The sequence below is a fragment of the Prionailurus bengalensis genome, chromosome A1, assembly GCF_016509475.1.
Source record: "Prionailurus bengalensis isolate Pbe53 chromosome A1, Fcat_Pben_1.1_paternal_pri, whole genome shotgun sequence".
Taxonomy (NCBI): Eukaryota; Metazoa; Chordata; class Mammalia; order Carnivora; family Felidae; genus Prionailurus; species Prionailurus bengalensis.
The window spans coordinates 168896611-169776117 of NC_057343.1; the positions used below are offsets into that span (position 1 = coordinate 168896611).

The 879507-nt window shown below is 37.5% G+C and overlaps 1 protein-coding gene, 3 long non-coding RNA genes and 1 other non-coding gene across 5 annotated transcripts; 3 read left to right on the forward strand and 2 right to left on the reverse strand.

The window, feature by feature from the left end:
• Positions 1 to 100767: 100767 nt before the first annotated feature.
• Positions 100768 to 601816, reverse strand: FBXL17 (F-box and leucine rich repeat protein 17). Its single transcript, XM_043595100.1, is given in 10 exon segments — positions 100768 to 103671; positions 122396 to 122538; positions 266035 to 266111; positions 420135 to 420265; positions 445447 to 445554; positions 555288 to 555419; positions 576525 to 576782; positions 581211 to 581333; positions 600459 to 600721; positions 600724 to 601816. Coding segments are annotated over 10 exon segments (2097 nt in total). The 5' UTR covers positions 601445 to 601816; the 3' UTR covers positions 100768 to 103530.
• On the forward strand, positions 278306 to 303163 carry LOC122491844. Its single transcript, XR_006299463.1, has 3 exons — positions 278306 to 279419; positions 298903 to 299011; positions 302653 to 303163. It is a non-coding gene; the product is annotated as an uncharacterized LOC122491844 (long non-coding RNA).
• LOC122496308 lies at positions 300879 to 300985 on the forward strand. Its single transcript, XR_006300760.1, has one exon. It is a non-coding gene; the product is annotated as a U6 spliceosomal RNA (small nuclear RNA).
• LOC122491848 lies at positions 360538 to 366844 on the forward strand. Its single transcript, XR_006299464.1, has 2 exons — positions 360538 to 360626; positions 360859 to 366844. It is a non-coding gene; the product is annotated as an uncharacterized LOC122491848 (long non-coding RNA).
• LOC122491837 lies at positions 501054 to 510016 on the reverse strand. Its single transcript, XR_006299462.1, has 2 exons — positions 508894 to 510016; positions 501054 to 506755 (listed from the first exon to the last, which is right to left on the reverse strand). It is a non-coding gene; the product is annotated as an uncharacterized LOC122491837 (long non-coding RNA).
• Positions 601817 to 879507: the final 277691 nt, after the last annotated feature.

The following is an 879507-nucleotide window of genomic DNA, read 5'->3' on the forward strand; positions in this document are numbered from 1 at the left end:
CGGTGAAGATGTTAACGTGACATTAGTATGGGTCTAGAACTCAGAGAATAGGTGAAAGTTAGAGATATGGATTTCATTTTATTTTTTATTTAAAAAACATTTTTTTAACATTTATTCATTTTTGAGAGACAGAGAGAACAGAGCGTGATGAGGGGGAGGAGCAGAGAGAGAGGGAGACAGTATGCAAAGCAGGCTCCAGGCTCTGAGTTGTCAGCACAGAGCCCGACACAGGGCTTGGACTCACTGATCACGAGATCATGACCTGAGCTGAAGTCAGACACTCAACTGACTGAGCCACCCAGGTGCCCCTAGAGATATGGGTTTTATTTTATTTATTTTTTTTTTAATTTTTTTTTCAACGTTTATTTATTTTTGGGACAGAGAGAGACAGAGCATGAACGGGCGAGGGGCAGAGAGAGAGGGAGACACAGAATCGGAAACAGGCTCCAGGCTCTGAGCCATCAGCCCGGAGCCTGACGCGGGGCTCGAACTCGCGGACCGCGAGATCGTGACCTGGCTGAAGTCGGACGCTTAACCGACTGCGCCACCCAGGCGCCCCGAGATATGGGTTTTAAACTCATCAACTAAATGATGGTGTTGAAGCCATGCCAATGAAAGACTGTCCAGGGAGAGAACAAAGGAGAGAGCCCTACGGTTACTGACACTTTAGGGGTTAGCTAAGGAAGAGGATCAAGAAAATGAGGCCAAGGAGGAAAAATGTAGAGCAATATCTATAGTTCTCAAAAGTAGTAATGACAAAATTCATATAGAGGCAGTACAAATAACTCTATTATATAGATTTTGGGAAAGGAAGGAGAGAAGTCAGGAAAATTTTCAAACAGGAAATGTCATTTGAACAGGACTTTAAAGGGTAAATAGGAGTTGTCAATGCCAACAAGGGAGATAAAAGAAAGGCAGAAGGAACAACATGATAGGCTAGAAGCTTCAAAGACTATTTGGGGAATTCCAGGCCATGTCTTTTTAACTTTCACTTGGGGACTGAAATATGGTATTTTCACCAAATATGAGACTATTCACCAAATATGGATATAGTTATGGGGTTTGGGATGATCAGCTTCTATACTTCTCCCTGATTTAAACCACTAGGTTTCAACTAGGGTGCATTGGAATCTGCTGGATTGCTTGTTAAAACACAGATTGCTGGGTCCTATTCCCTGAGTAACTGATATAGCATGTGTGGGTAAACCCAATAATTTGAATTTTTTAGTAAGACCTCAGGTGATGTCAACGCTGCTGGCCCAGGATCACGGTCAGATCCACTGAGGATTCCAGGGAAGAAGACGTGCCACACAATCCCCAGCATCACCTCACAGTGTGTCTTTCTTATCAAAAGAGACTAGTTATACAGGGAGAAAGGATAGTTCCATTGCATAGTCCTCGCATCCTTCTCAGGAGTTTTTTGTTTTGTTGTGTTTGCTTTTGTTTGTTGTAGAAAGATCTTTCTTTAAAAAAATTTTTTTTAATGTTTATTTATTTTTTGAGAAGGAAAGCGAGCAGGGGAGAGGCAGAGAGAGAGGGAGACACAGAATCTGAAGCAGGCTCCAGGCTCTGAGTTGTCAGCACAGAGCCCGATGTGGGGCCTGAACTCATGAACCACAAGATCATGACCTGAGCCAAAGTTGGATGCTCAACAGACTGAGCCACCAGGTGCCCCATCAGATCTTTCTTATCTAAACTTTAATTTATAGGAATTTGGGGAATTTTTGAGGCTGTGATCCCTTCAACAAAATGACTCATACTCATGGTGAGGCCTAGGCCCTTCTCTGTCCACACACCCTGAGATCTAAGAGAAAATGACTACCATGCATTTCTCCCCATCCTTGGCTGCTCCATGGAACTGATGGCTGGATGAGATTACCAGAGTAAACCTATCTGATAACAATATTTTTTGGGTGTTTTGTACATTTTAAAGTACATTGACATCAATTCATCATTTTATCTTCCTGATAAGCCAGCACTGTTATTACTGGTAGATTTAAAAAAAAAAAAGGCAAGCACAAAAAGATGATGGTTGTCAAAATCTCTACAATGGTTCCTGGTCTAGTGGTGACCCCAGTGACACCACAAGCCTCTCCTAGAAACTGGTGACAGTTTTTGTTAATTTCAAAGTTTGTCTCTTCCACAGGTCTGCAACACATCCACAGCATGATCTAATGCAAATATTGTAAAGTTAATCAGGAATTGTCTGTGGTAGGAGGGCAATGGCAAAGGATTGATGGATTTCAGCTACATGCCACTTGTGGGCTGGAGAAGTAGTGCAGGGCACCACAGGATTTCAGAACAACTGTAAAGAGTTTATTCTCTGCAGTCTCTATTTCCACTTGTAGCAAACAGCATCATGACTACTTCTACATTCTAAATGGAAATATTTTCCGTTTTGCCTTAGCAAAAGCACTAAAGCTCACTCCCAAAACTGCTTCTGCAATTTTAATATCTTTAAAACTGTCTGTAGATGATAAATACATTACCATAAACTAATAAAAGTCAGCTTGAGAAAGAGTGAGTATTTCGCATCATGGTAAGGTCAAGGGACGCTCATTCAGTCTTTTATTCAATACTTATGAGTACTCCATATGTCGGGCACTATCTAGGCACTGCAAATATTTAGATTCATATTAATAAACTACAGTCCCTGCCTTCAAGGAATTTATAGTATAGTCACATTGGTTAAACAAAAAATACAAAAGATTAAGAGCCACTGTGCAAAATGAACCTAAGGGAAGCCTTTCAATAGTGAATGAAATTCACTACAACTTTTGGCGTGGTCAGTAGCAGCAGCCCTATGGGCAAATTTAGTAGAGAAGAAACCAAAGCAAAACACACATATAAAAAACACTCAGCAGCCTAGAATCAGCCTTGAGGTTGTATAAACATGTTGAGTTAAAGGCACTGAAGGTCACTATACTTTTGAAACGTAAAGTGTAAAGTCAAGAAAGAGCAATCCCTGTGTGATAAAGTAGAGAAATGATTTCTTCAGAAAAAAAAACACAAAAATTCTTTAAAATAAAATATAATGTAAAAGATAAAAACCTACCTGGCTCTAATTATAGTCATTGTGGTATTATACACATGTTAAGTTCAGATGCGATGGGGTAGATAAACAGCACAAAAGATAGATTGTTGAGAACCTTTTTGAAAACTACATATTATAGTTTAGAAGCTGGATGAAAAATTCTGTTGCTAAAGATAAATTTCACAAAGAATATGATACAAAGCGAGAATTCAAGAGATGAAGTTTCAGCAAAAAAGTTTAAAGTAAAACAAAAATGTCCCCTGTATTCATTTTTTGTGAAATGTTCATGGAGAATAAAGTCTTCCAGGAAGTCATTACGTAGCACTTAAGACATGTGAGTGTTTCAACTCTCCAAAGCCAGATGGTATTCATTGTGGGGTCCCAGGAGGACTCACATGTGAATGGCCATAGCATTGGTCAGGACATAAAATACAGCCTCAATGCTGCGTTCTTACCTAAACATTGGGCTCCACTGGGAGTTTTTTCTTGAATAAAGGTTTGAGAATTGGGTCCCATCATCTGTTAGTACAGAGGGATTATTTCTGGAAATTACAAAGGTGTTTTGTCCTCAGGAGATATAAGAAACTCAAAAACTCTGAGCCTCCTGAATTCTAAAACACTTACTTCAAAGACTAATTGAACCAATATGCAGTTATAACCTTGATATATTCTGAAGCAAAAAATGAAATCAATATTCAATTTAAATTCTTTCTGGGGAAGTACAAAATGGGGAGAATATAACTAATCCAACATTACTTTCTAAAAGTGATTTATATTTTTCTGTTCCCCCCCCAATTTTCTATTATGAATATGTATTCTTTCTATAATCAGAAAGATGGTTGAGACAAATAACTATAATATGCCAATATTAAAACATCTCTTAAAATATTTATCTTTAAGAGTATAATTAATCATGGTGGCTTTACTCAAAAAGATTTAGGATAGCCAAGTATAATAAGCGTTAAGGCAACCACTCTCAAATAAGACTCCAAATAGAGACTGTAAGATGGATAATCCAATACATGGTATGAAATTGAACAGTCTAGCATGATTTTATATTAGAATAGAGAAAAATTAATAGAGATGTTATTGAGCTATTTAAGCTCTAAATGAAATCTGGGCAACTCCTCATTTTTACCTGTATTAAGGAAGAAAAAGGACACTATGAAATTAATAACCAAAAAAGTTAGTAAAAATATAAACTAATACCTCACTTTGCATAGAGCTAAAATATAGAATACTGTGTCAAAGATTACAGTAAAAAAATCATGGAGGTATATATCTTATGATCATTAATTATATTTTTCTCCACAAGTATAAGACATTTTCTATCAAGCTCTCTTTTTTTACAATTTTTTAAAACATTTATTTATTTTTTGAGAGATAGAGACAGAGCATTCGCAGGGGAGGGGCAGAGAGAGAGAGGGAGACACAGATCTGAAGCAGGCTCCAGGCTCCGAGCTGTCAGCACAGAGTCCGACGCTGGGCTCGAACGCACGGACCGCGAGATCATGACCTGAGCCAAAGTCGGACACCCAGATGACTGAGCCACCCAGGTGCCCCTCTCAAGTCCTCTTATAGGTAATTTGAAGCTATCAAAAGCAATAGGATATTTATATTTCCCAGGGAACTGAAAGTGTTGTGTAAAATAACCTCTATTAAGCATGAGATAACATCTGTCTCCAGGTCAAAGAGATGATATACAGTGTTGCAGGACACTGGTTCCTTTTTGTTCCCATTGGATTAAGATAAAGTCAGACAGACATTTGGCTTCAAGTGACTGCACCTATCTTATACCCCAAAGTTTACCCAGGGCCTAGTGTCAATCAACAGTCTGGAGGGCAGAATCTCGTCCTCTGTAACAATAAAACTTCTTTTTTAACTGGTAGCTGACATCCTCCATAAGAGCTATTAGCACACTGCAAACTCCCAGCAATAACCTTGTGGGGGTAAATATAAATAATTATGATTAATGTCTTGGCCAAGGTTAAGGACTACTGTTTTGTTGTGCTCATATCCTTAGTTAGTATATACATCTTCTATTAATTTGCTGATCATATATGAACTTCAGACTGTGTACATATTTAAAATTTGGAGAAGTTGATTCTATAGAAAACACTACCCTGTGACCGCTTTAATTGAATTAAAATGTCTAAACAGCCCTGCCAATACAATTCTCCCTTTGCATATCTGACTTCTGAAAAACACACATTCTCTTTGTAGTGTTCAAGCAAGTAGCCTTGAGCTGGAAGCAAGAGTGAAGGTCAAATAAGAAAGGAAACCTCAAATCAGATACATTTCATTTTGCACCAAGAATTTTCTATCACATTTGCCTCTATCAAAAATCAGCCTATCTTTACCATTTGCTTTTTACCTGGAGTAAAAATTAGAGTTTACAAATTGTAAATATACAGGGAAAAGATAATTTAGCACACTGTTTTATCACTGTCAACTCAGTGGTTTTCATAACTGAATCCCACATATTTTGAGAATGTCATTACTCCTTTGCAGTGTTATAGAGCAGAGTAGAGCAAGCCCACCTCCACCAAAGGTCAGAGAGAGAAACCAAATGATCCAGGGAAGGACAGAATGTGACCTGTTCATAATTAAACCTTCTAAAAAAGATCAATCGAGTTAGGATAGTGGCCAGGGTGGGAGGGAATAAAGGTGCACATTTAGAGAACAGTCCCATTTTCTGAGCCTTCTTATTCCCCCCACCTACCCTGATGATGCCAAGGTTGATAACTGCTCTTTTAGATCAGGGCATAAATGCTCTTCCTTCAGTGCCGTCATTAGAGCCCGGGGAAGGTGAGGCTCTTGTTTCGTGATGCTAAGATGCACATCTGTTTATTCCTCTGTACCTAGGGACAGAAAAAGGCAAGGGGAGTTTACTCTGGGTTTCAACATCTGTCAATATCCCGGCAGAAATTTCCAGCAGCTGAAGTCAATCAGTTTCTGGAAAGTGCTAAGCAGCCATACCAAGTGCTCCCAACTAACATTACCTCTGAATGTGCATGACCAGGCATATTTCACTGTTCTCTGCCAGGCGGTGTTAGTAATGCAAGCAATATGCAGCTCACTTTACTTGCTGACTGGCTTAAAAAGAGAAAATTAAATACATTTCTCATAAGGATATTTTGTGGAATTTTTCCACATCATTAAATAAAATGTAGCCCTGGTTTAGAGGCATTTCCTGAGAGAAAACATTTCTTAACCTAAACTAACTGAACAATGTGAAACAGTCTGCCTGTATACACCATCATATTTTTTTCCTGATTACGTGTAATGGCTCTCCTATCATCCTGCAAGCTTACCCATATCATTGAATTGTTTCATGGCCATCTGAAAAAATTGACTGCAAACTTTTTAAAGTGGTTCTCGGGAAATGGGCGGTTATTCAATTTTCTCCTCATAGTTACAAAAGACTGGATGGTATCAGAAATGACATTTCTGAAATAATTATGAAAAATAACGACATGCTTTCTTCAGCTAGGTACGTACTTCCTCCACAACTTTGACATAACAAGCTATAACATTGCTTCCTTATGGCTAGAATAAGGAAGATAAGCTCAAATGTGACAGAAAGTAGCAAATGCTATAAGTAAGTACAGAGTCAAATGAAAAGCTTTCCTGTTTGCCATCAGGATGCATATTTTCACCTTCTTCCCGAAGAAGGGGTTGCATGTCCCTAGTGATGCATAAATCCATTCCGAGTTAGGTTTTGCAACATTCCGTTTAATTACTCCAGATCCCCAGTGAGGCAAGTTGCTACTCCCAGACTCCTAAATTCACGGTTCCTGCATAGGGACGGAGGTGCTGTGCACGATTTGCATTTCTTTTTTATTTTCCTTTGGAATAGCCACATGAGATGTTCTGATTTTTCAACAGACTCTCTTGGCCTCTGTCTCAGTCAGAAATTTTCTATTAAAAAGAAAGGAAAAAAAAATGATCCTTACAAGAAGATACCACACATCTTCTGTTTAATCCCAGGAGCCCTCTAGCCAATTTGAAAGTCAACATCAGACAGAGAGGTAATGCTTTTTTGTTTTGTTTCAATCTGAACTCTCACAGTTGCTCAAATTGAATCAAGAAGCAAGAGTTTCAAACTAAGTGGTGAGCTAAAATAAAACTGGGAGACATCCGCTTTACAAGGTTGTGTGGGAGAACTGCTGAGTACACCCTGAAAGAGAAATAAAGGAGGGGTAGGCTTCCATAAGAGATTGCAGCCACACAACAATCCCCAGAGCAGTGTGTAGGAAGAGAATGTACATGCCTCCCGCAGCATAATCCAAGTTGCTATAATGTGGCTTGGTGAAATATTTCAGCACTGGGGTTTTTGAAAGAACTCGGTGAGTGAGATGCCCTCAGAAATAAAAACAAAGTCTGGTTCCAAGAATTTTAGTGATTCTCGTCCCCATCTGGCAACACTCACACACTCACACACACACACACACACACACACATGCACACACACACGCACACACACGTTAAATGTACCATAGGGACAACGGTGCTGTGTCTAAAGAGAAAAATAGAACAACTTTCTCTCTGGGATGCTGGATCAAATTCCCAGTCTCCTAACTAGGTTAGGACTTTGTCCCTGCTCTGGGCATTGCCTTGTGGCAGAGAATAACCTCCTGCTCCATTCCTATTCCCTGAAAAAATAAAACCTTCAAGAAGAAAGAATGTCCTATTGTTGGAGCAGAATTATTCCTCCAGCTTCTCAAAGAGGAGGTATTTTTGGCATCTGGGAAGAGATTGTGTCCAGAGGGGCTTCTTAGTTTTACAGCTGGGTCCACTCAAACCAGTCCAACAAGCCAGCATTACATAGAGGAGCCCAGCCAAACACAGGCACTTCAATCATGCTCAATTCACTTGGGTTTTGGTAAATGAAATAAAACCCCAAAGCTTGGCTTTTTATTTTTCTTAGGGCAAAGTCCATTTAGAATTGATATAATCGCTTGCTATGGTTACATATGCCACATTTATTTTTAAATAGCTCCACATCCCAAGGGCTCCTGATTTCCATCTACACGGCAGGTAGGACGGTGCAGGAAAATCATTTTCAACACAGTCTACATTTTACCAGGCTCCAAAAAAGCACATCTGGAGATGCACACCTAGGTTGATAAGAAACTGGGCTGCTTGGTAAATGTGTCTTGCATTTTGTGTCCTGCAAAAGGGCACCCAGCCAAAGGCATGGCCGGGGAATGAAATCTATCCTGTAATCTGCTGGCCAAGCCGAGCATCCTACCATGGGGTTCCAACTGCCTGGATGAAGAGGTCTTTTGCGTGCTCTGCATAATATGCCATCCATGTATAACCCTTATGCACATGGGACTGTATCCACAAAGCACCTGAGAGGCTCATATTGGCTCTAAGAGCACCGAGTAGAGTCTGGATCTATTGGAGGAGGTTTCTCTACTGGGGAAGGGCTCAGGTGCTGACTTCTCTTGGCCCCTGTGAGAAGCCAAAGTTGCAGACAAATTTTGATATTCGACACGAGCTCTCCCAACTCTGTTTGCTCTGCTTCCTGGCTAAATGGTACTTTGTGCTTCTCCTAAAGCAGTTTACCATGCTTTGCTTAAGCTACCCAAGTCTCACGCTTTCCCTCTCTTCCTGATCGGTTCCTTGCAGTTAGGAACTGGGTCATACTCATCTTCAAATGCTGAACCTTGCTTGTTAATGTTTTGTTTAATCCAGAGATTGCAAACCGTGGCCTGCAGACCAACCTGGCTGGTTGCATATCATTTGGCCCAAACAGAGATTTACAAATTGTGAATTAAGCTTTACATTTTACATAGATATTTACATTTATGAACGGAGATATCCCACATTAAAATTTGCATTTCTATTTCTTCGGAAAAATTGGGAGTGCTGGCAATATCAGACTCTCTTTCTCTCACGGCAGCTCTCACCCAGAGCAGAGGAGCTACTGCCCTTTTTGACCCGGTGTGTTCTCTGGGTCACAAAGTCACCGTGGTGCCCTATTCTTTCCTGTGAATTGTCTGCCTTGCTCTTCTGGGCATATGGTTTAACTGAATAGGAGCCCATTGGAATAAGTGATCCAGTAATCTCCCTTATATTCAATTACTGGGTGTAATGCTGTAGTGCAGAGTTTGTCATCATGTTTTCCTCCTTCTCATCCATGGAAGATGACTTTCACATGTGCAACACACTCTCAAGGTCACTGTCAGGGTTATTCTAGCTGTTACAAGACCATGAGAGGGTTGCTATAGCTTGGAAAACTCTCTTCTTAGAAAAAGAAACCAAATACTTTGCAGGCTCCAAGAAAACTATTACTGGTAACAAATTTCTTGTGACATCTCACAACTGATCATGACACACCTGTGTGGAGTGAGAGTGCATTGAGAACAGTTCTTGTAGCTGAGAAAGGAAAAGCATAAATAAGTTTAGAGAATTGTGTTTATAAAGCATGACAGAAAAGAAGCATCAACAAGACCTCCAAGTAAATAATTTTAGGTCAGGGTAAATACTAGGTTTACTAACTTCAGTTCAATTTCCCACACATATACTTATAGCCAGGGCCAGCCCACTGCATGGGAGAAATTGGCAGCCGCCTTCTTCTTGTGATTGGACTGGTAAAGAATCTCTACTATTAGACTCATTTCTAGGATTTAGGTAAAGACAGGGTATCCTCTCTAGGAGACTCTTGAAGACAGAGAACACTAGCAGACTCTTTCGGACGCTCTCCTAGAACTTGAATTAGGATTGGTGTCTCAGATTAGTAGTTTGTATCAAGAGACTGGCAGGAATCTTGGGTATGTTTCAAGAGAGGTGGGGGAGCCTGGGAGCTTGGCAGCAATAGGGAGGGAGAAGCAATAGGTCTGAAGCAGGGGGTGATAGAGCCAGATGAAGGATTAATAGAGAGCCCTGGGGTGCTGGGAACTGATTTAGGGAAAGAGATCCAGGAGATGAGCTTTGGAGGAAGAAGAATAGAGTTGTGGAGAAATCCATGGGGGTTCATTACTCGGTAAATTCTCTCCAAAGTTGGCTTTCTTAGTGATTTTGAAAGTCACCAGTGTTATACCAGTTCATTTAAAGCACGGTTGATGGATTGCATCAGAAGCCAGTCTTTGCCTGTGGAGTAAATGGAAAGTCAGATGCTAGCCCCTAATGTCGAGTGTGGTTTTTGTCTTGATCACCAATCCGTTTTTCAGGATTTTTAATAGGGTGACTGGCATTTTGCCTGAGAGCAATAGATTTTTAGGGTAAAGTTTTGAAAGTGTGATGTTTCTAGGAATTAGATTGTTAACGGGCACAGTAAACGGATAGGGTAGTTCATTTTTCTTTGTAGGCTGGATTACTTACAAGTTGGCCTGAGCAATTTAGGAACCGTCTATCGAGAATTAAGTATTTATTACTCTGCCAAGGTTTCTTCTAATTCAAAGTGGAAGAATTTTGAAAGAAAAAGAAGGGATTTCAGAGGTTTGTAAAAATGTGGTACAGGCTAACAGTTTTTGTCGTAGCTCTTTAAAATGTTTTTACCACCTCTCAGAGGGATTTAAATTTCAGCTGTCTGAGGCCGGCTAATTACGGAGGTAAAGTTAAAAGTTGTTCTGTGCTCAGGGAGGACAGGGGGAATGAAAGCAGTGAACCACAAAACTGTGTCAGGAAAGTTTACTTTTCGTGGTCATTGAATTAACGAAGGAACAAGCCAGCTCTGGTCCCTCTCTGTCTGTCTTCACATCACCCTGGGCCTCCCCGCCACAAAGAGAGACACTTGTCAAACCCAAACACCTTCTCCACTGGAGGGGGACTGGCAAAACAGACCCTCCTTGATTAGAAAAAAAAAGCTAGGAAATTTCTAATTCTCAGTTTCCACCCACTCACTCACTTAAAATGTGACAAGTGTGTTTCTGGGGTGTCCTTGCAAGGACACAAGGATGAGAGGTCATGGGGCAGAAAACACAATGGCTGCCTCTTTCCCGCCTCTGTCGAAATGAAGAGTGAGCAGATGGCCCCATCTGTAGCCGGAAGGAAGCAATGATTTGGGAAAAGAACTCTGTGTGTTTTTTTTTCTAATTGCAAAAAAGAATGAGAAGAAAAAGTTAATAGTTGCAGCTAGAAAATATGCCTGAGAGAATGGCCTTTATCATCTGCTTTTGAAGTAGGGGCTGAGAAAGAGATGAAGCCAGGCAGGGAACTGAGAGGGCCAATCAGGCACTCAGAGCTCTGTGGGCACCCAGACACAGTTGATACCTGAGGGACAAACGTTGCTGTAAAGTCATTTCAAACTTGCTCAGTGATTTAGTAGGAATAATTTACATGGGCTTCTAAATGGTGTATCCCTGTTTCATTTCCAGACAAGAATGCAAGAGATGTTTATAAAGATCCCACCCTCTGTTTAGGGATGTCTAAATACATTCTGGTAATTAGCTTAACTTTGATCCAAAGCAGTGCTTTTTCTTGGTAAAATAAATAAATCAGTGAAAAGTTTTGGAACACTCTCACCTTTGACATCTCTGCCCATGAATATCAATGGATATTGTTAAATTTGACGTTAACTTTTAAAAATCTCAGGTCTGGTTGTCCTGTTAATAAATAGTACTTAATATTTATTAATGAGTTCAAAATGAAAAACTAATCTATTAATGCAGTGTCTATGTGTTTCTGTAGAAGACTGCCCATACTTTGGTAAAATTCTTATCGTAAAATGCTTCCCAGTTTCTCACTTTATTGTTGGAGATGCTTGCTTAGTCACATGGCACAAGCAATAAAGAGAGAAGACAGACTTTACCTTCCATACTAATGAATGAATTATGTTCAGCTCCATTTGCCATGTTTATGTATCCCTCTCCCTTGAAACCCAGAAGGGAGAGAGTGAGATACAATTACTATTTAGCTAAAAAGTCATCACAGGCAAAAGTATATCAGATGTACTGTCTACCCTTCTCATTCCTGTTTCCTGGCATTTCCTCAGCTGTGTTGTCTGTGAAATGGGCTGGCCCCATATTGGACCTGGAAATATAAAAGGAAGTACGATTCCTTTTATTCTAGGGGGAGAAACAAATAGCTATACTTAAGTATCTGATATGAATGCTCAATTTCACCAATATAGAGCATAGCCTCATTATACTAACAACTGGTATCTTCTAAAGAAAGATTTTAGAATGCTACTTCAATTTGTATAATTATAAGAGTTTCTAGAATACCATTCTCCTGGACAAAATAGTCTCAGCCCCCAAATAATAATCAAAACAGACTTTAAGGAAGAAAATTTACTTGTGTCTCACCACTTAAAGATAATCACAATTAACACTATGAACTATTCCCTTTTAGACTTTTCATATGCATATTAAATGCCATTTTTATAAAGTTGGAATCCTGCTGTATACATGATATTGTACTCTGATTTTTTATTCAACATTAAACCCCCTCTCCCATGTCATCATATGTTATCTAAAAATTAACATTTGAGGGGCACCTACGTGGCTCAGTCAGTTAAATGTCTCTTGATTTCAGTTCAGATCATGATCCCAGTTTTGTGAATTCAAGCCCCACATCGGATTGGGATTCTCCCTCTCTCTCTCTCTCCCTGCCTCTCCCCTGCATGCACTCTGTCTCTCTCAAAATAAATAAACTTTTAAAAATATTAAAATGATTAACTAAATAAAAATGAACATTCACTTCTTGTAAATGAAAATTACACCTTTACATGCTGGGGAAAAAAATCAATTCACTGGAAAATGTGATGTGATGGGAAGCAATTCTTCCCAATGTAGACCTCAGTTTTACTCCCCAGGGTTAATTAACCATGGTCAGTAGTTTCTTGTAGACATCAGCTTTTAGTGACTGGGTTTTTATCACACTAATGCAATGGGCAAAACATTTCACAGAATTTCAGTTAATGAAAAAGGGAAGTTCCTATGCTGTTCTTTTAAGATGATGTGAAACCATGTCCATTGTTCATGTCAGTAGGATTGTTGTATGTAATTGGGCAGGTAAACAACGAGAAATCTGTATTGGTAAGTGCAAACAGCTCTGGAGAGTGTTATTATGGTCAAAGGGTTAAAGCAGCCAGTAACATTGACCCCTAACAAAAAGACCATGGCATCCATGAGAAAGGCAATATATTGTCACTCTTTTTCAAAATTTTTTTTCATATTTATTTTTGAGAGAGAGACAGAGAGACAGAGTGTGAGAGGGGGAGGGACAGAGAAAGAGGGAGAGACACAGAATCCAAAGCCGGTTGTAGGCTCTGAGCTGTCAGCACAGAGCCCGACGTGGGGCTCAAGCTCACAAACTGTGAGATCATGACCTGAGCTGAAGTAGGACTCCCAACCGACTGAGCCACCCAGACTGAAGGCGCCCTGTCACTCTTTTTTTTAATGAATATAATTTATGGTCAAATTGGCTTACATACAACACCCAGTGCTCATCCCAACAAGTGCCCTCCTCAATGCCCATCACCCATTTTCCCTGTCCCCCACTCCCCCATCCACCTTTAGTTTATGCTCTGTATTTGATAGTCTCTTGTGGTTTGCCTCCCTTCCTCTCTGTTTGTATCTATTTGTTTTTCCCCTTTCCTTTCCCCAAGGTCTTCTGTTTAGTTTCACAAGATCCACATATGAGTGAAAACATATGATATCTGTCCTCTGACTGACTTATTTCACTCAGCATAATAACTTCCAGTTCCATCCATGTTTCTGCAAATGGCCAGATTTCATTCTTTCTCATTGCCAGGTAGTATTCCATTATATATATAAACCACATCTTCTTTATCCCTTCATCAGTTGATGGACATTTGGGCTCTTTCCATAATTTGGCTATTGTTGAAAGTGCTGCTGTGAACATTGGGGTACATGTGCCCCTATGCCTCAGCACTCCTGTATCCCTTGGGCAAATTCCTAGTAGTGGTATTGCTGAGTCATAGGGTAGATCTGTTTTTAATTCCTTGAGAAATGTCCACACTGTTTTCCAGAGCGGTTCACCAGTTTGCATTCCAACCAACAGTGCAAGAGGGTTCCTGTTTCTCCACATCTTTGCCAGTATCTGTCGTTTCCCGATTTGTTCATTTTAGCCACTCTGGCCCGTGTGAGGTGGTATCTCAGTGTGGCCTTGATTTGTATTTCCCTGATGATGAGTGTCACTCTTGATTTAGGATCTCATACTCCACATTTCTTCCTAGGCATGCTCTTGCATCTTGAAGGTCACCATTTCAGGTGCCTAGGGACCAGGGCACATGCTCTGGGCAGGGGCGGGGGGCGGGTAGTTGCTTCTCAGAGTACTACTTTATGGAAGTGCCATCTAGTATTAACTTTTGATTTCCTTTCTTTTTTTTTTAAGCTTATTTATTTATTTTGAGAGAGAGAGTGAGTGAGCAGGGGAGGGGCTGAGAGACAGGGCAAGAATTCCAAGCAAGCTACATACTGTCAGCACAGAGTCTGACGTGGAGCTTGAACCCACAAATGGTGAGACCATCACCTGAGCCAAAATCAAGTGTTGGATGCTTAACTAACTGAGCCACTGAGGTGCCCCAACTTTTGATTTCTTAATGAGAAATAAAAAACCTAAATTTTCATGTGAATGTGCCCAATTTTTAAAGGTTGGCAATTTATTAACAAATTTACAAAACTGGACTAATGAAACTTGCCTACAGGCTTCCTTCAAGTATGGCCTCATTTTTTTCTCGTAAAAGCTCCCTGGTAGAGGAAACCCATCGCTTTAGCTTTACTTACAATCCTTGACATCCCCCTCCCCATCTCCTTCCTGACAGGAAGCTGTGTGACACAGCTGGCACTGACCTAACACCCTAGCACAAGTGTAAGCACACCAAGGGCAAAAGGTGGGCAGGACCTCAGGGCAGGGCAGAATGAGGACAGTCCCAAACTTGCCATAGAGAGAAAGTGGCATTTTGACCTCTTGGTTCTACTGCTGTGATAATATAAGGGGACCCCCCAGGCTACAGGGCTACAGTAGTACTCATTGCCACAGTGCCTGCCCTGTGCCTCCCTGGTGGAATGTTTTTTTCTTTGACAAGGGCGCTCAGGCCAGGGCAATTGTGGGTGAGAGATCTCAAAGTGGTCTAATTATCTTTTTTGTTTTAAATCCACTTAAGATGATATAAATTCTTCCCCTTTCCCCTGCTCCCTACCCCCCCCACCCCACTCTAAAATATTCTTTCTGAAATCCACCCAACTCCCTTTGTTTGAGTTAGCAGATATGCCCTTGAGTGTGCCTGGGTGAGTTTATTCTGTCACCTAAGAGGCAAAAGAAAGCAAATTCAATTTTACACAAGTAGTGAAAGAAAAATACCATCAGGAAGCTTCAGTGCAGCAACTGTAGATGTTTTTCACAAAAGGAACTTGAAAATGTTCTTTGTAAAAATGACAAAGTTTGATAACAAGAGTCAACAAACTAGTCTGGAAGCTGATGGCCCATAGACATGGTGGCCACTTGGCTTGGAATGGTAGCCATTAAGGGCATTGAAACACGATATAGATCTCAGGTCCCATCTTTAACACAAGCAGACATTAGTTTACTCAAAATGGCTTACAAGTGATGTCTTTATTCCTCTCCTACTTAAAGAGGTGCCTTACTATTTGAATATTGAAACATGGAATCAAACAAATTTATCAATCTATTCTTTTTCTAATTACTAGCATTCCAAATTAGTGAGATCTTTTAAAATATTCATGTTCTTTGACTTGGTAACACCACTATTCCAAGGAAACAATTCTAAACAATAGTAAAAAATAGAAAACACGTTCAATAGCCAATAATAGTGGAATGGTTAAGTAAGCCACAGTTTATGATATCAGTGCAATGTTATACAACCATTGCAATGATTATAAAGATTATGCAATACTGTAGAAAATACTTCTACTAAAATGTAGTCAGAAGGGCAAGATGCAAAATTCTAAATAAGCATGATTATATATTATACAAGCCATCCAACCAACAAGGAAAAAAAAAAAGGAAAACAAATCCTTTGTAGAGGAAATACAGGAATAGACAAAAATGTATTGAAAAGTTAAGAGTAGCTACAACTAAGTGATAGTACTTTTTCTCCCTCTTTCCTTAATTTTCTGCACTTTCTTTAATGATCACATATTATTTTTATCATGGAAACAAAGTATAAATGTTTAAAATGGGGCTGGCCCTAATGCTTTAGAAAATGGCAGCTAACACCAAAATGGATTCAACAAAGTGGATTTCAGGCTGACATAAACAGGATTTTCTGAAGCAAAGGTTCATCCAGTGCAATGATGATCCCAAAGCATGCTTCTGAGGAGGGAAAATAAATCCCACTCTTCCCTCAAATAACTCTGCCAACACTACGCATAGAATCAAGTTAATCATTCTGAGGATGGTTTACAACCCAAAGCAAGAGATTTTCTTATTTTTTATCATAATCTCAGCAAAAGCTTGTATGAGTGGTACAATCGGTCAGAAAATTAACCTTATTAAAATCCAACCACAGTATTAAGTCAGGGATTTCCATGGAAGCAGATTCAGAAGGTTGAATGAATGTAATGTGAAGTGGAATTTCCTTTCATTTTGTACCCCCTTCCCTCATAAATCTCTGCCCTTCAATTTCATCAAGTGATCCTTTGTTCTGACATTCTGGGCAGGAAGTATGCAGAGAACTGATCAGCTTTCCCAACACCTCTCGTGATTTTTGAATATGCACGTGTTTGAATACATCAAACACATCTGCTTCAAGACAGTCCATGCTAAATATTCTCAACATGTGTAATTCATATACCACAGCAGCTCCCTTCCTCTCCTCTCCCCTTTGTGTAATAGCAACTTACACATACACACACCAGAGTTTTCCCAGCCCGATTTTTAAAATGAAGGAAAACAAATTTACAACAAGAATGTGTAAAGAAAGCAGTATGCTCCTATGTCCAAGTAACCACCAAGAGTGAAATAGATCAAATTCAGTAAGTAGGAAGAGAGATGGGAAAGGCAGAGAGGATTGAGGCAGAGGAGAGAAATTTGGGCTGAAAATACAATTGTGTGGTTTTCAGAGGCTTTTCTGAGCTTTCTCTTCTCTATTATCACCTTACAAATAGCCCATTGACTAGAAGAGAATACAAATATTTGTTTTAGATTTCTTGGCTAATGAAAAATTTTATTTATTTATTTATTTTTTCAATGTTTATTTATTTTTGGGACAGAGAGAGACAGAGCATGAACAGGGGAGGGGCAGAGAGAGGGAGACACAGAATCGGAAACAGGCTCCAGGCTCTGAGCCATCAGCCCAGAGCCCGACGCGGGGCTCGAACTCACGGACCGCGAGATGGTGACCTGGCTGAAGTCGGACGCTTAACCGACTGCGCCACCCAGGCGCCCTAATGAAAAATTTTAAAGAAGATATTTTATTATTCTTGTATAGTTTTTTGCTTTATTCCTTTGTAGTGGCAAAAACACACAAAATGAATCCACAAAACAAACATTACTATTGATGCCACATTGACTTACTTTTCATCTTGATTTCTTGGTCTCTGGCTCAGAAAAATGTACTGATTGGTTGGCAATTATTCCCAAGACCTTTCCATAGGGATGTGTAAGAATTAAGTCTGCAGGTATAAGAATTAAATTTGAAATAGACCAAGCTCATATTATCTTTCCCCAGTCATTATCATCTTTCCCTTCATTTATCCAAAGTAAATATTACATACTCTCTGGCCTCTTTCCCAATTTTCTTGGTTGTATTTGAAAAGTCTTCAAACTCAACATGGCTTATCCTTGAAGGAATAGAATCACTGGCATTGAAAATCTATAACAAGGCTTCAAATTTTGTTCTGAAGGTATTCTGGGAGGAATTATTTTCTGTCCTTGGGATTTAGTTAACCTATTTGGATCCACTCAAAAAATAAGGATAACTACAGAACTTGATAGACTAGAACTCCTAAGAAGTTCAGGTGAACATCACTTTCTGGTAAACCATATTTAGTTCATCTTCCTATCAGCAACACTCAACACGGGTGAGGATCAACATCCTACTACTAAATGGTGCCTCACAGCCCCTGGTTCTTCCTTTTCCTGACTAGTTTTCAGTTTTACAAAGAGATATGACCTTTACTCTATGGTTTCATATTTCCTTGAAAAGACAGGAAAAAAATATGGAAGACTTTATTAAAATGTCTTATAAAATCCTGCCCATTCCTTAAAAGCTGGCTCTAGCTTCCCAGCTTCTCTCTTCATCCATTTCCATTGGAACTTGAAATTTTACTCTAGTTACCCAAGTCACGGTGGAAGTTTCTCATCATTTCCCACAGATTCCTGTGACCAGAGCATGCATTTAAAATAGCAATAGCTTGCAAATTTGAATATACAAGTCTACAAGAGTTCCAAGTGCCCACTAGACTTGGGGTTACCCGAAGGTGTGGAGACGGCTTCTAAAATGTTAGTAGACTGGCACACTGGTGTTAAAATTAACCCAGTGGAAATGTTCCTCAACGAGTTATTTCTCAGTTAAAAAAACCAAACCAAACCAAACAAAAATAGCGTTCCATAACTACCGTGCACTGTGTGAAGAACATTATACATTACTTATTCAAATTTTGAAAGATTCTCTGGCCTCTATGAACCCTTCATTTTTCCTCCCGGGCTTTTCTCCCAGGAGGGATGTTGCTATGTGTGACCCTAGAAGCCACCCCAAATCTTTTTTGGCCTCAGCTCTTTATAATTCCACTGACATCCACCTCAGAAACGTTGACATTTTCTTTTATACTGACATTGGACAGACTATCTCTTTGGGATTGTCTTAATGAAAATGGAATCCAGCTAAAACACACACACACACACACACACACACACACATTCTTCTCTTGCTTCCAAACCCAAATGCTTTTACTTTCCTTTGATTTTCAGCGTGCCTCTTTGGGAGTAAAGACCTACATTGTTTTAGGCAACTTTCAGTGAATGGATCATTTCCCTGCCTTATTTCTGCATTATGAACACACTCATGATAACCATTAATGAGAGGAAGGGTTTTTATGATAGCGTCTAGCATCCGGTTTTCAGCTCTTAAATTCTCCCTATATGCTCACGGATCCTATTACCTCTGGGAGAGCTCTTATTAATCTCAGTGTCAGAGCTGTTTCAACAAATCTACTGTAATAATGAAAAGTCATCTTATCACACTTTGCTCTCAGTAAATTTACCATTCTTTGATAAGGTTGCAAACAACTGGGAAGTAATTGATCTGTAATTAGTGTGGCAACTGCTGAAGAGAGTCTGTGCTGGGGTTTCATCATTTATCTGCCCAGCACAGCGCATCCTGCTCTCGAACACTAAATTATTTAGCACTCCTTTCAAATACAAATGGTCTCAATGGGTTCTCCATTATTTTAAGAACTTTCTGAAGAGGAGGCTACCATTTAAATTTGTGATTATCTGTCACCAGTGCAGTGCTTAAAGGGGTGGGCCTGGAAGGGGATCATTTTTCACACATGACTCGGCTGCGGAAGCTGCCTGCACTATGAATGGAGAAGAACAGGGCTCTTTGATCTGACCAAACTTGCACAATTCATCTTTCAAACGCACTAAAGCTTTTGATAAATGTCAATTTGACAATTAAATTCTTCAAGGGCCACAATATATCACCATCACAGTGTCTATTTTTGAGGGTCGGTCAGCCGTAACATCTTTCAGCAGACTGCAGCAAGCAGAAGTCAGAGGGGAAATGATAGCTCTTAGGCCTCGCTCTTCTACACCAGGGTATTTTTATCTCTTACTAAGTGAAAGAGCTGTGATCTTTCTCTTCAAGACAGGGCACAACTCCAATGGCAGAGTTTAAGGTCTCTCTTGCAACCCAAAGTGATTATGTTCAAGATCTGTTCTCTATCATCCCTCTGATCTTTCAGGGTTGAAATGAATGAACCCTCTCCTGTCATGTGCTCTTTTTGACAGTCTATTGCTATAGTTCATATATATATAGGTAGATTTTTTTTTCTCCTTGCAAAGGTATTTTCCTTTGTGTTTTGCAAGAGACAAGTTAAGGCAAGGTTGTCGTTCTCCCACGTCTAGAGTTGGTAGGAGGAGGGGGGAGTTGCGACTTTGGTTTGATGCTAAGACTCAGTTTATCCTTTGATTACAAAGGTCACTGATGGAGTCAAAGAATGTGGAGTGTAGCTGCAGGTTGGAGGGAACAGAGAAACTAAACAGGAGGCATGAAGGTTTCAGGTGAGATTTCACCGTCAAGGCCGTTCCAATCATTTAGGGTACAGGAAGTTAAAAGTTATTTCATGCCTAAGCTTGGATCTTTCTATGCCTCTTTGAGAACTAAAATAGCTATCAGATCATGAGGAAGGATTGGTCTCTGCCTTCTCAGGGTTTACATTCAAAAGCACTTCTCCTCTTTGCTCTTTTTGCTCCATGAAAATGCAACCCTCTCTGGAAGAATAACAATTGTAATGTGACATTTTGAAATGTTTCACATGAAAGATGATTTCGAACTCCATGGTTACGAAGGAGTTTCTGAAGAGCTGACAAAGGAAGATGCTTTGGACACAGCAACAATGCCTCTGTGATCACCTTTCAGGCTCTTCCATCATCATAGATAATGTCGCCAAAGCCCAGCACAGCCCCACCACCTAGACATTCGGTGTAGATATGATGCTATCTTTTGACAAAACCGACATTTCAGTACGATTGCAAAGAAAACTAAAGCTCCCAGATCAGATGGCTGACCTGCTGAAAATACAGACATAAGTTGCTGTTCTGATGTCTGTGTGCTCTCCTTTCTCAAGGACTGAGGAGAATCACTGTAATCCTTACTATCTCTAAGAAAAAGTGAAAAAGAGCCAACTGACTAAGTGTCTTGAGGGCATCTCACTGTTTCCAACACAGATTAATTTTTTGGATGGGCTATCATGCAGTGTTGTCAATCAGACCCTCCTCGAATTGTAATGTGACATTAGCCCTCAATACAGCTGGAGTCCTGAGTGCTGAGAGTGAGCACACACACACACACACACACACACACAAACTGAGGTCACTTCCCTGACTTTCAAAATGTTTGCAGTTCTCTGATGTTTTGTAAAGGACTGAGAATAACAATTATTTTGTAGTTGGGGCTACCAGAGGATTTTATCGTGTTATTTCAAAATGACAAAACTGGGCGCAATGACAGGGGGTGGAAAGTCATCCTGGTGAATGCCATTTTAAGGTACAGTTCTATATAGCACCAAGAACTCTAGATAAAATTTACCAAGTGATCATTTAGCTTTTCTATGGCAGCCATATGCTATTTAGCTCTTTGCTCTGTTGTGTGTCTTAATTTAAGGTACAAACCTTCCCAACTCTATCTTATTGAATTGTTTTTCTCCAACTCTATTTTATTGAATATCCTTAAAAATATCAGTGGTTAGGTAAATCTCTATTAACTGATGGATAAACAATCACCTATTTTAAGTACTGATATTCAGACATTCCATCTATCATAATATTTTCTTCTAACAGACTGGCAAAGTCCTTTGCAATGATATTGCTGATGTAATAAACTTCTAAAATACTCTCCTCTGTGTGAATTGTCTTCTGAAACATCACTAAATGAATCAAGCACATTAAGTTTATGGAAATCAGACTGAAAAGTTAATCCATAATTGAGAATTTCACCATTTACTCCAAAATTGCACTTTGTAAGTATCTTCTGTTATCTAACAGTCTCTCCTGCTTCTAGAACTTCCCAGGTCTTTGTTCCTTGCACTGTCTTTTGATGCTTCACATGCTGTAGAACAGGCCCATCCCTACCACTGGTGGGTAGGGTCTCAGGCGGGAGCACAAATCCAGTCCAACATATTATATATCTAAATATTGAAAAGTTACACTGTATGTCTGAAAGGTTACACTGATTGAGGTTAGCAGGCTCAATAAAATGTTTATTCTTCTATCCTGACAAATAAATGTTCATAATAACAACATTGAGTAATATATAAAAAGACATAGTTCTTATATGACTAAGAGTCTGAAAAATAGTTAAAAAATGACAGAATTCAGTTACTCTTGCACATGTCTGGATGTTTTGTTGATATGCTGCTGTTTGAATAAATAATAAAATAAGACATTCATAATTCATAAATTATTATATATTTATCTCCTAAAATTTTTTTCTTGCCTTCCTTTCAGCAACATTATGTTGTTTTATTTATTTCTTAAAAATTTTATTTAGGTGAAATCCACATAACATAAAATTAACCATTTTAAAGTGAACAGTTCAGTGGCCGTGCATTCTCAATGTGCAACCACCCTCCTATATAGTTGCAATACACTTTTATGACCCCCCACAAAAAGCCCCACAGCTACTAAGTCCTTACTCCCCATTTCCCACTTCCCCAGCCTCTAGCAACCATGAACAAAAATATATTGTAATAATTAAGGTTTTCACATAATTTTTGTTCTGTTGCCAAAAATGATCTGGTGTTAAATGTGAAAGGAAATAGTAATCAAATATGAAATCTGAATACATTTGCATCAAAACTTTAAATCAAACATAAAAATTATTTATATTTAGTTTTCAAATATTTCTCAAGGAAGTTAATTTTCTTCTACAATGTTAAAATTATATATTCAAATTAAAAGGCTAAATATAAATTATCATCACCGAACATAAAAATTTTAAGTAAACTTTAAAAAATAATGTTAACTTTCTAATTTACTTTTTGAAATTTCATTAGTTTCACAAAAATTAAATATACGCAATCCTAACATTCAATGTTCAATATAAGATACCTACAGGCACGCAAATTTAGTAGTAACATTAGTTATTCAATATTGCAAAATGTTCCCCAGCTACCATATGAAACCTGCAAACACCAGGCTAAGTTGTGGGCACCTCCAGAACAGTGAATAAGGACATAACTAGAAGAAACAAAAACAGATACTTCTAACTAGGGATGTGCTGCTAAACCAGTGAGGGAGGGAAAGTGCCCTGATTAGTAGTGTTTACCAATTACATGGTGTAAATACTCTCACAATGGCTAATTTCAGGCTATCAATGATTTAAAAACCAGGTCTCAAAATTTCCTGCCTCTAACAATTGGCTCTTGGGAGCAGGTATAAGCTAGCCCCAACACTCTGCTGTTTAGCACCTTGAGAAATGATACACTATCATGCTATTATGTAGGGGTGTGTAACATCCATTTTATCTGAGAGGAAGAGCTTGTCTTTTTTACAAGGCATCCTCAGCTCAATGGTCCCCATACTTAGAAACAGTCTCTATTTCTTTCTAACTCTAAGTTTCTTTTGAGCCATTTGGCTCAATTTTCTCTGGTACACAGGATGCCCAGTCAATTTATAGAGTTCGGGATGTTTTTATAATGGTAAAAACATTGAATTATAGAATTATTTCTTTTTCCATTATTGATACTTATAATTTTGTGAATTATAAATATGTGGATAGTGGATCTCCTTCACTTATCTCCTGTATCTATCTTTACCTATAATTTTTCTTTCCAAATGCTTTTTAACTCTTAACATTTCCAGGTCCCCCCCCCCCCCCCCCCCCCACCGCCCTGACACGTTACTAATTTATATTCTCTTTATTGTCTTTTCTTCCTTGGACTCCTTCCAATTTTATTTTTATTTTTATGACAGTTTTGTTTTTTTGTCTACTTCCTCTTTTAGTTCTGCCAAGTCATTTCATCTCTCCATTGGCTCATATCTTTCTGTAGTTTTTGCATTTCTATATTGTGATCTCCCTGGTCCAGCAGAAGGCTACACACAGCTCCCATCCATCACTCCAAACAAAGAAGGTATAGCTTGCCTTTTTCTGCATGAGTCTCACTTTCAGAAAGTGGATTTAAAACTGAGGTGTAATTTACATTCAATGAAATGCACAAATTTTAAATGTTCAAGCTGACGAGTTCACAACTGCTTATGCCTTATACCTTGTAACCCTCACCTTTACCAAGTTATGGAACATTTCCATCATACCAGAAAGTTTCTTTGAGTTTCTTCCCTGTCAGTCACTACTTTCTTCCACCCCATTGTCTTATATGTCAACCACTATTCTGATTTTTATCACCATAGATTAGCTTTGCCAGTCCTATGATTTGTATAAACGGAATCATACACTATGGAATCTTTCTGTATTTGGCTTCTTTCACTCAGCATAAATTGTTTAAGATCCATTAAACTTCTGGGTAAGACAGCAGTTTATTCTTTTTTGTTGAGGATTGGTGTTGTATTGTAAGAATAAACCTCAAGCCATTTATCCATTGTTAATGGAAATTTCGGTTGTTACCTAGGTTTCACTATTATGACTAAAGCTGGCATGAAAACTCTTGTACACATATTTTCATAGAAAAACACATTTATTAATTTGGAGTAACGACCTAGCAGTGGAATGTTGGGCCATAAGTATTTTTAACTTTATCACAAAGTTTTCTACAATTTTACATCTGCATGGGAAATGTATGAGAATTCTATTTGGTCCACATTCTCAACAATACTTCACAGTGTCAAATCATTTTCATTTTGTCCATTTTAGTGGACTGTAGTGGTATCTGCAGTGTTAATTTGCATTTCCCTGATGACTACTGATTTGAGCAATACTTGGTGTACATATTAATCAATCACATATCTTCCTTGGCAGAGGGTCCCTTTGCTATTTGTAGTAAAAAAGTTGCCAAGGAAAGTTCTGGCCTTTGTGCTTGTTTTCTGGGAAGTAATTTATGTTATACTTTTGTTTAGGGCATGGGTGCTGGCCACAGAAAGATCAACCTTATGAATGGAGGCTGGGTGCTTTGGGTCATGTGGAGTCAGTTCACCTATAGGCTGAGATCAACCATGTAGGCAATCAATCTATCAATCAATCATGCCTATGTAATGAATTCCCATTAAAAAGTATGGATCCCAAACTTTAGATGAGCTTTCCAAATTGGCAGTACTCTGTATATACCGTCAAACATCAATGCTGGGAGGGTAAAGTATCTTGGGGACAATAGAAATCTCAAATTGGGGACCAACCCAGACTCTGCCCTAGCAGTCTCTTTCTTTGACTAATTTTCTGTATTTTTTTTCTATAGTAAATTGTAACCGAGAGTATAATAGCTTTTGGTAAGTTCTGTGAATACTCCAGAGAATTATTGAACATGAAGGTGGTTTTGGAACCACCCCCCACCAAACTTGAAATTGGTGTCAGAAGTGAGAGTGATCTTGTGGAAGACTGTGCCCTAAGACTTTGCAGTTTAGCTAACTTTGGGTATATCCATTTTTATAGGATTATTTGGTATTTTGTTATTGAACTATAGATGCTCTTTACATATTTTGAATACAAGCACTTTGCCAAGTATATCTAAGGCAAATATTTTCTCCCTGTGTGTGGTTTGCCTATTTGTTTAACAGTGTGATTAAATGAGCAAAAGTTTTGACTTGGAAGAAGTCTAATTCATTATTTTTTTCTTTTATACTTATTGTTTTCTGTGTCCTGTCTATGAAATCTTTTCTTGTTCTGGTGTAATACAGATATTTTGCTATGTTTTCTCTAGAAGCTTATGCCCCTCATATGTTATCTTAGAATTTATTGATTATACCTGTCTCCTATCTTCTTACTGAAAAGGATATTCACTTAAATTTCTTCATTTACTTTCGCTTTTATATGGAGGGAAGAGAGACAATGGTGACCCATGCTGCTCTGTTCATACCGGGAGTCTACAGAAATGTAATTTTAATTTAGAAAAACAGTATCAATATTCCATTAGTTTTGTATATTTGAGATCAGTTGCATTACTAAAAGGCATGAATTTACAGCTCTTTTGAAAGTAAACTTTACTCCAGGAGATTATAGTACCAGCCCCATACAGGTGTATGATATTGAAAGAAACACTTTACTCCTTCTGAGAAAGGAAAGACCAATGGCATGTGCTTTTGACAAGGGGAATGGGGAGTCAGAAACCCAATGGCCCACACTCAAATATTACCGGATGGCACTGAGGTAAAGGAAGAGCAATGGAAGAGACAGGACAGAAGAGTCCATGATCAATTTTTCAATGTTGATGCTTCCTTTTTTCTTAAAAAATACTTAGATAATTTATAATACCTATTTCTATAATAAGCCAAAAACTCCCTTGTGACTTTTAGAAATGCTGATCTGGTCCAATCAGAGGAAGGAGGACTTTACACAGAAAATAAATACTTGGAAAACACGATCTAGAATAAGATTAATAAACTGAAATCATAAATGTATATATGCTGCAGCCAAGCTCAACTTGCTGCTAATAAAATGTAAATGGGATCAGAATTTCAGTCTTGAAAGAGCTTAGGCAATGAGTTAGTAAGGCTAATGGAATGTCTATTATAGCAGATTTAACTATTACCGGGCATTCCGTACTTAGCAGAGATCACATCAGAGAGTTTGCTGCTATGACACTAATCAACCAGCAATCCTGGGAAACATCTTTTACATAGACATTTTGCTGAAGTAGAAACCAAAGGGGCATCTATATGCATATATACAAATATGAACGAGGATTATTTGTAAAACATGCACATGGTTTTCCTGTTTATCATTTCTCGTTTAATAATCGAGGGCAAGGGCAAGATCTATAGAGGTTAAGACTAAGTAATTCTCTAATTTTATTTATTTTTCCTTTTGAACTTTTAATCGTAAAAGTGGCTAGTTTTATCTATCTATCTATCTATCTATCTATCTATCTATCTATTTTAGAGAGAGAAAAAATGTAAGTGGGAGAGAGGGGCAGAGGGAGAGAAAGAGAGAATCTTAAGCAGGCTTCACACTCAGCAGGAACCCTAATGCAGGGCTCCATCCCATGACCCTGGGATCATGACTTGAGGCCAAATCAAGAGTCAGATGCTCAACGGACTGAGTAAAGGTGGTAGTTTTAAAACTAGAGATGTTATATGAGGTTTGGGTTCCACTTGCAAGTCTTATGATATTTAATTCAGACTCTTTATTATACCCTTCCCCACCCTCATCTTCCTAATATGACAGTCTGAAATTTTTTTTTAAAATAGGATATAGACCAGAGTTGGCCTTCTTGTAATGGCACTGCTGATGTTTTATAGTCTCCTGTGTTTAGAAATGCAGACTTAATTTTTGTCACTGGCTATAAAATACTAATTTTCTTTCACAGACAGCTGCTGAAATCACTATACCCAACAAAAGAATCTTCAATTGGTTCTTGCTAATATAAGTTCATGAAAAATATGAAGCATAACTCCTTGTAAAATAGAAAATGTTCTTTCTCTTTTCTCTGTTTCCACAAAATGACAAGAGTATCAATGAACTGACAAATGTGCCAAGTACCAATTTCATTTGAGGATTTTACTATTTCAGAAATACAGGTGCAGATTAATATGTCTTTAGATTTATATTTCGAGATGAAATTTTAACACTGCAATACCCTTGATATATAATAAAATATAAATAATATTCAGCTGTTATGTTCCATGCCAAAATTATCCTATCGATGCTCATCATTTATCATTTGCTTCTAACTATGGAAATCTATAACTCTTAAACCGACAAGTTCTAACTCTTTCATTTACTTTGAGACTGCAATTGTGGCAGGATTCATAAATTCGTTTCTTGCCTCAGTTCAGTGGCCATCTATAATCTCTATCTGACATATTTTTAATCCCTTCCCTAATTTCAATAAAAAAACGTTCTTTAGAAATAACAGAAGAAAAATAAGTACATTATATTCACAGCCATTGATTATCTTCCAGAAAGCTTATCTATTAAAGCCATCATGTCATTTGAATTTTTAATAGAACTGCATTGTGCTAATACTGCTTTCCTTCTAATTTCATTTTGCAATGAAAATCCCTGTAGCAGTTTTTTCCAAAGTGTTTTCCTTGAGTCCTGGAGGATACAACGTGTCTTCAGCCAGAATAAAGGGAGGCATGATTTAAGAAGCAAGTGTATTTGAGAAATTCTGGGTTAAAATAAGGTAAGGAGTTTTCACCTTTTATTACAGAATTCTCAAGATTTTGGAGATGTTAATGTTATTGTGACTTCCTAAAAAGGTCATGACCTCCAAAACTTTTCCCAAATATTGAGGACTATAAAATCATTTCAAAGTATATTAAAAAAAATGAAAACATATCTTATTAATCTCCAAGTTCCCATTCTGTTGAGGTACTAAAATCAATCTTAAACATATCAATAAAGGAAAACTGAGTAAATTACAGAATACACAGTTGAATATTGTACAGCCATCAGAAATAATTCTTCAAAGATCTTTGAATGGTATGAGGACATGTTAATGTTATAATAATATTGAGTAAAATAATACACAATTACAGAGAATTTGCAATATTACTGAAAGTTATTGAAAATTCGAAAATTATTGAAAGGTGAAATCACATAAAAATGGCTCATGATTTTATGGCTGATTTTTTTCTTTGCATTTTCCTACAAATTCCACTTCTTAAAAATTAATATGTATGAATTTTATAATATGAAGAAAGTAAAAACTGTTTCCTTTTTGTTTTCTTTATCATCATCAGCTCATCATTATTTTTCATTTGAACATTTTAATTGACTCTATTTTCCCTTTACCTCCAATCAATCCTTTGTCTTAGGAGTTAACAAATTTTGGCCAACAGGCCCCATTGGGATGTTGCCTGTTTTTGTAAATAAAGTTTTTTTGGAACATGGTCATACCCACTTGTTTGCATATTGTCAATGGTTGTTTTTATTCTGTAACAACAGAGTTGAGCAGTTGTGATCAAGACTGTCTAGCCTGAAAGTCTGACTTATTTACTCTGTTGCAGGGCTGGGACTAGGGATGCAAATGAGGCCGTCAAGGGGCACTCACTCTCAGGAGAGAGGCACTCACTCCCAGGACAATTATGTGCTCAAACATGTGTAGCACTGAACTATCCAGTAGATGCTTGCATCTTGGGCAATGAAAGAAATAGATATGCAATAGATTTATTGGGGGAAATGCCTGTGCAGAGTAAGTGGAAGAAGATCAGGAGCAGGTGGGGAGTTCTTCAGACCAATAGTCTGGCCTTTTTGTAGGAGAATGAAAAAGAATAGTAGGTCTGGCCTTTTTGACAGGAGAAGGAAAAAGAATCAGTTAAGAGCAGCCTTAGGTTGCTCACAGAGCAGCATTCTGTGAAAGTCTCAGCCTGGCCAATGTGGAGTTCAAGAGTGAGACTAACAGTACAGGAATCCCTCGCTGAGCAGGAATGGCCTGAATCTAATACTCCCGCCTTAGTACAAACACCGTGGTGGGCCCACAGGTGCCAAAGTTGGAGGCCATCAGCTGAATATATGTCCACCCAAAGATCTTTTGAAGAAACACCTAAGTGGTACACCTCCATGTCACCACAGTGCTTATTAATACTTGCTTATGTGATTTGAGGTGTGTGGATATTGTGGTTTATTCCTACAAATCATTATATCCCCCCCTTCCCACACACACTTTTGGCTTGGTAGAGATTGACTCCGTTTCAGACTAAGGGAATCAGGGGTGTGTCATCCCCAGTGCCATAGTGATTGGTGCATGGGTGGTTCAATCAGAATGAGGTTTAGGACTTTTAGTCATTGGATATAGTTAGAGGTGAGTTCTCTTCCCTTGGATGTAAAGGAAGCATGTAACTCTGGTTGCTGCCAGTAGGACACATTAGTTAAGAATACTTTTGGCTAAAAGTAACCAAAATGCCCAATTAAAGTAATTGCTTACTGTTAAAAAAATACATCAGAGATGAGAGTTTGTTGGCTTAAGTTCAATGGTTTTTAGGCAACAAGTCCATAATTCACTTTGTCTTATTATTGCAGCAGATCCATTCTTATGCATTTGTAGTCAGCAACAGGGGGCAGAGGGAGCACAAAGCACAAAGCATCATTTTCCTCATATGCCTTCCTCCTATCAGGAGAAAAAGTTTCATTCTCAAACACCCCTGAAGCAAGGACTTGGTTACACAGCTACCTTTTAAACCAGACTCAGAACCTTGATCTCTGAGATCAGAGGATCTCTATTACACACTAACCAAAAGTAAATTTCCATCTAGTGTAGAGGTGTGAAGCGGTGGGAAATGGCTTCTGGAAGGGTGACATAGAATCACCCACTTAGTTAGCTTGCAAGGCCAGCTGAACATGAAGCTGATAAAAAGAGAAAGATAGAGCTGGGAAAAAAGATAAAGGAATGGAACCAGAGTTCCCATCATATCACACTTAGGGTTCATTCTATCTCAGGAATATTCTGTTATATGAAACAATGGAACCATATGATGATCAAGTAAGACTGAACTGATTTTCTCTTTCCTACAACTGAAGAATCCTAGTTGACTGAAGGGAAGAGAATGTTGTCTTTAGAGTTTCCAAGACAGAGTAGCAAAGCTGAAAATCAACCAAGGGGGTTGGGCTGTATTCGTTAAGATGCTTTCTGTTGTAAGTTATAAACAAACAAACAAACAAAAATCCCTAAGTCAAAGTGACTACATAACAATGTAATGTATTATCTTTATGAAAGGAAATCTAAAAGTAGGACAGGATCCAAGAATTTGGCAGCTCAAGAACACCATTAACAACTTAGGTTCTTAACAAGCAATGGGTCAATAAAGAAATCCACAGAGAAATAAGAAAAAATACTTTGCGATACATGAAAATAGATATACAACATGCCAAAATTTATGAGATGCAGTGAGAGCAGCTCTAAGAGGGAAGTTCATAGTGATAAATGACTACTTAAAAAAAAAAATCTCAAATGACCTAACCCTATACCTGAAGAAACTCCAAAAAGAAAAATAAATAAATCCCAAACTTGGAAGGCAGTAAATAACAAAGATCAGAGTGGAAATAAATGAAATAGAGACCACAAAGACAATAGAAAAGATCAATGAAACAAAGAGCTGCTTCTTTGAGAAGACAAAATTGACACACCTTTAGCCAGAGTTACCAGAAAAAAAAAGAAAGGGCTCAGGAAAATACAATCAGAAATGAAAGAGAAGAAGTTACAACTGATACCACAGAAATACAAAGGGTTATAAGAGACTACTATGAACAATTCTATGCCAACAGATTGAACAACCTAGAGAAAAATAGACAAATTCCTAGAAACATACAACCTTCCAAGAGTGAATCATGAAGAAATAGAAAATCTGAATAGACAAATTACTAGTAAAAAGACTGAATCAGTAATAATAAAACAAAACAAAACAAAACAAAACCAAAAACCTCCCAAGAAAGAAGATTTCAGGACCAGACAGCTTCACTGGTGAATTATGCCAAAAAAAAAAAAAAAAATCAAAGAATTAATACCAATCCTTCTGAAACTCCTCCATAAAATGCAAGATGAGGGAACACTTCCAAACTCATTTTACAAGGCCAACATTACCCTGATCCCCAAACCAAATAAGGACACTACAAGGAAAGAAAATTACAAGCCAATATCCTTGATAAAAACAGATGCAAAAATCCTCAACAAATTATTAGCAAACCAAAATCAATAGTACATTAGAAGGATCATACACCATGATCAAGTGGGATTTATTTGAGGGATGCAAGAATTGTTCAACATCTATATATCAATCAATATAACATCACTTTAACAAAATGAAAGATAAAAATCCTATGATCATCTCAATAAATGTAGAAAAGCATTTGACAAGATTCAACATCCATTTATGATAAAACCTCTCAATGAAGGGGGAATAGAGGTGCCTCAACATAATAAAAACCATATATGGCAAGCCTATAGCTAACATCATACTCAATGGCAAAAAGCTGAAAGCATTTCCTTGAACACCAGGAACAAGAAAAGGATGCCCACTTTCACCTTTTTTATTCAACATAGTATTGGAAAGTCCTAACCAGAACAATTAGGCAAGAAAAAGAAATAAAAGCACCCAAATTGGAAAGGAAGAAGTAAAACTTAGACTATTTGTAGATGACATATTACATTTAGAAAACCCAAAAGTTCCCACCAAAAAAACCTGTTAGAACTAATAAATAAATTTAGTAAAGTTGTGAAATACAAAATAATATACCCAAATCAGTTGTATTTCTATGCACTAATAACAAACTATTAAAAAGAAAACTTAAGAAAAGAAATCCATTTATAATTACATAAAAAATACTAAAATACTTCAGAATAAATTTAACCAAGGAGGTAAAAGACCTGTACACTTAAACACTAAGACATTGATGAAAGAAATTGAAGAAGGGACAAATAAGTGGAAATACATTCCATGCTCTTGATTTGGAAGAAATAATAGTGTTAAGCAGCCCATACTACACAAAGCAATCTACAAATTCAGTGCAATCCCTATTAATAGTCCAGTGGTATTATTCACAGAAATAAAACAAACAGTCCTAAAAATTTGTATGGGACTACCATAGATCCCTGATAGCCAAAGCAAATCTGAGAAAGAACAAAGCTGGAGATTCATGATGTACTCCCTGATTTCAAAACAGTAATCAAAACAGTGTGGTACTGGTATAAAAAAGAGATGAATGGAACAAAATGGAGAGCTCAGAAGTGAACCCATGCATATATGGACAATTAATTTATGACAAAGGAGCCAAGAATATCCAACAGAGAAAGAAGTTTCTTCAATAAATGGTGCTGGGAAAACTTGATAGCCACATGCGAAAGAAGGAAACTTGACCACTATCTTATACTTCACACGAAAATTAACTCAAAATGCATTAAAGACTTGAATATAATATGTGAAACCATAAAACTCCTAGAAGAAAATATAAGTGGTAAGTTTCTTGATACTGGTCTTGGCAATGTGTTTTTGACTCTAACTACAAAAGCAGAGACAACAAAAGCAAAAATAAACAGGTGGGACTACATCAAACTAGCAAGCTTATGCACAAAAAAAAGAAACCATCAATGACATGAAAAGGCAACCTACTGAAATGGGAGAAAGTATTTGTAAATCATATATCTGATAAGGGGTTAACATCCAAAATATATAAAGAACTCCTACTACTCAATGACAAAAAAATCATAAACAATTCAATTTAAAAATGAGCAGAAGATCTGTATAGACATTTTCTAAAGGAGACATATAGATGGCCAAAAGGTACACATGAAAAGATGTTCTATATCACTAATGGGGAAATGCAAATCAAAATCTCAGTGAGATGTCACCTCACACCTGTTAGAATGGCTATTATCAAAAAGCCAAGAAATAACATGTGCTAGTGAGGATATGGGGAAAAAAGGAACTCTTGTGAAATGTTGGTTGGAATGTAAATTTGTATATTTACTATGGAAACCAGTAGGACATTCCTCAAAAAAAATCAAAATAGAACTATCATATGCAATTCTACTTCTGGGTATTCATCCAAAGAAAACTAACCACTAATTTGAAAATATATATGCCTCTCATGTTTTGATGAGTCTGCAGTATATTTTCAATAGCCACGCAACCCAAATATCCAGTGAGGGATGGATGAATAAAAAACATGTGATATATGTGTGTGGAATACTATTCAGCCATAAAAAGAATGAAATGCTGCCATTTGCAACAACACGGATGGACCCTGACAGCATTATGATAAGAGAAATAAGTCAAACAGAGAAAGCCAATACTGATATAATGGTCTCACTTATGTGCAGAATTTTAAAACAACAACAAACCAAGCTCATAGGTACAAAGAACATTTTGGTGGTTGTCAAGGGTGGAGTGTAGGAGATGGGAAAAATGAGTGATGGTGGTCAAAAGCTACAAACTTCCAGTTACAAAATAATTAAAACATATGGATATAATATACAGTGTGGTGACCATAGTTAATAATAATTTGTTACATATTTGGAAGTTGCTAAGAGAGTATATCTTGAAAGTTCTGCAGCGCCTGGGTGACTTAGTCAGTTAAGTGTCTGACTTCTACTCAGGTCATGATCTCATGGTCTATGAGTTCCAGCCCTGCCTGGGGGTCTGTGCTGACAGCTCAGAGCCTAGAGCCTGCTTCAGATTCTGTGTCTTCCTCTCTCTGTGACCCTTCCCTGCTCATACTCTGTCTCTGTCTCTGTCTCTCTGTCTCTCTCTCAAAAAAATAAACATTAGAAACATTAAAAAAAAATTCCTAATCTCAAGGAAAAAAAACTTGTAACCGTGAGGTAACAGATGTAAACTAGACTTACTGTGGTGATCATTTTGAAATATATACAAATATCCAATTATGTGGTGTACCTAAAACTAATACAGTGTTATAGATCAATTATACAAAAGAAAGAGAAGAAGGAGGAGAGAGAGAGAGAGAGAGACAGAGAGAGAGAGAGAGAGAGAGAAAGGGAGGAGAAGGGAGAGGGGGAGGGGAAGGGAGAGTGAAAAGAACTGAGATTCTGTCTCCCTGCTCAGCCATCACCACCAAATTTAGCCTAAGGTAAAGATGGCTGCAACGGAAGCCATTGGCAACGGAAGCAACATCTAACATGAGAGAAAGAGTGTAGAACCTAGGTCTTTCTCTTTAGTTTGATAGGATCAATCTGGACCAAAAAAAACCACATGAAGCAAATGATTGTGTAGAGGAGCAACAGGGCTGAGATTTGGGAATAGCTGAAATGTATATACTGGCGCATATACACACACAGCTAGTGGCCTGTTTCTTCAGTTTGGAATAAATCTAGTCTCAAGTACTGCTTTCATCATCATAATTACATAAACTAATAACTGCTAAGTGTTTACCATATGCCAGGCACTCTTCCAAATATCTTTACATGCACTATCTCATTATCCTCACCAACTGCAACAGCCCTTTGAGGCTGTTTTTATCATCCCTGCTTTACAGAGGAAGCAACTGAAGCCACAGAAACATTAAGTCATTTGGACAAAGTCACACAGCCAGTAAGTGGCAGAACTGGTATTTGCAGGAAATCTGAATACAAATTTCAGTATCTGACACTCCTGGATTTGGATTCTTCCCTCTGTTATTTCCCAGGTGTGCAACCTTGGGCAAGTCACTTCACTCTTCTGAGCATCATGTTCCTGTTCCATGCAATAAGATCACATGATAGATTATGATTTACGTCATAGATACTCTCATCACTGTGCTAGAGTTCCCCAAGACTACCCTCAGATTCAATGATTCACTAAAATGACTCAGAACACAGAAAAGCTGTTTTACTTACAGCTTATTATAGTGAACAGACACATATTAAAATCAGGAAAAGGAGTATAGGGCAGACACAAGTTTCCAGTTATCCTCTCTCAGTAGAGTTTACAGACAATGCTTATTTCTCCCAGTAATAATGTGTAACAACATGTACAGAGTATTGCCAACCAGGGAAACTTACCTGAGCTGTGATGTCCATTGTGTGGTAATGTGGGCATGGGGTAATCCCACCCTTCCCAAGGTCACAATGATACAACATGGCCCAAGGCCATCACCATCAGTTACATCATTAACATAAAGTATTGGGGTGGCCCAAGGCCCCAGGTAAAAAAAGGCATTGTTATCAAGCAGGATATTCCAAGGATTTAGAAGTTATTTCCCAGAGCCAGTCAAGGGCCAGTTTTCTTCTGAACGTGAAGGGTTTGAACATCTCAGGCCTGGTAGTTAACCCTCTCCTTTACCCCACTGTCACAGCCAGAAAGCATTATTTAGCAATTAAGGACCTGAGAGGATCCATCCAGTTTAAACTTATTGATTACCGCTTTACAAAGATTAATATTTGCTATTTCTGGTCCCACAACTCATAAATATCAATAATCTGCTCTATTTTAGAATCTCAAAACCAACACATTTTTTGAAGGTTTATTTATTTTTGAGGGAGAGAGAGACAGAGCACAAGCAGGGGAGGGACAGAGAGAGACGGAGACACAGAATCCAAAGCAGGCTCCAGGTGCTGAGCTGTCAGCACAGAGCCCCACCTCGGGCTGGAACTCACAAACCCTGAGATCACAACCTGAGCTGAAGTCAGAGGCTTAACTGACTGAGCCACCCAGGTGCCCCAGAACCAACAATTTTAAAAGGGACGATTTCTCAAAAGCCATAGTACTTATCATAGCAAGAAGTACAAATGGTTTGGAGTTATACTGTATTTATCATACAATATATGATTGGTGATAAGTACATCAATTTGTTTCCTTCTAAAGTCAGATGATCTCCTTTTGTTTTATTCAGGAATATGTAGACAGATCCAGATGTTTATTTTTCTATTTGGACTTTTATGCCAGTAATCTCAAAGATTTTTTTGAGTGCACACACCTTTTTAATATAACTTTGACCTAGCCACTCTAATTTATGTGTATTAAATTATTTATAAATCATGTGCACTTCACTAAAATAATGCGTGTATGATAAGTTACACAATAGAAATCTTAAAATGATGAAATTGAAAAGTAAATGTAAATAGAAGTTCTAATATGGTTTTTCCTTAATTGAGTGGATCATCTTGTGAATCACTTGGGTACACATCTTCTCTATGGATATTGTTATTCTACACACTGAAACTGTACCCCAAGTCCTTAATATCAGGCTGTCCTGGATAGCCTGGATCTCTCTGAGGCCCTCACCTTAACATTATTGTAATAGCATTATATTATGGAGGATATTATTTGATAAGGTAGTAGGAGAAATAATTGATATGTATGAAATAACACACTAGAACATTAAGCTGTATGGCAAAGAGACTAAGGATTCAAGGCAAGCTCCAGAAGTTGGATTTATCAGATGAGGGAGATCAGGAAGAGTCCACAAAAGAGGGCGGCATGTGGCTGGCTTTTGAGATGAACGGAATCCGGTTGGCAGGTGAACAAAGTGAACTCAAGTGAGCAAAGGCCTGAAGGGAGGACTAAATGTGACCCAAACTGCAGAGAATGTGAGACCAGTCCAACTGAAAGACCCAGCCAGGCCAGTCTTGAAGCTCTTCACCTCCTCTCCCATTTGGCCACTAAAGTGATTCAATCTGCTTCTTTTCCTAACTCTCAGGAGCTCCAGTGGCTGAAAGCTGTCCTCTCAGACATCAAGGTAACAAAGTTCTGTCTACTGTCCTCACGTGTCAGCTCCTTGAAAATTCCTTTCCTGAGCTTTCTAGCCTCTGGCTGGCTTTCAAACTCTTCCTCAAGTAGTTATCAATCACAGGCTTTTTCTAGGTGGGACTAGGTTGGATAGGTGATAGGAGAATTTTAGTCAGGGGTAAGCCATCCTTGCGATGGTAAGCAATTCATGTTTTCAAGTTAAAAGTCCTGCCAGTAAGCTATGTATTGTCTTGTGCTGTGTGCAGTTTTTATTTAAAAATGTGTAGTGGGTAGAGGCTGAAATAAGATTCCACTGATACATCAACTCTCTCAGTAAGGTTCACTTGGGATCATGCCTTGAGAACGTTCCATCTTCTGAGAGTAGGTCTGAAGGAAGCTCACCAAGAAGAGAGCAGGGAGGGTGGGTGATATGGCAGGAAGTATATGTTAATGCAGTTAAAAATTAATTGGCATGTGTGTGGTAATAGGAAAACTGAACGGAACAGATGTTGAAGAGAGGCCAGTTGCCAGCACACAGGGATAGATTGCCTGTCTTTCTGCCGGTGCTCAAACCGACCTCCTAGGAGAAATGGTTTTGCTACCTCAAGGTCTTAACAGAACATTAGTCAGGACCATGGAGACTGAGTTTTTGCCAAGGAGATGTCATCATCAACCAGATTTCAAAGAAGCAGTGCAAGCATACTATGTGCAAAGAGGCTCTGTTCCTTGTACACTGTTTCAGACCAAGCTCTTCCAGGCTCGGATGCTCGCATAGCCCCTTCATGGAAGCAAAACTCAAGAAGCCTGTTGTTTTCTCTCGGCACTCATCATGTATGGTCCTTGACACATTCAAGAGTCACCAAATCTCCAGATTCAACCCAGCCACACAACTGGCCTCAGGCTGCACCTATTATTATTTACGGCACTACGATCTGTTAGACCAATGGGACTTCCGCAAAGATATGTTTCCATATCCACATAATTCCATTCATTAGTTAATTCACAATAAAAATATAGTGAGTGTTCCCACAATGCTTTGTGCAAGCACTGGTTATGTACTGGAGATCTATCAGTGAGAAGAAATAAATATTCTTGCCCTTATGGGGCTTATATTCCAATGGAAAATAATAACCAATAACCAATAAACATAACAAGTTATATATTACAATGGAAGGGATATGTACTATGGATAAAGAGAAAAAGCAAAGCAGAGTAAAGAGGATAGAGAGTGCCAGGGTAGGAGTGAATGACAATTTCAAATTGAGTGATCAGGGCAGGCTTCTACATTACAGGGAGCAAATGGATATTAGAGGGAAGAGAATTTAAGTCAGTGGGAACAGCCAGCAAAAGCCCTAATTTGCGAGGTGCATGAGCAGAAGGAGCAAGAGAAAGAGGAGAAGAAAATGAAGTCAGAGAAGAATGGGCCCAGAATACCAAGGACCTTTTGGGCAATAATAAGGCCTTTTGGCGTTGGGTCTAGGTGAAATGGGAACCATAGTAGTGTTTTAAGCAGAGGAGATACATGATCTGACATGTTTTGAAAAGATCTCTCTGCTTACAGAATTGAGCTAAGGGACAATTATAGACACAGAGAGATGATTTAGGAGATTATTACAATGATCTAAGCAAGAGATGATGGCAGCTTAAACCAAGGTAGGAAGAAGCAGTTAGATTCTAGATATAATCTAGACTATCCTCTGCTTTAGTTATGCTTGAATGTCCTGAAGTATAAGCTACTGCACAGCCTTCACCATGTGTTAGCAATACACTCTGTCTTGAATTTCCCAAACTTACTTTTTCATGTAATATTTATTATGATCAATGTTGAATGGTGTTTTTTTAATGTTTATTTATTTATTTTGAGGGGGGGAGGGGCAGAGAGAGAGAGAGAGAGAGAGGTAGAGAGAGAATCCCAAGCAGGCTCCATGCTGTCAGCACAAAGCCAGACACAGGGTTCAACCTCATGAACCATGAGATCATGACCTGAGCTAAAATCAAGAGTCAGATGTTTAACCAACTGAGCCACCCAGACTCTTGGATAGTGTTGCTTTAATGTCTAAGCTTCAGGGTAGAAATTGGTAACTGGCCATCTGCCTGTATCTGTTATAAAGTGTTTTGTTTTTATTTTGTTTTGTTTTTTGCTTTTTAAAATGGAACTAGCATCCTAAGAATAAGAGATACAAATAAAAATCTGAATTCCTAGCTTCACTTTAAAAATTGGAATATCTGGCATTGCATTTTCTCATGATAACCATCAGCTAAAACTGAATGGCTATTCCCATTACAGCCACCAACTCCCCCAAGTCCCTACATGGTATATGTTGACATTACTTGCCTGGACCATGTAGGCATCAGGGGTTGTGAAAATGCCCTGGTCCAGAAGGAGTTTTGAGGACCAAGAGGGTCATTGATATAGGTCAAGGCCAAAGATGCTACCAGGACATTAGACTCTGGGGTGTGGGACACTCAAGGAGACAAAGAAGTTTAAAGCTCATTTGTACATACAAATACCCTTTTTGGATTTTTCTCTAAAAACATTTGTCTTTCTCCCTGGGTCCCTCTGTCTCCTCTCACACAGTTGGTATGATGAGACAAGCCAGACTTCTTCCAGCTTGTGACAAAGATTACTTCTCTTCCTTCCTCCCTTGTAAAGAACCTAGTGGATATAAGTGGGGCTTCAGGTATCAGAACCCAAGAAGTGGGTGGCAGAGGCCACATACTCTAGACTTTAGGAAGAAGACTACTATCTTGCTGTCGAGTCTACTATTTTCTGCCTTTTATTGACCTGTGACTAGTAATACCTGGATGACCAACACAGGTATGAGGTTCTAAGTAATGACTTGAGCCATAGACCTTGGGCCCTCCAGCTCTCCATGGTCAGGGGTTCCATGGAGGCCTCTGGGATCAAATTCCTCTAGTTATGAAACATGTGCATTTGCTTAGAGTTTCCCTTGTGAACCTGGAGTGTCTATATTCAAATTGTCAATGAGATGGTGACTGGGGGTCTGGCTCTCTCTCTGCATAAGAGATATGTGGCCCTCAAATGAGAGCACTGAATCAATGAAAAATATCTCAAAGGCTTTATTTCTGCACTTATTAGAAAAAGACAAGGAAAGACTCGTTCTGTTCTCTATCTCCTTTTGCTATGGATCGCAAGGATGGAGCAACAAGGTCTACCTTACCCGTTGTATGATACAATGTCAAGCACACTCCTGCATGACTCTTACCAGAATCATCCATATACTTGAGAAGGCTTGAAATTCCAACAGTCTTTCATTTAACTATTTAAAATGAGATTTGACGTGGAAACCATAGAAGCACTAACCCCCTGGTAGCACTAGGCCCTATTAAGTTTTCAGGGTAGCACAGAGAAAGCAGAGATGATAAGACAAAGAATCCAAGTGTGTTTACTGACCACCTTTCACCACAAAATGAGATCAAGCAATAATCTTGGCCCAGGCTGGACTCAGGAGGAGACATCACAAAAATTTTTTTTGCATCTCCTGGTCTTTTCCAAATTCCCATCCTCCCATCACCATGGCATGGCATGGCAACCCCCATGTTATAAAGGGAGAAAAGGCGATTTGTGAATCTTAGCTCCCTGACCTTCAGGCCTCTTTAAGTTTTATTCTATGCTTTTGAAGACCAATTACCTAACTTGTACATTGCAAGGGAGAAGATTTCTATGGAAGGATGTTGGAAGTAGCATAGAGTTTCTAAATGGTTAGGTAGAAACAGCAAGAGGGCCATCATGCTAATGACTGGCCACTCAGGGTTATTCCATCAACAGAGGAAGATGTCAGGCCCCTAACTGAGAATGGATGGGGCAGAAAACTAAAATGCTTATGACTGATATAATTTCACTTAAAGTCCTGTTTGAGTGTTAGACCTTCGTATCACTGAAAATTTTCACTGCATGCTTAACTTATTATTATTGATAAATAAAAACATCTGGGAGAAGCTATACACATGCTTTAAATTCTCACTATGGTAGAAATGACTGATTCCATACCACTCCTGAAGAGCACAGCTTTAAGTAGAGGAAGGGCAATACCAAATCTAAGATCATAGATGAGTACAGTGGAGATAATAAAATCAACTAACTAGGGACACCTGGGTGGCTCAGTCAGGTGAGCATCCAACTCTTGATTTCATCATGATCCCAGGGTCATGGGACTGTGCTCTGCACTGAGCATGGAGACTGCTTAAGATTCTCTCTCTCTGCCTCTCTCTCACTCACATGCAATTTCGCTCTCAATAAATAAATAAACTAACTAACTAGGAGTTCGTAGACAATAGGTACAAAAAACCCTGGAGTCTATCATTTAAACAGTTTACTTTTAGGGGTGCCTGGGTGGCTCGGCTGGTTAAACAGCCAACTTCGGTTCAGGTCATGATCTCATGGTTTGTGAGTTCTAGCCCTGCATTGGGGTCTGTGCTGGGAGACTGCTTCAGATTCTGTGTCTCCCTGTCTCTCTGATCCTCCCCTGCTTTCACTCTGCCTCTCTCTCTCAAAACTGAATAAGTGTTTAAAAAATGTTTTAATGTTTTAAAATTTTAAATGTTTAAAAAAACATTAAACATTAAAAAAAAAGTTGACTTTTAGATGTATGAATTAACCTTGAGTGTGGAATGCATTGGGCATGTGATGTTTTAGGTATGGTCGTTGCCCTCACAAAAGAGCTTATATAGAGAGTTTGATAGGGTTTTAAATTCCCACACATGTCCTTAACTCTGGAGAATAACCTGATGGTTACCAGAGGGGAGGTGCATGGGGGGATGGGTGAAATAGGTGATGGGGATTAAAGAGTGCACTTGTGATGAGCACTGGGTGATGTATGGAATTGTTGAATCACTATATTGTATACCTGAAACTAATAACACTATATGTTAATTATACTGGAATAAAAATAAAAATAAATTTTTTTTTTAAAATTCTAGGGGAGGGGTGCCTGGGTAGCTTAGTCGGTTAAGCATCAGACTCTTGGTTTCAGCTCAGGTCGTGACCTCATGGTTCATGAGTCCAAGCCCTGCAGCACTGGGCTCTCTCTGCACTGCCAGTGCAGAGCCTGCTTGTGATTCTCTCCGCCCCCCCCCCCGCCCCTCCCTCCCTCCCTCCCTCTCTCTGTCTCCCTCTCTCAAAATAAATAAAAATAAACTTAAAAAATTCTAGGGGTGCCTGGGTTGCTCCACTGGTTGAGCCTCTGACTCTTGATTTTGACTCAGGTCATGATCCCAAGGTTGTGGGATTGAGCCCTGCCTCAGGCTCTGCAATGAGTGTGATGAGTGTGGAGTGTGCTCAAGATGCGCTCTCTCTCTCTCTGCCCCTCTCCCCATCTTGCTCGTGCTCTCCATCTCTCAAACACACACACAAATTCTAATGCATGTCCTGATTTGGGGTGAAATAAGCATTAAATCATCCCTGGTATGAGGCAAGTCCTTTCAATGTGGTTCCCAGATGCCCCTTAACAAGCTCTAATTTGAGCCAGGTGCTCAGGCATGATCAATTCCCTATACCTAAGTCTGAGCTATGGCCCAAGTGGCGTGTCCATTTTTCTGAGCCCAAAGGGGCAAGAGTCAATGCATTATTGTTAATGGGAACTAGTGACCTTGCAGAGGTCCGGCCCCGAAAGGGTCTGGTGTTATCTCCTTGCTCTGTGTCACATTTGTTACTGACCACAGCTAAAAGAATTGTGTTTTGTTTTGTTTTGTTGGTTCATTTGCAATCTGAAGAAAGATTTGGACCTCAGGATGCAAATGACAAAATGTACTTTGTACCCTTGTAAATGATTTGAGCCCCCTAAATTCTTAGTGTTGTAGTACTGACATGGGGACAAACAGCCCAAAGAATAGAGATATTCTGGGTCCTCAGAGAGCCATTCCTGTGGATGTCCTGCTGCTCTCAAACAATAGCAGCCAAACAGAGAAACAGGAAAACAAGATCAGCCATCCCGGAAATCAAGATCAGCCATCCCGGAAATCAAAAAGAGATTGAGTGGGGATGAGGAGGGGTAAGACAGCAAACATATGGAAGAGTTTTCAGTTATGGAGGAAGGAAGCCAAACACAGGGGCCATTATTTCAATTTTCTTCAGTTTTCAACCTTAAGAGATGCCCAGGAAATACTTTGTGCTAATTCTCTTTTCTTAAAAAGCTGAAAAATCTTTCAAAACCAGAAAGAAGTAAATGTGGCTTACAACTGCTTTGGCTTTTTTTTTTATTTCTTTTCCCTGTATTTCAAAATAAATTACATTTCTTCTACCCAGGAGTTAACTAGTTCAAAGCTGTTGCATGAGTGACAATTTCACTAAAATAACCAGAAAATATTTGCTATGCAGAAATTCTCATGAAGTTAAATATTGCATGGGACCGTTTTATACAACACCGGATTCATTCACTTTTGAATATCCTGGACACATAGTGGATACCTTCTATTAAGAAGGGCACTCTAGGGCTTTTATTAATTTCCATGGTGCTTCTTGGCCTATTTTCACCTTTTTGTCAGTAATGTTCTCTGTAGAGAAGCAATTTAGCTGAGAAAAAAATAAACAGACCAGAATTTAAAGAACTCTTTTATCTTCATAAGCCTCACATGACTTCTGAGTCATATTTCAATAAACATAGTCTAAAATTTTCATGGGGATAAACATGCTTTTGTAATATTTTTCTAACAAAAATATTCATACTTCTTTTCAGAAATTAATTAGTATTCACAGCCATCAATGTTAAAATTGTATGATTTCTATTATGAAGTCATTTTAATCACTCAAGATACATAAGCTGTTGAGTGTTTCCTTGGATTGCAAGACAAGCCAATCAAAATAACAGAGAGTAAAAAATAATCTCAGGTAAACAGACCCCATGATCTTTTCATACACAAGTGCAAATATGTGAGTGTGTGTGTATGCAAGGTACATTTTAGAACAAATCTTAACTCTCTCAAAATGTCACTTCAAAAACAAAGAAAGATTAAAGGTGAAAATTTGAAAAAAATTACCTCAGCAATAGCTCCAACTTTAAGCTTAGTGACAGTGTCACCCTTTAATATATACTGTTGCTTGGAAAAGAATTCTCTTAACAGTCTTCATCCTTATATTCATATATTAAAATTAAGCATATCTATCACTTATACATCTCTCCGGATCACAGAAATCATTGTATAGTTTGCCACAATCAAGAAGTGAACTATCATTATCAAAAGTGGTAAGGAGAATTGGGATACTCACGGTCCCTTGGCTATGAAATCCACCGTACTTCCCCAAATCCTTGTGATGTCAGAGTAAATCCTACTAGAGGCTCTGTAAAATACCATACCAATCCTTTAACCAGTGTCAATGAGGCAGGTACTGAAGCCATGGGGGCAGGAGTGCGGGTGGGGAAAGACATCTGCTGGAAAATAATCAGAAGTTCTGCCTCCTATTGCAAAATTGGACAACCTGGCCACAGAGCATGCATTCCTACCAGGAAATGTGAGGCAGCATCAGAAGAGCCCTGCCCTCTTTAGACTCGACAGCTCATGTTCTGTCTGTAAAGCCTCATACCTTGCCTGTCTCACTCACCTGTTTCCTTCCTCACACCTGTAGGCATTTGAATTGACTCTAACCTTAGAGAATACGTAACCCAATACCCTTCAGCTTGCAACACCCTACCTGGTCTTAGGTGTCCTCATTTCCTTGAGGCCTTCCCTACTCCTCTGAAGTCCAGGGCTGGTGTCTTCATGCCCACAGGGCCCCGCACATATCTCTGTCATTGTGCTGTACAATGATGGCTTAATGTGTTTGCTGCCCAGGGTTAGTATATAGTCCCTACTCTCTGCCAGCCTCGCAGGAACACTAGGATAAGCATATTCCCCAAAGCCATGAAGAGATACAAGATGAAATAAGATAAGGGCCATATTCATATTTAATTAAGGAGATCATGAAGTGGGGGACTGGGGGCCAAGTAGTTAAGCGTCTGACTCTTGGTTTTGGCCCAGGTCATGATCTCATGCCCTGCATTGGGCTCTACACTGACAGTGTGGAGCCTGCTTGAGAGTCTCTCTTCCCTCTCTCTCTCTCTTCCTTGAAATAAATAAATAAACTTAAAAAAAAATGAAGTCCCTTCTGGGAAGACCAACGACCTTGATCTTCCAAATGAAGAGGTTTATGCACAAAACTTTCAGTGGTACAACTGGGGCTCTTGGTTCTCTCACAGGGAGCCCAGAGGAAAGAGTCCTACATCCCAAGGTAGAGGGGCAGCGGTGCCAGGAAACCGTTGGAAAAGAAGTAATGCTGTAACTGGACAGCAGGGGTGCTAACACAGTAGCAGGCACCAGCATCCCTGAAAGGCTTCGTGAGACACAGTACTGGGTGCCACTCCAGAGTTTCCGACTCAGTGGCGTGGGGTGGAGGCTGGAAATTCGCATTTCTAAAGGTGATGCTGCTGGTCTGGATTCACCTTTTGATAGACATGGCTTTCCAGTTTGCAAAACTCTTCCGTAGGCCTCAGCTCGTTTGCTCCTCCGGATGACCTTGTGGGGAGCTCTGCGACTACTGGGAGTGTCCAAGGGTAACTGACGGCCTGAACAGCTGTACCATCTCAGAATAGGGAAGAAATAAAAATGGCTGTCAGACAAGACACTGCCTTGGAGTCCAGGCCCTGGGGATTTATCTGTACTTCCTTGTCAAGAACAACCGTGCTGCTCCAGTATCAGTACACCCTTAGCCCCCAGAGAGCTTTTATGTATGGTGAATGCTCTCCTCAAGTCCCAGCATTCATGAAGTCAGCCTCTTATCCCTAGACGGGATCATGAAAGTCCTGCCTTTTCCCACCATGTGCTGTGCATTGCTTACTTCATGATCCAGAGCAAATGCTTTCTACTTCCCAGGAGTGCTCTTCTAGTAGCTGCCCTGTTCTGGTGTTCACAGTGGTTCCTGGCTATAGGAGAGGAGCTATTTATTTGTAATTAACAATTTCCCAACAGCACCCCTAAGTCTTTATCTGACAGTTTGTGGATGAAGCCAGAGGTTGCTTACATTAGCTTTTATGCATAACTATTGAGGATGCCAGTTGGACATAGGCGACCAACTTTTACAAAAGAGATTAGAGGCAGAAAGCTTATTTGTATGTATTCCTTATAGTTTACAAAGTACTTGCATGGGTCATGTCTAGTTAATCCTTATAAAATTGCTCTGGGTATATTCCACATTTTATAGATGAAGAGGATAAAATGACATATCCTGAGGTTGTCAGCTAAGAAGCAATGGAGTTGACACACCTCTCTCCTACCCATTGTCTACCTCTGCCCATCATAAAGGCAGAAAGTCCAAGCAGCCTCATTCTTTCCCATGTATATCGTGAGACATATATTCTTTCAGATGAATGTCCCGCCTGTGGTATATTCAGATACTAGCCAGACCTTCACACTCCTTATCTCCATAGTGAAGCCCTCCCTCTGTCCTGTAGTTCTTTTACTGCTTTGTACCATACATTTCACATATACCTGCCTATTTTGTCCACTCAGGAGAAGGTAAGACCTAGCAGAGAGAGTCCTGTATTCCTTCCATTCTCCCTATGGTCCTACCACAATGCTGCATGCATAGCAGGAGCTCTGTGAGCACATGCTGAATGTTCACTGACTAGGGCATAAGAACCTGGCCTTTGTGCAGTTCTATAAACACCAGACAGGGTGAGATGCATTTTAGTTTTCTATTGCTGTTGTAACAAATGACCACAAATATAGTGGCTTAAAGCAACACAAATTTATTATCTTACAGTTCTGGAGGTCAGAAATTTGGAATGGATTTCATGGGGCTAAACCCAAGGTGTTGGCAGGATCACATTCCTTCCGGAGGTTCTAGGAAGAATCCCTTTCCTTGATTTTTGCAGCCTCTTGAGACTGCCTTCCTTCCTTGCTTCCTGGCCTCTTTCTTCCATCTCCAGCAACAGGGGGTTTGAGTCCACACATTGAGTCACCCTGGCCTTCTCTTATGCTGCCCCCTTCCCTTGTGACCCTTGTGATTACATTGGGCCCACCTGGATAATCCACGCTAAATCAGCTGATTAACAATCTTTTTTTTTTATTTTTTTGTGTGTATTTATTTTTGAGAGAGAGATAGAGTGTGAGCAGTAAGTGGGGATGGGGGGTGGGGGGGGGGGCGCAGAGAGAGAGGGAGACACAGAATCTGAAGCAGGCTCCAGGCTCTGAGCTGTCAGCACAGAGCCTGACGCAGGGCTCAAACGCACGGAACACGAGATCATGACCTGAACCGAAGTCGGACACATAATCAACTGAGCCACCCAGGCGCCCCAACAATCTTAATTCCGTACTCAACCTTAATTCCCCTTTGCCAAGTAACACAACAAATTCCCAGGTTTCATGGATTAGGGTGTAGACTTCTTGGGAGGGGAAGGGGAGCTTATTCTGCCTGGCACACTGAGGGAGCCAGAGAGTAAAAGATGTCCAGAAATTGATAAAATTCACACAGACATAACTCACTGAAAGCACCTGCTACCACTGCCTACTGTCTGAGCATCACTTGTAAAAGCATCTGCCTCTGTGCTAAGGGCCTTATGTATATTTTGTGCATACATTTAATCTTCACATCTATCGAGTGATATTGGTATTAGCCCCACTTTTAGATTAGGAAACAGAGTCAAAGAGAAATTATGAAACTCGCTTGTGATCCATAGAAGCGTTCAGTAATGAGCCTCTTCATACCACTCCACACCTAGGCCCCCCGGGGTCCTCCTCAGCTCCACACTGTGGGCCACACACAGCTCTGCATTTTCATAGTCCCCGTTTCCATAACTCACAGCCTAGATCCCGCTTAACTATACAGAAGGTAGAGTAAAAGGAGACCTGGCAAAACCCTCCAGCAGGTAACTCTTAAGGGATTTGTTTTCCCTCTTATTCTTGTTGTTCAAGGAGACAGATGATAATTAAAATGTCAGAGCCCTTCATGCTTCCCTGATCAAGATAACTACTTTACCACAGGTGATAGAAAGAAAAGGAGGAAAATGTCTGCTGTGGAGGAACATGGGTGATGATTCTGAGAAGGGGGCAAAGCTGGGGAAACTGATTCCCCTGGACTCAGGGGAGAGCCAACTGCAGAGTGAGTGCTCCCCTATAGGGTCTCCAGAGGCCTTCCCTTTCCAGCCCTCCTCCCAAATTCTCATTCTGACCAGCTTGAAGAAAGCCAATTCCCAGCAGATACATCCCACGGCTTGCTAATTCTATCCAGTCTCTCCAATTCAGTTAATTCCCAGTTTCAGTAACAGAAGCAGCAGCTGTCAAGATCAGCAGCTGTGTTCTTTGTCTCTAGCTCTACCTCTCTGCCTTCTCTCTCCAAGTTAACTGAGTGGATCACATACAAACTTCTGGAGGGGAAAAGGGAATACAGGTTCTGGGTAACATGAGAGAAGAAAGGAGAAATGAACTTGCAGGAGTTTCAAAGCATCAGGTCGGCTGGAGACAATAGAGAGAATTATTCCGCAACCTCCAAGTCCCAGTTTAACATAAAACAATCTCCTCTAGAACATCTCTAGATGCTCTCTAGAACATCCAGTTCTCAAACTTACTGTGACAAGGAAGCAGCTTTGTACCTTCCAGTGTATTGCAGACCAGTGCGCGTGACCCGTGAGCAAGCTCACACCACACGTGACTCATGTTGCACAGCAACAATACCTGGACTGGCCTAGCCCCTGGTCAAGAGACCATATGCATGGGTGTCAGGCCAATGTCAAGTTGCTATAAAAATTCCTACACATTCTAAGTTTCTGTATTTATCTCATTGACAAGCCACAATATCCTATACGCTTCATTGAGGAAGTATGATCTGTACAAAGATTTAAAGCATGTTAGCTGGCAAATTTCTGGAGGTAGCTTTAGGCAGAGGAAACAGCCAGAACAAAGGTGGGAGACAAGATGGCTAGAGTTCAAGGAGTGAGGGGAGAATTTAAAACGATGAGTTTCTGGGGGCACCTGAATGGCTCTGTTGGCTAAGCGTCCCACTCTTGATTTAGGCTCAGATCATGATCTCATTGTTGTGGGGTCTAGCCCTGTATTGGACTCTGTGCTGACAGTGTGGAGCCTGCTTGTGATTCTTTCTCTCCTTGTCTCTCTGCCCCTCCTCCCCCACTCTCAAAATAAATTAAAAATAAATAAATAAATAAAAGCTGAGGTTCTGCAAGTGAGGGAGGTAGGAGGTCATGTTGGGTTTTGTAGGTTGTCGAAGGATTTTGAATTTATCTTTTTACTCTGAGCTAAATGGTGTGAATTTTAGGATTTTGAGCAAAGGAGTGGCATGATATAGCTTCAGTGTCAGGGGGCAAGGCTGAAGGCAGTGAGCCCAGTCAGCTGTTGCAATAATTCAAGCAAGCAATATGGAAGGCTCAGACCTGGGTGTCAATGTTGGAGGACTGACAGGAAGTACCAAATTAAATATATTTTGAAGACAGAGGGTGGATAGGTTACTAGAGAAAGACAGGATCCAGGGATGGCCCATTGTTTTTGGCCTGAGCAACAGGAAGGGTGGAGTTGCCATCACAGAGTTGGGGAGGGTGTACCTGAAGTCAATTTGGTGGGAAAGAATCAGGAGTGTGATTTTCAACATGTTAAGATTGAAATATCCAATAGACCTCCAAGCTGAGATGAGAGATGCTGAATGCCAGTTGGATAGACAAGTCTGGAGTGTGAGGGGATGTATGGGGAGGAAATATAAGTGAGGGAGTTACCAGTATTTCAAGCCTCAGTGGGGTCACCAAGGGAGTAAATTTGGAGAAGAAAATACTCCAAAATTAAGAAATGAGGAAGAAGAGGAGGAACGGGTGAACGAGGGGTAGGATGGAAACCGAGAGTGTGGAGACCTGAAAGCCAGTGGAGGAGAGTGTCTGAAGTAAGAATTCAGGCAAATGTCTGAGCTGCACTTTCCACATCTGCCAAATGGGGATAGTAATGTCTCAAACAAAGTCACTGTGAGGATTATGAGTTAATCCATTTGATAAATATGTATAAAGTGTAGTTGCTGTCCTAGGTACTTTCATTTGAGTAACACACAGTTCCCTACCTCAAACGGGAGGTTACATATGTATGAAACACCTGGCGCCATGCCTGACCCTGGAAGGTGCTCAATAGATAATGTTACTTCTCTGCTCAGAATAGTAATTGCCTGTGTGTGGCCTATGTGGATTCACACTCTCCTCTGCTTCTTGAGACCAATTAAAATTACTTAGCACTAATTAGTTGGTATGGATAAGCAAGGGAATCTTTCCTTTCTCTACCACTGCAACCCTTTCACTCTAAAGCTCTAATACTCCATCGAATATGTGGGTTCCTTTTGTGATTAGGGAACGAGAAGAGTCCACTTTGGGAATTACTAACTAGTCTTTACCTAGGCTGATCCAAGGGCCTGTGGTCCCCTGAAGGAGGCCAGAAGCCCAATCACACCATGTACACAACTCAGCCCGATTCCCCTCCTCCCAAGCCTAGAAGGAGGTGGAATAAAGCAAAGAGAGTTTCCAAAAAGGGAAAGGAATCAAGGATGGGTAGCCTCAAATAAGTGGCCTGGAAGGCCCTTCTTTACCCAAGGCCCATGGAGAGGCTTGGAGTGTCCATTGTGTGCGTTTCCAGAATGTGCATGTGGGTTTATGTGTGTAAGACTCCTTTATTTCCCTGTAAGCCAAGCAGCCAGCTCCTTCAGTTGTCCCCTTTTGAGTATCCAAGCAGCCTACAGCCTGGAACAGCACCTTCCCATCCTTTCCCTGCCCTCTCTCAAGCCCTCCTGTCGAAAGGATGCATCTGATACTGGGACCCCGTGGGCCAGGTAACCAAGGCAGCCAAAAGCCCCCAGAGCCTAGGCAGGCCTACCTGAGAAAGCAGTCAAGGTGGGGCAGTTCCCCCCTCGCTATGTTCTTTCTCCCTTAATGTTGTCCTGCCCATCCGGGCTGCTGCTGAGGGCAGTCCTGTGGGGCCTGCTGTTTCCTGTATGGCTATGGGTGACATTGCTCCAGTTTCTCTCACATCGCCTTTGTTTTGATCTACAGAAGTCTGCTGAGTTTCTTCTGGGCCTTGTCATGTTAACAAAAACAAATGTAATAATATGCACTTGAAAAGGCTCGCATGTCTTGATATTTTAATAAGCTTTTGATTCTACAGGGACCTCTGAGGCTTTTAAAAGTTTAAAGTTAATAAAGAGAGTAAAAGAAAAAAATATGAATTGTTTTTAATTATTATTATACAGGATTAACCAAGCCAGTTGTGTATAATTAGACAGTAGCTACCTTGCATTGTAGAGGCAGTAAATAGGCCCACAGGGGGGCTGCCAGAAGGCTGAGGTGTTTACAAGACACTGGAGATGTTTTCGCCAAGCACATAATCCCTGTTGCAGTTACTATTGCTTTTATAATGGATGTGTTCATTACGACCAGAGACTAATCTGTGTATCTATCATCTTTCTAGCCCAGATGACTCTGGGGTGGGGGATGACAGTGGAGAGTGTACAATATAATTCGGTGGTAAAATTATTAAGAGAGCCTATTAGCATACAGCTTTTTTTGTGGCTTTATTTTTGTTGCCATTGCTGAAAGGAATTTTAAGAAGTTAAATAAACAATTGCCAGAGGAGTGATGATTAAGATATTGCTAAGAAAGTTTTTTTTTTTTCCCCTTAAATACCTCCAGCAGTGAAAGCAATGGGCCAGGAGTCCTAGGCCTTTGTTATGAATCCATCTATGACTTTAGGGAATTCATTCATTAATTTAACATTTATTGAGTGCTGCCATATGCCAGGCGTTGTTGTAAGTGTTGTTGGAGGAAAATAATGACTAAGAAATACTGGATCCTTCTACCTAGGTGTTCTCAAACAGAGATATCCTTCAGAGTTGCCAGGGGAGCTTCAACATACAATTAATCAGTGAAGACCCCAGCCCAGACTTAATAGAGCTGGAAGCATTTCCAGGATATGACCTGGGCATAAGCATTTTGAGAAAGTGTTTCAGTAATTCTGAAGGTCTCTGACTGGAGTGGAAGTGAATATAATTACACAATAAAATATATGAGTGCTATGAAAGAAGAGTGTGCTCTGAGCTTCCAGTTCTTTATTTTTATAGTGGCAATAATAATACCTGTCCTATATATCTATGTTAGGTCGGGTTCCCAAGGGAGCACACTCCAAGAAGAAGCATGTAGGAAGTTTACTGAGGCGTGCTCTCAGGATAAGCCATCTTTGGGAGTGAAATGGACTAGTCATTGGCGCCTCCCTGGCAGGGATGTGATTTGGGGCAAGGCAGCTCGCTCTAGCTCGGGGCCAATTCCTGGAGTGGATCAGCTGACAGCCATCAGCTACCACCTCCACCCGCAGTCCCACTAGGAGGAAGAATGAGACCCTTAGTCTTGAAAGGGCATCTGGGTGACATGCCACAACATCCGCTACAGTATCCTACAGAAACAGATGTTGAAATGGAGACTGGGAACTACTTCAGAAGATAAGAGGTTGCTCATTTTCTATTATTAACCCATAAATAGATTTGCTTTTGACAGTGGCTTTTGAATTCTATGCATTTTCGATGTGAGAATGATCTATGATATATGTCGCCTCGTGATTACCACGGTTGATTAGGCTGAGCTGGCTGGCTGGGCCAGCACCCTATTCTTCTCCCAAAGCTTCTTGGGTCCTTCTAAAAACTGCACCTGACCACTTGGGCTGAGAAGGTACATTTCCAGGGAGAGAATAATCAACTGTTGATAAGAGACATAACGGGGCTGAGCTACACACTTTACACCTGCTTGCACACTTTACACACTTTACACCAGCTTGCATGTTCTACTTGGTGGCATACCGTAGCCACATCAAAAGTGGGAGTTCTTTTATTTACATTTGTTAAATATTTTTCCTACTCAAAGATGAGTTGCTGGAGTCATCTCATGCATTCAAACAAAGAGCTTAAACTCTGTGCTTCTCCATTCCAGCATCTAGAAATGCAGGGGCTAATTAAAATGACCTTTAAGATCCATCTCTCCGGCTCTAACATTCTATGATCCCTTGAGTATTTATCTGGGGCTGGGAGAACCATATTTCCTCCCAGACAAGAATAGGCAATGTAAGGAGACCTCCACACAGAAGCCTGTTTTGCTAGAGTGGAAGCATTATAAAATTCCTCTAATGTAACAACAAACCTGCAAGGAGATTTTTTTTTCTATGCAGCTTCTCCACTGCCATCTCTTCCATACCTACACTGGAGCTGGGAGGTCAGTAAGTACTTAGCCATGACTGCAGGTGAGATGCAAATAGGAAGACAATACCAACAGGACGAAGAAAAATGACTGAAATTGGGTACAAAGTTGAAGCCTCCGCCATTGTCTTGGCTAGACATATATTACAATTAATCCTCAAATCATGTTTACCCATGTTATTGATGCAGTTAAGCAATCAGGATGAGAAGTATCAATTTAAACAAAAAACTTTACATTTATTTAAAGAGCCGTCTCTTATCAAGCTGCTCCATGTCTCAGCATGGTCAAGAATATTGTAAATAACAAAATACGCTCCATGCAGCTGCCCTGGAGCCCAGAACTCCCTGTTCTGGGAATTGAAAACTGCAAAGCGGTTCACTGGGGGATAGTAAGCTGAACTATAAGTGGTTAGAGCTAGATGGATACTTGGAACTCGAGAATGCTGGTTGTAAGCCTAGATGGCAAGGTAGAGAAGAGTTTCCAATGTATTCGCTTGGTTTTTAGGACTTTGAGTTTCAACCACAGGCCATTGGATATATGAATAGGTATTTGTATAAATACATGTCTGTATAACATTTACATAATTTTCTTCTCCCTGGGCGGGAACCAGAGATGAAGCCACCAGGATAACCGGCTAGGCTTGGGACCAGACTACTTTGGGGCCCTGAAAAGGAACTTTGGAGGTGAGGCAGTTGCCAGGATTTGGGAACTTGGAAGACTGAATGAAATGACAAAATGGTTTTAAAAAAGATAAAAGAATTACTTTGGAGCAGAATTGGCTAGGAGGAATGCTAATGGTCTGCTTTTATTATGTCGTACAGAAAGAGAAATCCTGAGAAGCCACAAAGAACACTCAGCCCCATGGAATAACTGTGAGGTGTAGAAGAGGAATTTAAAAAGAAAAATTTGAGACAGGCATTAGGGAAGAGACAGAACTTCCATATTCCGAGGGGACAGTGAGCACACTCAAGGCATTTAAAAATTGAGGTTGAATTAAACTCTTGGAAATATTTTCTATTGTCGGCAACGATTCTGTGCTGGCCCACTGGGATGGAGTACATCATCTAACAAGACGTTTTCATTTCTAATTTCTTTAACTCCATGGAAAATCCTTCCTGAATTCTCCACAACTCTCTGGGTGTTTACTAAGTGAAATAACTTAGTGCCCTCCACAGCCTTCACTAACGTACTATCTACTTGTTCCTCCAAATCAATAATAAACACATTAAATAACATTGGTCCCCAAACGGACCCAAATGCACCACATTATTAACCTCCCTCCACTCCAGGAGACCAACTGACACTCTTTCCTGCTGCTTAGCTGGTTTTGTGAAAACCCCCAGACTTTGATTGCTCCTGCCCAGCTTAAAGAAGAGTCGAACTCTGCTTCCGTTCTTTCCTGACTAGCGCCGCATTACTATCAGGCTGGGGGCCTGGACTCCTGGGTGCCGGGGGTTGGGGATAACACCAGTCCATGTGATGGGAGGCCCACGTGGTTGAGCAAAGAAGGAAAAGAAAACAGAAAAAAAGTTTATTGTTCTGGCTGAAAATTCAATTGCTCTACCATTTTTCAATCCCATTGAGAAATGTCAATGTTCTTTCCCACCGTCTGGCAGTGGCAGATTTGACCAGGTGTCTCCACACAGAGTGGGTTCTCACAGTTGGGCTGCGTGTGTGTCATAAAGCTAAATAAGGAGCCAGTTCAGTCCGCCACCCCCCTTTGCTTCTGCCGGCCAGACACACTTCCCCATATGACAGTCTTATAAATAGCTGCTAAGCAGCTGGTCCTCCTCTCACCTCCTGACTCCATCAGATTCCCCCACCAGAAGCCCCTGACAGTCATGCAGCTGGGAGCTCTCCCTTTTCCTCCTTCTCCCCTCTGTACCCTCCACCTCTGACATGTGGCCACCCCCTCAGCTATGTCCACTATAACTACCCAGGGATTGACTTGGGTGGGAAAAGGACTCAAGGAGGTGAGGGCTGGTTTTGACCACAGAAGCAAGCTGTCACCCAACTAAACGAGGGGATGGAAGGTTGGGAGACACCGCAGTGAGACACCCGACAGCCTATAGTACAGGAGCCAGATGGCTGACCCAGCAAAAATCCCAGGAATCATTCTGGAGTGAGTCAAACATTATAAATATCTGTGGGTATCTGCTATGCCTCTATACATGTACATATTTGAGGATCGTTTTCGGGCAAATAAATATATAATAAAATGCATTATTATTAAAGTTTACAAAGTACTAAGAATATATCCTGAGTTCAAATTGAAGGTAGGATTTAGAATAAGAAAAATATGTAAAAGAAAGATTTGGAAGCCAATATGTAATAAGGAGGTGATAAAGTAGAAGTGTTTTCTTCCTAAATACTGTTGACATTCATAAAAACTCAGGCACTACTTCACATGGTATCAGAGCTGCAGGGATGGCCGAAGGGACTCAAGTCATTTTACAGGAATTGAGTGCCACTATGTGCCAGGCAGGTGATGCAAAGGGGCATCTCCTGGTCTTGATCAGCCCCTGGGCTGGTGACACAGCCACACAAGTAGAGGGCCAGTAGATGTTGTAGAAGGTGGAGTGGTCAATTTTGCTTTTGGGATAGAGCATTGTGGGAGTCTACAGAGAGGATACAAGGCAGTCTAGTCTATACGGACAGCAGGAGGTCAGGTAGGAGACAATGTATAGTTGTGGCAGGTCTAGGAAATAGTGAACAAACAGATCTCGATTGTCACCTGAAGAATCCTTCCATTTTCTTGTCTACTTAACATGGGTGGACCTGAATGTTTAAATCTCTCATAGTTTAAATCTCCTATTAGGGAGTCTTCAAGATAAGTTTCCCAAAATACCCACACATTTCACTGTAAATGCGTAGACATGCCTGCCACTGAGGGACCCTTCACAGACTGGACATAATCACTGCCACAGCTAATGTTGGCCCAGGACTCCCTCCTGTGTTAACACATACCTAAACACTATTTGGCTCTTTCATGGGCAAGGCAAAGGCCCAAGGGCAGATAGAACAGAGATCACTGTGAAGGGGGAGCACAGACACATCCTGAAGTGCTGGTGGGGCCCAGGCAGAGGGCAGGTAGACAGGGCTGGGCAGAAGCTGGCAATGCCCTCTTCAGAGGTCGGCCAATTTGCCACATTCTCAGGGAAGGCTTTTCCAGCCCTTCATTATATATTTTCATCACACTATGTATCTTTTCTTCACAACTCCATTGTCCTTGTATGATTATTTATTGATGTACGTTCCTTTCTAGAGGACAGTCAGCAGAATGGCTTTCTTTTCCACCGAATTTCCGACTGCTAGCACCTGCCTTGCATTCAGGAAATAACTATTTCTTAAAAGATTATAGGAGCTGGTATTTATTGAGAAGTTTATATTATACAATTTAACCTTCAACAACCACTCTTGAAATAAATAATATTAATTGACCCCATCTTACAGATGAGTGAATGGAGAATCAAAGGATTGAGTAACTTACCAATGTTAATGAGTAGCAGAGCTGGGGCTGAACTCTGGCCATCTGACTTTAGAGTCCATGCATTACCACCTTGCATGGGCTAGGACAGGCCACCAGGTGGGCCTGGTGGCTGAAGAGGAAAGCAGAGCGGCCCAGCGAGGGGGAAGCAGAGAAAGTGTCAGATAAAGTGGTGGGGGGCATACAGAAATCCACTCGTCCGTTTCTGCGGAAGAGGCCTGGAATTCTGGCTTCACCACTAGCTTGCCTCCATCTCAGCTGTTTCGAGAGTATTTTAGCCTGTGAGTGAGGCTGGTCTTTCTTAACAGATGCTGCCCACCCACTTGGACTGGTCTCCCCAGCTGTGCATTGCTGTATTCAAGCTGTTGAATGTTTCCTCAGGTGTCCCAGAGGGAGCAGGTGCCTCCAACTCCTTACAAAGCCTTTCCTACTGTCACCCCTGACCTAAGCCCTGTTCTTGGGAGCCTTGGCACAACAGGTGAGAGGCCAGATGGCTGGGGATTCAAGGGTCACGGAGTTTCTGGGAAATACAGAAGGCGAGACTCACAAAGATTGTCATCACATGGTTAAATCTGAAGTGGCCCGTGACCCCTCAGAGCCTGGGATTTGGATGGTCTCCTGCAAGTCTGAGACTTTCTCTATGTCAAAGCTATTTCATTACTTCTAAGTATTAATTTGATACCAACTGAACAATATTTTGTAATGTCCTGAAAGTCAACCTGGCTTCATCAGAGTAGTTTTCTTCAGTGAACTGAACCTGTTAAGTGCTCTCTACTTATTGTCTCGTTTGATGCTCACCTGGTGATTAGGTATTAGTATCTGAAGTTTACAGATGAAGAAACCAAGGCTCAGAGGAGTGACTGTAATTATTGGATGTTGTCAGGGAGTGAATGGTGGTGTTGGGAGCAGAACCTTGATCTTTCTAAATGTAGAGTTCAACATCTTGGCAATCACGGAATTCTGGGTTAATAACTCATTATGGCTGCTAAGATACTACCTGTACATTTTTTTCCATTTTTGGCTCTTGAAAATGAGATCCTTTGAACAGTCAGATCCATTACTTATAATATCGTAAGTAGTTAATGTGAGAGTTTCTTTCTTAATCAACAATTTGATTATTTAATGACTTTTTTTTAAGATATGAGGAACCAAACTAAAAATCCCATCTCAGTCTGCAGTCCAAAATCTAGGGACCCTAACCTTTATTTTCTTAAAGAAAAGCGCCAGGGGGAGAAAATGGGGGCAACGTTGTTTGAATGGTTTCATTTGGGGATTATTATTATTATTATTGGTGCTCAACTGAACAACAGCTTTTGTCTAAAAAATTAAATGTGACAAGAAATTAATCCACATTGTGATCTAATTATTTTTAGAATTATGAGAAAAATGTAAGGTGTCTCAAGCATTTAGCTTTGAAAAGTGTCTGTGCAAATTAACTTTCATTACCTTTCATAAAGGATTTTAGTTTTCTTGCCATCCTTAAATGGCATTTTCAACAGTCACTAATACCACTATTGCTGTCATGTAAGGACACTAGCATAGAAGGCAGTGTTCCATAAAAAGCCTGACTTTAAAGAACATGTGACTTGTGATGGTCTGGGCTTGTTCAAAGTGTAATTTATTAAATTCGGGAATCAGAATGTAGAGTAGGATCAGACACCCAGCCAGTTTCCTGACTTCCTCACATCTCTGAAGGATCAACGGTTAAGTACGAAGGAATATCAAACACAGGGAGCTTCCTTAAGGGACGTGAAAAGTAATAGCAATTTGACCTTTGAAAATTAGATTACATTGGACTCAATATAATGCAAAAGTGGAATAGAATTAGTTAAGTGAATTAAAAATATTGGAATTAGGAAAATAGAAATCGTGATTGTGGCATTTTTTTTATAACAAATGCTTTAGAAATATTCAGTACACCCATCTTCCCCAAAATATGTCCCTCCCTGTTGTAGGCCCCAGTGACCTATATACTGGTTATTAAAGTTGATCTTTGGGGAAAAGTCACTGAATCCAGAAGACATCAACCAAACTCAAAAGATAATCTGGGAAGGAACTTGTTATGTTGTCTATTCTTAGGAAAAGTGCTGTTTATTACACCATTCAGGAAAGAACAAATCACAGGTTAACTACCAGTTTTGTACCAGAAGTAGCAGAAATTCTATTGTGAGGAGAGTGAAGGGAAAGTAACAGGAAAGGGAGAAAACATATGGCCTTCACAAGAGAGGGAGCCACAGCGAGTAGTGAGCGGAAAGTGCAAAACCCCCAGAGCTGAGGGAAGTAAAGAAAGGAGCTCTGGACATGGAGAAAGCCAAGAGATGCTAAACTTTATTTACTATGCAGTTCAGTGGCCCTTTCTGCCATTTGAGATCCAAAGTTCAATGCTAGCACATGGTTGGCTATCTGCATTCTTTTTTTTTTTTTCTTTTTTAATTTGTTTGTTTTTGAGAGACAGATAGAGACAGAGCACAAGTGCAGAAGGGGTAGAGAGAGAGGGAGACACAGAATCCAAAGCAGGCTCCAGGCTCTGAGGTGTCAGCATAGAGCCTGATGCGGGGCTCGAACTCACAAACCTCGAGATCACGACCTGAGCTGAAGTCGGATGCTTAACCAACTGAGATACCCATGTGCCCCAGGCTATCTGCATTCTTAAAAAAAATTTTTTTTGTTTAACATTTACTTATTTTTGAGACAGAGAGAGACAGAGCATGAATGGGGGAGGGTCAGAGAGAGGGAGACACAGAATCCCAAGCAGGCTCCAGGCTCTGAGCTGTCAGCACAGAGCCTGACGCGGGGCTCGAACTCACGGACTGCGAGATCCGGACCTGAGCCGAAGTCGGACGCTCAACCGACTGAGCCACCCAGGTGCCCCCTATCTGCATTCTGAAACATCTATTCTCCTGAATAATATTGTTAAGCCCCAGCGAAGATTGTGTTAGGTCCTCAAAACAAAAGGCGACCACATCTGAATTCCATGGAGGTCTATGGTTAGGTGGGAGATGATGGGGGTGGATTCTGCCCCAGAATACAAAGAGGAATTCAACAGTGGAAGCACTTAGGTGAGAGAAATGACAAACTAACCTGTCAAATTCATCCTCTCACAAATCTTGAATGCAATGAATTCTTACATAACAAAGCACCATTTCCCAATGGTGTCAAGTATCCGTTTGCTTGCTTCTCTTCTTACTCCAACTGGGAATTACAAGGTACTCACACATGAGTATGGCATTCACAACACTTACACATGGCTGCCGATGTGTATTACTCTGAAATTTGTATGTACACATGGGTCTATATGTAACATGAATGAACATGATACTGATGCTTTACATTGACGGGTAGGTGGGAATTTAAGAGTAGGGTTGCAAATAGTTTCTTTTTTTTTCCAATGAGACTATGTGATAAGATTTATGTTTAAAAACTTAAAAATCTAGCTTTTATTTTTTTATTTTTGTTTTTTATTCTCAAGTTAGTTAACATACAGTGTAGTCTTGGCTTCAGGAGTAGAATCCAGTGGTTCATCACTTACGTGTAACACCCAGTGCTCATCCCAGAAAGTGTCCTCCTGAATGCCTATCACCAATTCTCCCCACCCCCTCAACCCTCAGTTTGTTCTCTGTATTTAAGAGTCTCTTATGGTTTGCCTCCCTCTCTGTTTTTATCTTATTTTTCCTTCCTTTCCCCTAAGATCATCTATTACGTTTCTCAAATTCCACATGTAAGTGAAATCATGTGATATCTGTCTTTCTCTGACTAACTTATTTTGCTTAGCATAATAGCCTCCACTTGCATCCACGTTGTTGCAAATGGCAAGATTTCATGCTTTTCCATTGTGTAGTATTCCATCATATATATATATGTACATACATATATACATACACACATATATATATATATATATATACCACATCTTCTTAATCCATTCATCAGTTGATGGACATTGGCTATTGTTGTTAGCCAAGAATTGGCTATTGTTGATAGCACTGGCATAAACATTGGGGTAAATGTGCCCCTTTCAATCAGCATTTTCATGTCCTTTGGATAAATTCCCAGTAGTGCAATTGCTGGGTCATAGGGTAGTTCTATTTTTAATTTTTTGACAAAACTGCACACTGTTTTCCAGAGTGGCTGCACCAGTTTGTATTCCCACCAACAGTGCAAGAGAGTTCCCCTTTCTCCACATCCTTGCCAACATCTGTTGTTTCCTGAGTTGTTAATTTTAGCCATTCTGTAAGGTGGTATCTCATTGTGGCTTTGATTTGTAAAATCTAGCTTTTGAATGTTTATTTTATAATTATTAAAATGATAAATTATCATAATTCGTATAGTGCTTTTTAATTTTAATAGGTTATTTTGAATATTTTAAAAGAAAAATATTTTTATTGTAAAAACACATCACATAAAATTTATCATCTTAGTCATTTTTAAGTGTATAGTAGTGTTACTATATGCCTTTTGTTGTACAACAGATCTTTAGAACATTTTCATCTTGCAAAGCAGAACCTCTATATCCTTTCAACAATAATTCCCCTTGCTCTCCCCTTTCCAGACCCGGGCAATCATAACACTGCCTTCTGTTAAAAGAAAAATTATTTTAAAAATATAAAACAATTTTAACTTTTTTAAAGTTTTACTTTCATTTGCATTTTAATGAAAATAAATTTTTCACATTTTTATATAAGCTAATAATATAACTATATCTTAATGTTTTAAGATATTTAGACGTTACTCTTAAAAGAACACAAATTATATGAAAATGTTACCTAAAACATCTTAATTAATGATTTTGTTAAAATGAATGAAAAATTTTTATGACTTAAATATATGATAGTTTATGAATTATGTATATCTTTATTTTGTTATTCATTCAAACACCTTCAGCTCATCAACGGAACACTCAGACATATGCAATAACAATTAATTCAGTCATTTTTGACATTTTGCCAACTTTAGATCATATAAAGGCTATAATTTTACCTATATTTTTCAATTTTGTCTCTATGAAATATATTTGTCAAGGAAGGGAAATAGAACATATTTTAACAGCTTATTAGCTTTAAATATTTCAGCATATGGTATGCGGGTGTTTATTTGTCATCTTGTCCTGGCCCCTAAAATATGGGCTGCCTGATTTCAATTGCATGCCTAATTATCTGTCTTTACCAGGCTACCATAAATTTTGGAAGAACAATTATTTGTTTTGCTTATTGTATCTCCTGTGTCTGGTATAGACCTGGTATATAATTGATCCTCCTAGAAATGAGTTGCCCTTCACTGAACTTTGAAGTCACCTTCATTGATGACAACTCATTGAGCTATTGAGCGTGGGCCACTGTATTAAAAATTCACGTTAAGTGCACACTAAGTACTACAGGCAGTAAGTCTTGCTAAATCCAAGACTATAATATGGGGATAATATTACCTACTTCACAGGGTTGTTGTGAATATTTGAAAAGATAATTCATACGAAGAACTTAGCACAGGGCTGGTGCAGAGTATCCACCCAGTTAAATGGCGGATGGTGGCAGTAGTAGAGGGAGTAGTCAGTGAACGTTGGTAGTAGTAGGGGTAGCTGTAATGGTGGTAGTTGTAAGCAGTGATGCTGATAGGGAAGTTCAGCAGTGAACTGTATCTTTGGGCTCAGAGGGTCAGGAAAGGCATTATGAAGGAAAACATAGAGATATTAGAGAGTTGAGGGTACTTGAAAGAATGTTATTTTTTAAAAGGTATATCAAGGAGTCTAAGCTGGCAGAAAAAAAAAACTGAAGAGGGGCACGTGGGTGGCTCAGTCGGTTGAGCGTCTGACTTCGGCTCAGGTCATGATCTCAGGGTTTGTGAGTTCGAGCCCCACATCAGGCTCTGCGCTGATGGCTCGGAGCCTGGAGCCTGCTTCGGATTCTGTGTCTCCCCCTCTCTCTGCCCCTTCCCCACTCATTCTCTGTCTCTGTCTCTCAAAAATGAATAAACGTTAAAAAAATTAAAAAAAAAAACTGAAGAAAGACAAAGTAGAGGAACCCACGGGTCAGTTGGAGAAAGAATAGGGTGGTAGCACTGAGTGGTATAATTCACAAAAGAACTGGCATGGAGGGAAAGAAGGCAGGGGAATCACAGTTAAGGTGTAGCAGCAGAAAGCAGAGAGTACTGACTCAACCTTCCTGCTAGCCTTGAGGCATACTAGATGGGAGAGAATTAACAGCCAGATCTTGAAAGGGGTGAGGAGATGCAAAATCCTTGGGGAAGGTCCTCTTTGAGAAGAGAGTTAATGAGAGCACTCTGAGAAATGATTATATACCTGTGGGCTGGTGGGGGGGGGGGTGTGGAATATGGCAATTCCAGAAAGCAAAGTAGAAGTTTTGTTGGTAGCAGGTGGGGACTGGGGAGCTGGGTCAGGAGCAAGGAAGAAAATGGTGATGGAGCAATTCAGCAGGATATGAAGATCTGAGTTTGTTGAGAATCCATTCACTATGGAGCTTATGTTTGCTGCTCTGACTGATGAAAACAGGGAGGAGAGGTATTGTGAATTTATTTTCACCAGTTTCCTTGGAAAGGAATAATATATCATCACAGTCCTGTCACCAAACGTGTCTGAACTTAAATAAATGACGCAGCTTTCTGTGACCATCTCTTCATTTAAAATATAAACTCAGTAATACTTGCCTTGTGTATCAATGAACATTTAAATATATATTTATTATATATGTTTAAATATATAAAATCTTAAACATAATAAAATTTTAAATATATTTAAATATACATATTATGTATATATACAATTGAAGGCTTAGAAAAAATTTTAAATGCTTTTAAAATATAAGGTATGATTATGATACTCATATATCAAGTCGGATCATGTTCTCAGTTCAAATATTCCAAATACACTAGTGCTGTAAATATGTGGAGACCTGTGAGATATGAGCTTTTACTGCTTGCTAGATTTTTGTGAGACATGAATGATTCAGAACACTGGTCCTAACAATAACCTCAACCATCGATATGTTGCAAGTCAAGTTGGATGAAGAGGTACATGAAGAAAGAAGAGTAAAGATTAGAAGAAGGTAGGCTAAACAACTAGATGGTTCCATGAAACCAAAGAAGAGGTCGTGGTGGAGAGCACTCCACAGATAAGGCTTCTACTTCCCAACTGGAGCCATGGCTCCATTCCTTGCCACACAATGCAGCAGTCTTGAGTGGGGAAATAAAGAAGAACTTAACAGGATAGAAATTAAATTAGCAACATGAAAGGACCTGAGTCATATTTGGGTAGAACAGTGATATTACTTCCCTGGATGTAGCAATATTTTTTCCCCAAATCTTGGCCATGTACAGCTTTAGTCATACATCTCTCCAGAAAGTTTTAATTCACGTATTTTCTCCTGTGTTAATGTATCACATTGAGTGTTGACAGACTAGGCATTTAATTATCTCAGATTGCTGTACTTTCCTTCTTGAATAATGAACTGGATCCTGTACCAAAGTGTGAGGTACATACAACTTCTCTGAGACACGGGGGACTCTTCCTGAAGTTGCATGGGGATTCAGCTATTCACATATACCCCAAGGGGGTAAGTGAAGCAATTATCTGGAGATTTCAGGAAAACTACTGACTTGTCTTAATTATCTGGATATAAGTAAAATCCAATTTCAACAAACTTTAAAACACTAATTGTTTTGAATATTGAATATTGTTTGCAAGAAGTATGTCATCATTTGGGCATTAGACCTCTGTTATATAGGTAGTTATCATTGTAATGATGTCTGTTATAATCAGATTTAACCTTCTTAAACTATCTAGAAAGTGGCCTTAAATGATCTTTTTTTTTTTTTTTAAGATACATAATCCACTTTGAGTAAACACAAACAGAAAATGCACTTATCAGTGCTATTTGGACTTGCAGACTGTGAACTCTGCCATACTCTAGTTGTGGTTCTTGCAAAATAATTTATTCCGAGTTCACTGAAATGAAGGCAGCAATGGGTTTGGCTTCTTTATCCTAGTCAGGTTAGCATTCCAGGATGTTCGTTTAAATCAGCTTACACATGGTATTGTTCAGTTGTATCTGAGCATTGCCTTCCCTTAGGCTGGCCCTTCATGTGGACTGGTTATATGAGCTGCTGCATGTGGCAAGGTCATCACTCCCAGTGCCCAGCCTTCCCCCTCAACATGTTTAGGCAATACTACAAGAGGGGTTCTAAGTAGTTTCTCTGTAAGCATCTTTGCCTCAAGCATTTTCACCGGAAGCATTTTTACCACATAACCAATTGGCTGTAAGGCAACTTTGCTGTAAAAGAAAATCACAAAAAAATAAAAGGTGGACATTCATTAAAAAGAATATAATGAAACATGAAAAATGAATAACATAATTTTAAAAACTTTACTGCAAAATACAGTCATTTGATTACATTTAAAATGTGTGTAGTTTCAGGCAATACTGTGCAAATAACTGATTTTATTTTGTGAATTGTACCTAAGCACTTGTCTTCTAAGTCTTTCATTCATAGTATTATACTTTCTTTTGGTTGTTGATTCATCTTACTCAACATTGCACTTTTTCTATTTTTATTAAAATTTCTTCCTTCATTCAGAGTCAGTTTCCAAATATTAGGATATATATTTGCAACTGACCTTTGTATTGGCTGTTGAAAGCTTTCTCCACTGCTCTTTGTTCTTGGCATGTTGTTACACGTCCATTGATGGATATTCCGAAGTTCTATGGGAAGCATAGGATCAAAACTCTGCACCAGTGTATAGACCATCATAAGGGCTGAGATTTATATAATATAAAATCGAAGTTCTGTGTCAATGGAGAAATGAAACCAAACTGTCAAACCAAACTGTCAACCAGTTATTTTTTTATCTTTTTACAGCAAAATTGCCTTATGGCCACTTAGTTATGCGGCGAAAATGTGTGCGGTGAAAATGCTTGCAGCAAAGATGTCTACAGCAAAGATGCTTATGGTGAAAATATGGAACAGGAGGGTATGTGGGCTTGCCACCTCATATTTTCATGCCACTACAAAGTCTTTAATTACTACAAGACCACAAGGGGTTGAGTCCCGTTAAGAAATAGAAGAGCAATACACCAAATTATTATCTGAAGGCCTAGCATAGCATCTTACAACCAGAGGGTGCTAGAATATTTACTAAGTAAATGAGAATGTATCTATGGTGTGCCCCATATTCAAACACAGCTGCCACAGAGCTATCTAAAAAAAAAAAAAAAAAACCTGCTTCACACACATTTATATATACATCTCAACTTTCAACCTCAATTTTCAACCACCCAACTGACACCAGCATTTTAAGGCCCCATAAGCCATTCAAAATCAACATTCTAAAAAGCTGGTATGGCAGGCATCCCCTAAAATGGCAGCCAATGATCCTGATCCTGCCTCTTGGTATTCATGCTCTTGTGCAATCCCCTCCTCTGCAATAGGCTGGGTGTGGCAACGTGCTTCCAACACACAGAATGTAACAAAAGTTATAGGACATTAATGGTGGGTTTAGGTTCCCCAAAACCTCTGGCATTTGTGTTGCTTGCCCTCTCTTGCTCCCTCATCCTGTCTCTCCTTTGTTCACACTCTCTTTTTCTTAGAGCCCTTGCTCTAAGGGGAAACAAGCTGCCATGCTGTGAGTAGCTCTGTGGAGAGGCCCATGTGGCAAAGAACTGATATCTTAGCCAACAACCAATGAGAACCTGAGGCCTGCCATAGCCACGTAATTGAGCGTGTAAGTGGGTTGTCTGAGACCTCACAACAGCTATGTGAGTGAGCCTAGGCATGGATCCCTCTGAAGAAGTCTTCAGTCTCAGTCAAGCTTGAGAAGAATGCAGTCCCAGGTGACACCTTGATTGTACCCTGTGAGAGACCCTGAGTCAGAAACACCCAGAAATCCGTGTCTGGATTCCTGACCATAGAAAATGTAAAATAATAAATATTTATTGTTTTAAGCTACTACTTTTGGTAGCTAAAAACAATATATATTAGATAACCAATATAGCCAGTCCTGTGTTTTCTAGGGTATTATAACAGTCGAATAAATGGTATCCTCCTCCATACTGCATTTTCTTACCACAAATCCAATCATACTCACCTTATTAAAAATATTTTATGGATCCTTATTGCTCTAAAAGAAAAATTCTAAAAAATCCAGCACAGAACATCCTAGCTCCTTTGTAATTTGGCGTTTACCTGCAGCTTTTCAACCTATTTTCTGTTAGCGCTACCACTCTAAATGTCTCTGCTCCAATGACACCAAATTACCGGCAAATTCCCAAGCACACCACATATTTTATGTTCTTCTATTTTGTCTTGGCTGTTCCTTCTGCCTGGAATGGCCTCTCCACCTTTCTCCTCTTTCTCCTGGAAAACTGCTACCCATCCTTCAGGCCCCAGGCTCTGATCTTCCTCCCTGGAAAGCCTTCTCTGTTACAGGCAAACTGAGGCACTCCCTCCTCTGTGGTCCCACAGTTTTTGCTCCTATCACATCGTAGTGTCTCTGACTAGAACGCAAATCACTCACAGGCAGGAAACTTGATTCCTAGAGCATGATCATTAAAAGCAAAGAGTTGGGAGCCAGGCTGATGGCGTTAAAAATCCTGACCTTACCTCTTCATTTAGCGGTGAGCCTTGGACAAGCTTTTAAACCTAAGTCTCAATTTCCAAATCTGTAAAATGAGGACGATAAAAGAACCTACCTATAGGGTTGTTTTATAGTTCAATGAGGTATGTGGAAGGTACTCAGCACAGTGGCTGGTGGTACTAAGAGTTCAGTACATGTCATTTTTACTCATATCTATAACCACAGAGACTAGCATATAGTACAATTTCAATTAACATTTCATGATCCTCGGAGAATTATTTGCATTTCCAATGGGGACAAAAGTAGGCAAAGAAATAAATGTTACAATAGTGGAATTTCAGACATTCTGGATACCTGTTTTGCTTCCTTCTAAGATTGGTCCTAGGTATTAATATGAAAACAGCTAATAAATTAACAGGTAAGAGACAGAGCAGCGTTCATTTATTCAGTGGTAACTATTTGTGAAAAGTCTGGAAATGAAAAGATTTTCCCCAATAATTAATGAAGTGATTGTAGTGTTGAGGATGAAGAAACCATTTGCATTAAAAAAAATTGCCAGGGTATCAATTTGAAGGATCCATAGTCTTTGACAAGCTCTTTCAAGTGGTAGGATGCAGTAGAAGAGGCATAGGCTGAAGAGTCTGAAGACCTGAGTTCTAGATCCAACTCTGCATTTATTGGTATGGTCTTAGGGGAGGACATACTCATGCCATCTGTGAATGGGGATTGGCAATACCCATTCTTCCTAATTCACAGCAGGTTGGGAGGAGCAAATGAGACCATGTATGAGAAGACAATGTTAGAAAGTTTAAGAAAACAGAAATGCATGATGTCTGTATTTTTTGTGGTTTCCTATTTAAATAAGAAATAGTTGAGCACGTGTAAGGACAGCAATGAAAGACATAATTGATTCTGCTTATGTAAATGTGTTTTTTTTTCTTATATGCTTTCCAAAAAACTCAAAAGGAAGTCATAAGACTAAAAGTCATTTTAAGGAGATTTTTTTTTTAATTGGAGTAAAAGTGATTTTTCTTTTTTGGAACTAACAGAACACGACTTTAAAAAAAATGAAAAAAAGAAACCCTGAGAGATCCAATATTTATCACAAAGGAACTAAAAATTAAGAGCTAAGAAATAGCTTCTTTACTCAGTGCTTGAGTTCTTAAAGATGTCATTGGGCCAGGTAGATTAACTCTTAAATATTAGCAAGCCTCTGTATTTCCCAGGGGTCTATCTGGAATCTCTCCGTAGTCACTTAAACAACTTGTCTTGAAAGGGGAAACTTACCTGATCTTTTCCAAAACCTCTGTTGTAAGTAAAAAAATCAAATGCAAAAGACAACTCCATAAACTAGATAAACATGATTATCCTTAAAGGGTGATTCATTCCAGTAGAAAACAAATAATGAAAGAAAGTGGTAGACAACCAACATGGTCCACATATTAAATGGGGTATTCCGATTCCAGAGGTTTCTTCTTTGATGATCTCTCAGAGATAAAAACCACTTTTCACAATTTGAAACAAAAGTAAATGGAAGTTTGCAATGCTAAGAGCCCCTGTGGAAATAAGGCGAAATAAGACAAGGCCTTCAGACCTGTGAGAAAAATCAATCTGATGGAAAATTGACAAACTTGTTTAACGTGAGGCACCAGAGCTAAGGGCTGACCTCAGAGACCTCCACTGAGACACCCGTGAAGTTCCCGTCGGTTCCCTTAATCCGTTCAATTACACAACAGCATTGCAAAGGGAACCGTTTTTTTTTTTAACCAAACATCACTTTAAATTAACTTTTTTTGCTATTGTGCTTTAAGTTCCAATTTCTTTCTCTTCATTCTCTCCTCTATACTAAATTATTAAAATCACCAACTGCTCTAAAATCAAAAATATTTCAGAAAGCAGTGATGCCAAATTTGGATTGACTAAAGTGAAATCAGACAGAAGGAAAGATATTTTGAACATTTCCACGCTTGGTGCATTGTTTAAGGATATGGCAACAAGTAATTAAAATTGACTACTTGGCTTTTCCCCCATGAAACCAACGCTAAGCTCAGTGTTTGGCCCCATTATAGCCTAATTCAGACCAGGCAGGCATCTGAATGAAATGAAACACACTAATATATTTACAAACAGACTGGCTTTTTTCTTCATCTATAACTTGTTTCTTTTTAAAAATATATTTATGAGCTCTAATAAGATGATAAAATAAGTAAAATTCGATTTTAATTGAAAAGCCAAATTGGAAAGTCAGAATGAAAAGACAAAGTAGATAAACTTTCACAACTAGAGAAAGGAAGAGGTCTTGATTGTTTTTAATAAACAGATTTTATGTCACTTAAATGGACCTGCATGTGTAGCTAGCCATCAAAATTCCCATCATCTATTTATACATACGTTTACACAAATAAAAATGTATACACAAGCTCACAGAGGGAAAATTTTACTCTGCTCTTACACACAAATTACAGACATGCTCCCACCACTGGCCTTGTTGCCTTGGGTGATCACTGCTATCTCCAGGCAGGAAGTCTCTGTTCATACCTGTCAGCTCCTGGCCTGCTCCCTCATTTTACTGTACTGTTACAGTGTTGAGGAAGGTCATTGAAGAGACATGACTGCTGGTTGACCCATGAGCTGGCTGCAGGCAATCCAAGGCTCCTCTTCCCCTTCCCTGTCCTTGGAATGTGGGTTCCCCTTGCCTTTCCCACTCCCAGAGACTGCTCCAAGGACATAGCCTTGAGATAGTGATGTGGTGTTCAGAACACCTGCGTAGTATACATGACTGAACCTGGTTAAGGTGTCGGTAAGCTTTCAGATTTGACAGGCAGGTGCAAGGATTTAGTCATCTTGCTCCTACCCAAGACAGGCCTTGTGTGCAAGTTCCCTTTGCTTATTAAAATTGCCACCTACCAACCTGAAGAGGCCTGCCCCTTTCCTTGGCCTCTCCCTGCCCTCTGAGTACAGGGGCCAGTTTCAGATCACACCCGAGAAGCTCCAAGAGGGTTGCCAAACAATATATACACATCTGTTATCCCTATTCCATTGTGCTCAACAATTGAGTTCAACCAACTCACTAAATCCTCTCTGTGCCAAACACTGTACTATGTGCTAGATACACAGAAATGGTCCCTACTGTCAACAAACTTACGGAATAGTGAGCCCTTTACAGTTCCTGCATGGAAGGGCCCTGTACTCCAGGTAGCACTGAGCAGAATAAAATAGGTGACTCCCCAACTAACAAGTAGGTTTTATTTAAAAAGACAAGTGAGGGGGGGGCTTATTGTTTGATTGGGAATTGATTCACATTTATTTCTCTGAAAAAAAAAAAAAGTTTGCAATGGTTCTTACATGCCTAGGCATATGAAAGCTTGTTTAACTCCTAATGTGGTTGAAATTCCCTGTGATGCCAAAGAAACGTGCAGTTAAAGGAAACTGCACTGTTGTAAGTGTAAACCATGTGAGATATGAGTTCCCTACTTTTTAAAAGTCTGTACTATCAGAGTATAGAAAGACTTTCAAATATTACCTCATTTGATCCCATGAGTTCAGAGGCTTATTGATGTCAATTTTTATGAATTAAGAAACCAGGTTCGGTGAGACCATGTGACTTGGTAGGGATCACCTAGTTAGGAAGTGGTGGGTGTAGGCCTGGGAACCTCCTGATGCAAGAACCCAGGTTCTTCCTTCTACCTGAGACTGTCTCCGAATATCTCTGCGGTCATATAAGCTATTGCATTAAAGAATTGAATTTTATTTAAAATTAGAAGTAAAATGATTACCTAGAACTTTCCAGTGTTCCTGGTATATTTGATTTCTTCCTTGTATCTTCAAAGAATAAATGCTCTTGGAGAAGGACGAATTTATCCTGAAGTGGTTTTTATTGGCAGTGGATGAGCAATGGGTGAACCATAAATTACTAGGTTTACCAGTTGTTGGTGCCATTTCTAGATAATGACCATCCTTAAAAATTTTTCTCTTTTGATGTTCAGGTTTCAAAATCAATATACTGATTACTTTAAAAAGAGAGAAAGGAGCTGCTGCTAAAATAAGAAAAAATAAAAGGAAAATGAAACTGGTCCAATTTGATTTAGACATGGATCATCCAATTTTTTTGTTTGTTTCTTAAATGTTAGAGTGAAAGAGAAATCTCAAGACAGTCATTAAGACATTAGTTGTACATGGGTTGCATATTTTATCAAGCATTTTATGCAAAAAAGAGCTCTTCAAGAAAATCAGACTTAAGTAGATTTTCTTTCTTTCTGAGGGATCAAAGGTGTCATCAAATGATTGATACTTGTAAAAACTGACTTCAAAATGAAAATGCCTGAATTCCAGTTCTGGGCTGAGGATAAAGAAACAGAGGCATTTACACCACAAATTGCTAGACTGAGTGTCGGAGGTGAATCTGTTGAGAAATGCAGTATCTCCTGCTGTTTCTAAGTTCACAATACACCTTCTGTATGCAGACTAACTCCCGCCCCCTCCACCCAGCTCCATTTCACTTATACTACACACATAGTTTATTACTGTACCATATAACGGTGACATATTACTTTTACTTTGTGAGTAGCATATTGCACTTTCCCACATGTTCCCAAGCTGCAAGCTTTTGTTAGGTCTCGTGGGAAATTTGTGATGGTGTGAAGTGAACTCCTGTCACCACTCGATGGATTGCAAAAATAGTGTAGTTCTTGCCAAAGACCAAGATCGTATCTTGAAAGATGGCACTGATCAAATCAGTATCTTCCAAGATTTGTTGTAGCCAACCTTATTTCAGTGTATGAAATGCATATAGTATAAGGACACAGAGTTGGCTATCTCCTTTCATTGTATTCCTTCTAGCTAATCCCTTGGCACGGATTTCCAGAAGTATAAAACACGCAAGGTGGGTATGTCCAGACATCTCCGTTGCCACTCTGTGGGCACGGGACTGACCACAGCTGGTGGTCAGCAATCGTGAAGAGAATATCATGGAGTCCCACAGACCTAGATTCAAAGCCAAGCTCTGTTGCTGAGTGGACATGTAACCTTGAGCAAGCTACCTAACCCTTCTGAGCCTTGGTTTCCTTCTCTGCACAGTGAAGCAGAGCAATAATGTTTACACCACAGGCTTGAGAAGTACCAGGCACACAGCAGGCACACCTTATATGCTAATTTAGTCTTTTATTCCCTGTGAGGCACTAATCTCTTTTTCCTGTATGATCCACTCACTTCTCATCTCTATATTATCCCACTCTTGAGTATATATCTGTACTCTTATAGGTGTTCTTGTATTGTATGGATTTATGTCTTTATATGCATACCATTGAATATTGAGCTCAACAGCAATTTTTCCTGTGCTACCTTTAGGAATTTCAAAATAACTTTGTTTTCATGTTACTTACCACAGGCCATTTAAAAATTTTTAATTTTTTTAAAATTGCTAATTGGTACAATCAATAAAAATAAATATTCCTTTTAAAATGGGATCCCTGGTGCCAAAATATGCAACAGGACTCATAATTTAAAAAGACTGTCTGAATGAGTTCCATTTACTTGAAGCTTATCTGACAATACGCTGAAAAATTAAGCATGTAAAAAAGAGTGTCTGTTACAAATTTGCTCACTTATTAAAGAAACTATTGAATTCTAAATGGGAAAAATGTAAAGGAAAATACTTAGAAGAAATGCTAGAGAAGAGAGAGCAGAATCTTACTGAGGGATACATTCTCCACTTTCATATACATTTTGACCTCAGGATATACCAGGCAGGGAACAAGACAGATAATGCTAGATAGAGTCCTAGTGTTCATCACCATATTGGTAATATGGTCTTAGAGAGTGTCTGCAGTCCTTTGCTTAAGCAAGGACGTTAGAACACAACTATTTCAGAAAGCAGGAACAAACGTTAGTGTGCCAAAAAGCAGTCACATTTGAAAAACTAGTGCCAAAATTCATTGAGTTTGCCCACAGCCTTCATCCCGATACACTGCTATGCTTCGCCCTTTAGCAAGCAGTCATTAGGAGCTTCATCAGAGGGACCCTCTGAGAGATTTTTGTTTATTAAGCTATTTTATCCTTGTGGCAGAATAATACTTTTGAAACTTTAATCAATGTATTTTGTACCCATTCAAGCAGCTGGGCCACTTTATGCTATTGCTTCAAGGGAAGGATGCTACACAAAGTGGAAATCAAAATTACATTCCTGGATTTGTCATCCAAAATCCTGGGCTCTTGCGTGTCCTAAGGAGAAAAAGTGACAAAAAGTTTGAGAGCTATGGATTTGAGGGAGAAAATGTAGAAAAGTATTCCTCTTTACCCGTAACTCCTCAGACCAGAAAAAAATTCCCTGAGCTGGAGAAAATGGAAGAGAGACAGGGAGGAATCCATAGAATATAGATGGTGGTGGCTCCTGGACACAAGGGTCTTTTGGCCCTGTCTCCTGGGCTGAGGCCCCAGGGAGGAGAAGCAAGGTGCTTTCCCAAATCTGAGACCAGAGAGCACCTGTGCCCTTTCCCAGAGGGATGAAATGGCAGTACGGTGAATCTAGGCAGACAGGGCGGGCCTATGATGGCCTTGCATAGATTTTCAGCTTTCAGAATGGCATGAAAACAGCGAAATGATGGCTCTAACATCAAGCACGGCACTGAACAGTGGAGAGAGATATTTGACCCCACGGGTCCAGGTGAACAGGATCAAAGGACCAACTATGGACTCCTAAGTAGAGACTTGGGTGGCAGACACTCCAAACACCAAAAGCACCCCCCCCCCCACCTCTTTCCACCTGCCCCTCTGTACCCTCTGCGGATCCCTGGCCCCCAGATGCCACCCCCTGGAGAATGGCAAGAGGGGACCTTAGATTAATGGAGGGTACATTTCCTCCACCTCAGCAGAGCCAGGGCTTAATCTAAAATTAAGCAGAGTTAAAGAAAAATAAATCCTCACACACCTGATTTGTGATGTGCAGTCTCACTGAAGCCCTCATAAAAAGTCCTGAGATGAAACTGGAGAGCCCGCCTGAGAGACAAGAGCAGGTGAGAGAAGAAGCCTGAGAAGGAGTAGCCGGAACGCGGACGGGGCAACAACGTCTCCTGCGGTCGGAGGCACACCCTCCCCGCTCTCTTCCCGAGTCTCATCTCCAGCTCTAAGTTTTGAAGCTGAGAGAAAAGAAGGCATGTCAGAGGGAATTGGGGCCTTTAATACCGTGCGCTGCAGTTAGTTCTTGAAGCAGAGTAACTGCCGAGGTGTTTAAAAATGAAGTGCAGTCCTCCACTCTGAGCGCCTCACATGCAGGAACTTCAGTGAGCTCACATCCCTTTCACATTTGTTCCAAAGGCTCCCCTCACTCCTGAGGGTGAAGCTCTGGGTTTTTCAACTGTTCAAATGCAGTGTTTAGAGCCGGGCACAAAGTTTCCGATTCCAAAGCAGTAGCAGTGGAGAATGGAGCCCGAGGCGCCTCAGGGCTTCCTTGTCAGGTCCCGAGCAATGGTGGTGCCCCCAGAAGGCAGCCCCCCGAGGAGCTGTGGCCTCAGACCCTCCAACTGGAGCCACAAAGAGCCTGAGTCCAAAGGGAGCCTCTCTGCTCGTTAAAACACCGAATGGCTGAGCCGAAAGGACTCCATGTCGCTAAATCATGATAAAGCAGGCTTTATTTTACAATATGGTATGGGTGTTGGTCACTAATACTGAAGGCAGCTGACAGATGAGCCATCTACATCCCAGGAAGGAAACAGGACTGGCTGAATTTTAAGCAAAAGCCTTGGAACGACAAACACAAATATGTTAAGGCCTGGCCAAGGGCAAGTCAATAAATAAAAAGGGAAAGACAGACTCCCTGGCGTGGCTGCCAGAGGTTAAGATTGATTACTTTGCACGTGTTGTAAGAGAAGTTGCATGTAATGCACTTCATATTTTTGCTTCTAATCGTACCATTTCTGGCTTTCAGAGGAGTTCCCTTATCCCGGATGCACACTAGAAGGCCTGGCAGATAAGGGAAATATATTCCTTCTGGACAGCCTCCCTATAACGTGTGGTCACAACGAAATCAATTGTGTCGTCTCAGGATCCCTCTCAGAGCATGGGAAAGAAGATGACAAGAGCATCTCTTGGGGTCTGCAGTGTCCTCTGAAGCCCGAGAGTAAGGCCTTTGAAGGTACATTATCTATCTGGTAATATTTCAGGGACATGTGGAAGGCTCCTGCCTCCTCCAGTTGCTCCCAGGTACACAAAACTCTTTTAAGTAAATACAATCTTTCTTTCCACTGCTAGAAGGAAGTTCACATTGAGGTGTAAATGACTGATATCAGATTCTTTTCCAAGGATGGCTTTTGAGAAGAGGAAAAAGGAGGGAGCCTGGGACTATTATTGGTAGCTGCCGTGGTGCCTTGGGGAGAAAGGGGATGCTGTGTGGGGGAGAACGATGAAAAATGTGAAACGTGAAGTTGCCAAGTTGATCACTTCATCATTTTCCACAGGGCCGGTCTTATCCAAAAGTAATGACATGGCTCTGCTGTGCCATGCGGAGGTGTCATTTAGGATAATCCATCAATGGGGAGATCTTATATGTTCCACATTATTAACAATGATGGAGGTGGAACTGCCACCAAAACACATGGCCTTCTCCAGCTCTGGCTTTCTGGGTTATTTAGGCTTCGTGTAAAAGACAGTCCTAATGTCTGCCTAGCAGAGCTGACAGCTGAGTCTGGGTGGGGAGGGCAGTGGTTGAAAACCAGCAGGATCTCCTTGGACCTTTTACAAATGAAGGACCCAAAAGGTTCTTGACCAAAAAGTCTTTTCATCGTGAATATCTCAATTCTCCTTAAATTAAGTTATAAATTTAACATGAGCTCAGTAAAAGTACTCTAGTTCTTTCCTGGACCTAAACAAATGAGCTGAATTTAAAGTTCAGATGGAAAAAACAAATAATCAAAATAACCTGGAAACCTCTGAAAAATAATTGGCCAGAGCAGGGATTTTTAGAGACCAATTCTAGTAGATATTAATAAAAAGTCCCAATATTTAAACACGGGTGTTGCCAAATAAAAAGACCTTTAGACAGAATAGATATTATAGAAGAAAAATAAAATACGTATACATATAGAATTTAGTATACGCTAAAGACTGACTTTTTATACCAGACATTGGGAACACTGAGTGTCATGTGCTGAGCGATAAAATTGGATCCATACTTTATACTATATACAAAGATTAATTCTTTACATGTGAAAAATGAAACACAAAAATACCAGAAGGAAACGTGGGAGAATCTTGCTGTAGGAAAGCCCTTTCTAATTATGACTGAAAATTCAGAATCCATAATGAAAGAGATTGATAAATTCAGCCACATTAAAAATAAACAAAGTTCTCCATGCAAAAGCAGCATAAAGAAAGTAAAAGAGAAAAAAATAGTTGCAACTCATATACAGACAAAGCGCTAATTTCTCTATAAAAAGAACCCCTAGAAAAGAAGATAGAATCCAACATAGAATAATGAACAAATAACATGAAAAAAAACTGTAGAAAAAGAAACACAAATGCCAAACATACATCAAAATGATCAGTGTCACTCATTACAAGAGAAAAGCAAATTAAAAATATCCAGAGATGCCATTTCTTTCCATGAGACAAACAATAATCCTGAAGTCAGACAACACATTTTATTAGAGGGGCAAGGAAAGAGGAGCACGTAGCCATTGCTGATTCAGAAGATGAAATGGGAAACTCCCAAGGGAGGAAATGTGACAGCGTCCTTCAAAATAATAATGCATCTGCCCCACTTCCACTTTCAGTTAAGATAGAGTTAAATAAAACTAAATGTATTCTCTCACCTTAAATAACAATAGACAGAAGAAATGTTTGAAGGAAAAATGTTTATACATTGGACAAAAGCAGATAGAACAGCGGTGACGGTTAACTTTATATGTGAACTTGACTGGGTCACATGGTACCCAGATATTTGGTCAAACCCTACTCTGGATGTGTCTGTGAGGGTGTTTCTGGATGGTATAAATGTATGAACCATATGCAGTAGACTGGATAAAGCAGATTGCCCTGCCTAGTGTGGGTGGGCCTCATGCAATCAGTTAAAGGCCTGAATAGAACAAAAAGGCTCCCATGAGTAAGAAAGAACTCCTTCTTCCGGATTGCCTTTGGGCTGGGATATAATTTTTTTCGTGTTTTCAGACTCAAACTGAAACACTGGCTCTTCCTGGATCTCAGACTAAAATTACACCATCTGCTTTCCTGGGTCTTCAGCTTGCCGACCACAAATCTTAGGACTTGTCAGCCTCCATAATCACTGGATCCAATTCTTTATAATAAATTATATATATCATATATTATATATCCTGTTGGTTCTGGTTCTCTGGAGAACTCCAAGGTGAGCCTGTGGTTGCCACAGCCTATGTCCGAAGAGAGTCTCCAGGTTCCAACCCAGGGACGGGGGAGTCCCAAATCACCTGCAGCAGGCTAAGTTGAGGAGACAAAATTTAGATTTCAGGGAGGTTAAACTTCACAGGGTAAAGCACCAGGCAGGTAAGAGGTCACAGAGAGAACACTTCAGAGATCCCAGTGTTCCCTTTCACTCGCTGCCTAAGAACACTCTTCATCCATGAGCTGGTCTCAACTGTAGGTGTCATTTATTGCGGCAAGCATCTTTACAGATTGTGATCCTTGACTTTAAAGACCCGTTTTCTACACAATATAGCCTCTAAGCCCCAACCCACTGCTTCATTTGGTGCACAACTTGAGAAACAAAGATCTACTCTGAAGGAAAACTTGGTTGTGTTGGACTCAGTGGAAGACAGGTGCTTGTTTGCAGCACAGTGCCCTTCTAAGAGATTTTCAGAGACCATTTTGACACCTGCTATTTTCACCTGCATTAGACTTTATCTCTGTGAGAAATGCAAGTCAAACAAAAAAGAATACTAGATTTTAAGTCAGGAGACTTATAGGCTCTAGTCTGTCACATAACTGCTCTGGGTTTGTTTTCATCCTTACAAAAAGGAAGTTGCTTCATTACGTGATCTCTAAAGACCGTTGAGTTCTAAAAAAATTCTAAAAAAATTTCTAATAATACATCATAGTTACAAAGAATTTACAACACTCTAAGATAAGGCATAATTGCACTCATTCTAAAATATATAGTTATGCTACTTAATTTTACAATGAGACTTAATTAATTCTCTTTTCCCACCGTCAAAAGCCCCACTGGAATAATTGCCTTTGCAAGTAGTGCAGAGATTTGGTGCCCTGATTGGACACTCTGGATCACAATTTGCTTTCATAGCAGCAGGAGAAAACCTTGGCAAATAGCAATACTTTATTCACTGGAGAAAAGGAGAATGTGGTTGCCATAGGAAAGCCACCTCTATCCCTCTCTTTACAGCCCCAGAAGCCCCTCCTGAAAAGCTGTCGCCAGGTAAATGTTGCCAGGTAAGTGCCATGGGAAGGATTTAGCTCAGTGGATAAATCTTGTTCCTTCGCCTGCCTTGAACAGGTGAATCCATCTGAAGCAAATGTTCCCAATTGGACTTTTTCATAGAGACTTGTTGAAATAATCAGTGCCCCTAGGCCCCAGAGCCACCAGGGAACGTCTGACTTAACCACAGTTTTACTCATCTTTCAGCTGAAGCAGACCTTCAAACATAAACCTGAGTTGTCAGGGGCACTGAGTGGATTTGTGACCCTCCCTGGAGGTGGTTGGCTCCAAACCCTGAGAATGTGTTACATGAAAAAATAAATGCCTTTTTTTTTTTTAACCATCTGTGAATGAAAAACATTCTTCATATGTTTAACTGTTTTAAATTGCCATATGTCACACACACACACACACACACACACACACACACACACACCCCACATGCCTGTTTTGGGGTTGGGATCAAGTCAGCAATATAGGTTTGGACTCCTCTTTCAACCCTTGGCTTTTCCTTTCAAGGAGGCTATGTAGGTAAACAACTTCCAGGTTTGGACCTACCCAGAAATAGAGCAATTTTGGTCTTAGCAGGGGTGCTATGACTGACTTTTCTGGAATTTCAACCATCTGCTGTAATTCTCCCCCTCCCCTTTCAACCATTCACTAAACTGCCCCCATGCTGCCACAGAATCACAAACATGTGAGGCCCCAAACCATGGCAAAATAGGGCAATGGCACTTTATGTAGCTTTATTTTATGAGTGGGATAGATGGGTAGAGAGGAAAGGGAGAAGGAAGAAACCAAAAGAATTCAACGTCCCTCATTAACTCTGAATAAAAGAACTCATTGGCTTCTTTCAAAGACTTTTTGTTTGGTTGTTTGTTTGAATTAATTTTTCTGGGAAAACTAGCAAACTAAGCTTTTCTTATTGTCTGAAGTCCACCATTCATCTCTCAAAGCTGTTGGAGGATGAAGGCAAAATCCTTAACGGTACCTGTCGCAGGATCTGTTTTGGTCTGACCCTCCCATGGTGATTAAAGAATTGTCAGTGAGCAATGTGCTAACTCATGGAGGCATTATTTTCTAGATCTAGAATCAAATCCTCTTATGAAGGACCTTTTTAATAGACTTACAGATATTGCCAAGTAAGTCCATTTATAGCACGCAGAGGGTACTGGTGTTTCCTACTCAGATCAACCCCCTTCCTGACTTGCTGGCACAAATGTTTCTTCGCACCAGAGTATTGATAGTGATCCATTCTCCCTGAATGAGGTTTTCATTTAGCCATAACCATGTGACCCAATTCGAGACAAAGAGCTATAAAAGACTTGGGGCTTCTGGGGGAAAGCTGTCTTTGGAAGACATAGCTAACGTTCACTATTATCTGGTTCTCCTCTACTAGACATACATGGTAAATTGTGCTTCCCTATTTCCTTGAAGTGAGGCAGGGACTTGGTAGAGTTCTGGCCAATGAAACCTAGGAGGAAGTTACATGTGCCACTTCAGGCCAAAAGATTTAACAGCAGGAGCTACACTTTCCAACCTTCTCTTCCCCTGTCATTGCAACATCTGAAGTTCTTTTTAAGATGAGAGCCTCAGTTAGCGTGGATCCTTTACAGTGAGTTAGCAAATCTGTGCAAGACATGGAGCATGAGCAAGCAGTGTACTAGTATTGTCTTAAGCCATTAACATTTGGAGGTTTGTTTGTTACTACAATATATAATCTATTTTATCATGACCGATGCAGCTTTTCTTGCTCTTGAGAAATAGACATAAATGCAAGAAGGAACAGTTTCTGGAGACTATTTGGTGAGGATATGACACTTGGAGATGCTGCTGCCATCTTGTAACCATGAGGGGACAGAGTGGATCAACTCAAGTCAGAGGAGAATGCTAACACATAAAAACAAAGCAAATGGGCCCTTGACAATGTCATTGAACCACAAAATTAAACCTGGAAGAGCCTGTCACCAGACTTTTTATGTGAGATAATCAACATCTCATTTTTACGCCACTTTCAGCCAGATTTTCTCTTATTTGCAGCCAAAAGCATCTTAACTGATACATTGCAGAAGAGGTTATCTGCCTGTCTCTTTCTCTCTGTATCTTTCTTTGACTCCATCCATCCATCTATCCATGTGCTAAACAAATATAGCATTTAGTTTTTAGGTCATGCCAGTCATGGGAAACAAAACAAAACAAAGGAACACTGTAGTTTTAACTGAAGCTGTACAAGGATTTGCTGGAACTCCAAATTTCCTGCAAATCACCCCAGTGATCACTGGTGCTGCTTATATTACTGACCACCTCCAGAAGGCCACACTGAATCTTTTAAGGTAGTGCTGGAAAGCTGAAGGTTGTCTGAGCCATAGGGCCTCTTTGTTGGCTACTTTCAGTTTAGTCCTTCTACAAATATGTCTCCTGTGTATAGGCTTCGTGCTGGGTACTGCCATGGCTACAGGGAATGACACATAGTCCCTGCCATGAAGAAGAGACAGGATGGCTGGGCAGGGAGGTGAAACAGAAAAATCAAGAGGCCACTTGAATACAGTTGAATGCCACTGTGATCTGCAGATCCCCTGCAGCTAACCCTAACCCTAACCCTTCTCTTCTGGACCCCACTCTGCCCACCACATCTGTGTCCAATGCTGGCTTCTCATCACAGCGGTCTGTGCCTGTCCTATAAGCTCCAAACCTTCACAGCCAAGTATTCATCAAGCCCTGAAGTGGCTTTGCTCTGTGAGGTCTAGACTGATGCCTAGAGGTGGATTAGGGTTTTTCTTTAACTCTCTACTGGGCACATTACAGCCCTGTTTTGACCACTCCTAACCAGTGAGTGTTTCAGGACAGTCTCTTACCTGCAAGATGGCTTCCTGAGCACCCATCATGAGGACTGGAAGACAGTCTTTCTGTCCCTTGATTCCTGGCTCTGGGGCCAACAATCCTCTCAGAGCTGGAAATTCCAACTATGGGATGAACTGTCCCAAAGCAGATGCTTATATAGAATTTGGGGTACAAGATTTTCTTTAGGGAATAATAGCTGTGAATGGAAAGCAGATAAGGTGGGATCAGACAGAGGAACAAGTAAAACGACAATGCTCAGCCACCCCTGTGTGAGTACTGCCCTTCAGAAGATACAGTGTTGGACTGTAATGCTCAGGCCTTCATACTGCTCCTCTTGCTCAGTCTCCAAATGAGAGCTGCCTTGGAAAGAGCATGATCACAAGCAAGGCACCCTCCGCAGCTGAGGCTGACCATGATGAAACTGACAGCTGGAGCTGTGTCTGCCGCACTCCCACAGTACAGCAGCAAGTCCTTCCCTGAAGGGGATCTGGGAGGCACATCTCAGTGTCCACCACAGTCCACCCTTGGAGCTGCTTGGATCTAATTCTCCATATGTGTTCAGGGAGCAGCTCCTCCAGGGTTCCCATGAACCTCTTTTAAAAAGGGGAAATCAGTGAGTAATTACACTCCCAGTGTGGTTGTCTGAGCAAGGCAAGTATTTTCAGGGTCCATAGCGATGTTTATTTTCTTATCTTCCAGTCACCCTCACGTACCACCTCTGCTAACCTTGGTGGCTGGACCTAGACCACCCTCTCCACAGATCATTATATCTTTCTCTAATGGCATTGTTAATTCTGTCTATTTAGAGTGAGAATTAGGTAAGGCATAAAAAGCGGCACCCATCTGGTTCCACACATAGTCCTCCCTGTTTCCACATTATAATAGAAGCCCACCTGCCCCTGATGACCAGGGTCACTTATCTCCATAATTCATCTTGCCTACCTCTCCCTGCATACAAGGATCCTATAATGCCTAGGCAGTAGCTATAGTTAGAATTTAATGGGACCCTTGCTGTGTCCCCTAGAGGAAGTCTATCTCCTTTGGGACATCTTTGGGTTGCAGGGACATGAAGCACAATGTTCCCTAGTGGGTCGTTGGGAGTGGGGTCCACTCCTATCCCTATGCCTTGGTTCCTAGACACATGAATTCTTCCTATTGGAAGCATAGTGTTGTAGGGACATAATGCCCTACAAAGGCTTTTGGTTCAATGTATATATTATATCCTTCTGGGCAGTGTGGAATATATATGATCAACCCATGGATACCATGGTCACGTGGGGATACCATAGCTTCTTTGAGGGCATCTGCTCAGATGTTCATTTTTCAAGGTCCTACGTTTCGCCTCCAGGAAAACCCTGACCTTGGGTTAACAGATCTTTCTTGGTTGGTTCATCCAGTCTGACTTGAAGTCCTGGGCTTGGTCCTTGGCTTGCTGCACTCTCTAGCTAGAGGAGAGGAGAGCTTCACTGTGTGCAAGCAAAGAGGCCCTAGGCTTTCACCTCTGGCTTTCGGTTACCTATTTCTTGCCTTCAGTTGTTTGTGATCTTTCCTTGGAGAATCATTGATACTTAGCAGTAGTCCCCTAATCCTGTTATCTTTCTGTCCACACCATCATAAGTTTCAGGTGCCTCACATATAGTTGTCACTAGTAAATTCCCTTCCACCAACATGCCATAGCAATCCATCACTGAGGGGAGTTTTAACAAAAGGACCACCACCTGGTGCCCGAAAACGGGCCCTAATTGCCAGTGAGGTGGTAAGTGGTTTGGCTTTAAAGCTCTATCTTATCACCCCCTGCTATTTTAGACTTCTCTCAGTATTGAAAGGCTGATTCCCCAGAAGCAGTTCGTGAGGCAATTTGGGGACCATGATATTATTAAGTATTAATACCTATAAAGAGAAGGGGGAGAGAAAGGATTGGTCCAAGGAAGAAGGTGATCTGTGATGCAGGCCTGACAAAGCTTTGGCCAACCTGGCAGAATGCTCTGGGATAAGTGTTATCTAGAGAGTCTCACAGAAGCTTCCCTGGAAGAACGTGACCAGCCAAATGGCTTCTGCAGCTGAGGCTGATGCTGAAGTTGCCGATGGCTGAAGGCTGGCTGCTAGCTTCACTCCCTCCCTATGGCCGGCCTAGAGGACCCTCCATGAATGGGAATCTGCCCAGCATGTGTCCAAGTCTAACACCCAGTTCTCCTTAGGCAACTCAGAGACCTCACGAACAGGTCTGTGGCATTGCACAGGGTGGGGTGGGTGCAGGACTGAAGCCACGCTGTGGTTCCTGTTGCATGGGTTCTACAAACTCGACCCTTTATTTTCCCATTGTAGGAGGGGAAAGATGACCGGGAGGGCCCAGAGAAAGACTGTGTATAATTTAGGAGGTAAAAAGAAAAAAAAAACCCACAATGATCTAAGGAAAAGAAAACGGAAAGCTTTCCCTCCCCAAATACTCTCTTTCATTGTCTTTTCTCCCTCATCTTTTTTCATCCAAAACCCAGAATAAGAACATCTAGGTTGGGAATTTCCTTATAGCCTCCAGGAAGAGAACCAGACATGTCTGTGTGGACTTTCCTTCCAAATTTTTGCTGGAAATGTTCACAGGATGGTTGCTCTTCCTGGTACAGTAGTCCCCCTTAACTGCAGAGGATATGCTCTGGGACCTGCCTAAAACCGTGGATAGCACCAAATCCTATACACATATACCTGCGATAAAGTTTAACTTATGCATTAGGCAGAGTAAGAGGTTAGCAACAATAACTAATAACAAAAATAGAACAATCTTAACAGTAATCTGTAATAAAGTTATATGAATGTGGCCTCTCAAAATATCTTACTGTATTGTACTCACCCTTCTTCTTGTGATGATGTGAGATGATGAAATGCCTACGTGATGGGGTGGGAGGTGAATGACGCAGGTAATGATGTAGAGTTAGGCTACTATTGACCTTCAGATGATTCGCCAGAAAAAGGATCATCTGCTTCTGACCGCAGTTGACCACAGGCACCTGAAACAGGAGAGCAAAAGTGCTGATAAATGGGGACTACTGAATTTGGAAATCCAAATAGGAAAAGAGATATCTCTTACTGTGCTCCATAAATGCCAGTCCCAGGAATCCCACCACTGGTCCTATTTCCCACCCTATCCCTAACCATCTTGTGCCCTCCACTCGATGACCATCCTGCAGGAAACTGATCAAGTGCATCATTTTTTCTGGTGTGACCAGCCATGCGAATATAGTGAGGCATTTGCTATAGGCCTACAACATTGCATGTTTAAAAAGTTAAGACCAATTTAAAGTGCAAGTATTACTCTGAAAATGCTCCCTAATTAATAAATGTTCTACATTTTTATGTGGGAATGTTTAATATTTAATTTTTCAATAATTTTATCATTTATAATTTATTAAATTTATTTTGTGGCTTGTATTTATTAAAAATTGATACACTTCCTATTTTTTTTACTCCAATGTTAGACTATTTTTATGCAAAGTGAAAAAAACTGTGCTTTTAAGTCACTGAATTCTTTTTTTAAAGCCTCGATGGCAGGGTATTAAGGTTCCAATATCCTCAGCCTCCTTTATGATACTTCTCCCAACATTTTCTCAATGACTATTGTGTTTTCTAGGTCAGGGGATCGGCAACCTTTTAGATGTGAGTGAAGATGTTCAGCTTTTTTTCTGCAATGATCTGGGAGCAGAGGTTTTTGCAGTGCTAAATTTCACGGAATAAGAATGGTAGGACTTAAGGCTGCAATGGTCTACAGGTCCCTGAAAACTCAGACCCAAGATGTATGAAGATAGGTTGAGTTGCTGAGTGATAGCTCAAGCATATGCAGCTTGCCGTCAGGCAAGATAAAAGGTGACAGAGAATACTAGGGGTTGGTGGTAAATGTCTCAACCATTCAAAATGAAATGTTTTCAAAGAAACAAAACGCGTATGATGTCTGTGGTCTGGACTCTGCAAGGAAACCCTGGAGTCTTGAAACCGAAGTCTGAATATAGGGCTGTATGTCCTCCTAGGTGGTGGGAATGGTATTATTAAACTTCTTTCCGTACTGTGGATTTGGGGCAGCTCAAGTTGTGATTGAGGTCGGAAGACCACATGTGTGTTAAATGGAGAGAAATACTAGGATAAAATTCGGTAAACATACAGCAGGCCCAATTCATTCAGTGCCCATGTGTTTATTTACTAGGTGAGGTGCCCATGAGGTCAGATAAAAAGAGAGACATGAGGGGGTGTGAAGGGCATTGTGGTGAAAATTGGCAGCATGAACAAGGAGAAGGGAAGCATGATCTTTTTCGCACTGTAAGGCTCCAAAATTCTACGAACCAAAGCCAGTTAAATGGGGATGTCAAGTGTTGCGAGGTGCTGGGTTCAAAAATAAGATATAAAATCATTAATGTCAAAATCTACCACTCACCGCACTTGACACTTTTAATGACAACTCGTTTCCTCACCCCAGCTAGAACCCAGGGCAGAGTCCACATCTGTTTTATCTTTATTTCCCAGCATCCCACACAGTGCTTTGCTCACAGTTACTCCCATAAAGATGGGCCAACTGAATGAATGCTTATACCCAGACCATCTCTAGCTTGTAATCCACAGGTGGATAGGGTGTTTGTATTTTTCATCAATATGCCTTCCCAAGAGCCTAGAACAGTGCTCTGCCCTGAAGGTGCTTGAATGAATGCTGAGCCAGTTGAGGAGAACCCTTTGATACTCAATTCTTTTCCTGATCCAGGCCTCCCCCAGTGCCCTTCTCCCAACCTGGCAAGGCTGAGTTGGGTCTCCTTCAGTGCCAAACACTCCTGTAATCTAGCTGCTGAGCGTCTGTAGCATTTTGATATAATGCATTAAAACATTTCCTCAGCCAAGCGTTTTACACAACATAAAATATTTTCCTATGCTAATGTTTCTTTTATTGAGTTTTTTACAAAAAAAAATTATCACACATTCTACGGATATTCAGCAACACTTACTCAACTGAAACACAAAATAAAATTACAGAAACACCAAATACAGACATTCTCTCAAATTAACCGGAAAGAACTTATTGTTAGTGAAGAATATATGCCACAAGGTAAACTGCAGCACAGCGCTTGGCTCAGGCTCTCTTCCATCAAGCATCATCACATCGGTGGGGGACCTCACCGGTGGGTCAGTTCTACTGTCCCTTTATCTGCTGACCCAGCACCCAGGACTGAGCACTTCAAGTTTAAGTCATAGAAGAGGGTTTACACTGTAGCTCCAGGCTCCACAAAGCAGACAGATGCTACACATTGTACAGCCTCAAATGAATGGAAATGAGGAGGATATGTAGACTTGGCAAAAGCTACTGGGTTGAGAGAACACTCCCTGCTAGAGGAAAGTAGAAGTGGCCTCACTCTGGGGAAGGACCATTGCCTGGGAAGAAGATGATATGGAGACGTCAGAGGTGAGCAGATATTAAAGATCTGTGCATGGAGGTGAGACTGTGACAAGGAAGAGGTGTAGGGAGCATGTCAGATAGGAGGTCAGTGAGGGGACGTTATGTGGAGGTACCTCTGTTCTGGGAAGTGAGGTCCAAGCTTGTGTATGGCACTCAGGGAAGACTTCGAGTAGAGTAACTGTGCAAAGCTTAACTCTTTATGCTTCCATTTGCAACTGTGAATTCCACCAGTTTGGACCCCTGTGAGTCACAGGCCAAGGACCAAGGAGCCTGGACCCTGGCCAACAGGGTTAATGGCGCTTGTGCATGCATATATGCATCATATCTGATCCTCGAAATCACCCACAAATTTGTCGTGAGTATTTTTACTTATGCTTGACAGATGAGGAGGCCAAGGACCAGGAAGTTTGAATAGCTTGCAAAATGTTGTCCTCCATTGAGAGAGGGAGGTCACACTGGATTCAGTTCCTCCAACCACTCACCCACTGGTCCTCTCTCTTATTTCCGTTACATCTCTGTTCAGATTTCACCCTTTCATTGAAGGTTTCCCTGATCACCATTTATAAGTAGGAACCTCACTCCACATCAGCACCTCTTTCCCCTTTCCCTGCCCCCAAACTTATGACGCTCAGAAATACTAATACTTCCTTGTTTGCTGTTTACTGATCTCTCTTCCTCCCCCACCACAATGTGGAGTCAACGCAAGAAGGATTTGTCTATTATATTTACTGCTATATCCTCCCAACCTAGAACAATGCCTGGCACATCACTCTTGCCTAATCTTATTTGACATGTATGGACCAGGACTTCTGAATCATCTGGGGATCTTGTGCAAATGCAGATTCTGATGCCTGGGATAGGGCCTGTGGTGCTGATGTGGCCTGTCTGGGGACCGTCTTCCACGAAATCTGGTGTTCCTTTAGCTCAGATTGGGTAGTGGGTGGAGATGGCCATAGAAGAGGGTGAGGGAGGGACAGAAAGGAGGAGAATAATCAAAACGAATCCTGTATAAATAATTTTCTAATCTCAGTAATTCGTCTTTGATCTCATGAGCATCCTGAATGTGTGATATTTCTAAATTATAAACCCCACAGCACTCTGACCAGCCACCAAGCCTCAGATCCACCAGCTTCCCTGAAGAACACTTTAGAAGTTGTTCTGCAGTGGAAAACCTGGTTCAGTTGCTAAGCACACCTTAAAAACAGAAACGCCTCGAAGGCTGCGGCCAAAGAAACCAACTCTCTCAAACAGGGATTTTCTTTAGGGTCTGTTTGGCAAACACGTATGTTTCTTACTTTGAGGCAGGTCATGTCAGCAGTTTAATTTAAGACATCAAATGAGAAACAATCTGTCTGGTATAACCTTTTGCCGGTGAAATGAACAGCCTCTGAGCCAGCTCCCAGAGAACACTCTCATTATCCTGGTCTCCGTGACATGGGACATATTGTCTCTTTTCTTGACTTGACCTTAACACATCACTGATGCAAAACATATTTCTAGTTTGAAAAATAGTCATCTAGAAAATAAAACCATTTCATCGTCTCAGCAACAGTTCTGAGCCTCAGCACTGTTGAAAATGTGTTTTATTTGTTTGATTTGTACCACTGACTGGTTCTAGCCTCTTAAAAAATTAGGGAAATATTTGTGAGCAGAGAGGTACACTGAAAAAATTTATTCTTTCCATTCCAAACATAAGGTCAGCAGACTAAGATCAATGGGAACATGGATTCTTTGATTTTGATCACCAAAGTTTCTTGGAAACTCAAGGAGAAAGAGGGTGTTGTTTGGAAGTGAAGATTCATGATCAAATTAAAGGGGAAAATATATGAAATCTCTAAAACTCTTTAAAATAGCAAAAACATGGGGTGCCTGGGTGGCTCAGTCGGTTAAGCAGCCGACTTCGGCTCAGGTCATGATCTCGCGGTCCATGAGTTCGAGCCCCGCGTCGGGCTCTGTGCTGACAGCTCAGAGCCTGGAGCCTGCTTCGGATTCTGTGTCTCCCTCTCTCTGACCCTCCCCCGTTCATGCTCTCTCTCTGTCTCAAAAATAAATACATGTTAAAAAAAATTAAAAAAAAATAAAATAGCAAAAACGTGACTTATATCGTGTAGAGTTCAGCGGAATGGGGGAAGAAAGATTAGGGTCCATTTAACTTAATGAGAGACTTTCATAGATGAGGAAATTGTGGCTTGCAGAGGGAGACTTGCTCAAAAATATGTAGCTATAGTTGGAAGACGCAGGACTAGAATTCAGGGCTCCTAGTTTGCAGGTTAATGACCTTTCCACTGCACTTACTTCTTTTCCCTGACAAAAATCCTATACAATAGGTATGCTTGTATTTATTGGTGCATTAATTATATGAGGGCTTCACTGGACCTAGATCAGTTAGGATTAGCATCAACTACCACCAACAATGGCTGAAATAAGATAAAAATTTATATTTCACTCATTTGAAAAAAGATTGGTGGTAGGCAGATCTGCTGTGGTAACTCCTCAGAAATTAGGGACCCCCACTCTTAACTTTTTGTTCCATCTTCCTATTGTCAATTCATGACCCAGGATGGATGCTGAAATTCCAACCATTATGTTCACACTACATGCTGGAAGATGAGAAGAAAGATAAAGGGCAAAGGGTCTTTGTTTTGCTGTCTTTTTCTCTTTTAAGGAGGCTTCCACAAATTTCCAACAATTTCTTCATATATCTCACCAGCCAGAACTTATATTGCCTCAAGGGACAGTGGGAAAGGTGACTCCACATCAAATTAGGGTTCTATTCCTGAGGAAGAAAGAGAACATGGGTCTTTGGAGGCAATGAGTGGTCTCTGCCACTGGACAGTGTGTATATAGCATTAAAAGCACCCCTGTGGCATGTCTACATTTGGCTTCCTTAAAATCAAAATATTAGGAGTTATGGTTCTGGGAGTGGTAGATCGGTTTGTCTTGGACTAACCGTTGCACAGAAAACAATTAAACTCTGGGGGTAGAAACAAAAACAAAAACAAACCTCTTGACGTCACAGGAGAACACCCTAAAGTAAGCAACTATTAAAGGGAATTCAGCCATTTAAAGAAAGGAACCACACTCACTTGGGTGAGCCCCACCTTTACTTGGCTTTTCCCCTGAGGGCACTCCCCAGTTGTCATGGTACCAAGATGGTTGGAACCTGAGCAGAAAGCTGTAGACTTTCTATAGACTTGAAGGCTCAGACAAGCGTCCAAGAGATGGGACATTGAGCGGGGACATTCTGGAAATAAAAGACACCATCAGAACCTGCATACAAACTCTCCGACAATCCTTGGCTGAGTTCTATTGTGTGCCTGCATGGGGAAGACCCCAGTAAAAGCCACAATTGGAAGGCTGGAAAGATTAAAAAGGCACTTCAGCTCTGCCAACACAGGCAAGAAAGCATTTGGAGTCTAAGTCCCTCCAAGTTAGAGGGACTTGGCTATTATTTTTTTAAAATATTTTTTCCTCTCCTATTCTTTTCTTTTTTTTTCTTTGTCTGGGATTTCCACATGTATTAGGGTACTTGTACCACAGGCCACTGAGGCTTTGTTCTTTTTTCTTCCCTTAGCTTTTTTGTTTTCCATTCTTCGGATTACATCATTTCTATTGCTATATATTCACACCCAGTGACTCTTCTGCCAACTCACATTTGCTCTTAAACCCATATTCAATGAATTTTCTATTTCAGATATTGTACTTTTCAGTTCTAGAATTTCCATTTTTTAAAATATAGTTTCCATTTCTCTGCTAAGATTCCCCATCTGTTCACTCATTATGATCATTTTTTTTTCTCAAAGTACTAGGGCATATTTATAATAGTTTCTTTAAAGTTCTTGTCTGCTAACTCCAATATCTGGATCGTATCAGGTCTATTTCGACTAATTTTTTTTTCTTGAGTGTGAGTCAGCTTTTCCTTCTCCTGAACATACCTTTTAGTTATTTTTGTTATACACAGGATCTTGTAGATCATATGTTGCAGAGTTTCTGTCTTCTGTTATCTTCCTGTGTTGACTTTTAACTTTTTTTCCTTTAGGCAGTTAGATTATTCGTTGATGACCTTGAACTCATGAGAGAGAGTTAGAGAGAAAACACAAGTCACTAATAGCAGGATGGAAAAGAGGTATCATTATAGATCCTACAAACATGAAAAAAAACTAACAAGCGACTATGGACGATTTTATGACAATAAATTCTATAACTCAGATGCAATGAAGAAAAAATCCCTTGTGTTATGCTGACACAAGAGAAAAGAAAAAAATGGAAAACCTCACAGAGAAACTATAGGCCCTATGATTTCACTGGAGAGTTCTTTCAACCGTATAAGAAACAAATAATACCAATTTTACATAGTCTTTCAGAAAATAAAGAAATATTACAAGGTCATAATATAACAGATAAAAATAAATGTGAGAATCTATATGATTATATAATTAATTTAAAAGGAATTTCTTCAGGATAAAGAAAAATGATATTAGAAGAAAATAAGTCATTACTATGTAATGAGGATCACCAGAAATAATAACTACGAGGGTAGATATTAAAAGATTAAGAAAAACATTTGACAAAATTCAACACTTGTTTGCAATAAAAACTCTCAGGAACTAAAAATAGAAGTGAATCTTGACAACCTTATGGAGGTCATCTATAGAACCTTATAGCTAAGAACATAATTGTGAATGACTAAATGCTTTCCCCCTCAGATCAGGAACAAGGATGTCAGCTCTCACCAGGTCTATTCAATATTCAACTGGGGCTCATAAGCCAGTGCAATAAATCAAGCAAAATAAATAAAAGGCATAAATATTAGTAAGAAATAAGCACTATCCTTATTATTATGATATTTTGGACTAAAAAAAATCCTAGGAATCTGCAAAACAACTAAGATGTAATAAGTAAGTTTAGCAAGGTTGTTAGATGCAAGACAATAGATAAAAGTAAACTACAATTCTATATACTAGTAGCAAACAATTTAAAAATAAAAAATTTAGGGGCACCTGGGTGGCTCAGTCGGTTGGGCATCTGGCTTCGGCTCAGGTCATGATCTCATGATTTGTGAGTTCGAGCCCTGCGTCGGGCTCTGTGCTGACAGCTCAGAGCCTGGAGCCTGCTTCGTATTCTATGTCTCCCTCTCTCTCTGCCCCTCCCCTCCTCATGTTCTGTCTGTCTCTCTCTCTAAAATAAATAAACATTAAAAAAATTTAAAAATAAAAAATTTAAATTCCATTTATAATAACATCAAAGTATGTAAAATACATAGGAATGATTTTAATAAAAGCAGTACAAGACCTCTATTCTTAAAGCTACAAAACATTGAGAATAATTAAAGTTTAATAAATGGAGAAATATGTTTATGGACTAGGAGGCTCAGTATTGTTGATAAGTCAATTATCCTTAAATTTATCCAGACTTTTTTTTAAAGTTTATTTATTTTGAGAGAAAGTGTGCATGTGTGTGTGTGCGCACACACACACACACACACACACACAGAAGTTGGGGATGGGCAGGGAGAGAGGGAGGCAGAAAGAATCTCACAAACCGTGAGATGAAATCAAGGGTCAGATGTTTAATGACTGATCCGCCCAGGCGCCCCTATCCAGAGTTTGAAATAAAATCCCAATTAAAGTTCTAATGGACCCTTAACATGGTTAAATTTAAAACACTGACAACATCAAATGTCAGGATGTGGAGTAATAGGAACTCTCATTCATCGGTAGTGGTGGTGGTGGAAAATGGTATAACCACTCTAGAAAACAGTTTTTCACAAGGTCTATGTTCATATACATATTCTATCACTCAGCAATTCCACTCCTAGGTAGTTACCCAAGAAATTTCACTCCTAGGAATATACCCCATAAGAAGAGTTGTACAAAGTTATTTACAGCTGCATTATAAATAGTAGTCAAAAACTGGTAACAAATTTCAACAGAATGGATTAAAAAATGTGGTATATTCATACAATGGACTCAGCAATGACTGATACATATAACAGTGTGGATAAATCTCAAAAACAATTATGTGAGGGAAAGACATTATACCCAAAGGATATATACTGTATGATTCCATTTATAAGATGTTCAATAAGAGGCAAACAGAATAGGGGATAGAAATCAGAACAATGGTTGTCTGTGGTAGGGTGAGAGGATTGAGGAAATTTCTGGGGTAGTGTATACACACATATGTGTGTATGTATACACAAACACACATACACATTATATATTGTTTTTTTTTATAAATTATATAGCTTGTTTGTGGGCTTGTTACAAAAGTCTACACCTTTGTCACAATGCAGAGAACTGTACCTTAATATATATGTATTTGCTTGTAGATGAACTACACTTCAATTGAAAAAATGGTATTTTTAAAACATGATTTCTCATCAGTTTGGATATCTGTTTTGGTTTAAGCAGGTCAAGTAAAAGCCCTCTTATTAGCAAATTTAGGACAGCTAGTTAGCTACTTAATTGAAAAAGTGTATTTAAATATCATTTAAACATATATTATGTTCATATATTTTTTCAGTATTTTAATATGAAACATATATACACATCTATATAAATATAAAACACATATATAAACACACATAACTTATATACACATTTATACTAATATAAGACACACACATACACATTCAATGGCCAAGGCCATTTGTGTTCTACATTGTCATTCTTGTGTAAACCATCACCATAACATACCATTTATGATTTCTAGTGTCAATTTCTTTAAAATGGAATAAGAAATTAAATTCATTGTGGAAGCAATCTAAATGCAAACTCCTTCTAGGTTTTTATAATTTTTCCCACATTTGTGAGCTCTCACATCTTGTGAGCTCTGTAACTGACTTGAAAGATTTTTGTGTGTGTGTGCTTTTCCTTTCATCTCAATTTCCAAAGCACTCAACTTTGTTTTCATAGCAGAGAAGTGACACTCTCTTTTTCCCATTCTTATTTGATTGGTTTACATCATATTTAATTTAATTACATTGTCACAATAACCATATAACCTTGCATTAAGGCACTGTTCAGATCCCTGTAACTTCTCATTTAAATCCAAGATAATGGCCTCCTTCCATACATCAAGATGTAATAAAGTCACAGGAAGGTAAAGCTTTGTTTTTTTAATGTATAAACCTCTTTCAGGGTCCCTCACCTTCCTTGCCCTCTTTGCATCGCTTTTGCCCCAACAGCTATAATCCACAGTGAAACTGTGGCAACCCTCTCAGCCCTTTCCTATGTGCTTTCTTTTCTCTGAAATGGTTTAAAGATCTTTACAATCATTGTTTCCTAAGTGGCCAATAAACATGTGAAATGGTACCCAGCTTTTTAAATATTCTGGAGAATGCAGACTAAAGCCACGATAAGATATCACTACATGGCAATCAGAAGGAAATAAGTGATCACTAAGCACTTCCATACTCTGCTGATGGATTTGTGAACTGGCTCACCCAATTTGGAAAATGGTGTGGTATCATCTAATAAAATTGAAGACAGGCAAATAGTAGCACTTCCTCTCCTATGTCTGTATCTGGAGATGTGTGCTTATGTGCACTATGACACTTGTACAAGATTGGTTTTGGCAGTAGGATTTGTAATTGTCCCAAACTGGAAACAAGCCAAATGCTTTTCAATAGCAGAATGGATAAATAGTAGTGCGTCCACACAACAGAATATTAAGTAGGAATAAAACCGTATAAACTAGAGTTACACGCAATAAAATGGATGGATCCTAGAAACACTATCAAATAAAAAAGAAAGTCACAAAACAATACACACAATATGATTCTTTCATGCAAAGTTCAAAACCAGGCAAAACCAAACTATATTTTTTAAAGTTTTTTTAATGTTTATTTGTGTGTGTGTGCATGTGTGTGAGAGAGAGAGAGAGAGAGAGAGAGAGAGGGAAAGAGAATGAGTGGGAGAGGGGCAGAGAGAGGGAGACACAACATCTGAAGCAGGCTCCAGCCTCTGAGTTGTCAGCACAGAGCCTGATGTGGGGCTCGAACCCACAAACTGCGAGACCATGACCTGAGCTGAAGTCGGACACTTAACCGACTAAGCCACCCAAGCACCCATATCTTTAAGGATGCATACAGGTAATACAGCAAAAATAACAAGAAAATGATTTGCATAGAGTCCAGGAGAGTGGTTGCATCTGGAGACAGGGTGATGCATGGGCCAGGGAGGGGGTACTTGTGGTGAGGGCTTCTAGGGTGCCAGTCATGCTCTATTTCTTGACTTAAGTGGAACTACAGTTCACAACTGTATTACATGAATGTGTTATATTCTGTTGTATTCACAGCAAAACGTTTTAAAACAGAGTGTTTTCTATGTTTGGGGATCAGTTTCAAATATATAGTTAATCCTTACAGGCATGAAGATTCTGATCACTAATTTTCTTAGACTGGTTAATGATTAGAGTGAAGTAGAGCTAAGAAGAAACAGGAACAGTAACATTCAACAGCAGGGAGAAGAGTAGAGAAGTGGACCACACATTCATTAGTATACATTTGAGGGAAGGCAGTCGTCTTAAGTTATCTAATAAAGAGGGGTGCCACTTAATTTCACATTAAGCCAAATTATTTAAGTTATCTATAAGTGTACTTCCCAGTATTTGCCTCTCCACATCCATGAACCCCATATAGTAATTCAACTTTTGATTTGGAATAAAAAATACATTAATAAAAGCTTTATTGAAATCCAATTATCAAGATGTCTTTTCTCCCCCACTTTAGCCAGTAAGTGACTCAGTTGCAAGATGTTGCTTAAAATACCATAAAATGATTTCTATTAACAAAATCAAGTTTGCTGAGATTTCTCCATTTACTTTAGCATTATTTGTAAAAATTACCCTTGTTATTAGCCACCAAGGACCATCAAGGCAGCATATATTTTTATAGCACTTCTTAAAAAGCCCTTCTTTAGGCACTACTTTTTCATCTTTTGTTATGTTAACCACTAAAAACTTCAAAGAACAGAAGATTGAACAGACTGCCGTCAGTAGGCATCATTTATGACTGGATGTTACATATGAGCACATGTGTGTGTGCACGCATGCGCGTGCGCATGCACACACACACACACACACACACAGGGCCACAGACACACCACTGGGAGATTTAAGGCTGGAGAAAGAATCTGAGCGAGTGCCCGTCAGCCTGTCTCGCTATGCATTCCCAGGTCACTCAATGTTAATGCCTCTCATGTCCAGATCTCTCAAGTGATGCCAAACGGGGAAAAGTACAAGAAACATCTATCACGTGGTGAATACAAGAGCCAAAACAAACACTTGCCCTTTGGGTGTTTCTCTTTTCTTGGACTGATGGCATCCATACATAGTTTTATTATCCAAGAAGAATCATAAAAAGGGGGATGCTATTTGGAGTTGTTACAGAGATGATTTTACTGTGCTCAAATTTATTTTCTGGAGATGGTTGCGTTTCAGGGACTGAGGGAGCTATATTGCTGCATTTATAACTACAAAATATATCAAGAAACTAGAAATAATTTTTAGAAGCATGATGCCCCAAACAGAAAGCAACCTAAAATCCACCACTGGTAATATGGGTAAATCAACTGTGGCTTATTCATATAATGAAGCGGATAGACTTGACCCTAAAACTGCTCGTTTCAGCGATAGGTTATCACATTATCAGACAAGTCTCTGTATCACTAAAAGGTTTGATATCAGATTTATCTGTGTAATTAAAAATGAAGTGATAATGAAAGGGTCCCCCACTGTTTTACAAAACAGTGTGGTGGTCCTTTGATTCCTGTGGTAATGACATGACAGGCCGCAAGAAATCCCATAGCTGCCTCACCGCCACTTGGACAGCTGTTCTGCTCACAATCCCGACAGTCGGCTAGAAACCAGGAAGTTGGGCAACACTATGCTCCCAGCGCAGGAGAAGAGAAGGGTGAGTTACTGTGTTCCCCACCTCTGCCACCATTTAGACACGGGATTGTGTAAACCCTGCTTCACACGGAGCTAACCTCCACTACCAAACCAGGAGGGAACCTCACAATTCTTGATAATCAATCATTTTAAACAAGGTATACAACCTTTTTCTTTTAAAATTTAATAAGATATTTGATACAAAATATTTTTTTACATAAACATACATTATGAAGCAGATTAATAAAACAAATACTCTGAAGCCACCTTCAACTTATGAAATAGAATCTACAGATTCTTTTGAAGTCCCTTTGTGAGGTCCTATAATCCCAACCCACTGTCTGCTCCCCACAGAGGTAACCACCACTCTGAAATCTGGCAGTTGTTACCTTTATCTTTCCTCCTTTTTATAAATACATGTGTGTCCCTAAATAACAGCTTACTTAATTTTGCTTGTTTTCACTTGATTCTAGGATAGAACACACTTTAGGTTTTCTTCCTACCTTTCAGGTTATTCCACCTCAATTTCCTTGCTCTTCCAGTCTTCCAAATCTAGGCATGCCCGGACACAGTCCTTAGACCTCTTTCCAGCTAAATTAATGGGTGATGACCAAGTATGATGGTTACAGACAGGTGCATACATGGTTTTAAATGCCACCGATAAGTCCCTCTTCTGAGCTGACCTTCCGTATCTGACTGCATCCTCAACATACTCACTGAATGTCTAATAAGCATCTCAAAATCAACTCATCCAAAACTGAGACTTCGATCTTCTCCAAAAATTTTTTTCTTCTCCAAAAAGTGGAAACTCCACTATCTTTTTTTTTTAATTTTTAAATTTTACTTAAATCCAAGTTAGTTAACATATAGTGTAATAATGGTTTCAGGAGTAGAATTTAGTGATTCATCACTTACATATAACACCTAGGGCACATCCCAACAGGTGACCTCCTTAATGCCCATCCCCCATTTAGTCCATCCCCCCACCAAACAACCCTCAGAGTGTTCTCTGTATTTAAAAGTCTCTTCTGGTTTGCCTGTATCCTATTTTATTTTTTCTTCTGTGGGATTAGAGAGATTGTTTGGAAAAGTCTCATACTATATCCATGTGTCTTAATCTCTCAGTCTTCCACATGGAAATTATCCATACAAAAGAAAAAAAAGGCTTTTCTTTAACTTCTTTTTCACTTTACTCAGATCTACCTTTCAGTTTGCAAATTCCCCCTTTGGCTGAATACCACTACTATTCAAGCCTTCCATCTTAATTTCTTTTTTGTTTTTAATTTTTAATGTTTATTTCTGAGACAGAGAGAGAAAGAGCATGAGTGGGGGAGGGGCAGAGAGAGAGGGAGACACAGACTCAGAAGCAGGCTCCAGGCTCTGAGCTGTCAGCACAGAGCCCGATGCGGGGCTCGAACACACAAACCATGAGATCGTGACCTGAGCCGAAGTCGGACCCTCAACCGACTGAGCCACTCAGGCGGTCCCTTAATTTCAATTACTACATTTGATTTCTAAAAATTCTATTTAGCTCTTTTAAGAATGTATCTGTTCATTTTTTTGATAGCTTTTTTCTTATATGTGTTTTAAATAACTTTTTTGTATCTTTAAGTGTATCAAGACTTTTTGTATTATGGACTTGAAAATTTAATATTGACGCCTTTGCAGATGTGTGTTTTTTTTTTTTTTTTTCTGTTGACTAGCAACTAGTGTTGGTTTATTTTCTGTTCTCTGTGATTTCAATTTTTTTTAATGTTTATTTTTGAGAGACAGAGAGAGAGAGAGAGAGAGAGAGAGTGTGTGTGTGTGTGTGTGTGTGTGTGTGAGTGGGGGAGGGGCAGAGAGAGAGAGAAAGACACAGAATCTGAAGAGGCTCCAGGCTCTGAGCTGTCAGCACAGAGCCTGATGCGGGGCTCGAACTCACAAGCTGTGAGATCATGACCTGAGCTGAAGTTGGATGTTTAATCCACTGAGCCACCCAGGCGCCCCCCGCTTTTTAAAAAAAAAAATTCTTTAAAATTTCTCTGTGATTTTAGATTGTGAGTTTAAATTAGTTTCCACTCTATTGGGGGGGCGGTTTTAGGACTGGATTAAGGGTACCTTTCTCAAAGGATGATTTTTGTTTGCTTTTGTCAGGCAATGAGCATTCCTGTAATGAATCCTTTTAAAATACAAATAAGCAACACCAACTATGCAAGTACTGTAGATTCAGGTACTAAACCACGTGAATGGTAGCCAGTGGCTATTAATTTTCAAGAAAACCTTAAAAAAAACAAAACAAAATAACTCGAGACTAGCCAAGGCTGAAAATGACTATTTGCAGCTTCAATTTTTGTTTTGTTTTATTTTAGTTCACTATTTGTAAAAGGATGTTGCCTTTCAGGGATCCTGGTTTTATGTGAGGTGAACTCTTGATTTGTGTCCCAATTATCCACAGGCCCAAAGTTTTATACACATTCTCTAGGCTGCAATGATCAGTATAGTCTCCCAGATTTTGCAAGTTTCCAAGCTTCTCTAGAGATAAAAGTTTTAGCAAGCATCACAATCACCCAGAGGATTTTCTAGAACACAGATTGCATGGTCTTTGCCACAGTCACTCAACTCTGCTGTTGTAGCACAAGAGCAGCTACAGATAAGACATAAACAAATGTGTGTAGTTGTGTTCCAATAAAACTTTATTTACAAAAATATACATCAGGCCAGTTTTGGCCTGGGGGCATAGTTTGCTGACCCCTGTTCTTGATGGATGTCCCTACTCTGTTCCTGGTCACAAGGGGTTCCTTTTGCTTTCTTGCAGGCACAGCTAGCCATTTAAAAAGGTTAAAAAAGGGGTGTCTGGGTGGCTTAGTTCGTTTAAGCATCCCACTCATGATCTCAGGGTTTGTGAGTTCTAGCCCGGTGTTGGGCTATGGGTCGGGCTATGCACTAACAGTGTGGAGCCTGCTTGGGATTCTCTCTCCCTCTTTCTCTGCCCATCTCTCTCTGTCTGTCCCTCTCCCCCCTCCTCCCTCCCACACTTGTGTTCACATGTGTTTTCTCTCTCAAAATAAATGAATAAACTTAAATTTTTTTTAAAGGTAAAAGGGTTTACAATTATTTTACTGAAAAATTTCAGAGGTTACATAGCAGAAAATCTTTCAGGATCTTCATTCTAACATATTGCCAGAAATAGAAGTCCTGCATTTAAATTTCTACTTGTTGAAAGAATTTAGGGCAAGACTTTTCTAGTGGAAACGATCTTCCTTCCCTACAAATCCAATCTCTTTAGTAGTCCATGAACAGTTTATGATTAGGCTTGGTTTTTCTGCAGAGGCTTTTTCTACTCTCTGCCCCTACAGAACATACTTTTCTATTTCACTTGGCTGTCTACCCACCTACCCAGCTACCTACCTTAACTTGGTTACACCCTGAACTTGCCTTGCTGTCTCATTCCTGCATGACTTTGCACATGCTTTTCCATCTTCCAGGTTTGCTCTCCCTTCCTTCCCCACACTAAGTTTGTAAATTCCTGTTATTCCTTCAGCCCTCATTAGAAGTACCTCTTCTGTGAAGCTCTTCCTCTCCAAAGCTGCTACTCTGTCTCATGTGTGCCCTCTAATTATGCCTATTATTACACCTATTGTACTCCACTGCCATTGCTAGTTTTCAAGAATGTCTCCTTGCTAGGCTATGAGAAACAAGGATGGGAATAAGTCTTATTTATCTTTAAATGACCAGTGCTGGGTACATGTTTTTTACTCAATAAATTTAACTGTTTACTTTTGAAAAATGGAATAAATGGCAAAGCAAATGAATTACTGTTTAGGGAATGGGATTTTAAACAAACCACTTGTTTAAACCCTTAAGGTTTTAATCTATCTCAGTAATCACTGGCCAAATTAGAACCTCCTAAACCCAGTCTTGTTCATTATCCTGGTTAGTCAAACCAACATAAAGTCAGGAGTGAAACACACAAGGACGTGGACCGCTGCATGCATCACACCCAACCAGCAACAGGGAGGCCATTTATTATCTCTAAAATAAAACAAAAGACAAAGTATTTTGTTTCTCTTTTATTGCAACCCATTGCAAGGTCAAAAGATTCACGGAAATATAGAAACTACAAACTGGGCGAATTTCCTTTATCCACTCAAAAAGACATTAAAGACAAAGGACCAGAATTTTTCACTACAGCAATATATTTCATAGTCTTTATTCTGAAAATACTGTTGACATTTTGGAGAGGATACAAAGCCCTGCATTAAACGTGTTCACATATATTTATGACATTCTAAGCAAAACAAGAAACTATATTGCCCAGAAATCATTTTAAGCCTCATTTCAAAGCATCTAATGAGAACACATTCAACAACCATCATAGGATCACTCAAGGTGATGCTTTTTTTTTTTTCTGGTTGTTTTTTTGAGATTAATGCTTTGAGGCTGGATATGATGTTTCTACAGATTTCTACAAATATACCAAAGCAGTTTTCCAGGTTATGTTGCATCAGGCTTTCTGGATTAGTCAACATCTTAAAGAATAAGTGCAAATTCCCCACCCCACCCCACCCCCAAGCTAAAGCATGTTATAGTGCTGTATTTGAGATTCAAACAACGCAACATTATAAAAAAAATCAATTTTACACTTCTGAAACCATTTGACAAGCAAACTGTAACACTCTAAAGATGACAACTTTGAACTGAAATGGCACCATCCATATCATCAATGGCTCTCCCTTTTTTTTTTTAACTATTTAAAATATAGTGTGACGTATATAAAAATTAAACTTTTGCTTATTCACTCAAGCTACTATTTCTATACATACTGTCTTATAAATTAGTTTTGGATTAAAAACCAGTTAAAATATTGTGAATTAAAATATTTTTCAGTGGTGGGGAAATGAATATGAAAACGATACTATTTGATGTGCAAGACGAACTCTTTTATTAATAATAAACAGTTTTTAATCTTACACAAATTGTATTCCTTTCAAATTAAATTAGTAATCTATCTAGTGATGGAAAAAATACCCTTGGTGCTTACTAAGTAGATTTTCTTAACTGATTGGGATTAAAAGCAAAACAATGCCACATCAGAAACATGTTGACGTAATCAAAGGAAACAGTGTTTACAAAAAAGGAGTCTTTATAAATAAGTGAATAGTATTTGAATGTAAAGCTATATTTTGTTTCTTACAGCTAGTATCATTTTAGCCATATTGGGGCTTACAGAAAGTGAAACTCAAACCTTAGTATATCTGTTAAAGACCAAAAAAAAAAAACAGTTATGTCCACATTGGGGGAGAATAAATAGCAAACTCACAAGTCAGGGTTTTGTATCTAGCTCTACTGTGAAAGATGATCACTCTTTAGCTTAAAAAGGCTCCCTGTGGTCTTGATTATAAATCTAGACACAGGTAAGTTTACTTGAGCCTGAGTCCCTACTATGAATTAATTGTAAAGATGTGTGAAATCAAAACACATATTCATTTACTTGTCGATATTGTCTTAACTGAAAGCTGGCAATCTTTAAACAAAGAAATGCTTATTTCTGACAAGTGTAAACAAAATCTTAATGAAAAGACTTTCTAATTTTTCCTCTTAACTCATACATTAACCAGCAATAGATCTTTGCAGTAGCACAAGAACTATTCAAAAATAACATGCATATATCCATAAAACCTGTTCTAAAGCTCAAAGCAAAGCAAAGAAAAAAAAGAAAAAAAGAAAGTAATAGGAAGATTGTCTACTTATATCTCACTCATTAATTTTCTATTCATGTGACTACCTCCAAATTTCAGAAATACACGTTCATAATTACCAAAATTAACAAAAAAATAATTAAATGATCGGTAGGGTTGTTTTTAAATAACTGCGCACTATTAATTACATTGGTGCCTTTAATGTGGAGAATGCTAAGGTTAGCTCCAAATATCATTAAAATATATCTGGACCAGTTACTATCTGTGAAATAAAAGCTAACACAATGTTAACACAAAACTTCACTGAAATATTCAGGACTCAACAGAACACATTTGCAAAATAATGAATAATTAACTTTTGTGAGCTGGCCAGGGGAGTTCAGATCGTTGCCTCCATATAAAAACTTCACAGAAGGCTTAATTCTCTCTAGTCCCTACATCATCTCCAGATAGCAAGTTGACCATCTGTGGATACAGTGAGTTAGGCAGAGCCACAGTGGATGACATGTTTCCTCAGTGACCTGGAGGAAGGCCCCTGTGTCAGAAATGGTCTAGAAAGAAACTGCCCTGGAGTTGTGTACGCATGCACGTGTGCATGTTTATGAAGGAGTGTAAGAACGTATATGTGTGTACGTGCTTGAAATTTTGCAGGGTACTGGTTTCCTGGTTTCCAATTAGTGCAACATCACTTCTGGTCTGGTGATCATCAGAAGTGCACAATTCTATCCCATCAAAAGGCAAGACAGTTGCATTTATTTTGGGGCGTCTTCAAGAGGCAGTAGTTAGAAGCTCAAAATAATAGACCGATGTTTTTTTGGTTCTACAGGAAGAAAAAATTTTTAGAGAAACAAGTCTTTGAACTTAAAAACTAAAAGGTGTGTGTGGCTTTTGAAATCTTTAATTTTTAAGGAAAAAAAAAAAGAACCCCAGCTCACCTGGGAACAAATAGCAATTGCGCTTATGCTATGCAGTATGCAAACAAGACACAAATATACACACTCGGGTACACCCGTACACGTGGAACAGTTAAAACCCTTCCAAGGGATTGCCTGCCCCAAATCTCCTGCTCCTCTCCGCCCTGCTGACTGATCCGAGTGGACCTACGCGGGAGCAGGAGTGTTAGGAGGAGGCAGCAGACATGTTGGGGGTCCAGCCCATCTGATAGGCTCTCTCCAAGGTCCTCTTGCAGTCCTGCAGCACGGTGCTGAAGGTGATGTGGGGGTACTGCTGCACCAGCTGCTCCACTGTCACTTCATTGACCTGCAACCAAAGAAGAGCCATCGTCAAGCACAGGACAGGACGGCTGAGACCGCCCACTGCCCGTGTCCTCTGACTGAGTGCTAATGGTGGTAACAGGAACTCTCACCTCATTCCCCCTCAGCAATGTGAGCCAGTGTTCTGTGAGAAGGTACGTGTCCCTTTTTGCCTGACCTTCCCGATTTCCTGAGTACTACATTCACCCTCAGGGATTTTTTAAAGAAGACATAGGATATCAATGTGTTTTCTAGAAGCATAAATGATAGCGACTTGTTGAGATCTTAACAATGCCCACTGAAAAGCTAGTGCCTGGGAGGAGAGGCAGCAGGGAGATAGCACTCTAATGTACATTTAGCTACATCATCAACCTGACAGCTTTTTTAGGACAAAACTGTAGAGTGGTAGAGAGGATCCACAGGAATCTAGATGGAAGTGTTGGGGGAAATGTTTATTTTTCTTCCCTTTAAATGTTAAGGCATTGCAAACTTCAAGTCCCTTTGTGAAAAGGGCTGAAATGTGAGGAATCAATAATTAAAACATACATGGCTGGCAGGTCAGGGATGGCCCCAATAGACCTTAACCATCAAAGATACCACCTTGATTCTTGATTAGACAAGGCAATCAGACAGGCCTAATTAAAACTAACACCTTTACAATTGCTGTGCTGTGAAGGGATTAATTTGTCAATTATTTTTAAGCTGATTGCAGTTCATATCACAGAAGTAGACAGCTTCCTTCATCCTTTAGATAAATAAATGATTAACCTAAGAACCACAACTTTTAGGTAGCTTTATTTAAAATCTTTATTGAACACTTGGGCATTTTCAAATGCATCAATATTTCATTTATACTGAGTAAGCTGGTCTGAAAGAAGGTGCTTATGATACATAATTTTGTGCTCCCTCTCCATGTCTGTCCATTCTTGAAAAAGATCAGGACCACCAAGAAATGCCTAAAACAACATCAAACCCTTGTTTTTTGCTTTGAAAGCCTGCTTAGAAGTATGATGACCATGACATTCAGTCGTCTACACTTTTCTGAGATAACATGATGTTTTCTGGGTGATTTGGAAAACTGTTATATATAATCTTTTTTTTTAATTGAGAATTGATATTTCAACATTGCACTGATGATACTTAATCTGTCAGAACACCTCTCTATTCAAGACTTGCTTGTATTAAATCAACTTTCACTCCAAATTCAACCAAACCATGTAGTTAATTCTTTTTGTGATAGTTATGATGTATAACATTGTTTTCAAAAACAAGAAGAAAATTATTTAAAGTAAAAAAGAAAAACTGACATACAAATTAGAGTTGAGAATATGAATTGATGGCCTTAAGAGGATTCTTATGCAACATTTTTAATTTTTTAATTTAAATTTATGATCTAAGTTTTGCTTGGGTTGAGGCAGCCTAAGACAGTACACTTAAGAAGGCCATGCGCCATCTGGCTCTATGTATCTCGGTAGCGTATTTTTGATACTCCAGTCACCTGACTTAATCCCAGATGATCAAACTGTCCAAGTTCTTTCTGGCCTCAGGGTCTTTGCACATGTTATTCTCTTTACCTGGAATACTTTTTAACCCACTTCCCCCTAAAAGCCCTCTCTTCATGCCTACTTCCTACTTACTCTTGAGTTCTTAGCTTCAGTGTCATTTCCCCAATGTCATTTCACTGCCCTATCCCTGCTCCCCCCCACCCCAAATTAGGTAAGGCTTTTAGGTTATTTACTCTTCTAACATTGCCCACTTTGTCTTCATAACACTTATAAAGTTAGTTTATAATTACTTAATTTAATATCTGTTTCTCCTGCCCCAATGTACAATCCACAAGAGCCATGATCATTTTTGTACCCACAAGTCAGGCCTAGTTATTGGTGACAGAATGATAAAAAAAAATACCAAAAGGCAAGTAAGAAATGGAAACTCAAGAGCAAGGCAAAACCAGACATTAAATACTAATCACACAAAGACCAATTCCCTGAGGAACTCTTATTTGGCTCAGGAATTCCCTCCTTCAAGAAGCCTTCCCGAAGCAAGCCTATCTCCCAGAAAGGTAGGGTTAGGTACCCCCTTCTCTGTGCACCTGTGGTGGGCACCCTGCATGGTTCTTTCTTTTATTTAAGCACTCTCACTGTGTAATCATCTCTTTACTTGCCTATGGCTGCCACCTGCATAAGAAGAGCCTCTGGGGACCAGAGACTGTCTCTTACCTTTAAGGCTGTCAAGCTGTGTGCAATGTAGAGAAGAAAAATGGCAACTGTGGTTCATACCATGGACTTGAGAGTCAACCAGAAACAGGTTTGAACCCTCGTTTCACCTTACTTCTTTAAGATTTAGTTTCCTCAACTATACACACAGGATAAAACTACTTAAAAGTAACAGGATTGTTGTAAGGCTTAAGTGTAATGATATGCTTAACACTGTGACTGACTTAAAAAGGTCCCCAAATGGTAGCTCTTATTATTAGAGCAGGCACTTGGTAAATGGTTATTAGGTGCATGAGTTAATTAACGATACGCTAGGGTGACCGATTCTCTGTCGTGATGCTCCATATTGTTCAATTTCTGAGATATTTCAGAAGTGAACCTTGGCATCATTAGTTGTAGTATTCAAAATAAAATAATCATAGGGTGAGAAGTAAGCTTTAAAACATACATCATATACAGGAAGAGTCTATTCTACCTTATTGGTCTCTGGAGGTGATTCTAGAACTTTCCTTAATGGAACAGTGCAGGTTTTAAATATCTACTTTCAGAAAATCCTCCCTTTTCTTTACCTGATGTTCCCCACTTTCCTGTTAGGTTACCTTCCTCCCTTCTGTCATAAACAAACCCATAAGGATGCTGGTCTCATTAAGAAAGAACTGAAGTCATTTGGTCAGACAGGATGCATGGCAAGGGGAGAAAGTCCAGACCACTCAGTATTCAAGGAACAATGACCAGGAAAACAGATAACAGAAAACCGAGAAGAGAAAACATTTAAACCCACTGTAAAGATGGGCACTGTCTTCTGTGCTGCCTCTTTTCTGATCTACATGTGGGCTTGCACAAAGTCTGATACCTAGGGATTGACAGGCAATCTGTTTTGGAGGTCCAATTTTTAAACACAGAAAAAAAATATCTCTATGTGGTAACTGTTTTGTGGGAAGAGAGATACAATTTACCTTAATAAAACCTGATATATAAACATAAATTTATGAAGTATATAAATTAGGGGATAATTATTCACTTTGGTAAAGGCATCCACGGTCAGGTTAACTGATTTTCTCTGCCAATATTGTATATATACTTTGATTTACCAAAATTCAATTTACCTATTTCAGTTGCTTAAAGTAAGGTATACCCATAGCTGAGAATACAGAGTATGTTAGGTCTCTGGCTTTCAAAGGTTATGGGCAAGAATAGACAGTAACTTGGTTTTGTATAGTTGAATTAAACCAGCAATCCTCTGTGGATATAATATGTCTTCTAAGTAATCTTTTTGCTAACTGTGCTCTGTAAATTCTAGAAAACAAAGCAAAGGGGAAAATGCAAATATTCCATTTTAGAGCTTTGTTGGGTAGAAGCTATTCAGGGGAAATACATGTGTTCCCACTAGGGAAGTTTCTATCTTTTACTTATAGTGTCTCCTGGCGATACAGTGTGACAAATTTTATACTAAAGTTATTTTCATTTACTCCTCAGAAGTACAAATTATGCTCACCTCTTTGTATAGAATCCATAAGCACTTTGGTGCCTTAGAGAAAAAGTTCAGCGTTAGACACCAGGAGGGTCCAAAGCATTTTAAATTGTTACGCCTACATACACATTTCTGCAGACATTTTGTCATGCACAACTCCACTTGCTAGAATGAAAGGAACAATTCTCTGTTCCAACTCATAAAATGTGTGTAATATAAAAAGGGAACATAGATTAATTTTTTTACATTTCTCCATGATCCCTGGTTTTCTGTATTCAATTTCTTTTCCTCTTGCTGAAAACCATCAACGGCAACTCCTATATTACACTTGAGATTTGAAAAATGCAGCCTATCTTCCTAAAGAAATATGCAGTGGTGTCATTTGAAGAAATTACTGTGATTAAAGGAAAAAAAAGTGTGTACCACAGGTTATTTTTTAAATATAAGAGAGATTGGATTTTATAGTTCTCTCCAAAGACTGCATAACCATAATTTACATTTTCAAAATTATTATAACTCTTTTCAAGGTAGTAGCAATTTGTCTGGTATTTTAATCTATTTTGAGTTAACATCTATTAGCACTTTTTGAAAATGTGAGGTAAATTGCTATGCTAATTAAGGTAAATCATACCATAGTTTCATTCTCTTCCTGTTACTACTATGGAAGGATGAGAAGAGACTCTTCGAGCTTCGGAGATTCAGTTCAAACAATTTCTCTAGACCATCACACTCATTCCTTCACCTTATCAATACTTTCCCCAGAAAGTTCCAGCTAAGTGCAAGCCCAAATCTGAAGTATCTCCCCAATGATACCTACCATTCAAAAAATGCTATTTCTGATAAAATTTTCAGAAAAAAACATTTATGTGAAGTGATTATTATTTCCTCTTTGTCTCATGTTTTAAAATAGGACACGTTTCTTGTGAGGGGGGAAATATTTGACACCTGAGTGTATGAAACTCACATTCATGAATATAATAAACCACGTAAAATCACTTTTTAAAAAAATCATTTTTTTAAATGGAGAAAGTTTCCACGCAAAGGTGACCACTACTGAAAATATCAATAACATTAAAATGTATTACGCTATTGCTAGACTGTGTTTCTTGACAGCAAAGAGTATTTGAGCCATCTCTTTGTTTTCAGTCCTTTGCACACTGGCTGGCATATTCTCGCCCCCATTAGATTATGAGCTCATGAGATAGGAGTTTTTGTTGGTTTTGTTCACTGCCACATCTCTGGCACCTATAGAATGCCTAGCACCTAGTAACTACTCAATAAATATTTGCTGGCTAAATTAATGTAGTAGTTGTTCAATGAACAGGTACAGAGTAAACACAAAAGCACGAATTAGTTCTGCATCAGAAACAGTGGACATAACCTCACCTTGTTCCCAGACTGTTCCCACTACAGGGGTAGCAGTCTGTAAAGTCTGGGCATTATGGCAGCTCCAAACTCCTTTCATCCTTTGAAGTTCATACCTAAGGCGATTCTCTGTGTTACTCTCCTTTCCAACCGACATCACCGGGCGCCTCTTTCCAGATGCACCTTCCCTCGGGTTTCCAATAATTTGGCACAGGACACCAAAGTAGCTCATGCTGGTGGTTCAGTAATTTCTGCTGGGTCATTCTGCTGTCAGACAGTACTAAGGAAAAGCCTAGGCCATACTGGAGTTAAATGAGGGCAGCCTTCCTTACTGGAGATCAGTGACACACTAGACTGGATGGATAACACTGAGAAACACATTACTGGTTGCTAGATATGAGCTTGTTTCCAAAACCTTGCAAAAACCCACTTCTGCTTCCAGCGTCAGTGCCCTGCTCAGGGCGGCAGGCCCAGGTGGGCCCCACAGAATTCTGAAATTTTGTGACATTTAACGTGCCTTCTCATGTCACAGTTATCTGGAGGCAGAAGGGGAACTGTGGGCAGATCCCCTGACTCAAAATGATGCTACCTCAAAATAATGCTACCCAATTTCTTGGGCTTCAGAAATTCTACCTGCCTTTACTACTCCCTGGGGGGCAAATGGAAATCCGAGGAACTTTTTGTTGCTATCGTTGGTGTTGTCATCACAGTGACGTGTGGCATTTGTTGTCCCAGATAGCATGAAAATAATACTGCAACTCACAGTACAGTCCTGGGCAAGGAAGAATTCTTCAAACCAAACTGTCCTACGCCCCCCACTGAGAAACACTGTGCTCATCAGAATAAGGCACTTGTGTGGTAGGGGATAAATCAAACACATTTCTTCTCTTCAGCATGGTTTACTTTGGCAAAAAGTTGAACATAATTTGTTAATTCTTCACCATAATGACCAATAAAGGCAAAACGAAAGTATGCCTCCACTCTAGCAAGGAGGGAATGGGAAAAGTATTCAATGAACATCTACTATTTTCCAGGCATATACACATTAATACTCCTTATTTCACATGAACTGTGGCTCAGAGAGGATTAGTATTTCACACAGGGTCATGTACCTTGTAAATAGAAGCTAGGATTTGAATCCAGGACCCCTAAGCAAAGATGTTCTCTGCACTGTGCCATGTTGCCTTGGCACACAGGTAACAGCGAGACACATGAAGTGCCATACTGTGGCCTAGCTGATCACCTGGCCAGTAAACTGTTCACTGACATTCCTTTTCCATCCATGGTACAAAAAATGATTTCAATTTACATATAAGCACATTTCAAAGTCCTTTACAATGTCTTCAAAATGGCTGCTCTGTGGGAATGTAAATTATAATAGATCTCACTTTGCTTGTGGAATATTCCATGGTGCAGCTGTGGTTGCATGAGACTTTGAAACATGATAGAAACATGATGAAGCTGCAGGACTAACAAGGGACCTTCTGGCAGGGCAACTGCCCATGACATAAACAGGCATTGCTTTTTCTCCAGTCTCCCACCCATCAACACGTTTTTCTGTGTCCCAGACAGAGGTAGAATGGCCAACTTGACAGACAAGGTTCTTGACCCCTTGGAGCAAGGAAAATGGACAATTATACCAGCAACAGCAAAGCTTGAGGATTGATTTCTAGGGGAAGTGCAGATTGCTGTGGACAGAGGCACCTGACCTTTTCCAGGAGAGCTGGAAAAGGCTTTCCAAAAGAAGGAATATTTAATTGAACTTCTGGACAGGGAAGCATCAGCCTGTGTACACATTTGTTAAATGCACACATATTATTCAGGGAAGAAAGGAAACCCATTCATGAGCCAGAATAAACCACTAACCTGTCCCTTACTTTGTAAGCTTTGTAAGGTAATGTTTCTCCAGCTCATCTAGCAAACTCAAGTGTATGACTTCAGTAGTTCTTGCTTCACATAGCTCCATTCTGAGGAAAGGGGAGTGAAGAAAATGGATCCCCCTATCTTCAGGTGGGAAAAGTAAGGAACCCACAGTACATCTGTGAAGGGGCTGCAAATAGCACATTCAACTACTCTCTCCTAATTCAGGGCTCTTGCCCTCACACTGGTCTGTCATTCTTCACAGACTCCCTGGGCAATGTCACTCACTGCTAACAGCCCCAGAGGCTGACTCCTGGCGGCCCAGAGGCAGAGTGTTGTCTGTCGGGCAATACGCCTCCGGAATCTGCTTCTCTCTGAGTTTCCTGGCTCTCTGGGAAACTGTACTGGCTATCAGTGGAACCCAGCATTCACAAGGTGTAGCAAAAGTCATCACAGACAATGCATATTCAAAAGAGGCCCAATTGCTCTTTAAGCAAGTGCCCACTGGCCCCGAGATGGGCACATATTAAAATGGATAAAATAAGGGTAATGTGAATTCTAGTAATATGTCAACTTTGCATGTAAATGAGATGAGTCATCTAAGTGCAGTTTAAAATATTTTAAATAGGACACTAAGAAAAGAATAAAACAGCAGATGATACATTGGTTTTCCCAGGACCCTGCACAGCCAACAACATGCAGCAGGCTCTCTTTGGGGATTCTATTTTCTTCCCTTCGCAGAGGGATTTCTCATGTCCCTGCTTGGGTGACATACCATGTCTTACCTATGTTTCCCTACGTTAGAACAGGGAGGTCCAGGACACCAAAAATTTGGAGGGGCTTTTACACTCTCTTACTTCATTCTCTTCACACTCTTTCTCTTCAGCAGCAAGGCTAAGCTTTCCAGAAGTCTGGAGGAGGATACAGCAGTAGCTCAGTATGCATGAACAGGCTGCAGGCAGAGCCCACAATGAAGATTAAGGGTCTTTCCCAGACTGGTGAGAGCTGTGAAAATGATTCTAGGTGTGAGCCAAAGCACCTGCTCTTTGTCTCTACTCAACAGTCAACTTCGCATTCCTTTCCTTCCCTCTGTCTCTCTTAGTCAAGCCAAGGCCCTTAACCACAAACCCCACAGCAACTCAGACATAACAAATGTTTGATACACATTTATTGACGTGGGATGAGTTAAACTGTGTCTGCAAACAAGAACACAAATAAGAATACAGTGGATCTCAGCATAATTGCTCACTAGAATCACCTGGGGATCTTTTAAAAACCCCAGTGCCCAGGTCATATCCCAGACTAACTGTACCTGCATCTTGGGGAAGTGGGACCCAGGCACCAGTGTTTTTTAAAGTACCCACCCCCCAACCCTCCAGGAGATTCCAATGTGCAGCTTGGGCTGAGACCCACTAGGTTAAAGCTTTCAGCTGTGAAGTTCCCAGAGGGCACAGGTGATTTCTGCTCCTGGGAATCTGAAGGCAAAGTCTGAACTAAGATTATGTGAAGACAACAAGTAAGCACTTGCCTCCCACGCTGCCCTATTAAACTGAGTCAGGGGTTATGGAGAAAAGAAATGGTTGCTCCTACAGCTTATTGGCCCATCTTTTTACAAATACTCACCCCTACCCGAAACAAAAGGTATATTCTTTGAATGTGGTAAAAATAGACTGGCTTCCTGTCTGTCACCATTGGTCTTGGATCTCTAGTTGGGCACAGCCCAAGGAGGCCACCTCCTGAGTTTTCCAATAGCTAATGGAAGGGAAGATTCCCCTAAACCCAGCTATACATGGATGGATGTAGTGCTTCCTCAAGGGACCACCCATAAGGTGAAGGACAGGGCACGCACGACTAAGTATTTAATATAATTTTAAGAAGAAAAATTTATCATTTTATTGGAGACTAAAAGCTACCTGTTACATATGGGAGTCAGGTGTCTACAGGCCACCCACAATGCACTATGCTTCATGCATGAACCTCCCTGAGGCCTTCAAGGATGGATTTTTTTTTAATAGAAAGAGGTAAGAAATATTACTCTTGGGTGGCAAAACACTCATCTAAAAGTCCCAAAGCATGGAAAGAGACAGATACTGCGAATGCAATGAACCTGACAGAGGCAGGCTCATAAATTCAGTCAACTTTGTCAAATGCAGTCATTCCATTTCAGAATCTGCAATGATTGGAAGTGCTATGCTCTGTCAATATCACAACAGGCCTGGCTTCATGCTGTCTCTTTTTCATGAGATGTGGGTAGCCTGTTAACACTAGCATTGCTTTCTATTCACTTGAATTAGCACAGTGAGGAAGCAGCAAAGAACCTGGGAGGATGAAGATCACAGAAACGCCTGCAGTGTTAAGTGAGAATCGGGGCTCGCCAACCTGAAGCCTCTAATTAGAGATTAGTGTGACAGGAGTCCAACAACCAGACTGTCAGAGAGAAATTAGTGACATTTTCATTCCGTTTCTCCAAGCAATCCTCCACCAAGAAGGATGTTTCAAGTCAAGTGTAAGCTCTATGCAGAGCCTTGCATAGGCCACTCTGAGGCCACTGACCGCTGGCCATGGAATTGACCTAGCGCACAAATGCATACATTTTTTAGTATAGATTTGCATGTGCGGTACAGATGAGAACCAAAGCGGACCTGTGTGGGACATCAGGATGGAGATAGCTACTTGGTGAGTCATCTGCAATTCTCTAAATGGTTCAGCAAAAGATCGACTATTTGAGAAAAACTGGGCCCTAATAAGATAATTAATGTAGTCACTAACTGAGCGGTAAGTACAACATATTTATAGAACACATCTGGGTGTTTCTAAATTAAACTCACAAAGTTAAGCTAAAAAACACAATCGGGAAAGAAAACTCTCAGAACTAAAAATGTCTTCTTGTCTGCTTAATGGCTTTCTTGATTTCAGTTTTTATTTTCTTACAGAAAGCCTGGGGCGGTGGTAATCACCAGTGGACACCTGACCAAAAAAAAATATCTTTCTAAAATGGCATTTGCCATCAGGTAGAATTTATGGATTTGACCTGTTTCCTAAAACAAATTTATTACCAACAAAAATTTATTCTGCATAAAAGTGATCTGTAAATCTGTAGATTAAAAAGCCTGAAAACAAGTGATATTTCTGGTTTTCAGAAGAGAGACTCTACATAAATCAGAGAATTCCAGGGTTAGGCTCAGAAGGATGCTGAGTCCAATCACACAGCAGATGCCTGAACTCAGTCTGTGACTGTCCTGAACCCCAGGGGCTTTCAGCTACACTCAGAATTCCCCAGCTACAGGAAGCTGGTGTTAAATCCAAGGTGTTACCTTTCTAATTTCCCTCTGTCCAGATACTTCTTATAATCTATAAAATTATCAGGAGGAAGTGGGATCTAATGTTTTTCAAACTTGCTTTTAGCTGTACAATACTTCTGGAAACCAGAATAATAAATAAATACACAAACCAAATAAGTAAACTAAATGAACAAAGCAATAAAAGTGGGGTTGCTCTGGCTGAAGTCAGTTAGATGGTAAGGACCAGGCACCCTGCCCTCTTAGCTGCTCTGTTATTCCCAGAGACTCTGAGGAACCTCCTCAGAACCTTGGAGCTACACAGAATGCAGATAAGAAACACAATCCATTCATCCATCACCCAATACATATTTTTTAGGTAACTGTTATGTATCAGCCCCTATGGCTGGGTCTGGCAATATAACAGAAGGAGAAATCCATGGATCTCCTAGTGAGGAGGAGAGTGATGAGGATGAAGAAGGTAGGAATTCACCACCACATGGTTCTTGCTTGCAAATGGTCCTTGCTTGCTTCATGTAAGGAAGTTTACATGCATTAACTCATTTAATTCTCTCCATAGTCTATGGGATGGGTGTTATTTTTATTCCCTCTTTACAGATGAGAGAGGCAGTACGGGAGATGGAGATAGAAAAGCCAGGATTGTGGTGACATTGAAGGCAAGAGAAAAGCGTTCTCATGAAAGAGGGCATGGTTACCATATGCGTGCAGCTGCTAAGGGATGAGACCAATTGTGGGCAGAGAAGTGGCTGCTGCATGTGGTGACAAGGAAGTCACTGGTGATGTTGAACAGACTCAGTGGCACGATGAGGATGGAAGTAAGACTGTAAGGAGTGGTGAAAAAGGAAGGATGACTGTTCATAGTCCATCCTTTGCAGAAAGGAGTTTAATAGGAGAGTGGCAGAAAATAGACTGTAGAGGAATGCAGCTGAAAGAAGTTGTGGGGTCAAAGCAAGGTTCTTCATGCAGAAGAAATATACTTTGGGGTACCACTTTCAAAAATTAATTTGCAGTCTTACTGCATTGTAATTGCCCATTTGCTGGCCTGTCTCCCATAGGAGACTCCCCTACCTATGGGGTAGGAACTGCCTTGTTTGCTGTTTTTTCTGACCCGTCTCCTATCACCGTGACTGGAACCCAACAAGCACACTCAACAAATATTTCTTGAATAAATGGATAAAATAGATAAAAATTGGGAGAGGGGAAGGAGTTTGGGTTTTTTCTTGAAAAACCACTTGCCAAATAAAACTTTCACTGCAAACCTGCTGCTGGATGGCCAGGTTTCATGTGCGGGCTGAGCCTGTTCCTTCCCAAGGAGTCCCTCAGTCTCCTGAGCCACTGTGGGCTGTCTTTGTTTCTATTCTGTGAAGTCAGGTGCTTAGGAGTTCTGGGATCTAATCTGAACCCTGTTAAGAAACTGCTGTTACCTTTTCTGTTTCTAAATTAGAAAAATAATATGATCCTGCAATCTAATTCTTTCATATAATTACTTAAGCCAAATCAAAGTTCCAAGGAGATTATTTACTACAAAGCAATGACGCTCCCTGGTGCCTTCAGGCAAACTCCAACATAACATTCTATTCCTCCAGCATTTGGGGAACAGTAGGCCCTCTGCTTCCTCCTTTCTAAAAAAAAAAAAATTCATACATCATTCCCATAATAGAAGTGAGCAAAATATAAGCAGCTCCTTACAGTACTCTCCCTTAAAGTGTTCTAGGTTGATGTCGATTTTTCTGAAGAAGCAAACCAAACAAGTCCCAGCCTGCACACTGAGTGGCCTTCTAACTTGGCAAGTCTTTACTCTGTTTACCCCAAAGGACTGAGACCTATTGGTCTCTGAGTTTCTTCTTCCTTTATAATAAGTGGAATTGTTACTTAATGAATTTTAGCTATGATAAAAATAGATTCTATTTGTTTCTGAGAATTGCTAAGTCTCGGGGCCTGGTGTTTCTCTGTAAGATCTTCACATGTGAATTTCTATTCATGGCTACAATATCATGAGCCAGGTAGTTCATGTCATGGTTGAATATCACAGACCAGATTCTAGAACAGATACGTATATATGAATAAATATAATAGCACTAGTAGTGGACATTTACTGAGGGCTTGCAGCGTGCATGACTTTGGGCTAAGTGCTTTATTGCAATACCTCATTTAGTCTCATGACAACCCTATGGAGTAAATACATCCCAATTTTTCAGATGGTGAAACTGAGGCTTTTAGAGATTAAGCTGTCCAAAGTCCACAGGCAGTCAAGTGAAGTAGGTAGAATTTAAAAACCCAGCAGTTTGACACCAGTGCTTACCAGTTTAACCTTTGCCATAAAAGCTCCATGCTGTGTTTCTTGGTTTAATGCTTAAATACAGGGAAGGCTTTTCAGGTGCCCAGGATTAGCAGAAGAGGAGACGGGAGCGCTTCGCCACAGTGTGGTTGTGAGGTAACCTCTGAATTTCAGCTGATGTGTTTTTCTGTTTCAATTACCAGGAATAATCAGGAGAGGGTTGTAAAAATGTGTTTTAAAGTGTTCCTATGCGAAAATCACCTGGAGAAACTGTTTTATCAGCAAAAGGAACAAGATGCTGATACTTCAAGCGAAGGACTTCAGTTCAGATTTTAGAGTCCCAGCCATGCTGTCACCATTTTTCATCTTCCCTCTCCCTCTGAGCACATGACTACAGGCTGTCAGGGCAATGGTTATGTCGCCTAGGCCTTGGGCTGCACAGTCTAACACAGGCAAGACCACTCCCACCTTATCAGCACAGGACGGTTTGTTTCGTTTTGTTTTTTCACTTTATTTTCTTTGATAAGGCATAAATTTTCAATTCTCAGTTTTGGCTATGGGCAATCTGGAAACAGCTGTGCATGAATGGCAGGGAAGAGGGGAGTCCCTGCAGGTACACACTTTGTTTCATGGCTGAATTGCTACCCAAACAGTCCTGGACACAGCGCCCCACAAATTATTTTTCCTTTAAACTGATTTTTCCAGTTAGTTCTGTGTATTAGTTACAGAGTCCTATGTTATTTTCCCCATAGGGCTTTCCTGCTCCTGATTCCTAAACAAGCTGATAAAAACTCCATTTTCTCCACAGAAATATTTAGGTTGTTGAGGCTTTCTCTTACCATAATTACTTCCTGAAAAATGCAGTGGTCAATTTTTCCTGAATATTTTTACATTAAATTGGGCACACAAAACTTGGCCCTTGATATTTGAAGGCTGTAAAGTAGATTTCTGGCTTTAAAGAGATGACTGGTTTCTATTACTTGCTTTCTGGGTTGGCTTCTTATTGATTTGATTAAATCTCCCTACCATTTAAATGAGGAACTCTGTGTGAAAACAAGAATTTCTTATGACCGGAAGAAATCATTTCTTATTGAAAGAAATCATCTATTTCACTCCTCGACTAAGTACTTCAGGAATTGGAGCAGGTGAGGAGAAAGGTCTTGGCAATGGTAGTTTGATGAGAAATGAATTAATTCGATTATTTCCATGGTGTGGATCAATAATAGTCAGCCTCGCAGAGGCCCCTGGCCTGAAGGCAGCTGGATAATCAATAGGATCACACAGAGGCTTCTCCTCCCCCAGCAGCCTCTCTGATCTTTTCTGGGCGGACTCTTCACGCCTGTGTAATTCTAATTTATGTCAACTAGAAATCAAAGAAATTCCAAGAGGCTTTGGTCATAGGACATTGGGGTGGACCTTTCAAAATCTATTTGCGTCTATTCCTTCAGTAATGTGGCCCCCACAACCCTCCTGGCGCCTCTAGAGGCCAAGGAGAAGGAACCTCCTCCCAACAGAAGGGCAGCTACCTGGTCCCGGCCCAGGCAGAGGGGCGGCGTTAGGTAAATCGAGGTACACTTTCTCCTTCCTATATCTACAACTCTCCAGGGACATAAGAACAAATAGGCTTTTTAAGCCAAATGCTTTGCCAAGAGTGGCTCCCTCAATAACGCTCTTTAATGATACCCCAGACGCTGGCATTTTCAAATCAAATGAACAGTGTGTAAAATTAGTTCTGCATGAAGTTTAAAAAAAAAGAAAGAAAGAAAGAAAGAAAGTGAAAGGGAGCTTTTAAAAGCTCCAGCATTTCTTCATCCAACTGCTTTTCACAAGGGTTTGGCATTTGAGAATTGCTACATTTATGATGTTATTCGCTGCTCATAATTCAGGCCCTCTGTCTCCGAACTTCTGTATTAACACACACTGCAGAGGTTTCCACCACGACTTTTTATCACCGAGGTTTCCCAAACCAGCCAGGCTGCCTCTGGCGAGGTCTGGTTTCTCAGCCAATGCCATGCCACTGGGCTCCCTCCCTTCTCATCAACCCTGTTACCCCAAACATTTTTCATTAACCTTGAACATTGCGTTTCCATTTGCCCTACAGCTTTCCCATGATTTTTTTTTGTCCTTTTCAGTTTTGTTCTCCATCCAAACGGCCTTGTAAGAAATGAGGAAAATATCCTATTATGAGAAGAAACAGATCTATATGGACTCTAGAATTCTACAGAATATTCTATTCTAAGGTTGTGAAAATATTCTCTGACCAAAACCACCTACTGTCTATAATTGTGGAAAGCAGAGTAAACATATCACTCTTATTAGAGAGTCCCGTTGATTATACAAGCAGTTTTAACTAAATCACCAAATAAATGTGTGTTAAGTTGATAGGTGATTTTGGGTCAACTCTAATTCCCAAGGTCAAGTAAGCCTTTGAACAGTCTTTAAGAATATAAGTTCACCCCAATTCATCAAAGCCGTCTCACACAGCGTTTTCTTCTCTTGGTTCTTACAATGCACTGAAGTTTAGGAGATTAAGTGGCGTCGGCTTTAAAACTCAAAGTAATGCCTCTAACATGCTTATCCATCCAGCAATCGGAACAGCTACTCAAACACGGGCTTCTTAACACACTTCCTAGTTTTACAAGTGTTCAGGGAATGCTGCATTTGTGGAATGGCTGGAGGACTCCTCCCTACAAGTCACCAATGTTGTAGCCAAGTAAGTTGTCTGACAGTCTAAGCGCACGTTGCTTTTATCTGCTAAGAATATGGTGAATGTTTCTCATCTGTTCTTTGTTTACCAAATGAGAGAGAGAAAGAACAGGGAGATGGAGGAAAACACCTTTTCCTACAACAAATGCAATGCATTTCGTCATTCTTTCAATTCCTCAAAAGCCCAAGTGAGGAAAAAAGCTCAAGTTCGGTAAAGTATAGCTTCCAAATTAAATATAAGTGGCCCCAAATGAAACTGGCTGTGTGTGAAAGAAAATATAACTGCCTTCACTATTTCGCAGAACTACAGGATCGCAGATCACAAGACCGGGACACAAAGACATCACAAACCCCATCTTTCCCCCAGCGCAGGGATCCCAGTGACAATATTCCTGACAAGGGGGTTAATGGTGTAGACCATTGAGGTTTCTTGCTCCTCCTTTGGATCCAGTTGGTGTGCAGAAAGGGGAAGAGCTCAAATTGATGACTTATTAACGGTTAGCAGGTTTGGTTAAGGGACAGAGAGAAGAGTGATAGACCCAAATAGTTTTGTTCTTCAATTATTGGTTGGCACAGATGCTCACCTTGAGATAAATTGTGGGTCTTCATGTCCATATGCTGATCATGATTTCTCTGTGTTTTCTATTTCTATTCTTATTTTTCTCCACTATTTTCTTATTACTCTCTTTTTGTTTCCCTGCCTATTTGAATTGTCTTCTCTTCAATTCAGCCTTTTCTCACCCTGCAAATCTTTCTTTATCCCTACACTCTGGTTAGTAAGTTGATTCTAAATACAGATTGTCCTATGGAGGCATTAGTTTTCCTTTGTCAAGTATGTAAAAAAAAATGTAATTTTGACATCTTAGTATAGAAAATAATAACCTTAATTTTAACTGAGGAAAAAGTAAAAGGGCAGCATCTTTTCTAATCTTAGTTTATTTTTTCTGGTCTAATTTCCTTTCAAAATCAGATAGCAGGCAGTACAATTTTTTCTCATTTGGAAATTTCAAATATCAAAACACAGGTTAATATGACATTGATGATAAGAATAATCAGTAGAACTGAGTATTTTATATATAACAAACATGATTATTCTAAGGGCTTGGTATAGGTTCATTCACTTAAATGCTCACAGAACTCTACAAGACAGGTACTATCATTATCTTCATTTTACAAATGAGGAAACAGAGGCACTGAGTAACTGCCCAAGATAACACTACTAAGAGCAGAGCCCAGATGTGAACCTAACTCTGGCCTCTGAACCCATGCCCTCAACTATTAACCTCTTTGTTACTCACATTGTTACTTTGAGTCTTGATAAAAATTTAAAATCTGGAGACAGATTGCATAACACAAATTTTGAAAGCTGAGTAGCTACTTACTCTAGGTTTCTATCCAACTAAATCAACAAACAAGCGATTATGTGCAAGGCTTTATTTGCACTTTGTGGGTGGCTTGGAAACTTCTTCTGTCCTCACAGAACCTCTTGTGTCTGGTTCTGAGCTGCCCTAAGCTTAACGACGCCAGGCAGTAAGGCTGGCCCCAGCATCCTCTGGGCTGGGCCGCACCACAGCAGGCTATGGGCAGACAGCATGGTGCTGGAGCCAGAGGCTCTCAGAGCAGTTCAGTGGTTGGAGACAGGATTCAGAGGCCGCCAGAGGAAAGGACTAACGCTCTCTCAGGGAGCCCACTAATCAGAACAGCCTCCCCATCCCATTTTGGACTAATTTGCGTCTGGGTAGAAAAGGATCCTTTCCTTAACTTAAAATAAGCAAAATGCTGGTCAGCAAATATGTCGGAAATAATCTTCTCCTGTACTAACTGGAACATAAACTTTTACCATTCATCTCTGAAGGTGGAGCTGACCTCAACAAATCTAAGGAGTACAGACTAGGAATATGGTAATTTCTAAGAGTGCTTGTGGATATACAGATCCGTTTTGAACGCATACATTTTGGCGTCCTTGGTTCAGGTAGTACCCAGGTAGTAGCAGTTTCTTCTGGCAGGCATTGAGCAAAGCTGCTGTCATTGTTTAGCGTTTCTAGAATACTCCACCTACTGTAGATTCTTTAACTTGTTTTAAAAGAAGTCTTTAAAAAAAAAAGATTTTATTTTTTAAGTAATCTCTACACCCAACATGGGTCTCGAACTCACAACTCTTGTGAGATCAAGAGTCACGTGCTCCACTGACTGAGCCAGCCAGATGCCCCTCAGAGGAGTCATTTTAAAGTGAAAGGGTTAGTAGCAGCATTAGGTTAGTTAGTAGTGAAATCTGAGGGAGACTTGCAACCCCTGGGTCTAAGTGCTGTTGCTTAGTAACAAAGTCAGCCAGCTTTTTAGGCTGGGCTGAGAATATATAGTAAAATCTCTCTAAACATAACTAACTGGCAAAGGCCTAGTATAAGCTGGGATTTTAAAGCATTTAAAGTATTTGGAGAAAAGAACTAGGTCAATTAACAAAAATGACAAAAGCACACAAAGGATTTGGGCCATTCTTCTATTGGCCCCCAAATTTGGTACATTTAGAAAATGCATGTCCTTTGAGAGACATATATATTTAGTTTCACTCTCTTTTTCTAGATCTGTCCCTAATCACCAGTTGCAAAAGTAGCACACATGTGTAAATTATTATAAGATGCTAGCACTTTCTGAGCAAGTGTCTGAGGTGGATCTGTTCCCAGGGGGTAGACCTCGTGCCTGGAGACGGCACCCAGGGTGTGCCACGGGCACTGGGCCCAGACCCTGGAGACCTGCGGTAAAATCTTGGATGACTGGCCTCAGGCCAGGGTCTGGTCTCACTAAGTCTCCATTTTCTCCTGTTCATAGCACAAATAACCACTTCTTAGACTTACAGGGGAAACATGGAAGCATCTCGGTAGTACTTGGTGATCAATACAGATTTTTATCATTTTCCTTCGTAGTCTTCAAGGGCCCCATATTAAACGTGGCACAATTTCCCAAACTCACACTCACATCTCTGGCCAGCGCCATACACCTTCAGTGGGACCTCTGGGACCATTTCTCATCATGTACTAAAAGTGACATCTTAAGTGCAGAAAGGCACAAATTCCCACATAATATTCCCTCACTGGCCCTTTCTTGCCCCCAGATGGCCACAATACATACATGTTGAGCACTGAAACCACACACTTCAAATTGTGAAAAACCAGTTTGGCACTGTTCTTTCCACCTTACTGTTGCAGGAAACTTGGAATCCAGAAAAGAATTTTACCGTTAGACCCTGCACATTGCTGTGTGATGTGCAAACACTTTTAATTTTGGTCCGTGGACTTAGGGACAGGAGGCCAAATATAATTTGTGCGTATGATTGCTTTTCCTTTCTGCATAAGCACAAAATTCATTTTTAAATAGAAAAATGCAAAAACAACCTCTGATTAGTTTAGAAAACCAGGCATCTTGCAATGCATAACTGTAACAGTACATGTATGTGCACGTACACATACATACATATGGGGGGGAGAGAGAGAGAATATGATAGAAAGCTATTAACTACAAACTTGATAGGTAACTCTTACTTTATCACATCTCATCAGTCCCAAATATCTTAGAGATTTGCTGCTCTGCGCAATCAGGGTGGCTCCTTGATCTGTAATTTCTTTACACCATCCAACATCCACAGTCTCTATTGTCATGCTGTACCGGCCAATGGCTATCAGTGCTGCAGAGAGGGACAGAAAGAGAGAAAGCAAGCATAAATGTTAGCAGTGTATGGGATCTCTATCTTATTATGACTATTTCTCTCATTTCCTCAGTAAATTTGTTCCTGAAATGTTGTGTGTAAATGAATGTTTTGTAAACGAAATTAAATTTGAAATGCTTTAGGAAAGCTTGCTCTATGACAAACCCTTTCACAAAGTGAATAATCATTCCATAATTCCCCTTTCATTGGAACACAGCTTCTTATCAGTTTTACTCATTACAAGGTTACCTGTACTTTCAAACATTCATATCTGCAGAAGGAATAAATTAAAATGAATTATATATATAATGCTACAGAAAATGCTGAGTAGAAACTAAACTTTACCCATGATAACTTTAATAAATTTTTTAAAAGAAAAATCCATGTAAGCACCATTTTGAGGTGTATTATACCGCATATAAATTTCTTTACCGATTGTCATAATTTTTTCCAGCTGTTCACGATCTGTAAAATGTAAGACTATATAATATTTTTCACATTAGTCCTTCTTGGGACTGTTAGGAATTAAGAGTACATTATACATACAGTTGAACTTAATTGGTGCCATGCTACAGTGCGGTAAAGGGAATGCATTTGTTATGCTGAATTTCCTCACCATTATCAGAAGTCTTCCTTCTATTAACATATAAAATGAAGCCTGTCATCTGAAAACTATCAGTATCTCTAGTCTTCTTGACTGTTTAGCATTGGACCACTACTAAAGGGCAGATGCTTATCCCATAATCTACGACGTGCACCACTTATCACTGCTCCATTACCCAGCACCCTGTCAGAGCGACCAATCAGTGAAGGTGGCTCTTTGCTACGGACTTCTGACTTGATAGACATGCACACCTCTACATTTGTGGAGCAGAAAAACAGATTTCAATACCTCCAGCCAGAATAAGTTCATGGTGCATTGGTTTGTAAAAGAAAACCCTGAAAACAATGCCACACATTTTAAAAAGGACAGAGAAATTGTTTGCTAATTATTTCCTCATTCTAAGATAGGATGAGTTGATTTCTGTGACATTAAAGGCGGATGATATTTTCCAATTGACTAGATTGATAAGAGCAGAGTGAATTACTCACGTAAATAAATGTTAACTCTTACAGCTCACAGAAAAGAACTTGGCAAAATCTCTTTGCCAATTACCTCAGTAATATTTTTTTTACTAGAAAATTCATGCCTATGATTCAAGTATCAAAGCACTCCTATGTAGCCTGATATTTAAGGTTTACAAAAACACCCATCATCTCAGTGTATTCCAGTGAAAATGCGATGAAGGACACAAATTTTTTTTTCCTAGAAATTCCTCATGCCACGAATTTGTTCATGCTTTCACCTTTGCCCACCTACTTTGACATTTTTATTTTTTTTTTTTAATTTACTTAGAAAGAGACAGCACAAGCAGAGGTGGAAAAGAGAGAGTGGGAGAGAGAATTCCGCCCAGGCTCCACACTGTCAGCTCAGAGCTTGACACAGGGCTTGAACTCACAAACCATGAGATCATGACCTGAGCTGAAATCAAGTCAGATGCTTAACCGACTGAGCCACCCAGGCGCCCCACTAGTTTGACATTTAGTTTTCAAGGAAGTGGAGCAGGGTAGAGGGGGTTTTGCCAAAGGTTTGCCAAGTGGTCTGAATGATATTTTGTAAGTAGAAGTAATATCCCAGGTTAATCCCATCGGTGTCCCTGCCCTAAGAAAGCCATGATTTCTGGCACCATCATAATTTCACTAGTTATGCTATCCTAAGGATCTCCTATGATGACTGAAGTAGAATATACATAAAAGAAATTTCTTTCAATCTCAAACTGTAATTTCAGAAGATGACAAATCACAAGTTGCAGAAGGCCCCAGGTTGGTAGATTGTGGACTTTTATTTAGGTTTGAGGCTAGAACATGAAAGCCCTGCCCCGGACAGAAAAACATAAAAATAATGATCTGAGAAGTTTTTTAGAAGCTGCTTTATAAGCAAATGAAGAGTCAATAGCTTTTGATTCTAACTGCTAAGAACACTGGTGTTTATTATTTCCCTTTTTTTCCTTTCTTGTCCAAATTAAAATAAGCAGTAAACAAGACAACTGAAGATAAATCAGGGCATTCTATGTTTGTTTTGACATAGCTCTATACCGTAAAGTAAGAACTGAACTTTATTATTCCTTAACTTGTTCATTTATTCAGCAAACACCTCCTGAGTACTTGCTCTAGAGCATTTTGTCTAATGTCTATTGACTATCCATGGGCTAGGCACTGGGCTAGGAATTTTAGGCAATTATTTCATTAAATCCTCTCAGAAACCCTATGAAGTTTTATTATTATTTCCATTTTAAAGATCAGAAACCTGAGTCACAGAAAGACTGAATGACCTTCCCTGTCACAAGACACTAAGTGAGGGATAATAGGCTGAGAATTAGGCTCTCAGTCCCGGCTGCACATGAGATCTACTAAGTCAGAACCATGGGGCCAGTCACCAGGCAGTTCTAACATGATGCACCACTGGCGTGTGGAAGTGGAACCGTGGGTGTGACATGAGGGGCCTGTGCTAGGTGCTGGGGACAGAAAGATTCAGAGCTCAGAGGCCAGCTGAGTGGGGTGGAAATGAGGAACACCCAAGTAAATAGTGACAATACAATGCTCATCCCCCCTCTCTTCCCATTCCTATCTCATTCTCGCTTCTCAGATCTCAAGTCAAAGGTCAGCTTCTCAAAATGGATCACTCTATCATTTGCCACTACTGGAAACACTATTATTAATTTGTTTGGTTATTCACTTTGTTGTAGCCCATCTCTCCCATAAGTATGACAGCTCCTATTCACTGCTGTATGCCCAGCCCCTAGCCTGTGCCTGGTACGGAGGTAGTTCTTAAAAGTATTAGTGGAACGCACCAATGACTGGAATATGGTTTGGGTCTACTACAGAAGCATGCCAAGGGGGCACCGGAGCCCCTCACTCTTCAAGGGAGAAGAGAAATCATAGGAGCTCTCATGGAAGAGCTGAGCTAGGTCTTGAGGGATGAGTAAGGATTCTGTAGGAGAACAAAGGAGCTTGGGCAAGTAGGTTGGGCTAAGGAAACAGCATATGTAAGCATAGAGAGATGTGAAAGGGTAGGGCAGCTGTAGGCCATTCTGTGCAGCTGAAATAAAAACAAGGCCAAGAAGTGGCAGGATTTATTTCAGAAATATTTATTCAATGATTAATGACACTGGAGTAGGTATAAGAGACACAGAGTAGCAAAAACAAGCAGAGTCCTTGATGTCCTTTAACTTACATTCTAGTAGGAGAGACAGGTGTGAAGCAAATAAACACACCACCATATATAAATCTAAATTGTAACAAATGTTCTGAAGGAAACTGACTGATTACTTTAGGAATAACACTTGTGGGGGAGAGGGGGCAGGGGGTGGGCACTAGGGAGAGTCTTCCTGATGAAGTTACTTTTAATCTGTCCAATAGCCCTGCAAAAACAATACTCATTTTATGGTAGAAAACTGAAGTTAAATACTTCAGCCAGGCCCCACCCCTACTAAGTGGCAAAACCAAGGTGCACACCGAGACAGTTTGGCTCCAAGGCCAGTGTTGGTTCTACCATAGCAGCACACGGGTGGTTGAGGAGCCTGCATGTGTACAGAATGTATTTTTCCCCTTTACCACCATTCAGGACTTAACCATTACAGCTTGCAGGGAGCCAAGTGAAACACGGTGACCATAAAACACGGTCCACCAGAATCTGTAAATTCCAGAATATATAGAACAATTTACATCTTTGTGACTATATCTACCTTTGAATATTTTTTCATTGTTCTTCACAAGCTGACCATGACACTTGTAGTGTGGTACAGTCTCAAGTTCATTTCCAGGCTCACTACTTAGTAGATGTCTGACCTCAGGATATTTCACTTTTCTGAGTCTCAGCTTCCTCACTTGGACAATGGGGATGTTGACTATATGTCCTGCTTACTTCACAGGGTTGGTCTGAGGTTCAAATGACATAATACATGTAAGGGGCTCGGCACTACATAAATGTCAAGATTTATGTGATATTTTCCCAAAGCATTCTACAGTGGTGCAGTTGATATAAAATGAAAAGACCTTAAAGAGTTTTGAAAAATAAAATGCTCCGGGAAAATGAGAGCATTATATAAGTATTTAGTCATTATGTCACTGCTAGAGCTCCTGAACTGCCTACTCTCTATTGGTGATCATGAACTTGTAGATTGCACCTGGGATGATAGGGCTGCAAATGTAATGTGTGATTACTACCTTCACTAGGGGCTGTTGACACATTACAATGATATTTATTGAGCCTTGAAAAGAGATAAATTATGCAAGACTAATTCCTAATCTCAATGCAGTTTGAATATACGTTTTTATGTGCTAAGTACAACTAACAAAAATAGTTAAATTCTAAAAAAAATTACACAAGTTAAAAGCTATAATCCAGTAACTTATATCATTATCAAGAAAATACATTAACCCCCTAAAAGGCATTTCCATAGACAGAGAAAGTGAAAACCATGAGCACATATATATTAAATTTTGACTAAGAAATTCCATTTCCAGGGGTGCCTGGGTGGCTCAGTGGGTCAAGCATCTGCCTTCGGCTCAGGTCATAATCTCGCGGTTTGTGATCTTGAGCCCTGTGTCAGGCTCTGTGCTGACAGCTCAGAGCCTGGAGCCTGCTGCAGATTCTGTGTCTCCCTCTCTCTCTGCCCTCCCTCTGGTTGTGCTCCGTCTCTCACTCTCTCAAAAATAAATAAACATTAAAAAATTTAAAAAAAGAAATTCCATTTCCAGGAATATACCCTGGAAATATACTTTTTGAAAAAGATACTTTTAATAATACTAGGAACTTTTAAATCATTCAGTGAAAAAAGTAAAGGTGCAAGAATTTATATGGTGTGCTATCACCATATAAAAGAGAATACAATTAAAAAAAATCCACTTACAAATCTGCTCCTTTGCGAAAAAGGAATATGGGAGAGAGACACCAGGAAATACAGAGACTGTTTAAGTATACGGGGTTGGTGGGAAAGGGGAGGAAGGAAGGGGCATGGAATGTGGAGGTGGGGATTTGAGGAGGGAGAGACACTTCCTGGAGTATCTCTTTGGATATAGCTTCGACTGTGAATCATAGTAATGTTTAACATACCTCCCAAAATAAAAAAAAAAATTAAAACTAACAAGGATGTAGGGGAATGGGAAGTAGAATACAAACAGTAACAAATGAAGCTAACTGTACTACAAATGAAGAGCGTGACCCAGACAAATAAAATAACCACAAGAAGAGGATGGGAATTAAGAATTCAGTCACTTTGGAAAACATTATTTTGGCAGGATATTGTAAGGTGAAATCCAAAAAGAACTGTCAGCAAACATTGTATTCCAGTTAGTAATTCTATTTCTCACAGGGCTATGAGGTAGCAATTCAGTAACTACTTTATGTGTAATCTAGGATTGTAAATGATGAGAGCCAGTCTTTTTACTGTCAGAGAAAGAAGTTATAAATAAGAAAAGGGGAGAGGCTTATAATAAACCCTGTGGTATTGATTTGGAATCAGAGGTACTAGAATGAACTGTTGGTTCATAACAGATACACAGATATAGAAATAACTAATAAATATGATGTATGTGCATGCATGGGTTAGTCTACATGCATATATTCCCTATCTTTTCAGCTGAGAGAGACTAGGAGCAATGACACTCTAGTAGCAGTGATGTACAGGCACCCAGATCTTGATTTATAAATATCATTCTCTAATAAAAAGAATTAAGTCTTCTTATAGAAATGGTTGATTCCTGCACTGGGGCAGGGAAATACAAGATAAGTCTGAAACATCTTGTGATATCAGAAAAAACAGGTGCTTAAAAGAGTGAAGGCATATCAAAAGGACACAGGATCCATTCAGAAGAAGCTGCCAATGGCCACATCTGGAACAATGTGAATCTCAAAATAAATGAGTGTATTGGACTATACTTGAGAAAACCAAATAAGCATCCACAAATCCATATTCATAGAGGTAGAAAGATAGAAGATGGATATACAGTCAAGGAAGGACAACTCTTCCTTACAGAAAAATTCCAATGAATCAATTTGGAAAGAATGGGGGAAATACAAAAACATCATTAGGCAAAGACCGCAGTAATAACTGTTGCGGTCCAAGTTCACAAATAGATGCTAAAATCAGTGGGTGAAAGTTTTGGGAGAAACAGAATAATAGCATAGCGCCAAAGATATTTATCAACTGCAAAGGGAAGTCAGTTTAATTACTAACATCACAGTGGAGAGACCCAGCAGCCATCACCTTAACCAAATGACCAAGGTTAACATCACCACTAATAACACATACAGACATCACATGTACCACCTGATCACTTCTTCACTATTCTTGCCAAAATAATCTCAATCCAAACATCACACAAACCTAAGCTGAAAAACATTCTACAGGTCTAGAGGGTAAGGGTAATGAAATGTAAGAAAAGAATGAGGAAGCATCAGAGATAGGAGGAGACTAAGGAGACAGGACAAGCAGATATACTGTGAGATCCTGGATTGGATCCTGGAATAGACAAGAAAATTAGGGGGAAAACTGGTGAAATTCAAATAAGATCTATAACTTAGTTATCTTATTGCTTCAATGTTAATTTCCTGGTTTGATAATTATACTATGGCTATAGGAGTTGATCACACTAGAGGTAGCTAGGTGAAGGGTATTATGTGAACTGTCTACTAGTTTTGCAACTTTTCTGAATTCTAAAAGTATTTTGGGGTGTCTGTCTGGCTCAGTCAGTAGAGCATGCAACTCTTGATCTTGGGGATGTGAGTTCGAGCCCCACACTGGGTTTAGGGATTACTCAAAAATAAAATCTTAAAAACAGTATTTGAAAATAAAGATTTTAAAAGCATAGATAAGCTAGTAACAGACAACAAGTGAATGAACTAAGGAGAGAACTAAAGTTTTCTAAGTGAAAGCAGGTATTACTTTCACAGCGAACAATCTGATATATAAATGTTACAACTAAAAATACATTTTTTTCTTCATAGGAGGAAGATTAGTCACACGAGCGCATTAACAAGTAACCTGCATGTGCCATTTTGTCCTTTCCCGTTCTATTTTCTGCTATGGATCTATGTACCTGCAATACAATCAGAAGAAATGCCCTGGTGCTTGAAAGAACTAGGGTTAAAATTTAACAGTGGGATTAACATCTTTCATGTAATACTTGGAAAAAAGGATTTGCAAAGAAATTTCTTGGCATGGATACAAAGAGATAAATATGAAAAGCACTCTTCTTTGTAGATGCCACAGAAGCCCCCAAAACAAAGAAATGACACTTTCAGAGACATTCGTTGTTGTGTGATGGTCTCTGGGAAGGCTCCCTCCACCCTGCAGGGACTATAGCAGTGGTTCCCAGCCCTGCCAGTTCAGGAGAATCACAGGTGCCTAGAAAAAGTACAGATGCCTGAGTCCCACCCCTGGAGATTCTGACTCAGGAGAAGCCATAAAAACTCCTGTGATCCCGATGTGCAGCCAGGGCTGAGAACCACTTGAACAGAATAACCTGTAACTCGGGCAAAGTCAGTCAACTAAAAACAAAAGAACTAATTTTCAAGGATATAAGTAGCTTTGTGTTCTGATATTTTAATACAACTTTGTCTCTCAAACAGTAGTGACTTCTTGTACACAATCCAATACTTTTTAACTTCTGTATTTCTAATTTATATCCTTTCCTTCCATTTTGATATATTACTATTAAATTCCTCCTATCATTTTTTTTAATGTTTATTTTTATTTTTGAGAGACAGAAAGAGCACGAGTGGGCAGGGGCAGAGAGAAGGAGATACAGAATCAGAAGCAGGCTCCAGGCTCTGTGCTGTTAGCATAGAGCTCGATGCGGCGCTCAAACCCACAACTGTGAGATCATGATCTGAGGCGAAGTCGGAAGCTCAACCAACTGAGCCATCCAGGTGCCCCATATTCCTCCTATTATTATGTAGCAAACCTGACAGTGACCATATGCTATTTTTCCAGGTTGTCCTTTTTAGTAAATATTTTCCTTTAGTTCATTGCACTTATTTATATTTCTAATACAGCACTTATCAGAGTTTGTTTCGTATTAGAATTATTTATCAAACACCTGTCTTCCTACTAGATTGTAAAGTCTTTGAAGCAGCAAATGTAGAAAATGCTTTTCTAGGACCTCTAAGTCTCTTGAAAATCAAGTGTCACTCATTTTTTACAGCTTCAGTGAATTTTTTGGAAGTATAACATGCATGCAGAATATTGCACAAATCCTAAGGGTACGATTTGATGAATTTTGACAAAGTTAACCCAGCTGTGTAACACTCTCTAGATTGAGAGACAGGGCATGACCATAACCCCTGAAGCTCACTCGTCCCCAACTCCAGTCACTGTTATTCTGCCACTAAGAATAGCTACTATCCTGACTTCTAACCACACAGATTAGTATTCTTGTGTTTGAACTTCAAATATATAGAGTCAAACACCCAGTACTCTTATTTCTGGTTTTTCAGCAGTCTGTTATGTTAATGAGATCCATCCACATTGTTAAGGGTATGAATAGTTTGTTCATTCTCATTTCCAAAGTGGCGATAACATTTACATTCCTACCAGTAATGTGTGAAGATTCCAGTGTCTCTACATCCTTGCCAGTACTTAGTGGTATCTGTCTTTCTGATCATAGTCATTCTGGTGGGTGTGAGGTGCTACCTTATTGGGGGTTATAATTTTCATTTCCCTAAGGACTAATGATGTTGTGCATCTTTTCATGGTGTCATACACTGCTTTAAAATCCCAGCGTAACAGGGGCGCCTGGGTGGCTCGGTCGGTGAAGCATCCGACTTCGGCTCAGGTCATGATCTCACGGTCTGTGAGTTCAAGCCCCGCATCAGGCTCTGTGCTGACCACTTAGAGCCTGGAGCCTGTTTCAGATTCTGTGACTCCCTCTCTCTCTGCCCCTCCCCCTGTTCATGCTCTGTCTCTCTCTGTCTCAAAAATAAATAAACGTTTAAAAAAATTAAAAAAAAATCCCAGCATAATATTATGTGCCTTTATCCTTTCAAGCACTCAGTAAGTATCTATTAAATTAAATTGATGAAGGAGAGGCACGTAAGGTTTCTATTATTAGACTACCTAGCAAAGAATAGCAAAATATCTGTTTCTAGACGACAGATCATTTTCCACAAAATTTGAGGGAATGTACCAGTAAAATAAACTAGTCTAGCCTCTGGAGACACAAAAAAAATCTTCAAGTTTCTTAAAATAAGAGAGTAAATTCAAAAAATTTACAGTTATAGAAAACTTTCCAAATGCTCATTTATTTGTGGAATTTCAAAGACTGTGGAGTATGCTTTATTTAGGAACTCTAAATCTCTTACAATCAAGTGAAAAATAAATATAATACAAAAATTGTGGTGGATAACATTGGAGTGAAAATGTTGAATTATGGTAGAATTTTCAAGACACTTTATGTAAGGGCATTCATTTTACAGAACTCTTCTTACTGAGTTCAGAACAGCAACATGCAAGTCTTATCTGACAAAGGGAAGAAGCTGGCTGTGGCCCCTGACCTTTCGGGGAAAAGACTCTCCTGCCCTATACATCCTGAAATGGAAATACAACATTATTTATAGGCTGCACCTGCTTTCCTTCCTACGAGATTAGCAAGTTGGTGGAAAGTAAGAGTTCACATGAAGAATTTTTTAAAGAATTTTTTAAGTTCATCAGAAGCAAGGATAAGTATTTTTTATTCTTTATGCTTTCCAAATTATTTTTATTTTAATAGCAGAAAGACACAAATTACATTGGGTAGGTAGAAACTATTTTTGAGTATGTGACTTCTGAAAACGTAACAAACAAAAGGCATATTTAGAACTAACCTTCATTTAACAGGAATCTGATCCACTGCTCTGGTTTTCAGTGGTGCTGTTTTTGGTGGAAACCAACCCTCTGAGAGGAATGTTAGGTTCCCTTGATAATCCCCTTATTAAATTTTGGAATCCAAGATGAGGAAGAAAAAAAAAAGCCTTACTAATCTTAACATTAGCTGAGAACCTTAAAGTCCCTGGTTCAATGATTCTTTTTTATTCTAGCTAGCCTGCATAAATACATATATTACTTATCAAAGAATTATGCATATTTTAAAAAATTCTGACATTATATTAGATTTCCTCACTTTATGAGAAGTGAATTCTGGGCTTCAATATGTTGGTTCATGGATATGGAAAAGTATATTAGTGTTTCTGACACAGATCTGCCTTGTCCACCTTTCTGAGCTGGAGTTTCCAGACTGCCATAAAGATGGAGCATCAGTATCAAGCAGGCATCAGATACAAATATTTATCTGACCCCACGTGGAGCAGAGCAGGATGCCATGGCAGCAACTACCGCTTGAGAGATACCAAGGTTGGTGACAACATATGTGTTACCAGACTGCCCAACAGGCATTGTAAAAATATCTTAACATTGAAGGGAAGGAAACCGAAGGAAGAGGGAAGAACACACGAGGATGTCAGCAGAGTGAATATATCATCTCTCCCTTCTTTAAACAAATACTAATCAAGTGCCTCCTAAGCACCAGGGAATGTTTCAGGAACTGAGAATAAAGAGAGCAAATCCCTGCCCTTGTGAAGCTTGTATTCTGAATACAAATAAATAATTAGAATACCTAGGTTTTCAGGTGGTGATTAGGCTTCTGAGAAAAATTCAGCAGGGCCTAGAGGTGGGAGTGCTACAATTTTAATTAGGGCAACCATGGAAGGCATCACAGAGAAAATGACATCTGAGCAAAGATCTGAAGAGGTGAGGGAACAAGCCATACAGATATCTAAGGGAAAGGCATTATGTTCAGAGAACACCTAATGCCAAGGCCATGAGGCAGGAAGGTTGCTGGTTTGTTTTAGAGTGAGCAAAAGAGCAAGGTGGTGGGTAGCGGAGAGGAGACTGGGGAGAGTTAATGGAAAAGGGGGTGGTCAAAATCATCTCATAGATCATTTTAACGACATTGGCTTTCCCTCTAAATGAAATCAGAAACCACTGGAGAATTTGGGGCAGAGGAGTGATATGATCTAATTTAAACTTTCTCTGGCTTCTGGGTTGAAGACAGGCTGTAAGAGGCAAGAGCAGAAGCAAGGAGACCAGTAAGGAGGCCACTGCAATGATCTAGACAAGAAGTGATAGTGGCTTGGCCAAGGGCTATGTAACAGAAATGGGGAGGAGTTGAACTATAGACTACAGTAGAGAGACCCAACAGTATTTGCTGATGGACTGGGTGTGGAGTAAGAGAAGGAGAAGAGTCAGGGTGTTAAGAGAAAAGAAATCTTTTCTTTTCGGCACTTAGATTTGAAAGACATTTCCTGCATGGAATTTTACATAGCTGTTCCTTGGGTCCTTGTGTGTCTAAGTGTTCTTGCACTAGTAGGAATATATCAGTTTCTTCTCTTGGATATAAACTCTGAGAGGGGCAAAGACCACCTTTATTCATCTTTATATCATCATTATCTAGCATAGGGCCTTTACTTGTTAGTGTTCAATATATGTTCATTTAAATATGTACATCTTAGATATCACAATTAAAAGCACTTAGGGAAAAACAACTTAGAAAGGGGTCTTGTTTGCATTCTCTAGAGTTCATATTCATTCTTTTATTCTAAAAGTATTTACTGAGTAGCTACAGTATATTAATCACTATGATGTTTGTAGGTACCTTTGAGGAGATTATAGGTAATAAACATTTCCCCCTATATGTCTCTGCATTTAAAAATTTTCAAGAGTGTGGGCTACCTAGGTGTCTCAGTTGGTTAGCATCTGACTCTTGGTTGCAGTTCAGGTTATGATCTCATAATTCATGAGTTCGAGCCCCACACCGGACTCTGTGCTGACAGCACAGAGCCTACTTGGGATTCATTCTCTCCCTCCCTCTCTCTCTCTCTCTCTCTCTCTCTCTCTCTCTCTCTCTCCGTCCCTCCTCTGCTCTCTCTTGGGCATGCTCTCTCTCTCTTAAACAAACAAACAAACAAACAAACAAACAAACACACAAACAAACAAACTTAATTTTTTTTCTAACACTAGGCATGTTTTACTTTACCAAAAAATCGGTTTTTAAAAAGAGGAACTAGATAGATTTCTTAGTTTTACCAGAGTAAAGGGAAAAACTTAACATTTCTTTTTTTTTTAATGTTTCATTTTACTTTTTTTTTTAATTTTTTTTTTCAACGTTTATTTATTTTTGGGACAGAGAGAGACAGAGCATGAACGGGGGAGGGGCAGAGAGAGAGGGAGACACAGAATCGGAAACAGGCTCCAGGCTCTGAGCCATCAGCCCAGAGCCTGACGCAGGGCTTGAACTCACGGACCACGAGATCGTGACCTGGCTGAAGTTGGATGCTTAACCGACTGCGCCACCCAGGAGCCCCTCATTTTACTTTTGAGACAGAGAGAGAGTGAGCAGGAGAGGTGAAGAGAGAGATGAAGACACAGAACTTGAAGCAGGCTCCAGGCTCCAAGCTGTCAGCAGGGCTCAAACCCACAAACTGTGAGATCATAACTTGAGCCAAAGTCAGATGCTTAACCAATTGAGCCACCCAGGTGTCCCAGAACTTAACCTTTCTGAAAGTGGGGTTTCTCGCTAACCTTGCTCGTCAAGGCAAACAAACACATTGACTGGTACCAAAATTCAATACCTAAAAATCATGAAATCCTGTGAAAAAAGCATAAAGCTATTTGCAAACTAAAATTAAATACAAAAAGGTAAGTTCACTTACTCCTCCTTAACTATAACCACAGCAGTTATTACTCAGGGGCTGTTGTCCAGACCATAGATTAGCTTAGATACTGGCAAAAACTTGCTTATGGATCTTTCTGCCATAAGAAGGGAAAAGGAAATAAAAACATGAAATTCAAAGCATTTCAATTTGAGTTTTTCAAGTTTATGGGGTGCCTGGGTGGTTCAGTTGGTTAAGTGCCCAACTCAGGATTTTGGCTCAGGGAATGATCTCATGATTCCATAGATAGAGCCCCATATTGGGCTCTGTGCTGACAGTGAGGAGCCTGCTTAGGATTCTCTCTCCCTCCCTCCCTCCCTCTCTGCCCATCCCCTGGTCATGCACACATGAGAGGTCACTCTCTCTTTTAAAATAAATAAACAAACATCAAAAAAAAGTTTAGTGGAGAACTAGATTAAAATTCAGGGAACATTAAACTTTCTATATTCTTTTTGTCTTCCAGGGGGAAGAAGAAATCCCAGTTCTCACACTAGAGCAAATGCTCACACAGGCAGGGAGACACAGACACAGACGTATATACATATATTATTCTTAGGCCCTAATTCACAGGTAGACTTATCTTAAAGCTACTGAAGGGCCTTCTGAAGGTCCAACATTTACATGGACCTTCACAAGGTCCTGGTTCACAGAAATGTACTCATAGGGTAATGTATTTTTGTAAAATTCTGTAAAAGCAAGATGCTTTTGTATTCTTTTCTTTAAGAGAGATCTCAAATTGTTTAAACCTCAGGTCCTGAAAAATCCTGAATTTGTCCCTGATCCAACACAGAATATTCTGATTCAGTGGCTTTGGGGGTGGATATCAGGAAGCTGTATCTTTTTCTTTCCTATTTTTTAATGTCACCGAGTGATTTTGATGCATAGCCAGGTTTGGAAATCACTGATGAAGGACTTACAGACTGATCAGTTTAATGAGTCCCTGACATCTAGGTAGTATTTCTACCTGGAGCTTTGCCACCATTGATTGGGACATAAACCATATAACACTATGTAGTTTGGAAAAAGCTGACAATTGGCAACATTCACTTCCACATTGCAGTGATGAATCACATAACCCTCTGTGCCGAGTAATTAACTATCCATTTGTATGTACTGGCTGTAGCGATATAGTTCTTTTCAAAGAGGAAGGAAGGGAATTTGGACATAACATTAACAGTTGTTAATACCAAGCAAATAGAGTAAATTGGATTTATTAAAAAGAGTATGTGTGTGGATTTTTCCCTAGGAGTTGATATAATTTGTCTAGCTTTCTAATTATAGTTGGGACAGAAAATGGCTGAACCCCAAGACCTCTCACGGTATCTAATAAACTTTTACTTACAGGGAGAATATTTCTTGGGTTGGAGAATGACAAATAATTTACTAAGCTTTTCCTGAAAGATAGCTAAAGGTGTTTCACCTATATCTAGCTGATGAATTAGCTTTAGCTAATAATCAGTGTCATGAGACAGGGAAGAAGCAGCCTGTAATTACTTTGAAAGGAATGAAGGAACAGATCTGATAAAGAAACTAAATCAGCTAATTCCTCTAGGGGTATACCGAGTGGGAGAGAAGCTCACCTCCCTGCCAGTTTAAAGTGAGGCAAAGACAGGGGGCATGGGAAGTTTTCACATGCCCGGCTTCCATTCCCACTTCCTGGTAACAAACCCTTAATTTTCCTTTCCAAAGGTGCACCATGGGGACTGTAATTAAAGGTTCCCTCCCCTTCTCCAACATGCAGGTGGGCATGTGTCCCAAATCCGACTATAAGCATACTCACTTCCTAGTATGTGATTTCTGCCCAGAATGACTTAAGAAGTAAAACAGCTGGAGACACCCATCCTGGGGGAGGTTACCGAAGAGACTCTCATTAGTCCCAGCTATCTAGAGATCCCATGTTCTTATCTTTCCCACAGCCTGATTCTGGGAGTTACCCCATCTTCTTCCAATAATTTCTTTGCTTTTGTTCTGGGTTTTGTTTTCACTTAAAGTAGTCTCTGTTGGTTTCTATAACTTGAATCTTAACTCATACAGAAAACTATGTGCATGACAACTCAGTTTTTTTCTACAATAACAAAAACCCCAGACAGATTCTCAACAATGCCCTGCTGAAAGAGTCACACCAGCAGAAAATAGAAACATGGCTCCGTAAATAAACATTGGTTTTGTTGGTAGATGTTACTAACATATCTGTACTCACTCTTGGGAGAATTAAAATAACTCTATTTAGTTCCATGATATCTTTTTAAATTTTTCAAATAATAACTCTATTGTTTGCACAAAAATGGTTCAAGTTATTGTAAAAGTTAAATCAATGAAGGAAAGTACAGTAACACTCTAAAATTATCCCAAATCCCATTATCCAGAAATACCATCACTAGTACTTGGTAACCATTCTTCCAGCACCTTCTTCCACATATAGACAGAGCAAAAGAAAGAGAAAAATAATTTCAGAAATCTTGGAAATAATTATGCATGCTTTAAAAAAGTATTTAATTTGTTTTTACTTGAATTTAACCAAAGTAAAGAAACTGAATTGAAAAAGAATCATAGAACTTTGGTAAAATATTTCTTTACCAAGATAATTCTTAAAAGAGTCTACATAAATTCAGAACAAAATGTATGAAAATATGAAGAATTTGGAGTCATTTAAAAGATTCTATACTTTACCTCAGACAAAAATCTATCAACTCCCTTCTAGAAAAAAAAAATAAGAAAACTGGTAGGCATTTCTACCTCTTTCTTCTTCCTTTCATATTCATCACCTCTATTATTATTTTTACATTGTCAGGTTTCAGTGTTCCCACCTGCTTTAGTAACCACAAGTCTCTTGGTTGTTTTGCTCTGGTTCTGTATTAGGTGGATTAAATACCATGAGTTCCTTCATGATTTTTCTTTTTTCATTCCTGAGGTCTTTTTTTGATTAATCTTTTGGGTGACTAGATACTATCTATAAGTAGTTTGTTTGTGTTTTTTTTTAGAAAGATTCATCATATATTCCCTAAGTTCTGAATGCTTGAAAGACTGTTTGGCTTATGTTTAAGGAACAACATGGCTAAGTATTAAATTTGGGGGCATACTTATTTTTTACCTTCAGAGCTTTATATACAGGTGTTTCAGTGTTGTTGTGGAGAAACTAAGTCCAATCTGATTTCTTCCCCTTTATACGTGTCTTGTTTTAATGTCTGAAAGCTATATGATTCCTCCTTTATTTCTTAGGATCAATGTATTTATCAGGGAGTGTCTTTATTATTCTGCAGTGATTTATTTTCCTAGAACATGGAGGACACTCTTGATTGTTGTAGATTTAGAACTCTTTAGATGCAGGATCCACGTGTTTCACTCTTGTTCTGTTGGCTTCACTTGTTCCTCCCCCCCCCCCCCTTGTAAATGATGCTCTCAAATAAAATGCTAGGTACAGACGCTGTAAATGGTCTTATGTTTGTTCCTTTCAAATTCTTCTTTGATTACCTGTGGCTGGCTATCTGTGTGCAATATGGGGAGGTGAGTAATAAGTTGGAACTAACTAAGAATCTTTGAGTCCAGTATCCTCACCACATGTCTGTTATTTCCTTTATCCTGACATACCTGTTCTTCTCTCAGATTTCTATGTTTAAGATGTTACGTGTTACTAATAACAAAACCATTTGAACCATTTTTGTGTTTAATTTTAGCACCTTCTTCTTCTCTCCCTCTTTCACCCATTTTGCTTCTGGAAGTCTCTTCTGTTCCAAAGCAAGGTGGCAGAAGATGGTGATGGCTCATCAACATGGTTTCTCCTTTGGTGACTTCTTACTCAACACTTTTGGGATGTAAAATTGGGACTCTACATGGGCATAGAGATTCATGGCTTGAATCAATGAGTTGTCGCTATCCCTTTCTAAATGGGATATACCTATTACATGTTAATCACAGGTATCCCCCCAAATTTTTTTTAAGAATTGTGAGATTTGAATCAATAATGTTGACAAAAGAGAATTCTTAAACTGTAGACTAATTTGGCTAATATTTATTTTATGATTACTACACACAAAATAACAAGCGAGATAAAAAGATGAGTAAAACAGAGTCCTTGTCCTTGCTTTCAGTGCGATAGGGAGAATAAATTACATACATTTTTAATGTTATTTATTTATTTATTTTGAGAGAGTGAGAGAGAAAGCATGAGCAGGGGAGGGACAGAGAGAGAGAAGGAGAGAGAGAATCCCAAATAGGCTCCGCACTCATCATGGAGCCCAATGCAGGGCTCTGTCTCAGGATTGTGAGATCAGGACCTGAGCCAAAATCAAGAGTCAGACACTTAACCAACAGCCATCCAGGTGCTCCTCATCTTTTGTATTTTTTAAATGTTCCTACAAATAGTTCAAATTCCCATCCATATTTTTCCAAAAGCTCAAAAAAAATAAATCAACTGAATAGTTCCATTACCCAACTACACCATCCTGTCTCCATGCCCTCTCTTCTGACGTCCTTCAAACTCCTGCTTGTAAGATTTCCTCTTTCAGCTCTCCTATGGGTCCAATGTCTTCTCCTTACCATGCTTATTCATTTTTGTGATGAAACACATTTTTTAAAGGGTTAGTGGGAGACAAAATTTGAGTCCTTAAATGCCTAAAATCACCTTTATTTTACTCTCACAATTAATTGTTGGGCATTGTATAGAAGTCTAGATTGAAAACTATTTCTCCTTAGTTGTGAAGGCACTGCTTCATTGTTTTCTAGCTTCCCATATTGCTTTTTTCTCCAGCTTTATTGAGATATAACTGACAAAGAACATTGTGTAAGCTTAATGCATACAATGTGTTGATTTGATATACTTAAAATAGTGCAAAATGGTTACCATCCATATAGCTTTTAAGAGATTTGGTGTCACTCTTACTTTTTATCGGAAACATCGATCCTACCTTCTTAGGAAACTTTTAGAATCCCCTTTTCATCCTTGGCAATCTAAATTTTCAAGATGATTTGCCTTCATGTAAATCTATTTTTATACATGGTGCTGGATATTTGGTGGGCCCATTCAATCTGGAAACTCAGGTCCTTTCTTTCATAGCAGCCTCTTCTTTGTCAAGGAAGGAAGTGCTCTTCTTATTTCTGAGAATAGTACTTACAGTTTTTGAAGTCTTCTTCTGCTATCTGCATTGCCTCTGTTTTCTCTGCCTCATTTCTCTGTTTGTTTTAATATCTCTCTTCTATGTTGGATGCTTTTCTCAACAGTCTGGCCATCTAAGGATCTTTGACCATATCACTTGGGGTTTCTAGAGTACCTAATGCCTCTGAAGGCTAAGCCTTGCCAGGGTTCTGCAGGCCAACAAGCTCACCTGTTATGGAGTCCCTCTCTAAAAACATTTGGGTTGTGAATTCCCCTGCTTTTGTTAAGATGGTTAGCACTCCTTCTTATTTCTGATTTCTAATAATGTGTTGACATCTCTCATCCTTTCTTATCTCCTTTCCCATTTTCTTTGTCTAAAAAAATCCCTTTAACATCGTTTTAGCAAGATTTTACAACAAAGAAAAGATTAATGCACGTGGTCTGTTGGCTATTTTAATTGGTGAGAAAAATCATGGGAAAGGTATGGTCTTTCCTAATTGTTCCCCGTTTTAGGCATTCATTAAAAGTTGCTTCCTCTGAGCTTGAATGAAATATATCATTAAAGGAAAGGTCAGTTTCTTTACATGTGTATGTGTTACATACCCAGTCTATTAAAGGCACAGTAAAAGCAGGACAACTCAGCATCAAGGGTGAGCAGTATATCCTGGAAAATGTAAGTAAACCTTCTAATTAAACAATAATATCTTTTTAGTTATTCCTGGCCCCTGACCTATTATTTTCTCTGTATTTAATATTATTCTGCTTTAAATTTAGATTAATCCATATGGTTAATAGATTGTTTAAAAAAACATCTATTGGGATGCACTTTAACTATTTTATCAAGTGGAATACTGTATTTACCACTGAGTTAAACAACATCTGAAATTAAATCCCAGATGCTGGAAAATTCTCCATATATTCTCAAGGAATAATTTCTGTAATTTGGCTGTTTCCTTCCTAATATATTTGAAACACTTTTTCTGGTTTCACCAACACCTTAATAGATGAAATGTTTTTATTTTAAGATATTTGAAAACAAGTAAGTAAACACCTGGTATTTTATGCAAAAGAATATTTTCAGTAAAGAAACCATTTTTGCTAACATAAGTGTATTAGCATGACTTGCTCAGTGCATCTTTTTAGAGATAGAATTCCACTTGGTTAATTGTAGCAAATCTTAATGAAATAGTATTGTGCTTCCATTCACTTCATTGCATCATCTATCCACAATATATGCCAATATATGCAATAGTCATTAAATTCAGCCAACTTTTTTTCAGGTCCAAAGAGAAAGATGTCTTCAAAAAAGTAGCCTATGAGTGACATTTCCCTCAAATCGGTAATATCATAAATATTTATATATACAGTTATAAACAAACTATTATTAGTTTAAGAAATGCAATTTATCCTCAGCGATAATAGCTTTAAAAGTTAAAAAGCAGAATTTACACATTTTAGTTCTCTGGAATTTTATGCTTTCAACAAAAATAAAATGTTCTAACTAAAGAATATCAGGTAAGATAATTCTCTATTTACTAATCATTGCATTTCTTTTTTTTTATTTTTTTTATTTATTTTTTTTAATTTTTTTTTTTCAACGTTTATTTATTTTTGGGACAGAGAGAGACAGAGCATGAACGGGGGAGGGGCAGAGAGAGGGAGTCACAGAATCGGAAACAGGCTCCAGGCTCTGAGCCATCAGCCCAGAGCCTGACGCGGGGCTCGAACTCACGGACCGCGAGATCGTGACCTGGCTGAAGTCGGACGCTTAACCGACTGCTCCACCCAGGCGCCCCATCTTTTTTTTTTTTTTTTAGATATGTATACAGAATGTAGTAACCACTATGCGACTAAAAATTATTTGTGTGCACTACATAAATTACTTTTAAGAACTGTTCAGATGCCAGGAAATGAAAGATTTTAAATAAAATTACATCCCCCAAAGCTTCTACTTAAGTTAAACGCTTCGCATTTATTGAAGCTTCTTACAAAATCTACTGAATTTCAGGTAATGATTTCTTTTTAAGATGAACCCTATAAAAGCAGAAAGTAGCACTCATAGAGGGGAACCAACAAAGTGGAATGTAGTTAGTTTCTAGAACATTTTTATTAGATGCTAAATAGAGAAAGCCTCTCCCGAGACAGCATTACATCTCAGGGGATTAGAAGATTTGTAAAGCTACTATCCTCTCCTAATGAAGGGCTTATCTACTACAAAATATTTTCAGTCATAACATTCAGAGTATATTATCATATCCATGAACATAAGCTGTATTTCAGACTGTAATCAGGCATGGTACTGTATGTTTTAATAAGATTCATATAATATCTGTAACTGTTCTTTAGCATATTATGAATTTTATTAACCCAGATAAAGTACTCTCTCATTAATATGGAATTGTGGGAGAGTTCCATATAAAATAAAGAGGTAGCAGACATTTACTACTTTACAACAAATTAACTGATGTGAAGTTGCCATATTTATGGGTCAAAAATTATTAAATATGGCAATTCTATATGGTTCAACATTTATATACCAAATGATTCTTATTTTAACTATTTTGGAGAAAAATAGTTCTGGAAAATTTTTACAGATTTCTTTATCTTTTAAAATAGCATTTATTGTATCTAGTCAAACTTTTCCTTGGTTATCATGACTTTACTGTACTATAATAAGCCAGGAACCAAATTATAGAAGGGCTCTTTAGGAAGCCCACATGCCTAAAGGGTGACATAGGTAAACTAAATGAACAAAGTTGCTTTATTACATTATTTGACACACTCTGTTTGCATATTACACACAGAAATATTCTTTTCCTCCTTAAAAAAAAATGTAGTTGTTCCCTTTCTTTCTACACCACTCAGCCCACAAAGCCTGTTTCCCCCCATTCCTCCCTTTGATGGAGACTCAGATGTCACAAATATTTTGCTCAGTTTCTTTTAAACCAGACTGTGAAAAATACATATGTGCAAAGATAAGTGGCAGCCAGCACGAAGCCTCACTGCTGGGGAGACAGTGGGGCTGAGTGGCGATTGTGAAGATCAAAATGGCCTCCCTAAATGGTGGAGGGTTGGCAAACTGGATAGATACCCCATACACTGCAGTCAATTGGAACTCCCAAGAGCTAATGCCTTTTAGGAATGTAAATCAGTGCTGCTGGATCTTCAATCTTTAAGAGAGGCTTGAAATCAATTTTTTAGAATGTAAATCTGTTACTTAAGTGTTAGCAACTGAAAAAAAAAAACAAACAAAAAACACTGTGCAGATCAACCTAATGGGAGCTAAACAAAACATATCTGTGAGATGAATATGGCCTATTAAGCACAACTGTGGAATCTCTGCTCTAGTTGGTCTCATACTATGCTGTGTGGTTTTAGGTCTTTCTACGTATTTCTCTCTTCCCTGTTGTAATAGCTATTTTTCAGTGCCTCCTTAGATTATTGGACAGCTTGAGAAATCAGATAATCTCACTTGTCACAACAGTATATAAAGTTGGAATGAATGGGCTCTACAGGAGTAAAGGACAAGAGGTTTCTTTGAAAATAACTTAATTTTAATTTAATTTATTGATTTCAAAGTGACATCACAGTATGGGTTTTAAAGAAATATTTACTATTGATGCAGTACTAATGCAATTAGGAATGTAAGAGAGACTGGCAAGCAGAATAGTGCCATGCACTCTAACCCTATCACAGCATCCCCCATTTAGGGTAGGAGTTGCAGTCAAAATCGTTAACACTGTGAGGTTTCAAACAGCTAGGTTAGGATTATCTTTCAGCACCCAAGCAAAAAGCATGGTAACTCACAGTCTATTTTCTTCCTTGCATAAAGTAGAAAGCTATCTGAAGATGATGCACTCTTAAAAACCATCTAAAAATATCTTCTCATACTTTCTTCTCATCTGCCTTTATTTATTTTTTAAAAGTTCTTATTATGGAAATTTAAAAACAAAAGTAAGAGATTTTATGCATGTACTTTGTGGTATCTATTTTAATTGCACAAAGTGTTTTTTTTTTATGATAACTTGCAGGCTTCTGGTTTGTGTTCTAGTTGAAGTTGGTTGGTAATTGATCTCCAGACAATTGAAATTTTACTGTAGTTTAATAAAAATCATCATTCATGGCATTGCCTGAACAAAAAGTGAAGAGAACAGAAATCTGTGTTTTATCTCAGTAATTTACGAGACTGAAGAACTTTCCTTCAACCTATTTCATCAACCTTTATATATAAAAATGAAAACCATTAAGTAGTTTTGATTTTGTCTTTGTAACTCGATTTATAATCGAAGTTTAAAGAAAAAGATGTAGGCAACAAACTTCTGGAAAATATTTCCCATTTCACAGACCCTTTTAGTGAGACATTCCCCCTAACACTTCAGATTTTCAACTTAAGCAATTTTAGTTTTCTTTGATATTTCAAAGAATTTAAATTTAGAAAGAAACTATCATTGCATATAGTTAATTGAGGTACATTTATAGTGGCAGCAGTAGCCAGTCACATAATAATTATTGAAAAAATTATTTACTGAGCACCTTCAAGGTAGATTAAACACAGTATTTCAGCCTCACTATACGGTTGCACAGTATTAGTTTGAACCCCATGAAATTGCTATTTTGGTAGACCAAATACCAGCAATTGCAAATGATTCAACCTAATAAGTAATACTAGCATGAGTCTTATATCACAGCAAAGAAAACTAAGCAGATGCTGGTAGAATGAGCTATCCAAAGCCACGCAGCTCGTTAATAACAAAGCTAGGATTCACAACCAGGTCCAGCTGGTCCCAAAGTCTGTATTCTTATGTGGTGGAGGAACCTGATGACAGGTGTAGGCAAAACTAAGGGGAAAAGGGAGAAGACAGTACCTTAACTGTAAGAGTTTTTACCATTTGCTTAAGTGGAAAATAATAATATCAATATTAACCAGGAAAAATAGAAACCATCATACCACAAAGTGCAAAATGATTGGACATTTGCTTTTGCACCATGACTTGAGCTTTACTGTTGCAACTTCAGAAGCAGTTTTGCACTGTTCCTATTCATTCCCCCAGAACAGATTTCCTGAGGCCATCAGGATACCATGTCAAGAGTTGGTAGGAGGGAAGCCTTGGTCATATGATCCAAGGACTACAAGGGCAAATTTCTCCAATGCATTTATAAACACACATTTGTAAGAGTAACATTGTGACTTTGATAACCAGTTTATTCACTATAAAAGAATGAACTTCCAAAGCATTAATGACTCTAAGCCTCCATACCTCTCCAGAGCTCCCCAGTGCATTTTTTCATCTGGGGGTTCCCCTAAATTTTCCAGAGGTATTCAAATGCAACATGTCTAAAAATACACTCAGCATTCTTGACTCCAAACCTCTCATTCTTCCTATTCCCTATCAGGTGATGGCACCAATAAGTTGCCCAGATCAAAGCCGGGAGGGTCATCCTTTGCTTTTCCTCTTCCTTGGCCTTCATATTCAATCAGTAACCTAGGACTGATTGTGTCTCTTAAACAGCTCTTCAGTCTTCCCCAATCTCTCCATCTCAAAAGCCTCTATTCTAATTTGGATCCTCATCATCTCTTGCTAACCACTGACCCAGTCTAACTGGTTTCCCTGCCTCCAGTCTCACCCCCACTTCAATCTAGCCTTCACATAAAGAAAGCTTTCTGATACGTTTACTCTCTAGTTTCTAGTCATATCAAGCTGTTTAAAAAGATGAAAAACCACCTTCTAAACTTGCATATGCTAATTTGGGGCTTGAACCCAAAGGCAGGGGCATAATAAATACTAGCTAGGTAAGTCTATTTCATGGCAGGTAAGTAACAACCACTGACAATAAAGCTGGGCCTATTTACTTAGGTTCTTGTTTTAAAAAAAAATTTTTTTTATTTTATTTTTGAGAGAAAGAGACAAGAGTGTGAGCAGGAAAGGAACAGAGAGAGAGGGAGACACAGAATCTGAAGCAGGCTCCAGGCTCTGAGCTGTCAGCACACAGCCCAACACAGGGTTCAAACACACGAACCGTGAGATCATGCATGACCTGAACTGAAGACAGACACTTAACAAACTGAGTCACCCAGGCATCTCTTAGGTTCTTAACAGAGTGTTTACTTATGCCAATAATCAAATATCATAGCAAAAACCAAGTGTATTTTCCCTAAATAAAGTCCTAAAGGATTAAAGGTACAAAACAATAACAACAGCTACAATTTCAATGCTTATGTCACTTCTATGAATTTAACATATGCTCAATTGTTATTAGACTTCCAGCAGACTGCTAAAGAACCTTGAATTCTGCTGAAGTACTTTCAGATACTACACCAATTCCAGGGGTGGAGCAGAAGGAGGAAGAGGATGAAAAACAGCAGCAGAGAGAGAAGAGAAAAGGGAAACTAAGTCAGATCCCTGGTACCTGCTTTCAATCCAAACAGGGCAGCTCAACATTTTTTTTTTTTTAGCTAAATATACTGTGGCTCTTCATCAGATTTAATGATAAAAAGGCAACAATGCTTAAGATAGTAGTTTAAAAGTTACTGCTCTATAGTCTAAAGATTTACAGTAGATGAAAAATACTTCAATTTAATGTGTAGTAACTAATTGTTTATGTAAAAAACAGCTTTTCACTAATCATTAACACAAAACCTATCCTTCTTCCATATAAAACGATCTTTAGTGTGTCTTTTTAAAAAAATTTTTAAAAATGTTTTTATTTATTTTTGAGACAGAGAGAGACAGAGCATGAGCAGGGGAGGGGCAGAGAGAGAGGGAGACACAGACTCAGAAGCAGGCTCCAGGCTCTGAGCTGTCAGCACAGAACCCGATGCAGGGCTTGAACTCACAGACTGTGAGATCGTGACCTGAGCTGAAGTCAGATGCTTAACCCACTGAGCCACCCAGGTGCCCCCTTTTCTGTGTCTTCTTAAAGATTTTCTGCTTACAAGATACTTAATATATTTCTAAAAAGAGTTTATCCCAGGGGTGCCTGGGTGGCTCAGTTGAGCGGCTGACTTCACCTCAGGTCATGATCTCCCGGTTTCAGTTTGAGCCCCGCACCAGGCTCTGTGCTGACAGCTCCGAGCCTGGAGCCTGCTTTGGATTTTGTGTCTCCCTCTCTCTCTGCACCTCCCCCACTTGTGCTCTGTCTTGCTCTGTCTCTCAAAAAATAAATAAATGTTAAATAAAATAAAATAAAATAAAATAAAAAGAGTTTATCCCAAACTGAAGACTTCATCCAACATTATTCTGATAAATTCCTTTTGCTTTGATTTCTCACAGGCTCTACTTTTGATTATCAAACAAGAGTACTCTTAAAACAAGGTGCGTGGAGGGGTCCCTGTGTGGCTCAGTCAGTTAAGCCTCTTGAATCGATTTCAGCTCAGGTCATGATCTCATAGTTTGTGGGTTCGAGCCCCACTTTGAGCTCAGTGCTGACAGTGCAAGCTTGCTTAGGATTCTCAGCCTCCTGCTTTCTCTGTCCCACCCCCACCACTTAACACCAGCATGCACACACTCTCTCAAAAATAAATAAACATTAAAAAAAAAACCAAACGACCCCCCTAAAAAACCCCAAGGTGTGTGGAATACTTCCTCAGACTTCTATGTTAATATTCGTTTACTATTTGTGAAATGGTGTATACCTATTACTTAGTATAAACTATGAAAATGAGAGCTTAAATAGATCAAATACAGACAACCACAGACATTTGTAGTTAAATGTGGCCAGTGACAGGTAAACCTGAACATACCATCACAATATATGTGTGTGCCTATGTGTATGTATATATTTATGTGTGTGTATGTATATATATATATATATATATATACACACACACACACACACACATATACATATACATGTATATGTATACATGTATATGTATACGTATATATGTGTGTGTGTGTGTATATATATGTATATATGTGTGTGTATATATATACACATTTCTCCTTTTTGGATATATAGACGAGGCTATAACTCACCTATACTAAAATATCATTTTTAAGCTTTTATCCATTTGGAATTATTTTTATAATGGAATTTCATATCATATTTTGGGGTGAAGACTTACCTTTTAATAAACTGTATATGTTTCATATTTACTCTGGGCCTCATCTACCTCAGGCAGCGGTGGCCTCCTGTGGTAATTTTGGGTCTACCTTCTTGCCTCTGGGCAACATTTCTTGAGAATGAAGTATGGGACTGCAGTCAAACTCAGCAAGAATATAAGGGCATGGCCACGCTGGGAACCAATCTAATATGATGCCCAAATGAACTGAAAAGGAAGAGAGGCAGACTACATGCCTAAAGCAAACTTTTTTTTTCCAGGAAGTTTAGCAAATCTGGTTAAATTCCCTAGATCCAAATGTACATTTTGACCTTTTCTTGGAAACTAGATGACAAGCCAGTCAAAGAGTGAGAATCATTTTTACTAATTCATATTTTTTGAAACCACACTCTTTAAACATCACAAGTATTCAAGATGTGTTCTAGTTAGCATTGCTAAATGTAAATAAGATATACCTGGAAATTATTACTTTAAGCTTCATATACTACAGCAAAATTGGTAAAAATCATTTTAAATAAAGGGAAAATAAAAGAGAAAACAATATAGTGTCCAGCAAAGAGACTATGAATAATATAATAATCATGAAAAGAGGAATGGTTTACGACCATGTGCTATCTGGTAAGTGCTTTTATATACATTTCCTCAATTAGTCTTCATCCCATTCTCATGACACAGATGCTAATGATATTATATAAATGAGGAGGCTATACTCCAAATGAGGCTGAACAACTACAACTTAAGTTCCATAATTAATAAGAGGTAGGGCCGGGACTGGAGCTCTAGCACATGGTCCATTGACTGTCCATCTCACCTCAGAACACTAAATAATTAGAAACAACTTGGAAAGGAAAGAAGGCAAAAGAATTTGGGTGGTGAGAACATGCCTATGCACAGGTCTATTAAATACGAATTGTTATAAATAATAAACTAAAGTAACCAAAGAGATTAAAAAACAACTAAGGAATGGGCTATCCTCTCATTTAAACAGTCTGAACAAGACAAAGAAATTACACGGTCATAAACGCTATGCAATATTTGGTAACCTATAATACTACTGTCACATTAAACTTAATTTTCTTTCAGTTAGGTGTACATCTCAAGCAGTCTCCATTCTGCATGGATACAAGGCAGATATTTCCCAGTCAGACTGAGAAATATAGTCAACTTTTGAGTCACAATTAATATTTTAGTAAAATAGATAAAACTCCCATGACATGTACAGCAATTCTTTGATAAATGGAGCAAAATACTAATAGCTAATTTGCACCCTCCTACCCTCTTGTCCTCTACCTCTCCTTGACCATATCATCCATTTACACTTCACACATTTACCTTATAAAGATCTATGAAGTGTGACTACAGTGTAATGAATAAGGAATACTTTCAAAAGATGACTAATTTGAAGGAGATGACAGTGATCTAAATAGGGAAGTTCTAGTATGCTGGTTAAAGATTAGTAACATTACTTTATAGATGTTCTTTGTTCATTGTGAATGAAATTATGCAGTAGCCACAGGCTACTGAATGTACATATAAGCTCAGTACTCAACACCTGTGTAATCCCAGCTCAGGATGGCTGCAAACTAATCCCTCTTCAAAGCAAAGCAAAACACACACACACACACACACACACACACACACACACACACACACACAAAAGGAATCAACCAAGCAAACAAATAATGCACAGGATTCTACTTGGTATTCCCTTTACTTAGTAATACGCTAATAACTAATTATCACTATTTTGGTTACTTACTTATAAGGAGATTTATTTGCTAATTTCACCAATACTCGAATATTGCCTTCTGCATGAAGAGAAATCTATTCATTTATTCAACAACTATCTAAGTATCTATTAGGTTCCAGGCACAGTTCTTAGGCACTGCAATATGAAAGAATGAATTGGGTGGGATACTGATAGAAAATATATTCTTTCTTTTTTTTTTAAGTTTTATTTATTTATTTATTTTGAGAGAGAGCAGGGGAAAGGCAGAGAGAGAGGGAGACAGAGAATTCCAAGCAGGCTCCATGCTGTCAGCGCAGAGCCTGATAGAGGTCTCGAACTCACCAACAACGAGATCGTGACCTGAGCCGAAACCAAGACTAGGATGCTTAACTCACTAAGCCACCCAGACACCCCAAAAATATGTTCTTTTTAAGCCAAAATGTCCAAATACTAAAATTTAAATGAACCTGGAGCCCTCATTAGAGAAAACGATATATATGAAGACTGAGAAACATAACCAAAAATCTGTATAAAATTAATTCCCTATAAAGAGCCATGTGTTCAAAAATAGGGAGAATACCATGTGTGTTAGGGTAGTCAGGAAAGACTCTTGTAGAAGTGGGCTGTAAGCTGAGCCATGACACTGTGGACTGGGAAGGGATGAGGGGGCATTCTAGAAATGGGGTAGGTGATTGGGGCGCCTGGGTGGCTCAGTCGGTTAAGCGGCCGACTTTGGCTCAGGTCGTGATCTCGCGGTCTGTGAGTTCGAGCCCCGCGTCGGGCTCTGTGCTGACAGCTCAGAGCCTGGAGCCCGTTTCGGATTCTGTGTCTCCCTCTCTCTGACCCTCTCCCATTCATGCTCTGCCTCTCTCTGTCTCAAAATGAATTGAATGTTAAAAAAAAAAAAAAAAAAGAAATGGGGTAGGGGAAGCAAAGGCTCTGGGTAAGGAATGCACATGGCAGCATGCAGTTCAACAATCATATCAGTGATGATCTGATCATATCAGAACACATGAATCTATGGAGAGAAACAACGGGCATCAACGTATGGTCTTCCTGGGAAGGTCATAAGTGCTAGTCTCGGAAGCTGAACTGTACTGAAAGCCCCCAACAGCCTTACACTTATAAATCCATGACAGTGATCTCCTTCTGAAATGATTCTTCTTGCTGTGCTGACACACACTTTTGCTGGCTGCAGCATGGCAAGTGGCCACAGTGATAAACTCTGCCCCATGTTAATTATGATTAACCCAACTTGTGACAATCCCACTTGTGCACTTAAATGAACATAAACAGATGTTTACAGCAACGTATATTGAGATTCTGAGGGGAAAATGAACAAAATTAAACAGAATTCTGTACTATAAACCAATGTAGAGAGAGTAAAAATACAGTGAAGTAGTATTTCCAGGCAGACCATTTTGAAGTCTCATTATTAACTCCTTTAAGTGGGTCCTGAGTACTTCACAACAATTGCGCCAAGTTTCCATGGAAAGAACCACAATTTGTGCATAGTGCTTCAAGACTGTCAAATTAGTTTCAATAATGATACCTACTGTATGTGAACAATGTTTATTGCTCAGTGGCTACACATAACTTGAATATTCTTTAGACTAACAGAGCTTTAAACCATAATTAGCTGCCTTGCCTAATGAGCACATTGGAACTTTAGGAAGGTGATTGAATGAAATCGTCTTCAAAATCCTTAAGCAACTGTGTGAATGATGGAAATACAAAGAATAGCTATTAGCTTTGCAGGCCTTTGAAACATTTTCCTCCTGCACTAAAACATTTCGCCAGCCTATCCTGCTTCATAAGATTAAGTAGCAAAATCTTACTTTTCTCACTAATTAAGGCCTTTTGCCTCAGGGATTGTTCAGGAAAACATAATACAAATGGCAGCATCCCCTTCACTTCCTTGCCCAATGAATTCTGAGACTTTAAATAAAATATAAAGCACGAATGCAGGGATAATAGAGGCAAGTGGAAAGGTGCATATAAAGATGGGAAGGATGTCAAAGTTAACCTATGTTAATGTAGCTTCTCCCAAGTAATCCCAGGCAGAATTCCGTAAGCCTCATGCTCCAGGTGCTGGGACCAGACCAGAACTGGCCTCTACTTCAAGGAGGTCTAACCATCTCGGGGATGAAAGTCAATCTTGAACAAGGTAAACACATATGTTTACAATTACATTACAAAAATTGATGCCTAATGGCTTAATATGTAGAATATATATTGGTTGCATTCTAAGAATACTCCTTCCTTAGAAAAGTAAAGACACTAAATTATTCTTGGACAGCTACACACATTGAACTAAAGTGACCTCACCATAAGCCACTCACATCAATGCAGTTAGAATCTTCAATGTCATTTGCTTGTAGGAAGAGAAGTTATCTAGACTTGGTGAAGGCCTGGCCATGGGGGATTAAGAGACAAACTATTCAAAGAATTCAAGAAAGTAACCATTACAGAAAGAAAAATAATAGAATCAGGCCTGACTCTTTTGAAAACAAAGAGAGAAGCAAATAGAAATTAATTAAAAAATCTTACATTCCTCAAAACTTAATCAGTGGAAAATTACAAGTAAAACTACGAGGACTTCCACTTCACAGATGAAGAAGGCTGACACAGACTTCTAAGGCTCATTGTTTCAGTCTTCAAATGTGCAAAATAAGAACCAGTGTAGTATGATACAGGCTCAAGAAAGAGTGTTTCTCTGAAACCCACAGCAAGCAAGCATCAGACTGGAAGGGGTAAAAGTGTAAGTGTCCATCAGAGCCAGAAACATGCCAGAGACATCTCTGATATTCCCAGAATCCAGGACATTCATGGTCCTAGAAAATGGCAATAAAATAAGATATATGAGGCAGGGCACCTGGGGGGCTTAGCTGGTTAAACATCTGACTCTTCATTTCAGCTCAGGTCATGATCTCATGGTTCATGGGATCAAGCCCCACGTAGGGCTCCACACTGACAGCACGGAGCCTGCTTGGGATTTTCCCTCTCTCCCTCTCTCTCTGCCCCTCCTCTGCTCATGCATTTGGTCTCTCTCTCTAAGTAAATAAATAAACTTAAAAAAAAAGAAGCTATATGAGGCAAAATATTAGGAGACAAAGATAATCAGGAGTTTCACAAATTACGATTACAAGAGACTCAAACTAACATACTTTAAAAAACACTAAGAAACGGGGCACCTGGGTGGCGCAGTCGGTTAAGCGTCCAACTTCAGCCAGGTCACGATCTCGCAGTCCGTGAGTTTGAGCCCTGCATCGGGCTCTGGGCTGATGGCTCAGAGCCTGGAGCCTGTTTCCGATTCTGTGTCTCCCTCTCTCTCTGCCCTTCCCCCGTTCATGCTCTCTCTCTGTCCCAAAAATAAATAAACGTTGAAAAAAAAATTTAAAAAAAAACACTAAGAAAGTTTGGGGTACCAGGGTGGCTCAGTCGGTTAAGAGTCCGACTTGTGCTCAGGTCACAATCTCGCATTTAGTAGGTTCGAGCCCCATGTGGGGCTCTGTGCTGACAGCTCAGAGCCTGGAGCCTGTCTCAGATTCTGTGTCTCCCTTGGTCTCTTCCCCTCCCCCACTCATGCTCTGTCTCAATCTCTCTCTCAAAAAATGAATAAACATTTTAAAAAAACCCTGTTTTTAAATACTAAGAAAATTTAGTAAGTGAGCCAGTTACAAGATCCACAAAACCAAATGCATTCAAATTTAGTAACAACAACCAGTTAAAATTTAAAAGAAAAAGATCTCACTGATAATAGTAAAAAAAAAAAAAAAAAAGGTATACAGGAATAAACTTTAAAAAATGTGAAATAGCTTTGTAGAGAAAATTGTAAAACTTTAGTAGAGGGCATAAAAGAAGACCAGAAATGGAGAGCTATGTCCAATTTATGGATGGGAAAATTCACTGCAGAAAAGTCTATACACTGAATGTATACCAACATAGTTTTTAAGTGAAATTTAAGCAATTGGTTGTAATATTACTATGGAAGAATACTGTGTAAGAATAGGGAAGATAATTTTGAAAAAGAATTCAGGGAGGATAAATCTACCAGATGTCCAGTCACAACATAAAGTTACAATAATGAAAACAGTATTGTACTGGCGAGGGGATAGACAAATAGAAGAGATCCCAGAAATAGGCCCCAATACATGGAAATGTTGTTTATGAGAGAAGCACCGTATCAAATCAGGGGCGAAAAGATATCAATAGATGATTCTGGAGACAATTCACGATCCTTATATAAAAATATGTAGATCCCAACCTCATCTATAAAATAAATTCCAGGTGGATTAAAGACCTGAACTTTAGAAGAAAACTAAAATAATTACTAAATACTATGGAAGAATATTTTTTGGACTCTGGGTTGGGGCAGGACTTAATAACAGAAAACACACTATGTCAGCTCTGTGGCTGGCACTTTACATGTATTAATTCCTATACCTCATGACAATCTATAAAGTAGATGTTATTATTATCCTCATTTTACAGCTGAGAAAATGAAGGCATCAAGAGGTTATGTAAGTTGTCTAAGACCTCAGAGTCGGTAAGTGGCAGAGCTAGGATTCAAATCTCAACTGTCAGAGCCTAAAGCACATAAAAGAATAGATTGATAAGTGTGGCCCTATAAAATTCCATCTTTTTAAAGACAAAGATACTTTAAGCTAAGGGAAGTAAGTGGCAGATCGAGAGAAAACACTTGCAGCACCTAACAAAGGACTGGTATCCAGAATACATTTTTTAAAACTTGGCATAAGTCTACAAAAATAGAAAACTGTACTAGGGCTACAAATAATTTAGAGGGGAAATAAAACTGGCTAAGAAACACATAAAAAGTATTCATCTTCATTTATAATTAGGAACATTCAAATTAAAATATCACTTAGGGGCCATTTCTTATTGGACAGAACAGCAAATAAAAAGGTTTGATGATATAATGTGTTAGGAGGAGTAAGGAAAATGAACACTCTCTTATACTGCTCAGGGAATTATAAATCAATGTGACCACTTTAAAGAGCAATTTGGAAGTACCAATTAAACTGAAAATGAGTACAACTTAGGATCCAGACATTTACGATACTAACAGCTCACTTTATGGAGCGCTTACTAGGTGCCAAGCCTGTAACTCAGCACCTTGCATACCTAAACCCATCTAATCCTTAAAACAACTCTATGATGAGGAGAATGAAGCTTAGATTGTTTGGGTAACTCATCCAAGGTCCCGTAGCTAGTAAGTCAAGAGCTGGGATTTAACCAGCAAAATACATTGTGTCACTATGCACAAGGAGGGCCACTGAGGAATCTGTAATAGTGAAAGCATGGAAAAAGGAACTTAATGTTCTTCAAAAAGGGAGATGAATAGAATATGGTATATTCGGGCGCCTGGGTGGCTCAGTCGGTTAAGCGTCCGACTTCAGCTCAGGTCACGATCTCGTGGTCCGTGATTTCGAGCCCCACGTCGGGCTCTGGGCTGATGGCTCAGAGCCTGGAGCCTGCTTCAGATTCTGTGTCTCCCTCTCTCTCTGCCCCTCCCCCTTTCATGCTCTGTCTCTCTCTGTCTCAAAAATAAACGTTAAAAAAAAATTAAAAAAAAATATGGTATATTCATTTCATGGAGTTCACAAAGTGGTTAAAAAAATGAGCTAAATCTGTATGTATCAATACAGATGAATCTCAAAACAATATTGTTGAATGAAGAGGCATGTTGTTAAAAGATGTTTACACTAGAATTCCTTTACATAAAAAAATAAATACAATACTACATGTTTTTAATGAATACATACACATATGAATATATATAAAGATAGCCTAAAAGAACTACACATATTACAGTGTTTTCCACTTGGGAAGTAGGGTGGTGGCTAAAAGGTATTTACCTGCAACATTATACATGTTTTTAAAGGACAAAGTATCCATGTATTATCAGTGCAGTTAAAATGTAATAATAAAGTTCACAATTTGGCCCAAAAGGCTCGGGTTCAAGTTCCTGCTTTGCCACTTACTTTTCATACTTGCCCAAGGAATCAAATGTTATAAAGAGGTGTACTTTAAGGACTTAAGGAAGACTTTATGTCTGATGCGTAGGCAAGCCCTGGGACCCTTTTAGAGAGAGAGTTTCAGTGGCTTGACTATGTGGGAAACAGCTATCATAAGATTGTTAGGTGGTTTAAAAGCAGTGACTATATTGAATTTATTTTGTATCTTAACACACAATTTTGTCTTTTCACACAATACCTCACAATAAATATTTATTAATTATTAGAAACTTTAGGAGGATGTGTGCTTGTATGCGTGGGTCAGGGCAAAAGCTGAGGAAGCTGGTATGGGCTCTGAACGACTACAGGACAGCAGCTATGAAGGAGAAAGAGATGGTGACATTTTTGTGGGACCGGCAGTTTGGAGGGGTTTGGCAAGCTGCCTTCATTGCATTCAGAGCAGGCAGAAGTGGAGGTATAGAAACGATGTCAAGTCTCGGAGCTGAGCAGAGGACATGGGACGAGAGAAGCACATGCGCAGATCACTGGGTTGAGAGAAACATTTTCTCTGGGATAGGAGCAAAGGAAAAGAAGAACCATGAAGAGATGGTGGTGATGCTGATGATGGTTCCCTTGATCCTCTGGGGACTCTACTTGGGTACAAAAGCTTTAGAGCTGCCTTAAGAATTCTGGAACCTTCAGTGATGCAGATCCACGATCTCTTCACTGCACCCCACCCTGGAGAAGAGGGGTGCAGGCTGGTAGGGATGAAAGGCCACATTCTAATCCTTAGACTCCTCTCCTTATGTATGTCTAAGAAGAGCATTCAGGGCTTGGCATCATAAACTCAGCACAGGAGGATGCTATCTGCTAAGGGCAACAGTATCACTGCTCATTCTGAAAATATGGATGGTTGGGGGTGGAAATGCAAATCCAAGTTAGGGCCAACCGGGGCAATTTAGGGCTGCTAAAAACATGTAAGACCATGTGCCACACAGGACTGAAATGAACATATTTGGATGAGCTTATTCAGAGAAACAGAAAAAAATAGAGAGGGAAAACTTGCGATTTCATTCTGTGAGGTTTTTTGTTTTTGTTTTTTTCCACACAAGAAGCACTTCACACAATGACATGAATATAAAATGCAACCATAAGTCCATCATATGAAAGTTCAGCATTCTACAGGAATATTTCATTATAGATTTAGTAGGAAATCTGGTAAAATGCTTCCTGTTGAATCTAGCTTTTCTCTAAATCCTACATGCAGTTTGTTGAAACCAGAACAGTGTTCAAACCAGAGTTTGGTCAACTGAGGTGGGCACCTGAGGTACTAGAATCAATGGGGAAGTGACCACTTATGTCTGTGGATCACACCCCTCCTAAATTAACATTTTGAAACAAGATTGCAACGTCCCTACTGAAAACACCCACATAAGGGAATTGCATTGTCTGCTGAGAGGTAAAAGAGATGATGGGCAAGATAAACTTTCCCCAACGAATTTTTTTTTTAATTTTCTTTTTTTGAACGTTTATTTATTTTTGGGAAGAGAGAGAGCATGAACAGGGGAGGGGCAGAGAGAGAGGGAGACACAGAATCGGAAACAGGCTCCAGGCTCTGAGCCATCAGCCCGGAGCCCGACGCGGGGCTCGAACTCACGGACCACGAGATCGTGACCTGGCTGAAGTCGGACGCTTAACCGACTGCGCCACCCAGGCGCCCCTTTCCCCAACCAATTTAAGCCTAGGCCTGGAAGACACTACTCTTTTTAGGTATACAGTTGCAAAAGATATTCACTGGCTGCCTCCTAATTATTTGGTCTCCATCCTCTTTCCCTTGTTCTAAAAACACGCAGATTTTCCTTTAAGAATTAACCCATCCCCCAATTCTTAGCTGTACCTAGATGGAATTCAACATATCTTCAACTCTGGAGCTAAGGTTTTGAAGAGCTAAAGCACACTTGTGAATCCCATCTACCTGGCCAAAGTGATTAGTGAACATTTGACATTAGTCAATCCCCCCAGAGTAAATCCCAGGGCTTCTTGCTGGGAGTGCTGGGACAGACTTTTTCCTCCCTTGGGACAGTACTTGTGATGTCTTAGGTCTAGAACCACTATAGCCCTTTTTGTTACCACAAGGAGGGTGGGCCTAAGGACAACACCAATACATTGAGGGAGGCAGAGTGGAAAGAGCTACAGAAATACAGAGCCGGAGGCTGAGAGCCTGGAACTGCTGGTCCAAACCCTGTGTGTAACTAGAACTACCTCTCCAGTTCCATGAGCCAATCAAATTCACCCCTCCTATTTTGTTTAGATCAGTTAAGTTTGTATTTTTATTAATTGCAACCAAAAGATTCCTAACTGAAAGTATTTGTTTGATTAAGTGTTTTAAAAATATAGATAGAACGCCGAAATACATTTTGGTCTTTGATGGAGAGGCTAATAAACTATCTTTTGTGTATAGAAAAAACTAGTTTCTTACTGTAATTGAAAATTTAAAATATATTATTTGCTTAGACCCAAGCATCCCTTCATTATTTTTGGCACTTCCTAAAATTTATTCCATATGGAATACGGAGGGGGATGTTTGAATTCTAAATGAAGAGTCTCAACCATTACAAGCTGCATAAAACATAAGTAAAACATTTTTGCCAATTTTTTTTATTTGTATACCCTATTTTAGATCTGGGAATCTGACACTAAAAATGGTCTCAGATTTAATGTTGATTTGTATTCAATGCCAACAATAAAAAGAAAAAAGAAGCCTAGTTAATATGTCTTTGGTGTTTTTATTTTAGAGAACTGCTATTTCATAAGAGCGGTTTCCCAGATTGTGTAGGGGCTGGGGTAGGGGAATGGTTTATTCTTTATATGTTAAGAAAAATCTCCACCAATAGTCTGGAAAAATATACAACAGTCTTTTCTGTAAGAACTTATGAAAGTAATGAGATTTTCCCCCCTTAGCTTCTAAGAAATGTACAGTGAGCCACATTGTTCTTGCGTCATCTAGTCTTGGGACATATAATTTTAGAACCTGAATGTACCTTTTTGCATGTAAAAATAAAAGTAATTTTGGTGCTGATAATAAATCAATAGCTAAACAGGAGAGCTGTGTTTACTCCAGCCATGTCCGCTGCCTTGTTCAACGGCTAGAACCAAATACCTTAATCCAAACTTGACTTCCCAAACATTTCATCGTTATTGCTAGCTCCTGCTGTCTCCCGTCTGTGTTCAATCAGGCTGACATCTATTGGTTCAGAGACCTTTACACATCTGCCAGCAAAGGATGCTTGGTGCCAGATCTCCACGCTTACCAATAGGCACCTCTGGATTTCTCACCTCATCGCTTTCCAGGTATTTTCTCTCACTATATAAAGGCTCACTTGATACTTTCTTTGCTCCAAACAATAGATTTTTCTTCTTGTGATGGGCAGTCTAATGAGAACCTAAACTGGTTGCTTAAATATCTTCTGTGTAGCACAGACCTCACCTAAGCCCTGCCGGGCAGTGGAGATGGTGTGGTAAACACAAAGTCCAGATCCCAGGTATTATGTCCACATTTAGTCAATAAAGACTAGCTGGTTTGGGACTATAATAATCAATCCGTTGTTTTCACAAGGTTTTATAAAATGGAAGACCACCTAAACATGTTTAAGGTCATGCTTTTAAAGTCTAAAACAAAACATACCACAGAGGTTGGGAAGGCTCTTAGTTGAGGCTGACATCACCATAAAACCCCACCTTCTCCACATCCCAGGGGAACAGAGGGGTGCATAAGATTATCTCACTTCCCCCAATCTCTTTTCTGACATTGTGATTTTCCTTAAAGCTGCCTCACTTCCTACTTCCCTTTTTAATTGTAGTTTCATGAGATAAAAATGACACCAAGTAAAGAAGTTTGGGAATATACAATTCTGACAAGACTGTTCTTTCCTCCAAGAAATTCAGCAGTAAATAGGCATTATGTTTAATCATTTTAAATGAAGTCAAGTCTAAAATTTGCTATTTTTATTCCAAAGCACAGGCTATACAAACATCTTTCTTCTTTCTTATATTAGGAAATAAACTTCTTAAATAAGCTAACCTATTTCCCGTGGCTGCTGGGCATAAAATGTGCTATTTAACTGAAGAATATTTTACCTCTTCCCTTTATCTTGTTCATTTCCCACAAAATAATGTACACACTTCACCTTCAGACTGAATGCGAAAATGTCTTAAAAATATGTGGTTAAAGAAGTTTGTTTTCTAAATCACAAATACTCAGAATGAGAAACTGTTTTGTCAACATGCTAAAAATTTAGTCTTTGAGCATGATCAAAGGTATGCCACTAAGACATTGCAACTTTTGGTTGAAGAATCCTATTTAGGATTTCCTATTCCACAGCCTGTCAGGTCATTTCTATCCTTTCCTAAGGGCACTTCAAAGAAACGAGTAAAAGTCTCTTGAATATATATAAACCTTAAATATATTTTACCTTGTTAACTTGCAAATATTAATAGATTACCGCCACCACCACTGCCCCTATTACAAGTAGTATCATTACCAGTTGCCGACAGGAACTGTCAGCTCACCAGAAGGGAACAGATACAGGGTGGGGGAGGGCTTCCTATTTTCCTACTCTAATTTCTAAGATTCCTGAGGGTTTAAAATGTTCTTGTGAGGATGCTGGTAAAACCACAGCTGAAAATCCAGAGAATGAGCATTCTATAAAGCCCGATATGAAATAGTATCAGAAGCTTTAGAAAGCTGTGGATTTTTTTTTTAAGAAGGTGAAAGATGAAAGGAAAACCTGTACAAGTGGCACACCAAGAAACAGATGGTCTTTTTAAAAAATGAACCAAGAGTGTGCCTTCCACAAGCACGCTTCTTAATTGTAGCATACTGAGCACTTCGATGCAGATTATTTCAATTGCTAAGCACAGAGCCGAATAAACAGGGTTAGCTCATTGACATTAAATGACATAGTGTACTTGAAGCTCATCTACTATTTAGTCTGTAAACACCTGATATGCAAAACCGTATGAGGAAACTAGTGCCAAGACGGTGGTAAGATCAACCAGTGTTCAGTGAAGACTTAAAAGCTTGGCTTTCGTTTTGCTAAAGATGCTCTCTTTCATATTTAATCAATGAACTCAGTTCCGTCTTAAGAGCTTGATTTAGAATGTACGATTTTGTTTCATTTCGGCTTATTCCAAAACAAGTTAAAGGAAGCTTAGAACTGGGGAGGGGAGGAATAGCTCAAGAACTTATAGGAGTTAAAAAGCAACAAAATTTCACCAGAAAAATTAAAAACAAACAAATAGGTTTAGTGAGTATATCTTCTGCAGGGCAGACTGAGGAACACAGATACAAGAATGATGACCCTCAGCCAAGGTCTTGTGTCTTTCTCACTTTGGCTTGCCAGCTTTGTGTCCCCTCATTGCTTCCTGTAGAAGCCTTTCAGCCAGGGGAGAAGCGCAACCACTGATGCTTAGGAAAGCAAGCTGTTTCTCGGCTCCCCGGTGGGAGAGGAGTCAGAGCAAGAGGGGCCTCCTCCGAAGGAGAGGCAGATCTCCCTTGCCAGGCTGAGGAGGGCACAAATGGGGGCAAAGCCGGAAGTGACTGAGAATAGCACACAACTGCTCTCCAGCTTCCTTGGAAAGCTGTAACACAGCCACGGACACCTTTTTGGAGCTGGCTGGGAACTCTGGGCACCTTTGGGAGAGTTGCCAAGATTTTAATACCTGTTATGCAATGCACAGAGATTTTCTTCAAGAAATCTTGCTCAATATATTCTCATTTATTTGGGTATTAAGTTTCCAAAGTGAACTTTTTAATGGACTCTCCGGTTTACTATTGCTTTTACTCATCACAGTGGCCAAACACGTTCTGAATACTAAAATTTGGAATAAGGATACGAGTAAGTTTGTAGCCACATACCTATACTGCTGGCCTATACACACATAAAAGACCATCCATTGAAATATCTATATGAATCTATATTTAATATCTCTATACGTTTATTTGTAACAGTTTCACTACTGACATGTATCTCTGCAAATGATATAAATAAAATCCTGGTGCTCCACTGAGTCATGGAAGGCAAGTGCTTTCAATAGACTTTAAGCTCCTCAAAGGCAAGGAATGTGTCATATTCCTTTGTTGATTTAACAGCACTTTGCCTTGCTGAGTGATTAACTCTATCAACCAATCTTTGCTCAGCCCTCCTCTGGATTTTGTGTCTTGATCCAGGGAAGTCATGCATGAGCTCTTGTTTTAGTTCCACTTATATTTCAAACTTGACCCTCTCTTTGCTTGCCTTACTCATGGATGTACTGGGGGAGGGGTTGTGTTAGACGGGTGGTATTTGTTAACTTAATTTTCAAGTAGCATCTCTATTTTATGTTACCCCCTAGTGAAACTTTGTTGACTTTGCAACAAATACTTCTTGTATCACTTTAATCTTCTTAAAGACAAAGAAACAGGTTTTCACAGTCAGTAAGAGAAAAAAATACATAGGGTCCTGAAAAGAGGGAGATGGGATTTCTTGTTTTGGCTATTACCTTAGCAAGTAATTGGGATTATAAGACTGGCAGTCTTGACTCCTCTCTTGGTCTCACAGCCTTAATTGACCCAGTAGCAAGAGCTGTTGGCTCTGCCTTCCAATGATCCAGAATCCAACTGGTTCTCCCCACCTCTCCTACTACCCTGGGTCCAAGGCAATTTCCTCTCTTGCCTCGATTACCAGTGATTGTGACAGCCTCCTGACCCATCCCTCTTCATCTGCCTTTGTCTCCCTAGGATCTATTCTTATGAATGGCCAAAGGAATTCTTTCAAAGTGAATCAGCTCAGGGTGCCTGGATGGCTCCCCCTCTTGATCTGACTCAGGTGATGATCTCATGGTTCAGTTCGTGAGTTCAAGCCCCGCACTGGGCTCTGCACTGGCAGCAGGGAGCCTGCTTGGGATTCAACCTCCCCCTCTCGTGCTCTCTCTCTCTCTCTCTCTTTCTCAAAATAAATAAATAAAACCTTAAAAAAATGAAGTGAATCAGCTCAAGTCCCTCCTCTGTACATCAGCCAACTGTAAGGGCTCTTACCTCACTCAGAGTATTGCCATAAAGGCTTTATATGCTCTGGCCTCTTTTACCTCCTGGTCTTCATCTCTTTACTGCTCCCCCGTCTTGCTCACTCCACTCCAGCCACACCGCCCTCATCACTGTTCTACCAACAAATGAACCATCCTCCCAACTTGGTGGCCTTTTGCACCTACTGTTCCCTTTACCCGGATATGCTCAATCCTCCCTCCCCCCAAATCCTCATGGGCTCCACTCTCACTTCTTTCAGATCTTTCTTTTACAGTTTCCTTCTCAGTGAGGCTTTCCTTCACTCCTTTTGTTAAAATGACACTTCTTCCCACCCTCTCCTATCCCCCTTGATCTGCTTTATCTGTCTCCGTATCACTTATCAGCTGATTCTATTGATTTAGTTACATTAGAATGTAACCTCCTCCACTCTGAAGAGGGCAAGGATTTTTGCCTGTTTTCTTCACTGCTTTGCTTACAGTTGCCCTAGGACAAACCTGGGGTACAGTGCTCAATAAATACTTAAAGAATAAGTGAATGATGGCTAAAGAGTGCAACCAAGCAACTTTTTAAGATCCAGTTTTACACTACAAGTTGCAAAATGCATATTCAAAAACTTAAACAAAAAAAGCAAAGTTATTTAGTGTCCTGACTCTTCAGCCATTAGATATTTTTAAATGACATGCTGGTTCTGTTCGACAAATCTGCAATTTGAGAGCTGAAGTGACTGGGCCTGCCACATTCACGTCTAAAGTGTGTATATGAATCTTAACATATGGTTCACAAGTCTTAGCACCACTGACTTTGTCACTTAATCAGCACAATTCTGGTGGCCAGAAAGAGTTAATATAATGTTTAGGCATATATGAAGTACTACAAAGGATTAGAACAACCTGGCTCAGTATGAATCTGGGAAAAATTTTTAGATGGTCCACTTTAAGGACAATGGCATCCACATCCCAAATCCTGAAGTGAACTTTTGAGAAAATTCAATGACTTCTGTATAGCACCTTTTATAAATCTAGCAGAAATGAAATTTACATCAATGCCAAAGGCAGAGTGAATCTTTCTCCAGGAAGTGCCTAATCCTGCAATAAACCTGTTGAAGAGACAGGTTTAATGTTCGGCAAGGCTAAGTGTTTAAGAGGTCCCCGTGGTATAATTTATCACCACTACAAGTTTCTCCTTTCCTTTAAAAGCCATGAAAATTGCCCCACAATCCCACTAGGAACTAAGTTTCTTATGTCAGGACTATGGTTTACAATTCGTTTCTATTTTCATAGCACTTCTTTGTTTATTCCTTGTTGAAAAAAAATACATGCTATTACATATACTACAGAGCCACAGGATATAGTCACATGAAAATTCAGAGGATAAAATATTTAAAAACGAAGACTACAATAAACTGAGTAAAAACAGCATTATATTGTTTATTTGACATGGCACAACAAGTTGAATAGGAGGTTTCAAATGTAAATGGGAATGAAGGAGGTGGTCATTGAATTTTTATTTCCAGCCTAGTCATAAAATTAATTATTCACATATTCTTAGCACAGTGACTATATTAGAGTCCATGAGGTTTGTTCAGGAATTCTGTAAAGCTGAACATCCCTGAATTCTTTTCATCATACTAGTTGTAAAAGAAAATGTGTGCTAAATTTACCAAGAGCAATAGTGTTCAAAATTAGTGTTTCAGAAATGTAAAGAGAACTTTTTTTGTATTTACATGCCAAACACATAAAAAGAATAAATAAAGACACAGTTGGCAAAGACTTATTTTCCTTTTATTCTGCTTTAAAAACAAACCAATTTAAACAATTATGCAAGTCTATAGGCACACACATATTTATTTGATGTCAGGGTCCATTTTCAGGGACACGCCCATTTATAACAATACTGTTTATTAATAAACAGTCACAAGAGGACTGGTAGGGCATGAGGAATTTTTTATCACAAATGATAAACTTGAACTTCTCAGATTTCAGTTCAGAATATCCTTTGGTAGGGTTTTATGTAAAGTTTTAGGAGGGGTTCGGTGCTAGTCTTTGAAAATTCTGAGTATGTAACCCTGCCTTTTGACTAACGTTTCTGATTTTGGCCTAGAAGTGCTTGCTTTCCAAATGAAACTTGCTTCATACCTCCCTTGCCTCCATTTTATGGAACATATACGATGCAGAGAGCAGTAGCTGGGCATGTATATTCCAAAGTTCATATACATTCCCATATTATGCCACTATTTTCACATAAAGTATTAAGATATCAACAACACAAAACTTGGCATCGATCAGCTCTTCTAATGAATTTTTCTTAGCAGAAAGCAATGCAACTGAGAAGCAGTGTGGCAAAGGGCAAGGCATAGCAGGTAGCATGGCATGAAGGAAAGGGCTGGTTATAGAAGAGAATGGAGAAAATGGAGGCAGCACGCCAAAATTTTCATGCTTCTTTTTTTTAAAAATTTTTTTTAACATTTATTTATTTTTGAGACAGAGAGAGAGAGAGCATGAACAGGGGAGGGTCAGAGGAAGAGGGAGACACAGAATCTGAAACAGGCTCCAGGCTCTGAGCTGTCAGCACAGAGCCCGACGCGGGGCTCGAACCCACAGACCGCGAGATCATGACCTGAGCCGAAGTCAGATGCTTAACTGACTGAGCCACCCAGGTGCCCCCAAATTTTCATGCTTCTTATACAAAACACAACACATAGAACTTGAGGAGTTAAATCTAAGCTGGCTGTCATTATGGATAATGAAAACTTGGAAGGGGCTGTGGGAGCAGCCAGGGTGAACAGACCAACACTCAGGCATCCCTGGTGAGGGGTTAAGGTGTATGGGGCAGTCTCCTGTGACCCAGGAAGGGGGCCCAGGATGCACACTGCATCACACCCATGCTCTTGGCCAGGAAGCTGGGTGACTGAGAGGTAAGATCAGGAGAGAAGCATCTGCTAATAGAAATCAAGCATGGGTCAGAGATTTGTGCAGGGACAGTCACAACCTGGGATGGGAGAGGGAGACACTCCTTCCTCAATCTATACATAAAGGAGATCTCTTCTCTTTTATTGTGCTTGAGCCTCTATTGAAGGCCTCTATTGAAGCCTGAAATTGGAGAAGACTTGATTTCTCTCTCCTCTGCTGTCACTGCTACTCCTCCCTCTACCTCTTGCTTCCCAGTGAAGATATAGTTCACACAACTCAAACCTGATTTGGCTTGGATTTACTAAGTCCTGATTCAATTCAATTTTAATATCTACAGAGCACCTGCTGAATACAAAGCTCATATTTCCTGTGACCACATGGGCAGATGGTACTGCTGGGAAACAGAAGAGTGAAAGATGGATCCTAAAGCCCTTGGCAGAGACCTGGGTATCACCAGGCAGATTCTGAGCAAGAATGCCTGCCACTGGCTTCCCTACACAGCTAGCAAGGGATGGCAGGAAAGCTAGAGAGAAGCCCTTAAGACTTTCTTTCCCTTAGTGTATGGAACATTTTATTTCCAAAATGGATTGAGGTCAGACAGAAATACCACAAGGCATGCTGAATCTCTGAATGTGAAAGGTTTGCAGTGTGTGCTGTGGGCACTGAAGTCACTAATATGTATGAAAGTCCATGGGACTCTTTCACCATGTAATACATTACAACGTCTGAAAAATCAATGTCCTAGGGCACAGAGAGATGAATACAGAGCTTTTCAATTATCTTTTTTTTCCCTAAAAATATTTCTCCCCTCAAACAGATTCAAAGGCAATATGATATTGTTTTCATTTTTGTTAAGAAGATGTTGAGTCTATGCAAGGATCTCACCCGGTTCAATCCCACTGGGTAATGGCCCACTGGGCAGAAGACTGTATAGACCCTGAAAACACAGTAGGTTAATAAAACTCTCCCCGAGAGCTCAATGAATGAGGATGAGATATCTTCAGCAATTGACTTGTCTGTTTAACAGTCTGGCTGCACCCAATTTCTTTCAGATTGACATTGTCTTTTCCTTTCTTTTCTTTTTTTTCTTTTAAGCCAATGTCTTCTGTCAGTAAGTACACGGATCACGGTATTGTTTTAAAATAAAAATTTCCTGTCACACTCACATCTGGGGAAATATAACAGAAGCAATCCAAAAATCCTTGCTTTTTCATATTTCAGTCAAATAAGAAACCAGAGTTAGTTTAATATAACAGCAGAAACCTAACTTTCAATCTCAATTGCCCAAAAGGCACAGGGTCACCTGGTACCTTTGAAGAAAAACAGACCTGCACATAAATGATGCGATCCCAAGAGTAAACTTGAACACTTCCAAACTTCTTGGGAGGGCAAAAGGGAGTATTTTAGTGGGATTCATTCTGTGTTTTGGAATAGGTATATTCTACCTATACCTAAAGCACTCTCTACTAGTGTTAACAAGGTGTGAAGAGAAGGCTTGCTGGCCTTGTTACAGTGGCAAAGCCCTTTCTCCAAACCAAATTTTACACAAAAGGCCAATAAATAATAAAACCAAAAGCAAAGTGTCTCTGTAGCAATGGGTACGCAAGTGTGTTGGGGGCCAGAGAAGGAAGAGACGATGAAGGCTGGAGTCTAAATAGTGCTAGTCCATAGGAGATCCTTGATAAATATTTGTTAAAAGAATAAATGGCTTATCTTTTCAGGAAAGGAAAGACTGGATTGCTCTAAAGTCCCATAGTGTGTTTACCTCAAATAGACTCAGCCCGTCTATTCCTCTGGTGGCCTATTATGGCATTTTCCTCTATTCCTGGTCTCAGTAAGAAGGCCCCTATAACCAGGGGATGCCTCAGGTGCCTGAGCCCTGAGAAGGTGGGGATTTACTGAGCCTTTGATCCCTCCTGTTTCTTTGCTGATTCACATTGTCTTAAGTCCCTGGTACTTTCCAAATACAGTTCCACAGCTGCCTGGCACACTGACCTTCTGGCCACCCAATCCCTGCATCTACTGTTCCCTTGTCAGCAAATCTGTGCTCAACAGCTCAAGATTCTACTGAGAGGCTGCCTCTTTGTCAGATTTTACATTATTGCTGCAGTAAAATTAAATGCAATTTTTTAAGCTACAAAGAGTTAAGATTCTTCCCTAAAACACTAGGGTACTTGATATGCTACATTTATTTTCAAGGACACAGGATTCTTAATATCCACTCTTTCATTGATTCATTCAACAAAAATTTATTGAGTGCCTACTCTATGGGAAGCACTGCCCTTGACATTGGGATATCACAATGAATAAGACTGATAAATTCTCTTCCTCCATGGCAGTAACATTCCAGTGCGAGAAGTCAAACATATAAACAAATAAAGGAACATGAAAAAGTAAAGAAAGAACACAAGATAGTGATGAGTGTGCTGAAGAAAATTAAATAGTGAAGGGATGGAGGTGAGGGGCCAGGATGAGGGACCATTTTAAATGGAATAACCAGGGAAGTTCTACCTGAGGAGGTAACATCTGAGCTCAGTGAGACTTGACTTTTGAGAGCATGTTCCTTTGAGACGTCAGTTTATAACTTTCACCAGGAAATGCCAAAAATATGAAAGAAGTACATATAATATTTTTTATTTGTCTGCATTTATGTGGTTTAGGTTCCACTAAAAGCTGAGCTTCATGGCAAGGAGCCACATACATTTCTAGTTGGGTATGAGGAGTCTTATTAGACAAATATTTATTTCATGAAACTGGGTAAAATGCTCCAGATGGTATCTAGGCATTTGCATTGAGCTTCATGTCAAATTAATAATCATTAATTAAGGTTTAGATTACTCAGAATAAGCTGGATTGAACAAAGATAAATAAGTCGTCAGGCCAGTCCTTACTCCCTGTAAAACCTTCAAGCAGACAAAGTTTGGCCTTGAGGCTGCTCTATTCTCCTTCTAGCATTCTCTTTTTATCATATTCACCACCAATGTACCCAGAGTCTTCATACTTTACAGTTTAGCAATTCTGGACTTAACCAAGTAATTGAAAGGATCTTCCCTAAAAAGAGTCTGAAGAACCCTCCTTTTAACCTAAAAGCAATTTCACCCGATGATCTGTTTTAAATTGGGTAAACCATCCATCACAAAGTTCTTGAGACCAATTTAAGAATTCAACAAAATTTCTTGTGCCTAATAACACCCTTGCTCTGCTGCAGAGGAAAGCTACAAAGATAATATGTGAAATAGAGCGATTCTGAAATCTTTGCATTTTCTGATTTGTGTTATGGTATAATACAATGGAAGAATTGCTTCTGACCCTGTCAAGTGGAACCTCAAGGACAAAGATTTTATCGTTTCTTTTCCTGGAAAATTGATGTAAAGATTCAATTTACTTTGGAGTGTCCAAGTGATTCAGCAACTAAGAAAAAAAAAGATTGATTTTTTTTTTCATATAGATGTTAGGTAATTAAGTTCTAATTTGATAAAAGACCTGATCAAAACATGGTGACCATTCTGAAACGTTCCTTGGTGCCAAACAATTACTTGTGATGCTTTTAGAAAGAAAAATGCTCAAGTACATTTCCTTTATGTAAGTCAGGTGTTGTGTTTCCATACTAATGCTCCCACCCTTATTCTGAAAAAGGAATTATAAATCTAGTGTTTGTACCCGCCTCTCATGTTTCTACGTATTTTGAGCTCGCCACATATAGTCTTATATTGTGGTTTTTGGGTGAAGAGCTATGTAGCAAATGCTATTGGTGCCCTCCCAGATCCCTTCAAAATCATAGTTTCTGAAAAGTCCAAGGGCTTCCTGTTGCAAGCACCTGTGATTGCTGAGAGCATCTCTGGCCCCAGAACATGCCTGGACTGCACATGGTGCTGGATGGAAATGCTATGGAATTAACTCCCCAGAAACAGCCCTTGGCCAATGACAAAAAGGCAAGGGTTGAAAAATACCCCAGTTTCTTTTCCCCTTGGGGAGACAACTCAGAGGCATTCCCTATGTCATCTTCCAGAGACCCCCCAAGTGGGACAGAGTCCCAGCTGCCTACTGCTGTAATGTGTTCATTAATGTATCCTCTAATGGCATTCCCTTCCTGCCCCGTTTTCCATCTCTACTCCCTTACCAGTGCTTCTTGGGATAGCCTCCGAAATAAGCTACTTGCATTCAAATCCTTGCCTCAGAGTCTCTCGAGAATTACAACCTAAAGTAATCTACATCTTAAATATGCAAACAGACTCTTAATGCTAAAGAATAGGCCCCAAACAGACCTTTTTTTGTGCATTTCTTAAAACAATGTAGTACTTTGTACATAATATGTGTCATACATAATGATGAAGAAAGCATCTAACAACAACTGAACACATCTATGTCATGCACTGTATTAAACTTTATATCCTATTGACTTTCTCAACAGCCTTGTGAGGTGGATACTATTGAAGGAATAGACTATCTGGTTCACTGTTGAGCCTTAGCTCTTTGCATTCATTAAATACCTGTTGCCTAAATCCCATTTTACAGATGATGTAACAGTGACTTAGAAAAGTAAGTTACTTGGGGTGCTTGGGTGGCTCAGTCAATTAAGCACCTGACTCTTAGCCTTGGCTCAGGTCACGATCTCAGAGTTTGTGAGTTCAAACCCCATATTGGACTCCATGCTGACCGTGTGGAGCCTGTTTGGGACTCTCTGTCTCCTCTCTCTGTCCCCAACCCCTCTCTCAAAACAAATAAAATAAACTTAAAAGAAAAGAAAAGAAAAGAAGAGCAAAGAAAAGAAAAGAAAGGAAAAGAAAAGAAAAGAAAAGAAAAGAAAAGAAAAGAAAGGTAAGTAACTTGCCGATGGTTCTGTAGCTGTAAACTGCAGAGATGACTCCAGAGTTCAAGCCCTTAACGCCACGCTATCCTAGAGGATGGCCTAGATGAGGAAGAGGACTAAGGAGTCCAGTTAATAAATATTTATTTGCTCTAGGCTTGCAGAGAGATTAAGTTATATGTGGGGTTGCTAACATCGTTGTCACACACATAAAATCTCCATTTCTTGTATCTTCATTTATTGATTATAGTGGTCATAATCTTTCTGGCTGCCTGTATCCTTCCCTACTCTTTCTCCTGGTGTCTTCTGAATAAGCAAATTCATGCGTCTGTCCTTGTATATGTATGGTAAGAGTATTGCAACATTCAATTTGGTGATTAACGTGTGTCACAATCCCTTGACCAATAGCCATTTCTCAGGTCAAAAGTTAGAAAGGCAGAATAACTAGCCTGCCTATGCTAGGTGAAGGAGTGAGTGGCTCCCTTTTATCATCATCATCATCATTATCATGAAGAAAAAAAAAGAAACTAATATGGAGGGAAGCAGGTAGAGGTGATATTAGTGGCAATATTTATTTTCTGCCTCAAAATAAATTAGGAACATTTAGTACGTCAAGAAAAAAAATTCTTTTCAGTTGCTAATGCATATTTTTGAGCTATCTATACCTTTCTTTAATAAGTTAATGATGTTGCTAGCCCATCAACTGGAAACCTATTTGTTTTTGGACTCTTGACTTGAATTTTGTTTGAAAACACAGCACAATAAAATTGCTAATTAAACATGTAAAGACAACAAAACAATTTAAATGATGTATCTAAAAACAATTATAAATTGCACAGGTGAATGAGCAATTAAAAAAATAAGCTAAACTTAAAGTGATCTATAGAACAGGTCTTAGTGGTTATTAAAATAATGCCCCTAAAGTCCTATGACTTTTAATAAAAACACTCCCTAGAAAAATAAATGCTAAATCAATTTCTCTTCAAATATTTAAAATGTTAAAGGTTAATCTATTTGGGTGAACTAGCCATGACAAACTGACATGCTGTAAATAATAAACGACCTCTAATAATAAGAACTGTAACTACATTACATAGTAGCAATATTTAAATTATGGCTCAGAGCCACAATGCATGCTCTAGGCAATTCGCTACAGGAGGAAGAAGTGCAATGGTAACTCGTACTATCGACTTCCGTTACCCATGATTTTGTAGAGGAGCACGTGAGTGAGAGTCTTTGGAAAGCTTTTAAAGTCTGTTTCTTGAGCATCCCATCTGTCCAATAGCTAAGAACAATTGCTTCCTTTTATATAAAAGATTATGAACCAAATGTGGAAACCAAAACATACAGAAAATAATTTCTCCAGTTAATAAGTTCTCATAAGACTTTAACTGTAAACACACAATGATTCTCTAGTAAATAAAACTCGATATAAAGAGCATTTTATCTATCACAAGGTTATATTTTTCACTAACATAGTAATTTTCTTCTGAAGAAAAGGTTCTTTAACTTTACATAAGCATTCTTTATAAGGGACCAAAACTTTCAATAAAAAAAATTATGAGAAATTAACACCCAACATATGCCACCTTTTCTCTTGAAACTTACTGATTGGTATTCTACACGTCTTCCAAGAAGTTAAGGAGCAAGAATGAAGGAGGTGGCACACTGCTTTTTTTCATATCATGTTAGCAATTCCTCTTTTAAATTCACCTGTTCTTATAACTGACCTCATTTGGCACTTAGATATCAAGTATCCAAATATTTTAAGGATGGCAGACAATATTATAAAATGACTAATTTCTTACCATTCATCCTCAGAGCCTTTAAACACATTAAGGTTACCCTGGGAAAAGAAATTCTGGGACAGTTCCTCTCAACCATGACAAAGGAAATTCTAAATAATAATTAATATGAGAAAATATGACTGCTCTGCGAGCACTGGTGTAGGAAACGTGGGTATATCTTAAAGTCTGGTAAAGAGAAGCAGCGTGCAGAAACACATAAAGAGAAAATAGGGCTCCTATGGGGACTGCTGAAGCTCTAAGGAAAGCTTTTCACTAAGATTAAAGAGGTAGTGGGAGAAAAAAAGCCTTTGACTAGCTTTGCAGGAAAATACATATACAGTAGCAATCCATCACATCCTTAGTTGTGAAACATTTATTCTTTTAAACCTTTATTTACTTAAGAGAGTTTGGCTGTAGGATTTGTTCTAAGAGACAAAAAGCTACTTTGATTTTTAAACAAGTCAGCAAAGATGACCTCCCAAAATGTGTGCTAGATATTCCTTTTGAAGAAGCTATATTGCATTTAAAAATAAAATTACATTTTAATTTTACGTACAGAAACTCAACAATTACTTCTTTTTCTTAAAGGATCTTATATGCTTGGGCTTAAGGAAGGCATACACTTTGCATATTTCATTCACTGCTCAATAGCTTCAAATTTTTACTTTATGGGAAGGACAGTGTCTAAAGAGAAGGAGGTAGTGGTTTTAACTGGATTAATACCTAACATATTATTACTATGTGAGCAAAAGGCATGTATCCCTAATCTTCCGAATAAAGTTATTTCATCTGTTATTTAGCTGTAGGCCTGCCTATGATTATGCAATCATCACTGTAAGTGCATGCAGCCGTTTGTAGAAGACGTGCTCTTAAAACAGAAGTTATGTATTTCCTAATTACCTCTCTGGAAGAAGAATTTCTTGCTAAAGCAGATTCCCCCCCCCCCCCCCCCAAATGCACACTGACACCAGAAAAAAAGAAAACAATCTCCTTGTGCAGGAGTGAATAATCTAAGGCTCTCCATCTCGTGCACTGCCATTTTACCATTTACCTTTCTTTACATAGTTCAGTAGAGGGGAAATAACACAAGGCAATGAAAGGTGAAATCTCTCTCCACCTCAAAGGAACTTGCCATATTGGTGGTGAAAAGAAACTCACTGTCAATATTGAAAACTGTGAAGACTAAACAGACACAATAAGAAAAGTCTTCAGAAAAGAATTTATTTTTAAATGGCTTGTCTTTTATTTCCTTTGAGGTAGGGTGGAGGATATGGAGTCAAGAGCTTTTGAAAGCCTAAATCTAATTATTCTGTGGTTTCCGATTTTTCCTGATGCTTCTTTTCCTACTCTAGTCTCATTACTTAAAACGAGCTGCATTTGTTTGGCATTATTAAATCTGATAAATTAACCTAAATGCTATAAAATTACTTTTACTACTACTTAATGGAAAAACGTATTAGATTATTATGAAAACAACATTTTAACTATGATGGGTATGTAAGTGTATGCTAGTAAAAGTGAAAATATTTTAAATACGTATTTTTTTCTTATTTTTAGAGATTCTAAACACTGTGGCAGATTTTCTTGGATTTTACTCTCAATCTAAAATGTTGATTTATTAAAAATATGGACATGGCATAAGAGGCAAAAATAGGAGTTGGAATCATACCTATGAAACACAATGGCTCCAAGAAACATTTGCTGATACAATTAGAGGACTACATAATGCTTACAGATCTCTGTGGGAGGAATCAAAGAGAGAAAGGCTCACTCCATCTCCTCCCCCATCAGTGTACGCAAAGGCAAAATGTTTTTGTTATGACTTCCCCAAAGAGGATGCAGCATAGGGTGGAAAAGGAATGGGAGCTAGCAGCTGTGAAATTTTCTTTCCCCATTTCCTTACATTTCTCCACCTATTTAGTCTGGATTTTATATATATCCTTTCTGAAAATAATACTCTTAAAAACTTCATGTACTTTCCATCAGCAAAGTCCATTTATTCTGCCTCTAAAATATACTTTGAATCCCTTCACTTTTGTCCATCTCTATGCTTACCATCATCTCTCCTTAGGCCACAGCAAGAGTGGCCAAACTGGCCATTTTTCCACCACCACCCTCCATTAATTCTGTACACAGTAGCCAAAGAAAACTTTGTAAACAGTATTTCTGATAGCACTGCTTTGCATAATACTCTTCAATGGCTTCTCATTGCATTTAGAATAAAACCCAAGCACACTGCCACTGCCTATATAGGATAGTGCACCTACCTATCTGACTTCTTCTGTACATTGTCCCTATTATCTGGGTTGTGTTGGAATTCTGTCAGTTCCTTCAATTCACCACCTTCTCTCCCTCTGCAGGGCCTCTGTGGCTATTGTTTCCTTAGTTTCTTTATCCTGCCCCTTTCTCATCTTGGGGTTTAGATATTTCCTTCTAAGAGTAGTCTTCTCTGATAATTCTGTCAGGTTGGACCCCCACCCTGTTCTTTTGTGTAACAGAGTCCTGTAAATTTCCTTAAGAACAATATTTTGTTAATTGGTTTGTTCATGTTGTTATGGACCACTCTCCAACCAGTATACAAATGCCAAGTGTTGGGCAGGATTATGTGTGCTTATTCTAGGCTGCAGCCCAGTGGCTAGGAGAGCACCTGGCATTGCCACTCAATAATCACTTGTGAAATGAATAAACACAAGAGAAAAAACTGAGGTGAAGAGGAGATCTAGCAGCATCCTAGTGTTGTTTTATATTTCACTTCACTGTGTTACCTGTTTATATGAAACTGTGACCTACAGTTCAAACTGTTACTGCAAGCTTATCTATAAAAGGTGAATGATTTTAGAAATTCACACCTTACTAATAAATACTGGAAAGTTATATCCTTTTTTTAAAAAAAGCTTTATTTACACTAGTTTGTCAATAATTTCTACCTTGACATTTCCTATTGATTGTTAAGCATCTTTTGGAATTCAGCGCTATCACTTTTTCGTGCTGAGTAAAAAGTAAATAAGGACATTTTTCCTTGGGGCTATATATACAGCCCATGTGGCTAGCCTTTGTGAACCGCCACTTGTGGTTGAGCTGAGCAGTTAGTTGAACTGAACCAAACAGTAAAACTAAGTGATGGATACTTCTGAGACTCCCAGTTGCACATCTAAGCAGACCAGGCAGTAGGGTTAGCCTCAAGTAGAGCCACTTGATCCTGCTTTTGCTATGAAATATGTAAGAAGCCAAGACCTCTTTAATATTTTTGAGCTATTCAAGTTAAAGAGAATTTTTTTAATTGAGTAATTTAAACAGGTATCTTTCTATTTTATTCTTACTCCTTCCAAACATGACTTCATTATGACACTTCTAGTTTAAAACAGACAGAATCTCTAGACCAATATGTTTAGTTAATTTCTGTGAAAATATAAAGGCATCTGAGGCATGGAATTCTAGATAAATATTTACCCATGTGCTCACTCCATGTGATAGGTCATATGTTTACATTTTACATTCATTATAAACATAAATTTAAATCAAGCATTTATCAACGCCAATATCACTAGAGTAATTATCACTTAGTGTTACACTAATTTCTTTCTGTGTCTATCTATATTCTTGACATACAGATGCCTCTCAAATTAATGAGCCTCACAATCACTGAATAACTTGTTTAAAAGTGCATCTTTGGGGCGCCTGGGTGGCGCAGTCGGTTGAGCGTCCGACTTCAGCCAGGTCACGATCTCGCGGTCCGTGAGTTCGAGCCCCGCGTCGGGCTCTGGGCTGATGGCTCAGAGCCTGGAGCCTGTTTCCGATTCTGTGTCTCCCTCTCTCTGCCCCTCCCCCATTCATGCTCTGTCTCTCTCTGTCCCAAAAATAAATAAACATTGAAAAAAAAATTAAAAAAAAAAAGTGCATCTTCCTGGGTCCTACCTACAGATTATGAATCAGTAAGTCTGGGGTGGGGTCCAGGGATCTGCATTTTTAACCAATTTAGCAGGTGATGTGGATGCTGATGGAAAGAGGCACACATGCTCAAAGCCACCGGTCTAGTCTTTCCTCCTTTGCAGAAGGATTTTTATCTAGCACTTTTTAATGTCTCCTTCAGCACTTTGCACATTACCTGGCATCTCATGGGCATCAATAAATTTTCACTGAATGAACTAACTGTTCATGAGAATAGAAAGTTTATTATATGATTTTATGAAACAACTAATGGAATATTTTCATTGGTATAATATATCTTTTGAATAGTAATATTGGCAAATACTAGTTTTTTGGGGGGAAAGAGCTACATTTAAGGAATACATTTATGTTTAAAACTTTCTAAGAATACAACGAAACTGGATATTTTAATGACCTGCATGTGGCTAGCAGCAGGTGGAATTACTGTGAAGAATAGGAAAGCACTTTCTCCTACTTGATCTATTTTATGCAATTCCATTAAGCGGCTTGAAATAAAGTGCTGACTGTTGTCTACTGAACTCTCAACCCCAAATATATTTAATAAAACAAATTTGATTTGTTTTAAAAGCATTATCGTATCTCAAGTCATTGAACTAAGACAGTCTTTTTTCTCCTTTAGCATATGGCGAAAAGATTTTTAAGAATCAAAGACAATCCTAAAATATTCGAATTGAACATGATTTATTTCAAAATAAGACAGTCTTTTTTCTTCTTTAGCATATGGTGAAAAGATTTTTAAGAATCAAAGACAATCTCAAAATATTCAAATTGAACATGACTTATTTCAAAATAAGAGATATCTGTTAAGTTTAAAGAGAAACTGGAAAGAACAGCAAAGGGGGGGGAACCCCATAACTCTCTCTAAAACAGTGTTTAGAATCCAAATTACTCTAAGCCTGAAAAATCTATCACCACCAATAGTAAGGAGCCTGCTAAGAAATACACAGGATGTCTAGTTCAATGTTGATTGTGGATATAAATAGGAATTCTAGAAATTGGGTATAAGGTTATGGTTATTATGAGAGCAAAAATGGAGACAGAGATGGTTTGAAAGGGGTAAATGAATAGTATCAGAAGACAGGAGGAGACAGATGTAAGGAAAGGACAGGATTTTGAATCAGAAGATACAAGTCTGAGATCCAGATAGATGACCTTAGCTGGATCACTTTAAAAGAAGTCTCAGTTTTCTTACTTAAGGTATGAAATAGTATGGAATTTACAGGCTTATTCTGAAGACATATATATACTGTTCTGCAGTATATATTGGTATAATATATATACCAATTTTCAAATTTTTCAAAGAGAAAATTTTTCAAAGAAAAATTTTTCAAAGAGAAAAATTCTAGTGAATCATTCTTTGACTGTCACCCAATACATTAAATGAGAATTTTACATAAATTAAATGAATTATTTTCTTAATTTCAAAATAGTCAATATGACAGAATAAGCAGATGATCACATAACAGATAAGCAGATCACATGATATGGTAATATTTAAAAAAATATTTTAAAATTATTATCCCTATATCAAAATTATTGAAAATTTAGTCAAGCCTGAAAACTTTTTTTGAAGCAGGATAAACTTCACCAAAGCTGTTTTTTCTTTTTGAAACTAGGTACATGCTCCCAATGTTAAAGATGGGGTGGGTTTTTTTGTTTGTTTTTACTTTCTTTCCTATTTTGTTTTCTTAATTTCATTTTCTTCTCATTGTTTCACTGTGTGCTCTTTATTTGCAGAGTGACTCTGGTTACCAGTTCTGAAACATGTCCCTTACTGGGGAGAGGTGGGTGGAGAGGCAGATTTCTAGCTGTCACCATGAGTGCATTTCAGATTGGGCCCTGACAGCAGGAGTCTAGGAGCTTGATTCTCTTACTATGTACTGTATTTCCTATAAAAGCACAGGAATGCATTTTGAACTACTGCCCTACTTACACACATTTTATCACATTTATGTACTTGTAGAAGTACATAAAGTCATGTTAAAAAGGTAGGTGCCAAATGTCACCCTAAAGCACAGTGCTCTCATGACTGGAAGCAAAATAGGTTCCAAAAATGTGGACTTCAAGTCAGGTGGCCTGTGAAATGAATTGTTCTAAGGAATTATTGTCATCTGTCTACAGTAAAGAATGGTCAGTAGAATAGTAAGATGATGTGTTTTGTTTTACTGTACTTTTTACACACAATATGCCATTTAAATAAAAAGTGGTATTTTTATATATTACTTACATGTGTATTTCCTCACAGAAGATGCAAAGAATGCCTAGATTAGACTCTCTGGTTGTTATGTGTGAATAGCTGCCTTCAAAAATCAAGGACTCTGAGGAATTGATTTGAAAGTAATTGCTGTCCTTTTTACGTTAGCAGGAGACTATAGAAAAGGTATATAAATATTACTGACTTGCCTTAGCTTCTCTGTAAAAACCATACTAAAGCAAACAAAACAATGCTCTTGATTCTCAAAACAACTTTAAAATAAAAGGCACACACACACACACACACACACACACACACATACACACACACACACACTCCTCTCAAAAGTTTTGTCAGCGTTAACAGAATACTTTTCACAGTGATTGTTAGGAGTCTTCAAGAAAGAAGGTAAATGAGCTTTCAGGGTTTACCTTAAAAATATTTTATACTCTAGTGTTTTAGAAGTAATGATGAGACAAAAGCTTTATAAAGTAGAATTACATCATTTTTTTTCTTAGACACTTCTTTTACAAAAGGTCAGCATGTTAGCTGGCATGAAAGGCCACTTTCCTTCTACTAACCCAAAAAGGAATGTTAGGTAACACATATGAATAGAAATACCACCACTAGTTTGCCCAACAGGTTCACAAGATCTCACTCTACAAATAAGTCAGAGCAGGGGAAGAAGCAAAGGAGAGGAAGCTAAGATTCTATCACCATAGCAACCTGAGAGGGTGGGGAAAGGCAGGGAAGCACATGCTACCTGCTAATCAATTAGGAGAATTGTTGGCAAGCTCAAGAAATCCTGGAGAATCTGAGCAGTGCTGTAGAGACTGCTATAGATAAGAGTCAAGTAACACAGGAACTTAATTGGGAATTCTCTTTTCAACTTATAACATGCCACCATATTGTTAACACTCAGATATTAATAATACTATATTTCATACCAGCCACTTTGCTATACGCCATCTGTTCCCAAGAAATCTTATTCCTTTATGTTATTACTAGAAGTATGATAGCCATAAAAAAGTTGTGCTGATAATTTCCTTTTAGTTTGCATTAAATTGCACTATTAGATGAGTTTGAAAATGAACTTGATTTTTCAAATGCAGTTTCTCACCAAGGCATCCTGTAGCTTTGACGTTTACATCACTGTCTATTTTATATTCTCAAATCTGCGCAAATTCTTAATAGCTTAAGAAGTCAAAGTATAAATTCCTTCCTAAGATTTGTTTCGTGTGGCAAGATTATTCAACTTACTGTTGAGTGGGGTCAAAAAAGTTTGTAAGTCACTTAATTTACTATTTATTTTTTCTAAAATTATTCCCAAAGGCTGAGAATCCTCTTAAGTTTGCTACTTTTCTTTTGCCTTCTGGCTAAGTATTCCTCCTCCCCTTCCTTCCTTGTGTCATCTTCTACCTTGGCAGATCTAACAAGTATTCTTTTGTCCTACTTTTCTTGAATTCAAAACTGTTGATGACTCTACATTAGAAAGATGACTGATGTGTTACACAAAGGCCCCTATGTAGGTGAAGTCTGGAGATGTGCTAAGCAGCCCATTATTTTCACAGTACAGTGATCTGCTTGTGGAATTTTCAGAAAACATTTCCAAGGGACAAGACATCAGAGCCTCCACTCCTGTTTTATATTGACTTTTGACCTAACATTGGACCAGTAAATCCCACGTGTAAATATGAGGCTGGGTGGCAAGACTACTTTCCTAAATATTTACATTGGTAAACCCTGCAGGTTATAAATTACAACAGAAACAAGATGATCAGCTTTATCCACCATGAACTTGTCTTCAGCACTTACTTTTTTATATTATATTAAGCAGGTTGGCAAGAGTTTAGCAGTTAAAGAAACTCAAAGAGGAAAAAAATTAAACAATTCATCACTGAAAATAACCATGGATAAGAAAAATGGCTGAGAATAAAACCACAATGGCCAATGTCAGCATAGGAAAGTGTTTCCTGAATTAAAAAAAAAAAGTCAAGATAAAACTTGAGTAACAAATCTTATTATTAAGCAAAAATTCTATATTCTCATTTGTAAACACAAAAGGGTATGAATTAACTTAGTGATAAAAACATATTATAGGATGCATGTGAAACATCCAATAATCATCGGAACATAAATAGGCTGAGATGCTCAGTCACCAACTGGTGAAGCAGGGATGCAAATCAGCCCGTCTTATTCAATCTATTGTGTGCAGTGATTCTCTGAGAGTAGAATAAAGGGCTCAAAAGCCTGTGTTAGACTGATTTTTTTCTTCTGGGAAACACCACTTAACAGCTCGGTATATCATTAAAAGCCCGTGAGATAGTTATTCAAGGGCTGCTGCTGTAGGCTGACATGGGAGCTTTCAAAATGCATACAGAGAAAGACAGCTCACGGTTATAGGTCTTTCTGCAGAATAAGTTCAGTGGCCAAAACACTGAAAAGCTTACTGAACTCCAATATCATTTCTTGTCTGTCCCTCCAAATCATGGGATGGACTTTTATCATCACACAAAAATAATGTAAGCTTCTTGAAGGTAGAAACTGTGCCTGTATTTCTTTCTATCCTGTGGCACCTTGTATGTTTCTAGGTGAATGGAAGATGTGCAATACATAGATGCTGAATTGAATTCCACCATAAGATCACGTACTTGTCCCCATCAGCAGAACCCCACATACCGCTCACTGCCAATATTGAGATTACAGGGGTCACCGGCAGCACTCTGCCTAATGGTGTGCTGACTGACAGAGTAGAAAATCAAATCAAGAAGGCCAGCATGACCTTTGTGTCAGGCAGACAGGGAGCGCACTCACTGTAGCAACAGGGTCAAGATCAAAGTGACGAATGTCCAACCTTCTAGTACGTGGCTAGAGACCTGAACTGACCACATCGGATTATCTGCGCAATTTCATCAGCATCACCTGTGAGTAATACTTAAGTTCCTAGTAAGCAATGAGAGAGAAGCACAAATATCACATTCCCAGACTGCAACAAATTTACCAGCTTGAAGAAGTGCACTTGACAACAGGCTTCTTGTGGATTATGCAAGCCTGCCGATTAGACATGAAAACAACTGCTTTATGGTGACCTGAAATGGGATTAACGTAAACTGGATGAGTGTTAGAAATTCTTTAAAGAACCCAGTGAAGTACCATTCAAAATGATACAGCCTCACTGTTAAAAAAAAAAAAATCCTGGGAAAACAGGGAAGATGAGATGAATCTGGTTACCAGTAATCAAGAAATGGGACAGCTCACACTGAGAAAAACTGTGGGAAAACATGGTCCTAGCCATCAAAGTCACTAGTTTCTGTGAATCTAGGGTGACAAGGGTTATTAGTCACTTCTCTGTCTTTTAGCCACATCAATTGTCACGAATGGGAGTCAGAAGCAGTAGCATTATCTTTAAACACTAAGGATATAAATAAATACACTGTATGTAAACATACGTCCAAACGATTTCAGCTATTGAAAAGCTCAATAATTCTATCTCTCTTAATTCTAAGAGAGATAGTCATGTCAGTAGGTAACTAAGGCACTGCAATTTACATCTGCTTAGTGGTGATATATTAGTCTAATTTCCAGAGGGCTTCCAACTTGATTTTCTCCATATGTTACCCATATGTTATATTACCATAAACATGTCTTCTGGAAAACAGCCATATGCTTCACTTTTATACCTGAATAATAGTGGCCCTTTTTTATCCTTTGGTTATCTCTTCTGTGGATTCTGAAATATTTACAGGAATTAAATTTGAAAAGAATTGTTTTAAAATCAGTTCAAAGTAATCCCTATTATTCACAATACTGCTTTTCTAGGACCTAGGAACTTCTTTCTATAATAATAAAATCCCCACGCTCGAGTATCAAGGTAGTATTATTGTTTAAATTTGGGTCAGAGAAACCTTAGCATGAATTTCAATATATCATCCCAACCAATATTCCTAAGTATACTCTAAAAGTAGAGGATTTTCTCCTACTGACGAATGAGTCATGGATAATTATCATCAATCATCTGCATCAATCTCATGAGATTAACAACAGTTTATAGTTACTGAGTACAGATGACAGACCAAGTATTGTGCTATGGAACATAATACGTCATTTTTATTTTACCTACAAGTAAAATGTAGTAAAAAATGTAGTAATGATGTTTATAACTACATTATTTAAGGTTGAACTCACTGTAATTTTCAGTCATCACAATGGTGATTTTGCATATATATCAGACCCTGATAATCCTCATGCTTCTAGGGCATGCAACATGAGAAAGAGTAAATAAATGATATGATTCTTTGTTTACTCTCTGTCTTTGTTCCCCATCCTCTTCTTCTTCTAACCTTCTAACTACTAGAATCTCCAGTCTCAGACCAGGGATCAGGAAGGGCTGTGATGATCTGATTTCAATAAATGCCTCTGGGCAGATGACTGTAGCCATAAAGTATCAGTGTGTATACAATTTTTTATTTCTGCTTTAGAGTCAGAAATTCATAGTCAGTGTCTACCCTTGGTAGATTCTCATTATTTCATGTCAGTTTGGGGGAGAGGGGTTACCCTGTTTCCAGTATTTCCTATTTCTAATCATGTAAAATTGTATAGAATAATTCTGTTCATATGTAATCTCAGTTGTTTCACTCTCTTGCTATAGCATATTCTTTACAAATCCAGGATCCTCTGTTTGTCTTTCAAAGTATCCTATCAAGGGCCTGGCTCAGTTGGTAGAGCATGCGACTCTTGACCTCAGGGTCTTGAGTTCAAGCCCTAAAAACTCACAAAGTATTATAACAGTCGATTCCATGGAGCTCTGTCTACTCTTTTCTCTAAGCCAGCCAATAAGACCTTGAAAGAAAGGGCAAGAGGGTTCAACCAACCTACACCAGATGAATCCAAACTTCACAGACCATGTTTCACCTGTTTCCTGCTCTATCACTATCCCACATAGTACTTACAGTTACATCCATATGGAAATCAATGAGGAGGCAGTAAGAATAATACCAGTGAATATTTAATGCTTACCATGCACTAGGTACTATACTAGCCACTTTATAAATAGTATCTCATTTAATTCTCACAAGCTTAAGTAGCAAATAATATTATTCCCACTTAATGGATAATGAAATTGAGGCTCAGAAATATTAAATAACTTGCACAAGGTTACAAAGCTAGTATGTGGCAGGGTTATCACTTGAACCCAGGCTGTCTGACTCTGGAACCCATGCTATTGCTCCCCATGAGTTTTTAGAATAAATTTCATTTATTCATAGGTTGAGTACTTATTATGTTCTAGGCCCTGTATAATAGTACAAAGAATAGTAAAACATGGACCCAATCCTCAATAACCTCAGTGTTTTAGAGGAGGGGAGCATATAGATAAATAGTGATACATCAGACAACTGAGTGCCTGCAAGGTGGTAAGGATACACAGTGCAGAGGGAAGAAAACCTCACCCAAGAGAACCAGAAAAGGCTTGCTAAGTAAGGGTGCTGATGCCTAAGAGGCATCTTAAGAAACGGGAAAACTTTGGTGGGCAATGATAGGGTCTCTTCTCCAAAATATTTTTAACACATGGAGATGGAGGTAGGACCGCCTATTTGAGAAAACGGAGTATAACTGTGGTAATCATTTCACAATATATGTAAGTTAAATCATTATGCTGTACACCATATACTTATATAGTGTTGTATGTCAATTACACCTAAATAGAACCGGAAAAAAGTGGTGTAGTTAGAGAGTGTATACAGCAGACTAGCATGAGTTTACTGGACAAGTAGCGAAGCCATTCTATGAAGGATCTTAAATACTAAGGAGTTAGGCTGTTTTCTGTTCACAAAAGTTATAAAATATAGAGGCGCGCAGTAGGATTTCCATTTTAAAAGGCAGTGGTTCACAAACCTGGCTGCATATTAGAATCATCAGGGGATCTTTCAAAGAACTACTGGAGCCCGACTTCACTCCCAAAGAATCGAATTCTAAGGATATGGGGCAGGACCTGGGCATCAGTATTTTAAAAAGCTCCCTAGGTCATTCAAATATGCAGGCTAGGCTGAGAATCATGTTTCTTGGCTTCCAGTGTCTAATTTATAAAAAAATTGACTTTCATTAAATATTTGCCACACAAGCAGCAAAACATAACCACCAATCCAGAAGATTCCACCTAAGATACAAATCTAAACAATGTCTCATAAAATTGTTGCTAAATAAAGTGAAAATTAAAAACAAAACACTTCTGCTTGTGATTGCATGCTGAAGGTAAGGGTCTGCTGGCAAGATGAGGGCCAGAATGTGTTAAGTTATAGCACTAGATGAGGAAACGGTGTGGAAAAGCCATGACATTTAAGGGGTACAAAGAAAATCAAATGCTCATCTTAAAAACCTTTTCCTCAAATCTCCTACCAACGTATCTTGGGTAAAAATAGGTAAAAATCCTTTTTATCTTTACATTATTCTATGGAATCACGGCTAAGCTCTGCCATGGCAATTGCAGAACACTTTCAGCTGAGTTATGTAATGGAAGTACCTGCAGCAGTGAAAGTTATTCTAGTTCTTGGGTAGAATGATAGATGCTCCAGAGTTTCCTCCAATGTGAAGCCACCAGGGACCTAGTTGCAAGCATGCGTTTTTATAGATACCTCAGCTAATGTAAAAGTCCTAATGCAAACTTTAGTGCTTGGGAACATTAAGTAGGTTTGGGATGCTTCCCCAGAGAGTTTTAGTTCCATTAACACAAGACTTGGTGGCTGAGCATGGATGTAATCCTGATCCCATGTTAGAGATAGAGAAAGAGAAATTCTTCACTGTCTTCAACTTAGCACTCACATTTCAAAAGATAAGAAGAACCTTTCAGTGTCAACAGAACTAAAAATTCAAGTGGAACCTAATTTAGCATCTTGCACACACCTTTTCCCTCAAAAGAGCTCAAGTGGCAGAATATAGCTCAACTATTTCAACTGTAAGAAGAGAAGAGAGATTTTTTAGGCCTTATTCAGAGACTGTCATGACTGAAAGTTCTGTTGTTGAACTACTGTCCCTTAGTGGTTCTGACAGCTGGCTCTCAAGTGGCAAAAGGATGCATCTCCTTGTGAAAATGTCTGTTGCCAACTTAGAGATGCCATGATGGTCACTGCCCATAGAAGTCCACTGTACACAGATGTTCCCATGTGGAATTTTCTACCTCTTGGCATAAGGCTAAAGTAGCAATACCAGCAAATATGCTGAGCTTGCATAATTGTCCACAGGGTGTCTAACATTCCCTCACTAGGCCTTTCCCTACCACCATGGTCCGTCAAATCATATAAAGCAGGCTCTAAAAAACAAAAACAAAAGCCCAAACCACGACTGTTCTCCTGGAGAGTTCAAAAAAGAGGTGACGGGATCTCCACGGACATTTAAGGCTTCCCAGAGATAGATCCCACCATTATTTTCACCTCAATACCAGCCCCTCTCCATTCCAGAACACCACCAGTTCTGCCAAGTATTTCTGCAACATTTACTCAGTCATCCCTTTTTCTCCATCCAGTCTTTTTTTTTCCGTTTCCTTTCTTCCCCCTCCCCCCCCCCCCCCCCCCCAGTCCAGCCCAATCATTCTAGGTGAACTTCCCATCTCTGCTACATCCTCTCTTCAATCTGTCTCCTATTCAGTGGTCAGGAAACTATGACAAAGGGCTGGCTCCTGCCTTCTGCCTGTTTCTGTATATGAAGTTTAATCAGAACACAGCCACACTCATTCATTTATGTATTCTCTATGGCTGCTTTCATGCTACAGTGGAGAGAGAGACCACGTGGCTCACAAAACCTAAATTATTTACAATCTGGCCCTTTATAGAAAAAGTTCACTATTGCCAGGATGAGTTTGATTAAAAGTATAAATCTGATCACACTGCTTCCATGCTTAAAAGATTTTTGTGGCTACATTTGGTAGTGAGGGACCAAACTGTAGTTGCCAAATACAGTATTTCTGGCCCACTAAATAAACTCCTGATCTTGAAGGTGACTTGCACATACGCATCTTCTTTATTTCCTAACACTTAACATATTGTTCTATTCGCATTCATCTCTTGGTATTTCATTCATGCATCTATCTACAGATACGGTTGCCTAGCTAAGTTATAAGAAATTGGCTTAAACTTAACAGGATTAAACTTTCAAATGAACATAATGAAGATTTTACGCTGCTATTTATATTGAGGCTACTGTTATTTCAAAATAGTTTGAGAATTTCTCCTAGATGCCTGCCTTCAGAATCCCTTTATATTCATACAAGGAAAAGAATTTTAGGAGTTTGCAGTCATATCTCATTTTAAGTTAAATAAATAGTCACTATCCAGCTTCATCACCAAGTTTATTCTAAATGAAATCTGACCTTAAAGGGAAAAATGTCTGCCAATGATGGTAGGTAATAAATAGTTTACAGCAGGCTTTGAATGCAATTTTAAAAAGGGACACTCTCAGGGCACCTGGGGGGCTCAGTAGGCTAAGCATCTGACTTTAGCTCAGGTCATGATCTCATCGTTCGTGAGTTCAAGCCCCACATCAGGCTCTGTGTGATCACATGGAGCCTGCCTGGGATTCTCTCTCTCCCTCTCTCTTTCTGTCTCTCTGTCTCTGTCTCTGTCTCTCTCCCTGTCCCTCCCCTGCTTGTGTTTCTGACTCTCTCAAAATAAATAAATAAACTTAAAAAAGTTATTTAAAAAAATGGGGCACTCTCACAGTTTGTGAGTTTGAGCCCTGCATCGGGCTCACTGCTGTCAGCGCAGAGCCTGCTTCAGATCTTCTGTCCACTCCCCAACTTGTGTTCTCTCTCTCTCTCTTTCTCTCTCTCTCTCTCTCTCTCTCTCTCTCTCTCTCCCTTCCCCCCTCCCTCCCTCTCAAAAATAAATAAACATTTAAAAAAGAATGTAATTAAAAAAAGAGAAATTTCAAAAATATTTTCAGTGAAGGCAGCCATCTTGAAAGAAATACTTCTGTTAGGTTGTTAACTTTGATGGGAACACTCTGTGGTCCAGAACATATTTTTTGTTTAATGAAATGACACTGTGTAAAGGATGGAATACCCAATAAGTGGTTAGCTACATTTAAAAAAAAATTGGATTCATGTAGATAACAAACCTAGGTATAAAAACAAATTACAACTTTTAGGAGAAAATGATCTTCCTAAATTTTGGATGGGGAAGGGCTCTAAAAGACAAAATAGAAGAAACAAAGCAAAAGATGATAAATTCAACTCCATTAAAATGAAAAACTTGTTCATGAAGATACCATACGTAAACTCAAGTCAGATTGTAGATTTAAAGAAGGTATTTGCAAAGCATACAACTGACAAAAGATGAACATCTCGATGGCCTAAGAATGACTGTAAACCAGTAAGATCAAAGCAATCTCCTAAAACAGGGGGAAAAAAGATATGAACAGGCAATCCAAAATAAGATTGGACTTGAAGTTCCAATAAACATTCCTAAAGATTCTCTACCTCATCATAAATCAAGTAAATACAAACTAAAGTCATAATGAGATATCATCTCACACCAATCACATTGGCAAACATTAAAAAAATCTGCAACACCAAGTGTTGGCAGGGATACTGAGCAATGAGAAATCTTATACCTGACGGTAGGAGTGTAAATTAGCACAACTTTGAGAGCAAATTGGCAGTATCTGATAAAGCTAAAGATGCACTCCTACATTTATTCTTAGACACAAAGATACACACACCCACAGAAGGATATTCATTGCAGCACTGTTTGTAACAGAAAAGAGAAAAATCACCTAAATGTCCTTCAACTGAAGAGTGGAAAATTAAGTTGGGGTTGTTTACAGAATGGAAAAATGAATGAATTAAGACACATATACCAACGTGGATAAATCTTGGAGGTATAATGCTGAATAATAACCAAAAAATAAGTGAGAAGCAGAATATGTATGTATTAAAAAAACACACATATAAAAATTTAAAACCTGCAAAGGAACAATCAATTATATTGTTCAGGGATACATACAAATGAAGCAAAAGTACATAGATGTGTGTGAGAATGATAAATACTAAAATCAGGAGAGTGGTTACTTTTGGAGGAGGAAGGAAGGCATGTAATTAGGAACTTTAATTGCATCTGTAATCATTTGTTTTTTTAAGCTAAGGTGTATTGATGTTTCTATACTATTCTCTATGCTTTTCTGAATACCTGGAATTTTCACAATTTAAAAAGTCAATCACTTTGAAGACCATTATTGTTGAAGGAAGTTGCCATAACATCTACCTCCAAAATATAAATCTAACAGCCAGACATATTCCAGTCCCTGAACATGGGAATATCTCATAAAATAGTGAGATTTTAAACTACTCAAACAGGGTTTTCAGTCCTAGAATTAGAATTTAAAGGTTGGCCAGTCTAACCCTCTCCCATTTACAAGTAGGAAATGGCAGGAATAACTCAGTCAGTATTGTCTATTGGCCAGTGACAGGGTTAGAGCAGTTGGGTCCGTACCCTAGCGGCTACAACCACAGACACAGAGTGTAATTAAACAGAGGGATTCTCAAGCACAATATCCAACATTCCAGTATTATTACTTTTGTCAATCTTACTTAAGCTTGAATCACAACTATGTATCTTGAAACCTTCATTAAGGACAGGAGACCCTGGATACATTCTGGACTTGAGATCGCTCTGTATTATGACAGTTCTTATTTATCAAATGAAAATAGTGAGGTACAAAACAGAATGTATAATACAGAGCCACTTTATAAAAAAAGAAGGGAAACAAGAATATTGTATTTGTTTGGCTCACATATGCAGAAAAATACCCACAGAGGATAAACCCAAACAGCAGTTAGCTGTTAGCAGGAATGGGTACTGGGCAGAGCAGGTGACATGATTCGGAAGGTGACTTTTCACTATATACATTTTTATACCTCCTCTATTATGAAAGATACATCATTTTTCTCACTCTCTTCTCTCAATGAACTCCAGTTCCAGCTTCTTTTCATGCCTGCACGACTTTTTCATAGACTTATCAGAAAAGGATGGTGATGGTCAGGGCCTGACAGGTGGAATACAATAGCTATTACCTTGGCAATGCTATAGACCCAAATTTCAAGAGCTCAGCCTCTCATGTACTAAGACTTTCGTTTTCACTCCAGAGTTCAGGTGCTTAATGCCTACTGCTTTTTGCAATTAAGTAAAGCTCTCTAAGCTCTGGCAGGTAACATGGTGCAGGCTTTGCCTGGGCTGTGAGGTGCTCAGGTTCCTTTTGGTGTCTGGAATATGCCTGCCAGCCCTCTTGGCAAGCATGTCATACCTTGAGCCCTAGCTCCTGATGCTTACTGGCTCTCATTATCCTGACTTGTTTGGCTGACCTTGACCCTGTGCTGCTGATTCTCACTAGGGTATCTATGCTAAGCTTCTTTCTCCTCTCTTCTCACCCATCTCACCCACTGATCCCCAAAATGTGAAGTTCTTGCCGATGTATTTTTCTGTTAAGATCACTGTCGCCACTCAAATGGAAGCTATTTCTTCCTTAACTTTAAATTTGTTTTCTTCCTCTACAGCTCCTTTCTGAAGCGCAGGGTTCTAGATGATGGCTTTAAGAAAATTCATGACCATTGAGAGATCTCTAGACTGAGGATCTAAGACTCCCAGGCTGGATAGGAAGAATACCTTCTCTGGTCCTTACTTCCTCAACTCAAAAATGAGCAATTTAGTAGACATTATCTATAAGGCTTATCACAGAGCTAAAATTCTATGGCTTTCCTTTTTTTTAAAAAAAAATTTATTCTACCTCCTTCTAGCTCTGTTCCTCCTCCTACCTAAATGTTTCAAACATGCTCTGAACAGAACAGATGTGTTTGGACACACGTACCCATGATTTAATCTCATAGAAATATATCAGAGACGACTAAAAAGATCGGAAACATAAAGGAACAAATGGGAATTGTTGCCTGCCAACTTTCCTCATGGGAAAAAGGCATTCTCTCCCAGAGAGAGAGGTATTATGGCTATAAAACAGTCTTCATTTTCTCATAAGGGCATTGTCTTATATAAATTTTTTAAGGATATGATGTAATAGAGAAGTAAACCTTTTGAAAGTAGTATCTTATTTTTAACTTTAACATATAGCATCCATTTGTTTAGCACACACTAAGATATTTTCTGAGCACATAATCATCTAAGTAACTAGTTCTCCTTAACTAATTTGTATTTTTAATCACCACTGTCATCTTGTGGGAGTCACCTCAGAGTTCTTCTTTCCCTTGGCAACAAGTCCAACCAACCACTAAATCTTGACTCAACCTCCATAAGAGACCTTCAACTATCCACTTCTCCACAGCTCCCTTGCCCACCCACCCATCTCTTGTCTAACCTTTAAAAGTCTTGAGGTGACCTCTCTGCCCTCAGGCCATCTTCATCTCCCTCCACAGAGTAGCCAAAGCAACTTTTTAAAGCCCATACCTGGCTGCACCACTCCCCAGGAAACACTCTTCAGTGTCATATCGATGGCTTGCAAATCAAATATACACTCCTTCCCTAGCTTTCAAGCATGTAGGATTTGGTTCCTGTCCACCTTTCCATCATTATCAATCTATATGAGCTTGATCAAGTTATGGAATCTCTCTTTACATTCTAATTTTTATGCTATCAAATGCAGCTAAAGAGCAGAACCTTCCTGTAAAGTGCTTATGACACTTCTTGATACACAGCAAGCACTCAGTGAGTGTTAACTATCTGAATATTTTACAGTCAGCAGACTCAGAGAACATCCACTGTGTGTATGATACTAGGCTAGGCGCCTCAAAAAAACTAGTAAACTCTTTCTAGGACTTCTCCCACTATACACCCTTTTCTCATTGCTATGCCAACAAGGAGATTACTACATTTAACTAAACTATATAAAGTCTTACACTTGGGTTAAAATATCAATAGCACTAAAAATGGCTTAGGGCATTTCACAATTCATGGAAAAAGACCTTATGAATTTTAGGTGACTGCAAGCATGTAAGAGAAAAGACCCTGGTGGTTTCCAGGCTGCTTCCCTATCCCAATGCACACACAGAAAACAATCTAAAGAAATATTAGACCATGATACTATTTAGAACTAAAGCAAGAGAAGCCACATGTTGCACTGGTCAGGTAACACTCGGTTTTATTCTAGGCACTATATTATAATAGCAGGATTCACATGTGACTTAAGGATGAATTTAGGACAAGTAGGAAGGTAAAGGGCCTGCAAACAATGTATGAGATAGTTAAGAGAACCGAGGTAGTTAGCCTGGGGAAGGAAAGACCTGACAGAGAGGATGGATGAGATATTTCAAATATTTGAAAAGTCTTTTTATAGAAAACACATTACATAGGTCTTAATGAGCAGAGTTAGACCCAAAGTATATAAGTCACAAGGAAGAAAACCTGAATTTTCCTTATTAGGATTACTAAAAAAATAGGAGGAAAATACTTAGAGGAGTAACAAATGGCCCTTCACAGGAAAAGTTTTAAGCACAGGCTGAAGGATCATCTTCTAAGGACCATGAGGAAAGAATTTCCTTTTTGGACAAGAGAGGGTAATAGATAATATTTACTAAGCACTTAATGATGTGTTAAGAGCTTTACAAAATTACTCACTTAATCCTCACAATAACTCTGTGAGATAGATACCATCATTTTGCCGATGAGAAAGTTGATACAGGTTAAGTGACTTGCCTATAGTCCAACAGAAAACAGTTGAAACAGGAGTCAAGTACAGGCTGCATAAGTCCAGAATTTGGACTCTTAGCCTCCATGCTACACAACTTCTAAACCAGCTGATTTCTGAATGTTTCCACCTGTAATTCCCGTGTTTCCATCTCTCACCCCTTTTTGCAGTCACTTGTTAACTGGCATCCCATGTGCCTATAATTTCCTATTACTAAGATCTGTCAGAAAAGGAAATTTTACTGGAATAGATGAATGTGTACCATTTCCTGGAGATATACAGGAATTCATAGGTAGGAGACATAGCTGCAGCAGAAGGGAAATGTTAATCTATACAAACTCTGCAAGAAAAAGTCTCTGTAATCAAAAAGGACCCTATTAGATATCCCTGTGCTTATTCATAAGGAGAACTATTGGGACGGTTTTAGATATGCAATCATTTAAAATATACAATACTTAAGAAAGAGATCCAAGAGAAAAAACCAAAAGGTATAGCAACCTTTACAAATATCTTCTTCTTGCCATTAGATAAAAAAATGGTAATTGTAGGTAATTATTAAGACTGGTAACATTCTGAAAATAGAATTACTGCACAATATTCCCCATAAGGAGAGAGTTGATAAAGTAAAATTTTTTGGAGTATTTTGAGATCCAGATAAAAATGGGGTGGATAAATGAGATAATGACAAAGAGCAAAACACCCCACAGAATGCACAGATATCTGTTCTGATAAAAACTTCTGGGTGTATTACTATGCTCAAATGTCTCAGATGGTCTCATCTGGCACAATTTGCAGTGACAGTAAAAAATACAATTTGCTCATTTAGAACATGTTTTAGAGCTGGGTGAGAAATAATTTCCCTAAATTGAATATTTGGGAACCAATTACAACCCCAAATCTGCTATTAACCTCAAAATAGGTAATTGCAAGTTTGTGTCTAAATCCATTTGTCATAATAGAGCAAATTAAGAATCACGTGATGGACGTGATTAATGTGTGACAGTTATCATGAACACCATGAGCCAAACTAATAACAACATCAAAGAGAGATTCCAAATGTGATGCAGCCATGAAGGCAAAACTAATTTTCAAATTATAATAGCAACATCCAAGAAAACTAATGTTTTCTTTGTGTGACAGTCACGGCTGGGCATCTGGAGGATGGCCGTCCACTAATGTCCCAATAAATGGCAGGCACACACTGGAAAGGTTGTCCTCATGTGGTGAGCTGAGCACAGTGGTTGCTGCTGCTGTCATAATGGACCAGTCATGCAGTGGGTCACAGGGTGCTGGAAAAAAGGAAGTCTCATTACAGGCTCGGGCTCAGGGCTCTATGTGCCTGTCAGTTCTGACTTACACTGCAGAAACACATTTTCAATTCCTATAAGTAATATTCCTGCTTTATTCTTGTGCAACATTTCTTCCCGATTTTTCTGTTGAGAGAATACCAGAAGACTTGGAAAATACTTGGGAGTGTTACAGCAAGAACGTGCATTAGGCAATAGCCACCTTGGAGTTAAGATAGAAAACTGCCTGTGGCTTCTGTGAGAACAGGGGCTCTAGCTGATGTCACTTGATACCTGGAGGGAGCACTCAGCCTGGCAGCCACTGGCAGTCCTGGTGCTGCCAGGTGAACCACACAGGAAAGGGCAATGACCTTACTCTACCAGCCTGAGTGCCATGAGATCAGAAAGAAAGTCTTTCTCATCTTCACATCCCTGGCACCAAACATGGTGTCTGGAGTAGACGGCCAAGAAAAAAGGACGCATTACATATGAGAGTTAAGCAAATAGGCTTGGAATCCTGGCTCTGCCATTGACGAACCTCTGACACTGGGCAACTTATTTCAGTTAAGTCTCCATTTTTCCTTTGCAAAAATAAAAAACAATTGTGAGGATTAAATGAAATAATGAATAAAGCAGTTAGTACATAGTGGTGCTAAAAACTGCATCAAGTACATTTTAATGATGAAAGCTGCCTAGAAGTATGAGGTAAGGGAAGCCAGAGAAAAAGCCCAGCGTAGTCACTTTTCATAGATCAAAGATAGCAAAAAAAGTTTCCCACATAGTGCTCTATGGGGTGAATACAAATAACCTGTGCTTGTCTAAAGTACTTAGAGAAAAATCTAATTGGCTTTTTGGCATTTTTCTTGTAATGGCTAAAACTTTTTCCCCCAAAACAGTAAATTCTCATGAGAATAAACATTGATTAGAATTGATATTTCTTGCCTGGTTTTAGCCCAACACGTTTCTTAAAATCTTGACTACTTTAACACTTGTAAAAACTCAAGGACAGGAATACACATACGTTTAAAAAAAAAAGCAAACTCCTTTTTACTTTTAGTCAGTTGGTATATGTAAGAATATATCTGCCAATTTAAGTGTCAAAACATAAAATCATTGATGGCTCTTCTTTTTCAAACATTTTTACATTTACTCCTTGCATTCTTCTGTAATGACCTTTATATGATTTTATCTCTTGGGATAAGATAAAAATTGGATTGTTTTACATTGCTAATAGTCTTTTTTTTTAGTGTTATTTATTTTTGAGAAACAGAGTGCGAACAGGAGAGGGGCAGAGAGTGAGAGAGAGAGACAAAATTGAATTCCAGGCTCTGAGCTGTCACAGCACACAGCCCAACAGGGTCTTGAACCCATGTGCCATGAGATCATGACCTGAGCTGAAGCTGGACGCTTAACCAACTGAGCCACTCATGTGCCCCTGCATTGCTCACAGTCTTAAAACTCAGGATATTTTAGGTGTTGGCAGTTTTCCACATCTGCCCCCAACATTACTGCAACTATCTTAGTAACATGTCGGAGGATAAACAGCATTATTAGTTATTTGGAGACTCCAGTCACAGAGTTGGTTAGAAATGATGAGTATTTTAATACAATTGTTTTTTACTGAAAGATTGTGCAAAAAAGACTATTAGGTCTTTGAGGAGCTCTACGAATTACAGTTTTCTGATGTATGTCAAATTTTGGGTTCTAGAATGTGTCTTTTACTATATCATCAAATAGCATAGACAATCAAATGATGTGTTCAGTAGTTTTGTTTAAAATATTGGCCTGTTTCCAAAACTTGGACCTGGAATAAGTAATAAGAGATGAAACTGAGGTTGTTCAAACTATTTAAATGGCATAAATGGGCTATTAAAACATATTTAGACTTTACTGGGTGTGTGAATCTGATTTAGCCTAAAGAGGTCCAGCTTTTCTTAGAACAGGCAATAAGTTAATTTGACTTTCCTGATGCATAATATATAAATATTCAATTGATATAACAAGGTGAAATCCATATGTATGTCTTGTGATTTGTGATTATAACCTTCTAAGAAACACTACTCTGGTGCCACAGCACAATGTCTGTCTCATCAGACACAAAGACTGGACAGATAGGAGACATGAACTGTCACTCCTTCCGTAATTCTCCTTACTTACTCTGCCTAAGCTCTCTGTCATCTCACATGCTGGTCATCTCTTCTCCTTAACCCTATCATCTGCCCCCTGACAACACATTTCTTTCTACTTCGTTTTCCAATTTGAAACTGCTGTGTTCCTCCAGACTCAGCCCTCCTCCTTCACTCTCGGTACGTATCCTCTTTTCTCAAAGGCCAATGTCCTTGATGCATTCAACTATGGCTTCTATGTGGGCAAGTTGGAATGTTTCTTTATGAAATGTTAAAATGCAAGGAATCTCAGGACTCTCTTATTTTATACATAAGAAATGGAATTTGGAAGCCATGAAGTCACTGACTAAACCGACCCACCTAGTTGGCATCAGGGAGGGCAGCAGAACATAGGTCTCTGCCAACTCCAGTTGTCTGCTCTCTAACTATACAATACTGCATCCATTTTTAGCCTTGGTGTCTCATTTGATCTAATGTATTTCTACCTTCTTACTGGATATCACATTTAAAATGTCCAAAACCAGATTGTTGACCTTCTGTCCCAAGCCAGATCCCATGACATCTTTTTTACTAATCATATTTCACTCTCCAGGGTATCCTAGCAGGAATCTTTAGATCACTATTGACTCCTTCCTTTAATCTGCTAAATATAATTAATAAGAGATCTTTGGTACAGAGATTATATAGAAATATACCCATCTTTCAAGGACAAGTGTGAATACTAGCTCTTCAACCAAGCTTTCCAAGGTCATCAATTTACACTGATTTCTCTTTCCTCTGAAATCGTAGAGCATTGCCTGAGTTTACCAATTATTTTGAAACTTAGTCATATATCTTACTGTGTCACGAATTACCAAACTTTAATAAACTTTTTTGCATTTCTCACAAGACCTAGAAAAGTTCATGCATATAGTAGGTACTTAATAAATCCTCATTCTTGAATCATATTTCTTTGTAACTTGTTATTGGCTGACATATCTCTAAAATATGAATAAGATACTTAAAAGTATTATCTGATAGTTTTGAATATTAAAACAAAGAAACTGAGTTCTGAATAAATATTTCTCTTAGAAGAGCATCTTATTTAATATAGGATTTCCAAGGGAGCAGAAGGTAAATAACAGGCACAAAATAAAATGGATATAAAATAACTCTGTCAAGTATTATGGATATTACCAAAATGGGGGCATTTAAATAAATATTTTTCCTGACACATATTTGAAACACACAAAAATAATTTAAATAGCAACAGCTTTAAGAGGTCAGTGCTGTCTCATTAGGAAAGATCAGTTCAGAAAATAGGCTGACTTGTGCACTGAATAGCAGTCACTCAGGCTGCAGGGCGATGGAAGGTGCACTGTTACAGAGTGCAGGGGTGCTCAGAAGGAAAACATCCCATTCCAATTTCCCACATCTAACTTGGGGAATCACTAGCAGGCAAAGACAGATGATTTAATTGTTCAGACTGGTACACAGGAGAATGACAACCTCAAAAGTAAAGAATTGTTTTCCCCCTCCTAATTAGTCAAAGAAAGTTGACATACCATGGCATATTCATGAGTCTACAGGAGACGAAACAGATTTTAAAAGGAGAGATGAATGAAAAGATAGCAGATGGAGAGAAAATGGTTTTGATCACAGGAATGAAGGGAAATTGAGATAAACTAGAATCAGAAAGCTGAAATGGTTAGCACAAAATTAATAAATGTGGAAAACAGAAAAGAAGTGGAAGAAGGGTAATTATGGAAAACTTTCTCATTTTTATTATTATCTATAAAATTAGGCTCAAGGAACTGACTATACATTGTGCAATGACTTCTCTGATACAAAATAGACTTTAAAGCCAGAGATTTACTCCAGAAGCCACACGGGAAATTTAATCTCATTAATTTACTGATAGACTTTAGATATGTTAAGTATGGAACACATAATGCATTTTGAAAACTGACTCTCTAAATTTTATGCAACTTCAAGGAAATATATATTTTTTAAATTACAAAGCCATTTCTCACAAGTAAATCTTGACAACTAGTAAACTATAAGGAATTTCATTTTTTATTATATTTGTTGATATTTGTTAATTTGAAAATAAAATTTGTTATATTTGTTGATATATATTTGTTTGATATTTTATTTCCAATAAATAATAGCCGTTTATATCAACAAAATTAATGCATTAAGTAGGAGGAAATCTTGTCCAAAAGAGCCACAAATTCAATACATTTCACGAAATCATTCTCTCTTGCACCTGACTAACCTAGTCTGTAGAGGAAAAAAAAATTAGAATGGATAATACCAGCAGCACGAGTATGTGATATTTTAAAAACAAATAACTAAGAAAGATTACAAAGACGTTCCACTTTTAAAAACTAATAACTAAGAAAGATCACAAAAATGCTTCAGTTTGTCACAAACTGATTCTGAAACCCTCTTTAATGTTGATTTTGCAATCAGAGTAGAGGCAGCTCAGAGCCAGCGCAGCTCCCAGTGACAGGAGTCTCCTAAGGAGATGAATGAGATCATCCTATTGATAAGGTCGCAATCGATCTGAAGCAGACCTTTTTTAAATTAGCAAAATGTTGCAGCACTTTAGGGAGTGTCAGCAACCGCCTTTCTCCATGAAAAATGTACTGGCTTATGGAAAACTAATTTTTTAAATTAAAAATTTGTCTTATAACAAAAAAAGTGTTGCTGCACCTATTTCCCCCCAATTCTTTAGTAGCTCAGAGACACGCGTTCTCAAGGCAGCCTACTCTTACATCTGGTTTCAGAACAGCCCACCTCCCAAAGATCTTGTAGAATTAAGTTGTGCTCACTAATTAAAATCAATGTCTGTGGCTAAGTGTGTCAAAAGAAAGATTCCTCAAAATACTAATAGATATCAATCTTAAATACAATTGTGATCCCATCAAAATGAAAACATCTTTAGCATTACTTGGAATGACTAACTCAAAACCAATGACCTCTTGAATTAATCTGAAGAAAGCAAACCAATGGCTTCAGTTTTCTTGGAAGAAGAAAGTGGGCAGAGAAGGAATGCTTAGATTGTGAAGGGGTTGACATTAAAGCCATCAACAACTTAACCATCCTGTGGCAAGAGAAGTTGATTTCTTTTTCCTTCAAGTAAAGATTATTATAGAAACTCTTCCAGATGTCTACACACATGATGAATGGATGAATAGATACATACAGTTAATTTTGGTAATGCCTTTAGAAAAGCGATTCACAATGTGAAAAACTGTATCAGAATTGTCCAGGGTACTTGTTAAAAATCCAGATTCCTAGGAGCACCTGGGTGGCTCCGCAATGGCTCATGTCATGATCTTGCAGTTTATGGGTTCAAGCCTCGTGTTGGGCTCTGTGCTGACAGCTCAGAGCCTGGAGCCTGCAGCCTGCAGCCTGCTTCGGATTCTGTGTCTCCCTCTCTCTCTGCCCCTCCCCCGCTCTCTCTCTCTCTCAAAAATAAATAAACACTAAAAAAAATCAGATTCCTAGAATCTACAAGTATGGCAAAAAGCTTGCAGTATTACAATGCTCCCTGTGTGATTATTTTGCACCGTAAGGTTTCAGAACTACTGCTGTAGTAGCCACTTCACTTGTGTACAGCGTGTTACAGGTGATCTCTAGCTTTCTTTCCAAAGGCATAAGGTGTAGTGATCAGAGATGTCAGGTAGACTGAAGGCTCCAACTCTTGTTCTCCCCTTTATAATATAACATTCTGCAAGTTATTGAACTCTCAAAATCTTGAAAATAAAGCTTTTAGTACATCATAGAGATGCTCTGGGGATTCAAGAAAATTTGTGTTAAGAGTCTGGCATACGGGAGGCTCTCAAAGATAGCATTATTAGTTCAATCCCCACAGTGACAATTAACTTGTTGTGCAGCTGGTCCACAGAATGTACCTCAAAACAGCAGCCAATAAAGAAATGGACTATTTTGGGGTTGTGTGCTCCTAACTATCCAAGCCATGGTGATTTGATGAAACCCTAAGAAGTTTTACAAATACTTCCCAAGGTTAATTTTGTGGGAATGGGTAGAAAAGAGACTGTTTATTGGATAATTAAGGGCAAAGTCAAGAAAAGCACTGAAAAGAAATGGTTCCAAAACCAAAGTAAATTTTTGCATTTTCTCTGTGCCCAAATCTAAGAACCTACAGTGTTGAGAAGGTAGCAAGTGAATTTGCATAGATTTCACATTTAAAATTACGACATAATTTGTCACCTTCAGGACCGTGAGATTGATTTCTTTAATTTTAAATTTACATGGTTTCACTGCTTTGCTTAATATAGTCACTTCTTGATTATTCCTTTCTTTCCTTTGTGCTTTCTCAACCTTTTAGTGTCACTGATTAAGAATCCTTATACCAGAAGTATACATCCAAAACGACAAAGGGCACTGGCTTTATAAGTAATCCAGGTGAGGATAATGGAGATAGAGACCCAGGAAGAGTGGTTGTAAACAGCATCTGGTTCCACCAACTGTTCCACCACACTCAGCCAATTAGTGTGATCAGGAAGTAACATGCTAATAAACAGTTCTAACACTGGAAAGGAGAGAAAGGAAACAAGATTTTTTCATTGGTTAGAAAAAATGGCTTCAGGCCAAATTACCAAAAAAAAAAAAAAAAAGAAAAAAGAAAAATCACCCAGGAAGAAGAGAATCTTTAATTCCTGTTTAGAATATACATTTAGAAATACATTACTTAAAAAGGACTATCCTTTTTTTTTTTTTTTAATTTAAAAAAAAAATTTTTTTTTTTTAACGTTTATTTATTTTTGAGACAGAGAGAGACAGAGATGAACGGGGGAGGGTCAGAGAGAGGGAGACACAGAATCTGAAACAGGCTCCGGGCTCCGAGCTGTCAGCACAGAGCCCGACGCGGGACCCGAACTCACGGACCGCGAGATCGCGACCTGGCTGAAGTCGGACGCTTAACCGACTGCGCCACCCAGGCGCCCCAAAAAGGACTATCCTTAAAACTGATATTTTAGTGAAGAAAACATTACACGTCATTTGTTGGAGGTTCACAAAGACTTTAATGCATTGGAGATATTAGATTCCTCAAACTGGGGTATATTCCATGTCTCCATCTAACAAGCTGTGTACCTCTCTGTCCATATTATCTCAAGTACAACCTAAGTTGCTTTGTATGTCCAAACACAGCATAAGCACACACTTATGTACATGTATAACAAAAGTAAGTAAGCACTTTTAATTGTACTTTGACAACAGAGCATATAGCTGGTGATTATTTAAAACATAATTGTGGTAGAAACTTCCTAGTGATTCAGTTGGATTGAGAAAAAACCAGAAATGTTTAAAAATGAACCCCCATTTCCCATTTTCACTTAACAGTTTTAAGATGACCTAGTTAGGGCACCTGGGTGGCTCAGTCAGTTGAGCGTCCGATTTCGGCTCAGGTCATGATCTCACGGTCTGTGAGTTCAAGCCCCGCGTTGGGCTCTGTGCTGACAGCTCAGATCCTGGAGCCTGCTTCAGATTCTGTGTCTCCCGCTCTCTCTGACCCTCCCCCATGCTCTGTCTCTCTCTGTCTCAAAAATAAATAAACATTTTTAAAAAATTAAAAAAAAAAGATGACCTAGTTGATTCTACGGGGCGATGTACATCAACATGTAGAATGCATCCTTAAACAGCAATTTCTGAACCAGGCATCCTGTGCAAGCCTCGAGGCCCTGTGTCCCTGTGAATTTGTAACTGTCGATGTGGTAGAGAAAAGATCTAAGTGGAAATAGTACAATGGCCATGTAATACAGGTAGAAAGCATAATTACCTCCCGTATGACTCAGTCAACTATGGTGCATAGAAATGGAGTGGCTTGGGGAAAAAAAAGTGAATCATGAGTAAAAATAGGAGAAAAGATAGCCCAGATTCTTTGTCAGTTGTTCAAAGCACAGAGAGATATAGAACTGTTCCTGTAGCTGTCTGTAAGTTTAAATATCTCCTCTCTTCTCATTGACCATCAATATTTCCCCATATTTGGCTTTAAGACTCCTACTGACTAACATAAAATCTTTACTCTGAGAACTAAAGGTACACCGTACTGATCTCACAATCATCTACACTAGCGCCAGCCAGCTCAAAATTTGAGAATCGACATCTCACATACTTTTCCTACATCCTCTCGTGAAGAAAGAAAAGCCTAAATTATTTATTCCTCTGCAGTAATTCCAGTCAAAATTAACTTGTCCTTAAAAAGCAGGAAAACACAAATGACTTAGCCGTTTGATGTAGAGATACTTGTTATGTGCTCCTCTGTCTTATAACCTCCTTTTTTTTAAATCATCCATTTCCTCTTTAATTATATTTCAAATTGATCTTACTTAACTACTGAGTTCAGTAAAAACAACATGACACATTAGAACTTATGATGTTCTTCATTTTATCTAAAGATGTGAACTATAGCATGTTGCATTTTGTACACCTCAAAAAATACTTTATTAAGAGCTCCTTCCTCATGCCCACATGAAAAGTTATCAGTGTCCTTCCATCCCTCAATAGCTGCTCCTTCAGTGACCACTGCTCATGCCCAAGCTGTGACCTGTTCATCGGCAGCCTATGTTTAATGCAAATGTAATAGAGGTTTGGAGATCATTCAAGCTCTGAGGAACAGCGCAAGGGCTCTAAAATGAACACTCCTGTGCGTGCTCCTGGCATACCCCTGAACAATAGGCTCTTCCTCTAGTCCTGGTCTCTTCCCACTTAATGTGGCTGCCAGCTAACACCCATGAACCACTCTCCTTACATTGGACAGACCTCTGCTTTCTCAGAGGTATCTAAATTAAACGGATAACTTTCAAAATTACATGTAAAATAATCTTGTCCTAAAGCTAAGACATAGAAAGTGAAGGAAAAATTGTATCAAGTTCTAAATTTTATAGAGGTTATTGTACATCTTTCAAAATTTTGCATCTTCAGTTTTATGAATGATGGGTAATCACACATTTTCTTAAAATAAATTCTGTCATATTATAGTTTAAAATGTCAGGTATGGTCAAGGTTCTGTGGAAATTAGTGGAGACACGAAGATCAGGTGCTTTAGCATCAGGAAGTGACTTGAATCATGTGGTCTCCATGGTAACAGCCTTGGTGCTTACATCAAAGGGCCTTCTCTTACATGCACAAGACCCCATGATGTTTCTGATGAGTGCTTGGGCCATAGGATTGTTCTCCTCATAGGTGGGGGCTCTCTGCATTCAGGGCCGGTTATTAACCTAAGTTTGGGACGCTGATGGTTGAAATTATCTATCACAGAACCCTGGGTTTAGCAGAGTACAAAAACCACTTCATATAAAGAAGAATGTTCAGGAATCATTTAGAAGAACCTCATGTATTTTCAACTTACTTTTATTCAGTTACACAAGAAATTAAAGCGTTTTGAGCCGTGATCATTATTTAATATATGGGGCCGCTATATAATCACACATACAAGCACTTATATGCACACAGGCACATCTTTAGTATCAAGATAAATTTTATTTCTGTGTACATTTTGTGATGTGTCTCACCTGCCTTTCACATGGGTCTAATCAATACCCTTATATCTCCTTTCATTCACTCATCAAATTCACTAGCTTATTTGCTTGGTACATTTCAACACTCACACTGTAAAAAGCATGTTAATCACTCCATCTTATGGTATATTTTAATAGCAGTAGCTTTTATTATGCAAAAATGTTTATATCCCCAACGTACAAAGTTATGTGAACTTATAACATGGGAACTATGTCTGCTGTTTATTACTAAAAACAGTTTCAGGTCCCTTCCAATGTGGTCTTGATTGAAGCAGAATAGAGCTTAAAGTGGTTTGCTAAGGTTGCGGCTAGAAATGGCCTCTTAGTTCCCTGTTTCTTTTATACTGTGGGTTTTTCTTTTCTTTCTTTCTTTCTTTCTTTTTTTTTTTTTTTTTGTCTCTGGAACTAACATGGTCTCACAAAAGCAAGAAAAGCTCTGGGAGGTTTATTCAGCACTTTGTAATAAAATCCATACTTACTGCAGGGAATGTTTCAGTAGATCTGTTCTCAATGACTAAAATTAATCTGTGTACCTTCCTTTTCACGTGACACACAAGTCCCAGGGCCTTATTCTGTTGTGGAAACTGATATTCAGATTAATCAAGAACAGGAATGATATGAGTAGAAGGCAAATTTGGAGAATTTTGTGGTTCCTGTTGGTTTTCAATTCCTTTTTATTTTTGCTCCTCTGAATACATTGATTTTCATGTGGGCTGGAGCTTGCTCATTTATCCATGGTTCTGGGATTCAGCTTGTCCTAAGTCTCCTGACATGCATAGTTGCTCATTCATCAACTTTCTTCTTTTTTTTTTTTTTTTTTTTTTTTTTTTTTTTTTTTTCAACGTTTATTTATTTTTGGGACAGAGAGAGACAGAGCATGAGCGGGGGAGGGGCAGAGAGAGAGGGAGACACAGAATCGGAAACAGGCTCCAGGCTCCGAGCCATCAGCCCAGAGCCTGACGCGGGGCTCGAACTCACGGACCGCGAGATCGTGACCTGGCTGAAGTCGGACGCTTAACCGACTGCGCCACCCAGGCACCCCGACATCAACTTTCTTCTTTAGAGTAACCCCCAAAGGTTTCTGATAGACTGAAAATATAGCAACCCATTGTTCTTGGGTCTGACAGGTTGGCTACAATTGGAAACATTCTAATACGGTAACATTCAGTAACTATTTACTGACTGCTTCCTCTGTGCCATGTACTGTGCCAGGACAGAGGAATACAAATGTTTGAAGTCACAATCCCAAGCTTTAGGGAGTTCCCAATGTAGAGGGAAAGAAGGATGGTAAGTTTTAATTCTCACAAGAGTGGGATGCAGGCTCCATACCACAGTATAAAAATAGGAAGTTATGGGTGTGCAGAGGAGATGCAGGTAGGCTGAGTGCCAGAGAAGGTTTCCTTGAAAAGGTGAAGTCTGAGCTTAGCACAAAGTGCTAGTAAGAACCAGCCTGTCTGCAAAGAAGTGGAGTCCAAGCCAGGGAGGGACACATAAGGTGAAATAGGCAATACGTACAAGAAGCATAGACATAGGACACTCGAGTGCAGTCAACTTCAGATGAACCAAGGCAATGCGGTAGGGAATGGGCACCAAGAGGGTGGAGCAAAGACAGCGGAAATAGTCACAGGTGATTCAGACTCATGGTTCAAACAAAATCAAAACCTGGAACAATGTGGATTAAACAGAACTAAAAGAAAATGTTTTTCTTGGTAAATATGCATTTCTTGAAAGACACCTGGTTTGAGAATGCTTTCATTTAGAGATGGGAGACTATCTCAGTTGCACTGATTTCTCAGCTAAACTTTTTAACTTCAAGTAATCATGGGTTGGGGTTTATGTATGTGGGGTTAGGTGGGAGGGAGCAAAGGATCAGGGATCGGTTCTGGGGAGTCTGGGGAAGAGAAGATCAAGATTTTTATAATGATAACTTTTATTCATTAATTCCTTATGGTAAATGTGACTTAGAAAAGAGTGAAATGCCCTTGGAATGAAAAGGGCGAACTCAATAAATTTTCACCACAGATCTGTTAAATGCATTTTTTGTTGTCTAAGTCTTTAAAAATAAAATATTTACACTGTTTCTCTTTGGAAAGTTCTTTAAATGGATGATGATGTTGGCTGCACAACACTGAATATACTTAATGTCAATGAATTGTACACTTAAAAATAACTAAAATAGCAAATTTTTTGTTTTGCATATTTTACAAAAAAATTAAAATATATATAAAGTTATGTATAGTAGGGTCCCCCCTTTTCTGTGGGGGATATGTTCCAAGACCCCCCAGTGGATGCTTGAAACCAAGGATAGTACCCAATCCTAAATACACTATGTTTTCCCTATACTTACATACCTATAATAAAGTTTAATTTAGAAATTAAGTACAGTAAGAGATCAACAATAACTAAAAATAAAATAGAAAAATTATAACAACATACAATAATAAAAGTTATGTGAATGCGGTCTCTCTGAAAAAATCTTATTGTCCTATATTCACCCTTCTTTTCGTGATGATGTGAGATGATAAGATGCCTACGTGACGGGATGGATTGAGGTGAATGATGCAGGCATTGTGATGTAGGACATTATTACTGACCTTCTGATGATACATCAGAGGAAGGCCATATGCTCCTGGACAATGGCTGACCATAGGAATTGAAACCATAGAAAGTGAAACTGCAGATGAGGGGAAACCACTGTATATATTATATGTGATGTAAAATATATAAAATATACATTACGTAAGTTAGGATTTACAGTACAAAACTTTTTATATAGTGTAAATCAGCATTAACAACATTAGTTAATAACCCATGCCTTCACTGTGACTATAAACAGTCCACTGTATAAATAGCTACCAATTATTGACCATTTACTCCAGCAGGCCCTCTACACAACATACCACACATGCTCTTTGATACTGGTATTATTCCCATTTTACAGATAAGGAATATATACTTTTAGGATAACAAAAATCACTTACAAGCAAAATTCGAAGATCATCATGTAAAAGTTATTGCTATCACCTTGCATCTCAAATGCCTGTTTCTCATACTCTTAAATGCACTTTAAAAGTTATCTATGAGCCAGGTTCTTTGAAACTAATAACTGAGCATGTATCAGGTTTTTTTTTTAACGAACAACTTCTCATTTTATTTTTTTTTAAAATGCGTCTAACCATAAGCTAATTATTTCCTTCGTAAATTAGAAAAGAGTAGTGGTTATCAATAAATTTACATAGCTGATAAAATTTTTTAATGAATTCATTAATTTCAAGGTCCATATAGGCCCCCTTGTAGATAATGTCTGAATTTGGCAAAATAATAAAATTTCATAAAGAAGACAGTTGGGGCGCTAGGTGACGCGGTTGATTAAGTGTCTGACTTGGGCTCAAGTCATGATGTCATGGCTCATGGGTTCGAGCCCCGTGTCAGGCTCTGTGCTGACAGCTCAGATCCTGGAGACTGCTTCAGATTCTGTGTCTCCTTCTTTCTCTGCCCCTCCCCCACTCGTACTCTATCTTTCTCAAAAATAAATAAACAATAAAAAATTAAAAAAAAAAGACAGTTATTTTAAACAATGCATGCCACCCAATAATCTAGTTCTAAAAAGCTATCTGAATAATTTCATAGTACAAAATCCATCCTCCTTTAGGGTGGTTTTTAAATTTGTAACAGCAAGTATCTGTTCATGATAGGGAAATATATATATATATATATATATTATTTGGGAGAGAAAATCATACACTATTAAAGAATATTTTCTTCTTAATATTTGTAGGATTCCAGAACCCTGATCTTTTATTAAACTACAAATATTTTATAAACTCCAGGACTTTACCAGAATACTTAAAGCATTAATTTCAAGTTAGAAGCCTATGGCTTAGGTACTGGTACACCCACCCACCTTTTCATTGAGGGCCTACTATTGGCCAGACAACTTTTCAGGCACTGATGAATAAGACAGACATAGTACATTATTTCTAAAATGTGGAATGAGAAATTGAACAAAACAACATATAGATGTAAACTGGAAGTCCTATATAAGAAATATACAAGGTGCTAAGACTAAACATAAGAGAAAGGATCTTTTTGCCATTTTGCCATTGATTTCAATGAACTGGGAGCAAAGGCTTTGAAGTCAGAAAAAACTGGATTTTAATCCTGACTTCTCTAGTCAGTTGCTGTGTTACTTAACAGCTGTGTTACTGAACCTTTCCAAACTTTAGTTTTCTTCACCTAGAAAGTGAAGATAGCACTTCTTTTTCTTTGAGTATTATTCTAAGAGGGATAAAGTATACAAAATGCCTAATAAAATCAACGATATACATAGTGGTGCCATTATTACCATAAGCCCTCCATTCATTATAAAGTACAAAAACTGAGCATGAAACACATTTAACTCTGGGAGCACAGAAAATCATGTTACTTCTCTGTGACAGTCAGTTGTTCTGCCATTGTTAGCATACAGACAATCCCCAACTTAACAACTGTTCAATTTAGGATTTTTCAACTTTACAACAGTTCAAAAGCAATACATACTCAGTAGAAACTGTACTTCGAATTTTGAATTGTGACCTTTTCCTGGGCCAGTGATGGGTGATAAATACTCTTCTGATGGTGGGCAGTGGCGGCCACAGCTCCCAGTCACGTGATCACGAGGATAAACAACCCATAGACTTATAACCACTCTGCATTCATACGGCCATTCTGCTTTTCATTTTCGGTACAGTATTCAATAAACTATGCAAGACATTCAACACTTTCTTACAAAACAGACTGTGTCTTAGATGATTTTATCCAACTGTAAGCTAATATAAGTGTTCTGAACACATTTAAGGAAGGCTAGGCCAAGCTATGATGTTCAGTAGGTTAGGTGTATTAAATATATTTTCAGCTGGGGCGCCTGAGTGGATCAGTCAGTTGAGCATCCAACTCTTGACCTGGGCTCAGGTCATGATCTCACAGTTTGTGGGTTCAAGCCCTACATGGGGCTCTACACTGACAGTGTAGGGCCTGCTTGAAATTCTCTCTCTCTCTCTCTCTCTCTCTCTCTCTTTCTCTGCCTCTCCCCCAGGCTCTCTCTCTCCCAAAATAAATAGAAACCTAAAAAAACGTACATGTATTTTTGACTTATGGTATTTTCATCTTAGAACAGGTTTACTGAGACATAACCCTACTGCAAGTTGAGGAAGAACTGTGCTCAAATTTTGCAGAGGCAAGTCAACAATTTTATTATTCAGAAACTCACCCTAGGGTTTAGGTGACAGAAAGTAAACTGTGGTAAGTAGATTCTTTTCTAGTCAATGAGGCTAATCATCAGATAATTTATAACATCTAAAAATTCTGAGTAAATGCTTAAGTTTGATTTCCTTTGCTGGTACAAAAGAGACCTAGCACACTTATCACCTAGGCAAATGTCCAAATAAACAAAGTTTGAGGAATATGAATAAAGTAGAATAGCTTTTATGTCAGTAAGAGCTTTTTAAGATTTATTATAGTCCCAGTCTAACACACACAGGTGAACTTACCACACAGCTGACAATTTTTTATTTCACTTTGTGTAGGGACAACCTGGCATCAGGCAACGGTTCCCATTTTCTTTATCCAAATGGATAATTTTGCCCAAAGAGATCACTTTGTCATACGAGCTTTCATGTGGTGAGCTGGCAGATTTGCTGCCGCCTTATATGATCAAACAACAACAATAAAAATCACAGGGGAGGCAGTGCATGGGCAAAGCACAATTAGAGCCATGAATAATTCTCAGGGATAAAAATTATTACTTGGAGAATAAACACTGTGAAGTTATTTATTATCTATTCCTTTCATAAAATTACCAAAAATGAAGAATACTTAAATGTAATACAAATATCAAATGTAATACCAATATCCTAACTGGATCCTAACTGCACGATGACAATCCTGAGCCAAGAAGCTACCCCCAACTCTCATAATTTAAATGAAGTATCTTAGTAAAAATGATAGTTCCATTAAATGTTGTTCCATTATCATTAGCACAGATAGCTTTACCTTCAAGGCTATTTATGGGAAGCTAATAACTGAGACCCCCAAGACCTCGATTTGCATAAAAAGAAGGCAAGGCTACATTCACTCAGGTATACAAATGGCAACCACATAGACAAAAGCTCTAAGAACTCATAATCTCTTCTTTTCGGATTTCGTCAGAGATGGCTGGCTAATTGGAGGAACTCATGAAAGTTCCTTACAATCCAATTAGCACTTCAGTGCAATTAAGTGGTAGAGGCTTCCCTATTCTGCAGAGACTGCCTTTGATCTTGCAGTGAAAAGTGTCCTTCCTTAAAGCTGAGGTTTTGATTTTTTTTCTCAGTAATTAGTGCTAATTGTAAACCCAAGCCTGACCTGCTATAAACAGAGTGTTTTACCGCATTTGACACTAGGACCTTAAATCAGTGTTCTCTTTTGTCTATATTGTACTTGCTTATTAGAAGTCTGGCTATTTTGCTCATTATTTGATGCACAATGGATAAGTACATACTAAAGTCAGCTAAAACAAATGCCTTGATCTTAAGAGCTTGTGTGGGTATTTTCACTGATGTCTTTTAAGCCCAGTTACCATAAAAGTAGTTGATTGAATTTCACTTAAGGAATATACTGTAGTTTTTCCAAACAAAGAATGACTATTCAAAAGCAATTTCTAAAGAGGTTTAGTGACCCTTGTATGTTTGGAAAATAAAAACAAAAGATGAAAATGGTCTTTTCATGGGAGCAAACATAAAGAACCGCATAAATCAACTGCAGTAGTCTGCTGAAAAATACCTATTATAACAATGTCTGCTAAACTCAACTCATTTGTTTAGATTCATAAAAATGAATTAAAATATGAGCCTATTAGTGAGTAGGGCAATGAGATAGCTCTATACGGAAATAAGATACTGCAAAATAAAAAATCCCAGATCTTCTCTAAGGTATAGATAAGACCCTCTGAAATTAGCATACATTTTCTATGCAAATTCAAAGTGGCTGGATAGTAGATAGGATGTTCCTCCCCCAAATATGTTTTTAAACATACCCTATTCCGTTACTTAGTAAATGGTTTCCTCAGAAAAAATTATAAATGAAACTAGGCCCAACTCTGATTATACTATTAGACATTCTGAATTAGGACCAAATTAGTGATCTTGAAGTAGACATAGTCTAGTGCACAGACACAAAATTACCAGAGGGAAAAATAATGTATCTAAGTAGAAATACACACTACACATAAAATATGATGACACCAATTACCACTCCTTAGAAATGGCTATTTTGGTGAATTTCTTTTCCTTGCAGAAAAAAGTGAAGAATCTAGAAAGAGTAGTCAAGGACATCGTGCCTGAATATGACCGAAACAAATAAAAGCAAGATGTGCTCTTAGAAACTGTCCCTTGTTTTATGTCTTTCAAATTTATTTTAATCATCTAAAAAACTGAAGTATTACATGCATATAGTATGGAAATCAAGTAAAAGGTCTGTTAAAAACTTAAGAGTGACTAAAGAGAAACAAAAAAACCCCCAGATGCTTAAATACAGAAAACTAACTGGTGGTTGACACAGAGGGAAGGTGGGGGGGAGGAGGGGTAAAAAAGATAAAGGGGATCAAGAGTACATTGATCACGATGAGCCCTGAATAATGCATGGAATTAGTGAATCATTATATTGTATACCTGAAACTAATGTAACACTGTATGTTAAGTACATGCCAATAAAAAAAGAAAAAAATACCCTTAGGGATATTTATCCCATCTCCTCTTCTCCTCCTCTCCAAAGGAAATGACTATCAACTCTTTCAGTCATTCCTTTGGCTCTTCACCTCCATAGTTTTACAAGACCCGTGCTCTAACCCCTGAGCTATGGAGCCAACTGACCTCCATAGTTTTAAATCAGCTAGGACTTCTCTAGTGAGATAGCTCACAGGGATAACCCCTGACTATCTGTACTCTGGGGCTCATCTGGAAGAAGACCTCATATTTAGTAGATTTCCACTTGTGTTTTCAATGTGGTCCCTCACGGTCTTCAGTCCCTGAAGTCTCTGAGGCCTGAGACTCTCTGATTCAGTCTCCCTGACAGCTTAATCTCCTGCCTGGATAGAAGTGGCCAGGTCATCTGACTAGGCACAGAGGAGATGTGGGGGAAAGGAAGATCAGGAGCTCTAGCTGCAACTTGTATACCTTTTCAAGCAATCCATTTTCAGTACCCTCACCTTCTATTACTAGAAATTTCTGAGCCCTTTCTGAGAAGCAGATTGGCTAGCTGTTCTTTGGTACTTTCAACTTGTAAGTGTTTTTGTTTGTCCTCTCTAGTAAATTCTCTCTAGTAAATAACTTATTTTTTAAAATATTTATTGTGGTAAAATATATATTAAAAACTTGCCATTTTACCTATTTTAAATGCACAATTCAATGGCAATGATTAAATTATTATGCAACCATCACCAATATCTCCTCCCAAAGATTTTTCATTATCCCAATCATTTCTCATTCTTCCATTTATTTCTAGCTTCACAACTGCATTCTTGGGCTAGGGTGAGCTCCTACTACTTTAACCACAATTGAACTTTATGTGTGTGCTTCTTTTTTTTTCTAGTTTTGGGGTGATTTTCAAGAGTAGGGTACAGAAATGTTTTTATTCTGTCATCGTAAAACCTAAAAGTCCTCTTTATTTTAAAGATGGAACAACTCTTGCCTGGAGTTGAGCAACTTGCTCTGGGTACTGATGATTTGCCTAATTACCCACCAGGGCTGTTTCCATCAACTATACCATTCATGTCATTATTGGGGTCCCTGTGAGTTTAGATTTTTTTTTTTGGCACAGTTTTAAATTGTGTATACCATGGAGATCAAAGACATAATTGTTGGACAGTTGATGCTTAGGAAATTAACTAGAAAATTAAATAATAGAATTAAATCTCTAGAAATTCCTGGAAGTGCAATCATGGAAGAACTAGACCAATGTCGACAGTTAAACTTATCACCTTCTCCTTGAGCTGGCAGACTTTATTTTAGGACCTGTGTAATACAAACTTTTCAATATTTTGCTGAGCATGCACCCCGAAGTAGATGTAGGTAAGACCTAGATTATCTAATAATATAAAAGCAAAAATGATAAAATAACATTTTCTGTATCATGATGTGGCTTTTTATGTTACAAGTCCTCACTCCCTGTATGGCAGGTATCACTGTGACCACCTATTTTAAAGTGAGAGAAATTATTTTAATCTCAGGTATTACCTCTTTCACTGATGAACTGGAAAGAAAAAAGAGCCTTGCTAGGATAGTGTAACTAAAATGACACGTCGAGAGTTAAACCTATAGTTGATTTGAGTGTCACTGGAGGAAAGGAAGAAAAAGAGGAGGATTAATAAAGACAAAAACATCAAAGAAATGGAACAACTATGCTCTCAGGTAGGTATCCCTGTACCTGTTTTATAGATTTTATAGATGAAGGAGCTGAGGCTCAGGAAAGTTAATCAATTTGCCTTACATCACACAGCTATAGGCGATAGAGCTACGATTTGAACCCAGATCGAGGGTTTTCAACAACTCAGTTCTGTGTGCAGGCTGAAAAGTTCTCAATAACTCAAAAACAAAGTTTGGTTACATGAATAAAGTAAATCTAGAGTAAGCACAAAATATTACAGTAGACTGATCATGGTGAGGGCAGGGCAATTTCTTCTTGTTTGAAAGGCAATTTAGTCTCTTCTTTTTGAGTAGACACATCTGTTACTCTTGATAACTAGTCATAAATATGGAAAACACCGGACGAGACACACTAAACTATGCCCATGAAAATGTAGTTGAAAAATTTGTTGTTACTTTTAAGCGAATTTGATGTCTACTTATAAAAACCCATTCAACCAACTTTTAAGTGAATTTGATGTAGAGTTATAAAAGCCCATTGAACCACAACAAAATTATTTTAACACAAAACTTATTTTACACATTAACAATTTGGTCAAGAATCTAGAAATAAATAAAAATGGCCTCTGAGCAAGCATGGAGAAGAAAAGCCAAAGTAAATGCACTGTGTGCTTTCCCTACTAGAAAGCCTAGGGCCCCTCCCTTGGGAGTCCAGTGGCTCTTATTTTAGGTACAATTCTAACAAGTCAGTTTTCTTCTCCTTGTACACCAAAGCACATCAACAGCAATAAACAGAAAGAGATGAGATATTGCCAAAAGAAGGAACACAAGAACATCAAAAACACAGACAAATGACCATGATGAACTTCTAAAAAATGATTCAAGAAAGATGGTGGCTGAGGTCAGAGGTTGTCAAACCACAGCCTGCAGGCCAAATTCAACTGCTGCTTTTGTTCAGTGACAAAGTTTTAACAGAAATCAGCTATGTTCATTCACTGTATATTTTCTATAGCTGCTTTCACAGGGCAGTGCCAGAGGTGAGTAGCAGTAACAGACACCATATGGCCTGCAAAACTTAAAACATTAATATCTGGCCCTTTAAAGAAAAGTTTGTTGACGGTAGAATCTAGCTCATTAAAAGTGTGGATAAACAGCTTCCCATAACTCACTGGGGCCTATGGGCATAGCATACCTGAGCTATCCAGAAATTACTGGCTTGTGTTTAGTAGGCTTCAGCAGGCATTATTTAATAAAGCATTGAAGGCTATGACCCATTTTATAAAGGTTTCCAGGAAATATTATTTTTAACTAACACAGAACTAACATTTCAGTTAACCGGAAAACTATGTCTATAGAACACCTGAATGAATTATGTTCCTAAAGGAAAATCTAGTATTTCAAAACATAAATGACTCAGAATTCAAAATCGTACAGTTATTTACTGGCACAAGCAGGTCAACAAAATGAAATCATTTCAGATGCCCTTGCTGAAACACTTTTTACCTTTAAGATCAAAGTTTGTGTTCTAATTTCCTTCAGGTGATTCAGTCTCAGGGCTATAGAAGTATCATGTTCCCTAACCTGAGCACACTGGAAACACTGATATCAGACAAGTGAATTGGCATTTTTTGAAGAACTACCGCTGTAATTTAAACTACTCCTTGATCTTCCCCAAAGCATGCTAGAGAACCTAATTTCCATAAAACTTTCTAACCCAATTTGAACAGTATAATGTGGACAGTGGGGAATAAATGGGTTTGATCAATTATGAATTTATATGATATGTTAGTAAGCTATTCAGGCTAAGTCTTACAATTCAGTATTTTGAACACTAATGCCATGCTACATAATTTTAAAATGGTGCATTTCAGAAAAACCTCACTAGGGCATATTTGCATATTTGGAAATCTAATTAACCCAAGCATATCTTAAAGCTTTCAAGAGAGAACATACAATAACATTTTTGTCAGCTGAATGTTTGCTTGAGGCCATGTAAGGATTTTATCATCTGGTGTAATTTAACCCTTCAGCTCCCAATTTTTATGCAGGAGCTGTTTAACCTGGGAGTGAGGGGTGGGCAGATGGAATCTTCCTTCTCTCTAGGCCTGCAAATGGGGGGCTAAGCATGACCAAGAGGACTCTGACTACATTAAGAACACTATGAAGTGCCTGTGATGACTCTCTCCACTACCAAATCCAAGTCCAAAATGGTCTTTTCTCCCCCACCTTGGATAGCATAACAGAGCTGCTTTTCTTCCAGGAACTACTTGAATTAGGTGGAAAAAAAAAAAACCGCACCACATTGCATAGGTGAAAAGCATTCTGTTAATATTTTTTATGGGGAGGGGGAATACTTCAAAAGGAGACAGGGGCCCACTGAGGGACACTGCCTGACCCACCTCCTCAGATGCTACCTCCACTGCCCATTAACTATAACTTCCTCCAGTGGGATTTTCCTCTCCCCCTAGGCCTGAATCTAAGTCCACTCTAGAAAGCAGAAAGCAGAAAGTAAAGGCCAGTTCTTTGGACCTACTGGCTCCCTATGAAAATGAAGCACTTGGATCCCCTTATGCATCACTGTCTCTGCATGCCTGGTAGTGGAGACTGATCTTTGGTCAAAACCCCAGTCTCCTGAGATCTTTCCTTTGCAGTTTTGGCCATTTACCTTACCAGAATGAAAGAAGAGACCTCCTGTCCTTGTTATTGCATCTCCCCAGTGGTTGTTGCAAACATGGGGGCTCAGACTGCAAGACACTATTTGTACTCGCATGGCCTTCACCTGTTTTTCCAAGTTCCCTGTGGATGCTCCCCTGTTACAGAAGCCTAGAGGAAATGTTGTTTGGGGAAGAAACAGAAGTCTCTGTATTAGCATTAATTGAGCAGAAAACAAAATTTATGAGGAATGCTGATATTCCCAGTAGAATCTAAATAAATGATACTTGAAATTTCAGGAGATATAATAAAAAAATTATGAACTTAATCTGCAACCATATACCGTCCATTCGCAATAACGCTCATTTTAAAATAAAAAATCTGTTCCAAGAGGACTGGTATATTAGGGAACACTCTGAGCATAATGTGAATTTTGCATTTGCTTATGTGGAGTTCTTGGTGAGAAATGCTAGGTGAGCACAGAAAACTGCACCCAGCTGAACTGAATTGTGGAGAAATTTACAAATCACACATAAGCACACATCTCGAATTTCTCATTTCACTTCCTGTGTTGTGACGCAGTAATGAGCCACATTCATGCCCATCTGCTGTCACAACTTCCCATCAGATTTTAGATTATCCCCTTCCGCGACTTTACCCTCTGACTCTGACTTCCACAAGTAAACTCCAGGTCTTTTTCATGGGACACTGCCATATTTATTATAGTATCTAAGTAGCACTGTAGTATTAGTATGTATTCCTTAACTAACATGTGTAAAACTGTGCTGCCATTTTTTATTAGCTTCCTATCTGTTTGAACATCTCTGATGAAGTTTTTTCATGTTTGTCCCTAACCCCCTTTCCTAACCCTAAGCTATAATGTTCTGTGCAGCATGATGAATCTAGAAACATGCATGTCACCTTAAAACAGAACCGACTGTAAATCAGATTCGTTGTTTTATTCCAGACCAAAGAAAGGGCAGAGGGCAGAATCAATATCATTTTAGTTGATAAAATGAAACAAATGTTTTTATGTGTCTTGCTAAGGAGAAACAATCAGTTCACATAGGGTAGTCCTCTTGGAATTTTAAAGCACACAGGGCTCCCCTCCCATCGCACCTCGATTCGGATCAGATGTCGTGTCCTCCAGCACAACCTTCCCAACTTCCACAACCACCTCAATCTGTATTAGATGCACCCACTCCGTGCCATGTGTTTCAAAGCTGCCTGCTCACTCCTTTGGCACAGGCCTCATCGCATCACACTGCAACTCTGTTTACTTATTATTCTCATTCACCGCACTGTGAGCTCTTTAGAGCTGTCTTTGCACATGTGTTTGGATTCTGAGCATGTAGCATAGTGTCTAGCGCAGGGGAGGTGCCCAGAAGATGTTTGTGAAGGAAGAATAAAGGAATGTCCAGTTATTTGTATTACTCACAGCCTTGAGCATAGTGCTTTCCACAGAACAGGCACTCAATAGACACTGTTGAATAAATGACAGAAAACAGAAAACGAGAAGTATACTTGTTTAGAGACAAGAAAATGGGAAGCAAAGCCATTTCTTGAATGTGTCAAATAAAGTCTAAATATAAATATTGTGAATTTGTCTTTATAGACGCATAAGAAAGGAAGAGGACTACGACATTTTATAACCACGAGAGAACAGTTAAATTCCTCAAGAGGGGTCTGCCTCAGTTCCCCCATCAAGCAAGTTAACTGTAAAGCTTTCCAGCCAGGAAGGCTTATTCCATTTTAAACACCTTCAAAGATTGTATTATGTCTCTTGGTAGCCTTAGACAATGCTTAATGATATTTTATAATCAAGAAATCCCTACCAATGTAAAAGCAAGCTCTCCCTTGCTACTTTAAACTAATTTTCTTTTGTTCTTTATTCTGTAACGATGGAGAACTGGTCAGCATTCTTATTATAAACCTCTGTATACTATAAGACAGTTATTAAGTCATCTCTTAGCTTTCTATTTTCCTGGCTAAGCAATGGAACTCCTTTAATCTTTCCCCACATGACCTATTTTACATCCCATTAAGCATTTCTGTTGTTCTTCTACAGACCTTTCCCAATTTTCACAGTTCTTTTTCAAAGTTGACAAAATAGTTTAATAAAAGCTCATACAACACCAAACATAACAAAGGATTATTTCCTAACTCCCCAAATCCCAGTATCATACGAGTTTTATAGCATGCTTTCTAAAAGCCAACCAGCTCTTATCACCTCCCTGTGCCTCTTAGTCTACATGCACTCTCTGAATGGGTGGTGTCTGAAGAGATCCTGACACCCAAACTCTCCTTGTGAACAGCTGTTCAAAGGTGCCCTGAGCACATGCGACACCCTCTGTGTCTGTTCCCACCAGCTTGCTGAACTAGGGCTCTGAGTAGCGAAGCACATTCCGTGTGTGCCTCACCTTAATTTTCTGTAGCCCAGACCACGAAGGAGCTAAACATGTCTTTTGCAGAGCAAAGCTGGCCTTCGTAATCTTGTTTTAGGCTGGGCACTACTCTGCTGACTCACCTTGAGCTCACAGTCCTTTTCTTGTCATTGCTGTGCTTGGATAATCTTCCTCCCTCTGCTGATAGTATTGTTTACTTTCTTCTCTCAGAATATAACCTTGAATTTGTTCCATTTTTTGAAATGTGATTTATATAATTTATTAAGATCATTTCGAATTCTAGTTCTAGCTTTCCAAATGTTTGTAACCTCCTGTTAGCTTAGTGTAATCTCCAAACTTAATCAGTATGCTTTTCATTCTGTCACCCAAGAAATAATGAAATGCAGAATGGAATCTAACATAGGCACCAGGACTGAATCCTGAAGATCTCCAATTAATGGACCCCTATGGCTTATGATAAGGACTTTAGAGGGTAATAGCCTAAATAAAATTTTAAAAAATTAATTAAAAAAAAGCATATGTACCTAATTGTGATGGGATCTATTTAGACATAATCTTCTTATTTAATGATAATGGGTAAATGGGTAGCAGTATATGGGGTAGAATTAAAGGTGATCACAAATAGATAATTACGCCATCACATTGCTTTCCTTTAGTCTGTATAGGTTAATATTTCATCACAGAAGGAAATTATATCAGTTTGGGTAGCTTTCCCATTCGAAAAACGAAAAGATAAAATTATAACCAAGGTTTGTTTGTTTGTTTATTTATTAAATAGGCTCTTTGCCCAACGTGGGGCTTGAACTCACCACCCCAGTATCAAGAGCCAGGCACCCCTATAACCAAGATTTTAAAATGGCGGTCTCCTTTGGTTATTGTCACTGTGGAACTTAAAAGTAAACCAACAATTAATTAACTATTTAAAATGTAAAAAGTAAAAAGATTTTTAAGTCAATATAAGAAGCTAAATATAGGGACCTGAACAATCTAAGTGATTGTGATATACTGTCTTGAGATCAAGTTGCTGAATGACTCAACAAAATATTTACTGTGTAACTGTACAGAAAGGCAAAAACCAGTGAAAAGTAACTTTAAAATTAAATATATTCACTAAAAAGATTCCATTACTTTCTAAACTTCAAACCAAATACTGTACACATTTAAACAAAAAAGAGCAAAGCAATTATGTCTTAATGGTTGTAAAGGCTTTCTTCATTGGTAATTTTAAACTAGATAAGTAAATTTAATTTCCACTCAAAAAATATTTGATCCTAGAGAAATTTCCATCAGACAACATTTTTGTCACTATCACAACCATTTCCAAAAGTCATAAACAATACACTTAGAGACAATTAACAACAATGTCCTTAAGGAACAGTGTTTAGTCAGTTCATCAAAAATAACTATTGACTGGAAATTTGATTGCAATATAGAACTTTACTTGCTTACTTCTTTTAGCTCCACGTTCAGCTATTTTGTTATTTTAGGCTACTAGTTGTTTTGTGCAGCTGTTAGATGTTTTCAAAACTGCACAGAAATGGGTCAAGGGAAAATTACAAAAAACTCTCTCACTAGAATCAGATTTATGGAATGTTTGATAAAGGGATATCTTCTGTTAACAGAAAAAGGAACATATATGAAAAAGAAGAAAAAAATCTGAGCTGTGCATTCAGCAAAGAGTGAACTGACCTTGGAATTGTATTGTATAAACATACAATTTTTCCCCATTTAGTTTTCTGCTGGCATATACACTCTGTCTGCATATAATGTTAATGCATCATTTATTTATATCAAAAGCCTTCTCTAGACAAGCGTCCTAAAAATATAGTAAGATTATTTTGTTCTGGGAGTAAAGAACTTAAGAAAATCCTCATTCTTAAAATATGCTCTTTTATAAAATCAATTCACAGATATTCAGTGTCTAGTCAATAAGCTATGGATTGCCAATAAACATGCTCAAATACTTCTCCTCCTCTTCCTTCCCTTTCTTCATGTATTGGCTTTGACTGCTCATTAGCACACCCAGGACAAGACAAGATGGGTGACACAAATCTATCGATTTAGAAGACTTGCCAAAAACTTCTGCAAATTTACTTCCCTTCAGTAATCTTGTTTTTCATTACAGTTCTTGAAATATGTTTAATTAATGGGATTAAGTCCAAGGTCAAGTAAACAGGTCATATAAAGAAATAATATCATAAAATATAATTTCATTTCTAACATCCCATGAGCTTACAATGTATTCTTACAAAAATATTATTTGATATTTGTGCTTTAAAATTATATATAGTATTCAAGATTAAAAATGGATACATGTTTTTTATTTGCTTGGGCACAATCTACTACATTAAAGAGTATTTGAAAAAAAAAGTGTCATTGCCTGAGATTTGGATACTTTTTTATTACAGTGGGTTTTTCTTTAATTGTAATGGCATTAGGATTAACAGAATTTGACTCATGAACTGAACATGCAGAATGAACTTACTGTTTTCTTCAGTAACACACAAAGAATTCTAGAAATCAAAAGATAAAAGATGCATGGAATCTGAATCAATCTAGATGTAAATTTGACAGTTCATTTTTATTACAGATGATAGAGTTTTTGAGATAACAGCTTATAAATAATATCAAAGATTCCATTTGTAAGGTTCAGCTAGGAGTCTTGCTCAACAATCAGATTGTTCTGATTTTCCTACTTTAGTTAAAGTGGATTTTTCAGAAAAGAAACTTAAAGATGGTTGACCTAAAACAGGTAACAAAGCTTCACAGGGGAAATGTTTAATATTCCAACATAAAGATAATTATACCAATAGTGGGCATGCTGTAAAATCATTTTATAATATCAAATGAACATAAATAATAGTTTATGCCAGCCCTTTGTTTAATAATACATCCAACAAATGTGGATATGGTAGCAGGAAATTCAACAGAAGTTAGAAAGGTTATGTTTGTATGTTTGAATTCCTGGTGATGGCAATTTTTCCCCCTACTATCTCTGTGGTTTTCAAACGCTTGACTATGAATAGCTATCATTTTTACAGACAGATAAAAAGGTGCTAATATTAAAAAAAAAACTTTAAAACCCAAATACAATTCTAAGAAGATTGGAAGATTTCTGCTAGCATTCTCCAAGGGATCATCAATCTCCAGATGTTATATATGATGTACGCTGACTTCTCTCAGGGTTGATATACAATCACTTGGAAGAATCATGACTTTATTTTAAAAGTCTATCTTATCTCCACTGGTTACAAGTATAAAGAATATTTTAGGCATTAAGGAAGCAGAAAAACCTAAGATTCTCTATCTGCAATTTTTCCTCACATTGCTAGATTTCCCTCGAACCAATTACTGAAGTTGATATAAGAATGTCTGAAATACAGGGAAAAAAGATATTTGAATCATTCAGGCTATTTGAAGCAAATTCATAATAGTGAGTCAACAAAGTGTTATTGGATTAATTTTACTCAGTACTAGATGCCGGATAAAAATGACGAAAAAAAGACCCTACCCTTTTCCTCTCAGGTCTCAGCGATGTGTAAACTCAGAGTCTAGGTGGGGGTGACACTAGTGGCAGGGTCTGAGGCAGGACAGGTCTGCCCGTGATTTCTTGTGATTGTGTAGTTTGTGCTCTCCCTCTATTTGGGGATACCTTGTTCCAGACAACAGTAAAGAAACAATACAGGAGATAAGTTAGGAGTAGAAAATGGAGCACATTTCATTTTTTAAAAATGCTTTAAAAACTTTTTTTTAACTCTTTTTGAGACATCTCATGTAATAGCAAGCAATTAGAGGGAAAGAAAGGGTGAGACAATAAAAGAGATCATGGAACAGATTTCAATATAAATAAATAGTGTTTAAACTGAGGTCTCAAGCTATAATATCTAGAATTAAAACAAGTGATTCTAGTCTTGTGGCGGTGGGGAGAGAGGAGCAGGTATTGTAAGTACTAGAATGTACTTTGAGTGTATTCTCATAGAAGAATAAGAGACATTTTAAGCCCATATTCACCTCCACTCTTTTCCCTCTTTCCAAGGTCATTATCACTGGGAATTGGCTGGAGAAGAGGGTTGGAAATTTCGAGGGTGTTTGCTATTTAAGTACAGTATTAAGTAAAAAATGTGCATCCCTGCCACTATTATAGGACAAAGAATATATAGCTGGGTGTAGGCAGGCAGGGATTAAGTCCTATTTGTATATTACACTAAATTATTCATTGGACATAATTCTTCCTAAGCAGGTTGACAAAGAATCATAATAAAGTGTTTAGTAAAAGTGGGATTTACTAAACTGTGCATATTCCAAATGCAGTTTTAGAAATGAGAGGCAAGTGGGTTATCTCTACGTTATCATTTATTTAGGGGTTATCACTGATTTTCTTTGTAATATTCTGTATTTTTCAAATGATAAGGAATACACACACACACATACACAATTTAAGAGTATCCTGCTGTATTGCTAGGAGCTTTAAATTTATTACTGCTAAATTTTCAATGATCCCACAGTTTATAGAGAAGAGAGCGAGAGTATAGAGAGAGTTTATACCCCTAAGTTTATAGAGAAAAAAAGACTGTGGCTCAGAGAAGGTTAGCTGTGCTTAAGTTCACACATAGATAATTAAATGTCACAGGTCAGATTTTTTTTTCTTTAAGAAAAAATACTAAAGAACAGAGATGAACTGAGTATTATTGTTGCTATGAAGGGCATTTGTGGGCCTTGGATATTACCTTGACAAATCTTTCTTTTTTTTAATGTTTATTTTTGGGAGAGAGAGACAGAGTGCAAGTGGGGCAGGGGCAGACACACACACACACACACACACACACACACACACACACACACACACAGAATCAAAAGCAGGCTTCAGGCTCTGAGCTGTCAGCACAGAGCCCGACGTGGGGCTCGAACTCACTGTGAGATCATGACCTCAGCCGAAGTCAGACACTCAACCGAACAAGCCACTCAGGTGCCCCACCTTGACAAATTTTGATAGCCACTACCTGAGAGTCTTCACCTGAGTGACAGGGATATCCCATGGATTGGCTCCAAAGAAACATGATTAACAAATTCTACATGAACCTGCATATGTGTCTGGACAGACCTATTTGTCTGGGCAGAAAGTTTCTAATTTTCATCAGATAATGATTAAAATACTTGTTCAAGAGAAACCTTATACATAGTTTCTTCTTTCAATAAACTTAGGCAATATTGCTTGTACGATTGGATTCATTAAACACAGCAAGTTATTAAAGGATGGGCTGGGGGCTTGTGGAGGGCAGGGTGGAGCTGAGGCAGATGCAGGCTGGTAAACCTGGCTGGGAATTTATGCTTTGAGAATAGTGGAGCTTGATGATTCTCAAACTTCAGCATCATCAGAATCACCTGGAGGGCTTGTTAAACTACAGATTGCTGAGCCCCATCCCCAGAGTTCTGGATTCATTCAGGCTGTGGTGGGGCCCGAGAATCTGCATTTTCTAACAAGTTTCCAGTAATGCTGCTGCTGCTGCTGCTGCTGCTGCTGCTGCTGCTGCTGCTGGACAGGGAAGAACACACTGAGTTGAGGCACAGACTCGGGGACCCAATGGGGTTTAAACCCTTGGCCTATTACTTATGAGGGTGGTATCATTAACAAGTTACTTAACCTCCTCCTACCTCTGTTTTCTAATCTGTAAAGTGGGCATGATTATATCTAACAAAATTAAACAGGATAACATATGTGAAGGTTATTCCAATGTATGACACACATTAAGAACTCAACAGATTTGATGCATAAATCAGTAAACTCAATAGTTCAAAAAACATTTATATACATCTAATAAGGTTATACACACACACACATACAAACACTTGGATTAAATAGAATTATAAAGTACTGAAACAACTCCCATAGGAGAGGACAATATATTAAATCAAAGCAAGTTGAGCATAGTAAGACAGTTTTAATCGTCTTTCAGATAAATAAACCCTTTTCAAATTATTGAGTCAAACTAATCATATCATTGCTATTTCCTTAAATTTGCAGCCTCTCAATCACTGCAGGCCCATCAATGCTAAGAGAATCCATGGTAACCACACAAAGTAAACATCCACCTACCCATTAGTGCCAGCAATTATTTGGCATTTGTTATGTTAGTTAAACTGTGTAATGGTGTGTGAGAAATCAGTTTCTGCTTCCTTGACCCTTTGGAAAGCTGGTTTTCCAACCCAGCATGCCTTGCCGAGACTCCAAAGTGTGACAGCTGTGACTCCAGGCACTGATTCTCTCACAAGCCCCTTCTGGAAATGAGGCAGCAAACATCAGGGTCTCCTCCAAAAGAGTAAGAATCTATTATGGGCACATGATTATTGATAATGACCATTTCTATTTTGGGGCTAACAGCTAACTAGGACTTATATTGTTCGTTTTAACAAGTATTCATCATGAACCCTGAACTATCCCTCAGAGAACATTAATTTTGGATGCATGTGATACACAAGAACACAATGAAAGGATTATTTTCATGCCTTTAGATTTCAGAAACATATCCTGTTTACTTATGTTGAAGATGTACAAAGAGATTTAAAAATAGTTAAGAATAGCTTTAAATGTAAATGCGTTTTCATGCTCTCACAAACCCTTGACCTTAATTCTACAGATATTATAGATCTAAAACTACACAGAAATTTTACTTAATAACACACCATTTTGTTACCTCAACAGATGTTTACTATGTCTCCTTAGTAAAATCTCCTGTAGTAAATTCTGGGAGAGATACAAAAGTGAGTAAGTGCTTGACTGTCATTAAGGAACTGATAATTCATAGAGGAGATGAGATACAGTCATGAGGGGAAAAGGGAGGGCATCTGGGGCATGGCCAGGGTCACAGAGACTGGATTGAGGATAAAATGCTTATGGCAGAGTGAGAAGCAGCCTGGCTTGGCTTGCATAGGAGTTCATGTTGTAGAGACGTAGGACATATGGTGAAATAAAAGAAGACCTGGGGGTGAAAATGAGTTCTGTGGACCTGATTATCCCATTCATAGCCAAAGGTTTCGCTAGCCAGAATCCTAATGTCATCATAACGATGTTTTTTTTCTTTACAGTTTCTGCACCTTTGTGCCACTCATGGATATACCTAAGAAGATGTTTACCAGGAGTGACCACAGCCTGGCTTAGAGCTCTTCTCTGTCTCCACAGGCAGGGGAAAGCAACTCTTGCTAGAAGCATAACAGAAAGAGTAGAGGTGGAAAGCTGCTCAGTCAGGGCAGGGATTGGTGAAAGAAGAACTAACAAGGTCATCCCCTACCCCCTCCATTCAGCCTGCAGGGTCCCACTGGTCTAACGAACACTTGCTCTATTCTGGCCTGAAGAGAGTGTGTTCTCTTTAAAGAAATCTGGGTCGGCAGTGGCAGCTTCTGTTTTAAAGCATAACACAATATGGCACCAGGGCAGGGGACAGAATACAAGGAAAATATTCTCCTTGACATTCTTGTTGGCATGTGAAGGAGAGAGAAACCAATGAATAAACATAGTAAGTAAAACCAAATATTTATTCTACAGCCATGCCTAGATGACTTTTTATTTCATGTTGGTTGCCCTCTTCCACTACTTCCCTTCATTGCAGCCAAAACACAATGCCTCTCTATGGATAAAGCTATATGTACATGTGACCTTATCAGAGAAATGAACAAAGAGATCTGAACTAAGCCTGATTAAGACAATGTCAAACATGGCTGCTTGTTTACTGTCTAACATTTCTAATATAAGTTTAGAGTAATACTGAGTGGGGTCATAACTATAAGGATAATGAGAAGAGTTTCACATAATATTTTTAGGTGGAAAAAAAAAAGACAAGGATGAATCCTGAGCACAAAGGTAAATAAAATACATTTGAGAATACTTACTCTCCACTTAAAGCCAGAGAGATTCTCATCTTTAACTGCTATAAAGATGAGAATAAAAATTCTCATCTTTAACTGCAGATAATACATAAATGAATTTTCTTTCATTTGTAAGCAGAAAAGCTTAAAAGGATATTTGTACTTGAAGGTACATCAGGGCATACTTTACAGGATTACAGTACTAGGCCATCAATATTGACCTTATCTATACAAAAGATTTTTATATTAGGATGTCAAGGAAATGTACCAGGTTCATACAGAAACAAATTCTTCAACATTCAGTAACACAACTATGAAGTGAGTACTCTGTTTTATAATCCTTTCACTTGGTGCACTGATGAATATAATACATGGCAATGAACTTGCTATGAAAACAACAACTGATATTTCAAAATGAAACTTTCCTCTGCAGAGAACCAGAGAAAGAATGCATCCATTTGCTCAGGGCGCTGCCTGGCTACACTTCATTTATGCAGATTTTAGGTTAATTGATAGGACTCACAGACAAGGGTTCTATAAACCATTTTACCGAGCATATATCCTGATTATAATGTCATGTTAAGAAATGGAGTGCAATCTGTCTTCATGTCATATTTAATAGATTTCTAGTAAATAGCCCACAAGTGCTCCTTCTAACAGGTGATGAATTATATTAATGCCCTGTTGTACTTTCATAATTAAGGGTCTGGCAGGATTTCCATTACAATCAAGACTCATGGTAGGGAACAAAAGGAGTGGTTTTCATGTTTCCTAGCCTGGATGACCACAGTGCTCTCCCCATGCCCACAGCCACTTTGGGCCATGGGGAATACACCTAGGAGGCTACTCTCAGAAGAAAACTGGGGAACTTGGCTGTTTGTTATTAGCAACCTCTGTTGTTATGGAAGCATTCCCTTCCTTTTCCTGGCTCATTTGCTCCTTCTGAGTGTCTGTTCTCTCCTTTTTACTCATAAAAGTCCAATACACCTTCATCAGGAGCAGACATGATGGCTTCTCTTTGATGTCATTTCCTTTCCAAGCCTTGGCTGTTGCCCTGCTGTTTCCTCTGGAAGAAACCTGGCCGCCCTGTACCTGGGATGCACAGTGGCAGCCCTCTTTGCCTTTTGAATAACAATGCATGAAGTTCATAAACAAAACCAATACAGAGATGGCAAAGGGAGAGGTGAATATGATGCATGGGAAACCTTTCCCCACGAAACAAAGATGCATTTACCAGAAATTCAGGGGATAAAACTACAGCCCCTAAGGTCCATTCTAAAGTAGGTCTTCAAACAGTAGGAATGTCAGAAGAGTTAAGCCAAGGGAGGAGGGCAGAGTCCAGGCAGGACTGGAAACTGACCTGGTGTCATGTTCCCTATGTTCTTTTGTGTGGATGTATCACACCCCGCGAGTGTTGAGACTCATCAGAAAGAAAAGTAGAAGGGTTTGAGTAGCATGGAGAATAACATAAGTAGAAGGAGAGACAGGAAGAAGGAATACATGATGAGGGAAAAGGTCAGAGGGGTGTTCTGGATTGGTTTAACCTGTTTCGAAGTAAAAAGATTAAGGTCCAAAAGAGGAAAAATGGAGTTGCCAATCATGCCCCTCAAACATTAGCAATTTTGAAAATTCTTACTAATTTCATCACAGGCAGACTATGTGGTCTAGTGAGCAAGCACAGCCTTGGGGGTTTGTATACGTGAGGTTTCTGATTCTCGGCTTTCCCCCCATGAGCTAGTTGCATCAAATTTGCACAAGCCACCTGGGAATAACGACATTAACTTCCTAGAGCTATTATGAGGGCAAGCTTAGATATTTAAAATACTTTCAAGGAGTCACGGTCCCATTTCCATCTCCCTTCAAGTCATAAAAATTTCAAGTTATTTAATTTTAGAAATTTGTAATATAAGTTATACTTAAGTCTTATTTTTTAAAGAAGTTTATTTATTTATTTTGGAAGAGAGAGGGAAAGATAGAGAGAGTGCATGAGTGGGGGAAGAGCAGAGAGAGAGAGAGAGGGAGAGAGAGAGACTCCCAAGCAGGCTCCACGCTCAGCAAGGCGTCTGGACACAGGGCTGGATCTCACAACCTCGAGATCATGACTGAGCCCAAATCAACAGTCAGAGGCTTAACTGACTAAGCCACCAAGGTGCTCCATTCTTAAGTCTCATTTTTACAAAACTCAGACACAGTATATTAACTAATGAGTAAATATGGTTGGAATGGCAATATTAACAAAGGTCTAGCCCCTCATACGGTGAGGTCTGCAGAGGTACTCTGGGTCTGGTTTCAGAGTGTAAGAAGCTAGCCATACAACTTCAGTTCCCAGATGACCATGAGTTCCTGTTACCTCCTAGCTACAACATACACTGTATCCTTCTAATGACCTTTCCCTTTGCTCTTGCGACCAAAATAGCCTAAAACAATTGAATCAAAATCAGATAAAAATTAAAAACCGGTTATCATGGCATCCAAATTCCTACCTGTTTTGCACTGGAATTATATGACCATAGAGGGGAAAATAATTTGTTATGCTTTTAAGGTAGATAAGCTTTTAAATATTGAGAGATACTATTCACAAAACTAGTATCCATTTTATTTAGCACGCAATAAGGATTTTATGCACACCATTCTCATATATGCATTTCTGGGCAAAAGGAAGAAAGTATTTTTGCTGCTAAAGTTGCATATACTTTACTAGAATAAAAACTTTATACTAACCTTGTGGAGAAAATCAGAATGAATTAGTATGGTATATACGATAACCTACTATGTCATCGTGCCAGAAGTTTGACCAATTCCTTTTCATGGAAGTTTGAAAATGTCAAGTTCATTTTTAAACCCATGGCTAGTTTCATCTACTTTAAACCAGAAGTGACAAAATAGGAATTGACTGGGGGGAAAATTCTGCAATCCACTGTTCTTAATATTTGATAATCCATGTGAAGCAGGTTTACCACAAACTGCTGTGACAGAACAAAGATGACAGATAAACTCCTGTGACCAAATTAATTGGAAATAGATGCCTCAGTCTTGTGATCCTATTTCAGTTTTTGAAAGAATTATATGCACCTTCAGAGCATGCCACGTCTAAGGATGATTAGTCCTTGTACTGCTGGCATCAGGCTGATATGGCATGTTGCCAAGTGTCTCAAGAGAAAGCTAAAAGTTCAGTGGAGGTGGTGCAGACTGTGTAGCTATTCCAGGATTACCTCAGAGAACATCCTGGCTTTTCCGCTGAAAGCTTGTCAGAGTTTGATATCTATTCTCTTTGTGCCTGTGATGTGTGTTTTCAGGCTGCCATAAATGGACTTCCTTAAATTGGTCTCTTGTTTTTCTCACTTTTGCCATATTGCTGAAAAACATAAAGTAACTTCAGGCATTTTATCAGGCCATCTATATCCACATATCTGTTTCCACTTTTATTATGACTTATACATGTCAGAGAGATCTGGTGTTAAACTATGGCAACCAATCCCAAAAAGAACTCTTAATGTCTTCCACTTGTCTGAAAACAATAACATGATGTTAATTATTACGTAGAGGTAAATGGTCAACCATCTATCAGTCTGCAGCCAGCCAAAATAGAGCCGAATATTAAACACAGCCCAAATTAAATGATGAAATATCCTACAAATTACTAATTATAAACATATCATAATGTCTCTTGAATGTGCTTCCAACTAATTCAGTATGCGGGAAGAGAGCAGAGAAGGTGAGACTACAGACAGAACCAGTTTAGCTGTCTATTCAACTACTGAAGTTGGGTACTACATACACAGGCTTTCATTACAGTTTTCTGTAGAAACTTTTGTTAACATTTGAAATTTTCCATGATAAAAACATTTTAAAAACATGAAACCTAGCAACTTTGGAAGGTTATATTATCTAATGTGGCTGAAACAAATTTACTTTTCAGACTAGAAATATAATCTACTGAATCATCAGTATCAAATCTACTCTATACAGGAACCATAATAAATATATGAGATAAAATATATCTGTAGCTAGAGTAAATATTTCAATGTCTCATATAGATATATGCTCTTTATACTGATAAATCCTCTTCTTGCCTTGTCAAATCGACCATAACTAATGTGATATAAGGAAACCAGAAAAAAATGATTAATTTTAATAGGGACTTTTTTTGTTGGCATGTTTAACCTCAAATCACAAAAGATGTAAATGCTCTCAAATTAACCTTTTTTTAATGCTAAGGAAAAGTATTAAACATACGTAAAAAAACAGTCTACTCAAATGTTAGAACAATGTAACACAAACTTGACACTAATTTATACATATTTATCCTTTTATTTGCAATGTGAATAATGTTGCAATACGTATCTGCATTTATAGCAAAAGAATTCAAGTCTCCATATCATATCTTGATATACTTTTCAATGTAACAAGGATACATACTGAAATCCAGTAAACTGTTTAAAACAGACCTAATCATGTCACTTAATGTAAGTTTAAGTAAAATAGTCTTTCAAATCAAATTATATCAGAATTATTTTGACAACTTGGTAGTCATTCTCACTAAGAAAACATATTACATATTAACACACTAAGTGTTTTAGTTAATAGAGTGACACATTTACAACAGTGCAGCCCTATATATAATGACAATTTCAAAAATTATCAGTCACTCAAAAATTAATAATACATTCCAAGAATCAGATCTGAGGATGTAAATATCTAACAAATGTCATAATTTTGTTACTTGTAAGATCAATTGTGGGGAAACTATGTTGATCTGGCTGAGAAAAATTTTTAAGTCTATACAAATTTATTGATATCCTAAATTGAAAATTACTAATAAACTCAGACATGAAAAGTCAGATTATTGAAACTTTAACACATTTTTGATCAACTGCTTTATAAAAAGGTGACTGGAGAAGATTTGCTCCTTTGAGAAGACGTAGGGAAACACAGGAGTGGGAACTTAAAAGTATATTACAGTTCATGTATTTTAGATATTTTATCTTTATAGTCTTTAATTATTAAAAACAGAAAAGGTGGTATTAAGAAAACAAATATTTTAAAGTGATATATAAGAGCCAAAAAACACATAAGTACTGTAGATTTTCAGCTATTTACAACTGTTACTGCTTAATGTGTTAGCCAACACTCCTCTTTTTTTAAAAAAAAAAAATACATGCACAGAAAAACCCTTTAGATTCATAATGGTCATTTCTCCTGTGCTGGGGTTAAAACAAAATTTGTATTTTAAAAGAATAATAGCAAGGTGCCTGGGTGGGCTCAGGTGGTTAAGTATCTGACTCTTGGTTTCCGCTCAGGTCATGATCTCACTTGTGTTTTTGACCCCAGCATCAGGCTCTGCACTGTCAATGCAGTGCTTAGGATTCTCTCTCTCTCTCCTTCTCTCTCTCTGCCTCTCCCCTGTTCCCTCACACACATGCTCACTCTCTCTCCCTTTCTCTCAAAACAAATAAACTTAAAAATAAAATGAAATAAAATAAAATAAAATGTAAAATCAAAGAATAAGGACAATTATTGAATCAAACCTAATAGACGTGGTGTTTTGTACAAGTTCTCTCATGATCTCCTTCCTAAAGTCGTGAATTTATTTTCAGATTAGTAAAACAGTAAGTAGTGCCTTGGCTCAATGCCTGCTCAGGCTCTTTGCATACTGTGTGCCCAGAAAATAAAACCTGCCTTCAGTGCGCATCTTGTTTATTATTTTTAAACAATATTTACAATAAAGGTATTCAAAGCCAAGAAATTTAGCATAATTTAGCACATGTTGAATAGATGCTCTGAACCATGGGTGAGAATGAGAAAACGGAGAAATGGGTTTTGAGCATTCTTGGGAATGAATAAGAAGCTGTGGTCAGGCCAAGCAATGATTAAATCTATACCCACCTTAATGATAAAAGACAATACTTTGACAGTGTTTAATTCATCGTGGATGTATTAGGTGAAATTAAATTGATGCTGATGATTGAAATAATTATTTTCTAAATTCATTTGATTCTCTTGTATAAATATTGGCTACAAGAGAATACCGCTGGAATTTCTGTGTGTGTATGTGTGTGTGTGTGTGTGTGTGTGTGTGTGTGTGTGTATACTTGATAACAAAAAAATCTAATGATAAGAACTAAACATCATCAATACAAACAAGTGGTATCACCAGATTTTCTTTAGTGCATAGGGCCAATTTTAATATATTTCGTCTTTTATCAAATAAAAACAGTTTTTAAAAATAAGGATGAAATGACATAAAATTCACAATCTGCCCCATAATATATCCTGTGTGTAATACAACTACAATATCCTGAAATCCATGATTAGTTTGAAACCAAGTAACTCTATATCCAGGAGTCTAGCAAGATATCACCTTTCAACTCATTACCACTTTTTCTGCTGCAGAAACAGATTAATCTGAGAACTTACTGGTCAAACACTTTTCCTCTGCTTTCGCAATTAAAAATTTTTTTCAATCATTTTTTTGAAGATGTCATACAGGGTGCTAATGCTTTCATAAGCACAATCAATACCTTTAGAGCACTGAAAAGTTGATACGAGTTGAATATATAGGCTGTTACAAATAAAGTTCTCTTTCTAAGTAGTTCAGTTTTAGAAGTGGTATTCTTGTGAATCCAAACAAATGATTTTATAAAAAGTAGAGCAATACAGTTAAAGATCATTTACTATATATGAATGATACATCAAACACAAATAAACCAGGACTATTGAAAATAGACCAAATTTGAGTATTTAGTTTTAAAATGAGAATATTGATTAGATTAAATTGATTAAAATAAAATTAGTCATCTAGATATGACAGCACATTTGAATGTTTTGATCCATTAGTTTAAAAATGATTCATTAATTATGGGGCACCTGGGTGGCTCAGTTGGTTAGGCGTCTGACTTCAGTTCAGGTCATGATCTCACAGTTGTGAGTTTAACCCCCACGTTGGGCTCTGTGCTGACAGCTTGGAGCCTGGAGCCTGCTTTGGATTCTGTCTCCCTTTCTCTCTCTCTCTGGCCCTCTCCCACTCATGTTCTGTCTCTCTCTGTCTCTCAAAAATAAGAAATAAATGTTAAAAATTAAAAACAAATAAAGATGATTCATTAATAAAAAAGAGCATGATAATCTGATCTTTTATTTAGCCTAATGTAGGTAACCACCCACCTGGAATTTAACCCCAAGCTAAATTTTCTCTTAGACAACAATGAAATTTGGCAAAGAAAGAATTTTGTGCAAAGAAGCCACCTTTTGACTAGACTGAATAAGAAAGAGGATAATCCCTAATGGCTATTTAACCTCATATCATGTCTATTTGCCCATAGAATGTTCTCATCTGAACATCTAAATAAGGGTGTATTTGATGTATTTGGAGTTGCTAATATTTCCAGAAAGATATAAGGACATATGTGACTCCCTGAATTAACTTAATTTCTCCACTAGGATCTCCCTGTTGGAACTGTTTATGGATCTTTACTCAAAAAGGCCATCATTACGGGGCTCCAGGAGGGAGCTTTGAAGTTCCTTTCTGTTCCTCCCCTAACTCCTCCACATTTCTCTCCATGGAGGAAGAGTGTGGACTTCAAGTTGGATTCTAGCATGGCAATTGAGCAACAAGTTCTAGGGATGAAATTCTCAAAAGAGGTAAGAGCTTTTCTTTACCTAGTATGGTGGTTGCCTTCTTCCAGCATCCTTCTGTGAGGTTCCACTCAGCATCTTCCCCACCATCCCTTTTCCTCCAGCATGGGCAGACAAAACTGGAGCTACTGCCCCAGGAGTGAGAGGTGCAGATGATCGTGCCTTTTTGTTGCAACGTGGTTACTAATTCTAAGGATTGGTGTTTGGGGGCAGAAACCCGCTTGGTTTGTTCTTAGATGAAAGGAGCACTCCATGTTTTTTTTTTTCTTTTTTTTTTTTTTTTGAGAGAGAGAGAGCATGAGCACGAGTAGGGGACAGGGGCAAAGGGAAAGAGAAAGAGAGAAAGACAGAATCTCAAGCAGACTCAAGGCTCAGCACGGAACTTGATGTGGGGCTCGATCCCACAATCATGGGATCATAACCTAAGCAGAAATCAAGAGTCAGACGCTCAACTGACTGAGCCATCCAGTTGCCCCTATTTATTATTTTTTTTATTAGAGTTCTGTGTTAGGTTTGGGGCCAAAGATTTTCATTATCATTTCTTCATTCAACAATTAATTATCAAGTGAGTAATGATTCAGGGTGCAAACTCTAGAATTAGTCTCTATAATTTGAATTCTAGCTCTATCACTGAAAAAACTGCAGAACTTTGGATATGAATTTCTTTGTGTCTTACTTTTCTCATCTGTAATTTGGGGATAATAATAATAAGTCTCTAGTAGGGTTGTTGTAAGAACTGATTAAGTTAACAAATGTGGAAACTCTTAAAATAGACCTTACATATAACAAGAGCTCAATAAACATTAGTTACTATTATTGATAATTTTTTAATATAACAAATATTGATAATGCTAGTCTTACTTGGCAAGCAGCTAGCAAGGGAGGACACAAATATGCACATGAAAGATAAGGTCCCTGCCCCCAAGGAACCTGTCTTATGGTACCGAGTCTTCATCTTCCTTTTTTTTTTTTAAATTTTTTTAATATTTATTTATTTTTGAGACAGAGAGAGACAGAGCATGAACGGGGGGAGGGTCAGAGAGCAAGGGAGACACAGAATCTGAAGCAGGCTCCAGGCTCTGAGCTGTCAGCACAAAGCCCAATGCAGGGCTCGAACTCATGGACCGCGAGATCATGACCTGAGCCGAAGTCGGACGCTTAACCAACTGAGCCACCCAGGCGCCCATGAGTCTTCATCTTCTTTGGGACTCTAGAATTTGTCTGAAACATGATTCTTGACGTAAAGTACCGTCTTAATACCAATCTAACATTTTATCTTTATAACAAACATCAACTTTCAGAATAAGACCAGGCTAAAATCTTTTGTATATTTAAAGAGGCCCAACTTTATACTTCAAGCTTGATTTACTAACAAATGATTTTTTTAATGATAATATTAGCTAATAAGACTTCATGAGAATGAATTGAAGTGTACGTGATGACAGATAAATGGAGGCCCAAAACATAAAGGATCCCAACGTTTCTCCTCAGTTCCTTATACCTGTCTTCAAACATGGGGTCTTGTTTTCTAAAAGCGTCTGGTTTGTTTAACATGACTACACAGCTATCATGGCTGTGTATGAGAACAGATGGAGCAGGTAAATGGGCTTTTTTTTTTCTAATTTTTTAAAAACGTTTATTTATTTGAGAGAGACAGAGAGAGACAGAGTGCAAGCATGGGAGGGGCAGAGAGAGGGAGACAGAATCTGAAGCAGGCTCCAGGCTCTGAGCTGTCAACACAAAGCCCAACATGGGGTTGAACTCACAAACCGCAAGATCATGACCTGAGCCGAAGTCAGACGCTCCACTGACTGAGCCACCCAGGCACTCTGGTAAATGGGCCTTCTGAAAGCAGAGACAAGAGTGTAAAAGGCTGAGATCAAGGAACAGTGCTGAGGTTTTATGGTCTATGGTCCTGGAGGCCTGGGAAGTATCATGCATATGCCCATAGAAGATGCATTTTTTTTCTAATTTACCTTGTTTTGATTTAAAAGAACATAGGGTTCTTTGAAGCAGTGATATCTAAATATAACCAATCGTAAAACTCACCAGAGAACTACTAAATAACATTAACAAAAAACCACAGAGCTCTGCTCACCACCCCTAACTCTCACCCTACCCCTGGCAAGAGTCAGATTTAGTCGGTCTGATAGAAGGATGATCACTTGTAGTTTCCCCACTCCCAGAGCTGCCCAGAGTATTTGAAGAGAGTACCAGGGTAGGATGTACTCACCTCAGTTTGATCTTTAGAATTATCATGCAGCCCCCAACTTCCACAGAGACTGTGGTTTTACCAGTCTAGGGTGAGACCTGACACTGGTATTTTAATAAAGCACGCCCACCTGATTCTAAGGTGTAGTCAGACCTACGGACCATGGGCCTAGTTCAACAGTTTCCTTCTGAGCAGTTTATAGCAAAACCGGATGTGATTTCTGTGCTTCAAAGCTAAGATATGCCATTGTCATTACCAGTAGAAGTTATATGAGCTCTTACTCTGCATTACAGCACTGAGTGAAGACACAAACATAACTTGGGGTACACATCCCAACTACTAATGAAGCCAAATTATAGATAAGATTAAAAAATTAAATTCCAAAGTGACAGATGTACTATGTAATCTTCATCTACTCCCCCAGAAATAACCTGAAGACTGCTCTTTCATATCTAAGTTTCTCTTACTACTTTATCTCTTTCTCTTTTTGGTATTTAGATACTGCTTGTGCTGGGAGAAAAACAATCCTGCATGGTTTATCTGCTTTTTTACAATATCCTTTCATCAGCTTAGAAAAATGAAGAGTCAACATAATTTATTTTCAGGGGTACCCTACATAAAACACATATCCAAGCATTCATTCCAGTGCTTAGGGTAAGGAGATTTAATCATGGTATTTAGTGAAATAAAACCTACCTGCCTAAATCAGAATTTCTTCCAGATGAAGTGAGAGGGGTGATGAAACAGGACCTCACTTATTTGCATCTAAAAATACTGGGATAAAAATTAGACACACACACACACACACACACACACAAACCCACACACTGACATTTAAAGATATAAAGTTGGGGCAGGTATAGGACCATCTAGACAGTATAATACCATGTAATACTAAGAGTTTCCTTACACCAAACAAGAATTAGGAAGTAGTACATCTCTTTGTACAGTTCAATGACCAATAGATTTAGTCAGACTGGAAAGGAACTAATTTCCCACTCTGGGAACATATCACAAATATCCAACCTAACATGAAAAGTACAATATCATTATATACAGACAGTAATGAAATTTTCTATTAGTGCACATCAGATAAGAATACTTTGTCTCCTTGAGACTGGAACACAAATCCCAAAACTGTTGTCCTTGAAAAAGATGTATAAACAAGGCCATGACTCTGCGAATATCTATCATTTTTTTCATGTTAAAAATCTTGCCTTTACTAAGCAGATTTTCCTCTTTGTCCCTCTACATAATGTAAATGGTAACTGATGGCACATTGAAAATGGAAGAATTATTCATATCAGTTCCAAATGTACTTTGGGGGACAAATTTTTAAAACTTTTTATCATGAAAAATTTCCAACATACACAAAAGTAGAAAAAATAGTACAATGAACTTCCATGTATCCATCCATCACCTAGCTTCAATAATTAATTAACCCATTCGCAAAACTGTTTTTGTAAACACCCCTACCTACTCTCCCTACCGTAATGGACACACTGACTGGATTGTTTTAAAGCAAATTCCAAATAGCATGGCAGATCACTGGATGGGGGCAGCGGACAGGGCGGGCAGAGGGCATTTAGTCAAGCCATTATCCAGCATCTGAATAATTTGATTTTGTGTTCTTTTTAAATGCATATCTCTTGTACTTTTTTCATTCATAAAATTTTTTCTCTTATGTTTTAATGCTTTTATAGCTTGCCCATAAAATAAAGGTTCTCTTAAACAGGCATACTAAAGGTGATGAGTGATCATTCTTCACACATGTGTATTTTAGATGGGTAATCTGAGACTCTATTAAAATAGATCATCAGGTAAGAAATTAGAGATGCAGGGATTTATTAAACACACATTTGCAACTATGTTCTAAACAAAGCTATTAAATACATGTGGTTTTCTCAACATTTTTCATATATCAGGAAAGCTCAACTTTTTCATTCCACTTTTACATTCATTTGACTAAGCAACAAATAGTCTACATAGATGCTTTTCATGTATCTAAAAACCAAGGCCCACATAAATAGGACAATTTCTTATGTTTTCCTTTTTAATCTAATATATATTTTTCCTAGGGTGTTTCATTTTTACATGTAAAGTCTTCCTTTAATATAATGTGTATTCAAACCTTCCTTCAAATCATAATCTTTTGTATCATGATGTTATCCTAAATAGTAAAGTCATGGCAGTACTAAAACAAAATGTGGTGGTAAATCAAAATTTATATCTGAGAATTCCACAGTCAACCAATTTTTGAACACAGCCCATCCCACCGGATCAAGCTCACTTCAAACTAACATCTTTTAGTTCAAGAATACATGTTCCCATTAGTGTCCTAGTCAGGACTGTGGTGCAGAGTTTGAAGAGCTAGTAGTGATTTTCAGTATTACGTTAAAATCACATTGAAATTATCCTTATGGTTAATTCCACATATTTAAAAACAAATTTTAAAGGTAAAAATTGTATCTTATTAAAGAAGGCTTGGAAGAGACACAATAACACTGATTCATAAATAGAATAAACACTGATTCAAAAGCTGGATTGTTTTTTCTGACTATTCTGGAAGATTTCAAAACTACTTCCAATAAAGATTAGTGACATGGTATCACAAAAATTGTTTTTATTTTTTTTATTTTTATTTTTTTAAATTTTTTTTTTTAACGTTTATTTTATTTTTGAGACAGAGACGGAGCATGAACGGGGGAGGGGCAGAGAGAGAGGGAGACACAGAATCGGAAGCAGGCTCCAGGCTCTGAGCCATCAGCCCAGAGCCTGACGCGGGGCTCGAACTCACGGACTGTGAGATCGTGACCTGAGCTGAAGTCGGACGCTTAACCGACTGAGCCACCCAGGTGCCCCACAAAAATTGTTTTTAAAAAGAAAATCCTCCATTTCGATGCTAAGTAATTCCAAATGTTAAAAAAGAAATCAATGAAACAGTGTTTTCTTGCTATTGTAGTGCTTTAAGTCAGATGAATTTGTGATAGGGCAAAATCTTATTGTGTGTGTGTGTGTGTGTGTGTGTGTGTGCATGTGCGTGCAGGTACCCACATATGCACAGATTATAAATCTCCCTCCCTCCCTTTCAGGCCACAGGTAATTAATTTAAAACTAGTTTATCTTCAGGCTGAAGACAGCAATGAAATTACATATTTAAAATAAAACATACAAGACAATAAACAATAAATTTTAGAGACTTCTATAATGCTACATTTATTTAAAGAAAAATGCTCTTGCAGAAAAGGAGGAAAAATTAATCTGTCCTATTAGAAGTAATGATACTGATTACCCTTGGGGTAGGGTAATCACTGGAAAGGGTCAGGAGGAGTGAGGATTGTAGTGTGGTGGAAATGCTTTTTGATCTGAATGCTGGTTACAGGGTATATTCACTTCGTGAAGATTTACTGAACTTAAATATATGTGCATGTTTCTTTATATTATACTTACAAATTAAAAAAAATTTAATGTTTACTTATTTCTGAGACAGAGAGAGACAGAGCATGAGCAGGGGAGGGGCAGAGAGAGAGGGAGACACAGAATCAGAAGCAGACTCCAGGCTCTGAGCTGCCAGCACAGAGCCTGACGCGGGGCTGGAACCCACAGACCGCAAGATCATGACCTGAGCTGAAGTTGGACGCTCAACCGACTGAGCCACCCAGGTGTCCCTATACTTAAAAGATTTTTAAGTAGAAAATGAATTAAAAGGATATTACACCATTTTTGTTTATATTTTTATACATCAGTACATATTTTCACATTCGTAAATATACACACACACACAAATATATATATAGAAGCGGTTCTTTTAATTTCAGTGCTGTACAAGGCAATTATTTCTTATTTAACCTGATTTATTTAAAATATATGCTCCTTTGAGCAATTTGGAATAATTTTGGATGTGACTTAGCCTCCATTAGGAGTAAAGATGGCTAAATGAACTCTTTTAGTATAGGATATTTAAACTATCTCTATCAGGTAAACCAAAAGAACCGAAAAACAAAGATATATTCTTCATCAATTCTAACAGGCCTTTTTTAGAGACTACAAAATTTCCCTTACTTTTTTTTTTTTTACTTTTTTTTTTCTTCAACGTTTATTTTATTTTTTGGGACAGAGAGAGACAGAGCATGAACGGGGGAGGGGCAGAGAGAGAGGGAGACACAGAATCGGAAACAGGCTCCAGGCTCCGAGCCATCAGCCCAGAGCCTGACGCGGGGCTCGAACTCACGGACCGCGAGATCGTGACCTGGCTGAAGTCGGACGCTTAACCGACTGCGCCACCCAGGCGCCCCAATTTCCCTTACTTTAAAGGAGTAAAAAAAAAGTAGCATGTTCCATAAAAGTTTGTACATATGTGCATCAATGTAACCAAAAGCCTGATGAACTCAAATTTCTGAGGGCTTTTATAAGTTATTCAAGATCTTTAAAATAGATCTTATTATTAAAAAATAAAATAGATCTTATTTTTGAAAAATGATATGAAATGTACAGTAAAATATTCAAGTAGTGTGGTCTCACTGAAAGTTTAATTTAATAATATTATCAGATAAATAATATTAAATACCCAAATAATATTAGGTCAATGAACATTTAAATGAATTCTATGAAACCTAATAAAAGACACAAAGCTATTATCCTAAAAGAAGGTGAAATTTCTAGTCATGGAACATTGAAAATGAAAAAAATGCAGACATCAAACAAAACCTGAAATCGGCATCTGGTGAAGTACACAGGATAGCTGAGCGTGGAAGAGACAGCTCGCTATAACAGATTTATTTATTTAGACATAATTAGACACTCAGGCAGAGGAAGCTACTTAATTTTAAGGTTAGCTTATGACCAAAAGCTCAATAACTTCAACAAGGTTAAAATGCTCAAAATCTTTACCAATTCTGAATATTCTCATATATAGCATATCTGTTTTCCCCTTTGTTCCTATGATACTGCTCTCTGTATTGCCCAGTTTGCCTGCCCAAATCGTTCCTTCGTTCCTCTACCACTCTGACATTCATCCTCTCTGAAATCTTTGATCACACCCCAGCTCCCAATGCTCCTTTTCCTTCTCTAGAATCCTCTGGCACTAGGAGCTTAACTTTTATGTAAGATGTGTTTTATGAATGCAACTCATTTTTTTCTGATGGGAAAAGTAAAGAAAGGACAACTTCCATGTACCACATTTTCTCATTGAATCTTTCCAGCAGTCCAATTCACAGATGAAAAAATTTAGAATCACAGAGAGACTAAATAATTTGTCAGTCTTCACAGAGATATTAAAAACCAATATTGGGTTCTGAATACGGAGGCTGCTTGACTCCAAAATATTGGAGCCTCTATCTACCTTCAAGCAGATGTTGATTCTGAAGGACAGGGAAGACTGTACTTCACCATGGTACCTCTTCTAGAAAATGGGTTGCATGACTAACTCCACTATTCCTTGTACATTGCCAGAGATAGATGTCAATAACGAATCTGCACGTGCTCAGACACCCTGTTAATAGTAGCACAGGGACTAGAAACTATCTTCTGGTTCCTCTGCCCCATGTTCCACTGAACACTCAAGGATGAACAATTATATCTAGTGGACAGCATATTGTGGTGGAAAGGATACCAGATTTAGGGCAGAGAAATCTGGGTTTAAATCCTATCTCTATGGCCAAAATGAACAAATCAGGAGACTATAGATGCTAGAGAGGATGTGGAGAAATGGGAACCCTCTTGCACTGTTGGTGGGAATGCAAATTGGTGCAGCCGCTCTGGAAAGCAGTGTGGAGGTTCCTCAGAAAATTAAAAATAGACCTACCCTATGACCCAGCAATAGCACTGCTAGGAATTTACCCAAGGGATACAGGAATACTGATGCATAGGGGCACTTGTACCCCAATGTTCATAGCAGCACTCTCAACAATAGCCAAATTATGGAGAGAGCCTAAATGTCCATCAACTGATGAATGGATAAAGAAATTGTGGTTTATATACACAATGGAGTACTACATGGCAATGAGAAAGAATGAAATATGGCCCTTTGTAGCAACGTGGATGGAACTGGAGAGTGTGAGGCTAAGTGAAATAAGCCATACAGAGAAAGACAGATACCATATGTTTTCACTCTTATGTGGATCCTGAGAAACTTAACAGAAACCCATGGAGGAGGGAAGGAAAAAAAAAAAAAGAGGTTAGAGTGGGAGAGAGCCAAAGCATAAGAGACTCTTAAAAACTGAGAACAAACTGAGGGTTGATGGGGGGTGGGAGGGAGGGGAGGGTGGGTGATGAGTATTGAGGAGGGCACCTTTTGGGATGAGCACTGGATGTTGTATGGAAACCAATTTGACAATAAATTTCATATATTGAAAAAAATAATAAAAATAAATCCTATCTCTAGCATTGCTTTGTATCCTTAGGCAACATTTGCAAATACTCTCAGCCTATTTTCTTATTGGTACAACAACAGTAATAGAGATATTGAAGGTCTGTAATGAGAAGACTAAGGGATCTGATAAATGTTAAATTACTAACAAAATACTCACAGCTAGTCTTCTTGTTCCCTCCCAACTTACATGTCACAGTGAAATGCTGAATTCTGGTATTCTACTGAAATGTCATCATCTGCAGGGGTTCATCATAAAGCACAGTCCAGAAATGTACAGTGTATGTCCTCTACAGGGGATCTACTCCACATGGTCTTCCATGACCCCTCCAGGTGTCTATAAGAGAACGGTGCTCCTGGCTACTCATTACTCAAGAGTATTAAGGAGATGGCATCTTGAAAATAATTTCAAGCATTCATTATCATATCAAATAAGACAGATTTCAATAGAAGAGGGCAAGGAGTTGTGAAGGATATGGGTTCCTTTTTATTTCTGATTTGTTCCAGTCTACCTTCCAGGATGTCAGATGAACAGTCTTTATTTATAAATTATCCTACAGCTGAGAACAAAAGGATGAGATTATAAAAGGCAGGAAAAAGCTTCAGAAAGATGAAGAAGGAGGTAAACTTAAGGTCTACTAACTCCATGTATGAATTAACACCCTGAATCAACAAGGCAATAAAATAAATGAAATCCATGTTCAGTGACTGGTTGCATCATTGCCACAAAGGGGAAAAAAAAAACCAAAAGAAAACAAAAGTCAAACTGACATCCATTTTTCTCATGTTACTAAATTTAGAATGAATCCGAAAATGGAGTTTTACACTAAAAATGGCTAACCTATGGGGCACCTGGGTGGCTCAGTCAGTTAAGCATCTGACTCTTGGTTTTGGCTCAGATCATGATCTCACAGTTTGTGAGTTAGAGCCCCACATCGAGCTCTGTGCTGGCAGTGCAGAGCCTGCATGGGCTTCTCTCTCCCTCACGCTCTCTCTCTGCCCCTCCCCTACTTGGGCTGTCTCTATCTCTCTCAAAATAAATAAATAAACTTAAAAAAAAAAAAGATGGCCAATCTAGAGCTGTACTGCAATACAGTAGCGACTAGCCATACATGGCTGTTGAGCACTTGAAATGTGGATCATCAGAATTAAGATTTCAAAGACTTAATATAAAAAAGAGAATGGAAAATACCTAAGCAGTAATATTTTTAATTAGTTATGTGCTGAAATAATGATATTTTGGATATGTTTTGTTATATAAAATACATTATTAAAATGAATTTCATCAATTTCTTTTCACTTTTTTCAATGCACTTATAGAAAATTTGAAATTACATATGTAGTACACATTTGTGGCTTGCATTACATTTCTATTAGACAATGCTGGCCTAGAATGAGAATCAAAGATATGTGACATTCAAGCAAGTGATATACATGAGAAATACTCTCTTCAACTCAAATAAGAGGAGTCGAACTTCATTAAGAATTATATTTGCCAACTGCTTCCTGAGTCACAGATGTTCATGTGATATTATGCAGTAGGTATTTAGCATGTTATTACATTGTCACCCGAAACGTTTTTGATCTTTAAGACAGTGATCTACAGAGATAAGATTTAAAGAACTTAATTCTAAATATCTATTTTAAATGTAAATTCTAAATATATTTAATGACATAGATGTCACTAGAATACCAGATTTCAATGTGTGTGTGTGTATGTGTGTGTGTGTGTGTGTGTGTGTGTGTGTGTTTGTTTACAAGGTCAGGAAGTCAAAAGCAAAAGCAAAAGCAAAAGCTCTGAGGAACCTGAGACTTGTCATCTCTTTCCCAGACTATTCCAATGTCTTCCTTATTTATTTGTCTCTTCACTGGTCTCTTCTCAGTGCAACCCATCCTCCACACCACTGCTAGAGTTCTGGTTTGGAAGATTAATTGGATTTTGTCACTTTCCTCCTCAAACACCTCCAACAACTCCCAACATTTATAGCATAAAGTCTAAATTCTTCAGAGTTAAAGCTTGCCAACATCTCACTCCAAACCTCTTTCCACTCTCATCTCTGAGAATTTTCCACCACTAGCAAATGCTTTGCCCTTCCCAATCATGCCAAGCTTGCTCAGGAGCTCTGCTGCCCCCTGTCTCCTCCCTGTCTGGTAGTGATCTCCCCTTGCCTTTAGTGATATTCCCAGATGACTTGGGATGGCCGTTTCTATACCCTTTGGGTATCTGGTATATTGATATCTTCATATATCACACTTACCACATTATATTGTACAGGGCTGTTGCCCCACTGAAGATCAGTTTGTGAAGGAGGAGATGAAGACAAGCATCTTGACATTATACCTTTGTGCCCCTAGATCTAGGAGAGTGACAGACATGAACTGGATCTCCAACAAATATTCACTTTTTCCCTTCATCTTAGGTATGACCCACATAAGACTCTCATGTTTTTGAAACATCTAGTGCTTTCCTACAAATATGACCAACATCCCTAACTGTTCTACCAGTTTGGAATGCTTTTCTTTTTGAAATTTGTTTCCTTTTGTTTTTACTTTTAGCAGAACAATACATGTATACTGTTTACAAAAAAAAAGTTAAATACTACAACCAGCAGTCTCATGTTGTACACTTTCTCATTTTCAAGCCCTACTTCCTAAAGTCCATGACTTCCAACTCCTTTAGGTGTTTCTTTCTATTCTTCCCTTCATTCTTATATTTCTTAGACTGTGCTCTTAAGGAGCACAAAGGCAAAAGCAGATTTATCTGAATCTTCATGCTTCCTAAAATATCTTGTAGAGTACTTTACACATAATAGATACTCAACAAACACTTGTTGGTTGATTGAATGAATGGAAACGTGAATATTCATGTTCTCTGGTGCTTGAGCATAAACTACTCAATAGTTTCGAAAGTGAAAATGCATTCATATACCACTGTCAAGGCAAAGAAATAGGATAAAATGGGGTACCCATTAAGAACAAACAAGAAGGAGATAATGAAAGACGAGATAAGGTGGGCAGAAACCAGGCATCTTCCAAACCAAAAAAATCAGTCAGGGTAGCCGGGGAATATAGGTTACCTGAATGAGTTTTAAAATCGGATACATTTAGATTTTTGCATTCTAGCTGAATAACCTCAGGCAAATTACAGAACTTTCCTTGGTCTCCATTTACTTATCTGTAATTGGTGATAATGCTCCCCCCCTTCAAGATCTGCTATAAATGAGCTTCTATTATGACCTATAAATGAAAGCTGCTTTATTATTTTGTGTGCATATGGGAATAATAATAACAAAAACAACATCACCCTGACAACCTCAAAGATAAGGCTGACTTCTGGTCTAACCAGAAGCTTCTTGTACACTTACTGCTGAGGCTTCCTCAGGCGAGGGCGGAAACAGAAGGAAGTGGTTATAGTAGGTAATGGCAAATACGTGGGAAGACATGAGGACAGATTCCTTCCTTCTAAAGGCAGAATTCTACTTACATCTATATGTTAATCATCTTTTTTGTTGCTTGCTTCAGAGATTCTACCAAGAAAAATAAAGTCTCTTTTTTAAATGGCACACTCAAAAGCACAATAACAATATTTTAGAAATGACAACAGATATCTGACTGCTGCTAAAATTTAATTCATATACTTGATGGAAGAGTGTATTTCATAAACATCCTATACTAATGTAATCCATACACTGAGTAAAAACTCTATCTTCAACTTTCTATTAAGATAGATATGCCAGGATCTCAAGACAATAAAATCTCACTAGAGAGTATCATATACCAGAACCTTAAATTGCTCTCAGCATCTCCCTGATGATTCACTGCATTAATGATAAGTGATTGGTTAAAAGCATTTAAATCAACCTTATGATCTTGAAATTTTCCATGAACAAAAACAATATCCATTTAGAAAGATCTTGCAAAAATGATTTTGTTGTATAGAAAAAGAGAAACATAGCACAATAAATTATTTTAAAGCATTTGGCTAGTGAAGTAATTTCCTCTACTAGGTGGAATATAACACAAGCCCCTGAATCGCAAAGTGCTTATAGGTGACGGGTAATCCAAAATACTTGTGCCCCCTTCCATCTACCACAGACACATGAAATTATAAAATAGGTGATGCACAAAATCATTAAGCTGATCTGAAAATATAAAACCTCAAAGCAACTAACAATATCAGAATGTTGTCCTCATAGCCCTAAATAACCTAAGGGTGGAGGGAAGAAAAATTATCTTCACATATGGTGGTAGACTTTGCTAGTTGTGCAATATTTTTTATATATAACAACTGTAACTACTTACTAGTTGTGGTCCACTTTAGAGAAAAGAAGACCCCAAACAGAGAAATAAGGATGGTTTAAGTGGGGATGTTTTTATGTTTTTAATGAAAGCATAGGTACAAACCAAGTCTCTGAAATGGAATTAATTTCGAATTAAATGACTTTATCATTACAACTTTTTAAGTCAATGCTCATTCTAATAACAAAAGTAGAACTTAAGTAATCTGGATTTGGACATTTGAATAAATTAAAAGCGTATTTCTTTCAACTGAATTCTTTGGCTGACAGGGCATAAGAGAAATTCACTTCTTTGGGGAAGGCAGCTCCCTGTGTCCTAGAATAAAAACTAAAACAAATGACAAATAAACAAAAATATCTTGTGCCTAATACATTTGACATTCTATTGGTGTCTTCCTCCTGTGTTATTAAGGGCCTTTGATGACTATAATAACTACAGAGAGAGAGACAGAGAGACAGAGAGAGAGAGACAGAGAGATACACACAGAGGGAGAGAGTAGAAGGAAAGATACACACACAAATATGATCACTGTCGGGGCCCCTGGGTGGCGCAGTCGGTTAAGCGTCCGACTTCAGCCAGGTCACGATCTCGCGGTCCGGGAGTTCGAGCCCCGCGTCAGGCTCTGGGCTGATGGCTCAGAGCCTGGAGCCTGTTTCCGATTCTGTGTCTCCCTCTCTCTCTGCCCCTCCCCCGTTCATGCTCTGTCTCTCTCTGTCCCAAAAATAAATAAACGTTGAAAAAAAAATTTAAAAAAAAAAAAAAAAAAAAAATATGATCACTGTCTTGCAAGTGGATATTTTCAAATGTCAAAAATTTCAACTCACAAATTTCTGTTATTAAATTGTAGATTAAAAACCCAAATAAAAAGCTTCTCTTTCAAATACTGTTAAGCTCCAGATATACAAAAAAATCTTTTTACTACAAAGTAGCTAGAAATGCTGGATGAAATTTAATAAGCATTTCTCAAAATACACAGCTGACTTTGTAAGAAAGCAAGCAAAAATTTGCCATACAACTCAGCAATTCTTCTTATAACCATCCACTCAATATAAAAAACAAAAACAAAAACATGCGCTCATACAAAGACTTGCATGAGAGTGTTCATAGCAGGATTATTCATAATAGCAAAAATTTAGAAACAACTCAAATGTCCATTAACTGATAAACAGATAAACAAAATATGGCATATCCAAAAAACAAAACAAAACAAAACAAAACAAAACAAAATACGGCATATCCATGCAATGGGATACTATACAGCACTAAAAAGGAATAAAACATTGAGATATGCCACAACATAAATGAATATCAAAAACATAATGCCAAGTGAAAGAGGGAGATGCAGAACACCACACCTTTTATGATTCTATTTATATGAACTGTCCAGACAAGGCAAATGTATATAGATAGAAACTAGAATAGCAGTTGCCTAAAGTTGGATATGGGAAGAGAGATTAACTGTAAACAGACAAGAGGATCTTACTGGGGTGGTAGAAATACTCTAAAACTGGATTTTGGTGATAGTCATACAATTGTTAATTTACTAAAATAATTTAACTGTGTACTTAAAATGGGTGAATTTTATGTTATATAAATAAAGTCTTCCTAAAAAGAATGTGAAAAATTTAAGGACTCCCAAATTAAGGAAGAATGCCACAATTACCTGGAAGAGACTTGTTAATCTTGCTAGCCTGAGTTTAATGGCCATGTATGCCTGAAGAGGGAAGAATGAACTCCTCTGAGAATTAAAGTCCTAAACCATCCTTCACATAAATTTGGACTGTGAATTACCCTTTAATACTGCTCTTGGAAACCTCTACCCAAGTAATAAACTCAAACTCACCTGTCCAAATCGGTAGTGCCCCAGAGCTCCTGATGGAAGCAAACACAGATTTTTGGAGGCACATCCAGTAGCCCAAGTCCCACTAGAGTTCTACAGATAAAGCTCAAATCAGAGCTCACATTTAAAACACAAAACAGGGGCGCGTGGGTGGCGCAGTCGGTTAAGCGTCCGACTTCAGCCAGGTCACGATCTCGCGGTCCGGGAGTTCGAGCCCCGCGTCAGGCTCTGGGCTGATGGCTCAGAGCCTGGAGCCTGTTTCTGATTCTGTGTCTCCCTCTCTCTCTGCCCCTCCCCCGTTCATGCTCTGTCTCTCTCTGTCCCAAAAATAAATAAATGTTAAAACACAAAACAAAAACAAGACTAAGTCCCAAAGGAGTTCAGATTTTAGATTACAAGATCATAAATGGAATAAATGCATATTTAAAATGTTTGAGAAATAAAAAGGAAACTGAAAACATGAACAAATAAAGACTATATGAAAATGAATCAGAATTTCTGCAAATCAAAACCATGATTACCCAAATTCAAAATGCAACAGACACTTAAAGAGACAATTAGACAGAGCTGAAGAAAAAATTAATTAATTGGAAGACAGATCTGAAGACAGAATCTTTTATAACCCATGGAAGGATAATATAAAAGAGAGTTTAACAGACAAGAAAGTCTAATATATGATAAACTAAATTAAATTAATTAAATCTCCAGGAAAAAAGCATAGAGGTAATGGAGGAAAGGCAATGTTTGAGAACTTAATAATTGAAACTTTCCCCCAAACTGATTAAAGAACTGAGTCCTTAGATCCAGGATGCTCTACAAAGTCTAAGCATGGTAAATAATAACAAATATATAAGTAGAGCTGTCAGAAAAACTGTAGAACGCTAAAAGGAAAAAAAAAAGGATATTATCAGCATTCCAAAAAAAAAAAAAAAGGAATCACTAAAAAGGGATGATGACTTTCAGCTCTCTCAATATAATAGAAGCCAGAAGATAGCAGAATAATATCTTCAAAATACTGAAAGAAAATAACTATAATTTTAAAATATTATGTACATAGCTACATATCACTCAAGAATTGGGTACCCTAAAATGTGATCTTATATTTTTAAAACATTTCTGCATAAAAGGCCCACCACACATCTTTGTTCGTGAATACAATGTTCCCCATTCTTGAATAAACTAACAACAATGTTATCCTGCCTAATCTAAGCTATCGGGTAAGAAATTATATATTATTTTCTTAATGTATATAAGAAGTTAATAAAGAACATTTCTCAAATCAGTACACCAAAGAAATAAAACCCTTTTATCACATAACATGACTTACTTGAGTAATCAATATATTTTCTACCCCCCATTGCAATTCTGAGGAAAGGTAAGCCTAGTAGGTCTCCCAAAGAAGGCTGACAGTGGGAGGTGGGAAGTCATATGGTCTGTAGGAGAAAAAGGCCTCCAGCTGGGGAAAGAGGACAGCTTGGTTTTGGCTCCGTTTCTTCCTCTGTAAAAAGTAGGGGCTTCATAGACATCAACATTTTCTGATGGCTGCTATGGCTCTCAAGCCTGATAATCTTTTAGCCCAATCCTATAGGATGAAATTTCTGTCTTCCATAATTTCAGAAGCCATAATAAAGCTAGTTGGAAATATTTCTAGATGGAATTTGTAGCACATTATATAACACATTCTTGCAAAATTTTCCCACTAATAATTGTATTAACTAGAAGTTTCCAGTCTGGATTACTCATCCCATTCCCCAAGCCCCAAGAGATTTAATAACAGCAACAATGGTTTTGAAAGAGGTTTACAAAACTGACAGCTTTTTTCCCCAAGAAGACAGTGCTGGGTAGGGGATACTAGGTGCCAGTTTACAGGTCTTCCCAACAGTACCAAGTATATTGCTACAGTGGCAAATTTTCAATGACTTTTTTCTTCCTGTTTAGTTGTGTCATTTGGGACCAGACTGATACATTAGGCATAAGCAATATTCTAGGTGATTTTGCTGCCTGGTGTTGGCTAGGCTTTCCCTCCCATGCAAAAACAAAATGGAAATTTAAAAGTGCTTGTACCTGCCGCTAAGTCTAGGCCATGTCTAAGGTTTCAGAATCCCCAGTGAGGCCAGGCCTAGCTAATCCAGAGTGGTCCAGAGGCTGGAACAGAGGGGTATAAACACAGCAGTACCATCCTGTCAAATGGCTTACTCCTTTCACCTCAATTTTAGGAGTAAAATGTCTGTTTCTTTAAAACCAAAAACAAAATACAGTGCCAGGCAGAGAAAGCAAGAAATATGGTAGTTAAATATCTGCCCTATAATATAACATAATGTTAAATTTAAGGCCAAGTCTAACATGAAAAGATACTCAACATCACTTATTATCAGAGAAATGCAAATCAAAGCCATGAATAGATATTACCTCATACCTGTCAGAATGGCTAAAATTAACAAAACAAGAAACAATAGATGCTGGCAAGGGTGCAGAGAAAGGGCAACCCTCCTACGCTGTTGGTGGGAATGCAAACTGGTGTGGCTACTCTGGAAACCAGTAAGGAGCTTCCTCAAAAAGTTAAAAATAGAACTACCCCACGACCCAGCAACTGCACTACTACGTATTCGTCCAAAGGATACAAAAATATTGATTTGAAGATATACATGCACCTGGATGTTTATAGCGGCATTATCAACAATAGCCAAATTATGGAAAGAGCCCAAATGTCCATTGACTGATGAATGGATAAAGAAGATGTGATGTGTGTATACATATATGAATGAATATTACTCAGCCATCAAAAAAGAATGGTATTTTGCCATTTGCAATGTCGTGCATAGAGCTTGAGTATATTATGCTAAGCAAAATAGGTCAAAGACAAACACCACATGATTTCACTCATATATGGAATTTAAGAAACCAAACAGATGAACATAGAGGAAGGAAGAAAGAAAAAGAGAGATGGAGGCAAACCATGAGACTCTTAACTATAGAGAACAAACTGAGGGTTGTTGTAGGGGAGGTGGGGCAGGGAGATGGGCCAAATGGGTGATGGGCATTAAGGAGGGCACTTGTTATGATGAGCACTGGTGTTACATGTAACTGATGAATCACTAAATTTTACTCCTGAAACCAATACTACATACACTATATGTTAACTAATTAGAATTTAAATAAAAATTTGAAAGAAAAAAAAATAAGAAAAATAAAATTAAGGTAAAATCTAACACTGACTTAAAAATCCTACAGTGACTAGAGAGCTAACAAGCTTGTCCCTTTCTGAATGAGAAGTTGACCTTTGGTTAACTTCCTAGATCTGTTCCCCTCAAACGGTACATTAACTATGTTACTAGGCAACATTGCTTATAGTAACAATGGCAGCTAATTGGTAGACAGCATCTGAGTGGTTTAAGAGAACTATAAATACCTGATGGGGACACCACGGCTTTGGATTTCTTTAGTGCAGGCATTCTTGTAACGATTCATGTAACTTTCAGGGATGCTAGATGCTGTGCCTATTGACCATTACAAGAGACATTCGTTCATGGGGGTATGAAATTTCTAAGCCAGGGCAGTGCCCACACCCACACCATGTGGATCTCATCTCCTTGCACTTGAACTTTCATCTGGTGGTGAAAGAAAATACTTCCCTGACTGCTGGGTGAGCTGTGTGATGGACTGGTGCAAGGCCTCCTAGAGAAGAGGACTGTCCTCTGGCAAGAGAATGTTCCCATCCTCATCCTTCTGAATAAACTGTGCCAATGGTGGTCTACGATGGCTAAAAGTCTAAATGTTCAGTTGAATGCGGGCAAAGCATCCGAATGTTTAATTTTTTGTGTTTCTTATGGTTTTAGGTCTATAACCCAGGACAAACAGCATAATGCTAAAGTCACAGACAAATTAATTTTAATAATATTTGTATTGGTTCTTTCATTCAAGAATTTTTTTAGAAGGTTCATTGTAGTTGCTCTATGATAAACAGATGGTAAGGTAAGATGACAAATAGGAAATACAATTAAGTTGCCAGTGCAGTCATCAGTGGAGCTGGCTTTATTTGAGATATATTTCAAGCGTGGAGCTGCCCTGGCTTATTAGTGGATGTGATGAGAGGTATAAAGAAGAGTGAAACATCAGGGACACCTAACTTCCGGCTGGAATAACACGGTGAACAGCAATGCCATTTACTGAGTCAGAGGAGACCAGCAGTGGTTATAAAGAAGTGATAGAAATGGTGGTGAAGAATAAACAGGCTTCTACTCTGCATTTAGATTAACCCCCTGAAAAGTAAGTACTTACATACAGCAGTGTGGGGAAATGATGCTTTGAGAAAAGTGATAATACGGATCCAGTTTTATAATCAGAATTATATACTTAATTCCTTTTACAGGAAGTGGGGATGAATAAAGAAGAAAAAGTAAGAAAGGCAAAACACAGCTTTAAGTGTGCAGCACATCATGTGTTAAATTGAAACAACCCCAAAGTTCAACTTCCTTTACTGTTCAAGGAGAAAATCCTTCACTATGTACTTCAGGATAAAGGATTTGCAACTATATGGTGCTTGAGAAATATGCTATTGCTGTAATTTAACTCACTGTATGTGGGCTTCAAGATGCACAGTGGCATTCCAAACCAACTTTTAAAGAAAATTGCATGGAATTTTCAAGACATCAGGAGCGTTCTTTAAAGTTATGCAGAGAAAACGGATTTTTGATAGTTATGAATTACATTTAGTGCTGCCAGATTGCAGGGAACACTCTCTTTGCCTCAGTATGGTTAGAATTACTGTTGACAAAGTTTTAATTTAAATTTTAAGGATTTAAATGGAAGAATATAGGTCACTGAATTTTCATTCATTGTGTAAGTATTACTAGTGGCAGAAAGCAAGCTTTGTTAGTGAGGGTCCAATTTTGGCCCTGGAGTCCATCTTTTCTGTAGTAGTTGGGAATTGAGTATGTGTTAGTGAGAATAATTTGGCCCTCAGTCAGTCAATCAGTGGACTGAACACGCACAGTTAGAAACCTGCCTGGCACAGAACAGAAGCTGGTTCAGAAATAATAAATGCATTTGTGAGACAGACTCAAGTCCACACAAATCATTTATTACAATCACAAGCTAGAAGGGATTCGATCTTTCCTAGCAGGTTGTAGATTTAGATAGATTTGCAATAGTCGGAAAACACACTACATAGCCCCGAAGTCTAATTCTACAATTTTCAACTGGTTTCCTAAAGTTGAAAAACAGAGGTAAATATTTGTAGAGCCCACCACATATCAAAAGATGTTTTCAAGAGCCTTGCCATATCCAGGAAACCATAAGAAATTATAGTAGGTGTCTAATTTTAACGTTGTATCTTAAAATAACAAATGTAAAAGTATATGCTATATAAACTATTAAAAATAAAGACCACTTCCTGGAAGAGGAATTTAAAAACTGTATTTTTTCATAAATCCGAATGAGTAGAGTAAGTTTCAGATCAACAATCTAGCAAAAGGATGAAGTATGAGTGGCACAAGAAAACCAGCATACTGTGGAAAGGCATAGCCTTTTGAGCCTTTGTGTGTGTAGAGGAGAGGGTCTTTCTTCAGGTTTGCACTGTTTGGTGTCCCATTGTCCTCATTGGCCCCCAGCTCTAGAATCTGTGTTTTCCTCCAGAGAATGATGAGTATAATGGGTAATACTGACACGCATAGCACATATTCGTGTGCGTTCCCTAAGTGTGCTCTAGCCCCAAAACATTCTTGAAGTAAGAACACAACAGAAATTTGGAGGGATATGCGTATGGGGAGGAGGTGACTGGCTTTCATAACACATGTCACAAGCATGTAAATAATTAATAACAGTATACTGGTAAGTACCACATGCCAAAAGCTGTGACAACTAAGAACCCATAAATTATGTGCAAATTTCAATATGCTTGCTAAACTCACCCCTCCTTCTGCTGCTCAAGAAAATTTTGCCAGAATCCAAGTGAGTGAAAAGAAGAAATTACTAAATTTGTTCTAATTTATAATTCTTTAGAAAATAAATCCTTTCCAAACCTTGATTGCAAGGTGTGTTGTGATGGCAAAGTTGAAAACGAATGCTTTAAAGGATTTCATGTGATTTCTTATGTAAACCAGAGCAGAAGGTATGATTCTCAGAAAAAGCCAAGTACATTTGCCTCAACATAAAATAGGACTGATTGAATTTCAAACTCTTCATTTATTTTGTAGAGCTGAAATGTTAAGTTCCTTATTGCTGTTCAAAATTGGCTTCAATTGTATGCTATTATATATGTATAATTATATATATATATATATATATATATATATATATATATATATTATTCTCATTCATTTCAAAGAAGTGTTTGGTTACTATAGGATATACGTGATTTAAAATTTCAAATATATTCTCCTCAAGCACATTCAGAATGTCATGCTGGATGATTTCAGCTTGGTCATGAGCTGCTTCACGCACGCCGGTCTTGTCCTCAGTACACCAGAGAAGCATCTCTGGACTTCTAATCTCCAAATCTGACTTTCCAAGGCTGACTTCAGAGAGATTCTCAGACAGAGGGCAGGGAAGGGGATGGAGCCTACCAGGGTATTATTGTGATTTTAAATCTAAAAGAACAGAAGAATCCTTTCTGAGAGGAAATACAATATCTTCAAAGCAAAACTGCTTTCTTGGAGAAGCTCCTAGACATAAATGTGAAGAAAGAGGTAGTAGGAAGGGAAAAAGTGGGAAATTTCATCTAAGAAAGAGAGACAGATGATTAAAAGTCGTCATTCAATCATCAGACAGTACTCAGCTAGTTTCTACTATTTTTTTTTTTCTTCTAAGAATGATTTGCCACATAAAAGTATCATGGTAAGCAAGTTTTACATTCTATCAGTATAAAGGTCGTTCATTTTGAAAGGATACATTATATAACAAATAGAAACCTACCCTAACTCACTGAAGACAGACAGAATTTTCTTTTGTTTACTTCTTATTTCCAATTTTAAAAATCTCCTTTTCTCTGCCCACATTCAGTCATTCGTAATGAAAGACAAGTCGCTTTCAGGTACTCAGCACACATTGCACACAGACACACACAGGCTGGATCAGCCACGTCAACTCCACACAATTGTTTGAAAAGTTGAAAAGTTCAAACTATTTATTTAATGTCATGCAGATAAACCCAAGAAAAGGAACATATTTGACAGATAAATTTTAGGTGACTGAGTCTTATAAACCCAAGGAAATGTTTTAGGATAAGCGTTAAAATGAACACTTTAATATTTAAAAGTACACTGGATTTACCAAATTAGGAAATTAACAAAACTACCTTTTTGCCTCAGGAGAAAGTTCCATTTAGTAACTATCTAAGGTGAAATCAATCATCAAGAGAATCTCTTTGGTTCTCTTACTCCCAAAGATACGAGACAGAAGCACCACTAACCCCTTATTCCATAGATAATAAAAGCAATATGTGGGATTTGATGAGCATGGGAAGATTGGCATCTGCTACCCCAAGAAGAATGGTGACCATTCTGTAGCAAGGAAATCCATCAGTTTTCTACTCCTGAGCAGGTCACTGACAGACGTATTTCTTACCTATACACTGAAGGAGAAGTTGAACCATAGCAGCATCAACTCCTGGTTATTCTGGTAAGTGATAAAATCAATTTAGTGAGAGTCCAACAAGCATTTTAAATGCAAAACGTATTTTTCACGGTAAGACAAGAAAGTATGAAGGCCCTGAATGAGATTATAGAAGACCATACAGTTTGAACAATTTTCTACTTACTTCCAAATGGATACAAGAGGTCTAATTTTACACTTAACTTAAAACAAATGCAGCAAACAAATCATAAACAAAATCAGAAGGAAACTCCAAAAAGCTGGAGTAGCTAAAATGTAAAATTACTTCTCCCTTCTAATTCCCACCTCTAACTTCTCCAAAAGCAGAACATGCAGGTAAGATGAAGAGAGTGTTGGATACAAGGAACTAGAAATTTCTAGTGTGTTGGGAATCTCTAAATGAGGATGCTTTAAAACTCAGGGGCTGAATTGCTGAGTTGTAATGGGAAGGTTGGACTTGTGATGAAATACAGAATAAGTTTTAAGCTGGAGGAACAAAAGAAAACAATAATAGTCTTATATAGTGACATAAGATTCAGAGCGCAACAGATTTTTAAAAGATGAAATTTTCTAAATTAAAAAAAAAGAGCCTAATTCACTCAAAGAACCAGAGCTCTTTAGAAAAGCAGCTGTTGGGGCGCCTGGGTGGCACAGTCGGTTAAGCGTCCGACTTCAGCCAGGTCACGATCTCGCAGTCCGTGAGTTCGAGCCCCGCGTCAGGCTCTGGGCTGATGGCTCAGAGCCTGGAGCCTGTTTCTGATTCTGTGTCTCCCTCTCTCTCTGCCCCTGCCCCGTTCATGCTCTGTCTCTCTCTGTCCCAAAAAATAAATAAACGTTGAAAAAAAAAGAAAAGAAAAGAAAAGCAGCTGATGCCACATCTCTAATATGAAATGCACAAAGCCTGTTGTACCTGACGTAATCAGTCTATGTCAAAGGCACATGGGAACCAACTTGAAGAAGCTTCCATTACCAAAGACAGGACAAACTGACTGTAAGGGATTGCTGAGTTTATAATGATAATTCAACAACAACCACTCTTCACTGGCACCTTTGGAGGATGATGGAAACATAAAGAGAGGAAAGGTAGTAAATAAAGAGAAAAAGTCATGTATTAGTCTTTTCTTTCCTATATAAATTGAACGCAGGTAGACCAAAAAGTTGATCATGGAAAGTTGCTATTACTATAAGGAAGCGCTGCTAAAAAAAGAAAAGAGAAAGACCTTCTATAAAGTCTGTAAAGCTCAATCCTATCAGTGTTAGTGGACATAATGATGTGAGCCTAACTAGTGACAGACATGCATGCAGTAAAATCAACTATTTTAATGTTCAATTTATATTTTATTGTAAGTGCTACCACTTTCTAAGGGGAAACATAATAAATGTTTTTGTTTTGTTTTAAAATAAATCAGATGCCAAGTATCTTAAGTAGGTAATTAGTCAGCAAATAATGAAAAAAGATTTAGTCAAACATCAGCTGGGGAGAGTAAAATCATTTCAAAGAGAGGGTGAAACCCTAGAGAATGCTTGCAAGTGGAGGAGATGTGGTTTGATGCTTTAGAAGGAAGAGATGCAGGCCTTATTTTTTTTTCTCCCTTTCTACTCCTCCTTTTCATATCTCAGAAAATGGGGAGCTCTAAAATTAAAGGGCATAGAGGAGGTAGAGTGCAAAGCCACACCGAAGAGAGAGTCCATTCTGACTTTTCTGAGAACATTCTTGGAAGAGGCTCTCCTAAGGGAAGGAAAGGAAGGGGCACCTGAGACAGGTGATGACACTGAGGCCCCAGGAACCTCTGGGCTCAGGTTCAAGGGAGATGAACTTAAAGAGGAGCACAACTGCTTATGTTTTTGAGAACCGTATGACTGCTTATCTCTAGAAATAACTGTACTTTTAAAAAGTTGCTATGAAATTAGGTCATTTAGTATTGGCTAAAATTGCTTTTAAAGACTGTTTCAATGAAAAAAAAATCATTTGTATATGAAAAACAGAGACATTTGAGGAGTTATCTGCACATAATCCAGTAATGATTTGAAGTAGGATATTTTAGTTCCAGATTTGCTAATTAATTAAAACTTGTCTGGGCTCAACTTTCTCCTCTACTAAAAAAGAGCAATAATATTTCTGCTTCCTTCATAAATTTGGGGAGGAAATTAAATTTTTTTTAGTGTTTATTTATTTTGAGAGAACGAGAGAGAGGGAGAGAGAGAGGGAGCAGGGGAGGGGCAGAGAGAGAGAAAGGACACAGAGGATCCAAAGCAAGCTCTGTGCTGACAGCAGGAGCCCCACGCAGGGCTTGAACTCATGAACTATGAGATGATGAGCTGGGCTGAAGTCAGATGCTTAACCGACTGAGCCACCCAAGTGCCAATTCTGGGGAATAATTTAGGTAGGAGATGTAAGAAAATTTTTTTACTTATGAAGAATTATATATAGTATTGAAATTATTAAGAAAATATTTGTTGAATACATGATTACACATTGAACATCAATGAGAGTCTCCATCTTCTGGCTAGGGAATGTTTAATCACAGCATGCAACTGATATTTGGTGCTGGCATAACAAACTTATGGTGAATAAGCACATTAAACCTATTAAGTTCTGTAACTATATAATTAGATCTTACAGGGTAGCTTTGTGACAGTGTTTGTCCACAGATGGACAAACATGGTGGCGTGCAATTCAGTCACATTTCTTAAGCTCTGACAACTGGGAAACTCTAGCAAAGCTTTCTTAGTAATAAATACTTTCAAGCACATCACTGACCTATGAGTGATTATACAAGAGACTGACTTACTATTAAATCCTTATCATACCACTACTTAACAAACTATGTGAACCTGAGCCTTTCTAGGCCTCAGTTTCCACATCTGTAGGCCTGAATATTAACAGTACTATCTAAAGTGGGGCATTAAGGGGGTTAAATAATGCCTACAGAAAATACCCAAAAAATGTTAACTATTCTATCATTACGATTATTGTCATGAAAGTTTACATTAGATTTCTTTCAATTGAACTGGATACTTGATTAGTAGTTAGAACCCAAAGTAGTGTTTCCTTTTATATATGTTAAGTGAAGTTGTTACCATGGGAATGGTGAATAAGACAGGAAAAGTTGAGATGAAAGTTGGAACTTACCCTGAATTTTCAACTAGAATATTTTCATAAGGTTTCTTCAAAATTTGCCCGTGTGTGCACGTAATCACTTTGGATGATTTCTGTTCTTTCTTTAGATTAACCAACGCATACAAACTCATCCATTCAGACACCTGTTCTTGCTCTGAGCCTTTCCTAGGGCTGTACTACCTCAAATGCCCTTCCTTCTCATCTCTGTCCTCCCATGCCTCTTCCATTACAGGCGCTTCCCCAGTGATTTCAATCCCTGATGATCGGCCCCTCAAAACCCTATATCTTGTAGGGCCTATTTTTTTTCTTTGACCTCATCATATTGTTTAATCTGTTAAAAAACTTTTCACTGTTTCTATCTTCCTTCTCAATGTTAAAGAGTAAACTTCCTATCCAACTCGGTATCCTCCACGGCACCCAGCCAGCAGTTATACAGTAAACATCTGCGGAATGAAACAAAACTTAAAACCAGTCCAGAATAAATCGCAGGATTAGAAGGAATTTAAACATCATATAGGTCAATTCCTTACTCAATGCTTCCATCTTTCCACATTCTCCTAAAGAGATGATCTCAGCTTGAATAATTCTTTTTTTAAAAAATTTTAAAAGTGATCTTTACAATCAATGTGGGGCTCCAAACCACAACCCCAAGATCAAGAGTAACATGCTCCACTGACTGGGCCAGCCAGGTGCCCCTCAGCTTGAATAATTCTTGTAATAGAGAACTCACTACTATTCAAGGCATCTATTTTCAAGAAGTTTTAAACACTAGGAAATTGTTTCTCATGTAGGATACTGGAAACATAGTATTATTTCAATTATCTTGGTGTTCACTGTAGTCCCCTTTAGATCTAGTTGTCACTGATAATAATAAAAATTCAATAATAATACAGCATACTACAGGGAAAACAAATGCTTAGAATGCATATTCTCAAAAGTGTGTGATTTGGGACAAATTTCTTTATCTATAGTAGGCCTCCTTTGTAAGATTAATGTCAAAAACAGCTAATTAAAATTAAAATTAAATGCTACATTTTAGAAATGTTAGAAGTAATTGAGGAAAGTTGGAAAGTGAATATTTTAGTTAATGATTCAGTTAAATATAGAAATTTAGTATTTATTTATAAAAAAAAACTAATTAATTTAGAGCAACAACATACATGCATCTGGAGGTATAAGAAAGTTTAGGAGCAAGCAAATAGAAATTGGTCCATTTGTCTTGCTAATGTAGGTTAAAGGTTTCTTAATTAAAAAAAAAAAACTTCTTATATTAATGAAGCTAAAGCTGGCCTGTGAATTGGTTATGGGAGCATTAGCTTGAAGAAACGTCTTTAGTCCTTCTCAATAGATTTGAGATTCTGTAGTCTGTTATGTCAAGGCAGAGTGATAAGCATTGTTACTGCTCAGCCTTTTACTTCAAGGTTATGTAGATGCAGTCTTAGGATGACCTAGGAAATAGGGAAGAAAGTCAACAATTTCTTTCCTGTTGAGTAAAGAAAAACATTCAGAAAAAATTGCAATTAAATACCAAATGTTTGGTGAGAAATTACGACAATTACTGAGAAGAAAAAAATGAATATAATACTTGCTAAGTACAACAGTAGGTATATCAATCTAGCAGTGAGGAACTTCAGGAATAGAAATAGAGAATTAGAAGTGAAAAGAAGTAACTTTCAAGATGGACACATAAACAAGGGAAATTTGCAACAATAGAAGATTTAGCAATTTAGTACTATTTTGTTAGAAACAATAAAAGCTATCTATATTTAAATGATAGAATGGAAAGAAAGCATGAATAATCAACAGTAAACAATAAGACATTCTTTTTGACTTGCAAATGTATTTTCTAAAGTTCTTCTCTGTCACTTTACAACTATTAGAGTTATTCCTGCTGACAAAGGGAGCTGAATCTTACCCAACAATCTTGGAACACTTTGAAATACAATTTGAAAATGAAACAAAATGTAAAAGGAAAAACCAGAGATTTAATTTTAAGTGGAATATCATTGTATGTAATGCATACCTAATAATATGAAAAATAAAGTAATATAAAAAAGAGCAAAATTATTTTTGGTATGAGACTTTTTCTTGAATACTTTATCAGTGTTGGTTTGACAAGAAAAGATGAAGCCCTCTTGATAAGAGTGTAATCCAGAATACTTGTCAGGGTTTCTTTTTGTCTCTTCAGCGTGCATACTTGTTTTGATAATGCATCCAGGATCCCAATTTGAGTTAACAAACAGCTGAAGAGATCTGGTATCTCAAGAAGAGGTAGGGAATGCACAACCTATAAATCTTTCAATAATGTTCAAAGTTCATCAAGGCTGGGGTGAGGCGTGGATTACACCAAAGCACAGATTAATGTCAGCAGGCCACTCCCTGCCATTCTTCCTGTCTGGAAGAAGATGCATTACTTTTTTTTTTTTTTTCCTTTTTTTCAAATTAGCAAATTAGTCCTGTCCTCTCAAGCCCATCAGAATGAAATCTCCAGGAATACAGAAACTCTGTATGTCTTGCACGTAGCATGGAACACATCACATAGTAGGTGCTGAATCAATCTGCTGACAGAATGAATACGTATCACGTCTTCTGTGCAGCAGGCCAACTGAAATGACATCTGAAATGATCACCATGGGAATAGTGACCTCCTTCACTTGGGAGACCTTTTGCTCAGAGCAATCCAAAAGCTTTTGTGGCAAGCCTTGAGGTTAGGTTTAAAAGTCCCAAATCAGGCAGAAGACCAATGGCAAGCAGAAGAAGGGGTAACTAAAGACTGTGCTGAAAGAGTAGCCCCAGGGCCTGTGGGAGAGACAGAGGAGCCTGTGGAACAGCACAGAATGACCCTGTGGGTTGTCAGTGACCTTGTAGGCCCCAAATATCGATGTCAGAGTTAAGTGTTTACAGTCCTCTTTAATTAAAGGTTATTTGACAACTTGAGAGGGAAAGCAAAAAGATATCCTCTAGAGTGTATTTCTAGGGCCCTTAGGAGTGCTAAGGTCAAAGGAAATGTGATAACAACCCAGAAAGAAAACAGGGCCCTTTTTACAACTGCTCCCTGACATAGGGCCACACTGGTAAAACTCACTGGAAACGCTAGGGGAGGTAAGTGCTTTATTCATCCATCCCATTCATCCCACCACATGCTCTGTGCCATGCAGTCCAAGACAGACTGGCTCTGATGCCCACAGGCTTGAAGGATACACATGACTTTCTACTCCTCGTATTCCTTTTAATCCCAGGGATACAATTTTCCAGAGAACTTTCAACAGAAAAGCATTTGAAGGTAAGCAGAAAGTAGGTTAAAAACTATCAGCTGACAAATTCTTATAGGAATAAAAGAAAGCATAAGGGGAGCCAGGAGAAAATTATCCAAACAAAAATGAAGAAGAGATGAGGAAAAAACTAGGGAGGCAAATGAAAGATTTTGAACTTTCTGCTGCATCTTTCCTTTATTCCCTACTAATAAGAATGTGGTTGACATAGCTTAGGTATGTAAGTCAATGAGGCAAGTACAGGTCAAACTTCTAGATCATGATTCCCACAGACAGGAAAGCCACACTAGGAGGAAGAGGAGGAGGAGGAGAGCCGATTCTTCTTCAGAGAAAGAGATGATTCTATTATTTTAAGAACTGCTAATTAATGAATACCCACTTATGCCACTAGGTACAACGCAGATGTTTTATATTCATATTCGCTACTTTTCATGGTACATTTTATTATGTGCTTAATAGATGACAAAACTAGGAGGTTAAGTAACTTGCTCAAGGTCATAAAGAAAAGCAGAAGCAAAGCTGGATTCTAACCTAACTCTCTGACTCCTAAGTTTGAGGGTTTTTTCCCCCCACGATACTGCCTACATAACATGTATTTGTTCAGGGAAAGAAGAGTGACGATATTAGATTTCTCTTCAGGGAGCAATTTCCCAAGACTATATTTTCCATTTAGCTGTGCCTGAATTATTGATTTGTTTATAATTGCCATCCTTTACCATAAAGATCTATGTTCAATATGGGAATAAGAAGCCTATTAGAATGATAGTTTTCTTCATGACGACTATATCATACATCAATTAAAATGAACATAACTTCATAACAGCCTGGCCAGGTGTTGCTAAGTACTATAATACCGCATTCAACATCTGTGAGAATCTTGACAAAAATTACAAATGATACGCCAGGCGGGCTGCTGTTTCTGAATCAATGCATTCTGCAAAAAACTTCAAAAATCTTGGGATACTATAATGAAAGCATGTACAAACACAGCATCACAGAGGGAGGAGATGAGGATGAGACTAACTAGCTCGAATATGAGTAAAGCAATAGGAAGCAGAATTATGGAGGAGTCTCTTAAAGGATGAAACTCCCCCAGTATCAGGTGTGCATCAAATTTCACAATTTTAAGTAGCCTTAATAATCTAAAAGTTCTACGGAATATATCTCTACTTATCCAGCTAAAGAAGAAAATAGGCATCTGTTTTTCCATCCTAAAATTTATAATTAACACAGAGCAAGGGGTCACAGCCAGCCTCCCCCAGCAGAGCACTTACCTCCAATAACACACTGTTTCTCTGGTTAACAAAGGATAATCCTTTTGCTGTCTTTCTGACAAAAATTATTCATGTGATATCAGCATGTTACCAGGGAAAAAGAGATGAACGGATCTGAACTTTCAATGATTTGTTTTAATTTTATAATCAAATAGCAATTATAGTACAATTGCATAAACTATCGACCTTTACCCCTCCTCCTCAATTGTGCCCCAACATTTTGAAGAACAGAATCAATAGACGAACACTGACTTTCACCATGAACCCTTTGAATACCTAAAACCTCAGGAAAGATGGAAGAGAGATGAGGTGAGACAGAGAGCTTAACGCTGAAGGAACTAAGACACTGGAAATATTGTGACAGATTTCTCATCAACATGGCAAGGAAGTCCCCTAAATGTCCATCTCTGGTGCTTTCAGATGGACTGGATCAGTTGTTCTCAACTTTGGCTGATATAACATTATTTACGAAGGTTTTATAAAACCTTTGCCTGGGCCCCACCTCACAGAAATTCTGATTTAATTACTCTTGAATAAGACTCAGGAATCAGTATGCTTTAGAAATTCCCCAGGTGATCCTAATGTGCAGAAATCCACCGACTTAAATAATTCAGAGGTATGAATAAATGTAAATCATATTGGCAAGGTTTTAACATAGTTTTCACCTCACTGGAAGAAAAAAATTCTAAAATTTCTAAACACCAAAACATGATAATTTCAATAAACAATAGCAATAAATAATAACAACAGACAACAGCAACGCTAACAATAAAAACCTCTTCCAAAACCCAGGAAAGGAAAAAGGGTAGAAGAATTTTGTATAAAAATTTTTCCCTCTCCACCGCCTATATAGGAAAGCAACATTTTTCAATGCTAATCATTAGACCTGGTACCAGGTACATAAATATGAATCAGACATGAATTCCCCATTTTTAAAAATGAGGACACTGAGCCTCAGAGATGTGAAGAAACTTCTCTATGGCCAAAGAACAGATAAAGAACAAAGCTTGAACTTGATCAAGTCTCAAGTCCAAAGATTTTTCTCCTCTCTGTATCTTCTGAATCATTTCTTTGCACTTGCTAACTTAGGTGCTGGGACAGAGTGTCATTTTAGCAATATTTTCCACTATAGGACCTTGAAGAGTTCACTCTAAGGAACTTAATCCATAGCTCTAGTGGGAATTAGCAATCTGACATTGGCACTGAAGAGGTAAAGGAGAGAAATATATAAAATTAGATTGGAGGGGCAGGAAGGAGACTAAGAGTAAAGGAGCTTGAATGCTAAGTAAAGAGTTTGGAATGAATGAATATATTAGCTGATTAACAAGTCCATAGGTATTGAGTATATGCCCTGGGTTGGACAGAGAGAACTCTCTAAGGCCTAGACAATAGGGAGACAATTGAAGGTTTTAGAATTACTGTATCTAAGGGGCAATCTAATATGCCAAACCAGAAAACAAACTATAAGAAAAGAAAAACCTATCAAAACACTCCTTTTGCCTGGTATAAGTAAGAAAAATAAAACAAAACAAAAACCAACAACCCAAAAACATCATGAATAAATCAACATAAGGCTCATTTACCATTATAAAGAACAAACTCTGAAAAGAAATTAGCATTATTTTAAGCCAAATCTTGTTTTATGTTATTTTTTATTATAGCTGCATAGAATTTTTCTAAAGGCTGAATTTAGTAGCCGATAAAATACAACTCTCCAACCCAGGACAGATGGTCAGCATGACATCCTAGGATTGGAGTCATTTATTAGCATATGTCAGAGTTAACAATAAAAAAACTTGATGAATTACTAGTTTCCCTCAAGGTAGAAAGCATATTCTCAAATTTAAATGAACAAATTAAAAAATCAGAAAAGAGGAAAGAAAACCATTTCAGTCTCCCATAATGCCAAATATCTGCTTAAAACTCTATATTTAGATTAAATATACAAATTAATAAGAAAAAATATATAAATGTGAACAAAAAAGGCTAGGTTACTCTTTTATTACTCCAATGAGATGATTTCGTACTTTTCATTTTTTTCTAAAACAACTTGCTCTTCTCCACTTTAGAAAGATACTGAAAATTAAGGTAATTTAAAATCTTGCATCCAAATGTATACCCTTTACTTTTTACATATCTACGTGTGGAAGTATCCAATGCTTTAAGAAATTTAAAGCATTAAGTAGCATGCCATTTGGGGTGTCAGCAGGGAATGTATTTGACATGACATTAAATTAAGCATATTAACTCAAGTAATAGCTTTTTAGTTATACTTATTATTATATCAAATATTAAATTATGCTCGTGCTTATTTTCACTGGACAGCTTTTTTAGACATACTTTTTAATCCAATGTGAGTGTGTATGTGTGCATATGCACATAGTGTGTGATTGTATGTGGTGAAAAATTGACACTGCATGTTCATTTTACTCTGGGCCCTCGTCTCATGATTTCTTAATTTACTTTGGTATCATCAGACATCATAAGATGAGCAGTCTCTATGAGATAGTAGCTCTTGATTTCTTTTAAAAAGTTTTCAAAGATTTTGTAACTTTTTAATTCTAGAAAAAGGAATAGGACAAGGACTCATTACATACCATAATCTGTGATTTTACAGGACACCAAATACAGCTCTTTCAGGTTTTGTCCTTCCTTTGCAATGACCTCCACACACCTGAAACACACACATAAAAAGTGGTGAGTTACACTAATGCATTTCAAGTTAAATTAGCAAGAGTATGGCCATGACTGCAACAGGAAGAGGTCAGCATTTGATGAATGCCACAGCTCTCTTCTCTCAACAAACTTCTTTCAAGTGTGTCAGGAAAAAGTGTTATATTCTCTGCTTTAAACTCAAGTGTAGTAATACCTAAATGACTTTGATTAAATACATTTATGACTAGTGTATATTTTAAAACCAAAGTGATGAAAAAGAGACGGTTCTGTAAAAGTAATGTCACATTTAGTAACAGATTAGTAAACACAGGCTATATAAAGAACATGTCATTTACATAATAAAACGATATATAACAATTATAATGAAACTAGAATATAGATGGATGGGCTCTTGGTTCAATTATTAATGATGGAGTTTGATAACACTAAAATATACATTTTTGTGTGCTTTATTCCACAAAAATCAGATTTTTAAAATCTATAACATTAATTATAGATGAAAGAAAAATCTGAACACATAAGAACCTTAAAATCTATTACTTTAAAATGTTTAATTCTTAATATTTTAAGTGAATTATTGCATAGATATAATAATATAGATAGATATGTAATATAAAGATATGTAAGATTTAAAGTCTTCTCTGGTTTCATTTAAGTTAAAAGGTTTTTGAATGGTGCACTCAGCTCTAATGGCTATAGCGGAACATGTGGTAAAGAACTGAATGAACTTTAAAAATAATGATTAACAGCGCCATCCGTTTTGTGGCTCAGTCTCCCATAATATCAGAAAAACCTGTACAGTCATACTGAAATGTAGGAATATGCATCCTTCAATGTAGTCCCTGTTTTAATCTTTATAAATAACAGTTAAGTAAAAGGGTAAAAGCAAAAAGAGTCATTAACCTTTTCTAGGAAGTAAGGATCAAGTAATTTGATACCTGTGTGTATAATCCATCAAAAAATTACTGAGTATCCATCTCTGCCTTGCAGATATTTTATTTGCTGTCTGGCTTATTTGTAGGAATCTTCATAAAATGTCAGAAAAATTTATATGATTTTACTTCACATAATTCATTACTGAAGGTTAAATTAGTTATAAAGAAGACATACTTTTTCCTTTAAGATATTTTTATAGAATATTGTTTTAATGAAATGATAAACATTTCAAAGTTCCTCAGAATAAATGAATAAACATTGTTTTTGGCTTTTTTTTAAAAAACGATTTATGACAAAAACAGAGAAGTTATTCCATGGCTACAACGGAAAACTTAAAACAGCAATACAATGCAATTACCATTGATAGAGCTTATTATGAAGGGAAAATTTTAAATCTAATTCCATGTCATTTGGCTTTAATGTAATATTTGAATAAACTCATAAAAAAGGAAGGGCAAAAGGAGATGAAACATTACAGGCAACAACTATGTTTCATTTACAACTTTAAAAATGAATTTTCACACACGAAGGATAAAAATAAAGACCCTAGAAAATTACAAAACCCTTAAATTAAAAGAAATGACTACCTTCTCTCATGCCAAAGGTACGTTTCATCGTCCTCCTCTAGCACCTACCAAAAAAGTTTAATAGATGCAGTATTCTGTATGACTACTACAAAATAAAATAAATTAGTACAGAAATAATGTTTGTGTCATTTATTTTATTCTCATGCTCTTTCCAAATAGTCCAAAATGCCTGATTTTACATTTGATTGTGAAAAAACTCTAACCAGATGCAATATCCTATCTGTGTTCCTGTCACTTGATTCTTTATAAGATATGCCACAAGCACATAGGAACATTAAAAACACACAGAGCAAACTACAAAGAGCAAATAACACAAATTGATTTCACTGTATAAGCCAGATCAAATGCTATTTCACAGGCAACAAGAACCAGTATTCATATAAAATAAGATAATCAATCACTGGATGAAAACTCTTGAAAAACTGATGAAAGGCCATGAGCATCAGGTTTCCCCACTGCGTGTCAGAGGAAAGTTATCATGAATAGATATGGCAAGTAAATTTAGCTTATTCAAGAGGCGACAGCCAAGAGATAACACATGATTAAGAAGAAAGCAGTAAATATCTTTTAGACAGAAAAGGAGAAAAGAAATATAAGAGAAAAGCACTTTGCTTTTACAAAGTATCACCTAGGATTTTTGCTGTTTTTAAAAGTTCAGCTGCATGAGGTTTTCCAAACACTTTTAATTATCCTGTAATCACAGCCAGTGTACTAGAAGTTACACACAACACAGAGGTACTCCTTGAACAAAAATTCATGGAGAGAAAAAAAAAACATTCCTTGGAAGATGTGTGGCAAAACTTAATTTTTTTAATGTAAATATCACATCATTCCAAGGTGTGATATTTGAAGCAAGGAACCCCAAGTTCTGTGAATGTAGGCTGAAACTCTTAACACGATATTACGCAAAATTGAGTGTTTCAAATAAGTAGCTAAAATACCTGTTGTTTTGAGAGTTGAAAGTGGAAACGGTTTGTATTGTCTTGTTACTGCAAATTGATGGAAATGGAACCCCACATCAACTGGCTAGTGCCTGAAATCCAGGGATTAGTCCAGGTCTAGTTTCCTAGGCAGCCTGCAGTGACAGCAGGTCATGATGAGACAGACACCTGCATGGTGACTGTCCTTTCCTCCTGAAACTTTTAGAGTCCATTACAGTATGTATTTACAGGAAGTATGTGAACATAACACTATAGTCTGTGGACCACATTTACTCTAAATAATTCTCTGTTTCGAGTCTTGGCTCTAGTCTGACCTTTAGTGTATTTACATTACAGCATTTCCCAGTTCACTGTATAGCACTATGCAGGCAACAAACAAGGTGGTAAAACGTAGCAATTATTGAAACTTTTGACTACAGGTACTTACATAATTTTTTAAGGGTCAGTTTTTAAATGGTAGCAATAAAAAAGAAATGTTTGTAAAGTGATAATCTTTAAGGAGAGCGAGAGAAACAAGGACCACATTTAAAACCTTGGTTTCTCCATCCCCTCTCCTATTCACAGATAATGCATAGGAGGATATCCATTAATTTCAGTGATAAATTATAGTTTTGTCCTGAGGGACAAGCCATGAGTCCCTAAACTCAGAATCTAGAATTCAATTTTTACCCATTCTTCACCCCACGCTTGTCCCCACCATCCCTAAAGACAAACCTCAGAATATCGTATGACTGACATTCTCTATGGGTCAGTACATTCAAAGCTTTCTCACTTAATGCATAACAACATAAAGAATTACAAAACTTAGAAAAAGAACTATATCCTTAGGGGAGGAAACAATCTATAAGATTATTAAGGAGAAATTAATAATGAGAAAATGGCATAAAGGAAAACTTCAGATTATCAAATAAAAAAAATATCCAACACAAGTCTGCTAAACTTTTCCCTAAATTCTGAGAAATAAAGTGAGACATATCTTAACAAGAAGAAATAAAAAATCTGGCGAAATATACCCTATTCTCACGTCCATGGACCCACAGAACCACCTAGCTCCTTTGAAAGCCCGTATTACCATTCTCTATAAACATGAGGGCCTATATGAACAATTTATCCAAATCAAATGTTCTAGGATCAATATATTTTAGTTTCTTCTGAATTGCCTCCCCTCAAATTATTTTCTTCTTTTATGCTTTGACAGGGTTCTGAAAAAAAATTTAAAATTTGCAACCACTGTAAATTCTTGAGTAACAGCTGTTGAGTACATATGTGTGTGTGTGTGTATACATACGTATATACATATAAACTCTTTTAGAATTCCAAAATGTGACAGAAAACCTGCTCCAAAGTATCCAAAGCATCCAGAATTATTATTTATAATAATGCAATGTTATGCTCACTTGCTTTTGATAATGTTTTAAAATACACCTGAAACATCTGATGAAATTCGAAAAGCAACAAAAAGGTTACTTTTGTCAGCTATAGAGGATTTTTTTTTTCAGAAGAAAAAGCATTTACTTAGTTTCAGTGGAGGGAAAATCTGTCTCCTTAGCAATAGATTCCTAATCACCTGATTTATGTGAAGGGTAAAGGTTAATGAATTAAGCTGTGTAAGCTTCAAAACTATCAAAGGAATTCAAAAGAGCCTTGAATTATGGAAAACAATGGCCCATTCTACATACATACCAAATTTTTATGTTTTTTGTCTCCTACTCAAAAGCTAGAACATGGCATTAGTGACAATTGAAAAGAACTAATGAGGAAATATGACTACATTGCTTGCAAGAGGAGTGTCCTAGGAGACCTTGTTACTGTTTGTGATGTGCTTCAAACCCAAAAGAAGCTAATTGGAGCTGCCAGACACTGGTTTGCAAATCTCACTTTAAAGGACAGGCTCAATCACCTTAGAGGTGTGGAAAGAAATGTCCCCATTAGAGATGCATTAGTATGTGGCTTGGTGAATTTCTAAATAAACTTTAGGATGTTCTTTCCTAAGTCACTTTTATATTTGAATAATAGATATAACTTCAAGGAGAGGAAAAAATGCAACAAGACAAAAACAACCCCACAGATTTAAAACAAAAAGTATGAAAAGTGCTGTAAAGTAATTGGCAAATAAGTACAATGGGGAGCTAGGTATGTTTAAGGTTGAATAAACATGGAGATCAAACTTTAAAACTCCTGAAATGCAAACACATTGTAAAAGTGATCTATTGGGGGGTTTAAGGAATAGAACTTCATTTTCATCATTTCTTGAAACTGAGCAAGCCAATAAGCCACCCTATGCTATATAGCTTATAAAAGCATAAGAAGCTGCAACTCACAGACACATACAAATGAAAAAGGAATAAAAAGGATTTACAAGATCTAAGGAGAGCAACAACAGAGCAAACTTACTCCAATTCTGTGCTACAAAAGCTCATCCTGACTTCAGGTCATTTAAATGATAGCAGAGGTCACCAAAACACAATTTGGCATCTTATGGAAAGAATAATGATATTTGATTGATTTTTCTAAATCCTCCAATTGAGTTTTACTGAAGAATAATCCAATCCCAGTGCAGCAAATGAATTGGCATGATTTACAGGTGTATCTTGCTTTCAGAAAATGCCCTATATAAATGATTTCTATTTACAAAAAAAAGACATTTACAGGTAAACATGTACAAGACGAATCGACCCGATAATCTATTAATAATAGTACATTTCTCCTTATTACATGTCACTATAATTTCATCTATAAACATTCCATTTACAGTTACTTTTTCTAGTAATAGGACACCTTAACCTCACAGAAATGGTATGCAGTAGTTATTGTTGTATTTAACTTAAACAACTACACATAATGACAAATGAAAGACACAACAGCATCAAAATGATATGCTGAGTGTGCTTTGTATTTTAGGATACACTTTTGTGTAAACATTCTTTAGTCTATTCCATTTACAACATGATACCAAAAAATATGCAAGTCTATTTTCTCATGTAAACTTCCAAAGATATTCTCATAGTAGACATGTTCACCATAAGACACTTTTTTTAAAGGTTGACTTGCAATGAAAATGCTAAAAGCATTTGCTCAGAGCATGTTCTTAATATACCACAGGGGCAAAGACTAGCAGTGACATGCAAAATGTCACCAGCTCCACCAGTTAACAATAGTTATCGTGGGACACTCATTAAGTTCTCACATACGAAACGTTATTCTCTGGAAAGCCGATATCTGATTAGTGGACCTAAGATTAATTTAGGCATTTGCTACTTAAAACAGTAGAGAACTGATGCCCATTTTGTCACATGGATAGTGAGAGACTTACTACAGTAAGTAGTACAGTAAGTAGACTTATTACAGTAAGTACCTACTACAATAAGTGACCTACAAATTGAAATGTTATTGAAACCTAAGTCCTAGGGGTTTGCACCTTTAGACACCTTTGAGGAGGCAGAGCAGATGTTGTCATTGCTGATCCTTTTGGACCAGCCTTTCCGTAAGCATCTCTAACATTAGGTAGGCTTCCCAACTGGAAAGCTAGTAGGAGTCAGTGCTGAAAAAGGAGTACATAACACAAAATAATATTTTCCAATATATTTAGGAATGACCATTACAAATCAGCTCTAACTGAAATATTTTGCTTCTTCATTTATATAGTAAAATATGTTTTAATATAATTTGGATGTTTCTCAGAGTATTTTAAAAATGTTTTTTGGATAGAATGAAGCCTGTACTATTTTAAAAATGTACATCTTCTTTAAGCTACTAAGAAACAAGATGGTTAAAGGTTTCCCCAAAGGGAGCTTAAACCAACAAATTTGTGACAAACATGGATTTGGCTTTAATATTTCAGATACATTTATCCAAAGTCTTGTTTTTAATTTTAGCCATTGTCCCATCCTTTTACCACGACTACACTAAATCATTATTTAACAACTTGAGCTCACTTAGTCTGAGCATTCCTCAAAATATGCAAGAAACAGAAAAAAGATCCAATGCTTTTATTTATTTATTTATTTGTTTGTTTGTTTGTTTGTTTATTTCAACCATGCTTTATTGAGTGCAAACTATGTGTTAGAAACATTAAAAGATAGAATCAGAAAGCCACATTATTATAAAATGATGGACATAATACTTATAACCTTGATAAATCAACTGTTGTTTATTTTTGTTATTGTTAATAATAATGTTCCCACCTAGGAGCAAAAAAAACACAAACATATCATTGAAAACAGTTATATTTCAGGACTAAAGGAAATCCTAGAAAGAAAGGAGGAAGAAATGTAAAGGCAAGACTTTCTAATTCAGCATTGTATTCATTCCTCAATAGGGGAAAACATAGTTACTTTGAAACAGGAAAAGTTAAAAAACCTCCTCTTCCTTTAAACTTTTTGGGGTTCCATCAATTTATTACCAACATCTCTGGGGGAATACGGCACTGCACAATGTTGATACTGTTAAGACTGGTGCTACTTCTATGGTTTTCTGGCATATTTTTAGACAAAGGACAAGAAGATTTTATTATTCTACATGTTACAAAAATTTATTGTGTGGAAGCAAAAGCCCAGGCCCTTAAAAAAAGACTCAGGAATATAAAAACATATAAAGCTACGGTCCATTTTAGTGAATTGTAATTCATCAGAAGCCACTCCCCTTCTGAAAAAAAGTGATGCAAGATTCTGGCAAGCTCCACACCACGCCCCACTACCACCACCAATAATAAAGAAAACCTTTAATGTTAAAGCTAGAAGAGATTTTTAGGCTTCCAAACAACTAAAATGAAACTGAGGTGGACTATTTCACATATAATTGATAACAATCTCCCTGCCCATTCCTACCCCATTTACCCTAACTGCTGTAAGTAGATAAGAAAGTCTCAATCTAACGGACATCATATACTTCGTGCTCACCTTTGATTTAAAATGGCTAAGACTGAATTATTGTACTGGAATATAAAAGCACCCAGAAGATGAGATTTCAGGCATCATTCAGGAAGGAGTTAAGTACTTCCTTACCAGAAGACACCACAAGTCGGCTTTGTAGTGACTAATTGCCTCTTTAACCTCTGTACTCTGGGAGCTGGCCTGTGCTTCAATACTAGTTCTGTGATAGAGCCAAAGACTGATGTTCAACATAGACCTCCCATGACCTGCGTAGCCAAGGAGTTAACTCAGACAAGATGCTGACAAAAGGTTTCCTTCTCACTTGGGAAGGCACAAAATCTCTTTTTGGATAAGCCAAATTCTCAGAAGACTATAAAACACAGCAGGTAAAGACAATTTATAAAAGTCAAAAGAATGGTTTCACTCGGGCTAACAGTGATTTTAAACATCCAAATGTATCATTCAAAATTTTGCTTGAGAAATGGTTTTAGTGATAAGAAAAAAATAGATTATTTATTTTAAAATGCAATGAAGTGGGCACCTAATTTGATTTCTTTGAAAGCTTATAATTAGATAGCTGTAATAAAACACAAAGAAAGGAGGTCAACGTTCTCCACTCCAAATGTTTCCCCTACGCTTCAAGTATTCATACTCAGGAAGCCTGTACTTTGTCATTAAATTTTTAAGCTTGGAAAATTTCTGGCTTTAGCAAAAGCCAACAAAAGAATTTTTACAGGTGATTTTCAGTAGTGATTACACAAAAATAATTAATTCTGCAATTGGGAGAAAAGCATAGTGAAGGCCTCTTGTCAGGTTCTGAAAAAACAAAGGAAAAGGAGTGAGTTCTAGATTAAGGAGCTGGAAAAGGGAGGGCACTGGGAACAAAATAACCTGCATATTTTCCACAAAGAAGAAAACGGAAAGCTCACACAGACTTGATGAAGGCAGAGACATTACATACATTTGACTTTACTAATACTTGGCTAGACTGAGCTCTGAACCCTTTGAGGCTTAAGGATCATTGCTGCTGAATTCATAAAAACCTATTCCAAAGCTCTGAAACTGCCACTGCTTTATTCTTGTTTTCTCCCATATCATTACATATTAATGTTTATGTCAGAGGTAAAATAATCTTTGGTCTAACACTTATGGGAAAGGGAAGCATTGGGTCATGCTTAATTGTTCTGCTACATTGTAGTTACACAAAGAGATAACTTTTTCACTTTAAAAAAGAAATAACAATTACATTTCTTTCTCCAAAAAAAAAAAAAAAAGAAAGAAAGAAAGAAAACAGCCACATATTTCTACAAATGACAATAAGGGGCATTGACCAAGAATTCTCTTATGAAAAGTATGCAGTTTATATTTTGTAAATCCCAACAGAAGAATAATGGCTGGTTTCAGTTAATTTTTATCTATCTGAAGAATATAGAAACAAAGTCCTCCAAATTTTCTTCTTAAATAATATTTAAGTAAATACAACAGAATGAATTTCAGAAATTCCAGGGAAAGGCTATTGAATCTTACTTAGCTTTTCTGGCTACCAGGCCGATTCAATGATTCCTAATATAAAGTTCATTTGCCTATAAAATACACTTCCAGAGGATTCTCTCTTACCTCTACCCATCAATGAAAAGACTTGATCATCAACCATTTAGTTTATATTCAGAAGAGTATATAATATATATGTGCATGTGTGTATACATTTTTGAATGTAATTCTTTTGTTATAACTACTTTTTAAAAAGTTTTTATTTATTTTTTTGAGGGGACGGAGGGGCAGACAGAGAGTGAGACATAGAACCAGAAGCAGGCTTCAGGCTCTGAGCTGTCAGCACAGAGCCCCACATGGGGCTCGCCTGAACCCACGAACTGCGAGATCGTGACCTGAGCTGAAGTCAAACATTTAACTGACTGAGCCACCCAGGCGCCCCTATAAATGTAATTCTTAAGAAATACATTTTCCCTTACCAATACTATCATTAAATGAGCAAACACATAATTGTTATAAATGCACTTAGTACAAATTTTAGCAGTCTTGACTCTGAAATATCATAATCACTAAAATCCAGGTTGCTCTGCTTGGACTAGTCATTGGTCTATTCCCTATGAAGGGGAAACACATTTCTGGTCCTAGGGAGAGTGGTGGAAAGCTAATGAAACCAGCGTGTAAGACTGATAGAAACCATGGAGGGAAGCATTGCCCAATTTCTCCTTGCAGAAAGTTGCAAAAACACGGCGAAGGAAGAATCATTTCACCATTTGTTTCAGACAGTGGGTACCTTGCAGGCAACATCATGTCTGACAGCAAGAACAAGCAACACTCCCAAACCCAGTACTCAGCTTTATGTTATTCTAAAGTTATATCAAAATGAACGGCACATCTCTGGCATATTTCTCAATGCTCTACTGTTGATTATAGTTACAGTTCTGTCTGCATAAGCAACAAACCATGTAGCAAAATGGAGTAACAGTATTAACATTCCTGCTCTGCATTAAAAAAAACAAAAAACAAAAAACAAAAAAAACAACAACACTTCTCTCAAGTACCCAACTAAATAAAGGAATTCATTCTGCTATTCTGAGAAAAAGCAAGATTGAGAGTTGAAAAGAGAGTTTACTGTTTTTAAAAGTAATTAGTGGAATAAAGAGGCAAGAGCAATGCCAGGTGTTTGAAAGGGATGTCAGGTAAATGTGCTTGGAATCTGATGATCAGTTTTGTGCTTCTATGGGTCCTGAAAGTATCATGAGTTCTTCCCTGGTAATGACAGTATTGTATTAAAAAATAAAATTAGAGCACAAATTCCTTTTTGTGATCTTTTATTGAAAGGTAAATACGTAGTCCTCAGAAACAAAACACACTTAAGCCATTTAGCAAAATTTGGGGCTTTGGGGAAAATAATGGCAATTCAGTGACACACCAAACTTTTAAAAAGGTGAATGAAAATATAAAGAGTAATAATAGTATAAGCAAGTCAGAGAATGTGATATAAACTCAGGGATGTACTAGTCAAACTAGTGGCTTCAGTTAAGATTGTGAAAAGAGTATTATAAAGAGGAAAAAGAAGAAAATAATATATATAACATGTAACAATACAAATATGTAACATACTACATTACATATAACATGCGTAATGATTCTTGTTATAAATAACATATACATGTAATAATGAATATATAAAAATATATTCATTTATTTCATCATTAGTAGGGGACTTGAATTTATTTTGTTTACTTACATTCAGGTTTTTTCCACTAGAAATGAATACAAAATTATAAAGAAAATATTTGAGGCAAGAAAGGTAAGAAATACGGATAGTAAAATAATGTCAGGGGTATACTCACCCTGAAGGGATTCATACGATTCAGTGCTGAAAAGCCTCTGCAAGTGGGTTAAGATTTTGGAATAAGCTTTCAAGGAACCAAAGTAAAGAGGAAAGTAGGATTATTTCTAAGATTCATAATATCAATGATTTTTTAAAAATCTAATGTTCAAAAGAACCTACAAAAAGACTAGATATGCCTGAGGCAGTTCTGGGTAAAGGCTAACGTTTCAAAAAAAAGTATCAAAATATTCTGCATCATTTAGAAAATGTCCTCTCATTTCTTAATACCACTATGGACTTAACCCATGAGAAACTGGCCATTCAAAAAATTTAAAAATTAAAACTATATTATACATGATTAATAACAGTATAATAATAAAATAGATTTAGTTACATCGGAATTTTGCTAAATTTTAATGTTTCATATACAAAATCAATCAGTTACAGATACTGGAAATATGTTTCAGATGCTCAGACTGTCATCATCATATGTGAGTGTGTGTATATGGGTGCATCCACTGTCCTAGTGTTGGGAATGGGGTTCAACATTCCCAAATCAAACAAAAACATTCCCAAATGAACAAAAAGATTTCTAAATCTTTTCTGTAAAATGGAAATTACGATATCTACCTCCAAGGATTTTATAAAGGTTACATTTCATAATGTCTGCAAAGATGCTTTTAGTTATTCAACAAACATTTACTAACCCTTACTATGCCCCTAACTATATGGATACAAAGATGGATAAGCCAAGCCTCTTCCCAAGGGGCATTCGCAATCTTGTCAACTTTAACATCCTCCACACAAATAAGACAGGGTTATTTAGAATAGAATAGAATTTCCTAACATACATTTCTCAGAAAACTAGCACTCTGGGGCTTTAATAGTTGGCATATGCAAGAAAGAAATGTATGGTTCAATAAGTTCATGCTAAATCAAATTTTTTCTTAATAAAAAAATTAACATAAAACACATAGGATAGCACCTGGTACACAGTAAGCAATTAAATGTTAATTAATATTATTTAGGCCCTAGCACAGAACTTGGCACATAAAAAAATACCTGTGGTAGGCTGAAAAATGGCCCCCAAAGATAACAATTCTCATTCCATGGAACCTATAAATGTAGGTTTTTTTACATTTATACATTTACATTTTTACATTTTTTTTACATTTAGGTTCTTTTTTTATGTTTAATTTTTAAATGTTTATTCATTTTTGACAGAGAGAGAGAGACAGCAAGAGTGAGGGAGGGGGAAAGAGAGAAAGGTAGACTTCAGGCTCTGAGCTGTCAGCACAGAGCCCCACGTGGGGCTTGAACCCACGAACCTGGAGATCATGACCAGAGCCGAAGTCGGAGGCTTAAGCGACTGAGCCATCCAGGCACCCCTAAATGTTTATTTATTTTTTTTGGGGGGGGGAGGGGAGGGGACAGAGAGAGATGGGGGACAGAGGATCTGAAGCGGGATCTGTGCTGACAGTAGGGAGCCCCCTGAGGGCCCCAACCCACAAACCGTGAGATCATGACCTGAGCTGAAGCCCCCTGTTTAACTGACTCAGACACCCAGGGGCCCCTATAAATGTAACCTTATGTGGAAAACAGGGTCTTTGCAAGGGGAGGTTCTCCCGGATTATCTGATGAGGCTCTTCAAACAATACCTAGTGTACTTCTAAGAGAGGCAGATGGAGAAGTGACACAGAGGGTGAGGACAGGTGGAGACAGCAGTGATTTGGCCACAAGCCAAGGAATGCTGGTAGCCACCAGAAGCTGAAAAGAGGAAGAGTGGATTCCTTCCTAGAGCCTTCAGAAGGAGGCTGACACCTTGACTTCGGCCCCACGAAACTGATTTTGGATGTTTGTCTTCCACAGTCATGAGAGAGTACATATTTGTGGGGTGCTTGTTGATTTGTCCTTTCTTTTGGAAATAACAGACACGTTTAACTGTGCCTGGTTAGAGATTTGTTTCCTTTTGGGAATTTTAAAAGGAAAGGAGGCAAATTTCTCTTCTACAAAAAGTAAACTGACTTGCCTTTCTGCTGTAGGTGGCTCCAGAAGTTCGTTTTGGGGGTATTGCTCTGTAATTGGTCAGGGTTGCCATAGGAAGAGTTTAAAGACAGAACAAAAGTCTGACTTGGCCCCTCAACCCCCAGAGGTCAGGAAGCTGAGGGAGCAGCGTGCGCTGCCCGGTCGCCCCTGTGGCAACACCCTGTGACCCTCAGAGCAATGCGAGCGGTCCGCCGGGCCGCGGTGGCTTCCGAGAGCCTCACTCGCTCCTCCCCAGGACGTCGAGGGTACAAACTGGGAGCAGGAGAGGAAGCGACGCTGGCGGCGGGAGGCTGTGTGTCCCAGGCGCGAGTGTGTGGGGAGCCAGCTCAGAAGCCGAGAGCGGCTGACGAGGCGCTGCCAGCCGACTGCCAGGGCGGCCGACTCAACGCCCCGGAACGGCTTCCGGCGGAAAGGACTCTCCGGTAGGCCGGGATCCGATCCTACCGGAAGAGTTTTACCCGTTCTGGCTTGCTGGCTGTGGTGCTGAGGAAAAACTATGATTGGATGGAGTGTGCTTCTTTTTTTCTAGAAGATTCCATGAAGCTTCCCAGCAACTCTTTCATTTCCTCCTCGTTACGGTCTGGGACATCCAGTTTTCTAGTAGGTTCTTTGCCTTTGGGTATTGTAAACTTCCTCTCTTTCCAGAATGTGCCTCTCTGTTCTTGAGAACCCTCCTGCCCCACCCGCTCTCGGCGAGACGAGTTTCCCGGGCTTGTCTCTGGGGGGTTTGTCTGTGTTGTGTGAAGGAAGTGCCTCTGTTCTCCCGGGTGGGTCTGCTTGCCGTCTTGCAAAACCATCCATCAGAGGTCAGGTTCCACCTCCGGTTTCCTGCTGCTGATTTCCCTCCGAGACTGCTTCGTGGGCGCGGGGTTGGCCCTGGGCTTCCAGGCGGCGGTGGCCCACTCCCCACATGGGCCTTTAATTTCGGGACTGTTTTACACCCTGAGTTTGGTTTCTTTTTAGAAATCTGCTATGACTGGGTGCTATTTTGGAAAGACTTCGACTGAAATTCAAGTTTCTGAATTCTTCCATTTTTGCATTTTCTAAGGAAATATCACTGAAACCACCAAAAATATTGCACGTGGGATGGCTGGTTTTTCTTGTTCAGGCCATTCTGCCAACGGGCTAACTTTTAGCTGGAAGGACGTGGTGAAGGGGAAGTAGAGCGCGCTGGAATGTCGACACCTATCTTTGTTCATGCTTGCAGCTGATGCCAGGAGAGGACTCAGCCCAGGCCATTCAGTGGGTGACAGGGAAAGCCTGACTAGGAGGCCAGGTATTCTGGCATCTTTGTTTATAAGCTACACAATTTGTGATAACTTGTTATAGTACCAATAGGAAATGAATCCAAAGCCTAATAAATGTTATTAAAGTAACCATTATACATGTGGCACCAAGGAATGTGATTTATAAAGGTAACAAGCTAAGTGCAATTATGAAGATGTTACTGGATAAGACAAAATTTTAATTTGTGAAAGGGACAAAACAGGAAAACCTTAAAGAATGTAACCATATCTAAAGCCTGAATTAGAATAAATTCCAAAAAAGGTATGTCTTTTTTAGAATAAACAATCATTCCCCCCCAACATTTTATTACAGAAATTTGCAAACATACAAAAAGTTGAAAGAATTGTTCAGTGAAAACCCATTATCCACCACCTAAATTCTATAATTAACATTTTCTACATGTGCTTTATGTCACATGTATCCATCCATCTATTTCTCTATCCATCCAGGTATCTATCATCAATTTAACTTATTTTTTGGTGCATCTTAAAGTAACTGCAAACATTTCACTCCTAGCTACTTCAGCATACACATCATTAACTAGAGTTCAATGTTCTTTTTTTTTTTAAAGTAAGATTTACCTACTGTGAAATGTATAAATCTTAAATGCAATCAGTTTTGACAAAAGCACACATCTGTCTACCTTGAACTGCTATCAAGATTATTTGTAGCACCCCACCAACTTCCCACATGCCCCCTTTTAGTCAGTCATTGCTCATACCCATCCAAAAAGGCAACTACAGTTGTAGATGTTTTGTTATTTTATTTTAACCACAGCTTAGTTTTGATTGTTCTAAACCTTCATAAAAATAGAACATACAGTATGTACTCTTTTGTGTAAGGCTTTTTTTTTTTTTACATAGCATAAAGGTTTGAGATTCATTTATGTTGTTCCATATTTCAGTAGTTCTTCCTGATTGTAACTTACAATTGACAAGAGGTATTCCATTATATTAATATACCAAGTTTTTTATCCATTCTTCTCTGGAAGGGCATGTGAACTGTTTGCAGATTGGGGGCAACTGCGAATAATAGTGCTTCTAGGAACATTGCTGTACAATCTTTTTGTAGATATATGCTTTCATTTCTCATAGGTAAAAACCTAGGATTGGAATTGCTGCATCATAGAGTATTAGCAGTATGTATTTAGTAGATGATTAGTTTTAGAAGAAACTGACAAATCTCCTTCCAAAGTTGTAATACCATTTTACATTGCCACAAACACTTTTGAGAGTTGTAGTTGCTTCCTGTCCTCACCTGTTGATGTTATCAGACATCTAGACATTCTGGTGAGTATGTAATGAAGACTAAACATTAAAAAACATAAATGTTCTATCACGATAATAATTAAATTTTTTATATCTGTTTTTTGAGTTTATTTATTTTAGCAATCTCTACACCCAGTGTGGGGCTTAAACTCCCAACCCGAAGATCAAGAGTCAGATGCTCTTCCAACTGAGCCAGCCAGATGCCCCTACTCTTTTTATCTTTTAAGAAAATATTTACACAATGACAAACTATATTTGGAAACGGATCAATATTTTAAACTTTATCTTTGTATTTCCATAATTTTTTAAGGCACACAACATTAAAAGTACATATATATGATATGGATTTACTCATTATACAGACAAAGCTTGGTATATAGACTCTTTGTAATAGCTTTTTGGCCCAGATGCAACATTCCATCTGCTAGGTCTTTGGGACATCTTCATGGCTAATTCCATTTCTTTTATCATCTTTATCCCAGGCAGTGTAACTAACAGTAATCAGATAATTTTAGGAAAGAAGTCTTAGTCATTTCATATAGCCCTCAATGTTACCTTATATGTTGCTTTCCACATTATCTCTCGTAAGTTGAACTAGAAGTTAGAAACTAATTTAAAATCAGCTCCAAACTATGATCTCCTCTATAACCACCAAGCTTTTCATCATTTAAGGTTTATAACCTAAATCAGTATTTGGTGGAAGACATTATAGAATGTTGTGACTTACAAAGTAGGCTGCTTATTCCATTACCAAGAACATTGTAAAAAAATATATAGCCAGAAACTAGATTAGGACTTTGGCATTCGTCAGCAAATAGTAAAAGTTGGATACCGTGGATCTCTCAGAATTTTCTTCAATTACTGGGGATAAAAACAAATGATTTTCCTTTCTTTTACTATTTATAATTATTTAAGCAAAATGGCCAATTTTAAGAAACTTGCAGTTCACTGATTTTCATAGCTACATATAATATATATAAAATAAAAATCTTAACTGAAACATACAGAAAATTTCAAGTGAACATTAAGATGCTTAGTACTGCTGAAGAGATAAAGTCAATGTTTTTCTATAATCATATGTGAACACAGAAAAAGAAAAGATCAAAGAAAATTTAACCTGACAGTTTATCTTTTTCCACTCCATTGTAAATTTTATTTATGTCTTACATACAATGATTCACCTCTGATCTAGATGATTTGGGCAAAGCAACTAAACATCAGGTATTTAAAGAATTCTGTAAACATGGCTTCCAAATAGGATCAAGGAGAGAAATAGTCATGAATCTTTTAAAGTATTCGATTAAGGCTCGAGACATATAAAAGTTCGTAGTAAGCCATACTAAGATGTGCCAAGCACATATTTGAGGATTTCAGCTACATCTGAAAGAGCCTTCTGATACATAATATAAAGATAACTTGAAGATATTAATAACTTTAAGCATATTACTAAAAACCTTACATGATCAAAGTCTGGTATTCAGTGAGGGAAAAAGATACCTTTATTTCACAATTATGTAAAACTACAGTAAGAATTCTATGAACTACTGTATTATTTTTCACAATATCAATATTTAAAAATGGAAACCACTAAGAAATAATTGCAAAGTTATTAACTGTGTGAAAGCTTTTAAAAGTCATTTTATACTTCTACATTATTCAATTATCCCATATAACTTTCAAAACATTCAGTCTAATTCTTTTTAAAGTGAACTTTAAACACTGATTAGAATCAATGTCTATAAATCCCTGCAAGGAAAAATAAATGCATGTTTACTGCAAAAATTAATACAGAGCTGAAATCTTTAAGTTTGGAAATCTCTCTTAACAGATAGTACAACCAATATCAAACATTAATTATAAAGAGGCATTCAGAATTATTTGGGGGAGAAAGAAGTCTTAATGGGCATCGGGCTGTGTATTCATATATTAGTACAGGGCCATATTTGTTATTGAGCCTAACTTCTTTTTTTTTTTTCTTTAATGTTTATTTATTTTTGAGAGAAAAAGAGAGAGAAAGAGGAGCTCAAGTGCAGGGGAGGAGTATAAAGAGAAAAGGGAGACACAGAAGCTGAATCAGGCTCCAGGCTCCGAGCTGTCGGCACAGAGCCCGACACAGAGCTCAAACTCACCAACTGTGAGATCATGACCTGAGCCGAAGTCAGCCAAAGTCGGATGCTTAACCAGACTGAGTCACCCTTATTGACCCCAGCTTCTAACACCCATACCCAGTCACCCTGAGTCTGGTCTTCAGCCAAACACCTAGCCCCTCTATTCTTGGAATCTTAAATTTTATTGCCTTATCCAGGCCAGATAAAGATGAGCAGAAGCCATGAAGTCCTCGACAAACAAAAAACACCATGTGGTTTCTCCCTCACCTGTAATTGCATAACAATTAAAAAATCCACTAAACTGTACAATTTATAAAAGGAAGATCAAAGTTGTTTTCTTTTTTCCCCCCAGATTGTTTATGTTGTCCCCGTGGTGCTGATACACTAAGCATGCACTTGGTCTGCTTAACAATAATCTAGTAGAATGCCTGATCTTATAACGACTGCTACTTCACTGGGAACACTCTATCCCCCCATTTTGTGGACTACAATGATTCCGCCACTTTTTTTTTTTGTTCAAATTTTGTTCACCACCTATTTCTTTCAATGTAGATTGAAAACTAAGAATGACTTCTGGCACTTATATTCTGCATAACTGTCTGACTTGGTGCACTGAACACATTTATTACCTAGATGTTTTCTCAAAACACTATGCCTTTTAATATATTTAGATCTTACCAGAGCCATAGAGTCCAGCCACATTTTATATGGCTGAGTCTGTGTTTTAAACAAACATCTGAATATGAATGCTTTTAGATCAGACATGTGCTCTTTAGTTGTAACAGTCCCCACCATTCCCTAATGAATACATTTGATCTACTTTACTCGTGTACATTCTTTGTCTGGCTTTTATGGGCATTTAGGTTTGCAACTCCTGAAAATACCATGTATATTCATCCACATTGGTTTAAAACCCTTAATTCAGACCCAAGTGCTGGTCTCTTCTCAGACTGACTGTTGCTCCTGACCCGTGGTTTTCCTTCTCCTCTGTTGTGACCACTGTATGAAGTATATAGCTCATCATCCTGACCTGACTTCTAGTTCTGACCTCATGCAGGGTCCATGTTTTATTCATCTGTGATGTGATGCTCAGGACAGGTTTGTTGAATGAAATGAGTGAAGGATTGGTGCTGACAAGTCATGCCCTTGTATATACTTAGAATGCTAAATAAAAGGACTAAATACATCACTTTTATTAAGAATATGTCAATAAGGGGCACCTAGGTGGCCCAGTTAGTTGAGTGTCCCAACTCTTGATCTAGGCTCAGGTCACTATCTCCCAGTTTGTGGTATCAAGCCCGTGTTGGGGTCCCTTCTCGGGATTCTCTCTCTCCCTCTCTCTCTGCCCCTCCCCAGCATGCACGAGCTCTCTCTCTCTCTCTCAAAATAAATAAATACAAACTTTAAAAAAAGAGAATATATCAACAAAGTAGGACATTATTTTTAAGCAGAAGGACTAGATAATTTGTAGTTATGAGGAGAAATATCTATGAAAAATCTGGCTACCATAAAGGATAAAAAGCATGTAATAACAAAATGTAAAGGGATTTAAAAGGAGAAAAACTGTATATGGAAATCCATAAAGTTAAAAGTATAATAATAGGATAAGAACATGTACTAGAAACATGAAGTGGGCTCTGCTGAATTCCTAGTAGACTTATCTTCTACACTAGATAAGCCAAAATGATTCAGAAGACGCTATAATATTCATTTTTAGGTAAGCAAAAGAAGGAACAAAAACTGTAATAAACTCTTAAAAAATGTGACGGCTAGTGAAAATTATAAATTGCTATTAATTTCAAGGAGCTCATCTTACACTTCTTGATATTGGAAAGGAAATATTTACCTGAGGGAAGTAAATTCACTTTCCATGACAAGTTCTACTTCAGGACAAAGAAAATACCACAATTTGTCAATGTGAGAGTAAATATCACAGCAAGAAAATAAATATGGTTTACAAGGTATTATTTTCAAAGAAGGAAGATGAGGTAAACAACATAGTTCAAAAGTACTTTTTATTTAAAATATATACCCTTTAACATTTATTTGCTTACAGAATTAAGACGGTATGTTTACTAGAAGGATCTGGAACACATTTCTTTTTAGTGTAATTTGGAAATGTCAGTGCTTTCAAGAGGCAGAATGGCAGAGTGCTATGGAGCACAAATTCTGCAGTCTGAGAGCCAGGGACCAGACCAAATCTGGTCTGTTACTAAACCTCCCTGTGCTTTACTCTGCCTAACTGTGCAGTGGGGGTAAATAACATTCACTTCAAAAGGATTTTGTAAAGATTAAAATAATATATGTAAGTTGTTTAGAATTCTACCTTGCACATATTAAATGATACATATCTTAGCTATTGTTACTTTATTTAAAATTTCCATTATCTCTAGATGTGATACACCTCCTGATTTAATTAAGACATATCTGGTACTACCTATCCAGTATATTGCTGAAAAACCAGAAACCTCAATTTAATCAAGCTTCTAATTTACCTATCAATTCATAGGCAATATCGGGGATGGGCAAGTAGCAAAACATATTGTATGACACCATAAGAAGACAATCAGCTAAATTCTACAATGTAAGAAATTTGTAGGACAAACAATTCATGATCTTCAACAAATAAATGACATGCAAATGCAGGAGGTGGGGGTATTATTCACCAAAAGAAACTAAAACATGTATCAACCCAATGCAACATGTAACCTAGTTTAGATCCTAATTTAAACAAATAAGCTGAAAAAAGACTTTAAAGAAATTAGTGTTGCTTGTTAGCTGTAATAATAGTATTGTATGTGTACACTTAAAAATCTCCATTCATCGGGGTGCCTGGGTGGCTCAGTTGGTTAAGTGTCTTGACTTCAACTCAGGTCATGATCTCACAGTTCATGGGTTCAAGCCCCACATGAGCTCTGTGCTGGAGCCTGCTTCAGATTCTGTGTCTCCCTCTCTCTCTGCCCCTCCCCTGTTCATGCTCTGTCTCTCTTTGTCTCAAAAATAAATAAATGTAAAAAAAAATTATTAAAAAAAAGGTGGGGGCACCTGGGTGGCTCAGTCAGTTAAACATCTGACTTCGGCTGAGGTCATGATCTTACGGTTTGTGGGTTCAAGTCCCACGTTGGGCTCTGTGCTGACACCTCGGAGCCTGGAGCCTGCTTCAGATTTTGTTACTCCCTCTCTCTGCCCCTCCCCTGCTCAGGCTCTGTCTCTCTCTGTCTCTCAAAAATGAATAAATGTTAAAAATAAATAAATACATAAATAAATAAATAAATAAATAAATAAATAAATAAATAAATATCTTCATTCATTAGAGATAACCGAAGAATTTACAAATGAGGGGAGTACCTGGGTGACTCAGTTGGTTTAAGCGTCAACTTCGGCTCAGGTCATGATCTTGTCCTTCATGAGTTCGGCCCTAAGTCAGGGTCTATGCTGACAGCTCACAGCCTGGAGCCTGCTTCAGGTCCTGTGTCTCCCTCTCTCTTTGCCCCTCCCCTGCTCACACTCTATCTCTCTTTCTCTCTCTCTCTCAAAAATAAAATAAACATTAAAAAAAAGAATTTACAAATAAGTATTTGCTCAGGATTTAATTTAAAAGACTCCAGGAAAAAAAAAGTTAGAGGGAAATCAATTGATGAATAAGAACAGCAAAATGTTGGTAATTGTTTAATTTGGGTGATGGGTACATAAGAGTTCATTTTTTGATTCTACACTTATATATGTTTGAAACTTTCCATGATAAACTTTAAATTTTTAAAATTCATCATATGGTAGTTTAATGTGTTTACCCTAAAATCTCTTTATGCTATCCATATTTGTTCTTCTAATTGTGCAACTTAACTAAATGTTATAATAAATTAAATGTGAAAGTGAAAAAGAGATAATTATTTTTATAAAACTATGTCGAATGCTTTGCATATATCTGATAAAAGTAACTCACTAAAAATGCTTTTGAATTAGGTGTGAGATAATCTTAAAAGTTTAGGGGAAAGTCTAAAATTTAGAAGGTTTGTATTTATATTGCTTCTTAGTGCTAAGAAGTATCTTAGTGCACATTCCACTTTAATGTACTGAAAACTGGAGATCCCTGATGATGCAATTGGGGTTGGCAGAGGTGAGATGATATGAAACACCCATCAGAACGCTCTTGTACAAATAAAAGGTCTTGGTCCTTCAGCAGAACACTGGTGAATAAGTGGGCATTTATAGAATTTTAAATGATACAAACTACTTTAATATTTTATTTTACAATCCCTACCTCCCCCTTAACTCTTGAAATAAACAAATACTAATCCCCATAAGGGCAGAAAAGAAGAGTTTCTACTGAGTTACAAGTTTGTTTTGTTGTTCTTTAATAAATGTTTTGGACCCCCTTTTTAATTTAATGGAATCCATAGATTACTTCTGTTTTAAATCCTGTCCCAAATATTATTTCTACTATTTAAGTTAATTGATTGATTCATAATATCAGATTAAAGTGGTATAGATTGAGAAAATGATATGATGTTTATAGTTTTAGAATGAAGATCATATTACCACAACTATGGCCAAAATAAATCAGAAGTTGGGGGTCTTTCTAAATTGCAAAAAGCTGTGTTTTGCATTTGACCAAAGATAAAATACACAGTAAAATGTATTGATATCAACTAGACCTAGAAAATGACAAGTTATTTATTTATATTCTGCTTACTTAACAAAAGAATTGGGAGTAGCTTAAAATGAAAGTAAATGTTCATTTTAGCTAGTTATAAGACAATGAGATGATGACTTTGCTCTAAAAGGAAAACAAATGCTTAAAATAAGCTTCCTTTCCAAAAGCCAAGTTATGTAAGATATTCAAAGTCACTATAATAAAGCACCAGAATTAAAATATCTTTTCCTGTTAAAAATTATCAGTCTTCATTTGTACAGTGGAATATCAGTACTAATTAATTTTGAGGTTTATTCATACATTTTGGGGACAATAATCACAGAAAGCTACCCCAAATCCTAGCTGTATGTTCTAATATACTGAAAATAGAAAAAAAAATTATCTCAGTAAAATATATTTTGCTATAGTTTTGATTTAATTATAGCCCCTATCTCAAAGCTGTTGGAAAACATGACAATGCAGCAAATCAGCATAAAATGAATACATAATAAGTGCCTAAAGCCCCATGCCAGAATTCCTCATCATCATAAATTTAAAAATGACATTGTTTGGTACTTTATTTAAAAATAGTAAAAATGGTGAAGATATTACTTTACATCTTGGGAAACGAAATAGAAAATTTTATATTTTAGTTTCTCTAAACCAAACTTTCAAAATGATAAGAATTACATATTTAGGTATAATAAAATCTTGAATTATGAATAAGCATTTAGAAATCTGACACTGCCTTTTAAAACTGCAGTGGATATTATGACTGCTGTCTAGGAGCCACCCCAAACACAGCTGCCGCTATGAGTTTTGATCATTTGGAGCTTCTAGACTCACTCAAAAGGCAGTTTATTTATAAAAAGACAATGTGGACTTAGTTGTCAACTTTCATATCTGGCTGTGGGAAGGATATGGGGAAACAGATACACATGTGGCAGGAGCATAAATTATCAACATCATTCTGGAATGTAGTCTGGTATTATTCATCCCTTCATTTTATATACTTAAGGACCGCCATACATGGCCTAGGGATATTCTGGATCCTAGTGATATAGGATGAACAAAACTAAGAAAACTTTCAGTGACTGTGTCCTATGACACAGAAATTCTATTACTGCAAACATAAATAGAATAGGTTAAATAAAATTATGGTATCCAGATGCACACATGTAATAGGATGATACATATTTTCCTTGACATGTCAAGATTTCAAGAAACAGTCACAAATAAGAATATGTCACAAATAAAGTCACAAAGCAGAATGAATAACATGGACACTTCTATATTACAGCTTTTTAATATTTCTTCCATATTCTTTTTTTTTAATTTTTTTAATGTTTATTTATTTTTGAGACAGAGAGAGACAGAACATGAACGGGGGAGGGTCAGAGAGAGGGAGACACAGAATCCGAAACAGGCTCCAGGCGCCGAGCTGTCGGCACAAAGCACGACGCGGGGCTCAAACTCACGGACAGCGAGATCATGACCTGAGCTGAAGTCAGCCGCCCAACTGACTGAGCCACCCAGGCACCCCTCTTCCATATTCTTAAATTGGTTTAGATTTAATATCTTTCTTTCAAAACATTAATTACCAAAAGATTTGTAGGAATAAGGAGAAAAATTCTAAGGTTTTGTGGGCATGAGATTTTTATCATGAAAGTTGACTATCAGACATTAAATATGTAAGAATATAAAGGTAGAGTGCAGATTTGGTAATGTAGGAGTGATTTGGTTTAGATATTTGGGGCAAAAAAGCAACTATAAAATTTGTAACAATGTATCAGTAGATATGGAGCATTATAGCACAGAACTTGGAATCAGAGGTCTAGGTTCACACATGGTTTTGTCTTGTGATGTATGACCATGAACCAGATTATTTAACCTCTATGGTCTATGACCTTAACAATAAAATGGAGATAATGGCTTCACAGGATTATTGTGAAGATAAATGGTATAATACACATACAGTGATTCATAATCATAAGCACTCAATTATTATTTCAGTTGTTAGCCATTATTAATACTTCTAAATCAGAAAATATGTATTTGTAAAATATTTTAAGCGTTTTTTTTCTTTAGTATTTTCTTACTAAATTTAAATTAAATTACATCTTTAGGGGGCATCTGAGTGGCTCAGTTGGTTAAGCATCCGACTTCAGCTCAGGTCATGGTCTCACAGTTCCTAAGTTTGAGCCCCACATTGGGCTCTGTGCTGACAGCGCAGAGCCTGGAGCCTGCTTCAGATTCTCTATCTCCCTCTCTCTTGACCCTCCCCAACTTATGCTCTTTCTCTCTCTCTCAAAAATAAACATTAAATTTTTTTTTAAATTAAAAGGATTTTAAAAAATTAAATCTTTAGTATTTTATTATTAAATATTAAAATTATTGGCATGAGAATGTTCCTCTTTCCAATACAGGAGGCTCATGTTTAATCAAATTTCACAACTAGGTGTTAAGCAGAAGAGATTTCTCATGCCATGGTTTTGATATAGTGCTGTGCCCAGAGATGGAACTTAGCATACAGAAATTTATGGACTCACATGGTCTACAATAAACTCCTATAAAAACATCTATGAAGCACTCTTTGTCATCATTTATGGCATGAAAATAGACACCTGGCCTATGATCTTTACCAATTTAAGCATATCTTAGATGGAACACAATGTTACCAATGATTTACATGTTTTGAAATATTTTCTCAACAATACAATTTTAAGACTTTTTCTGTCTACACACTTAACTCCTACAGGAAATTACAGAATGCCCATCTAACTATTGACACTTGGAAAGTGAATTATGAATAGATGGCTGCAATAGACAGAATAAGCATCCAGGGCTTTAGAGACATATCCCAGAGGAATCTAGATCTCTCTCCTAAATATCCAGTAAGGAAATAGAGATTTATCAAAAAAGACAGGTAAGCTATCAACCACCCAAAAGCATTTTGCAAATGCCTTCAAAACCCAAAGTCTATTCAAGAGATCAGATATACAAATGAAAAACTTAGGAAAAAAAAATGTTTGACATAATGTAAGATAAACATATGTCTCAAAATAAAATTTAAATTTGTTTTAAAAAATTTTGTTATGTACTAAACGATTAAAATTTCACATCAGAAATAAACTTTCAAAACAAAATGCTTTAAGATAACTTGTACAAAATATCAATGCCAATAGTATCTTCGCATTGTGAAATTAATGATTTTCATAATGGTGTGTCTTTAATGTAATAGAAGAAATTAACATCATAAGTTTCATTATGAAAATTTCAACATGAAATTCTTTTCATGTTAAGAATTTACCAAGAGTTAGTTTCCCATAGTTCTAAAATGTAGTTTTAAGTGTCTCAAAAACACATTTTTTTAAATGGGAAAGACGTTAAAGTTCCCAAAGACTTATAAATTTTTAACTCCATCTCCCCAGGCTGTATAAATTCTCTTTTTGGAGGCTTTTGGATGCATGGATTTGATCTATATACAATTTAGCTAAAAATTAAATGCATAATCTTCAAAAACTCTAAATCTTTTACAGTTGTGCTGTTGAAGATGAAAGAACTTGTATACAAATGTTTAAAAGTATATAAACCTTCCTATGTAAGATAGAAAACAAGAGGCTCAGTACTTTTTCTTAAATCTGTCCAAAGGGATTTTGTTAAAATAGTATGCTTAAACTTTCAGCAATCTCATTACAATAGATATTTCACTGGCAACAAAAAGGTTCCACTGTCAGAGTAATAGTCAATAATAATTTTACTGCTACTAAAAAATGGCATTATTAATTGGTACTTTAAAAATCTTTTGAAATAGGGGCACCTGACTGACTCAGTTGGTGGAGCATGTGACTCTTGATCTTGGGAGTGTGGGTTTGAGCCCAATGTTGTGTGTAGATTACTTAAAAAAATAAAATCTTAAAAAACTCAAATTAATTACACATCTATTATCTTAGTTTATACTTGAAAACACTGTGTATGTGGTTTTATTTTCATTTGATAATTGCGAGGACTGAGTTGTAGGGATATTAAGTCCTGAGGGCAACAATATTATATGTTGTGATAGTAATAAGTTAGTAAAGGAATGAGACCAGGTTACTAGTTCCTATATCTAGGACCTCTCTGCTAGATAATGAAAGAATTAAGGCCAGTAACATTAGTGAGCATTCAATAGCTGGTAATTTGCCAAATATTTACCTATTTAATTCTGTGATATATTACTCCATTCTACCATTTTCCAAATTCAGAAATAGGAGCACAGCCTTACTGTTATATCCAGTAAGTGGCAGATTTAAACTGAGGTTGGCATGATTATGATTACAAAGTGTGTGCTTTTTCTCTAAGAGAATAAACTTAAAGCTAGAAATAATTCAGAATCTATGAATGCATAGATATGCACTCCTTCCTTACTAGTTATCTACACAGACACTTTCTTATATGAGAAAAGGGAGGGGAATGGAACTCAAAACACCAGGTAAATCTGGGCCAGGTCTGTAGCTTCTTACTATTCCGATATTTCTACACCTCTTCCTAAAACTGAATTCCTAGCCTAATGCTTTGAGATACTTCCACAAAAGTTGTCTCTGGAGACAAAAGTAAGCTAGGAGAAGGGCAGACTTTAGGAAGAAAAACACTCACTATATTTGATGATTATTTAGCTGAATACTGACAAGAGCCAAAAACATTGTTTGCCAGAATGCAGAGACTTTCCAAACAAAAAAGACAGACTTCGTTCAAATCAGTTGAAAAAACTGATTTGGGTCACAATGCATATAAGCACAGAAAAAGCTCTGAACAGTATTGCAGGCCCATTTCACTTGACTTGACCAAGTATTTTCCCAAGTGTAAATTGTTCTGGGGAACAACTTCTGATATTTCAAACTTGACTGTAATAATAATCTACACTATGCTTTTTTTTTCCTTTTTACAATAATTACTACATAGAGGAATATTTATTTAGTACATTATCCACTAGGTACAGACCTATAGTGCATTTTCTAAAGGTATAGACAAAGACTAGCTCCAGGGCAGATGAGGCTAAATGGCATAATCTCTGGATATTAAATCTGGCAGGGCCTTAAGGGTTTTATCATCCTTTCATTTACATATGAAGAAGCAAGAACCTAGAGGGATTGAGGACCTGCTCCCACATCATTGGACCCTGGAAAGTGGCTGCACTGCCAAATGAGTGGTGGCCTCTCCTCATCGGATTTGGCCATGGTGCCTTAGCAGGAGGACGTGTCAGAAGCTTTTTATCCAGCACTTCCCTGGCATTCTCTGTAGATCTGGTCCAGAGCCACCAGGCTAAGCAGGAGTAGCTACGGGCACTGAAAAATATTGCCTCAGGATGCTGTTGTTCTGCTTTTTTGCTACGCTGCTTTGTTCTCCAGAGGAACCATCACAAACATCATGGTCAGGTTGCAATTTTGAGCATGAAATGTTTGCAGTGGGAATATCAGGCAGGTGTCTGACATCTTAGATATTTGTTTCTAGACTAATATACCCACAATTTTCCCCCAACTACTATATTGACAGGCATTTATGACACTCGAGAGTATTTCTAAATTTTATAAGGATAATTTGCGGGGGGGGGATCAAGTGCTTTTCATCATATATACATAGGGAGTGATTTTACACTCTACACAGGGGAAATAAATATATATACCTTGGAGCTCAGGAGGAAATCGTCAGTATATATGTACTACTATTTGCTAAGTATATATCTACATTTTACCTAAATATCACTATACCCAAATATGTGTATATAGAGACATTGCACAGCTAAAAAATATATTGACTGGTATTAGTAAATTCTACTTCATGCCATTTTTCAGTTAGATGGAAATTAAAGTTTTTCTTAGAATTAATTCAGTAACTATATTACTTAGGAAATTAATCTGGCTTGCATTATAAATGGCAGAGAGATATAGTGAGATCACATGGACGTCCCTTTGGTGTTCACCCAATCCATTATTTGATATACTAAGCTCTCAGCCACCCATCTCTAATAAGAGTCTATGGAACACACAGCACTTTTTAGCCTATTTTTTTCACCAGACAAAATGTGTCACATGCCAGCAAATTCAATAATCTCTTACAGATTAGTACCTTAGCCACTCGACTCTCACTATTAGTTACACTTCTGAAAATCCTTTTCAGAAAACTACCTACCTTCCCAAAGACTCATTCATCACGGAAAGCAACGACCTCTGACTCTTCTACATTTAAATCTCTAAATTCACCCATCACTCTCTCAAAGACACAGCCTTCTTTGGTTTTAATTTTTCTCGTTCCATCCTCGACTTCACATCCTATGCCTTCCTTCTCAATGTAAGTCAAACTCCCCCCACTTTCACCACTACCCCCACACATATTAAACCAAGTCTGCACAACACCACCATCACCAAAAGTGGAGGTGGCAAAAGGCCTTCTAAGTCCTCCCCAAGGCCCTGCCCACAGACCCAGTGCAAGGCAGGTTGAAAACCACAGACTTAAGTCTAGACATACTCAAAATAAGATGGTCTTTTATTATTATTATTATTACTATTATTATTATTAATTCCCTATTTTCTGTCAATCTCTTACTCGTGCTTTTGAATTGTACCACTGAGATCATTTATGTCTTTGGCAAAAAAAAAAAAAAAAAGAAAAAGAAAAAAAAAGAAAAGGTGGGGGGAGGTAGGGGAGGAAAGATAGGAGGGAGAGGGAGAGGGAAAGACGGAGGAAGAAAGAGTGAGATTGATTAAATGAAGGGGGATAATTCTGGAGACGGGCCTTTCCTGCTGCCCTACTAGACCCCATACAGAGGTTGCTCTTTCTTTGACCCTTTCAACCCTAGTAACACTGAAAAGCCCGACCCTAAAAAGACTTTTCCTTTCCCATTGAGTTATTTTTATAATCTCAATATTTAAAGGCATTAAATGAATTAGTCAAGTTTATGAAGTTACTCTACATTAAAGCTCATTTTTGTTATGTTACCATTTCCCCTAACTGACAAGAGTGTGCTAGTATTAATTTTTACTCTCCACAATTTTGTTACTCTTCAAACATTGCATATAAATTGATATCCAGGTCAAGGAATCCTGAATACTTTCATAGATATATATTTAATTAAAATCACGACTTCCATTGTTGCAGGTGTGGGCCTCCTTCAGTCATTTAAGCTCTCTAGACTTTATTTTTCCTACTTAAAAAAAAAAAGCCAGGGGAAATGCTACTTATGCATAAAACACTTTGAGCTCCCCAGATGAAAGCCCGCATATATAAGTGTGATGCGTGTTTATTGCCTCTTCTCTGATGAAAAGTGGCAGCCTTCTGCTTGAAATGGGATTAGAAATTCTGACTATAACAGAGAAGAGAGAAGCACAAATGAGTAACAAGCAGTCAGAATAAATAAAATTGAAAAGATGGAGAGCACTCCTTTTACAAAAGGAACATCAGTTGTGAAACTTGTGGTTTAATTTGGTATGCTTTCCACTTTTAAAAAATTGGGCTCAACTGCATGTATAATGAGCTACAAGCAGAAGGTACAGTCAGTAGTACATGAATAAAAAATGACCTTTTCATTTGCTCTTCCGTAGCTTGGCATTCCTATATTATTAAAATATAATGTATTAAAGATTAAGTAAGCATATTAGCATACAGACATCATACTTATGTGGCCATGGATACGAGGGCTATACAACATAAAGCTAGAAATCCAGCTATATAAAATTCATATTTTTAAAAGCATAGGTATCAATTAAAAAGAACACAAACTTTTCTAACAACAAAGTTGGCAATTCTACCAAGGATGAAAAAGAAAGGAATGAGAGGAGAATCTCCAAAGTGAGCCACAAATAAGAATCACAAACTATTCAACAGCTGGGAGTAAGCTGGATTCTATGTTCTAGGGAACATATTAAATAGATAAACTCCCTAGCCTAATGAACCTAGTATTCTCAATCTAGGATTTAAAATGCTAAGGCAATTTTCATGCCAACATTTTGGAGGGGGGAAATAGCCATTTATTAAATATTCTTCTGGTATTTATTCTAAATTTTCTATGGCTTATTTTCCTTTCTCACTTTTTCTTTTTGACGTTATAACATACAAATTTATAGAATATTAAGATTGCACAAAGGAGTGACTGCAAAAACATAAAAACATAAAATTACTACATTTCCAAAGGACAGGGCTTTCTTTTCACCTCATTATTATGTAAGCAATACAGGTTCATAAAAGAAAAGTTAGAGTTCAGGAAAATAAAAAGAGAAAAAAGAAATAATCCTATGAGTCTAATGCAGCCACCAGTCACTGCTTATATATTTCCTCTTATTGTTTTCTAATAATGTAGCTTTTTGTGTTTGTGTATGTGTGGGTTTTTCTCTCTTTTATCTCATACACTGTTGGAGACACAATGTTATATCACACTCTTTTCAGTTAGTATGTCAAGAAACATTTTACACCCAAAGCATGCAGTTCTGTTTTATTTAAAGTTCATTTTTTCATTTCAAAAAATTGCTTTATCCATCACAATGGAAAGTTGACATTCCCCAGAACTTTGTCATTTGTCCTACAGACTGTTCCCCAATGGCTTGAGAAATGATGGTGATGGTCTTATTTGGAACACTCTGAGAAAAGAAGATGCTGCAATGAATTGGTTATCTAAACCTAGAGAGGCACCATCATTTCTCCTAGTCAGCTATTCAAGAATTTAGCCTCCTGTCTCATTTGCAAGCAAGCCTGAGGTGAGGTTCAGTACAAAGCATAGGCCATTCAGTAATCTTAGTTTAATGTGGCTTTTAAAGACCTGAACTGTCAATCCCCTACCTTCACGGCCTCTCATTCTACTGTTTTCACTTGAGGAGATAAGAAGCCCAGTCTTTGAACTATATTCCTAATCTGTCACAGTCGTGAGTGAATGATCTGTATGTGTACCCACAATGCAACCATGTATTGGAAATTCCTTCATGCATGCATTCATTGAAATGAATAAAATTCTTTCCTAAGTTTAAGAAAATAGGTAAGACAAAAATCAAACAAAGAGGGAAACTAAATTGAAAAGTTGATGGAAGAAGCAAACCCTTGCTTTTAAAATGATGTAAATATGAAACAGGCATTTATAACAGATATGTCTTTCTTGTTTTCCCTGTCATTCGCTTGCATAAAAAGCAACACTGATTTTTTAAAACAGTTTGCTATGAATAAAATTTATCATCTACTGATGCATTATTTCTCACTTTCTTTTTCATATTATCTCTCAGAGATAAATGGCAATAACAAAGACATTAAAATGACACTAAGAACAGCTTTTTATAGTTTTAATTATTTTTTCCTTTTTGGCAATAAAAATGATGTGGTATGTTTGCATGTGTTATATATTGAGAAGCAATAATACTGTTTAAATATTCATAATTGTGGAGATAGTTTTTACTTGATATTTTAAATATGAAATAGATTGCTTCTGGTCCCTAATATTACGGCCCTGTTTATTAATATATATTGCAGGCACACCTATATTTATGTCAGTCAATCATGTACCATGCTCTTTATTCTACTCTGAAGTATTCTCCACACAGATAATATTCTTTTATGGGTCCATCAAGTTTCACTTTCTGAGAAATAACTTCACAATTTCTAATGTAGATAATGAGCACTCATTTTCCTACTTCTCTTGGAATCTGAGCTCATTTTAGTCTATGAAATAAAAACTAAACTTCAGGGCAAGGGAGATCCTGATGGGTGGCAAACAACATGTGCACCCAGCCCTCCAACAGTCACAGAGCAGACATGGCATCTATGGGTGGGTGCCCAGCGGAGGCATGGCAGGCCTCTTGAGGATGACACTTCACTGGGTCGGCAAAGTTGGGACCTAGTCCTCAGTACTCCAGGAATGATTTTGTGCTTTTAGGGAAACTGAGAAGTCTATCTGGGATACACTCATGAAAACTCAACTCCTATAATGCTACCATGCCAATTTAAAATGACACCTTTCTGAAATGCAAGCAGACTCCCTGGCCTGTTCAGATGGGTGCATTCTCCCCCACATGGAAACTTACAGGTCAGAGTTTGTGAGATGGACGGTTAGACCTAAAGGGCTTGGTGTTCTTATTTCAGGGTTCCTGGGCTTAACAGTTTGGGGCAGTCTTCCTTCCCACACCTTTCTTCCATCAAAGGTTCTCACCTGGCCTGCTTCTTTTTATTTTTAATTTTAAACATCCTATTTTTAGATATATACTTTAAGAGAGATTACATTTAAATGATACAGCTGTAAGACAGTGAAAATGAAGTCAGACTCCCCCACTCTTCTATCCCTAAATGCCCTGTTTCTCTCCTTGGAGGCTAGCTATCTACCCTTTAGCAATTTCATGAATAGCCTTCCACAGATAACCTATGCATTTACAAATATACGCCATATGTGTGTATGTGTATATATACATGGGTAAGTTATATATATACATATTCATATGTATGTGTATATATATAGTTTGTCTCCCATAAATAGCAGTGCATACATGCTGTTTCTGCACTTCACTCTTTTTTTTTTTTTTTCTTTTTTAATAGCTGAGTCACAAGATCATTGGGAGAACTTTTCTTTGGACATTTTACCAACTTCCGTCTGTTTTGTTTTTGGTTTTTTGTGTGTTTTGTTGTTGTTGTTGTTATTTTGTTTTGTTTTTTGTTATTTGTGTTTTTTTGTAGAGCTACCCTGATTGTGTTTTTGTCCTCTAACTATGTCTTAGATAAATTTAGTTCTTCTACTGGTGTCTTGGGCTTTTCTTTACTTACTCTTTTTCTGTCTTTGACAGTTAAATACTTGGACTTTATCCCCTGAGATGTATCTACTTATCAAGACAAGTTCTGCAGGAGAAATATCTAAATCAACCTCCAATATTAGTGGGACCAGAAAATCTGATGGTAATTTCCCAGTGATCTTTCAGTTCTTTTTTTTTTAACATGAATAAAAAAACATGCTTATAAATTACTTACATAGTTGGACTATATACCTCTCTAGGTATCTTTGACTAGAAACTAATTTCAGCTTTTAAGAGGCCTAGACCATCTGAGATCATTCTTTTAATCCTAATGAAAATGTATAATGCCTAAAAGAAAGATGCATTTTACTTTTAAACTTCTCATACAGAACTTGTTAGTTTTACATTGTACATACAAATAACACATACAGTAAGCATCCTTAAATATTATTTTACACACATGGTTATTTGTTAGATAAGTACCTCAAAGTAGAATTCCAGGTCAAAAGGTATACACATTTTTTATTTGGAAAGTATTGCCAAGTACTTTCTCATATTTTATAATGGTAAAAACTTGAAATTCGAAAACACAATGTAGCAATTGACCCTTTCCATGTTGTGACTATAGAATGATTTTTACAGAGGAGGAAGACAATTCAAAATTAATAAATTCTGCTTCTAGTTAACCTCTTACTCTCGAAGCTAATAATTCAAGGTATATGTTTGATTCCTATCCCTAGATAGGAAAACAAGAAAACTACTTGGATTGAACCTGAAAGAAAGGATTTTAAATCTCAGTTTTAAAAGAGTCCTTCTTTCCAGTAGCCTTCAAACTGTAGGGCAAAATTCCTCTCAAGGAAGAGGTGATGAGGAAAAAAAAAGAAAAAGGAAAAGAAAAAAAATGAGAAAAATGAAATAAAACCACCAGGACTTGAGCTAGAAATCCTATGGTTACCAATACATCTCATATGAGAAAGGAAGGGCTACCAAAGAAAAAATGGACAGTACCTGAGGAACGAATGGCTTCATAAGGAGACAGAGAACTACTGAAAGTCAGGTTCCTGGCAGGGATTTTTACTTTATACCGTTGCTGATGAGAACGTCTTCTAAATGCTAAGAAGGGAAAGAATGGAAGAGAAACTGGGCAGACCTAGGCTCTGAAATTCAAAATGCTTTTCCTGGGGAACATCATGAAATTGATTATAAGGAGGGTTATGAAATCTTAGAAATCACTCAAAGTCTGCAAACTACTACTGTTTGTTATTAACTAAGTCACTATGTTGGCCAATGAAAGAAGCATTTTAAATCTCTAAGACATAATAACCATTAATGTTAATTTATGTAACAGGTAAGTTAAATATATAGATTATCTTTTAAATCTTTTTTTACTTAAGAAGGCGCCTGGGTGTCTCAGTCAGTTAAGTGTCTGACTTCAGCTCAGGTCATGATCTTGCAGTCCATGAGTTTGAGCCATGTGTCAGGCTGTGTTGACAGATCAGAGCCTGGAACCTGCTTGGATTCGGTGTCTCCCTCCCTCTCTGCCCCTCCCCTGCTCAGTCTCTCTCTCTCAAAAATAAATAAAAATTTAAAAAAAAAAGAAGTTTGGCATATAGGGGTACCCAGGTGGCTCAGTTTGTTGTGCAACTGATTTGATTCCAACTCTTGATTTCAGCTCAGATCGTGATCTCATGGTCATTAGACTGAGCCCCACAACAGGCTCCACACTAGGTGTGGAACCTGCTTGAGATTCTCTCTCCCCCCATCTTTGCCCCCCCCATTCTCTCTCTCTCTTTCTCTCTCTCTCTCTCTCTCCCTCACTTCCTCTCTCAGAAGAAGAAGAAGAAGAAGAAGAAGAAGAAGAAGAAGAGGAGGAGGAAGAGGAGGAGGGGGAGGAGGATGAAGAGGAAGAAGGAGAAGAAGCAGCAGTAGTAGTGGTAGTAGTTTGGCATATCTACTTGGCCTGGTCTCATGCGTACATGTACATGACCCCACCATCGTATCACATACTTAAAATAAAAGCATTGATCATAGTGCTTGCTTCGGCAGCACATATACTAAAACCGGAACAGTACAGAGAAGATTAGCATGGCCCCTGCACAAGGATGACACGGAAATTCGTGAAGCTTCCATGTTTTTTTTATATATACAATGGAATACTACTTGGCAATGAGAAAGAAGGAAATCCTGCCATTTGCAGCAACGTGGATGGAACTGGAGGGTATTATGCTAAGTGAAATAAGTCAGGCAGAGAAAGACAGATACCATATGTTTTCACTCATATGTGGATCCTGAGAAACTTAACAGAAGACACTGGGGGAGGGGAAGGGGAGAAAGAAAAAAAGTTACAGAGAGGGAGGGAGGCAAACCATAAGAGACTCTTAAATACTGAGAACAAACTGAGGGTTGATGGGGGTTGGGGGAGAGGGGAAAGTGGATGATGGACATTGAGGAGGGCACCTGTTGGGATGAGCACTGGGTGTTGTATGGAAAACAATTTGACAATAAATTATATTTAATTAAAAAAAAGCATTGACCATAGTAATTATAATCTCCATTCTAAAGTGACTTCAAACAACTGTATAATTCTTGGGAACTATAATGCAATCTTTTAAATTAACTATATATGAATTTTCCTGAATAAAGCAGGTTTCAAGTGTATAATTTGTATCTAAAATTTGAGGCCAGTGTCAAAACTTTAAAGTGTTCTTTTCATTATGTATCATTTTGGAAGGTGAACAACTGCAATTTTTCTCCATTTTATTATATGCTTTATAAACTTGGATATTTTCACAAGGCTATCACCTGTTTTATAATTACACTGTTTACCTGAAGTAGGATTTAAGAATTTCTCACTTTGATTCTCAGTTATTCAAAACACAACATATATGCCTTTAGAGTATGTTTTTCTGATTCATATATGGAAGTAAATGAGATAATTATATCTTACATTAAATAAAGCACTGGATCTTGAAAATAAGCCTGAGCATATAAGTGTAAAATCTAAATAAGCATTTAAAGCAAAAATAAATTTTACAAATGGATTATTTAGTTTATCTTCTAAAAAAATAAATTATTAATTTTCTTCTTAGATGTACAATAAAGCAAGGTCATGGTATCATATAACTCTGAATCTAGACTATGTTTTAAATAGATGTCCTAAAAGACATAACTAGATTATATCTCATTGAATAGGTATTCTAAAAGGAAAGTGGTGGATATCAGTAATAATTTAAATAACAGAAAAACTTGTTATCATAAGAATGTGGGGGGGGGTGCTATACACTAACTAGACGGTCTGTCTGAGTCATGTAAAATAGACAATACCTAACTCTTATGATTACATTGTTATATGTGTACTTTTTAAAACCTTCCGTCCAGGACCATATATATCATTGCATTCCTATTAGCAGGCACCAAATCTCATAAATATTAGCAGCTCAATAAATGATCATTCACTGAATACTGAATAAATGAATTGACTATAACATTCAAGTTTCAGTTAAAACATGCAAAGGCACTCCTAAAGTAAGTGGTAAAATAAGAAAAAATACTTTTTTATGTGACTAGAAAGTGAAAACTTAAAGGAATAATTATAATCACTAGAAAATTAGTTTCTGTAATCTTCGAGCTTAAGGGCCTCTACGTTCCATGAGCCCTTCTAAGGCCTGGGAGCAATCCTTGCATTGTATTTGCCTGGTCATACGTTCTCATAAATTTTTTGTATGATATTTTAACTATGACTAAGACTACTGCACATTTAGAATTCAAGTTTTTTGTTTATAATTTTGTGTTTGATTTCTTAAGGAATGGAGGGAAATTTGTAAACCTGAAGGCTCTACCGACTGGGATGTGCTCCTCCACAGTTTCCTACCACCCAGAGCCGAGTACACCTTAACACAAGAATGGAAACTGAACCAACAGTGGGTCAGGAAGTCCAGATTTAGTGTACATTCATAAATATTTGTCACTGTTTGTAGAAAAATAAAAATATGACCGATTCTAAGTTAACAGGCGAGCACAGTATTCTGAAATACACTTTATCATCTAACAGATCACGTGGTGAGATTCCAATCATGTATCAGCACACGTTCTCAAATTGCAGTCTTCTTTACTGGCAATTATGCTTGGACATTTATTGACAGATAACAGCTGCTCTAGTACCTCACTTATTTTACTTCATGTGTTGACATTTCCCATTTCCTCATATTTTCAGAAAGCCTAGAGTACTTGAAGAAAACAGACACTTTGATATTACTTCTTAAATCCTTTATGTTTCATTCAACATGTGAAAATATCATAAAGTTGCTAATTCCTGCCTCTGTGATCTAACATGTCTCATTTAAAAATGTATAGCAATTAAAATACACATATAGCATTCAATTTGCAGTTAAATGTTTTGACATGCATACTCTACCAAAATATCTAAAGTCAACTATCATGAAAACATCATGAAATACTTTGAGCCAATGATGCTTTTGTTAAAGCACAGCACACAAAAAAAGTTCTCTTTATACAAATAAAATACAAATACTCCTAATTGCTCACAGACTTTTTCTGACAAGTGTTAGTCCAAAACGAATATTTACAGTCTATGCTGAGCAATGAATGCCTGGAAAATAGCATTCACAGTGCAAACACTGACAGTTTTAACCAAAAAACAAAATAAAACAAAACAAGACAAAAAACAAACAAAAAAACCCACACCAAAACAACAAAAAACCCAAAAAGCAAACTTGTACATTGGTGCTAACTAATGGGGCAACTGAAATACTCTCGGCCTTGAAAGGATGTAAGAAAATATTTCAAGAACATCTGATTCCGCTGAAAATAAGATCATTAGATTTCTTCTTAAAACAAACGCCTGAAGGTGTGAGTGTGATATTTTACACACACACCACACATACACACCATGATCTACAGCAAGGAATATTTTGATCCTTTTCATGTGACATTTTGTGACTTGGGGAGTAGAAGAGAAATATGAAAAACTGACACGGAGAAGATGTCCTAAAATGTACAAATGAATCATGTTTACTGCAGCTATAACATCATTTGCTTTTCCTCCCTGTGCTATGCTATACCTACATTTAATGAGTGATTTTGTATTTTAAAGGGGGAGATATTAAGGATTTAAGGACTTAATTTAACAGTTTGGCTATTCAAGAATGCTTATTTATTCTGAAAATAGAAACCTTAAGGACATACCTTTTTTTAAGTCAAAGAAGATAAGGAATATGAGTGATGTCTGTGTATAAAGAAAGAAAAAGGGGAAATCAGTTTTAAAGGATAATTTTGTGTTATCTCTGCTAATGTGCTTTTGTATATGCATCATGCCAGCAGTATGTATACATAGAAAATAAGGGCTCATAGGACAAAGTCACAAAGAAAATTATCCTCATTAAAAAGCTGGATTTTATAACCTGTAAGTCGGGGTATCACAGAGGTAACTTTAACTTCTTACTGATCATGAAGAAAAGGAAGATTATTTTTCCTGCACCCTCACTGCCCACCTTGGACTGGTCAGTAAAGAAAGGAGTCTTATTTTTTTTTGGGGGGGGGGGGTTTGAAGGGTGTCATTCCCCCACGTAGCTGGAGGAAGAAATGAGAGCTGACGACTCTTTGCATGTATCTTTCTAATTTCAAAACCTTCCTCATGCAGATGCCTGAAATCAAGTTCTATAGTATTGATAACTGATTTTTTTTTCATTTTATATTCTAGATTACTAGCTATAATTATTTTGAAGCCCTCCCGTGGTCAAATAACAAAACTAATCTGTATAGAATATTCTTACAAAGAGAATTACCCATCTATGTTAGTTGCTTGATTCTTCCTTTATTGCTGTCCTAAGAGGTTTCTTTGGACATATTGCATATATTTCAAATTAAAATATTATGCATTAAAACAGCAGATTAAGTACAAGTATTTCTCCAAATAACAGATTTGTATATGAATCTACCAATGTTGGAAAATCTCAGCATAAATTAATATATTCACTATATCATTCCATTTATACTCAGGTCCTGCAAAGCCAAATTTGGCAAAAGATTCAATAACACATTCAATCACAAGGCTCTGAGCAGGTTAACGATGGTTTTCTTCAGGATTACATTCATCTCCATGAAGTGTGGCTATCTTTGAAAACTCCTGTTAAGTTCAGAGACAGTAACTTTTAAAGATACTCTTAACAGGTCTTCCCTATTACTAAAAATCTTATCTCTCATGCTAGCAAATGCAAAGAGCTTTTCATGATAGCATGAAGAAAGAAATTGCCATAAAATGAAAACTGAAAAATTACACTGTTTTTAAGTCACTGACAGGGTTTATTTCGCAAGGGTACACTTCATCACTACAAATGCTTTGAACCCATCTCACAAGATGTATCTGCTTTCCTGCTGTTGTTTCTATTGCATAAATCAAACCAGTACTCATTAGTGTAAACTCATTAGGGTAAACCAAACCTCAATTGCAAGGATCTCAGCATTTTTGAAAACATAGATATAAAGATATCCAAATTAATGTCACTTAATTAAAAATATATAGTTTGCTTTGGACAGTTTTTACTAACTCTGATCCTTATTATCTGGACTAGTGAGATTAAGGTAATTTAGGGCTGTATAGTTTCAGAGTGCAGCAGAGCATAAAGACCTTCTAAAACAGAGAGGCCCAAACCCATAATAGCCACCACCAGGTAACTAACACTGAGAAATGCAATTTTAATTTGCAGCAGGAGCTTAAGGAAACACTTTGGTGTAAATAAAAGTGAATCCTTAAAAGAAAAAAAAAATTTTGGTAATTTTGCACATGAAGTGGATAAGGCACTGACATAATACTTTCTTTTTAAACCAACGAAATACAGTTTCTTGATGGAGAAAGAGCTGTCTGAGCTAATCAGAATCCAAAGCATCTTGAGATCAAAACAAAAAAATCAATGTGTGAAACATTATGTGCTACTGAGATACAAATGGCACTAGCATCTTAGGTGGCACTGCTGGGACAAATTCAGTCTCCCTGAAATTCCCAAAGTGTAACTTGGCTTTGTTGCCAAAACACACATTTTAATATCCTGTTTTGAAAGTAGAAATGTAGACACTAAGAATTTCATGATCCTACTATACTCAAATGAAGTATATCTGTATGAAGTTTTCAGGTGAAAGGCAATGGAGCACAATCTGTAACAGGAACGACCTGCTTCAAGACTGAGTAACGCTGGAAAAACAAAATTCCATTTGTGTCACATATCTCACGCATAGGCTTGAAATTAGATGGAAAACTGCATCTCACTCCTGGCATCTCCAGTTGTGAAGATGACTTCAGCAAACTGCATGGGTTCCTCTCTGTCCAGTCTCAAGCTAGATCTAAACTGACACAAATCTGATTCCAAGTCACCTTCCTCATCCACAACCCCTCTGAGTAGGTGGGTGGGGAGAGTCATTCAGTCCTCTTCTAAACTTGCTTTGATGTCACAGAGGAAGTAGCTCTACTCCTTTCCAAGCCTAATCTCTTCAGTCCCTTTGTGATACCGTGATTTATAATAAATATCTGGTCTTCCTCCTTCTTTCTATCACAGAGCTCCTAAAACCCTTGGGGAATATCCTAAGTGATGAGGGAGATAAAGGTGTCTTTTGTTATGTTAATGAGGTGGTTTTTGGTCCTGTGCCCAAGGAAGGGTCTGGCTGCTAGGAGAACCAGCCCTGTGATTGGAGGGCTGTAACTTTCTGTCATTGCCCCACCACACCCCTGGAAGGGGAAAGAGGCTGAAATTTTAATCAATTCCCAGTGGCCAATGGTTTAATCAATCATGCCTATGTAATGAAGACTCCATAAAAACCTAAAAGTATGGGGTTTGGAGAGCTTCAGGGTTGGTGAACACATGAAGCTTTTGGGGATAGCCATTCAGGGATAGCATGGAAGCTCCTTGCCCTTTCCCGAGACCCTGCCCTCTGCTTCTCTTCCATCTGGCTATTATCTGCTTTTATATATCCAGAGTTATATCCTTCTATAATAAACCAATAATCTAGTAAATAAAATGTTTCTCTGAGTTCTATGAGCTGCTCTAGCAAATTAATCAAACCCAAGAAGGGGGTTGTTGGAATCTCCAAGTTACAGCCAGTTGGTCAGAAGCACCGGTAACAGCTGGGCATGCACCTGGCATGTGAAATAGACTGAGCCCCTCATCTATGGGATCTGATGTTATCTCTGGGTAACTGGTATCAGAATTGAGTTGAACTGCAGGACATCCAGCTGGTGTCAGAGTACTGCTGGGTGTGACAGAGATCCCCAAACACTGAAATTGGTGGTCAACCTTACCTACTCATTCTAGACTTGACCATTTTTTCTCTCTTATTCTTCTGTCCCAACCTTAGTCAGCCTCTCGATGCCTCTGTGTTTCTCAAATTCTAAAAGGAACTTCCCTTATTCTACTTTACTGTGAAATCATCGTCACACATGTTCCTGCCCTTCGTGGTTACAGGCCAAATCATTTACACTTGCTGTCCCTTCTGTTTCTCTTTCATTTACTCCTTGGTACATTCTAATTCAGTTTCTCTTCCCTACATTTTAGAGTACAACTCCAGTAAAACTGCCTATCACAGAATTTCCTAAATCAAAAATCTAGAACAGAATCTCATCTTAACACAACTTCCACAATGTCCGGATCTGCCAAAACTCATTGATGAAACTGTCTTCTCCTGGGCAGCCATCAGATTGGTTCTTTTCCTATCTTCCTGATTATTCTGAGTTTCCTAACACAATGTTGGAGATGTTTCCTCAGCTCTCTTGAATGGAGTGACCTTATCTATTGCAAGTGATGGGTACATGACTCTGCCTGAATGACTCCCAAATGCATCCCAGGCCCTGAGCTTTATTCTTAATCTTTATGCCCTCAACACATCTCTACATACACTTTGAGATTCAACTTCTCTGAAACCCGTTCATCATCTTTATCTCCTTATACTTTAACCTAGATAAAGCTTTAGACAGCTCATTTGAAAAAAATCTAATGAGTTTTAAAAAATCTTATTAACACTCCAAACTCTCACAATACATTGTATAAATGAGAGAGCTATTACTACAAATCAAGTACGACCAACAGCAAGTCAAAAACAGTTACACAGTCATGATCTGCAGAAACTCTCCCAGAAGGTATGACATGGAAGTCCTCAGCCATATCTTGATCCCAACCACTAATAACACTTTCTAACTCATCCCTCATTAACTCTTTTGCATTAGAAACATTTGAGATGTCTAGAGCCAAGCTAAGGGGCACTCAGCATCTCTCTCAACATGAAATATGTTGCTTTTAGTGGAAAGATGTTAGGGAGCTAAACAAATAAAAGGACCTCATCTTAAGTGAAAAAGATAAAGATATATAGGCTCATGTCCATAAAATTATTGAAATACATATGCTTATTTAATGATAGCCTGCTTTCACTTACACATATTTTTGCTTCAGGAAGAACACTTTTAGTCGTCAAGTTACAAGAGTTAGAAGGCCAGTAAGGCAATATTTTAACGATATTTCATGGTAATAGCTGGTTAAATGGCAGAGTAAAGAGGATAAAACGAAAAATGAAAAATTCTGTGTATATCTTCCTACATTGAATAGCACCAAATATAGGACAAACTACACTTAATGGGTAAAGATTGAACTACATTGGCTTTGAAATTTAGACCTAAAATGAGTACAAGGGGTGAAGAGAACAGTATTTTAAATAGTTATTACCACCTTACTTTTTGTAGCAGCTGTGAAGACTTGAGACACAAGTAAAATGAAAGAAAATGTTACTCGTGAATGTAATTACTACCAGTTATAAAGTATTATGTGTAGGGACGTAAATTGAAGTCAAAACCTATCATGAAAAATATTACACATGAGGAAATGAAAGATAACCAAAATTGAAAAATAAATAATTAATTAACCTGCTCTACCTGAAGGCTTAGGAGATGATGATGACTAAACAACACGGAGGCTTTACATCATAAGCAAGTTTCCCTCTAAATCCCACACAAGAAGGCTCTTACTATGAAAAGCATTCAGCACTATATTTATAATGCATTTTCTATACTTAGACTGACATAGATATAAATTCTTACTGAGGATTAGGTCAATCTCATGAAACAGGCTCCAGAATTTAACTATATTTAGCTAGGAGAGAAGTAAAAAAAAGGAGGGTACAGTATTACAATTCTATGGTAATGAAAATACTACCGGAAAAATTAATACGAAAATCTTTTCACAGTTTCTATACATGTTTTATAATAAGTCATATAATAACCATACCATGCAAAACCAAGTAGATTTTTATCATTTTCTTGCTAGAAAAAGGGTGAGACACTGAAAGCTATATGGGTGCTCATTCATTCACTCTTCATCCAATATTTACCTGTTATCCATTAACTGATGGACTTGTTGCTAAGTAAGAATGAAGACAGTACCTTTCCTCACAGAAACAGACAAACATACCAAGTAATATGGTGAGGGCCATCACAAATGTTTGTGAAGGTGCTGTGGAAGCCTCAGGGAGATGTACATAACTGAGCAGGTCTCTCTTGTTTAATGTGAAAGAAACTCAGAAGTAGGCTGGATGCAGAGAAAGAGGATCTCTTTTTCACTGCTGGTGGGAATAAACACTGGTGCAGCTACTCTGGAAAACAGTAGGGAGGTTCCTCAAAAAATTAAAAATAGAACTACCCTACAACCCAGCAATTGCACTACTAGGTATTTATCCAAGGGATACAGGTGTGCTGTTTCGAAGGGGCACATGCACCCCAATGTTTATGCAGCACTATCAACAATAGCCAAAGCAGGGAAAGAGCCCAAATGTCCAAATATGGATGAATGGATAAAGAAGATGTGGTATATATATATACAATGGAGTATTACTCAGAAATCAAAAAGAATGAAATCTTGCCATTTGCAACCATGTGGATGGAACTATGGGGTATTATGCCAAGCGAAATTAGTCAGAGAGAGACAAATATCATATGACTTCACTCATATGAGGACTTTAAGACACAGAACAGATGAACACAAGGGAAGGGAAGCAAAAATAATATAAAAACAGGGAGGGGTACAAAACAGAAGAGACTCATAAATATGGAGAACAAACTGAGGGTTACTGGAGGGGTTGTGGGAGGGTTGTAGGTAAGGGGATTAAGGAATCTACTCCTGAAACCATTGTTGCACTATATGCTAACTAACTTGGATGTAAATTTAAAAAAATAAATAAATAAAAGAAAAGAAAAGAAAAGAAAGGAAAAGAAAGGAAAAGAAAGGAAAAGAAAAGAAAAAAGAAGTAGGCTGGATGCCCTGTCAGAATGGCTAAAATTAACAACACAAGAAATAACAGGTGTTGGCAAGAATGCAGAGAAAGAGGAAACCTCTTACACTGCTGGTGGGAACGATGCAGTCACTCCAGAAAACAGTCTGGAGGTTCCTCAAAAAGTTAAAAATAGAACTACCCCATGATCCAGCAATTGCACTACCAGGTATTTACCCAAAGGATACAAAAATACAAATTCGAAGGGGAACATGTACCCCAATGTTTATAGCAGCCTTATCAATAATAGCCAAATTATGGAAAGAGCCGAAATGTCCACTGACTGATGAATGGACAAAGAAGATGCAGTATGTAGTTATGTATGTATATGTACATATTATCATATATATGTATATATATATATGAATATTACTCAGTCATCGAAAGGAAATAAATCTTGCCATTTGCAATGATGTGAATGGAGCTAGAGTGTATTTTGCTAAGTGAAATAAGTCAGGCAGAGAATGACAAGGCCATATGATTTCACTCATATGTGGAATCTAAGAAACAAAACAGATGAACATATGAAAAGGGGGAAAAAGAGAGAGACAGAAAGAAAGAAACAAACCATAAGAGACTCTTTAGGATAGAAAACAAAAGGAGGGTTAATGGAGGGAGGTGGGCAGGGGGATGGGCTAAATGGATGATGGGTATTAAGGAGGGCACTTGTTGGGTGTTGAACACTGGGTGTTACATGTATGTGATGAATCACTAAATTCTACTCCTGAAAACAATGTTACACTATATGTTAACTAACTAGAATTTAAATAAAAATGTGAAAAAAAAAAGAAGTAGGTTGTATGAAATGCCAATAAATTGGGTTCCACACAAAAGTAAGGTACGTTCAGGAATAACTGAAAGTAGAGATAATGAAGTCCCTTTCTGTCTTTTTCCTTTTTTTTCTAATATAATTTATTGTCAAATTGGTTTCAACACCCAATGTTCATCCTAACAGATGCCCTCCTCAATGCCCATCACCCTCTCTGTGTCTTTTTCCACTTCTCTCTCTAAATTCACTTCATTCTCTCAGAATCATTTTGTCCACGATGCAGAACTATGGCTGAGGAAGCTCTGGGCTCACACTCTCTCATTCTTTGTGCTGGACTAGTGAGCTTGAGCTATATTTACAGTTGATCCAGAAAAATCACTCTCAGGAACACGACCTTAGAGGTTCAAAGCCAAACATATCTGATTTTGGGGAAGATGGTGGAATTTGAACAGCAAAGGTCACATGGCTAGTCCTGGTCCAGCAGGAATTGTACTTCCTGGGTATGCTTACTTTTAGAAAGCTGGGTGCTTCCCAAAGAGACCAGTGGGAAACTTTTACTGAGTATCTTGACTATTTTGCTGAAAAATAATTTGTGTAACAGGGCAGAGTGATCCTGAAACTCTCTCTGTGAGGGTCCTTTATAGAATTTTGGATATATTCCTGAAACAGGAAGTCTCAAGATATAATCGCCGATTCCTGATTAATAATAAAATATAAATAATATATTTCATGTTGTTTGATGTGATGAAAGGTATAGGGTGGAATTTCAGTGCTGTTAAAGAGAAGACATTCTTTACCTGTATTTTAATCCCCTATACTATACAAGAACCAGAGAAAGTCACTAGAGAAAAATAAAATAACCTCAAAATCAAAAATCCCATCATTATTAACCTCTGTTTGAAAAAGTTAAATGTGTAATTATAGGCTCACTGGGAAAACATAACCAACATGGTTATAAAAAACTGTATGGTTATTTTGTGGGTGCAAGCAATGAGGTTTTAAGGATTATCTCACAGGGGGGTTAGAAATGGCAAATTTGTGATGTATCTTAGGTTGCATAAAGCTGGCTTGTCTCCTGTTTACTACCCAGCAATTGCAATGGGCCTAATTTACACAACAATTACTTAGAAGTAACTCCTTTGAAATGCATTGTGTGATTAATTGACTTGGCTTCAGGAATGCAATGTTGTTTCTACATTGTTGTTCAGTTCAACCTAATGCCCCCTAGAGCACTGATCCAATTAAGAAACAAGGCAGGGAGGCAGATATTAAGCATAGTATTTCTATATTACACAGCACTTTGTACAGGATCGAACACCACCATCTACTGTCTGCAGGCACTTGATTTATTCAGTGCATCCTTGTGACACTGGACATATGGCTCATGGAAATGAATAAATAGGATTTAAAGTAAGTATCTTAGAGAAAAATTAAAACCAGATAAATTTAACTTATTGAAGCATGCTTTTAAAAATAAAACCCTGTGGGGAAACAAAAACAAACTACTGGGACTTCATCAAGATTAAAAGCTTCTGCACAGAGAAGGAAACAACCAACAAAACTAAAAGGCAAACTTCAGAATGGGAGAAGGTATTTGCAAATGGCATTTCTGATAAAGGCTAGCATCTAAAATATAAAGAACTTAATCAAATTCAACACCCAAAAAACAAACAATCCAGTTAAAAATGGGTGGCTGGGTGCCTGGGTGGGTGGTTCAGTCAGTTAAGCATCCAACTCTGGATTTTGAGCTCAGGTCATGATCCCAGGGTTGTGTGATTGAGCACTGCATAGGGCTCTGTGCTAAGGGTGAAGCTGGCTTGAGATTCTCTCCCTGAAAATGGGCAGAAGACATGAGTAGACATTTTTCTTTTTTTTCTTTTTTCTTTTTTTAATGTTTATTTATTATTGAGAGAGAGACACACACACACAGAGCATGAGCAGGGGAGGGGCAGAGAGAGGGGGAGACACAGAATCCGAAGCAGGCTCCAGGATCTGAGCTGTCAGCACAGAGAACTCACAACCTGCAAGATCATGACCTGAGCTGAAGTCAGTTGCTCAACCAACTGAGCCACCCAGGTGCCCCTAGTAGACATTTTTCTAAAGATGACCTACAGATGGCCAACAGACACATGAAAAGATGCTCAACATCACTCATCATCAGGGAAATACAAATCAAAATACAATGAGATATCACTCACACCTGTCAGAATGACTAAAATTAACAAAAAAGAAACAACAGGTGATGGGGAGGATGCACAGAAAGGGGAACCCTCTTACACTGTTGGTAGGAGTGCACTGGTGCGGCCACTCTGGAAAACAGTATGGAGGTTATTCAAAAAGTTAAAAATAGAACTACACTATGACCCAGTAACTGCACTGCTAGTTATTTATCCAAAGGATAAAAAAATACTGATTCAAAACGATACATGCATCTCAATGTTTATAGCAGCATTATCAACAATACCCAAATTGTGGAAAGAGAGCAAATGTCCATCAACAGATGAATGGACAAGGAAGATGTGGTGTATATACACAATGTAATATTACATACCCATTAAAAATGAAATCTTGCCATTTGCAATGATGTGGATGGAGGCAGAGCGTATAATGCTAATTGAAATAATCAGTTACAGAAAGGCAAATACCATATAATTTCACTCACGTGTGGAATTTCAGAAACAAAACAGGTAAATATAGGGGGAAAAGTGAGGCAAAGCAGAAAACAGACTTTTAACCATGGAAAACAAACTGGCAGGGGGATGGGTTAAATGGGTGACGGTTTTTAAAGAGGGCACTTGTTCTGATGAGCACTGGGTGTTGTATGTAAATGATGAATCACCAAGTTCTAATATTACGCTGTATGTTAACTAACTGGAACTTAAATAAAAACTTGAAAAAAATAAAATGAAAATAAAAGCTTAACTACAGTTAAAACTTATTTTTCTCACAGAAGTAAAAAGGATAATGATCTGGCCTAAGGATTACTCCTGTCTGTAGTAAAAGAATTTTCTTCTGGCATTAGATGTCTCCAAACAAATTGCCATGGGGTAACAATTCTTAAATTTCAACAAGGGTTTGCACTTCCCATTATTCTAAAAAGAAATCATCCACTTGGTTAGTAGAGACAAAGTCTGGACTCAGCAGAGTCACATACCAAATGCCCATGCAACACAACCTTTGCATTTTGGTAAGTTAGGGCCCTGCCTGCTAAGACTGCCTTCTCTAAGATAAAAAACCATATGCAGTCACAGGGTCTCCTTATAATCCTATGTTCAGATAGTACTCAAGCTTTGCCTGGCAAATAATGTCCAAGTCATTCCCCCAGGCCCTGCTCCATCTGTACCCAGCCTCCCTTCCTTTTCTCTCCTCTCCAACTAACTTTCCACTCTACCTGCTTAAACTTCAGCACACTCTGGGCTGTAACATCATCAAGAAGAAAAAGCTTAAGGCCACTCTCAATTCTAGATACAGCTTGAGGAAAGAGGCTTCCTGGTATAACACATCTCCAGTATTACCAGGGAAGAGCCCCAGAGGATGAGAAAACCTGAAACCAGAAGCACACAGGCCTAACTGTATTCTACCTCTATCCGTACCATCTGACCCTGGGAAAGATACTCAGTGTCTCAGAGCCGGTTACATATTTAAATATGGAGACATTTGTACAATGAGGAGGGTGATAGAGGATTTACCAAAATTTCCTCTGGTACCAAAACACTATTGCTGTAACGTAGAAAGACAGTGGTTTCATCATGTTCTATAGGCTCACATTGCTTGGTTCAAATCTCACCTTCATCACTTCCTAATGGTAGATGTCTAGTTTCTCATTTCTAAAATGGCAAGAAACCTCATAGCATTGTCATGAAAATTAAACTACTTAATATTATTGGTAAGTGCCTAGAATAGTACCTGACACATAGTAAGTACTCAATATATGGTAGTTGTTCTCCTTGTTACTCTAAAAATTTCCAACCAAAGACAGGTGTACAAGGAGACACCTGACTTGCTGCTTCTGTCTCACAGTAGACAAAATTCCACATAACAGCAATCTCTTCTACTTATGTCACATTTTCTTATCTCCAGTTGCAGAAATATTCCTTCATATTCTGCAATGTGCTCTAAGAACACGAACCCCCGTGACAACCCAAAGTGATCTACAAATTCCTGTTAGCAAAACATCAGAATAATAATAATAATGAAAACAAAAATATCATATAATAGCATTGTTGTTTTCTCTCCAGTACCCTTTGCAAAATTTATTTCCAACCTTTGATAAACAGATTGAACTATGCTATGACTAGATCATCTTTGGTCAAAAGTATTAAGAAAAGACTGTGGAGCAAAAGTGAAAATAGCTGAATTCTTGCAATACCTAGCAGGAAGTGGAGCCTTTCAGCAATATCTGGATAATAAAATTTGTTATTTAGAGAAATATTGCACTTGTAAGTCAGCTATTTGGATTTGTTTAGGAAGCAACATTATACATCAGTATTGCCAAAATTTTATGGAATTAATGCATTAATTTGTCTTTGCCCATGACTGAAGGTGGGGGGGATACAATGAAAAATATAATCTTATAATAATGTTTAAGAAGGTATAAAATGTGAAAAATCTTTAAATGGTAGAAAACATCCACCAAATGACTGTTTTGGGCAGAGGAAAATAAAGCAAAAAACACCCCTCTCCGTGGCTTTTCCTTCACTTTTACCTCAGAAAACAAACACACGCACACACGCACATACCTTAAGGTAACAGCTACTTTGATCATGCACACAGGAATAAACATTTTCCATTCCTTCCCCAGTTCCACAAGTACTCACAAAACATTACTCTCTAGGATTTTCCCATTTGTGAAACAAAGCATCAGTCTCATTGTTTATGAAACCATTAGTGACTATACTTAGCTTAAAGCATACTGGAAATGTAAATGTTCTCATAAAATAAGATTACACATGAACAAAAATATAAAAACCGTAACTGCACCAAACAAAACAGAGCAGGCAGTCATATATTTGGACCTGGACCTTGAGTCCTGACCAAATTTCCATAATTTGGAGACCAGTGCTTAGTATCATCCATGTAAAGGATCTGACTGACAGCGAAGAAAGGGGGAAAAAAAAGCAACTTTGCAAATGGAAAATAGTCTCGGACTGATTTTCATAAGAAAGGTGGAAAACTCACTGTGTTTAATCGTTTCTACTTAGCAAAGAATTTATCTTTCATATTCTTATAAAGTGGCTTTCTTCTGTGTTATCAATAAAAACTAACACTGACCTTCCTCCTGGAAGGTTAAACTTCTAGCTTCTGTTTGAAACGCTAGAGTGCCTTTTCTCAGAAGAAATGCTACATATACGTGCCGCAAGCAATGAGAAAGAATACACCATCTCTCCGACCCTTCATTAGTCAGAGGATCTTGGCAACAGCAATGCTACTTGTATACGGTCTCTGCATGAAAAACTGTTTTCAAAGGTAACCTTGCCAAGGGCTATGTTCTGTCTTGGCAAAAGGAAGCAAACTTTACTTTTCTACCAATCGGTTTGCTCTGCATGAGAAACAGGTGTTAAGGTATGAAACGGGGCTCGGAGCAGTAGCAAAATAAAACTCACCCAAAATAAGTTTCATCTGGAAAAAAATACAACTCAGATAATAAGCCTGCAGGGCCGACATGTTTTTGCAAAATGCAAATCATGAAAACTGGTTAAGGGATTAAATGCTCTTTTGCAAAAATGACCATGGAGATTATAATCATTAATTAAAATCATGTAAATAATTTTCTGAAAGAACTCTCCCTTTTTATCTCACAGGTTTCAAACAGCCTAATGGTAAAAAGGTTTAGTCTCAGAAGACATTCTCTAATTAAAACCAGAAATCTGGTATAATTAATAAGTGTCAGTCTGCAATCTCAACCACTTAGTAAAGGCAGAGAAATCAAATGCTGATATTTTTGTAAAAACTCCAATAAAACCTCCAAGAAAATGAAAATTTTTATAGAGTCTACTTCCTATCTATACAATAGGTGTCCCAAATGGGACTAGGAACTTGTTAAGTGGATAAATATTTTAACACTTACAATTCCTATATGTCAGTTTTATTCATTTTTCTTTTCTCTTTGGCCCCAGGAACAGACCACAGCTAAGTCTCTCAGCATCTTCTCTACCTCTGCCACTGGACTATGCTCCTGCATTCAGGCAGAGTGGTCCCGGGACTATGCCTGAGCTCTCCTAGCACATACAGGATACTCCTTCCAGCTCTGGCCTGGGTGGTATGCAGACACAGGTCCCTGACCTTGGCTGCCTGCTACTACCAGAGGTCAACCAGAGGGAAGAGCCTGTGGTATGCTGAAGATAGCAAAGAGAATCCCAGAGAATGGAGCTGGAGCTGCTGGATTAAGGAAACTGGGAAGGCCACCTGACCTCTGGGTCTCTGTTTGCATGAGCCAATGAAGTTTCTGACCGAAGTGACTGTAGCTGCTTATAACAAAGAATTCAAACCAATATAAGTATATATAAAGCATTCGATTCAAATATGTGGAAAATTACATGACAGTAACGTTAGAGACAAATGAGCTGCTCAGATCCTCCTTCCAGCAACGGCTTGCTGCCAAGTTTGGGGCATCGGCAGCACCAGACTCAGATGCTGGCCTCTGCCACAGGGTCGACCTCCCTGTAGACAGCCACTTCGCCTAAGCAGCAGTCTGCGATGGTGGCTGAGCAGGGGGCAGGAGTGGGGGGGTGGGGGGGTGGGAGACATCAAGAGCCACCCATTCAGCCCTAAGCAGGACACCTGGACAGAAAATGCTGACTCCGGAACTCCCTGCAGGGCTGGCCGAGACCTTCCTAAGGCTGCATCAGTTTGAATTTTCCCTCAGCCGAAGCCTTCCTGCATGCTTCCTTTCACAAGGCTTGATCCCTAATACCTTAGACCCTGACCTCCATCTCAGTGCCTGCAGCCAAAGAACCCCACAGTGACAGACACAGTCTCTATCCAAGTGAGCATTACAACATATTGTTAACAAAGTAAGACAAGAGCATAAAAACAAGTATATATGTGAAACCATATGAGGAAAATCCTCACCAAATCTCTACAAACAAAATGTACAACATAGATTCTCTTCTGTCCCACCCCAGCCTCTCATTTTCCAAACTTTCTTTGATAATACAAATTCCTTCAGGCACATGTAGAAGAAATCTTCATAAGGGAGAAAGGCATTATTTAATAAATTGGATTAATACTATTAAGTTAGCTGGGAACCTACTTAAAATCGACAAGGCTATGAGCAATGTGATATTTCCCATGAGTCACCAGTTTTGCTTTTTTTAGTCACTCTGAATGTTGCAATGATAACCTTTTTTCTCATTATTGCTGTTTTTTATTAAAGGGGATTTGATGTACAATCTGGGTAAGATTTAAGTATTTAGGTGATGGCAAATAGATGTTTTCAATCAAAACTTGCTGTGAAGCAAATTTCTTTTAAGTGAATCCTATTTTTTTAATTAACTGCCATTATAAGAGATCAATTGAACAATAAAAAGATCACACCTGGGAATGAAGGTTTTCTTTAAAACTAATATAAAGATATAAACAACTTCGATAAAATAACCCCAATTTAGGGATTCTATCCTCATTGCCTCATCAAAACATTTCTTGCTCTAGACACCAAAGACATTCACAGCACAACCCCATGGACACTCGTTAATCCTTTCCTACAGACTCAATTTTCTGAAGTATTATCACTCCGTTGGCAATTCTCTCGAACATCTACCACATAACACTCTTGGCTTCCCTCTCACCTTTCTCCTTTTCCTGTACACTTTCCAGGCTCGTTCCCTTCCGTGCAGTCATGAAAAGACATCACTTCAAGCTTGGTCCAAGGACCTTAGCCCCCTCTCATTCTATAAGCAATCCTTAGTGTCCACACCATACCATGGTTCTAAAGCAGCATCCATCCAGAGATACACATAATCCACTCATACACAGACCACTCACAGAACACTTCAGATAAATGCCTCAAAAGCACCTCCAGTTCCACATGCCAAAGACTAAACTCCTAACTGCCATTCTCCCAAGTTGCCTATCTCAGGGAATGGTGCTACGGTTCATCCTATAATGAAAAACCAGAACCAAATAGCCTTAGTGACATCTCCCTCTAGTTCACTGTCTCCCCACATCCAAATCCATCATCAAGTACTGGTGGTTCAGCCTCAAAAATTTTCACATGATGATAAATTCTTCATATTTATTTTTCCAACATGTGAAAACATAAAAAGCCACTTTTAGCTCTTGGGCCAATTTTAGCTCACAAGCAGTGAGGTGGATTTGACCGATGGGCTGTAGTTTGCTGACCTGGGTCTTGTAAGATACACTAGGGGGCTCTCAAAACCGCATGCCTTGGGGCACCTGGGTGGTGCAGTCGGTTAAGCGTCCGACTTCAGCCAGGTCACAATCTCACGGTCCGGGAGTTCGAGCCCCGCGTCAGGCTCTGGGCTGATGGCTCAGAGCCTGGAGCGTGTTTCCGATTCTGTGTCTCCCTCTCTCTCTGCCCCTCCCCCGTTCATGCTCTGTCTCTCTCTGTCCCAAAAATAAATAAAAAACGTTGAAAAAAAAATTTAAAACCGCATGCCTTACTAAGTTTATATTACATGAGGGTTTCTTAAGGGATTTTTCAAATGTCTGGTTCTATTTTGTAGGTTGTTACACATTAACACAACACACAACACTCTCTCTCTCTCTCTCTCTCTCTCTCTCTTTCTTATATACTAAAATAACCAATGAATTAACTTGTGCCACAAAGTTTTCTTTTTTGCTCCAGTGCGGGGAGGGGAGTCTGCTTAAAGGAATTTCTTCTCTTGCCATCTTGATTTAACTGAAGACTATCATAAGGTGACATCAGCAAAGCAAACTATTAAAACCAAACAAAACCTTACCATGTAAAACTATTTATCTGTGTGAGTCAAGATTTTTCTCTGAAATGTGCAACCTGAACAAAATACAGAAAAGAATTGAAAGCTGAGGCTAACATTGTATTGCAACTGCTATCCAAAGCATATAATTTAAAACTAATAGCAATCACAAGAGTAATTAACATTTATTGAGTCCTTACTATGAGCCAACCCCTTTGCTACTTGTTTAAATTCTTTGGTTCATTTAAATACCCTTGCTTTTTAAATATTTTCTTGAGTAAATATCATATACATCTGAACTTGTACAACAAAATCAGAGCACAAAAAAACCCACATTTCTCTGTCTTCTGTGTTGGCATTTTGCATAAAACTTCACTTGGGAAGGGAAGCCTGTATTTTTCCTTTAATATGCTACCCACTTTGACACTTTATTGCATATTCTTATTATTTGCTGCTCTGCTGTTTGTTTTATATAAACCTTGCTCCTTCTAGGATCAGGCTGTCCTTGAGGACAGGCATCAGGCCTTATGCGTTTTCTCCCACTCTTTATGCTAACTCTTCACTCCTTACACACAAAGCCTGTATCCCACATACTCCCCTAAAACAGGGCTTAGCACACAGCAGGTCCCCAAGAAATGAACTACTGCTTATGCATGTGAATTGTTAACATAATTTGTGAATTCTTCAGTTGTACATTTTGTTTAAATGCATTTCAGTTAAACTGAGGTGCATATAAAAATTCTTGTAAATTTTTAATAAACTCTAATCCTTATATTACAGATCAGAATATATGTGGGTACCAAAATAAAATATTTAGTTTTAGTAAAAGCAAAAAAAAAAATCTGTAACAACTTGTTTTCTTTTGTTAATTTATGTGTCAAACTCTCCTGTCCAGAAAACACAATGCCTCTCCTACGTTTATATGCTTGCATTAGCTTTGCAATCTGCTAGGCTGGAAAAAAAGTGTGACTCTGGACACAATTAGTTCCATATATTACTTTACAAACTAAAATTTATTTGAATGTGCCAACAAAAGTTAATCAGTGTCTTTTTTTGCAATGAAAAATCAGAGAACCTCTACAAAGCCTCTACCTTGTACACTTGGACCAGGCTATCTGAACTCTTCCTAATGACTGTCACACGCCAGAGAGAGGTAGGTATTCACAATGACGATAGCTAAATGAGACAAAGCATTGGTCTTGAAAATCTAGAGGGTGAGGCTGGAGCTGAGTGGGTCTGTATTTATATAAATATGAAATTTACAGAATTTGGAATTATTTTCTTTTCATTGCCAAGAAACATTTAAACGTCTCATTAAAGGCTTTCCCCTACATAAGTACACAAACAGGTCTTTTCAATTACATACCTGAGGGATGAATATTTCCCAAAGGGAAGAAAATGAAAACAAGCAGTAACTACTGGATTTGTGCATACTGTTAAGATGTATTACATATTTTAGAAAACTTGATCACTTTTGTTTTGTTTTAAAGAAAGAAAAGACTATGAATTGAGGAATTTAGAGTATGTTCTCTTCAATTCCCAAACTAAATAAGTATATAATCAATCTGTGAGATAATTACGTGGAGAATCAGCAATGGAGAGCAAAATAAAACACTTCTAAACCATTTACTTAGACAAATGATAAAGTATTTAATAATTACATTTTTAACCTCACACACACAGACCTCTTCACACACATACTCCTCCCCAGTACCACTGGTCAGGCATACTTCCAGGTATCCTTTTAGGGAGACTCATTTAAAATTTGGTTTTTATAATTTGTTAAAATTGTTAAAATTTTATAATTTGTTAAAACATTCCACTGTTGAAAAGATTCCTTTTTTTTTTCGTATTTTACATGGCATAGTCAACTTTTATGATAATAATCCCACTTAAAATCTTAGTCTACTTTAAAAAAATTAAATGCAGTAGTTGAGCACATTTACTATCTTCCTTCCCCTGGAACTACTGCCCTTGTGAGTTTTATAAGAAAACTCAGTCCTTCACCACGCCCCACAGCATTTTGCCAGTAATTTACTAAGAAAGAGCAAAACTTTATGAGAAAGCAAAGTTGAATCCACTGATGGGGAGCATTAAAATGATTACTAAAGAAGATTTGCTTTGAATTTCTAATAAGGAATTCATCTTGAAATGTATCCAAAATCTGAAAAGGCAATTTACACTGCCAGATATTCCCTAGGGGTCACCAATGAAAAAATATTATATCATACAGTGTTTAGCGTCTTAGCATCCTAGAATAATTTCCTTTACTCCCCATTCAAGTTCACAATCCCACACTGACAGTTTTTAACATCTTTTGATTTAGTAATTTTACTGCATTTATATTTGCAATGATTATATGCAGACCTGAGAGTTAAGTGGGTGGATCTGTCTAAGGGTAAGGACAATAGAATAAGATTTAAAATCTTTAACTCAGTAGGGTGTCTATGTTTTATTCTAATGCCTAACTTTATTTCAAGATGTAATGTAAATGTATGATAATGTGGAAATAAAGGAGCACGATGTTTAAAAAATCAAAGCCATCAAGTACTTAGAAAGCCACAGATTCAGGATGCTAGAGCCAGAACACATCTGCATGTACTATAATCCTTAATTTTAGATGTCCATATTCCCCTTTGTAGTTCTTTGAACACTCGGTGTGCCAACATAGCATAAAGTCAATGGTTTAAACATCAAAATCTGTACTTGCACATAGTATGCTCTCTAAAGGCTGCACAGTCAAGACCCCTGGGCCCAGAAACTTAAAATGATTACTAGAACACAGGTATAAAACACAATCTGTGGCACTTAGCAGGGTGTGCTTTTTCAGTCATTATTTTGTGCAAATTAAGCTCCCTGTGACCAGTTAGTTCATCAAGAAGCAAGGGCAAGACACGAGGGACAAGCTCTTCTGCGCAAACAAGTTATGAAATCATCTTTCTGATAAAATGGTTAAAATTAATTATGTATCTCTGTGTATCTTACATCCAGGAAGCTGTCCAAACCCTGGTAAACTCAGCGATTCTAAGAGACAGAAGCAACTATTATATGATCAAGTTTCCATCATGCAAATGCCAGCAGGACAAGCGTATAACACTGGGTAAACAGCATGTGCGATTTGGAGAAAAACCAAGGGAGCCTCTCCCTACTCATTCATTCTCTTTCTCTCCTTTATCTTTAGAGAATACCAAAACTATTCCTCAACTCCATTTTGCATGTTCATGTGAACAATAAATATTTAGAAGTTTCTCATTCATGTATAAAAATGGGTCTTATGGTTAAATAACACAAACAAAAGCTGCAAGTGTGCTATTGTTTTATGAGAGAAAGAGCTTTTTGCAGTTGAAAATGGATTACTTACAAAATCTGTATGGGCTCTCATATTCTGCTCTAAAGATGTTACTGTTCTAAACCATTTCTGGGGACTAATTATTATATGATTTGCTATGATTAGGAACCTATGGAAACTGAAGCAAAGTGAAAATGATAAAACCTAAAGTTTGAAAGGCTCTCATCAAAATTGATAGAAACAAGGGTACAACTAAGTAAATCAGTGAGTGATCTCTTATGAAAAATCAACCTAAGGTTTAGCTAGGCCTGCCTATTTCTTATGCATTTTATCAGAGCATTTCAAAACGGATAGGGAAGCAATGAGACCAATCATCACACTGAGGAAAAAAAAAAAAACCTGCTTCTCTGGCCACATATGTTAAGTGATATATTTAGTTTTTCTATTTTATATATAAGTGAGTCTTTATAGAAGGCAAATGTGTTATTTATAACATTCATTTAAAAATCATAGCACGTTGTATGTTTACCCTTGAGGGACAGGAGGACTTGTATTTTTCTTCCTATTAATAGTGTTCTACATGTGCTCAGAATCCTACTTTTTATCTCTAAGCAACTTGTATAAATACCATCAGATGGCAAAGTTGTTTACCTATAGTATGAAAATGAAGAAAGAACGGGGAACAGAAATCAGTGGAAACCTCAGACGCTTTCTCACTTAATATGTGGTGTTTATTTAACCTTTACCATACTGTTAGAAAGAAAAAGAGGGGATGGTATTTATGCCCATTATGCGGGAAAACAAGCTATGTAAAATTTAAATACGTTATTTTAGTAAGCTATTAACAAAGAAATTAGAGAACAGAAGTTTCTTCCAGCCTTAACCCCAGATACTATATTGAAAAAAAATCAACTGAGTAGCTATTCTATTCACATTAACAAAATGCTATCTAGCATCTGACTTGATAATTTCCTGACAACTGAGAAGCTTTTCCTGTTACTTCAACAAATCTTAATAATACGTGTTGTGTTAGGAACACATTATATGTTAGGAACTTTTCTGTATCATTCATCACTGTTAATATCAAGACAGAGGTAACAAATGGCAAATGTAGTTACATTTTATTCACAATAAGGGCTGATGTGATGATAAATGGCATCATTCATAGAGTTTTCACCTTTAAGTCAGATGTCAGAACAAAATGACACAAATTCAATTGTTTGAAAGGAACTAGGGAATTTTATGAAGAGAACTGTCTTCTTAGAAATAAGAAAAACTGATAAATCAATATCCTAGACAGGTAAAATCAATGCCGGACATGGACATGCTATCTATGCCAAAACATAACTTTAAAAATATAAACTTATTTTTTTTTAAGTTTAAAATTCTAAAGAGCTGAAAACGTTCTGGGTCTGTTTAAACAGCATGATTACCATATCAATCTACTTATCTTCCTCAATATAGACTTAGTGTTCTAAAACTGCTATGCTTGTTAGCAATATCATAAAGTTAAGGGAGTGAAAAAAATGTGATTGATAACTGCAATACAAAATATCCTATCTGATTTTGTTTTTTAAAAGTTGGTCATCCTGTTGTATAGGTACTGAAACAATAATTTATTTAGGCATGGAGATCTTACACATGAAACATTAGCAAAGTGATCTTTTCAGCTCAGTAGGAAGCCATTAATTCATTATTGATAACATTGTTACTGTCCAAGGGGAAAATACAGTGCTTTTCAGACATGAGCAGGAATAGTACTTAATTTAGACAGTTACCCACATAGGACAACCTTAGTGTTACAAGACTCATTATCTCCATAATGCCTTTGGTAGCAGTCCAAAATTACCACCAAAGTTGTGGACCTTGTCCCAAAGGACCACCAGAAAATGTGCTTATGTTACCCTGAAGGGAGAGAGCATGATAGCTCGGGGGAGTGGAGTGAGTGACAGAGGAGAAGGTAGTCAAGCTTTCTGACATTCACATATTGGCTCAGATCTGGACATTAGATTATCCAGGAGTACCCTCTGGAAGAACAAGAGTTTGGCATCAAGCAGACAGAAGAAAACAAGTTAGATTTCCCTTATTTTGGGTGTGAGGGTTTAGGCAGTACCAACAATGTACCTGGATGGTCAGACACATGGAAGAAAAATATCAGGAAATAAGGAGGTTTCTGAGCAACCAGAAAGCAGTATGAAGTTCTGGGGGAGAGGGAAGGCCCCACAGCAATGGCTGTAAGGCCAGGAGAAACACGCCAAACATAAGCATCCTGTTTTGAGTTTTGCATTGGAAGTTAGAGAGAAGGGCTTACAATGTGTTATTGAATGAGGCAGTGGTGTGGATTCAATGCACTTCTGTGGAACATTTTAACCAGTCCACTGATTGGTCAAGTAGAATCAAAGTATACCTATTATTTGGATAAAACCCTACCACTATGAAAGTGAGGGAGAGCTTTAAGATTTAGTTTTTATCACAAAGAACTAAGCAACTCACTTCTGCAAGATTGGCTCTGTGCCATTCAGATCTCAGTTTAAACATTAAATCTGCATAGGTGCCCTCTCTGACCACCCAACATTTCTCTCATGCCACTCTAACTCCTGGAAAAACATATTATACTATCTGATCAGTTTCTTACTCACCTACCCACAAATCCTAAAACAAAAGCTTCATGAAAGCAAGGAACTTGCCTATCTTATTCACCGCTGGATCTCTTACACACTTAGTAAACTCTTACTAGGAACTAATAAACATTAGTTGAATGAGCACATGCACAAGTGCATGGTCAGATGAATGAGCACATAGTTACTTCAGCATATCTTCAATAAATATTTGATGAATGATTGTACTCTTTAAGGACCAGAAATTTCATCTAGACTGCCAGGTACTACAGACATTTTTAATACCTGTTTATAAAAATCCACAGTGAGGGGCACCTGGGTGGCTCAGTCAGTTAAGCATCTGACTTCAGCTCAGGTCATGATCTCACCATTCATGAGTTCTATCCCCACATCAGGCTCTGAGCCTGGAGCCTGCTTCAGATTCTGTGTCTCCCTCTCTCTCCTCCCCCCCCCCCCCCCCCGCTTATGCTCTGTCTCTCTCTCAAAAATAAATAAACATTAAAAAAATTAAAGAAAAAGTCCACAGTGATATTACAGATGCATTTAAAAAAAATCAAGTCTTCAATCTGAGAGCATTTGCTTCCTGTTCATTTTAATTTGGAGTTAACTTGCCCCAGAAACTACTATTTTTTTTAAATCCCTCTTGAGCAGAATGTTACCAAACATTCCAAACTGAAAAAAATAATAACATATTTTAAAATTTTTTTAATTTATTTTTTATTTTTTAACATGTGTTTATTCTTGAGACAGACCAAGACAGAGCATGAGCTGGGGAAGAACAGAGAGAGAAGGAGACATAGAATCTGAAGCAGGCTCCATGCTCTGAGCTGTCAGCACACAGTTCAACGTGGGGCTTGAACCCACAAACCATGAGATCATGACCTGAGCTGAAGGTGGATGTTTAAATGAATGAGCCACCCAGGCGCCTCCAAGATAGTAACTTATTTTAATAAAGAGGAAATAAAAGATTGTAAATATGAATACACGAAGGATGTAGCATTATTCAGAGTTTAGAGAACAGAGGACCAGTTACCTAGACTCTTAAAATATTTTACTCAAGCAAATATGAAGAGGAGCACCACAGCAAAAAAGTCATCAAAGACAAATCATGCTTACTTGAGTCATCGGCATCTACCTGATGTTTGCTTTGCCTCTGACACCAAAATTAACAGCCTCATTGGATTAAAGCTTTCCCACTGGGAATTCACCAAGATATGCTTATTCTCCAACTAGACAATACTATATACATAGGATTTTTTTAAATGTTTATTTTTGAGAGAGAGAGCATGAGCCCACATGTGCAAACGAGGAAGACATAGAAAAAGAGGGGGACAGAGGATCCCAAGCGGACTCCTCCACAGACAGCAGAGAACCCCATGCAGGGCTTGAACTCACAAACCTTGAGATCATGACCTGAGCTGAAGTCAGACGCCTATCCGACTGAGCCACTCAGGTGCCCCTATAAACATAGTTTTAAAAACTGAACTCTAATGTAGTTGATTAGTGGTTAAACTAAGCCAAAGAAAAATGAAGTATAAAATAGTTTATTATATGACAAAAATAGACATTAACATACTTACCAATTACCTTTGGTACACAGAACATCTTTCATTCTGTTAGCTGAGACTCTATTAACCAAACCTTTTCCATGTCCACAACAGTATGGTAAGTCTTAACCATAAAAATGTACCATTTTCTTAATTACTTTATGGAGAGTAGATTATGCCTGGTATGTGCTTACTGCTTGTATTACAATATAGCAGGGTTTTAGAAGATTGTTCATCTGTGTATAACCTATATTAGAGACAAATTAAACTATTCTAATTATGTCAAGGACCTTTGCATTTCAGTTAAGATACTATTTATAGTATGATTTTTATATCTATATCTACCATTAGCATTCTAAAAACAATCACTGAAGGAAAAGTTATTTATGTATCATAGGGTTATTTGAATATCACAAAAATTTTTAAAGTTTTTAAAGGTATTTTACATTTTGAATTTCTTTACCAGGAGGACATTTCATTCCATGAAACCATTCTGAACCACAAGAAATTATTGTTTAACTTTATATTATAAAAAATTTCATAATAAACCATTAAAACCATGTAAAAAAGTAGAGGAAATAGTATAGTGAACATTCATGTATGTACTGCCCCCGGTCAACAATGACCAACTCGGGGCGCCTGGGTGGCGCAGTCGGTTAAGTGTCCGACTTCAGCCAGGTCACGATCTCGCGGTCCGGGAGTTCGAGCCCCGCATCGGGCTCTGGGCTGATGGCTCAGAGCCTGGAGCCTGTTTCCCATTCTGTGTCTCCCTCTCTCTCTGCCCCTCCCCCGTTCATGCTCTGTCTCTCTCTGTCCCAAAAATAAATAAACGTTGAAAAAAAAATAAAAAAAAAAAACCAAAAAACAATGACCAACTCATAGCCGATCTTAAGTCATTTATACACTGACCTAACTTGTCCCCAACTTCCGTGTCCACTTCAAATTGTTTTTTAAGCGCATCTGAGAAATTGTTATTATATTTGTAAGTATTTCAAAATATATATGTTTTAAAATTTTTTAATGTTTATTTTTTTGAGAAAGAGACAGAGTGTGAGCAGGGAGGGACAGAGAGAAAGGGAGACACAGAATCTGAAGCAGGCTCCAGGCTTTGAGCTGTCAGCACAGAGCCCAATGCGGGGCTCGAACCCACAAACCACAAGATCATGACCTGAGCTGAAGTCAGACGCTTAACCGACTGAGCCAGCCAGGCACCCCTCAAAATATATTTCTAATAGATGCTCAGATTTTTAATATTTATATACCATGGCTTTTTGATGGTTTCATTTAGCTATTTATACCATACTAGGAGCCTGGTTTTATAACCCAGAACTAAAAGATGCTTTAAAAGGGCTTGTTAGGAGACTCTCCTCAATAATTTAGAAAATCCGAACCAGTTTTAAAACAGCTAAAATAAGTTTCTATTCTGGCTTCTTCAGGTACTTTCTGGCAGGCTCTGATTACAGAATTTTTGTTCTGTTTTTAAGAATAAAAAATTAGAATGGAAAAGCAAGTTATAAGGTCATAGTTTTAACCAATCACTAGGGCTTAATTTTTCTTCCTTTATTTGCTTTCAAGGCGAAAATACTCAGAAGAAGATCAATTCATTCTTAGAATTTAGATGTACTGAGACAAATTTAGACATTTCAGTACAAATACAGATGGAGCTGTAAACATAAAAGATCAGAACATCAGAAATTCCATAGCAAAAATCTGTGGTAAATTACCCCAGCTTTAAGAGGGAAGACATTTTATGGAAGAGAAAACAGTGAATGTCCATACTGCTCTCTAGTTTAAAGAGTTTGTTCTTCAGGTCTTTGATGTGAATTTCGGAGAGCTATCAAATAAAAGGGTTGGGCTATGTCATTTTTACATCAGCCACTTGTTTCTGGGCATGCTAGGAGGAGAGGCATTCAAGAACCTCTTCAGAACTTCTCTTTCAAAGTTTAATTATGAATGGAATAGCATAGCAGGAAGACAGAAATTCAATGTGTGTACATAGACCTCTGTCCACAGGCCAAGATTTTATTTCCAAAGGACACAAGGCCTTCTCATTGAACAATGCAATGGTTAGCTCATCATACTGACACAGGGCCTGTGCCAGGACATTTAAGCCTTTCGATGTTCCACTATTCATTACTCTCTGATGCTTGCCAAGGACCAGACTGAGCCCATTCAGTATAAACTTAGTGCTGGGCCTAATCAAAGGGGTTCAAGGAAAACATGAACAAGTGTTTTGTATGCAGAATCCAGCCGCTGGCAGTGTCTATTAATGTAACACTGTTCCCAGCTAATTCTCATTTAGAAAATGGCTTTTGAACTAAATTGAGTTACCTCTCTCCTGTATTTTAACATTAACTGACACAAAAAGGAGAAAATGTTTATAATTAGTCATTTTAAAATGTACTTTATAATAGTGATTTCCCAACCTATCATCTCCTACGCTTGCAACGGCACTCGGGCAGGGAAACCGGACAACAAGTAGCAACTTTTAATCATCACCTACACTAATCTGTTGCTTTTATTTTAACTAACAAAATTATTCAAAACCACTAAAAATATAAAACGGAATGTATAAAGGATGCCACTTCAGTTTGGAGAAATGCTAAAGATATACTTGCAAAATTTTCAAAATAGACATCACAGAAGCAAAAAGCTCTTGAAAAAATGGTGTATGTGACAGAGACCTGTGTGAAGGGGTTCACCAGTTCCCAGGGTAGCTGAGCTCCTGAGCAGCTGGGACTCAAATGAGATGAAGTGAATCAGTTTGGGCAGCCTGTCCTCAAGGAACAAGGATTAAATACAGTCTATCACACCGCTACCCCTACCGCCCACGAAGAGGTGGCCATTACAGACTTAAAGGGTTTTTGTCTCTAGAGAATGAGATTCATGAAAATGGGATATGGAGAGATTCGGGGACATCAGAGATTCTAACCCGAAAATGAAACAAACTTGTAACATGTACTATTTTTAAGTAGTAAAAGTTTTAGTCCTAAACTAGTTTTCAGTCTCAGATTAGGAAAATAATTTATTACAAGTTTCAATCCCCTCTGACTGAAAGAGGCTTTTTTTTTCTACCAAACTTTTAGAATTGAGGAAACAAAATCCTAAGTGTGATGATAAAAGGGACAGAATTTTGCATCAGACATACCTGAGTTCTATTCCTGATTTCAACACTAATTGGGACCTTGGGCAAATTATTTAATCTTTCTGAGCCACAGATTCCTTATGTGTAAAATGGAAATAATGCCTACATTGTTACTTGGAATTTGGAGTGTGTGATGGTGGGACTCTTTCCTTTTCAGCTAAGTCTGCCCTTGATCAGGAATGCTCCAGTCCAAAAGCAACTGTCGCACTGTTGGCCCTTTGGTTTTGCTCTCATTTAAGTTCACCGGTGTACATGCGGCTCAACAACAAAAAACGGAAGACAAAAAACCTTCCTGACAAAACATTTCTGCAAACAGGACACAGGCATAGTTTTTCCTGTGTTTCACCAACGCTTAATTGTCTAAACGGTTCCTGGCAGAAGAAATATTTAAATCATACCTTTTACAAGACTGAGGCTCTTATGACAAAGCAATTCTCTCATGAAATTTTTTTCTGCCAATAACATTTACTATTCCAAACAATGTAAAGTCAGAGTTGAGAGACTAAATAAAAGAGGTGATGTTGACTAATAGGAAAAGGTAAATATGCTATAAGCACTACAGTGAAGCCAATCAGAGGGGGAGAAAAAGATATTTGCCATCAGAATTACTGGGTGCTTTGCAAATATGTATAACACCTTGTGAAGCTGTGGGACTATTTAATTTTTCTGTCTTTAAAGGTTTTATTTTATGTGAGCCAGTTAATCTGTCCTTACTCTGCTTAAAACCAGCAGCTGTGAATTCACTTGGCTAGAATTTAGAAAGCAGTCAGAGCAAAAGACACCCATTCCATCAGCTTTATACAATTATGGAGAAGGTAACCTGTATTCAGTAATCCAACTTCTAAAACTTCAGAAAATTGCTCCAGCATAGGGTTTTAGGCTGCAGCCACTTCGCTTTCCAGTGGCATGAAGAATTTTCAAATTCAAGAAGAGTTCGTTAGAAAAAAGCAAAAGCATAAGGCTGGGCCATTGCCTCTGCCTCAAAAACAGTACACTAGTTATCTCTGTTGTCGTTTAAATGATCGCTTGGTCAGCGATCCCATCACTGGTACCTTCAATGTAAACCTTTAGTATAAAACACTACTCATCTACTTTAAGAAAAAAAAAATATAACACTGGTCAACAGATGATTATGAGCATCGAAAGTAAAGGAAAAAGCCGTGAGAAGATTAACTTTGATTTTTTTATGTCATGTCATGTATTTTATTAAGCAATCTCATACACTTCTGCAGTAAAGCATTTTATTTTTCAAATGTTTCCAGCCAATAAGGTATTTGCTCTTTCATTTACTGCAAAGCTTATACCTTTTTATTTTGATGGAATACGTATTTTGGGAGGCAGTAGGGTGGTCTCTTCCACAGTGTTTGTATTAACTATTTTACTTCTCAAGAAGTGTCCCTCTATTCACCTTTTTTTCTCAGTCGACAAGTTGTTCTTTGGGTTTTTGCCGATTTTCCCTTTCTATTCCCCTCTAGCTGCTATCCTTTTCCTTCTTCCACAAAGCAAACTGTGCCAGACACCAGCCTGTGCTGGACTTTCTCAAATTCCCTTCATCAATTTTATTGTCTTCCCTCACCCAAATATTAATTTCACTGCATTTCTAAGTGTTGTTTTCGTTAGAAAGATTATCTACAATGAGAATAAAGAAATTAATCAATCCTCTAAGGATTCTCCTGAATTTACAGAAGATCACACTGAGATACAGGCTCAAAACGTCCAACTCAACCTATAATCTTTAGTATCTCCTCGAAGACAGACCTCTGTGCATGATGGGGAAGAACAAAAGCTGAAAATACAGCCTCTGTCCTCCAAGAAGCTTCTTATTTTAGTTGGAAGAGTAAGGCTAACACACATGAGAAAATTAAATAAAAACAGATGAAAGAGTAAAAGATTCATTCAATGAATGTAATAAATGATTCATAGTTTTATGACAGAACAAGTGTGACAAAACAAAATGAATAGGATGTTTCCACTTCTGTTAAAAATGTATTTGGCTACATATTAAAAATGACCAGGAGTATACATACAGAGAACTCTGGGAGTAGAAAGGACTTCACCTTTTTCTTCACATAGTTTGGATATGCCAGATTTTTTAAAGTATGAATTGCTATTTGTATTAACAAAGAACTGACAATAAATAAAATGGTTCATATGAGTAAAGAGAAGAGAAGGCTTCTTGAAAAAGGCAGAACACGAGTGAACCTTGAAGAACAGGCAGGGAGTGATGGGCCAGGCTGGTGGCAGAGAAAGCTCAAAGCACTGTGGAAGCAAAGTTTTGGCACTCGCAAAAGATGATAATTATGCCAATGTGGTTTCAGAAGATGATTCAGGTAAAACTGCAGGAGAAAAGTTGGGCTGTTGGGGTGCCTGTGTGGCTCAGTCTGTTAAGCGTCTGACTCTTGATTTTGGCTCAGGTCCTGATCTGAGGGTTGTGGGATCGAGCCCCACACTGGGCTCTGGGCTGATAGTGTGGAGCCTGCTTGGGATTCTCTCACTCCCTCTCTCTCTACTCCTCCTCCTCTTGCACACACACACACACACACACACACACACACACACTCTCTCTCTCTCTCTCTCTCTCAATCTCAAAATAAATAAATAAACTTAAAAAAAAAAAGTCAGGCTGTTGTCAAAGGCTTTGACCTGATGTTGTTATTAAGCCACTAACTAGATCTTACATGTGTTTCTGAAAATTGCCTTTAACTACAAAAAGGGTAAAGGAGAAAACATAGCTTTCTTTGGATACATATCCAAGTTACAAACATAAATAGAGCAATTGTGGGAAAAGCTTAAAATGTTAGAGAGAGAGCTACTTCAACTCTTAATTTTGGTGTATGTTATCGATTATGTGCTTCATTTCTTATCCTCGACAAGTTATAAAATTCTTCCCAAAATGAATAGGACAGAGACAAACCTTGCTTTCAACATGTGTGCCAATACAACTACTTCTAAAGTTAATCAACAATAACGATGGGAGGAAAGAAACTTATTTTTAGAGTTTATATTGTATTAGAAAAAGGTCTTTAAAGCAAAAATACTTAATATCTCCCTCTATTTACTTAAGAAACAAGTATCAAGCAGAGAGTAAAAGAGATGGTGACAAGAAGGAACAGCAAGAAGAATCTGATGCTCTATAATTTGCAAATTAATTCTACATATTATTTTATTAGACCATTGTTGGAAAGTGGGGGAATTAATCCTACTTGAAACAGTGGAAGACTGAGGCTCTCAGGAGTGAACTGATTGACCTACTCAAGGTCACTCAGGCTGGGTAAGAAGTAATCAACTGGATCTAGAAGCCAATTTGTCTAAGTTTAGTGTTCTTTTTACTCCACAGCTAACAACTGCACCATAGTATGTGGCAGGAGAACTAAGTATAAAACAACCAAGCAGGACAGGATTCTAGTTTGTCTAAATATGAAAATTAAAGGAAATGAAAGTTAAAAGACAGATAACAAGTATTGGCCAAAACACAGAAAAATTAGAACTCTTATATAGTGCTGGTAAAATGGTGTAGCCACTTTGGAAATGAGTCTGCAGTTCCTTGAAAATATTATACATAAAGTACCATATAACCCAGCCCTTCTACTCCTAGGTGGACAGATATATATATATATATATATATCTCCAAGGGAAATGAAAATATATGCCCACATAAAAACTTGTACACAAATGTTCATAATAGCATTACTCATAAGAGCCCCGCCCCCAAAAATAGAACTCAAATGTCCATCAACTAATGAATGGATGGATAAAATATGGCATATCCATACAACGGAATAATATTTCCAATAAATAGGAATGAAGTACAGATAAATGCCAAAACCTGGAAGAACACTGAAAAAAAATGTGTTAAGTTACAGACACCAGACGCAAAGGGCACATGTTATATAGTATTCCACTGATGTGAAATATCCAGGTAAATCTATAGCAACAGAAAGTAGACTGGTTGCCAAGGGCTGGAAGAAGGGGATAATGGGGAGTGACTGCTACTGGTAACAGCGTTTCTTTTTAGGTTGATTAGAATATCCTAAAATTAGATTTGGTGATGGTTGCACAACCTGTGAATATAGCAAACACCACTGGATTGCACACTTTAAGATGCTGGATTTTACGGTATGTGAAATACATCTATGTAAAGCTGTTATTTTAAAAAGAGGCAAAAAATTACGGGTGCCTGGGTGGCTCAGTCAGTTGGGTGTCTCAGTCGGTTGGGTGTCTGACTTCAGCTCAGGTCATGATCTTGCAGTTCTTGAGTTCGAGCCCTGCATCAGGCTCTGTGCTGACAGCATGGAGCCTGATGCCTGCTTTGGATTCTGTGTCTCCCTCTCTCTCTGCCCTTACCTCACTCATGGTCTGTCTGTCTTTCTCTCAAAAATAAATAAACCTTAAAAAATTTTTTTAAAGAGGTGAAAAATTGAAAGAAACAGAAAAATATACATATATATACATACACACACACATACAGTATCTTTCTTAACAATGTCTGACTTTTAAACACAACTGCGGGGTTTTTTTTGTTGTTGTTAATTGACACAGCGAAATGAAGGATTTCCAACTCTGATTAGACAGTATTTTATTTTATAATTCAGCTTCCTTTATAGTTGGAAAACATCATTTCAATAGCCTCCTATAAGGGAAACCTCACTCTTGTCATTTGCCAGTCTTAAAGACATGAGGAAGGTGAATTACAGAATCAAACTATCTTTGGAAAATACTTCATTTGAATGGAATATGGAGAGAGAGATAAAGTGAAAAATATTTTTAAAGGGAGAGAGGACACGTACATAAAGTAAATATGCCTCGGGAGCCATGAGGACTTTCACGGGTCAGGATGGGCACCCATTTTCTTAGGACTGACTCATGTAAGTCCTTCCCACCTTTTCATTCAGCTCATCTCTCTTCAATGACATGTATCCTTCTAATGGATGTCTGCCCCCAAAGCCTCTTATTTTGATACTGTTTTTATTGAAACTGATTAATTATACCCTAGGCAACATTTTTTTTCCTAAGCTTACATCCCTTTTTGTTTTTCTAAAACTTGGAAATCTGTACTATGAAATGTAAGGAACATTTTCCCGTTTCATTTGATCCAACACATGTACTTATTCCTTGTGAGATGTATGGTGTAAAGAGTAAGAGCAGAGCAGCAGAGCCAGACTTCCTGGGTTCTAATCCTGGCTGTGCTATTCATTAGCTCTAATTCTATGAACCCAAGGTAAGTCACTTGACCTCCCTGGGGGGTCAGGTTCCTCATCTTAAAATGGTAAAATAATAGTAACTTCCTTGCAAGCTGTTGAGGATTAAATGAATTAATATACATAAGGCACTTTGATCAGTACCATGTACATAATACAATATAAGCAAAGCCTAAGAGTTAACTAATTCCTTAATAATGAAAACAGGAAAAATCTGCAGTCCCTTAATTTATTTACAGCTTGCACCAGGGTCAGCCTTATCCCAGCTGAGCATTTGGGCTGACAGAGCACGGGGCAAGGAGCTGGACTATTACCTGTGTTCCCTATTTCACCTACTCAACTGAAACCACTGAGTCACCTTTTGCTCTGTGGGTCCATATCAGAGAGAACAGATGTTGGGTCCATCACTAGAGAGAGAACAGTATGCAGCAAAGAAAGTCTGCACAGAAACTCATTTTAAATTCCCAATGTTCCTTTTCGCTATCCATTTATTGCCTCTATTTTCTATTCTGTCTCTGCTCTGTAAGAGTCCTTTCTAAGTATTCCTCTAAAATTTTACATGGCTGTTAGTCACTCATTGCTATACTACTTGGAAATGGTTGCATGTAATAGAAGGGAGGAAACAATCTTAAAGAAATTGATCTAAAATCTTGAGTGTGTTTCAAAAAAAATGAAAATTTCTGTAATCTTCACAGTGATAAAATAATGTGTTCATTATATTTGTAATGTTGATATCCACAATATTACCTCCTTATTTAAATGCAGAATGGTCTTAGTTTCCTGAATAGGAGGAAATGGAAAAAACGATGGATTAGAAAAAGAGTTCAACATTTTTTTTTCTGAGCTAGCCTAGGGTCTGAAACAGAAGAAGGCTTGGGAAAGTACATTTGACCCTGGAACAACACAGGTTTGAACTCTGTGGGCCCACTTGTACACAGATTTTTTTTCCCCACAGTACTATAAGTGTATTTCCTCTTCCTTATGACTTTCTTAATAACATTTCCTTTTCTCTAGCTTACTTTATTGTAAGAGTACAATATATAATACACCTAGCATACAAAATATATGTGAATCGACTAATCAACTGTTAATGTTATCAGTAAGAATTCCAGTTGACAGTAGGCTATTAGTTATATGCAGATTTCTGACTGTGCAGGAGACTGGTACCCTTAATCTGGAGTTACTTAAGGGCTAACTATAAATAGCACCTTGGAAACTCCATTCCTTAGCTGCAATGTGGAACAGCTGCATAGGGTTGGTGTAGGTACCAAGAGAGGTCAAGACAAGCCATTCTCTACTCTTCTCTTTAGTTCCCAAGACAGGCTGTAGCCTTAGAATGCACACTCTATCCGACCACTTGCCACAATCTCCACTGTTATCATCCAGGCCCCCACCACCATCAGATCTCATGTAAGCTAATACTGCCTAACTAATTTCTCTGCTTCCATACTTTCCTTGCTGTGTATTCTCAACTCATCAGCCAGCATGATTCTTTTACACCATAAATGAGGGGCACTGGGTGGCTCAACTTTGGCTCAGGTCATGATCTCAAGGTCCATGAGTTTGAGCCCCACATTGGGCTCTGTGCTGACAGCTTGGAGACTGGAGCCTGCATTGGATTCTGTATCTCCCTCTCTTTCTGCCCCTCCCCTACCTATGCTCTCTCTCAGTCTCTCAAAGATAAATAAATGTTAAAAAAAAATTAAAACATAAATGAGATCATGCCATTCTCTCATTCAAACCTTCCAACAACTTTCCATCATATCTAAAAATTCAGACCCCTTCATATGACCTATGAGGCCCAACACAATCTGCCTGCCGGCTAGCACTCCAATCTTATTTCCTACCACCCCTCCTTCCTTTACTGAGTTTGCTCTGGCTACACTGCCCTCCTCTCTGTTTCTCAAACATACAAATGTGGTCCTGGTTTAAGTCTCTGCTCCAGTGCCAGCTCCTTGATGAGGCACATCCTCACCACCACAAACAATAGCAGGCACATCCACTGAAACTCTTAGACTTGTCTTATCACTATCTGATGTAAAGAGCATTTTGACTTGTTCATTTTCCATCCCTCCTACTAGAATGTAACTCCACGAAGGCAGGGTCTGTTATGTTCACTGTTGTAACTCCAGTGCCAAGAATAGGGAGCTCAGCAAGTATTTGTTGAATAAATGAATAAACAATCAGACGAGTCTCAGTGAAAGTGCTTAGAAAACTATGAAATATCATCAGCTCTTCAGATACAGCAATCATCTTAGTGCCCTTAGGGCTGAGCATCTAGTAATTCTGAAGGATGGATAGATGGATTTATGAATGAATGAAGTTATTGTGTTTAAATATAATCAGGTTAGGATTGAGCTATATATTTGAATAAAGACATGAGTAGCTATTACTAAAGGGTTTTAAAATTTCCTTTGGCTTTCCTATTATATATAAAAAAAATTGTTCATCTCCATTTTTTTCAGCACTAAGTAGAACACACCTTACATAACCAGTGTCCTTACTTAAAACAAGACAAATTGGGGGAAAGCACACCTATTAGATCTCATTCCCCGGGGGGCCAAAAGACTCACACCCTCAGACAAAGACCTATTAGGAAAGCAGAAAGGAGAGCAGACAGAGAAACACATGAGATTTGCAAAAGATAGGACAAAGGGTAATAGAATGTAATACTTGCCAGAGCTCCAATTCCCAGGATTCCCAAACATGCCGTTTTATGATCCATATTCTTTTATTGCATATTCTTAATATAAGCAATATATACCAATAGAAGGGCAATATATGATTAAAACACTTTATGATATTAGGAATACTACCTTTTATCTAATCACTTTTTATACAACAAATACATTAATACACTGCCCCCCTTCCTCTACCATAGAAGATGGGGTAAGATGGACTTCAAGCTGTACTACAAAGCTGTAATCATCAAGAAAGTATGGTACTGGCACAAAAAACAGACACTCAGATCAATGGAACAGAATAGAGAACCCAGAAATGGACCCACAAATGTATGGCCAACTAGTCTTTGACAAAGCAGGAAATAATATCCAATGGAATAAAGACAGGTCTTTTCAGCAAGTGGTGCTGGGAAAACTGGACAGCGACAAGCAGAAAAATGAACCTGGACCATTTTCTTACACCATACACAAAAATAAACTCAAAATGGATGAAAGACCTAAATGTAAGACAGGAAGCCATCAAAATCCTCGAGGAGAAAACAGGCAGCAACCTTTGTGACCTCGGCCACAGCAACTTCTTACTCAACACATCTCCGGAGGCAAGAGGAACAAAAGCAAAAATGAACTATTGGGACCTCATCAAAATAAAAAGCTTCTGCACAGCAAAGGAAACAATCAGCAAAACTAAAAGGCAACCAATGGAATGGGAAAAGATATTTGCAAATGACATACCATATAAAGGCTTGGTATCCAAAATCTATAAAGAGCTTATCAAACTCAACACCCAAAAAGCAAATCATCCAGTGAAGAAATAGACAAAAGACATGAATAGACACTTCTCCAAAGAAGACATCCAGATGGCCAACCGACACATCAAAAAATGCTCAACGTCACTCACCATCAGGGAAATACAAATCAAAACCACCATGAGATACCACCTCACAGCTGTCAGAATGGCTAACATTAACAACTCAGGCAACAACAGATGTTGGCGAGATATGGAGAAAGAGGATCTCTTTTGCACTGCTGGTGGGAATGCAAACTGATGCAGCCACTCTGGAAAACAATATGGAGGTTCCTCAAAAAATTAAAAATAGAGCTACCCTATGACCCAGCAATTGCACTACTAGGTATTTATCCAAGGGATACAGGTATGCTATTTTGAAGGGGCACATGCACCCCAATGTTTATAGCAGCACTATCAACAATAGCCAAAGTAGGGAAAGAGCCCAAATGTCCATTAATGGACAAGTGGATAAAGAAGATGTGGTATATATACACAATGGAGTATTACTCAGAAATCAAAAAGAGTGAAATCTTGCCATTTCCAACTACATGGATGGAACTAGAGGGTATTATGCTAAGCGAAATTAGTCAGTTGGAGAGAGACAAATACCATATGACTTCACTCATATGAGGACTTTAAGATACAAAATAGATGAACATAAGGGAAGGGAAGCAAAAATAATATAAAAACAGGGAGGGGCACATATTAAGAGAGTCTCATTAAGAGACTCTTAAATATGGAGAACAAACAGAGGTTTACTGGAGGGGTTGTGGGAGAGGGGATGGGCTAAATGGGTATGGGGCATTAAGGAATCTACTCCTGAAATCATTGTTGCACTATATGCTAACTAATTTGGATGCAAATTAAAAAAAATAAATTTAAAAAGAAATGGAAGAAGAACTGAATGGAACTGATAACAAGTTAAAATATAGTAACATAAAATTTCTCAATGTGAATGTATGAGTGTGTCATGCATGTATATATATTTTAATTAATTTACCCGAAAAATAATATTAGGCTCTAATAAGAATTTTACTTTAAAAGTTTACATTATGTACCTCCAAACTTAAAGGTAAAGTATAAAATAAAACTAAGTATGTTTTCATTATACTTTCCTATTTAGATCAATATTAACCACTCAATTATTTAAAAAAAAAATTCCACATGAGCATATATGCTCTTTGAGGAGTATTAAGCGTTATGTGAGGTCCAAAGATTAATAAGGCATTGTCCTTGCCCTAAACTGATTCAAAAATTGTTAAATATAATGTTGCTTAAGCATTCTCACCATACACACATACATAAAACATTATTTATGTTAGGGGATAGATGTGTTAATTATCTTGATCTTGGTAATCATTTCTCAGTGAATATGTATATCAAATTAACACATTGTGTACTTTGTATCACATTATATACTTTGTCAATTATCCCTCAATAAAGTTGAGGGAAAATAGATGTAACCTTGAGGATGTATCCTAATATGTTTACACTATTGTTATAATTTACAACTATGTTGGAGCCATAGTTATTATTTAGAGTGATTTTTCATTTCTAATTTTTATTATTTTTAAAGCATAATCTTCTTCTACTGAGGTAATAGGTACCAGAAAGATTTCAAAATTCAAACTGGTTCTACAAAGATTTATATTTTCTTTCATTAAAAAAAAAAAGTTGGGGGAAGAAGGGCACGAGATACATCCATTCTGTCAAAGTCAGAGAAAGAATTCTTTTCTGCATAATAAAGATTTTCTTTTAAAAGTCTGTTATATGCATAACATAAGGTATAGAGAAGTTGAATCACTATGTTGTACACCTGAAACCAATAGAACATGGTGTGTCAACTATATTCAAATAAAAAAAAATTTTAAGTCTGTCATATGACAGAGTCAAATGCTGTCACTCTCTTCTAGCTTACAGACCAATAAAGCAATTAACATCATAACTTACAGACGCTAAAGTGTGACCCCTGTTCGTCTCACAGCTCCTGGATGGGATGGGTGTACCCCCATCTCACCCTGGTTCCCGGGCCTGCCTTGCCAACCTCTCACAGTTCTGTGAGCACTTGTTCTCACTCACCTTAAAATGGATACGAAAAAGATCTGTGGATTCAAGAACACCCCAGAAGAACCTGAAGTATAATTTTGAATTAATCTCTTAGATTGTCTCTTTGAGTTTAATTTGAAGCAAATTCTTCAGGAATGCCAGATATTTATTTATATTAACAACTGAAATGGACTAAGATATATATTTCCAAATATTGGATTCCTGAGAGTTCTTAACTGGACATTAATAGAAATAACCACAGTCTATTATAATCAGCTATGCCATTAAAAAAAGAAAAAGAAATTAATGAATTCATACATGTATCATAAGCAAAAATGCTATCTGACTGTAGGAATTAGATTTTAATTAATGGACCCTTTATCAAGTTTGTAAATAAAGTTGACTTCTTAAAAATAGTTTCCTGTTTAGAGTCCTACTTTCCACACAGAGGAAAAGAAGGCTTAGAATGATTTCAATTTTCAAATGCTGAGTAATGTGGAATATTTTCTAAGTATTCTTTATTTTACTATTTAAGAATTTGTTATTTTTGATGAGAATCATCACTTGCCAATCCTACTGCGGCTTTCTTTCTTTCTTTTTAGTACACTGGCATGCTTTGAGAAAGGGGAAAAAAAAGCAATTCTGTGCCTGAAAAATATCACACAGCCATTTGCTGTACCTTAATTTTTTTAACACAAAAAAGCCCCACACATTTTAATTAGGATGGCATTTTATGCATTTCCTTGATCCTAATTAGTGGTTCAAATAAAATATCATAATAGTTACTAAACCTGGGATCTAAGCCTCCTTACCCCTCTCAGCCAGTACTGAAGAGTCCGTATTCACCAGCATCAAGCCTCTTTCATGAGGACAATGGCAACAAGAAATCTTCAACAAGTGCTGGCCTGACCCCCTTTCTTTTTCTACGATCCAGCTGAGCAGCAAAAACTGCTTGAAATTCAGCAATCACATTTCTCACTGTTCCAGAATGACCTATTTCGCACTAGAATGAACCAGTGAATTCATACATATAAATAACTATCTGCAGACACTGCTTTTCAAAATACGAACAGGAATAGCCAAAAAAGGGGGAGCAGCAGTTAAAAACGAAGGTTTGACTGAATGGGTACTTTTCGACTGTTTGATATGACAATTAGAAACAAAGCAGGTCTGCAGAACTTAGATGTCAATGTTGTATTTAAACTCTTTGAAATTATCAATACATAATATCCATGACAGTACTAGCTAAACCAAGTTAGATTTTTTCTTAAAACATGTATTATCATATTCCTACTGTGTATTTATTTAAACTGTCTTTTCTAGAGAACTAAGAAATAAACAAGTTAACATTTCTGAGCAGAATATGCTTCTGAAGGATTTGCAGCATCCTTCATCCACAAGCATTTATTGAGTGCTACTCTGTGCAAGATCTAATTATATGTTACATCCAGCAATCACAAAGTGTTCTAAGACCTTCTGATCTCTCAGGAAGAGTCTTCCCCATTCTCATAATCATTCAGTCAATGTATAAAATCATACACGCCAGCTTTCTCCACTAGGCTATGGGATCATGCTTTATTCATTTCTGCATTCTCCGTGACTGACAAAATCCGATCACATAATGAACTCTCAATGAATATTTGCCAAATGGATTGATTACTTAGTCCCAGCTCTTCAGTTTACAGAAGGTCAGGCATTGTTCATGGAGAAACCACTGCATGACTCATGTTACAGTTCTGTGTCACAAATTCATAAGGTCCTAAAACCTATCTTGAACTGACTAAAAATTCTGACTTCAGGCTTCTGATCAGATGATCAAAAATCTTAAATAAATTAAATTCACATTAAATATTTTTAAATGTTATAACAATAAAGTTTCAGTGGATTCTGTAACTTCTGCTTCTAGCCATGATGAGAAAATAAACCAGATTTACCCTCCTACCTCAGAAAACCACTACGCTAGGCAACATATATAAACAAACAAACAAACAAACAAACAAAACTGGTATTCATACATTAAACAGGCAATGCAGGACAGTGATCTCTGAGAGAAGGGAAAGAAAACAGGTGAGCCCTACACATAAAACACTCCTGCCTAGAGAGTTTCCAGCTTGATGCATGGGGCAGGAGATCCCACACAGAGCACAACAGCAGTACTCAGTTCAGGAGACAGAGTTCAGAGTTGTGAAACACCAAGGTGGCCAGAGTCTGATGGACAGAGTGCCAAAAAGGACGGAGCTGCGTAAAAAGAGCAAATGAGCAAGCTCTGGAAATATACACAGGAGTCTGGTCAAGTATTTGTATGAGTACTGGCCTGACTGTGCATAAAAGAAAGCTACTGAGGCTAGAGAAAGAATCATCATTAAGAAGCAACTGGGACAATCTCTGGAGCTCACAAAGGCCTGGAAATATTTGAGTTTTCCAAGAGCCAGGATAGAAAGAGCTCCTAATCTATATATAGGGCATCAAGTCAAGGCCTCAGAAGGGCAATGCCTCACTGCTGTAGCCAAAATTTCCCTTGGCTAACGGTTGTTCTGGATGCACCTAACAAAGCTTAAAAGCAAGCCACAAATGATCAAACTGTGTCCAAGTAACTTCATTGCATCCCAGGACAAAATCCAGAAATATGTAAAGGAATACAAAAAACCTAGTGCTCGACAAATTCATATTCACGATGTCCGGCATCCAATCAAAATTACTAGTCATGAAAAGAAACAACAAAATATATCCCATAACCCAAGAGAACAATCAATCAACAGAAATAGACAAAGAAATGACATAGATGATAGCATTAGTGAAGAAGGATATTTAATCAGCGTTATAAATGTATCATTGCTCGGAAAGGAGAAGAGAAGCATCAGCATGAAAGAACTGAAAGATGTAAAAAAAGACCCAAATTGAACTTCTGGAGATAAAATAATATGCTGATACGCTTTAAGGTCAAAATATTCTACATTTTAAAAATATCATATTTTCATAAATCTTTAACTTCTTCCTGTGATTTCCTCTGATATTTGAACTCTAAAATAAGGGTAAAGTAGGGGTATGTCACAGCCCATTGGTTCCAAACTTTCTCTTAATCTGATATTCATAGTCTTAATCATTCTTTCCAATATTTCTCGTCATTGCACCCCCATTTGCAAGTAAATAGTTACTCTTCTAAAATTACATAGCATACAGTAATCCAGTTGAATGTGATCTAGATTTTCTTAATACCTCACACTCTCTTTCTCATACTTTCACTCTAATCTAGATCTCTATCCTCCAGATGTGTTGGTGTTATAGAGGAGATGTGGGTAGGACATCAGGAGACATGTACTCCCATCTGGTCTCTGCCTCTGTCTGAAGACCTCAAGAGCATATGCCTAATGTGACCGGATCTCAGTCTCTTTACCTGAGAAGATAATCTTTGATTTTAAGATTAAGACCTTAATATTGTCTTGGTGCGCCTGGGTGGCTCAGTTGGTTGAGTGTCTAGACTCTTGTTTTCGGCTCAGGTCATGACCCCAGGGTCATGGAATCAATCCCCACAATGGGCTCTGCACTAAGTGTGGATCTCATTTAAGATTTTCTCTCCCTCTGCCCCTCTACCCTGCTCATGCACACTCTCTCTATATATATATAAAGAAAAAAAAACCAAAAACTTAATATTGTTTTCATCAGCAATTTTAAATACTTTCCAGTCACTGAGTCCCTTAGGCTAAATAAGCAAGACACACATATGCCATCCTACTCTTGGAATGGGTGTATTGGAGAAGAAGCACAGGAGAAGGGATGAGACAAATCCCTTCTCACATATTCCATCCCTTCTTGTTCTGGTTACCTATTTTTAAAACTATGGATTATCTCCACTAGTCACCTCCAATGTCAGACTTATTCACTCATTCATTTACACGCACTTACTGAGTATCTGCTATATGCCAGCTATTGGGTGTATGATAGCATGACTGTCCTTTACAAGGCTGTAGATGAAGGAGGAAAGATGGGAAGGATGGAGAGGAACAACATACCATCTTTTATTAGAGTAGGGGTGATTGAGTGTTTATTAGTATCAAATTAGTACGCTATATCACTCTGATAATCAGAAAAATATTGCTGCATTGCCCTAATCTAGGTCCCATATATAGGCCAGTTTATTCCTAATATAGTCAAAATTTAAACAATGAGTATTTGTTACTAATAGTCATAGTAGTTTTAAAATGACTAAAGCTGGTATCTGTGAATATAGAACGAAGCCATTTAACCATTGCAGATAATATAAAATCATGTGTTGGGAAAATTCTACCTTCTTAAATTTGGCTTTGAATACATAAAGAATGAGAGGAATTATGAACAGAGGTAATATATATGAATCAATCCAATAAGTAATAAATACTGGCACATGGAAAGAAAAAAATACTTCTGCGATGTCTTTCTCAGAGGCAGGAAAACTACTAAGGGACTCTCAAGCAGACACCAAAACACCATCAAAAATGGATGAGTCTCTGAGAAATATCCCCTTACAAGTGAACACACCTCACATTAAAATAATCCAATTTTAGGGATGCCTATTTTAAAATCATCCTTTCTTGTTTGTTAAAAAGAAAAACACAGGCCCAAAGACATCACTTAGGTTAAGATCCCAAGTCAGTAAACCAAGACTTAATTTCCTGGTCAGCACCAGGAAATTTACTGATAAACCGCCTCTGTTCCCCTTAGGAGGGCGACCTTGTCTAAAACAATGGATGCTTTGCTCATAATTTCCTTTTCTCTGCTCCCTCTCTACCTTTAAAAACCTTTCCTTTTCTGTAGCCCTTTGGAATTCTCCTCTGCTTGCTAGATGGTATACTGACGCATTCATGAATCAGTTAGTAAAGCTGATTTGATCTTTAAAACTTACTCAGTTGAATTTTTGTTAACATTGAGAAACTGAAAAGTCTGTCCCCAGAATCTCTCTACACACTATGTCCTTCTGCCTTGAGATAACTCCTGAAGACTACACCTGAAATAAGCAAGCTAGGGATGTAGCTGTGTAAGCTATTCTTCAGAAAACTGGTTTTTCAAAAGAAAAAGTAAACAGAATTAAGGCACAAATAATTATGAAACATCGTTTAAATTTCTTCCATTTCTTTTAGAACTTGTGCATAGGGAAGAACCTTCTAATACTTTTGTAAATTAAACAATAATCCTTTACATTCTTTCAGTTATAGAAAAAGAATTGTGGCAACAACTCTTTGGATTACACAATAGTGTTACACATGAAGGTCATAAAGCTGACCTTGATCATCATTATCCATAATAAAAAAACTAGAAAACACCCTCCCCCAAAACAGTTTATATGCCACTTTGTGATTATAACATGTATAGATTGTATATACTCCAACTCCTAGAACTTCCCTATTGTTTATAGATTTATTGTGCATGGTAACGATGTGTTTACTCTTAAAATACTTTTGATTTGTTAGTGTCTTAGTGAATTCATTTCATTCAATTCCCTATAAGTTGTTGTCTCTGGCTTCCAAATTACTATAAATTCAGTATGACATCAAGCATAAATCATCATTTATATTAATTGAGTGTTATTATTATTGAAAGACAATTAGGTACACATCACTAAATGTCTGATTGAAACAAATTAGGCAAGAAAATAATTTTATAGACAATAATGAAGAATAAAGTTGTTGTATGTTCAGTAGCCCCACATTCTTTGTTTGTGATGGTGTAGGATATCAAGTGACTTTTATATTCGTATCTGTGGACATTTGTTTTTCAAACTATGTATATCAGAAAGACATTCAAATGGGCAAATTTTACCCTGATACTGAATGGAGCACACAAATGCTTGGCACATTGCAAAATGTTTCAAGCTTGGTTGACTTTTAAATGCCTGAAAAGGGAATTAGAGATAGGCCACTGAATGCTAATCACACTGCTGCATCTACTCACCACAATTTAAATTCTTAGGGTGAACATATTTATCATTGACTTGTGATGCTACATCATTTTTTAATATTGCTCTCAAGCTGCTGGATAGAATTTCATGTCCTAAGTCCAGAGAACCAAGGTAAATGACAAACATGTTGCAGATTTCTTTTCTTATCTGGAATATTAATAGAGTGCCTCTAATCCTATATAAAAATGCAGTCTGAAAAACGCAGCCATTTCAATATGGTATGCACTCTTTTCAGTGTATACAAGATCACAGTCCCCAAGCAATTTTCTAAAAGAATGCATCAATCACACAACAATTGGGAAAATTCAAGACATATTAGAAAAAACTGAGGAATAATCATTAGGAAATATACGTGCAGGTGCAATAATCTGATAGAACAGTAAGTATTCAAGTTATGCAAACAAAACTATTTGCCCCTTCCAAGAACCCATGGTAAAATCAGAAAGTTCTTACTAGTGGGGAAACAAAACAAAAACAGGAAAAACATGGGCTTTTATTCATTGGATTTTTTAACGTTTATTTATTTTTGAGAGAGAGTGAAAGAGAGACAGAGATAGAGCGCACAAGCGGCGTAGGGGCAAAGAGACAGACAGACAGACAGACAGAAAGAAAGAAAGAATCTGAAGGAGGCTCCAGCCTCGGAGCTGTCAGCACAGAGCCTGACACAGGGCTCAAATCCACAAACTGTGAGATCATGACCTGAGCAAATGTCGGATACTTAACCAGACTGAGCCACCCAGGCACCCCTCATTGATTTTTAAACTAAGTTTTTTACGTGTGAAAATTTAATATATATTCATGCTGATTCTGGTATATAAAATGTCTTCACAGTAAATTAAATTTTTTTCTTTAAAATGCACATACCATCACATACATAAACATTAATCCTTAACTTCTACACTGCCTCACTTTTTAGACTTGTTTTTTGGTATAGCTCATAGGCTCACTTCATTACAAGAAGAGTGTGGTGGGGACTAGGGCAAACTGGAAAGCACAGGCCCATCCATCCAGAGGTGGTAATGAATATTCAGCTCGAGTTGCCTGGGGAGAAGTGGGAATGCAGATATGGTATTTCCACGTCTTCCAATTTTTAGGAAAAAAGAAAAGAATTTAAATCTCTCAATTTTTAAATTATTGCAACTATTTCAAAATTGAAAAAGTTATTTCTCTGAGTAGTTCTAGAAAATGACCACATATATAGACCACGTTAGTAGTAAGCAACTGAGCAAGAAGAAAAGGAACAAGAATTGGAGCCATCAGAAATGAAAGAGAAGGTGGGGTGCCTAGTTGGCTCAGTGGGTTAAGCATCCGACTTCCACCCACATAGTGGTCTTGCAGTTTGTGGGTTTGAGACCTTACATTGGGCTCAATGCTGTCAGCACAGAGCCCACTTGGGATCGTCTGTCCCCCTTTCTCTCTCTGCCCCCCTCTCTCTCTCAAAAAAAAAAATTAAAAAAAGGAAATGAAAGAAAAAAAATCCAAAATACTGCCTCATTTGGATCCTGTCCTCAGTCAGGTAAGACTAAGTTTAAAAAGTTTAAAAAGCTGACATAAGGGGCACCTGGGTGGCTCAGTGGGTTGAGGGTCTGACTTCGGCTCAGGTCATGATCTCGCAGTTGATGAGTTTGAGCCCTGCATTGGGCTCTGTGCCAACAGCTCAGAGCCTGGAGTCTGCTTCAGATTCTGTCTCCCTCACTCTCTCTCTGCCCCTCCCCTGCTCATGCTTTGTCTCTGTCTCAAAAATAAACATTTAAAAAAAAAAAAACAAGCTGACATGACCAAGGCTCAAAGGGATTAAAATAAACAGAATCACACCGAAATTAAATAACATAACACAGTTTGGCCACTTTCCATGACTGTTTTTTGTTTCTTTGTTTGTTTTTGAGCTATATAAACATAGGTTTACAAATATCTTTTCCCATTCCATTGGTTGCCTTTTAGTTTTGTTGATTGTTTCCTTTGCAGTGCAGAAGCTTTTATCTTGATAAGGTGTCAATAGTTCATTTTTGCTTTTTAATTCCCTTGCCTTTAGAGATGTGTCGAGTAAGAAATTGCCATGGCTGAGGTCAGAAGGTTTTTTCCTGCTTTCTCCTCTAGGGTTTTGATGGTTTCCTGTCTCACATTCAGATCCTTCATCCATTTAGAGTTTATTTTTGTGAATGGTGTAAGAAAGTGGTCTAGTTTCAACCTTCTCCATGTTGCTGTCCAGTTCTCCAAGCACCATTTGTTAAAGAGACTGTCTTTTTTCCATTGGATATTCTTTTCTGCTTTGTCAAAGATTAGTTGGCCATCCATTTGTGGGTCCAATTCTAGAGTCTCTATTCTATTCCATTGGTCTATGTATCTGTTTTTGTGCCAATACCACACTACACTGATGATTACAGCTTTGTAGTAGAGGCTAAAGTCTGGGATTGTGATGACTCCTGCTTTGGTTTTCTTCTTCAATATTACTTTGGCTGTTCTGGGTCTTTTGTGGTTCCATACATATTTTAGGATTGCTTGTTCTAGCTTTGAGAAGAATGCTGGTGCAATTTTGATTTGGATTGCACTGAATGTGTAGATTGCTTTGGGTAGTGACATTTTACAATATTTATTCTTCCAATCCATGAGCATGGAATGTTTTTCCATTTCTTTGTATCTTCTTCAATTTCCTTCATAAGCTTTCTATAGTTTTCAGCATACAGATCTTTTACATCTTTGGTTAGATTTATTCCTAGGTATTTTATGATTCTTGGTGCAATTGTGAATGGGATCAGTTTTTTTATTCTCTTTCTGTTGCTTCATTATTGGTGTATAAAAATGCAACTGACAAATGACATATCGGATAAAGGGTTAGTATCCAAAATCTATAAAGAACTCACCAAACTCCACACCCAAAAAACAAATAATCCAGTGAAGAAATGGGCAGAAAATATTTCTCTAAAGAAGACATCCAGATGGCCAACAGGCACATGAAAAGATGCTCAATGTCACTCCTCATCAGGGAAATACAAATCAAAACCACACCGAGATACCACCTCATGCTGGTCAGAGTGGCTAAAATGAACAAATCAGGAGACTATAGATGCTGGCGAGGATGTGAAGAAAAGGGAACCCTCTTGCACTGTTGGTGGGAATGCAAACTGGTGGAATCGCTCTGGAAAACAGTGTGGAGGTTCCTCAAAAAATTAAAAATAGATCCGCCCTATGACCCAGCAATAGCACTGCTAGGAATTTACCCAAGGGATACAGGAGTGCTGATGCATAGGGGCACTTGTACCCCAATGTTTATAGCAGCACTTTCAATAATAGCCAAATTATGGAAAGAGCCTACATGTCTACCAACTGACAAATGGATAAAGAAGATGTGGTTTATATATACAATGGAATACTACTTGGCAATGAGAAAAAATGAAATCTAGCCATTTGTAGCAACATGGATGGAACTGGAGAGTATTATGCTAAGTGAAATAAATAAGTCAGACAGAGAAACACAGATACCGTATGTTTTTACTCATGTGTGGACCCTGAGAAACTTAACAGAAGATCATGGGGGAGGGGGAGGGGGGAAAAGTTACAGAGGGGGGAAAAAGTTACAGAGAGGGAAGGAGGCAAACCATAAGAGACTCTTAAATACTGAGAACAAACTGAGGGTTGATGGGGGGGTGGGAGAGAGGGGAAAGTGGATGATGGGCATTGAGGAGGGCACCTGTTGGGATGAGCACTGGGTGTTGTATGGAAACCAATTTGACAATAAATTATATTTTAAAAATAAACAAACAAACAAACAAGCAAGCAAACAAACATCGGTTTGTTTAGAAATTTTACTAAAATGGTCCTGGCTTGAAAAAAGAACAAAAATTTTGAAATAAAGAGGACTGTGAATAAAATCTCCTTTGAAGGAATGTAGTGAACCAGAAAGAAAACAGAAAGAAGAAAGAGAAGTCCTAAAGTCAAGGAAGCACACAGTGTGGAAGGTGGGAAGGACTGCAGCCGGACAACAATAAAATGACTCCAGAAGGCAGCTCTATGAGAAAGACGGGGAAGCAAAATAGGAAGTAAGTGAGAAATAAGCCAGATCATGAGAGATTACCAGCAAGCCACAAGGGGGTAAAGAATATCAGCAATTTGACTAGGTAATTAACAACAGTAGAAGAGGTTAAAATAAAGAATAAGGGATGAAGGATGCATAATGCCATTTTACAGAAGAAGTTATGGGCACAAAAAAATCTCATCACTCTGTTCAAGCAGCTTAGAGAGATCCATCCTGCAATGAACACCCAGGTTTTTCATTTCCAGTTAGGCCAACAACCCTGAATCCTTAGCTTCAGCAAGGCTGAGACACTTACTCTTTCACATATTTCATCATGTATGAGACTCTACAACCCCAAAAAGAGAAGGGACACATACAAAAATCATGAGGTAGATCAAAACAATTTTAAAAATCATACTTTTGTTAGGGTTAGGAATGTTTTGTTTGATAGTTAGGGTGTCTGAAACATTTAAGGGATTCTGACATCCTAGGAAAGCTGTCATTTTAGGCTTGCGACTTTTATTTAAAATACTTAAGAGAAGTTGACTAATGGTAAACTTGAGATTTTCATTAGAAATATTTAAGGATAGTTTGACTAGGTTTATACACAGTGTTTGAAAAACTAATTGACTGACATATATGTTAAGCTTTCAATTTGTAAATTGTATTTAAGGGCTCAGGAAGATTTCTGGAAGATCTCTAAGGCTATCTTGCTAGAAGTTTAAAATGCTTGAGAAAATTAAGTATATTAGAGGTTAAAGTTTGAAATGTTTACAGGAATTTAATTAATCAAGTTTAAAAATGGTGTAAAATGTTTAGAATTTGTCAAACTTATAAGCTAATTAATTGATCATTAATCAAGGAACACATGAAAGTGAGTATTTAAATCTAAACTAAAATTACTAAGTTTTATTTTTTTTTAGTAAGTCTTATTTATTTAAGTAGCTCTATACCCAACGTGGGGTTTGAACTCATGACCCCAAGATCAAGAGTCATAAGCTCTTCCAAGTGAGTCAGGTAGGCACCCCTAAAATTACTAAATTTTAAAATGACAAGATTAAAAAAAAATTTAACGTTTATTTATTTTTGAGAGACAGAGAGACAGAGTGTGAGTGGGGGAAGGGGCAGAGAGAGAGGGAGACACAGAATCCGAAGCAGGCTCCAGCCTCTGAGCTATCAGCACAGAGACTGACACAGGGGCTTGAACTCATGGACCACGGAGATCATGACCTGAGCCAAAGTCAGACGCTTAACTGACTGAGCCACCCAGGGACCCCTAAAATGACAAGGTGTTTAAATTGAGCTTAAAGGCTTATAAAACTTAGGTTTAAGATTTCAAACTTAAAAAAATGAATAATAATTAAAAATGCAAGGAATATGAGTTTTCCTTTCAAATATAAGAGACTCTCAAAGATTAAAAGCCCAAATGACTGTATGAAGGTGACATTAATTTCCCCAATCAAGCGATAAGCATTTTTTTCAATACCTTGAGATATCAATACTTAATGCATGAAGAGAAAGGCCTGTTGCTTAAAATGAGAAAAGCTCAGGGGGCAGCTGAGTGGCTCAGTTGGTTAAGTGTCTACAGCTCAGGTCATGATCTCACAGTTCGTGGGTTCAAGCCCCGTGTTAGTCTCTGTGCTGACAGCTCAGAGCCTAGAGCCTGCTTCAAATTCTGTGTCTCCCTCTCTCTGTGCCCCCTCCCCCACTCACTCTCTATCTCTCTCTCAAAAATAAACATTTTTTAAAAAAAGAAAGAGAAGCTCAGGAAGAAGCTATCAACTGTCTCCCTTCCCCTAGAAATTTCTAGTGTACATTCTTAAAGGTTTTAAGAAGTCCTGGAATAAAGTAATGTTTCACTTTTGCTTTTTTCAACGTGAAAGTTCATTTAATGCATTTTAACATCTTGCAGAATTGCAGAAGGTGCTCCACAGAACAGAGTTTGGGAAACCCTATACTAGATAGTTGTGAAAAACTCCTTCAAGGATTCTTCTTTGTCAGAATACTGGAACCATAAGGAATCAAAGAGCAGTTATAGGAGATCAAGGTTTCCATTATTTGGTACTATCACACAACAGTTGGCATGTAGGTTGCCTTAATGAAATGGGATAATGTTCATATATTTATTGTCAGGGTCCACAACCAGTGTTTGTGCTTTCCTGAGTATTATACACGAGCCTTCTCTTTTCTTTAAGCCCCATCCATATGCATGATTTTCACTATCATCTACATCCTGGTGGCTTCAAAATCTTTATCTTCAGTTTGACTTCCATCTTTGGAATGGGATGAAACTTTTTAGGTATTCCTAAGGGACATCTCTAGTCCCTCAAGCCTTCATATCACTAAGACTTGGAACACTCGTAATGACTCTCAAATTTATCCTTTCCTTTCCATTCTGCTTTTTACTACTGATGTTCAGGATGTCTAGAATTTCTCCTGGACCTCGGCAATAGTCTTCTATCACGTCTCCCTGCTTCTGACTGCCCTCTAATCTACTTTATATAACTCTTTGGCTTTTTGGTACATTCAATGCCTCCCCATAATCTATACACAATAATTTTTTAAATTCTCAGTATGATACCACTATCCCTCATGCTCTGTCTCCTGTTTACCTACTTAGACTTTCCTCTCATTATGACCGCCACACGTAACCCTGTGTTCTAGACACTTGCAACTTGTTACACTCCCTAGTATCTGCCATGTCCCGCCAAATCTCTAAATGTTTTCACATGAGACTTTCTCTGTTTGGAATGCCCTTACTATTATTCCTTCTCCCAAAAAACTCCTACCTCATTCATTAAGACTCAAGTGAAATGTCTCCTCCTCAGGGAGCCTCCCCTGCCCTTTGCATACTTCCCAGTCTGGGCTAATTCACTGCACTTTATTCAAATATGTAAAAGGCACTCATTTCAAACTGCTGCAATTATTTGCTTTACATCACTGCCTTGCCCACTAAGACTGAGGTGGCATGGATTATTTTCTAGGTATTTAAAATATGTTTTTAATTATCTAGTACACTACCTACATTGAGTCAGTATCTCTAAAATAAGTTTTTAAAATCCTAAGTCTGCAATGTGATCATTTCCTTCTTTGCCTTGTTCTAATAACCCTCTTCGAAACTCGAGCAGAAATCCTTATCTCCCATCCTCCATCTATTACCTCAACTGATTTTCTTTCCTTCCCTTCCAGTCCTTTCCCCTCCCCTCTCTTCTCTTTTCTTTTCTTTTCCTGGCCAATAATAAATCGTAAATGTCTCCTTCTGTCTTCTACAACTAAAGCACAAAATATACTAAAGTTTCAAATACCTTAGTTTTCATGTGGGTCTCTCTTGGTCAGAAATCCTTATGCCTGAAGGATATGAGAATCTGGAGGTCCTGTGCTGACTCTGCTGACAATGTCAGAGACCTCAGTCTCTCTTCCCTTAAGGAGAAAACTGATTCAATTCAACAAATATTTACTGAACAACCACTAAGTAGAAGTTACTCTTAGGAGAGATGCAGCTCCAGCTAAGAAGACACAATTTACCCTACCGGCCAAAAACTACTCATGACAGCTAGCCTTCCATTCTTTTGGACCCTACTGAAATATTCTAGGACTTCTAGTACAATTTACTATCTACAAGAAACCTTTCCTAGTCACCTTCTCTCTGTGATGTGTCCTTTGTGTTTAAATATAACTTAAGTATTTGGTTAGATCACAGTATGTACGATTTGATTCATTCATCTGTTTTCTTCCATTCATTTCTCAATTTCTCCGTATCTCTAGGTTTTTCTTGCCTCAGGAACAGAAACATTGTTTCCTGTTATATTTTTGTTGTCGCAGATAGAACCTAGTATAGTGCTCTGCATACATTATAAACTCAAAGAACACATGTGTTCTAAAAGGCAATATTCCAGGATTATGATTTTCATGTATTAATATCATTCATCTAACAACTCACTGGGTTAACATCCCTTTTGTTAATCAAGTTACTATAAAGTCAGGCTCAGATAAAAGCAAAAGATGTCCATACCTTATTAAAAATACAAATAAATGTGAAAGAATGTGACATTCCAATAGCCTCTTATCACTCTTGTTAAGTGCTCAGGGTGAGGACTGCGCAGGGTCAGATGGGAAGCTCCCACCTGACCTTGGCATGGATAATCATGTCCTGAGGTTGTGCAAGGGGAATGCCACTAGTCCCAAGTGAACAAGCTCATTCTATTCATAGCCTGGAATAAATTAGGCACTTCAGGGAATGGAAACTGCTATTCTCCCCAGGAGGAACCAGGGCTATATGAGCAGGTCAGAGTACCTGCCTTGGGCATGTCAGGTGCCCAGCCAGCTGTGAAGTTCTTCCTAGCCTTGCTCAGTTGGAAGCAGCATAATAGGGCCCATTGTTAACACTGTGAAAATCAGGAGCCTCAACTTTGGAAAGAATGTGTTTTCCATCTCTCCAAAACTCAATGAAGAAAGTTCTGGAATGTAGACCTTAAGGATTAATAAAATTGTAGCATTCATATTTTTGCCAGAAAATTAAATAAGTACACCTAGTACTCTAATGAGGAGTTGGCTGTATAGTAACTTGTTAACATGCATTAGATATTTTGCAGAAGTTTCTATGTAATGAGAATACAGGCCAGCATGGTCAACTCATTTTGATATTTATTTGTCCCCTTACATCATAACAAGAACAGCAATTCCTGATCATTTCTCTACATTTTCAAATAATTCCAGAGAACCAGATTTTAAAAAGATTACCCTGTGTAGATTTCCATGGTATAGAACTTTACAAAATAGAGAAGGTGGCCGTGGAAATAGTGGTATCTGATGAGCCATCCACTGGCTCCAGGGCACTGCCTGATCAGGCCCTGGCATTAGCCTTGCTCCATATGGTGCATTCACCATTGAAATGCTATAGTGCATATGCTGCATTTGTGCTATTCGTGTTGCCTTTACAATTAACATTCATCTACCCTTCATCCCATTCCAAAAGCAAGGTGCTAAAGAGAAATTGACTTGAGAGCAGTAACTTATCTTTACTAGCAGGAACACAAATTCCCTGTGGGGCCGAAAATTCCCCAATCCCAGCTCCTGGGCCTACTGGAACAAAGAGGATGGTCCACGGGCTAAATAAAACTATTTTAAATCAGGTAGCAGGGACCACTTATTCAAACTTGATGAAAACAGTGCTCATGTCAAGATGGAAGTTCTATGAACAATCCCATTGTGGTTAATCTCCCCTTTGTAAGAGATACTGCATACAATATCTAAGGTATTTTATGGAAGAGAATAAAAAATCATTTGAACTACCTAACACAGGTAAAGAAGAACTCAGTGACCTGAATGTGTATTTGGATGTTATCAACAATTATGACCATGAAAAAAAAATGTGTTAGTTTAATTCTGACCCAAAACTTTCACTGATGTATCCTACAGCCTAGAATAGTTCAAATTTTAACTTGTTGATTGATTGAATGAATGGGTCTATCCTTACCACCATGATTATTATGTTCTTTGTATTAGTCAAAAGCTCAAAAGGATAAAGGGGTTTCAGATTTAGTCTGTCACTTTACATACTTTCCAAATAAATAGGCTACAACATTAATAAAATTTTAATGTTTTTCGGCAACGGAATATATAAAGTGATAATAGACACACATGTATACTCCCCACATAAACAAAGGCTTGACAAAAACAGAAAAGAAGAAAAGAAATATTTCTAACTCATATGAATGAGGCTATGCATATTTTAATGTATAACTGTTCATTATACAAAAGGAAAAGGCTACATAAATCTAATGCATACAAAAATGTGGTTACAATTTAAATGTTTTCTTCATGTTATTTTTAAAGTCCCTGAAAAGTAACACTTTATTACTACTACACTTGGTATTATGATAATTCAGCCTAAACATTTTAAATTATTTTGGATAAGTATTACTCTAATTCCATGCACTGGAAGAGAGTGGAATCAAATTAATAAATAGTAAAAACATCTGTGAAAGTATTAAAATACTATTTTCTAAATTACAAGCCAAATGTTGACACTATATTGGGCTTTCAGAATGAAAATACCAACAACAGCAACAGCAAACTCTTTTGAAGAACTTATTATGTACCGGATAAGTAGTATCTATGCTATATATAATTTTTTATATAATTTGTATAACATAAAATAAAATACCAAGTTATATATAATACATATATATATGCATATGCATATTCATACACATGTACATGCATAAATATATATATTTGGTCCTCATAAAAATCCTATGAAGTATATACCATCATTTCCTCCATTTTAAACATGAGGAAACTGAAGCACACAGAGGTTAAGTAATTTGTTAATAAGTCACAAAGCTAATAAATAACAGAGCCAGTATTTAAGTTCAGACAGTCTGGCTCCTGAGTTCATAATATAAATCACTATGCTGTATTTCACAAAGCAATGATTTTAATTTTGGGGGAAGGTATCATAAATTAAGTACATTGTTAGAATATGTAAAGTTAAATATTTGTAATATCTTCTAATAATTCCACTAATGAATTGCCCTTAAAATGTGGACCTAACCTTTATTACCACAAACAGGAGGTACACACATACAGGAGGCAAGAAACAAATAACCTCTAAGGACAAATATCTAATACTAAAAAATCAACATTATAGGACTTTAGAACTATATGCCAATTTTGTATTCCTACAGAAACAAGGCCTTTGAGTAACATATACTCAAAGTCAGTGAGGCAAACGCAAATGACTCTCAATAGTGTCTGCTGCATTATTTGTCAGCAAAAGGCTTTACAGAAAATGTCCACGAGGAGCTGCTCAGACAGCATTGCTCGGCTTCTTCCCGTGGTGTGTTCTCATTCCTACGGCATTTCGGAAAAGTACGTGCAAGAAGACAGCATGCTCCCATGGTTACCCCCTGATTATTGGTGGGGCTCACACATTCAATAGTCCAACATTTAGTTCACGAGAGCATCTGCTTTTGATATGGCCAACACACGACCTTAACCTGGGCTGAGGGATGCAAACATTATTATTTCTCATCTCCAGCCTGACTTTTACTCCTTATTTCTTAGCTGCATAGATTTCCTACTTTACCATGCTGGATCTTTTAGGAAAAGGGTGTTTTTGTGGTGATGCTGCTTTGTACACGTATGTACTTGGTTGAGCTTTTTGCCTTTTTCTTTTTTTTAATCGCCACCACACAGTTTTGGCAAAATCTTCCACAGGAAAGTCAAGATTCTGTAGGAATTACTCAAGTGTCTCTATTTTTAATATAGCTTTCTCTAAGGAGAAGTGCATTAGCCTGTTAATTTCCCTCAGCCTCACCTCTTTATTCTCCTCTCCACAGGCAAAGCTCTGAAAAGTAACATCAAGCAACTTCAAGCAACTCTTAAAGTAATCGAAGGATGCTACCTAAAGATTAGCAATTAAGTATGCACGCCAATTCCTAAAGATAAATCTTCAATATCACTGTGGGCATAGATACATTCTGCTACTATGTGTACATTTCCATTTGATAACTTTAAGGTAAACAAATTACATCCTGGTGTTTTTGTATTATTGAATTCTTAGTAGAGACGTATCATGAAGTCTTTCCCTTAGAGCTTACTTTCCAGAATGAAAGAAAAAAAAAATAGCTGTCTGAGTGAAAGCAAAGCCTAGTTTTCATCCTATTTCAACACACCTCAAACTGTCGCCTCGTTGTCGCCTTTCATTAGCTGTTGCTCCCTATTCCCGTGTCTCTTCTATATACCAATAGAGAAAAAAAATACTGCAAAGCATGAGATTTCCTAGATTCTGCTCATGGGTAAAGGGGAAGCAAAACCAAGAAACTACACTCTGAAATGGTCAGTCAAAATCAATATCTTCATATACAAAACACATCACATTATTATTAGGAGAAGCCACTCACAAAATGAAGAATTGCAATTTCCTATGTAACCTCAGGCTGTAAGTTTCTCGCCTGAGTCCCAATGACACAGCACCTACCTGCTAGTATTCTTTTTGAGATTATATTAAAGGATGTACTAAGTTTGAGTCAGTGACTGCCAATTTATTTGGGGTAAAAAAAAAATCACACTCCCATTGTTGACATTACTAAACTGCCTTGACAAGGTGAGATAAACAGTGGATTTGCCTGTGCTTACTTTGTTCTATGGTTTTAAAGTTTTACCCAACTTCAAGTAAGTTCTACAAATTCATCTAAACCACTGCAAATTTCAGGTCATCTGGAGGTTAAATTAAGCTGATAAGAAGAAGAGGCATTCATATTCCTGGAATAAACATATACTAAGCATAGCAATTTCCTAAGGTAGGAAGTAGGTCAGAAAAGAACCAAAGTAAGTAATGAAAGAAAACTTAATTTTAGTTTCATTCATGCAAATTTCTAGGTCTCTGACCTTGGCATATATTCCTTAACTCCTTAGGCCTCAGTTTCTTCCTACGGAAGATAAAAAGGATGGACCAGATAAACTCTATGGTACCTTAAATTTTTTAAACTTCAAATTTAAGCAAATTTATCAGCGTTTTAAAGAACAAACATAATTATAGGTATTTAAGCCCTGAAATGACTAAATTGGCCTATTACAAAAATATACAATACTACTGAAAACATTTCACTTTGGCTTAAAATGTTATTCTACTTTAATAAGAGTGCTACCCAGCTAGTAAGCAAATACCTGTACATCGAAAATATTTTTACAGCAAGCATAAACAGTTTGACAGTAATTTGTATCATTCTCACGGGAAAATAACTTCTCCAATCTCATCTTTCTAGTCTATGTAGCAGTGCCAATTTATAGGCATATAAAATTCGAAATCTCTTCTGTGCATCAATTATAACTTACGCAGCTCCCTGAGCAGCATTTAAAAAGCAAAGAAGTGCAAACAATATTCTGCTTGCTGACATAGTAAAAAATTTAGCTAACATAGCTTTAGAACTTCACAATTTAACTGCAATCAAATATCCTCTTTTTGAGAAAGTAAAACGACTAGGGTAATATCCGAAGTAGAAAACTCCATGTCCAACTAAACCATACCTGAAATTATCTAATTACCCAACAAAAAGGGCTATGGGTTGGATACCTGGTTAATAATACTTTTCCTTGTTATCAAGGTACTAGAAGCCACAAAATCCTGCATTTTACTTTTAAAAAGGAATGCAATTAAAATCACAGATATAGATATCTATGGAACATACAAGAAAAGAAATTAATGCAACATAAAGAAGTCTCCGTAATCACCGGAGACTTTCCTGCGTTTCTGCACATACTATTCACAGAGACAACAAGATAAATGTAAATAAAAATAAACTAGACAAATTTGAAAGTTTCATGAAAGTTCCAGAAAAATCAATAAAATTAGATCAGAGTCAAAACTGAACAAAATGAGTAAGACCTAACATCAATTAGAATATAAGTTAGACAGAAGTAAGAACTTCCTGAATGAGATATTCAAAATTTATATCTATGAGTAACTACAGGAATCTTTGGGGGGGGGGGCGGTTAGCTAATGGAATTCTATGAAACCTTTTAAAAATGGCAGGTAGTGGGGCGCCTGGGTGGCGCAGTCGGTTGAGCGTCCGACTTCAGCCAGGTCACGATCTCGCGGTCCGGGAGTTCGAGCCCCGCGTCGGGCTCTGGGCTGATGGCTCAGAGCCTGGAGCCTGTTTCCGATTCTGTGTCTCCCTCTCTCTCTGCCCCTCCCCTGTTCATGCTCTGTCTCTCTCTGTCCCAAAAATAAATAAACATTGAAAAAAAATTTAAAAAAATGGCAGGTAGTTTATCAACAGTGATAGCTTTGGTAGGCTATGTTAATGGATATTTTGGCAGACATTTGCATATAATTTTTATGGTGTTACTAGAACTATTTTACAGTTTGTGTAGGGGAGCGAGGGGATTCTTTTTAAGTTAGATGAATTTCTGCTATTGTCATTCAAATAATATCCAAACCCCAGAAGCAACCAGAAACCCTTTCCTTAGCTATACATGTTCTTCTATTTTCCTGAGAAATGTAACCAAGTGAAACACAACACCTGTATATTCTCATAGTCCAAAGGGCCCAAAGAGTCAACAAAAATTCTGAAAGCCCACAAGTGTAAAAATTCTATTTCTCAACTCCTTAATTTTAGATTGCTCTGATGGAATGGAGCTTTTGAGAGTTTTCTCTAGAGCAATCATGTGCAGTTATGAGAGATGCAGAGGCAAGTAGTTTCTGGTCAGCTGTCGACCAGAGATAGTCCTAGGTTCTCTGCTAATAGCACATGGCTTAACTAAAATAGAGAGCATAATTTAGCCTCTAATTTGATCAGTTTAAAAATCAGGTAAGAAAAAAAAAAATGGGCCCTCGCCTAGAACCTGGCATTTGAGATATCAGCCCAAGGGCACATTTTCTTAAAAACTATTTTGGAGGTTTTGTAGGTAAAATTAGCTAAGGTTTACTCACTTCTCTTTCTTTTCATTTAAGATTCAATTTCTTTTGTTAAACCATGAAGTATTTTTTTAATTTATCTGCTAAAGTACTAAACCTGAAATTTTCATAATTCAAATCAGACTATTTTTACTTCAGATTAAAAATGAGTTTATTAACATTCTAGACAGTTAAGACCCTATGAGAAACTGCCAGTTTGTATTTTTATCATAGTTATAATTTGTTTTACACACACACACACACACACACACACACATGCGTGCACGTGTGTGTGTGTGTGTGTGTGTGTGTGTGTGTGTGTGTATCATTGATTCTTAGAGCCAACATGCAGTATGGGTCAGCTAAAGGCCTATTTTCTCAAAGAAGGGGCAGATGAAAATACTTGCTGACTTTACAAGGCACATTTTAGATCACCAGGTTTGGTTTATTCCTTAGTTCACTGAAAGACACATTTGTGGGGAAAAGAGTCATTGAGGGTCAAAGAAGAGAAGAAAACATCTCTGTGGTCAGTGAAGACAGTATTACAAACATCATCAGACAGATTCTATTTAAAGCCACCAGAAGCCTTTAGGTATCTAAAATCCTCAAATCAATACAATTTCAATATTGTCTTTGCTTCTCTATATTGTGCTTTGTGGTGGTGGTGGTTTGGCTTGTGCCAATAGGAATAAGAAGAAAGATATCAATTGGAAATTTAAAAAGTCATTTTTGTCTAAATATAATTACAGATTTGGAAGATTCAGATATGTATGTCTTTGTAAAAGGAGCTTTCAAATTGCCTATCATCCTCATGATAGAACAAGTGAGGCAATGGTGAGACCACAGTGTCAAATTCTGATACTCAACTACAATGATGATGAATACCAAACTGCTGTCATTGTCCTGTCCAAAACACGATAGGAAGGAAAACAGTGTCGAAAAGCTGTGCAGCTCCAGGGGGTCATGCATCTTGATTCCCTTTTCAAAACTGCCATCACTGCTCCTCCACTCATATAAGTGAGCTGCAGAGTCAGCATAACTAATAGGACTTTGAGTTTCAAAGGTTATTGACACACATTCGTTCCCCTGGAGAAAGGGAGGTGCTTTAGTGTTAGATGATGAGAAGAGGTGCTTAAAAACATAAGAAACTAGGAAGGAGGAAATTCTGTAGCAGGCCATTTTTCCAACAACAACAAAAAAAACCCTTCAATATATTTTTAAAATTCTGCTTCAAACAACTCTATGTACTAGAACTAGAACTATGAACTAGAGATCACAGTTTTCAGCATTAAAAAAAAAAAAAAAAAACTTCTTCCCTAATACCAATTTCTTTTAATTAAATCAAACTACTAAAAAACAAGCATCAATTAAAAGTTGATTTTTAAATACGCTATGTGGAAAATTCACTGAAACACTGAAAAATGTTTCGATAACAATCCCACATAAGGTTTTTTAATTAGAGTTGTGAGTTTTTATGAAACAATTTGTTTTTCTGCTTTTTCTACTTATCAATTATTAAGAATTCCTCCATAACCTTCCATTAACCAGAAAATTCAATCATTGCCGTCATAACTCTGCTTTCCCTGGATTTCTCCTGTGATGAAGGTCAATGTTTTATGCTCTTCATTTCTGGTATTGTTTCCTCTAACATTAACAGTCAGTAGTGCTACTGGGGATACCTTAGTCATTGAGCCTGGCCCAGCTTCAATATTAAAAATGCTATTACAATAAGAAAGAAGGCTATGAAACAGATGACAAGTGAAAGGGTTAAGATACCGACAATAACTTATCACCTTATTATGCCTTGCCCTGTGGCACACGGAAACTGATAAAAACAACAGCCAAGAAAACTTCCTTTAATTCAGCACTTCTGATGGCCTGTCATGATAGCTGATTAAAATACCAAAACCAACAAGAGTCTACAAAGCACAGTTAAAAATTATGTGAAGATCCATAGCACAATTTTTTTCAAGCACTTTAAAATTTTAATGAGATATAGATCGCACAACACTAGCTAAAGAATGCAACTGGGATACGCCGGGGAGTACAGCTACCAATGTATAATTTCTGCAGATAATGCCAACTGTAAGGAAAATAAACTTTTCAATATGATATATAATTTCAGCAGGAACATCTGGATATTTAAATATCTGCAATATAAAAACAAGCTAAACCAAGTTCAATTATTACATTTATGTTCACAGTATGTAGAAATTCATTTCCCCATCTAGCTATTTAAATGGAATTTTCTGGTTGATGTGATTTTTAAGTAGATGTGATACCAATTGCTACTGAAAATTGCATTCCCAGAGAATTGCATCAAATAGATTGACTTAAAAATGCTCTCAAGTCTTGATTATTGTTAGCAGAAAATCTGAATTTAAGTATTTTCTTTCAACTGTAAGCAATCAATCTACCTATATTACCTCCTGACGGAGCACATGAGTTAAGAAAGAGAAAACCAAAAGAAAGGCTCTTTTAGCACCATCTTTTCACAAAGTCGGATTTTACCAATTTGTTCTGCAGTTGTATAGGGTGTCAGGTATTATGAAATCAATGCAATGTATTCACTAGTTGTCAGTCACAGGATGACAGTATTGTAAATTAAGGGGATGCATCTTCGAGCAGGGTTGCATACATATTTCCAAGGAATCCATTTGCAGTCTGATTTATGCTCTTAAAATAGACAACCTACCACTATCTGTTGAAAAGTCTCACAGGTATGAAATTGTCTAATTGAATATCATTTTCCTTTATAATCAAAGTAGGCTCCCATTTAGCTTCAATCACTTTGCAGTTTTAACCTTAATATTTTCTAAACAGTGAAAAGGAGTCAAAAGACTTCACGAACAGTTTTGAATAACATTACTTATTTAAATATGTCTCTACTGAGATGAAAATTACTGAGTAAAAATATGTCATGGTAGTTACGTAACTCCTGAGAATATATCAAATAGTATTCCTTAAAGCAGTAATTCATTACCATGGTAGATGGCTACATCTATTCTAAAGCCTGACTAGACAAAGAATTTTTTAAAATAAATGAAAATAATTACTGGCTGGTATACTCAGATCCTTTAAATTTAAAATAATGTTAAATTACCTTTTTTTTCAGAGAGGTTTTTTTTTAACAGGCTGCTTCATAGTCTGTTATCTAAATAAACTATGTCTTTTAATCACACATACTTAACAATCTAATAAAAATGACCCGTATAAATGTAAGAATTTATACAAGTTCTGGTAAGTCTATATAAACAATTCTATATTTCATGATTTTTGTTTATTAAAATAATATTTTAACAGAAGAAAACTTGTTTTAAAGGAAGGATAATTATATGTAAATTATTTGTATTTTTCATGTTCCCACCCAGACCGTGTCATACATTTTTATATAACCATTTACATAATAATAAATATAACTGATTTTTGAAATGTAATTTTTATTATAGGTGAGAAAACAAACACTAAAAAGGTTTCATGACATCAAAAGTGAGACTTGGAATAGAAAATAAATGAGAAAAGGAAAATTTCTCTTTCTCTCATATACACATGTGAACTTGCCATTCTAACCTAAGAGTTGCAAACCTTAAAACTGGCAAAAAATCACATATCTCACCTAGTGGGTGGGCATGGGAAAGAAAAAAAGAAAAAACAAAAAAGTAAAAATATTCATAAATATCTGCAAGTAGTAATATAATTTGGGGAGAGGTCCTTAAAACTACACTGAAATGATTATGTGTCAATCCTATGGATAGGATACCAAGGGCTGATATTATACACGGATTCAATCTATATGGATAAAAGAAAAAAAGGCCATCTGTTCAAGATTTTACTCCAGCTGGTTGAATTTATAAAGTCTCTTTTTCTATATGCTGCAAATTTCCCAAACCAATTCTTTTCTATTGCCGCCTTTTTAAAGGCATATTTATCAACTTCTAGGGTTTAAAGGGTTAAAAAAAATCCGTTTTAATATCCCACCTTGTTTTTTTTCAAACTTTACATTCACTGTCGGTTGTGTTCTAACTTCATAATGAAATTTATGCACTCAAAGATGGCCACAACCACACTCGCCAGGTGTGCTGAGATTAGGATGGTTCTTACAAATTCATTAATAGCTCAATATTGTTATGACCTCACCTAAAAGACTGACTTTTAAGTTCCAGTTCTCATTTTTCATTTATTTCTTACTTAGATTTTGTTTCTGAGAATGAAAATAGACTAAGCAATATTTTTTATTATTCCAGATTTTGCAATCTTTCTAAACCTTCAAATTTTAGAAAAACAGCAAAACTCAAGAGACATACTATCCACATAAATCTCTATGCAATTCTTGACTCTGCTACTGAAATAAATAACGTATTTCAAGCAGGAATAGGAACAATTTTGCAGGTTTAGATCTACTCCTGTTTTATGTCTATTCTGACACAAACTTCTTGGTTCAAGTTATTTCTGACACCAGTAAATTATTACTTCCTGGTTACATTAAAAGGTTCCTTAAGCATCTAATGAATCTTAAATAATAAATGTGTTTCCTTGACTATTCACCATTGGAAGTTCTGAATTCTATTATAAATAAATCCATGACTGTTTGGTAATAATATTTTGCTCTAAGTGTGATTTGTGGAAGATTTGCAAGCAGCCCAAGAATTCAGGTACCAAAATCACAAATGAAGAGACCCCCAGAGTCCTCATTAATAGGATGACTATAAATGATTTAAAATTGTAGTGAGGCAGATGCTTCCATAGAAAGACCACTTACATGGGCACTATTGGTTTTAATAATGAGAATCCACACCTTTGAAGGAAAATCCTAATAAAACATTCCATTAGGAAAAAAAGTGGGAGAGAGAATATACTCCTCACAAGCTAATCACCACTGTGAATTCTCTTACATTCTCAGAGCAGCAAGAGACCATATTTTCATCAAAATATAAATTCTTACTACAGAGGGAATTTAGAACATGGACTGGTTAGTAAGACAGAAATAATTATTATAGTATTTATTATAATTATGAATGCTAATTACCATATAGCTATTGTAATTATGGTTCCATTATAACCTCTAGTTTTCTCTTGTAATTTCTAAAATTATCTCAATAAATGTCAAGGCTGAATTTTAGTGATTTTTTTCATAAAATCCTTTTAGTTATTTAGAGAAATTGGCACACAAATTTACATGTACAATCATACTCAAACTAGTATTCTATTAGAAGTATAATCATGTGTTTTCTCCAAAGAATTATTTTATATTAACTTTGACTGAAGGTAGTCCCCTTTAAGAAATGCAAAAATGTGAACAATTCACATGTAGCTCTGAAAACTCAAGTTATCTCTTATATACAGATAACAATGACCATATTAGACTAAAATCTCTGAGCTGTTATTAATGCTAAATACAAAATAATGGAAAACCCTAATTAGTTAATACACTAATATTTATGCCTATTAACAGATATTGGCCAAAGTGAATACTTTACCTAGGAATATTACTTGGGTGTGTGTTGTTTTTTTATGTAAACTCTACACCCAACATGGGGCTTGGACTCACAATCCAGAGATCAAGAGTCATATGCTCTATGGTCCGAGCCAGTCAGACCCCCCTATTTGGATGTGTTTTGTATAAATGAATAACATTTTTTTGCTTTTTATAACATGTTATGTTTATAACAAATATTCAAAACTTGTATAAATAATATTTTTTTCTTTAAGATTACTAGAAGGATTTTCTAATTGATTTGATTGGCAAATTTAAAAGTTTACATTTCAGTAGACTTTCATTCAAGTAAACCATGATCTGCAACACACCTTTACCTTCATTATTACCTCTTCTTAATAAACATGTCATTTAACTAATAACAATCGTCTTACAGAACAAGAAGTATTCTGATTCTCAGGACAGTCTGCGTAAACATCACCACAAACCATTTAAGCTTACTTAGCCAGATCTCACCAACACTCTGTAATCCCAAATGTGAATAGAACATCTCCATTTGGATATCCTGCATTAGTTTACCTCAAACCCACCACATAAACCTGGAACCAAGAGAAAGGAATGTTATATGCATAAAGGGGTTGTCTGCAGTATTATAAACAGTGGGAAAAACTAGAAATAAATTTAATAAATTATTCCTAGGAATACAAGCTGGTGTAGCCACTCTGGAAAACAGTTTGGAGGTTCCTCAAAAAACTAAAAATAGAACTACCCTACAACCCAGCAATTGCACTACTAGGCATTTATCCAAGGGATACAGGTGTGCTGTTTCGAAGGGACACATGCACCCCCATGTTTATAACAGTACTATCAACAACAGCCAAAGTAGGGAAAAAGCCCAAATGTCTATCGATGGATGAATGGATAAAGAAGATGTGGTATATATATACAATGGAGTATTACTTGGCAATAAAAAAGAATGAAATTGTGACACTTGCAACTACATGGATGGAACTGGAGGGTATTATGCTAAGTGAAATTAGTCAGTCAGAGAAAGACAAAAATCATATGACTTCACTCATATGAGGACTTTAAGAGACAAAACAGATGAACATAAGGGAAGGGAAACAAAAAGAATATAAAAACAGGGAGGGGGACAAAACAGAAGAGACTCATAGATATGGAGAACAAACTGAGGGTTACTGGAGGGGTTGTGGGAGGGGGGATGGGCTAAATGGGTAAGGGCCACCAAGGAATCTACTCCTGAAATCATTGTTGCACTATATGCTAACTAATTTGGATGTAAATTTTAAAAAATAAATAAATAAAGCAAGTTAAAATACAAAAAATAAAATAAATATATTCAAAAGAAAAAAAGAAAAAAATAATAAAATAAATTATTCCTTCAAAGAGGAAAATGGAAATGGTTACATAAAATGCAGTAAATATCTACTCAGAGGCACAACTGGTAGCAATCTAGTCATTAATATGATCACTCTGAAGATCCTGCAGAAACATGGAGGCAAACAGTGAAACTGCATAAGCACTATGATTACAATTTAAAAACTACTACCAATAAAGGGATGAAAGAAGAAAACATTAAAAATTCTGAAAAAAAATTTAACGTTTATCTATTTTTGAGAGAGAGAGAGGAAGAAAGAGAGAGCACGAGAGAGAGAGAGACAGGGAAAGAAAGAATCTCAAGCAGGTTCCACACTGTCAGCACAAAGCCCGATGTGGGGTTGGAACTCACCAACTGCGAGATCATAATCTGAGCAGAAATCAATGGTTGGATGCTTAACTGATTGACACACCCAGGCACCCCAAAAAGTCTGAAATTTTTAAGGTAAATTTTAACCTTCTCTCATAAACTATTTCCTCTCTGAACTATCCTCTTTCAGATTGCCCATACATCGAAAAATTTTTATATTAAGTTTAGCTTTTTCTTTGAGGGGTCACCAAATGATACTATGCCTGAAGGAAGTGGCCACCATTGAGATTTTAGTACACTGAATTTAAATATTTCCTAATAGGTTATGCATTTGAATTCTATCTGACAATTTAGTCTTATTTACTAATAGCAATAATAAGCTATTCGGAGTTACGAAAGAAATCTAAAGTTTCTATTTTGTTTTCTCCATTCATTCATTTTTTCATTCACTCATTCAGAGTACAAATGAGCAGCCCATTCTGGAGACTGAACTTTAAACCCCCCAAGGACAAGCCACATTGAATTCCTCATGCCAACCACAGTGTCAGGGATCCAGACAGTATACAGAGATTTGTTGGAAGAGAAGAAGAAAAAAATGGAGGGGTGAGAGGAAAGGAAGGAAAGAAGGGTGGCCTGTATGTAGCAAATCAAAAGAAGGGAAAGATAAGATAGAAGAAAGGAGTTAAAAAACATTTTGGCTTTGTAGTCAAACACCTCAGCTTGGATTCTAGATCTATTCTTACCAGTTGAAAATCTTGAATGTATTTAAAATGCTCTCTTTTCCTTCCCAGCTAAAATGAGAGTCAAATGAGGTGGCATCTGTAAAAGGCTTAACAGAAGTCCAAAACATAGTAGGTGCTCAGTAATACCCTACTACTACTGCCCTACTAATACCTACTAATATACTTTGAAGAATTTGTATTTTAAAATCACTTCTACTGTTCCAATACTACAAATTTAAGCACTACAAGTAAAGTGAGGCTGAACACTGGCTGTCCTTATTAGCTGTTTTGAAGATATATAATCATTACTTAGAAAAGCCCAAAGACCTAGCTTTAATTTCTTCAAAAATGGCACAAAATAATAAAGAACAAATTTTTGATCAGTCCAATAGCAAACAACTTTAGTACTTGCTATATATGACTATAATAACCCACTGAGGGAAATTATATGTAAGGAAAAAAAGCCCTCAAAATTTGAGTTGAAAGCAAATATATTAATATATATGTGGTAAGAAACATAGAAAATGTACCAGGGGATCCAAAGAGTGACTCTTCTTTTTTGTTTTCAGAAATCATTCTATAATGAAAATAATCCCATCTTAACTTTGTCTCATTTTTCAGTTTATAATTGAATATATCAAGTTTTTCTTAAACTGGGGCATACTTGTATATCTACCCGTAAGTTTTAAAATAACAGATAGATGTAATTTCAGAAAATGACAAATAAAAAATGTAACTGCTTTTTTCCTCAAACCATGTAACCAAACTGTAGCCACTCTTTCTGGGATAATAACAGAGTTCTCTTTCCAAGGAGTGTCTGGCACAGGATAGTGAAAAAAAGAAAAGCACAAAAAAAGAAAAAGAAAAAGAAAAGCACACGGTATGTGCAGAGGCACCACAGGGGACTAACATTGTGACAACAGTAAATACTGCAAGCTCTCCATGAAGGAGTCGATTTGAAAATCATACATATGTGTAAGACATGTGAAATATGGATGTATCCACTGATTTCCAATCCTAATTCCAACAGCCTCCTAGCTCCCAAAGTCTCCCACAGGTTGGCAGTTTCTTCTGTAGAAATCCTCAGATCATGATTCCTTACCCTCCATTCTGCTGCATGTTAAACCTGCATTGCATGTCCTTTTCTTTCTCTTCCTTATTGACAAATAAAGCTGCTAGGAACTTAGTGAAGTGTTTAATGAGTTTGCATTTTAATAATCACAACAACATCTAAATGATTTTTTTTGTCATTCCATGTTTAGGTAGAAAATATTACTGCTATTTCTTATCGTCTAAGAAAATGCTTTGCGATCAGAGAGTTAAAAAGGTTAGCAACCATCTATCTAATATAGTCTATTGTCTTTCATGGCAGCTTCAGAGTTTCATTAGAGAAAGGACCAGGGGGTGGAGGTGGCGTCAATCAGATGGGAGAAGGAGCATCCACAGAAATCATCTTACCCGTGTGTTCACATAACTGCCCCAAAGCTTTTATCTGTTCATTCAGCATAGCTCTTAGAGGGAGAAAACTGGTGGTGGTTCTGAGAAGAGCTAAGACCCCCATAAATCACTCCTTGATACAGCTCCTTCATGTTTAAAGGGGATGGTTTCAATAAGGAGTAGGGGTGAAGGTACGAGTCAAGAGAAGCTTATTCATAGTATGCTGCTTTTGTTCCTGGTAATAGTACCCTGACATTCAAAAGGGTAAGAATTATACAAGCATCCGGATTTTGATGAGAAAATGGCCTTGGTTAACTTCACACATCCTTGAGATTCAAACCATGTTTGTAAGAGATTCAGTCCTTCACTAATGCCTTAAATACTCATCAGTAGTGAAATAAACAAATCTAGATTCTCCACTGTTGATTCTCCTTCACAATTTTTATACTCGTAAAAATTTCTTTCTATTTAAACAGTAAGGAACTTATGTTACACATGGAATTTTGACAAAACCAGAGAAGAAAGGGGGCTAAAAGGATCTTTATCTTAATTGTGGCATCTGGGGGCACCTGGCTGCCTCAGTCGGGGGGGCACGCAACTCATGATCTCAGGGTCATGAGTTCAAGCCCCATGTAGGTTGTATAGATTGCTTAAAAATAACACCTTAAAAAAATAATTAATTAATTAGATGAATATTTTATGAGGCAGCAGGAAAGGGGAAAAACATTGTAAAGTTGTAAAACATTCACCTTATCCTCTTACAGCATCTACTTGTCAAAGCCTCCAACATAGCTCTTTGTAGGCACCTTGAGAATAAAGGGTATTTGAATCATCAATGAGCAACAATGGTTTCTGTTTCAGCATAAGTAGGATTACTTTTGAAGAAAACATTTTGTTTTCACCTCAAAATATATGTATACATGTGTGTCGTATATATGAAAAAGAAAAATATTGCAGATAGGTTAAACCTCTTAAATTTACCTATTTATAAACTTAACTCCAGAACTAAGTCAAACTACTACTGAATAATGTTTCTTTTTTTTTTAATCAGTCACTTTATTTATTTATTTATTTTAATATAATTTATTGTCAAATTGGCTTGCATACAACACCCAGTGGTCATCCCAAGTTGATTAATGCTTCTTAAATCATTCATTTCCTCTGAATAAGTTTCATTCATTCTCACAAAAGGGAAAATGGGCTAATGTATTTTAGGCTTGCTGCATGTAAAAAATTAAGTATTCAAATATCAAATTCAAAACCTAAGTTATAACCACTAAGTTATAGTGATAGCAAGTTTCAGTAACATGTTTCTTGGTATGCTATAATCAAGTTTAAACAATGGTATTTCTTTGGGGCTGTGGACATAACTAGTTTTTCTTGCCCATTTGAGCAATACAGAATGGAAGACTATGGCCAAAGAAGTGGCTATAAAAAGTACTGTAGCCAATACATGCAAACACAATTTGGTAGCACTCTGCTCACATAAAAAAAAAAAAAAAATACACACACACACACACACACACACACACGCACACACACTGATATATAAAATTGATCTTTTGGGGGGGAAAAAACATCGAAAATCATAATAAATTTGCAGTGTGCAGAGAGCCCAACCTAGCAAAAACTTAAGAGTGCTTGGTAATTACAGAATTTTCTAGAAGTGACTATTATTAGGTATGTGGTCTAAACTCAGAGGGAACCTCATGTTTCTAAGTTATCCTGAAAATCTGTTTTGATTATTCTAGTTTTTCTTAATACAGCAAAAAAAGTTAATGAATCCAGGAATAATCCAGATTATTTTGAAATCCAGCTTCAATGTATTGATTACTTTAAAGCTATAACCTAAAATTTTATATATGTTACTATAGAACATACATACATATACATATACATGTACTATATGTATATATATAGTAACATATACTTTAATTTCTAAGAAACTTTTCAATAATCAGATAACATCATCCAGTTTTTTAAGCAAAGGACAAAAAGATTTAAAACCAGAACCCTCAGGGGGCGCCTGGGTGGCTCAGTCGGTTAAGCATCTGACTTCAGCTCAGGTCAGGACCTCACGGTTTGTGAGTTTGAGCCCCGCATTGGGCTCTGTGCTGACAGCTTGGAGCCTGCAGCCTGCTTCGGATTCTGTGTCTCCCTCTCTCTGTTCCTCCTCCACTCGCGCTCTCTCTCTCTCTCGCTCTCTCTCTCTCTCTCAAAAATAAATAAAGATTAAAAAAAAGTAAAAAAAAACCAGAGTCCTCAGAAATTAGATATTAACCTTAGAATTGTAAAAGTTGCCATTAACTGGAATTTCCTAGGAGATAAATACATTTCCTCTATGATGAACATCATAATGTTAATTGTGAAATAGGGAAAAATCCTAAAATATAACTCAGTGTACATTCAGTATGATCTCTTTTAAGTATACTTTATTTCATTCTAACTCTGTAGAAATTGGTTATCTGTGCATGATATATAGCACATGTTGGCAACCTGAGGCTGTGGGGGGGTGGGGGGGGGAGGGTACAAGGATCAGACACTGCTCTCTCTTTTGCATTACTTGGAAAAGCCCCCTCCCTGTTCTTTGCCTCCACACTGTGACATGTTGCTCCTTATCTCCCCACCACCCACATTCACAAAATCAGGAACATCACTAATAACCTCTGTGTTTTTAAAAACTAGCATGATTGGATCACCTGCTAGTAATCAGGCATGAGAGTAAAGTGGCATTGCCACTTTTGAAAAAGCTGCTGTAGATGATAACTGCCCACTGACGAGAGTACTTAATTATCCTCCAGCTTATCACTGCCCGACAATTATCTGCTTCATAAAATGCACTATACTTGTAAATTATCTATTTGCAGTGAAAGTCATGAAGACAGTTTGATAACCAAAATTTCTGGACAGGAATCTTAGCCGTGCCCCTCTTCCTCATAATAAATAGTCTAACGTGACCACTTATACATTTATTTTGTATAATATCTGTTGAACTAAAACTTCAAATGATGGGAAAAAGAGGAGCATCACATTTAACTCTTGGTCCAGTGAAAATCAGATGAGTTATTAAGAGATGCACTATATACAAAAATACCAGCATAGAATCTAACATCAATAATGGAAATTTTAACACTATATTATTTGCCCACATACGTGAAACAAAACCGGTCATTTATTAAAATGTAAATTTAATTTAAAAAATAAAGATTAGAAAACCTTAGAGAGATTGTCATTAGTTTCTGTGGGATATCAAGTCAACAACAACAACAAAAAAATGGGGTATCAAATTGCTTTCATGTCATTAGTGAATGTCACTTTGTCAAAAGGGCCTATACCTAAATACTATGTAAATAAACCTTCTGTTTTCTATAGTTTTTCTGTAAAAAAAAAAAAAGGCATGATATATACCAAGCCTATTGATGATATGGGTGTAACACTTCTTTTTTTTTTTTAAGAGATTATTTTTAGGTAATCTCTTTATCCAACATGGGGCTCAAACTCCTGTTCCCAAGATCAAGAATCACGTCCTCTACTGACAGCCAGCCAGGCCCCTGGGTACAACACTTCTAAGACAAAAGCCCCAGAGCTATTAAAACTATAACTGCTTCCTACTTGAATTTTAAGCTGCCTTATTTTTCTAGAATTTTTGTGCCTATTTTTTGTAACTTCCCATAGAAGTTTTCAGAAGTAATATCTTTTATGATACCAAGATAACTTAAAAATTCTAAATCAAAAGGAAAAGATTATTGGCAAGATAATACTGTTCAATAATTTGTCCAAAGTTATTTTAAAAACAGACTCAAGCTAATTGGGGCAGTCTTATAAGCAAAACAAGGTCAAGCAAAGAGAATATGTTTTAGACTGCAAACCTCAAGATTAGTGACATTTTTAGAAAACCTTTACTTCTTCCCATTTTCTTTTTCTCCCTAATATGTCTGGCTAATTTTTCATTGGCTTTGTTAAAAATATGCATTATTTATAGAATTTTAAGCATAGAAAAGAAAAGAGAAAATTTACAACTCTCAATTTTCCTTTGCCCATCAGTAACTTTGGTAAGACTTTGGGCTTTTGGATTGTATATGGATTTTATGCTTTTCTCCATTCCAATGCCCAGAATAATTGGGTCTGATATCAAACAGATAAGTAAACACCTCTTCTTGAATTGGTCACAGGTAAACCAGATGAGACTGCAGTGGGGAAAAGAGGTAGAAAGAAATTAGAATCACAAAGTTTTATTCTTCCTTTCTCTCACTCATCGCTTTTATACTGAAGAAGTAATAAGTTATTCATACATTTATTATTACTTTTTATTCATGTATTTATTATTTACTTACTGCTGATTCAATGTCTAATTTGGGCCAGGCAATAAGGAGACACAGGAAATAAATACAGAGATGAGTAAGACTCAGTCCCTGTATTCATGGAATTCAAAAATATACAGAAAAAGTCATGAAATTCTGTGACAACTGCTGTATGGACAAGGTATGGAAAAGAGGCTGTAAGAAAAGGCAGGCAGAGGAGATCAGGTTATTTGTCCAAAAGGGGGAAAAACCTGAGACAGATTTTAAGGAGAGGGCCACCTAAGAGCTAGACTTTGAGGTAAAAAGTGTCTTAGATTTACTAATTCATTTGGTAATAAGCATTTAACTCCCTTCAAGGGACATCACTCATCCAGACATAAACACTTATTCTTACATGACCAATGTAGAAATTTTTAATACTCAGATGAAATGATCTGACTGAAATAAGGAAACTTCCAGGTATAAAATAGGCACTGTACTTAGAATTAAGATCACATCCTTGGGGGAGTGGGGGAGGAGGGTGGCATGCGTGGTGATGATGCACAGTGTTTAAGTAACTGAGGATATTCCTGAATAGGAAACACTAAGTGGAAAACAAATTATGTCTACTTAGGACCCAAGATACAACATTTGTTAATTTTAGAATTCACAGAATTATTCAGTCTACTCTGAAATCTACAAATTTGAATTCATGGAATTTGATAGCTGTCTTATGCCATCCTTGGTTCACAGAATCTCCAGATTCAGTTTCAATCAACATTTTTTGAGTTTTCATAACTGGGCTGTTGAGTTCTGCTGGAGGAAATACAACAATCATGTTGGACTGATGCCACTACAAATTTATGGTTTCCAAGCTCGCACAACCACTCAGCAATTCTGCATTCTGCTGGTCAGCTCCCTCTGCCTCAGCAGCTCTTCCAAATGTTAGCTCCTGTCCCCAGGGGCCTACCCAACTCCCTCCTTTCCTCAGGCTTTTATCTCAGAACTTGTTTGGCTTCAAAGAACAATGAGGGGCCATCAAGTTGCACTCTTTCAATTTCTTATACTCCACAAACCCTATGAGTGTTTAATCAGCATCCACCCTCTCTTCTCAGAGGTAGAGGGTATCTCTTGGTCTTTCTTCTCAAGGTTAATTCCTCCTGACTTCTCGTATTCCTAACGGGTCCCTTGAACTCCTCTGAGACCTCTCACTTCATGAACCACCCCCTTTTACTTATATCTCTCTCCTTCTCTTCTTTCCTTTGTCTCCTCTGCCAAACATACTCAAGTGTCACCCACCTTAAAAAAGCACGCAAAACTCCTCAATCCACTATAATCTGGGGTTTTTCCCCTACCACTTCTTTGCTAAAACAGCTTTCACTAGAATCAGCAAGATCCTCTGAAATGTTTAATCCAAAGGTCTTTCCTCAGTCCTCAACTTCATACCTACCGCTAAAGCATCTGATACCTCCCTCTTCCTTTGGTTTCAAGTAACATCTGACATGCTTCAAGAAGCATCTGACACCTCTCTTCCTTTGGTTTCAAGTAACAACAACTTGCCTATTTTTCGGATAACCCTTGTTCATTCTCTCTCTCTGGGGCATCAGCATCCTCTACCCACTCGTTAACCAATGGTATTCACTGAGGTTAAATCTGGAACCTTACATTACAGTACTCTCAAGAGAGCACATCCACAACCCAAGGTTTTTACAGCCACCAAATATTGATATCTCCTAATACCTGGCTCAGATTTATTTCCCAAGTTCTACTGCCTAGATTCAATAGCCAAGTAGGTATAAACTCAAGGATACCCCACCTTATTCTGTGAATGGCACCACCCAATTACACACACAAGAAACTTGAGTCATCCCTTTTCTCCCTCCCCACATCACACCAGATACCAAAATTCATTAAACCAACCTCCTATTTTTTTAATGTATTTCCCCTAATACTTCCTCCCTAACTCTGCCTTAAGCCTAGACATTGTCATCTCTTGCCTGGACCACCCAAATTGTCTCCCTACATCAATAATCCTGAATCCTGATCTTAAACTTCTACTTGTCCTGACATAGAAATGTGATGACATCACTCCTCCACTTGGGTGGCCCCTGTCTACCTCTCTTGTTTCATCTCCTACCCTTTATACTCTAGAATCAGTAATCTATGTCTATTTCCTGGTATGGCCTAGTTCAGTCTGCCCAAAGTGACTTATTTACCTGGCAGAATCTCCTTGACAAAATTCTACTCAGCTTCCAGGTTTTAGGTCCAGTGTAAACCATCTTTGAATTCCCTCCTCTGACCCTCTACCAACACACATACAAACCTGGCAGTTTCTCACATTTCTTTCCTTTTTTTATTTATTAAAAAAATTTTTTTTAACGTCTATTTATTTTTGAGACAGAGAGAGACAGAGCATGAACGGGGGAGGGTCAGAGAGAAGGAGACACAGAATCCGAAACAGGCTCCAGGCTCTGAGCTGTCAGCACAGAGCCCGACGCGGGGCTCGAACTCACGAACCGCGAGATCATGACCTGAGCCGAAGTTGGACGCTTAACCGACTGAGCCACCCAGGCGCCCCACATTTCTTTTCCTTTTATCAAAATGACGGCTCTGACTGTAGACCTTTCCACACTATATTCTATTTTGTCGAAATGCCTGTTTGCCTGCTATTCTGTGAGCAGGACCAGTTCAGGTTTTCTTTGCTTTGTGACCCCAGAGTTTCAAATCATGCTCAAGCCACTGTAGGAACCAATCAATAGTTTTTCAATGAAAATAAGGGCACCAATCTTTTCTCTTTCCGATTACTTTTCTCCTTCCATACACCTATGAGTTCTACTTCTAAAGGCAGATCTGATCAGGTCACACCCCTAATTAATCTAAAGGCAATGAGGAACATTTGAAGAAATTTTCAAATACCTCAATTTGGCATCCAAGTCACTACATGACCTACTTGATCCTTGTTTGCTTCTCCACAATCCCTTTCTACCCACCCTTATCCTTAAGCCAGACATTCTAGCAATACCAGAGTACATGTTGTCTTATGCCTCCAGGCTTGCACACATGGATACTTCATTCCGCCAGGGTCCCAGTAGGAAAATTCCCCTCATGCCTCAAGACATTACACCTCTATGAAGCATTTAGTGTCTGGGCATCACACCTCTATAAAGCATCAGAAGGTCAGAAATCTGACCTAACTACTGCCATCCCTGGCTAAGTTGATTCACCTGCTCTCTGGGATACCTTTCATGTATTTTCCATTCATTTCATGCACTTAAACTTATTTGTTTAAAAGTTTGTTTCTCCTACTAGAATGTTAACTCCTCCAGAGTAGAGGCTGTAACATTTATCTTTAAATGTCTGGAACACAAAAGCCTACGTTTCACGTGGCTGAGTAAGTGTCAAGGATGAGTAAGAAGATGAGCATTGTACAAACACAAAAATACAAACACATTCTAACTCACTTTAGTTGACATTAATTTGTCTACACTTAAAATACTCTCCCCTTCCTCCCTATGTATTCTTATCATATTAGCACTGGCACTTTAGAAACTATAAGAGGCTATGCTTCTAATGATAATTATTTTGAATTCAACATTTTGCTTCCCCGGTAATCTTTTTTGCAAACAGTAATTTTTCAAAGACTGGTTAGGGAATTTTTTCCCACTCTGCTTCCAGAAAAGGAAATTCTTGAAAGGTGTTTAATGAGCTAAATCTGTACAGACCCAAAAATGATACAGTAAGTGGTAAATCAGTTGGGCTTGAATTTCCAGATGCTCCTTATTATTTCCTTAAATCAACTCAAAGCAGCAGTTCTCCCGCAATCACAGGAACATCTCTGTCCAAAAAATGCTGTTTATAAATAAATATCAATTTGTTAACTGATTTTTTCCCCTGGAGCATATGTAAGTAATACTAATTATTGCATTTAAGAACTAATTGGAAACAAGGAAAACCGCAGGAAAAAAATGTATTGATGAGGAAGGCGGGCAAGATTTCTTTTAACTGTAAAAAGTACTTATATGATGAATTCCAATGCTAAAAAAAGAAATTTCTGATGTTGCAAGTATTGCCATGTAGAATTATTCAGATATTAAATATATTCTTCAATAAACAAATACAGACTACTAGTGTGTCTTAACAGAAGAAGAGCATTCACATATTCATAAGAAGAACATGCCATTAATTTATTTATTCATTGCTACAGTGTTTTATAAAGGATTTCAAATGCAAACAAGCATCCCTTCATGCCCAGACTTTCTACAACAGACATTCGGTCATATGAAATACTTGGCCTTCTGACTATACCCTGCTCTCTCCTGCCTCTGCTTGTGCCAACATCTGCATCAAAAATCCCTCCATCCTCATTCATGTATGTGAATATTTAAATATATTTTGAAGCCCAACAGCCCTAACAAAATCCCATCCAGTAAACCTTCTTTGAGCCCCTTACTTGAAGTGAAGGTGTTTCTATCGCTCTTTACACCTGTGACCTTACATTTTTCATGAAAACAGAATATACGCAAGCTTCCTTCTTAAATGGACACACATCCTGCCTGTGGGTGCTTCTGCAATATACCTCCATGTGAAACTGGGGGAAGACCTCATTTTGGCAGGAAAAACACAACTCACATTCTTTAATTCTTGAATTTGTGTCCCAGGAAGCTAACAAAGAGATCCTAATTTAAAAAAAAAAAAACTGAGCTAATGGAAAGAACTTATGACTGAAGAATTATAGAGAAATGTTGTAACATCTTTTCATTTGCATCTTTTAAAAAATCAACTAGCAACTCATGTTTCTAAAGTCATAGTAGCACCAAGGATGTGTGGCGCCTTTGGAAACCTCTCTTTAGTTTTATAATTCTTTGGTATTTCTGACAGACTTAGATCAAATTGAAAATAATCAAAAGTTAAATAAAAGTTTTTTATTCAAACCATTTCTCAGAAAAAGGAACCTGACTACTTCACTAGATTAATGTAATCTAATACATTTGATTATACTCCAATGCCCTCCACGAGCTAATGCATGTGCTATGAGGGAAGGTGATTCTTAAAAGGTGTTTAATGAGCTAATCCTATATGAACCTAAAAGGATATGATAAACATTAAATTATTTGGCTCACATTTATGTACTGTCATGGACCCATATAAATATACTGGAATTATTTCTAACATGAAAGAGACCTCATTTAATCATTTGTCAACTGGAGAAAGCAATTTCCCACAGCTAAAAATATTTAAAAATCTGATATGAGAATAAAATTGTATTAAAATGGCATAATACATGGATTGGCAACTTGCCAAGGGTAGATACGGACTTTTGCAGATTTCTCTTTCAAAGATATACCAAGCATTCCAACAATTCTAATCATTTGATAGTCAACTGCTGTAGGCAAAAAACTGTACCTAGTAATTCTGTACTGCCAATATATTTTAAACTATTTCATAAACATTGCTCATACAGTATGTCTAATAGATTTTGCATACTTTTCCTTATCAGAAACTTCTTTAACACATACAATCTACAGAAATTCTCAAACTAAATTAAATCATAATAGGAATGAAACTGACAAAATCTTTTAGTTGGCCTATTTTACCTGGAGAAACTAGTAAAACAGGGCTCATGACTGAATCTCCATATATATTGAAAATAAACATGTTTAATATTCAAGTAATTTGGTTACACTCACAGACTGATAATTTTGCAAACTTTTCTATATTTAAAAATGTAAATGTGATGAGAAGCACAGTAACATTTTAAACACATTGTTTTAGAATTACTGACTTTCAGCCCAAACTCACCAGAACCAAGAAATTAATAGCACTAAATAGAGAAAATAGTTGCTTCATTATCAGAGTTTCACAAAGCTTTTTTTTTTAAATGGTAAAACAGGACCCAATTTTCCATATACTTTGATGTATTCTAGCTTATGGCACTTGCCAATGATGAATTGAGAAACATAATTTGTGACTTAAAAAGTATGCATGAAGTTTACTTGACAGATCATTTTCTACTTCTGTCATCGTGCATTAAGAAATACTTGTAGAATAAATACATCAAGAACAAAACAATCAACTTCATAAAAGTAAATGAGTAGGGATCACGTGGCAACAAGCAGAACTCGATTCTTCAAGGACACCAGCATCTCAGATCCCCTCTCTCAGAAGTGTTAGCGCTAGACAGAACTTTGAAGTTTGTATAATCCAATGTCAGATAGGTCGAGACAAATTCCATTTTATCGCCTCACCAAACCAGCCTACTTAAAAATTTCCCTCATTAAACACATACTACATTAAACACATACTAACTCACAATTTCCTTCATTCTCCACTCACTTTCATTTAAAAACACAAACGTTAAAAAGCGTCTAACAATGTTTATTACTGTGGGGAAGTCAAGGATATGAAACAGGTTATATTTTTAGACTGAGTTCTGCAAATAAAGAAAGTGAATTATTAAATAAAGAGAATTATACTAAATAACAGAAAGGTCAGTTTTAAAGACTTATTTGAAATTAGAACTTTAGGCGCCTCAGTAAGTTTCCAAAGGGTCTTTTTAAAGGACAGAGAAAAAACCCTTCTAGAATATAGGATGATGACAACCTCTTGGTTACCTTAATTAAAAACAAATAAGCAAACAAACAAAAACCTTACAAATTAGAGTTAATCACTATCAAGACTGATAGAAAAATGCACAAAGATACTAAGAGTAAACATAAGCTATTAAGCCTCTCACTGCCAAAGCAGAATCTTAGAATCTGAATTAAATTGTCACTCTTTAACATAAAAAAAGGATTTTCAAATCCTCTTATTTACATGAGGATTATCTTAATTCATGGCCTCTAAATTAACTCTGGGGTTACTTTCTGTTTCATTATCACTAGAGTAGGACACACCAAAAGTTTTCCCTTCCAGCTTAGGTCCTAGTATGCCACGTCCTTCCCCTAGTCCAAGTGGCTAGGACAATCTGCACAGTCTTAGAGAAGGGATCTGAGGAAAACAAGAAGCAAACTCTTCTTTGAGTTTCACAAACCCAGGCTTTTAAGTTGCAATGACCTGGTTTTTAAGCTTCAAAAGTCTTACAGACTTAAACTATGTGGCTTATGCCATCAATCAACGATCTATCTAAAATTTCCCCACAAGAGGAGGAGCTATAAATTCAGAAATGTTGTGTCCTGGGGTGGGTGCACTGGTAGTGTAGGCTAGAGACCCCCAAACAGGTTCAAGCAGAAAAGAATCTACCTAGCTGAGATCCTATCTAGCAAAGGCCAGAAAAACAATTATAAACTCAGAGGTTTCCACATGGAGCATGAACTGGGAGCAGAGTAAGAATCTACTAATGTAAAAACATCCTCTTCTCTCACTGTCCACTTGCTCTCCCCCACCAAACCATCAGTAGCAAATATTGTGCTTAGGAGAAAACTGTCAGGAACACAATTTTGATGACCTTTCCGCACAGAAAAAGAAAACAATTACATTCTTACCTTTTCAAAATAAAATACAAAACATTATTTATCAAATCCTATTTTTTCATTTATGTTTTATAGAGTTAATTTTTTTTTTTTTTTTTTTTTTTTTTGGAGAGAGAGAAAATCTTAAGCAGCCTCCATGCTCAGGGCAGAGCCGACCACAGGGCTCTGCCCAGGACCCTGGGATCATGACCTGAGACAAAATCAAGAGTCTGCTGCTCAAATTACTGAGCCACCCAGCTGGCCCTCTACTGAGTTACTTTTTTTTACAGATATTCCTTTTTTGGGTATTGTTAAACTATTTACATTTTTTGAAGGCTTATTTCTGTCTCTTAAATATGTATATATACTTTTATATAATTTTTAACAATGTGTAATTATTGTGTTGTTATTTTAAAGTTTTTTTCTCCCCTTTAAAAGAACTTTCCTTAAAATAAAATCTATGGCCATGGTTTTTATTTCCTTTAAAGGACCTTTCTGTTTTGTTCATTACATGCCTTCTTGAAATTTAATTGAATTTTTAAAAGGAATATCAAATTGTTCATCAATTCAAATTCAAATAAACATAAGTGTTCACTGATAATGAGAAGAAAAAAAGGAGAAAAATTCAGCTCTAGCTGAAGCAGGACTTTAAAAAGTAAAAGATTTCTTTTAAACTTACATTAGAAAAATTTGATACAGATGACAGACAAAAGGTAAAAGATGTAAAAAAGATTTAAAAAAAAATAAGAAAGAAAGAAAGAAAGAAAGAAAGAAAGAAAGAAAGAAAACCTTGAAGTTAGCCCTGGTTCTGTTGACTTGCTTTTCAAATTAAGAAGTGACATACGAGATTTTTGTGAAAGTAGAAAATAATTTTAGATACAATAAATATAAATCTCAATCCACATAATTATTTATGCAAGAAATGTAATTTTTTCACTTTTCTATAGGACTGTGTGATTATTCTACTGGAGTAAGCTATGGAGACAAGAACAAGTTAATTCACTTTCATGCTTAACATTTTATTGAATGGAGTACTAAATCTTAGTTGCCTTGACTGTATTTTTTTTTTTTGTAATTTAGAGACTATCAAAATCAAGACCAACATAGTTCAAGATAAATCTGAGGAAATTATCCAGAATGGAGCACAAACAGATGGACACAAGGAGAGGTAAAGAGATATGGAGTAGGAGTTAAATAGGAGGAAGCAACACATATGTAATCAAAACTCCAGAGAAACACACAGCATGTGGGAAAGTGAAAATTTTCAAAGAGATAATGGCAAAGGTGTTTGGCAGCTGATAAACACCAATCCTCGGACTTAAAGAGCTCAATGAATTACAAGCACAATAAAAAGAAAACTGAACCTCAATACATCATTAAAATACACTATATGAAAGACAAAGAGGAGGGGCGCCTGTGTGGCTCAGTCAGTTGGATGTCCGACTTTGGCTCAGGTCATGATCTCACAGGTTCATGAGTTCCAGGCCCACATAGGGCTCTCTGCTGTCAACTCAGAGCCCACTTCAGATCCTCGTCTCCCTCTCTCTCTGTCCCTCCTTCTGTCTCTCTCTCTTTCAAAAATAAATAAACATTAAAAAAAAAAAAAGAAAGAAAGACAAAGAGATGTTCAAACCTGCCAGAATGTAAAGACTGATCATCTACAAAGAAATATTAATTGGACCTAAAATGACTTGTTAAGAGCAACAAAGAATGCCAGAGGGCACTAAAATAATATCTTTATTGAGCTGAAGTAAAATAACTTATAAACTAGAATTCAACACTCACCCAATCTTCCAAAAGAAAAATGAAAAAGTTAAGACATATTCAGAAGAACAAAAACTGAAAGAGCTTCTCATCAAAGCAAATTCTAAAGAATACCTTTGAAGGAGGAAGGAAAATGATCTCAGACAGAAAGAGAGAAATGCAAAAAAACAAGGTTAATGATAAATATTAGTAAATATATTGTAAATCTAAATAAACATCAATTTTATAAAACAATAATTTCTGATGGGAGGGAAAGGTTAAGTTTGACAAAAAAGTACATATTGATTACCTTTATACCTTGTTAACTATGCATATTAAAATAGGTATGGTAGGGGCGCCTGGGTGGCTCAGTCGGTTAAGCGTCCGACTTCAGCTCAGGTCGTGATCTCGTGGTCCATGAGTTCGAGCCCCACGTCGGGCTCTGTGCTGACAGCTCAGAGCCTGGAGCCTGTTTCGGATTCTGTGTCTCTCTCTCTCTGACCCTCCCCCGTTCATGCTCTGTCTCTCTCCATCTCAAAAATAAATAAAGGTTAAAAAAAATTAAAAAAAAAATAGGTATGGTAACCATTCAAAGTATAAACCCAGGGCGGGGCGGGGGGGGGGGGGAAGTGAGTGAATCCAAAAGAAGACAAAAGGAGATGGGGGAAAGGCTGGGAGAGAGAAATAAATAAAAAATATAACTTTATCAGGGGTGCCTGGGTGGCGGTTAAGCGTCCAACTCTTGATTTCAGCTCAGGTCATACTCTATCTCCGTTTGGGAGTTTGAGCCCCGAGTCAGGCTCTGTGCTGACAGTGTGGAGCCTGCTTGAGATTCTCTCTTCCTCTCTCTCTGCCCTTCCCTGCTCATGCTCTTTCTCTCTCTCTCAAAATACAGTTTTTTAAAAAGCTTAAAAAATATAATAACTTGGTCCAAAATATCCAAAATATGGACAGTCTCCAACTTACAACAGTTTAACTCATGATTTTTCAACTTTACAATGGTGTAATGATACCCGTTTAGTAGAAACCATACTTCAAATTTAGAATATTGATCTCTTCCCAGGCTAGTGATATGGGATATGGCACTCTCTCATGACTCTGGACGTGGTAGCCACAGCTCCCAGTCAGCCAAGTGATCACAAGGCTAAACAACCCTTAAGGGCACAAAACTTAAAACCACTCTGCACCACACAGCCATTCTATTTTTCACTGTCAGTATAGTACTCAATGAATTACTTGAAGCATTCAACACTTTATTATAAAATAGTTTTTTTGTTAGATGATTTTGCCCAACTGTAGGCTAATGTGAATGTTCTGAGCACATTTAAGGCAGGCTAAGCTAAGCTATGATGTTCAGCAGGTTAGGTGTATTAAATGCATTTTCAATATAATATAAATTTATCTTAAGATGAGTTTATCAGGACATAACTCCACTGTAAGTCAAGAAAGATCTATATTAGAAGTCACACAAATGCAAATAACTCAGCAGCTAAAATTAAACTACGTAAAAAGAAAGCCAATCAGCTATATTAATATCAGACAAAAGATACCTGACGTTAAAAGCATTAAAAGAGAAAAAGAGCATCATGACAGAATAATAAAACATTCTCTTCAACAGAAATATACCGACATTCTAAACTTGTAAGACTCTAGTAACAAAGCCCAAAGCAAAAAGATTTACATAGCAATAGGTAAGAAACAAAACTGCCATCATTTATAAATGTTGTGACTGTCTATGTAGAAAACACCAAAGAATCTAACAGATAAGATAATAAGAGAGGACAGTAAAGTTGCTGAATATAAAAATCAACAGTAAAAAGTCCACTGTATTTCTATATACCTGTAAGAGTTACAAAACTTTTTTAAAAATACCATTTACAGCAGCAATACCATATCTAGGAATAATTAACAAACTATGTACTAGTTCTTGATGCAGAACATTATAAAATCTTATTGTAGGACATTAGAAGAGAACTAAATAAATTGAAAAGCATGCTATCTAATCCAGAAAATGCAAATTAAACTACAATGAGATTTCTTTTTAAACTTTACTAGTTCAAGCAATAATTAAGAAGTTGGTTTCACAAGCATTTGTGAGAATATGAGGCAAAGGGACCCTAATCTACTGCTGCTTTGAGTATAAAATTATTCAACCACTTTGAAAAACAGTTTGGCATCCCATTGGGAAAAGGCACAATCCTACAATTCTTGAGGTATATGACCTCAAGAAACTTTTGCATATGTGCTTCAGAGACATGCATGAGAACATTCACATGAGCAACATTGCTCATAAGACCCAAAAATTGGAAACTATCCAAATATACAAAATAAAATAGATAAATTAAGTGCACCCACAGATTACAGATTATTATCTCAGGGAGTTTTCGAAGGGCACAAAACATCAAGTAATTTAAACCTCTACATCAACATATATAATTCTGAGAGCTGCCATCAAGCGGCAGTTGATGCTATAGGTTCTGGAGAAAATATAGAATAGGGTCACAAAGATATCATTATTATTATTATCTATGAAGTGCTAACTGTGAGTCATTCACTGTGCTATATTAGGACATTATCGCTCCTCATGACTCGTAAGCGAAGAGGGAGTTTCTCACTTTGCTCATGATAAAACCAAGATTCAGGTCACTTTGTCAAGGTTACATAGTATATGGCAAATGATAGGGTTCTACTTATGTGACTTCAAAGCCTGTTCTCTTACCACCATTGTTTTGTGGCATGTACCACGGTGCAGCTTGTAGGATAACCATGATTTGCAAACATTCCATATCTCATTCAACAACCTATAAATTCTAAGGGTAGGATTCACTGTCCTTATAGCCTTCAAAATAAACATTCAATTTAAAAATACCTGAATTATGTATGGAGTAAACATTTAAATTTCTCTACCCTTTTCACACACATGATCTCATTTAAACCTTGCAACATTTTCTCTGAGGAGGTACACAGAAGACATACTGACTGCTGAGTTGGAAGGTCTAGGCTCAGAATGAACCATGCCACCACCATGCTCAACCTACTTTGGCCTTAGGGCAAGTCATTTAATGATGTACATTCCACAGGCTTTAATGGAGAAGGAGGAGACTTTTATTAAAGAACTGAAATAGAACAACTAAATAAGTGACTGAACGTGAATAATCATCACATATAAACATTAAGAGAAATTGTCATCTGAGGTACGTCATAGCTACAAATTTTTTCCACTTTTTTAGTGTGTCAAGCATATGTGAAGCATAAAGGAGCTGGGAGCTGGTTCTAACTTCATTTCCTACCCTTGGCACATGAGTCTCTGGATAGTCGGTGCCAGGGGCAGCTACTCTGTATTCCAAATACCATCCCCCAGGGTTACCAACAGATGCTAACCACAGTCCATACTCTTGGTACTTTCAGTTAGTCACAGGCATTTCTTCTCATACTAAAGTCCAAGTTAATTATCCATTAATTTATTATAATTAGAAAAAAGCCCTAACTTCAAAATATCCCATACTCTTGACACCTGGGTGACTCAGTCGGTTAAGCGTAGGACTGTGGCATAGGTCACGATTGTAGGGTTCGTGAGTTTGAGCCCCATGTCGGGCTCTGTGCCGAAGACAGCTCAGAGCCTGGAGGCTGTTTTGGATTCTGTCTCCCTCTCTCTCTGCCCCTTCCCCACTCGTACTCTGTGTCTCTTTCTCTCAAAAATAAACAAACATTAAAAAAAAATCTTTTTAAATATCCCATATTCTCTGTTTTTTCATGTACCATATGACTTGTGTTTTAAAAACAATCCTCATTACTTTGATTATTTTTCCACCCCTAACTCCAAGGCATACAGTCCAATGCAGGGAACTCGTGGGAGAATTCCCCTTAAATTTTAATCCTGTATTAATTAGGGATGTGAAGCTTACTTGTTTGATTTTGGCTTTTACTTTTGAAAATGTGCAAACATGCTGAAAAGACGAAAGAAGAAAATGTATACCTATAAAACTTTCACCTAGATTTATCAATTGTTAACATGTCACCAAATTTGCTCTATTGCTGTCTCAAAATATGTATTTTTTCCTTTGCAGAATCATTTAAAGTAAATTTCAAACACTAAAACATTTTATCTATAAATACTTTATCTATAAATACTATAAACATATCTCCTTAGTACCAGGACTTTCTCCTATTAAATAACAGTATCTTCTCACACTCAAGAAATTTAACTTTGATACAATCATGTTTCTCTAATACAGTCTACCTCCATTTGTCCCAATCATGTTCTTTTTTTCTTTATTTATTTTTTATTTTTTTAACGTTTATTTATTTTTGAGACAGAGAGAGACAGAGCATGAACAGGGGAGGGACAGAGAGAGAGGGAGACACAGAATCGGAAGCAGGCTCCAGGCTCTGAGCCATCAGCCCAGAGCCCGACACGGGGCTCGAACTCACGGACCGCGAGATCGTGACCTGAGCTGAAGTCGGACACTCAACCGACTGAGCCATCCAGGCGCCCCGTCCCAATCATGTTCTTAACAAAAGTTTTTTTCAATCCGGGATCAAATGATGGATTATTCATTACATTGAATTGTCATGTTTCCTTAACTTTTACTCTTGCCTTTCATTAAGCTACATTTTTAGGGAGTCCATGTCAATTGTTTTCTGGATGTCCTGTAATCTCAATTTGTCTTACTACTTTGTGATTAAATTCAGATTAAGCATTTTTGGCAAGATATACTGTACTTCCCAAAGGATCCCAAATGAAGGTACATAATGCCATTTTCTCCACTATTGGCGGTAATGATTGATCACTCGATTAAAGTAGAGCCTGCTGGATTTTACCATTGTAAAGGTACATTTGCCCTTCACAATTAATAATTTACCCTTCACAATTAGTAATTATAAAACTATTTTTTCCCCAACAATTTTCCATACAATGACTTTCGCATCACTGATGAATATGACAACCTTAATTTTCTTTTTTTTTTTCTTTTTTTTTTTTCAACGTTTATTTATTTTGGGGACAGAGAGAGACAGAGCATGAACGGGGGAGGGGCAGAGAGAGAGGGAGACACAGAATCGGAAACAGGCTCCAGGCTCTGAGCCATCAGCCCAGAGCCCGACGCGGGGCTCGAACTCACGGACTGCGAGATCGTGACCTGGCTGAAGTCGGACGCTTAACCGACTGCGCCACCCAGGTGCCCCGACAACCTTAATTTTCACGTGGGCCCCTCATTCCTTATGTTGCTATATTAACCAATCTGTCCTCAGAATGCCTGCTTAAGTAACACACCATAAGGTCCTTTTTTGAGGCCTATAGTTTTAGCATAATGGTCTGCTGAAGTCCTCAGTATAAAGAGCCCCTCCCTTTTTTCCCCTTTCTAAATCTTATGAAATTTCTTTTAATAAGAGCTTCAAATATAGTATTTTACACAGTAGTTGTCTCATCGCTCATAGTGAACAAACTCTAGTCTATTTGCTGGCCTTACCTTCTATAAAAAGAAAAAAAAAAAATCATCCATACACAAGCAGAACTAAACCCATCAAACTTGAGCCCGTCTGTCTCATTGGTTAATAAAGAAAATTCTCTTTGCTTCACAAAATTCAGGACAATCTGTCAATCAAGCTCTTAGCTTGTCTCCTAAAAGACTTGTACCAGGCTGTCTGTCATATCTCCAGTGTTCTGTATTTGCTATGGATCTTACTTTATCAGCTCTAATGAATCAAGCTACACAGGAAGGTGAAATAAGGTTTCTAACAAAATCTTAATTCCCAAATCAGAAGTCAAGAGGGCAAGCACAGGAAGAGCATAGCCATCTGTAGACGCCTACAAGAAACTTTGCGAAGACATACAATTACAATAGTAGAACTTTTTCAGAAAGTAACTGTGACCTAGGCTCAAATGTTACCCATAAAAATCAAAACTGAGCTTTCCATTATGCAAAATGGAAAAGCAATTTTAATAAAAACACCTATTTTTTCACTTCATATTTTTTCCTCTAGAAAAACCTGCAGACTTTTTAAGTAAGTAATCTAGGGATGAACAATGTGCATTGACACCTCCAATAATGAACACCGATATGCTCCAATGACATTCTTTATTCTCACGAACTTTAATACCAAAGATAAAAAAAAAAAGTTTGATTTAAATTATGCATTCTCTCCCAAGGGAGCTTAACTGACCAGCAGAAACCACAGTGAGCAAGGAACTCTAGTCTGAACTTTGCTACTGTGATCATTTCTTCCTCTATGAAAAAGAGGATTAGATTTGATGAGTTCTAAAGATGTTATTTTCAGAGTCATCTATGAACCTAAATGTATTGCTGACTAACATATAAAAATATAAGCTGATACTCAAATAAAATAACCCCTTGCATTCCCCCCAAAAGATTTAACCAGAAGCACAAGATTTAAAGAGGCACTGAAAATACTCAGTAATCAAGATAATTAATAGTTTAGTACAATATTTTTTTAAAATAAAAATAATGCAAATACCAAAATGTTAATAAACAAAGACAGGTTGTTTTTTGTTTGATGACCCTGAATTACTGTATAACAGGAACAGATATTTACCAGCTGGCAGTTCCCAGTCCAGGAGGCTGTTTCCTGCCAGGAAGGTTTATTTATAAGGGTTGAGAAAGGTGTCCAACACATTAAGCAATATGTCTTTTATATATAATCATAATTTTGTTAGAGAGATTTTTCCACTTGATGCAAAATATGGGAGGATATTTTGATAAGTACTTACAAGGGCACACATTTTTTTAATAATTATGCCTTAGGTTCTAATGTGGTTCAGTAAGGATTCATTCTTTCAATAGGCGAAGCACCAAAATGTCTAAAACTAAATTCCTCTATTCTAGATTTCAGTCTCAAAGAAATGGAGAGTCAGTTTTACAAAAACGTAAAATGAAATACAACGTACCATAGAGAGAAAACAAAAATCCTAGAATTCAGAGAGACCAGAGCTTCCTGTTTGGGAGCAGGAGTGGGGTGGGAACTAGAATTAGGGTAACAACCTTAGAAGTGGGGTAGAGCCCACAGTTAGCAAATAGAAATACAAACATTGCATGAGATATATTTCTACTAAAACATACTTGTTGTTTTTATCTGAAATTCAAATTGAACTGGGCATTCTGTATTTTTTTTGCAATCCTAAAGTGGTAGGTAGAATACAACGTGAATCATGAAATATGGATCTAAATAAGAAATTTCTATTTTACTATTGTGAAACTACTATTCAACAAATAGGCAGCATTGTGACACAAGGCACTGAACTGAATTCAAATACAATTTTAGCACCAACTAGGTGACTAACACTGATAAATTACTTCTGTGTAACTTCACTATTTCCACTCAATATTTTAATATTATTTGCCCTACATACCTTACAGAGTGGACAGGCTCAAGAAACTTAATATTTCTGAAAATGCCTTATGGGGCATAAGCATTAGAGAAATAAGATGTTAAGATAAAGCATTGTTTTATTGTGGAAGCCAACATCTTTCCAATCTAACAGGCGGTAACCCCACCATTCAATGGAATAGCACTTGGTCCAGGGACTGTGACATTTGTGACTAAGAGTTGGATAATTTCACTGAAAAAATATCAAGGACTAGCTTGCTGTCTTGAAAACAAAGTTTTATCCTCTGAGTAAAGGGTAAAATTCACAAGAACACTCACTTTCACTGTTGTCAGGACTGCTGGCAGAGGATCAATTATTATGTAAAAAATATGTTTAAAATTGTTTTTTAAAGTCCAAAATGCTCAAACAACTTTGACACTGAGGTCCATGTGTATCACCTTGGTGTCCATGGCTCAGTCAACTTGCAAAAGTTTCCCTTGCAGGCAGTACTTTCTTCCCCGGGCTGTGTAGGGACTTCAACACATTCCAAAGACCCACTTGTCAAATCTGCTAACTGGACCGTCAGGTGAATGTCAGCATGATGTCAGTAGCAAGGGGCGGACTTGACTATGTTCCATGCACCACCAAACACCCAAGGTGTGAACACTTGATTTGGAAGACAAGATTAACTTCAAAAGGGAAGGGTGGAAGACAGACAAGAGAAAGGGAAAATATAGAACTAGAGATAGGTAAACTCAAGACAGGAAAGAAAAAAAATGGTGTGAAAAGGATTACAGATCATCTCAAAGATGAAATGAAAGAAATGGGGGTGAGTGGGAAGGAGACATGACAAAAGAGACCAAAGAGTGATGTGGAAGAACATGAATAAAAGGGGTAAAAAGAGGAAACCTGGAGATTTGCCCAGCCATTAGCCCTGAAGAGACCTGCCTAAAGAAATCAGGCAGGACCATAATCTTCCCAGACTGCTCTGAAAGCAAGAAGACAAAACTAGAGTCAAGAAACTACTACTACAGGATTATAAATAAAGAGACTACCTTTTGTAAAAAATGGGGCACTGATTAAAACTTAATTTTAATTTTAAAGAAGCAACTTATATATAGTTCTGGTTAGTTGTGTACAGCCTTATCCACCATAGACTATTAAAATTTAGGATGAATATTTGCTATAATCCTGTTAAGGTTTTTTTGTTTGTTTTGGGGGTTTTTTTGCTTCTCGCGACTTCTATCATAATAAGCATCATATCATACTATAGTTGTTGATTCATAAATCTGCCTTTCTACTTATTGACACCTGTGAGCAACTTAACACAAGAAATCACATTATTTATTTACCTTTTTGTGCCCAGCACTTAGCACAGTGTTAGAATAAATGCCTAATAGGTGCTCAGTATGTATGTGTATGTATGGGGCATAAGCATTAGAAAAATAAGATTTTAAGATAGAGCATTGTTTTTTGTGGAATATATATATATATATATATACAGAGGGGGGGGGGAGAGAGGGAGGGAGGGAGGGAGAGAGAGAGAGAGAGAGAGAGAGGGAGAAAGAGTTCTTGAGTTCTTGAAGTTAACTGAGAGGACAAAATCCTCTATGGAATATAAAATGTAAATATATTCAACCTAGAAACAAAATCTGTGTACTTTATATCAATAAATGATTTCCAGAGACACATACATTAATGTTGTCCTAGCTACAAAATCCTATTTGTATATCCTAGATATACTATATTGAAGTATAAAAAAGAATAGTTGTCTTTTTTTCACAACTTAAGGATTCAAAAATTTCTGGAATACGGAAAGTATCAAAGCTTGCTGGTATTTTACCATCTTACTCTAAATCAACCTCTATTGTTTATTTTTCCTTACTTAGAGAAATTATAAATGTGTTGTTATAAAAGCACTTGATATCAAGTTTTCAACAATTTTCATACAGACAAGTTTTAGGAATCATTTTATGATTCTGTCTAAATGAAGTTTTTCTTAAAGTATACATCTAGCTTTACATGTCAAATAAGAAACAAAAACAAAAATAATAGTAGGAATTATACTCCTGCTCTATTCTGAAGTTCCAAGAATAATAATTTGATTCTAATATACAAGTTAGCTCTTATGCATGACAAACAGACACCAAAAAATAAGGAAATTAAAATAGTGAGGATCAGTATTAGTTATACAAAGGGCTAAATTTAAAATCTCTTAAGTTACATACTTTTATTTTTAATCATTCTTGAAATGATCAAATAAAAAACAAGAGATTTTTATTCAAATAAAAAACAAGAGTTTCAGTAATTTACTTTATATAATGAATTAAAACACAGAGTTAGATCTAGCTGTTAGATATGCAAACATCCACCATCTGATAATATGCATCGTGTAGTATTTGATTTTTCACTTCATGCACTCCTATGAATGGCACTGAACAAAGTACAAAAAAATAGTAAGCTAAGGACAACATAGAAATGTGAAATAACTGGGTAAGTTTTTTAAAATAAACAAATGGAAGGGGGAATGATTTTTTTCCAAAATTCTTTTCCATTCCAAATAATTCATTTTGCTGTGCAACAGAGTTATTAAAATACATTCTGTCAACAAATATTCTACAACTCTAAGTCACTAGGAAAGTATGTTTTAGGAAGATCTAGTCAGGGAAATAGCCCAAGTATCTCTTACAGGAAGGTTCTTTTTTTAAAAGAGAAAATGTAACAAAACTCAATCCAACACTATTTTATCTTATCTTATTTTATTTTATTTTAAAGTTTACTTATTTATTTTGAGGGAGGGAGGGAGGGAGGGAGGAAGAGAGAGAGAGAGAGAGAGAGAGAGAGAGAGAGAGAGAGAGAAACAGGAGAGGGGCAGAGAAAGAGGGAGAGAGAGAATCCCAAGCAGGCTCTGCAGTGTCAGTATGGAGCCCAATGCAGGGTTTGAACTCAGAAACGAGATCATGACGTGAGCTGAAACCAAGAGTCAGACACTTAACTGACTGAGCCACCCAGGCACCCCAACCCTTTTTTATTTTAAAGGTCATGTTTATTGTGCTCTATGGAGTTTTAGGAACAGTCTATAAAGACTCAATAACCAGTGAATTCAACCTTGATCTTTCTTAAAAAAACTTTTACTGTACTCAACCATGACATATTCAGATTAGGAAGTTCAAGACAATAGCATCTGAAATCTAAAACTAGAAAAGAAGGCCTTGATAAGTTTACTCAGCCTTACATTTTCTCTTGAGGATAGAAGACACTAGAACAGGCAAATACAGCAATGGGAAGCTTCAAAGGCCCAAAGGTACAGCTTGAACCCTACTCAAAAAAGAAAAGGGAACCAAAATAATAGGTTCCTATAAAGTAAATAGTGGTATTTCAATCAGCAATCCATCTTTTGGATTTATAAAGGACTCAGAGAATAAAGATCAAAATGTGCTTGGCCTAATATCACAAACACCCTGAATACAGAAATCTACTCTAGAATATCAAGTGGTAGGTATGTTCTTATATCCCTCACAAGTCTAAGCTGGACAAACTCAACTTTCCCACCCCCTTTTTCATTGTTCCAAACACTATGCAATTTGATTAAAAAAAACTACTGAAGTAAAAGGATTACTTAGGAAGACAACCTTTCCAATTTGTATAAATCTGGTGAAATGTGACACATCCTACATAGCATATAAAGATATATTGAGAAGTATTTTCAGACTTTTCATAAGGGGTGAAATTAACACTAATATTTCATTTTCTATTATATTTTCTTAACTTGTACTAAATCCATGATGTCTTGTTAAAAATCCATAAATACTACATGAAGATATAAAAGTGAAAAGAGCAACGATAAATCAACTTAGATCCCAGAAATATTTTCTCATTAGGATAGTAAAAGTTTATACATTTTCCTCATATATAAAATAAAACACAACCACAATGAGAATTTTAGTTAAGTAGTATATCCCTGAAACAGCCACTGAAAAAAAGTAGGAACACCTAAATCTCAACAGATTATTTTATTTTTGTCCAATACCTAAAAATAAAAGAATCAACCAGTGACTTGGAGTGCCTATTTCTACTCATTATGGTGACCGGGTTTTACAAAATCCAAATCCTAAAATCTATGAGTGAAAGGATGCACAATTAATACAAGTTGCTTGCAATAATCTCTTCTCTGCAGTACCAAAGGCCTTTAATAGGGTGAGTGTACTATAATACCAAGATTAGATTTATATATCCTAGAAAATGGGTTACACGCTGATGAACAGCATTAAATTGACATAATGGCTCTTAGTGGTTATAAATGCAGCTTTTTTCCTACTTTAATTGGCAATGACTACACTGACCTTTTCTCTATAATTGTAACTACAGTACAGTAATTAGACAAACCACTACTTACTTCTGAAATAAAGAGTAGAGGAAGAAAGCTCTCAGTCACTAGCTTTGAGGATGCAGAGTAAAAATGGGATTGGCATTCTACTGGGGGAAAAATGAGTTATCAATAAGAAAAGGGTTTTCACAAATTATATTCTATGTTTAGTTTAACATCTGAATTAAGGACAAAAATCCCAGAGGAAAAGTCCTTTTCATATACATAGAGGCAATCCCCCTACCTGAGGGCAAAAACTAGTACCAGAAACAAGTTTGAATGATAAGGGGTGTTTAGTTGGCCCAATCAGTAGAGCATGTGACTCTTGACCTCAGAATCCTGAGTTTGAGCCTCATGGTTTAAAACAACAACAACAACAACAACAAAAAAAGTAAAAACAAAAAGAAAAAAGTCAGAAACCTGAATTAAGGATATTATTTGAGACAGTTGGAAGAAGGGTAGGAGTGGAAAAGTTTAGTCCCAGTGATCTAAAAATAATAATGATAAAAATCCCTAATTGTGGTTCAGGAAGGCATGCCTTCCTTGGGCCTACTTGATTCCACAGGAAGGTAAGAACCTTGACTGGGGCCCTGGAGAGAAGTCAGCTGCCAGTCATACCAGAGGACTCATGACTCAGGCTGTGAAGCAAGCAGTATCCCCTACCTGAAAGCAACCACCCTTTTCTCCACCCTGTTTCTGGGCCTCCAGAAAAGGTCAGCCAGCCCTCAACCCTTCAAGCCACTACAGTGGGAAACACGAGGTCCCTGGAGGAAAGATGCCAGATGTCTTTTTCATCAGCCAAGATTGTGCTTCAGCGATCACCTGTGTGAGAGACCCTGGGGAGAAAATCATGGCGTGTTGGAAAAAAACAAACAAAACAAAACAAAACAAAACAATGCAAGTCAACCAGTGGGTCAGTCCTTGCTCCAAGTGGCTAACCGCTGGCATCTCAAGGCTTCCACACAAGCCAGACTCTTCCCTACCAGCTGCGGTAGCTGGCAAGTAATCACACCACTGGGCAATGATGAACCAACTCAAGACTCAGGATTACTTTCCCATTAGGACAGTAAAAACTTACTCATTTTCTCTACATGTAAAAAGAAATACAGTTGGAATAGGAATTTTAAACAGTATATCCCTATGTGTCACTGAAAATAAGTTAGAAAATCTACATGAGAGCCAGGTACCGTCTTTTGTCAGCTAGAATAATGAAATTTGGCATATGAAAGGCAGTTTATTGAAGTCACTGTACAATATTTGAAAATCCAGGTGATAGGAAAGTGCAGTGTAGAGTAATTAAAAACTATCCACACATGCAAACTGGAGACCATTAATTTTGCCAATTATAGGAATAGCAAACAAGGCTTCAGAGTGTGCTCAGCAGAGTTAAAAGGAGTGAGTAGACATGATGAAAATGAAAAGTAACAGAAGTATTATACAATTATCCAGAAATCCCTTGACTATATCAGAGGCAAGGATTACTAAACTATAAACTCTGTGAAGGCAGGGAACACAAATGGTTCTGCTCACTGCCCTATCCTAAATGCCTAGTCCTGGTAGGTGCTCAACAAATAGCTGATAAATGAATAAATGAAGAATAAGTGATATCATACAGTAATTTTCCCTTACATACTCTTGGATTACACAAGTAATTACTTCTTATAATGCTTTTCAAACACAAAGCAGACACATGTGAAGAATGCTTCTCAAAAGAATTCACTTGGGATAGAATGCTGTATTCTACCTGTGCGACATTGGACAACTTAATCTCTTGTGCCTTGGTTCACTCACTTGAAAAACGGCAATAATGGGGCACCTTGGTGGCCCGGTCAGTTAAGCTTCTGACTCTTGACTTCGGCTCAGGTCATGATCCCAGGCTCCACGCTAAGCATGGAGCCTGCTTAAGATTCTTCCCCCACTCCCCCGCCCTCTGGCTCCCCTACTCACTTGTGCGCGCGCACTCTCTCTCTCTCTCTCTCTCTCTCTCTCAAAAAAAAAAAAAGGCAATAATAACAATGTCAACCTGACAGACAGCATTTTTAGGGGTTTAATACACAGAAAGTAGTTAGAACAATGACTAAGTAAGCATTAGTGGTTTCTGCTGTTATTTTGTAATAATGTCCAAGGATGTTTTTAAAACCCTGTGGCTAGTCACTGGTTTTTTTTTTTTTAATTTTTTTTTTAACATTTATTTATTTTTGAGACAGAGAGAGAGAGAGCATGAACAGGGGAGGGTCAGAGAAAGAGGGAGACACAGAATCTGAAACAGGCTCCAGGCTCTGAGCTGTCAGCACAGAGCCCAACGCGGGGCTCGAACCCACGGACCGCGAGATCATGACCTGAGCCGAAGTCGGACGCTTAACCGACTGAGCCACCCAGGCGCCCCAGTCACTGGTTTTATTAGCCCTTTTCCTGACCCCAGGGCACAGACCCATTTCTTAGTTAATTATGTATTGCCAGTACTAAGCACAATGCCAGGCACAAAATAAATGGTCCAAAAGAAAAAAAGGAATACAAATTGTGCCAAATCAAACACTAATATTACAATACTCTCATCAGAAAAAAGTCATCTAGGCCTGTTATGATTCAGAGCATGAATTTCCTACATAATAAATCCAGATGTGACAAGAATTTTCCTCTAACATTTGATAATATCTAATTAAGAGACAGTTATAATGAAAGAGCTTAAAATATTTCATTTTTGCCAAGGCTCATCATACAGTCAATCTCTGTTCCTCTATCCTCTTCCTTACCATTTATTCATCATGCAAAAACTAAACTCTCAATCCTTTCAATGTATTACTGTGACATCAATGACAAGGATAGCAGATAAGAAGGTTCAACTGACAATCAAATATTGGGAAATGGGCTAAGATGTCAACAATGCAGGACATTAAAACATTTTTAAAAATCTGTACTGAAGATATGGAGAACTATCCATTGCTCCAAATGTGTTTAGCATTACAAGCACACTTCTGTGCAAAATAATATGTTAGAACTCTAAGAAAGAGTGGATTTGTTTTATTTATAAATCTAAAATTTTCCACCCAACTGCCATTATTCACCCTGAAATATTTCTCCCTTTGGTTTTAGAGAAATAAAATCTCAATTGCTACCTCAATACAACATGCTGAATCATCTAAAACCTGGCAATAAAAGTTTTCTGTGGTTTCCCTCCTAACATTTTAAGCAGTACATGATAGGTAAGAATGAGCTTTCCCCTGAGCACCTAGACACAAGACTGTCTCCTAAGTTAAACCATGAAATGAAAAAAGAGAACAAATGAGCAATGATAGTCAAAAGAACTATATTTTGGGGCGCCTGGGTGGCGCAGTCGGTTAAGCGTCCGACTTCAGCCAGGTCACGATCTCGCGGTCTGGGAGTTCGAGCCCCGCGTCGGGCTCTGGGCTGATGGCTCAGAGCCTGGAGCCTGTTTCCGTGCTGACAGCTCAGAGCCTGGAGCCTGCTTCGGATTCTGTGTCTCCCTCTCTCTCTGCCCCTCCCCCGTTCGTGCTCTGTCTCTCTCTGTCCCAAAAATAAATAAACGTTGAAAAAAAAAATTTTTTAAAAAAAAGAACTATATTTTGACTACAAATAGTCAAAAGAACTCCCAGGCTACAACAAGAATTTAACATCACATTGTCATCACAATGACAACCACAGAAAGAAGATATCAACTGGCAACAGGGCAACCATATCATTTATCATCCAACCATGACATTAAGCCAGACATAAGTCAGGACCATGCTACACCAATTGAGACATACGATCACCCTACATTACAAAAAGTTTTGGTCAAGGTGCAAAATAAGAATACAAAACAGAGAGCAAACTTCACTATTGCCTTTCCAAGTACTCTAAGAGGGTCCTGTTGCATGAATATATCACATATTTGGTAACTCGTAATGTTTTAGTCCAAGTCTGTTCTTACGATGCAGTTTTGTGTTGTTATATTTAACTTACATTTGTAATTTTTCATTTATTTATGTCTTATTTCTTCTAGTATATGGTGAATGTTTTTGATCACTGTGACAATGTCTCATGGTTTTTTTTTCAAACTGCACATTCCAGCACCGTATACTATATGCTACACACTGTAGATAGAAATTGAATGCTCACTGGCTGACAGTAATAATAATTCTTATTCTAGCTGGCATATGTTGAGAAATTAACTATGTGCCAGAAACTTTTCTGAGTACTTTACATGTATAATCACATTTAAATCGTACAAAAACTTCCTAAGTAAATATTACTGGAATCCCAAGTTTACAGATAAGAAAATAAGAGAGGTTAAGTAACTTGCCTAATGACAAACATGTAGGAAGTGGCAGAGCCAGGTATAAATCCAGACTGTGTGGCCCCAGAGCCTGTGCTTATAACCACTACACTACACTGTCTCTTAGTGGAAAATACACTTGTGGCTACATAATTTATTACAAGTTATTTTTTCAGCTATTAAACCTTAAAGTCATTTTTAAATGCTTCAAAATAGTTGTGAGAGCATCAAGAATTGGTAGATATGGAGAAACAGGCACTCTTCTGCGGGGATCCAGACTTACATATTCTACAGGGAGTTAAGCACGATGTATAAGAAATTTAGGTATGTATTCACTTAGATGCAGAAATTCCCACTGAAGAATTTAACCTTAAGGACAAAAATAAAAGTGTACAAATATACAGGTATAAGAATGTTTACTTTACAGTTATTTATAGGAATAAAAAGTGGAAATAGCTGAATGTCTACCAATAAGAAATTGTATAAATACATTGTGCTGAAACACATGAAACCATAAAAAATGGTGACATAAATCTATATTCATTAAACCAAAAATAAATCCATAGTACACTGTTGACTTTCAGACACAGATTGCAAAATAGTATGCACAATGAAATTCCAAAAGGAAGTAGGGGGAGTACACATACATATGTGTACATCTGAAAAGATGTTCATCAAAATGTAAACAGTATAAATGTCTGAATGGCAGTAATTTAGGTTGTCTCACTGTTTTAAAAATATTTACTAAAAGTTTACTTAAGTGTGTGTGTTATTTTGTCATTCAAAGGAGCATACAAGAATTACAAGAGCCTACAATCCAGAGACACATTTTAGGCCATGAAAGAAAATAAGTGTTGGTGGCAAATAAGTGGCCAGCTAATAAGAACAATGAGAAAGGAGCTCAAGCAAAGCGGGATGCAGCAGCCTATGTATGAGTCAAGAGGAAGCAACATTCAGGCACCACCTTCACCACCAGCAAGCTGAGTAAAGCTTGACAAGTTACAGATGATCTCTGCACCTGTTTCAGAACTGCACAATGAAGGAGTTACATGGGGTATTCTCAGAAGTTCTTTTCATTTCTAATGGTTTGTGGTGTAAATTTTCAGAAAGAACAGATATGAAAAGGACAACTCCTCTATCCCTTGCTAGTCACAAGTGGATAATTTTTTTTGTTGGTTTATGTTTATTTTTGAGAGAGAAACAGAGTGTGAGTGGGGGAGGAGCAGAGAGAGAGGGAAACGCAGATTCTGAAGCAGTCTCCAGGCTATGAGCTGTCAGCACAGAACCTGACAGGGGGGGCTCGAACTCACAAACTGTGAGATCATGACCTGAGCCAAAGTCAGACACTCAACCGACTGAGCCACCCAGGCACCCCAGATTATTCTTTTTTTTTTAATGTCTATTCATTTATTTTGAGAGACAGAGAGAGGGTGAAAGAAAGAAAGAGGAGCAAAGAGAGGGAGAGAGAGAATCCCAAGCAGGCTCCACCCTGTCAGCATAGAGCCCAACACAGGACTTGATCTCACAAATCATGAGATCATGACCTGAGCCAAAATCAAGAGTCAGTCGCTTAACCAACTGCACCACCCAGGTGCCCTGGATTATTCTGCAGTTTGTTAGTATACACTTGAATTTGTTTGTGAAGGATGTGAAATATCAAAGTCTGGAAAATGAGAACAAAAGTGCAAACCCACAAACCCACTCAGACAACTTGTTTTTGGAAATATGATTGTTCCTCAGAGAGTGGGATAGTATACTCTCCTAAGAAAGGAGCCCCCAGGAGACCCTCTCCATCCCAATAAAAGTTCATTTCCAAACAGCTGACAGTTCATTTATAACATTTCACATTTATACAGAAAAAAATAAGTCTATATGATCCATCTGACATTGCAGTATTTATCTGTCTACTGACAAAAATCTAAGGAATAGTCAAGTGAGACTTTGATGTTGCATTCCACTGTTATTCAGATATATCAATAATCAAATCTGGAGAGCTGCCAATAAAAGCAGAATAAACATCATTAGCATTTTAATAAACCTGCAAGCCACAGGGCTGGAAAAAACAGAGCGAGACAGAGCAAAGGGAAATCAGCATGTGCAATGTCTTCCCTCCAGCGGTTTGCCCTTTGGCAGCCCACTATGTCCTCCCTGCTCCACTCCCGCAAAACACACACTCCGGAGACTTCTCTGGATTTTAAAACCTCTCATAGACCTGACCAAGCTCTAAAGTTAGGAGGGTGTATCACAGTTTTTTTTTAAATCAATAATAAATAACCTGATTTTAAAAACACTTTAAGAAACCGATCTTGTAGTTATAAGAAGCATTTTGAGTGTCATAGAGTCAGAGTATGATTTTGTATGTTAACTAAATAGACCCAGATGATAGATGAAGGAAAAGGTGGTACGAAGATGGAATGAAAGAGAGAGAGAGAGAGAAACACAGAGACAGAATATATGCAATGGATGAAGAGCCAGGAGCTCAGGAGCACAGAAGGCTGAAACTACTTCCAAATCAAATCCTGTGACTCTTGGAATATATTAAATTCAGAATAAAATACAAACATTCAAAGTAAATAGTTAATTTTTCTTAATTTTCAGTCATTACATTTTCTCAACTGAACTAGAAATTAGAAATTAAAAGCCCTGCTTCATAGAATATATTGAATTTCACATAATCTCTCATTACCCACATCGTGCATGTGTGTGTGTGTGTGTGTGTGTGTATAATGTTAAAGTATCTTTTGAAAAGTGTAACTCCTTAAAATACATTTGGATAAAAGCTGTGAGTGAAAAACATTTCACAAAGGTAAGTAGCTATATATAAATTATTTTATGGCAATATAAGTAGGAGACACTGTTGTGTTTCTTTTTAAATCTCTACTTCTGAATCTGAATGTACTTTGCCATTTAATCTGAAAACTCGTTTGTGAAAATATATAACAATTAGTACACTCTAATTGTCTTATTTTCTTCAGATAATTGTAAAAACTGCAAACACTTCAGTGTTACTATACGATAAGCAATTAAGTAACCTTCAAGAGTCTGCTACTATCTTAAAAACCATATGACTTAAGATACCCATTGTCAATTTGAAGGAAACTATGAGGCTATAATGGTGATGAAGCATCAGTCATAACTGGTACCACCCAAGCCACCATTCTAATAATGAACTAATGATTCATACTCAAGGTGCTTTCGAAACATGATTAAGCCTCCAAACATTCCACTAAGGTAGGTTCTCATTACCCCAATCTTATAAAAGAGAACTTAAATAAGTTTACCAAGGTTACACATACAGTGACTGACTCAATGACAAAAGTTTGGAATAACAGAAAAACAAGAACACAAAGGGCCCCAGACTCTCAACTCCCACTGCAAGCCCCTATTCGTTAGTATTGCAGAGAAGCCTTTCAAGAGTAATTTATTTCTAACTGACCTTCTCTGGTAGCCACAGGCAAGTGTTTGCCAAAATGTCACTGACCAAAAAACTCCATACAATGCCATATATTATAAAATGAATATGTCAAGAATCAGATGAAAATGTCATCAGTGACACTGACAACAATAAAAGAAAATATTCTACAGATTTAAGGAACGAAAGAAGATCCAAGTTAAAGGGGGAAAAAACTACCTGAGAAAATGTCATCAGTGACTACAGCAACAAAAAATAGACCACAGCTTTAAATAAAAGAAGAAGACACAAATCAAAGGGGAAGAATTACCTGAGAGTCCAGTGCTCTCTAATGGATCAGAAAGGAGAATAAAGACTCCTTTTATGGAGGCTTGTAGAAAAACTATGTCTCCTTTAGAAATCATGCTATTTTTTCTGGGAGGGACGGGAATAGACAATAGATGGAGGCAACATGTCTGAGCACCTGTGAGAGCTCTTTAGCTCTGAATCCCAAAGTCACTCATTTTCTCATTTCCATGTCAAAATGAATGACATAATTTGTGAATGTCATAAGTAGTCACAGAAAATTAAATAGAAACTGAACAAAAATTTCCTCCTTGTTGCCCTTAAGATAGAAAGTCAAAAGTTGTTGATTGTCCCATTTTACAATCTTTGGAAGTAAGTTTCACTTGTAAAAATACTTAAAATTAAACAATCCAGTTGGATATGTTTACCATTCTGAAATTTATATAAATATATATGATATATGTGTATACATGATTTTATTGAGAAAATTATTTTACACTAAGATTTTGGATTTTTTTCTAAATGGACCTAGTTTAAAAAATAAATTCATTAAATTAAATTAAAAAAAAATGTACCTAGCTTCAAATGTGATTATTGAAATCAGTGATTACAATCAATGGGGCTCCTGGATGGCTCAGTCAGTTGAGATTATTGAAGTCAGTGACTGCCATTCATGGAGCTCTAGGATGGCTCAGTTGGTTGAGGGTCCAACTCTTGGTTTCAGCTCAGGTCACAGTTTGTGGGTTCAGGCCCCATAGCAGGTTCTGTGCTGACAGTGTGGAGCCTGCTTGGGATTCGCTCTCTCTCCCTCTCTTTCTGCCCCTCCCCTGTGATTTCTGTCTCAAAACAAATAAACAAACTTAAAAAAAACTTTTTTTAATGATTACAGTTCATTACTGATGATCAGAATATATTTTTTTCTATAGTCTGGAATTTTCATCTGCATATGATTGGCACTTTTAAATAAAGCTTTAATAGAACCTTCAAAATAACACATTTACACTTTTGATTACCTGCCTGAGGATAAACTGTTCTGAAGATTACCCACAGTCCAAATTTAATTTTAGGCAGTTTGTTCTAACTAAATGCTCACAGGACACCTATCCTCCCAACAATGAAGCAAATAAATGCTAATATGAGTGTTAACAAAGCAGAGAGAGGTGCGCATTGGAATTTCTTGCTACCAACTATTATCCCATGTTTCTCTCATATACACTCCCAAGCCCATCAGTGTGGATCATCACAAATTCTAAAAACTTTGTCAAATGCAATATGCACATACAGAACTAACTTAGTGGACTGAAATACACTGTGCAACAGCGACAAGTTAGTGAAGATAAATGCAACCATTCAAAGTAAACATTAGAAAAATACTGTCAATGGAAAAAGAATCACAAGTAAAATAAATGTGCATACAAGAATCGACAGGGGTGTAACACTGTGAAGTTACTGTGACCTTGTCCCTTCCTAAATAGCTACATTTTCAAAATGGGAGAGGACCTTCCAGTAGCAGCAATGTCTGTGTGGATGTCTAAATATCTGTCAGGGCCTCCTTGGTGCTACTTTCTACTTCTCTGCCTCTTACAAGCTTCACTGTTACATTCTACTTGGAGATGGATGTCTGCCAAGAGACATCACCCCCCAAAAAGCGCTTCTGTAACATAATGATGTCTCCATACTGAGAATAAACTTGTGAAGAAAAATCTCAGAACCAAAAAGAAGATGGACATCTCTTTAAAGATATAAGCTACTAAACATTTCTAATTTCAGTAAGACTATAATGAGCAAAATATTAACTCTATGGTAAGTAATATATATTTTTCAAAGACAGTTATCCCATAAATGTCTATAAATCTGCAGAAAGAAATGTTATGGAACACAACTCTTTTTTTTTTTCCAAATTGATTATTCAATTTAATGAAGCCAGGGCATTGTCTTGACACATTTTGTCATCCCTTTTCCCAATAAATGGCTGTCACAAGGATATCATGTTTCTTCTGGGTTTTTCTTCCCCCTACTCCACCTTCTTCATTCAGTTTTCTTAATCCAGTAAGGTTAACATGTTGTCAGTTAGACGAAAATTGTCTCTACATACCTCACACACAAACCACCACTCTCTGTTAGAGAATTCAGTTAGTGTCTCTTTAACTCTTCAGTTAGAATCTCTTTAACTCTGCAAGAGTTTTTAAAGGTTATGTCTATACCCACTAAATGAAGTTTACTATTTTGAATGACTTATTTTGACTTGCTCTATTTCTTTTTTTTTTTTATTTTTAAATTTTTTTTTTCAACGTTTTTTATTTATTTTTTGGGACAGAGAGAGACAGAGCATGAACGGGGGAGGGGCAGAGAGAGAGGGAGACACAGAATCGGAAACAGGCTCCAGGCTCCGAGCCATCGGCCCAGAGCCTGACGCGGGGCTCGAACTCACTAACCGTGAGATCGTGACCTGGCTGAAGTCGGACGCTTAACCGACTGCGCCACCCAGGCGCCCCTGACTTGCTCTATTTCTTGACCAATTTGAGCAGTTCTTTTTTTTTTTTTTTTTTTTTTCCTTTTACCTTGAACACAAACTTATGGTCTGATTGCCATGTAATCAATCAACACAGATTTACTGAGCTTCCGATTAGGAGCCCAGGAACATGGAAAAGTCACAATGTCCAGATACAGTTTTAATACCTATGCTGCTATCAATGTAACATTCTAAGAAATTTATAAACCATCTGAGTGTAAATTAAAACTAGTAGACAAAAACGCAACTTCTCTCTCTCTTCTCTCCCCAAACATCAAGTAAGATTTTCTAGATATATATTCACACAAAGCAAAATATTTGTTTATATTCATGTAATACAATAAAATATCAAAATAGTAAAATACACTGGTGATTTATTGGTTGAAAGAAGAGATTAAGCAAAACCAAAAATAAGAATTCAGCTTAAATTCAAGTTAGAAGGAAAACAAATGGAAACTGCTTTTCCCAAACGAAACCAGTTCTCAAAATACTGTAATAAATCGTGGAGGAAATACTCCCAGACTTTATTTAACAGGCAATAAAACCCTGAGGCAGGTCCAATTAGTGTGCTGTTATGGTAAATGATAAGATGAGCACTGATACATATGTCAAAATCAACTACTACTATTAACTGGTTTATTGATGTATAGTTATTAAGGTGATACTTAAAACTAACAATAAAAGCATTTCAAAAATGAAAAGATCCTCGCTTGTATTTGTGGGATTTTTGTGGTAGGTATTAAGTGCCATTACTTACATATGCCCTAGAAGCTATGTCCTTATAAGACTTATTATTAGAAGACACAAATGCTGAAGGTAAAAATATGGTGATTAAGCTCCAGCCACAACACTTCCTTCTAAGAGAGGGTCTCTTCCTTTTCATTTCTCCCTAATGTGACAATTGAGTAAAACAGAATATACTATTAAAACTATAAAACACATAAAATTGTTTTTAATATAGGAATTGACCACTGAACAACCAGATTTGAACCACAATGGTCTGTTTTTTACACAGATTTTTAAAATAAATACAATACAGTACTATAAATGTATTTTATCTTCCTTATGAGTTTTAAAGTAATATTTTCTTTTCTCTAGCTTACTTTATTATAACAAGACAGTATATAATACATACAACATAGACAAATTGTGTTAACTGACTTCTTATGATCTATAAGGCTTCCAGTCAATGGCAGGCTATTAGCAGTTATATTTGGGGGAGTCAAAAGTACACACGCCAATTATCAGATGTGCAGGGGGTCAGCACTCCTAACCCCTACACTGTTCAAGTCTCAACTGTATTCATAAAATTGAGACCTTATATTTATGTATTTTTAAATCTATATTCACACTGTTCCCTTCAGACTCAAAGCTCGTATGACACCAGTAGAGCTGTCTTTTTTTCCACGCATCTTTTAGATGAATACTCAAGATTAAATAGTATCACGAGAAACTGCAAATGGATGTTATTTTATTGTAATATTTATTTCATTCAATGATATTTATTTTATTATAATGCTATTTAGCTAGCACTTCGATTCAATAGACTCCACTGGTAGATTTAACTGCTTATGGCAACCAACTATATTTTTAAACTCAGAATAAGCTGTTGGAGGCAGTTTGATAGATGGGATTGAGGTCAGACATATCTACATTCAATCCTGACTCTGCATTTACTAGCTGTGATCGTCAGCAAGATACTTTACCTCTGTGAGTTTCATTTTAGTTCATCTATAAAACAGGGTATAATGATACCTATGTCATAGAGTTAATGTGATGATGAAATAAGATAATAACTAAAACACTCTTGGTACCTTACCTAACAATATAAAATTCTCAACACAGAGTCGCTATAAAATCTCTGTAATTAACTGCTGTATAACAAACTACACCAAAACTTGGTAGCTTAAAAAAACAAAACAAAACAAACAAACAACAACAAAAAAAAACCAGTGCTTATCTGCTCACTACTCCATGGGCCAGCAATTTGGACTGGGCTTAGCTGAGTAGTTCTCCTGGTCTCATTCACTATACAGGACTGCAGGAATCCAAAGGCTTGACTGAGGCTAGTCTTGGTGGCCCTGTTCACATATATGACAGTTGATCCTTGCTGTTGGCTTGCCCTCCATCTCCATGTGGTCTCTCATCTTCAAGAGATTGGCCTGGGCTTCTTCAGGTGATGGCAGCATTCCAGAAAGGCGAGAACAGAAGTTGCTAGGTCTCTTAAGCCAAAGCTTGGAAGCCTCAGAACATAATTTCCACTATATACTATTGGTTAGAAAAAGTCACAAAGCCTGCCTAGATGCAGAAGGATAGGGAAATGGATGCTACCTACGGATGGGAGGCTAGGCAGCATCACACTGCACAAAGGCATGCATACAGGGATGGGAAAAAGTTATGGCTATAATTTGCAATCTTCTGAAGGGTGCAAAATAGTGACAAATTCTTACAACTTTAAATAATTGTAGAATTATTGAAATTCTTATTATTTAAATAATTATAGAATCCAAGTTTGTAGAAGGCCAAGAAGAAGTACTAGCTTGAGTTTTCCACCAAACATTTCTTCTGCTGCTTCAATGACAGATTTCAAAAGATACCCAACAACCAGTCCCAGTGACTGATATCATCATGTAAGTTTCTTTGGTTGCTTTTCTGGTCTAAAGGTCCTCAGCATGTTTCTATTGAATTAATCAATACATTTATTTTCATCTGACTTGATGGCTTTACCTTCAACAAGCAACTGTCTAACTAAGGATTCCACAACAAACAGCATCACCAAGAAATTGGGATCGAGTATGAAGTACTTCTAGAGACTACAAAATGTGTAAAAGAAAATAAAGAAAAATCTATCACTGTAAAAAGTATATACACGTTTGTTCTTCTCCATGAAAATGATCACTAGAGAAAAATTTAGTTTTGTGATACAGTCAGCTAGCTATTCATCCTGAATTCAGGAGAAATAAAATAAAAAGAAATAAATTAAAGACAACAATTTTTATATCTTTCATCCAACAAAAAGTATAATGCCAAGCAAAACTTGAAACTTATCTTTAAATTATTGTGTCAAATCTCATTTTAATGAATATCTTTCTAAATTTCTTATCACAGCCTCGGAAAGTCACAAAATGATAACTGCTACCAAGACTTTCTTTAAGATGTGTGTCTCTGCAAGATTTATCTTGAGCCACAGTCCTTAATACAATAAAATCTGTTTGTTTTGGAGAATTTCATGGGGCATGATATGCCACCAAACACACTGAATGGTAAGAATTGCTCCTTATGGAAGGAGAGAGGTGAAAGAAAGAGCTACTTGCTGTTTGACAATATGGTGAGCAGAGGAGGGGTCGGGTAATGGCTAATTCCCCCGCTGACATTTCTACATTTTCCAATGAAGAACTCATTCCTAAACTTGCCATTTTTTTTTCAGCTGAGAATCTGTTACAACATTGCTTCATAGAGAAACAGTTGGAAACTCAAGTAGTTTTCAATTTTAGACAAATTGATGCTGCCAAAATTATAATACTCAATAATGGAAAACTTCAATAACATGAAGTGTGCCTAATCTGGTTTTTAAGACATTAAAAATCCTGATTACTTTATGAGAAGCCACATGAGAAGCCAAATACACATTCGGCTAGAGGAAATATCACTAGCCGGTGCCATCTTCGGTGGCTAGGTATTTCTTCTCCTATGTGAACAAGGCAACTTAGCATGCATATTGAAATTAGATAATCCTAACTGATAATTAAAGATTAAAGATAACCCCATGCTACAGCTCCTATACAGGTAATCTACTTCTCAATTTATTTTTATAGGAAATCTTGTAAATATCTAAAACACTCTTATTTTGCTTTAATTATTTCGCAGCCCTACACGAGTGATAGATACACTATATAGGTTCATACGGAATAGTTACCACTTTTGAAAAATAGTGACTATTCTAACATTCTTTAATTATACTGCTTACTAATCTTAATTGCCACGATTTCAAAAGACAGTTCCAAAGTGCATCTTGAACAAACAGAAAAGCAATTAGCCTAAATTAATTGCTTTGCTGATGTGATTTGCAGTAGGTATGCTTGGTGGTTTTGAAACTCCTGCCAGTGCTTTCACAACTTGATGTTCTGATGATTTTTTAGCCTATTTTTGCACCAGAGCAATTAACCAGATAATTGTTCTAATGTGAACCTGGCCTTAATCAGTATGTTTAGGTTCATGGTAGCAATTAACCAAATATTAAACATACTTTAAAGAACAGAACTTAAAAGTGCTACAAGACGAGTTAAGAACAAAACTGTGTGTGTTTTTTTTCCCTCAGACAGTCATACTTTTCTCACCAAGAAGCAGAAAAAAGCTGTAACTGTCTCCTTTGCATCTTTTCAATTAACACAAGGTATCATTACATATGAAAGGCAAGTGAAGTTTCTGGTTCTTCATTTAGAAGTATTCCAAAGACCCTATTAAAAGGGCAAACCCAAGGATTCAACATTAAAATCCTATTTATTGTTCAAAAAATCAGGCTACGGGTTTCAGAAAAATAGCATGCAATACATAAAGCAAGCTCTATCCGAATCCAGACAATGACATTAAATCCTCACCTTATGAAGTTTCAACTTTATTCAGAAATAAATAAATCTGGAAGAAAGAGGGCATTTGAACCAACCGCCTGGATTTCAGCCAGAGTTCAAGCCAAATTTAAAGGCAGATTTATACATCCTACAAAAGCAGCATTTATAATTCTTGCACCATGCAGGTATTAAATGGCTTCTCTGAGCTGGGCCCTACACGAGATGCTAGGGGGTGCTGAGATGGGGGCAGGGGGCCCAAGATGAAGACACAGGTCCTCCTTACCAGGAGAGAAACTCATACACAAAACATTATGCAGCCACAAAATGATCTACGCCACCAACAGAGTGACTGCTGTGGATTCAGCCAGACAGTAACACGATACAGCACTTCATTACAACCACCATCATCATTTCTTCTTTTCTTTAAATATAAAGAAATTCACATTCAATTTAAGGGAAATCATCAGTAGTGCAACCATAACTGTTAATGAAACAAGTCTGATCTTTTGGCTTCAGTAAGTGAGGAGTTATTTGATACTACTTTAAATTAAATATTTTATCAGCTGGGGAATAATATACCTAAAACCTTTCCGTTTTCACGAAGCAAAGGGTTCAAGCTGCAAGTACTCTGTCATTCTTCATGTCTCCACATCTTCGTGTCCTCTTTCTTAATTTCTGAAAGGACTGTCACACAGAAAATAGCCCAGGCACATATGTGTCAGGTCTGCCATTTTTAATTATTACCAATCAAATTCCAGCAATTTCTCCTCTGGTTAAACATGTGTGTACCTATCTGCTAAAATATTTCTTTATGCCACAGTTCATAAAATATTTTAGGCTGATGCAAATCCCTTGCACTAAATTAATAACTAATCACAGGAGATATTTATCATCTCAAGCCTTTTACAGGAAAATTGTCAGATTTAATCACCTTTCTCATATTTTCACTATTTACTAGGCTTCATTTATCATACATTCAAAAAATTTGACAACAGTGAGTTATTTTAATTACCATTTCTGGTTGGGGATTAAGAAAAAGACAACTCCTGGGGGAAATGGAGAAGGGAGGGATGGTCCTAAGTTTGTCCGAGCAATCAATAAACGATTACCATTTTGTCAATAAATGAAGATTTTCTTCACTGTTGGCAATTTTAAAGCAGGTTTGAAGTTAGGAAGCCTCTAAATCCATGAGCATATAGTGCTGCATCTATCATCGCATAAAACACATCCCATTCTTCCCATAATCTGATCATGAATTCGGATTTTATACTAGGCAAGACATATGTTTTTTTTAGCCCCCCAAACTGAATGATTAATGTATGTTTACTTACATTTATATGGCCTGAAAAACACAAAAGCAATAGCAGTGTTTAGAGTACCACATCCAGGAAAGCTAGTGATATACTTGTATGGAAGCTCTGTTAATTATTATTTACAGAAATCTTTACTTATGTATTTATCACACAATAGGAACCACACACAAAGCAGAAATTTAAAGTTGCCATTACATGTCAGAACTACCATAAAAATTCACATTATTCTGTAAGACAAAATAATGTGAACATGGAGAATCAATAAGACAAACTCATCCACATCAAATCCAGCTTCCATCCCATCTTCAGAAATGCAGTTAAAAATTAAAGCAAGCTGAGACATATACATCTCATACAGATTTTCCTTTCAAGTGATTTTGTTAGGTTAAATACTTCTGAACATATATCAATTAACATTTCCTTAAAAATGAGACTTAGCCACTAGATGTACTAAAAGAACAAATATCCAGTATCACTATGTACCAAACAATGAAAAAGTTCCTTTCATTTGAATGCACTAAAAATTTCATCTGAGGATAGATGCACAAATCATTTTATCAGAGACTTTGCCTTTTGTACAAAAATATCATCAGTTTTGTGAAAAATCACATATACGGGGAAACCGGTATAGACTAGTTATAGCAATTATTTTTTGCCAAAGGTACTGAGACATTCAACGAACTTCCTTCTTTTTAACCCAGAGACAACTTACTCAAAATATACACCCAGTATTCTCCTTTACTCTGCAATGGTTAAGTACTTGCTACAACTGTGAGGGAGCTTTTATAGATAATGAAATATCTGTAAAAACAAATGTGTGTCAGCACATGCTTAAATAAATCCTTATTCAAATTTCATTTGTGAAATTCCTGTTGATACCAACTATGAACGAGGTGTGGTACAAGACACAAAAATGGGCAAGACTTTCTACTCCTCAAGGAACTTAGTATGAAATGAAGAGTATTTACAAATAAAGCCGGTGGGGAAAATTTGCTCTTCATTACAAAATTAGCTGTTTTGTAAATCCACTTTATGTACACAGTAAGATATCCAAAACTTGTCACCTATCAAATATCCTGAAGGGAAAAGAGAAGGTAGCATTCTGATGATGTTTAGAGTGATCAAGCACAGCATGATGCCTGAGATAGGATGACCATATAATTTATCACACACACCAGGACACTTTGGACCACAGAAGGGAACAGTGAAGCACAAATGCTAAACCTGACAGAATTTCAAAATAACAAGAATGGGCTGGAAATGTTCTAGCAAATGAGAACACTAGGTCACTCCAGGTCTGAGGCAGAACGAGGTACTGGGAGAACATGAGCCCCTTGCAGTTAGAGCTTAGACTTTGAAAACATATTAAAATGAATTCATTTTAATATGGATTCATTTTAATATGTTCTACCACTTACTACTTGTGAGCTATCTAACCTCTCTGGACCTTAATCCTTTCATTTGAAAACGGGGTTAATTTCTTCCTCAGGGCTGTTGTAAAGACAAATGAAACACTGTGTGTAAACACTTAGCACAGTGTATGGCACAAACTATAATAAATGATAGCTATTATTAGCTATCTTCATTATCCTTGGTCCAAAAAACAAAAGGGAGAAAATATTATACCCTCTGGCCTCTCTAACATTACAAGAACCAATCACAGTTTTAAAAAGATGGGTCTAATGGATAGAAGGACACAGAAGACATATTTACAGATAGCTTGAGCATCTGAATAGTAGTTACTCTAATATCATACTATTCTTTTAGGGACGGTCTTACAAATAATTGTGAATATAAAAGAGAGTGTTAAAAAATATCAAGCTTAAACAAGTGTCACTAGCTCAGAAAGACTCCGTTCTGTCCCTAGAACTCCCTCGGAACTCAATAAAACATTTCTTATTCTTTTTGCAAAAAATATGAATATCAGAGAAAGCATACAAGATTATTCAGATTACAAAAATATGCTAAAATTCAGTTGCACAAAAGCTGGAGCTGACCAGCCCAGCCACAATATTAGGCACCAAAAGTATGCAGACGGAGCGCTCCACATACTCTACACACGCAGGGCAGTGCTGCTGTAAATGCCGCCACAGCGTTGCTTCAATAGTCAGTGTTATTTTTGCTGCCTCTTTATTTCCAAGTTTTCAGACTTTTATAAGAGAAAATTGTTCAAACTTCATACCACTCAATACTCCAAGGTGAAAAGTATTCCTCTCCTCCAGACCACTTAACTTTAATAGAAAACAAAATATTCTCAAACTCAAATTCAACTATGCCTGCTGGATTTAATGGATAGGTTTGTCCCCCCTGGGCAATCTTTAAACCTCAGTCTCTAGGAGAATTAAGTAATATTAGGGGATTGAAATGAAATAAAATTCTAAGTCCACTGTGACATGACATTCACAGGAAGATGGTAGATTATCCACCCAGTCCTCGAACACTTATAAATACAATATATAGCATATGCTCACAAAACAATTCTTAGAAAAGAACACAATGGGCACTCAGCAAATAGTTTATATCACCAACACCTGCTCAAATCCTCTCTGAACTTTATTTCTAAATGTCACCGTTTTTTATTGAATCAACGGAAATTTGAAAGAAGAAACAGAATAAACATCCAGAGAAGATCAAGGGAGTTAGAAAAATCTTTATAGAAAGCCTCATTGAGTTTTCCATGAGCCAGGGCACTGTCAGTCTCTCTCAAAGGGGTGGTGGAGTAATCTGTCATTCTACAACCTCAACCTAAGTACACCTAGAAGACTAAATAGAGCTACCCACAGAAGAAGAGGAGAAAGAATAGTATTAAGATTTTTCTCAATGCTATAAACAAAGAAATCAAGATTCAAATACTGAGCACTGAAAATAAATTCATTTCATTTTAAAATAAGTAACTTTAAATCACAGCCTTGAAGTTGGAGGGAATTTAATAAACTAGCTCAGCTCTCTTTGTAATTCAGGAAACTTTTTTTAGAACACTCTTGTTTGAACACTGAGTGGAAGTGTCCATTTTGGATGGCAGTGGATGAAATTAAAGTGTTTAGCTAATTTTAAGCTGAATTCTGTCTCTTGCTGTAACTTCTACCCTTTGGCCAAAGCTCTGATGCCTAAAATAATGAAGAACTAATTTAAGTAGACCAATTAACTCTCTATTGTCTGTTAATATAGTTTATCAGACTGTACTTAAAAAGAACGATTTGTTTTGAAATAAGAAATACCCTTTAAAAACCTCTACATTCTTGATTTTCAGCTTGTAGACTGGGGATAGACAGATAATACAAAAAAAAGTACAAAAGTACCACGCCTGGTAGGAATGGTGGAGGACTGGAGAATCGCCAGAGAGAATACCCTATTTGTCTTCCCAGAAAGACTGAGTCCAATGTTGCTAGATCTGCAAATTTCCAACAGAGAGCCCAACTTCATAATTTTTATGTGAACTATTCCAATTTTTAAAGTGTTGGCAACTACTTCAACTTTTTAAATATTTTATAGGCCAAACAAAGCAGCTTTATGGACTGGACTCAGCTGTAGACCACCAGTTTGCAGCTTCAACTTATTTAAAAGTGTCATTTAAAGAGAAACTATCCATAATTACTATTCTAAACACTAGGACATATAAAGTGAAATGTTAACATATTATAGATGCTATTTTATGTTTGAAAGAAATCGGTCACAATAGTCTAAGATTTAAAATGCTCCAAATTTTAGAATGTCCACTGATAGAATAGACATGAATAGAAGATTCACACAGCACAATTAACTCCTTTACATGAATAGCAGATTCACACAGCACAATTAACTCCTTAAAGAAAGTGTTCTCAATTAGTAATGTTCAACAAATTTAATACATTCAATTTTTTAAACTGCAAATTCAAAACATAAATCGCTAGCTAGGCAAGTTCAACTGGCTGGCAACATAACTTACTTTAACAACCAACCTGGTATTTATTATGTTTTGTGACTTTAGCTGATAGATGCTAGAGAAATTTTCATGTCTCTTATATTGTTATCCTAATTCATTAGCAAGCATGGTCAACTGTTAATGAGTGGATCATATATTTGATAATGGGTATACATACCATGCGATTGAACTTTTTTCAAGACTAATGTTAAAAACTGAAAATGGGAGATTTATTACGTCTTTAATAACCAATTTAAAAATTTTAAATAGTTTTTGTAAAGATCTATTAAAATCAAGTAGATTTCATTTAATTCTTCTTGGCAAAAAGGAACAAAAGAGCCATTATAAGCTATCACTAAAGATGCTCAGAACCGTTCAGTTTTTCACATATCAGTTTGTTATATCCAAAGCATGCTGCTTTTAGACTCTGTGCCAAACATACAAAAACGAAGAAGACCAAATTGGATGTGAAATAACAAAAGATTTATATCAAATACAAATAAACATTTCACTAAACTTAGAGTCAGAGAGAGTAGGGTAGATATAACAACCAGACGTTTAATTTAAGTCACTGATAGAAATAGTGTCCTCTTTTCATAAACCACTTGGATTTTATTTGTATTCAAAGGCAATGGTAAATGTCAAATGACTACTAGACCATCCTTCTGAATACAAGAAAATATCATGCTGTTTAACTCTCTAAACACAAAAAGTGCTTTTAGAAAAACAAAGATAAAGAACAGCATGTCTTAGTCACACACATGGATAGAAGAACCAAAAAATGCTAAAAGATACCAAGAGCATAACAATAAAGACCTTCAATTACTACATATTTTAAGTTTTTGAACTTCAAAAGAAAGCTTACAGATAAGAATTTTTTTAAGTTCAAGATAAATCTTATGTGTAAAGTTCTGAATATCAAAGTTTATCTTCATGTAAGGATTCCTTTCTTAAGGCTAGAAGCATTAAACATAGATCCTTTTCAGATGTACTACATATAAAACAACATCTAAAGTTTCTATTATACTTTTATTAGAAAAGAAAATGAGAGTCCTTTTAAAAATTAAGAAATTTACATATTAATGTCAGTTGTGTGTGAATCCCAACTATGAAATGGAAAATTGACTCATTAGCCACCATGTGCTTTTTCTCATTTGTCCTCACCCAGTTTTTAATGCAGCAATGATGGAAAAATACATCTGCTGGAAAAGCTAACGAAAAATCATATAAAGGTCTAAATTTAATAGGAATAGTATGACCTTCCACTAAACAAAAGATCTGAAAGAATTAAAAGAGAACATGTATAAAGTGCCTATCAATTACCTGGGTAGTAAAGGTTACTTTCCTCCCTTCTCTCCTTACAAGGCTCACTATTATCTATCTCACTCATTAAGTCTTATGTCACCTAAAGAGAGCAACCTTTGAGAGCACGAGGGACTCAGTGCCCTACAGTCAAGAGACACAGTACCAAGTATTTAGTAGGGGGTTAATAAATGCTTCCTGATTTACTAGAGGATAATAATAATGAACAAATGTAAAACAGACGCTAATTGATAGGCTAAATGCATTAGTGCATTCCACTGCCCTCTATATGAAAGGTTACTAACCCATCTTGGCTAAGTGCTGAAATTATAATTAAGTCTGACGAGAAGTCCTAGATTTATACCAATATAATTACGAATATTACTTAGCTTAGTGATAGAGTATGGTAAGAACAATGAGATGAGTAATTTAGATGATACTGCAAAGTGGGTTTTAATGTTTGAAACTTCTATTACAGTACACAGGATAAGTGCAAGTAGTGTAATTAAAACCTAAAAGAGTCTGATTTTTAAAACTCTACCGCTCAGCCTCATTAAAATGCATGTTTTCTCAATTAATCCAAACTTTTCCATTAAAAACATAAAAATACACTTTCATTCCTTGCAAATAAATCTCTACAGTACATATATTTAGGATCAAATACCAAATAACCATTACAGTTAAGTAGGAAAAAAAAATATTGAAATAGCAAGAGCTTTGAAAAGATGGAGCCTAACAAAGGAAAGGAAAGACAAAGTGAGGGGTGCCCATGTTCTCATTTGTAAATATCCAGTTAGGACTAAATAAGCATTTGAAGAGCCAGAAGATTAGAAATCCCTAAATATCTTTATTTAAATGATATAAACCTAAGCAAAATGTTTACTTAGAAGACAACCTTTCTAATTATACATGGGCTGCTTCTTATTTACCTCTGTATTCTTTAATTACTGATTCTTCCACATATGTCAGCTACACAGAAAATTGGTGTGGAATAAAAGGAAATCATTTTCATAATCATTTTGTTGAAGAAACAGTTTTTTCCTTTTAATTCTTTGTATTACTAAGTAGTTTATCTCAATATTAAACTAAGGCAAAACATCACAGGATGTTTCCTTATGCACTTTATCTTATTAGATGTTATGAGAAACACTTAAAAGATTATTTTAAGATGTCATAAAATTGACTGTAGAAGAATGTTGATTATAAAGAAGAATTTTTTTAAAAACATTTTTATCAATTTCCTGTAGATTTCAATATACCCTATATGGAAACTATTACTCAAAAACAATAAATACCTTTTATAAATGATGACCATGTGATCTGGATTAGAAAATTTTTCAAGAAAAATTTTACTAAGAAAGAGTCAAGTCAAAGGCTATCACATAACTGTAAGGATAATGTGGGTTAAGTTACAAAACTGTCACTAGAACTTACCATAATGGGGGAAAATGGAGTCCATGTAACTTTAATTTTAAGTACAAAATTAAAAGAGGAGGGGAAAAGTATTTTGATTTAAAACATTATCTGACACAAACTTAATAAATCATTGCTCCTATTTATGCAAAAGTATTTAAATTTAAATAGGTACGAATTTTAACTGAAATAGTACTTTCTATTCTGAAAGCAAAATATTTTTGGTGGCTTATCTTTAAAAAAAACAAAAACAAAATTTATCCCTCAAAGTTACTGGACCAACATCTTGTCTCTTGTCTGTATTTCAGAACCTACCTACATAATCATTAGCAGCGGAATAGTCCTACTCCACATTTGATTTCATTATAAAGAAGTCTACTCTCAAGGGCTCCTCCATCTAATTTTCTTTCATGCAATAGTTCAAAGAAAAATGGGTTTATCATTGCTTACAAGAAGAAAACTACCCATTTTATACATTTTGACACTATGTATTAAACTGTCCATCACGTGACTTCCATTTTTAAAACTAATTATATTGATGCAGAGAACAAAATGTCATCCTTGAGAAAGGACCTGAATGCATAATATTTGAAATCATTTCTTGGGGCGCCTGGGTGGCGCAGTCGGTTAAGCGTCCGACTTCAGCCAGGTCACAATCTCGCGGTCCGTGAGTTCGAGCCCCGCGTCAGGCTCTGGGCTGATGGCTCAGAGCCTGGAGCCTGTTTCCGATTCTGTGTCTCCCTCTCTCTCTGCCCCTCCCCCGTTCATGCTCTGTCTCTCTCTGTCCCAAAAATAAAATAAATGTTGAAAAAAAATAAATAAATTGAAATCATTTCTTAGAATCATTCTCCTTGATAAGTGAACAGTAAATCAAGCACAAAAGTTGCAAAAATATTAAAGTAACAAACAATATATCCTGGATGGGTGACAAAGAAAAATTCAATAGACTGCTGTTATAACTGTTTAGGCAAACATTTGAATCAAAACGCATAAAACCTTGTTGTAAATATAAGCAGTGGATGGATTAAAAGTATACGTCTAGATGGTTTTCAAATCTTAAACATATCTATTTCCAAAAGGCATGGCTACATTAAATTTTCCTTAAAATTGTCATGCCTTGTTATAATGATAATTAGTATTTGGTCAGTAGAACACATGTTTCCCTCTGGAAAACTGTTTTCAAGATGTTACAATGGTTACCTGTCATTTATGATCCAGTTCAGGCAGAGATTGAGAGAGCTAAGATTTTTGCACCTCTTGACAATTTCCATCACGGTTTCATTATCCAGTTCAGTGATATGACGTAGGTCCAAGCTGGAAAGATTTCGTAGCTAATGAGATAAAAAAAAAAAAAAGTGAAAGATGAGAAAGATAAATGCTACATTCATTCTCAAAATTTATATAGTTTATTACAAAGTAGAGTATCACACTGTATGATACTGAAAATAGATAACAGTCTAATCAAGTTAAACTCATTCATATAATATTTTATGTACTAAATTAGAAATGGAGAAGTATATATATATATGAATGGCAATATATATATATATGAATGGCAATAAATATTAAAATCAAATAGATTTTATTGACATTTCATAAGAATCAAAAATAGCAACATAATACGTGGGAAAGCTGTTAAACATATCACATTAAGTACCTACAGTTTAGTAAGATTATTCTAACATTGTTCAATTTCAGATATTTATCTTCAGGATTATAACACCACTTTTGTATAGGTTTTCGCACTTTTTAAAAGATGAGATATGAGTAAGTGGTTAATTCGGAGATACTCTGGTGATATTTTATCAATAAACTCCAAATAGAACTATTACGTGTAGTGTGTTTTACCAAGTGGAAAGCAATATAAAATGCTGTTTAAGTAAAGATTTTTCTCCAGGTGTCACCTTCCCCATTTCTCCCTTTTCTCTCCTCCTTTCCTGAGGTTTCTTGTCTTCCCCTGATGTTTAGTCTCCAAAGAAAATTAATAATATCATTTAAACAAAGATGGAAATCATCCTCTTCAAATAAGCTACAAATCAAATAAGGTATTTTTGCTTAATAACACGTAAAGAATTATTCTGCATGCAAGTGATAAACCAAGTAGCACCCCTTCCAAATATGTCTAAGCCCTAATATGTTACTTACCTGGCAAATGAGACTTTGCAGATGTGATTAAAGTTATGGATTCTGAGATGGAGAGATTATCCTGGATTAACAGGGTAGGCCCAATCTAATTACATGAGCCTTTATATGCAGACTACCTTTCCCAGCTAAAGTCAGAGAGATGTAATGGAAGGTGGTGTAGGAGACATTAGAATTGTGAAAGGGATTCAACATGCCTTTATTGGCTTTGAGTATGGAGAAAGAGAACTAGGAGCTAAGGATTGTGGGCATCCTCTAGAAACTGGAACAGCCCTGAGCTGAAAGCCAGTAAGAAATAGGGACTTCAGATCTACAACCTTAACTGAATTCCATCAAAAATCTGAAGGAGCAAGAAAACAGATCATCCATCCCCTTAAGCTGCTAGAAGGGAACACAATCCAGCCAACACCTTGATTTTAGCCTGGTGAGACCCATGTTGTACTTCTGACTTATGCAGCTATGGGATAGTACATTTGTGCTATTTTATGCTATTCAGTGTGCGGTAATTTTTATGTCAGCAGTAGAAAATGAGTATAGGGCATTTCTAGCACTGTGAGGGAGCTTTCCCAGAACTGGCCAGTCTTCTCTATGCTTACCCTCAAATCCTTCCGTAAAGGGATCAGGTTAGTCCTGCAGGAAGCTGACCTGCAGGTGTAACCCAACCCAAAGGCCTCAGAGGAATGAGACAGTCAAGTTCCACCCAAAGGTTCATTGAGTTTCAATCCCAAGACAACGTAAGACACTGGAATCTCCACTGTTGTCAGGCTACAGGGAAAGAAATGCTCTAAAACAGCATGGTCCCAGAGAACTTTCTGATGATGGAGATATTCTGTATCGTTGCTGCCCAATATGGTAACCATAGTCACATGCAGCTACTGAGCACTTAAAATGTCACCAATGTGAGGGAGGACCTGAATTTTTATCTTATTTAATTTTGTTTAATTTACATTTACTTTTTATATATGTATGTGGCTAGTGGCTACAATGCTGGGCAGAGCAGCTCTACAGAACTGAGTCCACTAGGCAGCACTCAAACACTCTTTTCCACCTCAGCTCACAAAGGAAGTAGTGACACAGAGAAGGTTCACACAGAGCAACTACTCACTGCTCCCTGATATATGCTGCAGAACTGAGGAAAGAAACAGAGATAGCTAAGAGAGAGGAAATATGAAAATGTCCACAACAGTAGGTACATTCTTTCTAATTGAGACAGCAAGCTTCTGTACACTAAGGGCTGCATTCTGAAGATTCATAAAAAGATTTAGGAAGATGTCTCTATAATCAGCCTATAGGGTCAGATAACCAAAGCCACCAATCCAAAGTGAGACTCAGGACAACACTCCAGAATGGAGGCAGAACCAGGAAAGAAGAAATGTATTCAGGGGCACCTGGGCAGCTCGGCTGGTTAAGCATCTGACTCTTGATTTTGGCTCTGGTCATGATCTCACAGTTCGTGGGTTTGAGCCCTGCATCGGGCTCTGAGCTGGCAGAGCGGAACCTGCTTGGAATTCTCTCTCTCCCATTCTCTCTGCCCCTCACTGCCCTTTATCTTGAAATAAATAAACATTTAGAAAGAAAGAAAGAAAGAAAGAAAGAAAGAAAGAAAGAAAGAAAGAAAGAAAGAGAGAAAGAGAGAGAGAGGGAGGGAGGGAGGGAGGGAGGGAGGGAGGGAGGGAGGGAGGAATGGGTTCTAACAAAGTTCCTACTCAAGTTACCATGGTCTCAGAGCCTTACCAACAACAGAATATGATCGGTACTTGGCAACCAAAGTACACAGGGAATGCACTCACTTTGTTAAAATAAAACAGACTGTTCTAACCACTTCAGTAGCTCCAGATAGCTCACCAGTCAGAATCAGGGCAGCCTCCCTGTTTCGCCTTCCCCAAGGTTCTCCTCATTCCTCTCTCTGATGACGAGAATCAATACCAAGCCCAGGGCCCAGAGATGAGCTGCTCAGGCTCTAACATTCTGCCTCAAACGTGACTCCTGATCCTTATCCTTTACCCCTTATATATAAGGCAGACTGGCATTAAATAAAACAACAATGATCAAAACTTTTCGAAGTATCTACAGGAACAAAAAACAAATACATAAAATACAAAATAAACAGCAAAGTATGTTTTTTTAAGTTAAAAAAATGTTTATTAATTTTTAAGGTGGGGGAGGAGCAGAGGAAGAAGGAGAAACAATCCTAAGTAGGCTCCATGCTGTTCGCGCAGAGCCTGATATGGTGCTTGAACCATCACCTGAGTTGAAATCAAAAGTCAGACGCTCAAGTGACTGAGCCATGCAGGCATCCCCAAAGTTTTTATAGTCTTTCTGATATTACTAAAATTCTAATAAGGAATCAAAGGGCTAATACATATGTTCCTTATTATGTTTTCTTTCTGACATATCTCTATGTGATGGGCACAGAAACTGAAGTCATTCAGAGTAACAGTTGGGCATGGAACAAAATGGAAGGCTGTGAGTCAAGTGCCGAAATCTTTGGCATCCAATATCTCTATGAAGGAGCAGGAGACGCCAGGAGTATAAAAGATGGCAGTAAAATGGGAGACAACAAACACCAAATGCCACAGGTTTCAAAGTCTCAGTGTTTTATTAATTATATTTATTGTTATTATTTTTCATGAGGGTAGAAGATTGATAATCTGAAAGCAGCTGAGAGCAAAGATCTTGCCCCCACCTCCTGACCCTGAGAAACACAGTGAGAAAATAAACAAGTATGGTAGGCAGAATGCTAAAATAACCCAATGATCTAGGCCCTGGTATAATTCTGACCCTGTGTGTGAATAGGATCTGTGAATATAATGGGGGTATCTTCCTTTTAAGGTGAAGCTGAAGGGATTTTGCATCAGTAATTAAGATGCCTGACCAGTTGACACTGAATTAATCAAAAAAGACCATATCCTGGATGGGGCTGACCTAGTCAGGGTCTACACTAATGGTCTAGAGGTCAGAGACATTCTCCTGCTGGTCTTGAAGCATTCATTACTCAGCCATATTGTGAGAGGAACTGCAAGAAGCCTATAGGAACTGAGAGAAATCCCTGCATGAAGGCCAGCAAGATGATGGGGACCTCATTACTACAACTATAGGGAATTGAATTCTACCAACAACTACATGAGCTTGTAAGAGAATCTAAGTTCTAGGAAGAAATGCATCCCCAGTTGAGACCTTGATTATGGCCTTGTGAAACACTGGAAAAAAGGCCACATTGGAGTGTCTAGACTCCTGATCCTTGGAAATGTACATTGTTTTAGGTTCTAAATTGGTGTTAATTTGTTATGCAGCAATAGAAAATTAATACAGAACAGCTTCAGGGTTCTCTATCTTTGAAAAGAAGCCAAGTTTCTCTTAAGACAAGGGTAATATCTTTAACCACCTTAAACACTGAGGCCCACTTCCCTCCTTCAGATGTATATGCTCACAAAGGCATAGAAGGAGATGCGTGGTCCATTCAGCCTTCTCCTCTAGGTGTATCTTCAAAGGCCAAGAAAGTACTTCCTGGGAAAATAGGCAACTCGAATTGGCCACTCCTGTTAGCTGCATACTGTAGTGAGGGGAGGTCTTGTTAAATTTTTCAAATCCAATCCTCACTCACGGAAAGATGAATTTATTAGAATTGCTTCATGAAAATGTTTGCACATCCCCTGGGTTTTACTCAATTTGTATTTCTTTAAATTTTTTGTGTATTTTTTTGGGAGAGAGAGTGCAAGTAAAGGAAGGAAGAAAGAAGGGAGTACAGAGGATCCGAACTGAGCTCTGGTTGAAAGACCAACAGCACTGAGCCCCATAACTCATGAACCACGAGATCATGACCTGAGCTGGTCAGACACTCAACCGACTGAGCCACCCAGGTGCCCCCTCAATTTGTATTTTGTAAACAGTCACATTTCCTATAAATATCTTAATAGTGTAAGGACCTGTCTTTTTACTTTCACAAATCTTTTATTTTTCACAAGAATTTGTACTGGGACTAAAAAAAGGAGCTAATTGTTTCTTTGGTCAAGTTCTCTTGTTCTCAGTTAAGCAAAGATGAACTTTTACATATCAAGGATTAGTCACTGTTACATTTGATACTCTTATTATTAAAGTTCCTCTTAGTAATGTATCCTATACTTGTACTTCCTATATAAAAAATAACCATTTTCTTAAACCACATTATTTTTATAGTTAGTTTTCTTTACAGGATATGTTTTTGTATATTTAAACTGAATTATAATTAACATACAATACTACATTCGTTTTAGGTGTATGACATACTGATTCGACAATACTTTACCCAAGGTTCACGACAAAAGTATAGTCACCATCTGTCACCACACTATGTTATTTTTTACTATATTCCCGGACTTTTCATCTCCATGACTTATTTATTTTACATCTAGAAGTTTGCACCTCTTAATCTCCTTTATCTATTTCAACTATCGCCACCCTGCAACACATGCCCAATTTCCCTTTGGCAACTACTTGTTTGTTCTCTGCATTTAAGAGTTTGTTTTTGTTTGTTTGTTCATTTGTTTTGGTTTTTAGATTCTACATATAAGTGATATCAGATGGTATTTGTCTTTTTCTGACTAATTTCACCCAGCACTATACCCTCTAGCTCCATCCATGTTGTCACAAATGGTAAGATCTCTTCTTTAAATGTTTGGTAGAATTTACCTATGAAGCCACCTGATCCTGGACTTTTATTTGTTGGGAGTTTTTTGATTATTGATTCAACTTCATTACTAGTAATTGGTCTATTCAAATTTTCTATTTCTTCCTTAGTCAGTTTTGGATTGTATGTTTCCAGAAATGTATCCATTTCTTCTAGGTTATATATCTGTTGGCATATAATTTTTTTATATATAATATTCTCTTATATTCCTTTATGTTTCTATAGTGTCAGTTGTTATTTCTCCTTCTTCATTTCTGATATTATTTGAGGCCTCTCTTTTTTTCTTGATGAGTCTGACTAAAAGTTCATCGATTGTGTTTATCTTTTCAATGAACCAGATGTTGGTTTCATTGACATTTTCTTTTGTTTTTTTTTTTTTTTACTCTCTATTCCATTTATCTCTGCTCTAATCTTTATTATTTCCTTCTTTCTACTACCTTCGAACTTTTTTCTTTTCCTAGTTCCTTTAGGTGTGAACACCCGAAAGTCTGTACTACTGTTAAGTATATACTGTTCTGGAAATGCATAAAGAAACAAATAGCCTCTTTGAATTGCAGGTGCTGGATGGCTTGCTGGGCTTATGTCCTGACATATCTGTACCACAGCAAAATCAGAAATACACAAAATGGACCCATAGAGATGCTAGAAAATACTTTGAAGCATGACTATTAAACCTGAGTGTTAAGGATGAATTTTGCTATGTGTAACCGTATGCATATGTGAACTATTAAATATAGCCATGAATAATACATATACAGCATCACTTTATTTCCAATTATTCTTTATTATAGTCCCTAGGAAGACACAAATTCATAAAATTTTTACCCGGTCACATAAATATTTCCTACACATGTATATTTTGGAGTCCTACACATGTATATTTTGGAGTCTACCACAGCTTCTGAGACAAAGTTTCTATGTGAATTCTTACATATCTCTTAGGTTCCTTCGCTGTAAATTATCTTTATCATAACAGAACAGTGTGAATGTACTTGGTACCACAGAAGTGTACGCTTAAAAATGGTTAAAAAGGTGAACTATGTATGTTAGGTACATTTGGCCAAGATACAAAAGAAAAATCACTTCATCAACCAGGACATAGAAGGAGGCTGTAATAAAGTTGTGTAAAGAAGAAAATTTAAAGCTGTTTGTGCAGTTCAGTCCCCTCACATTACGAAACATAACTGAAGACCAAACAGGTTTGAATAACTTATTAAGGAACAGATAACAGGGAGAGAGATGTTAGCAAATCTAAATTATTTTATAGACTTAAGAAAATCCAAAGATATCTTCTAAAATTAATGGAAGAGTAAGAAGTAACAATTCCAAAAACTATCTCTATGCAATAAAACCTCTAATTTTAGTTGGTTGATTCTTTAGCTTTTAGAAATCCTGCATCCAGGACCATTCCTCACTGCAGGGCAGGTCAAATGATGACACTGGCCCACCTGTGGCTGATGCCTCCCTGTTTATTGTCCATAAATGGAACATTTCTTACTCTTACAATGGAGCTCAAACTCATACATGGGGAAACAAGTTTACTTTGGCTATCACATGTAGCATTCTGAGATCTTGAAAAGAGCATTTTACTCTCGGATCCAATTAAGGCTCATTTTATTATGAGCTGACAGTCATTGACTATGCTCATGTGGTCTTCCCTATGACTATTTTGGCCAGTTCAGCATGAAATACAACAGTATCCAAACGCAATTTCAGAAGGCTAATTCCTGGAAACCAGCATTATTACAAGACACGTACTGAGGACTTTTTATTGAAAACTCCACAAACAGCTCTGTCAAATTTATCACATTCCTTCCCTTGCTATGGGAATTTCATAATAGTGCCCTCAAGTGTTTCATAAAAAGTTACCTAAAATAATCCTTCATAGTATAAAACAAATAATTACATTTAGGAAACTGGCATTTTAATTAAACTTACTTTCCTTATAAATTCACTGGTAGCTGGGTTATACAAATCACTGAGGATCTGAATAAACAAAGTTTACAACCAAGATCTTCTAAACACGTCACTCCAATTCTTAAACATGTAGTAAGGTATTTTAAGAGAAGCCCAAGTCAGAATGTAGACTACAGGTAACCAACTTTCAGTTTAATTTTGCTTTTATTGAGAAAAAATATTACTTGTAACTAATTTAGGTTAAAGACTAAAATTAGTCAATGATTGGTATGGCCATGTATGTACTTAAGTATAAAATGAGACACTAAAATGTTACCTAGGAAACAGTTTTGAAGGTTTATAAAAAGACCTCAAATGGCTTCCAAGTTCTCGTAAGACTCTGGAAAAGTAAAAAATTAAACAAAATCCTCAATTGTGCAAATTGACTATGGTGGATGAACCAACATAAGAGGACTCACGGGACCTTGGCAGTGGCAGCAGGGATGTTCCATCAATTCAGGCTAACAAGGATAATTCAGATGAAGCCAGTTGGAGGTAATAATTTTTAAAAAGAATAAAGACTTCTGCATAGTTTAATATGTTCAAAGGCCAACCAGTCCTAAATTACTTCTTACCAGCCCTGCAGATGTTGGTTTTATTGGGACTGGGTTTCAAAGCAATCAGTCATAATCTTTAGGGAGCAAAGTCAAGGGTTAAGACAGGCTGCCTTGTGATATCAGGGTTACTGGGGCTGCAGACCAGCACCACATACTCATCTGCCAAGATGGAGGTCATGGGAGAGAGCAGAGGCACAGGGAGACAGAAGGATCAGAGAAAGACAGTTTCTCTGGGGAAGAGTCTCCTATTATCGACAGGGAGGGAGACACAAGAAATAAAGGAAAGGAGTTGTAGCACAGGTCTTGCATGGGAAAAACAGGAAAAAAAGCGGGGGGAGGGGAAAAATTAAGACTGCTGGGAATGGGAAGGAAAGGGGCAGAGAGGGAATTTCTGTCCCTGAGCATAGGATGGCTTCTACATCTTGACAGGGTCTGATATCTACATTTAGAGGATTTGGTTGGACAAGAGAGAATGAGCGGCATCCCTTCTGCTCATCAACTAGCTCTGAATCTCAGCTTGGTTAAGGCTTGCACTCAAGTATAGAAATGGTAATAAAAGCTAGATAAGCTACATTTAGGAAATCAGGTGAAACCTTCCCAGCACCTCACAGAACCAAGAACCTCAGGATGTAACTGAAAGCATTTAAACAGCCTGAGATCCTGGCATAGACAATAAAAATTTCTAAATCTAACCACGAAAACAGGACTTTCAGGGTATTGAATGCTGTCACATACACAGTAGCTACTATGTTAATTCTCTGACACTTTATGTATTCCTTCCATCCACTGCCTTCTTAATCACACTGGGCTACTGTTTCTTTGCATTATTTCCAAATCCAAGGTCTGTTTCACTCTGCCATTCTCCTACTAGATCTGACATTTTTTGCCATTTTATTCACATCCTGTTTTGTTTTCTAGCACACTTTACTGCACTGTGTCTCAGAGCTGTACCTTCTAACTCCTTATTGGCACATCACCAGCCAGATTAATCTTCCTTAAATAACTCTGACCATATCTCTCACCTTCTCTGAAACTTTTAGGAAACAAAAATATTCAACTGCAAAAAAGAACCCCAGAACTTGCCTATCAAAGCCCTTCACTATTACTGCCATTTTCTGAAATCTGTTAAGCTAGCTGAAATCTCTTTCCCCAAATTTTGAGAGGCTAGTCTCAATGTACTCAAAGAGCTGTGCTCATTACTTTAAAATTGCTCTCACTTCACTCTTTTTATGCAGATAACTTGGAAGTGTGTCTTCTTCTCTCCCTGCCACTTATTCAACTGCCTAGTTCCTACCTCAACTTCTCCACAAAACCTTCTCAATTACTTTAGAGAGAGTAAAAATTAGTGAGTATTGGAAATACAATCTACTTGCCTAACACAAATTATTAACCAGACAGTCTCCAATATTAACTATGCCCTTTAGACAGGAACCATCAATTGGCAGCAGCTGCCAAGGGACCAGGGTCCAACCTTCCCTTCCTGCTACAAGTACCTGGGAGACTCCTCTTTGTCTTTCCCAACTCTTTCACTTCCCCTCCACCTCCCCTCCTACTCAACCAGCCCTTCCCAGGCTCTTCTGCTCAGGAACAATCTTTCACCCCAAACACTTGCCATCCAGTCTTAATGCTTGAGTTGGTCCATATCTGGATAGTTGTGAATTTTCATTCATTTGTGCATACTTACTTAAATGTCTCCTCAACACCTGACTCTAACTTGGCTGCACATTAGGATCACATGGGGAACTTCTAAAAAAATACTGATAACGAGGCCCCATCCTTAGGCATTCTGATTCACTGACTTGAGGTAAGGCCAGTCATTAGTATTTCTGAAAAAGATACCCAGCTGACCGCAGCCTAAATTGGGAACCACTTCTCTAATACAGAGCTATTGAGGTTTAAATCCTGAAAGTGTAAAACTAATTCATAAAGCTCAGCCTCTTCAATCACTCAAATAAAGAATGCAGAAGAGGGGCACCTGGGTGGCTCAGTCGGTTAAGCGTCCAACCTCGGCTCAGGTCATGATCTCACCATTTATGCGTTCAATCCCCGCGTTGGGCTCTGTGCTGACAGCTTGGAGCCTGGAGCCTGCTTCAGATTCTGTGTCTCCCTCTCTTTCTGCTCCTCCCCCGCTCATGCGCGCGCGCTCTCTCTCTCTCGCTCTCTCTCTCTCTCAAAAATAAACATTAAAAAATCTAAAAAAAAGAATGCATAAGATATTATTCATATGATCAATAACTATTTATTGGGCACCTATCATGGACCAGACACTATTCTAGTTGCTAAAAATACAACAGTGAACACAGCAGACAAAAAAACCCTGTCCATAGGGTGCTTATATTCCTACTTGGAAAAAAGTGAGGAGAAAAATAAATAAGTAAATTATATAGTATGTTAAAAGTCCTATATAAAAAAAAGTACTATAGAAAAAAAATAAAACAAGGCAAGGCAGATGGAAAACAGTGGAGGGAAGGGATGAGATGGGGTATGATTTTAAATAGGCAGTCAAAGATGATCTCATTGAAAAGATGATCATTGAGCACAGATTTGAAGGAGGCGAGGAAGCACACAAAACATGTTGATGTCTGGGCCCAGACTTAGTGCGAAGACCCTGGGATGGGAACAGGAGGAGCATTTTGGAATGGGGAGCCAGAGGTATTGCAGCAGAATGAACAGAAAGAAAACTAACAGGAGACATAGCCAAAGAGGTGAGTGAAGACAGGCAGACTGTATGAAACCTTGTAGGACAAGGTAAGGATTTTAGCTTTTGCTCTGAGGAATTTGGGAAGCCACTGGAGGGTTTTGTGTAGGAGTATGACATGATCTAACTTACATTTTTAAATGATCTTCTAGCTTCTGCGTGAGTCTATAAGAGAAGCAAAGGTAGAAGCAGAGAGAGACTATACTGAATTAATGTAGTCAATCAATATCTGACTTGGTCCACAGTGATAGCAGCTAGAGGTGGTATGAATATCAGATTCTGGATATATTTGAAAGAAGAATCAACAGAATTTTTTGACAAATGGATTATGGAGCATGAGAGAAAAAGAAGAATCAAGGACGATTCTAAGGTTTTTGATTTGAGCTCCTGGAAGGTATTGCTCCAATTAACTAAGATGGTTTGGTAGCGGATAGGAAAAGAGTTTGATTTTGAATATGCTATGTCTGAGATGCCCATTAGATGGCCAAGAAAAGATGTCAAGAAAATTTGGAAGTCATCAGCACACAAATGGCACTTACAATTGATTAAATTCATTGGGTTAGCCGGATACAATGATAGTAGGGTACAATTAACAGTGAGGGAAAAAAAAAATTAATTGATTGATTAAATTAATATCCAAGCATACATAAGCATAGTAATAGAATATAATACATAGTCGGCTAATCTGATTCTAAAAAATTTTTTAAATGCATTAACAGCAATAGTATCCTGAGCCACCTTGGGGCAGTGACAGGCTGGCTTCATTTCCCATCAAAGCATAATTCAGCCTTCACAGCTCCAGGGCACATCCTCTGTAAAATCATCTGGGATGCCCACTGTCAGAGTCAGAGACTGACCTACGTACACCCACTGATGGTGGTCATTCTCCCACCAGGGCCTTCAACACGCTGCTCTACAGTTTGGTCTAGTAAGTGTTCCTCCCACTAGAGTCAAAGGCAAGCTACTATAGGTCAGGGCCATGGCTATTCACCTTCATGTCACCAGTGCCTTACACGGTATTAGGTGCATCAAACTCAATTCATTAAATGCTCTTGCTGAGTAAATCTGAAATTAGGGTCAAAACTTTAAAGATATTTTCATTTATTTACATTTCCAGAAATCAGGTATCTGTCCCTCTAACTCTGTCAAATGCAGGATCTAAGGCTCTGAAGCTACGTGTTTTTAAAAGTGATATTTTTGAACATTAGTGAACATAAAGTTCACTAAGATGTAAGTATTAAATAAAAAAAAAAATCTCATTCCACACAATTAAAGGTCATTTAGAACAAGAAGCACAAACAGTTCTCTATTTATATATTTGTTTTTAAAGTGAAGAACAGTTTTTCTTTTTTTCAAGCCTCTGTAAATTGTCAGCATTTTGATGTGTGTGGCAGGAATTCTGAAGAATTCACCAAAATTGTAATCACTGTCTTCTGCTGCAGAAATGTGAATTTGTTAATTGGATTTCTGCGTCTTGGTGTACCAATTCAGAATGGATGCTCTGTTCCTCATCTTGTACTCTGGCAGGCAGCAGTCTCTAATTGACTTTTTTCTAGGACTTTTCTTTCCACCAGATCCCTTTCTTTTCTCCACATAAGATTTCTGGAGCTCATAACAAACTACAAACAGCACTTAAAGTTAGCAGCACTAAGCAGCCCTGTCACTTTTTTACCCAGCAGGAGCTAAGAAACAGAACTTCTCCTCAATTAAAAAAATAAAATGTTCACACTGTTTCACTCACATAGGAAAAAAAAATCAAAGCTTAAATAAACTAAGGGCAAATTAAGTCAAATGTGAATGCAAACAAGGAGAGATTATTTCATCTAACTGGACTGGTTGGGTACTTGTCCTTCATTTCTTTGCAACAAGGTCCGAGATCTATTATAAAAACAAAAGACAGTCCATGGAATTTGGAACCTATCTCAGTGACTGGCATCATATACCACACTTCAGTGTGTCAGAAGTTTGGGAGGTACCTTCCAAATAAAAGTTTCATGACCTAATTTTTTAAAGTAGGAAAATAAATGAAACTTAGCCCAGGACAAAAGCTTGTCATATCCAAGCCAAGCGACCTGTACGTTGACCTCTTGATCACATGCTACTCAGGCAAAAGTCTTATCATTCCAGTCTTTATTTTTAAATGTATGCAGCTGAAAAACAAAAGGATGCCATTAATGCTTTTTAACTTAAAAAAGTATTCTGACATATATATTTTTTTGGCATTCCAGAAATGTTACCGAAATGTTGTACCTACTCTGTAAAATAAAATGTCTGTTTTTTTCTTTCTTCCCAATTTAGAATATGCAACTGGGAGTCACCTTCACATCGAAAATCTCATAGCCTTACACTCTCATTTCTGGGCCTCAGCCTAAAGCCACAGCTCAGAGGGAAAAGTGCTTAAATCTTAATTTCAGAAATGATTCTTCCTATTCTGTGACCAGGTACTGTTTCAGGGAGTGTGAACTAAAAAAACGCTGGTGCCCAGAATAACCACCAGCGGGGCCACCGACCAGTGTTCGGCCTTCCATGCCACCAGAAAAAGACTTCCTAACACACATGGCGGAACAGCATGGGGCCTCTGTCAATAGGTACATGCAGCTTCTCTCTGAGGTTTGCCCTATAAGTCTGGAGCACCCTGAGTCACCAAGGAAGAAAACAGCTCACCTAGGCATCCATCAGCAGCATTCTCTCCTCTCAATCTCAAAGCCATTTTTATGAGAAGAAACATTCCAAAACATATATGTCATACTTCTTTCTACATTCCCCCTTACAGTACCCAAATAAACCCCCAAATATTCCTTCTAGTTGGAAGACATATCTGATACTAACAAACTTACAATTAGTCAATTGGATCACCACTACTAGTGAGAAAGGAGTCACTGAATCCATCCGAAAAGAAATCAAGATGTAAGTTGGGAAAAAATGCTATTTCTTCCACAGTCTTCATTTCTGGCAATGTATTTGATTTAATTGTTCATGGTACTATCCAAGTGCCCCAATCACCTATGATAATGAAAGAATGAACACTTTCCACATGAGAAAAATCTTAGAAGACTCAAACTTTTTAAAGGGCATGTAAAGATGTGTACTCAAAATCCAAGTCAGGAACTCTCCAAACACTAAATCAGATTTCAATTGTTTTACCTTTGTTCTATAATAACCATTTTGAGAAGCAACAGCATTTGGTTAAAATATATTTAAATTTGAAATTGGTAAACTTTAGTTCCTCACTCTGCTAATGGCACTCAAGAGCTAAAAGTGAATGATCTAAAAATCAAAGTTAATATCTATGCTACAGGCAGTATATCGGTTATCAGTAAGAAACGGTAATCATGGGACTCCTGGATGGCTCAGTCGGTGGCTTCCGACTCTTTATTTTGGCTCAGGTCATGATTTCACGGTTCATGGGTTCGAGCCCCGCACCAGGCTCTGCACTTGAAGTGCGGAGACTGCTTGAGATTCTCTCTCCCTCTGTACCTCTGTACCTCCTTCTGTATCTGCGCCATTCACACACACACTCTGTCTCAAAATAAATAAATAAACTTTAAAAAAATGGTAATTAAATAATATAGATCATGAAATTACATTATCATTAAATAGAAAATAAGTTTTTCCAAAGTAAGCTGCAAAAATTTTATAACTTTGCCTTATATGTTAAAGTATCACATTCTGATACAAAGAACTATCCATCTGTAATGCTACTCTCTCAACCTATTTTGTCCATCTATGAGTAAAAGGCTTCAAGCGAGATGAATTTAAAATAAAATAGCCAGTGTACATCTAAGGTATAGCTTTAATATCAAATTATGGTTTACTTTAATAATATGTACTCTGAGTCACTTATGCCCTCTCATATCAATAAAAAAAGCATGACCAAGATTTTTGAAAATGAAAAAATAAACAGAAGTGGACATGATAGCATGTTATTTTTAAATTATCAGTCAAAACCATCTAAGATGTAACTTAAATTAACTAGTGACTAATAACCAATAACTCAGATAACTAGTTCACAACTTCTTATTTAGTCAAATACTTTTCTTCAAATTTTCCTCTATGAATGGACATTATAGATTATAGCACTGAGAAAACATTTAAATTTTGTCTTTCTAGGAGCATGTATACAAACTATCTTTTGAGAATTAAGCAGCTAGTCCATCATCCTATTTTGGGGACTCACCATGGCCTTGTAGCTTCATTGTTTTTAACTGTCACATAGCTAGCTGTCTCTATCTCTCTAGCTATAGCTTGTCTAGATCCAGAGCAGAAGTACAGGTAGTGATAATTTTAGGAAGGGTCAAGAATAACTTAAATCTTACATTATGTGCAATTCTCTGCTTTGTGCTTTGATCGCCACCATTACAAGATCCTCTGAGAGGAAATAATTATCGGTTCTACTCTCTTAAAGGGGGTCTCATGTAAGAAACATGGAATGATGCAGAAAGAAGGATGCATTAGGGTCAAACAGGAAAACAGAAACCACTGTAAGTATTTATTAAAATTACACGAAGGGAATTTCATTAAGGAAATTGGTTATTCTGGTGAAGCAGAGGCTGAGAAGAAAAACTGGAGAGGCTAGTGTAAGCCAGAGATTTTGCAACAGCAGGAAGAACATGCACCCAAGGAGGGAAGGACAAAAGGACGGGTCAGTGTTACTGGAATCCATGGGCTATGGCCATCCAATACAAGCTGGAGCTGCAGGGGATCTGTCCAGGGCTAGAACCATGGAGGAAATAAAGCTGTCTCCAGTAATGTTACCTGAGACAGAGAGGGAGGGAGAGAAATACACTAGTTTCTCACTTCCTTTGGCCTAGCTGCCTCCCACTGAATGCAGCCTGGAGAAGTCCTCTGTGATGCAGAAGCACATAGCTTAGAGAGAAAAAAGGATCTGAGGACTAACAGACCTAGGGGTGAGAACAAAGTGAAAGGAGAGGGTTAGGAGATCCAGTTTCCAAAAATAAGAAAAAAGTAGTCAATCTAATGGGAGTTCTTTATAACAGCCCAGAAGCCTAACTGCCAGAGTATTCCTGCAACTTGCCTGAGAAACGCAGTGCTAACCAACTTTGTTTTCTTTTCCAGCTAGATGAGATCTGTAAAAGTCATCACTTGTGCTGCCTTCTCAGGCACGGGGGTATTGTTTCATTTTTAAAGATCCAAGATTGATAGCCAATTGTATGTTGAAAAAGTACCTCTGATCAAACATAATAACCAAGCATTTCCTCTAGTGAATATAAAAGAGAAAGCTCCAGTGGAAAGCTTTCTCTTGGGAAAAAAAAAAAATGTTGATGGCCAATCATCCCACTAGGATACAATCAATTGAAGGGAAGTCTACCGTTCAATTGCAGGGAAGTCTACAGGAGGGGAAGCAGCTATATTCCTAAAGGTTTTGTAAATACAGTGTGATCAACAGCTTTTGTGTAAATGCCTGTGATACCTCTGGGCTGGATAGCAAACATGTGAGAAGCTCAATTGCCTTTAGTCAATGGACTCGATTGGCCTCTATTATTGGGCCACGGTGTCTGGAGAAGAAGCAGCTCAGAACCAAACTTTATTCCAAAAAGAATTATGGAAAATAATGAGTAAAAATATGTTGGCTCAAATTCTGGTTAAATACTGAGGATTCAAGCTAAAATTTCAGAACACATACCTCTACTGTCACATAAATAAATTAGCTTTTGACTAACAGAGAGTTACTATGGAAATGAATTCCCTATTGTCCAAGAATGCAACTATAAAAAAGGCACAACATAATTTATCTTCCTTTCAGTATCCAGGAGCCCCTTCATCATTATAAACATCATACGATATTAAGCAAAATTGTAAAGAAAAATCTGGTTATTTGGTTTCTGAGTAATGATTAATGATTGGCATGGTGTGGGTGTGTACCATGTTTAACTATGTGTGTGAATGAATATAATATATTCATACATAGGCACTTCCCTGTGGCTAACAAGATCTGCCCAGGTGCAGTGAAATTAGTACTTAAGTACACAGTTAAATTAATTAAAAATAAAATGCTGGTAAATATTGTATAATCATTCAAAGCTATTAAGTGAATATAACTGTCAATGGTTTTATATAATTGACTATGTCCCTTAAATAAATTTGGTTTCTATTTAGCTCTAATTCTCAATAAATGTTTATTTTAAATTAATAAATGAGATCTGCTTACTTTATTTTTTCCCAGTAATATATTTCCTCATTAAGTTTCATTATAATTTATTCTCATTAGGCCCCAAATATGGTTTCTCTAATTCCGGCAGTCTGTTCTGTTGGGGCCCCATCCGTGTCTAATATTACAATTTATGTATAAACCACAAGACTGAGTGAAGTAGACTCACACTGTTCCTTAAATAAAATTTCTCTCACAAAACAGTGTGAACGAATTTGAAAGTCTAAGAAAGCATGAAAGCAACATCTCCTAATCTTTCTTAGATAAAGACTGACCTCATGTGTTAGAGACCTGATAAATAAAGTTGAAACCCTTTTTCATACGAATATAAGAATATCTGCCTCAAAACCACAATTTATGAATAAGAAGTATGTGATAAAAAGTCAAGGGGTAAAATGAGGATAATCTAAGCAATGTAAAACAATATTTAAAATATAAAAGCCAAGATCCAAGAAAGACCCTTTCAAAAAAGATTGCCTACTTTCTTCACTTTATATTATATATTTATATTAAAGCCTGAAGCAACCATTTTATCAAAGGATAGATATAACAAAGAAACTCATCTGTTCATTTTACTTGTTAGGACTTTCACAAATGGAGTCATTTGAAAGATGAATTTATTTATTTTACTCGTGTCACACTGATACATCCTGCCACTGTAGTTGTTGTAATGAAAAGGTAGCACAAACAAATATATATTACAACTAGAATGTGAGCAACAGGGTTATAAAATATAAAAAGAGTAACCTCATTGGACAGGTGTTACTGATTTAACAGAATAAAAAACTAAATGTGATAAATTGCCATAGCTTATGTAGATACTGCCTACACTAATTTAGCAAAGTAAAAATCAAAGTCACTAATTTGTGCAATAATAATAAGGTACAAGAGTATATTCTGATTCAGTGTACTGCTGCAGTAAGAATTTTTTAATAATTTTATTAAAAATACTATTTTAGTTGTTCAGTGCATGAACTTACCCATAAGGGTGTTGGCAGGGAAAGGAAGAGAACAAAACAAAACAATGAAGAGCACACATATGGTTATTAATCTTAAGATTCAGTATTGGCACTGAGATAGAAATAAAAGGATCATAAAGATTTTAAATAAGATTTATTTTCATGAAAATTTATTTTACATTTTTATTTTAATGAAAGAATAGGAGTAGATTAGGACTAAAGAGTTACCAGGAACTTTTGGACACCAGGATGAATATTTTTCTCATTATTTTATTTATTTTATTTTTTGACTACTTTAGTTACAGCCCAAGCACACTTCCTCTACAACCCAAGCAGCAGGTAGACGCTATTATTATCCTTATTTTATAGATGAGGAAATTGAGGCAAAGAAATTAGGTGATTTGCCCCAGGTCATACAGTTAGTCATCATACCATCAGCTTTGATGACAGCAATAAGTGGTTTGCTGTCCATTGCAAACTTCTAAAAAAAAAAAAATCAATTAATGGATCACACCAGATCTAGATAATCATCGCCAATATTTTCAACATTCAGGTTTTGGGCTCAACTCCTAACTCTGGAGGCTAAATAGAACCAAAGCATGGTCATCTAACAAACACATCTTCATAATACTCACTGGCTCATACTTACTACAAAATATTTTAGAGCTGAATGAATTTAAGAACACGTATTTTTCCATATCTCAAAATAACACTCAACTACCATAATTACTTAGAAAAAAATGAAATGATAATCTATAACTAAACAGCAACATCATCCTTAAGGCAGCAAAACATTTTATTCTAACTGTAGAATAAAGTACTCTAAACTGATCAGTTGTTTGGAAATTTAAAAGGCAAGAAAGTTCATCTTTCATTTCTAGTCTCTGGATACACAAGAAAGGGAAGACAAAAATTGAGTTAGTTGCATGAATGAACATTCTTTCAGTTACTTAAGTTAAATTGACTGAAAAAAATCAATTTTGTTTTTCTTTAGAAAACATTTCATACTTTCAACCATAAGCACTTTTAAAATACGTGGTTTTTTTTAAAATTCTTTAAATGTGATTATGGTCCCAAAAAATATCAGAAGTTTGGGCATTTTGTTTAGTTGTCTGTTACCTTGCCCAAAAAATTCTGTTTAAAAACAGAAACAAACATTAAAAACTTCAACCAAAACCATACCTGACATATCCCAAGAATTCAGGTCATGTTTATAAACTGAATAACTAAAGCAACAATAAGACCTAATGTAGCATCAGAATTATATTATTAACTAATTAACACTCACAGCTTTATAATATTTAGTAATCTTACTATATTCATATTTTAAAATAATATCAACACACAACTTTAAAATATATCAGCAATCTAAAAAATACATCTACCTTTAAGTTATGACAAATATGAATTTTTTACATGGTATATAATAAAAGTGAACTTTTTGTCAAAAATTCTTCCCACCTTCCATAGTAGTAATTTATTTTTTAATTTTTTTTAAAGTTTATTTATTTGAGAGAGAGCGTGGGTACACACATGCACCCAAACAGGGGAGGGTCAGAGAGAGAGGGAGAGAGAATCCCAAGTAGGCTCTGTGCTGTCAGCATGGAGCCCCAACATGGGGCTCAAATTCATGAACCGTGAGATCACGACCTGAGCCAAAACCAAGAGTCGACACTTGGTGGGCTACACAGGTGCCCGCCGTTAGTAGATATTTAAAGTAAGATCTAATAAAAGATTAAAATCATTTTAGCTGATCTGATGTAAACTTACAACAGATCTGCAGCATTAAATTCACGAACCCACAGCATTTCTGAAGTTTGTACTCCAACTACAGGTAAAAATAACTTGCCACTTTGACATTTCAGACTCCATAGATCTATCTGTTCAACTGATTTTTAAATTAATATTATATGCTAATATAAATTATTGTTAATTATTATCTTGAACACTTCCCATGTTCGTATGCATTCTTAAAAAGTATGATACTGAATGGTGTGATTTTATCATGTGACATTAATATAAACATTTTTAAATTTTTGACCTCTTAAAAGCTTTTTTATTATTATGGAAATTTTCAAATTCAAACAACAGTAATGAGGATAAGGTAATAAACCTCCATGTCCTATAATCTAGCTCAATTATCTATAGTTTGCCATTTTTCATCGGCCAATCCACGTTTTCTTCTTTTTATCTTCTTTGAAATACTTCAAACCAAATGCCTAAACACTGTGTTACCAGTAAATACTCATGTGTATCTCTTACTGATAAAGTTTTTTAGTTAGATTGTTTATTTATTTTTTAAGTTCTACACCCAACATGAGGTGTGAACTCATGACCCGGAGATCAACAGATGCAGGCTCCACCAACTGAGCCAGCTAAGTGCCTCAAAGTTTTTAAATATAACAAATATTTGGTAGAATTCACCAGTAAAGCAATTTGGGCCTGGAGTATAATTGGAGGGAAGGTTCTTAACTACAAATGCAATTTCTTTAACAGATACAGAGATATTCAGATTATGTACTTCTTGAGTGTGCTTTGGTAATCTGTCTTTCAAATGAATTTTTCATTTCATTAATTTATTAAATTTATAGGCATAAACACATACAAAATTCCCTTGTTATCCTTTTAACATCTGTAGAATCTGTAGTTATGACATGATATTGGCAAGTTGTGTCTTGTCTTTGTCTCTCTGTCTCTCCTTTTCTTAATCAGTTTAAGTAGAGATTTATCAATTTGATCTATTTTATCATAGAACCAGTTTTTAATTTCAATGATTTTTCTTTTATTTTTGTTTTCCATTTCATTGACTTCCACTTTGATCTTTACTATTTCCTTTCCTCTGCTTACTTTGAGTTTAATTTGCTCTTCTTCTTTAAGTTTCATAAGGTAAAAGTTTATAACGTAGAAAGTCACCAAATTCAGATGTTCTTTTTTTTCTTATATAGGTGTTTAGTGCTATTTAATTTTACCTAAAGGGTAATTTAGCAGGATAACACTAAATCATCAGTGTTGTGTTTTCATTCTCATTCAGTTAAAAATACTTGCTAATTTCTCTTTTGATTTCTTCTGTACTCATGGGTTATTTAGGATTGGGTGCGCAAAAGAGATCATCTACAGACCTCTGGGATTCCCTATGAGTTCTCTATGGGGTTCTCTCCACTCTGGTGGTCTGTCCTCTGAACTCTGGCTGCCTTGGTCTCCCTGGACTTCCTGTTCTGTCTTAACTCAAGAGTGTCTCCTGAGTTTTGCCTGGGTTACCCCCCCCCCCCCCGCCCATGCCCACCCTGTGCTATGTGCTGGAAATTCTTTCAATGCATTAGATGGAAGCAATCATAGGACTCCTCTTGCTTCTCATATCTCAGGGATCACTGTCCTTAGTTTTCTGACAGCCAGTGTCTTGAAGACTACTGTTACATATATTTTGCCTGGTTTGGGGGATATTTCAAGGAAAAGAGTAAATCTGGTCCCTATTGCTCCATCTTAGCTAGAAAAATAAATCATTTTATTCTGTTTTTTATATATCATTATGAATTCAAGATTTTTGTACATTTGGTTTGCTTTAACCCATTGCAGCCATTTTCCTTTTTGATATTCAAAGTAAGCCAACTTAGGCCACTGGGAACCATTTCATGTTTACTTTGGGTCCTTTTGACATGTTTCTATTAGTTCATTCATTTGCAAATGATATTTAGGCACCACCATCTAGACGCTAGGGGTTAATTACATATTTGCATTTGCTATATCTGTTTTTGAAGAGTAGGAGGGAAAACAATATAGAAATATTTTATATTTATAAACAGATACATTGCAGTGAAAGAACAAACATACCTGTGTTGGAGAAGACTCAATTCTGTCACATACAACACGTCACTAAGATTCTCAACTGTTAAATGGAGACCTCAAAAGTTCTTATTATTGCTTCTTAAATATGGGTCTCAATGTTTCCAAACACAGCCTAGTGAACCTGACTTTATCTTCTCAACTTGGCTGCATTCAGTCTTAGCTATTTCTGGACTCTAATTTGCAGTCATAGGAGCCTAGAAGGAAGACCTCCTACTCTAAGATTATTTGATATTAGCAGAATTTATCTGAAGACTAAGGGTATTTCATCAATAAATATTGCAAAATGAGTAACAGTCTAGTCAAGGCTGAGAGCATCAAAGTAAAATTGAGCCCAATGAACCATAGTAATAGGATATCAATATTTTTCCACCTATTCCAAATCTTCTGTCTTCTTGCCCTTGGTGTAACAAATCCCCAATTTTCCTTTCTAAATTATTAATTTGGTTTCTTAGTTTCAGGGAAACCCCCCTCATAGTCCCTTCTAGGTTAATGATTCTGTTTTTAAATTTATTTTTTTAAGAGAGAGAGAACAAGCATGTGCACAGGAGAGGGGGGAGCAGAGAGAGAGGGAGAGAGAATCTCAAGCAGACTCTGCACTGCCAGCACAGTGCCTGACACAGGACTCAATCTCAAGAACCATGAGATCAAGACCTGACTGAAATCGAGTAGGACTCTTAACCGACTAAGCCACCCAGGTGCCCCATAGGTCAATTACTTTTAAATGCATAGGTTCTTCTGGGTACAAAAAACTCTAAAGATAGATCATCTAATTTAGACATATCTCTTCATAGACAGGAAACTAAATCATGGAGGTTTTATGTCATTTGCCTCTTTTAGCAAACTGAGAGCCAGAGACTTAGAAAAGTAATATATTGGAAAGAATTTCTAAACCATATAAACTTAAACATATTTACACCAATAGCTCTCAACACTCTGCATCTCACATCTCTTAAATCATTAATTTAAAAATTATATACCACGATGATAAGAAGGGTAACACAACTTCCTCGGAGCATTTATATATTTATAAACATTTTGTGAATGTAAATTACATTTTGTGCAATATCTGAGTATGAAAACTGTCAGAATGCAAATATTTTAACCCAAAAGCTTTTATTTTATTAAAACCTGAGTTGTTTTTTAAATTTTTTAATGTTTGTTTATTTTTGAGAGAGACAGAGACAGGATGTGAGTGGGTTAGGGGCAGAAAGAGAGGGAGACACAGAATCTGAAGCAGGCTCCAGGCTCCGAGCTGTCAGCACAGAGTCCCATGTGGGGCTCAAACTCACGAGCTGTGAGATCATGACCTGAGCGGAAGTCAGACGCTCAACCAACTGAGCCACCCAGGTGCCCCTAAAACATGATTTCTACCCTTAGTATTCAAGAGATAAAAACAATTAAAATAGCTTTAGAGAAGTTATGCATGCTTAAAATTCTATCTTGCCTTTATTTGAATCCAGGAAAATAAGCAATATTATACCACCAACCAGTCTTCTCATCAGAGCAAAAGACTTTATTGACCAACAAAGAATGATCCTCAAAAGTCTGTGGACTGGCTTTGATATTAATCCAGTAGATCCGAACTACTGACAGTCCAAACCACCAATTCTGGCCTATAATCTTCAGAAGAACATTCTCAGCAAATTCAGCCTTCCAACGCAGACATTTGCTATTTGCTATAGCTGCTATTTTGTCACTGAGAGTAATTCTGATCTTTTAAGTACCAGTGTACCATAATTTTTGGCCATCTCAAAATGCTCAGGGAAGCACTTACTGATCTAATAAGTCTTGTTTTGTCTTTAATGAGTACAATTTCTAGCGATCATAAAAATCCCACATATGGTCATTATAACACTTGTTGTGCACAATCTGTTCATCCAAAGGCATTTCTACTCTACACTATAAACAACATTGGATGTGACTAGAAAAACATTCATCCACCAAGATGTTCCAGGCCAAGGTTATAGGAAATGAATAAAAATTATGGTCATGTATGGTCTTGGTTACACTAAGATATTCTGATAGAACAATAATTGTGAATGATGTGTTTTTCCTCTCCACCAGCTTTAGTCTCTGATCCTCAAAAAACAATTAAAGTTGGTCAGTTATCAGTCATTTAAGACACAGGACAATCACAGGATCTGTTTCAGACACACCAGACCAAAACAGTGATTTGCTATTCTTCTCTCAAAGTTTGCTCTGATTTTCAAGCAACTTAGATATAACAAAATCCATTTTAATACTAGGAGTAACATTAGCTTAGCATTTACTGCAATTTTGACACTGAGGCAAGCACCTTGCATGTATTATTTCAATTAATACCCTGAAAAATATTTGTCTACTCAGCTAATAAGTGCCAGAGACAAGATTCAAACTCAAGCAAACAACAGAGCCCAGGCACCTATCCCCTGTGCCTTTATTGGAGAGTCCCACGTAACTCATTATCATTTGCTCTCTTCCTAGAAAGAAAAGAAAAAGATTATTTCCCACTAAACTGTAAGCTTAAAGAGACCTGAAGAGACCAAGCCCTAAGAAACCTGGTATCTCAATCGGTTTATTTCAACATTGTGCTGCTAACACAACAGTTTCCTAAGAGTAGTGAAATGAAGGAAAGGTGAATGAAAAGGTTACTCAACTACAAAGTGGGAAAGGCAAGGACTCATACCCATTATCCTAAGTATAATATGATGCAGTTGAAATCTATCCAATGACAAATTTCAGATAATACACAGGTAAATTTTATAGTCATCCATTCTTCATTACACACATGTAAGAATTAGCTCCTAATTATTTTAAAGCTCTGGAGTAAAGATGACACATAAGTGAGAGATTACAAAGGAACTGGCATTTTCATCATTGCCAAAATATGATATTTTATATATTTGGTATAAAAGTGAACTCTCCTAGAAGGTTAATTTTTGACATAAATTCACCTCTCTTTTCACCTTACATTTTCAGCTTAATCATATGCATGAGACATATGTACTTCCTAAAAGCCAAATGCAATAAATTAACATTTAAATAATTTTTGTTAGATAGATCAGTTTCTTTAATGCATATATTTATCTCATAGTCATTGGCAATGAAAAAGCAAGAAAGTAAGCTTTCTTGTTTAAATGAATGTTCCATTTAAGAAAGGACAGATTTTGTATTGTTGCTTTAAACTGATCTCAACTACCAAATCCTAGTACACTTTTATTTTTTTTAATGTTTGTTTACTTTTGAGAGAGAGACACACAGAGTATGAGCAGGGGAGGGGCAGAGAGAGGGAGACACAGAATGTGAAGCAGGTTCTAGGTTCCGACCTGTCAGAACAGAGCCTGATGCGGGGCTCAAACTCAGGAGCCGCAAGATCATGATCTGAGTCGAAGTCTGATGCTTAACCAACTGAGCCACCCAAGCACCCCAATCCTAGTACACTTCTGTAATGATCTGACTGTTCCTCACTCAAATACATTTACCAATGCTAGGGTGCTGATATGAATGATAGAAACGCTAAGGAGATGCAGCCACAGAACCTACCTTGGTTAGGTGAATGACTCCTTTAGAAGTAACCGAACAACCCATGAAGCCAACGTACTGAAGTTCAGGACAGTGCTCAGCAAATGCTTTCACTGACTGATCTGTTACCTAGGGAAGGGACACGAATAAGGTTATTCAAGGTGGCATCCCAGCGAGTTTAAGGATTTGGCTCCTGCAAATTCCCTCTGCCCTACCTTGTGTCATTAATATTTCCCTTTCCGTTGGCTCATTTTAATCTGTTTACAAACATGCAGCAATATCTCCTGTGGGTTTTTTTAACTTTATTTCTTTTTCAAGTAATCTCTACACCCAACATGGGGCCTGAACTCACAATCCCAAGATCAAGAGGCACATGCTCTTCTGACTGAACCAGCCAGGCACCCAAGATGTCAACACTCTCCATCACCACTTCTTCCTAACAATCTCTCTCAATATACATATTTTCTATTGACATATAATCCACACACTATAACATTCACCCTTTCAAAGGGTACCGTTCAGTGGTTTTTAGCATATTCACAATTGTGCACCCATCTAACCCTAGAACATGCTTATCACCCCCAAAAGAGTTGCCCTCAATTCTTGGCAACTTTCCACCTCTATGGATTTGCCTGGTCTGAACATTTTTTATCATGGAAATTATATAACTGGTTCCTAAAAGACAACAATGGTCTCTTTATAAGGTTTCTACCTTCAAGTGTTTCAAGGAATCTGACTTTGCCCCTCGCTGCTTCAAATTCTTTAAATTAGGGTGGTGTGATGATTAATTTTATGTGTCAACATGGCTATACAATGGGGCACCGAAATATTTGGTTAAACAGTGTTCTGGGTATGTCTGTGAGGATATTTGTGATGAGATTAACATTTGAGATGGTGTACTGAGTAAAGCAGACTCTCCTCCCCAATGTGAGTGGGCCTCATCTAACCCAATGGAGTTCTGAATGTAACAAAAAAGCTGAGTAAGGGAGACTTGGCTCACTCTCTCTCACTCTAGCTCTTTTGTTCTCGCTCTCGCTCTTTCTCTCTCTACCTGGCCATCTTCAAGCTGAGACATCAGTCTCCTACCTTCAGATTCAAACTTGGACTAGAACTTACACTGTTGGCTCTACTGGTTCTTATGCCTTTGGACTCAGATTAGAACCATATCATCAGCTTTTCTGTGTCTCCAGATTGCGACCTCAGGTTTTAGAACTTCTTGGCTTCCATAAATGTGTAAGCCAATTCCTTACAATAATCTCTTTATAGAAACACACACACACACACACACACACACACACACACACACACACACATTTTCTCTCTCTCTCTCTCTCTCTCTCTCTCTCTTTCTCTCTCTCTCATACGGATTCTGTTTCTCAAGAAAACCCTGACTAATGTAATACATATTAGAATTCCCTGAGGAGTTCATTAAATATTCAGAGCCAAAAGGGTGAGGCCCAAGAATCCCTATTTTTAATAAGCCCCTGAGTGACTCCTAGGCATGTAAAAGCTTGAGGCCCAAGTGCTGCCAAGAAGTTACCTTGACAACTTTTGACATTTCCACCTGGCCCTGCTTTAAACAAAGGGCAAAGTGAAATTCCTTTTTTGTCTTCCCCCACCTCCAGAAAATTTCAGTGTATAAAATTATCCTCTTGTAATTGTGCAAAAATTCTCTTCACTGTTCCACAAAGTGGTAGTTTATAAAAGAAGGTCCAAATATTCTCTACCATAGGCTTAATTTCAGTTTCATTTTCTTCACAGTCAAGATGAGATCAACAAGTTAAACACCTTTGTTAGTTTTTCAAACAGCAGTGACAAATCTCTTTTGCATTAGCTTTAATATGGGTGACACTTTGTATCTCCCTTATCTATTCTGAATAGATATTGGAAAATAAAGGTATGTGGGTAGCATTAATTCTAAAACAATCACAAGAACATTTTCCTAAAATAATGAAACCAACAGCATCCATGGTACATCTGATAAAAGATTAATTCTGCACTCAAAAGTAAAGTATGCTTTAGCATATTAAGGCTAAGGGTGCCATTGATAAATTAAAAATGGGCCTTCCTGACACTCAGCTTTCTAAAAAACATTATGTTAACAAAGAATGTTTCAAGCACTAAAATCGCCTGAAGCCTCAATGGAAACCAATTTCTATTTTTTTAAAAAGAGGGCAGGGGTTAACAGAGGTTAAATACATATGGTTAGGTGGTTAAATACCTTGCCCAATCTCACTCTAACATCTAGCCTTTCCTACCGCCATCTTCAAGGAGGGGAGAGGAACTCAGATAAGGATTAAGGACACAAGAAAGCTCAGGTCCAAGGTGTTAAATCTTGCAGAGAGAAGAAAAAAGAGTATTAAAAATTTGGTTTGCGGGTCTTCCTCGTTCAGCTCAAGCAATCAGAACAAGAGAACTCAGAGGAGCCTCCAGCACCAACAGAGTCCTATAAGTCAAGCAAGACCAGAGTAAGTCCTTGGGATATAGAAACACTCTTAACTACGCTTGGGTATGTTTTAGGAGACTAATCAAAGGGCCTTGAAGATTCGGGCAGGGTCTGGCTCCATTCCAAAGAATAGAAGATATGTTAGAAATTTGCGGTTAAATATCTCACTTGTTTCAGGCAGAAATAAGTATAGACTGCAAGCAGCAGGTACTGGTGAGTATCAGCTTCTCTGGGACCCAGTAGTCTGCCTAACTCTTTTCAAATCCCAGGTGGACCACTTATTAGCTGTGTGATTTTAAGCAAGTCATTTCATGTCTCTATACTTTGTTCCTTCTATAACACAGAGAAAATAACAGTACCTAGCTCACAGGGTAAAATATGAGGCTAGATAAATGCATATAAAATGTTTTGAACAGGACATGGTTCGTTGTAATTGCTTAACACATTTTAGCTATTATCATCATAATCATCCCAGGCTCCCCTTTCTTCTGTATTCTAGTTCTTAGCCAGGACTAAGGGGTTGACATGTGTAAGAAAATAATTCAAAAAAAAAAGTGTAGTCAAAGCCTGCTGGCTTACCCTCCTACTTATTCCAAGACATTCTGATCATAATTTGGGGGCTCTAAGTTTTGGGCTAAACTGTGGGACGAGAGTGAGGGAGACATTGGTAGAAGCTTATTATTGAACCATTATGGTAAAAAGAATCCCATTTTGTTAAGGTTCTCAGCCTGACTGCACATCAGAATTACCTGAAGAGTTTCCTGATTTAATTTCTGGTGGAGATATGCCTTAATTTTATTCTAAAAGCTACCCCCCCCCCAACCCAGAGAGAGTCTAACATGCAGCCTGAGTTTTGAACAAGTTCAAAAGCCTTTCATTCAAAATGTGGCCAACAGCACTGGCATCAACTTGGAGGTTGTTAAAAATGCAAAATCTCAGACCCCATCACAGACCTACTGAATCCTAATCTACAGTTTAGTAAGATCTCCAGGTGATTCCTTGTTTATTTGTTTGTTTTACTATTTATTTAAATAATCTGTACACCCAATGTGGGGCTCAAAATCACAATCTCAAGATCAAGAGTCTCATGCTTTACCAACTGAGCCAGCTAAATAGCATTCCCCTCCCCCCCCCAGGTGATTCTCATGTACCTTAAAGCTTGAGAAATACTACTGAAGGGACAAGGAGCTATGACATCTTCTTGGGGAGAGGGGAGCAAACACTGGGTAGTTATCTCATAAACCAAGTGTTATGGAGAATTATTTAAACAGATTTATTGGGGTATAGTTTATATACCATAAAATTCACTCATTTTTTTTTAATTTTTTTTTTCAATGTTTATTTATTTTTGGGACAGAGAGAGACAGAGCATGAACGGGGGAGGGGCAGAGAGCCAGGGAGACACAGAATCGGAAACAGGCTCCAGGCTCTGAGCCATCAGCCCAGAGCCCGACGCGGGGCTCGAACTCACGGACTGCGAGATCGTGACCTGGCTGAAGTCGGACGCTTAACCGACTGCGCCACCCAGGCGCCCCGTAAAATTCACTCATTTTATGATATAGTTTATTGAGTCTTAGTAAGCTTATACAGTTGTGCAACCATCACCACAATGCAGTTAAAAAAAATTTTTTTAAGTTTATTTATTTTGAAAGAGAGATGGTGCAAGTGGGGGAGGGGCAGAAAGAGGGGGAGAGAGCGAGAGAATCTAAGCAGGCTTCTGCTGCCAGCACAGAGCCCCACGTGGGGCTTAAATTCCCAAAATCGCGAGGTCATGACCTGAGCCAAAACCAAGAGTGGGATGTTTAACCCACTGGCCACCCAGATGCCCCACCACAATCCTTTTAAAGTGCCTCCACTGCACCATCCCCAACATGCCCTTCATCCTTTTTGCCCATATGCAGGCAATCACAGCTCCCACCCTTAAGCACCCATTGGTCTTGCTTTCTATCTCTATAGTTTGCCTCTTCTAGAAATTCCATATAAACAATTACACCATAAGTAGTCTTTGGTTTCTATCTTCTTTCACTAGCATAATGTTTTGGAGGTTCACCCTTGCTACATGGATCAGTCGTTGGCTCATTTTATTGCTGAGCAGAACTCCACTGTATAGCTCTACTACCTATCTATTCACCAGATAATAAATATTTGAATTGTCTCCAGTTTGGGCTTTGATAAATAATCATGCTGTGATCATTCACATATAATACTTTGTATGGACATATATTTTCATTTCTCTTGGATAAATATCTAGAAGTAGAGTTGCTGAGTCATGTAAGTTTCATTTTTTACACATTTTAAAAACTGGTTTGTTGTCTTACTAAGTTTAAAAGCGCTTTATATACTCCAGACACAAGTCCCTTATCAGATATTTGTTTCATAAATATTTCCTTCCATTCTATGCCTGGTCTTTTCATTTTCTTAATAGTGGTCTTAGCTCTAACCTTTAGGTCTATTGTGCTCTAGGAGTTAATTTTTGTGAACAGCGCCAAGTAAGGTAAATATTCACTTTCTTGCATATAAATATCCAACTGTCCTACCACCATTTGTTTAAAAAAATTACATACTGTGGTTTCCAGAGTACAGATCTTTTACCTTTTTGGTGAGGTTTATTCCTAAGTATCTTATGATTTTGGTGCAACTGTAAATGGAATCGATTCCTTGATCACTCTTTCTGGTGCTTCATTCTTGGTGTATAGAAATGCCACAGATTTCTGTATGTTGATTTTACATCCTGTGAATTTGCTGAATTCATGTTATCAGTCTAGCAATTTTTTGGTGGAGTCTTTGGGTTTTCCACGTAGAGTATCATGTCATCTGTGAAGAGTGAAAGTTTGACTTCTTCCTTGCTAATTTGGACGTCTTATATTTCTTTTTGTTGTCTGAGTGCTGAGGCTGGAACTTCCAGTATGATGTTGAACAACAGTGGTGAGAGTGGACATCCGTGTCATGTTCCTGACCTTAGGGGAAAAGCTCTCAGGTTTTCCCCATTGAGGATGATATTAGCTGTGGGTCTTCCATATATGGCCTTTATGATGTTGAGGTATATTCCATCTATCCCTACTGTGTTGAGGGATTTTACAAAAATGGATTCTGTATTTTGTCAAATGCTTTTTCTGCATCTATTGAGAGGATTGTATGGTTCTTTCCTTTCTATTATTAATGCAGTAATGATAAAAAGCTCCAACCTGGAATCGTTGGCCTTGAAGGATCACACTAACTCAAAGACTGTGGGAAACCAGGCAGCACATAGGAATTACCATGCAAACAGAAATGTAGCTCAGGTTTTGGAAAGAAGCAACAAAAAATAAGGGAAGAATGAGATCAGCTTACAAAGCAGATTTTAATCTTTGAGTCAAAGCTGTGATGGAGAGGAAGAGGAAGATGAACCTCAGATTCAATAGCATTATCTCTTCACATGGCAGAGGTAGAGAAGGACCATATCCCTAAACTGGCATTCTAAAAGCCAGGCTACACTTTTATATCTGCATAAAGAGGATGCAGGTCCATTTAGTGTTACAATGAGAAAAAGCAATGATGGCAAGGAGTATATGTCTTCAGCGTTGAGAGAACCATGAAAAGCCTGAATAATACAAACATGCACAAAGATTCTAGTAGAGCTTCAATCTGTGAATCTTTATTTAAAGTTATTTATTTTGAGAGCGAGCACAAGCGGGGGAGGACCAGAGAGAGAGAGAGAGAGAGAGAGAGAGAGAGAGAGAGAATCCCAAGCAGGCTCCACACTCTCCCCTCAGAGCCCAATAAGGGGCTCAAACTCACAAGCTGAAATCAAGAGGCAGATGCTTAACCTAATGAGCCACCCAGGTGTCCCTTAGTTTGTGAATCGTAAGAGGGCCTTCTCCAGTGGCTAACCTAGAAGTAAATGAAAACCAGAAATGCAGGGTACAAAGGGACAAAGGAAAAAGATGTTGGTTCTCATAAGCTCTTGGGAACTACACTCAATCAGATATATTTCTTCTGAGATCTAATTGTGGAGACAAGAGAGAAACATCTTCAGGAGGTAGAAATAATGGGCTTATGGGGCACCTGGGTGGCTCAGTCAGTTAAGTGTCCAAATTCGGCTCAGGTCATGATCTTACAGCTGGTGAATTCCAGCCCCACGTCGGGCTCTGTGCTGATAGCTCAGAGCCTGGAGCCTGCTTCGGATTCTGTGTCTCCTTCTCTCTCTGCCCCTCCCACACTCACACTCTGTATCTCTCACTCAAAAATAAATACTTAAAACATTAAAAAATAAAAAAAAAGAAAGAATTGGCCTAGAAAAATCTAATACAGGGGAAGTGTAATAGCCACTGTGGCAGAAATGGCCATATATGACTGAAAAACTCTTGTCTGGAATAGAAAGAGCAGAAGATGGACAGTACAGGGTCACCAATTTTGCTTGGTGAGTAAATGTTTATAAGTGTGCTTTTGGATTGTGTTTTCATCTCTTGACACAGCTCACACTAAACCAAGATTAGGGGTACTAGCAGCCAAAGAGTTGAAGAGGGAGTAGGTAATAAAACAGCTAAATAATAATAAATGGCCATGGGGCGCCTGGGTGGCGCAGTCGGTTAAGCGTCCGACTTCAGCCAGGTCACGATCTCGTGGTCCGTGAGTTCGAGCCCCGCGTCGGGCTCTGGGCTGATGGCTCAGAGCCTGGAGCCTGTTTCCGATTCTGTGTCTCCCTCTCTCTCTGCCCCTCCCCCGTTCATGCTCTGTCTCTCTCTGTCCCAAAAATAAATAAACGTTGAAAAAAAAAATTAAAAAAAAAATAATAATAAATGGCCATATTTACTAAGGCATTACCGTATGCCAAACTAAGTCTTCTCTATGCATCATCTGGGATCTTCATAAGAGCTTTAAGAAGCATCATAATTTCCATTTCATAGGCCCCTAACATAAGCCTATTAGAAATTGACTTCCTCAAAATTACACAGCTAGAAGGTGGCAAAGTGGGGCTTACACTTTAGTCTTTTAGGTTTTGAGACCCATGCTCTTTACCTTATACAAACTAGAACCCTATCCCTAAACTGGCATTCTAAAAGCCAAGCTACACTTCTACATCTGCATAAAGAGGATGCAGATCCATTTAGTGTTACAACAAGAAAAAGCATTGGTGGTAAGGAGTGTCTGTGATTCATTTCATGGTGCTAATCTCACTCAAATGCAAGAGCTAAGTCAAGGCCTTCCCTTCAGCCCCAAATAAGCAGAGTGACAGGGTAACATATAGTGTAATAATGACTTCAGGAATCGAATTTAGTGATTCATCACTTACATATAACACCCAGTGCTCATCCTGGGTGCTCTCCCTAATGCCTATAACCCATTTAGCCCATCTCCCTACCTAACACCCCACAAGCAACCCTCAGTTTGTTCGATGTACTTAAGAGTCTCTCATGGTTTGTCTCTCTGGTTTTACCTTATTTTTAGATGCAATTTATTCTTATTTTAACACTTAAAAGTTTTCTTGGAACTTGGGAGGAGAGATCTATCTTTATCAGAATAAGATAGATTCAATGAAAGGGATTTTTGTAATCTGAGCTGAAAGATTAACTTTGGGGAATGATTGTTAGCATATCTGGGAATGAAAGGAATTTGTAGTGACTCTAAAAAGGTAGAGCAACCTTTCGATACGTTTATGCTGCTGGCATTATAGAACATACGAGTGTACTAAATAGTACATGAATGCACTAAATAATATAAAATTATTTCTTGACCTTGCTCAGAAAACTTCAATGTTTTTCCTAAACTTCACCCCAAAACTACTAATCCAGGACCCAGAAATACACACTTTTAACAAGTTTCCTTGATTCTTATAAAATCCATCCAGAAATAGCCCTATTTTTGCAGTCTTAAAAAAAATTTTTATTTAAATTCCAGTTAGTTTACATACAATGTAATATTAGTTTCAGGTGTACAATTTAGTGGTTCGACACTTACATACAACACCTGATGCTCATTATGACAAGTGCACACCTATTTAACCATCTCCTTCTCCTCTGGTAACTATCATTTTGTTGTCTTTAGTTAAGAGTCTGTTTCTTGGTTTCTCTCTCTCTCTCTCTCTCTCTCTCTCTCTCTCTCTCTCAAAAATAAACATTAAAAAAATTTTTTGGGGGGCGCCTGGGTGGCGCAGTCGGTTAAGCGTCCGACTTCAGCCAGGTCATGATCTCGCGGTCCGTGAGTTCGAGCCCCGCGTCGGGCTCTGGGCTGATGGCTCAGAGCCTGGAGCCTGTTTCCGATTCTGTGTCTCCCTCTCTCTCTGCCCCTCCCCCGTTCATGCTCTGTCTCTCTCTGTCCCAAATAAATAAACGTTGAAAAAAAATTTAAAAAAAAATTTTTTTTAAATAAAGATAAAATAAACAAATGATCAGATAAAAAAGAGACAGACAGACAGAAACAGAGAGCATGAGAAGAGGGGGGGCAGAGAGACAGGGAGACACAGAATCCAAAGCAGGGTCCAGGCTCTAAGCTATCAGCACAGAGTCAGACAGGGAGCTCGAACTCAGGAACAGTGAGATCATGACCTAAGCTGAAGTCGGAGGCTTAACAGACTGAGCCACCCAGTGGCCCCTGATTATTTGTTTCTTTAATTCCGCATATGAGTGAAATCATATGGTATTTGTCTTTCTCTGACTGACTTTAGTATAATACTCTCTAGCTGCATCCATGTCATTGCAAATGACAAGACAGAAACAATCCTATTACTAAATCTAAAAACCATAGCTAACTACAACTTTCAAATATTAGTATTTAAGATGATCTTGGGTACACTTCAGGGTTATCTCTTTGCCACCTCTACTGCCACAATAGACCACCATGGTCCACGATGTGCCAGCCTTCTCCTGCACATTTTCAATATCCTGCACACTGGACCTCTTTCTGCCTGCCCTTGATTCCACCTATCTGTTTTCCACCCATCAAGCCACAGTGATCTTTCAAAACAAAAAGTGATTTTAAAAATCAGATGTCAGTCTGCTATTCAAAATCTTCCACTGGTACCAATTACTCTAAGAATGAGATCCAAACTCCTTCTATAACCTACAAAGCCATACATGATCTGCCTCCTTCCTGTCTCTTATATCTCCTTTCATCCCACCGTCCTCTCTCCTTGTTCACTATGTGATGGTCTCCCCATCTATCCCATTCACAACTGTATCCTCAGTGCTGGGCACAGGACCTGGCACACAACAGAAGTTCCAAAAATAAAAATGAACAAAGTACTGTTTTGGTGCACGTTAATGGCTTGTTGGCCCAGTATTGAAAAACAAATCCTTCTAATGCCAAGAAAATGTGAATTGTTGGTCTTATTTGTTCCAAGAGTCTAAGAATGAGACAAACGGCTTCATGAAGTGAAGGACAGGATTTTCAAAGAAAGCAACAGCAGCACTTCGATTCTGGAATGGACTGGAAAACTAAGGTGGGGAAATTATTGGCATGACTATCTAATCTCACTCAAGACCTCAGAACCAATTCAAAGCCTTCTTTCTATCTCCAGGAAAAAAGAATAACAAGGATCAAGGGCATAGTCAATCTACTTCCTAGGGAATTTTTCAGGAGGAATGCTAACCTTTAATTATTTTTTTCATCTCTTACAGCCAGAGTGGTCAGTGGGCCTGTAGAGTGCCCTCATCTTCTGAATGCAAAATAAAGCCAGCATAAAGCAATCTGCTTAGGTTGGGTTCTAACTGAACATTATAACCAAAGGGCAAAATATTGCCATGTGTTCCAGTTTAGCAAGATTCACCAGAGAAGAAAAGCCTTATGGATTCTGGGCAAAAGCCAGGTGGAAAAGAGTTTGGTTGTCTGAGTAATAACCATTTGGTAATAATCATTTGAATGAATTATAAGTTTAAGAAAGAAAAGTGACCCCAGTAGTAAATGACTACCCGAGTCTACTAAATCAGCAATATCTTTAGAAACAAAGACACACTTACAGTGTTTTTAAGGAAGGGCTTATTTCACTCAGGGTTGCTCAGTTTCTTAAGCCCCTTTCAATCACCAAATATTTGAGTACCTATTATAGTCATACCACCTCATGTTAAGCACTAATGCAGTATGAAGATAAGGTACAGTCCCTGCCTCTAAGAACAGAAGCTACAGGTTGGAATAGGAACAGATCTAGCTCCCACAACTATCAGAAAGCTTCCTGGGAATATTTCAGTCTGTATACTGCATCCCAATTTGGTGGAGTTCAGTTTTCCAAGGCCTTCTGATTAGATCTGAAGCCAAGATGGAAGACGTAACCAGATTATGGAGGGCTGAAAACCAGACAGGATACTTATGACTTGATAATGAGGGTATCTATCCTACTGGCAATGTATGAAATGCAAAGCTAACACATACCGCAGGCCCATGACTAACAGAGCCATTAATTAAAGGCTCTAAGAGAAAGGTGAAGGGAGAGTTGTACTTCAAAGTCCAGCAGGTACACACAGAACCAGCCAAAGGGAGATTTTGGCCTCAGAGAAGCAGGCCAAGAAGGCTATCACCACAGCAGGGTCCATGTCCCCTAGGAAACAGCAGAATACCACACCACAGGTTACCTCAGTTAGGCCTAGACACATGCCACAATCAGTAAGCACCCACATCTGACAAGTGACAAAGAATATGTCAAGTACTATAATGATAAAAATCCCAAATGGGATAAATTTTATTTAAATACCCAGTGACTATACATTATACTTATAGGAGCTTTAAAAATGGAACACAATAGGGGTGCCCGGGTGGCTCAGTTGGTTAAGTGACCAACTTTGGCTCAGGGCATGATCTCATTTATGAGTTCAAGCCCTGTATTGGGCTCTGTCCTGACAGCTCAGAGCCTGGAGGCTGCTTCAAATTCTGTCTCCCTTCCCTTTGCTCATGCTCAGTCTCTCTCTCTCTCTCTCTCTCAAAAATAAATATTTAAAAAATCAGAACAGAATAAAATGTCTCCTTTTGTTCATTCAAATCTTGAAAATCTACAAAAACTAATTCATTTCCATCTTCCTTTGCTTTCCTATATTATACCTTTCAACAGAGTGCAGTAGGTACACTCACAATTAATGCATTAGAAAGCTTTCTCCTTTGACACAGTATTGCAAAAAAAACAGCAAAGAATGGCACTTGTCACATTAAAGGAAATACCTAATTACGAAGACAAACACTTAGTATAGCTTTGCTTTATAAATCATTTCAGTAAGACCTTCATCACTGGGCTCTTCATTTAATAATAATTTCGTATCTTTATTTTTTTTTAAATTTTTTTTTCAACGTTTATTTTTATTTTTGGGACAGAGAGAGACAGAGCATGAACAGGGGAGGGGCAGAGAGAGAGGGAGACACAGAATCGGAAACAGGCTCCAGGCTCTGAGCCATCAGCCCAGAGCCCGATGCGGGGCTTGAACTCACGGACCGCGAGATCGTGACCTGGCTGAAGTCGGACGCTTAACCGACTGCGCCACCCAGGAGCCCCTAATTTCGTATCTTTAATACATTTTTAAATGAAACCTAAAGGCAGATTATTTAAACATAGTTTTCTCTTAAACCATGACCACACAACAATATTTACTGAGGACATGTTATATTCTACACACTGTGTTCCACACAATGATTAAGACCTACAGACTGACTTCATGGAGTTTACAATTTAGTAAGAAGGACAAATGTTAAACATTTGTTACAATTGTGTTCACTCTATTAATATAGTCATTGAATTATTATTTTCTATATATGCCATACTTAGGTAGTTCACATGGAAAGGAACCAAAAATATGACTAAAAATTATACTTGTTACAAATAAGGTTTTTCCCAAACACTTTAAGCTGAGTCTTAATTATATGCCTGATATCTTTTTAATAGAGAGCTATAAAAATATTAACTTTTAAAATTTTTATTTTTAAGCAATCTCTACACCCAATGTGGGGCTCGAACTCACAACCGCGAGATCAAGGGTTGCACGCTCTACCAACTGAGCCAGACCGGCTCCCCTGATTTTATAGATCATGAAAAAGACAAGGATTTTTTAAGACTTCACATTTGCCAGTACAACTCTGACTTTAAATTAGCATGACACAATTATTTCATTAAGTATATCAGAAACACAAAGTACTAAAATTTAATGTTAGGGTTTTTTTACTATTGAACTATAGTTTACAATGTTAGACCAGTTCCAAGTATACAACATAGTGATTCAACAGTTCTATATATCACTCAATGCTCACCACGATAAATGTAGTTATCCTCTGTCACCATACCACATTACAACAATATTATTACTATATTCCCTATGCTGTACTTCTCATCTTTGTGACCTATTTACTTTATAACTGGCAATTTGTATCTCTTAATCCCCTTAATCTCCTTCACCTATTTTACCCATCCTCCCACCCACCTATTTTTATTATAAAAAATATCAACAATTTACAATAGTAGACAAAACAGTAAAATAAACCTCCGTTTGCCAATCACCGAGTTTCAATAATTGCTAATTCATGGCCAACCTTGTTTCATCAATAGCCCCATCTACTTCTAAAACATCACAATTATCAGCAAGTATTTCAAAAGATCTCTAAAAGATAAGGCTCTTTAAAAAATCATAGCCATAATACCATTATCTTTTCAGTAAAAATGTTCATGTGAGACTTAATATGAACTATGTATCGTTTTTTATGCAGATAATAATCCAACACAGTGATTTAAAAATCTCATTAAGATTTTACCATAATTTTACAAAAACTGACCCTTTGTCAACAGGGCATTGAAATTCATAACTAATCATTTTCTAAAAGTCTAAAATTCCATTAGTGTCCAATGAGAATCTGATCATTTGATTGCTTATTTGACCTTCCCTGATTTTTACCATTCTATCTTGCTTAATGTTAGTCTGGGTTTGGAAAAGTCAGATTGGCTGATAAAGAGATTTATAAGTTATGCATTAAAAGTCTTGTGAAAGGGAAAGACATTGGTCCAGAACTAATGGCATAGATATTTGTCCCTATTAAAAAGATGTATGATAGGCTGGGTATGACTTAACCACTTCCTTGCAATTTGCTGACCAAGTTTCTTTGACTAATACTGCTTTAGTTTATTGAAATTCAATATTTGGATAATCTAAATGAAACAGAAGAATTAGTCTATACTGTATCTGCTCATCTTTTAAGTAATGGAAAGGGGAATCTAAAAGCAATATACTAATGTAACAACCATAGGTGTATTTAGCAACAATATCTACAAGGTACTCTCTAGTACACATACACATTTGTATATTCACCCAGTAAGATAAATGGGCAGGTGTGATTTCAATTTTACAAATAAAGAAATAGATAAAGTAACCTGTCCAAGTTTACATATCAGCCCAGTGCTCTTTTCATTGCAAAATAATCAGTAAGGTACTTAAAATAAAACCAAACAATCTGTTTGAGCACTAAATTTGGAATCAATTAAGTAATAAGTATACATAATTGAAAATAAAGTAGTTGTTTCATAAACATATAATTCATTCTTTGGTCATATCACCAAAAAAAAAAAAAGTTTCATTCTCTGAAAGTAAAGTCTCTTCTATTCTGTCAAACTTTGTTTGTAAATAAAACCTTTAAATTAACAGTTATGGCTAGTTTGAGGATTCATTTCAAAAGTATAAAAGAGAAATTCACAAGAGTATGATTGAAGACTAAATTAAATCCATCAGACAGATCACTTACCAAAATTTCATTATGCAGATGTGTATCATGAGTTATGTAAGAAAATAGGAACAAAAAGAATATGTACAACTTGAATTCTGATTCATCCAACTTTGAATGAAGTTTCATCATAAAGGATGAAATGAAATTAAGTCCCAGAAGGCTAACACACAAAGAAGAGTGAAAGAACTGTGAATTGCAGAAAAGTCAGTATTCCAAAAGGCACGCTGAAACTCACAAAGCAAGGGAAAAGCCAGCCATGAAAAAAGTAATTTTACTTAGACTTCTAAGCTGTCTCTGGTTCTTTCCTTACCTATGTAACTAGCATTCTCTGCTTCCTTCCTCAACCTCTGCCAGAATCCCTCTTCGTTTGTTGTCCTCTCCCCTTTCAATCGGTCACCTCACCTCACCTCCTTTCTCTGGGTCCTTCCTTTCCTTTTCCTCATGTTTCTTCTGCATCTTTTATGGCCACTGTCATACGTTTTCATAAGTGGCTGCTCATAATGTGGCATGAAAGCTTTTTAAATACAATTATTGCAACAATTTCAAATCAGTGATATTACATTTCTTATTTATCTCAAAAAGAAATAGCAGTATTATACGGCTGTCTAAGAAATCACTGAGCCCAGACTGCCTGGGTTGCAATCCAGATCCACCTCTCTCTAGCTGTGTGACTTTAGGGAAGTTATTTATTATCCAAAAAGTGTGAAAATAAGATATGAACCTAATGGAATTCTTATGAGCATTCCAAGAGACGTGTGCTACACACCTACCATGCAAAGTGCTCAAAAAATTTAGCCACTACTCAATGTACACGTTTCCTTTCCCCAATTCCTTGGAGCTACAACATTACTATACTAAGTTAATTTTATTGCTACCATTATACTTGCTAGAATGTAAATCGGCACTTAATGAAACTCTCTGTTATAATATGTCCCACCTATCCACCACCAAGTCATTATAAATATAAATACCAATACCTAAACTGTTCGACTCTATACATGTCCACCAGTCTGAAGTTTGGTATCGAAGGGAAAAAAACACAAGTTAAATGAGTCTTTGGGAGGTAAAATATCAGTAACAAGTTTAACTGTACACAACAGGTTTACCTGTATTTTGCAATACATTTTAAATAATAAGTAATAAAAGGAAATAACCCAAATAACTTTATTTTGTTTGGGTACACTGATTCTATTATTAATGTTCTAACTTGACAAATTATTCTACTCTAAGCACTTAGGTTTGCCAGCATATTCCTACTGTTGTTAAAGACTTTGTAAGGCACAACAAAGTATACACACCCAAAATGAGGCTTTGTAACAAGCTTTTAAATATACAAGGTGCTGGGTAATAAGTAGAATAGCAAATTTTTTTTCACCTGTGTTTATAAGGAAGGTTTCTACAAAGGTGTTTAAGTCATGAATATATAAGTGGACTTCATTTGAATGTACAATATTCTATAGCAACAAAGAACACACCCCTCTCTGAGAGGCTGATATATAATATGCAAAAAGACAATGCACAGAAGCAAGAGCACAACCTTCAAAAAGTCACTTGTGTTTGTGAAAATATTTCAGATTAGGCTTTAATATTTTAACAGGAGAAAATGCTTCCCAGGATGAATAAAATCTACCAAGGTATAAAGCCTTAACAATCTGTGTTTTAATCATAAATGAAAGACAATAATGACTTGTTTTAAAAAAAAGAGTACAAACACCCTAATGTATGAATATAGAACATTTCTTACATATTCACGTTAACATTCTTTAAACAAGAAAACCTATCATCAAAAAACAAAACCTAAAATTAGGTTATACATTTTTCATCATGTCAAATACATTCATAGCTCACTAAATGTTCTTTCTTACATTTCAAACAGCTTATGAAATCCCACCTCGTTTAATAAGGTTCCCACAATAATTGGAAGTAAGATGGTGAGTCCATTACCCACCCTTGACCTAGTCCACTTGGTACACACACTTAACCTTCACAAAAGAAGTCATGCTAAGTAACATGAATGCAAAGGAGGCATTTTCTTTGTCAATTCTGGCAGGAAAAAATTAAAATGTCAATTGTATAAATCTGTTTCACTTCATTTTTTTTTTAATTAGAAGCTCAGAAGGGGAGAGCTCATGTTGTACAAGATCAAGAACTGATTCATTTCTCTAGGTATAGGGGTCAAGGAAGTTTTCAAGTATTTCCATGATGCTTTCCCCAAGTCCAAGTTAACACGTACCAGTAGCACAGGGCCTGACAGATAGTAGGTGCTCAATAAACATCTACTGAATAGATGAACGAATGAATAAAAGAAATCCAGGAGGGGCAACTTGCTACCTTGGTAGGCAGAGTATGCAACTCTTGCAGGGTCACAAGATCGAGCCCCACTTTGGCTATACAATTTACTTTTTAAAAAAAAAATCCTGGAAAGGCAGGTAGTGGAAAATCAATTATCAATGAGGATGAAACAACAAATAAAATGCAGAATTTCTACTGTTAAGAATAAAGTCAGTATTTGAATGCCTATTCGCCAGGTACTATGCTAGATGATTTCATTTATATTTATTTAAACTACAGTGTAAAGTCTTAAAGATGTTTACACATTTTAACCCAGGAAGAACACTTCTGGGGACCTCTATACAACAGGCTAAGCAGAGAAGCAGACAGATTTGTGGACCAGAATGCTCACTGCAGCACTATCTGTAGTAATGAAAAAACTAAAAGCTCCCAAATGTATTAAAATGGTTGAATGATGGCATATATTTTTGATAGAGTGCTACATGGCCAGGAAAAATCGTATTTCTTAAAATATTTAATGAAGTAGGAAAATATAATGTAAATGAAAAAGCAGAATATATAATTATTAGTAGTAGAAATATGATTCTATTAGGTATATATGCAGAGAGAAAAAACTGAAAAATAAAATGTTAACTACCTCTTTGGGGTGGGATTATCTAAGTGTGATTTTAATTTTCTTTATGCTTTTCTCATTCTCCAAAGTTCTACATCAATATTTTTACTCTTATAGTCATAAAAGAAAACTGCTAATAAAGGAAAAAGCACAGGAGAGGGCTTTTTAAACTTTATTCTTTTTCTAAATTCTCCAATTTAGAAAAATTTAAGAAAAAACATAAATTTTCTTAGAAATTGGAAAAAATAGAACATAAGTTATTTTAAGTTTTAAAATATTAAATGTAAATTAGTACTATACTTCTCCCCAGCCTTTATTTTTTTAAGAGTTTATTTTTAAGTAATCTCTATACCCAACGTGGGGCTCAAACTCACAACTCCAAGATCAAGAGTTGCATTCTCTACTGACTGAGGCAGCCAGGTGCCCCAATGGCCTTTATTCTTCTAAAATTGCTTCTATAAAGTACACAATAAGAAGAAAATATACTGGGTTGCTCTGTTGGTTAAGCATCCGACTCTTGATCTTGGCTCAGATCATGATCTCACGGTTTGTGAGTTTGAGCCCCATGTCGGGCTTTGCGCTGACAGCACAGAACCTGCTTGGGATTCTATCTCTCCCTCTCTCTACCCCTCCCCTGCTTGCTCGCTCTCTCTCTCTCAAAATAAATAAACTTAAAAAAAAAGAAAATATACCATAAAGCAATATATAATACATCTAAGTACACTTTGCTTGCATAGACCAAAGCCAAGATTTTTAAGAATCTGCTTATATCTTTTTCCTATATGGTAAAAACATGTAAATTTTTAAAAATTATTAAGGAACAAGAAGAATACTATATAGTCAATTCACTAATTTAGAACCAAAATACAAACAGGGAAATTTTCCAACATACAGCTAGATTACAAAACAAGATATACGCTAGAACTCAGTATTAAAAGATACTTCCAATGTACAGAAATATGTGATGTTTAGTGGAGGGATGCATTCCAGGGATTCACAAAGCAAACCGCTTCAGCAACATAGTGATAATATGCTTGTATCACACAGCTCCTCACCTGTATTTTGTCTGAACACAATATAAATCAAATGTATCCCAGACCTCACTCATATGGGACTATAAAATAGGGTCAAATTTGCTTTTAATGACCTAATTAGGGAGCTAAAATTTCCCAGTTGCCTGATGCATGGAAATTAGCAACTCTAAATTTTCTCCACAGTCATTTGTGAGGTGTCCAGAGTAATGCCTCACTCCTGCCCAAATGCCCATCTGTTAGATGCTATTCCCATAAGGTGTTGACCTGTTCTGCTCCTCCTGCTCTGGCTCCTGTTGCTCCATGTCTGTTACAGCACAGCCTCTCAACAGAGCTGCAGGTTTGTCCTGGCTCTCATGACCACCCCAGTGTCACAGAGTGATCTCCCGCAGCTCCTGAGATTCCATTCCTGGAATCTCAGCAGAAGTAGAACCAATGGAACCAGGGGAATCAGTCCTCCATGACTTTTGCCAACCCCCTTCACCTGAATCACCAAAGCTTTTCTGTTGGGGCCCACTACCTCACAATGTCTGTCTGTCTCTCATATAGCTTCAGGCCCCTTCCCTCTAACCACAGAAATTAAAACCAAGTACAAGGTGTTGAATGAGGAAGAGATGACATACAACTTGCCCCTTTCCTTAGTCCTCTGACCACAGATCTTTCCCACTTCTTCCTGTTTTCAAAATGCACACACCAGACACTGGCAAACACTATGCATATCAGCATGTATATAAAAAGAAATGGGTGAACAGCATCTCTACAACTTCAGATGGTTAAGACTTGGATCTGGAATCACAAAAATTGGATTTGAAATACTAATTTACCACATACCAGCCACATACTTAATCTGTCCAAATTCCAATACTGTCATCTTAAGTAGAGCGACTATAGTATTTGCCCCCATCAAGTTGTAGTGAGAATTAAGAGATAATGCATGTAAAGGACCCATGTATAATACAAGCTCAATGTAATTGCTTTCAAATGAATCTGTTAATTTGGCAAAAGATAGAAAATATTATATGTTAATCTGGAGTAAAACCTAAATTTTCACAATTTCATAAAGAAAACCAACCACTAAAGCATCAAAACGAACATCTTTGTTCAATCAGGCTTTTGGTTTAGTTAGGTGAAGAGGCTTGGTCTCTTAAAATCTTGGGCAATTTGTACCTACCCAACACTGTATACTTCATTATATTCAGAGAATGCAATGCAACATAGGAAAGTAAGTCCCTAGCTGGGAGTCAGATTTTAATCTTAATTCAGTTAATAAAAGTTTATCATCAACTATGTAAAGGGTCGGTCTAACACGTATGTGTGTGCAGCGGTAGTGGAGGGTAATATACACAAATACTCATAATAACATGAGACAAATGCTAAAACAGTTTTGCAAAATTGCTTTGGGATCACAGAAGACAAAGCAATTTGTTTTATAAATGTGTAAAGGGACCAAATGGTATCATAAAAGTTGCAAAAGGAAAGACCTTTAAAAGATCATTCCAGGCATGGAGGTAAGGAAGGACCACAACAAAATAAGAGGCTCAAGGGCCTAGAGATGTGAATATACAAAGTATATGGAAAGAATGAAAACATCCAGGTATCAAATTCAGCTCTGCCCTAGGCAGCACTGTGGCCACCTTGGATACATTTCTGAATCTTCTTACCCCAGTTTTGCCTTCTGTAAAATGAAGATAAGACTATCAGATTAAGGCTTTTTCATAAATAAGGTCACTCACATAAAAATATAAGATATTATAATTAAAATTTTTTCTGTTAATATCAGACTCATTCTAACCTCAGATTTGAAATTTTTAACACACTGCGCCCTTAAAATTAATGTATATAAATTTATGATATTCAAATTTTATTTTTAAAAAGTTTTGAGCATATTTTAATTTTTATTCATGCCACTTAACTTTTACTGCCTTCTAAACATCTTCGGAGTGCTCATGGCTTCTGACAAAGCTAGGAAGGGACATGATTCCTACCCATCAGGTGTCAGGGATTAACATTCAAGCTAGCACTATGGTTCCAGAATAGGATGAACTATTCTACTCTTCCTCCTAAGTACAGCAAAAACCCTGGGCATCATATATAAAACAAACACATTCAGACTCTGATCCTTTGACCAGAAACAGCAAGACAGCAGAGTTTTCCTGAGGACATTTTCTTAGGGGTTGTTTGTTTGTTTTTTGTCTGTGCTCATTGATGTTTCCAGATTGCTGGCTTCTCCAGCACCCAGTCAGGGATATATAAGGCAAAAAATAATCCAGAGAATTTAGCTACTTAAAAAAATTAGTTAAAGAAATAAACCTATAAATTCAAGAAGATGAGTGAACCCCAAACAGGACCAAAAAAAAAAAATGCTAAGATGTATCATAATCAAACTCCTAAACATTAAAGACCAAACAAAATCTTGAAAGCAGCTAAATCTATTGTGGAATTCAAAAAACAATTCAATATTACAATAGGTTTCTCAACAGAAACTATAGACACCAGAGGCAAATGGGACAATATTGTTCAAATGCTGAGAAAAGAAATGCAAGACAGAATCCCGTAACAAGCAAAAATATCCTTCAAGAATGAACTGGAAATCAAGACACTCATAGATAAAGAGAAACTTAACAAACTTTGTTGCCAGCAGACTTACTCTAAAGAACAAGAGGAAGTTCTTGAAATGAAAGGAAAGACTAAAAGAAAGAATCTCAGAACATTGGAAAGTACAGAGGAGCAAGAGTACAGAGGAGCAAGAGAAAAAGTTAAAATATAGATTAATACACTAGATTTTCCTTCTCTTGAGTTTTCTAAATTATATTTGACATAAAAACATTAAAGCAGGAACAGGCTGAGAAAAATTCAAAGCCAGATTCAACCAGGGAGCCCACTGCAATTTCCATTTCCCATTCCCTTCCCTCTCTCAACCAGCAAATGGACACATGATCTTGATTCCCTGGCCTAGGGACCTAACTCCTTCCTGATCCTGCACTGTAATGTAATGACTGAGCATGCTTTACCGCCCCCCCCCCCCCCCCCCCCCCGCTTACAGCTTTAAGAAGGAGGATTTCAGTCTCTCTCTCTCTGCTACAAAAGGGACGCAACAAGCCAGGAAGACACCTGACTTAGAGAAAATCCTGAACATTATTTTTAACTATGGTAGGAACAAAGGATTAAAAATGAAAGCTGATTCTACTTATGATCTGGCCAAACAGTATAAAATATACTGTTTTATTCTGTACCAGCATGTTAATTTACAGAAACATATCTAATCAGTATTACATACAGCACCATGCATATTTTGTTGCATGTTAGGAGAACTCTGTATTTCACTTATTTGCGGTTTTTTAAATTTTTTTAATGTTTATTTTTGAGAGACAGAGAGAGACAGAGTGCAATCAGGGGAGGAGCAGAGAGAGAGGGAGACACAGAATCCGAAGTAGGCATCAGGTTCCGAGCTGTTAGCACAGGGCCCGACCCGGGGCTCAAACCCAAGAGCTGTGAAATCATGACCTGAGCCAATTTCAGACACTTAACTGAGTGAGCCACCCAGGTGCCCCTACATTTAACTTATTTGAAGAGTGAAGATCTGCTACCTTTGTAAGGTCATCAACTTGCATAGGAATGCAACATATACAGAAAGAAAATGGAGCACTGTTCTCCTGTATTCAGAAATACTCTCACCTCCATTCATAATCCACTACTCCAAGCAAGATGCCCGGAGGAGCAGTGCAGAGCTAAGACCCGTATTTTCTAGAACATGCTATTAGAGGTCACCTGCCCATAATGAGACACGTTCCTATACTAACAAAATATGAGTGCAGGGAAAATCCCACTAGAGCCACCACATTAGAGCAGGGAAACCACCTTCTCTTTCCTTTACCCAAAAGTAAACCCCAATGAATAAAGAGATTGCAAAAACAGTTAAGGAAAGCTGACAACTCTCCTCTACATCTAGGAAAATACATTTTTCGCATGCAAGAAAAAAGTGACCTTATTATTTTTTAAGAACTGTTACATATCTAAGACGCCATATAAATCTCTTCAAAGGTTTTTAAAAGGTTTAAAAGCCAGGAAATTTAGATGTTTCAGCACCATTAAAATGCTAACCTTGGCACTGTGACTGCTACCAATCAATTTTTTCCTTTTAGAAAGAATGAATAATTTTGACGAATACTATTGCAAATTACACACCAAAAACATAATTTGTCACACGAATGGGGCCAATGTCTTTTGGCACGCTTGTCACCATCACAATATAACTGCTAATCTTCAAATACAGTTATTAACAACTTCAGAAAATCATTTAGAAGACCAATTCTCCTTTTTAAGGTCAATGATTACCACAGTTAATGACCAATTGGCTTTAGCCATTACTGTCCTGACCTTTGCATCATGTTTTAAACCAACAAGACAATAAATAACTATTAATAATGACCTATTTTGAAGGGTGTTTTTCACCGTCTCTGCTCACTGAAAACATAATTGTTTTTGTGTTTTATATAACCCCTCAGTCGCTTGCTGATTTTTGTTTGTTTCCTTGTTGTAGCTTGTGTCATTTTATCATTAAAGGAGGAATGAGGGTGGAGGATGAGGAGACAGAAAATCTGAGGTAAATCCTATCGCCATTTTAAAAAACATTACATTAACACGTCCTAGTTTAAAAAATATAAAGTGTAATTAAAGGTAGAAAATGAAAAGTAAAAGCCTTCTCCTCTTCATTTTCATCACCCAAAAGTTATTCTTAAGATTTCTTATAATCGCTTATAAAAAAAATTGTTCGATGTATATGCTTGTGTATAGTATATGTACTTGTTTATTTTTCCTTTTAATTTTATAAAATGACAGTTTCGTACTTGATACATTGCTCTGCAGCTTTCTTTTTTCACTTACAATATCTTAGAGACCCTTCTATCTCAACAAGCAGAGGTCTATCTTAATCACTGCACCGTATTTTATCATGTGAAAATACAAATTTATTTAACCAATCCTATACTGATGGATATCTAAGTTGTCTCCCATTTTGTTATTTATTTTGTATTATTATTGCAAACAATACTTCTGTGAATATCCTTATTTATAAGTACAATTTAAAAAGCATGTGCAAGGTATCGGCACTCGCTCCTTAGAGTGTGACTCCTGGATCCAAGAACATGTGCCTTTTTAATTTTGAGAGATTTTGCTACACTGTCTTCCAGACAGACTACACTGACTGATACGAGCCACTGAAGAGAATACCCCTTCCTGCACATCCTTGACTCTAGTGAGAATTATCATACTTCTCACTTTCACCAACCTCCAAAGTAAAAAAGATAACAACATTGTTCTCATTTAGGGTTTCTTCATTATTAATAAGGATGCAAATCTCATATGTTTATTCAAAGATGGCTGTTTTCAGTTATTATTATTATCTTGTTTAGTGAGAACAAGAAAATCAAGTCTGATCCCTTTAGTTTGGAGCTTGATATATAGCAACTACTCAGTAAATGCCTGATTCTTTCTGAGATAAATAGAAAAACAGTTTAATAGAAATCTTCCCCCAGCCAGACTTTATTATTCTGATACAATCTAATATCTGCTTTTGTAAATTCACAAGATTCTTTGACACTGAGCCAAAAGAAGCTGGCAAAACTACAGGACAAGCAAGTTACAAACAGAAGGATGCAGAACAGTAAACACATTATACAGCCACTTCCCTGGAGCTATAATCATAGACAATTTTCTACTCTGTTATACACAACACACATTTCTCCACATTGTATAAGCCCTTTATAAAGCCAAATAATATTCCACCATCACAAAAGTGGTGTTTTACAGGTTTTATTATCTATATAAATCATATATTGTATATATATCCTTCTACAATTTGCTTTCATCTTTTCATTCAACATTATGTTGGTGAGATGTAGACATGGTGATTGATAGAGAGCTACTCCACTAATTCCTTCGTATTTTTTTTTGTTTTCTTTACAAGAGAAAATGAATAAAGTATATCAGATCTTGCCACCAGATGACCCCCCTACTTGGCCCATCCTCCTTGGTTCTAACACCTAGCAGTAGTCATAGGGATAATTAGAAGTAGCAACACTTTAAGAAGTAATTAAAGTAATTTAGAATTTGTAAAGAAGTATCCAGATATAAGCACTAATAAATGTGAAACCACCTTTTCCCACAATATAGGTATGCTTAGGTAAATTTGCATTTTTGTACTCATGGAAACAAGACAAGAATACTTTTAATAAAATTTAAAACTCCAAATTAAAAGAGTTTCAAGGTACATTACATAAAAAAAAAACTTACTGGTAAATGAGAAACTTACTAGTAAAATAGCTCTTAAACAGTAAACTGTGCTTCTAAAAGAGAAAGAGGAATAAAGTTAAAAAAAAATTGTAACATATTCAAGTCCATTTCCCCAGTTGAGCTTGAGTTGGCTAAATTACATATTCTCTTATGTTTCAGAAGACACAAGACACCAATTACTAATGTCTAAAATTCTCTGCCTATACATAGCTTCTTCCCTAATTCAATACCCACCTAGAGAGAAAACTCTGTCCCCCATGCTTTCCTTTCTTCCACTGTTTAAATCACTGATGTGACTAAGTTTGAAGATCCAGTAAGGACACGAAATAATCATCAAGACATCCTAAAGACATCAGTTATTCCCAAAGGATAAATCAAACAGAGAGAAAATGGAAATCATAAATGCCTCTAATTTCTCAAGCATCAATTCTATAATATTGAAGAGTGACAGATTCTTATTTAATTGTATTCCAAGGAAAGATACAATATGATAATTTGTAGAAATAAGATTTAATAATTTAAAATAAGCTATAATTTCACAAAAATATACTTTTATCCCACAAAGGTGAGATAAATTATAATGGTGAGAACAGAGAACAAAGGACAGCCCTACCCTCTGCTTTTCCCTCCATTAGGGCTTTCAGAGGTACTGCATTATGCTCTTCAGAAAACCATTTAGTATCAATGTTTAAATTAACTCTAATGTCCTCCTCCTCGAATTGGCTACACATATGCTACTCAGCTATGAGATTTATTGCAATGGAGCACTGTACAATCTGCATACGAAATATGATGCTTTACTCGCTCATCTCTGCTATGTGAGATAATTAATGTGGCTTCTGTGAGTGCACAAAGAACTTGTACAACTTAATGGAACAGAGTGTTGAGCAATATCTCCATCAAAGAGATTATGTAATCAATCTTAAATAAAGGTCCATATACACATAGCTCAACATACATTTATCGTTTATTCTCTGGCAAACAGAGATATATTTTTTTCTAAAATCATGAAGAACATTAAGGCAGAACATAATTGTGGCAGAAGATAATTATTTTATAAATAAAAAGAAGTATGTTCCAGGGTCCTGAAGGCTTAACATGCAGAGTATTTTATTTTTTTAATTTTTTTTTAACGTTTATTTATTTTTGAGACAGAGAAAGACAGAGCATGAACGGGGGGAGGGTCAGAGAGAGAGGGAGACACAGAATCTGAAACAGACTCCAGGCTCTGAGCTGTCAGCACAGAGCCCGACGCGGGGCTCGAACTCACGGACCGCGAGATCATGACCTGAGCCAAATTCGGCCGCTTAACCAACTGAGCCACCCAGGCACCCCCAGAGTATTTTAATATATATACATTGTAAACTAGATTTTAACTTTTTCATTTGGTTGTTCCTATAATCTTTTCTTTGTAGTATTTTCTAAAATCAGAAACTTAGAAATTGATAGGATTATTTAATACCTATCACGAATCCCTACATTTAGGCAGATTCAAAAGCAAATTCATAAAAGAGAAAGAATAGGTTTCAGGTGTGTTGGTTTTTTTTTTTTTTTCTTCAACACAATCCAATAATTGACTTTTAATTCAGTAGCAACAGGTTTTCTTACTTCCTATTTTCCCACAATAGGTTTGTGGGAATATAACAGAACTATGTTGGGTTCATATTTAGTCCCAACTCCAAGCAGTCCTCTGGGTTTGTGCTCATAAAAGACTGATCAGACCCACTACGTGATCTAGTTCCAGTTCCTAGGATGCTATTTCTAACATGTCAGACAGGTTAACTTATTTCCACACATTAAATTTGTTTACACAGATTATATTACTTTAAGTTGGTTGTAAATCAAATAACAAGGGTCTTAAAACCCAAAATGATGCAAACTTTTCCAAGGTTTTGTTATAAACAACACATCCTTTTTTCTAAAGCATCTTTCTAACAAAGCAACCTTAGATAAATCATTTGGGAAAACTCAGATTTGAAGGTGTTACTAAAAACAGATTCCACATTTTTTTATCTGGTCACTGGGGAGGGGCAGAAATAAAAACACAGAGATCTTGTGATAGAATGGAAATCTATATAAAAGTGCTTAGCAAAAACAAAACAAAACAAAACAGGCACATGATAAACATGTACAAATTTTAGCAAAAACTTTGAATACTGGCCCCTCTGTTGACTCCAAAAATAACCAGCTCCCTGCCCTTAAGTAAACCATTAAACCTCCCTAGGCCTGTTTTCTCATCTGTAAAACACAATTTCTGGATTCTAACCCTTTCAGTTAGAAGAATTTCTGACTCAAAGGACTGGTCTGGAAGGAAATCTGAGAGGGTGTCTTGTTCTTATCTCATATATTATAAACAACCTTTCAATTACCTTTACCTCTGCCCATTATAGGTACTCAAAAAACATACTGACAAATAAAGAAACATCTGCTCTTGTCTAAGAGTAAAATTTGAAATGAAAATGGAGCAACTGATGAAGACATCCTGCCTACTGGATTTCTCTGAGCAAGTGTCTTCCTAGGTAAAGTCCTCTCAAAAAAAAAAAAATATGCTAAGAAGCCATGAGAAAAAAAGGGCCAAGATCACCAAGACTGGAAACAGATGAAGACCTAGAATTAAACCAAGTCTGCAAATCACAAACAAGGCCAATATCACTAGAAATGTGAGCTATATTGTTACCCCAAGGCCTGAGGCAAAGCTCAGAATCAACAAGGCTCAGGAAAGCCTGCTCTGCTGGTAGGTATTCTGTACTATCTTCCATTTAGGTTATTTGCATATATCTCATCTCTGACTAGATCACAACTTCCTTGGAAGCAAGGATTATTGTCTAATTTACATTTATATCCCCTGCTATGCCTAGCACATTGCAGGCATTCAGTTAATATTGGGCAAATTAATTAACTATGATGCCTTCTAAAGAAAATCAATGCTTATCTTGACATTCAAACAAAACATCAGCTAACTTAAAGTCAAAATATTTATGATTGGGCAAAAGTTTGTTTATTCTTTATTTCTAGCTTCATTTTATTAAAAGTATATATGTATCTGTCTTGAATTAGCAAATAACTTCAGAAGGTTTATTTAAAAAAAAAATTGCAGACCTCTCTCCCCCACCCCCACCCTCATTTCTCCTTTCCAAAAAGTAATAAGGATTTTCGGTTCTTTCAGATGATTATTTGAATGTTCATTATGTCCACTAGTTTGATGTGCATTATGACTGTTGTGGCCCTTTGGCATTTTTAGAAGCACCACAAATATTTAATTTGTTCTTAACAGTATTTTAGTCACCAACTTCTTGTTTCACTGAACAGGATTCTGTTATGTCTGGGTAACAAATTACCTGGGCTTTATAGGAGTTTCAGATATTTCAAATGTTGCAAACTTCACACTAATCAGATATCATTTGAAAGTGCTGAAGTGTTTTTAATGAACTGTAATTGAAACAGCACAAGATATGGGGGCAGAGAGGCCTGACAGAGAATTCTGGCTCAGCCTGAGACTCAGTTTCCTCATCTATAAAACAGGAGTGCCTGGCTGGCTCAGTCTGTTAAGCATCCACCTTCACTTCAGGTCACGATCTCAAAGTTTGTGGGTTCAAGCCCCACATCGGGCTCTGTGCTGACAGTTCAGAGGCTGGAGCCTGATTCAGATTCTGTGTCTCCCTCTCTCTCTGCCCCTCCCCAGCTCGTCCTCTCTCTCAAAAATAAATATACATTAAATTTTTTTTTAAGCAGGAATTGTTGGGATATTATGATTCCTGATGTCTCTACCACTAGCATAATTTAAGAATAAAAAAAAAACTGGATAAAATAGCCTATAATTATTTACCCTTCTAAGACACAATACAGAATTAATTGAAATCTACCAAGGCCTTAAGGGACAAAGGGAGAACTTTTTAGGTCTACTACAGAGAGCAAATGAGCTAGTCATTTGGGCCCCAAGAGTCAGGAGGAGTAGCAAAATAAGATGATAATAATCATTATTAACTGAATATTTACTATTCAGGAGGCATTGACTCCTTTATTCCTCAGTGTCAGCAGTTGAGAGGTAATTTTGTCCACCTTACCGATGAGCTGAGGCAGACTGACAAACACCCTCTCCAAGTTTACAGACACTAAGTGGCCAAACAAGGATTCAAATCTAGGAATTCTCATACCAAAGAATGTGCACATGTGCACTCAATCATGACCTGATAATGACTTCCACTAAGATTTAAACAGCGATTTAAATGGGTAAAATGATCTTAAACTAATCATACACATATAACTTTTTACATTAATTTTTATATGTTTTTTTTATTTATTTTTGAGACAGAGAGAGACAGCATGAGCAGGGGAGGGGCAGAGAGAGAGGGAGACACAGAATCCGAAGCAGGATCCAGGCTCTGAGCTGTCAGCACAGAGCCCGACGTGGGGCTAGAACTCATGGAGTGTGAGATCATGACCTGAGCTGAAGTTGAACGCTTAACCGACTAACCCACCCAGGCGCCCCACATATAATAACTTTCTGAAGGAAAACCCTGTCCTTGCCTGAATTAGGGAATTGGGAACAATCCTATGAAACTGTGCGTGCTTTATCAAAGGTTGTGGAAGAAATTGTGCTTACATCAATCTGCTATCTCCTCAGACCTTAACAGTGATCCATTAAGAATTATAAGGCAGGCATGTCAGCAGCTCTAAGGGATGCTAGCTACTTCACAGGGTTATGATACACAAAGCATGCTATGGATTGTTTTGTGTTCCTCAAAAATTCATATGTTGAAGCCCTAATCCCCAAGTGACAGTATCTGGAGATAGGGTCTTTAGGAATTAATTCAGGTCAAATAGGGTCAAAAGGGTGGGGCCCTTATGGGACCAGACTATGGCCTTATAAGAAGAGAAAGAGATGAAAGAAAGGAAAAAAGAAAAGAAAAGGGAGGGGAGAGGAGGGGAGGAGGGGAGGGAAGAGAGAGGAGGGAAGGGAGAGGAGAGGAGAGGAGAGGAGAGGAGAGGAGAGGAGAGGAGAGGAGAGGAGAGGAGAGGAGAGGAGAGGAGAGGAGAGGGAAAGAGATCTTTCTCTCTCTCTCTCTCTCTCTCTCTGTGTCTTCCTCCCCCATCCCTCTCCCTCCACCTTCCCTTCCCTTTCTCTCTCCCTCCCCCTCTATCCCCCTCCCTCACCAGGTGAAGACACAGCAGAAGTAGCTGTCAAGAGAGCTTTCACCAGACAATGAACTACATCTTAGACTTTCCAGACCCCAGAAGTGTGAGAAAATAGATTTCTATTGTTTAAGCCACCCAGTCTATGGTATTTTGTATGGCAGGTCAAGCAGGCTAACACAGAGCATCAATGGAGAAGGGACTTAATAATGTTAGCTCTCTTTTTTCTTTCTACACTTTCACATGTTGGGGGAAAAAATAAGTAGCAAAGAAGTAGTCAGTTGCTGAAAAGAAAAAAATGTGAGATCCCCTACAAGAGAAACAGATTCAAATAAAAAATACAAACTTTCTCTGTACCATTCATTAAGGAGATTAAGTGGTATAGTTTAAAGAACCAGAGTTGGAGTCAAAAAACCTGAGCTCTGGGGAGGCTTAAGCCCTTATTTGTAAGATGACTTTGGCCAAGTCATTTAATCTTTCCATTTGCTCAGATATAATCAAGGAAGTCAGGCTGGATGACCTTTAACTTCTTTTCTGCTAAAACACTGTAGGATCCTATAATCTAGGTAGTAGAAAACTAATCAACAAAGAGTCTACTCTAGATATAGTCCTAGAGTGATAACAAAGAATTTAAAAGAAATTCCAATGACACAAATTAGATGCCAGTAATCAAGAGAAAAACTAAACATAAAAAAAAAAAACCTGTGAGAGGCTAAATCCAGAGACTACATATTTCCAAGGCAGTCTATAGATCATAATGAAAACAATTACACAATTTCCATTTAAATAACCAGTTTCTATGATTCAAAAGTGGCAGGTGTCCCCCACCAACAAGAAGTCCTTGGCTGCTATCAGCTATTGTCTCAGCATAATTTGAGTTGGAGAAATTTCTTTCTCCAAAACAAACAACACTGTTTTTCAAGCTGTGAAAATCGGGAATTGAAGAGATTTGATCTAGGAGAAAAGTCAGGTACAAAGCAAATATGTTGATTTAAAAAAAAAAAAATACAGTACAAACCATCAAAAATGCCTGTCAATATAGAATATGTGGGTTTGAGAAAATCTTTAACTTAAAAGTTTCTAAGTGGCAAAAACTGTGAAACTCATTTCTCCACGAAAAAAGAATGAAGAATAATTTTCAAAGAAATCAGAGGATTCTAATAAGAAAAAAACTCCCAGTGTAGTTGTAGTGTAGCAGACAGAGCCATGGAACTGAAGCTGGTCCTAGGTTTACATTCTTGCCTTGCCATTTGTGTCATTGTGTCCAAAAAACTTGACCTCTCTGAGCCTTACAGTTTCCTCCACACAATGTCAGTTATAAATGAATACAATTAATATATGTGAAAGAGCTCTGTAAAAATGTTGTTGCTAAAAAATGTGACACCTTCCAAGAATCCAGGGCATGTTCAATTTCTCAGTGTCGAAGATGTGATAATATGAGATATAAAAAATACAAAGGCAAACAAAAGGCAAAAGGAATTCCCAAAGTGACGGAATCATATGAGGATACAGAGTACCCTAAAAGAAAATTTTTTCAATAGCTAGTGAAATCAAAATATAAATACCAGAAGGCAATGCAATAAAATACCATTTTTAAATTTACCAACTTGAGACTAATTATTTTTTAACCTAGGCTAAGAAAAAATTTGCTTCGTGGTTACCTATAAGGTAATATATTTTCTTGTTTCTATCAAGATGGCAAACTCCCTCTACTACTGACTTCTTCCACAACAATCAATCCTGGGCAAAACCATAGCTTGATGAAGGAAGTAGTTACATGGAACTTAAAAAAAAAGAAGAAGAAAAGCAGACAAACAAAAACAAAAAACTATGTTAGAGTCAGACTCCTGGAGCCTATGTTGGAAGGAAACAGGCTGTTGGAAAACTTTTCATTTCTACCCCTGCCTCTCCTCTGAGATAAGCAAAGCATTCACCTTCACCATACCATAGAAACTAGGCAGTAGGTAGCTGGTCGTTAATGTCAGCAAGGTAACATAGGGCAGTTTAAAAGTTCTTGTGAGGTGGGGATGAAACTTCTAGGCAGAAAAGAGGCAATGAGTGATCAACAGGAAGTCAGTGGTGCCTGCAGTTCAATGCCAGATTAACAACCACAAGAGGCTGGCCGTCAGCCCTTCCCAATTCATATTAAGAAACATAGTGATTATATCCTAGGAACAAGATTAGATCTAGAAATCTAGATCCTTGGACAACTATGAAGAACATCCATAATTAAGTAAATACTCAAATCTAAACATCTAAGATTGACTTACCTCTCTGGGATGAGTAAGGAAAGAATGGGAGATAGGAGTGAAGGGGAAGACAAATCCATGCTGAGCAACACCATTCCTAGAAGCAGGGAGGGAGAGAGTGGGTTCCTATACTCCCCTATTTTTCCCAGACTAATCATTCCAATCGGCCCACAAAATGAAAGTCAATTAACTTAAAATTATATTTGCTGCTGCTGCCTTGCAGCTCACAAAAGAAAACTAAATTGTGCCCATGGAAATTTAAGCCAGAAGAGGCAATGGCCAGGAGGGGGCACCAAACCACAGCAAGGACCAGGACGGAATGGGCTGTCAGTGCATGACCCAGAAATCCTGGATGGCAAACTGCACAGGCTTCCTCTAGTTATTTTATCAATATCAACATCACACATTCTTGCACCTACATAATTAAAAATTTGGACTCTCTTATGATCTTCTGGAGGAGTTTTACGTATCTACTAAAGCAGAATTATTGGAATAGTTGTATTAATAATTTAAAACAAATACAATATAGCTATGGCAATAAAGAAAGGTATCAGCAACGTGAGTCATAAATAAGAAATCATTAAAAATAATTTAAAATATTGGTATAGGGGTATTGCCTGGGTAGCTCAATCAGTTAACCCTCCAACCCTTGACTTTGACTCAGGTAATGATCTAACGATTTCCTGAGTTCAAGCCCCACACAGAGCTCTGCACTGAAAGAGCAGAGCCTGCTTAAGATTCTCTCTTCCTCTCTCTTTCTTCCCTTCCCCCACTTGCTCTCTCTCTCTCTCAAAATAAACATTTTTTAAAAAGACACTTAATATATGAGTATATATATATATATATAAATATATATATATATATATATATATATATATATATAATGTAGCAGCTGTAATAGAAAATACAATAGAGGAAATAAATAGCAGGACAGATACCACTAAGAATGAACTACGACTTAGAAAATCAGATTGGAGATTCTTCCTAAAAGGCAATACAAAAGGATAAGATATAACACACAAAAGGGAGGCCAATAGATGGAAGCAGATGTGAACAGCCAGATAATAGGAATCCCCAGAAAAATGGTGGAAAGAGGGAAGTAGAGAGAAACACTGAAAATTTCTGAAGGAATAATTAAAATAAATGTTCCAGAACTAAAGAAAGATGAAATATCTCCAAATGATCAGAGTCTTTAAAAGAACAAATAAAGACTCTATACCATAACACACCATGGATAAATTTGAGACCAAAGAGAAAAAGACAAAATTCCTAAAGCTTCCAGAGAGAAAGGAGATAAATTTTGGAACAACACTAGATACAATATAATACAGTAATTCACTCTAGAGTTTTATATCAAGCCAAATTATTTCTCAAAGGTAGGGCAGAATAAAAATCACTCAAGCATACAATGGATCAGACAGTTTCCCTCACAAAAACCCAAACTGAGAACACTCTTAGAGAAGGTACCCAAATTAAAAACAAACAGGGGTGCCTGCCTGGCTCAGTAGGCTGATCGTGGGACTCATGATCTCAGGGTCATGAGTTTGAGCACCACTCTGGGTGTAGAGATTATTAAAATATAAAGAAACTTAAAACAAGCAAACAAACAAAAAAATCAGGAAGAAAATGAAAATACACAGGATTATAAGGGTTATCAAATATCTTACTGTTATTGTCTTATAAACTAAACACAAAGAAAAGGGGAAAACAAAGAATACTCACAACTGAGAACAAAAACTCTAAACAAAAACAAGAAGCAAAGATATAACATTAACAAGAACAAGAAGCTAGGAAATAATAAATAATAGAAATCAACAAAATACCAATCAAAATATCAACATAACAAAGATTGCTTTTCATGGATTAAGAATATTAACAAATATTGACAATGTTTTCATCAAAAATAGGTGTGAGGTTGGGATGTGGAACAAAGAAGCAAAATACAGAATGAAAAGGGGGAGTATCAAATGCTAGATTTTTTTAAGGTGGTATAACAAAGTTGAATATTGAGATGAAGTGGATAAATTCCTAGAAAAATATAACATACCAGAATTTGCAAAAGAAGAAATGAAGACCATGAATATACCAAATATCATGAAATAATTTGAAATAGTCAAAACTCCACTCACTCTCACAAGACCAAAACCCAAAAGGGGGGTTTTAATAATGACTTTCTAATATGAGTTGTACCAGCAAATAGGAAGGGTGAAAATTCCCAGTTCAATTTCAGAAGCTATTAATGGAATCTTGATTCTAAAATCAGATATTATAAGAAAAAAAAAGGCCTATTTCACTTATGAGTTAAATACAGAGAAAATAAACCAAAAAGAATCTCTAAATAAAATGTTAGCTAACTGAATCTACAATTATATTAAAAAATGATAATACATAATGACATCATGAGGTATTCTGTAATGCAAAGGCAGTTCAATATCATATGATTATATCAATTAATACAGGAAAATACTTGATAAAGTAAATTCTTATTAAATTATTTATTACTTATTCGTGATTTTTTTTTAATGGAATAGAACTTCTTTAGGTTGGTATAAACTATACAGGGATACTGTCCCATCTGAACTTAGCTGCACCCCTACCAGTGAAACTCAGTAACAAAATCAATTCAAATACATTTTCAGTTTTAAATTTTCCTCATTATCTTACTTCTCACCACTCACTACTCAAAATTCATAAACCATATATAACCAATTAATTGAGATCTCCTTGCTCTACCATCAACTATTTAAATTCAGGCTCCAAGCAATCTTGGATAGCCAAGAATACTCGTATAGCAAAAACCTACAGGAAACATTATATTTAATGAAGAATCTTTAAGATTGAGAACGAATGAAAGGAGACTACTAGCATCGCCGCTCTTAAATTCAGTTCTAGAGGTCATGGTTAAAATAAAATAGAAAAGAAAAGGAAATGTGTCAAGCTTGGAAAGGAAGGGAAAATAACATTATTTCTAGATGATATAAATATCCACCTGAGGGGGGGGACATTTTTTTAAGGTTCCAAATAAAAGAGTTCAGGAAAGTTGTCGGATAAAGGGTTCTTGCCATAGAGTCTGTTACCTCTAATGGATATGTACATTTGGATGGAAAAATAAATTACATTTTTATATTCAGTAACTTATTTACTTTCCCTATAACATTTTATTTTCACTTTCCTCTACCTAGCACTTACTTCAGTTATGAATATAGGCAACAAAATACAGTGGTTATCACCAACAGAAATCATGGTTCTTTCCACATTATATTATAGTTATTGCAGATATCTTGAATTGGCATTGATGTTCATTACGGTTTCAAAATTATCAGTTATTAGCCAATATTATTATTTAATACATTAAAAAATACACATCTATGTATTTTCACATATCTTTGTATTTTAACTTTATCCTGAGAAAGTTTCCATAGTCTTCAACAGATTGTCAAAGTGTTCATAACACTTAATTAATTCTTCAAAACCATAATTATGGAGAAAGAGAAAATTATCTTGATTTGAACACACTACCCAAAATGGAAAGAAACATTCAGTATATAATGTGGAGTATTTGTTTTAAAGAATGTCTACAGCTTTTTTCCATTAACACATTCTTTTCAGTAACTTGTTTGGTCCCAACTGAGTCAGAAAGACAACGGGTACTCTTGTCCTAGTTTGGTCTCTATAATTTAAGAGCACTCACAACATTCAATGGGTCAGGTGCTCTGTCCCAAATGATCAAAACATAAGGGGAAAACCAGTGATGAATAGAAAAAAATATTAAGCCAAATTTATGAATCATTACACAAAGATAACAAATTAGTCCCTGTCTCTGTGCTGCTTCTTTGGTTCAGTGTTTATAAACTTATAGGAATAAATAGGGTTAAAATGAAAATGAAGTGATTCCAATTCAAAATAAGTTAAAATTTTCTGACACTGAAGTGAATTACGAAGTATGTAAGATTTTCATATGGAAGACTTTCTAAATAGATTTTCATTTGTTAAAAAAAGGTTCAAGGCTGAAAGAAAAGACAAGTTAAGCTCTGCCAGCTTTACTGATCCATGACAGTAACTTCAGTAGAACAAATCTACTAGTATGAAAGTACCAATCATAACTCTTCAAATATCCATGAAAGATGAATAAAACAGTCTTTTATTTTCTTTTAAGATTTTTTTAGGTAATCTCTATACCAAACATGGGGTTTAAATTCACAATCTCTACACCCATTATTGCTGTCAATCACAGGATCAAGAGTCACACATTCGGGCACCTGGGTGCATCAGTTGGTTAAGCGTCTGACTCTTGATTTTGGCTCAGGTCATGACCTCACTGTTGCTGGGATCGAGTCCCATGTTGGGCTCTGCACGGACAGCACGGAGCCTGCTTGGGATTCTATTCTCATTCTCTGTCCCTCCCTCACTCGCTCTCTCTCTCTCTCCCTCAATTATTTATTTTGAGAGAGGGAGAGAGAAAGAGAAAGGACACAAGCAAGGGAGGAGCAGAAGAAAGAATGCCAAACAGGCTCAGGGCTGTCTGCGCCCTCCCTCCCTCACTCACTCTCAAGAGTCTCAATCAAGAGTCAGGCACTTAACTCACTAGGCCACCCAGGCACCCCTACATAAATAGACATTAAAAAAAAGTCACATATTCTACTGACGGAGCCAGTCAGGAACCCCACCAGTCCATTTTCTATTTCCCTAGTTTACATTTCCTAATGCTATGTAATATTAGTAAACATAAAAAAATTGTGAAGAATTATAACAACAGTTGAGAATATATTTTCAACTTTTATTGACATTGTGATAGGGCCAAAGCCATATTTCTTTTATCCATGATCCATGGATTAGTTCTATATTCAAAAACTATTAGATGAATTAATAATATCAAGAAAACAAAACTCTATTGTAGGAAAAGCAATAGAATAATTTAGAATTTTGTTTTAATCAATGATTTGTCTACATTGAAAGATCTTTTCTGTTTTCATGTTTGGACACTTATTATTTCATTGCCCTTTTAGTTGCTTTGATGATATGACTAACCCCAGGCAGCTGTTCTCTGATTTCCTAAAATACTGATTTATCATTCTACGTAATCAGGGAAAAGAACAAAACAAAACTATTGGTACTCATCTTCAGGAAAGGACTTTCATTTTGATATTCAGTGATCCTGATACAATTCTTAAATCTAGACAACTGACCCAATACATTTTTTAAAAATGTTTTATTATTTATTTTTGACAGTGAGAGAGACAGAGCACAAGTGGGGGAGGGGCAGAGAGAGAGGGAGACATGGAATCTAAAGCGGGCTCCAGGCTCTGAGCTGTTAGCACAGAGCCGGACACGGGGCTCGAACTCATGAACCACAAGATCATGACCTGAGCCAATTTTGACCACTTAACCAACTGAGCCACCCAGGCATCCCTGACCCAATATATTTTCAAGTGACAGAGCCAGAAGCCATTATTCCCCAAACTATTTACTCTCCTCAACTATTCCCATTTACTATATCTAGAGTATGTTCAACCTAATACTATTTTATAATAAAGATTTAATGGAAAACACCAGCACACAGTGAAAAGATCCTACTTGTGATTTCTCAAAGCTCCACTGACTTTTGTCAATCTTGTACCATTTACAAGAGATAACTGAAGCAACCACTGTTCTCAGGGCTCACATAAACAGTAACACGCCTACTCCCAGCAAGACGTATGGAACTTGTGCTATTATTAAATATCTAAATCTCTGAAAAACAGTATTCACCACCCTAAAGTCAGGTCCTGTTTTCATTTTTATTTGACCAGCTTATTCTAAACCAGAGCACCATACACATCACATCTTGTTAAAATGCAGATTCTAACACAGCTGAGCCTGATGGGGAGTCTGAGATCCTATAATCTCTAACAAACCTTAAAGTGCTGCTGGTCCTCAAATCATACTTTGAATAGCAAGGTTCAAGACTGCAATTAATTTTAACTTCTACAGAAATGTAATATACTTCTCTTCATATACAGAAATACTTAAATGTCCTTTGGCTTTCTCTCACACAGGTGAACTAATTCCAATTCCTTCAAGTTTCCAAATTTTAGAATGTGACAGATGAGTGAGTGTGGTAGAGTTGAAATATAGATACTACAAGAATCTTCTCAAGACTTAAAAATATGAAGCAAGATTTCCTTGAAATTTCACACTGTAGCTTTACGTAAGGTGCAACTATAAACAGTAACCACATTACTAACTTTAATGTTTGAATACTGGGAAATAATTTTTAATAACTAATGATTGGGAAATGTAGATTTATTCTACAGCATAATAAATTGCAACTACTTACAGTTCTCACAAAAATTATTAAAAAACAGTTTTTTACTATTAAAAGTAGTTAACACTATACTAGGAAAAATTTTTAACTAGCATAATGTTTTCAGGATTTTCCCACAACAGAGTAGTAGTAACTATGTAGGGAATCACTAAAAATCTAGTTGGCATTACAGAACCAATTTCTCTAAATAAAAGTAACAACTTGAACTAAGAAAAATTAATTCTATTATCAATACTTTGTATATGTTGCATTATGTTACATAAACCAAATATCAAACAAAAACTGTTTACATCTAAATGCTCAAAGTATTTGTGGAAAATCCTGCATAATGTGTCCACCTAATCTTATTTTTCTGGATTGTATGGACTAAAGGTTTGTTAAACAACACTTGCAAATGCCACTTTGAAAATACTGTGACGCCTGTAAGTGCATTTTCTAAAATGTTTACCCTTACTATTATTCCTAAATTTACACACACCAATCTCAATATTTGAGATTACTTTTTTCAATAAACTTCTCAGTTAACATGTAACAGAAAATCTAGAGTTTCTGAAAGAGCTATATACAGAATTCTCCAAACATAGCAAAAGCAGTATTTCCAAGATATGCTTTAGAACATATTTATAAAATAGACCAAATTTTTATTACTGGACTGAAAGTCAAAAAACTCCATTATGAAATGATACGTAACTACAAATTATTTCACTTCTAGTTTATACACAGATTAACAAATTTAGGTAGTTGGAAATTCTTATGTAAATTGTCAACACTTAAGATATGCATTGTAAGTTTCAGGGTGTTACTTAATCCTACCCCCACTAGGAGTAATTTAATCTTGGTAAATTACTATCTTTGTTACTTTTTATTTCTATAGCACAGAGAAAATTGCTTCCTTTGTCTATGGTTTATTTAACAAATATTTTGTGCCTACTCTGAAGCAGGCACTATACTAGAGTAAGACCAACTACCTCCACAGCACTTGTAATATAAACCAAAAGACAATACACAGGTGGACAGATGAATTAAATATGCCCTATGAAGACGGATAAGGTTGGATAAGAGGATAGCAGTAAGTATGCTTTATTAGGCTGGGTTAAATCAGGGAAAGCCTATCTGAGGAAGTAACATATGAGTGGAGACCTACCTGTAGGATGTTATGAAAAATTAATGATCATGTTGTTTCAACTACATTTTCTGAATTTTATTATTTAAAAAGCCAAATTTCTGAGTTCTTGGGTGGCTCAGTCAGTTGAGCATCCAATTCTTGATTTTGCCTAAGGTCATGATCCCAGGTCCTGGAATCAAGCCCCGTGCCAGGCTCTGCGCTGAACGTGGAGCTTAAGATTCTCTCTTTCCCTCTGCCCCTCTCCCTGCTCATGCTCTCTCTAAAAAAAAAAAAAAAAAAAAAAAAAAAAAAAAAAAAAAAATTTTAAGAAAGTCAACTTTCATTTATCCCTTATAATAATAAATAGGAACAGCATAAACAACCAAATATCAAAGACAAGTCTCAACTAGTTCTGGTTCTTAGTTTGATCACTGTCAACAAGGAACAAAGTTGGCTAATTTAAATTGCTGTGTGGCCAGACACATCCCACCCTCTAGTAGAGTTGGTAATGAGAAAGAAAAACTAGAGGTTTATGAGTAGGCAGCTGATGGGCCAGGAGAAGAAAGAGAAATAAAGTGTCTGGATGATCCATAAACTGGATAAGCAGCTCATGAATAAATCATGAGTAAATGACATTTCTATTTTCATTTTATTCCAAAGAAGCAATAATTTTAATGGAGTAGGGGGTGTGTGTATGCACACATGCATATATGTGCCATGTCTTTTATACTAACTTCACCCAGCACTTTTCTCTTTTTACTTTCAAAGTATTTTATCTCAAAGTGTAAGGTTTAAAAGCAAATCTGTAACTATGAAACGGCTCTGGTTCAACGTTATCAGAAAAGGACCAGAACTTTAGATTATATAAATTCTCATGTTTTTCTTCCGAGATGCATCAGCCACTTGGCACAATACTTCAGTTATTGCAGAAAGCCTGATTCTTCACTCCTTCCCCGATAAACTGTTCAATCAGAACTATGCTGGATTTATGTATCAAACTAAAAAGCTAGAATTCAACCCCTGAAAAAATGTCAGAGGGGAGAAACTCATTTTCTTTAAAGATATATAAACACTACTCAAAAAAGGTAGATATCACTTACGACATGTTATACTCTTTTTTATAGGTTTTTAATTAAAGGACTTTAAAATTGACTATAGGAATTACCTTGGAATGTATTATTTCCTTATAGTGTTATGAAAGTTTTCAATCTATAACTTAGATGAGATCCATCATCACAGCAAAAGTACTGAGACCATTATCTCAAGATAATCCAAGACGGGAATAATCTGAAGAATTTAATGAGAAGAATGTACACAACAGGGCTAACTCCATCAAGCTTAGTTACTGGAGACAGATGAAGAAATGTGTGGATTCCTTCATTTTTTTAATGAAGAATTTCTGTTTTGGGGTCACCTGGCTGACTCAGGTGGTGGAGCATGCAACTCTTGATCTCAGGGTTGTGAGTTCAAGCCCCACGGTGGGTGTAGACATTACTTAAAAATAAAATCTTGGGGTGCCTGGGTGGCGCAGTCGGTTAAGCGTCCGACTTCAGCCAGGTCACCATCTCGCGGTCCGTGAGTTCGAGCCCCGCGTCAGGCTCTGGGCTGATGGCTCAGAGCCTGGAGCCTGTTTCCAATTCTGTGTCTCCCTCTCTCTCTGCCCCTCCCCCGTTCATGCTCTGTCTCTCTCTGTCCCAAAAATAAATAAACGTTGAAAAAAAAAATTTTTTTTTAAATAAAATCTTAAAAAAAAATCTTTTTAGGAGCAGTTTTCGGTTCACAGCTAATTGAGGGGAAGGTGGAAATATTTCCCATATATCTCCTGTCCCCATACATGCATAGCCTCCCCCTTTATCAACATCCTCCACCAGAAGGGTAAGTTTGTTAACAACTGGTGAACTTACAAAGACCAAAGTCCTAATATTTCACAATATGGTTCACTCTTGGTGCTATACATTCTATAGGTTTGGAAAATGTATAATGGCATATATCCATAATTATGTGTCATACAGAGTATTTTCACTGACTACAATCCTCTGTGCTCTGCCTATTTGTGCCTCCTCCACCAAATTCCTTCATTTTTATTTATTTTTTCAATGCAGGTTGATTTTTTTATTTTTTATTTTCAGTAATCTCCCCACCCAACATGGGACTTGAACTCACTAGTCTGAAATCAAGAGTCTCATGTTCCACGGGCTAGACCAGCCAGGCATCCCCATTTTATATACTTTTTACATCAGCACTGGCCCCACATGATCATAAGGCTGGTGCACAGAAGAATCTTGATTCCCCACACTTGTAGCAATCTGAGGTGAGGCAAGGATATGAAAATACGATTATTGGATCTCCTCCTCACCCTCTCTACCCCTCTTCTACAACCCAGAGATCTTCCAAAAAAAGAAGACTATGCATTGGTTATCTCTGAAACTCCAGCACCTAAGACAGTACTGGCATAAAATATACATTCAAAGAATAAAGAATATTAACCGAAATCTTTTAGATGAGGTTTTCCTATCATGTTAATTTATTACTTGAAATACCAAAGAAAATATTGGTACTGCCCTGAAACGCACTTCCCCCTACTATTACTACAAATATCCGTGTGAAGTATTGTGGCTGTAACCTGAGAGACTAGGTACTGACAGACTAGGTGAATCCTGACAAAACCAAAAACAGCAGCAATACCAAGTATCCAAAGCGAAAAAGTCTCCTCAACAACTCTGAAACTAAGTTTTGAAACATATAGATTGAAAGACAATTTTTATTATCTCCAATTATCTATAAGACATCCATGGGAGGGGCGCCCGGGTAGCTCAGTCGGTTAAGCGTCCGACTTCAGCTCAGGTCATGATCTTGAGTTTGAGCCCCGCATCAGACTCTGTGCTGACAGCTCAGAGCCTGGGGCCTGCTTAGGATTCTGTCTTGTTCTTTCTCTGCCCCTCCCCCACTCATGCTCGCTCGCACCCATGCGCGTGCGCGCTCTCTCTCTCAAAAATAAATTTAAAAACATTAAAAATTAAAAAAAAAAACACATCCATGGGAGGTAAAAAGGAGGGATGCCAGGCATGTTACTAGACAAAGGGTTAGATTCTTAAAAACAGTAGAAACACTTAAGAATAAAAAGGAACCTTAAATAAGAAAAACTCTCAATGTCTGTAGAGCCCTATGAAGAAGTGATGGATTTCTTTACACTCCATTCCAGTGTTCAGCTGAAAAGAGGGTGCCTCCCTAGCTCATTTCCAAATGCAGCTAAGTCATGCATTTAACAGCCATTTATATAAAATGAAAAAGAGTAGAGCTTTAGATTCCTTGTTTGAAAAACCACACGTTTCTAAGGAAATTTATCTATTAAAACCAAAGCAACAGAACATTCATTAGCCATAAATCTTGAGACTAAATCCCATTTAAAATTTCTTTTCTCAGTACAAAGTTTACATACACTTCTATGTTAACAATATTTTATTAAATTATTCCTCCCATATCCCCTTTCAATATTACCAGGAGGAAAATTACTTAAAGAATAACAGATTACTGAAATTCACCCCAAAAGTGTAATTCTTGGTAAACATCCTTTTCTGTCTCCTCTCCCCTTCCCTTACCCCTGGTGGGCACATGCACACACACCCCTTCCCAATAATTACATCCAAGCAAGTAGTAGAAATGATGAAGACAAATGATTTGGTAAATAAGGATGATGTAAAAAAATAAAAACAAGAATAGCAACAGCAAAGAACATAAATAATGAAAATCAATATCTAATAACGAAGCAAATTATAATAGAAATCATGACACCTGATGGGCTCATTGTTCCTCATGAACCACTGAAATGAACAATTCAAATTGGAGCTTTCTCCCCTGTCTGTTAAAGGTCTATCTTCTCTAATATCCTAAAATGTCCCAGTCACATCCACATGCGGCAGCTGCTTCTCCTCCCACTTTCCACCTAATACCTGTTTGGTCGTGATGAGAAAATTCATTTCACCCATTTACTTATATTAATTTATCACATTTTTATTAAGGGCCTTCTCAATTCCAGGCGAACCTCAACTAGAAAAGGTTCACTGCTGAGGTTAAGGAAAAATGAAAAGGAGAGAGGTTGCTCCAAACCCAAGACTAACTCCATGGAATAAGTCTGGACTCTCTTATGCTTTTTCTCTTCCTCCCACACCCATTCAGGAATCTAGCAGGTGGTAGGTAGCACCCACACATGTGCATAGGCGTGGATAGCACAAAACAGCTTAAAATTGCTAATGAGCCCCTGACACCTGTTAAAGCCATAGAAGTACTCTTTATTCATCACAACACAGGATCAAACGCTAGAGAAAATATTGGAAGGTGCTACAATGCACACATTGTGAAAGATGAGTCTTTACCATGAAGGAAATTATTATTATAGGCAACTTCATGAGGATATATTTATGGACTGGTACATGCTTTGAGTTGGCTATATCTGCCAAAAAACTACAAACTATAACAACTATAAAATAACCTGCTCAGGGAGACTCAGTTATAAATGCAAGATTTTGCCAAGGATCTATCTTATTTGTGACATCTTAATATTTCATGGAGTTCCTTTCACCCAGTTGGAAAACACCTTCCAAGTACTTGGTAAGAGAACTAAAGAGGAAGTGAAAGTAAGAACTCTTCAAAGATCTTCAAAACAAGGATCTCTGGCTCCCCCACTTACCACCTATGTGACTTTGAGCAAATTAATGTGTCTCAGTTTCTTCATCCATAAAATGTGGCTGATAACAACATGGACCTCACAGGGTCATAGTGAGGATTAAATGAACTAATATACTAGCATAGTGTGGGACATATACAAAGCAACCAACAAATGCTATGACTTTTATATCAAATTACCCCACACTTTACAAGTAACAGGGTCTCTTACTTCACTCACAATAAAACTAATACTCTCTTTGTCAGAAATGTATCATGTATTATTAGTGACTTAACTGTAAAAAGTTACATTATAAATAGTTATTTTTTATACATGTGGACATGTATATAAAAGTAAATTAATCCAGAGTATGGTATGAAAACTGTAATTATAATTAACAGTCAACAATAGATACTCTGTGTATATTAGGACTTTTACATGTATTATCTTTTTTAATTGAGATATAATTAACATATACCATTTTATTGATTTCAGGTATACAACATAATGATTCAACTATTTGTATATATGTGAAATGATCACCAACCAGTCTAGTTAACATCCATCACCACATATATTTTGTTTGTTTGTTCTGAAAGAGAGAGAGAGAGACTGCTAGCATGCACACAAGTGACAGGAGGAGAGACAGATGGAGAGACAGTATCCCAAGCAGGCTCCATGCTTAGCATGGACACAGGGTTCAATCTCATGACTCTGAGATCACGACCTGAGTCAGTATCAAGAGTCAGATACTTAATCCACTGAGCCACCCAGGTGCCCCCATCACCACATATATTTATAAATTTTTCTTATAATGAGATCTTTTAAGATCCACTCTGTTAACAACTTTCAAAAATATAATGCAGTAGTGTTAACGATAGTCACCATGCTATACATTGCACTCCATGACTTATTTTATAACTGGAAGTTTGCTCCTTTTGACCACCTTTACCCACTTCTCATAACTGCCAATCTAGTCTCTACATCTATGAGGTGGCTGAGTTTTTTGTTTTTGTTTTTTTTTAGAGTCTACATGTAAGTAAGATCATATGTTATTTGTCTTTCTCTGCCTGACTTATTTCATTTAACATATTGCCCTCAAAGTCCATCCATGTTGTCGTAAATGGCAAGATTTCTTCTCTACAGTTGAGTAATATTCCACTGTGTGTATACGTACACACACATATATATACACACAGCTGACCCTGAATAACATGGCTTTGAACTTTATAGGTCCACTTAAATGCAGATTTTTTTTCAATAAATACAATATAGTTTTATAAATGTATTTTCTCTTATGATTTTAACATTTTTTTCCTCTAGCTTACTTTAGGAATGCAGTATATAATACATATACAAAATATGTGTTAATCAACTATTTGCTATCAAATCAACAGTAGGCTATTAGCTGTTAAGGTTTAGGAGAAGTTAAAAAGTATACATGTATTTTCAACTGCACAGAGATTTGGCATCCCTAGCTCCTGAGTTTTCAAGGGTCAATGGTATATATAACACATTTTCTTTATCCATTCAGTCACTGGTAAGACACTGAAGTTACTTCCAGGTCTTATCACGAATGGCTGCAAAGAACATGAAGGTTGCATGTATCTTTTCAAGTCAGCTTTTTCATTTCCTTCAGATAAATACCCAGAAGTGAAATTGCTAGATCATATGGTAGTTCTATGCTTAAGTTTTTGAGAATCTCCATACTGGCTGCACCAATTTATATTCCCACCAGCAGTGCAAGAGGTACCTTTTCTCCACACTCTCACCAACACCTATTATCTCTTGTTTCTTTAGAATAGCCATTCTAAAAGGGGTGAGATATTATCTCACTGTGGTTTTGATCTGCACTTCCCTGGCGACCAGTGATGTTGACTACCTTTTCATGAAACTGTTGGTCATCTGTACGACTTCTTTGGAAAATGTCCATTCAGATTCTCTGCCCATTTTTTAATCAGATTGTTATTTTGCTATGGAGTTGTAGGAGTTCTTTATATATTTTGGCTATTAACCCCTTATTAGATACAGTAAAACCTTGGTTTGGGAGCATAATTTGTTCCAGAAACATGCTTATAATCCAAAGCACTTTATATCAAAGTGAATTTCCCCATAAGAAATCATGGAAACTCAGGGGCGCCTGGGTGGCTCAGTTGGTTGAGCATCCAACTTCGGCTCAGGTCATGATCTCGCTGTCTCTGAGTTTGAGCCCCGTATCAGGCTCGCTGCTGTCAGCGTGGACCCTGGAGTCTGTTTCAGATTCTGTGTCTCCCTCTCTCTGCCCCTCCCCCACTCGTTCTCTCCCTCTCTCTCTCTGTCAAAAATAAATAAACATCAAAAAATTAAAAAAAAATAATGGAAACTCAGATGATTCATGCCACAACCCCAAAATATTCATATAAAAATGATTATATTACTGTACTATAATACAAAATAATAAAGAAAACCCAAAATATAAAGAAATAAATAAATTAACCTGCACTTACCTTTGAAAACGTTCATGGCTGGTGTAAGGGAGACAAGAGAGAGGAGGATTTTGTGCAGGACTGTCACTATCACTAACGGAATCACTGCTATCTATTGGCTGACTGGAATCTTTTTCTTTTCAGGCAACTTTAACAAGGAACCTATCCAATGAACCTGCTTTTGTCTCCTTTTGAGTATTTGCAGAAATGTAACACTGTGTTGCTGATCTCCCACAATCCCAAAGCAAGCCAGCAAGCAAGTGAGCAAGAGAGATGGAAGAACCAACCAATGGCTCAGTTGTGATCATGTGACATTCAGAGTCACATACTACTCACATTGCAAGACAGCTCACTTATCAAGTTAAAATTTATTAGAAACGTTTGCCTCTGGAAACCAATTTGACAATAAATTTCATATATTGAAAAAAATAAATAAATAAACGTTTGCCTGTCTTGAGGAACACTTCACAGAACAAGTTACTCACAATCCAAGGTTTTACTGCAAATATTTTCTCCCATTCAGTAGGCTGCCATTTCATTCTGTTGATGGTTTCCTTCATTTATATAAGCTTTGTATAGTTTGATGTAGTTCCACTTATTTTTTTTGCTTTTGTTGCCTTTTGCTTTTGGCATCAAATCCAAAAAAATCATTGCACAGGCTGATGTCAAGGAGCTTACCATTTATGTTTACTTCTAGGAACGCTATGGTTTGGGGTTATATGTTCAAGTTTTTAACCCATTTTGAGTTAATTGTTGTGCATCATGTAAGATAGGGGTCCAGTTTTCCCAATGCCACTTACTGAAGAGACTATCCTTTCTCCATTGTACATTCTTGGTTTCTTTGTCATAAATTAATTGACCATACATGTGGGGTTTATTTCTGGGCTCTCTATTCTGTTGTACTGACCTATGTGTCTGTTTTTATGATACTACTATACTGCTTTGACTACTATGGTTTTTAATATACTTTGAAATCAGGAAGTGTGATCCTCCAGCTTTGTTCTTTTTCAAAATACATATACTATCTTGTTTAATTAAAAACAGAACCACAAATGTCATTACTATTAGTATCCTAATTAAGGATATAATTAGGAATATCCTATTCCTATATAAGGAAACTGAGAAGCAGAGAGGTTAAATAACTACTACTTAAGTCCACACAAGGTAAGTGACTGACTCACAATTAAAATCCAGGTCTGTACAACCCCAAAACCAGAGCTCCTCAACAAAATGAACACTCCCTCCACAACTATCAACTTGCTCAGAATTCCAGATAGATAGATAGAAAGACAGAAATTAATGACCTTTAAGATTACTTACCATGAATGCTGAATGAAATGCAAATGTGTAACTTATAAAGTAGATGACAAGGGTATTTCCTTCACCACATAACTACAGTGATAGTTCTAGTTGACTGAGGTAGTGCCTAGGACACAAGACTCCAACAAATCATTTGGTCAAATAAACTAATCCAGGTTTTTGTTTTGTATGGGGTGAGGGGGCAGAGGGAGATACATAGTAATTTAAATCAAAACAATTACATGAAATCACTAAAACAATTTTTTAAGCCACAATTTTTACTTTCTAATAACCTTGGCCTATGGTAAGCCTTTTGTGACTAAATCTTGAGTATATTTTCATTCAAATGTAAAATAATAACCATGCCTCCCTTCTACCTACCAATACTGGCATTTTAGAGACCAACTGTTTTATTATCTTTGTTCTCATACAGGAGAAGTGAAGAAGTAAACTAAACATCTTTGAAATGCTACTTTGTGTCCAGAACTGTAAGTCTCCTACAAAAGCTATGAGATTAATCTTCACAACCACCGCACTGGCAAGGTATTATTATTATTCTCATTCCGCAGGGGCAAAACACGATATTTATTCCTCTAAATTAGATCACCCATCCAGCAAAAGACAGAGCCTAAATTTGAACCCAAAACTACCTCTAAAGCTTTCTCAACCAGTGAGCAACATTTACCCTCACTTTCTTCACCAGCACTACTCTCCTAACTCAGCAGTCCTCCTCATGTACTATCCCAGAACTAATTGGATGGGGAATCTGGGTAGAAGGGAATTTATATGTAGATTTCCCCCTCATGATAATCAAGAGAAAACAATTTGAAGAGTTGTTAAACATAAAATTTTTAACACTGTATTAAAACTTGAAAACAATTAACAATAAAGTGAATGTGATCCAATATCAAATTATCTTTTATGTGTATTCCTTAGCCAAACACTTGAGTAAACTATCACTGGCAAGAAAACAATATGCCTAATTCCAAGGATGAAATAAAATGCTTAATGAATTAGCTGGACTTTTTTTTCATGTTTCCTAACCTTTTAAAACTTTGTATTTCACAACTTCATTGTACCACAGAACTTTAGGAATTGGACACAGTAGTTTATTTAAAATACTAGAATTGCTTTGTTATAATATGAATACTTTCAGAGAAGCTATCAAATGACCTTGATGATCTACACAACATTCATTATAGACTGGTAAACATTTGTGAAAATCCTTGCTGTGATGATTGATTGCATTTTTCCCTGCTTCAGTTACCTCAAACTAAATTGCCTGTCATTAAAATGATGACTTCTGTCAATGTAGTTCCTTAATCCTTCCTCAGTCCTTTCTAGCAATGACAACCTTAGAATAATATACTGTAAGTCTTTATGGATCAATAATGCTCACTATAAAACACTGCAATCTACCACCAAGATTTTTATCCCCCTATTTATAATGATGTCTGACAAGCTAACTAACAGTAAAATTTCTTACTAAGGAAAAAAAAAAAAAGACATCTAACAAATAAGTCAAATACAATACTATAAACAGCATATGCCAATCTAAACAAGTTAAGAATTTTGAGTGAAGCTCAATGTTAGCAAAATGCTTTTATCCTAAAGTAGTTAATGACTGAGATGTCATTTGCAGACTACTCAAGAAAAAAATTATTATGCAGGCCCTTACTTAGACATTTTGAGATGATTTATGGGAGGTTATTTATGTGAAAAGGCTTCTCTGCAATGTCAGAAACAGAAAGCTTCCACTTAAAAACATAAAAGATAAACCAACGTGCATACTCTGCCTAATTTTTTCCATAGGCAATTATAAAAGACTTTTTTTTCCCACTTAACCTATATTTAGATTGTATCTTGGACATCTTTATATGGAAATTAGATTATAATTGCTTTTAAACACTACAATTTAGATGTTTTCATTTAAATCAAGAATTATTTAAAGTAAATGCCATTATATCAATGAAAACAGAGCCATGACACTCTTTACAACTGACATTACCTCTTTTATATAAGGAGTTATATTAACCATGCTTTCTCTAAATCTTCATGTGCTTCATCATTTTTTAAATTCAACCTGAAGTCTTTGACTGTAGTAAACTGGAGGGGAAAGTTTCAACAAGGTAACAGTTCACCATATTTTTCCTCCTAAATTATTTAATCATAGGATAAGAAACAATTTGTTTTTACTATTGGGCAGTTTGAAAAAAATATCAGATTTTATTGTAGTTACAGAAGAATTAACTCCACATCAATGTATCACTTTAAATTCTCCAGGGGGGAAAATGTAACCTCCATGCATTCTTCCTCAAAACACTATTAGAGGAATTAAAATTGAAGAATTAAAACAAGTTAGAGAAAAATACAGATACCAGGAAAAACAGGGCTCTAACACAGAAAAGAGACAAAAGAAATCTTAATTGGGGCACCTGGGTGGCTCAGTTGGTTAGACGTCTGACTTCGGCTCAGGTCATGATCTCACAGCTTGTGGGTTCCAGCCCTGAATCAAGCTCTGTGCGGACAGCTAAGAGTCTGGAGCCTGCTTTGGATTCTGTGTTTCCCTCTCTCTCTGACCCTCCCCTGCTCATGTTCTGTCTCCCTCTCTCTCTCAAAAATAAAAAAAAAAAACATAAAAAAATTTTTTTTAAAGAAATCCGAATTGAAGGAGGGCTTAGGGCTCCAGAAAGAATGTCTCTAAGAAAAAAACAAACAAACACTAATTATGTTATTAATTTGATCATATTGAGATGAGTTCTATTTTGCTCAGAATTTAAGGTAAGAATTAGTAATTTGTACAATGAAAACTAAGAAAATGGGGGGGGGGGAATTAACAACTCAAAAAATTCACAAAAGAGAAAAAAATTGAACACAGAACTTTACATAGCTCTGTTGTAAATATTTACAGTTATAATAATGTGATGTAAATACAACAAAAAATGAGAAGAGAAAAAAAAAGAAAACAAAATGGTGTGGGGGGTGGGGGGGGGAGGAAATGCTAACTCATTGTCTTTCACAGTAGAAAGACATAATTAAAATTGAAAAGTCAGGAAATACCAGAGTCAATGGGGGGTGGGAGAGGGGGCAGATATAGAAATAAATAAAGGGGGAAAAAAGAGCACCAAAAGTTGAGAGCAGGGGTGCCTGGGTGATTTAGTCAGTTAAGTATCCAACTCTTGATTTGATAAGACTCAGGTCATAATCCCAGGGTCGAGTGATGGAGCTCCATGCTGAGCGTGGAAACTCCTTGAGATTCTCTCTCTCTACCTCACTCCCTGCTCCTCCTCTGCTCATGCTCACGCATGCTCTCTCTCTCTAAATAAGTAAATAAACATTTATATATATATATATATATATATATATATATATATATATATATATGAAAAGCAGTTGTCTCTGTGAGAAGGAGTAAGGAATGGAGAGAGAGGTATCCATCTTTCACTCTAGGCCTAACATACTTTGACTTTTTAAACTAAGTACACTTACTGGTTTCTGAAAAATTTTAAATTAATTGAAGTGGAGCTACATGAATCAATACTGACAAAATCTCAAAAAGAATATTGGGCAAAAAAAAAAAAAGGAAAATTTCAAACTGTTGAGTTCACTACTGAAGTTTAAAAGCAAACAACCAAAACAGACAGTGAGGAGTGTAGCCATTGTTAGGCGAACTGTAACTCTTCTTCTTACTAGCAATGACATGGTGGACTAACTGACTTACCAGCTGGTTGCCTGAGTCTTCTCATGTAACAAAATAAAGATAACTATAGTACTGATGATTATGATTATGTTACTTTGCAGACTGAGATAATGCATGTGAAGTGCTTGGTACATAGTATATTCTTCCAAAATATGTGTTATTAATCTTTTTTACTCACTTTTCAATTTTTCTGTCATGAAAATACAAATTCTTACTTGAAATTATTTTTCCAAAATGTTCAAAAGTTCATTGAATTAAGAAGTGGCATCTACTATTTAATCTATTAGTGGTGTCAAAAAAATAGCCTCAATTAACGCCTACCCTGTGTGATCCCACACAGAAATAAACATTGAACAAATATTTAAAGAATTATTGAAGAGGTGCCTTAATCTCCTCTAATTTTACACATCCACCTAGTAGGTTTAAGGAATAAATAACAAGATATGGGGAATACAGAGATACAAAACACATGGTTTCTGCAATCAGCTAGCTCACTGTAATCAGGATAAGGGAAGCAGAGAGGCAGAAATGCAGTGTGATGTGGTATGTCATGGCTTTGAAGTCAAGCAGTCTGGGGATCCAATCCTGGTTTTGCAATCTTAAACTCCAAGCTCGTTTCCTATGCAAAAATTTGGATAACAGTAATTGCCTTGCAGACCTCCCTAAAGATCAAGACAATACCCTTAAAGCAACTACCATGGGACATACAGTAGGTCCTCAATATTTGTTAACTCTCGGTCCTTTTAGAATTACTGTTGATGATACCTACACTGAGAAATGGGAAATCTGAGAGGAAAAGGCTTTGTACACATCTGTTGTAAATTTTTCACAAAAAGACACAAATAAATGCTCTGCAAATTCTTAGTGAGAGAACTTACTTCAGATAAGAGAAACCAGGGAATATTTTTTCTGGAGACACTGGCATTTTAAATACCATGTTCCAAAGATCCTAAGACACATATTTTCATGTTTTAACATCTCTGAAACAGAACATATCCAGCAATGATGATGTGTCAGTTCAACTGGCAACTTTTTTTTAGTGGTATATAAAATAATAATGCATTTTAGATTCAGTAAAGTACAATATATATGGATGAAGGGAATTCTGTAGAGAGTGGCAATACCCAAGGCACAGTGTTGCAATTCCCAGCATGATGTTGGCATATATAGTTCGGGTTGGCTGGCATATAGTTGTATACAAAGAGGAGTAAGGAAATAAGGATGATGAGGTAGACTGTTCCATCAGTTTGTTTATCTGTGTCATTATCATTCTAGCTAATTTACTGTTGTTTTATGTGGCAAAGTATAAATTTGATATGTGCTAGGATGAGTCCACCCATACTGTACTTCAAAACCAATTCGCTCTTCTTGACGCTCTTCTATGTCAATTTTTAAATCAGACTGTCTAAGCACACCACCCCTGAGGCGGAAAGGCTGTTCGCGAATGCACACAGCGCCCCCTCGTGGCGAAAGGGAGTTTGCGCATGCGCAGAGCGCCCATTCGAAATGCAAGGTTATTCGCATATGCGCGCAAACCATGCTGGGCGAGGTAGGCCATCTACGCTAATGCTGAGAAAAGCTACTAGTTGGGATTTCGATCAAAATTGTATTGAACTTAATGGTTTCATTTGGGGAGAATTTCTATTCTTGTATTCCCATCCAAAAACGTGGTATCTCCATTTATTTAGATCTTACATCTTTCAATAAAGTTGGGTAATTTTTTTCCATAGAGGTCTTGTACATCTTTTGTTGAATTTAGTCCCTGGTATTTATTTTTGGGATCTGTTATTATAAATGGTGTTTAAGTTATGTTCGGTAAATTTATGGAATATTTAGCAATCTCAAGTATATAAGACAATACAATACGTTTAATCTTGTTTTCCTATGTTTATACATATCACAATTTAAAAATTAACAAAAATATTTCCATGATACACAAAATACTGCAACTTCAAAAGTCCAAATAAAAGATTCATAACTCATATGCAACTTCATTTAAAATAACTAAAGCACAGATATAAACTGTCCTGGAAATAACATAGCATCCAAAATTATATACAATACATATAAAATGTTGGATTAAATACTGGATTAGATCTACTTCTGTAATTTTGAAATAAATAATGGCATCAAAACAATTATTCTTGCTCACTTTAGTTATTTTATTCTGTCAACTCCCCATTTGCCATACCAACTGAAAGAAACACTGACACATACAACAACAACAAAAAAGCAGATATTGTGCCCACGTGAGTTAAATGTACACTAAAAAGTTAGGCATCCCCTAAATTTGTAGTTATCCAGAACAGCTAGGTCATTATCCACTCTCCTTTCCCTTAAGACAACTTCACTGGTCACATGAGATAGATGGTGGCAGGGAACTGAATTTACTGGCAGGAGAAACAAATCCCAGATAGTTCCCTTAAAATCCAAAATAGACTATACACAGACATTTCTTTTCCCAAAATTTCTCTGACCCAATTTCTAAATTCTCCTTACTCTTTTGCTGTTTTTCTTAGAGAGTCATTAACAAGCTAAAAAAACAAAATCAACAAAATGAGTTTGGGACCAGTTTGGCTAACTTCCAAATTTCTATCTCTTGGGCTCCAGATCTTTGGATGTACCTAAGCTAGCGTTCTCTCACATCTCAAAAATGGCATGCTTACTACTAAAGTCCAACCCTATCTCAAAACTATGTCCTCTTTCCATTAGTCCCAATGTCACTGGTAGTAGTTCAAACTAGATACCTGTCCTTGAGTACTCAAAACAAACAAACAAACAAACAAAACATTGTGAACCTCAACAACCAATTAATCATCAAGACCTGCTGGCTGACTCTATCTCCTTAATACCCTTCTTTTCTACTCTCACTGCCACTTAGTTCAGGCACTCTCTTTCCTGTACTGTAGTAATTTCCTAAATTGCCCTTTCTTCCCTCATCCTCCATAGTATGACCAGAATAATCTTTCAACATGTAAATGGGCACATGTTCCTCTCCTGGTTAAAATTCTTTAATGCCTCACCAATGCCTCCAGGATAATATCCAAAATTATTAGCACAACATCCCAAAAAGTTTTATAGACTATATCTCTAGTCAGCCTCATGGTCCACAGCCCCCTCTTTCAAGCCCTGCTCTCTAAATGTCCCCACACCTCTGCACATACTGCTCCCTCAACCTCAAACCCCTTCTTTATTTTCTAATACCACCTGGAAATATTCTTCAATTCCTTGTAAATGAGCTGAAGCAAAATAATCTCACAAAAACCTTCCCTGAATCCTTAAAAAGACTTAAGCACTGCTCTAAGTTCCTTTTGTACCACTTCTTATAGCACTTGTAACACTGCATTTTAATTCTCTATTATGTTTTTCTCTTCCTAAATAATATTTCATTAAGAAATATCCCAACTTGGGGCGCCTGGGTGGCGCAGTCGGTTAAGCGTCCGATTTCAGCCAGGTCACGATCTCGCGGTCCGGGAGTTCGAGCCCCGCGTCAGGCTCTGGGCTGATGGCTCGGAGCCTGGAGCCTGTTTCCGATTCTGTGTCTCCCTCTCTCTCTGCCGCTCCCCCGTTCATGCTCTGTCTCTCTCTGTCCCCCCCAAAAAATAAATAAACGTTGAAAAAAGTTTAAAAAAAAAAAAAAGAAATATCCCAACTTAGGGGTGCCTGGGTGGCTATGTCGGCTAAGCGTCTGACTTTGGCTCAGGTCATGATCTCACGGTTTGTGAGTTCAAGCCGCACGTTAGGCTCTTTGCTGACAGCTCAGAGCCTGGAGCCTGTTTCAGATTCTGCATCTCCCTCTCTCTCTGCCCCACCCCTGCTCACGCTCTGTCTCCCTCTGTCTTTAAAATAAATAAACATTTAAAAAAATTAAAAAAAAGAAATACTCCAACTTAAATCATAGTGTTTATTAGACACCAAAGTATTTGTTGAATACACATTGTATTTCTATTAGCTTATTATTTTGAAAATATTGTCATCACTGATATTTTAAAATTAAAATATTTATTGGTAGGAATAACAGTTACATCTTACAATGAGAAATTTTCATTATAAAGTGAAATGCTACATATTAATATGGGTTATATATTGAATATAAAAATATAAAATTGAAATATTTCATGCTAATGTTAAGTGGCTTATTCATTTAAGAAATACTGAAAGCTTTCTGATCTAAACAAAACTGTGAAAACTAAATCAATAATTAAAAGGTATTTTCAAGTAAGGAAAGATGTATCATTTTATTCCTAGAAAATAATTTTAAAATATTTGTTTCTTCTAAGTTTTAACATCCCTATGTTATTCTGAATACACAACTCTTAGGGAATAATATACGATTTACTAAACAATAAAATAAAATTCAAGATTATAAGTCTTCAGACTGTATTCATCCTTGAATGTTTAATTAAATTCTCCAAATAAATTAATTTACTAAATTATGGCATCTTTTATAATCATAAGATGAAATAACATACAAAGAGTCAACAGAAAGCCATTTGCAGTTAAATTATTAATTGTAGACTGCACAAATTATTTAAGAATATTATCAACAGTAAGCATCTTACTCAGGAGTAATGTATGTCAATCAAAAAAGAAAAAAATTCAAAGCAGACACACATAATATTAAACACAGACTGTCAAAGGTATACTTGTTTCCAACATAAGCATTCACAGAAAGAAAATGATACATACCAAGATATTTTAAAGTTATGCAATATGTTAATGATACTAGATTACAAAATATAAGATCCAACCCCACAAAGAATCAAATTTCTTTTTACCCCATTGTCTGAAAAAACACCTTTTATAATTCCAAGAAGTTGTAAACTCCTTAAAAATACCTTGCGTTTACAATCTAAGCTAATATTAACATTACTCAGTGATTCTCATTCATTATGAATGCTTTTATGAATTTTTGAGGAGAACTGTCTAGATTCGGAGGTCTATTTCCCAATGGATGTTTTTAACCTTTATCTCCCAATGCCAAATGGTAAATAAAGATTTCTAACTAAAGAAATAAAATTTAACTATAACATCATACATTATAAAAAAATTGACATTTCCTTATGTACCCATCTATCCTCCCTCTAAAACCATGGAAAGAAAATCAGGGAAATATTTACTTTGAACTTGGCTGGAAATGATGAGGAAATTCATCAAGTCATTAAGGATGGAAGAAAGTAAAAACAAACAAACAACCAAAAACACTAGTAAAGCTAAGACTGTCAAGTCACAGGAAGTCTATTTCTGCCACAAGCCTTGTGATAGAATGACTTATTTCAAACATTCCACAGTTGTCTTTTAAAACCTCCTACTAATATTACTATAATCCAGACTTTGGAGGTGGGGGGAACCTATGCTAGGCCTTCATCTTTTAATTTAAAAGTCTACCTTAAAAAAAAAAAAGGTGTCAATTTTTTTTTATTTATCTTCTTAACAATATTTCTCTGTGGCTGTAAAAAACATTTTGGTAAACAGTTTAGAGTGATATTACCTTAACATAATATGACAACTTTAAGACAAGATTAAGCAGTTATTTGTATATGTACACATATTTTATTAAACTCTAAAGAGCAAACTCACTAAAACTTTAAACCATTCATTACTCAGTTACAATGGTTTTCATATAGTCAAGATTTTAAATTAGCTTCAAAATGTGATATTTTACTACAAAAACATCTTTAAATAATTGCTTCAAATTTGTGTACTTCCCCCAATTTTAAATATATTAAATGATTAATTTGGTTTTTTAAATGTTAACATTTATTGAGCCTTTATTATGTATCAGGCACTGTTCTAAGCACATTACACATGTAAATACATTTAGGGACTGAGTAATTAAGTAAATTGCTCTAGGAGACAAAGTAGACAAACTCTTTAAGTTTATAGCCTCTTATGTGCCAAGGACTATGCCTGGGACTTAAAATTCAAAATTCAAACAAACAAACAAACAAAACCACATAGTCACCAGTTTCAGGGACTTCATAACTATTTATACCAGTATAAACTAACAACTCTTTCAGTAATAAAAGACCTTCTAGTAATATGATCCAATTGCTGGTAGAGCTCAAATTAGTATAATTAAATTCTTCAAAAGACTGTTCACAAAGGAGAGGACATTTGGTTTCAATGGGTGGGAAAGGGAAGAGGAAAAAGTAAGGCAGTAGATTGGAACCTGATTCTAAGGTCCCAGTAAAATGCCATCTGAAGGAATTTAGATTTGATTGTATAGTAGGCAATTGAGATCTAAAGAATAATTTTAATATGACCAGCCAAGTGTTTTAGTAGAAAAACAAAACAAAAAATGTCTCAGTGCTATTGAAGATAAGGTGAAATAGAAAAGAGATTAAAAACAATAAAATTAGGTAGCTACTGGAATAGTCAGAGGAATGAGGAAGATTGAAGCAGAGCAGTAGTATGGAGAAGAGAATGAAGAGTCTTTGCCAGTGCTTAGAAACTGAGTTTGATGGGGAAGATGAGACAGGACTGACTCTGAAGTTTCTAGCTTGGAAAACTAGCAAGAAGTGATAACATTAAAGGGATATAGGAAAAAGCAACAGGAGTTGAGGGGAATTGGGGTATGATTCATGATTTGAAATAATCTAATATAACTGTCACTACTAGTCTTAATTTTTATATAAAAAGTCAGTTACTTTCAGTTATGATATATAAAATACCAACGTAAATTTCTTAAACATTTCTTTTGGCTGTATTTATACTGTTTTCTTGGCAAAAATACATCTAACACTAAGCATGGAATTTCTTCTTGGAAAGTATAACCTAAAATAAAAAGATCAACCTCCCTAAAACCCAAAAGGACTGATTTATTTACTGTACATTATTAATGTATGAGGGGTTAAGACTTTGATACAGCTGTAGCACTCACTTTGATGTCAGTAGTGAAAGAAGTACCACAGTTGCCTTCTGCAACTAGTCTTAATGAAAATATAGTTTTCACATCTCTGAGAGTATCAAATGTCACTTCAGACCTTTTTTGCTTTGCTCTGAGTAGTTTTATTAACATTCGTATTCATATCAATTATTAAAATTAACATTTTAAAATTAGTAATTTGCTTTATTAATGTCTACTTGAGTTATAAGTATCCATTTCAAGCAAAATAAAACATTCAACATGACAGTGTAAAATTATTTTAAAAGCTGCAATAAAAACAGTAATTGCTTTTTCTAGTGTAAGAATTCTTACTTTCTTTTTACTTCAAACTGTTACTAAGAAAGAAAAACAAATAGAAAAGAATTTCTTTTTCTAAAACATTAAATCCAGCAGCATTCAGCTAGTGCATAGATAACATAGGAAACGTCAAACTGTTCTTCCTCAATTTGATAGTTTCCACATAAGGCAAATAAAATAATTATTTATTTTAATAACTTAATAGGTACACAGAGGGTTAAGACCATCCACTTCCTTAAGAGGGTAACATATAATTCCGCAGAATATAGCAATAAAGTTAGGAACACTTACTTATACAGTAAAGACGATAAAAGTGGATCATTTTATAATCTGTAATAATAAAGGCATTCGGGTGAACTTTATGAAATACAGTTTTTAGACATAAATCTATACTGTGACAGAATTATATAAGACCTCTGTTGTTAAGAAATGTAATTACTTAACAACAAAATATTTTTGCTGAAATCACAAATGAAAATACATATGTTTGACCAACAGGTGGTGCTCAATTTCCACTTACAAAGAAAATAAATCTTCCCCAAAGCATTTCCAACACAATGAAATCATTTTCAGACTATGTGGCAATTTTAAAAACTCAAACATCAGGAGAAAACCCAGTGCATAAACATTATTTTAACTGTTTCTACTGCACAGAGAAAAATAATTTTGGTTACCTTGCAAAAGAATTTTAAGACTGACACTGCCCATTCATCTACAGAAGAGTGCTAAAACAGTTTTAAATTTTACTGAAACATTTCTTTTCAAAATTAACATTGAATACTGCAAAAAAAATGTTAAACAATTCAGAAATATACTTTAAAAAATTAACCCAGTATTTATTATAAATTAAAAAATAATTTTAGGTCATTTTATACCAAATCATGCTTCAGAATTCTAAGTATTTAACATTCTATCCTTTGCTGGAAAGGTATCTTTAAAAACAAAAACAAACAAACAAAACTAAGAAATTCAGCTAAGCCAGAAATCAGTATATTTCTGAAAATTTAGGTTTCTATAGGCCATTATACTCTTTATTCGTAAAAAGAGTTGAAGCCCCAATTGTCTGGCTGAATTCTAACTCTAAGTGCCATTCTCACCAAAAGCAATGCTTTTACTTCTTACCAGAAGAATGATAAAACAATTTCAGTCTTGCATTTCCACAAATACCCAATTAGGGCTTCTATTATACAATTTGAAATTTATCTATTATACAACTAATTCTTTCTTCTTCTAATGGGAGAAACAGAGTACTACAGAAATTCTGCAAAACCTAATAGCATTATATGATAAAAAATACTCCAACACAATAATCTTTTATCTATTCAAGCTACACTGTTCTTGCTACTTAATGTAAAGATAAGGCAAAAAGTATTTGGCTACTGAATGTCAAAAAGAAGGATAGAAGACATTAAGAAAATTTACTTTTTGGCATAAAACCTGTGCACAGAAAAAGGCACTGCTAATCTATTAGTCAAAGGGAGAGCTATAAAGCAGGATAGACACAGATTTAAACTAAAATCCAAACAAAACAATTTCAATGACTTTTTAGTTTTATTGGAAGCACCCAAAGCCCTAAGTTTTGCTTTACAAAAATTAAATGCCACTGATTACTAAGTTGCTTAATGGTGTTAAGAAGAAATCAGTTCAAATTCAGTCTGAGGGATGGGAAACAATGTTATAATTGCAGAAAATAGAAATAAATTTTTAAAAATAGCAAAGCTCCCGATCAACACAAAACACAACTCATCCCTTGATAATGCACTATTTTCTCATACAGAATTTTAAAGCGTCATAAGTCTTAACAATTCCTAATTCATTCTATTTGATTTTTAAAATCATGCTTATTTATTCCCTGTTATTAACTAGTCATTAATCAAAAACCTAATTTAGTTCTTACATATTTTCAAAAAGCAGCAAAAAAATTTAAACTTCATACTTTAGCATTTAAAAATATATATATTTATTCTTGCACTTTATAAGGTGACTCTTTTCTTCCACATCCACATCAAAATTCTGGCTGGCTGAGCTAAACAATATTTAAAATTAACTTTCAGTTTTATAAAGTGCCATTATTTCATTAAAATACAACATATCAAATTTTCCTGTTACCTAACTGCCAATAGAGACACCTAATTATAATGAGTACACATCAAAAAAGTAGCCCCAATTTTTTGCTGCTATTCTACAGCAGTCTGATTTATACCAGTTTTTAGAATTCTCTAACATTGTTAAAGTCATTTAGTCGAGTCTACCAAAATCTTGTTTTTCTTTTAAACTGATGGCAGAATTATACCTTTATGATATACAAGATAAATTCCCAGTTTGCAACTAGTTTAAAGCTCCTCAAATAAATCCCTCCCTTCTACTCCTTAGTAAACCCCCACAAGACACCATATTTTGTGCATACAGAACAGCTTCTCATTGTTTTCTTCATATCTACACAAGCATGTTTACATTACAGAAATATGTACCAGAAAACAAAGATATACTTAGTTTAGAGATAGAAAAATGTTTCAGTTACAATGTAAAAGTTACTGTATATGGAAAGAAAAGCCAGCAGGTAGTTAGGCTCACTTCTACACAATCTTTCCACTTCAGATAAAGATATGTATTTCCTACAGAAAACTCACTGGCTTTTACTTTTCAATAAATTGCCAAAATGAGTATCTATACTTTAAAACACAAAAAATATAAAAATTTAAGTCAAAAAAAAAAAAAAAGGCCAGTCTGTCCCTGTTCACAATTGCCTGCTTGTCCAGCAAGACCTGGGTCCCTAGGTAAGTTATCCACTCTGCAGGAGCTGATGAAAGTAGTGCATGTGAAATTCGGAAGGCTCCAGAAGGAACTAAATAGCGTGGAACACAATAACACGATAAAATGTCAGTCGAGAATCTGAAAAAAAGGGTAGATGTCATGGAAAAATCATTAGATATTTCTTCCCAGAACATCTAAAATGATGGGTAAATGAACCTAAATGTGCAAATTTAGACCCTAAACTTAAAGGTTTCAGAAAATGAATTTCTTAGAGCTCAAAAGTAATGTGTCCATTCTCACAGGGAATTTTGATTACAGTTCCAAGTTTGTACAATCTATAGTTTCTAAAGCCAGAAATAAATGGTTACATTTCAGACTCTCATTTGAAATTTTCAAAAAACGTTTTAAACTAATCACTGGTTCTGCTAATGATTAGAGTACATGGTTTCATTTTTACATCTCTGGCTCAAGAAATTTTAGTGACATAACTAAAATAATTTTATATACACTTTACTATTCAAAAATCTAAAATGAATAATTCTTTACACAGAGACACACTCTCTTTCCCCTACTTGTTCAAAGTGGCCTAATTTAGAGACAAATAGATTCACAATTTTTTTCATGTACAACTTTCGGAATTGTACAATAAATGTGTCCAAAAAGAAAGATAATGGTTTTAATTAAATGTGCAGACCAAATTACCTACTGTATTATAGGGCAGTTGTTAAAAATTAATGGCTATAAAAGACCTGATTCTTTTATATTACTTAATTATCTCCATATGGAGATTTTTACTGTAAAGTAAATATGTTTAACAATGTTCTATATACAGAAAGATGTATTCATTCTATGGAGTTTTACTTAGTTTTATTTTGCTATGGTAGCAATTTGAGAAAACCTAGAGGGGAGCTCCTAGACCTAAAAATTATTCATTAGTATGAAATAAGTCACTTAGCTTCTTTTACACACACACACACACACACACACACACACACACACACACATACACACACAAAGCAACAAAGAGAAAGGAAAAAAATAAAGACGTGTATTTCTGGCTACATTTTTATTACCTAGAATTTATATAATAAAGGCCTACATGGAATTGTTTTATATATATAAGGGTAGAGTTCTGCTAGTTCTAAAATATTGTTGACTCAAAATGATTTATAATTAAAGATCACAGTTAGGAAAATAAAATGGATATCAAAGAATATATGTATGTTTAAATATGTTTACAGTTTAAAATAATAGCTTAAAATATGGTCTATAATTAGATTACAGACTGTAGTAAAGTATATGTATACATGAACATAATAAAAAGCAACATACCTACTAAAGGTTTTTTCTATGAAATGAAACTGATTCATAAAGTAACCACTGTAGCATTTTAATTATAGCTTTTCACTGCATTTTTGTCTACTGAATGTAAGAAACAGTACAAATAAAACTCAAGGATCTCTGAGTTGTTATTTCTACCACTTGTTAATTCTGAGACCTTTGGCTTTATTTTGTTGCTCGGTTTTCTATCAACTACTCTCAAAATGGAGGAGGCACATATTTATACAGATAAATTAAGTGATAAAAACCTAAAATGAGTTTAAAAGCTTTAAAATGCATATTAATAAATGGAATTTTTAAAACAAGTCACCTTTTCATGAAGAACTGTTGGCACCATCTGAATTACAAAACAATTTTAAGCCAGTAATTTTACTACATTTCTTTTAGCACACAGTTACTACAGTTTACCTATGCTGCAAGATTCTGACATCTTTCTTACACAGCACTTGAAGTCACATTTCTCATGGACAAAGATTTAAATACTATGTTAACTACTATCTTTATATAATGGAAATTTAATTGAGGTAAGTTTTATATTTTTGTTTTTATTTGTAATTCTATAGATCTAGTCTTAAGAAAAAAATTAAAAGCTGGAGAAATAATACTTATTCTTGCATCTTTGCTAAGTGATAAAGCTTCATTACTCCTGGAAAATTACAGTTATCAGCATAAATGGAGTTATCAGTTATAGTCAATTATATCAATTATAAGTTATCAGTATCAACAGAGTAGGTTATTATTTACTCAGAGACATACTTTCCTATTTAGAAGAAGAGTAAAAAATTCAGGATCCAAAGAAGTTTGGCACATTAATTCCTCGAATGATAATTTCTATGAATTTATAAATAAACTGGTAATAACAAAATCTAAATATTTCTCATTCTTAATGGGAGATATGAGTATTGATATAACAGGATAACTAATTTTAAGAATACCTCCTAGTAGGACAGGCAATCCAACCATTTCTCATGTCGTGATTGAAATATGACATTTCTGTGCGCCAACCCATCATAAGTCTTTCTGAAAAACATGCCACAAATTTGGACCAATCAATAAAGCAGTTGGTCAAGGCTAATTTAGCTGAAAATACAGATGTCATCAATGTAACTAAATTGACACATCCAAGGAAAAACAAAAGTTTACACTAAAATAGACAAAGATAGTCTAATGATTACTCCTAAATGAATATAAAGTCATCACTAGTCAAAAATACTTCAAAAATGAATTATATCAATACAATGTCATTGAGTAATTTCCCTAAAAAAAGTGAGTGGAGGGTTCATCTTTGTTTTTGGAATAATTACTTCAAACAGAGTCTCAAAAAGAAAGTTAGAAATCCAGATTGCTTCCTGACTCTACTCAGTTAAGTTGTTACAAGACTCTCCAAACAAATCTTTAGCCTGAAGAAATAATCACTTCCAAATTAGCCCTTTTACAAAAGTGAATTAGCTCATCATTGCCTAGGCCTCAGAGAAGCACTGAAAAATTAAGATACTTAGAAAACGTAATTCTACACACAAAACCTGAAAACTTTCTTCTAAAGAAGCAACTATAATTAAGATAATAATTTTCCTCATCAAAACGCCTAAACCTAATTGAACCATTTAGGAAATATATGCAGTATTTCAATTTAAGTGATATTTACTATATTTAAATATTTTAAGGAATAGTATGTTTGTAATTTGTGGGATATTTTAATTCAAAGTGTTTTACAGACATTGGCATATGGCCCTTATATATATACATACACACTAATAGTTTTTTTTGCAATGTACTCTATGGAATTCATATGTAGATATAATTTGTTTTTGTTTTTGTTTTTTTAAGAAAAATCTATGCTGAATGAAAAACTGGTGATAATTCACAGTTCAAAATAATTTTTTTTATTTTATAAAAAAGCCACAGAATTGAGATGCCTGGCTGGCTCAATCAGTAGAGCATGTGACTCCTGAAACCAGGGTCATAGTTCAAGCCCCAGATGGGGTGCAGATTACTTAAAAGGAAGGCACAGAATTCCTCTCAGCCAAAAATGTTACAATTAAGTTAACATGTAACTCAATGTAAAGGGGGAAAAAAAAGGTGATTTGCATGCACTTACTAAATAGAGTACCTAATATATAAGGGGCAAATACTACTGACTTTTTAAAAAAACAGCTGTAGGGGTGTCTGGGTGGCTCAGTCGGCTTCAGCTCAGGTCATGATCTCACGGTCTGAGAGTTCGAGCCCTGCGTTGGGTTCTGTGCTGATAGCTCAGAGCCTGGAGCCTGTTTCTGTTTCTGTGTCTCCCTCTCTCTCTGCCCCTCACCCATTTGCGCTTTGTCTCTCTCTGCCTTTCAAAAATGAATAAATGTTAAAAATTTTTCTTTTTTTTTTTTAAAAACAGTTATACACCAAATTGTACAGCTTCACCATTACATTAAAGTCCCTGGTTCAAATCCAGCTAGTGTTAGTAACAACACAAAGTGCTTAAGTCTTAATATAAACATCCTTCCTAAGGCTCAGAAAGATCATGAGATTCTTTCATATTTAAGAATGCTTGAAAATATACTCCCTTTACTAACTGTGGTCTCTAAATTACCTGGTATAGGACTCAAGTAACAGCCATATAGTGAACCACAATGTATGGCTAAAATCAGAGCAAAATGACCACCATTAGATGAGCCACAGAGATCACATTTCCAGTACCAGCTCAACTCCATTTGACCAAAACACTTCTCCCCAACACACACACACACACACACACACACACACACACACACACACACCTACAATCAACACTATCCATCTCTTTTTTTCTTCATATTTTGGTCTTCCAATCTAAAACTAAATACAAAGTCAACTCAAATTGTTTTCTTTCATTATGTAAAATAACTGAATTTAAGAGTGATGAGTTTGCTCAACATAAAATATACACATTCTGAAAATGGTTTATTTCTTGCATCAACTTTAGAAGACTAAAGTCTTCTCCCATTTAAAATAAAGAGTTTCAAAACAGAATTACTATAACTACAGGAGCAGTCTTCAAAGTTTGATCCAGGGTTTCTCACTCAAGACCTGATCAGGATAGCTATAAAGTCAAAACTATTTTAATAATATGGCTAACAGGTTAAATGCCTTTTCTACTCTCATTTTCTGAGTATACAGTGGAGTTTCTCAGACACTGTATGACCTTGTGATAACATAATCACTCTGATGACTAATGGAATGTATGTTTCTATATTCAATATTTCTTTTTTAATTTCAAGTACAAAAAATATCAATAGACATAACAACATAAACAAAAACTCGTTGGTGTCCTGAATAACTTTTAAGAGTATAAAGTGGTCCACAGACCGAAGAGTTTGAGAACCAATGAACAGAAATTTGGTGCCCACAAATAATGCTTTTAACATAGGAGGTAGGGATCATGTATCACGTTCCTTTCCCTCTATCTTTCACAGACCAAAGAAATGTATCTCCATCCTTTCTCATTTCATTACAGTTTTAAACACAAATTATCTGTCATGGATACTAAACACCTTCAATACAGTTGTTTTAAATAAATATGAAGCAGCCAAAACTGTCATGTAAATTTATATCTACTACCCTATGCTTCTTTAATTAAGTCTGCTTTTCTTCAGGTACCAGCATTTGAGAAAAAACTATTTTAGTCTTTATTTGAATCACTGACTTTACTTTAATAAACATATTTCAACAGTGTTATCTATTTTTACTACATAATAATATATAGTAGTTCAACCTGATAAACCTATATGAACTAACTAAAGAATATAATTATCACTTATAATTGTTTTCATGAGAAACCATTTTCTACATTCCAATCAAATTCATAAAGACACTTCTGGAATATAATCACTTTTCAGTCAAGATTTCCTCTACTTAATTGAAACTAAGCTAGCAAATATATGCAAATATACAGGTCTGCTTTAATTTGGACCTTTCGGTCACAAAGAACCAAAAATCAATTCAAATGAGCTCCAGAGAAAGGAAGTCTCTTACAGTTATCAACACAAGAATGAAAAGACCTAGCCACCAAGAGAGCCCTTACCCTCTCTCCTCACATGGTGTTTCAACCCCTCATATTCAATTATTTCCTTTCCATCACCTTCAATCTCAGCCTCATACATAATAAAAAAAAAACAATTTCCTTCCCCTGTGTGGAGGGAGATCTCTTCCTGATCTTGCTCTATGATAAAATAAAAATAAAGTTTTTCCATTAGGAACTGATTCTCTACTGTATGTCTACAATAAAATTTTTCTATGAGGAATGGATTCATTTTCCCAATTTCTAATTTCTAAGACAGGAATTTGATCAGTTGTTGAGAAAGATAAACTTTCTAAGCTTTAATTTCCTCATGAAAAATGTAGAGATAAGAATACCTACCTGATAAAGCTGTCATAAACCAACAAGTCTTAAAAGATGAGCCTGATGGAAAAGAGGGGAAAGAGAAATTTGAGCAGGAAAGTAAGTGTGAACATCATGTTCAGAAAACTACATGTGAATTCAGCTAAGGCACGGTAGGTTTGTAAGGGCACAGTAGGAGCAAGATTTGCTAAGTGGAAGTCAAGCCAAGAGGGATACTGCTAACCATTCTAAGGAATGTGGAATCTCTACGGAAACAAACATTGAAGGATTTTACCCAAGAACAAGAACTCAAAAGAAAAATAGATTCAAAGAGATAGATAAGATTATGAGTTCAGTCCAACTGAGCTTTGAGCATTACTCAGTTTGAACTGAAAATAAAGGTTTATACAGAAAGAGAATAAGACTAAGAATTATTTAGCAGTCTCCGTTTACAGGAGGTAGTTGGAGTCAATAGTCAAGCAGTTGCTAAGCGTCCTTTTCCAACAGTTTTGAGCAATCTCCACAGAAAGAAACGTCCATACATTTACCTATCTAGTTCTGAAACTAAAGTTTCTCAAAACAATATTGATCTTGGTACACCTGGGTGGTTCAGTGAGTTGAGCGTCTGACACTTTATTTCGGCTCAGGTATGATCTTGCAGTTCGTGAGCTCGAACCACGCATCAGGCTCCATACTGATAGTATGGAGCTTGCTTGGTATTGTCTCTCCCTGCCTCTCTCTGCCCCTTCAGCTCTCTTTCAAAATAAATAAATAAACTTAAAAAAAATATATTGACCTTTAGTGTTTAATACATCTGCTCACTTCCATTCCTATTTAAAACAACAACAACAACAACAACAACAACCAAACCTGACAGTTTGGATCTACTACATTTATATCAAAACCTACTGCTTGAGCCTTTACTAGCAAAGTAAAAGTGATCTAAAAGTACCACTGTAGTACTCAGAGCAGACTCTGATATCTAAGGGCCATTACACTGGAATTTTTAAATCTTATTCATAATTGTCTACATTAATGGAGATACATGAATTTGTATATTTTTAAAGGATCTTTTTACTTTGGGGGTAAATTTTTATACATTTTCTTGAAAAACATGTAAGTATATTTATTATTGTTATTATCCTATGAGCATTTATATATAGGGAAAACATACTTCCCAGTGTCTCAAGTAGGCCTAGAGATTTAATTTTGTAATGCTCTGAAATGAATGAGAAGGACACAATAGTGGTTATAGATTTAATATAAATTACTAAAGGATACAGGTCTCCAAGAGGAATTTTTACTACTTTTATGCCTAAAACAACATTAGGCCTTATTTGCTGTAACAGAGGGAGCACAAAGTAGTGGTTAAGCACATGGATTTTAATGAGATAGTGTCCAGATTCTAAGTTTGGCCCTGAAACTTACTAGCTTTCATTTCTCTGTGCTTCAAGTCTCCTCATATGAAAAATGGACATAATATTACCTACCTCATAGAGATGGTATGAAAATTAAACTAGTTAAAATAGGTAAAGTATATCACAGAGTGCTGGATTCACATGTTAAGTATTATTATTTACCTTGGAGCAAGTTATCTAGCCAGACTCTTACTTCTTTTAAATAAAGGGGCCTTTCACTGTGGGTTTGTCAAGTACTTTATCGTTCTCAGTATAAAGAATAAGCTGCCATTTTTCCATCATGATGTCCACAGAGTGTTGAATCATAGTATTTTAAGTTATGTGCAATTTGAAAGTCTTACATAAAAGAGAACTTGAACCTTCATACTCTCTCTCTTCTCTCATTCTCACTAGTTGGTATACAAAAAACCCAAAGTACTGACACTAGTAATTGTTCCATGCCATTAAATATATTAATTCACTGTCATGATTATGTCTACTTCAATCACTGTCATTTATTGGTTATTACACTATCCCTCTCTTTTGTACTGAACACATTGTTTTTAGGTATCTATCATAAAACCTAAAAAATAATGGTCTGGGGCCACTGACTATCAAGTCAAGTACTCCTATACCTCTCAATTGACCCTGAGTGTATTGATAGTTATAGTGATGACCCTGAATCAACCAGAAAAGTCTATCTTAATATATTCTCTTTAACAAAGTATTTTAGAAAGGTTGAAAAAGGTTTAAATTTAAATGAGTGACCTTTAGTTATCTAGTCTATGGTGTAAACTCTTCTGTAAATGTTCTCCCAAATTACTTCTTGTTATAGGATAACATTTAAAATATACTAATTAGTGAAGTCATATATAAAACATAACATTTTTTGGAAAATACAAATTATATTTACATAGAAAAATCCTGACAATATTCATTCAGGTATAAACAGTGATTGATTTGTCTTTGGGTTCTGGGTAATTTGTGATTTCTGCCATTTTGGCTTTGTGTTTTTCAAGCTTTCCTTAATGACGATGTACTGATTTTGTAATTTAAAAAAGCAAAATAAAGAAATAAAAGGATTCTCTACCTCTTCTAATCTGTTTATGTTTAAAATAATACTCCATACCTAATAATTCAAACAAAAACTATTCTATTTAGGATAAGTCTGACAGCTAAAAATCACTAAAAAGTTTTTCTAAAATTTAAAATTTCTATCAAATGCAAAGTACCATTCTATAAATTAAATATTTAAGGTCTTTCAGGGCAGGTGAATTTCTGTGCATTAAGAGCTACTTTTAAATAATTGTTTGAGAATTATTCAGGCCTTCCTAACCATCACCAGGATGTTCTGAAACAGGATATCCTATAGAAGATCACAGTTTTAAAACTGCAAGGTCTCACAAAACAGGTAAAATTTGTGAGTGGACTACTGTTTCCAGTAGCTGCAAAAGGACAGTGAGGTTAAGAAAAAAGCACTTTCCACACTATTCATTTACCCTGACCCATAATATATGAACTAACTATTCCTTTTCTACCTAAGTAGCTCCCTATTACCAAACTTAAAAACTGTTTTACTCTTAAGAAATCATTTTTTTTAAAAATCCTCTACTCCAAATTTACCCACCCTGTTTTCATTTAATAATCCTCTTAGACTATCTATATCCCACAATGTTTAATTACGTCAGAAATTGCCCATTTAAACTGTGTAGCTTCAATAAATAACCTAACTATGGTTGCAACGTGTATCATTTGAAACTTTAGCAAGTTTCTTACATTAAAAAAAATTCCCTTAGAACTCTTAAGGTATTTTTTTAAATTGTCTCAAAAAAAAAAAACCAATTTAGAGCTATATCTACTGAAGAATCAATAAATTATGTATGTTAGAATACTTACTTAATTTTCTTGCAGGGCCCTCTACCACTGCCCTATTAAATAACCATTACATCATTATTTAACATCAAAGTGTGGAACATAGGCTTCTTTTGCTTTAAACAAAAAGCAGTATGTGACTTGCAAGCATCACCTACTTACACATGTCCTACATGGCCCAAGACTGAAAATCCACGGATAATTTTCCTTCACTATCTGCTGCTGCCTGTAGAGATTTAATCTCCTTTCCTCTCCTAGCCAAACTGTCGGCAAACTTCTTCAGAAAACTCCAGCCATCACCATTCTGGCTTCAAGCAGGGAACAAGTCAGGACCAGGTCAACACAAATTAAATTTGGGACTAAAGAGGAAATGGAAATAAGGGAAAGGTAAGCAAGCACCACTGAAATGATCGCATTCTACTTTCAGTTCCCCGTTGCAAAAAAGTTAACCTACCTACCCTTCCTTCACATACATTTTTAACACTAATTCTTTTCATGATCTCCCTTGGAGATGCAACAATGAAGTCTATACAGAAAATGACTTCTGGTTTCTGAATCCCCAAATATCCACCACTGCTATCTGTCCTTGGACTGAGCTTTCCCTAAGTGTTTTTTATTCCTTCTCCAAATCTCTGTTATTTGTATAAACTCTTAGAAAACCTCAAAAAGATAGAAGACTTGCTCTGATGATAGGAAAAGAGAAGGGAATACTAACACTATTTTGTGTCTTAGTTGAAGAAAGGAAAAAAAAATCCTAGTTACCAAGAGTGGATGATAACAAGAGGCTAGTAATGAACCTAAGAAGAGAAGAGATGAAGGCCCAATGTCAGGAAATAATGAGTGTGTTCTAAGTATTTTCAATGGAAGAGTTCTAGTCAGACCCTTTAGCTTCCAGTGTAAAAAACCTGTTCCCCAGATTCTAACACCTACTTCTGTACCCCCAGCTAGCTCACTGCTGAAGTTCCTGTCCAGGTCTTTGGAGTCATCATGAAAAGACAGAAATGTGTCCTCTGAATCTCCTAACCTAGTGCTCTGAAGATATTTTTCTATAGAAATATTCTTATCAAAAGCAGCTAGGCCTCATAATCGCAGCAGTATTATAGTTCATAGGAAATGCTACGTAGACTAGCTTAGAAACACATTACATAAAACACTCCTAGGAAAAGGTGTTCCTAGTTCCACTCAACCCCTTTAAAAAAAGCACATCTTTAAAAATTCAATGCTGGAAACTGCTCATTTGTAGGTCATGAACTACCTCTACTTCTGATGCAACCATAGCTAGTATGGCAACCTTTCCATGTAGAAAAGCAAGTTCCCTTATTCCTATTTAAAAAAAAAAATAGAATCTCCTTTTTCTAAACTTAAATATCCTGAGTAGCAGATTGCCTGATTATAGCAGTACAAGCCATTGCTGGAAGGCAACCCAACAGTGGGATGAGAGTAATTTCACACGTATCTTCTATTTAAGCAGTCACACATGTTACGACACTGCACAAATGCCAAAGTGTGAGCAAAAAACCCTAACTTTTATAAACCTAAGTTTCAGTTGAAGAGCCCTGTAAAACTTAAGGAAAATAAGCCTGCTATTCTAATCCTGAATTTGTTACTTAAAAAGTACTTTAATAGAGTAAAATCATTTCTATCCTTAAAAATACAAGTATGTAAATTTTTCACTATTCTGAGGAAACACAAATATATGTTATTCTATATAACATTCACAAATATATATTCTTTTTTCAGGACCTTCTAATTAAAATGCCCAATACTGACAATTTCTAAGTTAGTGCCTAGTCATACCAGTAGTTACAGCATACTCTTCCCTCATTCCACCATAATAAGCTAATGGCAGTCATCGATTTCCTGGTTTCAGGTCAGACCAAAGTTACTTGTATGAAATACAACTGAATTTAAATTGAATCAATTAACAAAGTCCAACTGATTGTTTCTGTCATATTTTTAAGTGGAAGTGAACATTTACATACAGCCAAATCTCAGTTGCTAAAGATTCAACAACTATCCAATGCTCATGCTACTTTATTTGTCCTTCCAACTTCCACTTTCAGTTCTTCTTCACTTCTTACCCATTGAATAGACTGGAGAATTTTGTTTTCAAATGGTGCATAAATTAGACAATTGCAAGGTGTTAGAAAGAAGAATTCACCTCTCCCAACTTGCTACCTGATAATAATTCTTCTAACACCACCAGTGTATGTATAAGCCATTCTATTCAGGTAAGTAACTGGGATCACAACTCTTCTGGAATAAGCCCTACCAAACACCTACATTTACTTCCAAACTTGCGCACCCAGACTGGATAAACATGCTTTGAAAGCAGATATTTCAATGTGAAAACAATGGGCCATGTATCTTCAAAAAGCAGAAGCTTAAGGCCATTTAATGCTAACTCTACCTTTTGCTACATGGAAGTACATCACTGTGTTAGTGAGGAAGGAATTAAAACAGACAGACCTAGTTCTGTCATTCATTTATAGCAAGCTAACAACTGCAAAATATAACCTTAGTAGCTATACTAAACTATTCAGCTCATTTACATTTCAGCAAGAGTTAGACCTCAGCAAAAGAAGGATGAAACAGTCTAGTATTGAGTTTGGTAATTATCTTCAATTGTTTATATTTATATATTACTGTATTTCCATTATTCCTCTACCTGCTACTAAGATAAGAGCTATCATTTCACTCATCAGCCTCAGTGAAAATGAACACAACAGATTCTGTAAAATATTTAGGTTCATATCACCATTTATAATTCTGCACACTGTATTTAATGCCTCAGTCCCAAATATATCTAAAACTATTTTTTGAACATCCAATATAGTAACTTTATAATAAAAATTTTACAAAAACTATGTGAAGAAGGTTCTGATAATAAAAGATCTAGAAATAAAAATCACAGTACTATGAATAGTTACCATAATGAAAAATGCATTCACAGTCAAAATAGAGGATAATGGGAAATACCATATTTGGTGGCAAAATGCTAAAAATTAATAATTCTAGGCAAAGGGTATAGGAGTTCTTTGTACTATTTTTGTAACACTTCTACTTTGAAAGTATTTCAAAATACAACAATTTAAACACCTAAAATGAAAGCAAAAAAAAGACCGTATTTAAAACATTTTCCTTAAAATACTACTAATATTTAATAAGTAACTGAGTAACCTTAAACACTAACATTTTTCTACAGTCTTCTGAGTATATTCCCCTGAACTGTGGTAAAGAGAAAAAATCTATGACTTCAAAAATACTCTTAAAAATAACCATAAACTTTACACTGTCAGCCAGTATTGAAATGGTATAGTCAAGAAGTTTTTAAACTATGTTTAAAAAGATTCAATTTATAATTTGGTGTGAAACAGCAAATTGCTAAGATTTTCCCATAAGTGAACTCAGAAAAATAGCACAAGGGAAATAATTTATAATTTAATGTTCTACTATAATGACTGGCACATTTGATATTATAATTAACAAAGCACAAATTGATATTATTAACTTCAATCCTAAATTTTGTTTTTAATCTGAGTATTTTGTCTTCCACATTACAAATTTAATTCAGATTAATATAGTATTAGAAAGTTAAATGGTCTGTCTATACAACCTAGATATTAGCCCCCACAAAAAAGCAAAAAATAACATTCAGTTTCTGAAATTACTACTTATAAAAGTGATAAAATATGTTTATTTCATTTCATCATTCTAAAATAAGGCAAGAAAATCTCTGGAGTCCTAACATCTGGAGTAATAATATATTTGTATAACACTTATAGCTTATAAAATCCTTTAAAAGCTCTAATCTTGTTTTAGTCTATAATCTTACATCCTAGGTAGGACAGGTATCATAATACCAATTTAATAGGTGAATTTTATAACCCATTGAAATATTAAGACCATTTATTGTCTTATTTTCCTATTTTAAAAAGTTTTTCCATTTTATTTAGTTTTATGAAGAAAAATATAAGTGCCATCTAATACATCATTATGTTCAATATGACAACTATCTCTAAAAATCACTTAAGAATGATAGATGAATATTTTTTTGAAACTGATCAAGTAACAAGGTTGCAAAAATGCAGCTCATTAGAAAGCAAAAATAATCAAAACTTAGGAAAAGAGCATATCAGTAAGGTCACATTATTATTGAAGCAAAAAAGAAAAATACATTCAAAAAAACTGTAATGTATCTTCTTTAGAATCTATCTAGAGCTTATAAGATCTAGAGAAGTAAGAAGAAAATGTGCTTGAGCGACCTATTTTTGGTTTTACTTATTTTGAATCTGTTGTTAAAAACAGAAATACCTTAGTAAGATCGGGAAGATTCTCCCCTTTATAATTTAACTTTTGTGCATCTGAATGGTGAGGTGAAAAGTTATATATAATTTTAGTAATGTTACAGTCAATAAACTTTAAATGTACTATATTTCAAAATAGTTTTCTTATATCAAAAAAGTGAAATAGCATACTAAATATCACCCCAAACTTGCATAATTTTAATCAAACCTGATAACAGTTTTCTCTCAGTATTTTTCTTCCAATCATAATACAGCTAGGAGACTTTTTATTTTCTTCCAAAAATATGAAAGTTGTCAAAAAAGAAAAACGCTTCAAAAAAAATAATAAAAAAAAAGAAAAAAAAGAAAAACACTTCAAGCAACCAGGCATCAAACATATTTAATTCGGCACCACATTCCCATAAAAACTCAAAGACTCTTCAACTACAATTAAAATTCTGCTTGCTAATGTATATCATTTGATAATTCAATTAGGATCTAACATCTTCCAGTATTTTAAAATACAGAGGGTATTTAAAAACAAATTAACACGTTGTAACTCTACAGAATACTTTAGAATGGATAATAGGAAACATTTATCTTTGATATATAGAGTAAGTCCAATAAGTAAATAGCCTTCATTTTTAAATGTCCCAAAATGGACACAATATATAACTAATGTCTGACCACAACGCTGCCCTGTAAACACACACACCTTGCTGATGAGGCCATCTCTTGACATCTATTTAACAAGGGTCGTCAGTAATGAGACTCGTTAAAAAAAAGTTCCACACAGATCTATCCCAAATGGGATGTATTATGATTCATGAAAAATGACATAATATGAACTCAATGAAACTCTACCCTTAGGAAAGATTAAGACTTTCAGTAAAACCCATCCTGCTTACCTGACCCTCTAAACTCTTTAAAGAAGAAAAAAAAGATGATCTACTATGATTAAAATACTTACAAGAGAAACACATTTTTAAAAGATTACCAACACGTACTAGAATTGTATTTGAAATGTAACCCATTTTTATAAGGCAAAATCAAGTTCTAATTTCTCATGAAATAACTCCCTGTAACAACAAATTTCTTCTGTCACAGATCACAAGTTAAACCTACAAGACACTTAATAGATGATTAATAAAATCCTACCTTTCACAACACAAGCACTAGTCATCATTGTGTAGAACCTTTTATACGGCAGGTATTCAAAAGTTTATACACATAAATGATAGCTATCTTTAAATATGAACTGTAAAAATTTTAACATTAAAATATCAAAACAAAAAAGTGAGAAACATCTTCACATTTAGAAGACAACACTGATTTCTCGTGTTGAATGATGCCCACTCATTATTAAACAAACTAGATTCCATACAGTTTAGCCTTGCCTATCAAGTAGTCATTTTTAAACAGCAAGGCCATGTTGTAAATACAATAAACAAATGAATTAAATAACTGCACACCATTAGATACCATAGAATAAACACAAAATGGAAATTACACTATTGATATTTTAGAGATCAGTAATTACTAAATCACACCAAATCATTAAACTATTAGCAATCTTGTAAGTTATTGTAAACCCAACTAATCACACAAAATACCACTTGTGATATGGAGCCAATATACATTGTTCCATTTTAGGTTTTTAAAACTTAATTTGTGTATGTATTAAAACCATCACATTTAAAATTCTTTATAGTAATAATTACCAATCATACAAATCATCTCAATTTCTAGTTCTGAGTTATGTTTCTATCAAGTCCCATCAGGTATTAAGTGAAACAGGTGTGTTGCTAAATGTTAATTTCCTGTATTATATTTTCGATTAAAAAGTTTTTAAAAACATGTGAAGTTGACATATTAGTTCTCCAAAAACTAAACCTATGTATATTCATTTATTTGTTACAATCATACTACCAAAACCTTAGTCATAACTTTTAACGAGCACTTTTAATGATAACAATAATTTTCCTGCAATCTGCTAAAGAAAACACTCTTAAGTATTTTGGTATAAAAATTAAGATATGTTACATTGAAGATTAATCACCTTAATTAAGTACAATAAGAAAGCATTTCCATACATCTTAACATGCCAAACTCATTAAAAAAAATATGCCAGTATCCACATAGCACTTAGTCATATTAAAAATGTTATCGTAAAGCAATATTAAATATCTATCCCAAAACCTGTAAAGAATTTCAGCAATCAAATGGAACAGTAATTTTAGCATAAAAGTATATGCACCTTACATATCCAGTGATTTAAAGGCAAAAGCATTTTATGTATGTATCCTATCTATCAGTCTATGTATTAGCAAACAAATAATCACATGAAACTTAACTGTTTTTACTGGAGCTGTATTTTCCAAAATAAAATCTTTAATAGATCATTAAATAACAATAAAATTAAATATATGGTTCTTGTCTAAAATGACTTTCATGAAACAATTCACAAAACATTTCATTGCCTGTACATACAACAAAATAACATACTAATTAATAGACAGCTATAAAAACTGTGAACGTTTTTCCTTCCTAACAAATGAATATTAGGTTCTCTAATATTGAGAAAAACCAACACAAACAACAAAAAGATGACCTATTTTAAAATAATAGTAATGAGGTACATACTCATATATCATGTTCAAAAACAGAGTAATACCACATCCAGTAACTTAATGTCTTTGCAGGTTTTCACCCTTCCTACAGCTTTACTAAAACAGTAAGTTGCACAAATATCAAGCAAAAGTATTTACCAAACTCCTATTATACACCTTATATTATATGGTGCTATGTGTTAATATCTTTGCAATCATTTTTATTTTTATTTTTAAATAAATCCCAAACAATCCAATATTGTTTTAAAAAGAGTATATGGAAAACAATGTTCTTCAATAACCAACAAGCAAAGAGGCCCTGACATTTCTGAGGCAAGAAGTGAAAACTGGTTTTAAAAACTGACAGCATTGGGTAACTTTTACTATTTGTATATGATATTTTCAAATATGAGATATTATTTTAGTTCTTCCTCATCAAAACTGTGTTTAATTAAGCCTTTCTGAGCACTGTATGCAATCATAAACAGAAAACAGTAGCCCAATATATCATAGGCATGAGAGACTTAGAATTTAAAGTGTATGGAATCAACAGCACACAAGATAAAGATACAATACAACTGCTCTCAGAATGAAATGTTTAACATTCTCATCCATGGCATTAAAACCATAAGCCAAACAAGTAATGGTTATGAAAACAACTGTCTAACATCCATCATATTTGTGATAGGGCAATTGCAATTAATTATTAAAACGTTTTTAACACTACTGTTTTAAAAACCACAGCAGAAATTAAATATTCATTTAAAAATAAGTTATAGCACATCCCCAAAACAAGGCCAAACCCAACCATGACTGACTATGCTTGATGTGACACAGCTGGAACATTCTGCTTTGTCTACTCCCCCTTAGAGACACAAGGTGGGGACAAACAGTGCTTGCCTTCCAATGTTTTTATTCTACATATACAGACAACAAACGAAGTATTTTAAATAAGCCATTCCACTTCATTTTTTCTTCCATGTAATAGTGTTAAAATTATATAATCAATCTCATTCTTGAAATTGATCATCTAAGTACAGCATGAGCAGAGTTAGCAACAGGAAAAAAAATCACCATTCCCATTAAGAGATTTTTAAATACATTAATATGTACTTTCTCTGAAATTTTCTTTGATAGTAAAATTAACAGTGTGGCATTACTCCTAAAATAAAACAAAATTAAATATCATATTTCTTGGATTAAAGCATTTCTAATTTGGTTAGGACAAACAACTACCATTGTGGAGAGGTTATATCTAATGAATTTTATCTGTGCACTGCAATGCAGAAAGTATTCACAATGAGACAACTTGAGTTACTTAACTTTTTCAGCAGAATTTACTTTCTAAGACATCTGAAATAATATGAAGATTTCAATGTTTTCATAGCAGCATTATATTAATATTTCTTAAATGCAAAATAATTTTGAAAATAGTTATAAACATCCCTAATATATTTTAAATAGACAAAAATCAATAATCTAAAAGTAATTATTTTAGTTGGATAAAATTATCTCAGAAAAGCAATTTAAATTTTGATAACTTTCACTTTTTAAATTAGCTATTTGCAAATGTGCAACTATTAATATACAACCTAGAATAATTACCTCTGGAATCCAAGGTACTACCAAAAAGTGAACAGCAATATTTTTCCTCAAATAAGTGTATCTGAAATGTGTGCAGTGAAAAGTAAGTTTATCAAACATGATCCAAAACTGTTCCCTAAGATCCAAAAGTGACCTGTTGGCATTGAATGCTGTTTATACATCATTAAAAAGTACTCAATTTTGATAATATATTCTTTAAAAAATATCTACTCTCTTAGCTCAAAAAATCATTTTCTGACATGATAATAAGACCTTTCTTTAGAACATTTAGCACTCTATACTTATCTCTCCTTACTACTTTGAACTTATTTCATCATTTTTAATCCTCAATGTTTTCCTGTTCTTTTACCTTGAACAGTATTCCTTTCCTTACCTTCTTTTATGCCCTTCTTTTTGTCTTTTCATATTTCATTCTTTCTTTAAGCCAGCAGCATATGAAGCCAAAGTGACCTATGTCACCAGGTCTGAGATAGCTATAAAAAACAAATTCTTACTGTTTTTAAGGGAAGATAAACAAGGCAGTTACCATCTGGGAGAGGATGAGGGGATTTTAACCCACCAGCAAGCCTGTCCAATAAAACTCAGACTCGAATCAAGTGATTATAACTTCTCATGCACACACATAGAGCTCTTGGAAAGCATCCAAAAATTTTTTTTGATTTCTTCTCTCTTGTCTAGAAAAGAGAACTAAAAGCATAATTGGGCTATAATAATCCAATCTCTTTCACAAGTCTATTGAACTCAAAAATGTTTCAAATAAAGTCTTTATAAGCTAAGACTCTAAATGTCTTGAAAATTTTTAATTTTATTTAAACATTTAAATCTGAGGGAAAGCTAAACTGTTTTATGCTTCCCACAATTTTTGCTCCAACTAATAAGAGTATCGATTACTAAGTATGTAATTACTACATTATTCAAAAATGAAAACCCCAGATTTTGCAACTAAAAAAAATAGATAAAATAATTCCCAAAGCCTTAAAAACTTGATTTTCAACAAGCTTGTTTGAGTAGACTACTTTCAAACAGTGTTTTTAAAAACAGATTAACTTTTAACAATTTATAGATCATGCTTATTTTAATTTGAGAAGAATTATAAAAATTTATTTAAAGGAAAAGCACAGGTTTAATGCCTATCTGCAAACAAAGCTTTATAATAGATATCTAAAATTAAATAATCACCAAATAGTTCACTTAGCAGGGGTGTCCTAAGGGTATGTATTCAATAATATATCTAATGAAAGTAATTTTCATGTTGCCTATAATTTTTGCTTATAAAAACATTATTATTAATATCGTTACTACTACTTACCTGTCATATGGGTATGCATGCATTTGTTGTGTTATGTTTAAATCTATAACAATACTAACATTTCAAATCTTTAATTACTGAATACATTATCAGTAAAGCACTGAATTACAAGACATTGATATCAGTGACTCTAGCTAGAGATACAGTCACAACTTCTGAAATATTTATTCTGCTTCTTCTTTGAGGACAGATGAGTGGAGAAAGAGGCTTCTTCTCAAGCGCTGATAAAATTAAGTGCATGTCTTTTGTTGGTGCAGATTTAAAGAATAATGGTTAGACATCCTTTCCCTACTTCTTTCACATTAAAAAATGGCCTCTGGTTTATAGAAATGTAGACTGGTGTTGAATGCTATTATGTAAGAATACATCTGCATACTGTTGCCCTAAAAATGTTCCAATGTCTCTGCCACACCACCAGTTGTACAATTTATGTTGCTAATGTTCCTATTACCTGAGGCTATTCCAGTCCATTCAGAAAGTACTGCTTCTGCCTTTCTAACTATAAAACAAACTTTAGAGGCCAAAAAGGGAAAGGTGATAAATGTAACTTAAAAAAATAAAAATAAAATAAAAAACTTCTGCATGGTAAAATTGCTACGGGCAAGGCTAAAGTGAAATGACAAACTGGGAAAAAAATATTTAGAACTCTAATCACATACAAGAAACTAATATCTTGAATAAATAACAACTGCCTAGGAATATATAAGAGAAAGATCTGCAACTTGGTAGCAAAATGAGCCATGGATGAATAATCACAGAAAAAGAAATCCCAATGGTCTTTAAACATATGAAAAGATGCCCAAACAGACTTTTAAAGAGGGAAATACAAATCAAAACTAAGTAAGATACCATTTCTTGCCTATCAAAATGGCAAAAACCTAATATACTGAAGACATACTATGGACAAGGCTGTGGGAAACAAGCACTCTAAATCCATTTCCACTACTTATAGGAATACAAAATGACACAACCCCCAGAAAAGAAAATCTGATAGTATCTACCAAAATCACAGGTGTCTGCACCCTCTGACCTAACAATCCCACTCTGAGAATCTCTTGACAAAGACACTTATATTTGTACAAAATAATGTATGTGTAACTAATCTGACAATTCTTGTAATAGCAAGAATGGATACACCCTAAGCATCTAAGAATCACATGCTGAATGAATTATGCTATCTCCAAATAATAAACTACTATATACTAGCTACAGAAGAGGAGAGAAAAAAATGCGTGATATGTTATGTAACTGTTATGAGAAATCTGTGAAATATAATACACATGGTAATTTAACATTTCTGTAACTAGCATACCTCCCTTTTTGTAAATACTAACTACTTTTTGTATAAAAAACATGTAAGAATATAGGCTTCTACTTTCTCATATTTTCATAAACACTGGTTACACATAGGGAGCAAGATTTCCTGGGGTATGTATTTTTAAAAAGAATTTTATTTTTGAAGCAGTAACCTTTCCAAAAAAGTGGTGACTTTGCCAAATATGAGTGGGAAAAACTAGGACTTTAGTTCTCTCAAATCATTTGTAATATTGCCATCAATTATTTAATACATGTTTCCAAACAGGATGATAAAGTAGCAAGTGCCATATCAATGCCTATACTGTCATTGAAAATATTACTTGAGGGGATGCCTCGGTGGGTCAGTCCGTTAAGCAGTTCTTGACTAAGCTCAGGTCTTGATCTCAAGGTCATAAGTTCAAGCCCCGCACTAGGCTCCCTATTGGGTGTGGAGCCTATTTAATATGTGTATATTCTCACACACACACACACACACACACACACACACACAGAATAAAAAATATTACTTGGGAACTTAATGTATGCAAGCCTGCTAAAAAAACAAAAAAACCAAAAAAACAAAAAAACAAAACTCCAAAACTTTATTTAATGCCAATACAGCAAGACTAGTTTATAGCTAGAAACAGTACTCTTTATTACGGAATGTGACCAATACTACTCAGTAACAAGTGATAGAAAAGGCCCACAGCTAACATCATATTCAATGGTGAAAGAGTAAAAGCTTTCCTTCTAAGATTAGGAACAAAGCAAGGATGCCCTTTTTTGCCATTTCTATTTAATATGGTACTGGAAGTCACAACCAGAGCAATTGGGTTTGGGGTAGGGGAGAAGCATCCAAATTGGAAAGCAAGAAGTAAAATTATCCCTGTTCATAAATTCTATTATCTTATATATAAAATAACCCACAGAATACACCAAAAAAACTTTTAGAATAAAGTTACAAGACATATAACCAACATACAAAAATCAGTTGTTATTTCTCTACACTAAAAATAAACAAATCAAGAAAATTAAGAAAACAATCCCACATATAATAGCATCTAAAAGAATAAAGCATTTAGGAATAAACTTAACCAAGGAGGTCAAAGACCCGTATAATGAAAACTACAAAATATTGCTAAAAGAAATTAAAGATATAAATAAATGGAAAGAAACCCCATGTTCATGGATTGAAAAATTCAATTATGTTAAAATGTCACTACCACCCAAAGTGATCTAGAGATTTAATATATTCCCTGTAAAAATCCCAATGGCACTTTGTTCAGAAACAAACAAAAAATCTATCCTAAAGCATATATGGAATCTCAAGGAACCCTGAATAGTCAAAACAATCTTGAAAAAGAACAAAGTTAAAGCTCTCACCCTTCCTCATTCCAAAATTTATTATAAAGCTACAGTAATCAAAAGTATGATACTGGCATAAAGACATACAGACAAACAGAATACAAAGCCCAGAAATAAATTCTCACATATGTAAGTTAAATGATTTTCACAACAAGGGTGGTAAGACCATTCAGTGGAGTAAATCTCTTTAGCAAATGGTGCTGGGAAAATTGGACATCCGTGTGGAAAAAAAAAAAAAAATGAAGCTGGACCCTTACTTTCACCATATACAAAAATTAACTAAAATGGATCGAAGTCCTAAACACAGAACTAAAACTACAAAACTCTTTGAAAAAAAACAAAAAAGAAAAGCTTCATGACAGTGGATTTGGTAATAATTTTTTTGGATATGACATCAAAAGCACAGGAAATAAAAGTAAAAACGGATGAACTGAACTCTATCAAAATTTAAAATGTCTGTGCATTGGAGGATATAATCAACAAAGTGAAAGGCAACCTATGGAATGGGACAAAATATATGTGAACCATATTAATTTCTACTAAGTGGTTGTTAATATCCAGAATATATAAGGAACTCAAAGAACTCAACAACAGCAACAAAATGACCCAATTTAAAAATGGCAAAGGACTTAAATAGACATTTTTCCAAAGATATACAAGTGGCCAACAAGCACATGAAAAGATGCTTAACATCACTAATCATGAGAGAAATACAAATCAAAACCACAATAAGATGACATGTGACACCCATCAGGATGGCTACTACCAAAATAACCAAAACAACACTTTTGGCAAGGATGCATAGAAACTGGAACTGTTTTGCAATGTTGGTGGAAATGAAAATGGTGTAGCTGCTGTGGAAAAGCAAATGGCAGTTCCTCAAAATATTAAAAATAAAATTTACCATATGATCCAGCAATTTCACTTCTGGTTATATACCCAAAAGAACTGAAAAGTAGGGGTCTTGAAAAGATATCTGTATACCCATATTCATATAAGCATTATTCACAATAACTAAAACATGGAGGCAACCCAAGTGTCATTTAAAAAACGAATGGAGGGGCGCCTGGGTGGCGCAGTCGGTTAAGCGTCCGACTTCAGCCAGGTCACAATCTCGCGGTCCGTGAGTTCGAGCCCCGCGTCAGGCTCTGGGCTGATGGCTCAGAGCCTGGAGCCTGCTTCCGATTCTGTGTCTCCCTCTCTCTCTGCCCCTCCCCCGTTCATGCTCTGTCTCTCTCTGTCCCAAAAATAAATAAACATTGAAAAAAAAAAATGTTTTAAAAACGAATGGATAGGGGCGCCTGGGTGGCTCAGTCGATTAAGCGTCCAACTTCAGCTCAGGTCACGATCTCACGGTCCGTGAGTTTGAGCCCCGCGTCGGACTCTGGGCTGATGGCTCAGAGCCTGGAGCCTGCTTCCGATTCTGTGTCTTCCTCTCTCTCTGCCCCTCCCCCGTTCATGCTCTGTCTCTCTCTGTCTCAAAAATAAATAAACGTTAAAAAAATAAAATAAAAATAAAAATAAATAAATAAAAAATAAAAAATGAACAGATAAACAAAATCAAGTATATAAGACACTATTCATCCTTAAAAAGGAAAGAAATTCTATATGCTACAATATGCACAAATTCTGTGAGGCCATTATGGTAAGTGAAAGAAGCCAGTCACAAGAAGTCAACTATTGTATGATTCCATTCATATGAGGTACCTAGAGAAATCAAATTCATAGAGAAAGTAGAATGACAGTTGCCAAAAGCTTGCGGGAGAAGGAATAAACCTTGTTGTTTAGTTGGCATAAAGTCTCAGTTTTGCAAGATGAAAACAATTCTAGAGATTGGTTACACAATAACGTGCACAAATTTTTTAAATAAATGTTTATTTATTTATTTTGAGAGACAGACTGTGAGCAGTGGAGGGACACAGAGAGAGAGAGAATCTCAAGCAGGCTCCATGCTGAAAGCAGAGCCTGAAGGGGTTGGGGGTGAGGCTCGATCTCCTGACTGTGAGATCATGACCTGAGCCAAAGTCAGGAGTCGGACACTTAATCTACTAGGCCACCCAGGTGCTCCACAATGTGAACGAATTTAACACCAGTAATCTGCATACTTAAAAACGGTTAAGATGGCAAATTTCATGTTATATGTATTTTACCACAATTAAAAATAAAATAATTTTTAAAAGAGATGAAAAATGAATATAAAGGTACTCCCTTCCCATGCAGTGCCACCATGAAATTCAGTCAAGGAGGAAAAGGAGTGATCAACCAAGAAACATCACCTCTATGATGTTCTTCCTTACAAAAGAAGCAGAAGGCATGAATCTTACCTCGAGGGAAAAACAATCCAGAGAGGCAAAAAAATAATGTTGAGAAATACTCAGCAAGATGATAGGCAAAAACCCGATCTTAAAAATAAGTGAAAGGACCTAAAGAATAATTGAGATTTATTTCAGCAGAAGGAAAAGGGATAGTATTCCAGGAAGGAGAAGAAAAAATGAAGATGAAAACTATGAAAAGTAAAAAAAAAAAAAAAAAGAAAGAACTATTAAGATAACAGATTCTACCTTACCATGTATAATAGAGCTTTACTGGTTCTTAAGGAAGTACCAGTGAGAGAGTAAATATCTTACTGATTTTTTTGGAATTGATTTAAGGGCAAACCTAACAAGCCTAACGAGATACTGCAATTCACACAAAAATAAAGGGGCTAGGACTAAAGAGTTAGCAGTAGGACTGAAAAGCAAGGAAGCAAGCAAAGGAAACAAGCCAGTCTAACAATGAGTGAAGTACAGAGGAGAGAAGAGAGTAAGACATAAACAATGGCTAAAATATTTTAGTCTATCAGACCAAAATAATTCACTCAAAAATTACTTTAGAGCAACTATCACATTGCCCCACTCTTCTAGACAGAGAATACATGAGTGAGTCAGACAGATGGGCTCCCTACTCCTAATGAGTTTACACCTTAGTGGAGCAGCATAATACACAATAATAAAGAAAAACAGCTGACACTAAGCAAAGATTTTAAACAAGACACAAAGCACTTACCACTGAGGAAAAAAAAGACAAATTTGACTTCATCAAAATTAAAATCTTCTGCTCTTCAAAAGAAAATGAATGGCTGGGGCGCCTGGGTGGCGCAGTCGGTTAAGCGTCCGACTTCAGCCAGGTCACGATCTCGCGGTCCGTGAGTTCGAGCCCCGCGTCAGGCTCTGGGCTGATGGCTCAGAGCCTGGAGCCCGTTTCCAATTCTGTGTCTCCCTCTCTCTCTGCCCCTCCCCCGTTCATGCTCTGTCTCTCTCTGTCCCAAAAAACGTTGAAAAAAATTAAAAAAAAAAAAAAGAAAGAAAATGAATGGAAATGAAAAGGAAAGACACAAAGTAAACACAGTGCATATATTTGACACAATAACCTGTATCCAAAACATATAAAAAACTCTTACAACTCAGTAAGACAACGAAATTTGTAAAATAAATAAATAAATAGGCAAAATATTTGCACAGATACTTCACAAAAGAAAAGACAGGAATGGCTCATATGCACATAAAAAGGAGTTCAGTATCATTAGACATGAACGGAAAAAATGTAAAACACAGTAAGGTACCATTACACACCCATTTAGAATTTCTAAAATTAAAAAGTCTGACATTACCACTTGTTGATGAGGATATAGTCAAACAGAGCTACCAAACATTGTTGGAAACACACAACCACCTTGTTAAACTCTCTGGCAATTTCTCATAAGGTAAAATTTAAACAAACACTTAATATCCAACCCAGTTATATGAATCCTAGGCCTTTACCAAAGACAAATGAAAGCCTTTGTCCACTCAAAGAGTTATTCATGAATGTTCATAGCAGCTTTATACATAACAGTTAAAAAATTGTAAATAGCCAGGGTACCTGGGTGGCTCATTCAATTAGCATCCAACTCTTAATTTTGGTTCAGGTCATTATCTCACAGTTCATAAGATCGAGCCCCACATTGGGCTCCATGCTGACAGTGCAGAGTCTGCTTGTGTTTCTCTCTCTTTTCCCTCTGCCCCTCCCTCAACCTCAGACGTGCACATGCATGCACACTCTCTCTCTCAAAATAAATAAACTTCAAGAAAATCATTTAAAAAAAATTATAAATAACCAAAATGTCTGTTAACAGATGAGAAGATAAACAAATTGTTGCATGTTTACATTCTGTACCAAGCATCAAATTGAGTACAACATTCTCACCAATCAAAATGAATTAATGATGATATACACACAAAATATACTTAGGAATTGTTGTCAACCATCTTTGAACTACAAGTGGATTCAGATTTAGATGAAAGATGACAACAAAGCATAAAACTAAGAGTCCAAAAGAACCAGTTCTATAAATAAACTGTCAAAGACACTGAATCAAATCAACCCTAAAGTCTAACTACATCTACATAGTTATGAATAAATGAATAAACTTAATTGAGCAAGTTGAGTCAGGTTTTCTGTTACTTGCAATCAAATGAATTATAGATGATATGAGGTAGCTCATACTTAATGATTTCAATATTCCCCATTAAAAAGTAAGAGAATTTAACTTCTGAGAATGAGCATTCAAGACAAAAAAAAATTATAGGAACATGGGGTGCCTGGGTGACTCAGTTGGTTGATCGTCCAACTGCAGCTCAGGTCATGAGCCGGTTCTTGAGTTGGAGCCCCACATTGGGCTCTGCTATCAGCCTGTCAGCACAGAAACTGCTTTGGACCCTCTGTCCCCTTCTTCCTACCCCTCCCTGCCTTGTACTCTCCCAAAAATAAATAAGTAGTAAGTAAATAAACAAATAGATAAGAAAATGATAGAAAAAAAAATCAACCAGAATAACCACTATACATAAGTTACTAGGAGTACAAAATATAAAACTAGTAACCTTCTTATACCAAACACAAAAATAAATTCAAAATGAATGAAAGACCTAAATGTAAGACAGGAAACCATCAAAACCCTAGAGGAGAACACAGAGAGCAACTTCTTTGACCTCGACCAGCACGTTCTTATAAGACATATCTCCAGAGGCAAGGGAGACAAAAGCTAAAATGAATTATTGGGACTTCATCACAATAAAAAGCTTCTGCAAATTGAAGGAAACAATCAACAACACAAAATACAACCTACAGAATGGGAGAAGATACTTGCAAATGACATATAGGATAAAGGGTTAGTATCCAAAATCTATAAAGAACTTACCAATTCAACACCCCCCCCCCAAAAAAAATAATAATCCAGCTAAGAAATGGGCAGAAGACACAAATAGATATTTTTCCAAAAAATATATACAGATGCCAAACAGACAAATGAAAAGATCTCAACATCACTCATCATCAGGGAAATACAAATCCAAACCACAATGAGATACCACTCCAAACCTGTCAGAACAGCTAAAATTAACAAGAGAGGAAACAACAGATGTTGGCAGGGATGTGGAGAAAGGAGGACACTGCTACAGTGCTGGTAGGAATGCAAACTGATTTAGCCGTGGTGGAAAACAGTATGGAGGTCCCTCAAAAAGTTAAATATAGAATTACACTACAACTCAGCAATTGCACTACTAGCTATTTACCCAAAAGATACAAAATTTATTTTGAAAGGGCACATGCACCCCAATGTTTACAGCAGCATTATCAATAATAGCCAAGCTATTGAAAGAGCCCAAATGTCCATTCACTGACAACAGATAAAGAAGATGTGGTATATATACAATGGAATATTACTCAGCTATCAAAAAGAATACAACCTTGCCATTTGCAACAACTTGGATGGAACTGGAGTGCATTATACTAAGTGAAATAAGTCAATCAAAGAAAGCTAAGTACCACTGATTTCACTTATATGTGGAATATAAGAAACAAAACAGATGAACATAGGGGAAGGGGAAAAAAAGAGAGGGAAGCAAACCATAAGAGACTCTTAACTATAGCGAACAAAGTGAAGGCTTGGAAGGGGAGTTGGATAGGGAATAAGCTAAATGGGTGATGGGTACTAAGGAGGGCACTTGTTGTGATGAGCATTGGGTGTTAAATGTATTGATGAATCACTAAATTCTATTCCTGAAACCAATACTACACTATATGTTAACTAACTAGAATTTAAATTAAAACTTCAAAAAATATAAAAATTAAAACAAAAAAACTAGTAAGAAGCATAGGTGGAGTTTTGAAAATATCAAGCAAACACTAGAGGTTAAAGATCACTCTTCCAGAAATTCACCACAAGATGAAAGGTTCACTGAACTCTCTCAAATACATAAAGCAACCATCAGTTACTTCTCCCCCTTTCTAAGTTGCTAAAAAACAAAAGTGTTCACTATTAGCAAGCTCTAGCAATGACTTCCTTCCTAATTTCGTTTGGTCATGAAGAGAGAGAAGAGATATGGCAGTTGGGAAGTTAACAAGAAAAGAGGGGAAGCTATTATTTCATGATGCCAAGATGTTTTGTTGGACAATTTACATATACTATATCTCAGTCCATTTAATTTTCTCAATGCCCAAAGTATATGATATCATCTCCAATTTATAAACAGAGAATCAAATCTGCAAAATATTTAAGTGCTTAAGAAGGAATCTATAACTTACAAACTGGTAATGCTAGAACTGGAATTTCTATCTGTCTGACACAAAAGCTACCTTTCTGCAAAACTCTTGATAAAACATCAAGAGGTCTGTCACAATGTCCGTTGGTCTGGCCCAAAGAAAAGGATCAGTTACTTTTCACAAAAAAAAATATGTTCCTTAATGATATGACTAAGTATAGAGTATCAAATATTTTTTAAAGCACCTTGTTTATTCTAGTATCTCTGCCTCCAGGTGTTAAACTATTTGATGGTCTCAAAAACATTCCAGCAGATATGGTCACTATTTAAAAAAAAATAAAAACATGAGGAACGGAGATAAAGGACCATATGTAGAAAAGACATGCTTCTCGGTTTTACTAAAATTATCAACAAAATATCATAAAGAGGCACATAGGAAGATACATTTTTCTAATGAAAACTACTGAAAGTTGTGGCTTTATCAATTGTTATAAGGGGAAAAAAGAAAAGAAGTGCCCAGCAAAAATGAAGTGCTGTAGAACAGAAGATGTAGTATAATTTTTTTAAATAAAGACGTATGTATACATATTGGTATATGCATTAAAAGTTGACTGAAAATAATCACCAGAAGGATTAGCAAAGTTTTTCACACTTTTCATTTTCTACTTTTCTAAATTAGAATTTCATAACCATGCACATGTATTTTTTTTACAATAGTAAGGGTTATTTAGGTCTATTTTCTTATATTTCCCAGTATTATGTAAAATCCTCCCAAATATTTTTTTATTATGGTTAGCTTTTGATATATAACAACAGCTTGACAGATAAATTTCTGAAGGAAAAATCTTACTGATCACTTAACATGAGACTACTACCACTTGAACATAAACTACCTGAGATAATATTCTCATTCATGCTACAAATGAAAAAACCACCTCAGAAGCACTCACTCAAGGTTACTCAACTAAAGGATACAGGTAATATTTAAACCTGTATCTTCCTAATTCAAGCTCCAAAGCGTTTCTCATTATACCACAACTGCCTATTCAAAGAATGTATTTTAAAGTTAAAATGTGCTTATGTAAGTACTTCTGTTTGTATTAAGATCTATTCCTCCCCTTTCCAAAAAAGAATTGAGGCAATTCATGTAAATAAACCCTACAGGAAAAAAAAGTAGAAGAAAACTGAGGCAAGGGAAATTAAGGGTTAAAATAAAAGTCACTCTACAATAAAAGACGGAAGTTGTGAATGTTTTGTCCTAGATGAATTACTAACTTGTTTCTCGATATCTAAGATGCCACACTAAAGCGTGAAAGGAAACCAAAATGTCCTTTATAAAATTCACAGTAATAAAATAATAAAGGAAAATAATTGCTCAGAAGTCTAGCTTTCCATAGTACTATGACCAGAGGGAATATTTAGCTGAAAATTCTCATAAGGGAAGATTCTTTGTGATATAGTTAACAATGTCCTTTAAATATCCTAATAATAATTAAAATTCAGTTCAGCAGAATAATGCCAAAATTCAATTCATTATATTTAATTCTTTAAGTATTACAACCCATACACTACCCAAGTACTCCTATGGCTCAATGAAGCAAGTCTTTCTTTAAAAGTAAAACTTCTGGGGGCGCCTGGGTGGCGCAGTCGGTTAAGCATCCGACTTCAGCCAGGTCACGATCTCGTGGTCCAGGAGTTCGAGCCCCGCGTCAGGCTCTGGGTTGATGGCTCAGAGCCTGGAGCCTGTTTCCGATTCTGTGTCTCCCTCTCTCTCTGCCCCTCCCCCATTCATGCTCTGTCTCTCTCTCTGTCCCAAAAATAAATAAACATTGAAAAAAAAAAGTAAAAAAAAAAAGTAAAACTTCTGATAAACAGCTAATAGAAACTTCAATTTAAAAAAAAATTTTAAGTTAAAAAAAAGACCAAGTCATTATAATATCGTTTTATGCTATTTAATAATATCTTTTAGTTTTAATTTTCAAAATATTTCATCTTAGTAAAGATGAAATAACTTCAAGGTTATTATTATTAAGTTATTAGCAAATAAAATATTATCTACATTCCATAATTTTCAAATTCTTACTCTTAAAATGTAGTATTCAATATATGAAAGTTTAAGAGTCCAGGCTCTAGAGCAATGGCTTTGACAGGGGGTATTACTACGTTCTACATCAGGCTCTTTCATAGATAAATACAAGATAGGAAGAAATTTCTCATAATCCTTAAAAGTTACTATAAAGTGAGTTGGCACGCTAGATAAATGGGTCTAGAAACATGGTGCTGTATATGTAGTTAGTACTCAAGAAATGCTTAAAATGAATGAGTGAACGGTAAAATATTGGCCTTATAAAAAAAAGTAATTGATCCATGTAGCTAATAACCATAAAGAAGCCAAGGAAAATTATTTTACACAATTATATCACCTGAAACTGCAGCATCACTTATTTCCACGTTTTCAATATCATTTACTAGAGCATACAATGTCACTCCACTCTCAATCTCTACCTCTAACCTTAGCTTCTATTCTTCCAAACCCTAAATCAATGTATTTAATGACCACTATAAACCATGTGATAACTTTTTAGATTAAATTAAGAAAAAACAAGGAACTATATCATTATATCTTTAGAAAACTATTTGACACTTTTAAAAAGCATGAAAGGGTAGGGTGCCTGGGTGGCTCAGTCGGTTAAGCATTCAGACTCTTGATTTAGGCTCAGGTCAGGATCTCAGGGATCGTGAGTCTGAGCCCCACGTAGGGCTCTGCACTGATAGTGTGAAGCCTGCTTGGAATCGCTCTCTGCCCTCCCCCGCTCACGTTCTCTGATAAATAAACTTAAAAAAAAAAAAAAAAGCATGCAAGGGAGTATTGTTTTGCTTCTTCAGATGTACCATACATTACAAAACAGCAAATAAAGCTCAAATGGAATGAACTAAGTGTAGCTTCTCAAACTACAACCTACATACTTTCTGCCAATTGTATTTATAATTCATAAGCGATCTCACCAAAATATATTTTGGAGAGAAGAGATTGGAACCAACATTCAATATGGACCTCTTGGACACCATAATAGAGCAAAAAAGCATAGTTCATCAGTATAAAGAAGGAAACAAAAAAATCTCCCTTTTAAATTCAAATTACATTAACTGAAATCACTTTACCAACTTTATTTTATAAATACATACATATACAAATACATGTATGCTTGCATGCATACACACATATTTACACACACACAAAGGGATGTGCATGAGTTTTCCACTTAGATCAAAAGTCTCCTGCAAATGAAGACTGGTATAAAAATGTATATTCTACATTCTTGTAAATGTGATTGATCATAACTTGCTCAAGAGGAAAAAAAAAATCTGTGCTAATCAAAGTTGAAATGTGCTAATTTGATCTCCAGTAATATTAATTAGCTCAGTCAATATATTTGCAAATCATTAGCCATTCTGAATATTGACTATTCTTATGTATTATCAACTGTATTTCCAAAGGATTACCAAAAACATGAAGACAATATGAATATTGATTTTTATTTTACAAGGACTACAGTTAAAAAAATAGAAACTGGAGTAAAATCACCTGTAGTCAAGCAAATATGCTATTTGATTTGATTTCACCAAAACTTGTATACCAGACCAATACTGAATTACCAACCAATCTAATGAACTATGCTGAGAGAGGAAAACAAAAAACAAAAAAAAACACTTTTCTGCAAATTAGTAGCTCTGAAATCATAGGAAGTCTTAAAAACCAACCTAAATATTTAATGTAGCTTTCTCTACACACCCCCCCCCCACCAAAAGCTGTTTTTAGATCAATTGTATATCTAGCAATCAAAGAAATTTAGCTCAATCATTTTATCCTTAGGAAAATGGCAATGGTTGTATTTATTATATTACTAACGACACATTAAACTAAGTAAAACATAAAGGTCATTTGGTAAGCTTAAAATCCACTTACTTCCATACCAAACTGGTAATTATTTAGCTATTCCTGATCAACTATTTCTATCACCAAAAAGAGGAACTTTTCTTTTTTTTTTTTTTTTAATGTTTATTCATTTTTGAGAGAGAAAGAGACACAGAGCATGAGCAGGGAGGGGCAGAGACAGAGAGAGAGAGAGAGAGAGAGAGAGAGAGAGAGAGAGGGAGACAGACACAGAATCTGAAGCAGGCTCCAGGCTCTGAGCTGTCAACAGAGAGCCCGACGCAGGACTCCAACTCACAAGCCGTGAAACGATGACCCGAGCCGAAGTTGGAGGCTTACCCACAACTGAGCCAGTCAGGAGCCCCCAAAGAGGAATTTTTCTAAACTGTACACCAACTCATAGAAATTGCTACAATTGTTATAAACCAAAACTGAGAAAGAAAAGGCTTCATCCTCTATATTTATAATTTATAAATGGAAGATTCAAATTGCAAGGGACCAACATACAGATACTGTACAATCAAAAGATCTAAAATGAAAATACAGCAGAGACTATCTCACAAATTAGATTTACTTTAAATAGTATCAAGTTTAAGTTCAGAAATATTTCCTTATATTAATTGACTAAATTACATTACTTTTAAATAATGCATTGAAATATCTGAGAAAGTACTGTTTTTACCAGTTCAACAGCCCCTTTAGAAATGTACTTAAAAAAAAAAAGTAGGGGCACCCTGGTGGCTCAGTTATTAAGCATCCAACTTTGGCTCAGGTCATGATGTCCCGGTACGAGAATTCGAGTCCCACATCAGGCTCTGTGCTGCCAGCTCAGAGCCTGGAGTCTGCTTCAGATTGTGTGTCTCCCTCTCTCTCTGACCCTCCCCCATTCGCACTGTCTCTATCTCAAAAATAAATAAATATTTTTAAAAATGATAAATTAAAATTCAAATTTAAAGAAACAAGTAAAAACTGAACTACTTATTGTTTAGGCACATATACATATGTAACAAAATGGGAAAAATTATTAACATAAAATTCAGGATAGTGGTTACTTCTGGTTACCTCTGAAGGGGAGTCAGAGATGAGAGAAAGGAGGAATACATGGGTGGTTGAAAGTTACTGGTAATATGCTATTCTTAGAGGAATAAGTTCTTGAGTAAATGTTAAATAATTTTTAGATAAATTGGCTTTTATAAGGAAATAAGAGCATGCATGGACTAATGATAGCATGCTATAAAACCAAAGATTATGACTAGCAAAATTTTATACTGAAGTCCATTTTGAAAAAACAACTGGAATTTCCTTATAGAAATTTACCTTTTACAAATGTTTCTTCCTAACAGTATTAAAATATTGGCAAACTCAAATCCATTTTGCAAATATTCAGACTGAAGGGCAGACTGGAGAAATGTTCTCAAAGAACCAAGACCCAAGCCAAAATTATTCTCCTCCTTTAATCAGAGTAATATTACCATATTGGTTTCAATTTGCAGTCCTTCAGAGGCTGTTCAGGGCAAACATGTTAGAAGTTATAATGCTATATACCTGAAATTTATATAATAAAACAAAGTAAAAAAAAAAAATGAGTCTAATTGTATTTAGATGTGTGAAATTGTATTTAGATGTGTGATGTATCTGTATTAAGATTTTTTAAATTTCATAAAGCTTCAGAAATAGATATAGAATCTTAATTTATAACACATTTTACTTCAAAGAAAATAAATCAAATAAAAAAATTAAAATGCATCTTATTCAATGTCAACATAAAAACTCCTAAGTCAAACTACCTTAAGAAAACCCTAAACAAACATATTTATGATTATTTATGAGCAAAGTTTGTTTAAAAGCCAAATCAGAAATATCAGTAGTTAGCAGTATGCTCAAATACATTATTCTGAAACTTCTCAAGCATAAAATATATTTATTATTAACAGTAATCTAGAAGCCAAATATTAATTTAATATGAAGGTAATACAACATAATGTATGTCATGTTTTATATTTCTTTATAGATCTAAATCTACAAAAGAGGAAGATTTAGGTTACCTAATAGTATCAAAAACAAACAAATGTAAGAGTTCATGCAAAGATGTAGAGCCAGACAAGTTATTAGATTAAAAATCACTTTTAAAAGGCAGAGGCACTAAGACTCTTTATTCTTCTTACTGGAAAATCAACAATTTCTAATACATTCTTACTGCTAGAATTTGAGGACAAAATGACTTTTAATTGCTTATGAACTGAATGAAATTCAGCAGTATTTAAAATACCAAAAGTTGAGACAGTAAAGAACTAGTAAAGGTTAAATCTTGGCTATTAATATAAAGGAAAACACCATAAATGAAACTTTTAGAAATAGGTCTCAATTGTCAATCTATCACCACAGCAAGCTAATGAAAGATAAAAATAGCATCCTTCTTCTAGACTTTAGTCATATGCATTAAACATGAAAGGGCATGGAAAAAAGAACCATACATAGAAAACCCCAACAAGATTCTCTTTAAATTTTCTTTTAATTGACTTGATTAGAAAGCGTTATCTGAAGAGAAAATATAATAATAAGCACTTAAGGAGAAAGAATTAATTCAAACTCATTTGAAATGACTTAGATAAATTCCAAAATTATGCAATGAAGGGACCTACTATGTGACAAGCTTAGCACTATCCACTTTGTATTCACTGTCATAATCATACAAATGCTCTGCGTAAAGTTGTAATTCGATACTGAAAAGAAGAATTTGGTAACTTCTAAAGCCTGTTCTATACTGTACTGAAACTTGCTTGTTTATTAGTACTTACCTCTAAATATATAGTGTTAACAAAGTTAGTATGGGTAAGCTTTAATATTTAGAAGAGAATGACTTCTCTAACTTCTAGACAATTAAAGTAAAAAATTTAAACACCCAAATTGCCCAAGAACTAGGAAGTAAAAATCTTCTGTACTCCAGTTAAGCTTCCATTCCGACTTCTAATTCACTGTACATCAAAGAAAATCAACTTTCCCTGACACATAAGGACTATTCCCTTCAGTGATCAGGCAGGTGTTGAGGCCAGAAAGAGAGCCTATTTTCCACAGCCCTTTACCTTGTTTGATCACTGGTTACTTTTGATCTGACACTGCCCTCTCTCTAGTAATGACTTCCCCCTCATAGACCCTACCTCACATCTGTCAGAAAGAATAAAGGGCATCAAACTGAGACCTGACAACGCCTATGGGCCATGCGATGGACTGCCAACTGAATGTTCCCCAGCTCCCACAATTTCCAATTCAGTTTCTTTTGTTCTGGTAGGTACAGGGTTAGGGTACCAATGACAGCAGAAAGGATTATGCAGCAACTGTGAAACCAAGCCTTCTTGAATGTGTATCTTTTATCTTTGCTTCTTCATCTTCTTAAATGCTGCAAACTTCATGGTGGTTACTATGAAATACATATTCAACAAGTGCAATAGAAAGTTTGTTTAAATCCCTTTCCAGGAGAAAATAAGGGACACAATGTATTGTAATTCAACTATAAAGCTTTAAGGAAAAAGTTTCAAGCCCATCGTGTGAGATTAGTAAAGGCCAGCTGTCAAAGATCATGTTAATAGTAAATGAAACCACAGAAGTTTTACGGGAACCACTAACTTAGTGGGTATTGCCATACACCACCGAAAAAAGGAAAGGTCTCCTAAAACAATGCACATATCACAAAAGGTGATGATTTCAATTGTTAAATTACAGATTTTCAGACTAATCTGATGTGAGAATAAGCTTCTCTAGTCTTGTTTAAATAATGTGCTAAGTTTATGTAACCTCTTTTTTAAAAAGGGCATTAATTAATAACCTAAATGCTAGAAATAAGAAAAATCTGGTCAAATATCACTTTGGAATATTATTAATAATTTTTAAACTGTCATTAAAATATTGCATGAGTTCTTGAATATTTATCAATAAATCACCCTCTCGACACAGATGCACATTGATGGACAACTCATTATCAGGCATGCACTAAAGGAATTTGTAGGAAGTAGGTTTGGCAGCCTTCTAAGGTCACTTTCAAGGTTAAGCCATTACCATTTTTGCTTACGAAACAGGACTTTTCTTACTTTAATAAGTAGGGTCAGAAGAAGGAAGTGCATTATCAATAAGACATGCAAACAAATCTAATGTACCTTTAATATATATAATGTATTAAGACAAATCAATAATTAACCTTAGACATGTACAAATAAAGAATCTCAAGAATGGGAGGTAAGCACTGAGGTGATTACAAGTTGGCTGTAATAACTGAAAGAAGTTACTTTCCACAACAGGTAAAGTAAGGTATGCTTTAATAGATAGAAAAGGGAAAAGCACAAACATCTGAAGAATTAACCTGTGACACTAGGGAAATGCAGACAGTAGAATGAAAATGATTCACCATTATGGAAAAGACTATATGGAAATACCTCCTAGTCTTACACTGATCCACAGTCAGCACAAGTACTTTATCTTTAAAAAAAAACAAAACTGCTCTTGACTGTAATAAAAAAAAATTATAATATAAAGTACATTAAAAAATGTAACTGGTTTATATAGACTTTAATATATGAAAAAGATGAAACATATATATATATATATATATATATATATATATATATATATGAAAAAAAGAGGATTCCTATATTCTTGGACTTACTTTACAGTCAAAAGCCATCTAGGTGTACTAGAAAGAAATATCACTTCCAGAATGAAAAAACACAATCCAAGGTTAAAATACAGTTGGTTGAACAAATACTTGCCCATTTTTTTCCTTAAGTCTTCCAAATGGCACTTACTCCTCCAAGAAAAGAAAGAAACAAATTGCATTGATTATTCTAGTCAGATGCCTATTTACGCTCCTTTCTGGGTATTCTTTCCCCAATTTTTGATTCTACAAAACCATTAGAACATTTTAAAGAACAAAAAGATAATAATATAAATGGAATGAATTTATGAAGGTAAGAACTATGACTTTTACAGGAAGTATTTTTAAAAGAATACATGTCAGTGTCATTTCTGCACAGTATATTACCCTCAAAGCATGCAGTATCAGTGTTCTAACTAAACTTAACACCAGATTTATTTGGTGCATTTAGCTAGTATCAAGCAACCAAGATATGCATCAAATATTACACTTTATCTATCTCTAATTGTAGCAACAAAATCAAACTCATCTAAACAAACTCATCCACAGAAACAACTTGGTAACTTTCATCTCCTGAACATCCAAGTGATTAAAGTTTGACAAAAGAAAAAAAAACCACAATTCTTAGCAGTCTTGGAGAGATTTTTGTTACAGTTGTCAGAAAGCAGGAAAAAATGCATTGGTGGAAGCACTAAAGTCAAATATTCTCAACAAGATGTAAATCAAGAAATGCCATTTACAATAAAAAGATTTTAAAGACACAAGTTCAACGTTCACTTTTAAGAAATCATTTCCTAAAAACGACTTAATTCTTGAAGAGGGTAGACTTCTCTGGGGTTTCACTTCCTCAAGCTGTCACTGTCATTCTTCTGGTATAAACATTAATGAAGAATCAGTTGACACTGCTGCAGAATAAAGCTTATTTCACCAATTCACCTGTTAATAAAAATTTATGTACCACAAGCTAGGCTATGTGTACATACCAAAGTATAAATAATCATCTTTAAAGTTACTGACATGTGTTTCGTTGAAAATGTTAATTTTTAATAGCTTTCCCTCCTGTCACAAAAGTAATTTTTCCAGAACTAAATCAAAAAGACTTGAGTATAAAATGTTTCATCTTCATTAACAGTCATTTTCAAAAACTTTACAATTTTTACATAGAAGATCTTTAATTTTTAAGAACTTCTAATATCTATTTAAATAGCCAAAACATTGACAGATGTAGTCTGATACTTAACTACATGTTTTAAAAAAGACATTATCATCCCCATTTACAAAGAGCTTACATGACTAAACTGAAACCTTGAAACCTACAACAAGGTATCAATGGATTAATAAAAAATTATAAAGTACAGGAAAAGCTGATAGTATATGGGAAAGTAATAAATGTGGAATTCCTAAAGAAAATTTGACAAAAAATATTTAGCTGAGCTTGAAGGTATTGAACAAATATTAGAAGCAAGATGATAGCAGAAAAAGAAGAGTAAATGAACAAGTTGAGAATATAATGAGAATAGAGACTAGTAACTAGAGAAACCTGTGAAGGAAGCCATTACAGATTTTCTGAAATGATAAATAGTATTTTATCAAGAGCATTCCTGGGTTGTGGATGTGAAAAACAAAAGGTCAATCTACGGAAATGTCTTAGGTCATGACGCAATTCAGTGGTATACCTTTCACGCTGTTTTCCATTAAGCTCTTCATTCATAAGCCTAAAACAACTTTAATTTATGGAATGTATATTAGATTATGTAATAGAACTGCCTACAATTATATGTAATGAGAAAAATATTTATTAATATATCAGCGGTAGAGGGGTATGTACATGTGTGTACAAAACTATGTCCTGCAACAACTTAAAACATATGACATAGCAAGCTATTCAAATTACATGCCAATATTTAAAGTTAACATCAACTTAGTGAAAAATCATAGAAATAAATTTTGACTCCCCATTCAGAGAATCTACAAATCAAAACTTAACCTAATTCTATCATGTTCTCTGATGAGTCAAAATGAAGGGCTAACATAACATCATGCAAATAATTTTCAATCTGTAGGTATTCAGATAGGCATTTTAAGAACACTGAATATAAATAAATGCCTTCCTCTTTATTTTTACAAAGACATATTCAAAAAGAAAAAAATAAAAGATTTACTCATCACCCAAATGTAGTTCAACTAGAAGGACTCTGATTTATAACTATTTTTCTTTGAATTACATATTCTTAATGTATCCATGTATATATCATCTTAGAGTGAATGATAAACACCTAGATTTTACGCTTAAATCAGAAAGTCAGTCCCATAAAAACCTGGCAACAGACACTATAAATTTTCTACCCCAAGAACTCTTCTGAAGTAATCCACTTCTATTATATTTTAGAAACCAAAAATAGTGAAGTACAGTAACTACTAAAGAAAAATACCATGTTGATCTTTTCTGCGACCTAAATTTGATATGGCTACATAAATAAGATGCAATATGAGAGTTTAAAAAGTGAGTAAATATCAAAATAGTACAGACTTCATCTGGCTTTTCAAGTTCTCAACTACTAAAAACCAGAAGACACAGTCCAAGGCAAAGAATTTACTCCAACACTCTCAGGACAATCCATCCTTCCACCCAGGAGGCAACTCCATGTTTAGACTTTTATCAAAAACTTCAAGAAAGACAACAAAGGAAGACAATCTACGCAATATGAATAAGCAAAGTATGTAACAGAAATAGGAACAGTACTCACCACACAAGTTACCTAGACAGAAGCACAACCTGTACACCTTTTGCCTGAAGAAGAATCACTGGTGAAAGCCCAAGTAGCATAACACTTTCATGGAAACTTATCTTTTTGATAACAGCTGTAAGAAAATGCTAGGAAAGATGCATCCTGTCACCTGGTAGCCAGACTCAACTAATGATATTCAGAAGGGCAAACCTAAAAAACCAAAACAAAAACACTAATTCTTTTACCCTTAAGCTTAACGACTAAAATAATAAATGGGATTAAGTCTTGGATATCCTAAGACCCTAGCACCTCATTACTGTGGAAAAAGAAACACATAAGGCAAAACTTCTCCCTAGATCCAAGCAATACATCTTACTTGGTGACTGACAGTCTAGAAAGGTAGCTGAAGACTATGTGCTCATAAATGACAGAATTAATGTACTCCCAGCATCCCAATGCCATCCAACACTATAAAATTTCTATTTGCTAAGTCTGATGACTAGGCTCTTTATCTCAATCCAGTATCTCCTGTTACCAACACTTGAGCACAAAGCCCTAGACAGCACTTTCACACTTACAGCTGAGAGATAATTTGATTTGCTCCAAATCTTTCTGATTTTTTAAAATATGCAGTGCCAAAAGAAAAGTAAACAAAAATTACATCTTTAAAGAAAAAGCAAGATCTAAAGTATAAAATATATAAGTGAAATAACATCAGCAAAAGAACCGCAATACTAGAAATAACCTACCAACTATAAATTTTAAACCAAAACAAGTTAGATATTTTTAGCAATCTAGAATATCACCCAAAAATTTTTTTTAAGAATATGTAAATACCACTTGGAGTCTCCTATTTTTAACCATAATAAATTCTGCATTGTCAACACTGGGTATCTGTATTAGAGTTCTTAATAATAGGCTAGCTTCCTCCTGAGATGCTTTTTGCATTTGAGCATCTCCTATCATCAGTCGTAAGTCCCAAGTTTGTGAACTAATTTTAATACTACTAAACTAATACAATTAGGCAAGTAAATATGCTGGGTAAAAAAAATTACTAAATTCCAAAGAAAAATTATTTAGTTATTATCCAAGTCACTGCCTGTCTCTGTGTCACACTGGTACACAGGAGAAGAAAACACACTCACACACACACACACACACACACACACACACACTTTATGGTTTTTTATACCTTCCAAATGACATAATACAATTCATTTATGTTCTTACCAAAATACCTGATAAAGATACCCAAAGAAGTACACTTATCATGATGGCACTGGGTAATGTACTGAATTGTTGAATCACTATATCATACACCTGAAAACCAATATAACATTGTATGCCAACTACAGTAGAATTAAAACAAAACTTAATAGAAATTCCTTTAATTTTTAGAAAGAGAAAAAAATAATTTTTAAAAAAAGCATAAAAAAGGATATCCACATGAGAAAGATACCAATAGATTAAAAAGACACAGGATAAGCTTTAGCAAAGAATATATAATGAGTTCATTATATTCTTCAGATTGAAAAATATACCAAATAATCTTTTAACTTTGGTTTTCAAGTTATTTGGATGCCAAATAACTTTTGCTTTTAATTAAAATTGGTCCTTCAAATACCATTGAGAAAATAAAACCAATTTTATTAACAATAAGGATATACAAGTCCATATAATTCTGACAAGAATACAAATCATATTCTAGTTGTTGCTCAAAACTGCATGTTGTTAAAAATCCACCATCCTAGAAAATACCTCTTGAGTACTTAATGACAATGGCTGGATAAATTTGATACACAAAGAATGGCATCATTAATACAGTAACTAGATCAAAGAAATTTACTTATTTGAAAAGTCAGAGGAGGCTGGGTGGCTCATTTGGTTAAGAATCTGACTGTTGGTTTTGGCTAGGGTCATGATCCCGCAGTTCATGAGATCAAATTCCATGTCAGGCTCTGTGCTGACAGTGTGGACCCTGCTTGGGATTCTCTCTCTCTCTCTCTCTCAAAATAACTAAACATGAAAAAAGATTTTAAAAAGTCAGAAAACTATTGACTCTGAATCTGTAAGCTATTTTTCAAGCTTTTATTTACATACGTAAATCTATCTTCTTTTTAAAGTACATCGCCAAAATACTTGAAAAAATACATTTTAAAGTTTCTTTATTTATTTTTGAGAGAGAGCATGACCAGGGGAAGGGCAGAGAGAGACTCCCAAGCAGGCTCATGGGGCTCAAATCCACGAACCGCAAGATAACGACCTGAGCCAAAATCAAGAGTCAGACACTTAACTGAAAGTGAAGTTTCAGTTAACTTCAGTTAACTTAACTGACTGAGCCACCCAGGCACCCCTGGAAAAATACATTTTAAAAGCATGTTCAATTCAGTAGGAACCCATTTGTCACTAAGCCAACACTTACTGAATGTCTATTACGTGCACAATGAGGGGTGATGGATAAAAGAATAAGTAGATACTCCCTGCCCTCAAAAGAGTTCATAATCCATCAGCAAGATAAACCTGCAAAGCATGATTTTAATTACTCCTGAAGAGCAATTTGGCATGATCTAGTAAAAATTGGAAAATCTACATTTCTTAGCTCCCTATAATTACATTTCTAGGTACAGACCCTAGAGAAATTCTTATACATAAGCGCAGGAGACTTACATAAGGATTTTATTGCAACAATACCTGTAACAGTAAAACACTGGAAGCAATACAAGAGTCCTTCAGTAAGGAATGGATAAACAGGATATACATATCTATATAGAACACTAAGAGTTACAAAGAACGAATTACATATTATCACTAGATCTCAAAAACAACTTAAAAAAGTAAAAATGCCACACTATATAAAATGTATGTTAGCTAACTTGACAATACATTATATTTTAAAAAACTAAAAAATAAGTAAGTTCAAAAGTAAAAATGCAAATTGTTGGCTGATAATTTGTAAGAACAGATATTTAACAATACAATATCAGATATAAACTATATGTGACTACAAACTAAACAATACCATATCATTCATGGTATCAATTATGTCTATTAAAGTTTTTTTTTTTTTTAAAGCATTTTAGGTCATCATAGCAGTTGTCTCTAGGAGACAGTGGGAATGACATGGGGTACAAGACAACAGAGGCTCAAAGTTTATTTATTTTATTAACTCAAAAAAGAAGCAAATTGAACAAAATGTTTAACAACTGTCAATGTCTAGATGATGGGCATATAGATGTTATTACTTTTTATTATTCTATATTTTTCAATTTCTCAAAATAAAAAAAATAATACAAGACCTCAAAACCTGATCACATTTCACATTTGCTGAAACCCCACGCTATAGTCCCTATTACCTAGAGACATACAAATTCCTTTAGCATGATGTTCAAAAGTCTCATCCTGATCCCTATCCTCCTTTACAAACCCAAATATCAACACTTCACCCACCACCCTGCCTGTAAAACTAATCTTACTTTAACACCCACCACATATTAAACATTCCACATATTTTCCCAGTGCCTTGTCTTTGTTAGTGCTGTCTCTCACAAATGCAAATACCCCAACAAAAATGTTTACCTGCATCATAATATCACAGCACTATATATCATTCAAGACTCAGTTCAACTGTCACCTACTACTTATAGTACAATTTACAAACTACTTTTGTCATTGGTATTTCCACAGCACTTATAACTAGACAGGAATCTCCTCCCTTTAGCAATAAAACTTAATTTCTCAACACTTCTCACAGAGCCTGGCACACGCTAGTCAAATATTAAATGAACCGAATGAACATCTGAAACAATATTAAGGAACAGAGTAGAAGGTAATCAGTTCATTGACTTATTCAAATTTCTATTAAATCTACTGGACAAAAATAAAATGGTATTTAGCTTCTGAATCCAAATTTCACAAAAAACTAAAATAAAATACTATGCTTTTGCGAAGTAAAAAAATTTTGCATAAATAGTGCAATTCTATTAAAGTTAACTATGATCATATTCATACAGGATTAAGATGAAAATTAAATGCCATCTAGAAACGCCTTTCTTCTTTGATAAGTTTACTAATTTTCTAGAAAAGATTTCAATATGTCTCCATTGGTACTTCCCCTGAAATCAGTTATCATCCTAGCAAAAAGATCTTCTGCTCATGATAATAAATAATTTCTTTCTTTGATGTCTCAAAGTACCTGTCAGCAAGTGTTTTAAAGGGGGAAAATGTCTTTTAGAAATTACTGTATGGTTAAAAGGCAAATAGATTATTAGCTCCACCTGTGATGTATCCATGAAAGGGCTTGAGGACAAAGGTTTGGGATTCTAACAGATCTGGGTTAGAATCTTAACCCTGACACCTGTTTGTCATCACTTAACCTCTCTAGGTCTCAATTTCCTCATTTGTAAAGTAGAATAAAAATAAACTACCTCATATGATGGTTTTGAGGACTACTTATGTAAAACTGCACACTGCCTGGCACATTATAAATACAAAAAGAAAAACCTAACTATCAAATATTTTTAAATATCAACAAGTGACAGCAAAATCCTGAAATGTAGCATTCAATAATAAGATAAAGCCCAGTATCTTTAGGTCACCTATTTTAGAGTGCCACATTCATGCACCGTGTCTACTGGAAAGTAAGTACCACTCTGGATGTAAGTAAATGCCTCATCCATTAAGAGGGGAAAGGACAATGAAGGCAAGTATCTACTGTAAGAGACCTGGAAGTTGAAATGAGTATTTTGAAAAGGGAATCCCTCACAAATATAAATTATTTAAGTCTGGGATTACAAGTAAACTTGTTTCACAAGGAGTATTTCAGAAATAAGATATAAGAAATGTAGTGGGGTGTTGGGGGTAAAAGGGGAACCAAATCCCTTAATATATTAACTCTAGGTTGAAAAGCAAAGAGTCAGGAAACGCAAGCCTTAATATAAATGCTGAATTAGCTACTGCTATTTAAATTCTGATGAAAATGTTTACCTCACATACTCCAGTTGATGATAACATGGTTACCAGTGTATTCACTTAGCTGCTGCAACAACCTCAAATCACAGCAAGCAGCAATCAGGAATTAAACTGTGAATAGGTGTGAAATCAGAATATAGTAGATGATAGCCTTAATTCAAATTGGTAGATTCCAGAAAGTAAACTCTGGAAGGAAGAGGAAGTAAAGTAAACTTTACAGAAGACTTCCTATTTTGGGGACCATAAAACACATTTGCTACTTTACCTCTTAATCTCATTTAATCTCTTTAATACTCATAAGAACACATCTGAGGTAGCATTATATCCTTTCTGCAAACAAAGAAATGAAAGTACAAAAATTAAGGTAACTAACCCAAGTCACATGACTGAGAAACCTTAGGATCAAGGTATGAACTGAGTTTAGTTCAACTCAAATAGGGCATTTGCCTCAATCACCCCTTGAAATGCTTCCAGGCTACAAGAAGGAGGTCTGAAGAGGTGAATTTAGATCCTACTTCATACATGTAAGCCTCCAAAAAATTATAAAATGAAAAAATAAAAACATTATTAAAAAATTATGGTAGCAGTCAAAGAACTCTATGCCATATAATTATAAAACTAATAAAATAATAATTCACCAGGAGATTGAAAAAAAATAAATGTTCACAATTAACTCTCAGGACATCAAGTTTTAACCAGGAAACATTTATCACTTCCCTAAAACTTTCTAAAATCTATTCATAATACATTACTACTCTCTTGGTAATTGAGACACCCTATACTAGATCACAACCCAACTCTATAGAATAGAAGGTGTTAAAAAAATAGACCAAATAAACACAACACATATAGATCTAAATAAAATATACTGACCCTAGGATTTCACATAGAAGCTATTTTCTAAATAAATTATAAAATCTTAGTACTTTAAAGCATCAGGTTGGATGACAATTGACAGATAATCCATCTGATCTTGTCACAACTAAGTAAGAAGCTACCCAAAGAGCTTCTCTGTCCAAAGAGTAAAGAAGAGGAATCTGGAGCAACAAGAGTAAAGAAGCAGAGAGAATACATTTAAAGAGGTGTCTAGATCATCAATAACTGTACATTTAAGTAAGTATGGATTAAAAAATAACTTTGTAGCCAGTACTGCACAGAAGAGATACAAAAGCTATCACTAGAAGAAGGGAGATAGTTGTATACAATATGCTAGAACCCCACTATAGTTGCATTCCTCAAATCTATTTCTAAAATCTATACCACAGTTTTATAGCAAATACAAAACATGTCATATAGGAGCATGGCATCTGTATCACTCAAAAAGAAGTAAAACAGAAATCTCTTTTGAGTAAAATTTTACATGGAAGTCCTCAATTCTTTGCCTCACCATAACTCACTGAGTCTTAAAATGTAAAGTCATTGTCCTCATTTTCCACCGGAATAAAACTCGCTCTGATAAACACAGGAATCCTTCCCTAAAGTTTATCTTACTTAAATCAGTCCCACAAATAAGAATGTTCAAATATCTTTCTACTTTGTGTAAAATAGCAAGTTCATCTTTTAACTTCTAAATATAACTAATATTTCAAATTATTTTAAGAAATTTTCCCATTAAAACCACCTAAAGAACAAAAATTGAAAACAAACCATAATACCTGCAGAAACTATGTATAAGCATTCTACCTTTATAGTTACATCAAGGACACAAAAGCGATGTCACTGAAATATACAAAGACAATGCTGCCATCTAAAGGCCAAGATACAATATGAAAAAAAATGTATACTCAAATACTGCCAATATATAAAAACAATTTGATATTTTAAAGGCAGCAAAGTTTACACTTTTAAAGAAACACTATGCTATGAGTATTTTTTAGACTATAAACAAAATTCTAATACTCTTTTGAGAAGATTCAATTTAATAAGAGAATTAGCAAAACAATTTCATTAATGATCGGTATCTGCACAGGTCAAATTCTGTTGGCATCCTTTCAGACACAGCATTCTCCTAAATATCTCTATTAGTTGTTAATTTACAAAATCTGTCTTATTTAGTGATGTTTAGTGATATTTCCTACCTGTAATTACATATGGAGTACAAATATTTTTATAAATATATACTGCATAAAAATATAAAAGTATATAAATATAATTTGCCTTTAGCCAGACTGCTATTATTTCTACTCACCCCATTTAAAATATTTCTTGTTAAAAGACTAATAATAACAGTTCTCAGAGTGAAAAAACCTGAACTACTTAAAATTATAGCTTTGAAAGGATTCAAATATTTCTCATTGTTCCATAAATTCTAAAACAACAAGGTGTAGCTCCTATGGGAAGATAGATAATAATTCAACTGTCCAGTATGAAGAGCTCAAATGATTCTAAGATTCCTTTTCTAGAACTTTAAATTGAAGGAACTTTATTGAACCGAACTTTAAGATTTAGCAAAATTACTTCAAATTTCCAATGAAATCAAATGTTTACTGAATAGCACGACATACAAAATTGATTTCCTTATCATTTAAGTATATCATCTTTTTAATGAACCACAATAATAAGGAAAAACAAATGTGAATGTAAGTAGAAACTTCAGAACATATACAATTAGTTCCTCTGGGGAACCACGGACTAAAAATGTTAATGTGTTAAGAAAAATGTTTCTCTGTGTTTACTCAACAAGGAAACAAATATTAATCACCCAACAAACATCCCCAATATGTGAAGAATATAAAAATCTCAAGTTGGGTTTACCATCCTTTCATTTCTCTTGAATGTAAAGTGGAAACCAACAGACAACAAATACAGACAGGATTTCATAAAAATTACTAGTTTTAGTGTCTCTTATGGGTCAGAGTTTGTACTAGACAACGTAAGGACATTATGCCTTTTAATCCTCAGAGCTACAACCTGCAAGAAAACAGGTATTAGTAACCCTGTCTGCAGAAGAGGTTCATAGAGCAATTTCCCTAGAATCACAAGTGATTGTACACCAGGTTTAAAAAATTCACCCTCTCTGACCCAGAAAACCTTATTCATTCTATAAGATCATACTGCTTTAAGAGAGATTATTAAACTTGTAATAAATGTAAAGAGAAATGTGGAGGATTTTTACTATATAATTTCACAGGAAAATATAATTCTATGTGGTGATAAAAGCATTTCCTTTTAACTTATAGTGTTTTGATTTTTCTAACTGGAATCTTGTTTTAAAGTACATTATCTCATTTGAAGTGCTGATGGTTCTAGAGAACTTTTAAAACTTACATTAATTTATGAGACACATTTATCAAATATTGTAAACTAATCCCGAGAAGCAACAAAAAGATCCTTTTATTTGGGGAATACAATTAAGAGCAGGTCTCCTTTGAAAATATGCAACATATTCAGTACCACCTTGCCTACATTTTAAAGTACACGATTTCTCAACCTTGAGAAATCTACTAGTACCTCCCTAATGATAACCTGTTCTGTTAACTTTTACTAAGCACCCATCAAATCAAAATTTTAAAGGTTTGGAGTATTATTCAACCACTAAAAAAACTGAAGCTCTGATATTTGCTACTACATGAATGAACCTTGAAAACATTATGCTATGTCCAAGAAGCCAAATACAATATACCACATACTGTGTGATTCCATTTGTATAAAATGCCTAGAACAGGCAAATCCACAGAGACATAAAGTAGATTACCAGGTGTCAGGCGCTGGAGGAAGGGAGTGACAACTAATTAGCAGACTTTCTTTGGGGGTAATGAAACTGTTCTAGAATTAGTGATGATGACTACACAACTTTGTGAATATACTAAAAACCATTAAGTCGCAATACTTTCAAAGAGTAAATTTTATGGCAGGTGAATTACATCTCAATAAAAGAAAATAAACAGCTGTAAATATATATATTATGAATGAGTTACACATGTATGTCATTAAAATATAAAATCTATATAACTAAAAAGATTATCTGCCTCAGTTTACTGAATCTCATTTACCACACTAAGTGAAAAGCTTTAGTTCACACGTACACATCTTTCTGAACCATAAAAAAAAAAAATCTAACTACCTAGAATTATTCCAATCCCTAGGAAATCAAAAGGAACAACCACCACAGACTTATGTTTAGCAACTAAATTTTATTTTTTCCAATTTACCTGAGTTAATTAATTGCCAGAATTTAGACAAAAACCTATTAGCACATGCTAATGAGGAATTTTTAACACACAAGTACCACATGCAAGTACCTACAGAGTTATAGGATCAATTTATAAAACCATTGTTTTGAGAGGATTCTTGTTTTTAAGTAGTATTTGCCTCTAAACCATCAAAAGAAGCAGATAAAATTTTATAAGTTATAAAGAAATCAAAGGTTAGAAACAAAATTTTTAAAAATGAAGATTATAACAAGTACTTACTAATTTGTTTTCCTGCATGTATATTCTTTGTAATTTCAGACAGCCCTTAGCTATGACGATCATGCCTTCATCTGAGATCTTGTAACATTGGCCGAAATGAATATCTTTGAGTTCTCTGCACTTTGAGCCCAGCTGTAAACAAAGAGATTTAGCTGAATGCTCAGAAAATAACAAAGATAACATATTTCTAGTGGAATTTCCATATAATTTTTTTAAATAGCCATACCAAAGTTAAATTAACTGCTTATAAACTACTTTTAAAATAAAGTAGAATGTAGGCGATCTATAACTTAAGATAGTATTGTGTAAGCCTTTTCATCTGCTAATTACTTCCCTGCTTCAACTACCTCATACTATATGCCCACCTAAGGCGTCCAGATTTCTTAACACCTCAAAATCACATCTGTACTTCTCTTGAGTCAATTATATTGTTACACTGGTGGAGCCCAGTTACAAGGAATAAAACAAAGTTCCAAGAAGCAAGGCAAAGGTCTAATGAGTGAAAGAATATTTAATTCATTAGATCTACTTCTACTCCTGAAGACCCCAATGAATCATTTCCCTCCACTGGCTCATTACCCTGGGAAAAAAGAAAAAGTCTCAATATGCTGTAGGTAATATTTTAGAGTACTTATTTACACACTGTACTGCATAAACTGAAAACAAAAGGACTATTTCCTGATTGAAATTCCAACTGTACCTTAGTTACCAAACAGGTACAATGTTCCCATTAAAACCATCAAGTATCACAGAGAACAAATTATATACATTTCCTTTCAAAAGCCACAGTGTAGATGATCAAACTATAAATGAATGCTGTTTCATGAGTACTACATATGAATGGAGTCATTTTAGAGTTAAAATAAGCAATCTCCTTTAGCAACAACTTATACATCAAAAATTATCTAAAAAATTACATTAAATAATAAAACTCAGTGTCAGCAAAGATTCAAAGTGTCATGATATACCACTGGTAAGAGTGAAAATTAGTACTGAAAAGTTTCCTTGGAGGGGAACCTAGCATAAATGAAAAAAATTTGTGTAACTGAAAAATGTACAACTCAGCTTATAAATATTTGCAAAAAAATTAACGACAGAGGGATAGATAATTAGATAGATTATATGATAAAGTAAGCATACTAAAATGTTAATTATAGGGTGGTGGGCTAAATGATGATGGGGATTAGGGAGTTAGGGAGTGCACTTGTCATGATGAGCATAGGGTAATGTATGAAACTGTTGAATTACTATATTGTATACCTGAAACTAATAAAATGCTGTATATTAACTAACTGGAATTAATATAAAACTTTTAAAACATATAAAAAAGATGTTAATTATACAATCCAGATAGTGGGTATATGGGCATTCACTGTAAAATTCTTTCAAATTTTCCATTAATATAAATTTTTTCATAATAAACTATGGAAGAATTAAATAAAAGTTTTTGGTAAATTTTAGCTACAAGCAATTAGCAAATGGGATTTTTTTAAATAGTAAAATAGAGAAAACAACCTAAAGATACAAATAAGTGTTTTCATGAAACTGAATATTGTACAGCCATTAAAATTGAAGTAAACACTTGACAAATAAAAATTAAAATTTTGTTTTTAAAATATAATCCAATTGAATTTCTGTAAACAAATTATGCACATTTAAATATACATATGTGTATATGTGTATAGAAAAGAGAGTGGGGGCACCTGGGTGGCTCAATCAGTTAAGCATCCAACTTTGGATCCTCTGCCTCCCTCTCTCTCTGCCCCTCCCCTGCTCACACACTGTCTCTCTCTCCCAAAAATAAAAACATTTTTTTTAAATGTTAAAAAAAAAAAAAAGAAAAAGACTGAAACGTACACCAAGGTTTTAATGGTGCATTTGTTTTCTTTTCTGCCTATCAATCTTCTCACATCTTTTTAAAAATGTTACTTTAGTAATTTAAAAAAACTTTAAAGTTCTGTTTCAAGTAAAGTAATGACATTATAACAAAGACATGCAAATTCCATTATTTTCCAGGGATACATAGTTAAACTATGTTATTTTCATCTAGACCGCACTATAAACAATTACATATTCAACTAGAAATGGAAGTTCCACAAAGACAGAAGTTTTCCTGTTAACTATCCCTGGTGCCCAGTGTCTTCTGCTTAACTCTGCTGATACTGAGTAAATATTCGCTGAATGAATGAAAAGGCTGATACATATATGTAAAGAAGCCTCTTTGAAAAATGGATGAATATAGGAAACCATGATTATGGTCTCATATCCAGTTAATCCAGGAATTCTAAATTGAGTCCACAGGTAGACTTCAGGGATTCCAGGAAAGCAGATGAGAAAAAAAAGAGTACATTTTTATTTTCATACTATCCTCTAAATGAACTCTAGCCTTTACTTCACTTATTAATGTAAACAAAAAATCACAATAGTTTAGCAGTACATGTGATTTTGTAAACAATGGAAATCAAAGACAATTTCTTATAATATCACTGCTGTTGCAGCTATCATGAAATTCCATTTCTGTTCATCAGTATTCATTACATTCACAACCAGATCTTATAATGCATAAAAGAGGCACATATATTTCTAGAACAAATGTATAATGGCACATTACTTACACCTAAGAAAGCTAATCCAAAGCCAACAGCAGGGAAGATGGAAAATCAACTTGATATCACTACAAAACTCCTCATAGGCTCACATATGTCTGGCATTGAGGGCAAGGATGGCATTAAAAACACCAGAATTCTTTAAAGTGTACTTAAGAAGTGGTTAACCACTCAGATCACCTACCCATGACTGCACAGCCTGATCTTGCCCACTCTCTCACAATAGCAAAAGACTGGAGTAAGTAAAACACAGGGTTTTTAGACTGAGGTACACCACGCATAGCTCAAAGCAAAAGCATACTCCAGAAAATGTGGGGATGACATGAAAGTTTCTAAGGTGAAAATGAAGAAATTCAAATAAAGAATTCTGTAAGATGTTCCAGGATTAAAAGATAGGGACTTCTGGACTGAAAAAGCACATTCACATGTCCAGCACAAATGACAAAAACAGACCAATGACAAGGCAAATCTCCATAAAATGTCAGAATTAAAGGGTATAAAAAAAAAGATTCTACAGACTTCCAGTGACATATTTCATATAAAAGACTGCTATGGGGCGCCTGGGTGGCGCAGTCGGTTAAGTGTCCGACTTCAGCCAGGTCACGATCTCGCGGTCCGTGAGTTCGAGCCCCGCGTCAGGCTCTGGGCTGATGGCTCAGAGCCTGGAGCCTGTTTCTGATTCTGTGTCTCCCTCTCTCTCTGCCCCTCCCCTGTTCATGCTCTGTCTCTCTCTGTCCCAAAAATAAATAAAAAATGTTGAAAAAAATATTTAAAAAAAAAGACTGCTATTAAAAAGGCATCAAACTTCTTAATGACAACACTGAAAGAAAGCAATAGAGCGAGCAATGCCATCAAATTCTCAAGGACAAGTATTTCAAACCTAGAATCCTATGCTCAGGATTGAGACTATGAATTAAGTATGAGTATAAAAAGGAGACATCTTCAGACACGCAAGTTCTCAAAAGATTTGCCTCCTATATATTCTTTATCGGGAAGCTACTAAAATCTGTGCTCTACAAAACAAGAATACACCAAGAGAAAGAAGATATAACATCTAGGTAACAGGATATGTAATACAACCACAAGGTCAGGAAAACCTTAAGGGTAATAGTGAAGGTTAAGATACTTTGATGACCACTAACGCAAGAGCACTTGTATACAAGAAGTCCAATGTGGACCCTACAGACTATGCCAGGCAAATCTGCTACATGAAGATATATATTAACTAAGTATCTACATATAGATATACTAATGCAACTGTGGAAAAGCTTTTGACTCCATTCATGATAAGACTATAAAACTCAGTAAATGGGGTGCCTGGGTGGCTCAGTCAGTTGAGTGTCTGACTTCGGCTCAGGTCTTGATCTCAGTTTGTGAGTGTGAGCCCCACATTGGGCTGACAGTTCAGAGCCTGGAGCCTGCTTTGGATTCTGTGTCTGCCCCTCCCCCACTTGTGCTCTGTCTCTCTCTCTCTCTCTCTCAAAAATAAAATAAAAACATTTAAAAAATCATAAAAAGTCAGTAAACTAAATGGGATGAGAAGATTAATTTCAAGAACCACAAAATTCTATAGAGAAAAAAGGCAGGTATGTAATTATAAAATGTAAATACCAAATACTTAATCAAAATTATGGAAGAATTATGTTGGGAGGATGAGTGAATAGGAGACCGGGAAGGATAAGTAAGCTAAATTCTCATCTTCCATAGCAAGGAATCTGCCTAGATGGTCTAAAATGGATAAATCAAGAAAATACAGATAGGCTTAGAAGAGTAATGCTTCCTTCTTCTGGAGAAAGTTCAATTAGTCTAATTCCTTATCTCTCCACTGACTAGTTTGTGTTTAATACACTGGATATGTTCAGCTCATCTCTATCCTTCTTCCCCCTGGAAACAAACTGCCCACAGCAAACAAGCATGCACTTCTATATTTGCAAGGCCACTCTGCTGGTGTGGCTGAGTTGATGATGAGTGGGTCTGCTGGCCAACCTCCAGAGTTAACAAGCCCATGCTCCATTTTAAGCAATATTCTCCAATCTAGCCTTTCTGAGTAATAAAGTTGACTTGATATTTTTCCTCTGTCCCTATTACCTTCTCTTGTTAATTTGTTCAGATCCTAGGAAGTAAAGAGGCCTAAACACTTAGTGCACCAACCAGGACCACTGAAAAAATACAGAGGAGTCTATACAGAAGGAGTGAATGAGGTCTCTGGTAGGAATGTAGACATTAGTTTGTATGAACAGGTTGGTAGAATCTCATGTCAACACACATAAGTCACACTGCTGCAGCCTGCAAAAGAGTTTGAAGCTGATCACCTGGTATTTTGACTTATCAAGTGTCTTTTGGTTTTATATAAAAACAAGTGACTTTCCATAGAAGTAGAAGCAACATGGGCTTCAAGAGACATCAGCAGCAGGAGAGCCTCAGAAACTTATCAAAAAAGAGTGCCTCAGGGGATAATTACTGTCATTTAGTCTCACTGCAGAAACTGATGTTCTGTTTTAAACATCATCACTGGACATGATAGGCAAGACTGCATTTCCATCAGTACTTATTTGAACTAATCATCATTTTCCCAACCGTAAGTATCCTAAGGTTCCAGACCATCCAATCACCGGAGAGTCAATCATTTTACCCAATATATTTCCCAGTTATGTTAATGTTGTTCAGATCTCTCAATGCTGCAATCATCTTGTCCATTGTCCATAGGAAAACACTGAGAGGGCATCAACCTATATGAATAGCCCTGTCACGATTCCCTAAATTTCATACAATTAGTCCTCTATCTAATAACTATAGAAGTTGTATATAACTCATCTAAAAACAGAATTCTGTATTCAGAAAGAGAGTGCTAGAGATATTAAAGCTCTGGCCCTACCAAAATGGAGAGATCTTGATAAGAACACTGGCTTTCAGATGAGACATGGAAAAGGTGGTACTATGGAGTAAGAACCAAGCCCCAGTATAGGGACTATTCTAGATTATTTAAGTTAAAGACGCTGGACTTTTCACTCATCTACCATATTAAAGCATATGACTGAGTATAAACAAGATCAAAATCATCATCCAGTAATAGTAATGCCTTTAAAAAAAATTAACCTGCAGTTTCTAGTCCAGCAGGTAAGGAATTTAGAAGTCACCACTCCAGGGGCACCTGGGTGGCTTAGTCGGTTGAGCATCCAACTTCATCTCAGGTCACGATCTCATGGTTCCTGAATTTGAGCCCCGCATTGGGCTCTGTGATGACAGCTTGGAGCCTGGAGCCTGCTTCGGATTCTGTGTCTCCCTCTCTCTCTGCCCCTTCCCTGCTCACACTCTGTCTCAATCTCAAAAATAAAGAATTTTTAAAAATTTTTTAAAGAAGTCACCACTCCATACTAACAAGAAAGGAAAAAGCTTAACTGAAAAATCAGTAACTCTTCTTACAGAAATGAGGTTACAAGAAAAACCAGTGTCCCCAAAACTGGAGAGACAAAAAGGTGGACACAGAAAAACAACTTGCCAGAGCAGAAACCCACTAGAAGACACCTCTATCGGAACCAATGCTAGGGTAGGAAACACTAAATTATAATCCATCTCCTCCTATATCAAGTAAATAATCTACCCCCATTATTCTTATCCCAGCAAAAATCAACACCTAAAGGATCTACAAACATCTCAAAATTATCTCCACATTACTTCCCACCTTACCAAAGAACACTGTGAAATGATAACTACTCATCACCAGGTAAGAATACCTATCTGGTTGATGTTGACTAGATGAATATCAATACTTACCTTGGCTGGATACTGGAAAACTGCTGCCTGAAGGCCTTCCTAGGTAATGGAGATTATTAACCTTGTGGAATTTTAACTCCAACCACACCTCTCCATTTTCATTCAACCTGCCCTTTATTTCTACTTGAATCTGGCACCCATGTCAGGTGCAATCCTAACTCTCACTCTTCACTCAAGTAAATTGTCTTAGTATTGATCATTTATATTTATCATTTATATATATATTTATATTTATAAATATATTTATATTTATATTTATATTTATCATTTATCATTTATCATTTATCATTTAAGAGGTTCTGAATTTTGGGGCGCCTGGGTGGCTCAGTCGGTTAAAGCATCCAACTCTTGGTTTTCCCTCAGGTCACGATCTCACAGTTTGTGAGTTCAAGCCCCACATCAGGCTCCAAGCCAATAGCTCTGAGCCTGCTTAGGATTCTCTCTCCCTCTCTCTCAGTCCTTCACCCACTTGCATGTGTGTATGTGTCTGTCTCTCTCTTTCAAAATAAAGAAAGAAAAATTTTTGGGGCGCCTGGGTGGCGCAGTCAGTTAAGCGTCCGACTTCAGCCAGGTCACGATCTCGCGGTCCGTGAGTTCGAGCCCCGCGTCGGGCTCTGGGCTGATGGCTCAGAGCCTGGAGCCTGTTTCCGATTCTGTGTCTCCCTCTCTCTCTGCCCCTCCCCCGTTCATGCTCTGTCTCTCTCTGTCCCCAAAAAATAAATGTTGAAAAAAAAATTAAAAAAAAAAAGAAAGAAAAATTTTTTAAAAGAGAAGTTCTGAATTTTTATCGACATCAGTTCAATATCTGGCTACCCATGAAAGGTAAAAATCAGATAAATAGTAATAGAAGACCCCTGTCTAACTCAGGAAGAACAATAATATATAAAAGGCACTCAGCAGTCAACCCTGAAGGAAAGTGTTTAATGAAAGGCATGCTGCTGGTCACTCCATCACCTAAAAAGAAGCTACTCCATCCACCCGTTAAGCCATGGTTCATTTTCACATGTGACAGTAATCAGGAGTACAAATGGACTGAAGTAAACAAATATAACAGAAAATAGATTGCCCTTGATTAATTCTCTTCTTCCTTATAATAATTATTCAAGATTATTCACAAGTTTGCTCTAAAACATCCGAAGGTATTTTTCAAATTTTTCTATAAAATGTTGGGAGGTGATTTTCCTAGCATCTCAAATTTTAATTAAAATATTGCATACTACCCTTGAGCATTTATAAAAGAGAATTTGTTTTAAGAAGCCATCTGTTATTACCAGGTTATTTTTATAATTAAAAAAAAACACCTTAGGAAGAATATACTTCAACGGACAATGAATTTAGACAAGTGAAACCACAAAACTGGTGTGGGATAAAAACAAGATTAGGTCTTCCAATGTCACATGAAAGTTGCTCAAAATCAGTATTAAGAAAATATTTTTAAAATATGCTGCCTTCACTAGAAAAAGAAAGTTATTCCTTCTACTTTCCATTCCCAATGTGTCACTGCTGTAATTATTATCCACATGCAAATGAGAACAGTGAATAAAACTCAATCCATATCAAAAATGCTATTTCAACACCAAAACACACCAAAAAAACCTTTGTCGCAACTAATGTTTCAACTAAGAAAATACTGTGATTAAAACTTTTTCAACTTCATTTTTAAAACATACAAAGCTATTAAGTGTCCATCAACAGATGAAAAGAAAAAATGTAGTTTATACATACAACGGAAAATTATTCAGCCATGAAAAGGAATGAAATTCTATTATATGCTACAACATACATGAACCTTGAAAACATAAGCCAGGGGCGCCTGGGTGGCGCAGTCGGTTAAGCGTCCGACTTCAGCCAGGTCACGATCTCGCGGTCCGTGAGTTCGAGCCCCGCGTCAGGCTCTGGGCTGATGGCTCAGAGCCTGGAGCCTGTTTCCGATTCTGTGTCTCCCTCTCTCTCTGCCCCTCCCCCGTTCATGCTCTGTCTCTCTCTGTCCCAAAAATAAATAAACGTTGAAAAAAAAATTAAAAAAAAAAAAGAAAAAAAAAGAAAACATAAGCCAGACACAAAGTATTTACTGTTGCATGATTCCACTTATAGGAGACAGCTAGAATAGGCCTAGAATTCATAGACTCAAAACAGAGCTTACTAAGGCATGAGGGAAAAAGGAGGAATAGAAAGTAAATGTTTAACTGGTATGGAGTTACTCATTGGAATGATGAAAAAGTTCTAGAAACAGATATTGGTGATAATCACACAATATTCTATTCTTAATGCCACTGATTTATATGCTTCAAAATGATTAAAATGGTAAATGTTATGTATATTTTATCACAATGAAAAAAAGAAACACATTGAAATAGCAAATGTCAACAAAACTTGAGAGAAAAAACTGCCAAGAGGCAGGGATGCTTGTTCCCAAATCTGTTTTTTCTAATTGTAAGTTTTATAACATTAAGAAAAATAAACTGCATTAAGAAAAATAAACTGACTTCAATGAGAAGGAAAAAAGAAAGCTGTAGCTATAAAAACTAGGTTGAAAGTTTGCATTCAATGAAAGGAAGCCATTAAAAAGCTGCTGTCATATTAGTTTTGGGTAAGACAACCATATGGTCCAACCTAGGATGGTTTGCCTTATGATCTCTTTACTTTAAGATGGTGCCAAAGCAATACACATTCAGCAGAAACTATTCTTCAAATTTTGAACTTTGATCCTTTTCTAGGTTGGCAATATGTAGTAAGATACACTCTCATGATGCTGGGCATGAGCGGGGAACTGCAATTCCCAGCCAGCCATGTAATCATGACAGTAAACAACCTGTACACTTAAAATCATCCTGTACCCATACATTCTATTTTTCACTTTCATACAGTATTCAATAAATTACATGAGATATCTGGCACTTTATTATAAAATAAATTTTGTGTTACATGATTTTGCCCAAATGTAAGCTAGTGTAAGGGTTCTGAGCAAGTTTAAGGTCAGCTAGGCTGTGATGTCAGGTAAATTATGTATACTAAATGCATTTTTGACAGGGTATTTTCAATTTACAACAGGTTCATTGAATGCAATCCCATGGTAAGAAGAGCTGTACTGGAAAGATCATATTCTAAATTAAGATGCACTCATATTCCTCTGTTAGTAGTTTTAAGTTCCTGTATCACTTAAATGAAAAAACAACTGAAAATCATGAAGGTGACACCATTGTAATAGTTGAACCAAAGGAAGTCAAAACTCTAGCCATTTCTTTTATTTTTTTTTTTTAATTTTTTTTTCAACGTTTTTATTTATTTTTGGGACAGAGAGAGACAGAGCATGAACGGGGGAGGGGCAGAGAGAGAGGGAGACACAGAATCGGAAACAGGCTCCAGGCTCCGAGCCATCAGCCCAGAGCCTGACGCGGGGCTCGAACTCACGGACCGTGAGATCGTGACCTGGTTGAAGTCGGACGCTTAACCGACTGCGCCACCCAGGCGCCCCAAAACTCTAGCCATTTCTAACTCAAGAAAAAAGCCTTAACCCTATATCAAAAGACTCATGAATGAATTACATTTATATTGCTTTTTAATTAAAATGTTTATGACACACACTGATTTTTGTGATTCCTTAATTTAATTGATTTTCAGTTAACTGACCAACTTCCATTCTCAGGCCCATCATCAGGCTTATAATGAATTATAATAATGCCTACCTATACCTCACAGAGTTGCTGAGAAGATTAAAAATGACACTGCACATAGAAATGTTAATTAGCATACTGCAAGGCATATAAAAGTGCTTAATAAATGTTGTATATCATTATTAATCATTATTAATGGGTAAAGAAGGAAGCTATTAGAAAACTATTCATTAGGATCCATGGGAAAGGAATGTTTTAGAAATGCTATACAGATGAATTTCCTGAAAAAAAAAAGCCTCTTGACATTTATATAAAAGCTCTACATTTCTAGTTATCACATGATTCAGAGATCAAAAAATTGAAAGAGAATATTAGCTCTATACCTTCCTAGCTATGTGAACCTGGGCAAATAACTTACAAGAGATTCCATTTTTCATCTTGAAATACCACCTCAGTTTTGTGGTGAAGATTAAATTGTGTAACATATATAAAAAGAACCCAATATATATTTACTTCCTTTTGCCAATTGTGATGCTAATGTACAAAGAATACCTAAAATACCCTTTAACTAAACACAACACATTTTGCCAAAAAAGGTTTTTCAAGATCTCTAGTTTTTCAGTCTTACTATTAAACATCAATCACCATTATGAGGGTAAAATGTGTGCCATGTCATCTGTAAAGTGGAGGGAATGAACTGAGTAGATTTAGTATGAATTCTAGACACCCCTGGATATGAGTCAGTCCTATCATTTACTACTTCAACCTCAGATAAATAACTTACAATCCCTCTATAACTGCTTCCTCATCTCAGAATAGATGTGAATCAAAAGAGAAATTTAACATGAACATGTAGTTAGAATATATAAACAGTGCCTGACACATAGTACATGCTCAATATACACCTGTTCATTCCCTAACTGACTGAACATCATTGGAACATGTAAAGATAGATTAGGGGAGACTGACATTTTCCTTTATCTTACAGAAATTTTGAATCTAAAAACAATTAGATATTTTTTTTCCTTTACTGTGATAAAATGTATAGAACATAAAAATTGCCATTTTAGTCATATTTAGATATACAATTTAGTGACATTAATTACATTCACAGTGTTATGCAACCATCACCATGCCTCCTTCCAAAACTTTATCACTCCAAACACTCTACCTATTGATTTTTTTTTAATGTTTACTTTTGAGAGAGAGAGACAGAACACGAGCAGGGGAAGGGCAGAGACAGAACGGGAGAAACAGAATCTGAAACAGGCTCCAGGCTCTGAGCTGTCAGGACAGAGTCTGACACGGGGCTCGAACTCGGGAACAGTGAGATCATGACCTGATGAGATCATGACCTGAGCCGAAGTCAGATGCTTAACCAACTAAGCCACCCAGGCACCCCAACGCTCTACACATTTAGCAACAAGTCCCCATTCCTGACTTCCCCTAGCCCCTGAAAACTCCTGTTTACATTACATCTCTGTGAATTTTTCTATTCTGGGTATTTTATATAAGTATAATCATACTATATTTGTTCTTTGTATCTAGCCTACTTAACTTTGCATATGTTTTCAAGGTTCATTCATGCACTAAGTAACATGTATCAGCATCTCATGCTATTACATGGCTAAATAATATTCCATTATGCATATATATTTTGTTTACTCATTCATCTCTTAATAGACATTGGGTTGTTTCCACACCTTGACTATTATGAATAATGCTACAAAAACTAATAAACAAGTATCTACTTAAGTCATCTTTTTCAATTATTTGGGGTATATTTTGAGGGCAGAATTGCTGAGTCATATGTTAACCCCGTATTCAATCTTTTGAAGAACCACCAAACTGTTTTCCACACGAGGCACACCATTTTATATTCCTAACCAGCAATGTACAAAGTTCCAGTTTCTCCAAATACACAAAGCCACACTGCGTTATTTCGTTTTGTGGGTTTGGGCTTATTTACATGAGAATGGGTATAAACTGGTATCTCATTGTGGTTTTGATTTGCAATTCTCTAGCAGCTAATGATGTTAAGCTTCTTTTCATGTGCTTCTTGGCCATTTGTATCTCCTCTTTGGTAAGGTCTATTCAAGCATTTTGCCTGTCAACTAAGTTTTGGGGAGGGCTTCTGTTGATGTTGAGCTGTAATAGTCCTCTATATAGTCTACATATTAAACCCTTTTCAGATACACGATTTGCAAATATTTTCTCATATTTTGTGGGTTGCCTGTTCACTCTCTTGATAATGTCCATAGAAACACAAAAGTTTTTAATTTTAATCAAGTCCAGTTTATCTGTTTTTTACATTTGTTGCCTGCCTTTTTGGTGTCATATTTAAGAAATCATTACCAACTCCAAAGTCCTAAAGATATACACCTATCCCTTCTCCAGAGTGTTACAGTTTTGGCTCTTAAATTCAGGTCTCTGACCCATTTAATTTCTGTATATGGTATAAATAATCAAATTTCTTTCTTTTGTATGTGGACATCCAATTTTACCAGCACTTTTTTTTGGAAAAGTGTTCTTTCCCCCACTGAATGGTCTTGGCATTATGGTAAAAAATCAATTGACTAAAGATGTGAGGGTTTACTGGACTCATAATTCTATTCCATTTTTCTATACATCTGTTCTTCCACTAAGTATCACACTGTTTCGATGACTATACCTTCATAAGAAGTCTTAAAATTGAGAAGTAGGACTCCTCCAACTTTGTTCTTCCTATTCAAAAATGTTGTGGCTGTTCTGGGTCCTTTAAAATTCCTTATGAATTGTATAATGAGTTTTTTTAATTTCTGCAAAACCACCAGTGGAATTTTAATGGGGATTACATTAAATCTGTAGATCATTTTGGGTAGTATTATCCTCTTAAAAATACTGTCTTCCAATTCAGGAGCTCAAGATGTCTTTCCATTTATTAGGTGTTTTTTAGTTTCTTTCTAACCTGTTTTGTAGTTTTCAGTGTGTAAGTCTTGCATGTGCTTCGCTAAATTTGCTCCTTAATATTTTATTTGTGAAGCTATGGTAAACGCAATTATTTTCTTAATTTCTTCCTTGGATTTTTCACTGCTAGTTTGCAGAAATGCAACTAATTTTTGCACACTGATTTTGTATCCTAGAACTTCACTGAATACTTTTATTAGCTCAGTTTTGGGAAGAGTTTTTTTAGGGTCTACTCTATATACAGTCAGAGCTCATTTTACTGTACTTCATCTTATTGTACTTCACAGTTATTTTTTAACAAATTTACAACCCTGTATTGAGCAAGTCTATCAGCACCAGTTTTTCAACAGCATTTTCTCATCTTATGTCTCTGTGTCACATTTGGGTAAAATTCACCATATTTCAAACATATTCATTATTATTATACTTGGTATGGTGATCTGTGATCATTGAACTCCAATGTAACCATACCCATATAAAACGGCAGATTTAATTGATAAATGGTACATGTGTTCTGACTGCTCCACCAACTAGTTGTTTTCCATTTCCCCCACTCTCCTTGTGATTCTTGGTCTCAGGACCATGAGTTCAGCCCCACACTGGGCAAAAATCTTGTTTAAAAAAAAAAAAATTAAAAAAAATCTTCCAGAAAGGATTCACCATTCTAGACATCATTAAGAACATTCCTGATTCATGGGAAAAAGTCAAAATATTTACATTAATGGGAGTTTGGAGGAAGTTGATTCCAACCCTCATGGATGACTCTGAGGGTTCAAGACTTAAGCGGAAGAAGTAACTGCAGATGTGGTAGAAATAGCAAGAGAACTCGAATCAGAAGTGGAGCCTGAAGATGTGACTGAATTGCTGCAATCTGATGATAAAACATTAACAGATGAAGAGTTGCTTCTTATGGATGAAGAAAGTGGTTTCTTAAGAGAACTGCCAGAGCTACCCCAACTTTAAGCAACCACCACTCTGATCGGTCAGCAGCCAACAACACCAAGGCAATCAGCAAAAAGATTATGACTCCCTGAAAGCTCAGATGATGGCTAGCACTTTTTAGCAATAAAGTATTTTTTAATTAAGAAATGTAATTATTGTTTTAGACACAGTGCTATTGCACACTTAATAAATTACAATTAGCATAAGCATAACTTTTATATCCACTGGGAACTCAAACTCATTTGACTTGCTTTATTGTAATTTGCTTTACTGTGGTGGTCTAGAACCGAACCTGCAGTATCTCTGAGGTGTGCCTATATAAAACCATGCAAACTGAGATAGTTTTACTTCTTTTCCAATTTTGAAGGCTTTTATTTCTTTTTCTTGCCTAATTACTCTGGCTGGAATTTCCAGTACAATGTTGAAGAGAAAAAGCAAAAGTGGGCATCATGGTTTCATTCCTGAACTTAAGGGAAAATTTTTCAGTCATTCACCATTGAGTATGATATTAACAATAGTTTTTATATATATGGCCTTTATTACGTTGAGGAAGTGTCCTTCCATTCCTAGTTTATTGCGTGATTTTAACATGGAAAGATACTAGAATCACCAAATGCATTTTCTACACCAAGTAAGATGATTATGTGGGTTCTTCCTCCATTCTAGTTATGTGATATAGTACACTGATTGATTTTCATCAGTGGCTTGATTGAGCCACCTTTGCAATCAAGGAATAAATCACACTTGGTCATAATACATAATCCTTTTAATATGTTTCTGGCTTCTGCTTGCTATTTTTTTGACATTTTTTTGCATTTATACTTATCAAGGATCCTGTTCTGTAATTGTCTTCTCTGGAAGTGTCTTTGGCTTCAAAATCAGGCTAATGCTGGTCTCATAGGAGTTAGGAAGTACTGCTTGCTGCTTCTTAAATATTTTGGAAAAGTTTAAGAAGGAACGGTATTAATTCTTTATATGTTTGAGGAAATTCATGAGGGAAGCCATCTGGTTTCTGTCTTTTCTTTTTGCAGAGGATTTTTACTACTGGCTCAATCTCCTTACTTGTTGTAGAAGATTTTCTACTTCTTCTTCAATCAGTTTTTGCCATTTGTGTATTTCTAGGAATTTGCCCATTTCATCTAGGCCACCCAGTTTGTTGGTGTATTGTTGCTCTTAATTTTCTTGTAGAACTGTTATTATTTCTATAAAGTTGGTGGGAATGCTCATGCTTAAATTTCTGATTTAGTGAGTTGAGTCTTTGTTTTCTTACTCAAAGATTTGTCATTTTTGTTAGTATTTTCAGAAAAACTACTTTTCTGTTTTCTGCTTCATTTATCTCATATCATTATTTCCTCCCTTCTGCTAACTTCTTTTTCAAGCTCCTTCAGGTGTACATTTAGGTTACTAATTTCAGATTTTTATTTCTTTGTAATGTAAGCTTTCACAGCCATGAAATTCCCTCTGAGCACTACTTTTGTTGCATCCCATAACTTTTTGTGTATTGTGTCTTAATTTTCATTCATTTCAAGGTATTTTCCAATTTCCCTTATCATTTCCTCTATAACCCAATGGCTGTACAAGAGTGTGTTGCTTAACTTCCACATATTCATACATTTTCAAATTTTCCTTTTGTTACTGATTTCTAGATTTGTTTCACTGTGATCACAGAAGAAACTTGCATGATTTCAATCTTTTCAACTTACTAAGACTTGTTTGTAGTCTAATCTTGAAAATGTTTCTTGTGTACTTGAAAAGCACATATATTCTATTGTAGAGTGTATTATATATGTCTGTTAGGTATAATTGGTTTATAGCACTGTTCAGGTCCTCCATTTCTTCGTTGATCTTCGGTCTGGTTGTTGTAGCCATCACTGAAGTGCAGTATTAAAGTTTCTAATTATTAATGGAGAATTACCTATCTCTCCCTTCAAACCTTTCCACTTTTGTTTCCTATATTTAGGAGCTCTGTTATTAAGTATATATGTGCTTATAAATGTTCTATCTTCCTGAGAAATTGAAACTCATCAATATATAATGAGCTTCAGTGTCTACTATAAACTTGTTTGACTTAAAATTGATTTTTTTTCTGATGATAATATAGCTACTCCAACCATCTTTGGTTATTAGCATTTGAACAGAATATCTTTTTTTTTTACTTAAATTCAAGTTAGTTAACATATAGTGTAGTATTGATATCAGTAGAATTTAGGGATTCATCACTTACATGTAACACTGAGTGCTCATCCCAACAAGTGTCCTCCTTAATGCCCATCACCCATTCAGCCTATACCTCCACCCACCTCTCCTCCAGCAACCCTCAGTCTGTCCTCTATAAAGTCTCTTATAATCTGCCTCCCTCTCTGTTTCTATCTTATTTTTCCTTCTTTCCCCTATGCTCATCTGTTTTGTTTCTTAAACTGTACATCTGAGCAAAATCACGTGGTATTTGCCTTTCTCTGACTTATTTCACTTAGCATAACACTCTCTAGTTCCATCCACATTGTTGCAAATGACAAGATTTCATTCGTTTTGAATGAAACGATGGCTGAGTAATATTCCATCATACATGTGTGTCACACATGTATCCATCAGTTGATGGACATTTAGGTTCTTTCCATAATTTGGCTATTGTTGACAGTGCTGCTATAAACATGGGTGCATATGCCCCTCTGAACCAGTATTTTTGTATTCTTTGGATAAATACTTAGTAGTGCAATTGCTGGGTCATGGAGTAATTCTAGTTTTAACTTTCTGAGAAACCCCCACCCCATGAGCTTTCCAGAGAATACATACAAATGGCTAACAGACACATGAAAAAATGCTCAACATCACTCATCATCAGGAAAATACAAATAAAAACCAAAATAAGATACCGCCTCCCACCTGTCAGAATGGTTCAAATTAACAACACAGGCAACAACAAATGTGAGCAAAGATGCAGCGAAAGGATAACCCTCTCACACTGTTGGTGGGAATGAATGGAGTATCTTTTTTTCCATCCTTTACTTTCAACTTCATCCTGTCTCTATCAAAAAATGAGTCTCTTATAGACATGACAGGTACCGTTATCTTCTTATCCATTCTGCCAATCTTTGCCTTTTACAGTATAATCTAACTTTTTTTTAAGTAGACTCCACACCCAATGTGGGGCTTGAACTCATGACTATGAGATCAAGAGTTGCATGCTTAGGGGCACCAGGGTGGCTCAGTTGGTTAAGCAGCTGACTTCGGCTCAGGCCATGACCTCACAGTTCATGAGTTCAAGCCCTGCATTGGGCTTGCTGCTTTCAGCACATAGCCTGCTTCAGATCCTCTGTTGCTCTCTGTCCCTTCCCTGCTCGCACTCTCTATCTCTCAAAAATAAATGAACATTTATTTGGGTTGCATGGGTGGCTTAGTCAGTTAGGCGTCTGACTCTTGGTTTCAGCTCAGGTCGTGATCTCACAGTTCATGAGTTTAAGCCCCACATTAGGCTTTGAGCTGGTGGTGTGGAGTCTACTTGGGATTCTCTCTCTTGCTCCCTCTCTCTGTCCCTCCCCTGATTGCACTGTGTCTGTGTCTCTCAGAATAAATAAACTTAAAAAAAAAATGAACGTTAAAAAAAAAAAATCGAAGAACTGCTTGCTTAGAGCAGCTGGCTGGCTCAGTCGGAAGAGCATGTGACTCTTGATCTTGAGGTTATGAATTCAAGCCCCACATTTGGTGTAGAGATTACTTAACATCTTAAAAAAAAAAAAGTCACATGCCCTACTGACTGAGCCTACCAGGTGCTCCAATTAATCTATTTAACTTAAAGTAACTACTGATAGGGGCTCCTGGATGGCTCGGTGGGTGAAGTGTCTGACTCTTGGTTTCAGATTAGTTCATGATCTCACAGTTTGTGTGTTCAAGCCCATCAGGTTCTGAGCTGGTGGTGGGACTCTTTCTCTCCCCACTGCTCTCTGTCCCTCCCGTGCTCTCTCTCTCTCAAAATAAAATAAACTTTAACAATTTAAAAAAATAAAATAAAGTAACTACTGGCAAGGAAGGATTTACTTCTGCCATTTAGAAACTATTTGCTTACTGTAGGTCTTAAATGTTTTTTGTTCCTCAATTCCTCCATTACCACATTTTTTGTATTTAATAGATTTTATGCAGTATACCATTTGATTCTCTTCCCATTACTTTCCTACACATATTTCAGTTATTTTCTTAATGGTTACCATGGAGACTACAATTAACATCATAAACTTATAATAGCATAATTTGAACAATACCAACATAGTGTCAACAGTATACATGATGGTGCTATGTCTCTACTCCTTCTACTTACAGTATTATCATAGATTACACTTTTACACATTATGTGCCCATGAACATAGATTTATAATCTTCATTCTATACATTTGCTTTTCTTCAATCACATAGGAAAAAATGAGGAGTTACAAACTAAAAGTGAAGTAAAACTATCTTTTATATTTACCTATATAGCTATCATGCTCTTTTTAGCATTTCGTGTAAAGCAGATTTACTAACGATGAATTCCTTTTTTTTTTTTTTTTGAAGATTTTTTTTTTTTTAAGTAATATCTAATACCCAATTCAGGGCCCAAATCTACAGCCCCAAGATTAAGAGTCACATACTCCACTGACTGAGCCAACCAGGTGCCCCTTCCCTCACTTTTTGTTTACCTGAGAATATCTTAATGTTGACTTCATACTTAAAGAATAGTTTTGTCAAATATCAAATTGTTTGATATTTTCTCTCTCAGAACTTACATCAGCACACTGCTTTCTGGTTCCAAGGTTTTGCATGAAAAATCAATTGTTAATCTTATTAAAGATCCCTTGTATGCTAAGAGACACTACTCTTGTTGCTGCTTTCAAGATTCTCTATTTGTCTGTGGCTTTTGACAATCATACTATCATGTGTCTCATTGTAGGCTTCTTTGAAATTAATCTGCCTGGAGTTCACTGAGTTTCTTGGATATACAGATTCATGTCTTTCACATCAAATTTGGTACATTTTAGTAATTATTTCTCCAAATATTCTTTCTCTTTCTCTCTCCCTTCTCCTTTTGGGACAATCATAATGCAAATGTTGTTCTCCTTAGTGATATCCCACAGGTCCTTCAGGCTCTATTCACTTTTCCTCATTCTTTTTTTCTTTTTCTTCTCAGACACAATAATTTACTTTGTTTCATCTCCAGGTTCACTCATTCTTTCCTGCCTACCCCTATCTGATGCTGCATCCCTCTAGAAAATATTTTAATATCAGTTATTGTACTTTTTAGCTCCAGAATTACAATTTAGTTCCTTTTGATAATTTCTAGATCTTTATTACTATCTCAATTTTTCGATACATCATTTTCTAGAATTCTTTTAGTTTCTAAAACTTTTAGTTGTTTGTCCATACTTTCCACTAGCTCTTTGAGCATGTGTCCAAAAATTGATTTAAAATATTTGCCTATGGGGCACCTGGGTGACTCAGTTGGTTAAGCTTCTGATTCCAGCTCAGGTCATGATCTCTCACGGTTGTGAGATCCATTTGTGAGATCCTTTGCCAGGCTCTGGGCTGAGAATGGAGCCTGCTTAAGATTCTCTCTCTCCTTCTGCCCTTTTCCCCCACTCCCGTGCACTCTCTCTCTTTCTAAAAATTAAAAATATATGTATTTAAAAAAGAGCCATGAAAATCTGAAGCAAACATCTAATCATAAATTTATAGGTTCCAAGATATCTTACATTCTAGAGAAGTTGTAGAGGTTAGATAAAATCATGGTACTTGATTGGCATATTAACTCTTGTTCCTTAAAGGACTTTTTATTTTCCCTCTATTTCAATCATAGTTATGATCTTATTCTTACCACAAACACCCTTAACAGTCTGCTCAACTATTCATATTATATCATGTTTAAAAATACAACAGATTTAGTCAACTTTATAAATACACAGACCTCTATAAATGTCTCATTATAAAGTATAATTTGCCAACAGATTTCTATCACAAAAAAAATCATGCCATGTCAACAAAATTTATAATTTCCCGTTAAAGATTAATTTGTTCTAATACATATAAGAACTTCATTCCACTAGTGGGTGATCGTATATATAGCAGAAATGATCAGGACAGATATTAAAACAAATAACGGTGTTATTGCACATTTTGCCTTTGCAGACAGAACAGTCTCCCTTATACATTTTAGCATTTTTAATACATAAATTAGATTGACACACCCAGTACTGCTTAAGACAGAATCTCCCCAAATTCCTTCTAATACTGAGCTTTCAATTAATTCATATGTAATGTTTAAATTTAGCGATCTTCTTCTAAGTTCATTTCAGATCAGATTTAAATCTAGGTCTTTGCCAATATTCTGCTTTTACTGGGAAGTGTCAGGACTACACCCCACTTCTAAATTTAAACTTTAATCCTGACAAGTTCTTGAATGAAATTATTAATTAGCTCTTTCTTTCAAAAATGTCTGTCAAGAAAACCGTAGCTGGAGTGGGAAACGTGCAGGGCCTCTGCCCTCACAGAGCAGGCCCCCTTATTCAAAGTCTTTTGGAGTGGGAAAGTCAAAAGATGGAAGAGATTTTGGAGAATCTAAGCTTTAAACCCCAGTTCCACCACTTGCTAAACATTAGGCGAGTTAATTAATCTTTCTAACCTTTAATTTCTCCCTTTACAAAATGAGTTTAATACCAACTATTTCACAAAGTTACTTCAAGGGTTACATGTTAAAATACAGAAAGTACCTAGTACAAAACTGGGAACATTACTAAATATTCACAATATTCACAAATCTAGAGCCTGGCACATAGAATCCATTCAATACTCATGAATGAATAATCCACTCTGAGACAAAAAAATTTTAAATGGCATTTCCAAAGGAAGTGCGTCAAAGATAAAATATAGTATTTTAATCCAATTATTGTTCCAAATATGGGTAATGAGCAGCTTTTACTTCATTCTATACTCCTTAATTTGGACTTTCATTTATGCTTTAAAATATGTATTTTAAAGCACATAAGCATATCATCTAGTAATGTAAAAGGGGAATTAAAAGTCAATTTTTAAAACCTCATACTAACCCAAAATGCATACTATTGGAACCTAAAGCCAAATTTGGTATAAAATTTAACTAACAAAAAAATAAATAAAATGGCTTGTCCCAGAAGTTCAGGCACTCACTGCAAAACACACCAAAGTTATTTATCAATTTTACTGAACCAACCACTCATGGGTACAAAAAACAAGATGGCTTATTTTAGTCTCTGAGCATTATTTTTAACATATAATAATGTGTTAAAGTGTAGCTTCAAGCAAACATTTTGAGTTAATCAGAGTAAAACCATTTTATAGATGCTAATATTTACCTGTTTGAGTCCTTCATCAGTAAGTTTGTCCTGGTTGCCTACATGAACTTTCTGAAGTAAAGGACAATGAGAGGCAACCGCAATAATAGAAGTGTCAGAAAGCTGTTTACACCTGTAGGCTGTATACCTAAGAAGTCCAGGACACTTAAATGCTAGAACACATACGCCTGTATCAGACATACTGCGACAATCAGAAATGTTGATTTCAATTATATTCTGACTTCTCGATGCAATTTTTTCCAATAATTCATCAGTGACCTAGGAGGAAAAAAAAGGAATAAGTTTAAACTTTTGCTAAAAGTAGAAACTTACTTTCTATTCTTTTATGAAGTTTTCCCCCAATAAATAAGTAATAATTAGATTACAGCATGAAAACCACCATCAAAAGAAAACCTTCTTATTGAATATTAAAGCATAACAAGAACTGTGGTATAGTATAAAATGCATACTTAGTCTTTGTTTCTAATTCCTAGAACAGAGCCTCCAGAATTTCCTGATTGATAGGAGTGTCCTTTGTTATTCATAACAAGCCCCTTTTGACCACACTTGAGTTTATTATACTAATGAAATGACTTAAACGGGGGCCCCTAGATGATACCTTTAGGATGAGGTCTGGTCACCAGAAAAACCATGTGATTAGAAAGTGGTAACTGTCAGCCTCAACCCCTGACTTCCTGGGAGGGTACAGGAGCTAGAGACTAGGTTAGAAAAACTTTCAACAATGAAAATTGAAGAGCTTCTAGGTTAGCTAACACCTTAAGGAGCCAGGAGGGTGACAGGCCCACAGACTCTATGGAAGCTCCACATCTTCTCCACCCCCGTACTTTGTCCTAGGCATCTTTTCCATTTGGCCAGTCCTGAGTTGTATCCTTCACAATAAACCAGTAAAAGTATTTTCCTGAGTTCTGTAAGTCATTTTAGCAAATTATCAAACCTGAGGAAAGACCAGAGGGAACTGTTGAAGTCACAGCTGGTCAGTGAGAACTACTGGTGACTCCTGGGACTCGTGAGGGGTGTATGAAGAGGGGACAGTCTTATAGGACTAAAGCCCATAATCGGTGAGGTCTGCATTAACCCCAGGAGTTGGGTGTCAGAATTGCACTGAATTGTTAGATACCCAGTTATTATCAGAGAATTTTTTAGAATGAAAAAAACTCCACACATCTGGTGTCAGAAGTGGTATGGAGAAACACCAAGCAAAAATATATGTGTTAATTTTCGTTGAAAGCCTAAGATCTATCCTTATCAGGAAAGTACTTTAACTTTCAAAGTTAAACTTTGAAAAAGTTTGAATACACAAAATTATACTGAGATTTTAATTGCTTTGTTTTCTATTTTTAACCCAGCAAACAGTGTGTATCAGTCATCACATTATATGAATTGTAACTTATTATACCTAGTATTAGATGATCCCTACCACAAAATATAAATTTTAATTGTTTTACTACTTTTTTATTTAAAATTTATTTTTTATTTTTTTAATATACATTTATTTTTGAAAGAGAGAGAGAGAAAGAGACACACAGAGTACAAGTGGGGAAAGGGCAGAGAGAGAGGAAGACAGACTCTGAAACAGGCTCCAGGCTCTGAGCTGTTATCATAGGGACCGATGTGGGACTCGAACTTGGGAATGGCGAGATCATGACCTGAGCTGAAGTCACCACTTAACCAACTGAGACACCCAGGTGCCCCTTTAAAAAAAAAAAAATTAACGTTTATTTATTTTTGAGACACAACGAGAGACATAGCATGAGTGAGGGAGGGGCAGAGAGAGAGGTAGACATAGAATGTGAAGAAGGCTCCAGGCTGTGAGTATCAGCACAGAGCCTAACACAGGGCTCGAACTCACAGATGTAGAATCATGACGTGAGCTGATGTAGGTCACCAAGCCAAACAGGTGTCCCTTTACTACTTCTATCAGAATACTACCTCATATATATATATAGAAAATACATCATTTTGTTTATGAACACATCCAAGATTACATACAAATGTCCATATCAAATACCTTTTATCAAAAAAACCCTCAAAGCTAAAGGTGCTTTAAGTGTCCACCTCAGCTCAGATCATAACCTCAGGGTTCATGGGTTCGGGCCCCACATCAGGCTCTGTGTTGACAGCTCAGACTGGAACCTGCTTCATTCTGTGTCTCCCTCTCTCTCTGCCCCTCCCCTGCTCGCACTCTCTCTCAAAAAAATAAATTAAAAAATGTTAAACAAAATTTTGTTTTAATTTATATAAAAAAAAATACCTCAAAGCTAAGTATGAGTAACCTTAGAATTCATGTGGTAAAAAACTCACATGGCCGTCTGAATTTTAAACATAATTTTTTTTTTAATTTTTTTTTTCAACGTTTATTTATTTTTGGGACAGAGAGAGACAGAGCATGAACGGGGGAGGGGCAGAGAGAGAGGGAGACACAGAATCTGAAACAGGCTCCAGGCTCTGAGCCATCAGCCCAGAGCCTGACGCGGGGCTTGAACTCCCGGACCGCGAGATCGTGACCTGGCTGAAGTCGGACGCTTAACCGACTGCGCCACCCAGGCGCCCCTAAACATAATTTTTAAAAAATCAACCTGTACATATTCTATACCCAATCATGGAATAAGTCACAGGGATGAAAGGTACAGCATAGGGAGTATAGTGAATGGTGTGGTAATAGCCTTGTACAGTGAGAGATGGCAGCTACACTTGGGATGAGCACAGCATTACGTATAGAGTTGTCAAATCACTATGCTGTACACCTGTAAAAGTATACTTCAATAAAAAATAAGTAAGTAAACATAAATAAAAAAGAAAAAGAGGGTTAATATTATTCAAGTCCCTTGAGTACAAATAATGGTCAAAGAAGATGCACATGACGAAATTTAGAACAGAAGTAAAGAACTGTAGTGCTGAGGAGCACTAAAAGTAAGAGACAAGGCTGAAACTACCTTTATGCTCCCTGGAAAAAGCATAAATACAGACAGTTACCTTCAAAGTTAAAACCTGGACATAGCTCTCCTTTTATCTTTTCTTTTTTCATCTCCAGACATAACTACCAATAGAAGGGTAAAGCTATTCTTAGCCTGAGTTTGTAACAAACAGCTCAGATATCCAAAAGTACTAAAGAGCCAATGGATTATTTCACATTACTTTTTTCCACTCTACCAGCCACAATAACTAAATACTCACTATTCTCCCTGGACACAAATTTCATGGACCCAGGCAGGGAAATGACTAATTCTGTAATTATTTCAGCTTCTAACCAATGAGGCAGAAAAACAAAAAGAAAACTTACACATAAATGTCCAGGATTTGCTTATTTTGTTTAAAGTGAACGAGCGATACACACACACACACCCCACGTAAACTACTAGTGGTATGCTGCATGCAGTTGGCTTGTACCAACTCACAAGAGCCTGCAATGTGTACCTCTTTCCAAATCAGGGACATCACCGCATTCAGTGATATTACATCCATAGCCTGAAATAGGCCATGGTGGGAGCATTTGCACCACAAAAACTAGCAAATATTACAAATCACAGCTTTCTATTTGTTTGTTTTTGAAAGGAGTTGCTAAACATGTGGCAGCACACCAGTACCTAACAGTATCATGGATTTAGAACAGGTTCAGTACTCCAATAAAATCCTATTCTTATTGAATATTTTTATGCATTTCAATGCCAAGTTCTAACAATCAAGTCCAAAAGAAGTTCTAACAATCAAGTCCAAGTCCAAAAGAAAAAAACAAGTCCAACAAATTGTATGCAATAACTTATGCCACCATATGAACACATTGGGCAGCCAGGCAATAGGGAAGATTAGAAAATTAATCAAAAGGAAAATAAAAACAAGATATCTTAGCCCATTTTGCTTCTATTTATTCATCTGTAACAGTAGTGTGAGAATGCTTAAACTATTGGGGCACCTGGGTGGCTCAGTCAGTTAAGTGTCTGACTCTGTTTCAGCTCAGGTCATGATCTCACGGTTCATAGGATTGAGCCCCACATTGAGCTCTGCACTGACAGTGCACAGCCTGCTTGGGATTCTCTCTCTTCCTCGCTCTCTGCCCCTCCCCCGATCTCTCTCTCTCTCTCTCTCACACACACACACACTCTCACTCTCTCACTCAAAATAAACTAAAATCCTTTAACAAAAAAATTAAAAAAAAATACTTATACTATTCACCTATAACAACAGTGTAAAGATACTATAATTAATAGTATAATAATAACACATTAAAAGGTATAATAATAGTATCAACTCAAAACGTTGTTAGAAGATTCAAATGCTTTAGTATGTGTAAAGCCCAGAGAACAGTACATGGCATATCATCAGTACTATATAAACATATGCCATCATGTTCTACTACTAAACTAAAATTCATGATATAATTCCTACAAAAAGGAGGGAAAGCTTAATAACTTTCTTTAAACGTAATGAAAAAAGGGAGAAGACAAAGAGGACTTAGACAAAAGGATTAAGAAGCAACCCAAAATTACCAATCCACATTAAATATCTTCTTCACCACAAGAACCTAGCTATAACATAAATTCACACAAAAAAATTACTGAAGCATGGAATTATAAGTTACAGTCATTCGAACTATCTTGAAAAACTCCAACATGAAAGAAATGATTTCTGAAGAGAAATAAAGATATTTGTTGAGTAGGCCAAGGTGTTTCTTAGAATTAGATTCCATACCTGCTGACGACTACTAAGATCCAGCTGCTTCCAAAACTGGAAATCTAAACAAAGGTCACGCCAGTACTTGCAAACCAACGAGGCAGAAAGGCAACGCTCATCCAGGGATAAATTGGAAAATATCTGTAAATAAAAAAGGAACCATATAATATGTGCTAAATACTTCAAAAGCACAAGAACAGGTTTTTGTTAATTAGAAAAAATTAACTTTTAAAACAGAAAACCATCTTGAATACAAGTGGCCATTATTAGAAAAGTCATCATTAGGGACAGCCCTAAAGAGGGTATGAGAGTTAAGAATGTGTGTTAACATTACCTTCTATGTAAAAAGAGTGGGTGTGAGAGCAGGGGGATTTCTCTCTAGAGAGAGAAAATGTGTGTTTGCCAGTATTAAAATTTTTACAATTAAGGTATGTGTCAATAAATACAATGTGTGGACCATATTGGGATCCTGAACTGAACCAACTATAAGAAGGTTCTTCTGAGACAATCAGATAAAACTGAACACAAGATATTAGAAATCAGAAAATTATTATTCACTTTTTAAGCTTTGATTATATTGTAGTTATATTCATACTGTGGTTATGTTTTATAAAAGTATTATGCATTTTAGATATATACTTCAGTGTTTATAAATAAAATGATATCTAGAATTTGCTTTCAGATACCTTATCAAAAACAAAAAAAAGTTAGTGAAAAATAAAACAAGAAAGGCAGAATACTGAAAACTAATAAAACTGGTTGAAGATACATGGTGGAGGGCGGGTTCATTACAGTATTTTCTACTTTGGTTTGTATATGATAATTTCCATAACACATAAGTAAAAATTTTAACCAGAACATGTGCTCTAACACTAAATTGTCTTATGCTGGGTTTAAATCATGGCTCCACCATTTATTATCTATGCAACCTTGGACAAATTACTTACTCTCTCTGTACCTCAATTTATCTTTAAAATGGGGGTAATAGGGATTGCCTGGGTGGCTGACCTATCTCAGGTCATGATCTCACCATTCATGATTCTGAGCCCCACACTGGGCTCTCTGCTGTCAGCATGGAGCCCACTTCAGATCCTCTGTCCCCTTCTCTTCTGCCCCTCCCATGCTCTCATTCTCTCTCAAAAATAAACATTAAAAATAATAACAATGATAAATAAAATAAAATGGGGATAATATAGTATTGACCTGATAGAGTTACTGTGAGGACTAAAGGAGTTTAAAGTTTTGGAAACAGTATCTGGAACAGAGTAAATAGTATATAAATGATTCCTATCATTACTATAACCTAAAGTGGTAAGCCTCTGGGCAGGCAAAAGTTGTAGACATCTCAGCTAGAATCTCTACTATATTTAAATCTTAAGCCTGGGGAAAATAACTACCTTCTCTTCACAACTACCATTCTTTTTCCAAGGGTCTACTGAGAAATAAAAAATATGTGTAAGAATCACCAGCAAAGATGACGTTAAACCACTACAGTCTCTCACTCCCACTCATGACAACTAAAACCTATGGACAACATACTAAAAGCAATTAACTCAGGACTCCAAAAGGTTAGTAAATAGGGGCACCTGGCTGGCTCAGTCAGTAGAGCTCACAACTCTTGATCTTGGGGTTGTGAGCTTGAACCCCACAGGAGGCATAGAGATTACTTAAAAATAAAATCTTTTTAAAAAGTTTTTAAACATTAAAAATAAATAAAAGGTTGGGTGCCTGGATGGCTCAGATGGTTAAGCATCTGACTTTTGATTTCAGCTGGGTCATGATATCACAGTTAGGGAGACTGGGCCCTGAATCCAACTCTGCACTGATATCACAGAGACTGCTTGGAATTCTCTCCCCCTCTCTCTGCCCCTCCCCCATGCTCTCTCAATAAACATTAAACTCAAACTCATGCTCTCAAAATAAACATCAAACAAATAAATAAATGTTAGTAACAGATGGATTGGGGAAGTGAGCCAAAACTTAAAGAATAGTCAGTAATAGGAATGAGTTTCCTGAGTTTTTTTGTTTTTTCTCCCATCATGGAATAGGATGGCCCCTGTGCAGAATTGTACATAAGACACAACTAAACTACAGAGATAAAACCATCTTTCTGGACAGAATGTGAGACAGAAAATGTGAGAACCTTCATTTTGGGTTTTCTTTCCTTTCCCTTTTCTTTTCTCTCTCTGTTGGCCATGTCCCAATACAGCCTAAGTCACAGAGCTGCAATGTGGCAGCTGTGTAGACACCTAAAACTCTGAAAGTAAAACCATTTTTCTGGCCAGTAGAACCAGCAAAGAGAACTCTGTGGACTAAAGAGTGTGCAAGGAATCCTCACTACCTTTTTTGCCACAAGGCAATGCGATGACATATTTAAAGTGCTGAAAGGAAAACTGTTAAGCAAGAACTCTGTATATCTGGCAAAACTATTCTTCAAAAATAATGGAGAAATTAAAATATTCCCAGATGGGCACCTGGGTGGCTCAGCAACTGACTTCAGCTCAGGTCATGATCTGATAATTCATGGGTTCGAGCCCCGCATCAGGCTCTGTGCTGACAGCTCAGAGCCTGGAGCCTGCTTCAGGTTTTGTGTCTCCCTCTGTCTCTGCCCCTTCCCTGCTCATTCTCTTGTCTCTCTCTGTCTCTCAAAAATAAATGTTTAAAAAAATATATTAAAAAAAATATTTCCAGATAAATAAAAACTGAGGGAGTATGTCACTAGTAAACCTGAGTGTAAGAAATGCTAGAGGGAGCTCTTCAGACTTAAATGAAAGAGCATAAGCCAGCAGCTTGAAATCACATGCACAAATAAAAAAACAACAGTGGGGCGCCTGGATGGCTCAGTCGGTTGGGCGTCTGACTTCGGCTCAGGTCATGATCTCGCGGTCCGGGAGTTCGAGCCCCACGTCGGGCTCTGTGCTGACAGCTCAGAGCCTGGAGCCTGTTTCAGATTCTGTGTCTCCCTCTCTCTCTGACCTTCCCCCCATTCATGCTCTGTCTCTGTCTCAAAAATGAATAAACGTTAAAAAAAAAAAACAGTAAAGATAGGTGTTTATGTAGGTAAATATAAAATTTATAACTAATGTATTTTGGACTTGTACCCCTTTTATTTTGTACATGATTGAGAAGAAAACTACAAGAGCGTCTGGATGGCTCAGTCGGGTAAGCATTCCACTTTGGCTCAGGTCACGATCTCCTGGTTCATGAGCTCGAGCCTCACTTCGGGATTCTCTCTCTCTCTGCCCCTCATGGGTAGTGTGTGTCTGTCTGTCTGTCTGTCTCTCTCTGTCTCTCTCTCTCTCCCCCCCCCCGCCCCTCACTCACTCATACTCTCTCTCTCTCTCTCTCTCTCTCTCTCTCTCAAAAATAAAAAAATAAAAAATAAAAAATATGTAAAATAATAATTATAAATCTATGTTGCTGGGCACAAAACACATAAACATATATGACAGTAAGTACATAAATATAGAAACAAAGTTTTTATATATCATTGAAACCATGGTATTTATATTTGTAGGTTAAGTGTCTAACAATAAGGTTTTTTTTTTCAAATTTGTATTTAAATTCTAGTCAGTTAACATACGATGTAATATGGTTTCAGAAATAGAATTTAATGATTCATCACTTACATATAATACCCAGTGCTCAATACAAGGGCCCTCCTTAACGCCCATCACCCATTTAGTCCATCCCCCACCAAGTTCCATCAACCCTCAGTTTGTTCTCTATAGTTAACAGTCTTTTATCGTTTCTCTCTTCTCCCCCTTCTCATAAGTTCATGTTTTGTTTGTTAAATTCCACATGAGTGAAATCCTATGATATTTGTCTTCCTTTGACTTATTTCACTTAGCATAATATACTCCAGCTCCATACATTGTTGCAAATGGCAAGATTTCATTCTTTTTGATGGCTGTAATAATCCATTGTGTATATATACCACATCTTCTTTATCCATTCATCAGTCAGTGGACATTTGGGCTCTTTCCATAGTTTGGTGACAGTAAGATTTTTTTATTGTAGTGGGTCTAACATTAAGCTTTTGATCGCCATGATATCCATTTCAAAAAACATTTATCTTGAATAAACATATTGCCAGCTGTATGAGACAGCTACTAGAAAAACCACCACATAAGCAATGAGGCTGCCCCATCTGTAAAGTTCTGTCAGAAAACCCCAGGTAACCTAAATAACTGACTACATGAGTGACCCTATTTTCTCCTTCCTCAGGCCCTAATTCCTGCCTTTCTGCTTTAAATTAGCCAATAGACTGAATGAGCAAAACCCTAGACACTCCACAACTGGACCCTAATAAAGGCTGAGCCCCAAGTCTGCTTTCTCTTTCTCTCTGCTCTCAACCTGGCTACATGGTCCTTGGCATGCTATATATATCATAATAAGAACCAGCAGAGCTGGCCCAGCAATAAACGGGGGCCCTGGTTGGTGAAATGTCTGTGGAGTATGCCATGAGTAATGTGTGCCTGAGTGAACACTGCAGGCATTTCTGACATAATGTACTACCATAGACAGGCTCAAGACCAACAAAACAGTATTAATTCAAACTAGGTTGTTATAAATTATGATGCTTATATCCACTAGAGCAAATATTAAGGAACTAACTAAATATACATACATAGAAGAAAAGAGAAGGGAATCAAAATAGTACACTTAAAATATTTCATAAAAAGGGCATTGGAGAAATTGATGAACAAAAAAGTATAAGACAGAAAACAAGAAAAATGCAGAAATCTTTCCTTATCAGTAATTACACCAAATATAAAAACATTAAGCTCTCCAATTCAGAAACAGAGAATGAAAGAATGGAACATAAAGATGATCAAGGGGGCCCAGGTGGCTAAGTTGGTTGAACATCCGACTTCAACTCAGGTCATGATCTCACCATTCATGGGTTTGAGTCCCATTTTGTGCTCTGTGCTAACAGCTCAGAGTCTGGACCTGCTTCAGATTCTGTGTCTCATTCTCTCTGCCCCTCCCCTGTTTCCCTGTGTTTGTATCTCAAAAATAAACATTAAAATATTAAAGAATAATAATAACAATAAAGACGATAAAATTACATACGGTCTATAAGAGACTGACTTTAGACCCCAGGACATAAATGGATTAAAAAGATGGAAAAACGTATTCTATTCAAATAGTAACCAAAAGAGAACTGCAGTGTCCCCATTAATGTCAGACAAAATAGACTTTAAGACAAAAATTGTTACGAGACCAAAAAAATTTACAAAATGATAAAAGGTTAATCCACTAAAACGATATAACAATTAAATATGTACATGTAACAGAAGTCCAAAATAGATCAATCAAAAACTGATTGAAGAGTTGAAGGGAAAAATAAATAGTTCTACAAGAGAAACACCAAACCCCCATTTTAATAACAGATAAAACAACCAGACACAAGATAAATGAGGAAACTGAAAATGTTAATGCTTAAACCAACTAGGCCTAACAGATATATTTATACAGCATTCCACCCAACAACAGCAGAATACACTTTCTTCTCAAGTGCACATAGATAAGCCATATGTTAGCCACAAATCAAATCTCAATAAATTTTAAAAGACTGAAATCACACAAAATATCTTTTCTGACCACAACGGAATGACATTAGAAATTAGTAACAAAAGGAAATATAGAAATATGTGGAAATTAAACAACACATTTGAAAACAATTTAAAAAAATCACACGGAAAAGTAAAAAGTACTTTAAGATCAATGAAAACAAAAACACAATATCCCAAAATTTATTTTTTCTTAGATTTTTTTTAACATTTACTTATTTTGAGAGAGACAGAGAGCATATAGGGGAAAGGCAGAGAATCCAAGCAGGCTCCCCACTCGACATGGGACTCGATCTCACGAACTACAAGATCACAACCTCAACCGGAATCAAGAGTTGGACACTCACCCTAATGAGCTACTCAGGCACCCCTAAAGATTTTACTTTTAAGTAATCTCTCCCACCCAACATAGGACTGGAACTTACAACCCTGAGATGAAGAGGTTCATGCTCTACCAACTGAGCCAGCCATGTGCTCCCAACATCCCACAATTTATGGAATATAACTGTAAATAACTGTATTAAAAAGAATAAAGATCTCAAACCAATAACCTACCTAACCTTCTACCTTACAGAACTACAAAAGGAGAAGAAAACTAAATATAGGCCAAGGAGAAGGAAGAAAATAAAAATCAGAGCAAATGTAAATGAAATATAGACTAGAAAAACAATAGAAACAAAACATAAGTCCATTCTTTGGAAATATCAACAAAATTAACAAGCCTTCAGCAGATTAAAAAGAGAGAACACTCAAATTACTAAAATATGAATGAAAATAGAGATATCGGGGTACCTGGGTGGCTCAGTCAGTTAAGCATCTGGCTTGGGCTCAAGTCATGATCTCGAGATTCTTGAGTTCGAGCCCTGCATTAGGCTGTCTGATATCAACATGGAACCCACTTCAGATTCTCTGTCCCTCTCTCTCTTTGCCCCTTCCCTACTAATGCATGCACACTCTCGTTCTCTCTCAAAAATAACCATTAAAAAAAATAGACATCATTGTCAACCTTGCAGAAACAGAATTATAGAATACTATGGCAACTAAACAACCTAGATGAAATGGACAAATTCCTAGAAGCATACAAACTCAAAAAAAATAATAAAACTGACTCAAGAAGAAAGAGAAAATCTGAATAAAAAGTAAAAATATTAAATCAGTAATCAAAAAACTTCCAACAAAGAAATGCCAAGGAACAGAGGGCATAATTAGTGATACATCTGAAGAAGAACTAATACTAATCCTTAAATTCTTCCAAATTGGAGGATGAGGGAACATTTCCTAACTCATTCTATGGAGTCAGATACCAAAGCCAAAGACATCACGAGAAAACTACAGACCAATGTCTTTTATGAAAACAGATGCAAAAATCTTCAACAAAATATCAGCAAACTTATACCAGTACATATTAAAAGTATTATATACCATGGCCAAGTAGGATTTATCACAGAAATGCAAAAGTGATCCAAAATGTAAAAAATAAATCCATTTAATGAACCATATTACTGAAATGAAGGGGGGTTTTCTGTATAAATTTTTATTTTTAATACCTATGAATTCTACCCTCCTCCCCTAGATCAAGAAGGCAGACACAATAGCATTTTTGATGGTTTGCATTCCTTTTTGAATATACAAGTTTCCATTTGTTTCATTGCTTTTCAAACTAAAATACATCTTTTAGAATTTCTTGCAGCTCAAATGAGTTGATGAACATTTTCTCAGGTTTTATTCATGACATAATATCATTGTTTCTTTTTTCCTGAGACAATTGTTGATTGTATATAGAATTCTGGGTTGATAGTTTAGGGGCTTTTTGTGGTTTTTTTTTTTTCCCACTCATCACTATAAAGATGTTGGTCCAATATCCTCTAAAATCCATTGTTTTTGAAGCTATGGATCCTTTGAAAATATTGTTCTGTTTAGATACAGTGCAATTTTCCTCTCACCTTTTTAGATGTAATGAAGGGGTTTTTTTAATGACCATCTCAACAGACAACAGATACACAAAAGCACTTGACAAAATCCAATACCCCTTCTTGATAAAAATACTCATAAAGCTATAAATAAAAGGAATCTTCCTTAACTTGATAGATGGCACATCTATTAAAAACCTACAGCTAACATTATACTTAATGATGAAAGATGAAAGGTTTTTCCTGAGATAAAGAACAAGACAAGGCTGTCTGCTGTCTCCATTGTACTAGAGATTCTGGCCTGGGCAACTATGCACGAAAAAGAAATGAAAGGCATCCAGGAAAGGAAGAAGTAAGGTGTTCTCTATTCACAGATATCATGATCTTACATATTAAAAAAATCCTAAAGAACACACAAATAATTTAGAGCTAATAAGCAAGTATTTCCACATATTAACAATGAATAATTCAAAAATGAAAACATTTCCATTTATAATACTAAAAAAATAAAATACTTTTTTATAGATTCCATTTCCTTCTATTGAGAGTCACCATTTGTCGGGTCAGTATCATCATATTCTGCTATCATTTGAAAACGTTTCCTTCTATTCTTTTAACATGTTTATAATAGCATTTTTGAAGTTTTTATCTTTTAAGTCTAATATTTGAGTCCACTCAGGTATTTTCTATTAACTGCACTCTTTTCTCTCAGTATAGGTCACGTTTTTCTGTCTCTTGACATGTCTCCTGGCTTTTTGTTAAAAACAAGACATTTTAGATAACTTATTATCAAAAATATACCAACTCTGGAATTTATTTTTCAGAATTTTTTGAAAGATTTTATGTTTAAAGTAACTTCTACACCCAAAAAGGGACTTGAAATCACAACCCTGAAATCAAGTCATATGTTCTAATGACTGAGCCTGCCAGTCACCCCCACAATTTTTTTAATTTCTCTGGCCTTAAAGAGTGGGATCTATGTCTCCTGCAGTGTCAACGTCTCTGCTCAGGTTTTAATACTTACCTATTTTTTTTTTCACTATGGCTTCCTAAGGAGGTTATCCTTTATCTGCATAGCTTAGTTTTCAGCTAGTTATCTGGGCAAAGGTATGCTCACACATTTCAAACCTGCTCTTCAATCTGTGTGTGGGATGGGAAGAGCACATTCAAGCCTTGGCCAGTTCTCAAGTTTGCCTTGGCCCCTGCTTTCTGCTAGACACTTTCAGGTCTCCCCAGCACATGTGCATAGTTTCACCAGGGATGCATGGAGAACTTATCCCTTTATGGTATTCTCAATTCCAAAGTCTGCCTGTTAAAAACCTGGCTGGTCCCCCAAGCATCCCAATTAGCACCACAATCTCACACTTGCAAATAATGTGAGTTTTCCCTGTTTCCCATCAAGTTCATCACTTTAAGTTGACAAATACATGTTTTCACTTGCTGCCACAAACCAGCAGGGCCGCTGGTTTCCCAAACTTTCATTCTTGCCACAGGAACTGGGGAGAGGTGGGGCACACAGTAGGGGTCTTCATGCAAGAATGCTGTAGATATCAACCGTTCTTAAAAGCTCTAGCTGTTTTCCTAAAAATAAGTGCTTCTGAATTTTTGCCTGCCAAATTTGCATAGCCCAAATAGTTTCAGACAATTTTACCTAGTTTTACTTTATTTTTGTGGAGAGCAGTCACCAAACTCTTCATGCAGCCATAGCTGGAAGTCCCTCTCTTGTGGATGTTTTTTATGCTCACCTTCCCCATTTTATAAAATGAGAAATAAAGATTCTGGGAAAGTAGATCATTTGTTTAAGGTTAAAGGACTTGTGTGGTTTTAAAGGGCTAATTTGTCCCTTAACAAGTAGAAGATATGTGGAACATGGTCAGTGCAACCAAAAAGCACCTTGTTTAAAATACATCTGGCTTTGGGGGTGCCTGGGTGTTTCAGTCTGTTAAGCATCTGATTCTTGATTTCAGTTCAGGTCATGATCTCACAATTCCGGTTTGTGAGTTCAAGCCCCGTATCAGGCTCTGTGCTGACCAGTGCAGAGCCTGCCTGGGATCCTCTCTCACTTCCCTTCTCTTTCTTCCTCTCTCTCACTCACTCACTCAACGCTCCCCTGCCCCGCATCGGCCTGCCCACACCCCCACTCCCTGCATGCTCTCTCTCAAAATAAAGTTTACAAAAATAAATATGTCTGAATTTGGTTTGTACCTTCCTTGAACATTAGTTTTCTCTTTTGTAAAAGTGAGATGATTGTTCTAATCCACAGATAATTGACTAAATCTAGGTGAAGCTACATGAGTCTTAGTTATCCAGCTGAAAGGAAATTTAATAAGCAGGTGAAGTGTAGATAAAACCAGTACTAGGAAAGATGGGTATGAGTAAAAAAGTAAAAACACTAAGCTGATATGCCAACGCATACTTAATAGATCTTTGCATATTGTTTGTGGTAGGCAACCTGCACAATGGTCCCCAATGAGCTCACCTCCTGATATTTACACTTGTGTAATCCTCTCCTTGAGTGTGAGCTGGATTTAATGACTCACTTATAAAGAACAGAGTATGGCAGAAGTGACAGGATGTTACTTCCAAGATGAAGTTAAAAAAATGCTTCCATTTGTGGGTGTTCTAGGATCTGTTGCTCTGGAAGAAGTGGGCTGCCATGTTGCTATTATCTCTATGGAGAAGCCACAGGGCATGGCAAGGAACTTAAGCATCTAGCCAACAGCCAATGCGGACCTGAGGCCTGCCAAGAATTTCACAAATAAGCTTGGACAGGAATTCTGGAGCCCCAGTTGAGCAGATCCAGCCAACACCTTGATTACAGCCTCATAAGAGACCCTTGACCAAAGGGACCCATCTCAATCTCACAGGGATTATTATCCCACAGAAAATATGAAATAATAAATGTTTGTGGTTTTAAACTGCTAAGCAGTGGGATAATTTGTTACATAAAAATAGATAATTAAAATAAAAATTTTCCTGTTCTTGTCATTAAAATGCTCTCTCTCCCATATCTTAACTCCTCAAAAAGTAACTACCTCTCTCCCAAATTATCTTAACTCATTTAACCAACATTTGTGTGTATGTACCCAGGTTTCTGCTGTCTTAAGACATGAGATGCATTCATTGGCTTTAAGATTATATAGTCAAAGGCATTTCCAAATTATCTTTGGATAATTTAAGACTTAAAAGAAAGAGTATTTCGAAGGTTGTTTTTAAAAAAATTTTTTAATGTTTATTTATTTTTGACACAGAGAGAGAGAGAGAGAGAGAGAGAGAGAGAGAGAGAGACAGCATGAGTGGGGGAGGGGCATTGAGATAGACCCAGAATCCGAAGCAGGCTCCAGGCTCTCAGCTGTCAGCACAGAGCCCAACGCGGGGCCCGAACTCACAGAGTGAGAGATCATGACCTGAGCCGAAGTCGGACACTCAACCGACTGAGCCACCCAGGTGCCCCCGAAGGTGACCACAGATCAGTAAAGGACTGACCACAAACAACATTTTTGTTGAATAAAGGGAACTACAAAGGGAAAAAATGACATTGGAAAAAAAACTTGGATGTTACTTGCAACAAGCCAGGAAATTGCTTACTTTACCACAGGCCTGTTAGCAATAGCTTGAACATAACAGAAATCCAAACTAAGGAGGTGTAGGTATTCTAAGGATGTAGAAGATCCAGGGATCCATCATCTTGTACCTTGTTGCTCTTCCCTCACTGCCCTCATCTACAAAGTGGAAAATGGCTTACTCTTATAATCCAGGTGGTCTAGCCCTGAAAAACGGAAGAAGCAAAAGACAAACAGCTACTTTTATGGTATGACTAAGAATACCATAAAAGTGGACAATACTTCCACTTACATCTTATCACCTAACATTTAATCACATAGCTACACCTATGTAGAAGAAAGGCTGAGAAACAGTTTCTAATTAGGTGATTATGTGCCAAGCTAGAACATGGTAGATTCCGTTACTAAAAAGAATACGAGGGGAATGGCTACTAGAAAATAGCAGTGACTTCTAAACAGGACCTGGGTTGAAAACAATATTCTTGATCTTTAGTGGTGAATCTGGAAAACACAACTAAAATATGAATTACCAGGGGCGCCTGGGTGGCCCAGTCAGTTAAGCGTCTGACTTCGGCTCAGGTCATGATCTCACGGTCCATGAGTTGGAGCCCCGCATCAGGCTCTGTGCTGACAGCTCGGAGCCTGAAGCCTGTTTCAGATTCTGTGTCTCCTTCTCTCTCTGACCCTCCCCCATTCATGCTGTGTCTCTCTCTGTCCCAAAAATAAACAAACTTTAAAAAAGAATTTTTTTTTAAATATGAATTACCAGAAAAGGTACAAGTCATATTACAAATATAATCTGAACTAATCACCACGAGGTGATAGCTAAATATTTCTAATCTTTAAAAGATTCTATTTTTAGGGGCACCTGTGTGGCTTAGTTGGTTAAGCATCTGACTTCAGCTCAGGTCATGATCTCCCAGTTGGTGAGTTTGAGCCCTGGGTGAGGCTCTGGGCTGACAGCTCAGAGCCTGGAGCCAGCTTCAGATTTTGTGTCTCCCTCTCTCTTTTTGCCCCTCCTTCTCCCCCTCCCCCCCCTAAAATAAATAAACATTAAAATTTTAAAAAAAGAAAAAAGATTCTGTTTTTAAGCAGGGCATCAGTATAAGATTTCAAAGACTTCACACTGAAGAAACTTCAAGAGAATGTACTGTTGCTTAGCACTTGGTCATACCTACCCCACAGAACCTTAGAATACTTGAAAATCAACCAAGCCAACACTTACACTTGGCCATTTTATTTCTTGATAAAGAGGTCTTATCTGCTATCAAATATTACTGCAAAAGTTTATGACTAGGCAGGTGGCATGCAAGTTATAGAAATACTTGAAACGACTGGGGCACCTGGGTAGCTCAGTCAATTAAGCATCCGACTTCGGCTTAGGTCATGATCTTGTGGTTTGTGAGTTCAAGGCCTGTATCAGGCTCTGTGCTGACAGCTCAGTCTGGACCCTGCTTCAGATTCTGTGTCTCCCTCTCTCTCTGCCTTTGTCCCCCACTCATGCTCTGTCTCTCTCTCTCCCTCTCAAAAATAAACATTTAAAAAAAATTTTTAAAGACTTGAAAAGAAGTAAATCTGTGCAGCTATTTTATACGGGCTCCTTTTGTGGCAGGGACTATGCTAGGTGTCATGAGAGAGAGAGCGATATTAAAGATACAAAACAATATTCTAGACTACATAGTGTATGATGCTATTTACATAAAATTTCTAGAAAAGGGAAACTATATAGGCAGAAAGCAGATCAGTGGTTGCCTGAGCTCCCTAGCTGCTCATACCCCTTATGAGCAAAAATTGACCGCAAAGCAGCATAAGGGAACTATTTGAGGTGTTATAAAAGTCAATTATAATGATGGTTGTACAACTCTACATACTTCCTAAACTCAAAGTGTATACTTAAATTGGGTAAATTAAATATCAATAGAGCTGGGTTTTTTTTAACAGTCCATGAGCTCTGTATTTCTATCATTCCATCATTTTTCTTCCCAGAACCTTTGATTCCTATTGAGAAAACATACACACATACACACAACAATCACATGTCATAGTCAGAAACAAAGCAGGTAATATTCTAAAGATTCAGATAGATTCCCTCTTTGTAATCTTCTCAACATGAACTACTTCAACCATATTCAACTTTGCTGGTCTTTCCCATTTTTTGTGCCATGTGTATCATACCTTGCCTCTTAAATGTTCTACTTGCATTACCTGCCAAAAGCTTGAAAGCAACATTTATTAAGCAGTCTCTTGAATAAAGCACCACTTAGAAAAACAGAGGCACAAAACATTTCTGGTACTTTTCTAACTACATAGCCACACAGAAGTCACAGACACGAAAACTATTTTCTAATCTATAACTTAAAATAATTTCTCACAATTTAGTGATTAAAATTTAAGGCACAGCAAACTTACAAAATCCCAACTATTACTACAGAGTGCTACTCTATAGCAAAGTATTATGAAATTTACACAAGAATGAGTTTGATTCTAAAGTCAGTCACAGAATTCAATAAAATACAAAACTTTTCTTTTTAAGTATTTTGGAAGGAAATACTATGAAATGATGTGTCCTTCTGACACATATCTATTATCCTTTGAGCTCTTCATTGTGTTCTGGCACAAAATGTCCTAGGCTCATCTTGTACTTTCTTCGTATCAGCTCTGTAATCAGCCATTTCTCCAAGAGCACAGATTCCTTTTAGTAGAGAATGTTTTTTAGAAGCTAAGATATGGATGTTAAGTGCATACATTATTACTGGGTATTGCTGCTCTAAGGCCCTCTCATATGGACAGAACTAGAGAATTTACATATAAATGTATGCATGTAACCATCACTCAACACTATTCTAGCTTCTTTCTCCACGTAGATGCACTTAGCACACCACTTGACTCCAAACTGGCCAAGACTTGGGCAAGACTCTGGACAAGCATAAAATAAGATATTTAGCCAAAATTAAACAATTTTTAGGAAATTATTATGCTAAATTAAAAACTTCCAAATATGCCTTCACTTACCTTCTCATATTCCCTATCACTTATAGGACTTGGTATTCCAGGGTTAGCAGAAAAATTTGGCTCAGGGTTATCATCTTAACAGCTACTCATCACAAGGCACCAAAATTTATAGACTTCTCAAGATAAGAAGAAAACAAATCTCACCTTTTATGCCTGATTAAGTTAATCAAGATTATCTGGCATTCTTCAGCAAAGAAAAATCTTGAACCTGACTTCCTCACAACATTCCATTTCAGAGCTGACTAAAATCATCCATAGAACTGCAGAGACATACCTTCTAGAGGTAATCTTGTACTGAAGGCTTAAGTCAAGCATTCATGAAATGTTACATATTAATTTAGTTTCTCTTACTCACTAGTAATCTACATTCAAAGCTTTAAAAAGTGATATTACTTCTTTTGTTTGACTCCCATTTCCATTGTTTTCATCCTTATTTTCATATCTGGAAAAAAATAGCAAGTACATAAGCCTTCCCCCAAAGCACATTTCTCTTATAAAATTCTTCCTCGATCACTAAAGCAACCTGTTGGTAATAAAGCTGTAAAAGCAAAGATTTAATACCTAATGACACATTATCAGGGGCGCGTACATGGTGAGGCAGTTTTCTAATGGTGGTAATAGACTTTGGATCTCTCACCTCATTTCCTTTGTAAAGAAACAGGTCTGCTGACAAAGAACAAAATATCTAAATATAAAGCACACAAAGTCTCTAAGCCTTAAATATAGATCTCAAAATACGCAGTCACTCAAATAGTAACTACTTGAAGAAAAGCATTTCACAGCTATCATTTGGTAAAACTGTTGCATAGTGGTTCCACAATATAAAAATCTAATTGTTGGGGGTGCCTAGCTGACTCAGTCCATCTGACTCTTGATCTCCAAGCATCTGACTCTTGATCTCAAAGTCCTGAGTTCAAGCCCCACATTGGGTGTGGAGCCTATTTGAAAAACAAACAAACAAACAAACAAACAAAAAACATAACTGTGATATCAGAAGGCAGAATTGCTTTAAGTTCTGAAGGCAACAAGTACCAGAGACTGAAGCTACCTTATTTGATTCAAAGCAATCCATCAACCAAATATCAACTATAACAGGCATAAGTACTAACAAAAAGCTATTCCCACAGTTGACCTTTCAAGAGTCATTCCCTACTTCTCAAATTGCTTATATTTACAGGCCACAATTCAACCCTACAGACCCAATTATAAAATTAGCCTCTGACTCATAAGAGCTTACAGTCTTCTGGTGTAAGCTCCTCCGTGCCATCCCCAATTCAGGAATCTCTTTCATAAAAATCTCTGAAAGAAGATTACTCAGACCTTCTTTCACAATATACTGAAAATATCTCTAGACCTGGACACAGTGAGAGGGGTTCCAGCCCAGTGTCTGCCTTTCATTATCTAAAATGTCTTGGGGAAGCCATTTCACTTCTCCATGCCTGTTTTTTCATGCAGAAGTGGGGAGTAACCAGATGATCTCAAAGACCCCTTTCTGTTCTGAAATTACGTAATTATGATTTTCAGTGAGGCTCACTATTTCAGGACATTTTCACACAGTTCTTACTGTTAGAAAGGACTTTTTAATTCCAAATATATACATTCTTCAATCCTAAAATTTCACTTCTTGAAAGCTACCTTAAAAAAAAAAAAAGGACTCTATGTGCACAGAAAACATGTATTAACATTGTTTGCAGGGGCAATAAGTTGGAAACATCCAATAGTAGACAAATACAGTATAACAGTATGGAATACTATGCAGCAGTTAAAAATAATGAAAGGGTACCTGGCTGGCTCAGTCAATGGAGTATATGGCTGTTGATCTCAGGGTTTTGAATCTGAGCCTCAGGCTGGGTGTAGAGATTACTTAAACTTTAGGGGCACCTGAGTGGCTCAGTCAGATAAGCATCCGACTCTTGGTTTCCACTCAGGTCAAAATCTCACAGTTTCTAAGTTTGAGCCCAGCATCGGGCTCTGTGCCAATAGCTTAAACACTGCTTGAGATGGCCTCTCCCTCCCCTGCTCATACTCTTTCTCAAAATAAATAAATCTTAAAAAAATAAGTCAGTAAAATAAACTTTAAAAAAAAAGAAAACAATAAAAGAAATCATATACACTGCTCACAAAGAAAGACTTCCAAACCATACTGTTAACAAAAAGAAAAAAAGCAGAGCATGCACAATTCGGTGCCATTTATTAACAACAAAACAAAACAAAACACCTATGAAGGCTTACACAGGTCTTTCTTCAATGATGAAATGTTCTGATCTGTATAGTCCAGTATGGCAATTGTGACTGAGAAACTAAATTTTAAATCTGATTTCATGTTAAGTACTTTAAGCTACTGTTCTAGAAGCAGTTCTAGAAGTACAATCTAAGCTGGTAGGAGTGGTCAGTTACCTCTGGATAGGAAACTAGATGGGAGGGTAGGGGTGCACCTAAGCAAACTTTTGCCTTACCTGTGTTAATATTTTAAGGCAAGTTACATAAAAATAAAATTTAAAAAGAAAATCTTGTTGATATTGAGCCAAAAATCTGCCGTATGAAGCACCATAAAAAAAATTGAGTGTTTCTCCTTTGCTGTTTGCCTGGAGAAACTTTTACCTGGAAACAATCCCTTAAAAACAACCTTTAAATCACATTTCCTTACATTTCTCTCCCAAACTCTCCCTCCTCCACATCCCCTTTACAACTATAGTAACTTCTGGTACAAAGATACAGCAACACAATCATAAAGGCTACTGACCCACTATTAGGGAAGAAGGGCATGCTTTCTAAGAATGTTTCCAATAGAGGTGATGGATTTGTACTTCTCTACCCAACAATTCTTCTTGTACTATAAAACATTGTAATAGCTCCCAAAGTCTTCTTTTCTCCAGGCCAAACACCTCCAGTTCTTACCAGAAATAGAGCCAAAACCTTTTCACCATCACATGGCTTTTATTGAGACTCAAAACAACTCAAGTCAGGACATAAACATTTCTTAGAGACTGCTTAGTGGCATGGCACAGTCACCCACAGTATCAGCCTAGACCTCCTGAACACCTGCCCATTCATTTGTGGATAAATATTTACTAAGAGCTACTTCACACCAGCCACTGCACTTAGGGAAGGAGATAGAGCAAGAAACAAAATATATGTTGACAGAGCCTCTGCTCCCAAAAGCCTTATCCCTAAAAGTTGGAATGGATTAGTAAACACTGAAAAACCTCTATTTCCAATATTCCAACAGTCCCAACTTCCTTTGTGCCGAATACCACTAAGACCATGAGATCCACACGAAGAATCTTTATTCACGCTTCTATTAACAAGGAAATCTACCCAACATGTCTAAGGCAAATCCAGTAGGTAAAATTCTCAAATATCCCTTAGACCAAGTTCTCAACAGTCCACACAAAAATATGAAAAAAAAAATGTTTTTTGTAGATATTCTATTCTAGCAAAATTTATTCTATACAAATTTTCTTTATTATAAGACCATGTACTTTTTTTTTTTTTTAATTAAAATGTTCTCTACCTCCTGAAATTATGATTTGGGTAGAAAGTACCTGGGTTTTGCTTTGGTTTGCTTTTTTTTTTCAACGTTTATTCATTTTTGGGACAGAGAGAGACAGAGCATGAACGGGCGAGGGGCAGAGAGAGAGGGAGACACAGAATCGGAAACAGGCTCCAGGCTCTGAGCCATCAGCCCAGAGCCTGACGCAGGGCTCGAACTCATGGACCGCGAGATCGTGACCTGGTTGAAGTCGGACGCTTAACCGACTGCGCCACCCAGGCGCCCCTTGGTTTGCTTTTAAACAGTCTTACTGACCAAGTAACAAGAGTAATCAAACTTCTATACCAAGTATTTGTTGATATTTTGTCATTACTGATTTAAAAGGACTCAAGAAAGTTCGCTCTGCCCTAAAATGCATACCCTCAACACAGAGGAGGCAATTACTCCTCCAACAAGTACAACTCCTTAAGAGTTAAATCATTACATTTTGACTCAAGAACAGGTTATGCTTTCCCATTCTTTTGCTGCATCAGTTACAAGAACATTACAGTAAAACAAATCTTAACACACAGGATTATAAATGTTCAAAAGGTCTAATCAGAAAAGTATATTGGTGGCAGTAACACTGTAACTGAAGACAGTTACTTCAGTAACAATAAAAGTCGCCAAATTCTTATCTAGGTTATTTTTGACTAAGTATCTTAAATATCTTAGTCTTAAATATCACCCACAGTGAAAAAGGAGGTTTATATTTATTAAGTTCCCGGAAGGGGCTGGGAAATGAGGAAAAAATAACTTGCTAGCAGTAACTTAAAACTAACTTTGTCACTTAAATTTCTCAACTAGCATTAACAAAAGTGCAAATTTAACTTAGTAGTTGAAAGTGTCCTGTAGTCTCCCAGAGGACACCCACCTCTTCTCTACTCACCTATTCCTCCATGAAAAATACATTTGTCTCTACTTTCTGGCAAACTGTATGCTTCTATATAAGGGTTAAAATGTAGGAATGCAACAAAACATAGAATGAATCACAGGGTTTTCAAGTCCAAAAGGCCTATATTCCCCCAGATGTGCCCTTACTTTGTGTGTGTGACCTTGGACAAGTCAAGCTCTTCAAGCCTCGCTAGACTCTAAGCTCCACAAAGCAAAGACCACCTCTGCCTGAGTTACTATTTTGCAGTATCAGTGTCTTCGTGTATAAAGTGCGGTTAATATTTCATAGCGTTAATTGGAGGATTAAATGAGGTATGTATATAAAGCTCTGGCATACTGCCTGACCATAGTAAATGTTCAATTAAAGGTCATCGTAACTGACCTCAACTAGTTAGCTACCGAATCGGAAAGTACGGTTTGAATACTGTCAAAAACTAATAGACGAAGTCTTTACCAGTAAACGTAAATTGCTTCAAGTGATAAGTATTTCGCAGAACATCTACGAATAATTTCTAAACCACTGGGAATAACAGACGAATCCTGAATTGTTGTAACAAACCCCAACGATTAAAAACCACTGACGAGACTCCAAGTTTTTCTACTTCAAAAGAGCAGGCCATAAGCATCTTCCCCATTGGCTTTCCAATCTCCCCTTCGGACTTCTCTGGCTATCAGGGAACCCCCTCCTCCACGCTCAGGGGGAGGAGAGAGAAAACCTCCGAGGCGGGGGCCGGGGTTGGGGGAAAGCACGCATCCCTGCGCCACTCGCCCAGACCCACCTTGAGCAGGATGGATGGCGGCAGCTGGTTGATGTCTGGGGTTTCGGGGGGTGGATCCCTGTGACAGTCGCAGGGGTTTTCGGGGGGCTCCTGACAGTCCGCGTCGCCGCATTCACGCTGCTGCTGGGCGGGCGAGGGGGCGGTGCCCCCCGCTCGGACGGCGTCCCCGCCGGCCTCTGTGGGGGTACCGTCGGCAGTGGGAGAGGAGGACGGGGGGCAGAGAGGCTGCGGTGGCTGCTCGGGGCCCTGGCAGCAGCCGGCGTCGGGGGCCGCGGCGGCGAGGCGCCTCCCCCGGCAGGCCCGCCGCCGCCGCCGCCGCCGCCGCCGCCGCAGCCCCCACCGCCGCAGCGGGGCTGCTTACACGGGGTACAGGCGGGGACCCCGGCCCCCTTCCGCTTACACACCATCTCTGGGGGCGTAGGGGGCTCGGCCGGCGGCGGCGGCCCCCGGAAGAGTTGCACGGCAGCGGGCGGCCCCAGGAAGCGCACGGGCCCCACGCTGGCCAAGAAGAGGCTCCGGCCCTGCTGCTCCCAGGCGGCGGCCGCGGCCAGCCCCAGCTCTTTGCAGCAGGAGGCGGGCGACGAGGCCGAGGCGGCGGCGGCGGCGGCGGCGGCGGCAGAGGATAGCAGGAAGCGGCGGGCGGCGGCAGCGCAGTCCTCGGCAGCCAGGGCCGCGTAGCGCCGCGCCAGGTGCTGCGAGGAGGCGGCCGCGGCGTAGGCCCCGTCCCGCGGCGGCGGCGAGAGCGGCGGCTCCTCCTCTGGGCCGGCGGGGGCGGGCGCGCCGGGGCTGTGCACGATGAAGCAGAGCATGCAGGGCCCGCGGAAGAAGCAGTCCCGGCTCCGGGGCGCCGCCGGCTGGGGGGGCGCCTTGGCCGGGGTCCGGCGGGGCAGCCTGAGGAGAGGGCGGCGGCGGCGGCACCAGCTGCAACAGCGAGGCCTCTTCTGGTTCGGGCGGTTACGCGGCTCCTTCGAGAGAAGGTGGCCCATATAGAAGGCCCCGAGGAGGGGGACCGGGACAGGGAAGTAAGGAGGCCCCGAAAGGCGAGCTCCGGCAGCGGGGCAGGCCGCTCTCTGGCTCGGCCTCAGGCCCGCTGCGGGGTCGCCCGCCCTGCGCACACACACGCACACACGGGCACACACGCGACGGTGGGGGGTGGGCGTCAGCTGCGGGCCGCCCGGGCGCCCGACGGGGGCTACATGCTTTGCCCCGGGAAGCCGGGAGAACGATGGGCGCGAGCTTTGGGGACGCGACGGAGGGAGCGAGCCTGCCGGCTGGGCGACCAGTCCAAGCCTGGTTCGCCGGCTCAGTCAGTCAGTGCGGCGGCGGGGGGAACGCGAGGTCCCGCTCGGACCATTTTAACTGCGGCTCCGCGGGCGGCGCGCGCGCCCGCGACCCTGCTCGGAGCCGCAGGAGCGCGCGGCCCGCTCGAGGAGGGGGCGGAGCTGGCGGCGGCGGCGGCGCGCTCGGGGCGGGCGCGCGGGCGCCCGGCTGCTCACCGGGGACGGCCGCTAGGCAGGGACTGCTGGGAAGAAGCGGGCCGGCTGGCGCGCGGGGTTCTCGGGGAGCGGCGCGCGCGCCCCTCCCTCCCTCCCTCGCTCGCCCAAGGTTTCGCGGAGGCCGCTGGGCCCACGCCTCTTTTCTGAGGCGGGAGGAGACGCTTCCGAGCCAGCTGTGTGACATCCGTTTGCTGACGTCTGTAGGTGTAAGTTCAAGAACTGCCATTGGCCGGGAGCCGCTGCGCTCTTCCCCTCACCCCCTCCCCCAGACTCGGATACCGAGACCACTGAGGAGCCGTAAACAGGGTTCCGCCGGAAGCCCACTTGGCTCCCTGGTAGCCTCTCCGGTGCAGTACTAGATGCGTGGCCCTTGGGTGGTGTGCCTCTGTGTTCTCACGTGAGTGGGTAATTAGTGGTGCCGCAACCGCTGTGTATTTCACTTGTGTTTATACTTGTTGCTTGTGGCCAACTGCAGACTTCATAACTTTATTTCAAAGTGAAAGCGTATATCACGTTACCTTTGCACGCCAAAAAGATACAAAGTTTCCCAACCGAGTGAGTCATCCGGCATTCCAGACTACAAGCTACAGAGGACTATCGTCTGCACTCGTGGAGTCCCATCGACCACCCGTCGTATACCTTGAAAATGATTGTGCAGTGCCTACTGTAGGATAAAGCGTTCTGAACGGACCCTGATGATCCCCAAGAGAAAGAGGGAATAGGCTTTGCAGACAGCCAATTACAAGGTTTGAGCGTAATGGGATCCAAGAAGTAGGACAATGATCAGAGCAGTACCTAGTATTGAGAGAAGGTTAGGTTTCACGAGGGACAAATTGGAAGAGGCTTAAATGATGGGAATGCGTCAGTATAAGGGAGGAGATAAGCCAGCAAGGCCCCTGAGATGGTGGAATGGCACAGTATCTTAGGAGGAGTATCATCTTCACTGATTGGGAGGAATAGGGAAAGATACATAAAAAATGGCTACAGATAGGGAGATGTGAAAGTGAGAAAGTTCCTGTCACATAGTCTCTATTTTCCTTTTAAGTGGAGCCTGCTTACCTGCTGAAGAGTGGAGGCAAAGTGGCAGGTGTTTTTAAAAGCTGCTAAGGATAACTTGAGAAAACTGAGGAAGCAATTATTTCAAGATTCAAGGCCAATCAGTGTAGAGACCATTGTCTGAGTCTGTGTGACTCCCACCCCTGTGGCCAACCTCCCCCAGCCTTTGCTCAAACATACCATCCAACCTTTGCTAATAACGGCTTCTTTGTCAAGAATGACTTTTATTTTAGACCTTCCAGCACTCAGGGATCTCCATTTCTGAGCTTGATCACAGCCAGGTAGAATCCCTGGGAACCTAGAGGCAAATACTTGTCGGAGGGTTTTTACGTATCACTCACTATCAGAAGGCACTGCCCAAACTACGTTTCTGCAGATGTTATACACACAGCTTTCATCCCTCTGGGACTGTATAGGAATCTTCTCTGGCTCCAGAGGTCCAATACTGAGGAGGAGAATTAAGAGGTGACAGGGGTTGCCTGAGGCCTTGTAACAACAGGTCCTTTGCAATCTCTACCAAGCTGCACTCTGAACAAAAGTTGATGTTCTAGGGGCGCCTGGGTGGCGCAGTCGGTTAAGCGTCCGACTTCAGCCTGGTCACGATCTCGCGGTCCGTGAGTTCGAGCCCCGCGTCGGGCTCTGGGCTGATGGCTCAGAGCCCGGAGCCTGCTTCCGATTCTGTGTCTCCCTCTCTCTCTCTGCCCCTCGCCCGTTCATGCTCTGTCTCTCTCTGTCCCAAAAATAAATTAAAAAAAAAAAAAAAGTTGGAAAAAGTTGATGTTCTAAGTCTTCTTATTACTTAATGTCAAGATTATGGACCCATTAGTTTCCTATTAATTAAACATGCACTATGACATAACAATTCCAATCCCGTATTTACTCAAATATAAAAGCCTATATGCACAAAAAGACCTGCACAAAAATATTCATAGCAGTTTTATTCATGATCAGCAAAATCTGTAAACAACCCAGATGTCCATCAGTAGAGAATGGATAAATAAGCTGGTACGCTAATTTGATGGAATATTACTCAGTAATTGAAGGGAAAAAAAAAACAAAAAAAACATGGATAAATGTCCCCAAACTTAGGCTAAATCAGATTCTCGAGTTGGGGCCCTCAAATCTCTACCTGATTTTAACAAGCTCCCCACGTGATCACTACCCAGCTTGACACCATGCAGATCTATCAGAACTGCACATATAATCTAACTCCAACTTCTTAGCTTTCGGAATATGAGGCAAGTGACTGAAATTGTTGAAAGGGTTTCTGAAATTCACAGAACGAATTCTTCCAATTCCAGAGGCATTCAACCACAAACAGGTGGCTGTTTCCCTCTTTACCACAGCATGTAGCAATCTTGTGTATTTTAGTAATGATTAAATAAGCTACTGCTGTGGTCATCAGAGCTGTGATGAGTTTTAGAACTAAGTATCCTAAATAATAACACTGATAAATATTCAGGAAACAGTTATGAGTAAGAGTTGTAAGTAGCAACTTAGAAACAATTATAACACTTGATGGTTTTGTTAGAAAAATAAAAGCAGCTTCTGAACAACCAGAAGCTGGCTTGGAACTCTTAGCTAGGCCTTGGTGTCTCTGGCATTCTCAGCTAGGTCTGAGTGTTCTGTTGAACGTAAACAATATTACAAAACATCAATATCAGTCATGGCCACTCTGTAACCATAATAGACAGGCCCAATATAAGACCCCTCCTGGATAGCTCAATTGGTTAAGCGTCTGACTTCGACTTAGGGCATGATCTTACAGTTTGTGAGTTCAAGCCCCATGTCAGGCTCTATGATGACCTCTCTAAAACTAAAAATAAATTAAAAAAAAAAAAAAAGAAAAGAAAAGACTCCTCTATAATTCTGTCTAAACAAAGCAAATACAAGAACATTCTTCAAACCACAAAAATGACCAAGCATTTCTGGTTAATATAAATGACCTGTTTCTTGACCTATTACAACCTACCCTTGCTCTATTCTTCTACTAGAAAACAGTTATTAAAATATTCCATCAGGGGCGCCTGGGTGGCTCAGTCAGTTAAGCATCCGACTTCGGCTCAGGTCACGATCTCACAGTTCGTGAGTTCGAGCCCTGCGTCAGGCTCTGTGCTGACAGCCTGGAGCCTGCTTCAGATTCTGTGTCCTCTCTCTCCCTGCCCCTCCCCCGCTCATTCTCTCTCTCTCTCTCTCTCTCTCTCTCTCTCTCTCTCTCTCTCTCTTTCTCTCTCTCTCTCTCACTCTCCGTCTCAAAAATAAATAAACACTCAAAAAATTTAAAAAAATAAAATAAAATAAAATATTCCATCATAGAATTACCTCTGCTTCCTGACAGCAGCCAATCCAGAGGAAAGCCTTGAACCTTTCTAGAATCACCTAACACAAGCCCAGTTGTAATATATCTTTTACAACACCTTTTTACTGAGATTCTCCACAGTTCCTTTTGTTATACTGTGTCCTTGTGACAAGTCAATAAACCCAACTTGGTTTGACTATGGGTATATTCCTGCTGACATTGGCTGAAGGTCATTAACATTTGTTATAATCAAAGGTCACCACCCTAACTAAAATTACTCCCTCTTGATGCACACACTCTGAATTTATAGTGCTATATGTCAGTTATATCCCATTAAAACTGAATCACTCCCTCCTTTAATCTTTCCTTTTACCCTAATTCTATTTTCTTTACATTCAATATCACATGTTTATTTTGACTTTTTTTTTTCTTTTTTTACTTTCAGTCCCTTCCACTAGAATGTAAGCTCCATGAGGACAGGAACTTTGTTCAGTTTTTAGGAGCATAATCTGGTAACTGTATAAAAGAAGGGCTAGAGAAGGAAGAGGCTCTTAGCAGGAAGACTAGTTAAGATTGTTCAAAAGATCAATGGAGAGAACTTAAAAGCATGAATTAAGGCAATCATTGTGGGGAAAATGAAGTAGGGGTAGGATTGAAAATTATTTCTTATGTGGAGTTTTCAGGGTTTTGTAATTTATGAATAAGGTAGAGAAGAGGGGATGATGTATAGGGAGGGAAGGAAGAACACCGAAATAGTGACTTGTATATTTAAGTTATTTTATTAATGTATAAATAATTGTGAAATAGTTCTATAATTTAAAATATTTTCATATTTGAATAAAGCTCTTACCTAGGGTAGACATGTGTTATGACATAGAATCACACTGAAAGCCAGTATTTAGATTTAAAATGTTGAAAGGACAGCTTTTCGTTTAAAGCCTTTTCTTTTCTTCTTTGCTGACCAAGAATGTACCTACTTTGAAATTCACACTTGCCTATAAGAAGACACTTATGTATAAAATACTTTAATGCTTGCATTTGGGTAATGATGGTTGTTGTAAATAGCTACAACATCCTATAGCTCCAGGGATACAAGTAGAACACAAGTAACATGCTATTGATCCCACTGATTGTGGTATGTTCAACAGATGACCTAAAAGAACACTCTTTAGGAGAACACCTTCTTTTATGCGTGGAAAAAGCATACAGCACCCCAAGCATTCAATAAGTATAATTCCTTATTGGCCTTCTTTTTGAAATACTCAAAAACAAAGATAATACACAGATCGGCTTTTCAAATACTCAAAGTCAAAGATAATAGAGAAAACAAGCTTTTGGAGAACTCCCAGGAGGACAATCTGTACTCTTCCATAGTTTGTTTCAGACATGATATAAAAGTTCAGCTGCTGCTGGGGCGCCTGGCTGGTGCAGTCAGTAGAGCATACCACTCTTGATCTCAGGGTCATGATTGAAGCCCCATGTTGGGCATAGAGCTTATTAAAAAAAAAAAAAAAAAAAAAAATTTCAGCTGCTGCCTGCACTGTTCTTCCCTCAGCTCATCTCATGACTGATTGATGCTCATCTTCTGGGTCTCAGCCCAGATATCACCTGTCACAAGAGCTCTTCCCTAGTTGTTCTGTCACAGTACATTGTTCATTTCCCTCACAGCAGCTACCGCAGTCTGCAGTTGCAGTGTCTCAGCATTGGTTGACTGTTGCCTACATCAGAATTAAGCCCTACTCCCAAATTAAGTTTACTCCTGAGTCGCCAGCACCTACAGTTGCTAATCAGTTGCATTTTAAAGAGAGAGTATTTTGAGTAAGTATGGTGTAATCAGGTAAACTCTTTAAAAGTGAGTCTAGAATTCAGAGTCAAGGACAAGTCAGAGAGATTCAAAGCAGCAACGGACGCTTTACTATTGGCCTTGAAGAACCCAACTCCCATGTTGTGGAGAGGACTATGTGGCCCCGAGGAACTAAGTAGCCCTGGTTGATGGCCAGCAAGAAGGCCAGGCCTCAGTCCTGTAGAATCCTGAATTATGCCAACAAATACGTAAGCTTAGAAGAAGATCCCGAGCTGCAGAAGGAACACAGACCCACTAACACCTTGATTTCAGCCTTGTAAGAACCTGAGCAGAGAATCCAGTTGGCCCCTTGCCAAAACTTCGGATGTACGTAACTATGAAATAATAAACAAGTGCTGTCTTAAATACTACATTTGTGATAATTTGTTGTTGTGGGAATAGGAAATGTATTCAGCCAGCAAACATAGTCCCCTGGAAACCAAGACTTAAGATAGTCTACCAAGAGAAAGCAAACAATTCATACCTCTTCAAAGATTCATTCAGGGTCATGAAAGCAACCAACCAGGACTTAATACAGTGAATTCCTTATTCTCCCACCTTTATATGAATTAAAGCAATAATTGAGGCAAAGCTGGGGCTTTAGTTTTCTTTCTCTCTTTTGCTTAAGAATCACATATTTATCTTCTACTTAAATTAATACACCACAAAGATGTTCTTCCATTTATACTTCCTCAATTCTGTGTCCAGCTACATTCTATATTGTAATTGATATTTTCTCATTTTCTACTGCTAAGACAGGAACTTTAGATAAAAGGATTGAGTTACATGTGTTTCCCTAACAAATTGTATATTTATCCTCTTAAGTTTAAAAGTTCTTATTATATAATTTTAAAATAGTTACCTACTTGCTCACAATAAACAAAGAAAGGCCAGATAATTAAAATTACTTTTAATTACTCAGAAATGGCAAGCCACAATTTCACATGTTAACAATTTGTAGGCATCAGTACAACAATTAACTGAATGTCAGTGCTCTGGCCTTGTTTGCTTCACTTCCAAGTCTGATCATTTGTCGCAGGTTGCCTCTTCCTAGCCCATTCCCATTCATAACCAGCATCCACAAACTGAAGGGACTAAAAAAAACATTCAAGTTACGTGTGTAATGCCTTCCTGGCACAGGTTGAGGACAGAGGAAGGGTGGCAGGAATGGTGATGTGGGGGTCAAACTCACCTCTCCTCTGATATTCCCATACTGCTGGCTGTATTAATCCCTGGATTGGGGGAAGTTTATGTTGCCTCCTTAGCCAAGTGTTCAGACATTGTTTTTGTCTCAGGGAATGAATAATATGCCTTGGATATAGAAAGGGATAAAAGTATTTTTTTTTAAAGTAGGTGTTAAATGGAGCCCAACACAGGGCTTGAACTCACGTTTTTGAGATCAAGACCTGAGCTGAGATCAAGAGTAGGCCACTTAAACAACTGAGCCACTTAGGTGCCCCAGGATGAAAGTATTTTTTTAAGTTATTTTTCTTCTCTAAAAATAGACAGTTAGGGTCATACCCATGTGTGAAAGCAATGGAAGAATGATTTGGAAATCTCTTTAACCTCATAAATTACATAAATTCCCTCAACTTTCTGGAAGGACACTTCATCAATATATCACCTTTGTTATATTAAGTAGCATTGGGTTTCACTTCTGTTCTACTTGCTTTTTAATTATATATTACATTTTTTAATCATTTTAAATTTAGTTTAGTATCTTTGTCCATTATGCTCACAGTATGTGATAATGCAAATGCATCAGTCCAGTTTGGGGTCCATTATTTTCTACTAACTACATGTTAAGATCCAAGTAGAGGGACTAAAAATTATGTTGTCGATAACGCAGTTGTTAAAGCAAACATAAACATAATCTTTTTTAGATGTGCTTGGTCAGTAGCGCTTGCTTTTGAGTCCCCTCTCCTACCCCCATCTGAAAAATGGGTGTGTGTAAAATGTGGATGTCAGGGTCTTTTGTCACCGCCAAGAGAACTGATCCCAAAAGCTTGAGAACCACTCTTTTAGGAAGCATACTGTCCTTTGTGACTTCTTTTCCTCTCCCCATCACCTTGTATATTAATTTCAGTCTTATTTTCTGGAAGAGTGTGTGTTTGTGTGTGTGTTGGAAAGTCAGGGCTTCTTCCCAGTTCCTATTGTTTTCCCAGTGATTTTTCCCTGATATATCAACATATTTACTCTGTTTTTTTCCATTTTGTAAAAAGTGACAGCCATAAACATAAATGAATTAGGTCTAGCCTGAATAATTTGAATCTTTATTAGACTGTACATCAAAGGTGTTTCACTGCTGGCCGACTGACAGGTAACAAGTGCAGATAGTGATAGATGCCATTTTTAAGGGCTGTAGACCTAGAGGAACTATTTCTAAAATTAAGATAGTCACTTTCCATGTCAATTTTGAAAGGATAATAGTTATTCAGTCACCAACCCTGTACACATTCTTATAAATTTAAAAAAAGAGAGGAAGAAGGAAATTTACTTTAGAGGTCTTAGGGCCACCAAAATGTGTTAGGATCTTCACCAAAAAGGTATGTGAAACACATAGCCAGTAGAAAGTGACTAGAATCTATAAAGAATGACAAGAAAGTTTGTTATTCCAGAAGAAACTCTAATTCTAAGGGAAATTAACCCTAAGACCTAGTTTAAATTGTATTGCCTATTTCATGCTGTTTCATCTACTTTCATTAACAACCAGCCTCCCATCACCCCTGAAATGTCTGCCTCATTTCTGACTATGCCTTGCTATTCCAGACTATACCTCAACAATATTGAGATTTGCTTCATAGTCTCTTCTTAGAGATGTAGTTTTGGAGAAGAGTCTATGAAGAAAATTAACCATCCTTTTCAGGCACATTATAGGAAATATTTGCTAAGATCAAGTTGGATAATGATTACTCTGAATGGAAATTTTGAAGAGTGGGTTAATGGAGGAATAATGGTTTCTAAAATAAAATAGGGGGGTACCTGGTTGGCTCAGTAATGGGAGCATGTAACTCTTAGTCTCGGGATTATGAGTTTGAATCCCAAATTTTGTAGAGATTACTAAAATAAACAAAAACTTTTAAAAAATTAAATAAAATAAAATATGATCCTGGGAAGCCATCAGTTTCTGGGAAGCCATCAGTTTTTAGACTACTGGAGGTATATGGGAATGTATATGTGTGAAAGAGCGAGAAAGAGAGAGAAGGCTTCTCCTTGTGTATTATGCTACCATCAAAAATAATTTTCAAGAAATACCAAACAATTTCTAACGTTAACTCAGTCTCTTCATTTTGTAGAGAAACTGATACATATAAGCAAGTAAGAGTTTTCAGGGTTGGAAAAATTCTTCCAGCCTTATGACTAGACTGAGATAGGCATTGGGGCTGGGTTTATAATCTCAGCCAAAAGAGAGAAAACTTGAAAGGAGAAAACAAAAAAGACAATAGAGAAATGACTTTAACATTTTGGTGGGGTCTTTCCAATGGCACACAGTCCAGAAACTATCAATTCCTGTCCCTGAGACATAGACCTCAAAATCATTAAAGTAATTTAAATTGAACTCATAATGCGGTATCATCACACACACCTACTACTAGAATGGCTAAAATTAAAAAGATTGATCTAGCAAGTGTTGGCAAAGAGGGGGAAAATGTAAAACTTTCATGTACTGATGGTAGAAATGCAAAATGGTAGCCACTTTGGAAAACATGCTGCCAGTTTCTTATAAAATTAAACACACAGTTACCATATGATCTAGCAATCTTAGTCCTAGGTATTTACCAAAGAGAAATAAAAATGTATGTTTACACAAAAGCCTATATGCAAATATTTATAGTAGCTTTATTTATAGTTGTTAAAATCTGCACACAACTCATTTTTCCACTGGTGAATGGATACATTGTGTTATATCCACAACAATGGATAAATCTCAAACACATCTTGCTAAGTGAAAGAAGTTAGACTCGAAATGCTACATAGCATACGATTCCATTTATATTACTTTCCCAAAAAGGCAAAACTGTAGGGACAGAAAATAGAGCCATGGTTACTAGAATGGAACTTTGGGGGAGTTAGCAGTATTCTATAACTTGATTGTGGTGGTGTTTACAGGACTAAAAGCATTTGTCAAAACTCACAGAACTAACCACTAAAAAGAATGAAATTTACACTGCATAAATTATATCTCATTAAACTTAACTTTAAAATGAGGAACATAGGACATTAATTTGTGAGACATCTAACCTAGACTCTTCAAAAATTCAATATTATAAAAACAAAAAGTAGGGTATCTGAACTATATTTAAATAGATTGAAGAAAGAAAAATACCAAATGAAATATATGAACCTAGAATGGATTCTGGTTTAAAATAATGTAACAAAACAACTAAGAAAATTATCTTTGTACATATGGAATATTTGAATATAGACTGGGTTTTAGATGATATTATATAATTATTGTTAATTTTCTTAGGCATTAAAAGAATATGATTATATAGGAGAATGTCTTTTTTGTTAAGAGACTCATACTAAAATATTTAAGGTAAAATAGGATATTTATAACTTACTTTCAAATGGTATTATAAAAGGGGAAGGGAGACATGACAAATGCTGATCTTTTTTTTTTTTAATGTTTGTTTATTTTTTGAGAGAGAGACAGAGCACGAGCAGGGGAAGAGCAGAGAGAGAGGTAGACACAGAATCTTAAGCAGGCTTCAGGCTCTGAGCTGTCAGCACAGAGCCCAACATGGCCCTGGAACTCACAAACCGTGAGATCATGATCTAAGCTATAGTCAAAGGCTTAACCAGCTGAGCCACCCAGGCGCCCCAAATACTGATCATTTTCAAAACTAGGTGAGGAATCTGTTGACCTGAGTTGTGCTTATCAGAAAAATGTCTTCCATGGGGCGCCTGGGTGGCTCAGTCGGTTAAGGGTCTGACTTCAGCTCAGGTCACAATCTCGCGGTCCGTGAGTTCGAGCCCCGCGTCGGGTTCTGGGCTGATGCCTCAGAGCCTGGAGCCTGCTTCCGATTCTGTGTCTCCCTCTCTCTCTGCCCCTTCCCCATTCATGCTCTGTCTCTCTCTGTCTCAAAAATAAATAAACGTTAAAAAAAATTAAAAAAAAAAAAAAAAAGAAAAATGTCTTCTTAGTGATAACAGTCTGATCTAAAATACTACCATTATTGGGGCACCTGTCTGGTTCAGTCAGTAGAGCATGAAATCCTTAATCTCAAAGTTGTAAATTCAAGCCCCAAGTTGGGTGTAGAGACTGCTTAACTAAAATAAAATAAAATAAAATAATAAAATAAAATAAAATAAAATAAAATAAAATAAAATAAAATAAAATAAAATAAAATAAAAATATTGCCATTATTATATACCAAGTGTCCACAGTGGTTATGATTAAAAGGAAAATTCTAGAAAAATATATATTGCACGATTGTAGGTTTTTAAAATATGTGTGTGATTAGTGTATATAGATCTATCTTTATAAGTTCCTAAATAATTTGGTGTTGATACACATGATAATGTAGGTAGAGGTACCTACTGGTAAATGAGATGAAGAAGCAGAAATTGGAAGTACCCAAGTAGAAATTTTATTTAGTACTCTATACTTAACACTTTATACACTTTAAAATGCTGAAAGGCTTTTAGGTGATCTCTACTTTTCTTGTGGTAAAAGACTCAAGGTGGAAAGGAGGTAGAGAGGAAGGCATCTAAAACCTTATTTTTGATCCTTAATTTCACATCTGTACAATGAGATTATGATTCTTTCCAAAAGACTTTTGACTCTTTGTAAAACCAAATCCTCCTAAAATCAATGAATATCTACATTTAAGTACTCATAAGAGAGCACTTCTACATTTCAAAGCATTCTTAAAGAAGAATTTCGAGAAATCTTTTCAGGAATAACGGTATCATTGGAAAAGGATATGCAATCCATGAATGATATAGGCAATTTCCAATGCAACAGAGTAGTTGAAAATTCATTTGTAAATTGTTACTAATCTTGTAGTAAGACAAAATTATGAAAGTAGGACCTTTTCCTCTTCTGTTTGAGAAAGCTGTAGAAATGTTACCAATGTTTTTATTTAATCAACAGAAGTTGCTTGGAATGTACAACACATAACATTTCCCCCATAGCAACGTTGTTAAGCACGTTGGTAAGACATGAATGCCAAGTATGATGGAGCTATAATGCTAACAGAAGGCTTCAGTAAATATCTATAGTATGAGAGAGTAAGTGAATGAATAAATCAATAGGAAGGACCAGCAGGTTCACTAGATTGTGAACTCTAAGAGGAAGGAACTGGATTTCCTTATTCATGTTTATATCCCCAACATTCTGCCAATCAGTAAGTGTTGAATGAATAGAATATCCAAGAGCTATCCTCACTTTACCTGGGTATGGAACTGGACTTTAATAGTAAGTTATGTTTGTCTTAACCTGTTGCTAAAGGATACTTTTTCTTTAAAGATAATATCATGAATATGTTGTACAAAAATAAAATAGGCATGTGTTAAAAAATGTTTTAACTAAGTTATTGAGGAAACTAGAAAAGTATAAAAGGCCAGTTCAAAAAGATTGGGAAGGCAAGATGCAAATAGAGGCATTCAGGAGTGCTAAAATGAATTTGTTAATACATGAAAAAAAGATCAAAATTCACAGGGAAATAGTGAAGTAATTTACTATAACTAACAGTGGTAAAGACTCAGACACAATGAAAGATACAAATAATGAGGAAGAGTGGGCTAGACAACACCTGGCATTTCATAGGACACTCAAAGATACTTTTTCTTTTGTCATTTCAAAGTCTTTCACAATCTTTCTGGACAGTCTCTTCTTCTGAGAATGATAATTTCAAAAATTACTCTTAATCACACAAAAAGATTGGTTGTATTAGGTTTGGCTTCATTGTTTACATAGTTGAAGCAAAGGCAGGAGTTAGCTGTTAAAAAAAAAAAAACACAACAGCAAACCCAAAATGGAATGCTAAACCCACATCACCAATGGGAGACATATACCTAACCTAACTGCAATTTCAAGTTCTCCTAGGAATGTTATCTTAAACCAGCATATCTGGAATTTCCTGGTCAACATCATTGAGGTAATCCACCATATAGACCCCTGTCCCCCAAAGAAAGATGAGGTAATCCGCTATTTTCTTGTCCCTGCCTCTTTCTGCCTGTAAAAGTCTTCCATTCTGTTCAGCTGTTCAGAGCTGCTTTCTGTTTGCTAGATGGGATGCTGCCTGATTCATGAATTGTTGAATAAAGCCAATTTGATCTTCAAATGTACTCACTTGAAATTTTTTGTTTTTTTTAACACAGCAAGCTACAACCTGTGGGCTGATTTCAGCCTAAAGCCTGTTTTTGTACCTCCTGGAGCTAAAGATAATTTTTACATTTTTTTTTAATGTTTATTTGTTTTTGAGACAGAGAGAGACAGCATGAACAGGGGAGGGTCAGAGAGAGGGAGACCCAGAATCCGAAGCAGGCTCCAGGCTCTGAGCTGTCAGCACAGAGCCTGACGCGGGGCTCGAACTCACAGACCGCGAGATCATGACCTGAGCCGAAGTCAGCCGCTCAACCGACTGAGCCACCCAGGCGCCCCTATAATTTTTACATTTTTAAAGGGTTGAATAGCATCAAAAGATACATAACTTTTTTGTGATACATGAAAATTATGTGAAAATCAAATTTTGGTCTTCATAATTAACGATTTATTGGAATACAACTGTGCTCATTCATCTACATATTGTTTGTGGCTGCTTTCTCTAGATAATGGCAGAGCTGAAAAGTTGTCACAGGTCCACAAAACAAGGCCAGAGCTAGGATGAAACAATTGAGGTGCCTTGGGCACGAGATTTAAGGGGGCACCAAGAACGAAGTAATGAAAAGAAGCACCTGGATAGCTTAGTCAGAAAGGCATGCAACTCTTGATCTTGGAATCATGAGTTTGAGCCTCATGTTGGGTGTAGAGATTAATAAAATAAATAAATAAACCTAAAAAAAAAAAAACTAGCAATGAACAATGAATGAATTATACTTTGATGCAATATTTTTAAAAATCAAAAGGAATGCAAAAAAAAAACCACCCAAATGTCAAAATTTTAAACAAAGACAGGATGAGTATTACTGATTTTCCCATTTGCCTCAGGTTCCAATATGGCTTGGCAAAACACTGCTACGTCTCACTTGCCTCACCCTGATCCTAGCCCTATTGAAGGCTTAAATTATTTATTACTGACTACTGAGAAAAGTTTATAAACAACAGTTATTAACCGACTATATCACCCGCCTTGAGGCTGCTATTCCAACTTAAGCACTAAGCTTTAAGACCACAAAATAAACTTCTGATTGGGAGATTTCATAAGGAATCTTAGATTGGAATTTTAAAAGCTTCTATTATTGACTATCCTAAGGATAAGAAATCAAGTGTCAAGGGGCACCTGGGTGACTCAGTGGGTTTGGTGTCCGACTATGGATTTCAGCTCAGGTCAGGATCACGGTTCATGGGTTCAAGCCCGGCATCAGGCTCTGCACCAACAGCACAGAGCCTGCTTGGGTTTCTCTCTCCCTCTCTCTCTGTCCCTATCCTGCTCATGGTCTCTCTCTCTCTCTCTCTCAAAAATAAAATAAACATTAAAAAAAAGAAATCATCGGGGCGCCTGGGTGGCGCAGTCGGTTAAGCGTCTGACTTCAGCCAGGTCACGATCTCGCGGTCCGTGAGTTCGAGCCCCGCGTCAGGCTCTGGGCTGATGGCTCAGAGCCTGGAGCCTGTTTACATTTCTGTGTCTCCCTCTCTCTCTGCCCCTCGCCCGTTCATGCTCTGTCTCTCTCTGTCCCAAAAATAAATAAACGTTGAAAAAAAAATTAAAAAAAAAAAAAAGAAATCAAATCTCAAAACCTCTCTCCACCAGATTTATTCTGTAGTGCTTATGCATTCAGTGATTTCCTCATTTCTGAGGTCCCCAAAATAGGCTAAGGTTTCTGGCCTCCCAGTAAGTGAACTTATTCTTATCATTTGTCAGCTTTTGTTTTCCATTAAAATGACCTATCCTTGCTCATTTAAAAAGTACCATTCCCAAATCATAAATTCCAAGCAATTGGCCCTCAGACAAGCTTCAAAGCTACACAAATGAACCTATGTGTAGATTACAGAGCCTCAATGGCTATGGTTCATTTATTACTGCACCCAATAATTTCAGAATGGAAGAAAGTAAAATTCTCTATTGGGGTGCACTGCATAACTATTTCATGAATTGTATTCTGATTTCCCCCGAAACTAAAAATATTATATACAGCAAGGACACTAACAAACCTCTGGGGATGTCCCATAAAGCATGCAAGCTCTGAAAACATATAATAACATTTGTCTATACAAATCTATGCTAGAGAAGATGAACATCTCTTCTGATCTGACAACTCTTCCCATCCACTTCTCACAATAGGAACATTTCAAACAAACCTAATTATTTGTAGCATCTCTCTTTTTATAAAATAAGAAAGCAAGTCTTTGTGATATTTTTCTTGGGATCCTTTGAAAATCTCAAAGATACAGGTGTAAAAGTTATCCTGAAATGTTTATTTACTTGTTTGTTTACTTATTTATGAAATTAGCGTTCTGCTTTGAGGAAGGCTATTTATTTTTAATGTTTATTTCTGAGAGAATAAGGGAGAGCCTGGGGGAGGAATAGTGAGAGGGAGACAGAGGATCCCAACTAGGCTCCACTCTGACAGCAAAGAGCCTGATGCAGAGCTTGAACTCACAAACCACGAGATCGTGATCTGAGCCCAAGTCTGACGCCAAACCAACTGAGCCACCCAGGCACCCCTGGGGAAGGCAATTTCAAAACAGTTGTCAGAGGATCTGTAGATACTTAAGGTAGGATCAAGGGTTACTGAAAAACAATACTTAGTTACTTATTTAATCAAAGTGACAATAAAAGATTTTTAAGGTAAACCTAGAAGGTTAATATGATTATAAAGAACTTTAGCTCTTTCAGGGGTGCCTTGGTGACTCAGGTAAGATTGCGACTCTTTGTTTCTGCTCAAGATCTCACCATTCGTGGGTAGGAGTTCCGCATTGAGCTCTGAGTTAACAACCACAGTAGAGGCTGCTTGGGATTCTCTTTCTCCCTCCCTCTTTGCTCCTCCCTCCATGTGTGGGTATGCATGCTCTCTCTCCCAAAATAAATTAAAAAAAAAAAGAACTTTAGTTCTTTCAAAAGTGGAAAGACTGTTCTTTTTTCTTTTCTTAATCACAAACACAAAATCAACTTAAAGCACAAATAAAATTATTCTGATAAGCCACAGAATCTTTCCTATGTAGTCAGATAACATAAAAGATAAAGAGTGAGCTTTCATCTTATAAATGATAGTTATTAATCAGTCAACCAAGGAAGTAAGCTATTAAAACTGAGTTATCTTTGCTAAAATTTAACATATTTTATAGCCTCTTTCAGACTGAAGTATTATAAAACCAAAGAAAATAAAATTCCCTTTATGAGTCTTCTCTATTATTTTATTTTATATTCTAGAATAAATTGACCCTTTTCTTAAGGATTATCTCAGTTCATTTGGGCCGTTGTAACAAAGTACCATGGCCTGAGCAGCTTAAATAACAAACATGTATTTGTCACAACTCTGGAGGCTAGGAAGTCCAAGATAAAGGCACTGGCAGATTTAGTGTCTGGTGACAACCCTCTTCTTGGTTCATAGACAGCTAACTGTAGTGTCATTACATGGCTGGAAGGGGGTAAGAGAGCTTTCTGGGGTCCATTTTATGAGAGCACTAAACCCATTCATGAAAGCTTCACCTTTATGACCCAATCACTTCCAAAAAGCCTCACGTCCTAATACCATCACATTGGGGATTAGGTTTCAACTTACAAACTTTGGGAGGACACAAACATTAAGTCCGTGGCTAGGGCAGAGTATGGTCTCAGGACCCGTAGGGTCCCTAAAACTGTTTTTTTTAAGTTTATTTATTTTGAGAGAGAGAGATAGAGAAAGAGAGAACAAGCTGAGGGAGGGGCAGAAAAAGAGGGAAAGAGAATCCCAAGCAGGCTCTGAGCTGCCAGCACAGAACCCAATGCAGGGCTCAAACCGACAACCCATGAGACCATGATGTGAGCCGAAATCAAGAGTCAAATGACTAACTGACTGAGGCACCCCAGCACCCTGGTTCCTAAAACTCTTTTAGAGGATGCACCAAGTCAAGACTATTTTTGTAATAATATTAAGCTATTATTTGCCCCTTTCATTCTTATTCTCTCACAACTGTACAGTACAGAGTGTGATATCACAGCAGATTAAATGCAGTAGCAGGTATGAGAATCCAGCTATTTTCTAGTAAGTCAGACATTTAAGAGGTTCCCAATAATGTAAAACAACGCCATTCCTCTTGAATTTTTTGGTTTTAGAAAACAGTTATTTTTTATTAAAATGTTATTTATTTTAACATGCAAAACAATGCCATTCCTCTTGAATTTTTTGGTTTTAGAAAACAGTTATTTTTTATTAAAATGTTATTTATTTTAACATGCAATTTTAACATGCAACATGTTTTCCAAAGATTCAAAATATAAATATTTTTTACATTTCTCACATAAACAAAAGCTCTGGAGTCCTCAATACTTCTTAAGTGTAAAGGAATATTGAGATTTTTTAAAAATTGCCTTGTTTTAAAAAGATTTTATTTATTTTTATTTATTTTAGAGAGAGACAAAGAGAGTGACTGAAGCAGGAGCATAGGGAGAGGAGAGAGAAGATGTTAAGCAGGCTGCACTCCCAGCGGGGAGCCTAACACAGGGCTTGATCCCTCAACTATAAGATCATGACCTGAACCAAAATCAAAAGTCAGACACTTAAATGACTGAGCCACCTAGATGTCCCCAAAATTACCTTTCTTAAGGGAAAAAACCCTACTCTTTTTCTTTGAAAAACAAAAACACATAATTTTATTTCTCTGTCATTCTTGCCCCTGTTATGGTCTCAACCACTCCTAGTAATTATAACTTTAGGGGTGCTTGGGTGGCTCAGTCAGTTAAGTGCCTGACTTTGGCTCAGGTCGTGATCTCATAGCTTGTGAGTTCAAGCCCCGCATCAGGCTCTGTGCTGACAGCTCAGAGCCTGGAGCCTGCTTTGGATTCTGTGTCTCCCACTCTCTCTCTCTGCCCCTCTCCTGCTCACACCCTGTCTCTGTCTCTCTCAAAAAATAAACATTAAAAAAATTTAATAAAAAAAATTGTAACTTAAAAAAAAGAAATTGGCTTTTATTTCAAAGAGAAAAATGATGGTATGGTGTGAAGCGATTAAAATTACTTGAAGTTTCAAACATCTGACCAATCAGCAGCCACAGAAGGAAACATTTAAACTGAAGCAGAAACAGTAAAACCTTGGATTGCGAATAACTTGTTCCATTGAGTGTTTTACAAGATGAGCAAACATTTCTAATAGATTTTGACTTGATAAATGAATGATGTCTTGCAATACAAGTAGTACATGAACATCACATGATTACAACTGAGCCAAAGGTTCTTGAAATTCGCTTTGATATACAAGTGCTGTGGATTACAAGCATGTTTCTGTAATGAATTATGTTCACAAACCAAGGTTTTACTGTTCTCCCCTAAATATAGCTGCCATTGACCTCTCTGAGAGATTTTCTCATTTGGAAGAAGATTGGTCCTTACCACTGGGAAGTGCAAAATTATCTGTTCATGAGCATAATAAAGACCAATAGAACCTTCCATGGTTTCCAGTTGAAGCCCTAAACCTATCTCTTTGTGAAGCTGGTATATAAACAGTTACCTCTGGCTATTCAGTGAGTTATTCATTACTGGTGACTTCTGTGAGAGTATGTAAATAAACTTTGTCTTTTCTCCTGTTTGTCTATTTTTAGTTAATTCGCATGTCCCTATGAAATGAGCATTAGTGAGTACAGGAAAAGTTTCTCTCCCAACAGGGATCAATTGTTTAACTGTCTGTCATACACCATCATTTGAGCAACTAGCATGTGAACACATATAACACAACTTCTACAACAACATACATCTCTTTTATACCTTGTTAAGATGCAAAAAGGAACACTTCATTAACATGAATGAAAGATATAGCCTCTTTGTAGCATATGACCTAGGATGAGAAGTAGATAAAGTTCAAATTTTGCTTCATAATCAATGATTCAGTATTCTGGTTTATCTAGAAATTGTCCTGGTGTTGAATGATGCTTATCTATTAATTAACTCAATTTAGGGGCACCTGGGTGGCTCAGTTGTTTAAAATCACGTGTTAATCACGTATACAAAATACCTCCCAGTGGGGCGCTTGGGTGGCTCAGTCATTAAGCATCTGGACTCTTAATATCGGCTCAGGTCATGCATGATCTCAGGTTCATGAGTTCAAGCTCCACATAGGGCTCTACGCTAGCAGCATGGAGCCTGTTTGGATTTTATCTCTCCCTTTTTCTCTGATCCTCCCCCACTCATGCACTCTCTCTCTCTCTCTCTCTCTCTCTCTCTCTCTCTCTCTCTCTCCCTCTCTCAAAATAAATAAATAAACTTTAATAAGAGTCCAAGGTTTTAAGTTACCTTAAGATCTTGGAAATTATCTTGAAGGTGACATACTGGAATACAGAATTACTGTTGAAATTAAAAGTTTGTCAGAATAAGGACTTAACTTAGTTAAACAATATTTACATTTAAAAAATTCTAATCATGTAGAAGTGATGTTAGCTTATTTGATTAATGAAACTGTAGCTTAGGAAAAAAAACAAATCCAAGTAAAATAAAATGTACATAAAGGGCATAAAAATGGCATAAAAATGTGGCATAAAAATTACTTTGAGCAGAAGGCATTTGAGTTTCTGAATTCCTTATCTGCCTAAAAGCAGAATCTCTCTGAAACTTAAGGGAACCCAATTGTCATAAATTCCATCCCTGAAAGCAAACAGGTAAGACTGACTCTTATCACCAAAGATGAGGAACCTCTACATTACCATTTAACAGAGAAGTTTTTCTCCTGTCTATTGCTGATTTATCTTTCCAAAAACCATTCATTTTTCCCATAAGTGCCCTGATCTGTCTGTATACACCAATGAGGGAAAAAGTCAGCAAAGTTAGTTTTGTGGTTGTTTGGTATTCACCTATGGGAGCCACAGCATTTTGCTGGGGCTGCTTTTGAGATACGCTTCTCCATGGTGTGTGTTCCCTGGCTCTGCCAGGTAAAGCCATTGGGCATCTTGGAGGATGAGCTCTTAAACTTTTGAACTTTAAAATTTTGTACAAGGAAAATCACAGTTGTCAATCAAATGTAACATGAACACGTGTCAAAGATTTTCTACAACCCATTAATCAATGAGAGAATCAGGACGGTGTTAAAAAAAGTCAAAGGAGAAATCAGAGAGCAGCCAAATGTATAGACAATCAGATACACTGAAATGAATTTGGTAAGAGATCAAGACTGGGTAACATTCACAGGGCAATAATCAATCACATTACCAGTAGCAAAACTTCACTTGTGTTTCTATAAAGAAGAATTATTTGTTTTTTCGAAGAGGAAATAAGTTTCCTTCTACAAGTTTAGGTGCCTGACTGGGTCTGAAAATTAAACTGACAAAGACAGATTAGCAGGAAAAAATCGTGAGTTAATTTACTATTAGATTTACATGACAAGGGAGGCTTCTTAAGGAAATGAAGACCTAAAGAAGTGGTTAAGCCTGAGTGTTTGTATGCTAGATCTGATGAAAAGTGAACAGTCATGGAGAAATAAGATAGGATTTCTTATAATAAATGGTAGGTGTCATATATGGGCAACCATATATGGTAATAAATGGTAGGTGTCATATATGGGAAACCAAGCAAGGCCTGCTTGTTTAGATTCCTCTTGGTGTCCCTCTGTCTTGGAGAGAAGGATAATTCCTTTCTTCTGTGTATAGGGAGGGCACTTCTCAAAAGAGGGTCCCTACTTCAGTGAGAGAGGCCATGGAAGGGAAAGTCAAAGATACATTTCTGCTTCCACTGTTTCCTCAAACTGAGCTTAAAATTTTCAATATGCAAGTTGCCACGTTTAGGGTTAGTGTGTTCTGAACCCCATCATATTATTATCTGCTTACTACAACTAACAGAGCAATAAGATAGCTCTGAGACAACAAAAGATGTAGATAACAAGGAAGATTAGGCTAGAAAACACCCAGCATTCCATATAACCCCCAGTAATCTCTTACACCTCTTTTCGAAGTCTTCTGTACTCTTTCCTGACAGATTTTCTCCCACCTCTCAGCATGCCTCTTCCCCAGTATCCTCATAGAGTCAGCTCAGTGAGATCTACCCTTTCCTTTCTCCATCCTTCTCCTCCCTTAACAACAGTCCCATTCCCCTTTGGCTCCATCAACTTTGTCTCTGTTAACTTTTGGAAAAACCACTAGAAACGAAATACTTTACAAGAAGCTCTTAACCCTATCTATACACCTTGCCTGCCCCAAAGTGTGGATATGTTAAAAGAAACAATAGTAATGATGCTTGTCCTCCGTGAAATCTCTAATTCAAACTCTTTTTTAATGGGTAGAAAAATGAAGTGAAAATTCTTCAGATGGTTTATAGGGAACAAGTTTTTGATGTGGGGCAAACACATAGGCAGTCCAAACCGGACTGTTCTCGACCTTCAGAATTTCTGGCTTCACAGACAAGTTCACAGCAAAGGTTATATGATCTCTAGTGGTCAGGGAAGTAAAGGCGAGGTCAGCAGCAGCCCAGGTATATTGGTGGGTCTTAGGTAAAAGGCATGTTTAGAAACCTGGAATTGTGTGTTCTTTGAAGGGGACAGTGAGTGATCACTAGGTAAATGACTAAGTCATGGTGCAAGTCATCTTGTGACAAAATGCTACGGTGGTATGTTTCCCATTCTGTAGAAGGTAGGGGAATTGTCATGAAGTTTTTTATCTACTTAAAACAAAAGTAGGGGGGCGCCTGGGTGGCGCAGTCGGTTAAGCGTCCGACTTCAGCCAGGTCACGATCTCGCGGTCCGTGAGTTCGAGCCCCGCGTCGGGCTCTGGGCTGATGGCTCAGAGCCTGGAGCCTGTTTCCGATTCTGTGTCTCCCTCTCTCTCTGCCCCTCCCCCGTTCATGCTCTGTCTCTCTCTGTCCCAAAAATAAATAAACATTAAAACAAAAGTAGATACTTTAAGGTAGTGATTTAGATTAATTTTGTAATATTTTTTATTTTTAGTTTAAAAAAAGTGTTAAAATAATTAAAACTTCGGACACCTGGGTGGCTCAGTCAGTTAAGCTTCTGACTTCGGCTCAGGTCACAGTCTCAAGGTTCATGGGTTTGAGCCCCATGTGGGGCTGTGTGCTGAATGCTTGCTCAGAGCCTGGAGCCTGCTTCAGATTCTGTGTCTCCTTCTCTCTCTGCTCCTCCCCTTCTCGTGTTCTGTCTCACTCTCTGTCTCTCAAAAACAAATAAACATCTAAAAAATCTTTAAAATAATTAAGAATTCAATGTTACAGTATTTAATATTATTTTTATTTTCACATTGTTTCATCTCCTGGCATTTTTAACATTTTGGAGCTTATTGAAATTTACTATGTATGTCTATTTTTAAGCTATTGGAAAATTTTCTCCTGCCGATTATGGCAACACAGCTTCTTCACTTCACTAAACTTTAGTCAGGCTCCTGAACCTTTTTCTAGGCCTATCTTGTACTTCCTTGTAAAATCTAGTTGTAGCAAGAACTCCATTAGTTTAACAAGAACCCCCTACTCTGCGTATCTGATCGCCCCTGATATCTGATCAAGTTCACCATCCTGTACCTACTCCCAACCCCACCCCCCCACCCCCATGATATCTGATCACCCTGGCCTGTCTTCAGCAAGAATCCCGTTAGGTTGGTTTAGCCAGAATCACCCTCACCTCTGATGTTTGTTTCCTTAGTAATTCTTCATTCATGGACCTCCGTTCTGCCTCCCAGCTATAAATCTCCACCGGCCTGTGCTGTATTTGGAGTGGAGCCCAAGCTCTCCGTTGCTCACTATAAGATCCCATTGCAGTGGCCCCTACACCTAACTTGATGGTCCTGAATAAAGTCTGCCTTACCATCTTTAACAAGTGTTATTGATTTTGATTTTCTTTAACAATGGTTGAGAGAGAAATTCTGTGAGGAAATTTATGTATTTGATTTTCATTAATTAAGGAAACACAAGAAAAGAAAGAAGTGAGGACTGGTGGTATCTTAGAAAAGATTCTCATTATTGTCATTTTTGAGAGAAAGCAATCAATAAAGATTAGTATTCATTTTACCATCTTTTCAATCCCTAATTTTATGATCTGCTATCTTCAGACAGCTAGAATTCATTTCTAGCTCTCATCACTTTCCTTTCTCCAAACGGAATTTCTAAGAATATTTTGAGGAAGTGCCAAAGGTATATGTCAAAGCCATAGCATTAACAAATTTTTCTCATTTGCTCTCATTTGCCTCTGACGGGAGTTAATGACTCACCCCAGCTGTGTCAAAAAGTCATAAACAATATCCACCATTGCCCAAATCTTTTAAATGATCCTCAAAGCTTGTAAGATATCAATTATATCTTTGAAAGACACTAAAATAGGTTTCCTCTTTTTATACATCTGGTAGAAATCTTAAGGATATACATGGCAAATTTTGAAGTTGAATATGACAAGATTCCCTCTTTTGAAGAACTAACAAGGGGGAGCAGCCAGGAATAAACAATTAGCTAGGAAAGAGACAGAATAAAAGGAATACTGAGGATGAGGAGTAAAACAAGTCTTTCGGAAGGCCGGAAAAAAAAAGGATCAACTAATCCCAATGAGGGAGTGAGAGAGATCTTTTGAAAAGACTTCTTCAGAATAGGGTAGCTGAAGGGGTTTTAAAGGATGATACTGATAATGACAACAATTAACATTTGTTAGACGCACATCAATGCTGCCTATTGGTGGTCTAAGGCTGGAATGAAAGATAACCTGGGAAAGGTAATTTAAATCCAGGTTATTTAAAGTCTGGAATTACACCTAAGGAATCAGCAATAGATAGGCAAACCTTAGCAGATCTTGACTGGCATAACCTGCTAGACAAAAGTCACTGTTCTCCTCACTCCTGATTTCTCCTCATATCCTGATTTCTCTACTCTTCCCAGGTTAGTATTTTTATGCTCTCTCAGCTGGTATCACACAACTACCCACAGCTTTTCAGTGAATTTAGTGACCCTTCAAAAATCCTATTTGTCACAATTAACAATTATTAAAAGTACACAATCTTCCACCTATATCAACCCCACAGTTTTACGTAAGAGTAGGAAAAGAAGTTTTGTTCTTGTGATTGGTGGTGATAGTGTCAGAATTTCCTAGGAGAGGTTTCAGTTACTTCTTAGAAAAATACTAATAGTTTGTGTAACCCAAAACTCACTCTGGCCCCTTGCCTTCCAAAATTTTTCCATTTTGATTCTACCTTCAGTCAGTTAGTCAGTACTTCAGTCAGTGGGTACTTCCCCTACTACCCCCAACACACACACACACACACACACACACACACACACACACACATCCTCTTTGGGATGGTAATAGTGCATTTAATTGGTTTAAAGGCAGCTATCCAAATCCCTCAGATGGAGATAGGATTCATTAACATCTCAATGATGGCTATCTCTAATCTATACCTTTCCTGCTATGCAAAGGAAAAGTCTATTTAAATCCATTAATTCTCTGATAGAGCCTCCACCAGATCATTTATAAAGATGCTAAGTAAGACGGATACTACCACTAATCCTTAAGAAATGAACTCTTCACACTTCTCATTTATCTCCTCCATTCGCTTCCTTCCTCCAGGCCAGCTATCAGTTTTCAGCAAATCCCACCCATTTCCCTGTCTTTTATGGTGAATCATTAGGAAAATTATAACGTCAGTCCTCAGTCCCCTTTATCCACATTTTCTGCTTGGTAGAATTCCAATAAAGCGAAATTTCACTATATATTCACTTAAATTTTATATGATTTTCACCAAAGTACATTTCACCAATGTACTTGTTTTTTGTTTGTTTGTTTTTGTTTTTTCGTTTGGTAATCCTACCATTTATAAACCCACTAATTTCTGTGCATAAGAAAGTAGGAGAAAGTTAAGGCAGGTTACTTCTCCTGGAGTCAATTTCCTTATCTGTAAAAAGGTCTGCACCACAGACCTTTTAAAAGGTTAATGAGCAATTAAGAGTGAGAGGCCTTACCTAACACAAGGTCTGCAGGTTCTTAATCACCGTGTTCTTCTCCAGCCCAGCTGGAAACTGCCTCTTCTCTGGCACACCGTGGATCTTCTCTTACTGGCTTCTGAGGGTCTACCGGTATCATAGGTTTGTGGGGTCTGGCCAACAGTCATTGAGTTTTATCCTCAAATGTCTTCACAGTTCCCAGATATTTTACTCATTTTTTTTCTGCCTTAAGTCCTTTGATTAACCAAGCAGAGTAGTACACAAACACATGCATATATTTTTTCAACGGAACTTGCAGCATTTTAGATGAATCTCTGTTTGATTTAGTAACTCACATATATACAGTTTGGGTGATCATTTATTCGTTCAATCAGCAAATAGTTTGAGCATCTACTCAGAATTGAACACTTCGAAGATAGTGCTGAATAAAACTTTCTTAACGTACCTGCTCCCAGGGAACTTAGATTGTAGAAAAAAGAGTATGTATGTTGGGGGCTGAGAGCTATTTTAGATAAGGTGGTTATGGATAGCCTCTGGATTAACACTTGAACAGAGCAAGGAATGCAATATGTAAGTAGGCTATGCTGTTATCTGTTGGTGGGAGGGAATGGAGAGTCCAGTAAATGCAAAGGCCCCGAGGTGTGAATCCCAGAACAGCAAGGAGACAGTATGACTAAATCAGAGTAACTAAAGGCAGAGTATAGTAAAAGTTAACAGTGATAGGTAAGAGCAATATCATGAATGACCTTCTTAACCATGATAATAACTTTGGACTTCATTCTGAATGGTGTGGAAAACCACTACGCAGAATTCCATTTCCAGGTGGATTTCTCTGCTTTAAAAAAGGACAAATGCTGAAAATCAACTCAATCTGTACACCATTTTATTTCTACCCTGGAGCAGACTTTTAATTGTATGATAATAATCTGATGTAGAGATCAGCAAACATTTTCTGTAAAGGACCAGATAATAAATATTATAGACATTTAGTTCCATGTAGTTTCTGTTGCAACTACTCAACTTTGCTTTTGTAGTGCATAAGCACCCGTGGATAGAAGGATGTGGAACACAGTAAAACTCCATAGACACTGAAATTTGAATTTCATATAATTTTTGTGTATCAGGAAATGCTGTTTTTCTTCTGATTTTTCCCCCACACATTTAAAAATGTAGAAACCATTCTTAGCTCATGGGCCATACGGAAATATGTGTTGGCCCAGATTTGGCCCACAGGTCATAGTTTGCCAACCTCTGACTCAACCATAACTTATTATAATAATTAGGTTTTTATTAATTTGGCAGAAAGAGGAAAATTAATTCCATTTGAAATCTCTTGAGTAATGCATTTATATATTTAAGACAAACATACTTGAAAATGTACTGAAATCTTCTTAGGTGAATACAATATTAAGTCTTTATGGCCAGAAATATATAAGATTATATATAAAATAGGAAAACATATATAGGTTTCGTAAGTAATCTGAAAAAGATACCTATGTTTTAATAGCTCAGAAGTAAAACATAGGGTATATCCAGAAATAAAGCTGTAAATGTGGGTTTTTCTCAAGAATCTAATGCCAGAGTGGACTTTACTCTAGGCAATAGATGACTACCATCACTGAGTAATTTCCAGGGTGATGGACAAGTCTCAGTGCTGTTAGAGTAGGCAGTTAATTAGGTCCTAACAAGAGCTGGAGGTCAGCAAGGAGGATGTCATGGCCAGCTATCATGAAAGTTAGAGGTCTGTCCATGCAGTACCCCAGAAGAGGTCAGATCTAACCAGACAGGCCCAAGATGACAGACACCATGACAGGAAACCCTTGACCAAATTAGGAAGAAAAAGCAGGAAACCCTGCTTTCCACCCCAAGTAAAAAGTATTCTGCACCCTAGTTAAAAACTGTCAATAAAAGATAGAAACCCAACCCCCAGGGTGCCCAACTCTTTCTTTAGAACTCACCGGCTCTCCTCATAACTCAAGAGTGGACTTTTTGCTTTAATAAACTTTCCCACTTGTGTTACTCATCCATCTGCTCTGTTTTGTCTCCTTGAATTCATTCTTGTGGACCAAAAACCTTGGGTGACTCCTTGTAGTTTGGCTGCATCAAGGCCCCAGGGTTCAGGGACTCCCCAGTTCACCCAGCAACAGCACATTCCCAAAGACTTTCACTATCAATTCATGATACCTGAAGTTTCTTTAAACAGATGAATCTTTTTATTCCATAAATATAAAGTTTAAAATAGAGTTAAGTTTTGAAAGATAACAATAGGTATGCATACCATGGTTATAGCTGAAAACTTTCAAGTACGTGCATTTACATGAATAGTTTTACAGGATATCAATATCCTTATGTTTTTCCAAAATTGAGCTCCCTGAAATGGCCAACTCCCCATTGTTATACAAGGATAGCATGCCTATCTTCCTCTCCATCTCAAATCTTACTACAGTGCTTGGCTCTGAAATGTAAATACTTCTGAGGAGCCAAACAAAGAAATATTCAAGTTTTTGTTCAAGGAAACCCCTGTCAATTATTAATTAAGGCATATGTATCTTATATGCCTTTCTGTTAAAGGTGAAGTTCTGAGGGGCCCCTAGCTGGGTCAGTCAGTAGAGCATGTGACTCTCGATCTCAGAGTTGTGAATTCAAGCCCCACATTGGGTGTAGAGAGTACTTAAAAATAAAATCTTTTTTAAAAAGAAGGTGAAGTTCTGAGAAATAGGGTGTTTGACCCATGTTGAGGCATTGAATTCACAATAGGAAAGGAAGTGTGGATAATGATTCTTATTCTTTTAAACAGAAATGGCATGCTTTATGAAGCTACCAAAATTTTGAGGTATATTGGATAAAACCCACAGATAAAAATGTAATATCACTTCTTTAGGTGGAATATGCTTATTCAAAAAGGTACTTTAGACCTGTTTCATTAAATCTTATCTTCATTCATTGATTCCAATTATAATCAATCATCAATTTAATCTTATAAAATATTTAAGGTGCGCCTGGGTGACTCAGTCGGTTGAGCGACCAACTTCGGCTCAGGTCACGATCTCACAGTTTGTGAGTTTGAGCCCTGCGTTGGGCTCTGTGCTGACAGCTCAGAGCCTGGAGTCTGCTTCAGATTCTGTGTCTCCCTCTCTCTCTGTCCCTCCCCCACTCATGCTCTGTCTCTCTCTGTCTCAGAAATAAACAAACATAAAAAACATTTTTTAAATAAATAAATAAAATATTTAATATTCGGTATCTTCCATTAACAAGCAACAAACATTTAAATGTATGATAACATTTTGGCTGTTAACTTAAAAATGGGCAAGAGGGTACACAGATTTCCATGTTTATTTCAAAACTTTTGAAAACAATTGGCCTAGAGAACTGGGAGGGGCACTTGGTCACTGCGGGGAGAGCAGGAAGACTGGGAGAGGGGAAGACCTTGGGAAATTTGGAGACAGCACAAAGAGGTTGCTGAAGAACCCAAACACACACATCTATTTTGCAATTTTCCCACAGAGCGTCCCTAATGCCATCTTCTAAATCTACCCCCTTCCTGCCCCTCCATTTGAGATTGGGCAAAACAGAAGGCAAGTGGAAATCAGCTTTACTGGGGTTTTCTTGGGCAGAGTAACAGTTTAGGATTGGCTAGTTTGAATAATTGCAGCCCCAGATCTATAGAGGTGGTCTCTGGTTGTCTGTACCTGGCCCTGGGATAGTTTAAGGCAGGGAAAACATTGGCTTGGGGTGTGAGAGTTAGACAAGGAGCTGGTTGGGACTATTGATTTGGGAGTGACTGGTGTGCATAAGATGTGCTCCCAGCCCAGTCTTTGCCCTCTGAAAGAATTGGCTAGTCCTGGGAGGGTCAGTCTCTCCCACGCTAGCAAGCTTTGTAAGATGTCAAAACATCACAAAATAGAGAAAAGTTTTAAAAAATGATTAATCAAGTTATTTGCTCATATCTTTTGCTCACTTCTTTAATTTTTTTTTTAACATTTATTTATTTTTGAGACAGGGAGAGACAGCATGAATGGGGGAGGGTCAAAGAGAGAGGGAGACACAGAATCTGAAGCAGGCTCCAGGCTCTGAGCTGTCAGCAGAGAGCCCGACGCGGGGCTCAAACTCACGGACCACGAGATCATGACCTGAGCTGAAGTCGGATGCTTAACCAACTGAGCCACCCAGGCACCCTCTTTTGCTCACTTCTTAATTGAGTTGTTTGCCTTCTTACTACTCAGTGGTAAGAGTTCTTTGTAAATTCTGGATAAACACAGATTTGTGTTGTACAAATACTTTCTCCCAGTCTTTGACATGTCTTTTTGTTAATGATTAGACAATTATTTTTTTAAGTTTATTTATTCTAGGAGAGAGAGAAAGAGAGAGAGAATCCCAAGCAGCCTCCACACTGTAAGTGCAGAGCCCATGTGATGCTCGATCTCATGACCCATGAGATCATGACCTGAGCCAAAATCAGGAGTTGGACACTTAACCAACTGAGCCATCCAAGCGCTCCAATTAGACAATTATTATTGAATTCACTATATCTTTCCTTAGTATAAAATTACTTAGTTCATTGATTCTTAATCCTGACTCACACATTAAAACCACCTGAACAACAAATATCTTTGCCTGCCGCCTCCAAAGTTCTGATTTCATTTTTCACTGCACCCCCCCCCCCCCCACCAATTGTTTTTTTCAAATTCCTTAAGTGATTCTTATGGGTAGCCAGGAATGAAAACCACCATGTTGGAGAAAACATGTAACAAGACTTTTATAGGCATGAAAGTAGTCAACGGAACTGGCTTGTTTGATATTCTCTGTTCCCACCAATCAATACCCCAGCTACCTTATCAACTCTCTTCGGTATCAGGATCTGATTACTTCTCCTCTGGACACGTTCCTAGATGCCAAGTCCAGTGTTTGGCACTTTTATGTATATCATCAAATTTAATTCTCCCGACATCTCTTGAGGGAGTAGATATAATCCCCTCTTCAGCAGATAAAGGAAATAAGGTTGAGAGAAACCAAGCAAATCAATTACAAATACACAGTTAACAGGGGGTAGTGACAAAAAACTTGAACTCTGTATTCTGACTCTAAAACCTGTGTTCTTTCATCTATCCCTCAATTTCACAACCACAAGGCAGCACCAGGTTGAGTCAATTCTCATTACATGATGTCGTTCTTCATCAGAGAACACCACCTCATGTTTTAAGGCTTGGAGAAAGAACAGGGTATTTGAAGTGGAAACGAAGACTACAGCTTCATGCAAAACTTCTTCAATAATTAATTCCCTAGTGCCTTTGAGATTTACTAAAGCAGATCTCTCACAAGAAGCCAGTAACTGTTAAAAGTGAAAAAGAAGCTGTGAGACCCAGAAAATTTTCATGTTTAAGAAATTCACCCTCACTTTTTAAACTAGGCTACTAGGAGGGGAAAACCCTTCATTAAAAAACCTCTTTCTAGCTCAGAGGAAGGAAAAAAACTTCTATTAAGTAGAAGAGAAAGAAGTAGTTTCCGGGACAGCCTCCTAAAGTATTCCCCAGGGCCTCCTTTGGAATTTTCAATTTACGTCCTTATGGTCAGGCAGACAAGAAAGAAAATACTGAGAAAGAAAAAAAAATCAAATTACTCTGAAGCCTCTCATTTAGAAAAATCTACCAAGGTCTTTAAGAATATAAATTTGGCAAAGAAAGAGGAACGTCTTTTAAAAATTCTCCTAATTTTCCAGAACCCCTAAAGCTTTCACAAAGACTCTTCAGAATGTTTAAAGCTCCATTGATCAAGAAAGAATTCACTGAAAATGTAAGCAAATAGGCATTTATTTGGGCAATTAGAATTGCAATTTGGGAGACAGAGATTCAGGTAGAAACCTGGATCATGTTCCGGGGAAGAAAAGGAGGGGGCAGAGTTATACAGGTAAAAGACTACTAGTATAGTCCTCATTCAGGCCCTCTATGATCAGGGATTAAAACCAGGTTAACTGGGATTGGTTGGATTAATATGCAAATGAGAGACTGAAACTTCTTGAAACACTAGCACTGGTTCCTTTTGAAGGGAAGAATGCCGATCACTAAGGTGTCTTGATGAGGAGGAAGTTAAGTCTCGGCTGAGGACCTACAGCTGGCTGAAAAGTTGTTTTTTTAAGTTCATGGTTTCCCTGATGAGGACTTGAATAAATTCCACCTCCCTTATGGCCTCCTTAACCTAGTTTTTAAAAAAGACTCTTTTAGTTAGGCTTGTTTGCTCCACTTTAAAATCTCCTTTTACAACTCAAATGAAGAAAATGGTAGAACTTACTTAAAAACATACAGTCTTAGGTCTTTTAAGACTATGAGTAAGTAAGAATATTTGTAGGGAAAATAGACAAGCTCCATGAAAACTTCCAAGAAAAGAAAAGAAAAAAGCCCAGGTGCAAAATAAAGAGAGGACAACACAAAGACAACACAAAGAGAATACATTTAGTGGGAAAAAATGAGTAAATTCATGTAAAAATCTACTGAGATGTTTGAGGATATGGATTATACCAACCTGACATTTTTAGGCCAGGCTGCTAGAAAGATAAGAGGCATCAGCGTTGGATGAAAAGTTCACAGAAGTAATTACTTTAAAAAATTTTTCCCAAAAAAAAGAAAAAAGAAAGAAAAGGAAGAGAAAGAAGAAAAGCCATTGTTCAAGATTTCCTAAATAATTAATTCCCCAGCGCCTTCAATAATTAAGATAAACTACTTCAGAGGGGGAAAATACTGGAGAAAGAAAAAAGAGTATTGAAGAAACTATTTTTGCAAAATGACAGGTTTTCTAAATGTAGTGTAGTATTTAAAGCTATACATTTAGAGGAGAGGGTTTTTAATGTAAATTTTTTGTAAATAAATTAATATGGTATTAAAAAACAAACCCATCCTAGGCTTTATACTATGCAAATACAAAGAAGATTCAGTTTCTCTTTTTAGCTAACTTATCAGTCTGGGTAATTGATTCCCAACCATAGTCTCATATTAGAATCACATAGGGGAATTAAAAACAAAATGTATATGCCAATCCTCACCTTCCAGAGATTTTGATTTAGTTGGTCTGGTATAGAGAATTTACACTATTTAAAAAAAATATTCAGAGGCGATTCTTTCAAATTATTCTCGTGGACATAGCAGAGGTAGAGGACCAATGGTAGCACAGAATGGAGGATATGTATTAAGAAACTGTTATGGCCAATTTGACAGAATAATTTTGTGCTATAGAATTTAATGGTAAAATATTTTGGCTTGTATTTTATTTGCTTTTATTTTTATTTCTTTTTCTAATTAATTGCTTTTTTAATTTACCAACCTATTGGTCTACAATAAAGTGAAATCTCAAAATCAAGAATCACTATTATAAAGGCCTTAAATATTTTCAACATGGATTTTAAAGATTTTGCTGAAAATATAGAAAACTCTTTTTCTAGCAGAAAGAGCAAATTACTTTTTCTTTGTGATGGAAGTAATAGATGTTGTAAAGTCAAAAGGGTGTTCAGAAATTAACTATACAGAGAAGTGTAGGCAATAGCATGAGCAAAGGCCCTTGCGGTAATCATACAGACCCCAGAGGAGGTCTAGAGGGCAGGAAGAGAAAGTGGGCAGCATCTTTGTCCTTGATAGGTGGATGTGGTTAGCTGTGTGCCTCTGTGGAAGGCCCCAGCTTCTGTCAGATGCCCCTTCCATTTCCCTCCTGCTTGTTTTATCTGGTCCCTTTACTAATTTCTCAGGGCAATGATTGCCAACCTCTACCCACTTTCCTTAAATCCTACCCATGTCTTAAAGTGTTGTCATATTACCCTGTTTAAGGGTGGCATCTTCTTCAAACAGACCCCTGACAAACACTATCTCCACATTTTAATACTTAAAAGCAAGACAAAGCCACACATGTCCCGATTTCCTTGTTTGCTTGAATGCAAACATGAATGAGATTCTACCAATCGGATGTAACCTTCTGGGATTTGCATTTGGGGCTGAATTTTGCCGGGAAACAGGTGGGGTACAGGACATCTTTTCTGCTGTCATGGATTATTGGAGAGGCAGTGTTTCAATGAAGTTCATTCAGGGAAGCAGAACCACTCTGAGTATACGAAATAAGGATTTATTATAGGAGTTGGACAGTACACAATTAGGAGAAGGGCTGTGCCAGTAAAGATGTCCCCAACACTGGAAGATCAGGGAAAAGGACAGTGGTTCTGAAGCACTGGCACAGGTGGACAAGTCAGAGCTGGGAAGCCAGGCACATGCAGTTGCTAATATGAGCCCCTGAAAAGCTGGTATTGAAGTCCCTGGAAAGCTCTTCCCTCTTCTTGGCTGACATCTCTGAGTTCACAGTAAACAATTAGTGAACTTTTGCTATTGGTCAGAACTGCCAGCTGTAGGGCAAGATTGGGAACTGGGGCCAGAAAGAATGAGTACAAACTGGATCCCACCTCTATGTCCGTGTCTCACATGGTCTCTAACCACAGTGACCTTCAGAGAGCAATGGCTGCTGCTTCACTTCTGCTTTCTAGATCTCTTTCCTATTTCTCTTTTGGCCAACTCCAACCCAGAGCCATCCCATGTTCTGCAGGCTTTCAGGGAGTTTTAGGATCTGCATTTCCATTAACGGTCACTAGATGACAGTAAGACACTGATTAGACTCCAATGCGTTGTTAATCTGCAGAATCACATGCAGCCCCAGATTTGGTTGGCTGTCTTCACAGATGCTGTGTTGGCTGAAGTTGAAGTTATCCACATGGGGTTTGGCAAATGTCTATGAAGTTTTCCCCTGTGGCCCCAGGGTTATGCCAAGTTGTCATTTATATTTTGACATCACCTGGACAGTCATGTGACTCCACCTGGCCTTGCTGGACAGACCACAGCAGTGGGAGAGTTTGTTGGCGTGATTGAGGTTGTACTTGGCACGGTGAAGAAAAGCCCCTAGAAAATGGTGACCGTGTGATCTGCAAGGCTCTCAAAAGGAATATCACATTCATTTTGTCCATTTTACCTGCAACTAAATTCTTGCCCCAACTGGAAGCTACTTAAGAACTGGCACCTGAAGATACAGAATTTCTAATCTATTATCAACTAAGGATGATTATTGTCTTCAGAAGAAAAGGAAAACCTTCATTTAAGAAACAAAGCATGGGTGTCATCAGTTGTAAAGCAAAAGGTTTAACTACATAATCTGCGTTGTGAAGAGATTTACTAGAGAAATCTTGTAATTTGCCTCTGCATTTTCTTTTCATAAAATATTTGGCAGTTAAAATTAAACGTTGGGGCACCTGGTTGGCTCAGTTAAGCATCCACCTTCGGCTCAGGTCATGATCTCATGGTTAGTGAGTTCGAGCCCGTGTCTGGCTCTCTGCTGTCAGTGCAGAGCCCTCTTCAGATCCTCTGTCTGCTCTCTCTCTCTCTCTCTCTCTCTCTCTGCCGCTCCCCTGCTTGTGTGTGCGCTGTCTGGCTCTCAAAACTAAATAAACATTAAAAAAATTAAACATCAACAAGAGTATATAACGTGTAAAGTATAAAGAATAAAATAAAAGCCTCACTTTCTTAAAAGAAGAATGATTCATTCAGCGAGTTGTAGGAAATCTGTAAAGATGGAAATGCATAAAGATAAACGTAGTCCTAGCCTCTCCACATCTCCCTCTTGGCCAGCCGTTTTTCTACATTTCCTTTTATCCAGCTTAACTTCAGTGGTTTATTGTTTTAATAACGCCTTGCCTTTTGCCATTCTCTAAACTATGTCCTTTTATCTTTTCATCCCATGTCTGGCAAAACCTTTGTCTTGGATAAACCTAACTACCCGCTCTGTTCATGTCTGCAAAAGTACAACTGAACATTGATGACAGAAGTCACACAACAGAGATTATACCCACTACAAACTCGTGATTATTGGCCTCAAACCTGCTGGATTTATTTGTCTGGGCAGTTCACTGTCTTGCTCTATGAGGCTATTTCTAAACTTCCAACCTACCTGGTTCCCCTCTGCATCTGCTCAAACCCCCAAAACCTTCCTCTTTGCTCTAAGTAATGACCTCATCCCTTACTTCATAAATAAAATGGAAGCAATTAGGGAACCTCCCTTATCTTCCCCCTTCCAAACATTCAAACTCCACCTCCACTGTGCTCTGTACCCCTCCTGTTACGCTGGCACAGAATTTTATACCTGGGCAGTCCTCACCACGCATTTTGACTTCGTCATAGTAATATGTGAAGTGGGTCTTATAATTCCTTTTTCTAATTTTTTAAATTATGAAAGTAATCTTGTTTATAGTGTTTGCACTTTTCAGAGCTCCCCTCTTAGTATTTTATATTCCTTGGGGCCTGATTCCCTTCACTGAAAATGCTTAGCTGGGGAGAGGTACAAATGTAGGCCCTAGTTTGTGCCATCCTAGATTAGTTAGATGTGGTGCTGTGTTGAGGAATAAAGCAATCTGGGCTCGACCACTCATTTATCTCCTAGGACTACTGCTCAGAGAAGAGAGGCTGCCTGCCTTTATTATAACTGCCTAGCCCATGGTTGTTGGGGGTAGAGGGGGTGGAGGTGGATACCTATTTCTATGATGACATAGAAAGGGGGTGAGATGGGAGAATACAATCCTGCATGACCCTTATCAGCTCTGGCCTGTAGCTGAGTTCTTGCACAAGCCAAAGTGACCCAACACCCCCGGCTGGCACTTGGATGGGGCTGCTACACAATGTGTTGCAATATCCATTGGGCTTGTCTGGGAAATGTGGGGAGAAAAAAGGGAGGAAATAAGGAAGCCCTCCCCGGCCCATGCTGGTTCCTGGCATCTGGCCTTCATCTCCTCTAACCTACACATTCCCCTCTCTTCCACAAAGGTATCCCCTCCAGGCACATTCTCCATGACCAATGTGCTTCCCACAACTTGGAGGTTAGCACTGGGACAAACCAACCTCTCCCTATAGCTTCAGCACCACATTTGTAGGGGAAGACACCACAGCCCATGATTGCTAGGAACTGGTGCTACTGCTTTCTAATATGCTTTCTTTTCAGTTCAGAATAACTTGAGAACATGTTTCTATATCAATAAATATAACTCTGTGACAGTTTGGGTGCAAGTGGTTTTATTTGGAAGGTGATCTCAAGAAGCACAAGCCAGAAAGTGGTAAACGCGAGACAGGGTGACAGTGAGAAGAGTAAAAGTGGACAGTCATTAAGAGTGCATTAAGGAGCCTGCCACCACCAGGAGAACTGGGGCTCAGGCCTGGCAGAGCCTTCTGAGTAAATGCTTGGAAAATACCACTGAGTTTTAGTCTGGAGGGAGGAAGGATGGAGCATTTAATCATCCACTTCCTTCCTCTCTGCTTTGCCCCTCAGGGGCTGCAACTCCCCTATACTGCCAGTTACACCTGCTGGCCAGGAGTAAGCTCTTTCTGTGCCATACAAAGCTCTCAGGCAGAGAAGTGAGCCCAGGCACTGGGGGCAGGCACCCTGCCATGCTGGAAGCTGTTCACAGCAGATGCAAGTAAACACATGGGGCTGAGGGGATGGCGGATGGGGACCGACCATCCTTGCTGCATACAGAGTGACAAAAGTAGCAGGAGGATGGCGGGAGGATGGCTTAGGAAAAGGGTAATTAATAATCAGACCTTTCGTGTTTTAAGAATTAAAAATAAAAATGCTGCTTACCTTGTGGATTGTTCCATATAGTGAAAGGCAGACATGGTTCTGACATTATGAAGAGACCAAAACCAGAACCTGGTCCCACCTCAGTATCACTGGCCTAAGATAAACCCTGGGAGAGGTCTGTGTATGAAAAATGGAAAGAGCTGAGCACAAAAATTCCTCTCCAAGGCGCCCAATGAGGGGACAAACTTGGCTGGGATAGCATTGAGGGGAGGGATCACTCATTCGCTTTCAAGGGACAATACGCCCCTACAAAAATCTGTGTCTGGAGTCAGTGGATTTCTTTTTAAATATTTTATTGACTGATTGATTGATTTATAAAGTTTATGTATTTTGAGAGAGACAGAGAGAGCACAAGCAGGGAAGGGCAGAGAGACACGGGGACAAAGGATCCCAAGCGGGCTCCTCCTTGGACAGCAGAGAGTCCTATGCCCAGCTTGAACTCATGAACTGTGAGATCATGACCTGAGCCAAAATCAAGAGTCTGATGCTTAACCAACTGAGCCACCCAGGTGCCCCTATATTTGACTTTCTACTGTCTTTCTTTTGTACCTTTCTGTTGTATTTTTTTTGTATCTCTTTCTCTTTCCTAAAAAAAGGGATTCCTCTTTTTGTCTTTTTCCTCTGCTTTGTGTGGATGTCTTAAATGTGTTTCAATGTCATTGGTTCACTTTACTGTAAGGTAATATCTACTCCTAATGAATTGGATGTCCTGTAATGCCATCATTTTCCTCCTAAAACACTTCACTGTATTTTTATTTTATTCTTTTAAAAAAAACTTTTTTAAAGTTTATTTTATTATTTACTTTGAGAGGGGGGGTGGAGCAAAGAGAGAGGGAGAGAGAATCCCAAGCAGGCTCTGCACTGTCAGTGCAGAGCCCAACACAGGGCTTGAGCCCATGAACTGTGAGATCATGACCTGAGCAAACAACGAAGTGTTGGATTCTTAACTGACTGAGCCAGCCAGGTGCCACTATTTTATTCTTTTATGTCAAATTTTCTCTGACATTATTAAGCATTGTTTTCTATTTTTTTTCCATTTATTGGAATAAGCTTCTTCAAGAGTATGCTCTTTGGATGCTAGTACTCACTTTCTTTTTTCCTTTTGCTACACTTTGCATAGCATAGCACTCTGCATCGTTAAAGATTATCTATTTTATTCTCAACTTTGAATCAGAATAGTTTATTCAGGATTATGATTTACCCTCCTAATACCATATATGGCTTCCTTTTGACTTTCTTTCTTATTTCCTTGGGTACTATTTTTGAGTCTTCACCTGCAGCCAGAAGACTAGATATGTAGGTTTGTATTATCTGTTCAATTATGCAGCTGTATGAGATGGATGGGGAGGAAGCTACATCTATAGTCAATCGCATTCGGGGAAATATATTTCTGCTCTCTCTTTCCTCATAATTCTGTTGAAATTCCTGCACCCAAGGCTAGCTGAGTTGAGATAGTGATATTTCCTAACCAAGTATGAGGATATGTTACCTTCAGGGTTTTGCTCTTCTCTTCAGGAGAGTGAACCACTTTGGTGAACAGTTACAATATTTTTTGTCGTGTGTGTGTGTGTGTGTGTGTGTGTGTGTGAGAGAGAGAGAGAAAGAGAGAGAGAGAGAGAGAGAGAGACAGAGAGTGTGTGTGGCTGTACCTATATCCCTGCACTTATCTGCCTTTATTTGCCACTATCACTCAAGTTCGAGATAGTGGTCCCTGGGAATTACCCCCATCTCTCTCCCACTTTGTGGTGTATCTAGGGGAAAGCCTCTCTTGTTTGGTTTCTCTTCTAGCTTCTATGTTGGAAGGTTGGCTAGAGGACTTCACAGAACATAGTCTGTATCTTTTTCTTAGTATGCTGCTGTCCTCAGTTCTGGTATTCCTGAACTGGACAGAAGTTTTTTTTTGTTTGTTTGTTTCTTTGTTTGTTTGTTTTACAATATCCTACACTACCATCTTGACCTTCCCACAAAGGAAGCCCTCTTTGACTTTGGTATTTACATTTACTGTGCTCTAAATTGAATTATTCATTATTGATGCCACACGAAGTTTGTAGACAAGATCAGATATGTTACCTTTGTTTAGTATTGATGATATTGTCTTTATACTTTGCTTTTATTTGTTGTTGGATTTTTTGTTTTGAATTTTTTTAAATTCATTTATGGGAGGAATCTTCTGTAAAATCCCCATATAGTTTCAGAAGAATCAATATGCTTTTTGTAGCATAAAAAGCAAGTTTCACCTCTCCTACCAATGAAACAAGATGTATCTAATTGCCATTTTTTGTGCTTTTGAAGTTCAAAATATTCCCTAGCTGATTTTCATTGTACAGCAAATCTCTTACTACTTTCATAATCTTTTACATGTTTTACCTTTTTTTTTTTTTAACATTTATTTACTATTGAGAGAGAGACAGAGCATGAGCATGGAAGGGGCAGAGAGAGGGGAGACACATAATCTGAAGCAGGCTCCAGGCTCTGAGCTATCAGCACAGAGCCTGATGCGGGGCTCAAACTCACAAACCGCGAGATCATGACCTGAGCCTAAGTCAGATGCTTAACCAACTGAGCCACCCAGGTGCCCCAGTTATTATTATTATTATTATTATATATTTTTTGAATTTTATTTTATTTATTTTTGATTTCACTTTATTTTTTATTTTTTAAAATTTACATCCAAATTAGTTAGTATATAGTGAAGCAATGATTTCAGTAGATTCCTTAATGCCCCTTATCCATTTAGCCCATTCCCCCTCCCACAACCCCTCCATCAACCCTCTGTTTGTTCTCCATATTTATGAGTCTCTTTGTTTTGTCCCCCTCACCGTTTTTATATTATTTTTGTTTCCCTTCCCTTATGTTCATCTGTTTTGTCTCCTAAAGTCCTCATATGAATGAAGTCATATGATTTTTGTCCTTCTCTGACTAATTTCACTTAGCATAATACCCTCCAGTTCCATCCACGTAGTTGCAAATGGCAAGATTTCATTCTTTTTGATTGCCGAGTAATACTCCATTGTGTGTGTATGTGTGTGTGTGTATATATATATATGTATGTATATCACATCTTCTTTATCCATTCATCCATCGATGGACATTTGGGCTCTTTCCATACTTTGGCTATTGTTGATAGTGCTGCTATAAACATGGGGGTGCATGTGTCCCTTCGAAACAGCACACCCGTATCCCGTGGATAAATGCCTAGTAGTGCAATTGCTGGGTCGTAGGGTAGTTCTAGTTTTAGTTTTTTGAGGAACCTTCATACTGTTTTCCAGAGTGGCTGCACCAGCTTGCATTGCCACCAACAATGCAAAAGAGATCCTCTTTCTCCACATCCTTGCCAACATCTGTTGTTACCTGAGTTGTTAATGTTAGCCATTCTGACAGGTGTAAGGTGATATCTCATTGTGGTTTTTATTTGTATTTCCCTGATGATGAGTGATGTTGAGCATTTTTTGATGTGTCATTTGGCCATCTGGATGTCTTCTTTGGAGAAGTGTCTATTCATCTCTTTTCCCCATTTCTTCACTGGATTGTTTTTTGGTGTTGAGTTTGATAAGTTCTTTGTACATTTTGGATAATAATTCTTTATCTGTTATGTCGTTTGCAAATATCTTCTCCCATTCTGTCGGTTGTCTTTTAGTTTTGCTGATTGTTTCCTTCGCTGTGCAGAAGCTTTTTATTTTGATGAGGTCCCAGTAGTTCATTTTTGCTTTTGTTTCCCTTGCCTCCGGAGACGTGTTGAGTAAGAAATTGCTGCAGGCAAGATCAAAGAGGTTTTTGCCTGCTTTCTCCTCAAGGATTTTAATGGCTTCCTGTCTTACATTAAGGTCTTTCATCCACTTTGAGTTTATTTTTGTGTATGGTGTAAGAAAGTGGTCCAGGGTCATTCTTTTGCATGTCGCTGTCCAGTTTTCCCAGCACCATTTGCTGAAGAGACTGTCTTTATTCCATTGGATATTCTTTCCTGCTTTGTCAAAGATTAGTTGGTCATATGTCTGTGAGTCCATTTCCAGGTTTTCTATTCCGTTCCATTGATCTGAGTGTCTGTTTTTGTGCCAGTACCATACTGTCTTGATGATTACAGCTTTGTAGTATAGCTTGAAGTCTGGGATTGTGATGTCTCCTGCTTTGGTTTTCTTTTTCAAGATTGCTTTGGCTCTTTGGGGTCTTTTCTGGTTCCATACAAATTTTAGGATTATTTGTTCTAGCTCTGTGAAGAATGCTGGTGTTAACTTTGATAGGGATCGCGTTGAATATGTAGACTGCTTTGGGTAGTATAGACATTTTAACAATATATTTGTTCTTCCTATCCAGGAGCATGGAATGTTTTTCCGTTTCTTTGTGTCTTTTTCAATTTCTTTCATCAGCTTTCTATAGTTTTCAGTGTATAGATTTTTCACCTCTTTGGTTAGATTTATTCCTAGGTATTTTATGGTTTTTGGTACAAGTATAAATGGGATCGATTCCTTGATTTCCTTTTCTGTTGCTTCATTGTTGGTATATAAGAATGCAACCAATTTCTGTGCATTGATTTTATATCCTGCAACTTTGCTGAATTCATGAATCAGTTCTAGCAGTTTTCTGGTGGAATCTTTAGGGTTTTCCATATAGAGTATCAAGTCATCTGCAAGAGTGAAAGTTTGACCTCTTCTTGGCTGATTTGGATGCCTTTTATTTCTTTGTGTTGTCTGATTGCAGACACTAAGACTTCCAATACTATGTCGAATAACAGTGGTGAGAGTAGACATCCCTGTCTTGTTCCTGACCTTAGGGGGAAAGCTCTGTTTTTCCCCATTGAGGATGATATTAGCATTGGGTCGCTCGTATATGACTTTTATCATCTCGAGGTATGATCCTTCTATCCCTACTTTCTTGAGGGTTTTTATCAAGAAAGGATGCTGTATTTTGTCAAATGCTTTCTCTGCATCTATTGAGAGGATCATATGGTTCTTGTCCTTTCTCTTATTGATGTGATGAATCACGTTAATTGTTTTGTGGATATTGAACCAGCCTTGCATCCCAGGTATAAATCCTACTTGGTCGTGGTGAATAATTTTTTTAATGTATTGTTGGCTGTGGTTGGCTAATATCTTGTTGAGGATTTTTGCATCCATGTTCATCAGGGAAATTGGTCTATAGTTGTCCTTTTTAGTGGGGTCTCTGTCTGGTTTTGGAATCAGGGTGATGCTGGCTTCATAGAAAGAGTTTGGGAGTTTTCCTTCCATTTCTATTTTTTGAAACAGTTTCAAGAGAATAGGTGTTAACTCTTCCTTAAATATTTGGTAGAATTCCCCTGGAAAGCCATCTGGCCCTGGACTCTTGTTTTTTGGCAGATTTTTGATTACTAATTCAATTTTCTTACTGGTTATGGGTCTGTTCAAAGTTTCTATTTCTTCCTGTTTCAGTTTTGGTAGTGTATATGTTTCTAGGAATTTGTCCATTTCTTCCAGATTGTCCATTTTATTGGCATATAATTGCTCATAATATTCTCTTATTATTGTTTTTATTTCTGTTGTGTTGGTTGTGATTTCTTCTCTTTCATTCTTGATTTTATTTATTTGGGTCCTTTCCTTTTTCTTCTTGATCAAACTGGCTAGTGGTTTATCAATTTTGTTAATTCTTTCAAAGAACCAGCTTCTGGTTCATTGATCTGTTCTGTCTTTTTGGTTTTGATAGCATTAATTTTTGCTCTAATCTTTATTATTTCCTGTCTTCTGCTGGTTTGGGGTTTTATTTGCTGTTCTTTTTCCAGCTCTTTAAGGCATTAGGTTAGGTTGTGTATCTGAGATCTTTCTTCCTTCTTTAGGAAGGCCTGGATTGCTATATACTTTCCTCTTATGACCGTCTTTTCTGCATCCCAGAGGTTTTGGGTTGTGGTGCTATCATTTTCATTGACTTCCATATACTTTTTAATTTCTTCTTTAACTGCTTGGTTAGCCCATTCATTCTTTAGTAGGATGTTCTTCAGTCTCCAAGTATTTGTTACCTTTCCAAATTTCTTCTTGTGGTTGATTTCGAGTTTAATAGCATTGTGGTCTGAAAATATGCACGGTATGATCTCGATCTTTTTTGTACTTACTTAGGGCTGATTTGTGTCCCAGTATATGGTCTATTCTGGAGAACGTTCCAAGTGCACTGGAGAAGAATGTATATTCTGCTGCTTTAGGGTGAAATGTTCTGAATATATCTGTTAAGTCCATCTGGTCCAATGTGTCATTCAAAGCCATTGTTTCCTTGATGATTTTTTGATTAGATGATCTGTCCATTGCTGTGAGTGGGGTGTTGAAGTCTCTTACTATTATGGTATTACTATCTATGAGTTTCTTGATGTTTGTGATTAATTGATTTATATATTTGGGTGCTCTCATATTTGGTGCATAAATCTTTACAATTGTTAGGTCTTTGTGGTGGATAGACGCATTGATTATGATGTAATGCCCTTCTGCATGTCTTGATACAGTCTTTATTTTAAAGTCTAGATTGTCTGATATAAGTATGGTTACTCCAGCTTTATTTTGTTGACCATTAGCATGATAGATGGTTCTCCATCCCCTTATTTTCAATCTGTAGGTGTCTTTAGGTCTAAAGTGGGTCTCTTGTAAACAGCATATAGATGGGTCTTGTTTTCTTATCCGTTCTGTTACCCTATGTCTTTTGATTGGAGCACTGAGTCCATTGACGTTTAGAGTGAGTACTGAAAGATATGAATTTATTGCCATTATGATGCTTGTAGAGTTGGAGTTTCTGGTGGTCTCTGGTCCTTTTTAATCTTTTGTTGTTTTTGGTATTTATTTATTTATTTATCTATCTATCTATCTATTTATTTATTTATTTATTTATATTTTCATCTTTTCTCCCCTCAGAGAGTTCCCCTTAATATTTTTTGCAGGACTGGTTTAGTGGTCACAAACTCCTTTAATTTTTGTTTGTTTGGGAAACTTTTTATCTCTCTTTCCATTTTGAATGACAGCCTTGCTGGATAAGGAATTCTTGGCTGCATATTTTTCTGATTCAGCTCACTGAATATATCCCGCCACTCCTTTCTGACCTGCCAAGTTTCTGTGGATAGGTCTGCTGCAAACCTTATTTGTCTTCCCTTGTAGGTTAGGGACTTTTTTTCCCTTGCTGCTTTCATGATTCTCTCCTTGTCTGAGTATTTTGTGAATTTGACCATGATATGCCTTGTTGATGGTCGGTTTTTGTTGAATCTAATGGGAGTCCTCTGTGCTTCCTGGATTTTGATGTCTGTGTCTTTCCCCAGGTTAGGAAAGTTTTCTGCTATGATTTGCTCACATAACCCTTGTACCCGTATTTCTCTCTCTTCCTCCTCTGGGACCCCTATGATTCTGATGTTGTTCCTTTTTAATGAGTTACTGATTTCTCTAATTCTTAAATTGTGCTCTTTTGCCTTAATCTCTCTCTTTTTCTCTGCTTTCTTATTCTCTGTAAGTTTTTCCTCTATATCGCTGATTCTCTGTTCTGCCTTGTCCATCCTTGCCACCGCTGCATCCATCCGTGATTGCAGCACAATTATAACATTTTTAATTTCATGCTGGCTATTTTTTACTTCTTTTATCTCTGCAGAAAGGGATTCTAATCTATTTTCGACTCCAGCTAGTATTCTTATTATCGTGATTCTAAATTCTGGTTCAGACATCTTGCTTGTGTCTGTGTTGGTTAAATCCCTGGCTGTCGTTTCTTCATGCTCTTTCTTTTGGGGTGAAGTCCTTCGTTTTGTCATTTTGAAGGGAGAAAAGGAATTAATGAAGTCGAAAAATTGAAATTAAAAAAATTAAAATTAAAAAATATTAAAATTAAAAATTAAAAACACACCCACACAAAAATCGAATAGATGATGCTAGATCCTAGGTGTGTTTTAGTCTGGGTGTAGAAAGTGGTTTGACAGATTAGAGAAACAAACAAACAAGCAAGCAAACAAAAAAAAAGGGGGGGAGAGAAAAAAAGGAAATCGTTTAAGAATTTGGAAAAATGAATACACTAAAGTAGACTAAAATACACGAAAAGTAGAGAATATAGTAGAAAAAAATATAGAAAAATATTTGTAATTAAAATTAAAAAGAAATATGAATTTTTTCATTTTCTGTATTTCAGAAAAAAAGAAAAGAAATGGAAAAGAGAAAAAAGATAGAAAAAAGAAAAAAGGAAAAGACAAAAAAATCATTTGAAAATTTGAAAAAGTGAATACACTGTAGTAGACTGAAATAAAGTGATGGGAGTAAGATAGAATTTGAAAAAAATTACATAAAAGCAAAAAATATAGTAATAAAAATTAAAAATATTTTTAAAAGAAATTGAAAGTAAAAATGAAGTTTTTCTCTTTCTGCATTCAAGAAAAAGAAAAGAAATGAAAAAGAGAAAAAAAGAAAAAGAAAAAAAAGGAAATTGTCTGAAAATTTTAAAAGGTGACTACACTGAAGTAGACTAAAATACGATGATGGAAGTAAAGTAGAATTTGAAAAAATTTACACAAAAGTAAAAAATACAGTAATAAAAATTAAAGATATATTTTTAATAAAAATTGTAAATAAAAATGAGTTTTTTCTTTCTATATTCAAGAAAAAGAAAAGAATTGTAAAAGAGAAAGAGAAAGAAAAAAATTGAAGAGATGAACCTGCTAACAGATTGAAGAAGGACTGAAATTGCTTTGTTTTCCCCTAGAGGTCAGTCCATGTACCTCTTTATAGTCCACATAAGCCCGCGGTGAGGTTTGTGTTCTTGTAGAGGGAAGTTGGCCCAGTTGGGCAGTGCTCGGTGTAACAGCTCCGCTCTCCCCTAGATGGCGCTGTTGGCCTACTGGGATGAATTGTAGCGGTGCTCTTCGGTGCGCATACGCATGCACGGGAGCGCTGAAAAATGGCGCCACTCAGCCACCCAGTTTGTTCTCCTGGATCAGCAGTCGCACACCGGTCCTCCATCTTCAGCTCTCGTCCACTCCCCGCTTTTCCACTCTCTGTGACCAGGCCCCAGGCAGTACCTGTCTCCCAAGTTTTGTCTCAGATGCAGCTGTTTTCCCGGGCCCCTTACTTCCAAAGGACTGCGACTTTGACCCCCTCTGCCCCTCTGCGGGAGGGTCTCACCCAGCGATGGCCGAATGAGCAATAGCCGAATGTCGGCTGCACCCAGGAATGCCTGCTGGATCCTGCTGTTGCTGGTGCCCCGAGACTGCAGCCAGGTGCCAGCCTGTCCCCCCAAAAAATCGTGAGACAGTGTAGCCTCAGCGTTTCAGGGACCATGGAAAATTGCAACACGCATCTGGCACCAGGCTTCACGCTCAACAACCTTGCCCCAGCACCAGCGAATGTGGCTGCCTTCCAGGGTCTGCTGGGACCAGGTGGCTTCAACAGTCTCTACCAAGTGTCCTTCCAGCAGTGGAACCGCTTTTCCCAGTGTGGCCCGAGAACCTCCTGGACCCCACTCTGTTCCCGGGGATTCACCTTTCCCATCAGAGCACCGCCAGGTATGGAGCTGTGGAGTTGCAGCCTTTGCGCTCCCCTTGTTTACAGTCTTAACGGAATTTAAACCCTCTCCTTTCTCATTTCTCCGTTTTTAGTTTGGTCCCTGCAGCTGTTTCCAATTTTCCACTTTCTCTCCAGCTGCTTTTGGGGAAGGGTGCTTTTCCTGTATGCTCCCCCCCCCCCCAGTTTCCGTCTTCTCTCCGCCCACAAAAGGGGTTCCCTTCCTTTCGGGGCTTCTTGCTCCCCAAGTTCAGCTCTTAGTGTCCTGTACCTACTGAATTCTGTGGTTCAGGTTGTGCAGACTGTTGTGTTAATCTCCCAATCGGTTTTCTAGGTGTGTAGGATGGTTTCGTGTTGGTCTGGCTGTACTTCACGGATGCGAGACACACAAAAAGCTTCAATGCTGTTCCGCCCTTTATTTTTTAATAAAAAGGGGCCTTAAATGAAATAATTCCAAGGAATAATTAAGTGTGATGAACTCATATGACCACCAGGTGTCAGTCTTGCTCCATGCCATATTTCAACTAGTGTCTATACAGAAAAGTTAACTGCAATGCTGGTTTTCGAGTGGTGAAATATTTTTATCAGCAGAGAAGCCTTATATCCTCTAATTAAGCAATAAGCCATAAAAAGGAATTCATTTTGGTACTAGAAAGACAAAACAAAAAGAATCCCTTCCTGATTGGCTTTAATTATCAAAAGAAAGAGGTAATTCTTTAAAACATGTGTCAGCTAAGGAATGAAGAAATTATTTCATGGAGCTTAGCTTGTTGTTAATTATATACTGGTTTTATTAAATTGACATATACAGTGGCTGCTTCCTAGTTTTAATTTATGCTAGTACAATTGTGGTGGAAATTTAAAGTATCATTTTCTCCTAAGTTTTGGCAGAAATGATTAAGTACAAACTGGAAATTCTTATAAATGTCTTGAATTTTCCTGTTAAGGAAATACCAAGTGTTAACTTTTTGAAGATCACTCTTTTCAATGTTATGTAGGATTATTTAATTTCATAAATGTTATACAAAAGTTATCTTAAGGATCTGCACATTTAAAAACAAATTAATGTCAATATATTAAATTGCATTTCAGTTCTAATTCCTGACATTTATTGTGTAATCATTGGATACCAGGCACTATTCAAAGCCATTTTTATGTTTTCACTCCTTTAATTCTCTCAATAAACCTATAAGGTCCACACTCATCATTTCTTTTTTAGAGTTGAACAAACTGAGTCTTAGAAGAATTCCATTAACTCTTCAAGGTCTGATTTTTAAAATTTTTTTTCAACGTTTATTTATTTTTGGGACAGAGAGAGACAGAGCATGAACGGGGGAGGGACAGAGAGAGAGGGAGACACAGAATCGGAAACAGGCTCCAGGCTCTGAGCCATCAGCCCAGAGCCCGATGTGGGGCTCGAACTCACAGACCGCGAGATCGTGACCTGGCTGAAGTCGGACGCTTAACCAACTGCGCCACCCAGGCGCCCCCAAGGTCTGATTTTTAAACTCTTCTGAAGTCTGACTCTGGGACCTATTGCTATGCCATCCAGTAAACTTTTATATACCAATCAACTTAAAAAAATTTGTAGATGTTAGGACACTATAGAATATAGAGTAGCTACCCATTTTAGAGTACTTTACAAGTGTGGTTATACATTAGAAAGCTTTACACCTCAGCTTACAGGCTTGATTATTTTTGTGTCAGTCTTGCCTACTCACTTGTTCTAGTAGGAACATACTTAAACACTGCTCAGCAGCTAGAAGAAAAAAAATATAAAATTTGCTCTTAAAACTATTAACACTGCTAGGTTAAGATGCCGAAAAGAATATGACAATGATATTGTCACAGAGATGTATGGGGACAGATGGTAGCTACCCTTGTGGTCAACACAGCATACTAAATTTATTGAATCACTTTGATGTACACCTGAAACTAATCCAACATTGTGTGTCAACTATACTCAAAACAAACAACCACAAAAAATACTGACTGGGATAAGATGGTGCATCTAATTTAATTCCTTACCCAAACCATATTAAAACTACACACAAGGTATATTTTCAATAATCAAAGCCCCTCAATGTGGTGACAACAGAATTTTGTAAGGTGGAAAGCTAGTGGTTGAGGGCAAATTAACTAGAAGACCAGATATCAAGCTAACAGCCTAGAGGCTGGGAATAAATACAATTCACAATTTACTCCAGAGTCTTGAAGAAGTTCAGGAACTGTTAGTGCCAGGTGCATTTGGAACTGCATGTGAAGTGTATCCATTTATAGGTATGTGTGTATTGGAGTCATGCTATAATAACAAATATGGGTGAATGCTGTTCGAGAAATGGTTAGATTTTAAAATTTCCTCCTTCTCTCTGTCACTCTGGGTAAACTGTCCATTGTCCATCCAGGTAGAGGATTAGAGGTTTAATTCTGGAAAGTGTAAAACAGGATCAGTGCCCTGGAGGTGATGGGAAGGGGCATTTTAAACACAGTTGAGGGAACATGGCTACAATACTAAAAACAAGGAGAATGGGTTGCCATATGCCTAGTGTTGAATGTAGAACCCTCTAGCCATCATCCCTTATGTGGCCTCCAGAAGAGTCAGCTAGACTCTCATTCTCCAGTCAGTGTCAAAATATTCTTAGAAATATGACTAGGCAAAGAGGAAATATCTAAATATATCAACACCAGGTTTTTCTTAACAAATGGCCTGTCCAGATAAAGAGAAGCCCCAAAACCTCTTTTTAGTTTCCTATTCTTTTTTTTCAATTGAATAGTCTTCTTTTTTTTAACATATCTGTCATTAGCAGAATCATTCTTCAGCATTCTTGTGTGTGTGTGTGTGTGTGTGTGTGTTTTACCATTTTATTTAATTTATTTTTTCATTTACATTAGCATATAGTGCAACAATGATTTCAGGAGTAGATTCCTTAATGCCCCTTACCCATCCCCCCTCCCACAACCCCTCCAGCAACTCTCTGTTTGTTCTCCATATTTATGAGTCTCTTTGTTTTGTCCCCCTCCCTGTTTTTATATTATTTTTGCTTCCCTTCCCTTGTGTTCATCTGTTTTGTATCTTAAAGTCCTCATATGAGTGAAGTCATATGATATTTGTCTTTCTCTGACAGACTACTTTCGTTTAGCATAATACTCTCTAGTTCCATCCACATAGTTGCAAATGGCAAGATTTCATTCTTTTTGATTGCTGAATAATACTCCATTGTATATACATATACCACATCTTCTTTATCCATTCATCCATCGATGGACATTTGGGCTCCTTCCATACTTTGGCTATTGTTGATAGTGCTGCCAGAAACATTGGGGTGCATGTGCCCCTTCGAAATAGCATACCTGTATCCCTTGGATAAATACTTAGTAGGGCAATTGCTGGGTCATAGGGTAGCTCTATTTTTAATTTTTTTTTACATTTATTTTTTTATTTTTATTTTTTTTCAACATATGAAGTTTATTGTCAAATTGGTTTCCATACAACACCCAGTGCTCATCCCAAAAGGTGCCCTCTTCAATACCCATTATTTTTAATTTTTTGAGGAACCTCCATACTGTTTTCCAGAGTGGCTGCACCAGTTTGCATTGCCACCAACAGTACAAAAGAGATCCTCTTTATCCGCATCCTCGCCAACATCTGTTGTTACCTGAGTTGTTAATGTTAGCCATTCTGACAGGTGTGAGGTGGTATCTCATTGTGGTTTTTATTTGTATTTCCCTGATGATGAGTGATGTTGAGCATTTTTTGATGTGTCATTTGGCCATCTGGTTGTCTTCTTTGGAGAAGTGTCTATTCGTGTCTTTTGCCCATTTCTTCACTGGATTATTTGTTAGGTGTTCAGTGTGATAAGTTCTTTATAGATTTTGGATAATAATTCTTTATCTGTTATGTCGTTTGCAAATATCTTCTCCCATTCTGTCGGTTGTCTTTTAGTTTTGCTGATTGTTTCCTTTGCTGTGCAGAAGCTTTTTATTATGATTAGGTCCCAATAGTTCATTTTTATTAGTTTCCTATTCTTAATGAAGGGGCAGGCTGCCAAGGATTTCCAGGCATATGAGGAAAGCTAACAAAGAAAATAAGGACAAAACAGAAAACAAAACAGCAAGTTGGAAGAAATATAAGCTATCTAGGTAGAAAAAAACTTAAAAACAAAACGAAACTAAACCAAACCCCAAACCAAAACTATTTTTTTAATATTCTTAGGGAGATAGAATGTTGTAACTATGAAACAACAATATGATGCTAAAATTTTTATAAAGAACAAAAAAAGAAAGAAGATTGGAAATTAAAAACATTATAGCAGTGGGAAAAAACCAGAACATTAGGAGATGAAATTGAGGCAATCTCTCTGTAAGCATAACAAATATATAAAGAGATGAAAAAAAGAAATGAAAAGATAAGAAAATTAGAGGAATAGTCTAGGGAATCCAATGTCCAAATAATAGGAACTTCAAGAAGAGAAAACAGAACTGAATCAGTAAAAAACTGAAGAATGTGAGCTTTCTGATTGAAGGGGACCAAGAAGTGTCCAGAACAATGGATGCAAATAGGCAAATAGACGGAAGGGCAGTGGGAGGAATAGCTAAAATTCTCACTGTGGTACTGTGAGTCATCTGGACAACAAGCTAACTGGAATCCAGCTTACTTTCTCTGCCAACTGGAGTGACTGCACCCAGGTTCAGCTTCCCATGGGATCAGTGACTTCTGTCCCCTGGAATAGGGGGCCCTATGCCTTTCCACAGTCTCCATTATCCCCAGCTGCAAGCAGCTAGTTCTCATACAACTCCTATAAAAGCTGGCACCCCCAAACCAGACTATGTAGTCCCCTCCCCTTGCATCTAGCTAGGCTTGCCTAAGAGACTTGCTTGAAGAATAGAATGCAGTGGGCCTGACATTCTGGGATATCCAAGGCTAACTCCTAAGAAGCCTTGCCGCTTCCACCCAGGTCTTTTAGAACACTTGCTTGTGGAATCCAGCTCGTGGGGGAGAGCTCAAGCAGCCCTGTGGAAAGGAACTGAAGCTCCCCTAAAAATTCCAACTAGCCTTCCAGACAATAGCAAGTACCAACTTGCTGGCCCTATAATGAGCTCACCTGGAAGCTGAATTGCTAGCCTCAGTCCAACCACCCCAACAAAAGTTGTATGAAGCAGAAGTGAAGCATATCTACCAAATCAGCCCAAATTACAAGTTTATGAGCAAAAAATTATCAGTGTTTTTTTTTTTTCCTTTTAATCTGTTAAGGTGGTGAACTGCGTTAGATTTTCTGATATTGAACTCCTTATGTTTTTGGAATGTACCCTTTTTTATCTTGATGTACTGTCACAATTTGGGCACTCTACTGAGCATCATCATCTCTTATGGGAAAAAATAAATTTACCAAACAAGTTAATAATGTAAAAAAAAAAATGCATGAAAAACGTTTCACCTATTTCAGAAAATTTCAGACGCAGGGGTAGAGTATCATGAAGTAGTTCAGAGCAATCCCTGGCTGGCAACACTGAAAAAACAATTTGCTTCATTTTACATAATTATAATTTTCTTTAATTTGGAACACTTACTCCAAACAAGCTAGTTTCTCGTACATTTTCAGCCATTTTGAAGGTTGCGTTTGTAGTTCAGTTTTTCTGTTTGTCTTTTTTGAGATTCAACTTAGGGACTTGATTAATGGCATTCCATTTAGAAATTAACTGAGGCTTCACTAATCTGAAATAATCAGAGGTGGAATTCTCTCTCTCTTGCTCTCTCTCCCTCTCTTTGTCTTATCCCACTGAATGTTTCATTTAATGAATGTAATCAACTGTTTATGTAAAAATGGAGAAACACAATAAGGCTTGAAAGGCTTTTGAAAATGAGAAGAAAAAAAAAGGAACAAAGCAACCTAGATAGAGGCTTTGGGCCGCTCTAGTTTGAAAAATTTATCAAGTGAAGTTTTTTGGCTTTTCTTTTTATTTATTTTATTTTTGAGAGAGAGAGAGAGAGAGAGAGAGAGAGAGAGAGAGAGAGAAAATCCTAAGCAGGCTTCATGCTCAGTGTGGAGCCCAACATGGGGCTCAATCCCACAACCCTGGGATCATGACCTGAACTGAAATCAAGAGTTGGATGCTCAACAAACTGAGCCACCCAGGCACCCCTCTGCTTTTCAAATTCAACAATATTTAAGAGAGAACCTTCTACTCACTCCCTGCTCTCCGACTCTCCAACTCCTACCCCAGCCACACACACACACACACACACACACACACACACACCCCCCAATCACTCACTCCCCTACACCTCCCTGCCCCTTTAAGGTGGTACTCTTTTTTTTTTGGGGGGGGGGACAGAGAGAGACAGAGCATGAACGGGGGAGGGGCAGAGAGAGAGGGAGACACAGAATCAGAAACAGGCTCCAGGCTCTGAGCCATCAGCCCAGAGCCTGACGCGGGGCTCGAACTCACGGACCGCGAGATCGTGACCTGGTTGAAGTCGGACGCTTAACTGACTGCGCCACCCAGGCGCCCCTAAGGTGGTACTCTTTTAACTAATTCCCCAAAGGGTTCTTCCTAAGACAGAACTGCTGATCCCTCCCCTTCCTCCACCACCCTATCATCACCATCTTAAGAAACTTACTTTCTAGGAAAAAGAGACCTAGAGAGAGAAACCTAGAAGCCTTAGCAAATCCTCTTTCAGTACATTTCCATTCCTAAGTTTTTTCTGTAAGAATTTCCTCTAGAAAACTGCCTGCTTGGAAAAATTTACTGAAGTCCCAAATAGTGAGGGACTGGCACTTATTGCCAGAAGTGACACTAGCTGAGAGTAGAGCTCCCATCTGGGAAGCTGTCATTATGTAAATGTATCCTTGTGACAGCCGTTGGAGGAGGACAAATGACTTGTCAGTGACTTCTTAATCAGCTTGTCTCTAGCAATAATAATCTAATCACTGGTCACCTAATTAAAAATGAAAGAAATTAGTGCCTTTCCAAACACTGAGCTTCTAGAATCTCAGGTTGCAGACTGTCATTAAGCAGAGAGCTGTCAGCTGTTTGCATGTCACACCACAGAGAGGCAGAACTTTGTGAGGTGCCTCATGTTCATGTCTGTGATTTGATTACTCTTGCCATCATTCATTTAATGCATTGATCTGGATGATTTGCTGCTATGAGCCCCTGGTCATTTATTTATTCATTCATGATTTCTACCACAAGTATTTATTGCAGGCTTACTGTATGCTAAAGGTATATCCTGGGGTTTTAAAGATTAATAGGAAACTGTTCTAGCATTTGGAATGTCTCACTGTAGGGGAAACAGATATAAAAATATTTAACTATGATCTAGTTTGATCACGATGTATTAGAGATAACAAATATGCATGCATATTGCATATTATGGAATAGACAAAATGATGGCCCACTGCCAAGAACCAAGCCACAGAATCTGAGATCCTTTGACTTGGGGTACGTGTTCTTCAGGTTACCAAAGACTCCACCATATCCTATTCTTGTAAACTTAGTCTGCTTCATTCATTTATGTTATATGCCTGGTCCTTGTTAAGCACTTGAGTTTGAGGTCCTAGTATGGAGATAGGTCTAACAGACACCTTCTGGGAGATTATATATTATAATTTAAATACTGATCTTTTAAATGAGTTTTTTTTTTAATGTTTATTTATTTTTCAAGGGGAGAGAGACAGAGCATGAGTGGGGGAAGAGCAGAGAGAGAGAGGGAGACACAGAATCCGAAGCAGGCTCCAGGCTCCGAGCTGTCAGCACAGAGCCCAACATGGGGCTTGAACTCACGAACCGCAAGACTTCACCCAAGCTGAAGTCAGACGCTTAACCGACTGAGCCACCCAGACGCCCTTTAAATGAGTTTTAAAGAAAATTTTGTGTGGTGTGTTAAAAAAATCCTTTTAAAAAAAGTTTATTTATTTTGAGAGAGAGAGAAAGAGAGAGTGGGGGAGGGACAGAGAGAGGGAGAGAAAGAATCCCAAGTAGTGGGGCTCATACCCATGAACTGTGAGACCATTACCTGAGCCAAACCAAGAGTCATACACTCAACTGACTGAGTCACCCATGCACCCCTAAAAAATTCTTAATTATACTCCTCTCAGGAATGAAAAAAAATACCTCACTAGTCGTCTGTGTTGATAGCAGGGAAAATAAATTTTAAACTTATCGATCGATAGTATCTCAGTAGTATCTGTTTCCATTTTAATTGTCTTTTGAGGATATTTATTCTCTTTGGGCTTTTTTTTTTAATGCTTAATTTATATTTGAGGGGGAGGGGGGGACAGAACTTGAGCGGGGAAGGGGCAGAGAGAGGAGACAGAATCCGTCTAGAATCTTAGAGCGTGCTCCAGGCTCTGAGCTGTCAGCACAGAGCCAGATGCAGGGTTCAAACCCACCAGCAGCAAGATCATGACTGGAGCCCAAGTGGGACACTCAACCAACTGAGCCAGCCAGGCACGCCCTCTTTAGGCTTAGTGCTCAGTGTTTGATTTCTCTTCCTTCTCACCTGCTTCTTTCCAGATAATGTTAGGTGTTTGGCAGGCTTTCTTGACTTTGAATGGTAGGGAGGAAAGCATCCTCAGAGTCATTGATGGTCTTACTGCCATGTGTCTACTCTGCTGCCCCAGACCGGCGACTACAGAAGGGAAGCTAGTCCTTAGCTTCTTGTGAGCTATTTGGGCACAGGGACCACTGCAGAGTCCACCATCACAATCATTTGTCCTTGCATCCAACATTTCCATTCATGGTGGCCTCTTTCTCCTGACCTGCTCATGTATAGCCAGCCCTCTTAGCACTTTTAGGCTATATTTGGACACTAAAACCTTCTGGATTCCCTGAAATTCATGAACAGATTGTTGTTTTAATTATACTGGGATGAAAGAATATAGTTCATGTGACATCAGTTATTTAAAACTTGCAGAAACTATCCCTGAGATCTTGTTTGTGATCAATTTTAATAAATACTGCATGTGAGGTTGAGAAGAATATGCTTTTCTAATGGTTGAGTGTATATTAGCTAAGATTAATACAATCTTAGAGACTTAAAATGACATCCATTTTTATTATTGCGCAGTTTCTGTAAGTCACAAGTCTGAGCATGGGTTCTCTGCTCAGGGTGTCACAAGACTGAAATCAAAGTATCGATCAGCAATGATTTCATCTGCAGCCCAGGATCTTCTTCCAAATGCATTCAGATTGTTGGTAGTCTTCGATTCCTTGTCATTATAAAACAGGCCCTCATATTTTTTGTTGGCTGTTGGCCAGGGGTGGCTCTCAGCTCCTGGAGCCCCCTCTGGTTCTAGCCATGTGGTCCTTTCACACACAGGACATTACATTTTTTAAAGCCAGGAGGAGAATCTCTTTCCAGTCTGAAAAGATGGAGTCCTGTATAACAAAGTGTAACCAAGGATGTAACTATCCCATCATATCCACGGGCCCTGCACAAGCTAAAATTCTTCCTACCGCAGAGCATAAGGGTCTTTATATGTTAATTAAATCCAGCTTTTTAACTGTGCATTCCAATCTCCTCAAATCTCATTTTTTTTGGTCCTCTTGATCTATTTTAATCACTGATGGCAGTTGTGTCGATTATAGACGTATCTGTTTCTTCTTGTAGTTCCATTTTTTTGCTTTTTTTCCTTGTAGTTCCATTTTTTTTGCTTTACTTTGAGACCATTTTACTAGGTGTATACAATTTAGAATTATGTTGACGCTCTTTAACTCTGATAATGGCTTTTGTCTTGAAATCTAATTTGTTTCATGTAGAAAGTTGGACTTGAATCTTGTTAGTATTTGCCTTATATATGTATATATGTGTATGTATATGTACGTATAGATATATTTAATCTCAGCCACCATATACCTTATATTTTAGGTGTGTATCAGTTACCTCTTGATCTTTAACATACTGCTCCAAAATTTAGTAGCTTATTAGAGCAACCGTTTTATTTGTGCATGTTCCTGTGGGTCAGCAATGTGTGTTGGACTCAAAGGCAGTTTTTCTGCAGGTCTTGCCTGGAATTAGTCATGTAGTTGCAAGTCACATGGCAATTTGTCACTAGATGGTTCAAGATGTCCTTATAGGTCTGGCAGTTAGTGTCAGCTACTGACTGAGCACTCTATTCATATAGTCTCTCATTTTCAAGGAGAATGCCTTGGCTTCGTCATGTGTTGTTGGCATGTGAAAACTGAGAGCAGAAACTGAAGGGATCCTTGAGGACCAGGATTGGAAATTCACAGGTTACATCTCTCATACTTCCACTGTGTTCAGCCATTGGCTAGGAACAGTCAGAGGCTATCTGGTCTTGAACCAAGAATCCAGAGGTGTGTCCATCAATAATGCTCCTCATGGCAGGTTCTCTGAAAGGGAAGAATGGACAGTGTGCCTCCATGGCAGCCACATAGATATGTTTAATACAATAATTAAAAATCTTTCAGACTTTTGCTGTTAGTGAGAAACCATGCTGTTGACTTCTATTTTGAGTTTGCAGTGTTTGTGATTTCCTCTCCCATGTATCATATAAAGGATTCAAAATAAGAAAGAGGATATACCTTTTGGGTAGGGACTCACCTTTACAAAACCAATTATCTTATCCACTGATCAATTAACTCACGCAGAAATTGTAAATTCGTTTCCTGATTTTTGGAGAAATTCAAGTACATTTTTCTTCTAAACAACTAGCTTTAAATGACTATCATTAAAACAATCAAATTATATAGTGGAGATTAAAATTTTTTATTTAAAAAAATTTTTTTTTCAACGTTTATTTATTTTTGGGACAGAGAGAGACAGAGCATGAATGGGGGAGGGGCAGAGAGAGAGGGAGACACAGAATCAGAAACAGGCTCCAGGCTCTGAGCCATCAGCCCAGAGCCCGACGCGGGGCTCGAACTCACGGACAGCGAGATCGTGACCTGGCTGAAGTCGGACGCTTAACCGACTGCGCCACCCAGGCGCCCCAAGATTAAAATTTTTAAATGTTTATTTATTTTTGAGAGAGGGAGAGAGGCAGGCTGCAAGCAGGGGAGGGGCAGAGAGAGAGGGAGAGACAGAATTGGAAACAGGCTCTAGACTCTGAGCTGTCAGCACAGAACTCGATGTGGGGCTTGAACCAATGAACTGTGAGATCATGACCTGAGCCTAAGTCACATGCTTAACCAACTCAGCCACCCAGGCACCCTAATATAGTGGAGATTTTAAAAGACATTAAAACAACAATTAACTTCTGTTTATCAACTCTGTTTTTCAGCCTAAGGGTATAGTGTTCAGAATAATATTCATTCTGATTCTCTCCCTTCTGCAACACAGTTCATCATCTCTGAATATTTATTTTTCGTTCTTCAATTTTTTTTTCAATATATGAAATTTATTGTCTAATTGGTTTCCATACAACACCCAGTGCTCATCCCAAAAGGTGCCCTCCTCAATACTCATCACCCACCCTCCCCTCCCTCCCACCCCCATCAACCCTCACTTTGTTCTCAGTTTTTAAGAGTCTCTTATGCTTTGCCTCTCTCCCACTCTAACCTCTTTTTTTTTTTTCCTTTCCTTCTTCAATTTTTATCTGGGTATACGGCTGCCACTAATGAAGACTAGTTGTAGTTGTATAACTAAGTTCTGGGAAATGGGATTTTGGTAGAAGTGATATATGTGACTTCCAGAAGTGTCTGTAAAGAGAAGATTAGTGCTCATCTCTTCTTCCTTTTCTCCTTCCTATTGGTTTAATGTAGACAAGACAATTGGAGCTAGGGCAGCCATTTTGAATTAAGTGATAGCTGCATGATGAGGTTGACAGAGTAGTGAGGTAGAAGAAGCCTAATGCTATCATTCCAACCCTAGATCATAGATCTAGACATTTTGATGAGAGAAAAATAAAATTCTATCATGCTAACATCATTGTTATTTGGGTATTTCTGTCATTGCTTGTTAAAGTGAATCCTAAGCATTCCTTTTTTATTTGCTTGTTTTTGCTCAACATTTTATTGCCAACATCTGCTATAGGATGTGATGGGAGCTGAACTATGAGAGACAGCCATCTAGGAGGATAAATATGATGGGTTTTTCCTAGCCTGGAAAGGGAGATGTAAAAATAGGAGTTAAAATTGGGGACAAAAACCATCTCTAGCATAAAACATACAGTCAATAAATATTTGCTGAGTGGATTAATGAATATAACAGGTAGCTGTCATATTTTTGAATCAAATATTAAACCTGTCTAGAAGATCTTTTCCCTATACCAGTTAGTCAACTCCTACTAATCTCTCAAGATCCAGCTTAACTGAAACATTTCTGTCAAGCCACCTCAGCTTCTCCTGGCATTGGGTAGTGCTTATCTCCTTGAATATGTCTGTGCATCCCTTATATCTCTGCTATCATCATATCATATTGTAACTTCAGAACAGTGCCCATGACTTTTCTTCGTGCCCTTAATACTCAACATGATGACTGGAAGGATGGAGGTGAAACAAGGAAACAATTCTTCCAAACATACAAAAATTCATATAGGACTTTCCTCTGAAGATTTACTTTTTTTGCAATTTAGGAATATATATATATATATATATATATATATATATATATAGAGAGAGAGAGAGAGAGAGAGAGAGAGAGAGAGGGAGAGAGATTTTCTTTAAGGAATTGGCTTATAAAGTTGTGGGTTCTGGCAAGTTTGAAATCTGCAGGATGGAATGGCAGGCTGGAGACCCAGGGATTGAGTTGATGCTGCAGTCCCACATCTCAAGGCAATATACTAGCAGAATTCCTTCTTCTTGGGGCCCTTACTTTTTTCTTTAAGGCCTTCAACTCATTGGATGGAACTTGTTACAGAAGGTAATCTGCTTTACTCAGAGTCTGTTGATTTAAATGCTAATCATAATATCTGGATTGGCGCTTGATCAAAAACAAGGGTACCATGATCAAGCCAATTTAACACATAAAATTAACCATAAGAGGAACAATAAAGAGATGTGAGTTTATTTACTAATTTTAAGTTCATGTAGTATTATTTAGATGACCTTGGCCAGGAAAGTTGCATTTATTATTCAGTATTATAGCAAGTCACCATGAAGCAAGAAAAAAACAATTGATTTTGACAAATAAGAGAGAGGCCCTACAGAAAACAATTAGAAACATAATCAAATGTGTTTGATAACTTCAAATTCATTGTTACTGCTTATGTAAAGAAAGTTCACTCTCACAGAGCGTTTGTTACATAAAAGAATTAAGCCAAGCTCATGTAAACCAAGAGATGTGGGAGAAAAACAAAAAGAATGTGTACATCAGCAATTTAATTTAAGCTTAAAAGATTTTTACTATCAAGATTTTATCTTGATTTAAATATCAAGATTTATTTTATCTTGATTTAAATATAAAGATTTAAATCACATTAAAAGATTTTAATCAAGTATTTGAAAACCTGAAGATATAATATTTCTTTGCCCAGGACAAGATGTCCTATTCATAGTGCAGACGAAAATGATATAAAAAGAAGGAAAGGAAAAAGTGGTCCCTAGTATGTGTTGATCTAGATTAATAGTTGCAGTGTGCAATGTTGTAAATTTAACTTTTCTTGCTGTTTGTGCACTAAAGTGTACTCAATTGGCCCAAAAGAATTAATGCAACTTCTAAAAGTAGGCCAACTAATTTATAGGCAATAGCTTACATACCAGGAAAACTGGATCAATAAAGTAATGTTATATTTATTTCCAAGAAAGCTAGTAATATTTTTCTCATTGAAAAGTGAGCAGGAATGAAGTCAATCATAAAGTGCTTTTTTTCTGACAGTGGAATGAGCATAAGAAAACACCTCTGAGGAAGGTGTATGAATCACTGACCAGGAAGGCGAGGAGGAAGAGAAGGAAAATGCACATGGCAGGAGAAATCTGATAAATCTTTCTCAACCTGGCAGAAGGAGAATATAAAGATCTAGGAATTGGGTCAAAATTAAGGCCAACACCAAGAAAGGAAAAAAAAAAAAAAACAAAAAAAAACAGTCCTGACATTATCATTACTGGAATCCCATTCATCCTCATTTTTATTCATTCATGTATCAATCTTCTGTTTATTCAGCTGTAATTTATGGAGCACACACCAGGTGCCAGAGCCTGATCTGGGAACTGAGGCTATCTGGGAACAGGCCTAGTCTACACTGTTCTTGCCTGGCCCGTGTCTGCCCAGTGTTCTCTGGAGGCTGCTGGCACACAAGTTCCTACAGAGGCTGATGGCTGCTTAAGTTTCTCTGCTAAGTGTGTTTGTCAGGTCTGTGCATGTGTTCAGAGATGTGATAACACCTCTGACAGGCTCCTTCACCAGCGGGTCCCAGCAGATGTTTGGTAAATGCCCCAGTCTCCTTACAGTTGGAGGACTGAGGCCCATTTTGGCTCCCAGTGTTGACCTGCTCATTGAGGCTTTCTTTATTGGTTTTCCTCCCTTCCCTGTCTCTCTTCCCTGTTCCCTCCCTTCCAGTGTTGCCTGGGCTTATCTCCCCATCACTAAATATTTTTCAATTTTGAGGGTAAACCACACTAAGACGGGGAAAAAGGCAGACATGATCCCTTCTTGTGGAACTTATCACTTGGGAGAGAGGGCAATAAAAAAGTGAAAGAAATTTTATTCTTATTATTGTCAGAACCTAAAGAAGGTAATAACCAGGACTATTGAGGAGTTAGAGGAGAGTGGGCCTTGTCTGGGTGCGCTTGGAGGGCCTCAGTGAGGAGGTGACTTATGAACTGAGGCCTGAGAGGAAGGAGCCAGGTATGTAAAGAGATGAGGGGAAAATCCCATTCCCATGAAGCTCTTTCTTCTCTCACTACCATCCCAGGGTCCTAGTGACACTTAATTCTTTTCCAGCGTTGTTCCCCCATCCCCACAGAGTCCAAATATATTTGGCTGTGACACCACTCCTGGTTCTGGAATGTGCTCTATGTCCACTGAGAAGGAAGGGGGTCCGCAGAGCAGCTGGGATTTATTGCTTTGGGACCAGGCACCACAGGACTTTGGGTTAGGTTTGGGGTACCTGGCCTCCCCAAGATCACGGCCTGAATCCTTGGCTCTGTGGTAAATGGCCTTTGCTGAGATCTAAGCCCCTTCTCTGGATCCATCCTTTTCCGTCCTGCACAGCCAGGAGGGCCTCACGCCCACCCCTGATCAAAGGACAGACGACTGGTGTGGAAGAGGGGAGAATCCGTGGCTGCAGCCACTAGGACTTTCTCTCTCCCTTTCTGCTGGCCACAGCCCCATGAGGCTGCCACTCTGGGCTGCTTTGGATGAGGCAGAAAAGCACGTGAAGCCAGAGCAAAGGGGTTTTCGGATACCAGGTTTTTCCTTTATTCCTTCCATCAGAGGGGAAGGTGAGTCAGGTTCTCACCTGTGTAAATTCTGGGGCATTACACAGGTATTGTGATTACCTTGTGGTAATAATGTATGTTGGGAAAGAGGGTAAGAATAGTCCACTGAATTTGGTAATAAAGGCGTCATTTTCTAAGGAAACATTGCTGACTTCTTTATAAAATCACATCCCATCCTGCAATGACTGTGGTGGAGGACAGAAGCGGGGGGTATCCCCCTTTTTAGCCTGCAGTGGGCCATCTTGCTCCTGCACGCACACCAGCCGTTTACAGCATCCGGGTCCTGCAGCAACGCCGAAGTCCTCTGCGCAGACCCGACTCCTCAGTTTGTGCAACCGCTGCCGCCTCTCTGTCCCCTTCAGAGTTCCTGTTTCCGGTGTAGAGACGGGGACTTGCTTGTTCCCTGGTGACTGGCGCCCTCTGCTTGGAGGGTTGGTCTCACCAGAACAGCTCGCAGAGCGCAGCGTACTTAGCTCCGTGTTCCCGAAGGTTGCTCGGGCCATGTCTGCACCAGGTTTGGTGGGGGTGGCAGTGAGAAGGAGGTTGTTTTGCTCCCCTTGCTGACCTTTGAGAGAACAATTTCAACATTGATATTGTTCTGGGAACGGGGTTATAACATGATGGGAAGCGCTGGGCAAGAGGAAATAGGGAAGAAAAAGTGTGTGCCTCTGAGACGTGGGCCATGAAAAGAATAGAAACAAACAAAAACAAGAATGGGAACTCGAGGAATCCACAGGGTAAAGGAATTTTTTAATTTTTAACGAAGACGAGAGATACCTGAGCATATTAGACAGGAGAGGGACTGAAAGAGGAGGAGAGACGAGAGGATTTATGAGGGCAATTTCTCAGTGTCACAAGCCTTGTCTTACTTGCATTGCGCAGTCCCCAATATTGATAGCAGTCTCCTCCTCCATCACTTCATCCTCTTTTGTCCTTCTCCCTTTCATTGTCTTCATGTTTCATGCTGGCTCTGTGTAGAGAGAATATATAATATAAAAGATAAAGTTCTCAGACTCTGCACCCCGACCTTGAGATAATTACTGCTCTCAACAGTTTGGTAAATATTTCTACAGATTTTTTAAATATGTTAATACACACACAAATGACTATTTTTGCAACTTATTTTTTCAAATATCAGATCATATTATATGTTAGCAATTCTTTTCTACTGTAATGACATATTTCAAAGTTTTAATATACCTACCATTTCTTTTCTAAGAGGTATTATTGCCTAGTGGTTAAGAGAAAATGTTCTGGTGTCATACTGCTAGTCTTCAAATTCTGGCTATGCTATTGCAGTCAGTTCTTTCTTTGCGTGAATTTCAGTTGCTATGGTTTTGTTAAAAAAATACCAGACTCAACAACACAAGTCATATTTCACTTACCATGTGAATAATTGCATAAAGAACAAAATGTTGCTGCTAGCTCTTCAAACCACACATCTGTATGTAAAAATAGATATATATTATGATCAGTCACCAATCACATCACTTCTTTCAAAATCTGTTGATGATTGGTCATTGTACATCTGTTACCAATTCACACACAGACAATAAAGCACATATTGTTTTTTAATATTTATTTATTTTTGAGAGAGAGAAAGAGAGAGTATGAGCAGGGGAGGAATAGAGACACAGGAATAGAGAGAGAAGCAGGCTCCAGGCTCTGAGCTGTCAGCACAGAGCCCGACACGCGGCGTGAACTCATGAACCATTAGATCATGACCTGAACTGAAGTGGGATGCTTAACAAACTGAGCCACCCAGGTGCCCCAATAAAACACATAGTTATGTTGCTTCCATGTTTCCCATTGATAAATCTATGTGACATTTTGGAAAAATGGGTACAAAAAAGAAAGAATTGGCTAAAAAAGATGAAAGGGCAGCAAAGAAACAAAAAGTAATAGCGCTGAAAGTGAAATTCGAGTAGAATTTCTAGAAGGAATGACTGACCAGGGGAATGTTAACATTGCTGCTATGTGAGAGACCCTAGATATGCAGCCAAGGAACTCAGTGAAGGTGCATTGACATAAATGAAGAAAGTGCTTGTGAAGGAAGGGAGGAAGATATCCCAGAAGAAGTGACACTTACAAAAACCTCACAGCACAGAAACCATGAGAAATATTTCACAATATTGAAAGCATTAAGGATAAAATATTGGAAAGTTATCCAAACTTAAAAAATGACGTTACACGGATGCCTCGGTGGCTCAGTCGGTTAAGCGTCTGACTTCCACTCAGGTCATGATCTCACAGTTTGAGCCCGGAGTTGGGCTTTGTGCTGACAGTTTAGAGCCTGGAGCCTGCTGTAGATTCTGTCTCCTTCTCTCCACCCCACCCCCTCTTGTGCTGTCTCTCTCTCTCTCAAATATAAATAAACATTAAAAAATTAAAAAATAAATTGGAGTGTATTATTATTTGTATTATTTTCTGTGCATTTATAATAGCATGAGTATTTTTAATATTTTGATTAAAAAACTTTATATCAATTATTTTCTTATTGGTTATGGTCATTGTATGATCCTACATTACTGTGTAAAGCCAGGACTACTTACATCTAGCTGAGTATCTTGGGTGAGTTATTTCAACTGTTTATAGTTCATTTTTTTCCACCTGAAAAATGGAGATATGATAGTATCTACCTTATAGGGATGCTGTGATAGTTATCTGAGTTAATATCTATAAAGCAACTAGAACAAATAATAGGTTATTGGTAAATAGCATTAATTGAATGCCCTATTATATTTCATTGTATGGCCATATCTTAACTTTCAAACAATCCCTTGTTGTTGGATATTTATGTTTGTAAAAATCTTCTGTGATAAACATTACAATGATCATCTGTGTACATAGATCTTTGAACAGTCTCTGATTCTATTAGGTAAATTCTTTTTTTTTCTTTTTTTTTTTTTTGAGAGAGAGAGCATGCCTGTGTGGTGTACATGAGTGGGAGAGGGGCAGAGGAAGAGGGAGATTTTTAAGTTGCCTCCATACCTAGTACCAAGCCAGAGGCAGCACTGGATCTCACAATTCTGAGATCATGACCTGAGCCGAAATCAAGAGTTGGATGCTTAACCAACTGAGCCACCCAGGCACCCCTGTTAGATAAATTCTTGAGAAGAATAGTAGCATTACAAAAAAATGACCACAGGGCTGTCTGGATGACTCAGTTGGGTAAGCATACAGACTCTTCGGTTTGAGCTCAAGTCATGATCTCACGGCTGGTAGGATCTCTAGTGCTGTGTTGGGCTCTGTGCTGACAGTGGAGAGCCTGCTTCGGATTCTGTCTCCCTCTCTGTCCCTCCCCCACTTGTGCATGCTCTTTCTCTCTCTCTAAGTAAATAAATAAACTTTTAAAAAGTTTATTAGGTTAAAAAAAAACTCTTAAAAATTTAGTAAATATTTCCAGATTGCCTTCCAAAAATGTTCCAAAGACGTAGATCCCTATTTCCCTATAATCACACAGATTCCTTTAAAATTTTTGCTAATGTGAAAGGCAAAAATGATGTCTGATTTTAACTAGTATTTCTTTGATAAGGAATGGGCTTGATCATTTTTCACATGTTTTTTGACCATTTTGTACGTCTTTTGCTGAAAGGTCTGTTCTAATTCTTTGCTTATTTTCCTATTGATGTGTCACTTTCATAGTGATATTTTTCCTCTTTTAATTTATTTTCACATATTAAATAATGAAACATTGCAAAAACAGTTGCATATACCATCTAACTAAGGTTAAAAGCAATTTTTCCATATTTAGAAGTCCTTCATTCTAGGCAATAATGTATTTCCTCATAACTTAAAAAAAATCTTTGTTTTAAAACAATTACAGACTCCTACAAAATTGCTAAAACAGCACACAAAGCCCTGTGAACCCCTCACCCAATTTATCCCATTGATCACATTTTATATAGCTGTAGTGCAATATGAAAACCAGGAAACTGATACTAGCACAAAATTGTTAACTTGATTACAGACTTTATTCCATTTTTATTCCTCTGTGCATGTAAAGTATTATGCGGTTTTATCTCATATGTAGATTTGTGTAACCACAACCATAATCAAGATAGAACTCTTATCTCTGAAAAGGACTTTCCAATTTGTAGTTGTTCCCACACTCATCCTTGTCCCCTAGCAACCACTGATCTGTTCTCCATCTCTATAGTTTCGTCATTTTAAGAATGTATACAAGCACAAACGTACAGTATGTAACCATTTGAGATTGGCATTTTTACTAAGCATAATGACCCTGAGGTCCATCCAAGTTGTTTGCATCAATAGTTTATCCTTTTTACTGCTGACTAGAATTCCATTATATGGATATACCAAGGTTTGTGTAACCATCCATCCACTGAAGGACATTTGGGTTGTTTCCAGTTTTGACAGTTGTGAATGAAGTTGATATGAACATTCATGCACAGGTGTTTGCGTGAATGTAAGTTTTCATTTCTCTGGGATAATTTTCTACGAGTGTGACTACTGGGTAGTAGTATAGCAGATGCATATTTAGTTTTATAAGAAACTGCCAAGTTATTTTTCAGAGTGGCTGTACCATTTTACATCTCACCAGTAAAGTATGACTAATGTAGTTTCTCTGCATACTTGCCAGTATTTGGTGTTATCAATAATTTTTATTTTAGACATTCTGATAGCTGTATAATGATACCTCATTGTGATTTTAATTTGCATTTCCCTAACCGTTAATAATGCTGAATATCTTTTCATCTTTCTTAGTTACCATTCATAACTCATCTTGGGTAAAATATCTGTTTACCCATGTCTTTTAGATTGTTCATTCTTATTGAGTTGTTTATTTGTTTTTGCTATTGAGATCTGAGAATTCTTTATAAATTCCAGATGAAATTCCCTGTCAGGTAGGTTGTTTGCAACTATTTTTCTCTTGTCTGCAGCTTGTTTTTTCATCTTCTTTTTTTGTTTTGTTTGTTCATTTATTTATCTTGTGGGGGAGCACGTGAGCAAGTGGGGGAGGGGCAGAGAGAGCAGGAGAGAGAATCTCAAGCAGGCTCTGCACTGTCAGCACAAAGCCCAACGTGGGGCTCAATCTCACAACTGTGAGATCATGACCTGAGCTGAAATCAAGAGTCAGATGCTTAGCTGACTGAGCCACCTAGGTGCCTCTCACCTTAAAAAAAAAAAAAAAAAAAAAGTTTACTTATGTATTTTGAGAGAGAGTGTCCACATGTGCACTTGCATGTGGACAGAGAGAGAAGGAAAGCAGGAGAGGGGCAAAGAGAGAGGGCGAGAGAGAATCCCAAGTAGTCTCCTCGCTGTCACCACAGAGCCCCAAGTGGGGCTTGATCCTGTGAACTTGAGATCATGACCTGAAGGGATATTAAGAGTCGGACACTTAGTCGCCGGTGGTGCCCCCTCATCTTCTTAATAGAGCCTTTCACAGAGCAAATGTTTTAGTTTTTGTTAAAGTTCAGTTTATCAGTTTATTCTTTTATGGCTTTCTTACTGATTTTTAAGTGCTCATGTATTAGGGAAATTAGTCCTATGACTGGTCAGGGATGTTAGAAATAGTTTTTTTTTATATAAAAACAAAATTTTAATTTGGTTATTGATGGTACTTTGTTCCACATTAAAGTTTTTCTTTCTGTATAGTCAAATCTTTATCATTTTAGTCTGTTGCATCTTTTGTGCTGTGCTTTTTTTAAACCTCTTCCTTAGAATTCTTGACCTTTTTGGCTTCTCTAATATGCTCTCTGATTTTATTCAGCTGCCCAAAAGTGTAAGTCTTTAGAAAAAACTCTTAATTATTGACATTTTAATACACTCACTTTTTTCTCTCCCTGTATAATTTTTTCCATCTGATCTATGCATTGTCACAGCTTCAGCTATAATCCCTAGCTTTGATTTGTATTTACAGCTCCAAACTGATTGGACTTTTTCACAAGGCTATCCTTCCATCACCTGAAATTCAGATGTCCTCAGGGGAAATCATTATTCTCCCCCTTTGGTTATCATCCTAGGCTAGAAACTGCAACATCATGTTAACCTTTTCCTTTCTCTTATAAACAGATATCAGTAGTCACCATTTCCTGCTGATTTGTTTTGCAGGATCCTTTAAATCTGGTTTTCTTTGGTTCAGCTTCCAGTTATTACTAATTAGAGATGAGATAGCTATTTCCTAAATGGTCCCAAGTTTGTCATTTTTTTCTGCTCAAAATTCTACAATAAATGAGAAAGTAAAAAAGATGTAACACTAATGATTAAAAATAATACATAACCATGGGTAGACGAGAGACTCAAACTTTTATGGAAGAATATTATGTACAACTCTATGACAATTTAAAAATCTGGGAAATTGATGTTTTTGTAGAAGAATATAAATTACCAAAATTGAATAAATAAAAAACCTGAATAGGTCCAGATCATGAAAGGGATGCAGAAGATTTATCATTTGAAAAGGTACTAGGGCTAGTGTTAGCTGCTACAGAGGAGAAAAAAATCCAAACATACCCTCTACCTACAATGAATTTAAGGCCCACTATAGAGCACAGGTTGAATCAAGCAAGCAAGAGCATGAGACTGGTTAGATGACTTGTTGATTCTTTTAAATTAATGGCCTTTAGGATTTTTTTCCCCCAAATCGAATACCTTGCATATAGAAACAACAAATAGACACAGGGGTTTTTTTGTTTGGTTTTTCACATTAGTTTTGTTCTCTGGAAACCTCAAGATGGCAGCATTTTACTTTGGAAGAAGCTGTTTATTGCCTGTAGTGCCCATCGTGCTTTTCTATTCATAACAACACCCAGAAGCCAGGTTGTCACAGGAGGAGGGGGTGGGAGATAAGGTGTTATATGTACTTCAGAATATTCTGACCTTTTACACTCTTCTCTAATTTAGCATCCATCCACAAAGAACCTCTGTAAATTGGTACTTCAGGTAAGCCTTCAGGTGAGCAGTTTCTCTACAGTCATTATAGAAACAGGTATTTTATTCTAGCTGCATCTGTTCCGCTTCAGCTAAATGGCTGATTTTTCTGTTCCCAACATGGCACTTGCACAGAAACAATTTTATTTTCATCTTGGATATTAGGCAGTATAGAGTCAATATTTTAATAGTGCAATAGTGTCATACCTTGCCCAGATTGAAATGGTCTCCTTGCCTCCTTAGAGCCTCTTTTCCGGACTTCCTGTCCTGTCACTGTCTTATTCCCAACCATCCTATGGCTTCCCATTGCAATTAAAGTAAACGCAAACTCCTTACTGTGACCTGCATGCTCTGTAGGGTCTGGCTCTTCCCACTTCTGTGACTTCATCTTTTATCATTTTCCCTCTGACCTTTCCACTTTGTTCTAGCTACCATGGTCTTGCTGTTCTGTAACACAGTGAGATTTGTGCATCTCAGGGCCTTTGCACTCTAATTTTTGCATGGCTTACTTTCTTATTTGAGTCTCAAGTGTCAGTTCTTCAGAAAGGACTTCCCTGATCACTATCCTTCTCTCCCCAACCTTGTCCTTATCCTCTTTATTTTTCTTCATTGGAGGAATAATACTACCTAATAATTTATTTTTTGTCTTTCTCAAGCAGAATTAAGTTCCTTGGAGGATTGGAACTTTGTCTTATTTACTCCTGTCTCCTTTTAGAACCTAGAAATATGCCTGACATATAATAGGTGCTCCAGAACTAGTTACTGAGTGAATGAAAAAAAATGAAGCAAAGTTCAATCAATCTGGTATCTCTATTTTATCTCTTTTATAGGTAGCAGTAAGCCAGATACTTGGAAAGTAGAAGTCTAAACCCTAGTGAGGCAGTCTTATTGACACTAACTCATTAAATTTTTTTAGGCACCCATGATTATCTACATTTATTTTTTTTCTTAAGGACTTCTGATTGAAAAAATTATCTCCCAAATCGTCCTAAAACAAAAATGGTCAGATAAATGATAGCAGTTAGGTATCTTTAGCATTTAAGTAATTTAAAAAAATGTCAAAATTAGCATCAGATTTTTCTATAATAGATCTGTGGAATTAATTCTTAAATGAAGTAAATTTTACTGAGACATTATGTGAGTTACCCAAAAGAACTTGTCACTTATGTCAAAAGAGTATCTGCGTTACTAATCCTGGATGATATTTTGTCTGCAAAACAGCTCTGAGGCATAGAATATTCAGGCTGCAAAGAGAAGAGTGTAAATAATTAAGATGTAAATTCAATTATGGCTGTGTCCCTATTACAGTTCTTTTTTTGGTAATAGCAATATACCGTGTCCTCAATTTATAAATGGAATTTCATCGGATGTAAGCATGTGGAAGGAGAAATTATGAAAAGTTCTTGGTAAATAAAAAGCAATTCATTAAATATTCCCAGCTGTATGGATCTAGTTGTACTCAAAATATTTAATTCAGTTTTGCAGCTACATAGAATCCCAAAATTTAATTATATCATAATTTAAATAGTATTCTGTTCTGAAACATATTAAGATAATTCCCTACTTCTTTTTTTTTGCAATAATAAACATTCATTAAGCTGAAATATATTAAATACCATCTTTTTAAAAAAATGTTTATTTATTTTGAGAGAGAGAGAGAGAGAGAGAGAGATTGAGAATCCCAAGCAGGCTTTGCACAGTTAGCTCAGAGAGGGGCTTGATCCCATGAACCTTGAGATCATGATCTGAGCTGAAATCAAGAGTTGAATGCTTAACTGCCTGAGCCACCCAGGCACCCCTAAATACCTTCTTATATGAAATGGAATTGGGAATTAAAACAAATGGCTTGTTTTTTCATAGTAACTGAGTGTTCCTGTCATTTTTGTAAATACTCATTAGCTTAACTCTTAGTATTTTAAAAAACCATTTTGATCATTTTGTTCATGCTTACCATATTATAACAAATAATAACATCTATAATCTGTGAAGTGTTTGCAGTGTGCTAGGCTCTATATTAAGCACATACAGATTACTTGATTGATACTAGTGGTCTAGCCTTGGAACCCAGTCTCCATTTCTTATACATTTTCAATGGGAAAATGGACTCAAATTTTAAAAACACTGACTTACAAATGAAACAAGTTCTTCCGCTTCTTCCTCTTCTTCTTCTCCTTCTTCTTCCAAATGAAACTTCTTAACACAATATATTTATAAGAGAACTATTTAAATTGGGTAACAGCAATGAATGGAAACCTGTGTAGCATGACAAATTGGATTAAATTAGGGTAACTTTTGTGCGCAGGAGAATATTGAAGTTCTTTCCTATTTTATTTCCAAATAGCATTCTCGGCATTAAAGATATTACTGCTGACAACATTGTTCTCTGCCTATTTGCAAAACTACAAAGTCTGATGCATATATTATTTGCAGTTACTTTCACAGTAAACATTATCATGTGAGTTTGACCTGTTGACTGTGATGTGGCAAAGTACTTTACTAGCAGTGCCTCTTTGCCCTCTCTGCTAAAGGTTGCCTTTGCCCAAATTAGCCCCACCATCTATGACTGCTATAGTTGCCTAAGTTTTCTGCTGCTACTGCTGTGTCTACACATCTGCATTGATATGATTCAGTGAAACCTTGTTAATGTTCTTCAGTTTGCTCTTGTTTGACTCAGTACAAGTTAGTCCATTATAAGGAAGTCATTTTGAACTCAAAATCTGCTTAAAGTGATGATAAGATGGCAACTTATTCTGGCATGCCAGGAAAGAAATAATGGACATTTGTGGCTTATCTGTACTCATCATCTGTTTCCCTATATCGGGGTAAAAATATTCTCCTATAGGGAACTATAGGAGATTGTTGAGTTGATTCTCAACTCTTTCATTGATTCAGTTGAGGCCTTTGGTTCAGCTAGAGTTGAACCTGCCTCTAGAGCCAGTGGTTGGTGCATGGAAGTTGAGAGCAGTATATGCCGTGGCCTAGAGACTAGTTCAGAGGCAGTTTATGTGATCCAGGCAGGCCAGTCACCATTGTAAATATCAGTTTGAGACTTTCTGCTGGAACCAGTGGTAAAGGGAAACTCTCTTTTGTTTTTTGGGGTTGCTAAGCCTATACCTTCTTACGGCCATTTTGCCACTACTTGAGGCCAGCCTGAAAATGAAGGCAGCATGGGGTAGGCCAAGCTGGGGGGGGTGGATGGAGGATATACAAACTACACCGCTTGAGTACCTAGATCTAGCTTCATGTGAAGCCAGTAGTGAGCCCTTAATATTATGGTAGCTTAGGTTAGTTGAGTTGGTTTTTGCCTTTTGCAATTGAAAGAATCCTGAATAACGCAATGGTGAAACCATACACCAAATCTCAAGAGCATGATATGCCTATATTTGCCTTAACAAGGATGCAAACAGTTACAATGAAGACTTCTGTTAATATTGCGGAGGGGGCCACAAAGTGAGTTGTTGACATTTTCCTGTAGAGCAAAAAGTGTACTCTAGGTTGCTCATGTTGTGTTTTAGAATTCTGCTTTGCTGTCCTTTACCCTATTTGTAAAACTGGAGTGACAGATAGCAATAATTAGGGAAATATTGGTGCTGTGTCATTTTGTCAACTCTATAATCATAAAACAAATCTTAGTATTTGGTTGAAAGGTATAGTAATTAATTAGTAGAAGAGGAAATTTCAGTTGAGGTACCTAAGAGTTTCCATGTGATAGACATGCTTTGGAATTTAGGCTCTGCTTTCCAGCTTTGTGATCATGGTCAAGTTACTTAATCTCTCAGCCACATTTGCCTTGTACTTAGATCCAATAATCCTGTCTAATAGTGATTTAAAAAAAAAAAAATTAAATGGGTTAACTTAAGGAACAAGCTTAGAACAGTACCTGGGCATAATAAGTAGTCAAAATACATTGCTATGATTATTATTCCCCCCTTGTTTTTAGGCATTACAACATGTGGTGCCAGAAAGGAACTCTGGATTTGTACACGATGATTCCATCCTCATCTGTATTTCCTGACACGTTTGGACAGGAGTCTGGCAGCCCAAGGTACAAAGAGAGACCCTGGGCTACACTTTAGCATGTTTTCAGTTTCTTGTGGGTTAATGGTTAATATAGAAATGCAACAAAGTATGACTGCTTTATCAGGGTTGCATTCGGCCTTGAAGCAATTTCCATTTTTATATGTTCACTTACACCAGTTTGTATGATATGAAATCAATGAGAAGAGAACTGTGTTGGCAAGAACTCTGCCTGTTAAAAAAGAGACATTTTCTTAGACCATGTATGCCTTTAAACACTGTTATTTAAAAATTTGTTATTTCCTTGCAAAAACGTGATTACAGAATTACAAGGAAGATATTGCAGTTGGACAGTAGCCTTCTTTCAGCTCTCTTTGAGCAAATATTGTAAATGTCTAGTGTGAGTGCAGTCACATGTTATAATGGGAAACTAAATAAAAGGATGTAACATTTAAAATTGGTCAGAAAGTCAGAGAAAGGTTGACTTTTTGGTACATTTTTAGATCATTATTGGTTGGCTTGAACTGCTTCATGCTGTTACAGGAACAAAATTATTAGAGAATGAAAATAAAGCATTCAAATGCTTTAATGAAGATTTTTGTTTTACTGAGGTAATTGACCTCAGTAAATACCCACATCTCTCAATTAATAACTATTTTTAATACTTTTTCTGCTTCCTTCATTGTCTCACTGCCAACCATCAATTATTACAACTGTGAGAATGCCCGAATCTAGAAGCTACCCCTTTTAATTTCTTGCTTCTAATCTGCAATGGGGAGGGGAGTTAGATCCTTTCTAAAATAAGAGTGAACAAGCTCTGAGTGAAAGTCAGTTTTCCAATGGTGAATGGGGTAACCTTAGTGTATTGGTTTGTGATTTGTACCCCCTGGATATTTAAAGGCTCCTGTTACTTACTTCGAATGTTCTCAGCCATGTCCAGATGAGGATGTAACTTTTGGTTAAGTAATATGCTTTTATAACAAATTAAAAATTTCAGGGACATCAGCCTAGCTCATTTGGAGGACCATGCGACTCTTGATCTCAGAATCTTGAATTGGAGCTCCACATTGAGCCTGGAGCCTACTTAAAAAGAATAAATAAATTAAAAAAAAATTTAGGGACTTTTTATATAGCTAAGCTCTATACTTGTACATAAGTTATTTTCACTTGGTTATTACCTTGCTCAAACCTTCCAAGTATTTAATGTCAAGAGAGTATTTAATGTCAAAAGGAACATATCTAGAGTCTCTATTTTGTCTTATTCTTCTAAATTGACCCCTTTCCCTTCTCTACCTATCTGTGACATGGCTTCATTATTTCCTGGATATCCCTTGCTTGCTTTTACCAATACGTAATATTTAAACTGTTGGTTTGAGTTAAGGCAAATTTTCCTACCTTCTCATCCTTTTAATTGCCTGTAACTGCATAGTTTTTCCCATTGGGAAGCTGATCAAGTATTGTCTTTGAGTATGCTCTTATCTGCTCTGAACAAATGTATGTTCCTTCTTCAGTAGGAAGATTCTTCAGAAGGAAAGAATATTATTATCTCTTTTATATTCTTCCCATTATCTTGTCTTATGTCTGGTACGTCTATTCAGTCAGGGATGATGGAGCAACACAGGAAGGCTAGTGATTTGAGCAAAATTGTTTGCCCTTCTTTGTATATATCTTTACTTCTCCTGGCACAAGTCTTCTTTGTGTAAAGGAGTCTGAATGTTGTCTTGCTACATCAGAATGGATGGGAAAAAATGATTACTTAATCACTCATGTATATGTGTGCAAGGCTTTAAAGGAAACGGGTTTGAAAAATCTGGTTGCATGCACAGAAGGTGAGTCACCAGGTCCACTTGTAGACATTGGATGGTTTCTGGCACTTTTTTCAAATGAGAGGATTTCTTGTCTCCAGTATATGGTTCACATATATGACTGATACACTCTCTTGTCATGGGCCCTTTATATATCTAGTTATATAGGTAATTTTTGTAATTGTTATTCCCATCTCAATGTTTATATTTTGTCAAAGGGAATCTTTTCCATTATGTTTCTTCTCCATTTTGAAACGACTCTAATGGAAAATTTGCTGTACTTATTTTTTTACATTCAAGATGAAGGTTATTTTACTCTACTTATTAATGAGTCACATAAATCCTGTAGGTTTTCTTGACCCAAATTCCAAGTGTTTTATTATTTTTTTAATCTCACAACATGGTAAACACTTATTAGAGATGAATAAATCCTTCCTGGAAATAAAATGTATATCATTAATTGGGCAAGCCATCAGACTCTCCACTTAATAATTCATGGGACCCAGGGGCGCCTGGGTGGCGCAGTTGGTTAAGCGACCGACTTCAGCCAGGTCACGATCTCGCGGTCCGTGAGTTCGAGCCCCGCGTCAGGCTCTGGGCTGATGGCTCGGAGCCTGGAGCCTGCTTCCGATTCTGTGTCTCCCTCTCTCTCTGCCCCTCCCCCGTTCATGCTCTGTCTCTCTCTGTCCCAAAAATAAATAAACATTGAAAAAAAAAATTAAAAAAAAAAATAATTCATGGGACCCAGCAAAGGATTCAAAGGTATCTGAGTTGTTTGGTTACAAGATGCTAATGATGGTAAGGTCAAAAGAGCCTCATTTCTGCCCAGTTAGTTTTATGCTGATGAAATTTCTGCTTTAAACATGTACACTGTTTTTTCAGTGTAGGCAGCCATCTCAGTGATCCACCTGCCCTGTCAGGAAGGAAGAAAACTTGAGTGGCAACCTCACCACTGCAAATAAAATTTTGAAGCAAAGTGCCCACAATTCTAGAGATTCAGGGTCAATGTATGTCATACCATCATTATCTATTTCTAAATAATCATAGAAATTAAAGATCTCTGTGATGCTGTGTTCCAATTGGTGTTGACTTGGCCCCTTTCTTTTTTTGGCACCATAACTAGTCCACAAAATGACACAGGGCATCAACCTGCCACGATTTCACTACCCGTACTCCTACATTCTTCTACAAAGCTTATAAAGGAGAGTTAATTACAGATCTGACTAACTACACAAAGCTGACACATATAACATATAAAAAGCTTTTTATTGCCAGATAAATGCTTTCTCAGTTGCAGTGATATTGAACAGCAAGTGATGATACCAAAGGCAGCTAATTACAGGTCTAAATTCCCAATACATTATACTGAGGTACCCTGGACTCCGCCTCCTTTTTCAATGCAGAGGCATGAATTTGAATTAGGTAAAACGTTTTGCTATACCTGTTATAGCTAAAAACTTACATTTCATGACTCAAAAGGGCAAAGGATTAGTGTAAACTTATTTTACATTTAAAATACATTAAGTAACCAGATAATGCTGGCATTTGGCATTCTTGTAATTTTATACAAAGAGAACCCTGATATTCTCATTTTTATTTCCCACGACTTTCTTGTGAAAGACTTGTTCCTTTGTAATCTTGGTGGATATTTGGAAGTTGCAAGGGAAAATGTTATATAGGAGGAAAGGTTTGAAAAATAATCTAAATTTTTATTCTCGAATACTTACAAGTACCTTTTGAGCTCTTATCACTCTTTAGATGTCTGATGGAAAAAAAACTTTACAGTGCTTAGATTGTTTATGTTGTCACTTTCTACTTTCTGGCTATTTTCCAATTGTTCATTTATTCTTTGCTTATAGAGGAATGTGGTTCAACAGTCATACAGTAGGCCAAGCTTATCATAACATCAATTTTCAGTGTGGCTACACATTAATGAAAGCTCTCTTGTGGAAAATTTTTATGTTTTGTTAAGAAAAGGATCTCTTTGTACAAGATTATTCTATCTACAATTTTGGGTGTCCTATTGACATCAATTATCCCATTTAAAAATTTAAAGCTTTATTTGTAAATAAGCAACACATGCACATGAAAAAATTTTAAGAGTTATATACTAGTAAAAAGGAAGTCTCCTTACTCATGTCTAGGGTAACCACTGTTACCAACATTTTTTTTTTTAATCTTGGGAGATATATTGTGCATATATACACAAATAAGGAAAATGGTCCACTTTTATGTATAAATGGCAGCATGATGTATTACATTTTTACAACTTTGTTTTTTGTATAACCATGTAACTTGGAGTTTTCTTCATATTCAGCTGTGTTATTGGCTTTTATGGTGATATAATCCATCACAATTCTTAAATACACAAAAGACCTCTGACCTTTTAAGGCATATTTATGTATTTAAAAAAATTTTATTTACTTTTGAGAGAGAGAGAGTGTGCAAGCAGGGGAGGAGCAGAGAAAGAGGAGACAGAAGATCTGAAGTGGGCTCTGCACTGATGGTAGAGCCCCTAATGTGGGGCTCAAACACACGAACTGTGAGATCATGACCTGAGCCGAAGTCAGATGATTAACCAACAAAGCCAAAGATATATTTAAAACAAAAATACATTATTTAAAGTTTATTTATTCTGAGAGAGAGTGAAAGAGAGCATGAACTGGGGAGGAGCAGAGAGAAGGGAGAAAGAGGATCTCAAGCAGGCTCCGTCCTCCTAGCACAGACCCCAATGGGGGCCTGAACTCATGAACTGTGAAATCATGACCTGAGCCGAAATCAAGAGTGAGACACTAAACCAACTGAGCCACCCAGGTGTCCCTAAAACGAAAATACATTTCTTTTCCTGGCAATCAGAATACATGATGTTTTTTCTTCCCATTCTAATTTAAAATATTTTTGTGCAAGAAAATCAGTATGTTGCAAATTCAGTATGGTTTCCAGTACTGACACTTTCTGAGTGACTTTGGACATGTTACTCTCTGAATATGAGGTGTTTTTTTTTTTCATTTGTAAAATGGGAGAGTACATTTCAAAGGATTGTTGGAAAGACTAAATAAGCTTGTGAGCATGATACACTTAAGCTCATTACATGGCACATAGTGCTGTGTCTAGAACATTGACATCTGTACTTATCTATGTATCCATAGCTGTATCTGTTTTATAGCTATACATACCTGTGTCCATGTCTACAAGAATACCCATATCTTTACTGTGTGATGTTAAAATTAAGATGACTACCTCATCTATAACAAACCCCATGTCTCTGTATCCTTTTTCTAGGCTTTATTTTTCTCCATAGCACTGAGTGACATGTAAGTGACATAGCATACCTGATATTATATGTTTATTTAGTGTCTGTTTCTACTAGAATATAAGCTCCAAGACAGCAAAGACCTTGTCTGCTTTATATACTACAAGGTCCTCTAGAGCCTAGAATTATGCCTGACATGTAATGAGTACTCAATAAATATTTGCTGAATGAATTTAATAATTATTTATTAAACTTGACTCTTAGAATTAAAGTGTACATTGAAATATATTTACTTTCCTTTTAAATATGGTGCATGCTATGTGACAGAATCTTAGAATCAAAGCAATGTGATATTCTTTTTAAAAAATTTTTTTTAACATTCATTTTTGAGAGACAGACAGATGGAGCATGAGCAGGGAAGGGGCAGAGAGAGAGGGAGACACAGAATCTGAAGCAGGCTCCAGGCTCTGAGCTGTCAGCACAGAGCCTAACATGGGGCTCGAACTCATGAACCATGAGATCATGACCTGAGCCAAAGTCAGACGTTTAACTGTCTGAGCTACCCAGGCGCCCATGTGATATTCTTGATGTGTACTATCACAGCTTCTGATCAAATAAAATAATTAGCATTTGTTAGACTCAGATTGTAGCAGGTGAAAGGGATCTGAGTGATTAGGGTACAGGTTCTTCATTTCACAAATAAAAAGAATTCAGTATGAGGAACAAATCTTGAATTAAAAAATGAGATCTGACTCAGGTACTTACTACCATATTAGTTTGGTACTGATGTGTGTTCAACACTCTACAAACCACTAGGGGTATAAAGCAAGGTCTCTGTCCTCAGGAACCTTATTTGAAAAGATAGGTCTAGCACATGTGAACTGTTAGAGGATATGAGGAGACAGCACAGTTCTAAAGGCTATAATACATAGTAAACTAATTCAGAGATGGTCAAGGAAAGGCATCATGGGAGTCATGGAACTTCACCTAGGCCCGGAGAAATGAACTAATTTAGATGGGAAAACTGGGAGAAATATTACAGACAGGGAACACACGTGGAGAACATGGGATGAGCATGAGCGTTCATGAATGAGAAAGACGGGAAGCAGGTGACACATTGCAGAAGTACTTGATAGGTAAGTAGTGGGAAATACTGTTGGGATGGGGATGTTGGGCAAGTAAAACAAATGTTTTTCACATTTGTTTCTCTGTGATATAAGAATTTAGACTGTTCACTTTAAAAAGGAACTGGTGAAGGAACTGGAAAGAAATGGAAAGATGTAAGAAGGAAACCGAAGTCTTGAAAGTAGTATTTGAGGCCAGTAGGTGTGGCAGTGGTGTGCTGAATAGTTTAGGTGGCACTTAGGGCAGCCAGAGATATGGAGGGGAGATGTCATTTCTGTGTTGCAGACTTTTGGTGCCTGCAGCTCTTCACTTGCATGTCATTAGGACTGGCTGCCCTTTACTCCTCTTTATCATTGTCAGCTATTTACTTCCTAATGTAACTTTTTCTAGTAACTCTGGCAAGTATTACATTCTTGGTGAAGTCTTCTCTGAACTTGCCAAGTTGTTGACTACACCTTCTCCTTTGTATGCCCACTACAGTTAGGTGGGTATTCCATATCAATTACTATTTATCACATATTAAATGGGATATATTTATTTACCACTTTTACTCTGAACAATATTGTACACTCTTTTAGTTCATGTAGGGTCTGACCCATCACTTAATGCAGTACCTGAGGCAGAGTGGGGCTTTATTACCATTCATCAAATGGTTGCATTATTCCTTACCTGAAGTCATTCTGTGTGACATCAGTATCTATCTATTCTATTAGCATTATGTTTGCCTTAGGATTCCTACCCTCTGTGGCTCTAAGAACTTTTGCCACCTCCCACTTAGTCACCTGCTCCATGGCTGATCCTTGAACTAGATTGGACCCCACTTAAACATTAGACCCCTAAGTGTTCTTATATGACTAGGACATCCTATCATTTTGGTTCTCTTACTGCCTTATCCCCTAATATCCTGTCTCTTAATCCCTTCATTGTTTCTCAGGCCATCAGCTTGGTTCTGGGTCCACTTCTTCCTTCTGGCAGAGATCCATGATCTACAGATACTCTTAACTCTTTGGTCCTTGTTTTCACTGTACCAGCTATGGAGAAGAACCACACAACTGGTTTGGTATGGAACCTTCATGGATTGATGGTCTCCAGTGTATGCTAATCTTCCTTGCTGCCTGGAATTTATTCAGCTCTTTTGCCATCATTTTGGTGACTATTTCAAGCCTTCATTACTCCCTTCATATCTTCTTTTTTTTTTTAACATTTATTTTTGAGACAGAGAGAGACAGAGCATGAATAGGGGAGGGGCAGAGAGAGAGGGAGACACAGAATCGGAAGCAGGCTCCAGGCTCTGAGCCATCAGCCCAGAGCTCGACTCAGGGCTCGAACTCATGGACCGCGAGATGGTGACCTGAGCTGAAGTCGGACACTTAACCGACTGAGCCACCCAGGCGCCCCTCCCTTCATATCTTCTAACTCATCATTGCTCTCAAGAAAGGATCTTGACTCCCACTTTACAGACAAAATAGAATTAATAAGGCAGAAACCTCTTCAGTTTTCCCCAAGAAACCTACCAATTTAATTGCAATGTGTATCTAGAGCTGATTTCGCCATCTCTGCTCACTGTATTCATACTCCTGCCTTTTCATTTACTAGTTGGTCCACTGCAGTCTGATTCTGCCTGATGCCCTCATCTTGTCATACCACTGAAATTTCTTTTGCTAAGGAAATTTATATTCTTGTAGTTGCTAAATTTCTTAAACAAATTTCAGTCTTAAAATCTCAGTTATTCTCTGTGTTTGACCCTGATAACCACATCGCTGTTTTTGGTCTTTTCATACCCTTGGTTTCAGTAACTTGTCTTTCTTTGGACTTTTCTTCCTTTCTCTGATTATTTGTCCTTTATTTACTTTAAGAGATACTCTTCTGTATTTTTCTCTTAAATGCCACTAGTCTTGAGCTTCACCCCTTCTCCTTTCTCTTCTATCCTTCTCTCTTTTTCTCTTGATGTATGCACATCCTGTAAGTCATGTCGTCACAACTCATAGCTTCAACTATTGTTGATAGATAGAATCTCTATCTCTACCTCAAACTGCCCTTGTAAACTCAAGAAAATATAATCAACTGAATAGTTCCATTTTGATGTCCCATGGACACTATAATCTCAACCTGTCAAAGCTGATTTCATTTTCTTTCCTATACTTCTCCTTTTCCACCTTACTTTTGCCACTACAAACCTGAGAGTCAATGAAGACTTCTCCTTTTCTGTCTTCCAATATTGAACCAGTCTTTATTTTTTATTAACAAAAAATTCTTTTAAGTAAGCTCTATGGCCAGTGTGGGACTTGAACTCATGACCCTGAGATCAGGGGTCACATGCTCTATTGACTAAGTCAGCCAGGCGGCCCTGAACCAGTCTTTAAGACCCATCAATTTAAACCCCAATATATGATCAATTTTCTTTATATCCCTACTGCTACTAACTTAGTCTTGCTTTACAGGATTCCTGTGTTACTGCAACAGCTTTCTAACCAATCTCCTGTTTTCAGTTGTGCTTTTCTAAATTGTCCTTAAGGTATTGTCAGTTTCTAAGAAGCAAAACCATCATGTTCTTCCTATGCTTAAAATATTTTATTTGTTCCCCATCTCCTTCAATATAAAATTCAAATTTCTTGGCATGGTAAAAATAAGACCTTGGTGATTTGTCTCCAGCCTCCCTTTCTACCTTGCCTTTTATTTATTGAGAAGCAAAGAATATGTGCCAAGCGCTCTGCTAGGCAACGGAAACACAGAGAGAGTGAGAGGCAGTCCCTGTCTCTGGTGAATTCACAGTATCTAATAGGGTAGAATGACACATAAACAAATGTTTCCAAATGGGGTAGCAGGTAGAATACCAAGAGCTTGGACCAGGCCACCTCTATAGTCTAATGTCAAGCTGGGCACACAAACACACATGCCACGGACAACTCAAAGAGCTGAATCAGGTTGGAAGATCTATTATTTTCCTGTGGCTGTTGTAGCAAACTGCTATGAACTTGGTGGCTTAAAATAACACAGATTAATTATTTTCTAGTTATAGAGTCCACACATTTGAGATCAGTTTCACTGGGATAAATTTAAGGTGTTACAAGGTTGGTTCCTTCTGGAGGCTTTGGGAGAGAATCCATTTTCTTGCCTTATCTAGCTTCTGAGACTGCCTGCATTCTTTGGCTCCTGACCCTTTCCTCACATCACTCCTGCTTCATGCTTCCATCATCTCCTCTCCTACTTCTCATCTGTAATCCAAATCTCCCCATTTCCCCCTGTTCTAAGGACACTTGATACTACATTTAGGGTCTGCTCAAAGAATCCAGGATGATCTCCACATCTCAAGGTCCTTAATTTAATCACATCTGCAGAGTCCCTCTTGCCACATAAGGTAACATATTTAAGATTCCAGGGATTAGCATCTGAATATCTTAGGGGCGATTATTCAGCCTACCACAAAATACATAATATGTTTGATTTCACCTACTGAGTGGTATTAAAAAAAAAGTTGCTGACAGTGAAAAAGTTTAAGATATTACATAAACATCCAGATTCCTGGCTGCCTCTGGCCTCTCTGGGCCTGCAATCCCACATGGCCACTGTAGGCTGGTGCCTTCGAAGTGGCCTGCATTCTCCAGTCAGCTCACTGCCTCCCAGTTTTTGCTGCTCTGCCCTGAGCCAGCTTTGCTCATCCAGACTGACTTTGGGACCTGACTTTGGAACTGACATTGGAACCCCCCGGAATCTGTTTCTTGTCCTCAACTTTCCACCTTTGTAGGTGTTCATCCCTTCCTGCTGGAGTTCTTTCCCTTATTCTCCCTCCTCTGCAACCACCTAGGTACTCCTGCTCATCCTTTAAGAATAGGTGGAAGTGTCTTTCTCTGGGAATCCTTCTCTACGTCTCCTGTTCATGTGAGTTAGTACCTCTTAGCACCGCTGTTTTAACATTTGGTCCACCATATTTGTTCCCCCATGGAGGCAGAGCTTGAGTCTTTTTCTGACTTTAGCATATCACCCACAGTAGGAACTCAGTAAATGTTTGCTGAATGCATAAATGTGATGTGCAAAAGTGGTGACACTATTGGTGGGTGCATTTATTGTGAAGTAAAAAGTGCTATTAAGAGTTTTTGGCTATAAAACAGGATAATTTAAAATTTCCACTATAAGCAGCTTCCTGGAAAGACACGGTGGGACCGGATACCAGAAAATATTTTTAATTCAGGGAGAGTGTTGGAGACTATGGAGAGGAATCAGGGCAGGTTCAGGGAGAGCGGGAAGTCCTGAAGCAAGGCTAAATTCTGGGATTTTGCTTTGTCCAGGAAGACCTGGTCAAACTCAGCTTTGGATCAAGGCCTAAGAACAGATCTATAAATAGTAACATCAGAAGGTGTGATGCCTAGTATCATTTGAATTCTGACATGGCTAAAGTGCTCTAAAGAGACACAGTCTGAATAATAAAACTGGTAAAATCTTGTGGAAGACACAGAAGAGGTGGGAAGCTTACCTGAGTCATGAATTATTCATGCTTCGCTGGAGAACAATGAGGCAGAACTTGGCTTTTATTACTGCTTCTGATACAAAGTGATTAGTTTTAATTTAGATGATTGCACATGCTTATGTAACACACTAAATTCTATTTGGTTATTAGCATTTTTGTTTTGACCATTCCAATTTGAGACGATTTACTTGAGGTTATGGAATTGTTTCTTCCTAATGAATGCATTAGAATTGAATATTAAGATATATGGAAGACTTCTTCCCAGTCCTCACAGTTAATCAAATAAAGTAATTTTTTCTCTGATGCAGAACCAGAGATGAATGACTCTTTGAACTAAAATTAGATTAAATTGACACAGTCATCTGAAGAGCAGAAATATACACACCCTTTGCTAATATTTATTACAAGAGAACATTCTTGTTATTGCTGTTGATCATAGGAGCTCTGGCTATACCATACAGTGAAACTGAACCTAAGTCACAAGTCTCTAAAGTTGGCAAAGGTGGTTTGGCTGTTTCCCTACAGCTAAGAATATGAGCTATATAATGGTAAATAGAAACAATTTAATGTGAGTTGTTGACCATAATAATCATAATATGAATTTAGCCATAGATAATCTGTTCAATTTTTGCTGAATCCCAGTTGCCACAGGGCTTTTAAATCCAGATTTTTTTTTTGGTTTACTTGTTTGTTTTCTGCTTGTTTTCAAGTTAGGGAGAAGTAGGTATGGATCCTTTATAAAGCTTATTTGAAAACTCGTGGTACTTTTATGTATGTTAAAGTAGACTCAGTTACTTATTGTTTTGCACTCCTAAAAATAAAGTTAATCAAAGCAGAGAAAATGGCCATTCTCCCTGTGATATCCTGAGTTCTATTGCTATAGGGAAAGTCAAAAGAATGGCTGCAATAATTTAGAAGACAACTGGATGAAATTATTTTTCAGTTAACTAAGACATATGAATAGAACTATAACATTCAAAATCCTGATTTTAGTATTGAGGTGATGATAACCTTTAATCATATGATCAAGACTTAATTAGATTCTCAGGCAATTAGAAAATAATAAGTTTAAATGCCTTTAAGCCTCTGGTGATCACAGACTGTGTAAACCTCCGTCAGAGTAAAATGAGTCCCAATAAAATGAGTCCCACGTATCTCTCAAAAAGACACGTGGCCTGGATCCGAAGAAAAGTTTTAGGTTCTACATTTTGAAACATGGGTAGATTTAACACAGATTGCAGAAAATGATTTTTTTTAACCTTGCTTTATGCATTTTTGAACTAAGAAGGTATATTTAGATCCAATAGTGGTTGTAGAATTAATTATATACCCAAATGCATGTCTCTGCTCAGATCACCTGTTAACTTGTCTACCGTTTTTTGCTTTTTTGTTTTCTGAAATAACAGGAAACCTACACCCTAATATTTGGAGATAATTTCAGTGATTTAATTGTATTTAATATGAACTGCCTGGGTGGCTCAGCCGGTAAAGCATCCAACTCTTGATTTTGGCTTGGGTGATGATCTCCCAGGTTTGTGGGATTGAGCCCTGCCTTGGGCTGTGTGCTGAAGCACAGAGCCTGCTTGGGATTCTCTCTCTCCCTCTCTCTCTGTGTATGCACTCTGCCTCTCAAATAAATAAACATTAAAAAAAATATGAACAAAGATAATATTGATTTAGGAAATCTAAAATGTAATATTCTCTCCCAAATTATAAGGATGAAGATTCATTCCTACCAACTCTTTCAATTGACATTTCTTAAAAACCCTTTTGATAGAAGACAGGAGATAACAATATATTTTCAGGGACAAGAATGACAAAGAGGCTGCTGTTTAGTTGCCCTCAGTCTGGATCTAGCCACTAGTGGCATATCTTCTACTGTTTTTTGTAGGTGTGTCCTATCTTGCCATTTCAAGTGCATTTTCTCATAGCACAAAGTGGAATGGTCTCCTCTCCTTTCTGTCTCAAAGGTTATTGTGGTAATGTCCCTTCCTCATGCTTCATGAGAAGCACTGGCTTTCCCCAACTAATCAGAAGAGTTGAAGATCTACCACCTGCTTGGCCCCTCCTCAGCAAGCTGGCCTTAGTCATAACACAATCAATCCCTTCCCACCCCCATGTTTCCCACTCCTACACTTTGAAAACTGAAGCCCATCGAGACAAATGACCATTAGGATATTGATTCTGAAAGATTGATGGCACATACTTGAGAGACTTTGATCAGATTCTGAAGTTCTTTCCTTTGTCTTTGATATTTTTTGCTTTAGCTTCTCATGTAATACTTTCTCAACTGGAGAAGCAATTTAGTGGTAATATCTACCTCCTCTTATCATCATTTCTAATATTGCTTTTGTTTGCTCACTACTTGAAGATTCTTGGAAGAAAACTGCTATGTGCTTATAAAAGGTATGGGATTTTTTTTTTTTTTTTCTATTTGTGAAGAGATTTACCAAATCGAATGGCTTTTAGATTGAGATAGAACAACCTTGCCTGGAGAAGAAAACCAGGAAAGTGTCAGAAAGCAGTGTATTCTTCTGAAGCTTTAAAAAATCTCTGTGAGTTCAATTTCAGATTTTAGATGGGGTCAAAACTAGAGTGAGAGATTTGGTTGTGCTCAGTTCAGTGGGTTTCAGTCCTCAGTAAGGACTCTTGCTTAATGTCCTTGGCCTTTATACCTAGAGAGGAATCCTTCTTGCCTAGCTTGAGGAGTTTTGATAGTGACAGCAAATCTACAAAACCATGATGTATGAAAACATGTGAAGTGCTTGTAAGGGATCAAGTGGCTCTGATACACTCAGATGACTACTGAGGAGAAGCACTGGGAGGACCTAACACACTCTGAGACCTACTTTCGGGAGAAATAATCACATTTTGTAATGTAGTAGGATAAAATGCTATATTCTCCTCTTACTCTGAGGAAAAAAGTTCCCAATTTTAAATTTGCATGGGAGAGAAAATAAAACCATGGGAAGAGGCAACATCTATGTCTTAAAGAGGGTAAGGTGTGTTTATGATAGACATAATTTACTCATTCATTTATTGGGTCTATAAACATTTATTGAGTAACTAGTGTTATGTGCCACGTACTGTTAATTCATAAATAACTAAAGCATTATGCCTCTCAAAGAGGGATTCAGATCAAAGGTAGATGGACATATAATGAAATAATTAATTATAACTGTTTAGATGAGCTTTTCAGAGAACAAAAGTGACTAATGTTTTAGACATTGTCAGATGTAATTCTGTAACATGTCATATTCTACAGACCTTACTATATCTTTTCTATATGGATATCATAGGTAATATTGTTGGCTTCTTGGCAAGGCCTTGGCATATGGCCATAGATTACAGGTGCCTGCTATGCTCTGGAGACAGCTAGTGCACCACCTACATAGACCAGATGTGATGTCCCTGTGCCTAGGAGGGATGACTTATGGAGTACGCAATTTATATTAGGTAGGAGAAGAAGGGAAGGGAACTGTAAAGGTGAAGCAGTTTTGTCTTGTTTAAAAATAAAGAGGTCTTCATAATAATAGAGAACAACCCCTTTATAATAGCAGCAGATATTTAAGAATAAAGTTTAGAAGTATCTAAAATCTTGGGGCACCTGGGTGGTGCTCAGTCAGTTGAACATCCGACTCTTGACTTCATCTCAGGTCATGATTCCAGGGTTGTGGGATCAGGCCCCACATTGGGCTCTTAAGCATGGAGCCTGCTTAAGATTCTCTCTCTTTGTCTCTCTGTCTCTCTCTCTCTGTCTCTCTGCCCCTCTTCCTGGCTCATTCTCTCTCTTTCTCTCTAAACAAAACAAACCAAAAATAAACGTTCAAAAGCTATGTGAAGTAAACTTTAAAACACTTCTAAAAGACACAAACATGGACTTGAAGAAATGCAAAGTATATCCTCTATTCTTGAATAGGAAAACTTAAGACAGTCTCACTACATGAATTTATTAATATGATGCAACTCCAATAAAAACACCACCAGTCTTTAATATAGGGGTAGAAAAGTTGATCCTAAAGTTTCTGTGGAAAACCAACATATAAGAGTTGCCAGGACCAAAAAACAAAACAAACAACCAAAAAACCCCCACTAAATGAGGAAGGACTGCTCTTACCAAGCATTAAAACATAATACAAAGTTCCTATAATTAAAGCAATGTCATACTGATATATGAATAGACAGAGAAGTAGAACAGAATAGAAAGCCCAGACAGAGATCCAAGTTCCTACACAAATCCAGTATATGGTAAAGGTATATCTCAAATCACTGGGTCAAAGATGGACTTGGGTAGCCATCTGGGAAAAGATAAAATGAAATATCACAATATACCCAAGAATAAACTTCAAGTTCATCAGAGATCTAAGTGTAATATTCTAACAATTTAAGTACAAAGAAAACATGGGTGAATACATCTTTAATCTTAGTATGGGGAAAGCTTTCTAATTATTCAAAATCTAGAGGCAATAAAAAAGTGATAAATTTGATCCCGAAATCAATATTTTTTCCTCATCACTTCTGTGCTATTCTTACCAAAGGCACTTAACCCTAATTTAATCATAAGGAAACATTAGACAAACCTAAATTGAGGGGCATTTTACAAAATAACTGGTCTGTAATGTTTTAAAGCAACAAGATCATGAAAGTCACTGAAAGAATGAGTCTCTTTCCACACCAAAGGGATGTGATAACTAAATGTAACACATGATTCTGGGCTAGATCATTTGGCTGTAAAGGACATTTTGGGTACAATGGGTGAAACCTAAATGAAGTTTGATGATAAGATGGTGGTGATATATCAGTGTTACTTTCCTGAATTTGATGCTTGCATTTTGGTTAGAATGGGGACTTTCCTTGTTTGTAGGAAAATGACACTAATATTTGGGATAATGATGTATCATGCCAACAGGTTACACTCAAAGGGTTTATGGAAAAGATAAACACTTTATATTTGTAAGTGTTTTGTAAGTTTGAGATTTTATTTATATATGTAATACATATAATGTTGATATTAATATCAGTGATATCAATTAATATCAAAACATAAAATGTTTAATTTCATAGAAAAAATTAAACTAGCAAAACTGATCTTAGAAGAGATTTGAAAATGCAAACAGGAATTAGCAGAGAAGAAGTATGGAAAGTTGTCAGAAAGCAACCCCAAAACATCATTAGGTCCAAATGTTCTCATAGGCGCATTTTATTTAGCTCCTAAAAGTCAGAGTTCCAATGCTGTCTAAATTGTTACAGAACATAGAAGAAGGACTAGAGCTTCCAGATCCTTTTTATAAAATGAGAAAACATTGATACCAGAATCCAAATATGACAGCAAAAAACACACAACAACAGAAAAGAAAATGACAGATCAGTCTTATGACTATGTAATACATTAAATAAAACATTAATAAACAAAACTCAGCAGCACATTAAAAGGATAATAAATCATGACCAAATGGCATTTTATCTAGAAGTATAAGAATAATTTAACATCAGAAAAAACTATAATATTTATCATATTACTCAAAATGTAAACTTATGTGATCATCTTTATAGATGCTGAAAATATATTTAATAATACTCAACATCAATTCTTTATTAAATAATAAGTAAAGTGGGAATCAATAGATATGTTTTATCATGTTAAGGAAGAATTCATCTCTACCCTCAAGTGACATCATGTTAATTGAAGATTGTATACTGGAAGTAGTCAATAAAGTGACAAGCAAGACAAGGATGTCCCTATTAACATTGTTCCAGAAATTCTGGTCAATGCACTTAGATAAGACCAAGAAACCAAATGAATGAGCATTGGTAAAAAGGACATAAAAGCATTGTTATTTCTAGGTGATATAACTGTAAACATTACAGTATCATATGTACATCATTATATACATTTTATACCTAGAAAACACCAAAGAAACAAATAAAAAACTATAACAACACTGACAGGATACAGTAAGGCAGCAGGGTATAAAATTAGATAGAAATATAATAATATTTCTATAGAAATAGAAATAGATACAGATAAGCAATGTTGAAAAACCCAACTATGGGTGAAGGGCTTTAGCATTTCTGGTAACATTTTTGGGATTTTTTTCTTTATTATGTGGAGACACTTCAGAGGCTAGTTACCCAAGCCCATTATTGTTCTTTTGTAGATAATCTGACTTATCTCTGGCAGTTTTTAGGATTTTCTCTATGATTTTAATATTCTCAACTTCATTATGATGTGATTAGATGTGCATTGGTTTTACTGTCCTCAGGACGCAGGGTGTCCCTTTTGTGACCTCATGTCTCTTTACAGTTGGGAGAATCTAAACCATTTTTTAAATTTAAATATTGGCTCTCCCCATTCTCTCTATTCTTTATCCTGAAACTTCAGTTAGATAATGGACTGATCTTTCTGTTCCCCATGTCTCTTATTATTTCTTTCATATTTTTCCATCTCTTTATGTTGCTTTTGAATTCTCAGTGAGATTCCTGGATCTGTCTCCCAATTCATTACTTCTTTTTAGAATCTATTTAGTTTGCTGTTCAGCTTGTGTATTGAGGCTTTAAAAGTCTTTTTAATTGAGATTATTTATATATTAAAATTTTTTTAACTTTTTTTTTTATTTTAAAACGTTTATTCATTTTTGAGAGACAGAGCAGAGAGAGGGAGACACAGAATCTGAAGCAGGCTCCAGGCTCTGAGCTGTCAGCACAGGGCCCGAAAAATTTTTTAACTTTTAAGTGAAATTTTAATGTATTTGAAGCAGAGGAGAAATATTTCACAAGCTCAAAACTGTCATACTGACCAGAAGGCCATAAACATTTTTTAGGTGTGAATAAATATTCGTGATAGCATTAATTTATGGCTATCTAATATGCCATTTGTTTAACATTTTCTTATTTTTGACTACTGAGGTTATTTCAAATTTTTGGTAACATAAATAATTTTGAAATGAATGTCTTTATGCATGAGATTCTTTTATTCATTTTAGATTATCTTCTTAGGAACTATTGAACCAAAAATAGGTAGTTTTAACATTCTCACTGCTTATTGTCAAATGTTCTTTAAAGGGATGAGCCAATTAAAATGTGGTCGCTTGCATCAGAGTGACAGATTGCCACTTCAGCAGCATTGGTTATTTTAATTTAATTTAATTTTTTTGCTGATTTAAGCGATGAAAACAATATCTTCTTTTTCAAATTTGCATTCATTGGGTTACTGGTAGGAGTGAACATTTCTCCAGGTTTGCTTACTGGCTAAATTTACTCTTTTGAGGGTTGTCCTTCCATGCATTTGATACTTCAGGTATTAGAGCCTTTCTGATTTTCTTATTGAGGCGTATCACTTTTTATAACACCCATATAAAGCTGCTGTCATTTTTGTGGCAGTTTCTCCCAAAGAAAACTCCCAAAGAAATTTATTTATTTCTCCCATAATAAAACTTATGGTCTTATTAATCCATAAGTTGCTGTGAATACATTCACTCTCCTCGAAACAAAACCAATTCTGTGTTCATTTTAGTCAGCTTAAAACTGAGGAATGCATTTTCTTCATGGAGACCTAGAAACTGCAGCTCTGATTTCAACTTGACGCACTTCAAAATGGCCTGTAACGGTGCACTTCTGAGGAGTGGAGATGATAGTGATGTCCTCAAGACAAAGCTGTGTTGCTGCAGCAAGGGACAAGTAGGGGCTGGCCACCTGAAATAATTATGGCTGGTGTATTTTGGCCAATGGAGTTATTACAAGATCAGCATGCAAATCCAAGCTAGTTCATATAACTTACCTCTGAAGTGTATTCACATAATCAGAAAAATTCCAAAAGAAATTATCGGATATGCTGAATAATCTGCCCAGTTAAGTTTCAGAATGTAAACCATGGAAATGCATGTATTTTGAGGTTGAGCCATTTTCCTCCCTCAGGTAGTATGGGCTGAATTATGAAATAAGCAGTTAGCCCAACCCTGATTTTTTTTAAGTTTATATATTTTTGAGAGAGAGAGCGGAGGAGGGGCAGGGAGAGAGGGAGAGAGACAGAATCACAAACAGGCTCTGTGCTGTCAGCACAGAGCCCCACACAGGGCTCATGACCAAAACCAAAATCATGACCTAAGCCAAAATCAAGAGCCAGACACTTAACTGATTGAGTCACTCAGGCACTCCAGTCCACCTCTGTTTTAAGAGTAGCTGTGTCTGGAAAACAGTGTGGAGGTTCCTCAGAAAATTAAAAATAGACCTATCCTATGACCCAGTAGTAGCACTGCTAGGAATTTACCCAAGAGATACAGGAGTACTGATGCATAGGGGCACTTGAACTCCAATGTTTATAGAAGCACTCTCAACAATAGCCAAATTATGGAAAGAGCCTAAATGTCCATCAACTGACGAATGGATAAAGAAATTATGGTTTATATACACAATGGAATACTACGTGGCAATGAGAAAGAATTAAATATGGCATTTTGTAGCAACGTGGTTGGAACTGGAGAGTGTTATGCTAAGTGAAAGAAGTCATACAGAGAAAGACAGAGACCATGTTTTCACTCTTATGTGGATCCTGAGAAACTTAACAGAAACCCATGGGGGAGGGGAAGGAAAAAAAAAAGAGGTTAGAGTGGGAGAGAGCCAAAGCCTAAGAGACTCTTAAAAACAGAACAAACTGAGGGGTCAATGGGGGGTGGGAGGGAGGGAAGGGTGGGTGATGGGTATTGAGGAGGGCACCTGTTGGGATGAGCATTGGGTGTTGTATGGAAACCAATTTGACAATAAACTTCATATATTGAAAAAAAAAGAGTAGCTGTGAAGGAGCATCTGGGTGGCTCAATTGGTTAAGCATCTGACTTCAGCTCAGGTCATGATCTCACAGTTCGAGGGCTCAAGCCTGGTGTCGGGCTCTGTGCTGACAGCTTGGAGCCTGGAGCCTGCTTTGGATTCTGTGTCTCCCTCTCTCTCTGCCTGCTTTGGATTCTGGAGCCTGCTTTGGATTCTGTGTCTCCCTGTCTCTCTGCACCTCCTCCAGTCACGCTCTGTGTCCCAAAAATAAATAATAAACATAAAAAAAAATTTTTAAAAAAGAATAGCTGTGAAGACTCACAGGTATGGGAGATATATTCAAGTAGGTGTTACACAATTTGTGAATATAGATAGTATAAGAGATTAAACAGGGCATATTAGAGAAAACATATCATATGTAATAATCAGCATTATTCAACTTGGAGCTAGTTGGTCCTAAACAGCCAAATCCAAATCATTGTCAAATGACTGAAATTGAACTGGCTGTGGCAGCACCACTAATGCCAGTAAAGCTAGAGGTGAAAGAATGCTGTCCCTGAATGGAAATAAAAATTACATCCTTAAATGTAGATTCTACTTCCCTTTCCCAGTAGAATTACTTAGGTTACCCTCAAGGGTAGGCATATTTGAGGAGTGAGTGGGGGCAGGGAGGCTTTAAATGTAAATCTACTTGTCTGTATATTCTAGTCTTCCTGCCCAGTGCAGGGTGACTCAGAACTGATTTTTTGCTACTGTGCAAGAGTCAGTGTTGTCTGGAGGTCCTTCCCTTCTGCTCAGGGATCCCAGTGACTTTCTCCAGGGCAGCAGCCTTCAGACCCCACACAGTCTCCCAATCCACTTGTACAGACAGTTGTAATCAAAAGAAACCAGAGCCCCATCCTCATCCCTCTTATTTCTGAAAGCTAACTGGAGTGATGAATTTTATTTCAGACTTCCTACACAGAGCCACAAGATTTATTTTCCACTCCTTGGCTTCCACTTCTCAATAAAAGCAGTTAAGCTGACCACGGTAATCAGGTCTTTTCACTAGCAATAAAGCACAAATATCACAGGTTTGAGTTCATTTTTAAAAGAAGCACAATTTAAAAACCTTTAGAAAGTTGATGCCTGGAGCTGGGTGGTATAATGACCTCTCCTTTCAAATCAACATTAGATCCAGATTGCATTTCCAAGTGGGAAGGCTGCTGGGCTACGGAAAGTGACCTTTGGCTGAGTGACTACTTGTTACCTTGTCAGCTTCAGTGCTGCCTGCCATTAGGAAGAACTCCGGAGTAATAAACTATTTACAGCCTGCACTTATCTATCCCCTACAGGGCACTTTCTGAGCAGGGAAAAAAAGGCAATTGATTTTCTCTATTCGATAGTCATCATCTTATAGTTAGGTCATCTAACTGCCTAGTACTGCTTATGTTCAATTCTCAGGGTACCTTCTGTAACAAGGGCCACTTTTTTTTTTTTTTGACAGATTTTAAAAGCCTCGTGCTTTTGTACAACATAAAAAAAAAAAACCTAAAGCTGTAGACAAATGAGGTGCAGAGACAAGGAAGACAGAAAGAGGCTCTCCTGTCCTGAAGGATCTCATTTGAACCAAACTATAAAAGGAATGTCTAAATTCTCTACCCATCCACTCCAAATATTTTTATTCTGATGAACTAAGAACTATCTTGAACTCTGAAAATTTCCTTTGGAAAATGTCTTCAAAAATGAGTTCACTTAATCTCCAAGTCTTGGTTTTCACATTTGAAAAATAAAATAGTTCTTTTCACCTCTAAGATAGTTTAATTTTAAGAAGTAGGTTTGAATAACATGTAGCAAGAAACTTCAATTTTTATGATTAGTTTATGTGGTAGAACACACTTTTAGACAAGGAAGCCAGTGTAATATTTTTAAAAAATAAAAGTAAGTTGCATGTCAATGTTTCAACAGGTATGTATTTTGAAGATATATTCACCAGCATCAGAGATCACCAGAAGCCTAAGACATGGTTCCTGTCTTCAGGTCTTATTGCTGGAGAGATAAGATGTGTAGAAATATAAACCAAGTAGAGATCAAGATAGCACACATATTCATCTGGGACTAACAATAGACAGGACGGACTACTAAGCCAGGTGTTGGGGTATAAATTGGACGTGAGCTGAGTCATCAAGTACAGTGAATGTGGCTTACGGGAGAGGCAGAAAGCAAGCTCCCACATGGTCTATAGGACTTATATTTTGTGGAAGATAAATTTAGAGAGAGGGGTGGTAAGAGGTTATGGAGGAGAAATATGATCTTGAACTTGGACCTAGATGCTCTGGGAAAAGCCTTTTATTTTGGGCCTTTAGATCAGTAGTCTCCAGTAGGGTGCACACACACTAGGAGTGTCACAACACAGTTCACTGGGATGTGGAAAGAAAATAGAACTTTTATTTATAATTGTGTCTATAAATAGAAATACTGTGTTGCATCCTTCAGACAGTTCTATTTTAACACACTGGTGTATGTGGATATAATTTATAAAGATATATATATATATATATATATATATATATATATATATATATGTTGGAGATACACTATTCAAAAATTTTTTTCTGATAGAAGTGAATAATCAAAGATATTTGGAGATCATTGCTTTATATCATTGTTAATATCATAATAATTGCTGCCATTTGTTGAGCATTTAATAAGTGCTAGGGACTGTATTAAGTCCTTTATGTCACTATGTTCTTAAATCTAACCTGTACAATAAACTCTGTGAGGTAGGTAGGTAGTGTATGTGATCCCTATGGAATTTGAACCTCATACAGGTAAAGTAACTTGCCCAAAGTCACTCAGATGATAAATGACAGAGCCAGGTTCAGACCCCAACCTGCTGGCTGGCTCCAGAGCCTATGAAATGCATTTTCATTTTTTTGGTCTGACAAAGACTTAATTGTCAGATCCTTGTTTGATACAAATGGTTTGGAGTTTTTACTCTCTCATTTATAGAGCAAAGGTGAACTATTTTCATAATAATACTTTGTACTCACAAACCACGTGGCAGGAAGCTTTCAGATTTTTTAAAAGTATTTTTATTGCATTGTATGGTATGCCAATCCTAGTGTAATTCCTTGCAACCAGTAAATACAGTTGACCCTTTATGAACTGTGTGGATCCACTTACATATGGATTTTTTTGATAAATACAGTACATCACTATAAATTTATTTTCCTATGATTTCCTTTCTTTTAAGGAAGCTTTTTAAAAAAAGTTTATTTATTTTGAGGGACAATGTGCACATGTATGCACAAATGTGCATGGGGGAGGAGCAGAGTTAGAGGGAGGAGTATCCCAAGCAGGCTCTTTGCTGACAGCACAGAGCCCAACACAGGGCTTGAACTCTGGAACTGAGACCATGACCTGAGCCAAAATCAAGAGTAGGACACTTAACCAACTGAGCCACCCAGGCACCCCCCCTATGGTTTTCTTAATAATATTTTCTTTTCTTTTTTTTTTTTTAGCTTACTTTATTGTAAGAATACAATATATATTACATATAACATACAAAATATGTGTTAATCAGTTATGCTTTTGGTAAGGCTTTGTGTCAACAGTAGGCTATTAGCAGGTAAGTAAACTTGGGGGAAGTCAAAATGGATTTTTGTCTGCACAAGGAGGGGGGATGTTAGTGCCCCAAATGCTGTGTTGTTCATGGGCCAACTGTAATTCTATTGATTTGTCAGCTAGTTCTCTAAATCCTTTGGGCATTTTGGGGGTAGAGTTAAGAAGTGATTTAGCTCTATATGTCATACCCTTGGCAGCCAGGAGAGGGCACCGTCTATATAAAGTTAAAGGCATGGGGCAGACCTCCCTTGTTACTTGAAGGTAGAGCATAATATGGAACACAAAACTAGAAAAAAATAGAGAAGCGAAAGGTTACATTCTGTTCTGTAGAATCCCCTGTGGGGAGTCTTCTACTTCTCTGTGCTGCCCAGGACCACATTGACTGAAAACTACTGAAACCTGGGAGTGGCAGGGACTAGCTATGGGGCCATTTCATAGTTGGGGGGTAGGGAGACATTTTCCACCATGTTGCACACACCCACAGTTGGGAATTTTAGCAATTGTAGTACACGGATACGGTGCTTGAAACCAACCCAATCAAAATGGTCCAGTATTGATGCAACGGTAGGGCTAGTTGACCTGAAGACTATAAGACAGAAACTCTTCAGTAATGGAACATATTAGAATCCATGTCCTCTCTAACACATTTACAGCTTCTGTGACGTGGAATAATTCTTACAGAAGCCCCTAGCATGTATAAAATCGTGTATATTATGATCATATATGTAATTTTGGAATAAATACAACCACAAATATATCTAAGGCAAAGATACTGAGTTTGTGACTTAAAAAGAAGGTAGCATGAGTCTATGTTTGCTAGAAAATTGCCTAATAGTTTCTCTTGACTGCCTAGTTAACATCCAGGCTTTGGCAAATTGTAGTCGTTTACACCACTTTTACCATTAGAAGGTCCATGTTGTATAACACAGTTGTTTTTCCTGGAAAGTTGGTTCCACCAATTGTTTAGCTGTGAGATTAAGGCAAATTGCTGGACTTTACTCAGTGTGTTTCTAATTTGTAAAATGGTTAAAATAGTAGTTCCTAGCTCCTAGGCTGCTGACAGGATTAAATAAGGTAATATGTTTAAAATGCTTATCTCAGTGCCTATCTCATGCCAAATGCCCAATAAATATTAAGTATTGTTGCAGTTATTTAAAAAACTTCTGAATGGCCTCTTGTACCTGTTATCCCCAATTCTACAGGGCATGGGAGCTTTGTCTTTGGAGCTGAAAGTTTTGCCTCAGTAGTGGTCTTCTATCAGTGAACCAGGGCTGTCAGGCACCATTGTTTGGGGTTTGCTTACCAGAGAGAACTGTCTTCTCTTTGGCCCATGCTTACCACCTCCGGTCTGCAGAACAGTGGTGCAGAGGGTGATCAAAGAATGGGTGGGACAGTGCAAGATCCTGTTTGGCTGACATAGGGGAGGCAAACATGTTTCTGCCCTTTACCTCCATTTTAGAAATGGTGACCTTCTCACTGACTAGGGAGAAGTCTGGTGTGGCTTGTCCTGTCCCTTTGGTTTAAGAGGAAGTTAGAGGTTCTGAGGGAAGTGCCAGGAAGTGATGTAGAGCCAGGGGCTTGAAAAAGAAAGGTCAACTTTACCGAAGACCTATTATATGCCAGGCACTATTGTAAGTACTGAGGATATAAGCAAAATAAACACTCTTCCTTCCATCGGAGAATTTAAGAGATTGATGAGGAAGGAAAAGCGTAAGAATTGATAGAATCAGGGCCTGACCCAATCAGGAAAGTTCTTCTTGAGGAAGTGACATTTGAAATAAAATCTAAAGATTTGATAAAATACAGGTCACTGAAGGGATGGCCACAGGAGGTGGTAGTTAACCACTGCCAAAGACCTGAGGCAGAAGAAATAGTGTTCCCAGATCTGAAAGAAAGCCATTGTGAATGGAGTGCAGAGAGCAAAGGTGAGGATGTGCTAGATGCAAATGGAGAGGTCACCAGAGTCAGATCACACAGGATGGAGACCATGGAGAAGATGCTGCAAGAGTCCTTGCTAATGGTGAGAATGCTGTGGACTAGCAAGGTTGTCCATCAGATGCACTAGATGTATTAGATGTTGTGGACAGGAAGAAACCCTTATCTGTGATGTTTGCTAGGTTCCTGTTTTGCACTAGTGGCTATATGTTTGTGCTGTTTACCAAGGTTTCAAGTGCAGGAAGAGGACTGGTTTGAGGGAAAAAGTAGTCTAGTTTGGAATATACTAAGTTAGAAACACCTTTGAGATATTGAAGGAGACGTTTTGCATTAAATGAGATTTCCAACCCAGGGCCTTTACCCTTGCTGATTTCCTGTCTGAAACTTCCTTCCTTTAGGTATCTTTATGACTTGCTCCCTGATTTTGATCAGGTCTTTGTTCAAATGTTAACTTATGTGAGGGAGCTTCCTGACCAAGTTGTGTAAAAGAGCAGTCCAATTGCTCTTTGTTATACAGTGTGAGGTCCCTGCCTTCTCTGGCCTCTGTTGCCTTAGGATGGACAATCCCACCTGATGGTTTCCTGATATCCTTCCATCCAAAATGGCCATTACCTTCCCAGGTTTCTTCTGCTCTAGCAGTGGCCTCATCTTGTACTGAAGCAGTAGCTATATCTTTTTCCAAATATCATAGTTGTCCTGGGATGATTTTTTTTGGTTGTTTTTTAACATTTTTTCAAGTACTAAGGACATGTTTGATCTTTCTAAGGGTTAACCCTAGAAAGCCCTAATAAATGTGTTAGGTTATTTCATTTTCCCCAGGTAACTGGAACACTTAACATTGTCATGAATAAGAACATGATGGTTCAAATCTATTTCCTTCCTGAATTTCAGAAAAACAATTTCAGATTTAATTTTTTTTTCCATTTTGGTCAACAACCTTTTGCTATTTGTTTTAATTTTATTTTTTTTTAATTTACATCCAAATTAGCATATAGTGCAACAATGATTTCAGGAGTAGATTCCTTAATGCCCCTTACCCATTTAGCCCATCTCCCCTCCCACAACCCCTCCAGTACCCTCTGTTTGTTCTCCATAATAAAAGTCTCTTATGTTTCCCCCCCCTCCCTGTTTTTATATTACTTTTGCTTCCCTTCCCTTATGTTTATCTGTTCTGTATCTTAAAGTCCTCATATGAGTGAAGTCATATGATATTTGTCTTTCTCTGACTGATTTTGCTTAGCATAATACCCTCTAGTTCCATCCACATAGTTGCAAATGGCAAGATTTCATTGTTTTTCATTGCTGAATAATACTCCATTGTATATATATACCACATTTTCTTTATCCATTCATCCATCGGTGGACATTTGGGCTCTTTCCATACTTTGATTATTATTGATAGTGCTGCTATAAACATGGGGATGCATATGCCCCTTCAAAATAGCATACCTGTATCCCTTGGATAAATACTTAGTAGGGCAATTGCTGGGTCATAGGGTAGCTCTATTTTTAATTTATTGAGGAACCTCCACACTGTTTTCCAGGGTGGCTGCACCAGTTTGCATTCCCACCAACAGTGCAAAAGAGATCCTCTTTTTTTGCATCCTCGCCAACATCTGTTGTTGCCTGAGTTGTTAATGTTAGCCATTCTGACAGGTGTAAGGTGGTATCTCATTGTGGTTTTGATTTGTATTTCCCTGATGATGAGTGAACTTGAGCATCTTTTCACGTGTTGTTTGGCCATCTGGATGTCTTCTTTGGAGAAGTGTCTATTCATCTCTTTTCCCCATTTCTTCATTCGATTATTTGTTTTTGGGGTGTTGAGTTTGATAAGTTCTTTATAGATTTTGGATATTAACCCTTTATTTGATATGTCGTTTGCAAATATCTTCTCCCATTCTTCTGGTTGCCTTTTAGTTCTGCTGATTGTTTCCTTTGCTGTGCAGAAGCTTTTTTATTTTGATGAGATCCCAGTAGTTCATTTTTGCTTTTGTTTCCCTTGCCTCCAGAGACATGCTGAGTAAGACGTTGCTGTGGGCAAGATCAAAGAGGTTTTTGCCTGCTTTCTCCTCGAGGTTTTGATGGCTTCCTGTCTTACATTTAGGTCTTTCATCCATTTTGAGTTTATGTTTGTATATGGTGTAAGAAAGTGGTCCAGCGTCATTCTTCTGCATGTTGCTGTCCAGTTTTCCCAGCACCACTTGCTGAAGAGACTGTCCTTATTCCATTGGATATTCTTTCCTGCTTTGTCAAAGATTCATTGGCCATACGTTTGTGGGTCCATTTCTGGGTTTTCTGTTCTGTTCCATTGATTTGTCTGTTCTTGTGCCAGTACCATACTGTCTTAATGATTACAGCTTTGTAGTATAGCTTAAAGTCCGGGATTGTGATGCCTCCTTCTTTGGTTTTCTTTTTCAAGATCGCTTTGGTGATTTGGGGTCTTTACTGGTTCCATACAAATTTTAGGATTATTTGTTCTAGCTCTGTGAAGAATGCTGGTGTTATTTTGATAGGGATTGCATTGAATATGTAGATTGCTTTGGGTAGTATCAACATTTTAACAATATTTGTTCTTCCTATCCAGGAGCATAGAATCTTTTTCCTTTAAATTTTTTTTTCAACGTTTTTATTTATTTTTGGGACAGAGAGAGACAGAGCATGAACGGGGGAGGGGCAGAGAGAGAGGGAGACACAGAATCGGAAACAGGCTGCAGGCTCCGAGCCATGAGCCCAGAGCCTGACGCGGGGCTTGAACTCATGGAACGCGAGATCGTGACCTGGCTGAAGTTGACGCTTAACCGACTGCGCCACCCAGGCGCCCCAAAATCTTTTTCCTTTATTGTGTGTCATCCTCAATTTTTTTCATCAGCTTTCTATAGTTTTCAGTGTCTAGATTTTTCACCTCTTTGGTTAGATTTATTCCTAGGTATTTTATGGTTTTGGTGCACTTGTAAATGGGATCGATTCCTTGGTTTCTCTTTCTGCTGCTTCATTGTTGGTGTATAGGAATGCAATCGATTTCTGTGTGTCGATTTTATATCCTGCAACTTGGCTGAATTCATGATTCAGTTCTAGCAGTTTTTTGGTGGAATCTTTAGGGTTTTCCATATAGAGTATCATGTTAATCTGCGAAGAGTGAAAGTTTGACCTCCTCCTGGCTGATTTGGATGCCTTTTATTTCTTTGTGTTGTCTGATTGCAGAGGCTAAGACTTCCAATACTATGTTGAATAACAGTGGTGAGAGTGAACACCCCTGTCTTGTTCCTGACCTTAGGGTGAAAGCTCTCAGTTTTCCCCATTGAGGAAGATATTAGCGTTGGGTCTTTTGTATGTGGCTTTTATGATCTCAAGGTATGATCCTTCTATCCCTACTTTCTTGAGGGTTTTTATCAAGAAAGGATGCTGTATTTTGTCAAGTGTTTTCTCTGCATCTATGGAGAGGATCATATGGTTCTTGTCCTTTCTTTTATTGATGTGATGAATCACATTGATTGTTTTGCAGATATTGACCCAGCCCTGCATCCCAAGTATAAATCCCACTTGGTCATGGTGAATAATTTTTTTAATGTATTGTTGGATGCGGTTGGCTAATATCTTGAGGATTTTTGCATCCATGTTCATCAGGGAACTTGGTCTGTAGTTCTCCTTTTTAGTGGGCTCTCTGTCTGGTTTTGGAATCAAGGTAATGCTGGCTTCATAGAAAGAGTTTGGAAGTTTTCCTTCCATTTCTATGTTTTGGGACAGCTTCAAGAGAGTAGGTGTTAACTCTTCCTTAAATATTTGATAGAATTCCGCTGGAAAGCCATCTGGCCCTGGACTCTTGTTTTTTGGCAGATTTTTGATTACTAATTCAATTTCCTTACTGGTTATGGGTCTGTTCAAAGTTTCTATTTCTTCCCGTTTCAGTTTTGTTGGTGTATATGTTTCTAGGAATTTGTCCATTTCTTCCAGATTGCCCATTTTGTTGGCATATAATTGCTCATAATATTCTCTTATTATTGTTTGTATTTCTGTGTTGGTTGTGATCTCTCCTCTTTCATTTTTTATTTTATTTATTTAGGTCCTTTCCTTTTTCTTTTTGATCAAACTGGCTAGTGGTTTACCAATTTTGTTAATTCTTTCAAAGAACCAGCATCTGTTTTCATTGATCTGTTCTACTGTTTTTTTTTTTTTTGGTTTCGATAGCACTAATTTCTGCTCTAATCTTTATTATTTCCTGTCTTCTGCTGGTTTTGGGTTTTATTTGCTGTTCTTTTTCCAGCTCTTTAAGGCGTAAGGTTAGGTTGTGTATCTGAGATCTTTCTTCCTTCTGTAGGAAGGCCTGGATTTCTAGATATCTCTTATCACCGCCTTTCCTGCATCCCAGAGGTTTTGGGTTGTGGTGTTATCATTTTCATAGGCTTCCATGAACTTTTTAATTTCCTCTTTAACTTCTTGGTTAGCCCATTCATTCTTTAGTAGGATGTTCTTTAGTCTCCAAGTAACTGTTACCTTTCCCAACTTTTTCTTGTGGTTGATTTTGAGTTTCATAGTGTTATGGTCTATATGCATGGTATGATCTTGATCTTTTTGTACTTGTTCAGGACTGATTTGTGTCCCAGTATGTGGTCTATTCTGGAGAACATTTCATGTGCACTGGAGAAGAATGTATATTCTACTGCTTTAGGATGAAATGTTCTGAATATATCTGTTAAGTCCATCTGGTCCAATGTGTCATTCAAAGCCATTGTTTCCTTGTTGATTTTTTGATTAGATTATCTGTCCAGTGCTGTGAGTGGGGTGTTGAAGTCTCCTACTATTATGGTATTACTACCAATGACTTTCTTTATGCTTGTGATTAATTGATTTATATATTTGGATGCTCTCACATTTTGGTGCATAAATGTTTACAATTGTTAGGTCTTCTTTGTGGATAGGCCCTTTAATTATGATATAATGTCCTTCTTCATCTCTTGATACAGTCTTTAAAGTCTAGATTGTCTGATATAAGTATGGCTACTCCAGCTTTCTTTTGTTGACCATTAGCATGATAGATGGTTCTCCATCTCGTTACTTTCAATCTGAAGGTGTCTTTAGGTCTAAAGTGGGTCTCTTGTAAACAGCATATAGACGGATCTTGTTTTCTTATGCGTTCTGTTACCCTATGTCTTTTGATTGGCGTATTTAGTCCATTGATGTTTAGAGTGAGTGCTGAAAGATATTGATTTATTGCCATTATGTTGCTTGTAGAATGGAGTTTCTGGTGGTGTTCTCTGATCCTTTCTAGTCTTTGCTGCTTTTGGTCTTTATTTATTTCTTGTTGTTGTGTTTTTTTTTTTTTTCATCTCTTCTCCCCTCAGAGAGTCCCCCTTAAAATTTCTTGGCTGCATATGTTTCTGATTCAGTACATTGAATATATCCTACCACTGCTGGCCTGCCAAGTTGCTGTGGATAGGTCTGCTGCAAACGTGATCTGTCTTCCCTTGCAGGTTAAGGACTTTTTTTCCCTTGCTGCTTTCATGATTCTCTCCTTGTCTGAGTATTTTGTGAATTTGACTATGATATGCTTTGTTGATGGTCAGTTTTTGTTTAATCTAATGGGAGTCCTTTTTTTGTGCTTCCTGAATTTTGATGCTTGTGTTTTTCCCCAGGTTAAGAAAGTTTTCCTCTATGATTTGCTCACATAACCCTTCTACCTCTATTTCTCTCTCTTCCTCTTCTGGGACCCCTATGATTCTGATGTTGTTCCTTTTTAGTGAGTCACTGATTTCTCTAATTCTTAAATTATGTTCTTTTGCCTTAATCTCCCTCTTTTTTCTGCTTCATTATTCTCCATAAGTTTGTCCTCTATATCGTTGATTCTCTGTGCCTTATCCATCCTTGCTGCTGTGGCATCCATTCGAGGTTTCAGCTCAGTTATAGCATTTTTCATTTCATCCTGAGTAGCTTTTACTTCTTTTATCTCCACAGAAATGGATTCTAATCTATTTTTGACTCCAGCTAATATTCTTATTATGGTGATTCTAAATTCTGGTTCAGACATCTTGCTTGTATCTGTGTTGGTTAAGTCCTTGGCTGTCATTTCTTCCTGTTCTTTCTTTTGGGGTGAATTCCTTCGTTTCGTCATTTTGAAGGGAGAAAAGGAATTAATGAGGTAAAAAAATTAAAGTAAAAAAATAAAATTAAAAAATATTAAAATGAAAAAATTAAAAACAAACACATACCAAAAAAATTGAATAAATGATGTTAGATCCTAGGTATGTTTTGGTCTGGATGTTGAAAGGGGATTGATAGATTAGAGAAAAAAGGGAAAAGAAAAAAAAAAGGAAATAGTTTGAAAATTTGAAAACATGAATACACTGAGGGAGACTAAAATGAAATGATGGAAGTAAAATAGAATTTGAAAAAATTTACACAAAAGTAAAAAATATAGTAGAAAAAAATTAAAGAATATTTTTAATAAAATTAAAAAAAATGATTTTTTTCTCTTTCTGTATTGAAGAAAAAGAAATGAAAAAGAGAAAAAAGAGAAAAGGAAAAAGAAAAAGAAAGAAAATTGAAAAGATGGACCTGTGAACAGACTGAAATATGACTGAAATTACTTCGTTTTACCCTGAAGTCAAACTATGAAGCACTTTGTAGTCCATAAACTAACCAAGCGGAGAGACTTGTGTTCCTGAAGAGCGAAGTTGGCCCAGTTGGGCAGGGCTTAGTGTAATGGCTCCATTCTCCACTAGATGGCGCTGCTTAGCTTCCTGGGGTTGATTGCTGTGGCCCTCATAGGTGTGTTTGCACATGTGCAGGAGCAGTGAAAATGTCATCACCCAGCTTCCCAGTCTCTAGTTAATCAGAACTCTGTTCTCCCCGGTCAGCAATTGTGCACCCATCCTTTGTCTTTAACCTCCATCTACTCCCTGCTTTTACACAATCCGTGACCATAACCCAGGCAGCACCTCTCTCCTGAGTTCTGTCCCAGACGAGGCTGTTCTTCCTGACTCCCACTTCTGAGGGACTGCAGCTTTTACCCATTCTGCCCTCCCCTGCAGGAGGGTCTCACTGAGCAATGTCCGGGTGCTGGCTGTACCCAGGAACATTTGCGGGACTGTGCTGCTGCTGATGCCTAGAGACTGCAGCTGGGTGCCAGCCCACCCCAGAAAAAGTTCGGGAGATAATGTAGCAAAGTGTTTCAGGGATTATGGAAAATCACAACACATATCTGGAACCAGGTTTCACCCTTAACAGCCTTGTTCCAGCACCAGTAAATGTGGTTGTTCTCCCGGGTCCACTGGGGCCTTGCCTTTGGGGCACCCACACAGCCTCTACCAGGTGTCCTCCAGCAGGGGAACTGCCTGTCTCCATGTGGCCTGAAGAACCCCAGACTCCACTCTGCTCCTGGGGATTCGCCCTTCCCACCAGAGCACCACATTTGAACTGCAGAGTTTCAGACTCTGTGCTCACCCTTTTTATAGTCTTAATGGAATTTAAACCCTCTCCTTTCTCCTATCTCCCTTTTTAGTTCAGTCCCTGGGGCTGTTTCCACTTTTCCACTTTCTCTCCAGCTGCTCTTGAGGGGGGTGCCTTTCCATATTCTTCCCCCCACCCCCATCTCCGTCCTCTCTCTGCATGCAAAAGCGGCTCCCTGCCCTCCGTGGCTTCTCTCTCCCCCAGTTCACCTCTCTGCACCATATACCTGCTGAATTCTGTGGTTCGGGTTGTGCAGATTGTTGTGTTAATCCTCAGATCAGTTTTCTAGGTGTGCAGGATGGTTTAGTGTTGGTCTGGCTATATTTCATGGACATAAGACACACAAAAAACTTCCATGCTGTTCCACCATCTTGGCCCCTCCCCTCAGGTTTAATTTTTATCTAAGCAGTATATTTATGTAGCAACGAGAACACCAAAAAAGAAAAGTTGTATAAAGGTTTATAATGAAAAGTAACGATACCTAAGCCTATTTTTTCCAAAGAAGCAACCAGTTAAATGTCCTCTCTCTGCCCCCAACTCTGTAATTGTTTCCATGCCACTAAATATACCCATAATACTCATTCTTATTTGTCAGTTACATGATTGTCTGTACTGCCTGCCTTGAAAGATAAGGACTTAGATAAGTTCTTTTCCTTAGCTTATTTTCTACTTATTCCAATTTTTGATAATTATTACTTTAGTTCTTTTGGTTACATTTGAATATTTAAATATTTATTTAAATATTTCCCCCTGTATTTCTTTTAGAATATTTATTTAAAATTTTTCTTAAAAACTTTTTAAAAATAAAGTTTTTCTTGACTCCTACTATATTAGATGAGAATATTTACATTTTTCATTGTGTAAAATATGGTCCATTGAATAGAAAAGGAGTGTGCTGGGTCCTAATGTCATGACCTCTGGGTCACTCAAAGACTAATATTCCTGTAAAAAATATTCCCACATGAATTCTCTTTTAATATTTTACATTAAATCTAGCCATAATTTAGTTTGCTTATTTGGACCATGAATTTTATAGTTTGTTTTTTTCTGAAGTTTATAATTTTTTCTTCTTGAAGGAGGAAACTTTTTTTTATCATGTCACAAACATCGTCTCTTCCCCTTTTGCTGTTTACTGTCTTGAGTCTGTTCAGTTTTGCTCAAAGACATTTCTTCTAATGGTTGGTTCCATTTTCATAGGATTTTTGTTTTGTTTATACAGTTTCTTTTTTCTATATCCTCCATGCTGATGGTTTTCTTTCTATGTCTGTGATGTTTGACTGTGTTGATTGTTCCAGATAACTGGTTTAGAGTGCCTGTGCTGTTTTTCCATCTGTTCTGTAGCCTCATCAGAATGGCTGACCGGGAGTTGTGTAGACATGGTGGGTAGAGGCTAGGAGGGAGCTGGCCATAAGGCCGTGTTGGCCCCAAATGTCAAAACAGTAATGGCTGCAGTTATTAAGCTACCCTAATAACTCTAATTCTCCTCAGGCAGTTCACTAAATTCTTAAGAGAAGGTCCCCGTGATTTTGCCTGGGAATAACTACTGAGTAACCTGGACAGAAAGGTGGAGAGCAGGGGAAGGAGACTGCCAGGTGGAGCTGTTCAGGAGAGAGCTGGTCTATCAACCCCTCTCTTTTTGGTTCCTACCTTCCCATATTATCTGTGTCCCTCTTTTTATCTTCCAGAAATTTCTCAAAATCTCTCCTCCCTTGATGTGATAGGGATTTCTTCCTTTTTTAAAAGTGAAGTATAGTTGGCATACATTGTTATATTATGTTCAACATAGTGATCTGACAATTCCATACATTATGTAGTGCTTACCATAATAAGTGTAGTTGTCATCTTTCACTAGGTTTATTCTTTTACTATATTATTGGGGTCTAGGGAAAGAGAGGAGAAAAGCACTTGTTCTAAATTTGCTGTTGAACAGGAAATCCCAATTTGTATCTTGAAATATATGTGTATCATATTTCTATAGAACGTTAAATGTTTGAATAAGAGATTTAAGTATTTTACTCATTGACAATGTCACTTAGATTGAGAGATTTTGGCCTAAAATAGAGCATCTTGCACTGAACCCAAGCTGAGAAAATCATACTGTATGAACTTCACTGGCCTAGCCTTTAGATGAAATTTTAAATATGGCATTCAGATAAGTACCCCCTATAAAATATAAAATGCTGACTAAGCACACAATTGTAAAACACTCATCAGACCCAAGCTCAGATAAAATGGAAAACTTCTTAGGAAGCAAGAGCATGAAAGAATATGGAAGAGGGTAATGAATTCATGAGTCAGCTAGTAGAACTTCTTGTATCAGAAAAATGAATACCACATTTTCCATAAACGTTTAATTTCCATTTGAATGTTGCTATTGGGTTTGCTATAATTACCTCTTTAGGAAAATGGTTCCACTTTCTGACCATAATTAGCTCCAGGAATATTTTCCCAATTTCAGTTTGAGTCTGCCCTTTGCTCTTGCTTTACTGTTCTTCAGACCTCTTCACTCTAAAGTCTGTTTTCCTCTCAAGTCCCTCTTTTTAAGTGTTTTGCTACCTGAAATGTCATTTCTTTAATCTAAATAAATCCGATCTCTTGACTTCTTTTTGGTAGCTTTCTTCTCATACTAGCAACTGTTTTTGTTTATTTCTAGAATTTAAGGTTTCTCTTAATATTCGATCTGCCAAATTCAATTTTCACATAAATGTATAAATGAATCTTTTATCCAAATATAAAACAGCATCCTAACCATTTGGTAGTGAAACCCTTGCACCACCTTTCAAATCACAGTTGGGTAAACCTTCCTTTACTAGACGCACATGTTTTTAGTGTGCTTGTAGATAGGTGTCGTGGGGTGCACTCCTAAGGCAGTTTTGAAGAAATGTGCTATTCACTGCCTTATATAAACTTTTTTTTTGTGCTGTCAACTCATAGATTTTGCAAGGTTACTTTATCAACTGATAAGACCCACAGCTATTCATGCAAACCCAGTCATTCATTTTTTCAACACCAATTATGTGTTAGCCACTATAAAGCAGTAGTGAATTGCAAACAAACTTGATCCCTACTCTCATGGAACTAGGAATCTAGTAGTGGAACAAATGTCAACTGTGATAAGCACTATGAAGGAAAAGCATGGAATTAACTCTGAATGGACAAGCAGTGTTCAGGAAAGCTTGCTTGGGATCACGGGTACAATATGCAAATATATTTTTTTGGGTGCATGTGTGTAAATGATATTTGAGGAGTATTTGGGGCTTAAGCAGTTTTACTTTTAAAAAAATTATTTATTTCTGAGAGAGGGAGACAAAGATTGAGCAGGGGAGAAGCAGAGAGGGAGACCCAGAATCTGAAGCAGGCTTCAGGCTCTGAGCTGTCAGCACAGAGCCCTACGTAGGGCTTGAACCCATTAACCATGAGATCATGACCTGAGTCAAAACCAAGATGGCCACTTAACCGACTGAGGCACCCAGGTGCCCCAGCAATAGGTTTTAAAAATAGATTTGTTGGAATATTATTCATATGACACAAATTCATCCATTTAAAATATACAAGCCAAGTTTTTGGTATGTTACATTATTAATTTTTAAAAATTGTGGTCATATATATACACACACACACCGTAATATATATATGTAAACCATAAAATTTGCCATTTTAAAGATTTTTATAGGATTCAGTGACATAATTACATTCATACATTAATACAGTGTTAGGCAACCATCACCACAAGAACTTTTCATCACCTTAAATTGAAACTCTGTTAAGTAATAATTCCCAGTTCCCCTCCCCATCCCCTGATAACCTCTATTCTAATTTCTGTCTCTATGAATTTGCCTATTCTAGGTACCTCATATATTTGGAATCATATAGTATTTGTCTTTGTATGCCTGGCTTAGATAATGTGTTCAAAATTTATTAATGTTGAAGCATACATCAGAACTTCATTTTTATAACTGAATAGTATTTTATTGTGAGTATATATACCTCATTTTGCTTATCAGTTCATCTGTTGATGGATACTTGGGTCATTTCCACCTTTGGCTACTGTGAACAATGCTGCAATAAACATTGGTATGAGGGCTGCCTGGGTGGGTCAGTAGGTTAAGGGTGTGACCTTGGCTCAGGTCATGATCTCCCAGTTTGTGAGTTTGAGCCCCATGTCAGGTTCTGTGCTGACAGCTCTGAGTCTGGAGCCTGTTTCAGATTCTGTAGGTCCCTCTCTCTCTGACCTTCCCCGCTCGGACTCTGTCTCTGTCTCTGTCTCTGTCTCTGTCTCTGTCTCTGTCAAAGATTAATAAACAGTAAAAAAAAATTTTTAAATCGGTACATGAGTATTTGAGTTTCTTCTTTCAGTGCTTAAAAAAATGTTTATTTATTTATTTTGAGAGAGACAGAGACAGTGCAAATAGGAGAGGGGCAGAGAGATGGGGAGAGAGAATCCCGAGCAGACTCAGTGCTGTCAGCTCAAAGCCCGACACGGAGCTCAAACACAAGAAACCATGAGATCATGACCTGAGCTGAAACCAAGTTGGCCACTTAACTGACTGAGCCACCCAGGTGTCCCTTTCAATGCTTTTGAGTAAACATCTGGGAGTGAAGTTACTGGTTCATACGATAATTTTATGTCTAACTTTTTGAAGAATCACCAACCTGTTTTCCATAGTGGCTCTACCATTTTATATTCCTGTCTGTGATTTATGATTACCCCTCACCCACACCTGTTATTATCATTTAAAAAATTATAGCCATCCTAGTAGGTATGAAGTGTGCTCTATATCTAACTTTTAGGGAAAACATCAGAGTATTTTCCTAAGTGGCTACGTCACTTTACATTCCCACCAGCAGTGTATGAAGGTTTCAATTTCTCCATATCTTGCCAACACTTGTTATTACCTGATGATTTGATTCTAGCCATCCTAGTGGGTATCTCATTGTGATTTAAATTTGCATTTCCTTGGGGGCACCTGGCTGGCTCACTCAGTGAAGCATGCAGCTCTTGATAGTGAGGTTGTGGGTTTAAGCCCCACATTGGGTTGTAGAGATTACTTTAAAAAAAAAAATTGAAAAAATTTTGCATTTCCTTAATGACTTAATGATATTGATCATCTTTTCATGTGCTTATTGGCCACTTGTATGTCTTCTTTGGAGAAATGTCTATGTAGATCTTTTGCCCATTTTTAAATTGGCTTATTTATCTTTTTATTATTGAGTCATATAAATTCTAACAGCAGTAATTTCAATTCATAGCTACTGGGCAATGGTTCAGAAAGGAGCTCTTCTTCAGCCCAGTAATAAAAAATGCTTGTCTGTAATACCTGGGATGTTTTTATGAGTCTTTGATTCCTTTGGGGTTTTCACATGAAGTCAAATGATTAATTCTAAAAAACAAGAGAATCTCATTTTAATCAAAAGTAATAGTCAAATAGCTAAATCTTACTGTTTCCCCCCACAATTTTTTTTTTATTGTTCTGTGCAACAATTTTCCTTGAGTTTTCAAAATTGTTTTTGGTATAGTGTTTAGCTATTTCCCAAAAACTTATATTTATTTCCACTATTTATTCTTTCTTACTTGGTTAGAATTATTGAGTTTCACAATATGTCATTTATTTTTTAAATTTTTTATTGAGGTATAATTGATGCACAACATTATATTAGTTTCAGAGATACAACATAATAATTCTATATTTGTATATATTATGAAATGATCATCACAATAAGTCTAGTTAATATCCATCACTGTATGTCATTACAGATTTGTTTTTTCCTGTGATAAGAACTTTTAAGATTTACTCTTTTAGCACGTTTACAGCATGGCAATGGTAGTTAATAATACTGTATTGTATAATTATATCATTTATAACCACTCATGGGTCATAGGCAATTTTCATGTCAAATTAATTCACATTTGACTAATGTCAAATGCATTCAAGGTTATTAATGAGAAATCATACCTGGGATTTATAAAGCAATTTCTGCATACAAAGTACTCTTCAGATAGTAGCTAATTATACTTTATAATATACCTGAAAGATAGATTTATTATTAATAATATTTGTCCTGATGTCAAATTCCATGAAGCACCCACTTGACACAAATGTCTAATGTGATATAAATTAATTGAGAAGAATCTTTGCTTCTCAAGTTGCAGGCAACTGTTTATCCAGATATCACATCATTTATCTCTTGGCAGATGTTTTTTCCAAAAGCAATACTCAAAGTGTTACAAATACTTGATAAATTATACCTTGTCTTAATAGAGGAACCATGAATAAAATTCTGCCTTTTGGTATTTGATTTTGAGATAAAAGGAAAGGAAATTTATTAGAAATGTTTAGTTTGAAAGGTGAATGTCTTGAGAAGTGATCAGCCTCTTCAAAGCACTGTGAATTTCAAGTGGGTTATTTGAATACATAACAGTGGGACAAGTTCAATGATTACTTAAGATAAAGGGAGTGCTAGGGCCCACAAGAATTGAGTTCTAATTTAAACCCTGACATTAAGTACTTTAGTGATGTTTGGGCAGGTCTCTTAACCTCAGTTATTTTACTTATATGATCATGAAGTCACTATAACATAGTTCTATAAACTAATAGTCTGAATGCATTCCTAATTAGGAGTTGTTCATCCCACACAATATTTCTTTTAAAATTTGATCTAGTGTCCTAAATTTTTTAAAATGGCAGATCATGTGTACAAATTCAAATTTGTGACATCTCTTGAAAAAGGTGATCTGGCAGTAGTTATCTATGTGCTTGACTGACATTTGCTTGGGAGTAAATAGCTACCTACTCCCTCCCTTCCCACCCCCAGCTCAGCAGAGCATGGCTGTATCATTTGTCACAACAGGTTACTCGTTTTTTTTTAATTTATTTTTTTTAATTTACATTCAAGTTATCATATAGTGCAACAATGATTTCAGGAGTAGATTCGTTAATGCCCGTTACCCATTTAGTCCATCTCCCCTCCCACAACCCCTCCAGTAACCCTCTGTTTTTTCTCCATATTTAAGAGTCTCTTATGTTTCATGCCCCTCCCTGTTTTTAAATTATTTTTGCTTCCCTTCCATTATGTTCATCTGTTTTGTCTCTTAAAGTCCTCATATGAATGAAGTCATATGATATTTGTCTTTCTCTGACTAATTTTGCTTAGCATAATACCCTCTAGTTCCATCCACGTAGTTGCAAATGGCAAGATTTCATTCTTTTTGATTGCCGAGTAATATTCCATTGTATATATATACCACATCTTCTTTATCCATTTATCCATTGATGGACATTTGGGCTCCTTCCATATTTGGCTATTGTTGATAGTGCTGCTATAAACATTGGGGTGCATGTGTCCCTTTGAATCATCATAACAGGTTACTCATTTATGTCACCTGCCCAGCTTCTGTAGTCACTTCAGTGTATTACAACGACAGAAAAATAGAGTATTTTAAGTTAAAAATATATATATATATATCTGTGGTATCTATGGTAGAATTCTAAGATGACCTTAAGATTCCTACACCGTGGTGAGCAAACTCTGTATAATTTTCTCTCTTGAGTGTGGTCTGAACCTGTAAAAATGATGGATGTCACTGTTGTGATTATGTTATCTGGCAAAAGAGATATTATAGATGCAATTAAGTTCCTTAAAGTTTGGCTGTGACTTAATCAAAAGGGAGATTATCATAGGTGGGCCAGACCTAGTCAAGTGGGCCCTGAAAGAGACAAGAAGCAACAGCAGATTCCTTGCTGTTAATCTCAAGGAAGAAGAAAACAGTCATGTTGTCAACTGCCCATAGTGAAAGGTGGTCTTCTAGTAGCTGAGGTCCTTGATCCCACAACTGCAAGGAACTTAATTCTGCTATCAACCTGAATGACATTGGGAAGAGGACCCAGACATTACATGAGACCCCATCTCTTGCTGACGTCTTAATTTCATTCTGGTGAGACCCTGAGTAGAAAATCTAGGTAATTCGTACCCAAAGTCCAGCTCCAAAGAAACTGAGATAATAAAAGGCTATTGCTTTAAATTATTAATTTTTGTGGTATTTTGTTATGTAGCAATAGAACACTGATATATTATCTATGAAGGAATGATTAAAAGGATACATATTTGTAAATGAAGGTATAGGCTAAAAAATTGAATCTTTATGTAGATATTTATTTCATTTAAAAAGAAAGTAATTGGGTGCCTGGCTGGCTCAGTCAAGAAGAGCAAGTGACTCTTGATCTTAGGCTCAAGAGTTTAAGTCCCACGTTGAACATAGAGATTACTTTAGAAAAAAATAAATGAATGAATGAATAAATAAATAAATAAATAAATAAATAAATAGAAAGAAAGTAATGACTATAAAGGGTTAGCATCAAAGAGTTTTTTGGGTGATGAAACTGCTCTATATTCTGATAATGATGGTGGTTACCCAAATCTATCCATAAGTTAGAAGCCATAGAACTATATACCAAATGAATAAAAGTTCAATTTTACGGTAAGATAAAAAGACAAAAAAAAATGTAAAAAGGTAAAAAGAGAACATAGTGACTTAAGATGAGGATCTGAGAGATTAAAAATCCTGAGTTTTTATTTTTATTTATTTATATTTATGTACTACTTATTTTATTTTTTGAAGTTTTATTTATTTAAGTAATCTCTACACCCAACGTGGGCTGAGACTCTCGACCCCAAGATCAAGAGTCAGATGCTCTTCTGACTGAGCCAACCAGGTGCCCCCATCCTGAGTTTTTAAACAAGAGTTTGTCTTGACCAAATATTTACTTTTCAAAGGCTCAACGTTATGAGTCATGATTCTCATAAGGGCACTAATCCCATTCATGGGGGGGTCCACTCTCATGACCTCATTTAATTCTAATTACCTTCCTAAAGCCCCATCTCCAAATGTCATTATATTTGGGGTTTAGAGTTTCAACATGCGAATTTTAGAGGGACACAAACATTCCGTGTATAACACTGCACTATTTAGCATTATTCTGGAGGCATTAGCCAATATAATTAGACCAGAGAAAATAATTAGAGGTATAAGTACAAAAAGAAAAAGGAAACTATCTCTGTTTTCAGGTTACATGGTAGTATACCTAAAAAATTCTTGAGATTCATGATGAAACCAACAAACAAAGAGCATGGAAAGGAAGTGACATATACAATTAACATGTAAAAATAAATAGAACTTATAAACAGACATAAGAACTAGTTATGAGATAAATCAGAAAAGCCCTATCCACAATAATAGCAAAAAATAGAAAATATTTAGGAGTAAACCTAACAAGAAATGTTAAGAATTTATGTATTAGTTTCCTATTGCTGCCATGGCAAATTATAATAAATTAAGTGGTGTAAGAATTACATATCTATTATTTCACAGATCTGTAAGTTCAGAGTCCAAAACAGTGAGAAATGGACTATAATCAAGGTATCTACAGAGCTGAATTGATTTCTGGAGAGGCTTTGGGAGAATGGTTCTTGCCTTTTTTTTTTTTTAATTTTTTTTAACGTTTATTTATTTTTGAGACAGAGAGAGACAGAGCATGAATGGGGGAGGGTCAGAGAGAGAGGAGACACAGAATCTGAAACATGCTCCAGGCTCTGAGCTGTCAGCACAGAGCCCAACGCGGGGTTCGAACTCACGGACCGTGAGATCATGACCTGAGCCAAAGTCGGCCGCTTAACCGACTGAGCCACCCAGGCGCCCCGATTCTTGCCTTTTTTAAGTTTTTGATGCTGCTTGGATACCTTGGCTCATAGCCAACTTCCACCTTCAAAGCCAGCCATTGGTTGATTCTTTCTCATACCATGTCACTCTGACATTGACCCTTCTGCCTCTCCCTTCCACATTTGTGCACTTCAGAATCTCTCCCTCTTTCCTTCCCTCCCTCCCTCTCTCTTTCTCCCTCTGGTGTGATTATGTTGTGCCCATCCAGATAATTCAGGATAATCTCCCTATTTTAGGATCAGCTGATTAGTAACCTTAATTTCATCTGCTATCTTAATTCTCCTTTTGTCATTTAATGTAAAATCTTCACAAGTTCTGAAGATTAGGATGTAGGCATCTTTGGGAGGCCGTTTTTATGCCTACTGCAACTTATATGAAAAAAATTATAAAACACTGCTGAGAAACAAAAAGTAGATGTGAACATTAAAAAAAATCCCTTGTTCTTGGTTAGAACTTCTAAACATTATCAAGATATCAGTTCTCCACTAAATTAATATATATGTGTTGTATTACCCCAACAAAAATTCCAGCAAGTTTTTTTAAGTTTATTTATTTATTTTGAGACAGAGAGAGAGAGAGAGAATGTGCATGGAAGGGGCAGAGTGAGAAATAGAGAGAGATAATCCCAAGCAAGCTCCATGCTGTCAGCACAGAGCCCATCATGATCCAGCAAGTTTTTTTTTTAAGTTAAGCCAAATAAGTTTGTTGCAAGATTTATGTGGAAAAATGAACACAAAAGAATAGTTTGGAAAATACTGAAAGGTAACATTTCTGAGAGGGGACAAGCACTACCAGCAATTAAAACATACTCCAAAAGCTTTTATAATCAAAACAGTGTGGTATTGGTACAAGGATAAAGAGGTCAGTGGGGTAGATAAAAAGTCCAGAAATAGAACCAAATATATAAAAATAATAGTGTATGATTAAGGTGGTATCTCAGATCACTGAGTCAAACATATATATATATAAACTTTTAAATAGATCAGAGATCTGGGGTGCCTGGGTGTCTCAGTCGATTAAGCGTCCGACTTTGGCTCAGGTCATGATCTCATAGTTTGTGAGTTCGAGTCCTGCATCAGGCTGTGTGCTGACAGCTTAGAGACTGGAGCCTGCTTCAAATTCTGTGTCTCCCTCTCTCTGCTCCTCCCCCACTCATGCTCTGTCTCTCTCTCCAAAAATAAATAAAAAAAAAATAGATCAGAGATGTAAATGTAAAAAAATAATACAGGTATTAAAACAAAGGTGAATTGCTCCGTGGAGAAAAGTTGAGTTAAGTGGAATTTAAGTCCAGAGGCAATAAAAAGAAAACATTGATAGACTGGATGACATAAAATTTAAAAACTGCATGGCAAAACACACTATAAGCAAATTCAAAAGACAGTTATCAAATTGTGGGGAAAAATTGCAATATATACCACAGGTGAAGCTAATATCCTTAATATATAAAGAACTTTTAAAAACTAAGAAAAAAGATAAAGGGCTTGATAGATAAAATTGAGGAAAAGATGTAAACAGACAATTCATGGGGTGTCTGGGTGGCTCAGTCAGTTAGGCATCAGACTTCGGCTCAGGTCATGATCTCAAGGCTTGTGAGTTCAAGCCCTGTGTTAGACTCTGTGCTGGCAGATCAGAGTCTGGAGCCTGCTTTGGATTCTGTGACTCCCTCTCTTTGCCTCTTCCCCAGCTCACACTCTGTCTCTCTCTATCTCTCTCAAAAATAAACACTTAAAAAATTTAAAAAAAAGTAAACAGACAATTCATAAAGATAGATATAAAACTGGCTCTTTAATATTTATAAAGATGTTCAACATTACTCATAATCAGATAAATAAAATAAAGCTACACTGAGACAGCATTTCTCAACAGAATGGCTAAAATTCAAAAGTTGGATGGTACTTTCTGTTGATAAGTCTGTGGGAAAATAGGCACTTTCATATATTTCTGATTGGAATTCAAAATGGAAGTGAGTTTGGCAATGTCAAACAAAATTATGCATTCATTTATCCTTGGACTAGAAATCTCACTTCTAGGAATCTCTCCTAAAGATACACCTCCAACAATTTAAAAATATGTATGCATAATTTTCAGATCACAACACTATGAAACTTGAAATCAACCACAAGACAATATTTGGAAAGCCTCCAAATGCATGGAGGTTAAAGAACATCCTACTAAAGAATGAATGGGTCAACCAGGCAATTAAACAAAAGAAAAATTAAAAAATATTTGAGAGCAAATGAAAATGAAAATATGACAGTGTAGACCCTTTGGGATGCAACAAAGGCAGTCCTAAGAGGAAAATACTTTGCAATCCAGGCCTATCTCAAGAAACAAGAAAAATCCCAAATACAAAACCTAACCTCACACCTAAAGAAAGTAGAAGCAGAACAGCAAGAAACCCCAAAGCCAGCAGGAGAAGAGAAATAATAAGGATTAGAGCAGAAATAAACACTATAGAATTAAAAAAAAAAAAAACACAGTAAAAGAGATCAATGAATGTAAGAGCTCGTTTTTTGAAAGAATAACCAAAAATGATAAACCCCTAACCAGACTTCTTAAAGAGAAAAGAGAGAGAACCCAAATAGATAAAATCACGAATGAAAGAGGAGAGATCACAACCAATACCACAGAAATACAAACAAGTATTAGAGAATACTACGAAAAATGATATGCCAACAACTGGACAACCTGGTAGAATGGGACAAATTCCTAGACACCCACACACTACCAAAACTCAAATGGGAAGAAATAAAAAATTTGAATAGACCCATAACCAGAGAAGAAATTGTATCAGTTATCAAAAATCTCCCAACAAATAAGGGTCCTGGGCCAGATGGCTTTCCAGGGGAATTCTACCAGACATTTAAAGCAGAGTAAGTACCTATCCTTCTCAAGCTATTCCAGAAAATAGAGATGGAAGGAAAGCTTCAGACTCATTCTATGAAGCCAGCATTACCTTGATTCCTAAACAAGACAGAGATCCCACAAAAAAGAATTACAGGCCAATATCCCTGATGAACATGGATGCACAAATTCTCAACAAGATACTGGCAAATCGACTTCAACAGTATATTAAAAGAATTATTCACCATGATCAAGTGGGATTCATTCCTGGGATGCAGGGCTGGTTCAATATTCACAAATTAATCAGTGTGATACATTACATTAATAGAAGAAAGGATAAGAACCATATGATCCTGTCAATAGATCAGAAAAAGCATTTGACAAAATATAGCATACTTTATTAATGAAAACCCTCAAGAAAGTTGGGATAGAAGGAACATACCTTAATATCATTAAAGCCATATATGAAAAGCCTACATTTAATATCATCCTCAATGAGAAAAAACATGACAGGGATGTCCACTGTCACCACTGTTGTTTAACATACTGTTGGAAGTCCTAGTCTTAGCAGTCAGACAACAAAATGAAATAAAAAGACATCCAAATTGGCAAAGAAGTTAAACTTTCCCTTTTGCAGATAACATGATACTCTACCTGGAAAACCTAAAAGACTGGGGAGCCTGGGTGGCTCAGTCGGTTAAGCTGCCGACTTCGGCTCAGGTCATGATCTCGAGGTCCTTGAGTTCGAGCCCCGCGTCGGGCTCTGTGCTGACAGCTCAGAGCCTGGAGCCTGTTTCAGATTCTGTGTCTCCCTCTCTCTGACCCTCCCCTGTTCATGCTCTGTCTCTCCCTGTCTCAAAAAATAAATAAGACGTTAAAAAAAAAAAAAGAAAAAGAAAACCTGAAAGACTGCACCCAAAAGCTGCTGGAACTGATACATGAACTCAGCTACAGTCACAGGCTATAAAATTAATGTACAGAAATCAGTTGCATATCTATACACCAGTAATGAAGCAACAGGAAAAGAAATCGAGAAACCGATCCCATTTACAATTAATTGCACCAAGAACCATAAAATACCTAGGAATAAACCTAACTAAAGATGTAAAAAATCTCTATGCTGAAAACTATAGAAAACTTATGAAAGCAATTGAAGAAGACACAAAGGAATGGAAAAACATACCATGCTCATGGATTGGAAGAACAAATATTGTTAAAATGTCAATACTACCCAAAGCAGTCTATACATTCAATGCAATCCCAATCAAAATTGCACTGGCATTCTTCTCAGAACTAGAACAAACCACCCTAAAATTTGTATGGAACCACAAAAGACCCTGAATAGCCAAAGAAATCCTGAAAAAGAAAACCAAAGCAGGAGGCATCACAATCCTGGACTTTTGCCTCTACTACAAAGCTGTAATCATCAAGACGGTATGGTACTGGCACAAAAACAGACACATAGACCAGTGGAATAGAATAGAGAACCAAGAATTGGACCCACAAATGTATGGCCAACTAATCTTTGACAAAGCAGGAAAGAATATCCAATGGAAAAAAGACATTCTCTTTAGCAAATGGTGCTGGGAGAACTGGATAGCAACATGCAGAAAAATGAAACTGGACCACTTTCTTAAATGCGACACAAAAACAAACTCAAAATGGATGAAACACCTGAATGTGAGACAGGAAAGCATCAAAACCATAGAGGAGAAAATAGGCAACAACCACTTTGACCTCAGCTGCAGCAACTTCTTACTCAACACAATTCCGGAGGTGAGGGAAGCAAAAGCAAAAATGAACTTTTGGGACCTCATCAAGATAAAAAGCTTCTGCACAGCAGAGGAAACAATCAACAAAACTAAAAGGCAATAGACAGAATGGGAGAAGATACTTGCAAATGACATATCAAATAAAGGATTACTATCCCAAATCTATAAAGAACTTACCAAACTCAACTCCTGAAAAACAAATTCCAGTGACGAAATGGGCAAAATACATGAAAAGACACTTTTCCAAAGAAGACATCCAGATGGCCAACAGACACATAAAAATATTCTCAACATCAGTCATCATCAGGGAAATACAAATCAAAACCACAATGAGATACCACCTCACACCTGTCGGAGTGACAGGTGTCACTACAACATTAACAACTCAGGAAACAACAGATGTTGATGAGAATGTGGAGAAACAGGAACCCTCTAGCACTGTTGGTGGGAATGCAAACTGGTGCAGGCACTCTGGAAAACAGTGTGGAGATTCCTCAAAAAATTAAAAATAGAATTGCTCTACGACTGAGGAATAGCACTAGTAGGAATTTATCCAAAGGATACAGAAGTGCTGATTCACAGGGGCACATGTACCCCAATGTTTATAGCAGCACTTTCAACAATAGCCAAATTATGGGAAGAGCCCAAATGTCCATCAACTGATGAATGGATAAAGAAGATGTGGTTTATATATACAATGAAATAGTACTTTGCAATGAGAAATGAAATCTTGTCATTTGCAAAAATGTGGATGGAACTGGAGAGTATTATGCTAAGTGATATAAGTCAGAAAAGACTATGTTTTCACTCATGTGGAGTTTGAGAAACTTAACAGAAGACTATGAGGGAAGGGAAGGAGAAAAAAAAAGTTTCAGAGAGGGAGGCAAACCATAAGAGACTCTTAAATACAGAGAACAAGCTGAGGATTGATGGGGGTGGGGTGGTGGGAGAGAGGGGAAAATGGGTGATGGGCATTGAGGAGGGCACTTGTTGGGATAAGCACTGGGTGTTGTATGTAAGCAATGAATCATGGGAATCTACTCCTGAAGCCAAAAGCAGACACACTATATACCCTATATGTTAGCTAACTTGAAAATAAATTATATTTAAATTAAAAAATAAAAATAAATAAATAAAAATATGCATGCATAGGTTATTTACTTCACCATTATTTATAATTACACAATATTGGAAACTGCCTAAATATTCCAACGTAAACTATGGTACATAAAATGGGGGCACTATACAACTGTAAAAAAGAATGAGAACAATCTCTATGAAATTATATAGGTATGTGCAAAAGAAAAGACAATAAAAAATCATACTTGCATCTTGTTATTACAAAGTAAAAAAGATCAGAAATGATAAACAAGAAACCAATTTTTTTTAATGGTGACCCATAAGGTGTGGGTGTGGGGGCATAGTGTGGAAAGGATACATGTGAGAGTAATACTTCTCTGAGTGTAACTTTTTATATAGTTTTGGCTTTCCAAGGCATGTTAATATCTTATATATTCAAAAGTAAAACTAAATCAGTAAGTATGAGAACAGGGACAAAACCTTAAAACTGAAAGAACTTATTCTGATTTTACCTCAAATAAATACCAGAACCATACTCAGGAAGAGAAAACAAAGAAATCAAAAAAGAAGTGATACAAATAACTTATGCACATGGAATTTCCCTGTATACCCTCAGTTTGGAGTAGGGAAAGGCTGGAAAAGGGGAAGAATTGCAAACAGGCCATGATCACTTCTTTTTTTAAGACTTTTTATTTTTAAGTAATGAATGTTTACACCCAACATGGGGCTCAACTCACAACTGCAAAATCAGGAGTCACGTGTTCTTCTGACAGACCAGCCAGGCACCCCTATGATCACTTTTAAGTAGGTGTATTTATGTCATGGTATGGCAAAAAGTTCTGAGAGGACTTTGGATGCCTAATAGGATTAAGCTAATGAGTAAATATGTTGATGTTGGAAGCAAGAGTTCTTTTTTTAATTTTTTAATTTTTTATTTTTTAATTTACATCCAAGTTAGTTAGCATATAGTGCAACAATGGTTTCAGGAGTAGATTCCTTAATGCCCCTTACCCATTTAGCCCATCCCCCCTCCCACGATCCCTCCAGCAACCCTCTATTTGTTCCCTATATCTAAGAGTCTCTTATGTTTTGTGCCCCTCCCTGTTTTTATATTATTTTTGCGTCCCTTCCCTTATGTTCATCTCTTTTGTATCTTAAAGTCCTGATATGAGTGAAGTCATATATTTGTCTTTCTCTGACTAATTTTGCTTAGCATAATACCCTCTAGTTCCATCCACATAGTTGCAAATGACAAGATTTAATTCTTTTTGATTGCTGAGTAATACTCCATTTTGTGTGTGTGTGTGTGTGTGTGTGTGTGTGTGTGTGTGTGCGCACGCGCGTGTATGTATATATATATTTGTCCATTCATCTGTCGATGGACATTTGGGCTCTTTCCATACTTTGGCTATTGTTGATAGTGCTGCTATAAACATGGGGGTGCATGTGCCCCTTCAAAACAGCACGCCTGTATCCCAAGGATAAATACCTAGTAATGCAGTTGCTGAGTTGTAGGGTAGTTCTATTTTTAATTTTTTGAGGAAACTGCATATTGTTTTTCCAGAGTGGCTCCACCAGTTTGCATTCCCACCAGCAGTGCAAAAGAGTGCCTCTTTCTCTGCATCCTCACCAACATCTGTTGTTTCCCGAGTTGCTAATGTTAGCCACTCTGACAGTTGTAAGGTGGTATCTCATTGTGGTTTTGATTTATATTTCCCTGATGATGACTGATGTTGAGCATCTTTTCATGTGTCTATTGGCCATCTGGATGTCTTCTTTGGAAAAGTGTCTATTCATGTCTTTTGCCCATTTCTTCACTGGATTATTTGTTTTTTGGGTATTGAGTTTGGTAAGTTCTTTATAGATTTGGGATAGTAATCCTTTATCTGATATGTCATTTGCAAGTATCTTCTCCCATTCTGTCTGTGGCCTTTTAGTTTTGCTAATTGTTTCCTTCGCTGTGCGGAAGCTTTTTATTTTGATGAGGTCCCAATAGTTCATTTTTGCTTTTGTTTCCCTTGCCTCTGGGGACGTGTTGAGGAAGAAGTTACTGCAGCTGAGGTTCAAAAGGTTTTTGCCTGCTTTCTCCTTGAGGATTTTGATGGCTTCCTGTCTCACATTTTGGTGTTTCATCCATTTTGAGTTTATTTTTGTGTAGGGTGTAAGAAAGTTGTCCAGGTTTGTTTTTCTGCATGTTGCTGTCCAGTTTTCCCAGCACCATTTGCTGAAGAGAATGTCTTTTTTCCATTGGATATTCTTTCCTGCTTTGTCAAAGATCAGTTGGCCATACGTTTGTGGATCCATTTCTGGGTTTTCTATTCCTTCCATTGATTTGAGTGTCTGTTTTTGCGCCAATGCCATACTGTGTTTATGATTACAGCTTTGTAAAACAGCTTGAAGTCCAGGATTATGATGCCTCCTGCTTTGGTTTTCTTTTTCAAGATTGCTTTGGCTATTCAGGGTCTTTTGTGGTTCTATACAAATTTTAGGATTGTTTGTTCTAGCTCTGTGAATAATGCTGGTGTTATTTTGATAGGGATTGCAGAAGCAAGAGTTCTTGATGAGGAAGAAGGGACACACAACTGTGGAATGTGAGAAGGGATTGGAATTGGAAATACCAGTATATACTCATGATTTCTAAAGTGTGTATGTGTGTATGCATATATTAATCTATAGCCCTACAACTATCCTAAAGTTTAGCAGCTTAAGACAACAATCATTGTTTATAGTTTCTGTGGGTTAGGAATGCAGGAATAACTTACCTGGGTGGTTCTGACTCATTGTCTCTCATGAGGCTGCAGTCATCTTCAAGGCTGATTAAGGCAGGGGATCCACTTCCAGGCCTACTCATAGGATTGTTGGCAGAAAGCTTCAGTTGTTCATTCTGTGGGCTTCTCCATATGCTGCTTACGGGGCATCAGACTTTTCTCAGAGACAGTAAAGAGAGGGAGAGGGAGAGAGGAAAATCAAAATGGAAGCCACAGTGTCTAATAACCTGATCTCAGAAGTGACATATCATCAATTCTGCCATGTCCTGTTGGTCACTCAGACCAAACTTCTCACGAAACTTAGAGACAGGGATTGTTGGGGGCCATCTTGGAAGCTGGGTATCATAAAATATGTGTATATATCTGTATGTCTATTTGTTTGTATGTATGTGTATGTATATGTGAATACACATACATATATTTCCTAGCTCTATCTACTGAAGGAGCTAAGAAGTAAAGGCATGCCGGTAGCAGTCAGCATACCTAGCATCCAGATTTTGGTCTCTAACATTATTGTCAATAAAAACAACTAGAGCTTCTTAGATAAATAACTGATTCTGGAATTGGAGCAAGTAGGTACAAGATGATACAAGAACATCTTTTGTTACTCCAGAAAGTAAAGAAATACTAAAACACATGATAGGGAAATGTCACAAGGATCTACCACCAAATCTGTGACCATTTGAACATCTAATTAAGTAAAATAAATCATCAATGATTGAAAAAATATGAACTTATGAATTCTTACTGATGATTGATAGGTAGGTAGATAGATGACTTCTCTTACTTCAAGTAGAATGACTGGGCCTTACTGGTAAATGTAGACTGAATGTTGGATTTAGGAAATTATCACTTGCAACCATAATGGTAAAGACTAAATCATATAAGAATCATCAATGCATGTTAAACTTAAGAGGAAAGTTTAGTGAAAAGCAGGATATTTGCATAGTCTTAAAGTATCTCCCCACAGACCACTTATTGGTTGCAACTGAGGAAAAAATCCAGTAATTACAGAGTGGGAAAATTGGACAACACCTTGACCAGATGATCAAATTAAGATTATCAGTGAGGGACAGATGTACATTGTGTGCATCCTAATGATATGCTCTAAGAATACAACATCGCTGTCCTGTGTAGTACTCCACCCAAGAGTACAAAACCTTAATCTAATCAATAGGGAACATCAGACAAACACAGAAAGAGAAACTTTCTATGTAAAAAGAAAAGTATACAGAGCAACAGTATTCTTTAAATATGCCAATCCTGTTGGGGTGCCTGGGTGGCTCAGCCAATTAAGTCCAATATCAGCTTGGGTCATGATCTTACGGTTTGTGAGTTTGAGCCCTGCATCAGGCTCTGTGCTGACAGCTTGGAGCCTGGATCCTGCTTCAGATTCTGTTTCTCTCTCTCTCTCTGCCCCTCCCTTGCTCACACCCTGTGTCTCTCCATCTCAAAAATAAATAAACATTTAAAATTTTTAAAAATAAAAATGTCAATGTTGTAAAAGAGAGAAAGGCTGTGGAGATGTTTTAGATTAAAAGAGGCTAAAGAGGCATGGTGATTACATGCAGTTTCCCAGCTCTAGACTCAGTCCTGTGCTAGAGAAGGGGAAAGTGCTATACAGGTCAGCTGGCAAAATTGAAATATGGGCAGTAAGTAGTTTTTACGTAAAAGTACTGTGGTAGAAGAAGATTGGTCCATCCTGTTGGCCAGAGATTGGTTTTAATGCTAGGTCCATCACTCCTAAATGTACAATCTCTGTGTCTTTGCTTCCTTGTCTCAAAAGGTAGATAACTAAACCCACCTCATGTAGCTATAAAAATTACTCAGCCAAACTTAAGTGCCTGGTGCAGAGAGGCCTTCAATAAATGCCTTGTCTTCGACAGCAGGAACACCAACTGATAATTATCTGTTTAGTTTTTTTTTCCATGTAGAAAACCAAATATAATCACTATAAAGTGATCTCTCTACCCTAATGGTATGAAAAATTTAAATAATTTTCCTAAGCATTTATCTTACCACCATAGAGCAGTCAAGGCCATTGCAACATGTGCTTTGATTTTTTTCTAACTACTTTAATAAATGATGTTGGCACAGTTGCTCAGATTGACTGTATAGCCCCACCATTTGATAATTAACTTCCAAAACCAGTTTTGATTATTTTCAGAGTGTTAGATGCCTGCTGAACACAAAATAAGACATGACACTAACTCAGCAAGCTGGTTGTCTTAATGCCAAGACTGTCTTTTCTTGTGTCTTATGGCTTCTATTTAGGGCATTCTGTAAAGGGCATTCTTCAGAAAGATAAGCAATATTTTAATAAATATAAGATTGAATTAGAATATTCAATTAGAATTCAAATTAGAATAATACTGGATTGAGTTAGAATATTGAATTAGAGCATCTACATTCTTTAACTGATTTCTCGGATTTCTTAGACTAATGAAACTAATATTGAAAGAGACTACATAATTCCCTACCACAATTTTTACCTATTTAGTAGTCTTTTGGTAATTTGACTGATGAGAAACACCTCATTAGAAGTCTGAACAGTCTCTAAAAATCAGCATACAGTACAAAACAAAACAGAATCTCTGGAATTTTCACATAATTGTGCCCCATACATTAATTACATCTCCCACTGATCCTTTAAAGCAGGATGAGATCAGTTTGTGCACCTATAGTGCTTCTTATCTATTCCAATCTTTAAGGCATTTTAGTAACACTTAAAGGAAGAAATTCATGGGCATATTTTAAAAAATGTATCTTTGGTTAAAATAAAAAATGTATTTTTGAAACAATACGTTCACTTAGTTCAATGTTTGGAAGATGTAAAAGGCCATATAGTGAATGTCCTCCTTGAGTTTCTGTTCCCAAACCACCCAGTTCCCCTCTCTGAGCAATGGTGGGACTTTCTTGTATATCTTTCCAAGCATATTTTGTGAATATACATGAAAACATTAATACATACTGCCTCTCTCGTGGGTGAATGATAGTGTACTGTACACACTATCCACAACTTGTTTTTATTTTACCCACAGTAGTTTGGAGATCCTTCTATATCAACTCACAAAGAACATTCCCATTCTTTTCTGGGGTTGAGAATATTTCATTGTGTGACTGTACCTCCAGTCTACTGAGAGATGTTTAGGTTGCTTTCCATCTTCTGCTCTTGCAAGCAATGCTGCCATTAATATCCTTGTATATGTGTCACTTTGCACATGCTTAAACATAACTGTAGGTTAAATATTTAGAAGTGGAGTTGCTATGGCAAAAAAATCCATTTGTAAATATGACAGATACCATCAAATTGTCCTCTATGAAAATGTTACCAGTTTGCATTTCTCTACAATAGAGAAGTATGTCTGTTGATCTCCTTGATCTTACCACATAGTGTGATCAACCTTTTTTTTTTTTTTCATTTTTAGGATAATTCTTTTCTTTCTTTCTTTCTTTCTTTCTTTCTCTCTCTCTCTCTCTCTTTCTTTCTTTCTTTCTTTCTTTCTTTCTCTCTCTCTCTCTCTTTTTTCTCTCCCTCACTCTCTCCCTCCCTCCCTCCTTTCCTTTCTAAGAGTCACACGTGAGCAAGGGGCAGAGAGAGAGAGAGAGAGAGAGAGAGAGAGAGAGAGAATCCCACGCAGGCTCTGCACTGTCAGTGTGGAGCCTGAAGCTGGTCTCCAGTTCACGAACTGTGAGATCATGACCTGAGCCAAATTTGGATGCTAAACCAACTGATCCACCCAGGCACCCCAGTCTTTTCTGACTTTTGACAAGCTAGTAGACACAAAGTGCTGTTTCAATAAAGTCTTATTTGCATTTCTCTTGTTCTGAATGAGATTTAACATTATCTTATATGTTTAAGATCCACTTGTATTTCTTTTTTTTTCTGTGAACACTAAGTTCATATCCTTTGCACAAACTTTTTCCTTGGGTTTTGGATCTTTCCCTTTTTTATTTTATTTTATTTTATTTTATTTTATTTTATTTTATTTTTTTATTTTTTAAATGTTTATTCAATTTTGAGAGACAGAGAGAAAGACAGAGTGAGAATGGGGGGGGGGGCGGGGGCAGAGAGAGAGGGAGATGCAGAATCCAAAGCAGGCTCCAGGCTCCAAACTACCAGTACACAGCCCCACCCAGGGCTCACACCCACAAACAGTAAGGTCATGACCTGGGCTGAAGTCAGACGCTTAACCCACTGAGCCACCCAGGTGCCCCTTCTTTTTTTTTTTATTTTAGAAGGTTTATATATAATTAGGAAAATTAACCCTTGGTCTTTGATATAAACTGAGAATATTTTTTCCAAGTGTATTATTGTAGACGTTTTTACAGCAAGTATTAAACAATTTATTGAGGTATAGCACACACACAAAACATACTTAAAGTAGTGATTTTTTAAAAGAAAAGTGAAGACACTCATGTACCTACCATCCAGATCAAGAAATACAAGATTTTCAGCATGCATGGACATGTTAATTCCAAGAAAAAATGCCAAAATAAGTCAAATAGATAAACCATTTTGGACAGATTAGAGACTATCAACAATTAACATTTTAATTTTCATTATTTAGTGGAATTGTTTGGATAGTGTTATCAACATGGTGTATTTTATAAAACAGAAAATTGTAACAAATAATGATTTTTTTCTGGCTACATTGCACATTTTAATACCAGCCTACTCATATTCTTTTCTGATTAAGTAAAACATCCCTACAGTAAGTACAATAGAGATTGGCTTGAAGAATATTAATTTTAGATGGGCCCCAGAAGAGTGATTCATCACTTTGCTCTTGGAGCAAGATTTAGGGATGTTCCACTGTACTCAGATTTGCTACTAATTATTTTAGGATTTCTGAAGCATTTTAAATAACATAGAAGATTTTCTTGTTTGGGTCAATGATTGATTCAAATGCTCATTTCCTCTGAGTATTCTAAATGTTCTAAATGATTGTCCATTGAAACTTCTCTTCAAGTACATCACTGAGAGCCTGTGGCAGCAACATCCAAGCGAATAATTTCAAGGCTGAACACACAGCATCTAAAAGGCCTCTTTAAAATATCTTGATTTTAAAAGGCATGCATGAAGTTTGACCTCAAACCATTACTAATGGCTATTAAGACTGATAACCGAACTCTTTGAACAAATACAATCCAACCATAATCTCAGATTGGTTCAATTATGTTTTGTCTTCCCATTTTAACTTAATTTTTAATAAGAAATCTTCACACCCAATCTGGATTTTAGAAATGCCCAAATTTATATCAGCTTGGTAGCCCATGAAAATCGCAAATGAGGAACAGAAGAGCTCCAACTGCAGGAAGTACAAGTAATCTGTAGCAGTACAGTGTGTTCCAGACTAAATTTGATCATTTTGATTTTTGGCTTTGACTGAGCCCCTGGGGAATCATGGAGAAAATGTATCAACTTTGTAAATTTAGGGGTTTTTTTTTCTTGCTTGCTTTACATATCAAACACACCAAAGACTCCTTTCTTGCATAGCAATATTTTAAACTCCCATCATGGGTGATGGCCTTTGTATAATAAGACTTCCCTGTAAAAATGAAGAAATCAGAAAATCAAGGCTACAGAGATTAAGAGAATAGCTAGAAGCCATAATGCATAGAAGAATTTTTATAGATTAGGAAAGAGCTTTGCCAGCTGTGAGACAATTTCACCTCTCTTTTTTTGTAACAAGCAGAATGTGGTATCATGAGCGAGAAATCCTCTTTTCAACCCCAGGACAAGAATAGCATTATCCTCACTGTGGATATTCAGATATGTGCTCTGTATATGTGCTTTGAAGATCTTAGAGTATCTTGCAAAACTTCACGCACAAGGGGCACACATCAGCTTTTTTTGAGGCGAGTTCAGTATTTCAAAATATCCAAAATTTGACTAAAATATCTCTTAGTCAAATTTGATCAAGAGCTAGATCTCAGCACAGTACAAAAGCAGGCAATGCTTTTCATCCCTGTCTTCCTTGTTTGTACCCACACTGTTAGTATTCAGAACTCAGCCTAAATCATTGAGGATCCTTGACCCCACTTCTACAAAAACACCCACTCTTGTCTCCACCATGAAGAGGCAATAGGGTGAAGAAAACACTGAATGGATATCTAGGTTTTATAGTTCTGACTCTACAATGAAGTACATGTCAGCTAAGATGTTTCTACATTTCAGTGGTCTCTAAGTATCCCAGAGTATCAGCATTCTGTATTTTACACTGAAGTATAAATGACTGACAACCAGGTTTGTTAATTTACTTCACATAAAGTAAGTCCAAAACCTGGAAATAAAAGTCTGTCCTTCATCTCAGCCTGTCTGTTGGAATTGGGGGAAGACAGAGCAAAGCAGGGACCACATAAGCATGCAGGAAGAGGGACAATGAGAAGAGATCATCAAGGGTTATATGCTGCTATTTCTGTTGCTTCTGTTCCTTCTAAAGAAACCAACACAAGGTTGGCTGGAGGTGGCTAGAAGCTGGGTTATAATAGGTATATCTGGCTTGAGTATTGCCAGGCTAAAAATAAAATATTGGCCCATATTTCTATAGCTCTGATGCCTCCTTTGATTTTTTACAGAAAGTATCGTTATCTTTCCCTTATTAAAATTTCATCTGAAGAACAGGCATAAAGACAGACCTATAGACCAATGGAATAGAATATAAAGCTCAGAAATAAATTTTTGCAAATATAATCCAATTATTTTTGACAGGAATGGCAAGACTATTTATTCAGTAGTCTTTTCAACAAATGGTGCTGGGAAAACTGGATATCCACATGCAAAACAATGAAGTTGGACCCTTGCCTTACAGCATATACAAAAATTAATTTTAAATGGACCAAAAGCCTAAATGTAAAAGCTAAAACTATAAAACTCTTAGGAAAAAAAAAACATGGGGAAAAGTCTTCACGACACTGTATTTGGCAATGAGGTCTTGGATATGACACCAAAGGTATAGGCCACAAAAGAAAAAATAGGTTGCACTTCATCAAAATTAAAAACCTGTACATCATTGGACACGATCAACAGAGTGGAAAGCAACCTGCTGAATGAAACAAAATATTTGCACATCATGCATCTGATAAGGGATCAATATTGAGAATATATGGAGAACTCCTAAAGCTCAACAACAGCAACGAAGAACAAACAATCAGATTTTAAAGAGGCCTTGAATAGACATTTCTCCACAAAAGATATAGGAGTGGGCAAGAAGCCCATGAAAAGATCCTTAATATCACTAATCATCAGGGAAATGCAAATCAAGACTACACTGAGATACCACTTCACATCTGTTACTGGGATGGCTACTATAACAAACAAAACAAAACAAAACAAAACCTTAAAATAACAGTGTTGGTGAGAATGCGGAGAAATTAGAACACTTGCACACTGTTGGAATGTAAAACAATGCAACCACTGTGGAAAGCAGTAAAGTGGTTCCTCTAGAAATTAAAAATAGAATTGCCATACAATCCAGCAATCCCACATCTGGGTGTATACAAAAAATAATTGTAAGTAGGATCTCAAAGAGACATTTGTATATCCGTGTTCCTAGAAACATTATTCACAATAGCTAAGACATGGAAGAAACCCACGTGTTCATTGACAGATGAGTAGAGAAGCAAAATGTGGAATACACATATAATGGAATATTATTTAACCTTAAAAAGGAAGGAGATTCTGATGTGCTATAATATGAATGGAACTTGAAGACATGCTAAGTGAAATAAGGCAGTCACAAAAAGACAAATACCATATGAACCCACTTATATGAGGTATCAGTCGTAATCACAGAGACAGAAAGTAGAATGGTGGTTGTCAGCAGCTAGAGGGATGAAAGTTAGGAAGTTATTGTTTAATGGGGATTGAGTTTCAATTTTGCAAGATTAAAAGAGTTGGATATGGATGGTGGTGATGGGTACATGGCAATATGACACTATTAATATTATAATACTTAATACTACTGAATCATGCCTTTAAAAATGGTTATGATGGTAGCATTTTATGATATGTGTATTTTTTTTTTTATTTAAAAAAAAAATTTTTTTTTAATGTTTTATTTATTTTTGAGACAGAGAGAGCATGAACGGGGGAGGGGCAGAGAGAGAGGGAGACACAGAATCGGAAACAGGCTCCAGGCTCTGAGCCACCAGCCCAGAGCCCGACGCGGGGCTCGAGCTCACGGACCGCAAGATCGTGACCTGGCTGAAGTCGGACGCCAACCGACTGCGCCACCCAGGCGCCCCATGATATGTGTATTTTACCACAATAAAAAATGAAAGAAAAAAGATTTATAGGGGTGCCTGGGTGGCTTAGTCAGTTAAGCATCTGACTTCAGCTCAGGTCAGGATCTCATGGTCTGTGAGTTCAAGCCCTGCGTTGGGCTCTGTGCTGAGGGCTCAGAGCCTGGAGCCTGTTGTGGATTCTGTGTCACCATCTCTTCCCCTCTCCTGCTCACTCTCTCTCTCTCAAAAATAAATAAGGATTAAAAAAATCTTTTTTTTTATATATAAATCTATATAAAGAATTCCCAGATTAATTTTAACCAGATAAGGGTTGCACTTTGAACTTCACATACGTAAGATGTGAGGCTATTGGCTAAGCAATGTACTAGACCACACAGTCCTTTACCAGTCTGTGAAATCTACACTATTCATCACTAGATCCTTAGAACCCAACAAATGCTTGTTCTGTAGCAAATGCCCAATAAATATTGGTTGATTGAAGATACAAACTTTGGTTGAATGAAGTTTTTCTTTTTCCTTTCTCCTTTTGTTTAATGGAAGAAAGGGAAATTAGAAATTAGTAGAGTGTTAGAAAAAGGGCCAGTCCCAGTAATTATTCATCATGCTGAAGTGCTCAGAGCTAGCAGTTGTGAGAAAAAAGTTTTTGATAACCACTGGTTTGATTCTGGAACTATCTTCTAAGATAGAAGTTCTTAGCTCTAGCTGCACACTGAAATCGTCTGAGCCATTTAAAAAAAAAAAAAATGCAGATGTCCAGATCCTATGAGAAAATAACTGAACCAACTCCTAGGCATCAGTGTGTTTTATAATTACTCCAGATGGTTGTAATGCATAGTGCAGTTTCTAGAAGCAATATAGCTTCCAAGGATAATTTAAGACAAGTTGGAAGACAGTTATTAATACCACATGGAGAATTAGCCAGAGAAATATTAAACTATGGCATCATAACAATTTTAGGATTGATTATTGGGAAAGGTATCAAATTATCTTTTTCAGGCAGTAACTCATTTCCTTGTTTGTTTTTCTTCTCTCCCATGAGTTACTTCAAACAATTGTCCTTACATGCAGTTCCACCCCATTTGGAATCCATTCCAGTAGGAGGCAGTAACAATATGGAGAGTCATCTGCCATCACTTGGTGATGCTTGTACTTCTGACCAAACTACAACTGTAGCACACTCCCTCTTCAACACAGCCTATGACTTAAAAAATAATTATAGCTAATGTTTATTGAGTTTTTACTGTATGCCAGGGTGCTATTCTACGTGCTTTATATGTATTTATGCTAATCTTCACAACAACACTAAAAGTTAGGTGCCATTATCATGTCTGTTTTATGTATGAGAAATTTTAGAGAGGTAACTTCAATAAGTTGTAGAGCTGGGAGACCATTCTTGGTTGTCGGGCAAGCAAGCACAACCTCTGTGTGTTCCCAGCTAACTCCTTCCTCTCCACTGACCCTAGTTGGCCAGGGTCCCCTCATCCTTTGCAGCTGATCCAACCCCTCAATTAACAATTTAATGTCTTGGGGCGCCTGGGTGGCGCAGTCGGTTAAGCGTCCGACTTCAGCCAGGTCACGATCTCGCAGTCCGTGAGTTCGAGCCCCGCGTCAGGCTCTGGGCTGATGGCTCAGAGCCTGGAGCCTGTTTCCGATTCTGTGTCTCCCTCTCTCTCTGCCCCTCCCCCATTCATACTCTGTCTCTCTCTGTCCCCCCAAAAAATAAATAAAACGTTGAAAAAAAAATTAAAAAAAAAACAAACAAACAAACAAAAAAAAAACAATTTAATGTCTTTATTTTGTTGGAAGTAGCTGATAACACTAATAAAATGAATATTTTTTCGATCCTCACAATGTGCTGTTAACTGCTGCTGCTGTGTAGGACTCATTCTTTCTGAATACTTGCTTCAGCACTACCAGCTCACCCCCACCCTGCCCTCTGAAGATCTAGGGTGCATCCATCTGAGATGTCAGAGATAGGTGCTGTCAGTCAAGAGCTACAGCAGATTGCTCTGCTAAAGCTACCTCAAAATATTAACATCCAGAGTGATAATTCCATGGCGGAAAGCTAAGGTTCAAGTACATTGAGAAAAGAGTAGGGGCGCCTGGGTGGCTCGGTCGGTTGAGCGTCCACTTCAGCTCAGGTCACGATCTCGCGGTCCGTGAGTTCGAGCCCGGCGTCGGGCTCTGGGCTGATGGCTCAGAGCCTGGAGCCTGCTTCCATTCTGTGTCTCCCCCTCTCTCTGCCCCTCCCCCGTTCATGCTCTGTCTCTCTCTGTCTCAAAAATAAATAAAACGTTAAAAAAAAATTAAAAAAAAAAAAGAGTGGAAGGAAGGGCTTACAGAGCTGGGGATTCAAAACCAAGTCCATGAGGTCAAGAGTTAACATACACTGGTAGGAGCTCATAACTCACATCTGGAGGTTTATTTTACAAACACCTTTCAAGATGTGTTAAAAGCTCAAGTTCAATGCTACATTCTCACACTAGAATGATACTTCCACGAGGGCAGGGTTTTCTCTCCTCTTGCTTATATCTCCACTATCTAGAGCTCTGCCTGCCATATAGTGGATGATCATAAATATTAATCATAAGCATTTGTGGAATGAAGGAATGAATATGTGCCTCATCATATTGTAATGTGCATGAAAAAAATTTTAAAGAACCACCCATCTGGTTTGTTTATCAGCTTCCTAACATCCTCTGGGCTCTCCAAGAGTTGAGCCATTGATTTTTAAAATTCCAGGGTCTAGGTCCCACTGGTTTTAAGAACTCATGAAATTCGGTCTCTCTCACTTTCAAAATAAAGTGTTATGGGAATCTGTCTTCTCTTTGTGGGCTTGCTGGTGTGATAGTCATTTTATTCCTTTAACACACATTTACCTCAAAAAGGCTAAGGAAAAAAATGTTTTCCTCTTTAAAAATTATAGTGTCTTTCCCCAAAAATACTCTATGGCATAAAATTTTCTCACCCTTCTCTGCGCCACCAACTCCCTCCTGACCACAGATAGTCTGTTTAGCTCTCAAGCCACATCTCTGCCTTTTACTACATTCTTTAATGTGGCCTCCTCTCTCCTTTTTTTAGTTGTAGAGTTGGTTCTGCCAATCTTTGGGTCATTTTTGGGGTTATTTATGGTGATGTGAGTGTTATCTAGTTATATCTGTGTTATGAGGTAAGTTTAGGGCCCTACTACTCCACCATCTTCCCAGCCTTCTCCCAGAGAAATCTTTCAAAAAAAAAAAAATCTGATCATATTAGTTTCCCTACCTATCTCTTCAGTCTCACGTCACACCAAAATTATCCCTGGATATCATGCAAAGTTCCTTCATAAATTAGATGATAAAATCAAGTTGGATAATTTGAGGAGAGGTTAATAAAGTTATAGGCAGTGTTAATGGCTCATGGGGCTAGTAGTAATGATACTGGGACCACCTGATGTCTGATGGGGCAGGTGGGGGAAGAGTCACCGTTATAAGGAGATAGTAACTGTATAGAAATATGTGGCTTTGGTTAGAAGGAGACAGATAATCCATGACTACCAGTCAGGGAACGTGCTGGGGGAGCAAGTAATCTGACTCATTCTCTTTCTACCCTCTAGCCCCGTCCTGGTGCCTCTCATTGGTTAAACTCAACCGAAAGTCAAGGGTCCAAAAGAGATCATTGTGACCATGCATCAGCCTCCAGGGACCCTCCAGAACAGGGCAGAGAAGGCTAGATAATGACAAAGGGACAAATGGAAGATAGCTAGGATATTTACTAACTCAGGAAGAATTTTTAAATACAGAAAGAGTATCAAAGCAAAATAAAAACCACCTTATACAACCAATAAAAAGCGATCATAATCATAACTTCAGATAGAATAATAGTCTACTTGATGTGCTATATGCAGTTCCAGAACAAGACTTCCCAGGTATTGCAGAGTTCTTTTTTCCATTAACATTGACTAAGAGTTACACTTGCTTATGTTGTCGTCACTAACCCCCCCCTTTCCAGACGTGGGACCCCTCCTTCTATCTGTGTTAGTCGACCCAGTTCACGAATGTTCCCTCTCACTAAGCCTGGCCTAACCACTTTGGAGATTGTTCTCTTCTTTTGCTTTTTAACTACTTATTGCCTCTGAAATATTTCCCTTTGTTTTTATACTAATGAAGGAAAAATTGGTTAGTTTTTTTTTAACCTATTAGGCATGTGTGGTTATTCTCTATTTAAAAAAATTAAAAATATGTTTATGTAAACAAAAATGATCATATAAGATATTCACATTGAAACAAAGTGAGTTATTTAGATGAAATTGATACATGTCTTTAAAAAATCTAGTAAGTGGGGAACCTGGGTGGCTAAGTCAGTTAAGTGTCCAATTTGATCTCATAGTTCATGGGATTGAGCCCCACTTTGGGCTCCACACTGACAGTACAGAATCTGCTTGGTATTCTCTCTCTCCCTCCCTCTCTTTACCCCTCCCCTGCTCACTCATGTGCATGCACGCTCTCATTCTCTCTCTCTCTTTCTCTGTCTTTTTCTCTCTCAAAATAAATAAATAAACTTAAAAAATCTAGCACGTGTTTTGTAAATATTTGTCAGCTATTTAAATTGTGACAGTCTTATGGGAAATGACTGTATGCTTGTGCTGCCTAGAATATATTTAGAATATTGAGGAATTACTTTCATAACTTTTACTTCCAGAAATTTGGCAGATTAGATGTTCTGAAAAACTCTCCTGCTATAAGCACCTTGAAATGCTGCATAAGGTCAAATATACATCTTTAAACTGTATACATGAGCTCACAATAAAACAGTAGAAATCTACAAGTGTCAAAAATGGAGAGAGAGAAGCCCCTGGGTAGTGATGTCCACTGGCTGCCCTGGGGCATCTCAAGTCTTGAAAAATCAAGAGAGGAGAGGCTCTGTGGGGATCTAAGACTAGGCATAGGACCCTTTCCACGTGGGGGGCTGGAACTCACATACCTACATGAAGTCCAGACCCTCAAAAAGTCAGTATTTCTCTTTTTCTTTCTAGAAGAGGATGATAGATAAAGTTTTTAAAAATAAAAACTTGTATTAGATATTTGGGGGAGGGAGATATAAATATAAAGACCAAATTCTGCCTATGGGAGGAGGATAAGAGGGAGAGTGAAGGAAGTGAATGCACTGAAAAAAGGACACTTCTAGTATATGTGCAGTGTTTTTTACCTCTTGGGGTATGGCTACCTCAGTTTGTTATATTTTTGTTTTGTGAATTATTTTAGAATGAAAGACCATAAAGAAAAAAACAAGGTCACAAAGTAGCATATATGGTATGTCTGTCTCTATCTGTGCTATGTAAATGTGCAGAACTTCTAGAAGGATGAACTCTTAAACATAGACTTACACAAATTGCAGAAGGATTCATATAGTTAGGTAACACAATTTAAGACATGGAACAATACTATCTATTAGCACTTAAAGATACCTATCTACATAATACCATTATTATAAAGAGATTGTATATATGAGATGTATATATATGATTGTATATATGAGAGATGTATATATATATTACATATGTGTGTGTGCCTATGTATAAAATATGTAAGAAGAGGGGTGCCTGGGTGGCTCAGTCAGTTAAGCCTCTGACTTTAGCTCACGTCATGATCTTGCGTTCATAAGTTTGAGCCCTGCATCAGGCTCTGTGCTGATGGCTCAGAGCCTGGAGCCTGCTTTAGATTCCGTGTACATACATACATGTATAAAGAGATTGATGAACACCAAATTAAGTATAGTGGTAATATTGCAGGGCAGGGTGGAGAAGGCACCTACAAAGGGCCACCCTAGGTAAATTGGAACAATTTTGATAATATGATTGTCTCTAAAGCTGGGTGGGAGTAGTACATGAATTTCAGTTATGTTATTCTTCATTCCTCTTTTTTCTCTCTTAAGTATTATATACTGTAAAGCTTTTATTATGAAATTTTTTTTTAATTTTTTTTTCAACGTTTATTTATTTTTTTTGGGACAGAGAGAGACAGAGCATGAACGGGGGAGGGGTAGAGAGAGAGGGAGACACAGAATCGGAAACAGGCTCCAGGCTCTGAGCCATCAGCCCAGAGCCTGACGCGGGGCTCGAACTCACGGACCGCGAGATCGTGACCTGGCTGAAGTCGGACGCTTAACCGACTGAGCCACCCGGGCGCCCCTATAATGAAATATTTTGGTGTCATAATCTTCTGAATAGCACTTGGGCATGCTTGAGGTCCTAAAGAAATGCTGGTGATCTGATACTTTTATTTATTTTTTTATTATTAAAAATTTTTTTAAGCTTATTTATTTATTTTGAGAGAGAGAGAGAGAGAGAAGCGGAGAGAGACAATTCGAAGCAGGCTCCACACTGTCAGCACAGAGCCCCATGTGGAGCTTGAACTCATGAACCATGAAATTATGACCTGAACCAAAACAAAGTTGGATGTTTAACCAACTGAACTACCCAGGTGCCCCAATCTGATACTTTTATGGAGTGACCACCTCAGCTCAGAAGTGCCTCTTTGATTTTTTTTCTAATTCAATGATTTATTTTATTAATAGTGTTTATTGAACTCCTACAATGTTTCAGTCCCTGTTTTACATGCTGGAGATACATCAGTGATTAAAACAGACAGAAACTGTAATCTAGTGCATATCAGATTCAGACAATCTTAAGAAAGTCTGGAATCTGCAAGAAAAATCGTTGGATATACTCTCTTATCTGCTGTTAATGGGGTTAGTAGATAGTTGGTAGAGAGTGCTGGAAGGTTTTTAGATTCATTTCTGAGAGTGCTGTATATCCTCAATCTAGAAATTGCAATCAAATCCTGTGTCAGAATATGCTAAAGTGCACCTATAATTACTATATCACATCCTATTTGGGTAGACTCATCAGATAGGCCTGGAGGAAAATTGAGTTAGAATTAAATTGAATATTATGACAGTTTTTTTCATTTATCAGTTGTCCTGATAAGATAGTCTTGATATTGCTGTGGTTTAGATTTGCATCCTAGAAAACACACAGGAATCTTCTACTGAATCTGAGAAGTCATCATATATCACACTCCCTCCCAAATATTGATTATGATTAATTTGTTCCATATTACTGACTGATAACAAGTATCTTTTTCAAAGGAGTAGAGGATCATGCCTTCTTTGAAGGATAAAACTCAGTCTACTTGCTTGTCCTGTCACCCATCCTCTCACTTAACAAACCACCTAAAACATGATGCCTTACAATAGGGGTGCCTTTGTGGCTCAGTCAGTTGAGAGTCCTACTCTTGATTTCGTCTCAGGTCATGAACTCATGATTTGTGAGATCAAGCCTGGCATTAGGCTCTGGGCTGACAGTGCGGAGCCTGCTTGGGATTTCTCTCTCTCTCTCTCTCTCTCTCTCTCTCTGCCCCTCCCCTGCTCACATACACATACTCTCTCTCTCTCTCTCTCTCTCTCTCTTTCTCAAAATAAATAAATAAACCAAAAAAAAAACCCTATGATGCCTTGTAACAATAGTCATTTCATCAAGCTCAAAATCTGTAGTCTAAGGAATTTGGACAGTGTTCAGGTAAGCAACTCTTCTGCCTCATGGAGCCCTGATTAGGGTCACTCAGTTGTATTCAGCTAGTGGTTGCTTAGATTTGGAAAGTCCAAAAAGGATTAATTCATGTGTCTGTTGCCTTATTTGTATTGACTGATGTCTGGGCTCAGCCAGGCCCCTCTCCCTTTTTTTATAGTTTGAGGGCTGCCTACATGGTTTCTCCACAGGGTAATTGAACTTCTTACATGGTGACTCAAGACCCTAAGAGAGTGTGTTCCTGGAGTCAGGAAGTATGAGCTACCAGTCTCATAAGGCCTGGACCCCATACTGGCACGGCACCACTTCCAACCCATCCTATCAGTCAAAGCAGTCACAGAACACACCAGATTCAAGGGGAGTAGACATATATTCCTGAACATATACCAGGGAGGAAGGTCAGTGAATTTGTGCCAATCTTTAATCCATCATACCATCCTTTATCCCTGTTAGCTAGTGAAACTACATTAGGGTCATTGGTATTCATTGTCAGAGCCCATACATAGGCATAGCTCACTGAGACAAGCAGAATCAGTCAAAGCACAATTGGTCAAAAGGTGACTGATATATCAAAGTGTCTCTTGGGGTGCCTATAAACCAGAGGAAAGTAAGATAATATAATATTGGGAAGCAGGCCAGCCAATTAGCTGGAACAATGACTCAGCAACTGGGAGTTAGGGGTTACAGCCAGAATGTCATTCCTTCATTTATTCAGTCCATTCCACTTAATAAATACTTATTGAGTGCGTAACCACCTGCCAGTTACTACTAGGTGCAAGGGTGAGATACCTGTTCTCATGGATCCTATAGTCTGTTGGAGGTTAACAATAAATGGGTAAATGATTCAGTAACCTACAAAACATTACAGATTTGGCAGGGAGTGAAAATCTATTCATTGTCAGAAATAACTCTGTATAGCATCCATGTTTATTTTATTTTATTTTATTTTATTTTATTTTATTTTATTTTATTTTTAATCATGATTTTTTATTTTTTTATTTTTATTTATTTTTTATTTTTTATTTTTTATTTTTATTTATTTATTTTTTTTATATGAAATTTATTGACAAATTGGCTTCCATACAACACCCAGTGCTCATCCCAAAAGGTGCCCTCCTCAATACCCATCACCCACCCTCCCCTCCCTCCCACCCCCCATCAACCCTCAGTTCTCAGTTTTTAACAGTCTCTTATGCTTTGGCTGTCTCCCACTCTAACCTCTTTTTTTTTTTTTTTCCCTTCCCCTCCTCCATAGGTTTCTGTTGAGTTTCTCAGGATCCACATAAGAGTGAAACCATATGGTATCTGTCTTTCTCTGTATGGCTTATTTCACTTAGCATCACACTCTCCAGTTCCATCCACGTTGCTACAAAAGGCCATATTTCATTTTTTCTCATTGCCACGTAGTACTCCATTGTGTATATAAACCACAATTTCTTTATCCATTCATCAGTTGATGAACATTTAGGCTCTTTCCATAATTTGGCTATTTTTTTTTTATTTTTTTTTTTCAACGTTTATTTATTTTTTGGGACAGAGTGAGACAGAGCATGAACGGGGGAGGGGCAGAGAGAGAGGGAGACACAGAATTGGAAACAGGCTCCAGGCTCTGAGCCATCAGCCCAGAGCCCAATGCAGGGCTCGAACTCACGGACCGCGAGATCGTGACCTGGCTGAAGTCGGACACCCAACCGACTGCGCCACCCAGGCGCCCCCAATTTGGCTATTGTTGAGAGTGCTGCTATGAACATTGGGGTATAAGTGGCCCAATGCATCAGTACTCCTGTATCCCTTGGATAAATTCCTAGCAGTGCTATTGCTGGGTCATAGGGTAGGTCTATTTTTGATTTTCTGAGGAGCCTCCACACTGCTTTCCAGAGCGGCTGCACCAATTTGCATTCCCACCAACAGTGCAAGAGGGTTCCCATTTCTCCACATCCTCGCCAGCATCTATAGTCTCCTGATTTGTTCATTTTGGCCACTCTGACTGGCGTGAGGTGATACCTGAGTGTGGTTTTGATTTGTATTTCCCTGATAAGGAGCGACGCTGAACATCTTTTCATGTGCCTGTTGGCCATCCGGATGTCTTCTTTAGAGAAGTGTCTTTTCATGTTTTCTGCCCATTTCTTCACTGGGTTATTTGTTTTTCGGGTGTGGAGTTTGGTGAGCTCTTTATAGATTTTGGATACTAGCCCTTTGTCCGATATGTCATTTGCGAATATCTTTTCCCATTCCATTGGTTGCCTTTTAGTTTTGTTGGTTGTTTCCTTTGCTGTGCAGAAGCTTTTTATCTTCATAAGGTCCCAGTAATTCACTTTTGCTTTTAATTCCCTTGCCTTTGGGGATGTGTCGAGTAAGAGATTGCTACGGCTGAGGTCAGAGAGGTCTTTTCCTGCTTTCTCCTCTAAGGTTTTGATGGTTTCCTGTCTCACATTCAGGTCCTTTATCCATTTTGAGTTTATTTTTGTGAATGGTGTGAGAAAGTGGTCTAGTTTCAACCTTCTGCATGTTGCTGTCCAGTTCTCCCAGCACCATTTGTTAAAGAGACTGTCTTTTTTCCATTGGATGTTCTTTCCTGCTTTGTCAAAGATGAGTTGGCCATACGTTTGTGGGTCTAGTTCTGGGGTTTCTATTCTATTCCATCGGTCTATGTGTCTGTTTTTGTGCCATAGCATCCATGTTTAATCTGGTTATCCAAGTGGTACCGAAGAACCAAGATCAGGAGGAAGCACATTCTAGAAAGAGTAAGAAGAAAGCGCAAGGTAGGAGGAACTGGATGAAGGTCAGTGTGTTTGGAGCACTATGAATGATGAGAAAGTTGTAGGAAATGAAAATGGAGAAAGATGGAGAAGTCAAATAACTGAGGGCCTAAAACTGTGGTTAGAGGAATTTGGATTTTATTTGGAGTGTGAAAGGAAGCCAATAAAAGAGTTTGATTCAGGAGAGTGGCATAAGTGATTGATGTTGTAAAAACACCTCTGGTTACCGTGTGGGGAATGGACTGTGAGAGCACAAAACTGGAGGAAGGAGACCATAGATTAGTGCAGTGTGTGTGTGTGTGTGTGTGTGTCCCCCGATAAGAACTGAAGACCAGGTATTAGTGGTGGAGATGGAAATAACAGATGGGTTCAAGAGATATTCAGAAGGAAACCTCGGTAGGGCTAGGTGATAGATTGGAAGGGTACATAGGGAGAGGAAGGCATCAGAAGGAGTGCTAGGTAACTGGGATCCCCTGTCATCTCAGCTCCCTTCTCACCCAAGTTAGGAGAGAATATTTAGATCATTATTTTCACTCATCTCAAGCCCGCTTTTGAGAGTGAGGCTTCTGTATCACCAGGTGGCTTCTGTAAATGCTACCAGCAGTGAGCCCAGAAATGTTCAGAGACACTAAATATATTTTCAAAGTGCCTTTCAATTCACTAAGGGAAAAAAAGAGGGGAAGTGCCTTCCTCACCTTTTCACTGTCAGCATATTAGGCCGAGCCAAGAAACATGAGCTTTCCCTCCATATGAGTGTCATAGTGCATCTTTGAAAAGTAGCTAACCTGATTATGGAAATGAAGTTGAGAGACTCAAGCTCTGTGGGAGACTATGACTTGTTCCCCCCGCCTGCCACAGAAATAGCTCTAGGATACCTCACTTCCCTGCTACATGGTGCTATTCCTCCTGATTTATTTTCTCAGGTGAAGGAACATTGAGTGATCACGACTCCAACTTTGTGCCATTGCGCCCAGCTTTCATCAATCACAGCTTCAGACACTGGACCAAACAAGATGCCAGAAAAAAATCTGAGTGAGAATTATTTTGGGGGCATATCTTTACAATTCTTCAGGTTGTCATTTATCATATTCTAGTCTGAGTGGCGGTGAGTTTGGACTCACATAAAAAAATAAAACATAAAAAAATGTAGAGTGGAGTTATGGACAGGCATACCCTGAAGACACAGCAATGGAGGTTTATAAATGTGCTCCACTAGCCAGATGTTGTGGTCTCTGACAAGGAAATGTTGTGCGTTCAAATTTCAGCCTCCTTAGCTTCACAGCTTAGCTCTTGTTCATCTCCCTTGTTAAAAATTTCTCCCTTGTTAAAAGATTCATGTGAGCAACTTGTACAAATAAATCTAACTATCAGAGTCAAAGCACTTTGGTATTCAAAAATCTGTGGTTCAAAAATCTTTGGTCCTTACTTCTAACCAGTAAATTTTGCTTCAACTGAATTGTTTCTCTGGCTCTTCACATTCAGCAATATGCTCTGTTCAACTTTGAGCAAGATATTTTAGAATTATTTCTAAATCAGTCTAAGATATGCACAAATAAATAGAAATTTGTGGTCAGTATCTTCTGTTCTATCTGTATACCATGCTAACAGTTCTAAAGACCATAAATGTGCAGAGTAAATATTTGACACTCAGCCACTGCATGGAACACTCCAGTGGATACCGTTTGTACTGTCTTTGAGTCCTGGCCACTGGATAGTTAGCCAAGCGAGGCCCTTCACATGCCCCATGAAAGTTGTGGAATGAGGCAGCCTTGTTGTTCACCATCCATGAATCAACTTCATGAACCTATTAAATGCCCCCTTCCTGCCTGTGGCATGACCTGTGGTACCTAGGGGAAACCTCTAGGCATTCTTGGACTTACCCAGCTACAGATGTCACTTGATAGTGCGCTTATATAATTTATAACTTGGCTTTTGCTTTGGTTCCTGAATGTATTCTGTCCTACTGTATGAGAACCCTAACCCAAGCCCCATCTAGTTATTTTCATTCTCTTTTCCAGGCGAGTGGAATCTGTTCCTTGTGGCCACCCCATGCTGTATTCCAACACTTGGCTAGGATCTTGGCCTAGCAAGCCTAATTCACCTTAGTCTCCTCCAGAAATTCGTTCTGTAAACCTCATCTGCCAGATCCAATTCAGATCAAGGCCAGGTGTGCTCACCCCCTAAAACTCTGTACCTTGTCCTATTGTGAAATCATGCCCAACCCTGATTCTGACATTTTGGGCTTAGTCCCCACTTCTTGCAGGATCACCTTTAAGGATCTTGTGGGCAACACAAGAGATGACATTATCCCATCATAAATCCATGTCATTGGACATGTAAGTATGGGCTAAGTTATATATAACTTCAGTTAAGAGCCTCTTGACACAAAGTTTTAAATTTAATTGCTGAAACATGTCAATAAATATCACATATTTTCTATTTTCATTCTATATGAAAAGCATAGAATATTTGGAAGATCAGTTCACAAGCATTGGATCCTCTTGCATAGGGTCAACTAGTGACAAACTTTCTCATCCTGAACTGTCATTCTCTCCTCTCCATCCAAGCTCCCCTATCTTTTCACCCTAGGGAACCCTTAGAAATTTGGACCAAAGGAGGAAGTTAGATATAAGAGATGCAAGCCACAGGTTATCTTCAATTGTTGTTTTCCTTTGTGGTGAGGAGAATGAGATCTGCCCTTGTCTTCCTAAAGACACCCATAAGGCTCTGGACATAATGAGTTCTACTCTGGGAAATAAACCAAAAAATGAAATTTGGATTATTTTAATGCTGCGCTTCAGTGATCCAAAGAAAACAATGAGTTGAATATTTGCAAATACTGTAATGTGACTTAGTTACACCATTGCAGTCTAGATACAGATTTAAGACACATGAAATCCCTCTGCTTCCTGGTGGCCCCCCAGGGGTGACATCACTTGTTATGAAGTTAAGAGGGAGTAGCTCAAAGAATGTAATGGAAAAATCCCAAATTCAAATGTAATTGGTTATGAATTCCAGAAAGTTCACTGTGTTTACCCTGGAAGACTGCATCTTTTAGGAATCAGGAGTCTTTTGTTGAACATGAAACTGTTGAAGATCCTATTCCTCCTACTTACACACCCAGATTTTGTTGATTTGAAACTCAGATGTAAGCATGGGGACCTTCAGCCACTCCCTTTTTGGCAGGAATGGGAGGTAGGATATCTCAGGACAAGGGGCAAAACCCCACTGCTTGTCTTGAACAACCTCTCCCCATTTTCAGAATGGGAGGGTTTGGGTAAATGGCCAAAGACTGTTTCCCTGGTTGTGTGCAGTAGGCGCAACACAGTGAAAAGAGCAGTGCTTTGGTGTTGGGCTGCTGACCTGGGTTTCAACCCTATTACTGACTGTGTAATCCTAGGAAAGTGCCTTGATCTCTCTGAGTCTGCTTCCTTATATGCAAAATTGGGGATAAAAATACTTACCTTGCAAGAATTGTTGTGAGAATTGAAGATAACTATTTTTCATGTTTCCCAAAGAGTAGAAATTCATAGCCAATAATAGCGGTTATAAGTATTTGTGATTATTATTACTACTATTATTATCTTATCATCTCCCTCTCCTAATACTTCCTTCTGAGAATTTCTTACAAATTCCCCAGTGATGACCAAGCTCTGAGAAACCTTCTATTTCTTCTTTTGTCTTCAGGTGGACTATCTCCCAAACTTACCCCAAACTGCTGAGATTTCCTCAGCCTGACTCACACCCCACAAGGGTCTTCCTACTCAGAACCTGAATATTGCTTCACTCACCTTTGCAGAGCCTCCTGTCTCATGCTCAGAGAGTCCCAGAGACAGTCTGTGCCTCCACTGTGGTCGTTAAAATCAAGCCACCAGCATGAAGGCTCAAGCCACCAGCATGAAGTCTTCAAAGAAGACTCAGTTATTGTTTGTGCCTTGAATAAAGGAATTAGCTTAATCATTACACTTTGCTATCAGAAATGGCCAAACACAATTTCTAACTTTCAATAATTTTTATACCATAATCATAACTCTACCTATGACCATAGATTTTAAATTTATATATGACCTAAGTGTAACTTAAGTGTAACTTTTGTAAGTGCAACTTTTTTATATCTCCATGATTTAATTAAACTAACTCGGGACTCTATCCTATCCCCACTCACTGTAGAGGGAAAGATGATCTTGATTTTGCAGATTGGACATAATTTAGTCACATTTAGTTGAAAATTTAGCCTCTCAGTTAATTATATTCAATTCAGGATTTAGAGGCACACAATTCAAAGTTTGTAACCTTTCCTTCCATTCACCACTCTGTACTGTTATGTCGGGGTAGCATGTCTGGTCTACAGGCCAGCCTCAGCTCTTCAGCAGCTGCCATTGGCTTTTTAGGGATCTACCTCTGAAGCACTCTATCTGTTGCTGATGTATCTGGTTGGGGATCTTGGACAGAAATATGATTCTGATATTTATTGTCCCTGCCAGAGCCTCTGGTGAGGGGATCCATGTCTTCTGCATCCTTCTCACCCTAACTGGGACTTCTTTAAAAAAATTTTTTTTTTTTTACATTTATTTATTTTTGAGACACAGAGAGAGACAGAGCACAAGCACGGGAGGGACAGAGACAGAGGGAGACACAGAATCCGAAGCAGGCTGTCAGCACAGAGCCTGAGTCTGTGCTGAGCTGTCAGCACAGAGCCTGACGTGGGCTCGAACCCAGGAGCTGTGAGATCATGACCTGAGCTGAAGTCGGACACTCAACTGACTGAGCCACCCAGGTGCCCCTGACTGGGACTTCTTTTATTCCTCTGTCCCTTATGGCCCTTCTCAGTGCCATATAAAGGATGCATGAACTTCTGGATAACCACTGTATTGTTCTTAGGTCGTTTCCCTGCTTAAACATACCACCCCTGCCTTCCTACTCCACTCCATCCACCCTGTGACAATGCCAGCACATTGAGAGGAAGTCTCCTTTCACAGATCCAGACAGCAAGTGGAGCAGAAACCTTCTCTATGTTCAGCCTACTCCCAAGTTACCTGGGATTTTTGTAGTCTTATGTTCCTTCCTTAGCCTGAGGCCCAGGGGATGGGAAACATTGCTCGTTGCTGTTCTGATAGCTTTTCATCTTGTCTTTCTTGCTAAAAGAAACCCAGTTTTGTTCAGGATACCAATGTGGTTAGTGTCAATATTCACCTTTTCAAGTTCCCTTTCACTAGGGATGGGCAATAAGGTATAAATGGGGAAAAAAAGATATAAATGGATATAACTGGATAGGCCTCTCCGAAGGTATTGTTTCTAGGACTTAAAAAAACTTAAAAAGCTGATATGTATCTTTGACTTTTCTCCTTCTTAATTATTGAAGTGCATCCATGATGACAGGAGGTAGAGTACTCACCTTGTAACTGACCAGCCATAGGCTAACATGGCAATTGGATGCCAGGAGAAGACTGGAACGTTGATGAATTACTTACCTTCAAACTTCTTGTTAGAGGGGAAAAATAATCTCCTACTTACGTAAGTCATTGTGATTATGTCACTTGTACTTGTAGCTAAAAGCAATAAAAATGATCAACTTGGACACCATATATATCCTAGTCTTGCCACTTCTAAATATGTGTGACTTTTCAACGTCCACTTGTACCCCTAGACTAGCAAGTGTTTTTATTAATATTCTATATGTCAGGAAACCGCTGTTATATCATTGTGGGGAAATGAAACTTCTCTGGATTCCTCAGTGCTCCTGCAAAAAGCTCCAGTCGCCTGAGACAGAGAAATGTGAAAGATACAAAGATAGAGAATACTGGCTTTCACTTCCCCTGGATGCATTTTCACATGCCATAAGGATTAGATCTGTAGCCATTTGTTTTTCTAATGATGTAGTTAATTGTTCTGATCTGAAAGGATAATACAACTTCTCTTATCTCCTCCAAATCCAAACATCCTGAGATAGGCACTTAGATTAGCTCCTAGGAATTTATGTATAAAAAGAGATGAAAAACCAGGACCTCTCTAGGTTGGAACACACCAGGCTTTTTGACTCCTGGAGAGATTTTATTTACAATCCAAATAGAGTGAGAACCCAGCATCCTTTCCATTCTCAAAGGATCAGAAGTTTTTAAATTTCTTTCTTTTCATCTTTTATTTGGGGAAGGACATAGAGGTGGCAGTTTCTTTCCTGTGTGTAAATGGAGAAAATCCATTATTCTCTGCCCCTGCCCCACACACCTAAGTTAAAAGATTCCATGGCTCTCATTGAGAAGTCTGGGGGATCGGTGTGAGGGACAGACTCTGCAGTCCTATTCTGGTTGTTGATCTGGTTGTATCAATAAAGAATTCCCAGATACTTTATGTCCATAGGATTCGCATATAAAAAGTACAAGGAGCATAACACGTCCCCAGTTCTTGACAAAACAATCACATCTTTATCCGTACTACTCTGTGGTCTAGTTTATAGCCTCTATTGTTTGATTCCACTAAGTTCAGACTCATTTAAAACTGCAAGTTCTACTTACTCTAAACTACCCGACTCTTTTACATTCTTACATGAAATGGACTTCATGAACTTAATTTGGAAGTCCAAGTAGGAACATTAAATCTTTTATCTTTGCTGTACTCTTCCCTTACTCTGAAGAGGGCCTTTAGAGAAGTAATCTTACAGGAATAAAATATCCATCATACAATATTTCAAAATATGAACCTGTTGTACTTTTCTGTGTTAGCTAGTATGATATAATGTCACGTGATGCTGTAATCTCTCACAACATTGTAAATTTAAACTGCTGTCAGACTTCTTCAGAACCACAGTGAGCAGTACCTCTGCTGACCTTATTGTTCATTTTGTGCTATGCCATTTCCCTCTGTCTCTTTTTACAATGTCTTTCTTGCATGACATGGTGCTGTGCATCTTGTGGTGGTGTAATGTATGCCCATCAACCAGCTTATCTTCTTTTTCTCTTCAAATCTGGTACGTTAAGTGGCCACAAATTTTTTGATCCTTTTCCCATTGAGAGGTGAGGTCAATTTTCCTTCGCTCTGAATTTGCGCACCGTCTGTTAATGGCAACCGTAGAGTACAGCAGAAATGACACTGTTTCTGAGTCAAGGCCCTAAAAGATCAGCTACTTCTGCTTCATAGGAAACACTCCTGCATCTTAGCCACCATGTAAGCAACCCAATTACTCTCCAGAAAAGATCGCACGGAGGGGACAAGGGTCCAGCTTAGCTCATGTTTCTAGCTCTCCTTGTCAAGGCATTGAGCCTGTGAAGGAAGCTATCCTGAACCGTTCAGACCAATTCCAGTTAAATACCCAAGTGACTCCAGTGGATATCTCGTGGAACAGAAGAATTGCCCCACTGAGCCTTACTTAAATTCCTAACCCCCCAAATTATGAGATATAATTAAATTGGATGTTGTTTTAAGCCACTGATTTTAGGAGGACTTTATTACACAGCAGTTGATATCCAGAACACCCAGGCTCATCTCTGTCCTTCCTCTTTGTCACCAGCATCCATTTTTTCCCTTCTCCTGAGGACAGTCTCATAGCATCCCCAACATTGATTATATTGAAATGCTATTTATTATGATAACAGTGGTTCAAGGAACTGTATAGAAAGTTAATTGCCAGACAAATTGCTTAATAGCCTAGAATGTGAATTGTAATAATTATGTTTAGAGATCTGCAGGATCTAGGTCTGTCTTCTTTTTGGTTAGACACTGTGTTCACTAAGAAATAGATTTTTTAAAAGCCAAATCAACACTGTCATTCCTTATGCTGACGGAAGTATTAGTATTAATAAACCCTGAATAGCCTCAAGGGTTGATTTCTTTTCCATTTAGATCTACTAGGATTCATAAAACATAATTTTGTTTAATGCAAAGAAATACATCCAACATGCAATGATGCAGTTTTTGTCCCAAAGCTTAGAGGAAAAAATAACATTTAAAAAATTTAAAGCAGAATCAAGATTGAATTTCTGTTTCTTGGAAGGATTTAGATGAGAAAGGAGGAGGTGAAGAGGTTGCAGTGTGTTTGCATAATCACACTGTTTTGATTTTCCTTTGAAAATTTTAGAGTCCTTCTTCCTCCAAAGTTCTTTTTTGTGCCGGAGCCTACCCAAGTGGCACGGTAGACAAATCTAGGTCCCAGGTTCCTCCAGCAGTGCATATTTGTCCAATCGGACCCAAACCCCCTTACTGTCCTGAGATGAAATTCATAGGTAACATAATCTATCTATGCAAATATTTTGAATAAAATATATAATGCCCTAATTTTAATGCAAAAGAGAAATAGAAGGAAATAATTTATGACATGGTATTTTAACATGTAAGAACTTGCACTCAATAATACTGCAAGAATAATGAAGAATCACGTCCTTGTACACACATACACATAGAAGCACTGTGATGGTGACAGCCACCAGTGATTCAGAGGTGATATATTGGTGACTCAAATTCCACAAACTCTGTTGTCACGGGTGATATGGTTTTCTGGGATGATGGATTGCCATTAGTAACAGACTGAACAAAAAGTAAAATTATCCCTTAATATACATAGTTGTTGCACTCTTATTTTTAATATTCCATTGCATGTTAAACTCATTATACATTAAAACCATCCCAACTTACTTTGTTTTCATGAGTGTCCAGTGGGATATTCAAAAGTCATGTGGCTATGAGACAGTTTTCTATTATGTAAGATTGTTTAGCACATGAACAATATCCAGCATCCCTACTCCCTCCTTCATCACTGTGATGAAAATATTTCCCTCCACAAATTTTGGAAAAGCTCCCTAGAGTAGAGTTGCCAGATTCAATCCAGGATGCCTTGTTATATTTGAATTTCAGAGAAACAACAAAATATTTTTCAGTATAAATATGTCTTGTGAAATATTTGGGACATGCTCTCACTATAAAAATAACTGTTTCTCTGAAATTCACATTAACTAGGCATCCTGTATTTTTACTTACTAAATCTGCAACCATACCCTAGATGGAGGTACCAATCTCTTGAGAACCTCTGCTCAGCAGGCCACTCTCAAGACTTCAACATCTGGAATCCTGGCCCTGGGAAACACTGAGCATCTCATGAGGAGAGGCATAGGGTGTGAGGACACAGTCGCTTTCCCTCTGTTTCATCCATTGCCTGCAACATGCAGAAATTCTCTAACGCTGGAACTGGTTTTTCGGTTTGTCCAAACTTGCCTGTGGCGCTGCATTTTATTCGTAATTCAGTTCTCTATGCTAATTTTCATTTAAAGGAAATCAGAAAGGAATCCAAGTCTGAATTTTTCTAAGAAACCATCTAAGACGTTTCCTTTGTGAGGAGAAAGGGACAGTTAACCTGTCATTGATTTTCACGTTGGCATCTTTTCTCTCTGGAGATAATGAAGATAAATAGAGAAATAGCATAGCACTTTATTGCATCTTTTGCTGCACATATTTCTTCTGAATACCAAGTACAGACATGGGTGATATTAAGAGAAAGGAGAAAGAGGATAAGGGGGAGGAATTAAGGTGTACATGTCTGTCTCTCCTATATGACTAAAAGCTTTTCTGAGGAGGGATGTTAGGATTCTTACTCATATGTCTCCCCAGAGGTGTCTAGCATAGTACATGGAACGGTGGAACTTCAGTTTCTCCCTAATGTGACAGAAACAATCAAAGGCACCAGAGTAAAGCAGATTTCATATTAAATAACATGACATATATGAGTCAGAAGTAAATTATTTTTACAAGACCTAAAAAAAAGTTTTGGAGCAAATTTCCTCAATTTTACAGATGAAGAAAATAAGATTCAAGAGGTCTTAGCTTCTTAGAATAATATGTTGGACCTGGAAGCCGGGCCTCCTGAAAATGTCTCCAGAATTTTATTTCATTAGAAATATTTTCAGAAGGTTCGAGCCCCAATTTGCCACAGTAGCCACTGTTATCACACACACACACACACACACACACACACACACACACACACCCCTCTTTTTTTAGCTTTTTTCCCTGCCTCTCTCACGTCCTCACACCATCACTTCTAAAATAAACTACTTATACTTTTTCTTATCTCGGAGTCTGCTTTTAGAACCCAAGTTAAGACAATGGTGTGATGGTATAATTTTCTTGTTTTATTATTTTTTTAAATTTGGTATTTTATGCACTGATCTTTTTGTAATTGGTGAATTGGCCTACAGAGACCAAAGTGATTTTATTGCATAGACAAAATGTGGTTGTCATTGGGGCTATTGGCAAATGTTTTGTTTCTCCTCTTTCTAAGCATGTAGTGGGATTGCATGCCTCCTCTCCCAAAGCAGATATGGCCATTTGACTTGATATGGCTGATGAAAGTAGTGGAGGTGATGTATCTTTAAGAGCCAGTGCATGGCCCCTTATGTTAACTAGTTTTTGTTTTTGTTTTTGTTTTTGTGTTTTTTGTCTTACTGTGTGGTGGACAGACTCCAAGATGACCCCCACTGATCCTCACATCCTACGGTGGTTCGTGTCCTTGTGCAGTCCTCTCCTCTTGAGTATAGGCTGTTCTGGTAACTTGATACTAACAAATAGAATATAGCAAAGGTGTTGGGAAGTCATTTCCATTATTATATTTATTAGATTGTAGATTTGTCTTGCTAGCACATTCGCTTCCTTCCTGGCTTTAGTGAAACAAGCTGCTATGTTTTGAGTTGCTCTGTGGTGAGGCTGACATGACAAGGAACTGAGGCCCCCATTCCAACCACGTGCAAGGTACTAAATCCTCCCAAAAACCACATGAGTGAGGAAGTGAATCTGTCCCCATTCAAGCTTTCAGATGAGAGTCCTAGCCTTGGCTAATGTTTTAATTACAGTCCTGTGAGAGACCGAGAAGCCAATAACCCAGTTAAGCCATGTCTGAATTTTTGACCCAAAGAACCTACAAGACTCTTGTGTGTACTGTTTTAAACTGCTAAATTTGTAGTAATTTGATATACAACAATAGAAAACAAGTTGGCAATTGTGGTAGTACAGAGATATAACCTCCTGCAAACTGGGTCCCAGCTGAGCAAGTGAACATGGAGTGCTGTTGAAAAATAAAACTTTGGGGGAGGAGTGCCTGGCTGGTTAAGTTGGTGGAGCATGCAACTCTTGATTTCCAGGTTGTAAGTTTGAGCCCTATGTTGGGTGTAGAGATTACCCCCCCCCCAAAAAAAAAGAAAAGAAAAGAAAAAAAGAAAAAACTTTGGTATTTAAGACTACAGTGGTTTTGGAGCTGTTGCCGAAGCAGAGTTTAGCCTACAGCAGCTGAATTGCAATGCAAGTCTTTTGCTTTCCCCACCTGTTTACCTACATTACTAAATAAAGAAAAAGTTCCAAGGGCACCTGGGTGACTCACTCAGTTAAGCATCTGACTTGGGCTCAGGTCATGATCTCACGGTCCGTGGGTTCAAGTCCTGCATCAGAGCCTGGAGCCTGCTTCAGATTCTGTGTCTCCTTCTCTCCCTGCCCCTCCTCCACTCGTACTCTGTCTCTGTCTCTCTTTTTCTCTCAAAAAGTAAATAAAAATTAAAATTTTTAAAAAGAAAGAAAAATTTCAGTTGCGATATATGATAGTCACCTTGAGTTATGCAGAGAACAGAATTTTGAATGCAACCAAACTTAGTTACAAAATATCCTCTAAATTAATATTCATCTATAATAATCTTTGTCTTTCTTAGCTACTTGTTTTAAAACGTAACCTCCTCAAAGTTAAGGCCTATTCAAATCTCATCTTTGACATGCAAATACCCTAATACTAAGTGCTAATATCCTGCCAAATTTCTGAGTAGTTGCCTCAAACCTAAAACAGCTAGTTCTCCCCTTGTTGAAAATAACAACAGCCCAGCATCTTGCTGTAGCTTGGTGATTTGCCTTTCTGACATTTTGTGTTTAGCAGGAGGTTAATTAGACACAATTGCAACACTGCTGTGCTGCCCTAGGGCACAACACAAAGGGCCAATTTGGAGACAACTGTATCTCGGAAACCCTAGGAGATACCAGCTTGAAATTTCCAGCAGGTTTAAAACAGAATCTTCTTTACAAATTTAGTAGCTTTATTGGAACCTTAGGTCTGCAGCATAAACCGTAATTGGACTAAAGTTTTCATGGCAATGATCTGCTCAAGGACATAATGAAAAGTCAACTTTTCAATGTGTTTATCTGCTTCTTGACTCCTAGGCACAATTGGAAATGCTAATATCCAGATGCCCTTCTACAGAAAAAAAAAAAAAAAAAACCTGAAGGCGTTTAATTTGAATGATAGAATGCGGCTTTTTCTGTCCCCAAAACTAACTCATACATTCAGACCACCAGTGAAAAAGAAAGCAAATATAAACGTGGGAAATGAGTATAGTACAGACAACTGCTTAGCGCACTGTATGCTCTAACAAAAGGAAGAAGTAACCACTCCTGGGATTTGAGGCATCTCCTGGGTAGGAAGGCAAGCCTGAGGCTCCCAATTACCTCAGATGCTAACTCTGAAAGCCCTTGTTCTTCTTTTGGCCAAATATGCCTTCCTCTAAGACTTGGCATAGGTCATGTCACTTCTCCCTGAGAGTCTAATTGGTCCTCTGAATTCAAGTCATTGATGGAGACAGGTCTGATTCCAGTCCCAGACCCCTCACTCATCGCATGAATTTGATCAAATTACTCTGTTTTCCACAATGGGGATAATACTTAAGAGGTTGTGGAGAAGATTAGGTGAGACAATAACTGGAAAGTCCTTCTTGGCCACCAGCTGGGTGCTTTGTTAAGAATTTGACTAATTTTTTTTCCCCAAGGATGGAAAACTTATTCAGGTAATGTTTGAGAATTCATATGTGCCACAATAGGATATTAAGAACGAAAAGGTAGAAATCTCACTCTTCTTTAACCCTGTCCTACTGCCCAACCAGATCCAGACACTGCATCACTGTCATTGCCATTTTGCTAAATGGAAGCCTGCAGGCACTAATCACACAGGCAACTGCATGTGTCGTAAAAATGCACAACTTTTCCATTAAAAGCTGTCTATCTCTTTCTCTCTGGCTACACTGGCGATTCTCCAGTTAGTTCAATACTTTAAAGGCTGCAGCAGCATGCAAAAGAATTTCATTTCATTTTGTTTTTTGTTCTTTTAAAAAAAAGTTAAGAAAGGTCTCCAGGAGATGGTGAGTTTTATTGTCTTGTCTGGACAGAGGTTTGATTTGCTCTCGAATGTTCCAGGGTGGAGAGACTAGGAGGAAGCACAGGATGCAGAGGTCTATTCGGTGTAATCTTCTCCCTCGTTCTCATCTTCGCCATCAATGGAAAGAGCAGCATACTTGCTTGCAGAACTGAACTTGGAAGCTGGACTTTCTTCAGGTTTCTTTGGCTTAGGTGCAGATCGGGAGTCTTGATGCTTTTTGCCATCTTTCCTATCTGACCCCTTCCAGTGGTCTTTGTTTCCTCTGTGTCCTGGACCATGGCTGGAGTGCCCACTTTGCCTTTTGGGACACTCACCCCATCTACTTTGCTTTCATCTTTCCTTGCTGGTCCTTCCTCAGATGGTTGAGCCGGAACTACTTTCCCCCCACCACTTGTAGGGGACTGCCGCTCTGTGTCTGAGCTCTGAGATCGAGCACGAGGGTTAGAACTTCGCTTCACCCAAGCATTCTCCTTTGGCGGAGGGGCTGGCAATGCCTTTAGAGGTTGTTCAGGTTTGGGAATTTGACTAATTTTTTACACCACTCATTCTATATAGCAGTTAATTAATTTGGGCTTTGAAATCTCTGAAAAAGTGTTACACTTGCCATGTTTATATCTTGCTCCTCAGCTATCCAATAGATTTTGTAAAAGCAAGGATGAATTGTCATTATTCTTTAGGTCCAGCCAACTCCTACCATGCAGTAAGAGTTGGTTTTATGGTATGAATGGGAAGGCATTCCTCACACGGCAACCTGGACCTGTCACAGGGCCTGGCTCTCAAGAGTGACTTAATATATTGAATGATTGATGAGACACAATAGAGAGGTCACCGTAATGCTAATTTCAGTGACCTTGATGGCATATGATAATTTCACTAATGTGAATTGTAAATGTGAGCATTTAAAATGAATAAGTTCTATTTTCAACATCTGTGTGCAGGAGGCATTCAGTTTGCTGTTTTAGAAAGTTAGAGTCATTTGATTTGTCCCTATATGAGTGTTTTCAGGCACATTCCTATATTAATTAAGTCTGGTTTTTTTTTTCAGGGATTTCCAGCAGTACATGCCCCGTGTATTCAGGCATGAAAGGCAAAATCCTCTATACATATACATACATATACATTTGGAGAGGAGATTTGGAGCTTCTCAGGAGAGGGTAAAATTGTGGCAGGAAGGTCTCAGATGCTCGAGGCTGTTTTCTCTTCCAAGGAGAAATTCTCACATTGGCCTCTTTTCCAAACTGTACAAAGGAATACATGCATCTATGAAACTTCTAAGACCCGGAGACATTGCTCTGAATCTAGTGTAAACTCTTTTGTGTGTAGCTAAGCAGGACTAGTGAATAATACAAGTATACTAATATATTCCATTGCTGCACTAAAAATCCTTGGAAATGGAATTGTAATAGCAGAGAAATTTAAAGACAACTTCACTGCCAGGAGCTCCTGTCAGCCTGCAGCTGCCCGGAGTGTGAGGAGTGGCAGAGAAGAGGCCTGATCCACAGCAGTCTGAACAAGTGATGGATTTTACCTACAGGCACAAATTGGATGATGCATGTTATTCCTCTGCCTTTTTGCCCTCTGTGGGTGGTATGTTTGCCTGCAAGTTTTACTGAAACTGTCCGTTTTAGTCTAAAGATATATTTAGTACCAATTACTTAGCAGCAAATGTGTTTCTAAGAGAGATAGAACTTGTGGTTCCACACTTTAGCCACATCTCTCCATTTTCATTTCCCAATCACATTCTGGCCTTTTTCAAAGGATCCGGGGGCACGTCACCTCCTCTCCGACACTCCAGTCTTTAGTGAAGAGATGTGAAATCTGCACATGCACATTACTCAACACAAAAATGCTGCTCAGGGTGCACATTTACCATTGTAACCTGCACCGTGTATTGTATTGCATGCATTACAGTGTATGCTGTTAATGTTGATTTTTTAAATAAAATCATCTTGACATGAGCAGTGTATTAGTAGATACATCAGGTGATAGCAAGTATTATATCATGAGGACAAAGATAATGATGATGATTATGCTGGTTCTCACAGTAGGTGAGGTTTTCTGGGTTGTTCCATCAGTTAAGACATAGGTTAAGCTGTGGTAACAAAGAGATCCCAAAATACAGTGGCTTAAATTATAGAAATTTCTTTCCTTTTCGTGTAGCAATCCAGAAGCAAACACCTATGTGACTAAAGGGACATATGTTCATCCAGAGACTGGACTGCTGGGTTGGCCCAATCATCCTTAATATACAGAATTACATTCAATTTAGGATCCTTCTCTGGTTTTGCTAACTGATAAGTGAAAGAGGTCACTGTTTCTAGAGCTGAACCCTTTCTCTAGTTTCATGAGGCATAAATAGCATCAGGTAATTATTGATCGGAGTGTAAATATGCTTTTCTTCTTGTTAGCTCCATAGCCTCCATTTATCTAATTCAGGGTTCTTTTGGTTTCTGCACATAGCTGATGAAGGAACAGTCTTCTGAAAGCAGAGATTTAATAATTAAAATGGTCAACTTTGTACAGAAAACTTTTTGGGAAAATATGTATTTTTAAAATGTAACTACAAAGAAAAGTAAATATTATAAACACATTTCTGTGATTGCATTTTATGCAATTTCCAAAGAATTACATATATAAGTGTAAGCCTCTTTTTACTCTTGGATCTATAGTCATATTTGTATCACTGTACTGAGCAAAATATATTTGCATTTCAGAGGTAGGTTGATATTTGTAAAATATCATGTCACTTATGTTTATACATAATAAATTCCTTAGCTAGTTAGTAAACAATTCTCAAAATGGGGAAAGGGGTAGAAAATTTGTTTAGTGTAATTACAGAACACAGAAAAGCCTTTAAAGAAAATAAAAGATTTGTTTGTTTTGACTCACAAAGTTATAATATAGAATTTTTTTCATTATAAATGATTGAAAATTAATATTAGACCACTTTTCTATTTTAAATACTCTAGTGAATTGAATTATATAATGTTGCAAATAAAAATTTAGTCATGTACAGCAGATTCTTAAAAGTTTACATGTGATGAAGAAAATAGATTTCCAATTCTCAGATTGCTTTTCAATTTTCTTGCTGTTAAAATAAAAAGTGTCATTGAATTTACACTTCTGACTTCCTCTCATCCTTCTATGGATCAGAGACTGAAAGGTCTGGTTGAGTGAGTTTTATAATATGAATCTTCAAATCAAATCCAATTAGGGTGGCCTTCAAAAAGACTAACCAATTCTATATTTACGCTGGAATTCAGCCTCAACTTGTAAAAAAGCAAACTATACAAGCATGTTGGCTAAGACTTAGTGAAATTTAAAGTCTGTAAAGTTTCTACTGGGATGTTATATCCAAAGTTGGGATTTAGTCTGGGACCAAAAAAGTGAAGCCTTGCAGAAGGGCCACTAGGTTAACACTATCACAGCAAATAACGGCCAAGAATTGGGAAGGGGAAGTAAGCACAGAATCAGACAGTTAGTCTCAACATCACTGATAATTGATGATGTTGGCCATAAGCAGGTTGTATGATAATACTAGAAATATCAAGGAAAGAGTGACAGAGGAGAGTTAGCTGTTTATGTTGTATAAAACGAAAAGAAACGAATTTGGTTGGGAAGATGGTGGCGTAGGAGGATGCTGGGCTCACCGCATCCTGCCGATCACTTAGATTCCACCTACAAATGCCTAAATAACCCAGAAAACTGCCAGAAGACTAGTAGAATGGAGTCTCCGGAGCCAAGCGCAGATGAGAGGCCCACAGAAGAGGGTAGGAAGGGCGGAGAGGTGGTGCGCGCTACACACGGACTGGCGGGAGGGAGCAGGGACGGAGGGGCAGCCCGCTGGCCAAGCAGAGACCCTGAGTCTGGCTTGCAAAAGCAGAGGGGCCAGACGGAGTGTGTTCGGACAGCAAGCGGGACTTAACATCTGGAAGGTTATAAGTTAACAGCTCTGCTCAGAGAGCAGGAAGGCTGGAGGACAACAGGAGGGAGAGTTGATGAGCCCTGGATGACAGAGCTCAGCTTGGCGGGGAACAAAGGCACTCGCAAGCACCATCTCCCTCGCCCATCTCTCGGCCAAAATCCCAAAGGGAACCAGTCCCTGCCAGGGAACTTGCTTGCACCGCGCAAACACCCAACGCTGTGCTTCTGCGGATCCATCCCTCCATCGGCGGGTCTGACTCTCTCCTGGTGCCAAGGACTCCTCCTGAAGCAGGTCACCAAAGGATAAGCGAGCTGAGCCTGCCCCTCCCGCCCCTGTGCACCTTGCCTATCAACCCCAGCTAGTGCACCAGATCCCCAGCACCACAAGCCTGGCAGTGTGCAAGTAGCCCAGACGGCCACGCCACCCCACAGTGAATCCCGCCCCTAGGAGAGGGGAAGAGAAGGTACACACCAGTCTGACTGTGGCCCCAGCAGTGGGCTGGGGGCAGACATCAGGTCTGACTGCGGCCCCACCCACTAACTCAAGGTATTCAAGACAGCAAGGGGAAGTGCCATGGAGTTCCGCACCACCCCAGGGACTATCCAAAATGACGAAACGGAAGAATTCCCCTCAAAAGAATTTCCATGAAATAACAAGAGCTTGCAAACTGATCAAAAAGGATTTAAACAACAATCCTAAAATTCATACGGAACCACAGAAGGCCCCGAATAGCCAAAGTAATTTTGAAGAAGAAGACCAAAGCAGGAGACATCACAATCCCAGACTTTAGCCTCTACTACAAAGCTGCAATCATCAACACAGCATGGTATTGGCACACAAACTGACACATAGACCAATGGAATAGAATAGAAACCCCAGAACTAGACCCACAAAAGTATGGCCAACTGATCTTTGACAAAGCAGGAAAGAATATCCAATGGAAAAAAGACAGTCTCTTTAACAAATGGTTCTGGGAAAACTGGACAGCAACATGCAGAAGGTTGAAACTAGACCACTTTCTCACACCATTCACAAAAACTAACTCAAAATGGATAAAGGACATGAATGTGAGCCAGGAAACCATCAAAACCCTAGAGGAGAAAGCAGGAAAAGACCCCTCTGACCTCAGCTGCAGCAATTTCTTACTTGACACATCCCCATAGACAAGGGAATTAAAAGCAAAAATGAACTATTGGGACCTCATGAAGATAAAAAGCTTCTGCACAGCAAAGGAAACAATCAACAAAACTGAAAGTCAGCCAACGGAATGGGAAAAGATATTTGCAAATGACATATCAGACAAAGGGCTAGTATCCAAAATCTGTAAAGAGCTCACCAAACTCCACACCCGAAAAACAAATAACCCAGTGAAGAAATGGGCAGAAAACATGAATAGACACTTCTCTGAAGAAGACATCTGCATGGCCAACAGGCACATGAAAAGATGCTCAACGTCGCTCCTCATCAGGGAAATACAAATCAAAACCACACTCAGATATCACCTGACGCCAGTCAGAGTGGCCAAAATGAACAAATCAGGAGACTATAGATGCTGGAGAAGATGTGGAGAAACGGGAACCCTCTTGCACTGTTGGTGGGAATGCAAACTGGTGCAGCCACTCTGGAAAACAGTGTGGAGGTTCCTCAGAAAATTAAAAATAGACCTACCCTATGACCCATCAATAGCACTGCTAGGAATTTATCCAAGGGATACAGGAGTACTGATGCATAGGGGCACTTGTACCCCAATGTTTATAGCAGCACTCTCAACAATAGCCAAATTATGGAAAGAGCCTAAATGTCCATCACCTGATAAATGGATAAAGAAATTGTGGTTTATATACACAATGGAGTACTACGTGTCAATGAGAAAGAATGAAATATTGCCCTTTGTAGCAACGTGGATGGAACTGGAGAGTGTTATGCTAAGTGAAATAAGCCATACAGAGAAAGACAGATACCATATGTTTTCACTCTTATGTAGATCTTGAGAAACTTAACAGAAACCCATGGGGGAGGGGAAGGAAAAAAAAAGAGGTTAGAGTGGTATAGAGCCAAAGTATAAGAGACTCTTAAAAACAGAACAAAGTGAGGGTTGATGGGGGTGGGAGGGAGGGGAGGGTGGGTGATGGGTATTGAGGAGGGCACCTCTTGGAATGAGCACTGGGTGTTGTATGGAAACCAATTTGACAATAATTGCATATATGGAAATAAATAATTAAACAAACAAACAAACAAATACATAGAATAGAAAAGAAAAGAAAAGAAAAAAAAGAAAAAAGAAAAGAAAAGAAACAGATTCTTTGCCAGACTGGTCATATTTGGAAGACATTTTCATATTATAATCATTGTTTTGTGTGTGCATGTTCCTCACTACTGTATATATAGTTGATGGTGCAGAGTGCTTTATTAAATATCTTATCTTTCTAGATGTTCTGAAGTGCCTGATATGTGTTGAAAATAGAGATTATAAAATCTCACATTTTGTCAATATATTTTTATTAAAATTCACATGCAATATTGTTTTGGGGGGATAGAGAAAATATCTCCTTAAGCAGGAAAATTGTATTTGTGCACTGTTCTGGGGAGGGAGAGTAAATGCAGAGACCACTATTCCACTGTGTTTATAATGGGGCAAAATTAACCATTGTTCCTTATGTCTGTGCATTTTTTATTACTCTACAGGATATATAGTGTATAAAATAGACAATTGAGTTGTAATTTATAATATCCAGCCTTTCTAGATGTTAAAAGAGGTTGCCAGTCTATGACAAAAGTAGAGTTAGTAAACTAACACATTTTGAAAAATTTGTGCTAAAATTCCAAGGAAAGATTGTCTTCTGAAAATTTGAGCATTACAGTCCCCTGGGTTAGTGGAAGAGGGAGAGAAAGGAAGGATTTTAGGCCAGAATGTTCACATTTTGAAGACATTTTCATATAATAATTGTCATTACATGTGTGTGGTTTATTCAAGACTGCTGTGTATTCAGTTGGCAGATGAAGTCTTTATTTGAAACATCTAGTAGAAATACTGGATGCATGTTAAATGTAGAGGAGGTAGTAAAGTAGCACTTTGTAAATTTTTTTTTGCTAAAACTCATAGGAAATATTGTCTTTTGGGAATGAAATTGTTAAATCACCTGTGTGAGCATTGTACTACTATTTGTACTGGTTCAGTGGTTTGAAGGAAGTGGGAAGGAACGAATTTCAAAAGTTAATAGGCTAATGTTTTCATCAACATTCCCAACAAAACTGTTTTTCTGTATGTTATGTGCATTTTTTTGGCTGTATATAGTTTAACTAATGAACAAACAAATCCTGATATTGCAATGTCTAGTCTCTAGATGTTAAAGAGCTTACCAGTATATGACAAAGTAGTAAAATTAGCACATTTTGTACCTTTTGTCTTGAAATTCAGAGAAAAGCTTGTCTTTTGTAAATGGCTTTTGGATATAAATTTGTTGCATCACCTCTAAGCATTACACATGCCTGTTCTTGTCTACTGGATTGGTGGAAAAGATAGGGAAGTGAGGAGGGAATGTTACAAGGCCAAAATGGTTATATTTAGAAGATACATCAGATTATAACCATTGTTAAATGCATGCAGTTTTCTTTAACAGTGCTGTATACCTAGTGGGTAAATAAGCTTTTGTGTGAAAAATGTAGTCTTTTTAGATATTCATAAGTGCTTAATGGATTTAAAATCAGAAGTAGTTAATAACACTTTTTGTAAACAGCTTTAAAAACTTGATGGAAAATGTAGTCTTTAGAAATGGCATTCTAAACCACCTCAGTGGACAGTACACTCTCTGTACTTGTTCATTGGGTTAAAGGAGGCAGGAGGAAAGAAGGTGTTTTGCTAGTATGTCTTAGAAAATTTCAGTTTATTCATTGCCCTATTTGTTATGTTCATTTTATTTAACTTTACTGTGCAATTATTTCTACCTACCTCTCTGTCCTTCTCTGGTTACTACATCCTGATTTCTTCTCAGAATCATCTTCTCAATTTCCATTTCGTGTGCCCCACAGAAGTTCAGGTGACTTGGTTAGCACTGCACATTCCCAAATTTATAGTAACGGGTTCAGAGGTGGACACACACACACACACACACACACACACACACAATCAGAGCTGCTGAAATGTAATCAGACTTTGTGCTGGGTCTGCTGACAGGGAGGTACATTTTTTTTTTCTGTTAATACTTGCACCTGGAAGATGGTTGGCCTGTAATTATTTTTGCCATCTTGTCACCATCTAGAAGCTAAGAATGAAGAAATAGGGACAAGAGCAGAGCCACAAAACGTTGGAGACACACTAGGTTCCAATGGCATTACTTCTCTTTCTTTTTTAATTACAGAATAGCTAACATACAGTGTTATATTAGTTTCATGTGTACAAGGTAGTGATTCAACAGTTCTACATATTACTCAGTGCTCACCATGTTAAGTGCACTCTTATCCCGTTTCATTTTCTTCATATAGCTGTTTCTAAAGCCAGATCTGCATTGGACCTTTCAGACACAAGAAACAATAATTTCCTTTGTTTGTGTAAACTACTTTGGGGTTGAATTTTCTGAAACTTGTAACCAAAAGAGTTATGAACAATCAACTGAACAAAATGATGATTTGCTAAGAAACAAAAAGCCAAATAGTGCGTTTTTTTTTTTTTTTCTTGTCCTGACTCCTGAAAGAGAGGTCAACACAAAGTTTCTGAAAGTCTGAGCACATCTACCAGGGGGAAGTTAAGTGTTTTTCTGTTTCAGGCTCACTGAAGAGGCTTGCACTAGAACAATAATAATCATTTATTATCTCTCATGGTTTCTGTGAGTGTAGATGACCTGTCTCTGCTCCACATTCTTCAGAGCTTCAGGTGCAAGGTTTGAAACTCACCAGCTAGAGTCTTCTGAAGGTTATTTATTCACATGTTTAGTGGGTGATCCTGGCTATTGGCTGAAGACCTAGCTGAGGTTGTAGGCCCATAGGCCCATGTGTGGCCTCTCTATATAGTTTGGGTTTCCTTACAACATGGTGGTGTCTGGTTTTCAACGGCAAGCATCCTGAAAGACCAAGCAGAAGTCACAGAGCATTATTTCTACCACATGTTGTTAGAAGTGAGTCCTGCCTATAATCAAGGAGAGGAGAATTAGATTCCATCTTCTGAAAGGAGGAGTGTCAAAGATTTTGTAGATATATTTTGAAACAGCCACAGATGAGCAGGGAGAAGAACTTCCCTGATACTAGGGAGAACTGTGACTAGGGAAATTGTCACTAGGGAAAAAAGTGTATTTTTTTTTTTGATAACCACTTCCTTTCAGATTTCTCATGTGTATTTAGGCATGATTGGGAGAAATGATGTGGGCTTTTGTATTGGCTTTTCTATGCATTTTTCAAAGTGAATTGTTGGGGATACTGTGTAGTCATTATGATTTAAGTTTTTGAAGACCATTCAACATGAAGGAAAACTATTATGAAACATTACATGAAAAACAGAGCATAAGATTTTGTTTACACTTGGCAACTATGACAAATTTGCCAATGTGTATGAATAAAAACTGGAAAGGAACTCAAAGTTTTATTTGTTTGGGTGTCAAGATAGTGGAGGCACATTTCTCACATTTTCATTTCCATTGTCTTTGCTTGAACCATGAATATTCCTTTAAGAAGTTGTTTGTTAATTTTAAAATAGTGCTGAAAAAGTTGCTTTGCTCAGTCATGAGTGGCATAGTCACTTAAAGAAGTGATTCTCCTTTGGTTAGGTGAAAACATGGGGCATGTTTCCTGATTAGGTAAAGCATGTTAAAAAGAATGGGCTTGGTATCATTAAGTCAGAGAATAGAGATTTCTATAAAACTTAGAAATCAAATGAAATCTGTAAGTTGTAGAATATATACCCCCAAATTTTTAAAGTGCCCTTTAAAATAGTATCATAAAAAGAACAGAGTTATATGTGATTTTTCTTTTTTTGTTCAAGTATAATTAAAACACAGTGTTATATTAGTTTCAGATGTAAAATATAATGATTCCATTCTATACATTTGGGTACAAACAAAAACAAGTGCATTTTTGACACTAGCTTTTATGAAAAGAGTATATGATGCCGGGCAATGATTGCTGGGCTGATTCAGTAACCACTAAGCCAAATTGCAGATTAGATGGATCAATCAAAATGGAAAGAAAGATGCCCCAGTGAGGCTCTGACTTGTACATTATACAAAAAAGAAATAGAGAATAATGTATTTTTTGGACAACTTCCTCCCAATGTCAGTTGAGTAAAGAGCATATTTCAAATCTTTTTTCAGAATATGTGCCAAAGTATGCTCAAAAGGTGCATTTTGGAAGAAAACGTTATGCCTTTGTGATATTTGCAAATTCTGGAGAAGTGACACTTGCTCGTCAGAAATGTACATATAGGACTCATGAAGGCTGAAAGCTGATTTTGAATATGGCACATGTTTCCCATAGAAATTATCTGCATGCAAAATGACAGGATCTGAGGAAGAAAGGACTAGTTATGTGTAAAATTGTTTAACTGCAAGTGACATTGATGTAGTGTATGTAGTGTATGTAGTGATGTAGTGTAACTTCAGGAACAGTCTGGACTCCCATGAATACCATAAATGTGGAGCACTAGAGCTTTCAGATGAAAGAACTTGGATAATTTCTCCCCTGCTCCAGAAATAGTGGAAAACATTTTGAAAAGAGAGCCAAGTTAATTATCTATAGTCTGACTTATACATCCTTTTTATTTGTCCCCCAGGACTTCCCAACAGCTCCTATAGGCCATCTCACTGTCCCCAAGACAGCCATGAATGAGAAAAAGGACAGCTAGAAAAGTCTCTAACTTAGGCAAGAGTTCACCTGGTCAGCTGAATGAACATATGTCAGAGACTCATGTCTATGCCCACATCGTGCCTAGGACACGATGATTGAGAAGTCAGTCAATGTGTTGAATTAAACACTTGGTATTAAACTCAATTGAATTTTTCAAAATGACAGCAAAGCTGCCCTGACTCACAGACCACCAGGCCAAGAACATTCTTCTTATGAAGTCAACCCCAGTTCAAAGAGGACAACCGAGATACTAAATCTAAACTCTCTTTTTCAAACTGTTCTCTTCACTTTGCAGAGGGCATAGGCTTTATGTCCATTGTGGCAAGGAAAGCCCCTGCTTAAGCAGAGTGTCCAGAGATCCTATTTGAGGGGCCATTATTCAAACTGTTAAGCCACAGTGACTCATATCTTTGCATTGCCAATGTGAAATGAAGGCTGAAATGTGAAGCTGAGAAAAGCAATCAGCAAGAGTGTGAAAAGCATGCAGATGGCGAAGATGCCGACAATAAACCTCGTCGTGATACCAATAGTTTCAATTCATGTAGGCAGAGAAGTGCAGGCATATGATGAATATGAATGTAATTTCCTTGCCCAGTCACTTAGCAACCTCAACATGCTGCCTCAACATGGGGGAAGAAAGAACTTCCCACTGCAAATCTTTATGTACTGAAAGAAAGAAAAGAAAAGAAAAGAAAAGAAAGAAGAAAGAGAAAGAAAGAAAGAAAGAAAGAAAGAAAGAAAGAAAGAAAGAAAGAAAGAAAGAAAAGAAAGAAAAAGGAAGAAAGAAAAAAAAAAAGAACCACTAGTAAATCTTTCCAGAAAAGTCTAGGATCCTAAGTTGGCTCATTGGTGGGTCAAAGAGTTGACCACGAATGAAAAAGACCAATATACAAAATCAGGGTGGAAGAACATCAGAAGAAAAATCAGAATCACCCTTTCATAATATTTTAAGTAACTGGCATACTCTTGAACAGAGCTTTACTTCCACACACTTAGAAATTTCAAAATACATTTACTATAACACAGAATTAATTCCCTGCTCTAAGGTTAAACACAATTCATTGGGGATGACTAAGGGAATGAATTTGTTTCAAAATATTAATGCTACAGATGGAATATCCAAGTCAATTTTGTAAGTGAGTATTTGGGGGGGGGGAGTTCTAAATTTTCTCTTAGATAACTGGGTCAAGAAATCTCATTTTAAAGAGATACTGGAGAACATCCAGCCAACCCTTTCATTAGGCTCATCATTCTGTCATTCTTTTTGACCACATGCTTTCCTCTGCCATTTTTCCTCCTAAATAAAAATAACCCTGAATATCCAGTTCATCTGGAATAAGCAATTTGGCCAAACACTGAGCTGTTAGTATCCATTATACTTAAAAGCTTAATAATGAGATAAGTGAGCTAAAAAAGAAAAATAAACAATTCTATGCCACCCATACTTACCTGAGTCCAATTTCCCATAACCAGATTAAGGTTAACTGAAAAGAAAGTTAAAGACAAAATTAATTTTAGGGTTGAAGACATTTTAGTAAAGCACTTCTGAAACATATGACCTACAAAAGAAGGATCTTCATTATGGATAATTAGTATCCAAGTTTTAAAATCTGGCTTCTAGAAACACACTCTTCTGCCAAAGCTAGGATACTTAGAGAGCTGCTGTTTGGCTCCATCTTTTTTTAAAATACCAGTCAGGACACAGGCTGTTTGATATCAATGTTGTGATATCACTTCTCTTTGATAGAATTCCGGTCCATGTTCAAACTTATTAGAGCTTCCATGGAAAAGTAAATGTAAAAATGTTAATTTTAATAATTTAATTGTATGTCTTTTGCCTTTTTGGGTTTCCGTTTTCTCTAAAGAAAATTTTCAAGTTTTGTCTAATCAAAAATCTGTTTGGATATTCAATAAAAGAAAATGAAAAAAAATAGGCAAGTGGAGAGGATAATAGTGCCTTTAAAATTGTAATCATAGAAGGCTGGTCAGATTTTGTTTTAGTTGCACAATGAAACACTATGTAGTCATTTAAAATGATCCATATAGGGGCACCTAGGTGGCTCAGTTGGTTCAGCATCCAGCTCTTAACTTTGGCTCAGGTCATGATCCCAGGTCATGGGATCAAGGCCTGTCCTGGGCTCTTCCACTGAGTGTGGAGCCTGCTTGAGATTCTCTCTCTCCCCCTTTATTCCTGCTTGCACTGTCTCTAAAAATAAAAAAAATTAAAAAATAAAAATTAAAAAACCTATAAAAATAAAAAAATGATCCATATATATGTTTATTGAAATTAAAGAGATTTTTTGCACAGCATCATGGGATCAAACACCATGTTGGGCTCTGCACTGAGTGTGGAGCCTGCTTAAGATTCTCTCTCTTTCTCCTTCTGCCCTTCTTCCCCACTCTGTCTTTCTCTCTCTAAAATAAAAAAAAAATCTGTTGTATTATATATAAAACAAAATTATAAAATCTGTTATATTAACAACAACAACAGAAAACCTATTACCCCTCATTGATTGGGGATGAAGGGGAAAGATCCTATTTGCTACCTTTGGAGGGTCAATAGCACCATTCGTTATTCTGAAAATTGGGAATGAAAGAGAAAAAAGCAAAGACTTACTAGATCTTTTTAAGAGAAACTATTGTTTATCCCCAGTTTAGAGAAAGTTCTTTATTACAGAACATCATCAGCTAATAAATATGGAATAAGTGAAATAGAAAAATCACGATTTTGTGGCCCCATTTGAAATAATATTACCAGTAAAAATCATCAATGAATGCTAAAATCATGAGATGAAAAGTTGTGAGGAGCAGAATATATTAAGGGTCCTAAAATATTATTCCATGGATTATTTGTTAATTGTAAAGGAGATAACATGCATTTCCAATGGAGATATCTGGTGATCATCACCTTACCTGAGATTTCAAACCTAATATTACTGATAGCGGGGAACCGTGACATTTTGTGCCTCCTGATGTGATTCATTCTGAGGTATATAGTATAACATATAGAGTAATCACACCAAACATTTAACCTCAACCCAATCAAAGTTTAATCCTTACTGCCTGTATGCAGAATATAATGTTGACAGAGAATAAACTAAATGACATCAAGAACAATCAGGAAAATCCAAAAATGTAATAAGGCATTATTCTAGAAGACAAATCATTTATTTCTTAAAAAGTTAATGTCAGAGAAGCAAAGGATAGAGAGCTTAATATACACACACATGCACATACGCAAACGCACAAACATATATATATTATAAAGACAAGTGGGTAAATTCGAATGTAGAGTGGAATGAAGATGATATAGAATTTCTGTCAATTTTCTTGGGTTTGATAATGGTTTTATGATTATGTAGGAGAATGTCATCACTATGAGTTACTGAGGATGATCGACTGTCCTGAGCGGGGTTCTCAAGACACAGGGCATTCAGTTTAAAAACTAGGACAATTGGGTACCTGGCTGGCTCAGTTGGTTGGGCATCGGACTTTGGCTCAGGTCATGATCTCATGTTTTGTGAGTTCGAGCCCCACATGGACTTGATGCTATCAGCCTGTCAGCATGGAACCCACTTGGGATCCTCTGTCCTCCTCCTTCCTCTCAAAAAATAAATAAAACATTTAAAAAACCTAGGAAAATCAATGGCAAATGAGGATAAACTGATCACATTGTATCCATGAAAGAATTTAGGGGTGAAGTAACATGGTATCTGCAATTGATTTTCAAATGGCTTAGCAAAATATACATTTATACATATGTAGACATAGATAAAAACAAAGGTAGTAAAATGTTAACAATCATTGTATTTGGATGGTATATAATTACCGAATTTGAGTAGTGTGTGTATGATTATTATCACTCTACTCTTTCACCATTTGTGTATGTTTGAAATCTTTGGATTAAAATGTTGGAAAAATAGGCTTACATAACAAAAGGTAAAGCAAATTTGAAAACAGGATTAAGGTTCTAATAGAACTAAATTTATTTTTAAAAATTCTAGAAACTGGAATGCCTGGGTGGCTCAGGCAGTTAAGCGTCCAACTTCAGCTCAGGTCATGATCTCATAGTTCATGAGTTTGAGCCCTGATTAGCACAGAGACTGCTTCAGATCCTCTGTCTCCCTCTCTCTCTGCTCTTCCCCCCACCTCAAAAATAAATAAACATTTAAAAAATACTAGAGATAGGAGGAAGATGGCGGCGTAGGAGGACGCTGGGCTCACTGCGCGTCCTGCTGATCACTTAGATTCCACCTACACCTGCCTAAATAACCCAGAAAACCGCCAGAGGATTAGCAGAACGGAGTCGCTGGAGCCAATCGCAGACGAGAGGCCCACGGAAGAGGGTAGGAAGGGCGGCGAGGCGGTGCGCACTCCACGGACTGGCGGGAGGGAGACGGGGTGGAGGGGCAGCTCGCCTGCCAAGCAGAGCCCCCGAGTCTGGCTTGCAAAAGCAGAGGGGCCTGACGGACTGTGTTCCCACAACAAGCGCGACTTAGCGTCTGGGAGGTCATAAATTAACAGCTCTGCTCGGAAAGCGGGAAGGCTGGAGGACAAAGGGAGGGAGAGCTGCTGAGCCCCCGGAGACAGAGCTCAGTTTGGTGGGGAACAAAGGCGCTCGCCAGCGCCATCTCCCCCGCCCATCCCCCAGCCAAAATCCCAAAGGGAACCAGTTCCTGCCAGGGAACTTGCTCGCTCCGCGCAAACACCCAACTCTGTGCTTCTGCGGAGCCAAACCTCTGGCAGAGGATCTGACTCCCTCCCGCTGCTACAGGGCCCCTCCTGAAGTGGATCACCTAAGGAGAAGCGAGCTAAGCCTGCCCCTCCTGCCCCCGTGCACCTTGCCTACCCACCCGAGCTAATACACCAGATCCCCAGCACCACAAGCCTGGCAGTGTGCAAGTAGCCCAGATAGGCCACACCACCCCGCAGTGAATCCCGCCCCTAGGAGAGGGGAAGAGAAGGCACACACCAGTCTGACTGTGGCCCCAGCGGTGGGCTGGGGGCAGACATCGGGACTCACTGCGGCCCCGCCCACCATCTCCAGTTATACACCACAGCACAGGGGAAGTGCCCTGCAGGTCCTCACCACGCCAGGGACTATCCAAAATGACCAAACGGAAGAATTCCCCTCAGAAGAATCTCCAGGAAATAACAACAGCTAATGAACTGATCAAAAAGGATTTAAATAATATAACAGAAAGTGAATTTAGAATAATAGTCATAAAATTAATCGCTGGGCTTGAAAACAGTATAGAGGACAGCAGAGAATCACTTGCTACAGAGATCAAGGGACTAAGGAACAGTCACGAGGAGCTGAAAAGCGCTTTAAACGAAATGCAAAACAAAATGGACACGACGACAGCTCGGATTGAGGAGGCAGAGGAGAATATAGGTGAACTAGAAGATAAAGTTATGGAAAAAGAGGAAGCTGAGAGAAAGAGAGATAAAAAAATCCAGGAGTATGAGGGGAAAATTAGAGAACTAAGTGATACACTAAAAAGAAATAATATACGCATAATTGGTATCCCAGAGGAGGAAGAGAGAGGGAAAGGTGCTGAAGGGGTACTTGAAGAAATTATAGCTGAGAACTTCCCTGAACTGGGGAAGGAAAAAGGCATTGAAATCCAAGAGGCACAGAGAACTCCCTTCAGACGTAACTTGAATCGATCTTCTGCATGACATATCATAGTGGAACTGGCAAAATACAAGGATAAAGAGAAAATTCTGAAAGCAGCAAGGGGTAAACGTGCCCTCACATATAAAGGGAGACCTATAAGACTCGTGACTGATCTCTCTTTTGACACTTGGCAGGCCAGAAAGGATTGGCACGGTATTTCCAGTGTGCAAACAGGAAAAATATGCAGCCGAGAATCCTTTATCCAGCAAGTCTGTCATTTAGAATAGAAGGAGAGATAAAGGTCTTCCCAAACAAACAAAAACTGAAGGAATTTGTAATCACTAAACCAGCCCTACAAGAGATCCTAAGGGGGACCCTGTGAGACAAAGTCCCAGAGACATCACTACAAGCATAAAACATACAGACATCACAATGACTCTAAACCCGTATCTTTCTATAATAACACTGAATGTAAATGGATTGAATGCGCCAACCAAAAGACATAGGGTATCAGAATGGATAAAAAAACAAGACCCATCTATTTGCTGTCTACAAGAGACTCATTTTAGATCTGAGGACACCTTTATATTGAGAGTGAGGGGATGGAGAACTATTTATTATGCTACTGGAAGCCAAAAGAAAGCTGGAGTAGCCATACTTATATCAAACAAACAAGACTTTAAATTAAAGGCTGTAACAAGAGATGAAGAAGGGCATTATATAATAATTACAGAGTCTATCCATCAGGAAGAGCTAACAATTATAAATGTCTATGCGCCGAATACCAGAGCCCCCAAATATATAAAACAATTACTCATAAACATAAGCAACCTTATTGAGAAGACTGTGGTAATTGCAGGGGACTTTAACACCCCACTTACAGAAATGGATACATCATCTAGACACACGGTCAATAAAGAAACAAGGGCCCTGAATGAGACATTGGATCAGATGGATTTGACAGATATATTTAGAACTCTGCATCCCAAAGCAACAGAGTATACTTTCTTCTCGAGTGCACATGGAACATTCTCCAAGATAGATCACATACTGGGTCACAAAACAGCCCTTCATAAGTTTACAAGAATTGAAATTATACCATGCTTACTTTCAGACCACAATGCTATGAAGCTTGAAATCAACCACAGGAAAAAGTCTGGAAAACCTCCAAAAGCATGGAGGTTAAAGAACACCCTACTAACGAATGAGTGGGTCAACCAGGCAATCGAGAAGAAATTAAAATTAGAGAAGAAATTAAAAAATATATGGAAACAAACGAAAATGAAAATACAACAATCCAAACGCTTTGGGACGCAGCAAAGGCAGTCCTGAGAGGAAAATACATTGCAATCCAGGCTTATCTCAAGAAACAAGAAAAATCCCAAATACAAAATCTAACAGCACACCTAAAGGAACTAGAAGCAGAACAGGAAAGGCAGCCTAAACCTAGCAGAAGAAGAGAAATAATAAAGATCAGAGCAGAAATAAACAATATAGAATCTAAAAAAACTGTAGAGCAGATCAATGACACCAAGAGTTGGTTTTTTGAAAAAATAAACAAAATTGACAAACCTCTAGCCAGGCTTCTCAAAAAGAAAAGGGAGATGACCCAAATAGATAAAATCATGAATGAAAATGGAATTATTACAACCAATCCCTCAGAGATACAAACAATTATCAGGGAATACTATGAAAAATTATATGCCAACAAATTGGACAACCTGGAAGAAATGGACAAATTCCTGAACACCCACACTCTTCCAAAACTCAATCAGGAGGAAATAGAAAGCTTGAACAGACCCATAACCAGCGAAGAAATTGAATCGGTTATCAAAAATCTCCCAACAAATAAGAGTCCAGGACCAGATGGCTTCCCAGGGGAGTTCTACCAGACATTTAAAGCAGAGATAATACCTACCCTTCTCAAGCTATTCCAAGAAATAGAAAGGGAACGAAAACTTCCAGACTCATTCTATGAAGCCAGTATTACTTTGATTCCTAAACCAGACAGAGACCCAGTAAAAATAGAGAACTACAGGCCAATATCCCTGATGAATATGGATGCAAAAATTCTCAATAAGATACTAGCAAATCGAATTCAACAGCATATAAAAAGAATTATTCGCCATGATCAAGTGGGATTCATTCCTGGGATGCAGGGCTGGTTCAACATTTGCAAATCAATCAACGTGATACATCACATTAACAAAAAAAAAAGATAAGAACCATATGATCCTGTCAATCGATGCAGAAAAGGCCTTCGACAAAATCCAGCACCCTTTCTTAATAAAAACCCTTGAGAAAGTCGGGATAGAAGGAACATACTTAAAGATCATAAAAGCCATTTATGAAAAGCCCACAGCTAACATCATCCTCAACGGGGAAAAACTGAGAGCTTTTTCCCTGAGATCAGGAACACGACAGGGATGTCCACTCTCACTGCTGTTGTTTAACATAGTGCTGGAAGTTCTAGCATCAGCAATCAGACAACAAAAGGAAATCAAAGGCATCAAAATTGGCAAAGATGAAGTCAAGCTTTCACTTTTTGCAGATGACATGATATTATACATGGAAAATCCGATAGACTCCACCAAAAGTCTGCTAGAACTGATACAGGAATTCAGCAAAGTTGCAGGATACAAAATCAATGTACAGAAATCAGTTGCATTCTTATACACTAACAATGAAGCAACAGAAAGACAAATAAAGAAACTGATCCCATTCACAATTGCACCAAGAAGCATAAAATACCTAGGAATAAATCTAACCAAAGATGTAAAAGATCTGTATGCTGAAAACTATAGAAAGCTTATGAAGGTAATTGAAGAAGATATAAAGAAATGGAAAGACATTCCCTGCTCATGGATTAGAAGAATAAATATTGTCAAAATGTCAATGCTACCCAAAGCTATCTACACATTCAATGCAATCCCAATCAAAATTGTACCAGCATTCTTCTCGAAACTAGAACAAGCAATCCTAAAATTCATATGGAACCACAAAAGGCCCCGAATAGCCAAAGTAATTTTGAAGAAGAAGACCAAAGCAGGAGGCATCACAATCCCAGACTTTAGCCTCTACTACAAAGCTGTCATCATCAAGACAGCATGGTATTGGCACAAAAACAGACACATAGACCGATGGAATAGAATAGAAACCCCAGAACTAGACCCACAAACGTATGGCCAACTCATCTTTGACAAAGCAGGAAAGAACATCCAATGGAAAAAAGACAGTCTCTTTAACAAATGGTGCTGGGAGAACTGGACAGCAACATGCAGAAGGTTGAAACTAGACCACTTTCTCACACCATTCACAAAAATAAACTCAAAATGGATAAAGGACCTGAATGTGAGACAGGAAACCATCAAAACCCTAGAGGAGAAAGCAGGAAAAGACCTCTCTGACCTCAGCCGTAGCAATCTCTTACTCGACACATCCCCAAAGGCAAGGGAATTAAAAGCAAAAGTGAATTACTGGGACCTTATGAAGATAAAAAGCTTCTGCACAGCAAAGGAAACAACCAACAAAACTAAAAGGCAACCAATGGAATGGGAAAAGATATTTGCAAATGACATATCAGACAACGGGCTAGTATCCAAAATCTATAAAGAGCTCACCAAACTCCACACCCGAAAAACAAATAACCCAGTGAAGAAATGGGCAGAAAACATGAAAAGACACTTCTCTAAAGAAGACATCCGGATGGCCAACAGGCACATGAAAAGGTGTTCAGCGTCGCTTCTTATCAGGGAAATACAAATCAAAACCACACTCAGATATCACCTGACGCCAGCCAGAGTGGCCAAAACGGACAAATCAGGAGACTATAGATGCTGGAGAGGATGTGGAGAAACGGGAACCCTCTTGCACTGTTGGTGGGAATGCAAATTGGTGCAGCTGCTCTGGAAAGCAGTGTGGAGGTTCCTCAAAAAATTAAAAATAGACCTACCCTATGACCCAGCAATAGCACTGCTAGGAATTTATCCAAGGGATACAGGAGTACTGATACATAGGGGCACTTGTACCCCAATGTTTATAACAGCACTCTCAGCAATAGCTAAATTATGGAAAGAGCCTAAGTGTGCATCAACTGATGAATGGATAAAGAAATTGTGGTTTATATACACTGGAATACTACGTGGCAATGAGAAAGAATGAAATATGGCCCTTTGTAGCAACGTGGATGGAACTGGAGAGTGTGATGCTAAGTGAAATAAACCATACGGAGAAAGACAGATAACATATGGTTTCACTCTTATGTGGATCCTAAGAAACTTAACAGAAACCCATGGGGAAGGGAAGGAAAAAAAAAAGAGGTTAGAGTGGGAGAGAGCCAAAACATAAGTGACTGTTAAAAACCGAGAACAAACTGAGGGTTGATGGGGGGTTGGAGGGAGGGGAGGGTGGGTGATGGGTATTGAGGAGGGCACCTTTTGGGATGAGCACTGGGTGTTGTATGGAAACCAATTTGACAATAAATTGCATATATTAAAAAAAATAAAAATAAAAAATAAAAAATACGAGAAACTGAAAACCTATTAGAAACTGAAAATATAGCAAAAGTGCATACCTCTATAGAAGGATTGACAGATAAAATTAAGGAACTATTCCAGAAAGTAGAGCAGAGGAACAAAAAGATGGAAACTAAGACAGGAGAAAATGAAAAGCACATTAAGTTTAATATTCAAATAATTGGAATTCCAGAAAGAGGAAAGAAAGAAAAATACAAAGGAAGAAATCATCAATGAAGTAATTGAGGAAGAAATTCCTAGAATTACACAACTTAATTTCTAGATTGAAAGGATGCTCCAAGTATATAGCACAATGGATGAAAAAAGAACTATACTGAGATTCATCACTGTGGAATTTCAGAACACAGGGCACAAAAAGAAACAAAGAGAAAGGGAAAAAATTGATCCAATACTAAAGAAGCTAGAATCAGAATGCTTCAGACTTCTCAACAGCAACATTGGAAGCTAGAAGCTGATAGAATAGGGGGCCTCAAACAATCTGAAAGAAACTAGTCCCAATTTAGATTTATGTTCCCAGCCAACAATGTGTTAGGGCAATATAAAGCAACTTCAAACATGCAGCTTCTTCAAAACATCACCTACCATTCATGTATTTTCAAGACTCTTGGAGATTAAATCAAGAAAGAGAAAAACCCAGGACAAAGAGAGCAGGAGAGTCAACCAATGGGGGGAATCCCAGGATGAGAGTTGTCCATCAGACCTGGCGTGCTACCATTCCAGCCTGGAAGAAGTCAGAGGCTCTGTAAGGCCCTTTATTAGGAAGAGACAATGGAGGTAATGCTAATGAATCTGACAGTCTTGAGAGGAGCTTTTGACAACTGATGAGAAGTCAGGGGATGAATTAGTGAAAAGTAAATAAAAAATCAAGAAAACAAAGACAATTGTTAATTCCAGAGAAAACAAAAAGTTGCACAGGAAAGAATAAATAATCAGACTTTACCATTTATTTCTCCTAGACCTAACTTGTACATAATCATAATAAAATAAACTGATATTAATCTAATTAAAATTATGATATAATCATATCCAAAGTATAAGATAAAGGAAAGGTAACACATGTATGGTAGGAACACGGGAGGAAAAGGAGTAAAACTTTCATCTTCCATAATGGGAAGACATTACATAATGTCTAAAATAAAAATCAATGGTAGAAATTCAAGTACATTATTTCAAGTCATGTAGATAAATACCAAAATATTTAGCTGAGATCAAATCTGTTGTCTCTTCGAGAAGTAAATGCTGGGGTGGGGATGGAAGAGTATTCTCTTTCATTACAAACTTTGTAGAGCTGTTTGATTCTAAAATATATGCATTTAAAATTAGGTTTTATTAGTTAAAAATAGAGAAAAAGACAAAGAGCTGGAAAAGAATAGAGTCCAGAAAAATAAAACCAGTAATTAATGCACAGATGTATAAAGGGAAGATATGGACTGTTTTTGAAGTCTGTGGAAAAAAATATGAAAAATAACCCTTTTCAAAATGCAGTCTGAAAAGAGTATAAGACATTTATTTAATAAATCCAAAGTGGCAATGATGTGACACACATCCAAGCATAAAAGGACCTAAATGGTGTTACAGAAATATACGAACTGGTCACTTCCATGGAGAACTAGGACATATTGCTGAAAATGAAGACAGGAATGTAGTAGGTGGAAAAATGAATATAAAACAAAACAGACGTGTAATCAGTTTTTAAGAAACAAGGGTGATTCGAGTCACTATCATCTGGTTGTTCTTATGTCAACAGATTAAAAAGTTATGGTGCAGCTATTGAAAGAGAAAAATTGCAAACAAGTAGAGCACAGCTGAGCTATGTCTAACATAAAGCTTAGATCTGTGGGGAGGGCACATCCTACCAAAAAAAATTCCCAAGGAGGAAAAGAGAGAATGCTGCATAATTGATGGATGTAGGTGTCAACTGATCATTGTATGTTAGCCCTCCAAATTTCATTGGCAAAATTAATTTAAAACAGACTTGAATAAGAATCTAGTTCTATTAACAATGCTTGGGTGATTATAAACAATGGGCAAATGATTAATGATAGCATAATTAACTCTAGGGCGATGTGTAGTCGGGTGTTGCAAGGGTCTTTGTTGGGTCTGGTCTAGTTTAATGCCTTTAATGATCTGGAAAAGGGAGTGAATAGAATTTATAGATGCTACTCAATTTTCCACTGAGTTCATGGCCCTAAATAGAATGTTTTCCTGGCATGGTATGGATGGCACTCAATCTGGCAGAGAGAAGGATGGATTACAATCTCTAGTCCTTCACCCTTGAATGCTTGCCTTGTATATTAGAATTAATACTCTTTTCACCTGGTCCATTTTGCAAGACTTAGCTTTCTCTGAAACATTTATCCCTCCAATTCCCTTTACTATACTTTCTGCTGAGAGAACATGTAAAACAGCTCTCCTCTTTCCTGTATGTCAGTTACTATTACTCTCTCAGGGCTTGAATTTATGCTCTGGTCTCTCATATGCATTTAGCGTACAATTCTACTGGAAATTTAGTTCAAATCTGACTGTCTTGTTCTGTGAGTTGGACAAGCAACTTGTGTATATATTTGTATATATTTATAAGTTGTATGTGTCGTTTGATCTAAATACTTTTATGTCCCTTTCAAAATCTGCTTCTTTAAAATCTTTCCCTTTAATTATGGGCTACACTATGCCATATTATCTGTTGATAAGACATTCTGCACTCTGTAGTCCAATTAGGAAATATCATTATTGTCTCTGAGGTTGTGCCATCCACTTCCATCTTAGTTCCCTAAAAGAGGTTATCAACTTGATTCCACTTCCTTTGTGCTTTTGATGGCTTATTGAATAGGCTTATTTCATCAAAATGTTCCAGTTATTTGAAGGTTATGACAGTGCTTCTGTTATCCACGCATTGGGTATTCAGGTGGGGAGGAAATCTAATACTGCAGGGCCTTCACTTTAGGGAGAAATTTTAACCAAAGTCAACTTTTTCCCACAATGGGTGAACACAGAAGCAAAAGTGGTATATGATTTTCATAACTGCCTTCTCTCTGTTCTCTTTCTTTAGGGAGCAAAAGAGGGAAGAACAAAACTTAGGAGAGTGAAGGGGTGGGTGTAACAACTTGAGAGTTGATGAAATCATCTGCTTGTACACAGTTGGCCCTAATTGCAAGAAATCTTGATGTAAAGTTAAAAGAATCAAAATAGAAATGAGAGCAAAACAATGGATTGAGCACATGCATTTACCTCTCTCTTCCTAGCTCAAATTCCTTTTAGCAATAGAAAATATATTTTACTATGAATAAATCTTCAGCAGCACAAGAAAGCAAATCTACAAATCGTGCTATCAACATATATAAAAAAAAGATGGGAAATTCCCAGAATATAGAAAGCAGATAGGACAAAAATGGAGGAAAAAAATAGCCTCAAACATATACACACACACACATACCCACACAAAACCACCACCGCCACCAACAGCAACAACAATAACAACAACACAACAACTTTAAAGGTAATGATACATTCAGAGAAACTTCAACCACAGACTGGATAACAGACTAAGCTAAGTTTTTCAGTGCATCCACCTATTGTGAAATCTAAGGGGAAAAAATGGACACCTCCAGGAAGAGAAGGTACAGGAACATTGGTTTGCCTGGGGCAGGACACAGGGAAGATGGGGTGACTCTACAAGTGAGTTTAACGTTTCAGATCAAAGCTTTAATGAATTGCTGGACGTTGAGGGTGAGCAAGCTTAACAACACGTGGCCTCTGTGAGCTTCAAACACAAGGGCTGTCCTAACACTTCCAGTCCATCTCACAGATGCCACGAGTGCCTGCAGAGACCAAGGGCAAGGTAGAGACGGTAGAAAGCCTCCCTCCTGGGGCAGGCAGGGAGGAAGAGAGCAACTGCCCCTGAAGAGACTTGACAACTAATTGTTAGGAGTCTGGCTCTTCGAAAACACAAAAACAACAACAACAACAAAAAAATTGTACAACATTACTGAGACAATTGGGAAAGTATGAACACTTAATTTCATAAGACACTTTTTAAAATATGAGAATAGAATGTGGTTATGTAGTGCTGATGTGGTCATGTCCTTGTTCTTAGGAGATCCACAGTGAAGAATTTAGAAGTGAAATGTAGTCATGTCTACAATTTACTCGTAACTGGTTCAGTTAAAATGGTACAATTTACTCTTAACTGGTTCAATTAAAGTGGATATGTATGTGGGTGGACAGAAAGAGAGAGGGAGGGAGGGAGAAAACAAATGTAAAATTTTGACAACTGGTGAATATAGGTGTACATTATATGTGTGCTTATGGTATTAACAATTTTTCAACTTTTCTGCGGGTTGTAAGAGAGAGTAAGGACCCATTAACATTTAAGTTCAGATGTTACTTGATTTTTAAAACTTCTTATTGAAGTATAACAGCTCTAACAGATGTATAACATTTATTACAGAGAAGTAAACAAATTGTAAGTGCACAGTTGCATGCGGTTTTACAAACTGAGCATACCTGTATAATAGCACCCAGATAAAGAAACTGTGTCATTAGGACCCCAGAAACCCATATAAAGCAAAGGTGAGGCACCTAGGTGGCTCAGTTGAGCAGCTGACTCTTGATTTCAGCTCGGGTCATGATCCCAGAGTCGTGGGACTGAGCCCCACATTGGGCTCTGTGCTGAACGTGGAACCTGCTTAAGATTCTCTGTCTCTCTCTGTCTCTCTCTGTCTCTGCCCTTCTCCTCCACTCGCTCTCTCTCTCAAAAAAAAAAAAAAAAAAAGGAAACTTGTACCTTTCATGTTTGAATCTGCAGCCCTCTTAGAATTTTCCTTTTGTATATAGTGGGGGAGGGGTTACATATTCTTTTTTTTTCTTCCATATTGATATCCATTTTACCCAGCACCAGTTATTGAAAAGGGAATCCTTTCCTCCATCTCACTGCAGTGTCACCTTTGTGATGAATGAGCCCTGAAGACCTACCATAGAGCATGATGACCATAGTTAACAATAGTGTATTGTACGTGCGAAATGTGCCCAAGTGTTCTCACCATTAATAAAAAGACAAAGAAAAGTATGGTAACTATGTGAAGTGATGGATATGCTACTTACTTTGATTGTGGTGAAAATTTCACAATGTATACATATGTTAAAACATCAAGGAGTACACTTTCGATATATATATCATTTTTATTTGTCAATTATACTTCAATATATCCATTAAAATATATATAAGTATCCTAGACAATAGATATTATTCAAATAAAACCCACTGATTCATACTATTCTAACAATTACCTATCCACTCTGAGTCCAGTTTTCTTACATCCCAGGGTAGTCAAGGCCAACGATGATGAGTGAGAAAATAGAAAGAAATCAGAGCTCAGAGTTCACATGAAACTTGCTAAAATCAGACATGTTTGCAATTCCAATTGATAGGTTACACTTCCCTTCATTTTGCTCCTTTACACTCCTGTTGAAAGGAAACAAAAGTGGAGCCATGTCCCAGCATTATCACTCCTTATGCAGGTCATGGCTGCTGTCAGCTTCTTCTCTAAGGAGCAGGCCCTCACTCCCCAGCTGTTCTGTGTCATCACGGCCTGCATATCTTCACTGTCTTTCGTCCTAATTTTCACATTCCACTTGCTGCTCCTGGGTTTGCTCTGTATCATTTCCATGTTGTCTCTGAATGACATGTGAGTCTTGTAGTTACTCTCTTTTCATGAGAGTGTTACAGTATCAAACACTAACTAAATGCCATGATATCTTTGTGAAACTGATGGTAATACTGTCAAACCTATGGAAAATTTCTTTAGACAAGGGAATAGAGAATGTATCTTTGTCAACAGGCTTCTCTGTTAATTAGATTGAGAATTTCATGCCAGCCACATTTAAAGTCTTGTATGATATTAATACTAATCAGCATTTATTAAAATTCAGATATATTCACAACTGTTGTAGCAGCTGAGTGCCTGTAAGTTAAATTGATTTCAGTCCTTAGATACCCATTAACAGCACCGCTTCCCATTTTGGTAATGGAGTACAGTTGTTTGGGGGTGTTTATGAAATGACGTCTATTTGATTTATAAGTAACCTTGACTAGGAAATCTCTGTGTGTTAGAATGTAAATGATCACCTCCCCCACTTTGATTGCCACTCTGCAGCTGTGCATTCCCATTTCCAAATCGTAAGAGACCAAAAAAGATCTGCAAACACAACAAATACTAAGTAGAAGAATCTTTCACCCTCAAAGCAGATATAATAGGGGTGATAGCGTTCAGAGTTGCTTTTAACCAGCCCAACTGCGAGCCCTCTAAAGGAGACTGTGTGGTGATGTAGTGAAGAGACCTCAGGAGGTTTTCTGTATTCAAAAGAAGAAATTTTTTAATTCTGGCTCAATATGCTGGCAACCTGTTCTCAGGCACATTTCAATCCTCAAGAACTTTAGAGTGTGACTTGCACTGTATTGATTTGAAACATTCTATCAAAGCATGCTCCAGAGCTTTGGAGGGCAGAAAATAACACTCTCTCGATTTCTGCCCCAAATGGGACTTAAAGTTGGTTCAGAGACTTGCTGGAATCAACCTGATTGCAGAGCTCAAGGTCTTGGCACCTCTCTGATGCTCTGAAGAAGTGTACGTAGAGGGAATAGAAGGATGGACATACCGTTCCTCTGCTTCAAGAATATTCCTTTCAGGGTACATGTATCTGAAGAACTTTTTTTTCATCTTGATAGATTATGAGTGCATTGGCCAAGGAAAGATAAGAGCTACTCTTCTCTAGGGAGGGGTGCAGAGTCAGGCAAACACTTTGAGAGGGTTCCCATTCCAACCTGAGTCCACCTCCAGGTGGTAACAATCTACTTTCCAAGTTTTAACTTAAGAATTGCATCAGTTTTGGGGTGCCTGGGTGGCTCAGTTGGTTAAGCATACAACTTCAACTGAGATCATGATCTCGGGGTTCCTGAGTTTGAGCCCCACGTTGGGCTCTGCTCTGACAGCCTGTTTTGATTCTCTGTACCCCTCTCTCTCTGCCCCTCCCCCGCTTGTACTCTCTCTCAAAAAAAAAAATTAAAAAAAAAGAATTGTGGGTGTGCCTGGGTGACTCAGTCAGTTAAGTGACTTCGGCGCAGGTCATGATCTCACATGAGTTCATGAGTTTGAGCCCCGCGTGGGACTCTGTGCTGACAGCTCAGAGCCTGGAGCCTGTTTCAGATTCCATGTCTCCCTCTTTCTCTCCCCCTCCCTTGCTTGTGCTTGTCTCTCTCTCAAAAATAAACATTAAAATAAGCTAGGTTTCTATAAAAAAATAAGAATTGCGTCAGTTTTATTTTGAGCATAACAGCAGGCTCCACAATGTTTTGTATTTCAATGTTTTATTATTCAATATTGAATCACAATGTCCCTTACATAGGTGTTGCAAAACAAGTTTATAATAGTGCTTACTTAACTTCTAGGGGGACTCTTTATGTACTAGATTATTCTTTGTGTAACACTAAAATGGAATATTTGTATAAGACAGGTTTCCATGGGCTCCATGGCTAGAGAATTATCTCCATGCTGATGTTCTGAGTGTCTCAATTTTACTTTACAGGTAATAATGCACTGTTTCCAGAGACTATAAATCTTTTTTCAGGGAACTTTGTGAGAAGGAGGCACATGAATGATTGTACAACTCAGTAGGAAATGTAAAACCATGCAAGTCACATTTGGAATAATGTAGATGATAGAAAACATGGCAAGAAAAGGGAGGTAAGAAAATATGTAACATTGAAGCACAATGACCTGTGTGCATCAGGAAGATTATCCTCACAGAAAGGAAAAGGACAAATGTATTCTCCAGGGGAAAGAATGGAGCTGTTGTTGAGATTGGAAACCTTGCTGACCTAAGGTAATATGATAACAATAACAACAATAAAACCCACATGTATTTTATGGATCATTTTTGTGAGTCTCCATTTTAGATACTTGTCCTATCTACCACATATTACCCATCTTACGTGCAGTATACTTTAAAAATTGAGCCATCCCAAAGTGAAAAGTTTTACGTATTCTTCAACGTTGTTCATGGTGATCGTCCTCACTCTTTTTTTTTTAAGTTTATTTATTTTGAGAGAGACAGAGACAGTGTGAGTGGCAGAGGGCTGAGAGAGAGGGAGAGAGATAGAATCCCAAGTAGGCTCCATGCTACCAGTGCAGAGCCTGATGCAAGGCTTGAACTCATGAAACTGTGAAATCATGACCTAAGCCAAAACTAAGAGTTGGATGCTGAACCCACTGAGCCACCCAGGTGTCCCGTGATTGTCCTCACTCTTGTTCTGTCCTTCTTGTACTTAGATCTCTGCTTCCACCAGAGTCTGACCTCTTGGCTCTATACTTTCAGCTTCACTCCTACCTCTGACCCAGTCCTGCATTTCTCCTGCAGAGTGTTGGCTGGCTTCCCTTGTCTCTCTAAACCCTGGGCTCCCTCAAGATAAACCCTCAGATCCACCGCCAGCAATTTGAGCAGTGTCTAAGTCAGCCAAGCTACCATTCATTTCCAATGTGAGTTCCTCAATTCATGATGAAGTCTCAGACCAATGATTTCTTTCTGTAAGGAGTTTACCAGCCAGGCTAGGAGACACATGTAGAATTTGCGTGTGTGTGTGTGTGTGTGTGTGTGTGTGTGTGTGTTCCTATCATTTTGTTTGTTTTTTTGTTTTGTATTTTTTTTTTTTTGGAAGGGTAACTTTTGATGAGGGAAAGAATTATATGGATTCCCCTAGGCGGCCACTTTTTTAGAGGAATATAATTACATTTCTCTTAGAATTACTGTTTTTATGCTATTGTAAATCCCCATGCTTATGCAAATAGGAAAAGGGAAGAGAAGGTTTTAGAGATGGAAAAACAGGAGAGAAAGTTTTATTACTTGAGGTATGAGTAATTTACTCCTCCCAGAAGCAATATTCCCATATAGGACTTATTCTTAAAATTGATCAGGCCCACAGTGGGAAAGGTTTACTTAAATCTGCTTTCTTGAAGTCATATGCCCAAAATTGAAATATGTAATGAAAAGAGCATAGAGCTAGACAGGTCAAATTCTAGTTCACTCACTCTCTGTGTAGAAACTTGGCCAATTTAAATATTGTCAACTTCACTATTCTTACCTGTAAAAATGGAAGTTATAATTTTATCTAACAGGGCTTTCTAGGACTATAGGAGATAATGCACATGAAAATCCCTTACACTGAGGCCTGGCCCCAAATATGCACACAAGTATTTCCCTTCCTGTCACCATTTTTGTGGATACCAACTAGTGCATTTAATTTATTGCTCCCATTCTTGGTGGGGTTAACAGTTATCTGGGCATATTAGAATGAACTGGTTGTAGATCTCTATTGACTGTTCCTTGGCAGACATGTTTATTTTATTTTTTTTTATGTTTATTTGTTTTTGAGAGAGACAGAGACAGAATGCGAGTTAGTTAGGGGCAGAGAGAGAGGGAGACACAGAATCTGAAGCAGCTCCAGGCTCTGAGCTGTCAGCACAGAGCCTGATGTGGGGCCCGAACCCGCAGACCTCAAGATCATGACCTGAGCCGAAGTTGGACGCTCAACCAACTGAGCCACCCAGGTGCCCAGCAGACGTCTTTAATAATGAGCCCTTTTCCTTCTAATCATGAGGCTGTATAATACGGGTATTTCAAAAACTAAAGTTGTCTTTAAACTGCATCTACTGAAAGGGAGGATCTTTATTTATTTTTTTTTAATATATGAAATTTATTGTCAGATTGGTTTCCGTACAACACCCAGTGCTCATCCCAAAAGATGCCCTCTTCAATACCCATCACCTACCCTCCTCTCCCTCCCACCCCCCATCAACAGGGAGGATCTTTAAAATATGTTCTGAATTTGGGTACCTGGGTGGCTCAGTTGGGCATCTGACTTCCACTCAGGTTATGTTCTCATGGTCCGTGGTTCAAGCCCCGTGTCGGGCTCTGTGCTGACAGTTCAAAGCCTGGAGCTTGCTTCTGATTCTGTGTCTCCATCTCTCTGGCCCTCCCCCTCTGTCTCTGTCTCACTCTCTCTCTCTCAAAAATAAATTAACATAAACACTTTTTTTAAAAAAACATGTTCTGAGTTTGCCTAAAGAACACTATCAAACAGAGAAGAGCAATAGTCCCAAGGGAATATTTAGTCGGAATGAAGGAGTGGAAATCTGGTTGAAGCCAGCTGACGTGTTACCGAGCTTTGTGGCCCCTTCCCCTCTTGGGGCTCTCAGGCCCTCTATACCTTCACCTGACAAAGAATGTCACAGTTGGAAGAGGTACTTATGTGTCTCCAGGCTACACAGCAAGTCTCTGCTCCTATTTGTGTTTCTGGCCCATACTCCAAGCTGGGTGCACTGGATTTCCCCAGTGCAGTCTGCTCTCTTGGTTGCTGTTGACAATTAAGATTTGCAGCCTGAAGTGATTTGTTTGAGGGAGGGAGCAGCAGCTTTGGGTGTCCTTTGCTGTGATTGGAGGAATGGGCTTTCAGCTTCCATAATAATGCACAACAGCTGCTGAAGGACATCTCATTCTAAGTGACACCACATTGGAAATGGAGAACCAGCCTCCACAGTCATTTGTACAGTCATTTGTATGATTGAATTTCCCATTTTGAGGGAGGCAGATGACATTTTTATCTCAAAACAATTTAGCTTTCTTTCTGTGTTGAGGAGGAACTAGATCTACCAGCAGAATACAAAACAGGTTATAGAAAGAGAGAGAAGGTCTTGATGGGAGGAAATGAAGCAAACCAAACAAAGCAATAAAGTGAGGAATTTGCATCCACCTGTTTTTGTGCACAATGATAACAAAATAGCTATGTCTTCCCTTGAATGCTTATTCCCTTAAATTGGCTCCCCCCAGGTGTTCATAATAAAGTTGGGGACAGCCAAAAGTTTAATTTGTATTTATCACATGGTTGAATTGCTGGGCATTTGAGCTGCTTGGGAAATAGGAGAGATATCTGGGAGAGGAGTGAGAGCTGTCCTGAGACATCGAAGGTGCCATAGCACAAGAGCCTTGAATGATTTAGATGGATTGTCCACTAACGGAACTCCAGCTCTATCCAATCCAGGAGTGGATGGCATAATCTTTTATCCATTGTCGTATCCAAGGTGGTGTCAGACTGTATTCTGCTTGGTTTTGATATCTAAATCAAGAAGGGCATTGTGATGGGGAAAGGCTGGATTGTAAGACCTAACTCCATGTAGGGTCCCAAATAATGGCATTTTGAGAGAGAGAGTTGTGAACTTGAACTACCAAATATATTGTTTGCTGCAACTTCTGGGCTATTTGTGTGGTGTTTTCCAAATTTCCAAATTCCTTTCTGCTCTTTTAGAATTTATCAGAAATTCTCTTAAGACGGACAATGCATTTCCTCCTGACTTCCCTCAGGCCTTCTTTGGTACACCTCTATACATTTCACAGACACAGAGTCAGAGGGTTGGACCCTGGCCTTGGGAGATTACTAAGTACCACTTTGACTACATCTTCCTCTAATCTGATTTCCTTTGTAGTTGAACATGTGGTTGGATGTTCTAAGTAAACCCATATTACACATGAACATCTAATACTTGAGTCTGCTCTTAAGAAAGTGGTTTGAATCTATTTGGAGACCATAATATGTTTGCCTATGCCTTAGTGAAAAGGAATAGAACAACAAGAGCTGATTCTAAAATACAGATGTGCTGGGTACAAAGTAGGGATGCGGGACCCTCTGCAGAGTTGGCATAGAAGTGAAGGAGCAGATCTCACTGCAGCCAGATATCTAAATTCCAGGGTGTATGTGTAAGGTGGTAACATCATCCCAAAGCTATGTGTCTTTAGGGTGACTTGTTCCTCTTTCTACTGACACCTCTAAGAGCAGGAGTGGAGTCAGAAAGGAAAAAGTAGCATAAAAGAGTGTTCTGTCCTGGGACAACTTCTTTCCCAAAGACTTTCCAGTTTTACCAAAAACCATATGTCCTCTTTGCTCTCAGACATCAATTTGGAAATAAGGAAAATTGTCCTTTTCAAGAGCAAGAGGAAAATTTAAATGGGTCTTAGAGTCTGGTAAGAGAAAATCTGCTTAACATGAAGTGTCATGAAATAAAATGCTTGTGAAAATAGGTGAGTGGACTGAGATCTCCTATCTCCTTATTTGGTGATGGGATTACATTTTGTCAGGAGTACCTGTTGAGTTAGTACATGAAGATGTGGAAATGATTAACTACAACTTAATTGTGAACCAAAGCTTCTCTCTATTGTGTGACAGAAAAGATGTGAAAGTTAGAGAGAAATTTATTATTTGTAAACAAGAAACACGTAGTCTTGGTAGCCATTGGCAGCCATTTCACTACCATTAGGGAGGACAACCTAAGACCAAACTAACACAAAGAGGAGGGCAGAGCCAAGCACCACAGAGAAATGGGGCCAGAGCCCTGATCAAACCATGCTTGAAGCCTACATTACCTCCAAACTGTTTATTACATGAGCCAATAAATTACTTTTGATGTTTAAGCCATCCAGCATGTTGCGTTACCTCCAACCAAATTTATCTTTTATGTCAAATATATGTTTATTTGACATAAAAGATAAAAGCCCGATGTGGGATTCAAACACACTAATGGTGAGATCATGACCTGAGGTAATATTGAGAGGCGAACACTTAACCAACTGAACCACCCAGATGCATCCCAACCAAATATATCTTAACGGGAACAGAATTTGTTCCCAGAAATAAGGTGTTGAAAATAACAGACTATAAAAAGTGAGACTTGCTGACTGGAAACTGGGTAGAAGGCAGTGAACACACCATTACAAATTGGCAGTCATTGTCATGTGATAGCAAAACAATTAGTTAAATATAGGAATTGTGACCATGTGCCTACTGAGTCTATAGCATTAGAAAACCTGGTAAGAAAAATTCAGTAGGTTAGAATGCCATGTGGTCTTCAATATGATTCTAAAATAAAAACGCAAGCTGAGGCTTAAGAGGGCTTGTACAATTACAAAGCAGAAAGTATATACTTCCTTTTTTTAAGTTTATTTATTTTGAGAGAGAGAGAGAGAGAAAACAAGTGAGGGAGGGGCAGAGAGAGAGAGAGAGAGAGAGAGAGAGAGAGAGAGAAGCCCAAGCAGGCTCCACGCTGTCAGCACAGAGCCCAACACAGGGCTTGATCTCATGACCGTGAGACGAGTGAGGAGCAACTCCTAAGAGAAGGGGACAGGGGAACATTCTGTTTAGTAGTGAGGTGAGTGTGCATAGTAACATAATTGGTGACTTACATACAATAAATCCTCAATAAATGCTACTGAATGGATGGACTAGTCTTGAATTCTCCAGCCTTAGAAATGATTTTTACTCATTTCTCTTAGTCTGGGGATGTCTGTTTAACCTCTATGTCACCCCTATTCTCAGTCTGAGGTCTTTGTGCCTAACTTCTCAAGAAACCGTTATGACTCTTTCAAAAGTAAAGCCACCAGTAGGTCAGGCCATTTACTTGTCCCATTCCTTCTGCAAACTGAAATAGCCTCTGTTTCTAAGTCTTTGCTATCCCTCAGCCTCAACTCTTGGCTCCCCTTTGAACTTTGTGGTTTCTTCAGCCACAGTCATGCGAATTTTCTAGAAGAATCATCTTATCTTTCAGATGCAAGATTTACTTAAGGTATGTAAACGCCAATGGCAAAAGTGCAATCACATACATTTAGGAACTTAACTACCATTCACATGGGGATTCTCCATTTATTGTAAATCTCTGATTGTTACTGGTGATGAGTACAGAATGAGTACTTCCTGAGTCCTATTTCTAACCAACAATAAACATGGAAAATCCTCAAGCCAGTTTTTGAGGGGTTTCCTCATTGAGCTTTCTTGCCAACTGACTGCCTTATTCCAACCAAACATGTGGAACACAGACAAAGTTCCGGAAGAGTGATCATTAGTTGACTATAAATAACTGGGAGACAAATGGCCACTGAAAGTACAAGGAGGATTCTCCTGGCAACTAATATGACACAGAAGAAATGGAAATGGATAACTGCTTTCTTCTTCTTGGTACAAATATAGAGAAATGGAATCGTTTCTCAATGTCTTAGAAATAAGAAAATTCATTCTTCTAAAAAATAAGGCAATAAAATCTTTGGGAGAAAAGAAAACTCAGAATCACACCATCTTGCAGCATAACTACAAATAAGAAACTCAGATAATTTCAAGTAGAAACACATGGTATACGGTATTACCACTGTGAATCCTGCTGTCTGAAACCAACACAAGAATTTAAAATATTGATTCTGGCAACACTTTTATGACTTTCTGAAAAGGAAACGTGGACTGCCATTTTGCAGAAAGGATAATCTCAAAAATATGACCATCTTGAGAACAAGAACATGCAGACATTGGACTCTTTATTTCTTGTCTATTATTGCTAGATTTCTCAGAATTTACAAAAACAAAACAAAATACTTTGGTAGCATTTCCTAAGTTGGAAAAAAATAAGAATCTCCTATCTGGCATGTCAGATTAGTCATTGAGAAAAATGCAAATTAAAACAGCTTGTGAGGAAAATGTGATATTCTGTGAATATATCTAACAGGTTTAAAAAAGAAAGTGGTAGAGGATAAAAGGAAGCTTATGATATTAAGAATAGCTTATGTGAGTTCTTCAAAAATATCTATCAGGGACTTGCATGCTGAGAGCTTCATAGCTCAGCACTGGAAAATGTCATAGCCTCTTTTATTAAATAATGGTCATTTATTGACCATTTAGTATTAATTACAAATACTAAATTTTTTGTTACTGTGTTTTTTAAAGCAAAATATATTTAATGAGAAAATCATGAGAACTAAAAACTCAAGATAATTTCAAATTTTGCACCAAATAAACTATTTGTGAAATTAAGGATTTTTTTCCCAAAGAAAGTCATATTTTAAATGCATATATACTGTATTTCTCTTATGGTAGGAAATGGGTGTGAATCTCAAGATTTGTGTCTAGAAGATGACATAAGTGAGTATTGGCATGTTCTCAGATAATTCCCAGTCATCCAGAAAAATTGTAGGCGGGGTGGGGGATGAGGAGAATCAAAGTCAAAAGAAAGAAGTGAGTGACTTTGAACTTCCAATAGTCATGGAGAGATAATGGCTGTGACCAAAGCTACAGCATTAATAGAAAGGCGGTGGAAGAAGGAGTGGTATGTGGTGCGGGGGGGGGGGGGGAGGGGAATTGTTTTTTTGTTTTTCTTTGCTTGTTTTTTATTATGAAATTTATTGTCAAATTGGTTTCCATACAATACCCAGTGCTCATCCCAACAGGTGCCCTCCTCAACGCCCATCACCACCCCTCCCTCCCACCCCTCATAAACCCTCAGTTTGTTCTCAGTTTTTAGGCATCTCTTATGTTTTGGCTCCCTCCCTCTCAACCATTTTTCTTTCTTCACCTCCCCCATGGTCTTCTGTTAAGTTTCTCAGGATCCACATAGGAGTGAAAACATATGGAATCTGTCCTCTGTATGACTTATTTCACTTAGCATAACACTCTCCAGTTCCATCCATGTTGCTACAAAAGGCCATATTTGGCAGGGGGTTTTGATCTGATGCCCTCCCTTGCTGGTGGTGTAAAGGGAGATCACGAGTTGATTTCAGGGGTGTGTGAAATCATGGAACATTTGCCTTGGAAGAGACCTTTGATGAGCTCCCACCCTGCATTTGACAGACAGGCAGACCAAGCTGGGCTGGAGGGTTAGCTCGGGGTCACGGCGTGTCTTCAGCTCTTGTTGGCTGATGACCATTTATAGGTGAGAGCATCTTTGGTCCTCAGCACCACAAACACAAAATCTTTGAAGGCTCTGCCCTTGGGAAAGAAGCATAGGTTTAGTTTCATTTTCTAAATTTTCATTTTCTGTCTTTTAAAAGCAGCTTCAAAACTGTACAATAGAAAATACGTACTTTGAAGAATTCAAAAAAATTGTGAATTCAAAAAAACCAAGATTTTTCCTATGACTTGAATTTTGGATCCACCTGGGGGCCATGGTGAAATTTAGAGGTGAATTTTAGAATCCCAGAATATTTGCTTTTAAAAGGCCTTAGAGAGCATGTAAAAGCATATCTTTTTTAAAACTGGAAAGAGCTGTTTTTATGGCTATCTCCCACGCCAGCATTTCTCAGGAAGCTAAGTGACTACAGAGCAGAAAGTGGGGCTGTCTCTCTTGGCCTCCACTCTGACACTACTCCCACTGTTCCCTGCTTCCTCTCTTGCTCCCCTTTCTTCCTTAGCAAGAAAAGAAGAGAGAGAAATCTGAAATTCTCATAGTGACCTATAGAGGTATTTGACTGTGCTACTATATAAAGCCTTTTAAGTATCTGACATTTTTGCCAACAATCTGTAGTGTCTATTTGGGGAAGTCATTATTCAGGCAAAAAATCACTAGTCTGGGCCTCTCATTTATAAACCATTGTGCACGGACTGTTTTGGAACTGCACTTTAAGAACCCCTGATGAAAAATGATTCTTTCCTCCATGCATTCATTCAGCAAATGTTTATTGACAACTTACTCTCTGCCAGAAACTGCTAGGTATGGAGAGAAAAGAAGTAAAAACACAAGGCCTTGCTCTGAGGGGTTTACAGTCTAGTGGGAAAGAAAGACCTATGTCAAACATAAGTACACTCCCATGTTATGGGTGATGTGCCTCAACAACTGTTGATAGCACAGTACTTAAGCGTGTGGATACTTAACTCACGCGGCCAGTGAGGCATCTCACTTGTAGGCACTTCTTAAAAATTATGTAATCTCTCTGAATTTCAGTTTCCTCATTTTCATCCTGGAGACAAATAATAGTTCCTATGGCATAGGATGTTATAAGAATTGAGTGATATATAATTTATAACATTACTGGCACATGGTAAATGCTCAGTAAATGTTAGCCATTATCATTATTCTTTCTACGGTAGAAGCACAAAAAAAGTGTCTTATTTGACTTGAGAGGGTCTAAAGATGCTTCATGGGAAGATTCTACTCTGCCAAGTCTTGAAAATGCACCACATTTCTGCCAGATAATTGTGGAGAGAAATAGATTGTGGGTGAGAGGAGTTATATGAGTAGAGTGCTGAAAGCAGGACACAACCTGACACACTGGAGAATCTTCAGGCCTTAGGGAGTAACCAATGCTTAGGATGCAGGCCTGGCTCTTCTATATATAAGACAGAGGCCGGGACTGGGCACCAGAAAGACCTGGTTCTGTCCTACTCTCCATGCCCTATGCTAGCCACTCCAATGCCTTGGCCTTAGGTTACTTATTGGGGAATTAAGGTGGTAAAACTAGATGATTTCTACTGCCCCCTAGCACCATTCTATGGCTTTAACTTAGGATCTAATCAGGTCAAGCCAGAAGAGTTATCTTGCATTCTGGGCAAAACCAATGAGTGTTATGAGTTGGCACACTGCTTAACAAAGGTATCAGGGCTTTAAGGAACTCTTCGTGGGGAGGTGGGGAAGTATGAGGAAAGGATCGAGGCAGACTCCTGAGCAGCCACCATATTAAAAGATTGACTCATTCTTATAGCACACTAAGCACTTCCTGAAAAGTGTAGGATTAATATGACATGTATTTGTACTGTCTTGAAAACTAGTGAACTTGTTCAGTTCCTACTATGCTCTGTTCAAGTGTGTCTGCTTCTGTCATTATGCGGTTTTTCAATCAATGGATATAAATGATAATGTGGGGATCTGGAAACAGTTTTAACCTGTCGAACAGTTTAACCTGTTTTAAGTAGGACAATCCTGAGAATCACTAGATACTGCTACATTGCTATGAATTGACTTTTATCCCAAGGCTAAAGATTCATCCACACCACATGAAGCTTAAAAAAAGTTTTTTAAGAAAGTAAAATGATGCCAAGGCAGATAGAATAATACTAAGGGAAATAAAATACAACCAAAAATGGAGAAGCATCCCTTGAAGAATGAATAGTCTTAGAACTTTTGGAACTTTTCTATATCAGAAGTCTTTTTTGTTGTTGTTGAGTTTTTCATTTTAATTCCAGTATTGTTAACCTACAGTGTTATATTGGTTTTGGGTGTACAGTATAGTGACTCAACAATTCTGTACATTACTCAGTGCTCATTTTGGTAAGTGTTCTCTTTAATTCCCATCACCTATTTCACCCATCTCCTCCATGCACCTCCCCTCTGGTAACCATCAGTTTATTCTCTGGAGTTAAGAGTCTGTTTCTTGGTTTGTCTCTCTCATTTTTCTCCTTTGCTCATTTGTTTTGTTTCTTAAATTCCACATATGAGTGAAATCATATGCTCTTTGTCTTTCTCTGAATTATTTCACTTAGCATTATACTCTCTAGCTCCATCCACGTTGTTGCAAATGGCAAGATTTCTTTTTTATTTAAATTCAAGTTAGATAACATACGATGTAGTCTTGTCTTCAGTAGAACCCAGTGATTGTGTCTTACATATGACTACCAGTGCTCATCCTGAAAAGTACCCTCCTTAATGTCCATCCCCCATTTAACTCATACCCCCTACCACATTCCCCTCTAGCAACCCTGTTTATATTTAATAGTTCCTTGTGGTTTGCCTCCCTCTCTGTTATCTTATTTTTCCTTCCCTTCCCCTATGTTCATCTGTTGAGTTTCTCAAATTCCAATATGAGTGAAGTCATATGATATCTGTCTTTCTCTGATTTATTTCGCTTAGCATAATACCCTCAAGTTCCATCCACGTTGTTATAAATGGCAAAATTCCATTCTTTTTCGTTGCAGAGTAGTATTCCATTGTATATATCTACCACATTTTCTTAATCCATTCATCAGTTAATGGACATTGGGCTCTTTCTATAATATGGCTATTGTTGATAGAGCTGCTATAAACATTGGGGTGCATGTGCCCCTTCAAATCAGCATTTTTGTATCCTTTGGATAAATTCCCAGTAGCACAATTGCTGGGTCATAGGGTAGTTCTATTTTTAATTTTTTGAGGAACCTCCATACTGTTTTCCAGATTGGCTGAACCAATTTGAATTCCCACCAACAGTGCAAAATGGTTCCCCTTTCCCTACATCCTTGTCAACATCTGTTGTTTCCTGAGTTGTTCAATTTAGCCATTCTGACTGGTGTGAGGTGTTATCTCACTGTGGTTTTGGTTCAAAGTTCCCTGATGATGAGTGATTTTTTCATGTCTATTAGCCATCTGGGTGTCTTCTTTGGAAAAGTGTCTATTCATGTCTGTTGCCCATTTCTTCACTGGATTATTTGTTTTTCTTCACCCAATTATTTGATTATTTGGGTGTTGAGTTTGGTAAGTTCTTTATAGATTTTGGGTACTGAACTTTTATCTGATATGTCATTTGCAAATATCTTTTCCCATTCCGTCAGTTGCCTTTTAGTTTTATTGATTGCTTCCTTTGCTGTGCAGAAGTTTTTTTGTTTTTGTTTTTGTTTTTTTTGATATAGTCCTAATAGTTTATTTTTGCTTTTATTTCCCTTGCCTCAGGAAACATATCTAGAAAAATGTTGCTTCAGCTGATGTCAGAGAAATTACTGCCTATGGTGTCTTCTAGGATTTGTATGGTCAGGTCTCACATTTAGGTCCTTGATCCATTTTGAGTTTATTTTTGTGTATGGTGTAAGAAAGTGGTCCAATTTCATTCTTTTGCATGTAGCTGTCTAGTTTTCCCAGCACCATTTATGAAGAGACTTTTTCCCATTGCATATTCTTTCTTCCTTTGTCAAAGATTAATTTACCATATAATTGTGGGTTTATTTCTGGGTGTTCTATTCTGTTTCATTGATCTATGTGTTTATTTTTGTGTCGAACCATACTTAATACATCTTTGTAATATAACTGGAAGTCTGGAATACATCCAGTTTTGTTTTTCTTTTTCAAGATTGCTTTGGCTATTTGAGGTCTTTTGTGGTTCCATACAAATTTTAGGATTATTTGTTCTAGTTCTATGAAAAATGCTGTTGGTATTTTGATAGAGATTGCATTAAATCTGTAGATTGCTTTGGGAAGTATAGACATTTTAACATTTGTTCTTCGAATCCTTGTGCATGGAATGTCTTTACATTTCTTTGTATTATCTTCAGTTTCTTTCATCAGTGTTTTATAGTTTTCAGAGTACATGTCTTTCACTTCTTTGGTTAAATTTTTCCTAGATATCTTATTATTTTTTATGCAATTTTAAATGGGATTGTTTTCTTAATTTCCTTTTTGGCTGCTTCATCATTAGTGTCTCTGTCAGAATTCTTGCACTGAAGATGCTAATAATATGAGAAGAATTATGGACTTTCTGAAATCACTCCCCACCTGTATGCGTTTGGAAGCTCCCTAAGACACAATTTACATAAAAGAGATTTGCATGGCAGAAATTACACCAGACTCTGATTGGTCCTACTTGGCACTGACTTCACATTTCAAAAGCCCAAGTGAGCTCCATGTTTAAAGATAGGATTCATTCATTGTGGAAACTGCCCTAGGAAGGCTGCTGAACATAGGTCAGTATCTCCAAAACAGTCTTTACCCTAACCCAAGGACATTATCCTCCCTCCATTAGGCATATCTCAGAATATTCACAGAGATGGTGTTCTGGGATGTTTAGGCTCCAATGTAAGAAATGCAGAGCGGTAGTGGGGGATTTGAGACTGGAAGAGACAAAAGTGTGAAAATCACTTGTTAACTCGGGATAAAATGGCATGCATCCTTCAGCCTGTGCACAGGGTTCAAACTATGACCTGAAAAGTATTTAACAATAACAGAAGGCGTTATCTACTCCCACCACCCCCATTCACCTATGCTCTTCTCACAGGCTAAGCAAGAGTTCTTCTCTTTGTGCCTGGTTACCTACCCTCTCAAGCAGCTCCTTCTCATCCCCTGAACTCCCTATCCCTCACTCTGTACTAGGCAGAGCTGGGTTGTGTTATGGGCAATGCCTGCCTAGAAAAGGAAATTAGTTTGTTTCTGTGTGGATTCAGAGGATAGATGTAGAGCCATTCAAATAGATCGGGATCAGCATGGGCTCCCTAGTTGGATATTCAGTTCTAGATTTTTAGAGGGTCAAATGGGGATCTAGATGACCATTGACTAGTTATAGACTTTGCTGAGGAAAACATGGGCCTCTGGCTTTATCACCTTTCTTCCAATGACAGTTCATGACTTAATGATGTCTTTCATTCATTTAAATTAGTTGAATACTAGATAGAACTTAGGAATTGCCCATAAATAAGTTAAAAATAAGGCAGTCATTGAGACATTCACATCAAAATTCCCTAAATGTATGCACAGAGACAGGAGAAAGTCTAGGCAACTCAGAAATAAAAGAAATTTCCAAAATACCATGGTTGGAAAAAAAAAGTCTGGGGATTTGGAGTGAACTATCAGCATCCATTTATTGGAAGCACAAAAGGATGAGCACTCTTTGGCAGATATTCCCAGCATTGTCTAAAAAACAAACCCAGAAACCTTCAGCCCATCCTAATGATACATTTGTGAATATGCCATTCTTCTGAACTGGTGAACTCTAGAGCCTGTGGTTTGGTGTATGGGAACTGATTGCTTTGCTTAAATTATACAAAGATTTCATTATTACAATTTCCTTGTCTTTATGGATTCCTCCTAGCATTCCCCATCTTTTTTTTTTTCAATATATGCAATTTATTGTCAAATTGGTTTCCATACAACACCCAGTGCTCATCCCAAAAGGTGCCCTCCTCAATACCCATCACCCACCCTCCCCACCCTCCCACCCCCCATCAACCCTCAGTTTGTTCTCAGTTTTTAACAGTCTCCTATAGCATTCCCCATCTTTGATAAGAATTTAATCAACAAATAAGTTCTTTTCTCTTCAAAAATCTCAATTTAGGGCAGTAGCATTTTTTTTTTTTTAATTTGAAGAGGCTTTTTTCTCCCTTCTACTTATATAAATAATTTAAGTTATTGTGATTTTTGGTCTTTTTTTTTTTTCATTCTTAGAAAAATCTTCTGTTTGTGGTTGGATAATTTAGGTCCTGGCTGTATCTTATGGTCCTGACTGTATCTAAACTCTGAACCAACAATTTGGTGGAGTTCTCACTCTGAAGTCATCATAGCTTACATATTTGGTAATCCACAATGTTTCATACACTGAAATACAGAAACCACAGAAACAAATCTTGCTACGGTGTTAACATCATATAGATGCTTCAGGGTAATAGGCAGCAAGTGTATCAAATTCCATTGCATTCTGGACAGTGTGCTAGCCGAGGTGGGAAGACATCATAAGAGAGATGTGGGGAAAAAAACAGAACTCCCCATGATGACCAGCACTGCCATGTAAAGAAAGTCAGAAAGTACTGGAGTGAAGGTGCCAGAAAGAAGTGAGAAGATGGATTTTTAATGCCTGCAGGACACACACAATTTGCATGTTTTATTTCATTTAATCTCCGCCCAAACCTCTACTGTTTTATAAATGAGGAATCTTGTGTGTCCAGAGATGAAGCAACTTAGAGAACTAAGAAGTGACGGTGCCAAGATGAAAATCTTGCTATAATTTCAGGTTCAGGAGAAAGAACTTGCTGGGAGGACAAGTTTACCCCCTTACTGACTGGTGCACAAAAGTTTGTTGTTTCAATTAAATGAACTTTATGTGGTCGTTTTCTAACTACATTCTTAAAATAATTACTGTTCTGAAGCTTGTTCAGTGGCTCCGGGATGTTTTATTTTAGTTTCATTCATAAAATAGAGTTCCACTGTTGATAAAATGCACGTGTTATATACCAATGCCTAGGAAATAATGAAATTAGTTGTTTAAATGATTACTGGTGAATTTCATAAGTAAATGTAGCACATTGTGACTTATAAAGAAAGGATTCTATTAAGAAGAAGACACTTCTTTGTTGCTGTGCAATTGGAATTCTGTCACCATCCCATTTCTTTCCTCTTTTTAGCAATATTTAGTGAAAGAATTCATATTGTTTGATTATATCTTCTGAACAAGCTCTCTGCAACCCACACCAGTCAGGGTGCAATATCTGCCATGTCACCCAAGCTACTCTAGTCTGTGACTACTTTGTTGGCCAAATCGAGCCAGCCAAATTCAAGGTCTTTTTTTTTCTCTCTCGTTGTATGTGACCTCTCTGAAACATTCAGCATAGATGATGGCTCCGTTCTGCAAACCCTTTCCTTCCTTATTTTTGAGGATAGTGCATTCTCCTGGTTTCCCTTTTGCTTCCCTAACACCTCTCTCTCTCTCTCTCTCTCTCTCTCTCTCTCTCTCTCTTAATGTTTATTTATTTTTAATAGAGAGAGGAGGGAGGGACAGACAGAGGGGACAGAGGATTGGAAGCAGGCTCTATGCTGACAGCAGAGAGCCTGAGGTGGGGTTTGAACTCACAAACTGCGAGATCATGACCTGAGATGAAGTTGGACACTTAACCAACTGAGCCACCCAGGTGCTCCCCTAACACCTCTTTCTCAGTGCTCACTGCTGGATCTTCCTTTTCAGTTCAGCCCCTAAATATTGGAGAGATCAGCACTCTCCTCTCTGTTCCTCTTAGCCACCCTCTCCAGTCCCATGGCCTTAACTATTATCTACATGCGCAATAACTGATCCCTACCTTTAGTTTCAGATTCATGTATTAATGAATCTCCACTGAGAAGTCTAACAGGTCTTACATTTAATGTGCCCAAAATAAAATTCTTGATCTCTCCCCTCTCAACCCATTCCTTGCCTATTCTGTCCCATCTTGGTAAATGACTGTATTGTCTACCCATTTGCTCAGAGCGAAAACATGAGGAGTCATCCTTGACTCCTTTTTCCTTTACTTCCTAGAGCAATTCCTTCCAATTTATCAGCAGGTCCTATCAACTCTATCTCCAAAATATATCTTGAGTCACTTTACCTTGCCACTGACAGTTTAGTCCAAATAACCATAATTTCTCCTTGGTTCCTGCCCCAGCCTTCTGCTTCCACTCTTCCCCATTCCTGAATGATCTATTCTCCATACCATAGTTCAGGGGTTCTCAAACACAGCACCACTGATATTTTAGACTGTTTGCTGTGGGGGCTGTCCTGGGCATTATGGGATGTTTAGCAGCTTCCCACTAGATGTCAGTGGCACTCACCAGTTGTGATGACCAAAGAGTATCTCCACACATTGACAAATGTTCCCTAGGGGGAAAAAATCACCCATGTTGAAAACCACTGCCATAGCCAGAATAATTTGTATCTAAAAAATGAATCATGATTAATACTAATAACAAATATTAAAATGAAAAATGAAATTAAAACTATGTCACTTCACTACTTTGAATCCTCGAGTGACTCCCCAAGTCCTTCATCATGTCAAGGAAGGCTCTGCATGATCTAGCCCATGCCAACTTCAGCTTGACTTTGAGGTCCCTGTTGGCCTTATTTCTATTCCTTACATGAATTAAGCTCATTCTTGCCTCAGGGCATTGCACTTACTGTTCTACCTAGGATGCCTCTCCTGTAACTGCCAAACTTCTTCATGGCTATTCTCACCACATATTGGACTCAGCTCACCACCCCACTTTACATTTCCAGGTCTGCTTTCTTCATGGCATCTATAGTTACTTGAAATTACTTTATCTATTTGTTTACTTGTCTGTCTCCCCAGCTACAACATAAATTCTGTAGAGGAAGCCCCTAGTCTGTTGTATACCCCTCCTATACCTCCAGCACCTAGAACAGTGCTGGGCACATAAGTTAAGTGCCTGAGAAATATTCATTGAGTTTTAAAATTCTTCATGTCTTGGCGTAACATATTGATATGGTTATTTGTGAAGCTTCACAGTCTAATATTTATAGGTGTTTTTAATAGAACAGGATACTGGTCACACAGAGCTCAAATGAATTCCTGTGTTTGATGAAAGCGTGGAGTGTCCCCTTTGTAAAGGAAAGCTGCCCATGTGATTGGATTGTGATCGGAGCCCAAATGCCAATAAACAAAGTTTGGCAAAGTTAACACCATGAAACTCATCTTTTTCAAGTGACCTAAGCCGTGTTGAAACCCATTCCCAGAGGTGAAAGCCTCATGAATCTATCTATTGTGCCATCGAGACTTCTGTTTGATATAGGCTTTGTCAGGGGGATGAGGTATTGACGTTTTAATGTCTGTGGATTATGGTAATGCGCTTAACTATATTGATCTGTTCAGCATTCTGTACTTGCTTTGGCTGCCATCCCAAAAACTCCAAGAGAAGGAGGTGTCCAGATGGCCATCACATGGGCTATGAAAAGGGATCAAAGAAGCAGCACATCAGTGTAATTCATAAAATAGTAGTCATCAAATTTTGACACGTCACTTAAGCCACAGGCCTAATGCGAAGGTGCTTAATGAGCTAAATTAATCCTACCAGTGACAAAATTGGTGTGTGTGTGACAAGAATGTGGACTTCCCAGCTGACCTGCAGTCTGGGAGCTACAGAGAAGTAACTTTCCATGGGTGAGCCCTGGGGCTCTGCCATTCAGGCAAGGATCTCAGAAGCAATGCAGGAATGGGCCACACAGACAGGAGGTGCAGAGTACTGGCGGGTCCAGGCGGACCTGGCAACAGAACCAAGACAAGAGTTAGTGGAGTGAAAAGTACTCAGGGTCTGAAGTTGGGCGGGCCTGGATTTACCCCCGCAGCTCTGCTGCTTACTAATAACTTTTTTTTTTTTTTTTTACCACTAACTTCGTATCTGCGTGCCTGCCCTGCTTCCTGGTTATTTCTTTATACCTTCCTTTTTTTTTTTTCACCTATAAAATGAAGGAAATAATATTTCTTTTCTCCTAAGATGGTAAGAATGTAAACTATGCTAATATAAAGTACCTGGATTGGAATAAGCATATAGTTCTCCTTTCCTTTTTTTCTATTCCCTTCCAGACTTTGTAGTGTCTGCCCTAATTAAGACACTATGTGCATTTCCTACCTGACCTTGAAACAGCAAGGACCTTCAGAGAAGGAGCCCAGAGTCAATCTTCTGTTCTCAGCAGCTTTTGTCAACTGCCTCAGAGGGAAGATTAGCCTGTGTGAGGTGCTGACATTGAGTTACCCTCTGTTCTGTAAAGGTGATCTAAGGTTTGGCAGGAGCTGTTGGGGAGGGAGCGCTAGGGGAGCATCTGTGCCCACCTGCTAGCCCACAGGAGAAGAGCAGGGAACAGCAGACCCCTGTCCTGCCAGGCTTATCCCCATCACAGATGCCACAGACACTTTACAGCCATTATAATAAAAGCTGAGTCTGCCAGCCCTGGCTTCATGAGACAAGGGGATAAACAATAGCTAGCAGATTAAATAACACGGGACATTTTATATTCAAGTTTGAGAGTTTACTAGAAACCGAGAGCTTAATAAATAAAAAGGACTGCAATAGACTTTAATAAAGCAAACAGACCAAGGAGTCATTCATTTACAATATGAAGGATTTGTTTTCCAGGGCAATCATGCAAAAAGGCTTAGCCTATCCTGCAGATGAAAAAGTAGCCTGACCCTATCCTGCCCAGCTGAATGAACTCTGCAAACAGGATTTTCAAAGTGCTCTTTTTCAATTAATGTTTTAATATTTTGAGCCTTTTCATGGAAATTATAGCTTTAGCTGTTCAAGATGACTTAGCGACTGCCTGATTTACAAATGCACCCAAGCAATGCCAATGGCCTTTGCAAATTAGATTTTTAAAATAATTCACATGGTGGCTTTTTAATGTACTCAAGTGCTTTCCATATGCCGCCTTCCAGCCTCATTCTGAAGCACAGATTTTTCAGAGCCTCGGACACATTTCAACTTTTCTTTCATACTCTTCCCTTTCCCTTTTAGATAGCCCCAACACCGCTTTTATTTATCACATAATGAAAAGAGAACCACAGGGCTCAAGATGACGAGATGTCAACATTAAGGCTTCCTTCCCATTGAGTCTCAGATCATCACCAGATCTTCAACCCTCTCTCATCATTTTGCATTTATATTGTTGTCATAGTGTCTTGCTGTTTTGATCTACTCTATACACTGTGACAAAAGTATTCTTAAAACATCATTCTTACCACATCGTTCCCTGCTCAAGAAATACAAGAGCACCTTGCTATTTCCGGTCTAAATTTTCAACTCTTCATCCTGACTTGTTTCCCCCACTTTTAAAAATAGACTATTTTTTTAGAGTTTTAGGACCACAGCAAAAATTCAGCAGGGATTATAAAGAGTTCCCATACACTCCTTGACCTCACACATGCACAGGCTCCCCACTATCAACCTCCTGCATGGAAGTGGTGATTTGTTAAAATCGATGAGCCTACATTGATGCGTTATCACCCAAAGTCCATAGTTCATTCATGATGCTGCACATTCTTTGGGTTTTGACAAACGTACAATGGCATGTATCCACCAATGTGGTAGCATATAGAATAGTTTCACTGCCCTAAAAATCCTTTGTACTCTGCCTATTCATCCCTTGTTTCCTCCCCGATCCCTGGCTACCACTGATCCTTTTACTCTGTCCATAGTTTTGCCTTTTCCAGAATGTCATATAGCTGGAATCCTATATCATGCAGCCTTTCTAAATTGGCTTTTTCCACTTAGTGATGTGCATTCAAGTTTTTTCCATGTCTTTTTGTCCTTTTTAGTGCTGAATTCATTGTCTGGATGTACCACAGTTTATTTATCCATTCACCTACCAAGGGACATCTTGGTCACTTCCAAGTTTCCACAATTATGAATAAAGCTGCTATAAACATCTGTGTGTAGGCTTTTGTGTGGACATAAGTTTTCATCTCATTTGGGTGCCTCCTAAGAAGCACGATTGCTGAAATGTATAAGAATGTCCTGGGTTTTTTTTTTTTGTAAGAAATTGCCCAAATGTCTTCCAAAGCAGCTATCCCACTTTGCATTCCCAGCAGCAGTGAATGAGAGTTTCTGTCATTCCACATCCTCACCAGGATTTGGTGTGTTGCCAGTGTTTGGGGTTGTCATCATTTTAATAAGTGTGCAGTGTGACTTTTAAATCCATCTTTTGGGACACCCAGGTGGCTCAGTCGGTTAAGCATCTGACTCTTGATTTCGGCTCATGTCATAATTTCATGGTTCATGAGTTCCAGCCCCAGATCAGTCTCCGTGCTGACATTGTGGAGCCTACTTGGGATTCTCTGTCTCTCTCCCTCATTCTCTGCTCCTCGCCTGTTCGTGCCTGTGTTCTCTCTCTCTCAAAAATAAATAAACTTTAAAAAATCCCTCTTTCAATTCACCTTGTCTTTCAAAATGTATTTTCACTCTTCTCAAACAAAAGCCTTGACTGTTGTCTACCTTGTTTTCTGGGTTCCCACCAGCCTCTGTCCCAGTTCTGTGCCTTTGCCCATGTTTATTCCCACATAAAAGTCTGCTCCCTTCTGTGTCAAAGCATCTTATGCCCTTCTTTTTTCCAACGTTTATTTATTTTTGGGACAGAGAGAGACAGAGCATGAACGGGGGAGGGGCAGAGAGAGAGGGAGACACAGAATCGGAAACAGGCTCCAGGCTCTGAGCCATCAGCCCAGAGCCTGACGCGGGGCTCGAACTCATGGGCCGCGAGATCGTGACCTGGCTGAAGTCGGACGCTTAACCGACTGCGCCACCCAGGCGCCCCGCATCTTACGCCCTTCTTTGTGGGATCTTCTTCACTGTACCAGACATCACTTTTTTTTTCTCTTGCTATGAATTTCTCTAAGGATATGGCTCTCAGCCTTCAAGAACTTTAAGTTATACTAATGGCTGGGTCCCATACCCAGAGATCCTCATGTTATTGAGTTGGGTTCATGGGCTTTTAAAAGTCTTCCAAGTGATTCTAAATATGCTACTAATGTTGAAAACAAGCACTAGGACTTGTAGTCCTCACCGGACAAATTCTTTACTATATACTAAGTACATTATATAATGAAGTTCTCTGGAGGTAGGACTCAGCATTGGTATTTTTTTTTTTAAGTTTACGTATTTATTTTGAGAGAGAGTGAGAGAGAGCGCGAGCAAGTGGGGGAGGGGCAGAGAGAGAGGGAGAGAGAATCCCAAGTAGGATCCACACCATCAGCACAGAGCCCTACACAGGGCTCAAACTCACAAACCATGAGATCATGATGCAAATTAAAGTTGGATGCTTAACTGACTGAGCCACCTAGGTGCCCCTCAGCACTAGTAGTGTTAAAAGCCCCCTAGGTGATTCCAGTGGATAGTTAAGGCAGAGAACCACTGGCATTCTACCTTACAATTTGCTTCATATTTTATCTACCCAAGTAGATTGCCAATTAATAAATGGTGTTTCTGCATTTTGATTGCTGATCCCATACCACTCCTCCATCTTTAACACATGCCACAATACTGAACACACCACAGAAAATAGTAAATAAATATGTATGTAGATAAGTACTTCTGGTGGACTGTTTGATTTTTCCCCATATAGGGTCCATGGGTTAGAGGCAAGATCATGTATTTAAATCTCAAATGGGTCACTATCTTCACTCAGATTAAATTCCCATCTCACAGCCAAAGACTAAATATTTACTCTTGCTGATTTCCCTCCAAATGTATCTGATCCTCTAGAGCAGGAACCAGCTGAACACGTGTAGATGATTTAGTACAGTCTATTAAACCACTGAGGAAAAGAAGAATGTCAGTAAGAGATGAGGAAAAAACATTTACATTCATTACTATTTTTTTGTTTTGAGGAATTTGCTGCTGCTTTCTCTGTAATTGTGTTATAATGCCTTCAATACCAACTGCTGACTTAAAAAAAAAAAAGATAACAGTAAGATAGTTAACAAGACAACAAATGCCACTTGCTGGCTAAGCTGAGTTTCTAGGTTTTTCTTGCCCACTCCAGCCCATCCTGAAAATCCGATTCAGCCTTCTAGAAATTAGTCTGCATTTCTTTCCCAAGTGCAAAGTAGATCAGGAAAAACCCACTGATGGTCAGTCACAGCAAAGCTGCCAAGGGATGAATTCTTCCCCATATAGTGAGACCACAAATTAGCCCATTGACTCGGTTGTCGGCAGTAGTGTTTGGACTTTGCCTTTCCCAAAATTCACCTTTTTAAAAGTTTCCTGTTCATTATACCAGAGCAGTAATAAAGGTTATTTTGTGAAAATATATTGTTTTCAAGGATGCAGGTGATGTTGAAATGAACTAAGCTCATCAAAATGCGGAAGCTGGTTTCTGGTTCAGGAGGTTGACTGAAAACCTGTATTTATTTCTCCTTTCCAGTGTCCCATAGAAATGACAGTAAAGATACCTGAAGAGGGATAAACCCATAATAATATGTGAGACTCATCCTTTCTTTTCCTCTTTCAAAAAAAAATCTCCTTCAAGAATCCTTTACACATTTCTCTAAAAAGAGTTGATAACATTTCCCAATACCACAACAATGTAGAAATCCACCCTCTCCTTTACCATTTATATGCTCTTCTAGGACCATATTGTTGACCGTATATGTCAGCTGTACATTATGAGCTGGCTTGTCATTTATGGGTCAAGCTTTGGAATGTCTGCCATGCCTACAACCCTTTTCAGAGAGATCATCCCTAAAGGGGCCTTGCTGGTGCATAATGCCTTAGGGGAATGAAGCAGGGTAGCCAATCAATAAACCTGACTGGAGACACTTTAGGGGGCCAACAGGTGAGCTTTGGCTAAATAGGTCTCTCTCAAGGAGTTCTGAACTTAACGGCATTAGAACGAATTATTCATTTTGGGAACAAAGTGAAATGCACAAAGAGAGAAGGTAAGACACTGAAGTTGTGAATACTCAGAAGCAATAAGGGGCAATAAATAGAAGCCACGTAGAAGAGAGAAGGAAAGTAGAGAGAAGGTGGTGGGAAGCAGCAGGAACAGTAAAAGCAAAGATAAAAAGTAAATGAATGAAGCCAACAGAAGCTAGATGGGGCTTCAGCAAATCCTTTTAAAAGAGGACAGCCTTGGTCAGCATGCATCTTAGGGTTTAGCCTTTCATAAAAATGAAAGTCCTATACACCCGAATATCAGTGCAGGAAGAGATAAGGAATCTCCTTCTTGTTTAAGCCACTGCAGTTGAGTTTCCCACTATCGAAAAATGAAAAGTTTCAAGTGACATGTTTTTCCTTTTCATCTTTGTTGTCCTTTGTTCCTTTAAAATTTTTTTTTCAACGTTTATTTATTTTTTTTGGGACAGAGAGAGACAGAGCATGAACGGGGGAGGGGCAGAGAGAGAGGGAGACACAGAATCGGAAACAGGCTCCAGGCTCTGAGCCATCAGCCCAGAGCCCGACCCGGGGCTCGAACTCACGGACTGCGAGATCGTGACCTGGTTGAAGTCTGACGCTCAACCGACTGCGCCACCCAGGCGCCCCATGTTGTCCTTTGTTTCTTAACTCTGGACTTCTGATGCACAGAATTGAATTCACCTTAAATCTTGGTTAATGGCACACTACCATCATTGGTCCATTCGTAGCCCTGTTTAATTTTATTTCTTGGTAATAAATACCCACAAACTATCACACAATCCAAGAATTCGAACATCAACAATTATTTGATTCTCCCATGTATTCCTCCCCATAGTATGCTCTTGCCTTACTGCCAGAAATAACAAGTTTTTCAAAGTTGGGGTTTATCATTGTCTTGCTTTTCTTATTCATCGTGTGAATGTATGGTTAAACAAAATGTTAATTGTTTTTGAACTTTGCTAAAAGAGTAAAATATTGTATGCAGTCTTCTAAGATTTGCTTTTTTAATTTAACAGTATGTTACAAGATTCATATATACTCTACATGTAGTTATAATTCATTCATTTTCACTGTTGTATAATATTCAATAATTTGTACACTTCCTTGCTTCTGGGTATTTTAGTTGTTTCCAGTTTTTGTTTGTGTGTTTGTTTATTGCTGTTATAAGGTTGCTATAAACATTCTTGTATAGAACTCCTGGTACATGTTCCTTTGGGTATATACAAAGTATAGTTTCATGCCATAGGGTATGTGACGTGCTCAACTATACAAGATAATGCCAAATTATTTTCCAAAGTAGTGGAACCAATTTGCACTCCTACTTGCAACATACGAAAGATGTTCTTTATCTACACCTTCCCAATACACAGAATGTTAGATTCCTTAAATTTTGCCCATAAAGCAGTTATAAAATGGTATTTCATTGTGGCCTTGTTTTTTTAACAGTGAATATGTATTGCTTGTAAAATCAGGTAGAAACAGTAAACATTTTAGTTCAGACACTCACATCACATACATAGAAACCCCAAACTTACAAGTTCCCCATGTTTCAGTGTTCATAAGAAAAACATTTCCCAGTGATATTATGAGCCGAATATGGACAAGAGCATAGACCATCTAGAGTTTCCTTTCTAAGCTGCTTACCAAGACAAACATAAATTGAGGGTTTTTTTTTTCCTCACTTAACTGTAAAGCAGCTCGTCAAGGGGATGGAGCCTATGGCAGTGAGGGAAAGAAAGGCCTGGATTTCAGTCCTAAGATTTCTTTTGAATTCAAAGTCTGGTTCCATAAGTTGTATTTATATGACATCAAGGTAACTATTTGAACTTAAGGGGAAAAAAGTGGGTCTTTGGCATCACGTAGACAAGAGATTCAAGGTGTTGGATTGGATTTTTCGTGTTTAACCAGTCAGTTAACATTTATAGAAAGAGCCCCTCTTCTGCCAGACTATGGTGTAGTTACTTTCCTCTTCCAGAGAGGAGCTAAAAATCATTCAGAAGATCAACTGGCAGGTATTATATAAACACCAAATGCAACTAAAACATTCATTTCAAATAGGGCTGTAGTAAAACCAACAAGGCTCAAAGAATTGCAGTACTCTGAAGGAGAAAGCAATACAAAAGCCTCAGAAATACTGATATTATTAGTGAAATAAATCCACAATATTGAATTTGAGAAAAATACATCCCAAACACCAAAACAATGGTGACACCAACAAAAGAACAACAAAATCTCTATGTCAAAGGAAGCACCCAGTATTAAAGTAAATAAAATTCCTTTCTGTAACCAGAAGGACTACTGCTTCCCACACGTTCAAACTAAAGTGCTTTTATGCTGCAAAATTATAGTTTATAGTGGCATGTGTGGTTAAGGAAGTAGCAGTGAAAATGTCTACCTATCTGCTGGAAGAAACTAAAGCCATGTGTAATGTAGAAAGGATAAACTATTTCCTGTTATTTTCCTCAGGACATAAAGTCAATTCAACTCAACAAGTATTGACTTCATTTCTATGTAGGAAGCCCCCTCCTTTTTAGTTTGATTTAATTCACATGAGTTTATTGTGCATCTAATGTGGGTCACTGGTGAAGGATGTTAAGTGTTTAATGGCACAGAAGGCTCCGTGGCAGTGGGGGGATTCAAATGGGGGCAAGACCCTATGGGGCTGAAGGGCAGAAAAGACATCAGATGGGAGTTAACATCTGAAAGAGACCTTAAAAGATTGGACTGGTGGAGATAGATGGCTGCAGCGTTCCAAATAGAACAGCACAAGCAAAAGCACAAATATGTAAAATCATTATACTTTGAAGCAAGACCAATAGTTTAGCATAGCTGTAGAAGAGGAGGAGAAAACATTCAAAAGGATAAGTGGAAGCTGCATTGATCAGAATTCTTTAATTTTTTTATTTTTATGTTTAATTTTTTAAAATGTTTTATTTATTTTTGAGACAGATGGAGACAGAGCGTGAGCAGGGGAGGGGCAGAGAGAGAGGGAGACATAGAATTTGAAGCAGGCTCCAGGCTCTGAGCTGTCAGCATAGTGCCCGACATAGGGCTTGAACTCACAAACTGTGAGATCGTGACCTGAGCCGAAGTCGGACGCTTAACCCACTGAGCCACCCAGGCGCCCCTGGTCAGAATTCTTTAGATTGAAGGTCACTGCAGCATAAATAAAACCGGACAAACTCAGAAAGACATGCACTGTCCCACATCACTGGAGAGGCCAGGGGATGCTCTGGCTTCAATCAAAGCTAGATCCAGGGACTCCCATCTTGCTCTCTAAATGCCACTTCTTTTCTCTCTGTTGACTTCATTATCATGTTATGCTTGTTAACTCCTGGCAGCTCCAATCTTTTATCATTGTTACTCCTAGCAGTGTCAACACAAAATGAGTTTCTCTTTCTCAAATGTTTAGGCAAAAGCCTCAGAATAGAGACTCATTGTTCCAATTTATTTCTGCCTCTCCCAGAACTATTTACTGTGTTTTGGAGGATAAGTCACATGTCCACTTCTAGAGCCAAGAAGAGGGATCAGTGCCAACCAAACCATATGGATTAGGGAGGAGGGAAACCCCAAAGGAAACTTAAAGGCATCTACCAAAAAAGAACTGCCTATTGGGTAGGAAAAATTACAGATGTCCTATCTTGGGGCCATATTTTGGGGGCTCTGAACCCGGTCTGAAGAACATGCACCTGATTCAGCAATGGAGGGCCCCTAAACGTTTTTATGCAGAAAAGCACCAGGATTAGAGCTGTTCCAGAATGAGCTGTTCACAGGATGGAGGGCAAGGAAGAGTTAGGAGTGACTGCAAGTGAGATGAGAGATGAGAGGAGCCAGTGGTAAATGTCTGAAGAAAATAAAGGTATGAACTAGAAATGTGGCCCCGATGTTTGAAAGGCAGTGGATTCAAGAGACATTTTTAAGTCATACCAATTGGTTATTGGCTTCATTCTTTGGAAGAGAAAATGAGGTATCAAAGATAACTGTTGTTTTCAAACCTAGTCAACTGGAGAAACAGGGGTGTCAGGAGGAGAACTTATCTGGGAATGAATCTAGTTTAGCTTGTCAGTGCTGAGATTGAGGATAAGTGGTGCTCCCAGTAGAGATTTTATTGGGCATCTGGGAAGTGAAGTCTCAGCAAAATGCAGAAGCAGAGCCAAGTCCAAACTTTGGGAAGCACCAAGGTAATCCCAGGAGGCAGAAAGGAGAGAATAGGCAAGAGCATTCATGAATCAGGGAGTGAGCAGTCTCTCTGGTTTCTTGTGTGGTTTCATTGGAAGTTTCAGTGGAAGTCTCAGAGTACTGGGGGAGAGGGTTATGAGCTCAGGTGTACAGGGCAGCTGGGAAGATAGGTGATGAAAAGGAAATGGTGCCATCTGGGAGAGATGCAAAAGGCAGGACTTTCTCCCTGTCCATTTGCTGCAGATTAGAGTCAAAGTCTATTTCCTCCTTCTCTTTTAAATATTGTGGCATCTCACCAAAAGGAGTGAAGCAGAAGGATGTGGATAGCCACCATATCCTTGCAGGGGACCAGGAGGTCTGCGTATGCTACCGTGGGGACCATGCACAACAATGCAGATTCCTCATTCCTACAGTGGGACCAGGCCAGCACCAAGTGCATGTGGAGGAACGAGTCTTTAATGAATCTTGCTGTTTTGAAAAGGCTGTTCATCTGTCAGCCTGACCAAAATAAATAGGCAGAAAGAAAAGAAAGCCCTAAAGAAAGCCCTTCTCTTTGGCACTCTGATCATAGCTGAAGCTGACGTTCCACAGAATGTAATGATTTATTCAATCGGAAGATGACTGGCTTCAGGGCAACAGGGGGATTTTCTTCTGTAAGAATTTCTGTCATGGCCTTTTTTGACCCTTCACCCTGGTGATTGAAATTTAAAAGTAAAATGAATGCCTTTGCCATGAGTTATTGAGTTTTCCTACCCTGCACTTAGCATAGCTTGCTGTTTGGGGGGAAATGGGATAAAGGGCTCTGTTCAGTCAAATGTCTGAATCAATGATCTCCCCAAGCATCTTGGATTTAGATGGCGAATTTGAGGATGTAGAGAACATGGGTGTTTTGAATAAGGGATACAGCTTTACTGGGGCTTGTTAGAGAAAGAGAAGCGTATCGGCAAATTGATGATGAAACTTTAGTGAGGAAGGCATTTGCAGTTGGAAGGGTGATTTTAGGCTATTCCAGGGAACCAGACAACCTCGGTTTCCAAGTCCCCTCTGCTCGTGTCGACCTGGTTTCAGGAAACTAATGCACAGAAACACCAGACCTGACCTTACCAAACAGGCAGTAGAAAGACAATGAACTGTCTTGGATTTGCCAAAACAAGTGGTGATTTAATTGAAAAAGAATGGATATCAATTAGATCATGGGGCAGACAAGGCCAAAAGGAACGATAAGACAGTTTTTTATTTCCCTGAAATTGTTTTAGTGATAGTTTTTATATTTAAACCAAAAATTTCCAAGATCTTTTTTTCTTAATGATAGTCATGTGAACTACAGGAAAGGCCACATCAGAAAGTCGGAGAGAATGAATGTGTGTTGTAATAATCTGTAGTGGACAAAAACCTACACACTCAGGACCAGCCTGTGGTTGGCATTATGTTTTTCAAGCTAGAAGTTCTCCATGAAGTCATCAGCATCAGTGACAAGGCAACTTAAAGACAGTGAGGCTAGAAATAGAGATGTCCATGTTAAACAGCTGGGACAAACAGGAGAATTCAGAGAACAGTGTCTGATTGGAGCTAGGCACACCTTTTTCTAAAATGGCTGCTTGAACCGCACTGACTACAGTAGCCTCACACTAGAAGGATAAAGAGAGCTGAGAGCTTTCTAAAATTCTATCCACTAAGCATACCCACTGTGTATCAAGTGCCAAGGGACTGTTCATAGAAGCAAGGCATTTAAGAGGTTAACAAGTGAAAAACAAATACATGAATACTTATAGTGTAACACATAATATGGTAAATTTCATAAGCATACAAAAATCTCACAGCGAGCTCTCTGGCAATCTTCAGGACCCACTGAGCTGATGAGTGACTGCCTGGCAAATCAAGATGTGACTCCAGTACCCAACAAACATTAATTCGGCAGTACCTGCTAGGAAGTAAGTTCTACGGGGCAGGGCATTTTGCCTGTTTGGTACACTAGTATTGCTAGTTACAGTAAGGACAAAGACAGCAATAATAGCAGTTCCTCCTCATTGAGGGCCTGTTATGGCCAGCACTGTGGTACAAAGTTTACAAATATTAGCTCATTTAATCTTTCACCAGCCTTATGAAATAGATATTTCTGAGGCAGTTGCGAATTGGGTTGGAAAATCATCTTGCCTAAAGTCACACACAGAGAAGCAAAGATGAGAGCTGAGCCAGACATTGAAGAACAGGTAAAAGGGCAGGGAGGGGGCTGAGCAGTAAGAAATATGGAAGAAAAGTATAAGATTAGCTTGATGCAAGTCACGGGGCAAGTCATGGTTTGGCAGCCAAGTCCATATAAGAGAATCATAGGTAACAGAGAATGTTCCTGCTGGAGAGCATCTGGTCTAAGACTTCTCACACTTTAATGTATATACAAATCACGTGTGGATCATTTTAAAATGTAGACTCTGAATTTAGCACTTCTAACAAGCTTCCAGGTGATATGATGCCCCTGGTCTAAGGCTTCAGTTTGAGTAGGAAGAGTCATCCATTGGTCTCAAATGCTGATCTAAGAACCAGGGCTTAACAGTGTATACAGTCCATGGTGAAATGAAAACAGTAAAAGTAATAAACTGAACTTTTTATATAGTTAATTCTATTCAGTTTTTTCTTGTTATTTATGTTGTTTACTTTATTTGCAACACAATTCTATTAAAATAGACTATATGAATATCAGAATTAATCAGTCATGGACTAAAACTCTGGCAACCCTATGTCAGTCTTCAAATTTTTTTTTCCAAAACACCTAGGAACCACTGATCGAATCAAAACTCTCATTTTATAGATTCGGTAACTGAGACCTAGAGTAGCAAAGTGCTTTACCAATTAAAAGAAGGTGCAGGCTGAGAGTCTTCTGGCCCTAAAAGGCAAAATCTAAGGCTACAAAAGTAGGTACATTAAAATACACTGCAGACAGCAATACCTGTCACATGGAGAAACCTAGATTTAATCATGCAAGCAAAGGCAAGTTGTTGAATATTTGGATAAGGGGAAGTGACATAGTGAAAATTATGACTTAGGGCAACTGATCTGACAACAAAGTATAGCCTAAGTGCCTAGAGGCAAGGAGATGAATTCAGAATCTAATGTCTGATTACCTCAATCTATAAAATAGAATCTAAGATGCCATCAGTTATAAGAAGCACTTATGTACGCCAAAGAAAGAAAGGTTCCTACCAATAAAATTGTAACGAAATGATTTATCGTTTTGGAACTTTATTTTATGTGTATTTAATTGCTCTTGTGTACTTATTTGGACATTGTTTTCATTTTTATCATATGTTATTCTTGAGCATTTATAAAAGTAAACTCTGAGCCAAATGGATTGAGCAAGGCCATGGTTCCCGTAACGTACCAATCCTCCTCAAGGAACTCACAGTATCATAGTATATTTTACATTTTTAAGGGAAGCACAGTGATACTTCGACATCTGTTAGACATGGTACCAACTATGAGCTGGAGATTATTGGCAATTTTAATATTAGCTCAGGCTACATCCCTTTTGATGACATTGTATTTTGTGAAGGTGGGTTATTGGCAATCGCTGTGAGAAAAAAGCAAGTACTAAACTTTCAGTTATGAAATATATTAGTCATGGGGATGTAATGTACAGCATGGTAACTATAGTTAATAATACTGTATTGCATATTTGAAAGTTTTCTAAGAGAGTAGATCTTAAAAGTCCTCATCACAAGGAAAATATATATAACTATGGTGATGAATACTAACTAGACTTATTGTGGTGATCATTTTGCAATATATATAAATATCAAATCATTATGCTGTGCACCTGAAAATAATATAATGTATGTCAATTATACTTACTTGGAAAAAAGCACATAATGCAAAAATAATGTGGAACAGGAAATGAGGGTGGCAGTGTCCAATCTAATTCCAAGGATTTAGAGTTGTGCAGTACCCAAAAGCATTACCACATTAGAAGGTAATTCCAGTTATTTAGGAAGGAAAAAATATATATCATTTTTTCAAATTTTCAAATGGCTACTAAATTGTTGGACCTAAATAAGTAATAATTGGAACTATTGGCCTTGACATGCTGTGAACAAGTACTGAGACCCTCGTAAGGCTGAAACCAAGAAAATTTGTGAATCTCTGGGTTAGGATGTTCGTAAAACTTCTTCACATTCATAGTGCAACTCTTCTGGATCGCTCTGATTCAGAGCAGTCTGCACCCATGTTTTATCTACACATTATTAGCCTCTGTGCCAGTAGATGCATTGGTGATGCATCATCTTCTAAAAAGTGCTCCACTCGAGTCTCTGCAAGTTTTTTCAAGCCCTATTCATTCTCAAAATGTTGTTTCTGGAAGACATCTTAGGATGTTTAATAGAAGTATTTAGATAATAATCGGGACTCATATTCCTTCCTTAAACAATCTGTTAGGAGCTAGCAGTTGAGAACAGTGAGTTCCATTCATACCATCGGGAAAAAATATGTCAGACTGAGCTAGCAAGTCAAGGACAAACATACCACAACTGCTATCTGGCCAATAGCAATTGTTAGTTGCCAGTGTGTAAAACCTATTTCACTTGCAAATATGTTACAATGTGAAAAAAGATAGATGCATCAAGAAACCAACAAAATGTATTGATATCTATCTCACATTGCTACGAGAGTTGAGGTAATAATGTGAAAAGATGATTTATAAACCATAAAGCACCACCGGTAGAATTTTGATGAGGCACCAGGTGATAGGACTTGGACACGGGTATTGAAAGCGGCTGTAGAAAAAGGGCTACGAGGTTGAGGCACTGAAATAGAATCAATGGGATTTAAAAACCAGAACACAAAGTGGCTTGTTGAGCAAGTCTCAACTCAAGAAGACTGGCCTATAAGTGCTTGGTGAGGTACGATGAGAAATGTATAGGCAATCTGTTGGTCCTTTTTATTATATCCCATTCCACAGTTAGGGCCATAGACTCAAGTTATATGCTTCTGATCCTGATGTTTATTCAATGGTAATATCTAGAGTCCTTGGTAAAATTATGATGGAAGGGAAGAAAGCGTTCTAGATACTTTTAGTAAATCGTTTATATATTTCACTTTTGAAAAGCAGTTTATTTTTTTATTTTTTTAATTTTTTTTTTTTTAACGTTTATTTTTGAGACAGAGACAGAGCATGAACAGGGGAGGGGCAGAGAGAGAGGGAGACAAAGAATCCGAAACAGGCTCCAGGCTCTGAGCCAACAGCACAGAGCCCGATGCGGGGCTCAAACTCATGAGCTGTGAGATCATGATCTGAGCTGAAGTCGGTTGCTCAACCGACTGAGCCACCCAGGCGACCTCCCCTTTTTTTTTTAAATTAAAAAAAAATTTTTTTTTTAATTTATTTTTGAAAAAGAGAGAGACAGAGCATGAGCAGGGGAGGGCAGAGAGAGCCGAGGATACCTTTTTTTAGTGGTATGACCTTGGACCTCCAAGCCTTCGTTTCCCTATCTCATAAAAAAGGAATAATTATAATAGCAATCCATAGGGTTGTAATGGGATCGAATGAGATAAAGCATACGTCACAGTGTTTGGCTTACATTTAGGATTTAAATGTCAAAAAGACAAAGATATTTTAGTTCTTTTGCCAATTAATAAACAGATGCAAATGTGTATCATATGTAAGGTCTTTCTGTTGATTCCATCTTCACCAGTTTGCTATAGTCTATGCTGCTGTCATGTTTTGTTTTTTTTTTTTTTCAGCTCAGAATCCTTCTAACTGGAAATCTTGTTTCCACTCTTGACCCACTGGAATCTGTTCTCCACCCTCATTTCTAAATGTTCTTCCAATTCTGTCACCACTCAGTTTAAAATCCTTCCAACGGTTTCCAACTGCACTGAGAATAAAACTCAAATTCAGTACCTAGATTTTCCAAGTCTGATGTTCCACTTCACCTCCTAACCATATCACTTCTCTCCAACCATGTTGATCTGCCTTCTGTTCCTTCACCACACCAAGCCTATTCCTACTGTAGGGACTTGTATGTTCCCTGTGCATAGCACTTTTCACTCTGTGATATTTTTCTTGTTCATCAGTTTATTTAACAGCCATGTTTTCTCCATCTACCCCCAGCCCCATCCTTCAGAATGTACACTCCATGACAGAAGACATTGTCTTGTCCTTTGCTATATATCCAGTGCCTAAAGCACTATCTGGCACGTACCAAGTATTCTATAAATAATTGTTTAATCATAAATGAACACATATAAATTAAACATCTGCATATACCATTGTATATATTTACCCTTTTTTATATACATTTCTTAAGAGACAATATTCTATAAGCAGTAAATAACAGCATAGATTACAATTTATATCTGGTAGTGAAAGATTGAAAGAGTCCTACCCAGGTACTGACAGACTGAATTTACACAAAGCCAAGGAAATGATGTCTTATTGTCATTTCCTTTTGTTTTAAAAGTGTTCAGTAACCAAGAGCTCACTGTAGTGTTTTTCCTTTTATATCTAGGAGGCCTTCTGGTTCTAGTTCCTGAAAGATTTCCTTGTCAGTTTATTCGAGCAAACAATATATTGCAAAGATTGACTTTCTATAGCAATTTGAATCCCTTATAGTTACTTGATTCTTCTAGTATTCAACAAATAAGCTATTCTAAGATACCAGACTAGAGTGTGCTCTGAATAGCCATCAAATGGAGGAGACGTTTGTCTCTCTATGTATCTATACACGTATGGGAATCAATCTCTCTCTCTCTCTCTCTCTCTCTCTCTTTCATTTCCTCTATTTGTTGTTGGTAGAGAAATTTTCAATTTACAATAGAAATGTATGTCTTTGAATCCTTTACTCACAAAGCTGGCAAAAACTGTGAGCCAAACACATTCATTCCAGTATAAAGAACCAGTCTCTTTTAAGTACTCAGCAGTAACAGCTTATAAATCTGTCTGCATAATCGTAGTTATTCAAGGAAAATCTGTAACTTAATTACTGGGAAAGTACAGCAGAAGGAAATGGTCCTCAAACTCTGAATCAGTGTAAAAAGATTCTGTTTGATTTATTTAAATTAAAATGTTTATTGGGGCGCCTGGGAGGCTCAGTCGGTTCAGCGTCTGACTTGAGCTCAGGTCATGGTCTCATGGTTTGTGAGTTTGAGCCCCATGTCGGGCTCTGTGTTGACAGCTCAAAGCCTGGAGCCTGCTTCAGATTCTATGTCTCCCTCTCTCTCAGCCCCTCCCCCACTCACACTCTGTATCTCTCTCAAAAATAAATAAACATTAAAAAAATTTTTAATAAATTCAGATGTTTATTGAACAACTACTATTACTAGTGGTAATAAGACTAGACACAGGAAATTACTCAGCAAATATTGGCTTTCCCCTCAGTTTCTTGGTTCCTCCTATGATTCTGGGGACTTGTCTTCAAAGGTACTGTAACTCAACTCAGACATATACTGAGGCTGGTAAAGGTGGGGGCAGCAGCCCAATTGGACAGTGTGCTGTGCCCAGCATTGGACAGGACATTTCATATACATAAAATCTCATTTTCATCCTTGTAGGTAGGTATTTTATTCCTATTTACCAAAATAGGAGATGGAGCCACTGAGAGATTAAATAGATTGCCCTATAATATGTGGTAGACACAGAATGCCAGTTAAATTCTGGTCATTCATAGCTACATTCATTTCACTCAAAACACTTTATCGATCACCTTGAACTCCTGAAGCTGAGGATTCAAACAAACAGGACATGCTCCAAATGCTCAAAGAGCTTTTACCTAATGTGGGATGAAACATACAAAACAAGTAACTTTTAAAAAGTGAAAATATTATAACAGAGGTATGCTTGGTAGGACAAAAGAGAAGAAATGTATGACTTTGCAAGTGTTAAGTGATGGTGAGCGATAGTGAAGACTTCCCCAGGATGTGATAACAGATGAGTCTTGAAAAAATACAGAAGCACCCATGGGGCAATGTACAAGAGGAGGAGAATGAGGAGATGAGGCATTATGGGAGTGAGAGGGGAGGAAGGCAGTCTGGGTGTTGGGAACTGCAAATGCTAGGTCCGGAGGGCTTTAGGGGACAGCAGGTCTTCCCATTTGGTCTGGAATGAGAGTGTGTGATGGCGGTGGCAGAAGATGAGCCTGAAGAAGGGAGTAAACGTGTGGCAGGAGGGGCTTGTGTCAAGATAAGGAGTTCAGACCTTACCTTTAGGTAATGGGGGCCCAATGAAAGATACCATTCTCAGAATGGTATCACCTAAAGGTCCCCTATCAGTGGTATGGAAAAAAGACTAGAAAGAAACCTATTCAAGGAGGCAGGGAGACCTGCTGTCTTGGCAAGAGAGACTAAAGTTTTGAATCAAAGTGTCAGTAATGTACCTACCTGGTTACTTTCCACTGTCCCATTTAGCTTGGTGTGCTCTTTGAGGAATCTTTGACCCCTTGACAATGTTAACCAACTTCAAGGACAGGAGACCCTGTTCATAGTCAGTGTCTGGCACTCACTAGTCTATTCAGTCCTCCAGTTGGATTTTATGTAGGTTGTTGTCCCAGTGATGTTGACCTCACAAGGTCCTGAAATTAGCCCATTAGTCACTCCTTGCTTTGAGCTAAGGAGACTCCTATTAAAGTACCTCAGACTCCCTGGGAGGAACGCAGCATTGCCAGCCATTAATGCCCTGCCTTTAATTGCTTCAGCACATTAATTGGGTGTCTCCCCAGCAGGGCCCTAATCAAAGGGGGGCATAAGAGGTAAATGTTGATAAAGTGATGGACTAAATGAGATTCAAAGCGTTTGGCACAAGCTGGGGAGAAAGAACTGTGCTCAGCAAACTGGGCAGAAGTGAAGCATCAAATACATGGAAGGAAAAAGTCAAGAAAGAAGGAGGAGCAAAGAGCTTTAAATATGAAGGAGGCCAGATGGGCTCATCAGGAAAGGAACCCACTTAGGATATCCCTTTCACCATCTATGACAGGTCATCTGTCCTAAAGAGAGACCATCACCTGAGATGGGAATGTAGACTAATCAATGTTGTTCCTTCCTTCATTTCATCCAGCTCTTACAATGTGCTGAGCAGAGTACTGAATGCTTTCTACACATTTTCTCACCCAGGCTTTACTACCATGCAATGAGCTAGGCTTACTGTTTCCAAGTTTCCCAGGAGGAGACTGAGGCTCAGAGAGCTTAAGTAAATTGCCCACAGTCATTCAGCTGAGTAGCAGAGTCAGAATTTGAGTCTAGATGTATCTGGTTCCCAAGTCTTAACCGGTAACTCACCTGCTTCACCAATCCAGCAATCACTACCTTGACTCTTCTGAATGGTGTGGGTTCAGCCTATAGAGGTAGCCTGACCTTTAGGAGTCATTGGATGCATTTTAAAAGATTCCAGCCCCAAACCAGCTCCCATTTACATCAAATTTAGACACATTACTACATCCTTACCATAGCACAGAGCTGCACTCCATGGCTTATCAGAAAACTTATCCCTGCAGTTTGAGTACTAACAGAGGAGTTTACATCCCCCCCAAAACTGCTGGATTCTTGCAGCAGTAAGTCATAGAGTTGGTATTACAACCCAGGTCTGTGTGACCTTAAAGCAAAGGCATGTCCACTTTATGACTCTCTCAGGAGATGATGCTTGCACTGAACTTGAAGCATCGGTCATAGAGGTAAAGAGGAAAAGCTGCAGGCAGAGGCAATACCATAGGCAAAGGTGTGTAGGCATGATGCAGCAAAAATTGCTTGGAGAATGGTGAGGAGCTTAAGGTGCTTGTGGGGTGGGAGAAGACAGATAGACAGCAGGAGATGAGAATGGAAAGGCCATTTGGGATGACATTGGAAAGGTGATGACCTGGGAAACACCCAGTGGAGAAGAATGCCCTTGTCAGCGAGATGATGCAAAAGCATCTGATAAATATTGAGAGGACAAAGACTATAGTGGAGTTGGCTGGTTATTACTAAGTTGTATTGAAGCCTTACAGAGGGATGATTAGAAATCCTAGTAAGAGCGGTTAACAAACAGTTAAAAGCTAAATGTGAGAGCTTACCTGACAGTTTACAAAAAACCCTTATCTCCTGCTGTGTGGGAGAGCAATCACAGCTGAGGAGCAAAATCAACATCTGATAATTGAAGTTGCTGAACTCTAGTGATATTTAAATGCTCAAAGTAGGTCTTGTGTACAAGGGTAAGGGCTGAGGTCGGGAAAACCTGGGACCCTGAAACATGAAATGGAAACACCCAGAGTGAGTGTTTCTGTGGATCTTAACTCTGTACAGTCCCCGAAATCTCAGAGTTTGAAAATGTGGCCTACCTCTCCGGAGGAAGAGTTCCCAAGAGGAAATATTCTGCTGAGCTCTCTTCCTCATTACACAATGGATAACACCCTCAGGAGCTCATCCCACCTTCTCTTCAGGCTGCCAGACTAATTACTAGGATTAAATCCCCACATAACTTTGCTGGAAACATACTGGGCCTGAGAGAAGGAGGAAAAGAGATTTCTGTTAAAGAAGTTGGAAGAATTAAGCAGTATGTATACACATAGACTGGGAGAATAATCCTGGGATTGAATTTTGAAGGTGCTTGATCAAAGGGTCAGAGCATAAAACTGGATAAGCAAAAAGTCAGCAACTGGTGATGCTTTCTCAGGACATAGGATTTACCACCCTGCACCATACCTCAAGGGGATGAGACAAACTTTCAACCTGGGTGACTCTTAGAAGTCTGGAAAAAATGATGTCTTGTGCTGGACAATGTGAATGCCTGAACTTCCCTGTATATGGTAGAAGATGGAATATAAAGGCTGCAGAAAGTGGGATGCTGGAATAGATACATTATGTGAAACCAGAAGACATTCTGCAGGATAACATTCCATGGAGGGCCCCAGAGGATATACCATTCACCAAGGCTTTCAGGAATGTTTTGGTGAGAGGGACACCAGCAGCACTCAAAGTTTCAGTGGTGGCCACCTATGCAGACCAGGGATCATGGTAAGATAGCTGGTCACAGAGCTGGACTCATGATGAGAAGTGAAGTAAAGAAGACCAAGCAGTGATGATCAGCTACTAAAAGCCAGCAGGCCACAATAATCATAACAACCAATAAGGAGAGTGGAACAGCCAAGGATGCTTGACTTCAGGAAGTTGTGGAAAATTAATAGAGCAAAAATTGGCCAGTTTTGCCTAATATCTATAATCAGAAGCAAGACCAGAGGGCACAAATAAGCTGCATGAGCAAGTAGTCTACCCTTCCACCACAGCTGCCCCAGAACCACTGTCCCAGATAGCATCTATGAGTATATGTGGGGCCCCTTATGACCAGCTGTAGGTGGAGGAAAATGTCTAGGTTTGGTCTGCATATGGATCAGCTTAGTATGTGGGTACAATCCAAAAATGGATTGCAGCTGTATAGCCACATTCAGGGATGGCCTTGAAATATGGTGGAAAGGGAAAATCTTCCCAATGAGCAGGTGATATGCCTCATCATTTACTTTGTGTGCAAGAACAAATGGCCCAAGGCAAAACTATAGGTTCTTGGGCAGTGACCAATAGCCTAACAAGATGGCCAGGGGCCTAGAAGAAAAAACACTAGAAGATCAGACATAAGGAGTTCTGGGGTAAAAGCAAATCGATAGCGTATGGTAGTGGGTACAAAGTATGAAGATTTTCACACATTAATACCCAGGAGAAAGCACGCACTATGGAGGAGACCATGAGCAACTAAACAGAAAAAATGACAGTTGGCATTCACCAGCTTTCATCACCGCCACCTCAGAAGTGGAATGATGGGTACATAATGAGAGTGGCCCAGTGGCAGAGATGGAGACTGCACATGAATCTAACAACATGTATTATCATTTGCTAACTGCCACTGCCTCTGAATGTCCAACCCATGAGCAGAAGAGAACAATCAATGTTGATCCCCCAATTTGGCACTATTATTTCAGCAAACTGACTATCATCTTGGTAGCAAGTGAACTACATTGAACCCCTTTCACTTTAAAATGTTCTCCCTCAGGAGTAGATACTTATTCTGGATATGAGTTTACCTTTCCTTTCCATAGATCCTCAGGCAGGATCACTCTCTGAGGGCTTACAGGATGCTTGATCCATAGGATGTAGTCCACATAACATAGCATCCAATCAGGGAAACCACTGCTCAGCAAAGAATCCACTGTTTGCAATACACATTGCACCTTCCGGAATCTGCCACCCTCATAGAGTACTAGAAGAACCTATTGAAGACACATCTGAACTAACATCCTTAAATGCAGTACTCTGCAAGGATGGGGTGCCATCAGAGACCTCTAAATAGCCTCAGTAGGAAGAATACATGGATCTGGGAACCAAGAGTAGAAATAGAAATGGCTCACTTATCATCATTCTCAATGACCCACTTGAGATCTCTGTGTTTTTCATTCCTTCAGCTCTGGACTCTGCAAGGTTGGGGGTCATGGTCACCAAAGGGGTACATTCTTGTGAAGGAACAGAATAAGGATCCCCATGAACTCTAAGCTGTGACTGCTGCCAGATCACTATGGACTCTTTGTGTCCAAGTACTGGCAGATAAGACATGGAGCCACCATCTTGTCAGAAATAACTTAACCCAACCAGCAGGAAGAGGTAGGGCTGCTATGACAAAATGAGGGCAGAAAAGAAGATGTATGGAACCAAGGTGGTTTGCTTAGGTGTTTCTTGATACTTTCTTGCCTAATGGTAACTGTGAATGTATATGTGCAGCAGCCACAGCCTGAGAAGGTTATGATTTCTAAGAAATCAGACCCCTCAGGAATGAGTTTTTGAGTTATGCCACTAGGTAAGCCAACAAGACTGGAAGAAGACAGCTTAGTATGGGAGGAAGCGAGGGGAGGTTTGAGATCAATGGTAGAAACAGGGGTTGTAACTTATCCTTGTAGGATAACTCCCTCTTCTAAGTTTCCCTTAAGAATAGAGGCACATGAAGACCATGGAAAGCATGAATGGAGAAGTGAATTTGGGCAGTATATGGTATAGACTGTGACAATCACGTATATGCTGTCCAGATCTCCAAATTGTTGTATGAAACATAACTGATTGATGAATTTTGTCTTCTACCATGGAAACACTGAGACCATACTTTGCACAGACTGCCCCTAATGACTGACTGAACACTGCAGGGTCATAGAACCAGCCCACTTCTGCTCAGCACAGGATCCCTCTAACAGGAAACTTTTGCTCAGTGATGTCTCATCATCATCAAAGATGAGATTTTTCTTAGAGTTACACTGTGGTCTGTGGCTTTTCCCATCCAACCCTTCCTTCCTTCTCTCCTTTCACAGGTATCAGACCTGCAATGATCAGTTAAGACCAGTATGACCAGTCTTACCTGAAAGACCAGTAAGATTGGGGGTTGAAGGTGACTAGAAAAGAAAGCAGAACTGAAAGGACCTCTTCTTGGATTAGAGAGGCTTAGCTTCATAAGCTCAGGAGAAGTCAAAGAAGAGGGAAAGACTGAAGGTACCCCAGAAATGGGATAGAATTAAAGACATGAGGAACAGAATGAGGATGAGGGCAAGGGAAGGGGTAGGAAGTTTAGCAACTGCCTTAGAGTCTATTTTTTCTAATGTTACAGGACTGAAGATCATCTCCTGAGAGAAAGAATGGGGAGTGAGGGATAGTGGAGGCCAAGAGGGGGGACTGAGTGAAATAGCCCCCAATGATGAATGGACACGAGAACTTTCTGGGACATGTGGAAGGCTGAGGGGAGGGGCCTCTGCTGAAGCTGGAACCATGCATGTGTAAAATCAGCAGTGGGATTTTCTTCAACATCCCCTGGGTGTCTCTGTGTGGAACTGGAGGTATCAGACAACATGAGAAGGATACGGGGTGGGAGAGTAGCAGGCTCTGACAGGGACTCTGAAGTGGAACAATGGTGAGCAAGAGGAGAGTCTTGGTAACTTATTTAAAACAGTGATTTACCGGGGCGCCTGGGTGGCGCAGTCGGTTGAGCGTCCGACTTCAGCCAGGTCACGATCTCGCGGTCCGTGAGTTCGAGCCCCGCGTCAGGCTCTGGGCTGATGGCTCAGAGCCTGGAGCCTGTTTCCGATTCTGTGTCTCCCTCTCTCTCTGCCCCTCCCCCGTTCATGCTCTGCCTCTCTCTGTCCCAAAAATAAATAAACGTTGATAAAACAGTGATTTACCAAAATCCAGATTTGGAGGAAGGAGACCTACTCCCACTTGATGGAAAAATAAACTAACTACCTTTACTACTGCATCTTGCCTCACTGTACCACATGAAAGTATTTCTTACCGACAGATGAAGTCCTGGTTCCCTCAACTTTCGTGCATGGAAAAACTCTTCCAAGGTCTGGAATTGGATGGATAAATCTCATCTAAATCTTATTTTATACTTACTTTTAAGATTGTGTACTTATTTGAGATTTTATACTTACTCTTAGGAATATTCAAGAAGGGTGGCTATGACTTACTTGGTTAGAATCCTAAGTCATTAAATATATTAGTAGTAAATACATTCACTTTTTTAAAAAAAAATTTTAAAGTGTTTATTTTTGAGAGAAACAGAGACAGACAACGTGTGAACAGGGGAGGAGTAGAGAGAGAGGGAGACACAGAATCCAAAGCAGGCTCTGAGCTGTCAGCACAGAGCCCGATGTGGGGCTCAACCTCACAAACTGTGAGATCATGACCTGAGCCTAAGTCGGACATTCGACCGACTGAGCCACCCAAGTGCCCATAACTACATTCACTTTTTAAGAACTGATGAACAAGTATTTGGGCTGAATTCAATTTTCTTCTTCTCTTTTTACAAACATCCGGGCTATTTTACATGTAAATAAAAAAATGATTTTTACCAAGCATGTGGAAAGAGTTTTATAGCTGTGTGAGATGCCAATCTTTGCTATGTGTGAGATGAGACCCCATATTTTTATGGTGTGATTGACAATCTATGTGGATTTCAAATTTCTTAATCTGCACTTTTTAAGTGAGTTTATGGTTTTGGCTAGTGTTTTCATTACATGTTAACTGTGACACATCATAGATAGTAGCTAGGTCAAGGAGATTTTTCTTAAAAGAGAACAGAAATAATTGCCCTGGCTGTGTTCAAAATGGGCTCTGACAAGAATTTTAAGAAGTTTCACAAATGAGATTGCTCTTGGAAACTTGTTTACTCATTATGAGAACTCTCATCCATTATCAGATAAAGATAATTTGAGTCAAGTAAGGGTGAAGTTCAAAATGAAAGCAATAAAGGATTTATTTCCAAATCTGATGATGACTATGTTCCCATAAGCATTCTAGTGAATTTAGATTTATGCACATATGTGACTCTGCAACATGCCTTAAAATTATGGTGGATTCCCTGTGGTGCCATCTTCGCCAGCTGGCCCCGTGCAAATGTGAGACTGGACTATTAACCGTACAACATTACAGACAAATATGAGAAGCATGGTCCGGGCTGTCATTCTTTTTTTATTTTTTAAGAAACTAACTAGAAGAAATGTGAAAAGATTCATTATACCCAAAAGAGGCAATGGAATTGCTTTCCTCGTGTTTTTCCTATTGGAGCTGAAAGAAAAAGTTTGCCAAATTATGTGTAATGAATAAGCACTTCTTGGAGGAGAAATATTATTAAAATACTATTTTAAAAATCCAAAACGAATCAAATCTGCCAAAATGTTTGTGAATTGTTAAAAGAAAAAGTAGTTCAATGACAGTGCCAGGAAGAATTTGTGCGGCAGGTTGTGGACCACTGTTAATGAGGTAAGACCCTCACATATGTGATACACAATTTACAGTGGGTTTATGTGTCCGTTTGTTCTGTAAGTGGACAGTTCAGAGCTCAGGATACATCTTGCTAAAGAAAAAGACTGCCACAGAACCACTGTGGGCCGGATTCATATCCTAATAGGAGTTTTAGACACCTAAGCCTTCAGATACCTAATCCCACAAGGCTGCCCATTTTCTAAGTGAGAGTGGAGGCCCAGAGGTAACCTGCTTGGAGCTACCGTCAGGACCAGCAGTATCAATCTGGGCTGTGTGTCCTGTGAGAGGGCCATGACACTTGAGAGGAAAGACCTGAAGCTCAGAGAGATTCTACGCCATTCTTAGTCCAGGGAACTGCTGAAATAAAGATCGCCACTTCCATATGCAAATCTTTCTCTTCTAACTGTGGTGTGGCAGCTCTGACCTCCCCAGCCTCCATTCCAGAAAAGCTGAAGCTGTTTCTTGCCCAGGCTGGAACCTGATTCCCCAGCAGCATGCCCAGGGGTAGAAATAGTATTTGTGAGTTCTAAAATACACAGAACTGCAAAGACTGATCAGAAACAGAACCCAAGCCAGCTTAGTTTAGTCCCCAGGAGGAGAGATAATCAGGACTTGGAGCAGTGGGACCAAAACTGACAGTAAGAAAGCTCTACAAAGAGATGGGAAATGGAAGGGGAGTAAATTTCTAAGCCAGAAAGGTTTGCAGCAGCAGCCTGGTAATTATGGGTGGACATACAGGAGAAGGATAACCAAACTGAGAAAAAGTTGTTTCTTCTTTTCTTTTTTCTTTTCTTTTCTTTTCTTTCCTTCCTTCCTTCCTATAAACTCTTGGGGTGGTTTTTAAGTATATCCACAATTTTGTTCTTTCTCCTCTCATCAACTGGTAAAATCTGAGGAGCCTCTCTTGAATCTGAGCGGACCTTTTGGCTACCCACACAAACAGAATTCAGTGGAAGTAACATTGCGTCACTTCCAAGGCTTGATTAGAAAAGCCCATACAGCTTATGCTGGTATCTCTTGGGATATTTGCTCTACTCACTCTGGGAGGCTTTGGCCACCTTGTAAGAATTCTGCTACCCTCATGCTACCTGACACCACATGGAGAGACCACAGAAAGAGAAAGATCCCCAAGGAATCCAAACTGTTCTAGCTCCAGCTGTTAAAGTTTCCCTAGTCCAGGCATTAGTTTTGTGAGTGAAAAAACCTTCACAGTGACCCCAGGCTCAACCACCTTTCCACTGCAACCATGTGAGAGACTCCAAGTGAAAACTGCCTGAGTCCTGTGGACTCCCATATTTGAATGCATAATAAAGAATTGCTATTGTTTTGAGTCAGACTGAGTTACCCAGCAGTAGATAACCTGAACAGACTATCTATAAAAGAAGCAGTTACTTTTTCTTTCTCAAAAGGACAAATATCCTGGAGGTCTGGAGTCTTCTTTGCTCAGAAAAGTTTAAGAAGTTTTAGTTTTCAAAAGCCTGCCCCCTCCCTTTTTAACAGCAGGATTATTATATAGAAAGGAGAACTCTGTTGATTGAGCAAGAGAGAATCTAGCTATTAGAATGGATGCCCTGCAGAGACTAGAAAAAGTGGAGGGTCGATGGTGCCTGGTGGTTGACATTTATGCCAGTGGCTAACTTGAGTGCAGAGGTAGAGGTTGTCATGATTAGCAGAAAACCACGTAAACACTGAGGATCTCAGTGCAGCTATGATGAGCACACCACCAGATTCTCCTCTCGACGTTTCCTGAACAGCATAAACTGCCTGGAATTCTTACATAATGCTAGATGGAGGAGGGCCTCCTAAACATGACTGATACTGAATTTCCCATCATGTGATATGATTTTGAAATCTTAAGAAAAAAAAAATCCTTTCTTTAAAAAAAATTTTTTTTTTTTTTCCCAACGTTTATTTATTTTTGGGACAGAGAGAGACAAAGCATGAACGGGGGAGGGGCAGAGAGAGAGGGAGACACAGAATCGGAAGCAGGCTCCAGGCTCTGAGCCGTCAGCCCAGAGCCCGACGCGGGGCTCGAACTCACGGACCGCGAGATCATGACCTGGCTGAAGTCGGAAGCTTAACCGACTGCGCCACCCAGGCGCCCCTAAAAAAATTTTTTTTTAATGTTTATTTTTGAGAGAGAGACAGAGTGTGCGCGGGGGAGGGGTAGAGAAAGAGGGAGACACAGAATCCGAAGCGGGCTCCAGGCTCTGAGCTGTCAGCACAGAGCCCAACGTGGGGCTCGAACCCACAGACTGTGAGCGTGACCTGAGCTCAAGTCAGACGCTTAACCAACTGAACCACCCAGGTGCCCCCCCTCCAAATCCTTTCTTGTCCCAAAGATTTGTTAAAGCAACCCCACCCAGATATAGACACACATTTGTAAATGACAGAGATTCCCTTCACCATCCCAGAGTGTTTGTCATCCTTGCAAGAGGATTTGCTATTAATAAATTAATGTCTCATTGAGGAGAATTTTAGGCATCTAAAAAAAATGAAAACTTAAGAATAAGTCAGGGAAAGATAGTTATCTGGGGCTTTGGAAGATCCATTAAGCCACCCTTGCTCCTGGGATCCCTGTTCCTCCATTTCTGAAATGACAAAACTCCAAGATGTTTTGAGCTTTTAAATCTCCAAGGTGATATTTGTTTGCATATTTGCAGAGATATCAAATGTGAAGTTTGTTTGACACAAAATGCCCAGCCACACATAGCTGTTGCGATGAATCATATCCTCTGTATACCAGAGACGATATCTCAAACTGTTCCCATTTGATTTCCAGATAGCCTTTAAAATAACCAAGTGAGATTAGTCATTTAGATTTAGAGACCCGAAACTGATTGTTGGAAGCCTTTAAACCTTAATGTTGCCTCCTCTTCCTTCCTGGTTCCCCCTAAAATATCCAGTCATTTGTCTTTGTCCCTGAAATAAAATTAGATCCACTAAGGTCTCTTCTCAATATTTTTTTTCTGTCTTAGCCATGTGTTACAATTGATCAGAGTAATTAACAGCGATCCCATCTAGGTGGGAAGGTATTTTGATAACCTGACTACCGATCTGAATTCCAACTCCACGAAGGAGACTTGGCAGAATGTTGTTAGGGTGTTCAAATATATATGCACTGTTCAGAATCAAAGAGGGAAAAAATGAAATTCTGATAAAGGTGGCCCAAGATGAAGGCACTGAACTCCTGTTCCTGAGAACTGCTGAGGAGCTCTTTTCTAGGTAAGGTGTGCCCTTGCATGCAGACAGGACATAAAGGTATCAAAGGAACAAATAAACAAACAATGTGTTCTCAGAACCACCCAGCCTGATTACCTCAAAGAAGAAGTAGGAATAGATCAAATCAAAGCATTTTTTAAAAGATGCTGGGGTGACTTTTTAAAGATAAGCATCCTAAATGCCAGATGGCTAATGAAGGTCAGGCAGGCAACCTCTGTAATTTGTCATTATGTGTTTAGTCATGTGCCTTTATTAGGAAATGATGGATAACTTTCTCCTTCGCAACTGTTAGGGAGTATTTTTTCTATAATATGTAAAAAATTAAAAATACGACCGCCAAAATGTAGCATGAAAGCAATTTAAAGTTGTTGTTGTTTTCTTGTAGAGTTAAGAGGGCAAATGAACCTCACAATAGCCACGTTTATGCAGCCAAATGAGATTGTTTGCTTACACCTGGAGGAGTCTTAGTGAATCTGAATCACATTTTTGCTAACTTTTGACTTCAAGAACCAAAGTTGAAGAGGATGAAGCTGAAGCAAACACTGTTAAAATGGCTTTTGCAGTACAGTTTTTGGAGACTAGAGGGCATAATTGTTTTAGCTGATCCAGGACGATGAAAAGCAAAATCTATTAATGTTTATTACACAGTGACCTAGAGGTTTTAAAATTTGGATCATGAATGCGAGCTTGTTTTTCATTCCAAATCCAAATCACTGTCCAGTGGAAGGAGCAACAGAATAAAATGTGCATTTTCTGTGGCTGTTGTGGATGTTTTTGTGGAGGCCCTGGGCTTGTGAGTAAAAATAGAGCACACTTCAATGGGTCTTTTGCTTTAGCATATTTTCCTGTCTGAGATCTATTAAGCTGTCCACTCGGTCTTTACTTGGGCTTTTCCTCCCCAAAATAGCAGCTCTCCTCCCCCCCCACCCAAAAAGATGTGTGTATGCATGTGCATATGTATGTATTTATACATTGTACTCAACAAGGATCTCCATAATTAATTGAATATTTTTATAAAATTACAGGGTTGATTCTAGGTAGGGAGATTATCTTTTATGAAAAAAAAAATTTTTTTTTAATGTACGCCTCACAATAAATTTTTGTTTCCAAACAGGTTAGCTAGCTGATGACACTGTTTGGTCCTAACGCTGTTTTTACCTTTATTTGTCCTCTTCTTACTTAGGACTTCCTGGTAAAGACTTCTTCTTTACCATTTTAGCTTCTTTAACATAATCTACTTCTGGTTTCCTCTCCTCACATATTATACATGACCCCAAGCTCCAGATCACTGTCCTCTGCATTAATTTCTTCTGCTTCTGTTCATGCCAGCACACCCATATGGATGAACAGTGGAAAAGTGACTTCCACACTTACAAATTCCTGCTTAATTTCACCATGTCTTTGCCTCACAAACCACAGTTCTTATTACCACTGTTAAAAAAGCAAAATTCAACCAAGTAAATGTAAAGATCCAGTTGGCTTTACTCAATGATTCATGAATTGGGTGGTATCCCATCTAACAAGGAGAAAGGAGCTCCTAGGAGCTATACAAAATGGAAGGATTTTTTAGAAGCAGAAATAGGGCAGGCCAAAGAGACAGGATTGTTTCAGACATGGCCACTTTCCCTTTGGGGCAAGGGCAAGGGGTCTTATTTTGCAGATTACCTCACCAGCGTTGATCAGGAAATTCCAGGATGGTTGGTTTAAAATCCACTCTTGGGAGAAGCTGAAATTCAGTTAGATTAGATATGAGGTCCCACAGGGGCTTAGCAAAAGTGACTCCATTTGGGATCTCTTGTTTCTTTTTAACACCACATTCAAATTTTCCTTGACTGATAGTTGTCTTTCCTCTTTTTCTGCACATTGAAAGCCCTCAAGCAGAATATTTGTCAACTAATGAATACAAGTACTGAAGGAAAGGGTGAGGGCCTTTAATAAGTTTCTAGATAGGGGATACACATCTCACTAGATAAAATGTTAAATACTTTTATTTATTAAAAAAAAATTATTTATTATTTCTGAGAGAATGAGCAGGGAAAGAACTGAGAGGGAGTTGGGGTGGGGATAGAGGATCCAAAGCAGGATCTGTGCCGAGAGCAGAGAGCCTGATGCAGGGCTTGAACTCATGTACTGTGAGATCATGACCTGAGCCCAAGCTGGATGCTTAACTGACTGAGCCACCCAGATGTCCCTTAAATACTTTTTGAAACAAACTTTTTACCTCCACCTCCAAAGTATATTTCAAATCTGTCTATGGTAAGCAGAATTTTGGTCCCCATGACCTTTCCCCCTGATTTTACTCTTGTGAATGTTACTTTCCATGGCAGAATGGATTTTGCAGATGTAATTAAAGTTACTAATTAGATGACCTTCAATAAAAAGATTATTCTGGATTATCCAGTGTAATCACGTGAGCTCTTAAAAACAGAGCTATTTCTCCAGCTGGTAGTAGAAGATGAAGTCAGATATTTGAAGCATGAGAAGGATTTAATCTGCCATTGTTGGCTTAAAGATGAAGGGGCCATATCAAGGAAATGGGAGCCTAGCTCTGTAACCCTCAAGGAACTGAATTCTGCCAACAAACTGAAGGAGTTGGAAAGTCGAATTTTCTTAAAGGCCTCCAGATAAGAACCCAATGCAGTTGATACCTTGATTTCAGTCTTGTGAGACCCTGAGTAGAAGACCTAGTTGAGAAATGCTGAGCCAGACTTCAGGGCCATGGGACTGTGTAGTCATTATTTACAGCAACAATAGAAAAGTATTGTATCACTAATTTTTCTTATGTAGGATTGAAAAAGTCTTTACTGTTTAAGCTGTTTTCATTTCAGTTCTTCTGTTGTTTATAATTGAAAAGGAAAGTTTATGTCTCCTTCTCAAGCTGTGAAAAATAAGTCCTTAAATTAGAACTTTTCTGTCTATACCAATGGGCTGTTGAATGTGTTAGCACTTTGATGAAAGAATGCAACTCTCTTTGCATTAGCTGAATGGCTGTCAAAGGCTAGATTCTGTATATTCAGTGTACAGATCCTACTTTCAATCCTTGTAACAACTTTTATGTCTCACAAGGAAATATAAATAATCAAATTGGGGGAAAAAATAGTAACCATCTCTGATGATGAAGAACAAGAAACATTCAAAAAGGAAGCAGGCATATAAGGAAACAGTTTATTTTTGAATCTGACTCTAATGCAAAATATCCAGGATTTCAGAAGCCAGCTACAGAGCAGAAGTATTTCTATTTTTAAGGCTTATGAATTTCAGGCCACAAACTGAACTGAATAAATAAAAAAAAAATGTTTTAAGTTTATTTTATTTATTGAGAGAAAAAGAGAGAGAGAGTGCATGGGAGTGGCAGAAAGAGAGGGAAAGGGAGAATCCCAAGCAACCTCTGCACTGCCAGCATGGAGCCTGATGTGGGGCTCGAACCCATAAACTGTGAGACCATGACCTGAGCTGAAATCAGGAGTCAGATGCTTAACCGACTGTGCCACCCAGACACCCCCAAAATTTAAACTTTATATGGCAGCTTAATTGTTTACTCTTGAGTCCTGTGAAAGAAAAATTGTGCCAGGCCAGTTAAACAGGCAAGGAAAACTTTATTCAAGATTATTGCAAAAGGAGAGAGAGACTATTGGAATAGAGGAGAGAAATTGAACTCTACTGAGGCAAAAGTCAGGAGGATTTCTAAATGCTGGGGTGAGCTAATGGAAAAGTACTGGGGAACTTGAGAAGTTAGTCAATGAGATTAGACCATCTGTATTTACTAAGTGTTGCTTATCAAAGTTAGATCCTATCCTCCACCAAGACTGAGACAGGGTCTCCATCTTGATGATTCTGTTTCAAAAGGATGGCTCCCCTGTTCTCAAGAAAAACATTTTTGGTTGTAGAAAATTTACATTTCAAAGAAAAGTAGAGAGAATTTACAAATGCAAGTTTTCTAAAGTAAAAGCCAGGGCGCTTGGCTTGCTCAGTCTGCATAGCATGTGACTCTTTATCTCCAGGTTGTGGGTTTGAGCCCAATGTTGAGTGTGGAGATTACTTTAAGAAAAGATAAAATCTTAAAAAAAAAGAAAAGAAAAGAAAAGAAAAGAAAATGGCAACCAGACGCCTATAGTCAGAAAGAAGTTTATCTAAAATTTAGTCAAGTTAAAGGGAATGTTAGGGCCATCTTGGTCAGTCCCCATTTTACTTAGCTTTCAGAAAATTTAAACATAGTCTTTTTGAAGTTTTATTTCCCAACTGCTGGAGTCATTCAATCCCCTATCTACCTTCCACCAGTTGTTCCATGGTTCCAGGCACCAAGGGCCAAGGTGGACTCCTCTGAATATCAATTGTCCACAACCCAGTTTATGGCAGACTGTTCCACTATGCTGATTAGCACAGCTCCTTGCAAGACCTGTAGTTATCCAATGCTTCTCTGCCATATTTAGGGCATGGGAATTTCACTTATAAATGATCCATGAGCCAGTCTGCCTAGATACCCAGGATGGTTCTCTCTCTGACACATTCTTCATCTCATCAGACTAACAAGCCTGAATGGGGCAAAAGGGGGTAGAAGTAGAAAGAAAAATAATTAACTTCTCAAATACATTTTCCTGCCACACGTCCTAAAAAGTAGGCTGATTCACTCAACAAACATGAAAGCATAAGATGCTAATGTTGTGCATTTATGTGCTAATTAAGGAAAACAAAGAAAATGCATCTTATTAGCCTCAAGTGATTAGAGTCTGAGTTTAACCATCCATCCATATAGTTTATATAGTATTTAAAGACTTGTCTGAATTGGAGTAGATTTAAATACTAAATTTTTTTTCTCAGCACCTATACTAGAAACCATAGTAATCATTCATTTTTAAATATGCTTTTACTATCTTATTCTTAAAGGTTTTTGATTATAGGCTATTGCTAGCTGTATGGGGATTTTCATATTTTAAGTTTTTGTCTTAACCTTTCTGATAATCACTTTCAGTAAAAAAAAAAAAAAAAAAAAAAGAGGGCAGTATATAATGTACCACACAGAATTTATCTATTTGTGTAACTCTGCAAAAACAAAGTTTGGTTTTGCACATAATCTCTGTATATGAGGAGAGGCCTGTGATAAAATCCTTAGAGATCATTTATGTGTTGCATATGGCTCTGGTATTCCTGTCAGGAATAAGCATAATAATAAGTCCATTCAATGATTTCTGAGGAGATTGAACAATAAAATATCAAGAGTTTTTGTTTTTGTTTTTGTTTTTAAGAAAACCTTGCAGTTTTAAATAACATAGCAGATACCAACAAACATTAAGGTTGAACTAACTACTCAATTCATGACGTTGCCATGACAACAGATCTTGAAAACTGAAAGTGAGTGTAAAGATGAATAAAAATTTGGGTTGTGAACCTCATCAAAGGATCAAATCCTTAATGTTTTCAACAAAAAAATGTTCTAACGCCTGCCCCAGGTTTCTGTAGCTCCCGGGACAAACAGACCCCCTCCCTACTGGGTTTTACTTCTCTCTTTGCCTCCTAAGGGTTTCCTGATGCTGCCACTCCACCCAGCCTCCTGAGTCTTTCTGCTTCCCTTGACTCTTAACTGAAAAGTAGGAAAAAAAATTTTTAATTCCATTAAAATGGAATGGCAGTACAGCAGAAACAGACTGGAATGCTCCAAGGGAGATTTTAATAAGAAAACAAAGGAAAACAAAAATAATAGTTTAGCCTCCCAAATCATTTTTCAATGATTTCCAGGTGTGGCTCTCTTGGCTTGAGCAGTTTATGGAACTGTGACTAGGGAGACCTAACCCATCCCAGCTTTCCCAGGAACTCATTCCCTGGCTTTAGCATACAAGCTAGGAAACCTTTTGGTCTTGGGAAACTGGGACGGTTGGTCACCTTACCCGTCTGTGAGGGAGGATACCCTAAAACCTTCTTTTCCAGTTCTTGGACTTTTTCCTACCCACCTCCTATGGCATCCCTTGAAGGTAGACATTGATGATAAGAAGGTTGAATGAGCTGGTCTGTCTGAGAATGGAAAGGTTCCACTTATTCAAATATGTTAGTGTGGCAAGAGCTAGTCAGAAGGCCATTGTGCCATGAACTTGCAAAGGAATATTTCACTACCTTAACAAGTATTTTTAGAAGTAGATGTCCTCAAGCCCCAGTAGTGGATGGCTTGCCAAAAGTTTATCACAAGTATTGCAGGGACTGATATCAATGATAAACTAGATCTTTGGGTAGTGTGAATAGTCCGATAATAGCTATTCAACTGAGTACTGTGTAAAAAGTCAAAACAAAATGTCTTTAAAGACCTCCTGATCAAATAATCCAGCACACATGATCTATTGTAGACCCAACCCATAAGTATGGACAAATACCCTCAAAAGTGTTAAAATACCATATACAGTGAGTAATTGGAAGTGAATAATTGACTTTTCTAGAATTAGAGCTACCATTAACCTCAAATTTGAGTGAAATTTTTATAAATAACCTATTCTTTTTAAAAATTTTTTGTTTTGTTTGTTTTAAGTTTATTTATTTTGGGAAAGAGCCGGGGGGGGGGGCAGAGAGAGAGTTTGAGATAATTCCAAGCAGGCTCTGTACCACCAGCGTAGAGCTTGAGGTGGAGCTCAAACTCAAGAACCATGAGATCATGACCTGAGCCGAAACCAAGAGTCCGATGCTCAATTGACTGTGCCAGGCACCCGTTTAACTTTTATACTTTTTTACATATATCCATCCATATAGAAAAGAATGAGAAATACAGAAAAGAATAAAGACAAGGAAAGCCATCAATAATCTTATTACACAGAGATATCCACAGCTAATATTTTATCATTTCTTTCTGATGTCTGTCTGTATACACCAACACATGTACATGTATGTATCATTTGGCTATAATGTGCATGTGCTTTTCTAATTGCCTTTTTTTTTTTTACATAACATTTGTTTTCAACAGAACATTGTATCCCCTTCCAAATTTATGTGTTGAAGCCTTAATCACCAATGTGAGGTTATTTGGAGATGAGGCCTTTCGAGATGATTAGGATTGAGGTCATGAGGGTAGGACCCTCCTGATGAGATTAGTTCTCATATAAGAGGAGACAGCAGAGAGCTTGTTCTCTCTCTCTCCCTGACATGTGAGGACAGAGGAAGAAGGCAGCCAGGAAGAGAGCTGTCAGCAGGAACTGAATCAGCCAGTCCCTTTGATCTTGGACTTCCCAGCCCCCAGAACTACAAGAAATAAATTTCTGTTGTTTAGGCCACCCAGTCTATAGTATATTGTTATGACATCATAAGCAGACTAAGAAAACATTATATGATAAACAAAAGTTTTTCTATGTTGAGCATTCTTCAAACGCAACATTTATAATGGCCAGTCATCTAACATACAGCATGAATGTCCTGTACTTATTGTACCAAACTGCTCATTTAATTCATTTAGATTTATAATATACACTTTTGGTTGTCCTTTCTGTTTTCCAAAAAGAACAATGAATTTGGTCAGGAGTATACTGTTCTTCCAGGTAACCGTGCACCTCAAAGAGAAATGATTCTACTAGGAGCTTCAGGAGTGGCCCTGGTTAGTGTAAAAATACAATTCTTTTTCCCAGTGATTATTTCAGAAATGGCATGTGACAACTACTAACCAATAAGATGTGAAAGGAAGTTCTGATGAAGAGATTCGGGGAGGTTTTCTCACATCCAAGACAGAGCCAACAGAAGTGATAGTCTCTCTTCTTATAGAGCTTGTGAATTGTGGATATACAACCATCTTACTTTCTGCCAGCTCTGAAGATCACAGAGAAAGGAATGAAACCTGGTTCGTTGATGACATCAGTGAACCACTGAATCACAACCCTGAAGCCTACGTCCTCTGTTCTTCCTGTTGTGTGGGATAACTTTCCTCTGTGTTTAACTCAGCTTATGTCATAGGACTTCTGGTACTTGTATTTTATAAGTCTTGCTGTTACAGCCATCTTTGTGCATAAATCTTTGTTCGTATCTCAGATTATTTCCCAGAATGGAATCTCTAAAGAGAAAACCCTGGGTCAAAGATAATGAACATATTTAATATTTTTCGTGACTATTCCTAAATTTATTCTGAGAAAGGCTGCATCAGTTTACACTGCTATCAGCAATATGTGAACAACTATTTCAATGCACCTTTACTAGCATCCAATGTTATTGTTTTAAAACTTTTTATTGATGTGGTAGAGAAATAATGGTGCCATGCTGTGATATTAATCTGCATCTTTGTTGAAGGGATTAAACATGTTTTCATATACAGTACTTATGAGTCACTTGCATTTAGCCATCTGTACGTTGTCTATTCATGTTCTTGGCTACTTTTTCTTACTGTTTTCTTAAGTGGAATTTAAGGGTAATTGTACTTGTTATTTTGATATATATCTGGTTTGGATGGAAAGACATATTATCAAAGGACAGAAATTGATCTTGGCTTTTTAGTTTATAAAATGAAAAAATAAAAAACAACATGAAACTCACTAGAGACACACAAAAAAAGCTTCTCTTCTTTAAAAGATGTTCATATCTATGGAGTTTGGGTAAATTCATGAAAGAGTTTAATAGTTATAATCCAAATTCACATGGAGCCTTCTAACTTTTTTATTTCTCTAATCAGTACTCTTGGGCTATTTAACTGCTCATTTTAAAGCTTCATTTATGACCTGTTCAGCAATATTTAGGTTTCCCTCCACTGCTTTAATAACCCACTATGACTACCCTCATGCACCCTCTTGCTAAAAATTGTTTTATGTCAGAGCTTAGCAAATTTATGATCGGCTAGAGAGAAATATGGGTATGTGAAAGAAAAAATGAATTCTAATAATAATACATACTCCAGGTATAGGAGGCAACACTTGTTCATTTTTATTCTGAAAGAGCCAGTTTTCAGCATTTCTGCAACCCTGGAAAATAGCATAATGCAGTTTTCATTATTAATGTGTTCGATTATACCTTTTTATTTAGGTTGGCATTAGCTAGGTACTCTCTTGAGAGAAAAGGGGAGACATGATGAATGATACTCATTCCCTCATTGCCAAACTCTTCCCATAACTTTGGCTGGATTATAAAGAAGAATATTACATAGTACAGCAGCCTGCTTTGCCCCACAGGAAAGTCTATATCACCTTTGGGTCTGGCTTGCATGGAGGAAGAGTGGCAGCCTCTTCCATGTGATTCAATAGGTCCCTCTTAGGCTGGAGTGTAGGAGCTAGGAATCCTGAGTGGATGGTCCTTGAGTTAGGTGGGCCTTGTTCTAGAAGTCAGGCAAAAGGGCTGCAGTCACCGAGGTTTGCAGCAGGGCTTTAGTGACCCAGGAACAGCTTGCAAGGGGAAGATGAGTAGCAGGATGGAAAGAAAAGCAAATCCTGGAAGCTGAAATACACAGTGGTGGAAAGAGTTTCAGTCAGAGGACAACAGGTCTCTTCCAGATTTGACAGGCAGCAAAGGACATTCAGAAATGTGGGATCCCAGTGGTTGACTTTGGAAAACCAAAATTCCAGGTCTGTTGAAGGGTAACAAATTCTATAAACTCATTTTAGCAAGGAGAAGGGTACGAAAGGGGTATCGTAGGACCCAAGGGCAGGTATTCAAGAAGAAATTGGAATCAAGAACAGGAAAGTCACCAGGAACTCAGGCCATGGTCAGCCATCTCTCTTCTTAATGTATATCTGTTATATTCTTCTCTCTACATGTCTCATAACTCATTGTGGCCCACAAAGAATGTGGCATCTCCCAGCCTCTGAGTTTATATATCATAGTCCAACCACACAGATTCTGAATCTCTCTTTGTTACCCTTAGTCTCTTGCAATTTTTTCTCTCTAGAAAGGTAGCTAGATGACAGATAGATAGATAGATAGATGATAGATAGATAGCAAGAGTCTATTTCAATTTCTATTCACTAATCAGCCCGTTTCTAGTCCACTCATTTGTGTTCATGGCAGGTAGGGTCACAGTGAATAGACAGGACGATGGGAACTCAACCTTGGGGATTAGAGTGAGAGAGGGGTAGCAAGATGGGCAGTTAAAGAGTTATTGTGAGCCATCTACTCAAAGTCTGAATTTCATTGGATTGAAGAGGAAGAATGGGGCTCTCACTGTACTGCCTGCTCCATATTGAGATTGGTCTTTGATATATGGATCCAGCTATTGTTGAGTTAAGGACAGTAGACTGAGTTAAGTTGAGTTAAGGACAGTCTTAAGAAAGTAACTGACAGGGGTGCCTGGGTGGCTCAGTGGGTTAAGTGTCTGGCTTTGGCTCAGGTCATGATCTCACAGTTTGCAAGTTCAAGCCCCATGTTGGGCTCTGTGCTGACAGCCTGGAGCCTGCTTCAGATTCTGTGTCTCCCTCACTCTCTGTCCCTCCCCCACTCATGCTCTCTCTCAAAAATAAATAAACTTAAAAAAAAAAAAAGTAACCAACATAGTTTCTGCCTTAAGGAATACTTGTGAGGCGTGGTTATATAAGCACTTATAAATTCTTCTAGTAAGTAAGCATATATATATTTAATACATATTTGTTTTTGTGCTTTAATAATTACTGAAAACTTTCTGCTATAATGGAGTAATAAGGTCTGGATTTGGCCTCCCATCCTCAACAGTTAAAAACTCAGATGAAATCTAGACAACAAATGGTTTTCAAACATGAAATAATGGGTAGTGCCAGGACTGTAATCCACAGGAGAGGAAACCCATGATTACTTCAGTTTACTGCCTGGAGAGGCTATAGCACAGATAAGGGAACTCAAACAGGGCCTGGCAGTTTCATGAGTTGAAAGTTCAAGGAGGCCAGGGTGGCTAGAATTTGTGGGACAGAGTAATGAAGAGAAGGCAACTGCAAAGAGAGAGAGCTCTGGAGATCTGCAAAGGACTTTCTTCAAATCTTCATCTGAGTAATGATCTGTGCAAGTATGCATGTGAGGAAACTACCCAAGGCCAGGGAATGAACCAACAAAAAGGAATAGGAACAAGCATAAACATCACTAAACATCACATAGTAAGAAGTAAGTTGTGTTCACACAAGCCCAAATGAAGATTTCCTAATACGTGAGACATTGGGTAGTCCTCTCAAATGGCTATTGCCTTACTGGTGGGGCCAAATTAGCTCTAGGCCAAAGACTGTTCTGGGTCAAATCAGACAAAATTTAAAAGTAAACCTCTAAATGATCAAAACAAATTCCAAATGTTCCTGAACAAAGCCCAACGATAGTTAAATGAAGCAACAAAATATAACACTCAACAAAATAAAATTCAAAATGTCTAGCATCCAATAAAAAACTACCAGGCATGCAAAAAGCAGGACCATAAGATCCTTAGATAGGAGAAAAATCAATCACATATATTTTAGAATCAGCAGATAAAAACATTGAAACAGCTATTGTAAATATATTCCATATGTTCAAAAAAGTGGAAGAAAAATTAACATAATAAAGAGAGAAATTGAAGATTTAAGAAAGACTTAAATAGAACTTTTAGAGATGAAAATACAATATATGAAATGAAATCTGAAAGCAATATCTAAAATGAAAAATACCTTGGATGAAATTAACAGCAGATAGACACTACAGAAACAAAGATCACTGGACTTAAAGCCTAGCAATAGAAATTATCAACAGAAAGAAAAAGACTGAAAAAAATTAATAGAGCATCAATGACCTGAGGAATACTATCAAGCAGTCTCATATACATGTATTGGAGCCACAAAAGGAAGAGCGGGCTACAAAATGGGAAAAAAATTTTTTTGAAGAAATATTCTCCCAAGTTTAATGAAACCTATAAACCCACAGATACAAGAAAATGAAAACACTTCAAGTCAAGAAATATGAAAAAAAATTGGCATCTGGATGGCTCAGTCAGTTGAGTGTCTGACTTTGACAGGTGGTGATCTTGTGGTCCATGAGTTCTAGCCCTGCATAGGGCCCTGTGCTGACAGCTCAGAACCTGGAGACTGCTTCAGATTCTGTGTCTCCCTCTCTCTCTCTGCCCCTCCCCTGCTCATGCTCTATCTGTCTCTCTCAAAATAAATAAATAAACATTAAAAAAAATAAGAAATATGAAAAAAACAACACTTTGGTAGGCAGAATTGTGGTGGTCTCTCAAAGATATCCATGTCTTAATTCCTGAAACCTGTGACTATGTTACCTTATATCATCTGCAAATTAAGGATCTTAACTTGGGAAGATTATCTGATCTATCTGGGAGGACCCAATATAAAGGCCTTGTAAGACTCAGGCAAAAAAGTCAGAGAGAAGGAGATGTGGCAATGGAAGCAGAGGCTGTGATGATGCAAGGGCAGGCCAGGGGCCCAGGAATACAAGCAGCCTCTGGAAGCTAAAAAAGGCAAGCAATGGATTCTCCCCTAAAGCCCCTAAAAGAAGGCAGCCCTGCCATGACCTTGATTTTAGCTCCATAAGGCTTATTTTTTTTTTTAATGTTTATTTATTTATTTTTGAGAGAGAGAGAGAGAGAGAGAGAGAGCATGCAAGCATGGGAGAGGCAGAGAGAGAGGGGGACAGAGGATCCAAAGCAGGATCTGTGCTGACAGCAGAAAGCCCCATGTGGGGCTCAAACCCGTGATATCACAACCTGAGCCGAAATCAGATGCTTAACCTACTGAGCCAATCAGGCGCTCTGCCATAGGACTGATTTTAAACTTCTGACATCTATAACTGTAAGATGATAAATTTGTATTTTTTAAAATTGAAGTATAGTTGATACACAAAATTTGTATTCTAAGCCATTAAATTTGTCATCATTTGTTGCGGCAGCAATAGGAATCTAACATGAATAGGAATCTAACATGAATCTAACACGATGAACAAAGTACATCATAGAGAAATTGCCAAAAATAAGTGATGAACAGAAAAATCTGAAAAGCAGTGAGAAAGGAGAAAGGAACACATTGAATATTGAAGAAAAATATCTTAAAAGCATCCAGAGGGGGAGAAAATGTACATTATATATAGAGGAACAGACCCATTCTGAACACCTCTGATTTGATGTTGGAGTTCACTCCCTATGCCTTCAGTATATGTTTCAGTTTGAAGGTTTTCCCATTATGAGTAGTAGTAATTACTTCCCTTCTAATGAGCCCCTGCTAGAATCCAGGCTTTTCGGGTAGATTATTACTATTGTCAACTAAACTAACCAGTGAGTTTGAACCCAAAGGTAGGTGACTAGTAATGGAAGAGCACCATTCAAATCCAGATCCTCTTGAGAGGATCTGCTCATTTCACCATGAGCACTTACTTTTCTTTCCTTAGGAAGAGCCCACATATCCCTCAAAGCCTTACTTAAGTCCCATCTCTTCAGTGAAATGTTTTCCTCCTAATCACAATAAATGTTATTGTCATTAAGCTATGGTAGGTTGTCTTTAAGGATTATGCCATCCCCTCCTCCACCTCTGCGAACCATACCACGGCTATCAAGGTCCTGTGGAGCCCTCCCCTGGGATGACTCTATAACTCACTTTTGGCCAATAGAATGCCATGGAAATGGAATTGCATAACTTCCAAAGCTAGATATTGAATAACCTAGTAGCTTCTTTCTGGGTTTCTGAAATGAGTCCCTCTTGGAACACTTGCTCTGAGGGAGGCCAGCCGTCATGCAAAAATATCTGACTACCCTTAGACTGCCATGCTGTGAAGAGGCCAAGGTAGTTACATGAAGGGACATGTGGAGAAAGAGTCAAATGTCTAACTAACCCCAAATGGTTCCAGCATCCCAATCCCAACTGAGACAGAAGAAAATGGTATCAGATGGAAATCTGAATGTGGACAGAGAAATGAGAAGCAGCAGAAATGGCAAATATGTCCAGAGATAAAAAATAACTATTTTTTTTCTCATTTGAAAAATCTTAAAAAAAAAAAGATAGTTGACTTTAAATAAACATAACAGCAGTATATTATGAAGGTTATAGCATGTGCAGAAGTAAAATTTATGGCAATATGACAACACCACAAAAGAAGAGAGGCAAGAAATGAAAGCATACTATTAGGTTCTGAAAAGACACTTTGAGGTGGTACAATAGTATTTAAAGGTTTACTGTGGTACATTAAGGATGTATGTTGTAAACTCCAGAGTAGGAGTTGCCAAACGAGGTTCTGTGAGCCAAATTTGTTTTGTAAATTCAGTTTTATTGGAACACAGCCAAGCCCATTTGTTTTCATATCTGTATGACCCACAAAACCGAAAATACTTATTCTCTCAAATTTAGAGAAAAATTTGTCAACCCTGCCTTAAACAACTACTAAAAATCCCATAAAACAAAGAAGCATAACTAACCAAGTCAATAGTGCAGAGAAAACAGAAACATAATAAAAACTCAATCCAAAGGTAGATAGTAAAAGAGAAATCAAGTAATAATCTCCCCACTGCATGCCACACGGTTGAGAATGCTAACCTTGAATTTTCTTCTCCCTTTCTGGTTGCCCCTTCTCAGTCTTTTTTCCCTTCCTCGGTTCCTTTCTTAAATGTTGCCTCCCCCCCCCCCCCCCATCTGCCTCACTAGCTTGTCTGCCACTTGCCACGTGCATCTTCTTTTCCACACATGCAGAATCATCATCAGTTCTAAATACTCCATGCTGTTTCATGCATCTGAGTCTTACTTAGCCCATGATATTCCCTCTACATGGAGCTCCTCACTCCTTCCATCCCCCAGTTCTTACCTCTGCTACTGCCCTGTGCCCTTGCTGACTCTAGTTAACTCTTGCTCAGAGGATTCACCTTAGACATGATCTCATCCATCCCACAAGCATTCCCTCATCCCACACCGCCCATGCCCAACCTTCTTTCTGCTACAAAAGTACCTTCTGCACTGAATCATAATTATTTATTTACTTGTTTGTCTTTTCCATGAGACTCTAGGATCCTTGAGGTCAGGAGTAATGTCTTATTTGACTTTATTTTTTTTATCCCTGTTACCTATATAAAGTGGGTGTTGAATAAATATTTGTTAAATAAATAAATAAAAGATGAAATGAATATCTACTTGTAAAATGAGGCTATTATAAAATAATAATAACAGAAGCTAACATTTGTTAAAGGACACTTATAGACACTGTCCAATGTGCTTTACATTCATTGGCTTACTCAATTTTTAGAACAACCCTGTTAGGTATGTAATTCCTAAGTTTCCTAAGGTGGTGAAAGATTCGGACCTAGGTGTTCTGATGCCACAGCCTAAGTTCTGGAATGTTAAAAATGAAATAAACTGTAGAGACTATGTGTCCTACCCCCTCACTTTACTGATGGAGAAGCTGAGATTCACAGAGCTGATGTGTCTTGAGCTTCAAAAACGATAACTGAACGTTCAAAAGTATTTATAAATTCTCTGTCTTATTTAATTTATAAACTTAGTATCTTCAAGCCATGGACACCTCCCAAAAATGGCACTGCGTGGGGGCGACTGGGTGGTGCAGTTGGTTAAGCAACGGACTCTTGATATCGGCTCAGGTCCTGATCTCGCAGTTATGGGACCAAGCCCTCTGCAATGAGCCTGGAGCAGGCTTGGGATTCTATCTCTCTCCCTCTCTCTGGCCCTTCCCCACTCCCTCTCTTTTTCTCTCTCTCTCAAAATTAAATAAACATTTAAAAAAAGGAAACGGGACTACGTGGTTACAATTGGGTAATAGTTGCAGATGCAGAAAGCTTCTTCTAGGACCTGCCGTCTTAATGAAAGAGTGGAGTGTGCACCACCTAATAAATGTGTAGAAGTCCTTGGAAGAAAGGGAGCTGCTGCCAAAGATAGAGGAAGAAGCTTCATTCAAAGAGAATTTCTAGGTTAAAATACAGCTGCAGAAATGTTTGTACCAAACATTGAAAGCAAAGGAGAATAGAGACAGAAATATAATAACTCTGCTATCTGTAAACAGACACCCATCACTGGCACTATATGAAACCTATCTGTGCTTGTGTTTATGCAGATGTGATATCCTAAAAGTCTATATGCTGGAGTCCTGGCTTCCTATCCAAAACCTAGTTAGGTTTTGTGTTTTCAGCTTTGAAAAGAAATAAGACAGAGTCTGAGATTGGTCATTTTTACCACCCCCTAAAGTAGAACTTAAATTTTTTATGTCATGTTTTGGAAATTATTATGTTTTATTATTTCTAGCAAAGGTTTTGTTTGTTTTTTGTCTCCAGTATTTAACTGGTGAGCAGATATTAATAGCAAAATAATCCTATATAATAATGCTAATGGTGAGATGGGTAATATTAGTTGCAAAGGACAGGTAGAATATGTTTTGTATTCCCCATGTTCTAACATAAACAGATCATAAAAATAAGTTGCTACTGAGACCTAAGAAATCAATACAGACAAAGCAGACAAGCAGAGAATTTCTCAAGAGTAACCTTGTATTTACAGGATACAAAGTCTGGTGGTTTTAGGTTAAGTTTTTTCCTAATGAACTTTCAGCAGAAAGATTCCCCAGATTCCCAAAAGGTAGGCCACTTAGGTGGGTTCAAATACTGAATGTTAAATTAGAAACGTGATTGGCTTTGATTATGATGGAGATATATCTTCTATGAAATATGTTGTCTATTATTTATTCTCAATTTATTATTGGTAGAGAGAATCCCAATTTATTATTCAATCTAATTGTCATTTGAGATAGTTTTCTAGATTTAAAGAAAATATCCATGGTGACAACCATATATTTAAAAAAAAAATTACATCCTAAAGCACATTTGGATCTTTTGTCCACTTTTATTACAAAGCAAAAAAACCAAAAACAGAAACAAAAACAATTCCTTTGAATGAGCACGCATTTCCCGTCACAAGAATAGTTTTCAACTTTCCAAACTCTGCGGACTTTTAGTCCTCTGAGACCCACTTCTGGATTAAACACCAATCTCTCTCCTTAAGGAGATAGGCTGTGGATGCTTTCTTTTTATGAGGCAATAACTGCAGTCTCTACTGAATAAACTCAGTGGCTGAGGTGTTTGTAGGAAATAAACTCAAGGCTAAAAAGCTAAGGGTGTTTTTAGCCTAGGATATAATGATAATTGAGTATTTCCAGGAGTGCACCCTTAGGTTAACTCTATTATACTCAACTGACATCTCTCTCCACCTTTCTTTTTTTCTTCAAGCTCTTTATTGACTCCACATTTAGAAGATAGCTCAAAATTTTGCAATAAATTTCTCATTTTTTCCATAATAAATGCTTTATTTTTATTAACCCAGCTAAAAACTTGCTAATTATTAGGTCATCACACAGCTTTCAAAATGTAAAAAAAGGTGCTTGGGTCTCTGAGGAAACTCAGCTATAAGAAGCACAGGGAAAATATTTATTAGAACCGGATGTTCTAAAACCAATTAAAAACTATAGTCATAAGATAAGGAAACAAATAAACAATTTTAAAACAGCCTTAGGCTCTGTCCTTTAGGGAAATTGGGATTTGACTGTTTACTACCTTAGCTTAATTTCAGTTCTGAAATCCAGTTTGTTACCCATATATATAAGACGAGCTCTCTGTAAATAAAATGGAGTCTCTCTGCTTGCTTATTGCTTCATCGTGAAAAAAGTAGCTGAACAGATTTCACCAAATTTATAGGGTCTGTTTAGGGTGGTCTGATACAACAAACAAAACAAAGAGAATTAGGTTACAAGTGTATCCACACAATTCATTTTGAAAAGTCATTAGGATGGTACTTCAAAGACACGAAACCACAGGCTTTCAGGTTTGCAAGGGTGATCTGATCCCATGGGCACACATATTCCATAGGTCTCCAGAATGAGTAAAAGGAGTGATAATTTATTCGGCAATGGTTAGTAACTGTCTAGCACAATGTTTGGTTGGCCTGCTTGCTGCTGCAATTATTTTTTTAATATATGGCTCTATAATCAATTCTAGTATGTTCTTAGAACTGGATATCATTTTCGTTTTTTTTTTTTTATTGTAAGTTCCTTAAATGGGAATTTAAAGGGTGAATGCTAATTTGTTTTATGATACAATTTCACAGAAGCACAAATCTATTTATTTATGAAATAAACTGTTCTGACACAATAAGAAAATTTCTGATAATTAATGGTTCTGAATTAATTCATATCCTGTAGCAGATGCTATTAATGTCCCACTCAGATCCCGTGGGCTAACCTGAAGCTCACCGGTAACTTCAGTGCTTCCCACATACACCAAGCACTTCCTTCCTTAAGTGCCTGGATCTCCTGCTCAGCCCATGTGTGCTGCAGACTAGGAAGGCCAGGGAATTCATCCCTTGAAGAACAACAGTCAATCAAGGAAGGATGAGAACCGGTAGATAAATGTGCCAGCTTCTTTGCTCCTTGGCAGGTCAGTTCTGAGCCATGTTCTATAGTCTCACAGAGTTGCCAAGGGGATTGAGCCCACACAGTAAGGTATTAATATCCTTTATTGGCTGACCTCCTTTCTCTGCCTTACCTCCTCATACTTGTGCTTCTGAGATCACCTCCCAGATGAGCTTACATACATCCAAAACCTTGTGTCAAATTTGCTTTGAGGGGAATCCAGAGTAAGATAAACTTAAAGCATTGGCAATTTCTTATCTTGGTAGTACTTTTTTTTTTTTTCTTTTTTACATCTAGTTTGGTGGTTAAAATCATGAGCTTGTGGGGCGCCTGGGTGGCACAGTCGGTTAAGCGTCCGACTTCAGCCAGGTCACGATCTCGCGGTCTGTGAGTTCGAGCCCCGCGTCGGGCTCTGGGCTGATGGCTCAGAGCCTGGAGCCTGTTTCTGATTCTGTGTCTTCCTCTCTCTCTGCCCCTCCCCCGTTCATGCTCTGTCTCTCTCTGTCCCAAAAATAAATAAACGTTGAAAAAAAAATTAAAAAAAAAATCATGAGCTTGTGCATTAAGTAGGCCTAGATTTAAATCCTGGTTTTATACTTAGCTGTGTAATTTGGGGAAAGTGACTTAACCAGTCTGAGCTTCAGTCTTCTGTATCTGTAGAGTGGGGTTAATAATAGTACCCACTTTAAGGTGTGTGTCTTGTGTCTATTAAGTTAGATAATACACTTAGCACAGTGTCCAATACATATAGTAGATAATAAATGTTAGCTGTGGTTTAACAGCTTTCTGTTTTGTGCTAAAAGAATTTTAATAAGTCTGTATTCATCTAAAGTAATTGATTAGGCTTCAGATGGGCTCATAAGGAAGGTAAATGGTTACTCACTGAGAATGATATACCAAGAAACATCTAGAAGCAGCCTACTCTCCAAATCCCTGTCAATGACTGTCTCAATGGTGAACAGGAAGATGGAAGCTCTATCTTCACTTACCCTTAAGCCACACCACTTACATGAAGCTTTCCCCAGTCACTCTAGCTAAGTGGGTATTCTCTTCCTTCAGTGATGATAGGTAAGATTTACCACCTGTGCTATTAATTTTAACCTTTAACCGTGTGCATTGTGGTGGTTAATTTTACATGTCAACTTAGCTAGGCCAGAGTACCCAAGTATTTGGTCATAAATTATTCTAGACGTTTCTGTGAAAGTATTTTAAAAATGAGATTCACATTTAAATCAGTAGACTTTGAGTATAGCAGATATAATGTGGGTGGGCCTCATCTAATGGACCCTCTATAATGTGGGCGGGCCTCATCTAATCAGTTGAAGGCATGGATTAAAAAAAGACTGACCTCCCCAGAAGAAGGGGGAACTCTGCCAGTGGACTGCCTTTGGACTTGAAATACAATATTGACTTTTTCCTGGGTCTCTAGCTTGCTAGGCTACTCTGCAGATTTTTGGACTTGCCAGCCTTCATAATCTTGTGAGCTGTTGCTTTAAACTAACCTATCTCTGTCTAAAATTTTCTATTGGTTCTTTCTCTCTAGAGAATCCTGATTAATAAGATCTTCATAAAGTTTTATGCACACTCAAAATTTAGTGTTTTAGGAAAATGATATGATAAAACCATCTTTGGAAGACATTTAAGAACCTATTTACTAATATATAATTATTTACTTGATAAAATTAATCTAATTAATTTTAGTATAATATAAATATTTAAGACAATTATATTACACAGTAATATAGAAATTATTTTTTCTTCAGACTTTTTGATGAAAGTTAATGTTTCAGGGTCAGGAATACAAAATTACATCAGTAATAAAAGCAAAGTTTATTGTTTATTACTAGAAACACACAACTTATAGATATTTTTGAACAATAAGTAAATAAAATGAATTTAAAAATCACAACCTTGGATATCCAGGATGATCAAGGACACTTATAGAATCTTAACACAGGATGAGCTCCTATGGGTTCCCCTCATTGTAAAGCATGAATGAGAAACTTAGGCCTATAAAGGTCATCTAACTAGTAAAGGGCAGTGCTTGAATTAGAACTCAGGCTTCCATGTTCTTTTACTTCAACCTAACACTTCCCTATAAAGCAGGTGACACCCAAGGACCTACCAGAGGCAGCCTGGAGCCCCTCCTCCTGCCAGTCTTGTTCGTAGCAAGGACCCAAGAATGTCCTTCAAGCCATACCACCCACCGCTGCCACTGAGGATACCGCCACTCAGCGCTCGAAAGCCCCTGCCCCAAAGCTCCTGAACATCCTGTTCCTCTAGACTCTTGATGGCAAACAACGGCTACTGATTCTGGCTAATTTAGTCTAAGAACAAACAAAATGAATCTGTTGTAAGGTTATTGAATAGCCCACTGAGCTGGCAGGGCAGCTGGAGGCTAGGCAGCTGGAATCCTGACCTGGAAACAGACAGGAACCAAAAGGTTCAAGTTACAGTCAAAATCACATCACTGTAGCAGTCTGTTGCCATCCAACACTCATGCCCTCTGCCCGACTCCACATTCCGGGGCATTGGCTGCGATGAGGCAACTGTCATGGGCCATCCCCTGACTCTCACCTCAAATAGGAGTATCTAATTAGCCAAGACTGGTAACGTCCACCTCATCCTTCTGCCTCCCCAAGAGAATGAGCTGCTGGGAGAGGGAATATTTCTCACTCTGGAAGTTCAATCATGGGAGGTGGGGCCTTCTTTAATTTTTGTCATTATCATGGCAACATTTTACTAGTATATTTTGAAAAAAAATCATTATTGTCTTTAGTAGAGACTAAGATTAAAAATACATGTAATTAAAAATACATGTAATTTTCATACAGGTAAAATCGAACTGAGCATATAATAATGCATTGCTGGTTACTCCAGTTGTGCTAAAACTTTAATATATTCACTGTCAGAGACACTTTATAGATTTTTTTCCCCTATCATACCACCCACAATGGTATGTTAATAAAGTTACAAACTGTAACTTTGATAGGATTGTAGACAGGAACATACTTAAAATGACATTTAAAAAGTAAAGTGTAAAATATTTTTTTCTTATGTTTTTATTTTTATTTTTGAGAGAGAGAGCATGAGCAAGGGAGAGGCAGAGATCAAGAGAGGGACAGAGGATCTGAAGCAGGCTCTGCACTGTCAGCAGAGAGCCCGATGTGGGGCTCAAACCCACGAACCAGAAGATCATGCATGACCTGAGCCCAAGTTGGATGCCCATCCGACTGAACTACTCAGGTGCCCTAAAGTGTATAAGTTTTAAAATTTCACAGGACATTACAAAGATATTGTGCTATCTTTTACTCGAATTGGTATTCAAATGTTTGGTGTATAATTATCTATTCACTACAAAGTGACTGAAAATTCCTTGAGAGCCTAAGGCAGGCTGTAGCTTGCATTGTTTTCTTGGTGCCCACAGACCTCCAGGATTCTGTGACTAGCAACCAGTTAATGAATGAATTACTGGCTGGCTGATTAAATATATTATTATTAGTTCCTTTGCCTCAGCCGGATTCATATTTCATGAATTCGTGCTTAATCATGAGAAATAGAACAAATTCCCACTCTGGGGGAGGGGGGCTGGCCTTGACCATGGGCAAATTCTTTGCCTCACTGAGGATTATTTCCTCATTTCTACGTGGGGATGATAAAGGTGCCTATTCCTCATAGGATCATCCTAAGCATTAAAAGAAAGAGCAGTGTCTGACCTCTGGCAAGCACTCTAAGAATGCTAATCATTGCTATTACTTCTGCCTGTGGGTGGTGTAGGTGGTAAGAATGCTTCCAGCCCTTGTGGCCTAGTTAATTTTGCACTAAATTGTTGGCCACACCCTTCTTGGGCTGTCCTTAGGGCAGGATTGGTAAACACGATGAAGCCAAAGGGAATGGAGATTTTGGTGAGAAGCAGGAACCTGTAAACCTAGCTCTACTGTAGGGTTTAAGATAGGGGAATAAAGGTGTTTCTAAAACATTTCTGTATATCACAGGAGAGCAACTGGGGGTGTGGGGCGTTCTTCTGTATGATTTAAATATTACATGATTCACATTTAAAAAATGTAAAAATCTACCCTTGATGACATAATTGAGCTACGAATGTCATTTTGTGTTTCAGGCAGTGTGGGATGTGTTTTTTCCTTTCTTATTATGGAACGATGTATACAGCCAACTGATAACACCACTAAGTTTACTGCTTAGAATTTGTTGTATTCTCAAAGATACTCAAAGACATAGACTGACACTTATTGCCTCATAGTTTATAATACAAAATACTGTAAGTGGCCTACATTTCACCCCCCTTCTCACACACACACACACACACACACACACACAGAGCACAGCACAATGTCTATGGATACTGTGGAACACTGTTGTTTATAGTCAACTAGCCCTCAACGTCCATTTCTACCCTTTTCTACATTCTTTCCCACAGAATAGAACTACTTTTCTCAAACTCTCTTTCAGCTGTGGTTCAGGATGAGCATTTGCTTCCACCAATGAGAAGCACGTGAAGTTGGAAGTATGAGGGAGGCCTTTTTCTTCATAGTTAGCTATCAGCTCATCAGTGTTTGCAGTCAGACTCAGCATTCCCGTGTGGACTTACCAGCTTTGCCATTGCAGGGCAGTGTCCCAGAGGCACTGGCCATGAACTTCAGTGGGAGCTGAGGAAGTTCAGCCCTCCAGCGGTGGAAACAGCAGCAATTTGCCGACCTCTGGGTGAAAGTGGTGTGCCCTTGAAATCAATATCTAGTAGCAGAATACTGTCTTCTACTCCTTGGACCCATCTCACAATTTTGTAAGTACCTAGTTTCTGGCTTCAAGTTACTTTCTATCTGAAAAATACCTGGAGTGATTTCTCTTTGCTGTACTGTATACTGACAGATACTACATGGATGTCAAGAAGAATTAAAATCTGCATAGGCTATAAAACAATATATTAGAGTAGAAAAATAAAAGTAGAGACACATATATGCTTTTTTATGCATGGAAAAAAATCAAGATTTTAAAGAAAATGAAGTTAGTAATTGCTTCTGGGAAAACAAAAACAGTCTGAGATGGGAGAGAGATTTACATTTTGTTTATATACCCCTTAAATTGTTGGCTTTATTTTTTTTACCATGCTCACGAAATACATATTTTTCAATCAAAAGATTTTAAAATATAAGAAAATGTCAAGTTTCCATAATAATTTGCAAACAGAAGAAAGCATTCATTAACTCATCAATCTAACATAATATCATTGTGTTTTTACATAGTCCCTCTAAATCTTTGTTAATTAAAGTTTTATAGTAAGTGAAATATGTACACAGACAACTTTATAGTCCTTTTGGGGGGTTGGATTTTTTGTTTTTTCAGTTTTTTGTTTCTTTGTTTCTTTTTTGCTTGTTACACTTAGGAAGTACTGACCATGTGTCAGCCATTGTTTCCTTGAATTATATTTCATTGAAATTGAGATACAGTTTGTAGGATGCACCATTATCTTATGTATCATTAAGAAAGAACTTAAAAACACCTGCTCACTAAACCCTAACACAAACAACATGTAGGCTTTTTCCGCCTCAATTGAAGCTCACATTTCTAGAAGTTAAGCAACTTCTATCTAAAGGTGACAGGACATTTCTTGTAATAGTGACACTTGACCCTTTAATGATGGTTCCTCACAAGGCATGAATTGGTTACACTAATCTCTATTACTTTAAAATTTCTTTCATCTATTTCAAGGGATTTCACAGTTCTCTTGCTTTTGATAGCTTTGCTGGTGTATGATAGGCTCAAATTTCAGTCCCAAAATGTAACACAGCTTCCTCTTCAGGGTTGCTTTGCATGAATGTATGCAATTGCAGTCTCTCCATCAGGGACAAATAGTTGTTTGCTAATATCAAGTTTAAGCCCTCCTACTCTATTTCTGTGCCTTTGTCCATACACACTAGCCTTTATTTCCATGCTGAATCATAATGTAATTTTTAAGGCATTTTAAACAGCAATTAAATTCAAATTATAGAGTACCACCATGTACATAATTCAGGTGATGTGACAACCACATGAACGGTGATGATCAAGTTGACATGTATAGGCAATGATAACTCTGTGATTGTAAAATACCATCAATTGTCAGTGACAGCCCAGCACCAGAAACGTTAAAATGTGAAAAAATTCTCCTTCAAATAGATAAAACATTGTCCATTTGATCCTTAAACAACCTTTAAGTCACTTCTTTAGTCCTCAAATGAGAAAACCGAAAAACAAATTGGTTATCAATGTGCTTGGTTATTATGGAGCAGGTCTTTTTAAAATGCAGTCAGTCTGGTTCCAATGCTCACCATCCTAACCATTAAGCTCTGTTGTCCCTTTATTGTTTTAAGACTTTTCCTTTATTGCTACATAATACTCATATTATAGCTGTTTAATATTCCATCAAAAGGACAAACCAAAACTTAATTAACCATTATCAAATATTAGATAATTAGATTGCCTCTAATTTTTCCATCATAAATGATGCAATTAACATACCAATGCATGGCTTTTCACAACCCAAAGGGATATGTTTTATTTTCTAATAAAAATGCAATACTTATTCTGGAGGTTTTGGAAAATACGGAAATTATAAATAAGCAAACAATAGTTACTATAATTTCATCATCTGGGGGCAGTCATTGTCAACACGGTGGTGAGTTTCTTTTCAAATTTTTTTCCATAGATCTTTTCATATAATTGAAATTATAGTAGAAATGCTTTTCTGTGTTCTACTTTATTCTCCTGGAGTGTTGTATTAGTTTCTTGGGGCTGCCATAACAAATTACCACAAACTTTATGACTTAAAACAACAAAATTTATTGTTTCACAGTTTTGGAGGCCAGAAGTCCAAAATCAAGATGTACAAGGGCCATTGTATGCCCTCACTTATGACTGATCAAAACATGTTGCTTTTCTTAAGTTGTAAGATTATAATCACAAGTGAAGAGAATAACTCGTTGTGAATATTGGCATCTCATTGCATTCTCTTTGGGATCTAGACATACTCAAATCAAGGGAAACTAATTCTCTGTCATTAGTAATTAACACTTTTGTGTCTTTAAAGAAGGCTTGGAGAGATGGCACATGAGGATGTGACTCTGTCAAGTTGACAGGTCCCGTGCCCTGTGTGTTGCCAGTCAGTCTACACTAGACATGTTCACTTCAGGTCTTTGTTCTAAACACCACAAAGTAGAAATAAGACATTTCCAATATCTTGGCGATTATCTTATTAATAATGTTGCTTTCTGGGGAGGTGCAGAGGGTGGAAAGAAAAAAATGTTACTTTATGAAGAGACTGATGATTCCAGTGTGTTGGACTTATAAGGACTGCTGTCCTGTATATTGAGGTGGTTAATTTGAATGTAGAACTACACTTCAATCTGGATAACAGATCTGGTGGAAAGGCAGTGACATATAGAAAGAGGAAATAAGAACTCAGACGGATCTGAATTCAAATGCCAGCTCTGACTGCTTTGTTTTCTGTAACATCCGGCAATTCAACTTACTTTTGAGATTAAAGGCCTTCTTTGGTAAAAGAAAGATTTTGCAAAGATTATTTTAGACAGTTATGAAGATTAGAGATTGTATGTAAATAATATCGTGCAGCCAAATTATTTTATACAGCAGATATTCTTACAAGGAATAAGACAATGGAATGGACAGCTAATGCTCTTGTTCATTCCTGGGATGTCATTAGGCTTCACAAGTAGTGACACCTGCTACCTTAATGCCAATGTTATTTGTTTTGCTTCAATAATGTCAACCAATTAAATCCTTGGTGACAGATTTCCCATGGACAAGTATATTCTCTTTCTCCCCCTCGTAAAAGAAAAACTTTGCGGGGTGAGACACAATCATGGAGTCTACCTACATTTAAGGATATATCTATACTGTAATAAACCAAATGAATGATTCACTGTTTGCAGCACATTGGAGAATTGACTTGACACAGATGCTCTGACCTTTCAAATAAAGTAAATAAAATGATGGACGATAAATTGATGTTTCTAGAACAGCACAGCTTAGTAAAGTAAATATAATTAGCAGACTAGCCTATGGTACTTCGGCACTGATAATTTTGATTCGAGGGTGATCTTGAAAGGACTTATCAGTGAATGAAACATTAATGAAGACATGCTATTCTTTTTCATATTGTAAAATGAAATTATCATCCTGTTACATTAAAGGTCTTTTGATACATTTATTATATGAGGCTTTAAATTTACAAAGTTTTGTGGTATTTAGAGAAGTCTAACTGCTCATTTGGGAATTAAACCAAAATAACTTTGTCAAGAAGAAACCCCTGAGTTCTGCCATCCAGCAAGGGACTGACTTGGAGAGCAGCTGAAGGGTCATGTACCATGGGCTTCTGAAGGAACAGCAGGGACAGGAGTTCTGAATGCTGAAGTTCACTGCCCCATAGTCATGAGTTCTTTGAGAGCAGAAATGTTGTCTTTTATATATTTATTCTTTATATAATCTGGAACCTAGCACAATGGGGCTGGAACAGAGTCAGTGCTTCATAAATGTTTTTGAATGAATAGTCTAGCAAGTGAGGCAGTGTTTTCCATTGTGGGACAGCATCATTGTTTGGGAAGTTTTTCACATTTAGAACCTACAAAAGTAGTTATTTAAAAATATTTGCATTTTTATTCTCTACCCCTAGCATTCTCCATGTGATAGTGATTCATTAGATAGAAAAGGGAAGCATATTAAACTTAGAATTAACCTTTTCTCTTGACATGTAATTTGCTAGGATTTATGAGATGCTAAAGGCTGAAGTCTCTGAGAAAAGGAGCATAAATAAGGATTTTTTGTTTTATTGAGCTTGGAATAATACAGTTGTTTATTCTCATGGAAAAATTATTTCTTATATATTTTGACTTGAAAGAAGCTAATGATCTTCTGAACAGCTTTAGAAATACTGTGCTAGTCCAGTCCAGGAATAGAGATCTGATTTTAGCTTTTTCCACTAAAATTGACGATCTGATAGGTCAAGTCTATGTAAAACATTGCAAAGTGTAAATTCATTTTTCATCCTCATTTTGTTAAGATAATTTTATTGTTGTGTTCCTATCACAATTCAAAATTATACTGTTGATAGGGTAACATTTTAGATGGACCAAATAAATCTTAAAGGAAAGACATATTAAAACTTACATTGAACTAGAACTTATAAGGATTTGTACTGTTTTACACTATGTTGCAAACAAACTTTTACCAATGAATTAGTTTTTAAGCTTGCACTTTTATTTAGGAAGAAACATCTTTTCCCTCAAACATAATAGGCTACCTTCAAGAGAAAGAAGTGCCTTATAGTAATGAAACATTACAAAGCATCAAATTTTTCACTTATTTGGAAAAAAAATTTAATTGACTTACCAAATGAAATATGAGAGATTCTTAACTTTTGGAATCCTTCTCCTAAACTTAAAAATAGCTCACATTCTCTGTGTTGTCAAGAACATAGACAACCAACCTCATTCCCAAACTGTCTTTTACTTTATAGTTCTTAAGCTGCTTCTCCTTCCCCTTCCCCTTCCCCTTCCCCTTCCCCTTCCCCTTCCCTTTCCCCTTCCCCTTCTCCTTCTCCTTCTTAGTAGGCTCTATACCCAGTGTGAAGCCCAACATGGAGCTTGAACTCTTGACCATGACTGACAGAGCCACCCAGACACCCCTGGGCTTCTCTTATGAAAACCTCTCTAACATCACTTAGATATTTTCATATACTATACTTTGTCATGTCATCCAATTATGGAGGCTAAAACAAGCAACTGGACCTCTGGTCCAAACATCACTTTTCCTTATCCATACTATAGTAAATCACTCTTTTAAAAAAGTCTTTTTGGGGGCACCTGCGTGGCTCAGTTGGTTAAGCACCGACTCTTGATTTTGGCTCATGTCATGATCTCAGGGTCATGAGATAGAGCTCTGAATTGGGCTCTGCACTGAGCATGGAGCCTGCTTAAGATTCTCTTTCACCCTCTCCCTCTGCCTCTCCCCTGCATTCTCTGTCTCTCTCAAAATAAATAAAATAGTTAGAAATTCACTTTCTAAACTTTAAACCATTAAAAGGAGACATTTGTATTAGATTTAACAGCCCTCTGTGGCTTTCTATTTATTGCAGTTTTCAAATAGGAGCTTTCCCTATCATTATTGTCATTATTACTACAATTACGATTGTAATTATTACTACTGTCACTAGTATTTCATGAGTACAACTTATGTTCTGCTAATCCCCCTTCCCTTCTTGCTAAAGATAGGTGATCTTTTGCTAATAGGCTTTTATTATAGTCTTCACAACCCTCCTTTCCCATATTGGCTTTTCCCAGTCATTTGAATAACATTTATTTATTGTTTTCCATGATTTAACAATTGTTATTGCAATGACTTTTATAGTAGACTTTTTCATAAATATATTTTAAAAGCATAAAATATGTTAGTGAAGGAAGTAAAAATGCAACAAAAGTTAAAAAGATATAGGGAAAGAAAGAAGCAAAGTTTACTTAGCTGAATTGTGGTCTCTTGCTTGAGAAGTTCCTTATCGTTCTTATGAGACCTGCCGTTAAGTCAAAGATAGGCTGATCTAGGTTCTTCTTGATCTGTGATGAATATGGGCAGGAAAAATGGCTTCTAGTTACCTGTTCCATTACGTGGTCACCAATAATCTAATCTGGGTATTAGTTTTCATTCAGTATTTTGACTACCATTCTTGGAAAATTTCTTGTTTTCTGTGACAGCAATGGTTTCTCTCAGAGTTGCTGATCCAAGGTTAAAGCTAATTATTTCCCCAACCTTTTTAAAAGTGTCTTATTAAATGGCACCTGTCTGTGCTTATATATTAGGTACCAGAGCTTTTAGGAAGGAAAGCCAGGAGGATGGCAGACATAATTTTTTTTTTCTCTGCTGCCAGGACAAGGTGACCTGGAAAACAGTCACTGTGTTAATGTTAATGAGGATAAACAACTGCAACCAAACTCGGATCGCAGAGCCCAAGTCACCATGTTTAGATCCAAGCACACTAGGCTCTGTGGTCTGAATACAGAGATGAATGAGGTGCTCTGACCCCAAGAAGCTGGTGTAGCTTCTTTTTTTCCTGTGAGGATGGGAAACCCCTATAGATCTGGGGCATCACTGTTGGAATAATGCAGTGGAACTCTTGGAGAAAGCCAGTTGAGCAAATCTCAGGAGGAGAAAAGTCAGACTTCTTGTGACATAAACTTTTCGAAAAGGATGGGACTGTTTGCAACTAATACTATCAAACTCCAGACTTTTAGTACTAGACTTATCAAAGAACTGGTATGCCACTACTATCTTTATTTCCTCACCACCAAATTCCTTAACCTCTTGAGATCATCTAGCCTGATCACTCCTTTGAAACTACATCCTGATCACTTAACTGAAACTACATACTAAAAGGACATAATTTCCTGATTGTTAATTTAATGGTAAAATACAGACAGACCAGCAAGGTAGTTAATAGAATGGGCTTGGAATCAGGCAGACCTGCGTTTAAATTCTGAGTCTACTGCTTACTAACTAGCTCTGTGACCTTGAGAAAGCATTTTAAAACCTCCTCTGTGAAATTGGGATAATAAAATCAATCTCATAAGATTATCATAAGGATTAAGTGAGATAAAATATGTAAAGCACCTGGCACAGAGCAAGGCACATAGTTGTTGCCCAATAATTTCATGGTTATTATTTTTCTTTCACAGTCTTTATTTCTCCTGACATTTCTATAGCATGTGAAAAATGTCACCATTTCATACGCACTAAAAATTTTTCTTTCTTCTTGTAGGCCACAAACCTTAAATAATCTTTAATGTCCAATCCTCGGACTGGTATTCTTTATTTCATAAGAAGCTATTATCGGTCTTTGCCTAAAGGAATGAAGGGAGGGACTCAGAATCAGAGAAAGTTGTACCACTGTGAGAGAAGTAGCCCTCAGTGGGACAGAGCCAACCCAAAGCAACCCTTGTAGGAGCTGGAGTAGTCAATAATATCCTGACCTCACTCTTCTTTCTGATCTACTTCTGGGTGCCTATTGGCTGAATCCAACTGAGGCAGAGAGCTTAAGAAGCCATGGATATAGTCCTCAGAGGTCGGCCTCCCAGAGTAGAGAGCAAAGTGGAGAAGAATAAGGAATAGACATGGACGGCCAAATGGGAGATACAGATACATAGAAACAAATTTAAAAATATGTGTAAGATGTTTAAATGAAAAAATATAACATTTTCTAAATAAAAACCCACGTTTATGGAGAAGTAGACTCAATATTCTGAAAATGTCAATTTCCCACAAATGAATTCATAAATTCAATGCAACTTGAAAAAATACCAAGAGTATTTGATGGAACTTTTTTTTTTAATGTTTATTTATTTATTTTGAGAGAGGAAGAGAGATGGGACTGCAAGCTCGTGCAGCCACTCTGGAAAACAGTATGGAGTTTCCTCAAAAAACTAAAAATAGAACTACCCTATGACCCAGCAATTGCACTACTAGGCATTTATCCACGAGATACAGGTGTGCTGTTTCGAAGGGACACATGCACCCCCATGTTTATAGCAGCACTATCAACAATAGCCAAAGTATGGAAAGAGCCCCAATGTCCATTGATGGATGAATGGATAAAGAAGATGTGGTGTGTGTGTATATATATATATATATATATATATATATATATATATACACATATATACATACAGTGGAATATTACTTGGCAATCAAAAAGAACGAAATCTTGCCATTTGAAACTACGTGGATGGAACTGGAGGGTATTATGCTAAGTGAAATGAATCAGTCAGAAAAAGACAAATACCATATGACGTCACTCATATGAGGACTTTAGGAGACAAAACAGATGAACATAAGGGAAGGGGAACAAAACTAATATAAAAACAGGGAGGGAGACAAAACAGAAGAGACTCATAAATATGGAGAACAAACTGAGAGTTACTGGAGGGGTTGTGGGAGGGGGGATGGGCTAAATGGGTAAGGGGCACTAAGGAATCTACTCCTGAAATCGTTGCACTATATGGTAACTAATTTGGATGTATATTTAAAAAAATAAAAAATAAAATTATAAAAAAAAAGAAAGAGAGAGAAAGCACATAAGCAGGGAAGGGACAGAGAGAGAGGAAGAGAATCCCAAGCAGGCTCTGTGCTGTCAGTGTGTAGAGCCTGACATGGGGCTGGATCCCACAGACCATGAGATCATGACCTGAGTTGAGATCAATAGTCGGAAGCTTAACTGACTGAGTCACCTAGGCACCCCGGAACTTTTATTTTTTTTAATTTTGTATTTAAATTCAAGTTAGTTAACATACAGTGTAATATTGGTTTCAGGTGTACAATATAGTGATTCAAAACTTAACATACAACACGGGTGGTCATCATAGCAAGTGCACTCTTTAATACCCATCACCTATTTCACCCATTCCCCCCAACCCACCTCCCCTCTAGTAACCATCAGTTTGTTCTCTATAGTTAAGAGTCTGTTTCTTGGTTTGCCTCTCCCTCTTTTTTTCCCCCTTTGCTCATTTGTTTTGTTTCTTAAATTCCACATGAGTGAAATAATATGGTATTTATCTTTCTATGATTTCTTTTCTTTAGCATAATACTCTCTAGTTCCTTGATGGAACTTTTAAAGTTAATTGTAAAATGTATAAAGAAAAACCAGGGGTGCATGGCTGGCTTACTTGGTGGATCATGTGAGTCTTGATTTTAGGATTATGAGTTTGAGTCTCAAGTTGGGGGTAGAGATTACTTTTTAAAATATATATAAAGATGGGGCACCTGGGTGGTTCAGTTGGTTGAGCTTCTGACTTCAGCTTGGGTCATGATCTCATGGTTCCTGAGTTCAAGCCCCATATCAGGCTCTGGGCTGTCAGCATGAAGCCTGCTTTGGATCCTCTATCCCCCTCTCTCTTTGCCCCTCCCCCCCCCCCCCTCTCTCTCTCTCTCTCTCTCTCAAAAATAAGTAAACATTAAAAAAAATGTATAAGTTGGGGCACCTGGGTGGCTCAGTTGGTTAAGCGTCCGACTTCAGCTCAGGTCATGATCTTGTGGTCCGTGAGTTCGAGCCCCACGTCAGGCTCTGTACTGACAGTTCAGAGCCTGGAGCCTGATTCAGATTCTGTGTCTCCCTCTTTCTCTCTCCTCCCCCACTCATGCTCTGTCCCTCTCTTCTCAAAAATAAATAAACGTTAAAAAAATAAATTAATAAAATAAATAAAATAAAATAAAATAAAAATAAAAAAATGTATAAGGAAAAACCAAACAAAGCAAATGAACAATACCAAGACAATTTTAAAGAACAAAGTACAGGATACTTGACCTAGAACTCTCAAGCCTAATTATAAACTTATGATAATTAAGACATTTCCAAAGCCCCCAAACAAGCCCACATATATATGGAAACCTAATATATAACAGAGGTCATATTATTGAACAGTGAGTAAAGTGTTAATGGTGCTAAGAAAAATGATTATCCATGAGGATTAAATTTTTTTTTTATTTCCTACCTCACAAAATATACAAAAATTATTTCAGGTTAATTAAAGACCTAAATGTGAGAAAAAAATGTAAATAATAAGTAAATATAGGAAAATATCCTTATGATCTTGGTATAAGGAAGGATTTTTTTAAATCCTAAAAAAAAAGTATTATGATCTTTGATAGAAAAAAAATTCCTGAAACAACTTACAAAAGGCATAACCCATAAAGGAAAAGATTTATTTATATATTTGGTTACCTTAAAATTTAGAACTTCTTTTCATTAGTAGACATGATAAACAGAATAAAAGACAAGTCACAAAGAAGGCAAAGAAGGCAAGTATTTGTAATACAAATACTGGCAAAGAACTAGTATACAAAATATAGGACTAACTACAAAGCAATGGAAAAACACATGTAGCCCACTAGAAAAATGGGCAGATGACTTGAACAGGAACTTCTCTAAAAACTCAATGGCTAATTCAAATATGAAAAGATGCTCAATTTCATTAGTAATCAGGAAAACACAAATTTAAATAGCAAATCTGACAATACCAAATATTAGTGAACACTGGAAACTCCTAATCCTATTAGTAGAACTGTTAATTGGTACTATTTCCTTGGAACAATGTTTAGCAAAACCTAGTAGAGTTGATTCTACTCATATTCTACCCCAAAGGAAGTCTACTCCTGGGCAAGTGACTTAGAAGAATTCTTGCCCAAGTGCACAAAGAATTATATATAACAACATTTATACCAGTTTGGTTTATAATGTGTGAAAGCTGGAGATAACTAATGGCTCCGTTACAGTGGAGTGAATGAATTGTGATACAGTCATACAACTGAATACCCTATAGAAATGAAAATAGACCCTTAGCAACATGATGGAATCTCACAAAATATTGTTGAGTGAAAGAAGCAAATAAAAATAAAATACACAAGACATGGTTCCATTATATGCAGTTCAAAAATCAACAGTATGTCATTAGAGATGCATATATAGGCTGTAAAACTATAAAACAAAGCAAGAGAACATTATCACAAAAGTAAATATGGAGGTTACCTCGGGGGAGAGGGAAAACGCTATGTTCAGGCAAAAAGCACTAGGAGCTTCCAAGTATTGACAAAGTATTTTTTGTAACCTGAATAGTAGATACTCAATGTTTACTTTATTGTTTTTCTTTGAATTGTGTGTATACATTTTACACACTCTTATGTATATATATTTAACAATAAAAAAACATACTTTCTCTCTTTGTTAAAATAGATTTACATATAATATTATACCATCAGCCCACTTAAATACATTTGAACTGTTTCTTAAATTAAAAAAAAGAAGAAAATATATTTGATTTACATATATATAATAGTTGTATATCACTTTTGAAAGAAAATATTGGTAAATTCAAGTATATTAAAATTGAAATAACTCATTTTTATTATCTATATTATGTATGATGTATATTAATTCTATATTTTTATGGTTAGGAATAATATATAAAATTAATCAGCATTTACTACATGGCTCAACTATGATTAATGTTTGCATATATAGTATATTTATTTACAGATTAGTTCTGATTCCTCAACAACCTGAAAGTTAGACATCATTATCCTTATTTTTTACATAGACTCTGAAAACCCAAGTTAACCAAATTGACACCAAATAACTTAGCCATTGGGCCGACAGCCCGGTCATACCAATAACGCCATTTGAATCTGATCCCTGAACTGCATTGCTTTCAATTATATTACGGGATGGTCCTGTTCTTCACTCTGCTGTGGTCTTTAGATACACTTTTTCATAAGTGTTATCTGAGGAAGCTTTAGGACTTCCTAGGAGGAAATGATGCCAAAGCTATCAACACTGGAATTAATTACTTATTCCAAAATTCACTTTCTTAATATTCAAGATGAAGAGTCTAACAATAATTCCTTTTTCATAAATTGAGATATAACTGACAAGGGGTATAATATAACAAAGTGTATAATCCTTTCTTTAAGCATTAAAGTCTGTGTTATTTAATCATGAAAATATAAAACTGTCCTTCACTTTTAGATTAATGGTGTCCCTTTTTTGGCTAAGGGTAGGAAACTGAAAAGTGGCCTAAACTACAAGAAAAGAACATAAATACAAGCCAGGTTCTCACATCAGAAGGCCATTTTTTTTTTTTAACACTTATTTGTTATGGTAACTTCTCTCTAAATCACCTTAATTATGATACACCCAGGATAAATTTATGAAAAGTCTAAACTATGTAATATGCTTGACAAAATATCTTCTTTCCAAATTCAGTTCAGAATTATTTGATCAACCTAAAAGTACAACACCTAGTAGTTAAGTTGCTTTTATGGTCCAGATGTAATGAATGATATAGAAAGATTTCTGCTTAGTATATCAGTTGCTAAAGTCTAAATGGTAATTGAAAGTACTTAAGGATACTTTAAAAATTATATTCTTAATAATTAAACTAATACATAATAATTTAAACATTCTTCTTGTCACTTGTTTACTCTTAATTTGTTGAAGAAGAAAAGGCTTACTAAGTAAGCACCGCCTACTTCAACTTAGCTCCATTGAGTACTGAAACTTTTTTTAAATTAGTTTGATACAAATTAATTCTTCTACTGATACTACTTTTTTTCAAAAAAATTTTTATGTTTATTTATTTTTAAGAGCAAGAGAGAGCATGAGCAAGGGAGGGGCAGAGAGAGAGGAAGACACAGAATCTGAAGCAGGCTGTAAGCTCTAAGCTGTCAGCACAGAGCCCAATAGGGGGTTCGAACTCACAGAATGTGAGATCATGACCTGAGCCAAGGTTGGACACTTAACCAACTGAGCCACCCAGGCACCCCTACTGGCACTACTTTTAATATGCTCTGTAGGAAATGTATCTCTGATTTTAAGAATGCCTAAGCATGATATATAGAGCAGATAAAATTAGAAATAATTTCAGCAATGATGAATTATCCTATTAAAGAATCTCTTATTTTAAAATATTTTAATCTCCAGGGGCACCTGGGTGGCTCAGTTGGTTAAGCGTCCAACTTCGCCTCAGGTCATGATCTCACAGTTCACAAGTTCGAGCCCCGCATAGGGCTCTGTGCTGACATCTCAGAGCCTGCTTTGGATTCTGTCACCCTCTCTGCCCCTCTCCCACTCATGCTCTGTCTCTGTCTCTCAGAAATAAATAAACATTAAAATTTTTTTAAATCAAAAAAATAAAATATTTTAATCTCCTATTTCTCACTGATAAATTTAACAGGTATATATAATCCTCTAATGGTTCTCAGGAGGAACTGATTTTGCTTCCCAGGGGACATTTGGCAACGTCTGGAGACATTTTTATTTGTTATGGTGGGTGGGGGTCAGTGCTAACAGTGGGTAGAGAAGCTAGGGATGCTTCTAGACAGCCTACAATGCACAGGCCTGTCTCTTGCAATAAAAAATTATCTGGCCCCAAACAGAAATGGCAATAGTGCTATGACTGAGAAATCCTCCTCTAGGCCCAAACTAAAGGTCTCACTACAGATTTTTGTCTCTAAAAGTTTAGGATATATAAAAAGATAAAATAGAAATTATATACATATATATATGTACATATATACACACATATATGTATATATATACATAGATTGTATGTATACATATGTATACATATATACATATATGTGTGTGTATATGTTCACACTGAATACAAATGTATGAGATGTGCGTATAAAGTAATGAGACCACTTTGTTAGCATGTGAAATTAATTGTTAACATTTAGATAATGGTTTACTGTTTATAAAATACTTTCTTGACACTCTCTCCCAGGTAATATTATCTATACCCATAGAGTCAGTTTTCATCTCTATGATTATGGCTCTCAAATATTTATCTATAGCCCAGACTCCAGTATGTTACCACATCCTGCTGATTTTCTGTCTTCATATTTCCTCCCTCCTGCCCTCTGCCCTGAGGACCACTGCATTGGTTTGGCCTCATTCTTATTTGTTTGGATTACCACGTGACTCTGTTGTCCACAGTCACACCATCTTGCGGCTAGAAAATAAGGAAATCCCTTTTTCTTAGTGCACAAATTATAATAGCTTCAATCCTGACTAATTCACAGATCAGCTGTCATCAAATTACCTGCCAGCTGCTTCCAAGAGCTCCCAAGGTTCTTTCATGTACTCTTCTGAGGAGGTCCACAGGGTTCTTGTGCCCACTAAGGCTGAAGGCAGCAGTGTATTCCTGCAAGGTCCCACTGACCACTCAGCTGGACATGGCTTTCTGCAAACTGGTACCAGCACATTGATCCCAAGGAGGAGGTGTACTGCTCTCACCTTTTCATCTCTTTCTGAAGCACAGGATAAGCCCTTCCTCAATTCCCCACAGTATAACTGAATCCAGACTACAACTTTTGACAAAACTTTGCTTCAGGTTTAAGAGTAAAAACAAAGAATGTAGAATGAGGTACTTATGCACAATGTGCACAGGCCAGACCCATGCAAAGATTCCATAGGGGAATCTCATTCCAAGCCAGTCTTCCCTGGCCAGGATGGCTTCTCCTCTAGAAATGCCCCAGGAATCTCCATGACTTGGAATCCATTCCAAATGGATGCTGGTGCCAGAAACAGGAGATTTTCCCCTCACCTGTCTGAGATGTACTGGTTTCCATTCTCCATATGATTGACAGAAGAATTTAAATTCCTTGCATACCTCCCTAAAAGAGATATGGTCCAGCCCCCAAAGATAATCATATCGGAAATACACTGGCCAATATTAGTTCACTTCCTAAAGTTTGGATAATTCAATGTTAAGTAATCTCTCCTGGGACATCAATAACCGATGGAATCTGGGCTACATCAGCCTCAGTCTAGTTCATTTTCAGTCTCTCTTCATGAAGGGTTTAAAATCTTGGTGTCAGTCTCACAAAGAATCATGTTGTTATAGCAGAGGTGACTTTCCAACTAATCTCCTTCCATTCTGGCCTCATCAAGTCCACATCTTTGCTGCTGCCAATGGTTCCATAAGGAATGCAAATCTGATAAGAAACTTTTAAAAACTGAGAACAAACTGAGGGTTGATGGGGGTGGGAGGGTGGGGAGGGTGGGTGATGGGTATTGAGGAGGGCACCTCCTGGGATGAGCACTGGGTGTTGTATGGAAACCAATTTGACAATAAATTTCATATTAATAAATAAATAAATAAATAAATAAATAAATAAATAAACAAACAAAAAGTAAAAAAGAAATCAACTAAACAGCAAATAAAGAACTAAAAATTAAAAAAAAAAGGAATGCAAATCTGATCAGTTGCTGCTGCTGTTGCTGCTGCTGCTGCTGCTTTTCTTTCTAATTCTATTAAAACTGTGTTAATTTGCATGCAGTTCAGGAGTTTAAAAAATAGGAACCTAGGCAAAAGTTGTAGATATTGCTGAGAAAGGGCCTAACCCTGACCCAGCCCCGTGACTATTTATTTCCAGGGCTTTGGAGACCTGGTAGTTGACTCCAAGTGGTTTAATGGATGGGAATGTGGGCCAGGAGTAGAGTTGATAGGAATGGTGTGGAGAAAGAAGTCCCTCCGTATGTCCCTCCTCCTCCCCTAGAAGGGGAGGGATTCACCAAACTCACCCACGGGGTGCGTGTAGACAGGCCCCTAGTGTTGCTATTGCAGCCCTAAGTACATAGTTGCTGACTGCATTGTCAAGACCTGACATATGCTAGCAGTCATTCATTCAGCTTCTGAGCCCACCTCCAGCTGGCTGCTCAGTCACATCAGGCCCGGAGAACCTCAGGCAGGGCTCATCAGATGTCTGTCCCTAAGCCACCTGGGCCAGGCTGAGGACGCCCTCCTCCCCTGCCTGCCTCTGCCTGCCCTCTCCTGTGCCCTGCTGTTTCTGGAGCTCCTCTTACCACCTTCTTGGATTGACTTGTTGGATTTTTATTTCAGTTAAGTGGGAACTTCATGCTGTGTTCTCAACTAGTCTTTTCTTTATGAAGACCCCACCATGGTTCAGGGCCTCTAGGTGGTTCAGTTGGTTAAGTATCAGACTTGATTTTGGCTCAGGTCACAATCTCTCAGCACAGAGTGTCTTAGAATTCTCTCTCTTCCCTTTTCCTGCTCTTGCTCTTTCTCTCAAAGTAAATAAATAAACTTAAAACAAGAAAAAGAAAAAGAAAACTTCCCCAGTAGTTTCACGTGGACTTCATGACTCCCCTCTTGTTGTTTCCTTAGCCCCATCACTTCTCTTTTCCCCACCTACACCCTATGTTCAAGTACAGACATTCAGGACTACTACAAATCAATAAACTTGGATTCTCTCTCGTGCCTCTGTCTTTGCTCTTGTGTAGGCCAGGAATGCCTTTCACCCCATCATCAGTTTCCATCTCCTCCAGGAATTTGTTCTTTGCCTCATCCCCAAGCCTGGGTTAGGAACACCTTCTCTCTGGTATGGAGCACATCGTACTTCCCTGTGGCACACCTCTTATCACAGTGAAATGGTTTGTCTTTCCATGAGTCATGGGAGCTTCCTAAGGCAGAGGAAATGTTGTTGCCTCTGTATTCTCAGATATCTGGCACAGGGCCTGCATTAAACTAAATGCTCAGTTAAGTTTCATGAAGGTTGACTCAGTATTTTCATTTGATCCCCTTGACAACCCTTGGAAGCTAATATTATTTCCAAAAGTGCTTGTAAGCATTAAATCTATTTAAGACTAAGATTAAAACAACCATGAAAATTATGGTTACAGATTAGAACATAAGGTATATGGATCATGACAATGTAGAAACAATGTAACAAATAAGAGAAGAGAGGAGAAAGGGGTGTAAAAGTAGGGTGTGTGGAAGATTTGATTTTCTCTATATTGCAGCCAAGGTTATAAAGTCAGGTTTTAAAGCTGACAGTTCAAGTCACAAATGTACAACCACATTTCAAGATATAAAAGTAAACATTAGAAAACAGAAAAACAATGCAGTTAATTAAACTCAGGTCTTAGAGGGCAGGGATATTATTCATGGTTGGGAATATGTATAAAGGAAAAAGAAACAGAAAATATAGTATATAAAGTTATGGTAAATTTTAGCCTAAAAACAACCTAGAATGCAACTTTTGTTTTACATTTCCAGAAGAAACGCATACATAAAATATAAAATACAAACATAAAAATATAAAGATCATAAACAGGAAAAGATAGAAGCTAGAAAACATAAGAAGGGATGTCTATTATATCAATTAATTTACCTATGGAAACAAAATGACCCTCAAAAAGATTATGAAACAAAACCTAATTAAATACTATACACAAGAGATACCTAATACGAAGTACCTAGAAAAGTTGAGAACTAAAAAGTTAAAAAGTCACAGAATGAAACAAACAGAAATAACTCACTGAGAAAATATTTACTACAAAATAGTAAGAAAAAGATTGAAGGAAAACTCAATAGAAAAGTGGGCAAGAAATTTGACCAGATACTAAGACCACATCTTTTAAAAAATACACAAAAAGGTGCTCTACCTCATTATTAATCAGGAAAACACAAATTAAAGTCTCTATAAACCCGCCAGAATGGCTAAATATTAAAAAAGACTAAAAATACTAAGTGTTGGCAAAGATGTAGAGAAAAGAGTCTCACACACTGATGGTGGAGTATATAAATTGGTAGAACCACTTTGGAAAGCAATTTTGTGTCATGTCATAAAGTTGATGAATGTGTTCTCTATCCTGTAGCAATTGCATTTCTACCTACATACTCAGCAGAAATGTGTGCATAGGTTACCAGCACTTGTGCATAAGAATGATCATTGGCCAAAAACCTGAAACAATTAAGTGTCTGTCAAGGGTCATGACATAGTCATACAGTGTAAAACAATACACCAAATGAATTCTAGTGGAAGGCATGGTGCAGATGAATCTCAGAAACATAATGTTGGGCCAAGGAGAAAAGTCTACACAGTGTAGATTCCGTGTATATAAATTTTAAAAACAAGTGAAACTAAAGTCTAATGTAAACAAATGCACACTTAGATGGTAAAAGAATAAGAAGAACAAGGAAGTAACTACATAATGTTTCTCATTAAAGTAAGAGGAGAACCAGGAAGAGGGAGGAGGGAGGTGGAGGAAAGAGAGGAAGAGGGGAGTGTGAGTGGGAATGGAGGTGGAGGTAGGGTGCTTCTTGAGCTTTATCAGTGATTTACCTCTTGATCTGAGTTGGTGATTACATGATGTTAGCAGTAGTTTGTTCTTTCTTTCTTTTTTTTTTTTTAATTTTTTTTTCAACGTTTATTTATTTTTGGGACACAGAGATACAGAGCATGAACGGGCGAGGGGCAGAGAGAGAGGGAGACACAGAATCGGAAACAGGCTCCAGGCTCTGAGCCATCAGCCCAGAGCCCAACGCGGGGCTCGAACTCACGGACCGCGAGATCGTGACCTGGCTAAAGTCGGACGCTTAACCGACTGCGCCACCCAGGCGCCGCAGTAGTTTGTTCTTTCAACTGCATGTCTACATTCATGCAATTTTCTAGATATTTTATTTCTAGATTTTATTTAACAATAAAACATTTTTTTAAGTAAAACATAACAAACTCTAAAAACTTCCCCTGAACTTTTCAATGGCCTTTGAAAGATGTTTATGAATTTTTGGTATAAGAATATCCTCCTTGGGGGGCGCCTGGGTGGCTCAGTCAGTTAAGTGTCTGACTTCGGCTCTCATAGTTCATGGGTTCGAGCCCCGCATCAGGCTCTGTGCTGACAGCCCAGAGCCTGGAGCCTGCTTCAGATTCTGTGTCTCCCTCTCTCTATCTGCCCCTACCCTGCTTATGCTCTGTCTCTCTCTGTCTCAAAAATAAATAAACATTAAAAATTTTTTTTAAAGAATATCCTCCTTGGGGCACCTTAGTGGCTCTGTCAGTTGAGTGTCTGACTCAATTTCAGCTCTAGTCATGATCTGATAGTTTCGGTTTCGAGCCCCATGTAGGGCTCTATGCTGCCGGTGCAGAACCTACTTGGAATTCTCTCTCCCTTCCTCTCTCTCTGGCCCTTCCCTGCTCACACTCTATCTCGAAATAAATAAATAAACTTAAAAAAAAAAAAAAAAGGATATCCTTACTTTAGAGGTCTTGAAAACTAAAAATACAAAAGAGGCTATAATGATAAAAAATCTGTCAAATACACATTTGTGTGTGGAAACTATCACTCATTTAGCAAATTCATTTCTCTCAAAGGCTATCAGTCCTAATGCACTTATAATGCTACCAGGTCTTTGCTTTGAGATAATATTCCTTTGTTCACTCAAAATCAACTTTTAAATTTTAAACAATAACAAATCCATGGGTCATAAAGAGGACATAGTCTAAGATGATAAGAAATTTCTCTGAGTCTGGTGGCATTACTTCAGTGTTTGGCAAAAAGTGGTAAACAACTAATTTTTAAAAATTTCTAATATTCATTTGATAGTAACTATTTCTAAAAATATATATAAAATTAAAAATTCAAGCATTTACAATTGATTTTCTAGTAGCCATTAGATAGGTATTGAGAAAAAATGATTGAAATTGTGTATTCTAATATATTATTATATTAATTAATTTAGTCCCCTATGGGGCATTTGGCAACAATGTTTGGAGACATTTTTTGATTGGGGCAATAAAGTGGGGGAGTGGTACTAATGGCATCTATTGGGTAAAGTCAGGGATGGTGTTAAATATCCTACAATGCACAGAAAATCCCCCTGACAACAAAAAGATGATCTGGCCTCAAATGTCAATAATATTGAGGTTGAAAAACCTTGGAATAAATTAGCCAAGAGAGAAGAGTTATTAGATATCGTTAAGCAAAAAAGATTAAAGTTAATTGGTTCCATTTCTGTAAAAAAAAAAAAAAAGTGTGAGTATATGTAATGTATATAAATATACACATACATGCACAAAAATGTTAATAATGGTTGAATGCTGAAATCATGGTTGAATTTTAAGGTTTTTTGCTTTCATTTTGCTTATCTGAAATTTCTGGGTTTTTTTTTTTTTCTGTCATTCATTACATTACTTGAACCATAAGAAAAAACAAAGTTTAGTTTCTACCAAAGAAAGAACATTGGTTTTGGTACCAGAAAGAACTGTTTTTTGTTTTTTTTTTTTAACGTTTATTTATTTTTGAGACAGAGAGAGAGACAGAGCATGAACGGGGGAGGAGCAGAGAGAGAGGGAGACACAGAATCGGAAGCAGGCTCCAGGCTCTGAGCCATCAGCCCAGAGCCCCACGCGGGGCTCGAACTCACGGACCGCGAGATCGCGAGATCGTGACCTGAGCTGAAGTCAGACACTCAACCGACTGAGCCACCCAGGAGTCCCAAGAACTGGGTTTTAACACCAGTTGTCTTTCACTGAAAGTATTACTATTTTTAATGTTCTGAGACTGCTTTCTTTTGGTAACATGGGGAATTGATGCCTCTCATATTGCTCTTTTTGTTTTAGTTTAAATACGAGTACACACACATACACACACACACCTCAAGAGAAAAAAAATTGAGTAAGAATTCATTTTACTATTATCTTTAATGTTTGAGGGAAAGTATATTTATTTAGAGGGTAGGAAGACAGATGAAGGTGTGTGCAGATTCTGAAGGTCATTTCTAGGCATGTTCACATGTTAGAGGTTAGCCTCCCATTTACATCTATGTCACTTAAAAACTTTGATTTAACAATGAATTCCTTTTTCTTTTTCCATTCAAAATACAATCAACAAGTACCTATAATGTACTAGGCATTGTGCTAAGCACAGTGAAAATAAATGGGGCAAAAAGACTCAATCTATTTTCAAGGAAGTCTAATGAGCAGAGAAAAACACAAACAACTGGTTATAACACAATGTAGCAAATACCATCACAGACATATCCACAGGATATTATGGGAATAAAGAGGAGGAACAATTAGCTAGTACTACTAGTATGCTAGTACTATGCTTATGCCATTCTCATGATTAGATCTATTTTTGGTTCATAAATAAAACAGATTGATAAAGTTTTTTGGGTTTTGTTTCATTTTGTTTTTTCTTAGAGCATGTAAGCAGGGGAGGGGGTAGGAGAGACAGAATGAGAGAGACAGAAAGAGAGAGAGGGAGAGGGAGAGAGAGAATCTTAAGCAGCCTCAATGCTTAGCATGGAGCCTGCCATAGGGCTCAATTCCACTACCCTGAGATCATGACCTGAGCTGAAATCAAGAGTCAGATGCTCAACCAACTGAGCCACCCAGGTGCCCTGATAAAAGTAATTTTCTAACCACAAACAGGAAAGAAGACAGTAACGGATATGAAGGTCTAGAAGGTGCCTAAATCAGAATTACAGAGTTGGGAGCAGCGATAAACAAAGGAAATTAAAGGATATTATATGTACACAATCTCCCTTAAAGCAGAAATTAGATGGTGGGGTGAACTTGAGTCTGTTTCCATCCTGTTACCATCAGATGGTTCTGAAATGCCTGGCTGTCATCTGGGGTAGGAGATGAAAGGCTCCTGAGTGGGAAGAAAAAGGATCAGTGTACAATAAATAATTTATATGTTAGATTGGGATAGAGTTATTTAAAAAAATTTTTTTTTTAATATTTATTTTTGAGAGAGAGAGACAGAGAGACAGAGTGTAAGCAGGGGAGGGGCAGAGAGAGAGGGAGACAGAATCCGAAGCAGGCTCCAGGCTCTGAGCTGTCAGCACAGGGCCCCAACTAGGCCTCAAACTCACAAACCGAGTTGTGAGATCATAACCTGACTGACACTCAACCAACTCAGCCACCCAGGCGCCCTGGGATAGAGTTCTGTTAAAAATCTGCCTAGAACTGCAACTATTTAACGTGCTAGTATTACTCTCTTGTGCTAGCAGGAAGTGGTTAAGAAATAAACATTTTGTGGAGATATGAAGATATTTGGGATACCAGGAATCAGTGTGCTTCATATTGGACTATACTTTGAATAGCTGGTGGATTAGAGAATTGAGATGAAGAGTACATGGTTCCAAAAGAAGTCAACATCAACTGAAGAATACAGTGAAGAGAGCAGCAGAACAGAGGTTCGAATTGAATATGGGTCTTTGGTTGACAGAGAACTTTTCCAGCAACTTAGTTGTTTATACAGTAGTTCCTCCCTTATCTTCTGTTTCACTCTCTGTGGTTTTAGTTACCCATGGTCAACTGTGCTCCAGAAGTAGATGTTCCTCCTTCTGACATACAGGTTAGCAAGTAGCCTAACGCTATGTCACAATGCCTATGTCACTCACTTCACTTCGTGTCATTCACCTCACTTCATCACATCACATAGGTATCACCTCACATCATCACAAGAAAAAAGGTGAGAACAGGACAATAAGGTATTTTGAGGGGGAGGGAGAGAGAGAGAGAGAGAGGCCACATTCACCTATTACAGTACATTGCTAGAATTGTTCTATTTTATTATGTTATTGTTAATCTCTTACTGTGACTAATTTATAAATTAAACTTTGTCATAGGTATATATATATATATATATATATATAGGAAAAATCATTATATATATATATATATATATATATATATATACCTGTATATATATGTACCTGAAACCAAATATATATATATATATATATATATATATATATATTTGGTTTCAGGTATCCACTGGGATCCTGAGCCTTATCTTCTACAGATAAGGAAATAACTACCACATTTCATTTAGAAAGCAATAAGAAACCGTAGACGATATATTGTTTTTTTCAGATTTTCAAAAATACCTGTTTTGATCAAACTGGAGATCATAAGAAACTGCATGATGCTTACTATAAGGAAAGACTATTTAGAACCAAAATTAACTGCCAGGTTCACTGCCCTACTATGAGGCCACTGAAGATAATGGGCAGAGAACATACTGGGTAGTCCCACTGTTGGTGCTAGGCAAATACTGGAGTCCTCCAGCTAAAGTCCTCACACATTCTATTCCCTAGGTCTAGAACACCATTTAAGGCGGCTGATTCCTCCTCATCGTTCAGTTGTCAGTTGAAATAGCACTTCCTCAGGAAAATCTTCCCTTTTCTCCTCTTCCCCATCTCCATCTCCTCCCCATAGGTATCTCCCAGTAATAAGCTCTCGAAGTTGTAATTAGATAATGGGTTTGGTGGTTAGTTCCCTCTTCCACACCTCAACCTCTCATCCTTCAATAAGCTTTAGAAGGGCAGAAGGGCGGGGATCCTGTTTTTCTCACAACAGGTGGGCATCATCTCCAGTGCCTTGCGGTACTGGTATATAGCGTGTAATCGATAAGCATGTGTTGAATGAACGGATAAGCTTTTGTTAACTGTTTACCAATGCCAGGCCCATAGAAGCACTCAAATAAACAGCACTTACTGAAATACACATTCATTAGCTCATTTCATTTGCACAAAACCAGAAGTAAGAAACCCGGTATTGCGGTCTAGAAAACTACGGCAAGTTAAGCAGCCCGCCTGAGGTCAGGCGACCGCAGAGCAACAGCGCCGGGCCTGGGAGCCAACCCTGTCCACTTCCTTGGCCGGGTCCTTCTCGGTTACGCCAGGAGGCAGCCCTCAGGTTCGCCCTCCGCGGCTCTGCCTTCGCTGCCGACCTGCGCCCTGCAGAAGCTCCTTTCTTCGGTTGGAAGGAGTCCCCCCAGCGGGAAGTCGCGCCGAGGTGGCGAAGAAGACCTTCCAGGGGCGGCGGGGCAGGCGTGAAAGCCGCTCCTGGAAGGGAACCGCTCCGCCTGAGTCGCATCCTGGCGTGAGGACTCAGGTGAACAGGGCCCAGAAGGCCACAGGCTCCGCCACCGCTAGGACCAAGAACAGTCTGCGGAACCCTGGCTCAAGATTCCCCAACCCGCGCCTCCGGCCCCACGCGTGCTCCCCGCGGCCGCTCTAGGACGCCGGAGGGGCCTCCTCTCTGTGGTTGGGACCCGGCCTACCGCCGGGAGCCGCCCACCTTGGGGACGGGCCGCTCGAGTCCCAGGCGAGGCACGGGCCTTGCGTTAAACCCAACACCCCGCGAGCTGGAGCAGAAGCTGTTAGAAGGCAAGGAGGCCCGGGGGACGCTCTGGCCTCTGTACCTGACTCCATGTCCTGGCTGTCTCCGGAAAGTCTGATCAGTTTTGCCCAAAATTACACCTCTTTTGCTGTGTGGCAGAAAGAAAAAACAAAACAAAAAACACCCTACCATTTCTTAGTTTGTCATTACTATTTTCTGGTGATTTCTCGTGTGTACCCCTGGTTTTGTTTCTAATTGTTGCTGTAGAATCTTTGATGTGATGGAAGCATTTGAGTTACCCCTCTCTGCAATTCCCTGAGCACTGGGTGGAATATGGCACCTGGACTTCTTTCTCCTAGCAGAGCTAACACCCTTAGAGAAAACAATTGCTCTACCTAATGTTGTGGTTAGAACCACAAACATTAAAGATGAGCAGGGCTAGAGCCCAAAGCACTGGCCCAAATGCAAACAGAAACAACTGGTAATGAAAATAGAGGGTAATGGAAATAGCAAGACAATGAACTGCTATGTGTATTTCTAAATGTGCAGTTATTGACTAAAAAAACCTTTCATGAACTAGTATGTGTATTTCTAAGTGTACAGTTATTGACTAAAAAAACCTTTCATGACTAGGTTTACTAAGAATTGGAGTGCCTGGATGGCTCAGTAGAGCATGTGACTCTTGATCTCAGGGTTATGAGTTCCAGCCCCATGTTGGTTGTAGAGATTACTTTAAAAAAATGTGTATTAAGAATTGTTAATAATTCTTAAATGTTCTGCAGTAGAGGAGTTTCTGCATTATGAAGGCAATTTAGATGATTTTAACAAGATGGGGAAGCATGACTTCATATGTTTATTCTTTATTAAAAAGGCTTTTGTCAGTTCCCCAGGTCTTTAAGAAGCCTAATTCCATTTATTTTCACAGTTGTACTCTGATAAATACCAATTCCAAAATCAAATATTTCTTTATGTTTAGATAGATATAGGTAGAAACATTCTTGTGTGGGTCAGTGAAGAGATATGAATAATTTAGCTACACAGAAAAAAATAGAATTGATGCTCCTGACTAGTTAAAAACCCCAAGGAATTCGGTTTCGGTTGGAAAGTCCTAGAGCTATTTCACAATACTTATTAACGAGCTTATTATATTATCCATTTTAGGAATCTGTCTTGGCAATCTTTTATTCTTAGTGGTTCCTTCTAATAACGTCCTCACTTTATTGCTGTGTGCATAATGATGTTCTTTAGTATATCCAAGAGAGTTTTTGATGTTGGAATATGCAATGACTCAAGTTTCACTCTAGCAGCTTGAAAGAGTGATAATGAGGTGCTCTCCTTTTTACATTTATACTCCCCTTCCGGGCGTATAATTTCATTTAAAAGTTGGTATTATTCTTCTAGATTTTCTATTCAATAATGAAATACAAAGCAATGATTGTTCCCCTAAGAACAACTTTAAGTTTTCTGAAAGCTAGGATAAGGACTTTGCAGCAAACTCTAAAGGTATCATTTGGGAATTTAACATAATATGCCTCAAACCCAGATAAAAGGAAAGGTTCTAAATTAAAGTATGTGGATGAAGATCTATAGTCTGGCACTAAATCAATGGAGATATAGTGGGTGGCAAATAGAATTGCAGGAAGAAAGTGAAGCTATCTGGTTGGTTGCCTGGAGCTTTTATTTGTAGGGCTCAAGTCCAGCTCAGCATTGCAGGAAAAATTACTTAAACCACAAAGACAGAAGGAAAAAGGGTATTTGAGGGTGTGAAGCTCAATACTAAAAATAATAGTAACAGTGACTAGCACTTATGTAGCATATATTAAATCCAGGCACCACGATAAATATTTTATGTGCCTTAGGCCATTTAATCCTCTCAACAACCCTGTGAAGTTGGGTTAAGACTATCCTCATTAAGACCAGTTAAGTTTCCTCAGCGTGGGAAATT